A 1,153,433-nucleotide genomic window follows, 5' to 3' on the forward strand; every position below is an offset into this window, starting at 1 on the left:
ATAGGGGAGGGACCTAGCAGGAGATCCACCCCTCAGATTGGAATAAGAGGGGGAGCAGTGCCAATGCAACTCAGATCATCCTGAAGAAACATAAGAAACGAATTCTTGACCCTTCGACTTTCTACACGACGTTAGAAGACTGAAGAATCTCCCTTGTGGTCAAGGAGTGACCACCCTGTGCAAACAGGTACCATCCAGCCCTCGACCCTTGCTTTGTTGCAGTTCCCGCCAAAATTCGAGCAACAAAGATCAACGAGATCAAGCTTGCCTGCCTTCTACCTGCCCGATCCACAGTCCCTGCAGAGCTGAGACCCGTGGAGGCAACCGGAAGCGTGAGGCACGCCATCTTGAAAAGGCCACGAGACGCTGACCGTGCAGCCCACGAGTGACCGTCGAAGCTGTACACCGGGGTTTGAGAAGCCCCAGCCCCGAGCTCCACTTGCACCAAAGCTCACCCCTCCACACTCGACGAGTGCTGCGTGGGGCCCTTCTGCTTGTGTGGGCTCGACGCGTTGGCCCGGTCACTTGCCAGCTGGCTTGTGGCCCCTGTGCCGACGAAACTTGAAATACGACTCGCTTTTCTGGTTGCTCCAGATCTGCACCAGCTCCTGTGAAAAGGAGCCCCCACTCTGACCCTCCTGGTTTGAGTGATAAGCAATCTCCCGGTTCCGCGTGGATTGCTTTTGCCAAGTGCTGTTTGCTGCAATCTTGAAGCCGACGGTGCTGACGGCGAGAGCCTACGTGGTACAGATCGTGACCCGCTCCTGGACGTCGCAGATGCCCCAGAGCTCACGTGACAGCGGCGAGAAGCCTATCGACAACCACCTGACTGCGCCCGACATTGCCTGGTTCCGTCCTGGTTCCACCCTGGTCACTGCTGAGTGACCCAGACTCTGTCCCCTCTGCTTTCAGGTACTTTTCAACTTCGATCCACCCTTGGATCGCACCGGACACTTCTGCTTCACATCGCCTGCAGCTGCAACAGCTTCAAGCACCAAGAACCTGCGTGTCAGAACCCGACGCCACTTCGACCCTGTGCACCCACGGCCTGTGGGTGAGGTAACATTGCAACACCGGTGTTCCCACACTGGTACACACCTCTAGGGTCTGTGTCTAAAGTTTTGTGTTTCTAGGTTCAGCGGAAGTATCTTTTAATTCACTTTAACTAACTTTTACGCACCATTGACATTGCATTGGTGCGCGCCGCACTTTCCGTGCTGCACCCGTCTCCTGTGGGCTACTCCCGACTTCATCATTGCTAGTCCTGACTGCTCCCAGCGAATCTCTAGGCCCTAGGCCTAACCATTGTTCGAGAAGTGTTACTTATACCACTTTTTTAGTATATGGTCCGAGTGGCCACCCGCCCTCATCCATAATTGTGCAACTTTATATGTTTTACTGTGCTTTTGATTTAACGCTTGTGCCCCTTTCCTCATAAAGAGTACTAGGGAGTAATTTAGAAATAAATACATATATTTTTATAATATATACTTGTGTGGTGTCCTTTCATTTGATTACAGGATTGTATGTGGTAAAACAGCGCGCTTAACACGACCTCTTAAGTTAAGCCTTTAAGGCTGCTTAGTCCATGCTACCACTAGGATAGCTTGTCTAACAAGGTTGACTTACAACCAGACATCTTTGGGGTTTGTTTGGACTGATACCAAGTGGTTCCAGAATTGGAAACACTACATATCAGGCCAACTTCTCACAGTGCGGCAATTTTCAAAAAGCTGCGTTACGTGACGAGCTCAGCTCACCATCAGCATAGCAGCGCCGTAGCTGATGATGAGCTGAGCTCGTCATCAGCAGCGAAGCGGTTAAAGAGCACAATATTTATCCCGGGGGATATCACGGCGCTAAGGACTATGGTAGCAGGTGGGAGCTGGGTTGGCCAAATATGATGTATCATTCTTTAGGGAAAAGGTGTGTTTTAAGTTTTTTTCAAAAGGTATTCTAATTCTTAGTTAACCTAAGTTCCACTGGAAGTTCATTCCAATGTCGTGCAGCCAAGTAGGAGAAAGTGCGACCTCACGCTTTGGTCCTTTTTATTTTCTTTGTTTTGGAAAGAGCGAGGTGTTGTGATCTTAGTGGTTTGGCGGGGGAGTTTATTCTGAAGAATAGTGGGTGCTTTGTTATTGAGGGTCTTGTGGGCATGACCTATGAGCTAAAAGCAGGCTCTTTGGCGCATGGGTAGCCAGTGGAGTTGTTTTAGGCATTCTTTGGCGGAGCTGTATTTGCCATTCCTGCATACTAGCTTGGCTGCAGCATTCTGCACTACCTGTAGTCGTTGAAATGGGTAGTCTGGCATACCTACAAAAAGTGCATTCCCATAGTCCAACCTGCTGACCAATAGGGCCTGTGTAACTGACCTCTTGCTTTCTAGAGGGATCCATGGGAAGAGCCTTCTCAGGAGTTTTAGAGTGACAAATCTTTTCTCACAGAAAGTTCAAATGTGGGCCTGCATGGATAGTGTGTCATCAATTGTGATGTCTACGTTTTTGGCCGAATGCTTAGGTGCCGGGGCGTATCCCAGCGTGGCGGGCCACCATGAATTGTCCCAAATGTACTTTGTATAAAAAAATATCAGTTTTATCTGCGTTTAGTTTAAGGCAGTGATCTGCCATCCATGTGGCCATTTCCGTTAGGCAGTTATTAAGTCTCAGTTTACTGTCTTCATGCCCCTTCCCCAGCGTAATTGTGAGTTGTGTGTCGTCCGCGAAGGAGCAAACCCCCAGACCCCATCGTGCTCCAATTGTGTATGAATATTGGCCTCTTCAGTACACCGTAGATCTGTACACATTACTGAGAAAGGCCTGGCTTTCTCTCTACAGGACTGCTCTGCTGCTTAAGTCTTTCCCCAAGGGACTAGAATGCTGCTTGAAGCTTGCCTTATCGCTAGAGGATTACCCTGCTTCTTGAGGCCTGCCTTGTTTTGCAGAGGAATGCCCTGCTGTTTCATTCCAGCCATGCTCTTTGCGTAGGAAGACTGGACCTAATTCCTTCCTCCCAGGATACCTCAAGGATTTCAAGGGACAGTTGGATGACCTGTTTAGACACACATAAACTCAACATGCTCTAGAGGTCTGTCTGAAAGTGACCTGTAGAACTGGACCTGCACCTGGAACTGCCTGAGCCGTGATGGCCTCTGTTAGAGTGAGTCCTTGATACCCAAGAGGTTCCTCCCTCCCTAGGTCCTAGGCCTTTGATTGGTATCAAAGTGCACTCCTCTACAAGAAAAGGAGGAATGCTGAAGTTCAGGACTCTTCACACCAGACTTTGAGAAGTCATCTTCTGGTCTCTGTATCCGGCCTATGCTCCATCGTGGTTGGCCCTGGTCAAGCATGACCAGGTGACGGTGAGTGACACCTTTAATTTTAGGCCCCATACCTACCTACAACTTTAAAATTGCATATCTCTGGAACTACTGATTTGATTTTTACTGTTTTGATCGCAATTTATTTATTAACCCCTTCACTGTGGGGCCAATTTCCCCGCGGTGCGGGGGGGAGGGGGCCGCGCACGGCGCCACTGTGCTCATGACGAGCCCAGGCTCATCATGCAGCACGGTGCTCGTGTGCTCATGACAAGCCTGGGCTCGTCATGAACCCGCCCGCGCAATGGAACGTTCAGCACAGCGGGGGAATTAGCCCCGCGTGTGAGCGTTCCACGGCTCATGACGAGCCCAGGCTCGTCATGAGCACCCGAGCACCGTGCTGCATGACGAGCCTGGGCTCGTCATGAGCACTGAAGGGGTTAAAATGAAAATATGCTCTCTCTTTCTCACACCCTTTGCTACATAAAGCTTTACCGAAAATCGTGTACATGAAATAATCACTGTGGTTACTCTCTGTCCGAAAATGTGGTCCAAGTTCTTGGCAAAAGGATAATTACTGATTTGTTAGGTCCTTCTATGTCTCATTGAGCATAATTGTTTAGCTTTGGAATCAGTTAGGTAGAAATCGGGGTACAGGTGGAAGGAGGTGGAAACCCTTCACAAACAACAATCACAATTCTTGACAGGAGGACTCACAGAAGTAATTATATTAACCTGTGCTCAACCCTTTGTTGTTCTGGCACAAAAGCAGTCAGGCTTAACTAATAGGTAAGGTTTAATATATTTATGCAGCATAAATGTAAAGTGAAAACACTACACAAGAAAAACCCCAAACTAATTTAGAAAAATATAGCATATTTAAATAAGATGACACCCACCAATGTAAAAAAGTCCAGTATGGAACACGAAGTTACACATTTTTTTAATTTAAATAGAAAATAGCCTAAAAGGCATTAGGCACCAACCATGGTCAATTGGTCGCGGTACATCGGGACCTTGGTGCATTTTGAGTCAAATGGAGCACAAGCCGGATTTAGGGACCAGGTTCAACTCAAACTGAGGTTTTTCCTTAGGAATAAGTCTAAAAAATGTTAGTCTAAAATGTTCCTTGGGACAAGGTAGAATACAGTAGCTTTAGAGGACCACATGTGGCTAAATACCATCTTCATGACTTTCAGTTGCAGAGGATTTGATGTAGCTAAAAAGCTCTGAATGGGAGAAATCTGACTCTTCAGCCTAGCAGCAATGTAATTTGGTCGGATCGGCTTGACCGTTCTCCAGAGTTTTTCAGAAACAAAATGTTTCTAAATCTCAGGTTTTTACATGTGGTAGAGAAGTCCACCCACACAAAGCCAAGGATTTCAGTACCTCACGAATAGCCCTTGCCCTGTGAGTTCAGGAGTCACTCCAAAACAAGCTAGCAGCAGGGTCCTGTGCAGGTGAATGTAGAACTAGACAGCTGGACAGTTACAAAAAAAGGCCTTTTGAAGCTTGCTGCATCTGTGTGGCATGAAGAAAAAGTCTGTAGTATAACTCTTGGGTCCACTTCTTTGTGCTGGGTACAATGAGGAGCAGGTCCAGTCCTTCAGGGATCCTCTCAATTCAGAGACAGCAGGTCCAGTCTTCTTCTGTTATTCCTCAGGTACAAAAAGTGTTCTGAGAAGGGTAAGTTGTGTACCAGCTAGTGGAGATGACTCCTAGCTACTCTCTATCCAGTGAGTTAAAGGATCCCAGGGATTACCTTACCCACGTTTGCATCATGTGCTTTGCTACCTACTACTATCAATCCCACAATACCCCCTGCTGCCTACATCTAAGATGGAGACACCTTCTCTCCTTGTGAAGTGTGTGTGTGCCTACCCCGCAGGCATCCTAGGATGTTTGTTAAAAGTCCAGGGAGGACCTGGCCTGGCATTTCATGTTGGACTGTTCCCATTGGGCACAGGGTCAAGACTGATTTGCATATGGCTGGGTCCAAACTTGAATGGCATGGTGAGCAAACCATCGAGAGATTAGGCCCAGATCTCTGTACTGAGGGGAATGTATGACATTTTTCTACATTCTGTCCATCATTCTTTTTGCATTCATCCCAGAGGTGTTGCATGGGAAGTGAGCAAGCCCTCCTCCATGGTCACCGTAAAAAAGTCCTAATGGCAGTTTCCATCCAACTTGGATTGTTACCCCTGACTGGGGGAACAAAAAGAGGGGACTTTGCAGATGTCATCAGTCATCTGCCTGTGACAATGTTTAGGCCCTTTGAAGTAGATGAAGTTCCTGGACACAGCCCACGTGGTCCTCCTGCCAGAAGAACAAAAACACATCCCCACTCCCAGGCCTTTGCCTCTAGGAGCAGTTTTCATAACTCATTCACAACTTGAGGCATTAGACTGCTGCAGCTGCAGCTGCAGGGTAATGCAAATCAGCCTCAAAGGCTTTAGGCAGAGAACAGGTAGGTAACTTTGTAAAAGTACCTTTTCATTAATACTAATTAGAGATCTGGCTTCACAATTGATTGGTCTTCTAATACATATTAGCAGCCAAAAATAGCATTAAAAAATGTAATAGTGCATCCCAGTGTTTCTCACTGGAACAGCTAGCCTTGCCACATGAAAATAGCTTGTAGATGCTAGTCGGATGAACCTACGACTGACATGGTAGCAGACACGGGACCACCCGGCTAGGAGTCAGTGGTCTTGATTCCATTATAACGATACAACCACCTTCACAGAAGTCAGATAGTGTATTTTTCTCTATTGTGGCTCGTGTTGTGGGCTGCAGCACAAGCCGCAATAGAAAAAATACACTTTTAAAACATCCATATACCGTGTGGCGGATTGGTGTCAGTACAACGCGATGTATTACAACGCGTTCCGTTACAACGCGATTTTTACATCGCAAATACCATTACAATGCATGCCATTACAACGCATGTCATTACATAGCAGATACTTTTACAACGCATGGCATTACATCGTAAGTATAGGTAAGTATATCTTTTTTAAAAAAAATGTAATAAAGTTAATTAAATTAATTTAAAATAATAAAAATAATATAACATTTTTAAAACAGTAATTAATTTAATTATAGTAATTTAATTAATATTAAAATTGATATTAATTTAATATATTTAAAATAATATAATTAATGATATATAAAAAATTTATAAATAGAAAATAATATATTGTAATTAATTACAATAAATATAATTATAATTTAATTAAGTTATAAATAATACATAATATAATTATATTTAAAAAAATTAAAAGAATTTAATTAATTAAACATTTTTAAATAATATAATTTAATTATAATCGTTTATTAATACAATTAAATTAATAATTGTAAATATAGTTATTATTTTAAATAAATTAAATAAAATTAATTTAATTAATTTAATTTATATAAAGTCGTAATACCCCTGTACCCCAAAACCCAAACCCTGCCCTAAAACCTAAAAACACCCCTGTACCCCAAAACCCAAACCCTGCCCTAAAACCTAAAAACACCCCTGTACCCCAAAACCCAAACCCTGCCCTAAAACCTAAAAACACCCCTGTACCCCAAAACCCAAACCCTGCCCTAAAACCTAAAAACACCCCTGTACCCCAAAACCCAAACCCTGCCCTAAAACCTAAAAACACCCCTGTACCCCAAAACCCAAACACTGCCCTAAAACCTAAAAACACCCCTGTACCCCAAAACCCAAACACTGCCCTAAAACCTAAAAACACCCCTGTACCCCAAAACCCAAACACTGCCCTAAAACCTAAAAATACCCAAACACCCCAAAACATATACATCAGTACCCCAAAACATATACTCCTATACTCATACTTATTTTAAAAAATACTTAAATTAATATATTTAATTTATAATATTTAAAAACGAAATAAATATTTTTAAATAATTAATAATAATTAAATCAATTATAAAATATTAAATAAAATAATAAAAAAAAATTAAATACTTACCAATACTTACGATGTAATGGTATGCGTTGTAATAGCATCTGCTATGTAATGCCATGCGTTGTAATGGCATGCATTGTAATGGTATTTGCGATGTAATAGCTGCGTTGTAACAGCATTACGTTGTAAAAGATGCGTTGTAGCGGTAACACACCCGTGTGGCAGACCCCATATGGGGCCAGCCACATGATGCATGGATGTTTGGGGGGGCATCACAGGTGCCCCCCAGGCCTCAAAGAAAGGGTGTGGGGGATGGGGCCCAGCTAAGAGCTCCCAAAGTCACATTCGACAGCCTTTCCATGTCGGAAAGACGAACATGGAAAGATTGTCGGAAACGTACATTATAATCATGACGGCGATGCCTAAGTAGGCACCACCCCTATTTCTGGATTATCTATTCAACCGACGTCCGACGGGATCTCTGATCCTGTTGGAGGAGGCAGTCTTTTCCCCAGGCCACAGTGGTCTGACTAACCGCACCGTAATGCGGAGAGCAGGCCGCTGACTCCGATTGTCAGACGGACCGCTATCGACAGCCTGTCAGTGGTGATCCACCAACATCATAATAGGCCCCTCTGTTGCTATATGTTGCCATATGTCCTACCTTTAAATACTATATGCTCTGCCTCCTGGGCTACAATGCCCACTTTGGGGTAACTTATTTAAATTTAAAAGGAATGTTTTGACTTGTCAAAAGTTGTTATTTTGCCAGGACGAATTGACGTATTGAATATTTTACTCTGCTACCATTGTGCCATTTTACACTGCAGCTGTAGGGGATGGCAGAATAAGTCCTGCAGACCTCTAGTGGCATTTAACTCAATGGCCCTTGGTACTCCCGTACCTAATACTCGGAATTTATTGGTAAACTAAATATGCCAATTAGGAGTTTAACAATTCAACTATGTTTAAAGGAGGAGCACATCTACTTTACTCTTGGTCAGCGGAGTAAAGTGCACATTTCTACAACTAGTACAAATAAGGTACAGCACCAAAGTTAACAATTCAAGGAAGACCATACAAGAAAATCTCGAACCAGGGCTGTGGATCCTAAAGTACAGCTTGCTGCTTTAGTTGTGATGCGGAATTTGGAAATCTGCATTTGTTTGCCCCTCTAAATCAGTATAAACAGGTATAGGAACTCAATCAACAAGTTATATTCTCAGAAAAAAGCATTTCCTATCCAATGAGACAATGCCACACAGGCTGAGCTTTTACTTCCATCCATGCTGCAGCATTGCGTTAAACCCCAAATCAGTTTATTCACAAGAATCTTTTTTCCTCTCAATCTATTGGGCTTCCTTCTTACCGCAGCATGACAAGTCTGCTCCTAAAGTGCCTTGGCATTGTAAAGTTACACAACCGGATATGCACATTCAGAATGTGATCCAGGTATCTAACAGCTGCCAGGTTAAACAAGTACATATTTTGAATTTGTATGTAGACCAGCAAAAGGGGAAGAGTGATGAAGCGACCTCTAACTATACAGTACATTCATTACTAAAATGAGCACTGGTTTTTGCACTATTTTCGATTTAGAAAATAACAATTAGGAGTTTCTTGGAAGTAACCAAATGTTGTGGATTTGCCTGATCAACTTATAGTAATGTTGCTATAATCAAACACATGTGAACAAATACTTTTTGGGGATTTGAGCAAAAAATTACTAAAAGAGGGCAAAAGTAGTAAGTCCATAAGACGTGCTCCTTTCAAATTAGATAGAACTATAATTACAGAATATCTCTCTCCATCTTGTTTTTATGAACCAATTCTGCTGTTTATTCAGTGCTGTAAACAACAGGTACTACTACTACCTAATGTAATGGTAACTACTTTACACGCAGCTGAGTTGGCAATGCTCTGGTCCTAACTTACAACCTGCAGGTTAGAGATAACAATTGAGCTCACTGAGCAAAGTTGTTACTCAGTTAAGTATTGAGGATCTATTTCCTTTTTAATCCATTTACTGAATTCCCCGGGTAGATGTGAGGACTGAGTGGTCTGTTTTGTTTTGACTTACAGGGTGCAAGAATGTGTGAAATAGGTATAGAACAATGTGGACTAATCTGAGTCTCTTTCTTGCTCAGTTCTGCAATGTATGTTTCCCTCCTACAGATGACATGAGCAAACCTAGTCCAATACAACAGAGCTGAATGTGAAAGACAGATTATTGTAGCTCCGCAAAACCCCACCCATTATATAAATGAGGTGGTATCAATGCTTTTGAGTTACTAACAAGGAGCATTGGTTATACGATCGTTCATTGATGATTTAAACAATCAGTATTACTACAAATGGAATATGTATTTCAGCATATTTGTAGGAAAGTAGGATCTACTTCTATGGTTACCCCCACTTTTTGCCCCGTGCTAAGTTGTATTTTGACTAGTCTGACTTTGATCCTGCTAATCAGGACCCCAGTATATCTGCTTTCTCCATAAATTGTTGTATTGAGTACTGGGGTACACTCCAGATTGGATACTGGAGTACCCTTATCAGTCCCTAGTATATGGTACAAAGGTACCTAGGGCACAGGTACCCAAGAGGTCTCCCATGGACTGAAGTACGCCACCCATGGAGACCATACAAAATGGAACTACAGGCCTGCCATTGCAGCCTATGTAAGTTGGTGCATGCACCTTTTACTTAAGATATAGGTGTACTATATCTAAGGGTCACTGCACTTAAAACCTATATGTTACCCCAATACCAGGCCTTTGCAATCATGAAGGCTGGGTGTTTGGTTGTAAGTGAGAGGGTGCCCTGCATGAGCAGGACACCCGGCAGCATACAGAGTCCATTCTCCTGGGTTGTCAGTGAAACACGATGACCATCTTAAAAACAGTTGCAACGAATCCTTTCATATTTGGTATCACCTCCACACCGGCACTGGAAGAGCCCTCCGTTAGGCTCTCAGTGGTCACGGTACCAGCCTTATAAACCCAGACAGCACAAAATGGCTGCTGAAGACCAGAGACACATTATTGCCCACCTGCTGCTAAGCCAAGTTAGAGCAGTAGAATGTGAAACAATTGGCGTCCTGTCACCGGGAGGTGTGACCACTTCCCAGACAGTATTTAGTGTATTGGGACCGGGTGAGTGTGTGTGCCAGCCTCTGAAAGACTGCATGAGGGGCACACTTGCTGTCCCCGTGCATAGTCTAGTTCAAACCAGTTCTGAGAGCTTTTGGATCCCGCTCTGGCACAAACTGGACAAAGGACATGGGAGTAACCTCTCTCCAGTGCAGACCATTCCCTGGGTGGGTCCCCTGATTCTTTCCAACATTTTTCCCCAGGGTACATAAGGGCTTACCTGGGTGTAGGTACCTAAAATCATCATGGGATAAGATACAGATCAGACACCACTGCACTTCTGCCGTTTGATCACTCGGAACTACGCTGGACTCTGTTTGAGACTGACTTTGCCTCTCTTCCAGTCTGCTGCATTGTATGTACCTGTGCATCATACAGGAACCTTCCAAGGCATCTGTAGCATCAAATACAACTTTAAAAATATCCCTTGGAGGGAAGGAGTCACTTCCCTGCATTCGCAGGCACCTCAGTCGACTGGTCTGATAATCCTGAGCTCCTCGGAACTCAGTGGGTTCTGCAGCACAGGTGGTGTTTTTCCACAGCTCCCAAGGCCTGCCATGCCCTCTCGTCAAATTTGAGGCCAGTATCCTTCATGGGGGTTGCAAAAACTAAACCTCTGTGCACTGCGTCCAACTGCAGTTGGAAAGGCTTGTTGGCCTCTTTTCAAGAAGATCTCCAGGCTCCAAGTAGCCCTAACATCGAGCACCTCCAGTGACCACAATCGTCAGGCAAACTGCAATGTGTGCTTCGTGGCCTGCATCTTTTGGTGAGCTGCTTGAGGTCTTCTCGTGACTTTAGTAGCTCTGGCCTGCGGGTTCACTTAAGGGTCACACTTTTTTTGGCTCCCCTGGTTGCTCGGGCCTGCCCTACCTCCCCTGCTTTTGGTGAGTTCTCTGGCCCTTGCTGGTCCGTACTTTGCTACTTTTTTTATTCCTGCATGGCTTGCCTTTGCCAAGGCTTGTTGGTGCTCCCATAGGACACCAACCCCTCAGCACTCGACATCCTTCGTGGGATAGCTTGTGCACGGCTCCTGGTGCTCCTCAGCATCGCCTGCTACTCATAGCTGCAGAGTCAAGGTCATTGTCATCCATCCTGCGACAACCGACGTCAGAGGGCATTAGTCTTGCCTGAGTGAAATAGACTCTGTCCCCTCTGCATGCAAGTTTCTCTGATCACAAATTCATCTTTAGATTTCACCTGACACTTTCTCCTTCTTCACCAGCGGCACTTTCCTGAAGTCCTCCATTGGGTTAGATGGCGGCATCTGCCACCACTTTATACGTATGCACATGGCTTCCCTGGTGTAGGTAACGTGGGTACTAGGGTGAGGTGGCTCTCCAACCTTCTGTCTTCCGCAGGGTTTCTTCAGGGTCCACTGGGAAGGCTCCTTCATCTTTACAAATCCAACCACCACTTGCACATAGAGTTGTACGGGGCATGTAGTCATGTTGCCACACTGCTCATGCTCTCTGTGGGGTCCCTATCTACTCACCTTGGGTGGTTCTTTGGGGTCCCAGCACTGCTATGTTCTCTCGACACTGTCTTGACTCGAGTCATAGTTATTATACCACTTTCTTAGTATATGGTTTGGTCCCCCTACAGGGAGCCACTGTGTATTTCCTGCTATTTACTTGGTTTCTTTGATAAAGTATTGTGTGCACTGTGTTTATGTCAGTGTTGGAGATATTGGAGCATACTAGAGTGTATTATATAACAAGCATTTGCAATTCAACAGGTGTTGCATTTGCGAGATTTTGAGCTATTGGTATTGTTAATGACAATGCCTTTTATTTATGTGTTTAAAATACCTGCAATAATAAAAGGTATTGTCATTTACAATACCAATAGGTCAAAGTTTTGAAAATACGAAACCTATTGCATTGTATATGCTTATTTTTCTTGCAGCAGGTGCCGTTTTATACCTGATTAACCCCCTTCCTTCCCCTCCCATCTCTTTTTCATCCCTCTGGCCACACACCCCAACACTGGCCATTCACACCACCTCCAACATGTCACTAGTGTGTGTCTGACCTCTGAACACAAAATGACCAGCCTTCTGTCTCTTTTTATGCATCATCTGTCACATGTGGGCAACATTTCTATCAGCCCAGGGCCCTCCCTATCCAAGCACAGGCCGGCTTCGGTTCCTTGCACCAAGCAGGAAGAGCACACAACTGAGGCTCCTTGAAGCTCTTGCTTCCTAGCAGGCACATACCATGCACCTCCTTGCTGCAGAAAGAGCCCAGGCCACTATGGCTCCTTGAAGATCGTGCACAGGCCAAGCCGCTGTTACAAGCCTATCCTGACCTGAGGGCACACGTTGTACAGCTCCTTGAAGCCAGGCAGAGAGCACAGGCAGCTGCAACTCATTGAATCCATTACTGCATAGAAATCAAATCACCAGCTGCCGCCGGGCAGCATAGGTCGCTGAAGCCCCTTGACACCCTTGCTACCAAGAGAGCACAAACCACTACAGCTCATTGAAGCCCCTGCTGTTCTAAGTGCATTACCGCCTAGAAATCGCCCACTGAAGCCATACAGCGCAGGCCATGCAGCTCTTTCAAGCCCTGCCTAGAGAATGTTTGGTCTGAAACCCCTTCTAGTACGTACTGCAGAAAAAGCACAGGTCTCTGTGGCACTTTAAAGCTGCGCTGTCAAGGAAACAAAGGCTGCTCAGAGAGCACTATATGCTGCAGCTCCTTGAAGCCAGGATGCCTAGATAACATAGTGCTGCAGGAGAACTTGTAGCTAAGAAGGCACAGCCAAATTTGTGGTTTTTGAAGGCCTAGCGGCATAGTGAGCACAGGCTGCAGCAGCTCCTTGTGGCCTGTGACACCCGTTGCTGCCTACTAATTTCAGGTCTCTTAGCTCCTTGAAGCCCCTGCTGCCTAGAGAACTGCAGCCGGCTGCATCCCATTGAGGCCTATGAAGCACAGGGAGCTCGGGCTGCTGCCACGCCCGGAAGGTAGGTTGCTCCAGCTCTTCCACTCGTCCTGCTGCCCTGTGAATAAATGCAGGCCGCAGCAGCTCCTTGAAGCCGGCACTACCTGCCTAAAGACACAAGGCACTCACTGCAGCTCCTTGAAGCCGGCACTGCCTACCTACAAAACACAAGGCGCTCACTCCAGCTCCTTGAAGCCGGCACTGCCTGCCTACAGACACGAGGCGCTCGCTGCATCTCCCTACAGACACCAGGTGCTCGCTGCAGCTCCTTGAAGCCGGCACTGCCTACCTACAAAACACAAGGCGCCCACTCCAGCTCCTTGAAGCCGGCACTGCCTGCCTACAGACACTAGGCGCTCGCTGCATCTCCCTACAGACACAAGGCGCTCACTACAGCTCCTTGAAGCCGGCACTGCCTGCCTACAGACACTAGGCGCTCGCTGCATCTCCCTACAGACACCAGGTGCTCGCTGCAGCTCCTTGAAGCCGGCACTGCCTACCTACAAAACACAAGGCGCTCACTCCAGCTCCTTGAAGCCGGCACTGCCTGCCTACAGACACTAGGCGCTCGCTGCATCTCCCTACAGACACCAGGTGCTCGCTACAGCTCTTTGGAGCCGGCACTGCCTGCCTACAGACACAAGGTGCTCGCTACAGCTCCCTACAGTCACTAGGCGCTCACTGCAGCTCCTTGGAGCCAGTACTACCTACCTATAGACATAAGGCACTCACCGAACCCCCGTGGGTCCGGCACTGCCTGCGTACGGACATAAGGTGCTCGCTGCAGCTCCTTGGAGCTGGCACTGCCTGCCTACAGACACAAGGCGCTCGCTGCTGCTCCTTGAAGCTAGCACTGCCCGCCTACAGACACAAGGCACTTACAGCAGCTCCTTGGAGCTGGCACTGCCTGCCTACAGACACAAGGCACTCGCTGCTGCTCCTTGAAGCTGGCACTGCCCGCCTACAGACAAAAGGCACTCACTGCAGCTCAATGGAGCTGGCACTGCCTGCCTAGAGACAGAATGTGCTTGCAGCAGCTCCTTGAAGCCGACACTACCTGCCTACAGACAGAAGGCGCTCGCTGCAGCTCCTTGAAGCTGACACTGCCTGCCTACAGACACCAGGTGCTCGCTACAGCTCTTTGGAGCCGGCACTGCCTGCCTACAGACACAAGGTGCTCGCTACAGCTCCCTACAGTCACTAGGCACTCACCGAACCCCCGTGGGTCCGGCACTGCCTGCGTACGGACATAAGGTGCTCGCTGCAGCTCCTTCGAGCCTGCGCTGCCTGCCTACAGACACAAGGCACTTGCTGCTGCTCCTTGAAGCTGGCACTGCCCGCCTACAGACAAAAGGCACTCACTGCAGCTCAATGGAGCTGGCACTGCCTGCCTAGAGATAGAATGTGCTTGCAGCAGCTCCTTGAAGCCGACACTACCTGCCTACAGACAGAAGGCGCTCGCTGCAGCTCCTTGAAGCTGACACTGCCTACCTACAGACACAAAGTGCTCGCTGCAGCTCCCTACAGACACAAGGCGCTCGCTGCAGCTACCTACAGACACAAGGCGCTCGCTGCAGCTACCTACAGACACAAGGTGCTTGCTGCATCTCCTTGGAGCCGGCACTGCCTGCCTCCAGACACCAGGTGCTCGCTGCAGCTCCTTGGAGCCGGCACTGCCTCCTACAGACAGAAGGCGCTCGCTGCAGTTCCTTGAAGCTGACACTGCCTACCTACAGACACAAAGTGGTCGCTGCAGCTCCCTACAGACACAAGGCGCTCGCTGCAGCTACCTACAGACACAAGGTGCTCGCTGCATCTCCTTGGAGCCGGCACTGCCTGCCTACACACACCAGGTGCTCACTGCAGCTCTTTGAAGCTGGCACTGGCTGCCTACAAACACAAGGCACTCGCTGCAGCTCCTTGGAGACGTCACTGCCTGCCTATAGACACAAGGTGCACGCTGCAGCTCCTTGGGGCTGGCACTGCCTGCCTACGGATGCAAGGCACTCGCTGCAGCTCCTTGGAGCCGGCACTGCCTGCCTACTGAACACAAGGTTGTCACTGCAGCTTATTGGAACCGGCGCTGCCTGCCTACAGACAGAAGGCGCTCGCTGCAGCTCCTTGAAGCTGACACTGCCTACCTACAGACACAAAGTGGTCGCTGCAGCTCCCTACAGACACAAGGCGCTCGCTGCAGCTACCTACAGACACAAGGTGCTCGCTGCATCTCCTTGGAGCCGGCACTGCCTGCCTACACACACCAGGTGCTCACTGCAGCTCTTTGAAGCTGGCACTGGCTGCCTACAAACACAAGGCACTCGCTGCAGCTCCTTGGAGACGTCACTGCCTGCCTATAGACACAAGGTGCAGGCTGCAGCTCCTTGGGGCTGGCACTGCCTGCCTATGGATGCAAGGCACTCGCTGCAGCTCCTTGGAGCCGGCACTGCCTGCCTACTGAACACAAGGTGGTCACTGCAGCTTATTGGAACCGGCGCTGCCTGCCTACAGACAGAAGGTGCTCACTGCAGCTCCTTGAAACCGACACTGCCTGTCTACAGACACAAGGAGCTTGCTGCAGCTCCTTGAAGCCGGCACTGCCTGCCTACGGATGCAAGGCACTCGCTGCAGCTTATTGGAACCGGCGCTGCCTGCCTACAGACAGAAGGTGCTCACTGCAGCTCCTTGAAGCCGACACTGCCTGTCTACAGACACAAGGAGCTTGCTGCAGCTCCCTGAAGCCAGCACTGCCTGCCTACAGACACAAAGCGCTCGCTGCAGCTCCTTGAAGCCGGCACTGCCTGCGTACAGAACACTAGGTGGTCGCTGCAGCTTATTGGAACCGGCGCTGCCTGCCTACAGACAGAAGGTGCTCACTGCAGCTCCTTGAAGCCGACACAGCCTGTCTACAGACACAAGGAGCTCGCTGCAGCTCCTTGAAGCCGGCACTGCCTGCCTACAGACACAAAGCACTCGCTGCAGCTCCTTGAAGCCGGCACTGCCTGCCTACAGACACAAAGCACTCGCTGCAGCTCCTTGAAGCAGACACTGCCTGTCTACAGACACAAGGCGCTTACTGCAGCTTACGGCTGCCCAAAGAGAACAGGCCCATAGCTCTTCGAGTACCGGATGGCTCTACACCACAGACAGCTCAGACCTGGCGTTCCGGCGGTGACACGGAGCAAATAGCGCTATAGTTCTTTGAAGCCTGTTGCTGTTGGTGCTCCTCCCAGAGTGTATCCGGATTCTTGGGGCAGCCATCCGTTTTTGGCTCGGTACCAGTCCCAACATCGTCACCTGGCTATAATTATGCAGGTATTTACAGCATTTGAGAGGTTTGAATTCTCTCCAGCGAGTCCTGACTCCTCGGGGTGTGGGGGGGGGGGTTTCAGCGCTTAATTTTTAAAAGACTGTACGGCGCATTTTATAAACAGAAACAGCGCTAAGGGGGTGGGGCATACTAGTGACGGAACCGCTCCGTCACGGCTCGCAGGCGAGCTGTGCTTGTGACGGAACGGTTCCGTCACGAACCCGCCCGCCCATCAAAGCATCAGCGCATGCGCGTAATTAGCGCCGCGCAGGCGCGGTGAGCGGGCCGTGACTGAACCGCTCGGTCACAAGCACAGCTCACCCGTGGCTTGTGACGGAGCGGTTCCGTTACAAGCATGGGAGGGGTTAAATACCTGGAGATGTGGAGAAAGGAATCTCCAGATCCAGATGTGGTGGGGAAGGTAGCGCTGAGAGCTAATAGCACCTATTGAAACTAGGGATTGAATCAAAATCCATCTGGGCGCTACCTCTAGAGGGTGTGGGGGTTCCAAGGGTCCTTCCTAAGAAATCTATATTTTAAATGGTTCAAAACTGTTCATTTTATTGGAAAATATTGCAAATGAAACAGTGCAAAAGGCTTATGGGGTTCAGGTGTTTCTGAATCGGAACCATGAACGACTCCAGAGCCTTAGTGACTGGCAAAATATGCAGGGGCTTTATCTCTCCACGCGTGCGCTTAGCCAAGTTAGCACAACACCATGAGGGCCGCTTTGAGGCCTGGAAGGGTTGAGGCCCCCCGACTCTGAAAAGGGCACCACACAACAACCCAACCTAACAAGGTTCCCCAGTTCCTGTGTGACACAGGAGCGGTACAATACAGATGTGACACATGGGAGGAAAACAAATCAGCGTGGGAAGAGGCCAGAATGTTGTGGGGAAAAAGGCGGAAGAGAAGAATATGTGAGGTAAAAACACAAAAACAACCAGAAAATAAAGAAATCTGCTTTGAAAAATTCAGGACGTGTTTGGGTAAAAAATAAAAGAATGTGAGGGAGAGGCTTACAGAATGGGCGGCGAAAGAAGAAAGGAATATGCGCTGGTGGAGAATGGTGTGGAAAATAGAGGTCACACTTTAAGGTGACAATAGGTATATCCTAGGGAGAATAGCATACAAAAACAAGCAATGACAATGCAACCAGTCTTGCCTTTCGGACCTTATATGTATTTTGCTGCAGCACATTAGCTAGCGTGCTAAAGCATCTACTGTTCTTTCACATGGAGGGAAAGTTAGCACCAAACTGTGTGACAAGCCAGGTATGGGAACACACGGAGAGAAATACAGCCTTTCAGCAGGAAATGGTATAGTCTAAAGCTGTTTTAAAATATAAAATTAGGGCCTTCTGTGGTCATATCACTGAAAATACAAGATTTGAAAAAAATATTATTGTCTTTGATGCTTGTGGGAGACAATTTCAATGGACTGGAATCTATAAAATGCTAAAGTGATTGTGGTATTTTACTGACCTCTGCTGGTCATTTTCTATCAAGCCAGTTAAATAGAGGCCGTTGAACAGAAAAAAAGTCCATAAGCGTAAGCAGACAAGAGCCCACAAAGTACATACACATATAGGTATATACTAAAGTATATACAAGAGGTCCCAAAAGCTCTACCTAAAAAAATACATATTTTTTATAAATACTTGGGGGAATATTACCAAGGGGGGGGAGATAGGCAATTATAGTGTGTTTAGCGGCCGTTTTAGACCGCTAAGCGGCGATAATTCTATTGCTTTGTTAGCAAGCTGTCGCTAACTAATATTAGCGACAGCTTTTAGGCAATAGCGAGCGGTTTGGGGTCCGCTTTGCATGTCAGCAATATTTATCGCTAATGACATGCATAGCGGGCGTACGCAACCTGTTAGCGACTGAAAGCAGTCGCTAACATCACTATCGCCTATTTGCAAGGCAGGCGTAGCGATGGACATATTCCCGCTATCGCCAAAAACTAACGCCTGCTCAGACCAGTTCCTAGCCATGTTATCCAATGGATGGGAATTGGATAACATGGCTAAGAGCATTTCGTCGCTAATGCGTGAATATCGCTGTATTCTCAGCGATATTCTTGGATTTTGCCGCTATCGCTGGATATTTTAGCACAATGGAGAAAAACGTTGCTAATAGCATGTTTTCTCCGCTAACATATCCAGCGATAGGCAGCGATAAAAAAATCGCCGCTAAGCCTATTTTGCAATAAATATCGCTACTTGTTGGTAATATGTCCATTGGTGTGGTTCTTTTTCACTTAATCTATACTATCAAATTGCATTCTGGTAAAACAAGCAGCTTTACACTCCTTCTGGACTAAGCCTGAAGGCTTCTTTACACAGCTACCACATAGAGAGCTTTCTAAAGTTCTCTCAGACCTCTTAAATCACCATAAGGGTTGACTAGATTGGTGCAAGGTGCCTGCTCACATTAGTAGACATCATATACCAGGCCATCTTCTCACAATAATTATTTTAAAATAGATATTTTAAAATGCTGGGATGTAGTGTACTTATGTACATCACAGAAGATAATAAAAAGCAGCAAACTTTCCAATAGCAGTACCACACGGAAAACTCATAACATCACAGTTGATAACCCTTAAGATGTCAGTAAGAGGTGGAGCGCATACCTGGACACCAGGGTTTGTTGTCTGTTTGGATTAGCTTGTCAGCTATTTCTAGCCTAAGGCCAAGAGCTAGGAGATTGTGTCTACAAGTGAACACAATTCTGGCAGTAGTTCGTGAACAGAGCATCTGCAAGTTTTGCCGGAGGCTCCGTCAGTTGAGATGGAATCTGGAGCTCTGAACATCTGGATCGGAAATCTGCATTCTGCATCAGCGGCCTGGATTAAGTTTCTTTCCTAACTGAGTGGTCAAGTGACAGTCCTTATATACTGAAGCCTATCAGAGATTGTAGTTTCTGACAAAAATTGAAGAATTTCTGACCTAGATTATGTGCCTCAAGGTGAACCTCGCAGACATTTCTTTATGTAGGTGAGAGGTCGTCATTTCAGACTATGCTATTTTGGCTATATGTCTGTATTTTTTCTTAAGTGGTCTTGAAAAAAGCACCTGTCCCAGAATGATGTCGTACTAGGGGTTTTGTCGATGTCTTTAAATGACTGACTTGACACGTTCACAGTTCTTAGGAAGATAGGCACAGACGACATTTACATCCAAGGGAGGCAAGTTGATGATTCTGCATAGCCTGATGAAAAATGGCAGCCTTCATTGTCAAAGATGGCAGCCTCATGGTATAAGATGGTGGGATGGGGTTGTGGCCAAAGGTAAACAAACCGGACACGCTAACTAAACAGACTATAGCTAAAATTGTACCTGTTCTGAATGTGTTTAAGAACCTAAAAAGAATGTAGCCTAAAAGCAATGGAATAAAATAGAAAAATGATAGAATTATGGAGGGAAACAGTCATAACTATTATGATATTTCTGGATTAGAGTCTAAGCTCAATAGACACTAAATTATCACTGAATTGTTTTTGATTGATCTTGCTTAACAGACATCTTTATTATCCATTTACAGAATAAAACCACTTGCTAGAAGCGTGCATTTGATGAGACAGCTATTTATCACTTGTTATATGTTCAATAATGCATGTTCTCAAACTGAAACGAAAAAGTGCTCTCTGCACTGAAAGACATGATCCCTACAACAACATGGGAGTGAACAATTATATTTTCCATCCCGGGAAATGTGAAAAAGTCCTCCCATGTGTATTTCTTACCCCAGACAAGTATTCAAAACTGAAAAAAAATATATACAGACATACTGGTTGAGATGCTATGGCCTGTCTATGCTATCACATGCTTGCACCTCTGCCATGAGTGGTTCCCAGTGCATCTCCTCTGGTATTCTAATATATTGTTGGCCCATCACGCATTACTATCATGTGTGTGTACTGAGGCCCAGGCATTTTGTTATGGTTCTGGGACCATCAGCCTAGCTCGGTGGACTAGGGAAGCACTTGAGATCTTTAGTACCCATGAGAGTACCGTCCATTTCCTGGGTCATACACATTAAGTGGTGGTGGTAGTGTGGCGTTTTAATGATTTATAGGACTGAGTAGGCCTTTTGCTTGCCAAACATGAACTTTGTATACTTTCCCAGCAAACTACACACCATACAACGTGTCGTCACGCCCCTATTGAAATATGACTACACGAATGATTTGTTTGTAAAATTTATAGAACATACATTTAGCAAATAAAGTGACCTGGAGCTTAGATAGTTAAGTCACAAAATAATACTCAGTCACACAGTGAAGAGAAGGGTCTTTTGGTCTTTTGAGGACTTGAGCTTGCTCAATGAGTGGATGGGCATAGGATGAGAATGGCAGGTCATCCAAGCCTTATAGGAGAAGAAGTGACGACTCTGTAGCGCTGCCCTGGTCCTAGGGGCTCTCTGCACATCCCTAGCTTGGAGACACCATCAGAAGTAGAGATGAGGAAGTGTAGAGACGCCCCTCTTTAAAGAACAATGCATCAATATGCAGTAGCAGTCCATTGATGTTGTCAGCACCTGGCTACCCCTTCTTGGCTGTATGTTTGCCTTTGGCCCTGTACAGCGCTTTACTGCGTTTGGCTATGTCTGTGATGCACAAATATCACATAGATATACATCCAAGCAGCATACGGCAGTTGAAGTACCAAACTCATCATCAAAACATACAAGGTGTGTCTCAGGTAGACATCTCTGTCTTCCCTTTCAATTGCTTGTTGTCTTTTTACCTTCTACCTCTTTGGCATTTCAGGGGTGCTACTGGCACCCTTGAAATCGCTATCTTATTTGCGATTAGCTAATTGCCTTTAGGCCCATAGGAATGAATGGGGAGTTATTCCTTATTTGCGATTAGCAACTAGCTAATCGCAAATCAGGAATGTGTAGGAATCGCAATTTATTTTGCGATTCCTACATGAATCCCGTATTGCGAGTCTGTAATAGCGATTCCTTATGAATCGCTATTACAGACTCGCAAAACGGGTCTTTGATGAATCTACCTGACTGTGGGCTAAATTACAATCCCGGTGCGCCGGTGGAACGTTACTTTTTGTGATGTGCGGGCGGCGCACAGGGCTTAGCCATATCTTCAAGGCCACTTAAAGACACCGGTGCTGCTTTTTAAAGCCTCATACATATGGAATAACGCAACACAGCGCAAGTCACTGCGTTGACCCACACTGCGATGGGGAGGCGTCGCATGGACGTTACTGTGGGTTTTGCCCACACAACACCGAGGCATATGACACATTCCCAGAATTTACAACCATCTATAAACCTGGGATTGAGTCAAAAGCCTACTCCTCCCAAGCGGGGTGTATAAATAACGTTCTCGTTTTTTCCTCTTCCTATGTGTTCAGCATCCCGCAGCACACATAGGAAGAGGAAATGGCCTCCTTTGAGAATGTCTGCATTGGCACAAGGCAGCCACTTGCGCAGAGAACAAGGACAGTAATGCGCTGTATCTGATACAGTGCATTCCTGTCCTTTTCTTGACGTAGGGCAGCACAGCAGGAAGGCTGGCAGGGTTGTCCTACGCCAAAATATTGTAAATGAGGCCCTAAGTGGCTTAAATTTCCCGCACACAGACTCAGCTTTTACTTCCATCCAGGCGGCAGGATTGCAGTAAACCATAAATCATTATATTTACAAGAATCTTTGTTCTTCTGAATCCATTGTCATTCATAAATCTACCCAAAGGGATGGGGTGTGTAATGTATGCAGGCCTTACACACAAGGCTTTTATTAGGTGTATAATGTCCAGAAGTGAGCTAAGAGGCGCAATTGCTCAGGTATATTACTCAGCTAATGGGATGGAGATGATTGTAAAACACTATTAATGATACTTGGAATTCTGTCCCCAGGCACACATTGTCTAATAATGTTGGAGGGAGAAATTTCCATTTCTTTCTTCAAGCCTGAGGAGGAGCGGATGGGGCGAGTTCCTGTGGGAAGGAGAAAGGGCCAGTCTCCTAACAGAGTAAATGTTAAGCTAATGATGTAATTAAGAAAAGGTTGCCGTGTAATACACACAGGCAAGGGCAACTTAAGGCCAGGGTGGGAAATCAAGTCCAATGGAGGTGGCCAACTAGAGATTGATCTGTTGGAGTAGTTAGTAAAATGAGTGATATAAGTGAGAGAAAACTGCAGTAATTATTTTGAAAAAAAAATGAATGAGCATTCAAAACATAAGGACCCCTCACCCCCCAAAAGCTGTTATCGTCTTGAAATAACACCAGTGGTGTGAGTGTAGTTTGTGGGGTTTCACTACGCGGAACTCAGCGTAGTGCCAAAAAACTCTGCGGAGTTCCGCAAGTTGTAGAGTGCAGTACAGAGCTGGGTTCAAACTGGAATGGCATGGTGAGCAAAACAACGATGGATTTAGGCCCAGATCTCTACACTGGGGTGAATGTATGACATTGTTCTGCATTCTGTCCATCAATTGTTCTTTTTGCATGTGTTTCCCCAAGTAGGACGGGTATGCCCAGACATGGGTCCTGTGCCCTCCATGCCACGGGAGTCAAGCTACCCTAGCCGATGAGGGGTGAAACTGGCCCCAGGATGCTTGTTTCCATTTCAGGAAAGACCTGGCTTGGCAGTTCGGGCTGGACTGTTACCATGAGGCGTAGGGTCAAGAATGATTTGCAAATAGCTGGGTCTGAACTGAGTTGGTGAAGTGAGCTATAGAACGATGATGGATTCAACCCAGAACTGTGACTGTGGTGAGTGTCTAAAAAGTTTCAGCGCTCCATCCAAGATATCTTTGTGTTTGCTTTGTTCGCCCTAAATTGGCAGGGTATGCCTAGACGTGGGTCCCTTGCTCACTTTGCCACTAGATTCAAGCTAGCCTGGCTGAATAGAAGTCTCACCCAGAAACCGGTCCCAGGCTGCTTGTTTCTGGTTCAGGGATGACCTGTATCGGCAGTTCGGGCTGGACTGTTCTCATGAGGCACAGGGTCAGACTGATTTGCATATAGCTGGGTCTGAACTGAGGGAGCGAAGTGAACTAAAGAACAATGATGGATTCAACCCAGATCTGTGACAGTGGGTGAGAATCTGAAAAGTTTCAGCGCTCCGTCCATCATCTCCCTGTGTTTGCAAAAAGTTATTTTTAACAATGAATGTAATGTTCTCCTACCTAAATTCTGCTTATCCCTGATAGTCGTAGAAGGGCACAAACTTCTTTGATTTGTCAGAAGTGCCAGATTATTGTATTTTTATCCTTTTTTGATGAAAACGTTAAGTACTTCTCAATAGGCTCATCTGTAAGTGAGAACCATTCCGCATGTTATGCCTAAAAAAAGGTGGAATTTATCAAGAAAAATAATGTGTCTTGTCTTCCAAAATGTGTCCTCTTTAGTTAACAGCACGGCTGGTACCAGACATTGCGTGAAGAAGCAAAAAAGGGTTACCAGGAGATCAGCTGCGATTCTACCCACATGGTGGTAGCTTAGAGTACATGTTTTAATTGGGCAGAATGATATTCTTACACAAAAAACTGCTTGCTCTCCATAGTAGCTGTGTTCCTTTTGCTTATTTATCAAGTAGCGTGACCGAGGATACAGACTGCAGCCACTAAGTGGTTGGGTCAAGAAAATGACATCCTACTAAAAGTGGCATTGTCAGAATTGTGAATAAAAATCAAACTTTAACATTAAAGATGGTTTAAAATCACAATTCTTTAGAGATCCATTTTCCTACCGTCTCACAATAGAAAGTTATCAGTTAATAAATGTAAAACGGTAACCCAACTTTACCATATAGGAGAAGCAGGCTTTGCAGTGGTGAAAAACGACTTTCAGATTGTTTCACTACCAGGATATGTAAAAGTTAAAAGTATGTATCAAATTTTCTAAGACTGCATCCTGCCCTATGGGTTGATTAGGGCTTCCCCTAAGGGTGGCTAAGGAAGGTTTAGGCCTGGCAAAAGGTTTATTTTGCCATGCTGAAGTGGCAGTTTAAAAGTGCTTACCCACCCTGGAATAGCAGAGAGGCATGTTTAAAAGGTTACTTAAGTTAGTGGCAATGAGGCGTAAATCAATTTTACTTGTTTAAAGGAGAGAGCACAAACACTTTTGCATTGATTAACAGTGGTAAAGTGTACAGAGTTCCACAGCCAGCAAAATCGAATTTAGCAAAAACAGGAAGAGAGCAGGCAAATGGTTTGGGAATGACCCTGAAGAGAGGACCGAGTCAAACAGTGGCAATTCGCGAACAAATCTTCCCTGAATTTGTTAAGGGCGCCGTTTCACCATACTAGCACCCATACCAGTGTCTGCACCTCCACCCTGCAGCCACTAGAATGCAGGCAATACACTTCTACTGACTCGGAAGCTGTCCACCCTTTTTATGTTGTGCCAACGTAAGCCAGGGGCATTCGAATGTGTCTCACTCTACTTTGTAATGATTACTGTGAGATAAACCTGAGGATGAACACCAGAACACATCCACTCCAGCATTGTAGAATCTGTTTTCAATGTGCACATTAGTGCCCATGTTTTTTTTTTAAACTGCTATGATCTCGCAGTTACTGCTTGCTTTGAGTGCAGCCTTATGGGCTTGATCTTTCTCGACATATGTGTTCAGCCACTATTTTTCACTTTCAACCCCTGAGCTGATTCACTGACCTGGCTGGTTAGGCAGACTAGCCGAAGTCTAGCAACTGACTAATGGTTTACCTGATGCTAATGCCTCCCAAAAATACCCAATATAGCACATCTCCACAAGTAAATAATGATGTTTATTTCCACATTCTTCCGCGTGATAATGCAAAAAATATGTCCCACATCCCTAAAACATGGCATGAACAACTGACCTTTAATTGAAAACTTCTGATAGTCTCATCTCCTTTTTTTTCTTCTTTTTTTTCCTTCCAAATGTCCCTCTCGTTCCCTTCTATCCTTGGAATTCCTACTGTCTCTATGCACAACCTACTCTGACAATGTTTGCCTTAACCTCTATTATTGTATTTCCACAAATTGACCACAACTCATTTACAAAATCATAATCTAGCTTCCGTCCTCTGAAAGTCATCCCTTTGCAACCTAACAATACCTAATCTCCTCTGACTCATTTATTAATCCCCCCAACCACGTACCAAAGCTCTCATACCCCTTGTAATTTTGTCTGCAATAAGGAAACTAGAATGACTGTATGGAATTCTTTGCTTCAGAGCACAAGACTAATCCAATTAAATAAAAATCAACAATAGCACTGGCCTAACCACTTGCCTGGGTATTCCAAGCTTTGAAGCGTAAAGCGATTCAACACTTAGCCAAGGCCCTTTTTGCAGGGTTATCCTAAAACTTTTTGCTCCTTCTTACTATTTTTGCAGACCCGTTTTTGTTTGCTTTAACAATGGGCACTTTACCACTGCTGATCAGTGCTAAATGCATATGCTCACGGTGTAAATTGTGATTATGATTGGTTATCCATGATTGACATATTTGATTTACTCATAAGTTCCTAGTAAAGTGCACAGAGTGTGCCCGCACCTTTAAATAGGCCTGCAGCACTGATTATGCCATCTACATCAGAAGCCACTCAAAGGTTTCTCAAACCTGCCACTGCAGTGTCCGCACATAGGTTAAACTGCCATGTTGAACTGGCAAATGCACCCACTTACCAGGCCTTAACCTTACTTTTTTTTTACATGTGAGTCACCTCTAAGGTAGGCCCTATTGACATTCCCTGATTAGTGAAATACTGTGTTACTCCTTCTGAGTAATTTTCGCCCTTTACTTTCCTTGTAGGCTTTCATGCTGTTTTGGGAGGTGCCGGGATCTCTGATAGCCGGCACCATCTTAAGAGGGAGTATTACTCCTGGTTTTAGGACTTACGCAAATGGTCAATGAGCCTACACACTTGGCTGGACATATGCTAGGTGGCCTCTTCACCAATAGCACCTTGACCACCTTGGAAACACTTAGACTTGAAAGACAAAATTGTACAAGACAGGAAAGACGCTGGAGAGCACATTATAATGAGAGGGCGCTTTCTCTGTATTAGATCACATTATCTACATATAAAGACCTTATTTATTAACCAAAAACGTACCTACTATTCTTAGTTAATTGAAGGTGCTAAAAATTCAACTAAAGAACTCTTGCAGGTAGTAGCTAAACTTACCACTCATTCAGGCAACGCTGCAAAGGAGCCCTTCCAAGCGTTTTGCAACACTTTAGCTTTGAATTTTCAGAAGAAAGTAGAGCAGATCTACTCCATCTTTGAAATAATCTCACTGCCAGTCACATGGGAGGCCAACGACCAATTTATCTCAAGCTCTCCCATACTCTCAGAATTCACTCCGATCACCAGCAATTAGAAAGCTGCTTTCATTAAGTTGTCAACCTTTGTATCACCTATAGATCCTTCTGCGGCCTTGGTATTCAAGCAGGTCCCTGAATTTGTTGGAAATAGTCTTTCCACTATCTTAACTCTATGTTCTATTAAGGAGTCTTTCCTTCTATGTGAAAAAGGGCCTTCATACTACCTCTCCTGAAGAAATCCTACCAAGGTACAGCAGAACCTAATAACTATAGACCTATCCCACGTCATTCACTTCTGGCCAAGTTGGTGAAAAAGATAATGCACACACAGTTAGCCAACTATTTACATGAGAAGCACCTCTTGGATGACACACAATTTGGCTTTAGGTCATAGCACAGAAACAGCCATGATCAAAGCTACTGGTGAAATTAGGGCTGTTTTTGATAATGGGGGTGCAGCTACACTCGCCTTTCTTGATTTGTCAGCAGTGTTCGACACTGGCGACCACAAGCTGTTAATTAACCACCTGAGCTCTTTAGGAATCAAAGATGAAGCATTATCTACAATCTCTTCCTTCTTATCACGTAAGACTTCAGTCTGCAGCCCTGGCCATATATGAGTCCTCCCTTGTGGAGTTCCATAGGGCAAATCCATCAGCCCAATTCTTTTCAATATATATGTCACAGAATTGGACACTCTGATTGGATCCTTTGGATTGTCAATGACTTCCTATGCCGACGACACCCAACTCTTCTTGTCAGTTCTCAAAACACGGCTCTAAACTTGCCACTCGATTCCATGGTTGCATGGTAGCCGTCAGTTCTTGGATGAGTTTGCATTGCCTCAAACTGAACTCAGGAAAGACCGAGATAATTCTGTTCGGAAATCACTCCCCTAACTGAACGGCTGTTTGGTGGCTGGATAAACGGGGTTCATTACCCTCCCCAGTGACAAAGGCAAAAAACTTAGAAATAATAACTGCTGAAAAATTATACTTTGAGCGTCAATCGAATGATGTTACCTCTTCCAGCTTTCATTTACTCAAAACTTTTTTTAATTCTGCCGTATATTGCAGAGCACAGTAAAAAGACCATAATCACCTCGCTAGTCTTATCCAAGGTAGATTACTGCAATGGCCTTTACCTTAACACACAGGAAAAACAGCTGAGAATGCTACAGACGGTAGAGAATGTAACTGCCAGGTTTCTACTGGGTTCAAACATCCAATTGGTGGCTAAGCACATTCAGAAACTGCATTGGCTTCCAGTAAGAAAAATTCAAGGCCTTAGGCATCACCTACAAGGTGATGCACAACACAACTCCGCAGTCTTTGAGGCAATCTTTGAGGTGGTACTCCCTCAACAGATCCGTCCATTCAGAAGGCGGGACATTTATGCTCCTACTCAGGATCTGAAAAGCCAATTGGGGTGGCAGTAGCTTTATAGTAGGAACCATCAACCTCTAGGATATTATTCCGATCTTCATTAGGGCCTTGCTTACATTAACGCGATACAAAAGGGGATGATGGCCGGAGCAATTGAGCCAATCAAACACTCACCCCCAGTCAACTGATCTGGGTTTAATCCATCACCATTCTTTAGCTCACTCAGCTACCCCAGTTCAGACATGGCCATATACAAATCAGTCTGACCCTGTGCCTCATGGGAATAGTCCAGCCTGAACTGCGAAGCCATGTCTTCCCTGGACCGGAAACAAGCATCCTGGGACCGGTTTCAGATTCATAATCCTCATCAGCCAGGCTATCTTGAATCTAGTGGCCAAGTGAGCAAGAGACTCACGTCTGAGCATACCCTGCCAACTTAGGGCGAATGAAGCGATACAAAAGGGGATGATGGACGGAGCGTGTGGGCCAATGAAACACTCACCCCCAGTCAACTGATCTGGGTTTAATCCATCACCATTCTTTAGCTCACTCAGCCACCACAGTTCTGACATGGCCATATGCAAATCAGTCTGACCCTGAGCCTCTTGGGAACAGACCAGCCCGAAATGCCAAGCAATGTCTTCCCTGGACCGGAAACAAGCATCCTGGGACCGGTTTTGGATTCATAATCCTCATCTGCCAGGCTATTTTGAATCCAGTGGCCAAGTGAGCAAGGGACTCACGTCTGAGCATACCCTGCCAACTTTGGGCGAACAAAGCGATACACAATGGGATGATGGACGGAGCGTTTAAGCCAATCAGACACTCACCCCCAGTCAACTGTTCTGAGTTTAATTTATCACCATCCTTTTGCTCACTCAGCCACCCCAGTTCACACATGGCCATATACAAATCAGTCTGATCCTGTGCCTCATGGGAACAGTCCAGCTCGAACTGCCAAGCCATGTCTTCCCTGGACCGGAAACAAGCATCCTGGGACCGGTTTCGGATTCATAATCCTCATCAGCCAGGCTATCTTGAATCCAGTGGCCAAGTGCGCAAGGGACTCACGTCTGAGCATACCCTGCCAATTTAGGGCGAACAAAGCGATACAAACGGGGATGATGGAAGGAGCGTTTGAGCCAATCAAACACTCACCCCCAGTCAACTGATCTGGGTTTAATCCATCACCATTCTTTAGCTCACTCAGCCACCCCAGTTCAGACATGGCCATATGCAAATCAGTCTCCTATTATCAAGCTTCAAGCTAACTCTGTTAGAGACAAAAAAAGCAGCACTAACCACGGTTAGCGCTGCTTTTTTTACACCTGGTATTTTCCTGACTTAGCCATGATATCTTATGGAAGGTGGATATCATGGCTAAGTTTGTGAGCCCCTATCATCAAGCTAACGCCAAACTTCGAGAGATTATCGTTGGCTTTCCAGCGATATTCTCTCATTTGGCAGTTAGCATGAGGTTTTTTATCACTTCTGAGATAAACGTTGCTAATAGCAAGTTATCTCAGCGATAATTTCCGGCGATGCTTAGCGATAAAAAAATCGTTGCAAAGCCCAGTTAACCATAAATATCGCTACTCGTTGGTAATATGCCCCTTAGTTTTTTCAGTATTGAAAGGCTATCTTTCCTATAGGATAGCATGGGAGATACTTTGTATTGTTTCGCACTGGGACAAGATGGAAAGATGGAGTTTTGGTTCTCCGAACACATCTTTCGGTAAAGATGGTTTTCAAATTGTGTATTTCAAAATTTTACTTTTAGAAAGTAGGCATTTTCATGCTTAGCCAGCCTATGTGCGTCTGCTGAGTTGTGGATTGACTTTCTGGTTTTGGAGTGACAAGGGCTGTGGCTGTGGGGGGGTGGTGTGTCCTCTCTTTCCTCGGTAATGCAGAGCTGGGCTGAATAGACCTGGGTTGCATTTAGAGTAGTGGGAGGAGTTTTCTCTGCAACTGAATAGGCCCTGTCTCATGTACATAATGCTGTCTTCAACTCCTGCCAAGAAGCTTGACCAGAGAGGGCAGAACTGGTGTGGACTGATCTGAGAGATTTTGGCCACACGTAAACAAAGGAACATATTATATAAATATTAGGGCCCAGACTCCAGGACTATAGAATACTTATGGACTCAAGAGGAACCTCTGCCAAGGATAAGAGCATTTTAGGATGCCATGAGTGAAATGTGCAATGTGCAATGTCTACATTTGAGCAATCTGCCTAAGAAAAGACTAGCAAGCACATTGAACAAACCGCCTGATGGCACCAAGCAAGTGTGCCAAGCAAGTGTGGCACCAAGCAAGTGTGCCAAATCCCCCCCAGAAATCTACCTTATCTCTCCCATTCACACATATATTTATTCATCCTTTCACCCTTCCATCCACCCGCGGATATCCACTATTTCAGCTTTCCTTTACTCTGCCATCATTCACCTGTCCATACAGCTATCATTCAGTCATCTTTTCAGCCATCTACCCACTACATTCCTCCATCTTTTCATTATTCCTCTTTTTTACAGTTTCTATTAACCCATCTTTCATACTTTCTTGCCCCCGCTGCTCTTCAATTGACCCTGTATTCCTTCTTAGCACTAATTATGAGCTTTTGTATGCTGAGTTGTAGTCATAAGAGGCTCATAAAGAACACCACCCGTGCCGTAGCTGCCAAAGTGTGTGGGGGTGGGGGGTGGGGGAGGGGGCACGACGCCCCTGCTCAAGTACCACCCTTATGTACTAATATGCACTAAGAATGACAGGAGGCTCATAGGGGCTGGGATCACTGGTTTTGCTGCATGTCCTTCCATAAATCACAAGCATTCCTTGTCATGCTGCAATGGCATACTATCACCTAGGATAGAAGATGAGAGTGCTACTTCGATAACATGCCTGCAGGTATAATACTACTGTTTACTCGCACCACTATTTGCATTCCCATAAGATTCATCACACTTTTGCAAATAATTGTGGTGCCAGCTGTCAATGTAGCATGGCAGTCTTGGACTGATGTACTACCCTGTATGCATCACAGCATGCTTTGGATCTGGATCTAAGGTAATCCAATTTTGATTGCATCCGAGGTAACTGTTTCTTCTTCTGAAGGGCAATGCAGAAACATGATTGGACAAGTCAAGACAATTCAGAATGCCTGGGCCTGTCTGATTGGCCACATGATGGGAAATCAAGCTGGCTGAAATGCCCCACAATTCTTGGAAGGTAAAATCTGTTGAGCACCCTAAATTCACACCTTTTGAGGGCTGAGGGAACACACTAGTGTATTGCACCTCAACAGTAATTCCAGTGCTTAATTTTTTTTAAACATTCATGCCAAAACCCTTGTTAGGAGGCCATTTCAGATTGCACCAGCCATTGCCTCTCCCAGCACTGCTAATGACAATACCAACATAACTTCTCACCAAGACACTTCTACAAGTGTAAAAATTCTGTCTATTCCAGGCCCCAAAGCTGTAAGAATGGTTTGGGTGGCAGGTGTTAGTCATTAGAATTAATATAGAATTTTTTATTTTCGCTCATCACTAAGTTAGGCAAACAGCTCTACCATGTTGCAAACTGTCATAAGTGTTGGTGTTGATAATTAAGTGCAGAGGCCGAGCACTGAAAACCCCCAGCTTAAATTAAGCACTGATTAATTATAGTACCGGACATTGTTAACTATTTGCAAATTTATATCCCTCTACTTCTGGAATCATTATAAAAATGATTTGTTTGGAATACCCAACACGACGGCTCACCAACTGAACACTCCTTTCTACACCAAGCATTGATATACCTTGGTCCCACTCAGGGCTTCATTGAATGCTGAGGCCAGACTGATCACTGTCACAAAAAGAAATGAGCATGTTTCCCCAGCCTTAAGATCTCTAAAGTGGTTACCCTATGAAGCGAGAATTCATTTTAAGAATGCCTGTTTGACTCACAAAACTCTACACTCCAAACCCCCTGGATACCTGGCTCAAAAAACAGGAACTCTCAGGTGGAGTCAGACCTTCCAGAAGTGCAAACTCTTTACTTCTGAAACCTCAGACTTTTTGCAAAAAGAAAACGAGACTCAGAGCCTTCTCTGGAGCCACTGCCAAGATCTGGAACTCTCTCCCACCTGAAATTTGCAGAATCCCCTATACGGCGGCGTTCAAACATGAAGTAAAATCAATCCTAATGAACAAGTACCTTCCTTTATTGGATCATGGCCTGTCTGTTTACAAAAAGGTTTTTTTCTCTCCTTACAATTGTAATGTATATGTTTCTCTGCCTACCATATTATGTAACGTTTTGCTCGCGTCTATGTACAATTTTGTTTAGCTCAGTACGCTAGCCTTCCTTGCCCTCTGTTCAACGTCCCCTTACTTTGTGTCCGCCCCCCTCTTCTGTGAAGTGCTCTGATACCCTCCGGGGTCTTGTTCGTGCTATACAAAAATATATAAATAAATAAATAAATTGATCTGTGGGTCACAAGTTTGGACGCATTGTCGACAAGGATGGCTCAGCCTTAATCTTGGTTGGTAAATAGAGTAACAATGAATTGGATAACAATACCAAATGTTGTGTCTGTGCTTAGAAACGGCAGTCCTGCAGTATAAATCACTATAAAAAATATTATTTTTAATAAATTCAGTGCTCTTCCTACTAGGCATTCAGAGCTAAACAATCCCATTAGTAAAACAATTAAAAGCCTATAGTATCGAACATTTGCAATATTTCCCTTCATGCTCTTATAAGACACTTTCAACACTATTTAGAATAGATTTATTAAATTCTAGTAACTAGTGTAATTCGTTTACACCTTTCAATTTCTAACATTTATAAGATACCTTTTGTGACATATCATGTTGTATTAACTATGACACATTCGTTTTTGGGTCGAGCATTCAAGACCTCTTGTATATACTTTAGTATATACTTATAGGTGTATGTACTTTGTAGGCTCTGGAGATCAGCCCTAGGACTTGTCCGGTTCCACTTAGGAATTTTATTTCTGTTCAACTGCCTCAATTTAACTTTCTTGATAGAAAATGACCAGCAGATATCAGTAAAATACCAGAATTGCTTTCTGCTGAGGGCTTTTCTTTTTGTATTTTTCTGGCAACTGCCTCTATTTAGCTTTCTTGATGGAAAACCACCAGCAGAGGTCAGTAAAATACCAGAAGCACTTTAGCATTCTCTAGATTCCAGTCCATAGAAATTGCCTTCCGCGAGCACCCGTAGACAATAATATTTTTTGCAAATCCTGTATTTTCAGTGATATGACCACCAAAGGCCCTGCTTGCTTTGAACTTTACCATTTCACGCTGAAAGGCAATATTTCTCACCAAGTGTTCCCATACCTGGCGTGTTACGCAGTTTGATGCTTACTTTCCCTCCATGTTAAAGAACCGTAGATAATTCAGCGCCCCGGCTAATGTGCTCCATAAGCTAAATACATATAAGGTCCCAAAGGCGAGACTGAATGTATTGCACATGCTTGTTCTTTTATTGGTCCATTTGATGACTGATTTACAAGGGTCAATAGTGCTCTCAAAAATTTTAATTAGTAATAAAAATAACTAAAATATAAAACAAACTGTTTGGTTATACATATTGGCACACACACGTTCATTGCTCAGGCAAACTTGAATTGCACATGTATTCAAAAACATCAAATCTTGTTGCCAATTTTCACACAAATGCTGGTAGACTGTTGAAGTAAGATAGATCTTTATTTAAAATATGTATTTAAATTTATCAACATGAGTGCTCTCAATAAACCAAGTAAATTCATATCAAAGAGGAATTTCTGTGCATAAAGATGAGACCCAGAAATGCCTCATCTAATAAATGCTCAGACTCATATTATACAATATGTGTAAATACATTCGACCTTATGAAGATGTCTGTAGGGTGCTTCAGGCTGGGTCATTTATGAATAAATATTTTTCGTAATACTAATTTCCCTATTCGTCAAGTGAATGTTTAAGATACTGAAAGATGCATTTGTTAACTTTCGCCATGAATTTTGGCATATACCATATTTTTACACAGAGTCGCATTTTTACGGATATTTGGGTGGAACTGAATTAAACCTGCTGAAATTGACTCAATCTCGTATCCAAAAGCACTTCACAAGGTAAGCCCCATCCTGAAGAGCACGCAGAACTCCTTCTTGGGCCAAAAAATCAATATTCTCTGACATTTGCAGAAATATTCAACTTTAGTCCAGATTAAGCCCTCCAAAGTTCATCTACGAAATATAAATGCTGGAATTGAGCCTTCTAACCTTTGAAATTTTTTGAGCCACAGGGCGAGAGATTGCCTTGAAAAGAGTTATTAAGTCAAGCGAGAGGATTTCTCTCTGGATGCCCTTGGTTCATAAGCACTTCGAGGCAAAAGTTGAAGGTTACAAGCCAATGTTTACACTTTTGCTGAAGTTATATCTTGAAACTTAAGAGAATATACTATTTCCTCTCAATCAATGACATTCCATCATATCTAAATACAATTAAAGATATTAGAATGTGAACCAGGGCAATTCGGGTGCGTCTGTATATATAACACTTTTCTTTTCTTATAGAATTTGACCAAAATAAGTCTAACACTTTAGGGATCATCATAGTGGCGGTCGGACAAGCATCTGACCTTCATCATTTTTGGCATGGGACGGTGTGACAAGGAGTAGTCGGTTCTGACTGCCCAGTTAAGAGACTACCACCATGCAGGCAGTCGTAAACATCCCTTTTTCCACTGAGACTTGTGCTAAGGCCTGGAAAAGGGCAGCACAAGCTGCAATGGAAAAAGGGGTGTTTTTGAACATCCATGACTGTGTGACAGGCACTCTGTGGTGCCTCGCACGTGGTCCATGGATGTTTGAGGGGGACACCAAATGTGCTTCCGGGCCCCATAGCTGAGGTCCATGGGGAATGAAGGCCCTGCTAGTGGCCTCAAAGTCTCATTTCACCTTCCTCTACATGACGGTCGGACTGCCATATCATGTAACGGCTGTGGGAAATGCACATCATAATCCCTATGGCGGTGCCTGCCCAGCCCCTGCCCCCATTGTAGGGAGAACGGTCTAACGACAGCCTCGACGGGCTCCTTGAGGCTACTGGAGGCATAGGTCTTTCTCCCCTACCCAAATCGCTCCAACTGCTGGCATTTTAATCCGAAGGATGGACCGATACTCTGGATGTTGGGTGGACCGCCACCAATGGACTATTAGTGCCAGTCCCCTTAACACCATCATCGGGCCCTTTGTCTTCCAGATTGTAGCGGCAATGGTATGATTCATTGCCATGACTCACAACAAAACTCCATGCTAAACTATTTGTTTTACTAAGACTGTGTATTCATAACAGCTTACTTGGTACTGGATGCTTATTGACTGTGGGTGGCCTCTGAGTGTCCAATGCAAACCATAGGGCCTAGGGAAATAGTTGCTATTGTAAATCTGGCTTTACATTTTGAATGCATTTACTTGCTTTGGATGTAAAGATGCAAGTAGGGTAAGGCTGACCCATTTAGCGACTACTCATACTGCTTGTGTCTGAAGTAAAACTTGCAATGAAAGCTGGGACATCTTTCTATTAGGGTTTAATCAAGGGGTGGCTATTATGAAAGGTTGTATGATAGAGGCTTGCATTTCTAACAACGTGTGTCTCTACCATGCAGCCCGAACCATGAATGCTTAGACTTCCTCCCAGACAAGAAGGCTGCCTATAAAGAGGCGATCAGAACCTATAAAGAAGCAATCAGGTCAGCCCAGGCGTCCCACTACTCCGAGAAAATATTAGAAGCAAAATCCAAGCCAAAAGAAATCTTTCATATTATAAAACAGTGCTCTAATGTCAATATGGCCCCTCCACCTACTAAAACCCAGGCCCAATGCAACGAGCTCGCGGAATTCTTCTACGAAAAGGTTCAAAAAATGTACTCTACTTTCCCCATCGCAGCCACATCCCCGGACTCGAGCAACTCACCTCCCCCTAGACTACTCCTTCGTCCAGACCAGCCCTCCCTTGAGCACTTCCATCCTCTGGACCTGGACACCTTAAGCAAGGTGGCTCAACAAGTCAAGTCGGGCTCCCCCTGTGATCCTGCCCCCCCAGAGATCCTTATGCGAGCCAGCAAAACCACCCTGCCCGCAATTCTAGACCTCCTAAATACCTCCATATCTGCTTGTTCAGTCCCCATGGCTTGGAAACAGGCCATGGTGCGGGCACTGCTAAAAAAAACCAGCCTAGACCCAGACGACCACTCCAGTTACCGCCCCATTTCACTTCTCCCATGGGTGAGCAAGGTACTGGAGAAACACATAAACGCGCAGCTGGTCCAGTTCCTGGAGGACCACTCACTACTACATACTTCCCAGACAGGCTTTAGACCAAAACATGGTACTGAAACCGCCTTGTTAGCAGTCACCGAAGAAACCAGAAGGATACTAGACCAGGGAGGATCGGTGGCAGTGATCCTCCTTGACCTAAGTGCCGCCTTCGATACGGTCAGCTATACCACCTTGCTAGACCGCCTCCACAACATCGGAGTTTCAGGTGACGCTTTAAGGTGGTTCGAGTCCTTTCTGTCTGGGAGGTCGTTTCAGATCTTTGATGGAAAGACGGTGTCCTCCAGGAAACTCTTGAGCTGCGGAGTGCCACAGGGCTCTTCCCTGAGCCCTGTATTGTTCAACGTCTACATGAGGCCGCTGGCGGGTGTTGTCGAACCATATGGCATTAAAATCGTGTCATATGCCGACGACACCCAGCTTGTGGTCTCGCTGGCAACGGAGAACAATACTCACTCCCCAGCAGACCTGTTAAACTGCCTAGTGGACGTGAAGGGCTGGATGACCAACTCCTCCCTTAAGCTGAATGGAGAAAAGACGGAGCTCATGCTCCTAGGCCCAACCTCTCCTACGTCCTTCACCTCCCTATGGCCCAGTGCTCTGGGTCCCCCGCCCACTCACAAAGAAAGTGTCAAAAGCCTGGGAGTATGGCTAGATAATAAACTTTCCTTTTCCACCCAGGCCAAAAAACTGTCCGCCACCTGCTTTGGCTTACTCAGAATTCTGAGGAAGGTGCTCCCGTTACTTCCCCTAGAGGCCAAAAAGGTGGCAGTCCAAGGTCTGATTCAATCTCGCCTGGACTCAAATAATGCTTTATACCTAGGGGCCCCGGAGATGACCCTCAGGAAACTGCAAATTGTTCAGAACTGTGCAGCACGCACTTTGCTAAAAATTCCACGGACCCAGTCGGCCAGATCTGCTCTGAAGAGCCTCCACTGGCTGCCAGTGAAGCAAAGAGTGTCCTTCAAAGCGCTATGCCTGGCACATTGCACCTTTTGGAAGACGGGACCTGCCATAAGCATTGACCTGGTCACCCCCTACCACCCTAAAAGGAACCTTCGGTCTTCAGAGGCTTTCCTGGCCGTTGTGCCTAGGGTGAAGCGAGCTAGATCTGGAGGCAGGATGTTTTCCTTGAACACCGCTAGGCTATGGAATGCTCTTCCCATCACACTCCGCTCCAACCCTGACCTACTTGCATTCCGGAAAAACTTAAAAACACTGTTATTTGCTCGATCCTATGTACCTTAAGCTCCCTCGGTCACTTTCCCTCTATCCAGCGCTTGGACGCTTGCGGGCAGCAATCGCGCTCAATAAAAACTGCTACAATACAATACAATACAATACGCATGCCTTTACCACTCAATTTCATTATAAAGGCATTAATGGTAAGGGGGTATGCATAGTTAAGTGTGCACTACTCCGATCGCCCTACCCCCCACACTAAGTCATTTTATTTGAAACCCCCTATCCGTCCGCTAGCCCAGAGGGCTTAAACCTGTCTTGAAAACTACTCCTTTCCACTCCCAACTACCTAAACCCCTTCCACTGCCATGAGGCCTAAAACCCTGCTCCCAATTTAAAAATTGACTGACTCCCTACAGTGCCCCATTCCTAAAAAAAAACTCCTCTCAAACCCAGCCCTTCAAACTACCACAACCCCCTCCCCTGCCCTGACCTCTAAAAGCCTGCCTCTTCTTAAAAGTAATCTTCCCTCATCCCTGAGCCTTAAAAAACAGCCACCTTCCCAAATGTCCGACACCCTCCCCCCAGACCCTCAGACCCAGACCCCCAGACCTATCCTCAACCTCACCTACCTGTCCATGTCCAGAGCTTCCTATTTCAATGCTTCTTCCCGAGTCCCCACCTATCCTGAACACTAGAGCGGATCTGCCTTAACCACGCATATGCTGAGTTAAGGCAGATGCGTTGTACGGGCAAGGGTGGTTCCAGGATGCGTGGCTCTGCCCACATTGTACCATACATTTCACATTGTGGAAGGTTACAAAAAAGAAAGCAAGGTTTTAGATTTGCTAATGTTTTTTTTTTCTTTAGGCGCATAGTTACAAGCCCATAGCACCATCGGAGCATCAATGTAATGGGTGTTACTTTGGGCGTTCCCACGTAACACCCATGGCTTTTTGACACCGCCTCAGACTTACAAGGATTTGTAAATTTGAGGCTCGCCAAAAACGAAAACTTTTCTTTCCTCTCGTTTTTTATTCTTTCTACTTGTGCTGCATTTTGTAGCACACATGGAAGGAGCAAAACGCCATTAATGATTGTTGGTGTGCAGAAAGATGTCCCTTCCTTCATTCCTCCAATGCAGGCACCCATGCACCATGGTGTAAGGGTGCCTGCGGTCGCGCACGGCTGCTGTTATAGCACCCGCGCAGGGAAGAGCACATTGGTAAATTCTTGTTAATAGCTCATCCCTACGTTTTTTAAATTACAGAGCTTAGCGCAGCAAAATTGATTGCGGCGCAGCGCTGTGACATTCCATTGTAAATATGTCCCTTAGTTGCAAAATGTAATGTACTTATTTTTTTTAAGTTCAAAAGAATTTTATTTGATAATAATAAAAAGAGAAAAACAGGTGTCAAAACAGAATACAATGGAATACAAAGTTAAAGACTCTTAAGCAAAAAAAAAAAAAAAAGAACATAAGTATACAAATGCATTTGCAATAAGAAAGAAATTTGGGTACAAAGTGAAAAATAAGGAAGAGAGATAGGAAAAATACATGAGCGTAAAATATGGCAATCATAAAAACATTGGGAAAATTTAAGAGAGTGATACAGTGAAGGATAAATGGAATGTATCGAGCGATTAAGGGGGTTTGGGAACTCCTTGTTGTGGAGGCAGAGGATGAAACAAACGTTTACTGCAAGAGTCCAGATAAAGTGTAACTGGAGTCCATAAGTCCATGCGCTTGACAGCCAAACATGCCGGGAAAACATGAGTGGTATCGAGTCTGTGGTTATGGCAGACATTAAACCACCATGCTTTGAAAGAGATTTTGGAGAAATCCTTCCAGTTAACTGTTAATTGTTGGAAAGCAGCAGCAAGTAAAAGGTCAACAATCTGGGGTTTTAAGTCAACATCATCCCAGCAAGGGGAAAGGCTACCCATAAAAATATGTGTGTGGGAGGAAGGGATAGAAGTATGGAAAATCACATTAAGTTGAGCCCATACCTGTAACCAAAAACTACGAACATGAGTACATAAAAATAACATGTGGAATAAGTCAGCTTGTGGAGATGAGCAAGACCAGCATGTGTGAGGAGTGTTAGGAAAGCGTTTGTGTAGGTCAGAGGGTGTGAAGAGGAGTCTATTGTAAATAAAAAATAAAGTCTGAGTGAGTGTTGCTGCTCTTGAAGATTTGCGGAGTTTGGTCCAGATTTTGTCCCAGAAGGGAACTGACCAAGAGACAGACAAGTCATGCTCCCAGGACTCCTCGACTTTGGATTTAGGTCTTGGAGTCTCATTAGCGTGGAGGTATTTATAAATAGCAGTAGCTTTTGGTGCAGTGCGTAAGAAGGAGTGGAGTGAGGAAGTGGGTGTGGATGGGGGAGAAGGAGGGTTGGGTTGAGTGAGGAGATCATATTGCAATAAAACTGCGTTTTTAAGCGAGTGATATTTGCGTGCGAAGGAGGTGGGTAAGTCATAAAGGATGCAAAGTTCATGAAAAGATAAAAAAGAGGAGTTGGAAAAAAGTTGGGAAATCCATTGCAGACCCCGAGTGTGCCAAGATTTCCAGAAAAAGGGTCTGTCTCGGATGGGTAAGGAGGTGTTATGCCATATGGGGGAGGATAGGAAATCGGCAATAGTGGTAGGGGGTGAATGAGAGGAGGAGAGGAGTATTTTTGTGGTAAACTTATGAATCGGGGTAGAAACAGATGCAGGTTTGCGAGAGAAGGAGAGGTATTCGGAGAAAGAGAAGGGAGATAGAAGGAGGCGTTCAAGTTTGGCCCATAATGGACATGGGGTGTCAGGATCTTGGAGCCAAAAAGAGGCCTGTCTTAATTGGAACGCCTTGTGATAGGCTGGGAAATCAGGGAAGTTAACCCCACCCTCTGATTTAGGACGAATCAAGCGCGCCAAGGACATTCGTGGTTTCTTTTTGTTCCAGAGAAAGGAGATTAGAATGGAGTTGATCTGTTTAAAAAATTTGGATGGGATAGGGACCGGAATATTAGAGAGCGTGTATAAAACAATGGGAGATAGCATCATTTTTATAGTGTCTAGACGGCCCCACCAGGAGAGGTAAAGAGGATGCCATTTGGACGTGAGATCTGTCAATTTTTGAATACATTTGGACATACACAGGGAAACAGTATCTGGGATGGTGGGGGCAACGTGCATTCCAAGTACTTGATATGGGAAGGTTTCCATGTGAAGTTGGAGGCGGCAAAATCCGGTTTAAATGTAAATTTGGTTAAAGGAAGGATCTCGCATTTGTCATTATTAAGTTTGTAACCAGAGATTTGGGAATAAGCATGGACTTCGGTAAGAAAAGCAGGAATGGAGACAGAGGGGTTGGAGAGAAATAACAGAATGTCATCCGCATAAGCAGCTAGTTTGATGTGGGAATCTGAAAGTTGGTAACCATGGATGGAGGGGTTTTGACGAAGCTTGGAGAGGAAGGGTTCTAAAGCCAAGTTAAAAAGAAAGGGGGATAGGGGACATCCTTGACGAACACCTCTTTTTAAATCAAAAAATGAAGAAATTTGACCATTGGCACAAACCGCTGCGCGTGGGTTAGAATAAAGCAGTGAAATTAAAGACGTAAAAACAGGGCCAAAACCGAACCATTGGAGGGTATGAAACAGATAAGTCCACTCAACCCTATCAAACGCTTTTTCAGCGTCCAACGCAATGGCCGCAAGAGGGTGAGGTAAAGGGCGGGATTTAGAGAGAATGTTAAATGGGAGTCTGGTGTTGTCAGTAATAAATCGGCCTTTGACAAAGCCGGACTGTTCTTCACCCAATAAGTCTGGAAGAAGAAGGTCGAGTCGAGCTGCTAGAGATTTCGCAAATATTTTGTAATCAATATTGACCAGAGAAATCGGCCTGTAATTTTTGCAGTATTGAGGATCCTTCCCCTCCTTGGGTATGAGGCAGATATGAGCGTCTGAAAAGGAGCCGGAGGAGGAACCCAAGGAAAGGAAGGTGTCAATAAGGGAATGGAGTCTGGGTATAAGAAGCTTTGAAAAGTGGAGAAAGAATTCTACCGTGAAGCCGTCGGGCCCAGGAGCTTTGTCTTTTTGGAGGGTTTGAAGTGCTTTGAGTAATTCTTGTTGGGATATATCGTGTTCTAATTGAGAAAGGTCAAGTGGAAAATGTGATGGTTTTTGTATGGTGGAGAAAAATGTGTCTAGTGAGTGGGAAGATGTTTGAGTTTCAGAAGAATATAAGGTCTTGTAGAAAGTAGAGAATGCAGTGAGAATGTCTGCGTCTGTGCGTTTAAGGTTCAAGTCAGTGTCGTAGATAGATTCAATGTTTAGTTTGTTGTGTTTCACCTTTAGATAATTGGCTAAGATCTTGCCAGCCTTATTTTTGCCCCCATAGAACTTGGCACTAGATTTTAATAAATATAATGATGCATCATCAGTAGATTTTTTGTTAAATTTCCTCTTAGCGCTGATAAGGGCGGTTAGAGTTTGCTGTGAGCGGGAGGTAAAATAAGAATGCTCCAATTTCTTAATATCTAGAAGGATGGTTTTAGTAGCTTCTCGAGCAGCTCTACGTTTTTTAGCAACAAAGCCAATGATAAAGTCCCTCGCTGCCGTTTTAAAAGCATCCCAAATAGTATGTTTAGGAACCGGAGAGTTATCGTTTAGGGCAAAGAATTCATGGGAGAAAGAGGTGAAGGCGGTAGTAAATTTGGGGTCTAGGAGAAGAGAATTGTTGAAACGCCAACGTTTAGGGCCTGTTGATTTGGGTAAGAGATCCAATTGAACTAATGTAGGGGCATGGTCAGAAAGTAAAATTGGACCTATTTCTGCATAAGAGAGAGTTTGGGCAATATTGTGGGTAACAAAAATGTAATCGATTCGAGATTGGGAATGATGACATGGGGAGTAGAAAGTAAATTCTTGGAGATTCGGATTACAGAGACGCCAAGCATCGGTGAGTTTATGTTGGGAGATGGTTTGGGAGAAAGATTTGTGAGGTTTGTTAGGAATGAAATGTGCTTTGGAGTTCCTGTCTAAAAAGGGATCCAAGGGCTGATTGCAGTCTCCCGCTAAAATGAAATTATCATCAATGAATCTGGTGACATGTTGGGAAAATGAATGCCAGAAAGTGGGATCACCAGCGGTAGGGGCATATACATTTAGAAGAGAAATTGGAACATTCTTAATAGAGAGTTTAACATAAGTCCAACGGCCCTCAGTATCCGACTCTTGAGCAATCATAGAAGGAGAAAGAGCTTTGTGACATAGAATAGCAACTCCGTTGCGTTTACCATCCCCAGGGGAAAAATAAACATCACCCACCCAGCTTCTTTTCAACTTAACAGATTCTTCAGCAGACAAATGGGTTTCTTGTAAAAAAGCAATGTCCACATTTAAACGCGAAAGATGAGACAAGATTCTTTGTCGTTTGATAGGTGAGTTGACGCCCTTAACATTCCAAGTGATTATTTTAAGAGACATATCATATCAAAGAAGAAGAAAAAAAAGAAAAGCAGAAGAAGATAATAAAAAAGTACTGAAAAAAGAAGATGCGGAAAAAATGAGAAGGTAGTCCAGGGACATATCATATCGAAGAAAAAGAAGAAAACAAAAGAGAGAGAAGAGGGTGCAAAGGAGACCAAAAGAATTGAAAGGCCAAGAAGAGTAAGAGAGTCGATAAAAAGCAGTGCAGTATAATAGAGAGTAAAAGGATGAGGGAAGAAGAAATAGGGTGAGGAAAAGAAAAGTAGAAGCGAGTTGTGTAGAGGAGAGGATAAGGTAGTCCAAGGAGTAGTCAGAATAATAGATATGAGACAACAATAGAAGAGTATTCGAGAACCAAGAAGAAGAGACACCTGTGAAACAGAGAAAATTGGGAGACGTGAAAGCAAAAAAGACACAAGGAGGAAAGTAAACAACTGGAAGGAAAGGGAAACATACTTACGAAGGGTAGAGATGGGGGGGTTGATCACCAGGGGAAGGGTATGCGAGGAGATGAATGAGGGGGGAGCGCCAGGCAAAGGAAGCAAGCGTCTGATGCAAACGAACCGACAGGTCGGGGGAATGACGCCAAACATATGGTAAAACCTGCAAGGAGAAGGGAGGAAAGACAATAATGAATGAGACGAATAAGAGAGGGTGAGAATAAGACAATAATGAGTAGCAAAAAGGTACGCAAACAGGCGGCAGTGAACAATACTAAATAATGAACAGGGAGAGAAGAAATGCGGAGGGGAATGAGGGGGAGAACAGGGGAACATAAGAACAGGAGCCGCCTGAAAACATAACAAGAAAAAGCAAAAAGACATTCAACCATGCACGACAAGCATGCAGATTAACTGAAATTGCAAAGCTTTAACACGCAGAAATCATGGCGGAAAAGCTGACGATGAGCTAGAGAAGTCCATATCAGAAGCTTGAGTTGCATTCAAAAAGCTTCGTAGGCGAACAGGATCTTCATATGTCGTAGTTTTGTTGTTGTAGGTCACTCGGAATAGGCATGGGTGGAAAAGACCGTATCTGGCTCCAATGGCGCGAAGTTCTGGTCGCATGTCCAAGAAGGCCTTGCGTCGAGTAGCTGTAGCTCTTGCATAATCCTGTGCAAAGAAAAGGTTAGAGCCTGACCATTGCAATCGAGGTGAGGCACGGGCCGCTGAAATAACTTTGAGGAGGTCAGTGTATTCTAAGAAGTACATGATGACACCTCTTGGCCGTGAAGAAGGAGAGGAAGTAGAAGGGAGGCGTCCCAACCGGTGTGCACGCTGGATGTTAAGCGCGGTATCTTCAGGCAGGTGAAGGAGCTTGGGCAGAAATGATTTGAAGAAGGCAATAGGATCAGCCCCCTCACAATTCTCCGCCAGGCCGTAGAGACGAAGATTATTGCGCCTATTTCGATTTTCCAATTCTTCAACTTGCTTTTGGAGAGAGGAAATCTGAGACTGCATGTGTGATACCTTGGAGGATGACTCTTGGAGAGAAGTGATAGAGTGTTCCACTGTAGTCACTCTGGCATCCATTTGGGCCCAATTGTCGGTAAGAACCTGCAACTTAGAATTGGTTTCTTCCATGAAGGGCTTGAGAGCACGAATCTCTTCCAATAACAGCTCCATAGAGACAGCCGATGTGGACCCCGTTGGCGATGGAGGATCTTTTTTAAGACGTTTCGTCGTGATTTTCCCTGAAGACTAGATAGGTCGTTCCGCGGATGACTGCGACATTTGAGTGACGAGAGTCTGAGAGGCCTCAAGGTGTGCCAGTGCAGAGAAGACTCTTGAGTTTTTGATGAAGACACGACGCGGTTTTTTGGGGGTCCGAGGGAATGTCTTCTTTTCCATAAAAGTGAAGTAGAAGGGAATCGTTGGTAATGAGAAAATAAAGAGAAAGTCCAATGATAATCACTACTTGTTCAAAGGCAGTGTCAAAATTCCTGACTAAAAAACTGCACAAAATGTAATAGTACCAAAGAGTCAAAAAGATGGGTGGAGCTGCAACCAATTCACTTTGTGAGACAGAGAGGCTCCTTCAGGTGGAGAACATCAAAAAGATATGGATAGCAGATAAGGAGAGCGTGTAAAAGCCATGCTGAAAACTGCCCTGAGATGCAAATAGCGTTAAATATAGGAGCATGAGAGAAAACAGCGCCTCCAGCACAGAATTGACTTAGTCTAATGGCATCAGCAGGGTATTTGAAGAGAGGAAAGTCAATTTGCTTAAAATGGCCGCCCAGGACATGCAGAACGCTGAAAAAACTCGTTGGGCTTCATTAAAGAGCAGCTCATATAAAACTTGTGCAGCGTTGAGACAAAAGTGCAGAAGAAAACCTCACCAGAAGGAGTTGATAATGCCCAGGTCTCGTAAACAAGCTCGCATGGTCGAGTAAAAGGTGCGCCGCAGTCCACGCTGACAGAAAACAAAATGGCGGGCGCGACTATCACTTAGCCGCATCCGCTACGATATTGCCGAAACCAACCATTCCGGCGCTTAACGGAGCCTGCGCCCGGAACCGCTTCGTGGGCTGTGGTCTCCGCTTCAAGAAAATCTGGTTTGCAGGCGGAATTGGTGCGTTGGAAGAGGCGGAATCCCCGAGCGACCGGGAGCGCTCACATCTGCGCTGCCGTCCTCGCCGGGCGCCAAGCCACGCCCCCGCAAAATGTACTGTACTTATAAGCAATCTTTTTATAAATAAAGGTTGAACTGGTGCATGGTGCTTGATAGAAAACAGTATTCTGTTAACTATTTTTATGGAAGCCATGAATAGTGAGTCAAAAAATGTGTAAACATTAATTTTTTTGTAAATTCACAGATTTCTTTCTCGCTTACATCTAAAAACAAATGTTGAATATATACTTTCTACAGCAGTCGCTGCTCAGCTAATTTCATAGTGTTAAATCATCTCAGAGAGGTGTTATGTACACAGGGGTAATCAACATGTGTGCTATGTCATTTATGAGGCTTGTCTCCGTTATTCAGTTAGGGACCTCTTCACAAACCTAATTTTTTATTACATTTACTAGTTCTACAAGAATATTGCTAAAGTACAACAAAATGCTGTTCACAAACCTACGAGCTTAAATCGCCACCTCTCCTGTCTTTAATATGAGGAGATCCTCACACATGGAAGTTTGTGGGAAGGACACGGGAAGAAGCTGTAAAGAAGGGGCATACTTGTTACTAAATGGACAGGGTTTAGTAAAGAGAAAGGAAGAGTTTAGGCATGGTTAGGGAGGGGATCAAAGAGGTACATGGACACATCCACAAAAAATTAAGCCCATTGTTATTTACAAATTTTTCTTCGACTCCTAATGCAGCCAAAAAGAGACCCAAACCTGTACTGAGGATGCCCACATTACAAAACCTATAACAACAAAAAATAAGCACTATTAGAAATAGGATTCCTGATTGGCTGTACTATGCAACCAGGCCAGCCAAGAACCACTTCTCTAGTCATAGTAAGCTAAGTACACACTAAAAGATATCCTGTGCTAACCCTCTGGTAGCAGCACAGAGCAGTCAGGCTTTTCTAAAATTGCAATGTGAAAAGTATAAAACCGTAGAAACAAGTAGCACTAAAAAGGCTACTTTAGGGTGTGCTGGACCGGGGTAAAGTCAAAGTTCGAGCTGATGGAAGGCCAGCTGGCTACAGGACCCACACAAACCCTGGTGAACAAAGTACCTTTTCTGGCCACAGACAAAGAGATGCGTCGACCTACCCCATGCAATCGATTTACAAAAAGGGGGGGTGGTGATGAACAGAGTGTCTGAGTTAAACAGACCACTCTTACCCAGTCCAAAGATCAGGGCTTGATCCATCACCGTTATTTATCTCACTGCCCCATCCCAGCTCAGAACCTGGCTATATGCAAATCAGTCTGTCCCTGGCCCAGTGCATCATGGGAACAGGGCAGACTAAACTACCAAGCCAATTCTTCACCAGAAAGGAGACAAGCTACCGGGGACCGGTTTCTGGCATTTCAGCCTTCTTCGGCCCGGCTTGCTTGAATCCTGATGGAGCAGTGAGAAAGGGACTCATGTTTGAGTATACCCTGCCACACCTATAGTGGCCAAAATCGATTTACAAAAAGGGGGTGGTGATGAACAGAGTGTCTGAGTTAAACAGACCACTCTTACCCAGTCCAAAGATCAGGGCTTGATCCATCACCGTTATTTATCTCACTGCCCCATCCCAGCTCAGAACCTGGCTATATGCAAATCAGTCTGTCCCTGGCCCAGTGCATCATGGGAACAGGGCAGACTAAACTACCAAGCCAATTCTTCACCAGAAAGGAGACAAGCTACCCGGGACCGGTTTCTGGCATTTCAGCCTTCTTCGGCCCGGCTTGCTTGAATCCTGATGGAGCAGTGAGAAAGGGACTCATGTCTGAGTATACCCTGCCACACCTATAGTGGCCAAAATCGATTTACAAAAAGGGGTACATGCAGTCAAGGTCATGCTTTCAAAAGAGGTATGCCGGAATCGAGAGCTGTTGACTGACGCACTGGTTTCTGCCTCACAGTCGAGGGGGGATGCATCGATCTCCCCAAGCTGAATTAGCAGCAATACTCTGTCCAATGCATTGGTCTCTGGAGGCAAAGTGCTGATTCCAATGAAATGTGCCCATTTCACTCCCCAACCAGGTCAATACGCTGGTACTGCTACACACCGAGAGGAAATTTATTTTGCAAGTATCTGGGCCACTTCCTGTGAGCCAAGTACGGGAGCATAGATAGGGGCTTTGTTTTCCCCAAGTCTCAAGCATTAGGAGGCAAACCAGACGGGGGGGGCGTGGCTTACGCCCGATGGTGATGGCCGCGGTTTCGTAACTCTCTACGGGACGAGGTGGGAGAAGGGCCCGGTGTTCCTTTTCCTGCTACAGAAGGCACTTTGAAAGCAAGGACATGCTGTAAGAAAGAGCCCTGCTGCCTTCCATTCCGGATTTGGGACCTCGCTGAGCGCATTTTGATGTGAAAACCGCAAGTGAGTGTCTGTGGCGTCACCAATCTAATGGCCGCCATTTCATAGTTTCTGCTGACGGAGCGAGGCTCCTAGCAGTCTTCCCTACGGACCTGCGCAGCCCTATCTGCTTCATGTTGCAGCGCTTCTGGAGGCTCGCTATGCTTGAATTCATGCCTCTCTTCATTTGACTTCGTGGGATATCACTTTTCTGTGCCTTCATCTTAATATTTGCTCCTCATAACGGACTGCCGTCATTTTGTCCGGTGTGTGCCATGAACTGCCTCCTTAATTCTGAAGAAATTTTTAACTACTTGAGACTGGTATTTTAACATTGCAGGCATGCTTCTCTCCCCAAATTACTTATGGGCTGTTTTGAATCTTTTTTACTCGTGCCTGCTTTCTGACTGACGCTATGCTTTTAGCAGTAACTTTTTACAGTGTTGAAGCTCTATTTCATTGATTCTTGTGCTCATGTTGGGTCTTAATATTATATCTAAGTGGGTTTTAATGCGCTTAGGGTCTTCGGGTAATGCCAATATTACAGGTTTTATGCTACTGTATGCTTATAAGCTCTGAGCTCATATTTCATCTCATTCATATTCTAAGCTGATGTGATGCTAGTATGATCTGCTGCGCTAGTGGGTTTGTTGAATGTATTTACTTGTGCTTCCTGCTTGCCTGTTTCCTGTAGACTTGGATCCACGTATCCTTGCATTTCCACATTTTGCATTTTGTGGTTATATTCTCTTAACCTGATTGGGTTGATTTTCAAGTGTGTTTCTAGAGTTTCACTAACTTACATGTACACTTTGAGCTCCTGCTTCTTATAGTCAGATTTCGTCGAATTGCTCTCGCACATCTCATTGTTTTGGACTTTTCACCTTTTGTATGGGGAGGCTTTCTAAAGACCTACGCAAACCCTCCTCCACCGCTAAGAAATTCTTAACCCACACAGCATCTCGTTATCAGTGTTTAAGGATGGAGGACTTACCTGCTGCCCCATCTTCAAAGGGTTGAACATCCTCAACTTCATTAACGCCTGCTACCATAAAAGGCACAATCAAAAGATTAAAGAAGGATCCTCCTTCGCCTTCTTCACAGACGTCTTCATCCACTACGATTGATTTATTATTAGATGAAATAAGAGCCTTGCGTCCTTTTATCGAAGAGACCCAATCTACACTCCAACAACTCTCGGATAAGTGGCTTTCTGTGGACGAAAGGATCACTGTGCTAGAGCAAAATGTTGCCTCAATGGAGTCCTCTGTATCCAAAGTCGATCCATTATGCGCACAGGTTTCGATTCTACATAGGCAGATCGAAAACTTAGAGAATAGGAGTAGGCGGAACAACCTGCGCCTTTACGGCCATGAGGAAGGTTTGGAGGGGTCTAATCCCATTGCTTACTTCAAATCCTTCTTGCCGAAACTCCTTCATTTGCCAGAAGGAACTAATCTCAACATACAAAGGGCACATCGTCTGGGCTCCATTAGGGGTACGTCTTTTTCTGCAACAATGAAGAAACCGAGAGGAGTTATTATGTACTTCCTTGAATACACTGACTTACTTACAGTCTTATCTGCAGCGAGAGCTATGAATCGTATCACATGGTCTGGGCATCCTTTATTCTTTTCACAGGATTATGCCAAGTCAACAGCAGACCGACGTAAGGAGTTCTTGGCTCTTCGGCCACAACTGCGATCAATGGGAGCACAATATGCGTTGTTTCATCCCTGCCTTTTTAAAGTAACTCTCAATAACAAGACCACTACATATGATGACCCACTGAAGTTAAAAAGTTTTCTTTATTCGCACTCTAACGATACAATGGATACCGCTTCTACTTCAGGTTCTAAGTAACTTTCTATCAGGGCAGCGGTTTTGCTTCATTGTTATGCAGTTCCTATTTATGCTGGTTGCTTTTGTTTCACAGTATCTATAATATGTTATTTACTTGTTTGTTCAGTTTAATCTTACGTTCCTATTTTCTCTTACAGATCCTTTTCCTGCTCAACAGGCTCCTTCCCTATCTTCTTGGGGTTCGTCGGGTCTGATTCCTTCCTGCATCTTCCCCTTTGAGCAGTGGTCGCGCCATTGTCCACGTGGCTTCCACCCTCCCAACCTTTGTGTGTTCCAGATGTTATGTAAGTTTTTTGTCTTTCCTTTTCTCCTAGTGTTTTTGCCATTTGTTTCTCTTTCTGGTTTCATCTATTCTCACACCTTCTTCTTTACCATCTTTCTTACTCTGACACATTCGACTTTTCAATTTCCAAGTTTCACTCTTTTCTGTTATCTATTTCTTTTCCTTTTAACTTTCCTTCCTTTTCTTTCTTTTCTACCTTCTTGGCTTCTTGGCTTCAAATTCTTCTTCCGAATACTTGTTAACTGGCATATTTTGCAGATTTCCTCCTGTTTATCATTGTTATATTCTGCTTGGTTTTTGATGTATTCTTCTTTATTTTGCATATTCATGAACTTTTCATTGTTTTCTTATGTATTTCATGACCGGATTTTAATGATCATTGTCTTTATCGCTACTGTATGCCTTTGACAATTGTTTCATGGAACGTTAGAGGTCTGCATTCACCAATTAAAAGGCAAAGAGTCTTGTCCCACATTGCTAAACTTAACGCTGATATAGCATGCATACAGGAATCCCATCTTTCAGCCGAAGAGTCTATTAAACTAAAAGGAGGTTGGGTGGGTGAGGTTTATTTTTCCCCAGGGGACGGCAAGCGCAATGGTGTCGTGATTTTGTTTCGTAAATCTCTTCCTGTCAAAGTTGTCACAAGCAGAACTGATCAATTAGGTAGATGGGTCCTGGTGAATTTTACTTTGGATAAGGCTCCTTTATCCATATTAAACATTTATGCCCCAGTGACTGGCGATGCCTCCTTTTGGTCTTCACTGGCTCCACACATCACACAACATTATGATGACAATTTCATCCTGGCTGGGGATTTCAATGAGGTTCTCGATCCATTCCTAGATAGACAATCATCCACTGCTTACATTCCCCACAAATCCCACAAATCTTTCACACAACTCATTCATCAATTTAAACTAATCGATGCATGGAGATTATGTAATCCTACTTTACGAGAATATTCATTTTTTTCCCCGCCTCACCACACTCAATCACGACTGGATCATTTTTTTGTTTCACATCATCTTTCTCAATCCCTTATTTCTTCTGATATTGGTTCTATTTTAATTTCTGATCACGCGCCAGTTTCCATATTTTTGGATGTTCTTTGTAAACCTAAGTCTGTTAAGAAGTGGCGCTTCAACAATTCTCTCCTCCTTGATTCTGATTTTGTCTCCTCTTTTACTTCCTTTTTTCACGAATATTTCTTGCTGAATCATTCTGACGAGATTCAATTTCCGGTAGTATGGGACGCTTTTCAAGCTTCAGCTAGAGATTTTATAATTCGTTATGTCTCTCGCAAACGAAGGAAGGCGCAGCAAACTACCAAGGATCTCTTTTCTAAAATTAAACGTTTAGAACACGCTTATTACACTTCAAAATCCAAAGAGTGCTTAAGTGAACTTATTGCCGTCAAACTTCAATTCAATAAGGATACCACAAACAATGCTTCTAATTTTTTGCTCAAGACTAGTGCCAAATTTTACGGCGGTCAGAATAGAGCTGGGAAACTATTAGCTAATTATTTAAAAGCTAAACAAAACAGGGTCAACATAGAAACCATTCACGGTCAGGATGGTTCACTTAAACATAAAGATATTTTGCAGGAGTTTCATCATTTTTACGAGTCACTTTATTCCTCTAAATCCACTGCTTCTGCAGACTCTATATCTCATTTCCTCTCTAAGATTCAATCTCCTTTTGTTTCACCCCCAGATCTTTCGCCATAGGAATTAGATATATCGCAAACAGAGCTCTCTCGTGCATTGCAAACTTTGAAACATGAGAAGGCCCCGGGTCCAGATGGTTTCACAGTTGAATTTATTTCTCACTTTTCCAAACTACTTATTCCCAAACTACATATTCTAATCTCTACTTTCCTCGCTTCCGGTTCCGCTTCTGGCACTTTTTCTGATGCCCTTATTTGTGTCCTTCCCAAGCCAGGTAAGGATCCGCAGCATTGTAAAAATTATCGTCCAATATCTCTGGTAAATGTCGATTATAAAATGTTCTCGAAAGCGCTGGCTCTACGTTTGGAGTCCCATTTACCTGAACTTCTGGGCAAGGAACAGTCTGGTTTTGTTAAAGGCAGATTTCTTGCAGACAATACTAGATTGTTCTTTGATATTCTTTCTAAAACTTCACATTCATCACAATCTCTCGCAGCCATAGCTCTAGATGCTGAGAAAGCTTTTGATAGGGTTGAATGGCTGTATCTTTTCAACAACCTGAAATGGTTTGGCTTCGGGCCAAAAATATCCACATTGATTTCGCTCTTATACTCTCACCCAAGGGCGGCCATATCGGTAAATGGAGGCTTATCCTCTTACTTTTCTCTTCACAGAGGGGTTAGGCAAGGTTGTCCTCTCTCCCCTTTCTTGTTTAACCTTGCTCTGGAGCCTTTCCTAATACGTATTCGCCAGAACAATGACATCCATGGTTTCACCTTCCGACAGTCTAACATTAAGATGGCTGCTTACGCTGATGATGTCCTGCTGTTCTTGTCTCAACCCAGATCTTCCCTTCCTGCATTCTTAATTGAGGTGGACTCCTTTGCTCACGTATCCGGTTACAAATTAAATAGGGACAAATGCGAGATTTTACCCCTTACGAAAGTTACTCTTAAAAATGATTTCTCTGCTTCGGGCTTTACGTGGAACACAAAATCTATTAAATATTTGGGACTTAATTTCACGGCGTCTCTTGCGGGTACAGTTGCTCGTTGTTTAGATGATTGTATTAAAAAATTAATTACCCTTACTTCCAAATGGCACCTCCTTTATCTGTCCTGGTGGGGGAGACTGGATACGATCAAGATGATGCTCTCGCCTATCGTCCTTTTTACTATTTCCAACATTCCATTTTCTATTCCCTCAAAATACTTTAAGAAAATTAATTCTATTCTCTCTTCCTTTCTATGGGGCCACAAAAAGTCTTGCATGTCTTTGACTAAATTGATGCGTCCTAAGTTTTCTTTATATCATAAATCTTTCTTGCTACATCAAGTATCTAGGTGGATTTTGGATTTTACCTCCTCGTCTCCTCTTTGGTTGGACTTGGAGCTTTCTTTCATCTCTCCCTTCTCTTTTAAAGAATATCTTATGTTTTCTCGCAAACCGCAATTTACATCTACCCCTATTACCAAGCATACGTACAAAATCCTTCCAAGTTTGCCTATCCCATCCTTTTTTGAGCAACCTATTTGGCATAATAATTCTATCCTTATTAATAATAGACCCATCTTTTGGAAGGCATGGAGATCTCGCGGTCTTATCTGGGTTCACCAATTATATCATCAAAGTCAATTCCTTTCCTTTGCATCAGCTGTCTCTTCCTTCCATTTTCCTCCTTCTTTTCGTACTAAATATGCCTTGTTACTCACTGCACTTCAAGATGCCCACGCTGCATACCTTGCTTCTCCTTCTCCTGTTTATCCAGAACCCTCTAGTATGCCTTTATCATATTCACTACTCCTCAAAACAGCCAGAGCTTCCAAAATGTATGCTTCTCTTTTAATTTCATCTTCTTCTCGCATTAAATCTAAGACGGAGGAGCAGTGGGAAGAAGACTTACATGTCTCTTGGCCCATTGATATTTGGGATAAAATTTGGTTAAAGCTGCGCAAATCATCTAGAGCTGCTAATGTGACTCAAACACAATTTTTTATTTACAATCGCTTATTACTTTCACCACTCATTCTCAGCAAACAGTTCCCAAATTCCACAGATTTATGTTGGTCCTGTTCCATGCCACATGCAGATCTTTTCCACATGCTTTTTGATTGCCCTCTAATCCAAACTTTCTGGTTGCAGGTGTGGTCCCAGATAAATAGAATTTTCTTTTCCACACATCCCTTTTCTGTTTCACACATTTTTTGGGGAGTGCTTCTCCTATTTGGAGTCATTGCACATTGCGTACAAGGATAATTGATTTATTGTTAGCAGTAGCTTTCCAACAAATCACCAAAAACTGGAAAGACTTCACCAAAATATCGTATCAGGCTTGGTAGTATGCTGTATGCTATAATCATAGATTAGACACGACTTTTGTTTACCCATTGACGCTGGCTGCAAAAAGAAAAGAACTGTGGGATCCTGTTACCTCCTTGTTTAATGACAGTGCCAGACGCTCTTTGGCATTATCTCCCTTGCAGCAGGAAGTCTCCAAACCTCCATAATTGCCTCTTGACTGTTCCATATCCTTCATGTCTCATATTCTACTTTTGTATTTTGCACATTGCATATTTCATATTACTGTTTTCAATTCCCTGAATGATTTACTGGTATACATTTCAAGATTTTTCAGTCATGCTTACTGTTTATGACTTAATTTCAGTTGTTTTCCTTTTATTTCCCCCTTTCTTTTTGACCTCTACCCACTTTTATTGTATTAATGCTTGATCTTACATAACGTCTTTTTTGATTTATTGTGCTTATTTTGTCTGAAATTACTTTAATAAAAATTTTTTCTGAACTAAAAAAAAAAAAAAAAAAAAAGAGGCAAACAAGACAGTTCTTGGAGATCACTTGGAGGAAAGGCAGAGTCTAGCTCTCCTTCAGCACACTCAGAGGGCAGCAGGTCAATAAACAGAAAGGCAGAACTTCCATATCAGCAGTCTGTTTAAGTCCTTCAAGCAGCACAGCAGATCTTACAAGTCCAGTAGAGTCTGATTTGGTGAGCTCAGAGACCTAGAACTAATACCCAAATGTGTCTTCAAGTGGGGGTGACTTAAATCAGTTCTCTGTAGCACACAAGGATGTCTTTCAACCCAGTCCTATCTGCCAGGCTCTCTGTGGGGGTAATTTGAAGTGGCAGTAAACTGCATATACAGGCCGTGCAGTGGCAGCCCGAAACAGGTTTGAAAGGCTACTTCTGCAGGTGGCTCATCCTGTACTGCATGCGGACTAGTAAAAGGACCAAAACAATGTATTAAACCCAGATCTTTTTGACTTGGGATGAATGTTTGCTTTGAACAGCATTCTGTCATTCAATTGTTCCTTTTGCTGTTGTCACCCTAAGTGGAAAGGGTATGCCGAAACACGGGGCCCAGGCTCACTGCTACCCTAGATTCAAGCTAGCCTGGCTGATGAGGGGTGATGTCCTGATACTAGTCCCAGAAGGTCTTTTTTTTGTCCAGGGAGGACTTGGATTTGCAGTTTGAGCTAGACTTTTCCCATGAGGAGCAGGGTCAAGACTTATTTGCATATCACTGAGTCCAAACTGGGGTGGTGTTTTGAGCAAAAGAACAATGGATTAAACCAAGATCTTTGTGACTGGGGATGAATGTTTGCATTGTTCAGCATTTCGTCCATTATTTGTTCTTTATGCAGGCCACTAGTAGCACTTAATTTACAGGCCCTGGGCATATGGTATAACACTTTACAAGGGACTTACAATTACATCAAATATGCCAAACAAGTGTAAACCAATTATACCAAGTTTGGAGGAGAGACCACTTTAGCACTAAAGCCAACAAAAACAAGGTCAGAAAAAGACGAGGAGGAAGTCAAAAATAGTTTTGGGGCTCCTATGGAGAGTGCCGTTTTCCAACAAGCACTGACAAAGCCTAAAGGCTGTTGGCTAATGCCAGACCTATTTGGCTAGAATTTCAGCTGCAGGTATCACATGTGATGAAAGTCACCTTTTTAACACACAAACATCTCCATCTAAGCTAGACATACAATCTATTTTCACAAACAGATCGTGGGGTAAAGTAGATTTCACCGCCACACTCTCTAGATAGCAAAGTTACATTAAATGTGGAATATAAAAATTAAATCTTGGATAAGCTTGGCTACTGCTAGAAAAAGAAGTTATTCGCAACGTCTAAGTGTAAATCCTGTTTATAGTGCCCATCTATTCTGCAAGCAATCTAGACCAATCAACCTGTATATTAGTTGCACACAAAACACTTTGACTGTCTTGAGACCCAGCGCCGCCTAGACGTAGATAATTCTTTGGGCGAGATGTGCAAGCTAGTCCAATTATTTCCTAGACCCTTTTAAGTCCTCTGTGACACACTTCCCTAAAAAGGCTTTTGGAATTCTCTTTCTGAAAGACTTGGCATCAACACCATTTCTACATTATTAGACATTCTTAAGTTGTCCTGTTGGCAAAAGTACGTAGATCACAGTGTCCAGCTTTTACTATCTATTCTACTTTTAATTTATTTTCAATAATGACAAATGCTGGACTACAAGTACCAGAATGCAACTCACTAGTAACAGCTTAAGATTTCTGCATTTCCGGTACTCATTTCAGCACAGAACTTCTCACCCTCTCAACTGGACAAACTCACATCCTCCCATGCACCAACTACCCTTGACCTTGCACAAAGGCACCACAGTGATTTTCAGTCAAATACTAAAGATGGTATTAGAACCCTCAGTACCTGAAATATTTGTAGTTCTAAGGCAATATTTATGTTGACAAAAACGATATAAATATTTCAACGCAAGTGATAATAAAATTTCATGCAGCTTGTATTAATGAAAATCAAATAACTTTTTGATGGGAAAGCAGGGAATAGAAAATATCTTCTTGATCCTTTATTTTGCACACTGTAGATTTCCTTTTATATAACCTTGATCCAATGACTGATGTACACTTTCATTTTAAGTAAATCATTTTGAAGTGCTTGGTTAAATGAAAACTCCTTGACTTCCAGCATGAAAAATGCATATGCATTTTATGCTGGAAAAAAAGAAAGTCTTCGCTGATGCTTTGTGGAAAATACATTTACAACAGGAACTTATGGAAAGTTTTGTGCACATTCTTTTGTAATCCACTTATACAAAATACTCTATTGAGTAAATTATCGAAATTACCAGGTGGCCTTCACTTTGTTATAGTGGGGTTAAACCGACAACTCCTCAACTTTCCATCCTATTTTACATCCCCATTCATTTGTTGTTTGTAGTTTCTTTTAATACTAATACCTGCCACCATTTTGTTTTTCGATTTCATATTCTTCTATCCAAAAGTAGTTAAATATACATACCTTATAGAACACCTGCAACAAGGTGTGTGTATACATTTAATAAAAAATGGGCAGACACACACAATAGTAACAAATAGTAGAGACACACACAAGGACTTCCCATGGAGAATTCATTTAAAACAGCGGTTAGGGGCAGAGAGGTTTTCAAGCAGTTTAGATATAGTAAATGGAAAATTGTCCACCAAAGACAATGCTGCGATACCAGACATACATGTTGCATGTCTGTTTGCAGTACATCATTACTACACACCCTGAGCCCATCATATTACGGAGAAGCCCATGCAAAGAAGGTAATTGGGTCAGTGGAGAACATTTTAGGCTTTTGGCCAAATTACATTTTGCAGCTGCCTCCTAACCTAGGAATTTACTTCTAAGGGTAATCGACCTTCTTTTTAGTAGTTGTGGCACTTGGCAGCTGCCTAGTAATGACTTACTACTGTACACTGAGAGACTACCTATGAGAGGGTTTTGCTCAATTTTCACCACACAATGTGGTAAATGTGTGACTCAAACTTTTAAGTCAGATTTTTGAAGCTCGCAACGCCCCTCTACATGGCTCTGAGTGGCTTCAGAAATCTGGAATAACGCAGCACAGCACAAATTGATGCGTTGCACTATCTGCCCTCGTAAATCATTTAATAGGCATTGCCTGGGCGTTCCCACGCAATTTCCGTGGACATTGATGCATCCTCAGATATACAAGAACTTGTAATTCTGGGGATACGTCAAAGTCTTACACCTTCCAAGGGGAGGCAACAACAAGAAGAAATATTTCAGTTTCTCCTCTTTTCTTCATTCTGTGTCTGCTGCATTCACACATAGAAAGAGGAAAATGCTTCTCAGAATTGTTTTTGTGTAAGAGGTTGTCCCTTCCTGCACAAAAACAAACATACCAATAATGCAGACACCCTTCACCATGGTGCAAGGATGCCTGTGTTGCTGCTCGGCTAAAAAGTTTGCACTGGCACTGGCTGAAGAGGACAAGAATGCTCTGCATCTTGTAAATACGGTGTATTCCTGCCCTTTCGAATTAGCATAGGGCAGCGCAGCAAAAAGACTTGTGTTGCTGTCCCACACCAATTCTTTGTAAATGAGGCCCCTAGTGTTCATGTCTCATTGGTGGAGAGCAGTTTAGATGCAAGAAAATATCTTGCGGCAACAGGTGTACTCAGGAGTCAGTATTAGATGAACATGTTAGACACCTTCTTTCCAGTGGGTGGGGCTTCATTGCTCCCTTCAAAAGCACAAAGCCCCAAAGGTGGTTTACAGTGGATTCTGAATGTTGGCCAAGCCAGCCAAGGGCCTCAATGTAGCATTGATAAAACTGCATTAATGCAACTGCTTGTAGCTGTTCTGACAACAGGAGACTCTGATATCAATTCATGAGAAAAACAATAGATTTTTCATACAGCTGTCTCAATTTAATCTCGGAAGGATGAAATGCGCCTGCCCAGTTACACAGAGTATGGTCACTTGTGACAAAATGAGTTCCATTCATCACACTCTTAACGCGCATTGAAGCGGTCGTGCCCAAAGGCAATTGTGCTGCCCTTATTATTCTGCGGCTCGACCTGTGCTGCATGGTTCAAGTAACTTAAAGATTTATGAAACCTGAACATGGCTGCTGTTGTGACTCTGGCTGTCAAAGCCCATCAGAGCAGAGTAGGGTGACGTACAGAATATCTGCATGAATTTACCTTATGAGGAGCCTATTTGCATTACATAAACAGGGTCTATATTTTACTCTTAATGGCATGGAAAATATATACACATTTGCATTGAATTTGCATAGTAATATGGGAGTGCGTCTTCGCTGGCCCTTCCACCACCTGTTTCTAAAGGTTGATAAATTGAGCTGAGCGCCGCGCGTCTTCATCGCGGTCCATATTCACAATCTCTTCACCTTCTTCTGTGAACATTCAAGAGCCACATTGGAGCAAGAGCTCTCCGGGGATTGGATATGAATGGTTCCTTCAAAATTTTAAGTATGACAAAATAATGCCCCTTAGTTATAAAGTTAATTCTTTTGGGGAAGGGGTGAAGGGGGGGGGGGGGTTATATAGCACAAACTAGACCCGAAGGTATCAGATCATTTTACATGAGCATCGGTTACGTTACAGATGGACACATTCATTTTTGTTAGGCACGGGGAGATTAAGTGATTCGCCCAGAATCACAGGATATTGAGCATCCCGGCAGAGATTCGTACCCGGTTCCCAGCTCCAAGGTCGACCACTCTAGCCGCTGATATTGTACGCAGACTCTATTATTTGTACTCTTTCCATTCCTGTATGATCACTGCAAAGTCTAAAACTCGTCCAGCTTTATTTTGTCCATGCCATACAATTTGAGCCATTTGGTCATGTTCACACATTTAGGTTTTTTAGGAGTGATTCTTGGATAATCAGATCTTTTCTACTGAGGGTAAGGTCTGAGGCTTGAATATGTGTCCATCACAGTTCACCTCTCTTTCATAGTAAACTCATTTAGGTCCTTTCATCTCGTATTGTGATGTTTCTTATGCAAACCCTGCACCCTCCTGGTGCATCGCAGCTGAGCTGGTCGTGATCTGTGGCTGCGATGCTGGAGATAAGCTCAGGGCAGCGAGTACCCATCTCACGTGCTGACCAAGATCCTTGCCCGGTGAAGCAGTGAAGTCACTGAATTAACCCGAGCTCAACCCCCTGGTAGCTATGGCAAAGTGCAAATTATGTATGTAGTACTAAAACAGTGATAACGTCAAAAAACATCACAAGAGAAATTCCAAACCAATTTAGAAAAATACAGTACATTTTAATTGATAAAACTGAAATGTGCATTACTGTGAGTGGGAATTTTCAATACTCGTTCTGTATATAACGTTATTTTCACTAACCTGTAACCTCTTAGGTAGTGGTGCCGACGGCACCACTACCTCAGGAGTGCTGCCGTCGGCCGTTGGACGTTCGAACCTCACCTGCGCAATGGAACGTTCAGCACTGGAGCTGGACGTTCCATAGCTGCTAAGAGGTTAAGATTCTCTTGCATCCCCTGGATGGTGGCGCCTCCCACAGCTCTGTTTAGGGATGCGACTACTCCAACAAGCACAGGTAACTTTGGCCATATACACCACTATGCGGCTTGCAGATGGCATATTAATTTACCTTTGAGATAGGTCACCCAGCTGGCTGCTTCTTTAACCTATACTCAATTATAGCCTTTGCTTATGCCATAGCCCTACTAGCAGAGACCTTTTTACAGATATTGCTATAGGTAAGACTCTAGGAGCCACTTCCTCTGATTGAGTCTCTTCCTATTTTTTGCTCCCGCATTTTGCAACACCACTGTCTGAATGCGCTATTTACTTATTCACCCGCTATTATTTCAGATCGGGCACCTTTAAGTCACTGGCACCGCTATGTATTTTTGGTCTCAGTCATATCCTCTCTTCCTTCTTGCTAATGCCACTATCACACGAGAGGTATCCTTTCACCAGTTTCCATTACTTTAACATTTGTAGGAGTTTACAGATTCATCAATATTATAATGTGATGAATATTGCATACATCGCACACTTTGCTGTCACCATTAGCCTTGAGAAAGCTCCATGCCTGCAAGCCAAGTAAGGGGCAAAACACTTGTTTGTTGTATTTCTGAATGTGGGATACTTAATTTAAGAAACCCATTGAGTTGACAAAGGAATAGAAGAAAAAAATGGGAAAAAGAAGGAAAAAAACGAAAAAGAAGGAAATCATCATAAAGGAATTTGATGCAGTAATTCAGGACTTTTGATTTCTTTAAAAAATTGGAAAGTAACCAACGTATTGTTTATCATCTCAACTCTGTCCTTCTTCCTGTAAAAACATGTTCTAATTCGTTACAGGTTTGGTTATACCCATTATTCAAGGACGAGCAAATCCAGGGACATTCACCTCTGATCTTTCTATATATCTTCATCACAGTCTAATCTTGGACTCAGTCTTGACGAGCATGACGTGGCATTCATTACCTGTCGGAAGATGTGTTGGTGAAACATAAGATGGAACAAAATGAGAAAGAAGCAGTGAAGAAACTCCTTGCTGGCCACAATTTAGCCTCTCACATAGTCACCCATACTGTTTAGTCTTTGATCAATAATGTCCAAGCCCTATCAATGGTACTCAATGATGGTGAGGAATATGAAGAGCTACTGGCTGAGGTAGAAACTCAAGCGAGATTCCCATAAGATGTAATTTCTGATATTCTGAAGGTGGTGGCTGTACCATTTGTTTCTGCATATCATCTTGGGTGCTGTAAATCAAATAGTATCCACCCAAACTGTTCTGCTCAGAATGCTGTTTAAGGCTCCACATACGTTTATTGACTAGTCAGAGTTGCTGTTGTGGAAGGTGTCTAGCCCCTTGTGTGCTTCGGACGGCCCCCGGCCGTCCGACGTCACGGTGGGTGTGTGCTGATGACGGTCGTACGAATCCCGCCTACTCAATAAAACCCCTGCACAGCGTGAAAATTTGCGCAGCGATGAAGGGATTAAGCCTCACAAATATGACAGGCCTTGAATGTCAACACCAGTTCTTCTGAACCAGGTGTTTTCTTTGCCAACGCCATTGCCCCCACCTGACTGTCCAGTGAGTGAAGGACATTTTCTGCCCAGGAATCGAAAGTCAGAGGGCAATATTTGACCCGCCCAGGGCTGCTCCCTTTTTGACAACTTGGGTCATGAAATGACAGGCTTTTTACACCACACTTGCTTAAGAGGCCTCTGTCTAAGATGTAAAGATCTTGTAAACTATACAGGGATGTTGTATAATAGGATTGAAAGTCCAGCATCCTTAAAGACCTCACCCAACCCTAATTGCTCTGCTCGGCCCTCATTACTAAAGCCAATACTCCATAACACCGACAAATTATTTGACCAATGCCCATGTAAACCCATCACTCCTTTAATCTTCTTGTTTATTTCAACACCGTCATTAGCTTCTTGAGTCAACAAATGAACAATATCAGTATCCACAATGACGCCACCAAAGAGCTATCAACTCTCCCTTCCAGCCCCCACCATTTCACCCTGCAAGTAGACAGCCATAAATGTCCTCAAGCACACTGAGCATCCTCAGCTCCCACAGGGCCAACTCCTGAATGGACCACATTTTACCACCGTCCATTGTAGAGTTTCTCGAGAGGGATGGGATGCCTTCACACCCCTTCCCCATTCCTTTAACTCCTCCCTCAGCCAAGAAACCTTTCCAGATGCCCTCCAAAGAGGACATATCTTCCAACTACTGGAAAAGATCACCTTCTACCCAAATATTCTCACCAACTACTGCCTCATCACCTAACTGCTTTTCATCTGAAAGATCATAGCAAAAGCTCTCGCAATGCAAGCACAGAGTCATGTTAATAAGAATAGGTTCCTAAAGACCATTCAATCAGCCATCTAGGCACGCTACAGGAAAGGAAGAATGCAACAAGCTCTCCAGTATGCTTGATCCTTCTGCACATTCCAACAGAGTTAACTTTTGAGCTCGGATATGTACTTTGGAAACACATCTGGGCTTCACTGCCATAGTCCGCAATCTCACCAAGTGCCACTGATTCATTCAGATAGATCCTTTTATCCTATGAAGCATTTCAGTGCAACCCATCATTCACTGTCACCTTCAGTCTTCTATACATGAACTTCTTAGGAACCATCCTCCCTGAAAGCAGCATAAAAGTCCATTGGTCTGCACATACCACAATTCTACCTTGAAATTGCCTCACCTCCCGACATGCAGGTACTCTAACACAACATTGAATGTCAAGCACCTGCCTACACCACAAATGAACAAAGGCAGAATTTATCCTACTCACTAATACAACCAATCACATATTCAGGCAGGACTATCCAACATGAACCTAGACAGCTTCACTCCCAACTGACAGCTAACACCAAATTAGCATGGGTCACCCTCAACACATACCTCTCCTTCAAAGAATATGATGCCAAGAAAACAAAGCTCCATTCTAAAAAAGTGAACACCACCCTACTTAAAACAGACTACATAACAGTAGCATAAAAATATTCCTCTCCTATCAGGATAGAGATAATTTACTACACAATAACATTTCCAACACCACTCTTAAAGGCATCCTGAATGTAACTCTCATTAAAGACCTGAAAAAGTCTGATCGCATTGTCCCCACTGTGAGGAAGCTAGATTGCTCACAGTCTTCTTCCGTATTATCTTCAAGGTGACCTATAGAACCACCAGAATAGGAACCACTCCTTAGATATTTGGCAGAATAACCACTTCTGTTGGGCCGCCACCCACCAGGAGTACGGCCACGGCTAGGTTGTAGATGAGGAATTGCAGGTACGAATAGACAAGAATGAAGGTCCTCACCATCTATGCACCCCGCGTTTCTAACATAATTTCCATCTGCTTCAGAATTGCTCCTATACTCCTATGATTCAGAAATGAACAGAAAATACTTTCAAGAATATTACCTTGCTCCATGATAGGAATCTACACAATATAAGGCTATCTCTTCTATATCTTGACTCATTGCAAACTGTCATGAGCCATGTCCAGGGCTGCTGCCTAATCTCCAACACTCCACAACTAGGAAAGTGTTACATAAATACATTTTTGCTGTATATTTGCATTCCCTTCGGGGTCACCTGCAATAGTTTGCTATCTCTTTATATCCTACTTTTGATAGCTGTGGGGCTATGTGCACTTTTCCTCTGACTCTTTGCTCTTTACCCCCGTTAAGCAGGGGTAAAGTGCTTGTGCTCTCCCGGTCAAATATGGTAAAATTGGTATACACTGTATTGCCACATTTATATACTAATAAGTCCCTAGTATATGGCACCACTTGTACACAGGACCTATACATTAAATGGCATTAGTGGTCTATAGCACTCTTTGTCCCACCCTCAAAAGTGGCAATGTAAACATGTCTCTAGGTCCGCCACTGCAGCCTTCTTGTACAGTTGTAAACTGCCTTTTCAACGTACCAAAGCAAACATTTTGCCAGACCTACATTTTCCTTTTTAATACTCGTAATGCACAGCTAAGCTAGGCCTTAATAGAGCAAATGGAAACCTGCATGGCATTTAAAAAGTAGGACATGTATATTTCATGATTTACTTGTCCTGACAATGGATTGGTGGCATCCTATACAGTATTACCTTTAATAGAAATGGTTCAAGGACTAGTAAGTTAAAATCCAATTTAATAGTCATGTCGGATTTTATATTACTATTTTGAATACCTTTAGAAAGATTTTCATTTTTATGCCTAAAACCAAAACGCTTTCTTGCCAGTGACCAGATGTCACCTGACCCCTGCTGGCTCCCCTGGGTGAGAGGTGCTCTCAGACACTAGACACAAGGCCCTGGTACTGGAGCGGGGGACTCCTTCCTTAACAGGATGGCCTGGGGTTGTGCCCATAAACTTCCTGAGATTCAAAGGAAGACTGCATTGTCACTGACGGGAGACATCCGGTACATCGCGGTCTTCACACCGCCATAAATTTACAATGTGGCCATTACAACGCAAGTCGTTACAACGACTTGCGCTTGATGGCGCTATGCACTAAGGAATAGTATGATTTACTATTCTGACACCTTCCCTACTGTTACGTAGGCTGGAGTTAGAATAGTAAATCATACTATTCCTAAGTGCAGCGCCCTCCAGCGCAAGTCATTGTAACGACTTGCGTTGTAATGACTGGGTTGTAAACATATCGCGGTGTGAAGACCGCAATGTAACATCATACATATCTATGACAGATGGAGCTCACACCTATGCTAACCTGCCTTTTTTCTTTTTAGTTATGATGGCGCTAAACATGGTAGGAGTAGAGAGACTGCCCAGAACTGGTTTATGGGTTGGATAAAGCCTTACTCTACTCTTAGGCTGGCATTGAGCATAAAAGTGGACACATCAGACCTAGCAACAAAACACTGCTTATCATGGAAAGTAACAGAAGAAGAACTACTTGCTGTTTCAAGAACCTACAGAAAGTCGGGCCCTGCTTGCTTTAAACCCACGACACTTGTAGTGACTTCAAAGGTCAGTGGCTGACCTCCTGTATTGCTACACGGAAACAGCAAGCGGCAGAAATCCAGTTCCTGCAACTCCTCAGCTGTCCAGTCCAAATTGGACCTGACCTGGTCCCTGGTGCTGCCCTCTGCTAGAGTGAGTCCTACCTAACTTCCAAGTTTAGCCCCCAGGTTATCCACCCTCAGCTGGTGTTACAGTGTATTCCTCCTGTCCACAAACTGAAAGAAGTAGAACTTAGAAACTTTTCACCAACTATTTGCCTGGAGAACCCCCGGAGACCACGTATGCCATTAAAGCTGCACCCGTTGACGTTGTATCACAGGTCAGCCTCACATTGCTCTTTGGTCAGCTGTAGGAGAATTGACTTCTTGAAAAGTTTCTGAGTCAGAAAATACAGGGCTTATTTGAGACTGAAGCCGAGCAGCATCTCATCGATGTGGAGGGCTGCCTGGACATGGACTTTGGACTTCGCCCTCTCAGTAATTTTCCAATCAACATATTGAGACCGCTCTCCTAGCCAACCCTATGTCACAGAGACCAACTTTGAAACCAGCTTGCTTCGCCAACACTTGCCAATAACCACTTTTTCTCCTTAAAAGTTACTTAGAGCGTAACCTAGTAATTGTATCCAACTCCTGCTACATCACAGTAGACCATAACTTCTTACTTTGACCCGGCAAAGCCATACCAGATTACCTCGTGTTATTTTGTGCTTTATGGCTCTATTTTTAATACAAATTTTAAAAATGCATAATTTTGGTTCTACTTCATGGATTTAGTGCTGCAAAAATATGTTGCATATTGCCTCTAAGATAAGCCTGACTTTTTTGTGCCAAGCTACCTGAGAGTCAAGATCAGGTTTATTAGTGACTTCAGTGGTTCACCCTGACAAGGACAGCGATTATTGTGTGAGGTGGGGTCTCGCCCATTACAACTACTTTTTTCTGTTTTGGATACTCTGCACACAGTTTATATGAGCCGACTCCTAAAACATGTAGCAATTGCTCGGGTTACCATTATGAATTCTCCTATAAGGCCATTGTATGTGGTGTACAAACTACACCCATGTGATAGAAAGTTAAATGTCAAATGTGAACTGCAGCACTGTTTGTGTCATCCACTAGTAGGGCACAGGATAACATGGCTTCAGCCTACCACTGGACCCTTACCACTGCAGCTTAACACTGAAGCCTCACTGTCACAATAACCTTTTTGAGTTTAAAATGCCATGCTCCCTGCCATTTTAAGTCTTCCCTATATGTAGGTCTTGTAGGCCACAAGATAGTGTGCATGGTATTACAAAAATCAAACATGTAGAAATTTAATGTGCAGGAACAAGCCCCTAAAAGTAATTTTTTAATGAGGAATTTGCTGGCTGTCCTATGAAAAAATAGTGTACGTATTAAAATATGTATTCTATTATCTACGCTTTGGTACCAGCAATAAAAAGGATTTAATCACAATTTTTAGTATTTATTAGGAAGCCAAAACAATTGTGGTCAAATTTTAAAAGAAAGATTTAGGAGTACTAAAGTTCAGAAAGTAACTTCTCTCCTGCTTGAAGATCCTGTACGTTCATTTGCATTACACTGCCAGCTGCTGCCTGTCAGGGGTTGACCTTAATAGTTTGTGAACACTGTGTCTAGATCAGAAACAATAGTCTCTGTGTGGGGAGGTGTTTTCCTTCCCCTTGAATGAAGAAGAGTGAGGGTGGCCCCGGAATCCCATTAACTTGTAAAGGCCCTCTCCTTTCAAAAGTAAATTTAAAGTTGAACCTGGGGAGGGAAAGCCTTTGTTCCTCCAGGCAGGTTGGCTCCCAACCCAATGGGTGGTAATTACCCCTAAGAACCACCTATAAGTGACCAGAAATGCTTTGTAAAAGGGGGGAAATGTTTCTCTATCTTGAAAATGTAAGTGTAAGGTTTGAGAGTAGGTAGGAGCCTTTCTGGACCTGTGGAAGAACAGAAGAAGGAATGCCCCTGATGTATGAGACTTGCTAGATTTGAAGGACTGGACCGACTCCCACGTGTACCCAGGATTAAGGTGTGGAATGCAAAGATCAGTTGGATGACTCCCCTCCACCCCCTTGTAGATACAGGGAAACAACAAGCTGTAAGAGTCCTATTCTCAGAAGTGTAAACCTGGCCAGTTGGAACAGTGCAAGACCTGGATTGGACCCTGCTGGTAGCCTCTGTTAGAGTGCATCTTCACTGCGAGGGGCTGTCCATGAGAGACCTTAGCTGTGTCTAACTGGACTTCTCCTACAATCTCTAAAAAGTTGGTACTTAAAAAATGTTTAGGAGTTCAGGATTCAGGTGACTGGAATCAACTACCCATGCAGATCTGAGCATGGTGCAACTACCCTGGGCTAAAGAAACCCCTCCCTCCCACTTGGAGCTTCTCCAAAGCAACAAATCCATTTCAGCAGGCCCTAGATGATGATGATGCAAGCAAGAAGATGTCTGGCCCCGTGGAAATGATCAATGGACACAGCTGGCAGCCTTCCCTCATTGGATGATTCTGAGCTATAAAAAAGAGCCAGAAAGTAGAAATGGTGTGAAGGTGTGATAAGTATCTGGCCAATGAATAGACCCCTCTATAGGCAAAATGTGACCTTTTCCCACAAAAAATACTGCCACATCATCATGAAGACTTCCTCGCATTTAGCCTTGCAGCTTGCTCTGATGAAGGATTGTATCTTTCATTTTATAGACAAAGTTCTCAGGTAGAATCTTTGACCTGCGTGAAGCTTCATGTTGTATACGAACTGCACTCCATCACTGTCGGTCTGAAATTTTGTGTAGGCCACGCTCACCTGCTAACAATGTCACTTTCCTTTTTTTGTACCTTTTCTCCTAAATATTTAAAAATTACTATCTCCTTTTTCCCTAATTGGACTTCAGTCATTTTGGCATTATTTTGCATATAAAATTCCCACTATTTTTTAAACTAGGGTGGAGTTTTTATTGTGTTGTGTTTTGCACTTTTGAACTGTCTTGATACTTCTAAATGCTTTTTACATTTTTTCTAAGTTAAGTGTGTCTACTTTGTGTCATAGCTTCCAAGAATTGATTTCAAGTTAACATTTTTGAAACTTGACTGTACCTTACAGGTTTGTGACTTTATTGCTTGTGGAGAATTTCCATTAAACCCCAACTCATTCTTCACTTTCTTACAAAATGCATATGTGAGTGCAGAAGCCAAAATAAGGATGCTAGGCTCCAGTTGCTGCTATATAAACAGCCGCCAGTGGCGTAGCAAAGGGGGCAAGGGCGGATATTCCGGTTATGTGTTTTGGGGGTGGCGGCTTCCCCAAGCCCCACACCGATCTTCTATGGCCGGGCGGCAATCGCGGGAATATCGTCTGCACCCCCGCTCTTAGTGACGTGGTAGGCAGCAAAATCAGGGTTTTCCACGGGTGGCAAAGTGGCTAGCTACGGCTCTGACAGCCTCGCACATACCATGTTGGTAGAGATAGCTAATATTCTGGACGTGAGATGCATTAAATGTAGCTCACATGTTAAAGCAGGATAAATAAGATAATGGCCTTTATTTTAAAAGAATCTTTGTGATGGGAGACAGCTGTAAGAAGCTTGTGACAGGAAAATTGGCTCAGAGACTATTTCCACTGCTGAAATCCGAATGCATGCCTTGAATTTAGAAGCTGAAGAAGGCACAGTGGCAGAGCCCGCAGTGGGGATTAGTTATTGTACCGGCTGCAAGAGCAGAGCTCTGGCTGAGGGCCAGGCTGCCAGACCTAGCCCCAGGGCCTGGCTAAGGAGAAAGGAAGATCACTGCTGACAGGGAACAAATAAAATCTCACAATTCAACATCTGGAGTTTGTCAAAGGCAGTGCGGAAAACTTTAATTGAGCCAAAAGAGCAGTAACTGCTGTAAATTTGTGTAAAGGCAACCTTGATGAAGGAGTACATCAGACAGCAGTTCTAATTGGCCGCATCTCTAAGATGCACAGGTCTCTGGGTCTCGACAATGTCTAAAAGAAGCAAAGGGAAGGGAATGTTGCCAGTGACTCTTGCAGACCACCTTATGCAGCTATAATGAGGCCACATGTAATATCATCCTATGCTCTAATCTAACTAGAAACTAGAACCCTCGTCAACCTTTCAATTTACATTTTTTGGTAATCATCTGTCAAATATACAAAAGCATTTACGGCTCAGAGGATTTGTAATAATTCTTTCAATTCTTTATTTTGCTATATATCAATCAATTCTTTTATGTATCATCTTTCTTTTATAAAAAGTTGTTATTTTTTAAGTAGACAGTATATCCACATTAGGTCAGAACTGCCACATTTTCAAGACCCCATGCATGTATGTTATGTTTCATCAGGTTCTTGATACAAGTAGGTGTTGTGTAAATTTGGCGATCATGAGGAAGGCGTTTCAAGCCGAAATGTGTGTTGAAAAAACAACATATTAGCCACAGGCCTGAATCAATAGGATGAATGACCTAAAAATAACATATTGAATAATGCAGAAAAAAATATAAACATGTAATTTTGAATTTAAGGATAAACCTGAGAGTGATATTTTAACATACCATTAAGACCTATGTTGTTAAAGAAAATAGTTTTTCAACAAATGGATGTCTGTGTGAGTTGCTTGCAGAGTGGAAGGTTGAGAATAAGAGTATATGCTATGCCATTATAGGAATTTCTATTGTTTTTCCATCATAACCTGTAAAACCTGCATTAAAAATAATGAGTATGTTTGGCCCAGTTAAAAATAACAACTTTTTATAAAAGAAAGATGCTACATAAAGGAATTGATTGATGTATGGCAAAATAAAGAATTGAAAGAATTATTACAAATCTTCTGAGCCTACGTGCTTATTTGTGAGGTGTTTCACCCCAAAAATAAATTGAAAGGTTGAATGGTGTTTTAGTTTATATTGCAAATTTTTCCATACACTAGTAACCACATTGAAGTAAGGGGTCCTGTGTTTATTGAATATATCCTGTTCTCTAATATCAGTACTGACGAAGTGTGGATACTCTACACAAACAACAGGCCAAAAAGCAGGGGCATTGCTACAGGGGGGTGTATGGGGTGTGACACACCCCAAGTAAATACACTCTTGACTTGGGAGTCGTGTATGCTATTACTGTATTAATTTTTTTATTTGTATTTTTTAAAATTATTTTTATAAAGAACACAATCACAACCTCTGTACAGGGTTTGCATAGAATGAGTAGAAGTAATTTATACATTGATTTTTATATAGCTAGCCCCTTCGGTCTTGTTCATTGTTTAAATATTAAATATATTTCGGCCTAAATTTTCGATGATTTTACATCGAGTTTGGGTAACTTTTTTGACTCAGCCCAGTCGCAAATCTTTTTTTGGTATAAACAAAGCCAAATAAATGTTAATTTGCGTGGCTTTACAAATAAAAAATGCTACAGTACATTGTGCTGCTGTGTGTTACTTTGCTTCAGGTAAGTTTTCAATGGGTGATGCGTGGGCGTTCTGTGCATCTACCCATGGATGTTGATGCTGACCCATATTTAGAAAAAGTTGTAGCCATGGTTTTGCACCAAAATGGTTCACCTGCCTGAGGCTGGTGCAAGAGAAATATCTTTATTTATCCCTGTTCTTTCCTCTTTAAATGCGTGCTGCAATCTGCCCACATAATGCAAATTAGTAATCACCTTCCTCCTCATGGCAACAGTCCAGAAAAAACTTTGGTCATCACATACATTTTGCCCACTTCTTTTTTTAGTTGGAAAATTTGAGTTTCACACCACTTGAATTTCACTGACTAAGCCACGCCCCTGCTACAACGTACCATGTTGTCAGACGTCTCAAAGTGCAACCTGGATACTGTGTGTCAGAAGGCAAAGCTAGCTGCAACACAGCACTCTTTGTTGAGTCCATCTGTGCTTTAAATACACTGAGGTAAATGGAGTGCAAAAAAACATCAAAAAAATCAGTAATGGGGAGGAGCTACGACGGCAAACAAGATGGCTGCTTAGGCTCCCGGCTCCGCCGACCTCCGTATCCCGCCACAAGATCCTGTACATTATCCTGATTTTACGCCCAGCCATTGCGTGCATGAACTGTTCCTCACTCCGATGGTGAAATCCGGAAATTTTTATCGGATGGTTTCACGAAGTTACATCGAGTTGAAGATTGTGGCCTACTCCAGCGGTGAAGCCGGGGCCTCTAGTATCTGCAAAGCCAGGCTGCAGTGCAACAACATCGGCTGAGAGACCCAGGCAGGGTCCGGTCAATCGTAGTGGAGGCGTCTTTTGCGCCCGAATTTGGCGGCGATTGTTTTCTTTGCTCAGCATTAATGGAGAGATGATCTTGCTTGCTACTGACAGTGGGTGGGGGTTCCCGTCCTGCGGACCCGGTGTTGGCTCCCGCCGGGGTTAGGCAGGTCGGGGCCCCAGCCTGCGGCGTTAAGCCGGGTGAACGCGGCTGTAGAGAACGACGGGTCACCGTCCACGCTTGCCCTGTCGTGATCCTGTTTGTCCCCCCCGGAGATGCCAGATTCACCCGGGGAGGTGATTGTGATTGGTATCGGGCGTGAGACTATGGATCGAAATGTGCCTGAGCCATCGCTTAGGTCAATATTGGCAGAACTTTGGGTGTTTCACTCACAAGTGGATGTTTTATTGACTAAAATGGATGCAAGCCTTTCTGGGATGCTACTTGTGTACCGGATTCTGCCCCACTGTTGGAACAGCAATCTGCAGCCATTCAAGCCGTGGCAGGACCCCGTGAGGGAGCGAGTATTGGAACCATCGGATGATTCCCTGGAAGCTGATGTCCCAGAGGTCGTGAGTGTACTACCGTACCTTCCATCACTATTGACTTTGGAGGTGTTGACTGGCATTCCCCCCCCCGGAGACTTGTGTTGTAGACTCTTCTCTCATCTTGTGGTCGTCTCCTCCCTTTTTGGAGATTTTACGACCCCGGGGCAAGAAACATCGGGACTGTCCAGTTAGGAGAGGGAGACTTCCTGCGCCTGAAGTTCTCGTGGACTTACTAGCTATAAGTGGTAACGGATTGACTCTCGATGACTTCCCTCTCCTCTATGACTTGTTTGTGTGCTTTTGGGTCTCGCTGGGGAGGGTTCGTGTGCTGGTTCAAAAGGGTCAAGGTTAAGATCAATTAAATCTGGACGGTTTGGAATGGCATTATGGATGTTCGATCTGCAATTGTTTGATTTAAGAGGCTGGGCGATGTATCACGGTGCCCCCTAATTTCTTTTATAAGGGTCGCTCTACATCCGTCTTTTTGCGACAGGGGGTGTATGTTTCTGGCGGGGGACTAAGGGGCTGGGAGCACATACGAATAGGCCCTCCTCCATTCTTCTTCTACTTTTTCCTACTTTTAGGGTTTTAGTTACTTAGGGCGACAGGCACACTGCTAGTGGGGTTAGGCTATAGCCATCGGCAGGGGTGCAGGGTGGAGGGTTGCAGGGGTCTTTTCTTTTGCCTTTTTTATTTTCTATGGCCTTTTACTCCCTTCCCTTTCTTTCCTTTCGGATCAGTAAAGTCTGTGATTTATTCTGATTACACTGTGTTCTGGAATTTAGTGCTCATGCTTCTTACGTTAGTCGGACTTCTGGGTGGGCAGGCCCTGAGAACCGACGCTCACGAAAATGTATATTGTATTGTTGTTTACTCCGATCCATAAGCATTGGCGCCAGAGTTCCACATATGGCTGTTTCTAGATACATATTCTGTTTCTTGGCTGTCCCCCGTATCCTTTTGTTTGATTGTATGGCACTTGATCCGTTTATTTAGATAATATAAAATAAAACCTTTATTATATCCTGTGACCTATTCATGCGTTCCAATACAAGTTCAATCCTGAATCGCTGCCGGACCTCAGGGTTGTCGGCTGATGAGCTGTGTTGTACCGCGATATGATGGGTTCTAATTATGACTAGCGGCTGGCCCCTGCGGTTGTAGGCCCATACCTGTACTTTATGAATGTTGCAATAAAGGTTTTAAAAAAAAAAAAATCAGTAATCAAGGCATAGAAAAAAAACACTGGGAAAAAGAGCAACTGCATTATACATCAGCAGTTGTTACGATTTAGAGGTGCGAGAGCTAGTGCATAATAAGAGGTGGTGGTTGGCTGAGGAGTCCACATACACTCATTTTTGGGGACTCACACTTATTTTACCCCATCAGACAGTTCTCAAGAGCAAAAGAGGGAAAAACACAAAGGAGAAAGAAGAAGTAAGGAAAGTTGGAAAAAACGTCACAAAGGGAGAAAGTTGGAACCTTAAAAGAGTGTGATAGAGGCGAAGGAGGTTTTTGTTAGTGGATTAAAGAGGCATGAGGTAGATTTAAGTTGCACAGCTCTGGTATTTGGCACTTTGATATTTAATTGTGCTGTCTTCAGAGCCTCGTTGCCAGTGTGATAGTTTAAGGAATGTCCAATCCGAGTGGTACCTTCAAGTAGTTTATTTAAGTAGAATGTAAGACGACAAGAACGAAGGAAATAATGACGCCAACAGGAGCAGCCACCTTGCTGCTCAGCTCAACACTCATATGACACTCATCCATGCATCCAATACCCTATAACATCATCACTCATACTAACATTCTACACACATCCACTGGCTGAGCAGCAAGCTGGAAGCAGACACCACACCTTTGGCCACCACCTCTCACAGTTTTACAATGTAAGTACTGGCGAGAGTGACCAGACAAATGCTGCTCTACAGGGATGTGTGGACCCCACACTTAAGCAGCTTAAGCGGGGGCTACCACTGTGCACCATGGACTGATTAAATGTGTCACAGTAAACATTAATTCATTGTTTATGGTCCACCTCTGTCTACAAATCTGGTGAAAAAGTTTTCCTAAGTAATACTGTTAGACAATTAACTATAGAATGCTATGGGAGGTGGGCAGATATCATAATAAAGGAAAGAGTAAGACAAAGGATGACATCACAAAAATGGCAGCAAACCCAGTAGGTCAAATTAAAAAAAGTAAGCATGAGACAAAGGTTAAGAAAGAAAAAGGTAATAATGAAAAACACGGCAAATTGTATAGGTAAATTGAAGTAGGAAAGTAAGCATGGGAGGAGAAATAAATAACAAAAGGAAGGAGGAAAGGAAATAATGTACTAAGGAAGAAAAGCTGATTGGTAGAATGAAATGGCCAGAAGACTGATCGATGGAAGCGTGAGAGGATAAATGAAAAGAGCAGAAGGATCAAGAGGTTATAGGTGAATAAGTGGAAGGACAAGAAATGAAAAAAAGAGGAAAAGTGAAATGATGGGTCAGTGAAATGATGGGTAAGTGATAGGATGGATAGACTTATAGTGTACCTATTGATGAGAAGATCTGTGAAAGGATGGATGTTTATATGGATAAATGGGCGAGTAAAGGATAAAGGTTCCTTTCTTCTCTATATGCTTTCAGACACTGCGGCTTTTGTCTGTCAATGGCTTATTTAAGGTACAATGATAACATTAATATAGTATTATATGCCTTGAACGACTCGTTCTTTCTAGTATCCTCCCCTGGATAAAATATAAGATCACTTCCTGTGATGTCACTCTCTGTTATAGCTAAGCGCGAATATCTCCAAAAGCTAACACCTGCCCCTGAGCAGTTCTTAGCCATGTTATCCAATGGTAGGTGGATAACATGGCTAAGAGCATTAGCTCGGTCATGCATGAATATCGCTGACTTTTCAGCGATATTCAAGCATTTTGGCCGATTTTTATCGCTTAGGAGATATACCTTGATAATAGCAAGATTCCTAAGCGATAAAAATCGCCGCAGCTCGGCGATAAAAATATCGCTGCTAAACCAACATAGCGATAATTATCGCTAGTTGTTGGTAATATGCCCCCTAGTGTACCTCCTAGGATCACTCTCTGTTTCCATCTCTGTGTTAGACACTGTAACTCGTTCTCAGATTTTGGCTAGGTTCCCATTGTACAAATATCATATACATACACATATGAATTTCAAGGTAGTATCAGGACTACTGCACCTGCTCTAAGTCAAGGCCCCTCTGAGATTGCAATGGTACCCTATGTACCTACTCGCATCTTGGGCCTCATTTATGATGCTGTGCGTCACTTTTACGCCGCCGGTGCGTCACTTTTTGTGACGCATCAGTGGCGTAAAAAATACGCCTTGTTGAGCCATATTTACAAAGTGACGCATCTAGGTAGATGCGTCACTTTGTAAACCCCTGCGCCACATTATACCTGCGCCAGGTATAATGTATGCAAGGGGCGGCGTATTAACACAAGGAAGGGTCGTAGAAGTGACACAATGAAATCTATGAGATTTCACTGCGTCACTTTTAGGATGTCGTTGCATCAAAATCTGGCGCCTGCCTCACAGCAGGCGTAAGACTGACGCAGGCCCTTTCATATGGGGCTTGCCCCATGTGAAAGGACGCATTGCTGGAGTTGCGTCACTTTTGTGACACACTCCAGCAATGCGTCACTTTTGCACTTACAGATACGTCAGAAATACTGACGTATCTGTAACTCCTTGCGACATGATGCGTCATACTGTAAATATGACGCATCAGGGATGTCGCAAAAAGTGCGCACTGAGAAGGGATGCATCGCTGCTTTCACACAGGGAAGCGTAATTTCTCATAAATGAGGGCCTTTATGTATTTCCGAAAGAAATGTTAGAAGCAGCCTGGCGTTTAGACAGGTTTTATAAGCCTGATATTGCCCAGAGCCATCAGAGAACTTCACATGCTCAGGGTTAATTTACTTTTTTGGGAAATACTAAACAGAGTGTGATTACTACACCACTCATCGAGCAGTTGAATGTGCACAGAAACATATGAAGGTCAAAGTGAAGAAAGTTATAGAGACAAGATGTATTTAAATCTTATTAGGCAAATATAGTTATGAAATAAACAACAATGTTCCAAAAAATAGATAATTACAGGGGAATATTTGTAGGCATATAAAAATAAGTTCAGAGTGTGGGAAATAGAAGAAGTATAGAGTGGATAATATAACACAATCAGAGAGAGTGATGTAAAAAGAAAAGTTATTTGAGGTCGTTTGAGCAGTGCAGAGCGGCAGGGGAATTCCATTTAATGACAAGCAAACACAAGACTGAATTAGAGCACTGGCAATAAATTCCATAAAAGCAGTACATTGTAGATTAAATAATCCAGCACTAAACGCACTGAGTGTACACAAAAGAGCAGCGGAATGATTAGCTGGGTGCAACAAATCACAGTAATGAGACAGTCAGAGAGAACAGACAGAAGAAGAACCCATGTAAAGAATTGAAAGAGATAGAGCTAAAAGAAAGACTTAGTAGCGCAGACAACAAACAGGGATGGGGACTAGGAATCTGCAAGCACACCCAGAGTGGTGTGCAGTTTAATGAACATCTACAGGACCAGACTGGGAACTCAAAGCTGCCCTAGCATTATGGGGGGTGGTTGGTGGAAAGTGGGTTATTGGTAGGGGCAAAAGTAGGTCTGCCACTGCCAATAAGGCCACTAACACATGGTAAGACTCAGTGTAGGTCTTAGAAAATTATTCTTATGCTCAACCGTTTGTAGCTTAATTGCGAGCAGGCAGGCTAAACTTCAAAGACAGGTTTGTAAAGCATTTAAAAACACCAATTCATTTAATAATTAAGACACAACACATAATAAAAATCCAATACCAATTTATAAAAATAGGAAATATTTCTATGACACCAAAATGAAAAAAATCCAATGTAGGGAACCAGAGATATTAATTTTCAATGATTTAGCAAAATATAGCACTCAGAAGATGGAACTCGACATTCAACACTGCTCCAGGCTATCAATGTACAAACAGTACGCGGCCACAATAGTTTTTAAAAAAATGCAGCCATATATCTTTTTTTTAAATATTTTTTTCTGGATTTTTTGCATATTTATTCCCCCCACCTCCCCTGGACAGGTAGACATTCTTTACATTGTTTATGACATATGTACATATTCATTATGTGGAATTTACAGGAAATAAGAAACAATAACATAAATACATGACAGCATCAATATTAATTAGTTTTGTGCGTCTCTCCATTGTGTAAGAGCGGTCCAATTTTTCATGCCTCTTTTACGTCGCGATCTGCCTTTTCGTTTATATATAGCTATCTCGATGTTATACACAGCTTAAAGCCTGGCTAGCCACTGTTGAAAGGAGGGTATTAGCGGGTCAAGCCAGGCCGAAGACTAGGCATAGCCGCAGAACTGCCATAGCAATGAATATAAAACAGTAACCACTCTCAGGGTTATCTGGATGTTTCAACCCAAGTACTATTGCTTCATGTGACAAAGTAACACTTCTGCAAAGAACTGAGCTTAAGAACCTCTCTATTTCTTGTATTAGTGGTAATAGTGCTGGACAAGAGGCAAAAATATGAACAGAATCTGCTTTAGGTAAATTACATCTAGGGCAGTGAGTCCCTTTGCCAGTTCCCCACTTTGCAATTTTATCCGACGTAAAGTAGAGAAAAAAGCAGGTTTTGTAAAATTGTGCTTGGAGTTTGGTGGAAATAAGAATGGTTTGGGCTAACTGATAGGAATATAAAAATCCCTCCTTTGAGATATTAAGTTAACTTTGCCACTTCATTGCAGTTTTATCTAAATCGTCCGAGAGTGTATCCAGTAGTGACCCATACACCCCGCCTATTGAGTCTTTCTTAGAATGTATGATTATCTCTACTACTGTAGATTTTTCAACAGGTATCCTTGTCCCAAGTTTATGAATTAAGAAATCCCTTATTTAGAGGTACTTGAAAATGTCCCACCAATCGAAGGCAAATTCTTCCTTCAACATATTAAAGGATTTAATTCCCTGAGTAGAGTAGAAATCCCCTAGTTGTGTTATTCCTAGATTATACCATTTGTTTACATAGTTGTCCTTAAAAATTATTGGAGGAAGAATATGATTATTCAAAACTGGAGTATAATATGAGATTGGTCCTATTCCTAATATTTTCTTTACGGCCTTCCATACTTTAAAAATACTATAAAGTGTCTTAAATTTGACTTTTTTGTGGTAGCTTTCGTGAGTGTGCCTCCAAAAATAACCATAGCTAGAATTCCCCACTAATAGCTGAAAGAATGAAATGTTGTGTTCCTCGGGGTTTTCTCCCCCTAGCAGTAGTTCCTTGCTATAGAGCATTACATATGCCCAGTAATATCTCCTTAAATTGGGAAGAGCTAACCCGCTTCTATTCTTGGGAAGAGTAAGATATTTATACGCCCGGCAGGGTTGTGCATATGACCATATGAATCTAGAAAACGTATGCTCTATCGCTGTGAACCACTGGCTAGAGAACTCTAGACACACAGCCCTAAATAGGTATAGTATTTTGGGAAAGTACAGAATTTAAATTGCATTTGCCCACCCAATGATAGACAAGTGAAGATTATCTATACGTCGTAAGTCCTTTTGTATTGTGTTCAACATTGGCTTAAGGTTTATGTCCACCACCTCATTCAGCTTTGAAAAAATTGTAACTCCCAAGTATGTCGCTCCCTTCACCACCCTTAGATCATCCATAGCAATTTTTGAGTTCAGGACGATTTGTGTCTTACTCTCGTTTAGCGCGTAGCCAGAGACCAGCCCAAATTTCCTGGCTTCAGCCTCAATAGTCAAGATTGCTGTTATGGGATCTGCCGTGACTATGGCAATATCATCAGCATATGCTAATGTATTTGTAGCATAACCCTGTGATATAATAGGTGTTATATTGCTGTTTTTCTCGATATAATGAATAAAGGAGTCTATGTATATTGCAAAGAGCAATGGGGAGCATGGGCACCCCTGGTGAGTTCCCCTGGAAATAATCATTTCCTTGGTTAAGCTTCTATTAACGGAAACAACAGCCCTAGGATTGATATACACTTTTTGTATCGCCTGTATAAATTTGGTCCGAAATCCCATTATAACCATTGCTTTCCAGAGAATCTGCCAGGAGACCCTATCAAAAGCCTTCTCTGCATCAAGCAGAATTAGGGCCATAGGGTCTCCTGTAGTTTCTGTTACATCAAAGAGCGTAATCACTTTCTCGATATGATTTATCGTTGACCTTCCAGGAACAAAACCGTGCTGGCTTTTGGCTATTACCTGGTGTATTATAGGTGCCATTCGGTTTGCCAAGACTTTAGAAAATATTTTCGAGTCAGCATTTATTAGGGTTATAGGGTGATAAGACCCTAGATGTTCTGGGGGTTTCCCTTTTTTAGCAAAAATTACGATTTTGGCTCTGGACCAAGAGTTGGGCGGTTCACTCACAGAAAAGATATGGATAATTAGATCGCTTAAAACATGTTTAATTTCATCTATAAATGTAACATAGAACTCTGAGGGGATACTATCCAGACCTGTTACCTTCCCTTTAGGGAGGTTCTTAACTGCGGTTAGAACCACTTCCATGCTAGGAGCTTTTTCTAATGTCTGCTGTGTCTTTGTCTCAAGGCTTACACTCTCATAGTTCTCTAAGTACCTTTCAATTTCGATTGTGTACCCTTTGCAATTCTCCATATATAGTACTTTATAGAACCTCCAAAATGCTTGCCTGATCTCCTTTGAGTCTTTTATCTGCCCTACCACAGGATCTTTAATCTCCCTAATTAAATTTGAATTGACCTGTTGTCGCATTCGCACGGCCAATTGATGGCCCACTTGCTCATTGACCTCATAGATTAATTCTTTTTGTGCCGTGGCTTTCCGTATTGCCTTATCCGTGAATATATTTGTGATGGCTGCCTTTGCAATTGCTATTTTAGCTAAGATGCTAGAGATATCCCCTGTAGTGTCCCTATTACTAGTGGAGTTAGCGAGTCCTACTTCTGCTAACATAAGCTCTTCCTGCAGCCTCCACATTTCTTCTTTCTCTTGCCTGTTAAACCTAAGTGAATATGACAATGTCTCGCCCGAACCCCGGCTTTCAAAGTGTCCCTTACTACCTCTATTGACATACTGCCAATGTTTTCGGCTAGGAACTTGAGGATCCAGTCTTTCATATGGAGACGATACTGAGGGTCGTTCAGTAATGCTTTTTCAAATGTCCATTACTTAGACTCTTATTTGGTTGGTAAATTAGTCAATGTACATAAAAGGGGGTTGTGGTCAGATAATACTCTGGGTAATTTGATAGTATGGCAATTCTTAATTAGTGAGTTTGAAAGTAATATGTAATCAATTCTATCATGCGTACGGTGTGGATTTGAATAAATATTGGGGAAGCCAGGGTCCCCAATATTGGTATTATGAGTTTGCCAGCTATCCACAAGTCCATGTACGAGACACAAATCTTTAAGAGAACGGAATACTTTGGGATTACGACCTTTATACACCCAGTCGTCATTCAGGGACCAATTTGTCGGTATCATTATATTAAAGTCCCCACAAACTATCACCGGAAGAGACCAATGTGACAATTCATTGGAGACCTCATTAAAAACCCCAGGGTCATCTGTATTACTCCCATAAATAGCACAGATTGTCAATTTGTGCCCTGTTTGGTAGCAGCATTCGGTGATAGCCCAGCGGCCAAACTTATCAGTTTTAGATTTATTAAACACCATTCCACTCCCTTTAGCCAGAATGGCGATCCCCCCGAATTTTTGCACCTTGTGTGGTAGCACACACCAATTTATACCCTAATGTATTTAACATATATCTTTTTTAATGTAAATCATGGATTAAGGCGAAATATTATTCATGTACGACTAGGAATACTATCTCTGAAATCACACACCTTTAAGTGGTCATCAAATCAAGGAGGGACTAATCAATGTGACTTATGGAAAGGTGGGGTGCAAGATCTTGAACATGTTCTATTTGCATGCCCAAATGAGATCGTGGTAGCAGCTAGAAACAGATATATCACACCGATCAAAACAAAATGTAATATAAATTCGGTCCAAATGTTGATTTCCCTCTTCAAAAGTCCACCCAATGAATTCATCTGCATTCACATGTATAACTTTTTTAAGTGTTTTTTTAAATTATATTAACGTGATCATTTTATTAACAAAAATTGTACATTTTATTGTTTATACATTTGTTGTTCTTGCAAGAGAACTGAATCAAATAAACTTACTAGCACTTAAAAGATTATAGTACCATATTGGAACACCGGGTCAAATTCAAAGTTTAAGGCCGACCGCGATGGAGCCCTCGGCGGCTACAGCTAGTGGCAAGTCCTGGTCGCAGTCTCTACCTTCACACTAAAAAACGTTTCCGGAGCTTTTCTCCCTGAGGTCCCTCGAAGCTACAAGCCAGTCTGGATTTAGTGAGGGTTCGCCGGATTACCTTTTGACGAACTCCTGGTTAACTTCCTTGGAGCGCACTTAGAAACATTGGGGTATATTACCAAGCAATAGCGATAATTATCGCTATTGCTTGGTTAGAGACAACAATTTACCGCTGCCCTGCGGCGATTTTTACCGCAAATAAACCTTGGTATTACCAAGGTTTATCGCAAATGCGATAAAAATCGCCGCAATGCATGAATATTGCTGAAAAGTCAGCGATATTCATGCATTACCGAGCTAATGTTCTTAGCCATGTTATCCTCCTCCCATTGGATAACATGGCTAAGAACTGCTCAGGGCAGGTGTTAGCTTTTGGAGATATTCGCGCTTAGCGCGAATATCTCCAAAAGTTGGTAATAGGAGATAGCGATGTTAGCGACTGTTTTCAGTCGCTAACATCTTGGCACGCCCACTTTGCATATCATTAGTGATAAATATCACTGACATGCAAAGTGGGGCCCAATATGGCCGCTATCTCCTACTAGCTGTCGCTAACTGGTGTTAGCGACAGCTAGGTAATAGGGAGATAATTTTATCTCTGCTTTCTTGGCTTTTAAAGCCAAAAAAGCGGAGATAACCCCCCTTGATAATATGCCCCACTTTCTTTAGCACCTTAGCGGGGTAACCCAGGAATCCAGACTGAAATGCGATAGAAGGCGGGCGACTTGGCATTCTCGGTTGCTCCCGGGTGCACTTAGAAACTTTTCTGGAGCTTTTTCTCGCAGGGTCTCTCGATGCTCTTCATGTAGCCGGAACCGGTGATGGTACGCAGGCTTCAGATTTCTTCTAGTCCCAAACTCTGGAAGTTGGACCAATGGTGCTGTTAGCGGGACAAACCTGGATGGCTTGGCCAGCTGTAAGTGGAAGGCAGGCGGCCTGGCTGGCCAGGTTGAGTCGCTCCCTCTATGGAGCTTTTTTCCAAAGTTGCTCCAAAGGCCTCCAAACTTCTTGTACTTCTTTCTGAAGTTCCTCAAGGGATCCCAAAGTGTCTCAAAATCACTCCAAGGGTGTGGAAGCTCCAAGATGGTCCTTGAAAGTTATGGACTTCAGTTCCCACAATCCACTGTGCGGAGTTAGGTGGTGATGTATCAGGTGAGCTCTTTTAACCTGTAGCTTTCAGGGTGTCCACTCTTTAGTTATTTTTCAGCAAAATAATCCACAGGGCTGTAGATTCAGATGGTGCAGTTTTCAGAGGTCAGCCTTAGAAATCTTTGCACAGCAATCTTCTCAGCTTGGCAATGCCTTGCTTCATAAAGTTTCAAGTAGCAGATCTGGAGGGCTCTGCCCCACTCCGATACTTATTGCACGTTCTCTAGGTCTCGGCAGGAGGTCACTCCTGACCAATGGGAGCAGGGTAACTCCTCAAGATATGACCACATCCTGTAGAGTGTGATATTATTTTGTCCCAGAGTGCATAAAATCTTGCAAATCTATAATGGCTGAATTTTCAGCAAGGAGGTAAGAGCTGGCTAAATTCACCTCTAGGGTGGCTAATTTACTTAGTCTCTCCCCCCTGCATCTGCTCAAACCTTCCTTAATCCTACCATCTGCCTAAGGAGAAAAGTTCAGAGTTGTAAATTACACTGTTCTCTGCCCTCCTCTTTGAAGGACATAGTTTACTACTCCTCCCCCTGGCCTGGCATTCCTATGGAACAGCACACTGCCCTGCCAGCAGAGCTGGTTTATCCCAGGGGCGCTTTATCACCTCTTCAAGGCAGCTTGGCTAATCCACTTAATTCTGACCAATCCGGGCAGACCACTGGAAGGCTGAATCTGACCTTAAAAACAAGAAAGTCTTATAACTACTTGTATGTACACTTTAGAAGAAAATCAACAATATCATATTGTACAATTTATTAATATCATTCGGGGAAGTCTTTAAATGGCACTACTAGTCCTCTCCCGTCAATATTTATTAATCAATAACGTTCTACCATGTTAGCCTATGTAGCAGGGGATTTGCAATGGGAAAAAATGACTTGGGCCATTTCTCCAGCACCAGGACTTTCAAAAACATATTTTATAAGTAATCTGCTTGCTTATATCTACACCCCCCCCCCCCATGGGACAACTAGGGTAGGCTTTAGGAGTCAGTAGAAATATTGCAGATCCTCCCTCTCAGTGCTCCTAGCATCAAAGTCGAATTTGGGCAGCACTTTATCACAATGTGGGAAGTGAAATGTGAAATGTGAAATGTCACTTACCCAGGGCATATAGAACTCAATTTATAAGGGTCTACCTTATAGATACCTGACCCCCCCCCCCCCCCCCCACCACCACTGTAACACCTAGGGGAGATCCTAGGGGTCCCTAATATGCCATAACATTGTGAGTTATCCATTTTAAGTGCCCCATACACCAAGTCAAGTTTGGGCACAATTTACTTTTTAAGATCAGTACTGTCACCCAGGGCTGCTTTTACAACTGACCTCAGGCTTTTTCAGCCAGGCACACATGCAAGTGCAAAAAGAGCTGTTGGCCTCTAATCCGCCATGCCATAGGGTACTAAGGACTTCTAGGAAGTTTCAATCTCCCTGCCCTATTATATACTAGGGGCTTATAGGGTAGGTCATGGCAATGACAGTGGTACCCCTCCATACCATTTTGTACCCTAGTGTATATAGGTGTTTTAACTTTATTATAATGTGTCTCTTTCAGGAGAGTCCAGGTTCAGTCAGTCAGTAACCACCAGTATCCATCAGCAAAAAGTTGGGGGTTGCCCAGGGCACAGGATGAATTTGCAACCATGGTGGTAGTGGGAGGGGAGGGGGGATGGCAGGGCAGGAAGATTCTTGCGCGAGTGTGAAGCACTGCTACTTTTGTAACTGGGGGCCGATATTGCAGCACCCCTGAAAAAACACCTCCCTACTAACAAAACCGGACCCCATTCCTGTAAAACTGCCCCCACCCTTCCAGTCTCCCTGAGAAATGCACAATATCCAGGAGGGCCAGTCCCGCCCTGGGCATTTCCAACAGAAGTAACTCTGAGGTCCGGAGTGGAAAGGCTTAGACATCCTCATAGAGAGCTGAGAAAGGCCACATTATTCCGATTGTGCTAGAAATAAAAGCCATAAGGCTGGAAGAGCCCAAGGTTTATGAAATCTAAGCAGATTGATTGTTATTACACTGTCCATTTTACCTCTGACCATGGGGTCAATGACACCCCACACGGTGCACAATGATATGCCTTTTGCAACGGCGAGTGAATTGCCTCCTCTAAGTGTCAGTGGAGTGCTTCTAGACTATGTACGGGCGGAGAGTAACCATGTACTGCTCAATGTACGTACGGGAGTCATGTGCCTCTCAGTCACAGCTGCCAAGTTTTCAGATTGTGTGACATTTTGATGATTTCAGTGCACTTATGAATGACATTCAACTGCTAAATCTGTGACTCTTAGAGTGACACTCATGAGTAAAAACAAGCAATGAAGTGCATGGAAAGAGATAAATAGCAGAAATGATCATCTTTTGAGCAGTAAGAATCTCTAAAAAGATCTTGAAACTGCAGCAATACTTTTGTTTATAAAAATACTAATGGGCATATTTTTGAGATTGTGACACAACGCAGCAAACCACCTTGCGTTGTGTGACTGGGAAAGGGCAAGAATGTGCCGTATTTAAAAGAATATGGCCCATTAATGTCCTTGTCCCTGTGCAGGCGATGTTTTGGCTTCCTAGCACCAATTCAGGCACACTTGCATCATGGTGCAAGTGTGCCTGTGATTCTTGGAGGCTTGCTTTTGTGCAGGACCAAAACAATCACCTAAGGCATGTGGAATGTAGCACACAAAGAAAGCGGAAGTAACAAGGAGAAACAAAGATATTTCTGCTCACTAAGCATCCTTTGTGAAGGTAGAGCATTTTAGAGCAGGTCTAACAGTTCTAGTAAATGTGGGAATACATCAAAATCCATTGGTGTTCTGTGGGAACACCCGCGCAACGACCAGGGCAGAGTAACGCAAGGCAGCCATTTGTGTTGCGTGACTTTACTTCAAATTTATGTAGCCACTTAGGCCACACAGAGTGGCCTTGCGTGGTTTAATAACCTGTCTTGATAAAGACCAGTCGCGACCACCAACTGGGGCGCACTAGGGTCGAAACGTTGTCGCTCACCTGTGGTCCAGATACTCCAGGAGCCTATACATGAACTTTATGTTTCCTTGGAGATTAAACAATACTCTGGCCAATCTAATCCTTGTATATAACTTGTATATATGTTATTGTATTGCACTGTATATGAGCACTTTATTCACCATTTGTCACACTATTCATATTAGTGATTGTTGGTCGTACTATCATTTTTTTAAATCAAATGTCGTCACTGAATGAATTAATTCAGTTGTTACTTCAGTCATTTTTGATCTCAATAATATAAAGTATCACTTGAAACTATTCTTTTGTCATACAGAAATTACTCATTGTGTTCTTGTTTCAGAGAGGTTGATTACACATGTTATTGAGCATTTACAGCCTTTGTTCATAGCAATTGTCTTTACCCAACAGAACCACCATTGTATTTTACCACGATTACCCAGGTTCTGAGGGACACAGCATCACCCCTTTTTATTTAACTCTATTTCCCACTGTGCCAACCAGTGATCAATTCCGTTTTTGTTTGGGTATATCTATATATATATGGCTTAGCTTATGAAACCTCAGTTAGTTAATGCTATTACTGCAGTGTGGGTTACAAACACACACCCCTCTCTGCAGTGATTGTATTAACCAACTGCAATGTCATAAGGTAAACATAAAATAAAGAACATTGCATTACCTTTAGGGTATGTTGTTGTTTTACATTGCCAACATAATAGATTATTTTTCCTCCCCTATTTGCACCGCCCCCTCCCACACTCGGCCAGATACAATCAACCCAGTTGTAGTACTCATGACTCATGAGTGGAGAAGTGTGGCTCACTGGTTAGAGGAGGCATACCCTGAAGCAGAGGTCAGACCCGGGACCAGGGTTCAATTCCCGACGCGTCAGGGTCTTGAGCCCAATTGTCCACGGACTTGATCATTCTCGCTTCGGTGCCCACTCTAATCACGGGTTCACACTCTGCAACTCTGGGCATTAGCGTGCTTAATCCCCACAACGGCCCCCGCGGCGGGATGCCTGGCTTTCACCTTGGGGACACCCAGTATGGGTTATCTCACAGGGAAAAGCCAGGACGGGTTCCCAAGGCAAGCACCAAGATGCCCTAGGGTAAGTCGAGCGCTATATAAGAACACACACACACATACATACATACATACATACTGAGTGAATTTAAGTGTTCTGCTGGACTCACCTGTGCCATCAGAAGTGTCTCTTCAGTGTCTGACAGGGTGATCTAGTGGGTGTCTTTGTCAGCAGGGTTTTTGGTGCACAAGAGGCAGTCAGTTGGCTGTAGGCGATCAGTGCTGATTGGTACCAGGTTGTAGACACCAATATCAGAGGCCTGGCAGGCTAGCCTGGATACTGCAGGGCTCTGGCACTGATCATGCTGCTTTGGTACTTGGTAGGGTAGTGTGCATCTCGGCCTCTCCCCTTGTTGATCTGGACGGTCTGCTGAGCTGAGCGCCGCTCTCTGCTTAAACTCCTACTGCACTGGGGGAGGCCACCGCTGATGCTCTATATATATACGCTGTGTGCTCGCAGCCTGCGGGACTGAACACAGGGCCCCCATGCACATCTGTATGGAGGTGAGGGCTTGACTAAGTTCAAAGTTGTTATCAAATGTCAACAGCAGTGCTCCCTGTAATTGTAGCATCAAAGCTGCTGGTACTCTCACTGCTGACATCACTAGGCAGCAACAGCTCTCTCAGCCCTGGGCTCAGTGGATGAACTGCTGTTGCAACACCAGTCACAGAGCATGGTCACCTTTTAAAGACAGTGCACATGGTGCAGCTTGCCTGGGGCCGGTATGACTGAACAAGTGATCCCCCCAAGTGTTAGCCCCAGACCTCTGAACTGATGTGGAGGGCAAGTGCAGTCTTGTTTTCATCTGGCTGAGACCTGCCCCTTGATGGCAATTATCTGCCAGTTCTTGGAGCTAAGGTGGATGATAGGACTTTTAAAATATTCTGTCTTTTCTACATGCCTTACGGTGAGTGAGACCTCCTCCTGAATACACATAGATAGAAGGCACCACTTTGGCCGTAGAAGTAACTTGGGCATCGCACGGATACCAAAGCTCCACTCACGGCCTGAGTGCTCTTGGAGCAATCAGACCCTTTGTGGCCGCAGGGTGACAGCCGCCTTGCCAGAAACCAACAACAGGCAAGGCCCCACCCCCATATCCACGTGGGGCCATATATGGCAGGTGTGGAATAATAATTATTGTTTATTACCACCACCTGCTGATAGAAGAAATGTAGCAGCTGGGCTCACCTTGCGGACAGTTAATGCTTCGCCTGTGCTGTTTCCAGACTTAAGTGGTTATCGTGAGAGTGTATTTGTGAAAGTAGTTTGAGCACACTCTATGCTGCCCACTCACTTTTTTATATGCAATTTTATTTTATTTTTATATAGCCCGGCCATGGCCCGAAGGCATCAGAGCACTTTACAACACACAGGATACAGGGCTACGGCGGCAGGGCCGGACTGAGAACCAAAACCGGCCATGGCAAAGTGCTTTTCTGAATAACTGGCAAGGTGCTCGGCAGGCCCCCCACACCCCGGGGCTAGGGGGGGGTTGGGTGTGCGACCGCGCTCATTGCCAGGGCCGGTTTTCGGGCGAATTTGTTACAGGGCCGTTTTTGCAGCAACGCTGCAAAAACGGCCCTGTAACAAAAAAACGCCCCCCCACGGGCCCAAAACCGGCCCCTACCCTTGCGGTGCACCAGGGGATTGCCCGGTGCCCGCAACGACCAGTCCGGGCCTGTACGGCGGATTAAAGTAATAGTAGTAAACTCAGACATTTACATCAGTATACAGAAGTTACCTCAAGAGAGAGTTACAACAATTGGGCAGAGGACATACACAATTAAACAAAGGCAAAAGAGGGTGCAGTGGAAAGAGTACTTGAGTGTGGTCGAGGGTGATTTAACCAAGATATCTGTCAAATACGAGGAGCTTGAGGTCCTTTTTGAAGGTTGCTAGGCAGGTGGTTAGATGGAGGTCGGGGGCAGAGAGTACCAGATTCTAGTGGAGCTATCAGAGAAAAACTGGTTCATGTATCGTTCTAGATTGTAGGTGTGGGTGTTCCAGTAGCAGGGATTCGGCTTTTCGGGAACCCCCTATTTGCTCTAGAGATTTTCAGTTTCTCATTGCGAATGAAGGGTGAGGAGGAATGCAGCGCTCTGTGGATAATGCATGCAATTTTTAATTGGGCCCGCTCTTCAATGGGGAGTCATTAGAGGGTTAGCAAGGCAGGGGAAATGTGGTCAAATTTCCTGCGACCTAGGATGAAGCATGCTGCAGCATGTAGTTTTGCTCTCAGTGGGCCTAGGTGAACTTTGGGAATTTTATTGGGTTGTGGAATTGTATTCCTCCTAAGCACATTGCCCTCTTTCATTGTCTTGTATTTTGCACGTGCTGTGGCTATGCATGGAACATAGAAATAGAAGGATTCAAGAATGGTGGTGAGTGAGCAAAAGTTGGGCCATCAGCTTGGCTTGAAGCAGAGGCTTACCCATGTCCTCCTGTCATACGAATATACCTTTTTACTTACCTATGCATCTGCATCTTAATATTGGCTACAAGTTGCAGGCTACAGCAGGACATCCCACGTGTGTTCCAAGAGTTATTCCTGACGTGGCTTGGTGATGATCCTGTGTTCTTAACGGACATGCCTCTGTGCAGATCTAGAGTTCTTGACTGACAGCGTCACCAGTAGCGGTCCGTGGAGGGAGTTCCGTGGGGGGGTGAGGCGGGGCAGGGGAGGGGCAGGGTGGTGGGTAGCAAACAACAGAATATGGATGAACGGAAGTAAGTAAACAATCTAAGGTAGGCCTCAGGCACTCTAGATGGCAGGGTACCATGTATGTAAAAAGTAGGTCCTTTTAAGGTTTGCCTGACATTGTAGTCAAAAACTCTTACATTCACTTTTCACTACAGCAAGGCCTACCTCCCTCATAGGATAACATTGGTGCTGAGCTATTACGTTTGATAGGGATATTTCTAAATGGGAATAGATAACCAGTTCATGTGTGGTGTCTCTAGCGTTGTAAATAAAAACTCTGAATTATGGTAAATTTGGATTTTCAGTTACAATTCTGAATCACTTAAGCATCACTTTTAGAAAGAAGCGTTTTTTTGCCTTAGACATTTGGTGACTGCGTTCTCTCCCTGAGTCACATGCCTGGATGTAGTTAGCTTTGGACTCCTAGAAAGCCACAAACATTAGGGAGCAAAGATGTGACTGGATGTGACTGGATGGGCCATCACTGGCAGGATGGGAAGGAGTACCTGGAACCAGTCCCACTTACACTTGAATAGGCTGTGTCCGGTCTCCACATAAAGGGTTGCATATCCCCTGTAGTTAGTCTGGAACCTGGACCACTAAGGCAGGACTCCTATGTACTTCCAAGACTTGTCTCTAGAAGCTTCTGCACACTCCAAAGGCACAACTGGGGAAAAATACTAGGTCTTAGACATCATCTCTTTAGTACATTTCTGGACCTGTGGATACTCTGCCAAGCAGAAGGACTTTGGGCTGCTGAAAGAATGCACTCGGCTGGACTGCAGTTCTAAAGAACTGATGCCTGCCCTGCTGTGTTTACCTGCTGCCATCTTGCCTGGGTGAGAAGGGCTGGACCTGTCATTCTCTTGTACCCATAACACAGAGTGACTACAATTGCAAACTGGTTGGCCTCCTCATCTGTAACCTTAGGGACACAGCAGGCTACCAACAACCTTGCACCAGGACTTTGCCATATGTGTGTCAACCCCACCAAGTGGTGCTATCCCAGCTCTTAACCTTGGTAAGTGGTCCTAGAGTGCTCTGGCAGCCTCTGTGGATCCAGTAAAACCAATGCATCTCCTCTGCTGTGTGTCACCAATCCAAGCAGAACTATTTAATTGCCACTGCTGAGTGGATTAGACCCCTTTTAAAGACCTACATCTCGTAATCTGACCTGCCTCTGGGTGACACATCCTCAGCGCAGACTCATGCATCCTTCATTGACAGCAGCCTCGATAACTACAATGGACTCCGCTTTGCAGGTCTTCAGAACCGACGCATTGCCCCGAATATGTGCTGCATTCTCGCATTGCAGCATCGCTGCATCCCGGAACCCAGCACATTGCTACGGCTGCACGATGCTTCTTCGAAATGGATCCTCACACCGCTCGGCAAACTAGGATTTAAGGTACCTGTTCCGCGGGCCCAACTGAGTCCCTGTAGCCAGCCCATGCTCCATTTTGGTCGGCCTTAACTTGTGACTTTGTCCCAGTCCAGCATAACTACATATCTAAAGTTGGTGCGTTGCGCTTTTTGGTGCTATTTTCACACACAAAAATGTAATTCCAGTTCTACTGATTATAGTTTTGTCATTTTGGTATTGTTTTATTTATTCAAATGAGTTTTACTTTCTAACATGGCGTGGGATTCATTTTATGTGGGGTTTTCACTTTGTTACTGTTTGAAGTGTTGTACAAATACTTTGCACATTGCCTTTAAGTTAAGACTGAGCCAATCTACCAGAGTATTGAGCACAGGTTAATTTAGGGTTGGCTTTCACTCTGACTTGGATTGTGGTTGCTGCTTCACCAGGGCTCACACCCAAGTCCACCAACAATCCAAATTTCTTACAGTAAGTGATCGATTCAGTGAGTGATTATGTGAATGTGTGATTTAATGAGTAAGAGTTAGTCTGTGAATGACTGACTGGTAGTGTGAATGAATACGTATGAGTCAGTCTGTAAGTGAGCTATGGCATGAGTAAATCAGATTTAGAGTGGTTATAAAACACACATAATTCTACACTTAAAACATAAAACTTAATTTGTAAAACAACGTGGGCCTGATTCACAAAGGTAAACGTACACATGTGTGAGTTTATGATTTTTCAGTATTCACAAAACTGCATTTTTATAGTGAGTTTACGAGTACGGATACTTCTCAGTCAGGGCACAAAAGTCTGCACATAAAAAGTAGGTCTGTCCTATCTTTTTATGTGCAGAGTACTCTGCCCGACAGAGGAGTCACCACATTCATAAACTTACTATTTCATTTCATAAACTTTATTTGGTTTTACAATGTAAATACCATAAAAGTGACAATATATACATATCTCAAAAAGAAGTACATTAAACATTTACAATTCATAGCCATAAAAACTAGAAATATATATAGTTAACAAGGGGCAGATAACATGGGCCATAAAAAAAAAGAAATCTCATCTCCTACTAAGACAGAGGAGGTTCAACACGAGCCCATGTTCCCACCAAAGGTTATGTGTAAACTTACTATTATAATGTTGATTTATGAATAATGAAAAAATTTAAACTTACACAAATGCTTATGTTCACCTTTGTGAATTATGCTGTGAGTGTCAGTGCCCAAAGCTAAGCTCAGAAGTGCACTGCTGGGACCAGGCACGGCCCGTGCCGGGCGTTATACTGGGGCAGTGACGTCAGGCAGGGGAGGGTCAGGGTGGTGGGTTGTAAAATGCGGGATATGGACCATTAGAGGTAAGTACCGAAAAAAAACAACGCATTTCGTTGCCCACGCTGCATCACATTTGGCGATGCAGCGTGGGCAACGAAATTTGTTTCATTTTTTTTTCCAGTACTTACCTCTAATGGTCCATATCCCGCATTTTAAAACCCACCACCCTGACCCTCCCCTGCCTGACGTCACCGCCCCAGTGTAACGCCCGGCACGGGTCGTGCATGGCTGGGACTGTTAAATGCCAGCACTCTGAATATCAAGGCCCTGCAGTCTTCAACCCACTGCAATCATCTTTAAGCGAGTACCAGGCACTCCCTGTCCCTTTATCTCACTCTTATAGATTCCTCCTTTTTCTCGATGTGATTTTTTTTCCATCTTTACATTCCTCCTTCTTTCTCATTTGTTTTTTATCTTTTCATGCTATTGTGAGATGTCTGATGAGGAAAATAAGTACCCAGCCCCAAAAATAAATGCTGGTGAGCCCCACCGTCAACCATCAACTCGGTGTCATATGACCGCAGCAGAAACCAGATTTATGACCTTGTCACACAACGCAGAGCAGCACGCAAAGTGCATGACAGGGAGATAGGAAGAAAGTGCCATATCTTCAGAGATATGGCAATCTCCTCCCCCCTCCATAGCGTTGGTGCCCAAATGATGCTGCTGAGCCCCATGCACAAACCTTTGTGCCATAGTGCAAGGGTATCTGCGTGACTACTAACAGGGTTCCCCTCTCGTACGAAATACTATGCCTAGACTCTTTTTAAAAAAACGCACTTTGCGTCTGTGCTGTACAATGCAACACACATGCAAAGTCAGAAAAGAAAGGAGAAAAAGTATTTCTCCTTTTAGTGCTTGGTTCAAAGTGGCATTATTTTTTACACAAAACTCTCTATACATTTGTTAGTAAACGGCATTTTATGTCAAAATACTTGTACCACCCATTTAATGTCCCACTGACACAGAATAGCACAATGCAGCGCTCTGAGATCCATTGCATTACTTTTAGGCAACTTCCCAGCGCAGGAAAATCCAACAAAAATGTTTCTCATGTGTGCGTCACCTTTATGATGCAAACCCATTACAGAAGTTTTGTCAATCTGGGCCTGAAACGTCAAAGCAAAAACAAAAAACCTTTAGGCTAGTAAATTCATAGGAACGGTACAAAGTTTAGACAATCGTGGGTATATGTACAAGCCCCTATCGCCACAAAAACGTCACTTTTTTCGACGTTCCTGTTGTGTAGGGGCTTTGTCTTATTTAGAAGGCAGCGTTAACCCACTTATCTTGGCTTAACTCTGCCTTGTAAATAAGCCCCATTTCACGCTTTGCTTAGCGTGAAACGGGAGGGCAATGGGTGCTGAGGTGGGTGTTGCACCGCAACACCTATTGATACTGACGCTGCCTCCTATGTACAAGGGAGCCGTAAATAGGCATCGCCAGAATTAGGACCAGGAAAAACCTGGTCCTAACCTGGCGTAGCGAGGAGAAAAGTTTAATTTCTCCTCGTTTTTGCTATTTTCGTGTGTGCGGCGTTGAGCCGCACACATGAAAACAGCAAAAGGCGAATGATTGTTTATGTATAGTAAGGTCCCCCTTCCTGCACATAAACAATCGTTTTTTTTAAAAGGCCGTTTTGCAACTTCTGTGTGTGCTGCATTAAGCAGCACACATAGAAGTTACAAAACGGCCTTTCAAGATTGTTTATGTGCAGGGGTGCCTTCCTGTACATAAACAATCTTCCCCTGCGCGTCAACACCTATGCACTTTGGTACAAGGGTGCTTGCGTTGGCACTAAGGTACTAAACTTAGCACCAGTGCAGGGGAAAACGCAGAGTTGCACCATAATCTTCTACATATGGTGTAACCCTGCATTTCAGAAGTAGTGGAGCGTTTCGTAAACCCCTCTGGCGCTGTGCACATTTTCGCCCTCTGCCAGCGATTTAATTATTGGGCGGGATTCGGACGGCCCCCGTCTGTCGTCCGCACACGCCCACTGTGACAGATGACGGCCGGGGGCCATCATGCACACTGAGGGGTTTAAGCCAAGGAGACTAACAACACGCTCCACCACTTCCCTAATACTTATGCCCCTTAGTTTTGACAGACGTGTTTTTCTCGAAAGCAAAACCTATCTCCCAAATAAACCATTGCAACTTCGGAAAACTTCTTGACTTTTACAACATTCATTCACACCGACAAGTACATTCTATTCTTGTTCCCTACTCTGATTAAGATGTCTTTATACCAGAGTACAACAATTTTAAAAAGTTACATTGCCTGTGACAGGGCGAACACCGTCTTTTCCTCTAGAACATTGTTCACCATTCTTGAAAGAAAAACTGTGAAGTGCAAAATGTTGTTTTGGATATTTTAGAGCTTTTTTTTTCTTTTTGTAGTGATAGGTGAAGCAAATGTCAGTGTAAAATGTCATAGCAACAGTTATTATTTTCTATAACTTGTGCAATATTGCCCATCGCTCGTGCAAAGATCTCAACAGGTCAGGCAAGATGGCCGCCGTTTGACGTGCATCTGAGACCATGATATAGGCCTCGCATGTGGGTGGAGCTCACAGATAAATAACAACAGTGGAAATTGAGGAAGGGCTAAAAGAGATGTTGCAGGCTTTTTCATCAAATTAGACACGGGAAAGGCTCTGTCTAATTACTGCTTCATGAATCACAGACAAGAAATCCCTGCGTGGAGTCACTAATGCAATGACTAATATTTAATTACAACTAATTAGAAATAGAATGTCTCCCACTGCATGTCATTATTCTTCTAATGCTGTATAGCAAAGGCATTGACATTTCAAGTCTGGAAATGTGTCACATTTGGGAAAAACAGTGTAGGAGCACGTGTATTCGGCGGCTGTGGGTGATTACTCAGTCAATAGTGTTTAAAAACAACATAGTTTGCTGTGCTTTCATTGGCCGAATTTTGGATTAACTATGTGGGGTGAGGAAGGGTGTAAAGTCAGTCCAAGTTTTTTCTCTTGCTATATTTATACATTTTTTCAAAAATACATATCATAAGACCACGAATCTGCTAAGAAAGGGGTTGTGGCAAAAAAATCGAAAAAAACATTTTTTTGTGGCTAAAAAAAAAATTTTTGTGACAAAGGTCTTAGGAAAATGTGTTTGTACAGTACTGTTGGTTAAAGTTGATAAACTCAATACATTTTTCAGTATGAAGATTTTTTTACCTATTTTTTCCTCTACTCCAGTCCTGAATAAGGAAGCAGTGAACGTGCTACAGACATGCATATATTTTCATATGATGTAGAGGAGGGATTATCTACACAAAGGAAACTATTTTAAAATTAAAGGTACAAAGTGCAAATAACATTTCCACCATAGGTGTTCGAGGAGTGTCCAAATGCTATCATTCCATATGAGCAGATGTCCTGGAATAGCAGCACACCTTGAAATCCCATTTAGCAATTCTCGAAAATTAAATAAATCCATGTAAGTCAGGGGTGGAAAACTTCTATGAATAGAATGTTTGTCATCTTTAGAGACTTCAGCACTGCATGTTTTTCCTTTCTTTGTATCCCTTTCCTTCTGGGAGAAAAAAGTTGTCAGTGTAAGATTCCACCTGAAAAGGCCTTGGCGAAGAGGCTTCTAAGACGCTAAAGACAGTGGTCAATGTCCCACAACAACCTGGTAAACATTTTCTCTATTATCTTTCAATGACATGGGACAATTTTGAAAGCTTACACATAGGATCTATTTAGGTGGATAGAGGACAGCAATAAACTACTAAACAGTTACAAAATGCAATAACTTCATCAATAAAGTAAAGCTAAAGATGAGTTTGTGGCTAATATCTATATAGATGAAAGAAACATCAATAAACAAAAGTGACAAAGAATAGTCTTTGCAGAGGTAATAATCATTTAGCCTATGTGCCTTTGAAATAGTTGAATATAAATGAAAGATGCCCAAAACACAGCAACAATATTAGCCTCTTCGGGCTAAATAATCCCTAATAATAATATATGTAGTATTTGAATTGTTTACTCTTTCATTGGTAGCATTGGAAAATAGGGGGCACATATCCCCACTATATAATGTGTGAGGAAGTGAGAAATATAAAAAACAGTATTAGTGCAATCTGTCAAACTATAGACAAAGAACTGATGCTCTCGGAACTCAGGACACGCTGCTGCGAATGGGTGTTGTAAATGGGTATGGTACTCCATTACACACAGCATATGGACCAAATAGGTTGGAGCACAACAAAGGACATACTCCTATAGTAATAGATAGGAGAATGTCCATAGTTTATAGTTGAGTAGAGCTGAATTTGTTTGTATCCTTCTGATCAAAGCAGTAGTGCGGGGCGTATTCCCCGCCTGTGCTGACTCCGCCTTGCGCGGGCGGAGTCATGACGGAACGGTTCCGTCATCAGCACAGCTCAACCGATGCTGATGACGGAACCGTTCTGTCATCAGCATGGAAGGGGTCAAGCCTACTAACAGCAAACACCTGTTTCACTCTCAATGGACTTTATCAAGGCTCATTTTAAAGACCAATGATATACCTGGAGCCATGGCAAGTACAGGATTAAATATTTTTCGATGTGAGTCAGGAGATGTGTTGAATTAAAGGTCAGAGTCCAGAAGTTCATGTCTTAGCTGATGGTGTGTAGAAAAGGGTGTTCGTAGTAAATTCCCAAAATATGGGTAGTAGGTATGCTGAATAAAAAGATTGAAATGTTGTGAGCTGCATTGAAGACAATGGCGTGCTCAAGGCTTTTATTGGCTGGTAGAAGCCCGGAGCATCAGCATTTCAATGTTTGTTCACAGCTGTTGCTGTGAACAAAGGCCTTACGGAGCCCAAGAGGATTTCTATCCCCTTGGGCTCTGTGAGGCGTTTGTTTAAAACATTTGAACATTCTCTCCTCTATGGGAGGAATGTTCTAATAGCCTTAGAGTCCTCCGTAATAGGCTCTACTAGCCATTAAAGTCCCGCTTCTTTGTTAAATGCCCTTACCTTCGGCTCAGACCTTTAACTCTGGAGTGGGCGTTTAATGGCCGGTAGAGACTGCTATGGCGGGCTTTAAAGCTATAGTATATATGAGTGCTAAACTATGGTAAGCCATCAAGGAAGTTGTTGTAGCTGTTGTCCGATTATATGCTGTATGAGGACACATCTTATTTTACAAAAAAATTCTACATGAAAGGAGCAAAGCAAGTTTTTTTCTTCCTGGGTCTCAGTATATATTTAGGGCCAGATGCATCAAAGGAGTTTGCCCATTCTGTGTCTATGAGGAAATGTGTTGATGCATATGACCCTTAGTAGATTGGAGCATGTATTTCTATGACCTTTTAGTTCCTAGAGTAACAGGGTCCCATAAAAGGAGTTGCAGGTATGTATTTAGAAGCAGTATTAAGCACTACAAATAAAACATTTGCATTGAGTATAGTTATCTAATCACTGGGCCAAGAGTGAATTAAAGATACTCTATAAAACTGGTGTGTTTTGGTTATATGTAATACTGTACATAGCTGCAGATTCATGTTAATATAAAATCAATAAAAAAATAAAAAAGAGGGTTCATAGAAGCTCATGTAAATTTAGTTGCTTATTATCACCATTACACTAGCATGTCCTAGATCTGACCTAAAGTAATGTGTCATTATGTCACTAATCATTCAAAGTGGGCCACTATTGTCAAAATAAAAAGCATTGCTGAAAGTGTGGAGAAGCCTTGCATTACATATTCAATCCCGGGGAAAAACGGCAGCCCCATAAGATCCCAAGAAACCCCGAGAGAGTGCCACAATGGAGTACTTGGTTCCCAGTAAAGAGAGAGTTGCAGACTTATTACTTGTGAAGGACTTACATCGTTCACAATTATTAATCCAGTTCTTACACATGTTATCTTCATAGTAAATTGCATTTACCTTGTAGTATTGTACAATTAAGTGTTTTACTTTTAAAGAGGTCTCTTTCAGGTAGACATTGCCTTTTCTACATTGTTCATGTGTGCAACCTCTCTGTATTTCATGTAAGTTTTTAAAGAATGTAAAGTCAGTTTTCTAAAGAATTCACAGTTCAAAGCTTAGGTTCTAATTGATGAGTTTCTCATAGGGACATTATGTCTTTGCCTCTTCTTTGATGAAGAAATTCAATCACCACCAAATGTGGTGCTTGAAATTTCGCATATATCATTCATTTTCAAAACAAATGAAATTGTTGTTGCTATAGCTGTATCAATTTACAAAAGGGGGTGGTGATGAACAGAGTGTCTGAATTGAGCAGACCACTCTTACCCAGTCCAAAGATCAGGGCTTGATCCATCACCGTTATTTATCTTACTGCCCCATCCCAGCTCAGAACCTGGCTATATGCAAATCAGTCTGTCCCTGGCCCAGTGCATCATGGGAACAGGGCAGACTAAACTACCAAGCCAATTCTTTACCAGAAAGGAGACAAGCTACCGGGGACCGGTTTCTGGCATTTCAGCCTCTTCGGCCCGGCTTGCTTGAATCCTGATGGAGCAGTGAGAAAGGGACTCATGTCTGAGTATACCCTGCCACACCTATAGTGGCCAAAATCGATTTACAAAAGGGGGTGGTAATGAACAGAGTGTCTGAATTGAGCAGACCACTCTTACCCAGTCCAAAGATCAAGGCTTGATCCATCACCGTTATTTATCTCACTGCCCCATCCCAGCTCAGAACCTGGCTATATGCAAATCAGTCTGTCCCTGGCCCAGTGCATCATGGGAACAGGGCAGACTAAACTACCAAGCCAATTCTTTACCAGAAAGGAGACAAGCTACCGGGGACCGGTTTCTGGCATTTCAGCCTCTTCGGCCCGGCTTGCTTGAATCCTGATGGAGCAGTGAGAAAGGGACTCATGTCTGAGTATACCCTGCCACACCTATAGTGGCCAAAATCGATTTACAAAAGGGGGTGGTGATGAACAGAGTGTCTGAATTGAGCAGACCACTCTTACCCAGTCCAAAGATCAAGGCTTGATCCATCACCGTTATTTATCTCACTGCCCCATCCCAGCTCAGAACCTGGCTATATGCAAATCAGTCTGTCCCTGGCCCAGTGCATCATGGGAACAGGGCAGACTAAACTACCAAGCCAATTCTTTACCAGAAAGGAGACAAGCTACCGGGGACCGGTTTCTGGCATTTCAGCCTCTTCGGCCCGGCTTGCTTGAATCCTGATGGAGCAGTGAGAAAGGGACTCATGTCTGAGTATACCCTGCCACACCTATAGTGGCCAAAATCGATTTACAAAAGGGGGTGGTGATGAACAGAGTGTCTGAATTGAGCAGACCACTCTTACCCAGTCCAAAGATCAAGGCTTGATCCATCACCGTTATTTATCTCACTGCCCCATCCCAGCTCAGAACCTGGCTATATGCAAATCAGTCTGTCCCTGGCCCAGTGCATCATGGGAACAGGGCAGACTAAACTACCAAGCCAATTCTTTACCAGAAAGGAGACAAGCTACCGGGGACCGGTTTCTGGCATTTCAGCCTCTTCGGCCCGGCTTGCTTGAATCCTGATGGAGCAGTGAGAAAGGGACTCATGTCTGAGTATACCCTGCCACACCTATAGTGGCCAAAATCGATTTACAAAAGGGGGTGGTGATGAACAGAGTGTCTGAATTGAGCAGACCACTCTTACCCAGTCCAAAGATCAAGGCTTGATCCATCACCGTTATTTATCTCACTGCCCCATCCCAGCTCAGAACCTGGCTATATGCAAATCAGTCTGTCCCTGGCCCAGTGCATCATGGGAACAGGGCAGACTAAACTACCAAGCCAATTCTTTACCAGAAAGGAGACAAGCTACCGGGGACCGGTTTCTGGCATTTCAGCCTCTTCGGCCCGGCTTGCTTGAATCCTGATGGAGCAGTGAGAAAGGGACTCATGTCTGAGTATACCCTGCCACACCTATAGTGGCCAAAATCGATTTACAAAAGGGGGTGGTGATGAACAGAGTGTCTGAATTGAGCAGACCACTCTTACCCAGTCCAAAGATCAAGGCTTGATCCATCACCGTTATTTATCTCACTGCCCCATCCCAGCTCAGAACCTGGCTATATGCAAATCAGTCTGTCCCTGGCCCAGTGCATCATGGGAACAGGGCAGACTAAACTACCAAGCCAATTCTTTACCAGAAAGGAGACAAGCTACCGGGGACCGGTTTCTGGCATTTCAGCCTCTTCGGCCCGGCTTGCTTGAATCCTGATGGAGCAGTGAGAAAGGGACTCATGTCTGAGTATACCCTGCCACACCTATAGTGGCCAAAATCGATTTACAAAAGGGGGTGGTGATGAACAGAGTGTCTGAATTGAGCAGACCACTCTTACCCAGTCCAAAGATCAAGGCTTGATCCATCACCGTTATTTATCTCACTGCCCCATCCCAGCTCAGAACCTGGCTATATGCAAATCAGTCTGTCCCTGGCCCAGTGCATCATGGGAACAGGGCAGACTAAACTACCAAGCCAATTCTTTACCAGAAAGGAGACAAGCTACCGGGGACCGGTTTCTGGCATTTCAGCCTCTTCGGCCCGGCTTGCTTGAATCCTGATGGAGCAGTGAGAAAGGGACTCATGTCTGAGTATACCCTGCCACACCTATAGTGGCCAAAATCGATTTACAAAAGGGGGTGGTGATGAACAGAGTGTCTGAATTGAGCAGACCACTCTTACCCAGTCCAAAGATCAAGGCTTGATCCATCACCGTTATTTATCTCACTGCCCCATCCCAGCTCAGAACCTGGCTATATGCAAATCAGTCTGTCCCTGGCCCAGTGCATCATGGGAACAGGGCAGACTAAACTACCAAGCCAATTCTTTACCAGAAAGGAGACAAGCTACCGGGGACCGGTTTCTGGCATTTCAGCCTCTTCGGCCCGGCTTGCTTGAATCCTGATGGAGCAGTGAGAAAGGGACTCATGTCTGAGTATACCCTGCCACACCTATAGTGGCCAAAATCGATTTACAAAAGGGGGTGGTGATGAACAGAGTGTCTGAATTGAGCAGACCACTCTTACCCAGTCCAAAGATCAAGGCTTGATCCATCACCGTTATTTATCTCACTGCCCCATCCCAGCTCAGAACCTGGCTATATGCAAATCAGTCTGTCCCTGGCCCAGTGCATCATGGGAACAGGGCAGACTAAACTACCAAGCCAATTCTTTACCAGAAAGGAGACAAGCTACCGGGGACCGGTTTCTGGCATTTCAGCCTCTTCGGCCCGGCTTGCTTGAATCCTGATGGAGCAGTGAGAAAGGGACTCATGTCTGAGTATACCCTGCCACACCTATAGTGGCCAAAATCGATTTACAAAAGGGGGTGGTGATGAACAGAGTGTCTGAATTGAGCAGACCACTCTTACCCAGTCCAAAGATCAAGGCTTGATCCATCACCGTTATTTATCTCACTGCCCCATCCCAGCTCAGAACCTGGCTATATGCAAATCAGTCTGTCCCTGGCCCAGTGCATCATGGGAACAGGGCAGACTAAACTACCAAGCCAATTCTTTACCAGAAAGGAGACAAGCTACCGGGGACCGGTTTCTGGCATTTCAGCCTCTTCGGCCCGGCTTGCTTGAATCCTGATGGAGCAGTGAGAAAGGGACTCATGTCTGAGTATACCCTGCCACACCTATAGTGGCCAAAATCGATTTACAAAAGGGGGTGGTGATGAACAGAGTGTCTGAATTGAGCAGACCACTCTTACCCAGTCCAAAGATCAAGGCTTGATCCATCACCGTTATTTATCTCACTGCCCCATCCCAGCTCAGAACCTGGCTATATGCAAATCAGTCTGTCCCTGGCCCAGTGCATCATGGGAACAGGGCAGACTAAACTACCAAGCCAATTCTTTACCAGAAAGGAGACAAGCTACCGGGGACCGGTTTCTGGCATTTCAGCCTCTTCGGCCCGGCTTGCTTGAATCCTGATGGAGCAGTGAGAAAGGGACTCATGTCTGAGTATACCCTGCCACACCTATAGTGGCCAAAATCGATTTACAAAAGGGGGTGGTGATGAACAGAGTGTCTGAATTGAGCAGACCACTCTTACCCAGTCCAAAGATCAAGGCTTGATCCATCACCGTTATTTATCTCACTGCCCCATCCCAGCTCAGAACCTGGCTATATGCAAATCAGTCTGTCCCTGGCCCAGTGCATCATGGGAACAGGGCAGACTAAACTACCAAGCCAATTCTTTACCAGAAAGGAGACAAGCTACCGGGGACCGGTTTCTGGCATTTCAGCCTCTTCGGCCCGGCTTGCTTGAATCCTGATGGAGCAGTGAGAAAGGGACTCATGTCTGAGTATACCCTGCCACACCTATAGTGGCCAAAATCGATTTACAAAAGGGGGTGGTGATGAACAGAGTGTCTGAATTGAGCAGACCACTCTTACCCAGTCCAAAGATCAAGGCTTGATCCATCACCGTTATTTATCTCACTGCCCCATCCCAGCTCAGAACCTGGCTATATGCAAATCAGTCTGTCCCTGGCCCAGTGCATCATGGGAACAGGGCAGACTAAACTACCAAGCCAATTCTTTACCAGAAAGGAGACAAGCTACCGGGGACCGGTTTCTGGCATTTCAGCCTCTTCGGCCCGGCTTGCTTGAATCCTGATGGAGCAGTGAGAAAGGGACTCATGTCTGAGTATACCCTGCCACACCTATAGTGGCCAAAATCGATTTACAAAAGGGGGTGGTGATGAACAGAGTGTCTGAATTGAGCAGACCACTCTTACCCAGTCCAAAGATCAAGGCTTGATCCATCACCGTTATTTATCTCACTGCCCCATCCCAGCTCAGAACCTGGCTATATGCAAATCAGTCTGTCCCTGGCCCAGTGCATCATGGGAACAGGGCAGACTAAACTACCAAGCCAATTCTTTACCAGAAAGGAGACAAGCTACCGGGGACCGGTTTCTGGCATTTCAGCCTCTTCGGCCCGGCTTGCTTGAATCCTGATGGAGCAGTGAGAAAGGGACTCATGTCTGAGTATACCCTGCCACACCTATAGTGGCCAAAATCGATTTACAAAAGGGGGTGGTGATGAACAGAGTGTCTGAATTGAGCAGACCACTCTTACCCAGTCCAAAGATCAAGGCTTGATCCATCACCGTTATTTATCTCACTGCCCCATCCCAGCTCAGAACCTGGCTATATGCAAATCAGTCTGTCCCTGGCCCAGTGCATCATGGGAACAGGGCAGACTAAACTACCAAGCCAATTCTTTACCAGAAAGGAGACAAGCTACCGGGGACCGGTTTCTGGCATTTCAGCCTCTTCGGCCCGGCTTGCTTGAATCCTGATGGAGCAGTGAGAAAGGGACTCATGTCTGAGTATACCCTGCCACACCTATAGTGGCCAAAATCGATTTACAAAAGGGGGTGGTGATGAACAGAGTGTCTGAATTGAGCAGACCACTCTTACCCAGTCCAAAGATCAAGGCTTGATCCATCACCGTTATTTATCTCACTGCCCCATCCCAGCTCAGAACCTGGCTATATGCAAATCAGTCTGTCCCTGGCCCAGTGCATCATGGGAACAGGGCAGACTAAACTACCAAGCCAATTCTTTACCAGAAAGGAGACAAGCTACCGGGGACCGGTTTCTGGCATTTCAGCCTCTTCGGCCCGGCTTGCTTGAATCCTGATGGAGCAGTGAGAAAGGGACTCATGTCTGAGTATACCCTGCCACACCTATAGTGGCCAAAATCGATTTACAAAAGGGGGTGGTGATGAACAGAGTGTCTGAATTGAGCAGACCACTCTTACCCAGTCCAAAGATCAAGGCTTGATCCATCACCGTTATTTATCTCACTGCCCCATCCCAGCTCAGAACCTGGCTATATGCAAATCAGTCTGTCCCTGGCCCAGTGCATCATGGGAACAGGGCAGACTAAACTACCAAGCCAATTCTTTACCAGAAAGGAGACAAGCTACCGGGGACCGGTTTCTGGCATTTCAGCCTCTTCGGCCCGGCTTGCTTGAATCCTGATGGAGCAGTGAGAAAGGGACTCATGTCTGAGTATACCCTGCCACACCTATAGTGGCCAAAATCGATTTACAAAAGGGGGTGGTGATGAACAGAGTGTCTGAATTGAGCAGACCACTCTTACCCAGTCCAAAGATCAAGGCTTGATCCATCACCGTTATTTATCTCACTGCCCCATCCCAGCTCAGAACCTGGCTATATGCAAATCAGTCTGTCCCTGGCCCAGTGCATCATGGGAACAGGGCAGACTAAACTACCAAGCCAATTCTTTACCAGAAAGGAGACAAGCTACCGGGGACCGGTTTCTGGCATTTCAGCCTCTTCGGCCCGGCTTGCTTGAATCCTGATGGAGCAGTGAGAAAGGGACTCATGTCTGAGTATACCCTGCCACACCTATAGTGGCCAAAATCGATTTACAAAAGGGGGTGGTGATGAACAGAGTGTCTGAATTGAGCAGACCACTCTTACCCAGTCCAAAGATCAAGGCTTGATCCATCACCGTTATTTATCTCACTGCCCCATCCCAGCTCAGAACCTGGCTATATGCAAATCAGTCTGTCCCTGGCCCAGTGCATCATGGGAACAGGGCAGACTAAACTACCAAGCCAATTCTTTACCAGAAAGGAGACAAGCTACCGGGGACCGGTTTCTGGCATTTCAGCCTCTTCGGCCCGGCTTGCTTGAATCCTGATGGAGCAGTGAGAAAGGGACTCATGTCTGAGTATACCCTGCCACACCTATAGTGGCCAAAATCGATTTACAAAAGGGGGTGGTGATGAACAGAGTGTCTGAATTGAGCAGACCACTCTTACCCAGTCCAAAGATCAAGGCTTGATCCATCACCGTTATTTATCTCACTGCCCCATCCCAGCTCAGAACCTGGCTATATGCAAATCAGTCTGTCCCTGGCCCAGTGCATCATGGGAACAGGGCAGACTAAACTACCAAGCCAATTCTTTACCAGAAAGGAGACAAGCTACCGGGGACCGGTTTCTGGCATTTCAGCCTCTTCGGCCCGGCTTGCTTGAATCCTGATGGAGCAGTGAGAAAGGGACTCATGTCTGAGTATACCCTGCCACACCTATAGTGGCCAAAATCGATTTACAAAAGGGGGTGGTGATGAACAGAGTGTCTGAATTGAGCAGACCACTCTTACCCAGTCCAAAGATCAAGGCTTGATCCATCACCGTTATTTATCTCACTGCCCCATCCCAGCTCAGAACCTGGCTATATGCAAATCAGTCTGTCCCTGGCCCAGTGCATCATGGGAACAGGGCAGACTAAACTACCAAGCCAATTCTTTACCAGAAAGGAGACAAGCTACCGGGGACCGGTTTCTGGCATTTCAGCCTCTTCGGCCCGGCTTGCTTGAATCCTGATGGAGCAGTGAGAAAGGGACTCATGTCTGAGTATACCCTGCCACACCTATAGTGGCCAAAATCGATTTACAAAAGGGGGTGGTGATGAACAGAGTGTCTGAATTGAGCAGACCACTCTTACCCAGTCCAAAGATCAAGGCTTGATCCATCACCGTTATTTATCTCACTGCCCCATCCCAGCTCAGAACCTGGCTATATGCAAATCAGTCTGTCCCTGGCCCAGTGCATCATGGGAACAGGGCAGACTAAACTACCAAGCCAATTCTTTACCAGAAAGGAGACAAGCTACCGGGGACCGGTTTCTGGCATTTCAGCCTCTTCGGCCCGGCTTGCTTGAATCCTGATGGAGCAGTGAGAAAGGGACTCATGTCTGAGTATACCCTGCCACACCTATAGTGGCCAAAATCGATTTACAAAAGGGGGTGGTGATGAACAGAGTGTCTGAATTGAGCAGACCACTCTTACCCAGTCCAAAGATCAAGGCTTGATCCATCACCGTTATTTATCTCACTGCCCCATCCCAGCTCAGAACCTGGCTATATGCAAATCAGTCTGTCCCTGGCCCAGTGCATCATGGGAACAGGGCAGACTAAACTACCAAGCCAATTCTTTACCAGAAAGGAGACAAGCTACCGGGGACCGGTTTCTGGCATTTCAGCCTCTTCGGCCCGGCTTGCTTGAATCCTGATGGAGCAGTGAGAAAGGGACTCATGTCTGAGTATACCCTGCCAAAATCGATTTACAAAAGGGGGTGGTGATGAACAGAGTGTCTGAATTGAGCAGACCACTCTTACCCAGTCCAAAGATCAAGGCTTGATCCATCCCCGGGAGCTTGTTTCCTTCCCAGTGTAAGAATTGGCTTCTGTAGTTTGGTTTGTCCTGTTCCCATCATGCACTGGGACAGGAACAGACTAATTTGCATACAGCCAGGTTCTGAAACTGGGATGGTGCAGTGAGCTAAAAAACGGTGTTGGATCTAGCCCTGATCTTTTGACTGGGTGAGAGCTTTCTGCTTAATTCAGAGACTCTGTCCCTCACCACCCCTTTTTGTAATTATTTTTGTCCACCCTAAGCGTGGAAGGGTATTCTCAGATGTGAGACCCTTGCTCATTGCACCATCAGGATTCAAGCAAACCGGGCCGAAGACGGCTGTAATGCCAGAAACCGGTCCCCGGGAGCTTGTTTCCTTCCCAGTGTAAGAATTGGCTTCTGTAGTTTGGTTTGTCCTGTTCCCATCATGCACTGGGACAGGAACAGACTAATTTGCATACAGCCAGGTTCTGAAACTGGGATGGTGCAGTGAGCTAAAAAACGGTGTTGGATCTAGCCCTGATCTTTTGACTGGGTGAGAGCTTTCTGCTTAATTCAGAGACTCTGTCCCTCACCACCCCTTTTTGTAGCTATAGCTGTATCAAGCAGTACATTTTGTGATTTAGCAAGTTCTAATTTGATAGCTGTTGTTCTCGTGGATATGATGTACAGAGAGAATTTCTCTTTTAATAGGATTAATTTTGTTATGGATGACTGATGGGTTCCAGACATATCTGCGAAGCAGGAAAGTGTTGGCGTAGAGTCCAAGGCTACTAGAGGAGATTTACAGGCTGTCTGTTTGATCTTATTTTATTTCTCATTAGGGATTTGAATTGAGGGATTGGCCACAGAGATTATTCAGCATATGATAGTATTATGCAGTATGAGGTGGCATTCTTGATTAAATTATGCCATAAGGAAAAGGTAATACATCTAGTATATCATTTCAGTAAAGGCAAGTGTTATGACATATTTTGCTGCATTACTTTGTCGATATCACACCATTGTAATACACATAGGTTTTGACACAAAACTCATAACAGTGTTTTCTAAAATGCATCAGTTTCATTAAAAAGAAACTGATTCGCATTCAGGAGGCTCTGCTCAGTGAAATTCATCATCAATTAATGATATTTTATTGGTGAAAAGCACAGATGCTCGAGTCAATAGTTTGTGAAAAACAAATCCAGTGATTAACAAAAAAGCACTCCAAAATCTATTAAGAATTAGAATACATCACAGATAATAACGACATCCTCACCTTTTTTATAACTTAATGGAGCACTCAACAGATAACAGTTAAAAGTGTGTCTTCTGCTATGTTTTAGAAGCCATGTTTCATTCGTCAAGCCCCTTTTATAGCAGTATTTAATCCTTTCAGTTAGAAGCATTTTTAGGTAGAACCTGTCAATTATGTTGCAGATGACGAGGTGTGTGCTAAATTTGACAAATCCATAAATCAAAATAATTTATAGCCGTTTCTTAATGTTATATTTCCAGTGACCCAACGTAGATGCGTCACCAAGTGTGCTACTTCATTTTCTCTTGAACATTATAATTATGGAACTTATTATAACATTGTCCACAGACCACTGATGAATTAACCTTGTTGCCTCAGTGTTTCTATTAGAATCCCTACTATCCCATTCCCTTTTGGAAGTGGTCTGACTCATCTCTGGAAAGACTAAGGGGCATATTACCAACAGGGTTGGATTGGGATTGAAAATCGGCCCGGGCCCGCGCAAAAATAAATCGGCCCACATTTGCCTAATCACTCCTCAAATCACTGCTTGCCGTAATCTTATAAAAAAACTTTAGAGCGGGGGGCGGGGGGAAGGGGGTAAAATAATGCATGCGTTAGTTTACAGTGGTGAAATAAATTAGGCCACTTCTACTAAGGCCCCGCCCCCCACTCGGTATGTTCACACATTAATGGGCCGGCTACGGAGACAAAGGGAGTGACACCTCTGCCTGTTGCTAAACGGAGGTAATGAGTGCCCATCTGCCTCTAGAAAGGCCACTCAGACACGTACTGGGCCGCTGGCTGTATTCGAAGAATAGAGACAGCGCCCAAGTGGCCCCCCCAGACTGCTAAAAAAAGCAGCCCACAGCAGAACTCGGACACCGGCCGCTCGGGCATTGCCCGAATGCCCGCGTTACCTATCCAACGCTGATTACCAAGGGCCATTATCGCCGCCTTAGCGGGACTTTTTCCTGCTAATGCGGCGATAATTTCTCGCCCTATTACCTAGCTGACGCTAACACCAGTTAGCGACAGCTAGTAGGAGATAGCGAGCATCTGGAGGCCCACTTTGCATGTCAGCGATATATATCGCTAATAACATGCAAAGTGGCTGTGTCAAGATGTTAGCGACTGGAAACAGTCGCTAATATTGCTATCCCCAATTATCAACAAAGCCTTACTTTTGGAAATATTCGCGCTAAGCCCGAATATCTCCAAAATCTAACGCTTGCCCAGAGCAGTTCTTAACCATGTTATCCAATGGAAGGTGGATAACATGGCTAAGAGCATTGTCACAATAATGCATGAATATCGCTGATTTTCCAGCGATCTTCATGCATTTGTCAGGATTTTTACCGCTTTTGAGATAAACCTTGATAATATCAAGGTATCTCAGCGGTAAAAATCGTCGGAGCGCGGCAATATTATTTTAGCCGCTAACCATGCATAGCGATAATTATCGCTATTGCTTGGTAACATTACCCTAAGGGGCATATTATCAAGGGTTTTATCTCTGCTTTTTTGGCTTTAAAAGCCAAGAAGCGGAGATAAAATGATCTCCCTATCAGCAACAGGGTGCTAACCCGCAAATTCGCATGTTAGCACCCTTTTTCTCTACGCTTCCCCTTGCATCTCTAATGAGATGCAAAGGGGGCGTTCCAGAGAAAAATAATAGGAAAAATGTTGTTAAGCGACATTTCTCCTATTATCAAGGAAATCACTAACCCTGTTAGTGATAAAAAGAAGCAGCACTAACCGCGGTTAGCGCTGCTTTTATTACAACTGGTATTATCCTGACTTAGCCAGGATATTCTATGGAAGGTGCATATCATGGCTAAGTTTGTGAGCCCCTTTCATCAAGCTAACGCCAAACTTCGAGAGATTATCGTTGGTTTTCCAGCGATAATCTCTCATTTGGCAGTTAGCGTGAGGATTTTTATTACTTGTGAGATAAGCGTTGCTAATAGCACCGTATGTCAGTGATAAAAATCCACGCTACCCGGAGGAGGAGCTACCTCACCAACCAAGATGGCCGCATAGTCTCCCGGCTCCGCTGACCCCCGTCCTACGCTCGCTTATCCTGTCGAATATCCTGACCTCCTGCCCCGGATTCGTGTGGGTGAACTAGTCGGCACTCCGATGGTGTGATCACGGAATTTTTCTGATGTTCTGGGGTGAAGTAACATCGAAAATGTTTTGAGGCCTAACCCAGACTGGAAGCCGGGGGCTCGATTGCTGGACTACCCGGGTCCAAAGTGAACAACAACGGACTGCTGAGGGTGGTTGGGTCCGGTCCTTGGAACTTTTGAGAATTTCTCTGGACTACTTTGCAACAATCTGCTGCCGGGTGCTGTACCCGAGGTGAGGCGACAGGTGGCGCGCGGTACTGCGTCGCGGGGGGCCCCGGTCCGGAGGCCCGGCACTAGCACCGCTGGTTCCCCGGGGTAGGGGTCCTGCCGCGCGTTGCTGCGTGCTGCTGGCCCGTCCCTTGTTTCTGCTCTGGCTTATCCTGCCCCGGAGAAGGGGCCTCTCCTTGGGGATCGGCATGCCTGCGGCCGTATGGAACTTGGCGGAACCGACTCAATGTGGCCTTGCCTTGCGGATGGTAATGGCGGAACTTGCGGCGCTTCGCGCGTTGGTGAGGGCCCAGGTCAATCATTGACTGTCGGCAACAGATGGGATCATGGCGCCGGGAGCAAGCCCTGACTTGATTTTTGGGACCCGGCAGCCGACTTGCCCCCTGTCGGAAGCCCCACTGGCGCGTTTGGACCCGGTGCTGGAAGCTGTGCCTGCCCCCAAAGCAATGGAACTCATAGTGTGCGCTGAGACTGGTGACTCTCTTACGTTCTCGGAAACATCGGTCCTACAGTTATCGGAGCATTTCACTGCTTCCCCCATCCTGGACATTGTTGGCCCACACTTTGATCTGTATCGGAGCGAGTCGCACCCCCTCCCCAATCGGTCTCCCAACATGGTGGATGGAACGATGCTTGGCTTCGGAGACGGGGAGGGACATCGTTGGTGCAAGCCATGTGCATTGGGACCTGCTATTCCTCTCCCATTTGCTGACTCAAGCTTCGGCTGCTTCTGTGTGAATCTTGACTTTCCGTGGCTGGGACTTTTCCTATCCGAGGGACTCGGCAACTTTGTTAGATGGGGCCAAGGCTGAGATTGCGGGTTGAATTGTTTGCGATGGATCTATCGGTAACGGGACTGCTTCATTAACAGACGGATTCCGGGGCGGGGGGTTTGTGGTTCCCCCCGGGGTATTTTTGTACGGTGGACAACTTTATTTGTGTTGGCTTAGGGGGTCCCTTTGTTAGGGCGGGGGGGAGAGACCGGGAGCGCATGGACTATTGCTCTCCTACGTTTCCCCGTTGGGTCGGGTTTCCTTTCTTTCTCCTTTTTCTCTATTTCTTCTATATTTCGGGTTTGATTCTCGGGCGACAGGCACACTGCTGGGGAGGGCCGTAGTCATCTGCAGGGGTGCAGGGTGGGGGGTTGGGGGAGGGGATTTTTTGCTTTTCTTTTGTTTCTATGGCCTTTTTTCTCTTCTCTTATCTTTCTTTGTCTTTTTCTTTTTCTGGGTCAGTGCAGTGGGTTTCCTTTGGTATCAATCACTGCTTTTTCATCTGTGCCTCAATTTTCGTGGTGTTCTCTGGGTCATAGGGCAGGTGACTGCAGGCGCAAATTGACCGTAATGTCCCTTTACATCCTGAACCTCCTGTTTCAGCACCATTGATTTGACCGATTACTGTTTACTGCTGCCACGTTTACTATTCTGCCTGCCATTTTTCGCTGCTGGGAAATTGTTTGGCACCTGATCCTTCCATCCTATATTATAAAATGAAAACCTTTTATATCCTGTTTTCCTAATTGGGCTGTTCAGTGACCGAGAGTATGCTAGCATGGAGATTCTGCTCCCCGAGGCGCTGCATGTGATTAAAATTGCTCTCTGTTTATCTATCTGCTTAGCGGCCGGCCCCGGGGGTTGTAGGCCCATACTTGTATTTGGTTGAAATGCCAATAAAGGTTTTTTAAAAAAAAATAATAATAAATAATCCACGCTACCCAGTGATAATTATCCTAGCCTAAGTGCGCTTAGCGATAATTATCGCTGGGGCTTGATAATATGGCCCTAAATTTAGGGCCACATTTTATCATAGAGTTGTGTCGCCTTTGCGTCATGCAACAGGGCGAAAGAGCAAAATAATTCTGAAGTTAGATTTATCAAGCTATGCAAGGCCACCTTGTGTGGCCCTGAGTGGCTTGATGAAATTTAGAGTAACGCAACTCAGCACAAATCGTGCGTTGTGTTACTCTGCCCTTGGGAGGAGTTCCACGGGTGGAGTGTGGGTGTTCCCACACATCCACCCATGGGTTCTGACGCATTCCCAGATTTACCAACACAGGTAGACCTGGGAATGAGTGAAAACGCTACGCATCTGCAGGGGAGGCATAATGAGGACAAATATCTTTATTTCTCCTCGTTCTTTCCTCTTTCTATGTGTGCTGCATTCTGCAGTACATATAGAAAGAATAAAATGCCTCGGGATTGCCTACAACGCAGGTATTCTTGCACCATTGTGCAAGGGTGCCTGCATTGGCGCTAGGCTGCATATTGTGCTCCAGCCCAGGGTAAGAAAAGACAGGAATGCACCATATAGTGTTACATACAGTGCACTCTGCCCTTTCGCTATCATGCAGCGCAAACTCGCAAGATGGCTCGCTGCGCTGCATAATTGTTTGATAAATATGCCCCACAGAATTAATTTTCACAGTTTTTAACAGTGGTGCCAGTGACTACATATTTATTTAACTGTTTAGATTTGGACAACCATATATTCCAAATATGGAATTCATCCACACACATAGTGCAGGGGCAGTCGCATAAGGATGAGTGTAGCCTGTGCCCTTCTCTTTCTACATTTTTAGCTGAGAATAGTTAATGTGTTGGAATCATGATCATTTCCACTGCTTCTCTGAAACCTCAACAGGTGCAGTCTGTAGGGGGCCACCTACTGATTTGCCTTTTAAGAAGTTTGTCAGAGCTGTAGATGTATAGTAGATGTGAGCTCTATCAATCCTTTTGGATAACAAGGATGCCCTGTTCAAAAGAGCTACTCACTTTGCTAGATTCTTTAATTTATTAGGGGTTCAAAGGTGATACATAGTTTGTGGGACTTCATCCAGTCCTATAAACATCTGTATATTTAAAAAAGCTATCAGCATTGTCTGCCTCTTGCAGGTAGGCAAAGCTAAACCATGATTAAAAAATGTTAAATATGCTTTTAAGTTTAAACATTCAGTTTACTTGTACGATTGGATGAATCCTTCAATGTAGATTTAGTTGGATTGATGACTTAGATGTAGATGATGTACATGGTTATCAGTTTTATGTTCAATCAATAAAATATTTGTAAAGCATGTCACATCACCTGTGAGGGTCTCGTGGCACTTGAGCTTTTTGCGGCTGTCTGGGGGTTCATCAGGGGTGTTCCTGCGTCCAGGGTCCTGGGCTCACAGATCAGTGACGAAGTCCCTTAGTGGGTGGAAGAGCCAGGGGCCTCATTTATGAGAAATGACGCATCGCTGCGTGAAAGCAGCGATGCGTCACTTTTCAGCGCGCACTCCTTGCGACATTCCTGATGCGTCATATTTAATGTATGAAGCATCATGTCGCAAGTGTTACAGATTCGTCAGTATTTCTGACATATTTGTAAGCGCAAAAGTGACGCATTGCTGGAGTGTGTCACAAAAGTGACGCAACTCCAGCAATGCGTCCTTTCACATGGGGCGAGCCCCATGTGAAAGGGCTTGCGTCAGTCTTACGCCTGCTGTGAGGCAGGCGTAAGATTTTGACGCAACAGCGTCCTAAAAGTGACGCAGTGAAATCTCATAGATTTCACTGCGTCACTTCTACGACCCTTCCTTGCGTCAATACGCCCCCCTTACATACATTATACCTGGCGCAGGTATAATGTGGCGCAGGGGTTTGCAAAGTGACGCATCTACCTAGATGCGTCACTTTGTAAATATGGCACAAGAAGGCGCATTTTTTTTTGCCACTGGTGTGTCACAAAAAGTGACGCACCGGCGGCGTAAAAGTGACGCACAGCCTCATAAATGAGGCCCCAGTGGTCCCGGCCTGGGCACGGTCCAGGCGTGGGCGTTGCAGACAGACTTGCCTTTAACGCACCTTTGGCAAGTCCCCTGCATAACTGCGCCCTACTTTAAGTAGGTCATGAAAGGAGGGAGGTGAATTGGGAGATGGTGGGTAGGACTATAGGGGAGCCGGGAAAACAGGCAGTGAACGGGCGCAGGAATGGGACAAACATGGGAAAACAGTAAAAAAAAAAAGGCAAAAGCAGGATAAAGCACTAAGAAAACAGGGGGAAAGGAGGAGAAAGCAGTAAAAATTAGACAAAAAGCAAAAGAAAGTACTCAGAAAAAACGGGGGAAAGGAAGGAGAAAGCAGTAAAAATGTGACTAAAAGCACAAGAGGGCACTCAGAAAAAACGGGGTGAAAGGAAGGAGAAAGTAGTGAAACAAGGCAAAAGCAGAAGAGAGCGTTGCAGCAGGACAGGGGAGCTGGACTTGTGGCCTCACAAGGGGGGCTGCACCATAAAAATGAGACAAAAAGCAGAAGAAAGCACTCAGAAAAACGTGGGGAAAGAAAGGAGAAAACAGTAAAATGGTGCAGATGTGATAGAGCGCGCTCATAGAAACTAGGGAAAAGAAGTATAGAGGGGTAAAAACAAGGCAGAAGTAGGCGAGAGCGATGTAGCTGCACAAGGTGGCTGACATCCATTCAGATGTCAGGCTGAGAAGAGGGCCAGTGAGTGTAAAAGAGTGGCTGGTTTATAGAACTCTTTTCTGACAGCCCCCCCCACCACACCCACCGACTAGAGTCGGTGCTCTATCAGCCTTTAAGTGATGTTGCCTGCAGCAAAACATGGACCTGCGTGAAGACAGTAAGTCCCCGCCTCCCTGGTGTGGCATTTGAGAGCTCGCTCGGCACGAACACCTCCGCAGCGGGAAGTGTTCATTTTAATTAATGTTCATTTGCTTTATAATGGCTTACTGTAGATCAGCACACCCCACCATGAGGATACTTCATGCAAAGCTTTCAACAACCTTTAGAGAGGCTACGTACGTGCAGGTGTAAGACACTCCTCAAATAACAGCAGACAAATTCCAATGCAAACCATTCTTTGCGTGTTACACATCACCAGCTGCCTAATTGTAGGCACACTCATTATTTGTTGAGGCATAGAGATACAAACAACCTGAAATCAGCACTTCAAAAGGCCAACATTGACTTGGGTATCAATTGTGCTGCCCATATATAAAGAAAGTTAGACCGTGCAGAACGATGCTGTACGGAATCGCATCACATTTCCTGATTTCTTTTTTTTTTTATTTTATAAAGTTTTAATTGAAAAATATAAGTGGCATATACATTGGCAGTTGTATACAGTACATTTGTGTTATCTATATTTCTTGGCTTGTCGAAGGAGAGAAAAAAGAAAAGAAAGAGGGGGGGGTCATTGTGTTGTCTATAAGTGTTCGTCGAGTGGTTCCCACATGAGCTCCTTGGGGGTATGTTCTTTCGAGAAGTTGCCTGTAATGTTGTCTGCTCCTCTTAGGAAGGTGACCCAGTTGATCCATGTTTTGAAGTTTGCTTTCGCCGTATTCTTCCAGTTCGTTAGGATTATCTTTAGGGCCGCTGTGAGCAGCAGGTCTAGTAGGTCTCTCTCTTCTCTGTTGTTTAGGTTCGTTGTTAAATGCCCTGTCGCCAAGCTAGCATAGCTGATTGTTAAGTCTGTTTTGAGCATGTCGTTTATGAATGCGTTTATCTGGGCCCAGAGCTTCTTGACTTTCACGCATCCAAAGATGAGGTGTTCGAGGGTGCCTTCCTCCTTCTGACTCTACTTTTGTCCTCTGTTAATTCTGGCACTGAAGCGAAATCCTAAATGACTCCTGCTCAACATCAAGTCAATACATCTTTCAGCATGGACAATAGGTATAAATATAGGGGCATATTTACAAATGTGTGTGTCACACTTTCGCTACACAAAGGTGGTGCATGGGCGACACAACACTAAGGTAATATTTTTCAAGCCACGCAAGGCCACCTTGCGTGGCCCTACATGGATTTATAAATCTAGAATAATGCAATCCAGCACAAATCGCTGCTTTGCATTGCTCTGCGGCAGGAAAGCGATCCATGGTTGGAGCGCGGGGGTTCCTGCGCAACCACCCATTGATTTTGGTGAAGATCCAGATTTACCAGTAGTTGTGGACATTGGAATGTATCAAACTGCTCTGCCTCCCCAGGTGAGGTGTAATGAGGACAAATTTCTTTATTTCTTCTCGTGTTTTCCACTCACTGTGTGTGTTAAATTCTGCAGCACACATAAAAAAAAGGAAATGCCTCAGAGGGTTGATTTTGTGCAGGAAAGACTCACTTCCTGCACAAAAATAAACCTGTTAACAACCCAGACACCCTTGCACCATGGTGCAAGGTTGCCTGCATTGGCACTAGGCAGCAAAGAGTTCACCGGTGCAGGGAAAGGAAAGGAATACATCATATGATGTTAAATACAGTGCGTTCCCGCCCTTTTATGCACGGTGGCTTGCTATGTTGCGCTGAGTGACAAATTGATAAATGTGCCCCATATTCTAGGATCTTATGAATTAATTGGTTAAAAGACAGTCACATACCAATTGTAAAAGGTAGGTATTTCACTCTCAAAATCCCTTTTCAATGAGAAAAGGCCAGTAAGCTGGGACTCAAACATGGAATGGAAAATTGGAGTAACAAACCAAAGGGATTTAATGTAATGTTCATTGGAATGACCTTAGACACTGATGGAACTACCAGTTCTTGATTGTACTGAGACACTCAGAAGTGTAGACCATCATCACAGATGGTACAGGTAATGCTGTGTGGAATCGGGATACTAGCTGATCGATACCTCCTGGTTAGCCACCAAATCCCATCTAGGGGCTCTATAAAGATGCCAAATAACCAGCGACCAGAGTTTAAAGCCCAAGACATCCATAGTGCAGAGGAAGCACACTGGATTTAGAAGCATCAACCAGAGGACAAGTTGGTCTCCTAAGGAGAAGATGGAACAAAGTGATCATTGGTTTATCTTTGCAATAGACGATCAATTGGAATGAGGAGGACTAACCGATATCTCCATCATGCATCATCTAAAATGGACAAGGAGTCTGTCTCAACATATCATGGAGTATGACACCAGATTGATTAACATTTAGCAACCTGAATTAAATAATGTATGTTTAAGGTTGAATTGCTTCTTAATGTTCATTGTACTTACACAAGTGTTGACGACCACTATTAGTTTTGTGGTTAAACACAGATCAACAGTGCACAGCTTGGCCAGTCATCAAAAGAGTCTGGAAAACACACTCCGAGCTAAAGGGAAGTTCTTCCTTCTTTTTATGTGGAATGGTGTGTCTCACTGGTTAGAGGCGGCAGACCCAGGAGCAGAGGATGGCCCGGGACCAGGGTTCAATACCTGACGCGGCAGGGTCGTGAACCAGGGTCAGAGGACTTGATAATTCTGGCCTCGATGCCTACTCTAACTAGGGATCACACTTGGCAACCCTGGGCAGTAGCTTGCCTCATCTCCACAACGGCCCCCCACATACGCCGGGGATGCCTGGTTTCACCTTGGAGATACCCAGTAAGGGAGCATCTCACAGGGAAAGCCAGGACGGGTTCCCCAGCGGTCTATAGCACCAGGACGCCTCCGGGTAGCAGTGTGCTCTACAAGACACACACATTTACATTTTAAAGATATGTATCTATTTAATTTAGGTTTATTATACCCACAATTAAATAGATACACATAGGTATCCATTTTATTTCCTTGTAAGGCTTGAAAGTCAATCTGAGAGAAAAGACAGAGCCAGACTGCACTACAAATGTGAGCAAGAGCATTGACAACTCTATGTGCAAAAAGTAATATTTGCTAATGGACAGATGCCTGGCCAAACCGTCCCTGGTAGGACTAAAGGAGCTCTTAGAGTGGAGTTGGACTATTTTTGGTTACAGAGAAGAATGTGCCTAATACTTCTGGGCTTTTTGCAGCCAAACATATCTGTTGAAAGCCCTTGATTCAGTCAGGTAAGCAGGTTCTGCTAGATAAATGGGCATTAGCCTCTTGGGACATCAGAAGAAGGATGATTCGTCAGACTAAGGCATATACTTACAGGATGAGTGCTTTATAGAATGCGCTGAAGAATTCGCCTATTTCTTCAAGATACAATTCAGGAAGTTGAGAGTGCCGTTGGCAGTGGTGATGGAACACTTTTTAGAGCAAGGGTGCTGCCATCAATGTTACATCACTGAAGTCACAGAGTTTGGGAAAAATTCAAGCATCACACAAGGAACAAATATAGCAAAAGTATTTAATAAAAGATTGTTAGGAGTATAGTAGGTAGTTGGCGGTGCATTGTGGAACACACTGTCACTAATATGTTCCTAAAGTTATAGCCTGCATTACCTTTCATGAAAATGCCACAAAATCTTTACAGATGTACAGTTTTTCTGATAAAATATTATAGCGCACAAAGGCAAAGGATGATGTGTGGACATCAGTATTCATTAAACAATTCAGTTAATCAGCAAGCAAAATGTCTTCATTTGCTTTGGTCCTATTAAGATATTTATTTCCATTCATCTTCAGAATTATAATAAATGTGTTCCATTTGTGCTTTCTTAACTGCAGATACATTCTGAAATGTTGCTACACAACATTTACAGGGTTTTCAATTTTTTATATGTTAAAAAAAATTGATATTGTACAAACTTTCCTTTCAGATTCCATGTACCCCAGCATGTTTGTCACAGGGTTCTCTTTACAAAATCCTTACACATTGCATTTTAAGAAAGACAAGTAAACACCAATGTCTGTGATAGGAAAATAGGCAGCAATTTGTCAGAAGTCCTAGGCGGACATTTCACCTCTGTCTTTGAAGCTGTTTGATGGTGGTATTAATTTTCTGATACTTTTATGCATTTTTCACATTTGACTCTTTTTGGTGAAATTGGTCTATATATATTTTTACTAAGGATAATACAGCCATGCTTTGGTATACAAGTCCTCTCTTCTAAACTGTGTCTCTTGTTTCTTAAACTTCTCAGCACAGCTGTCAGGTACTTGAGCTCAGCCCAGCTACTTAGGTATGACTCAAGAGAACCTTAGGGGGGCTTTGGTCTGTCCCTCAGCTGATTTATGGTATTATACAAGATCTGGTTCAACACATTGAGGCTTTCAACTTTCACTGACATCTGGCCAGGATCACTGTCACTGAATCACCATGTGCTTCATGTATATGAGATTAAAATGAAGCAAAGTACTCAAGTAAAAAAACTCACCAGATTAGCACACCCATTGCAGTGGTCTGTCCATAATCTGTTATGAAAGAGTCCAAACTCCCCCAGGTTGACTCCAACTGTGAGGCTTCGCTGGTCAATAAAAGGAGTAGTAAATCTGTTGAATAATAGCAGTTGTGTTAAATAACTGTGTAAAGAAATTAGACAATACTGATGGCATATTCCAATATAAATCAGTAAAACTGTATAACTGTTATTGTCCCATAGCTAAATTACATATACCAACAGAGCTTGAGATATAGTACTGGATGTATAATGCAATTTATAATATGAGTTACATTTGTCGACATTTTTTATCTGTTGACAATAGAAGTTGTTGAAATACAAAATGCAGGAAAGACAACATAATAACAAAACATACACAGTGCACATCAATCTTATCACATGAATGAATAGTTCATGTGTACTTAGAAATTTTATAATTAGCCTTAATAAACAGATAAGGCAATCAGGACTCACAGGGTATTTCTTGCGAATACTATACTAGTTCTGGAGGCCCTGATCTCTTACTGATATGGCTTTAAAAAAAGCAAAAATGTCTCCCAAAAAATGTTGAAGGCATCCATCATCATGAATTGAGATGGCATGCATAGACATTGACCTGTGCCTTCTTTGCCAGAAATTATTATGGTAGCAAATTTGCTCCCATATAGGGGTTCTAGCTTTTGTAGTACCTCGTCCCTATAATATCTTCAAAATTATGTGTCTTTGTCCGGTGCTACGCTCAAACAATAAAGTGTGGGGTGGAATACCTGAATTAATCTCAGCCACTGGTAATTACTCGGGCCGCATCCCAATCCTTTATTTTTTGCAACCCATATCAATCAAAACTATGCTCCAGTCAGAACAGTCCAGCCCGAAATGCCAAGCCAGGTCCTCCCTGAATCGGAACACAAGCAACTCAGAACTGGTTTTGCTCTAGTTATGGTCTCATCAGCCGGGAACAGGTTTTTTCTAGTGACACAGTGTGCATACCCATCCCATTTAGGGCAACAAACTAAAGTATACAAAAAGGTTTATGGATGGAATGCTTAAATGAATCTCAGCCACTGGTAATTACTCGGGATGAATCTCAATCCATTGTCATTTTGTACACTATGTCACCTTGGTTTGCACCCAGCTAAATGCAAATCAGTCTTGACCATGCTCCAGTCAGAACAGTCCAGTCCGATTTGCCAAGCCAGGTATTCCCCAAACCAGAACCCACGCATCCCAGGTATACTTTAGTCCTCACATAAACATAGATTTGATGTTATCAGACAAATGAATAGGTAAGGGGTACTTAGAAATATCAAAAGTAGGCCTCAACAAAATATATTGAATATGTTCTCAATATTCTCATCTCAATACCAATAAAAGGCGGCTATATAATTCTGAAGACCTCTTGCAGGGTTGTCAGACTGTTTTGCATTCTATTAAGTCACCAGCTTAAACAATAAAACAGGGAAAATATATTCAGAGACATGCAGATGAACTCCTCAATCGGGAGCCAGAAAAGAGAATTTTTTTTTCATATGTGAGTTTTTATAGCTCTTCGGGTAGTAACCATTGTGAAAGCAGTCTAAGTAAAATCTTTAATATCCTGACCTGTAATTACACTTACATGAAAAACAGCTTACCTTAGGCTTTCATTCACAAAAGTATTTTTAAAGAAAATAGTTCTAGTATTAGCTTTTACAGCCATCATAGATTTTAATAAGCATAATGATGCACTACACACAGCTGTTTGCTCAATAGAGGAAAAAGTTTTGCCATTGGAATTGAACTTCCCACCTCAAGCATCAATCATAACCCTTGTTAGGGTGGAACCTCCATATTACTCTGCTCAATCCCTGGTAGCTATGGTACAGAGCAGACACGCTTATTGTAGAGCAATGCGTAGAGCATTTACGCAGTAACAAAGCAGCAAAATCAAAATGCAAAATAATAAAAATACCAAACTGAGCTAGGAAAATAGAGTAACGTTATGTAAACAAAAGTACACCAAAATGACAAAAATCCAATACGGGAAACTGGAAATATGATTTTTTTGTAGATATAGCACCAAAAGGTACCAGGCAGCAGACAAAGGTTTCACCTTCCACCATGAGAGTACACAGCTAAAGCCCCCATGAAACTCAGGTGGGGCACTTAGAAACTTAAAGGGTGTCAAGCAGAGGACAACAGGGGGGCTCAAGTCCTGGTCCAGTTTCCCCTGTTCAGCAGTCTACTTCCAGAAAAGGGCTACTTGTAACTTGTTATGTCCATTCCGCTTTCCGATATATGGCCCTTGGAGTTCACATTTTTCTGCATACAAGAGAGATCAGGTGTAGTCCTTCAGTGCTCCTCTCAGGTCACAGATCGCAGGTCCAGTTCTCTTCTGATCTTCCACAGGTCTAGAAAGTGTTCTGATGCCTGGATATGCCACATTTATGACTGGTAAGAACTAGTGGGTGGGAATGACTCCAGGACACATCCTAATTAATGAAGTAATGGTTACCAGGGATAACTCTACCCACTTTGGAAATGTTCAAGGTGGCAAAAAGCTTTGGCCACACTAGACTTGGGCACCAATGTTTAGGTTGGTGTATAAGTAGGGAGTGTACTAGAGTAATGCTAGTGTCCTCCTAGATCTATTACTGAAATCGAGTTTAAGGCAGCCACTGTACTTCCAACAAACCCAGAGACAAATGTCTGGTAGGAAAAAAGCAGAGCCCTTCATTAACTAGACAGTAGATTCACAATAACTGGCTTGGCATTCTGTTCTTTCCCCTTTCAAGTGTGTACCAAGTCTTACATGTAAACAAAGAGACAGAAGTCTGATAGGACAAATGCAGAGTTCTTCAACGAGATAGTGAATGCATGAGAATGTTCTTGGCATCTTATTTTCTCTCCTTTCTAGTGTTCTTTAGTATTTATAGGTAAACCCAACAGACTAGTAAAACAGGATTTGACACCAACCAGGATTTGGCATACAAGCTGTAGAGTCTATGTAAATTACCCTCCAGGAATTTCAGGCAGGGGAAACTTAACTTACTAAAAGTTACCTTTCCTCAACAATTAAAATAAGTTTGACTTCACCATTGAATTATATTTCTAATAACAATTAAAATAGTTGATTAATTATTTTTTAAACTCGTGCCATTCTCATAAATACAATATTAGAAATTATATCTATACTCTGGTCTTCCACGTTACACAACGAGGCCTGCAACAATGATAATAGCTTTTGGGCGCTGGCCACTGTAAAGACATATTAACATTAAGTTTCAACATGTTCTACTTTTTAATATAATTGGCTTTTTATGTCCTCAGAGGCAGGTCAATGTTCACTGAGTTGTAAACTTCTCCAGACACATAAGTATATTCCAGCTTTGGAGGTATGATGAGTGACAGAACTAGTTGTAAGTCAGTTCCTAAAATACATTATTGTATAATTACATTTCAGTTTAAATGATCATGAATTTGACCTCATCAGTATGGGACCCCTCAGTCATCTCACTGCATCCTCTTGAAAGGGAAGCTCTCCCCCTCCTTAGACTGGTTATTCTGCCTACAGTGAAAGGTGGCCAATGGCTTCAAGTACTGTTCAGAGTGCAGGTGCGAGTTCATTTTGGACAGTGAATTCCCTATCATAGGGTGCACTCTTCCAGTTTGTCCCTGGCATACAGAGTTAATGGTGTTGTGGCCCAGACAGGGACCATGCTCCCTATACATAATATGACCCAATATTCCATCTAAAAATTATACTCTGAGAGACTGGAACATTAGAAAATTTCTCATGAAAGCAAATGTTAGATTGGTAACCTAAAGCTCTCTAAGTGCAGAATTGAATCATTGCGGTGGGAGATGGTCTTAGTTTGGGCGTTTAAAAAACTTCACCTATACCCACTTTGGAAAGTATTTTTTAAAACTTTGCCACACTTTCGCAAAGTTTTCTCTGAAGAAAAACAGTGAAAAAAAGTCCTGCAAAGTGCACCTTGTGCAGGTTTTCTGCGAAGGGAGTGGCAACCAATTCTACGTTTGATTGAAAATTTTCAAGCAGCATAATTGTTTGTGGGAAAATTCTCATACAAAAAATATTTAGGAAATTTCACCCACAGTCCAAGATGTCCACAAACGAAGCTGTGACTTTGTAGAACAAGTCCTGTGGAAATACAAATGTATACAGCTCGAATATTGCCATACCCTTGTATTAGATGTTAATACATAGGACTGCATAATTTTTTATTTTGCCATCATAATCTCATGTAAACCCCAATCTCTGAGCTAAACGTAGCATGCATAATTTCTGTTTTCTCTATGTTGATGCTGATCTCATAATTTGTAAAAAAAAAAAAGAGTAAGTGCTAGGGCCCTCGTCAGCAGAACACTGCAGGTTGTACCACTTATCGCGGATGCCAGCAATGTCATTACCAACACAACTACTAGCCTAGCCATCACACCCTGCAAGTGTGACTATTCCAGGCACCCAAAGTTTTAAGAATGACTTGGGCAGTCACGCATTAATCATTTTTTAATGTATATAGAATTCATGAACAACTTTCTTTTAGGTAATTCCTCAGTTTGACAAACACTGCCACCATTTGGCAGACTGTTATGTGTGCTGGTGCTGAGAATTCAGTGACGCTGCCAAGCTCCGGAAACCACTGGCTCAAATTAAGCACTTCATAATATTCCCTAATGATTATTTTGTTGGCAGCTGAAAAGGTATTGCAAGAAGAGTAAAACTTGATGTGCCCCAGGAGTCCATAATCTCTGCTACCCATATTCATTGTGTGACTTTGGAAACTAAATGGACAAATCATTGGAATATCATGAGCCTCTTGAATATGGTGGTACCTCATGAACGATTTTCAAGTTTTCACATATAATTCATTTGAATACCATAATTATAGAAATACTGATGCCTGTTAGACAAGAAAATTGTCAAATTTGCCTATAACATTAACAGACTGCTCTTTAACTCGGGGAACTGCCTTTACAATGCAGAGTTGAGCTACACGTGCCATTTCCCCACAAGCGACAACCGCGCTTCTCTTAATCAGGCATACGCCTTAACCACCGATATCTGTGGTTTAGGCAGTGCGCTTTCCAGATGTGAGGTTGGACGAGGGGAGGAACAAGAAAGTCACCGGCACAGGGGCAGCTCTAGGCTCATGGCGGCCCTGGGCAAGAAGCGTTTGTAGGGGGCCCCGAAAGAGGGGGTCCTGGTGGGGTGGAGCATGGAGGCTAGTGAAGAGGGGGGGGGGGTCAGGGTGTTTGGAAGTGGAACAGAGCCGGAGACCGCCAAATTCCTGCCAGGGGCCGCCACGCAAATATGTCTCCATCCTCAGAGGATTATTATATTAAGAAATATATTGGCGTGGTGGCGCCTGGGGTTTGGTGGCCCTGTGCAGGTGCACAGCTTGCACATGCCTAAGGCCGCCCCTGACCGGCACATGGTTTGGTCAGTAGGGCTAGGGCCAAGTGGTGGATGGGTAGTTTTTAGGCCTGGGGCTCGTTTTAGGGCTCATGATGGGGGTTGGACTATTTTTTAGGGATGGGGGCTAGGTCTTAGGGCTAAGAGCGGGTGGGGACATGGTAGTGTTCAGAGGTAGAGGGACAGTTTTTAGTGATCAGGGTAGGGTGGCTGGGGTTGGGGTAGTTTATAGGCTGGGTGACAAAATTTAGTGCTAGGGGTGGGGACCTGGTGGTCGGGGTAGTTTTTAAGACATGGATGCTGAGATTTAGGGCTCAAAGCACAGGATCGAAGGTGCAGTTTTCAAGGCTGGGGTAGTTTTAGGGCTCAGGTTGGGGGGACTGGGGTTGGGGTCGTTTTTAATGTGATGGGGTACGTTTTAGGGTTCTAGGGGAGGGACAGCTTTCAGGGCTGGGGGCATTTTTAAGGCTAATGGGTCTTAACTATGCATTGATCTACTAATCATGCCTTTACAATGAAATTGCATAGTTAAAGCTTGCGTGGTAAAGGAATGATGGTTAAGACGCATTCATTGTTGGTACCACGGTGTTGAGGCACGTGTGATGTAGCCATGTGTGCTTCTGTCACACAACCATAAACTCAACCTTCTACACCCCTGCTAAAGAATTTGTGTATGCACAATGTTCTTTTTATAGCAGGTTTGATCACTTATTTTCAGTATCTTCATCTAAGTTAGCTTTAAACAGCTGCCAAAGTTGGCAGGTGAAGGAGACATTTGACACCTAACCCGCACTGCCAATGCATGTTTGCATGGAGCTTACAACTAACTTAGATTCTAACTCATTACAGAATACTTCTAATATTCCAGGTTCCTGCAATAGAACATTTTATTTCCAAAATGAATAGGTCATATTCACCTCAGTCAACCCTTACTGTCACTCATAAAACACACACCTGTTATTTCAATACGTTGCCGACAGAACAGGTACACTTTGTGCATAATTGACTTTTCTCCACATGAACACATGCTTGAACTGCATTTGTACTTTACCTGCTGTGATTAATTAAAGAAAAAGCACAGGTTACACCGCTGAGCGTACTAGCCACCCAGTGTACAGAGACTTTCTTTGGGATAATGTAAATGTCACTCCAGTGCAGGGAATGACTGCATGAACCTTGGTCAATAGGTGAGAAAAAAATTAATGCCTATTTTTAGGAGAGTACAAAATAATTTTTCTTCTTGAAGCAATTCTTGTGAGAAAATGTTATTTTCTCATACCTCTCTGGGCTCTAAAACATGAAAACAAACTATGCATCAAAGTCTGGAGTCCATAATAAATATATTTTTGTGGTACTGAGTCTGATAGGAATTATAAACGGGATTAAACAAAACTAAGGGGCATATTTACATGTTCTGACGCATCTCTGCAAATCAGCAGGGATGCGCCAAAACAGATGCGTCAGGCAATCCTCTCCTTCCGCCATCACAGATGCGCCGCATTTACAATGTGGCGCACCATAGTGCAAGGAAGGGAAGATGTGTGACGCATCTTGTGGCGTATGGGCGGCGCACAGCTGGAGTACCGTCGTAAGCGCAACGCATCTCCTGCAATGCACAGGGGCCACCCATACTCAACATGGTGCGTCACTCCTTACGTCTGCTTCAGGCAGGCGTGAGGATTTGATGCAGCAGCGTCGTAAAACTGACTCAGTGTAAATCTTGTAGATTTAACTGCGTCAGTTTTACGGGGCTTTCCTGCGAAGGAACACCCACCCTGTGACAGAACGCCCACAAGAAACCTGACGCAGGTTTCATGTGGCGCAGGGATTTACAATGTGACGCATCTGCCTAGATGCGTCATGTTGTAAATAAGTCGCAATGTAGCGCATTGTTTATGCCGCCGCTGCGTCACAAAAGTGACGCAACGGCGGCGTAAAAGTGTCGCAAGGGGCTTGTAAATCTGCCCCTTAATGACAACAACATAGGTTTTAGACCTGGATTCCTTTTGGGTTTCCCCTGTCTTTTTGCCTCTGTGTCGTGTATTTCTGTGGTGTGCTGAATTTCAGTTTCGCTGGTCGAGATGCTCTGGGCACTTTGCCACTGCTGATTGGTGCTAAAGTACCTGTGCTCACTCTGTAATTGTGACTATGGATTGGTGTTTCCATGATTGGCTTGTTTGACTTAATTCTAAGTCCCTAGTACTGTGCACTGTGCGCCCAAGGCCTGTTAGTCAAATGCTGCTAGTGGGCCTGCAGCACTGAATATGCCATCCATACAAACAGCCATTCAACAGGGTCTCAGACTTGCCAATGCAGTGTCTGAGTGCAATCTCTACTGCCATGGCGACCTGGCAAGTGCACCCACTTGCCAGGCCCTAAACTTACCTTCTATTACATGTGTCACGCCTAAGGTAGGCCTAAGATATCCCTGTGGGAAGGGTGCAGTGTATGTGAAAGGTAGGACCAGTGCCTAATTTGTAAAATATTAAGTGCCAGGGCTCAGATCAGGAGGCCACTGCAGCTTGCACCACCCATCACCCCTGTCATCGCTGCCAAAACTACTACTAACCATTTCTCTCACATGTAAATGCGACAGTTCAGATTATTCCAGGTCCACAAAGCTAAAGAAATGGCTGGGGAGGCAGGTATTAGTAATTTTTCAATTTATATTGTTTTCCTAAACAACTGATATACTGTTCATGTCTAAATTACATGAGCAGCGTCAGCTTGTGACACACTGCCCTAAGTGTAGTTTTGACAATTAGGTGCTGGTGCCAAGCACCGGAAACCAATGAAATGCCGGTGCTCAGCACCGGAAAGCTCTGGCTCAAATTAAGCACTGGGTAGGACATGCAATGATATGTGTGACGTGCCCTGATAGTGAAATACAGTGTATTTCATTTTTCACAATTGGAAGGCTATCTGTCCAAAATATAGAATGAGAGTTTATTTATAACATCTTATAAATATAACTTCCCATAGGGACAAGATAGAAAGTTGGAGTTTAGTATGCCTGAACTTAGAATATAAAAATACATCATTTAGTAAAGATGATTTTTATATTGTGTGTTTTAAAATACTACTTTTAGAAAGTGGGTATTTACTTGCTAAGTCATCCGGTGTACCTCTGCTGGTTTGTGGATCGACTGTCCGTGTTTGGAGTGAGAGGGGCTGGGGATTTGCATTCACTTTAGACAGCCACTGGGGGAGGTAGAGGTGTGTCCTGTCTTCCCTGGATTAGTCAGGGCTGGGCTGAATAGAATTGGGCTGCATTTAGTTTAGGAGGGAGAACTGTTTGCACCTGAATGGGCCTGGTCTGCCTCACAGAAAGCTGTTTCTATCTCTTGTCTGGAAGCTGGACCAGAGAGGACAGAACTGGTTTTGAATGAGCATAGAGCCTCTCTGCCACATGAGAACCAAGAGAAATGCTGCATAAATACTGGGACCTAGACCCCAGAATGTTCGATTACTTCTGGACTCAAGAGGAACCTCCGCCAAGGAGAATAGCAGGGATAGCTAAAGGAGAAGTACTGCCCCTTTGCTGTGTGGGTTTGGCCTGCAGTGGTAGTTTCTGCCAAGGAGAGGACAAAGACTTTGCTGTGTGCTGTGTCTCCTGCTTGAAGAAGATCTCAAGGGGCTTCAAGTAGAGCATGCTTCCTGTTCTGAAGTCTCAGACACATCCCCTCTGTCTTCCTGCATCTGGGACTGCTGTTTCAGCTCCCACAGAGGTAAATTGCAACCGTCACCTAGCCAGCGATGCTACGACCTGCAATGAAGCTGTGGGCACCGCTTGTGAAGTGCACAACACACTGCACCGTATCGACTCCGTAGCCATCACCGAGGCCGCTGCCTGTACCAGAGTCAAGGGCCCCACTCGTGAGGCTCTTGACACTCTGCCCGGCTCGCACAGCAGCCCCATGCTGGTGCTTCATCATCGCGGGGTCGATACCAGATGTGATTGACCTCCTGAATACATCGACAACGCACTGTTGTGAGGAACTGACGCCTTGCCACCACTGCGTCATCACCTCCCTGGCAACAGTAAGGACACAACGCCTCACCTGCCCAACAACAGTAAGGACCTGACACCTCACCTCTCCTGTATTTCAGTAAGGAAATAGGGCCTCACCTCCCCTGGGGTCGAAAGGAAGCAACGCATCACCTCCCCTATAGTCGTAAGGAACCGACGCTGCCCGGCGCCAATGAAGCATCACCTCCCCAATGCCGAAGATACCAGTTGGTCAAGAGTCTGCGGTCGACGCCGCCACCTTGCGGTCGGCGCTGTACTTTGGATTTTCATCTGTCATGACGTTGTTATAGCTACAGGTAGAGTTTTTGTTGCTTTATTTGTGTGAATGACATATTTCTGAGGATATAGTGCTATATGTATTGTGGATGTTTGTTGTTTTGGTCCTGATGGTTAAGATAAAGATTGCTTATTTTTCTAAACTGGTGTGGTGTCCATTTGTAGGTATTTCACTATATTACTGTTTGTGTGCACAAATGCTTTACACACTGCCTCTGAGACTGTCTGATCGTGCCAAGCTAACAATGGGGTGAGCAGGGGTTGTCTTAGGGTGTAACTTCCTTGCCCTGACTAGAAGCGAGTGTCCTTACTTGGACATAGGTGCAAACCATTACCAACTAGAGACCCCCAGTTTTTACAATAGTTTATTATTGGTGATAGCCGACAAGGGGTTTAATTATATATGGTTTAAATAAATGTTTTTAAAAAGCTGAAGATCACACATTTGGAGGTACTAAATCACAAGCAACTTCACACTAAATGAGGATAGCATAATCAAGTTTTCAGTTAAAGCAAAACTCATTTTGGAATAAAAAGAAAAAAACATTTACGATTCACTTACTATTGGAAAGTAAGAAGGTAGTGAATATGATTACATCTACACAGAAAGACATGGGTGACAAATAGGTTTATTTCGTTCCAGTATGATTTACAGCCTCCCCTCAAAAGCTTTTGAAAATTTCATAAAATGTACACATTCCTACTTGATAATTCTAAGCAGTAAGGGCCATATGTATCAAGCTATTTAGCATTCGCAAAGGCCGAAATTCTGCGAATTTCGGCCTTTGCGAATGCTAAATACCTAAATGGTATGTATCAAACATTTTTGCATCAAAATAAGGAATCGCAAAATTTGCTATTCCTTATTTTGCGATTGCACTTAAGGAATCGCAAATATTTTGATTCCTTAAATGCAATGTATCAAAGAAAAAAAATGCAAAAAATGCCATTAAGGAATCGCAAATTACCACCAACTTCTAGTTGGTGGTAAGTTGCAAATTCTTTTAATTATGCATTTTTCAAAAAAAACTAAAGGTGCCATATGACGCCCATACATGCCCTTAGGGCATGTATGTGCGCCATATGCCCCAAATGTCTTTTTCAGGGGTGCAGCAGGGTGTTCTTGAGACACCCCTGCACCCTTGAAAAAATTCCTAATTTGCGATTAGCTAATTGCTAATCGCAAATTGCCCCTTCATTCCTATGGGCCTCCTGGCCCATAGAAATGAATGGGTAATTTGCGATTAGCAATTTGCTAATCGCAAATTAGGAATGGTAAGGAATCGCTATAAAAAAGCGATTTTGTACATACATACCGTTTTGCGAATTCCAAATAGCGATTCCTTAAAATTCGCTATTTGGAATTCGCAAAACGGTACTATGATACATATGGCCCTAAAATGCAAAATATTGGAATAAGCATGCACGGTTGTGCCAAGTGGGTGTGGTCAAATATTAATGGCCACTTATGAATATTTATGGAATTCTGTGATTAGATTCTCTTATGTGAGCAGAATTGCCTGCAAAATTCTTGCGATCTAAAATTATGTATTATTAAAGACCTAGGGGCAGATTTATGAGGCCGTTGCGCCTCTTTGCGCCGCAATTGCGTCACTTTATTTGACGCAACTGCGGCGCAAACAATGCACCTTATTTACAACGTGACGCATCTAGGAGATGCGTCATGTTGTAAAGCACTGCGCCATAAGGAGGCGTTCCTGCGCAGGGGGGGCGTTCCTGCGAAGGAACGCCTCCTGAAAGTGGCTGAGTGAAATCTATGAGATTTCACTCAGTCACTTTCAGGGCAATGCTGCGTCAAAACCCTGCGGCTGCTTGCGACGCAACTCCAGCAATGCGCCACCTTTCTGGCACAGATGCGTCACGCATCTGTGCCGTTTTTGCACCATGGTGCGCCGCATTATAAATGCGGCGCACCATGGGTGGCGGAGCTGTGGCGCACTGTGGCGCCCGTTAACTGGCGCATCCCTGGAGATGCACCAGTTAACATAAATCTGCCCAAAAGTATTCTACAACCTAAGCAGACATTTGTGCATATAAGGTCAAAACAATTTGCCATAATATAAAAAAATGAAAAAGAATAAATGTTAGTGTATGTAGGATTGTTTGAGGAAACACAAGTTAGCTCAAAAAAATTGTATAAATCTTGATTAGCATAGATCTGCCGATGGAATCTAAACTAAGTTGATTACCAATTAAACTGCCTTCAAACTCAGCCTTCATCTGAAAACATGGTGACCCTTCACACATAGACATTTTAAGGCACCAGCAAAGTGGGTCCTGGCCCAGGGCACATGCCCAGCCCTTCAGAGGGCCCCCTGATACAGCCAGTTCTGCTCTGGAGAGAGTCTTGCTAGATGACCTTAAATAATTCTCAAATAGATTGTTTTACAGACATCTTGCAGACAAATGTTGTGTTTGTGTTTCATGTAACATCTATAAAAAAGTTTCTTTTAGATCAAAACAGGACCGCACAAATGAAAAAGAGGAGGGTGTTACAGAGATTATTTGCAATAATATTTGTGAGCTGCTGCTGAGTTACAATATTGAAAACACTGTACTATTCCTGAATTATAGATATCAACACATTTAGAATTTGGCCCAGTGTGCCTGGGCACTGCCAGTGACCTGGCCAAAAGGGAATGAAATTGAATCATAAATTCAGATATGAACAGGAGCCTCTAAAATATGTTTGGCCCAGGGCCCCCCAAATTCTAAAGATGTCCCTGCTTTTACATCCACTATAAGAAGCTTTTATCCCATACTGTTTTCATAGCTTCTCTTGTGGGTTTTTAACCTTCCCTACTGATAGACATTGTTGGACTTGGCCCTTTTTGAAGTTTCTTCATCCTCATGTTTCTGAACCCGTTTTTCTTACCTTAAGACTCTGAGTACTTTACTACTGCTAACCAGCTGATGATCCCATAACTTCTGTCTCTGCTGCAGTGCACCAGGAAACTACTAGGAGTAGCTGCACACAATACAGATCTGCTAAATAAATAAACCAGTGCTAAAGTGCCGGTGCTTTCCCCTCTAAACATGGTAGAATGGGCTTACACACAATTAAAATGTGTCATTTACTTATAAGACCTCAGAAAGTGGTGGTGCTCTTGTGTACCCAGGGACTGTATATTATTGGCTACTAGTGGGCCTGCAGCACTGATTGTGCTACCCTCTTAAGCAAGTACAATTGTATTTATGTAGCGCTTACTTCCGCTGACATGATGTTTTATTTTGACTATAATGGTAATAAATAAGGTGTGGAATGAGTCAGAGAGTGGAGGTAGAGGGTATATTGAAAGAGGTAGAGGCTGAGACAGAGTAGGGAATTGAAGAGAGCTGATCATTTTTTTAAATCCACAGTGGGTGTAAAGTATTTAGTATATAAATTCTTTACTACATAACAAAGAGGTGTATGGAAAATAATAAAGATATATAAAATGGTATTATATTTAGTTCCACATGTATTGATAGATAATTAGAAACTCAGGCTTTCAAGTGCTGCTGCAAAGTAGCCATTGCAGCCTATGGGTGCCGTTCTAAACTGCCATTTCGACCTGGCAATATAAACAATTTACCAGGCCCAGACCTTCTTTTTTAATACAGATGTCATCTCTGGGGTTGGCCCTAAACAGCCCACATAGCATGGTGCAAAAGGTAAGACATTATATTCGGAGTTTTGCAAGCCCTGGTACAGAAACAGTCTTCGATACTGCAAGGCCTGCTTCTCCCAAAGGATAAAATCAGAGTCCTTACTTTACAACTTCCAAATGGGAACAGGTAACCAGTTCATGTATGGTGTATTTGGAATTATAATGAAAAATCCTCTGTTATAGTTAGGTAAAAAAAATTGTTACAATTTTAAAAATGACACTTTTCGAAAGTTGGCGTTTTCCTGCCATTTAGCGACAGCATCCTGTCTTTGGATCAAATTACTGAATTTAGTTGGCAGTTGTTTTTTGTGTATTCCTCCTAGACAGCCACACAATAGAAAGCTTAGTTGTGACTGGATGAGCCATCACTGGCAGGATGGGAGGGCAAAGCAGGGCACAGCCCTGTTTGCAATTGAATGGGATGTGTCCTGCATTCACACAAAGGGCTGCATACCCCCTGTAGTTAGTCTAAAGGTTGGGCACGGGAGGCAGGAACATTGCACTTCAAAGGGAAACCTCTAGTATCTTCTCCCACTTCAAATATGGCACCTGATATAAATGTTGGACCTCAGACACCAACTCTTCAGTACACTTCTCAACCTGTGGAGTTTGCCAGGCAGAAGGACTGCTGTGCTTCTGAAAGGACTGCCACTCTGCTGGAATGATACCCTACTGGACTGCTGTCTTTCTGCCCTGCTGCGCTTCTGGCTTAGTCAGACAGATTTGAACCTGCACCTGAATCAGGTAATCCCAAAGTGACTACAAGAGGTAGTCTTCTGGCCTCCCGCTCAGAGTCACAGGGACATAACAGTATCCCAATCACCTGAACTAGCACCCAGATCCAGCTGGTGCAAGCACCTGCCCCCCAGGTGTTGTCCCTCAGGTCCGGGAAATTTGTGGTGGCCTCACAGTGGCTGAATTTAGGTTTGTGTGCTCTTTTGCAGTTGTGAATAAGCCAGTTGCTGATGAAACCTTGTCACTTGCATAGCCCGCCAAAGTGAAGTTACTTCATCCGACTCTTCGCACTACAGCATTGACTGCTCACATGGAGCGCCACCTCGAAACTCTGGCCTGCCCGCTCACGATGAATACAGGATCTTCACAATGCAGAAATGGCCGTCTGCAAAGCCTGGCGTGGAATTCTTTATGTGTTGAGTTATCACTTTATTAATTTTTGCAATGTTGCATAAATACTTTACACATTGCCTATAAGTTAAGCCTGACTTTGCTGTGCCAAGCTGCCAGAGGAATTAGCAGAGGTAGGTTTGATGTTTGCTTGTACCTCTCCCTTACAAGGATTGTGGTTATTGCCTAAGTAGAGTCCACCCTCTCAACCAGTCAACCAGTTTCTTTCTTACTGCCATGTACAGACAGATTGGTTGTATATCTTTCTCGTGCCGTTAGTTACATTTTTATTCTATACTGTAGCTAAATTACAATGCGGGCTTACCTAAGAAGTACAAGTGGATATATATAGAAGGAAGAGGCTGTGGTGGGGAGCCATGTAACTTCACTAACTCTTGATATATAGCTCTTTCAAAGTGACTTCATTGTTTCTCCGTACTGTCACGCACCTCTGGACTTAATGACCTCAGAATAAACAAATGCATATAAATTAAAAGGGAAGCTAGATACGTTAGTTGGCCTTAACTTCTGGCAGAGTCCCTTAATACATTTTCTAATTTGTTATGATAATTTCATATTACCAGACATTCTTTGTTTCATTTCTTTCATCATCACTTTTCATTATCTTCCTACTTTGGTTGATGGGTTACTTGATAGATCACCAAAAACATGCTATCATAATCCCTATGACATAGGAAAATGTGTTATTTTAGAGTTCTTTGTGTGGTCCTGAAGAAGGCTCAGCAAATCACACTTTATGCAGAAGTTATACTTAATCCATCATACAACATATTATCAGGATTATACGTTTTAAGAGTTCGAAATATTTGATTTACTTCACCTTGTTTTATATCATTATATGTGATCTGCTATTTTAATTTATTGTGAATTAGTTAAACAGTGCGGATATAAATTCTGAGAAGCATGTTATCTACTCTACCATTATCTAAGAGTTATTTATGCCAGTAACCTTGAGGAGATTTTTGTAAACCTATCCATATTCAATATAAAAAACATTCTACAATTTGTCTGATTGGCTTGCAATTAAAGATAATATATCAACATTTAAACCGGTAATACTGTTGATGAGTCTTAATTGAGCTCTCATCTGGTTTCTTTCATTAAATGACTTGTCTACACTGATTGATCATTAAGAGATATATTCAGAATACACTTTTATTGTACAGATGATGGCAGTACTTGATGCTAAGAGGATATATATATAATGCTGTGATGATAGCATTTAAGATAATAATAATAAAATAATAATAATTACATTTGTAAAGCGCCTGGTTACACTGAGGCCAGTGTCCCCCCGAGCTACGGAGCAATAAAGCTACAACCATCAGCAATCAACGAAACAAATCAAAATTAGGAGGCACGAAACAGGTGCGTTTTAAGCCCCTTCCGGAAGGTAGATTCAGAACACTCCAGCCAGAGTGCCTGAGGGAGCGAGTTCCACAGCTGGGTTGCCAAATAACAAAACGAGCGGCCGCCCAATCTTGCTCTCTTGATTCTTGGAACATGCACCTTCCCTTTCCCGCTTGACCTTAATAGTCTAGTCGGAAGATAGGGAGTTAAGAAATCATGCAGGTAACTGGGCCCCTTTCTCTGTAGGATCCGGTGACTCACGCACAAGGCCTTGAACTTTACTCTCTCTCTAATGGGAAGCCAACGTAGAGAGGCCAGCGCACCAGTGGCAGAGGCCCTCTTCGGGAGCATAAGAACTAGCCTTGCTGTTGCATTTTGGATGCACTGCAAGCGTTGCAAACATCTGACATTTGCACCCAGATACAGCAGGTTGCCGTAATCTAGGCGTGAGGTTACCAGAGCATGAACAAAGATTTTTCTGGATGACGTGGGTAGGGTGTCCAGGGTTTTCCGTAGTCCCCTCAAAATACCAAAACAGGCGCCTGCCACCCGTCTGGTGTGGTAATTGAAGGACAACTAGTTATACACCCAAACCCCAAGATTCCTAGCTTGCTCGCAAGGAGTAGGAGTGCGGCCCAGTGACTACGGCCACCATGCCGAGGACCATACTGATGGAGCCTTCCCTATTACCAATACCTTGGTCTTGCTGCCATTCAATTTTAGTCAGTTGTTTGCCATCCATAAAGCCAGTTCTTGGAGGCAGGATACAAAGTTGGAGGCAGCTCCCGACCGCGCTTGGGTCAGAGAGACCACCAGCTGGGTGTCATCAGCATAGGACAGGCCATTAATCCCAAATTTATCTGAGATCTTAGCCAAGGGCGCAACGTAAAGATTGAACAATGTAGGGCTTAAAATAGAGCCATGCGGCCCTCCTGAGTCAACTTGATGCTCCTAGAGTAGTGACTACCCTGCATGACTTGGAAACTGCGCCCCGATAGGAAGGATTCCATCCACTTTAATATAAGATACTAAGATAGTTCTCTGTTTAAGCCATTGCTGCTGACATTTATGCGTATCCAGCACATTAAGGGCCATATTTATAACCTTTGTAGTGCAGAGCAGCGCTGCACGTCACCTTGCTGTGCTGCTCAGCGTCACAGGGAAAGGGCAGGAATGCACAATATTTATCCAATACTTCAAATTCTTGTCCTTTTCCCTTGCTCTGGCACATCTTGGCAGCCTACGCTCGCACCATCATGTGTGTGTTTTAGGCATGATTGCTTTTTGTGCAGGCAGTGGCACCTTCCTGCACAAAATAATCCTGAGAGGCATTTTCCTCTTTCAATGTGTCCTTCAGAATGCAGCACACATAGACAGAGGAAACAAAGAGGAGGAATAAAGAAATAAAGCATATCTTTTTTGGCGCTTTCGTAAGTTTGCAAGGCCTTGCAAAATCTGAAAATGTGTCAAAAACCATGGGAGTTGCTGGGAGCACCCATGGAAATCCTACCCAAGGCAAAGTACCAGAACACAGCGATTTGTGTTCTGTTGTATTACTCCATATTTTAGGAGCCATTCATAGTGACACAAAGTGGCTTTCCGTGGCTTCAGATATGACTTAAGGTGTGCATTACTCTTGCAACATGTTGTGTGGGGCAAGAACAATGCCAACCAGGTCATAAATATAGCCCTAAATGTTTATTTTACCTTTCAGCTTTCTGGGGTTAATAAATTCAGAAGCATTAGATTCAAAAATAGCAAGGTACGGTATTATTCTGAATATACTCAATTCAAACCAAAACAATCAAGCAGTATCACCAAATCCATAGCGGAGAGAAGAGCCTAGCAGACACTCGATAGCAATCTAATGAGGAACACATGGGTGTCGAGACAAAGGGGCCCAATATGATGTTGGGCGGATTGCCACCACCAGCCTGGTGGGGGCAATCCGCCCGACATCCACACTCGTTTTCCCCCCCGCCATATTAGTATGGCGGGGGGACCTCGGCAGACGGAAAGACCGTCTGCCGCTTTCCCGCCACGGTCGCCTTGCGGCCGGGGCAGAAAAGGAATAATATGGTGATGGTGTCTATCAGACACCGCCAGCAATATTATGATGGGCTTTTTTCAATGTCTTTCTGTGGAGGCAATGCCGCCACGGAAAGGCATGCGGTTTTCACTTTGGGGGCCCCTTGCGGGCCCCCAAAGTGAAGGAGGGGTGGGGGTGCACACGTGGCTACCTGTGATACCCCCCTGCATTTGCATATGCAATGCGGTAGGCACCATGCGGTGCCTGCTGCATTGTGTATGCAAATGCATACATGCATTTATGGCATTGTGGCGGGCGGTGCAGAGAGCACCGCCTGCCACAATGTTATAAATGCAGGATGCGGCGCCACTGTAGCGGCCGCATCCTAATACCGCCCACGGGACCCCAACCTTATGGCGGGTGGTACCAAGTCCCGATAGGATTGTGGCGGACTAAGTCCGCCCGTCATCCTAATGACCCCCAAAGTTTGTGAACACAGGTTAGGCCAAGAATCTTAACTTGTCACCTGATTAGATCTAAGTGGCTTTGATTTTAGTACAAACATTCCTATAGGAACATTGACTCAACTAGACTTTGGCAGCATGGCTGCCCAGGATTAAAGCATGATGCTGAGAAGTGAGCGAATATAACGGAGCAAGACGTAGTGCTCCAAATCATTAGGACACTATGCTTCCAGGCATTAACTGTCCTTTGTAGAAGCATTGCTTTTTGGTAGCCTCGTGGGGTTAGCTTGGAACCAACAGCAATGGTTCTTAGGTTGGACTGGTATGTCAATTAAAGCCACAGGGCCCGATTCACAGAACTAACTTTAGACAAAATCCTAAACTTACCACCATTTTAATATTCACAGAAGGCACTTACTCATTTCCGTATTTATAGAAGTTAGGAGTCCTAACTTTAGGACTCCTAAATGCCTTCTGTGAATACCGAAAGTCTTAAAGTTAGGATTTTTCTCCGTTTAGGAGTAGTAAAGTTAAGACTCCTAACTTTAGGACTCCTAAACTGAGACAAATCCTAACTTTAAGACTTTCGGAATTCACAGAAGGCATTTAGGAGTCCTATTGTTACGAGTCCTAACTTTACTACTCCTAGACTGAGAAAGATCCTAATTTTAAAACTTTTGGAATTCATAGAAGGCATTTAGGAGTCCTAAAGTTAGGACTCCTAACTTCTATAAATACCGAAATGAGTAAGTGCCTTCTGTGAATACCAAAATGGTAGTAAGTTTAGGATTTTGTCTTAAGTTAGTTCTGTGAATCGTGCCTCTAAATGTTAAACATAGAGCACAACAAAGACATGACCAGCACTTGCATGGTTATAGAATGCAAACAGGTCTATTATGAATCCCAGTATAATGGAAATCAGAAATAACTACTGTACTTTCAAAGATTTAGAGCTTCTCTGACAATTTAGTCACTAGTACACTCAAGCAGGTCCCTATATTTCCAAACTGCATTGAAATCCATTGACATTTAGAATGTACTAAACAATTTTTTTTCAAATATCAATAAGACAGCTACATGGTCTCAAAATATTCCAATAAATTCTCTTTACCAATCAAGAATAGACATCCTTGACCGGCAAGTCAGTTTCAGTTTTAATCTTTATTTCGGTGACTTGCAACATAAAAGATACAGTAAAATATGAGAAGCATAATAAAATTCATCATATATGAAGCGTACAATTCATTATGTTTGAGCACCAATTAAAGGAGTAACATTTAGTCATATTAGGACACATAATTTTACAATTGAATATTTGGCGCAGAAATGAATAAATATGTTAAAAATGTTTAAAAATCACATTAAAAAAACATTAAATTGATTATAACAACCGGGAATTTGGGAAGACACAAATAGCTAGGCATAATTCATGATTTACAAAATTTCAGGGTGGCAGTTTCCCTTGTTTAAAATGGAAGATTTAATTTCCTTCTAGTATAATAAACGGACAATAAAAATCTATTGATTCCGAACACAAGTACTTGGCTGATGTCCGTACTTAGGATCCTACCAGCTTCCCTATGTGAAGTGGAACCAATGTTGCAGCACAAGGGGACTATCCATCTTTTCCTTGCCTTAACATAGCTATGGCAGAAAAATAATATATGATAGATATCTTCCCTTTGGTTGTTAATACATAAACTGCCACAGTCATTATCTGTCTTCCCCCAACTTTTCTCTGTTACTTGGGATCTCAATGTTCCATATCTAAATTTTAAATACAGAGATTTGGCCAAGGGTGGCTCGATTTCATCTAAAAATTGTTCAAAGGATGCCTCATTTTTTACCAAAAGGAATTTTTCTGTCAGAGGACTATGTGTTTTTATGTACACGGAATCGTTACTTACTTATGACCAAAAGGACAGTTTGACTATTTTCTTAGAGGCTGAATTTAGAGATCCTGGCTCGTTCCAAAAGTGCATTAATCTGAGCTTAGCTAGCCAGGTTTTTACATGTTTAAACCAAAAAATGTTCCTGTCACTATCAAGTTCAAGGACCTCTTTCAAACCATTTTTTTAATCTGATAGTTCAATAGTTGTCCATAACCTGACCCACAACAATACTGGTCTTAATATTGCGTGATGGTCTGTTTGTTTGAGATTTAGGTCAAGAAATAAGGGGATCAGTGGGGTATTAGTAGGAACTTTTAAAAGACCCCTAATAAACTTATTTTCGAGTGCTTCAAAAGTTCTCTTACATACTGGCCCCCAAATTTCCGCCCCATACAGTGAGGCTGATTGAACCTTGTATCTAAAAAGCTCTACTGCTGGGGTGACCGCCTTATTAACACTTTTATTGTGTCTCTGCAATATGGGAACACAATTTTGTTTAAACACCAGTTTAGATTTCTCTAGTTGTGGGCCCCATCCCATTAAAGAATCCATCAGGACTCCCAGATAAGTAAAACTGTGTTCATAGTCTAATTTTTGTCCGTTTAACATTAGATTCCTTTTAAAAGTTTTGTGCAGGTTTAGTGCCATGTATTTTGTTTTTTTTATATTGATTTCTAGTCCTTTCGTGATACAATACTGTTGGAACCTGTCCAGGAGGGTTTGGAGGCCGCGTGGCGTTTGTGAAATTAAAATGGTATCATCCGCGAAAAGGAGGGACGCAACACGTTCCCCTCCTAATCTGGGCGAATCATTCTCACAATTTTCCATATAGGCTGCGATGTCGTTTACGTATAGGGAGAAAAGGGTAGGAGCCAGTACGCATCCCTGGCGTACTCCCCGTTTTATGGGGATTGGGTTTGTAAGTTCCCCGTTTGGGCCCCACCTTACTTTAGCATAATTCTCCTGGTTCAAGCCCATAACGAGTTTTAACAATTCGCCTGGCAGCCCTTGCCTATTCAGAGTTTCCCAGAGTAGATCACGGGGAATTAGGTCAAATGCTGCTCGCAGGTCTACAAAGCTCAAATACAAGTGACCCTTGCGAATGATGACATATTTCCAATACAAGCAGCATAGCCTAAAAACCTGGTCTATGGTACTTATTTTATTCCTAAATCCCGCCTGATATTTAGATAAGACTGACTCATCCTCCAACCATGAATTTATTCGGTTTAAAATATGTCTAGCATAGATCTTCTGCGTTATGTCTAAAAGACTAATGGGGCGATAATTGGCTGGGTCGCCACGATCCCCTTTTTTAAAAATGGTAATAATTTCTGCGCCGTTCCATGTGTCCGGAATGTGGTCACTGGCTGCAACTATGTTAAATAAATGGTTCAGATAGGGTGCCCAAACCTCGACATTGCACAGATAGAGATCTCCCGGAATTTTGTCTAGTCCAGGCGCCTTCCCTTTCTTTACCATGGCAATTGCTGTCTCTGTTTCATGTATATTAAACACTACCAGAGGGGTATTAGCTGGTATAGCGACAGTGGGTTCGTTTGTTGTGACCACATCAATTGAAGTTTTAGCTTCATATAGTGATGTGAAATGTTTAACCCAAGTGTCCTCATCCAAGTATACCTCCCTGGAACCTTTCTCACGATTATTTCCCTTGGCTGCTATTTCCCAAAATTGTCTCTGGTCCTTGTTTTTAGTGGCTATTAGCATGCTGAGCCATATTTCCTCATCCCAAGAGGATTTAGCTCTTGCTATGATTTTGTTATAGGCCTTCCCTTTATCTCAAATTTTTAATGGACCATCCCTTTTAACAGCATTAATCAGTGCAGTTTTAGCAAGACGGCATTCCCTGTTATACCAAGGTTTACCCTTGACTTTTGCGTTGGTCGAGCCTGCACCTTTTTTAGGGATTTTTGTGAGAAGTACTAATAATTTGCTGAAGAGGGATTTGTGCAATTCTATGAAATCTTTGGGATCACAGCTATACGGACAGTATGAGCTTAAGGTATCTGCAAAGGCTCTATATATATTGGCCAGTAAATCCTCTCTTTCCAATACATAGGCCCATTTAACCGCCTTGCGATTATTACTGAGGACAATATTGTCTTTACTGGGTGAGTATGCTGGGCTATAGCCTGCCTCCGTGGCTCCCGACCCCTTTAACATACTTTGTTGGAAGCTTGTTTCCAAAGGAAAGTGGTCACTTTCATATCTCTTTTTAACTTTCAGATCTTCTGTGAAAGGCCACAGGTCGAGAGAGACTATGACATAATCTAATTTACTCTCATACTCATGTCTCTTGAAAGTAGGGGCTTTCGGGCTGTCGGATGGCATACACCCATTACATGCTCTCAGACCATGGGAAGTCAACAATCTTGTGATCTGCAAAGCCAATGCAGTGCCAGCCACCATTTTATTTTCATTCAGGACTGGTATTCCATTGGCAGTGTCCTCATCTTCGAACAATTGTGCTATGTCTGTAATTGATTCAAAGTTGCAGTTCAGATCCCCGCATAAAATGACACTTGCACCTATTCTTAATGTATCCATAAGTGAGTCTAACTTCCCTATACACAAAGATTCCTTATGGGTAGGTTGAGGGCTGTTGTATACATTAAAGAGGTAAATCACCCTATTATCTGCTGTAGTTACTTCCAGACCAAGGATGTCTGGAGAATCAGTTTTGAGCATTTTTATGCCTATTTTAATAGATACACTGATCCATATTAGTAGACCTCCAGATGCACGACCTCTAGTAGAAGGCACAGCCTCCATTTGGTAAGTTTTATAACCAACCCTGTGCATCTGTGCTGTAGCCCAGGTCTCCTGTAGCACACAGATATGAAAAGTGTTCATATATTCATTCCAGTCGGGATCACATAGTTTCGCACGCACCCCAGCTATATTCCATGAAACAAGTGTAAGTAGGGGGAATCCCTCGTTTGGATTACAAGGGGCTATAGAAAGAAAGCAGACAAGCTGATAATATCTTCATCCTTACTTAAACCATCAGCACCCAAGCCCACCATAGAACCACTAGTCACCTTTTCTTCGTTATGTTTTAATATACATGGGACATTTTCGTTTCCTCTTACGGCATTTCTACTTTCTAACCTTATAGCAGGTGTAAGCAATGGAGATCCCTCTTTTCTACCAAGAGTCACTATGGGTGGAATAACAGGCAAGCTACTATTGGCATCATCATCAGTTGCAACAATGCATAGCCCTGTCTTTAGACAACTAATACCCTTTTCTTTGTCCAACCTCATAGTACATGATACATTTTCAATCCCCCCAACATCCTCTGTGCTCTTTAAGCATCAATCGCATTCCTCCATACCACTGAATGCCTCAAACCTGTTTGTTAGCTCTAAAGGAGTAAATGGCATCAAATGGGTCATGTTACCATTTTGTTCTATATTGCGGCCTGTCGGTATAGTGTTCCACCCATGCGTCGCAGGAGTTGGAACTGACTGGTGCATATATGCAGGATTCCTTACAGCCTCCATGTTGAAAAAGTGGTTGGTAAGATGAGTGTTGTTACTTAAATGCTGGGGGGGAAATACTGTAGATCTTGGATAGAAATACGTCAAGGGACGCGGTACAATACAGTTATTTTCATTACCAAAAGGCCAATTCAAAATGTACTGAACTGCTTTTCTGTCCCTGAAGTTTATAACAACAATGTCACCCCCTATGTCCTTTGTTCTTCCTCCCAGCCAAGACAAGCGACGAACATGGACTATTTCACCATTTACATGGTTAGCTTTGGGTCTATACAAAGATAGCCAGTGCATTATCTTATTTTTTAGCTGGTAATAGCCTTCCCGTTTGCCACTTGACAGCTCTGGGACCCCAGTAAGGACAACTACATACGGCAAGGATTCTGGCTGGAGTTCCATAGGTGGTCTCCTAGCCTCTCCCCCTCTTACAAAGTTGGTCTCATTCTCTTCTGATCTTGGGAGCCTGTTTGGGGGGATACTTGGTTCCCCTGTCTGGGTATTGGCTGGAGTGACAGTATTACTGGTTGATGCTGCGTTTAGTTTGCCCATAGATGTTGTTGGCTGTTTTGGCTTAGGTTTGCTAGAAAGTTTGCTAACAGATGATGGCACACCTGCAAGCGTATGGTTAGAAACAGCTGGTGTTACCGCTATCTGGTTGTTACCAATAATACAGGATGTTACGTCCGCCACATCTTTTGGGAGGGTGAGCAGTGACATAGTGGTTTGAGGGTGTGACACTTTCAGGGGCCCTAGTGATCTGACAGAATTCCCAAGTGTTGTCAGATCCCCCTCTATTTTTCCCAACCTTAGTTCCATTCCCTTGAGTCTTTCAGATAAGGCAAGCATGTAGCTTCGCACAATCAGTTCTATATTGTCCAAAAGAGTCTTGGGGGAGGCTGGTTGCAACCCTTCTTCCATTGGGATATAGGTGATGTCTGGCTCAATATCAGCTTGGGGAGATGGTATCACGGGTGTTGGGATGGTTGAAGCAGATGCTATTGGATGCTTAGTAGCAAGTTCTCCCGTAGTCGTGGTAGTAACAGGGTTCACTTTCTTTCCAAAATCAGTGTAGCTTAATTTGGGCTTATTTATATTAGTTGTTTTTCGTCTCCTTTTGGTAGGTGGAGGTCCATGTATTTTTTGTGGCTGTGGCCTCAAGTTTTTACCTCTTACAACCTTGCCTGGTCTAATAGTAGGCGAAATCATGGTATTGGGAATTATAGATGTACTAGGGGGATCATTAGTCACGTTTAATAGTTCTGATTGGGTTTGTGTAGGTGACACGACAGGAGCTAAACATTCTTTAAGTAGTAGGGGCACACTAGCAGTTGGTGATATATTGTCTATCAATGTAGAGCTCAAATCGCCATCCAAGGTGACAGACATTATAGGTTCAGACAGGGTCCTATTTTTAATGCGTTCAATTGAACGACGACGATCTGCCCGCCTCTCTGCTAGCAGCAGTTCCTTATTGCCCTCAGGAATAGTTTTAAGAAAATAGCCGTCCAAAGTCCGGTTTGGCGTGCCTCCATTTTTATCTAATCCAGCAATAGCAGGGCTGGTAGCAGCTGTGGCCATCATGTAATAAACAGTGGAGGAATGAGTTGATAAATAAGTCACTACTTACAGATATCAAGAACCAGGACCTCTGGCCCAGCCCAGCCTCTTCTGGCCGATGAGGGCGGTAGAGGGCCCGCCCTTTGCCCGGGCTTAGCCCGGCGTCGCCCGCGCGCGTCCCGCGATGCGAGGACCCCCTCTGCTTAAGAGCGCCTCCGGGCGCGTGCAGGGCGTCGGCGGCTTCCTGCCGCAAGCACTGCTGGGACCTGTAGTCCCCCTCACTCGGCGGCCGTGCCAGATGTCAGGAGGCGAACGGCGGCGGAGAGGGACTGGTCGGAGTGCAGGGAGTCAGGTGCAGGTATGGAGCAGCCCCCGTGACAGTCTGCAGGGCGAGGCAAGGTTTCCGTGTGCAGCATTCCACCACTCGTAAGTTGCAGCGTTGTGGTTTCCACCCGCTCTATCGAGAACCCCCGCTGCTTAAGAGCGCCTCCGGGGGCGTGCAGGGCGTCGGCGGCTTCCTGCCGCAAGCACTGCTGGGACCTGTAGTCCCCCTCAGTCGGCGGCCGTGCCAGATGTCAGGAGGCGAACGGCGGCGGAGAGGGACTGGTCGGAGTGCAGGGAGTCAGGTGCAGGTATGGAGCAGCCCCAATGACAGTCTGCAGGGTGAGGCAAGGTTCCCATGTGCAGCGTTCCACCACTCGTAAGTTGCAGCGTTGTGGTTTCCACCCGCTCTGTCGAGGACCCCCGCTGCTTAAGAGCGCCTCCGGGCGCGTGCAGGGCGTCGGCGGCTTCCTGCCGCAAGCACTGCTGGGACCTGTAGTCCCCCTCACTCGGCGGCCGTGCCAGATGTCAGGAGGCGAACGGCGGCGGAGAGGGACTGGTCGGAGTGCAGGGAGTCAGGTGCAGGTATGGAGCAGCCCCCGTGACAGTCTGCAGGGCGAGGCAAGGTTCCCGTGTGCAGCGTTCCACCACTCGTAAGTTGCAGCGTTGTGGTTTCCACCCGCTCTGTCGAGAACCCCCGCTGCTTAAGAGCGCCTCCGGGCGCGTGCAGGGCGTCGGCGGCTTCCTGCCGCAAGCACTGCTGGGACCTGTAGTCCCCCTCACTCGGCGGCCGTGCCAGATGTCAGGAGGCGAACGGCGGCGGAGAGGGACCGGTCGGAGTGCAGGGAGTCAGGTGCAGGTATGGAGCAGCCCCCGTGACAGTCTGCAGGGCGAGGCAAGGTTCCCGTGTGCAGCGTTCCACCACTCGTAAGTTGCAGCGTTGTGGTTTTCACCCGCTCTGTCGAGGACCCCCGCTGCTTAAGAGCGCCTCCGGGCGCGTGCAGGGCGTCGGCGGCTTCCTGCCGCAAGCACTGCTGGGACCTGTAGTCCCCCTCACTCGGCGGCCGTGCCAGATGTCAGGAGGCGAACGGCGGCGGAGAGGGACTGGTCGGAGTGCAGGGAGTCAGGTGCAGGTATGGAGCAGCCCCCGTGACAGTCTGCAGGGCGAGGCAAGGTTCCCGTGTGCAGCGTTCCACCACTCGTAAGTTGCAGCGTTGTGGTTTCCACCCGCTCTGTCGAGAACCCCCGCTGCTTAAGAGCGCCTCCGGGCGCGTGCAGGGCGTCGGCGGCTTCCTGCCGCAAGCACTGCTGGGACCTGTAGTCCCCCTCACTCGGCGGCCGTGCCAGATGTCAGGAGGCGAACGGCGGCGGAGAGGGACCGGTCGGAGTGCAGGGAGTCAGGTGCAGGTATGGAGCAGCCCCCGTGACAGTCTGCAGGGCGAGGCAAGGTTCCCGTGTGCAGCGTTCCACCACTCGTAAGTTGCAGCGTTGTGGTTTTCACCCGCTCTGTCGAGGACCCCCGCTGCTTAAGAGCGCCTCCGGGCGCGTGCAGGGCGTCGGCGGCTTCCTGCCGCAAGCACTGCTGGGACCTGTAGTCCCCCTCACTCGGCGGCCGTGCCAGATGTCAGGAGGCGAACGGCGGCGGAGAGGGACTGGTCGGAGTGTAGGGAGTCAGGTGCAGGTATGGAGCAGCCCCCGTGACAGTCTGCAGGGCGAGGCAAGGTTCCCGTGTGCAGCGTTCCACCACTCGTAAGTTGCAGCGTTGTGTTTTCCACCCGCTCTGTCGAGGACCCCCGCTGCTTAAGAGCGCCTCCGGGCGCGTGCAGGGCGTCGGCGGCTTCCTTCCGCAAGCACTGCTGGGACCTGTAGTTCCCCTCACTCGGCGGCCATGCCAGATGTCAGGAGGCGAACGGCGGCGGAGAGGGACTGGTCGGAGTGCAGGGAGTCAGGTGCAGGTATGGAGCAGCCCCCGTGACAGTCTGCAGAGCGAGGCAAGGTTCCCGTGTGCAGCGTTCCACCACTCGTAAGTTGCAGCGTTGTGGTTTCCGGACCGGCAAGTCCCCTTCTCCTCATCCACCTTTATCACTAATGAGGTGTATCGAAAACAAGAAGAATGCAAAAAGTATTTTTCCTTTCCCTTAAGGTAGGAGGCTTCATAGGCAATATTTATCCAGCATTGCGCCTGTTCTTTTTGCTATCTCACGTCAGGAGATGAGGAGATGGTGGACGTTGCCGGGCTTCGTACACTGGTGTGGTAGAGTCCTTCTACTCCAGTGTATTGGCAGAAACAGTGAAGTTGAGCCACTCTCTCTTTCACTATTTGACTTGGAAAGTAAGGACCAGAGGTGGTTTTTAAGGAGCACAGTAGGATCAGTCACAGATGGTGGATTATGTCCTTTTCTGAGTTCCTGGATTAGTGTGTTTTTTAGGCACAGGCACTGAATTTTGGATGCCCACACATGCGCAGAGGAGTCTATTCCTCTCTCTAGTGAGAAAGAGAGGTAAGTTGGTGTATTGCACTGCTGAGCTTTGTAGGCTTGGTGAATTTCCTGAAGTGTGATGGGGAATCATTCCAGACAAAGGAAGCATGTTCTGTCTTCTGATTCATCTGACTCCTCCTCTTCTCCTCCCCCTGCTAAAAAATGTTCGGAGAGTTAGTATGACAGGCTGAAAAGACTAATAAAAGGAGAAATCAACAGGGGCTTTACCAATGGTGCTGGATCTGAAATCCCTCAGCAAGTTGTGTGGACACTGCTGTTTAAGATGGAGACCTTACAGAGGGTGAGTCCTTTAGGGATCCAGAAGTCATTTTATGTGCTCTCTGGACATACAGGAAGTGCACTAGCATGTTCTGATTCACCATCCTGATTGTAAGAACCTGAGGAGCACCCTAGATGTTTATAAAGGTAGTGGCTCCCTTAATTGCCTCTTTTCATTTGCAGGAGATAATGATTTATCCTTAGCTGGATGACTGGCACATGCATAGTCCCTCTCAGGATCAGTTGCTGCGGGAGATGGCAGTTGTCTGCAAAGGCATTTGAAATTACAACTTTCAAGTCAATGTGAAGAAGTGCAAGATGATGCCAACTAGGGACTTAACTATCATTGGGACCAGATTTCCTACTGATTTAAACATAGCCCTCCTCCCGAGGTCTCAACCACTAACTTTCATAAAATTGGCTCTAAAGACAATTCTCAGCCAATCCTTGCCAGTGAGGCAATGGTTGAAGCCTCACGGGCACATGGCAGCAATGTTTTTCACGGACCCTTGTGCCAGATTTCATCTGCGGTCCTTATGATATCATCTATATTCTATGTTGCCCGCCAAGCTCAGGGGATTTCGAGGCCTTGGTGCCAGTGACTTAGAGAGTTATAGTGGTGGATAACCCCAAAATCTCTGTCCAAAGGTCTGTTTTCAACAAGACCATCAAAACCTCCTGACAACAGACTCCAGTCCCATTTACTTGGATGGCCACACTGGGTGTAGGGTTGATTCAAGCCAAATGGGCTCTACAGGAAAGCAGACGTTCCTCCAACTGGAGGCAACTCACAGCTGTGCTCAGAGCAGTATTGAATTTCCAGCAGGAGTTGCTGGTATACAATGTATTGGTCAAGGCAACAATATGGTTACTCTGTCATAAGAGAACAACCATGCGGTATCAGTTCACAACTATTGAATCTTGTGCTGTTTAGCCATTTCAGTGGACAGACAGACATCTGCGTTCTCTCCTAGTAGTACATACCAGTGCGGTAGACAACCTAGTGGCTGATTCTCTAAGCATGCTTTCTCCCTCCTCTCACATGATGACACTGGCCAGACCTACATTTCTTGCGATTTGCAAACAGCTTGGATGGCATTCCTAGATCTGTTTGCTTCATGACACAATGGTCAGCTTGCAGGGGTTTGCATCAGGGATCTTAAGGAGGGGTCTTAGGGAGTGAATGCATTGATCATTCCCTGTCCGCTCTCCCTTCTGTTTGCATTCCCTTCAATCCCATTGATTCCCAAGTTGCTAGCACGGTTGTTGGCGGGAAATGAGCAAGATGGTAGTGATGGTGCCGTTTTTGGCCAGATGTTCATGGTTACCCCTTTTAAACTCTTTCAGGGTTCACATTCCATGGATTGTCACAATCTCCAGCCGCGTGCCCCACCTGAAAGTTCTCCATGCTCTATCTACCTACAACCTTTGTGTGCAGGTGTGGATGTTGACAGATGGGGGCTACAGAGAAAAAGCCACCCAATATTTCCAGTCGTTTCAAAACTGCAAGTCTCGAAAGCCTTCTACATAAAAATCTTATGAATTGTATGTATTGTATTGGGGTAGCTGTCAGAAAGATGTACTCCTTTGCAGCTTTCACTATTATATTGCAGTTTAAATAACATTCTACAATTTCTTTGAGAAGTGCTCGAGAAACATCTGTCTGTGTCCACCTTGAGAGTCCAGTGAATGATAACTTGGGTCTCCGGGCTCCATGGGGACATCTTTCAGAGTCTGAGGATCTAGTGGCTAGGTTATTGAAGAGTGTTTCCATTTCTAGACCAATGATATGCCTCTCTATCCTTCATAGAATCTACTTTTGGTTTTGAAAGCTTTGGTTACTATCTGTTGAAGCCACTGGAGTCATCAGATTTCAAATTCATAACTCTCAGTGTTATTCCTTGTGGCTATCACATTGACACCAAGAATTGAGAATTTGGGAACACTGTTGGTTAGTGAACCGTTCTTTGAATTGTTTGGGGATGGAGTGGTGCTCAAGTTAGACGTGTTTTCTGTGCTTCAGGAAGCCTCCCAATTCTCATAAAAAGCAAATTATCTTCACGGCATGTTGGAAGGGGTTGATTCTTCTACAGGTTTTCAGTGCCATTTGTTGGATGTAAAAAGGACCATTTTGATATATGTGGAAAGATCAAAACCCACAGTCTTTGTTTGTGTCCTTTAGGGTTTCTAACTAGGAGCTTCAATGTTGTCTATCAGTCGCTGGATTAAGCAAGTGAATTATTTAGCAAACTTTCACTATGTTCCTCCTCCTCCGGCTGGAGTGCAGAGCCATTCAACCCAAGGGCGGAATTGAATGGAGGGCCAATTACTGAAATTTGTCAAACTTTCACTTGGGCTACTCCATAGACTTTGTGAAATATTATAGGTTACAGAATGTGTTACATCAAAGTGCTAATTTTGGAGTGGGAGGGCTGAATTCGACTTCACTATAGACTGATTGAGTTTCGATAATAAATCACTATTGAGCATAGCAGTCAATGGTGGTTTGCGTGGTTTCTGTCTTTTTTACTATGAAGGCCGTTCTAGGGATGCTTTGGTATTCCACAGTAGTGATGACAGAGCGAGTTAAAGGGAGGGCATGAGTGTAATCTCGTATTACTTACAGGTAATCTTCATTACTCCTGGTCCTGTTATCCTCGTTCCATTAAGCACGCCCCAGCCTCTTTCCCAGTCTACAAAGTGGCAAGGCTTGGTAGTACAGGAGAAATGTTGGGTAAGCATTGCCTGTATACTTATCGTAGGGGGAGGGAGAAATATTTGTCACAAACTTCTTGTTTTCTTTTCTGTTTTGTGAAGTGGACGCATCTCATTAGTGATGAATTGGACGAGGAAAACAGCAGCAGGAGTAATGAAAATTACTGGTAAGTAATTAGAAAATAGTGCCTAGAATCATTTGGAAGAAATCAGTTACATACAGTGGGACCACTAAATTTAACAAAACATCCAAAAAATCTCAAAGACAAAAACAACGTCAACATGTTCATCACATTTGATAAAACACATGTCTTTGTTTTCCTCTCTCTAATACAAACTGCCAATGCCACCATATCTATAGGCCCCATGGTGTCCTAGCAAATTGGAATGCTCCACCAATACATCAAGAAATACATTAAAAAAATGCTTTCTTGGCAAAATTCAGGTGGAGTGTGGGCTAATTGTGTTGTATATGTGCACACTGGATAACGATGTAGGTTTATCCAGTCTAGGCTTGGATGTCCAACCACTGTTTATGATGCAGCGCTCCTAAGGAAATATTTTCTAAAATCATATCACTTTCCCTGAAGTATATTTTCTAACATATTCTCCATCAGTGGGCCCATTTTCAGACCTCCAATATCTACTTACACTCTACTTCATGGATCAGTGAAATTCAAAGAAGAGCGGCTGTATCATAGTGGAGTATCAAAAACTAATTTGCATATTTTTATACTATTTACACCTGCAGTTTAGATGCGTTTACCATGGTTTTCATAAATGCAAGATTTATTTAGACACACCACCATTGAAGTCAATGGATCTGCTAGTAAAAAAATTGGCGTAGAAAAACTCAAGACCAGCTAGATTCTCTATTTATCTAATTTTTATTAATAGCAACTTCAGCATGTCTAAGATTTATTCATCTCAATGTATTTATTTATTTCAGAACATCGACATTTAAACATAAGGATTTAAATTCAGGAAAGCTGACATCAGTTATTTAAGAATAACTCCAAGATAGACATTTCATAAATTTTTATATATCAGGTATTAGCAATAGACAGATAGTTCCCGAACTAATCGTCTATTCACCAAACATCCCTAACTAGACTCTCAGATAAAGTGCATTTCCCTGTCAAAGGAAACAGAGTTAGGCAGGTTCTTACATATCAGGAAAATTAGCATTCCAGCAGCATCTCCGGAAGAAATCGAAGAGAAATTTTTTCTTTAAAAAAAACAGCACTTTTTATACCTTTTTCACTAGCTCTATCTATCTAAAAATATAACTCTTAACCTAAATACGAGTTCTGATTGGACAATTTTGAGGTGGACGAGCATCATTTCGTCATCTCATTATTACTTTTTCTTCCGTCAGCTAAATTTGAAAAGGATCTTTGTTTTGGGCCATGTCCGGCCTAGTCCTGTTCTCAACTAGCAGCTTCATGAGATCTTCTCACGTTCAGAAACATTGTGCTAATCCTTTTTGGCAGCCATCTATACTTCCAGGCCAGTCTGTCCTTGAACCGTAGTCACTCCAGGCAAAAGCAGCTCGCACTCAGACTCTGGCTTTGTCTTCACATGCGCACTTCTTTTGTGACCACAATAATCGAGTGACTCCATTTTCTCACGAGTCAAAATTGGAACTATCACAGAAACAAACACAAATAAATGTTAATTTTAAATCATTTAACCCTTCTGTTTACCTACCCCTTTAATAAGGTTTTCCCTGTTACTAGTTACCTAGAAAATATCCACACTTAAACGCGATATATTTACTTTAACCTCATGTTTTGTCACAAAGACACATAGACAAAAGCCCATGTATGTCGCATTCCATTATTTAAGGCTGCTCATTAGTTTAGAACATGACAAAATCACATGATTAGTTAATTATAGTTGCAACATAAGCAATATTAATTTCCTGCATGTATTTGTGTAGGTGCATTTCTTATTCTATGTTGGTTAGTCATGCTTGGCACTCCATTAGTACGAGTTATAATTATTGAAGTATGATTTGACAAGGGGTACACAAAATTTTGTTTCTCCACCTTGCTCCATCATTTACAGTAGGTTCACAGTAGGGTCACAGGCCAGACGTTTTGCTATCTTATCAACTTCGAAAAACATGTAACGACATAGTAAAACCTTTGAATTCTATTGAGGGTTGAACAACGCATTCATCCTACAAAGTTCCATAAATTTGTTAAGGTTAACACAAAACACATACAATTATTTAATGTAACTGTCAGAGCCCGTTTGGGTGAACCTGGGCAAGCAGGGGTTACTGGGCCTTGAAAGTTGTGTATTAGGGTATTTTACATTTATTGGCCTGATCTACTATGAGCCTGCAAACTGACCACCAATTAACGCCTTCAGCCACCTGACACTCATTGCTATCATGAGAATATGCCACCTTACTACACATTCTTTTTCCCAGCATGCAATTACAACGCGGTCGTTAGAACAACTGCGGTGTAACAACACTTACCATCACCCTTCAAGCCGTAACAGTGGAGCTGGATGTTGGAATAGTATAATTTACAATTCCAACTCCAGTATGTGCAACAGTAGAGAAGGTGTTTGATTTTAAATCCAATACCTTCTGACCCCTCCGCAAGTCGACTTGCGGAGTAATGGTATGCGATGTTACCACGCGGTCATTGGTATTGCCTGTGGGGAAAAGAATTCATGGTGAACGATGTTTACCGTAGCGAGACAATCAGTCCAAGACTTCTGGGGGCAGAAACATAAATTCCTGCCCAGTCCGTCGCTTCTTTAGGTGAAAAAGAGAAGTATTTTAATTCACAATAAAATGCAATACTGCATACAGGTTTAAGAAGCCAATTACATTGTTCTGCACACAGGATTGTTAAACAAAAACTTGTCAGGTTTAATTGAATCACAACTGCAGGCTCACCTTAGAGTGTGCAAGTGGCTTCCCTAGTTCTCTACAAACAGTCGGTCCCAGCACTGCGGGCTAGATTCACAAAGGTAAAGTTAGACTTTTAGTCTAAGTTTCCACAAAAGTGTAACTTCTCTACTTTTCGGTATTCACAAAGGTAAGTTATGAGTATTACATTTATGTCTGCACTCTGGAGGAGTTTCCACACTCGGAGTGGAATCGTCACACTCGCCCCCGAGTGTGGAGATTCTGCCCCAAGTGCAGAAACTCCACTGAGTGCGAGTGTAAAGATACTATTCTTAACTTACCTTTGTGCATATCAAAAGTCGCGAACATAGACTTCAAGTATAAGTTTACCTTTGTGAATCAGGCCCTGAGTCTTTAAATTAATGCTGTTGCGCTAATTCAATTTAGTTCAATGGATATAGCATTGGTGAGTTAAATATTTCCCGGTTTTACCACGGTATTGATACTTGGATACGATAAGTTCCTGGTCGTGGTTCTTGAATTATAAGTGGGGTCTACCTAGCCATCTTCAGTTCTCTCAGTGTGTTAGCATGGAGTGCGGCAACTCACGAGGCACCTAGGATAAGACCGGGGGCTCCTTTGATTTGTTGTTTCACTGACTGGCGATCCAATCACCTCAGTACCTGATTGGGATGTTTTGTGGGGGAATTGGAGTGCAGCTGGTGGTGTTTCAGGTCATAGTTGCTCGTATTTGCAGGAATACAGGCACCTTGATTCACAGACACTCATGCTGAATAATACCATAGAGGATCATCAGATCAGTAGTCCCATCACTTGCAGAATGAATGGATGGCTTGAGGTTAGGTAGGGGAGACCAAGTGACCCACATACTTAGATCAGCACTGGCTGCACTCTCCATTGCAGGCTCTAATTTGGCGAGGCTACCCAACTCCATAGAGCAGAGAAAGATCCATATTTATTACTTTTGATCAATCATTACTGTCTATGGGCCTGATTTAACATATGGCAAGGGGGCTACTCTCTCACAATTGTGACCTATATTCCATCTACCTTATTAAAAGGGCATTATACCCTGTGGCACTTGTAATAAGGTAGGCATGTTTTCACTCATGTTTGTGATGGAGTACCCATCTGCCTAACTGTATCAGCCCCAAATTCCTTGTCTCCAGTGAGGCTCTTCACAGCAGGGAGTGATGAGGGGTGTCCCTATATTGAGCACCCACCACAGCAGAAAAATCAACTGTGATGCTCTAGACAAGGCTTTCTACAGCCCTTTGGGAGTAGCACAAAGATCCATTTTACACCAGAAAAGAACCCGCAGGCTTACTTTCCGCTGCCAACTATCAATCTTTACAGTAATGCTTTGAGAGATATAATCTGCAGCCCCTCCACTTATTGGCCGCCCCTGTATTTCTAAAGCAAGCCTGTCCCCATTCTCCCCCACTTCAGTGTATGGGGCTATTTCATCCCTTACACAATATAGTTCCACATCTTGGGAGTCTATGCAATCCTCCATCTTGTGCTATGTTTTTTCAAGAAGCATCCAAAATGGATAGGACTGAACTGGTCAAGCCGACACTCACATTTAACAAGGACCCTGATAACAGTTCCACACACACACAGTACATACGCACATTCAGTCTGGGGACCACCTCAAAGCAAAATTTTACTTGAGTGAAACCAGTAGGCACTATCCTCTTCCTATACAGGAAGAAGGCCTGTTTGTGACTATCGCTTCCAAGAACCTGGCACCACTGTTAAATGTATATATTCAAAGACACAAACAGTTGCGTCATGTTAGTTTGAGGTACAGTTGGTCGTCCAGTTAAAACATGGAACCAAGCTCTAAAATTTCAGAATTGCCTCGGCCATAGCATGCACACATGATTGTTGTACACACTAGGCCAAATGAAAGTATCATATTACCAGATATCATGCAACTCAGTTACCCAGTGCAGGTGGTGCATATCATCCCAATACCTTCATTCACTCAATCAATGCATCAAACCAATAGTAATTCAGATTATATATACAGAATATATTCGGAGAGTGGCATACGTTAGCTTCACTATGATAATATTAACATTTACCGTGCCTCTGCGGTCTACTCATTCTTTGCAAGTGGAACAGACCAAAAGACAAGGGTGTTATAATCTATCTAATGATGTTGGTAAGAAGTGATGCACTAATGTAAGGTAAAGGAAAAGGCGCCAACTGATTAGGAAAGTGAGTAATACTGCTGATGGAGCGGACTTTCAGATTTATTTCTAAAAAGTTCGTGACAAATGAAACTCTCGTGATTTTTATTTTTACTAATGTGTGTTGCATGATTTATGTGTTTACTGACTCAACCTAGATTAATATGCACCATCATGAACATGTGGGTTTAATCATTTGTGCTCTTGTTATGTTTGTCGTTTTGCTTTCAAAATAATACATTCACTTTGTCTCTTGTTTGTTATTTACTAACTGCAGCCGTTTTGGAAATAATAGCATGTGCATTCTTTAAATGTGCTTTTGTTTACGTATTGTTTGTCCCATGTGTATGTGTTTGTTTATTTGTTTGTATGCAAAACTAGGTAATATAGCTTATGGGTTAAACTTAGTGGAAAGGGTGGGTAACAGAATAATTATTATTTCTTGAATTAATTATTGTCTTGTGTTTCTTTGCATACTAGACACCCTCATTGCATTGCATGCAAAAGGCTTGAGGCCTTCTACTAAAATGGATGACAGAAAAGCTTGAGCAGAGTGAGCCTTGCACAGCTACGCAGGAATGAAAAATTATATCTTTCTACATTAATTCTTGGAGAGAGGCTTGCAAACAAAGGCTGTGTGGAAGTTTAGGACATTTGGTTCAATTTGTTCCTTGGTCAAGGCCGTACTTGTCGTTCGGCAGCGGAAAGACGGAAAAGCATGAGCGGACGAAGGAAGCTTTTGCTCTTGTTAAATGTTACTTTCTTCGGAAGCTGCCGGTGTCATAGTCATGAACAATAGTACTTTTGAAAGTGACTATGGCTATGTGAAAGACGGATGATGACCGCATCGAATGACATCTAACAACCAATGAGATTCAGTTCTGCTCGAATATTTGTATTCTTTTAGTTAGTTTTAGATAGGAAAATACTATAAGAACTGCCCCCTTGCTAAGAGCACTGTTCGATCGATCCTGTGCTCCAGAAACGCTGCCAGTTTTCCCATTCACGTAAGACTTTATTATTTTGCTTACTTACAGGTCTCTACTTTTAGCTAAGTTAGGGAAATAGGCTATGGAGAAATATAAATAAGTAACTGTTTGAGCTTTTCTCATGCTGATGTTGGTTCATTGAATTACCATGACCTTTTGTGCCACTAGTATTTTATGATTGAAAATAAAATTACTAAATAAAAGTTTAAGTTTTCTTTATGAAATAAAATTAATAAAATAGATTTTTGAAATGACAAGCTGGTCTTGATCGTTTCTTTGCGTTACCATTAGTTATCCATTGCCTTTATATATGACTTAATTAATGTATTGTGTTAGATTTAAATAATTAGGTCATATGATTCAGTAGGTCAAAAATACAAATCCTGCAATGAATGGGCCTAGTGATAGATTTATAAATAATGGTGAGTGTAGAGATTATATATGACACTGAATTTCTTTAGACCCGCTGGATCACTGTCCTATCGGCTTTATGAAGTATTAGAACATTGGAATGTTGGGCGCTCCATTGTAGACAATGGAGTGCTCCCTGCTTCTACGGCCGGTAAAGGCCTGCAGAGCAACATTCCAATATTTTACAAAGGCCTCTCGGAGCCCAAGGAATTTCATATTAAGAGAAAACCATGAGTTTGATTAAACTTTATAATAAAATGGTCGACTTGCAGAGGAAAACTTTCCATACTTTCGTACCTCACTGACCGACTACAGGAAGAGGCAAAGATCTGCCTCTTCGACTGAGACATACAACTTGCGCCTGCCTTACGGGTGACAAGAAATACTTTACAAATACAACCTGATTGACTAATTGATTGTACCTATGCTCTGAATAACTCTGTCAAAAGTAAACTTCTTAAGAAAAAATCTTCATATATTTTCTGTCTAGGCTAGTCTTGATTACAACAAATATTTTCTTATAGTGCAGTGGAAGGAATCCTGCAATGTTCTGGAAAAACACACCATAGTTAAAGGATAATAGAAGCCAGCAAATCTTGTACAAAAAAGTTTTGAAAATCAAGCACTTCGCATCACTTCACAGGTATAAAAAACTTTCCCTAGTTATTATTGCTACTAATGAAAAGTAACATTAATACTACCTATATTATTAAACATAATAACAATAACTGCAAGAATAGCTAGGATAATTTTAATATTCTGTGATTGCGTTGTTAATAGTGTTATCAGTATTATCAGTTGTCGTTATTAGTTGTGGTACCCTCTAGGGCCTGTAGAGCGCCACTTGAGGCATTAAACTAAGAATTATATTGGGAAGGAAGATATAGTTACCATGACATGTGGAACACAGGAGGAAATATGGGCATGATACCTCTAAAGAATATGGACAAAATATTGTGTACTAAATAGCTTTTACTAATATGTTTCCCCAGTGCAATTAACAAAAAACTATATTCAATGGGGCAATATTTTTGTAAAATATATTTAGGACACCATATGTTTGTCAGGCACTATTTTTACCAACAATATTCTGACATTCAACCGAAATATGAGGGTTATCAATGGAAGAACATGAAGGACAGATGGTCCTCCTTACAGGTCAGACGGTGGGTTCCAGAATATAGAGCTTAGCCCTGAGAAATTAGCTTCTCTGCACCATTTTGTTGGAGTGTTTGTTGTCAAGGGTGTTAGATTTGGTGAAAGATATATTCTGCTTATGATATCTCTCATGAAAGTGCCATCTTCAAACAGTTTATTCTTTTTTGGAGCTAGAATACAGGAGATCAGAATCTTGATGACTAAGGTCTGTAAATTACTGATAACATTTATTAGAGCATTGGAATGTTGAGCGCTCCATCAGCATTCCAATATTTAACAAAGGGCTAACAGAGCCTGAAGGTATTACAACCTCCTGTGAGGTCTTTGTTTTACAAATGAGAACATACTGCCTTCTAGGGGAAGAATGTTTTAATAGCCTTAAAGAGCTCCGTAGCGGGCTCCACTGGCCATTAATGACCCACTCCCTTGGTAAAGGGCCTTGTCTGCGGCTCGTGCCTTTAAAGTGGAGTGGGCTATTAATGGCCTGTAGAGCCCACTACAGTAAGCTTTAAGGCTATATTATTGTTGTGTTTAAAATGTGCCCTGCAAGTTACAGCAGTGTAGGAAGAAAATTGATAAAATGATTCTGTTTTCGGCTCAGTGTGTACCTGCTTGTACCTGGAAGGGATGTTAGAGTGATCTGGTAGCGCTAGGATCGTATACTGTGATGTGTAGTTTATAAATATTTTACATGCTCATCTACCATATTGACTGGAGTTTTGCAAAAAAGTCCTTTTGCAGGAAAGTTTAAGAAGTTGGAAAATGCAGTTCACCTTTAAGTCAACAGACTGCTTAGGCTGTGGTGTGTACAATATATATGACAAATGTTAATTCTGAGGAAATAAAGAACACATTTACCTGCAACCATCATGTTTATTATTAGTACAATAAGTAGTTCCTCCTAATATAATACAACTTGGATTTATATAAATGTTGGCACCCATTTTGTAAGGCCGCTCCAGTTTTTTCTTAGGTCTAATTGAATAACGTACATCTCTTTCTATGCACTGCTGGTCACTAACAACTCTCCCTCAGTAGAGCCAATGTTTTCAAGGCTGAAGATGCTCAGTGTCATGTACTGTTTCATAAGGTTCTTATGCCGCACTGGACGCCACCGGCTCCCTCAGAGTTGCCGGATGGTTTCACACGCTCCATCTTGAACTAGCCTCCCTTCATGTGCATTTCAACCTTTTTTGTAGAAACTACTGTTGAAATGAGGGCAAAGCCCTGTGGAGACCCACTCAGCCACTCGAGGTTGTTATTCTGGCATGTGTACCTCTCACTACATCACAAACTAAGAACAGACCAGGGTTGAGGATGGCTGCCAACAACAACATTGGGAAAAGAGAGCGGACTTCAAGCTGTACCACATAATCTCAAAAAGGTAACTTCACAATCCCACGCTTGTCCCCACTAATGTCCTTTATAAAACCGACTCAAAAAGAGACTTACAACTGTGCTTTAAAAAATTACACTCTTTAGGAGATTCATAAAACTTCCAAAGAGTACGTTGAGAGATCTGTTCAAGTTGTATATTCACATGCATTCTTTGCACCCCTAAACATATTGCAGCCATTGATATGCGCACTGTTTGCATGATTAAGAACCTGCGCTTAATTTGAGCCAGAAGTTGCTGTTGGGTGCCAGCAGCACTCCTTTTTGGGGACCAGCTCACATTTTCCTCCATCAAAAAAATACCGAGAGCAAGAGAGGGAAAAACACCTAGGGGCATATTACCTAGAAATGCGATATTTATCGCTAAGCAGGGTTAGCGGGAATAATTTTATTGTCGCGTACGCCGATTTTTATCGCTGAGATACCTTGCTATTAACAAGGTTTATCTCAGAAACGATAAAAATCTTTCGAAATGCGTGAATATCGCTGTCAATACAGCGATATTCAGGCATTACCGTGACAATGCTCTTAGCCATGTTATCCACCTCTCATTGGATAACATGGCTAAGAACTGGTCAGGGCAGGTGTTAACTTTTGGAGATATTCGCGCTTAGCGTGAATATTTCCAAAACTTAGGGGCATATTACCAACGACTAGTGATATTTATCGCTCACTAGGCTTTGCAACGATTTTTTTATCGCTAAGCATCGCCGGAAATTATCGCTGAGATAACTTGCTATTAGCAACGTTTATCTCCAAAGTGATAATTTTTCCGGCGATAGTGTGAATATACCTGAGAATACAGCGATATTCACGCATTAGCAACAAAATGCTCTTAGCCATGTTATCCACCTCCCATTGGATACCATGGCTAAGAACTAGTCTGAGCAGGCATTAGTTTTTGGCGATAGCGGGAATATTTCCATCGCTACGCCTGCCTTGCTAATAGGCGATAACGACGTTGGCGACTGCTTTCAGTCGCTAACAGGTTGGGTACGCCCACTTTGCATGTCATTAGCGATAAATATGGTTGACATGCAAAGCGGGCCCCAAACCGCTCACTATCGCCTAAAAGCTGTCGCTAACATTCGTTAGCGACAGCTTGCTAATAGAGTGATAGAACTATCGCGCTTAGCGGCCGAAAACGGCTGCTAAACCGGCGATAATTACCTATCGCCACCCTTGGTAATATGCCCCTAAGCCATTGTTGGTAATAGGAGATAGCGATATTAGCGACTGTTTCCAGTCACTAACATCTTGGCACACCCACTTTGCATGTCATTAGCGATAATTATGGCTGACATGCAAATCGGGCTCCAAGATGATCGCTATCTCCTACAAGCTGTCGCTAACTGCTGTTAGCGACAGCTAGGTAATTGGGCGATAAAATTATTGCCGCTGTAGCTGGAAAAAGTCCAGCTAAAGCGGCGATAATGGACCTTGGTAATATGCCCCACAAAGCGTTAAGACGGAGGAGTGACAGGCGAAAAAATTGTCCCAAAGGGTGGAAACAGGAACCTAAAAGAGTGAGATAAGGAGCTTGGACTGTCTTGAGGTGGATTAAAGAGGCATGAGATGGATTTAAGACTATGCGCCGGAGTTTGAATTTGGCGAATGGGCTATTCTGTTGCATTGGTGACGGATAACCCGTCAGCCGAAATAAAAATCCCATATCCTTAGCCTTTTTGACGTCTGTTGAGATGTAAATCAGGCCCTGTGCAACCTCGGTATTTGGGGCACTGATGGCTTCTGAGAAGAGCTTTGGGCACCTGCACTCATTCTTCTACAATGTAAGCACTGGCATAAAAGTTTGCCTTTTAAACATTTTACTTTTTTCTCCACAAGTTCATTATTTTTTCTTGCAGGGAAAAGACTTCTCCATGCAGCCGCTAGGGGCAGTGCTGGCTCAGGGGTCTAAAGTTCCCCAAGCCAAAGCAGTATAAAAATAACAAGGCAAAATGTATTGATTTGAATAACACGTGCTATTAATCAGTTTACAACAAACAAGAATCGTTGTTAAATGAAACTACAGAAACCACCATTTGAAAGGAACAAGCCTTGATTTAAAGATCTGAAACCCAGTGCAATACAGGAGTTCTGCCCCTCACTTGTAGGTTGTTTCCTTTACTCAAATATAGACTCATCCACCAGGCTCTGGTGACTACATTGTACTCTGAGGAACAGGTAAAAGCAATACATTGACAGGTACAAGCAATACATTGACAACGACGAGACCAGCACCTGTCATAGAAGACAGAGGCAGCAGAGCTGTGAATGCAGGTGCAGGACGTGCAGCCAGCCACAACTGATGTCTTGTGCCCACCAGGTCCATTTCGGCTGCTGTGGTATGCAAACCTTGTTAAAATAATATAGAAGCAGGCCTCAGCGAGCACACTAAGGCCCAGGTAAACAACAGTGTGCCAGCTGATCCCTGTAAAGCAATCTGTGACCATGTGAGGCATGTGCCATGGGAACACAGCTGCATTTATATCTGTAAAAAAAAACGTAAATGTAGTGCTTATATAGCGCACGTATCACCCCCGAAGGGGTCTCAAGGTACTGTGCACATACCGCTGTGGAATGCTTCCTGGCCTTTCCCTGTGAAGTGCCCACTCCTGGGCACCCCCAAGGTGAAGCCAGGCATCCTAGTTGTGCAGATTAAGCAAACTATTGCCCAGAGTTGCAGAGTGGGACCCATGATTAGACTAGGCACCGAGGCGAGAATTATCAAGTCCAGGGAAATTGAGCCCAAGACCCCCCAGGCGGGAATTGAACCCTGGTCCGGGCCAGACCTATGCATCAGAGTCTGCCGCTCTAACCATTGAGCCACACTTCTCCACTTCTGTGTTTTTTTGTTTATCTTTTGCTCCTGGGTACTTACGTATTACAGAAGTGGAAAGAAATGTTTTTGCAGCCTATTCCGCAATACCCATTTCCCGCGTACAGATGTAGCTCCTGGCCAATGTGAAGAGGGCATTATCCCGCCTCCTGACGGGCCTTCTAAAACGCTAGTCTTTCTTTTATTATTACTATATAAACCCCTCCTACCATTGCCAAGCCTGTTAGTAACAAGACCAGACCCAATCACAGTGAGAGAAAGGGAGGGAATAGGACTGGGACAAGGAGGACCTCAATTAGGGTAATGAAGATTACCGGTAAGTAACGACACATTCCTTCATTTGCATGTAGGCGTGACACTATGAAAATAGGGGAACACCTCTGGGGCGCCTGTGACCTACTGCAGATGCAGAATATATGGACAAAAAATGGCTCCTGAATGCACCCCGACTGCTCGGTGCACAGTTAGTGTAACACCAAAGGGCGACTTTTGGGATGGAATGCCCACAGATTTCCAGGAACACCCCTAAGTGATTGTACAGATACAGGAGCCACTCACCACAGAGCACAGACATTGGAAGCAGGGCCGGACTGTCCATTTACATTACTAGGATGTCCCTGCAGGCTGTTTTTTGAATGCCACTCTCCCCAGCCCCCAGGGTTCATTGTAGCAGGATATAAGGGAGAGAAAGAGAAGAAAGACTGAGAGAGACTGGTTTGAAAAGGTCTGCTCTGGTCCATATTTGAATAAAGTACTGAGTGATGCTTTATTGCTGTGCTCTCTCCGGTGCATGTGTTGAATCGGCATGGCTTCTTAAATATGGCCCTAAGAGCCTAAACTTATCAATGATAAAAGTGGCACTCTCATTTAAAAGCCAGTCAAATTGGCTTTGCTAATGCGTATTCTTTTCTTTACTACAGGTGCACCGATGTCTTTACCCTTGAGTGGTTTCTGTCCTTCAAGATGGGCATCCCTCACTATAGATATAGGAAAACGTACTGAATGCGGTTGTCGGTCCTTTGCAGCTACCACAGTACATGTTTCTTTCTGTGCTTTAAGAATTGCCCATTGAAACTATCCCCCATATGCATCCAGAACCCATTTTGCTATTCCTTAATTGCGAAAAATAACGTTTCGCTATTAAGGAATAGCAAAATGCAATGCATGAAGAAATCACTAAAAAAATAGAAAATTCTTAAAATTCCTTTACTGCGACTCGCAAATTGCGAGTCGCAATTAAGGAATACCTCCTCATTCATTCCTATTGGCCTAGAGGCCCATAGGAATGAATGGGAAGACATTCACAATTTGCGAATCGCAATTAGCGAATTACAAATTGAGAATGCGATTTCAAGGGTGCAGGGGTGTCCAAAGGACACCCTGTTGCACCCCGGAAATTGATCTGTGCACATATGTTGCACACACACATGCCCTTAGGGCATGTATGTGTGCAACATGAAACTTTGAAAAATGCACTATAGTGCATTTTTCAAAGTTTTTGCAAATTACCATGTAGTTCAACTTCATGGTAAATTATGAATCCTATTAGCGAAATCGCTATTTTTTAAACATTAATGCATTGCATTTAAGGAATCTCAATTTGGGGTTCCTTAAATGCAAGTAATCGCATTTTTGTATTTTCTTAATTTGTGATTTTTACATTTGGGATGATGCATCCCAAATACAAAAATACTGGTCGCAAAGGGGCAGATTCTGAGAATCTGTCCTTTGCGAGCGGATTTTACCCTGATGCATCTATGCCTATATATCAATCTTTTTCTGTACAGGGTGGGGGAGCGGGGATGGCATCTCAATAGAATTGGTGTTTAGGTATGGGAAGAAGCACACAGCTTCCAGCCCCCTAACTTCCTCCAAGCGAGCTCAACTTCAAAAAGTGCCCTTGAAATAAACCGTGCCACAGGAAAGGAGCCTGCGATTTAAATGGCCCTGGTGGCCGGCCTGGCGCCTGCGCAGAGAGCGCCGCAGAAGGCCCCGCGCGGTCAGCATCCTTGGCTGTCTGTCAGCCTGTCCGGGGCTCCTCGCGAGCAGGCGCGGGGCTTATTAAGAACCCACACATACAGAATCAACATCTGTTCCCGCACCGGTGCACACCATATAAATGTAAATCGATGTCTGGGGAAAGGACGTCAGACTAGAGCGAGTCTCTCTAGAAAAAAGGGCTTAGTCTAAAAATATATAATTATCACTTCACCGTGGCGGCAGCGCCTACGTGCCGGGTAGATTGCTGCAAGTCAAAAAATTCAGAACTGCTCAGCTCTCGGCAAAAACCCTTCAAATTCCCATAGACCATTTTGTCCTTTAGCGCCCTACTTAGACAGTTTGATGAGCTCTCAAATTGGAACAAGCAATGGCAAAGCCAACAAGCCTGCCCTTGAAGGGCTGGTGGGCTGGTCAATTTATTTTGTGTTTTTTTTATTGCAAGAATGCCTGTAAATGGCCACCATACGCTAGCAGTCTTTTTTAAAATGTAAAAAATATTCACTGGTGTGGCTGTTTTAGTAGTGATTTATATAAAAGCCTTTCAGTCGTGCCATGCATTTCATTATCATTTTTAGAAGGATAGGAATAACTCACCAGCTAACCAAGTACTCATGTATGCAGCTACAATTTTACATAGACACTTTGGGGCAGATTTATGTTAACTGGCGCATCCGAGGGATGCGCCAGTTAACGTGCGCCACAGTGCGCCACAGCTACGCCACCCATGGTGCGCCGCATTTATAATGCGGCGCACCATGGTGCAAAAACGGCACAGATGCGTGACGCATCTGTGCCGGAAATGTGGCGCATTGCTGGAGTTGCGTCGCAAGCGCGACGCAGCTCCAGCAAGGCTCGGAGCCTTGCTGCCCCATTCAACTAATGCTGCATCAAGACCTACGCCTGCTTCAAGCAGGCGCAGGGTTTTGACGCAGCATTGGCCAGAAAGTGACTGAGTGAAATCTCATAGATTTCACTCAGCCAATTTCAGGAGGCGTTCCTGCACAGGAACGCCCCCCCCCTGCGCAGGAACGCCTCCTTATGGCGAAGTGCTTTACAACGTGACACATCTCCTAGATGCGTCACGTGTAAATGGGGCACATTGTTTGCGCCGCAGTTGCGTCAAAAAAAGTGACGCAATTGCGGCGCAACGGCCTCATAAATCTGCCCCTTTGTACTTTTAAAAAAGGGACAGAAAGTAATCAACATCCAATCATCATTGGTACAGGGAAAATAAACAAACACTATTTAATGTTAATGTTAAGATAAAAGATATCTAAAATGAAAAAAAACATTATCACACAAGAGAAATGTACTATTATCAGTAGTGTAGCTGGCCCTGGTGCCGCCTGTGGCAGCCAACGCTTTTGCCACCTGCTGCAGCCACATGAAAGACCGCGGGGGCGGACCGCATACCCTGCCACCCACTCGCTACACCACTGACTATTATTAGTTGAGGTGAACTGTAAGAAATGTAATTATATGTTGAGGAGGGTGAGACCTTCTTCAAATACCAATCACAATCCTTGCCAGGTTGAAACACAAATGTCAGAGAATAAAAGTGCATAAACCTTTGTAGCCTGGTACAAGAGCAACTGGGATTAACTTAAAGTCAATGTGTGAAGTAGCTATGCAGCATTCAAACAGTAATAAAGTGAAAACACAACACAAGAAAAACAAAAACAAGAATATTCCAATCAGTAGTACCAGAGTTTTTTTGAAGTCTTCATTAAAAATAGGCTGAAAGGAGCGTAGAGAGAGCTGTAGGTATCTGGTCACGCTGGACCATAAAAAAGTGACAAGTTCAAGCCGACCGTGATGGAGTTGGGCCAGATACAGGACCAGGTTTATCCCACTTGGAGTTTTCCTTTTACTTCGCCGTACTTTGATGTGGGGACTGTGCAGTGTCACTCGGCGGGGCTCTGCGTCGCTCTGCCTCACTCTGTCCTGGACCCAAAGATGCATTCAGTCGGTCGCTGCATGGCTGCACAGGACTCAGCATTGCTTGGTGCTGGATTTGGTCAAGCCTTTGTTGAGGAGCTGCGCAGTTCCACCGTTCTGGGTGTCCCTCAATATTGCAATGTGTTTGCTACAGTGAGTATTAATTCCAGAGATGGATGGCTCAGCGCAGCTCAATGTCGTGCCCGTCTGCTCTGGTGAAGCGTTCGGTGAGAAGCTGAGTAGCCCTGCAGGGCTCGGCATTGCTGAGTGTCAATTTTGGTCAATTTGTTGGTGAAAAGGTGCGTGCCACTTCTCTGTGGCACTCAGTGCTGCTTGGTGATCGTCACAGTCAAATCTGATTAAACCTTCAGTTATCCAGGGAGAAGACTCCAGCCAATGGTCCAGGACCTTGAGAACAACACTTGGGGGTCATGACTTATTTGAACTGAGGCCAGCATGGGGGCCAGGTCACGCCCAGCAGGTTCTGGGCCGCTGGAAAGCAGGGCAATCTTTCTTCAAAGTCTTCACCGATTCTGATTTATGGTTCTGGGGATGCCACTTTTAAGCCCAGTGCCAGCCAACTCTTTTTCTAACTCTAAAGCTGTTTCTAGTCAGTTTCCCCTAGGTTTGTCTCCAGTCTGGCCAATGAATCATCTGCCAGTGACAAGGGAATATTTTTCTGAAGTAAGGAAGGGATGGTACAGCCCGTCCTGAAAACCCACACTCCTCCATACTCAGGGCCTTTGTCACACCACAGGAGAGCTATTACAGTGTGGTAACCCAGGACACTGCAAGAAGGCATACTTGGCTAGACATGAAAATGGCAACTTTGTAAAAGTGGCATTTTCAAAATAATAGGACTTTAAAAACTGGCTTGACCATTAGTAAGGTTTACAGTGATGTCAAACAACAGAAGAGCGTCAAAATTCTAGGGTATGCAAGCACAAAAAACAGAGAAAGAAAGAAATAACCTCAATGATTCACACTGGAAATCATTACAGATTTCTTAGGAAGCCCTCACTCACCACCCTGGGTGGTGACATGCTTCATCATCGAGCCCACCAGGAGCAGCCGAATGCCTCCCTGGTGTGCTACAACGCCAGGATGCTGTGGAGCTAGTTTTTCGTGACAATAGTGTGAAAAAAGATTCGTGATTTAAAAATGTCAAGGAACTCTACCACACAAAAGTTTATTCAATGGTCAGCCCAACATAGTTAAAAACATATGTGAAGGGAAATCTACCAAATTATGGTTTGGATATTTCCACTTAAATTTGGGGTTGACATGTTTCTACCTGTATATGTGTAGTTTTACTGGGCTTTCTTCAGGACCGTTAGTAGTGTACCTCGGCGGTGTAGGCGCGCTAAGGCCCACCCTTACCAGAGGGCTTGAAAGTTAAATCAGGTGTAAAAATTATAACAAGTGCAAAAAACAAACCATCAAGTTGTGAGGAACCTGTATAGTTTGTAATTTAAAAGATCCACACCGTATTTTTGCCTGGACCTCCTGTATTTTTGCTGTTTGTTAGACTTTGTATTTGTTGGTCTAGGTGCTATGGGCACTTTGTCCCTGCAAAGTGCAAGTGATGTGCAAATGATTCCTCTGTAACTTGTGAATATGGATTGGTGTTTCCATGATTGGCTTGATTGACTTACTACTAAGTCCCTAGTACAGTGCACTGTATGTGTCCAGGGCCTGTAAGTCAAATGCTGCTAGTGGGCCTGCAGCACTGATTGAGCTACTTACAAATGCAACCTTTCAAAAGGTTCTCAGACCTACCACTGCAGTGTCTGTGCACAGTTCGGTACTGCCATGTTGACCTGGAAAGTGCACCCACTCTCCAGGCTCTAACCTTCCCTTTTCTTACATGTGAGTCACCCCTAAGGTAGGGCAAGGTACCCCTGTGGGCAGGGTGCATTGTATGTGAAAGGTAGGGTACGTCCTGATGTGTATAACAAGTCCTGATAGTTAACTACAGTGTATGTCGTTTTTCACTACTGAAAGGCTGTCATCATGAGGTCGCTGCCAATTAGAGCTGAACTTTAATTGGCAGCGATCAGAAGATGACAGTTTATGCTGTACCTAAGACTCACTGCCCTTTGCAAAAAATAACGGAAATCAGCAGCTATCCGAAATTATGTAAAAGCAAAACCTTTAACCCTTTTATTTATTTTCTGTTGTTTTAGCAGACCGCTTTCTAAACCAGGAGACTTATGTAATTATACATGCTACTCCACAAACAATTACCTGGTGCTGTGTCCATTTTACCACAACGCCCTGCATTTTAAATACGATTTTTCTATTGAAATTATTTACTTCTTTTGATACATTGATTTTATGGTTGCAATGCTTTTAAGTAATCATGCAATAAAGGCTATTTACTTACTTACTTTACTATTGAAAGGCCATATGTCCCATAGTATAGAATGGGAATTTATTTGTAACATTTTATAAGTATAACTTCCTATTGGGACAACAAGATAGCTGTAGTTTAGCCTGAACTCAGAATATAAAAATGCATCTTTTAGTAAAGACGATTTTTATATTGTCTGTTTGAAAATCCCACTTTTAGAAAGTAGGTATTTTCCTGCTTAGCCATTCTGTTTGCCTCTGCTGGTTTGTGGATTGACTTTCTGGCTTTGGAGTGACAGGGGCTGGGGAGGTTGAGGTGTGTCCTGCCTTTCCTGGTTCAGTCAGGGCTAACAATAGGTTATTACTTAACATTTTGCCTAACTAACGTTTTTTTCAGTGATATATTTGGTTTACTGTAAAAAAGGTCGAAGTGATGTTATTGGTAGATATGGTGATAATATCCTATTTTCTTCACTGATCTTTTAGGGTTAACCCTAATTTAGCAGTAACATAACTCAGGATTCATTTACAGATAGTAAAGAAATAATTTAAAGGATTAATTAAATCATGTTAATAGTTAAACTAGCTCTCAACTACATCAGTTAGGAAAAACAATAAAAAATGATAGGGTTTGACAGATTTGTCCAGTAAAGAAAAAGTGAAGCAGTTATGAATAATCCTTCTTTTAAATCTCCTGGGCTGAATCATGTACCTTACGGTGGTGGGTCTATTATCCAAAAAGCAATTATAAGAACAGTAAAACCTTACCAAGTAAAACGTGTGTATTCTGACTCCATACTAGAATAGTATTGATGATCACTAGCAATTATTCTGTAACTTTATCTGATCACATATTCCCTGCTAGAGGTTACACTGAATTAGTTGTTTAAAATGTTGTTGTTCCAAACTACACTGCAACACCCACTGATTTTGACACTGTCCCATATTTACAACAGGTGGCGTTAATATGGGGCAGCTCCAAAATGACAACCAGTGAAAGCCTGGTCTTACCCTGGCGCAACGAGGAGAAATGTTTAATTTCTCCTTGTTTTTGCTGTTTCCATGTGTGCTGCATTGTGCAGCACACAAAGAAACAGCAAAACCCCATTGATAGTTTATGTGCAGGAAGGTGTTCCTTCCTGCACATACACAATCATTTTTTTAATTACATTTTGCAACTTCTATGTGTGCTGCACTAAGCAGCACACATAGAAGCATGCATGAGAGAAGCACTGGGATTGGACTGAGCGGCTAGTTTTGTGCTCCAACAAGGACTGTGCCTGCTGTTCTCTTCCCCTGGCAATGCAGCCTGGGTTGGAGAAATGCCACTATGCATGTTGGTCTGGCCATCCTAAGACGCCCGGCCAAACTGACATGCGCACTGACAGCAGTGCTAACCACTCCCTCTTTGAGTCATCAAGGGGCCCTGCCCCCAAGACTCAGACCTGAATAATAATAATAAACTTTGTTTATTGTCATAATATTTTTCAATTTTTGCAGCTGCTGGAGGGGAGGGTGGGTGCGACAGCGATGATTCTCCACCATAACGGAGGAGCTGCTGCTGCTGAGGTCAGGTAGCTCTAAGATCCTTTATCAAGAATAAAGGCAAAGTAGTGCTAATTGTATTGATAAACAGGCCTTTAATTTGCTCATAAAGCACACGTTGCTTATCAACTATTCCACTTTTCTCTGCATTTTGGTACTTGTAGTGAAGTGTTTCCAGGTAGGGCTGGAAGTAGCACATTTTCTTTTTTTAATTTCAAAGTATTTTTATTATTCTTTTTACTAAACAAGTACATTCGCATTCTCGTTATGGGTTCCAGATAAACGTAATTGGCATTACAAAAATTACATGAAAACGTAGCTGGCATTAAATCTTCAGATACCTCTAGGTAAATTGTACAAGGCATGTTTTCACTCATCGTCAAGGAAAAGAGGGCAAAATAATAGGGGGCGCACATGGAGTCTGTAAAATGCTGGTAAGAAATAATATAGATTTTTTTTTCTAGATCAGGGCTAAGGGGCGGGCCTGACTGCTCTGACATCTAGAGGATGCTTCTGGGACTGCAACTCAGCACCGGGATCCAGAGGACAACAGCACCTTTTAACCCGTTGAATGCTGATGACGGAACCGCTCCGTCATCAGCTACGGGTGACCTGTGCTGATGACGAAGCGGTTCCGTCATGGCCCGCTCGGCGCGCCTGCGCGGCGCGAATTTCGCGCCTGCGCTGACGTTCTATTGAGCGGGGCGGTCCATGACGGAACCGCTCCGTCACAAGCACAGGTCAACCGACGCTGGTGACGGAGCGGTTCTGTCACCAGCATGCGGCCGCCGCGCGGCCGCCCCGCCCCCTTAGCACTGCGGCGGAATAGCCGCCGCAGTGAAGGGGTTAAACAAGTCATTCATTGGAGCTAGAAACTGGTGTTGTTATTTGGGTGGCTGTCACTTTCAGAGCAGTGTGTGGTGATGGGTAAGCGGAAATGACCGAAGCTGCCGTAAACTCAGCTACCAGAGGTGGGTCTATTAGAAAAAACAATTACTGTCTGGTCTTTCCGATGGTGCATAGGGATCAATTATTCGAGGAAAACAAAGGAGACATCAATTACTGACAAAAGCAGCTTTTTCCATACGTTTTGGCATGTCTGACATAAACTATGTGCATCAAGGTGTGCGTCCCAGATGTTAATGGACGTCAATACAGACTACGCTATGTTGGCTATATGTCTGTGTTTGTTTATCTATCCAACTTTATTCGGCATAAAAGCCATAATAGTGCACATTGATGAAAAGAATAATTTGAATACAGGTACACAAAATATACACCAACATCACATATAAAAACACTTCTCATAAACTATTCGCCCGATAAAAACCGCCAAAATGGATCACAAAATAGTTTATAATGTGCTATATCTATTTCTAATGACCAAGTCACAGCGAATAACATTTACCACAGCAACCCATGTTTCTAAGATTGTTCAGATGTTACACATTCACTATAGTTTCCTTGTGATGTCTGATACAAGTGTCGTGAAAGATTGGTACCTGATAACGCTTATGTGAACAGGAATATGTGGAAAAAAAGCATAAAGAGCATGGTGCTTGCCAGGGAAGCATTATCACAAAGGCACTTTGGCAATAAATAATTCCAATCAAACTGTCTAGGAAATGATTATGGTTAAAGCATAATTTTATAAGAATAAAACCTATGTTTAACATTTGGGACACTTAACAAATAAAACTCTCATTCCAAAGAATGTTTAGTTAATTGTAATTAAAGCTGGAAATCAGCTTGTCAATTTTCTCATGGTAAAGTCTAGCTTGTCTGTTCAGGAACGTTCCCTCCACCTGCATCTTGGTTCGTTCTTTAATAACCTCTAGGCTGTAAAACAAATCCACTAGACCCATGTAAAAAAAAAAAAACTTTAGTGAAACCTGATCCAGGGAATTGCCATAGCATTATCTAAAGCAAGTCAAACCACCAGTCGGTCCTTCGTAAAGTGGGTCTCAGGATTCCCCCAGACTCTTATCCACAAAAGTAAGGGACTTAGCTTTATCCATGTGAAAGGGACTGTGTCAGTCTTACGCCTGCTGTGAGGCAGGCGTAAGAAATTGACGCATTTGTGTCCTAGAAGTGGCGCAGTGAAATCACATAGATTTCACTGCGTCATTTCTATGACCCTTTCTTGCGTCAATACCCCCCATTGCATACATTATACCTGGCACAGGTATAATGTGGCGCAGGGGTTTACAAAGTGACTCATCTACCTAGATGCATCAGTTTGTAAATATGGCGAACAAGGTGCATTTTTTACGCGACTGGTGCGTCAGAAAAAGTGACGCACCAGCGGTGTATAAAGTGACGCACAGCCTCATAAATGAGGCCCCTGCTCCATACATTGCCACTGAAACAGACTTGCTTTCAAAGGTGTTGCCTAACTCTTTACAGGTTTGTGTTTGGGTCAACGTGGAAAGTTAAAGACTTACTCTGTTACTCTTTGGCATTTTTATTCCTGTCTTGTTAAACACAACTGTATTTGTCCTTATTTGATATTGACAATGTGATAACTAGACGCTTGACCCAGAGTGATGCTGCATCAGGTTTTATATTTATGTAATTGTCTGAATAACTTGACCCTTTCACAGTTCTTGAAATGATATCATCAGACAGCATCTGCGTTAATGGGAGACATGACAATGATTCTGCATAAATTATTTCAAAAAATTAGAAACTGGCAACTCCTGATACCTAAGATGGAGTCAGGGCCTACTTAAAATGGAGTCATCCATAGGGGGTTTACTTCACAGTGGAGTGAGAAGGAGAGGGGTGTGCTGGGGCAGGGTGAAGAGAGTACTGGACCCTGGAGCGTGACTTTATCGGATATGTACCATTCAGTAAAGAGAAAGACTTCCTGATGAGCACTAAATTAGAATATTTTGACATTCTGATACATTTGCTGCCACTCTTTGTGGCAAAAGGGGAAAACATGGAAGAATGCCTGCGATGGAATGAAACCAAAGGGTTGTATGGCATTACAACGCGGGCTTTTACCATGCATGCCATTACAACGCTGTTTTTACAACGCAAGTCGCTGTAAGCGCTGCATAGTGGAATAGTAAAATTTTCTATTCCAAATCCAACCCACGTTACAGTAGGGAAGGTGTTGGAATAAAATTTAAACTATTCCCTATCCAACAGCGCCCTCCAGCGCAAGTCGTTGTAACGACTTGCGTTGTGATAGCAGTGTTGTAATGGTACCGCGTGGTAATACCCACGTTGTAAAGGCTGTTCCCGAAACCAAAGTCAAACAGAGGGAAGACTGCAGTGTCAGTGGTCAGAGTACCTCTGTTCTTGCCCAGCTAGATCTTGGAGGAAACTTTGTATCATGTCCATGCGGCAGCAGAAGTGAATAAATGCGTTCACAAGAGAAAATTATACTCTACAGCGGCAAAGTGAAGGTTTGTGGACCTAGAGGGCTCGAATGTGTGTGTACATGAAGCAGGCCTGAGGTACACATGGTACAGGGGTCTTGCAGTGGAAACCACCTCCAAGGAAGCTAGATTGACTTTGTGAAGATTAAAAAGTTTACATTTTAGTAGCTTTACTCCCATGAGAAATCTTCCTCCACCTATTGGAGAAAGAAAGACTTGTGACGCCCACTGATATGACACAACTGTATGTAAATGGAGAGCTCAGGGTAGATCCTGCAAGGGCAACAATGAGGAACCCATGGAGAGGGTCTTGCCTCACATGGACTAGTGCCACAGTATTCTCACCCTGACACACCTGTGGCTGACCCATATCTGCATTTTTGCACACCCAACCCCCCACATGAGCATGATGGATTGACTTGTTGAAAATAGAAGAAAGCCACAACTGCGTGGAAAAGCGAGTTGTGTTCAAATATTTTTATTGACATTTTGAGCAGGCAAAAGAAAGTAAAAATATAAAACAAAAAACAACCATCATTAGTATAAAAATGTACCCAATGCCCCCCTCCCACCAGCTGGTGGTGTATATCTTTGAATATGGAGAGTTGGAGCTAAATAATGTGGGGAGTTGGGCAACGATGGGGGTAGGGTATTGTCACAGCCCTCTGTCATCAATCCGGGGTGGTAAAACAGTGGTATTTGGTTCTAATCATCAGAGGATCAGAAAAAGAAGTGACAACATGTTTGTCCTGGTGAGGGACGAGGGCTCGCCGCATAGCAGGAACAGGGAGGGAGGTCAGGTAAGTTGTCGTCGAATGTGACCAATAGCTAGGGAGGTGGTGACTCGGTGACTTGAGTGTGTATAGTGCTCATCCTAGTTTGCAATTCAATGAAGATGCTATTAAAATGCATGTGTACCTCTATCAGTGCATCCCAAATCACAAGTTCATAAAAGGAGAGACCACTGTGGTCCCATATCACCAGCTGCAGAGGTTCCTTCTTACCACTGATTATAGGCTACTCAATCCTGCCACATTGCCACTTGAAAACTTTTTACAAAGTCTAAAATGTAATTATTCACTTTGTATTTATCTGAGTGTGATCATCAGCGCGGTATAGTTGTTTGCTATGCTGTGCTGGTTATGAAAGACACTGTGATGTTCAAGAATCCAAGTGATAAGATAATGTGCCACTGCATGAAATAGTTAGGATCACCTATAGGAAGACCCCGAATGTTTCAAAGACATTTTCTGCCACTTTTCTCTTTTATAAAAAATGGCAAATAAATTCAGAGCAAAAACATTAGATATACATATGTGCAAAGTGTAATATGCAATTTATTTCCATTATTGTGTAGTGAGAGCTGCCTGAAGTGGGTTATGGTTGCAAATCTGTGTTGTTACGTATGGTCACCCATTTCCCCCTTTTCTGGCCTTTATGTTTTCTGGCTTTTAGTATGTTGTGCTGTTTTCACTGTTAAACAGTGGTAAAATGTCTGTGCTTCCTCTCTTATATGCGTGTTGCACATTAGAACTCGGTATTTGGCCTATTTAATTTCTATTTACACTCATTGCAAATAGAACCTAAGTACACATATGCCAAGGAAAGTCAATTGTCATATATTGATTGCAAAGTTAATTTACACCACCTATGTATGTGACAAAAATATATTACTGCTAGGGGTACCACTGTCCTGTAGCTAGTCTGAAATTTAAATGCACCTCTGTAATGCACGGCGGAGAAAAATGCCTTTAACGTGTAGGAAAACCTATGTTACTTATTCATAAATCCCCCTATGCGTGTCTTATAAGCTTACAGAGCTTACAAAGAGGACGTCCTGCTAATATGGGTGGGGTGGGTGAGAGCAAAATTGTTAGGAACATTGGTCAGCTTTTCTCTAGTTGCTGGCTAGTCCATAGAATAAATCTCACAACTCAACCACCACTTCCTCAGACCATTCCTGGACCTGGGAAGATTCTATTTGCAGAAGACCTATTTTGATGGCCTTGGTGTTTTTTTTCTCATTAACTCTATTTTTCTAAATTGCTTGTAAATTTTACTATGGAGTGTTCTTTACTTTGCAATTACTAGTACTGCCTGAACCTACCGCACGCTTCCCTAAGGCCTGCCTGCTACTTTGCCGTAGTTGCCAGCGGCTGAGCAGAGATTCACTCAGAACTATTTTTTGACAGAACCACTGAGGGTTAATTGAGTTGATGGAGGTAACACCACCCACCAAATTAAAAAAACATGGGGCATATTATCAAGCACTGCGTTAAAATTATCGCCGCTTTAGCGGCAGAAAACTGCAGTTTAAGTGGTGATAACGGGCTTGATAATATGCACTTGAGAATTCCAATAGAAGCCCATGATGACACTAGAACCTGTGCTTCTATTGCAATTCTCAAGGGCCTATTATCTAGCCCATTATCGCCGCTTTAGCTGCAGTTTTCTGCCGCTAAAGCGGCGATAATTTTAACGTTTTTTCTTGATAATATGCCCCCTAATTTCTTGCTGTCGTGATGCTACTGCCCTCCCTCCATAGTGGTAACAAACAGCAAGTTGCACTCTTCACATATGCAAATAGGGTTTTATGCCATGCCATGTTTTCTTTTTTTTTTAAGACAGGCAATCGAAGTCAGAAATTAAGGAGTTTATGTTGTGCCTTTAGGTAGGATGTCATTCAAATGTCTCCTGTCTATCAGGAGAGTAGTGTCCCTGTGTAAGGTCACTGTAGCATGCAATGTATCAGTAAGTACACTGTGTTTTTCTCGTGTCAATTTTGGTGTACTGTGAAAATAATGTAGAATGTAATCTTTGCGCTGTAGCAATGCACGCGGGAATGTCTTAATTAGTATAGTTGTGCTGGAGAACATATTTTGTTGGGCTACATTTCTTTTCACTGTCAAAGAATAAACAAATACCACCTCAAGGGCAACTTCTTTTAAAGCTAATAAATGCACATGCAAGCCCCTGGAGCCATCTGAGGTGAACAGGCAAACATGTCCTGAGATCTTATCATCACAGCCTTGACAGGCCACTCAGCCCCCTCCCACCCCCCTCCCTGCCAACCATTGAGCCTGAAGTCGAGCCATTATAAACACTTCAACCCGAGTCATAAACTAATTGTCAGTCATTTCCTCAACTCGTTACACTTTCAAATGCTTTACTTTTTGCACACATTTCTTTTTGTTCTTAAATGTCATTACATTAGGCTCTTAGAATTAATACCGCTCTTCAGCGGCCTCCTCTCCGAGCCCCTCCGGGGTCTCTTCGTAATGGAGCACTCTGCATCTCGGTGGAGCTGGCACTAATGCGGCTTCTTGTTGCTATAGGCAACAAGTCTCTGTTTTTCACTGGGCCTTCCAGGTTGCTAAGCTACAGGACATACTTCTGTAGTATTTCATAATTGCTTGGGTATATTTTTCTCCTTCTCCCTCTCAGTGTCCCACTCTCTCTCACTCACACTGTCTCTCTAAACCCATCTAGCTGTAACTCTTTTTTCTTGCTGGCTCTCTCTAGATTTTCTTCTGTTGCCTTCTTTACCCTCCAGCCCTTATTTTGATCGCTGTGTCTCTTCTTATCTTTCCCTTGCATCACTACTCCCGTTTTATCCTGTTTTCCTGCTTATCTCACGTGCTAATGTAATTTACTTTCGTTTTATCCAATGTTATAATATTTTACTGGTGTGACTTATGGGTGTTGACAAGCTTAGCACATCTGCAGATACAGCAACAGTTTGAAGTGAGTTTCCTTCTTCGGGGTGTTTTAGTGAACAGACCTCGTGCCTCGAGTGACTAGCTCGCTGTATTTTTTGCTGAATAGCTTTCGTAGTTTAGTTTCAAAAGCTCTGCCATTAGAGACAAACCATTTGCTTCCTTGTTTCTTGCTGTTGTGTCCATGTTGAAGGGTTGTAGTTACTGCTGTCGCATTTATCAGATTTCCAAAGCCTGCTTCTACCCTCCCTGAACTTTACGTTTTCCATTCTATAAGGGTTGATCCAACTTCCTTTCTAAGCCACTACATGTTGTTGTCGTGGGAAGTTGTGTCTGTTCTTTTTGATGCTGAATCCACTCTTGTTCTTATAAGATCAGAGATGGTTTGCGGTCAGAGAGCTGCCCGTGGGCTGGTGTTGAAATTCTTAAGAAGTTTCTAGTGAAAGCATTGTATATAGACAGCGTAGTCTATAGGCACTACTGTGGCTTGCATACATTGTACAAATTATTTCCGTTTGCTGCGCAGTGATCGAGACATCCTGCACTCTGCTACGTTTTAGGTCTCACCTGAGACAGCTCATGCGCAGTGGCTTGTGAGACATTTTCTTAGCTTCCAGAAGGCTTAGAGTCTGCACTCTGCTTGACATTCGTTGGCTTCATCGCCCTGCTCATTTACTTGCTTCTCATTTGTGTTTGCTTGCTCCCTCCCAGTTTCCCACCTGTTGCCTACATTGGCTTGCTAACTCCCACTCTCCCACCTGATGTCTGTGTTGACTTGCAACCTTCCCACCCTCCCATCTGTTGTCGATGTTGGCTTGCTACCTGTATGTGTTGATTTGCTCCCTCCCAGCCTCCCTCCTGATGTCTGTGTTGACTTGCAACACTCCCGCCCTCCCATCTGCTGTCAATGTTGGCTTGCTCCCTACCAGCCACCCTCCCGCTTTCCAGGTTGTCTTGCTTCCTGCCGCCCACCCATCCATTGTCTGTGTTGATGTGCTCCCTTATTTTCTGTGTTACCTTTCTTCCTTTCCACCCAGCCCTACTGACACTCACTCAACCTCAGGGAGTCATGCCCTACTCACCACTAAACCGTGTCTTTGTTGCCTTCTCCTTTCCACCACCACCGCTGCACCCCTTTGTTGCCCTGCTATCTATTGTCCATCTTGGCTTACTCCATCCCACCCTCGCTCTATCTCTCCATGTTGCTGTCATCCCTACCACCCACCCTCCCGTTGTCAATGTCGCCTTGCTCCTTGCCACCCACCTTATTCATAATCCATGTTGCCTTGCTCAATTATTTTCCAAGTTGCACTGCTGCATGCCACCCACCCCTGTTGACTTTTTGGTCTTGCTTTCAATAACCCTCCTGCCCTCTCGTTGTCCATGATAACTATTACCAAACACCCACCCTCCAGTTGTCTGTGTTTCCCTACTCCCTTTCACCAGCCTTTCCATTGTCTGTGTGAACTTGCTCCCACCCAGCCTATCTCCCGTTTCCCATGCCGGCTTGCAAACTGCCACCCTCCACCTAGTCTGTGATGCCATGCAGAGTACCATTCACCCTCCAACAACATTCAAATCATCCTGGATCGAGAAGAAACAGCTGACCTCATCCTGCTCGACCTCTTTGTGGCCTTGGAGTCTTTCTCCCATTACACCTTCATTTGAAGACTCCACGAGATTGGCATACAATCTGCTCTCAAATGGATCTGTTCCTTCTTCATTGGAAGAACCCAAAGGGTCAGGCTGCAAACCTTCACATCAGAGACGATGATACTGATATGCACAGTCCCATAGACGTCATCCCTCATCCTCAATCATTACAACATAAATATTACACCACTTGCCAACATCATCTGATCACAAGACATCACCATCATCTCCCTTGCCTATGATACACAACTCACCCTCTCCTTGACAGTCAAGAAAACCACAACCAGAACCAACCTCACTAACTATGACCATGGTAGTAGAATGGACGTGAACCATCTGTGTGGAGCTGAACTTTGACTAGATGGAAGTTCTGGTCTTAAACAACAAGAACTCCCCACGGGACTCCGCCTGGGGACTGACAGAGCTAGGAACAACATCCACAACCACAGACCAGGCAAGAAATCTAGGGATCATCCTAGACATCAATCACAACATGACATCTCAAGTCAACGTAGTGTGCACCTCCTGCTTCCACATCCTACGCATGCTGCAAAAGAACTTCAAATGTTTGTCTCAGAACACCAGACGGACTGTCACACCACATTACCCTCTCCACAAAAGCAAAACTGGAGGTCGCTCATTCTCCTACATTGCACTCAATACATGGAACGACCACCCTCAGCACATCAGAGCCCCCTCCTCGCTTCTTGAGACTTCCCTCAACACAACAGAGCCTCCTCTTCACTTTTTGAGACCTCCCTTAGCACATCATAGCCTCCTCCTCACTTCTTGAGACCACCCTCAACACATCCAAGCCTCCTCCTCACTTCTTGAGACCTCCCTCAACATAACAGAGCCTCCTCCTCACTTCTTTAGACCTCCGTCAACACATCAAAGACTCCTCCTCACTTCTTTAAACCTCCCTCAACACAACAGAGCCTCCTCCTCACTTCTTGAGACCTCCCTCAACACATCAGAGCCTCCTCCTCACTTCTTGAGACCTCCCTCAGCACATCAGAGCCCCCTCCTCGCTTCTTGAGACCTCCCTCAGCACATCATAGCCTCCTTCTCACTTCTTGAGACATCCCTCAACACAACAGAGCCTCCTCTTCACTTCTTGAGACCTCCCTCAGCACATCATAGCCTCCTCCTCACTTCTTGAGACCTCCCTCAGCACATCAGAGCCCCCTCCTCGCTTCTTGAGACCTCCCTCAACACAACAGAGCCTCCTCCTCACTTCTTGAGACCTCCCTCAGCACACCAGAGCCTCCTCCTCACTTCTTTAGATCTCCCTCAGCACATCATAGCCTCCTCCTCACTTCTTGAGACCTCCCGCAACACAACAGAGCTGCCTCCTCACTTCATGAGACCTCCCTCAACACACCAGAGCCTCCTCCTCACTTCTTCAGACCTCCCTCAACACATCAGAGCCGCCTCCTCCTCACTTCTTGAGACCTCCCGCAACACAACAGAGCTGCCTCCTCACTTCTTGAGACCTCCCGCAACAAACCAGAGCCTCCGCCTCACTTCTTGAGACCTCCCTCAACACATCAGAGCCTCCTCCTCACTTCTGGAGACCTCCCTCAGCACATCATAGCCTCCTCCTCACTTCTTGAGACCTCCCTCAACACAACAGAGCCTCCTCCTCACTTCTTGAGACCTCCCTCAACACATCAGAGCCTCATCCTCACTTCTTGAGACCTCCCTCAGCACATCAGAGCCCCCTCCTCGCTTCTTGAGACCTCCCTCAACACAACAGAGCCTCCTCTTCACTTCTTGAGACCTCCCTCAGCACATCATAGCCTCCTCCTCACTTCTTGAGACCTCCCTCAACACAACAGAGCCACGTCCTCACTTCTTGAGACCTCCCTCAACACAACAGAGCCTCCTCCTCTCTTCTTGAGACCTCCCTCAACACAACAGAGCCTCCTACTCACTTCTTGAGACCTCCCTCAACACAACAGAGCCTCCTCCTCACTTCTTGAGACCTCCCACAGCACAACAGAGCCTCCTCCTCACTTCTTGAGACCTCCCTCAACGCAACAGAGCCTCCTCCTCACTTCTTGAGACCTACCTCAACACAACAGAGCCTCCTCCTCACTTCTTGAGACCTCCCTCAACACATCAGAGCCTCCTCCTCAATTCTTGCGACCTGCCTCATCACATCAGAGCCCCCTCCTCGCTTCTTGAGACCTTCCTCAGCACATCATAGCCTCCTCCTCACTTCTTGAGACATCCCTCAACACAACAGAGCCTCCTCTTCACTTCTTGAGACCTCCCTCAGCACATCATAGCCTCCTCCTCACTTCTTGAGACCTCCCTCAGCAGATCAGAGCCCCCTCCTCGCTTCTTGAGACCTCCCTCAACACAACAGAGCCTCCTCCTCACTTCTTGAGACCTCCCTCAGCACACCAGAGCCTCCTCCTCACTTCTTTAGATCTCCCTCAGCACATCATAGCCTCCTCCTCACTTCTTGAGACCTCCCGCAACACAACAGAGCTGCCTCCTCACTTCTTCAGACCTCCCTCAACACATCAGAGCCGCCTCCTCCTCACTTCTTGAGACCTCCCTCAGCAGATCAGAGCCCCCTCCTCGCTTCTTGAGACCTCCCTCAACACAACAGAGCCTCCTCCTCACTTCTTGAGACCTCCCTCAGCACACCAGAGCCTCCTCCTCACTTCTTTAGATCTCCCTCAGCACATCATAGCCTCCTCCTCACTTCTTGAGACCTCCCGCAACACAACAGAGCTGCCTCCTCACTTCTTCAGACCTCCCTCAACACATCAGAGCCGCCTCCTCCTCACTTCTTGAGACCTCCCTCAGCACATCATAGCCTCCTCCTCACTTCTTGAGACCTCCCTCAACACAACAGAGCCTCCTCCTCACTTCTTGAGACCTCCCTCAACACATCAGAGCCTCCTCCTCACTTCTTGAGACCTCCCTCAGCACATCAGAGCCCCCTCCTCACTTCTTGAGACCTCCCTCAACACAACAGAGCCTCCTCTTCACTTCTTGAGACCTCCCTCAGCACATCATAGCCTCCTCCTCACTTCTTGAGACCTCCCGCAACACAGCAGAGCTGCCTCCTCACTTCTTGAGACCTCCCTCAACACAACAGAGCCTCCTACTCGCTTCCTGAGACCTCCCTCAACACAACAGAGCCTCCTCCTCACTTCTTGAGACCTCCCACAGCACAACAGAGCCTCCTCCTCACTTCTTGAGACCTCCCTCAGCACAACAGAGCCTCCTCCTCACTTCTTGAGACCTCCCTCAACACAACAGAGCCACCTCCTCACTTCTTGAGACCTCCCTCAACACAACAGAGCCTCCTCCTCACTTCTTGAGACCTCCCTCAACACAACAGAGCCTCCTCCTCACTTCTTGAGACCTCCCACAGCACAACAAAGCCTCCTCCTCACTTCTTGAGACCTCCCTCAACACAACAGAGCCTCCTCCTCACTTCTTGAGACCTACCTCAACACAACAGAGCCTCCTCCTCACTTCTTGATACCTCCCTCAACACAACAGAGCCTCCTCCTCACTTCTTGAGACCTCCCTCAGCACACCAGAGCCTCCTCCTCACTTCTTGAGACCTCCCTCAACACAACAGAGCCTCCTCCTCACTTCTTGAGTTGTGCAAGTAGCTGAAGACCTGGCTCTTCGTATGAGTACCTTGGGAGCCTCACACCTACACACCTGCCCAATCACCTTGATACCCTCTACGATGTTTTGTACATTAACAAAATATAACTTATCCCTTTTTGTTTTACTTTCAGCAATGCTGCAGGTCGTCCAGAACGCGGCAGCGAGATTTGTTGTCAATGCCCCCAGACGCTCCTCAGGTACCAGGATAAGGAGCAGTCTCCACTGGCTCCCGGTACATGCCAAAATAAAATTCAAAATCTTGATTATCACCCACAAGGCTCTTCATGGTACTGGTGCTGAGGGCCTTAGGACCTTAGTGTCGACCTATGTCCCCGGCAAAGCCTTACGCTCTTCCGGTCAGAATTTGTTGTCCGTACCTCGAGTCGCTAAAGCGAGATGGGGAGGTAAGGCCTTCTCCTCTCTAGCCCCTAGACTTTGGTATGAGCTCACTTTGGAACTCAGGGGCCAGGAATCTCTTCTGCCCTTCCGAAAGGGCCTTAAAACCCTGCTCTTTACTGAAGCCTACTCCTAGGCCTCCATACCCTGTAACTCTATATCTGTACCTGGCTTTATTCCATCATTTGCGCCTTGACGCCTTTGGGCAAAGTAGCGCTTTTACCCGTATTTTTTCCCCACAGGCACTTAAGTTGATCATGGCCGCCCTGGTGATATCGCGGCTGGACTATGCCAACGCCCTTTACCACGGCATCCCAGCATACAGCCTGCGGAGACTCCAGATGATCCAGAACCAGGCGGCCCGGTTGGTCTATGGTCTCCCATGCTATCACCACTCCACACCCCTTCTCAGGGAGCTTCACTGGCTTCCTGTAAAGGAACGTTCCCTTTTTAAGACCGGCAGCATGGTCTTCCAGGCCCGCCAAGGCACTGCCCCCGCCTTCATTTCTTCATTATGAAAAGAATACTCGTCTCAGGAACTCTTAAATCTACGTCCTCACACTCCTGATGGTTCCTGCAAGCACTCTTTAGCCCCACGCACATTGACTTGCATTCAACGTCTAGGGCTTTCCTCTTCCCTCAATGCTGTGCCTCATGCTCAGCCTTTAAAACAACCCTTTTCTGAGCCCCAAACTGCACCCTCCGTAAAGCACAGTTTACGCTGCTACTACCTCAACACTCGGTCCCTGGTCAAAAACCAGATAGACATTTTCCTTTTCTTGAAGGAGGAAAAACCCGACATCTTCTTACTAGCTGAAACTTGGCTAACCCCTCACTCCCTCCCCGACGTACTTGTGGCACTTCCCGCAGAATATTATATCCTGACTGCCAATCGTACACCCGGGAAGGCGGGAGGAGGAGTAGCAGCTATAATTTTGAAATCCCTTCAGGTCAGGCAACTACCTTCTTTGATCCTTCCGGACACTGAGAACTTGGTGATTAATCTTGACACTGAAAGTGGGTCCCTCATTCTGGTCCTGATCTACCGGCCCCCCCAATATATGGCCAAATATCCATCTATTCTGGCGGAGCAGCTGGCTTCATATGTAGTCAGCTACTCTAAAATCATCCTTATTGGGGACCTAAATTACTGGCTTGACAGCACAGACATAGACACTCAAGCTGCTGAACTGAAAGACTTGCTTACAGACCTTAATTTAAATCAGCACATTCATGTACCTACCCACCAGAAAGGTCACAGCTTGGACCAGATCTGGACGCACAACCTATCTCTATCCAACCCTGTTATCAGCCCATGTATCTGGTCGGATCATTTTACCATCTATTTCACATTAGAAATACGCGGAAATGTCAAGCCCAAGCCATGCAAGAGCAAAGAATTCCGCAAATGGAAATCTATGGACCTTCCGGGATTTATTGATGTATTAAGTAAAACCGTACCACCACCGTACGAAGATCTGGATACTGGCGAGAGAGCGCTGTCTAACTGGCTACTCAACGCAGCTGACCTCTCAGCCCCCTTAGTACTGGTCCCTAATATTAGAGAAAATGAAGCTCACAAATGGTTCTCCCAAGAACTGAAAGATCTCAAACTGGGAGTTTGACAGAAGGAACGGAAATGGAGACAAAGCTACTCCCCTCAAGCTAGGACAGTGTATTGTACCGCAAGAAAGGAGTTCCAAAAAATCTTGCTCCAACATAAATCTAATTACTTCTCCCAAAATTTTTTAAATTCTTCAAATAAAACTAAAGATGTTTTTAACATAGTCAACGAGCTCTGTGACGATGATAGGACAACCCCTTCAATAGCCCCCACCCAGAAGTTGTGTGACTCTCTGAATGAATTCTTCAGAGAGAAAATTGTAACCATAAAACGCAACATTGCTAGCTCTCCTAAATCGTCTCCTTTGGATGATATTTTTAATAACCCTACTACACTAGATACCCTTCCTGCTATAGATCCTAAAACATTTTCAACTCTCCTGGCACGGGTTAAGTCTGGTTCACCCGATGACATCTGCCCACCCCACATTTTTACAGAGATTGGGCACTCCATCCCTCACGGGATCCTCTCTCTACTTAACGACTCACTCAACCAGGGAAAGGTACCGGCAGGGTTTAAACATGCTCTACTGATTCCCCTGATCAGAAAACCCAGTCTTGATCCTCATGATCCATCTAACTATCGCCCGATATCCTTGCTGCCATTCCTATCAAAAATTCTGGAGGCACACGTTGCTAGCTGTCTCTCTAGCTTCGTTGAAACCACTGGATATCTGGAGCCCAATCAAGCTGGGTTTCGACCAGGGCATTCAACCGAGATGGTGACACTGGCGGTCCAGAATGTACTAAGAAGCAATGCAGACAAGGACATTCACCAAGCATTGGTACTTCTTGACCTGTCGGCCGCATTCGACACGGTCGACCATACCATCTTGGTCGACCGTGTCGAACAGGCTGGCCTGAGAGGCTCGGCACTTAGATGGCTGAAGTCATTTATCTCGGAGCGTACCCAGGCAGTGAGATTAGGAACTTTTACAGCCCCTAAAATCAAAAACGAATGTGGAGTCCCTCAAGGCTCGTCCCTGTCCCCACTTTTATTTAATTTGTATTTACGACCCCTGTTATTTTCATTAAAAAAGTTTAGAGCCTTAATTTTTAACTATGCAGATGATCTGCAACTGATCTTCTGTCTGGACTCCCCTGGCGCGGCCACCGAATTTCGGGAGGCCATGTTTCACATTCAGAGATGGATGGGCCTAAATCACCTGAAACTCAACCCAGGCAAAACTGAATTGATTTTGCCTGGGAAGAGTGAACTGTATTGGGGACCACACTTCTGGCCTCCAGAAATGGGAGACCCTCCAGCTAAATCCCAAACAGTTAAGAGCCTAGGAATCACTTTCAACGAAGATCTTTCGCTCAAAAGTCAGGTAGGGACTGTGGTATCTGCAAGTTTCTTTCAACTTCGCAAGATTAAGAAGATTGCTCACCTTTTAACCCACCCTGCTCTGATTCAGGTCATTATTGCTCTTGTGCTGTCCCGTTTGGATTACTCCAATAGTTTATATTTGGGTCTTCCAGCGGGGCAGCTCAAGAGACTTCAACTGGTCCAGAACCAAGCGGCCAGGTTGATTTGCAAAATTCCTAAGTGGCAGTCTATAAGACCTGGACTGGCCAGTCTCCACTGGCTGCCTGTAGCGCAGAGAGCAGCATTCAAAGCGGGATGCATTATCTTCAGGGCTCTACAAGGTAAGGGCCCTGTATTCATTAGCAGCCTGCTTGTCAGTTACACTCCCTCCCGTGCTCTCCGCTCTGGCCAAAAGAACTTGTTAGTGGTGCCCCTGTTCAGGAAACAACGCCAGGGAGGAGGATCCTTCCACTTCCTAGCTTCCTCCCTGTGGAACTCCTTGCCACTGCCGCTAAGGCTCCACGAAGATCTGTTAGCCTTTAAACAGGCTTTTAAAACTTGGCTCTTTAAGCAAGCTTATCCTTAGTTAATTTTTCTTTCTGTCACATGTTATGTTTTGCCAGTCTTCCACAGCGCCATGAAGCCTACGGGCGTACGTGCGCTTAATAAATTTAATTTAACATAACATAACATAACATAACATAACATACGTTCCCACCAGAGAGCTTCGTTCTTCTTCCAAGTCTCTCCTTCAGATCCCACGTTTTAAACGTAAAAAGTGGGGTGGGACCAACTTCTCTACCTTGGCTCCCACTTTTTGGAACTCCCTTCCTGACCATCTCCGTTCTGCCACTCACTATCTTTCTTTCCGCAAGGATCTAAAAACGTTCCTTTTCAATCAGGCCTTCTCTGTGTAACTCTCCCCTTCTCTCTCTTATAGGCTCCATTTTTTTTGTCCTCGGTTGCCGAACCCCCTACCAGCGCCAAGAAACCGTACGGTGCACGCTGCACTTTATAAATGTTTTAAATTAGAAATTAGAAATTTTTACAAATTTATATTCATTCATTCATTCTGCACTGCTGTACAACATGACTAAAAACATTGAGAAAGAAAGCTTAGCGCGAATATTTCCAACGCTACGCCTGGCTTGCTAATAGGCGATAGCGACGTTAGCGACTGCTTTCAGTCGCTAACTGGTTGGGTACGCCCACTTTGCATGTCATTAGCGATAAACCACGCTGACATGCAAAGCGGGCCCCAAACCGCTCGCTATCGCATAAAAGCTGTCGCTAACATCAGTTAGCGACAGATTGCTAATAGGGCGATAGAATTATCGCTGCTTAGCGGCCGAAAACGGTCTCTAAATCGGCAATAATTGCCTATCGCCACCCTTGGTAATATGCCCCCATGTTTCCCTTACTTTTTCTATAGTTCTATCCCCTTTGCATCTCCTCTCCATCTTCTCCCTTTCTCTCTCTTTCCTGTCTTTCGCATTCGCCCACTCTTTCATTATCCTCGTCTAACTCCCTCTCTTTCTTTCTTCATATCACTCTCTCCATAAGCTGCAGTTTGCAGGAAAAAGGTTGAATATATTTAAAGCTCCTATTTCCGTGCTAAATCAGGCTTATTACTAATATGATTACCTTGGTGCCAGTGGCATTGCAGCCATGGCTGCCCAGTATTACCCATGTAAAGGCATTCTACATTTACGCAGCTTTTTTAAATTAGAACCTGATGCCCTGAGGTGAACACTCATAGTAATCCTGCATGAAGGGCCACTAACGTACTTTTATTTATGTGGTCACTATTGCATAACTAATAATGCTAGTAGTTCGTGATGCTTTTCAATGTACATATGTATCTCTTGTCAAAGAAAAGGTGGTGACCCCTGGTTTAGAGTGCCCCTTCCAAATAGCCTATTAATGTTTATTGACAGAAATTCCTTTGCAAAACATTAATATTCCACTGAAGACTGAAAGGTAGCGGCAGCATGGATGAGACCTCATGGGACTCTGTTCGCTTTGGGAATTATAAAAAAAATTGAGGGATAGGACCACTGCCTACCATTAACAAAATAGCTAAAAATAGTTAACTTTCTTTTTAAACGCATCTGGTAATCTCTTAAGAAAATTGCCTGCTTTTAAAAGAAAAAAGATTGCCTTATTTAAAAGTAGGCACACCATCACTGTGATGGCAGCAAATCGTAGTGGGTTGCAATTACTGACATACATCATGAATATTAATGAGGTAGGTTGATTTGTGATCCACTGCAATTCAGCATTTTATGAACTGACCAATTAGCACATAGGTTACTCACAAAATACCATAGTTTTTTCAAAAAGTCAGTGGACAACTTTTTGCGTATCTAGGAGAAAAAAATGACTATTCTGTGATGACTGTTTCTTTGATCTAGAAGATATTGGCATGAATTTATACGTTTCTTTCGCATGCTTTACATCACATGCTATTACAACGCTGTCGTTACAACAACCACGTTGTTACAACGCAAACCATTATACCGCAAGTCATTTTAACGACTTAATGTAGGGGCGAACTGGACTTCAGACTTGTATTAATTACTATTCCTACTCCAGCTTGAGAAACAGCAAGGATGGTGTTGGATTGTAAATCCAACACCTTCTTCCCCCAACAGCAAGTCATTTTAACAACTTGATGTAGGGGCGAACTGGACTTCAGACTTGTATTATTTACTATTCCTACTCCAGCTTATACAACAGCAAGGATGGTTGGATTGTAAATCCAACACCTTCTGCCCCCAACAGCAAGTCATTTTAACAACTTGCGAAGTAATGGCCTACTTTGTTACAACATGGTTGTTGTAACGACCGCGTTGTAATATCATGCGATTGAAAGCATGCGATCTAAAGGCTATTTCCTGTTGACACTTGGGTATCAGACACTTCTGCTGAGTACAGAGAAGAGACAGAGACTGTCACTGGAGCACCGTCAAGTCCCACCGCAATCCACACTCTGGACTTCTAGTAATAGAAGAGGGTGAGTGAGTGACTAGCACTGAGATAATCCACTCCTGATGACTGAGGTGGCTAGCAGGAAAGTGTGGTTAGGATGCAGGATCAGTGGGTAGACGAGAAGGCAGGGATAACAAAGGAACTGTGGGATTAGAGGAGAATTATTACTAAGTGTGGTGCCATACTAACCATAGCCCTCAAACACCAGTGTATGTAAACCTCAGGCTATGGACATAAAGCCAGTCAATATTTGGACAATCAGCAAGACAATATTCAACTTTCAGATACAGGTGCAGCGGCAATGGAAAAAAACAGGGGTGCTTGTACAAGAGACAAGTTCTAACAGACAGAAATTCCCAGAAGGCAGAAGAATTACCTATAGGTCTAAAGTTTGAGGTGAACTGTTGCAAAGGCAAAGAGATTCAGTATTAGATCAGTTAAATAGTTGCCAAGCCCTATGCACCAGTACCTGAATTAGAGTAATTGCTTTTGAAATGCAACTAACAAGATGGATGGGAAATCTTAACAGAGTGGGCATCTTGGTTTGAGACTTTAACATCTCAATTTCAGACTTGTTTTGTTCATCAATTTAGGACGGCTTGTATTATCTGACACACTGAGCGAAGGACCCAAGTATGGGCATTCACTTGGCCAAATTGGGCTCTATATCAAACGAACAAAAGGAGATGGAAGGAATGTTTGTAAATAGTATAAAGAACCGGCATTCTCTCTAGGCAGCATTTGAACTCATGATTCTTTCCTCTATGCCACTCTAGAACAAGACATATCTTGCAAATCAGTACTGACACTGCTCCGTATGGTAACAGTGCATCCTGAACTGCTAGTCAATCAGATGGAAGTGGCAGGGCCACCTCTATAATACCCACAATAGAGCGCAGGTGAAAAAAGGGGGTCCTTAACCTGAGGCACCTAGCTTGGACTCTCCAAAACAGAAAGCAATATGATACAGCATTCTCAGTGTCAGCTGCTAACAACAGGACCTTTTTTAGACCTGTCAGCCTTAGGCTGGACTTCCTCCTCCATCTCGTTTTTGTTGAACGGAGGACTGTGTCCACTTTACCACATTAACCAGTGCTAAAGTGATTGTGCTATGTCCTTTAAACTTGTTAAAATTGGCTTACACCCAATTATTAGATGTAATTTACTTATAGGTGCTAGGAAAGAGGTACTACATGTACCCTAGGCCTGTAAATTAAATGCTACTACTAGGCCTGAAGCACTCACCCACTTAGGTAGATCTTTTTTTAAAACTTTTTTTATCAAACAGATAGAAAACGGCATTTCTTGTTACAGAAGGAAAGACATACATAGACATCGGTGTCCTTTTTAGCACTGGTACTAAGATTCCTCTGAATTTTCCAGACAATTTCTGGCCACCTGAATCCCGGACCACAGTTCGTCCAGTAGATACAATTCGCAACCTTGGGGTTGTGCTGAATCATGAACTCAGTATGGAGTCGCACATTCAAAAGACTACTGCTTGTTGCTTTGCTATCCTCCGCTCCCTAAGGAAGGTATTGCCTCTCCTCCCCATTCATGCACGTGCCCAAGTGGTACGCTGTACCATTCTTAGTCGTCTAGACTATTGTAACGCCCTGCTGGTGGATTCCCATGGGTTCCTGTTAGACAGACTCCAAAGAGTCCAATCAGCAGCTGCAAAACTGGCACTGGGGCTTCCTAGAAGAGCAAGTGGAACCTCCTCACTGAGCAAACTCCACTGGCTACCGGTGAGGCAAAGGGTACAATGTAAAGCCCTTTGTATAGTGTTTAGGGCGCTACATGGAATAGGCCTTGCCTCCATCTAATCTAAATTTGCTTGGTACACCCCAGCTAAGCAGCTTCGTTCTTCTGAAGCAAAGCTGGCAGTGGTTCCAAGATTTAAAAAGATCAGATCCGGAGGCAGATCCTTCGCCGTGGCAGCTGCCAAGCTCTCGAACACGCTTCCAGCAGAAATTAGACACATCTCTGAATGTCTGCCTTTCAGGAAAAGAATTAAAACCTGGCTTTTTCCCACGTCAACCGTCCACTAAACTTTCATACACAATGTTTCTGACCTCCCCGCCCTTTCAGTTTCAGTCAGCGCCAGGATGCCTTCCATGGTGACAGTGCACTTAACAAATGCTTTAAATAAATAAATAAATAATAATTTCAGTAATGAATCAGAATGATAGGTCAGGGAAGTAGGAACTCAAGGTGTGAGTGGCTCTTCCAGGGGAAGGAAAGTAGGTGGGACATAAATATTCCCTCTGTACACATTCCATTTCTTCCAAATTACGGACCACTTTTTGGGTCATCCCGTGCAACATTCACAGTCTTTTCTCTAAGCATGCACCAGTCCATGTCTGCTTTCCAGTAAGTCAATGTAGGCGACACTCCAGAACATCACAATCGGGCATTGTACCCATTATCCACCATCAGGCCCAATGTGACCCGAGTTTTCCCCCTACCATTCAGGTCAGTAGGCTCCCAGACATTTAACAGACATTGTTTGGCTTCCGACCAGAGTCCCACCTTGAGCACCTTATTTATACACTTGTGTATCCCCTTCCATTAGCTCTGGATAGTTGCGCATTCCCATATTAGATGCACAAAATTACCCTCTTGTCCACATTGCCTCCTGCACATCCCATCAGACACTCTTCTTCCCATGTTAACAAGCCTGGCCCGACGGATGTATGACGTTAAAACGCATACTTTTACATCGCATACCATTACAACGCGATTCTTACAACGCAGGATCCTTTACAACGAATGCCTTTACAAAGCATGTCATTACATAGCAGATGCTATTACAACGCATGCCATTACAACGTAAGTATAGGTAAGTATATCTTTTTTTTTAATTGTAATTAATAAATATTTATTTTATTTAATTTATTTAAAGTAGTTTTTTAAAAACTGAACCCTTAAAATATCCCTTTACCCCAAACCTATCCCTAATCCCTAAAGCTACCCCTGTACCCCAAAACCCAAACCTAGCCCTGAACCCTAAAAATACCCCTGTACCCCATAACCCAAACCTAGCCCTGAACCCTAAAAATACCCCTGTACCCCATAACCCAAACCTAGCCCTGAGCCTTAAAAATACCCCTGTACCCCAAAACCCAAACCTAGCCCTAAACCCTAAAAATACCCCTGTACCCCATAACCCAAACCTAGCCCTGAACCCTAAAAATACCCCTGTACCCCATAACCCAAACCTAGCCCTGAACCCTAAAAATACCCCTGTACCCAAAACCCAAACCTAGCCCTGAACCCTAAAAATACCCCTGCATCCCATAACCCAAACCTAGCCCTGAACCGTAAAAATACCCCTGTACCCCATAACCCAAACCTAGCCCTGAACCCTAAAAATACCCCTGTACCCCAAAACCAAAACCTAGCCCTGAACCCTAAAAATACCCCTGTACCCCAAAACCCAAACCTAGCCCTGAACCATAAAAATACCCCTGTACCCCAAAACCCAAAATAAATAAATGTTTTAAAAAAGATAAACTTACCTATACTTACGTTGTAATGGCATGCGTTGTAATAGCATCTGCTATGTAATGTCATGCGTTGTAAAGGCATTCGTTGTAAAGGATCCTGCGTTGTAGTAGTTGCGTTGTAAAAGTAGTCCGTTGTAACAGTTGCGTTGTAACTGTTGTTTCCCGGCCCGACACATGTAGGATCTTCAATTGTACCAGGTGGAGTATGGTAAACTGCAATTTCGACCTGGCAAGATAAAACACTTGCCAGGCTCAAACCTCCTTTTTGATACATATAAGTCTCCTCCAGGGTAAGTTCTTCAGAGCCAGAGCGTAGCGTGCATTGTATTTAAAAAGTTGGATATGTTCTATTAAGTTTTACATGTCCTGGCAGTAAAACCTTTCTACATTTATTTTTCACTACTGTGAGGCCTACCTCTCCCACAGGATAACATTGGGTTACCTTAAAACATTTAATAAGTGGTAACCTTCCATTGGAAGCAGACAGGATACTAGAGTTTGGTATCCTAAAACTGTACTTTATAGGCAATTTTAATGATTAAGTCGGATTTGAGTCACAATTCTGAAAACGCCACTTTTGGAAAATTGTGAACAACAGGGGTAGGTCCTTTACGTGGTGGGGGCTAGACCCTATATAAGTAACAAGCAGCACACAGTGCCCACACCACAATTACTCAATACGTATTTAGAAGGGTAAGAAACCAATTTATTGTCGCTTCCCTAGACCACATTACTTTGTGTTCATTATTTTATACCTTTTTCAAGTTTTCAAAAAAATTCATAGCAGGAAAAGACAATGAATTCAAATATTTACAAGGCTAATTAAACTTTCTACAAACATTCAAAGACAAACATTATTTACACATTAGAAAACATTTTGACATCAAGCATTTACAACAAAATTACAAAAAAATTATAATGATTTCATCACAATCAACAATTATTACAAACGACAAATGAGAGAAACTAGAGTTGGGAGGAAAAATATAAGCAACTCAATGACGTATGAGTTTTCTAAATACTGGACCAGCCGATCCTAGTGTTTTTTACAATGATGGTTTTTAACTCCCAAACCACACTGCCGACGCGTTTCTAGACCAGGCGTAAAGTCACTGGTCTGTCATCAGGGCTGTATGTATCTTGTATCTGCAAGATGCAAAAACATTATTTTACTTAATCTAGCGTGTGGGCTCCTTATTTCCATTCAGTAGCTAAAAAACGATTCTGTGCTACATACCAAAACTGTTCAGTGGAGGACTTCGAGAGGGGTCTTTTGAAGGTCCTTTTGATAAATATCGTGGCCAGACAGAGATGCCGAAAGAAATTTTTTGAGTGTGTGTAAGTTACATTATTGGTCGATTTATTTTGCTAACGACATAAACAAATTGAGAGTGGAAGGGGGAAAAAAGCGTACCTTACTCTTTTGGAACTGCCGAATTACGGCAGGAACAATTTTGGAGGCGTAACCATCGAGGTTGAATCTGTGGTGTTGGGGAGATTTACGTTATTGACTTTGTGGCGTGCAACCAGGGTAACACGGTAGGTAAAAACAATTAAGGTGGCCTACCTTCCTTCGTTTTCTTATTTTCAAGGAAAAAGGAGTATCACTATCACCATCCTAATAGAAAACAAAACACGACCTTAGCGGTATGTTTAAGGTTGTTGGGGCGCTAAACAAACGCTTACAGTGAAGTAGTGTGGCTTACTGGTTAGAGGCGGCAGACCCAAGAGCAGAGGACGGCCCGGGACCAGGGTTCGATTCCCGGCGCGGCAGGTTTCTGGACCAGGGTCAGCGGACTCGATAATACTCTCGCCTCGGTGCCCACTCTGATCAGCGATCACACTCGGCAACTCTGGGCATTAGCTTGCCTCATCTTCACTAATGGCCCCACCAGACCGCCGGGGATGCCTGGTCTCACCCTGGAGATACCCATTAAGGGACCATCTCTCAGGGAAGCCAGGAAGGGTTTCGCAGTGTTCGAAGCGCCTTGGGACCCTCCGGGTAAGTAGTGCGCTATATAAATGCCTATACATACATACATACATACATACATACATACATACTGTTGCAGGGTGGGATAATTACCTGCTGCTTTAGCCACTGCTCGATACTGATACTTTTTTCTCTCAATAAAGATGGCCGCCGCTGTTTCCTGTTTGTTTTATACACAGAAATGAGCTGGTGCATTCTGGGACGTGAAGTCCCAAAGATTGCAGTCAGTTAAAAAACATGTTTTTGTGTAACCAGAATGCACGTGGATTAATATCCTACTTCTGGCACATTGCACTCATACATTTTTTTTCAATAATGGTTGAATGGTGCTTGCCCCCAAGTGTTTTAAACTTATTATGAATATTGAAGGAGCAAGTGACTCTGGCAACCTGTACTTATAAAAACATTCAAGGGGCATCTCAAGGCCTTTTAAGGACCAATTTTATTATCAATGTGAAGAAATCAATCACAAAGACCAACGGACAAACCAGGGACAAGGCGGAACCTGCAAATTTGTTTATACATGCGCTATCTCAGACAGAGTATTCAGGCCAGTCTGTGCGCTATTAAATTTTAGAATCAGATACGCTTCTTTCTGTAGCAGAACGCACTCAACGTCATGGCATTTGGACTTAGAGTTCATGGTATACAGTACAGACCATTTGAACTCTTGTTCATTGTGGCCCTTCTACCAAAAATGCTCAACCATTGGAGCAGACATAACTTGTCTCTTGATACGTGATCGGTGCTGGCTGACTCTTTGATTCACTTGTTAGCTGGTTTTACCAATATAGATTAATAGGCACGGACATAGTATCATATACACAACATTCTTGCTTCTACAATTAGAGAACTCTTTGTGTTTCCACTTGATTGCTTTGTGGACAAACTCCACAGATTCAACCTCGATGGTTACGCCGCCAAAATTGATCCCGCCTTAATTCGGCAGTTCCAAAAGAATAAGGTACGCTTTTTCCCCCCCTTCCACTCTCAATTTGTTTATGTCATTAGCAAAATAAATCGACCAATAATGTAACTTACACACACTCAAAAAATTCCTTTAGGCATCCCTGTCTGGCCACGATATTTATCAAAAGGACCTTCAAAAGACCCCTCTCGAAGTCCTCCACTGAACAGTTTTGGTATGTAGCACAGAATGGTTTTTAGCTACTGAATGGAAATAAGGAGCCCTCACGCTAGATTAAGTAAAATAATGTTTTTGCATCTTGCAGATACAAGATACATACAGCCCTGATGACAGACCAGTGATTTTACGCCTGGTCTAGAAACGCGTCGGCAGTGTTGTTTGGGAGTTAAAAACCATCATTGTAAAAAACACTAGGACCGGCTGGTCCAGTATTTAGAAAACTCATACGTCATTGAGTTGCTTATATTTTTCCTCCCAACTCTAGTTTCTCTCATTTGTCGTTTGTAATATTTGTTGTTTGTGATGAAACCATTATCATTTTTTTGTAATTTTGTTGTAAATGCTTGATGTCAAAATGTTTTCTAATGTGTAAATAATGTTTGTCTTTTAATGTTTGTAGAAAGTTTAATTAGCCTTGTAAATATTTGAATTCATTGTCTTTTCCTGCTATGAATTTTTTTGAAAACTTGAAAAAGGTATAAAATAATGAACACAAAGTAATGTGGTCTAGGGAAGCGACAATAAATTGGTTTTTTACCCTTCTAAATACGTATTGAGTAATTGTGGTGTGGGCACGGTGTGGGCTGCTTGTTATTTTTGGAAAATTGGCATTTTCTTGTCCTTACCGTTTGGTGTCTGCTACCAGTATCCTGGGTCACACGCCTATGTGGTTGGCAGTTAGTCTATCTATATTGCTCCTAGAAAAAAATACAGATGGGATTGTGTGAAAGTAGGATGGGCCATCCCTGACTTGATGAGGAGGAGGAGCTGTCAACTACCACACCTGCGCATCATATAGGCTCCACCAGAGCACTCTCACAAAGGGTCCTACATTGGTCTTTTGTGACCCCCAGACAAGCTGGGACCAGAGCACGGAGGCAGGAATTTCCAAACACCTCTGGGGGTGGAAACCTCCAGAACCATCCCCTACTTTAAGTGGGTACCTGGTATGAATATAGACCCTCAGTCCCAATCCCTTGAGCACACCTCTGGACCTGTGGATTAATCCGAAAAACTACTGTGCTGCTCTACAAGAAGAACTGCTACTATGTTGCCCTGCTTCCCTGCCATCTCATGCCTGCTGCCTGAGTGAATGACTGGACCTGCATCATGAACGCAGGACCACTACAGTGACTCCGAGGGCCAGTTGGCAGGCTCCAATCACAAACAGGCTCCAATCACCTTGAACCCAGCACCTGGAGTCTGCTCTGAGTGCTAGCCCCCAAATGCACCACCCCAGTGCCAGATCCATGTAAGTGAACCTAATCCTATGCCTGCCCTGCTGTGGTCCTGAGGACAGAACCGAAGCAACCCAGTGCATCTCCTCTGCACCACCACATGCGATGCATCCCTGATGGAGGACTTTGCATCGCAACCCCCAGTCTGCTATGAACCGTAGCTGCATTACCAATCCTCGACACAGGCCTTCATTATACAAGCCAAGCTACCAATGAGTTAAATTTGGGGTTTGCTTTGCCTCACCTTGACAAGAATTGTGGTTGCTGCTTGAGTGGGATTTCACCCCCCTCAACCAGTAACCCTATTTCCATCAGGCCCTTACTGGGTAGCGGGTTAATCTTCTTATACATTTATCCCTAAAGTAAAATTCATCAACAGGTTAACAGTGACAATAGAGTTTTAAGAGGTGACTCACAGGAGTGACTTAGTTCAAGGAAACATACTACGATCTCTTCAAATTGTGAGTTACTTTTGCTATCACTGCGTGTCTAAACAATGAACTGTAATGCAGTTCTGTGCTGCCTGGTTTGTTTGATTCACTGATACACTTGAAGTGTGAGACATTCTGTGATAAATGCCCTACTCTAATCTTACCTGTGATCAAAGTTCCCTTACAGAAAATCACTCTACAGGTTTATGTCTCATAGGGTGGTCTGATTTTGCATCCTGTGTAGATGTTCCTGTTTAGCACCATTTAACCCTGCCTGCTTGGTTATTTTGATTGTGTAGTCATCTCAGAATTAAGTCTGGTTTTGTGAATGAGGTATCCATCTTAGATGGGAGGGGATTGAGTTCCTCAATATCTCCTGTAGATATTGCACTTGCTGAGACACTCTCTTAAGAAACCAAATATTACAAATCCTGTGTTGTACTTTTCAATTTTGGCAATGTATATGTCCTTATGTAGAGTCCTCATTAACTGCCTAGCATGCTTACTGGCTTGTGGATACAGGGGTGAACTTCTTGGGGTTCACTACCATTTACTAATGAGAGACCCTGCTTTAGCACCATATCTTTCAGATCCAGTATTACTTCATCTGCTGGGGTGGATTTTATCTGCACTCTAGGATGCAGACATTCACAGTAGGGCACTTCGGTGAGAACTTAAGCGGAACAGTATTTCAGAAGCAAGAAGGCATGGGACAGACACATGATAACATGATGTGACTTGTTTTGATTTTCTGCTTCGCTATAGTCCATCCCCAGTATTATGGCCAGTCTCCTTTCATTTGCTTTCTGTTTTCAGTTCCCCTGCGATTAGAGCTTTACTAACCCTTTAACTATTGGCTTTGTCTACTAGCTTAACACATTGGCTGCTAGGCGTTTTCCCCCCCTGTGATGGAAATTGCTTTATTACTGTATTTATGACGAGCTCAGCTCGTCATCAGCACAGCTCAACTGTGCATCATGACGAGCTGCGCTCGTCATGAGCATCGAAAGGGTTAATGACTGCTATCTTGGCATTCTGAGGCTATAAACCGGATTCATGGTCAGACTAAGACTTGTGGCGGGATCCCATTGCCAAGTGACGAGTAAAGCAAGGTTTAAAGACACTTATGCAGAAATCCATGTCTAAAAACTTAATGGTTGGTAGTTATTGAGACTATATCTAGGGTTAGTGCTGATTACAGGCATAAGTAGACTACATTTCAGTACACAGAAGGCTTCAGTCCAGTATTTTCTTTGACCCTTTACCTACTTAACTCTCTCTGTTGTCGGAAGCCATCCCTCCAGGCTACACTATCCTTAGATATGACCGTCCCAGCAGAAGAAGTGGCGGACTAGCCTTGGTGGCTAGGGACTCTCTTAACTGCACTCTTACTCCTCTTGAGTGTGCCCCTTTGACACTAAGCGTGGGCGGAAAATCCGTTCCGCTCGCGGATTTTGCGGATTTTCGGGAAATCCGCAATCCGCGAGATTTGCGGATTTCCCGCAAAATCCGCAAATTCGCACGCAGCGGATTTTTTTGGCGGCGCGCGGCGTTGGTGATACAATTTTTGCGGCGCGCGGCGTTTATCATCGTTTGCCGAGTTGTTTTTTTCGATAGTTTGCGAGTGCTGCGCCATTTTGGATCTTGCTGTGTGATCCCGCGGGAATTGGCGAGCGCGATTACGTCATCGCGGCTTGCCAGCGAGAGTTTGTCAACGCGAGTACGGCGAGATCACGTCTCGCGGTACTTCGCAAATTGCGAGATTTGAGATGCGGCGCGCGAAAATATAAATTTGCAATTCTGCACAAGAAATCCACCAGCAAGCAGCATAAACCTTCTAGAAATGATGATTTTTATGTGAATAACTCCTTAGTTTGACATTTGCCTGCACTTTTTTAGCTAGGAGTCCATTTTGGGGAGGGGGGCAGGGGGGTGGGAGGAAGGAAGTGCCCCATAGTCTTCAACTTCCTGTTCCTGTTCAGCAGGCTCCTCCCAGTGCTTTGTCCATCTCCTGGTCACTTTTCATTCGGATGTGGACCTGGAAGGATTACCTTTTGTGGATGCTGCTGGATCTTTGGATTTGAGGCCTTTTTGACTTTCTTTGGATCACTGTTGGATTAGAAATTTTACAAGTAAGTTTGTTTGGGGCATTACAGTTGCTGCAACTAAAATTTTGGGATTTTCGATTTTTGGGCTGTTTTGGGGCCTTTTCCCAGGGGTACTCAGTGGTGGGTGGACTGATTCTTTCTGTGGGTTGTCTTGAATTTAAACATCATGGAGGCCATAGATGAATTGGGATTGTGCTGATTTTTCTGTGTTTTTCGATTTTTTTTTTTTGTAAAATTTTGTGTTTTTCGATTTTTGACCTGTTGTTGGGGCCTTGACCAGGGGTAGTGAGTGGTGCATGGGGCCTAGTCTTTCTGTGGGCTGTCTTGAATTTAAACATCATGGATGGAATGGGATTGTGCTGATTTTGCAGTGTTTTTCGATTTTTGGGGGTGTTCATGGGGAGGGACATGCCATGTGGCTGGTGGCCATTTTGAGTGCAGCTACAGGCACTTGCCATGTGCTGGCAGGCAAGTGGCCATTTTGAATGCAGGCTTTGTTGTTAGGCCTCCAACCATTTTCCCTACTTTTCAACCTTTATTTATGCCAGGGGTAGTGAGTCTTGCATGGGCCTAGTATTTCTGTGGGTTGTCTTGAATTTAAACATCATGGAGGCCATAGATGAATTGGGATTGTGCTGATTTTTCTGTGTTTTTCGATTTTTTTTTTTTGTAAAATTTTGTGTTTTTCGATTTTTGACCTGTTGTTGGGGCCTTGACCAGGGGTAGTGAGTGGTGCATGGGGCCTAGTCTTTCTGTGGGCTGTCTTGAATTTAAACATCATGGATGGAATGGGATTGTGCTGATTTTGCAGTGTTTTTCGATTTTTGGGGGTGTTCATGGGGAGGGACATGCCATGTGGCTGGTGGCCATTTTGAGTGCAGCTACAGGCACTTGCCATGTGCTGGCAGGCAAGTGGCCATTTTGAATGCAGGCTTTGTTGTTAGGCCTCCAACCATTTTCCCTACTTTTCAACCTTTATTTATGCCAGGGGTAGTGAGTCTTGCATGGGCCTAGTATTTCTGTGGGTTGTCTTGAATTTAAACATCATGGAGGCCATAGATGAATTGGGATTGTGCTGATTTTTCTGTGTTTTTCAATTTTTTTTTTTTGTAAAATTTTGTGTTTTTCGATTTTTGACCTGTTGTTGGGGCCTTGACCAGGGGTAGTGAGTGGTGCATGGGGCCTAGTCTTTCTGTGGGCTGTCTTGAATTTAAACATCATGGATGGAATGGGATTGTGCTGATTTTGCAGTGTTTTTCGATTTTTGGGGGTGTTCATGGGGAGGGACATGCCATGTGGCTGGTGGCCATTTTGAGTGCAGCTACAGGCACTTGCCATGTGCTGGCAGGCAAGTGGCCATTTTGAATGCAGGCTTTGTTGTTAGGCCTCCAACCATTTTCCCTACTTTTCAACCTTTATTTATGCCAGGGGTAGTGAGTCTTGCATGGGCCTAGTATTTCTGTGGGTTGTCTTGAATTTAAACATCATGGAGGCCATAGATGAATTGGGATTGTGCTGATTTTTCTGTGTTTTTCGATTTTTTTTTTTTGTAAAATTTTGTGTTTTTCGATTTTTGACCTGTTGTTGGGGCCTTGACCAGGGGTAGTGAGTGGTGCATGGGGCCTAGTCTTTCTGTGGGCTGTCTTGAATTTAAACATCATGGATGGAATGGGATTGTGCTGATTTTGCAGTGTTTTTCGATTTTTGGGGGTGTTCATGGGGAGGGACATGCCATGTGGCTGGTGGCCATTTTAAGTGCAGCTACAGGCACTTGCCATGTGCTGGCAGGCAAGTGGCCATTTTGAATGCAGGCTTTGTTGTTAGGCCTCCAACCATTTTCCCTACTTTTCAACCTTTATTTATGCCAGGGGTAGTGAGTCTTGCATGGGCCTAGTATTTCTGTGGGTTGTCTTGAATTTAAACATCATGGAGGCCATAGATGAATTGGGATTGTGCTGATTTTTCTGTGTTTTTCAATTTTTTTTTTTTGTAAAATTTTGTGTTTTTCGATTTTTGACCTGTTGTTGGGGCCTTGACCAGGGGTAGTGAGTGGTGCATGGGGCCTAGTCTTTCTGTGGGCTGTCTTGAATTTAAACATCATGGATGGAATGGGATTGTGCTGATTTTGCAGTGTTTTTCGATTTTTGGGGGTGTTCATGGGGAGGGACATGCCATGTGGCTGGTGGCCATTTTGAGTGCAGCTACAGGCACTGGCCATGTGCTGGCAGGCAAGTGGCCATTTTGAATGCAGGCTTTGTTGTTAGGCCTCCAACCATTTTGCCTACTTTTCAACCTTTATTTATGCCCAGGGGTAGTGAGTCTTGCATGGGCCTAGTCTTTCTGTGGGTTGTCTTGAATTTAAACATTATGGAGGGCATGGATGGATTGGGATTGTGCTGATTTTGCAGTGTTTTTCGATTTTTTTGTGCTCTATAACTGAACTGATGTTCCTCTGTCTTCCATTTTTTTTAGGTGCACAAGACTCAAGAGAACCACCAGTGCCAGGAAGAAGTCCTGCAGCGGTGTGTGTGTGCAGCATAACGTCACGCGACGTCACGTCTGGCCTCAGACAACTCTACAATTCGTGCAACTGCGGCCTGCTGTCTGACCTGCTCTGAAGAAGATGGCCCCAAAGAAACTTCTCCGTAGCTCCTCTAGCAAGAAAGTTGCTAGTAAGGAGCAGAAGAAGCAAGTTACCAAGGAGGCTGGTGTGCCACCCACCACTTTTTTTGGGAGCAAAAAAAAAAGTACGCCTGCAGCAGCAGGATCTGCTGGGGACCAACCTGAGAGCAGCACCCCTGCTCCATTGGGTTCAGTGCCTCCACCACCACGCCAACTTAAGTCAAAGCCCTTGAGTGCTTCAGAGGCAGTCAGTGTACTTCTCCAATCACCATCGACCAGTGATGTTGGCTCATCGCAAGAAAGTAGCAGCAATGTCCCTGAATCAACACAGGTTGTTGTAACTCATCTGACAAGTGTTGAACAACCACAGCCGCAACAACAACACCATGTGCAAGTACACGCCCAAGTACATGTGGAAGGAGAGGCAGCAAAAGGAGATGCGCAAGCAAAGGTGCATGGACGTTCACAAGTGCCCACAATAGTTGTTCCTCCCGAAGTAGGGGCACATTTGGAAATCGACAATGAAGCTGAGGTATCATTGGAAGCCACTCCTCCTGATGATCATTCATTGTCTTCCACATCCCTAGCAAGGAAAAGATCAAGGGGGGTGTCTACATCTTCTTCAAGCCCACCTCGTTCTGGTGCAAGTGATCTGTCTTGGGAACCACGACAACTGCGGTCTGACAGTGAGGCAGAGGCACACCATGATCTGCCACCGGTACCTAAGCGTAAAAGGAAGGTCGTCCAAAAACTCAAACCTATGGAGTGTGATGAGGCTCAACAAGAAGTGACAGATACTGCTGGTGATGAAGCCTCTCACGATGACGACGAGGCAGTCATCACAAAGGTCACTGCAGCCCCACCGGGCATGCAGCAAAGAGACATTTTGACCCTATCCCGAGAAGCTGCTGAGCGTGATGATGATGTCGGCGAGGAGGCAATGGAAATGGAATCATTAGATTTGGAGTTAAGTAGTACACCAAAACCTACCGCTTCCATATTTCTTCCTCGCAAGAAGGTACCCACCTCGTCCTCGACCTCAATTCGTGGTGGTGAAAGTGCAAAACGTACTGAAGTTCGGCAATCCACATCCTCCACTTCATCTGTCATTAGCAGCAGGACCACCACCACCAGTATCGCCGCCTCCTCCGGCCCCCGAAGACATTTCAAGTCTCCAGTTTGGGACTTCTTTAGTGTTTGCCCAAAAAAGGAAAACGTAGCCATTTGTAGCCTTTGTAAGCTTCGATATAGTCGTGGTAAGCTTGGTTCTAACTATGGTACCGGAGGCCAGAGAGGTCATCTTGAGAGAAGGCACCCTGTCGAATGGTTTCCGCACCTAGAGGCGGTCAAGAAAGCCGGAATTGCACGTAATGAAAACGTTGATTTGTCATCTGCTGATGACGAGGAGGTAGAAGAAGACGATTCAAACACTTCACTTACACCCAGTTCCCATGTCAGCAGCACACCCCATGGGAGCCACACTAAGAGTGTGGGAGAGAGTGAGACATCAATGCGGAAAAGTACATCAGCGAGCGTAACTGGGTCGAAGAGATCATCATCATCCCGTAAATCATTGGTCCAGGGCAACATTAAAAAGATGTTGTTTACAGAAGCGCAATATGAACGCAACCACCCAATGACCCGTCTGTATAACACTAAGCTGGCTAAAATGCTAGCTCTGGACCTTCTCCCTTTTTCTTTTGTAGAAGGGGTTGGTTTTCTAGAATTAGTGACAGTGCTCTGCCCTAAATGGAAGGTTCCTAGCCGGTTCTATTTTGCCCGAGTTGCGGTTCCAGCACTACATGAAGATGTTCTGAAGTTGATTGGGGCAGCTTTGGAGAAGAGTGCTGTTCACACTATACATCTGACAACAGACATGTGGACCAGTGGCGCAGGCGCTGATTACATGTGCATCACTGCACACTGGGTCTCTTTTTCAGGGGCTAAAGCAAAGCTAAACTCAGGTGTTGACACTAACATTGTTTTTAAAGGTGCTCGGAAACATGCAACACTAGCCATGTTTGGTTTGGAGAAACGTCACACAGCAGAAAACATTTTGGATGTCTTTAACACAAAGGTCCTTAACTGTCTGTCCCCACTAAAACGCAAGGTTGGTTATGTTTCCACAGACAATGGCTCCAATATAGTTAAGGCCATGAGGGACGGTTACTATTTCAGAGTGCCGTGTTTGGCGCACTGTATAAACCTGGTTGTCCAAAAATTCTTGGGTAATAAACGCAGTGCAGCGTACAGTGTATTGGACAACTGCCGAAAAATTTGCAAGCATTTCAGGCATTCTTTTAAGGCCCGCAAGCAGCTGAGGAGCATGCTATATCAAAGTCAAATGCCAGTGAAAGCACTCATCCAGGAGGTGGTAACACGTTGGAACTCAACCTTCTACATGCTTGAGCGTCTGTATGAGCAGTATACGCAACTCGATCAATTTTTCTTGAAAGAGGGTATAGAGGAGCTGAGGATGGGTGGGCCGCAATGGAACATAGTTGAAAGCCTAACACGCATGCTTCGTCCTTTTGAGGTCTTCACACGTGCAGTCAGCAAGGAGGACTCTAATTTGGGAAAAGCTATCCCATTGTTGTACATGCTGGAGGACCAACTGAAGGAGGTGTGTTCTGTGTTTCGAAAAGATGACAAAAAGAAAGACTCTTTGCTTCTGGCTGAGACATTATTAGAGCTCCTACAAGGTGATGAACGTCTTCAAAAGATCCACTCAGAACAGCATTACATTTGTGCTACTATTCTGGATCCACGCTACAAAAAGGCGCTGGCAGGCAGAGCATTCTTTCCTTTTGCTGATGAAGATGTTACAAAGTACAAACGTTGGCTAGCCTTGTCAGCCAAGAAGTTTGAAACAGAACGGCTGGAAATTGAAGGAAATCGCAGTACATCAGCAGGCCATCCCCAGTCAAAACAATCCACTTCTGCACCTGTGGCTGTGGCACAAGTGACCTCTCAGCCGTTAAAGACACCGGCAACCGCATCATCTGCACGAAAGGCAGCAGAAACATTGGAGGCTGAAGAGGATTGGCTAGCTCTGCGTGGGTTTGGTTCTCAAAAGGCCAGAGGCACAGCAAGAGCTACGCAAAGTGGAGGAACCTTGGAGGAGGACCTTGAGTCGATGGTGAAGGACTATCTGAATGACTCCACAGAGGTCTATGTTAATTCTGACCCATTGGCGTATTGGCATGGGAAAAAAGAATTGTGGCCACAGCTCACCAACCTGGCTTTAAACTACTTGTCTTGCCCACTCGCAAGTGTGTCTTCTGAACGGGTTTTCAGTGCGGCTGGTGGGATTGTAACTCCCAAACGGAGCCGCCTCTCGCCCAAAAATGTGGAGAGGTTAACAATGATCAAGATGAATCAGCACCTCATACCACCAGATATAAGAGTACGAGAGAGCGTGCCGGATGAAGAGGAGGTGGCCAGCACCATAGATGAGGGAATTTCTACTCTGTCAGGTGGCACTGACCTCACCCGGGCTGAATTCGCAGAGTATGATGACGAAGCCTTATTCTTATTCCTGGACCGTGATTCCGACTCCGAGCCCTGAAAATGAGACAACGAATCAATAACTTTCTTTTTCATCCTTATTCACTTTTATTCCTGTGTGTCTGTCTTTCTTTGTTGTGCACAGTTAATATAATTCAAACTTTAATCAGATAATCACAAAGACAAGCCCATCAGCAGAACTGTCTTCACTTGTTTGCTAATTTATTTGAAGGTGCCGCAGTCTGCATTCCTCAGGTTCACAAGTTCAGAAGAACATGCTCCTCTATCCTCCTCCTCCAGACTCCTATTTCCATCAAAGCAGAGGGCTGGTTTACGCCCAATGAAGAAAGACTCAGCACTTGTGGGGGTGTTGTTCTACCTCTTTGCAGGTGAGTTGACGGGTCTGGGGGCCATTGCTGGGAAGCACTAAAAGTGGTTTGTGCCAAATCCGAGGCGGAAATTTTTTTGTGTTTTTGATGACTTGCTTGCCTTTGAGGTGCTCTTAGGGGGGGTTCCGTCTGTTTGTGGGTGAGTTTCATGGTCTGAGAGCACTGCTGGGACACTCTAATCTTGATTGCATTTGCTTTTCAGGAAATCCGTCGTGCCAACCCCGACTTATGGCCCAGCTACGCAGCGCGTTTGGACCGAAGGCCCAGAAATATTGCAAGTATGAGAGTTTGCTTTTGGCCTGTTTGGGGGTGTTATACTTCTTGGCGGGTGGGTTGCCGGGTCTTGGGGCATTCCTGGGAAGGTCTAATACCGGGTAGAAGTGGTTGGGACTAAATCCAGGCCGATTTTTTTTTGGGCTATTTCTGACATTTTGCTCTATGTAGCGTTTTCGGGGGCCTGTTTGGGGGGCTTCCTGGTGTTTGCGGGTGAGTTTCGTGGTCTGGGAGCACTGCTGGGACACTCTAATCTTGATTGCATTTGCTTTTCAGGAAATCCGTCGTGCCAACCCCGACTTATGGCCCAGCTACGCAGCGCGTTTGGACCGAAGGCCCAGAAATATTGCAAGTATGAGAGTTTGCTTTTGGCCTGTTTGGGGGTGTTATACTTCTTGGCGGGTGGGTTGCCGGGTCTTGGGGCATTCCTGGGAAGGTCTAATACCGGGTAGAAGTGGTTGGGACTAAATCCAGGCCGATTTTTTTTGGGCTATTTCTGACATTTTGCTCTATGTAGCGTTTTCGGGGGCCTGTTTGGGGGGCTTCCTGGTGTTTGCGGGTGAGTTTCGTGGTCTGGGAGCACTGCTGGGACACTCTAATCTTGATTGCATTTGCTTTTCAGGAAATCCGTCGTGCCAACCCCGACTTATGGCCCAGCTACGCAGCGCGTTTGGACCGAAGGCCCAGAAATATTGCAAGTATGAGAGTTTGCTTTTGGCCTGTTTGGGGGTGTTATACTTCTTGGCGGGTGGGTTGCCGGGTCTTGGGGCATTCCTGGGAAGGTCTAATACCGGGTAGAAGTGGTTGGGACTAAATCCAGGCCGATTTTTTTTGGGCTATTTCTGACATTTTGCTCTATGTAGCGTTTTCGGGGGCCTGTTTGGGGGGCTTCCTGGTGTTTGCGGGTGAGTTTCGTGGTCTGGGAGCACTGCTGGGACACTCTAATCTTGATTGCATTTGCTTTTCAGGAAATCCGTCGTGCCAACCCCGACTTATGGCCCAGCTACGCAGCGCGTTTGGACCGAAGGCCCAGAAATATTGCAAGTATGAGAGTTTGCTTTTGGCCTGTTTGGGGGTGTTATACTTCTTGGCGGGTGGGTTGCCGGGTCTTGGGGCATTCCTGGGAAGGTCTAATACCGGGTAGAAGTGTTTGGGACTAAATCCAGGCCGATTTTTTTTGGGCTATTTCTGACATTTTGCTCTATGTAGCGTTTTCGGGGGCCTGTTTGGGGGGCTTCCTGGTGTTTGCGGGTGAGTTTCGTGGTCTGGGAGCACTGCTGGGACACTCTAATCTTGATTGCATTTGCTTTTCAGGAAATCCGTCGTGCCAACCCCGACTTATGGCCCAGCTACGCAGCGCGTTTGGACCGAAGGCCCAGAAATATTGCAAGTATGAGATTTTGCTTTTGGCCTGTTTGGGGGTGTTATGCTTCTTGGCGGGTGGGTTGCCGGGTCTTGGGGCATTCCTGGGAAGGTCTAATACCGGGTAGAAGTGGTTGGGACTAAATCCAGGCCGATTTTTTTTTGGGCTATTTCTGACATTTTGCTCTATGTAGCGTTTTCGGGGGCCTGTTTGGGGGGCTTCCTGGTGTTTGCGGGTGAGTTTCGTGGTGTGGGAGCACTGCTGGCTATATATACTTTACTTTGCAAGAGGTTTGAAGCAAATCCATGGTGGCTGAGGGGACTTAGGGCCTAGCTGCAGAGCGCGCGCGGAGTGATTTGGGAAATTTGTGAAAAAGTGACTAAGTCCCCATTTTTGTACTTTTGCTCTTTGGCTGTTTGGGGGTCTTCTACTCGTTTTCTCCTGGGTTGACGGCTCTGGGGCCATTGCTGGGAAGCTCTAATACCGGATAAAAGTGTTTTGGACCAAATCCCAGGCGGAATTTTTTTTGTGTTTTTGATGACTTGCTTGCCTTTGAGGTGCTCTTAGGGGGGGTTCCGTCTGTTTGCGGGTGAGTTTCGTGGTCTGGGAGCACTGCTGGGACACTCTAATCTTGATTGCATTTGCTTTTCAGGAAATCCGTCGTGCCAACCCCGACTTATGGCCTAGCTACGCAGCGCGTTTGGACCGAAGGCCCAGAAATATTGCAAGTATGAGATTTTGCTTTTGGCCTGTTTGGGGGTGTTACGCTTCTTGGCGGGTGGGTTGCCGGGTCTTGGGGCATTCCTGGGAAGGTCTAATACCGGGTAGAAGTGGTTGGGACAAAATCCGCGCGGAAAAGCCTTTAGTTTTGGCACTTTTTGTAACTTAGGGTTCGTTAGGGTTAGCCCTAGCAGCAGGATTGCATGTGTTTCGGGGTGTTCTAGATTTTTCAAACTGAGTTCTGGGGTCTTAGAGCACTCGTGAGAATGTGTAATTTTGGTTGCAAGTCATTTGAAGAAAATCCATGGTGGGAAAGGGGGGATTTGGCATAGTTAAAGAAAGCCTTTGCCACTATTCTTAACTTAGGGTTCGTTAGGGTTAGCAGTATTTCTATTGCATGTGTTTGAGTGGGGGGGATTTCGAGTCTTGGAGCGATGCTGGCTATGGCTACTTTTGCTTGGTTGCTTGCAAGTGGTTACAATGCAATCCACGGTGGGTAATGGGTAATTAGGGTACTTCGGCCTACTTTTACTTTCAAAGTAAGTTTTGTCACCAGTTTTCTGCTAGGCCTCGTTTTTTGAGATTTGATTGGGGGTCTTCTACATTTTTGCGACTGGCTTTAGTAAGGGTCTGGGTGGAAGCACTGCTAGGAAGATCTAATTTTGTTCTAAAACACAGTTTACAGTACACCTAGCTTGAGGGGCAAGATCCGATACATTAATTTGCCCATACATCCTTCAAAAGGTGACTCAGAGTACGCACTTTCAAAAACATTGTACTGTCTACTAGGAAAAACAAATTGTGACTTTTTGCACTCCACAGCCTACATGCCTTATATTTATTTATCAGTGGTGTTGTAATATTATATCACTTCCTGTTTTTCGTTGAATAATTACAGGCCGGGTTTCAGTCTCTGCAATGGGGAAAAAAGGATGGAGTCAGGCTTCACAGTAGCGAGCCACAATTCAGCATCAGGCAGGCAGTGGACAGGGTGTCTTCTGGTGACCAACATCGATGGACGAAGCGTCGGCTGCAATGGAGGAGTGCCGCTAATAGGAGGATTTTTTTTCTGCGGGCAACTTACTTACCACTTCCAACAGGACCACTACAACCACATAGATACAGTATCCCTTGCCTTTTTCTCTGACTGTGACTGCATTTCTTGGCTCTCTCTCTGCTTCTACATTGATCCCTTAACACATCACTTAGTCCACTCCACTATCACATCTGCACCACACATAGTCATTTGTAAGTGCTCCTACGTAATTCGCAAGTCGCAGCACGCCCCAGGCCGTAGAGGACTGGGATGGCCCCAATGATGAAGCATGTCACCAAGGGGCAACCCTGGTGAGTGAGGGGACACCTAGAAAAAAAGCAATTTCTCCTTTTCTATCTACTATACCTTCTGTCAGGTTACGCAGCCCCTAAGCGCCTACCGTACTATGAAACTACATTTCCCATGAGTAGGCGGGAGACTTGCAGACTATTTAGTGAGACTATATGAGAGTACCCTTGTATGTTAGGACAGCACTTCACTGATGCCTGTCTTGTCTTCTGTTACAGGTATCCTTTCCCTGCTGACCCTACCTTTACCCATCCCACATTTTTTATTTTAGTTTGTTATTTTTCTCCCCCGCCTAATGCCTCGAACACCCTGTGTTTACACTTCTGGGTGTTGGTGACATTTGGAAGTGGAACCATATTTGCATCGACTGGATCACGGGGAGTAAACCTGACACCTTCCAGACCAACCCCATTGAGTGTTGTTGTGAATGGATTTATAGTGACCAGCAAGGCTCTCAGGTATCTGGCTACAGAGACCTTATGTTGAATATAGTTATCAATATTTCCACCCACGCCCTGTACTGTCGCATTCTTTCTTCCACAGTTGTCGAAAGTACTAATTACTTTTAACTGACATGCATGCAGTTACAGTAGTGTATGCACTTTCAAAGATTGATGGATAGGTTTGTACCCAAAGATTTGTTTATGTTCACAATTGTTCGTCCATGCTGTGCTACTTTTTCTTGTCTCCCAAAACCTTTCCCAAAAACCCCCGTACCCATCCATTTTTCAAACCCTAACCCTCTTCCCCCGGGCTGTGTGGTTTTGATTGATGTGTGACTAAATTACAGCAATAAATCCACACACTTGCTGGGGAGGATAAGGTGATAGCAACAGGCTGGTGAAGAAATCCGATGATATATTCTTACTCTGCTTGACAAAGACCCATGGCTAATGTCAAAGAACTTCAACCGAATTAGTTATACTTTAACATTTGTTAGGCTACAACGTGGCACTGTTCTAGTGTACTTCTGTCACCTGCTATATTCTGTATTGTACCTTTGTATTGCTCAGGAGCACAAACCAGATTTCATTTTCTTTTTTTCATAGGCAAGCAACTGCCACAACCTTATTTGCTGTTTCCCGTGGAGCCAGCCCTGGGCCTAGCCCTACTTGCAAACAGAAATTACAGGTAAGATAGGCGTTTGGTTGGAGGTAGTATAATGGAGTATTAGGAGAGACGAGAGATTTGATTGACGGTAGTACTACTAAAGTCCTAGGACTATTCAGGAAAACAAACTTACTGTTATGTTAAACCCCCACCCACCAGACTCAAAAGCAGTAAAAAACAGGTATGGTCAGATAAAGTTTCAAAAAGTATATTTTTATAGCCCTAACAAAAGAATCTCCCGCAAGACCCTCCCTAACCCCAACGATTGTCCTTCAAAAGTCCCCAAAAATCACAACTCCCAATTCCCACCCCCCAAAAGTCTCTAAAAAAGGGGCAAGGGACACTATGGCAGGGTGCTGTTGGAATTAGCAGCCAGGGCATCATGCTCCTTGCGGAGGGTGGCAAGTTCGAAGCGGAGGCCCTCCACCACGTTCTTATAATTATGGACCTCCTGCTCCAGGTAGGACAGTCTGAGGGATAAGCGGCGCCGGTGTGCCTTGCAATTCCTGTGAGGGGCAGCTGCTTTCTTTGCTGCTGGGCGGTGGCGTTTGGCTTTGGTAGCCCGGCTCCGTACCGCTGGAGCACTGCGCTGGCTGGCAGCCCGCACGGAGGAGGAGGCAGCTGTCCCAGTGGACGTTGTTGTTGTTCCAGACTGCGTCTCCTCCTCCTCCAGGGCCACCAGCCGCCGATATTCAGCAACAGTGGCATCCAGCCTCCGTTGCCGGGCCATTCGAGCCTGCTCCTTCCTCCTTGATGGTGTCTTGGATTTGGAAGGAGCAACTACATGAAAAAAGAAAGACATAGTCTGTAACCAATGCTCCTTAAGATTAACACAAAATGATTGAGCAGAAAGTTGTCACAGTACAAGTAGCAAATTGAAAGCACAGTGCATAACTATTGAGGACAGTATCTATGTAACCTCCGACTTCTTCATCCTTGCTCTAACATTAGTGGGAGTTTAAGGAACAAATTCTACGAGCACTATGGACTTCTATTACAGTCGACTATGACAGTACACCACTCTTATTCTTCTTCTTCTCTCTTGTTTAGGACAATTGGTACGTTATCTTATGCAAGCCGGCATAATGCCAGCGCAGTGAACTTGCACCCGAGAAAAACAGACGCACACCATGGTGAGTGAGACAGACTTGCGTTACTGTACCGGTCCAGTACATGCAGGTGGTGAAGCTCTTACTTTTCTATTACGGGTGGCACTGAGAATACTCTGTTAAAAGGGCTACTGCTTAATTAATTTAGCTTTCACCCTACAGTGCAAATGAGTATTAGAAAAGGAAAATGAAGAAGCTAAATTATCTGATTATCTATCACTTCACATGGGATGTATTTGATGACATATGGGATGACTTTAGGTGCTTTGCTTATTATTGAGTGAACAGTGATACCCCCACACATGAATGACGTACTACTACTAAACTAAAGTTATTAAGGGAGGTAGGGAGTGCCCACCGTAATAACTGGATATATGCTGTGCTTGCAGTTGCAATACAAACTACTGCTACTATTCATGGTAGTCTTTGGACAACGTTACAACTTCTTTTCCTTGCCTTTCCTACACTGGAACGGACGTGCGGGTGCGGTGTTACATGCTCTTCAAAGTAACACTTAGTTCATCCAGTGACCGTCTACTCTCTCTAGATTCACATATGCTATCTAAGAGTCAGATAGTACCATGAATGATCCAGGCATCCATCCATTCAAAGTATATTGCACACATACAGTTTCTGTCTCACCCACCCAGGCTGTTCTCCTTCCACCCATCCTTGCTTCATCATTCACCCAGCCATGCACCATACCATTTTCTTACCTTCCCAGCCACCTCGGGGACCAAGCAAACACATATCATTCTTCTTTGCCAGTCATCATTACATTTCTCGTGCTTCCACACTTACTTACACCCTTCTTTCGCTTTTCGTTCATCCCATCCATCAAGTTCACCTCAGATCTGATTGGGATTCTTCTCGCCAAAAACTTCACAGCTAAGTCGAAGTACATTTAGAGGAGGCTACTACCTGCTTTTTTTATAATACACCCGTGCAGAAAGCACACTCTGCAGTCTTCAATCTCAATGACTAAGGAATGTATAGCTTACCTCTGCCCGCCACCACCGTGTGAACCCTCACAGGCATGTCCTTTTCCGGCACTTGCACCGCCTCCTCCCCAGAGTTGTCCTCCTCGTCCAATGCCACCACCTCCGCGCTGGCCCCGTCTCCAGATGTTCCACCTACAAAGTACATTTAATAATGTTAGAATACACCACTCACTACTATATAATATTTGGTCTAGGAGGAAGAAAGAAATGTGAAAAAAGTGTACAATTTAATAATTTTTGACTGTCTACTCTAGAGTAAAAAGGTCCCTTTTTCCAGGGAAGGCTGTTGTCTTGCTGCACTTTTTGGCACAACTGATGAATGTTTGCTTTTTACTTTTTAACACGCACCACTTTTTCTCCTAACAGACAGAACCTTGACTTCTAAGAACACGAGCAGGATCAAGTTCAAACCAGGTGAGAGCTCGGCTCGACCACAAGAAATGTGTCCAATTAATCGTCAGCACTAAGCACTTTTCCATTTCCAGTTACACGTTCACTTTTATGACAAACTTGAATTTAATAAATGTGTTTACTTTTAATAAAGCTTTTAAACTTAAATAGAGTCTGTGGTTTTTGGTCATCCAGACTAGAGTGGATGAGCTAAAGGTTTTCGAATTTTTGCAAGCATGAGTCCGTGCCTCTGCCATCGGTGACTTTGGGAGCTAAATGACTCTGCCACACTATCTAGTCAGTAAGGAGATTGGGGCCGGGGTTCAACTACAAAGTCTGTTATCACTGAGGTATGTGGAAAGTCTAACAGTTACAGCACCTATTATAATTGATAAGCTAAGCGATGCATTATTTAGTGTCCATAGTTCTGTTTGTGCAGATTTGTCCCTGCAACAGTAGTAGAATGGATTGTCCTATCCAAACCAAAAGTAAAGTAGTATCTTATTATTTCTTGGTGGTGGTCATTCACCTTTTTATTGTTGGCAATGGTCAAAGCATAAACATTTAGAATACTTGAAAAGACAATATGGACAATCCCAGAGGACTACACTCAGTGCATAGAGCTATTGCTGACTAGAATGGGAGTCCAATGGAAATGCCAAATGTGCAATCTTAGTTAGCTACACAGACAGACTAATAAGAATAATCTAGTAATACCACACGGAGTCATAGGGATAAGAATTTAGATCCTGTCTACAAGAAGATCAAAGACGATTTAGAAAAAATCGAATGAGGAACGCTAGGAAAAAATAAGTACTCTATATTAAAATTAAAACTTACTGGGGCCAGCAAAGGAGCCCTCGACTGCCCGGTCCTGGCCTGCATCGACAACAGCACCCTCCTCCTCCTCCTCCTGTGTCCTCCTCTTGCCCCTGGGGGAAGCTGATGTACAACATGAAAGAAAGAAAAACAGAAAACATGGATGATATTTATTTCTCAACCAAATCAAACATTTAAAAAAGAACTAACAAAGTAACAAAATATTTTTGCGAAATAGCAAATAGGGAACGACTCCACGGGATATATTATTGACCAATCTCATGTGGTCGACTACGTCATTACTTTAGTATTGCTTGATTTGCGGACCGTCGAATTGGAAACTACCCTATGTAACTCACTAAACAAAGTACTAAAAAGGTTTGCCTAGGATTGGCAGGCAGCAGTCCGCAGCACGCAAAGTGACAGCCAAAGTCCATTGTGATTGAAGATCAGCGACAACACTAAAGTTTCCTACTACATTCACCAGTCATTAAAATACTCAAACTATTAATCCACCACCACTATTTCTTCTTATCGCCATGTGTACAAAGGAAGGACTGGACTTGAGTCTGTAGGGGCTGATTTATAAGGCCCTTGCGGCTCTTTTGCTCCATTGTTGCGTGACTTTTGTGACGCAGCGACAGCACATAAGAGGCGCAATGGTGCGGCGTATATTAACAACGTGACGCATCTGGGAGATGCATCACGTTGTAAAGCCCTGCGCCAATAGGGGTGTTCCGGCGCAAGGGAGGGCGTTCCTGCGCAGGAACGCATCCTAAAAGTGGCTGAGGGAAATCTACAAGATTTCAATCAGTCACTTTGAGGACAATGATGCGTGACTCAAACCCTGCGCCTGCTTGAAGCAGACGTACGGCTTGACGCAGCATTGGGGAGATAGGGCACCCCAGAGAATTGATGGAGCTGCACCATCGTTGCGACGCAACTCCAGCAATGCGCCACCTTTACGGCACAGATGCGTAACGCTTTGGTGACGTTTTGGGCCCATGGCGCGCCGCATTGTAATACGGCGCACCATGGGTGATGGTGGTGTGACGCACAATTACTGGCGCATCCCTGCAACTTTGCAGGGATGCGCCGGTAATTAAAAATCTGAACCTTAGTGTGTAGCATTGCGCAGTTCTTTCAACTACACTCATACATAATTTCACAGGCCAATGAAATAAACACAAAATCTAAAACAAATAAGCATAGTAGCAACACTACTGAGAAGGAGAGCAGTGTACCTGAAATGCACAGAAGATTTTGAAATAAAATGTACCTACAATGTAATGAGCAGCATTATTGCTCTTGTAAAAAAAACAAAAATTTGCAATATAATAACACAGCAGGAGAAAACATAGTAGTAAAGACATAGCTACTACTACTCACCAAGCCCGGGGATCTCAAGGCCAAGGAGGTCGAGCAGATCTCGCTCACGGGTCAGGACATCCGTCCAGCGGTGGGTGGCCTGGTTGTAGGTGCGCCAGACCCGAGAGTGGTGGTAAATGGCCTGGCACACCTTCTCCCACCGCTTCCGGCGCTCCCGGGCCCCGTACCCGGCACTGATCTTGCCGCCTCCCATGATGGTCCTGGGGAGGCGGCGCTGAACATAAAAAATGAGCTGGCCCACCTCCTCCGGGGTAAAGATCTCCCGTGGCATCACTAGCTCCCCCCTCAAACGCCCGCACGGGAGCCGGACACGGGGTGCGGGACCCTTCCCCTTCTCGGGATGCTTCCCGGCTCCCTTCACCATGGTCTGGGCGGAAAGGAATAAAGAAAATAGAATAGGGAAGAGAAGAAAAGAAAAGAGTTTACAAAAGTAGTTTAAAATTAACCAAAAGTAGCAGTAAACACAAAAATATAGGGCTAGAAAAATAGAGGGATAGATAATAAGTAAAATAGATAAAAAAAAACTTCAAACAAGCAAAGGATGGCAGAGATTGACAGAGGATACAAAGACCATGCCCAGAACCATAGCAATGAATGAGAAACAAGATGGCCGCGCCCGTTCACGACCGCGCGGGTAAGTTCGCGCGAGATTTTCCTTGCGAACACGCGCGAGACTGTACTGGCAAACCGCGGACTTTGCGAGATTACACTTCGCGCCCGGAAACGGAAATACGTCAGGCAAACAAGATGGCTGCGCCCTTGCACGACCGCGAGGGTAACTTCGCGTCTTGCGCTACGAGCGGCTCGCAAAAACGCACAAAACCTTGCCAACTAACACGCTGCAAAAAAAACAAATTGCATATTCGCACGAATTTGCGGCTTCCGAATCCGATCTTGCGCGTGTTCGCACCCCGCGAACCCCGCGAAATTGCAGAAAAACGAGTTTTTCAAAAGTGAAAGCACTCGGCAGGGGCAAGAGTTCAAACTCATCATTAGTAACAATTCCCGGTAGTGCTTCCTGACTGGGGCCCCTCCAGAATTCAGTTGCTAGTTGCAACAATTGTATGACCCTGCTCTGACCCTCACAGCAGGCTCATACAATAGCTACAAGTAGGCCACAAAGAAGGTCCTGGGGAAAAAAAATGCACTGCAACAGAAAGCAAAATTACAGATAAGGAAGCAGGTGCCAGACTGGAATTTTAAAACAGTGACACATTAATAAACTAACCCCAAATTAATTCATCTGAGTTGAAGCAGGGATGGTGTGCTTGCTTTTCCCCCCCATAATCTACAGTAATGATGAACCAGAGGGTGGCATTGATGTAACAGAGGGTTGCAGTGGTGAAACAGAGGGTGCTGGGAACCTGTGATGATGAACCAGACGTAGAAACAACATAATTCGCGACCGTTGCGCGACGAAATGTAAGTTCGCAATTGCGAACTGGTACGAAACCCTCGCGAACTGGCAGAAATCCTTGCGAACACAAAAAAAAAAAAAAATCCGCAAATTCGCAAGAATTCGCGGATTTTGCGGATTGCGAGTTCAAAAATCCGCAAATTCGCGAACGCGAGATCCGCAAAATTCGCTCCTTTGGAAGCAGACATTTTTGGAATTAAATCTGCAGAAAACCATAATTTCTCTGGCCTCCTGGTTTATCGTCCGCCTGGGTCTAGTACAACTTTTCTAGAGACGTGGGGCCAGATCTTTGAACACTTTGCGACCACTGCACACTACACTATTCTTGGAGATCTTAATTTCCATCTTGAATGTAACCAGGATCCTGACTCTACTCACTTCCTTGACCTTATGACCTTGATTGGCTGTGAACAACTCATTCACTCTCCCACCCACAGGACCGGCCATACTCTGGATGCCATCTTTGCCAACCATAGTAGTCTTAAGATTAAGAAAGTTCAGCTTCTTGGCTGGGCTGACTACTGGCTGGTGGAGTTTTATATTACTTTTCCTTCCCCCATAGGTCATCTCAAGTTTACCCCCTAAAAATATATTATGTAGATGAATGAATAAGGTCATGGCTATGGACAGGAAGACTGTCCTGATTTCAGTCTCGGCCGGCAGCCTTACTGCTTACCCCACCCACGGCAGAGGGCTTCTGTGGTTGGATTAGCAATGCACTGGGACACTGTTGCTCCAATCATAGGCTAAGCCATTAAAAGAGCCAAACTCTCAGCTCCGTGGTTTTCAGATGAACTTATGACTCTTAGACGACTTTGTCGCAGGCAAGAACAGAGGAGGCAGGCGTACCCCTGTCTTGAGGAAAAAGTGAAGCAGAGATCCTTGCTGCGGAACTATAAGCGTGCCATTTTCCAGGTAATATCCCAGTATTTTACTGATAAGATTGAGTCAGCTGGTAATTCATTCCTCCAGTATGCTCTTCAAAATCATCAAAGAGATTGTTGCACCTCAGGGAGAACCGCTCCTGAATACCACCCAAGACTTTTGTGATAGTATAGCCCTCAATTTCCAGGAGAAAGTCTTGAAAATCTTTCACAAGCTCTCCCCCTCTGAGGATGCTGACCCCGCCAATAAAACAGCTCTGGCACCTCTACCTCCTATGCCTGCTTTGGCATCTATTCCTACTATCACAGTCCCACGCATAAAGGAGCGATTATTGGGACTCACATATGGCGCCTCCACGGATCCTTGCAGGGTGTCGACACTAAGATTTACTCCCGAATTCACAGCTGAGTTCCTGTGCAAGGTCTTTAATAATATTCTTTTGTCTGGGCAATATCCGAACATCTGGAAGGTTACAACTGTCTCGCCTCTCCTTAGGAAGCCCAATGCCAACCCCTCAGAGGTGAGTAACTATAGGCCTATCTCCCTCCTCCCCGCCCGCCAAAATGCTGGAAAAATATATCAATGCCCAACTTATGAAATATATTGAAACTCAGGACATCTTGGACAGCACTCAGAACGGATTCCAGGCAGGTAATAGCACTGAATCTACTTTGGTAGCAGCTTTGGACTGTATTCGCAAGCAGGTCGACCAGTGCGGATCAGCGGTATTGATTCTGCTCGACCTCTCGGCGGCATTAAGCACCATCTCCCAGCATGCCTGCTTCAGCGACTGCGGGAACAAGGAATCACCGGGAGGGCCCTGCAGCTTCTACACTCTTTTATTTTGCAGAGCCAATGTTGTCAGTCATGGCGGGTTCAAAGCCAAAGCCTTCAGCCTTTCGTTTGGGGTCCTCAGGGCTCCTCGCTCAGCTGAACTCATTTTAATCTTTATGTGACCCCCCTTGCTTCGTTGGTGAGATCTTTCGTCTTTCAAGTACTCTCCCATGTGGATGACACACAAACCATAATTTCCATCTCCAATAACTTGCAGCTGGTTGCCCAAAAGTTCACTCAATATATGACCAGCATAATACGATAACTGAAGTACAACTCTCTTAAAATTAACATGGATCAAACCGAAGTGTTGGTTATTGGTCCTCAAAGTACGATTTGGTCTGCCTCTTCGTGGCCCTAGATTTGTGATCCCCTTCCTGTTCCTGTGACAATGGGCACAAATCTAGGAGTCATTTTTGATGAAGGTCTGTATTTTGACACACAGGTGAACCGCACAGTTAGCACCTGCTTCTATATTCTTAAAACTCTGAAGAAAATGCTGCCTTACATTCCCTCGGAGCTACATCGGCCCATCATCCTTGCACTAGTGACCTCTCAGTTAAACTATTGCAATGCATTATACCTAATGTTAGCATAGGCTCTGTGAATAAGCTTCAGGTGGTGCAAAACGCTGCGGCGAGGCTTATTCTTAACATCCCTAAATACCAGTCCATTAGGGAAGAAATTTGTGCCCTGCATTGGCTTCCGATCAGGAAGCGTATCACCTTTAAGGCTTTGAACTTAGTGTACAAAGCTATACATGGCACAGGCGAATCTCATCTAAAAAACTTGTTCCATTGGTGCACTTCAGGTAGAACCTAGAGATCTACTTCCCAGAATAAACTTGTTTCTCCTATATTTCGTATGTCCAAATGGGGTGGCCGCTCATTTTCTGTGGTGGCCGCTAACCTCTGAAACTCTTTGTCCCCCTTTTATTTCCGCTGCAAATTCACTTGAGTCCATTAGGAAGTTGTTAAAGACCTGGGTCTTTGCCTCTTAGCTGGTTGGTGCTCGTCTCTCTTTCCTCCCACCCAGTGCCTTGATACAGTCTGGTTTTAGTGTGCTATATAAATACTTATCCTATCCTTTAGTCCCTGTCATATGTGGACACCCCCCACTCATGTAGAGATTTAGGGAGGCCAGGGGTTATAAAAGGTTCCAACTACCAAATCTAAACACTCCACACATGACTTGACAAATGAAGGAATGTATGAGAAGGACTAGTCTAGTTACAGCTACTTGTATTCTGCTATAATATCTGCCTTAAAAAAACATCTATTTATTTCTGCGACTGAGGTGTCTACCTTTTGAGCAATGAGGTGTTCTTCTTTGATTGCTTTGTTTGGCATGCCATTTTTTTGAGGTCTTCCGGTGAAGAATGTCTAAGAATTTGGATGATTCTTTGGGGTGGGAAATCACAACTCTTATCAGGGTAAACCCTCAAAATCACGATGAGGATAACAGATGTGGAATTCCACAACTCGAAGTACCCACTGTAAATAGATGGATAGCTGTAGCCATACAACTAAAGGCTATGTGCCTAGCAAGAGGGCTTAGAGCAGCTAATGGAAGAACCCCCTCTGATCGACAGAGAGCAAACACCTTTGATAATGGAAGGTATAGCTGTCAAATAGATTATTTACTTGTAGACATAAAATCATGGCACTACTTGGTAGATATGGCCGTTAAACCTAGGCTGGAAAGTGACCACAATCCCCTTTGTTCAATATTTCAAGCACATCTGGGGGCTAGAGATGACACCCAAAGGGGAGGGATGGACACATTAGACATAGTTGCCTCAAATATTATGTGCCACATCAAATGAGGTAAATTCATTGTGAACACTGAGAAATTTGAGGCGCTTAAAAACTAGGTTGTGAGTGAATTAGCCCTTCTGAATCCACAAACCTAAAGCCTGGATATCCCCAAAATAATGCTAGGGGCACACAGAAATCTTTTTTCTAGACTCAAATCTTTTTTTAGTAAGACCACAAATTTGGAAAAGGGAGGTAAAAAGTCGCACATTGCCAGGTGGTACAACAACGCATGTAAATTAGCCCACAAATGCTCCTGTCCTGGCGGGGATCTGGGTACCTGTCCTCATGTTCGCGGACGATACGTTGATTATCTTGCGGACTCCGAGTGGGCTGCAGAAGGCTGTCAATGCATTTGGGGAATTTTGCCAACTGCGTGGATTTGAGATTAACACCTCAAAAAACAAGTTCATGTCCCTGAACCAGCGGAAAAGCTTCAAAGGCAAAATCATCCTGAATGATATTCCCTTAGAGGAAGTGGAGGCCTCCACCTATTTAGGTATCTTACTTCAGAGCAATATGGGTTGGAAAGGTCACACAGACATGGCTATTTTAAAATTCCATCAACTTGCAGGTGCCCTATCCTCCAAACATAAATCCTCTCTTACAAAGCCAATTAAACCTGCTTTAGAGATTTATCATTCAAAAGTATTAACCCCTTCAGTGCTCAGCTCGTCATGAGGCACAGTGCTCATGTGCTCATGACGAGCTGAGCTCGTCATGACCACACCCATTTCTATTCGTTCCCAGCACAGGAGAGGAATCTCTCAAGCAGCCAAGGTGTTAAGTGCTACCTTGTACGGATCAGAGCTTTGGGGATTTTCAAACTTGAGCCAACTGGCAACATCGGAGAGAAAATTTTTACGTAGTTTGGTTGGCGTTCCCCAAAGCACCCCTACTGCTCCGTTGTTTCTTGACTTAGGTAGAAAAAATGTGGTGGACATAGCTAGATTACGGCCATTATTGTATTGGATACGAATCTGTACCACTCCAGAATTGGCTCATTACGCCACAGCATTGAGGGATGTGATCAAGGCAGATCGTTTTCATGCAATCCAGTGGCTTAAGGAGCTGAGGATACTCTTAAAAGACCTGGAACTCAACCAGTTATGGGAAGAACCTGACATGTCAACTTTCCCATCAAAAAAGCAACTGAAAGATAAATATTGGGAAATGGTCTGGGTAAAAGTTCATAGAGGTAGAATTAATACCAACCTAACTGGCCGTTTTCTAGAATATAAATCAGGTCCCCTTTGTGAGGCATACTGGGACATCATAGAGAGCCCTCTAGACCGCAAATTGTATCTTCAATTCAGGGTTGGGACACTTTCTGGAAAAGCTTTTACCTCCAAATGGGCACTATTAAGAGACAATAAATGTCATAACTGTTTAAATTTGGTTGAGACCATAGCACATTTATTTTTTGTATACCCCCTTTATGTTGCCCCTCGTCGAAAATGGCTAAAACCCATCTGCTTAAACCTGGACACCCGGAGGCATATAGAAGCCCCAAGAATATTAGAGTCAGACTGCTCACCCTGTATAGCGGTTGCTGTAGCAAAATTCTTAAAGTGGGCTTGGATTATACGCACTCGCACTTTTCAGCCACATGATTTTAACTAGCAAATTACCTGTTGTTCCTAAAAATGGTTTTAATTATGTAGTAATGTTTAATTGGCCATAAATGTTTTTTAGAAAAACTAGTACTACAAAACAACAGATTGAGTGAATGTAATTACTGTTTAATATATGTATTGTTATGTATTATTTATAGTGTTTTGTATTGTGATGTATTGTGTGTTGCTTTTATGACAACCTGTCGAATAAAGCTTTTGAAAATTGCCACCTCACTCTACGACAGTCCACGCCACTCTCCTCTACAACACTAACTTTTAGCCTTGCAGAACAACTGACATGCTTGTGTACAACATGATTAAAACACATTGGCAAAAGCCCATAGCTCTTGCATAGGTGAGTCCCAATAGTTGTTCCTACTTCAATCCCCCTACCAGCGTCCCCTCTATCTTCCTCCTTGGATTGCAACACTCATTCTCAAGGGGATCCTCCTCTCCCCATTCTGGGTGCACCCTCCAGGCTGCTACCAACTACTCCACTGCTACCCTTCTGCTTCACTCCCTTAACGGCTGATGCTGTATACTCCTGGGCTGTGCCATGGTTAAAAGCAGGACTTAAGGATGGAACTTGGAGTGAGTAGTTATTGCTGTTGGAGAATTGGTTGGAAAAAGTCAACACTAGCTCTTTCAGTTGGTCAGTCTACAGCTGATAAGAAACATCTTTGTAGCTTGTACTAAAGAAGTCTTCTATTTCAAACTTCAACTACATCGTATAATAGCTCATCAGTGCTTTTTGCAGCAGTTGTGTAACTCATAGATTACAAGTTACATTATAGCACACAACTTGGCAGAGAACCATCCTGGTTGATCACTCCAGCTCGAGCACAAATGACCTCTCGGTAGTCATCAGCTCCTCTGAATGAGGGTCCATGATTTATACCACCATTCCCAGCTGTGTTGACACCCAGAGACTGAGTGATAACACAATGCTTAGGACACATGTCCTCTATGAATCTTTAGATTTCCACTGTGTGTGTACAATAGCACTAGTGTCATGCTTTCATCAGTCTACCTACGTACACTCTCTACATAGAGAGTGCGTGTCCCCTGCCACCCAGACATAAAACTCTGATGTGAAACTGAATTTTCTGACCGTGATAAAATGAGTACCTCATGTGTAAAAGATGTGTGTAACTCAGCACAGAGACAGCTGCTGAAACCTATCAAAACCAGTTTGAAATTATATATGGCTGTATGAAAAGAGTGCCGCAAGGCTCCTCACAAGTTCAACTCATTTTAATGTTTACGTCAGAGCTCTGGCTGAGGTTATGGAGCTGTATGGTTTTACTCTTATTTTATACGCCGATGACACCCAGCTCGTCATCACTTTGTCCCAAAAGAGTGAGCTCACGGTCTCTTCTCTGTGTGCGTGCCTGTCAGATGCTTGCATGCCTGTCAAATGTGGCAACTTGGATGGACCTTAACTGTTTGAAGCTGACGCCAGAAAGACAAGGTGCTGGTGCTGGGCAAGCATCTCAAAATGTGGCCCAACGCTTGGTGGCCAAAAAGTCTTGGTCCTCTACCATCTCCCAAGCCTAAGTACTCAGCATCTGGCTTGATGACGAGCTTTCCATCAAAGCCCAGATCAATTCCCTTGCAGGAAAAGTGGTTCACGATGTTGAGATCCTAGAAAAAAATTCTTCACCTCCTCTCTGATTCCACCCAGAAAACAGCAGCCGCTCTGGTTAGAGCCACGTTGGACTACTGTTATGTTCTTTACCTGGGTGCTACACAATTGCGATTGAATAGGCGTGCAAAATGTTCGGATGCTACTTGGGCTCCTTACATGAGCCTCTATCAGCGCTGCATTAAAGACATTTCACTGGCTTCCGGCACAACAGAGAAGTTCCTCTAAGGCTCTCTGTTACTGCTACAAGGTTCTTTCATGCCAAGACCCTGCCTCATTGCACTCTACGATTATACTCAAGCTGGACTACGTTCCTAGATTTATAAGAGACAGAATCGGTGGCTGTGCTTTTTAGGTCAACTGACTCCTACAGTATGAAACGTTTTACCCTCAGAACTTCAGCTAGCTCCCTCCAAAATTATTTTCTAAAAAAAAAAATTGAAAACAGGGGTTTTTAGATTCGCTTAAACTTCCCAGTATGTGTCCAACTCTTTTTCCGCCATCAGCAACCTAGCGTTGGGACACATTCTTAGAAGTAGCCATGCGCTCTATAAGTGGCATTATTATTATTATTATTAAATGGGATGCTATTTTTCTTCCACGGTAGGCAGGTGCAAAACTTCAGGCAAGTCCTCCCTTGCTGCTGCTTTGCATCCAACAACAAAAGGTGGGATACAGGGGATACCCTGCAGTTCATGTCTTCCTACCTCCAAATGGGCTGAATGCACAGTCCAGGAGTGCACATGTGGTGTTCAGCTTTGTCAGGGGGCCGCAATATAATTCCCCTATTGGAAGATGTGTACAGTTAATTACATTGCCTAGTGCTGATAATGAATCACTGGTAGTTCTCCAGCAGGGGCCTGGGGTTCTGCCTACCTGCGTGCTGTACCGGGGGAGGAGACTCCAGGCACGTGCCCACAGGCCGGCTTCCCACAGGCAGCCTTGACCTCCAAAGCAACTGAAGTTGGCTTTGGGCTTTGTGTTTTTCACCTTTGGAACAACCATAATTTGGGAGGGAGGGGGCAGTCCAAACAAGGACCCATTTTGATGAGTGAAAAAGGCAGCTTTATTGAAACAGGAGCACATTACAATGAACATCTCTGGCAACTGCCTTACAAAACTAAAAACCTCACTAATACATCTGAATACCTGACCCCGCCCCGTCCCTACAATCCCCTTAACATGCCCCACCCTGACATTACCATATAACAACATTACAATGTATTGCAGTAAAATTATACACTTTTATTAACCAAACAACCTATGCCTGCCTCTCTAGAACAATAACTCACCCAACCTTTGCAACTGAACTTAAAATAACCTGCCTACACTTTCCCTGTCCTGAAACCAGCTTCAACAGTAACCAGAAACTTCTGTCAACCCTGGCAAACTTTAAAACTCCTGGGGCATTATTTATGAGAAATGACGCATCGCTGCGTGAAAGCAACGATGCGTCACTTCTCAGTGTGCACTCCTTCGACATTCCTGATGCGTCATATTTAATGTATGATGCAACATGTCGCAAGGAGTTACAGATACGTCAGTATTTCTGACGTATCTGTAAGCGCAAACGTGACGCATTGCTGGAGTGTGTCAAAAAAGTGACGCAACTCGAGCAATGCGTCCTTTCACATGGGGAAAGCCCCATATGAAAGGGCCTGCGTCAGTCTTACGCCTGCTGTGAGGCAGGCGCAAGATTTTGATGCAACGGCGTCCTAGAAGTGACGCAGTGAAATCTCATAGATTTCACTGCGTCACTTCTACAACCCTTCTTGCGTCAAAACGCCCCCCTTTGCATACATTATACCTGGCGCAGGTATAATGTGGCGCAGGGGTTTACAAAGTGACGCATTTACCTAGATGCGTCACTTTGTAACTATGGTGCAACAAGGTGCATTTTTTACGCCACTGGTGCGTCACAAAAAGTGGCGCACCGGCGGCGTAACAGTGACGCACAGCCTCATAACTAAGGCCCCCTCTCTGTACCTGTTCCAAGCGACAATACAGACAACTACCCTTTGCACCCCTGACCCAACAAAGACAGCCCTAGCTCAAAACCCTACTTCAGAGAAGGAACTAAAAATACTGGAAAATAGGGAACTGGGGTGGGACAAATTTTCTCACTACTGATACTACGCTCCCAGCCACCAGGTCATCAAACTTAAAATGGCGGCTGGGAGCGTATCCCCACTTAACTTATATATGTGGGCTATTATTATTTATTATTTGACACATTTGTAAAGCGCAGCTGTCACCTTACAGGTATCCTGATGCTGAGATATCTCTAGGGGACAGAAGCACGGGGTAGAGCAAGCAGTACGATGGCCATCAAGTTAACCCTTTGGAAACAGCCAAGTTTTGACACGTTTCCTGAAAGGAAGGAGTTCATTCGTTTGACGGATAGCTAGGGGCATACTGTTCCAGAGTTTAGCGGCTGCAACTCTGAAGGATCTGCCTCCGGTCCTAGCTTTTTTAAATCTCGGCACTTTTACAAGACAGGCCGTTGCAGAACGAAGTGCTCTGGTAGGGGTGTACCAGGCAAACATGGCTTGCAAAGAGCTGGGCCCAAGTCCATACAGGGCTTTGAAAACGAGACAGAGGGATTTAAAGGACACTCGCTGTTTTAACAGGAGCAAGTGGAGTTCAGCCATCACCGCTGTGGTAGAGGACCTCCTAGGCCAGCCAAGGGCCAGTTTAGCAGCGGCAGATTGTACTCTTTGAAGTCTGTCTAACAGCAGGCCGGGAGACTCGAGTAGCACCGCGTTGCAATAATCAAGGCGACTTAAAATAGTACACCTGACTATTAATGCCCGGGCCTGTAAGGGAAGCAGTGGCAAGATCTTACGTAGGGACCGAATGAGGGCAGAGCAGGTGGACACTGTTTTCGCAACCTGGGCTTCCATGCTTAGTTTGTTGTCCATCATAACACCCAGATTGCGAACAGTGGTGACCGACTGAGATTTTTCCGAGGATTCTGGGGGCCAAAAATCCACCGGGAAGGGACGAGGAATCCGGCTTCCGGCACAGAACAAAACCTCAGTTTTGGAGGCGTTAAACTGTAATGAGTTGTTGTGTAGCCAGCCAGCCGTGTCTCGCAGACAGTCATGAAAGGATTCCAAAGGTATCGATTCCTCACCCTCCCAAGAGAGGATGAGTTGAGTGTCGTCTGCATAATTGATTGCCTTTAGCCAGTGAGATTTTATCAACGTGATCAATGGTTTTAGACACACGTTAAATAAAATCGGGCTGATGGACGAGCCTTGAGCCACCCCATGAGACACTGGGGAGAAAGCAGATTGAAACGGAGTAAGGGATACAGCCTGCTTCCTATACCGCAGGAAGGAACGAAACCAGCGCAGGGCATTGCCACCTACCCCGGCATCCCTCAGTCTCTCCAGGAGGATCCCATGATTTGCCGTATCGAATGCAGCAGACAGGTCCAGCAGAATCAGAGCCGCTGCCTTACCCCTGTCTGCACGCATTCAAAGGTCCTCCATAGCAGTAAGTAGAGCTGTTTTGGTACCGTGGGCTGGGCGGAAGCCGAATTGTATTTCGTCCAGAAATTGATGCTGCTCCAGATGTTTGGAGAGACATGAGCTCACGCAACGCTCAGCAATTTTTGCAGGGAACGGTAGCAAGTAGATGGGTCTGTAGTTCTGTAGACACTTTGGATTTAAGGAGGGTTTTTTTAGCAGTGGAGAATCAAGAGCCTGTTTCCAAGAAGCAGGAACTGTGCCACTAAGCAGAGATTGATTACAGATCCTGCATTGAGTAGGAAAGAGTTCCTTTCCATGAGCTTTCCAGATCTTGTGGGGGATAGGGTCCAAAGGTGATCCAGATGAGATACCGCGAGCCAGTCTATCGAGGTCCGCCTCGGTAATAGGGGGAAGCTCCAACAGACAGTCTGCAGGCTGCCATCCTGGGTTCCCCGCTCCGATGTCTGTACTTCCTTCCCAAGAGCAAGGGGGACAGAACAGGGAAAGGGGTGGTAGTCAAGTTGTGAATGATGGCTTCTATTTTTTCGTTGAAGAACAGAGCCAGATTTTCACAAAGGGCCTGTGTGGGAAGGGTCGATTTTTTTGAGCAGTCAGGCTGAGTAAGACTGTTCAGAATCTGAAAAATGCTTTTTGCAGCGGTACAAATTGTGGAGCAAAAATAATCAAATTTAGATTTCTGAATCAAGGCTTTATATTCGGAGAGTTTAGTTTTCCAGAGCAGTCTGCTGGCATCGGTATATCCCTGCCTCCATTTCCTTTCCGCCTGTTTACAGGCAAGTTTTAGAGCCTTTAAAGAGTCATTAAACCACGGAGACGACACTCTGCCCTTATGCTTGCGCGTTTTTAGCGGAGCAAGAGAGTCAACCCTCGTGGTTATCCTGAGACATAAAGCCTCGTAATTGTCATCGACTTGACGGTCTGAGGAGAAGCTGTCATCCACCTTGAACACAGCGTCCGTAGTTCTCAGCCTCTCAAGAGCTCTCCAGTCTCTGTACATAAATTCAGAGGTGGTGCCATGTACCTGCGTTTTAACCCCTTTGCTGTTGATGTAGAATTTAAGAAGGGTATGATCAGTCCAGCCCATGGGCAAGATTTCATCCAGGTGTACTAGGACCGAGAAGATGAGGTCAAGCCGATGCCCTGCTCTATGAGTGGATTCCCTAACTAATTGATGGAGACCCACACTTTCACAAGAGAGCAAAAGGTTAATTGGCCCAATCTAGAAATCCAAAATGGATTCCCTCCCAAACCACCCGAGGGAGAGACCTCTCTGCGTTCGTCTGCCCCCCCAAACCTCCTTTGGCTCTATGACGAAAGATACCCGTTTAGAAATGCACCCAAGAATTTCCTGCACCCCTCACATATGAAAGGCTGGCCATAGGTCTGCTGGTGGGCTGAGAGCGGATGCAGTGTGGTGATTAAAGGGTGAATATCTGGAGAGAGAGAGAGAGAGTAAATATTGTGATCAAACGGCATACAAGCAGATAATCTCTCTAACATGTTGTTTAAGCAGCAGTTTTCTTGTTACTAAAGTTTTTCCCCAGCATGAATTTGATGACAATCATTATGTTCCATTTATGTATCTATTTCCCGTGTCTAATTTATCAAACTTCTCTCCACTTGAAATGACATGCTAGCTTAATGCTTTATTCATATCCTTGTGGTAAAAACATACTACAGCGAATAAACTCCAATCACCTGGTTCGACTACGAGTCCGTGAGCAGTTTTACCACTGGTAGAATGATTGCACGCACTTATATTGTCACCGGTAACATTGCATGCTGTTCTCTCGCCTGCAGGAATGCTGATCCCTCAAAACACATTTTTTGTGCGATTTAATAGCGTGTTTGGCATGCTCTATTCTTGCTTTGTGTTGGTAAAGCAGCACATGGAAATGTATTATCGTTGCTTTCCAAACGTTTCCAGCGCTTTTACCACAGGACTCGCACTGAGCTGTATCTGTCTTGTTTTGATCTCAGAAAGAAACAAAAGTGAGTTGTCCTTCCTGTTTTCAGGGGCGTATCTTGGGGGAGGGTGGGAGGGTAAGTGTTTGGAGCATTCCATTCGGGTATGGTGAGATGTCTGTCGGATTTTATCAAGAGTCTTTTACAAAATCGCACACACTCTCTCCCTCTCTTCTTTGAAAGACTTACATTTTTTTGATTCTTTTACAAGATATTCAGCCAGATTCATCAAAGGAAATTCGTTTGAGAATCTGGTCCTTTTCGAGCATTATTTTTGCATTTGGGATTCATCATCCCAAATGCAAAAAATCGCAATTATAGAAATCGCTAAATTGCGATGAATTGCATTTAAGGAATCTCAATTTGAGATTCATTAAATGCAATTTGTGAACCATTTAAAAATTGCGAATTCGCAATCTGGGGCCGCTATTTACCGCGAAGTCTAACTACGTGGTAAATAGCGAAAACTTATACTTTAGTGTATTTTTCTAAGTTGAATGTTACACACACACACATGTCCTTTGGACATGTGTGTGCGCAACACCAGTGTACATTACCATTTCAGGGGTGCTACAGGGTGTCCTTTGGACACCCTGGTACCCTTGAAATCACTTCCTTATTTGTGATTCGATATTTGGTAATCTCAAATAAGGAATGACTCCCCATAGGCCTTAGGCCCATAGGAATGAATGGGGAGTCATTCCTTATTTGCGATTAGCAAATATCGAATCGAAAATAAGGAAGCTGTAGGAATCGCAATAAATATTGCGATTTCTACATGAATCCCGTTTTGAGAGTCTTTAATAGCGATTCCTTAATAATCGCTATTAAGGACTCTCAAAACATGACAATGATGAGTCTATCTGGGGGATTGTGATTTCTCTCACTTAGTACCCCTATCAATCCTCATTTGTCTCCCTTTCCCCCACCCCATGAGCCCCTCTTGTGGGCCCTGCTTGTCATATAATGTATTTTAGCATTATATGCCAGTGTGATTATTGGAAAATCTGATGCTTATTCACCCCCCATCTTGCGGGTCAAGCTACTCCCTGCTGCTCTTCAAACAAATGACCTGAAAGTTCCAATCACATTTCTGAAACTGATGCATCCACCCACTGAGCTATAGCCCCCGACCTGATGCAGTTGTGATATTGATTATTATGTCATAGCACATTGATTTTACAAGAATGCAAAAGTATTAGATTGTGGTCTACAGTGTCAGTCAGACATGCCGTCAACTCCCTCCCGTCCCTACTTCATGCTCTCTCTGGCCCCCAAGGCGCCAGGCCTCTCTGTGTGAGGCAGTGGCGCCACCTGGTGATGGTTCTCTCTCTGTTCATACTCTGAGTACTGAGCTACAACGCTCACGAGACCCGCCTCTCTTTCCCCATGTGCAGTTTGCAACACTTTCATCAAACAGTCTACACTTGAATCAGAAATGCATGAAATTGGCAATTGTAATTTGATTGAATCAAGCCTTTTAGGGTTTCAGGAACACTACCTGACATTTCCAATATCTATATTTTTACTAAGTGGTGTAAATGAGCCAGTCTGAGGTAAAGACTAAGGGCCAGATGCATCAACACATTTTGCAATCGCAAAAGGTCTGTTTGCAAATGCAAAAATGCGTTTTCAAATGTATCAAGAAATCACAATATGGGTAACCGCGATTATTTGCGATTACCTAAATTGCGAATGCATTTAGGGAATTGCGAATTGTGATTCCCTAAATGCTATTCCTGTAGTCATCGCTATTTGCGATATTCCCGTGAGGAATCGCAAAGTACCACCAACAACTAGTTGGTGGTATTTTGCGACTAACTTGAAAATGCACTTTTTGGCATTTTTCAGAGTGCCATGTGAACACATGCACATTTCAGGGGTGCAATAGGGTGTCCTGTAGGAGCCCGTACACGCTTGAAATTACACGCGTAATTTGCGAGTACCTACTAGGTACTCGCAAATTGTGCACTCACTTCCCATTCATTCCTATGCGCCTCTTGGCCGTAGGAGTAAATGGGAAGCCATTCCTAATTTGCGACTTGCAAATTGCGACTCGCAAATAAGGAATGTGTTGAAATCGCAAAAATTATTTCGATTGCTACCTACATAGCATTTTGCGAGTCCTTCATAGCGATTCTCTAAAAATCGCTATTAAGGACTCACAATCTGCTACAATGATACATCTGCCCCCTAATGTGTTCTTCAGTAAGAAACTGAATAGCTTCCTGCATCTGAGTGAGAGAGGGTGATGTAGGTACCAGACCAGTCTTTCAAATACTAGTAACTTTGTATGAAATGCATCCATAAAGTGATTTATTGACAAAAACATAATGCAAAGCAACACATCAAGTTCCTGTGCTGAGCTTGGTTGCATGAATGGGAGAGAGTAAAAAATAGAGCATGCAACGCAGCACAGCAAGTGTAGTTCCTGTGCTGCGTTGCATGAATTTGAGAAAGCAACACATAAAAATGCAGGACAGCAAGTGCAGTTGCTGCGCTGTGTTGCATGAATGCGAGAGAGCAACAAATAGAGCATGCAGCACAGCAAGTGTAGTTCCTGCGCTGCTTTGCATGAATGCCAGAGAGCAACAAATAAAGCATGCAGCACAGCAAGTGAAGTGGCTGCGCTGTGTTGCATGAATACAAGAGAGCAACAAATAAAGCATGCTGCACAGCAAGTGTAGTTCCAGCACTGCGTTGCATGAATGCGAAAGAGCAACAAATAAAGCATGCAGCGCAGCACATCAAGTGATGTTGCTGTTCTCTGTTGCATGAATGCGAGAGAGTAACAAATAAAGCGTGCAGCACAGCAAGTGCAGTTGCTGCGCTGTGTTGAAAGAGCGGGAGAGAGGAACCAATAAAGCATGCAACGCAGCACAGCAAGTGAAGTGCCCGAGCTGTGTTGCTTGAATGGGAGATAGCATCAAAAAAAGCATGCAGCACAGCAGAAGAAGTTGCCGCGCTGCATTGCATTAACGGGAGAGATCAGTACAGCACCATAGCTGTTCTGCCCTCTCCCAGAGCTGGTGTACTGTTAGCTGCAATGCCCCAACACAAACGCCCTTGCACTAGGAGGCAGGGGCCCCTTCCTTCACAAGAACTACGCTAAAAGACTATTTCCTCTTGGTAAAACATGAAAAGAATAAACAGAAAGGAGAAATACAAATATTTCTTATCATTATGCTAGCCTTAGGTAGGTGCACACCTATGTCTACAAATCTTTGTAGATATTGATTTTTCTTAAAATCCACGTGTGGGTGCAGGGGAGGCCTTAGGCATGTGCAAGCTGTGCACCTGCACAGGGCCACCAAACCCCAGGCGCCACCAGGCCAATGTATATCCTTAATATAATAATCCTCTGAGGATGGATAAATATTTGCATGGTGGCCCTGGCAGAGATTTGGCGGCCTCCTGCTCTATTCCACTTCCAAAACACCCTGAACCCCCCCCCCTTCACTGTCCTCAGCGCCTGCGTTCCCCATGGTTCCTGATTTGCTTCTTTTTTTCCCTACCCACTGCTTGCCCGCTGTTATAGGCGTATATAACATTGCAAGCAAAATGAAGAGAATTCCAGTACACGATCGAAACGAAAGAGAAAGGCGGCTCAGCAGGCTTTCGTAGCATCACAGGAAGGAGCAATCCTGAATGTTATCACCCAAGGGAAACCTAAAGATGGAGAATCCTCCGGCCAGAGAACTGCTGGTGCACTAGGTAAAACAGGCGCTGACGACCATAAACAAGAAAAAAGAAATGATGATATCCATGAGCAGAATGAAACTTGTGGCGGCCCCAGCAGGGATGTTTCCGGGCAAAGAGGCCACTGATTCTTTCTCTGTGGGGTGGCTGTGGGTCTGGGCCCCTGTCATGGCCCTGGCACTGCAGCCGTCTCTACCAGTCCCTCATGTTGTGTGTCACAATATAACCTCCTCCTCCTAAATTTTATCGTTCTGAGACGAATTCGGAAGGGTAGGAGCAGCCACAGATACTGGTCATCTAACGCCTTTTCTGGACGTTTTATTAAAACACCTTCCTGAGCTCCGGGGGGGCTCTGTCCCGCCCGACCCCCTCTTCCGAGGCCCCCTACCTACGCTCAGAATCGCACACGCACCACCCACTGGAACGCCTCTTTGATGCAAAGGAACACACAGCAGAACATTGGACTGCGTTACTTCAGGTTACAATCCAACCAAATTGTGATTTGTCTTGAATTGTAAATAAAAATCTAACACTTTGCGTTGTGTCCCGTTTTTTAAAAATGACAGAAACCTAATAGAAAGGGGCAGATTTACAAGCCCCATGCACCTCTTTTACACCGCCATTGCGTCACTTTTGTGATGCAGCGGCGGCGCAAAAGATGCACCATGGTGCAGGGTATTTACAACGTGACGCATCTGCGTCACGTTGTAAAGCCCTGCGCCATAAGGAGGCGTTCCGGTGCAGGGGGGCGGGGGGGGGGGGGGGGCGTTCCTGCGCAGGAACGCCTCCTAAAAGTGGCTGAGTGAAATCTACAAGATTTCACTCAGTCACTTTTAGGCCAATGCTGCGTCAAAACCCTGCGCCTGCCTGAAGCAGGCGTAAGGCTTCACACAGCATTGGACAGATAGGGACCCCCTGAGCATTGCTGGAGCTGCGTCGTGCATGCGACGCAACTCCAGCAATGCGCTGCGTTACGGCACAGATGCGTGACGCATCTGTGCTGTTTTTGCCCCATGGTGCGCCGCATTGTAAATGCGGCGCACCATGGGTGGCGGAGCTGCAGCGCACAATAACTGGCGCAACTCTGGGTATACGCCAGTTATTGTAAATCTGCCCCAAAGTGTTTATAAATCTGACCCTAATGCTTAGAAAAGAGACATTACCTTCCAACAGGATGCCACATATCCACAGCTTCTATTTGTTCATCTCTTATGATTGATATGCAATTTTCATTCATTACATCTTCGCAGAAAACGTTCAATTCTCCAAGAGTTTATGAAAGCAGGATCTTACAAATAGGTTTTTAATCTTCATAATAGAAAAGCAACCCTGTGAGTGATTGTACTGGTGTGTCATTGTGAGATGTGAGCCCAGCCGTCGACTGATGTACCATGATACATGGAATAAAAGCCCACTTTCATGCATGCGTCAAAGAGTGCCCGTGTCGCCGCGGAGGTGGACACGCGGCTAGCCTCTCTGGCCTCGTCCCTGATGGAGGGGAGGCTGGAACGCGCTGTAATTACGCGGGATTGGCTAAGATGAAAGCCTCAGCGCTCTTGACTGCGCGGTTGCCGTACACGCCTCTTCCATTCGCCGAACTGTCACCGCTGGCAGATGCTTTTTATTTTTAAAACTTATGCCTATTCCTCACTGACCTCCCTCTGTGGGCAGAGCAGGGGGGACACATCAAAAACTGGGATGCTCAAAGAGCTGTGTCTGGGGGTGGGGAAATGAGAAGGCAGCATCCTCATGTGAAGGCAGATAAAAGCCTGTTTTGTGCATGACAGGACCAGGCTCTGATGCTGTTCCATGCGGCTGCTAACGATGAACTTCACAGCCAAGCAGAAAGTTAGTCCAAGAAACATGGCCGAGCCCGTCCAGGAAAGAAGCAGTAACAGGCATGGTAACAGTGATAGAAGAGTAAGAGTAGACCTATTTTTGTACTGTACAAAATACCAATAAAAATACTTATTAAAAAAAAAAAGAGTAAGAGTAGCAATAATAAAAATAATAATAATTATAAGAAGAAGAAGAAGTAGAAGATGAAGTAGATGAAGAAGTAGATGAAGAAAAGAAAGATAGAAAAAATATCAACAATAATACTAAAAACCATAACAATGATAATACAAATACAACTATTGTATTTATAATAGTAAAGATGGCAACAATAAAAATTGCATTAATAATTATTATAATTATAATAATGATAACAATAACTACAACAATAAGATGGATAGCAACAATAATAGCACTCATAAAAATAATAATACCAACAAGAAGGATGGCAACACTAAAAATATTAGCGCAAGTATTAATTCTAATAATAACAATAATAAAAACAAGAATGATAGCAATAATAAGAATAATACTAATAACACAGACAATAACAATAATAATAATAATAAAGGTGGCAACTATAAAAATAATTCTGCCAATATAAACAACAACATGCAGAGAAATAGCAACAATAAAACAACAATAATAATACAAATGAAAATGAATAGCAATAAGAATAATAATAACTAAAGGACCCCATTTGTTATGTTATAAATACCACATGTGACTGTGGATATTTATGGCCTTAATACACACTAATCTTTCAAACTTGCCCAGCAATCATTAATAGCGAAAGGTGTGTTGGTTTCTTAGCAGAGTTTAATATAAATCGATGTTGCCACCGCCATATGTCTGAGATGTCACAATAAACAGGAGCAAATACTCACCAAATTCCCGAATAGCCTTCTGTTTGCAAACCTGATATGTATTGGCTGTACTTTAGCAATCATTGTACACATCGTTTTGGCATATGCAATTACGTTACTTCCAGGCGTGCAACCCCCATAGGGCTCAAAGGGCTTCAGCCTCCACTACCCCCTCCTCCACTGTCCCCTTCTCTTGCGGGTCTTTAAAAGGCCATTTACTTGTTAACAAGGCTTTGTTGTTCTTTTACCCCTTCTTAGAGCCCCTGCATCTTCACTCTGCCAATTGCTGGAAGAATTAGGGACCACCTGTCCCCCCCCACCCCCAAATTTGTCTACCATCGCCACAACAGACTGCACACACAGACGCACAATGTATGCATTCTCAGGCAGCAAGAAGTTGCAAAATAGTGGACATTGTACTATACAGCACAGGGTGTCTGTGTGTCCAGGTTGTTTTGGTGATGGCAGCCATCTTAAACTGAAACACTACACTCAACCAGGGCCGGAGTGCCCAACTACTCCATCAGGCATTTCCCCGGTGGGCTGGAGTTGGTGGAGACCAGTGAACGTAAAGGGCTGCTCGGCTCCTGGGACTTGTGCCTCTGTCTCCAGCAACCCCGGATAATTACAACAGAGGGAGGGCTAACGGACAGGGAGAGAGGACAGAGACCAGGAAAGAGTAAGATGAGAGAGAACAGGAACGAGGAAGATGAGAGAGGACTACGAAGGCGGGCTGGTTGGAATATTTTTGCCAGAGCTGCTTTGAGTCCGCCTCTTCACTCAGCTCTCGCCCTCTCCCTGTAACCCTATTACGGAGGTTTGCTCACTTCTCACCTAGGAGCCTCAGCGCTGCTGAATACAATCTAAGATATTGCTCCCACGCAGTGCTTAATTTGAGCCGGTGGTTTCCGCTGCTAGGCTCTCAATTGACAACACCGGGACCTGTGATCAATAAATCAATCAATCATAGCATTTATATAGCGTGCTACTCACCCGGCGGGTCTCAAGGCGCTGGGCGAAATGCCAGGTCTTGAGCTGCTTCCTGAAGGCGAGGTGGTCCTGGGTTTGCCGAAGGTGGGTGGGGAGGGAGTTCCATGACTTGGCTGCCAGGTAGGAGAAGGATCTTCCTCCGGCGGTGGCTCTGCAGATGCGTGGAACAGTGGCGAGGGCGAGGTTGGTTGATCACAGCTGGCGGATTAGGGCGTGCAGAAGGTCAGTCGGTTGTTGAGGTACTTGGGCCCCAGGTTGTGGAGGGCTTTGAGTGATTGGGTGAGGAGTCTGAACGTGATCCTTGTCCTGACGGGGAGCCAGTGTAGGCCTTTCAGGTGGCCGGAGATGCGACTGTGTCGGGGGATGTCCAGGACGAGTTGTGCGGAGGCGTTCTGGATGCGTTGGAGCCTTTTCTGGAGTTTGGCTGTGGTTCCGGCGTAGAGGGTGTTTCCGTAGTCCAGGCGGCGTCTTCCTGGTTTCGGTGGGGATCCATCGGAAGGTCTTGCGGAGCATGCGCAGGGTGTTGAAGCATGATGAGGACATGGCGTTGACTTGTCTGGTCATCGAGAGGGAGGAGTCCAGGATGAAGCCCAAGTTGCATGCGTGATCTGTTGGCTTGGGAGTGGTGCCCAGGGCAGGGAGCCACCAGGAGTCATCCCAGGCGGAGGGCGATGATCCCAGGATGAGGACTTCCATCTTGTCTGAATTCAGTTTCAGGCGGCTGTTCTTCATCCATTCGGCGACATCTTTCATCCCTTCGTATAGGTTGGTTCTGACGGTGGCGGGGTCGTTGGTGAGGGAGAGGATCAGCTGGGTGTCGTCGGCATAGGAGATGATGTTGAGGTTGTGTTGGCGTGAGATGGCTGCGAGTGGGCTCATGTAGATATTGAAGTGGGTGGAGCTGAGTGATGATCCTTGTGGTACGCCGCAGATGACTACGGTAGCCTCTGATCTAAACGGGGGGAGGGGGACTCTATGGGTTCTTCCGGTGAGAACCAAGATGATCCATTCCAGTGCCATCTCTTGGATTCCGATGTTGCGTAGGCGCTGCACTAGGGTGCGGTGGCAGACAGTGTCGAATGCTGCGGAGAGGTCCAGGAGGATAAGGGCCGCTGTTTCCTCATTGTCGAGCAGGGATCTGATGTCGTCTGTGGCTGCAATGAGGGCGGTCTTGGTGCTGTGGTTGGCTCGGAAACCGGACTGTGAGTGGTCGAGGGATTCATTTGTCTCAAGGCGAGCTGTCTGTTGACGGTCTTCTCGATGACCTTGGCCGGGAATGGGAGGAGCGAGATGGGGCAGAAGTTCTTGAGGTTGGTGGTGTCAGCTGTTGGTTTTTTCAGGAGGGCGCTGATTTCGGCGTGAGAGCTACCACATGGTGGCACTGTTTGAGTAATATAGAGATGACAACAACAACAGTTGCCTATTAACCCTTTCGGTGCGTCGGTCGGCCGCCGGCCTTCCGAAGTCACAGTGGGCGTGTGCGGAGGATGGCCAGGGACCGTCCGAACCACGCCCACCCATTATTTCAACCACACTGCGGCGGAATTCGTGCCGGAGTCTATGGGTTAACCAATAGACATTAACAACTCATATATGCCTCTCAAGACATTCTTATGGCTTTGGAGAGGGGCTCAACAGTCTGAATTGTCACATTGTAGCAGTGTGGTGGTTAGTAGTTGTGTTGGTTTTGTCAATGGCAGCAACGGCATTGGCAGTGTGGTGCAAGCTAGGTGGCCTTCCAGACCAGGGCCCTTGGCACTAATGTATTTTTTTACAAATTAAGCACTGCCCCCACGAGCACGCACACAACAGTTACTAAGATGGAGGGGTGAACAGCGAATAGACCTGTACTATAGGGTGACGAGGCGTCCCGCATGTGCCAGGACAGTCTCGGTTCTTCACTTGCTGTCCAGGCAGTTTTCATGAAATTAAGCTCATGTCCCGGTTTCCAGAGAGATTCGGCTGAAAACGGTAGGAAGGTATCTTTTTATGTTTTGCAAAGCAGGGATAGTTAGCATCTGTTATAAGAAAGTAATTTCATTAACAGGCCTGCTACTGGCTTTAAAAATACAATCTTACGGATGTCCTTACTGCCTTTTCTGCAATTTTCTGCTAAGAAGCACTGTCACTCTGTGCGCTTGGCCGCAGTAAAAATGTAGGGGCATATTAACAAGGGGATTTATCTCCGCTTTTTTGGCTTTAAAAGCCAAGAAAACGGAGATAAAATTATCTCCTTATTACCTAGCTGTCACTAACACCAGTTAGCTACAGCTAGTAGGAGATAGCGACCATCTTGGGCCCCGCTTTCCATGTCAGTGATATTTATCACTAATGACATGCAAACTGGGCGTGCTAAGATGTTAGCGACTGGAAACAGTTGCTAACATTGCCATTTTTTGGAGATATTTGCGCTTAGCGCGAATATCTCCAAAAGCTAACACCTGCCCTGAGCAGTTCTTAGCCATGTTATCCAATGGGAGGTGGATAACATGGCTAAGAGTATTAGCTCGCTAATGCATGAATATCGCTGACTTTTCAGCGATATTCATGCATTGCGGCCGATTTTTATTGCATTTGCGATACACCTTGGTAATACCAAGGTTTATCTGCAATAAAAATCGCCTCAGCTCAGCGGTAAATTTTTGTCTCTAACCAAGCAATAGCGATAATTATCGCTATTGCTTGGTAATATGCCCCGTAGTCCTTTCATTTTTGGGAAATTACCCGGTTTTTGGCTTCAAAATTCTGGTCAACCTGCGGTACTAACGTGATTTATTTACATATATTTCTGTTGCTGGTGCTCATAAAAACAGTCTGGAGAAGAGTTTTTTCCATTCTCTGTATTATTTAGCATTTATCTACAGATGCACCTACATATAACATGTGCTCATGGTGTCCCTCCAATACAGAACCAAATGAGATGTATGTGCTTCCTGAAACCAATAGTAAAGCACTGTTGAACTGCCTGTGTAATGTGCACAGGAGCTCAGAAGGGTGCCACTACTCACGCATAGGCACACATACCTAAAGGATGTAAGAAGCATCGGTGGTGCGGGAATGGAAGATGAATCCGTTGCCAGGGGATGCTGACAGGCTTAAGATGTGTGGGGGTGCTACACATGACTCATTCTAATATCTACAGAGAATCTGTATCTGTCAACAGCTATTAGTAACTTGGCAATTCACTTGGCTTAGTTAAAGTAACGAAGTAGAGATGTGTGAAGTGAGCTTTCAAGTGCATCTCAGTCCATCTCACATTAAATCTAATAATTCATTTGTTCACTAACATGTCGTTAATTATTATGATAGTTCTTAATCACATGATTTGAAGATTAACACCTAAAATACAATAAGTTTATTAGAAAGCACGTGTTTGCGTGTGTGTGTGGGTGCGTGTGTGTGTGTGTGTGTGTGTGTTTATTTTAGGGTTTGGGATGGGTTCTGTGTAAGCAGCAGCTGATGATCGATCGATCTCAGACAGGCTTATCTGGCCCATAACACTCTTATCTAATTAGCATAATTCATTGGGAGAGGTGAGAAAACAGGGTCAATTTTTCTTTTCTCCACGAATGTCACAGTTTCCTTTTGCAGCTCAGAAAAGCTACAGAGTTTGGCCACAATTATCTTAGGGAACATGGTAATTGTGTTGTGGTGGTGACACATTTTCTTGTGTTTAGTTTTTGTTGCATGAATGCATTGTATTCCAGTGATGTACTGCGTTGTGTTGTATTCTCTTTTGACTGTTTGCTGTGTCCTGTTATGTGTCTGTTGTGTTGTATGGTATTCAGAGTTGTGTTATTTTATGGTGCTGTACTCTGTACCTATATAAGCGATGTCAATAATACTGCAACATTTTTAGCCAAATGCAGCATATTCCTTTAAATTCCCATTGACCACCTTTTAAAATGGCTGTTGGACCTGGCCATTTTGCCTGGGCCACCCCAGATGTTTACTTTCCTCTGCTTATCCATTTCTGTTGTGTCTTATGTCGCACATATTTCCTGCCAACCAGTCGGAAAGTGCTCGTGCTTTCCCTTAAAAACATGTTAAAATGAGCCTACACCTGATTGGTACATTTCATTTTCCAAAGTCCCTAGTATATGAGACTACATGTACCAAGTGCCTGTACATTCAATGCTACTGTTGGGCCGCAGCATTCATTGTGTCATCCACTAAAAGAACTTGTAAAACATGTCTCAGGCCTGCCACAGCCACCGTGGTGCAGTCCTAAGCTACCAGGTCAAACTGGCAAATAAACCAGGGTTTAAGTTTCAAAGGTCCTTGCAGTAAAAATGATTCGTTTTTCCCTGCGTTAAGCCTGCCCTCCCGTAGGCTAAGACTGAGTTAGCTAACTTTATTTTTAGACCAGATAAAGAAATGCTGTTTCCACTCAAATGAAATATAATTTAAAGTCCTCTTTAATGTTGAAGTTGGATTTATTTATTTTTTTAATTCAAATATTTTTATTGAAAATAAATTTGTTTTACATATACATAGACATACAGTAGTCTTGCTTGGGCTGTTCTTGTAGTGTGCCATTTCGTATGAGCTTTGGCCTGGTGGAGCCAGCGAGAGAGAAAGAGAAAGAGGAGAAAGAGAGACTTTCAAAATACCACGGGCCTCATTTATGAAAAGTGAAGCATCGCTGCGCGACAACAGCAATGCGTCACTTTTCACGGCGCCCTCCTCTTTTGCTCTCCACACCACCCCAATTTAGACATGGCCATATGCAAATCAGCCTTGACCCTGGGCCTGATGGGAACAGTCCAGCCCGTACTGCCAAGCCATGTCTTTCCTGGACCGGAATCAAGCATCCTAGGACCGGTTTCTGGCTATCAGCTGTCTTCAGCCAGGATAGCTTGACTCCAGTGGTGTGGAGAGCATGGGACCCACGTCTGAGCATACCCATCCCACTCGGGGTGACAAATGCAAAAATAACAGTTGATGGACAGAATGCAGAACAATGTCATATATTCACCCCTGTACAGAGATCTGGGCCTAAATCCAACGTTTTTTTGCTCTCCACACCATCTCAGTTTAGACATGGCCATATGCAAATCAGCCTTGACTTTGTGCCTCATGGGAACAGTCCAGCCCGAACTGCCAAGCCATGTCTTCCCTGGACCGGAATCAAGCATCCTAGGACCGGTTTCTGGCTATCAGCCATCTTCAGCCAGGATAGCTTGACTCCAGTGGTGTGGAGAGCACGGGACTCATATCTAAGTGTGCGCGGAAAATCTGTCCCGCTTGCGGATTTTGCGGATTTTCGGTAAATCCGCAATCCGCGAACTTCCGCGAATTTACCGAAAATCCGCGAATCCGCGAGCGACGGATCCGGGGGGAAAAAGTTCAAGCCTTCAGGCTTGAAGTTGTAACTATTTTAGGAAGGCGCCGGCAAGCTGCCAGCGCCATCCTAAAATAGTTACTAAGTTAACTTCAGTTAGCTTCACCAGGAAGCACTAATAGATAAAATAAAGCAGCAGGTGCTCGAGCACCTGCTTTATTTTATGTATTAGTGCTTCCTGATGAAGCTAATTTAGTAACTATTTTAGTATGGCGCTGGCAGCTTGCCGGCGCCTTCCTAAAATAGTTACAGGATGAAGGATGGACAGTTCACTCAAGGGACCCCTGTGCACATCGGTGAGATTGCATAGTAACACACACATGGTCGCTGGAACTAGTTGAAGCTCAAATTCAGTGACTCATTCATCAACCCAAAAACAATCGTGAGCGTCGTCGAGGCTAGGCAGGCGTGCCTTCTTCTCAAATCTACCGTCAAAAATCAGCTGTGATGCTGGATAGAGGCCTTTGCATCCTTGACTTTCACGAGCGCAATCCTCGTGCTGTTCCTGTGACCAAGAGCTTCTTTCACTTGATCTGCTGCTCTGATCGGTCTCTGACCTTGTTTTATACACACAAGAGGCATGTGAACTCGCATTGAAGCCATGCCTGTTTGGCCCCGCCCACACACTCGCGGTGTGCACCGTCTTCCCGCCATTTACCCACTATGATGGACAGCTCACTCAAGGGACCCCTGCGCCCTTCGGGGCGATTGCATAGTAACACACACATGGTCGCTGGAACTAGTTGAAGCTCAAATTCAGTGACTCATTCATCAGCCCAAAAACAATTGTGAGCGTGGTAGTGATGAACCAGAGGGTGCAGCCTTGAACCAGAGGGTGGCAGGGATGAACCAGAGGATGGCAGTGGCAAACCAGAGGGTGGCAGGGATGAACCAGAGGGTGGCAGTGATGAACCAGAGGGTGCAGTGATAAACCAGAGGGTGACAGCCTTGAACCAGAGGGTGGCAGTGGTGAACCAGAGGGTGCTGTGATAAACCAGAGGGGGACAGTGATGATCCAGAGGGTGGCATTGGAGAATCAGAGGGTGGCCGCGATGAACCAGAGGGTGGCTGCGATGAACGACGAACTTGTACAAAACCCTCGCGAACTGGCAAAAACAGTGAATTTTCAAATTCGCACGAATTCGCGAATTTTGAGAATTGCAAGTTTGCAAATCCGGAAATCCGCGTAACGCGAATTCGCAGAATTCACCCATACTTACTCATATCCTATGATGGTATGACTGAGAGTATTTTAATCCTTGTTACACATGGTCACAGCATCATTAACCCCATGAGCTACTGAAATTCTTGATGTCATGTTCCTTCATATGAATGAGATGCTACAGTTGCAATGGAAAGAATAAAATTGCAATCTGTAGTGCGAACTAAATTACACTAAATATCTGTTAGCAGTTTGTTGTAAAAAGAAATTAGAATCTGTTAAATAGAAGTTTGATTAAAAATACTGCAGTCATATGTGTTGAAACATTCGGAGAGATTCTACCATTCCTGAAATGGCCCACAGAGTGCATAAAATAAGCATGTTGTTGTAAATAATTTCTTTCTACTGATCACTGTTTACTTTAAAAAAAGAGATCCGACCAACTCCTTTTTAGGTCTAGCACTAGGCAGCGCATGCGCTGTCTCGTCAGAGAGATGCTTTATACAGTATAGTGGGGGAAGCTCTGCCCACTCTCCCACCCACTTTTTCATTGGCTCGTGGCTTTGTACTTACTACATGCTGCCAAAATGCTTCCTTCTGATTGGTTTGAGCGCTGCTAGTCCTACCTTAGGACGGCCATGTCTCCTTCCACAGCTGTTGACCCCTTTACCGTGTGTTTGCTGAGCACTACTTTGGTCCCGTGCCACCCCTACCGCTGTCTGAGCCTTCTGTCCTGCCCCCTCCCCCACATCTCGGCTTGTGACTGTCTGTGTTATCACCACAGGCTTGTGTTCACTCCATTTAAACTTGCCCCAGATCACCGCCGCAGACCCAAGCTAAATCGTTACTCCAATCGCCCTTGGAATCACCGCCGCCAGCTCAGGAGCCTCGGGAACACTGTGGTTTCACCGCTGATGTCAGGGAATTGCTGCGCTAAGATTGGTGCCGGCAAGCGGGTTGCTCGGCAACAAGGAGCTTGTCCCAGAGAGGAGCTGTGGTGAATACCAGGAAGTGCAAGGCGTCACCAAGCAACCTGACGTCCTCCCCCGTTCAACTGCCAGAAGGTACGGAAGAAACCGCAACGCCCGTTCACCAGGGAGCCGCAGTGTGTGATCGCCTGGGGTGGGGGCAAGAGTGTGGGTGAGTCAGCTCTCTGTCATGGGCAGTGAGAGCTGGCTCGTAGGAGCTTGCTTTGGGGGCATTATCTAAGCTCGGGCCGCGGCGGTGATCTCGGGGCATTGCCAGTGCTTGTTTTTTATTGTCAATGTTCGCATATGTTAGCTAAAAGCACAGCCTTATTATAAGAACAACACAAAATACCCTTAGAACTTGTATCCTAAATACCCCTTCTCACTGCCTGCACCTCACCCCGCCATACACGTAAGAGCTCAAACTGGAACATTTTCCTGCAAGGTAAAAATACATTTTCGCTCTGATCCTATACGTAAATAGACAGCGATCAGATATTGATCGCCCCATCTTTTTTACTTTATTTTACTTTACTAGTTTGCATCTATTAAAATTGTAAAGACACAATCATGTTTTAAAGTGATTACGTAAGCACTGTCTCCCATACATGTCGTTGTTGATGTATGTCTCCAGCTTTCCCGCCCAGATGTGGCTCACTATAAACCACATTTAATGCCAAAAATTTCTCTGGAATGTCCAAAGAATGAGTGGGGGACTCCGACGCTCAAGACACACCCGACAGCGGACAGCCAGCAGCTACATTAGTTAGGAGCACTAACAGACTAGAAAACCGCACTGCAGGGGACAGTCCGAGAGGGCAGCAAGAGTTTACCCATTGTTTGTAAATGTGTTTTTATTTTTTTATCCGGGTGTGATGGCTTAGTGGACTAACGAGTCACTTGTAGGAACCTGTGTACTACCTCATGGTTACAGGTTCAAATCCTGGTCGGTCCACTCGGCCTTTCATCCTTCTGAGGTCGATAAAATGAGTGCCATTGAGTTGGGTAACAATAAACATTTAGTTTTCAGCACCAACACCTGACCCTGGGTGAGCGTGTGCTTTACAAATACTTATGTTAAAAGGAATTGTACTCTAGAATTTTATTGGAAATAAAACATGAACTTTTCCTTAAATGCTACATTGGTTTCGCATCAGTTGGGACTAAAGATGCGCTGTTTTATAGTCGCTACAGTGTTTTTCCAATTGCTTAAGATGTCCAGAAGAGCTGTCAGAGAGCAGAGTTGACCTTCCTTCCTACTTCTTTCTTGCAAACCCCTAATCAAATACCCAGATATATTGTTAGATAGTCAGGTGTGTGAATCCCCTGTACTCTCTAGATGTTACTAGACCCATTTACTCAATTTTTCAATAGTCTGTAACATCCGCTCTTTGTTTTCCTTGCAAGCTGCTAATGTGGAGGCCCATTAGTTAGAAACACTAGCCTACTGTTTCGAGCCCCTCTTCATTGGTATTCGCTGAGTTGGCCTGCACAGCATTCACATTTAATGTACTTTTCCTTAGCGGAGCTGACCGCAGGGTCTGCAAATCTTTGCAAACCCTCAGTGCTGCATATTACGGGGCACACGCTACTGTTTTCTGATTCATCCTGCAATATGTCTTCTTACGTCCATTGAGTACTTCTAACTTTGGGTTACACTGATCATGGCCCGAAACAAAACAGATAGATCCTAAAACAAGGACAAAGATAAAAATGAAAACATTAGGAGGCACACAATGACACTCGACAAGAGAAACCTGGAAGGAAACACAGAAAAGCGGACTAACAGAAGCCATGAGCTTTGGATGCTTTGTGCAGTGCTCTATGATCAGTTACAGTAACATGATCTGAGACACATCTATTAGTGAGGATTAAAAATGTGTCCAATTACTATTACAGTCGCCAGTTGGAGCTGATTGCAGGCAGCGCAAAGCTCTATGGATCATCTCACCCATGCATAGTGGGGCTTGGCATGTGTTCTGCCTTTCACTGCCCCATCTACAAGGGAGCTATGTATTTCCCTCTGTATCTTCTGCTTATGAAATACGTCGGTTGAGACTCCATGGTGGTTGGCTTTCCATTGGTTATATATGTTCTTGCCTAAACGTTCCATTCTAGATTATAAATGCGTCCTATTTCATCTACTTTTTCTGGCCATAGCAGATGGCAGGAGGTGGAGAACTGTGCAGATCCTTTCAGCTGCTGAACTGGGCAGGTGGAGTTGTTTTGCTACTCACTCTGCAAAAGGAGCCCTCTACTCCTCTCTTGTGGTTCATTGGTTGAGACATTAGCGTAGCACTATGGGCCGCTCTACATTACTCATGTTTGAGTCTAGTACAAAACTGTGCTTAATTCTCCCAAATAAGCTTTCAGGGTGTGCAGAGTTTTTCAGCCCTGTCATATGCACATCACCATGGCATGTGTACATGCCGCATTGTGCCTACAACGGAGGCTGTAAATTTCCTGCCATACTACTAATGTACTTAGCTTAAGACATTGGTTTCGTACTATCATCCACTCTACGTTGATCTTTTTCGAGTGGGCCCAAATGTTTTAATCTAGACCATAACATATGTTCCTTCGCATGTACCATCTTAGGTCAGAGGAGATTGCAGGCTCGGCATAGCCTTCCATATGTGCTTTACTATGCATGTGTACTACAGGAGCAGCTCATGTTTCCCCTCCTGGCTTCTACATTTGCAGCCCAGAGGCATTGGCGTTGTACTATGGTCTCGCAACTTACAAATGACAATGCCTTTTATTATTGTTTTTGATTTTGAAACCTAAATAAAAGGCATTGCCACTTGTAATGCCAGTACCTTAAACTCGTTTGGAGTTTATCACTGCTATCCCCTAGCTCTGCAGTCCCTGCTGGGATCACTCTGTTGCTTCTCAAACTACTAACACTAAGGTTATGTTACTGCTCTTACTGCTTTTTTACAAATTATACTGTTGCTACTAATGTTCTAATGCTGCTGCCACAAAGCTACTCGCGCCCCTATTACTGCTCTCCCGCTGCTATTCTGTTCTTCTCCTTTAGTACTGTTCCTGCTATCCTGATAGCTGCTAATACTGCTGTGAGCGCCTGCTGCTGTGCTTGCTATTCCTGGCACTTCCGTTGCTGCTGTCCTACTCACACTTCTGTTACTGTTGTACTCCTCACACTTCTGTTACTGTGTGCTACTCACACTTCTGTTACTGTGTCCTACTCACACTTCTGTTACTGTTGTACTCCTCACACTTCTGTTACTGTGTGCTACTCACACTTCTGTTACTGTGTCCTACTCACACTTCTGTTACTGTTGTACTCCTCACACTACTATCACTGCTGTTTTACTAACACTACTATTAATGCTCTCTTGCTCACTTTTATCACTGCTCTCCTGGTAACTTATCTGCTATCACTACTCTATTGCTCATGCTTACTGCTTTCTTAGTAAAACTGCTGCATTACTATTCTGCTACTACTGAAGTCATTGCTAACCTGCTAACTTATTCATCTGATACTAAACACAGTATATTAATATATTTATAATAGCAAACACACCACTTAGCTCATTAATATGCTGAGACCAATTGGCATCGCCAATGCTTGTTTGTCATTGACATTACAGCTGTAATTATGCTCAGTAATATGTTCTTTAACTTGGCTTCTGGCTCTGGACTTGGGTATTATGGAGTCACAACTGTACTGTAATAATGTATTACAGTTGAGCAAATACATAATGTATTTATTACAGGTGACTAGAGACGTGACAACTGGGCTTTCACACAAGCATTGCAGGCTCTCATGTGATGATAGGTGGTAATCATAGGTGTATCATATGAACATTAGAACAGGAAGATGAAAGCTAATGCACCTCTCAGTGTGGAACATACAAGAAAAGGGTCAGATTACATAAATGATTGGTTAATGCATAGTCACCAATTAAACCTAACTGTTTTTCACAGCTACCCCTAGGATCCAACCCTGGCCTTGTGTCTGTGTACCCCAAACAGCCTCTTTAAGAATCTCTCTTCTTAAAGTGATTCTATCCTGTTGGAAAGATACTTCAAAATTATCATTATTAACTTGGTGGAACTATATTTGTGACAAACACAGAATTGCTACTGTTTCTTCTCTTACTCTTTTTCTGAAAATTAAATCTATTTTGGCAAACTTTTACTTCTTATCTTTCTACACATGCACCTGCATTTTAATTTCTTACTTTCTATTAATTTCTAACTTTTTTTTATTCCTTCTTTCTTTCTTTCTTGCTTCTACTCCTCTATATCTCTTTCTTTCCTCTTATTTTCCTTCTCTCTTTCTTCACCTCTTTTTATCTTTTTCTCTTTTGAATTATTTTCTCATATTTTTCTCATATATTAATTAATTTGATTAATAATGTTTCTCTTTTTCTGAAAATGTAATAAAAACTATTGTTGTGTTCAATTAGTCGAATAAAGCTTTGAAATTTGAACAAAATTTGAATAAAAACTATTAATTTTTTTTTTTTAATCTCTCTCCTCTACGTTAGCACTTTCCACTCAACCACCTCAAGAAGAATGTTTTAGCTGTTGCAGAACCATCTATCTCACCCCAGCCGTGAAAGCATCATTGGTTCTTGGAGCCCCCTTCTACCAGAACGGCCCCTTCAAGATCCACTGACTGGTACAGTATAGATTGGGCGGGGGATGTCATTTCACAGAAAAGGCACAAGATGTGCTAACAAACCTTCTTGAGTTTTCCCCTGGCAATGGTAGTGTGGCTTGTTCTAGGCTCATAAAACATTGAAGGGTTGGCACCAAGCCGGGCGGTGGTGCTTGGAAGTCATTTCTCATTTGGTAGTTTCATTGGTATGCTGTCGCCTAGAAACCTGGGGCCATATTTGCTGCTGTTTCACACAATGCAGGGCAGCAAGCAGACTTCTTCCTGGGACCCCTGCCTGCCCTTAAAAAAAATATTTTCCCCTGCATTTGCAAAGGGGGAGGGGTCCACTGGGGACCCCCTGCCTTTTGCAAGTGCATTACCCACCTCTTGAAGAGGGTGGTAATTTGCGAGTGTTTTGCGACCGCAATTGCAGTTGCAAAAAAATCGTACATGGGCTTGTGTGCACTATTAGGAAGTGAACGCCCCTTCCTTATAGCAATTCACAATTCTTAAACAGCAAGTCGCAATAAATAGTACATAGCCCGTGCGGGGAATGAGATTTTGATATCAATTTATGATCAATTTAATAACTTATCTCATTCATCTATTTTGGACCGCTAGTATCTGTCATTGAGTAAAAGACAACCCCTGTATAGGTTTAGACAAACCCCATTAACGGACGCCACTCAGAAGAACCACTTACAACTGATAAAGTTTAAAAGTTTTATATAAAAGTCAAAGTTAAATGCAAATACAATCCTCTCGGGATCAAAGTATACAAAAGAATACAAAATCAATTCCACATTCAGCAATTTAAAGCTTCGATGTGAAGTGGTTCCTTGGCGTCATCTACAGAAAGAGAAAAAGTATCACGTTAAATCTGTCCCTACTCTATGCTATGTGACATCCCTACTTCGTTAGTTCCTGACCTAAAAAGGTGTCAGCAGTTTGACTTCCAAAGAAGATCAAACTCTCTTAGCCTCTAAAGGTAACTTAAGTTTAAGAAGCAGTACCCTCTCTGCCTACCCATCCGCTCTTCTAAGGGTCCTCGGCCTACTGCTCTCTTGCGCTCTGATCTCTCTCAGCGCATCTGCTTAAGTCATCTACGCTCTTGCTCTCTATGATGACTTCTGCTCTGAGCTGTTCGCCCTCGCCTTCGCTGTTCCTAATCTCCAAATGCTCATTGCTAATTGCTACCTTATCCCCGGGGTGCTGTCCCTAAAATACACAATCACAGTGTGGGTGGAACGCCCCTTGACGCCCACCACGGACTTTCCCCGATGATGTCAGCTTCTAGCTTCGTCCATTGCTTCATCTCTTTCGCCGTCCGTTAAGTTGACCTTTCTTCTTTAGATGTCATCTTCATCTTCTTATTGGTGACTTCAACTGACACTTTCAAATCACGAGTCATATGAACTTGAACAAGACTTTAACTTACAACTGCTATTCTTTGACCTTCTAGGTCCTGTGAATGGACATTCAAAAACAAGTCTCAAATTCTTAGCGCTTCCTATCACGTTCAGGCCATAAACCTTGTCCAGCGTTGTCACCTTAAATCTAACAAGTGCTAGACTTCTTGGCTCTCACGTCCACATCAAGCTATTCACGACTCCTGTGAGTCCACTAAATTACACACATTGGCCTGTGCTCCTGCTAACCCTTAGTCAGTCAGGTTAGAATCACAAATGACCTAAACCTTTCTAACATTCTTACAAAAGCCTTCTACACAGTATAACCTTTAACACACATTTATATATTCGTATTTTAGCGAAAGTCTTGATTATACTTGAATACATTTTACATAGAATATAACTACGTAGAGTATAACTTTATATGCTTATTCGTTACATCGTCGTATGTATACTTTCTGCGCACTTCTCCACGTTACATTTCTCGCCGCTTCTCCGTTTAAAGTTTCACACGTACATGAATTCTACTTTGCACGTTCTACATTTCGTAAGCATTTCTACATCATCTCTATATCAGTCTACTACATACACGGGCCTTCTAAATCTAATACATGTTCTAAAGTGAATAAAGTTACATTTCCTATATTTACGTTGATTACATCGGTTATCTATATGCTATAAGTGTCACTTCACATTACGATATACGTTTCATTCCTACGTTATACGATGTGCTTGTAAATACGGCCTATACATAATTTCTATTCAAATTTGCGCTCTCTCAGTCCCCCCTTTGATGACTTTTAGGAGTCATCACTAAACGCAATTTGAATAACATCTCTAAACCGAACTAGTTACAATATTCCCTCTTTTCATCGTTTCGAGAGCTCTTAAACTTTTATACTGTTGATCTTGTAAAGCAGCTAATCTCCTTTCTTGCTCTCTCATTGTTCGTTGTAACTGGTTCGACCTATACCATTTATATAATTTTACTAAACCTAACAATGTGATTATACAAATTAATACTATCAATACAGGCTTTATTATGTACCATACTATGCTTTTCCCAAGGTTGGCAAACCAACTCCCAACCTTTCCTACTCCATGACCAACTTTTTCCCAAACATTTATTTTTGATAAATCTTCGATCTCTTGATGAATCTGTGTAATGTTCCGTATGACTTTCTCAAGTGGTTTTGAATTATCAGGAATATAAGTACAACATTCCTGAACCTTCAAAGCTTTACAAACTCCGCCTTCTTTTGCTAGCAGTACATCTAAAGCAAGTCGGTTCTGAAGAACCATTGCTCTAATCGACTGCATCTCACCTTCTACCAACATTAATGACCTTGCAGTACTTGCAGATAATCTATCCACAACTGTAGCCAGTCTCCTGATTTTAACATCGTTAAGTATTAAACCTAACATAGGAAACATCGCTCCAAATACATCTCCTACTACTTCTGCATCTCCTACTTCCCTTTTCGCTCTCCTCGAAGCCTTTCCTTCTATTATCGCTACATCCTTCGCGTGATATATTTTGGGGAAGACAATTGCCAAGTAACACGAACCATACCAATTGTCAGGTAGTTTTACATAGGCATTTCTTCCACATACAAAATACACGTTCGGAATAGCTTGCATTCCTTTCATAAAATCTTTCGTGTAGTACTCTAAGTGAAAAGCATGTTCGCAATTCACTTCTCCTACGAATACACTCTCGTAATATGTCTTGCTTCGAGTTAAACATAACTTTCCTTTCTGCGTTCTATCCAATGCTATTGGACCATTGCTACCTTTCTTTTTATGTGCTTTCTCTTCTTCGGTCCAATCCGTTTTCCATTGTCCTGACATTTTTAGAATCTTCTGCCTTCTGTATCTATCATCTACTTGTCCTATGAACTTCTTCTCTACCTCTGATACTTTGCAAGTTAGGTTATTTCTGCGTGCATATGATGTATCTAGTGTATCCCAAGGAAGAAAGAATTTAGCTAGTCTATCCTCCTTTTTGTAATAGTCCCACTTATTCATTTGCTTATAATTCGGAACTTCAGGCAGTACCGAATCATAATTTGAAAAGTAGTACTCAAATCCTTCTCTACCATAAAATATACTGAGCAGTAAACTACATGTTATCCCATAAGTCAATGGGAGATGATGATATCTAATGCCTTCATCTACAGAAGCCGGCAATTGCATACAAACGTAGCAATCTTTGGCCTCCATAGCATCGATATATTCATATAACAGTTTAGCATATGCATTTGACCTAAAGTTTCCCTGTGACTCGTCTACGTGTAATCTACGAGCTTCATCTGCCAATAACGCCTTTTCACGTATTACGTTGCTCTCCTCCTTTTTTCCCACAAGAGCAGGTCTCAAAGTCGTTATAGGCTGTACATTTGCTGTTTCTTTATCTGTTTCATGTCCTATTATGTATGATATTGTCACTACTGTAATTATGAGAAAAATTACTACTGCTATTAGTGTACCTATTATACATCTAGCTTTTCGGTTTGGGTTGCCGTTCTCCATGTTATCAAAACAGCGTAGCTCCTTCTTTTGCGAAAAAGTTTTCCTTTCCAGTCTTTGTTTGCTTTATTTGCTTTCTCAGTCTGTAAAGTGCTTTTTATTAACAAAGTCTCTTTTTCGCAACAATGTCTTTTCTCCTTTAGCACAGACAACCCTAACCCTTCTCCGTCCTCTAAATGTAATCCCTAATTTTATTCTTCTTTCCACTCGGTGCTAGGTTATCTTCTTCTTTATAGCTTATATACAAAAAAGTCTTTTATGCATCAACAATTATTTTCGCACCTGCAGCTTTCACAACAATTTCCAATAATTCAAAACAAATGACTTTTTCTTCTTCTTCTGGCATTTGCTGACCAAATGTTGGAAATTGTAATCTATTTAGCACTAGATCTTGAATTTGACTCAAATATGGGGGTATGGGAAGTGTGAAAGTCAATAATCCCTCAGTCTCGAGTCCAGGCGTCAACATCCATATCTCCACTGCCACAAATGGATCGTGATCGATTACTTTCACTTTCTTCACTCTCCCAGATTTCTGTCCCCAAGACATTCGCTAGATAAGTCCACTCTGGGGTGGCGTACCTTCTGCAGGGCACACGTACCCTTCTCGATCTCCTTGGACTTTCAGTTCCTGAGTCTGTAGTTTCCTCCTCCTGGTCTGATTCTTCTTCGATCGGAACAAGAGTTCTTTCTTGCTTTTCTTCTGAGCTTGGCCTTTTCTTTCTCTCCGGCCAACTGGCTTTGTCACCTCTTGTCCTTCCGCTCCTTGTTCTTGGACCAGTCTCTTGGTCACTCTCAGTTTGTTCGATATCTGTATCGGACTCCCAATTACTTTCTTCTCCTGAGGCGACTTCGGTCCCACTGGTGTCTTGACCTTCGTCGACCTGTTCCGTCTCAATCTCAGCCTCTTCGCTCACCTCCACAGCTTGGCTTTCCCCCTCTATGGCTTCTCCGCTTTCCGCTGGATTCTCATCCGAGAGAGGAGCTGTTTCTTCTAGAGGTGTTGGCACTCTTCGGGTGTGTGAGGCATGTATCCAGTTTGGCAGACCTCCACACTTTACTGCAGTATTCGTCACAAGTATAACTTGAAACGGTCCTCTCCAGCGCACGTCTAAGCAGTTCTTCCTGACATGCTTCTTCACCAGGACCCAGTCCCCCGGACTCAGGTCATGGCACAAATCTTGTGCTGATGGAACCTCTGCAGCCTGGACCTGGAGGGACACAGAATTAACGGCGTCAGATAGTCCCTTACAGTAGTCCAAGATCAAATCGTCTGTGATGTTCACTAGAGCTGCAGTTGGAACCGATGGCAATCTCATAGCTCTCCCCATTAGCACTTCATGAGGAGAGAGACCTGTTTTCCTATCCGGTGTGCTACGTATGCTCATAAGAACCACTGGAAGTGCGTCTGGCCAACTCAGGGATGTTGCTGAACAAACTTTGGCAAGTCTGGACTTGATTGTGCTGTTGATTTGCTCCACAATCCCTGAGGCTTCTGGTCGATAGCTGCAATGTAGTTTCTGATCAATACTCAAAGCTGAACACAGCATCTTCACTATTTCGCTATTGAAATGAGTTCCTCTGTCCGATTCCAAAGAGGATGGCACCCCAAACCTCGGTATTAACTCTCTAAGTAACAATTTTGCTACTGTAAGTGTATCGCACCTACGTGTAGGGTAAGCCTCAACCCATCTAGAAAATATGCAAACAATCACTAAAACGTATCTGAGTCTGTTGCATTTAGGCATTTCAATAAAATCAAGCTGCATCCTATTGAAAGGCCCCCCAGACCTCCCAATGTGACTCAATGTAACTGGTGTTCAATTACCCACATTTAGTTGCTGACAGATCGTACATCGCTGACACACAGCTTCTGCCGCTACTCTAAATTTGGGATTAAACCACGTTTGTCTGAATACTCTCACCATAGCATCTCTTCCTATGTGTGCTGATCCATGCAATTTCCTTGCCATTGGACTAACAAGTTCATTTGGTAAAACTGCTCTCCCATCTGCAGATATCCAGAAATTCATCTCACTTCTAGAACAACCAGCTGTTTCCCAACTCTTTTTCTCATCATCTGGTGCATTTTCCTGAACACTTCTTAATTCATCCCACGTATCTACCGTATCTAACAACATTGTCAATTCAGTTCTTTCCTGGATTCCCCCCACTTTTACATCAGTGTGAGAATATCCCTGTTCTGCGCAGTAACGCGCTACTTCATCCGCATAGCGGTTTCCTAGTGATACAAAGTCAATGTTCTTTGTATGCGCTGCACATTTGACCACTGCTATAGCAGTTGGGCCTTGCAATGCCTCTAACAAAAGTCTCACGAATTCTCCATTCCTAATGGGAGAACCCGAGGAGGTCATGTAACCTCTTTGAGACCATAACTGCCCGTAATCGTGAACTACCCCGAAACCATACTGGCTATCGGTGTATATGGTGACTCGAAGTTTGTCGCCCGCTAAGCAAGCACGAGTCAAAGCAACAATTTCAGCTACCTGAGCGGAGTGTACTCCTTCCAGGCAAGCGGCTTCTATTACTCTCGTAATTGTGCAAACTGCATAAGCTGCTCTCAGCTGACCGACATTGTCTCTTACACATGAACCATCAACAAAGAAAATTTCATCTGGGTCCGTCAATGGTTCATCCACAATATCGGGTCTCGGTTTGGTGCATAGTTCAGTCACATCAAGGCAGTCATGATCTGTACAATTTTCATCATCCACCTCATTCGGAAGTGGCATCAAAGTTGCAGGATTCAAGACGGAGCATCTTTTTAGGGTCACATTCTCGGCAGCCAGTATGACTTGCTCGTAGCGTGTGAGCCTGCTATTTGTCAGATGCTGAGTCTTAGTCCTGGTCATTAACAATTCTACAGAATGTGGTACATACACCTCTAACTGATGACCCATGACTACGCTCTCAGATCGTTCAATGCTGACACCCGTTGCAGCTACGGATTTGAGACATCCGGGCAACGCTGCGGCTACTGGATCTAATGTAGCCGAGAAATACGCCACTGGTCTACGCGCATCTCCGTGGATCTGAGCTAAAACTGCTAAAGCGCATCCCTCTCTTTTGCAGCAGTAAAGCAAAAACGGTTTTGTGTAATCAGGCATTCCTAAAGCCGGGGCACGACATAAGTCCTCCCTCAGCTGCAAAAACGCCATCAAACAATCTTTGTCCCATGGTACCGGATCACTTACTCCTTTGTGCGTCAGTTGTAATAACGGTTTTGCCTTCAGTGAAAAGTTGGCTATCCACTGTCGACAGTAACCGACCATGCCTAGAAACATCCTGACTTCTCTTTGTGTTGTAGGCGCATTCATTTTCATGATCGCCTCTATTCTGTCTGGAGACACCTTCCGCTTTCCCTTTTCAATCCTATGGCCCAAGTATTGCACCTCAGTCTTACAATATTGCAATTTACTTGGAGACACCTTGTGTCCGTTCTCGGCCAAGTGATTTAACAAGGTTATGGTGTCCTCTCTGCAAGCTTCCTCAGTTTCTGACGCAACTAGGAGGTCGTCTATGTACTGGACTAGAACCGAATTCTTGGGCAGTACTAGACTTTCAAGATTTCGTTTTAATAACTGGTTAAAGATCGATGGGCTTTCTGTATACCCCTGAGGGATACGACACCATGTTAAGACGCGATCTTCCAGCTTAAAAGCGAAAAGATACTGGCTCTCTTCATCTAAAGGTATCGAAAAGAAAGCCTGGCACAAATCTATCACGGTAAACCATTCAGCTTGGAACGGTATCTGAAATAATATCACTGATGGATTCGGTACCACTGGACAACATGAGACAACAATGTTATTAATCTTCCGAAGATCCTGCACTATTCGGTATTTTCCACTAGGCTTCTGCAAACCCATAATCGGGGAGTTACATGGACTTCCCACGATCTCCTTCAGTATTCCCTGTTTAATCATGGATTCGATCACAGGCTTTATTCCTGCAATCGTCTCTGGAGTCAACTTGTATTGTGGTGTTCTTGGATACTCCGCATTGGGTCTTACCAAGATTTTTACTGGTTCTACTCCTTTAATCAGTCCTATTTCCTCTCCAGTAAAATCCCACACCTCAGCTGACACTTTCTCTCTCAAATCCTGTGGAAGTTCCTCCACTGTTAAGGTAGGATATAGTTCCACGCACTCTTGCGAGTTTACAATTTTAAAATCGGCATCCTCATCATTGGTCTGCACTTCTACTCCTTCAGGTGTACAATGTATTGTGCAATTCAGTTTGCACAATAGATCTCTTCCTAGCAAACACACAGGGCTAGAATCACAGATCACAAACTGATGTTCGTCACTGTAATTCCCTATCTTTACTGACACTGGTTCGGTCAGAGGATTCGTCATCCTCTTGTTTGCGACTCCTACCACCTGAATCGTTTCTCCCGATATTGGCAAACCTGGGACTACCGCTGATCCCAGCGTAGATCGAGTGGCACCCGTATCTACCAAAAAGGTTGTAGGACATCCAGCTACTTCAGCCTCTACGTATGGTCCTCTCTGATCTACTTCCAGGGCTGCTCCTAGAGTACAGTCTTCCTCCCTATTCACTCGTTGCCCTGTAAGAGGATCAACGTAGTAGCATTCCTCTCCTCCTACAAACAATGGCATTTGTCTATAGGTTTTCCCTCCGTTTGTGATGCGAGGCGGTTGAGGAAACGGGGCTCGAGGAGTCTGAGTCCCCCCTTTGATAAACTTTCCCTTCGGGGCTGCGGCTCCCTTAACCACGTTATTCTGTACCTCTTCCTCCTCTTGTTCTAATTCCCCTGTCTCAACATTGTAAGGACACTCGCGTCTCCAATGTCCCACTTCGTTACACTGATGACACCTCGTTGTCTTTTTCAGTGTCGCGATATCCATTCTCGGTCTCGGTCTTTCTTCCTCATCTCTGCTCTGATTATTCTGTTTCTTTACTTGCGTTCCTATTCCCTGTTGCCGCTGTCCACCCTTTCCAGCTGCTTGCATTTGTACCAGCATTAACTTTTCCTTGAGTTTCTTCGCTTTCGAATCTATTTCATCGCTACAGTACCTTGCATACCTAAGAATTTCATCTAAAGGTTTGTTCTGCCAACAAATCAGATGCTGTTGTATCATCAGGCTTATGTCTGGTCTTAATCCTAGAACAAACTTCGACACAAACTGTCCTATGTCCTTAGGATCCATTACGTCTAACCCACTGTATTGTTTAAATGCTTTCAGTAGCCTCTCATAGAACTCGTGAACTGTCTCTTTGGGCTCTTGAGTTGTTCGATCTATCTTAACCCAATCTATATCTTGTACTGGCACTTTCTCTTTCAGCCATGTTATTACTCTTTCGTATTTTTCCATAACTCTGTCTGATGGACCATTTGTCCGAATATCTCTCGGAGGCTCGCAAGCAGGCCATTCAACACTAAGCTTGCATGCCGTCCACAAATCTCCGGGTACTACAATATCGAACAATGTGTTCAAATCGATCCACAGCACCTTAGAGATCTTTACGAACCTCTCTACCTGCTTGTACCACTCAACGGGATTTTCTCTAAGCTTTGGGAAGGAATTGGTAAATGCCGCCAAATCCCCCCTACTCCAGGGTACATGAACGTAATTTCCGTTCGCGATTTCTCGCAAAGGGAAAGCTTCCATTCGCATTAGGTCCGTATCTTGGGACTTCGCAATTGTACTTCTTCTAACAGATCCCTTCTTAGACCATTTTTCCTCCCATCTATCCAGATCTCTCCATATTCTGATACACATGACTAGTTCCCGTATGTGTACTCTTAGTCCAATTGTTCTACGTTCATCTAAATCTAGGTCTGTGCAATTTAGCTTATGATTGGGCTGTAAAGCCTTGGTCCTTGACAGGTCTATCATATATCTATTTGCCAAATTAGATAAATTTTCATGAGCTGACCTCGCTTTCCGAGTAATATCCTTGGCTAAGAACAATACTTCATCTGGTGCGTACAACTCTAACCTTTCTATTGCCACTGTGCCGTCAATTATTTCATCTAAGTCTGACTTCAAACTCATTACATCGATCCGTCTGGCTTTTATTTCGGCTCTCAGTATGTCCGTCCTAGGTGGTTCGCTCATACCTCTCTTATCTCCACTATGCGCCCTACGCCTGAGCACAGGTGAGTTATGAGGAGTTCTCTTTCCATCCCTTTGTTCCCACCTCTCTAGATCCCAAGCCTTTCCATCTTCCCGTGGGGGGTGGTGGAACATTACTCCATCCCCCATCCCTACACTTCGTCGTTTCGGCTCGGTTTCTCCAGATACGAGATAGGATCCACCGTTCTGTTCTAAACCACTGTAACTCGCTTGCTGTCTGGTGTCGCTCAATAAACGATAAGGTCCTTCATGGCTCCCCATGCTCCCGCGATCTCGATCCTGATCACCAGAAGTATGGCGAGACGTTTCGCGACTCCCTATATTCTCATGACTTTGCTCGCGCTCACCGGATGCATGGCGAGACCCTTCACGACTCTCCATGTTCCCGTGATTCCAATGTTGCACTGTTTCACCCGAGGTATGGTGAGTGCATCTGAAAGTGTTACGGTACTCCTGCGTCCTTCGTTCTCCTTCACTAAAGGTGACACGAGGCACTTCGCCACACCCTGTACTCCTGTCGTCGCACGTTTGCCTATTGCCGTTTATAGTAGGACAATTATTTCCTCTGCTTTCCTGACTCCCTCTCTCCCACTCCGGGCTGCTTTCGCCAGCTCCACAATGAGAGAGGATCCGGTTATCCTGGTCTCTCCACTCTGCTCCTGTTTCTAAACTTTTATTCCGAGCCTCTTCGGCAGTATCCCATTCTTTCAGGTATTCCCTTAATTCCTTATGGGTTTTCGGTTTTGGTCCCCTTAAGTCCATTGGCCCTCTTTGACGCCCTTGTTCTACCCAGGGACCTGTTGCTGCATCTAATGGAGTACTCCGACTCATCGGTGCTAATATCTGCCTCTGATCCCTATTCTCCATCTCTGCCCTGTTCCTGTCCCATCGTGCCTGTTCCTCCTGCTGGACCCCTTCTGGGTTGTAGATTGACACAATAGGGCCTATGGTAACCGGTACTTGTAGAGCATCTGGCATTTGGTAAGACCTTGCATGTTGTGTTTCTGGCATTTTCTGGACCACGAATCTTCCCACTACTCTCTGTTCGGAACTAGATTGAGGCACTTCCTCCTCTTTCTTGGCATCCCACTCTGTTACTGGGATCGATTTATATTCCCCCCATCTAGCTCCGTCCTCTTGTGGTAATATAGGACTTGCGGCCCCTCCGCTGTACGGAGGTGGTCTATCTGTCAATAGCCTCTCTATCAGTTCCTCTTCTGACTCGCTTTCCTCATCTTCCTCTAGAGGTTTCTTTTCTCCCGTGGCTTCTATCATGGTGAACAGTTTGTCTGCTTCTATCTTTTGCACCCTCCATTTCTTAGCTTCCTCATCCCATTTGGCATCCTGTACTGCCTTTACTGATCGTCTCACTCTTTCTTGTCGCCTCTTTACGCTCTTTTCGTGTGCTGTTCTAAACCATACACTAAGTGCTTCGAACTGTGTTGGCCTCGGTAGAGGTCTTGTTGCAAGCATTACCGCTTTCAGTTGGTTCAACACATCTAGTTTAAACGTTCCAAATCTCGGAAACGTCAGTTCCTTACTCCCTTCAGTTAGCTTATTCCATTCGGAAATCCATAATATCGAGTGTAAGCCTACATTCACTGCCATATAATAAGCTGGTGTGCCTTCTGGTGGAGCTTCCTCTCCGGCATATAAGTTTCTTCTATTTCTCCTAAAGAGTGCTCTTAAACTCTTAAAACACTTCATTTTCAATAATCTACAATTTTCCCTTTACTCTTCCTTATTTACGTCCCGATGACAACCAACCAACCAATCCCTACGCGGCTCTTGCTAATCGGCCTATCTCAGTGCGACTCTTCGCTGACGTCTGACAAACTAACCAATCTCAGCGCGGTTCTATGCTGACGTCACTCGTTCCCTCTGCAGCAGTTCTCCTTCTTTCTCAACCCGTCTCACGATTTCACATGCGTTTTCATTCATACACTGAAAAATGACTACTTCCGTCCAAGCGATCACTTTTCTCTGACTGTACGGCCACAGTCTAACTGTAATTGTCACCTTAACTGACGAAACGTCTTCCCTCTTACGGTCAGACGATCGCCTCAACTGATAGGTTACTTACACACAGTAAACGTACGACCAGCGTCCGTTACTCATTCACTCACTCATACGCTCCCCCTATCATCGGTCTGTCGGGAAATCAATGGTACCTCATGACCCCCTTTCAATGGTAGACAAATTACTCTGGGTGTTCGATACACCCGAACCACTTAAGTCCTTCCCTGGAGCTTAAGATTTCATCCGGTTGCGCGCGCTCACAACCTTCCCTCAATCACACTACAGGCATTCAACTCCGCTTGACATTACAACACAGGAACAACATAAAACACCGCAATCTTACAACGCATGACCCTTATACTCACTCTTGACCGATTCTGCTGCTTTTCTCTCGTCGCACCGTCAGCACCGTCTTCGGCTGAAATTCTTCTTCTGGTCGTCGATGACTAGGGACCTTGGGGTAAACTAAACCTGGCCTAGGTCGTCTTCCTCAAGTAGATAACCATCATTTCTCTGCTACCAACTGCGGGGAATGAGATTTTGATATCAATTTATGATCAATTTAATAACTTATCTCATTCATCTATTTTGGACCGCTAGTATCTGTCATTGAGTAAAAGACAACCCCTGTATAGGTTTAGACAAACCCCATTAACGGACGCCACTCAGAAGAACCACTTACAACTGATAAAGTTTAAAAGTTTTATATAAAAGTCAAAGTTAAATGCAAATACAATCCTCTCGGGATCAAAGTATACAAAAGAATACAAAATCAATTCCACATTCAGCAATTTAAAGCTTCGATGTGAAGTGGTTCCTTGGCGTCATCTACAGAAAGAGAAAAAGTATCACGTTAAATCTGTCCCTACTCTATGCTATGTGACATCCCTACTTCGTTAGTTCCTGACCTAAAAAGGTGTCAGCAGTTTGACTTCCAAAGAAGATCAAACTCTCTTAGCCTCTAAAGGTAACTTAAGTTTAAGAAGCAGTACCCTCTCTGCCTACCCATCCGCTCTTCTAAGGGTCCTCGGCCTACTGCTCTCTTGCGCTCTGATCTCTCTCAGCGCATCTGCTTAAGTCATCTACGCTCTTGCTCTCTATGATGACTTCTGCTCTGAGCTGTTCGCCCTCGCCTTCGCTGTTCCTAATCTCCAAATGCTCATTGCTAATTGCTACCTTATCCCCGGGGTGCTGTCCCTAAAATACACAATCACAGTGTGGGTGGAACGCCCCTTGACGCCCACCACGGACTTTCCCCGATGATGTCAGCTTCTAGCTTCGTCCATTGCTTCATCTCTTTCGCCGTCCGTTAAGTTGACCTTTCTTCTTTAGATGTCATCTTCATCTTCTTATTGGTGACTTCAACTGACACTTTCAAATCACGAGTCATATGAACTTAAACAAGACTTTAACTTACAACTGCTATTCTTTGACCTTCTAGGTCCTGTGAATGGACATTCAAAAACAAGTCTCAAATTCTTAGCGCTTCCTATCACGTTCAGGCCATAAACCTTGTCCAGCGTTGTCACCTTAAATCTAACAAGTGCTAGACTTCTTGGCTCTCACGTCCACATCAAGCTATTCACGACTCCTGTGAGTCCACTAAATTACACACATTGGCCTGTGCTCCTGCTAACCATTAGTCAGTCAGGTTAGAATCACAAATGACCTAAACCTTTCTAACATTCTTACAAAAGCCTTCTACACAGTATAACCTTTAACACACATTTATATATTCGTATTTTAGCGAAAGTCTTGATTATACTTGAATACATTTTACATAGAATATAACTACGTAGAGTATAACTTTATATGCTTATTCGTTACATCGTCGTATGTATACTTTCTGCGCACTTCTCCACGTTACATTTCTCGCCGCTTCTCCGTTTAAAGTTTCACACGTACATGAATTCTACTTTGCACGTTCTACATTTCGTAAGCATTTCTACATCATCTCTATATCAGTCTACTACATACACGGGCCTTCTAAATCTAATACATGTTCTAAAGTGAATATAGTTACATTTCCTATATTTACGTTGATTACATCGGTTATCTATATGCTATAAGTGTCACTTCACATTACGATATACGTTTCATTCCTACGTTATACGATGTGCTTGTAAATACGGCCTATACATAATTTCTATTCAAATTTGCGCTCTCTCAGCCCGTTCACAGTGTGCATGCGTAAACGGGTTGCAAACCCGTTTGCCCATACCAATGAGCATCTGGCACTCTGTGTCTTAGCAACAGAAGGGCATCCAGTGATTGTTCGCCATTTAATCTACAAATTACTGACCTGCTTAGAAGCCCAATGCATCACACAATCATATGCTTGTGTGTTTGTGCACCAGGCAGCACATGTTTTCACTGTTCAAAAACAGGGCACAGTCGAATATTGCTATTAGGTGTCATTCTAGTCATCTATACATGGTATATCCTATGTGACGCTGTGATATAGTTTGGTGCATTATGTTGCCTCATGGTATGTTACTATATGGCATGTTATGCTGTATAGTAAGGAATGTTGCATCATTGTATGGTTGTACATTAAATAATGTTATGCTCTTTTACATTAGTTTTTTGGGCTAGCATATTACAGTATATTATTTTACAGTATGTACTGTTATATTATGGTACTGAATTCTACTTCCAGGTGTTGTGTGTTAAAATGACTCATTAAGCGCATAGCTCACCACCAATAGTGTCTTGGCGCTCGCACTATCGCTTCTATGCAATATCTGTGTGTTAATAAGCAAGTTGCACATTTATTTCTGAGACGGAATATATAATCAATAAATCGAAGCAGCAGGGCCAGCCTCTATTAGATGGTCAGTATCGACCCATTCTCCAACGTCCATTAGCAGTTACCTCTGAGTGGAAGAGGAAACTCAAAAACACAGAACATATATTGACCTAAGACGGGAAAAAACAATATTTGCCTTTTAAAAGTGTTTTTTTCTTCTAGAGATGAAAGGCACGTCTCTTTTAGAGAAAGCGTGCGTGAAGTGGGGGCTGCGCAGCTGTCACTGCAATAACAGTGATTTGCAGGAGACGTCCTTATCAAAGTGTGTGCGTCATCAACCGCGGGGATAGCGGAAAAACACAGAAGCAGCGTTGTGTCACGTGCACACGTGGGCTTCTCCGCAAGATTCCGGCGGGCGTTTTCCCTTCTTGGTAAATGGAATTTCTCTCCCCATATCTACTCAACAATGATAATAACTTGTTTATTACAAAGCACTTCATATCTTACAAAGCCGGATATTTTCCGACTGTCTTTGAAGCACTGCAAATGTGAAAAGATAAACACAGAATTTAAAGGCACAATTTTTTTATTGCTCAGACTTTCCTGCTCCACCAAAAATCCTCTCGCGACCTCCCAGTGGGTAGGAATCCACAGTTTGGGAAAGTCTGATCTACTGTATCCACCAGACTAAGCCTATGAGGACTTCTTTTTTAGTCACTCACCTGTAAACTACTTTAGATGTCAGGCGAGAACAATATGTTATCATTCAACATACACAAACATACATGCATAATAAATACATGAACTGAAAGGGAGTTTTGGACAGCCCCATTTTCAGCTAGTAGCTATTGCTATTGAACTGACTTTCGGCATTGGCTTATTGGGTTGCCCATCACCTGGAATTTCATTTGTCACATATCGATTACATAAAAAAGTAGTCCACACATACACACTCCCTTTAATTCCTTCTTTTTATGTGTTTGCTGCATAGTCCATAGTCCATAGTTGGCAGAGGTAGGTATCTTTGACCAAATAGAGACCCTTGCTTCTCGTCAGGGTAGAGGGAAACACACTGTTGATAACCCCTGCTCACGGCGCGTGGCTTTGATGGCAAGGAGGATAGAAGCCTGAGTCCGGAGCCACCACCACGCCGAACAAACGTACGGCAAGAAAAGCGGCGATTTGGCCCCAAAAAGACAAATAAACAGAGGGGAAGGCGTCGGAAACTGCAGAGAGCAGAGTGGGCTAAACAGCCCCGCAAAGAAAGGGGTAACGAGAGAAGGAAAGACGACAAGGCGCCGATGAGGAGCGGAAGGAGGAGAACAAGATGGCGGACCAGAATGCAGGTCGGAGAAGCCCACAGACCCAGCCCCGTGGACAGTAAGAACGGCTGAGCCAGTGCATGCACAAGCGGTGCACAAGTATGCCCGGTCACCTGCCCGAACAAGAGGACAAGCGGAGGTGAGTGGCACTTTGAGCACGGAAGTGAGGCCACGGATTTACGAGGTGAGCGAAACCGAAAGTCCCACTGGGCGCAGCCATTTTGAAGCAGGCACCGAAACAATAAACAACTCGCCGAGCAGCAACGCACCGAGACCAAATTCACCAGAATTGCGTGCTTTTGGGCCCAAACAGGCACAACTACAGCCTAGCACAAGCAGGGGCCCCCAAGAATAACGACCTGAAAAACCGCCACCACCAAAGGGTGAAACAAAACCGGAAGCGTACATAAGGCGCGGCCATTTGGGGGAAAAAAAAGATAACCTCTGCTCACCCCCTTGGTAGCTTGGCACGCGCAGACAGGTTTATCCCTAAGGCAATGTGTAAAGTATTTGCATCAACACCCACAGTAACACAGTGATACACAACTAATGGATACCAGACAGGCTATTTATAAAAATATAAATATCTTTATCTGATTTTAGGCAAAACCAATAACGACAAATATCTCACATACATAGTCAATTTTTCTTAGAAATGTTCTTTGTGAAAATGAACTTGTAGGCTTAGTATAGCTCTTCAAGCAATTAAATTAAATATTGCTAATACTGTTCTCTGTAGCACCTGTACAATCCTGCCTTTATCTGCACAGTTCTTTTGTTGGTAGCAAAAAGTCACCAACAGGCCTGCTGAGTGAACTGGAGCTCCTGGCTGCCCCGCCGGTTCCTTAATCCCCTAAATGCAAACAGAGCAGCAGAATGGCCAGGTGCTTTACATTGGGGCAGGTTTAGGGCGACGGCCCGTACCAGTGGGAAGTGCTGACGGGAGTCCGCCTTTCTTCAGGTCACCTTGCGGGGGTCGGGGGAGGCGAAGCAGTCCTCCGAGACTCAAACGCGGCTCCTGCCGGTGATGATTCTACTCATTGCTAGGCGACACCTCAAAGCTTCCAGAAGTCAACGCTGCTCCTGCTGATGACGAGCCAAAATGTTGTCAGGTGACACCTAGGGCTACTTCTCTCTCAGCGCGGCTCTTCCTCCCGTCTCGAGCCATGCGGTGAAACTGACACTGTGCTCCTTAGGTTCCTGGGATGGTGGTGGTGATTTTCAGGCACACAGCGCTTATCTCCAGTCACGGTCGGCAGTACCCTCAGTGATTTCAGACCCCAGGCCAGCTGCGGTGATTTAGGCACTTGCCAAGTCGACATAGCACTCTCGACTCACACTCTCGAATGCAGAGACGATCTTGGGACGAGTCAAGCTGAATGCAAGGCTGACCTCACACTGGGCATCCGCTGTGTGCCAAGAGTCAAGCTGAATGCAAGGCTGACCTCACACTGGGCATCCGCTGTGTGCCGAACAGCACACTGAGCTAACTAAAACATGGGCAGATGTAACAGAGGCCAAGAGGCGACAGTCTGTGTGCAGAGACACGCACACAGCGATGATGGTATTTTCTTCTGAGAAACTTTTGTATCCCTGAGTTTCTGAAACAGGAGGCCAGCTCTTTTCAGGCCCTTGGAGACTCTTGTCTTAAAGAACAAAGCACACAGCACAGTTCCTCTTCAAGTAGGGGGACACAGCACACAGCAGAAAGTCCCTTAGTCCTCCTGCTCAGCAGAAACAGCAACTGAAGGTCAGACGCACTGCAATGGCAGCACATTTCCTTAGTCTTCTTCAGCTGTTCTCTGTGGCAGGAATTCCTTCTTGATCACAAAAATTTCTAGTCTAAAGTACAGGGGTTTCAGCTCTACTACTTATACCCCAAACATATTTGTTCTTCATGTGTGAGGGGTCCTGGACCCAGTCCAAACCAGTTCTGGGTGCACTCTGCCAATGCACAACTTCTTCCTTTGTGAATGTGGGCCAGGTCCCTCAGACACACCGCAGGGGATGGAGCAAGCATTGTAGAAGGCAGGCACAGACCTATTCAGGCCCAAGTGCTACTCCTCCCACCACTCCAAATGCAGACAGGTCTATTCAGCCTAGTGCTGACTCACCCAGCCTCCTGGAGCCACCCCAGCCCCTGTCATTCACAAACTAGACAGTCAATTCACAAACAATCAGAGGCACACAGAAAGGTTGATCAAGAAAATAGACAATTTCTAAAAGTGCTATTTCCAAACACTGAATTTAAAAACCTTCCTCCCTAAAAAAATGTGTTATTAAAGTCTGAGTTCAGGGATACCAGATTCAACATTTCTATCTTGCTTCTATGGGAAGATATGCAGCTAGATATGTTAGTCAGAATTCCCTATTCTGTCCTATGTGGCAAGATAGCCTTTCAACAGTGAAAAACAACATTGGCAGTATTTCACTATCAGGACATGTTACCCACACTAGTACATGTTCTATCTTTCACATACACTTCACACTGCCCAAGGGGGGGACATTGGGCCTACCATAGGGGCGTCCTATGTGTAAGAAAAAGAGAAAAGTCATGCCAGGCAAGTGTGGACACTGGCCAGGTCAACATGGTAGTTAACAAACTCCGCACAGGCACTGTACTGGCAATCCTGAGACACCATTTTAGGGTTACTCATGTGGGTGGCACAATCAGTGCTGCAGGCCCACTAGTAGTAATTGAATCACCAGCCCTGGAACACTCAGTACACTTTACTAGGGACTTACTGGTAACACAAATATGCCAATCATGGATAACCAATCATCATCATAGTGGCAAAGTGCCCAAGCATCTAAAACAACAAAAACAAAAACGAAATCCAGCACAGTGTCAAAAATACAGGAGGTAGAGGCGAAATGTCAGGGGAAGCCACACAAGGATGCAAGGTCTAACAATCTAATAAACAAAACAAATGCCAATACTGTTCTCCTTATTACCTGTTAATTTTGCACATCACAATGGAATCAAACCAAAGTGGGTTCCAAGACTAATTGTTCAGTCGGATTGAATCATCATTTAGTTTTATTCACTTTAAATGCATATGTCAATTATTTTATACACTTTTTACAAATCTTTACATCCCTGCAATCAGAAACATTATATACAATCAATAATAAATACAATTATTATTACTATTATTATGTTTCTTATATAGCGCCTGAATCGACCCCCAAAGGGGTATCTCCGCGCTTGCCTTGGGAACCCGTCCTGGCTTTTCCCTGTGAGATAGCCCCTACAGGGCATCCCCAAGGTGAAAGCCAGGCATCCCACCGGGGGGGGGGCCGTTGTGGAGATTAAGCAAGCTTAATGCCCAGAGTTGCAGAGTGTGAACCCATGATTAGGTCAGGCACCGAAGCGAGAATTATCGAGTCCGTGGACATTTGAGCTCAACACCGTGCCGCGTCGGGAATTGAACCCTGGTCCCGGGTCTGACCTCTGCTTCAGGGTCTGCCTCCTCTAACCAGTGAGCCACACTTCTCCAATTCAAAAACAATACAAAACATACATTATTTCCCAACCAATCCAAGCATTCCACATTCACCCAGTCACTTTCATACTCGTAAACTAGCGGTTTATACGCCAAATGATCTCAAATATTCGCAACTTTTTGTTTAAATTCACAAACATATAAAAAATATTGTTTATTCCAGGTGCCCAACAATATAAGATTAGCTTGGATGGCAGGTAGTATTTCCATTTAATCTTATATTGAATTAATCACTACTGTTGTTGTGCTCATTTCTAAATTAGACATGATAGCCTGCAATGTGATGGAGCTATCTAAGTGCCAGTGTTGACAGTTAAGTGCCGGTGCCAAGCACCGGAAACAATCGGCTCAAATTAAGCACTGCTCTTTCTACATCTTCCACAAGCAACACACACCTCCCCTCAAGGACAAAACACTGCATCACACACTCACATACAATAGTGTAGCCCATCCACTCTCATGACATCTACGTCCTCTCCTACGCCAATAACATGCAAATAATTCTCTTCCTCACCGACAAGAGGCACAAACCCGCATAGAGTTAAATGCCTGCATGACTGAAATCGCCTACAGGGTGAAGACCACTGTCTAAAACTGAACACTGACAAGACCGAAATTGGGAAGAGGACTTCACCATGGGACTCCACCTCGTGGCCACCAGAGCTAGGATGGACACCCGCCCCCATAACCCATGACAAGAACCTCTGGTTCGTAGGCTTTACTAGAATCACACCTGCTCAGCCAGAGTCACACTAGCTGGCCACACTAAAATGTCCATGCAACAAACACTAGGGCAGTCGAGAACAATGGTGAGTACCCGCCAGTAGATGCATTCTAAAAAATTATTAACACAACTAGTGGTGTATGAAATCTGCATTATTTGTTTATGGTAATTTTGAAAAGATCAGAAAAACTATGTAAAATTATGCTTAGTTCCAAGAAAGGCAAATCCACAATTTTGCTTTCTATTTAAGCACAAAAAAGCTCTTATGAAAAACAGCGGCTTGTACTCCCATGCATTTCTAGATAATATTTATTGTGAATGGTGAAGCTGTAAATTACTATTGAGAATGGCACATAGTTACGCAAAGTGGCATAATGGTGTGATTTTGTGAATTTTGTGTAAGACCGTCATTTGAAATTTCCAAAAATATGTGAATTAAGCCAGTGTAATTTAAATTTCACCTAGGCCATAGCACTACAGACACTAGAGCAACCAACGAATACAACTATTGACACCAGACCACATCAGCAGCTACAGAGCTACTCACTGACAACACACTAGTGCTTTACCAAACACTGGGGCATATTACCAAGCAATAGCGATAACTATCGCTATGCATGGTTAGCGGCTAAAATTATATCGCCGTGCTCCGACGATTTTTACTACTGAGATACCTTGATCTTATCAAGGTTTATCTCAAAAGCGGTAAAAATCATACGAAATGCATGAATCTCGCTAAAAAAATCCGCGATATTCATGCATTATCGTGACATTGCTCTTAGCCATGTTATCCACCTTCCATTGAATAACATGGCTAAGAACTGCTCTGGGCAGGCGTTAGCTTTTGGAGATATTCGCGCTTAGCGCGAATATTTCCAAAAGTAAGGCTTTGTTGATAATTGGAGATAGCGATATTAGCGACTGTTTCCAGTCGCTAACATCTTGGCACGCCCACTTTGTAAGTCATTAGTGATAAATATCGCCGACATGTAAAGTGGGCACCAAGATGATCGCTATCTCCTACTAGCTGTCGCTAACTGGTGTTAGCGACAGCTACGTAATAGGGCGATACAATTATTGCCGTTTTAGCGGGAAAAAGTCCAGCTAAGGCGGCGATAATGGCCCTTGGTAATATGCCCAACTATCTTTCAAACACAACACTGAGATACCTTGTTATATGTATACTTATTTTTTTTTACCTCAAAGCAATCACAAAGGTACTATTCCATTTGTACCACACATTTGTCCAATCTTCCCATCTGTACAAAAGGATGATTGGTCCCAGGGCACACTTAAGTGAAATGTGTCGCTATCACCTACAATACCCCAGGGTACTACACTTCCCAACTTTTTTCCACTAGGAGGTACGTCCCCTTGTTACTTCTTGCAAAATGACACTCCAAGGTTGCACACAACGGAATACTCACTCATGCAACTTCATATGACAGAGTACTACTCTTCCCCAACTGTGCATGCCAAATGGTATGTCTGTTGCCGGTTACTACTCTTTCTCCAGTTCGCAGCAGCAATCACAAAAGTGTTCTACACACCTATCTCTTGTGACTGAATACTATTTTTTCCCACATCTGCAAAAGTTAGACACATACAACCAACACCTTTCTATGCACCGTCAAGAAGACAGGAATTACACTCTATTCCCCAAATTAAAAAACTGGACTACATATGGAGTCAAGAGTAATTTTTCATACAGTAGTGACATGAAATAAAATGTACAAAAGTACGCTGAGAACCTATATCTTACCCAGCTGAGGATATAGAGAACATAAAAATCAGAAAACCATAAATATCAGAGAAACCTGGAAACAGGTTTAACTGGAAAAGAGACGAGTTTTCAGACTTTTCGTTAATTAAAGATGGTTATCTAATACAACCTACAGGTGGATTATATTAACTTCTAATCCTGTCTTGCAGTATGAAGCATTAAGCATGCCAAAATCATTACTATACACTGCAATCCTCTGACAACAGAAGATATGTTGGGTAGATACTTACTAACCCAAACATGCATTAGCAAAAGGATGTATATGGCACACATCAATAGTTACGCATGATTCAGCAACCAAACTTTTCCCACCTAATAAACGTTCCAGTTAGTGTGAAATAAGGCCCATTTCTTGATGGCAGTGGCGGCTGGTATGGAACGATTGTGGTAGTGTGAGGGAGCGGTGAAAGAAAAGAAAAGCGCACTTACCTCCTCTGATTGGTCTCTGTCTATCCGTCTCTCTGTCTCTCCTCTGTCATCTCTCCTCCTGGAAGCACACAGGCTCCCTAAGCCAATCACGATGCTGCCAGCATGACAGCAGCATCGTGATTGGTCTGATTCGGCGCTCAGAGAGGGACTGGGAACCTGTGCATGTTCTCGGCCCAGGCTATACAATACAGCCAGGTGGAAAACATGCTAAGTGCGCATGACTGTTTGGCCAGCCCAAGACAGCCTGCCAAACCGTCATGCACACTAAAGTGCATCAATCACTCCTCCCCTGCTGGCTGTGACAACAGCTAAGCCATACCCGCCCCAAAACTGGCTTTGGCATTGGAAAATGAAATAATAATAACGTGTTATTATCATTTGATTTGTTCATTTATCCACTGCTGAAAAGCAGTGCGGCGACGCTCCTCTGCCTTAGCAGAGGAGCCACCACTGCTCAATGGTAGTACAAGGAATAATACAGACTTTGTGATTGCTAAATACCCCTGTGCATACATAAACTGAATTTCATATGGTACTCTATTCCTCATAAAAGTAGCACTGACTGATGTCAAGATAACTTTTAAGAAATTCTAATATAACATGCAGAAGTCGAGGCTCTGCTTTGTGGTACAGGTATCTTCCAGCCCATCGTGGTGGAAGAGGCTCAGTGTAGCCCAGCTAGGTCCCAGTATAGTGAGACGGGTGGAGAGGCTGACTGCCTGGCTCAGTGGAGCAGGAGTCAGTGGGAGGCTGAGAGTCCCCAGATGCCCGAAGCCCTATCTCAGAACCTGGGTGGTTTCTTGAGGGAACACCAGGTTGGGGACCTAGGCTGTCCTGTTAGTACACTTGAGGAGGATCTCCTAGTGTCTAGGGAACCTGGAGCATCTGTAACTAGAGCTCCAGGGGTTCCAGTGTCCGGCAGTGCTACTCCAGGAGGGAGGGCACAGAAGTCCGAAGTGAGGAGTGATTGGGGGATGAGTCCCCCAGTGGATGCACCAGGGACTACCAAGTTGTGCTAGATCTTCATGGGGGGACCCGGGTGGCGCCACTTCTGTTCTGGGGGATTTTCACACACTGTCAGGTGGACAGGGGATGGGAGAACTGCACCAGACAGACAGTCATGTGTCATGTGTCAGCCTCAGGGGATGGTGTGTGAGTACCCAGTAGTCCTGGAGTGCCAGGCAATTATCTCACCTAGGGTTTTAGACCGAAGGCTGGGAGGCCAGGCTCAGGATCCGCCTTTCCTGAAGGGTGGGTCAATTGTAATCAGTGTCCTGACCAGTTCTTTTTCCGGAGGTACCGCCCTCGTTGGGAGGGAGCAGGACTCTGGAAGGGTAACCCTAGGTTTGGAGAATAGCGTTCTGAGGGTACCCCTCGCAGGAGGAGGAGGAACCCCAGAAGAAGAGATAGGGGAAGGAGGGCCTTCCCTGAGACTCCTGGTCCGTCTGAGGTTGTAGACCCTAGGCTGGAGAACCAGCGGCAGTCTAGTCCTGTCCTGCAGACAGGAAGAGTGGAAAATGGCTACTATGTACCAGGGGTTCCTACCCCCCACTCTGCGAATAGGCAAGGACCGGTGGCACCTGGGTGGCCCAGTGCCCGGTCCTGGCCGAGGACAGCTTGTGAGTACCAGTGGGGTAGCCCAGGTGGTCAAGATAGTGGTTTTAGAAGGAACCCTATGGGTTCACCATGGCGTAGAATAGGAGGGTGTCCATGCAGTTGCGGGCCCGCGTCCGTGTTCTATCGCCCCAAGCAGGGAAGCCATCACGGTGGTGATTGGTTTGCCCTGCGTTTTGGCTGGAAGGGGGTTGTGTTGGACTTGGCCCTTCTGGCAGGTTCACCCCTAAACTTTTTGCTTTTTAAATGTGAATTGGAGGTAGTGATTTTTGGTTTCTGCGCACTTTCACTGTGTCCCAGTGGAAAGTGCATGCGCACTCTGAGTGCGTGGAGTGAGATAGGCCTGCCCTCCCATAGGAATGCATGGTGAATGTCTGTGTCCCTGGTAGTTCCTGATGTGTGAGGTGTGCAGGCTCGAGTTTGGTATGTGCGGACTCGTGGGATTGAATGCTTTGCAATGATGTATGTGGCATGATTGTGTCTTGTGCGGAAGTGCCACTTCTAGAAGTTGACATATTAGTGTAAAATGTGTCTGGCGGATCACTGACATAATATCGGCTACCAAAAATATCGGCGAAAAAATATCGACAGACAGAATATCGATTTTGTATCTACAAACAGGTAAGTACAAAAATATTGAGTGAAAAATATTGTTTACAAAAATATAGTTTGTAAAAATATCGACTTTATTAAAAGCAATGTTAAATTAAATTAATATTAAAAATTATTTACTAAAATAGACTTGAAAATACTTAAATTACCTCATAATATTTAAATAATTAATTAAAGTTATGAAAAAAAAAGAATTACAATCATATTTGTTAAAACATATATATATAGTAACATAATATAATTAAAAAATATCCAATATTATTACCGTAGGATAGCGAAAGTGTAAAATTACTATTCCCACTTCAGAGAGTGCAACATTAGATAAGTAGTTGGATAGCGTAGGGGTAAAAATTACTATTCCAACTCCAGAGAGTGCATCAGTAGGGAAAGCGTTGGATAGCGTAGGGGTAAAAATCACTATTCCCACTCCAGAAAGTGCAACAGTAGGGAAAGTGTTGGATAGCATAGGGATAAAAGTTACTATCACCACTCCAGAGAGTGCAACAGTAGGGAAAGCATTGGATAGCGTAGGGTTAAAAATTACTATTCCCACTCCAGTGAGGGCAAGAGTAGGGAAAGTAGATACTTCATATATTATTAAAAAATATATGTATATATTAATATCTATAACAAAATTAATAAAAATTAATTACCAATTTAATATAATATAATAATTAATTAACTACAAATACTAATTTAATTTAATCATTACAATTATGTATCCATTAATACTAATTAATTACAAATTAACAATTAATTATTTAGTAATTAAAAAGTTACTTAACAATTAAAATCTAATAAATACCCAATAAAAATTAACATATGTAATTAGTTATAATAAAATTACTTCCCACCCTATTCCCCTATAAACCCACAACCCACCACAGAAATTAAATTAGTAAAATTAACATAATTATTAATTAATCAATTTAATAAAATTAATCCACAATTAAAATTTTCTTAATTACCAAATAACAATAATTTAACAATTAATTACAAATAAATAACACTACATAAATTAACATATTTAGTTAATTATGATTAAATTACTTCCCACCCTATTCCCCTATAAACCCACAACCTGCTACAGAAATTAAATTAGTTAACTTAACATAATTATCAATTAATCAATTAAATATAATTAATTGGCAATTAAAATTTAATTAATTACCAAAGAAAAAATATTTAACTATTAATTATAAATAAATAATACTACATAAATTAACATATTTAATTAATTATAATCAAATTGTTTCCCACGCTTCTCCCCTATAAATCCACAACCCGCTACAGAAATTTAATTAGTTAAATTAACATAATTATCAATTAATCAATTAAATAAAATTATTTGGCAATCAAAATGTAATTAATTACAATATAAAATTAATTAACAACTAATTATAAACAAATACTAATAAATACATTTACATATTTAATTAATTATAATTAAATTACTTCCCTCCCTATTCCCCTATAAACCCACAACCCGCTACAGAATTAAATTATGCAAAATTTAAATAACATTAAATTAATTAATTAAATTACATTATAACATAAATAAACATATTTAACACATAAAATACACTATAAAAAAATAGTGATTATTAAATTTTCAATATTTTTATTAACCTATATTATTTACTTCGATATTTTGACTATCTACATTTTAAAATTCTATATTACATTACTTACCTTCAAAACGATATTTTTGATGTCTATATTCTTTCCATTCGATATTCTGTCGAGCCTATATTTTGTACTCGATATTATGTCCATTCGATATTTTTGTAGTCGATATTTTGTCTGTTTACCGTGTCTGGCGTGTGATAGGCTGGAGCTAGCTGGTGAGCCTGGCTCCACGAGTCTGGATGGGTCTGCCCCTGTGGTGAGTGTGAGATTAGCATGCTAATGACTGGGGAGGAGTGCATCTGGTTCCTGAATAGGGCTGGGCTTTCCCCACACAATGCTGGCTCCACCCTCTGTGGTGCGTCTAATGACCCTAGCCCTGCCAGTGAATAGAGTGAGGGGCTGAGCACATCAAGAGTGCTCACCAACCAGCTGTGACTGGTTTTTCCCCTCACCCTGAACTAAGACAAAGGAATGACCTGTATAAAAATGGGGCTGTGTCCCCACAGAAATTGTTCTCTTCCAGAATCCTGAGGGGGCTGCTGCTGTTGCTGGGCAGGATTGCTTCCCTGCCTGGAGGCCCAGTGAGCCCCCCTGCCTTACTGCATTCCTGAAGGACGTGTGCTGACCTGTATGCCCATAGCGCTGGGGAGCGCTTTATTTTTATTCTAGCGCCTGGGAGCGCTGTTTATCCTTCTTAGCACTAGGGAGCGCTTTATTTGGGCCCACAGCACTAAATAGCTCTTTACTCTGCTTATAGTGCCTGGAGCGCTTTATTGATCTTCAAAGCCGGTGCCCCCCCGGCATTGCCAGCGAAATTGAGTATTTCTCTACTAGAGCTTTGGGAGCGCTTTATTGATAATTAAAGCTGGTGCCCACCCGGTATTGCCCGTGTTTTCACCGCCCCAACCCCGAGTGCCGACAGCGTTGCCGGGCCTCTGCCTAGCGCAACCTGGAAGAGCACCAGCCTGCCCCGGAAGTCCCGCCCTCGGCGCCGCAGCGCGAGGAGAGGAGAAGCAGCTGAAGACACCGGCAGGGCTCCGTGGTGAAAGAGGAGCCCCGCCCGCCGCCCGTGTTTGGACCCGGCCCCCAGAAGCGGGACCGGGTGAGAAAGAGCCGCAGCAACACAAAAGACCCGGTGAGTGTTTGACAGGAGGGGGCATCGGGGGACATTGCCGGTGCCCCTCCAGTGCCGGGGCATTGCATGAGCTGAGAGCCTAGAATGTCTCTAGGGGGCATATCTGTTGAGGAGCCCTGAGAGGCTCCGGGGGCATTGCAGTGTTTTTGAGCCCGAGAGGCTCTTGGTTTCCACTGTTGTCCATGAGTCCCCAGGAGGGGGACTCCAACGATGCCCCATTTGTTTGTTTGAGCCCAGAGAGGCTCCCAACCCCTGTTTGGTTCCAGAGCCTCGAGAGGCTCAGAAGCGCCTATTTATCTTGAGAGCCCAGGAGAGGCTCACAGCGCCCCAAGTGTTCCTTGGTCCCCCGTGAGGGACCCCACCGCCCAGTGAGGCTGCATCTTTTCTTTGAGAGCCCAGAGAGGCTCTGGGGGGCATTTCTTTTGGCCAGAGCCTGCAAGGCTCCACTGTGTTGGCCACATCCTCCTTACAGCTGCCCAGCACTAAGTAGGCAGTTGCTACGTTTAGGCCCCTGACATTTGGGACTGCCAACAGGTTGTAGCTTACGTGATTTCTACGTAGTAGCTTGTTCTTACACTGCTGAATGTTTTATGCATCATGTGTTTTCCTTCCTTACACCTCTGAATGTGTTGTGTATGCAACATGTGTTTACCTTCCCTACACCTCTGAATGTGTTGTTTATGCATCATGTGTATTGTGCTTATACCCAAACAGGTATTGTGGTACTTAGGTAGTTGTTTTCTCCTAGTACAGGTGTTGCTAGTGAGGTCCTGGTTCCCTGCGTGACATTCTCCAAAGGTGGTTAGGCTTGCGTAGGTGGTACTTACTTCTAACCAGTGGTTACTGGTTGTGCGCTTTATGTTCTATTTTTGTGCTACAGTAATTTTATATTCTATGATCTAAGTGCTAATTCCACCCAGTGCTAAGTTCTAAAAGTGCCTACTCCTGACAGTGGTCCATGTGGCCTTTTCTTGTACATATCCCCTGTAAATTCTGCCCTTTCTACCCTCCTATCTACTCACTCCTGTGGGGACAGGGACCGGGAAAGGGATGAGGTACTGCCTCTGCTACTGGACCCAGCAAGGGACTCCCTATCTATGGGATCCTCACTATCCGCTGGTGCCCATCCACTGTCATTTTCATCCTCCTCTTCAGACTCTTCAGGGCTTCCCTCAGATCCACCACCCTCATGGCGTCCCGGGCCCTCTATTTCTCACTGTGCTCACGTTCCCAGTCAACCTTCTGCCATAGGATCAGGTTATCCCTAAGCTTGGACTGGGTGTCTGACTCATTCACTGTGATGTCTCTCTCCTCACAAAACTGCACCAACTCATGCATACTGTACCTAAACAGGCCACAGAGGTTAAAAGAAGATTCCATATTGGCAGGATGCTCACAGACACGAGCAACACAGGGGACCTAACAGTCAGAGCTGAAGTAAGAGTACCAAATATACAAAGATTCAGTGAGCTCCCTATCCCAGAGAACTCACACTCACTTGTCTAGTGCCACACACCATTCATTCACACACAACCCCCCTCTTGGACTGGTAAGGCAGTTTCTACCACCCCTGACTTCTCAACCTGACCAAACGTGACACAGGTACCAAACTCTGGGCGCAGGGCGAGGAACAAATATACTGGACACAATTATGCTGCTTCCACTGGATCCCACCCACTGGTGAATCCAGAAAATTTAAACTGCACTTAGGGGATAGAAAACCACCCAGAGCTAGTGACACCTAACTCATTCCCAAGAAAAGACATTAAAAAACAGGCCTGAGGACTCCTCCATAGGAAGGCTTAATGGATCCAATCACCCCAGTCGGCATAGAAGGCTATTAGTTTGTTACATTGAGTGAACATCAGTATTTTGTTCCTGAATGTCTACTTTCCTCCTAGTAGGATTTATAACAAGGTCCATGTTGTGCTTACAAGGAAATGCTCACACCCGGATACCCTTACTGGTGACAAGTACAGCTCTACAAATTTTCTGATTGACTGATGGACTGATGGATGTACTGATGGAAATACTCACTGACAGAAATACTCACTGATGGATTATGACAATCGTAAGATCCAGACTTTTACTTGGTATTCTCTTGCCAAGATGAGAGTGAGAGAGCGCAATTTGAATAAAACGTACGCATACGCCAGATGTACAAGCTCATGGCGTAAAGTTAGCTAATGTAACTTGAGAAACGAGAAAATGTATCCGTACTTACTCAAGAGTGTTTTAGTAGAAATAGAAGGCCCCTATAGTGTATGGGCTATAGCATAAATGTGTGGAAAATGTATTCTTATTAGACGTGATTAATCATGATCCATGTTATGTAGCTGCTAATGGAGGAATGTCATGCTGCAAAGCATAGAAGGGAACAGGCCTCATGGCCAGAGCAGAAGGGTTTAGAAATGTACTCTTATACATAAACATGGATTGCACTAATGTTATAGTGATTCTGTTTATTTGTTAGATTTATATTCCATAGAAGTGTTTCTCATAATCAAAGAGTAAAGTGTTAACATGTTATTTTAATTCACGAAAGGATTTGAAGAGAATAAAACTTCTGCGAGAAGAGTTGTAAGCCTGAAGAGAGGAAAGGGTTTTTCTAATTTGCACGTGCTGATACATGCCGAGTTGTGTTGAGAAATAAGTTGCAAACTTCTGTTAGAAGTCTATGAGAATTGGGATTCAAGATGCGGATGTCTGTCTGCAGGTGCGAGGGGGGTTCCAATCAAAAGTTTGATGAATAGAGCTCTGTTCGAGTAGACTGGTACAGACATGGAGGAGGATTCAGGAATGTTTAGGGGGTATCAGCGGGCCGGAGAAGAGCCTGAGAAGCAAGGTCAACGCTAAACACGAGGCCCAGAGGAAGATCATCATGGAAAAAGCCAGAACCGACACCACGTGAGGGGCGTCTCGTGAGGGGCGTTTCGACTGTTATTGTGTTTTCGTATTAGGGACAGCACCCCTGGGTGGAGTTAGAGCAGATGCCTGAGGACCCTTCAGAGAGCGGATGGGTAGGCAGAGAGGGGTCATGACTGGAGATCATAGGTTTTCACCTAAGACTAAGAGTGGGTGATCTTCTTAGGAGGACATTCACCGCTGACACCTTTGATAGGTTGGGACCTGATTAAGTAGGGATACCATCTAGTACAGGATAGGGACAGCCTAACCTGATTCCTTCCTTCCTTTGTAAATGACGGATAGATCGCAATTCGTGTCTATGCTTGCATCCCTGCTGATTCTGGAACTAGTTCTAGTAGTGTTCTTTTCTCGCCTAAGAAATTTCAGAGAACATATGTTTGTATTAGTGCCTTTTGAGGTGTCTGTACTTGCAGTTATCAATGACTCTGTAATAAACCTATAAAACTTAGAAGTAGTATGTGGTTTTTCAGAGTCGAGCCCATTATTGATTAAACTAACCTGGTATTGGATGCACTTTCTTTCCTCAATGACAGGCAATAAAGATTCAATCGACCAGAACGGGGTTTAGATCTAGAGTGATAAGATAGAGATCAAAAATCCCGCCCTCCCAAGAGCGTTGCTGCCCTTGGACCTCGACCTACCTATACCTAATATTTGGTCCATTCATTCCTTTGTCCTGGTTGCAACGAGGCTACTTCAAATTGTACTGGAAAGACAACTCTTAGCAGTATAGTGTGTAATATGTCTGCTAAGACTACACAATCAAAACACAAAAGTCATATCACTCTTGCCAACACCTTTACTAACAGTGAAGGCTATAATCGGGTTGTTCACTTTGAAATTATGGCCAATGAAGACTGACCACTTACCCCTCATATTATTTGGCTTGGAAAGGTATGGAAATTTCCCCCGGTATTGCATTCTGTCAAAGGTTGGATGCTGAGCAGGGCATGTTGAGGGCCTGTTGCAAAGTTATCCTGTGTGCCCTGTGCTCCCCTATTTATGGCAGACTGTTTCGGGTGGTAGCTGAATCTGACTGTCCCTAGTACTTGCCTAATCAGGCCCCAGGGCCATTGCTATGTTGCAAACACAGTGAAATACATACATACATGAGGGTACACTAAATATTAGGGTACACTTATATTTGGCATGACCTACCCTATATGTCCCTGGTACATAATAGAGCCATGGGATTAAAACTACCTTTAAGTGCCTAGTGTATAAATGGGCATGGGGATTAAAACTACCTTTAAGTCCCTAGCATATAATATAGCATGGCAGTTTAGAGGCCAACATCCTTTGTTGCCCTTGCATGTGCGCCCTGCTGAGAGCACACGGTCATTCGAAAAGGAGCCTGTGGTGCAGCACTGATTTTAAATGTAAATTGTGCCAAAACTCAACTTTGCTGGTATGGGCACTTAAAAAATAAATGATCAACTACAATGTTTGGGGTATTAGGTACCCACAGGGGTTGGGTCATGTACTTAGACCCCTAAAGTCTTCCCTTGGTGACCAGGGGTAGAGGGGGTCATGTAGGTATAAACAGGGTCCTTATAAAATATGTTTTATTTGTCCTCTCAATTGTAGATCCCTAGACACATAGGATAACAAGGCAATAGTTTATTACTGCATAATTATTACTTGGAATTAATTATAGCAGAAAAAAAATAATTCAAGGATTTAGGAGAATGGTATTGATAAATTCAACAATATGCTATTGTTGAATGTATTCTAAAATATACAGAAAATAAGTTCTAGGACTTTCTTGTCTGTAAGCCAAAATTCAGCCTTCCGGTGGTCCCCCCTGATTGGTCATAGTTAACAGGACCATCTTGGGTGAGGAGCAGGCGAGCGGACTAGTGCTCGGCCCCTCACGCCATTGCAGCTATAAAAACAACATTTCTCGCGTAAGCACAGATTGAGAGTGGGCCCGTGATTGTCCTTAGGCGAAAAGCATGTGCGCTATTTGTTTTTGTGTATTTTAAACTTGCACCTTTGTTTTTCATTCGGTCACAGACCTTGATTTTAAACACTCGTGTAACTTGTAAAAATCGATATTAAGCAAAGCGCAAGTGCTGACCTGCCTTTCTTCAACCGGCCACCCGGTTTCCGCTTTTTTAGTCCCACTGCAGCCGAATAGGCGCTGCCTGGGGTCCTGGCCTTCAGCAGCAACCATCTAGGGTGAGGAGCAGGCTGGCGGACTAGTGCTCGACCCCTCCCTTCTTTTTCAGCTATAAAATGGTTCCTCCACCCAGGTAGCGCAGCAGATGGGCGCAACGGGCGCGCCCAAGGCGCGCCAAAGGCAAGCCCATCTGCACCCATCCGCGCTAGGCCGGGACAAGGTGCCAGCGGCACTGGCCGACTCCTCTCCTACCCCGCAAACACCTTCAGAGAGCTAGAAACCGTGCACTCGCCGCTTCCCCCTGGCGCAGCTGAGCGAATCAATTCTGCTGGCCTCTCTCGCTGGGTGCTGAGCCCCTCTGATAGCTGCAGGTGTAAAGTGACCCCCATCTCTCCGTGTGATGTACCTTAATACACGCTCCTTGGTAAAGCCACAATTAGAGATATATTCATTCTCCTCACCACTGAGAAACCCGATGTGCTGCTTATCACGGAGACCTGGCTCACTACAGATTCCCACCCGGACATCCTGGCGGCCCTCCCCAAGATTATTATATCCTCAATGCAAAGCGCTCACCAGGCCGTCCGGGGGGCGGGGTGGCAGCCATTATACAGAAACAATTTAAATGTATCGCCACGCCCTCTCTCGCTCTCCCAGAGGCCGATAATCTGGTCATCAATCTAGAAACTGAGGCTGGCGCCCTCATGCTTATACTTATTTATCGCCGCCCCCCAACCCATGCCCTCGTTCCCGATCTCCCTGAGTGAACAAATGGCAAATCTAATGACGCACAATGCCAGAGTCGCTCTCTTTGGTGACTTTAATTACTGGTTCAACGATGACAAAGCTGGCCCTGACGCTACGGAATTATTCGAAGCCCTAACCAGCCTCAACCTGGTCCAACAAATCACCACCCCCACCAATATCAAGGGCCACACCCTTGACCACATCTGGACCCACAACCTATCACTATCTCGCCCAGTCATCTCCCCCTGCATTTGGTCGGATCACCACCTGATCGATGCTACCATCACAGTTAGTGGCAAGGTCAAGGCCCCTATTCTGGCTGGTGGGCTATCGCGCAAATGGAGTTTTTATAACTCCCAAAGCTTCCTTGCCTTTCTGGCCAACACTCGTCCCACCACCGACTCTGACGTTAGTGTCAAGTCAAGGGAAGGGGTCACCACCAACCGGCTACAGACGGCCAGTGACAAGTTTGCCCCACTCACTAAATTCCCACGCACCAGACACAGTGATTTGCATAGATGGTTCTCTAGCGCCCGTAAAGCACAGAAACTGAAGCTGCGCCAGTTAGAACGGATCTGGAGACGCAACTACTCCGACAACGATAGAACGCTCTTTGTCGCGGCCCGCAAAGACTTCAAAAGCGCAATTTCCCGGGCCAAATCCACACACGTCTCTGACAGAATTCTCTCTGCTCATAACAAATAAAAAGAAATCTTCAAAATTATGAATGATTTCACTACGGATGACAGACCTCTCCCTACTCAGGTTCCCACACAAGAGACAACGCTTTGAATTCCTTCTTCATTGAAAAAATAACCGATATTAAGAACTCCATCCCCCCCTTAACTCCGTAAGGTCTCTGGAGTTCTCTCCCCTCAACCATCTGTCCCTAACTCACTTTTCTGCCCTCAACCTCAATACTCTTGTAGAGCTCACGGCCCGTATCAAGTCAGGCTCCCCCAACCGGATTGCATCCTACCCTTGCTGAAAGCCTCCCTCAGTTACTTGCACGGTCCCCAGCTTTTTTAAGAAGGCCATCTTAGTACCCTTGCTGAAGAAACCAGGAGTAGACTGTGCAAATCTCTCCAACTATCGTCCTATCTCCCTCCTGCCCTATCTGTCCAAGCTCCTTGAGGCCCACGTCACCCGCTGCCTCTCAAATTTCATCGAGAACTCCTGCTTTCTTGAACCTAATCAAGCAGGCTCTAGGCCGGCCCATTCCACCGAGGCTGTTATCCTGGCAGTACTAGACGTCCTGAGGGGGAACGCGGACAAAGGGATACCTCAGGCACTTGTACTACTGGACTTGTCGGCTGCTTTCGACACGGTGGATCATAACATCCTTCTCCACCGTGTCGGACAGGCCGGCATCCAGGGCTCAGCCTTCGAGTGGATTGAGTCCTTCCTCTCGGGCAGAGCACAAGCAGTTCGTCTGGGCCCCTTCACGGCGACCGAGGTACCCACAACTTGCGGAGTCCCTCAGGGCTCCTCTCTCTCACCCCTACTATTCAATCTGTATATCCGGCCATTGATCCACTCGTTAAAGAGATGGGATATTATGGTTTTTAACTATGCCGACGACTTACAGTTTATCTTTCCCCTCGACTCCCCCGATGCTGTCAACAGCTTTCAAGCAGCAATGCTCCACATACAGCAGTGGATGAACCACAACCAACTAAAGCTAAACCCAGGGAAAACGGAGCTTATCCTACCTGGAAACAGCCCTGCACACTGGGGCACCCAGTTCTGGCCAAGAGAGCTGGGCCCTCTCCCCCCCCATCAAGCACGGTGAAGAGCCTCTGGGTTGTCATCGATGAGGAGCTCTCTCTCAAGGCTCATGTGGGGGCCGCAATTTCATCCAGCATGTTTCAGCTGCGCAAAATCTGCAAAATTGCCCATCTACTCTCTCACGTGGCTCTGGTACAGGTCGTGATCTCCCTGGTACTATCCTGCCTACACTTTTCGAACTCCCTCTACTATGGACTACCACAGTTACTGCTCCGCCGTCTTCAAATCGTACAAAATCAGGCTGCCAGACTTATCTATAAAACCCCGAAATGGCAATCTGCCAAAACCCCGCTGCGCAAACTGCACTGGTTGCCAATCGAACAGAGGGCAGCCTTTAGGTTTGGCTGTCTGACCCTCAAAGCTCTCCACTGCACCAGTCCCTACTTCCTCAAAACCTTGATCGTGCAGCACCGTCCGGTGCGTAATCTCCGGTCGGCTCACCTTCACCTGCTGGTCCCTCCCACCATAAAACTCAAAAAGCTAGGCGGTCGCAGGTTTGCCCATCTGGCCCCTAAACTGTGGAAATCCCTCCCCCTGTCAGTCAAGTCTAGCTGCTCCCTACTGAACTTCAGGAAGCTCCTAAAAACCCTTCTTTTAACTCAAACCGGTTAGCCCGCCTCTCTGCAATCTCCGCACCTCTCAGCGCCAGGAAACCTTTGGTATCAGTGCGCTATATAAATCGTGCTTAACATAACATAACATAACATACCATTCAAGGATTTAGGAGAATGGTATTGATGAATACAATAATATGCTATTGCTGAATGTATCCTAAAATATACAGAAAATAAGTTATAGGACGTTCATGTCTGTAAGCCAAAATTCAGCCTTCCTGTGGTCTCCCCTGATTGGTCGGAGTTAACAGGATTGGCATCCTACTTTGATTACCCAGAGAGAAGCTATCTATTAAAGGGTGCTCTGATACACAGGAATGCCAGAGCAGTGGGAGGAGCTTCAAAAGAGTGATGCGACAGACAGGGAATGCCAGGCCCATCTACCCACCAGACCTCTGATCCAGCCAGATGGCAGGCTTAAGGCTGGAATTTGCAGTTTCCAGGGGAAGGAGAGCTATGAGCCATACTGGAAGGTGGTTGAACTTTTTCTTGCTCCTCAGCTGAACTTTGGAGGAATGGTGCTTTCTGGAAGAAGGTTATGTCACACTTTGGAGGAAGTGGTCATGCTCTGGGGTGTTTTGCTCTGCACCTCTTTGGACAGAGGAGCTCTCCTGCTTGACTCAGAGGACACTGAATAAGTATCTGAGAAGGACAGAGCCTCTCAGCTCTGCTGCAAGAAAATGAGAGCAGAAAAAGTAATTGCCAAGATGGTCTGTATGGGGATGTTGTCCCCTTTTTCTACCAGCTCCTGAGAGTGCTGGTAGAAAAGACCAGTTTTCTGTTTATTTTCCTCTTACGTTTCGTCGTCTCCAGCTTGGTAATCTGTCAATTTTCTCTACGTGCACATAATGCCAATTTCTCCTAGTCCTGAATATACCTCTTAAATATAAGCAATCTAATTGCATCATCTTGTTCTCTCAGCTTTCACAGCTAAATGCCAATGTCGGCATCTGCTGCCAAAACTGATTATTTTTGTAGGAAGACGGAATGTTTCCATCATTATGTCTTTAGCAAGTTTCTTAATTTGTTAGCTTTCTCACGCTTTTCTCTGTGGAATTTATGAGTGCTTCTAAAACTGAAAAGATTTCTCCCCACACGTTACTATTTAAAATCACATAACATTTATGATCTCAGTGTCCCTAGGCAGAGGTGTATGTGTTTTGCTGTGCTTTCAACACTCTCCAAAGGGTTTCAGGAAAAAAGCTGAATTAATTGGCAGTTCTATGTCTTCCAAGAAAATTAAGTTTACACACAAAGTTAAATCCTACTGGGGCTAATTGTCGAAAAGGAACCTTGGTGCTTACGCTACACCCACTGTGGATAAGTAATTCCTAAAGAACACTGAAGGGGGTTGATGTGAGTGTAAGAGAGATTATGTGCACAATGTACTTCCGATTGTCTACGCGACAGTGTTTTAGGAGGGTTGGACACGAGATAGGTTCTCCGTAGATTCACTACTTCCAAAACAACTTTCCATTCCACATATATGTATTGATTTATTATTTTTCATAGGTGCGTCACATGCATATATCCTGGATCTCAGAGCCAGGGCCAACTCAACCCTTAGCATCCCTGGCAAATCCTACCAAACCAGCTCCACTCCCTTCGTCTCTTCGTCTATCTCTTCATCTATCCATTCTTCTCTCTTCTTTTGCTTCTCCCCCTCTGGTCGCTTTCTCTCCACCTTCCCGCTCCTTCTCGCTCACTCTTTTCTCCCCTTGCCTGTTGCGGTTAATAACCTCGGCGAGCTGGGGAAAGTGACAAAGCCTCTGGAGTGGGCCATGGCTTTCAAAAGCAGCCTCCAAGTGCTGCATTCTCAATGGAAATGCCTGGTGGAATAAAAGGCCTGTCCGGCTGTGCTCACAGCCATCATTGTCCAACACGGATCATCCTTGGACAACAACCAGGAATGAGCACTTAACTATGACGAAGGTTGTCACTTATCATTTCACAATGAGTTGTGTCAAGTGGGCACATGCATCAACCTATTTAGGAAGTGCAAACGGTGCGAATCGGTAAATTCGGCCGTTTGCACTTCCTAAATACGTTTTTGGGATGCATCAAACTATTTTTCAGAATTCGCATTTTTTTGCATTTCTAAAAAATGCGAATGCATTTAAGGAATCGCATTTGTGCGATTCCTTAAATGCAATGCATCAATTTAAAAAAAAATGCGAATTTTGAAATTGGAATTGCAAATAACACGAGGTTGACCCTCGTGGTAATTTGCGAAAATGTTTAAAAATGTAAAAAAATTCTTTTTTTACACTGTCATGTTACAGACACACATGTCCTTAGGACATGTGTGTGTGAAACATGCACTTTCAAATGCATTTCAGGTGTGCAGGGGGGGGTCCTTTGGACCCCCCCTTGCACCCTTGGAATGCATCAACAAATTGCGAATTTGGAAATGCCTTCCCTTTGACTCCTATGGGCCAAAAGGCCCATAGGAGTCAATGGGAATTGCGAAAATGCACTTAGGAATTCGCTACTTATTTGGAATTCGGTAAAAATTGCGATTTTTACTGAATCCCAAATGAAAAGCCAAAAAAATGATGCATACCATTTTGCAATTCCTAATTTGCGATTCGGTATTTTTCGCAAATTAGGAAATGCAAAATGTATGAATGATGCATGTGCCCCTATGTGATTAAAAGGCTACGCCCTTGGTTAAACCACAGTAATGACTATTATCCATCTCTTTGGGAGTGATGCAGTGGGGCGCAGCGAGTGGCACGTCTGAGCGCACTATAAAAGGCCTATTCGGTCATGCTCACAGCCATCATTGTCCAACACAGATCATCCTTGGACAACAACCAGGATTGATCACTTCCTGTTACAGCTTTCATAATTCATAAAATGGAAGCACAAAATCTCATTTAAAGGTTGATGGTCATTGGTTACTCTCAAAAATTAAAAGATGCCCAGTCTACTGACCACCATTTAGAGGTCATGATCACGCAGTTTTCCTGAAGTAGTGCTGGTGCAGGCTGTGCCATGAGGAGAGGTGTGGAGCAGCGGACAGAGCGGCTGACTCTGGAGGGCGGGGCTCACAGTTCGATCACCAGCGGCCGCTCAGTTCAGCAGCATTTGACTCTGGGCAAAAGCTCACTTAATCTTCCTGACGACCCCCAGAGCCTTGAAACTTTAAGGGGTGATATATTTGAGTCTTACATTTTATTAAAACTTACATCAGACATCCGCAGGTTTACGGTAGCTAATATGGTTTATGAAGAGGACCTGGGTGAAATTCTAATGGCAGCAGTGCTAATAGCGTCATTTGATTAATTTCACATTATGCTTGTTACATAAAATTCCTGAAATTACGCCGTTAAGTCACTTTGCATATTGATACACCATTTACAGTACAAAGTTTACAGAGATTATCGCCACAGTCAATCGAACACAAACAGCTCTCTTTCGCAATTGTTTCGTTTAAATGCGCCTAGCACCAAAAATGGACTCAAGGACTTGTTTTGCGCCAAAGTATTGTACAAAATGATGGATTTGCATTTTTGGTAAATATATGTAATTTCAGAAACGTTTTACGTACTTATGAGCCACAGTGCATAAGCAAATTACATGAATCTCGCACACCCTGGCTTACCCTACTTATGGCAGGCCTTTCAATGCCATGACTGCTGTATATTTTTGTGTCGCGAACCACCACACAGAACAAAACCAACAATGATTCCCACGTGCTAGGATGTCACTTTCTGCATGGAAATGTTATCAGGGGCGGCCTTAGGCATGTGCAAGCTGTGCACCTGCACAGGGCCGCCAAACTCTAGGGGCCGCCACGCCAATATTTATCCATAATATAATAATCCTCTGAAGATGGATACATATTTGCGTGGCGGCCCCTGGCAGGGGTTTGGCAGCCTCCGGCTCAGTTCCGCTTCCAAACACCCTGACCCCCCCCTCTTTACTGGCCTCCGCGCACAGCCCCGCCCAGACCCCCTCTTCCGGGGCCCCCTACCTACTCTCCCTGCCCAGGGCCTCCATGAACCTAGAGCCTCCCCTGATGCTATCTACAAAATCGTGTTTGCTACTTTGTGTTTGGGAAACCAAAGAAAGTCAACCGGAACACCATGAAGCTGTGCATGGTGGTCCACCTGGCGTTGTGTGCTTTAGCCAAAAAATGTCATATCCTAAAAGGGCCGCCGCATCAGCAGCGAACCTTTGATATGACAATCAAATTCTGAATGCGCCCATTATTCCTGCCTTTCCAGGATGTGAGACATTCCATTTGAATGAGACAAAAGGCAAGAAATTTCCATTGTTAAATATAGGGAAATTGTCGAATTCGATTTTTTTCCCTATAAGGAAGGCTTTTCCCATTTTAAAAAGTTTTTTTTTGTAAATACAGAGAGGAATATCACATTTATACTTCCTATGTACCAAAGTCAACAAGTGAGTTAGTCTCATCTAAATAGTATTGGAGAGTTTCTTTTACAGGAAATAAATAAAATAGTCTACACTGGATTCCATATATAAGGACACAGCTCACAACTTGCAATTGTGCCAGTGGCAAATTTTCAGCACTTTGGGACCCGCTATGTTTGCTTGGACATTTTACTACATAAATACATTACACACAGAAATAATTTAAACAAAAGTGTAAAGCGCCCACATGGATAAAATTTACTTACACATGGAGTAAGTTTCCTATATTACCTATATTGTTTGCAAATTGGACCCATAGGGCTAGATTTATCGTTCTATCACGCGTGCAGCACACTCAGAAAGAGTGAACACCTCACCTGGGGAAGCGTAGCATTGTGACTCATTCCTAGGTCTACAACTAATGGTAAACCGGGGAATGTGCCAAAATCCATGGGTGGACACGTGGGAACACATACGCTACACCCATGGAACGCCTTCCTGGACAGAGTAATGCAGGGCAGCAATTTGCACTGCTTTGGGTTTCTCTAGATGTGTAAAGCTATGCAAGGGCACGCAAGGTGGCCTTGTGGGGCTTGATAGATCTCACTTAGGTTTTGTATTACCCTTGCACACCCCTCGCATGGCACAGGGGTGACACAAAACCTTTATAAATCTGGCCCAATTTATGATTTTAAGGCACATGATGAATGAATGATTCTATCAGCCATCATGAATGGGACACACTTCACTAAAAAGTGTGTATATTGTCTATCCAAATGCGATTCTATACCCTTCTTACTGCCAGGAAACATCTAAAACTCATCACTTTTACTAGTACTTAAAGTGTCACACTAACTTTACTCAATGTTTGTCCCACAACTGACTTTAATCTTGTTTGATGCGGTTTCACCCGGCTCCCTATGAACTCTTCTTCTCTCCAACCTGACACTGGGTAGGGCAGTTCTTTATTTATGGGGGTGGGGGCAGTGGGGCTCACCTTTTTGGGAACCAGCACTTATTTTACCTCACCTAATTTTGGTCCTGATAAACAGAAAGAACAACAGGAAAAGAAGGAGGAAGAGAAAGTCGGAAAAACAAGGGGGAAAGCAGAAATGAAAAATACATAAAGAGCGAAGTAATGAGAGATGAGCTGGCTAGCTGGTGGTGGATTAAAGAGGTATGATGTGAATTCAAGAGTAAGCAAGCTTGGTATTTGGCAACACGCCCTACAATAGGGTTATCGTCGAGCTTCTGAAAAAAACTCCAGGGTCCAGCACTTATTTATTAACGCCTTAACCGCTGCGGTGATTCCGCCGCGGTGCGGGCGTTCTAAAAGGTGAGAGGGGCTGCGACGGCCGTTGGCCGTTCGCAGCACCTGGGAGGAAGTGCTCCCGTTGGCCTACGGGAGCACGGAACGGGTTAATAAACTAAGCACGAGGCAGGAGGCTCATGGTCGCTTCTAGACACAAATTGCCATAGGAACTCTCTAGCACTTCTGTGCTAATTTTATAGGGACCACTTTTTGCCTTCAATATAAGCTTCTAAATTGGGCTCCTCTTATATCAGGAAATAAAAAGCTAGATAAGAGATGGTTTGTATACTTTATGCGTCCGTTCAGAGGAAGTCGGGCTACGACGGAATCATGTGCTTTGCCCCATGAGGCCAGTGCTTTGATGACTGACAGAGTGGAGAACACTCAGTCACATATGAAGCATGTCTGCTTCATTACTGGCAAGCTATTTATTTTCCCCATGGTCTAATGTTTTCCCCATGACCAACATGTGACATGCCCAAGCACTTTGTGCTCTAGAAGTGTTGTTTAAGAACATCACAAAAAATAATGAGATACTCCACACAAAAAATAATGAGATACTCCAAAGGGAAACTTTTACAAATAAAGAGCAATGGGGATCCAATTGGAAGACATAAGACATATTCAAAGGTAAGACAGTACTTATTTACAAATGAATATCACGGTTCACCCATGACCGTTATAGCTAAGAGATAAACCGGAAGTAAAATGCCTTCTATTGATTTGACTGACTGTTCAATTAACTTCTCAAAAGGTCACATCCTGCAAATCATGGTCATCCTCAACTCTAGGAGGAACCAGATCCTTCTCCAGATCACTGCCAAAATGTGTAACTCCTTGCCTTCTGGACATACCCTGCCAAAGCATAACACCCTCCATAACATCCCCTTCTTTCCTTAATATCCTAACTACTGTTCAGCAACCCGTAAATACATACAGCCTGATTCATCAAGCTGTTATGCGCTCGCAAAGGGCCAGATTCTGAGAATCTGGCCCTTTGCGAGTGCGATTTTTGCATTTGGGATTCATCATCCCAAATGCAAAAATCGCTATTACCGAAATCGCATATTTGCGAGGAATTGGATTTAAGGAATCTCTAATAGAGATTCCTTAAATGCAATTCATCAACCAATTAGAAATTGCGAAATCGCAATATTTGGTCGCAATTTACCACCAAGTCTGACTTGGTGGTAAATTGCAAAAAAAGAGTTAAAAGCACTTTAGTGCATTTTTTTCTTTTGCATGTTACACACACACATGTCCTTTGGACATGTGTGTGCGCAACACCTGTTCAAATGTGCATTTAAGGGGTGCTACAGGGTGTCCTTTGGACACCCCTGGCACCCTTCAAATCGCTATCTTATTTGCAATTAGCAAATTGCTAATCGCAAATAAGGAATACTCCCCATTCATTCCTATGGGCCTTTTGGCCCATAGGAATGAATGGGGAGTTTTTCCTTATTTGCGATTAGCAATTTGCTAATCGCAAATAAGGAATGTGTAGGAATCGCATTTTATTTTGCGATTCCTACATGAATACCGTTTTGCGAGTCTCTAATAGCGATTCCTTATGAATCTCTATTAGAGACTCGCAAAACGGTTCCTTGATGAATCAGGCTGATAGTGCCTGGATAGCTTTCAAGTCCCTGATCAAACTATTCAAGATACTCTTCACTCATTGATTATTCATTCACGAGAGGGCGCTCATTGGGAAGAAAAAAAGAAAGAATGGATTGATGGGCGATTGGGCTTATAGCCCCATCATTACCGCTGTGCCATTGTTTCCAATTGAGATGAAAGAACCCAGCCTTTGAATTAAATATTATTGCCCACCAACAGACAATACTGGCAGTTAATTACTGAGGCGAGTGTCCATAATGAGAGAAGAGTACGTGCCTTGCACCTAACGTTAATAAGGCTATTAGCACTCTATCCAAAATATAGTGAGCAGTTGAAGCAAGAGACGTCTCAAACCCCAAAGATAAATGTAAATGTAAATGTAAATGTATAGGCATTTATATAGCGCACTACTTACCCGTAGGGTCCCAAGGCGCTTCGACCACTGCGAAACCCTTCCTGGCTTCCCTGAGAGATGGTCCCTTAATGGGTATCTCCAGGGTGAGACCAGGCATCCCCGGCGGTCTGGTGGGGCCGTTAGTGAAGATGAGGCAAGCTAATGCCCAGAGTTGCCGAGTGTGATCGCTGATCAGAGTGGGCACCGAGGCGAGAGAATTATCGAGTCCGCTGACCCTGGTCCAGAAACCTGCCGCGCCGGGAATCGAACCCTGGTCCCGGGCCGTCCTCTGCTCTCGGGTCTGCCGCCTCTAACCAGTGAGCCACACTACTTCACTTCACAAAGATAGAGGATTGCCTCATTTTTCCTGCCGCTCCCCCTCAGCCTTTTCTAGGGCACCTGTCGGTGCAAATGCCGCTGTCCGGACTCCTGCCTTCGATTTTGAAGAGAGGGAAGCCCAATCAGCGTAAGGAAGAATAAAAACTTCTGTTTGTATTTTGTTTTATTATTTTGGCTCATTGGAAATTGTTATGTCGTGGGCCCTAGGCCCACATGCTGGTAATAACTGCGACACATACACCAGAGGTATAGTTGGTTAGTGAGCCCCGAGCACATGCGCTCGGCTCTATTTATTAGCTGTGTCACGTGGTCTCGTGACATCGGTGGTGGGTGGGTGTTAGGTGTTTCATTACAGTAAAACAACTAGACTGTGTCTGCTAGGACACAACATTCCTCCCAAAATTTGATAAAAAATCAGGAAAGACAAAAGATCCGTGCCTTTGGGAGAAAATTTACAAATATACAATAATTACAAAATTTACACTGAGTCTCTTCAGCTGCTTGCTTGATGACGACGGTGAAAATTGCTGCTGAAACTTTATTTCTTCTTGGCTTGACGTCTTGGTTCTTGGTGGGCGTGCGCTTGTGAACTTGCGCCGTGGAAGTGTGTTGGTCAGTCCACTGAGATGTTGTATTTGAGGATGAAGTCAACAGGATTACCAGATGTTAGACCGGGATGATGTTGTCTTCCGCTGGTCCGTCGGTTTCTTCACTGTCAGCAGCTTGGCTTCACATTACAAAGGATGGAGTGTCTGAAGTACATTCTTCTCACTAGGACGCCTCTCTTACGGGTGTTCTCCTGCCATGAGATGTACCGGAGGCCCTTTACATCAGGTTTCCGCTGGGCCGGGTATCATTCCACAGCGTTGCTCCAACTCCACAGTCTGCGTGTGGATGGAGGAGACGATGAGGGTACTACCTCACAAAGTCCGTAGCTCCACCTGGAGGGTAGTTGTTGACTACTGCCTTTGCGCACAAGTTTCTCTTCTTCCTGGGACGTGCAAGTTAGACGGCGATGGTCCATCTCTCGTGTCGGGACCCTCTGCCACCTGTGTCCCTGAGGCCTTTGCCCCTTGGATCTCCACGGGCTGGAGTGGAATGGTCAGCTCTCCTTGTTCAGGCCATCTGAGCTCCCTCCGCTTCCAGACTTCCGCTCAATCCCAAAGGTGGGTGTTGCCAATTGTCCGGCCTGTGCTCTCCTACCGTCCACGGGTCGTCGGGGTCTTGTGAATGGGTGCCTGTTCTGTTCCTGGTGCTCTCAGTGTTCTCCTGGACGTGTGGGTCACTTTACACTGTGTTGTGGTGTGTATCACCTCTTCTTCTTCTTGTAGGTGTGTGGACTTGTTACACCTCTCATCACCTTTTCCAGATGTTCCTGATGGCATCGTGCCACATGACTTCTTACTTCAGTTCTTTTCTTCATGGCATCGTGCCACTCTTCTCCCTTTCCTTTTCGCGACACGGTGCGGTCACCTTTCTTTCTTTGTCTTGCTGACCAGGCTTCTTCAAGCAGCGTGCACTCCGCCTGTTTCCCTCTGGTCTTGTCCTGGCTTTAGGACACTGTCTACTCTCCTTTCTTCGGTGACTGGACCAGTCATTACGATCTTCTCTCTTGCCTCCTATTACTTCTCTTCTTGTAAGTGTTGCGTCCATCTCTCCGGGTCTTCTTTCGGACATTATCCTGATCTCTCAGTTTTACGGACGTCTTACGGCAGGACATCTTCATCCTGACTTCTTGACAGAATACCTTTGCTGAGCCTTTATGGCGGGTCAGTATTCCGGCGACCTGATGGCAGGTCGGTTATCTTCTTTTCCTTCACGGGCGACCATTGGACTGGTTGGCTTTTGCGGTGGCGCACTTTCGTCTGCACTCTTCATCTCCTCTGCAGGTTCCGGATGGTTACGTCAGCTCTCCTTGACACTTCTCCGGAGGGCGTACTTGTCGTACGCGATTCCGGTGAGGCTCTTTAGCTAATGGGGCGTTGACCGGGCGTAGTTTCTTCGCCTCCTTTTGGCTGTAGGGTAACTTTGCGTCACTCTTCCATTGCACGTCTCTGCATTGCGGTGGCAAGTTCTTGCTTCACTTCATACCGTTGTGGTACATCTTCAGTGTCGCTTTGTTCCTTGCACTTCTTTAGATTCATTGGCGTTGTCGCTCTTCCACTTACATGTCACACTTTTCTTCTTCACACTTGGGTACTTGCCTCGCACGTCTTCTGGTGCTTTGGGTGTGGCTTCCTCTCTGTTAATGCGCTGTCCTGTACTGTCCGCGTCCGGGGTACACTTGCTCTCAATCATCGGTTGCCTTTGAATCTTGCTGCTTGCGGTAGACGTCTTGACTCTTCCTCTCCGTCCAGCGTGAGGTTGTCTTCTGCGATTGCGGTGAGCACCTGTGGCCACAGGCGTCACTCCAGCAGTGACGTTAGGTCTCCGTCTTCATCCGCGTTGCTGCAGGCTTGCTTTCCCTCATACGCTTTCCCTTGTGCTGACTTGTGCTTGTTTCACTGATTGGATCTATTCCAGGCTGTGATTGCTGCAGGTCTGTTTTACTCTGGAGACCTTCCTTGGTTTGTCCAATGCTTGTTTTATTCTCAACTGTGCTGCTGTTCAGAAGAACACCCACTAGTTGGCAGTGTTGCTCTCCCCTTGCCGTGTGCAGCCATGCTTACTCGTGACTCCGTGTTTGTCTCCCTGAGTCTCTCCAGGTCTCCACTATGGATCCTGCTGGCTTTGCGCTGCTCCAACGCCCGGGAGGACTCCTCTCCTGACCTCTGCAGCCTGGGCGCACTTGCTGCCTGGTCCCGCAGGATTAACTCCCCCTTGTGCCCCGGTAAGTGCTTTATCTATTTACTCTTGATTGTCTCTGGGCTATGGATGGCAGAGCGTACTTTTCAGCGCCTGGGGAGGTGGGGCTTTGTAGCTCACTTCGAGGCGGCTCCGGCCGCATGTAGTCTTTTCCTTCATCCCTCGCAGCAGGCCCTTCAGTTCACGGGCAGCGGGGGAGGGGGTGCAGGTGCTCCACTCGGCCACCGGCAGATCGCCGTTTCTTCCTTGGTGCTCCCGCCAGCAGTGGCCTCCATACGCTGCGGGTGTTTAGCGCCTCAGTTCAGTCACCTCGCTGCTGCGGTTTTACGCCGCACACTGCTCCTCTGCCTGCGAGGTGGACACTCGCATCGCCGGCCTCTCCTGTTGCGCGGGTGGGCTCCGCAGTAGTTCACAGCGCCCGGCAGAGCTCCACACACTGCTGGTCGCTTCCTTCACCCCGCCGCCGCACTTCTCACACACTGCGCGGCGGGGGACGCTGCAGGCAGGCAGCGGGTAGGCTCCACTGGTCTTGCTTTATTTAACGTTCGTTGGGGGAACACTCACGCGGGGCGAGGCACGCTGGTCGTGCGGGTGGACTCCGTTTAGCGTGCAGACACAAAGGGCTTTCGCTTTTCCTCTCCCCGCCCGTGGCAGCTCCTTTTCACACGCTGCGCGGCAGGGGATGATTCAGGCATGCCGCGGGTGGGCTCTGCTGGCACTGCTTTATATAAAGTTTATGTTCGGCCGCGTCTCTCGCGGCAAGGCACTATGGCCATGCGGGTGGGCTCCGCTTATCGGTACAGTAATGGGTGGGTCGCTCCTGGCATGCGCAACCCCCCCGGGGCCATTCGCAGCACCCGGGCTCACCTCCGGCCTACGGGCCTATTCTTCTCCTGCGTCCGTGGCGAGTGGGCTCTGCCCGGTCAGCACTCCGCTCCGGTGGGGGTCAGTCACAGCCGTTGCAGGTGGGCTCCTCACGGTCCGCTTTCTTTACACGCCTCCCTCAGCACTGCAACAGTCGGCGGGGCCGGAGAGGTGTGGGGTCAGCTCCCGATCACCTCCTCCTCGAAGGCTAGGCCCGGGGCAAGGCTTACACCCCTCGGGCCAGCGCCACCTTGTGAGGGGGTGCCCTTCACACGGGCAGCATTCTCCCCCCTTTCAGCAGTGGCTGCGTTGCGTGGATTTAGAACCACTCCTCGTCGCCAAATGTTATGTCATGGGCCCCAGGCCCACATGCTGGTAATAACTGCGACACAGACACCAGAGGTATAGTTGGTTAGTGAGCCCCGAGCACGTGCGCTCGGCTCTATTTATTAGCTGTGTCACGTGGTCTTGTGACATCAGTGGTGGGTGGGTGTTAGGTGTTTCATTACAGTAAAACAACTTGACTGTGTCTGCTAGGACACAACAGAAATCTCTCTTAGCTGGAGAATATATGGCCAAGCGTGTTTTTCAAGATGTTCAGGGTGCACCAGAGGAGAGTGGAGCCATTTGTTACAACCTGTCATTGTTGGGATTTGCTTTCTTTTCGGTGGGTGGAATGTGAAATGCTACGCTGGAGCTACATTCCATCTATGCATGATGCAATGTATTTTCTTGAACAGGGAGAGTCGTTGCTGTGAGCCTTCTTCCTTGTCAGTCGACTATTAAGATGCTCATGAATAAAGGAAGAAATTAAACCTACTTACGCCTCCTGATTATTTACATTAGCGACAACCTGACTGGCACTGCCCCCATGCAGTTCCTTTGAATTTTCCTAACCATTCATTTTCTGCAGAAGACGTTTTCTCCATTTTCATTCCGGTGTAGTGGATTACCTCCTTGCATTCTCTGCTTCCTTCACAGTGAGACGAAAAGCTCAGGAAAACCAGAGAACCAAGTTACTGTTGGTTTTATTTTTTGGAAGTTGGGTGATCTTCCCTGCGCCCTTGAGCAACTGTGCATGATCTTTCCATGGAGCCCACTCGTCTTGATGTTGCTACAGTGGATTGTAAGAAACAACTAACCCTGGGCAAATAACTCTGCTCCGCTACTGGAATTTGCAGAGATCTGTTAACTAAGCATTCCATTAAGTTGTTACTAGGAGTCCCTAATGAGTCAAATGCAAAGGGCCTTTGGTTGGGATTGTATTTTTACCCATAACTGTGCTTGGGGTGGTCCTAAGTCGATGGGACCACAACCGAATCGTTCAGCAAGATGTGCTCTTTGTTTTCAAGGCATCTGCTTGATTCTCTCCCTAGGTTAGGGAGGATCCCAAAATCATCACCTCTATCACTGCTTGCTAGAGTTTCATTTTCACTTTTGTGAAATGACCATTTACATTTTAGCATGTAAAGACAGAAATATTTGTTATTTTCTCAAAAGTATATGATGTTTCTGTTTTATTAATTTGGAGTTGACAGAGTGAAGTTGTGGAATTGGAATTCACCGAGTTTTTGTCCAACTTCGTGTAATTCTGTGTAGCAGTATTCTGCCAACTACGCCCACCCCTGGAAACATCAACATTAACGTCTGTTGTCATTGGGCTCTTCCAGGCTAACTTTGCCTGACACCTACATATCTTGTTGACCCTCTCTGTAACGCTCATCCTGGGGTTCCTATTGACTTCTACTTTGAACAGTTTGTCCTTAGGGGATTCCGACTGGCTAAATTCTAAACGTATTTGTCATCTGCTTTTCAGCATGTTACGGACTGGTGACAAGCACACATGTGCTTACTTTCTTTTTTTATAAAGAGGTTTTTTACAAGTTCACAGTACTTCGTGTGTTCCTTCTCTATGACACATACACCATTTTGCATGGAATGAATAATTTTGAGCATGTTACGGATCGGTAACATGCACACCTGAGTTTCTCATGTTCTGGTATAAAAACTAAAGTTTTTAATGTCTATCATTAATGGCTTTCACATATTGTTATACAAGTCAATAAATTAGTAATCACAGTAAAGTATATGAGTAAAAAAAAAATCTCAAAGACAATATTTCTATCATTGATAGTGTCCTGTTGTTAACCGTTTAGTGCTCCTCGCCTAAGAAATTATTTGGAAGGTACCATCTTTCAAAGTATTATACCACCACCATCATTCTCTCCTAGCACAACCACTGCTTGTTTGACTGTGTGTAATAGAAAGAAAGTTTTTAAGCTTATATGGCCCCTATAGATCGTGTAGACTTCACTTAAAAAAAGAAATGTGCATTATTACAACACGGTTTAGGCTCTGAAGATAGAAAAATATTAAAACATTTACCACAGCAATGTATATTAGGATAAGGCGATCTAATGGATGAGTATATATTTGCCTTAAAAATGTTGGACATAAGATTTAAACCGCATAAGAATGTGGTTTTAGACCAACAAAAATTTCATAGGTGACATCAACTTCCAGGAAAGCCTATTGAAACCTATGTTGGCATTTTAAGATCGATATATTCCACATATGAATATAAAGACTTTTTAAGAAGAATTGATTAGAGACCAAATAGTGGAGCATACCAACAACACGAAAATTTAAAAAATGTTTTAACCACACCTAATCTCACCAAACATAAGACTGTTGAATTGGCCGCAGAGATAGAGAGTACTGCATCATTCATGTCTCAAATGTCTCTTACGGGCGAACCATCTAAGAATATGTCATCCATTGTGTGTCTTTAGAAAAAAAGAAAGAGAAAAGTAATAAAGCCAAAATATTACTATGCTACAGATGTGTCAATTCCAACTGTTTGGGAAATTCTTTGTCGTGCCCTGCCACTGACAAGATACGTTCAGGTTCTAAAAAGAAAGGGCATTTTCTGCAGGTGTGCAGATCTAAAATAAAGTAAAAAAATATTGAAATCTAAAATAGTTGGTAATGTGTGTGAACAGGGTACTGTATACAATTCATCAGATTCCAGTGATGAAAGTGTGGTGTTTTATGGATTGATACCATTCAACCTCAATCACATTGTAGAACATTGAAACCTTCTCAGGGGTCCCACTGATACTTGGTCCTTTTAAACCAACAAAGAAGAAATTGCCACAGAAGCTGAAATATAAAGGAACATCTTTATTAACCTCAAATGAGAGAGACTACGTCACACAGAAGTCTTAGCAACTAAATGAGGCAGTCTAAGGAGTACAAACAACAGGGGCCTTATATATGCTTAGTGTTACATAGTCAGCATAAGACCAAGGGGCTGTTCTGGTTCATGTAAGCATGCAAAATGACTAATATGGGCATGCAAGATCTGATTGCTCAACAAAGTGGGAGTAGAGTTACTTCTACATACAGCAGCAAAAATAGCCTGACAGCTATACTGGATAAGCAGGTGCTTTCCACTAGCTAGGGCCTTCTGAGCATGTGCGAAGGTGGAAGATGCTAAATATAGTTCGTTTCTAGGCAGATTTCAAGAGCAGTCAACACTGAGGGGGACAGAGCACATGGCGAGCATGTGGCAGCACATGGCAAACAAGATGGCTGCCAGAAATATAAAATGGCTTTCAGCTCATGCTAACAAATCCCTGCAATATTTAACAACATCATAGAATGGAAGTTATGTATATGGATGTTAGCACTCTTAAAAGGCCTTACTGATGCATACTTATTGACAATACAGATGTCAATATGATGGCAGATTTTGGATATCCATTTACATTAATAGTTAAGGAAGACTGGAAAAAGTGTTGCAACGAGGAACTTGCTAAATCTTCCACTAAACCAGTAGATTATGGTGGTAAACCTATTGAGGTACTTGGTAAACATCATACCAAGCTTTTAAAGGTAATTCCACCTCTTGCATTGTGTATGTAGCTAAACATGGCACATCGTTATTAGGATGGCTGGAACAACGTTACTTATGGGCCCCAATAGTCCAGACCAAGTGATGTTAAAAAAGGAATGTTCTGGTCTATGTGAAACACAAATATCTGAATGGATGGAAAAGTTTCCCAAGGTCTTCACTGAAACTCTTGGCAAATTAGAGGGTTTTGAGTTTTAGATACAGCTAAAATCGGGAGCTGATCAAGTAGTACATAAAGTGAGGAAAGTACCTCTAGCTTTCAGGGCAGAATTACAGAAAGAACTGGATAAATTACAAGAGTAGGACATTATTGAGCCTTTTGAAAGCTCAGAGTGGTTGTCACCCATAGTTCTAGTAAGGAAACCAAATGGAAGTTTGAAAATGTGAGTTGTCCTGAGAGAATGCCAAAATTCAGATGCATCGACACCCTTTGCCCATCTCAACAGAAATGATATCATTAGTCAAAGGTGCCAATTGGTTTTCTACTCTCAACATGACTTTGACTTATCATCAAATAGTTTTGCATGAGGACTAACACCACTTAACTTAGTTTATTACGCCAGAAGAGGCTTTTCGTTTCAAAAGAATGCCTTTTGGTCGAGCTTCAGTGTCTGCTGTATTTCAACGGCTCATGGAAGATTTTATTAAAGGTACAGTAGGCATTTTGTGTTTCCTGGATGATGTATTGGTGTTTGGTGACACCAAACATAACAATAACTGGCAGCTGGCCCATGTTTTAGAGGACATAGAACTGTAGGGTGTCACACTCAGAGCTGCTAAATGCAAGTTTGGTGTAGCTGAAGTCACTTATTTGGGTCACAAATTATCAGCGGTGGATGTAGAGTCTAAAGATAGTTTTGTTAAGGATATATTGGTAGAACCTGTTCCTCAAGGAAATTGAGGTAATTCATGGGTTTAATGGAGTTTTATTCCTGATTCATTACCAGTTGTGCACAAAGAACACATGCCATGCATAAATTGTTAAAGTAGAATGAGAGATTTGTGTGGAGTGATTTGTGTGAGCAAGAATTTACATATATGAAAAAGGAAATAGCCAATGCCATTCCTCTCAAGCCCTTTGATACCAGAAATTCCAGCATTATCATCACGGATGCTAGCCAATATGGTTTAGGGGCTGTGTTTCTGCAAAAAAAGGAATTGCAGAGAAAAAGTAGTAGCATCTGCCAGTTGTGGACTGAAAGGGACAGAGGCATCATACTCGGTTATGGGGCTTGAGGCCCTAGCCTGTTGGTGGGAAGTCAACCACTTCAGATAATACTTATGGGGCACTGGATTTATTTTCAGAGTGGGTCATAAACTCTTAATAAATGTGTTCACTACAAAAGGGGCTTGTAAGGCAATGCCTAGGATCACCAAGTGGCAGTATAGAATACGGGAATACTGTTAAAAAAATTAATATATTCCTAACAGCAAGAATGTGATGGCTGAATGCTGGTCATGACTCTACGTGAATGCTGATGAGGAAGAACACAGGCTTTAGGAGTAGGATGACATGATGATTAGGGAGGTGATATGTAACAGCTAGCCATCTCAGTATCTGAATGGTTAGATGCGTTGAGAAAACTATGGTCATGAAATATATTTATGTAGGATCGCTGAATTGTAAGGATCAAGATGAGTTTGAAGATGCGTTCAGAAAGGTTGAATCAGAGTTGTCCGTTGTGGGAGGTTTGTTGAGTAGATCTGATCTCCTAGTATTACTTAGTATTCTCAGGAGTAGAGTGCTGGAACTATCTCATGAGGGTCACATAGACATGAGAGTTATGAAAAGAAGAGTGAGGCATTTATTTTGGTGGCCGAGTCTGGACAAATATTTTGAATAGTATGAGAGAGGTTGCAAAGCTTGTTTTGCCAGCGATAAGATGCAAGTTACGGTCCCTACTCCCATTGTTGTTTCCCCTGTTCCGGAGATTGCGTGGTCTAAACTGGCCATGGACATATTTGGTGTAGTAGGTGTGAGCCATGGTCATGTAAAATATGGCATTTTGATTGTGGATTATTACTCTTGATGGTTGGAAGTGTCTTTTGTTAACAACATTACTTCTGCTGTGGTGGAAGATGTCTTAAAGAAATTGTTTTCCGCGAAGGAATCCCTCATGGAATTGTTGCGAATAATGGTCCTCAGTTCGTTTCTCTGTATTTTGAAACTTTACTTTCCAGTTTTAGAGTTCAGCACATTACTACTTCACTGTACCATCCAAGGAGTAAATCGTTTGATATAGCCCTGCGACAAAATAATTAAAGAGAATATACAGCTGTTTGTTGTGAGTGGCTCGAATTACATGCAAGTAGTAAAGATTTTGATTTGGTCTCTTCGCACTACACCCAATGCAGAAACAAAAGTATCTCCTTTTGTGCACTTCAGGTAATCTCCCCAGATTACCTGAGTTGCAAATGAACAGGTTATGGATGTAGAAGAAGACGGTGCCTGCTGAAATTCTGCAGGGTGTAAAGGAGAAACTAGAGCAGGCTCAGAACAAGTATGCCACATAGGCATATAAAACACTTGGGGGCAGATTTACAATAACTGGCGCATCCCCAGGGATGCACCAGTTATCGCCGCAGCTCCGCCACCCATGCTGCGCCGCATTTACAATGCTGTATATAAAGTGGTCCCAGTTGAAACAACATACTAGATGCACATAACACTTGTAAACAGTGCAAATATTTCAAAAATCAATTTTATAAACAGATTAGTATGAGTGATGTTCTTTAATATACATCCTCACATGCAAATTAATTTGTCTGAACAATCAACAAATGGTAGACATATATATAGTCTCAGTGTCAATAGGAGAAAGGGGACAGGTGAGGGAGGGGACCGTGATTAGGATAGTGTGGAAGTAGAAGACAAATTATAGGAGCAATAACAAGTGGTCTTATATACATTCAAAGTTCAGTACCACATTGACATATATACATCGTCATAAATAAATTGTGCATTGGATAATCCTATCCCACATGTATAGTAACACAGCCACTAAATGTTCTGTTGTTAGGAGGGTAGGACGAGGAAGGTGTGTCGACGTTTCGACCCTAAAAGGTGTAGGCTAGTTCCTGCCCTACTGCGGGGTCTTCTTCAGGACAAGTGGGGGAAGTGGGATGGTGAAGAAGGGCACCTGAGAATTATAATTAAAATTCTGTTAGGAAAGGGATTGGTGCATTGCTACTACTATGTGCAAAAACGGTCACAATACATTTACCTAAAATCCACAGCAAAGTCGTTTGGTACCGTCTGTTGCGGAAGGTGGGCCAAAAGGCTCAAATGAAGAGGGAGAGCGTGCAAACCTAAAAAGAAATTAGGTTTAATTTAGAAAGGTGGGCCAATAAACAGAGCGTCCCACACTAAAGTAGAGTTATATCAATACAGCGTGCTTGGTTTTAAAAGCATCCGAAAATACCCAGCCGGGTTAAAAAACATTTTTGGGTAGAACCAGTCATACACATGAGGAGTGACCAACATGTGGCTCATCCAAGTAAGACCGTCACAAACATGTACACCATTCAGACTTTAAAGGCTATTACCATCGTGCTCAATCTCGCCGCGCATTATCAGAATAAATTAAAGTGAAATACGTGACCTGCTTCGAAAGTCACACAAGGCAAATGTCGGATACATCTGCCCCTGGTCAAGTGTTTAGACAGTGTAGGTAACCTCTCGAGAGAGTTAAATACATATTTACCTAAAGTTCATAAGCTCGACCCGGGCTTCTTGGGTGTTGTTTCGAGGGATGGTGGGTGTCTGGCAAAACTTCAGGAGTATTGGTCGGGCCTATTTAAAAGTAAATTGAGGGGGCTGATCAAAATATTGCAGAAGCGGGACAAAACATGACTCGTAATGTGCGGGTTCAGCCAAACTTACTGCATTTAGTCGGCGCGTATGTGCAATCAATGCATTCTCAGGGGTCCATGAGCATCCGTCTCCGAACCTCAGAACGAGGTCTCTGAATCATCGGGTTTCTTAAACCCGAACGGGGCTGACACGTCGCGTGTGTCGCACGCGTGTGTGCAGCAGCTGGATGGCTGCATCTCATTAGACCAATCACGGATCTTCAGTAGTTTAAAGAGGAAAGACTACCAAATTGTAGTTTGTTAGGTCCGGTTCAAATTAAGCTCACCGAAGTGTGTAGAGTGATTACTTTGTGGGCAAGAAAAACGATTACTTTTCTAAAGGGAGTATTACTCATTGGTGTCAAATAACTGAAGCACCAAATGATCGATTTTATACGCAGCGTTGGTAATCTCCAGATTGTTTGGGGGCATATAGCACAGAGTGGGAACAGTTAAACCAATTGCATTGATGTGTGTAGAAAAAATAGTTAACAGAGTTGCAATATCATAACTGAAATATATCAACAGGTAAAAGAAAAATTTCATTTTACACATACAGTTATATCGATTCAGTTCATAGTTACATGGGCACACAAAATATCATTGTATATCGCTAGGCCAATTAGATTTATGATCAGATAAATCCAATTACAAAAATTGACAAAGCAATTGTTATCAAACCAGCGGACAAGGGGGGAGCGATCGTGATCCAGGACCTGTCAAAATACAAGGAGGAGATTATGCGACAACTAGGAGATGGAATGAGCTATGCAAAACTACGGAGAGATCCCACCAAAGATCTAGCTTTGGAGATCCTTGAGGTGACTTCAGCAGGCAGAGATCAAGGTTTTTTGAGTGATTTGGAGTTCAAGTATCTCAATCAAAGTAACCCGAGGCTTCCGACAATATACACTCTACCGAAAATCCACAAAAGCATGCAAGACCCCCCAGGACGCCCCATAGTCTCGGGATGTGGATCAATCCTCGAGCCTCTCTGCAAGTACATCGATATCTTTTTAAAACGACTAGCGGAAGGAACCACGGAGACGGATGCTCATGGACCCCTGAGAATGCATTGATTGCACATACGCGCCGACTAAATGCGGTAAGTTCGGCTGAACCCGCACATTACGAGTCATGTTTTGTCCCGCTTCTGCAATATTTTGATCAGCCCCCTCACTTTACTTTTAAATAGGCCCGACCAATACTCCTGAAGTTTTGCCAGACAACCACCATCCCTCGAAACAACGCCCAAGAAGCCCGGGTCGAGCTTATGAATTTTAGGTAAATATGTATTTAACTCTCTCGAGAGGTTACCTACACTGTCTAAACACTTGACCAGGGGCAGATGTATCCGACATTTGCCTTGTGTGACTTTCGAAGCAGGTCACGTATTTCACTTTAATTTATTCTGATAATGCGCAGCGAGATTGAGCACGATGGTAATAGCCTTTAAAGTCTGAATGGTGTACATGTTTGTGACGGTCTTACTTGGATGAGCCACATGTTGGTCACTCCTCATGTGTATGACTGGTTCTACCCAAAAATGTTTTTTAACCCGGCTGGGTATTTTCGGATGCTTTTAAAACCAAGCACGCTGTATTGATATAACTCTACTTTAGTGTGGGACGCTCTGTTTATTGGCCCACCTTTCTAAATTAAACCTAATTTCTTTTTAGGTTTGCACGCTCTCCCTCTTCATTTAAGCCTTTTGGCCCACCTTTCGCAACAGACGGTAGCACACGACTTTGCTGTGGATTTTAGGTAAATGTATTGTGACCGTTTTTGCACATAGTAGTAGCAATGCACCAATCCCTTTCCTAACAGAATTTTAATTATAATTCTCAGGTGCCCTTCTTCACCATCCCACTTCCCCCACTTGTCCTGAAGAAGACCCCGCAGTAGGGCAGGAACTAGCCTACACCTTTTGGGGTCGAAACGTCAACACACCTTCCTCGTCCTACCCTCCTAACAACAGAACATTTAGTGGCTGTGTTACTATACATGTGGGATAGGATTATCCAATGCACAATTTATTTATGACGATGTATATATGTCAATGTGGTACTGAACTTTGAATGTATATAAGACCACTTGTTATTGCTCCTATAATTTGTCTTCTACTTCCACACTATCCTAATCACGGTCCCCTCCCTCACCTGTCCCCTTTCTCCTATTGACACTGAGACTATATATATGTCTACCATTTGTTGATTGTTCAGACAAATTAATTTGCATGTGAGGATGTATATTAAAGAACATCACTCATACTAATCTGTTTATAAAATTGATTTTTGAAATATTTGCACTGTTTACAAGTGTTATGTGCATCTAGTATGTTGTTCCAACTGGGACCACTTTATATACAACATTGATTACCCAGATCCCAGTGCTATTGGGTTAACCCTTATTTTGTAGCATTTACAATGCGGCGGACCATGGGGCAAAAACGGCACAGATGCGTGACGCATCTGTGCTGTAAAGGTGGCGCATTGCTGGAGTTGTGTCGCAAGCGCGACGCAGCTCCAGCAAGTCTCGGGGGTGCCCTACCTGTCCAATGCTGCGTCAAGCCTTACGCCTGCTTCCAACAGGCGCAGGGTTTTGACGCAGCATTGGCCTAAAAGTGACTGAGTGAAATCTTGTAGATCTCACTTAGCAACTTTTGCGAGGCGCACCTGCCCCGGAACGCCCACCCTGCGCCGGAACACCCACATGTGGCGCAGGGCTTTACAACGTGATGCATCTGCCTCGATGCGTCATGTTGTAAATGGGTCGCAGGGATATGCCACGTTTACGCCGCCAGTTGCTTGACGCAAACGTGGCGCAAGTCCAACATAAATCTGCCCCTTGATGTTGTTGTAGGAGATTATGTGCGAGTGAAAATTCCCTAGGAGGGAGAGAGTTACCCGATTTTCATCACTTAAGAAGGTTTTTCGGGTTATTGAGTACTATGTAACATTGGAGAATATAAAATGTGGGAATAAATCAAGTTATCTGTGGATCACAGAAAGTGTGATTCTGGACCAGAAAATCTGAGACTTGATGAGTGTAATCAAGGGAAAGTCGAACAAGAGCAAGAGATGACACAGATGTTGTTTTGAGGAGAACTTGTAGGAGCTCTGACATACCTCCAAGGTTGCTGGATTTTAAGCTAGGTACAGTCTCATGAATTAATTTATTTACATTAATGTTATGTATAGTTGGTCATTAAGTTGTTGTTTCCTTTGTGCTATGTCTTAATTTTAATTTTTGCTACAACCTCTGTGTAAGGGGGACGATGTGTTGGGATATGCTTTCAATATGGTGGGTGGAATGTGGAATGCTATGCTGGATTCTCGTCTGTGTGGGGTGGAAAGTATTTTCTTGAATAAGGAGATGCAGTTGCTGTGAGTCTTCTACCTTGTCAATCGACTACTAAGATGCTCATGACTAAAAGAAGACATACACCTACTTGATTCTTCTGCAGTCCTTAATATAAGAGAGAGCTCCTGTTCCTGCGGCACCGTCACAGCCAATCGTAGAGTCGTTGAGAACTAACCACACAGAGGGCCTACATTATAGCTCTAACCTGCAAGGAGAACATTCAGATTGGCTGGTCAGCTTCCACCAGTCCATCAAGGGTGAAATGAAAAAGATATTCCTGTTTTTGTGTCCAAGTTTGAGATCATAATGGAAATTTGACAGCATCTTTAAATATGAAATAGAGAAAGACTTAAAAAAAGCATTGCTATGGAGCAAGTTTGTGCCATAATTATCCTCTTGCTGTTGGTAGAGTCAGGATCTGTGCACCAAGGAAGGGTAGAGCAATAGTTCCTTCCGCTCTCTGCGCTCAGCAAACACGCGACCTTGGGACAGCTTATTGGCGCCCACCGTGGGGATTAGCGGATGCTCCGTTTGCAACACAGGCTTCTATCACTTTGATGAGCAATTAAAATGCTAATTAAAAACAATCCAAAACTCAATAGTCAGAGGGTTATGAAATAATAAGGTTCTGTATACTTACTGCAACTGGATGGCATGAGAAGGTCGCCGTACAGATGGAGGCGCAATATGGTGCCCATCTCCTCTTCCAACTTAATTACGCTGCTCCTGTACGTGGCACTGCAAGGATCACTTGGTCCTCGACTAGCTTTACCTTGCCTTGATATAGACTCCCCAAGCTCCCCATGGACATCTCTTCTCTTCAAGTGAACAATGAGCAGGAGCCTTGGTAGTTAGTTCTTGACATACAGTCCCACTGGAACATCTCAAACACTTATTTGCAAATAAGCATGGCGACCCTTTTTAGCTTTAACAGTGACATCTAATTGGGCTCAACTGTTATCACTAAAAATAAAGCCAATTAAGAAGTGGTTTAAAATATACTGTTGATAGATCATTTCAGAGGTGGGCAGGTCCAATAGAAAAATTACATATTTTTTTTCCCATTCGGCCAGTACCTGACGGGGTAGTCTCAGTCATTTATAAAGCAAGAGTGCTCCATCAGGGTAGGCCTATTAGGTGGAAGGCCACTTTGCCTCAGGCTATATGACCTTGGTGCATTATTACATTGTGTTTACTCGTATAAGATAGCTGTGGTACGATGAAAGCTAAGGCGAAAGCCCTTGCACAATTCAAATGAGTTAGAAAAATATTGTGCTGAAAGCTTTCATTTCTAGTCCCTGCCCTTCCTGTACTGTATGAAAGTGGATTATTATTAGTCGGGGGTGATCTCTCACCTCAAGGAATAATAAAACTAACTTATTGTCGTGAATCTCAAGTCACTAAGTCACGATGAGCTCAACCCACTGAAAGCTATGGCACAGAAACAGGCTTCACATAGGGCAATGTATAAAGTATGTATGCAGTGCCAAAACAGTAACAAAATTGATAAGTAAAACAATAAAAAATCCCCAAACAAATTAGAAAGATAGAATGAAATTTAATAAACAAAACGACAAAAATCCGAATAACGGGAACCAGATATAAGAACTACTAACTGCTTTGACGCGGCTGGAATTCACCCGCGATGCGGAAGAATTCCATGCGCCTGTGGAACGTACGGCCCCCGGCCGACCTCCACACAAGTCCACCATGACATCGGACAGCGGGGGCCATACGACGCATCGAAGAGGTTAAAGATTGAAAGTAAAAATTGTGCCACAAAGTACTATGGGGCAGATTTATGAAGCCCTTGCGTCTCTTTGCGCCGCAATTGCGTCACTTTATTTGACGCAACGGTGGCACAAACAATGTAGCCTATTTACAACGTGACGCATCTAGGAGATGCGTCACGTTGTAAAGCCCTGCGCCATAAGGAGGCGTTCCTGCGCAGGGGGGGCGTTCCTGCGCAGGAACGCCTCCTGAAAGTGGCTGAGTGAAATCTATGAGATTTCACTCAGTCACTTTCAGGCCAATGCTGCGTCAAAACCCTGCGCCTGCTTGAAGCAGGCGTAGGTCTTGACGCAGTATTGTGAAGATGGGGCACCCCCGAGCCTTGCTGGAGCTGCGTCGCGCTTGCGACGCAACACCAGCAATGCGACACCTTTCCGGCAGAGATGCGTCACGCATCTGTGCCGTTTTTGCATCATGGTGCGCCACTTTGTAAATGCGGCGCACCATGGGTGGCGTAGCTGTGGCGCATTGTGGCTCACATTAACTGGCGCATCCCTGGGGATGCGCCAGTTAACATAAATCTGCCCCTAAGCGTCAATACTCAATAGACGCAGTAGACCATGACCAATGCATAATTTTGGGCTGGACACGATACCGCATGGCGCGGAAACACCAAGGAGGTCTTGGAGTTCTAAAAATGTCTGGGCTTTTCAGGATTTCTCTAGCAGCTCCTCTGGGTCATTTTTCAGAAATGTGGTACAGCATGAATGCAGCACACATGAAACAGAGGAAATACCAGGGAGAAATAAATATATTTCTCCCTGTTATGCCAGACTCTGGCAGGCACATCATTATGGTGTAAACCCATGCATACAACTCCTTGAATGTGATTTCCATCAAAATTCATGATGGTTGCACAGGAATGTCCATGCACCATCTTAAGAATGCCTCCCTGATGTAAAGGCAGGGCAGTGTGCTGGCTTGTGTATCCTCGGGCCATATTATCAAGGGGGTTTATCTCCGCTTTTTTGGCTTTAAAAGCCAAGAAAGCAGAGATAAAATGATCTCCCTATTACCTAGCTGTCGCTAACACCAGTTAGCGACTGCTAGTAGGAGATAGCGACCATCTTGGGCCCCACTTTGCATGTCAGTGATATTTATCACTAATGACATGCAAAGTGGGCGTGCCAAGATGTTAGCGACTGGAAACAGTCGCTAACATCGCTATCTCCTATTACCAACTTTTGGAGATATTCGCGCTAAGCGCGAATATCTCCAAAAGCTAACACCTGCCCTGAGCAGTTATTAGCCATGTTATCCAATGGGAGGTGGATAATATGGCTAAGAGCATTAGCTCGGTAATGCATGAATATCGCTGACTTTTCAGCGATATTCATGCATTGCGGCCGATTTGTATCGCATTTGCGATAAACCTTGGTAATACCAAGGTTTATCTGCGATAAAAATCGCCGTAGCTCAGCGGTAAATTTTTGTCTCTAACCAAGCAATAGCGATAATTATCGCTATTGCTTGGTAATATGCCCCCTAGTTTTTAAAAAAGCAATGTGAATCAACATTTGTGTTGCTTTGTATATACAATAATACGTTTTGTGTCAGGGCTGCTGCAAAAAAGTGAAACGAACCTGATGCAAAATCTTTGTATATCTGGGCTTAATTATATTCAGCCATCAACAGCCCAACAACAACAGCTTGAGAGAAACTATTACAACTTTGCCAAGATATTGCTTTCAAATTGATGGTTTCTTTTTTAGGGAAATGGCTCAGAGATCCATGTTTCATGGGAGATACTAAAGTCAAAGACGGATAATGTCAGACACAGCTTGCAGCTTTAGTTATAGTTTCTTTGCAGTCCCCACAAACTCCTGAGAAAGGGCAGAGTGTTATTGTAATATGTGAACCCGCTCTTGTAGAAAGCAGATACAGGAATACTGTAGAGCATAGGTACTCAAAAAACTTATCCCAGGAGCCATAAGGAATGGACTGTGGTGTGTTTGACGGCCGCATTGACACCAATTGGGTAGGTCTGGGACTTTGTGGGGAGGGGGGGGTGGCAGCAGGAGAGCATAAGGTGGGAGTAGGAGAAGCCAAGCATGTACATGGTGCAGGGGTGTCAGTGAGTAATGGGGAAAATGTGTAGGTTTTATCCCTTACTACCCTCTAATTTGAACCCCTAGTCTCTAGAAGAGTCAGATTTTCCAAAACTTTGTTATGCTGTACCTGACATGCTATCCCTCAACCACACCTTGGGGTAAGACTGCTCTGCTTGGAAGAGTCAAATGTAAAAAGGAAGTGACATGGTTATTAAATTGGAATGAAATAGGATTGCACAATGTGAAACCAGGAAACCTGGAATTAATCATGGCTTCCCCACTTGACCAAATTGTGTGATCTTAGGCAACTGTTGTATTTCACTTTGCCTCCTTTTTCTTCATGATTACATATAGGAGCACCTTGAAATATATGAGTTCAGGATATGTGCTGTACAAAATATTTTTTTGTGTTTGATTTAAAAGACTATAATACCCATGTATAATTACAACCCAGGCCAACCAGAGGGTTCCACATGACAACTCACTTCCCTCTTAGTTTACTCTTGGCATTGTTGTTAAGGTGGGAGAAGACATTAATGTACTTATTGTTTTAGAACCTTCACTTTAAACAAAATACTTTTCAACACATTGACATAATCTGATGTACTAACATGAAAAACGTCTGCATGCCAATCAAATACACATTTTTTACTTTTATCATATTTTTACACGTTTGTGTCTTAAAAATGAATGTGTGCATATATTGAAGTGGTGTAGGACACCTTATTTGTTTATTTCTTTTACTTCAGTTATAATGAAAATAGGCACTTGCCTTTGTTTATGTAACATCTTCCTGCATTGTAGTGCTCAGGTAAACAGCAGCATAGGGCTGTCATTCGGCAGAGGACCACATGTGTAGGATAGAAGGGCTGCTGCTGAGCATGCCGCACAGACCGGCCGGTGTATTATGAGTTCATGAATTCAGAAATGGTTTGAGGGTGTTTCCTCTATGAGGGTTTCTGCGCCTCCAAGTCTGCCAAGCTCCCTGTTCTGGATGTTCGTGTCCATAGTGGCTGTCAGACCCTACACTGAAAATAGAGATAAATCAATTGGGCCTTGTCTGGGGGCATATTATCAAGGGATATTTCGCTGCTTTTTCGGCACATAGATGAATTTTTTATCGCGTGATTTACAAGGACACGCTAACAAGCATTAGCGTGTGTTTCCTTGATACTTTGCATGTCAGCGATCAATATCGCCATTGACATGCAAAGTAGGTGTTCCTCAGATAACATTATGGGGAAACCTCGCTACAACAGCTTCGCAGTATTAACAAGGTTTCCCCAGACCCGCGAAGCGATATTAGAAGTCGCGCTAAGGCCCCATTATCGCAGGATTTTTACTCCTGCTAAAAATAACACTTAGCCATCTGTAAAATAGGAGGTGGATTGCATGGCAGAGTCCAAACCTGCCTATTACCAAGGTTTTCTGTATCGCTGGTAAACTATTGCTGCTTTTATGCCACTAAAGACTGTTCTCACCCTCTATTGCTGGATTTCACATCGCCTAGGTGTCCTGGCGCAGAAATCCAGCGATAGACGCGATAATGATAATTGCACTAAGCGCGATTTGCGATAATTATCGCTTTTACTTGATAATATGCTCCCTGGTAAATTAGTACTGCGTAAATATCACTGCGGGTTAAGTGATATCTTCATCCCAGCCTTCCCAATCTTCACCGCAACCTCCCATCTCATTGCGTCAGCCTGACTAAGGCTCAAGCCCCTGCAGCATGCCACCCATGTCCTGAATGACCTTTCAGGACAATCAGGTCACCCGCTCAGTCTTGTGTTGAGGCCACGCCCACCCATCTCAGTCAAGCAGTTCTGAGCCCCACCACTTCGCCACTGCACCCCACTCCGTCCATGAGACCTCTTATCTTGTGGCAGTGGAGATCTGTAGAGAAATCTGAAGGCTGCCAGTATTTCCTGCTCTGGGATGTCCTCTCCACAAGACATCTCAGAGCAGGAAATCATAACTATGGGTGGTCTGGAAGGGTTTTAACTAAATCTTCATGAATCAGGCAAAGTTAGCAAACTTCACCCATTTTTGGTTATACCCTCCCCCTTTTACAGTGCCATAGTACACTGGACACCCACCCATAAAGGATATTTGTGTCCTTTATAGTTGTCTTTTCATGCCTGAAAACAACCAACAATCTTAAATGCTGCACAGTTGCCTTCCTGGCAGTGCTCCCCACCCTTTCTGTGTTTTTTGAAGTTTGACTGGCTGATACTGGCTGATACTGTCCACTTGTTTTTGTGTACATGATAGTGGCCACTGCTCTTTGTGTACCTCACAGTGGGGCATATCTACACGTAAAGGGCGCGGCTGCAAATTTTAAAGCGCCTCGCTATGTCTTTCAAAAAATGCAGGGATGAGCAGTATTTACAACAATACGGCTCACCTGTGTTTTTCCCTTGCGCTGGTACTAAAAATAGTAGCCTAGCACCAACACAGACACCCGTGCGCCATAATGCACCGGAGCCTGCGTTGCAGAGAGTGCTTGGTTATGTGCAGGAAGGTATACATTCCTGCATATATTCACAATCAATAATGGCGCTTTGCTCTTTCTATGGGTACTGCAGAAGCAGCACCCTATAGAAAAGCAAAAACGAGGAGAAACAAAAGTATTTCTCCTCTGTGCCCCCATCTAATGGCTGCTTTTGCATGACGTTGTTTGGAGCTGCATATGATGTACACATCCTTGTAAATCTAGGGCAGCATCATAAAGCAATGGATGTTGCGATGGAACGCCCACTGCAACACCCATGGCCCACCTCTTTCACGTAGAAAACTGTGTGAAAGGGTACCATGTTAACCCCTTCGAAACTAATGACGAGCTGGGCTCGTCATGGCGCTTACCTGCCGTGCGCGGATGACAAGGCCAGCTCGTCATGATTTATGGGATTTTTGTTTTTTTAGCGCAGGACGGGAAAACGCCTAGCAGCCATGTGGTTAACAAAGTGGTTTCAAGCCCAGCAAAGTGGCCTAATGCCACTTTGTAAATATGGTGCAGGGCACCACGCTACTGGAATATCAAAGAAAGGGAAGTTGTGGTGGCGTAATCGCCTTATAAATATGTCCCATATTTATATTTCTCAGTGTCCATTGTTCTTTCCATGCGTCATAGTGATTTTTGTGAACAATACCGGTAGTTTTTTTGATTTTTTTTGTTCCTCATCTCAACCATGGCTGAACCATCAGTGCCGTGGGCTCGAAAGAGTGTGACTTGGAAGACTAAAATGCTGTCTCAGTGCAGGAGTGGTAGGGGTCAGTCGTTTAAGAGGGAGCCCCAAGACCCTACAGCTAGATTAGCTTAACACCAAGTCACAACTCCTTTAGTAATCTTGAGATGGAACTTGCCATTAGCCAAATTACACCACCACCTATACCACAAATTGACCTTAGATATGAAGGACAGACGTGAATAAGCAAACGGAGTACGACATGGCTTCGTAATCATTGGAACTGGGGGAAAAAAAAAAAATCCCCAGTTTCTACTTATTGAGACCAATCGAATTTCAACCAAAAAGCTCTTTTTTCTGGTTTGCCTCCTCTAGATAGATCTAGTTTCGATATAGAAAGCATGGAGGAACTCCAATCTTGTAGTGTCGGGGGGGAGGCCTCTTTCCAACGTTTACAAATCTCACGTCGAGCCACCAAAATTGAGTAGAACAAGAGGTTATTATTTGCACTACGCTTTTTTACGTTTACTCCAAAGATTACAAGGCCTAGATCTATATTCACCATGGTGCCTGTAGAAGATGTTAGTTTGTTGCTTATTGATTGCCAATAAGATGTTAAATGTAGGCAATCGTAAAACATATGTGCGTCTGAAGCTTCAACTTGTCCACACCGAGGGAAAGCCACTGGTGTACCAGGTGAAAATTTGGACAACCTCTGAGGAGAAAAATAAGCCCTATGGAGGGTAAAGAAGTGGTTTCTTCGCAGCCACGCTGGTTTAACAATATCCCATAGCACGGTAAAGGATATTTCGCATAATTCATTCAGATTTGTTATCGGCAATAGATGACCCCAAAGATGATCTGGAAGGTGGAATATTCCGTCTAAAATTAAGTTGTAGAAATGGGAAACCTCTTTGGTTTTTAGGGCATTGTCAAGTAGGGAAGATTCTAGTTGGCTGTTACCACCCAATTAAGGAATTAGTTGGCGAGTGGGGTCAGATTTTTGTGCTGTCGCCCAACTAGAGATCTGGAGAAATTTGAGTCTTGATAGGTTGGAGCCTATCTTACTCACTAGATGTTCCCAGGAGTACATTTCCCCTTCAAAAAAGAGATCTCCCCAAGTTAAAATCCCAGCTTCTTTTAGCGGGCTTATCAATGCATCTTTAGTCCATTCAGGCGGAGACGGAAGATCCCATATAGGAGAACCGTTGGAATAGTAGCCTATTTTGGTAATAGTTCTACGGTTATACCAGGTTCTTGCTAGGCCCTGTAGTATCTTCAACTTAATTTTCTTTAAAAATTTTGGATCTCCAAACTTGAATAAGAATCCCGTTTGATTTAAACCTCCACATTTTAGTAGTGTAGAAAACATAAGGCCTATGCCCTGATCAGTTGGAGTTTTGAATAAGATTCGGGCATGTGCCAGCTGAAATGCCCAGGCATAGATTTGGATATCGGGGCCAGCCAAACCCCCCTTCTCCCTACGACGCCTTAGTTTATTCCAAGAGATTCTTGCTGTCTTATTCCTCCATATAAATGAAGTGATGTCACTTTGCATCTTTGCTATCATTTTCTTCTCAAAGTAAAGTGGTAAACTGTTGAAAATAAAGGTCAATTTAGGCAGAATGGACATCTTGACCAGATTCGATCGGCCTAAAAGCGTCAATGGAAGATGTCTCCAAGAATTCATTAGGTTTCTGCAGTCTTTGGCTGCCTGAGTAAAATTTATGAGGGCGATCTGGTTTTAAGCCCAGCAAAGTGGCCTAATGCCACTTTGTAAATATGGTGCAGGGCACCACGCTACTGGAATATCATAGAAAGGGAAGTTGTGGTGGCGTAATCGCCTTATAAATATGCCCCATATTTATATTTCTCAGTGTCCATTGTTCTTTCAATGCGTCATAGTGATCTTTGTGAACAATACTGGTAGTTGTTGTCTGTGCGTCTCATCATATCCATTGGTTTCAGCATGCCTGACGGTGTTAGTTGGTCTCTGTGTGTCTAATGATGTCAGTTAGTCTTTGGGAAGCTAATAGTGTCAGGTGGTCTCTGTGGTCCGCGTTGTTTTTTGCATCAGTTCATATTTGTTTGTCTAATAGAATCACTTAGTCTTCTTTCTCTGTTTGGTTTGTGTGTTTCCATATATCTATTGGCCTGTGAAGGCCTGATGGTATTGGTGTAGTTCAGTATGTCTACCTGTGTTTATTGGTCTTCGTGAGCCAGATGGTGTCAGTCGACCCTTTTTCTGTTTGATCTGTTTGTTCTGACTGCATCCTTTGGCCTCTGTGTGCCTGGTGGTATTCGCTGGTCTTTGTGTCTGTAATGGTTGTGGTGTCAGGTCTCAGGCCCACATGACGGTAAATAATGGCCACAGACACCCGGGGATGTAGTGTAGTAACTGGCCTCGAGCACGTGCACCCGGGTCCTTTTATTAACATGCTCACGTCACTCCTGATGCCTGTGAGGGATGCGTGTGGGGTTGCAAGTGTGTCCACTCCGATAGGGATGTGGCTACTAACTCCGTGTCTCTCGAGACACTAGAACGTGTCTCGCAGGACACAACAATGGTGTCAGTAAGTCTTTGTGCGTTCTGCTTCTTTTTCTCACCATGCTGTTTTTCATTCAACTTACAATTAACATTCTTTATTGCATACATGTAAGAAGAAATGTGAGTCATTTGATCGCTCCCTCCCGCTTCTTCTGTGCCTTACTTTGACACAGGCTTCCTGGAATCTCTTAGCTTCTAATTCCTAACGTGTTTAATCAGCCACGGTGGCTCGATGAAGACATTGCAACCTTTCGACACAAATCCCTTCGGTTTTCGATATGGTCCCCCTACTTCTACCTCCGTCTTGCTAACACCTGCTTAATCCCCCTAATCCTGCTTTTTTCTCCTTGCCTCATTTGCATTTTGTATGCTAATTTCCCAACAGGTTTCAGTTGTTCTACATGTGGGATCTCTTGGTGGCCGTTCTGCTAATTTCTATTACACTCAGGCCCCTCGGGCGATGCCGTTTCAAGATGGCGGCCAAGGAAACTGACACATTCCTGCAAACGACAAAGCGCGCCAGCTCCTTCCTCAGGGACGAATAAAGGCGACGTATCTCCATAATTGGTGTCATTGTGTCAACTGGTAAAAAAATGCTGACACTGGAGAAATCTGTACTATGCTTAATAGTGATGTGCCCTATTTTTAATTTTTACTTTTTTTTAGAACTCTATTTTTGGACAAATACATTTCCACACAATATTACTTAATGGCACTGAAATGTTTTTAAAGACAGTTTTCACTCTGTCTACCAGTATATGATTGCATGTTAGGGAAATAAGTAATTGCAAACAGAAAAGATGTAGAGCGTCATCAACAAAGAGAAACAACCGAAGAAACGGATAAATCAGACAGGGAGAGGTCTATAAACGTTGCTGACAAGGTGAACCCCTTTAAGGAAAATGGTGGTAAAAAGGATGGGGCAGATCTACAAGGAAGTGCTGCAGCGCTGCAACGGAAGCCCTTCGGCTGCACGACGCTGAGGCACTTCCGAAGCACAGGAATGCCACATATTTACAATATGTAGCATTCCTGTGATCTCCCTTGCGCTGACGCACAAACTGCAGCCATGCGCCGGCGCAGGTACCCTTGCACCTTGCACCATTGCACGTGCTGAAAGAGGAAAAATGAGGAGAAATGAAAACATTTCATCCTCGTTGCGCCCCGCTAAGCCTCCCCTGGAGAGGCGTAGCATTGACATGCATTTCCAGATTTTAGATTCCTTGTAAATCTGGAAATGTGTCTCGTTCCTTGGGTGTTGCGTAAGAACACCCACAGCAATACCCATGGAACGTCCCTTCCATACAAAGTGCTGCGTGTGAAGAGGCTTTTCCTCTCGTTATAAATTCGGAGAAGTGAAATGCGCCTCCAGTGCGTCACAAAAGGTGACGTACTGGTGGTGCAGGGGGCTTTCTAAATATGCCCCGACATGTTTTAGTTAATGAAATAAAATAATATATTTTTTTTACCACATGACGTCCCACTATTGGATCAGGACTGTACCATTTCACTGCCCCCTAATGGGTTAACACTATGAAGTGGCAAGAAAGGTAACACTGAAGTGCCCTCCAAAACAACAGGAATAACAATATTCAACAAAGAAATACTAAAATGGCATTTTACCAATTCAAATATTTACTGCTTCTCATCCAAATAGCCTGTTTAAATAAAAAATGGCATTTTACCAATTTAAATATTTATTGCTTTTCTATCCAGAAAGCCTGTTCTCCAAGGGCTGTTGATATTTGGGCAATGTGGTCATTGTAGCACAGGGAGGAAAAGTGATTGGCTTAAGGTCACATTTGGTAGTCAGCAACAACATTTGACTAGGTTCTGTGTCATAAATGCATTTCCCATGCAAGTTACCAAAAATGCATACCTTGAGCCTCCACGCATCTGGCCCAAATTTGAAATAAAAGCAAAAATGGCAAGACTAAATTATGAAAATTACAGAGGTTGCAGGATAATTGCGTTGGTGTGTTAAATCAGTTGCCAATCTGTGCAGAATTTTGGGGAATATCAGCAACAAGAAGCGATAATCATCACTAAGCGCGCTTAGCGCGTTTTAACTAAACACCGGCTATTAGTGGATTTTATCGCAGAGATAGAGCGCTATCAGCAATGCTTATCTCCAATGCGATAGGAAATCCAGCGATAGCGGTGAAAGTGTGCGATTATCGCGGGAAACTCAGCGATAACAGCACAACGATAGTCAGATCCTTGTTGACAGGGCAGGTCAGACTCATTCCTATAATCCACCTCACATTGGATATAATGGGTATGTCCGATTGAAAGCAGGCATGGGGAGGGGGGGTATGCCCTGCCAGCAACCTGACAGGCCAGTGCACATCACTTGCATCACCCTCTCTCTGCCTGCCATTGCACTCCATGCTTCTGAAATATTGGAAAAGAACGTTTATTTGCATTTCAAATGTCCGATCTTGCAGCAGCACACTTCTAAAGCCCATACATGACACTACCCGAACCCGATTCAAGGCCCCATTCTCGCGATTTAAAAAAAAAAAATCCCACTTTGCTCTTTTGAAATGTGCATGTATGGATATCCCAAAAGCTCAACTATTCACTTCTTGCACTTTTCTCTTTTGCAAGTTAGCTGAACATCAGTGCAAACATAACAGGAGCCTGAATGTCAGACATTGAGGAAGAGAAAATAAGATGTTGTTTAGGTAGGAAACTACATAAGTGGTTCAAAATCTCTGACAAGACGCTGTTGATGAATCTTTGGAAGACTGCGGACTGAAGAATTTGTGAGGCAAAAAGGCACGAATCAATATTCAAAGTGCCCCAGAGGAGTTGATTCGGAGCAGGTGGCACACCGCTCAATGATCGAGCTTGGTGCAGTTTGTAGCACCCTAAACTAATTCCAAGATGTCCTAAATGAGGGGGAGAGGTCAAGATTCTTGATGGCGACCTTATTAAGCCCTCGGAAGTCAATGCATGGCCTTAACTCTTTGAAAAATGTTGGCACAAAAAAAGAGAAGTTCTAGTAGGAGAGGAAGACTGGGCGATCAGACCATTCTGAAGATTTTCTTCCAGTTTATTTCAGAACCTCCTATTGATGGGACAAGGATTAAATGCTTCTCAAGGAAATCACAGCTTCCGGCAAGGAAGGAATGGAGCAATCCAAATCTATGTAGTCTAACTACAGCAGCTTTTTGGAAATATTCAGAAATTACAGAAACTAACTGGGAACAACGCGCGTCTGATTTATGGTGGAGGAAGACTTTACTAGAGCAGATTCCTGTTCAATAGGTGACCAATAGCTACCATCATGTTGTGTTGTCTGTATAAAACTGAGAGGACAGAGAGAGGGTCCAAGTCTCCTAACAGATGGTATGATGTTCCAACCAAGAAATAACAAATATGATGGATAGCTAGGTGAAGCAATTAGATCAATGCAAACTATCTCCTTATGATTGCCATTGGAACAGGATCCATTTGATCTCTGTACAGGCTCAGGGGAGGCCTTTCTTCTGATTAATAACTAACATTTTGAGGCTAACTCTTTATACTTTCCCAAAGGTACTGAATGCAACAGGGGAGGCAAGCAGGCTTTCCAGAAATGATCTACAGAAATACTTAAATGACAAACAGGTGAGATAAGGATCCTTTTAAAAAATTGAAGGTTTTAAAATTCTCTAATATCCCTTTCTCTCCTTTAAAGGTTGGGACTTAGCATTTCCCTGACACCTAGCAGAATGGATGGGCCATTATCTTACCAAGTGACCTGGGTTTGTACACTATAAACGTGGGCCATTCTTGTGCCGCCCTCCCTTTTCAGAGTGAATCTAATTTGCATGGGTTCCTCCTGTGTCAAAGCTTCGAGGTCAGGTTTGGTTGTGGTCATCTAACATTTCCAAGTAAAAATATTGAGGCTCTGGACCACCTCTTACATCTCTCCATCTTTTCTCTTGAATCCTGTTTTTAATTAGTAAGACTTGCTCAATGAGACTGGACAAAGAAGTGCACCATTGATTTCTAGCTCGTTTATTTTTAGTTCTTCATTTAGCCCTCTCCAAAACAGATCTGTTTGAGTGCACGCCCCCCAGGTGGTTTACGCTGCCAGCTCTTGGAATTGGGTGAGTTTCCTTGGGAGATACCACCAAAGTCATCTTAAGCTGAGGCTTCTCTATCCTGTTTCACAAACATCCTCAGGAATTTCCTGAAGAAGCTGGAAAGTTGGAGGAATTATTTAAGGTAACCAGCGGAGTGGCCGAGGCTATAGAGATACGCAACAAGGATAAAATCAGGTAGACAATCTTTGCACTGCCAGAAGAAAACTGTCCATACCAAGATTCAAAGTAAAGCACTAGGATATCCTGAACGTCTTTCAGTTTAGCAGGATTACCTAGGGGTAGAATGACTAATGAAAGAGACGCCTACAATACTAGACAGGTGTGCTCCAGGAAGAACTGCATTCTCCGCTCCTAAATGGTCAAGCTTCAAACTCTGTTACTGAAGAAAAGCCATCAGGTCAGCTCCCGGGTCCATCTCAGAACCCTAAGAAATAGCCATATTGGGAAATGAATGAATAAGAAAAACTAGGACCAGACTAGCAGCAGAGCCCCTTCAAAGGCCACCTGCAAACTTTAAAGCAAGTGATTCCTCTTTTGGAGGAAAGCCCCTGGAAAGAAAGCCAGAAGAACCGAGCAGATCCAAAGGCAGGGCACTGGGACTGTGCCTAGAATTCAGAAAGCGAGGATGGGTGCACAGTCCTTTAGATATCTTGCAGCCAAGACCTGGAGCACATTGCCTGTAGATATAAGAGTAGAATCCTGAGGAACCACCTTTCACAAAAATCTAAAGACATGGCTGTTCCCACTATCAAACCAGAGTAGATCCACTAGAACTTCTGTCACATGTCTCTAGTTTTTCGCTTAGTGCTGCTTCACTAAGAGCCTTCTTCTAGCGCCGGTAAACACCAGTGGTGTAGCCAAGTGCTTTACAAATGGATAAATAAATAGAAGCAAGGGGCTAGGAGGCTCAAGTAAAACTTGGCCCACGTAAGACTTTTCCCTAGCCCGCAGACACCGGCTTCAGAAGGTATCCTGCAGTTCCTGGGTACTTCTGTAGCGTGGCTCTTGGGTACTTCAACACCACAGCCACTAAACACCGGCGAAAAGCTGACAAGTTCACAACAACACCATATTTAAAGTGTATAGTGTCTCACATGCACTCTAACTATAGGTGGATGAGACATCCAGCACTTTTTAGCATATGTTCAGCATCTTCCAAACTCTAACTAGGACCCTTAATCAGGATTGCCCACTCTGGAGGAAGGCCAGCATCTCAGGCCAGATTCCTTTGTAGTTGTCTGAACTGGAAAACACGAAACTTTGGCGGGAAACTCCAAAGAATTCTAACTCAAGCTCTACCAGAAGAGGAAGGGAACAGCAGTTGGCATGAGAAGATCTGAAAGTATCTTTCTGCTCTATAAAAGTAGGGTCTGGAAATGTAATATTTCTATGCAGTGCTTCAAACTGTAAGTTTAGATTGCCTTCAAGCACTAAGAGTTGTGTAGATTGTAATTTTGGACATAGCCTACACCATCAAGCTGATCTACCTACCCTCAGTGATATGAGATTTCTGAAAATATCTTTCTGATCTATGAAAGTAGGGTCTGGAGATGCCCAGTTTCTACACAGCTTAACTCGCTTCTAAACCATATTACTGTGCAGAGCTATGGATTCAAGGATGCAGCCAACGTATTCAAGCTAATCTGACCCCGTTCACTATGAAACTGATAAACTTTATGTTAAATATTTCTTTTCGGTTTTGATGGAGTTGTCCTGAGCGAGTCTACAAGTGCTGCTGATCGCCTATGGATATTCGTGGTTTGGTTAGCCAATCAGAGGCCAAACTCTTTGAGCGAAATAGGAGGATGTTCTAATGTAGTAAATTAATGATGCAACACAAAATGATTGGGCCCTCAAGTAGAATGTGATGAGGGGCCACAAAGTCTCCCATAATTCATAGATACTCATTGGCCTTGGACTGAATTGGGGCACTCTAAAAGGTTGAGGCCCCTAGATGTTGCCCCCCCCCCCCTCCCCCTCTTCTGCAACAGGGGGTATTTGCTACGCCCCTGTAGCCAATGAGGTAATACGGAAAAACATTTCCCTTTGTTCACCTAAGGTGTGAAAGAAGGAGAGACATTTTATGGAACATCATTTTCCATGAAAACGAAAACATGTCATACGAATTAGAAAGGGCCTTCACTCTTCCCTTATGTACCAATGGAGGAAGGGTGAGAAAGTGCACGTGTATAAAGGTGTATAAATGGAGGAAGAGCAAGAAAGTGCACCAATCTTCTCCACTGAGAACGCGGCAGGGAGACTATTGTTAGGGAAAGGCATCTTGCATGAAAAGAAACAAAGATGTAGTTGTTACCGAACTCTAATTTTGCAGCTCTTCTCGTGTTAGAGTAGGTGCAAGAAAGGGAAGAAACTGCACCATTATTCTGAGATTTTACAGACGCTGGGGTTGTGGGGAAGCGTTTTCAATGAAAACTATTTTGCATGAAAATAAAAAAGAACGACATCAATATTTTTAAAATGTCTCTCGCAGTTCCCATCCCTGTGCAGGTATGTGTAAATGCAATCACACGGTAAGAGTGGACGATTACGCTTCATTTTCACAGGAATGGCTGCGCATAAAAACGCTTTTTAACATAAATGAACAGGTAACAAAAACATCTTAAGACTTCTCCATGAAATGTTAAAAAAAGGAGCAAGCCATAACTTTAAGTGTCTGCACGTGCTAAACCCCAAAACCCAGGCAGTTTTGCATAAAAGTCTCTGGTATTCTACTTGTGTTTTACATTTAATATGTATCGTTTGTTTTACGAATGATTAAAATTGTGTGGGAGACAGAAGATTTGACTTTAAAAACATAACATAACATAATGTACATTTGTAAACGCATGTTCATCCAAGGGTATCTTGGCACTGAATAAAAGATGTTTCTTGTGACCCAAATGTAATGGTACTCCTTTTATCGACCTCCGAAGGATGAAAGGTTGAGTGGACCGACCGGGATTCAAACCTGGGGCCATAAGATTGGACAAAGGCCACTACAGTGGACGTATTAGCCCATTAAGCCACCAGACTTGGCAAAAAGGAAGCAATTCTGTACTCTCCAGACACAATTTTTTTAAACTTTTTTTAATTAAAACTTTTTATTGGTATTTACCAATTACAGAATACAATGTGACATATAACAAGTATCAAGTATCACAGAGGAAACATCGAAGTCTCTGCCGCCCTACTATCTAAACTAGGATGGGTAAAGCTAGAAACTGTGGATGTACCTTTTAGGGTTATTACTGTAAAAAGGGTGTAAATTGATACTGTTTTCCACCGTCTTCCTCGTCTAAAGCAAATATGTTTAATGCCCACTTCTCCAACGTGTCTGAAAGTCATTGTAAGCAATTTGTTTTTAGCTTGAGATATACGATCTGAAGGAAAAGAGTTTTACCCAAATGTATGTGAGACTAATGGACATGTGAAAGCTAGTCTGGGTGTAAAAAATGGGTGGGGTGGGAACAAGCATTGGCCAGACCAATAGGGATGAATTTAAAGGACTGTAGTATGATAATTTTAAGCATTACAAGGAAATTGTATGGGTATTGATATGTTTTTCTGTGGAGGTAGAGAACTGTGAAATAATTTGGGTGCAGGTGTAGTTGCACTGTCAAGCCAGACCTAAACATTCATGTGGATGTATGACGGTCCTCCTCTCATCTGTACTGCTACCAGAGAAAAACACTATCAATAATCTAGTTATCTAAGACACTTTATTAGCATTACAATCGTATTTGTGATCCCTTGACAGTTCAACCTCAGCCAGCTGCATAAATAAACAGAATGATCATAGCTATGTGGAGGTGGAGCACTTGTTTTGTGGAAGCACACAACTTCTGCCCAATCAAAACATACACTCCAGGCTCACAACATGTGGGTTGAGCCACAGCCCCTCTCTAGTGATGCTCACATAATTGTCTGGCAACAGCTGCCCTGTCTAGCCAGACCCTATAAATCTAACAACACAGAAGCTGAATCTCGGAAAACAGACATGAGGGTGACCACTGTCTCAGGAGAAACAGGAAAAAACATCACACAGGCAAGAGCTATTGTCTTAACACAAACCAAAGAAAAGAAACACCGATGTCCTGTGTGATTCCATCAAACATTCCCAAAGTTTTCAGCAGCCCCTCTCTGCATTGTGGTAGAGTGGTTTCAATGATTCCATTGGATGATGAGTGAGTCTAAAACATTAAAGTTCTGTCCCACTGGCAGCGTTGGCAATCCAATGCTATTTGGAAATACGGCCCTTTCACATGCTAACGACCTTTGGCTAGGAGCAAAAATACTGTTGCTGTAAAATACTGCACGGACGAGCCAGTACTGTTGCGTTAAAAGTACTGATATGCTGCTGAAAAGTGTGATTGTAACTTGTTAAAAGTATCAAAGTTCTGCTAGGATTTGCTTTTGATTTTCAATTAAATGTTGGGGCTCTGGTGGAAAGGAGCAGACCCCCCTCTAAAGGGTTTGGACCCCCGCCGGAACATCGATATGCTGCCTTTTAAAAGCAGGGGATCTTTCATGGGCAGTGGCTGCACTGCCCCATTCACAGTACTGGAACTCTCTGGGATGTACTTACACTGTCCTATTGAGAGTGCTTGCTTCATCATTGGTTTTGGAGCTCAGCTGAGTAGTGGCGCCAGTCTCTCACTAAAATGAGAGGATATCGGGTCTGCTACGGTTCTGTAAATCTGTTAGGAGGAGGTAGTACTGTCCCATTTAAGGTACCTCTCAGCTGACGAGATCCAGTACTGCCCCATTAAAGCTATTAGAGCCCTCCTGCAACATGCAAAGAGTGGCCCAATAAAGGCATGGAACTCTGCAGGGAGACTTGGTACCATCCTCAGAGAGTAAATGTAAATGTACAGGAATATATATAGCGCAAATCACCGAGCGGTTTCTAAGCGCTTGCTTAGGGAACCCGTCCTGGTATTCCCCTGTGAGATAACCCCAGCAGGGCATCCGCAAGGTGAAAGCCAGGCATCCCACCGCAAGGGGCCGTTGTGGAGATTAAGCAAGCTATTGCCCAGAGTCGCAGAGTGTGAAGCCGTGAATCGAGTAGGCACCGGAGCGAGAATTGTCGAGTCCACAGACGTTTTAGGACTCAAGACCCCGCCGAGCCAGGAATTGAACCCTGGTCCAGGGCCGATCTCAGCTTCCAGGTCTGCTTCCTCTAACCAGTGAGCCACACTTCCCCACAGTCTAGGAACTCACGTGAGAAGTGCCAGTACTGCCACTTTAAAGGTTTTCGGGCTCTATTGAGAAGTGCTATCAAACGTAGAGCTTAGGCAAACGGGTGAAAATAATTAATCTTCTTATTAGAGGCTTGCTGAGAATTGCCAATCGCAAGGCTCCTGGTCATAGAAGATGACGTTGAGGAGGAGAGTGTACATTTCCCCTACCTACTTTCTTCCAAGGAGCAGTATGGGTCTGTGGAGGGTTTCATCCTTGCCCCTATCACGACCCTGGAGCAACAGTCACCAATAGTCGGGGCACTTCACCTCTTTCTTCTCCTAATCTCCTTCCCCTAATCCCAGGGCTCTCCACAAGTTGTATGCATGATATTGTCACTAGAGACAGTATGCCTGTGAATAACAAGGTATACAGGCTGTCTGACTGAGAGAGACAGCTTAACCCCTTCGACGCTCATGACGAGCTCAGCTCGTCATAAAGTACACCTCTCGTACGCTCATGACGAGCTGAGCTCGTCATGAACCGCTGGATTTTCAAATCTTCAGCGCACAGCGGGAAAATGCGCTGCACTGATGGAGTTAAAAAAGAATGTCACAAACATTCTAAAGCTAGGAGTAATTGAGCCCTCAAGCAGCCCTAGGTCCAGTAGGGCTGGTCCCCAAAGCTGCTCCTCCAGGTTCTCCGCTTCTGTGTGGATTACCGGGGGCTGAATGCAGTTACTAAAACTGAGGCTTACCCTATTCCTCAAGCTCATGAGCTCATTGATTAGTTGGGGGCTTCTAAGTTTCTCAGCACTTTTGATTTAATGTCCGGGTGCTGTCAGATCGCATTAACTCACAGGCTCAAAGAGAGGTCAATATTCTCTACCACAGAAGGCCATTTCTAGTTTCTGAGGATGCCCTTTGGGTTGAAGAACTCCCCTGCCACCTTTCATAGGTTGGTAAATCAGGTCATGGCTGCGTTGGAGAACCTAAGTGACACATACCTAGACAACTTTATGGTCTTCAATCCAGCTGGGAGGATTGTCTGTGCCACCTCAGAGAAGCGCTTCAGGCTCTGCTGAGAGCAGGCTTGACTATCAAGGCCAGTAAGTGACTGGTGGATCAGGGTTCAGTGGTTTACTTGGGTCACCAAGTCTAAGGGGGTAAGATCAGCCCCTCCAAGCCAAAATTCTTACCATTGTGGCTTGGGAACCTCTCAAGACCCAGACAGAGACAAGGACCTTCCTAGGTCTAATCGGATACTACTGTAGATTTGTCAAGGGGTGTAGCACACTGTTGCTCTCTTGACAGCAGACTTCTAATAAGCAATCTAGACAGGTGATCTGGACAGAGGTGTGCCTTACTGCTTTTGAAACTCTTGGAAGGCCATGTGCATGGCACCCATGCTCAGTGCCCCTGATTCCTCCCAAGAGTTCATTGTGCAGACAGATGCCTCAGAGATAGGCATAAGGGCCATTCTCTCACATCTAAATGAAGAGGGCTTAGACCAAACAATAGCCTTCATCAGCAGGATACTTCCCAGGTAACAGAAATAGAGAGCAATAAAAAGGGAAACATTTGCAGTGGTATGGGCACTGTAGAAGTTGTGACAAATACCTGTTTGGGACTCACTTCCTGGTACGGACAGACTACAGACCCCTCAGATGGGTAATGGAGAGGACGGGTGAGAATCTAAAACTATTGCGGTGATTCAACTCCCTACAGGAATAGACTTCATGATGGAGCATTGCCCTGGAACTGACCACCTCAATGGTGATTACCTCTCCAGGTTCTCCTGCCTTAGCGATGGAAACCTGCGTGAGGGTTGGTAGATCTCTTTGCTTTCAGCTTGGGGGACACATGATGTCTTCACATTCTTGACATTGTTTTTACCCCAACTTTTTACCTACCCTTCTGTTTTTGCTGACTTTGTTTTTGTTGGCCATATCACTCTGCACACTTTACCACTGCTAATCAGTGCTAATGTGTCTGTGCTCTCTCCTTGAAACACAATAACTTTTGCTTACACCCAATTGGCACATTTAATTTACTTGTAAGGCCCTAGTACCAAGGTACTGCAAGTATCCAAGGTCTGTAAATTAAATGCTACTGGTGGGCCTGCAGTGTTAATTGTGGCATACACTTACGTAGCCTTTTAAACACGTCTCAGGCCTACTATTGCAACCTGAAGTGCAGTTTTAAACATAAATTTGAACCCGGAAAAATAAACCGTTTGCCAGGTTTAAATCTTTCTTTTTAATAAATGTAAGTCACCCCGAGGGTAGGACCTACACAGCCCAAAAGGTAGGGTGCAGTGTACTTAACAAGGACGGACATGTACATTTAACTTTTACTTGTCCTGGTAATGAAACATTTATTTTTCACTACTGCAAGGCTTGGCTCTCTTATAGGAGATAGCAGTTTGGTGTCTAAGAACTGTGACCCCCCTCTCCCTTTAATGGTAAAGTTGGCTTTTAAATCACAATTCTGAAAATTGCAAATTTAGAAAGTCGAAATGTTTCTGTCCCACCCATTTGGCAGCTGCAGCCTGTATCCTGGGTCATATGACTGGGTGTAGCTGCCAGTTGGCCTTTGTGTATTACTACCATAGAGTGCGACAAAGGGGAGATAGATGTTGGCAGGATGGGCCAATGCTGACTTCCGGAGCTGTCATCTAACTTGCACATTAAAAATGCTCTGCCTGAGCTAACTCACAAAAGGTATTACACAAGTCTTTTGTGCCCCCAGACTAGCTGGGTCCAGCGCAGGGAGGCAGGACATTCTAAAAACCTTGTGGGGGTGGAAACCTCAAGAATCTTCAACTACTTCAAAGCTGGTACCTTGTACAAATAGTGGACCCTCAGACCCATCTCTTCAGTACACCTGTGGACCTGTGGATACCACAGAAGAAAGTCTGTTGTGCTGCTCGGCAGTCAGAAGGACTACTACTCCGCTGCTTTGCTCCCCTGCTTGCTGAGCAGGAAGACTACACCTGCATCCTTCAAGCCAGGCTAAAGTGACTCCAAGGCTCAGCTGAGCTACAGGGACCTAACAAGCTCCAGAACACCTCCCTGCAACTGCCCATACCTGCAGCTAGCCCTGCCTTAGCCCTGCTGGTCTCTGCTGGAATGAGTTCCTGATCCCAAGAGATTCCCCCCAGGTCCTGGACCCTTGGTATGGCATCAGTTGATCTACCCCCAACTAACTGACCGCTCTTCTGAGCTACAGGGACAACTGCTCCAAGGGCCTCCTGCATTCATCCTGCTGACCAGCGGCCTAGGCCTGCAACTGGACCTGCCTGAGCCCTGCTGGCCTCTGCTGAAGGGAGTTCCTGAGCCCCAAGAGGCACCCCTCCGGTCCTGGCTGGGTGGATCCGCATATTGCATGTTTTCTATGTGACTGGTAGGTACAGATTGATGTAATCAGATATTATTGTTGGAGATCAACCTTAAATGGGAAAACGTACATAACAATTTCTTTTTTCCTGGCTCTATTTTTTCTTACCTTTCCTATTTTTTTATTTTTATTTTAACAAATAATTTCTAAGGGAAACCATTGAGCAAGATGCAAAAGATACCCCCTTATTGAAAGTGGAGTATAGTTTACTTTTCAAAAATGCATAACTTTCTGAAATCTTTTGTAGGTTTCACATCTTTCTCATGTAAACTGCAAGGAGGTAGAAATACAACCACTACTTCGAAAACTGGAAAAAGTGCATTGAGAGAAATCATTTCGCAACCACCTGCTTGCCTCAGGAAACTGGGAAGTGATGTAACACAAAATGATTCCCCCGCAGGAAAGGATGAGGAGTTCCTACGTCTACTATTTCTCACAGATGTTCATTGGCCTTGAGCTGCCTGGAGGGCAGGGCCCCTTGAAGGGTTGGGGGTAGGGGCCGGTACCACAGTGGCTGTGGGGGCCTTTTTTACACCTCTTGGAAAGTAAATATTTTGGGGCATATTATCAAGGGGGTTTATCTCCGCTTTTTTGGCTTTAAAAGCCAAGAAAGCGGAGATAAAATTATCTCCCTATTACCTAGCTGTCGCTAACACCAGTTAGAGACAGCTAGTAGGAGATAGAGACCATATTGGGCCCCGCTTTGCATGTCAGTGATATTTATCACTAATGACATGCAAAGTGGGCGTGCCAAGATGTTAGCGACTGGAAACAGTCGCTAACATCGCTATCTCCTATTACCAACTTTTGGAGATATTCGCGCTAAGCGCGAATATCTCCAAAAGCTAACACCTTCCCAGACCAGTTCTTAGCCATGTTATCCAATGGGAGGTGGATAACATGGCTAAGAGCATTAGCTCGGTAATGCATGAATATCGCTGGCTTTTCAGCGATATGCATGCATTTCAGCCGATTTTTATCGCATTTGCGATAAACCTTGGTAATACCAAGGTTTATTTGCGGTAAAAATCGCCGCACCTCAGCGGTAAATATTTGTCTCTAACCAAGCACTAGCGATAATTATCGCTATTGCTTGGCAATATGCCCCTTTGTTCGTGCAAATTTTTTAATAAAATAGGCACTTACCTGCACAGCACGTTTTTAACGTTTTTCTCAAAAACCCAATCTTTTGTCATGTTTTTTGTAGGCCTGGGGTAAATCACAAAATTTTGAAAATTTCACATTACCCTTGTTACGTGGAATTCCTGAAATTATGCCTTTGTGTCACTGAGTAATTGTGGCCTTCACTTTAAAAACTAACCATGGAGACACGCGAATAACAGAACCTGAGCAGTGATTGTTCATGTTGCTTTTGTTTAAATGTGACTTTCTGTCAAAAAATTATGTGACAATGCATTTCACTCTAAAATGTAACACAAAATGACGATTTCACATCTTGCCTAATTTCAAGTCATTTAACCAATAATTCATGTAGTTAGACGTAAGCATATTATGTGAATTTTGCACACACCCTGTTTTGAGTATTTCTCTGTTGCTTCGGGTGGGTACCACAAACACTAACATGTGGATTACGTGGACCCCCAGACTCGCAGGGGTGCAGTGGTGCAAAAGGCAAGCCTGTCTGTGTCACGTCCGTGTCCCGATCATGGCCAGTGCCAGCCACGCTGCTCAAATAGGTAGTGGTAATGACCCGTCCTTGTGATTCTCTCCTGGCCTTAAGTGGGAACCAGTGTTTGGGAGACCAGGGCACTAACCTAGAGAGTACTGGTTTCCCTTACCACTGCAAGGCTTGCAATTTCACCTTAGAGGCACCGATAGGGACAACCCAGAGCAAGGGCACGATGTGAGAAAGTGCCCTCTTTCTGCATGATTGCCCCACTTTTTGCTGTATTGCTGATGTACTTTGACTGAGTGTGCCCTGTGCCCCTGCTAATCAGGAACCCAGGGCCTATGTTCTTTCCCTAAATATGCATTGAAGCCTAAACCCGATTGGCATCTCTGGTCACTGGTCAGTCCCTGGTAAATGAAACCACAGGTACCCAAGGCACTGTGACCAGAGAAGGCCTCTAAGGGCTGCAGCACTTATTGTGCCACCCTTAGAGGTCATGTACCACTACACTCAAATGCTACCTGTCTCCGCGGCCTTCGACACTGTCTGCCACCGTACCCTAGTACAACGCCTCAGAAACGTCGGAGTCCAGGAGAAGGCACTGGAGTGGATCACCTCCTTCCTCGCCGGAAGGACACAGAGAGTCCGCCTCCCACCGTTCAGATCTGAAGCCACCGAAGTCATCTGCGGCGTTCCTCAAGGCTCCTCGCTCAGTCCAACCCTCTTCAACGTCTACATGAGCCCCCTCGCAGACATCGCACGCCAGCACAACCTCAACATCATCTCCTACGCCGACAACACCCAGCTGATCCTCTCCCTCACCAACGACCCTGCCGCCGCCAGAGCCAACCTTCACGAAGGGATGAAAGAGGTAGCCGAATTGATGAAGAACTGCCGCCTGAAACTGAACTCGGACAAGACGGAAGTCCTCATCCTGGGATCCTCACCAGCCGCTTGGGATGACTCCTGGTGGCCCCCCGCCCTAGGCAGCGCACCCAAACCAACAGACCACGCACGCAACCTGGGCTTCATCCTGGACTCCTCCCTCTCCATGACCAGACAAGTCAACGCCGTCTCCTCGTCGTGCTTCAATATCCTGCGCATGCTACGTAAGATCTTCCGGTGAATCCCCACCGAGACCAGGAAGACGGTCACCCAGGCCCTCGTCACCAGCCGTCTGGACTACGGCAACTCCCTCTACGCACGGAACCACCGCCAAACTCCAGAAGAGACTCCAGCGTATCCAGAACGCCTCAGCACGACTCATCCTGGACATCCCCCGTTGCAGCCACATCTCCGGACACCTGAGAGACCTGCACTGGCTCCCGGTCAACAAGAGAATCACCTTCTGTCTCCTCACCCACGCACACAAACCCCTACACAAACCAAGGCCCAGGATACCTCAACAGCCGCCTCAACTTCTACGCTCCCAAACGCCAGCTTCGATCGACCGGCCACGCCCTCGCCGCCGTCCCCCGCATCCGAAGAGCCACGACAGGGGGACGGTCCTTCTCCTACCTCGCCGCCAAGACATGGAACTCTCTCCCCACCCACCTCCGCCTGACCCAGGACAGGTGGCCTTCAGGAAGCAACTCAAGACCTGGCTGTTCGAGCAGTAGCGGACCCCCCTCCTCCAGCGCCTTGAGACCCTCAGGGTGAGTAGTGCGCTATATAAATACGATGCTTGATTTATTGACCTGTCAGGCTGCTTTTTTTGGTGTAGAACAAAGTGAGAGTCGACATGTTACACATCTGTGTGCCATGCCCACAACCCACTGCACTAGCATAGGTCAGTCACCCCTCTAGCTGGGTGCACTATAGCAGTGGTGAGGGTACAGGTGCATGAGCCCTGTACCTCAACAGTGTCTAAGTCCATTCTTAGACATTGTAAGTGCAATGCTGCTATTAAGAGTATATGGTGCTGGGAGGTTGTCATTACGAACTCCACAGCTCGGCTACACTGAAATGGCACAGAATGGCTACACTGAAAACTGTGAAGGTTGGTATCAAACTTCTCAGCACATTAAACCCATTCTGATGCCTGTGCGGGAATTAATGAAAAATGCACGCAGAGGGCTTCTTAGAGATGCTGCGTGAAACCTAACCTACCACTAGTGTCCAGGCTGAGTGGCAGCTTCAGCTTCCGCCACCACCAGACATGTTTTTGGACACCTGGGTCTAGAGCCTGCTGCTCTCTGGAGCCTGAACAATGCACCTCCTGGGACAAGGTGCCAAGCCTCCTCCCCCAGGATGTGCAGGGTTCACGCAGGAGAATCTTCAAAGGCTTGCCACCTTTGTGAGCATCCCCAGGATAGTTGCTGCTTTAAGCAACTGGTCCCCACTGGTTCTGACCCCGCTTTGGGCGGGAGAACCGGTGGGAATAACAAGTGAGGAAGAGAAGTGTGCCCACCTCTGCCAACTCCACCCCTCAGGTGGGGGAGGCGAGGTGAAGCACACCTCTCAGCTCTCTCCATCTTGAAGTTGGAGGGACTCAGCCAACCAGGGACAGGCTCATGCCCCCCTCTTACTGGAGGTTGGCATAATAGGGGGTGTACCCACACCAGGGAAGGGACCCATTGGTACCTGCCTTTAACCTACCAGTAACGCCCCTAAATCTAGTATTTAGGGGCACCCCTGAACCTTGCGTCCTCAGACAAGAACCTGCAACAAGAAAAGAAGAAGAACCAAAAAGCTGTGCCGAAGATAACAACTTACTTTACCCAGTCCTACTGGCCTGTCTCCAAGTCCAAGCTGCTCCTGCGAAATCCTAGTGTGCCCTGGAGCCAGCAAGCTCAAAAATCCAAGGGACCTGACCTGACTGCCTTCAAGCACAAAGACTTTGTCTCCCATGAACTCCGTATTTGTTCATCTGCAACCTTTGGCTCCAGCCGGACACCACAAATCCACCCCACTCTGCACCCACCGTCCACGGTCCAAGCTTGAGTGAACAAACACCACGAGGAGGTCGCCCTGGCGATCCCGACCCGAGATCCAGTGACCCCTTACCTGCCTCAAGTCTCCAGCCGATGCCTACAGTCTAAATCCAGAAGGCCCCAATAACTGGAACCTGGAGCTGGTAAGAAGATCAGACCCCAAAAGGTACCCCTGCACTAGACGCTCCACGCTTTGTGTGCCTGGACCAATGGTGCCTGACCAACTTCTAACTTCCCAACTTACCTCTCGAAGTGGTGGTCGCACCCAGAAGACCTTCATCTCTCTGCCTACAGCGCTTTTACAAACCGCTGCTGTAGTGCCGCTGAGCTTGCATCTTTGGTGCTAATCTGTTTCCCCATTTGCCCTGAGCTAAAGTACAGGAGCTATGCTCCCACAGCCGAGTGGCCCTGCTTGCCAGCAGGCAACAACTGGAGGTCCCCTATCCCTTATTGGATAACATTGGGCCTCATTACTCAGCACCCTTCCGCCCTAGTGCCGCTGAGGGTGTAACAAGAGTGCATCCTTGACCCTGGGGGAACCCTTGTTCTAACTCCAGAACCTCAACTCCAAAGACTGATTATTTATCTGGTGACCACTAACTTCATTTCTCTCCATAGGAATCCATTGACTGTTTTTCTCTGAAAAATGTTTGAAGTGTAGAGTCGATTTGTATGGAAACCTAAAAAGTAACAATTGTGCAAACTTGATTTAACTTACCTTTTCTCAAAGAAATGTCCCAGTGTGATATCTAGGCATATCCCACTGAGTTTAAAAGAGTAATCTAAAAAGCAATCTCAAAAGTAATGTAAAAGTAACTTACCTGTAATTTTCATTGCAAAGTCAATAAAACGTATATGTACAGAATTTTACAGTATTGCATTACCAGTAATTCAAACTGTAACCATGTTAAGGTACAACAACAATTGCATTTCAAACTGTATATTTACTGCACGGTATTTATCAACTTACCTGTGCCAGGCTTGCTTGGTTCTAGAAAATAAAATAAGTAAAAGAATATTTTTATACAAAAACAATTGGTCTGTAGTCCGGCCTTTGAGTGTGTGAATTCATTTGCTGACTGAGTGTGTACAACAAATGCTTAAACCTGTCCTCTGATACTTTCTTACTGCTTGACCACACTACCACAAATAGAGAGTATGGTTCTCTCTAACTGTACCACCTCTGTCTACCTTTGGGGTTCCACTGGACTCTGTGCACACTATACCTCACTTTGGTATAGTATATACAGAGCCAGCTTCCTATGACTGCCGGCGCTCAGAGGTTGTTAGCAGGCAGAATTAGAGCCTGCTGATCACTTGCATATCACTCCCCAAAAACACAGACGATATCTGGTTATCAGTGTCAGACAATAACAGGTATGTGATTCTCCTGACAGAAACGTGGCTTAAGGAGGATCCTAAGCCGACCCTGACCCTGGCTTCTGAATCATCTGTGCCAACAGGGACTGTGACAAAAGAGGGAGTGGGGTTTAAATCATTTTGTAGATATCATGTGAGGTCTCTACAACTAAATTGAGAAATATGGGTATTAAGGAGGGCCTACATTTCTGTATAAAGATCTCTCCAACTTTCTCCTTCAGTGGGTTACTGATATACCGACCGACTGACCGCCCACAACAGCTTTACCCAAGAACTATGCAATTTAATTGCTCAGAGATCATTGCAATATGCCAACGTTATGGCCTAAGGAGATTTTAATCATCACATAGATTTATTTATTTATTAATGTTATGTTATGTTAAAACGGGTCTTTTATAGTGCAAGGAGTGTCCTGGCGCTTTGCCAAAAACCCGAGCAAGAAGAGACCGGGGAAGATGCAGGGCTAACAGGAAAGTTAATGGGTAAAAAGCCAAGTCTTCAGCTCCTTCCTAAAGGCCAGTAAGTTGCTGATTTTCATGAGGGAGACGGGCAAAGAATTCCAACACTGAGGCGCAAGGCATCGGAAAGATCGTCCTCCAATTCTAGCCCGCCTAATGGAAGGAACAGAAGCCATAGCCAAAGAGGCCGATCTCAAGGTTCTAGAAGGTATGTAAAAGGTAAAGCGCCTCCTAATATATCTGGCGCCTACATGGTGTAGCGCCTTAAAGGCAAGAGTCAGTGCTTTAATAGTAATCCGTCTTGAGACAGGAAGCCAGTGGAGCTTTTTAAGCAACTCCGATGCACTCACTATCCACTGAAGGCCATAGATGGCCCTTGCGGCGGAGTTCTGCACCACCTGAAGGCGCGCCAGAAGAAATGTTGGCAGTCCCAGGTAGAGCACATTTGCATAGTCCAAACATGAGCCTATCGGGGCCTGCACAGTAATCTTTCTATGCTCAAAAGACAAGATTGGGAGGAATTTCCTTAACATTTTCAAAATGCCAAAGTATTTCCCTGTGAGTTCCCAAATCTGAGGCCCAAAAGAAAGGCCATCATCAATCTGAAACCCAAGGTTCTTTGCTTTGGAAGAGGTGTCTGCCGGAGGGTACATGTCCGGAGGCCACCAGGCCTTCCAGCTAGGATCAGGAGAGCAGCCAAAGAAAAGCAGCTCCGATTTATCGGAATTGCATTTCAGACTGTGCTGTTTAAATCAGTCAAAGACCGCCCCCAAACAACTTCTGATCCGCATACTGTCAAAGTCAGAGCCCTTTGTGCAGGTGAAAAAGGAGCTGGGTGTCATCAGCGTAGGATACGATCTGGGTACCAAGCGACTCCGCCACTGCCGCCAGAGGGGCCAAATAGATGTTGAAAAGGGTGGGGCTTAATATAGAGCCCTGAGGCACCCCCACCTCCAATGGCGGCATATCGGCGAAGAAAGGTGGTGCCCAGACCGTTTGCCGGCGGCCGGCCAGAAATGACTTAAACCACTTTAACACCCTTCCGCGTAATCCGATCTCCCAGAGTCTTAACCCCTTCCATGCTGATGACGAACCCCAGCCATCATGCACTACGGTGCTCGTGTGCTGATGACGGCTGGGGTTTGTCGCGGCCCACCCCTGTTCGTGTTGTTTACCGCACACCAGGGGAATCGCGGACGCATGGAAGGGGTTAAAAGGAGACCGTCATGGGGAACGGTATCGAAGGCCGCCGACAAATGCAGCATAACTAATATGGCCTTTCCTCCAGTGTCTAATACTTCCCTGATGTAATTGGTAACTTCAAGAAGAGCGGTCTACGTACTCATATTGGCACGAACACCCGACTGAGTGTCGTGTAGAATATTGTTACTCTCAATGAAGTTAGATAGGGAGATGTGTACGTGCTTCTCCACCACCTTAGCCAAGGCTGGGAGAAGGGAGATCGGCCTATAGTTAGCATGGACCAAAGGGTCCAAATAGGGCTTCTTGATAAGCGGCAGGATCAAGGCATGTTTCCAGGCCAGGGGAACCGCTCCCGTGCTTAAGGACATATTGAGCACCGGGTTGAGCAAGGAGTTTATGGCAGGGGCTACTCTTCCAAGACATTTTGCGGGACAAGGATCCTGCGGAGAGCCAGACTTAAGCTGGATGAAAAGGTCAAGTGAGCCAGGAAGAGACAGAGGTGGAAACTCAGAGAGAGAGGGGCCTTCTTCAACTAAAGAGGGACACCGAGAAAACGTAATCTCAGGTACAGATACTAAACTCGGGGAGGTGAAGGTGTCTTGAATAGCTTTAATTTTTGTGGCAAAAAAGAGGGCAAGTTGACAAACCCAGACTTCAGTATTTTATTTTTGGATTTGTAATGCGCATGGCTGCCTCAGCAACGAGGCGTCCCAGCTCAAAATTATCCTAGCTGTCCCCTGGCGTCTCAGCTAACTATGTCACTTAATGGTACCAACCGTACACAGCATGTAAATGCTCCCACTCACAGAGCAGGTCATATTTTAGATTTAATTTGTTTGAATATTCCATCCATGGCAGCAGAGCCCCCTCGGTGTTTGGTCTGGACTGACCACTGCCTGGTCCCCTTCTCTTTCAGCCTAGAGAAAAGTCAACCAATTCGAGGTATACGCACTATGTTGAAAAGAAAATGGAAAAAGTTAACAGCTGAGAACCTAGGTTCAGCTCTATCAGTTAGTTTGCCTCAGTTAACTAGCTATTCGTCTGCACTTAATACGTGGATTTCTACTGCCCTGGAAACAGTGGCGAAGTCAAAAAGAAAGGAGCAACCCTATTACTCAAGATAGGGACAGGGTAACAAGAGTGAAACAAAACACGTCCCTGACAAAAATTGTAGATCATATGTTGTATTCTAGTGGTAAACAAACACCGTACAATCACAGAAGATAATATTGTCGTACTGTACACCATGTACATAGACTGCAGCAGTCCATGCCATGCAGGTACTGACTTTGATATTCCTTTTTTTTAAATATATATTTTAATATACTTTTATGTATAACAGCACAAAGTTAAAGAAATATTTTTAACATGAGGGATATTCAATTAGCAAAAATAATTAAATTCACTCATTTTTACCAGAACAATTGGGCTACATACGTAAATAATATTAAAGAACACAAGAGACACAATTTACAAATTAGTCAAACAAAATTATAAAGATAAGAACATCAATCTTAGCCAAAGTAAGCATTAATATCAGATTGAATCTAAATAGGAAGAAAGATCCTCAGGAATAATAAACCTTAGCAGAGTAGTAATTACGCCCCAAAGCTACAATAAATCATGGAGCGTTAGTTACCTGTGCCTCCTTCCATCTTAGAAAAGGAGCCCATATACGCCTGCCAGACAATCTCTCTCTTCTGCCCCTTCTCTCATAGATACCTCTTTCTAGGTTAAACATAGCCAGCAGCCTGGCAAGCCATTGTTGCAATGTTGGGGCTTCTGGGTCTAGCCAGACGGTCAAAGTCTAAAACTAGTCCTGCTAAGTCTGATTTGGAAACCACCTGTAAACTTGAATGGGACTATTCTGCCACCAGTATGTCATTTGAAAGTGACATGCAGGCTGCTGTGCAAGTAAGAGCTGATAGCACTAAATCCTCCGCTCCACCTACGCCTACGCTTACTATTGTTGTACAAGCTTTATTCGAGATTATTTCTCATAAAAGCACAGCATAAAATTGAACATTACAGAATAAAAACATAACATTTACAAATATAAATTCATATAGGCATTCTGTGCAGCTCATACAATATTAGCGTAAACAATTTACATGTAACAAAGTAGTTTTACATTTTTAGACAATAAAGATAAAAGGAAAACCTGATTAACTGATCCCCCCCAGAAATCGTCGCCTGATTGCCCAGGCCCATCCCAAGTATTTAGCTACCCCAATGACTATCGATTCATGAGTTGTTGTACACAAAATTCTTAAAGCCACTGCACTGTCACGTGTCCCCAGGTTTTTGCATACAGGTGTGAGCCATAATCTCCTGGGTGATGAGTAGGCTTTACATACAAATAGAAAGTGGCCTACACTCTCCTCAGCATTTTCACAAACTGGGCATAACCTACTATTAGACCTATGCCAACCTGCCGTTAGTTTTTTTAGGGGAATAGATCCGGATCTTAGCTGGAAGACTAGCTTCCTATCCATTGGTACCGTAATAGTATCCCAATAATTTTCTAAGATAGGAAAAAATGTTGTCTCCAAGAAACGACCAGCCATAGAGTCAGACCTAACGTCTTTCAGCAGATTACCACCCACCCAATCCCAATATTGTGATTTGAGGGCTTCTTTGCTTGGGAACTCCTCTTCCACTGGGTTATTCCAAAGATTGGAAAACCCCAGGTTAATTAGCATTGCCCTTAGATTTTTAAGCCATTTTATCTTGTGGAAGATGTCTTCCCTAAATACGCTTACTATATTCCACTCTTAAACAAATGCAGGGGGAGGCTAGATTGGAAAGCTGGAGGTCACTGCAAGCCACAAAAAACTGCAGGGTTCATGAGCAAGGTTAATAAGCTGTGCTCCGAGATGGTATTAAGCGTCACCCTTAAGGAGGAAAGAATAGCTGTTCTGGAGGAGGAAGTTGCCACGTTACAGGTCTTCAAGGAATCACAGGAAAAGCAATCATTGGATATCTGTTGGAAGCTTGAAGACTTTGAAAATATTCAGCGCAGTTATTAGGCCTTGCCGAAAATGTTGAAGGAGAAAATATATTGGCCTCTGTTGTCTCCCTGCTAAAGGAGCGTCTTTCCAGATCTTGCCCAATGAAATTGGGACATGGAGGTGCAGCAGGCACACCGCTTCCCAATGTTCCAGAAAAAAGCTACTGCCGCTAGGCAAGGGGAACGACCAACAGCAATTTTAATATACATTAGGAATTTTCTCCTCAGACAGACCATAATCTACAGAGCGAGGCCTGACTCTAAACGTACTTATGAGGGGCATGCTTTCTTTGCCCATCCTGATTTTTGTCACACCACAGTCGAGCGGAGAAGGAGATTACGGCAGCTGATAACACCGTTTCAGGGTATGGGCTGTGAATTTAAAACTCTTTACTGTGGTGGGGGTCTGGGCAGTTGGTTAACCGAGAATTTGGTATAAGCTGTTTTAATCACTCATCTTTGTTACATTTGTCTACGTCTATGTCTAAGAAGTTACTTGGTGTGGTATTTGGTGGTGTACTATGAGGGGGGGGGTGAGAGAAACAGTGGCAACTCGAGATTTGAGATCAGCTGTCATACATAGGTCATGTTTGACCTATCTGCCTGTAAGAGTTGTGGGGGGAAGTGGAGATGGGGGGTGGCTCCAAAGCAGGAGGCGGGGTGGGTAAGGGCACAGCACAGTATTACAAAGCACAGTACATGAGGAGATTTGCGGTATTTGGTCTTCTAAGTAGGAGGAAAATGAGCTCTGTTGGATTTAATTTGGATGAACCAAAGAAGTATTTGGATTGCTGGCTAGAAAAAAAACAAGTTGGATAAATGAATCTTCGAATTGCCTCAATAAATATTTACGGGATAAATGATCAGGCTAAAAGGCAACGGGCTGCAATCTTACTTAAATCACTACGTATAGATATCCTATGTATCCAAGAGACCCACATAGAGGGCGCCAGAGGTAATCTATTGGAACAGTAAAGATATTAACTTTTGGTCAATACTAAGCATGGGACTCGAATGAGAGGGGTCGCCATCCATACCCGGAGAATGGTCATTATATTTAAAAGGAAGATGGCTGATCAGTGGGGCCGCTGGGCGATGGTAGAATGATTATTGGAAGGTGAAATATTTACAGTCTGCTCAGTATATGGGTCCACTGGGGATGATCATGAGGTGTGTGAATTTTTGGATACCGAGTTAGCAACATGGCCTACTCCAGTAATAATGTGGGGGGATTTTTTTATGAACGGGCTGGGTGGGCTGTGGGGTAGTGTAGGAGGTGGGTATTCTGGCCGTATAAGGAAGGTCTATAAGGCTCTTACAAATTTAGTAAGGAATAATGGACTAACTGTTATCTGGGCCTATCTGAAGTCCGGAGATACCAGCAGCACGTTTTACGGTAGGCAGACAAAATATCGATTTTTAAATATCGACATACAATAACATCGATGTTTAAATATCAAAGGTACAGAATATAGAAGGTATGTAATATTGATTTTTGTAATATTGAAGGGACAGAATTTCGAAGATAAGTAATATCGATTTTGTTAATATCGATGTAAGTAATATTGTTGTTACTAATATCGTGGTTAGTAATATCGATGTTACTAATATCAATTTTTATATGATTTTTCAGTAAATTATTATGTATTTAATATGTATTTTTTTATGTAATTTACTTCTACGCTATCCAACACTTTCCCTACTATTGCACTCTCTGGAGTGGGAATAGTAATTTTTATCCCTACGCTATCCAACACTTTTCCTACTGTTGCACTTTCTAGCGTTTGAATAGTAATTTTTACCCCTGTGCTATCCAACACTTACCCTGCTGTTGCACTCTCTGGAGTGGGAATAGTAATTGATAGGATGTCGATATTGTTGACATCGATATTTTTGTTGCGATATTTTTGTATGTCGATATTTTGTATATCAACATTTTGTCAGACATTCTATTTTACTTGGACCCCCATAAGGCCCTCTAGATTAGACTACTTTTTTTCTACACAGTGTTTGTTGGCAAGGGTTTACGATAGAGAAATATCCTCGGGCACTCTCAGATCATAGCCCGCTAATTCTTACTGTTAGCTTTACAGAGACGGTGAGCCCCATACAGACCTGGACGTTTGAAAAGGGGTGGTTACAAGAGCAATAATATGTATTACATATAAAAGATTGGAATAAGGAATGCTGGGATTTTAATAGGGACAGTGCGAGCGTCGGGGTAGTTTGGGGCACATTTAAAGGGGGGGTCTGAGGTGAGAACCTGAGTTATAGTTTGCGTCTGCAGAAGAAGGAGGCTCAGTGAGAGGAAGCATTATATAGGAATTTGATTAGGATTGAGGAGGAGCTGGCAACTGCTATAAATTTGTGTAATCCAACTGATGATATACTGCCCCGGCTGGCTTTAGCTAAGGCAGAAAAAGTAGGTCATACAGCCACCAAGGCTGCTGAAAGATTTTTGGCTAAAAAAGAGCATTATTATGAGTTTAGTAAACGGGTGAGGTATACTCTTGCTGTCAGATTGAGACAAAAGAGCACGGCAGGGGAAATACATGAAATAGCAGATGATAGTGGGAAAGTAATTGCTGACCTATCCGATATACAGGAAGTTTTTTGATAATTTTATCAGCATTTATATAGTGATGAATCCCAGGGGGAGCAAAATTCAAGACAAGAATACTTAAGCAGAATTCCGTATCAATGTATGGATTTTGCTGACAGCGAATCCCTTGAGACTGTATTGACCCAGGATGAGATTTATAATGCAATTTGAAACCTCCCCTCTGGGAAAGCTGCCGAACCACACCAGATTTCACTACAGTTTTATAAAACTTTTTAGGATGTGATTGGATATGATCTGGTGAATATAATGCTCCGGGCACAGGAGGGTGAGGTGGCACCCGAGTCTTGGGCTGGAGCAGATAATATAGGTTTTTTTTTATGGAAAGACACCGAGGGAACCTGGATCTTGAAGGCCAATAACACTGATGAACAGTGATGCTAAAGAATATTCCAAAGCCATGGCGACCCGACTAAATTATATTCTCGGGAAAACAATTAACCCCTGTCAGCATGGGTTTATTGTGGGGAGGGGCACAAAGTAACGTATTCAGCGGGTAATAACCATGTTCGATGCAACGGAGGTCTCAGGGGACCCTATGGCGGTGATGCTTTTGGATGCAGAGAAAGCATTTGATAGGGACTCCTGGGACTACCTCTGGGAAGCTCTGAGATGGTTTGCCATTGGGAGGGGATTTATTAAGGCTAATAGGACCCTGTATGGAGCACCAACAGCCCGGCTAAGATTAAATGGGGGATATACTGCACCATTTTTGATCAATCGTGGTACAAGGCACAAGGCCCCTGCTCTCCACTCCTTATCGCTATATATATTGATCCCCTCATACAATTGTTTGAGGCTAATAATGGAATCGAGGGGCATATTACCAAGGGCCTTATCGCCACTTTAGTGGGAATTTTTCCTGCTAAAGCGGCGATAATTTTTATCCCCCTATTACCTAGCTGTCGCTAACACCACCTAGCGACAGCTAGTAGGAGATAGCAATCATCTTGGGGCCCACTTTGCATGTCAGCGATAATTATCGCTAATGACATGCAAAGTGGGCGTGCCAAGATGTTAGCGACTGGAAACAGTCGCTAACATCGCTATCTCCTATTACTTACTTTTGGAAATATTCGCAGTTCTTAGCCATGTTATCCATTGGTAGGTGGATAACATGGCTAAGAGCATTAGCTCGGTAATGCATAAATATCTCTGACTTTTCAGCAATATTCATGCATATCGGACGATTTTTATCACTTTTGAGATTAATCTTGATAATAGCAAGGTTTATCTACGATAAAAATCAGCGGAGCTCAGTGATAATAATATTGCGGCTAAGCCAACATAGCGATGATTATCGCTAGTTGTTGGTAATATACCCCTGAGTCCATTATCAGCCAAGGGTTGGAAACAAAAATGTTGGCATATGCGGATGATGTAGCCATTACTACCTCTAGTCCTTAAACTGCGCTTGCTGCTGTTGAGAAGGTAGGTCATGAATTTGTATAGTTTCTGGGTATGCCCTAAATAGACAAAAAACACAGATAGTTAAGAATGGGAAGGTTGATATGGACGATGCTCGGGTGACAGAAACAGCTGTTTATCTGGGCATTGGTATAACGATGGAGCTAGGGAAGATAGTGGCAATAAACATTGAACCAGTAATTAGGAAGGCTAAATCAGACTTTGATAGATTTAATGATCTACATATGTCTCTGGTGGGCCGATGCAACGTGGTAAAAATGATGTCCTTGCTCAAAATACTTTATCTGTTTCGGGTAATACCCTTAGAATTCGAAAAACACTAGTCTATGGTACTTGACAGTATAGTGAACAGGTTTATTTGGGCACATTGTAAAACTAGGAGGGCGTTTAGGCTTATGTCACTACCTAGGGAAAGAGGAGGCTTTCTAATTCCTGACTTTAAAGCTTACTATTGGGCTGCGGCCCTCCAATATATGAGTAACCTAATGGGCGGCTGCATAATGTTATCCCGGGATGAAGTAGGGTTACCAGATGTGTACAAGCTATTGTTAGGCAATGATGAGGCTAACTGCTTTATGAAAATGAATGAGTTCAGCTACTACAAGAGAACAAGATTCAAGACCCTAATAGCAGCTTTTAAAATTTGGATTGTATTTAAAAAGAAGACGGGCATAGGGAGAACAAACTGCTACACCCAGCTGTATAAAAACCCTGTGCATCCTGGAATTTTCCCAGACACAATTATGGCAAAGTGGGCGAGATGGGGTGTCCGGACAGTAGGGAATCTAATACAGCTAGACGGAATTAGTCAGTTTAGTGATATCCAGGCTGAGTCTGGAATCGAGAAGATACATTTTTTTTATATTTGCAGCTGCAAAGTTTTCTCAGTGGGAAAATGGGCAGGTTGAGTGGTTTTAGTAAGGTTAAAGTGAATGATGTCATTAGAGAAGGGAGGAATTGTACTATAAAGGGATTGTTTGCTGAACTTGTAGCACTTAAACAGGACGATGGTGAAAAACAAGCAAGGAAAAGGGTTGTATGACTGGGCAGAGAACGGGTGGGATTTTTGGATTCATTGGAATTGGGACAGACAGTGGTGTGCTCAGCTGGGCTCCAAGCTCAGGATTATAGGACAATTTTTTCACTTTACTATACCCCGGATAGGATTGCCTAATGGGAGGGGGGGCAGGTGGGAGTTAGATGCCCTCGGTATGACTCACTGGAGGCTGACTTAGCCTATATGTTCGCGTCCTGTCCAGATCTTGAGATTTTGCAAAATTCCATAGAGAAGTTTATGGATCAGACATTAGTAGTGAAAGTTGTGCTAAAACCTGTGTTAAAACTTCTACGGGTTGGCAGTAATGGAGAGTGAGATACAGACTACCGATTTCTATTCTTGGTTACGGCAGTTGACCGGATATGCATAGCCTCTGCCCGACTTTGATATTCCCATTGCAGTGCTATTTAATAGGCACTGTCCTGGCAACGCCAAAGAACCGCTCACCAGACAAGAGAAAACTCGCAATCTGGCGGGCATTTGGCACACGGGTATGATGATGCGGCATCAGGGAGGTCCTGCTGCCACACCACCAAACTTGTAAATAGAACCTAAACATCCCAACATGTGTGATAAAAAGGAGGATAATTTGGCTAGGATATCTTTTGTGAAAATATGGTTTGAAGACTTATGTGTGAACTGCCCAAAATATATATTTAAAAAGAGCAGAGCGGAGGGGAGAGATTCCTATCAGTGAAGTGGTTAAACATCTCCGTTGATGATTACTACACATAAAAATGTTTCTGGTGTAAGCCATATTTGCAGGTCCACGGAGAACCATATGCTCTGTATAACCTCATCTGAAAGGGGGAATTATGCCCCAGTTGTAATTTCATCTTTTCTGATTGGCCTCTTTTTCAATCATAATAATAAATTGCATAATACACAGCTTTGCGTCAATTGCCCTACAGTACTGAGCCATCCCTTTGGCCTACAGCAAACATTACATCTTCTCATGGACATTATTTAGGGGTCACCAGGGTTTGCAGCTATGTCCCTTGACTTGCCCTTTTCAAGTCCTGACACTACCTTTGTGCCCCCTGGCCTCAGAGATAGCTAAATCAGTGCCAGGACCAGAAGGGCAGCTCATCCCTATGGACGTGGATTGGGGCTCCGTTTTCCTTGTTTTCAGTCAATTGTTTATTACACTAATTGTGAAAACTGGTATTTATTCCCTATTAGTGTAATAAATAATTGAGTAAATTAAGCTGTCATTTTTAACCCCCCATGGCAGCTGAGATAACTTAAAAATGCTTTTAAATGTATGTCACATGTCTGCTTGATGGTGAGAGCGTGTCTATCGCTCCAGAACTACATAGAATCATCAACAGATCCTTCGAGACAGTCTCCTTCCCTGATGACTGGAAACACGCAGAGATCAACCTTGTCCTAAATAAACCCTCCGCAGACCCCACTGACCTCAAGAACTTCAGACCAATCTCCCTACTACCCTACCCAGCGAAAGTCATTGAAAAAGCTGTCAACAGCCAACTCGTCTCCTTCATTGATGAGAACAATATCCTGAACTCCTCCCAATCAGGCTTCAGGAAGAACCACAGCACAGAGACCGCCCTCATTGCCACGACAGATGACATTCGATCCCTCCTCGACAGAGGAGAGACTGTGGTCCTCATCCTCCTGGACCTCTCCGTAGCCTTCGACACAGTCTCACACCGCACCCTAGCCAACAGACTCCACAATGCAGAAATCCAGAACAAAGCCCTAAACTGGATCCGCTCATTCCTCTCCGGTAGAACGCAGCGGATCACACTTCCTCACTTCATCTCGGAACCCATGCCAACAACCTGCAGAGTCCCCCAAGGATCCTCCATCAGCCCCACCCTATTCAAAGTCTACATGGCCACTCTCGCTTCTATCGTCAGACCACACAGACTCAACATTGTATCATACGCAGACAACACAACTCATTCTTTCAATATCCAATGAACCCAACATCTCGAAACACAACTTTCAAGAAGGAGTAGAAGTAGTCGTCAGGTGCCTGCCTACAACTGAACACAGACAAAAAACAAAGTACACATCATCGGGGACTCACTCCCACCCACGGACCACTGATTCAACCTCAGATTCATCCTGGACTCCGAACTTAAAATGGACTGCCAGATCAAGGCTGTTACCTCTTCCTGTTTTCACGCCCTCCGTATCCTGCGTAAAACTTTCAACTGGCACCTCCTCGAACACAGGAAAAATGCCACCCACTCCCTCATCAGCAGGAGACTGTACAACGGCAATGCACTCCACGCCAGTATCAACAAGAACGTCACCCGCAAACTCAAGAACATCCAAAACGCCGCCGCCAGACTAAGCCTTAACCTTCTGCGCCATTGCCACATCCCCCAACACACTGCCTCCTCGTCGAGAAGAGAATCACCTTCAAGCTTCTCATCCACGCCCACAAAGCACTCCACAACCCTGACCCGCCCACATGAACCACCGTCTCTTTTTACACGCACCCTAAAGATCCCCCCGCTCAGCTCAGCTCGCCCTCGCCATGGTACCAAATATCAAGAAAACCAGAACAAGAGGCCTCTCCTTCTCCTTCCTTGTGGCCAAAGCATGAAACACCCTCCAGCTCCACCTCCGCCAGAGACCAACTCTCTGCAAGTTCCTGAAAGACCTCAAGAGCTGGCTCTTCAACTAATCACCATGAGCGCCCGGCAACATACGCACCACGATGGGCTATGGTAGCCTTCTGATGATTCTATGCGAAGGTTTAGGAGCCACCCACCCCCTCCCTCCAGCGCCCTGAGACCCTTCCGGGTGGGAACGATGGCTTGGTTATTTATGTGAGAGAGTGTGTGTATGTGTGTAGGTGTGTGTGAGAGATATTAAAGGTCAAATGGTGTGTGACATCACTACGGCTACCCCTTTTTAGTGAATTGACGTACCTGCATCTTCTAGAACTCACTTTCCAGCTCACAGTTAACTCTGCTCAGAAAGAATCCAGCCAGGACCGGCTGCAGGCAGAGTGGGCATGTCTTGCTGATTAACGGATTATATCTTTTTATCGGATTTTTGGACGTTTTTCAATCGCCATGTTCTACATCCAAATTCCCCTTGCTACCAACTCCTCACAGGTGCTTTACAACAGTGTCTCAATGACGTTATAATGCTGTTGATCAATTATACCTTGTCTCGGTGTCATGCTCCCAACTGTAGCATTCATGGCGTATGTTAGTTTTCTTAGCAAGATTGCTGTTTCGTACAACAATATTACAGGCGTATTTAATGTTATGGTTTTATTTACCCGTAATCGATAAACAACATTTTAGGCTCGACCTGCGAACAAACTCTCAGTCTTAGTAACTTAAATATAAAGCATTATTTTCAGGCGTGCGGGACTTTGGGGCATTACCACGTGACCCCTGTCTGAAGACCAGAAGAAGCCATCACATCACATACATGACGTCGTGGTGACACCGCAAGGGTACAGTGGGCAGCAGCCGGAGACTATGGGCGGGCGGGCGGCAGTGCCTTGGCGCATTCCACAGCACGCGCGGCACGAAGTTCACTTTCTAGCTGCCAAGGTAGAACGAAAGAGAGTAGAGAAGGGGTGGGCCCGGGCCGTGGGTGAATTGGGGGAAGAGCGTGTGGGAGTGTGCGGGGAGAGAACAGAAGGCGAGTGGGAGGAAAAGCCCCTTTCGGTTGCAGTCCCTCTCAGAAGGCATGCCAGCTAAGCTGACAAACATGGCTGGCGGGCAGGCAGCAGGCACGCGCAGGCATGTCCATCCATAGCGCCTCGCTTGATATCGGCCGTGCTTGGAGTGGTGCCGTCGGCTGTGTTTCCACGGGGGCGCGGAGTGCGCACACTGAACGTGGCTGGCAGAGGGGAAGCGCGCACGCTGACAGATGTCCGCTTCTGTGCCAAGCTCCAGCGCATCTTCGAGCCTGCTAATTAGCAGGGCCGGTAATTATCCGGGAGCCACGAGGCACACTCAGGGAGGCCTCGCTTCGCACCTCCACGCGGCGGCAAAGTGCCCCCTGTGCACCGCGTCTTCACGCATGAGGAGAGCCCCAGGAAAGGACCACTGCGAGGAGTCGAGCAGAAAAGCGCAAAAGGCGCGACAATCGCCGGGTGGTTGGAGGGCCTTCTGCTGGCAGCTGAGTCTGGAAGCGCAGGCAAGGGACTCTTCTCGCGAGTCCCAGCGGGACTGGGCGCATTTGTTCTCTCTTTGGTGGCGTTCACTGAGTCATTGTGAGCGCCAACTGCCGAGCGGTACAGCTGTTCCGCTGGCGCCAGATGTTGCCCAAGCAGGTGCTGCTGCCGCGTTTTTGCGCATGCACCCAGGCTTATGGGTGGCGTCCGTCCCTGCGCTGCGTGGCCGTGGCCCACGCTCGCCCTGCTCCTCTCGAATGGACCGTTAATGTATATTGTGTGCATGCTGTGAGCACGGCGCAGCGCGGAGGGTCTGCGCAGGGTTGTGCCAGGGAACAGCCATTCTTTGGATACCGAATGATGACAGCCCTCCGTGAGGCGTAGATTCAAAGCAACAGTGAAGTAAACACGTGTGAAACTCTTCGCGGACAGAAAAAAAACTCACCGCAATTTATTGTCAGTGGGGAGGTCACATCACGGTAACGTCTGAACGTAAAGGGGTGCGCTGTGGTACCCGCAACCACACATAGAGCCACGAAGCGCATGCCTGACCAAGGGGATATGTGGTCTTGTGGAAACACCTTCCAGAATGGCCTCGGCCCTGGACACATATTTTTCGAATCTTGTTGTCTGCAGGGCCGGTCCTAGGATTTGTGGGGCCCCGGGCAGAATAGGAACATGCGAGGCCCCTATAATTTGCATAAGATTTAACCTGACAGGAAGTGACCTCATAGGCAGGGGTGGCTGGTGACATTTGAAAGTGGTGAGGCGTAAACTAATTTGCATATTGCACCGCAGCGATCGAGCGCAGTGAGCGAGCCCGAACCACCTTGCATCCATCCATACATCGTTCATGCATGCATCCACCCATCCATCCACCCACCCACCCTGCATACATCATTCATTCATGCATCCACCCATCCATCCATCATGCATCCACCCATCATGCATGCATGCATCCATACATCATTCATGCATCCACCCATCCATCCACCCAACCATCCTGCATCCACACATCATTCATGCACCCACCCATCCATCCACCCACCCACCCATCCATCCATCATTCATTAATCCATCATGCATGCATCCATCCATCTATACATCATTCATGCATCCACCCATCCATCCACCCACCCATCCTGCATTTATACATCATTCATTCATTCATGCACCCACCCATCCATCCATCCACCCATCCATCCATCCATCCATCCATCCATCCATCCATCCATCCATCATGCATCCACCCATCATGCAAGCACCCATCCATACATCATTCATGCATCCATCCATTCACCCACCCATCCATCCATCATTCATGCATCCACCCATCCATCCATCATGCATCCACCCATCATGCATGCATGCATCCATCCATACATCATTCATGCATCCATACATCCATCCACCCAACCATCCTGCATCCATACATCATTCATTCATGCACCCATCCATCCATCCATCCATCATGCATCCACCCATCATGCATGCATCCATCCATACATCATTCATGCATCCACCCATCCATTCATCCACCCACCCATCCTGCATCCATACATCATTCATTCATGCACCCACCCATCCATCCATCCATCCATCATGCATCCACCCATCATGCATGCATCCACCCATCCATCCACCCATCCATCCTGCATCCATACATCATTCATTCATGCATCCACCCATCCACCCACCCATCCATCCTGCATCCATCATTCATGCATCCATCCACCCACCCTGCATCCATCCATCATTCATGTATTTACACATTTCTGCAGCAGATGCTTTAACACACTGAACTATCGCAAGTCATTTGTGCAAGCTAAACACCGAAAAACACACTCTTACCTTGCTGCCGGTCCCGCACACGTCACAGGCTCACAGCGCCCCTGGCCAATCCTGGTGCCAGGGGCACAGGTACCCTCTCGCCCGCAGCACGCCCATTAGGGCTCCTGATGGGCATGCGCAACGCCGCCAAAACACAAGTGCGCATGCGTGGGCACGGGTAAAAATTCACCCTCTGTCCCCACGCATGCATACTTGTGTTGCCGTCTGTGCATTATCATGTCAATGAATCAACATGACGCCCGCCCGGCGGTCTGACGTCATGTTGATTCATTGACATGATTGTCATGAGGGAGCTGCAGGCGGCGTTGGGCAGGGGGGCTACGCCCCCACGCCCCAATGGACAAACCGCGCCTGCTCATAGGGTTAGGAAATAGGCCCAGCACCAAAATAAAAGTGGCCCCCATTAGTGAATTAGTTAGCTAGAAAAGTGTCAAAATTAGGGCAGTTTTTAACTTGTAAAGACATGCTGTTTACGTTTTTTGTAAGGTATGAGAGATTGCATAATTTGATTTTGCTGCAGGCAATGTTTGTTTTAATATCATGAGAATCAACATTAAAAACATGTTCATCTGACCATAAAGCAGGCAAACAAACAGCCCAAAAAACAGGTCAAATACTAACCTGGCAGATTGGACCATTACACACTGCCTGATTGCCCTAATGTCCAACCCGGCCACCGTGTTATACAATTATTGTGCTGATACAGGATCATTGTTTTTGTAGGTAAAGTAAAGGACATGAATATAGGGTCCGGTAGGGGCCTGTTTCAATGTCGATTTTAATTTACCATCAAGTACAAAATAGATGTGGATAAGCCAACAAACTAACAATGAAAGCCAAGCTAGAATTGAAATAAGCTGGTGTATAAGCCAGTGCTTAATTTGAGCCAGGCCTTTCCGGTGCTAGGCACCGGCACTTAATTGGTTTCCGGTGCTCAGCACTGGCACCTAATTGTCAACACTACACTTAAAACAGTTCACCACATGGTGGCACTGCTCATCTACTTTAGAGATGAGCAGAACAACGGATGTTCAGGAATACAATATACATAAAAAATGCTAATTCTTGCCTCCCCAGACAATCCTTTAGCTTTGGGGGCCTGGAGTAATATGAATTGTCATATTTGCATGCGAGAGAGATGGTTAGTAGTTGTTTTGTCAGAGATGACTAGGGCGATGGTGGGGCAAGCTGCAGTGGCCTCCTGGTCGGAGCCCTGGCACTTATTTTACAAATTAAGCACTGGTACTAGCCGAGTCTTGAAAATGTTTGCTGTGTCAAACAGCACATACAATATAACAAAGAATCTTCAAAATTAAAAAAAAATGGTGCAAACATTGACATTAATATGTTACATCATAGCACCACACTCAGAATTACTTAATTAAAAAGATAGTTTTCAAATATGAACTTACAACAATTCCCTCCCACACCCCACCCTGGCGCCAGAGCCATTACTGAACTAATATGCAATACAGTTGTCATGTGAACTTTGCATGTGGCCTAGATTCTTCAGACAAAGCTACATTCTTGTCTAATAAATCAACAGGTTTTTGTACAGCTAGTAATCTGAACATACAGATTACAAAGTGCTCCTGTACCTAAATGTGAAGAAAAAGGAGTTTTGGTGATATAAAGTATTTGCCTAACATCACACAATTTTGGAAGGAAGCTGTGATTAATCCAGGTTTTTTGGTTTCACTCTACAAACCAGCCACACAATGGGTATCTATCAGTCTCTCCATTTTATGTAATGGTTTTGTTTGACCTCTCTGAGTATGTTTCTACGGCTAATATATGGCACAAACTTAACCCAAAGCTATTAGGACACGTAAAATAAAGACCAATTACATTACGCAAGGTGACATTCATTTCTGTGTTAGCATGGGGAGAATAAGTGATTTCTCCAGAACCACAGGATATGGAGCAGACACAGAGACCCGGACCTGGTACCCCAGTTCAACAGTCAGCAGCTTGAGCAGTAATGCCACATCCTAGGTAGAGCGGGGGTGGTAGATAGAAGCCACAGGGAAGCTGAGGTAGGGATGGGCATATGGTACTAACAGGAGTTTGAGCTGAGTCAGAGCTCGAGTCTTGCTCTACTCAGTCTCTAGCTGTCAGTGCCTCATCCATCTCTAGAACAAAAACAGACTCTATCGCTTTTCCTGCTTTGTAAGCGTGTGGTGCAGTGCAGCACATATGCAAAGGAGGAAAAATAGGGAGAAATGAAAACACGCTTTGCTATGCCTGCCTCAAGGAGTCTTAAGATTTTAGTACAGATCCATAACTAGCAATGTTTGTGGAAAGGGATTTGCGCAAAACCCATGGGTGGATGCATATGTTTGCCCATGCACCCACCTATGGAACACCCCCTCTTGATGCAAAGTAATCTAAAGCAGCATATAGTGAAAGTTTATGCTACTTTGGGAAAGTACTCAATACACATCCTGATTTGCTGTGGACAGTAAATCCCTGCATAGCACTTTGAGTGGGATTAGTTTTACAAAAGTAACTACGGGAGAGGATGTGGCCTTACGGCTTGAGCGGTCGACCTCGGACCTGGGGTACTGGGTTTGAGTCTCGGCAACGATGCTCAACATTCTGTGATTCTGGGTAAATCACTTAAACTCCCCGGTCCTCATTTATGAGAAATGACGTATCGCTGCATGAAAACAGCGATGCGTCACTTTTCACTGCGCCCTCCTTGCGACACCAATGATGCGTCATATTTACAGTATGACGCATAATGTTGCAAGGAGTTACAGATACATCAGTATTTCTGATGTACCTGTATGGCGCAAAAATGACGCATTGCTGGAGTGTGACACAAAAGTGACACAACTCCAGCAATGCGTCCTTTCACATGGGGAAAGCCCCATGTGAAAGGGCCTGCATCAGTCTTACGCCTGCTGTGAGGCAGGCGTAAGAAATTAACGCATTTGTGTCCTAAAAGTGATGCAGTGAAATCTTATAGCCCCCCTTGCATTCATTATACTTGGCACAGGTATAATGTGGCGCAGGGGTTTACAAAGTGACGCATCTACCTAGATGCGTCACTTTGTAAATATGGCGCAAAAAGGCACATTTTTTACGCCACTGGTGCATCACAAAAAGTGACGCACCAGTGGCGTAAAAGTGACGCACAGCCTCATAAATAAGGCCCTCCATGCTTAACAAAAAAACAACAAAAAATATGTGTTCTTCTGTAACAAAACTGGTGCTCATGTGGAGCGCTCTGATACACGATATCTCGCGTCTACTTCGCACTATATAAAACTTACCCAGTGCTTAGAATTCTTAAATCTGGGCCACATGTGCCTCAGCAGAAAATGATTTCTCTTCAAAACATGTGCAAAACTGTTCATATTGTGCCATATCATTTAGAATTCTGGTCTTATAGAATCCACTCTAAAGTACCAACGAGGGATGGAAGTCAAAAGTGTAAGGAATGAGTAACGGAAGTAAGGAAGGAAGGTGTAAAGAGGAAAAGGAAGTAACGGAAGAAGGAAGAAATAATAAGCTCAAGGGGAACTGGGGTTAGAAGCGGAGAAGAAGGGAAGGCAGAAAGGAACCAGGAACAGCAGCAGGGGAAGGACGAACAAAGGCGAGAGAAGCCAGGAACAGAAGCAAGGAGAAAAGTAGAAAGGAGGCAGAGGCGAAAGCGGAGGGGAAAAGGAAAGAAGCCAGAAAGGAACTAGGAATAGAAACAGGGGGTAAGGGTAGAAAGGAAGAAACAAGAGAGGAAGGAAGGCAAAAAGAGCTATGAAGGATGAAGGATTTGTGTGGTAACATTTACCTACTGCTTACTATTCCGATGTGGGGCACTGACGCGCTTACCTGCATGGGTAGCCCCCTCAACCACGTAGAGCGTGTTAGTGGATGGCCGTTATCTTTGTTTTGAGCATATCTGAAGACTGCTTTCATGTCATGTGTGATGACCACCAAGATGCAGTTATTCCATGAGTTTCCAGTTGAGGAGAAATAGGTTGTTGCTGAGAACTGATAATGAAATTTCTTTGTTGCATGCTTTTGTTCAGAACGCTAAATTGTGGTAAGACAAATGACACACTGTCCTGAAAACAGTCATTTTATGTCATTTACATAACCCTGATGATTGGTCTTACGTCACTGTATAAGTAACATGTGGGCATGCAATGATGCAATCTTTGTGGCTCCTGATGGACTCCGTAGAACTATGATGTATGAATTAGAGTGTTGTGAATTGAATACAGGTTTAGAATGTTGCATTCAGAGTTGTTATGCGCAGAAGAATAAAGAAGTGTTATGCAATGTGTGGCCTAGTCATTGGCAAGTATCTGGGCTGGGGAGGACGAATGTTAGACCTGGCCCCCTTGCTGTGGTGCTACTCTAACCTTTAAGAACGCGCTGCTATTACTTATTTCCAAACTTCTGTAATCGCTCCCCTTTGTAATATAATTCAAATAGATACAAGTCATAACCAGGGATGTTTCTATTTTCAATGCCACGATTTTTTTGAGCAATTTGTTGAAAATTAAGCTTTAAATACTGAACTGTTTAACCACAGTCAGTTCTCACCTTGCGTATGTGCATACCAGAAAAAGAAGAAAGAGGGCTGATTGACTGAAACATGCCCGGAGCACTTTAGGATTGCTAGTTTGCTCGGTGAACTATGTGCAAGTAACATTCTCTGGAAATCTACAGCTCCCAGGCTGTCACTGAGCATGTTACTCATTCATAAAGCAACCCTTTTCACTTGAGTGCTCTCTGATGCAGGCAGCCTATAGCATGAGGCCCAGTGCACGGTGGGGGAGGGGTGATAGGAGATGCAGGCGAAGCCTAGGAAGTGGGATCATAGAAGGTATTGCACCGATGAAAGGTGTTCAGAGTGGTTTGAATAGACAACATATATACGAGATAAAAGATTCCATGTGTCAAAAGTAGGGAGAGAGAGGGAGAAACAGGACATACACTCCCAGGAAGGGAAGGAAAGAGGGAGTGAAGGTCAGTAGGAAATAAGAAGAAAAGGAAAGGATAAATATTCACTCTTAGGCTAAGATGCAAACTGCAGCTTAATGTCCGAAGCTGGAACCCCATTTTCTTATCTGGGTAAAACATTTTATCTGCGTATATCTCAATTGCATTATCTCAAAACCTTCCGAGCATCTAAAGACAATTTATTTTACTTTATGTAGGATCTAAGAAAAATCATTCAATCCGGTCACCCATTAGTAAATACTCTAGGCTCTACAAGTGAAAAAAAAACATACTGCCATCCCCATGGCACAGATTGGTTTCCTTTGTCGGCATAAAGAGGGACAGCAATACAATCTCAATAACCAGCATGTGTAACCAACTGTTGCTACAGAAAGACCCTCTTTTTCTGAATATACCACGTTACTTCAGATCACACCCAAGACCTTACCAGTAGTCAGGTCTGAGTATCAAAACAGCAAAATATACAGCATCTCAATTAAAAACACTAAGGGGCCGATAACAAAGTCGGGCAGAAAGGCTCCAAATTCTCCTCGACCATGTCAATAAGCTTCCTACTGACTCGGTCGGATTACAATCTGTACGACCGATTACGATGTACACTGTCGGAAGGTAAACCGTGCAGGCATTCCGAATCGGTTTGGACTGGCTCTCGGAGAATTCGTGTTGGTCCGAATCACATTGTGTACCCCTATGGACAGCATTTCTGACCTCGGGATTACGATGTCAATTCCCAAAAGCCTTTCTGTTTCAGCCTTTCCAACACAAAAAGGCTGTCGGAAAGTGAATTTGGGGACCCCTAGCAGGGCCCCCACCATCCTGCGGCCTCCTTTTGGGTGCTGAGGGGGTACCTAAGGGACCCCTACGTAAAACCCTGCGCTGTGTGGCAGCACAATGGGGTGCCCGTGACAGGGTGCCTGTATCACAGCCGGTTGTCGGGCGTAACACAAGCTCCCATAGGAAACAATGGGAATATGACTGAACAGTTTTCTGTCGCATCGTAATAGGGCAGCCGAAACTGCTGACAGCGAGTTGGTTGGTACCAATTCTGAGTCGGTGTCGGGGATATCGTAACAAGCCCCTTAGTAGACAAAGGCAGACATGCAAATTCTCAGTACTTAATGAAACACCCCGAAGAGGCCTAATTATAAGTTACTACTATTTACAGCTTCTACGATTATTACTATTTGCTATTATAATTAATAATATTGACACTAGTAGTAGTAGTGAATTATACACATATTTACACACACATATATATTTACCATTACATCTGGGAGTAGCGCTACACTTATTTGCTGTTCAACCAATTATGAGTCTAGTTTACATGTAAGTGTAGACTCACATGTCTCCATTCCCTCAAATCAGGGGTTGTCTCCTACACCAGGGTTTATGTGAAACCTGACACCCTTGTCGTGGTGTTCTCCACAACCTTTTGGCATCACTTCTCCTGTTTGCTGAATTTGTTTTTGTTGGCTTTACTACTCTCTGCACTTTACCACTGCTAGCTTGTGCTAAAGTGCTTAATGGTGACTGACAAACACTCGCAGTTTTCAGCCATTTCAACTGGGTAGTAAGCCACTCACAAAGGGTACTGGCATTGCAAATAATTTTTTGAGAGCATGCAGTGGTCCTACGGACCACTGCGTACTATTAAAAAATTAAACAGTAACGTTTCTTATGATTTTTTTCCTAATGCAACCCGTTTTTCTCAAAGGAAAATGGGCTGCATTTAAAGAAAAACTGCTTTATTGAAAAAGAAGTCACAGACATGGTGGTCTGCTGCCGCCACCTCTGTCCATCAATTGTGTTTTTTGCAATTTTCCCTCCGAGTGGGAAGGGTATGCTCAGACGTGAGTCCCAGGCTCTCCACATCACTGGAGTCAAGCTTTCCAGGCTGAAGAAGGCTAATAGCCAGAAACCAGTCCTTGGATGCTTTATTCCGGTCTAGGAAAGACATGGCTTGGTAGTTCGGGCTGGACTGTTCCCATGAGGCACAGTTTCAAGGCTGATTTGCATATAGCCATTGTCTGACCTAGGGTGATGTGGAGTGCAAAAAAACGATGGATTTAGGCCCAGATCTTTGTACTGGGGTGAATGTAAGACATTGTTCTGCCGTCTGTCCATCAACTGTGTTTTTTGCAATTTTCTCCCCGAGTGGGCTGGGAATGCTCAGACGTGAATCCCAGGCTCTCCACATCACTGGAGTCAAGCTATCCAGGCTGATAGCCAGAAACCGGTCCTTGGATGCTTGATTCTGGTCTAGGAAAGACATGGCTTGGTAGTCCAGGCTGGACTGTTCCCATGAGGCACAGGGTCAAGGCTGATTTGCATATAGCCATTGTCTGACCTAGGGTGGCGTGGAGTGTAAAAAAACGATGGATTTAGGCCCAGATCTTTGTACTGGGGCGAATGTAAGACATTGTTCTGCATTCTGTTCATCAACTGTGTTTTTTGCAATGTTCACCATCCCTGGGAGTGCCAGCAATTCCCACTGGGGTTGTAAATTGCACCTGCCTCATGAATATTAATGAGGCAGCTAATTTGCGACCATTTACACAGACTACTACACACAGCAATTGGGAATATCTAGCAAAGGCTCCTCCTTCGCAGGATTTGATCCTATGTAAAACCTGAAAGGCTGGGATCCTATCCCAGCCCACAAAGTTATTCATGCAGGTCTTATCTCATGTATAATTTAACATACCAAAGTTTCACAAGATCTCCTCTGATGTACACATTAACTGCCCCCCCTCTGTAACCAATCCCCACACTCTCAGGCATTTGTTATGACAACCACACCGCTTGCTAGTTGAATGTAAGTGCTTAGAAACACAGGGGTTTATTTAGAAGAGGGCTGTGCCATGAAAGCATCACTTTTTTTGAAGATGCGATGACGGAGACCTCTCAATCATGTTGTTGAGGCGATACAAAGCCACCCTGCTTGGCTTTCCATGACCTCATAGATGTGGAGAAAAGCAAGGAAGGGCAAAGTGCTGCGTTGCAGTGGGCGTTCCCCATTGTGCAGCACACATAGATCGAGGAAACAGCCTCTTGGGTGCCCCTTCCTGTGCAAACACAACCCTGCCTGCAACATGGTACAAGGGTGCCTCTGTTGACGCTAGGCTTCAAATTGTGCACCAGCACAAGGTGAAAGGACAGGAATGTGCTGTAATTCATAAATACGGTGCACTTTTGCCCTTTCACATTGGGGAAGGGCAGCTCAGCAAGAAGACTTATAGCGCTGCCCGATGCCAATTCATCATAAATGAGGCACATAGACTTTAGGAACAAAGCAATCTAGAAATTGCTGCACAATGTGATACATATTTAGTTTTGTACTATCTCAGAATGTCTGGTATAGTGATGAAAAGATTATGGGGCAGATTTATGATGCCCTTGCGCCGCAATTGCGTCACTTTATTTGACGCAACTGCGGCGCAAACAATGCGCCCTATTTACAACGTGACGCATCTAGGAGATGCGTCACGTTGTAAAGCCCTGCGCCATAAGGAGGCGTTCCTCCCCGGGGGGGGGGCGTTCCTGCGCAGGAACGCCTCCTGAAAGTGGCTGAGTGAAATCTATGAGATTTCACTCAGTCACTTTTAGGCCAATGCTTCGTCAAAACCCTGCGCCTGCTTGAAGCAGGCATAGGTCTTGATGCAGCATTGTGTAGATGCGGCACCCCCGAGCCTTGCTGGAGCTGCGTCGCGCTTGCGACGCAACTCCAGCAATGCGCCACATTTCCGGCACAGATGCGTCACGCATCTGTGCCGTTTTTGCACCATGGTGCGCCGCAATATAAATGCGGCGCACCATGGGTGGCGGAGCTGTGGCGCACGTTAACTGGCGCATCCCTGGGGATGCCCCAGTTAACATAAATCTGCCCCTATGTTTTTTAAGACTTAGGTTTATATACCGCCACCATGCACTCTCGATTACAGTGATTTGTGTTGTCACAGGCTGTTGTGCTGTCACAGGTGAAGTATTTCAGATCTATACACAGGACATTCCTACCCCTAGATAGCTCCTGCTGCCTTTATAGGAAAAACAGAACATCATCAAAGGAAAGATCGCCATGGAGGCTATCGGTTCCTCCGACCCCGGTTTGACTATTTTAGGACCTCATTATGAGTTGCCTGTAAATGAGCCACAATTTCCTCACTCCAGGAGTTCCCAGTAACTATGGGGGAATTCAAAAATCCAGCCTACTTCAAGTTAAACTCTGAGGGTCCTTTAACTCCTTTGGTGCTCGTGACGAGCCCAGCTCGTCATGAGTCACAGTGGAGCTGAGCTCATGAAGAGCTGGGATCGTCATAACGGCTGCGCGCCGCCCACGCCCGATTGATTCCCCACCTGTGCGGGCGAATTAATTAGTGGGCGGGGTTGTGATAATCCCAGCTCATCATGACCACAGCTCCACTGTGACTCATGACGAGCTGGGCTCGTCACGAGCACCGCAGCGCAGCGGATCTCCCCCCATCCTCCGCACTGTGGGGGTATTACCCCCCGCAGCGAAGGGGTTAAGAAAAAAAGCATGATCAAGGGAACTGGTAAATCCTGGTCTGATTCCAACAGTATTTCCTAATTTTTCTTATACTTTTATAAAAAAAAAATGTTGCCTGTTTTAGTAGTCTCTGGGCCCGATTCACAGAATGAACTTAAGACTCAATCCTAAACTTACTACTATTTTGGTATTCACAGAATGCACTTACTCATTTCGGTATTCACAGAAGTTAGTAGTCCTAATTTTAGGACTCCTAAATGCCTTCTGTGAATACCGAAAGTCTTAAAATTATGATTTTTCTCAATTTAGTTGTAGTAAAGTTAGGACTCCTAACTTTAGAAGTCCTAAACTGACAAAAATCCTAATTTTAAGACTTTCGGTATTCACAGAAGGCATTTAGGAGTCCTAAAGTTTGGACTATAACTTCTTTGAATACCGAAATGAGTAAGTACCTTCTGTGAATACCGAAATGAGTAAGTGCATTCTGTGAATACCAAAATAGTAGTAAGTTTAGGATTGAGTCTTAAGTTCATTCTGTGAATTGGGCCCAAAGTCTCTGGGTGAAAGTAAAGAGGTCTGCTTTGCAACGCAGATCTCATAATTCCAACAGGCACAACTACTACTGTTAGCAGCCCCATAGGAATTAAAAGGTCACTCGTAATGAGCCCTCTCAAGATTTGTTTTCTCAACTTCAGAGCACGTTAATAAGTGGAAAACAGAATGCCTAGAGTCACAACTGAGTCTTGGCAGGGTATGCAGTGGGGCAGGGATGCAGGGGCCTGCATTACAAGTACCCAGGCATTTGATGGATGTAAAGAAAGTGACCTCTGTTAATTTAACCCTCAGCATTCCCTTTAGCCTATTATTTGTGATGAAGCAAGAGTAATATAGGTGAAGGTCATGTAATGTATCATTACCATGCTGCAGAGAATGGAGATGGATGCCCACCGCAGCCCTGGAGAGATGTGTTACAAGTTAAGGTGTTACTTGATAAAGTGAATTATTCGGGTATCTGATGCTTAGAACTTACGCACAGCTTTGTCCCCTTATTTGCTGTTGATGCTACCTGGATGTAGGAGAGGAACCGAGTTCAAGCCAGCAAGAGAGAGGGACTAGAGGGCGCCTTGTCACTATGAATGTGCCTCTTCTGGCAGTGTATGTTCCAGGCAAGGGCTGAACTAACCAAAATGCCTCCAATCTCCGATGGAAAAGAGGCGACCCAGCGGGAAGCCTTACTACAGATTGCACAGGAAATGTTGGTACAATTCATCAACATGTTTATCAGAGTCTAACTAATAAAATACCTCACTCTTAAGTGGACAAAAATAGTGATAGTCATACGACCCATGAACAAAACATGGAATATATTTAGCACTTCTATACTTTGCATTAATATGGGTGCAGTGGATTTAAACCATTACAGCAAGGACCAACATGCACCTGAAAACCTCAAAGTACGACATACTCCAGTTCTTCCAGGTGTTGTCGAGGGAAAAACTTAGGTCCATATTACCAAGGTGAAGTATCGCCGCTTTTTTGGCGAATTGTGCTGAGAATGCGGCGAATCTACTAGCGCCGTATTAACTAGGGCATGCCTCAAGCCCACTTTGCATGTCAGCGAGAAACATCGCTAACGACATGCAAAGTGGGCGTTCCCACATCCAACCACATGTAAAATGTGGTTGGAGGTGGTAACACCCTATTACCAAGGCAGGCGTTGGGAGGAGACCTGCGATAAACTCGTTTATCGCAGGTCTCCCAACGCCTGCTCTGATCAGGTGTTAATCATTGATAAAATGGGGGTGTGGATCATAAAGCAGAATCCACCCCCCATATTGTCAAGCACACATTAGCGTGTGACAACAACGCTTGTTTTCACGCGCTAATGTTCCCTATCGCCGGCTATGGGCGAATTTAATATCGCCTACGTGTTGCGCGCTGATAATGACGCTCTAACACGGCGATAAAATCCGGCGATAACCGGCGATAGGGAAATGTGCGATGTGCGTGATTTAACGCACATCTTGGTAATATGGCCCTTTGAGTCAAAAGTACAAAGCATTTTTGTGGTCGCCATTTCTCCGATTCGGATGTGCTGACACCCAACATGTGTTGGTAACCCTTTTGTAAAAGGGACAGGATACCCTTGGAATGCCTTCAGCTCTGTGAATGTAAAAAGAAAAATGCTGGGCAGGAGGCTGTGGTCTAGACATGGTGACCAGCACTGCACACCTATCGTAGTGAATCACAATTTATGCCCTACCTCATAGATATTGATGAGGTAGGTCCTATTACGACCAACTATGATTCAGAAGTTTGTGAACCAGCCTATTTGTACAAAGGACAGTTCCCAAAATTCAACACTGATTGTAAAAATACTGGTCGCAATTTGCAAACAGTGTTTTGCAAGCAATGTTTCGTACATTTGACCTCTGCCATCATTTGACTCTTATATCCCAACTTCTACTCTTGTAATGAACTAGATTAAGCCCAGGAAAAGGTCATAGAATGGGATATTCCTAAAACAAACAGGAATCCAGCACCTGTACACCTTCAGAGCTCAAATGAAAGAACAGTGTGTAGCTAACAAATAGTCCTCTCGGCACAAGGGATGTGCAAAATTGCAAAGTCCATTGACTCGAGCCTTTGCAAAAAGAAAGAAAGAAAAAATGGTTACAACTTTGCAAAAGTCTCATAGTGCCTACTCAATCATCCATCTACAAAACCATATAGCTCAACCGTTTTTAGAGCTCCTTTAAATTGTCAACTTGACCTTTTAGCCTTGTGTGAGGGGTGTGATTTTGATCCAGTAGTGTGTCTACATTAGTCTGTGATGAGTGTGAGTGTGCTGTCCCTGGTGTAGGACTGATAACCTCTGCGATCTCTCAGTGTTCTATACTGCACAAGAGGCGTGATAATGCTGTTGGGATCAAGTGTCCAAGTGCAGTTGCTATTTAGGATATTTTGCTATTCCACCATACTGATTTTACCCATTTCCCTTGTGTGTTAGAAATGGGGTCTCTAGTTAGTTGACATATGTACCCTGTCCAAGGAGGGACCATTACTGTAGTCAGGGTAAGCTAAGTAAACACTAAAAGAAAACCTGTTCTTACCCACTGGTAGCTTGGCACAAAGAATTCAGATGTATCTAAAGAGGCAATGTGTAAAGTGTTTGTGCAACACACACACAAAGTGACAAAACATTACCACTCCACAAAGGGTAAGAAAAATAGACAATAATTTTATGAGTATATAAATACCAAAACAACAAAAATCCAATATGTAGACCCACAGGTATACATTTGTGAATAATATTTAAAAGTATAGTAATTAAAGCCTAAAAGCATCAATCTGGGGTAATTGTCTCTGCAACACCGCAGTAAACCCAAAGTTCAGGCCGAACGCAATAGGGCGCAGGCTGGCTACAGAACTCACACAGGTCCTGCTGAAATAGAACTTTGGATGGAGGAAGCTTTGACGTTGAAGGCACAATACGAGGAGCAGAGGAGGCGATTATTTGTCTTTGATCACTTGGATGTAGGTGATGTGGCGGTTCCAATTTGCGCTGATAGCGAGATTTCGTTGATGAACCTCTTTGCGATGCATCATCATTGAGCCACGCTGTCCATTGTCGTTGAGTCCCACAGTCCATTGAAGAGATCTTGTAGAACAGCAAGTGCGTCAGTGTTGGAGAGGATGCATTGGTTCCGATTAGCGCAATAGAGACGATGTGTAGATTATGCTGGGTTATCACCGAAAATGTATGTATTTATTTATTTATTTATTTATACCATTTGTAGAGCGCACTAATACCAACCGGTTTCCCGGCGCTTAAGTGGTAGCTCCCTGAGTTTCCAGCCTCTGATCTAGGTCGAAAATAGCCAGGTTTTCAATTTCTTTCGGAATGTCAAAAGGTTGGCACTTTGCTTTAGGGCCAGAGGAAGGGCATAAATCAGATGGATTGCAGTATATATAACTATGCCGATGATACGCAGATTATTATTCAAATCGACAATTGTCCAATGGCATACCAGAGAATGCAGAACATCCTAAAATTCACCGTGAACTGGATGACGACCAACTCATTAAAAATAAATCCCGATAAGACCGAGGTGTTGGCGATCACAACGGCATCCAGCCCCTGGAACGATCTCCTCTGGCCTACCGAATTAGGGCCATCCCCAATACCAGCTGAAGCAGTGAAAAGCTTGGGCCTGATCATTGATGCCAGCCTCACTATGTCTGCCCAGGTCTCAGCCGTAGTGGGCACATGTGTGGGGCTAATGAGACAACTGCGCAAATTATCCCCTATCCTGACGGTAGACACGCTCAGAAGAGCAGTATCAGCACTGATCCACGGCAGCGTCTTGTATGACAATATCCCTCAAAAATTGTTGAGCAGACTTCAGATAGTCATGAACGACGCCGCCAGACTGATTTTCAACACACCTAGAAGGACTCAGGCTACCCCCCTTCTCCATAAACTCCATTGGCTGCCGGTGAAACAGCGGGCCAAATTCAAGGGCCTATGCATTACGCATAAAGCCCTGTACGGACAAGCTCCAAAATATATCAAGAAACGTTTAGTTCCATACGCCCCAAGCAGGAATTTACGATCAGCAGATGCTGCTCTGCTGATTTGTCCGCGTTTTAAACTATCCTCTTTTGGAGGGCGCACTTTTTCCCATACAATTCCCAGTGCATGGAACAAACTGCCAGAGAGCCTGCGCAAAGAAACAAATCTTTTATCTTTCAGAAAAAAGCTAAAAACGGTGCTGTTTCAGGAGGCTTGGGGTAATGTCTAACTTCTCCCCTTGTAACTTGGTGCTCACTCTCTGCCAAGCGCTTAGAGACCCCTGGGTGATAAGGCGCTATACAAATCCAATATACAATACAATTCCAGGCCATCGTAGCCCCTCTAGCGAAGCTACGGCACCCCCCAGCGCACCTTCCTAATGCGGACCGTCTTGATCAGCCCCAAGTTAGCCGACCTTAGTTGCCTTTCCGGCGTGTACAATTGTAAGAGCTGCTGGAGGAACATTGGACCTATTCTGGATCTCCGACCGACCCTTGCCCTCACCACGTCTTCAACAAGGCCGACGCTGTCATCGCACCCCACCTGCGGGACATCATCAACACCTCCTTCAACACCGCTACCATCCTGGAGAGCTGGAAGCACGAAAAAACTCAGCGCCCTACTAAAGAAGCCATCAGCCGACCCTACCGACCTCAAGAACTACCGACCCATCTCGCTGCTCCCGTTTCCCGCAAAAGTCATCGAGAACACCGTCAACAAGCAGCTGGCCGCCTTCCTTGAGACGAACGGATCCCTCGACCTCTCGCAGTCTGGCTTCCAGGCCAAGCACAGCACCGAGACCGCCCTGATCGCAGCAACCGATGACATCGAACCCTGCTCGACAACAGAGAAACAGCGGCCCTCATCCTCCTAGACCTCTCCACAGCCTTCGACACTGTCTGCAACCGTACCCTAGTACAGCGCCTTAGCAACGTCGGAATCCAGGAGAAGGCACTGGAGTGGATTACCTCCTTCCTCGCCGGAAGGACACAGAGAGTCCGCCTTTCCCCGTTCAGATCAGAAGCCACCTAAGTCAACTGCGGCGTTCCTCAAGGCTCCTCGCTCAGCCCAACCCTCTTCAACGTCTACATGAGTCCCCTCGCAACCATCGCACTCTAGCACAACCTCAACATCATCTCCTACGCCGACGACACCCAGCTGATCCTCTCCCTCACCAACGACCCCGCCACCGTCAGAGCCAACCTACACGAAGGGATGAAAGAGGTAGCCAAATGGATGAAGAACAGCTGCCTGAAACTGAACTCGGACAAGACGGAAGTCCGCATCCTGGGATCCTCACCCTCCGCCTGGGACGACTCCTGGTGGCCCCCCGCCCTAGGCAGCGCACCCAAACCAACAGACCACGCACGCAACCTGGGCTTCATCCTGGACTCCTCCCTCTCCATGACCAGACAAGTCAACGCCGTCTCCTTGTTGTGCTTCAACATACTACGCATGCTACGCAAGATCGTCTGGTGGATCTCCACCGAGCCCAGGAAGACGGTCACCCAGGCCCTCGTCACCAGCCGACTGGACTACGGCAACTCCCTCTACGCCGGAACAACCGCCAAACTCCAGAAGAGACTCCAGCGGATCCAGAACGCCTCAGCACGACTCATCCTGGACATCCCCCGTCGCAACCACATCTCCGGACACCTGAGAGACCTGCACTGGCTCCCGGTCAACAAGAGATTCACCTTCCGTCTCCTCACCCATGCACACAAAGCCCTGCACAAACAAGGCCCAGGATACCTCAACAGCCGCCTCAACTTCTACGCTCCCAAACACCAGCTTCGATCGACCGGCCACGCCCTCGCCGCCGTCCCCCGCATCCGAAGAGCCACCACAGGGGGAAGGTCCTTCTCCTACCTCGCCGCCAAGACTTGGAACTCCCTCCCGACCCACCTCCGCCTGACCCAGGACTACCTCGCCTTCAGGAAGCAGCTCAAGACCTGGCTGTTCGAGCAGTAGCGGACCCCCCCTCCCCTAGCGCCTTGAGACCCTCCGGGTGAGTAGTGCGCTATACAAATGCTTTGATTGATTGATTGATTGATTCCATGGAGCGTTTTGTAAACAATGCATAGAGACTTGAACCTGATCCGTTTCTGCACCGGGAGCCAATGCAACTTATCCAACTCCCTGGAAACGGATACAAATTTCGGCAGACCGGCAATGAGACGGGCCGCTGCATTTTTATAATACCTGCAGCTTTTTAAGCAGCCCCTGTTGAGCCTCTAGGAGTAGGCTGTTACAATAATCAAGGCGGGAGAGCACAAGGGCTGACACCACCGTCTTTCTACTCCCTACTGGTAGAAAAGGGAGGATCTTCCTGATAATTTTCAAGGTCCAATGGATGGATGAGGAGAGCGCCTCTACTTGGGGTTTATAGGAGAGTTGGTCATCAATAATCACTCCTAAATTCTTCACCTTCGTAGCAGGTGAGGGGGGGATCCCATGTCCTCCGGCCACCATTCTGGGCTCCAGAGGTTGGTGTTAGACCCAAAAAGTAACACCTCCGTTTTAGAGGAGTTCAACTTTAAACAACTTTTTTCCATCCAGATACTAACTCCCTTCGTGCAATCCTGAAACCTGGCGGTAACACCTGGATTTTTTTCCGGAAGCAATGATACCACAATCTGCGTATCATCGGCGTACGATGTTAACTCAAACCCGTAGGATCGGATCACCGGGGCAAGTGAGGAAACATAAAGGTTAAATAATGTAGGGCTTAGGGAGGATCCCTGAGGGACCCCCCCCCCTGGGAGTTCGAAGGATTTAGACTCGAAGTCTCCCATTGCCACCGCATGAACCCTGTTCCTCAGGAAAGCTTTCAGGATACTCAGCGCCCTCCCCTGAATCCCACAGTCCTCTAAACGGTCCACCAACACGTTGTGGTGGACCGTATCGAAGGCTGCAGATAAATCGAGAAGGACCAGCACCGCTTGGCATCCTGCATCCAGAGGCTTCCTGACCTCCTCCGTGGATTTAAACAGGGGGGTCTCAGTACTGTGGCCTTTCCTGAACCCATGTTGGGCTGAGTCCAGGCCCTGTGATGAACGCAGAAATGCACACAGCTGGAAAATAATGGCCTTCTCAATTAGTTTGGCAGAAAGCGGCAGCCTAGCAATGGGCCGGTAACTATTTGGATCAGTTATATCCAATGAGGGCTTCTTAAGCAGGGGAAAAAATGGAGGCCCGTTTCCAGCATGTGGGTAAATCACCCACCTCAAACATCTGGTTGAACAGCACGGCAAGGGTGTCTGCAATTGGGAGGGCTGCCAGCTTAGCTACAGTTGCTGGACAGGGGTCAAGGGGGGAACCTGATTTAGTTGCATGCAGCAGTCTAAGAATGTCTGCAGTGCATACTGGCTTGACCGCCTGAAATTTCTCTTCCTGAGGGATACTTGCTGGTATCCTATGTGAGCCATCCAGTAAACTTAAGGCTACCTGTGGCTCAAGAGTGGTGAAGATAACTTACACCTTGTTGAGGAAGAACTCAGCTAAAGACTCACAAAGTTCCAGGCTTTGGGGAACGATCACTGGCTTGGGAGAAGCTAGGCCAGCAATGGTATCAAAGAGTTCCCTAGATGAATTCTTTGCCCTCTCAATCCGATCAGTGAAATAGACACTCTTCGCCTGTCTTATGAGATGTGTGTACACCCTTTGGGAAGCTTTCAATCTGACCTTGTCTGTATTGTTGTAGTTGGAGCGCCAAATGCGTTCCAGCTTCTTACAGACAATTTTGGCATCTCTGAGCTCATCCGTAAACCATGGGGCTGACGGGGTTGATCTCATCGGGCGGCACACTTTCGGCGAGGCCAGGATACGACAGGCCTGATCGATCCATTCCATATACCTAGCGGCCGCTCTGTTCACATCAGTTGGCAGCAAAGTCCTAGAAGACACCAGTAGCTCCTCAAGAGCAATGCCATCAAGTTTTTTCCAGGGCCTACAAGTCAATGCGGTATTCCTACCATGCGATATCTTGTGCGCCGGAGGGCTGAAGATGTTAAAGAGCACCGCGGCACGGTCTGACCAGGCCATGGGTTCGGTCTTTACAAATTTAAGATCAGAATTATTCGTAATGATCCCATCTCGCGTGTGTCCGGCCAGGTGCGTCGCTCACTTCTAAGGGCCTAGGACTGGTTTAGCACCACTTGGCAAGTTGGGGCTAACAGATAACAGACTCCAGGTGCTGTTACAGGGTTGCAGGAAGTCTTTGTTGTCCTTGAGGCTTCAAAACAGGGGGAAAGCCAGCATGCCCTTGGTGTCACTCTGGTTTCAAGTTAGATGGGTCCAGTCCTTTTCCTGAACAGGGCAGAGGGTAGAAGCAGCAGGGCAGCATCCCAGAACAGAAAAGCAGTTCTTCCAGAGCAGCAATCCATAGAGTAGCAGTAGTTGTAGCAGTACAGCAGTCCTTCCTCCTGATAGAGTTCTTCACAGGTTCAGTAGTGTCTGGTTTGGCGGGGTCAGAGACTCGTACTTATACCAAGTTGTAGTACAAAAGAGGCTCCCTTAAACTGTGACCTGAGCCCTTTTCTCTGTCATGGCTGTGGCTTTCCATCATTGCTTCCCAGATCGAAAATAAAAATAGGTACTGCAAACTTTGCGAAGTACATTTCTAAGGATCTAGTATTTACTTTCCTCAGCCTCAATTTTAGGTCACTTCGAAAACATAAACAAGACATCTTTGACCTACTGTTGGGCTCACAGTCACACGCTGTCTTTCTTAGGGAGACATGGTTAAACGAGAGCTCTGGCCCTGACATTGCTACTACTCTCCCTCCAAACTACACTCTTATGGGGAGAAATCGCGTTGGTAAAGAAGGTGGAGGGATAGCTATTATATTTAAAAGTATATATACATGTAAATCGGATGATCTTGTTCTCCCTGATTGCGAGGCGGGTCTCTTTAAACAGCTGCTCTCTCCTAATTTTACCATCTCTGGTACCCTCATCTATCGCCCTCCCAGGATTAGTGAGTTCCTGGGCTGCATCATTCTCCGATCACATTGACAAGCTTTTGCTTCAGGCTCCCAACTTTCTGATCGTGGGCGATCTTAATATGCATTTTAATGACACTTCCCTTCGCTCAATATCACTCTTCATAAAACTGGCCTACTCATTAAGCAGGTAATCTGCTCGATCCGATTTTCTCCAATTTGACTATGGTGTCATGCAAATCTGCTGTCCCCATTCTCTGGTCTGATCATTTTTTGGTAGAATTTCAAATTAAACATGGGCAATCCCTGGAAAACTATTCTGTTATTTCTGGCCCCAGAAATAGAAAAAATTGGAAAAATCTGGACGTTGACAAACTGAATCTCTGCCTTGAGAATACAAGACCAGTGTCTTCTATTACCTCGATGGAGAAAGAAACGGTCATTCATCATTGGCTCGGTTCATCCATAGACTCCTTTCTTCCCCTGGCTAAGAAGAAACAGCCTTATCGTCATCCCCCCGCTCTATGGTTCTCTGAAGCTCTTCATCAAGAAAAAACTAAATGCAAGAATCTAGAAAGACAATGGCGTAAATACTATGATCCTAAAATCAAATCATTGTATAAATCTGCCCTTAGTAATTATCATATACTTTGTAATGACGCCCGAGCAAGACACGTTAATTCAACTATTCTTGAAGCTCAGAACTGTCCGAAAGTACTTTTTAAAGTTGTTAGGGAACTCTCTGGAGCCGCTTGTCAGCCAAAACCCCCCAGTCTTGATTCCAAACAATGCAACGACTTGGCTGAGTTTTCATTAATAAAATTGATACTATTTATGCCGAGTTTGATAAACAGGCTGTTATCCCTTCTACACTCTCTGTAACCAATGGCACTTCTAATGAACACCCTCCTCAGATCTCTATACCAACTGACGATACTATTGATCTAGATAAATGGACCCCACTTAATGCCACCACTTTTTGCAGTATTTTGAGTGGCATCAAATCAGGATCTCTTAATGATCCATGTCCTCCGTCACTTTTTCAAACTTTGAATCAGTCCTCACTGAATTTAATTATAGAGCTATTGAATATGTCCCTAGCTGAAGTTACAGTCCCGGCAGCATGGAAACACGCCATGATTGTACCCTTGCTGAAGAAAGTCAATTTGGACTCCGAGGAACCATCTAATTTCCGTCCTATCTCTTCCTCCCTATTTTTTATAAAATTTTGGAGAAGCATATCAACACCCAGCTCACCAGCTTTATGGAAACTCATGATATCCTGCATACCTCTCAATCTGGCTTTAGGGCAGGATTCTCCACGGAATCCACACTGCTGGGTGTTACGGAAAACATCTGTTTACATGTAGATAGAGGAGAAACTGTGGCACTTATTCTTCTTGATTTAAGTGCTGCATTTGATACTGTTTCTCATTCCATCCTTTTAACCACTCTTCAATCTTATGGTATTTCTGGACTTGCACTTAAGTGGCTTTCTAGCTTCTTACTACAAAGAACCTTTCAGGTTTTTTCGTCAACTTCTAGCTCTAAAATCCATGTTTCTCAGTACGGAGTCCCGCAGGGCTCCATACTAAGTCCCATACTTTTCAATATTTATGTAAGTCCACTGGCAAGTATAGCGGAGCAAGCTGTGCTCACGGTATACTCCTATGCCGATGACATCCAGATCATCTTCTCACTATCGGCCAAAACTAAGCACGATACATCGGGGCTCGGTGTAGGGCTAAAAAGAATTGCCGATTGGATGCATACCAACAAACTTAAGCTAAACAGTGGGAAAACCGAACTTCTTCTCTTCGGTAACAACAAGTCCCTCTGGGGCCCTCAACATTTGCCATCCCAGATGGGACTGCTCCCACTTCCAGTGCATTCAGCCCGCAACCTGGGCTTCATTGTCGATGACTAGCTGACAATGTGGCAACAAGCAGTTAAAGTAGCGTCCACCAGTTTTGTCATTCTTAAGTGGCTTAGGAAAATTCTTTGGATGCTTCCTTTGCCCACCCAGAAAAATGTAGTCCATGCTCTTATATCATCTAGACTGGACTATGGGAATGTGTTATATCTGTGTGCAAGAAAAGAAGTATTACAGAGGCTACAGATTGTACAAAATTCTGCTGCCCGACTGCTATGTAAACTTCCCTACAGAACTCCAATTTCTGCCTCATTGCATGATCTACACTGGCTGCGGATAAACAATTGTACTAAATTTAAAGCATTGTGCTATTGCTATATGCACAAGATTAATTTTGGCATAGCACCTCACTACCTTAAGGCCTTGGTTCATCAATACAGCCCTTCCCGCACACATCAATCTTCCAATCAGCACCAATTTAAAGTTCCAAGGATAAAACGAGTCAGAATGGGTGGACACTCTTTTTCTTGCTTAGCTCCCTCACTCTGGAAATCGCTTCCCTTTTACTTACGCACCGAACAACATTACTTCAAATTCCGCAAGGACGTAAAAACTTGGTTGTTTAATCAATAATTTCTTTCTGTCCTGTTCCGTTCTCTAGCTTCTGTTCCTTAGTTCTTGTGTGTTCCCTAGCGCCGATAAACCTATGGGTAGCTGTTGCGCTGTACAAATCTAACTAATAAAATACAAGGTTCTTTGAAGTGCAGAGTGCTTTTCTTCCCAGCCTCGGCTCCAGACTATTAGTGGGGGTTAATCAGACTTTTGTGTGGAGACAGGACACTGTCTTTTCAGCTCCTCCCTACGAAGGGCCATCAGAATGCAGATGAGTGCTCATACATACCATGTTTAGAGGATAGATACATGCACTTTAGCACTGGTTGGCAGTGGTAAAGTGCTCAGAGTCCTAAGGCCAACAAAAATAGTTCAGCGAAAAGAGGAGTAGGATGAAGGTAAAACGTTTGGTTGACCCTGCAGAGAGGTACATTTTTCAACATTGTGTTTTTGCTGAGACCCTGGGTGAAGACAAATTGTTTGCTAATTTAAAGACAGCTAAGTTTTACTCTTGAAACAACACTGTAAAAAGTGTACCTAAATGAAGTCCTCTTCCATCACTTGTGATGCTTGGTGGTCTGTTTTGACTAATGAGGCTACCTGAAGGCTGGAGGGCACCAGTGATCATGCTATTGGTTTATTTACATTTGAGAACTATTCCTTTGTGTCTGCAAGTGGCCAAGGTTATGCCCATACGAGGGACCCTTGCTCATTGCCCCACTGGATTCAAGCTAACCTGGGTGATGAGGAGAGATACTCCAAACCGGTCCCAAGATGCTTGTTTATGGTGCAGGGAGGACCTGGCCTGGCAGTTCGGGCTGGACTGTTCCCATAAGGAACAGGGTCAAGGCTGATTTGCATATGGCTGGGTCTGAACTGGGGAGGCATAGTGAGCAAAATATTGATGGATTAATCGCAGATCTGTGACTGAGGGTGAGTGGTTGAAAAGTTTCAGCACTCCGTCCATCATCTTATTGTGTTTGCTATGCAAGCGTGATGCCCAGAGCCAGCAACACTTGAATCACTGCCACCCACCGAGACTGACAGATGCCGCTCGCCTAAAATGAGTAGGTTTTCAGCAGTATGCCGCATCTCTCACCTCCCCCTGAGAAGGAGGGACATTCCTGGAAGTGCTCATAGCAATGGAAATCACAATAACTATGGGAGGCGAAGAAATGAGACTAGCACTGCATACATTTGTTTATTTCAACATGAACCATAACCCTTTCTACTTTAGATGCTGCCACCAGTGACATAACTAAACTTGTAGGGGCTGCGGGGGCTTACATTATGCCACTGGCTGCCACCACATTAGCTCGGATATAACATCCATTTTAGGAGTAATAAAGAACCGCATCAGATCATGCCATGTTGTAGCACCCATGTCGCTGCTGGCAGATGAAGTATGGTGCTATTGCTGTTTTTGAGTAACAACTAACATTGCAGTGGTTGGATTTTGTTGTTACACTGCTAAAGCGGGCAGAAGACCATACATGTACATGTTTATTACAGTTCATGAGGAAACATAGGCGGGCTTAAAGGCTACTTAGAGTAACCAAGGGTTACTGAGCTCTAGTTGTGCCACTGAAGTTTTTAACCCCTGAAGTCCTATGGTCACCTGCCTCCTGGACACAGACTGATCACTAGGCATGCCTCGTTACCCTTGACCCTCGTGAGAGAGAGGCAGAAAAGTCTAGGGCTTACTTAAGGAGGTGATAAGTATTAGAAAGTATTAACTCCCAAATGTAATAAAACAATTCCATTCAGTGTTGTTATTTTTAAAAAGAAAAATTCCACAGATTCACAGGAAAATAAATATAAAATATTATGTAATATAATTGTTTGCGTCTTGAACTAGTGATATGTGTAAGCATATAAAGCCCCATCCAATGGTGTATGTCGCTGAGTTTACAAAGTAAAACTCCAATATGCTACATTTGTCAGGGTCCAAATGTAAAACCCCTGACTATTGTTTTTGTCAGAGAGTACACAATGTAAAACACATTCCTACTGTCTTTTTCAAGGGGTTACACTAGCAGAGCCCTTCTCACAGTATTGTTACACCTAGGTGCATATGCACAAGAACTGCCGCTAACAAGCGTCAGATGTAGTTAGCAGCAGTTTTCTTAACACGGCCTATTGGTGAAAACTATTGCCCTGTTAATGATGTATTTAAAATATGTCACTACATCACTATAGCTTCAGGAGGCTCGGTGAAAACTGCAGCTAACACTAGTGTGAAGGTGATGCAAGTTCAGACATTAGCAGGCGGAAACTGAAAAAAGGCCTATTAGCGGCAAAAAAACTCACGTTTGCCAGCCCATTGTGCCTTTTTTTGCCTCTAGGGGCACAAATAGACTATTAGTCCACCCCAATGAAAAATAGGAAACAAAACCAATGGAATGCTGAATGGAGTAGCCAGTGCCAAGTGCAGCATAGATCAAAAACTCCAGCCAGGATGACCAGCCAGATTCCCAGGGGAAGAGAAATGTAGGTCTACAATCATAAAATGGGGCGCATTGCTGGGCAAAACCAGCGATGCATCACTTTTCATTGTGAACGCCTAGCAACACCATGGCATCCAAATCCATGGATGCACAGACAGTCCCCAGGGCCAGAAGGCCTGGCGGGGTCTGCGTCTGGGAACTGGAGTAATATGCAAAGGTGCTGTGGAGTTGCTGGACCGTGGCGGTAGACATTGAGGTGTCGGTGATTGCCCTTACCTGATGGTGAAGTATGTTAAGAAGCATGGAGAAACATTGCTGACCTCTGTGAGATGACAGCATGGTGTCCTTTGGAGCTGTGAACAGGAGAGGTGCTCCTGCACACTACCGTAGGGAGGTGTACATCAGCATACCAGCGCCTCCTGCCGCCCAGCTGGACAACAGCACAGCCAACCGGCTTATTGCATCCTGCTAAACATGCAGTCACTCCACAAACACGCAACAGAAATATGGTAACCTCCTCAGCGCTGCCTCTTCAGACATCCTTTTTTTCATGGAAATCTGGACCAACCTCAGCTCTAGACAGGACATGGCCCACCCCGAGAGGCCAGGAGAAGGCATTGCCATTGTCTAAAAATGGCACACTCGGACTGACCACATACTCTAATGAACCGACGCTGACCATGGAGCACCTCCACTTCTAGATCTAAACCAACCCGAACATCACCCTCCGCTGCACCCTCATCTATAGGCCCCCTGGGCCATGAACCCCCATTCACCGATACGATTGTACACCTCATCGTGCCCCAGGCTCTCCCAGCCACTGACTACATCCTACTCAGAGACCTCAAGTTCCACGTGGACAACCCCAGTGACCAGAACACCACTCCGTTCCTGGGGAACCTCACCAACTTCAGACTCAAGCAGCTAATCACTGCACAAACCCACATAGCCTGACACACACTTGAGCCCGTTCTCTGCCAGTGGAAACTTCAATAACAGCCATACCACAGGACTCTTTTGTACCGACCATCATTGTGTACATCACTCCTTCACCATGCCCACTGTATACCATCCCCATCATAGCCCCAGTCGCAGCTGGATCACAGCCACCAAAGAACATCCCGTCAACTCCCTCAGCAACACCAATCCACCAACACTTACAGACGCCAAGCCTGCAGCAGGCTACCTGCACTCATGGATCTCCAACTGCATCGACACCCTGGAATCCCTCAAGAATAGAAAAGGCAAACAAAACTCCAAGAAGGCCAACTCCCTCACTCCACTAGTCCAGCCCCACCTGCAGACGTCTTGAGAAGAGATGGAGCCACAACATCAATTAACTCAGCAACCCAGTCACTCCTCCAACATTGGCGCATGGAATCCAATGTGAGCCAATGTAGGGGAAAAAGACAGGAAGGCTTATTCATGAGCCCCTTCTGACAGTTTCACCCCACTGGTGCATCATTTTCTTGACATACTTTCAGCATGATTCTTCCATCACGTTGATCCGTATTTGCAAAGTTACGCATCTAGGCATATGCGTGACCTTGTGAAGCCCTGTGCCACATTATACCTGCATCAGGTATGATGTATGAAAGGTGGGCAATCCCACGCAACAAAGTCTCATAGGAGTGGTGCTGTGAAATCCATCAGATTTTCATTGCAACAATTTTAGGATGCCACTGCGTCAATACCTTACGCATGAAGTAGGGCAGGCATAAGGGTGACGCAGCGCCGTAGGGATAGGCTGGCTCCATGCATTGCTGGAGTTGCATCATGCTTGTGACACAACTGCAGGAATGCACGACTTTAGCGCTGACAGATACGTCAGGATTCCAGACCTATCTGTCATTAATTGCGACATGGAGCACCGTACAGTGAATACAGTGCATCCATGGTTTTGCAAGAAGGGCTTAGTGAAAAGTGTTGCAACGCCTTTTTTTAATTGCAGCGATGCAACACTTTTTATGAATAAGGCCCAGGAATGCGACATATATTATTGATGGTGCGCATTTCTGCCCTGTAGTTTTGTCGCAAGGCAGCGCAACAACATACCTTGCAGTGCTCTCCAGCACCAAAACCTTCTGAAAAGAGGCACTAGTTTTTGCATGGGAACGCCAACCTTGCATCATTTTTGTGGAGCCCCGCTAATAGAAGTGGCGATCTTAAAAATTCATGTTTACGCCAGAAAACTGCTTCTAATAATACGGCGATAACAATGCTGCTGTTACGTAAAACAATGGATACTATGGCGGCGTTAAGTCCTTGTAATACATGCCCCCAAGTTTGCACCAACTTGTAACTAAACCTATCAGTGGCTAGATCTAAAACTGTGACACAGATGACAGACAGGCAATACGATGCTGAATCCCTCCAGGCACTCTTAGACTCTGGAATAGCTCAGACAGCAGGGAGGGTCACCTTCACCTTGAGTGATGCTGCATGTTCACCAACCGCATGTCACTCTTGACATCTCGCTATCTCTGCACCATGCATGCATCCTGCCAGAGTGTTTGTATAGGTATTTAGCAAACACAAGGTGGTTCCCAAGGATTTAATGCAGAAACATGCTAAAAGTACTGCCATTTGTCCAGGTATAGACCTACAGAGAAGAAGAAATGCAAAGCTTTCTCAAGAAGTTGATAGTAAACTACAATTATAGAAAAGATTTCACACAAAATAAAAATTTGTTAATTAGCAACCATACAGCATTCCTCTTCCATGCCATTAATATAGCAAAACAACATGCTAAAGGAGTGCATATATCAGATAAATTACTTTCAAGTAAATAAAACAAGTGACATAAGCTAGCTTTAGTATCACAAACGTTATCAAAAGCAAAAAATAAAACAAGAGACAAGACCAAAAAACAAATAACAAAACCAAAAATAAAAGATAAATCAAGCTAAGCCGTTTTGAGGTCTACTCAAAGTGTTTGTGTGTTGGTGACCGTCAATTAACCATGCTTTGTAATATTTACTTTTACATTTCAGACAAGATACATCCCTTCACCCTGCAAGATCAACAAATATGCCTTGTATATATGGTGCTTGGTGCCTCAGATATCCAAGCACTGTACTAAAAGAATTTAGGGACATATTTACAAAGAAGTGGCGGAGCGTGTCGTAAGCATCCTTAGCTTACCGAGACTCTTCACTACTCCGAAACGCATGGCTGCACCATATTTACAAGACTATGGTGCAGCTCTGTGTTTCCCCCTGTACTTGTGCTAAGATTAGCACCCTAGAGCCCACGCAGGCACCATTGTCTGCGTCCAGAGGAAGATTGTTTATGTGCCGGAAGGTCCCCCTTCCTTAACATAAACAATCTTTAAATGCCGCTTTGTAACTTCTATGTGTCTTGCTTAACCCCATGTGTGCTTATGACGAGCCCAACTCGTCATGAGGCACAGTGGAACTGTGCTCATGACGAGCAGGGCTCGTCATAACGGCCGCGGCCCGCCCATGCAAAATTGATTCCCCGCCTGTGCGGGAGAATCAATCAGTGGGCGGGGTTGTGACAAGCCCAGCTCAACATGGGCACATCTCCACTGTGCCTCATGACGAGCTGGGCTCCTCACGAGCACCGCAGCGCGGCGTCCCCCCTCCTCCAAAGCCATGAGGTATTACCCCCACAGCGAAGGGATTAATGCAGCACACACAGAAGTTACAAACCAGCATTTTTTTTTAAATAATTGTTTATGTGCAGGAAGGGTGTCCTTCCAGTACATAAACAATCATAACCCTTTTGCTGTTTTCAAGTGTGTTGTACAATGCAGCACACATGAAACAGCAAAAACGAGGAGAAATTAAAAATTTCTCCTTGTTGCGCTAGTTTTCCCTGGTCTTATTCTGGTGCTCCCTTCTATTTACGCCTACTTTGTAAATAGGAGGCAGCATGAGAATCAATGGGTGTTGCAGTGGAACGCCCATTACAACACCCATTGCCCTCCCCTTTCTTACTTTATTTTCAAGTCAACATTAAGCCACGTCAAGTGTACCCAAATGTAGAGCTAAGTCTGTCATCCCTAGAGGATCGTAATTTTATGGCCGACATTAGTGGTGTTAGCACTGATAAATTGATAAAAATTTATAATGCGCATAAACAATAACCCGCAGGTATCAAGGCGCCTAACAATACGATCAAATTGAAACAGATGTCCTTACACATAGGCTTCTCGAAAGAGGTGAGTTTTTAAAACATTGCGGAAATTCTGTAGAGATGGAAGGGATCTCAAATCAAGCGGAAGGTCATTCCACCATTTGGGGGCTAGCGTCGAAAAAGCCCTGCCACCCCATTTGGCTCTTCGTACACGCGGGGCTTTAAGGAGCAATTTCCCGGAGGAACGCAGGCTCCTACCAGGGGTATAGTGGGAAATGATAGAGCCAAGACCTGTGTCGCTATTTTTTGCGATGGCTCTGTAGGTCATACATAGCACTTTGAACCGGATTCGAGATTCCACCGGTAACCAATGCAGCGATTTCCTGGCCGCAGTGGCTGAGGAGCGCCTGGGAATGTCCAGAACAAATCTGGCTATAGCGTTTTGGACCACCTGCAAGCGCTGTAAGTGGCTCCGATTTAGCCCAGCATACAGCGCATTGCAGTAATCCAAACGAGAGCCAATCAATGCAACAGCAATTTGCTTTCTTGCCTGCAGGGAAAGATATTTCCTGATCCTTCGCAGGGTGTGGATCAGGCCCCAGCAGGTAGAGACAGTTCTGCTCACCTGAGCGCCCATGTCAAGGGCTGGATCTAACATCACCCCAAGGTTCTTAGCAGACGTGGTGGGGGAGGGACATATTCCTAGTGAGTCAGGCCACCAAAGGGCTGACCAGATGTATTCTTTTCCCCCAAACACCAATATCTCAGTCTTCTCCCCATTCAGTTTAAGAGAGTTCTGAATCATCCAGTGGCCAACCGCCTCCATACAGGATCTAAACTTGGAGGCGGTAAGCACATCAGAATGGGGGAGAGAGACGAGTATTTGGGTGTCGTCTGCATAAGAGACTACCTCCATCCCGAAAGATCTTATTAATCTGGCTAGTGGGGTCACATAGATGTTAAAAAGGGTCGGACTAAGCGCCGACCCTTGAGGGACCCCACACTGCACTGGTCGGGATGGAGATAGGAACTCTCCCAGCTTGACTCTTTGTTCTCTCCCAGTAAGGAAGGAGGTCAAGAGATCCAAGGCTGCCCCTCTCACCCCCACCTCCTTCAGGCGAGATGTAAGCACTGAGGGGGAGAGGGTGTCGAAGGCCGCTGTTAGATCTAGCAGGACCAGGAGGGAGGTCTGGCCCCCATCTACTGTCGTGCGGATCTTATCAAGCACGATGGTGAGGGCTGACTCGGTGCTGTGTTCCCTCCTGAATCCATGCTGGGAAGAGTCCAAGCATCCCGAGCTTTCCACAAAGATAGCGAGATGCTTGTTAAGATGTGCCTCAAGCATCTTCGCTGGAGCAGGAAGCAACGAGATGGGACGGAAGTTTTTTAGGACCTCCGGATCAAGGGATGCCTTCTTTAGCAGAGGTTTGACTACCGCCTTCTTCCACTCCATAGGGAAGATACCATCTCTGATAGCTAGATTCATTATGTCTAGCAGCGGTGGTAAGAGAGTCTCCCTACACTGCTTGATGATTTCCAGTGGGCAGGTATCCAGAGGGGATCCTGATTTGATCTTATTGATCAGGATCTCCAGATCTTGTAGGGCCAGCGAAGGAAAGGAGTCCAGGGTGCACAATGGGGAGATGTCTGTAGTATTCATATTCATCTCAACCCAAGTGACAGATGCACTAACACAGACTCTTTGTTCCTCGAGGGCCAGATGGATATCCTGTATTTTGGTGTGGAAAAAGGAGGCAATCCTGTCACACAGATCCTGCGAAGGAATGACAGGGTCAGGGGCTTGCAGGTTGACTAGAGAGTCAACAGTTTTAAAGAGCTCCTTCGGCGAGGAGAGCGAGGTGGTCAGGGTTACAAAGTAATCTTGTTTGGCCCGGATAATCTCAGCTTTATATTTCCTAACAAGGAGTTTATGAGCTTCCTTGTTCTTAAAGTCCCAGCTGGCGTGCCAGAGCCTCTCCTTTCGTCTCACTTCTTGCCTAAGAAGTCTGAGGGAATCGGAGAACCAGGGGGCGGATGGTCTCTTTCTGGCTCGGCGACGGAGCTGTACTGGGGCCAGTTTGTTCAAGGCTTCAGTAGTGACCTGCTCAAAATGGCCAACTGCAGTCTCTACGCTGTCCAGGCTAGTGACAGAGAGACTTGCGGCCCAGGGCACAAAAGAATCACTGCTAAGGTTCCTAAAATTTCTAGCAGTTTCCAAAATATGATTCCCTCTTTTACAAGAGTCCAACCTATGGTATTCCAAAATAAAAGGAACCGCTAGATGGTCAGACCAGGATAGGTGCATCGAATCCTTGATAGTAAGCCGAGGGTCATTAGAGAAGAGGCCATCCAAAGTGTGGCCAGCACGATGGGTCGCTCCTCTGACTCGTTGCTTGAGTCCACAGGACTCCAGGGCCTCGATAAGGCATGATGTATCCGGTAAGTCATGTCGTTCTAAGTGATAATTAAAATCACCTAGGATTGAGAAGTTATGTTGGCCAAAATAGGGTTCCAGAGCCTGGAGAAGGTTGTAAGTGAAATGAGTTCTCGAGCCAGGTGGTCGATATACTAAGATACCATTAAAAAAAGGACATTGCCCTTCCTTTATTGTAAAATGAAGTGCTTGAGAACTATCAGGGAAGTCGAGTAGAGGTACAAAGTGGCATTGCAAGTGGTCTTTGTAAAGGATCGCTAAGCCCCCTCCTACTCGACCCTGTCTATCGGATCTGACCAGACAGTACCCATCTGGGACCGCCTCAATTAGATCAGGGTCAGAGGAGTCCTTAGCCCATGTTTCTGTGATAAATACTATGGTAGGTGTTTTCTCTAGTACCAGCTCTTTGAACATTATTTTATTCTTAACAAGAGAGCGAGCATTAAGCAAAATGCACTCTACTCTTGCTATCTTATGGCTGGAGGTGGCGGGACAGTCGGAGGGTGGATTTCTAGGGGCTAAGAGAGGAAGCCTACACATAGAAGAACAACCGCAGAGGAGGGGGAGGAGAAGATCATCCGGCTCATATGAGTGCGAACATCGCAGTCGAAGCGGTTTAAGACCCAGCAATTGCTGGTAAGAATACCTATAGAGGGCGGGAGAGGAATCGTCGGAGTCCAGAGGCCAGTCGTCCAGCGCGTCCTCAGCGCGGACGGGCGCAGACGGGCTGGACTCTGGCGTGACTCCGGCGGGCATCCGGCGCACACGCTGCGCGTATACGCTGCGCGTCATACCCTGCTGTCTATATAGGGCTCTAGTTAGACCACGTGTCTACTTCAGCCAATGGCTGAATAGCGCTAGTGACCCACCCCAGATGGCGTCCCAGACAGTCAAAGCGCGAGGACCGGGCCGCCCGAATGGCGGTGAATGCAGATCAATTAAGTGCAGCAGTGCGATCCGTGTCTAAGGGCACAGGTGGGGACCTGGTGATTCTACACAATATCCTAACAGTATTAAAAACGGGGGGAAAAACGAACGTAAGTCAAAAGTAAATACTAAACGGGGTGTTTTAAAATTACAGCTACAGGCTTCTAGAGCAAGCGCTATATGTAAATACAAAGCGGGGAGTTTAAAAGTTACAGCTACAAGCTTCTAGCGCGAGCGCTATATGCAGGACAAGAATCAAACAAGAATGAGGGGCTCGCCTACCTGATTTAAATACCGTAGCCAATAACAGCCTCTAGTTAGACCACGTGTCTACTTCAGCCAATGGCTGAATAGCGCTAGTGACCCACCCCAGATGGCGTCCCAGACAGTCAAAGCGCGAGGACCGGGCCGCCCGAATGGCGGTGAATGCAGATCAATTAAGTGCAGCAGTGCGATCCGTGTCTAAGGGCACAGGTGGGGACCTGGTGATTCTACACAATATCCTAACAGTATTAAAAACGGGGGGAAAAACGAACGTAAGTCAAAAGTAAATACTAAACGGGGTGTTTTAAAATTACAGCTACAGGCTTCTAGAGCAAGCGCTATATGTAAATACAAAGCGGGGAGTTTAAAAGTTACAGCTACAAGCTTCTAGCGCGAGCGCTATATGCAGGACAAGAATCAAACAAGAATGAGGGGCTCGCCTACCTGATTTAAATACCGTAGCCAATAACAGCCTCTAGTTAGACCACGTGTCTACTTCAGCCAATGGCTGAATAGCGCTAGTGACCCACCCCAGATGGCGTCCCAGACAGTCAAAGCGCGAGGACCGGGCCGCCCGAATGGCGGTGAATGCAGATCAATTAAGTGCAGCAGTGCGATCCGTGTCTAAGGGCACAGGTGGGGACCTGGTGATTCTACACAATATCCTAACAGTATTAAAAACGGGGGGAAAAACGAACGTAAGTCAAAAGTAAATACTAAACGGGGTGTTTTAAAATTACAGCTACAGGCTTCTAGAGCAAGCGCTATATGTAAATACAAAGCGGGGAGTTTAAAAGTTACAGCTACAAGCTTCTAGCGCGAGCGCTATATGCAGGACAAGAATCAAACAAGAATGAGGGGCTCGCCTACCTGATTTAAATACCGTAGCCAATAACAGCCTCTAGTTAGACCACGTGTCTACTTCAGCCAATGGCTGAATAGCGCTAGTGACCCACCCCAGATGGCGTCCCAGACAGTCAAAGCGCGAGGACCGGGCCGCCCGAATGGCGGTGAATGCAGATCAATTAAGTGCAGCAGTGCGATCCGTGTCTAAGGGCACAGGTGGGGACCTGGTGATTCTACACAATATCCTAACAGTATTAAAAACGGGGGGAAAAACGAACGTAAGTCAAAAGTAAATACTAAACGGGGTGTTTTAAAATTACAGCTACAGGCTTCTAGAGCAAGCGCTATATGTAAATACAAAGCGGGGAGTTTAAAAGTTACAGCTACAAGCTTCTAGCGCGAGCGCTATATGCAGGACAAGAATCAAACACTCTTTTCTTGCAGTGTTATAGCCAGGGAAGGCTTTGAGTGTCAGGTGATAAGCTAGACTGGATCATTCCAGCCATCATTTAGCCTTATATGATAAGATATTCTTCAAGCAGTTTCAAGCAATTCAAAGCCTGGTGGTCAGTTTTCTGGTAGGTGCACACAAATTATGTTTTGTTGCACCATCGTTGCTAGCCGCCCTACTGCTGCAAGCTCCATATTAGCCGGCGAATGGAACAAGGATCTGCAGGCAAATTCTGTGTTTCATCCAAAGTTGTGGCCATGAAGGATTTCCTGTGCAGGGTTTATGCTCTGCAGATTCAGATTAACTCTCTGTACTTCACTTCTGGTGCAAGATGATTGGCAGCTACATTTAGACACTTGTATCTCTGCAGGACATTCAGAAAATTGGAAATATTTTTTTACTTAGTTTTACACTTAATATGGGCAACTAATGCCTACTCCTGAGGTTTGAATCAGAAATTCTTCTGTGAGCATGCTTGTATCAGTGTGTTGCGGTACGAAAGGGAGTGGTGATGGACGGAGTATCTGAACCAATCAAACACTCACACCCAGTCAACAGATCTGGATGGGATTTATCCATCACCGTTCTTTATCCCACTCTGCCACTCCAGTTCAGACATGGCCATATGCAAATCAGTCTTACCTTGTGCCTCATGGCAACAGTCCAGCCCGAACTGCCAAGCCATGCCTTCCCTGGACAGGATTCAAGCTTCCTAGGACCGGTTTCTGTCATTACAGCCGTCTTTAGCCAGGCTTGCATGAATCCAGTGGCAAAGTGAGCAAGGGAATTACATTTGAGCATACCCTGCCAACTTATGGCGAGCAAAGTGGTACGAAAGGGAGTGGTGATGGATGGAGCATCTGAACCAATCAATCATTCACACCCAGTCAACAGATCTGGGTTTAATCCATCATCGTTCTTTAGCCCACTCTGCCACCCTAGTTCAGACATGGCCATATGCAAATCAGTCTGACCCTGTGCGTCATTGGGAACTGTCCATCTCAAACTGCCAAGCCATGCCTTCCCCGGACCGAATTCAAGCTTCCTAGGGCTGGTTTCTGGCATTACAGCCATCTTCAGCCAGGCTTGCTTGAATCCACTGGCAAAGTGAGCAAGAGGCTCACGTCTGAGCATACCCTGTCAACTTATGGAGAGCAAAGCGGTATAAAAGGGGGTGGTGATGGAGAGAGCATCTGAACCAATCAAACACTCACACCCAGTCAACAGATCTGGGTTTAATCCATCACCGTGCCTTAGCCCACTCTGCCACCCCAGTGCAGACATGGCCATATGCAAATCAGTCTGACCCTGTGCCTCATGGGAACCGTCCAGCTCGTACTGCCAAGCCATGCCTTCCTTGGACCGGATTCAAGCTTTCCAGGACCAGTTTCTGGCATTACAGCCGTCTTCAGCCAGGCTTGCTTGAATCCAGTGCCAAAGGGAGCATGGGACTCACGTCTGAGCATACCCTGACAACTTATTGCGAGCCAAGCGGTTACAAAAGATGGTGGTGATGGACGGAGCATCTGAACCAATCAAACACTCACACCCAGTCAACAGATCTGGGTTTAATCCATCACCGTTCTTTAGCCCACTCTGCCACCCAAGTTCAGACATGAGCACATGCAAATCAGTCTGACCCTGTGCCTCATGGGAATAGTCCAGCACGAACTGCCAAGCCATGCCTTCCCTGCACCGGATTCAAGCTTCCTAGGTTTGGCAATGTAAGTATCTAGGTCCAGATTATCCATGAAAGTTGTCAACCAGGGCCCATAGCCCATTGGAAGTGCTGGAGAGAAAGACTGCATCACCTGCATGTAATAAGGCCGGCACTGGGTTGCAAGTGTTCTTTCATTGTCCATGACTTTTTTGCATTTTTTTGTACAAATTGTGCTTTAGAATGCACTCGTTGACCCCAGTGTTTAATAATTGTATCAGGGGAGAAACTCCTCAAATCTTCCCTAGGAGGTTTTAGGTTCACTTGAGTTCACTGATGGAATACCGGTAGCAGAAATATTGATAGTAAACATGTTAAAGTAAAAATATCAACTCCCTATACCTAAACAGGTAAGTTAAAAAATATTGAATCAACAATATCGAAGTTAAAAATATAGATGTAAAAATATCGATTGAAAAATATCAATAGAATAAAATAATGCATATTAAAAATATAAAATATTAACCCCTTTGATGCTCATGACGAGCTCAGCTCGTCATGAGGCACGGTTGAGCTGTGCTGATGACGAGCTGAGCTCGTCATGAACAATGGGAAAACATAATAGTCAGCATATAAGGAGAATTGCTGCAGCAGCGATAGTGTTAATATTATCTATAACAAAATTAATTACATTTAATATACATTTCAACTAAATGTAAAAAATAAGCTTGATAAAAAAATATAAACACACAAACATAAGAATGTATACATATACATATATTTACTTTAAAATAATGTATTAATTATTACCTTTATTTAATTGTTGACCTTTTAAATTATATAAAAATAAAATATATATCAATAATTTGTAATAAAAACTAAATAAATAAATAAAAATATTCTATAATTAATTAAAACATTAAACTATTAAAACAATAATAAAAAGTACATTGCGCATCACAATAAGTAGAACAGAAGGGAAAATGTTGGATAGAGGAGGGGTAAAAAGTACTATTCCCACTCCAGTGAGTGCAACAGTAGTGAAAGTATTGGATAGCGGAGGAATAAAAAATACTATTCCCACTCCAATGAGTGCGACAGTAAGGAAATTACTGGATAGCGGAAGGGTCAAAATTACTACTCCCACTCCAGTGAGTGCAACAGTAGGGGAAGTATTGGGTAGCAGGGGGGTAAAAATTACTATTACCACTCCAGTGTGTGCAACAGTAGGGAAAGTGCTGGATGCGGGAGGGTGAAAATTACTATTCCCACTCCAGTGAGTGCAACTATAGGGAAAGTGCTGGATAGCAGAAAGGTAAAAATGACTATTCCCACTCCAGTGAGTGCAACAGTAGGGAAATTATTGGATAGCGGAGGGGTATAAATTACTATTTCCACTCCAGTGAGTGAAACAGTAGGGAAAGTGCTGGATAGCGGAAGGGTAAAAAATACTATTCGCACTTCAGTGAGTGCTACAGTAGGGAAATTATTGGATAGCAGACAAACAAAACATACTAATAACATTTCAAGAATTAAAATAATATATATATTATTAAAAATAAATAAACAATATTTAAAAAATATACCATTAAACATATCAAACATATACAAATAACAAAAAAAAGCCAAGCAAATACGGAGAAGGGAATACAATGATAGGGACAAAGCTTTGTACCTATCCAAACAAAAATTTTACCATAAAGCTATCTGCTCCGCACGTGCCTCCTTCTATGCTGAAGAAATTAACTCTAGCTCGAATCCCGCTAAAGTTATTTTTAAACTGGTACAAGAACTGCAGAGTAGCAGATCCCCTTCCTCCAGTATCACCTCCGCGCAGCATTGTGTGGACCTTGCCACGTTCTTTGTAGAGAATATACAGATCATTTCCAACCCGCCTAACTCCACTAACTCCATTATTAATGGCACCACCATGACGCTCATACCAGAAATCTCGTATGAGGGCCTAACTAAACTCTGCAGGAAAGTCAAGTCTGGCTCTCCAGCAGATCCGATGAGGCCGACCCAATTTATGGAATCACTAGAATTTTTTCTGCCTTCCCTGGCCTCTATACTGAACCTTTCCTTTTCTTCGGCTAGTGTCCCGACTGTTTGGATACAAGCTTGGTTCTCCCCCATTTTTAAGAAGCCCACTTTCGACCCTTCCAAACTGGAAAACTTCAGACCTATCTCGCTGCTCCCATGGCTGTCTAAACTTGCAGAGGCCCATGTAAACAACGTCCTGTCCCAACATATGGATCAAAACAACATCTTGGACCCATCTCAAAATGGTTTCAGGCCGGGCCACAGCACTGAGTCTGCCCTCCTGGCCACGACTGAACATCTCCGGACGATCCTCGATGCCGGTCAGAGTGCTGCGCTGATTCTATTAGACCTCAGCGCAGCCTTTGACATAGGTATCGCATAACATTCTGTTAAATCGTCTGGCGACAGTAGGGGTTTCCGGCCTTGCCCTGGAATGGTTCCGTTCCTTTCTGATGGACAGATCCTTCTGGGTGTCAGCTCCCCCGTTTCTTTCAAAGCCCCATCCCATCGGACAGGGAGTCCCGCAGGGCTCTGCACTAAGCCCATCCCTTTTCAATCTTTCCGTGCAGCCACTTGCGGTAGTGGCTAAGGAGTGGGACCTAACGCTGGTGTCATACGCAGATGACACGCAGCTGGCCATCACTCTCACTGAAGGCCCTTCTACTTCGGCCTCAAGATTTAGGGATGGCCTTGCCGCTGTAGCCCAGTGGATGACGGACAACTGCCTGCAGATCAATGCAGGTATGACGGAGGTGCTGCTCCTCGGAAGGAATACCAGCTACTGGAATGAGCACTGCTGGCCCTCGTCACTGGGTACTATTCCACCACCTAAATCCTTGGTCAAAAACCTAGACGTCTGGATGGACACCTCGCTCAGCTTTCAGACCCACACAAAAAAAGTGGCAGCTACTTGTGTGGGCCTGCTGAGGAGTCTCAGCCCGATACTCGTTTTTTTTCACTCTAAGGTTCGCCAACTCATTGTCCAAGCCACAATTCTCTCCTGCTTGGACTACGCCAATGTTTTACTTCTGGGCGCCAACAAAGGGAGATAGCGCGACTGCAACGCGTGCAGAACTCTGCGGCAAGAGCCTTGGTTGGTCTTCCCCGCAGATGCTCGGTCAGAGCCACTATTCGAAAGTTGCACTGGTTACCCATCGAATCCCGAATCCAGTTCAAAACCCTCATCATGACATTCAAAATCCTCAAATCCGGATGCCCAGAACTTCTGCGTCCACTCCTTACACCGTATGTGCCTCGGCGCAACCTGCGCTCATTAGGCCAGCACTTATTGATTGTACCCTGTACAAAGCTCTGCCGCACTGGCGGTCGCTCCTTTAGGGTTTTGGGAGCCAAGCTCTGGAATGCTCTGCCACTGAACATCCGTTCTTTGGAAAACTTGTCTACCTTCCGGAAGGCCATCAAGACCCACCTGTTCCCCTCTCTTTAGGACTCTTGTCTATCCCACTCCTTTCTTCCTCAGTATAGTGTCTGTGGTTCCTTAGCGCCGGGACGCCTCTTTGCTGGGGCAGCTGTTGCGCTCTACCAAAATGATAACATAACATAACATAACATATCATAATGTTAATTACATATAATAAAAACCTACAAATATGATATTAAAAATAATATATACATTTATAAACAATAATTATTTAAAAGAAACAAATATTCACAAGCAAATTATTTAATACATAAATGTATTTATTTTATTAACTACCTTATAACACCACACCAATACACAAAGACATTGACATTTATATTAAAATGTATTTCCATAATTAACATAATTAATAATACATTTAAAATATATATATATATTTATGTCTATAAACACACATCTAAAATTAATTAGACAATGATCATAATTAATTTCTAAATAACTAATTTAAATTAATTAACAACTAATGAGTAGTTCACCAATAAAATTTTAATTACTTCCCACCCTTCCCACCATTCACACCAATAAACAACACAACACGCACCTAAAATTAACGACACAATTACCATCATTAATTACAAATTATTTTAAATTCATTAACAACTAATTGAAACATAAATACAAATAAGATTACTTCCCACCATGTATACCTATAAACACCACAACACACACCTAAAATGAACTACACAATTACGATAATTAATTACTAATTAATTAATTTAAATGAATTAACAACTAATTAAATTATGCCCCATACAATTAAATTACTTCCCTCCATTTACACCTGTAACCACCACAACACACATCTAAAATAATTACACAATTACCATAATCCATTACTAATTAATTAATTAATTTAAATTAGTTAACAACTCATTATCAAATAATTATTAATAAATTAATGTACACATTTAACATTATAACATCACAATTATACAAATATTAGGAAATAAAAAATATTCAATACATGTTATATAATTAAGTTACTTCTCAACCTATTCCCCTATAAATCCACGACCCACTATGGAACTAAAAACGCAGAATGCTATTTAAACAAATGAAATAATCAATAACATTTATATAATTACATTACTTCCCATTCTATTCCTGTATAAACCCACAACCTGCTACGGAACTAAAATGAGAAATACAATAAAAAAATTACTAACAACAAAAATGTTAACACATATTATAAAAATACAGACATTTCTTGTACAAAAAAACAAACAACACACACATACAAAATAAATACTAAAATACATAACATTAATAAAAAAATCGATATTTTTAACAGCTATATTTTTACAAACAATATTTAACACTTTGGTATTTTTTAAATCCATATTACTTACCTAAAATCGATATTCTTGACTACGATTTTTTTCTGTCCGTATTCCTGACCCATGATATTTTTACATCATTATTTTGTCCCTGCACCGATCACTTGTTCGCCTGCTACAATTCAGGGCAATTATTATGCTTCAGCACTTTTAGACATTTCCAGCCGCCACTGTAAGAACATAAGGCGACCAGTGTCTAAATGAGCACTGTTCACTTACAGCAGTGTCAACTGGAACAGAGACATCTCAAATTCTCTGAAATAAATACATTAAGCAGGTCAATGCACACACTTCTGATTAAATATAAATGAACCAAACCAAACACATTTTTAACAAGTTGTTGTCATGTTTCATTATTGTCAGGAAAAATAGTGTTTGAATAAAACCTTTGCGACTGCACTTAACAGGAGAGATAGTGCTGTGCAAAATATTGTAAATCACAAAGTATTAACAATAAGGAATACTTTAAGCCAATAACATAGTTCATTAAGTATATGTGGCCTGTATCAATGATTCCATGTGGGCATACCTACTATCTTTAATCTCTTTTTTTCTTCTTTCTGTGAATTAACAATTAATTTCTCATTACGGTTTACACTAGGGAAACTATCAAAACATGATAGGTTGTGATGTCAGCAATTTAGGCTCCCAATTCTGTTCTGAGTTTTGTAGCACTATGCTCTGTTCCTATGAACATATAATGTAACATAAAGAGAAAAGAGTAACCATCCCCTGGCCTATTGTGGCAGCACCCTACCACAGGTGATATTTGAAAGCTGGACATTTGTCATTAGTTATGTTGTTACATTAGATCTTCATTGACGTCAATTATTGTGATGTCATCAGGGTTAAAGTTATATGATATAACATCCTGTGAAAAGTCAGTGCTAAGGTCATTTGAAGTCTATTCCTTTGATATCATTAAAATCAAAGGGGTGGGTGATGTCACTGCCCCAGGCATTTTTTCTTTCATGGGGGTGTTGTAGAGCATCGTAGGAGAGTAAATTACTTGATAAAAGGCACTCTTCTACGACTTCCTCCCAGAAAGGCTTATCGTTTTCGCACTTTTCTGGCCAACTTCTGATGTTTGATGAAAAGCTCCATGCTGAAGCAGCCAAGCTCTCTCCCTTGAACCTCTGGTCTTCGTTATGCACATCTGGCTATCCTAGAACAGGGCCTCATTTACAGGAAATTGGCGTAGGGCAGCGCAGCAAGGCATCTTGCTGTGCTGGCCTATTCAGGACTGTGCCATATTTAAGCATACAATGCATTCTTGACCTTTCTGCCTGCACTGGTGCAGTTTTTGCAGCCTAGCACCAAAGTAGGCACCCTTGCACATGTGCCTCCATTGCATGCAGGATTGTTTGTGTGCAGCAGAGGGCACCTTCCTGCACAAAAACAAACCTCAGAGGCGATTTCCTTTGTCTATGTGAGCTGCGGAATGCAGCACACATGGAAAGAGAGAAATAAGCTTTCTCCTCGTTAGCCTCACCTCGGGAGGTGTACGGATTTGACGCTTCCCCAGGTTTCCACCACTTTGTAAATCTGGGGCAAAGTCAAATTCCATGGGTGTGCGTGGAAAAACCCACCCCAAAGCCCATGGAACGCAGCCCAGGCACAGCTGCGTCGCCTTTCTCATGATTCATGAGCCCACCCAAAGCCACGCAGGGTGGCTTCATGTGATTTCATAAATCTTAACCGCAGGGCTCTCGTAAATAAGCCCCTCAGTTTCATCCACTGCACCGAGAGGGAGTCTCTCTAAGGAAGTAGTGTGAAGGTGTAAGAGTGGGGAGGACTTCTCAGGGAACACAAACTGCAAACTATGAGGAATACAGACCTTCAGGCTCAGTAGGAATGTTTCCATTTGCTTGCAGTTAGGTGTAACAAGTACCCCAGCAGCTCCTGGGGTGCAGAAAGTGAGGACAGTGTGGCTGCCTTGCAAATGACATCTGACATTATGACATGCTACCCAACTGGGGCCGTATTATAAAAGTGGCCGGAGGGGCACTTTGGTATTACAGTCACTTGTGTGGCCCCTTCTGTGATATCGATAGCGCTGGCCTAAATAAAGCACCAGCACTATTTTCAGGGGGCGTGCCCTCATTTGCATGGGGGCGTGCCCCATAAAAATGAGGGACTCCCTTTGCCTCTATGCTGTATTACAGATGCAGACACAGAGGCAAAGAAGCTATAAGGAGGTGCACCGACAGTGTGACACCTTAAAGATGGCACACTGTCAGTGAGTTCGCTGAGAGCAGTGCTCTGGAGGGTGAAAGAGGGTCCCATGGACCCCCCCAGACATCCCCTTCAAAAGTGTAGACGGGCTGTGAAAACACAGAGTGGATTTAAAGCAGCCGCTCCGTTTTTCACATGAATGCACTGACCCCAAGGGCAGCACGAGTTCACTGCTGCCCTGAAATATAAAACGATTCAGAAAAGGGGGTGGTGATGGACAGAGAATCTGAATTAAGCAGAACACTCGTAACCCAGTCAAGAGATCATAGCTTGATCCATCACCGTTTTTAGCTCACTGCACCATCCCAGCTCAGAACCTGGCTACATGCAAATTAGTCTGTCCTTGGCCCAGTGCATCATGGGAACAGGGCAGACCAAACTACCAAGCTAATTCTTATACTGGAAAGGAAACAAGCTTCCGGGGACTGGTTTCTGGCATTACAGCCGTCTACGGCCCGGCTTGCTTGAATCCTGATAGTGCAGTGAGCATGGGACTCATGTCTGAGCATACCCTTCCACGCTTATGGTGGACAAAACGATTCAGAAAAGGGGGTGGTGATGGACAGAGTATCTGAATTAAGCAGAACACTCGTACCTAGTCAAGAGATCAGGGCTTGATCCATCACCGTTTTTTTGATGATGCAGTGAGCTAAAAAACGGTGATGGATCAAGCCCTGATCTGTTGACTGGGTAGGAGTGTTCTGCTTAATTCAGATACTCTGTCCATCACCACCCCCTTTTTCTGAACTGAAATATAAAACGGCGCTGATTCCTTTATTGCGCGGGGTGCACCCTTTTAAAGGTGTGCACAGCGCAATGAAGGAAAGTGTGCTGCATGTGTAATGCTGCCCCTGGCTAATTTTAGGATGGACGCTTTACCAGTCCAGGTTTTTCTGTCAAAATCACTTTAGATTCTGCCACTTGCAGTTGTGTAAGGGTCCTCAAATGCTAAAGAGCTGTTTACTAAAAAAGAGGAATGGCTGAAGGTGGTGGATGGTCACCTTCATTTCACCTTGACCCTTTTCAACTTTGAATGTGATTGAAATGAATTCCATTAGAGGCATGAACATGTCTCCTTCCAGAGTGGGACTCAGAAGGAAATACCCATCAACATGGTGGGGGTGAAGAAGAAGGGATTTCTCTATATGGGAGGAAAAAAGGGAAAACAAGCATTGTCAAAGCCAATAGGTCTGATAGGTCTGACTTTTTATTAGGTGAAGTGTTTGGTGATGCTAGGGTCAATCTGTGCGAGTTGCCTCCAGCCATCCCAGAAAGAATCACTATAATAAAGCATGAACCTGGGCTACAACAATATGAAAGTTGGAATTTAGGGTCCATTGCTGAACAGACTTGATATGGAAAGTTCAGCTGTAGCCGCCAAAAAAGTGTCTCAGTTTTCCAGGCATAATGTGAACATTTTTTGTGTGAATTTAGCAGTTCTAGTGCTGCGATGCACCTGTGCTCACTTTTTGAATTAAAACTAATTAGGATTCGGTACCCATGCCAGATTGTGGAGTCCCTGCTGCAGCTTTCCAAACTCTATATGTGAATAAAGCTCTTTATGATGTTAAACATTTCAGAAGTGGCTTCAGAAGCGGATTGAAATGAGGCACCAGTAAGTGAGAGACAGTAGAGACTTTTAACTCCAAACAATTGACATTGATCAAGGTTTTTATTTCATGTCTTTCTATGACTACAAGGGTGACCTGCACTTTTAGAACACTTTGTTTCTGAATATTCTTTGTCAAGAGCAGCTACCTGGCAAGAAACAGTGTCACATCTGGACAATATTGTATGCATCTCTCTTAGCTCATCCTATGCACACTGACAGGCAGTCAGAACTTTGTTCTGTGTGAACACTAAATCCTAGCCAGAAATTTCATCACTCTTTCATCTCTAACACAGCTTTAACACTCAGATGAAACCAACGTCAGCATTGAAAGGCCTTCAGCGTCTACATCTATAAAGGAAAAAATGCACCAGCGGGCCCTTTTTAACAGTGTAATAGATCTTTTAAAGTATCAAAATTTGCAAAGTTTGATTTACCATTCATGAGGCATATTATCAGGAAACGGTATGAAAGTTATCGCCGCTTTAGCGGCAGAAATCTGCCACGAATGCGGCGATAATGGGCTTGATAATATGCCCTTGAAAATTCCAATAGAAGCCCATGTTCTTGTGTCAACATGGGTTTCTATTGGAATTCTCAAGGGCATATTATCAAGCCCATTATCGCTGCTTTGACTGCAGTTTTCTGCCGCTACAGGGACAATAACTTAACGCTGTGCTTGATAATATGCCCCCATAGTGGTTCGAAGATTCCCTATTTTACTTGCACCACTCACCCTCCATGATGTCTACTATCTTCATATAGAGACATATTCATGCCCACAAGCTTATAGAGCCCAACCAAAACCTGGCGTGTGAGTCACATCAGTTGAATATGTGAATCATAAGTCCTTGTTGGAAAATGTAGGGATAACGTTTTTTCCGCAATTGAAAATACGTCACTTTGGGTGGGGGTCGTCTTCACAAAGTTTTCATCGACCTTCGGTCGGCGTTTGATCTTGTCCAAAGGGTAGTCCTGTGTAAAGTATTGACTGACTTGGAGGTCACCAAATATCCAGTTGACATCTTCAGCAAGCTCTTCTGAATATTTATGCCCAAGTCAATTGTGCTACGCATGCAGAGGTGACAGTATTTAGGGGTGCTATGGAGGGGTGGGTCTTAGCAACGTGCATGTTCCGCCTATTTATTAGTGACCTGGTGGTGCACTTAGAGGAATGAATTCATGATGCTCCATCCCTGGCCAAGAGGAAAGTCCCTGCACTGCTCTTTTTGGACGACACGTTGCTTGTTTTGAAATCCCGTATAATACTTGTTGGAACAGTTTGCTGTCTTCGGAAGGCAGCGAGGCTGGAGATCAATCTTGGTAAAATGAAGCATATGGTCATGAATCCTTGCCATTCGACTCGAGCACCCCCGGTTCTCAAGTGTTCCTCTGGAGAGGGTTCAAACATTTGATTATCTAGGGTTCACCCTTAACAAACACTTTTGGTGGTCTACCAATCTCCAGCAGTGCAAGCATAGGCTAGAGCACTATTCATGTGGCATCCTGAGGGTACTCTAGGGCTCCCGGTTTCATCCCATATCCCATGCACTGCAAGTCGGGTCTGGTGGCTCAGTGGACTAATGCGTCCATTGCAGGGGCCTGTGTTTGACCTCATGGCTAAAGGTTCAAATCCCGGCGGGTCCACTCAGCCTTTCATCCAACTATGGTCGATAAAAGGAGTACCATTGAGTTGGGTAACAATGAACATCTGTTTTTCAGCGCCAAGAGACCTCTGGGTGAACGTTTGCCTTACAAATACACATGTTATGTTATACATATTAATTACAAGCACTGGGGGACTTTCTATGGAGGAGAGCACTGAGGGCATGAGAACATTTGCGACCTAGAGCTGGTGGAGAACTGTTTTTTGTGAGTCCTCATCAATTTCCCTCTAGGCACGTCACTAGTTCCTCTCCGTTTAGAGCTTGGTGTAGAAGTGTGGCTCACTGGTTAGAGCGGTACAAAAGGGGTGGTGATGGACGGAGCATCTGAATCAATCAAACACTCACACCCAGTCAAAATATCTGGGTTTAATCCATCACCGTTCTTTAGCCCACTCTACCACCCCAGTTCAGACATGGCTATATGCAAATCAGTCTGACACTGTGCCTCATGGGAACAGTCCAGCCCGAACTGCAAAGCCATGTCTTCCCTGGACCGGATACAAGCTTCCGAGGACCGGTTTCTGGCATTCCAGCCGTCTTCAGCCCGGCTTGCTTGAATCCAGTGGCAAAGTGAGCAAGGGACTCACGTCTGAGCATACCCTGCCACACTTATGGCGGCCAAAAGCGGTACAAAAGGGGTGGTGATGGACGGAGCAGCTGAATCAATCAAACACTCACACCCAGTCAAAATATCTGGGTTTAATCCATCACCGTTCTTTAGCCCACTCTGCCACCCCAGTTCAGACATGGCTATATGCAAATCAGTCTGACACTGTGCCTCATGGGAACAGTCCAGCCCGAACTGCAAAGCCATGTCTACCCTGGACCGGAAACAAGCTTCCGAGGACCGATTTCTCGCATTCCAGTCGTCTTCAGCCCGGCTTGCTTGAATCCAGTGGCAAAGTGAGCAAGGGGCTCACGTCTGAGCATACCTTGCAACACTTATGGCGGCCAAAAGCGGTACAAAAGGGGTGGTGATGGACGAAGCATCTGAATCAATCAAACACTCACACCCAGTCAAAATATCTGGGTTTAATCCATCACCGTTCTTTAGCCCACTCTGCCACCCCAGTTCAGACATGGCTATATGCAAATCAGTCTGACACTGTGCCTCATGGGAACAGTCCAGCCCAAACTGCAAAGCCATGTCTTCCCTGGACCGGAAACAAGCTTCCGAGGACCGGTTTCTGGCATTCCAGCCGTCTTCAGCCCGGCTTGCTTGAATCCAGTGGCAAAGGTGAGCAAGGGACTCACGTCTGAGCATACCCTGCCACACTTATGGCAGCCAAAAGCGGTACAAAAGGGGTGGTGATGGACGGAGCATCTGAATCAATCAAACGCTCACACCCAGTCAAAATATCTGGGTTTAATCCATCACCGTTCTTTAGCCCACTCTGCCACCCCAGTTCATACAAGGCTATATGCAAATTAGTCTGACACTGTGCCTCATGGGAACAGTCCAGCCCGAACTGCAAAGCCATGTCTTCCCTGGACCAGAAACAAGCTTCCGAGGACCGGTTTCTGGCATTCCAGCTGTCTTCAGCCCGGCTTGCTTGAATTCAGTGGCAAAGTGAGCAAGGGACTCACGTCTGAGCATACCCTGCCACACTTATGGCGGCCAAAAGCGGTACAAAAGAGGTGGTGATGGACGGAGCATCTGAATCAATCAAACACTTACACCCAGTCAAAATATCTGGGTTTAATCTATCACCGTTCTTTAGCCCACTCTGCCACCCCAGTTCAGACATGGCTATATGCAAATCAGTCTGACACTGTGCCTCATGTGAACAGTCCAGTTCGAACTGCAAAGCCATGTCTTCCCTGGACCGGAAACAAGCTTCCGAGGACCGATTTCTGGCATTCCAGCCGTCTTCAGCCCGTCTTGCTTGAATCCAGTGGCAAAGTGAGCAAGGGACTCACGTCTGAGCATACCCTGCCACCCTTGCATACAGCCAGTGTCTAACCCAGGGTGGTGTGGAGTGCAAAAAAACGATGGATTTAGGCCCAGATCCTTGTACTGGGGTGAATGTATGACATTGTTCTACATTCTGTCCATCAACTGTGTTTTTTGCAATTTTCACCCCGAGTGTGCTGGGTATACTCAGACGTGAGTCCCAGGCTCTCCACACCACTGGAGTCAAGCTATCCAGGCTGATGAAGGCTGATAGCCAGAAACCGGTCCTTGGATGCTTGATTCCGGTCTGGGAAAGACATGGCTTGGTAGTTCGGACTGGACTGTTCCCATGAGGCACAGGGTCAGAGCTGATTTGCATATAGCCAGTGTCTAACCCATGGTGGTGTGGAGTGCAAAAAAACGATGGATTTAGGCCCAGATCCTTGTACTGGGGTGAATGTATGACATTGTTCTACATTCTGTCCATCAACTGTGTTTTTTGCAATTTTCACCCCGAGTGTGCTGGATATACTCAGACGTGAGTCCCAGGCTCTCCACACCACTGGAGTCAAGCTATCCAGGCTGATGAAGGCTGATAGCCAGAAACCGGTCCTTGGATGCTTGATTCCGGTCTGGGAAAGACATGGCTTGGTAGTTCGGACAGGACTGTTCCCATGAGGCACAGGGTCAGAGCTGATTTGCATATAGCCAGTGTCTAACCCAGGGTGGTGTGGAGTGCAAAAAAAAGATGGATTTAGGCCCAGATCCTTGTACTGGGGTGAATGTATGACATTGTTCTACATTCTGTCCATCAACTGTGTTTTTTGCAATTTTTACCCCGAGTGTGCTGGGTATACTCAGACGTGAGTCCCAGGCTCTCCACACCACTGGAGTCAAGCTATCCAGGCTGATGAAGGCTGATAGCCAGAAACCGGACCTTGGATGCTTGATTCCGGTCTGGGAAAGACATGGCTTGGTAGTTCGGACTGGACTGTTCCCATGAAGCACAGGGTCAGAGCTGATTTGCATATAGCCAGTGTCTAACCCAGGGTGGTGTGGAGTGCTAAAAAACGATGAATTTAGACCCAGATCCTTGTACTTGGGTGAATGTATGACATTGTTCTACATTCTGTCCATCAACTGTGTTTTTTGCAATTTTCACCCCGAGTGTCCTGGGTATACTCAGACGTGAGTCCCAGGCTCTCCACACTACTGGAGTCAAGTTATCCAGGCTGAAGAAGGCTGATAGCCAGAAACTGGTCCTTGGATGCTTAAATCCGGTCTGGGAAAGACATGGCTTGGTAGTTCGGACTGGACTGTTCCCATGAGGCACAGGGTCAGAGCTGATTTGCATATAGCTAGTGTCTAACCCAGGGTGGTGTGGAGTGCAAAAAAACGATCAACTGTGTCTTTTGCAATTTTCACTGGTAAGAGCGGCTGACCCTGATGCAGAGATCTGACCCGGGACCAGGGTTCAATTCCCGTCGCGGCAGGGTCTTGGGCTCAATGTCCGCGGACCCGATAATTCTCGCCATGGTGCCTACTCTAATCATGGGTCCCACTCTGCAACTCTGGGCAATAGCTTGCTTGATCTCCACACTGGCCCTAATCGCTAAGGATGCCTGGCTACACCTTGGGGTACCTAGGAGTGGGCACCTCACAGGAACAGGCCAGGATGGGTTCCTCAGCGGTACAGCGCGGGGACACACTGGCTAGTGTAACCAGGCGCTTTATAAGCTCAGTTACTACTACTACTACTACTACTACTTGGTCACACATCACTCACACACAGAGTTAGACTCAGACCTCTGATGTACTGGAGGAGAATCCTCTGAGGCATTGATGCCCTTTCAGTTGGGCCTTGAGTGGGATTCCATGGTTAGGCTATATCTAACGTGGTGTAACAGAAATTAGAACATTGGAATGTTGAGCGCTCTATTGAAGACTATGGAGTGCTCCGGGTAACTAATGCCTGGTAGAAGCCCAGAGCTACAATAATCCAATGTTTGTTCACAGCTGTTGCTGTGATCAAAGTCCCATTGAGCCTGAGGGGAATTCAACCCCCTTGTGCTCCTTGGGGTCTTTGTTCTACAAATTAGAACATTATGCCCACTAGGGATGGAGTCTTCTAATAGCTGTAGAGCCCTCCATAGTAGGCTCTAAAGCTATATTAGAACATTGGAATATTGAGCGCCATTAAAGGCAATGAGGTGCTCTGCGTTTGTAATGGCTGGCAGAAGCCCGGAGAGCAATACTCAATGTTTTATTTCCCAGCTGATGTTCTGAACAAAGACCTCTTGGAGCCTGAGGGGATTTAAACCCCCTTGGGCTCCGAGCATTCTTGCCTCTCGGGGCGGAATGTCTATTAGCCTTAGAGCCCTCCATAGCTGCCTCTACTGGCCATTAAAGGGCCACTCCCTTGTTAACGGTCAAGCTGAGCAGGACTTTAATGGCATGTAGAACCTGCTACGTTGGGCTCTGAGCCTGTATTGGGTGTGTGAACATTTAGGAGCATCCTAAGTCTGCATGCAGTGTCATCAAGCTCACACTCAAGTCAAGCCAAGTCAAAATGTGTATAGCGCATTACATACCCAGAAGGTCTCAAGGAGCTTGATGAAGGGGGGGGGGGTTTACTTATCGAATATCCAGGTTTTAAAAGCTGTTTTCTGAAGGCTAGGTAGTTTTGAGTGAGGCGGAGATGGATGGGAAGGGAATTCCAGGTTTTGGCCGCTACGTAGGAGAAGGATCTTCCCCCCATGGTGGCTTTGTGGATGCGCGGAACAGCGGCGAGGGCTTGGTTGGATGAACGCAGCTGGCGGGTGGGGGTGTAACAGGAAAGGCGCGTGTTGAGACAATCAGGTCCAAGTTCGTAGAGGGCTTTGTGTGCGTGGGTGAGGAGAAGGAATGTTATCCTTTTGTTGACGGGGAGCCAGTGCAGGTCTTTCAGGTGACCGGAAATGTGGTCTTTGCGAGGGATGTCTAGTATGAGTCTGGCTGAAGCATTTTGGATGCGTTGGAGTTTTTTCTGCAGTTTTGCGGTGGTACCGGCGTAAAGGGTGTTACCGTAGTCCAGACGGCTTGTAACCAGTGCGTGGGTGACCGTTTTTCTTGTTTCGTGGGGATCCAGCGAAATGTTTTTTTGAGCATGCGTAGGATGTTGAAGCATGATGATGAGACGGCGTTGACTTGTCTGGTCATCGAGAGTGAGGAGTCCAGGATGATGCCCAGGTTCCGTGCATGGTCCGTCGGTATGGGGGCTTTTCCTAGGGCCGTTGGCCACCAAGAGTCATCCCAGGCAGAAGGGGATGTACCTAAGATGAGGACTTCCGTTTTGTCCGAGTTCAGTTTCAGACGGCTGTGCTTCATCCACTCGGCTACTGCTTTCATCCCTTCATGTAGGTTGGTTTTGGCAGTGATTGGGTCTTTGGTGAGTGAGAGGATCAGCTGAGTGTCATCAGCGTAGGAGATGATGTTGAGGTTGTGTTGACGTGCGATGGTTGCGAGGGGGCTCATGTAGACGTTGAAGAGGGTGGGGCTGAGTGATGATCCTTGCGGGACGCCGCAGATGACTTTGGTGGCCTCTGATTTAAAAGGGGGGAGGCGGACTCTCTGAGTTCTTCCAGCGAGGAACGAGATGATCCAGTCCAATGCTTTTCCTTGAATTCCGATGTTGCTGAGCCCTTGTATCAGGGTGCTATGACAGACTGTGTCGAAGGCTGCAGAGAGGTCAAGGAGGATGAGGGCGACTGTGTCTCCGTTGTCCGGTAGTGTTCGAATATCGTCTGTTGCTGCGATGAGGGCGGTCTCGGTGCTGTGTTTGGCTCTGAAGCCGGACTGTAAGGAGTCGAGTGATTTGTTGGATTCGAGGAAGGCGGCGAGCTGATTGTTGACGGCTTTCTCAATGAGTTTGGCAGGGAATGGGAGGAGCAAGATGGGGCGGTAGTTTTGGAGTTTGGTGGGGTCAGCTGTGGGTTTCTTCAGAAGAGCGCTGAGTTCGGCGTGTTTCCAGCTTTCTGGGAAGGTGGCGGAGTTGAGGGAGCAGTTGATGATGTCTCGGAGATGGGGTGCGATAATGGAGTCTTCTTTGTTGTAGATGTGATGGGGGCATGGGTCTGTAAGGGATCCTGAGTGGATGGAGTTCATCAGGCGAATGGTGTCTTCTGTGGTGATTGGGTTCCAGTCGAAAAGGTTGTTTGGAGGCGGTACAGGTTCGGAGGTGAGTGGGGTGGACTGGTTTACGGGTTGGTTGTCAAAGCTGTTATGAATGTCGGCGATTTTGTCATGGAAGAATGAGGCGAGGGAGTCGCAGAGGACTTGAGAGGGGGTGATGTCGTTGGAGCTGGCGGTGGGGTTGGTGAATTCTTTGATGATGTTGAAAAGTTCCTTGCTGTTGTGGGCGTTGTTGACTAGTCGGTCTTTGAGTGCTGATTACTTGGCTGTCCGGATTAGTTGGTGGTGTTTGCGGGTGGCGTTTTTGAAGGCGGCTTGGGTGATAGTGTTTGGGTCTTTTTTCCAAGTTTTCTCAAGAGAGCGACAGAGCTTCTTGGATTTCTTAAGGTCATCGTTGAACCAGGGGGCGTTCTTGCTTCCTTGCTTGATTTGATGTTTTTTCAAGGGTGCTAGTTTGTCGGCGGTTTGGGTTAACCATTGTGTGAGGTTGATGGCGGCTTGGTTAGGGTTCGTTGAGTAGGCAGGGGGTTTTTGAAGAAGCGATGTGGAGATCTGGTCGATGGTGATTTTGTTCCAATTTCTTCGCAGAGTTGGTTGAGGGTGGGTGTGGATCGTGGTCTTATTGTAAATGAAGTGGATGCAACTGTGGTCCGTCCAGTGGAGGGCTGTGGTGTGAGTGAAGGAGATATGCTTGCTGGAGGTGAAGATAGGGTCGAGTGTGTGTCCTGCGTAGTGTGTGGGATATACTGGTACTCTGTGGTTGGAGGGCTGCACAGATCTGGGAGGACGGATACCCTGACGTCATTGAGCCCCCTCTCGCCAGGTCTCTGTTCATTAATTTTCAGATTGGGACATTGCTGCTTCACACCTTTACTGCGTAGTGGTGTTGCCCATCTTCCGAAGCACATAGGGATGCCCATTTTCCACTGAGACCAGGGATTGCATTGGACACGTATTTTTCTTCTGTACGCAACATCATGCCTAAAGGAGGGCATGGACCTTGCCTTTGTGTTGTACCTGGGCATTAGGGACTTCAGAATGGCATCAAAGACGTTCTAGTGTGATCCCTCCCAAATGAATGTTTTCACTGTCTCCTGCTTTTTACTTTTGATCTGGAGAAGTGGACTGAAAATTACTGTCTTTGGTACCCCCACGCTCCCAACCTACGGGAATTGTTTTGTCTAAAGTTGCTTTTTATGCACCTTGCCTGGTGTTAAATTTGGATCAATCTTTAGCATAATGAATGATTGTTAACTGTTTTTTACTTTGTATAGTACGTGCATGTTTGTTTTATCATTGCCTTTTTTGGCCTGCTTTATTCCTTTTAGACCAACATCAGTGTGGATTTCAAAATGCTATTGTATACATGCACTGTATGCATGTGCTTTTCTGGCAACCCCGAAATAACATTTTTGCTTGCTTGTTTGCTTTCTTCGGAATACAGGACGCTACATTTTGTTTCCTATGTAAATCTACTTAAAAAATATTTTTCAGACTAAAAGAAGCAGCTATTGGTAATATATTGTTGCAAAAGTTAAAATTCTCACAAACATTTTTCAAACTACAAAAAGACACACTATTCTAAAAGTTTAAATTATCTTTTCAACTATGCACATTGATTTTATTCAGGATTATTTCATGCTATTAGCTGGTAGGGAATGATCGCTGGGAGGCAAGCAAGGAGGAGGGATTAGAAAAAAAAGAAAGGCTGCCCTTGTGGTCACCCGTCACCAGATGCAGCCTCTACTTCATCCACACAGTTCTTCTGGCTCCTGGCAGCACACAGGCTTCCCTAAGCCAATCAGGTCACCATCGTAGCAGTGTTCTGATTGATCTGAGCACCGTGGTTCGGCACTCAGACAGGGACTGGGAGGCTAGTAATGCTCTCTGTTGGAACCTGAGATGTCAGGTCACCTATGGTAGCCTGGCCTAGGGTAAGGCAACAACAACAAAGGCACATATGTAAAGGTTGCAAACCACCCAGCAGTAACTCAATAAAATTCCACTCAAAAAGAAGGACACTACACCGTAAATTATGGAAAAATATGGATTACTTTATAAAAATAGATTGGTTATTTTCTTGTCTGTATTTTACACCATCATTTCTCCTTTTTGTATTGGTACATTTCACAGTCCAATTACATTTGCTTTGTCAATTTCACTAGAGATCACATTAAGCCTTCTATTTTCTACAGCTTTATAACAGTACAACTCAACGTGGTGAGAAGCAGGGCAAATGGACGTTTGATTAATCCTCTATAGTTTCCTCCAATTACAACCCTCCTACACCCACACTTTCTAATGAAGAGGTACAGTCATTGAGCAAAAGACAGGAGTGAGGAGAATCAATAAAAACATTTACTTCAGTGAAACGTTAGCATGGTCATATAAGGTAGGTTTTCCAGGCAAATGACCCAGGAATTCCACCCTGTAGGACTATTATGAACTCTCCTTTGCTACCCCTAATGCCAGATCTTCTCCTGATCTAGTTCCAGGACCGGAGGCCCTTACAACTTTATAGACCTACAAGTCTCCTATGTAGATCTTTGAGGGTTCTTGAGTTAACTTCCTGCGCATTGGATTCTGCGCCGCAAGAAAGGGCTCCCTGCACTCTGGCTTCCCACACCCCCACTCTCCTTACTTCCAATGAGGGCCCTTTGTCTCGCCGTCTAAAATTACTGGAGGAAGGGAAGGTAGGCCACAAGAGGAGCTCCACAAGGGGCGGCTTGCTTCTTAAGCCGATCCCCTCAGACCAGCCGCGCTCCCTCAGAACAACGCTAGATGTGAGGCTCCTTAGGCGGTGAGGGGCGTGGGCGCTTCCTGCCTTGTTCCTTGAAGAGGGTCTCTTCCGCCTCACGTCGGATCCCCCCATCCGACGTGAGGCGGAAGAGACCCTCTTCAAGGGCCTGCGCGTCACCTGGACGCTTCCGTGTTTCTGGGGGCCGCCCGCTCACCGAGGCGGCTCGCCTCAGAGACAGCGCTCCTCACTGACACTGCCCTGCCTCTCTCCGGCCTGCGCGTCTCTCGGGCCGCTACCACACTTCTGGATGCGAGGCAGCGCAGGCGCGGGTGACTAGTGTTCCCGCTCGGCGCCGCCTTACTTGCTGCTCGCCCGCCCGCCCTGACTCTGCTCCCGAGCCTGCGCTCTCTCTCCTCACCCTGCCGCACTGTTGGGACTGCCCAGAGCGGAACGCTCACTTCCTCAGGGCCACCAACGCTCCGCTGTCACTCACCTCTCCCCTGCAGCTTCTTGGAGGTGCAGGGCGCCACACCTCGCTTCAATCCGCTTCCTCCACAACGCTGGTAGGTGAAGCTCTACTAAAGGGATGTAGGGAGAAGATCCCCAGCAGGAGCGAGGACAACGGGGGACAGAGGGGCCAAGGGCTCAAGGGGGGTTTTCTGCCACAGTCAGGCCAATCTCACAGAAGAAGAAGGTGGTTGGGAGGGTTTGGTCAGGGGCCAAAGGGGGAACGTCTTCCTGTAGTGGTTGTCTATCACAAGGACAAACTAACTGCTTCCAGTGTGTCCTCCTCCTCACACCACTGCCTCTCTCCTCCACTCCCTGAACTACACAAAATGGCTCCCTGACCCCTACCCTTTTATAGCCAAACCACACAGCGTCCAGTAGGGTCCAGAAAGTTCTGGAAGGCCAAATGTTAACCTATGGGGCAGTCTAGGATGTGGCAGTTGGGGACAGTTAGTGGCCACCATTTTGTGAAACTTCAGTAAGTCCCTGACAGGAAAGGCACCTAAACTGAGGTGAATGATTATGAGGGTAAAAGAGCCCCTATCCCCTAGACCAACACCTTGAAAAATCTAGTGGACACAAAAATAAATAAAGGCATGAGGGGCAAAAAGGGGACAAAATAAATATTAATTTGGAGGGACTACGCCAAAAAGTCAGACAGGTCTAACACGCGTCCCCCCCAGCTGAAAGTGGGGAGGGCTACCCAACCCCTTGGGAGTCCTCATCACTAAGGCAGAAATACCTGGAGAGACCGTCTGCATTGGCGTGGTCCACTCCAGGCCAATGTTCCACCCGGAAGTCCATTCCCTGTAGGGAGATGGACCACCTCAACAGCTTGGGATTCTCCCCCTTCATCTGCATTAGCCAACGAAGGGGGCGGTGGTCAGTCTGAACCAGGAAGTGCGAGCCAAACAGGTATGGCCGCAGCTTCTTCAGAGCCCACACCACCGCAAAAGCTTCCCTCTCAATTGCACTCCACTTCTGTTCCCGGGGAAGCAGTCTCCTGGATAAGAAGACTACAGGCTGATCCAGGCCCTCTTCATTTAGTTGCGATAACACTGCCCCAATGCCATGTTCTGATGCATCTGTCTGGACAATGAACTCCTTGTAGAAGTCTGGGGCCCTCAGGACCGGTGCCGCACACATTGCCTGCTTCAGTTTCTCAAAAGCTTGCTGACAAGCGTTTGTCCAAACTACCCGTCGAGGTTGTTTCTTGGAGGTGAGCTCTGTGAGGGGCGCTACAATAGTGCCATACCCCTTCACAAAGCGACGGTAGTAGCCTGTGAGGCCCAGGAAAGCTCGGACCTCAGTCTGTGTCTTGGGGGTTCCCAGGCCATGATTGCCTCAATCTTTGCCTGCAGGGGCTGCACTGTCCCCCTACCCACCAAGTGTACCAGATACACAACCGACCCCTGCCCAATCTGGCATTTGCTGGCCTTGATTGTCAATCCAGCTTGTTTCAGGGACTGGAGAACTGCTTGCAAATGTTGCAAATGGTCCTCCCAACTGCTAATGAAGACAGCAATGTCATCCAGGTAAGCAGCAGAGAAACTCTCCATTCCAGAGAGGACCTGATTCACCAGCCGCTGAAATGTGGCGGGGGCATTTTTGAGCCCAAAGGGCATCACGCAAAATTGGAAGTGTCACTCAGGCGTGGAGAAGGCTGACCTTTCCTTTGCTCCATCTGTCAAGGAGATCTGCCAGTACCCTGAAGTGAGGTCAAAGGTACTTAGGTATTGGGCAGCTCCTAGCCGGTCAATTAATTCATCCGCCCTAGGGATCGGATGAGCATCAGTCTTTGTAACTGAATTCAGTCCCCGGTAATCCACACAGAACCTCAGTTCTGGCGTGGTGCCTGGTGGAGCGGCTTTTGGCACTAGCACCACCGGACTGGACCAAGGGCTGTTGGAAGGTTCTATAACTCCCAGCTCTAGCATCTTGGCAACCTCTCCATGGATGCTAGCCTTCACCTTGTCAGACAGCCGGTAGGTCTTCGACTTCACTGGTGGGCTGTCCCCTGTGTCCACATCATGGGTACACAGGTGAGTCCTTCCCGGGACAAGGGAGAACAACGTAGAGTACTGCTCCAGTATCTGGCGGCAGTCCTCCCGCTGTTCAGGAGTTAGAGTGGGAGAGAGAATCACTCCCTCCACTGGCCCATCCTTCTCTTGAGACGAGAACAAGTCTGGGAGAGGTTCGCTTTCCGCTTCCTCTTCCCCATCAGTCACCATCATTAAAATGACCTCAGGCCTCTCATGGTGGGGTTTGAGTCGGTTGGCATGCAGCACATGTAGGGGCTGTCGAGGGGTCTTAAGGTCCACCAGGTATGTGGCCTTACCCTTCTTTTCCAACACTTCAAATGGGCCTGTCCAGCGATCCTGGAGGCCACTAAGCTCTCCAGGTTCCATCACCCACACTTTCTGGCCAGGCTCCAATTCCACCGGGTGAGCATTGTGGTCATACCACTCTTTCATGACTGCCTGGCTGGCCTCCAAGTTGTCAGAAGCTTGCTTCCACAACTTCGCCATTTGGCTCCTGAAGGCCAGCATGTAGCTCACCACATCCTGGGGGGGTCTCCTGGGAGACTTTTCCCAACCATCCTTCACCAGGCTGAGAGGACCGCGTACAGGGTGCCCATACAGAAGTTCAAAGGGGCTGAAGCCCACTCCCTTCTGTGGCACTTCCCTGTAAGAGAATAGCAAACAGGGTAGGAGGACGTCCCATTTCCTCCGCAGGCTTTCGGGCAGAATTCTGATCATGCCCTCAAGGTTTTGTTGAACCTCTCAACCGACTGGGGGTGATAAGCAGTGGTGAACCGGTAGGTCACTCCCCACTCCTTCCACATTGCCCGCATGTAAGCTGACATAAAGTTGGTCCCCCTGTCAGACACAACTTCTTTGGGAAAACCCACTCGGGTAAAGATCCCCATTAGGGCCCTAGCCACCACAGGTGCAGTGACTGTCCTCAGAGGAATTGCCTCTGGGTATCGTGTGGCATGATCCACCAGAACCAGGATGAACCTGTGACCAGCTGTTGTTGGTGAATCTAAAGGCCCTACAATGTCGATGCCCACCCTTTCAAAGGGGGTGCTAACGACTGGAAGTGGTTCCAGGGGAGCCTTCATCTTCACCCCTGTTTCCCCACTGGCCTGGCAGGATATATGTTATGTTATGTTATGTTATGTTATATATGAGTCTTGTATAGCGCAACGGCTACTCCAAGGGAGTGTCCCGGCGCTTTGTGCTCCAGACCCAAAAGAAAACAGAAACAAACATAACAGTAGAGAACACAGAATCTAAAAAAAGGAAGCGCACTAACCAGAAAACAACCAAGTCTTTAGACCCTTCCTAAAGACAAGCAGATTAGATGTGGCCCGCAGGGACAGCGGTAAGGAGTTTATTTATTTATTTATTTTTAGCATTTGTTAAGCGCGAACAATTGCCCGCAGGCGTCTCGGCGCTGTACTAATGTATGCTCTCCTATAAGGTGTCATGGATAAGTGGGAATTTTTAAAGATTGAATAACCAGGTTTTCAGTTTTTTCCTAAATGATATCAAATTTGGGCTCCATAGCTGAGGGGCCAGGAATCTAAAGGACCGACCGCCCAATCGGGCCCTCTTTATACGTGGAACCACAGCAAGTGCCAGTGACTCAGATCTTAAGGATCGTGTTGGCCGGTAAAAGTCCAGCCTCTTCTGGAGGTATTTTGCACCAGTGGCATGCAGGGCTTTATGGGCTAGAGTCATGGCTTTGAACATTATCCTCTTCCGTATGGGAAGCCAATGGAGGGATTGGAGCAGGTTAGAGGCACTGGTACGGCGATGCAGGCCAAAAATCGCTCGTGCTGCAGCGTTCTGGGTCACCTGCATGCGCTGTAAAAGATATTCCGGCAGACCCAGATACAAAGCATTAGCATAGTCCAATCTGGATCCTATGAGTGCCTGTACAGTTATCCTCCGATGTTCCTCAGAAAGTAGCGGAAAGAACTTTCGAAGCATCCTGAGGATACCAAAACACGTTCCTGTAAGAGTGGTCACCTGGGATTTGAGCGTGAGCTCGTTGTCAATCTTAATTCCCAGGTTCTTAGCCCATTTAGATGACTGAGCTGGGGGGAACATGTCGGCAGGCCACCAACCATGCCAATCCGGTTCCGATGGGCATCCGAAGAAAAGTATCTCGGATTTATCCGAGGATACACAGGTCCGACAGTAAGTGTTGGACGCCACTTTCATCTAAGGCCAGTAAAAGTGGTGGACAAGCCGAGCAAAGGTCTTGTCCTGACCTAAGTGTCCTGCCAAGGGTATAGCATGAGCCAATTCCAGCAGAAAGGCTCGGTATTGTTGCGGGACTACCAAGGCCCTTGATGAACCAGGTAAGGGTACCTTGGGTTCACTGTAGAGGAGTCCATCCTCCCAGTAAATATGGTAGTGTCCCGTAACATCACCTGCTGCCTGGGCTTCAGCCTGTCGCCTCAGTCCCTCAAGGGTAGGGCACTCCCTCTGCCCCTTACAGAATTCCTCTCTGGTAGGTCCTCCCTCCACATGCCACTCAGCAGGGATGGGTAAATCCTCCAGAGAGTCTAATTCCCCCTCCACGGACTCCTGGTCCAACATCGCAGGTGGCCGATCTGTCACAAGGGGTGTGGAAGCCGAAGCAGGCTCTTCCTGTCTTCGGGTCTGTCCCTTTTTGGCAGCGGGTTGGGCCATTGTTCCAGGCTCCAACCCAGGCGAACTCCCTCTCCGGGCAGTCGCAGACCGTGTGCTCACACAGGCCCAGTCAGGTGTACCCAGCATCGCAGAGTGCGTCCGGTATTCCACCTCTCTCCAAGCGTTGTGCTCCATATCATTCCCCAGCAGACAATCAACTGGCACGGCAGGGCTTACGGCAACTCGAAGTGAACCTGCAACCCCCTCCCACTCAAAGGGAACCACAGCCACTGGATAGTGGCCCATTCTGCCATCAGCCATCGCGGCGGGGTGGAGTACATGGGGAACCACCTGCTCTGGAGACACCAGTTGACTTCTCACCATAGTCATACTGGCTCCTGTATCTCTCAGAGCCTCCCCTCTCTGGCCATTGATGGTGACCCATTGCCCATACTTAGCAGTATTTGGGGGCACCTGGATCTTAGGAACCATCTCCCGTTCTCCCAGGGACACTAAGGTGACACCCGCCCACTCACCCCCCTTATCTAAGGGCAACTCCTCCCCGAGCGCTACACTAGCTACTCCCAGTGGTTTTCCTCCGGTGGGAGGGGGTGGTCTCTTTGGGCATCTGACATCTCCCTTATAATGTCCAACACCACCACACTCAAAACAGTGGAGAACCCTTGGCTGCTGGCTTTGGCCAGGATTAGGGTTTCTGGGCGGGTTTGCGTTAGGGGTGAAACCTGTTCCCTTTCCTTGGAAATTATTTTGGGGACCTTTAGAGAACTCCCTCTTTTTATCTCCCCCCTCCTTCTTCTGGGGGGCGCCCTGTCCGGCCTTTTGGGAATCCCCTCCAGTCCCCTTTGAGGACACCCGGGTACTTGCCCAGATGTCCGCCTCCTCTGCAAGCTTCCGGGGATTGGTCAGCTTGCTGTCCACCAGGTGTTGGTGCAGCTCCGGAAAACATTTCTCGAGGAGGTGCTCTTTCCAGATCAGATCAAAGTTTTATTTATTTATGATTTGGAATTCCAAGGAATTCCACATAAAATACAGAATATAAATCAGCTTATACACATCCTATTAGTTAAAAATCTTTCTCAGAATTACACTTATTAATACCAAGAAGTTAATATCAAAAACACCATTACAAAAAGAACGAAAACATTTTTTTACCCACAGTTTTCCTTACTTATATAGCAATTATTACTAATCTATAGTGTCACAATAAGGGGCATGATATAGCATTAACCTTGATTTTAACGGAACAAGTACACTTATCACCAGAAAAAACAATTTCAAGAGTCCCAGAATGTCAATATTTGATTTGCTTTATAAGAGACCATTAAAAAGAGAGAACCATGAATAAGTGCAAGCGCATCAAAAGGAAAAGAAGAAGAGTTAAAAATACATCATAAAAAAACATCTAACAAAATTAAAACATCATTATTACAGATACTGTAACAGTAGTGTGGGCATGATTAAAATATTACTCTTACGGGTCTTTTAAAGTGTCTATAGTGCTTCGAAATAAGTCAACTTAAAAATTGATTAGATAAACATGAACATTCCTTAAAGATCCCGAACTTCTCACAACCCATACCAATTTCAATAGACATTTAAAAATTCTTTAAAAAAACAAAATATTTTATAGCACATTAATTCAGATGGAGGGGACATGAGGAAATTACGAGCCTGTACTGCCGTAGAGATATTATACTGAAGAAAACCAAGCCTTAAGTATTTGCGACGGACAAAATGGAGTGCCGGACATATAATTAAAACATGATTAAGATCTTGTACACCACCATTACATAGACTGCAAAATCTTTCAGTTTTGGGAATACCTTCCCAGGCACCTGTCACAATCCTTAGTGGGAGAATGTTCAGTCTCAGTAAAAGGAGCACTCGACGTGCTCCATGATACACATTCCAAAAAACGTATGGCTGAGGTTTTTTAACAATACAACTCTCTGAAATGCAATCAAGTCTTCCATTCATAGTACATGACTGCTGATCTCTTTTGCACAAGATCATGTATATAGATTTTTTAATAACAATCTTTAAGGATGACTTATCTAAACGGAGTACATTTTCCAAATCAAGTTCAAAAATATTTAACGATTTTAAAAAGTTCCTAAAAATTACACTTTTCATTAACAAATTTTCAAAAATTTCCTTGTGCAATGCAGCCCTTAGTAAATTCTCCTGCCCATTCACCAAAGCATTACACCACCGCAAGCAAGCTGCCATCGAGAGCACATATGTTGAAAGAAGACCGAATTCAAGTCTAAGTGCTGCAATGGGCGCAGAAGAATTTAAGTTACATATTTGGCGCCAAATTTTACCTTCGACCTTCTCAAATATACCCCACTCCCTTTCCTCAATAGTTTCTATCGCATAATTTAATGTGGGCGGAATCTTTATTTTATATACCGCAATGGTATGAGAGAAATGTCTTTTTCCACATTGCAGATAGAGTCGATTAATACCAGCTGCTTGCGAAATGGCTTTACTTTTACAGTGGGCCAAATGTCTTTTAGCAGAGCACCTATTTGTGAAGATTTTTCCTAAGTACTGATAAAATTTTACAATTTCCATTCTCTCGTCTCCTAAAAACCATTTCAAATTTGGCCTCACCTTACAACCACTATATCTAAAAATCATCACTTTGCTCTTTGAAATGTTTATTTTTAAAAAGTTTTAAAAAGTTTTCTTTAGTGTACCTAATCAGTTCCGTCAATCGCCTCGTCCAATGGGAGTTAGATCCATTATTAAAGCATCGTCTGCATATAGTAGACTGCTTAACTTTAGGTCACCCAGTTGAGGAGGGTCCCCCTTACATTCCCCTAACCGGCTCGGCAAATCATTTATATAAAGTGAAAAGAGCAACGGGGCTAATAGGCAACCTTGCTTTAAGCCATTATTAGTGGGAATTTTCTTTGATAGTCCCTGGGACCCTCCTAACAAGACTTGAGTCCAAGTGGCAGAGTGCAATGCTATTATTATACGCAACAGGTTCCCCGGTATACCCAGAGCGAGCAATTTCCTCCACAGCGTCCCACGGTCCACCCTATCGAACGCTGTGGAGAAATCGATAAAAGCAGTATACAAAGGGGACCTACGACTCACCGGATATTTATCAATGAGAGTTTGTAAAACAGATATATTATCCAGCGTTCCACTATTCTTTCTAAACCCCGATTGCTCAAGAGGGATTAAGTTATTTTCAAAGGCCCACTCTTGCAGATGGATTAAAATACTTTTTGCAAATAATTTACCTGTTGCGTCTAGCAAAGAGATTTGCCTAAAGCTAGATGGAGAATTTTTTGGGCCCTTTTTATAGAGTGGGACTATTACACTTCCCTTCCATGAGTAGGGGATAGTCCCGAGGCTATAACAATGAGCAAACAATGGAAACAGTAATTTTGCCCAATCGGCACTATCATTCTTTATGATGGCCACGGGAACATCATCTGGGCCCATTGCCCCTGAATACCTTGCCCCCTTAATAAATCCCTCAATTTCCTTTATTGATGGAGCTACAACATCAGCTACCGTTTGAGGGATATTACACAGTCCAACATCTTCTACAGACCCTGTATTTGCAGCATACAATAAGGAGATGTAGGTAGACCATTCTTCCTCCGGAATTAACATGGGTTGAGATTTTTCTATACTATCACAATATTTGGCAATTAACGCCCAATATTTCCTAGTATCCCCTGAGAGCGCCACTTCCCGGAGTTTTATCCATTTTTCATCTTCTGCTGCACTTTGGACTGCTATTAATTTCCTTTTCCGTATCTGTTTTAACCTGTATATCTCCCGTTGTCTCACTACCGCTGGAGTTTTAAATTGAGCTCTTATTAACTCATTTATTTTCTTATTTAATTTTTTACTATCACTTGACAGGTTTTTTGGGGGGCCACCTCCATCACTATGCTGCTTTTTACCTAATGCTTTTATGGCACTCATAATTTTCTCATACCCCACGATCAAGTTCTCCTCAACGAGGCCAGGTAGAATATGTTCAAAGACCCACTGAAAATTCGGGAGATTCTTAAATGACCAAAAAGTGCGACCATTCTATCGAGAGTAAGATATATTATTCTTCCTCTGATTCCAGAGTTCTGGTTTCCCTAAGCTTATTGCTAGGTTTACCATCAGAATGTCATGATCACTCAGCTTTGTTGGCATCACGTTAAATTGTGAACATGCCCCAAACATTTGGAGTGACACGGCCATATAATCAATCAAAGAATGGCCAAATGCCCCATGGAAAGTTAATGCTGCTGGTTGATCTTCTGCGAATCTACCATTTAACAGAACAAGGTCTAACTCCCTAAGACTTTGTAGCAATAGTAACCCCCTTTTATCCTCTTTTAAATTTGGCGGGAGAACGAGATCTGGACTACACCAGACTTCCTCCAGATCTTCATTGGAGAACGTCTTGATAGAACTATCACTTATTTTGGCGTTGAAATCACCAACCATTAATATCCGCACTCTGTCTTCGCTCCTACATAAATCATACACATAAGCGCCAATGGAATCAATCAAAGGGGTAGAGGCCTTTCCCGGAGGAATATACACGTTTACCAAAAACAGGGACCCACCATGATCCTTAGAATTACTATCCAACCTCAACTTAGCACACATACAACAATTCGAAGAGTGTATATCTATCACTGCATCCCATACAAAATCACAACTCAACAAAATTGCTAGTCCACCACTTGTGCGACCTCTCTGTGATTTCTTTGCAGCAACACAATGCACATAATAGTTCTCCAGCTGGAATTCTTCCCTTGCCCATGTTTCCTGGAGGCAGATTATCTTTGGATCTTGGGGGATCAATGATTTAAGCTTCAGATTATCTTTACCTAGTCCAGCAATGTTCCAAGAGGCAATGGTACACGGCAGGCTACCCCTGCGTCTTTAATTTTGTTGTAGCTGGATTTGCCCCATTAAGGGCACTTGCAATCCAACTCCATTTGGACACATCATTTGCTCTGTCTGCACCAATAACCTCTTGGACCACCAAATCCGGGAGCTTAATTGATCTTACTCCTACTGCCCTACCCACTGTTATTTTAATATCATCATATTGAAAGCGCGGGCTTTCTCCCTTATTTTCCCGGTTTTCAATCCCTAGCCAATTGCTAAAAACCATGTTATTTTTAATTGAATCATCATATAAAAGTGAACTAGTAAAGACGTCAATTCCTCTCTTCCTAAATCCGTCCGCATTCGCTAGAATGAATGAGGACACTACCCCTGATGAGAAGGTAACTTTTGTTACGTATGACTGATACCTCCGGTCTATGTGGACTAATTCAATATCTTTACTAGAGATTAACTTTAGATCTTCTATTTCGGAGATAATTTTTAAGAGAACACTTCTGTTTAGAATTAATGACTCTGCATCGAAAAGGGGAATGAAAATAATAACCCTATTCGATTGCCCAACACAAGTCACTAGAGGCTTTGCCTGATTAGCATCATACACACTTCTATGTGCATCATCATCTAAATGACCCCCTTTATCCTTGTTACTAATTAAGCACATTCTCCGATTACCACCCCCATCTTTACTTATGTTCAGAGTCATTGTCAGTGGTGTTTGAGCAACCGGATCATGTACGGCACCATGTATTTCTATTCTTGGGCTGTTTTCAGAGCTGTTTAATTTAATACTATTGTGCAAATTAGAACCACCTCCAATATTTTCTTTCACCCCCCCAACAGTAACCGGAACTGTAGTCAGCCCATCCGATAAGCAATCCAACTGGTGCCCAAGAGGTTGTGAGTTACCAAGGTTCTTATTTAAATTCTGATTATCCACAGTTGTTCTACACCTTTTGTCGTCTAGGCTAGGGATTGATGTGTCATTAATACTTATCAGTTCGAAGCGCAACTTTCTTTGTTTACGCTTTGGGAACCGACGATATTTCATCGATTTTCTCCTCCGCCTATGACCGTTTCTACTGGATCCTTTCCTTGCTAGAGACTCCCCTGCATCAACAGAACTCTCTACAATATCAGATACATCGATAAGTTTTTGAGGTAGAGTATCCTTCTGCTTGCTCAAATTAAAAATTGCATCACCCAGATCTACCTTTTCAACTAGGCTCACTAAGTTAGTCTTTGATTCATCCATTTTTTGTACTATAGGCTTTTTTGACTTACTCTTTACAAAGATCGGAAAAACACGCACAGCATTTTCCTTAAGACAGGCATCTACAGATGTCTCATCCCCCAACAGGAGGACATTTGCAGACTCATTATGATTTACTTTAGTTACACCTGAACTTGTTTTTCCTTCGCATGATATTTTTGTTAGATCTGCCTGCAGAGCATCTGGTTTATCTGGCCCTAAATCTTTGTCAGAATTGAAAGGTACATTAAGCGTTTGGGCTGATTTACAAGCAGTAGAGATGACACGGTTCTCATGTACCGGTCTATGGTTTTTAAGATCCAAAATCCCTCCTAGAATTGGCGTAAGGACTTTCAAGATGTGATCTGAATTTAAAGTACTTTTCTCCAAAAGAGACAAAATTGCAAATAATATTTTTTCTAAATTGGAGAATGTACTTAATAACCCATCTACCCCTACGTTCTCATTTAATGTCGAAGAATGTACGGGAACCTTTACTTCATTAATAGAAGTCAATAAAGGGTCTACACCTGATAGATCCTGTAAGTCCGAAATCATAGACAAGTCTGTAGGAGTACTACTATACAAGATGGGCATGTTAGTTTGCGTTCCTATATTGGTGGACAATAGATGTTTATTTGGGAGCCCTTCTAAACCCCCACCCTGCATACACAATTTCTCTAAATATCTTACTCGATCAGCGTTCCTTTCTAGTGGGATTGCTAAATCCGGGACGGTGTAGTCCTCGACTTTGGCCTGCCCATTTTCCGAACTATATTCTTTCAAATCTTCTAATTTTTCAGAGGCACCATCTAGCCTTAATAGTGAACAATCACTCGGGCTCCTATGTGTAATATTTACATTATCTTTACTATTATCCATGTAGGTAATTAAGTTTGCTAAAGGAGATTATGCTACAGCATCCCTGATTTCAATTTCTTTCCCCTCAGCATATTCTATTACCTCTGATTTTTGATGGTCCATTTCCATTTCCGTCACAGATTTATTTTCCTCGTTTACTACATGCTGTATATCTTTCAAACTAGCTACCAAAGGGGGCGACATTTTACTACGACACCCATTCCCCTTTAAAATGGTAACAACAGGGTAGAGAGTCTCCCGCCCTGTTGTACTACCATCCAGGCTTAACTCTTTTATATCATCTAAGTCCATTGACCCCACCATTAAATTCTCGTCCAGCTCTCCATCGCCATTATTTTGCCCCATACCACACTTATAACTCCTTCCTTTTTTCAACTCCTCATCATCCTTCACCTCACTGCCCTTGACCCTGCCCTCTAAGGCCTTTCTTGCATAATCAAGGAAGTCCACCCAGTTCTGGGTGCTTAACTTGTGGCTTCCCCTGAACTTCTGGCGATATTTCTCAGGGGTAAGCCCAAACTTCCTTACCAATGCTAGCTTCATGGTGGGGTAGTTGGTTTGCTCCTCTGGTTCCAGGGCCAGCAAGGTGTCCCGACCAGCAGGAGGCATGTACTTATACAAACCACCTCCCCAGTGCTTCTCCTGCACCCCATGGGCTCTTAAGGAGACCTCATAGGCAGCCAACCACTTGGCTATGTCATCTCCCTGACTAAAGCTAGCAATGAGATCCTTGGGCAAATAGGGTCTGGACTCCCTGGCTGTCTCTTTAGATTCGCTGCCACCATTCATCACAGGAGAGGACCCCCGTTGCAGTGTCTGGAGTTCCAACTCTTTCAACCTGAACTCATGAGCCATCCTCCGCTCCTCCTTCTCCTGCTCCAGCTTAGCCAACTCCCATTTTAATTGTCTCATCTCCCTCCTGTCAGTGAGCTCTGCTTCGGTTAAGCTTCCCCCGGAGACGCTACTGCCCCTCCTGGAGTAAGACACTGGTCCTGGGTGTAGGTTTTCCCCCTTTGAGTGGAATAATCCATCTATCTCCACAACCGTGTCCCGGTCTGCCCCTTCATCCTCCTCCTTCCCTTCCTTGTGTGCTTCCACCCAAGCCCTTAGACTGGTCTGGAGTTCCCCCTTCCTGGCACCATGCTTAAAAAATACCCCCATTTGTTGGCAGAAATCTTTCAGCTGAACCACAGAATAGGTGTCTAGTTTTTCTAGTGCAAACTCCATTTTGAAATAGGCAATACCAAGTTATACACATAAGGAAATTAGAGTTGCAAGGGCAACCTAAAGCTACCTCCACCCCACCACCAGGAACACATTTGGAAAAACAAAAGTTAAAATTAGGAGGGCCGCTGGGAGAAAACTCCAGGTGTAGGCTGGTGGGTTTTACTAAATTACTACAGAGTAGTTGCAACCACATTCAAGATCCCACCGCTGCCAGCAACTTGTTGGAACCTGGGATGTCAGGTCACCTAGGGTAGCCTGGCCTAGGGTAAGGCAACAACAACAAAGGCACATATGTAAAGGTTGCAAACCATCCATCAGTAACTCAATAAAATTCCACTCAAAAAGAAGGACACTACACCGTAAATTATGGAAAAATATGGATTACTTTATAAAAATAGATTGGTTATTTTCTTGTCTGTATTTTACACCATCATTTCTCCTTTTTGTATTGGTACTTTTAGAATTGATAATCACATTTCACAGTCCAATTACATTTGCTTTGTCAATTTCACTAGAGATCACATTAAGCCTTCTATTTTCTACAGCTTTATAACAGTACAACTCAACGTCGGGAGAAGCAGGGCATATGGACGTTTGATTAATCCTCTATAGTTTCCTCCAATTACAACCCTCCTACACCCACACTTTCTAATGAAGAGGTACAGTCATTGAGCAAAAGACAGGAGTGAGGAGAATCAATAAATACATTTACTTCAGTGAAACGTTAGCATGGTCATATAAGGTAGGTTTTCCAGGCAAATGACCCAGGAATTCCACCCTGTAGGACTATTATGAACAATCTCCTTTGCTACCCCTAATGCCAGATCTTCTCCTGATCTAGTTCCAGGACCGGAGGCCCTTACAACTTTATAGACCTATAAGTCTCCTATGTAGATCTTTGAGGGTTCTTGAGTTAACTTCCTGCGCATTGGATTCTGCGCCACAAGAAAGGGCTCCCTGCACTCTGGCTTCCCACACCCCCACTCTCCTTACTTCCAATGAGGGCCCTTTGTCTCGCCGTCTAAAATTACTGGAGGAAGGGAAGGTAGGCCACAAGAGGAGCTCCACAAGAGGCGGCTTGCTTCTTGAACCGATCCCCTCAGACCAGCCGCGCTCCCTCAGAACAACGCTAGATGTGAGGCTCCTTAGGCGGTGAGGGGCGTGGGCGCTTCCTGCCTTGTTCCTTGAAGAGGGGCTCCTCCGCCTCACGTCGGATCCCGCCAAGGGTGTCCTCCAGCCCTTCACTGGGCCTGCGCGTCACCTGGACGCTTCCGTGTTTCTGGGGGCCGCCCGCTCACCGAGGCGGCTCGCCTCAGAGACAGCGCTCCTCACTGACACAGCCCAGCCTCCCGCCGGCCTGCGCGTCTCTCGGGCCGCTACCACACTTCTGGATGCGAGGCAGCGCAGGCGCGGGTGACTAGTGTTCCCGCTCGGCGCCGCCTTACTTGCTGCTCACCCGCCCTGACTCTGCTCCCGAGCCTGCGCTCTCTCTCCTCACCCTGCCGCACTGTTGGGACTGCCCAGAGGGGAACGCTCACTTCCTCAGGGTCACCAACGCTCCGCTGTCACTCGCCTCTCCCCTGCAGCTTCTTGGAGGTGCAGGGCGCCACACCTCGCTTCAATCCGCTTCCTCCACAACGCTGGTAGGTGAAGCTCTACTAAAGGGATGTAGGGAGAAGATCCCCAGCAGGAGCAAGGACAACGGGGGACAGAGGTGCCAAGGGCTCAAGGGGGGTTTTCCGCCACAGTCAGGCCAATCTCACAGAAGAAGAAGGCGGTTGGGAGGGTTTGGTCAGGGGCCAAAGGGGGAACGTCTTCCTGTAGTGGTTGTCTATCACAAGGACAAACTAACTGCTTCCAGTGCGTCCTCCTCCTCACACCACTGCCTCTCTATTCCACTCCCTGAACTGCACAAAATGCCTCCCTGACCCCTGCCCTTTTATAGCCAAACCACACAGGGTCCAGTAGGGTCCAGAAAGTTCTGGAAGTCCTAATGTTAACCTATGGGGCAGTCTAGGATGTGGCAGTTGGGGACAGTTAGTGGCCACCATTTTGTGAAACTTCAGTAAGTCCCTGACAGGAAAGGCACCTAAACTGAGGTGAATGATTATGAGGGTAAAAGAGCCCCTATCCCCTAGACCAACACCTTGAAAAATCATGAGGCATGAGGGGCAAAAAGGGGACAAAATAAATAATAATTTGGAGGGACTACGCCAAAAAGTCAGACAGGTCTAACACTCTCCATCCAGGCTGTGCAACACAGCCCATGGAGAATATGCTAAGCGTGCATTCCGGTTTGACCGGGGCAAAACTGCTGGCCAAACCGTCATGCGTACTTTGTGCAGCAGCTACCACTCCTCCTTCCTCTCCCTGTGATAAGCCCAGCCCTGCCCTAACCTGGCTCGGGCTCCTTACAGAAGATGAAAATTATAATAACGTAATGTTGTTCAAAATGATTTTATTGAAACATTTTGCAAACAGAAGAATTAGACAAATACAATACAAAAGAATAATTCTTATATGCGTAAATGATGAAATTGCGAATATAAAATGCAATAAATCAAAGAATATGAAAGGGGGAGAATAGGGGAGGGAAGGGACGGGGTAGGGACATATCAGTGAATCGTAAAATACAATAATATAGAGTCACAAATAAATTGGAGTATAAAGGCCGGTAAAAGAGGGGAAATTAATTATCAAAATACAGAATAGAACTTGAGGTCATATCATTACATAACCCATGAATCATTGCATAACATACGAATCAATAGGAGACCAAAAAGATTGAAATGACTGCGAATTGTGAACAACGCCTTTAAGAGACAGCTGAGCTCCTTTTCTAGTAAAGATAATCCACGACCACCAGGCATGAACTGAAAGAGAAGAAGCATCTTTCCAACAAAAAGTAATGGATTTTAAAGCAGCTGTAATTAAAAAATTAAATAACGTTGCTCCTGACTCACTAAGAGGATGGGAAAGGGCAACTGATTTACATATTAACATAGCACAAGAAATATCATCGTGTGCAGGTAAAATGTTTGAAATTATAATCCAAACATCCGACAAAAATTTCGAAACAACTGGGCATTCATATAACATATGACGAAGTGATCCAGAACTAGAAGTGCAATGCCAGCAAACATCAGATGGTAACAATTTCGCATGGAATAATCGAAATGGGGTCCATAGGGCATTAAATAAAATAAAAGCATTAGTTTGATACAGAGACACTGGAAGCCAACCAGAAATACTGTTGAGCCATATTGATGACCATGTGTCATCAGATAGGGAAATGGACAATTCAGCATTCCAAAAAGATGATATTGTACCTACATTGGAGCCCTGGGAGGAAGTAAATTTTTTATAAATTACAGAGACAGCTATGGGGGATGATGTAACAGCTGTAAGGTAAATTAATAGGTCATTAGTGGTGGAAGAAGGAATACCATTAGGAAAAGAGTCCAAAATTTAATTACATAATGATTGGTATTTTAAAAAATCAGAAGCCCGGATATCAAATTTAAACCATAGTTGCTCAAAAGGAATAAAAGCAGTTCCACAAAAAACATCTTTGAGATAAAAAATTCCTTTTGAAATCCATGAGGACCAGAAATTAATGTTTCTATTTAGTTTAAGTAAAGCACTGTGCCATAAAGACAAGTGGACTGTAGAGAGTAAGGGTAATTCAAAATTAGAATCCAAATCATTAATTATTAATCTAGAGGATTTGATGATAGAGGACTTATGAATAACCTTGGAAGTAGAAGATATCGACAGCAAAGAGGGCAATGAAAAGGGACGAACAATTGAAGATTCTATATCAAGCCAAATTGGAGGTCTATCCCCTTCGATGCTCATGACGGAACGGTTCCGTCATGAGGCACAGTGGAGCTGTGCTGATTTATTTATTTATTTTATTTATGAGTTTATATAGCGCTGGAATCGACTCCAACTGGAGTATCTCTGCGCTTTGATACCGAATAAGATTTCAACAGATAGGCAAGGAAGAGGCATGGGACTAGATTTTATTGGTAAACAGCAAAGTTTTCAGTTGTTTCCTGAATTTCAAATGATCTGTGCATAGCTTAAGGGCCAGAGGAAGTTTGTTCCACAGTGTGGGCCCTGCAACAGATAGTGCTTTCCCTCCGTGTCTGGTTTTTTTAACACGAGGTACTGCCAACAAAAGATTTTCGCTAGATCTCAGTGATCTGGAGGGAGTATAGGGGGTGAATTTCTGTTCCAGGTAGGTCGGGCCATGTCCGTTTAAGCATTTGTGGATAATGCAGCATATCTTAAATTTGGCCCTTTGTCGAATGCTCAACCAATGTAGTTTGTCAAGGAGAGGTTTTGATGCTGTTCTGGGAGGGGCATTTAGGACAAGGCGAGCTGCCGTATTCTGAACCACCTGGAGTCTGTCCAGGACTCCTTCATTAGCGGAGAGGAGCAATCCGTTGCAATAGTCAATGCGACTCAGTATGAGGGCTTGCACTAGGGTTTTTCTGAAAGAATCTGGTAACAGGGGAAAGATTCTGCGCATCATGCTGATGGTGTGAAAGCATGAGCCAGCTACCATGTTACTATGCTGTTTGAGTGAAAGGTCGTGGTCAAGACGAATCCCCAGATTTTTAACGACCTGTTTGGGCTCTGGGACAGTACCAAGATCAGACGGCCACCAATCTGGGGTCCACAGTAATTTGGCATCTCCAAACAGCATTACTTCCGTCTTGTTGACATTGCACTGTAGGTAGTTGGTGGACATCCACTGTGCGACGGCTTTCATGCCAGCGGAGAAGGAGTTTCTTATTTCAGTGGTGAGTTTTTGAAAGGGAAAGAGGAGCTGCGTGTCATCCGCATATGACACGGGAATGAAACCAAATTTGCGCATCACTCTTGCCAGGTAGATGTTAAAAAGTGTTGGGCTCAAACAGGAGCCCTGTGGCACCCCTTTTGTAATCTCTACCTCTGTTGATCAATATTCACCCATGGTGACGGTCTGGGTGCGATCGGTAAGAAAACTCCTTAGCCAGGCAAGGGCCTTGTTCTTGATCCCTACGTTCGACAACCGGTTAATAAGGATGTTGTGTGACACGGTGTCGAATGCTGCCGACAGGTCTAATAACACCAGAATTACCGAGTAGCCTTTGTCCTGAAACATATGCAGGTCGTCAGTAAGAGACAGGAGGGTGGACTCTGTACTGTGTTTCGGCCTAAATCCAGATTGAGAGTAGTCTAGGCCGCCCGCTATCTCAATGTAGCTGGATAAGTGACGATTGACATATTTCTCAGTGAGCTTTCCCAAGAATGGTAACAGGGAGATAGGTCTGAGGTTTGATAGATCGGTCCAGAGAATTGCGGTGTTCTTCCTGATAGGCCTAACTAAGGCCTGTTTCCACTGTTTGGGAACGGAGCCTGTACTCAGGGATAAGTTAATTAGTTTTTCAAAAGTGGGGGATAGAGTTTCCAACAAGGTGGGCATGAGTCTTGCTGGGATGATGTCATCAGTACTTCCGCTTTTAATCTGCATAGTGAGTAGAGACACATCTTTAGGAGTAATAGGGGGGAAGATGTCTAAGGTGTGGGGGCCACTATTAAACTCTGAATCATGAAAGATGGACACTGCATTGGTAGTCAACGTATTGTTAGAGTTGACTATTTTTGCATAAATGATATCTATTTTGTTAGAAAAAAATAGAGATATTTTATCACAAAGTAATTGTGAAGAAGTGTCGGGACTCTCACATGCTGCTGGATTGGTAAAGGACTGCAAGACGTGGTATAAAATCCTAGGGGAATTGTCTGCAGCCGTGATAAGGGAGGTGATATGGGCTTTTCGCGCAGTTCTGATTGCTTTATGGTAAATGCTTAATGCATCCCAGTAATGTCTCCTGTCAGTTGCAAGATGGGTGGACCTCCATTTCTTTTCTAATTTTCTGGCTGTTTGCTTCAGATTCCTGAGCTCTTCAGAGAACCAGATCTCTTGTTTTTTGGCTGGTCGAGGTCTAAATTGTTTTAAAGGGGCTATCTCGTCAATGGCCGTTTTGGTAGCTTTAGTAAACATATCAACTGCATTGTCATTATCTTCAGGAACCGTAGAGAAGGGTTGAACAAATTTCCCTGCGAAGGTAGTCTCATTAACTTTGTGCCATTGCCGCCGTACTTTAGGAATGTTGGTAGGTTCGAGGATAGTGGTTACAGGATAGGGAGTATTAAACTCAAGGATAAAATGGTCAGTCCAGCTGACTTGTGTGGGGGGTAGGCATGTAACACTGGAAAAATTAGTGATTATAAGGTCTAGGGTATGTCCTGCCACGTGAGTTGGGCCCACATTGTGTTGTTCGAGACCTAGTAGTGAGAGATCATTTAAAAATGATTGTGCTTCTTTGCAATCTGTGAGTTCACTGTGTAGGTTGAAGTCACCTATTAACAGGAACTCTTTATCTTTGTGAACATATGGTGCTAGGTTTTCAAGTAGTATGTTGACAAAGTTTGAACTTGGTCCCGGAGGACGATATACCAGAGCACCCAATCTGGTTTGTTTAGAGGAATGAATTGTTTTAAAGATCAACAATTCAATCTCAGGGGTGCTAAGTTCTGCCAAAACAGAGCAGTTGATGTTATTTTTATGTACAATTGCAATTCCTCCACCTATTTTCTTAGGTCTATCTAGTCTGATTATTTTATATCCTGTTGGAATGGCCAGCGTTATGGAAGGGGTAGAATGAGGTTTGAGCCAAGTTTCAGTAATGAAACAGAAGTCAGGCTCGTTCGTAGAAATGAGGTCCCATATTTCAGAGGTGTGTTTAGGTAGAGAGCGTACGTTACAGAGGATGTTTTTTTGGCCTGTGATTTTGGAAGTTTTTAAAGAGGGTGTATGGGTTATCACGCATCTCTCAAAACTTTTTCCCTTCAGTTGGGTTGAGAACTGGGACTTGCAATACAGGCATGAGAAAGGCCCTTCCACTATGTAGTTAGTATTTCTCTGACAATCAACTGTCTGGAGATCCCTGATTACCTGTGCTGAATAGGTAATCCTGTGTGTGAGCGGTTCATGCGGGGCATTTTGTGAGACCTCCATGGCCCCTGGTCCCGTCCTGTCGCGGACGGGCGCAGACGGGCAGGTCTTAGGCTGGTCTTTGGCGCTGTCGAAGGCGCCCCTCTGCGAGCAACCGCTGCGCGCTTGGGCTGACGACTGGCTAAATAGTCCTTCCAACTAGGTACTAGAGCGCTAACCGCTCGACTGCCTCGGGGTTGCTGGGCGTGTCTGTCTCTCACCTGCCCCGCCCTCCGCTCAACGGCATTTGATGCCGAGTCGGACCAGGGCGGGCAGGCTTGACCACTGAGCACAGACCGGGAAGAGCACCTGAATCCCCTTACAGTTCTGGGGTAACTTGTATGGGCACAGAGGGTGAGTGTTAAATTATTATTTCAATTTTACACAGAGTGCGTTTTAAAATCAAGCATCAAGTGACATGCGGCGCAAGTGAGGTGTATTTTAAAAATTCGTAATCAATTTAAAATACCACAAGCTATGACAGCAATAATTCCGCTCTGTCGAGTTTTTACCTGGTACCAAGCGGGGTCGGGAGACACTGCCACTGTTCTGCCATTACCGCAATGAGCCCAGGCTTCCTCCCGCCTAAATAGTCCTTCCAACTAGGTACTAGAGCGCTAACCGCTCGACTGCCTCGGGGTTGCTGGGCGTGTCTGTCTCTCACCTGCCCCGCCCTCCGCTCAACGGCATTGGATGCCGAGTCGGACCAGGGCGGGCAGGTTTGACCACTGAGCACAGACCGGGAAGAGCACCTGAATCCCCTTACAGTTCTGGGGTAACTTGTATGGGCACAGAGGGTGAGTGTTTAAATTATTATTTCAATTTTACACAGCGTGCGTTTTAAAATCAAGCATCAAGTGACATGCGGCGCAAGTGAGGTGTATTTTAAAAATTCGTAATCAATTTAAAATACCACAAGCTATGACAGCAATAATTCCGCTCTGTTGAGTTTTTAGCTGGTACCAAGCGGGGTCGGGAGACACTGCCACTGTCCTGCCCTTACCGCAATGAGCCCAGGCTTCCTGCCGCCTAAATAGTCCTTCCAACTAGGTACTAGAGCGCTAACCGCTCGACTGCCTCGGGGTTGCTGGGCGTGTCTGTCTCTACCTGCCCCGCCCTCCGCTCAACGGCATTGGATGCCGAGTCGGACCAGGGCGGGCAGGCTTGACCACTGAGCACAGACCGGGAAGAGCACCTGAATCCCCTTACAGTTCGGGGGTAACTGATGACGGAACCGTTCCGTCATGACCACACCCATTGCTATTATCCCTCAGCACCGGAGGGGAATATGTGCAGCAGCGATGTGGTTAACCATATGAGAGGTTGTGAACCATAAGGAGCTTTGCTTTAAAATAAAAGCTTTATGGTAGAGGTAAAAGTCCGGAATGGCAAAGCCAGCCTGGGACTTAGGGAGTTTTAATTTCCTATAAGCAATACGAGGAACCTTATTAGACCAAAGGAATTTAGACAACAGTTTGTCAATATCTTTATAAAATTTGAGAGGAAATTGAGTGGGAAACATGGCCAATGAGTAGAAAAGTTTTAGTGCAATATTCATTTTTATAGCCTCCATTCTACACCACCAGGTGAGAAAAAGGGGAGACCATTTGGACGTTTTGTTCTTAATATAGTCAAGTATAAAATCACCATTAAGTTTTAATGTAGCAGGCAACGAGGAGGCAAATAAGATACCTAAGTATTTCAACTTACTGTTCTGCCAAAGAATATCTGTGTTCGGTAGCATGTCCGGGGTACAAAAAGCATTCAAGGGGAAAAATTCTGTTTCACTTACATTTAACTGATAACCAGAAACCACCGAATATTTTTCAATAATGTCTAATAGGGAGGGAACAGAAGAAAGTGGATTACTAATAAACAATAAAACATCATCAGCGTAGGCCAAAGTTTTAATCATGACATCATTTATCGCAATCCCCTGAATATTATCACTGCATCGGATATAATTAAGAAAAGGCTCAATTCCTATTAAAAACAATAGTGGAGAAAGGGGACAACCCTGCCTAGTACCTCTAAAGAGGGAAAATTGAGTGGAAATTTAACCATTAATAAACAAACGAGCAGTAGGGGCAAAATATAAAGCAGAAATCATACGAATAAAATGGGCACCAAAATTAAAGGACAATAACGTTTTAAATAAAAACTGCCAATGAATTTTATCAAAAGCTTTTTCTGCATCCAAAGCCATCACTCCTGCAGGGGAAGCAAGATATGGACTCTGCTCAATAACGTGCAAGAGGGATCTAGTATTGTTAGCCGAATACCTATTTTTCATAAAACCAGATTGATCTGGATGAATGATGGAGTGAAGGATGGGAGCTAATCTAGTGGCAAGAATTTTGGCATATAGCTTACAATCCTGGTTTATTAAGGAAATGGGACGATAATTAGCAACCAGGGTAGGGTCCTTATCAGGCTTGGGAGAACAATGATTAGAGCGTCAGTAAAGGAACCTGAAATAGTGCCAGAGGAACCAAAATGGGAAAAAAGTGTACTTAAATGAGGTAAAAGGTAAGACTGAAATTCTTTATAAAATTCAGCAGGGATACCATCTGGGCCTGGGGATTTGTTCTTGGGAAGTGATTTAATAGCAAGTAAAATTTCATCACAAGTAATCGGAGAATCTAAACTTAATCTGTCTGAAGGAGAGACTTGAGGCAAATTTTACTGAGTTAAAAAGGAATCAATTAATGAATCATCACAGGGTACTAGTTTACCATATAGGTGAGAATAAAAATTTCAAAATTCTTGTACAATATCATTATGGGAAATAGCAACTGGACCATTAGGAGCACGTATAGATGTTATTTGAGTTTTGTCCCTCTTAATTCGTAAATAGTTTGCAAGAAGTTTTCCAGATCTATTGGTATTAAAGCGAAATTTAGCATTAGATTTAGTGAGTTGGATTCCTGCTCTAGTACTAAGTATAGCATTAAATTCATAACGAAGCTTCTGCAGTTTAGATTTGTACTGAAGGTCATTAGAGGAAATAAATAAACGTTCATATTTAGCAATTTGTTTTTCCAAATGAGTAACATTAGAGTTAAATTGTTTATTTTCATGTGCCATAATAGAAATAGTGGCACCTCTAATGTAGGCCTTAAAGGCATCCCACCTATTCACAATAGTAGTTGAACCTTCTGGGTTGAATCAAAAATAGTCTTGAATAACTTGTAAAAGTTTAGACTTATGTTTATCATTAAGAACTATATTTGTGTTCATACGACACCGATTTTGCTTAGTAAAAGTAGAGGAAATATTTAACACAAAGGAAATCAATGCATGGTCCGAAACATCAATATTACCTATAACAGGGTTAGTGGCTGATTGAAGTAAAGAAGGTGAAAGTAAAAAATAATCAATCCTTGAATGAGAATTATGGGGATTAGAGAAAAAGGAAAACCATTTCTCCGTAGGAAAGTGTAATCTCCAAATATCAGCCATTTTGGTTGTGTGAAGGAAAGATTTAAAGGCATGAAACACTTTAGGGGGACGGAATTTTGTAGAGGAAAGCCTATCTAGTAACGGATCAATAATTACATTAAAATCCCCCCCAACAATCAAAGGAACCTGTCCCAACTTCAGTACTTCAGAAGTTAAAGCTGACCAAAAAGAAGGGTCGTCAGCCGTAGGACCATAAACATTAATCAAATAGAAGATTGAGTTGTGAATTTTAACTTTAACCACTATAAATCTACCTTCTGAGTCTGTAAACTGAAGAATCTGACAATGTAACCTTTTTGCAAAGAGAATTGCAACCCCATTTTTCTTTCCCTGAGCAGGAGAGGAAACAATATTATCAACCCACTTTTTCCTCATATATTGCAGAATTTTATCATCAACATGCGTTTCTTGAATAAAACAAATGTCAGCTTTACACGCACTCAGATAATCCAAGATCTTAGTGCGTTTTACCGGATGCCTCAAACCCTTAACATTAAGAGAAACAATTTTAACATTATGAATATTAGCCATTACACATTAAGAGGAAGGACAAAGGAATGACACAGAAGAAGAGGAACGGAGAAACAGTCATGGAAAAATAGCAACTCTATGCAGAAAGTAAGAAAAGGAAAGACACAATAGGAAGAAAAAACAAAAGGAAAGGAGACAAACAAGGAACATAAATAAGGACAAGGAAACGCACACCCGTTCCACAAGTATGGCCATAAACCGTTGGAGCCCGTGAGTATAATAATATGCAAAGATGTGACAAGAAAAGTCAGGCTACTCGAAGTCAAGTATTAGGATCCTGGGTATCCATAGATGGAGGAGCTTGCTGATCAAGAAACAAACGAAGATCTTCAGGACGTTGAAAAGATTTGGAGACATTGTCTTTCCATACACGCATTGTTGAAGGATCAAAAAGACCATAATTAAATCCAAGGTGTTGCAGCTGTGGACGATAGGCAGAAAACTCTTTGCGAATAGCAACAGTTTCTTTAGCAAAGTCCTGGTGAATAAAGATTTTGGTCCCATCTACTAATAATGAAGGAATTTTTCTTGCAGCCTTTCGAATGAGAACCAAATGATGATGACGCAGAACCTTGAAAATCATTTGCCTGGGTTTAGTATGTCTAGGATTCCGATGGGGAGGGACTCTGTGGGCTTTATCAATCTCAAATTTTTCAGTGAATTTTATATTCAAAAGGCCCGGTAGAAGAGATTCAAGATATAAACAACAGTTTGTCCCCTCAACTTCTTCAGGCAAATTAAAAATACGCAGGTTGTATTGCCTATTCCGATTTTCCATGTCCAACAGTTGAGTATGCATTGGAACTATTTTGGCCAATAAAGGCGTGAAAGTGTCAATTTTATTTTTGTTATCCTGAATTTTAATGGCATTGTCAGAAATTTTCATTGACATAGAGGCCATATCTTTGCGGATATTTTTGACTTCTGAAGCAATTGTATCAGTATTTAAGCGCAGTGCTTTAATTTCCTCCAAAATTAGAGCAAGAGAAGGGTCTGAAGACTCTACCATCTTAGACTTTGCTGGAGGAGGAGAAACCTGCTGCTTTCGTTTATTAGTATTGGAATTCTTAGAATCCATTCTGAGGTGAAATAAAGCCTTGACAATATGTGCAGACTGATAAAGATAAGAAAACAGCCTCAAAATGTGATAAAAATGAGGTAATTGTCGACCAACAAACTCTCAAAGGTAGCAGGTGCAGCAGCTAAATTAGACTGTAGGCGTGGCTAGGCCCAAGCCAGGCTCTGTCATAAAAATTGCTCTGCCCCCAAGCACTCAGACTCGGTGATACCTGAAGGATAGACCTGTGTCCAGAACCATTGATCCACAAATCGCGCTTCCGCCGTAAGAAATCGCCCCAAAATCACTCCACAGGTCGGAAACCACTTTGGCAGGTAAGCGCCAGCATTTCCGCTGACTTTCTGACACAAAAATCGGCTTTTTCAAAGAGGTTGGGCTGAGGGGATTACGGAGCTCCGGTTGTGGCGGCCATCTTGATTGACGCGCTCGCGCGTCTCCATAATAACGTAATGTTATTGACGTTGCCTTATTATCATTTTCCTTTTTCTTTTTACACTTAGGGGCAAATTACTATGTCATCAGGAAAGCATTCCAATCGGATCAGGTTATGAATGGTTACCGAACGAATCATATTCGGGGAGTCCTACCCACTGATTACGATGTGTCTGGATGGTTACAGACTCGGTGTGGTCGAACTCCCATTGATTACAATGGGAGTCTGTGTTCCGAGCGAGAACACAGGCTTTATTTGGAAAAAATGGTGAGTGGGGAAATCCTTGCACCCTGACGTGGGGACCCCATGGTGCTGGCTCATTGTGAAAGGTTGGGAAGGGGGGTCCCTTGGGTACACCCACGAGCCCCATCCAGAGGCCTACGGGTGAAGAAGGGTCTGCTACAGGCCCCCGAATTCCGATTCTCAGAACCGTTTACTCTCGGCTAAACAGATTCGGAACTGCTGTCCGAATCGGTCATTCTACTTGCTTGTTCGGAAACTGTCTCCATTGGGCTGTACGATTCGGTTCCGAATGACTCAGACTGACTGAATCCCATTTGAAATGGATTCAGACAGCTCGGACGGCTTCCTTACATTGTAAGTTCCTGAATCGGATACGGAGAATCCGAATTCTGATCAGAGCATTTCCTGACGACATCGTAATCAGCCCCTTGGTGGGGTGACACTCCTTCGCCTGAATGGAGGAGCCACCCCTGGCTTTCATTAGCTCCTTATGGTGTACATTTAGAATTATCAGTGTATACCTTTTTTTTTCATTATTGGTCTTCAAGTTGGGCTTGAAGAGCCTCACCATATTTTTTTTGTAAAATCAGTAAAACTTGCTTGTTAAACTAGCTTGTGTGTCTAATTTATAGGAAGTCAATTGTTTCTGGCAAGTCCAATTCAGCACTACAATACCTTAAATGTATTAGAAATTGAGGAAACATAGAGCTAAACCAGATACAAAGAGAAAACATCAATCCAGAGAAATCTGTGAAATCAGGTTTGAAATATTTCACCTGATTGTTTGAGATTGAAAAGTCAGTTTGTCAGTGGTACAAGCCGTAGCATGTTTTTAAACAGTTTTTATCTATCATAAAGAGTTTGACAGAGTATGGACAGACAAGCAGTGTGATAGCCTTTAATGATAAAAAATCATGAGCAACATACATAGATACTGCCATCAGGACCTTCATTGTGTTACAAAGTTGCTGCGTGTTGTGCAAAAGCAAAGGAGCGGGCTGGCAATTTCCATTTGTACAAGAGACGTAAATGCCTAAAAAGCTGTGCTGTAATCAGCGCATGTCCTATGGTCTTTTACAGATGATAAAACTTAAACAAAGAAACAAATTCAAGAATTTCATCACTTATGGATAGAGAAGGTTGCCAGGGTCATACAGACGGAATTACATGATAGGGGGGCCTGTTAGATATGGGGGTCTCTAGTTGGCAGAGGAAGGTACATATGTGCAAATAGGGACCCTTGCTTCTAGTCAGGGTAAGGAGGATACACTCTTTAGATAACCCCTGCTCACCCCCTTGGTAGCTTGGCACGGGCAGTCAGGCTTAGAAAAGGCAATGTGTAAAGTATTTGTACCAACACTGACAGTAACACAGTGAAAACACCACAAATGTACTCCACAACAGTTTTGAAAAATACAAGCATTTAATAAAACTACACAAGACCAAAACAACAAAACTCTAACATACACAGTTCAAGGTATGATTTCAAAAGAGTTCTTAAGGTTTGCGTCAAAATAATCGATAGTTGCATCACGTTTAGCCCAAAATACATGTAGATGCGACAAAGTTACAAAATGAAGCTGCAGCGTTGAAAAATCAGCGATGCGTCACTCCTGAGACCAGGGAGAGAGGCAATGTGTCAGCACCAATGGACGCAGTGGGCGTGTTGCAACGAATCCGGTCTGTATGGGGAGGGAGGCGATGCCTTGTATGGATTCCGGTGCACAGGTTACGTAGGAAGCGTCTCGCACATGTACAATGCGACGATCCATGGGGCGGCGACGATTTCAGGTGCGGCAGCAATGCGCAGCACAGCAATGATCTTCTCCTCTCGCTACCCCTCGATGCGATGGCTCTGCAACAATGTACGCAGAGTCGTGATGCGGTCCGCAAACAAGCGGTGCGACGATCTCACCCAGCGACAACAGGCTCTGCGACGATACTCGCAACAACAGGAAACTTCCTGTACCGGGACCATGCGTTCCACAAGTGAACGATGCGTTGGTTCTCACAGCGGCAACAGGTGTGATCTTGATCTTCGCGGCAGTGGGAATTTCCTCGCACTGTCGGGGATGCGCTCCGCAAGCGAGCGTTGCGTGAAAATTGCAGATTGTCTTTGTTTCTACTTGTCCATCTACCCAAACAGCCAGCAGCAACTTCCAGATGCCCCTCAGTCGGATTCAGCACTCTAGGAAGGCCGGACTCTCTCAGCAGAGTTCAGGGGGAAACTGGGGGTGTAGTCCTTTTGTTCCTGGGACTTCTTAACAGGAGGCCAGCTCTACTCAGGTCCTTGGAGACCTCTTCAAGCAAGGGGACAAAGCAGCTGCAGGTCAGCCCATAAACGAACAGCAGGACAATCCTTCCTCTACAGTCTTCCAGCTTTCTCCTTGGCAGAGGTTCCTTCTTGATTCCAGGATGATCTAATTTTCTGTAGTCTGTGTAGCCTTTCTTATACCAATCTTTCCTTTGTTCTCTAGAGGCAGAGAGGCCTTGACTTGGTCAGTTCTTGAGCACTTTGTCTTCTCCTTTCCTTTCAGAGAGAGGGGCAGGGTCGTCAGCCGCCCAGCAGGAGGTTGAGCCAGCATTTTGGAAGGCAAGCAAAGTACTAATCAGGCCCAGGTGCTATCCCCTCCCACCACTCAAGAGGCAGATGCAGTCATTAAGCCTAAAGCTGACTCATCCAGCATCCTGGGGTTCCCCAGCCCCAGGCACTCACAAACCATACAGACAATTCAAAAACAGGCCAAGGCACACAGAAAGGTCAGACAAGAGAACAGCAACTTTCTAAAAGTGCTGTTCTCAAACACAGGATTTAAAAAACATAATTTCTAAAAGATAGGTTATTAAATTTTGAGTTCAGGGATACCAGACTTTAATTTTCTATCTTGCTCCGATGGGAAGATATGCAGGTAAACATTATACTCAGCATTCCCCATTACAGCCTATGGGCAAGATAGGCCTCTCAAAAGTAAAAAACAAAAATGGCTGAAATTCACTACCAGAGCATGTCACACACACTAGTACATGCTCTACCTTTCACATACAATGCACCCTGCCCAGGGGGTGCTGTGGGCCTTCCCTTTCTGTCCAATGTGCACAGAAAGGGAAGGGTTAGGCCTGGTCAGTGGGGACACTGGCCAGGTTGACATGGCAGTTCACAGACTGCGTTGGCAGGCCTCAGACACCATTTTAGGGCTACTCATGTGGGTGGCACAATCAGTGCTGCATGCCCACTAGTAGGATCTGAGTCACCTACCCTGGCACACTCAGTGCACTTTACTAAGGACTTCCTGGTGTTACAAATATGCCAATCATGGATAACCAATCACAATAGCAATTTAACTAGGGAGTACTTGCACTTTGACACTGATCAGCAGCGGCAAAGTACCCATAGCATCTAAACCAGCAAAAGCGAAATCCAGCACAGTGTCAGAAAATACAGAAGGTAGAGGCCAAAAGTGAGGGGAAACCACGCCAAAGATCTCACGTCTAACAGGGCCCGATTTACAGAACTAACTTAAGACAAAATCCTAAACTTCCTACCATTTTGGTATTCACAGAAGGCACTTACTTATTTCGGACTCCCAAATGCCTTCTGTGAATACAGAACGTCTTAAAGTTAGGATTTTTCTCAGTTTAGCAGTAGTAAAGTTAGGACTCCTAACTTTAGGACTCCTAAACTGACCAAAATCCTAACTTTAAGACTTTTGGTATTCACAGAAGGCATTTAGGAGTCCTAAAGTTAGGACTCCTAACTTCTGTGAATCCCGAAATGAGTAGGTGCCTTCTGTGAATACCAAAATGAGTAAGGTTAGGATTTTGTCTTTAGCTAGTTCTGTGAATCAGGCCCAAGGTATAGAAGTCCACTTTTACGTTCTGGATCTAAAAGAGTCTGAGAAGAGGGGGAAAGATTATGGAACTTGGTTAAGGGGATGAGAGGGTAAAGTTAGTGGTGTTTTGCTGTATTATCCCAGGTTTAGTGATTGTGAGGGGGTGCATAGTGGTAGAGGGTAAGGCGACAACCAGAGAGAGCGTTAGGGATCAGGAAGGGAAGGCACCGTTGTGGCAGTCAGGGCGTCTCGGAATTGATAAGCAATCAATAATATGTAATCACTCAGAGGTTGCCAAATATCCATTGGTCTAGAGGTCGGGGTTGTAGCGAGGCATACAGTTCACTGGGGTTCACAGTGCGACATGGTGAGCCAGTTGGTGGTGTTGGAGGGTTGGCGATCACCCCAGTGTATTGCAACTTTGCATTTGGCCAAAACAAGAGCCATTACAGTAAACCATCTACTACTTTTGAAAAGGTCTCATATGTATTACAAACCTAAACTTTGTTTGGAAATTCAATAACGCTATTTAAAGCAGTATGTAAACACCTTAAAATGAAAGAAACTAGGCCTCAAGTACAAAGTATCCATTCGGGAAAAGTGGTCTCATATTGCTACTGGGTCTTTTAAATAAAGCAATCTTTTTTTTTTTAAATACAGGCCTTTTCCCTATCCTATTCACCACTGCCTTCTCCTAAAATATGTTTTTGTCAACATTCACAAATGAGAAATGGTCCCTAGGGGACCCTTCCCTCTATTTTTGGCAACTAATTCTACTTGATGAGAAAATATTAATGTTTTGCGGCCACATTTAGTTTGCAAACCATTAATACTTTCCATTATAAATAAGTATTTGTCAGGGGCCCCCTAAACATGCCTCTTATAAATACCATAGGCAGATTTACAACTTCTGGCGCATCTCTGCTAATCAGCAGGGATGTGCCAAAATAGTTGCGATGCATCTGCCCACCCGTGTGCCACCACTGATGTGCCGCATGTACATTGCGGCGCACCGTGGCTCACAGATTGGCAGATGCGCGTCGCATCCCCTGGCGGAAACGCGGTGCATTGCTGGAGTCGCGTCGCAAGCGCGACGCAGCTCCAGCAAGGCTCGAGGTGCCCCTATTCCTAGCATGCTGCGTCAATCCTTACACCTGCTTCAAGCAGGTGCAGGGTTTTGACGCAGCATTGCTGTAAAAGTGACTGAGTGAAATCTTGTAGATTTCACTCAGCCACTTTTTGGAGGCGTTTCTGCGCCGGAACGCCCCCCCCCCCCATGACTGAATGCCCACATGTTACGCAGGGCTTTACTACGTGACGCATCTCTCTAGATGTGTCACGTTGTAAAAACCCCGCAGCATGGGGCTTGCTTTGCGCCGCCGCTGCGTCACAAAACGCAACAACGGCGCAAATGTGGTGTACGCGGATTGTAAATCTACCCCTGATTCCTTATTGTTTCCTAAACCCGTCTAATAATTAAAAAACCTCTTCTGAATAGTTAGTTGGGTTTAGTACATTTCAAAAGGGTTTAGTTGACACAGACCCTCAGATTTTCAACTGTTCAAATACTGTGTACAAAGGGCCCACTGTTCTCTGATGAGAGAGAGCAACAGAACTGGTCAAGCAAGCCTTTGACGACTAAAACTATTAAAATGTGAGTAAAAGGAACTTATTGCAGTGCATCTATCGTAGTGCCCCAGGAGGGTTTTTGCACCATGTTCAGTGTGCAAATAGCACCTGTGTGAAAGAATTGCTGATTCGCTGCTTCTACAGAGAGGGTGTACCACTGGTGTCAAGTGGGCTCAGACCAACCCAGACTTTGAAGATTACATCCAGCAATGTAAATGATTTCCCTAGAAATGCTTTTATGTTAATATATTTTGCAGATATCCTGAAAGTCTGGTATTTCTAATGCCTTACTCTTATTACAGTGGCCAGGCTTGCCTTATGGGCAGTCTCAAATAATGCCTGCTTGCTGCTTCTAGCAGAGAATGGAAAGAACAGCAGGTCTCTCCATCAGGGAACAAGCAGCAGTCTCTTAAAAAGAGCCCCAGGAGGGATTTAAAACCAGGTAAATACCACTTGTACAAAGTGTCAACTTTGGGCCATATTATCAAAAACGGTGATAACATCGCCAATTTAGTGGCAGGAAACTGCAGATAAAGCAGCGATAAGGGGCTTGATAATCGGCGATAATGTTATTGCCGTCCTTGATAATATGGCCCTTAGAACTGTCACCAGTTTATAGGAATATATCAAAAGGAAAACTCTCGAATGGCCCAGCTGCCATTACAGCATATGATTTTTGGGCAAGTTTCAAGGATATTCTGTGAATGTTGAAAGATTCAGTAGGCTAATTTTTTGTACAACTCCTAATAATGTGCAGATTGCTGGTACTGTTAAGATTGCTTCGCTGGAGTAAATCAAGAGAGAGAGAATAATAAGCAGAGGGGTGAAGCCTTGGCAGTAAATGAAGACCCCCAGTGTGAGTTCGTACAACAAACTGGTGACATAGAGGATTAAAAACTGACCTTGCAACACTCAGAAGCCTTAGGAGTCATCTCTTCTACCCTGGAGAGTAGACGTGTCCTTACCCCTGATAGAAGACATGTGCATCCAGCACAGGTCAAACGCCACACTATTAACCAGGGCACTATTGCTATAAAGTATGCTGCTTCAATAGCATTGAAAAGTCAAGGTACATCACATACCTTTTTGTGGCTATATATGAACACATTTATTTTGAAGACATAAGATATGTTGTAACAAATTCCATAACAACACCGAGTACCACTATTCTGCTGGATGGTCCAGTGGTATGACCTCCCATTAAGCTATGGGCCCTCCCACAACAAAGCATGGAATTTCAGACAGATAGTATAGTGCATAAATCACTGGCATCTGGAAAAGGCACACAAAAACCCCTGGTGTTCCACAGAGGCTCCTGGTGGCATTCTTGGAAGGCAACTATCACCCATGAAGGCAACTGACTCAGGAAGTTCACAACAGGTACAGCTAGTAGAAGAGTTGCAGCCCTTCCTTAAGTGCGTAGGGACCCAACCCAACCCGAGCTTTTTCCCGAAGTGAACAGTGTCTGTCAGGCTTAGCATAGGTCAGTCTGATAGACACTCATCTTTTTCAGGTCAAGCAGCCAGGCGCTGTATTTGTAATTATGCACAGACTCCAGGCTGTCTGAGCTAAACCTTGCTAGGCTTAAGATGTCACAGTCCTGTGGGTATGACCTCTTCAACCCAGTACAGTGCTTGCTGGTCCTCCCCAACATGACGAGGGGGCGCGTCACTGATGGCCTCGCTCATGGACCACTTTGTTTTAAGCCCCGAAGTGCCCAGTGCTAAGTGTCCATCAGTGAGGCTCATCACAGAGTAGCATGGGGTCAGCAGTCTCACTGACCCTATCCCATTCTGTGTTGAGTGAGGAACTGTGCTTAAATCAATCAATTAAGCCGTATTCATATAGCGCGGCTTGTAACCTGAGGGTTTTGCAGGTGCTGCGCTGAGGGTCTTAGTTGAAGAGCCGGGTCTTGAGTCCCTTCCTGAAGTGGGTCAGCAAGGGTGAACTGCAGAGGTGGAGGGTGTACAAGGCTATGGCAGCGTTGTGGGAGAAGGATCGCTCTCAGGAGTGGCAGTGGCAGATGCGTGGTATCTGAGCGAGTGCAAGTGAACGGAGCGGAGGTGCCTGGGAGGGCAGTTGAAATTAAGGCGGCGCCTCCACTCATTGGTTAACCCATAAGAAGTATAAAAAAAGTGATGAATGGAATGCTTCAATTAATCTCAGCTCCTGGTAATTACTCAAGCCACATCCCAATCTATTGTTATTTTGCACACAATGACACCTCAGTTTAGAACCAGCCATACACCAATCAGTACCGACCCAGTGGGAACAGTCCAGACTGAATAAAAGCAACCTAGGACTGGTTTGGCCCAAGTTAGGGCTCATAATGCAGTTATACCTTGATTCCAGTGACACAGAGTGCAGCGGACTCACTCCTGGGCACACCTGTCCCACTTAGGGTGACACACTGAAGTATATAAATAGTGAACGATGGGTATGTGTATGTGTGTGTGTGCGTGTATTTGCTGGTGAATAGTGGGTGTTAGACCTGGCATGATTGGCGTGGGTTTCCGCCGTATTCTATGTCTATGCCTCCTGTGTGTTGCTGTGTGATGAGCTTCGTTTTTGCTGGTCTGGATGCATTGGGCACTTGCCACTGCTGTTCAGTGCTAAAGTGAAAGTGATCCCCCTGTAAATTGTTGTTATGGTAAGGTGATTCCATGATTGGCATATTTTGTTTACTGTTAAGTCACTTGTACAGTGCACTGTGTGTGCCCAGGGCCTGCAAGCCAAATGCTATTAGTGGGCCTGCAGCACTGGTTGTGCCACCCACTCAAGCAGCCTTTCAAAGGTAACTCAGACCTGCCACCACAGAGTCTGTGTGCAGTCTAGTGCTGCCTTTCGACATGGCAAGTGCACCCACTTGCCAGGCCCTCACTTTCCCTTTTCTTACATATGAGTGACCTGTAAGATAGTCCCAAAATACTGCCGTGGGCAGGGTGCAGTGTATGTGAAAGGTAGGACATGCCCTGATGTGTATGGCATGTCCTACCAGTGAAATACTGAATATTTCATTTTTCACTATTGAATGGCTATCTGTCCCATAGGATCGAATGGGGAGCTTACTTAAGACTTCTAATAAGTATATGTACCCATGGACCCAAGATGGGAGAATAGAGTTTAGCATGCATCTTTTTAGTAAGGATGATTTCTACAGTCTGGGTTTAAAAATACCACTTTTAGAAAGTAGGATATGTCTTGTTTTGCCATCCAGTGTGCCTCTGCTAGGTTTGTGTAATAACTGTCTGGTTTTGGAGTGAAAGGGGCTGGGGATGTGCTTTCTGTTTCGACAGCCACCACTTGGCGGGGTGAGGTGTATCCAGCCTTTCCAGGGTGAGCCAGGGCAGGGCTGAATAGACCTGGGCTGCATTTAGAGAAGAGGGAGGAGATTTCTTTCACACCTAAATCGGTCTTGTCTGCCTTACACAATGCTGTCTCCACCTTCAGCCTGGAAGCTGTCCCTGAGAGGATAGAACTGGTTCTGGCTCGGCAAAGACACTTTCTGCCTCCAGAGAACAAAGGATTTTGCACTATAAATATTGGGGCCCAGACCCCAGAACTCTAGATCACTTTTGGACTTGAAGAGGAACCTCTGCCAAGGAGAACAGCTGGAAGAAACTGGAGGAGGAGTACTGCCCCTTTGCTGTGTGCTGTCTGGGGTTGGCCTGCATTAGCTGTTTCTGCCAAGGAGAGGAACTGTGCGTGTATCCTGCTTTAGAAAGTATCTCAAAGGGCTTGGTAGTAGAGCAAGCCCCCTGTTCAAGATGTCTCAGGAACAGCAAGGACCTCACCATCCTTTTGGGCACCGTCTCTGGAACCGCTGGTTTCAGTTGCTGCAGGAGAAAGGAGCAGCCAACTCTGTCACCGAGACCGACTCAGGTTTCTGTGTCGTGAAGGCACCGCAAAGGCCCCACAGCACTACTCACCGCATCCTTGGTCTCACCGATGCGCCTGGATGACCATCACTGAGCCTTTGCTTACACCATGTTCTGTGGGCACTTATTTCCGCATTGATTCATCCTGCCTGTATGTCACCAACAATTTCGCTGCACGACCTGAACATTGACTGGCTCCATCACCTGCACCGCAACCTGCCAGCACCGCATAGAGCACCGCCTCACCCTGCACCATAAGCCTTGATCTCACCGACACCATCTGGACGATCGTCACCGAGACGCTGCCTGCACCGCATCGTGAGGGCACCGCACCCATTTTGCAACGTAATTGCAAAAGCTTGCCACGACCGACTAGCACCAATGTGTCGGCCGCAACAAGAAAGATACTGTTCACGAGTCTTTCAACACTTTAGCTGGCCCGTACCAACGAGGTCGGCTGGAACTGTTAGAATCTGTTGTTTTCAGCATCAACATAGCTCAAAACAGGGCTACAGACTCAAAAAGAACTGTGTTTTGTGGATATTTCTACAAGGTTAACGTTTTCTTGCAAACTGCATCTTTTTAAATATTGTATGGTGGCTGTTTGTCGTATTTGGTCTTGTTTGGTTAGATAAAGAGTTGATTATTTTTCTAAACTGGTGTGCTGTCCATTGGTACTGTTTTCACTGTGTTACTGCATGCATGCACAAATGCTTTACACACTGCCTCTGATAAAAGCCTGTCTGCGTGTGCCAAGCTACCAAGGGGGTGAGCAGGAGTTATTTTAGAAGTGTACCTCACTTACCCTGACTGGGAAGAAAGGTCCCTACTTGGACAAAGGTGCAAACCATTGCCAACTAGAGACCTCCATTTCTAACAGTGGATGTATGTGTGCACATGTGTGAATGCATAGGTGTGAGTGAATGCGCATGTGTGCGTGTATTTTGTGACTGCCTATGAATTATACCTGACATGGAGCCCCTTGCCAGCTATGTTTTTTTAAAATTACAAAGCTGTCTATTCCATTTCAAAACCTGCTTATTTTACTCAAAAAAACAAATGTAAACTGCACAAATGTTTTGTGAGGATTCACTCTTTCATGTCATGCATTAAAACAAATATTTGCAATGCAACTTATTATGTCTTTTGTGTAGTGAAAAGGGTTATACCGTGCTTCACAACTCAATAAAGGTAGAACATGGAGAGCATCAACGCAGCTTTCCCTAACACGAAGATTAAGTAAAGAACAGATGACAGTAATAGGAGGAACATCACATGTTGCTCTAGCTCAAACACGACGGGTACAACACAGGCAGCTAACACCCAAAGAGAAGATAAAGGACTATTGTACACTGAATAAACATACAGAAAACATACAAGAAACACAACACGCCTGGAAGAAAGAGCCAGATGTTGCATAGAATTCCGATACATTTATGTCCTTATATACGATGATAAACCCACCTACCTGATGTGGGATGTTCCATCACTTAGTTTCACAACTAGCACTGTAAACAACCATGGGTACACAAACGACACATAGCGTACTACTGTTCAATTGTTTTCAAGGGACATACGTATCAAGCCTTTTTCCCGTTTGCAAATGGGCCGATTCTCAGAATCGGCCCGTTTGCAAATTGGAAAAAGCCTTTTGTGATGTATCATCCTAAAAGGCCATCGCAAAATAGAGAATTGCAAAATTTGCGATTTTCTAAGTTGCGAATGCAATTAAGGTATTGCAAATTGAGATTCCTTAAATGCAATTCTGGAAGCACCAGAAATTTGCTATTTGGTCTTAAGGAATTGCAAATTACCAACAACTTCAAGTTAGTGGTAATTTGCCATTTTCTTTAAAAAAGCAATGTTTGGATTTTTTAAAAGTGCCATATGCCGCACAAACATGCCCTTATGCTTGTGTGCACATTTCGCACACATCCTTGCCCTATTTCAGGGGTGCAACAGGGTGTCCTTTTGGCACCTTGCAGAGAAATTGCAGTTTCAATTGGCGATTCTCTAATTGGTAATTGCAAATTGAGAATGTCTGCCCATTCATTTCGATGGGCCTTCTAGCCCATAGCAATGAATGGGCAGGTATTCCTTAATTGCGAAACTCAATTTGCGATTCGCGAATAAGGAATATGCAGGCTCCGCAAATCCTACATACATTGCATTTTGCAATTCTCTAATTGCGATTCACTAAAAATCGCAATTTGACAATCGCTAAACCCTTTTTTTGATACATATGGCCCATAGTCTTCAAGTTAGGGTTTCTATAGGTGTTGTACTGTCAAATTCCACATGTCAATATTTATGCTCTCCCTTTGTTAAACTTTCAGGACTTCATTAAGAGTGTGCATGAGTTAAACATGTTTTGTACTGGTGTCACCCTACCACAAGATTAAAATAAGGTGGTAGCGCAATGGACCTTGCTTCTCTTTTCAACAAATTTGGCACTCGAATATTGCTGCTCTGGGTACAAGAAGGTCCTCGGGACAACAGCCCTCTCAAGTCAAACACTGTGGAAAAATCCCTGGATATAGGGTATGCTATTATTATGTTTTAATTACTCAGCAGTGGAAACAGCTGCATTCTTTAGTAGAAACCCTCCTTCTTCATAGAACAGGTACACCTAGGGCAGATATAGTGCAAGCTCCCCTCCTTCACAGGACATAAATAGGTCAGGCATTGGAAGTTTCCCCATCTCAGGACACAAACATATTAGGCAGCATCAGTGCACGCTTCGGTTTCGCAGAGAACTGGTCCAGGGTGGTAGAAGCGAGGCAAGCATCCCACAAGGTAACAAGTGTAATCTTCAGTTCACAGCAGAATACTCTGCATGGCAGACTAGAGCGAGCGTTTATCCGTCAGAGAACATGCACAGTACAGGCATGCCAGTAGCTAATTTGTGAAAAACTAAGAGCCAGGGTTCTTGTCAGGAGGCAGCTTACACCAGTCCATTGCTCATATTAGCGCAGTCTATCACAGAACTAACTACTAACCATGAAACCCTACAAGTGGGAAGAGGGTGTGGCGTAATTGCCAGAGCTGGTGAACCAGGTACGAGTCTCGGCGTAGGCTCAACATTCTGTGATTCTTGGCAAATCACTTAATCTCCCTGTGCCTACATAAAATGAAAGTGTCCTTAACTGGTGCCTATGGAAAGCGCACGATGGGTAGATTTACGCTAAAAGCGATGGTGTTGATTAAGTGCCATTGACGAGCACTGAGGCATCAGTGACATGCAAGTTAGAGACAGATCTCTGAAGCGGGTCTTAACTCACTGAGGGGATGAATAAATCAATGAGCGAGGATTTGGGGCAGTCCAGACACTGGGGTAGATTTACAAGCCCCTTGCATCATTTTTGCGCCGCCGTTGCATCACTTTTCGTGATGTAGCGGTGGCGTAATAATGCCGCTAATTTACTATGTGATGGATCTATGGAGATGTGTCACGTTGTAAAGCCCTGAGTCACATTATACCTGCGTCAGGTATAATGTATGCAGGGTGGGCGTTCCCACGCAAAAAAAGTAGTGAAAGTGGTGCAGTGAAATCTACAAGATTTAACTGCATCGCTTTTAGGACGCTACTATGTCAAAACCTTATGCCTGCTTGAAGCCGGCGTAAAAAGTGACGCAGCACAATAAGTGTAGGTCTCCCAGAGCATTGCTGGAGTTGAGTCGTGCTTGCGACACCATTCCAGCAATGTGCAACTTTTGCACCAACAAATTGTAAATACGGCGCATCCATGGTGGCGCAGGGTTAGTGATGCATTTCTAAATCTGCCCCACTGTGAGTAACTGGCTTTAAACAGGTGCTGGGGTGGAAACCTTTTTAAAAGACTGAATGTGCGAACACTTGGTGCCAGGGCCGGCGCTAGGCATGGGCAGTGTGGGCAGCTGCCCAGGGCCTCGCGCTCAGGGGGCCTCGCGCCCCTGTGAAAGGTCACACCTCCTCAGCCCACCACAGGGCCCCCTGCCTCACCTGATTACATTACGGGTGGGGGAAGCGACAACCTGAATAGGGGACGGCACAATGGCTGGGCCAGCAATTATGTTGGCCTCACAATGTCAGGGGCAGGGCAGCGCCTCTGTTAAGTACCGGCCATTATCGGCGCTGTTTGTGCATTTTGTATCTAGGCAACAGAAGGCCCCTTTGGTTCCAGCACAAGCCGGACACAGGTAAAAGTAGGTGGGTGAGGGGAGGAGGGAGCAGCCTTCGAATCTTGATAGGACAGTGTCTCTCATCTTCATTGAATACAGCTAAAGTTTGGTAATAATAATGCCTGTGACATACAGTGGTCGATACATTCTTCCTAGCTCGATAAATTAAAAGCAATTAATTCATTTGTGCAGAAACATTATCTGACTCATACTGATCTGACACAGGGGGGCAGTATTACATACAAAACATAAAAATATTTACCGTTCTCGTTGCCATCTAAGCTAGGTACAGCTACCACTTTATTTTCTGTCCACTATTAAAGAACACCCCTTCAACTGAGGTTTTTGTTGTTGTTTTTTTTTGTACTCTGATGAGCTCTCAGCAGTGTCTTGGGAAGTGCCTTGTTACTGTTTGAAGGCCCATGGGAGGGGGCCCCCTCCCAAGGCCTTCAAGCACTGGATGGAGCTGCAAGGTCATAGTGTGGGGGCCCCCTTCCCTGGGCCTTGTAGCCTTTGGTGTCTGTTTCAGAAAGCGCAGCTGGAGTGTAAGTTTTAAGTAGGACTCATTCATATATTGGTGATACATTTGGCAAGTCAGTGAAGGTGGCAATGTATGCCTCTATTGAGCCTGCCCTGGACTACACTATGGTTATCATCTTTGTCATGGCAGTGGGCACCTTAGCCATCTGTTACTATTGGGCAGGAAGCAGGGACGTTAAAAAGTAAGTGAAGCAAAATCAGTTGCCGTGGAAACCACGTTCATAAGTTACTAGTAGAACGCAACAGCACCTTGCCGTTTGAGTATAGTGGACCTTTAAAAAAAGTGCTCTACGCTTTAAATTTTGACCTGGGGCTCGCTTTAACATCCTTGGCTACCGTGCTCATTCTCCGCCCACAACAGTTTTCAGCTGTGCCAGAGGTTAATACCTAACTTTTTAGCATTATTATATGTATCTTTTGGTGACAAACATCCCCGTGATTCAAATAAGTGTTCAGTAATATCCAAATTGATCTTTAGTCCTTCAACATCAACCATATAGTTTTAGAATGTAAATATTTTATTTTTTACTAGATAGTTCGAACACCTTTCGTCCCAGGTCTGATACCTTGGAGATAAGTATGCGTCTGGATGCTCTCCCATGATTGTGTTGTTTTAGAGCTGGAATTTCGTTGACACAGGCCAAATATACAATGAAGTGTCTCAGTTACATTTAGTGATCTTTGAATCCCTGCAACTGACCAGGGTAGTACTGTCTTCTTGACTCCACATGTTGTCATGTAAAAACACACCACTGTGACTGGGTTTGCGTATTATGGGTTATAAAAACAAGCATTGGCATAGCCAATAGGTCTCGCTTTTGGGACCTTCTAAGTATTTAGTTATGCAGCACAATATCTTTGGTGCAACCACATTAACTGTTGCATGGCTAAACACTTATAAGTTCCCAAAGGCGAGACCTATTGGCTATGCCAATGCTTGGTGTGGTTTTGTGTGTGCGGTTGTGTGTGTGTGGTTGTTTGTGTGGTTGCTTGTGTAGTTGTGTGTGTGGTGTGTGTGTGGTTGTGCGTGTGTGATTGTGTGTGTGTGGTTGTGTGTGTGTGTGTGTGTGTGTGTGGTGTGTGTGTGTGGTTATGTGTGTGGTAGTGTGTGTGGGATTGTGGTGTGTGTGTGTGGTTATGTGTGTGTTTGTATGTGGTTGTGTGGTGTTGTGGTTGTGATTGTGTGTGTGGTTGTGTGGTTGTGTGTGGTTGTGTGGTTGTGTGTGGTTGTGTGTGTGTGTGTGTTTGAGTTTAAAATTATTTATAGAGCGCAACGTACACCTGGCGTGACTTCAGTGATGCCAAATAAGATCAATAGTACTGTGATGTTACTTTCTGTGATGTCACTTCTTGTGACGCAATATTCAACTAGGGGGGCCTCACATCTTCCCTTTCGCCCGGGGCCTCAGAAGGCCTAGGAGAGCATTGCTGGAGTTGAGTCGTGCTTGCGACACCATTCCAGCAATGTGAAACTTTTGCACCAACAAATTGTAAATACGGCGCATCCATGGTGGCGCAGGGTTAGTGATGCATTTCTAAATCTGCCCCACTGTGAGTAACTGGCTTTAAACAGGTGCTGGGGTGGAAACCTTTTTAAAAGACTGAATGTGCGAACACTTGGTGCATCTGTATCCAGTGGTGAAAGGAACCGAGGCATCTCTCTTACCCTCCCGCCTCATCACCTTCCCATCAGCCGCTGCACGTCCTGCTCTGTTTCCGTCAAAGTGACCCCCGTGTCACCTCTGAGGATAAACGGCAGCAGAGGACGCTCTGTACCTTGAAGGGATTACAGGGGGGCGACAGCACTCAAGGCGCCAGCCAGCCACTAATCCACGGCAAACACGAGGCCCCTGGAGAGATGGGAAATAAAGAATGCGCCCCCTCCCCCCGCCCCTCGGCTCCTTCACTCAACCCCTGCGCGCCTCCTCGGCACCGCGCCTGCTGATAGGCACAAAAGGCAGAACTCTTCTAGTCAACCTTCTCCGCAGTTAACTAAGATGGCGATATCACCCTAACCATCTCCGGGGCTCGAGGAGCACGTGCCCTTGTCTGGCACAAGACGTCTCTCGCTCACGTGAAGCTATGGAGAGACAGGCAGTGGCGTGAAGCAGAGCATGATGGGAGCCAGTCTGATGATCCCACAGCCTTAAAGGTGTGGCAACGGATGGCTGGAAAAAAAACAGGAAACGCATACCTCAAATGGTGAAATAGGACACAGGCTTGCGGCACAACAGGATGCAACCCAATCCAGGCATCTCAAATGCATACACTTTGTGAGTTACACACAAAAAGCAAAGAACGAGACCTTCAACCTATCAGAAAATGTCTGGAAAGTTAGGTGTCTCCAAAAGAAGAACTCTTGAGCCAATCAGAGTAGGTCTCTGAGGAAGGCAGAAACAAGCATCCATGCGGTCAGATCTCATGTCAGGAGGAACGTTTGGCTGTAGCGTCTCCTGTCCTCTGCGGGCCCTCGAGGTGCCTCCAGGGGGTATGCTGAGTTTGGTTGTCCTGGAGCTTAGAAGATGAGCCAGTCCAGGAGCTTGCAGGCATCTGCGCGTGCCTGTCGTTTGCACCCAGGTGACGGTAACACCTCCGAGGAGGAAAAGATAACCCCGCCCACCGCGCAAACTGCAAAGAAGCCAGGAGCAAAGAAGCAAAGGCGTGAAATACTGGAATATGATGAAACGTGGCGCTGGGATTGCATTTGGTCAGCATCTGGTAGAACCTATTACAAAATGAGGGCTCAGAGTATGGTGGGACTGGACTATAGGGCAGTCGGGCAGTGTTCGATGGGTTGGACTGCCTGGTCCCTGTGTGGGCCAGTTTTTGGCTTCTTGCCCACCATTTTATGGTCTGCGAGACCGGTCTTTACTGTTGATCTCCTTATATTAAAACAAACTTTGCCTGCAGATAGCTCAAATGCATGTGATCTGCTGTACATTGCAAAACACGTATACAGCGTCTCTTTACAAATTCAAAACTGCCCCAATTTGCAATCTAGGCCACTTTTGATCTGTCTCATTAACTATTGGAGCCCACTTTTATTTTGTTTCTCTGGCCTAATTTTTGCTCCAAATTGACCTTAGAGGAGAGAATGTATATCATTTCTTAGTAGTTCTAATTGTGACATCTCTCTGAGCCACTGGGGCCACCAAAATCAGTGTTCTTCTTAGACTGACCACCACTTCTGAGCCAAACCACACCCAAGCAACAATCAATGTCCCTGTACTGATGTGAGGAAAACCAGAACTGAAGGACCCATGGCAGTCTGGGCCAGGCTGTGATGGTGTCGCTCTGGTGCTGGCGCAAAGTACTGGTTTTGCATGCTGCTCCCATCACTGCCATCCACCGCAGGCTGCTGCAAGCTGACCCTTTGACCTCAAGAGATACCCGAGAGCCAGAAGAGCAAGCGGGCTGAAGGCTCAGCGCAAACTACACCTGCCCCTGCAGCTGCTTCTAATAGACAACACCAGCTGATTCAGCGTCTAATGGCAGCAGTGGTGTCCATGTTCATACGGGTCTGGTGCCTGAAGAGGCTAACCGGGTCTGGTGGCTCAGTGGACTAATGTGTCCATTGCAGGGGCCTGTGTTCGACCTCATGGTCACAGGTTCAAATCCTGGCGGGTCTGCGCAGCCTTTCATCTATCTGAGGTCGATAAAATGAGTACCATTGAGTTGGGTAACAATGAACATCTGTTATTCCGAGCCAAGAGACCTCTGGGAGAACGTGCGCTTTACAAATACAAACGTTATGTTATGTTATATGGTTGTTAGTGGGGAAGCTGATGAAACATGGGTTAATTAAGTGGTTGCACATCACCCGTAAACCTCTTGAGACAACTTTTAAAGGAGCCTCCTCCTGAGTTCCTAGCCAGCTAGGGCCACAGTTACTAGTGTGTTGTGAGATCGTCCCACTCAGAACAGCTATGAACTCATGGCCACGCAATCTCTGGCCACTAACAGGTGTCACATGCATGTGTTTGGGTTCAGCAAATGTAATAGTCATACTGTTAGTAGTCCTACGAAGTCAAATTACGTCCCGAGGATGAAATGAAGTGACTCCTAATCAAGTGTAAAGACACCATCAAATATATTGAGACACATAGACTGCACTTATAGATAAAAAACATTAAGATCCCACCTACAAGTCTGAGACACATCACTCAGTACTAAGGTACAGCTGTATTAAACACTGGTCGCAAAATACCAGTAGCATATTTGCGACCAGTATTTTCGCAACCAGTGTGGTATTTTGCAAACCTACCGATGCACTGATAGGTCAATTCACATAATTCCGAATAGCAGTGCATCACATTTCAACTTAACTTGTGAATATTCATAATGTGGGTTACAAATTGTGACCCTTTATGATTCACAGTCATCACAGGGATGGTGGACATCAAGGGTCAGAAGACCAGCATTGCCTCCTCCTAAAAAAAAGTGTTTGGTTCAATCACAAGGAGAAAGTGGAGTCAAATGAGTTACCACTACATCTGTATGGTTAATAAAATATTCATTTTTATGAGCAGATTATGGTCACAAAACATCTAGAACATACAATTCGGAATCAGTGTTTGTAAGGACTGCCCTAAACACGCCCCTTTCTAATACCGATTTGGTACCAAGGGCCATATGTATCATCAACCTGATTTGCGATTCTCAAATAGCGATTTTTAAGAAATCGCTTTTTGAGAATCGCAAATAGGTATGTATGTACAAAATCACATTTTTGTGTGATTTCTTAAAATTCCTTAATTCTGATTAGCAATGTGCGAATCGCAATTAAGGAGGCCCATAGGAATGAATGGGAAGTTATTCTCAATTTGCGATTCGCAATTTGCTAATCGCAAATTGAGAATAATTTCAAGGGGGTAGGGGTGTCCAAAGGACACCTTGTTGCACCCCTGAAATATGCATGGGTGCACATGTGGCGCACATAAATGCCCTTAGGCCAACTAAAAGTTGGTGGTAATTTGCGATTCTATACGGACATTTTGCAAAAAAAATTTGTTTCATACACTGCATTTAAGGAATCGCAAAATGTGCAATTCCCTAATTGCAATTGCAAAATAAGGAATCGCAAATTTTGTGATTCCTTGTTTTGCACCACATTTTGCTTAATGCATACCATTTAGCAAATTCACATTTGCAAAGGCATAAATTCTGCGAATTTTGACCTTTGCGAATGCAAATTTGCTTGATACATATGGCCCTTAGTCGCAACATTGCGATTCGGTAACGTTACTGAATTGCAATTTGAGTTTGTCCCATACCAAAAGGCTTTTTTCAAACAGAAATAGCCTGATTGTGTGAATTGGTCCTTTTGCAAATGCAGAATACCTTCATACATCTCGCCCTACATTTTTAAACAACCACAATTACACCTTCTCACTTGCTTATAATTTTTATGGCACAGAAACCAATTCTTCCAAAATGTGTTTAACTAACAATTTCTGTCTATTTGTACAAAGTAAACAGAAGAACGTATCTGTCTGAATATATCTGTGCTCTCAGATTACAAACAACAGATGTACTTTTTGTTAAAACAGTCAAAACTAATAGTGTCATTAATGCAGATTGTGTAAATAAACAGTAGCATTCTTAAAGAATGTGTTACTTTTTAGTTTGCATATGAAAAATATATTAGGTAAACCCGATTACAACATAACCCCTTATCTAAAACTTGCATGTGCTTCTTGCAACCAAAGAATTTTAACCTTCAGGAAATAACAGGGCGATTAGTCACAACTTTGTGAAAGCAGTGTAACTTGGAATGCACAGCATTCTGAATCTCACAATCAAACAGAGCAAACACAACCTTCTGGAGGGAATGAGAACAACAATACTGAAGTAGGAAGGGAACATTACGTGCTTACCTCTGTCAGGAATAAAACATGGTGTCTTCTTCATCAGCAGCCAGGCTGTACTTGCAACAGTCTGAAAATGAAAAAAAAAATGTGTTACATTATAAAGGAATAGTTCATACTCCAAGGACTTACCTGAGGTGCCTTGCTACCACCTTGGTAGACACCACGTCTGAATATGGCTGCATGTATGGGTTTTCCCATGCAAATGTGAATTTAAAGAAAGCAGAGTATATTTACAAGAAGGTAATGCCGCCAGACCATCATTATTAGTGGCATTATGGTGGAGTTAACTCCTTTGCCTTATTTACAAGGCATTGTTGAGTAAATAATGCTCTTATTCACGCAGCACTTAACCTAAAGGAGCATGCAATGGGTATTACAGTGGATGTTCTGCCACAACACCCATTGCTTTTTGACGCTGACCCATATTTACATAGTATAGGGCTGCACCAAAAATAAAACCAGGAAGTAACTGGTCTTAAACAGGTGATACAAAGAGCAATGTTTTATTTCTGCTTGTATATTGCTATTTCCACGTGTGCTGTATTCTGCAGCACATGGATAGCGCATGGATAGAACAATCAACCCTGTAGCACAGGCACACTAGCAAAAGGGAGCTAGGGTGCCCATGCGGCACTAGGCAACCTCTTTAGCGCCAGTGCTAGGGGTACGCAGGGGTGTGCCATATTTTTGCAAATACCGCTCATCTCCGAATTTTGAAACTGAGAGAGTGTGGCGTTACCAATTTTGGCGTGAGACCACGCTTTGCCAGTTACTTATACATATACCACAACATTTTGTAAAACTTCACAAAATCAAGCACTCTCTTAATTAGAATTCTGTAAATATGAACAGCCTTACATGAGTAAAAAAGTTACAGATTAATTTACTTTGAGCAATCAGCATTACTTGAGTGGCAACTTTATATACCTATGTGTTAAGGAATGGAATAGACACAAGTATGGCTGCTATCTAGGAAGTGAGGGTGTAGCCTGTCTATGATGCCAAAAAGAAGCACTGTTTTAAAGATGAGTATAGATTCATTTCTGGTTTGGTGATAGGGCTACATTTACCACATTTCTTCTAATCCTTATTGCCATCTTTTCGGAAACTGAGGCCAGTCCTCAAAATAAGTACGCTGAGAGTTGTTGTAGATATTTTCGAAAATTCTCTTTTGCATGGTATTACTCATCAAGGGATTTTATCGTAATGCTACATACAACCAAATTGACCCAAATGTTATGTTTTAACACCTTGGCTGCTGTGACTTTTCCCCTCCTGTGCTACAAAGTAAGATTTATCATTGTTCATGACAAGCTCAGCTCGTCATAAGCACAGCTCCACTGTGCCTCATGACAAGCTGAGCTCGTCATGAGCATGGAAGGGGTTAAATTTCCTTATGTAGCAATCCAGTGTATGTTTTTGCATCAAGTGAAGTGTGTTGTAGTATTCCTGTGACACCTCAGGGTCAGAATAATCAATATTTGATGCGGCGCAACACAGCAAGAACACTCTCTGAATAGGTTTAACTAACATGTTAAGCTTTAGGTTTAGACAAACACTTGTTCAACCCTCTTGAGGACTCCCTGCAGTCCTCTGCCTGAGATCAGCAATTTCATAATTTGATTCAGAGCAATTCTTGCCTCAGCTCCATTGATGTAAACATTGCTAACCCATATTACATTTTCACAGAAAAGAACATTATAATTCAGTCTGGCATTGTTAGAATCCTGTGGGACTCAAAGCCTTTTCTGAGGATATGCGCCTTTATGCTGCAAGGAAACTCTTTTTTAATTCTTTCACCAAACTTGAAATCAAATGTATAAAGGGTATTGTGAGAAAATGTGTGGCAATATTGACGTCTTAGATAAAAAATACAGGTAGGAGTAATTATTAAGGGTACATGCTCTTCTCTTTCATCTCTTTCATTTAATACTTAACTGATGACATCATATACAAGCATAGACTTCAGTCACACAATGTTTGAAACTGTCCTCTCTTTCAACATTGTGCATATTTATGGAATGCATATGCAGTACCATTTATTTATTTATTTATAGGGCGTATGATTCACCCCATAAGGGTATCTCCACGCTTTGGACACAACCGCAAAACCCAGGAGACATGTTAGAAGAGCAAGGTTTCAGTAGTTTCCTAAAGGCCCGGTAATCTGTGCACTGCCGTAAGCAAATGGTGAGATCGTCTGGCCACCACGTAGGAGACCATACCAAGGTGGCATCGCCAGAAAGCATTATCTCGGACTTGGTGGCGTTTAGTTGGAGAAAGTTATTTTTCATCCATTCCGCTACAGATTTAATTCCTTCGCAAAAGATGGCTTGGCAGTTAGGGTTGGATTTGTCAAGAGGAAGGAGTAACTGGGTATCATCTGCATAAGATATGGGGACGAAACACGGTTTTCTTAATATTCTTGCCAGGGGAGCAACGTAAATGTTGAACAAGGTAGGGCTCAGGCAGGAGCTCTGAGGTACTCCCTTGGTGACACTAGAGGTCTTGGAGTGGTAGGAGCCTAGGTTCACGGTCTGAGTTCTGTCAGATAGGAAGTTGGTTAAGCCATTTCAGAGCTAGCCCTGTGACGCCTATGCCGCTTATTATTCTGAGTAGGATTTGGTGAGATATAGTGTTGAATGCTGCGGAAAGGTCAAGCAGCACCAAGAGCACTGCCAATTTCCAACAGCATCCTGATGTTGTGGGTAACTGTTACCAGGGATGACTCAGTGCTGTATCTGGGGCGAAATCCGGATTGTGAGGGGTCTAAGATGTTGGTGGATTCGATATAGTTGGAGAGATGTGTATTGATATGTTTTTCTAGGATTTTGGTATGAAGGGCAAGTTGCGAAATTGGACGGTAATTTGTTACGTCTTCAGTAGGAATTTTGAGATTCTTTTTAATCAGAAGAATCTGAGCAGCTTTCCATGCCGGAGGAAGTGCTCCTTCCGTCAGGGAGCTGTTAAGCATATTGCAAATGGGTTTAGCGAGATATTTAGCCAGGGTGGCAGTCAGTTTAGCAGGAATCAGGTCTAGTGGGGACCCTGACTTGGCATTTTTTAAATACACTTCTGTATCATCAATCGTAAGCTGTAGTAAATGTCCTAATGTACTGGTGGCTGATGGGGAGTGTTTGGGCTCAATATCAGATTTGGGTTGGAGATATGTGGTGGAAATGATTTTGTTATAGATTATCTCTATTTTATCTGTGAAGTAACTAGTAATGCTATCACACAGTGTTTGTGATGGAACAGAAATCGCCTCGCAGGCTAAAGGACTGGTAAAGGATTTTTAGATCTGATAGTGGCATTTTTGAGAGCTCCCAGCTTGTAGGAGGGTGGCTGCGATATGGGTTTCCCTTGCAGTTTTTAAGATTACGATGGTACTGGTTTAGAGTCTCCTTGTATTTTTCTTTATCGGCAGGGTTTTGAGATCAGCGCCAAAGGCGTTCTAGAAGTTTACATGAGCCTTTTTCTAGTTGCAGGGGGGGCCGAGTACCATGGTCCCTGGCGTCGTTTTACAGCAATAGGCCCTTGTTTCAGGGGTGCTTAGCTATCTAGAGTAGTCAGTAGGCTGGCGTTGAAAGAGGCAAGGAGTTTCTCAACCTTGTCTGAATCCTCGTGATGAGGTGAGCAGAATGTATCTGAGAAATGTTCTGGTGTAATCATATTCCACCTTCTGTAATTTTTATTTAAGGAACGTATTGGGCCGGTGGGAGTCTTGTGGTTGTGAAATCTGAATTCAACCATTGAATAGTCTGGCAAAGTCAGCGGAGTCATGGCAATGTAAGATATATCAGGCGAGTTAGAGAAAATTATGTCTAACGTATGTCCTGCCTGGTGGGTAGGATCTTTGTTTATGGCCCTAAGATTGAGTGCAGCCAGTTCAGTGAGAAAAGATGAGGCTTCTGGATTGTCTAGAACCTCACTATGTAACTTAAAGTCTCCAAGAAGCAGGACATTTCTGGATGAAATGACGTGTGGAGCACAACAGCAGGACTCAGTCACCAGGTGATGGCATGTTTTATTTTGTAGCGCTTGTTGGGCACTTGATCTGGTGTATTTTTAAATTGCACTTACCAATCCCGAACAGGACTCCAGGTGCTCAGCCGAATAGGCGCGGAGAACCGCACTTTACCCCGAGCTGCTGACACACTCCTCGCCCAGCTGGTAGGTGGGGGCGGTGTACAGTCAGCTGACGCGATCGGCGTCTTTACAAAAGCAAACGGCGATGACTTCGCGCAGCCGCCGCAGGCCGCGGGCGCTCCTAGGGCACGCCGAAGGTGCGCCAAAGGTTAGCCCGTCTGCGCCCGTCCGCGGCAGGCCGGGGCGGGGGGCCGGGACCCTTATGCCACCCTTGGTAGTCCCGAGCCCTGAGAGCGGACGAGTTTACTCTGCAGCGGAACTCCGCGATATTGGGAGAACAACTGCTAGCCCACATGGGGAGATACTTAACTGCCCTAACAAGCTACCGACACGATTGGAAGTCCCGGTAGCTTGTAGAACATGTACTTTTCAGAGTGATAGTTCTGCTAGACATGTCTTATTAAACCGACCCTTGAGGGCCAGCACAGGGGAAGAAGATCTTACCTACCTTCTTTGCAATGTTAGGTCCCTAGCAAAACATCAGTTCAAAATTTGAGATATGTTAAACTCCCACTCTCCTGAAATTTGTTTTATGACCGAAACTTGGCTGATCCCCACCAACTACCCAACGATAAATATTGCTATCCCGGATAATTATAAACTCATTCATCTGGATAGGAAAGGAAAAATGGGCAGCGGGATTGCCATCGCTTGTAAACAGCATATCAAAATCTCCTGGCTGAACTCTATTTCAGAGGAGGACTTGGAAATCGGTATTTTTAAAGTGTTATTTTCAGCTTCTGAGAGCTGGTCAGGAGCTTTAGTTTCCTGGCCGCCTGGCCCAAAAACCGATTTCACAGAGAGACTAGTAGATCTGATAGCTACCCACGCTCTGGCAGCAAATAAGTTCCTAGTTCTAGGGGACTTTAACTTTCATGGGGAGATGGGTTCCTTACCAGAGTTGAACAAACTGCTTACGGATATGGAGCAGCTTGGGCTTCAACAAAGAATACAAGGCCCCACCCATAATAGGGGCCACACACTAGACTTAATTTTTACTAACACTGGAGTATGACCCACCTTGGCCCCTTACATGGACTGATCACTCTTTGATTAAGTTCATATCTACGCGGCCCTGGCAAGGGCTGAACTGCCGGGCTATTGATAGTCGTGCAACGGTCCAGAGACCATGGAATAAACTTACCCACCAAGCCTTTGAGGTAGCTTTTCAGTCAGCTCCTCAGTCAGACGAACAGGGTGTAGGAAAAATGTTGGCAGGATTCAATGAAGGGATAAGGAAGGCTCTGGATGCTATCATTCCATGTAAATCTAAAGCCTGCTCAAATCGAATTCGGCCGTCAGCTAAGTGGTTTACCTCCGAACTAAGCCTGGAAAAGTCTTCCTGTAAGAGACTGGAAAGACGGTGGAGACGTCACAAGACGGCTCAGTCCAGACAACTTTTTAAAGCAGCCTTGATAACCTATCATCATAATTTAAAGGCGGCACGATGCCTATTCATTGCAAGTCAAATCAAGAACTCAAACAACTCTGCCAAAGCACTATTTGATATTGTCAAAGGCTTTGTTGAACCAGAGGTGTGTAAGCAACCCACCATCGAATCCAAAGACCTTTGCGACTCGCTGGCACGATTCTTTCAGGAGAAAATCAAGAACATCTATGCTAATTTTCCTCAAGAGAACCTGGCAGCTCCACTCAGCACTTCAAACCTACCCTTTGCTATGGCAAGGATTAACTGCTCATTGGAAAGTTTCAGACCCATCTCCGTAGAAGAGACCCAAAAGGCCTAGAGTCCGCTAAATCGGGCTCACCGACAGATCTTTGCCCTCCTAAGATCATGGCACTTCTTTCTCAGAGTCTGGCCCCTAGGGTGCAAAAAATGTTTAACTGCTCCATTATGGAAGGGGCTATCCCCTTGCCCTGGAAAGAAGCATTTGTCCGCCCCATCTTGAAAACACCTATGGCAAACCCCTCGGAACTGGGCAACTACCGCCCTATATCCTTGCTTCCTCTTTTAGGAAAAATACTTCAAGGGTGGATCAACAAGCAGCTAAACTGCTACCTGGAGGCAAACTGTATTCTGGACCCCTCGCAGTCCGGGTTTTGGCGGGGGTATGGTACGGAAACTGCCCTTCTGGCAGTGACAGATTCCTTGAGAACAACGGTGAATGCGGGCGGTTCAGCCATTCTGATTTTGCCTGACCTCTCCGCGGCCTTTGATACCATCTCTCCGACAAGGCTTGCGGAGAGGCTAAGCTCCATTGGCATTGGTGGCCTACCCCTTAAATGGTTGAGACACTTTCTGACTGACCGGTCACAAACGGTCATCATGGGCCCTTATCAAGCAGTAAAAACATCATTAGATAAAGGCGTTCCCCAGGGCTCCTGCCTAAGCCCCACTTTGTTTAATATCTATATGGCCCCTTTGGCTAAGGCAGTGGAAGCTCTGGGGTTCGAAGTCATCTCGTACGCGGATGACACCCAGCTGCTATTTAACATCGTCCAGAACCTGGAAGTAGATAGACTCCGTTTTGTCTCAGGAATTACTGCTATATCAAACTGGTTGACCGACAATCGTCTCCAGTTAAATCCGGGCAAAACGGAAGTCATGCTTTTTGGTCGGAAAACTGGTGGCCATCCCATCTAGGCCAGCCACCAAGGCCCAAACAGTGTGTTAACAACCTGGACATCAAATTAAACCACACCCTATCTATGCAAGACCATGTAGCGTCAGTCGCTGGGTCCTGATACTACAGGTTTAGGCTACTACGGAAAATTCTACCTTTTGTTCCTACGGAGCATCGCAAAACCCTGACCCAAGCCTTAGTCCTTAGCCGTATGGATTACGGGAACGCCTTACTGGCAGAGGTCGGAAGCACCTCTTTGAAGAAATTACAGGTAGTCCAGAATATGGCGGCCAGGCTGGTCTTGAATATGCCAGCTGGCTCCTCATCGCGCCCTATCCTGAGAAAACTAAACTGGTTGCCGATAACACAGAGAGCTTTCTTTAAAGTCTGATGCCTGACGTTCTGTGCTCTCCAGGGACAGGGCCCCAATATCTTCAAAGGAAACTAAAAAAGTACACCCCTAGTCGCCCTTTAAGATCAAGCGCTCTCCAGCTGCTTCAGGTGGCCCGTATCAGGCTCCAGAATCAGGGGGTATGGCTTTTTCCTATCTTGCCCCAAAGTACTGGAATAGCCTTCCAGCTCATTTACGAGAATTACCCTCATATCTGAAATTCAGGAAACAGTTAAAGGCATTCTTGTTCTAGGTTTCCTGTTCCCTCCCTGCGCTGTTCACCCTACTGGAGTACTTTGAGTTAAGCGCCGAGATGCCCCCCGGTGATTCGAGCGCTATATAAAAGAGTATAACATAACATAACATAACATAACATAACATGATGTGGGAAGAGACAATAACAGAAAAAAAGAAAAGCTTCACAAAACGCAATTTTGCAGATAATGTTTTGCATGCATTTTCTAGTGCGTATGTGTTCAAAGAAGAGAATGCCGTGAAACTTGCCTATGAATGGCAGAGTATATACAATTGCACATGCCATCATCGTTTGCCCGCCTCTGCGCACACAGGCTGCTGCACCACAGCCCCTCCTGCTGCTCAGCGGTGATTGTCCGCTCTTGCGCACCCAGGCCACACTGCGCACCTTCCTCCACCGGCGTGTCTCCAAGAGGACCCACCACATGCCGGTACACGCTCCAAGCCCGTAGCCCGCGACCTTGGAACCCTCCACATCATGCAGCCCTGCTCCGCGTGCCACCAGGTCACACACTTGATTCTGGGCATTGATTTCGCTATGGCAGAGATCATATCAGTGCACACTGCATCATCCCAGGCTGCACACCCGCTCAGCTCATTTGGTGCCACTAACTCTGTGACCCGCGAGGCATCAGCACGTGGCGGTAGGTCAGCACTGCCCGCTGGATCAGGCCTACACTGCGGTCTAGCAGGCCTCACACAACTCCTTACCAGTCCCGATCACCAGGACGGGCATCATTGCAGGCTTCACACCTGCTCAGCACTTAAGGTGCCCCTACCTCAGTGAACCAAAAATCGCTGTCCTGTGGTGGTGTGTCTGTGCCGGCCTATATGTATCCGGTGCCACCAAGTCTGTGCCCCACAAGTCATGGACCCTTTATGATTAAGTCTCGTGGTGCAGACGCCATCATGTCACCTCCGGCACTGGGGAATGTGAAGTGGCAGGGCCCTAGGCCCTCATGCATGAATAATAACCACACTGATACACCCAGATAGAGAGTGGAAATGGCGTCCAGCATGTGTGCGCCGGCCCTTTTTATTGGCAGGGTCACAAGTCCTGTGACGTGTGTGCTGGATGGGTGTGGTGTGGGTGTAAACCTGCCGTGAGGGAATGGCTGTGGCATGCTGACAACTAGACATGTGATCAGCCGATCACAACAGGGAAGATCTGGGACTTGTAACGTTGTTGTCCCCCCTGTGAGTGTAAGCGGAGTGGGCTGGCCTGGCTTATGCCAGTCCAGCGTAAGGGTGTGAACAATGCCACCGGGGCTTTGGCGTGGTTCCGTCCTGGGCTGGACAAGGAAGTAACTAATGCGTGTATCTCTGTTGTAGTGTCGGCGCCACCCGCACCACAATCGGCAATGTGTCACCCTGTGACCCAAATCCCACAACATGAGCAACAAGGACGTAAGGGGGAATCACTGACCCTACATTCATCCATACTTCCACACTTGAAAGATCATAGACATGACACATCTGTGTGAATATGAATGTTTATTGCACATTCAGCAGAGTGTTGTAGCTGAAGCAGTACAGGGCCAAACAAACCCCTCCTTACATTGTTGGCCCGTGGAGGGTCAGCCAGAGTACTTTAGGGAATGACAAGTAAATTGGAAGAGGAATAGTACAGTCCGCAGTCTGAATTCTGTGCCATTGGTGACTAAACAGAATATGGCAGTCCATGTCGAGGTCCAAGGGGAGTGTCGCAGAGTGTATCGTGGGACAGTGGAAGGTGATGATGCAAAGGGCAGAACTAGCAGAAACTGGCCCTATGGCGGAGATTAATGCTACTGCGTCCTTCTTACCATGAAGGCAGATTCATCCCCATCTTCGTCCTCTGCTGTTTCATGTACCTCTCATGTGGGTGGTGGTGCTCTGTCTCTAGCACTGTGTGGCAGTGACTCATCAGTGGTCGGAGGTAAAATGTCTACAGCACTGTGTGGCACTGACACTACAGGGGCGGAGATGTGGATGAAGTGGTAGCAGCAGCATGCATCAGTGCAAGGCCTTGTGGCAGCAATGCCATGAGGAGTGTCTTTAGAGAGTCAGGCATCCGGCGATATCAGCCATGGTTCATTGGAGAGCATGGAGCGGACAGTGGGTGTCCGTTAGGGACTGTGAGTGGTCCCTGATGGGACTAAGACACCCACGTATGGCATCTAGTTTGGCTGCCAGGTGCACCTGTTCCGCCAGCTTCTCCTGGCACCCCAACACACGGCATTGGAAAGCAATGTGTTCTTCGTGGGGTTCCTGGGAGGCAACCGTAGTGGTGTGTGCTGCCTCCTGTGAGGTCTGTGCAGGGCATGGGGTGTCCTCGATGCAGCTGGGCTGCCCTGCTTCTGGAGGTGGGGTGCGGAGGCTTTCCACAAGCTATTGGAGGGCGGCGGGGTCGATGGTGTGGTGGTCCTCTTTGCTATCAGAGAAGAGAGGTTCCGCCTGCTCTGCAGGAGGTGTTAGATTTCCCTCAGCAATGTGAAGGGGAGATGCAGTTTAACATTGTGTTCACATGTATGTTGATGCATTGTACAAGTTTACATTCAGACTGCATGACAGTGTACATTATGACTGTTTGGGAGGAGCTGCCTATTTGATGCGGGACAGTGGACATTTCAACAACATCACGGATGTGGGTTTGTACTTGTACATTGTCAACTCACATTTCCCTACAATGCCATTTTCTACACACAAGTGGCACCAGTTGTGTCCTCTGTTCTGTTGTGGACATGTTGCGGTTTGTTCCATATTGTTGTCAATGTTGATATGCTATGCATGTTATGTGTTTGTGCTATATTTTGGGGGAGTCACCCCTGCAGCTCTGATTTTGCTGCCCCTTCTCCCTTTCATGCGGTGTGCCTTTGACTTCTGTGCTTATACAGTGCTGAGATGTTATATACTTGGGTACAATAGTCTCTTGGTGGGAGTTGGTGGTCTTGGGCATGGTTTGTCTGCAGATGTGCTCTACTTAAATGTGTATGTGTGACATTGTGCCCATACCCCCATAACCCCAGTCCTTGGTCGTTACTCACCCTGGTGCTGTTGTGTCCGTTCTGTTGAGCAGTGTTCCCCAACTCCTGACACCGTCTCCCCACTGATAACTGTGGACACCATTTCCTCCATCACGTCCAGCACCTCTTGTGGCGCTGGACTCCCACCTCCAGTCTGCATTGCTGCCTTCCGGTTGTTGGCGAGTTTCTGCTTGGTTTTGCACTTCACAACATTCCAGCGCCTCTTCCATTGTCCTCTTCAGCACTCCGACTTCATTCACCTTGTCGACGATGGACTGCCATATTCTATTTTTTGTTGTCAATGACGCAGTGGAGGTGACGAACAGTAGTTGATGTGAAGAAAATATAAACCTTCTCAGGGGTCTCACTGATACCTTGCTCCTTTTAAACCAACAAAGAAGAAATTGGCACAGAAGCTGTACTATAAAAGTAACGTCGTTAATAACCTCAGATGAGGGAGTCTACGTCACACAGAAGCCTTAGCAACTGAATGACAGAGTCTAAGGAGTACAGAAATCTGGGTCCTTATGTATGCTTAGGGTTACATAGTCAGCATAAGACCAATGTGCAGTCCTGGCTCATGTAAGCATGCAAAATGCCTAATATGGGCAAACAAGATCTGATTGCTCAACAAAGTGGGAGGAGAGTTACTTCTCCATACAGCAGCAAAAATAGCCTGACAGTTCCATACTAGGAGCAAGTGCATTCTACTAGCTAGGCCCTTCTGAGCATGTGCAAGGCTCTGAAGAGGGAAACAGCACATGGCGAGCACATGGCTATCTAAAATGGCTGCTGCCAAATACAAAAATGGCTTTCAGCTCATGCTAAAAAATCCTTGCAATTTTTAGCAGATGGTCATTTTAGCATGAGCTACAGACATTCCAATGATCCAGTATGAACATAGAAAATATTTGCACATTCATTTTCATAAATTTATCAATATCCTAATTCATTTCTAGGTGGGCATCTTCCATTCTAACCATTTCATTAAGCGGGTACCCTTAAAGAATAAGCACGAATACAAAGGGAACAAAGCATCGGGTCATAATTAACAAACAGCAGGAGAGAGTAATGACCATTATCACAAACATAATTATCATTTTTCACAACCCTAAGCAAATCCTAAAACCGTCTAGTAAAAACATTTTCAGGGCTGCTTGTCCATTTTCCTTTTATGAGGGCTAGAACATCAATGGCAAGAACCTATGCTGTGAGGTGGATAGATGTTTCCTTGCACTAAAATGGACAAAGGCCACCTAACCACAGACATGTGATCAGAGTTGAAGTATGGACGGCAAGGCTAGCAATGCTCTTTTATTTCTATTTCTTTTTGCCTCCCAAAAAGCAGAATTTCCCTTCATAAGCAGCACTCTGCTGATATTTGAAAATGCACTGCCAAATGCCGTGTACTTAGTTTCATTCCTAGGAACAATCAGCCAAGTAAGATGTGATGGACTGTAACAGAAATAGGTACACCAAGTACCAGGCAACAGAGCAGCTTGCAGCAACTCTACCACTTCAGTACAACACATTGTACATTGCATGCCGCCATTCCACGCTAACTCCAGCAGACCTAAGAGTCACATCCAGACAATAGATAAACCGTAGATGGGCCATCATAAACATAAATACATTTGGTTGGTGTTCCAGCAATGTTGACCAGTGCTTGAGAGGTCTGAGAACACTTCATCGATAGCAGGCTTACTTTAACCTTTTAGTAGCAGCGTCTCACCATGGTTTGATGACCAACCAGAGTAGTCACTGGCTGGTGATTTCTTGACAGATGTTTAGAGGTAAAACTTCTGTGAAAACTCATGGAGCCTTCTCATCAGACAATCCTTTCTGAAAGGCAGGACATCTGGGATGGGTGAATGGCTACCATTGCTTAACTTACTGGAGATCATACTGTGAATGTGAGGATAGAAAGGTGTCTAACACGTACACTGTGGTATACACAACCAAATTATGCATGCTCTCCATCTCCTACATTCTCCAAACAATCTTTGCGTGACCTGCAGGATCCCACTCCCGCTGCAGGGTGTCTCTGGAGATGGGGAGGTGGGCACTGTGATCATCATAAATTGATGCTAAGAACGGCCTCTACAAAAGGCCGAAAGGACGACAAAAGGAAAGAGCAGCAGGCACACGCCTGGGTCAAGAGGAGAGGGAAGAACCTTCTTCTTTCCTTCCCGGTCTACTTCTCTACTAAAGTTGTCCTCTGCCTCTCTTTTCCTTTAAATTGGTTGATTCCTCTGCTCACCCTATCCTTCTTCCACGTTTACACAGTAACTTGATCATATTGACCACCTTGTTTTTAAATCTTAAAGGGACTGACAGCCTCCTCACCTGCTCGGCCCCTGTAACGGGCACCACTCTGCAGGAGGCAAAAGTTACCTAACATCACAGTACCTAACATCTCACTAATCTACCTTCCTTCTCTTGTCCATTCACCTTCCCTGCACGGGTTGACGCCTCTTCTTTCTAACGTCATATCCTGCGCTGCCCGGGGTGACAGGCCTTCTTTACTCACCCCATATCCGTAAGGCGGACCAAAACTCCCTTACCGCTACCTTTTCTCGTCGAATGGGGGCGGCTGAGTCCTACTTAATTCCGCTCACCTTTAAGATTGGTGCAACCTGGTGTGCAGCTCTGCCATTTAAAAGAGGAATGTAGTGAGGTTTACAACTCAAGGGAACTCTGCCTTCCTGTGATAACGTACAACTCTAATATCCTGTGATAGCCTGTACTTCCTGCACAGTCTGATGGAGAGTTCATCAAACAAAACATAAGACATACTGTGCTAGGCTAAAGAATGTGTATAGCCTGAGAGATGTTTCTTCTGTCTAATATCTGAGCCTGTTAGAACTTTGTTTGTGCCAGTAATAAGTCTGCAGCCTGTTGCACTACTTTGATATCTAAAATGTGAGCCTGTTGACCGGTGGTAGTTCTGTCATCTTCTAAAAGCCTCTAACATCTGAGGAGCACGAGGTACAGTTCCACTGTCAAATGGCTGAGCCTCACAGATCTCATCTATGTGAAAGACAGCTATGTGAGTGAGCCAAGGGCAGTCTCAGTTGTTTCTTGGCTGCCAGGGGTCTATGTCTGAACATTCTTTTCATCCCAGTGGAGACCTCAACTTACAAATGTCAAAAAGGTTTGCTACATTCATGGACAATGATACAAAGAAAGGCTTCACAGAGGGAAAGCAGTGCGATACAAATTAGATGGTGGTCCAACTAAAAAGATAGTTGTTAAATAAGTCTAGGCACAATGGAAGCAATTGATTCGTTCGTGGAGCACTACATCTAATACCGCTACTGAAAGATGGTCTTTTTTTGGCCATAGACCCTGTATTCAAAAATGAGAAAAGTGTACTGTGACCAGCTGGGAAAATTGAATTTCAGAATCCTCTATTGAGGATTTAAAGTTGGATAAGATGTGAACTATTTATATTGATTGTCTTAACAATATGTTCCTTTGTGTGTGGACAGTTGGGACTAGAATGCTTTAGTTTATATCTGTTTTAAGGAGCCAGAGAGGATAATGCAATGGTAAAATGGTTGGCCCTTAAGCCCACTGTAGTCAAACAGGAGATACCACAACAGACAGTGCATGAGGTGTCTGGTAGGCAGAACCTAAAAAGGAAACAAGATGCAATCATTTCTGGTTTAAACTAGAACGACCAGTTTTGATTAGTGGCTAGAACTGCCAGTCAAATCCCACCCTTGGTTCCTGTGATTCTGGGCAAATCATGAACTTGCACCAGGACTGTGAAATAAAACTTTTTTTTAAAAATTAGATAGACCTAATTTTTTCATATCTGCAGTACATACATCACTGACTAATTTCTTTGATTAATATTTGGTAACAAATTTGATTTTTTCAGGAAATCGTGTTTGTTTTTAAATATATTCAAGTGTTTTTTAATGGTAACACTTGGATAAATGTAGGTTCATTAGATTGCATAATTGTTTTATTATTAATATTTGTTATTGCACTAGTTTGTGAACTGCTTAATTGAATTAAATGATCACTCTTAAATTGTTGTGAAGCATATTTAGAAATGGGAAAGGAAAGAAAACAGTAGATTAATAAAAATACAATATTAGAGCAATTTGAGGTGCTCTAGATGTCCCGGTCAGGGTAAGTGCATGGGCCCAATGTTTTCTTTTTGGTAAGGTTGATGAATTCCAAGGCTGCCTAGTTTTGGTTCCACATCTTGTCTTTCTTCCACCACCCTGCATTTCCCGTCACTTGATCTCACTCTTCCAGGATGGTTTCTCATGCCAGTTTTCTCCATTTGTCAGTATTTCTCTACTTTTTCTTTCTGTTTCTTAAGGTCAGAAACTGAAGACGAAAAAGAAGTCACATGAGTGCTGGTGCACACCACCAACCATCATGGCACAAATAAAGCATCTAATAAGGGTAATAATAACCTCACTTTCTGTATAGTTCATGTAGTCTAGCTGTTTTTATTGACCCCATTGCCTGGTCAAACAACAGGATTTAACCCCTTAACCGCGACCGTTATTTTGCCGCAGTGCGGCGGTTCCGCGGAGTGGGCGGGGCCACGTCGGCCGTTGGGCGTTCGCAGCACCAGCGAGGTAGTGCTTGCGACGGCCGACGGCAGCAGGGAAGGGGTTAAGAGTGTGGAAACAAGTCATGCTGTGCCAGGGTCAATAAAGATGAAAAGGGAGAAAGAATAGAAGTCAGGTGAGTGAATCAAAGAGAGCTTTACAAACAGGTTGGGTCAGACTTGCCTATTGGGCAATCAGGCGATGCATCATGGGCTGGTCTGACAGGTCAGTGTGTGGACCAACATTTTGCCTCTTTTTGAGCCTGTTCTATGATATGCATGACCGCTTTTTACTGTTGATTTCCCTAATAATAAAAAAGACAAACATTGTCTTCAGCAATCTGAAATCCATGCAGTCTCCCATACCTTGCAAAACAAATACAGTGGGCCTCATTTATGAGGCTGTGCGTCACTTTTACGCCGCTGGTGCGTCACTTTTTGTGATGCACCAGTGGCATAAAAAATGGGCCTTGTTGCGCCATATTTACAAAGTGACGCATCTAGGTAGATGCGTCACTTTGTAAACCCCTGCGCCACCTTATACCTGCACCAGGTATAATGTATGCAAGGGGGGCGTATTGACGCAAGAAAGGGTCCTAGAAGTGACGCAGTGAAATCTATAAGATTTCACTGTGCCACTTCTAGGACTAAAATGCTTCAAAATCTTACACCTGCCTCACAGCAGGTGTAAGACTGATGCAGGCCCTTTCAAATGGGGCTTGCCCCATGTGAAAGGACGTAATGCTGGAGTTGCGTCACTTTTGTGACACACTCCAGCAATGCGTTACTTTTGAGCCTACAGATACGTCAGAAATACTGACGTGTCTGTAACTCCTTGCGACATGATGCGTCATACTGTAAATATAACGCATCATTGGTGTCGCAAGGAGGGCGGAATGAAAAGTGACGCTTCGCTGTTTTCACGCAGCGATGCGTCACTTTTGAGACCCAGTGTCTATACAAGTTCCAAACTGCCCCAATTCGCAAACGTTCATCAACATTTTAACCTTTTAATTCACAAATGGGGGCCTAGGTTATATTGGTTCCCGGGCCTATATTCTGTCCCAGTCTGACACAGAATACAGATCTCCAAAGAAGAAAGTGCTGGATGACACAAATGGACTCTTGGGTTACATGCATGCATTCATTCAGTCACAGGCAAACGCACAGGCAAGATCACACAAAGGACAGTACATTTGTTTACGTTGTATTCTCCTACCTAGTATTTTCAGTGATTAAACCACCACTACTTACTGCTAACTAACATATCATGTCAGTGTTAAGCAATATCATTTTTTTTTAATAAGTTGTTACTGTTTTATTTTCTTCATGTTATTTAGTAATTTTAAATTCCGGTTAATATATTTACTATCAAGTCTTCTCATGGTAAATAAGGGCATGTTGTTATTCGTCATGATATAAACAAAAGTGACATGTTCAATATTTTGTTATTTTTTTTAAATAAAATGTATAATCATGTTATTAGATTATGTGTGTGCCTGGTTCAAAACATATGAAAAAGCAGGAAGATTTAATGCCTGTCTGATGCAATATGTAAATGCTCACCACGAATCCTATGCCAACACGGAGAGCATCAGTTTCAAATTATGTGCCAGGGCATATATTATGCTCTGGCATAATGTACAATAATACAGTAAGCACCATGGTGCTTGTTCGATATTCACTTTGATCTATTGCTCCTGACGTTCTTCTGAATCCTCCCTTATCAGGGGTGATGACGTGTCCTTTATTGTTTTTGACTTTTGATATTATTGCTTCTATTTGTCTTCGATCTATTGTAAAGTTCTCTGATACCCGCAAAGGTCATATTCGTGCTATAAAAAACGTTCTAAATAAAAAAAAAGAAAGAAGGTCAATCCCTGTCCCTGTGCCGGTAAGGAGCAAATCATGCTGTTAATTACACCATGCCAATCATGCCAGACCACAGGACCTGGTGCTGTTTAAGAGAGGGCATTTCAACATACCACCCTGCCAGGAGTGGTCACTGATTGTCCTCAGTGTGACTGGAGGCAGATTGCAGTACACATGAGATGCTCAGTGCGCACAGGGTGTGCAGCAGGCTGCAAGGATTCTAGAGGCCTCACCCATCAGTGGCAGCCACTACGGTGCAGATCTTGCCATGATGCCAGTGGCCACTCTCACAATAGATGAAAAGCAAACATTACCATCCCAGAAAACATATGCTCCAGATGCAAAGTACCACTGCCAAGCCAGGATCCACACTCCCCCCATCGAAAGCGCCACCATCATGCAATCATCCCCATTATTTGGTACATAAGCCCTTTGTCATGCCAGAATCTGCATTATTCCAGACCTCCAGCACTACTACCGTGCCACAAACCACATCTCCTTGTACACCTGGTACACCTGGTCATGGCAGCAGTCAGGCTGCATTAGCAGGTAAGTTGCTAGTGCATTGGAAATGTTCATGTTGTCCTAGTTTTACAGCGACATCCCCACACTAGACTGTACATCAACCAGGCATTCACACCACCGCCATCGAAAAACCCTAATTTTACTTCCATGGCAAGCTTCATTTCAATCTCTTCCCCATTGCAAGGTGCCACAAATATCAATCCTATGCTCTTCTGCGCAGGGCCGGACTGGCTATAGCGGACACCAGGCGTTTCCTTGGTAGGCGGGTAGGGCGGGGGCAGGTTTTGGGCCCCTGGGGGGCCCTTTTTAGGTTTTGGCTGGCGATGCGCTTTGCGCATGCGCCAAAAAACCTTTTGAGTTGTGTGTGTGGGTCGGGTATACGCCCCCTCCTCCCATTGGCTAGCTCCATAAATGGAGGCTAGCCATTGGGAGAGGGCTCCGTCCGTCAATCTCGGACCAGATTCGGGGGCGTTCCCGAGATTTTTTGGCTTTTGGCTACGTCAGCCGAAAGCCTGTCTCGGGAACGCCCCCGAATCTGGTCCGGCACTGAGCCGGCACCCGCCTTCCTGCTTGCGTGAGTGCTTCGTTTTTGCCTTATGTCCGTGTGTGTCTGTCCCCGCTACTCCCCCCCCCTCCGCTGTCATTCGGCCGATGGTAAAGAGCGCTCAAAACTATGATCCTAGAGCCTGTGAGCCCGTGTACGAGGTGGGGCATATCTATAACAGGCACACCGGGAGACTGATCCTTGGGAAAAGACCAAATGATCACATAGCGATTGATGTTCTCGTGCTCGCAGCGTGGTGTCTGTCACGGAAGACAATCTAGAAAGTGCCTGCCTGGGATTGGTAATCGCTTACAAGTTAAGTAGCAACTCACTTAAAGTTGAGGTGCTAAGCGTTTTAGAAATACTATTCAGTTTCTCAATGCCGCCGAGCAGCTGTGCGTTAAGTGTTTACCCCACGATGTCTCCACTGCTTTCAGCAGGTTTGCACTTGGACAGTACGTGTAAGTGACAGTTCAGATTCCTCACGAGAACGGGATGCGAGACCCTCATCCTGGTCATTGTGAAAAGAAATAGGTGCCCCCGTAATTAATAGGGGAAACAGTCCTCTCCTCCCTAAAGTACTCCGCCCCCCCCGCTATCAGTGTGTGGCCGTTCCCGCCCCCCTCCCGCTGAAGACCTTACCGTCCCCGACCGTCAGTGAAATAATTAACCACCCCCAGGGCGAAGTTCAAATGTGCTTACTGTTCAGTGGCCCAGCATGAAAAAGTAAAATACGCAATCATGCATGCGTGTATAAAACATTCCTTCCTTGAACGGATAATTACCTCACCAGCGTGAAAAAACTAAACAATGACTTGTTTTGGCAGCTGAGTGGAGTGGAGTGGCAGGGGTACACTACCAACACTTACACAACGTGTCTTTATAAGTTCAAAACTGCCCGATTTTCACGTGGGACGCTTTTTTTTTGCTATTAGATTCGCTATTGTGGGCACTTTAATTTTGAAATCCTGGCCTTTTTTCTGCTCCCGTCGGTCCCTGGTGAGAGATGTGCGTTATGTCCAGAGCTGCCAACTTTGCAACTAGGGAAAAGGGTTCGAGTTTTGGCGTGGGTTCGAGGTCCTGTGATTCTGGGCAAATCATTTTAATTTTCCCGTGATGCCTACAAAAAAATGTGTTCTTGTGTACTTATGTAACTGATGCTGATGGAAAGCGCTCCAATATCTTCGGGTCGAGTTTGTGCTGAATACAACTGGAAAAAAATGTGTTCCCACAGCTCACTTGCAAAACTGGGGCGATTGGTAAGGCAGGCACTCTGGAATGGGCTTGTGTCTGAGATGAAGCCATAAGCTGCCTTTTGGCCAGGGTGGTGGCCAATTTGGGCTGTCTCAGATGCCGCCAGTGGGGGGTTGAGCGGCCTTTCCCAGGCAGATGGGCATCTATTAGGGGGAGGGTCTTTCCGGCTCTCTCACTGAGCCCGCCATTAACGTATGCAGATTGAGCAGTGGGCCCCACTTCCAATCAGGTATGGTTCGCCATTATAAGCTAATCCGTGCACAAAGAGTACAGATTCAGAGTGCAGATTCAGAGTGCAGAGTGCAGATTCAGAGTGCAGAGTGCAGAGTGCAGATTCAGAGTGCAGAGTGCAGATTCAGAGTGCAGAGTGCAGATTCAGAGTGCAGATTCAGAGTGCAGAGTGCAGAGTGCAGAGTGCAGAGTGCAGAGTGCAGAGTGCAGATTCAGAGTGCAGAGTGCAGATTCAGAGTGCAGAGTGCAGATTCAGAGTGCAGATTCAGAGTGCAGATTCAGAGTGCAGATTCAGAGTGCAGATTCAGAGTGCAGAGTGCAGATTCAGAGTGCAGATTCAGAGTGCAGGTTCAGAGTGCAGAGTGCAGATTCAGAGTGCAGATTCAGAGTGCAGAGTGCAGATTCAGAGTGCAGAGTGCAGATTCAGAGTGCAGATTCAGAGTGCAGATTCAGAGTGCAGAGTGCAGATTCAGAGTGCAGATTCAGAGTGCAGAGTGCAGATTCAGAGTGCAGACTCAGAGTGCAGAGTGCAGATTCAGAGTGCAGAGTGCAGAGTGCAGATTCAGAGTGCAGAGTGCAGATTCAGAGTGCAGATTCAGATTCAGAGTGCAGATTCAGATTCAGAGTGCAGATTCAGAGTGCAGATTCAGAGTGCAGAGTGCAGATTCAGAGTGCAGAGTGCAGATTCAGAGTGCAGATTCAGAGTGCAGAGTGCAGATTCAGAGTGCAGAGTGCAGATTCAGAGTGCAGATTCAGAGTGCAGATTCAGAGTGCAGATTCAGATTCAGAGTGCAGATTCAGAGTGCAGAGTGCAGATTCAGAGTGCAGATTCAGAGTGCAGATTCAGAGTGCAGATTCAGAGTGCAGATTCAGAGTGCAGATTCAGATTCAGAGTGCAGAGTGCAGATTCAGAGTGCAGAGTGCAGAGTGCAGAGTGCAGAATGCAGAGTGCAGAGTGCAGAGTGCAGAGTGCAGAATGCAGAGTGCAGAGTGCAGAATGCAGAGTGCAGAGTGCAGAGTGCAGAATGCAGAGTGCAGATTCAGAGTGCAGATTCAGAGTGCATATTCAGAGTGCAGACTCAGAGTGCAGACTCAGAGTGCAGATTCAGAGTGCAGAGTGCAGATTCAGAGTGCAGATTCAGAGTGCAGAGTGCAGACTCAGAGTGCAGACTCAGAGTGCAGAGTGCAGACTCGGAGTGCAGACTCAGAGTGCAGACTCAGAGTGCAGATTCAGAGTGCAGAGTGCAGGTGCAGAGTGCAGAGTGCAGATTCAGAGTTCAGAGTGCAGATTCAGAGTGCAGAGTGCAGATTCAGAGTGCAGAGTGCAGATTCAGAGTGCAGAGTGCAGATTCAGAGTTCAGAGTGCAGATTCAGAGTTCAGAGTGCAGATTCAGAGTGCAGAGTGCAGATTCAGAGTGCAGAGTGCAGATTCAGAGTGCAGATTCAGAGTTCAGAGTGCAGATTCAGAGTGCAGAGTGCAGATTCAGAGTGCAGATTCAGAGTGCAGAGTGCAGATTGCAGATTCAGAGTGCAGAGTGCAGAGTGCAGAGTGCAGATTCAGAGTGCAGATTCAGAGTGCAGATTCAGAGTGCAGATTCAGAGTGCAGAGTGCAGAGTGCAGATTCAGAGTGCATATTCAGAGTGCAGAGTGCAGATTCAGAGTGCAGATTCAGAGTGCAGAGTGCAGATTCAGAGTTCAGAGTGCAGATTCAGAGTTCAGATTGTGTGGGTGACTCTGTGTGTGTGTGGGTGGCTTTGCGTGTGTGGCTCTGTGTGGGTGTAAAATGCAATAGGTCATGCATTTGCGAGCGATTAAGCTATTGGCATTGTAAATGACAAGGCCATTTATTTAACGATTACGCTATTGGCAATGTAAATGACAATGCCATTTATTTATGATTTTTAAAAAAAAAACACCCCCAAAAAAATGTCATGAGCAATGCCAATAGCTCTACCTTTAATATTGCAGAGACCATTATATTGTAAATGCTTGTTTACACTGTCCCCCTGCCTCGGAGACACACATTTCTCAGTCAGTCCCTTCAACGCTCAGTTGGAAGTTGCCACAACCCATTTTTTAACTTTAGACACGCAAATATTCGGTTGTATATTATTAGATGTGTTCAGTAGCCCATCGAGTCTGTTTGTGTTTTTCCTTTTGCTTTTCATGTTAAAAATGTGAACTTGAGCAGCGGAAAACCCAGAAAAAACGTGAGCAGGCGGACTACTCGCTTGTAAAAAGCTTTCTGAACTTCCTAGTCAACTGCTATTAAATGCGTAAAGTGAATACATGTTGTATGTGGTCGTTTTTAGGGTGTGCAGGCAAAAATGGGGGTAAAATTGGGGTCTGCAGTGCTACACGGTGAGCTCTTCTAGATATCAAGTGTGTATGTTACCATTTTAAACACATTTTTGGTCTGGCAATAATTGTCAGTATGGAACTAATTAAGTTCTATCAAGCCCTGTGTGTGGTGAGGAGGGCCCCTCAGTGTTATACATGCTTTTACGGAGGTTTAGGGACCGTGTTGCTTCACTGCTGATTGGGCTCTGAGACGACCATCCTGCCTAGTTGCCTGTGGTGAATGGGTATAAACAATAAACGTCCGATTATGGTGCCGGTTGGACCTATCCCCCCTGAAGAACACAAATAACCTACTGACATTTTCTACCTGAAATAGACCATCTAATTTGGAAAGACCACCCTGTGTCCTTCCTGATTTTATTTTCACCCAGTCACTAATCTCAAACTTATACTCCTTTCTCTCCATGCTCATATTTGTCCCCTTGCCTCCTACACCATTTCAACCTTTCAGCCATGCAGGGACCAATTTAGTACCAGGTAAGCATCACACATCTATTGAAATGGGGGTCGCAGTGTGTGGGGGGGATCGCAGTGTGTAGGGCTTGCAGTGTGTGGGGGGGGTCGCAGTGTGTGGGGGGCTCTGTGTGGGTGTGTGTGGAGGGCTCTGTGTGGGTGTGTGTGGGGGGCTTTGTGTGGCTGTGTGTGTGGGGGGCTCTGTGTGGGTGTGTGGGGGGGGCTCTGTGTGTGTGGGGGGGCTCTCTCTGTGTGTGGGTGGGGGGGCTCTCTGTGGGTGTTTGTGGGTGTCATTTGCGAGAGATAAAGCTAGTTGCATTGTAAATGACAATGCCATTTATTTATGTTTTGAAAAAAAACATAAATAAAAATAATGTCAAGAGCAATGCCAATAGCTCTAACTTTAACAAAGGCAAAACCATTGCATTGTAAATGCTTGTTGTTACTGGGGTTGGTAATATCGGCCCTCTGTAACAAAATCGTCCGGAATTGGCCCTCGCAAATTGCTCGGCTGCACTCCCCCTAACCCCAGGGGCAGCCGGCGGAGAAGTTTACCAGGGCCGGTTTCTATTCCCAGTCCGGCCCTGCTACTCCGTGTTTATTTCCCAGAACCTCCTACTGAACGCAGGGGGTGGAGTTAGCAGGAACCGTCCATGGATTACTGTATCAAGTGCCAACTACTCGGAACGCCACCTCAGTGCCAGACCGCAGCTGGCATATCCTATTCGTTCTGCAGAACTTCTGTGTTTGATCCGTGAGAGACTCACCATGGGGTCTGTGATGAATTCCAGGCAGCAGCTGAGCAGATAGACAGCATGGGGAGTTAAAAACAGGATGAGGTTTCCTGAAGTGCAGGCATATGTTAACATGTATTTGCAGTATTACGCTGTAGTGTAGTGTTTTCTTATAAGTAGCTGCTTAATTTGCTAAAACGTAACAGGCATCCATCTATGAGTTAAATAAATGTGGAAATATACCATTTCAAGGCTGCATTTTTTCTCAAAACATAAAATTAATATGAATAAATACAAATAAGATGGGCAAAAATTAAAATATGGATAAATCCAGACGGAAATGTAAAAAACAAATACCATAAAACCGGTAGCCCTAGTCATAATCCAAATTACCTCATGAATATTATTGATGTAGATCACAATTTTTTGACTCACATCTACGGAATATAGAATTGATACAGAGCCACAATCCAGTTTTAGGTTCGGTAAAAGTTTTCCTATTTCTAAAATGGGATTTGTTTGTTGAAAAACATACTAAACTGTGAATCGTATTGCTTGCGACTGTAAAAATTATTTGTGCATCTGCCTCGCTATGCTTGTGATCTTACAATAGAAATTGGGGCAAATTTACAATAAACTAACGCAGCACAATGCAGCAAATCATTTTGCGTTGCAGCTCTGCGTTAGTTTCGTAGCACAGGGATGTGACATATTTACAACAGTATGCCATATCTCTGTGCTACTCCCTGTGGTGGCGCATCAACTTCTGCCATGCGCCAATGCAGGCCCCCTTGCCCCATGATGCACGCATGTCTGCGTCGTGGGGAAGGGAACCCTTCTGGAACAAAAACAATCATTAAAGGAGATTTCCTCTTTCTATGTGTGCTGCAGACTGAAGCACGCATAGAAACAGGAAACAAAAACGAGAAGAAACTAATACATTTCTCCTCGTTGCGCCTCCCCACGCCTCCCCTGGGAGGCGTAGCATTCAGACTCATTTCCAAACTTACAATTTCTCGTAAATCTGGAAATATGTCTAGTTCCATGGATGTTATGTGGGGACACCCACAGCAACACCCATGTTACGCCCATTTCACGCAAAGTGCTGCGCGTAAAGGGGCCATATTTACAAGGACCAAAAAAGCCACGCAGGGTGGCTTTTCCTGCCCTTGTAAATATGAGGCAGTGAAATGCGCTGCCAGTACAACACAAAAAGTGACGTACTGGCAGCACAAGGGACTTGTAAATCTGCCCATCGTTTTGATACCCGAAGGATGGACCATTTGGAAGTACATCCCTGTGTAGGAGAGTGCTTTGTCATTGGCATCATAGGGATCACCAGGGGTTGTAGCTGGGAGCTTGGACTCGCCCTTTGCTGCTCCTGGCCCTGCCTTTGTGACCCATGAGGTTGGAGGAAGCAGGAGCAGTGAGCAACAAGCACAAGCAAAAGACAGGCAATTCTCTACAAGCCTGAGGTATCAGTGACAAGCTGGGTGGATGCTAGGTGGAGGTATGACCACAAGGTGCAGTGTGACAGCATCAGCTCTAACCGCATTGGTGACAGACAGAAACAAGCATTGGCATTGCAGGGAGCCATGGAGGATTGAGACGAGGGCAAACCAAGCACAATGAAAGTTTGTTTATCTTCAGTGAGTCCCCAATTGTAAACATTAAGGAGTGACATGGTAAATATATGTATTTCTATTTGCATCAGTGACAGCATTTCCCTCTGCTCTTGCACAGACACTTGGCAGCTGGCTGCAGGCCCAATAAACAGGCGTTTTAGTTTTGCAAAGGCTGAACTTGAAAATACAACCTTCTTCCAAGATTCACAGACGAGGTGCTTGAAAACTGCTGTACAAAGACTCACAAGAGAGCTTGCCTTGGCAGCTTCCTGCTCCCAGTCTGCATACTCCCCTCTATACTCATGGCCCTGCCTGACACTCTCAAGTGCACAGGTGCAGTGGTTGTGACAATGATCAAGCCTTAGCTCCATGTTGGTGGCCAAAAGTCATGGACGCTTATTTATGAGCCCTTGCGTCACTTTTGCACCGACGGTGCGTCACTATTTGTGACGCACCAGTAGTGTAAAAAATGTGCAGTGTTGCGCCGTATTTACAAAGTGACGCATCTAGGTAGATGCATCACTTCGTAAACCCCTGCGCTACATTATACCTGCGCCAGGTATAATGTATACAGGAGGTGTGTTCCCACGCAAGAAAGGGTCATAGAAGTGATGCAGTGAAATCTACCAGATTTCATTGCGCCACTTCTAGGACGCAAATGCGTGGATATCTTAGGCCTGCCTCACAGCAGGCGTGAGACTGATGCAAGCCCTTTCACATGGGACTTGCCACGTGTGAAAGGACACACTGATGGAGTTGCGTCACTATTGTGACACACTCCAGCAATGCATCACTTTTGCGCCATATAGATACGTCAGAAATACTGACGTATCTGTAACTCCTTGCGACATGATGCGCCATACTGTAAATATGACGCATCGATCATGTCGCAAGAAGTGGGCACTCAGAAGTGACGCATCGATGATTTCACGCAGCGATGCGTCATTTTCTCATAAATGAGGCCCATGGATTCGTGCCGAGGAGAGGAGAAGGGGAGACACAGCTTATGAACTTCTAAAGGCACTGAGCAGTGGTAATTCTGTACAGGAACAGACGGAGCCCAATTAATCACCTATTCCCACAAAAGGGTGATGTTAGAAAGGGGGGTCTATAGTTTTTTTTTTTTTTTTTTTTGTATGTTCTTATATAGCGCTCGACTACCCTGAGGCATCTCGGCGCTTGCCTTGGGAACCCGTCCTGGCTTTTCCCTGTGGGATAGCCCCTAAACGGGCATCCCCAAGGTGAAAGCCAGGCATCCCGCCGCGGTGGGCCGTTGTGGAGATTAAGCAAGCTTAATGCCCAGAGTTGCAGAGTGTGAACCCATGATTAGGTCAGGCACCGAAGCGAGAATTATCGAGTCCGTGGACATTTGAGCTCAAGACCCTGCCGCGTCGGGAATTGAACCCTGGTCCCGGGTCTGACCTCTGCTTCAGGGTCTGCCTGCTCTAACCAGTGAGCCACACTTCTCCACTGTTGTTGTAGTTGGCAGTGGTTTTCCAAGTAGGGACCCACACAGCTGAGAGAACCCCTGCTCACCTCCTTGGTAGCTTGGCATGAACAGTCAGGCTTATCTCAGCGACAATGTGTAAAGCATGTGTACATATACACAGTAACACAGTAAAAACACTACTACTTTCTAGATGACGTTTTTCATCAAAATTATCCTAATTGTTGGTACCACAGGATGCTCTGTTATGTACACCATTTGACAAAAAGGGGGTGGATTTTGTCCTTCTGGCAACGAGAATGTAAAGTCCATGATAGGTTCTGCATAAGCGCCTGAGATGCACTGCTTGTAATAACTATAAATTGCAAAAGAAATCTTAGAATGTATTAAAAAAGCACAGACAAAGTCAATGACAGTGTTCACGCCTTGGAGTCACACGAAGTATGAATTTCCTCACTTCCTCAGTCGCGAATGTTTCCGCCTTGTTGCCTCTCACTGACCCGTCCTCGTTCAATAATTCAAGCAAGCGTTTACATATTTATTCGTTTTGAGCAATTACTTATGCATAGGATGGTGTACCTATTTTTGCCACCTTTCTTAGAAAGAAAACACTGTCCATTTGTTTATGTTTTCCTGCTCTGGGTCAGAGCAGCCAAGAGCTGGTGGGGAAAAAAGAATGCGCAACATTGTCAGGGATATTTTGGTAAATATTATCTGCTTGCTCTAAGTATCATTCTGAATCAAATAAGACGGATCTTGCTTACTTTCTCGGGGGCATATTAACAAGTTTGCGCGATAAAATTATTGCCGCTTTTGCAGCCGTTTTCAGCCGAAAAGCAGCGATAATTTTATCGCCTTATCAGCAAAGACACGCTATCGCTTGTTTTGCTGACTTAGTGCCCCTTTCCAGCACGCCTAACTTTGCATCGCTAATGAGATGCGAAGTAGGCGTGGCTGTGAAACCAACCAGGGAGTATATTGCGAAGGCAGCTTCGTGATATTAACAAGGAAGGGTAGCGATTATTTAAATCGCGTTAAGTATGCCTTTACACAGGAATTTTACGTTTGTTAAATTCCTGACTAAGGCATACTTAACATAAGGGGTGGTTTCTTTTGCTACGAACACAGGCCCTATCATCTAGGATATTTCCGATTTCCACCATGAAAAACGTCGATATCCATACAATCTCTGGTATTTTTTTTTTGTAAAATTTTTATTTTGCAAGTTGTATCATAGAAGAGGAAAAGAGAGGAAAAACAGAGGAAGAGTGAGCAAGAGAGAGAGAAGAAGGAACAGGCGACAACCCGCCATGTATCCCCACACAGGGGGTGCTTTTAGAACACGTTCTCAAGAACTGCGAACGACGACTTAAACAGCGCCCAAGACTCAAGTCGCAACCTCCAGCGGTGGCGAGGTACGCTCACTGCTCCGCAGTGAATCCCAAATGTCAAGGGGAGGAGCGACTCAGGCTCGGTCACAGACCAAAGATAGGCCAAATCGTGTGTCCATGTATGCAAATCTGTCGCAACAGAGAGATAAACATTCTCAACGTAACAACCCACCCCCCCCACCCCCCACCCTCAACCCCAGTGGCGGCGACCAACATTCATTCAAATCCTCACAACATAATCAGGTGGCTAAAATTGGAAGAGGTGGAGCGCACGGAGCGCCGAGGGACACACTGCTGATGGCAAACCTCGGGACAGAAACCGGACCAAAGGCCCCCAGGTGAACATGAAGTTTTTAAATTTCCCCCGAAAGATATCAGAGAGCCTCTCCATACTCAAGAGGCGCCACAGACGAGCATGCCATAAGGAGATAGCCGGAGTCGTCGGACTCTTCCAGGCAGCCGCCAGGGTTAGTTTGGCCGCGCCAAGGCACAGCCATAGAATGCGTTTATCCGCCCTCGTCTGGTATTGGAGCAATGGGTCTCTCAGCCCCAGCAGGACAAAGTCCAATGAGTCCGGGACCGGATAGCCCACCACTTCCCTGATGTGCGAGAGAATCTCAGACCAGAACGGTCGGATAGATGGGCAGTCCCACCAAATGTGGCGAAAGTCCCCCAGTTCCCCACAGCCCCGCCAACATCTATCAGAGGAAGCTGGGAAAATCCTGTGCAGTTTAGAGGGATATAAATACCAGTCGAAGATGAGCTTCATGTGTGCCTCCCTAAGATCAGTGGAATGGTTATGTGTTGTCACATCCCTCCATAGAGTCCTCCACTCAGTGTCAGTTATGTCCCGCCCCAGTGTAGTCTCCCAATGCTCCATATACCGAGGTCGGGGGGACACCGTGGTATCCAGGAGCAACTTGTATAAAAAAGAGATCGTCCCCTTCATGGTGGAAGTGTGGAGGATAAAGTCTTCAAACTTCGTCAGCGGCCTCGTGGCTGCATCCACCACCCCAGGCGATGTCGCCCAGTGAAGAAGTTGAAGATGTCGAAAGCGTTCAGTGGGTAAGACACCGTAATCCCTCATACAGTTATGGAACGTAAGAGGTGTCATGCCATGGAATAAGTGGGTGAGGGACCTGCATCCACCCTCTCTCCAAGGCCCAAAGGGACCATCCGTCAGTGCTGGTGGAAAGGCTGGATTGAAGTGGATAGGAGTAAATGGGGACGGGAACGTTGTCCAACGGTCATCGCCACTAAGAGCGTCCCAAACTTTCAGTACCGTGCTAGTGGGAGTGCAAATGTACGCGTTCCTGGGTCGGTCCGCCTTGGGCTTCCAAGCCAGGTCCCAAATGGACCGTCCCACTACACTTCGTTCCATGTGGAGCCAATGCTTTTCGGATAGCTGCTGGGACCACTCTACCAGGACTCTCAATTGGGCTGCCTTATAATATAGGTGCATATCTGGAAACCCCACTCCCCCCTCCGCCCGTGAACGTCGCAGTACCGCATAGGAAAGCCGTGCCCGACCGCCTTGCCAGACGAATTTCAGCATGAGAGTCTTGAGTCGACGGAAGTAATCCACCCCTATCGGGATGGGCAGTGCTTGAAAGAGATATAAGAGTTTGGGAAGAAGGACCATCTTGATGGCATGAACCCTACCCAGCCACGAGATAAATTTGGGCTTCCACCTCTCCAGCTCCGCCCGAATCACAGCCAGCATTGGTGGGAAGTTCGCCTGGAACAGCGCGCCCAAGGTAGAGGTCAGTCGCACCCCCAGATACAACAGGGAGGAGGTCGCCCACGGGAGCGGGGTAAGCAAGCTAACCCGTTGCACCTCCGGAGACGGAAGGGTCAGGTTCAGAATGCACGATTTGTTGAGGTTCACTCTGAAGCCAGCCACAGCCTCGAAGACCGCGAGTTCCTTGTGGACGTGTGGGAGCGATAGCACCGGGTCTCGGATAGAGAGCAACACATCGTCCGCGAAGAGCGAGATCTTGTGCTGTTCCCCCGTAAAGGGAAGTCCCAAGATCCGTTCATTCTCCCGGATCGCCAAGGCTAGCGGCTCTATGCTAAGGGCGAAAAGAAGCGGCGACAGCGGGCATCCCTGGCGCGTGCCGCGGGAGTGCGGGAACGGCCCCGACCTACAGCCATTGACCAGCACCCGCGAGGTAGGGCTATGGTAATTGGCTTCAAGCATTCTAATAAAGGGAGGTGTAAACCCGAAGGCCGCCAATGTACGGTGTAGGAAGCCCCAATCCACGCGGTCAAACGCCTTTTCCGCGTCGAGTCCTATCAGCACAGCAGGAATGCGAAAACGCTCCGCCTTTTCAATCAGGTGAATCACGCGGCGTAGATTGTCATGGGTCTGACGACCCTTGATAAACCCAGACTGGTCCGGGTGGATCAGGGCCGGCATCAAATCCTTCAGTCGCCCGGCAAGGATAGAGGAATATAACTTGGCATCTAGGTTAAGGAGCGCTATCGGGCGATAGGAAGCACATTCGGAAAGGTCCTTCCCCGGTTTGGGGAGAATGGTGATCAGGGCCTCCGCCATAGACTCAGAGGTTCGCCCTTCGGAAGCCATCGCGTTAAAGAGTGAAACCAAGAAATCGCATATTTCCGAGGCAAAAGTTTTATAGAACTGAGCTGTGTAACCGTCGGGCCCGGGCGCCTTGTGATGCTTCAGGCCCTCGATGGCTCCCAATACCTCCTCCCTGGAAATGGGGGAAGAGAGCAAGTCGTTCCATTCCTTGGATACCTGTGGAATAGGAAGGCCCTCCAGGTACGCCTCCTGGGCTGCGGAGTCCAAGGCATCCGCTGAGTAAAGGTTCGCGTAGAAGCGGCCAAAAACGGCCGCCTTGTCCGCGTCTCTATGCCGGACAGCTCCCGTGTTGTCGCGTACGCCCCCAATGTAATCCTTCTCACGCTTATCCCGGAGTTGCCGGGCTAGGTGACGCCCCACTTTGTTCCCCTGGGAGTAAGAAACCCGTCTGAGACGCAAGAGGGTATATTCAGCCCGGTTGTTATAGTGCGCCCTCAGTTTCCCCCGCACCGCCGTGAGGGGTCGAAGGGTCAACCTAGAGGGGTTCGACTTATGCGCCTGCTCCAATGTAGCTAACTCCGCCTCCAGGGCCTCCCTTTCAGTGCGTCTGAGTTTATTAAGATTCGCGTTGAGAGCGAGACACGTACCTCGAATAGAGGCCTTGCACGCATCCCACGTGGTGTATATCGACGTATCGGAGGGTGGGTTAAGAGTAAAGAAGTCTGCAAGCGCCCGCCGCAACGCAGTGCAAGAGACTTCATCCCGCACCAACGCCGCAGGGAAGTACCACTTCCGCCAGCCGTCCCCCCCCACCGCCCAGTGTAGCCCAAGCACCACTAGACTATGGTCAGATAGCGACAGTGGGAAAATACCAGCCAGAGTGATGTCCCCCCTGAGAGCCTGATTGACAAATATGTAATCTATGCGGGAGTATGTATGATGCACATGAGAGAAGAACGAGTAATCCCGTGTGTGTGGGTGCATGAAGCGCCAGCTATCCACTAAGCCCAGGTCGCTCACTTGCTGCTGTGTAGTCCCTGAAAAGACCCCAGTGTCTGCCCTGCGTGCACCCGAGCCATCCAAATCCCTGTCCCACAGCATGTTGAAGTCCCCCAACAGTATCAAATGCCCTTCCACAAAGTCTCCCATTTTGTCCAGCAGCCCTTGCAAAAACCCATTCTGACCAGTATTCGGAGCATACACAGCCACAAACGTACACAGGCGATCATACAACAAGCCCTTCACCATGAGCCACCGGCCCTCCCTATCGCTGCTCACACCCAGTGGCTGGAATTGGAGAGAGGCCCTAAACATAAGGGCCACCCCCCTATGCTTAGAGGATGCCGAGGCCCTGTAGAGAAGAGGAAACTGTCTATGCCGAAGCCTCATTTCATCCTTCCTGGCCAGATGAGTCTCCTGTAGAGCAACTATATCTAGATGGTGGTCCAGCAAGTACTTCCAGAGTTTCTGGCGCTTCTGCGGGGAATTAAGACCCTTCACATTCCAGCTACCTATGCTAACAGGCATAAGGACAGTAGAGGAAGTCGCTCAATACCTGCATGAGGGACAAGCCGGAGCGACACCCCACACCAATCCGCCACCCCCCCAAGCAGAGCTACAGCCAAACAACCCCCCTCATTACCCAGGCCATTCCGTCGGACCCGCCAGACCCATCCTCCAGGCGTCCAAGAGCTCCGTGGACAAGCAGACACAGGAAGAACAGCAATCTCGGGACATAAAGGCAAAGGGCTCGGACTCGGCATCCCGGACCCCTCCCTCCCGCGGGAGATCCCACCCCCCTCCCCCCGAGAGATCAACCAGCATGACCTGACAAGGTAAGCAGAGAACGAACAGGTCCCAGCCCAGCTCCAGACATAGGAAGCGGCAAAGACCATCACAAGCATCAACCACACCCAGTAGTAACCTACCATGGTCGCCACCACACACCCCCCCCCTCCCAACCCCAGCCCCAACCATCCCCCCTCAACCAAAACCCCCATAACTCCCCAGACCCAGAGTCCCCCCCCGCACCCCCCCCCAGCAAAAAAAGACAACAGCAATAGACTTAAGACATAGAACCTGAGTTGAACAGTCATCAGGTCCAGTAGGTCACGATCCGAGGAACTCCTTCCGGATCGATCTGGGGAAGAGGACACCAGCTCGGTAGCCCCCTGGACCACGGCCCGGTGTGTCTTCTCCAAAGTACAATAGTACTCCCGGGCCACAGGGTCAGAGCCCCTCCGACGCCATCAGTGGGAGAAGGGGTCACGCAGCTCCAGAGCTCGTTTGAGAATCAGCCAAGGTGGCGGAGGCCACCGATGCAACCGCAGCATCCCTTTCCTGCACACTAGTCGTGCGATCCGGCCGTCTCCGCTCTGGAGAGGGGCCGACTCTATGCCAGGAAGAAGAGCGACGTCGCCTCCTGGACGGTGAAGAACGGCTCCCCTGGGACGGCGCCACATCCTCTAGGCCCAGCAAATCAACCGCCGCCTGCAAAGTGTTTATCTGCGCCAGCCGGTTCTGCCAGCGGAAGATGATCCGGAAGGGATGTCCCCACGAGTAAGAGATGTTGTTCTCCCTCAGGAAGGAGGTCACGGGACGGAACTCCCTCCGCTTCCGAAGGGTCGTGGCAGCCAGATCTTGGTACAGCTGTGGACGGTGGTCTCGAAACTGCAGAGATGAGATGGTCCTAGCCTGGCGCAGGATACGCTCCTTCAGTTGAAAATCGTGTACACAGACGAGGATATCAGGAGGAGGACCCCCTCCCCGTCTGGGCAGACCCACTCTGTGCACCCTGTCCATCTGTATTGTCTGCACACTCTCGTCGTCCAGGATTTGCAAGAATAGGGCCTGAACATATTCACGGAGGTCCCCGGCTTCTCCTTGCCATGGCACAGCCTTGATGCGAATGTTATTCCGCCTGGAGCGGTTCTCCAAATCCTCCGTGTGGGTTTGCAGATCTAAATTTTGTTCCGTGAGGCGGATAATGTCCTGCTGCAGCTGATGCACATCGTTCGCCAAGCTGAGGTCGTGATCCTCCAGTGTCGCCACCCGTTCGCCGATCCCATCCACATCTCTCCTCACCTCCCGCAGGTCCGACGCCAGCTGTGACCTGAGTTCCGAGATGTCCTCCCTGATGGAGGAAAAGAGCTCTGTCATGAAGGCTTTAGTGGCAGGTGCCTCATCATCAGATTGCCGCGATGAGCCACTAGCTCCCGGCGAGGCCGGCTGCTGAGAGTTCTTGGGGGCTCCCTCCTTCCCCGCCCTTCCCTTGCGCAGTGAGGTGGTCATCCTGAGGGTCCGCCCCAGGCCGCAGCGTGGTGGGCCTCCACGCGCCCGGAAGTCCCTGCAACGGTGATAGGCTGGGACCGCAAGCGGTGAAGATCACCTCCTCAGGCACTCCGTGCTAGGGTACAGCCCGCTTCTGTCGGCACCCAGTGCCACCGCGGGAGTGCAACAGTCATTAAGCGCGGTCCAAAGGGCAGAGTGGTCCTCCGTGCCGGGGACTGACACCGAATGCAGAGGTAGCGTCACCACTCGAGCCCCTCAGCACTATAAACCAGTAGCAGGGCTAGGCAGGTCCCGGTCAGATAGAGGGGCCCCAGATGGAAGATGGCGTAGTGGCTGCCCTCGATGAATTCAGCAAACCAGAGACCCACCGTGGGAGCTCAGGTCTCCGCCCCCAAGGGCCGACGGTCCGGTACTGGGGCCCCACAGGCCAGGCAGCAGGGAGTCCCAAGGGCCGATGCCCACCAAAGAGATGTGCCCAAGCACTCCACGTGTCCCCCCGTAATCCGGAGACCGCTCCGCCTGCACCAAAGGAGGGCTGCCTCAAGCCTGTCACAGGGTGTGTGTGACTTAGCAGGCACCCCGTGCCGGGTCCGCAGCAACGCCAGCCGTGTCTCCAGCCGCCTCGCCCCAGCAGGTCTCCATGAGCCGGGGCCGCCCCCCACGTGTGCACACCGCCCCAGAGCCCTCCGTCGCTGGGCTCCCCCTCCGGACTCGGTGCGCCGGTTCCCAGTCTCCTACCGTGGCTCCAGGCGCGTCTCGGCAGCTCCTCGCCCGCTCGGACCCCGGCCCACGCACAAGGCCGGTCAGTAAGCCTCGGGGGCGGGTCCCGGCAGCAAGCGCCGAACGTCCCTCGGCACGCCGGCTGCGGCGTCAGGTGCGGCCGGCCCCTCGGGCACCAGAGGCCGGTGCTTCGCAGGCCTCAGCACGTCCTCGCTACAATCTCCGCCACTGGTCTCCGGGCAGCACTCCGACGGCACCGGACGGCTCCTCAAGCTTCCAGTGACCTCTGCCGCTCTCGCAACGACGAAAGGAGCGTCCTGGACCCCGCTGTTCGCAGCTTTGCAAAGTCGGCGTCGGAGAGGCTCTCAAGAGCGACCTATTCCGACGCCATCTTCGCACAAGTCAATCTCTGGTATTTTTATCGCCTCTGCGATGCGCGTTGTTGTTAATGCGCTAACCGGGCGATAAATTACAGAGATAGTCGGCGCTAAATATGCAAGCGCTAAGCGCGCTTTACTATATTTACCGCCGGCCCTTGTTAATATGCCCCTAAGTTACTCACTTATCTGTTTGATATTTGTTTTTGTATATGTTTCAGAAGAATAACAAAACAGGATTTCACAGCTATTCTCACTATTTTTGCTGGAAGAAAAATACAGGGAGGCCTGGAAAATAATAACCAGGTGACAATCTCAATTGTGCTCCTTTGTGTCCCTTCATCATATTTTCCTTCTCTATTTCTTACCTCCACTCTTACACCACCACGGTACACAAATTAACAGTTTGACTGTACCTGATGAAGACACCTGTAGGGCCTACTCAGTCATTCAGCCTTCTGGGTTCCTCACGGTGAATACCTCGGTGTGTTGCCAACACTTGGTTGTAGTGTAAACATAAGTAGGGATTAAGGGATAGGGCTGGAGAGTTAGGAGCCAGGGGCTCTGTTAGTGGGGCACTCGCCACTGGCTGGCAGCAAAACACAACACAACTCTACAGCAACATTTTTTTGAGACATGATCATTCTTTTTCATGATCAGTCTTTCTGTAGCTGAAGGCGAGAGGAGGAGAGGGGAAAGTAGGAGGACTAAAGAGGAAGAATGAGAATAAACGTTGAGGAGGTAGAAGTAAAGAGTGAATAGATTGTAGTCACAGTGAGGATGGGGAATGCGTGATCGGAAGTGAGGTGGAACAGCCATGACGTCCTGCAGGAAGTGAAGCCTTAAAATGATAATTCTTTCCCTTATAATTGGACAGTTACAATTGGGACAACATTTCCAGGTGAAATAGCCCATGCCAGGCCACAAATCCATCGGGTGTAGTCTGCTCAATTTAGATTATGCACATTTTTGAAAACCCCACTAAGTAAAATAAAATGATGTTATAGAATGAAACGTTGTTTCCCCCCAAAATTTCCAAATGTTCCTTAGATTGACCCCCCCAAAACCCCCATCAAGAAGCCATCAGGCGGCAGCAGAATTATGGCTGAAGCCAGTGTAAAGATGCTCCGCTAACTGCAGTTGCCCCCCTGCTCGAAGAACCCTACCAGAAATGGCCCTCATGGGCTCCCGTCCGCCAGCAGCAAAGAACTAGAAACACTGGAGGAAAGAGCAGGAGGGCAGGACCTGAACACTTGGCAATCACAGATAAAGATGACAACATGGAGGGGATGCCTAACTTTGAGATGTGAGATGAATGACTACTAAAGCGACAGCAATGTAAATCTACTCCTGTGTGGCACCGTTTATGCACTGTCTATCAACTGACAGTTGTGATTAGCAGTACTATATTTCTAGAACGCGTTCCTTGCCAGAGCACAAAGAGGCTTCCTTCAGCTGTCCTGGTCAAGGCACGTGTCGAGTGTTTTCGGGATTTTTTGGGATGTGTGCCTTTCAAAATATAGTAATGGCTAAACATCCACTTCCTTATTCTCCATGTCAGTAGCCCCATCAGACCAAACGTCACATGACATCACTTCCAGTGATGTGCATCTGGCTAAAGGTCAGATGATATCACTTCCTGTGTTGTCACTTGCACTACCTCTAGTATTTCGGTGAGTTGAAGTCCCCGTGTGTTTCTGTATTTTGGTTTGTAGTAGTTTACACAGCAAGAGAGAGGGGCTCTGCAGCATTGTTTAAAATGTCTCCTCCCACTCCATGCAGCGGCAGAAGAAAGAGTAATAAACCTATCGTTTTTTATAATTCATACGTTGTCACTCTGTAGAAATATTTCTCCACTTCGATCGTTTATTTTTCAAGTAGGCGCTGAAATGAAATAATGTGACATGCTTTCTTCTAGCTCCCCCCGGCTCTCCTGGTTCACTGAGAGAGCACCTGGTGCTTGATATGTAAGCTGGGACCCTGTTGGGGTCTCTACATTATCTTCAAATAACCTAGGGCGAGATGTATGGAGCTTATTTTGAGTTACAAGCTCTGCGATTTAATAAAAAAAAAGAAAAGGCTTTTCCTGTTGCACAAAATCCATTTTACTAGTCGATACGAGTCGGCAACGCTCATCCACCTACTTGTAAAATGTTTTTTTCAAACTTTTCTGATTTGCAAACAGGAAGATTTGTGAAAGAAGTGACCACTTTCACTTCAGAGAGGATTATTCTTACAATGGGTTGCACTGTAGAATACTGATTACAAAAATGGTACCAAAATATTGTGAAGGTAGGCTAATACCTCAATTCCAGTCACAAACCAAGCGCTAACTTGGGGTGGTAGCTGATTCACAATTGGGAAGTCCCCCTGCTATTACTAGTGAGCGAGAGGGGCTGGGGTGGTAGTATCAGTATTGGGTGTACAGTGGGAATATCGACGGGAAAATATCGAGTTACATTAATATCGCCGCAGAAATATCGATATCAAAAATATAGTTTGACCAGAATATCGACAGACAGGTAAGTAATATTAATAACAATAATATAGTTGTAGTAAACAAAAACATAGTTTACAAAAATATCGATTTTTTAATAATTATAAGTAATTTAGTGTTTTTAATGAGTATTGTTTGTCAATATAGTATATTTTGTAGCATTTTATTATTTAATAATGTATTTTATGTTGAATTTAGTGTTAATAGTTCCGTAGCGGGTTGTGGGTTTATAGGGGAATAGGGTGGGTAGTAATTTAAATATATTAAAATAATTGATTAATGAATGTGTTAATTTAATATAAATAGATTAATCATTATTAGTTAATTAATTTCAATTAGTTAATTGATAAATAATTATGTTAATTAATTATGTTAATTATTTAATTAATTTTAGGTGTGTGTACTGGAATTTTTAATTGAAAATGTAGTGAAGTAATTACATTTTTATTGAATAATTAATGAATGAATGATTAATTAATTATAATTAAACATTTTAATTTTTAAATGAGTAAATACATTTTAGTTTGTGTTGAGGTGTTTATAAGTGTATATGGTGTGAAAGCTGTCAATTCATTAATTATGTAAATATTTTGAAAATACAATACTAATCAATAATTAATTAGTAAATATTAAATGTAATTGAGTAATTAATTTTATGTGTGTAGGTTTTTGTTAATAATAATATATTTAAATGTATATATTAAATATGTTTCTAATCTACATTAAATTTTATACTAAATTTGACAGATGGTTTATTATTTTTTTTGAGTTTCTGCGCTTTCCCTACTGTTGTACCCGGTGGAGTGGGAATAGTAATTTTTATGCCTACGCTATCCAGCGCTTTTCCTACTGTTGCACCCTCTGGAGTGAGAATAGTAATTTTTACCCCTACGCTATCCAATGTTTTCCCCACTGTTGCACCCTTTGGAGTGGAAATAGTAATTTTTACCCCTACGCTATCCAACGCTTTCCCTACTGTTGCACCCTCTGGAGTGGGAATAGTAATATTTACCCCTACGCTATCCAGCGCTTTCCCTACTGTTGTACTCACTGGAGTGGGAATAGTAATTTTTACCACTACGCTATCCAACGCTTTCCCTACTGTTGCACCCTCTGGAGTGGGAGTAGTAATTTTTACCCCTACGCTATCCAACGTTTTCCCCACTGTTGCACCCTTTGGAGTGGGAATAGTAATTTTTACCCCTACGCTATCCAATGCTTTCCCTACTGTTGCACCCTTTGGAGTGGGAATAGTAATTTTTTACCCTACGCTATCAAACGCTTTCCCTACTGTTGCACCCTTTGGAGTGGGAATAGTATATTTTACCCCTACGCTATCCAACACTTTCCCTACTGTTGCGCCCTTTGGAGTGGGAATAGTAATTTTTACCCCTTCGCTATCAAATGTTTTAACTAATAATATTTTTTATATTTTTATTAAATGTATGTATGATTGTTGTTATATAATTTTATGTGTTAAATATATGATAATGTGCACATTTATTAAGTTTATAATGAAAACATTTAGTTAATTTGTTATAAATAGTTAAAATATAAAAGTAATGTAACATTTTTTTTAATAATATTTATATTTTGTAATTATTTAATGTCATTTTAATTAATTTAAAAAGTCGATATTTTTAACATCTATATTTATTACATCTATATATTTGTTTTTATTTTTATTGAGAGTTCATACCGGTAAATACATATTCATAAATGCGTACATAAATACATAGATAGAAGCATTACATTATACCATCAAGCGAAAAAGCAGAAAGAATACTAAACAGTACAGAGTCAGTTGACATGTTAAATATCTACACAGCCAGTAAATCATTCATTTGTAGTTTTGCTGTCCTCCAAGTAGCCACTGGGGCCCAAAGTCGCTTGCCCATATCCCTTAGCTTTGCTCCCTTTAAATCATATAATGCTTCCTCAATATTATGTATACCCAACATTCTACACAACCACATTTGAAAAGTTGGGGCTTCTGTATCCTTCCAGGCTGCGCTAATTAAAATCCTAAGGACTGCTACGGAAATAAAAACTAAAGCTTCGGCCTCAGTACTCATATTTAATTTCACATCACAACCAATTATTATCAAAGTTGGGGATAGGTTAATTTTGACGTCGAGTAGCCCCTCTAAAAAACGTGTTATTTCAATTTTAATAGTTTTTAATTTTTCACAGCCATAGAACATGTGTATAAGATCTGCTGTACCATTTCCACATCTGGGGCAATTACTATCTGTCGCTTTCCCCCAAGAGAATAATTTTTCGGGCGTATAGTATAAATTAAATAGAGTTTTGAAATGTTGGGCCCTGAGATTCGAGGAACGCAGAAACCTCTTATCCATAGCTAACGCTTTATCAAGGTCTCCCAATTTTTTGGGCCATGTGGTTTCAATTTTTCCAATATCGTCGATTGATGCGTCGTTAAATATTTTATATATATCTCTAATTCTATGGCCCCCTGACTTCAAATACTCAATTAGTTCGAATTTCCCAAGCTGAGTGATACGTGGCCTAATTGCTTTAATTCTATTTACAATCTGTAGGTATTTGAACTCTTGATAGCCTTGTAGTGAATAGTGGTGTGTGAGTTCTTCAAGCGTTCTGCAATGATCTCTGATCATTTTTTGCCCCAACTCCACAATACCATGACTCTCCCAATGACGCCACGTTCCATCCCTACTAAGATTTGGAAAGAGTGTTGAATTCCAAAGTGGTGTGCGGTAATGGATAGTGGATATATCTAGAACTTTTTTAACAGTTTTCCATATATACCATATACCTTCCAACGTCTTGTATCCAATTTCCTTGTAATAACTCCTCTGGGTCCTCCTTAATAAAAGCCCTACGGCTTCACTTCCCACCAATAGCTGAAAAATTGATGGTATCACCGCCTGCCTGAGGGTTGGGCCCCCCGGATAGAGTAGGATAGCCATGTCTGCAAGGAGACATGCAAAATGATAGCTCTTAATATCTGGCAATCCCAACCCACCTCTATCTTGTGGTAATGACATATATCTATTTGACCGCCTTATTTTACCATATTGCCATAAAAATTTCATGAAAATGGACTCAATCCTCTTAATATTTTCTCGTCAATTTTAAATGGGATTGACCTTAATTTATAAAGCACCTTAGGAAACATTGTCATTTTTATGACGTTAGCCCTCCCAATCAGTGTCAACTTTAATGAGTCCATTCTTTTTAGATCTGTTTCCATAGATTTGATAAGAGGGGTGTAATTATCGTCAATTATTTTACCTGGTTCTGCATTTATTGTTATACCCAGGTAAAATACAGATTCTACATATCTTCCATCCACCTTGGCTATTTTTTTAGAACATAGTACCTGTGTTTTATCCATATTTAGTCGGTAGCCCGACACATCTCCAAACTGACTGGTTATATTAACTACCTCCCTCATAGCTAGCTCTGGATCTTTTGTAATGACTGCTAAATCATCCGCATAAGCGAGAAGTTTAGTGTGAAACCCACTTGATATTACTGGTTGAATAAGCGCACTGTTCATTAATTGTGTAATTAAAGGGTCTATGTAGAGCGCCAACAAGATTGGAGAGCATGGGCAGCCCTGTCTCGTACCCCTTGTTATGTTGATCCTATCTGATCTTTCCCCCATTGATTGAATTCTTGCCGTAGGTGATGAGTACATAGCCTGAATGGCTTGACAAAATCTAGGGCCAAATCCCCTTGCCTCCATAACCTTCCATAGGAAACTCCATCTGACGCGATCAAATTCCTTCTCCGCATCGAGGAGGATCATTGCAACCTCCTCCCAGCAGCACCGATGTCAAATAATGTAATTGCTCTCCTAATATGGTTTGTGGTTCCTCTTCCTGGGATAAACCCATGCTGCCAGGGGGAAACCAAGGACGCAATGATCCCTTCCATGCGAGTGGCCATGATTTTGGCATATAGCTTGTTATCACTGTTAATCAATGATATTGGTCTGTAGGAGCCCGGGTTGGTCTTAAGTTTCCCTTTTTTTTGAAAGATTACTATATTAGTTTCTTGCCAGGACTCAGGTATTATTCCGGTATTCATAACACCATTGAATAGATCTAAGAGCATTGGTGTTGTTTCCTCCCTTAGACTTTTATAAAGCTCTACTGGTATAGCATCTGGGCCCGCCGCCTTTCCGCTTGCAAGATCTTGCAGAGCTTCCAATACCTCTGACATTGTAATATCTTGTTCCAGTAGTTCGATCTGGCCTGGTTTTAACTTACTACCCATGTCTAACCAGCATATATTCGGGGCATCTGCAGCTGCTTCCTCCTGATATAATTCTTGATAAAATTTCCTAAACCCCTCCAAAATTTCACCAGGTTTGTCGTATATTTGGCCCTGATATTCAATTTGTGTCACAATGTTCTTACTTGCCACCTGCCTAATTCGCATGGCAAGAGCTCTACCTGCTTGCTCACCAGTTTCGTAAAGGCGTGATCTCTGTGCCTGATAATTTGCTGCCGCCTTTCTTGCTAGTTGTTTCTGGATCTCAGCTTTTAAGGAGTTTACTCTATGTAGGCTCTCGACAGATTGAGCACCTGTAATTATATCTTGTCTATGTTGTGTCTCTGCCTCACTCAGTTTTCCCATCAATGCTTCCCTTTCCCTATTAACCTTTTTCTATATGTTGGTGGTATAACTTATAGTCTCTCCTCTTATTCCTGCTTTGAAGCTATCCCACACGACTCCCCTTGATGCACTATACCTATTAGCGTCAAAAAAGGACTGGGACCATATTTTCATATGAGTAATGTAGTCGGCATCCGCTAATAATTTTTTATCAAATGACCAGGGTCTAGGAACCTTGTACGGTTTATTGATGACCATATTTAAGACTAGGGGATTATGATCAGACATGATTTTGGGGAGCTTATTTATTTGTACACTCTTAAGTAGGGTAGTCGAGATCATGAAATAATCCAATTTCGAGTATTTATTAAAAGGATGTGAAAAATAAGTAAACCCTGGGTCTCCAGTCAGTAAATTTCCCCAAACATCGTCTAAGCCATGTGACTGCATCATTGACGTGATTGCTCTAAACACCCTTGGCTTCCTACCTATGTATGCGCTACCATCCGTAAAATTTGCAGAGATGTTAAAATCGCCACATAATACTATCGGGGCATGCCAATCAATTAATTCGTTTTCAATATGACTAAAGATTTCTGGCTCGTCTGTGTTGGATCCATATACTGTGCAAATAGTGAAACCTAAGTTCATTTCGCAAATTGCCCATCTTCCTAATGAATCCGCCTTACACCTTTTGGCCCCCCCTAACCCCACTTTACCAATTATGGCCACACCTCTTATCATAGAAGTCTGGGATGTGCATGACAGCAATTCATAGCTTTTAAAATTCAACCAATGTTTTTTGCTCCAGGGTAAGTGGGTCTCTTGTAAACATATTAAATCTAAGTTTATCATATTTAGATATTGTTCAAGCTTCCCCCTCTTTTTCCAATCATTTAATCCTCCTATGTTGAGAGATCCAATCCTTAGTTTAGGCATACCTAATTTTTAAATATTTCCATAACATCAACCTGTCCAGATAACTGATGCATACACAATATACATAATAAGAGCATGTCCTTTGTTTCAATTTTACTCTTTCATTCGAAATCACTTTAACAGTACAAACTCTCTTCAGTTTTTTATTTTCTCCCCCCACATCCGCCACCCAGCCCGCTTTCCCCCCCTCCCTTCCACAGCCTCTTGCCCCCCCCCCTCCTGCCACCCTTTGAGGCAACCTGGGTTTAGACTCACCCAGCTGTTGGTGGCCGTGTGTTCCGCGCTCCTGGACCTACCACCTGGCCTGATACTATTTGATCCTAGTGAGTGTCAACCTTATATCAAATAGCGAAAGTCAATAGTTCGTCGGCACTAGATGCCTTATTCTATTTATTTACCATTATCTTGTTTCATTCTTGCTTCAACCTCCTTGAGATAGGCCTCTGCCTGGATTTCACTTGTGAAGCTCCTAGTTGAGCCTTTGTATATTATTTTTAACCGCGCCGGATTTTGCAGATATATCTATATTTTTGAGTAGATATTTATGTACTTACCTGTTTAGGTATAGGGAGTCGATAGTTTTGTAAACGATATTTATACAACTATATTTTTGTCAACTATATTTTTGTAATCGATATTTAAACACCCTACCTCACTATTGGTGGTGGTGGTATTGGTGGTGGTATTGCTATTGGTGGTATTGTTGGCGATGGTATTGTTGGTGGTATTGGTGGTGGTGGTGGTATTGGCGGTGGTGGTGGTATTGGTGGTATTGATGATAGTGGTATTGGTGGTGGTGGTGGTAATGGTGGTATTGATGATAGTGGTATTGGTGGTGATGGTGGTATTGGTGGTATTGAGGTTAGTGGTATTGGTGGTGGTGGTGGTATTGGTGGTATTGATGATAGTGGTATTTGTGGTGGTGGTGGTATTGGTGGTATTGAGGTTAGTGGTATTGGTGGTGGTGGTGGTATTGGTGATAGTGGTATTGGAGGTGGTGGTGGTATTGGTGGTATTGAGGTTAGTGGTATTGGTGGTGGTGGTGGTATTGGTGATAGTGGTATTGGAGGTGGTGGTGGTATTGGTGGTATTGAGGTTATTGGTATTGGTGGTGGTGGTGGCATTGATGATAGTGGTATTGGTGGTGGTGGTGTTGTTAATGAAACAAGCTTTTGAAAAAAAACCATCAGGTGGCGTTAGTACAGATGACATGTTACACAGATGTGCTGTTGTCAGTTTCAGCCCATTAGCCCAAGATTATTTGCTACCTGGAATTCACATGACTTAATTCGCTAATCATTTCTAAATTCATTTTACTTGGGGATGGGGGGTTGAAACAGACCCAAGATAATGCCAGTTTAAAGTGATTAAAAGCTGGCACTTGTGTTGTTATGGGGCGGCCGCCCTGCTTTAAAAACAAAATCGGTTTCAGCTGAAGCAGCGCTGGTTTGGCCTGCAGGAAGAGAAAGACAATACAGTAAATAGTGCTCACAGACTAAATAACAACCGAAGTCAAAGGGTCAGTCTTCATGGGAGGGTACAAATGAATACAAGGCCTTACTAAGGAGGGACTAACAAAGCCTATTAACGAATCTGAAGGAAGCTCCTAGTTGAGCCTTTGTATATTATTTTTAACCGCGCCGGATTTTGCAGATATATCTATATTTTTGAGTAGATATTTATGTACTTACCTGTTTAGGTATAGGGAGTCGATAGTTTTGTAAACGATATTTATACAACTATATTTTTGTCAACTATATTTTTGTAATCGATATTTAAACACCCTACCTCACTATTGGTGGTGGTGGTATTGGTGGTGGTATTGCTATTGGTGGTATTGTTAGCGATGGTATTGTTGGTGGTATTGGTGGTGGTGGTGGTATTGGCGGTGGTGGTGGTATTGGTGGTATTGATGATAGTGGTATTGGTGGTGGTGGTGGTAATGGTGGTATTGATGATAGTGGTATTGGTGGTGATGGTGGTATTGGTGGTATTGAGGTTAGTGGTATTGGTGGTGGTGGTGGTATTGGTGGTATTGATGATAGTGGTATTGGAGGTGGTGGTGGTATTGGTGGTATTGATGATAGTGGTATTTGTGGTGGTGGTGGTATTGGTGGTATTGAGGTTGGTGGTATTGGTGGTGGTGGTGGTATTGGTGATAGTGGTATTGGAGGTGGTGGTGGTATTGGTGGTATTGAGGTTAGTGGTATTGGTGGTGGTGGTGGTATTGGTGATAGTGGTATTGGAGGTGGTGGTGGTATTGGTGGTATTGAGGTTATTGGTATTGGTGGTGGTGGTGGCATTGATGATAGTGGTATTGGTGGTGTTGTTAATGAAACAAGCTTTTGAAAAAAAACCATCAGGTGGCGTTAGTACAGATGACATGTTACACAGATGTGCTGTTGTCAGTTTCAGCCCATTAGCCCAAGATTATTTGCTACCTGGAATTCACATGACTTAATTCGCTAATCATTTCTAAATTCATTTTACTTGGGGATGGGGGGTTGAAACAGACCCAAGATAATGCCAGTTTAAAGTGATTAAAAGCTGGCACCTGTGTTGTTATGGGGCGGCCGTCCTGCTTTAAAAACAAAATCGGTTTCAGCTGAAGCAGCGCTGGTTTGGCCTGCAGGAAGAGAAAGACAATACAGTAAATAGTGCTCACAGACTAAATAACAACCGAAGTCAAAGGGCCAGTCTCCATGGTAGGGTACAAATGAATACAAGGCCTTACTAAGGAGGGACTAACAAAGCCTATTAACGAATCTGAAGGCAGCATTTACGAAAAACAAAGACCCATCCAATTACAAATATGGGAGGAGAGTGGGTGCAGCTTCTCTCCCATACTCTGATACAGCAGTCTTGCAGAGCGAGCAGCGCTAGGCTTGACCTGAAAATAATGCATAAATAAGTTCACACTGGTGAAACACACCTGAAAACAAGTGAGGCCAATTTTGCTCAGGCCACCTGCCCCGCTCTATATGCATACAATAATGGGCCGGTCCAGCGAGGAAAAGGGAGTAATGGACGCATATCTGCCTCCCTAATGGCGACCCATGCACCTACTGGGCCGCTGGCGGCATCCGAGCAACACAGACACCTCCCCTTGGCTGCCCAAAAAAGCAGCCCACAGCTGCAAGTCGGATACCGACATCTCAGCCATTGCCCGAGTGCACGCCTTACCAATCTGACCCTGACTGCCACTGATCAATGTGCTTTTTAGCAAAAGACCCCACAGGGTGGCAATTATTGTTCGAGGGGAGAAATGTTTGCATCAGTTAATCCTATTTTCTACCCCGTTGCTACTCAACAGCCAAAAACGTTTCTTGCAAGGCTACAGTTGATGTACCAGGATGAATTATTTCCCACTCTTTCAAGGATTGATTTGACATTTTCAACAGAAGCCTGCTGGTAACTCCTGGGGTTTTGTTGTGGTATCTCAATCACACTCCAGTCAATATCTGCTGCTTACATCGAAAGCGGATCGCGCTGGCATATGAGCCGCTCACCCCGGGGTGCGCTCTGGACACAGCAAAGAGTCACAGACTCCTCCCATATCTGTCGATAACACACAAACCTGCACCCAGTTTTTAGCCTTTGAAGGTTTTATCTGCTCTCCAGCAGTGCTATCCGCTATGTGCTTTAGAAGTAGTCGGCCACTCGAGCTCTATATTATTGTCACTCATTGGCTCAGCATTAAAAAATCAATATCTAGCCACTGTGAAAAAGGACAAGCCGATTGCAGTTGATATATAAATGATGTGAATCTACCAGCGCTTACTATGTAAACTAAAATACCCGGCCTTTGTCAGGAGGCCACTGCAGTTTGCACCACCCATTGTCCCTGCCAGCACTGCCAATGACAGGACCATCACAATTACTAGCTGTCACTCTCCTACAAGTGTGACAATTTAGAGTATTCCAGGGCTCCAAAGCTATAAGAAGGGCTGGTGGAGCAGGTATTAGTCATTTTTAATGTATATTGAATTAATAAACAACGGTTGTACTCATTTCTAAATTAGATTGACAGCGTCCCCATGTGGCGGACTGTCATAAGTTCCGGTGTTGACAATTAAGTGCTGACATTGAGCACTGGAAACCACAGGCTCAAATGAAGCACTGGAATGAACTGGTCCTGTCTGGACTACACACATGTGTTGCTGGATTTCTATGTGCTACCCATGCTGCAGGATGCTCGCAGGACACGCCAGGACTAATAGACAAAACAAAGTGTTTAAAACAAACCGCAGTGATTATTTTACAAACTATACGAGGAATCATAAACTACAAACTTCAGGGGTTGGGGCATCATCACTAGGGTAATTTGTTTTGCGATTCTCAAATTGCGATGTTTTGGGAATCACAATTAGAGAATCGCAAAACGAAATGTAGGTAGAATTACCAAACATTTTTGCGAATCCCAATTATTCCTTATTTGTGAATCGCAAATAGAGATTCGCAAATAAGGAATACCTTCTCATTCATTCCTATGGGCTAGAAGGCCCATAGGAATGTATTGGAAGACATTCTCAATTTACGATTCTCAATTAGAGAATCGCAAATTGAGAATGTAATTTCAGGGTTGCTAGGTTGTCAATAGGACACCCTGTTGCACTCCTGAAATTAACATGTGTGCACATGTGGCCCACATACATGCCCTAAGGGCATGTATGTGACCCGCATGGGACTTTGAAAAATGCCAAAAAGTGAATTTTTCAGAGAAATCACAATTTACCACTAACCTGAAGTTGGTGGTATTTTGCGATTCCTTAAGCCGCAATTCGCACAACTTGGGTGCTTCCTACATTGCATTTAAGGAATCGCAATTTGCGATTCCATAAATGCAATTGCAAAATAAGGAATCGCAAATTTTGCAATTCTTTATTTTTCATGTGGATTTTTGTGTGCTACAGAGCACACTACACTAATTGCGATCGCAAATGCTGAAATTCTGTGAATTTCAGCATTTGCGATCGCAACTGGGCTACCTACATATGGCCCTAAGTCAGCAACAAGAGTCCCTGGTGGTCAGTAAGAGACATGCACTGGGAGACTTGCATGGCCAAAACAGATGTGTAGAGCCAGTCCTGAGAAAAGTGCGTGGAGTACAAGCTCTTGTCACCTAGTAATTTAGTTGGTTCTGTGTTATAAATCTCTCACGAGAGAAAAAAGAATTGCACGCCTATAATCGAGGTAGGTCTAGGCGAAAACGAAATTAACCCAACATAATAGTTTCACCTTTGATTGCAACTTCACCTTTAAGAAACGCATTATGAAGAAACCAAAACAACATGGTATTAACTCCAGAAGAAAGTGAAATCCTGCCTCCTGGAAACAGAGTGTAGAAGAACAGTCCAGGCCTCGGTCCTGATACACTTAGATGGAGGCAGCACCCTGCTTAGTGCCCTGACACTCCACCTTTCCCTTTGTACCACCCACAGCACATCCAAGATGATGTGACACATCTCATCAAAGGCCTAAAGAACGTGTGCACATCTGGCCATCACTGATGGAACTACATTGGCTCCACATCCAAGCCTGCATTATCTGCCTTATAAGCTGCATCACATACAAGGCCATCTGAGCTGGTACCTCTGTACCTTGGTACCTGGCAAAAAATGATCTACCTCAGATGGACATAGCTACACCAGAAACCAGACTATAACCAGATAGTCAAATACAAATCTGCAAAAAAGAGACAAGCAGAAGACAAGCCATTTATGCTGCCAGAATCTGGAATAGCATCCCATCGACATCAAATCTGCCCCAGCCCTTCCGCAGATGAGAAACAAGCTGCACACTCACCTCTTCAGAGAATACTAAAGTACGGGAAACAACCTTCACAACGCAACTTTTACAACGCACTACCATTGCAACTAAACTTTTACAACGCAACATCCATTACATCGCATGCCATTACAACGCAACCATTACAACGCATGACACTAAAACGCAGACCACTACAACGCATGTCATTACAACGCAGTCATTATAACGCATACCATTACAACGCATACCATCATAATGCATAGTACCCTTACAGTATCCAACACTTACCCTACTGTTGCACCCCTTGGAGTTAGAATAGTAATTTTTACCCCTACACTATCCAACACTTACCCTACTGTTGCACCTCCTGGAGTTAGAATAGTAATTGTTACCCCTGCACTATCCAACACTTACCATACAGTAGCACCCCCTGGAGTTAGAATAGTAATTTTTACCCATACACTATCCACCCCCCCTGGAGTTAGAATAGTAATTTTTACCCCTACACTATCCAATACGTACCATACATGCAATGTAATGGTATGCGTTGTAATGGTATGCGTTGTAAAGGTAGTATGCGTTGTAATGGAATGCGTTGTAAAGGTAGTTTTTAAAAATTCATTGTAATGGCATGCGTTGTAATGGAATGCGTTGTAATGGATGTTGCGTTGTAAAAAATGCGTTGTAAAGGTATGTGTTGTAAAAGTATGCGTTGCAACGTCATACATCCCTAAAGTGCATCTTCACAAGACAGGATTCTTCACCCAGAAACAGGCATCCTGCTTCTTTGTAAACGATCCTAAATCATCTGCTTGATTTGCAGGAGCACATGCTTCTTTCAGTGGGTCATAGTTGGATGTTTACAGCTTCAGCCATGCAGCTCACAAGAACAAAGAGCAGTAAATTAATTTCAGTGAGCTGGTCAAATGTATTTGTATTTTTATTAAACATAATTTATTTACACAAGTTGTCTGTCCTAGCATTACATTGCTCCCCTTGTACAAGTCAGATGTTAATGTGCATTTTAAACCGCATGCAATTGTTCCCCACAAACATCAGATTGACCTATTTTGACCTCTAAAGCCCTTCACTGAAAAGTTTTGAAACACATACAATCAGCAAACCACAAAACGTGACACGTGCAGAGGCCTGCTATGCTGGGGTAGAATCATCCATATGAAGTATAGAGGATCATGAAGCTGTGGTGCCAGTTCAAACCACCCCTCAGTTTATTTAAAGGCTGCCTGCACTTATCTTCATAGGTCTTCCTATGGCTTGATGTTCTGGAGTACATTTGAGTACCACAAATATAATATAATGGACATTGATAGACCTATCAGATTTTATAGTGGTCTTCACCCAAGCGTTTTGTGCCTTCTCCTCTTCAGTTTGCTGAAATTCATTTTTGTTGGCTGTAGGACTTTTTGTATGCAGTTTACCAGTGCTAAAGTGCATGTGCCCTCTACTCTAAACATGGTAAAATAAGCCGACAAACAATTGCCACATTTAATTTACTGATAAGTCCCACGTAAACTGGTCCTACAAAGACCCAAAGCCAGCTAGTAAATTCAATATGAGTAGTGGGCCTGCAGCACTTTCTGTACCACCAACTTAAATAGCTTTTCAAAGCATATCCCAGGCCTGCCGTTTCAGCCTGAATGCAAAATAACCCTTTTGGACAGCCTAAGCCTTCCTTTTTAATATATCTGTCCTCCCTAAGGTAGGCCCTAAACAACACTTATGGCAGGGTGCAGTGGAAGTAAAAGATTGGACATGTACTTTTACAATTTATATGGCCTGATAGGGAAAAACCTTTCCTTCAAGGTCTAACTCTCCCATAGCCTAACATTGGGTTACTTTATTACATTTAGGATAACGTATGACTGGGGGCAGGTAAGAATATTATGTTTCAACTCATAAGAACTGTACATTAAAACTCTCTTTAATGGTAAAGTTGGATTTTAAGTCTGGAAATGGCACTTTTAGAAGGTTGCCATTTGTTTGTCTTAACCATTGTGGTGCCTGCAGCTTCTGTCCAAGGTCACATGACTGGGTGACTTTGTTTATTCCTCCCAGACAGTGATTGAAAGTAGGCTTTGGCATGATGGCCATCCATCATTTTTTTGCATGTCTTCGTCTTTGTTTGCTTTGGGCATTGGGTGTTTTAATCTCTGGTGGACATTCAGCCTTCTGGATAGGGCAGGTCTCATGTGTTCTGATTAAATATGAATTTTTTTAACCTTTAAATTGGTTATTTCAAATGGTAATTCTAATTCAGCTTTTTTCTTTAGAGTTTTCAGACTTCTTTTGAGTGTACAGATATTGTTAGTGCAAGGGGAGTTTACAGGTATCCTAAACGGTAGAAAAGAGCAGTGTGCAGGTGTAATAGAAAGTAGAAAAGGACAATGTTCAGGTATTAAAAGCGGTAGAAAAGGGCATTTTGGAAAGTAGGTTATTAGTAATGGTAAATATGTATCTACCACTGGCAATAAGACAGCTATTCCCCGCACACCAAAGCACAAGCTACTACATGGGTCTTCCCCAAAAATACAAAAGAAAAGAAAAGAAAGAAGGGAAACCACAGGCAAGAAAAGAAACGTGGTAAGAGAAAAGAAAAGATGAGAAAGATATAACAACTAAGAGTGAAAAAATGCCTGTGAAAACAAAAGGTATTAATAAGCGAAATTACCCTAAAATGGTCAAAATACACAATGACAAAATGATAAGATAAACACCAATTCCAGTAGGGAAAAAAACACAGTAATAAATAATCAGACCCTACTTCAACAGTATATCTAAGCTTGGAACCACCCTTCTTTACATGAACAGGCTTCTTCAAACGATCACCAACAACTGACTCTAACACCTTGACATTGTTTCTAGTGTGATAGTATTTTATTTGCTTTATTTGAGTAAGACTCACCAGTTTCCTAACACATGCATCAGACCACTGTCCACCTTTAACCCATCTTTTCATCCAACTCGGAGAGAAACAAGTGATAGCTTTTCGTCCATGCAACAACTCAAAATGTACACACCAGTCGCAGAATGAGGAGTGGTGCGATAGAACCTAAGCATACTCTTGATATAATTCTAAACCACCACACACTTTTTGGACAAAGCCCCCTGTATACACTCCCCCAACACCCTGTTCAAACGTTCCACTAGATCATTCGCCTGAGAGTGATAGAGTGAACTCTTGAGATGTTTGACACCAAGAAAATCCTCCACTTCACTAGTGACAAACTGAGTCCCATTGTCAGTCAAAAGAAACTCCAGAAAACCTTCCTTCAAAAGGGCATCTTTTAAAAATGTAAAACCTTTGATGTAGCCTCTCTCACAAACTTGACTTTAGGCAACTTAGAATAATAGTCCATCATAACTAAAGCTAATCTTGAAGAGGCATCAAGCGCATGAAAAGGACCAAAAATATCAAGCCCCAATTCCTCCCAAAGTGTAGAAGGCAACTCCATGGGAGAAAGAGGAGGGGTGCACAACTTAGCAGTTTTATCACAGCTAGAACAAACAAAACAAGACTTGACCATTTCATTGACTTCCTTGTCCGTAGAGGGCCACCAAAAGGAGAGCTCCACCCTTTTTTTTGTCACAGCGGCTCCCTAATGTCCCTCATTAGCACGTACAATGATACCAGATTTCAAACATACAGGAGGTACCAACTTATCTTTTCTAAGGAACAAGCCATCCTCCATGGATAATTCATCCGCCACCTGTACATATGTTTTCAATTCAAAACCCAGGTTCCTTTCCTTAGCCCAACCCGTCTCCGCATACTTCATGACAGTCTACAAGGACACATCATCACTAATAGAATGACGCCACTCATTCTCTGTGATCGCACACAACCGTGGGATATCAACAGAAGAAACAATAAACTCTTCCATATCAACCTCACCAATGACGAACTCATTCTCCACAGTGTTAGAAGAATGAGAAAGATAGTCTGCACAACTATTATTATTTCCAGTAATGTACATAGGTGGAAAATCAAACTGGAGCAGTTTAGACGACAACCGAGAAATACGAGGAGTGAAACCTCTGACGTTTTTCCCACTCAAGATAAAAACTAAAGGCTTGTGGTCAGTCTGGAGACAAAACCTTCTTTCCCAAATACAATTTTGAAATTTCATCACCACCCATCAACAAGCCAACAACTCTTCTTGATGACTGAATACTTCTTTTCAGCAGGAAAAAGAACCCTTGAAGCAAAACCAATGGTACTGACCTCATCACTTTTTGTTTGACTAAAACAGCCCCTACACCTACATTACTAACATCTACAGTCACAGCGCAGGGCAGGTCCAGGTAATAATGTTTCAAAACATTTTGCAAAATAAGCTGTTTCTTGACGCACTTAAACACTTTCTGGCAATCGGCATTCCACTCAAACGAAATACCCTTCATAAGCATTTGCGAAAGGGGCCTCACCTTGGTTGCAAAATCTAGATTGAAACGTGAATCTAACTCACAAAGCCCTAAAACAGACTTGAGAATAGCCTTATCTTATCAGATGATGCCTTTGACTTGACAATGGACTCTACCAAACTAGACTTGGGCAGGATGCCCTGTTCCGTGATCAAGTGTCCCCAGTAGTCAACCTCTTCTGTGAGGAAAACACATTTGTCCCTGCGCAACACCACCTGGTTAGACTGAAATCTGGACAACACTTCCTGAAGAATGACATGATGGGCAGTCCTATCAGGTGCAAAAACTAAAACATCATCCTGAAAAACAGACAATCCATCAATCCCCTTGAGCATGTCATACATTAAGAGCTGAAAAACAGACACAGCAGATGCAAGGCCAAAAGGCATGCGGACATACTGGTAAGTACCACTAGGTGAGACAACAGCAGTGAGATGTCTGGAGTCAAGAGCTAACTCAACCTGCTGGTAAGCAGAGACCAAATCTAGTTTAGAAAATACTTTGCATTCTTCAGACATTCTAGAAGTTTCTTAATATTCGGAAGGGGATGGGAATCCACCCAAATCTCCCTGTTCAGACAGCGGAGATCAACACATACCCTCAACTCCCCTTTCTGTTTACGGGTAACCACCATGGGAGATGGCCACAAAGAGGAGTTAACAGGTTCAATGATCCCTTTTGCACACAAAGAATTAAGCTCATTCTCCAGATCATGCCTAATACTAAATGGAACATTCTTAAGCTTCTGTATGATAGGTCTTGCACCATCTTTCACAATGTTTTAATGTTGATAGCCACTAACCTTCCCAAGTTCACCAGAAAAGACATGAGGGAATTTGTTGATAATTTCTTTGAGATCCAATTGTCCCTTACAACAACAACGTGCTCACTGGTCCAGGTCTACGTACCATGCCGAATAGACCCTGGTGAAACCAGCCTAGAATGTTTAATCTTTTGTGTGCAACATACACTTTTCCTGAAATTTTCCTCCCTCTAAACTCCATGATATCCTCAATGTAGCTAGACAAATTGACTTACCTTCCGTCATATTGAACTGCTTTGCGATCAGGAGGTAAGAGAGATCTAGTGGGCCAAGATTTGTCAAAAAGCTTTTGAGTAATAATTGAAATGCAGGCACCCGAGTCCACTAAAAGTTTCAGGACTTTTTCTCCAACTTGGACTTCAACTTAGGGATCAACACAAAGCTCTAGATTTACCACTGTGACTACTTCATCTTGTATGACCACAATCATATCCCTTAGATCCTTAGTAATAGACTCATCAACCTTGCCATACACATTTTCACCTAAGACACATTTGACAGACGAGGATTGTCTACCCCTTCCGACTTGACAAATCTTCACAAAGTGGCCTAGTTTGTTGAAAATCCTGTAAGTGACTAACCTTGCTGAACATTTGCTACCTTTCAGATAAGGCCTGTATCCACACCTAAAACAGATATTTTGTTGATTAAAAAAGGAATTTTATTTGTCACCAGAACTCAAACGTGACTTGTAAAACTGTTTTGTATCCTTGGATTCTTTAACCTCGACAGCAGAAACTGTTTCACTGTTTTTCAGCTCAAGTTCCCTAGGCGACAACTGAGACGTCTTAATGACTTTTGCCATTTTGATTGTTTCTACCAGCGTCGGATTGCCCATTGAGAGAAGTTTCTGTTTGATCACATACAAAAACACACCTCACATCAGCACCTAACAACAATCCCAATAAATTTACTGTCAAAGCTAATAGCCATTTGGCATTGCCTAAATTGAGCTGGTGGTTGCCGGTGGGTGCCACAGGCACTGAGTTTTGGGACCCAGCACTTATTTTTCCACTTCAGTCATTTAAAGAGGCTAGAGCAGTGCTTTAAATGGGCCGATACTCACTGATACTGAGTACCAGCACTTTTACATTTTTTCCCCTTGAGTAGCATAATTCCTCCTTGTACAAGTAGAGCACCAGTACTCATAGGGGCTCGGCATCAGAGAAGTTAACGTTGTGCACTTTAATTCTAGCTGTGCTGTGCCCGCACACTTGATTGGGGTTAGCCGGGTGGGTTGCTTTGTCTGTTAAAAAGGTTATCAGTCTGAGCCAACCTTTGCGGGTCGGTCACTGACTGCACTTGTGCCCAACCCTGCTATAGAAGCACTGAATCAGGCTTGCGTCAGCTGACCTGGCGGACCCCAGCCCATCTGACCCTGACTCCCACAGAGCTGCAGGGCTCTCAGTCTAACCCCAGGAGACCAGAAGAGCAAGAATGTCTTCAGCTTCTGTCAAGCTGCAGGAAACAAATCATGCATTAGCCGCTGGTGCATTGCATCCATTTGCCTACGGACCAGAACTAGTATAGTGACGCGCTTCCTTACAAACAATTACATGCTGTGCCTGTGTTTAGCCTGCACTGTAGGTAAATGTTGTGCTCTCACACGACATGGGCTAAGGCAGTCATATGCGCCTTGGGCGATGTAACCTTGCATTCAATTAAAAGTGTCTATGGATATCCCTCAAACACCAAACTCTAACGTAGGTTAGTTGCAGGGGGGAACTCCTCTTTAACCCCTCCCACACTCATGACGAGCTCAGCTTGCCATGAGCCACAGTTCTTGTGTGCTGCTCATGACTAGTTGAGCTTGTCATGACCATTACAACGCTCGCACACTGGGCAAATTCCCCTGCTGTGCGAGCGTTCTAATGAAACGGGTGTGGTCATGACGAGCTCAGATCGTCATCAGCACACGACCACTGTTGCTAATGATGAGCTGAGCTCGTCATGAGCACCGGGGCACTGTGCGTGCCCCCCTCCCCCCAGCACGGCAGGGGAATACACCCTGCAGCCAAGGGGTTAAAGGTGGAGGAGCACTGCCTAGAGCCAATGGATGATAAATAAAATGATAATGACACAATGTTATTATCATTTTATTAACATTGTCTGAGCCGAGATGGAGATGGAGTCTAAGCAATTTGTATAGGTCAGGCCGGGGCCAGGTATGGCAGGGAGGAAGAGGAGTGGGCAATTATAAGTTTGCATGTCAGTTTGGCCGGCGATTTTAGGCAGCCAGACAGACATGCACACTTATGTTTCTTGAACCCAGCTGTGTTATTCAGCCAGGTTGGAGAAAAGCCACAGGGCCCCAGGCACTGTCTGAGCAGCAAAAAAGCCCGCTCAGACCAATCCTGGCAATACTCTCATAGCATGAGAGCAGCGTCCCGATTGGGTGGGGAGCCTGTGCTTTGACGGCCTATCCACATCCAGCCAGACGAGAGGAACAACGAGGCAGCCGGCAGCGTCAGCGGGAGCGGAGTGGCAGGCACGTTTTTTTATTTTTATTTTATTCCCCAACCCCACCGCTATCGCCCCCCACTGACCACCCTACCACCTTAGATAGGTGTCAGCCGCCACTGGTTAGTTAAGAGATAACAGACGAGGGCTACTGGAGAAGATGTGACCTAACAACCAGAGCTGATGACTTTGAAACCATATTGAAACCCGGCGTGGGCTAAACTTTCTGTGATTCTGAGCAAATCATTTAATCACACTTTGCCCCAAGCTTGTGTAGCTTATATTTTTACTTAACCGTTGTCCAATAGCAAGTTTTGTTATGATAACGAATTCTGTCCAGCCAAGTTTAAATGTTACTTTGCGTCTGGTACAGAACATGCCAAAGGGGTGATCTCTTCTCCAGAAAAAATGAAGAAAGTGACATATCACTTTCTGAATGTTTCAGTTAGAGTTGACAGTCTTACCGAGCCCAGATATTGCTACAAAGGAGCACAGGGAGTCTGCGATATTTATTGCCTAGTAGAAATGACTAAACTGAATCTCTCTTGTCTATTGTGCATATGAATTTCTGAAAAAGATAGCAGATTTCTTGCATACAAATTTTGTAAATGTTAAAAACGTAACCCCATCCCCTACACCCCTCATCCCAGCCCAAACTCCACCCCTATCCACGGCTCCATTTGGTGAGTACCTGCACTTATTTTCCTCATTTAAAGCACTGGGCAGGAGAGGAAAGACAGGAAGATGAGGAATGTCACAAAATAGGTACCTGCAAAGTGAAGATAAAGGGACACGGGTGGCGATTCATGAACTTGCAACGTAATTAGAGGACGCCTTCACTACCACACTCGTGGTCATGGGCCGGTAGACAGTTTTTAGACCCAGCGATACCCCAGTTTGTTCTGGCGGTCTGGGCTTCGACTGATTAGATTCCGCCCACATTCTAGAGTTGATGGAGCTGTACACCGAATGACAGGTGGTGCCTGCCATAGTGGTCTCACACAGGCAGGGTGACCTGTGCTCAACTTGAAGTACAAATTGAATAGATGCTCGAGAAATACCTCGACATCCAGGTACAGGAGCATGGTCAATTATTAAAAGCTAAGTAAGGGCAGTGAGCTAGAGGACACAACACTGTTACGCTGGGGGGGGGGGGGGGGGGGAGGTGGGGGGGCAGTTATACACACCGGCATTTTGGCTCTGCTACACGTAGGTTGGCCCACATTATAAGGAAGCAAGTGGGCACCCGATCTAAAATTGTAAAAACAAGGAGGATAAGTGTTCGATGGACTTTAAAAAAAATGATGTCAATGATACATTATAAGGTGGTGAACATATTGTCACATATTTTTGAGCTGTTGCTTATTTAATATGTTATGTTGGGTGGTGGTGTAGATGTATATGCAGTATTTTGGTAAAACATGATGTTGTACTAAATATCGGGTCCAATACAATTATAATATTGAGACGACAAAAGCTACCTAGTTAAAGTATCCCCATGGAGCATATGTATCTAGAGTAAGATAACCGGGCATGGTGTGTCTGGTAGTGAATTAAAAGACATGAAGTGGATTTAAGACTTATGCCATAATTTAATTATACTGGTCGCACGTTTTACAGATTAAGCACTGTCTTTTGGCTTTGTCAATGCTTGTTTTTTCATGGTTTTTGTAATTGTACTATTGAGAGGGCTGACAGACCCTCCCAATATAAAAATAAAAACATTGATCGAACACAAAAATATCTATTACGTCTTAAACTGCACACTTTGGGATGTTTATCCTGAGACAGAAGAGTACTACATTGAATGAGGACGCGCTCCTCGTGAAAGAGCGGATTCTGCTTCTCCCAGTGAAGGTAGCCAGTTGCTGAAGTGGGCTGACTCACTGGCCTAAACTATAATATAAAGAAGAGAAAACAAGGGAATACCACAGCAAAATACCAATGACGAAGGGGGTCAAGAAAGGGGGGGTAGGGCATTTCCTATGTAAATTCTCACAGGAGCTGCACCTCGAACCGCTGGCCGGAATAACACCAAATTTGACAGAAAGCTAGCTTATGGTACACAGATTGTGATTTGTGTAATTTGGTGTAAATCAGTTCAGTAGTTGTTGAGAATTTTAAGGAAAATCTGCATTTGTGGCTAATGCGCAAATAATAAGAAGCTTGTGCAGGGAAATGCAGAGCTCCCTTATTGGCTGTCAACACTTCAAACAGGAAGTGTTGGCAGCCATCTTCGGACTCAGCTACAGTGAAGAAAATGAAAAATTGGCAGGTTGGAAATACACCGACCCCAAGCCTTGGTCTTGGTGTCCCAGAGGGACCATGGCAGGGCGAAACAGCATTTTGTTTGACATTTTTGCCACAAATTCGTGCCAGAAATGAAAAAATAAATAAGCACAAGCACCCACGCTTGTTTAGAAAGAGCTCTGGGGTGGGACGGGTCCCAGGGGCATTATTTAAAGGAAGGAGTAGGGTTCACAGGGCCCCGTCATGAGGCTCAAGTAGCCCCGGGGACTACCACCTCCCCGGGGCCAAATTCTTCAAAAACCTCCACTGGGATTTATTTATAAAAAAAGGAGGGGACCACCACTTCTCCAGGGCAATTGAAACATTGATGGGGGGATAGGTGGACCCCACCGAACCTCGGTGCCCACCTCCTCCCCGGGGCTACAAAACACCTAATTGGGGGATCCTACAGACACCCAGACCCGGGGACCACCACCTTCCTGGGGCCAAATCTTTAAAAACAATAGGAGAGGGCCCACGCTGTCCCCTGCTGCTCACTTCTTGGCCTCAGGTACCACCACCTCTGGGGGCAGGCCCTTGACAATCAAAGGAAAGGGTTCTTGTGGCCCCCCTCCTGGAGCCAATAATTGGTCTAGGGACCCCTGCCCCCAGGGCTGGCTCCTGTCCTGTCCCTGGGTACCTAACCCCTGGACATTGTTGTTTGCTTTAGCTTGATGGGGAGCTCACAGCTTCCGCCAAGCCTAGGCAGACTCTGCTTCCAGCGAGCAGGAGCCGTCAGAGTGCTCCCACCTGATAGAAGTGAAGATTTCATCTCTTTCCCTGCCTGCACAGATGCAGGCAGGGAGTGGGTTGGCTCTGTACAGAGAGAGCTGCCTTTCCAGCAGCTCCTTCTGTGCAGCAACAATGATAGCTTTCTTAAGATGCAGGGAGGTGGCTGGGACCGCGGGGCCTTGAGGCTGCCCCTGCGGTCCAGGGAAAAAGATTAGAAGGAGTAAAAATAATGGACAGAAACGAGCAGAGAGAAGCAGAATAAAGGTCAGCAACAAGCAGAAAGAGAAAAGTTAAAGGTGAGAAACGAGTAGAAAGATGCAGATTAGATGTCAGAAACGAGCAGAAAAAGGCAGAATAAAGCTTATCAACGGGCCGAAAGAGGCAATAAAGAGGTTACAAATTAGCAATAAGAGGCATAATAAAGGTCACACACAAACAGAAAGAAGCAGAATAGATCTCAGCAACAAGCGGAAAGAGGCAAAATAGTGGTCACAAATGAGCAGCAAGAGGCAGAGTAAATGTCAGAAATAATTAGAAAGAGGCAGAATAAAGGTCAGAAACAAGTAGAAAGAGTCAAAATAGAGGTCAGAAACCAGAGCAAGACTCAGAATAGATGTCAGAAATAAGCACAAATAGGCAGAATAAAGTTCAGCAATAAGCAGAAAGAGGCAAAATAAAGGTGAGGAACGAGCAGAAAGAGGCAAAACAAGTTCAGAAACAAGCAGAAAGAGGCAAAATAAAGTTGAGAAATGAGGAGAAAGAAGCAAAATAAAGGTGAGTAACTAGCAGAAAGAAGCACCATAATGCCAGAAGGGAGCAGAAAGAGTCAGAATAAAGGTCAGAAGTGAGCAGAAAAGGCAGAATAACAGGCAGAAGGAGAAGAAATAGACAAAATAGCAGTGAGAAATGACTAGCAGGAGGCAAAGTAGAGGTCAGAAACAAGCAGCAAATGGCAGAATAAAGGTCAGGTGCTAGTAAAAAGAGGCAGAATAATGAACAGAATGAGCAGAAAGAGGGAACATAGAAGTCAGGAGCGAGCAGAGAAGAGTGAGAAAAACGAGCAGAGGAGACCCAAACCTTAAGGCAGCAGAGAGTAGCGGACTGCAGACAAGCTGCGCAGGAGGACTTTCACAGGGGGAGTTGGCACAAGGACCTGCTCCTGTGTACCCCCTCCTTTTTCTATTGCATACCCACTGACAGACCACTCATACACTCATGCACCCACTCACAGACACACTCAGAGACTCACACAACCACTCACACACTCATGTACCCACCCACAGACCCACTCAGAGTCTGACACAGCCACTCACAGACTCACTGCAGACACTCATGTTCCTATTCACAGACCCACTGAGAGATTCATGCACCCACTCCCAGACCCACTCTGACACTTATGGACCCACTCACAGACCCATTCTGATACTCACATAACCACTCACAGACCCAATCACACACCACCCTCTCAGAATCACACACAGACTCACACACTAGTCCACCCACTCACAGATCTACTCAGAGATACAGACAGACATTCAAATACCCACTCAGACACTCAAGCACCCACTGACAGACCCACTCAGAGACTCATGTTTCCATTCACCGACCCACAGAGACTCACACACTCACTCATCTATTTATAGAGCCACTTACACACCCACTCTCAAAGGTTACAGGTTACAGTAAGGAAGTAGCATTTTGAAAATTGTCGAAGTTCACTGAAAAACCTAAAGGTTACAGAGACATTATAATTAGGAAATAGAATTTAAAATAAACCATAGAAATTCACACAAAAAACTAAAGATTTCAGGGAATTTATAGTAAAGCTCATATTTCACTCATACAAAACCATTTAAATTCAGAAGTTATATTTACCTTATCTAACTATAACTTACGTCCCCACAATGCACTGCTTAGGACCTCCCATGTTACATCACTCATGGCATGGTCAGTGACATCATTCATGGAATCTCAAATAACATCACTGGTGACATCATCCACAGGCCCATTCACTCACCCACTTACCCCCACATACAACCTCTCATACACCCACTCCCATACCCATTCACAGACACATACAACTACTGACACACACACTCACTCACTCACCTAGACAACCACTCACACAGCCACTCACAGATCCGTACAACTATACACACACCTATAAAAACCCTCCCACTACCACTCTCAGAACCATACAGCCGCTCACACTCTCAGTCACACACCCATGCAACCACTCACATTCCCATTCACACAGTCGCTCACACAACCACTCACTCACCTACTCAGTCATACAGCAACTAACACCTACACACTCACCCATACAACCACTCACACATTTATTCACTCATCTACAAATCCTCTTACATACCCATTCATACATCAATATGATCACTCATGCACCCACTTACTCATCTATACAGCCACTCACACAAACACTTACTGTATAAAAAACTACTCACATCCACTCACTTACCCATAAACTCAGTCAAACAGCCACTCACTTACCCATACATTTACCTACACACCCTGTCACTCAGCCATCAAGCCATTCACACAGCCATTCAGTCACCGATACATCCATTAGCATACACAAGTATCCACCCATTGAGCCACTCACACAGCCACCACAGTCACTGATTCAGCCACACCTCCAGTTATTCAACCATACAGCCACTCACACATCCACTCACACACTCAAACCAACACTTAGACACCCACTTCCACACTGATACAGACAGTCACAGTGGCACTCAAATGACATATTAGAAGCTGTATCACTCATTAGTAGTACAAAAAGAATAGTAATTTAACTTATGCATACGCTTCTTATATATCTTTAACTCTCCGAAAACTTTACAAAACACTTACACTCACTGGATGATGTCATCAGGGATGTCATTTGAGATGTCTACAATAATGTCATCAGTGATATCAATGACCGTGTCATGAGGGATGCAATATGTGAGATCATAAGCAGTGCATTGCGGGGGCGTAAGATATAATTAGCTCAGACAACTATAACTGCTGAATTTCAGTGGTTTGTTAAAGAGTAAAATCTGAGGCTAACTATAGTGTCCCTGTAACCTTTTATTTTAGTGAATATCTCAGGTTTTTTTTATTCTTTTTTTTTTTTTTTAGTTCGGAATTTTTTTATTAAAGTAATTTCAGACAAAATAAGCACAATAAATCAAAAAAGACGTTACATAAGATCAAGCATTAATACAATAAAATTGGGTAGAGGTCAAAAAGAAAGGGGGAAATAAAAGGAAAACAACTGAAATTAAGTCATAAACAGTAAGCATGACTGAAAAATCTTGAAATGTATACCAGTAAATCATTCAGGGAATTGAAAACAGTAATATGAAATATGCAATGTGCAAAATACAAAAGTAGAATATGAGACATGAAGGATATGGAACAATATGGAACAGTCAAGAGGCATTTATGGAGGTTTGGGGACTTCCTGCTGCAAGGAGATCATGGCAAAGAGCGTCTGGCACTGTCAATAAACAAGGAGGTAACAGGAGCCCACAGTTCTTTTCTTTTTGCAGCCAGGGTCAATGGGTAAACAAAAGTCGTGTCTAATCTATGATTATAACATACAGCATACCACCAAGCCTGATACGATATTTTGGTGAAGTCTTTCCAGTTTTTGGTGATTTGTTGGAAAGCTACTGCTAACAATAAATCAATTATCTTTATACGCAATGTGCAATGACTCCAAATAGGAGAAGCACTCCCCCAAAAAATGTGCGAAATAGAAAAGGGATGTGTGGAAAAGAAAATTCTATTTATCTGGGACCACACCTGCATCCAGAAAGTATGGATTAGGGGACAATCAAAAAGCATGTGGAAAAGATCTGCATGTGGCATGGAACAGGACCAACATAAATCAGTGGAATTTGGGAACTGTTTGCTGAGAATGAGTGGTGAAAGTAATAAGCGATTGTAAATAAAAAATAGTGTTTGAGTCACATTAGCAGCTCTAGACGATTTGTGCAGCTTTAACCAAATTTTATCCCAAATATCAATGGGCCAAGAGACATGTAAGTCTTCTTCCCACTGCTCCTCCGTCTTAGATTTAATGCGAGAAGAAGATGAAATTAAAAGAAAAGCATACATTTTGGAAGCTCTGGCTGTTTCGAGGAGTAGTGAATATAATAAAGGCATACTAGAGGGTTCTGGATAAACAGGAGAAGGAGAAGCAAGGTATGCAGCGTGGGCATCTATGTTTTTTAAATTCTATTTCCTAATTAAACTGTAACCTATAACCTATATATGGGACGGTATATTCAGGTGAAAATGTCAGTTAAACATACCATAGGAGTGATTTAAATTAAAAAAAAAAAAAACACTGACAATTACCAGGTTTAGTTATCTCAAGTAATTGTACCTCAAGCCCTAAACTAGAGATTCAAAGTTCAAGTTTCAAGTTCAGAAATTTGTATAGCGCACTACTCACCCAGAGGGTCTCAAGGCGCTTGTGGGAGGGGGGGTACATTACTTGTCGAATATCCAAGTTTTAAGTTGCTTTCTGAAGGAGAGGTGGTTCTGTGTAAGGCGGAGGTGGGAGGGGAGAGAATTCCAGGTTTTGGCCGCTAAGTAGGAAAATGATCTTCCCCCCATGGTGGATCTATGGATGCGTGGAATTGCGGCGAGGGCTTGATTGGACAATCGTAGTTGGCGGGTGGGGGTGTAGAAGGACAGGCGCGTGTTGAGGCATTTGGGTACTAGGTCGTAGAGGGCTTTGTGTGCGTGGGTGAGGAGTCGGAACGTTATCCTCTTGTTGACGGGGAGCCAGTGGAGGTTTTTCAGGTGACTGGAAATGTGAGCTTGGCGGGGGATGTCTAGTATGAGTCTTGCTGAGGCGTTTTGGATGTGTTGGAGTTTTTTCTGTAGTTTGGCTGTGGTTCCGGCGTAAAGGGTGTTCCCGTAGTCCAGTCGGCTTGTGACCAGTGCGTGGGTGACCGTTTTTCTTGTTTCGGTGGGGATCCAACGGAATATTTTTTTGAGCATGCGTAGGATGTTGAAGCATGATGAGGAGACGGCGTTGACTTGTCTGTTCATCGAGAGGGAGGAGTCAAGGATGAAACCCAGGTTGCGTGCGTGGTCCGTTGGTATGGGTGTTGTTCCCAGGGCTGGTGGCCACTCTGGGTCGTCCCAAGCAGAGGGGGAAGAGCCTAAGATTAGGACTTCCGTTTTATCCGAGTTCAGTTTTAAACGGCTGTTCTTCATCCACTCGGCTACATCTTTCATTCCTTCGTGTAAGTTGGTTTTGGCGGTATTTGGGTCTTTAGTGAAGGAGAGGATCAGCTGGGTGTCGTCTGCGTAGGAGATGATGTTGAGTATGTGTTGGCGCGCGATGGATGCGAGGGGCCTCATGTATACGTTGAAGAGGGTAGGACTGAGTGAAGATCCTTGTGGTATGCCGCAGATGACTTCAGTGGGCTCTGATCTGAAAGGGGGGAGGCGGACTCTCTGGGTTCTTTCGGCGAGGAATGAAATGATCCAGTCCAATGCCTTTCCTTGTACTCCGATGTTGCTGAGGCGTTGTACGAGGGTGCTATGACAGACTGTGTCGAAGGCAGCGGAGAGGTCAAGTAGGATGAGGGCAACCGTCTTTCCATTGTCCAGCAGTGTTCTAATGTCGTCTGTTGCAGCGATGAGGGCGGTTTCGGTGCTGTGTTTGGCTCGGAAGCCGGACTGTGAGGGGTCAAGGGATTTGTTGGATTCGAGGAAGGCGGCGAGCTGATTTTTGATGGCTTTCTCAATAACTTTGGCAGGGAATGGGAGGAGCGAGATGGGGCGGTAGTTCTTAAGTTCATTGGGGTCTGCTGTGGGTTTCCTCAGAAGGGCGCTGAGTTCGGCATGTTTCCAGTTTTCCGGGAAGGTAGCGGAGTTGAGGGAGCAGTTGATGACGTCTCGGAGATGGGGTGCGATGATGGAGTCTGCTTTGTTGAAAATGTGGTGGGGACAGGGGTCGGTTGGCGATCCTGAGTGGATGGAGTTCATCAGGCGGATCGTGTCATCAGTGGTGATTGGGTTCCAAGCGCAAAGATTGTTAGAGGGGGGTTCTGGTTCAGAGGTGGGTGGAGTGGGCTGGTCTCCGGATTGGTTTTCAAAGCTGTTATGTATGTCGGTTATTTTGTTGTGGAAGAAAGAGGCTAGGACGTCGCAAAGGTCTTGGGATGGAGTGATGTCGTTGGCGCCGGCGGTGGGGTTGGTAAATTCTTTGACGATGTTGAATAGTTCTTTGCTGTTGTGGGCGTTGTTGTCAAGTCGATCCTTGAATGCTGATTTCTTGGTGGATCGGATCAGTTGGTGGTGTTTGCGGATGGCGATCTTGAAGGTGGTCAGGTTGTAGTGTAAAGCATTTCTGTACATACACATAGTAAAAAAGTGGAAACACCTCAAAAGTGCTCCACTCGAGTTTGGAAAAATAGCCAATAATTATCTGAGTAAAACAAGACCAAAAAGATAACAATTTAACATACACAGGTCATGATACGAATTTGCAAGATTAATTCAAAATGCAGTGCTTAGAAATCAATAGCTCCAACTGGGACTATCTGATAGCGCTTGACTGGGTCAAATCCAAAAGTTCAGTCCCACGGTGATAGAGTGCAGGCCATATACAGGAATCACGCAAACACGCTGACAGTACCGAGGATGCTTCGAAGCTCAGGGAGAATGTATTGAGCAAAGGAGAGAATGCGTTGCGGTCAAAGTGATGTATAATTTCTGAAGTCGGGTAACATCATTGATGTGTCGATGTCAGGAAGGTTGTGCATCAGGGTGAGGCTACGATGTCGAACTGATTTGTAGCATCGGGACTCAGGGAAGGCATATCACAGACATCGGCAATGCAGTATCCAGGGCTCAGGCAGCTGCGGTGATGTGGAAGTGCTGCATCTGTAAAGTCGCAGCTGCATCGTAAGTCACTGTTATTGTGTCACAATTGGAGAGCAGTGTCTGTGGTGGGCAGAGTTTGCAGAGTTCTGCTACGTGTAACTCTGCGAAGTGACCTAAAAATGCCACAGTGCTATGCCGAGGTCTATAAGTGGTGGAGTGCGTTACGTCACAGAGTACATGCTGATTTGTAGCGTTAGGTGTTTGTCTCTTGCTGTAGAATCGACACAAACAGCACCACGTGCAGAGCAAGAAGGTGCAGCTTTTTTTTCCTTAGAGTTTTATATAGCGCAAACTAGATCCAATACATCGGGTATCAGAGCGCTTTACGTGGGTACCAGTTTCGTTCAGAAGGACACATTCATTTTTGTTAGGCACGTGGAGATTAAGTGATTTGCCCAGAATCACAGGATATTGAGCTTCCTTGCTGAGACTCGAAACGGTTCCCCAGCTTCGAGGTCGTAAGGCTACATCAGATTCTTTCTGCCTGTTGAATAGATGCCCTATAAGAACAGTAGCTTCCTCAAAGCGAATGGAAGGTTTCTCAATGCGAGTCATAGTGACCATCAGCGACCGCCTGCGTTGTCAAAGAAAGGTTTTGTATAGCACAAGACCCTGCTGTTCTGTGGCTCCAGAATCACTAAAAGGAGGTATGCAACCCTTTGTGTGGAGACAGGCACAGCCCTATTGAGATGGGAGTGTCAGCTCCCCCCTCTCACTCTAGCTCAGGAAGACCAATCACCCTGGTAATGGGCCATCAGGAAGTGAGTGGCACACCTCAGCTCCCTTTGTGTGGGACTGTCTAGAGGGAATACACAAAGCCCAGCTGTCACCCAACCAAGACATGTATTCCAGAGATAGGTGGAAGGCACAGAATGGTTAATGTAAGAAAATACTAACTTTCTAAATGCAAAAAGACACACAATTGTTGGACGGAATGCAGAACAAATCAAAACATTCACCCCCAGTCAAAAGATCATGGTCAAATTCATCTTTCTTTTCCTCACCATGCCACCCCAGTTTAGACCTGGCATATGCACAAACAATAGCTCCGCACCCTTCTGATAAATCAAATTTAAGTGTATTTTCAAATATCAATCCTTGCCAAAATGACGTCAGTCACAAACTCTTGAAGTTTAACACTTGATCTTTATTCAATTTTCTTGTTAATGAAATAGCCAACTTGCTTTGTCCGTTACCGGACTTCTTCAGGGTATAACAAATTTATAATAGAACAAGATATTTGTACCAGTTGTCAATCAATTGAGCCCAGTTGGTTTAACAAAAATTGCCAATAAAATACATTGGCAATATAGAAGAGGCGTATAGGAAACAAATGTGGGATCACACTGCTTAATGACGGATAACAATCCAGAAACACGTGTTTGAAATGGCCAGCACTAATCTGCACCTACCTGGTGAAACACTCAAGAGACTTTGCAAGTACACACAATTGGCGAACTGCATTTATCATGATGCCTAGGGGCGTACCTGCTGGGAGGTGAAGCAGTGTGATCCCACATTTGTTTCCTCTTTAAAAGGCTCTCTCGAGCCAATTGAGCTGACGAGCTCATGGAGAGGCACCTACGCGCCTGGAGAGGTACTTTGACCCGAGAATACTTTGGCAGCCTGCTCAGCAACTCCATACATTCGAATTGCCTAATCTCTACTGATGACGGATAACAATCCAGAAACACGTGTTTAGCGATGGCCAGCACTAATCTGCACCTACCTGGTGAAACACTCGAGAGACTTTGCAAGTACACACACTTGGCGAACTGCATTTACCATGATGCCTAGGGGCAAACCTGCTGGGAGGTGAAGCAGTGTGATCCCACATTTGTTTCCTGTTTAAAAGGCTCCCTCAAGCCATTTGAGCAGACAAGCTTGTGGAGTGGCGCCTGCGCGCCTGGAGAGGTACTGTGACCCGAGAATACTTTGGCAGCCTGCTCAGCAACTCCATACATTCGTATTGCCTAATCTCTACTGATGATGGATAACAAGCCAGAAATACGTGTTTAAGAAATGGCCAGCACTAATCTGCACCTACCTGGTGAAACACTCGAGAGACTTTGTAAGTACACACACTTGGCAAACTGCATTTACCATGATGCCTAGGGGCAAACCTGCTGGGAGGTGAAGCAGTGTGATCCCACATTTGTTTCCTGTTTAAAAGGCTCCCTCAAGCCATTTGAGCAGACGAGCTTGTGGAGTGGCGCCTGCGCGCCTGGAGAGGTACTGTGACCCGAGAATACTTTGGCAGCCTGCTCAGTAACTCCATACATTCGTATTGCCTAATCTCTATTGATGACGGATAACAAGCCAGAAATACGTGTTTAAGAAATGGCCAGCACTAATCTGCACCTACCTGGTGAAACACTCGAGAGACTTTGTAAGTACACACACTTGGCGAACTGCATTTACCATGATGCCTAGGGGCAAACCTGCTGGGAGGTAATTCAGTGTGAACTCACATTTGTTTCCTGTTTAAAAGGCTCCCTCGAGCCATTTGAGCTGATGAGTTCGTGGAGAGGCACCTGCGCGCCTGGAGAGGTACTGTGACCCGAGAATACTTTGGCATACATTTGAATTGCCTAATCTTTACTGATGACAGATAACAATCCATGAACACGTGTTTAGAGATGGCCAGCACTAATCTGCACCTACCTGGGGAAACACTCAAGAGACTTTGCAAGTACACACACTTGGCAAACTGTATTTATCATGATGTCTAGGGGCAAACCTGCTTGGAGGTGAAGCAGTGTGATCCCAAATTTGTTTCCAGTTTAAAAGGCTCCCTGGAGCCGTTTGAGCTGACGGGCTGGTGAGGAGGCACCTGTGCACCTGGAAAGGTACTGTGACCCGAGAATACTTTGACAGCCTGCTCAGCAACACCATACATTCAAATTGCCTAATCTCTACTGATGACGGATAACAATCCAGAAACACGTGTTTAGAGATGGCCAGCACTAATCTGCACCAACCTGGTGAAACACTTGAGAGACTTTGCAAGTACACACACTTGGCGAACTGCATTTACCATGATGCCTAGGGGCGAACCTGCTGGGAAGTGAAGTAATGTGATCCCACTTTCCTATAGAAGAGGCGTATCGTTTTCAAAAAGACACAGGAAATGTGTATCAGCAGCTGTGCACATATTGTCATTCTTGCGGTGATCTGGTTCGGTGGTTTCGGCATATGCAAATCAGTCTTGAACCTGTGCCTCGTGGGAACAGTCCAGCCCAAACTGCCAAGCCAGGTCCTCCCTGGACCGGAAACAAGCATCCTAGGACCGGTTTTGGGGTTTCACCCCTCTTCAGCCAGGATAGCTTGATACCAGTGCCACAGTGAGCCCGGGACGTACATCTGGGCATACCCGGCGCACTTAGGGGGAGAAAGCAAAATACACACATTGATGGAAGGAATGCCAAACAAATCAAAACATTCATTCCAGTCAAGAGATCTGGGTTAAATCCATCAATCTTTTGCTCACCATGCCACCCCAGTTTAGACCTGGCCATATGCAAATCAGTATTGACCCTGTGCCTCATGGGAAAAGTCCAGCTCGAACTGCCAAGTCAGGTCCTCTTGAAGAAGGGTGACATATCCTGAAACAGGTCCTAGGATGCTTGTTTCCAGTCCAGGGTGGACCTTGCCTGGCAGTTCGGTCTGGATTGTTCCAATGGGGCACAGGGACAAGACTGATTTGAACATGGCCATATCTGAACTGGGGTGGCTTGGTGAGCAAAAGAACTCTGTATTTAACGCAGATCTTTTGACTGGGGGAGAATGTTTGCATTGTCAGTATTCCATCCATCATTTGTTTGCTGTAACAACTTTCTAGAAGTGGCATCTTCGACCTGCAATTTAAAAACCGATTTCCCTTAAAGTTGTGTTCTTAAATTGCGAGTCCAGAGATATCAAAATGACTTTTCCTATCTTTTCCCAATTGGAAGCTAGACTTGTAAAATGTTACAATGCTGCTCCTGTGTTAAACTATAGGAGCGATAGAACTTGCAGCACTAAAATACGAATTTAGGAGTATTTCATTTTGAGGATATGTAAAACTGAAAAGTAAATGTCCTACCTTTTAAGTGCACTGCAACCTGCCCACAGGCTGTCTAGGAGTGACCTGTTTATAATAAAAAGGAAGATTTAGGCCTGACAAGTATGTTAACTTCTCAGATCCAGATGGCAGATGAAACTTCACACACTGGCTCCACAGTAGCAGGCCTGAGACATGTTTGAAGGGCTACTCATTTGGGTGGCACAGTGCAATGCATTTGACTTGCAGGCCCTGGGCACATGTAGTGCACTGTACTAGGAACTTAACAGTAAATTAAATAAGCCAATCATGGAAAAACCAAATGCCATTACATGTTATGTTATGTTATGTTATGTTATGGTATGTTATGTTACAGCACATGCACTTTAGCAAAAACTTGTTTGGCACACCATCAAACCAACAGGCCAGAACCCTAAAATTCAGGGGAAACCACACCAAAAGATGCAAGACCTAACACTTGTCCCCAGAGAGGAAAGAGGGGAGAACTACTTAACCCCTTGGGAGTTCTCTTCACTAAGACGGAAGAACCTGAAAAGCCCGCTAGCGCTGTTGTCTTCTGTTCCAGGACAGTGTTCCACCATAAAGTTCTTTCCCTGCATGGAGATGGGCCACCTCAACAGTACCTGTACAGTGACCTGTTCTCAGGACACCCCCGCGCCGCGCGGCCACCAGCTGTAGCGTGTGCGTTCCTCCCTGCTGCTGCCCTCAGCCTCGCTGAGCCCGCCCCGACGACCCCGCCCCCCGCTGTAGTAGCGTGATTTGTTTGATTTTTGACTGCATTTTTATTTCGTTATTTGGCCTTTCTGTACTGTTCCCATATTGTTGTTGGCTGTTTTCATATTGTTTTGCCTCATTGTTGTTCTGTGCCGTTTCCCTTTCTGCCCCCTGTGCCCCCTGCCCCGCTCCCCGCTTCCCGCCGCCGTGCATGCGGCCATGCCCCCTTTTCCTTCTGTACCCTCCCCGCTCCCGCCTCCCGGCTGCTCCTCCCTCCCTCCCACTTTGCCATAAATGGCGACCGCGCGTACGCGCAGCGTTGACGCGCAGCGGGCGTGCCGATTGTGCGCCAAAGACGCGCCAAAGGTAAGGCCCTCCGGGCCTGGACAGCGCCCTGCGCCAGGACCCCTGGCCCCCGCAGATACCAGCCCACCCGCCGGACCTACGACGCCACCGAACTCAACGTACTCAACACCGGCTGGATCCCTGGATGCTACTGAGCCACACCGAGGCGCACCCACGGACCCTTCAGCTGCCACTCCTGCAAGTTCTCCTGCACCCGCACCTGCACCGCACCCGCACCCACCAAGCCGAGAACTAGCAGCAACCACCTGAAGTGCATCCTGCTCAACACCCGCTCCGTCCACAGACACGCCGTCGAGCTCTGGAACCTCCTCGACACAACATCACAAGACGTCGCCTTCCTCACAGAAAATTGGATGAACGCCTCCTCAGCGCCCGACATCGCCATCGCCATGCCAGATGGTTACAAGATCATCCGGAGGGACCGCGGCAACCAGACCGGAGGAGGCATCGCCATCATCCACAGGAACACCATCCGCATCACGAGCAACTCCGACGACACCCTCACAACCGCCGAACACCTGCACTTCCAGATTCACACCGACCCCAGGACCACACTCAGAGGAACCCTCCTCTACAGACCCCCGGGACCACGCACACAATTCAGTGAAGACATCGCCGACTTCATCAGCCCGCACGCCCTCCCCTCCGCTGACTACATCCTCCTTGGGGACCTCAACTTCCACTTGGAGAACAACAACGACCGCAACACCGCCACCCTGCTGGACAACCTTGCCACCCTCGGTCTCAAGCAGCTGGTGACCACGCCCACCCACTACGCCGGACACAGACTCGACCCCGTCTTCTCCTACAGCAAGGACATCACTTTCAGCCACGCCACCGGACTCCACTGAACGAACCACAGCTGCGTCCACTTCAGCTACAGAAAGAACACGTTCCACCACCACCAGCAACAGGTTGCACGCAGAAGATGGAAGAAGATCACAGCCAACCAGCTCGCCGCTTATTTGAGCCAGGACCCCCCCGCCAGCTCAGTGAACCCCAGCCAGGCCCCCAACAACCTCACAAAGTGGATCAGCAACTGCGCAGATGACCTCGCCCCGCTGAGGACCCCGCCCAGCAGACCCGGCAGCAAGAAAGCTCCATGGTTCATCGACGAACTCAAGAGCTCCAAGAGGAACTGCCGAACCCTCGAAAGAGCCTGGCGCAGAGACCCAACACCAGACAACATGACCACCCTCAAGCTCGCCACTCGAAAACACCACCAACTGATCCACACCACCAAGAAAACCGCATTCAAGGAATGACTGGACAACAACGCCCACAACAGCAAGGAACTCTTCAACATCGTCAAAGAGCTCTCCAACCCCAGCGCCGGAAACAACGACATCACCCCATCACAAGACCTCTGCAACTCCCTCGCCTCCTACTTCCACAACAAGATCGCGGACATACACAACAGCTTCAGCACACAGCCAGTGCACCCTACGACAGCACCTGCACCCCCCACCACCACCCTCCGCGCCTGGACCCCGATCAACACCGAGGAAACCCTACGCACAATGAACTCCATCCACTCCGGATCTCCAACCGACCCCTGCCCTCACCAAGTCTTCAACAAGGCCGACTCCGTCATCGCGCCACACCTGCGGGACATCATCAACACCTCCTTCGACACCGCAACCTTTCCGGAGAGCTGGAAGCATGCCGAACTCAGCGCTCTACTGAAGAAACCATCAGCGGACCCCACCGAACTTAAAAACTACCACCCCATCTCGCTCCTCCCGTTTCTGGCCGAAGTCATCGAGAAGACAGTCAACAAGCAGCTGGCCGCCTTCCTCGAGACGAATGGATCCCTCAACTACTCGCAGTCAGGCTTTCGGGCCAACCACAGCACCGAGACCGCCCTCATCGCAGCCACTGACGACATCCGAGACCTGCTCGACAACGGGGAAACAGCGGCCCTCATCCTCCTGGACATCTCCGTGGCTTTCAACACTGTCTGCCACCGCACCCTAGAGCAGCGCCTCAGCAACGTCGGAATCCAAGAGAAGGCACTAGAATGGATCATCTCCTTCCTCACCAGAAGGAAACAGAGAGTCCGCCTCCCCCCGTTCAGATCAGAAGCCACCGAAGTCATCTGCGGTATTCCTCAAGGCTCCTCGCTCAGCCCCACCCTTCAATGTCTACATGAGCCCCCTTGCGGCCATCGCACGCCAACACAACCTCAACATCATCTCTTACGCCGACGACACCCAGCTGATCCTCTCCCTCACCAACGACCCCGCCACCGCCAGAGCCAACCTACACGAGGGGATGAAAGACGTAGCCGAATGGATGAAGAACAGCCGCCTGAAACTGACCTCAGACAAGACGGAAGTCCTCATCCTAGGATCGTCGCCCTCCGCCTGGGACGACTCCTGGTGGCCCCCTGCCCTGGGCAACGCACCCAAACCAACAGACCACGCACGCAACCTGGGCTTCATCCATGACCAGACAAGTCAACGCTGTTGGACAGGCCACATGAAGGGCCGCTCTCCCCCGGCCCAACCAGGCCTGAGCCCAGTCCCGCAAGTACCACACACCACCATTGCACGTCCTCCGCCCCCTCAGGGACCCCTGCCCTCGAGCCTGCCGACCTCGAGGGTCCGATCCACTGCCGGCCCACGCGCCCAGCCTGGGGCGCCATCTTGGACACTCCACCACGAGGCCGCCTGGCCCCCGATCGACCTCAACCCTGGGCCTGGCCCGGCCTCAGACATTCCGGCACCACCCTCCACCCAGGAGGTGAGCGGGCTACTTGGCAAGTCCATGGGAGAAAGAGGTGCCAATGGCTCTCCCCCACCAAGTGCCGCTCGCCCATCGCCTCCCCGGGCGCTGGCTCCACCCCCCTGCTGGGTGTCTGGACTCCCCCATCCCGGACCTCCCGACCTCCAAGTGCGAGGGTCCGGACATCAAAGCACGCCAGCCCTATAACTGGGGCAGCTCCAGAGCAGGAAGGCAGTTGTATCTTGGAGTCGAGAGACGTAAAGAGGAACTCATCCTGGACGGACTACTGGCGCTGCCATAGCTCTGTCCTGTGCACCATCGTCCTGCCTGTTGGCGCTGCCACAGCCGTCGTAACCTTCATCCTTCATCGTCGTCGGGATCTGCTGGCGTGGCCGCGGACCGTTGTAACCGTCATCTTCCACCGGGACCTGCAGGCTCCGCCGCGGACCGTCGTCCTTCCTTCATCCATCTCGGGACCTGCTTGGCTCCTCCACGGCCCGATCATCTAGAACGCCGAGCTCGAGGATTGAGAGCTATTTTGTACTCATTGGTAACTAAGACTGTCCCGCTACCCCTTTCCTAAACCAGAGACTAGAACCGAGGGGACCCCTGAGTCCAGACCTCCTTGTATCCATCCTCGTAACCTAAGAATTGCATATAAAGTCTCGTTAACCTTCAACCTTGTGTGGTGTCCGTCTGTGGGGGGGAAGTTACTTATCTGTACAGTCGTTGGAGACGGCTCTCCCTGGAGACCTCTCCCCGTAACCTCGGCCGACCCTCCCGGTCCGTCTAACATTGGTGGCCAGCGGCGCGATCCGAATCACCGCATAAACGTACAGAGAGTAGCTCACCCCACGACGAAGTCACAATGACCACGAAAGAGAGCGGATCAACCGAGAAATTCCAAATGGAGAAATTGGAGGAGTACAACCATCGTGAACTTAAACAATTCTGCATCGAACTGGGTATCGCTACCACCGGACTGAGTACCAAGGACGATTTTAAGCATGCCCTAGAATCTTGGGCAGAAACCGGGGCTGCCGGAACCCCTGATCAAAGCACCGTAGAAAAAACGACCACGGCCCCGGAAGGGCAAAGAACGGGTCTCTCGCAAGGCGAGATCCAGGAAAGAGAAAGGACCCGACTACACGAACTAGAAATGACCCGACTTAAAATGGACGTTGAACTTAAGTTGGCCGAACAAAAAATCAACTTAGAGCACCTGCGTCTCCGAGAAGAAAGAGAGGAGAAACAGAGACAAAGGGAGCTCGAGGAAAAAAAACTAGCGTACGAACACGAACGAAACCTAGCCGAGATCAACCTACGCAAGCAGAATAAAGAAGCAGGGGTACCCGAGCGACCCCCCACCTCAGGGGCCACAGACAAAAAGGTACACATCCCCAAGGATGTTGTCCGAGAATACTTCAGAGAGGACGACATCCAGCAATGGTTTAAAGCCTATGAAATCGCTATGACTGCACACCGGATCGATAGAAGCGACTGGGGAGCCGGTCTCTGGGGAAGATTCCTCAATGAGGGCCGCGACACCCTACTACAGCTCCCGGACCACCAGATGACCTCCTACGACCATATGAAAGCGGCCCTCCTCACCCGCTATGGTCTCACACCCGAGATGTACCGTCAGAGGTTCCGAGACTGCACCCGCATCCCGGGTACAACTTGGGTGGACTATGTAACATACTTTAGCCGAGCCTTCGAGGGCTGGATCCGAGGAAGCAGCGTCACGACCTACGAGCAACTATTTAACCTGATGGTATGGGAGCATCTGTCGAACAATTGCTTCATTGAACTCCGCCAACACCTCCTCGACAGCAAGTTAACGGATCCCCGGCAGCTCGCAGCCGAAGCTGACCGGTGGGAGATCACCAGAGTGGGCCGGAATGGGTCCTACGAACAGAACCGGAACAACAATGGTCAGCACCGACCCAGAGGAGGAGGAGGGGGCCAAGGGCGAGGAAGAGACAACGCCCCGGTCGCCCCCGCTACCAACACCACCCCCCCGGCCAACCGGGGCAGCACCCCAGCGCGACCGGGGTACAGAGCCAATGTCACGTGTCACCGATGTCAACGAGTCGGCCACTATGCGAACGACCCAAACTGCCCGCAGTACCAGAGCCCAAGACCCCGCCAAGTGGCCGCTGCAGCCCTAGGGGAAGAACAGATCTCCGAGGAACAGGAAGAGTACGAACAAGAGCATCAAGAGTGGGAGCCAGCCGCCATGACTCTAGCCTGCTTAGGGGGGAAAGACATGGTCCCGCGGGTCCCCCTACCCGCTAACACCCAGAAGTACAGCCAATGGGTGAGCATCAATGGACACCAGGCCGAAGCCCTTCGTGACACCGGGGCCAGTGTAACAGCCGTCCGCTGTCACCTGGTGGCCCCAGAACAGTATCTACCGAACATTCTCTGCCCTGTACGATCAGCCGATAACTCGGAGAGCCTGTGTCGGATGGCCTGCGTCCCCTTCGAATGGGGGGGGGTCTCCGGCATGTTGAAAGTAACGGTCCGAGACGATGCCCCCGTAGACTGCCTCCTGGGCAATGACCTGGAAAGCTCTCCGTGGGCCGCCGTGGAGCGAAAGGAACACCTGGGGATGTTGGGCGTCCCAGACTGGGCGTGCGTCACCACCCGTTCCATGGCCGCCCGTGCCAACCACCAGCCAGAAGAACCCGAATGGCCGGCGCCACCGCCTTCGGTCGCCCCGGCCGAAAACACCGACCGTAACATTCCCGCCGAACCAGCTCAACCTACCGACCTCGCTAACCTCGACCAGTGGCCTCAAGAAGGGGGGCCCACGCAAGAACAATTTCGCAAAGAACAGAAGACCTGTCCCTCCCTCGAGGGACTCCGCCAGCAAGCGCTCGCCCAAAGCGCAGGGGATACCCCCGGAACTTATTGGGTCTACTGGGACAATGATCTGCTGTACAGCGAGCAAAGAATCGCCGAGCTGGGGAGCAACCGAGTACTAGTGGTACCCCTCCGTTTCAGAGACTTCCTGTTAAACCTGGCCCACGATGTCCCCCTGGCAGGACATCTGGGACAAGATAAAACCTACAGTCGCCTAGTGACCCACTTCTTCTGGCCCAAAATGAGAAACGATGTGCACCAGCATTGCCGATCTTGCCCCACGTGCCAAGCCAGTGGGAAGAGCGGCCGCAAACTAAAGGCTCCCCTGCAACCTTTTCCCGTGGTCACTACCCCGTTTGAGAGAGTCGGAATAGACATTGTGGGGCCCTTGGACCCACGCACAAAACAAGGCCATCGATTCATCCTGGTGCTAGTGGACCACGCCACCCGCTACCCTGAGGCTGTTCCTCTGCGAACTGTGACAGCCCCGGTGGTCGGCCGGGCCCTGATGGGGATCTTCTCCCGTGTGGGCTTCCCCCGAGAAGTCGTCAGCGACAGAGGCACGAACTTTATTTCCAAATACATGAAGTCCCTCTGGCAACAGTGCGGGGTCACCTACAGATTCACAACCCCCTATCACCCTCAAGGGAACGGACTCGTTGAGCGGTTCAACCGCACGCTAAAGGGAATGATCGGGGGGTTGGAAGAGCCCCTCCGTCGCCAGTGGGATGTGCTGCTGCCGTGCCTCCTCTTCGCATATCAAGAAGTCCCCCAGAAATCCCTGGGCTTCAGCCCATTTGAACTGCTATATGGACACCCAGTGCGAGGGCCGCTCAGTCTCGTCAAAGAAGGCTGGGAGATGCCTCCGCTAAAGAACCCTCCAGATGTCTTCCGGTACCTCCTCACCCTCCGCAACCAGACCCGGCGGTTCAGAGAACTAGCGAAGGCCAACCTAGAGGCCAGTCAAGAGGACATGAAAAAATGGTATGACCAGAATGCCTCATCCATTGAATTCGAACCTGGCCAACAGGTATGGGTGATGTCCCCCACTGAGCCATGCGCCCTGCAAGACAAATGGACGGGGCCCTTCAAAGTAATAGAGCGCAAGGGTCCTGCCACTTATCTCATCGACATGGAATCCTCCCGGAACCCTCTCCGGGTCCTCCACGCTAACAGACTAAAGCCCCACTTTGTGCGAACAGAGCTCAGCCTCCTGATGGCCACAGACACTGGGGTTGAAGAAGACTCCGAGCCTCTCCCTGACCTCCTACGGACTCAAGAGCAAGACGGCTCCGTGGATGGGGTCCGGCTCTCAGAGGCCCTCACCAGAGAACAACGCCAGGAGTGTCAAGCCCTCCTATCACAGTTCGCCAGCCTGTTCTCCCTCACCCCGGGTGTCACTTCCTGGTGTGTGCACGATGTGGATACCGGGGACAGCCCCCCTATCCGCCACCGGGCCTACCGCGTGCCAGACCGGGTACGGGCCTGCATCCAGGAAGAAATAGCCAAGATGCTCACGATCGGGGTCATCGAGCCCTCAGACAGTCCCTGGGCCAGCCCTGTCGTACTGGTCCCCAAAGCAGCTGCCCCCGGCACCACACCCGAACTCCGGTTCTGCGTCGACTACCGGGGCTTGAATGCGGTCACCAGAACAGACGCGCACCCCATCCCCCGGGCAGATGAACTAGTCGACCGAATGGGAGCTGCCCGCTACCTCAGCATCTTCGACTTGACAGCAGGCTATTGGCAGATCGGCCTCACACCCCGGGCGCAAGAACGTTCTGCCTTCTCCACCCCCGATGGCCATTACCATTTCACGGTCATGCCCTTCGGCATGAAGAAGGCCCCAGCAACATTCCAACGGCTCGTCAATCAGGTCCTGGCGGGGCTCGAAGGATTCAGCGCCGCCTACCTAGACGACATCGCTGTATACAGCCACCATTGGACCGAGCACCTCCACCACCTCCGAGCAGTGCTGCAAACCCTTCAGCGAGCTGGCCTCACGATCAAGGCCAGCAAGTGTCAAATTGGGCAAGGGTCTGTAACCTACCTCGGACACCAGGTGGGAAGCGGCCTAGTGGCCCCGCTACAGCTGAAAATTGCCGCCATCCAGGCCTGGCAGCCCCCCATCACCCAAACCGAGGTACGAGCCTTCCTGGGCCTCACGGGCTACTACCGAAGGTTCGTAAAAGACTATGGTACCATAGTGGGGCCCCTCACAGAACTCACGTCAAAGAACCAGCCCAAGAAAGTCACCTGGACCCCAGAGTGTCAAACTGCATTTGAACAATTAAAGGCCGCCATGTGTTCCGCCCCTGTGCTCCAGGCCCCAGACTACAGCCGGGAGTTCGTCGTCCAGACGGACGCCTCCGACCAGGGCATTGGGGCAGTCCTGTCTCAAGTGAACACCGAAGGCCTTGATCAACCGGTGGCCTTCATCAGCCGGAGACTCCTACCACGGGAGCAACGCTGGAGCACCATAGAGAGGGAAGCCTTCGCTGTGGTATGGGCCCTCAAGAAGCTCCGGCCCTACCTTTTCGGCACCCACTTTCGGGTGCAGACCGACCACCGACCCCTGCAATGGCTGATGCATATGCGGGGGGAGAACCCAAAGTTGCTACGCTGGTCCATCTCCTTGCAAGGTATGGACTTCACAGTCGAACACCGGCCTGGGCCAGATCACGCCAACGCGGATGGCCTGTCCCGGTTTTTCCGCCTCGACGAGGAGAGTCCCCAAGAGGATGGGTAACTCTCCCCGCCTTCAGCTGGGGGGGACGCATGTTGGACAGGCCACATGAAGGGCCGCTCTCCCCCGGCCCAACCAGGCCTGAGCCCAGTCCCGCAAGTACCACACACCACCATTGCACGTCCTCCGCCCCCTCAGGGACCCCTGCCCTCGAGCCTGCCGACCTCGAGGGTCCGATCCACTGCCGGCCCACGCGCCCAGCCTGGGGCGCCATCTTGGACACTCCACCACGAGGCCGCCTGGCCCCCGATCGACCTCAACCCTGGGCCTGGCCCGGCCTCAGACATTCCGGCACCACCCTCCACCCAGGAGGTGAGCGGGCTACTTGGCAAGTCCATGGGAGAAAGAGGTGCCAATGGCTCTCCCCCACCAAGTGCCGCTCGCCCATCGCCTCCCCGGGCGCTGGCTCCACCCCCCTGCTGGGTGTCTGGACTCCCCCATCCCGGACCTCCCGACCTCCAAGTGCGAGGGTCCGGACATCAAAGCACGCCAGCCCTATAACTGGGGCAGCTCCAGAGCAGGAAGGCAGTTGTATCTTGGAGTCGAGAGACGTAAAGAGGAACTCATCCTGGACGGACTACTGGCGCTGCCATAGCTCTGTCCTGTGCACCATCGTCCTGCCTGTTGGCGCTGCCACAGCCGTCGTAACCTTCATCCTTCATCGTCGTCGGGATCTGCTGGCGTGGCCGCGGACCGTTGTAACCGTCATCTTCCACCGGGACCTGCAGGCTCCGCCGCGGACCGTCGTCCTTCCTTCATCCATCTCGGGACCTGCTTGGCTCCTCCACGGCCCGATCATCTAGAACGCCGAGCTCGAGGATTGAGAGCTATTTTGTACTCATTGGTAACTAAGACTGTCCCGCTACCCCTTTCCTAAACCAGAGACTAGAACCGAGGGGACCCCTGAGTCCAGACCTCCTTGTATCCATCCTCGTAACCTAAGAATTGCATATAAAGTCTCGTTAACCTTCAACCTTGTGTGGTGTCCGTCTGTGGGGGGGAAGTTACTTATCTGTACAGTCGTTGGAGACGGCTCTCCCTGGAGACCTCTCCCCGTAACCTCGGCCGACCCTCCCGGTCCGTCTAACAAACGCCGTCTCCTCATCATGCTTCAACATACTGCGCATGCTACGTAAGATCTTCCGGTGGATCCCCACCGAGACCAGGAAGACGGTCACCCAGGCCCTCGTCACCAGCCGACTGGACTACGGCGACTCCCTCTATGCCGGAACCACTGTCAAACTCCAGAAGAGACTCCAGCGAATCCAGAACGCCTCAGCAAGACTCATCCTGGATATCCCCCGACACGGCCACATCTCCAGACACCTGAGAGACCTGCACTGGCTCCCGGTCAACAAGAGAATCACGTTCCAATTTCTCACCCACGCACACAAAGCCCTACACAACCAAGGCCCAAGATACCTCAACAACCGCCTCAACTTCTACACTCCCACACGCCAGCTTCGATCAACCAACCACGACCTCGCCGCCGTCCCCCACATCTGAAGAGCCAACACAGGAGGAAGGTCCTTCTCCTACCTCGCAGCCAAGACGTGGAACTCCCTCCCGACCCACCTCCGCCTGACCCAAGACCACCTTGCCTTCAGGAAGCAGCTCAAGACCTGGCTGTTCGAGCAGTAGCGGACCCCCCCACCCCAAGCGCCTTGAGACCCTCCGGGCGAGTAGCGCGCTAAATAAATGCTGTGATTGATTGATTGATTGATATTTGATTCTTACCCCACATCTGTATTGACCATCTGAGGGGCCAGTTGTCTCTATGTACCCAGAAATGAGTCCCTAACAAGTAGGGTTTAACTTTTTCAGCGCCCAGAACACAGCAAAAGCTTCCTTTCTATTGCGCTACACCTTGGTTCCCTGGGAAGTAACCACCTACTAATGAAGGCTTCAGGTTAATCTAGGTCCTCTTTATTTAGCTGTGAAAGCACAGCCCCCACACCATGCTCTGAGGCATCAGTTCGCATCATAAATTCTTGAGAGAAGTCAGGTGCCTTCAGCACTGACACTGTGCACATGGCCTCCTACACGGTGCCAAAAGCAGTCTGGCATGCTACCAGAAGACCCAACATGGCTGCTACTTGGATGTCAGCACTCTCAAGTGGGCAACTATGGTGCTGTATCACTTGACAAATCTCCTGTAATAGCCTGTCCAGCCTAGTAAGGCTCTCACTTCTAACTGGGTTGGGGTGGTGTACAAGCCAGAATGGTGTCCATTTTTAGTTGTTGGGGCTGCACATTTCCGCCTCCTACTTGGTGTCTCAAGTAAATCACAGAACCCTGCCCTATCTGGAATTTATTAGCCTTGATTGTACAACCTACCTGCTCTGCAGTACCTTCAGAACTTGATGATGGTCGTACAAATGGTCCTTTGAACTGGATCTGAAGACTGCAATGTCATCAAGGTATGCAGCACTGAAGTTCTGCAACCCAGCCAGGGCCTGGTTGACTAACTTCTGGAAGGTGGCAGGGGCGGTCTTCAATCCAAAAGGCATGACACAGAGCTAGTAGTGTCCTTCTGACATTGAGAAAGCTGATATCTCTTGTGTCCCCTTGGTCGAAGCAATCTGCCAGTACCTAGACATTAAATCAAATGTGCTGAAAAACTTGGCAGCTCCAAGCTGATCAATGAGTTCATCAGGTCTGGGGACGGGGTGTGCACCTGTCTCAGTGACCCCATTGAGCCCACGATAGTCCACATAGCACCACAGTTCAGGTGTGACACTGAGGAGCAGCCTTGGTAACCAAAATCACTGGGCTGGACCAAGGACTGTGGGGGACTCAATAACCGCTAGCACCAGAATCTTGGAGACATCCTCTCTTATGCCGCCTCTTGCTCTGTCAAAGAACCTGTAAGTTTTATGCTTCAGTGGCAGGCAAACTCTAATATCCACATCATGAATATGAAGTGGTGTGGCTCACTGGTTAGAGACGGCAGACCCGGGAGCAGAAGTCGGCCGGGACCAGGGTTCAATTCCCGGCGCGGCAGGGTCGTGGACTTTGGTCAGCGGAGTCGATAATTCTCGCTTCGATGCCTACTCTAATTCAGGGGTCCCACTTGGCAACTCTGGGCATCAGCTTGCCTAATCTCCACAACGGCCCCTCCAACGCCGGGGATTCTTGGCTCCACCTTGGGGACTCCCAGCAGGGACCATCCCACAGCGAAAGTCAGGACGGGTTCCCCAGCGTTACACAGCGCCAGGAAACCTCTGGGTAACAGGGTGCTTTACAAGCTCAAACATAATAATAATAATAATAATAATAATAATAATAATACTAATAATAATAATAATAATAATAATAATAATAATGAGTGCACCACTGGGTGACTCCTGGGATGAGTGAGAACAGAGATGCAAACTATCCCAGTAACCAGCGACAGTCTCTCTGTTATGTATGGTTAAAGTAGGGAAGAAGTTCACACCCTCTTCTGACCCATCCTGCTCTTTGGACAATAGGAGTTCAGGGAGAGGTTCACTCTCCTCTTCCCCCCCATCATCAGTGACTAAGAGCTTTGTCTACTCACACCACTCACAGTGTGGCTTGACACAGTCACGTTGGGGACCTGCAAAGGGTTCTTAGGAGTCTGCAAATCCACCAGGTACGTGATATCCCACTTGTGCTCCTTTTACCCAATTAGGCCAGACAACCAGTCTTGCAGAGCACGGAGTACCACAGGCCTCATTACCCACACCTTTTTACCAAGATGAAACTCAACCAGAGTTTAATTTTAGTCATACCAGAGTTTCATGTCCTCCTGGCTAGCTTCCATATTCTGCTGGGCGAGTTTCCAGAAATTTGTCTGTCTGGTTGCTGAGGGTCAGTATGTAGCTGAACATATACAGGCCTGCTCTCAGCCCTCTTTTCCCAAACTGAGAGGTCTTCTCACAGTGTGCCCGTACAGTAGTACAAAAGGGCAGAAGCCACCACACTTCTGCCGTAATTCCCTGTAGGCAAATAATAGACATGGCTGGAAGACATGCTGCTTACACCTCATAGGCTCAAGTAAGCCCATTATTATGCCTCAGAGGGTTTGGTTGAATCTATCAACCGACCTATTGGTTTGGGCATGGTAAGGTGTGGAGAACTTGTAGTTTACCCCACCATCCTTCCACGTGGCCTTCATGTACAGAGATATGATGTTGGTACCACTGTCCGATACCACCTCTGTGGGGAAACCCACTCGGGTATAGATCCCCAGCGGTGCCGTGGCCATGGCGGGTGACATCACTGTCCTCAGAGAAATAGCTTCTGGGTACCGGGTGGCATGGTCTACCACGACCAGGACTAACCTGTTGTACATGGCTGTCCTGGGACCTGGAGGCCCTACAATGGCAATGTCCACCTGCTGAAAAGAGAAGCACACAAAAGCGAAAGGTTGTAGCAGCCTTTGCATTACAACCCTGTCTTACCACTCACCAGGCAGGTAGGACAGTACCTGCAGAATGCATCTGAGACCTTCCTCATCTGAGGCCAATGACAGTGGGTGACAAGCCTGTTACAGGTCTTGTCTTGCCCCAAATTACCTGCCAATGACACACCATTAGCCAGACCCAGTGGGAAGTGTGAGAAGCTGGGTCAGTATATGGTACTCATTTATGTAAGTGTAGCATCCTGCACTAACCTAGGCGACCCTTATAGTGAATTTTGGTTTGAGATAAGGATAGAAAGCTCCTTAAGTGTGGAGTCCGTCTAGTTCTTTAGAGAACCAGGGATTCTCTAATCATGTAATCATGCAGCAGGACCTTACCATCCTACAGGAAGGTTCTGAAAAACTGGGATACTACCAGTACATGAGTCTGGTACTCGAGTCCTCCCTGGGGAGGACTCGAGTAGGTTCCAGCCTTGGATGACGGCGATAGGGGAGGAATTAGTCCAAGCCGGTCGTCCAGCGGGACAAAAACAAAGCAAAAGGAAACCTCATAAAGATCCCTGGTTCTCTAAAGATCTAGACGGACTCCACCTGCAATCCAAGAAGTTGGAACGCAGATGGAGAAGGGAATATGAGGAACTCAACCGTCTGATCTTCAAAAAGTTTAGGAAAACTTACCTTGTAGCCATCAAGTTAGCAAAAAAGTCTCATTTTTACCACAAAATTGCCAGGGGGAAACACAATCAAAAAGACATTTTTGCTAATGTAAAATAGTTTATTGACCCTAATGGATTGCATGTCAAAAGTTATGCGAAGATATTGCAATCCACTTCGATCAAAAAATTAAAATGATTCAAAAGAACTTTGTGAACCACGACCACTTGGAGCCTTTAGAGGCGCAGGGGACCCCTAATAGCGATGGAAGAGCAGGCTTCCAAGCTTTTCAACCGGCCACTCTTGCCCAGACCAAGGAAGCTATTCTGGCCTGTAAATCAGGTTCTCCAATGGTTGCTTGCCCACCGCTGCTGCTACATCACATAATAGATATCATTAGCCCGGTGATAAATGAGATTGTGAACTCCTCTCTAGCCACAGGGACAGTCCTAGACGAATGGAAATTCGCCATAGTAAAACCCTTAAAGAATAAACAAATGTTGACTCCTTAGATCTTACTAACTATAGCCAAATATCTCTGTTACCGGTATTGGGGAAAATTACAGAGAAAATTGTACACAAGGAGCTTGCAGATTATCTACAAATGACAAAAGCTCTCCATCCCTGGAAATCTGGCTTCCGACCGAAATACTCTACTGAGTCGGCGTTACTTGAGATAACAGACACCATCAAATTTATCTTGGATGAGGGAAAGAAGGCAGTCCTGATTCTTTTAGAACTGTCAGCAGCGTTTGATTCGATCTCACATAAAATCTTGCTCACCAGATTAAGAACATGTGGCATATCAGATAAAACTTTGTCATGGATAACATATTTCTTGACTAACAGGACACAATCAATCGCGCTGGGATCATTCAGGTCATCAGTACAAGTCATCCTTACAGGGGTGCTGCAGGGGACTTCTTTGAGTCCTCTGTTGTTTAATGTATATATGGCCCCTCTCATCTCACTGATATCCAACTATGGGATCGAGATAACATCGTACGCTGATGACACCCAATTGATCCTCTCTCGATAATTCTCGCTTCGATGCCTACTTTAATTCAGGGGTCCCACTTGGCAACTCTGGGCATCAGCTTGCCTAATCTCCACAACGGCCCCTCCAACGCCGGGGATGCTTGGCTCCACCTTGGGGACTCCCAGCAGGGACCATCCCACAGGGAAAGCCAGGACGAGTTCCCCAGCGTTACACAGCGCCAGGAAACCTCCGGGTAACAGTGCGCTTTACAAGCTCAAACATAATAATAATAATAATATTAATAATAATAATGATAATAATGAGTGCACCACTGGGTGACTCCTGGGACAAGTGAGAACAGAGATGCAAACTATCCCAGTGACCAGCGACAGTCTCTCTGTTATGTATGGTTAAAGTAGGGAAGAAGTTCACACCCTCTTCTGACCCATCCTGCTCTTTGGACAATAGGAGTTCAGGGAGAGGTTCACTCTCCTCTTCCCCCCCATCATCAGTGACTAAGAGCTTTGTCTACTCACACCTCTCACAGTGTGGCTTGACACAGTCACGTTGGGGACCTCTAAAGGGTTCTTAGGAGTCTGCAAATCCACCAGGTACGTGATATCCCACTTGTGCTCCTTTTACTCAATTGGGCCAGACAACCAGTCTTGCGGAGCACGGAGTACCACAGGCCTCATTACCCACACCTTTTTACCAAGATGAAACTCAACCAGAGTTTAATTCTAGTCATACCAGAGTTTCATGTCCTCCTGGCTAGCTTCCATATTCTGCTGGGAGAGTTTCCAGAAATTTGTCTGTCTGGTTGCTGAGGGTCAGCATGTAGCTGAACATATACAGGCTTGCTCTCAGCCCTCTTTTCCCAAACTGAGAGGTCTTCTCACAGTGTGCCCGTACAGTAGTACAAAAGGGCAGAAGCCACCACACTTCTGCCGTAATTCCCTGTAGGCAAACAATAGAAATGGCTGGAAGACATGCTGCTTACACCTCATGGGCTCAAGTAAGCCCATTATTATGCCTCAGAGGGTTTGGTTGAATCTATCAACCGACCTATTGGTTTGGGCATGGTAAGGTGTGGAGAACTTGTAGTTTACCCCACCATCCTTCCACGTGGCCTTCATGTACAGAGATATGATGTTGGTACCACTGTCCGATACCACCTCTGTGGGGAAACCCACTCGGGTAAAGATCCCCAGCGGTGCCCTGGCCATGGCGGGTGACGTCACTGTCCTCAGAGAAATAGCTTCTGGGTACCGGGTGGCATGGTCTACCATGACCAGGACTAACCTGTTGTACATGGCTGTCCTGGGACCTGGAGGCCCTACAATGGCAATGTCCACCTGCTGAAAAGAGAAGCACACAAAAGCGGAAGGTTGTAGCAGCCTTTGCATTACAACCCTGTCTTACCACTCACCAGGCAGGTAGGACAGTACCTGCAGAATGCATCTGAGACCTTCCTTATCTGAGGCCAATGACAGTGGGTGACAAGCCTGTCACAGGTCTTGTCTTGCCCCAAATTTCCTGCCAATGGCACATCATTAGCCAGACCCAGTGGGAAGTGTGAGAAGCTGGGTCAGGATATGGTACTCATTTATGTAAGTGTAGCATCCTGCACTAACCTAGGTGACCCTTATGGTGAATTTTGGTTTGAGATAAGCATAGAAAGCTCCTTAAGTGGTAGCTGTGGAGAGCAGCCTTTAGGCTTAATCTAAGAGGATAGCAAAGCAGCTCGGTTTACCAGTATCTAATCCTTTAGTATAGGCTAACTGAAAAAAAACATACAGTATACTTATAAAAATAGATATTTATCACAATCACACTCTCATATGATACCATATCTCCTACCCGGAGTTATTCACAATGCACACAATACTTTGGACACAGAATAGCTGGTAGCACCAATACAGAGTGGTCCCCAGGGGTGAGGCCAGACCATATATCAAAAGAGTGGGAAGCAAACCACAAACTAAGTCGAGACTCTACCCTAGAGGCATAGAAGTGTTGGGGACCCAAGGAACCACTATGTTACAGTTGCAGTCTAACCACAGAAGGACGAAAGAGTCTGTTGGAACCCAGAAGGGAGTGCGAGTATAAGAGCACCTGAAAGCAGAGGGGACAGAGTCTAAGCCACCCTAAGACGTCCAGTAGGCACGGAAGACGAAGGCCACTTGAGTTCAATAAAACAGGTTCGGTGAAGAGGCTTCAAGTCTGGGTATACCGAATTGGTAGCTCTGCCCGAACCACAGGAATGCTGAAGACAACAGAATTGGTCCTACAAATCAACCGCGTCTGCACAGGTCAGGTATAATGGGGACAGACTCGTTGACAGAACCTCTCTATGTGTCAGACTCTGTTGGCATGAGTCATCGTGGTAACGTTGCCTTCTGTGGGTGATTGAAGCAATGTAGAGTTACAGTGTACAGGGGTTTGCTTGCCAGGTATTCTACAAAGGATGCTGGCCTCAACTCACTGAGGTGAAAGCTCAGACCTTGAGGGAATGCCCATCCACCACCTGTGTTGCAGAGCCTTGGGAAGCCAATCGATTGTGTTACGGTGCCTATGGATGTAGGGGAGGGACTCCTTCACTCCAAGGGAGATTCCTTTGGCTGTCTTTAGATATCCACAGGCCCAGGACAGAACCTGTATGGAGCACGGACACTGATGGTGCTGCAGGATTGCAGGATGACAAGGTCAGGAGTCGACAGAGTCTTCTCAGTTGCATTCTCGTTCCAAAGCAAGGCCTGTAGTGGTAGTTCAGAGGGTCCCTCATGGGTGGCATAATCCATGCTGCAGCCCATAGGGGACCTACGGGGTACCCATGCCCTAGCTACCTTAGTACCATTTACTAGGGATTTACCCGGGTACCTGAGTAGCCAAATAGAAATGTGCCATTAACCAATTTAGGGAGTAAGCACAGTATTGGACTCCTATTTAGCAGGAGTCCCAGGATCACAGTCAGACAAGGCAGAAACCACACCAATACCAGGCAAAAAGTGGGGGTAATCATGCAGCAGGACCTTACCATCCTACAGGAAGGTTCTGAAAAACTGGGATACTACCAGTACATGAGTCAGGTACTCGAGTCCTCCCTGGGGAGGACTCGAGTAGGTTCCAGCCTTGGATGACGGCGATAGGGGAGGAATTAGTCCAAGCCGGTCGTCCAGAGGGACAAAAACAAAGCAAAAGGAAACCTCATAAAGATCCCTGGTTCTCTAAAGAACTAGACGGACTCCACCTGCAATCCAAGAAGTTGGAACGCAGATGGAGAAGGGAATATGAGGAACTCAACCGTCTGATCTTCAAAAAGTTCAGGAAAACTTACCTTGTAGCCATCAAGTTAGCAAAAAAGTCTCATTTTTACCACAAAATTGCCAGGGCGAAACACAATCAAAAAGACATTTTTGCTAATGTAAAATAGTTTATTGACCCTAATGGATTGCATGTCAAAAGTTATGCGAAGATATTGCAATCCACTTCGATCAAAAAATTAAAATGATTCAAAAGAACTTTGTGAACCACGACCAATTGGAGCCTTTAGAGGCGCAGGGGACCCCTAATAGCGATGGAAGAGCAGGCTTCCAAGCTTTTCAACCGGCCACTCTTGCCCAGACCAAGGAAGCTATTCTGGCCTGTAAATCAGGTTCTCCAATGGTTGCTTGCCCACCGCTGCTGCTACATCACATTATAGATATCATTAGCCCGGTGATAAATGATATTGTGAACTCCTCTCTAGCCACAGGGACAGTCCTAGACGAATGGAAATTCGCCATAGTAAAACCCTTAAAGAATAAACAAATGTTGACTCCTTAGATCTTACCAACTATAGACCAATATCTCTGTTACCGGTATTGGGGAAAATTACAGAGAAAATTGTACACAAGGAGCTTGCAGATTATCTACAAATGACAAAAGCTCTCCATCCCTGGAAATCTGGCTTTCGACCGAAATACTCTACTGAGTCGGCGTTACTTGAGATAACAGACACCATCAAATTTATCTTGGATGAGGGAAAGAAGGCAGTCCTGATTCTTTTAGAACTGTCAGCAGCGTTTGATTCGATCTCACATAAAATCTTGCTCACCAGATTAAGAACATGTGGCATATCAGATAAAACTTTGTCATGGATAACATATTTCTTGACTAACAGGACACAATCAATCACGCTGGGATCATTCAGGTCATCAGTACAAGTCATCTTTACAGGGGTGCCGCAGGGGGCTTCATTGAGTCCTCTGTTGTTTAATGTATATATGGCCCCTCTAATCTCACTGATATCCAACTATGGGATCGAGATAACATCGTACGCCGATGACACCCAATTGATCCTCTCCCTGGATAAGACCACCACCAAGGCAGAGGGAAAATTTTAAAACTGTCTGACGACAGTGTTGCAATGGATGAGGGAAAACCATCTCTGTTGCAATACCAGCAAGACAGAAAATATTACAAATTAGGAAAGACAATCTTTTTCATCCAAAGGATTGGTGGCCAGGTGACACCACAGCACCGCCTTCAACTGTGGAAGTGGCCAGAAACCTAGGCGTCTCGTTTGACTCCGGCCTTTCCTTTAAGCCCCATGTCCAGAAATTGACCGGGACCTGTTTTAGGTTTATAAAAACCTCGAGAAAGTTTTCAACCTGATTCCCCTGGTAGCCAAAAAGATAGTGGCAGTAGCCCTAATATCATTGAGACTGTACTAATGTAATAGTCTCCTTGTGGGAACTAATAAAATAATCCTAAAGAGACTACAGGTAGTCCAGAACGCAGCAGCCAGATTGGTGTTGGGTCTTCCACGCAGGGCCTCGGCCACAGCTGCATTGAAGACCCTCCATTGGCTACCGGTCTGCAAGAGAATTGTGTTCAAACTGCTTCTAATAACATTCAGAGACTTTCATCAGCTAGTTCCCGGATATCTTTCAGCAAGATTCAAGCCATACACCACAACAGGAATATTAAGGTTAACTACGGCTAACCTGCTTAACGTCGCAGCGTTTAGGCTAGTCACCAGAGGCGGAAGTTCAGCGACCGTCCTGAGAGCCAAAGCTTGGAACAGCTGCCCAATGAACTGAGGGCCACCAAACAAGAGGGGCAGTTCAGAAAACAGTTAAAAACATGGATCTTTGGGCTATCAGTGGATTGCTGCCAAAAGCTTATTTAGGCTTATGTCACCCTTCTGATCGGTTGTTGACAGCGCCAGGAGACTCCGTTAGGAGTGACAGTTTGCGCTTTATACATTTTCTTTTCATTTCATTTTTCATTTCATTTTATTTCATTTCATTACATGGGCTGCATCAGGCTCAGGAACCTTAGGCTCACCATACAGGAGAGCATTCTCAGTAGATCAGGTGTTTGCCAGAGGCATCACCAGTCTCTACCTGCTGCCAAAGACCGACAAGAGGAGGGCACTCCTGCATGAACTGCTTCCTGGAAGGACCTGCCAATAGGTCAGCTTAGACAGGTACCCCAGATTGGCCACTTCTTCCCATGTAGGTTCCGGGTTGTCCCCCTCAGAATCAGTCTCGTCCTGAACCATGGGAATTTCAGGAGCGGATTTCCCATGGCAATTGCCCTTCCTCTTTAAGGCAGACACTAGGCCACTCTTTCAAGCACCAGGTCCTTATGATCAACCTCACATGCTGCTATGATGGTTAGGCATCATTGGGGCAATAAGGGCAGCCCATGTCCCCTGCAGTCCATTGTTGCTGTGGGAGCCAACAACGTAACTTTGCTGCCACCAAATTGGCTTCAGAATTTTTTAACTACCCCGACCGTTTGGGAGCCAATTGCAGTGCCTAGTCTGAAACAGTGCGGGCAGGATATGTCCACACTCTCCCGACTGTGGGCTCCTGGGACCACGGTGCGGTATTGTGCCTTAGATGATGATGTCTCCTGGGCCAGTACTGGCAAAGGGAGGGGAGGTGTAGCTCCTTCTCTTTTTATAGGGGGTCCCAAGTTCCCAATAGTGGCTCAGGGGGCAACTAGTCCTCTCACCTTTATTTACATATCCGCCATGGGGAATAGGGTCCCCAGGACCTCAAGTAGCCTCAAAGAAGGGGCTACCCCCCATGCCCCCTCTCACCTAGTATGTTGCTGCTCCCACAGGCCTTGGCCCTCTCCAGGGTTTTGTTCCAAGTGCTTGTACCAGCAATATATATATATTTTCACTGCAGATTCATGGATCCACCACACGTTTGCAGTCACATTAAAAAAATATATATATTTTTAGCCCCAAGGAAGAGGCCCCTTTGGGACCTCTCCCACCAGGCCTAGGGGATAGGGTATCCCTACCCTTCCCCTGTGTATCTTTTTAAGGCATTTTTGTTAGCGCTCAGGACTGGGTCCCGAGTCCTAAGGTGGTAGCCATCACAGCATTGTTGATGTGGTTGTAGCCAATCAGTTCTCATCTTGAGATCTGTCGGCTATGCAGATCATCTATGGCGTGAACTATGCAAATATTTTGCATCCTAAATTTTCAAAAAGCACTGTACAGATTTCCCCAAATAACGAAATGGATGCTTTCTGGACCAAAATCTACATTTCTCCCTAATTAGGTATAATTCCGTTCAGCAGTTTTTGTGGTATCGCTCTTCAATTTTCCTAAAAAAAAGCGATTGAGGAAAATGTGTTTTGAGGGCCCCCTTTTTCTCAGCTCCCCCTTGGCGGATCCCTTAAAAACTTTCAAGGAAGTTGCCAAGGTGGATAAGATTTTTTTGGGAAAGCTTTGTGAACGTTTGTGAAACTGTGCCACATGTATAAGTAAACCAAAAAATGCTTTACCTATGGAATCACGATCCTAAGTATCTTAATATATATTATATCTGTTACCAGACCTAACAATCGGACCTAAGCCAAACCCATGGCAAATACATCAAACAATCCTTCCTGAATTGGGAAGAGTCACTAGGATAAAGTAGTCTTAAATTGGGATCGGTGCCAAGTAGAAAGGTCAAAAAGGAGCATTATTTGTGTGTTATTTGCAGACAAAACAGCACAGGTTAAAAACAATTGATGTGATTTTCATGTTGTCAATTTACAAAAATGTACATTTGTTTAACCACATAAAACACAATTGTTAGTATACCGCTAAATGTTTAAAGAGCTGTCATTTTACATCCTTAGCACTGTTTTTAATATTACAATTGTGATAGTCAGAACACCTTGTAAATAAATATGACAGAAATTATTTATTACAATGGGTATAATTATTATGCTATTCTGGGCTTGATTATTGTGCAGGCATAATTAAAATGTGCATGTCAATAAGGGCCATATGCATGTACACATTTTACCATAAACACATAATGGGTAAAACCCTTTCACACATCTGGCCCTTAAATAGTTAATACAAAGAAAAATACTAGTAAGCATTTTTTGGCTTCTCTGTGAAATTGTGCAGGCATATTTAGAATCTGTAAGTCGAAAAACGGCGAATACTGACTGAACAATTATTTGAGCAATCAATGCAACTGGATGTCCTACAATACAAACACATCTTTTGGGCCTATCTGCAAAATCATTCTTTTCATATGAGTCAGCGGTGCAAAAGTTGCTTAATGAAGACACACATCAAACTGTAAAATGGTAAGCTTGAATTGCTGAAGCTGTAACAGCTTAACAAACAAATATTCACTTTAATATATGTTGGTGCCAAGCAGGAATCCAGTGCAAGCTAAAAACAAAAATATGTTTTAAAGCCCTACTAACACATAGTACTACATTATCTGTTCCATAATCATAGCTCCCTGGGAAGGAGGAAAAAAGATAAACCGAATGGTGTGGAATTATCACAGCATGCAGTTATAATACCCACAGAGCACTCAAAAGGGAAGAAGGCTAATGTCCTGGGCACTAGCAGTCAGGAGAACTAGGGGTGTGGTGCCCTTCGGCTCTGCATGGTGGAGGGATGACCTCATGCCAAATATAGGGCCAGATGTAGGTGGCCAAATACCGGTCGGTAATGGCCGATTTCGGCCGTTACCGACCGGTATTTGGTTTTTGAGATGTAGAGGGCCCTAATTTTAACGATTCTGTAAATTTACTGATTCTGTAAATTTACCGATTCGGTAAAATACCGAATCGTTAAATTTACCGAATCGGTAAATCTGGATGTAGGATCTGCAAAATCATTCTTTTCATATGAGTCAGCGGTGCAAAAGTTGCTTAATGAAGACACACATCAAACTGTAAAATGGTAAGCTTGAATTGCTGAAGCTGTAACAGCTTAACAAACAAATATTCACTTTAATATATGTTGGTGCCAAGCAGGAATCCAGTGCAAGCTAAAAACAAAAATATGTTTTAAAGCCCTACTAACACATAGTACTACATTATCTGTTCCATAATCATAGCTCCCTGGGAAGGAGGAAAAAAGATAAACCGAATGGTGTGGAATTATCACAGCATGCAGTTATAATACCCACAGAGCACTCAAAAGGGAAGAAGGCTAATGTCCTGGGCACTAGCAGTCAGGAGAACTAGGGGTGTGGTGCCCTTCGGCTCTGCATGGTGGAGGGATGACCTCATGCCAAATATAGGGCCAGATGTAGGTGGCCAAATACCGGTCGGTAATGGCCGATTTCGGCCGTTACCGACCGGTATTTGGTTTTTGAGATGTAGAGGGCCCTAATTTTAACGATTCTGTAAATTTACTGATTCTGTAAATTTACCGATTCAGTAAAATACCGAATCGTTAAATTTACCGAATCGGTAAATCTGGATGTAGGTGGCACTGAAAACAGTGCCACAGGCCCTTTAGAACTCATTATTTACCATCAAATACTATTAGATGGTAAATAACGAATTCCTGTGTACATGTAATGTAATGTAAAATAGCATTTGTACCGCGCTGCATTCACTCCAGGGAGCATCAAGGCGCACATCTGTGCATGTACACCTGTGCCATGTGGCACACATACATGCCCTAAGGGCATGTATGTGTGTCACATGCCACACAAGCCTGAATCAGGGATGCAACAGGGTGTCAAAGTGAAACCCTGTCCCCCTTGTCAATTCAGTAATTTTACTGAATCAGTATTTACCGATTCGGTAATTACCGAATAATAACCATTCGGTAATTACCGAATATTACTGATTCGTTAAATTATTTGGTAAAAATACCTACATAGCATTTACCGATTTGTAAATACCGAATCGGTAACATTCGGTATTTACGAATCGGTAAATGCCAATTACCTACATCTGGCCCATAGGTATCAATGTCGACTCGACATTGATTGTCTCAGATAAAGTACCGCCACCAATGCATCAGGAGCACTTTCATCAAAACAGAAAAATATGTATTTTTTGTATTTCAGAAGCAAACTCCTGAAGTGGAGATGGCCTGCTTGTGATGGAGGCTTTTGATCATATTTTGCTCTTCCATATCAATCAATCAAGTAGTATTTGAATAGTGCGACTAATTACCCTTGGAGGGTTGTCCAGGCGCTGTGCTGTGGGTATCAGTCGAAGTGTTAGGTTTTGAGCCCCTTCCTAAATCGGGTCAGAGAGGGAGCAGTACGGCGGTGGAGGGGAACTTTTTTTCCAGGTTTTTAGCAGATGCAGTAGTTGTGAGGTTTCTGAGCGAGGATGAGGTATGCGGAGTGGAGGTTTCTGGTAGGTTGGTGGATGATCAGGCAGTAGTACATGTAGGTTGGTCCTTGGTTGTGAAGGGCTTTGTAGTCATGGGCCAGGAGCTTGAAATGGCATATCTTCTGGATGGGGATACAGTGGTGGTCCTTTAGTTGCTGGGCATTGTGTGTCCTCTGACTAAGGTGGAGGATTGGCTGCTTTCTTGTTTGTCTTTAGTCTTTGCATGAATTTGTTGGTGGCGCCGGCATAGAGTCCATTGACGTAGTCAAAATTACTGGTGACATGGGCCTGCGTCACAGTCTTCCTTGTACTGATTGGGAGCCATCTGCAGATTTTGAGTAGCATGCGGATCGTTTGGAAGCAGGCTGAGGAGACAGCATTCACATGACATTTCCCGGAGAGTTTGCTGTCCAGGATGATGCTGAGGTTGCAGGCCAGGACTTTCAGCCTGAGGGTACGTCCGTGCTCTGCTGGCCAGCTGGAGTCGTTCGAAAGGGCATGTGTCTGCTGCAGATCAGAACTTCAGTTTTGTCACGGTGAGTTTCAGGTAGTTGTCTTTCATCCATGTTTCCATGTTCTACATAGAGTTGTGTAAGCTCGTTTTTGTTCAGGTAAGGTCTGATGAGAGAGATAGAGGATGAGCTGTGTGTCTTCAGTGTAAGAGATGATATTGATGTTGTGCGATCTGACTATGTCTGTGAGTGGTATCATGTAGTTGTTGAAGAGGGTTGGGCTGAGAGATGAGCCATGGGGTATGCCGCAGATGGTGTGCTTGTGTTACAAGGTGAAGGCAGAAAGGAGTGCTCCCTGAGTGTGTCCTATGAGGAAGGTTGCTACCTATCTGAGCATGTCATCTGTGATCCCAAACTGGTATAGTTGATCGATGAGTGTGTTGTGGTAAACAATGTCAAAAGCTGCGAGAGAGGTCCAGGATGATGAGGGTTGCCGATTCTATTTCAACATAAAGGGCTTGGATGTTGTCTGATGTGGCAATAAGGGCTGTCTCAGTGCTGGGGTTGGCTCTGAAACCTGATGAGGATGGGTCCAACAGTGTGTCTCTTTCCAGACGGCCAGACGGCCAGTAAGTTGGAGGATGATGGCCTTCTTGAGGACTTTTGCAGAGAACGGTAGAAGGGAGTTTGGGACAGTTATTCTTGAGCTCGCTGGGGTCAACAGAAAGTTTCTTCAGGAGGGGTCTCACTTCTTCATGTTTCCCTGTGTCGGGAAAGGTGGCTGTACTAATAGAGGCATTGAGGCAGGTGTTGAGCTGGTGGCTGATCTAATTGCCTCCGAGTTTGAAGAGTTAATGGGGGCATGGGTTGGTGACTGCTCCCAAGTAGATGGAGTTCCTCAGGGTGGTTGTGGTTGGTGTGCTGAGTTGTTTCCATGTGCTGAGCGGATCGTTGGTGATTATGGTTGATGGTTGCTGAAGAGGTCAGCAGGTTTAAATTTTCTGTAGATGATTGCTATCTTGTTGTGGAAGCAGTCAGCTAGTTTTCTGTGGCTAACGGGCGGGTGAAGTCTGAAAATTGCAAATAGTTAGTACTGTTGAAAGAAATTGAGGAAGCGAGGGCAGACTGTCTAATATTGGAGAACAATAACATACTGCTTGTGTTAATTGAACTTTGTATTGTGCTTTTATGATCAGCATGTTGATGGCTTCTAGTTTTTTATCTATACTGGCAGTATACACAGCAAGTGCGTTTAGTAGGTCAACCTGTAGTTGAACGCTGATATCGTAGATTGGAAAGTTTGCAGAGGTGGTGACCAAAGTACATACGATTCGAATGGGTGACGACCTTCCGGGAAATCCGGGGTCTTGTTAAAGTCAGACTTAAAATAGGATACATCTAGAGAAGTGCAGAGTACAGAGTCCCTGTGATTATAATGATCGACTGAGTTTGCAGAAGTTGTTGGAGTCTGCAATTTGATTTTGCCAGGGCGCGACCTAGTCCATTGTGCAGCTTGGGGGCAGTGTGCTATTTTACTCCCTACTGAGTCGTCTGTATTAGTTTGTAGTGTAAGTGAAGAGTACATGGGTGGGTTTTGGGTTAGATTTAGGCTGGGAGTCGTCACTTGGTGTGGTAATTGAGGCGGAGGCATGCACTGTATGTGAGTGTGAGGTTAGGAGGCCATAAGGAAATTCCTCAGATCACTGCGGTGATAAACTTGCTTAGGCGACTTTTAATAAGGAATGTTCTTCCTTTTCTGGTGTGCCATCCAGAGTTTGGCTGTGACCTTGTCAACTGGGTCCATCGTGGGCCTTGGCCTGCACCCGTATTTGAGCCAAATCTGATATCGGGCATGTCTGGGTGGTATCTGATATTTCTTTGTGGCTGTTTAATCTCGATCTTCGTGTGGAGGTTTTCAGAAACAGTCCCTCAGGGTTGCTCTTTTGTTGGTGGTTACTTTGAGTACCATTACTCCATGTTTTAGTTCATGGGGTTTAAAACTGACCGGTGATGATGACACCCCCGTAATTATTTATAAAGCAGGTGTACCTTGGGGGTCATGGACTGGTTGAGGGGGTGCTGCCGACATCTCAGTGATGTGCTACGTTAAATTGAGGGTGCCGCCGTATCTGTGGTTTCAGTGGTGAACTCCATCCGAAGTTTTTTGTGATTTTTAACTGGTACCTTCTTGACTCCCCCTGACCTCATCATGAGTTTGAGTGATTGTACAAATAGCCATTGTCAGCTATATGCTAAATGCACCTATGATGGTGTGAGCCACTGGTGGTGAGGGTCACTATCCTGTGGGCTCTCGCTGGGCTCCTACTACACCACCATGGTTTACGCTCCTTCACCAGTTGCAGGATTGAGAGGTGAAACTCTCTGGGGGGGGGGGGGGGGGCAGCAATAGTCCCAAACTTCCCCTCTCTGCTCCTCAATGCCCCCACGGCACTATGAACCCACCCACCCGCCCAGCAGCTCAGCGCTACAGTACCTTTGTGGGAACTTGATAGTGTGCCAGTCAGCTGGCTGCTGCTGAGTGGCTATACTGATGGCTTTGCAGGTCCAGTGATCTTGTATTCACAAGCCCTGTGGTCCACCCCCTGGGGTCCCTGGACTATTTGGGACCACACCTGACGCAAGTGGGGGAACACCAGGAGACCACAAGCCTCTCCCTCTCTCCCTCCTTCTCCCTCTCTCCTCTTCCTCGCACAATTCGCATTTATTTATCACACTCACCCCCCAGAGTCTCTCCTCCCTGGTCACTGTTTAAGCACTTCTCTCTCTTACTCTCGCTCTCTTCCCTTACCAGTGGCTCGTCCCTTGTTTTCTACTCCTCCGTTTTTGCATCCTCGCGCTGTCCCACACTCTAACCTCCTGTTTTTAGGTTTCGGCTGCAAAAAAGCTGCGCAAGCAGCTTTTGCGCAGGAGAAGTCTATTGAGTTACAGTATGTGGCTCTGGAATCCGCCCTCTGTTTCATTGGCTAGCTCCATAAATGGAGGCTAGCCATTGGAACAGAGAGGCGTCCGTCATGGCCGGACCAGATTCGGGGGCGTTCCCGAGAATTTTTGGCTTTTGGCTATGTCATGACATCACAATGAATGAGGTGGTATGCACTCCCAGTTTTTCGATTTTATTCTAACATTATTTCTCGAACTTTGATCATTTGCGTGCTGGATGGGCTGTGCTATGCCCTGAATGCACCGAGTAAATACAAACATATGGGGAGAGCCTCAACGGCTCTCCACACCCAAACGCACTGCGTCATACGGATACCAGATCCAATCATTATTTCACCATTTTTCCATTCTTCAAGTTAATCCAATTTTAATCCAAGCTTTTCCAAATCGTAACAAGTTTTTCTTCTCCACATTGAATCCTAGAACGTTTTAGAAAACTTCTCATATTTTTGTATGACCATCCGGACCTTTTCAAAAAATACGATTTCCAAAACAGGCAAGTGTTCGAAGCAGCATTACTTTATTTTAAAACAACCCAATGCATTTCGGGCTTATTACGAGCCCTTCGTCAGGGGTAGCTGTAAGGCAACAATTTTAGAAAAATACATTATTCCATCATTTGTAAAGTGCACAATTAGACAATTTTAACATTATGCGCGTATAAAATTTCTCATAAAATATGTATTGGAGATGACATTTCATGGCAATTATATTAAAACGGAACGTTGAATGCATGTGACCCATGGGTAACTATTCGTTTCTCCCTTAAACATAACCAATACCAAATAGTGTCGAATTTCTGTCAATCTTTTTTCGTGCCCGTCCACCCGTTTACTCAACCCTATTTGTAACTAGTCTAGGCAACAACTGCACATTTTATATAATTTTACGATAAAGCAATTCAACATTTTCAATTGCATGCTTGCATCTGATTTAATATGTATTTCACACAGTGTTATAGGGAAACCCCCGCTGCACGCATACCTGCTCATTGCTTAATTTCCTAACAGTCTCGCAAGCCGCTTTCCTCTCCAAATAACCGGAACTTACTCTGTGAACGCTTGTTTAAACTACGGGAGCTCCACCCCCTAATTATTGCAAAGTAATTCGTCACTTAAACCCCTGTGGGAAATGCTGAAACAACCACAGTACCCACATTCCTCTGCGTCACGTTTAAAAACAATTTATGCTAGCCATAAACATCACTATAAATATAATACATATGCGCGAAATGTTAACGGAGTCCTTTGTGTGATCTAGTCAAAGTCACTCTGTGAATGTCTTCTGTTCATTGCCATCGTACTTAAATGTTGCTGAGAACCAAAATATGTGGAGTCCTCAAACGCATAAATGTTAAGCTTTAATCTTCCTCTGTTTAATGGGTGCAACACCAACGGGGGGCATGAAAGTTACACAATGAATGAGGTGGTATGCACTCCCAGTTTTTCGATTTTATTCTAACATTATTTCTCGAACTTTGATCATTTGCGTGCTGGATGGGCTGTGCTATGCCCTGAATGCACCGAGTAAATACAAACATATGGGGAGAGCCTCAACGGCTCTCCACACCCAAACGCACTGCGTCATACGGATACCAGATCCAATCATTATTTCACCATTTTTCCATTCTTCAAGTTAATCCAATTTTAATCCAAGCTTTTCCAAATCGTAACAAGTTTTTCTTCTCCACATTGAATCCTAGAACGTTTTAGAAAACTTCTCATATTTTTGTATGACCATCCGGACCTTTTCAAAAAATACGATTTCCAAAACAGGCAAGTGTTCGAAGCAGCATTACTTTATTTTAAAACAACCCAATGCATTTCGGGCTTATTACGAGCCCTTCGTCAGGGGTAGCTGTAAGGCAACAATTTTAGAAAAATACATTATTCCATCATTTGTAAAGTGCACAATTAGACAATTTTAACATTATGCGCGTATAAAATTTCTCATAAAATATGTATTGGAGATGACATTTCATGGCAATTATATTAAAACGGAACGTTGAATGCATGTGACCCATGGGTAACTATTCGTTTCTCCCTTAAACATAACCAATACCAAATAGTGTCGAATTTCTGTCAATCTTTTTTCGTGCCCGTCCACCCGTTTACTCAACCCTATTTGTAACTAGTCTAGGCAACAACTGCACATTTTATATAATTTTACGATAAAGCAATTCAACATTTTCAATTGCATGCTTGCATCTGATTTAATATGTATTTCACACAGTGTTATAGGGAAACCCCCGCTGCACGCATACCTGCTCATTGCTTAATTTCCTAACAGTCTCGCAAGCCGCTTTCCTCTCCAAATAACCGGAACTTACTCTGTGAACGCTTGTTTAAACTACGGGAGCTCCACCCCCTAATTATTGCAAAGTAATTCGTCACTTAAACCCCTGTGGGAAATGCTGAAACAACCACAGTACCCACATTCCTCTGCGTCACGTTTAAAAACAATTTATGCTAGCCATAAACATCACTATAAATATAATACATATGCGCGAAATGTTAACGGAGTCCTTTGTGTGATCTAGTCAAAGTCACTCTGTGAATGTCTTCTGTTCATTGCCATCGTACTTAAATGTTGCTGAGAACCAAAATATGTGGAGTCCTCAAACGCATAAATGTTAAGCTTTAATCTTCCTCTGTTTAATGGGTGCAACACCAACGGGGGGCATGAAAGTTACACAATGAATGAGGTGGTATGCACTCCCAGTTTTTCGATTTTATTCTAACATTATTTCTCGAACTTTGATCATTTGCGTGCTGGATGGGCTGTGCTATGCCCTGAATGCACCGAGTAAATACAAACATATGGGGAGAGCCTCAACGGCTCTCCACACCCAAACGCACTGCGTCATACGGATACCAGATCCAATCATTATTTCACCATTTTTCCATTCTTCAAGTTAATCCAATTTTAATCCAAGCTTTTCCAAATCGTAACAAGTTTTTCTTCTCCACATTGAATCCTAGAACGTTTTAGAAAACTTCTCATATTTTTGTATGACCATCCGGACCTTTTCAAAAAATACGATTTCCAAAACAGGCAAGTGTTCGAAGCAGCATTACTTTATTTTAAAACAACCCAATGCATTTCGGGCTTATTACGAGCCCTTCGTCAGGGGTAGCTGTAAGGCAACAATTTTAGAAAAATACATTATTCCATCATTTGTAAAGTGCACAATTAGACAATTTTAACATTATGCGCGTATAAAATTTCTCATAAAATATGTATTGGAGATGACATTTCATGGCAATTATATTAAAACGGAACGTTGAATGCATGTGACCCATGGGTAACTATTCGTTTCTCCCTTAAACATAACCAATACCAAATAGTGTCGAATTTCTGTCAATCTTTTTTCGTGCCCGTCCACCCGTTTACTCAACCCTATTTGTAACTAGTCTAGGCAACAACTGCACATTTTATATAATTTTACGATAAAGCAATTCAACATTTTCAATTGCATGCTTGCATCTGATTTAATATGTATTTCACACAGTGTTATAGGGAAACCCCCGCTGCACGCATACCTGCTCATTGCTTAATTTCCTAACAGTCTCGCAAGCCGCTTTCCTCTCCAAATAACCGGAACTTACTCTGTGAACGCTTGTTTAAACTACGGGAGCTCCACCCCCTAATTATTGCAAAGTAATTCGTCACTTAAACCCCTGTGGGAAATGCTGAAACAACCACAGTACCCACATTCCTCTGCGTCACGTTTAAAAACAATTTATGCTAGCCATAAACATCACTATAAATATAATACATATGCGCGAAATGTTAACGGAGTCCTTTGTGTGATCTAGTCAAAGTCACTCTGTGAATGTCTTCTGTTCATTGCCATCGTACTTAAATGTTGCTGAGAACCAAAATATGTGGAGTCCTCAAACGCATAAATGTTAAGCTTTAATCTTCCTCTGTTTAATGGGTGCAACACCAACGGGGGGCATGAAAGTTACACAATGAATGAGGTGGTATGCACTCCCAGTTTTTCGATTTTATTCTAACATTATTTCTCGAACTTTGATCATTTGCGTGCTGGATGGGCTGTGCTATGCCCTGAATGCACCGAGTAAATACAAACATATGGGGAGAGCCTCAACGGCTCTCCACACCCAAACGCACTGCGTCATACGGATACCAGATCCAATCATTATTTCACCATTTTTCCATTCTTCAAGTTAATCCAATTTTAATCCAAGCTTTTCCAAATCGTAACAAGTTTTTCTTCTCCACATTGAATCCTAGAACGTTTTAGAAAACTTCTCATATTTTTGTATGACCATCCGGACCTTTTCAAAAAATACGATTTCCAAAACAGGCAAGTGTTCGAAGCAGCATTACTTTATTTTAAAACAACCCAATGCTATTTTAAAATAAAGTAATGCTGCTTCGAACACTTGCCTGTTTTGGAAATCGTATTTTTTTAAAAGGTCCGGATGGTCATACAAAAATATGAGAAGTTTTCTAAAACGTTCTAGGATTCAATGTGGAGAAGAAAAACTTGTTACGATTTGGAAAAGCTTGGATTAAAATTGGATTAACTTGAAGAATGGAAAAATGGTGAAATAATGATTGGATCTGGTATCCGTATGACGCAGTGCGTTTGGGTGTGGAGAGCCGTTGAGGCTCTCCCCATATGTTTGTATTTACTCGGTGCATTCAGGGCATAGCACAGCCCATCCAGCACGCAAATGATCAAAGTTCGAGAAATAATGTTAGAATAAAATCGAAAAACTGGGAGTGCATACCACCTCATTCATTGTGTAACTTTCATGCCCCCCGTTGGTGTTGCACCCATTAAACAGAGGAAGATTAAAGCTTAACATTTATGCGTTTGAGGACTCCACATATTTTGGTTCTCAGCAACATTTAAGTACGATGGCAATGAACAGAAGACATTCACAGAGTGACTTTGACTAGATCACACAAAGGACTCCGTTAACATTTCGCGCATATGTATTATATTTATAGTGATGTTTATGGCTAGCATAAATTGTTTTTAAACGTGACGCAGAGGAATGTGGGTACTGTGGTTGTTTCAGCATTTCCCACAGGGGTTTAAGTGACGAATTACTTTGCAATAATTAGGGGGTGGAGCTCCCGTAGTTTAAACAAGCGTTCACAGAGTAAGTTCCGGTTATTTGGAGAGGAAAGCGGCTTGCGAGACTGTTAGGAAATTAAGCAATGAGCAGGTATGCGTGCAGCGGGGGTTTCCCTATAACACTGTGTGAAATACATATTAAATCAGATGCAAGCATGCAATTGAAAATGTTGAATTGCTTTATCGTAAAATTATATAAAATGTGCAGTTGTTGCCTAGACTAGTTACAAATAGGGTTGAGTAAACGGGTGGACGGGCACGAAAAAAGATTGACAGAAATTCGACACTATTTGGTATTGGTTATGTTTAAGGGAGAAACGAATAGTTACCCATGGGTCACATGCATTCAACGTTCCGTTTTAATATAATTGCCATGAAATGTCATCTCCAATACATATTTTATGAGAAATTTTATACGCGCATAATGTTAAAATTGTCTAATTGTGCACTTTACAAATGATGGAATAATGTATTTTTCTAAAATTGTTGCCTTACAGCTACCCCTGACGAAGGGCTCGTAATAAGCCCGAAATGCATTGGGTTGTTTTAAAATAAAGTAATGCTGCTTCGAACACTTGCCTGTTTTGGAAATCGTATTTTTTGAAAAGGTCCGGATGGTCATACAAAAATATGAGAAGTTTTCTAAAACGTTCTAGGATTCAATGTGGAGAAGAAAAACTTGTTACGATTTGGAAAAGCTTGGATTAAAATTGGATTAACTTGAAGAATGGAAAAATGGTGAAATAATGATTGGATCTGGTATCCGTATGACGCAGTGCGTTTGGGTGTGGAGAGCCGTTGAGGCTCTCCCCATATGTTTGTATTTACTCGGTGCATTCAGGGCATAGCACAGCCCATCCAGCACGCAAATGATCAAAGTTCGAGAAATAATGTTAGAATAAAATCGAAAAACTGGGAGTGCATACCACCTCATTCATTGTGTAACTTTCATGCCCCCCGTTGGTGTTGCACCCATTAAACAGAGGAAGATTAAAGCTTAACATTTATGCGTTTGAGGACTCCACATATTTTGGTTCTCAGCAACATTTAAGTACGATGGCAATGAACAGAAGACATTCACAGAGTGACTTTGACTAGATCACACAAAGGACTCCGTTAACATTTCGCGCATATGTATTATATTTATAGTGATGTTTATGGCTAGCATAAATTGTTTTTAAACGTGACGCAGAGGAATGTGGGTACTGTGGTTGTTTCAGCATTTCCCACAGGGGTTTAAGTGACGAATTACTTTGCAATAATTAGGGGGTGGAGCTCCCGTAGTTTAAACAAGCGTTCACAGAGTAAGTTCCGGTTATTTGGAGAGGAAAGCGGCTTGCGAGACTGTTAGGAAATTAAGCAATGAGCAGGTATGCGTGCAGCGGGGGTTTCCCTATAACACTGTGTGAAATACATATTAAATCAGATGCAAGCATGCAATTGAAAATGTTGAATTGCTTTATCGTAAAATTATATAAAATGTGCAGTTGTTGCCTAGACTAGTTACAAATAGGGTTGAGTAAACGGGTGGACGGGCACGAAAAAAGATTGACAGAAATTCGACACTATTTGGTATTGGTTATGTTTAAGGGAGAAACGAATAGTTACCCATGGGTCACATGCATTCAACGTTCCGTTTTAATATAATTGCCATGAAATGTCATCTCCAATACATATTTTATGAGAAATTTTATACGCGCATAATGTTAAAATTGTCTAATTGTGCACTTTACAAATGATGGAATAATGTATTTTTCTAAAATTGTTGCCTTACAGCTACCCCTGACGAAGGGCTCGTAATAAGCCCGAAATGCATTGGGTTGTTTTAAAATAAAGTAATGCTGCTTCGAACACTTGCCTGTTTTGGAAATCGTATTTTTTGAAAAGGTCCGGATGGTCATACAAAAATATGAGAAGTTTTCTAAAACGTTCTAGGATTCAATGTGGAGAAGAAAAACTTGTTACGATTTGGAAAAGCTTGGATTAAAATTGGATTAACTTGAAGAATGGAAAAATGGTGAAATAATGATTGGATCTGGTATCCGTATGACGCAGTGCGTTTGGGTGTGGAGAGCCGTTGAGGCTCTCCCCATATGTTTGTATTTACTCGGTGCATTCAGGGCATAGCACAGCCCATCCAGCACGCAAATGATCAAAGTTCGAGAAATAATGTTAGAATAAAATCGAAAAACTGGGAGTGCATACCACCTCATTCATTGTGTAACTTTCATGCCCCCCGTTGGTGTTGCACCCATTAAACAGAGGAAGATTAAAGCTTAACATTTATGCGTTTGAGGACTCCACATATTTTGGTTCTCAGCAACATTTAAGTACGATGGCAATGAACAGAAGACATTCACAGAGTGACTTTGACTAGATCACACAAAGGACTCCGTTAACATTTCGCGCATATGTATTATATTTATAGTGATGTTTATGGCTAGCATAAATTGTTTTTAAACGTGACGCAGAGGAATGTGGGTACTGTGGTTGTTTCAGCATTTCCCACAGGGGTTTAAGTGACGAATTACTTTGCAATAATTAGGGGGTGGAGCTCCCGTAGTTTAAACAAGCGTTCACAGAGTAAGTTCCGGTTATTTGGAGAGGAAAGCGGCTTGCGAGACTGTTAGGAAATTAAGCAATGAGCAGGTATGCGTGCAGCGGGGGTTTCCCTATAACACTGTGTGAAATACATATTAAATCAGATGCAAGCATGCAATTGAAAATGTTGAATTGCTTTATCGTAAAATTATATAAAATGTGCAGTTGTTGCCTAGACTAGTTACAAATAGGGTTGAGTAAACGGGTGGACGGGCACGAAAAAAGATTGACAGAAATTCGACACTATTTGGTATTGGTTATGTTTAAGGGAGAAACGAATAGTTACCCATGGGTCACATGCATTCAACGTTCCGTTTTAATATAATTGCCATGAAATGTCATCTCCAATACATATTTTATGAGAAATTTTATACGCGCATAATGTTAAAATTGTCTAATTGTGCACTTTACAAATGATGGAATAATGTATTTTTCTAAAATTGTTGCCTTACAGCTACCCCTGACGAAGGGCTCGTAATAAGCCCGAAATGCATTGGGTTGTTTTAAAATAAAGTAATGCTGCTTCGAACACTTGCCTGTTTTGGAAATCGTATTTTTTGAAAAGGTCCGGATGGTCATACAAAAATATGAGAAGTTTTCTAAAACGTTCTAGGATTCAATGTGGAGAAGAAAAACTTGTTACGATTTGGAAAAGCTTGGATTAAAATTGGATTAACTTGAAGAATGGAAAAATGGTGAAATAATGATTGGATCTGGTATCCGTATGACGCAGTGCGTTTGGGTGTGGAGAGCCGTTGAGGCTCTCCCCATATGTTTGTATTTACTCGGTGCATTCAGGGCATAGCACAGCCCATCCAGCACGCAAATGATCAAAGTTCGAGAAATAATGTTAGAATAAAATCGAAAAACTGGGAGTGCATACCACCTCATTCATTGTGTAACTTTCATGCCCCCCGTTGGTGTTGCACCCATTAAACAGAGGAAGATTAAAGCTTAACATTTATGCGTTTGAGGACTCCACATATTTTGGTTCTCAGCAACATTTAAGTACGATGGCAATGAACAGAAGACATTCACAGAGTGACTTTGACTAGATCACACAAAGGACTCCGTTAACATTTCGCGCATATGTATTATATTTATAGTGATGTTTATGGCTAGCATAAATTGTTTTTAAACGTGACGCAGAGGAATGTGGGTACTGTGGTTGTTTCAGCATTTCCCACAGGGGTTTAAGTGACGAATTACTTTGCAATAATTAGGGGGTGGAGCTCCCGTAGTTTAAACAAGCGTTCACAGAGTAAGTTCCGGTTATTTGGAGAGGAAAGCGGCTTGCGAGACTGTTAGGAAATTAAGCAATGAGCAGGTATGCGTGCAGCGGGGGTTTCCCTATAACACTGTGTGAAATACATATTAAATCAGATGCAAGCATGCAATTGAAAATGTTGAATTGCTTTATCGTAAAATTATATAAAATGTGCAGTTGTTGCCTAGACTAGTTACAAATAGGGTTGAGTAAACGGGTGGACGGGCACGAAAAAAGATTGACAGAAATTCGACACTATTTGGTATTGGTTATGTTTAAGGGAGAAACGAATAGTTACCCATGGGTCACATGCATTCAACGTTCCGTTTTAATATAATTGCCATGAAATGTCATCTCCAATACATATTTTATGAGAAATTTTATACGCGCATAATGTTAAAATTGTCTAATTGTGCACTTTACAAATGATGGAATAATGTATTTTTCTAAAATTGTTGCCTTACAGCTACCCCTGACGAAGGGCTCGTAATAAGCCCGAAATGCATTGGGTTGTTTTAAAATAAAGTAATGCTGCTTCGAACACTTGCCTGTTTTGGAAATCGTATTTTTTGAAAAGGTCCGGATGGTCATACAAAAATATGAGAAGTTTTCTAAAACGTTCTAGGATTCAATGTGGAGAAGAAAAACTTGTTACGATTTGGAAAAGCTTGGATTAAAATTGGATTAACTTGAAGAATGGAAAAATGGTGAAATAATGATTGGATCTGGTATCCGTATGACGCAGTGCGTTTGGGTGTGGAGAGCCGTTGAGGCTCTCCCCATATGTTTGTATGTCATGACATCAGCCAAAAGCCGGGAACGCCCCCGAATCTGGTCCGGCCGGGCCGTGCTTGCTGCTGTCCTGCCTTCCTCCATGTCCCTCCTCCCGCCGTCCCCCCTCCCGCTCTCCCCCCTCCCGCTCTCCGTGTGGTCCTGCCTTCCTCCGTGTCCCCCCTCCCGCCGTCCCCCCTCCCCCCCTCCGTGTGCCCGTCCCCCCTCCCGCTTCGATTATTGGGACTCTCTGCTCTGCATGAATCTCTCTGCGGTCCCTTCAGCCTGCACCCTCTGCTCTGCATGAACCTCCCTGCACCCTCTGCTCCGCATGAACCTCCTCCAGTGGGCGAGGCTCCGGCACCTGGAGCTGGTTACTTTCCCAGACGTCACAGCCTCCTCCTCCGGCAACCGGTCTGAGGGCACCCGGCAGCGCTCACCGCGGCAGAGCAGGCTCAGGTGAGCTGCGCGGGGTCTGCAGCGCGCACGGCTGCCGGAGGCAGCGGGCTTCGAGGTGCTGTGGGGTCAGCGCGACTCTCGACGCGGAGTGTGGAGGGGCCGTGCCCGCACAGGTGAGTCTGTTGGCGGGAGCAAGGGTCTGTGACCGGGGAGAGGGTGTGGGGGCGGGGAGAGGGCCCCGCCCTGACCTGGGAGCATGCAGGGGGCAGCGGGGGGCTGGCTTCGAGCCGCCTGGTCCTAGACTGGAGGATGTGGCAGGATCCCTCCCGATCCTGTGTCACCGAGGGCTCCCAGCCTCCGCCATGTCACCTGCTGCGCCCCGCCTCACTTTCACCCGCCTTCCCCCCCCCCCCCTTCGCTCACTCTCGCCATGCCTGGCACAAGTAACTAACTGCCTCCGTGCTATCCCCCCACCAAACCCCACTTCACGGATTTCACATGTCAGTTTGCACTCAAAGCTCTCGAAACTGCCTTTCAGATATGAATCCCTGCCCCCCCCCCCCCAAAAACAAGTCCGTCGCCTTTCACATGTGACCGTGACTCCCTGCCTTCCACTTCTCTCCAAAACTCTCGACACTGCCCCTCATGTGCACACCCCCCCCCCCTTCCTCTCCACATACAAACCCCTGAAACTCCTGTCAGTGCCTGGCACGTGTGCCCCCTTTCCCTCCACCCTATCCTCCGTTCATTGCCTTCCGTTGTGATTCCCTCCACTCACCTATAAAGCGCGTGACTCCCTTCCCTGCCCCCCCCTCGCCTCAAACCTATCACCACACCTGGCATATGTGACTCCTTTCCCTCTACTTCCCTCAAACCTCTCTCCATACCTGGCATATGTGACTCCCGCCCTCGTCTCGCCTCAAACCTATCATATGTGTCTCCCTTCACTCACCCAAAATCTCCAAAATTGTCTGTTGTGTATTTTATCATGGACGTTCTGTATGCGAACAAAGACCCGGAATGAGTGAGAGTTCCTGATTATGAGTGTGTGTATATATATATATTCATGTCAATAGTGATATTTTACTTTAAGTAGTATAGAATGTAAATCTTGACACGGTATGAGTCCACTTTATAGTATCCGTGTTTAAAAGATGTTAAAGTTCACACTTTACTACAATTGTGGAAACTCTTAACAAAGGTGAGTAAATAAGTCCTTACATTAGACACCACATTTAAAAAAGAAATCCTGTTCAGGACCCTCGTTCACGGAGTTCTTATGGCCGACAATATCCCTCCGCAAACGATAACTGACCAACAGGTGCCGGCGGCAAGAACTTCCAAGTTCATTAAAGTTGAATGTAACTGCCACATTGAGTGCGAATAGTTGTTTTTACTATGAGTAGAGTGTGAATTCAGGTTTCTTTTGAGGTCTCGGTTTTCGAATCTATTGCTATCAGTACACATAGAGAGGAATTGGGTCTGCTCTTTTAAAATATTCGCTTTCTTCAACCAGCCTCCTTCAGCCATTGGTTTGAGATTTTGTCAATCACGTCTTGGCTCAGCCAGTGAACAGTGGTGTAACTTAAATGAATGTGAAGCTGGGGGAGCCCCCTCCCAGAGTTTTCCATATTCCATAGATATTCATTGTCCTTGTGCACAATAGGGACCTTCTGGCGGGTTTGGGGGCCACTGAAAAGTTGAGGGGGAGGTGGAGGTGGGAGACCCCCTGCACCGCAAGGGGGCTTCTTTAGGTCCCTGCCAGTAAAGTATTTGTTTCCCCACCTTATGCTATTGGCTGTTCGAGTATATGTCTCCACTCGTGTTCTTGCATAGATCTGCATGAAGGACTACTTTACAGCGATAACCCTTTCGGCCGTTCCTGCTGGCTCTACCCTGTCTGTCTCCCTTTAATGTGCTAAGTTTGCTTGCATTAACACATTAAACCCAGACCTGTTGGTTTTCCAGTGTTTGTTTGATTTTTGTTGTGATGCTCTCCCCTCCCTCCCCCCAGCTTATCTAAATTACAGATGTAAGCAACTGTGGCACACTGGCATCTACATAGTCGCAAATGGTTAAAAAATGCCTTGTGACGGCCAAGCTTACGATAAGACACCTTGCCACCGGCGCCATCTTTAGCGTATTCACTTTCCCTCCAGGAATGTCGCCGCTCTCCCGGTGTGGATTCAGTCTCGCATAGGTGCGTCTTGTCAGTTGAACCATGTCCTGCATTTGCCTGAGTCTTGCAGTTTGCTCAAGTGTGTGAACTGATAGGTTTTAGGGCTTGTTGGGGCTGAGGTTTTTTAGCCTTGCGTTCGATGCAGGTCTGTCTCACCTGTAAGGTCTTTGTGAGGTTGGCAGGATCAAGGAGGCGTCTTGGGAGCATATCTAGTGACCGCGTTTCAAAGGTACATCGTTCTCTTCAGGTATTCAGCGGTGAGGCAGAGGATATTAATTTGATTTTAGCCATCATGGGGGAATGAGTGTCGCTGTTGAGGGTATGTTTGAAGCAAATTAAGAAGTTTTGTACGGCGGTCGTGTCAGCTCCTACCTCACTCCTAAAGCCTTGAATGTGCTTTTATGGATATGGCGCTATCCGAATAAAGTTTTTAAGTAGGTAAAGGCTGGAATGACCTGTCCATGTGCATCAGAGCTGTCTCCTCAGCTCTTGAATTCCACAAGAAACTGAAGCCCTGGCTTTTCACTTAGCCCCGCACCAGGACGCACTCCCACGTGTTGTGCGCTATACAAATACACATAACATATCATATAAACTGTTTCTGTTCTGGCCCGCCGCCCTCTTCACTCTCTCTAATAAACCCATTTCCACCTGCTGGAGTCGTTTGGCGTGGGGCGTCATTGAGTATTCTCCTGCTGAAATCTGCCATTTTTTGTGAAAAGAAGTAACAAAGAATTATAATGAATTGTCGTCTTGTCCCGTTGTTTTGTTGGTTTCACTTTTTCCTGTGAATGTTTCCGTCTTGGCCCTGGGGCATCTACAGCTCATTTCCTTGGCTAGCTGTCAGCGTAGTTATGTAATTTGGGCTCTTTGGAGCCAGCTTGGCTATTATTTAGATTTTCTAAAGTGAAAGGTTTTCATTTAATCCATAGACTGGCGTAGAGAGTAGTTACATAACACATTGGCTGCAGTAGAAGGCATTCGTGCATTCGTTGGCGTGAGTAGAGGGTATTCACATCATTAATATGCCGTGGTCTTTATGTAACGCACTGGCTGACGTAGAAGGTATTCATGTAATACAATGACGGGAGTATAGGGCAAACACGCTGGCTGGAGTGAAAGGTATTTATGTAATACATTCATTGGCATTCACTAATTGTGTACAGGATAGTCACGTAACCCATTGGCTGGAGTAGAGGGTGTATTATGTAATCCATAGGATAACATAAAGGGTATTCATGTAATCCATAGGTTGCAATAGAAGGTATTCATGTGATATAGTTAGAGTGTAGGGTAGTCACGTAATCCATCTGGACATTAATCAGTCTGCCCTTGACTGTGATATCGTGTTCCGGGCAGTCATGGATGGCTGTCCTGAGCAGTGGATGTGAGAGCTGTGTGGGCTGTGAGAGCTGTGAGAGCTGTGTGGGCTGTGAGAGCTGTGTGGGCTGTGAGAGCAGTGTGGGCTGTGAGAGCTGTGTGGGCTGTGAGAGCTGTGTGGGCTGTGAGAGCTGTGTGGGCTTTGAGAGCTGTGTGGGCTGTGAGAGCTGTGTGGGCTGTGTGGGCTGTGAGAGTTGTGTGGGCTGTGACAGCTGTGTGAGCTGTGAGAGCTGTGTGGGCTGTGAGAGCTGTGTGGGCTGTGAGGGCTGTGTGGGCTGTGTGAGCTGTGTGGGCTGTGTGAGCTGTGTGAGCTGTGTGAGCTGTGTGGGCTGTGTGGGCTGTGTGGGCTGTGAGAGCTGTGTGGACTGTGAGAGCTGTGTGGGCTGTGAGAGCTGTTGGCAATGTAAATAACAATGCCATTTATTTATAAGTAAAAAAAAAAAAAAGAAATGTCATGAGCAATGCCAATAGCTCTAACTTTTCCAAAGGCGAAACCATTGCATTGTAAATGCTTGTTTCTTTCTCTTGTCTTGACCACTCCTTTCAATGGTTCCATTCTTCCCTTCCTGTTTCTCTCTTTCTCGTACTCCCTGTCTCTCACACACACATTATTCTATTTGTCTTCCTGTCAACTTTATATGTACAGCACACTCCTTTCCCTTCTGTTCTCTTATAACTTGTCAGTTGATTGGACTACAACAATTCTCCCTCACAATTAAATAGAAGACTATTTAATAATTCACTCTCTTGCGTGGCATGGGAGGGTTTTTAACATAATGTATAGTACTTAGAGTTTGCCAAATTTAACCTTGGTGCACAAGCGTTATTTGCCAAAAAGTGAGGTGCGCGTCGCCCTGAGTGGCAGGCACTCCGATGCGCAGTGAGAGGCGGGCAGGCAGACAGACAGAAAGAAGTAGATAAACAGACAGGAGGAGCTATAGCAAGACAGATAACAACACTCCCTCTAAACAGTAGATAAAAACACATCTCCGTCTGCTGCAGTTCTTGTCTTCCCCACCCCCACCCCAACCACTGTGTTCATTCCTTTTTTATTTGTTTTATTTTTAATAAATGCTTCCCCCAGTTGAGCTACTGCTGTGCCCCGTCCCGCCCCCGATTCGCACCTTCCTGCTCTGCCATTCACATTTTCATCTCGTTCTCGTGAATTCTAGTAGTTTCCTTCTGTGCCCCCACCCATCCCCCACCCTTGTCCACTCCACCTGGCTCTACGCCCGTTCTCTAATCAAAGCCTTATTTCAAATTAATCATCTACTGGCTGTCCGTGTCGGAGCTCTCTCTATTTCGTCCCCCTCCAACCACCCTTTCACTACCCCCTTATTATTGCCTTTCTTTGTAATGCAATCCGAACACATTATGCTTCGTTTCATTTGCAACATGCACTGGCGAGCCATTTGCATGCTGCAGCTCCCGATTTATGTAACTGCTGCTTTCAAGCTTGTGAATAGCAGCTGCTCGGTTGCAAGTTAAATGATAATTCAACCCCCCACACACAAACCCACACACAACCGCCCCCAGAAACACACAACCCCACTCACACAACTCCACACACAACCTCACACACACACAACCCCACCCCACATGGTGGAGAAGTGTGGCTCAATGGTTAGAGCGGCAGACCCTGATGCAGAAGTCTACCTCGGGACCAGGGTACAATTCCCCGCCTCAGCGGGTGTTGGGCTCAAAATTCCACTGACCTGATAATTCTCGCCTCGGTGCCTATTTCAATCATGGAGTCCCACTCTGCAACTCTGGGCAATAGCTTGCTTAATCTCAACAACGGTCCCCACAACGCTAAGAATGCCTGGCCTCTACTTTGGGGGTGCCCAGGAGTGGACGCCTCACAGGGAAAGCCAGGATGGGTTCCACAGCGGTATTCCTACAAGCGCCTTGAGACCCTTGTGGGTGAGTAGTGCGCTACACAAGTATCAATTTACAATTTTTTTACAACCCCCCACACACACCCAAAACACCCCCCACACACCCACACACACACCCACACACACCCACACAACCCCATACACACACAACCCCCACACACACAACCCCCCACACACAACCTCCCACACACAACCCCCCCACACACACAGCCCCCCCACACACAATCCCACATGTGCAACCCCCCACACACAACCCCACACACACACACAACCCCACACACACACATACACTACACACACCCCATACACACACACCCACACACACACACACACAGACACAACCCCACACACACACAACCCCACACACACACAACCCCACACACACAACCCACACAACTACACACACAACCACACACACACAACCACAGGCACACAACCACAAGCACACACACAACCACACATAACCACACCCAACCACATACTACCACACTCTACCACACTCAACCACACTCAACTACATACACAACCCCACTACACACAACCACACACACAACCCCAAACACAACACACACAACCCAACACCCACAGCCCCACAAACACAACTACACAGACACAACCACAACAACACAACCACAACCACACACATAAACACACACACAATCACACACACAACCACACACACAACCACATACATACACAACACACACAACCACACACACAAGCACACACAACCACAACCACACACAACAACACACAAAACCACAAACACAACCATCTATCAATCTGTCTATCTATCTATCTATCTATCTATCTATCTATCTATCTATCTATCTATCTATCTATCTATCTATCTATCTATCTATCTATGTATCTGTTACACTCACTCTGTCTGTCTATCTATCGCACTCACTCTATATATCGCCATCACTCTATCTATCTATCTATCTATCTATCTATCTATCTATCTATCTATCTATCTATCTATCTATCTATCTATCTATCTATCTATCTATCTATCTATCTATCTATCTATCTATCTATCTATCTATCTATCTATCTTTCTATCTATCTATCTATCGCACTCACTGTTTCTATCGCCCTCACTATATCTATCTATCGATCACCCTCATTCTATCTATCTATCTATCTATCTATCTATCTATCTATCTATCTATCTATCTATCTATCTATCTATCTATCTATCTATCTATCTATCTATCTATCTATCTATCTATCTATCTATCTATCTATCTATCTATTGCCCTCACTCTATCTATCTATCACCCTCACTCTATCCATCTATCTATCTATCTATCTATCTATCTATCTATCTATCTATCTATCTATCTATCTGTCTATCTATCTATCAATCTATCAATCTATCTATCTATCGCCCTCACTCTATCTATCTATCTATCTATCTATCTATCTATCTATCTATCTATCTATCTATCTATCTATCTATCTATCACCCCCACTCTATCTATCTATCGCCTCACTCTATCTATCTATTGACCTCACTCTATCTATCGCTCTTACTCTATCTATCTATTGCCCTCAATCTATCTATCTATCTATCTATCTATCTATCTATCTATCTATCTATCTATCTATCTATCTATCTATCTATCTATCTATCTATCTATCTATCTATCTATCTATCTATCTATCTATCTATCTATCTGTCTATCTATCTATCTATCTATCTATCGATCGTCCTCACTCTATCTGTCTATCTATCGCCTTCACTCTATCTATCGCCCTCACTCTATCTATCTATCGCACTCACTCTATCGCCATCACTCTATCTATCTATCTATCTATCTATCTATCTATCTATCTATCTATCTATCTATCTATCTATCTATCTATCTATCTATCTATCTATCTATCTATCTATCTATCTATCTATCTATCTATCTATCTATCTATCTATCTATCTATGTATCTATCTATCTATCTATCTATCTATCTATCTATCTATCTATCTATCTATCTATCTATCTATCTATCTATCGATCGCCCTCACTCTATCTATCACCCTCACTCTCTGTCTATCTATCTATCGCCCTCACTCTATCTATCTATCTATCTATCTATCTATCTATCTATCTATCTATCTATCTATCTATCTATCTATCTATCTATCTATCTATCTATCTATCGATCGCCCTCACTCTATCTATCACCCTCACTCTCTGTCTATCTATCTATCGCCCTCACTCTATCTATCTATCTATCTATCTATCTATCTATCTATCTATCTATCTATCTATCTATCTATCTATCTATCTATCTATCTATCTATCTATCTATCTATCTATCTATCTATCTATCGATCTATCTATCTATCTATCTGTCTATCTATCGCCATCACTCTATCTATCGCCCTCCTTCACTCTATCGCCCTCCCTCACTCTATCTATTGCCCTCTATCTATCGCCCTCCCTCTATCTATCGCCCTCCCTCTATATATCGCCCTCCCTCTATCTATATATCGCCCTCACTCTATTTCTCGCATCACCGCTGCATCACTCAGCACCACCACAACAGCACTATGCGCTAACACAGCATCACTCAACGCCACCGCATCACTCGTCGCCACCACAACATCACTCAGCGCCACCACAGCATCAATCTGTGCAACCATTCGACAACAACTGGTTCAAATATATTCTCTCAATGTTTCAAGCTTAATTATAAATGTCACAAAAAGATGTTAATATATCACTTCTGTTCTTGGATTTTCGTCACAATAAAATACACTGAACATAATCCTCACAAAAGTCATTTACAAAAGTTTAAGCTATTGCCATTATAAATTACAACAACTTTCATTTAAGTTTTAATTATTTAAAAAAATTAAAAGCTATTGTTATTTGTAATATCAATACATCTAAGTCACGTAAATACAACACATATTGCAGTACAAATGCTATATGTGTCACATTTGTGAAAGTCAAAACTATTGGCATTGTCAAAGACAAAGCTATTAATTTTGCTATTTTCAAAACCAGCACATAAATTAAAAAAATGTCATTTACAATACCAATAGCTCAAACTTTCCTAATACGAGACCTATTGCATTGCAAATGCTTGTTGTGCAGGCAAGAGGAAAAGCACTAAAGGGGCAAAGAAGGAGGAAGAGAAAGCTAAACAATAGTCACAAACAGAGCAGAAAGCAGGGATGGAATAGAACCTGAAAGAGTGAGATAAAGGAACAGGTAGTGTCTGTGATGACTGAAAGATGCTTGAGGTGGATTCAAGACTGTCAACGTTGGTAATCTGAGCAAAACTTGGGCCCCGGCACAAATTATTTTTCAAATTAAGCACTGACTGTCAGTAGTTAAAATTACAAGGTGACAAGCGCTTCCCCCACGTTAGATTTTTATATAAACATTTTTGCTTGATGAGCTTCTTTGAACATTGTGTATGTGGCTCAGGACACTGCAGCAAGGCTGGTAACAAAGATTTCTATCTCAACAACCTGGTAACAAATACAGACGCTTCATTCCAATGACAAAACCACTGTCAAAACCTCAGCATCGTCTCCAAATACATCCATTGGAAGTCATCATGCTACCCTATGCACATCCCTAGACCCCTCTTGAGTCTATCCATAACAAGACATCTCCAGAGTGGGAACACTGGGCAGCTTCAAAGCAGAAAGAACCTTTGAGGTGTGAGGGCCATGTCTGCGGCAGCCACAATCAAACAGTCAGCTCACCATCACTGGTTCTTTCTGAACCATCTATGTACCCACTCCTCCTTCACAGGAATAACCGTGATGAGTATTTCTTTTCATCGCTGTGCTACTAAAAGTATTCATCCTTACTTCATTCTTTCCTAATGTTGTTCCTTTCTTCCCCCTCCTTCTGTCCTTCCTACATTGCTCTATTTTATTTCTCATATAAATATATTCCAACTTTTATTTCTTATATAAATATATCTGTCCTCTCTCCTGCCTACTTTCTTCGGGGCATATCATCAAGGGACGGCGATAAATAACGCAAAGCGTGTTTTTTTATTTATCGCCATCTATCTCTGGAATTTATCGCCCTGATAGCGCGTTATTAACTAGGCGTTTCTCCACGGCAATACAAATTCCAGTGATAGGAGGGAAATCACCGTTTTTCAGGAAACATCGCTGGTCTTCCAGCGATGTTCCCAGCAAAACGGCGATTACCTTGCTGATACGACCCTGTGGTCGTATCAGGATAATCCACCCCCAATCTTAGGGATAGGTAAGTCGGCATTTTAGCAGACGTTAGTGTGTGGCGAAAACAGCGGTTTTCTCCAAAAACTAACGTCCGCTCAAATGCTGGGGCAGCCTTGTAAATATTGCGATGTGCACATCAGCGATATTTGCAAGGTTGTACTGCCCAGTCACCCCCACTTTGCATCTCATGAGAGATGCAAAGGGAGATGTCGGGTAAAAGGGTGCTAACATTCGCTAATGCATGTTAGCACCCACTTGTAAATAGGGCGAAAAGATTATCTCTGCTTTTTTGGTGTTCAAAGCCAAAAAAGCGGAGATAATGCCCTTGCCCCATAGTTAGTAGGGCTGTACAAAATCCCCATAATTTGTTTTTGTGACATTTTTGCATATGTAAGCGAAATTACGTGTAAATATGCAAAATCCCAGTCTGTCACTTTGTGATACATATTAGCTTGATATGCGTCTTTGTGTTAGTTTTTGCTACATGGACACATTTAAGCAAAAGCACCACGAACAACAGTTGCTCACTATACGTTGTATCTGTGTGTTTGCTGTAAACTTTTTACCGCAAATGGCAACACTCATGTTGAACTTTTAAAACAAATGGGGGTTAGCTGTCACCAGACTCGTACCGGCGCTTTGGGCGGCTCGTGGCCGGAGCTGCTGCTAATTTTTAATCTCACCTTGTTCTGTATTTTATTTAGCTTTTTGTTTATTTTTCCTTGTTCTTAATCTGCCTGGCCCCCACTTGCACCTTAAAATTGTTGAATGTCACCGCTGTTGGGCGGGTCCGCTTCCCGGTGTAATTGTCTCGCACTCGCGCCATCTTGCGAGTAGACTGTGCTGCTTTTCGGCGCCATTAGGTAGTTTACACGCTCTAGTCGTCAGAAGGACGCTAGACGTGCATAAAGAGAGGTAAACCACTCGTCCCTCCTTGTTAGCTGTCACCAGACTCGTAACGGCGCTTTGGGCGGTTTGTGGCCAGAGCTGCTGCTAATTTTTAATCTCACCTTGTTCTGTATTTTATTTAGCTTTTTGTTTATTTTTCCTTGTTCTCAATCTGCCTGGCCCCCACTTGCACCTTAAAATTGTTGAATGCCACCGCTGTTGGGCGGGTCCGCTTCCCGGCGTAATTGTCTCGCACTCCCGCCATCTTGCGAGTAGACTGTGCCGCTTTTCGGCGCCATTAGGTAGTTTACACGCACTAGTCGTCAGAAGGACGCTAGACGTGCATAAAGAGAGGTAAACCACTCGTCCCTCCTTGTTAGCTGTCACCAGACCCGTACCGGCGCTTTGGACGGTTCGTGGCCGGAGCTGCTGCTAATTTTTAATCTCACCTTGTTCTGTATTTTATTTAGCTTTTTGTTTATTTGTCCTTGTTCTTAATCTGCCTGGCCCCCACTTGCACCTTAAAATTGTTGAATGCCACCGCTGTTGGGCGGGTCCGCTTCCCTGCGTAATTGTCTCGCACTCGCGCCATTTGCAAGTAGACTGTGCCGCTTTTCGGCGCCATTAGGTAGTTTACACGCTCTAGTCGTCAGAAGGATGCTAGACGTGCATAAGAGAGAGTCATGCAGACGCGCAGCGGTTACGCGCAGCGGGACGCCTGATTGACGCCGGAGTTACGCCAGAGTTCAGCCCGTCTGCGCCCGTCCGCGCTGAGGACGCGCTGCAGGATGGGCTGGACCCTGGGGCTCTTGATAGGTCCCATTCCTTGCACCGGGGTATCCGTTATCTGAATTACAGTCTCTTAGACCCCCAGTGCTCCCGTGTTACCATCGGTTTTCCCCTGAGGTCCTACGGCAGGCTCAGGTGTGCCCTATGTGTAGAACCCCTTTGAAATCCACTACTCAGGCATTTAGGAAACCTGTTCCTCCCCCCCAGTGTCAGATGACCTCTCAACTCAGAAAGGGCTTCCTGATCAATGCGCGATCCCTTATTAAGCATAATGTAGCTTTTCATGATTTTGTGACTATGAGGCATCCAGGCTGGGTCTTTGTGACCGAGACATGGGCCTCTGAGTCCTCTGGTCATGATCTTCTCTTGGCTATACCTGAAGGATATGCCCTTCATAGGCAGGATAGAGTGCGACACAGAGGAGGTGGACTGGCAATCCTCGTTAAGGCCACACTCTCCTGTACTGTGAAGGCCCTATCGGTCCCCTCGGATCCCTTTGAGGCTTTATATTTTTGTTTTGTGTGTTCCCCTTCGATTTCCTTCACTGGAATACTAGTATATAGACCTCCAGGGCCGAGAACCAACTTCTGCCCTGAACTCTTTAGAATCTTGGAGCCTTATTTTGGGAGATCTCACTTCACCATTCTTGGCGACTTAAATTTTCATCTAGATGATCTGAAAGCTAAAGACACATCTACTCTGGTTAATGCATTGGTAGCCTGTGACTTCGTCCAAACGGTACACTGCCCGACTCACAGGGCGGGCCATACCTTGGACGGGGTGTTTTCCAATGACTTGAGAATAACAGTTGGCGCACCTTTGCCGCTGGTATTGTCAGATCATCTAGCAGTACCCCTGGACTTAAACACTCCCCGCATCGAGGGTAACTCGGTGGCCACCACAAATGTCTTAAAAGAAGCTTTAGAAATATCACCAACAAGGCCCTGGACCCCTTTATCCAAACCACCAGTATTTCATCTCAGTGGTCGGTGGATGAGGCGGCACAGGAACTTGTCGACTCTATCACTAAAGCAGCTGATGAGTTAGCCCCAACCTCACTCAGATATGTGGCACGACAGAAACCCACAGCCCCTTGGTTTACAGAAACACTGAGGCTCCTCAGACAAAATTGTAGAAGGAAGGAGAGAGGCTGGCGCATATCCTGGGATCCACCAGAACGGGAGGTATACAAGCGCCTGTTGCGAGAATATAAAAGCAGAGTTATCAAGGAGAAACCGGAATATTTCACCAACCTGACCAGTTCTCTTACTTCATCCAAAGAGCTTTTTAAGATCGTGAATTCCCTCTGCTCTCTTCAGACACCCGACCCTGTGGTAGGCTCACAGGAGCTATGCAATAACGCCTCGGACTTCTTCTATAAAAAAATAGATGATATCTACCTTGCTTTACAATCCCAGAGGAATATCCTGAATGACAATGATTCCTCCCAAATTAAACATCTTGAATCTTGGACTAGTGATCCTACCCAAGTCCTTACTCACTTCCCAGCGCTTTCCTTGGATGGTCTTAATTTACTTCTAGATAGAACAAAGTCAGCCTCTCCTCTGGACCCTGTTCCTTTGAAAGTACTAAAGGAATGTAGGGACATCATTCTTCCTCCCTTTGTTGGAGATAATGAATGGAGCTATGGAACAGGGCACCTTTCCTATGGCATGGAAGAAGGCCATAGTGAAACCTCTTCTTAAAAAGCCCACCCTGGATCCCGGTCTCCTGAAGAACTTCAGACCAATATCTCTTCTGCCGGCCCCTGCCAAGATGTTGGAAGCTCATCTGAATTGTCACCTATCCAACTTCTTAGACTCTTCTGAGTTCCTGGATGGGTCCCAACATGGTTTTAGGAAGCTCCACAGCACGGAGTCTGCTTTGACTAAGGTTGTAGACAACATTCGCCGAAAAGTAGATCTGGGCCAAACCACCGTGCTAGTACTGTTGGACCTCACAGTGGCTTTTGATACCCTGTCTCCCTCTACTTTAACATCTTGGTTAAGGGAGACAGGGGTAACTGGGCCGGCCTTGAGTCTTCTGAACTCTTTCTTACAGCAGAGAGAACAGCGTGTGATGCTTGGAGATTTCCTCTCCCCTGCTAAATCTTTGCAATGTGGGGTGCCACAGGGGTCGGCATTGAGTCTGACCCTGTTCAACATGTACGTGGCCCCCCTTGCGAGATTAGTAAGATCTCAGGGGATGGAGGTGGTGTCGTACGCCGACGACACGCAGATTATGGTGTCCCTGACCCACTCTGTGAGTATTTCCGTGTCCAACTTTAGGTCCTACATGCAACTCGTTGTAGAGTGGATGATTCTCAACTCCCTAAAGTTGAACGGCGAGAAAATAGAGGTCCTGGTCTTTGGTAAGGACCAGGACATGTGGTCGGGTGAGTGGTGGCCCTCATCTTTAGGCACCTGCCCCACTCCCACTCAATCTGCTAGGAACCTCGGCGTCATCTTCGACACCTCGCTCTCTATGGAGCTTCAGGTCAACAGGACTGTGGCCACCTGTTGGGGTGTCATTAGGACCCTTAAAAGAATCCTCCATTACCTTTCCCCTCAGGCATGCAAGCAGATCGTGATTGCTCTTGTTGGCTCAAGGCTCGATTATTGCAACTCACTTTATGCCGGAGCCAACAAGGGGCTTCTGCAGCGTCTACAGGTCGTGCAGAATGCCGCGGCGCGATTTGTGTTGGCCCTGCCATGGCTGTCATCCGCTACCATGGCAAGGAAGAGCCTCCACTGGCTCCCTATTGCCTCCAGAGTGTCTTTTAAACTCCTCTGCCTTACTTACAATGCCCTTATGGCTGGTCCTGCCGATGCTCTTGGGTCTTTGCTCACCCGGTATGTTCCGAGCAGATGCCTACGTTCTCTAGATCTGAACCAACTGGTAGTCCCTCGCTCTAGGAAGGTTAGATGGGGGAGTAGGGCTTTTTCCATCTTGGCACCCCAATTATGGAACGCACTCTATGAAGAGCGGCTCCCCTAGTGACCCTGCTCCTCTCCGTATCCTTAAAGAGGTAGCCCCCACTATCATCCCTTCCCTTACCCACTTGATTAATACCTCTCTCCAACAAGGAGCTGTACCCTCAAGCTGGAAGAAGGCGGTGGTAAAAGCCCTGCTGAAGAAACCTACGCTGGACCCCGAGAATCTGGCTAACTACCGACCCATCTCCCTACTGCCTTGAGTAAGCAAGGTCGCAGAAAAATTGGTCAATATGAGACTTTCTCAGTTCCTAGAGGCCAATAATAAATTAAAAAGCTCCCAGACAGGTTTTCGACCTGGACAGGGCACGGATATCGCCCTTCTGGCTGCTGTAGAGGAGGCAAGAGCACTATTGGATGGGGGAGGATCAGTGGCAGTGATCCTCCTCGACCTTAGTGCAGCGTTCGATACAGTTGACCACCAACTACTTATCGAAAGACTGGCTAGGGTGGGAGTGAAAGGTACAGCCTTATCCTGGCTCTCATCTTTCCTGGCCCAACGCTCCTACCAGATCTGGGAAAAGAACGCCCGCTCCTCCGAAATGCCCCTCCAATGTGGTGTTCCTCAGGGCTCCTCCCTGAGCCCCACTTTATTTAATATCTATATGTCCACATTGGAGGAGGTTATCATCCCTTTCGGAGTGAGCGTCGTCAGCTACGCCGACGACACTCAACTAGTGGTGTCTCTGTCCCATCCCAAGTAACAGAAAGCTGATCTGTTCAACTGCCTTACGCAGGTCCATCACTGGATGAACAGATCAGCCCTAAAACTCAACGGGACAAAAATCGAGGTCCTTATACTAGGCCCGAAAGGAGCCTCACTTCCCCTGGACAGCTGGCCAGCCTGTCTGGGTCCGCCCCCTGACCCTAAGAAAGAGGTGAAAAGTCTGGGGGTGTGGATCGATTCCGATCTCTCCTTCACCTCACAAGCAAAGAAGGTGGCAGGGACCTGCTTCGGCCTCTTAAAATCTCTGAGGAAAGTCCTGCCCCTTCTCCCCCCTAAATCCCAAAAACTTTTAGTCCAAGGTCTCATAATATCGAGACTGGACTATAGTAATGTGATTTATCTGGGTGCCCCCGAAGCGACCCTTACTAAACTACAGACAATTCAGAACACGGCCGCCCGGATCATCACTAACACCCCGGCCAGATCATCTGCCAAGCCCGCTCTTAAACTCCTCCATTGGCTCCCCATAAGGGAGAGAGTCAAATTTAAAGCCCTATGTCTCGTTCACAAAACGCTGCAGAACCAAGGCCCTCCTGTTCTCAGTAAATTGGTCACTCCCTATAGGAACTCTAGGTCCCTCCGCTCCAATGCAGAAAACTTTACTAACATCCCTAGATTCAGAAAAACCCGAGCAGGAGGAAGACGTTTCTCGGTTCAAGCCTCCCGCCTTTGGAACGCACTTCCCCGTAACCTACGTCTTGAACCTCAATACCTGCGCTTCAGGAAACTGTTAAAAACCCATCTTTTTCCCTAATCCTGTACACCCCCTCCCCTCTTTTCTGCTTCAGTTCCCCCTTTCTTCCCTTGTCCTTCTCAGTCTCTTGCTCCGTTGACCTGGTGAATTCAGGGTTCTTCAGCGCTGGGATACCTCCGGGTGACTATCGCGCTTTAAAAAAAAAAAAAAAAAAAAAAAAAAAAAAAAAAAACTTCCTCTGGAAATCAAATCGCAGCCCTCACTGGATCTCTTTAGGAAAGCCCTCAAAACCTGGTGTTTCATTAAGGCCTATCAGTAAGCTCCTGTCACCTGGTAGTTTCAGCTAGATATTGAGTTAGGCGCCTTGACGCCCACTGGGCTAAGTTGCGCCGTTACAAATCACACTACATTCATTCATTCATATTACCAAGGGCATTATCGCCGCTTTAGCGGGAATTTTTCCCGCTAAAGCGGCGATCGCCCTATTACCTAGCTGTCGCTAACACCAGTTAGCAACAGCTAGAAGGAGATAGCGGGCATTTAGGTGCCTACTTTGCTTGTCAGTGATATTTATCACTAATGACATGCAAAGTGGGCGTGCCAAGATGTTAGCGACTGGAAACAGTCGCTAACATCTCTATTTTCTATTACCAACTTTTTGAAATATTTGCGCTAAGCGCGAATATCTCCAAAAGCTAACACCTGCCCTGAGCAGTTCTTAGCCATGTTATCCAATGGGAGGTGGATAACATGGCTAAGAGCATTTGCTCGGTAATGCATGAATATCGCTGACTTTTCAGCGATATTCATGCATTGCGGCCGATTTTTATCGCTTAGGATATAAACCGTGATAATAGCAAGGCTCCTAAGCGATAAAAATCGGCGGAGCTCGGCGATAATATTATTGCGGCTGAACCAACATAGCGATAACCATTGCTAGTTGTTGGTAATATGCCCCATGGTGCTTAATTATACAAAGTAGAGTATTGGCATGATTCGCATCACAAGCATGACTTGAGATTCCCAAAATAACATAAATAATGCTGGTATAATTTAAATTTTGCCCAGGCCTAATATGGAGAAGCAAGCATGGACATGGGAAAAGATACTCATGTGTTGGCCTTACCCATTGATAAGACCCCACTGATGCCACACATGGTCTGCATGGCATGAGAGGCAACCGTCCTGCCTCTTGATTCCTGTGTCTCCTCAATTGTCTTTTAAATTATGTGATATCCAGTCAGCACACTTGGGCAGATAATATTTAGAATCATGCCCACAGGTGCTTCTATTGATACTGTGGATTGGGGCATGAATGGAGTTCAATAGGAAGATGGCACATCTTAACTAAAAAACTAAAGGGCATATTAGCAAAGCTGTGTGACAACTATCGCAAAGCGAGCTCAACGTTCATTTTGTTAACGCCAGCTATTGCAGATTTTTATCCCTGAGTTATTATCAACGCGTATCTCCAAGGCGATAGAAATTCCTGCGATATAGGGAAATCGCCGTTTTGCAGGGAACATCGCTAGGTTTCCAGCGTTGTTCCCCGCAAAACGGCAATAACCTTGCTGATATGACCCTGTGGTCGTATCAGCATAATCCACCCCCTCTGTTAGGGATAGCTAGGTCAGGATTTTAGCAGACGTTAGGTTTTGAAGAAAACCACAGTTTTCACCAAAATCTAAAGTGTGCTAAAATCCTGTGGGCTGCCTTGTAAATATTGCAATGTGAACATCAGCAATATTTTACAAGGTAGTCCATTGGGGTACGCCCAGTGACGACCGCTATGCATCTCATTAGAGATGCAAACGTAGGAGTCAGGAAACAGGGTGCTAACATGCGATTATGCATGTTAGCACCCTCTTGTAAATAGGGCAATGGTTTTATCTCTGCTTTTTTGGCTTTTTAAGCCAAAAAAGCGGAGATAAAACCCTTGTTAATATGCCCCTAAAATGTTGTTAAGTAGACTCCCACCGACCGCAGTATTCTCAAGTTGTTCATTTATTGAAGTCAAGCACCTCTGAGCTCGATTTCTAGAAACACAAGTAAATCTAGACTGTAAGATGTATTAACAAGCATGGGAGCAGATGTTCTCATTTTTAGAATTCACAGAGGCTTGTCGGGTGGCACCTAGAATCCTCACAATCACAGGTTTCCAGGCAGACTCCTAGAATATTTGAGACATTTGTATATCTACTCATGCAAAAATATAACAAATGCCTGGGAAAGCTTAGGGGCTGAATAGGTTTCTGTCACTTGGGTCCCTCTTTGTTATTTTCATTTGAAAGATAGGATGTAATGAAATCTTTTTTTCTTACTATCTGCTCTGGGGGCCACCAGATGATTCTTTCTTACTTAGTGGCCAGATACAGTATTTTTCCTGCCTTTAGAAGTGGTTGCATTGTCCTTCAGCTGGCCAGCAGCTCAAGCCTAATTAGCATGCTCAACACAGTCACTGGAGGAAAAGCAGCCACGAGTACTGGGTTTGGGCCAATTTGCTTTCTTACAGCTCAATGTATATTTTTTCAGACTTACATTTCCACTACACTTATCAAATGTTTGCATTTACCTTTGACACCGTATTTTACAAAAAGTTAAAAAGGGGAAAATGGAAGTCTTTATCATTTTTCCATGCCAAACTGTTAATAGTAGAGTTTGTTTTTAAATGAGGCCTGCACAAGGAAAAATATAAATTGGCTTTTACATTGAGAAACAGATTCTGGCAACTTTTGAGTGCAAGGCCATACTTCTCTTTACATTGTATATGTCTCATTTTTGAACATTACACCTATCTCTGTGATCTCACAAGGAATAATAAGGGGTGTGATTTGCTGAATGGGCACCACAACTGAGTTTCTTGCACCAATTTATCAAGGCTTTCTTGGAAAATTAATTAGGATGGTGGAGTGTAGCCAATTTTATACAGGGTCGGTGACACAAATAAAAGATGGTGAGACAGGTGGACGGGGTAGATGGGGAGCGCAAGAAGGGGTGTGTGGGGGTGGTTTAATAAGAAAATAAAGATTTACCTGAAGCTGTCGGCACCTACAATTATTGCAATACAAAAACATTGAAGTACATTTTTCAATTAAACAATACATACAAACAAAACATCATCATTATCAAATTTCACGGTTGTACCCTACCAACTGATTCAACCAGGCCTACGTATTAAAGTTTTACTCAAAGTTCGACCTGGTCACGCAAAGGCATTACACTTGGTATATTCAATTGATTTCATGGAAATATTTTTAGGGCCTTTTGCGGGAAAAGCATTTGTGATTAAGACAAATGTGTGGGAAGCCGACGCGTTTCCAAGCCTGTATCTTATTTATCAGGCTTTTCTTCAGGGCTTTAGGATGGGTACCTGTATGAAGATAAGCGGGGGACATACTTTAGTGTGGGACCTTCACATGTATTGTCACTGTTAGGAGTTTATGGACAGTTATTGTTACCTTCCTACGGTGTATATGCGAGTCTAATCCGTTTTGTTCAGACTCTTGATTGGAGTTTTGATTTTATTCTGCAATACAAAACAATAACATTGTTTCTTTTTTCTGTCATGGCGGACTGTGCATCGCAAGGTCAGAGAGATGCCTGCAATGTGACTTACATTGTTATTGGGTTTCCTTTAAGTCGGTACATGTCTTCTGGTCTGCAACTATTGCGGCGTGTGCCGGGGAGTCACCAATTTCTGCAACATTAAACTGAGGCAGTTTTTTAGCTAAGGGAATCTGTTTGTTGGTAAGAATCGGCAATAGTTTTCAAGGTTAGCTTTCACTTACTTCGTATTCACGACAAGGGCGCGGAGCGCCAGGTTTTCATTTACTGGGGCGCCACCTTTTTCAGTATTTTTCTAAGTTGCCGCTTGTGCTAAAAAGGTGAAAAGAACTCAAGTCAGGGGGCATATTTCCCACGTTTGGCGCTCAGTATTTGCAAGTAGGGCGACATTTACCTGCAGTGTTCAAGTTGAGCTGCTTACGTCTGCCAGATTCTCGCTCGAATGAGTGAGTGTTGCAGTCACGTGACGATTTAAAAATCAGACATGTGACCCGGCGGTTGTGGGACATGTAGTCCGATGGATCAGTCATTATGAGAATTTGCTATTCAATATAGTGCTAGTGATTTTGGGGCATATTATATCAGTGGTCATGTTACATTTGACCTGTTTACCAATTCTAGCATTCTCCATATTCGTTCAAACCTGCACTCACGCAGTCGTATTTCATAATCAAATAGGCTTCTCTCCTTAGTAGTAGTGATTCTACATTGCCTCCACGAGCGGAGCCTTTATACCTGAAAGTACAGACCATTTTAAATCTCTTTCTGTGTGTCCGAGGTCAATGAAATGTTGGACCATTGGTGCGTTCAATACTTTTTGTTTAATTCTTGAACGGTGTTGGCCAATCTTTGTGCAATAAGTTGGGTTGTTTTCCCAATGTAAAGTTTGTCACACGGACAAACTATTACGTAAACGATATTTTTACTTTTGCATGGATTGAGAGGCAACCGTCCTGCCACTTGATTCCTGTGTCTCCTCAATTGTCTTTTAACTGATGTGATATCCAGTCAGCACACTTGGGCAGATAATATTTAGAATCATGCCCACAGGTGCTTCTATTGATACTGTGGATTGGGGCATGAATGGAGTTCAATAGGAATATGGCACATATAAACTAAAAAACTAAAGGTCATATTAGCAACGCTTGTGACAACTATCGCAAAGCGCGCTCAGCGTTCATTTTGTTAACGCCTGCTATCGCAGGTTTTTATCGCTGAGATATCGCGTTATTAGCAACGCGTATCTCCAAGGTGATAAAAATTCCTGCAATATCGGGGAAATCGCCGTTTTGCAGGAAACATTGCTAGGTTTACAGCGATGTTGCCTGCAAAACAGTGATAACCTTGCTGATACGACCCTGTGGTAGTATCAGCATAATCCACCCCCTATGTTAGGGATAGCTAGGTCAGGATTTTAGCAGACGTTAGATTTTGGGGAAAACCACAGTTTTCACCAAAATCGAAAGTGTGCTAAAATCCTGTGGGCTGTCTTGTAAATATCGCGATGTGAACATCAGCGATATTTTACAAGGTAGTACATTGGGGTACGCCCACTGGCGCCCCCTTTGAATCTCATTAGAGATGCAAAGGGATGCGTCAGGAACAAGGGTGCTAACATGTGATTATGCATGTTAGCACCCTCTTGTACATAGGGCAATAGTTTTATCTCCGCTTTTTTGGCTTTTTAAGCCAAAAAAGCGGAGATAAAGCCCTTGTTAATATGCCCCTAAAGTAGACTCCCACCGACCGCAGTATTCTCAAGTTGTTCATTTATTGAAGTCAAGCACCTCTGAGCTCGATTTCTAGAAACACAAGTAAATCTAGACTGTAAGATGTATTAACAAGCATGGGAGCAGATGTTCTCATTTTTAGAATTCACAGAGGCTTGTCGGGTGGCACCTAGAATCCTCACAATCACAGGTTTCCAGGCAGACTCCTAGAATATTTGAGACATTTGTATATCTACTCATGCAAAAATATAACAAATGCCTGGGAAAGCTTAGGGGCTGAATAGGTTTCTGTCACTTGGGTCCCTCTTTGTTATTTTCATTTGAAAGATAGGATGTAATGAAATCTTTTTTTCTTACTATCTGCTCTGGGGGCCACCAGATGATTCTTTCTTACTTAGTGGCCAGATACAGTATTTTTCCTGCCTTTAGAAGTGGTTGCATTGTCCTTCAGCTGGCCAGCAGCTCAAGCCTAATTAGCATGCTCAACACAGTCACTGGAGGAAAAGCAGCCACGAGTACTGGGTTTGGGCCAATTTGCTTTCTTACAGCTCAATGTATATTTTTTCAGACTTACATTTCCACTACACTTATCAAATGTTTGCATTTACCTTTGACACCGTATTTTACAAAAAGTTAAAAAGGGGAAAATGGAAGTCTTTATCATTTTTCCATGCCAAACTGTTAATAGTAGAGTTTGTTTTTAAATGAGGCCTGCACAAGGAAAAATATAAATTGGCTTTTACATTGAGAAACAGATTCTGGCAACTTTTGAGTGCAAGGCCATACTTCTCTTTACATTGTATATGTCTCATTTTTGAACATTACACCTATCTCTGTGATCTCACAAGGAATAATAAGGGGTGTGATTTGCTGAATGGGCACCACAACTGAGTTTCTTGCACCAATTTATCAAGGCTTTCTTGGAAAATTAATTAGGATGGTGGAGTGTAGCCAATTTTATACAGGGTCGGTGACACAAATAAAAGATGGTGAGACAGGTGGACGGGGTAGATGGGGAGCGCAAGAAGGGGTGTGTGGGGGTGGTTTAATAAGAAAATAAAGATTTACCTGAAGCTGTCGGCACCTACAATTATTGCAATACAAAAACATTGAAGTACATTTTTCAATTAAACAATACATACAAACAAAACATCATCATTATCAAATTTCACGGTTGTACCCTACCAACTGATTCAACCAGGCCTACGTATTAAAGTTTTACTCAAAGTTCGACCTGGTCACGCAAAGGCATTACACTTGGTATATTCAATTGATTTCATGGAAATATTTTTAGGGCCTTTTGCGGGAAAAGCATTTGTGATTAAGACAAATGTGTGGGAAGCCGACGCGTTTCCAAGCCTGTATCTTATTTATCAGGCTTTTCTTCAGGGCTTTAGGATGGGTACCTGTATGAAGATAAGCGGGGGACATACTTTAGTGTGGGACCTTCACATGTATTGTCACTGTTAGGAGTTTATGGACAGTTATTGTTACCTTCCTACGGTGTATATGCGAGTCTAATCCGTTTTGTTCAGACTCTTGATTGGAGTTTTGATTTTATTCTGCAATACAAAACAATAACATTGTTTCTTTTTTCTGTCATGGCGGACTGTGCATCGCAAGGTCAGAGAGATGCCTGCAATGTGACTTACATTGTTATTGGGTTTCCTTTAAGTCGGTACATGTCTTCTGGTCTGCAACTATTGCGGCGTGTGCCGGGGAGTCACCAATTTCTGCAACATTAAACTGAGGCAGTTTTTTAGCTAAGGGAATCTGTTTGTTGGTAAGAATCGGCAATAGTTTTCAAGGTTAGCTTTCACTTACTTCGTATTCACGACAAGGGCGCGGAGCGCCAGGTTTTCATTTACTGGGGCGCCACCTTTTTCAGTATTTTTCTAAGTTGCCGCTTGTGCTAAAAAGGTGAAAAGAACTCAAGTCAGGGGGCATATTTCCCACGTTTGGCGCTCAGTATTTGCAAGTAGGGCGACATTTACCTGCAGTGTTCAAGTTGAGCTGCTTACGTCTGCCAGATTCTCGCTCGAATGAGTGAGTGTTGCAGTCACGTGACGATTTAAAAATCAGACATGTGACCCGGCGGTTGTGGGACATGTAGTCCGATGGATCAGTCATTATGAGAATTTGCTATTCAATATAGTGCTAGTGATTTTGGGGCATATTATATCAGTGGTCATGTTACATTTGACCTGTTTACCAATTCTAGCATTCTCCATATTCGTTCAAACCTGCACTCACGCAGTCGTATTTCATAATCAAATAGGCTTCTCTCCTTAGTAGTAGTGATTCTACATTGCCTCCACGAGCGGAGCCTTTATACCTGAAAGTACAGACCATTTTAAATCTCTTTCTGTGTGTCCGAGGTCAATGAAATGTTGGACCATTGGTGCGTTCAATACTTTTTGTTTAATTCTTGAACGGTGTTGGCCAATCTTTGTGCAATAAGTTGGGTTGTTTTCCCAATGTAAAGTTTGTCACACGGACAAACTATTACGTAAACGATATTTTTACTTTTGCATGGATTGAGAGGCAACCGTCCTGCCACTTGATTCCTGTGTCTCCTCAATTGTCTTTTAACTGATGTGATATCCAGTCAGCACACTTGGGCAGATAATATTTAGAATCATGCCCACAGGTGCTTCTATTGATACTGTGGATTGGGGCATGAATGGAGTTCAATAGGAATATGGCACATATAAACTAAAAAACTAAAGGTCATATTAGCAACGCTTGTGACAACTATCGCAAAGCGCGCTCAGCGTTCATTTTGTTAACGCCTGCTATCGCAGGTTTTTATCGCTGAGATATCGCGTTATTAGCAACGCGTATCTCCAAGGTGATAAAAATTCCTGCAATATCGGGGAAATCGCCGTTTTGCAGGAAACATTGCTAGGTTTACAGCGATGTTGCCTGCAAAACAGTGATAACCTTGCTGATACGACCCTGTGGTAGTATCAGCATAATCCACCCCCTATGTTAGGGATAGCTAGGTCAGGATTTTAGCAGACGTTAGATTTTGGGGAAAACCACAGTTTTCACCAAAATCGAAAGTGTGCTAAAATCCTGTGGGCTGTCTTGTAAATATCGCGATGTGAACATCAGCGATATTTTACAAGGTAGTACATTGGGGTACGCCCACTGGCGCCCCCTTTGAATCTCATTAGAGATGCAAAGGGATGCGTCAGGAACAAGGGTGCTAACATGTGATTATGCATGTTAGCAGCCTCTTTTAAATAGGGCAATAGTTTTATCTCCGCTTTTTTGGCTTTTTAAGCCAAAAAAGCGGAGATAAAGCCCTTGTTAATATGCCCCTAAAGTAGACTCCCACCGACCGCAGTATTCTCAAGTTGTTCATTTATTGAAGTCAAGCACCTCTGAGCTCGATTTCTAGAAACACAAGTAAATCTAGACTGTAAGATGTATTAACAAGCATGGGAGCAGATGTTCTCATTTTTAGAATTCACAGAGGCTTGTCGGGTGGCACCTAGAATCCTCACAATCACAGGTTTCCAGGCAGACTCCTAGAATATTTGAGACATTTGTATATCTACTCATGCAAAAATATAACAAATGCCTGGGAAAGCTTAGGGGCTGAATAGGTTTCTGTCACTTGGGTCCCTCTTTGTTATTTTCATTTGAAAGATAGGATGTAATGAAATCTTTTTTTCTTACTATCTGCTCTGGGGGCCACCAGATGATTCTTTCTTACTTAGTGGCCAGATACAGTATTTTTCCTGCCTTTAGAAGTGGTTGCATTGTCCTTCAGCTGGCCAGCAGCTCAAGCCTAATTAGCATGCTCAACACAGTCACTGGAGGAAAAGCAGCCACGAGTACTGGGTTTGGGCCAATTTGCTTTCTTACAGCTCAATGTATATTTTTTCAGACTTACATTTCCACTACACTTATCAAATGTTTGCATTTACCTTTGACACCGTATTTTACAAAAAGTTAAAAAGGGGAAAATGGAAGTCTTTATCATTTTTCCATGCCAAACTGTTAATAGTAGAGTTTGTTTTTAAATGAGGCCTGCACAAGGAAAAATATAAATTGGCTTTTACATTGAGAAACAGATTCTGGCAACTTTTGAGTGCAAGGCCATACTTCTCTTTACATTGTATATGTCTCATTTTTGAACATTACACCTATCTCTGTGATCTCACAAGGAATAATAAGGGGTGTGATTTGCTGAATGGGCACCACAACTGAGTTTCTTGCACCAATTTATCAAGGCTTTCTTAGAAAATTAATTAGGATGGTGGAGTGTAGCCAATTTTATACAGGGTCGGGTGACACAAATAAAAGATGGTGAGACAGGTGGACGGGGTAGATGGGGAGCGCAAGAAGGGGAGTTTGGGGGTGGTTTAATAAGAAAATAAAGACTTACCTGAAGCTGTCGGCACCTTGTGCCTAGGTGTTTCTTTGCTACTTGGTCCCAGCAGACACTGGGACAGCATCAGAGACTCCCTGTGCAATCCGTGCGCTGCTCTTTTGCTATTACAAAGCATGAGAGGGGCGCGGGGATTAACCTGAGTGGGCTAGTTTAATGCTTGCTCAGGCACAGTGAGTCTGGTCCTGTTTCTCCAACCTGGCTTTGCTATACAACCTGGGTTGGAGAAACCTAACTGAGCATGTCTGTTTGGCCGGCCTAAGACAGACGGACAAACAGACTTGCACAGAGCATATATCACTCCATTTCTCCTCCCTCGCATGGCCCTGCCCTGCCCCTCCCTACACACACTGGCTCAGACAGCAGCTGAAACCTACAAATGATAATAAAATATTATTTTATTTTTCAGCTGCTGGCTCTGTGCCAAAGGGGCGACGCTCCTCCACCAATGCGGATCAGCCGACATGACTTTATATCACATCTGTGGGGGCTGATTACATGCACTGTGGCCCTGCAACAGGGCAAAGAGTTATAATCTCATCACAAACCCATCTCTAAGAACTCAAACGTATGATGTAGCCATGCAGAAATGGTGGTTGGCTGCATATATTCAATCATTATGCACACTCAATTTTGCACATTGCCCGACCTCATGTTTTGCTCATGAGCGTTAAAAAATAATGTTAAGTAAAAATAGCTGACAATTCGCATAATAAATATACACGCACTTTGATTCTATGCTTTAATAGAGCGGGTAAAGGTTTGAGAGCACATTGGTACTCACCTGGCAGGCACATTGTTAGAAATGGGGTTACCAAATCTCCAAGGGGGTAGCATGGAACCAAGCGGGCAGGCCAAACTTCGGAGAACATGTGAAGCACTCACGCAGTACCCCCATACGACACACCAGGCACACCACAAAAGAGGCAGGACACCAGCTTGAGTTGGAAAAATAATAAGTTTAGTATATCTCCAACCTGCAAGGCAAAAATGCATAAACAGTGGTATCACAACACGGCGCCAACTGGCACCAGAGCCAAGTGTATCAGGGGGGGATTATTTACATGGGAAGTAAGGGCTGAGTCCATAAGTCCATGGCTGAAACAAAGAAGATGATTAAATTGTCATTAAACCTGGGGTCACTATGGCGGGGCCAACTCAGGCTCTCATCCTTAGCAGTAGACTGTAACTACAAAGTACAACTTTAGCATCAGGACACCCCATGCTGTATAACTCCAACCTGACCCCTGTGAAGGAAAAGCTTCCTGGCATCACAGCAAATCACAGCAAATCCCAATAGACAGGAGCACCTGTAATAAAGAAGCAAGCTTGCTCATAAACATGAGATGTAACCAGGGGCCTGGAATGACACGTCAGGCCAGCACAGGGGGCAGGACACCTGTAGTAGAAGGGCACATCAAGGTTTTACTCCACCCTCAACCTGTGGGAATAAAACACTAGGCAGAACTTGTAATGCCTGCATATGTGGGCATCCAACTTTACCCACAAACTCAGTGAACATAGGGCCTCAACCGCATATCTGGAATCAACCGGTACTGGATAACTACTCAGCCCGGGACCTACATGAAAGCATAAGGGCATCAACATTAGATATCGCTCTCATCACCTTAGGCCAGGGGGATGACCATCTCATCAGGTAAGTAGGCACCTTGTATGCAATAGAACCTTAGGCATACACATTACGCTATGACATTAGGCATTTAACCATAAGCATATAAACACTGGCGCATTATTCCTGAGCAATACCCTGGGCATCCAACACATTGCGCACCTCACCAGTGCATACATTCGGCTCACTTAATCATGTAAATAACATCCGCAGGGGCCCACAACCTTATTTGTATAACCGCCTGGAATCAGTGTAGGATCACCTAGCAGGCGTGAAACATCAATATACATTGGCATCAGTAACGGTAATAACCGGTCACAACCAATCAAACATTTCCTATAACCTGGTCACTGGGCAGGAATAACATTTCATTAGGGCAGCTTTTCGGGCGACTAACACTTCCCTAGAGGGGCAGTCGGCCTCAGCAGCATGGGGATGCCCACCATTTACAGGGGCATTAACACTAGGCCATAAGCACACTGGGCGCGAAACCATCGGCCTGAACATCAACCCAACATTAACCTAAGTCCTGGCCCTAGCTCTTGGGGCTTTTAATGATTCCTGGGGGGACCCGGGGGCACAGCATTGACAACGAGCCTACACCAGTTCGCACTTCAGGCTGTTGTCCAGTTCAGGGTATGTTTACCATCCAAGGTCTCTAATATTCCAAGTCATGGGGGGGGGGGACACCGACCCTGTGCCCCGTTGCCCTCTTCACCCCATCACACAGTCTGAATAGGGCCCCACTCACCGGGCTACTCCGGGGCTCCTCCCTTTGCGGTAGGCCAGGCACCGACAATGTGCCTCGAGGCCCCTCTCTCCTTGTCTTCCAGGCTGGCCCGGGCTCTGCCGTTCCCCACAGTGCTCCCACGTCTATTCGGGGACCCCGCTACACCACTTCTTGACTCCGGCTCATTGGGGTCCTCTGGGACTCTCTTTAGATGCAGGGGAGGGACCGGCACGCCCCTGTGCCTCGACGCTCCCTCTCCCTCATCAGCGGCTCCTCCTCGTGGGGCGCGGGCAGGGTAGGCACCAACGCTGTGCCGAGACACTCCCTGTCAGTCGCCCTCCACATGCGGGGCTCTCCTCAGAACTGGCAGCCCCGCCAGAGTGCAGACTTCCTCCAGCCGGCTCCCTGCTTCGGTCGGTCACAATCGCGGCTCTCCCTTGACCACGGGGGCCCCACACCGGTACCTCCACAACTTCACCCGGGCCCCTCCCCTTCCACCCGGGGCTTCCGTCGGCCTCCTTCGGCGGGGGCACTCAATGGCGGGGTGGGCATCCACTCCGGTTCACGGCCACAATCGGGGCTCCCCCTCGACCATGGGGACCCCGCATCGGCGCTTCACCCGGGTCCCCCTCCCTCACCGGGAACCAGGGCTTCGGGTCGGCTCCTTTTCTCTGGCTGCTGACCGGCAGCCAATCCCTGCGTGGCCTTCCAGGGGCACGGCCACGCAGGCCAATCCGTATGCGGTGAGCTGGGGGCGTGGCAGGTGACGTTACCGGCGCCCCAGCCACGTGATGCGGGCCAGGCCGGCCTCAGGCCTATCGCGGCCCTCACTCCACTCCGGCGGCCTTCTCCTGGCACCGGGGACAGCCGCGACGATAACCACCACAGTGGGGGGGGGGGGCCCTCAAACGCCGGGCCGCGGCGGTGAGATCGGCGGCAACAAGGCGCAATCTTCAAGCAGCGCCACAGTCTCCTCGGCGACAGTAAGGGGTAGGCTCCCCTTTAATTAATTATTTATATGGCGCTATTCTCCTCAGCAAGCAGCGCTATTCACAGCGCACCGCTCCTCCTCCTAGGCCCATACACCTCTCAGCTCCTTTCTCAGCCCACGCAGCGCGGGTAGTAATTCAGCACTTCTCCAGCGCTTCCAAATAATAGCACTTCACAGGCTGCAACAGTCTTTGGACTCACAGTGCTTCGCAGTAGGCTCCTCACAGCTCAGCGCTCCCAAAGGACCACACAATCCTCCAAGGCCTTGGGGCACAAACCTCCCTCTGCAGCGCTTGATAGGCAGTACCTCACTGGGGCAACAGTTTCCCAGGCAGCCCAGGGGCACACTCCTCACCTCCTGGGGCTTCTGTCGCGCTGTGCTGGTGCAGTTCCAGGTCCAAACAGCGTCAGTGATTTGGGTAGGGGCCCTCCTTCGTCAGTGACCCAGGGGACAGTAGAGGGAGGTGGGTTTAGGGGTGCAGGGCCTAGCTCACAGGCCGATGTGGCGGTAGCACCTTGCAGCAGGTCCCCTCACGTTCCTGTCCCAGCTCTCTGTGTCCCTCTCTGGTGACACATCCCCCTTACTTATACCCTCCTCCCAGGCAGTGCCAGAACCTTCTAGAATGTTGGCAAAGCTGGCCTAAACTGGCTCAAGGGGAGGGGTTGAGCACCCTGTGTGCCAGGCTTTCCCTCCAAAAGCTAGGGGTGGCTGGGTAATAATATCTAGACCGCTGACCTATGGCAGTCCGGTGGCAAAACCCATGGCCATGGCATCCATTTTAAATACAGAACATTTCAGTCAGGTGCATTTCTAAAATGGGGGAACATTTCCTGCACACCATTTCGTGACATTACGATTTTCAAACAGGGCAACTCTTACCACACATGGCCTATACAGGTTTACTACCATGGGGGAGACATCCTAGTCAAGGGGGTCAAAAGCGAAAAATTTCGGGGGAGAAGGCCAAGTCCAACACACATGTTAAGCAGACACTAAGAGGTACTTATGTCACGGCCAGAGTGAGCGCGCCAATGGTGTGACTGCAAACAATGAAATAGGATTTATAAAGGACACAATCACCCCAAAATTTGAATCCCGCCATGTTAATATTTCAGCTTTTTCCATGCCTCATGTGGGCAGCTCAGCCCCTCCCCTTTTCCTCTCCATTCTCAAGTTTGTTCTGTTTTTGCCTGTGAAGGAAGCCCAGCTCCAAGCCTCAGAGGGAATAAACAAACTGCTAGAAGCTGTCATCCTTCACCAGATGTTGTAAAATGTGCTACATTCTTAAAGTAAATTAATTTGTTGAATAAAATCTACCCAGCGGTTAGTGAACTGAAACATTCCAGTCCTCTCTCAAGAGTGTTACCAGGTAGAGTTCCAGCAGTACATTTGAGCTCCTCAAATGAAGGAAAGCTGGGGGTTCCTCGCTCTCAGTGAAGAAACCTCCCCTTCAGCAAGAAGGTGGATCGGATCTGAGATGTGTCCCTGATGCTCTTGTAAACATAGGTAAACAGTCCAAGGGTCACCCCGAGAGGGGAGTGTGGATCACACCCGACACTCGCACTGTGTCCCACCCATAGAGGCAGCAATCAGTCACGGGTGCTCAGGAAGGCATTGTGTGCACTCAACACATCTGATAATAGCACACACATTTATAAAAAATTCACAGTATAAACAGGTTCAAATCAGTGACAGTAGCAAAAAAACAATGCTCAAGAGAATACCAAATGTCACACAATGTGACACAATGAGCCAGTGGTTCCTATTTGAGAGTAGCAGTCTCAGCTGGGGGTCACTGGAAACAATCAAGAAGAAGTAAACACAATGCACTTATGGAACTGGAGACTGGGAGTAGGTTGACCAGAGAAGAAAAAGTACTCATCCAATGCAATTGGATACTTTCTTTAAACTACAGATAATGATGTCCCTCCAGGAGCATCCTAACCTTGCCATCAGAATGAAAACATTTACTTCTCATAGTCACAAACGTAAACATTTGGGTACATCTAACAGAACAATCAGAAGCAAAAACATCAGTGTTGACAGAATCTGGTTGCTTGCAAAGTAACAGTACGGGTATCTTAAAGGTACATTGATTTTGTGGTGCTCACACCTCAAATGGGGGCAACATCTAAGGGGGCACACAGGGTTCGACTGAGCCACAGCGGTCCCTAGATGTGGATATTTCGCTAGTCAACTGGGTGCTGGACACCGCACATGGCAAGTAAAAAAAAAAACGTTGAAATTAAGATTATTAAAAGTTGGTACAAAGTGCTGAGCTCCCCAGATTGAGACAACCATAGTCTCAAACATGTAGGGAGGGTAAAAATGATATGGTCATCTATCTCCACCACTAGTGTGGGTACAAGAAACCTAGTAGATGTTTGGGAACATCTAATTCTGAAGAGGAAGACTCTTTATCTGCACAGCACTGTCTCATGGGTGCGATAAAGCGGGCTATAGGTATTTTCGAAGAATAGGGTTCCATTGGCTTGCTGGAGGTTTCCACTCTTTGCAAGTCCAGCACCAGTAGCTCATGAATCAAACAGAGCTGCCACAGAGCCCCGCGTTTCTCCTTGCCAGGTGAAAATCTGCAGCATACCAGCTTCACCCTCTGAATGCCCCAGAGCAAAAAGTGCCCATGAGGGTCTAAACTCTAGAAGCTGGTCACACAGCATAATCCCAACGCCCAAGATTTGTCCAGTGAGTTTCACAATTTCAAAGGTTCAGCCAAATCTGGATGTAGTCACATACCCCTGTTCCCTCTGAGAGAAGAGTGTGGAATAGCCAGAGCCTGTTCCTTGCTGCAAGAGGGTTTAAGTGAACCCTACGTGAGCTTCTCTCATAGGGACCAGGGTGAAATAACAGAAGAGCAGGGAGAAGGAGAGTTGGAAGAGGATGTCATCAGTGGACAAAACTCACACTTCATCCTTCAAATTCTATTCTTATATTATGATTATGCTTTCCTGTTTTCAGTTTCTGTTTTTGTTTTCCAGTGATTTCAACGCCTTGAAAAACAGTGGTTATCAGTAGTTACAAATGTTCACACCGTTAAAAACAACAGAAACAGTGTTTTTCCTGTGTTTAACCCCTTCGGTGGGCATGACGGCCCCGGCCACCATGCGTCACGGTGGGCGTGTGTAGAGGACGGCCGGGGGCCATCCAAATTCCACCCACTATTTAAATCGCCCGCACAGGGCAAAAAATCTGCACAGCGCTGAAGGGGTTATGAAACGTTTCGCTTTCACTATTGCTTGCTTTCTGCACTCACAAGGCATGGTATATAAACGCAGTATGTACAGTGTATACGAGGTCCAAATAATTTTTGTTAAATCAAACTTATTGTAGTACACCATACGATATTGCTTCAGTGAGTCTTTGGCCAAATTCTGTAAACGGTCGCCACGTGAATAATATAGAAATACTATCTAAACAATACAGTTGGGATGACTCTTTCTTTGTTGCCACACAAAGCACTAAAATGAGAAATAGTCACATTTTAGTTCACGCACATAATGAAACAGCACTCCAGAATAGACAACAAAGTGAATATCATTCTTCATTAACTCTGAAGATTATAAAGATGCTTTCAGCCTACTGTCTAGCAAGTGTCAAGAATCTCTTACAGGGAAGCACTTCAGCTAAGGTATCGATTTTGACAAGTCATCAAACATTTTTTCATAAACAAAGATTAATCACTTCAAATACAAATAATATCATTCTAATACTTGTTGAACTTGGTAAGAACATTTTACAGCAGCATTCCAAGTGACACTGCATTCACTGTTTTACAAAAGTCTGGTATCATGTTTTAACCACAATACCAGCACTTTTTGGGAAAGATTCCTATGAAACCAGCCATTTTACCTATCAGTAAAAGAAGTAAACGTAGACATAATATCAAATATGATTTTGATATTTCCTGATTCTCTACAGTTTATAAAATAAATAAATAAGACCTAAAACAGGCTTCTAAACCCTGCATCTTTAGACCAAAGACCACAAAACGAAAAAAAGCTAAGAAGAAGAAACAATATTTTAGTGACATCCTAAGGAAAAAAAAATTGACTCTTTCACTCTCCTTTTCCTTTCTTTGAATATCTTTTAGTTTGTGGGAGTGCAGGTGTTTGTCAGTGTTTATATGTTCACACTAGTGAGGGCTATTTTCCTTTCGGTGGGGTTTTATCAGTTATTATAGGTTTAAACAATACTAGATAGCCTAATAACTTGTAGTTAGTACTTCAACACACCAGTAATGGAGGCAATGCCCATTTTCATTTCACAGAGTTCACAAAGGGCTAAAACAACAATGACTCTGTGGGATGCTGGGAATGTTACATTTATTATACAAAATATGCAAACAAAGAGCGCCCAACAACCTGAAATTCTTGACCGCTCTTTACACAGGCAGGCTGTCAGCCTCTTTCCCTGGTGAGCCTAGGTATCCTAATCAGCTGCCACTACTCAGTGCTCAGTCCAAGTGGGCCATTGGGAACTACCTCCATGGGACTCTGGGTGGCTTCAAATGAAAGAAATCTGGGGGTACCTGTGGACCCCTCTCAGAGCGCACTCAAGGCGTGACCATGAGGTGTCAGTGTCCAGTCTATGGGGCATGTGGGAAGTAAAGGTCCCTCAAACTGTTACCAACATTATCTAAGACTAGAGGGAACTACAAATGACAAAACAACAAACTGGCAGAGATGCCTGCAGGTTTTTGGCGTATTTAGTCTTTACGGATGTTCATAAGGAAAGTAATTCATAAATATGTTACCAAGACCCTGAATGTGTTTATTTGTAACATTTAAAGCACTTTTACAAGAAGGAACTGAAAACCATTCAAAACGTTTTCTGGAAGCAACTCATTATATTCGACTAGAAACCCATGTCAAAAGCAGGTAATATATGATTGTTATTTATAAGGTGACTTTTCAGGATTTGCCTTTAAAGATCAGCTGGCCCATAAAGCACTGCATCTTTGTTTATGGATGCAAATCATAGACTGGAATAGCTAATAACCTGGCTTGCAATTTCAGTGTTAAGCCTGGTATGTTTGCTTTGCCAAAGCTGCCATGCTCACTAAATGTTTACTTCAGCAGTGGCTTGGCAGTAGGAGAAGGGAAGAAGCCAGCCATGCTGACTCTTATCACCAGCCCAGCAGCTGAATGTGGTTGCTAGGCAGGCTAAAGGGACACTCCTATAATGGAAACCATTGAATGAACAGCAAATCCTACTAATTACTTGGTTTTTTAGTTAGAACTAATGTGTCTTGTAGATAAAAAGTAACAAGAAAAGGACTAATGGTATGAACATATGAAATAAAAACTGTATATAAAGTGTCATAATAGACTGTATTTTTGTTATGTAAAATAGTCCCTTTGGCATTCCAAAAGAAGTGGCAGAAGCATAAACTCAAACGACCAATGATATGATGGTGAGAATAAAACACTACTTTGGGCTGAATCAATATGTGATCGACAACGTTTTTTAAAATTTTATTTTATTTAGAAAGTTTTATATAGCGCGAACGTGACCCTTGGGTATCAGAGCGCTTCAAAGATACAAATGCATGAGGTAGGTTAGAGATACATCTTGCATAGCATACCCATTCAGTGAATGAGGTAGGTAGGTACAGTGCTATATAGTAAACATTTCACACTGATATGAGGTAGGTTAGATATACGTCTATAAGGTAATATAGCATAAACTATGTACAATGGCGTAGTATATTTAGGCTAGTACTTGACATTGGCATTTAAATATTTCTATATAATTTCAATTTATGTCTATCTTCAAGGTTACCATAAAAGTTATTCTACTTGTCTGTTGTACTCTAAATTGTCCTGCAATAACAATAGTTCTGAATTGTCTTTATCTAATTGTTTTAATCCTGTAACTCAACCTAACCCAACATTTCGAAGAGGTGTGGCCTAAAGCCCACACACTGCATTGAACACAAGAGGTTCTTCCAGTAGACCTAATGAGAAAAGTGCAATATCAACAAGGGCAGTTTTGGAATATTTCTCTACAGAATAAATGTAGTTTGCCAGCATCACACGTGATATATTCGCCACAAGCCCACTGTACATAAAAAAGTAATCTGAGATACCAGAAAGAGACTTGTTTGAGCAGAAAGTATTCCTGCTAGAAACCACTCTTCAGCAAGCAAAAAGTGATGCAAAACTGTGTAATGCAAACTTTTCACATTTAACAACTGGGATTAACATTTTCACTTGTCTTTCAGAGGTCCAGAAGGGCTTGGGACAGATTCTCCCACAACATTGATCTCATGGTAGCAGTATAGCAGGGTCTCTGACTGACTCTATTCCAGCACAGCTATCCTTTGAGAGTCATAAGCCTGGCAGGAATGTTCAAAATTTGAACCTAAACCATTTGGGCTGCAGACAATGCGCGTGCACTGGGGACACTGTGCAATATGCAAAGTTCTAGCCAGGCACCTCATATAGACACATAGCTGGCAAGTTTTCCAATTGCCTTTGTGTGACATTTCCGTGATTTCAATCCACTAATGAGTGACCTTCAGCTGCCATGGAGTGACATTTGCGAGTAAAAGAGAGTAATGAACTAGCAGGCTGGGATCTTGTACCACTATGAACTCAGAAGTCAATTTCCCACTGCACCAACCAGGGTATAATTCTGCGTTTGTTTGGGTACATATATTTAACGTTTACCTTATGAAGCCTCAATTGGTTAACAAACACACATACACCAGCCTCCAGTAACATATCTTTTATTATGAGGACCGGTCATTGACCGGAACAAAGTGTGTAATTACTATTCTAACTGCGCTTTGGGGGGCAGATTTACAACATCTGGCACATTCCTGCAAATCAGTAGGGATTCGCCAAGAAAGATGCGTCACGCTAAAACTACCTGTGCGACACCATGGATGTGCCACATTTACAATGCGGTGCGCCGTGGCTCACGGATAGGCAGATGCATGACGCATCTGCCGGCGTAAGGTTGCTGCAGTGCGAGAGTCATATCGCCGGCGCGATGCAACTTCAGCACTGTTCCAATCCGGCCTATCTCCAACATGCCGCGTCATGCCTTACGCCTGCTTCAAGTAGGTGCATGGTGTGGACGTAGCGGCGTCAGAAAAGTGACTGAGTGAAATATTATAGATTACACTGCGTCAATTTTCGGAGGCTTTCCTCCAACGGAACGCCCACACTGTGACGAAACACCCACATAAAACCTGACGAAGGTTTCATGTGGCGCAGTGCTGTACAACGTGACGCATCTGCCTAGATGCATCACATTGTAACTAAGTTGCAACGTGGCGTATGGTTTATCCCGCCGCTGCGTCACAAAAGTGACGCAATGGCTGTGTAAAAGTGTTGTAAGGGTCGTGTAAATCTGCCCCTTAGTTTTTTGATATACTCACTTGAAAGTAGCTAAACACACTACTGTGAACGATCCTCACAATGCACCTGTCCTCACAAAGATAGGGTTCTGAAAAGGTTAACCCACACTGAGAGAACCAAGTCGGTCCCCACAGCGTTGGTTACACACACAAACACACACGTACACACACATGCACGCACGCACACATACACACACACTCGCTTAAAATACGATAAAATGACTGAGTGGTCTTTGGGACTCACCTGTGCCATCAGAAGTGTCTCTTCAGTGACTGGCAGGGTGAGCTAGTAGGTATCTTTGTGGGAGGGCTCTGAGTGCACAGGGGCAGTCAGTTGGCTGTGGGCAATCATTAGTCATTGGTACCATTTTGTAGACGCCAATCTCAGAGGCTGGGCAGGCTAGCCTGGATACTGCAGGGCTCTGGCACTGATCATGCTGCTTTGGTACTTGGTAGGGTAGTGTGCATCTCGGCCTCTCTCCTCGTTGATCCGGACGGTCCGCTGAGCTGAGCGCCGCTCTCTGCTTGAACTCCTACTGCACTGGGGGAGGCCACCGCTGATGCTTTATATATGCGCTGTGTGCTCGCAGCCTGCGGGACTGAACACAGCGCCCCCATGCACATCTGTCTGGAGGTGAGGGCTTGACTAAGTTCAAAGTAGTTAACAAATGTCAACAACAGTGCTCCCTGTAATTGTGCATCAAAGCTGCTGGTACTCTCTCACTGCTGACAACACACTAGGCAGCCGCAGAAGCTGTCTCAGCTCTGGGCTCAGTGGAGTGGGTTGCAACACCAGTCTCCAACAGAACTGAGTCCAGTCACAGCGCGTGGCCACCTTTTAAGTCCAGTCACAGCACGTGGCCAACTTTTAAGTCCTGTTTCAGCGCGTGGCCACCTTTTAAGTCCAGTCACAGCGCCTGGCCACCTTTTAAGTCCATTCACAGCGCGTGGCCACCTTTTAAGTCCAGTCACAGCGGGTGACCACATTTTAAGTCCAGTCACAGTGCGTGGCCACATTTTAAGTCCAGTCACAGCGTGTGGCCACCTTTTAAGTCCAGTCACAGCGCATGGCCACCTTTTAAGTCCAGTGACATCTCGTGGCCATCTTTTAAATCCAGTCACAGTGCGTGCCCACCTTTTAAGTCCAGTCACAGCGCGTGGCCACATTTTAAGTCCAGTCACAGCATGTGGCCACCTTTTATGTCCAGTCACAGCGTGTGGCTACCTTTTAAGTCCAGTGACAGCGCGTGGCCATCTTTTAAATCCAGTGACAGTCCGTGGCCACCTTTTAAGTCCAGTCACAGGGTGTGGCCACCTTTTAAGTCCAGTCACAGCGTGTGGCCACCTTTCAAGTCTAGTCACAGTGCGTACCCACCTTTTAAGTCCAGTCACAGTGCGTGGCCACCTTTTAAGTCCAATCACTGCGAGTAGCCACCTTTTAAGTCCAGTCACAGCGCGTGGCCACCTTTTATATCCAGTCACAGAGCGTAACCACCTTTTAAGTCCAGTCACAGCGCATGGCCACCTTTTAAGTCCAGTCACAGCGCGTGCCCACCTTTTAAGTCCAGTCACAGCGTGTGGCCACCTTTTAAGTTCAGCCACAGGGAATGGCCACCTCTGAAAGGCAGTGCACGCATTGCATCTCACCTGGGCCGGTGCATCTGACCTGGGGCGTTGCATCTCACAGAAGTTAGGACTCCTAACTTTAGGACTCCTAAATGCCTTCTGTGAATACCGAAATGAGTAAGTTCATTCTGTGAATACCAAAAGTAGTAAGTGCATTCTGTGAATGCCAAAAGTAGTAAGTTCATTCAGTGAATACCAAAAGTAGTAAGTGCAATCTGTGAATTCCAAAACAGTAGTAAGTTTAGGATTGAGTCTTAAGTTCATTCTGTGAATCGGGCCCCCTGTATCTGATACCTCTAGAGATGGTTTTACCTATGGAGGTAGGTGTTAGTGAGAGTTTACTTCACTGTGAATTATGCCCCTAATGTGATTTATTCTTAGGAGGCAGAGTCTAATGTGTTTAGACTAGTGAGAGATTGCCTACTGTAGTTATACTGTTTAGGCCTAAATATGATTTAGGCGTAATGTGCACTGCCATTATGCCTGTGATATCTCTAGATGTGCTTTCATGCTTAGGAGGTTGTTTTGCCTAGTAATGTAGGGTGTTCAGCCATGGTCCCTGATTTCATTTCTACATATCCTGATTAAACTCTTCTATATGAGGTCACAGTCTTCCATTTGAGTACACTGTTCACTGTTCACTTTCACGTATTCTCACAGTAAAACTGATCTACACATCGGAAAAGGGAGCCCAGCATGAGGCCTCAGTCTTCCATGAAAGAACACTAGTCACTTTTTATAAATTGGCCTGGCTGATTTTTTTTTTTTAATTGAGCACAGACTGTGCATAGGAAATCTCTCAGGGTACCATCCTGTGGTTGCCAACATGTCCATCAATTCACCTTCGGCTCCCAGCCCTGTATACAGCTCTTTGTCTTTGGGACTAGGTCTAGGCAAATACTCGTCACTTACGACATCTTTGCGCTACGTAACTATCAAGAGTCAGTTATTCCTCTGCATACCTTATCGTCACTACAGATACCGCTATCCCTTTAATTGGCTGTCAGAAGCCCCAAGTACACACCATAGACATACCTTTGGGCATGAGTTTACTGCTAACAGAGCTGTGTCCATTATCCCCTAGTCATAGTTGTCGTCTGTTGCTTCAGGTGTCCGGGTGGGTCCATTCTTTTGCCCCAGAGATGGACATTCAACTCTGCACACATCCTACCCAGCACTAGCTCCACCACCACTGACAACAGGGAGCTCGATTTGCCGTCCTACCCAGCACTAGCTCCACCACCACTGACGACAATCAGCTGGACCTGCCATCCTACCCAGCACTAGCTCCAGCACCACTGACACCAGGGAGCTGGACCTGCTGTCCTACCCAGCACTAGCTCCACTACCACTGATGACAATCTGCTGGACCTGCCGTCCTACCCAGCACTATCTCCACCACCACTGACGACAGCTGGACCTGCCATCCTACCCTGCACTAGCTCCACCACCACTGACGCCAGGGAGCTGGACCTGCCGTCCTACCCAGCACTAGCTCCACCACCACTGACGACAATCAGGTGGACATGCCGTCCTACCCAGCACTAGCTCCACCACCGCTGATGACAAACAGTTGGACCTGCCGTCCTACCCAGCACTAGCTCCACCACGACTGATGACAATCAACTGTTCCTACCGTCCTACCCAGCACTAGCTCTACCACCACTGACGACAATCCGTTGGACCTGCCGTCCTACTCAGCACTAGCTCCACCATCACTGACGACAATCAGTTGGACCTGCCGTCCTACTAAGCACTAGCTCTACCACCACTGACGACATTCAGTTGGACCTGTCGTCCCACCCAGCACTAGCTTTAGCACCACTGATGCCAGGGAGCTAGAATTCTGTCCCACCCAGCACTATATCTACCACCACTGACCACTGGAAGCTGGACTTTCTGAACCACCCAGCATTAACTACACCACCATTGACGACAATCAGCTGGACCTGCTGTCCCACCCAGCACTAGCTCCACCACCACTGACAGAAAAGAGCTGGACCTGTGAACCTTCCAGCATTAGTTCCACCACCACCGACACCAATCTGCTGGACTTGCCGTCCTTCCCAGCACTAGCACCACCACCACTGACGACAATCAGCTGTACCTGCCGTCCTACCCAGCACTAGCTCTACCACCACTGACGACAATGAGCTGGACCTGCCATCCTACCCAGCACTAGCTCCACTACCACTGAGGACAATCAGCTGGACTTGCTGTCCTACCCAGCATTAGCTCTACCACCACTGATGACAATCAGCTGTACTTGCCGCCTAGCCAGCACTAGCTACACCACCACTGACGATAATCAGCTCTACCTTCCGTCCTACTCCGCACTAGCTACACCACCACTGACGACAATCAGCTGGACCTGCTGTCCCACCCAGCACTAGCTCTACCACCACTGATGCAAGGGAGCTAGACCTCCTGAACCACCCAGCACTAGCTCCACCACCACTGACACCAATCTTCTGGACCTGCTGTCCTATTCCGCATTAGCTCCACCACCACGGATCAGAGGAAACGGGACCTACTGTCCCCACCAGCATTAGCTCCACCATTACTGATGACTAGGACCTGGACCTGTTGTCCTACTCAACACTAGGTTCACCATTACTGACGGAAAAGAACTGGACTTGCTGAACCTCCCAGCTTTAGCTGCACCACCACTGATGACAGGGAGCTGGACCTCCTACCCCACCTAACACTAGTCCTGGCATGACTGAGAACAGAGAGAGGGGGCTACTGTCCTCTCAACATAAGCCACACCACAAGTGAGGCCCACCCAGACCTAACCCCGCTACACCACAAAAGTAGAAAACATATTCTACCTGGAATGTTCAAACATATCCCCACAGCAAGACTGATCTGCCCATCTGAGAAGTGAACATAACACGTCCTCAGTCCACAGAGGGCATGCCTTCTCCGCCAGCAGGACTTCCTGTACAGGTGAAGCAGAATCAACATGAAGGCCTGCAAGTTGCACAGGGTGACAAGACAAGGAAGGCAGGGCTCACAGGGCACAAGACAAGGAAGGTGGGGGTCACAGGGCAGAAGCACTCCATGTGAATTAATGGCTTTATTAGGCAGACTCTTCATGCTTCCATGATGGCGCTGCCCGCGCTTGCGCCAGCTTGTACCTCAGCAGGAGTTGGCACAGATGGAAGACCACCTCACCGGGACTCTGAAGGGCACTGCATCAGAAGCCAGGCAGACAGTGCTCACATGCTGCAATGACATCCCATCTCACTGACACATGGAGGTTGTGCAAAGGGTGCATTTCAAAGGGAAATCACTCAAGGGCTCAGAGAGCAGCATGGGGGAGGGGAGTGGGGAGACAGGACTGTTTTAACATCATTACAAATGCTGTACATACACCTCTGAGAGAATATCAATCCTAGAAAGACATTGGTGTCATGTAAAGAGGGTATTGTAAGTGAGAGTCAACAATCACAGACACCTTTTACCATGTCTGAGAATAGTATGCTGCGATGCAGCATTATAGCCCTAATTTTCTCTTACAAATCATTGTTTTCATGAATGCTACTCAAAATGTATTAATGGGAGTGAGCCTGGACTATAACTCCCATAATGCATTAATTTGATAAATGAAAACCCAACAGTAGATAATCAAGTCTAGAACGTATGACGTTACAACGCATACATTTACAATGCATGCCTTTATAACGCAGTTTTTACATCGTAACATCCTTTACAACGCACTCCATTACACCACATGACACTACATCGCATTTTTAGAAACTACCTTTACAACGCATTCCATTACATTGCATTATACCTTTACAATGCACACCATTGCAACACATACTATTACATTCCGTTTCAGGTAAATATTGCATAGTATAGTGCTAAAAATTACTATTCTAACTCCAGGGGGTGCAACAGTAGGGTAAGTGTTGGATAGTGTAAGGGTAAAAATTGCTATTCTAACTCCAGGGGGTGCAACAGTAGGGTAAGTGTTGGATAGTGTGGGGGTAAATATTACTATTCTAACTCCAGGGGGTCCAACAGTAGGGTAGGTTTTGGATAGTGTACGGATACTATGCGTTGTAATGATATGTATTGTAATGGTATGCGTTGTAATGCCTGCGTTGTAGTGACATGCGTTGTAGTGTCATGCGATGTAGTATCATGCGTTGTAACGCCTGCATTGTAGTGACATGCGTTGTAAAGGATGTTGCGATGTAATGACTGCATTGTAAGTGTAGTGCGATGTAATGGTTGCGTTGTAAAGGATCTTTCCCTCAAGTCTATGGTGATCTGGAGTCGTCTAGATCTGAGTGTGAGGTACCTGTAGAGGTGAGTATAAATGTATGGACCATGTGACATGGTTTAGGACCTCCGCTAAGAAGAAATAACGAGATATTCTAGATTTACTCCTCACTTCACCAAGGGATATATATATAGGAGTGTGTACAAGTACAGGTGGAGTTTGGTGAGGCAGAGGAGGGTGAATTGGAAATGTGTGTTTGTAGAGAGTGTTGTGTGTTTGTTGTCAGTTTGTGCATGGCTGTGTTTGAGGCTCTTTTTTAAAGAATAGTTTTATGTTTATGTTTTTGTTTACAGATTTGTAAAGCGCATGGCTTTCCGTGAGCGTCCCAGCGCTCATGATAGAGCAGAAGAGGTTAAAGAGGGAGATAATTAGGGGAACAGCCACGTCTTCAGAAGTTTGCGAAATAAAAGAAGATTGGGCTGAGCCCGGATGTCTAGTGGCAGTGCGTTCCACAATTTAGAGGCGTTATACAAAAAAAGCCGGCCTCCAGATCGGGCCCTCTTAATCTTAGGAATTGACGTCAGGTGTAGTTGTGTGGAACGGAGAGTTCTGTTAGTTTTGTAGGGAACAACAAGATCCTTTAGAATGGGAGGGGCCTTCCCGTGCAAGATTTTATGGGTGGTGCAAAGGGCCTTGACATGCACCCTTTCTTGAATAGGCAGCCAGTGAAGTGACTTAAGGGCTGGTTTGGCTGAGCAACGGCTGTTCGTGCCCGTGAGAAGCCGGGCGGCGGTGTTTTGCACAACCTGAAGCTTTGCCATCACTTTGTTGGGGGCCCCAAGGTATAGGGCATTGCCATAATCCAAACGGGACAGTACAAGGCCTTGAATCAGAAGCTTTCGAGATTGAGTAGGAAGTAAGGGTAACATTTTTCGGGAGGTGCGTAAGAGGCCGTAGCAGGTTCCAACGGTTTTTCTGGCTTGGGTGGTAAATGTAAGGCCTTCATCCAGCCAAATTCCCAGACTTTTAATTTCACACTTTGGAATTGGGGGTGGACCCATACAGGGAGGCCACAAGGTCTCCGGGCGAAAGTGTGATTGGTTGCCCAGGACCAGGATCTCCATCTTGTCGCTGTTTAGCTTAAGATGTGACCTGTCCATCCACTTGGTTATATCCCCAAGACAGGAATGAAGGTTGGTAGAGGGGTGGTCATGCTGACTTAGGGATACAACCAACTAGGTATCATCCGCATAAGTTAGTACCTTGATACCAAATGGGGTGACAATCTTTTCAAGGGGGGACATATACACATTAAAAAGGGTTGAGCTCAGGGAGGAGCCCTGAGGAACACCACAGTGTATAGGTGTTGTTTTAGAGATGAAATTACCATCCGCCACCTGAAAAGAACGGCTATGTAGAAAGGATTTAAGCCAGGACAGGGCAGAGATACCCAAATCCTCAAGCCTGTGGACCAGTGTAGAATGGGTAACGGTGTCGAATGCCGCACTCAGATCAAGGAGGATCACTGCCACTGATCCTCCTGAGTCTATGATCTTTCTGGCCTTTTCCACTACCGCAACCATTGCGGTCTCCGTGCTCTGGCCAGGCCTAAAGCCCGTCTGTGAGGGTTTAAGTAGACCATTTGTTTCGAGGTAGTCAGATAACTGTCGGTTAATGAATTTTTCTGCTACTTTGCTGATGATTGGTAGTAAAGAGATTGGCCGAAAGTTGTTCAATTCCAGGGGGTCCAAGTTGGGTTTTTTAAATAGTGCTTTAATGACTGCCTTTTTCCAACTCTGAGGAACGATGCTGTGAGATAGCGAGATGTTAATCAAATACGTCATGTGTGGAAGGATGGTAGGGGTCACTAATTTTAAAATATTCAGTGGGACAGGATCTAACGGTGATCCACTTTTAATTGATTGAAGGATAGAGGAGAGCGTGTCAATTGGTATTGGGGCAAACCAGTCCAGATTGGACTCTGGTGACTGAAGTACTAATCTAGACGAAACTTGTAGGTCGATGGTGTCAATAGTATGCGGGGGGAGATGGTTAAGGATTTTTTTGATCTTTGAATTGAAAAACTCGGCTAATTCATTACAACGACTGACCGAGAGATCCATGGGGGAGGGCGGGCGGGAATTTTTAAGAGGTTTTTTGCAATTTGAAAGGTTTCCCTCGACGAGTTAGCAGAAGATCTAATTTTTTTCTTCAAAAAAAGTGGACTGTGCCATTTTAAGGGCCTTTTTATATTTGAGGATCATGCACTTATATTCCAGCTTCTTAAGGGGATCGAAGTTCTTCCTCCATGCCCTTTCTGATTTTTTACAAAGTTTTTTTAGGAGTCGAACTTCCGTAGTAAACCAAGGTGAGGTGGTTTTGCCTCGAGGTTTGCAGGTGGATTTTTTCGGCAGGACTATGTCCAGTGCCTTTTCAATCCACGTTGAGAACTCAATATCTGCTGCTACGGGGTCCGACTCACAAGATGGAGGGGAGAGCTCCATAATGTTCTTCCATTCTTCCGGGTCAAGTTTAGCCCATGGACGTGTGAGCCTGCTGGATACTGGTCTAGGGCGATTAGGTGGTAGGAAATCGCCAACTAAACGGTATACAAAAAGTGGTCCGGCCACGGTACCGGAATGGGAGTGGGTACTCTGAGGTCGGGAATGTTGGAAAATATGGGGTCCAAGAGGTGTGCCAGCGTATGGGTGGGATGAAGGCTCTCCAGCTGAAGCTGGTATGTCGCTATGTCTAGTGCCAGTTCGGAGGCCAGCTTGTCTCCGCCCTTATCAAAATGGATATTTAGGTCCCCTAGAATCATGAAGTTGGAAAGAGTGGTGGCCAGCGTAAATGAATTTTCTAGGAGTGAGCTACAGAATTGTCCCATAGCGCCTGGAGGGCGGTAGATAAGAATGCCCGAAAGGGATTTGCATGGAGAGGCTTGAATAGTGAAGTGAACTTTTCACAATCAGAAAGGGGACTGCCATGAAATCGGCAGGAAAGATAGTCCTTATAGATTGTGAAACGAGCAGCATCTCTGGCCATAGGCCAAACAGGCAGCCAAAACAAGTAATTACTCTTGTCCTCTCCACCCTTAGACTCGACACCTGGACTGGGACGCTCTGAACCCTAAGGTTAAATAGCCCTAGTGATAAGGTCACCTTGAGTCACTGGAAACCCTAGCCTTAACCCTAACTATAATGGTTATAGAGTTTGGATACTACTCATTAGGGAAGTGGTCAATGGTTTCTATTATAGATTCAAGACAGCAAATTTCAGGGAAGGAAGCAGCCAAAAAAGTAAAAATAGTCTCCAGTTTGACATTGCTTAAGGGGTTCTTCTAAGATGAAGTTAGGAGGCCGCCTTTGTTTGGACTCTAAATTCTGGAGCACTGCTATCTAGTCCCTAGTGCATATACTATGACCTACCTCAGGAGAGGGCACTTACAGACTCACAGTGTCTGGCAGAGCTCCTCCCAATTGCAACTGGTTAGGTCAGTACTACCAAAAGGCATCTTGCAGCTTGTTATGTCCATGTAGCCACACAGGTGGTCATCCAACTGACTCTTGGAGATCACTTCTTTATCTTTGGCTCTAGTGGGAGCAGGTCCAGTCCTTTAAGGCTCCTCTTCACCCACAGACAGTAGGTCCAGTCATTTTCTGAGTCCCTACAGGTGTAGAAAGTATTTTGAGGAAGGCTGTAAGAGGGTTCATATTTGTAGAATTCACCAGTCTGTGGGTAGCCGACACCCTAGAATATTCCTAGTCCCTCCCCAACTAATGGAGAAAATGTTCTCAGGCCCTGGCCTACCCTCTTATCCAGTAGTTCCGGTTTGCCTTACTGCAAACAATTCAACGCTGCACCATATTCTCAATATCTAGGATAGGAAAACCATTTGCCAATTGCCCACCCACAATTGCAGCCAGAGTAATGACTTTTTCCCTTCTCTGTGGTCACTCAAATTCGATTCTGGGAGCAGCTTTCCTCCCACTGGGATTCATTCCAGCCTAACTAGGGTACCAAAGCTGAGGACTTTCCAGTTGTCATCTACCAAGTACTTCTGACAGGGAAGGCTCTTTGAAGTAAATTAAGTTCCAGTGCCCACCCCAACAGGTCTTCTTTCCAGGTGTAGAAAATACTTCACCTCTCCCAAGCCATTCTTCCTGCTCTGTGAACAGTTTTCACACTTTTTTCACACCTAATTCAGGCTGGTCAGATGATGAGGAACTAATGCAAATTAACATATAGCTGCTTCAGGCAGGATAAAGGTAACTTTCAAAAAGTTATGTTTCCCATGTATTTAATAGAAATCTGTCTTAACCATTAGATTGGGTTTTTATCAAATATAAAAATAAATCTTTGATTGGAGTCTGTACTGGAACACATCAAAAGTAATTGATTAAATGGTATACATTTTAATTTGATTTCTTATATGCCGGCTGCAGCCCGACCAGTGACAATGTTTATTGAAGCCTAGTCACGGACAGCGGATGACATTTCTAACTGGACACATGTTCCACTCTTAAACATTACGTACCCTGTCTTATGGGCAGTGAGGTGTGCTTGGGGGTGACTTATTTCATATTTAACACCAGGCATTCTTACCAGTCAGAGTGAAGTAGTGTGGCTCACTGATTAGAGGCGGCAGACCCGAGAGCAGAGGACAGCCCGGGACCAGGGTTCGATTCCCGGCGCGGCAGATTTCTGGACCAGGGTCAGCGGACTCGATAATTCTCTCGCCTCGGTGCCCACTCTGATCAGCGATCACACTCGGCAACTCTGGGCATTAGCTTGCCTCATCTTCACTAACGGCCCCACCAGACCGCCGGGGATGCCTGGTCTCACCCTGGAGATACCCATTAAGGGACCATCTCTCAGGGAAGCCAGGAAGGGTTTTGCAGCGGTCGAATCGCCTTGGGACCCTACGGGTAAGTAGTGCGCTATATAAATGCCTATACATTTACACAGTCAGTCGGTTGCAGTAGAATTCAAATCGCTTCTGTCAGGCTACACTGAGTGAAAAGGAAGTTTTCACTGTCACTGTGGAGGATGAAACAACAGGTGCCGCAGTCCACATGTGACATTTAACTTAACATCCCATGAGAATTCTGCACCTCTTACTATGGCTATTCAGGAAAATTAAATATCCCACTCCGATTTAAGCCAATTTAGACATGTTTTCAGGGTCAGAGCACATATGCTGGGCACTGGGTAATAGTGTCCCAGTGTTAGAGTTTAAGATTAACAGCAAGTAAGTCCCCCCAAAAATGAAAAGTGGGGGTGATCGTCCAAAAAGGGGATGCTTGCAATACTCGCTATTTACCCTTACATCAGGAAACATGAGAAAGGTATGAGTTTGCTTTCACAACACCACAACACCACCAGTAATGAAAGAGTTAAAACTAAGCCACTATTAAATAAAAATTATTTCGGTACAATATGTTTACATAACATAAGTATTTGTAGAGCGCACTTATCACCCATGGGTCTCAAGGCGCTGAATAACAGGTGTTTATTGTTACCGAACTCAATGGTACGCATTTTATCAACCTCAGATGGACGAAAGGCTGAGTGGATGCGCCGAGATTTGAACCTGTGACCATGAGGTTGAACTCAGGCCCCTTCAGTGGATGAATTAGTCCACTAAGCCACCAGACCCAGCACTTAGCTTACTAGGTGACAAAAGTAGTTAAATTGTATTATTATTATTAAGGAACTGTAGACATAGCTCCAGAGGGCAGCGGAGCACAGTACATGTTCTGCATATGAAAACAGAATGCAGAACAAGCATTTACAATGCAATGGTCTCGGCATCATTAAAGGTAGAGCTATTGGCATTGCTCATGACATTTCTTTTTCTTTTCTTTAAATCATAAATAAATGGCATTGTCATTTACATTGCCAATACACAGCACTCTGCACTCAACAGCACACAGCACTCTGCACTCAACAGCACACAGCACTCTGCACTCAACAGCACACAGCACTCTGCACTCAACAGCACTCTGCACTCAACAGCACACAGCACTCTGCACTCAACAGCACACAGCACTCTGCACTCAACAGCACACAGCACTCTGCACTCAACAGCACTCTGCACTCAACAGCACACAGCACTCTGCACTCAACAGCACACAGCACTCTACACTCAACAGCACACAGCACTCTGCACTCAACAGCACTCTGCACTCAACAGCACACAGCACTCTGCACTCAACAGCACTCTGCACTCAACAGCACACAGCACTCTGCACTCAACAGCACACAGCACTCTGCACTCACTACTCTGCACTCACTACTTTGAACTCACTACTCTGCACTCACTACTCTGCACTCACTACTCTGCACTCACTACTCTGCACTCACCACTCTGCACTCACTACTCACCACTCTGCACTCACCACTCTGCACTCACTACTCACCACTCTGCACTCACCACTCTGCACTCACTACTCACCACTCTGCACTCACTACTCTGCACTCACTACTCTGCACTCACCACTCTGCACTCACTACTCACCACTCTGCACTCACTACTCTGCACTCTGCACTCATTACTCTGCACTCTGCACTCACTACTCTGCACTCACTACTCTGCACTCTTCACTCACTACTCTGCACTCACTATTCTGCACTCACTACTCTGCACTCACCACTCTGCACTCACTACTCTGCACTCTGCACTCACTACTCTACACTCTGCACTCACTACTCTGCACTCACTACTCTGCACTCTGCACTCTGCACTCTGCACTCACTGTGATAGAATTGTTGGATGAGTAAAAGGGTGGCTGGATGGACTGCATGAAAGGGTGGGAGGAAGAACGTAAGAATGGATGTGTTGAAGGATGAGTGAAGCGGCAGATGGACAGATAGATGGATTGATGGATAGAATGAATGGGTGGATGGATGGACTGAGTGAAAGGGTGGATGATTGAAAGTATCGATGGATGGATGATTAAAAGGATTAGTGTAAAGATAGATGAGTGAAAGAATGGCTATAAGAATGGATGAGTGAGAGAGTCGATGGTTGAATGAAAGGAAGGATGTATGGATGAAAGGCGGGATTTATTGACAAGTGAAAGAATGGATGGGTGAATGAAAGGATGGGTGAATGAGTGAAAGGGTGTTCGGAGGAATGGCAGAGTGAAAGGATGGAAGGCTGGGTGAAGGGTGGATGGATGAATGAGTAAAAGGGGTGATGTTTGGATTCAAAGTTTGGATGGGTGGACGGATGGGTGGATGTGTGAAAGGGTGGATAGAGGTATGAAAGTGAAAGGAGGGATGGAAGAAAGGATGGATGGGCTTATGGATAGGTTTGGAGATAGATGGATAGGTTTGGAGATGAATGGGCGTACAGACAGAATGGTGAGAGACTGACTGATAGATGAAAGAATGAATGGATGGCAGAATGTAAAGGTGAAATGATGGATATCAGTGGGTGAATGATGAAAGGATGAAAGGATAGATGCTTGGGTGGAAGAGACAATAGAGCTCTTATGGGGAGGATCACAGTGACTTGCTTCGTGCCTTAAGAGCTTTGGTTCAAAGTGAGGGATGTTTCAATTCTCTGGCTTCTCCCTTGCTCGCAAATCAATACACTTGTTAATGCAAGTTCAATTTAATTGTGAAACTATCTTCGTGAACCGTGCAGGCCCCACTGTGTTATTCCTTGCAAATCACGTGCACGCAGAGTGTCAGGCAATTATCATGTGCAGGTTTAATTATCATGCAGAAATCGCCTTTGTGTATGTGCACAGCATAGTTTTATCATTCAAAAAACTTTACTAGGCTTTACCCTTTTAAAAATGTTTTCTCACACACGTATTTTTGCGTGAATAAATCTTCCATAAGGCGTTCGTTGAGTGTCCCGTGGCTAGCATGTCCTGCTACGCTCCTGTTTTGGGGTTTTCATAAGTGTTTTCTCAGCTCATTCTCCTTTTGGAGATTGTTACAGATTTACTCCTGGCGACAGCAGGAGTAAATCCATTTCCATAGTTTAAATGGTCAAGGAATACCTCCAAAATTGGTGAGGGTGTAGGTGATGTTAAAAAAAATCTACGATTGACTCATTCAAGACATTTTTGCATGCGTAGCTGTACAATGTTTATAGATTTTCTTCCAAAACTCCCTTCGAGATTGAGGAAGTTTGAATTCACAAGGCTTTTTTCAGGAGAACTCCTGGAATCATTTATGAGTTTCAAATATAAGCCCAAACCTAGGAGTAAACCTACTACAGATGTACATTTATATATTTTTTAGAATCCATCCCATTGTTATCTATTGCAACCGTTTAAGAACAGTATTAGGTAATATATATATGTATGTGTGTTCTTATATAGTGCTCGACTTACCCTTGGGCATCTTGGCGCTTGCATTGGGAACCCGTCCTGGCTTTTTCCCCTGTGGGATAACCCGTACTGGGCATCCCCCAGGTGAAAGCCAGGCATCCCACCGCGGGGGCCATAGTGGAGATTAAGCAAGCTATTGCCCAGAGTTGCAGAGTGTGAACCCGTGATTCGAGTAGGCACCGAAGTGAGAATTATCGAGACCGAGTCAGACCCTGCCGCGTCGGGAATTGAACCCTGGTCCCGGGTCTGACCTCTGCTTCAGGTTATGCCTCCTCTAACCAGTGAGCCACACTTCTCCCTAACCAGTGAGCCACACACATATATGAAGCTCCGCGTGACAATGGACTGTTTCCATGACATTACGGCTTAATAATATCCGACTCATGGGGTGGCTTTGATTTTTTTGGTACCCTGTTGGCTTCTGTCCCCAATTAATAGCACACAGAGTCCTGTCTTCTCTGAAACCAGAGAGGCATTCACAACCCAAACCAGCAGGATTGGCCCAAGAGCCCGACAGATCATATTCCCGCCCATAATTACACAACTTCGTCTGCAGGGCCTGGGATCGCACCAAAAATAGCCCCTAATTAGAAGTTAGCAATTTTCTCCCGAAGAGAGGGCGCTATTAAACTCTTGCTAATGGGTATTTTAATATATTCGATAGATGCGGTACTACTCACATCATCTGTAATTTACAGCGCTTAGAAACTGTAGAAGTTGAAGCTGAAGCGCTATGCAGTAAAGTCACAGTCACACAGCAGCTCTGCTACCGGCACATGAACTCACTGAGCTATCTTGATAAACATGATGGGAACATTGTGAATGATGCTGGAACACCGAGACAAAAACATTCAACAAAAACACTCAGGTTTTATGGGAACTTTGGTGGGAGTTCAGCGTATCGGGTTTCAAGGACCCAGGAACAGATCAAAGGCCGCGGCTCCTCTGTTTTGTGTTTGACGAGTCTTTAAAGCGAGTGTGTCACAGGAGCCGGTGGGACAGGGGAGGGGGTTGGGGCAGATGGGGGCGGGGTGCCACCTAGGCTCTAGGCTGGTACAATCATGGTCTGAAGACATCAGAGGGAGATGCTCAGAAAAAAGCCCCCCCCACCTCAGGCAGGGTCATGAAAACAGGAGCCACCATCGCTTCTGGAGGTAGAGGCCAGCCTTAAATTACAACCGAGGGGGACTGCCGCGGGCTGCAGTGTCCATGCAGCAAGATGATGGTAGGATAGCTCAGGGGGTAACGTGCTTCCTACATAGCTCTATGTGTCATCTATAGGGAAGATTTCAAGCCCAGTAGGGACAACTTAGCTATTTGTTGTTGGAGAATCGACAATGTGACTACCATTGACTCGATAAATAAATATATGGGGCCTCATTAAACCTTTAAAGTAAATGATGTAAGATGAAATATAAGGACAATATATTCATGTAGTGGCTGAGCTGAACAACGTGAAACAAGACAAGTCCACCACGAGTCAGTCTGTTTCACCCCTTTTAGCAGGCAGGCGGAGGGAGGGGGGGGGAGCGGGACAGAGGAGAGCTGCGGGTGGACGGAGGGGGGGAGCGGGATGGAGGAGAGCTGCGGGCGGAGGGAGGGGGGGGGCGGACAGAGGAGAGCTGCGGGCGGAGGGGGGGGAGCGGGACAGAGGAGAGCTGCGGAGGGAGGGGGGACGAGCAGAGCAGCTCTGGAAACCACCACCGTCTTTCTCAGAGGCAAAGCAGAAATGCCTCGGAGAAAGCATGGTAATTTTCGCATTCGGGGGCGTGTGTTTTGTTGTTCTGAGTGACGGGTGACGTCACTGGCGAAAGAACAGCAAAATGCATGCCCCCAAATCCGAAAAAGACGGAGCCTATTCGGAGGGACGGCTCTCTCCTTTAATGGCTGGCCTTCGTTTAGGAAGCCAGCCAATGGAGGGAGAGCCAAAAAGAGGGAGGGATAAAGCAGCCCTCTTACTGACAATAAATCTCGGACTTCCTGGACCTAAAAAACTCTTAAAGGGAAAAAGAACAAAAATTAATCCTTTTGGATCATTTCTATTTGTCATTTACATCTTTGTATGTGGATAAAACATTTGGGATTCACAAAAAGTCCCCAGAAAAAAGCTAAAATATCCATATGACAATGATATGTGTGCTAATATTTACTGTGGTGGTTTCGTGTATGGCCCATTGACTCACATACCCACGTAGAGGCTGACTGTTCTAACTCACACAGTAAAAGGATGATCACAGTCCTCAAGGAACATACATTTGTTGAATGCTTCACTAACAATTCCGATCACTTTATATGTCACACTTGATAAAAAGAATGCTTATTCCTCTGGACTCCTTAATTCCTATTTATAGCAGGTAACCATGCACAAGTGTTCCTTCTTTCTAATTCTACAAATGCATACATGTGTATCAATGCATGTGTCACAGGTGCCTATGGGTATGCAACTGAACGCCCGTGATGGGAAGCAATGTGGGAGGGGCATTTCTTTGATAGGTCACAGACAGTGTCTGTCATCTGTGGAGCCCCTTCGTCAGGGGTGGTACACGCGAATGCATTAAAGGGATACAATGGTGCTCAAAAAATATTTGATAAGGCAGATAACATACCGTTGTATGATGAGACATAAATCGAATGCCCAGGCACAGCCGTAAATGCCTTATTGAGATTGTAAATGCCCAGGCATAGACTGCGTATGCAGAGTTGTAGGGTGTAAATGCCAGTTTATAATGCCACATGCACAGATACATTTCAAACACCTGGGCACAGGTCCAAATACCCACATTTACCCCAGAAAACCAAACACAAGGACCACATACAGGTATACAATGTTAGTTGGATAAAATTCAAATGCTAAGACTGTGATCTAACGAAGGGGCTGGACCCCAAACATCACACGATTCTTAGGGCCTTATTTACAAGCCCCTTGCGCCATGCGTATGTCACTTTTCTAATGTTAAAAATTACGCAAAAGTGGTGCAAGGGGTTGTAAATACGCCCCTTAGTACTTTAGGCGCGAGAAGCTCCTGCAACAACAAAAATGTTATCTGGAAGGTGGTCTGCTGCTTCTTCAAATAAGATCTGGCAATAAATGATCTACCTACAGAAAATGCTGAGGCAGCTCACCGTCAGCCTTAATACTGTGCCGCTTCCGAGTATATTTACAAACACTTACACTTGTCCTTTTCTGGCCATCTTGCCGATACCATCCAGAGAGATGAATACCCTGGAGGTGTTTTGCAGCCTGCTGAAGGGCAGCCACGTGCAGGATGTGACTTGCTGCATCTGTGTAAACTCTCCCAACTCACACGTGTGTATGTCACAAGACAGACAATAGAGCAGCTGGGCAGGGACTAGACTTCTCATAGGGACCCAGAGGATTCCAAGGGGAGTTTCTGTACAATTATAAACAATTAAACAGAAGAGACATTGTTAAGGGTGGTTTCTCAGTGAAGATGTTTGATGCTTATGTAGGGGATTACTCAACTGTAACTTCTGAACAAGAGAAGGAGTCGTTTTATATTTTCGTTTTTAATTTAGTCTACAAGGTTTACAAAGGGTACAAGGTTACAGCATCATCATTGGCCCTTTTGGCATATACAGGGCCTTATTTATGAAGGCCTTGCGTCAGTTTTGCGCCGCCGGTGCGTCACTTTTTGTGACGCACCAGTGGTGTAAAACATGCGCCTCGTTGCGCACTATTTAAAAAGTGACGCATTTAGGTAGATGCGTCACTTTTTAAACCCAGGCGCCACATTATACCTGCGTCAGGTATAATGTATGCAGGGGGGGCGTTCCCCCGCAAAAAGCCTCGTAATAGTGATGCAGTGAAATCTATGAGATTTCACTGCGTCACTTTTAGGACGCTATTGCGTCAAAATCTTGCCCCTGCCTCACAGCAGGCGTAAGACTGACGCAAGCCCTTTCACATGGGGCTTTCCCCATGTGAAAGGACGCATTGCTGGAGTTGCATCACTTTTGTGACACACTCCAGCAATGCGTCACTTTTGCGCTTACAGATACGTCAGAAATACTGACGTATCTGTAACTCCTTGCGACATGATGCGTCATACATTAAATATAACGCATCAGGAATGTCGTAAGGAGTGCGCAGTGAAAAGTGACGCATCGCTGTTTTCACGCAGCGATGCGTCACTTTTCATAAATGAGGCCCACAGTGCTTAAATTCAAGTTTATCTGCCATGTCTCATAACACCCAATCAGAACTCCCCAAACTCCCCATCCCCTCCCCGAGTCGTTCTCAAATGGAATTCTAATCCTTGGGTGTGCAAATGTGCTTTGTGCAGTGACGTGCACATTACTAATAACTCATGAGTCGAGTTGGACGTTGTAAATGTAAATGTAAATGTATTTGAGCTTACATAGCGCACAGCTACCCGCCGTGGGTTTCCCGGCGCTTGCTTAGGGAACCTGTCCTGGCATTCCCCTGTGAGATATCCCGGCAGGGTATCCACAAGGTGAAAGCCAGGCATCCCGCCGCGAGGGGCCGTTGCACCTCATTGTGGACAGAAATACATTTTGGGATGGAGGCCTGAGTGCAGTGCAGACCTGCCTAGGTATGCACCTGCACTGCACTCCCTGTGCTGTGGTCTCAGCAGCACAGGCAGCGGCACACTGTGAGCAGAATCGGTGGGTGCAGGCAGCAGCTCAGAGCACCGCTTCCTTCTCCTCCCTGTTCCAGCAGCTGGCATGAACTTGCCATAAGCAGTCAGGGATGGAGGCTTACCAGCTTCCATGGTTATTGGTTCCATTTGGGACTCACAAAGGGCTGAAACGCGTGTACTGTCATTTACAATCACAATTGTGAACTGCAATGCACATGTGTGCGTTGCCAACGGGTACTTTGCATTTCTGAAGCCAGTGCATCAGAACCACAGTTTTGAAAATCACTCTTTGGAGCTGGGAGATTTGCACTCAGCCACGGTTTATGAAACAGATTACTTGAACCACAGCCATTTCCTGCAGCAAATGAGAATTCGCCATGGTCGATTCCCCTCCTTGGATCAAATACCAGTGGGACAGAGCCCCGGGCCACTGGTAGTCAATAAACAACCAGCGAGTCAATTGAAACGCGCAGCATTAAACAATGCAAAGTCAAGTTGCAAATACAAAGGCGCCTTTTCCTCCCCTGCCCGCGCCGATGAGCTAATCACGTCTTCCGGAAACGTGCCGTACGCTGCCATTGCAATGCATGAGCTCCCGCGTGGCAGGGGAGATGACGCTACCACTTCACCTCTCCACATGCAGCGCCATTCCAGAAGTCTCTTGCAAATCAGCGTGGCTGAGGCTTCATCTGCGAATCCTCTTCGCTGCGCGCTGTGCAAGAGGACGTGTGTGTCTGTTAAGCATCGGGGGCCTCATTTATGAAAAATGATGCATCGCTGCACACTCCTTGCGACATACCTGATGAGTCATATTTAATGTATGACGCATCCTGTCGCAAGGATTTTACAGATACTTCAGTATTTCTGACGTATCTGTAAGCGCAAAAATGACGCATTACTGGAGTGTGTCACAAAAGTGACGCAACTCCAGCAATGCGTCCTTTCACATGGGGCAAGCCCCATGTGAAAGGGCCTGCGTCAGTCGTACATCTGCCGTGAGGCAGGGGCAAGATTTTGACGCAACGGCGTCCTAGAAGTGACGCACTGAAATCTCACAGATTTCACTGTGCCACTTCTACGAGGCTTTTTGGGGGGGAATGCCCCCCGCATACATTATAGCTGGCGCAGGCATAATGTGGCACAGGGGTTTACAAGGTGATGCATCTGTAAATAGTGCACAACCGGAGGCATGTTGTACGCCGCCGATGCGTCACAAAAAGTGACGCATCTGAAGCGCAAAACTGATGAGGCCCTGGGTACCTGGCGCACAAAAGAGGCCGTCGGCTTCAGTGGGCCATGGCTGCTGTGGTCGCAGAGGTCAATACCTGGGACCTGTCTACAAGTTTAGGTATTATTTATCGATAATGATATTGATTATGAAACAATGAGGTACATTATTTCTCGTATGCAATAAATATCTCTTATTATGAGTTTGTGGGGAATTACATGCAGATTTTGGTATTCAACACACCAAAATTTCATGGTACAGTAAACATCGTACAATTTACCCTGTTAAATTTCGGCAGGGTTAAGCTGCCGAACTGGAACGAATATTGAGATAATTAATGCATCCGATAATTATTGAATATGTTAAATAAAGCAAAAGTTGTAATTCCCACATGTGCTTAAAGAGGGGTTTACTCACTGGTTGGAGTTAACCGAGTATCCCATAAGCAGGCCCCTGGTGTCAAAGTGTCAAGGGGAAACCAGGACTAGGCATCCAGGTGTCCGTGCCCAGCTGTGCTCCTTTTGACTTTCAGAACATACTCCCTGACAGGAGACAGCACGGAATTCAGGGGGTTCTCCACAATGGTGCAGGATACACCGGGCTTGGAACCTAGTGTCACTAGGTTTGAATCGTGGCACTGGGTTTGGAGCCTTTTGTCACTGGGTGTGGAGTAGGATTCACTGGGTTTGGAGCCTTGTGTCACTGGGTTTGGATCGTGACACTGGGTTGGAGTCAGGTGTCACTGGGTTTGTATCGTGGTGTCACTGGGTTTGGAGCGTGGTGTCACTGGGTTTGGAGTTAGGTGTCACTGTGTGTGGATTGTGGTGTCACTGGGTTTGGATCCTGGTGTCACTGGGCTTGGAGCGGGGTGTCACTGGGTTTGGAGCTGGATGTACTGGCTTTGGAGCCTGGTGTCACTGGGTTTGGATTGTGGTATCAGTGGGTTTGGAGTCTGGTGTCACCTGGTTTGGAGCCTGGTGTCACTGGGTGTGGAGTAGGATTAACTGGGTATGGAGCCTTTTGTTACTGGGTTTAGAGCCTGGGGTCACTGGTTTTGGAGCCTAGTGTCACTGGGTTTGGATTATGGTGTCCCTGGGGTTGGAGCAGGATGCACTGGGTGTGAAGCCTGGTGTAATCTGGTTTGGATCCTGGTGCCACTGGGTTTGGCACCTGCTGTCACTGAATTTAGAGCCTGGTGTCACTGACTTTTTAGCGTGGTGTCACTGGGGTTGGAGCACTGGCTTTGAAACCTAGTTCACTGAGTTTGGAGCAGGATGCACTGGCTTTGGAGCCTGGTGTCACTGGGTTTGGAGCCTGGGGTCACTGGGTTTGCAGCCTAGTGTCACTGGGTTTGGAGCAGGATGCACTGGTTTTGGACACTGATGTCACTGGGTTTGGAGCCTGGAGTCACTGGGTTTGGAGCCTGGTGTCTCCTAGTTTGGAGCCTTGTGTCACTGAGTTTGGGGCCTGGTGTCACCTAGTTTGGAGCCTTGTGTCACTGGGTTTGGCACCTGGTGTCACCAAGTTTGGAGCCTTGTGTTACTGGAATTGGTGCCTGGTGTCACTGGGTTTGGAGTCTGGTGTCACTGGGTTTAGATCATGGTGTCACTGGGTTTGGAGCGTGGTGTCACTGGCTTTTGATCCTGGTGCCACTGTGTGTGGATTGTGGTGTCACTGGGTTTGGATCCAGATGTCACTGGGCTTGCAGCATGCTGTCACTGGGTTTAGAGCAGGATGCACTGGCTTTGGAGCCTAGTCTCACTGGGTTTGGAGCCTGATCTCACTGGGTTTGAAGCCTAGTGTCACTGGGTGTGGAGTAGGATTCACTGGGTATGGAGCCTGGTGTCACTGGGTGTGGAGTAGGATTCACTGGGTATGGAGCCTGGTGTCACTGAGTTTGGATTGCGGTATCACTGGGTTTGGAGTCAGGTGTCACCTAGTTTAGAGCCTGGTGTCACTGGGTGTGGAGTAGGATTCACTGGGTGTGGAGCCTTGTGTTACCGGGTTTGGAGCCTGGGGTCACTGGGTTTGGAGCCTGGTGTCACTTGTTTTGGATTATGGTGTCACTGGGATTGGAGCAGGATGCAGTGGGTTTGAAGCCTGGTGTAATCTGGTTTGGATCTTGGTGTCACTAGGTTTGGCACCTACTGTCACTGAATTTAGAGCCTGGTGTCACTGAGTTTGAAGCCTGGTGTCACTGGGGTTGGAGCAGGATGCACTGGCTTTGGAGCCTGGGGTCACTGGGTTTGGAGCCTGGGGTCACTGGGTTTGAAGCCTGGTGTCACTGGGTTTGGAGCCTGGAATCACTGGGTTTGGAGCCTGGTGTCTCCTAGTTTGGAGCCTTGTGTCACTGAGTTTGGCGCCTGGTGTCACCTAGTTTGGAGCCTTGTGTCACTGGGTTTGGCGCCTGGTGTCACCGAGTTTGGAGGCTTGTGTCACTGGGTTTGGCGCCTGGTTTTATTGGGTTTGGAGCAGGATGCACTGGGTTTGGAGCCTGGTGTCACTGGGTTTGGAGCCTGGAATCACTGGGTTTGGAGCCTGGTGTCACCTAGTTTGGAGGCTTGTGTCACTGGGTTTGGCGCCTGGAGTCACTGGGTTTGGAGCAGGATGCACAGGGTTTGGACCCTGGTGTCACTGGGTTTCGAGCCTGGTGTTACTTGGTTTGGAACGTGGTGTCACTGGGTTTGGAGCCTGATGTTACTTGGTTTGGTGCCTGGTGTCAGTGGGTTTGGACCTTGGTGTTACTGGGTTTGGAGCACGATGCACTGGGTTTGGAACCTGGTGTAACTGGGTTTGGAGCCTGGAGTCACTGGATTTGGTGCAGGATGCACTCGGTTCGGAGCCTGTTGTGACTGGGTTTGAACCCTAGTGTCAATGGGGTTGAAGCCTGGTGTCACGGAGTTTGTAGGAGGATGCACTTGGTTTGGAGCACAATGCACCGGGTTTTGAACCTGGTGTCACTGCGTTTAGAACTTGGTGTCACTGGGTTTGGAGTCTAGTGTCACTGGGTTTGAAGCCTAGTAGCACTGGGATTGACGCCTGCTGTTGCTGTTTTGTAGCAGGATGCACTGGCTTTGGAGACTATTTTCACTGCGTTTGGAGCCTGGTGTCACTGAGTTTGGACTATGGTGTCACTGGGTTTGGACCATGGTGTCACTGGGTTTGGAATCTGGTATCACTGGATATGAACTATGGTGTCACTGGGTTTGGAGCCTGGTGTCACCGGGTTTGGAGCCTGTTGTCACTGGGTTTGGACTTTGGTGTCACTGGGTTTGAACCCTGGTGTCACTGGGTTTGGAGCCTGGTGTCACTGGGTTAGGAGCCTGGAGTCACTGGATTTGGAGCAGAATGCACCGGGTTTTGAACCTGCTGTCACTGTGTTTAGAGCCTGGTGTCACTGGGTTTGGAGTCTAGTGTCACTGGGTTTGAAGCCTAGTGTCACTGGGTTTGACACCTGCTGTTGCTGTTTTGTAGCAGGATGCACTGGCTTTGGAGCCTATTTTCACTGAGTTTGGAGCCTAGTGTCACTGGGTTTGGACTATGTGTCACTGGGTTTGGAGCCTAGTGATACTGGGTTTGGAGTAGGATGCACTAGGTTTGGAGCCTGGAGTCACTGGATTTAGACTCTGGTGTCACTGCATTTGGAGCCTTGTGTCACTGGGTTTGGACTATGGTTCGGACCCTGGCGTCACTGGGTTTGGACTCTGGTATCACTGGGTTTGAACTACGGTGTCACTGGGTTTGGAGCTTGGTGTCACTGGGTTTGGAGCTTGTTGTCACTGGGTTTGGACTTTGGTGTCACTGTATTTGTACCCTGGTGTCACTGGGTTTGGAGCCTGGTGTCACTGGGTTTGGAGCCTGCTGTCACTGGGTTTGGACTTTGGTGTCACTGGATTTGGACCCCGTGTCACTGGATTTGGTGCCTGGTGTCACTGGGTTTGGAGCAGGATGTTCTGGGTTTGGAGCCTAGGGTTACTTCGTTTGGAGCCTGGTGTCACTGGGTATGGCGCCTGGTGTCACTGGGTTTGGAGCAGTATGCACTGGGTTTGGAGTATTGTGTCACCTAGTTTGGAGCCTGGGATCACAGGGTTTGGACTATGGTGTCATTGTGTTTGGACCCTGGTGTCACTGGGTTTTACTCTGGTATCACTGGGTTTGGACCCTGGTGTCACTGGGTTTGACTCTGGTGTCACTGGGTTTGGACCCTGGTGTCACTGGGTTTGGACCCTGGTGTCACTGGGTTTGACTCTGGTGTCACTGGGTTTGGACCCTGGTGTCACTGGGTTTGACTCTGGTATCACTGAGTTTAAACTATGGTGTCACTGGGTTTGGAGCCTGGTTTCACTGGGTTTGGAGCCTGTTGTAACTGGGTTTGGACTTTGGTGTCACTGGGTTTGAACCCTGGTGTCCCTGGTGTCACTGGGGTTGGACCTCGGTGTAACTGGATTTGGAGCCTGGTGTCACTGGGTTTGGAGCAGGATGCCCTGGGTTTGGAGCCTAGGGTTACTTCGTTTGGAGCCTGGTGTCACTGGGTCTGGCGCCTGGTGTCACTGGGTTTGGAGCAGTATGCACTGGGTTTGGAGTATTGTGTCACCTAGTTTAGAGCCTGGTGTCACTGGGTTTGGAGCCTGGTGTCAGTGGATTCGGAGCCTGGTGTCAGTGGGTTTGGACCTTTGTGTCATTGGGTTTGGAGCAGGATGCACTGGGTTTGGTGCCTGGTGCAGCTAGTTTGGAGCCTGGAGTCACTGCGTTTGGAGCAATATACACAAGGTTTGGAGCCTGGTATCACTGGGTTTGGCGCCCTGAAGTCACTGGGTTTGGATTGTGGTGTCAGCTTGTTTGGAGCCTGGTGTTACTGGGTTTTAAGCCTGGTGTTACTTTGCTTGGAGCTGGGTTTGGAGCCTGAAGTCACTGGGGTTAGACTCTGGTGTCACTGCGTTTGGAGCCTGGTGTCACTGGGTTTGGACTATGGTGTCACTGGGTTTGAACTATGGTGTCACTGGGTTTGGAGCCTGGTGTCACTGGGTTTGGAGCCTGTTGTCACTGGATTTTGACTCTGGTGTCACTGCGTTTGGAGCCTGGTGTCACTGGGTTTGGACTTTGGTGTCACTGGATGTGGACTCCGGTGACACTGGATTTGGTGCCTGGTGTGACTGGGTTTGGAGCAGGATGCGCTGGGTTTGGAGCCTAGGGTTACTTTGTTTGGAGCCTGGTGTGACTGTATTCTTTCCCAAAACTGTATTTTTGTGCCTCTAATTGGCACCTCTCTGGCCACATGCAAGTTCCTTTTTAAAAGGTACCATGGGTACCCAGGGCACTGTGACCAGGATGGCCTCTAAGGGCTGCAGCATATATTGTGTCACCCGTAGAGGGCCTTTACCTTACCAGTGACATACTGCCATTACAGTCTGCGTGTTTTGGTGCAGAAAAAAGTGAAGAGTTGACATAGCATACATTCCTGTGTGCCATGCCTGCAACCCACTGTATATAGTATAGGTAAGACACCCCTCTAGCTGGGTGCACAATACCACGGGTGATGGTACAGTGGCATGAGGACTGTACTCCTGCAGTGTCTAAGTCCATTTTTAGACATTGTAAGTGCAGTAAAGCAATAAATAGTATATTGCTTGGGAGTTTGGTATTACAAACTCCACCGCAACATAATGGCATTACTCAATTCTGTGAAGTTTGGTACCAAACATAATAAACTCACACTGATGCCAGGTTGGGATTTATTATCCAATGCACTCAGAGGGCATCTTAGAGATGCCTCCTGAAAAACGACTGGTCGTTACTCCGACTGGTACACACCATCCTGCCACCATGAAACATGTTTCTGGTCCCCATGGGTGAGAGCCTTTTCTTCCTCAACCCAGAAATAAAGCCGTTCCTGGGCGGAGGTGGTCAGACCTCCCCAGGCCATGAAGAGCAATCTGTGGCAGGGGAGTTTCAAAGGCCTTGCAGACTTTGTAACATTACCCCCAGCCTCTCCTGCTTTCAGGAGCAGGCCCACTTCCTGTCTCCTTTCCTTTTCTGCCAGAAGACAGGCAGGAAAAATTAACACAGCCCTAAAAGGTGTGTTCACCTCTGCCAATCCCAGCCATCAGGTGGGAGAGGTGAGTTTGAGCCCACTCTTCAGTGCTCGCCATCTTGCAGACGGCAGGCCCTCTCCAATCTGAGTTAGAGTTTATGCCAAGGGTGTTGCTACCCTAAGGTCAGTAGCCAATTGGCTACTGACCTCAAAACCCCTAAACCATCACCTAAATTCAGTATTTAGGGGGAAGCCTTGAACCAAAAAGACAGATTCCAGCAACCTAAGCAGAAGGACGTAAGAAGAACGCCTAGCAGAGGAGACTGCAGAGAAGAACTGACTTAACCCTAGCCCTACCGCCCGTCTGCAGTTGCCAGAGATCCTGCACCAAAAGTTGCCTTGTCCTGCATCCTGTGACCTCTAAACCCCTTTTGAGGACTGACTGCCTTTAACAAAGACCGGTGAACAGGAGCTCTGTTCAAAAGAAACTCCCAAGACTGACTCGGAGCCTGCTGAGGATAAAGAAACCCTATGCCTGTAACCCCCATTGAATCCAACGCCTACGTGTTCTGAAAGTGCATCCTTGATACTGGGGGAACCGGGGTACTAACCCCAGAATACCAACTCCCACAAGCCAGTACGTACCTGCAACCTGATTTGCATTTCCTCCCATAGGATTGCATTGACTACTTTTCCTTGAAAATTCTTCTAAGTGTGGAGTTGGTTTGTATGAAACAACGCCCCCACCACATCTTCAACAAAGCAGACTCCATCATCGCACCCCATCTCCATGATGTCACCAACTGCTCGTTCAACTCCGCTACCTTTCCAGAAAGCTGGAAACACGCCAAACTCAGCGCCCTTCTGAAGAAACCCACAACAGACCCCTCTGAACTTAAAAACTACCGACCCATATCCCTCCTCCCATTCCCGTCCAAAGTCATCGAGAAAGCCGTCAACAAACAACTCACCGCCTTCCTTGAATCCAACAAATCCCTCGATCCATCTCAATCCGGGTTTCGAGCCAAACACAGCACCGAAACTGCCCTCATTGCAGCGACTGACGACATCCGAACACTACTGGACAATGGTGAAACAGTGGCCCTCATTCTACTCGACCTCTCCGCTGCTTTCGACACAGTCTGCCACAGCACCCTTATACAACGCCTCAGCAACATCGGAATACAAGGAAAAGCCTTGGACTGGATCACCTCATTCCTCGCTGGGCGAACTCAAAGAGTCCGACTCCCCCCGTTCAACTCTGCAGCCACTGAAGTCATCTGTGGCGTATCACAAGGATCTTCACTCAGTCCCACCCTCTTCAACGTTTACATGATCCCACTCACCTCCATCGCGCGTCAACACAACCTCAACATCATCTCATACGCCGAGGACACCCAGCTAATCCTTTCCCTCACCAAAGACCCTAACACCGCCAAAACCAATCTTCACGAAGGCATGAAAGAAGTAGCCGAATGGATGAAACATAGCTGCCTAAAACTCAAATCAGACAAAACGGAGGTGCTCATCCTAGGATCTTCCCCCTCTGCTTGGGACGACTCTTGGTGGCCCTCCGCTCTGGGCACAGCACCCACACCCACAGACCACGCACGTAACCTTGGCTTCATCCTAGACTCCTCTCTCTCAATGTCCAGACAAGTCAACGCAGTCTCATCCTCCTGCTTCAATGTACTTCGCATTCTCAAAAAGATCTTCCATTGGATCCCCCTCGAGACAAGAAAGACTGTCACCCACGCACTGGTCACGTGCCGACTGGATTATGGTAACACACTATACGCCGGAATCTCAGCAAAATTACAGAAAAAACTCCAACGCATCCAAAACGCATCAGCGAGACTCATACTAGACATCCCTCGCCAAGATCACATCACCGGACACCTAAAAGACCTCCACTGGCTTCCCGTCAACAAAAGAATCATATTCCGCCTTCTCACCCACGCACACAAGGCCCTCTACAATCTAGGACCGGAATGCCTCAACACTCGACTGTCCTTCTACAAGCCCACCCGCCAACTAAGATCGTCCAATCAAGCCCTCGCCGCTGTCCCGCGCATCCTAAAATCCACCATGGGTGGCAGATCCTTCTCCTTCCTTGCAGCCAAGACCTGGAACTCACTCCCCACTCATCTCCGCCTTACTTAAAACCACATCTCCTTCAGAAAAGAACTTAAAACCTGGCTATTCGACAAATATTGAACCCCTTATCCAAGCGACTTGAGACCCTCTGGGTAAGCAGTGCGCTATACAAATACCCAAACTTGAACTTGAACTTGAACCTTTTGTCTATGGCATGTCTCAGTGTGATATCTAGACATATCACACTGATTAGCAAAAGTAACTTCATGAGTAACATGCACAGTAATCTGTAAAGTAACTGAAAGTAATTTCGAACTATTGACTTACCTGTAAATCAACCAATTGCATTTGAAACTGCACTCAACTGTAAATCACTGTATAAGATTCTGGAAAGTATTATTTCACTTACCTGCGCCAGGTTTGGCTTGGTTTTAGAAATAAAACAACTAAATAATATTTGTATACAAACAAATTGGTCTGAGTTCAGTCTTTGAGTGGGTGACATCATTTCTTGCATGAGTGTGTACAATAAATGCTTGACACTACCCTCTGATAAAACGTATTGCTTACCCACACTACCACAAATAGAGAGTAAGGTGCTATCTACTATTATCTCTGCCTACCTTTGGGGTTCCACGGGACTCTGTGCCCACTATACCTAATTTTGTTATAGTATATACTTTATACAGAGCCAGCTTCCTAAAGGGGTCTCTCAAAGGGGCAATATAATTGAGGGGGTGGCTTAAAACATTTATGCTAAAAGTCTGTGCATGCATACATACAACTATGGCTTCATTGTATATAATTTTGCAAATGTTTTAGTTCTTATGCAAGAGGTTGTGGCAAAATGGCTAGAGCTGTCCACTGTAGAGCTGAGGATACAGGTTTGAGTCTCAGCGTCGGCTAAACAGCCTGTGTTTCCGGGCAAATCACTTAAACGTCCGTGGCTACCAAAAAATTAATGAAGATGTTCTGGTTGGTGCTCATGTAAAGCACTTCAAGTTTAGCAATACAGAACTGCAAAACAACTTAAAGTTACATCAAAACAGTGAACTGATGAGGAGTTAAGATTCTTTTTTCAAGACTGAGTATGAGGGTGAATATAGAGAGCTCAATAGGGACCTGTCTCAGGTCTGCTTTTACGAACTGCTGGTGCCGCCAGGACCCCTCCCACTTAAAGACCTGCTATTATGGCATTAATCAGGGATCGAGGGTTTGGAAGTAAATAATGTGCTGATCTGGCAACAAACTTCCAGTCTTATGATTAGGGTTTCCACCTTATTCATTTGATGTCCCAGACGGTACCAAACTAAGCAGTCACCTAAAGACATATTTTCAGCACTTATATGTGCAAACTTCGAATAGGAAATATAAATAGAAAGCACTTTTAATTGTGTTCTAGGGCTGTATGAATGATCTATGACTAATAATTAAAGGGTGAAAAGACAGAGAAGGCACATTACAAATGAATACATACTTTTTTATTTTTAACCCTGTTTAGTGCCAAGCCAAGTTTTTTGCCGGCTCTTTAAACAACACATGGCAGCCATTTTTCTTTTGGCAACCCTTTTTTATATTCCTTTTCATGAAAAGCATTCTCATACTACGGCAGTAAATGTAAAATACAATGTAAGGAATAGGAAGAGAGAGGGCCCAGTGGGTACTGGAACCAGAAAAAAAACTAAGCCTCAGTTGCAAGTTTACAAAGGGGTGTAAATATGCAAAAGGTCTTTAAAGACCTGTGAAAAACTAAGGTGTGCCAGAGATTATACTCCAGACACTGCCCAGCCAAGCCCACATTAACAGCCAGGGCTGAGACACACGAAGGGGGGGTCTGAAGCACATTCAGCCCAATGGGCGTTATGCACCTGGCTCTGGTGGTTTATAAAACACTGATGAGGAAAAATTCAACGGATGTTTAGCCAGTTTAGTTATCTTTCCAGCAATTAAATGTGTAAGTGTTACTATATTAAAAATTTTAAGTACTGAAGTGTCAAAGGAAGGAACTGTGACATAGAAAAACCTTTGGAAGTGGTCATTGGTGGCGGCGACTCCTGTGAAAAACTAAGGAGTGCCAGAGATAAGACTCCAGACACTGCCCAGCCGAGCCCACATTAACAGCCTGGGCTGAGACACACGACGGGGGCGTGGGGGAGGGGGAGGGAGGCAGAAGCCCATTCAGCCCAATGGGCGCTATGCAACTGCCTCTGGAGGTTTATAAAACACTGACGAGGAGAACTCCAACAGATGTTTAGCCAGTATAGTAATCTTTCTAGCAATTAAGTGAGTGTTACTATATTTAAAATTCTAAAGTACCTAAGTCTGAAAGGAAGGAACTGTGACATAGAAAACATTTGCAAGTGGTGCCGGGTGTCGCCGATCCCAGAAGAAATGTATCAACCCATTCTAGGTCATGCCTTAAAAAGGAGGTTTGGGTGAGAGGAAGGAACTATGATATAAAACACACTTTTGCAAGTGGTGCTGGGTGTCGGCGACTCCAGAAGTAATGGATCAACCCCTTCTAGGTCAAGCCTTAAAAAGGAGGTGTGGATGAGATGTATCCATTCAGGACGCAGAAGTAGGATTTTTCAGACCTATGATTAAGGACCATGAAGAGTGGGCAAAATATCAGCAACGGTGCAGAAGCAGCCTTGTGATGAGGGGACGGGTGCAGGCAGCGTAACCTCAGTATCTGCGCACAACCGCCACCCAGTGGAAGGAGGGTGGACTCCTACCACATGGAGGGCGGCCTCCTACCACATCTGGTTGGACTTCCAATTTCCAAGCACCCATTAGCAGAAGTGGTCTAAATCTGTTGGGATCAATCAGTCAATCAATCAATCAGCATTTGTAGAATGCAACACTGTCACCCCTAGGGGTATCTGGGCGCTGGGGTGAAAGGTCTCTGTCTTGCCGTACAATTTTCCAATGTTTATTTTACAAAAACAGGACCCATACTTTTGTTAATAAACAACTGTTGCTGAACACATACTTATGACCTTAAGTCGCATCTCTCTGAAGGTGGGAGGAGATATACTGTCTGATGCAGTCAGGCAATAGGCAGTCAATTAAAGAGCAACAAACCTTCTCTCCAGGCTGCCTGCTCTCTGAAAGACATGTATGGAAATGTGTGCAATTGCTTAATCCCTAAATGTGAAGGCTACCTGGGAGAAGCTACACTACTTTTTTGGTTGGACTCACTTGACATTTTAAGATGAAAAAGATGTATTCTTTTTCAGAGATAATGCATGAGTTTTACCAGCTGAGTTCTGGCATGCACCCTTATGGCTGCAAACCTATAAAAAAGGTTTCCACAAGGTGTGATCTAACTGAGTGCTACTGACAAACATACGTATTTGAAGCACTTACTTTAAGAATAATTCTTTGAATATTTACAGTGCTTTGAGTCGCAGGCTGGAACGTTCAAGAACTATAAATAAGCATCTCACTATTCCCCACTGCAGCGAGCAGGATTCAATTCTGTGACTGGGTAAACACACAGGGGCTCTTTTACAAACCCTGTGCACCGACAGAACGGTGCACAATGCAGAGTCATATCAATGAAGCACGTAAAGCCACCCTGTGTGTCATTTAATGTAAATGTAAATGTATTGCGATGTATATAGCGCACGTATCACCCGAAGGTATCAAGGCGCTTGCCTTGGGAACCCGTCCTGGTATTCCCCTGTGAGATAACCCCAGCAGGGTATCCACAAGGTGAAAGCCAAGCATCCCGCCACGAGGGGCCGTAGTGGAGATTAAGCAAGCTATTGCCCAGAGTCGCAGAGTGTGAACCTGTGAGTCAAGTAGTCACCGGAACGAGAATTATCGAGTCCGTGGAATTTTTGAGCCCAAGACCCGCCGAGGCGGGGAATTGAACTCTGGTCCAGGACCGATCTCAGCTTCCGGGTCTGCCGCCTCTAACCACTGAGCCACACTTCTCCAATGGCTTCAAAGATATGTGAGGCAAAGCGGCGCAAATCGCTGCGTTGCCTCAGACTGAATGGGCGTTACGGTGGGTATCCCCACGTAACACCCAGGGCATTTGACACATTTCCAGATTTAGATCATGCTGAAAACCGGGGAATGCGTCAAAAGCTTACGCCTTCCCAGAGGTGGAATAAAAATATTTTGTGCACGAAGGTGTCCCTTCCTGCATGAAAACAACCTGATTTGAGCGCACCATGCTGTAAGACTGCCTGCGTTGGCGAAAGGCAGCTATTTGTGCACTAGAACATGGAAAGAGGACAGGAATGCGCCATATCTCATAGATACGATGCATTCCTGCCCATTTCTTTTGGTGTAGGGCAGTTTAGCAGGAAGGCTTACAGCGCTGCCCTGCGCCAAACATTAGTAAATGAGTCTCACAACATCTGAGTCCCTGCACCCCATCCATACTGGTTTCCAGAAAGTGCCCTTATGGAGGACGGGGCTGGGTGGTACTCTTGCCAATTCTGAGGTGGTGGCAATCAACACTTCCCAACCAGGGTTTACTTACACATACTAAAACAATCATTCAAGCAAATAAAAAGCATTTCTATAACACCGCCTTCTCACCCCTAAAGGTATCTGGGCACTGACGGTGCAATGTTTCTGTCGAAAAGCCAGGTCTTCGGTTTCTTTCTGAAGTCCGCCAGGGACAATGCTGTTTCGAGGTGGAGGGACAGGTCATTTCAGGTCTTGGGGGCATATTATCAAGGGGGTTTATCTCCGCTTTTTTGGCTTTAAAAGCCAAGAAAGCGGAGATAAAATTATCTCCCTATTACCAAGCTGTCGCTAACACCAGTTAGTGACAGCTAATAGGAGATAGCGACCATCTTGGGCCTTGCTTTGCATGTCAGTGATATTTATCACTAATGACATGCAAAGTGGGCGTGCCAAGATGTTAGCGACTGGAAACAGTCCCTAACATCGCTATCTCCTATTACCAACTTTTGGAGATATTCGCGCTAAGCGCGAATATCTCCAAAAGCTAACACCTGCCCTGAGCAGTTCTTAGCCATGTTATCCAATGGGAGGTGGATAACATGGCTAAGAGCATTTGCTCGATAATGCATGAATATCGCTGACTTTTCAGCGATATTCATGCATTTCGGCCGTTTTTTATCGCATTTGCGATAAACCTTGTTAATAGCAAGGTTTATCTGCGATAAAAATCGCCGATGTGCGGCGATAATTTTTGTCTCTAAACAAGTTAGAGACAAAAATTATCGCTAGTTGTTGGTAATATGCCCCTTGGCAGTGATGAAGGAGAAGGGGCTGGCCCCGCTGTGGCTGTGTGTGAGGGTGAGAGAGGCGAAGCACCGGTGTCTTGCGGACAGGTGGAGAGCTTTGTATGCGTGCATGAGGACCTTGAACTGGCATCTTCTTTGGATAGGGAGCCAGAGGTGGTTTTTGAGGTGAGGGGTGATGCAAGTCTGTTTGGGGAGGTCCAGGATGAGTCAGGCTGCAGTGTTCTGTATGGTCTGTAGACTTTTGAGAAACTGGGTAGAGATTCAGGCATAGAGTGCGTTGCTACAATCGAGGCAGCTTTGTGACGAGGGCTTGCGTATTGGTCTTTCTGGTGTTGATGGGGATCCATCTGAGGAGTCTGCGGAGCATGCAGAGAGTGTGGTAGCAGGTAGAGGGGACTGGGATGACTTGTCATTTCATTATGAGTTGTTTGTCCAGGATGACGCAGAGGCATCGTGCATGGTTTGTTGGTGTGGGTGTTGGTCCGAGCACTGCCGGCAACCAGCTGTAGTTCCACAGGAAGGTGTTTCTTCGGAATATGTGTACTTCTGTTTAGTCAGAGTTGAGTTTGAGGCATCTGTCTGTGAGCGAGAGGATTAGATGAGTGTTGTCTGCTTAGGAGATTCTGTTGAGTCCAGGGGTCTTTTAGATGTTGAACAGAGTGGGGCTGAGCCATGGGGTATGCCGCAAAATTGTTCTTGAGTGCGTAGGTGAAGGGGTTGGTCAGATCAACATCAATTAATCAGGATTTGTATAGTACGGCTCCTTCAGTCTTGAGGATCTTGAGGTGCTGAGTGTGTCCTGAAAGGTAAGAAGTGCATTCTGCTGTATGCCAATGTTGTAGAGTCTATCGATGAGGGTGTGGTGTGAGATGGTGTCAAACTTAGTAAAGAGGTCAAGGAGGATCAGGGGAGCCACAGTTTCTCCGTGAACCAGGAGAGTTTTGATGTCATCTAAGGCGGCAATCAATGCAGTCTTAATGTGTGGTTGGCACGGAATCCTGCTTGTGAGGTATCAAGTAGGTGGTATTGATCCAGGTATTCATTGAGCTGTTGGTTGATACCTTTCTGGAGTCCTTTGGCAGGGTAGGGGAGCATGGAGATCAGTCATTAGTTTTGTAGGTCACTGGATCGCCAGAGGGCCACTAAAGGAAAGGTCTGATCACTGCGTGTTTCCAAAGGTCTGGGAAAGTTACTGTGGAGATGAAGATGTTGAGGATGGCGGTGAGGTCTGTGCTGATTCGGTTGGCTCTGAGGTTGAAGAGATGGTGGGGAATAGGTTGTTGGCCTCCCCAGAGTCGATAGGGGACATGATGGCTGTAGTGATCTGGGTAGCGAGCAGAGACCATATGGTTACGGTGTGTCTTGTCTATGCAGGCTGGTCGAGGTTATCCACGAGGTTGAGAGTGGGAGATTGGGTGTCGTAGTTGTTGTAGACAGTGGCAATCTTTCTATAAAAGTAATCTAAGAGAGAGTAGAAGAGTTCTTGGGAAAGATGCATGGTGTTCTCTGTGGCTGTTGTGTTGGAATATCCTTTGATGATTTTTAATAGTTCCTTCATGTGGTAGGCTGCGGTGTTGATGTGGGAGATGATGGCTGCTCTCTTGGCTTCCATTATGTGCAGATGGTAGTTGCTGAGGGCTGCCTTGTGGGCGACTCTGACTGAGAAGTCCTTGGTGGCAAGCCAGTGCCTCTCGAATCGGTATCTGTTGCACTTGGTGGTTCTGAGTTGGCCTGGGCGGAGCTCACGGAGTTTCACTCCGCAGAGTTACAAAAAAACTCATCTGAATTCTGCAAAATTTTGCATGCTGGAGGAGTATTGCTTGGCCATCCTAAATATGAATCATAAGTACCATTGTATGGAGGTGAAACGGTCCTACTTTTACTGTTGTGCAGAAGGAGGTTTCAGTCTCTCAGCTTGCCCCTGAACTTTGCCCCCTCAATTACAACCATATTTTTCAGTACCTTCAAACAAATAGGAATTTCAGAAAATAAATGAGGAGGGCACCCTTGATGTGCTGCTTTCCAATCTCCACCCTAGAGCCTCTCACGAACATTACGCGTTGGAGGCATGGGTCAGTACCTCAGCATGTGATGGCCAGCAGGGGGCTTACACAACCTCCTGTGCAAAACTTTACTAGATCTAAGAGCCACATTTGACCTCAATTTCGTTGTGCTGAGTGAGCTGCGTCACAAGCTCCCGCTCTGAGACAGCTATCTGGTTACTAAGGCCCCACTAGGCCTGTAGCTAGAAGGCACTGTCCTCCCACTGCTTCCAGTCAGCTTGAAAGTTGTGGCCTGGTTCTAGGTATGGGCGGAAAATCCGTTCCGCTCGCGGATTTTGCGGATTTTCGGGAAATCCGCAATCCGCGAGATTCGCGAATCTCCCGCAAAATCCGCAAATCCGCGAGCAGCGGATTTTGCTCGCACTGCTCGCACTGTTCGCGTGAGTTCGCGGCTTCCCAGTACAACTTCGCGCCCCGCGAATAAGTGCTAAATTGCAGAAATACGATCTTAGCAAAACTGAAACTACTTGCCAGGTTCAAAAGTTCAGGCTCATCATTAGTAGCCATTTCCTGTAGTGCTTCCTGAGGGGCCCCTCCAGAGTTCAGTTGCCAGTTGCAACTATTATGTGACCCTGCTCTGAACCTCAGAATAGTTACACATATGCCACAAAGGTCCTGAATTACAGCTAAGGGAGACAAGCAGGAGCCAGGCTGGAAGTTAAAATCCATTAATCAGCCCCTAATTCATTATTGTCAGTTGGGGCAGGGCAGGTGTTGTAACTAATTTTGCAACAATGAAAGCACTTAGCAAGTGCAAAAGATCACTAATCAGGGCGCACTAAGGAAGCAGGTGCCAGCTAAAAAAATATTCTGTGACACATTAATCAGCCCCAAATTAATTCAGGTCACTTGAGGCAGGGAAGGTGTGCTTTGCTTTGCCGAAAATAATGTACACTGGACAACCAGAGGGTGTGGTGATGAAACAGAGGGTGGCATGGGTGGGCCAGAGGGTGGCATGAGTAGTCAGAGAGTGGCAGTGGTGACAGAGAGTGGCAGTGATGAAGAAGAGTGTCCCAAACAGGCTGGACACGTAAAAACAACAAGTTCGCAAAACTTGCGACCCGACAGGTAAGTTCGCAAATTGCGAAATTGTAAAAACCCTCGCGAACTGGCAGAAACACGGGCGAACACAAAAAAAAAAAATCCGCAAATTCGCGGGAATTCGCGGATTTTGCGGATTGCGAGTTCGCAAATCCGCAAAATTCGCGAACGCGAGATCCGCAAAATTCGCCCATGCTTACCTGGTTCTCGCTGTCGATTAGTGATTTCCAGTTTCACTTTAGTTTCAACACACACATGATGTCATCAGGAGCATCACCAGTGTGTTCACGAAAAAGCACACTCGCTTGTAAAAACCCCAGTAGACAGGGCAATCCCAGAAAGAAGATTGAGGCAGCCAGCAGAGTGATTTAGGGTGACGGGCGAGCGCACAGGCACGGTAAACTTCGCTCCACCGACGGTAGAGGAAGTCATTTTGAACTCCGCAACTACAAATGTACACATATTTCTTATGGTTCTTGTTAGAAACGGGACCCTGGCCGGCCAAGACTCGCGTCGAGGTCAGTCAGGGATCACCACTTCTAAAGTCAGGGCAAGGGAGTCACACACCAAGGCAACCCCCACTCGCCCTCTAGGTAGCGTGGTGCGAGCAGTCTAGGCTAAACTTGGAGGCGGTATGAGTTAAGTATTTGCGCACGCACCCCAGCACCAACACCCAAGGCCCACCACAAAGAAAGACTCCACACAAGGATATATATCAAAAATAGCCTTTGTATTATAATAAACAAAACACATTAGATAACACACGCAAACTGTACAATGTGCCAGAGGCACGGGCAGAATTTACAAGGGGAATTATTTACAGGATAGGGCCACATGGACCTCTGTCAGGGGTAGGCACTTGTTAGAAAATAATACTGGTAGATATACACTTATGTCGTATACATAGAATGAGTAGCAACAAAATTATAAATGCAACACACATCCAGTAATCACTGGAAAAGTAAGGACCTCCTACGCAACCCTAAAACTCTGTAGGAAATCACGTAGGTAACTAGGACCTAAGGGAGGAATACCAACACCTAAGCAGTTCACTCTTAGCAAAGGGAAGGAAACCAAAACATAAAATGAACTATCAACAATCTACTATGCAGGTCACATTTAGCATAATGGATAAACATAAACAATCCTCTCTGCAGGTCACGTTTAGCAAAAGGGGATAACCATAAGAATACCTAGTCAGGTTACTTTTAGAAAAGGTACCGGTTATAACACATGCGCAAGAATTACATAACCAGAAATTACAATGCGCGGGGTGCACAAAGCACAACACTCATAAATGTCCCTCAGGCCAACTGGCCTCGAAAGGGGCGGAATGCCCTGAGTCTCAGTGTCAGGGAAGCTGTGCAGGCAGCACAGCACACCAACCTAAACGTGGCAACTGTCCACTAAGTGCTGGACAGTTGTAAAACAAGATGCACAACGTGGGAGCCAGGAGGGCTCAAGAACAAAGTGGGCAAGGAGCCTCTCAGGGGCTCACAAAGCAAAATGTGCAAAGAGAGCTCAGCGCTCTAAATCAATGAAAATGCCCCCAGAGCCTCTCTCAGGGCTCTCACTCGATGTGTGGGCTGGAGCCTCGCTGGGCTCGTCAAACAAAAGTGGCACCGTAGAGCTTCTGTGCTCTACAACGATGAAAATGCCCCTGTGAGCCTCGTGGGCTCAAAGAACTACCAATGCTCTCAAGATCGTTGGAGTCCCTCACGGGGGACTCTGGAATCAGATACTGCCCCACGGAGCCTCGCGCTCCCACAAAGGAATGCCACACACGCAACTTGCCCCTGGAGCCTCGGGGCTCCCAATCTTTACGAGCGCGAGGTCGCGCTACGGGGGAGGGGCGGACACCGGCAATGTGTCCCGACGCCCCTCTCCCTCTCCAGGCACTCACCGGGTCTCTTGGGCTGGAGGCGTCTCCTCGGCGGCCGGCGCGATGCTCTCCTTCACTCGGGGAGCCTCGAGGACAGAGCCGGCTGCTCCTCTCGCCTCCCGCCTGGCCTTGTCTCCTTTCCCTCCGCCTGACTTCCGCCGGGGCCGCCAATGGCAGCGCGGCCCTGGGGGTCAGGAGGCGGGACTTCCGGGTCGCGGAAGGCAGCGGCCCGGCAACAGCTTTCGGTGCTCCTGGGCTGCGGCGGTGATTCCTTGGAAATGCCGGGTGGGCACCGGCTCGTAATTAAATAAATACCACGGGGCAATGCCGGGTGGCACCGGCCTTCTAATTAAAAATAAAGCGAGGTGGCACTCGCTACCCCAAAAATCGGCAATATCGGTCCCAATGCCGGGTGGGCACCGGCAATGCAAAATAAAGCGCTCCCAAGCGCTCAGGGTGCACAGGAGAAGCGCGCTCGGCGCTAGAAATACAAGCAAAGCGCTATTGAGCGCTGGGGCATCAGGAAAGCGCTCCTAGCGCTACAAATCCATCAAAAGCGCTTCCAGGCACAGCATCAGCTCCAGCAGGGTCTGGAGGCAGGCAGAGGGGCAAGGCAGGGCCAGAGCCAGCACACTGGGTCTCCAGGCAGGGAGACAGCCAAGTGGCGGTCCTCTTGGCCCCAGCAGCAGCAGCAGCCCCCTCTGGCAAGATCCTAGGCAGAACCAAAAACAGGACAAATTGTATGGGGACACAGCCCCTTCTTATACAGCAAAACCCCCTTGTCTCAAGGGTGCAGGGTGGGGGAAAAACCAGTTGCAGCTGGTTCTGAAGTACTCTGTTTACCCCAACCACCCTCTCTATTCACTGGCAGGGCTAGGGCCATCAGTCGCACTACAGGGGGTGGAGCCAGCATTGTCCGGGGAAAGTCCAGGCCCAGCAGGGACCAAGTGCACTCCTCCCAAGCCATCAAGCATGCTGATCTCACACTCACCACCGGGCAGACCCATCCAGCCTTCCTGGAGCCAGGCTCACCAGCCAGCTCCAGCCAATCACACTGCAGGCATATTTTCCATTAATATGCCAAGTACTAGAAATGACATTTCTACACATGCCACACTCACGCAACATACATCATTGCGAAGCATTCATTCCCACGAACACGCACATACCAAACTCGAGCATGCACTCCCCACACATCAGGAATTACTAGGGACACAGACATTCCCCATGCATCCCTATGGGAGAGCAGGCCAGCCTAACCACATGCACGCACTTTACTCTGGGACACAGAGAAAAAGTGCGCACAGACCAGAAAATCATCCACACATATCACAGATTAAAATAAAAAAGATTAGGGGTGAACCTGCTTTAAGGGCCAAGTCCAACACAACCCCCTACCAGCCAAAACGCAGGGCAGACCAATCACCACCGTGATGGACTTACCTGCTTGGGGCGATAAAACACGGACGCGGGCCCGCAACTGCAGGGACACCCTCCTGTTTTACGCCACTGTGAACCCCTAGGGTTCCTTCTAAAGCTACTGTAGGGACTCACTGGATTACCCCACTGGTACTCTCCAGCTGCCCTCGGCGAGGACCAGGCCCTAGGCCAACCAGTTGCAACTGGATCCTGACAACTCACCAAGTGGGTGGTTGTAACCCCTGGCACATAACAGCCATGCTCCACTCTTCCTGTCTGCAAGACAGGGCTAGACTTCCACTGGTTCTCCAGCCTAGGGTCTACAACCTTAGGTGGACCAGGAGTCTCAGGGAAGGCTCTCCTCCCCTTACCTCTTTTCCTAGGGTTCCTCCGCCTCCTGCGAGGGGTACCCTCTAAACACCACTCTCCCAACCTAGGGTTTAACCCCTCAGGTGGTACCGGGGTCAGAGGTGGGCTTTCCCACCCTCTGCACCCCCTTCCAGAGTCCTGCTCCCTCCCAACCGGGGCGGTACCTCTGGAGAAAGAACTGGTTAGGACACTGCTTACAGTATTCCCACCCTTCAGGTCAGGCAAACCCTGAACCTGTACCTCCAACCTCCGGTCTAGAACCTTTGGTGGAATCACTGCCTGGCACTCCAGGACTTCCGAGGACTCACAGGTCACTCCCAAATCACTCTTTTCACTGGACTTCTGTACTCTCCCTCCTGGAGCAGTACTGCCAGACTCCAAAACTACAGAAGCTTCGCTCACAGATGCTCCAGGTCCTCCACACACTAGGAGATCTCCCTCAAGTGGACTAACAGGTAAGCATAGGTCCCCACCCTGGTGTTCCCTAAAGAAACCATCCAGGCTCTGAGGCAGGGCTTCGGGCATCTGGGGACTCTCGGTCTCACACTCACTTCCGCTCCACTGAGACAGACAGCAAGCCCCTACACCCTCCTCACTATACTGAGACCTATCTGGGCTACTCTCACCCTCCTCCACCACGCTGGGTTGGAGAAAACCTGACCCACTATTATTGGAATTACTCGCTAGCGGCGCTAAGGAACCTCTTGCACTCTCCCATCGGTCGGCTTCCGCTGCAAGCTCACATGCACTAAACGATCCAAACTTCAACAGATGCTGGCGCAACTCTGGCACACAATAACTGAGCAGGTGCTCTGTGACAACCATGTTAAACAATTCGCCAGACTTGTCGTTCACGTGAGCCTTTTCCCAACCAAACAGTGCTCCACAACACTCATCCTCAAAGTCTTCCCAAGACTGATGAGGCAGTTTCCTAAGTCTCCTGAACTTCAACCCAAACTCTTCTGCGGGGGAAACAGGCAACATACTCGGGGAACTGGGAGTGGGACTGTCAACACCAACATTTAAAAAGCTGCCACCACTGGACTCCACCCTCCCTGGGGAATCCAGACAATTACACATGCACTCAGGGGGTAACCTACTCTCTTGGGCTACCTTCTCCCTGAACAAGGCCCTCTCAGCCTCTAGCTTGGCATGCTCCAACCTGAGCTGTTCCAACGCTAGCTGATACTCCCTCTCTTCCTTCCTATCCAACCACTCCTCTGGGGACAGGGAAAGGGATGGGGCACTGGTACTGACACTGGACTCAGCAAGGGACTCCCTATCTATGGGGTCCTCACTCTCCGCTGACACCCATCCACTGTCATCACCATCCAACTCACATTCATCATCAGAATCTTCAGGGCTCCCCACAGACTCACCACCCTCATGGCGTGTGGCCCGGGCCCTATCTCTCTCTCTGTGCTCGAGATCCCACTGATCCTTTTTCCCATTGGATCAGGCTGTCCCTAAGCTGGGACTGAGTAACCAACTCACTCACCTCTATGCCTCCCTTTTCGCAGAATCTGACCAGCTCTAACCTACTGTACCTAAACAGACTACAGAGATCAAAAACTAGCTCCATTTTGGCGGACGTTCTCGGGGAAAGTTTGACACAGGGAACCTGGGGGTCTGAGCTAAACAGGAGAACACAATCAACAAAATTCAGCAAGATTCCTAACTCAGAACTTGCACTCCACTGTCCAGTGTACCACACACTCATTCACACACAACCCTCCCCTCGGACTGGTAAGGCAGTTTCTACCACCCCTGATTCTCTCAACCTGACCACTAGCGACACAGGTACCAAACTCTGGGAGCAGGGCGGGGAACAAGGTACTGGACAAAATACAAATGACACCTTTCAGGAGAAGCAAAACTGAACTTCACCTAAAAAACAATAATCCCCAAAATGCGGTTATCTAAAAAATGCAGAGCTTTGAAGTGTGGCCTGTCGCCACTGTGGTACAGCGCAAACACAAATCCTTATCCTCACCGCTTGCCGCCAATGTTAGAAACGGGACCCTGGCCGGCCAAGACTCGCGTCGAGGTCAGTCAGGGATCACCATTCCTAAAGTCAGGGCAAGGGAGTCACACACCAAGGCAACCCCCACTCGCCCTCTAGGTAGCGTGGCACGAGCAGTCTAGGCTAAACTTGGAGGCGGTATGAGTTAAGTATTTGCGCACGCACCCCAGCAACAACACCCAAGGCCCACCACAAAGAAAGACTCCACACAAGGATATATATCAAAAATAGCCTTTGTATTATAATAAACAAAACACATTAGATAACACACGCAAACTTTACAATGTGCCAGGGGCACGGGCAGAATTTACAAGGGGAATTATTTACAGGACAGGGCCACATGGACCTCTGTCAGGGGTAGGCACTTGTTAGAAAATAATACTGGTAGATATACACTTATGTCGTATACATAGAATGAGTAGCAACAAAATTATAAATGCAACACACATCCAGTAATCACTGGAAAAGTAAGGACCTCCTACGCAACCCTAAAACTCTGTAGGAAATCACGTAGGTAACTAGGACCTAAGGGAGGAATACCAACACCTAAGCAGTTCACTCTTAGCAAAGGGAAGGAAACCAAAACATAAAATGAACTATCAACAATCTACTATGCAGGTCACATTTAGCATAATGGATAAACATAAACAATCCTCTCTGCAGGTCACGTTTAGCAAAAGGGGATAACCATAAGAATACCTAGTCAGGTTACTTTTAGAAAAGGTACCGGTTAGAACACATGCGCAAGAATTACATAACCAGAAATTACAATGCGCGGGGTGCACAAAGCACAACACTCATAAATGTCCCTCAGGCCAACTGGCCTCGAAAGGGGCGGAATGCCCTGAGTCTCAGTGTCAGGGAAGCTGTGCAGGCAGCACAGCACACCAACCTAAACGTGGCAACTGTCCACTAAGTGCTGGACAGTTGTAAAACAAGATGCACAACGTGGGAGCCAGGAGGGCTCAAGAACAAAGTGGGCAAGGAGCCTCTCAGGGGCTCACAAAGCAAAATGTGCAAAGAGAGCTCAGCGCTCTAAATCAATGAAAATGCCCCCAGAGCCTCTCTCAGGGCTCTCACTCGATGTGTGGGCTGGAGCCTCGCTGGGCTCGTCAAACAAAAGTGGCACCGTAGAGCTTCTGTGCTCTACAACGATGAAAATGCCCCTGTGAGCCTCGTGGGCTCAAAGAACTACCAATGCCCTCAAGATCGTTGGAGTCCCTCACGGGGGACTCTGGAATCAGATACTGCCCCACGGAGCCTCGCGCTCCCACAAAGGAATGCCACACACGCAACTTGCCCCTGGAGCCTCGGGGCTCCCAATCTTTACGAGCGCGAGGTCGCGCTACGGGGGAGGGGCGGACACCGGCAATGTGTCCCGACGCCCCTCTCCCTCTCCAGGCACTCACCGGGTCTCTTGGGCTGGAGGCGTCTCCTCGGCGGCCGGCGCAATGCTCTCCTTCACTCGGGGAGCCTCGAGGACAGAGCCGGCTGCTCCTCTCGCCTCCCGCCTGGCCTTGTCTCCTTTCCCTCCGCCTGACTTCCGCCGGGGCCGCCAATGGCAGCGCAGCCCTGGGGGTCAGGAGGCGGGACTTCCGGGTCGCGGAAGGCAGCGGCCCGGCAACAGCTTTCGGTGCTCCTGGGCTGCGGCGGTGATTCCCTGGAAATGCCGGGTGGGCACCGGCTCGTAATTAAATAAATACCACGGGGCAATGCCGGGTGGCACCGGCCTTCTAATTAAAAATAAAGCGAGGTGGCACTCGCTACCCCAAAAATCGGCAATATCGGTCCCAATGCCGGGTGGGCACCGGCAATGCAAAATAAAGCGCTCCCAAGCGCTCAGGGTGCACAGGAGAAGCGCGCTCGGCGCTAGAAATACAAGCAAAGCGCTATTGAGCGCTGGGGCATCAGGAAAGCGCTCCTAGCGCTACAAATCCATCAAAAGCGCTTCCAGGCACAGCATCAGCTCCAGCAGGGTCTGGAGGCAGGCAGAGGGGCAAGGCAGGGCCAGAGCCAGCACACTGGGTCTCCAGGCAGGGAGACAGCCAAGTGGCGGTCCTCTTGGCCCCAGCAGCAGCAGCAGCCCCCTCTGGCAAGATCCTAGGCAGAACCAAGAACAGGACAAATTGTATAGGGACACAGCCCCTTCTTATACAGCAAAACCCCCTTGTCTCAAGGGTGCAGGGTGGGGGAAAAACCAGTTGCAGCTGGTTCTGAAGTACTCTGTTTACCCCAACCACCCTCTCTATTCACTGGCAGGGCTAGGGCCATCAGTCGCACTACAGGGGGTGGAGCCAGCATTGTCCGGGGAAAGTCCAGGCCCAGCAGGGACCAAGTGCACTCCTCCCAAGCCATCAAGCATGCTGATCTCACACTCACCACCGGGCAGACCCATCCAGCCTTCCTGGAGCCAGGCTCACCAGCCAGCTCCAGCCAATCACACTGCAGGCATATTTTCCATTAATATGCCAAGTACTAGAAATGACATTTCTACACATGCCACACTCACGCAACATACATCATTGCGAAGCATTCATTCCCACGAACACGCACATACCAAACTCGAGCATGCACTCCCCACACATCAGGAATTACTAGGGACACAGACATTCCCCATGCATCCCTATGGGAGAGCAGGCCAGCCTAACCACATGCACGCACTTTACTCTGGGACACAGAGAAAAAGTGCGCACAGACCAGAAAATCATCCACACATATCACAGATTAAAATAAAAAAGATTAGGGGTGAACCTGCTTTAAGGGCCAAGTCCAACAGTTCTATTATTCTATTTTTTACATGTATACAGGTCGTTTCACTGAATATCTATGTTAAAAATATTGGTGTTAAAAATATCAAAAAATATATATAAACAACAAAAATAGCGACTCCCATACCTACACAAGTACACGAATCAAAAATATTTTATGTAAAAATATACAAGTAAAAAATATCAATGTAAATATATATAAAATAAAATAATATATATTAAATATATTAAATATGAATATTAATTTTAACAAAATTAGTTACATTTACTATACGTGTTTACAAGATATTACAAAAACGTATTTAAAAAAGAAACATACAAACATATTAAATATACATATATATTTACTTTAAAATAATTAATAAACTATTATCTTTCATTCATTTTAAAACTTTAAAATACATATATGGTGTAAAAAAAGCAATGATTGACAGCAAAGGGAAATGTGTTTGCACTCTGGGAACTATATGCGATATATTACATATTTTATTGTACTATCAGAAGGTGTTGGATATACGGAAAGTGCTTTTTGTGCAATTTTTTAAAAGTATGGTATCAAAAATAGAGTACAAGCAGTAGATCCTCTAACTGAAATGATTAATTTAGATATAGTTTGCACTATGGGGAAGTTCATCTAAAAGGTCAAAAAAATGCTTAAATGTGAGTAGAACTGAAATATTTGTTTTAAAAATATTCACAGTTATACAGTACGTTATACAGAATGACGGACCGACTAATGAATTTTAAACGTATGAATTTGATGATAGATTTTATCTTTTTAAGAGTCTGTATTTATGGATTTTAAATGTTTAAATTAGTCATAATAAATTCTGTTTTGACTGACTGACTAACTGACCATACATATCTAAATAATTTAAAATATAAAAAAAGCATTCTAGAATAAATTAAACATTAAACCATGAACAAATATTTAGACTTAAATTGCCCAATTTAAGCTCAGGAAATATGTCATTATCAATCTCGTCGGAATAGATGTGCTTCATGAATTTTTGGATTAATTTGATTTTACCTCTTTTCATGATTTGTTGCTGATTTATTTTCATTTTGTACTCCTTTTTGATGAATAACTGATATATCAACAAACTTATATTTCTAAATAAAGAAGATATTCCCATGGTATTGTGCTCTTGAATTGAATTCATTGTTGTTGTCGTAGGACACTTTTGTGTATGTTCTTATGAGACTAGCCTTTAGAAAAGATTTGAGAACAGTCACTCATTGAATTTTCCTGAAATAAAACCCCATGTACTTATTGTTGTTTATCAGCCCAAGCGTCCAAGAGTATATTGGGTTTCCTACTCTCTATATTTTCAATAATTAAAGCACGCAATTGGCCAAAGACGGGTGCATGTCCCGCCTTCTTTGTAAACGTTCACTCCCATGGCTTTTGGGTCTCGGGAGCGAGCAGCGGCGTGCAGGGTGCCAGCTTCATTCCTGGATCATGTTACTAATTAACACAGCGTGGTTGGTTTCACTTTTGCGGCCACACTTTTTTCCAGCTCTCCTGATCTATCCTTTTGGGTCCTACAATCTTCTCTGCTCCTCGTCTAACAGAACAAACAAAAGCCTCCTCTGCGAATGTTTTAGTCAGTGTGTGTCTGAATACTTAATTTTGAATGTATTTGTTTGTGTTTCAGGGTGTATTTGTGTGGACTGTGCGTGTATCTGTGTGCTTTAAGTTTGTCAGTATGTGTGTGCGTGTCTTTCTGCGTGTGCTCTTGTATGTAATGAAGGAAACTAAGTATACATCAGTTTTTTGGGGATGGAATTCCATAAGGTTGCCTCGTTGTAATATTAATCAGCGAACACAACAAACAAACATTTCCATGTGCATCTTAAACCGTTGACTCTATAAACCCCGAAGTTCAGGTCTTCCTGCAGGTTTCTTTCACGCACTTGTGTATTGATGTCAGTGTGAAAGTTTCAGCATGGTTAAATTGGTCCTTCGATGTGCAAGTGAGGCGCAAATTTATAACGCACACAGAAGAACGCGCGCTCTTTACCATTCACTAACTAGTCCAAGCAGGGCAGCATTTGGTAAATCTTGTGGCGTTTAGTTTTAGATCCCTTTATTTTCTGTATTGCATTGGTTAATAGTACCACCTGTTAATTACAGAGTTTCGAAATGGCAGAAGTGGCTTTTAAGCGCTATGTAAAAATGTTATTAACATGCGTCCAAAGATCCACTGAGGGTGGGTTTCAAGTCAGACAGATGCATCAGGCACAAGGATGTGGGTTGGAGGCGGGAGGAGCAATCAGCAAAAGCTTTTATTTTCACAACACAACCTAATTCCTGGTAGAGCGGAATGGCTGGAGAAAATGTACACGAAAATAGTTGTCATTTCGGAGCCGTCCCATGTAGCAATAGTAACTACGTGTTTGTGTAGCACCTCGCGTGACGCTTTATCCAAAGAGTTCGTGCAGAGAGAACTAAGAGCAACAACTCTGCATCAGCCCGCTTTACCAGCTTAGAGGGCACTGCGTGTATTAAAATACCCAGCGCCTCATTTATGAGCCCATGAGTCACTTTCACGCAGCCGGTGCGTCACTTTTTGTGACGCACCAGTGGCGTAAAAAATGCGCCTTGTTACGCCACATCTAGGTAGATGTGTCACTTTGTAAACCCCTGTGCCACATTATACTTGCGCCAGGTATAATGTTTGCAAGGGGGGCGTATTGACGCAAGAAAGGGTCGTAGAAATGACACAGTGAAATCTATGAGATTTCACTGCGTCACTTTTAGGATGCCGTTATGTCAAAATCTTGCGCCTGCCTCACGGCAGGCGTAAGACTGACGCAGGCCCTTTCACTAAGCCCCATGTGAAAGGACGCATTGCTGGAGATGCATCACTTTTGTGACACACTCCAGTAATGCGTTACTTTTGCGCTTACAGATACGTCAGAAATACTGACGCATCTGTAACTCCTTGCGCAATAATTCGTCATAATGTAAATATGACGCATCATTGGTGTCACAAGGAGGGCGCAATGAAAAGTGACGCATCGCTGTTTTTATGCAGCGATGCGTCACTTTTCATAAATGACGCCCCCAGAGAGGAAGCTGTCAATAGTATAGAGCGCACAAAAAAGGGGATACACGGCTCTGTGTATCACCGCTGACCCATGGGTGCTAGCTCGCTTTACAAAAGCACCAAATTACAATAATACTCTTTTTGGCAGAATGTGGGGTCATTCATGTGCCAGCACAGCCTTGGACATTCCCAGGTGCTGCACCCACTCCAAACTCACCGTAGTGTTTAGGCCTCCTATTAGTCACTACCATAAAAAGCTGCCATCTATACCAATGCAGTTCTGTCTCACAAAACAATGAGGGTCTTTCTAAAGTGTAGAATCTATCCTTATCTGTCTCACAATGCATTCCTCATTTGGCTCGCCCCTTCTACTCCCACTCAATTCTAACACCTCCTCACAGTCCCCGCTTCGTCTTTCCTTTGCCATTTACTGTCTCCTCCCATTCTCCACCATTCCATGCATCTCCTTTTCACTTCACTGTCTGACGCACCCATTGTCGCCCCGTCCTGCACCTTCACTTATTCCCTACCTTCCAATCCCTACTTTATTATGTCTCGCCCCACCCCATCCCGGCATTCGCTCTCGTCCATTCACCATCTGTCCCTGTTCTTTCCCCACCTCTTTTCACTCAGTCATTCCATTCTTACCCCTCCTTCATTCACACCTGCCTCTCACTCTTCTGTTATTTTCTTTCCTACTCTCACCTCTATCAGTTTTCTTCTTGTCCAGACCTTTCCCTCTTTGCTATGTCACTCCTAGCTACTCTCCCGCCCTCTCCGCCATTCTCTTCATCCGTTCTTCCTCCGATGTCACCTCTCAGTGCCAGGAGGTGGTATTTGCAGCTGTGTCGTGTATGTCCCGTGCCTGGCTGCTACTTCCCCCATCTCAGATAATATAGTGTTTTTTATTCTATGGGGCAGATTTACAAGCCCCTTGCGCCTCTTTTACGCCGCAGTTGTGACGCAGCGGCGGCGCAAAAGAGGTATATACAACGTGATGCATCTGGGAGATGCGTCACGTTGTAAAGCCCTGCGCCGTAAGGATTCGTTCCAGCGCAGGGGGGCGTTCCTGCGCATAAACACCTCCTAAAAATTGCTGAATGAAATCTACAAGATTTCACTTAGTCAATTTTAGGCCAATGCTGCGTCAAAACCCTGCGCCTGCTTGAAGCAGGCGTAAGGCTTGACGCAGCATTGCACATATAGGGCCCCCCAGAGCATTGCTGGAGCTGTGTCGCACTTGTGACGCAACTCCAGAAATGTGACGCCTTTACGGCACAGATGCGTCACGCATCTCTGCCGTTTTTGCCCCATGGTGCACCGCATTGTAAATGCAGTGCACCCATGGGTGGTGGAGCTGCGGCGACAATAACTGGCGCATCCCTGGGGATGCGCCAGTTTTTGTAAATCTGCCCCATAGTCTTTATTTCCAGAGCGTCCGTTACTGCACGCGACCCCACGTCAGTGTCCTGCATATGTACGTGGGTGCTGTGTGAGCAAGATGTGCACTTCACAGCATCTTACAAAATTATTTTTGTTTTCCTCCTCACATTCAGGTAGGGTTTCAGTACCATTCGTCCGAAGATTAAATGTATCAAACAATTTAAGAACAGTAGATGTTGTAGCACCCAGGATAGCGTGCTTCATGGCTACATACTTATAAGGTCCCAAAGGCGAGATCTATTGGCTATGCCAATGCTTGTTACAGATGCTTTTCACTCTTTAAGCTCGCCGCCAGATGTCATGGCTGACTACCCGTTTCTGTGCAACTAGGAAGGAAAGTTACAGAAAGGGATAAGGTTTTCTTAAGATTAGTTAGATGTAAATATGTGACCTCACTGTGATGCTACTGTTTAAAGACAAGTGCATGGCTGTACTGAATACTACAGGCATGCAAGTGTGAGCGTGGGCCTGCACTCTTTCACGGATACTAAAATAAGTGTGGAACAAGGAAATGCAGAAAAGATGTGCCAACTACAAACAATAACGTTCAAAAACGAAATGCTAATAAAAAAAAGTAAGCCTTACAAGTAATAAGTGAGTCTTGGTGTACACTAACAGTACTGCGGATGGCCCCTTGTGCTTTCTTGGCCCTCTCTGTGCATCCGACGCTGACGATGGCTCCGCCATCCGCCTTGCAGCGCCCTCCCTGTCCCAAAAGGACATGAATGCAAATGAAGCCTTCCTAATCCATCCTGAAATGACAGTACAGTTGTACGTTTTGTCTACGACGTGACATCTACAAACATGCGAGACAAAATCTCTCCTTTTCATCCGCCGACGCACCTGATAGGCTGCAAGCGAGCAGAGTGCCGTCTGCGCCAGGACGCACGCACCCCCTGGGGTCTAACACAATCTTCAATCAGAGACGTCAGCAGCTACAACAAACAGCCTGTCCCGCGCCCCCCTCCCTCCGCAGCCTCGTTGCCAGAAGGAATATTTGTGGTTATGCTAAAAGATGCCGTTTGCTTTTCAAGCGAGAGGCGCAGCGGAGCACCTTTTAGTCACAAAAACCGATTCTGAGCACGGGGTGAAAAAACTACAAAATAGGCAGATACAAAAACGCCTGCTGCAGGGATGTAGCTGAATAGATTCCATTGCTGAGAGCAAAGACGTGCTGTCTGCTGTCCTTGAAAACTCTCATGCTGCTCAAAGCGCTTCATAGTCTGGGCGCAGGGGAGTCGTGTTCATCAGACTCCAGTCACGCCATTAAACTGTGGAGTACCAGAGTTTCATCCGTAACACGAAGGCAAACATCTCTCAGTCGAAGGCCCATCAAATACCAACATTTGTGACACATGGGACTGCGATCTCGCCTGCCTGACCCTTCCACTGACCAATGGTTTGATGAAGGCCGCCTGCAGCGTTCAAGGTAAAACTTTGGCGACGTAAATTGAAAAAAACTTGGGCGTTCAACATGGATTTTCAGGGTTTGTGATTAGAGTAACAAATGAGGCCAGTGAGCCACGCAAATGCCAGTTATTACATTTGGAGTTTGGTTGTGACACCTGCTGTTTTAATTAGTGGCTGCTTAATCAAGCCTTGACAAAGTCAATAGTTCTCGCTTTTGGAACTCATTGGCTTTTCCAGTGGTTTTTAGCCATGCTGCAAAGCATCCCCAATGGATTTGACAGGGAGGAGCTGAGCCAGGTGTTCAGTTAACAGAGCACCAGCCATGTGCCGGATGCCACCGTCCCTTCAGTGTACCAACAAAAGAGCATGTAACCAAAAATACGCGCTGATCAGGGCTAAGAGGGGCCATTTCGAAAAGACCAAAGCAAAAAAACTACCGTGGACTACACCAAGTAAGGTTTACATAATGTATTTCAAAAGCAGTGAAAAGAAGGCCAGTTATTTTGTGTATGTCTACGAGACATTTAGAGTAGTAGTCGGGGTGAAAACGAGTTGCAGTAGTAGTGACTGCAGCTGTACAGTTCAGAAGGTCTCTTTAACTTTCCCTTTAACCTGAGTCAGATGCCGGAACTAACAAGTTGCTAGCAATTAAATACCCTCTTTCTAAAATTCAAATACACGCTAAAAGGAGATCAGAAAGCAAGCCCAGCACATTGTCATTACACCCTCAACATGCAATTTACACCCTCATTATGCAAAAGTTAGATCCTCTTACTTAGCAGTGTCTTCTTTGCAGGCCACTCCATGTGCAGCAGCCATCATTTTTCCATCCCTGCATTTTGGTTTTGCAAATGCTTGTTATCGTTTGTTAGTTCAAAGACCAAAACTCTCAGCATGGAGCGATCCTTAAACGAATGCCCAGATTATCAGCATGAAGTTTGATATCTGTGGGAGATTTGCCAGCTTTTGCACACTGAAGCCTGCATTCATTTTGTCAAACTGAATTGGCTACAGTGGCGGATACATTCATTTGAAGTTTAAAAAGTAAGGAATTTCACATTATTGCATATGTTTAAAATAAAAAATGTTTCATATGAGCATTAACTTGCAACATTCATTACAAATGTTTTATTGCTTTGAGAGCCTGGGTCTGGTGGCTTAGTGAACCAATGCGTCCACTGTAGGGGCCTGTGTTCGACATCATGGTCAAAGGTTCAAATCTCCGCGGGCCCACTCAGCTGTTCATCTTCCTGAGGTCGATTAAATGAGTATCATTGAGTTGGGTAACAATAAACATCTGATATTCAGTACCAACATAATCATGAGTTAAAATGTGCTTTACAAACAAGCGTTATGTTATTTTCTTTCAGTCTGCTTACCTTCAACACTTCATTGTAATGTGCATAGTGTATTGGTCATTGAAGGGGCCTCTGTAATGAATCGTTGCTAAGGACTTTTAAGAAAGAACTGCTAACTCATGCTCACTAATGATGGACGTGATGACTTCTGAGATTAGTAGAGCACTAGTACAGATTTTTGCTTTCCACCATGCCTCCTAGAGGAGAGCGTTTTTGAATCTTCAGCACTAGTGAAAACAACAATTCCCAAATTAGCTTGAGGCACAAAATAAACTCATACCTGGATTGTTATTCACTGATACAATTCCCAATCAAATTCCCTTAAAGACAGCAAACCTTAGTTATGAGGATAAAAGTAAAAATAAGATACATTTGCCCCAAAGTATATTAATTAAACAAACAAATAAGTCAATGTAACAAAGTCTAATTTAAAGGAACATAAATGTAGGAAGATTAGGGGAAACAAATAAGATATCATAGGGTATTCTGCTGTCTTCACGCCCTAAAAGATTGACAGCGCTCTTTTGCGTGCTAGTGAATTTTGACAATGATACGTCAAACTATTGCGATTCAAAGGAGAGATCTGAATTATATTTTGCACTCATACAGATGTGTTCTCTTTTACATACAAGACAGAGGTGGAAAAGAAAACAATAAGTGCTACCACATTTAGGATAATTTACCTGTCCCTTTGTATGCCATAAAGTCTTCACATGGTCACTGAGAGCCCCCTGCCTAGGCCGACACCCAAGTCATGTGGTGGAATTTGGTTCTCAGCTTTTCGATGAGATTTCCATCACCCCTCTTGAAGAACTCATAGTGTGTGAGTAGGGAAATGCACAAACAGAAAACAACTCATCTCTTCACACGTGCTAGAATTTTAAGTAGACCGCCTACCGAGGATGTGCGAATGATAGTCATTTTTCAGCTTCAGGGCAGCCTACACGGAAGTGTTTAAACTAGAGGAAGATTCATTAAATTTCCTTGTTGGTTCATTCCTGAAGTCACCCGTAAGGTCACGCAGAACTATGGGTGCTCAATGAAGGTCGTCAGAATTGCATATCATTGTAATGCTGTTAAACGTACCCTATCGATTTTGAATATATGATACATCCCGTAAATTGTTGTTCATTTCAGTCATTGTTATAAAGGATCTGTACCTCTTTGCCGTAATATGTTTTTATGTATGGATTGTCTTTCTTCTTTTTATTGTGCTTTTATGGATATTCTACATTCGAATAAAGATATTTTGGATTTTTTGTTTTGATAGTCCTTATGTATTAAGCAATCTCCGGAGCTGTGGATCAGGCACAGACCGGCTTTATATGGAAGAGAAGACATCTTTTATACATGAATGCGCTGCTCCAAAGGAATCTCTGCCTCTGCAAGAGAGGCCTGGTATATTCCAATAACAGATGTTGTGTGATGGCCACAGAAGGGAGGAGCATAGAAGAAAGGCCCCGGGGTTTCCGTATGATCGACTCATCTCCCGGGCTCTGCAGGAAGGTCATCTTAATTAATCAGAAGGAACAGCCAACTCATCACATCCCACCTCTGCTGAGCTTGTCAACTTTCTTTGCAAACACAAGCGGTGAGGATCAGCGCCCCGGGCCGCAGCACGGTGGGCGGTGTCTGTCAGGCTCGCTCAGCCTCACCATCGGCTCTCCTGCACATGCCGCCACCACTGGGAGTGGTGCCCCGGGAACCCTCAGCCCGGGGACTGAGTAGGGCCACTGGGAACTTTTTTTAATTAATCATTGAATGTATTTACATAAATAATAGCAAGATATTATTAAAGAGATTACGGTTACTTAAGTAGTGATGTGCTTCTAATTTAAGAGTTATCAAAAAAATGCTCGTTTTTAGTAACTTTCTGCAAAACTGCTAAGTCTGCAACCATTGTGAATGTTATGAACTAACCCAGTGGTTCCCAAACTTTTTTGACCCGTGGCTCCCTTGACCTAATTGGCAGTTGGCCGTGGCTCCCCACCATTTTTTTTACCGGTGGGCGGGGGGGGGGGGGGGGGGTCACCGGGGTGCAGCACACACTTTGGTAACCACTGGTCTATATCATCCCATATATACATAGGCAACTGCTCTAATGATGGACTGAAGGCAACGTCCCGGCAATCAACTGGCATCCCACTATGTTTATCTGTTTTGAGGTAAGAGCAAACAGATGTTCTAATTGAAGCTTTTTTAATGGGCAGGTCCTGTCTGATACCGGTTACCTGCAATGTTTTTGCTTTAGTAGGGAGATTTCTGGCACTTCTCAGCACCTTTGCAACAAGGGAATTTCATGATTTCCATGCACTGGTACATATGAGAAAAGTCAGGAAATCATTTCTGCACAGGGAAAGGGAAAGCAGCTTTCAAATGTGCACACGGAAGAATGTAATATCGAAACATTTTCAACAAAGTTGGTTTATTAGGGAAATGTGCATCCTAGAGGTGGAGTACAGCATGTCTGAGATGCAGATTATTTTATGGCAGTAATTTTCAACCGGCCTCATTTTTTTCCCAGCTCGGCATTTCTCTACCTCCCTAATCAAAGGTTGAACATTACTCTATTTTCTTGGATCGGCTGGGGATTTTGTAGTAGCAACATCTTTTGCTTTTATTATAAAAATTGTAGTACCCGCAAAAAAATGCTTGCAAAGTGTTTACATCTTGTCTGCTATTGCCATCTCAAAAACAGTTTGTCACTTGATTCTCTTCAGAGAATGGTGATGGTGGGGCAGGGGAGTCGCACCTTCAGGAGGAAAAATACAACACCTATTCATTAGCAGGCCATCGAGAGCACTTCTCCTGTCAGCAGGAGATTCCTTTATTTTGTGAACTCCTTAAGGCCCCCTGTGCGGTGATAATTACACTGTGGCTGCCGCCCAGGCGCGCAGATTTGGAGGAACATAGCTAACCCAAACAGGTCATCTGCTTTGCTTTGTCAGGCCGTTTTGCATTTCTTTCATCTTGAACTATAGCCTAATCAAGACGCTCGGGGTGCACCATACGCCACACTTCACAGGGAAGGTATGGAACATTTCTCAGGCGGCAGTTTTCACTACCCACATCCAGCGCCGCGGCGCCCCTGGCTTCTCATCACGGCGCACAGGGGCGCCGCGGCGCACACTTTGGGAACCACTGAACTAACCCCTCACCCAGCCTCTCCAAGGCCCGGCCCACCCTACCGGAGCTGCCACTGTAGGCTCTTTGACACACGATCATTCATTTTGCCATAAGCTGGTACGTCCTGCTCATATCTTTGTACTTTGCTGTAAATTCCACATGTTTGCCCTGGTCGAAACTGTAAACCTGTTGCGACTTTGTAAAAAATATAAATAAAAGATATTTAAAAAATAGTGTGTGAAAGGTATTTGCAAAAATAGGTTTTTGTAGAAAATTACCTAGGCAAACACTCACATTTAGAGTATCCCTAAAAACAGTATTTTGTGAGAGGAAGCTTCTGTAGACGAAGTTTTGCAAACTTTACAAATCTCTGCAATCTTTGTGCAAAGTTCAAAAAGCTTCAACGTCTTCAATAACCCAGCAATGCTAAAATTGTATTCTTTTGAATAAAAGAAGCCCTAGGTCTGTCCAACAAAAAATCATTGAGCAGGATCAAAATGGCCTTTATGTAGGTCTCTTTCAATGGACTGACCTCTGTATTTCTATGTATAATCGATTCTGCCATGCATCTATAGATTCTGTTATCTGTTTTTACGGTCAAGCATGCATCCATGCATCCATCCAAGCATCCATGAATCCAAGCACCTATCCAGGCATCCACTCAAGCATCCATGCATCAATCCAAGCATCCATGCCTCCATCCAAGCATCCATGCATACATGCATCCATTCATCCATCCAAGCATCCATGCATCCATCCAAGCATCCATCCATCCAAGCATCCACTGAAGGACCGGGTTTTTAGAACCCAGCGGCGTCAGGGAAACCGCCCGATGCCTTCGAGTTCCCCTGTCTTGGCAAACAGAGACACAGGCACTTCTTGATGACGTCAAAGACCCAAAGTTTATTGGCTGCAACCAGGAACAGAGGTCTACGAAGCACACACGGGTGGTTCGCTAGAGACTGCACAAATTCAATGAGTGGAGCATGGTCTTTTATGCCAAAAATCAAGCCTCAGGCAACATTTCAAATTAGAATTGGGTTCATACAAACTGATGCTCAGAAGGAGCATTATTACGGAATGACAACAACGTCGCAACTGCTCTCTCAATGTCGAGAAGACGCACAATCGTCCCTTTCGCAAACTCGGAACGTACTCGATACAATTCTTCAGGAGCTTTACCCACTTCGTCAACCGATTGTTCATGGAGGAACACACACATCATTTCAAAGACGTACCGCTGTGTCGGTGGTTCCTATTGATGAAAAGCATCCATAACACTTCCAATATCGTACTGAGAAGTGTACGTAACCCATCTACGTGCCATATGATCTAAAACTGTACGCTCGTCTATACCAGGCAATCGACTACGTGATTGTCTACGCTCATTCACAGGAGACATACCCAATTGGCCCAACAAAGGAGAAAAGAAATCAGAAACTGCAGCAGTCATTCGCTGTCTAGTAGAAGAAGTAGATGAAAGAATAAGGGTAGACAAAGCCAAAGTCGGAACAGAAGGAGTATTAAGGACAGGCGTAGGAGTAGCAGACAAAGGGGGAGGCAAAGTTGGCAGCCCCTGAGGAGGCTGCGCCAAAGGAACAATAGCCAACGGAAGAGGAGCTGGCTGTGGAGGAATTACAGGAGGCACAACAACTGGAGGTTGCACAGCCACAGCTGGTGGCGGTGGTGCGTAGCATTCTGTGCATAAGGGGGTGGCGAACTCAGGAGATGCGACAATAAAGGATCTTTCGCAAGATCTGTCTTTTCTTTCTGCTCTTTAGGCGGCAAAACTGGGGAGCATCTATCTAACTTCTTCACTCTAAGCATCTGTTCGCTCTCTTGCTCTTCCTCATTATCCCTATACGCAATAGCAGCTTGTACCATTGACATACCTCGTTCTTGTTTATTCTTCTTTGCTAATTTAATTTCTTTCTGTTTGGCTTCTTTGCGCCATATGCGGAAAGAGTCAAACATTGCCGGCCGGGCTTTCTTCTTGAACAGCTTCACTTCGAGATTGTCTAAAATTTCAGCTTCAAAACTACCGTAACGGGGCCACTGTAGGACACCGTCTCTTCTAGTATACTTTACCCAAATCTCATTATAACTAATAGGGCCCACACCATGTTTCACGTATAATTCATAGAGGAACCGGACACGAATCCTCTAACCAGGAATCCTTAGAACAACCACAACCAAATATCTTTCCAAGTCTGCTAAAACCAGGCATCTTGCTCACTAGTCTAGCTTCAAACTACAAGGGAAATCTCAAAACGATAGTCTCGCGAATACACAAGTCCCTTGGCTTTGGGGCCTGCAGGTACCAAATCAAAGCGATCCACTAAAGGCTACCAAAGCAAACTAAGGACTAGGAGACGCTCCACTCATATTTAACTGAAATGTCGATGGCGTCACCAGAAGACCCGTCAATCGTCTCGCTCTACAAACGTCTAAGGCTCCAAGACAGGGCGACAGTCAGGGCAGCAGTCCTTCGTAGCCGTCGGAAGGTGGGGAACCTCGCAGCAAAGACTTTCGGACCACGACAACATGCAGGGGTCGATGAAGTGGTTGGCCTTCCTCCAGAATTTTCACACGAAGCTCTCCACAATCTTTGGGCTTGGACCGGTATCGCTGAAGTCGCTCCACGTTGGGCGCCAACTGAAGGACCGGGTTTTTAGAACCCAGCAGCGTCAGGGAAACCACCCGATGCCTTCGAGTTCCCCTGTCTTGGCAAACAGAGACACGGGACACTTCTTGATGACGTCAAAGACCAAAGTTTATTGGCTGTAAACAGGAACAGAGGTCTACGAAGCACACAGGGGTGGTTCGCTAGAGACTGCACAAATTCAATGAGCGGAGCATGGTCTTTTATGCCAAAAATCAAGCCTCAGGCAACATTTCAAATTAGCATTGGGTTCATACAAACTGACAAATAGCAATGTGACATTTTGAAAGTAGCGTATGACGACAATCTCACTTTCCGTTGTCCAGCCCACCAGCAATGACCAAGCACATTCCAATATTCTTGTTCGCTCAGGCCAGACAAACCCATCATAAAAACCTCAACCCAAATCAGTGATTATGTCGTAAAGGAAGGAGCAGAAACAAATTGGAAGCAAGATAGAAAGGTGGGTGCAGTGTACTGTAAACTTCGGCATGTCCTACTCTTTGATCTTTATCAGACCAGCTGCTTAACAAGGAACTGGCTCAGCGAGGTCAGCCTCGGGCAAGGAGTCAGTTCGGCCAGGTCATTCAGAAATCAGCTAAGGTGTACGTGTCCCAAAGACTCGTTCGGCCGCAGTCATCGGCCTATGTGTGGGCAACCACACAAAATGGCTGCCGTACACAAAATGGAACCCGAATACGTTGTGTTCTCATTGATCGATTAATGCGAAAACACTCGTACACACTACACTCGTGATTTGCGGTCTGCTGACACCAAAATCGTCTATTTCTGACGATCTTTATTGAACGTGTTCGGGACCATCCAACCTCACTCACGAACCACGGAACTACACCATCCATCCAAGCATCCATCCATGCATCTATCCAAGCCCCATCCATGCAACCATTCAAGCATCCATACATCCATCCAAGCATCCAGCCATCCATACAAGCATCTGTGCATCCATACAAGCATCCATATATCTAAGTATCAATCCACACATCGAAGAATCCATCCATGCATCCCTCTGAGCATCTATACATCCACCCATTCACTCATGCATCTAAGCAGCCATCCATGCATCCATACATGCATCCATCCAAGCATCCATACAAGCATCTATCCATGCATCCATCCAAGCATCCATCCATGCATCCATCCAAACATCCATGCATCCATCCTAGCATCCATCCAAGCATCCATCTATGCATCCATCCAAACATCCAAGCAGCCATCCAAGCATCCATCCATGCATCCATCCCAACATCCATGCAACCATCCAAGCATCCATCCATGCATCCATTCAAGCATCCATGCATCCCTCCGGGCATCTATGCATCCATCCAAACACGCATCCATCCATGCATCCATCCATGCATCCATCCAAGCATCCATGCATCCATTCAAGCATTCATCCATGCATCCATCCAAACATCCATGCATCCATCCTAGCATCCATCCAAGCATCCATTCATGCATCCATTTAAGCATCCATGCATCCTTCCATCCAAGCATGCCTGCATCCATGCATCGATCCATGCACCGATCCAAGCATCCATGCATCCAAACATGCATCTGCCATTCATCCTTCCTAACAAACCTGATATCTTTATTTCAGAGAAAGGAGGTAAGAAAACCACAGTAAGACGTTTCAATAATCATCACAGAAATATAATACCATGCTCATGATTGGAATGCTGATGCAAGAAAATAGTTATGTATATGTAACGAGGAGGGCGAAGGGTTGCCGCCGCTCCCTGAACCCCGGGACGAGCCTTTAACCTGTAACTCCCCCCTCTTGTTTCCACAGCCACTGATGCCCCCTGTCTGGAACATGCTTGAGGAACAGTACAGTTGTGATGAAGAAGTTGGAATAGGGCCCGTAATTGGACTGGCGGGAGCATGGAGGAGGAGGGGTCAGGTCACACCTTAAAGGACATCAGAGAGAGAGCACAGGTGTGTCTTTACACCGGAGGAGTGGACAGCGAGTGGAGAGGTGCAGCGGCGTGGTACAGCGGCAATGGAGCAGTAGAGAAGACGAGAGCGGAGTCGAGAGAACGGAGAAGGAGGAGAAGCGAGGAACAACGGAGGAGAAAGTGACTCGAGGAACATCGTAGGCGGAGGAGCCGCGAAGAACAGCGGAAGCGGAGGACGGACGGGACCCGGTAGAGAAGCAGGAGCCAGGAGGCCAACGGCACTACGCTCCGCCCAGCCGCACACTAGGAGGGGTGTGGCTAACCGAGGTGCGTAACCGTATCGTGGGCTGGGTTGGACGGAAGGGTTGAGGCATCCCGTGAGCATTCCCACGACCCCCGGTGTCCACCGCCCTCACTTCCCGAATACCCCGAGCACTGTGGTTTCCTTCACTCCCCTCCCTCTGATTGCCCTTTGGAGTAGAGCGAATATACTGATACCTCCCTCTCTTGTGTTTCCCCCACCTGCGGAGCCTGGGTCACGACGGAGCCAGAGGAAGGAAGAAGGAGGAGGAGCCCGACTCGCCGAAGGGAAGAAGGAATCCTGAGGAAATCCCGAAGGGAGAGGAGTAGATCCCCGAGGAGGGCCGTTCCTCGAAAGGCTTGCACTGATTTATTGTTCCACCAAATAAAGCCTACTCGCCCAAAGACACGTCTCCTGCCTTTCCCAACCCCGCAGTGTACAGTATATTATAAAAATTAGAAATAAAGAAGAAAGTTATGTGTGCATTGCGAAAGAGTAGTGTCCAATCTCAGAAGCAGTACCAAGAGACAGATGGAACACACTACAAGCCTGAGTAGAGAGACAGAAGTTTGGTGATGATCTCCAAAAAGATAAGTGGGTGCTAGCAAATGGTTACACTTAAACATCAAATAAAGAAAACTATTAAATATAGTGAAAAGGCATTGGTAACAAAATAGAATGTGAGTGACAGGAAAGCTAACTTGTTAGCAAGCAGGACCTTTAAGTAACATGATGTCAAACAATTACATATCTACGTAGACAGAGGCACAACCAGTACCAATGTCGTAGTCAAGGAAGAACTAAAGCTTACAGAAATAGTTCCAAGAAAGAGAACAATCCAAGATCTGATCCCAAAGATGGAAAAAGCATGAAATTGGCAGCTCTTGGTTCTGAGATCTCTTCAGAGCGATCAGGGTAAAACTGAGGACAGAGCCTAGAAGGCCAGGAGAATAAGGAAAGGGACTGAAGGAGGGGCTGGGGTGTCAGCTGCAGCAGGGGAAGAAGACACTCTCTGTTGGGGGGTTAAATATAAGAAAGTGCTATCCTGTGCACGCCTTTATAGCAGCAGACCAAGATGGCGCTTGTGTATGAAGAGCAGCAGAAAGGCTTGGAAGTAATCGACCTAAAGGAAGCCTCAACCTCCAGGGAGAAACAGTGATACATGGTTTACAATAGGTGTATCCGGGATGCAGTGATACATGGTTAACAATGGGTGTATCCGGGATGCAGTGATACATGGTTAACAATGGGTGTATCCGGGATGCAGTGATACATGGTTCACAACGGGTGTATCCAGGATGCAGTGATACATGGTTCACAATAGGTGTATCCAGGATGCAGTGATACATGGTTAACAATGGGTGTATCCAGGATGCAGTGATACATGGTTCACAATAGGTGTATCCAGGATGCAGTGATACATGGTTAACAATAGGTGTATCCAGGATGCAGTGATACATGGTTCACAATAGGTGTATCCAGGATGCAGTGATACATGGTGTTTATAGAATCCAGTAATAAATGGTTCACAACGGGTGTATCCGGGATGCAGTCATACATGGTTCACAATAAGTGTATCCGGGATGGAGTGATACATGGTTCACAATGGTGTGTATATGATGCAGAAATACATGGTTCACAACGGGTGTAACCGGGATGCAGTTATACAAGGTTCACAATAGATGTAACTAGGATGTAGTGATATATACTTCACAATGGGCAAATCCAGGACACAGAAATACATGATTCACAATTTGTGTATCAGGGATGCAGTGATATGTGTTTCAAAATGTGTGTATCCTTGATGCAGTGATATATAGTTCACAATGGGTGTATCCGGGATGCAGTGGTACAAGGTTCACAATAGGTGTATCCGGAATGCAGTAAAAAATGGTTCACAATGGGCGTAACCAGGATGCAGTGATATGTGCTTCAAAATCAGTGTATCCGGGATGCAGTGATACATGGTTCACAACGGGTGTATCTGGGATGCAGTGATATAAAGTTCACAATGGGTGCATCTGGGATGCAGAGTTACAAGGTTCAAAATGTGTGTATATGGGATGCAGTGATATATGCTTCACAATGAGTGTATCTGGGATGCAGTGATACATGGTTCACAACGGGTGTATTTGTGATGCTGTGATACATGGTTCACAATAGGCGTATCCGGGATGCAATGATACATTGTTTCTAATGGGCGTAACCAGGATGCAGTGATACATGGTTCACAATGGGTATATCCGGGATGCAGTGATACATTGTTTCTTATAGGCGTATCCAGGTTGCAGTGATATATAGTTCACAATGGGCGTAACCAGGATGCAGTGATACATGGTTCACAATAGGCATATCCGGGATGCAGTGATATATAGTTCACAATGGGCGTAACCAGGATGCAGTGATACATGGTTCACAATAGGCGTATACGGTATGCAGTGATATATAGTTCACAATGGGCGTAACCAGGATGCAGTGATACATGGTTCACAATAGCCGTATCCGGGATGCGGTGATACATTGCTCCCAATGGGCGTATCCGGGATGCAGTGATACATGGTTCACAATTGGTGTGTCCGGGATGCAGTGATATATAGTTCACTATGGGTGCATCCAGGATGCAGTGATACATGGTTCACAATGGGTGTGACTGGGATGCAGTGATACATGGTACACAATGGGCGTATCCGGGTTGCAGTGATACATGGTTCACAATGGGTGTATCCAGGATGCAGTGATACATGGATCACAATGGGTGTATCCGGGAAGCAGTGATACATGGTTCACAATGGGTGTATCCGGGATGCAGTGATACATTGTTCCTAATAGGCGTATCTGGAATGCAGTGATATATAGTTCACAATGGGTGCATACAGGAAGCAATGATACATGGTTCACAATGGGTGTGTCCGGGATACAGTGATATATAGTTCACAATGGGCGTAACCAGGATGCAGTGATACATGGTTCACAATGGGTGTATCCGGGATGCAGTGATACATTGTTCCTAATGGGCGTATTCAGGTTGCAGTGATATATAGTTCACAATGGGTGCATCCTGGATGCAGTGATACATGGTTCACAATGGGTGTATCCGGGATGCAGTGATATATAGTTCACAATGGGCGTAACCAGGATGCAGTGAGACATGGTTCACAATAGGCGTATCCGGGATGCTGTGATATATAGTTCACAATGGGTGAGCCAGGATGGAGTGATACATGGTTCACAATAGCCGTATCCGGGATGCGGTGATACATTGCTCTAAATAGGCGTATCCGGGATGCAGTGATACATGGTTCACAATGGGTGTGTCCGGTATGCAGTGAAACATGGTTCACAATAGGCGTATCCGGGATGCAGTGATACATGGTTCACAATGGGTGCATCCAGGATGCAGTGATACATGGCTCACAATAGGCGTATCCGGGATGCAGTGATACATGGTTCACAATGGGTGCATCCAGGATGCAGTGATACATGGTTCACAATGGGTGTATCCGGAATGCAGTGATGCATGGTTCACAATGGGTGTATCCGGGATGCAGTGATACATTGTTCCTAATGGGCGTATCCGGGATGCAGTGATACATAGTTCACAATGGGTGTATCCGGGATGCAGTGAATCATGGTTCACAATGGGTGTGTCCGGGATACAGTGATAAATAGTTCAGAATGGGCGTAACCAGATTGCAGTGATACATTGTTCCTAATGGGTGTATCCGGGATGCAGTGATACATTGTTCCTAATGGGCGTATCCGGGATGCAGTGATACATGGTTCACAATGGGTGCAGCCAGGATGCAGTGATACATGGTTCACAATGGGTGTATCCGGGATGCAGTGATACATGGTTCACAATGGGTGTATCCGGGATGCAGTGATACATTGTTCCTAATAGAAGTATCTGGGATGCAGTGATACATGGTTCACAATGGGTTTGTCCGGGATACAGTGATATATAGTTCAGAATGGGCGTAACCAGGATGCAGTGATATATTTTTCCTAATGGGCGTATCCGGGATGCAGTGATACATGGTTCACAATGGGTGTGTCCGGGATACAGTGATAAATAGTTCAGAATGGGCGTAACCAGGATGCAGTGATATATTGTTCCTAATGGGTGTATCCGGGATGCAGTGATATATTGTTCCTAATGGGTGTATCCGGGATGCAGTGATACATTGTTCCTAATGGGCGTATCCGGGATGCAGTGATATATAGTTCACAATGGGCGTTACCAGGATGCAGTGATATAATGTTCAGAATGGGCGTTACCAGGATGCAGTGATATAATGTTCAGAATGGGCGTAACCAGGATGCAGTCATACATTGTTCCTAATGGGCGTATTCGGGATGCAGTGATATATTTTTCACTATAGGACTTTGCTGGATGCTCTTGCACATGGTTTACATTGGGCCTAACTAAGAAACACTGAGAATGTTTACAGTGGGCTTCTTCAGTATACACTGATAGTTTACAATGGACCTGTCCAGTATGCCCTGCCCGATGGAGCACAAACCATCCCCTTCGTTAGAATCCGACATATGGTCCACAAAAGGCCTGTGAAGGAAGCTCTGAAAAAGGGTTCACAATGGACTTTAGCAGATTCTCTGACATGGTTGGCTGTGAGTCTGTCCAGGATACTCTGATATACAGATTACAAGGGACCTGTTTCCAGTGCCCTGATGGAAGCTGAACAATGATCCTGTCCAGAATGTTGCGGCTCATATTTCACATTTGGATGGATGTATGACATTACACCGCATGCTTTTACATCGCATGCTTTTACATCGCAGGTTGTACAACGCATGCTGTTACAACGCATAGTGTTGAGGGGTGCTGGATAGTGAATAGTTTAATTTACTATTCCAACTCCAGTCCCCGTGGATAGTAGGGAAGGTGTTGGATAGTAAATTAAATCTATTCCCTATCCTAGAGTGCCCCGCAGCGCAATGTGTTGTAGTGGCATGCGATGTAAGGCTTGCGATGTAAAGGCATGCGTTGTAAAAGTTGCATTGAAAATGATGTTCCCCCATTTGGACATGTCAAGACCACTGACAGAATTTCGGAAAAAGAAATATTGTGCAGCCATAATAGCGTGCCAAAAATATTGATGGCTAAAACATCAAAAAGGTAAGTGCAAACAGGTACGTATAGATTTATTGTTCTTAACTCCACATCCACATACCTTGAAGATATATTGTCAAGGTGCATATAAGTGAAGTTATAAATAGTAAATCTTTGCTTACCTATAGAAACTTACTATCACAATATTTTTGTCCTCGATATTCTTGACACGATATTTCTGTTTCCGATATTCTGTCTAAATCCCCTTTCCAAGATGCTCTCACATGGCTCACAGTGGGTGTCACCTTTCATTAGCAGTGCATACATGCAGTATTGAGAGGAAACATTTTTCCAATATATATGCTAACCCCGCTGCTCCTGTAGAAAACCAAAATCTTGACAAGCTGAGCTCACTTGACATAACCCTGGGGGAGGTCCTTTTGGCCATTAATCAAAGCCTGGGGAACAAGGCACCTGGGCCGGACGGCTTCCCAATTGATTTAATCAAACACAGACCAGAATTTTGGGGGCCTATTCTGGTTAATGTTTTCAATAGCGTACCGCTGGGTACCATCCCTGCTACCTGGTCCACAAGCACAATAGTGCCTATATACAAAAAAGGTGAAAGATCTGACCCTGCAAATTACAGGCCCATCTCACTCTTAGACAATACCCTGAAAATCTTGGGTCGGGTGTTGTACAACAGAGTGAATGATTGGGCCGAAGAAACAGGGGTGCTAGACAGGTGTCAGATGGGCTTTAGAAGTAGGGTCGGGACAATAGAACAATGCCTGAATCTCAATCTTATAATAGGCAAATACACCATAGCCAAGGCTGCTCCTATCTACCTAGCCTTTATGGACTTGTCGTCCGCATTCGACCTTGTGAATAGGTCGAAATTGTGGGCGACACTACTCTCCTATGGCCTTGATAAACCCTTGGTACACTTTTTAGCCTATCTACATGCGGACACTAAAGCTCGGGTACGAATTGGAATGGATGGCGAAACATCGGGGGCAATTGAGGTAGAAAGAGGCGTCCGACAGGGGTGCGTTTTAGCACCCCTGTTATTCATTATTTACATAAACGGTCTGAGTGACTCCCTGAAAGAGACGACAACGGATGTCCCGAAAATCCAAGGGAACCCGCTACCCGCACTCCTCTACGCAGATGATGCGGTGATCATGGGCTTAACACCGAATGCTCTTCGTGCCCTTGTCAAGAGCTTCTCCCTTTTTATGGGGAAACTGGACCTGAAGGTGAACTTTAAAAAATCATTTGTCATGACATGCGGGCCAGGGGCTAAACAACTGAATTCCATCTCAATTGGATCAGAGAAGCTATACTCCACCAAATCATTTCCATATTTAGGCATGGTCTTTGCTGCGAACGGCCTGTGGAGTGGGCATCTCGCCCACGCCACAGGCAAGTTCTCAAAGGCCATAAATTCCATCCTTGCCTTGCCACGACCAAAAAGGTCAGAAACAACCGGGGCAATTATGAAAATCTACAAATTGCAATGTGTTCCGGTTGCAACCTATGGAGCAGAAATTTGGGGGATAGTGAGCCCATCTAGCCTGCAGACAGAAGAAAATCGGTTGTGTAGAAAAGTTTTAGGAGCTCCGATTTCCTCTTCTGGTTACATCTGTCACGCCGAGCTCAATCTGCCCTACATAACCGACTTTATTGCCACGCGACCCGCAACATTTTGGCTGTCGATTTGGGCTAATGAACGTGCCACCTTAACACAGGACATTGTATCTGAATGCCTAAACTGTGACAAGGGTATGAGCATTCCGTGGCTACGGGCAACAAAGGAAAGCCTGGACAGTATTGGGAAAATCAATCTTTTTAACGACCCTGCCCAGATTAAGAACTCAGATAAGAAGGTCATACAAACCGAACTTTATGCCCTCTTTAGGGAAAAGAGGTTGGAGATAGAATTACAAAAACAAACTGTTAAATCTTATGTGATTAATATAAACAATGATCTATCCCCACAACGAATACCTTTATACCTCAGACTCCCCCTGACCAACTGGGAGAGGTCGCTGCTATTTCGCCTAAGAGCTGGATCCACAAAACACTCACTCTGCTTTCCTATGGGCCACAGTACTTCGAACTTTGGGCACGAGCTAAGTCCCTGCCCTTGTGATGGTCGCAGCAGACAAAATGAACTGCATTTCTTTTTTCATTGTAAATTTTTTATGAAATATATCAAATGGTTCTTAGCTCCATATTTTAAAAAACAAAGGCCAGTTTCCCTAATTCAATCTTATCTCATGTTTTTAATCTTAGATAATGTAGATCTGATTTTTCGTGCAACCTCATTTCTAAAAGTTATTTTTTATGCACGGAAATCTATGGAACCCCCCTGAAATGCCCATGCATCCAAGAAGAATGTCTCCTATGCAACAGCACTTTGGTTACCTGTAATGTACATTGGAATGCACTTTAATAACTTGATCTTGACTGTTTACATCATCATTGCTGCTCTCTTTTCTTTTAACTATCTTTATGGCAACTGTGTAAAATTATTTTTAAAAATGTGTTTTTATGTCTATGTGACTTTTATGGATTTTTTGCAATCCGAATAAAGTTTTCTTTGAAAAAAAAAAAGAGAGGTGTGTCATGCGCTCAGTGACTTACTTTCCAGGAATAGGCATGTGGCTCAGCTTTAAAAAAAAATTAAAGGTATATAACTTTCTTCATATATGATACCAAATGTTTATTCATTAAACGACATTTCATCTAAATCTGCTCTTGATTGTTTCCATGCAAGGAGAGTTTTTGTGCTTCATCCCTCACCCAAAGCCAACTTCAGCAAATCAATTTAGAGGGCACACATTGTCATGCTGCCTTGGAGGCCTTGGCACTAATCTTGGCTCCAGGGCCGCTTAATCCCTGCCACGCTGGTGACAGAACTGTTCCGTCACGCCCCTCGGGTGGGCTGATCTGGTGACGGAACTGTTCCGTCACGCCCCTCGGGTGGGCTGTGCTGGTGACGGAACGGATCCGTCACGGCCCGCTCGCCATGCCTGCGCTGCACTGATTTCGCGCCTGCGTGGCGTGTGCTATTAAGCGCGTGGGGCCGTGTCGAAACCGTTCCGTCTCAAGCACAGCTCACCCGAGGGGCGTGATGGAGCGGTTCCATCACCAGCGTCGGAGCACTGTGCGGCCCCCCCGCCCCTTAGCACTTGAGGTTCCGTGACGGTTCCGTGACGACTTGAACCCGTGTTTTCAAGTTTGTCGGAAATACATAAAATTAGTATCAGCGAACCGCAAATGATCCATTTAGTATATCCTAGTGTTTTCGCTACGCTACGAGCAAGAGCACTCCTTCCACTGACACATTTCTGATATACACACGGCATCCATCTTAGATCGTGGCCGCCATTTTGTGTTTCCTTGCCCTCACATATGCAATAGCCTCTGATCATTTCATTCACTTCACTTTGATTAAGGACACGTAGCCTTAGCCGGAGATTCACCTCTTACATGACACGTGCACCTTAAACCAGATCACGCTGAAGCTGCATGACTCGACAAAGGCTGCCTCCTCTGCCCGAGGCCAGCCCACCTGAACTGGTTTTCCTGTCCATTGTACCTGATCATGATTAGGCGGCCGAAGCCGGTAGCCTTGCCCATTTACAACCCACAAACATCTCTTATCCCGCTTTTCTATCTTCTGCACCTGGCTCTGCTCCTTTCCTTCTGGGCCTTTATTAGGGGGAGGTAACGAACTTTACGATGAGGCGGTCCGGGTCTTGAATGCAATATTGACAAGGGATTGTGATGGACTGGTGGGAACCCCTCTTCGTGATGTTTGGTATCAGATATTATCGACAGTTCCTGTGTAACGCCAAATATTTATTGTTTAGAGACACAAAGGTTTGGGAATGTACCGACATGTGAAATATTTGCCTAGAGCACAATTTTTAGTATATAAGGAGCAACCCACTTTGTACAAATCGAACAGTCTCCTAGATTCTGCCCGTGTGTAGATTCTGTGACTTCTGTGTCCCTGCAGTAATAAACCTTTGGTCTTTGACGCCACCATCGAGAAGCCCGTGTTTCTGTTCATTTGTGCACCAAGGCAGGTGGGACTCCGGGGTCTTTGGGTGTTGTACCCTGACACCTCTGGACGGAACCAAAAAAAGTCCAGAACTCCAATTGGCGCCCAACGTGGGGCGACGTCATTCGGTACCGGTCCAAAAGCCTGAAGAGTTCGAGAAGCTTCGTGTGAAGATTCCTGAGGGAGGCGCCCCACTTCATCGATCCCGGCATATCGCAAAAGTGGCCCTGAAGTTCTCTTCCACGAGGGTTCCCGTTCAGGACGGCTGCAGTGGGCCGTTGCCTTGACCGTCGCCCTGTCTTGGACCCGAAGTGGTGCAGTCCTTAGTACGGCGAAACGTGACGGGTTTCTCCTTGGTGACGTCTTCAGTGCCTCAGTTAAGTATTTAGTGATAGCTAGCTGGTTACTTTTGTGAGGATTGTTAAAAATCCTTGATCGGTTCTTGGTTTGGTTTGGTTTTGTAAGATTATCACTAGTTGTTCTGGTTACGATAATCTATTTGGTTCAGTTTTGGGTATCGATACATCAGTTCGTTTTGGTAGGCCTAAGTTCTTGGTTCAAGTGCACAATTTGTTTCGTGTTTTGTTTGTTTTGTGTTCCGGACTGAGAATGGTAAGTCGGAAAATGATGTCTTGTTTTAGTTGCAACAGTGACTCACAATTAGAGGATTCCTGTCTGGTTCCTCCGATTGGGACTCCCCTATATGACCTATATTGTAAGTATGGTGTGGGTCCTATAACTTATAATGAGATATGGGTCCGTTATTGTAAGAAGGATGGTGTCCTTAGTTGGCCACTGCATGGTAGTTTTGAACAAGAGATTCTCGACAATTTAGAAGCGAAATTGTTTAGGAAGAAAGCCCGGCCGGCAATGTTTGACTCTTTTCGTTATTGGCGGAAAGAATCCAAACAGAGAGAAATGAAAAGGTTGAAAAAAGAGCAAAAAGAACTAGAAGAGTTAACTCTAGAGCAAGCGACTAAGCAGTTGCAGGCTAACGAGTGTGAGAAAGCCATAGATGTAGCCATTAGAGAGCGTAACTTAGCGATTGACAAGTGCTATCCTGCCTTGCCATCGAAAATGGCTAAGATACTGGAGGATTCCGAAAACGATCCTCTGCTATCTTATCTGTTACGGTCGCCTCCACCGTATGCACAAGGTGCTGCGGCTCCACTTATACCGGATGTTCAATTGCCGGTTGCTGGACAACCTGGTGTTCTTGTTCCTCAGAATCAAGTTCCTATACCTCCTGTGGTGAATGTAAATGTTCCTACAGCTCCTCCTCTTCCTGCACTGCCCGCTCCTATACCTACCACTGTACCTATTGGTCCTCAAACTATTTTCCTCGATACTCCTACTGTTTCGTCATCTATTCCTACCTCTACTGCGTTCTCTATGTCTGCGAGTGTACTAACTCCACTTTCTGTTCGTCGAAGAATTACTGATTCTGTTACTAATATGCTGTCTCCTATATATAAAACCTTGATTAAGACTCCTACTCCTGACTCTGTTCAGAGACGGAGTCAGCTTCCAAGTACTGAGGAACGGGGAGTTTTAGACTCCACAGCTCTCAGATGGATTACAAAAGTTAGAAGATATAGTACGAAAGATGTGTTAGAGACATTTATGCAATGGGGAGAGCCAACACAGCGATACGTCTTCGACGAGATGTGCTCGTTGTTGCGTGAGGAAATAGAAGAAGACGATGTCGAATCAGATTTGGAAGATTTAATTAAGATTCAAAAAGAGTTTGCTGCTGGAATGATAGTGGGCGATAATATAAAGGAAGCGATGGAACTCATTTTGAGTTTTAGGAATGATCCATCTCTTCGTTCGCCGAGAGATTTAGAGAAAGGTAGAATGAAGCTAAGTCGCCAATATCCTATGAGGGAAGTTCCTCCAATTTGGCGCGAAGCAGTACAACGTGATGATAATGCGGGTATTGCAGCTGCTCCAGCACAGTTCCAAAGAGTATGGATACATATTCCGTGGAAGCGAGCAGAAGTGTTAGCAGTGAAACAGGCCTTGCCAGATCCACGTAAGAATCCAGCCGGATATTACAAGGAATTGACACAGACAGTTGAGGCTTGTATAATGAACTTAGCCGACATTGATATGTTGTTGGTAATGTAGTTCCACAACCAGTGTGGGCTAAAATTCGTAGAGAGGATCATCAGGCTGCTTTAGGTGGTGATTGGGCAGCTATCACTGCAGCAGATGCTCAACAAATAGGTGGTGCGAAACCCGAACCCCTAATTGCTAATCTTCCTGGCAGAATAATAGATTTAATGAAGACTCTGATGCCAGCATTGCGTGTTAATTGGGATAAATTATCCGCATGCAAGCAGAAGAAAGACGAAAGTGTCTCCGACTTCTTCACGAGGTTCGAAGAGACTTTTGTAGACCATAGTGGTCAGGATATGAGCACTGAAGGAGGACAGAGATTGTTTGTCGATAAATTTGTGCATAATTTGTTACCCGAATTATGCAATAAATTGAAAGACTCAGAAAGTGCGTGGGCTGTATCTACGACAGCGCAAATACTTGCGACTGCACAGTACTATGAAAATAGGGATAAAGAGGAAAAGGAGAAATCAGAGAAGAAAACGAAAGATTTAAAGACTAAAGTTCTTTTACAGCAGGCGTATCCGCCTCGCACGAATCAGACTAATATGCAACAGAATTCGTATCAAAAGACAGATTATAATTCGACCAGGCCTCAATACCAGTGGAATCAGTGTGCGTACTGTAAGAAAGAGGGTCACTATAAAAATGATTGTCAGATTTTAGCGCAAAATAATGCGGCAGCAGCTCAGAGAGGTCGTGGTGGTTTTGCACAGAATTCTAGAGGTCGGGGACGAGGTGCTATGCCTCCACAAACTAATGATCGTCCTTCTAATCACTTTGATCAGCGAAATGTACAGTCAGCTCAACAGAATAGATCTCAGCAATATCTTGTTGAGGATTATTGTGAAGTTGAAGAGGGATTTCAACAAAATGGGTACTAGGACAGCCATAGACAGAGAGAGGGAGTAGTATCAGTTCCAGTGGATCAGAGTGGGCCTTATGTCGCAGTAGCAACATCAGGTGTAGTCGAACCGTTTCTGTTGGATACTGGTGCCGCAAAAAGTTCTATCATGCATGCGAAACTCCCTGGCGCACCTTTGTCTGGCTCAACAAATGTTTCCGTGGGTTTTTCAGGCGCCCCTGTGTACAACCCGATATCTGGTCCTTTGTCTATTTCTGTTGGACCGTGTCAATTGAAAGCACCCTTAATTTTGACGACAGGTTGTAATGAAAATCTGCTTGGTTTAGATTTGTTAAAACGACTATATGCGACATTGTACTGTTCTCCGGAAGGAGTACAGCTTACTTTGGGTAAAAGACTCACCTCTCCGATGTACTTGTCAATGGACGCACTCCCGCCGGAGCTACGTTCACTCCCTGATTCTCTTTGGGCGACTGGTCCCAATGATGTAGGTCTACTAGAGATTCCACCGTATGTAGTAACTTTGAAAGCGAATGTGAAATTTCCAAGAATTCCTCAATATAAAATATCGAATGAAGGTGAGCGTGCACTCTTATTGATTGTGCAAGATTTGATTAAAAAAGGTGTGGTTGAAGAAACGCGAGGAAATGTTTGTAATAGTCCTGTATTGCCGATTTTGAAACGAACAGATCCTACAAAGCCTCCAGTCTATAGGTTTGTCATAGACCTTAGAGAAGTTAATAAGATTGTAATTCCGCAGTTTCCTGTAGTGCCAGACATTACTGCTTTGTTAACATTGATTCCTGCTACAGCTACATGGTTCTCAGTCATCGACTTGAAGAATGCCTTTTTCAGCATTCCGATAGCCGAGGAAAGCAGAGATATTTTTGGCTTCTGTTTAGGAGGTCGCAGTTTCAGATTTAAACGCGCTCCACAAGGCTACTGTGAAAGTCCATCTATTTACAGTCAAGCTTTAAAAAGCCAGTTAGATTCTTTTGTCCTTCCTCCAGGTTCTGCCCTAGTACAATACGTAGATGATCTTTTGGTGGCTGCCGATGACAAGGAAACTTGCAAAGCAGCTACAATTTCACTATTGCATCATTTGTCTAATTTGAATCATAAGGTGTCACCTTCCAAAATGCAATATTGCTGCCAAGAAGTAACCTACTTAGGTCATCTCTTGTCAAAGGAGGGAAGGAAGTTGACCCCAGAAAGAATAAAAGCAATTATGCAAATGAGTGTTCCACGCACACAGAGGGAAGTACGTGCCTTTCTAGGTATTACCTCTTACTGTAGGCAATGGATCCCAAATTTTTCACTTTTAGCAAAACCGTTGGTAGCTTTGACTGGGAAAAATGTTCCGAGTCCGGTGCCATGGTCTGATGAATGTCAAGAGAGTTTTGCTGAATTACGAAAAGCTTTGTGTTCAGCTCCTGTATTGGGCACACCTGATTACAGTAAGCCATTCACGCTCTACGTTCACGAAAGAGAAGGTTGCGCGTTGAGTGTCTTGACACAGAAGTTTGGTGATAAACAACGCCCTTGTGCGTATTTCTCATCAACATTAGATCCGGTAGCTAGAGCATTGCCTAGTTGTTTGAGGGCTACAGCGGCAGCTGCAGCTTCCATTCGACAATCTGCTGGTTTGGTGATGAACAATATGCTAGTGGTCATGGTTCCTCATGCAGTGGACACACTCATGAATCGAACGAAGACACAACACCTTACTAGTGCGAGATTATCTGGTTACGAGCTGACGTTATTAGCGAGTCATATTCAGATCAAAAGATGCAATGTATTGAACCCAGCAACATTGTTGCCGACTGATCAAGAGTCGAGTGATTCTGAGCCACATGACTGTTATTTCAAAACGGAGGAAGAGACAAAAGGTCGTATCGACTTGAGAGATACTCCTCTATCCGACCCAGATGGTACGCTGTATGTGGACGGGTCATGTTTTAAATTGGAGAATGGTGATGTGACTGCTGCCTACGCGGTAACGACTTTGAAGACGATTGTGGAGACTGCAAGAGTGAGTCAGAATTCTGCCCAAGCTGCAGAGTTAATAGCTCTTACGAGAGCGTGTGTTTTAGCTGAGGGAAAGAGAGTGAATGTGTTTACAGATAGTCAGTACGCATTTGGCGTGGCCCATAGTTTTGGCCGGTTGTGGAGAGAAAGGGGTTTCATTACGTCCCATGGGACTAAGATTCAACATGGTCAGCTAGTTAACGACTTGTTAGAATCTCTAACCTTACCGACTGAAGTTGCGATTGTGAAGTGCAGTGCTCATAAAGCAATCACGGATGATGTTGGTCGGGGAAATGCCTTTGCTGATGAAACCGCTAAACAGACAGCTAGAGACATGATGAGTAGAATGTATGTTGCTACGTCTGCAAGATGGATTGCTGAGTCTGGAATGTGTGAGGACACAATGGAAAGTGTGAAAGAGATTCAGAAAGAAGCGACTGAGGAAGAGAAACGCGTATGGAGAGAAAGTACGGGCAAATTGGACTCGAATGGATGTTGGATCGATTTGACAGAACAGCAGCGTTGGATGTTGCCTGATGCGTATGTGCTTGCAGTAGTGACGATGGCGCATGGAGTGGCGCACATAAGTTCTAAAGGGATATGTAAGATGTTAGCTCCGGTTTGGAAGAATGAGGGAATCAGTAAGTGTGCAGAGAGAGTGGTGAAAAATTGTATGGTGTGCTTGATGCATAATCCTGGCAAGGGAACTCCAACTCCAGCTGGTCATTTTGCTCCTCCTTCCTGTCCCTTTGAAGTAATACAGTTAGACTTCATTCACATGGAACGCTGCAACAATTTAAAATACGTCCTGGTGGTGGTTTGTGCTTTTTCCAGGTGGATAGAAGCATACCCACTAAAGGACAACACTGCTTTATCAACTGCCAAAATTCTTCTCAAAGAATTTTTCCCTAGGTTTGGAATGCCACGGATTGTATGGTCAGATAACGGAAGTGAGTTTATAGGGAAAGTTATGCAGAGTGTGTGTGCTGGTCTAGGATTGAAACAAAAATTTCATAGTGCGAACCATCCCCAGTCTGCTGGTTTAGTCGAGGGTTACAATGGCACCCTCAAGCTTAAAATAGCCAAAATTCAAGCATCCACAGGTTTGGCTTGGCCAGACGCACTTCCTTTGGCCTTGTTATCAACGAGAGCAACAGTGCATTCTAGAATAGGGCTTTCTCCATATGAGATTGTATTTGGCCGCCCGGCAAATGTCTGGGGTGTGCCAAGGCCTAAACAATTCTGCTCCATTGAATATCCTATGTTGATAGACTATCTTTACGACTTGACTGCTAAATTAAGTCTTATTCATCAACAGGTCTTTGATGCTTTGCCAAAACCTCCGGAGAGTCCAGGGCATCAGCTGAAACCCGGCGACCACGTGGTGGTCAGAAATTTTGCGAGGACAAAGAATCTTCAGCCTCGCTACATCGGCCCCTTCCAAATCCTGCTGGCGACGAGGACAGCTGTACGTGTTGCTGGTCGCAAGCACTGGATCCACGCTTCTCACGTAAAGCGTGTTCCACTGCCGCTGCCCTACGACGACTGGGTGAAGAAGGGAATTGGTGCCTCCGAAGCTGAAACAACTCCGAAATTTGTCCCTTTCAGCGATGCCGATTTGATTTCTGACACTTTGAAACGTGACTCTCCTCTTGAAAAGACTGCTTTGACCATTGAAAATTTGTCTCCAGCATCAGAAGAAACTTTGCCATCTGCGAACGTAAACTCTGCAACAGCTGCTAGTGATACACTATTTTCCGATCAGACAGTACCAGCGAAGCAGAAATACAACCTTAGAAGCCATAAAAAGGACTAATAAAGCAGGCAACTGCATACTGTGATTTTGATATATATATATATTTTTTGAACTTTTGCCTTCAGCCAGGAAGTTTGTTATTGTTTATTGTTTTTAAAATTGCCTTGCCGTCTGGGTAGCCGTAGGGTCGTGGCTGTGTGCCTAGTTTGAATTTGCAGGGGTCTGACACAAGGTCGATCTTTCTGTTGGTTCTGGGAACTCCCAGGGCTGACAGAGGCATTTTCATCTACGTACACATCATCAGTGGTCGCGAGCGGATTGTAGAAGATGGAACTTCCTGCGCTGCAACGAGAAAATGTGATTTACGTTCGCAGAAACAGACTAAATAGAATTCTTCATAGCAAATGTTTCTTGATGCAATGTGCCATTACATTTTTGATTGTTTTAGCAACACTGGTGGGTGGAATTGTCTTTAGCATAAATTTGATTTTTGTGCCAGTATCTACAGTACCTCCCCTTGATCCTGCTATTTCTACTGTTTCTTCTATACACTCTTTTCACTCGTTTCCGGAACATGAGCAAGCTCGACGCTCAGAATTCATTAATAATACTTTTGTACAGCTCTTGCACCAACACCAACTGGTAGTTAACACGACAGACTGTTGGGTGTGTGGCTTGATACCCCACACTATGGATAAAGGTATTCCCTATCTGGTTTTGCCTTTCAGCTACAATGGATCATTTCAGGCCCTTCAAACCATCTTTGCTTATGCTCTTGAGACCTATCCTCCACGTCCACCACGTTCCACTAAATATAACTCTGCCAACAAAGCTTTAGTCCAGGGAATTATTGACATGGTCAAAGACGTCAATAATACTCCATCATACCCTAGAGACGAATTGCGAGTATATTTAAGTTGGAATACTTCAGAGTATCGCCTTAGTTTAGGAGAAAGCAAGCGTAAAAGCTCAACTCCAATCTGGGTCGTACCTCACCGAGGTCAGGTCTGTTTGCAAGGTAATGGGAGAAATCCGAGAGCTCAGCTAGGGAGGAGTGAGTGCGTAGAGACTTATGTGTTTCCGGCTAACTCTTCCCCTGCCTTTCTTACTGCTAGGGGTACCTATTTCATTTGTCGAGACAGAGCTTATACATGGTTGCCTGCCGACTTCTCAGGATCATGTTATATTGCTCGATTATTGCCTCCGACATACACTGCTTCACCTGATTACCACAGAACAAGAGTAGCGAGAGGTGTCTTCAGCAAGGAAGATACAGCTGGTCAGGAAGCTGGAGACTTCTTCAAAGGCTTCCTTCCGTTCTGGGGGCCTATGGCCAATAGTAGAAACATACGTCAGCTAACACGGGTAGTTGAATCTACTATTACCGAAACTGCTGGTGCCCTTAGCAATCTGACAGCTGAGCTTCAGGCGGATAGGCTCATGACATTGCAGAACCGTATGGTTCTAGATGTTATACTTGCAGATCGAGGTGGGGTATGCAGAATGATCCAATCGAGCTGCTGTGTCTTTATTCCTAATAATGCTCCAACAGTTTACGAGGCGATCTCTAAGTTGCACAAGATTTCGGACTCCATACATGTAGATGAGGGAAACTGGTCCTTTATGGAGTGGGTTTGGACTCTGATCTCAGCGTGGGGATGGAAGGTTCTAATGGTCATTGGTGTCATCTTAATATTACTATTCTCATGTTGTCTGATTATCCAGTGTGGTCCTGCTCTGTGTAGTCTTTGTGCTACAACCTGTTTTAGGAAACCACCTGCGTTTGGAGAAAAGACACGAGAAAGGATGATGATACAACAACATGTCACTGACCTGATGAGTATAGAACTAGATTCAGACATAGATTGAGTAATTGCCTATGTAAGGGCAAAAGGAGGGTCTGAGGTTCCGTGACGGTTCCGTGACGACTTGAACCCGTGTTTTCAAGTTTGTCGGAAATACATAAAATTAGTATCAGCGAACCGCAAATGATCCATTTAGTATATCCTAGTGTTTTCGCTACGCTACGAGCAAGAGCACTCCTTCCACTGACACATTTCTGATATACACACGGCATCCATCTTAGATCGTGGCCGCCATTTTGTGTTTCCTTGCCCTCACATATGCAATAGCCTCTGATCATTTCATTCACTTCACTTTGATTAAGGACACGTAGCCTTAGCCGGAGATTCACCTCTTACATGACACGTGCACCTTAAACCAGATCACGCTGAAGCTGCATGACTCGACAAAGGCTGCCTCCTCTGCCCGAGGCCAGCCCACCTGAACTGGTTTTCCTGTCCATTGTACCTGATCATGATTAGGCGGCCGAAGCCGGTAGCCTTGCCCATTTACAACCCACAAACATCTCTTATCCCGCTTTTCTATCTTCTGCACCTGGCTCTGCTCCTTTCCTTCTGGGCCTTTATTAGGGGGAGGTAACGAACTTTACGATGAGGCGGTCCGGGTCTTGAATGCAATATTGACAAGGGATTGTGATGGACTGGTGGGAACCCCTCTTCGTGATGTTTGGTATCAGATATTATCGACAGTTCCTGTGTAACGCCAAATATTTATTGTTTAGAGACACAAAGGTTTGGGAATGTACCGACATGTGAAATATTTGCCTAGAGCACAATTTTTAGTATATAAGGAGCAACCCACTTTGTACAAATCGAACAGTCTCCTAGATTCTGCCCGTGTGTAGATTCTGTGACTTCTGTGTCCCTGCAGTAATAAACCTTTGGTCTTTGACGCCACCATCGAGAAGCCCGTGTTTCTGTTCATTTGTGCACCAAGGCAGGTGGGACTCCGGGGTCTTTGGGTGTTGTACCCTGACACCTCTGGACGGAACCAAAAAAAGTCCAGAACTCCACACTGCGGCGTAATAGCCACCGCAGCGAAAGGGTTAAGTGCTTGTGGTGCCCGGTGCGACAATCTTTTTGTGCGCCCCCCCAATGGCATCCTTCTCCACAGAATCCCTCACTACCACCCTCCAACAGTGCCCCTCGCCCTTTCATAGCTCCTCTCCCACACACATTTCATTTGTTTTGTAGTACTACTCATAACAGTGTAGGATGTCAGAGCACTGTACATCACACACACATTATGCAGAGACAATGAATCATACGTGGTAAATCAGTGCATGGGAAATGTTACATAAGATAATAAGGGTTAGAAGTTGTAAGAATCTTCTGTCATCCCTACTAGTAGGCAGTGTATTTTAAAAGTGTTTGTTCTACACAAGCACAAACTGATGATTTAAATCGTAGAACACTGGTTCGAGTTGGCTATATTAATAAGAATGAATTTATACCCAAACAAACCCCTTTTAGCAACCTTAGGAGAATGAAAGAAGGGGGAAAAACAAGGCAGCAGAGGCAGCAGAGGTGTTAAATTCCTCTGTCGACTGCCTTTATAATGCACCTAGCCCCCTCCTGAGCAATTAGCCTAGAGCCCGCCTCATACGTTTGTGTGAATCCTGTGGACATTGTCTCCTGTTTCATATTGGAATCTGCTCTTTTTGGCATCAGACACCCTCCGTTTCCGGGCTCTGCGCTACTGGAGACTCTGCAACGTTACAGACTGTGACATAGCCCAGTCTTCAGCAGTGACAGAGCATAGGCCTTCAGACTTTTTGTGGCAGGCAAAGTTTTTGCCCACTGAAAAAATGCAGAGTAGTTTGAGGTTCTGGGCCAAAAATGGAGCTATTTTTGGCCGAAATTTGCCAACCCAAGCCACAAAATCCGGGGGGTCAACAAAGTGACCCACAGAGATGCATCTCTCATTCTCTAAATTCATATCCTTACTCAGGGAATATATTGCCCGATGGAGGTCATGCAGGAAAGACTCTTGTAGTCACATTAGGGGAATAGTGCCAAAGGTCAATCCGCGGCAGCTATAATAAATATCTCACTTTGCAAAATAGCTGGAACTAAAAGTGTAATCCCTGCTTGCACAGCTTATCATGTGCGCATCCTCCGAATCTTGTCAGTGAACAGACGAAGCGGCGTATTTGAAGGTGAGCACTCATCTATCAGAGGACCCTTCCCAGCATGGGGCTTGATTCACAAAGTTAAACTTACTGTTTCCAATCTTTTTTGCTATTTGCAAACTACGAGTTAATAGTAAGTTTACGACTGCAGAGACTCGGCACATAAAAGCATAGTCCTTTTCTCTGTCCCGACTGTGGAGCTATACGAACAGCAAAAAAATAGTAAACTTACACAAAAGAGCAAGTTTACCTTTGTGAACCAGAACCGTAGCATCATAATCGGCACCTGTCACCACATGTAGGAATCATGGGAAATTAAGCGTGGGGGCTACCGCATGAGACATAGCAGATAGAATATTTCCCCGCAAAGACAAAAAATCAACAACGTGGCTGCCGGTTATGGTGTGGGACTGTAACCCTGTCTATCAAAACAAGTTATGTTACAATTTAAGATACAAGATCTGTTTTGATTATGACCAAAAGTAAGGGTTACTTCTGAGAAAATAGTTTTAAGTGGTGATAATGTGTTGTCCGATAGAAAATAAAATAAGATCCATTTTTTATAAATGCATATACCATTATAAGATATTTGCAGTATTTTGATGCTGTAGACACGGCGTGACCTCACAAGTAAGCTTCAAAACTTTGCCTAAGTGATCTGACGGCATGAACTCTTTTTAAGATCCTAAATATGAGGGTACAATTATTTTTAAAGCTTAAGTAAATATAAAGGGGTATTTACAATAAGTGGTGCATCCCTGCATATTAGCAGGGATGCGCCACTTATTATGCGTCATGCCTCCGCCACCATTGATGCGCCGCATTTACAATTTGGCGCACCAATGGGCAAAAGCGGCACAGAAGCTTGACGCATCTGTGCCGTAAAGGCGGCGTTTTGCTGGAGTTGCATCGCAAGCGTGACGCAACTCCAGCAAGGCTCTCGGGGGCCCTATCTTGTTAATGCCTCGTCAAGTCTTACGCCTGCTTCAAGCAGGCGCAGGGTTTTGACGCAGCATGGGCCCCAAAGTGACTGAGTGAAATCTTGTAGATTTCACTCAGCCACTTTTAGGAGGCGGTCCTGCGCCAGAACGCCCCCCCTTGTGCAGGAATGCCTTCTTCTGGTGCAGGGCTTTACAACGTGATGCATCTTCCAGATGCGTCACATTGTAAGTACCCCGCACCATGGCGCATCTTTTGCGCTGCAGCTGTGCCACAAAAGTGATGCAACGGCGGCGTAAAAGGGGCCCAAGGGGCTTGTAAATCTGCCCCAGAGTATTGGCTGCTGGCGCACTACCCATACACTTACAAAATGGCCTTTTCTGGACTTTTGCAGTATGTATATACCATCAAAAGGTGGCACCCTAGATCTACTGCCTTGCATTATGGCAGTGGCGGCCCAGACAACCCATCAGGGACTCGAAGGACAAGCGCAGTTGAACTACCGTTCACATTCACATGATGTGATAACCTCTCCGCGGTGAGGTGCTTACATTCCGAGAATGGGTCCCAGAATGCACCTCTCCGCTGAAGACGATGTCGCAGAGGATGATTAATATACATCACAAACTCATTTATCCTACTTGGTGCCTCTCAGGAAAATCAACTGTCTGACACGAACAGGGTCTGCTCAATCAAGATGTCTGCCATGGACCAGCGAAAGACTATGCGCGTCTTACAAAGCCGCTATCCGCCTTGTACACAAACTGCAGCAGCCTTCGTCGCTAATCTGTCAGTGTCATCACTTGGAGACACGCTTGGTGATATAGGGATGGATCAACCTTGACGTGTGCTTAAAAGCATTGTGTTAATTGCTTGGGTTGGATTGAGGCATAGAATGCGACGGACTCTCACTCTGAGCGGTCTCTCCTGCTGAGTAGGCTCTGTCTTCCACGATGAACCATGCACATGGAACAACACCCATTTGGAGAAGACATGTACTTTAAAAAAAATGGTTCTTCTCAAATAATATCCTAGCCTCTGCCACATTTAGCAGTGAGACTCTCCTTCCAGATTCGCCAGTTACTTTAGGTCTGGTGCTTGAGACAGCTTGAGCTGTCTCGCCAGACTATTGTTTTCCCAAAAACAAATCATAGATAAATTTACATACTCTGTGTTATTCTTTAACATAGTGGAGTCGGGCATTATTTTCTTTTTGCTCTTCTGTTGTATTATTTTCTATTGATTCACAGTAGCAGTCGGTGGTGGGAGTGCTGCCGGGCGGTCATGTGGGGTGGGGGAGGGACAGGGTCGGAGGTAGTAAACTATGGAATACAGCCAAATGCAGGTAAGTAAACATATAAATAAATAAAACACATTTTGTTGCGCTCGCTGCATCGAATTTGGCAATGCAGTGCGCGCAACAAAAATTGGGGCATATTAGCAACAAATAGCGATATTTATCGCATTTTTTTTCATCGCTGCCTATCGCTGAATATTATCGCAGAGATAACATGCTATTAGCAACGTTTATCTCTAATGCAATAAATTATCGGGCGATAGCGGCTCAATGCGTGAATATCGCTGGAAATCCAGCGATTTTCAGGCCTTAACGCTAATGGGGACTTAACCTGAATATCCACCTCCCATTGGATATACAGGTTAAGTCGTGGTCTGAGCAGGCGTTAGGTTCTGGCGATAATCGTGCTTAGCGCGATTTTCTTTATCGCTTTGCCTGCGTTGCTAATAGGCGATAGCTGTGTTAGCGACTGCTTTCAGTCGCTAACAGGTTGGGTACGCCCACTTTGAATGTCATTAGCGATAAATATCGCTGACATGCAAAGCGAGACCCAAACCTGTAGCTATCGCCCAAAAGCTGTTGCTAACTGCTGTTAGAGACAGCTTGCTGATAGGGCGATAAAAATATCGCTGCTTTAGCGGGAAAAAGTCCAGCTAAAGCAGCGATATCGCCTTGTTAATATGCCCCTTAGTTTTATTCATTTACATGTTTACTTACCTACATTTGGCCGTATTCCCTAGTTTACTACCCCCACCCTCCCCCGCCCCACGTCAAAGCCCGGCAGCACTTCCACCTCCGACCATTACTGATGCATTGTGTGTTTCAGCCAGCGTCAAGATGCTCTTGTTTGAGTGATCGTTTGCTCAATAAACATCATATAGATTCATTCATACATAAAAAGGGGGTTTCATCGATCAGTCTGTTAAATTGCCGTTCACATTCTTTCTTCTGTCACAGCATACAGTCGGGCATTAAGCCCGCCCACTTTGCCCATTAGCTCCCTTCACTTTGAGTGCCTGCATAAAGCTTGTGCACAATGCTCACAACTGCTAAAAATAGACAAAAGCTTTGTCAAAAGTGTGCTTTTTACTTTTCAATTTTGTATATGGTCTTTAAAATCAGCTGTTGTTTTGCCAGCATGTTGGGTGCTGAAGTAAATTGTTTTATATTTACTGTGTGCTTTTTAAAGTTAATATTGTTGAGTATATAAGTGAGCTTTAGCTGCCCCCACTTGAGTCCTGGGCTGGGCGTTGTTTTCTTCTTGTCACCGCCCCAAAAAGAACATCAGTAGTAAAACATAATACAGCCACCTCAGTGAATTTGTTTTAAATTTTAATGTTTTATTGCAAGTCAAATGCGGCAACATTTAGGTAGCAGCATGTTTTGACGTGCTTGCTTCGAACAACAAATATAAAAAAATAAACATTTCACCAGCATGCCAATGCCAGGCCAATTGGCTTTGCCAATGTTTGATTTGATGATTGGAGACCGGCAGTTTTCCTACTTACAGTGTTTTTCATTTTGTGTATTACAATCAGCATTTGTAACAGGAAGTTATACCAGGGGAGGCAAGGAAGCAGCTTGCTGAAATATGACTGTGACAAAACGTGCAGCATAAATGGTTGTGATTTCTCTCACTTTTCACCTACAGAAATATAGGGGCTTATTTACAGAGAAGTGCCTCATCCCGGCCCTGCAAGCCCTTTGCCTGAGCCACGCAGCAGCACTTTCAAAACACAGGGATGCGTCATATTTACAAAAATGTGACACATCCCTGTGTGTTCATCTGCTCTGGCTGACAATCAGCTGCCATGCGCCATGCAAGCTGCCTCGCGCCATGGTGCAACGGTGCCTGCATTGCCGGGAGATTGGTTTTGTGCAGGAAAGGGTAAATCTGGAAATGCTGCAGAATACATGGTTATTGCCAGGGAACACCCACAGCAACACCCATGTCATTCCTATTTCACGCAGATTGTTGCATGAAAAGGGGCCATATCTACAAGGACAGGAAATGCCAGGCAGGGTGGCTTTACAGGTCCTTGTAAACTTTGGGCAGGAGGTTGCACCAGAATTGGCTCACAAAAAGTGACGCACCGGTGGTGCGAGGGGCTTGTAAAAAAGCCCTACAATATTTACTTATGTTGTGCTGTAGTGGATGTGCAGACTGCACTTCCTGTTTCAGAGTTAAAACCAGCCCACCCAATTGAAAATTCCCTATGTATGGAAATGTTTACAAAATAGATAGAAGTAAGATAGCTGGAGTGAAAAACGAAATCTGGCAATCTGGCAGAAGTAACATGTGAATGTTAACCCCTTGGGTGCTTCGGACGGCCCCCGGCCATCCCACTCAATAAAACCCCCACACAGCGTGAAAATTTGTGCAGCACGGAAGGGGTTAAAAATCAAATTTCTTTAAAAGATGCCTCATTTTATCGTTAGACGATATTTTTCCTTTTACATCTTTGGTGCATGTTAATACCATTTACACAATATAAAAAGAGCATATATTTCAATCAGTACAGAATATTATACTCCAGGAGCAGCCCCTGCAGGTAAAGAGCGGTAGGGTGGGGGCGGGAGACTCGACAGACGATGATGAAGGAAAATTAAGTAAATAATTAAGGGGCATATTACCAACGTTAAGCGATATTTATCGCTACCGATGCTTAGCAACACATTTTTTAACGCTAAGCATCGCCGGAAATTATCGCAGAGATAACTTGCTATTAGCAAGGTTTATCTCAGAAGTGATAAAAATCCTCGCGCTAACTGCCAAATGAGAGATTATCGCTGGAAAACCAACCATAATCTCTCAAAGTTTGGTGTTAGCTTGATGATAGGGGCTCACAAACTTAGCCATGAAATCCACCTTCTATAGGATATCATGGCTAAGTCAGGAAAATATCAGGTGTAAAAAAAGCAGCGCTAGCCGCGGTTAGCGCTGCTGTTTTTATCACTAACAGGGTTAGTGAAATGCTTGATAATAGGAGAAATGTCGCTTAACAACATTTCTCCTATTATTTTTCTCTGGAATGCCCCCTTTGCATCTCATTAGAGATGCAAGGGGAAGCGTAGAGAAAAAGGGTGCTAACATGCAAATTTGCGTGTTAGCACCCTGTTGCTGATAGGGAGTTAATTTTATCTCCGCTTTCTTGTCTTTTAAAGCTAAAAAAGCGGAGGTAAATCCCTTGATAATATGCCCCTAAGTTTCCCTCGTTGTCGTCTGTCGAGTCCCCCCCCCACCTCCCCTCCGCTCTTTACCTGGACTGGCCGCCCCTGCTCTGCTCTTCTCATTAGTCTAATTAGCCCAACAAGAAAGTGGTATGTCACTATTTTGTACAGGCAATTAGACTAGTTTTAATATTATTCCAACTGTCTTTTAAAGCATGTTATTAAAATGTTTACATAACAAAACATGAAACCGTACGTACATACGCAAGCGATCAACGTGTAATTTTGTTTGTAATGTGTGTGTTTTGGTTTTCAGATTTCAGATTTTCCAGAGAAGGAAGCATGTAGAGATGCAGTAGCTCAGTGCATCAATGCCTCAATAATACCCTGCATTGAAACTAAAGAGACACTGTCCATTTCTAAATTTCTAAATTGCCTCAGCTTCAAACCTTGCAAACATGCACTCCGTGACTCTCAAAAAGCAGCATCTGATTATTTCGAAACATTTCCATATCTGCCCCTTAAAAATGGTCTAGAAAATAAATGAATACTTTATGTGGCACCTGGGACTAAAAATTGACTTTGTACAGTGGGCTGAGCATGTAAAATCACAGAGGCAGACTCTATCTCCAGTGGGTGTCTGATATTACCAGTTCAGTGCTCAGACAAACAAATTTCTTACTTTACCCAAATAACCACTAGAGCCAAGAGGAATTCTATGTTTCCCTTCAAGCAGACCTGTAGGCCCAGTGGAAGGTTTATCATAGGTTTCTGTTTGCTAGACCCGTCAGCCTTAGGATGGTCTTCCCCCAAACGTTTTGCCTTCACACCTCCTATTTTCGCTGACCTCGTTTTTGTAGGCTTTACCACTCAGTGCACTTTACCACTGCTAACCAGGGCTAAAGTGGGCGTTTTTAAAGTGAAGGATTACCAAGGGCTGTACTACCAGATTGCTAGAGAGCACAGGTGACATAATGAAACTTGAGGGGGGCCTCCTTCAGAGGACATAGAGGGGGCCCCAAATGTACAAAAACCTAGTCAGGAGCTCTCAGGCTAGGTGCCCGCCACCCATGCACAGTGCCGGAAGGGGTCCCACTGCAACTGGAGGACTCTTACCATGCGGGGTCTGGAGGGGCTAATGTTACGGTCAGGGTTCCCACCTGAAGAAGTTGGGAGACAAAAGCAAGACGTTCTCCCCAGACCCACAAAATAGTGCACCATTCCCAATCTAGCCACCAGAAAAAAGGCTACACAGACATACTGGTAAATGTGTATATGGTACAAGTGCTACCAGTATGAACACATCAAGGGATATGCCAAGTGCTCTAAGAGGTACAGCTCCACAGTGTTGGGCAGTCTCAGAGAGTGGCCAGTGTAGCTCCTGGGGATGAGATAGTCTCAGTCAGTATGCAGAGAGGCAGCTGAGGTACTTCACTGTCCCTGGGTGATGGAGAGATGGTAGTTATGGCCTACATGCCTACCAATACTTCCAAGTATAGCTAGTCACTATTAATGGGCAGTGGGTGGAGGCTCTGAGAGACACGGGAGCCAGTTTGAGTACTGCCTGGTGTCATCAAATGTCCTAAGAGCAGCTAATCCCCAGTACATTTCCCCAAGTTAGGGTTGCAGATGACTACGAGAGCTACTTAGGTTTCCTACAGGTAGCTGTGTGTCCTGCCATGCCTGTGGATTGCTTGCTAGAGAATGACTTGGAGCACAATGTACGGAATGAAGTAGAGCTCAAGTCGCACCTGGGAAAATGTTGAGGTTGCGTCAGTAGTCCTGCATGATCACTTACACAGGAGAAGAGTCAAGAGAGCCAGGAGCCTTGAAGAATGGCACAGGCTGCTGCAAATAAGGGGAAGGACAATGGGCATGGGAAAGCAGTCCCTGAAGCTTCTGTGGTACAGGTGGATGACGTGCCAGAGGCGACAACTACAGAGGCTACCGGGGGGATATTGTCTTGTAGTAGACCTGTCTGAGCTTGCTGGATGACAAGTTGAGGCAAGTTGGAGCCTCTAGGTTGGAGCTCAGAAAGGCAGATAGAGAATACCCAACCATAGACGGGCTGAAGCAGCAGGCCAAAGCTCAGGCAGCTGGTGACACCTCTGAAGATCAGCTGTTTTACTGGAAGAACCACCTCCTTTACACTGAGATTAAGGCAGGCTCTTTATTGTCACTGTAAAGGAGCTTGTTGGTCCCACAATAGTTTTACAGGGACTTTCCACTGGGTTTTGCTCACAAGATACCCCTGGCAGTACATCTGGGGCAGGACAAGACATTTGACAGGCTTGTCACTCACTTCTATTGGCCCTGGATGAAGGTAGCTACAGATGCTTTCTGTGGGGCTTTTCTTACCTTCCAAGCCAGTGAGAAGTCATGGACCAAGCTTTAGGCTCCCCTGATGTCCATGCCTGTCATTGCCACCTCCTTTGACAGGGTGGGAATTGACATTGTTGGGCTCATGGACCCTAAACCCACCCTGAGCAACATGTGTATCTAGGTTTTGATGGACCATGCCACAAGGTACCCAGAGGCCATCCTTCTGATAATCATAACTGCACCTGCAGTGGCTAGGACCCTGATGGGGATTTTTTTATCGAAGTGGGTTTCCCCAAGGAAGTGGTGTCGGACAGGGGCACCAACTTCAGGTCTGCATGCATAAAATCCATGTGAAAGTAATGCGGTATTACCTACAAGTTCTCTACACCCTACCATCCCCAGACGTCTGGGCTTGTTGAGAGGTTCACCAACACCCTCAAAGGTATAATTATGGGCCTGCCTGAGCCCATGAGGCAGAAGTGAGATGTTCTCTTGCCCAGTCTGCTCTTTGCATACAGGGAGATATCACAGAAATGGGTAGGGTTTAGTCCTTTTAAGCTCTTCCAGGGGGGACCTCTCTGTTTGGTGAAGGAGTGGTGGGAGCAAGTTCTCAAGAAGCTACATGCTAGCCATCCCCAAACAAATGTAAACTTTCTGGAAAAAGTTACCCAGGAGGCAATGAAACAGTGGTTTAACCAGAAAGACACTCTTGTCTAGTTTTAGCCTGGCCTTAGCGTGTGGGTGATAGATTCCAGATAAGCCAGGGCCTACCACTATCATTGGCTAGGGCCCATGGCCCGGGAGCCCCCAAAACGCAGACAGAACTGAGGGCCTTCCTGGATATTACCAGGGTTTGTCAAGGGATGCAGCACCATTGCTGACTTTGAAGAAACAGACAAAGAAGATGATCTGGGCAGAGGCCTGTCAGAAAGCCTTTGCCTCCCTCAAGCACGCAATGTGTGCAGCCCCTAAACTGAGGGCCTCTGATGTTTCCCATGAATTTATTGTGCAAATGGATGCCTCAGAGCATGGCATAGAAGCAATATTGTCACAATTAAAAGAAGAGGATCTTGACACACCTGTAGCCTTCTTTAGTAGGAGGTTATTTCCCCGGGAATAAAGGTGGAGTGCTACAAAGAGAAAAGCCTTTCATGGTATGGGCATTGAAGAAGCTGAGACCATACCGGTTTGTGACTCACTTCTAGGTTCAGACAGGCCATATGTCCTCCAGATGGTTGATGCAGAATAAGAGTGAGTATTCCAATTTGCTGTCATCTCCCCGCAGGGAATTGATTTTAGGGAGGAACACAATCCTGTGTAGACCATGCCAATATGCATGTTTCTCCAGTATTTTCTGCCTTAGTCATGAGAACTCCCAGGAGGTTGGAAAGCTATCCCCACTTTCAGCTAGGTGACATGTGTTAGACCTGCTTAGGGAGGTCTTCCCTCAAATATTTTACCTGCACAACCCCTATTTTTGCTGAATTCATTTTTGTTGGCCTTAGGACTCTGTGCATTTTACCACTAGTAACCAGTGCTAAATTGCTTGTGCTCTCTCTTTTAAATGTGGTAGAATTGGCTCACACCCAATTGTAATATTTAATTAATTTCTAAATTTACTTTTAATTCCCTAGTCAAGTGGTGCTACATGTACCCACGGCTTGTAAATTCAATTCTACCAGTAGTACTGCAGCAATTATTGTACCATTCACTTAACTAGCTCTTTAAGCATGTCTCTAGGTTGCCATTGTAGTCTGTGTGTGCAGTTTTAAACTGCCTTTTTGACCTGGAAAAATAAACCTTTTGCCAGGGCAAAACCTATCTCTTTAATACATATGTCACTCCTAGTGTAGGCCCTGAATAGCCTGGAGACAGGGTGCAGTGTATTTAATAGGTTGAACATGTATGTTTTTAAGGAAGTGGCCCTTAAAGGCCACCCAGGTAACTTACAACCACCTGCTATGCCTTTCCAAGTAATGAGAGTCGGTCAGACAGTAGAGAATACAAACATACATTTATTAGCAATTCTCTGCAGATAAGTCCGATATGACCTTCCACATTTCTTTGACCACAAAGCTTTTCACTGTTCCGCAGTCTCTGAAGCCTCTGATCCCGTAGTCCACCTGGAGTTGGAGAAGTCCCCTACAATCATGGAACAAAGAAGTTAGTGCAATGTGGCCTTCATATCCCTGCAATTCCTGTTGGAAAGAAAATCAAGTTGCATGGACTTGGTGGGTTTTAACTGCTTTAGGACAGATGACGACACATTGACATCAACCACACTACTTTCACAGTGCGGTCAACTTCAATGGGTCATCCACAGTACTGGAAAAGAAAATGTTTCTGGTAAAAACACCAGAAACAGTTTCTTTTCCAAAATCAAAGTTAGCATGCAAGGTAAATCCTTCCCTGGAGCATCAAGTTAGATTTTTTATTTTTCTGAAATGTGCAGCATGTAGTGCAAACTGATATTAAATTTGACATTCTCATTGAATCTGCTGTAATCCACGAATGTCATACTACCCAGCATTCCTACACTTCTCCTGATAACAGTGGTACACCATTTATGTGACTTACCAATCGCCCATGAATGGAAAAGCTCCCTAAGACAAAAGGAAAGCTCAAGATTAAGCGTTGCAAATTTACCAATTCTGGTGATGTTCGTAGCCTTGGTATTTAGGCTAGAATTCAGGTGGCACCTAGGGAAACCTGCCAGGCCCAGACTTTTCTGAAAATAAGTTACCTAGTGTAGTCTGGGGAGTGATAGACTGCGTGGATCCCAATACTTTTCCTTAACTAAAGTATGCTTCAAACACCAGACATTGTCTAAATCACAGATTATCCTCATCATTCTTTGAAGAAAAATTCCAGAACCTGTGATGATCCATAAAATATCAACCATCCAGTGTTAATGCATTTCACCCAATAAAAACACTACCCAAAATATTCACCAGATAATATGTATTTAGTACATTTATTACATAGGAAATCATAAAGAACAATTTATTTATTATGATCATAAATTAGATAAAGATAAAGCAGAATTTCAAAGGAGTCATTACATTTCAAAAAGCAGATTCATCGTACTGAGGTTTTAAATTACAATATCGAAGATTTTAAAATGTTTTAGCTAAGCATATGCGGAGACATCTAGAGAGGTCAATTATAATATAAGTGCTTTCAGCCTCAGATACCCTGGTTATTCTCTCCACATTATGGTTTCATGGGGATGGATCCTCAGTGTATTGGCCCTGGCAAGGTTATCTAGATATTTCACCAATTTTTAAAGATAGTCTATTACAGCATCCCTTTGTGACATGGAAGGCTATATTGCGTCATTTCAGCTTCACACTACTGCTAGTTAGAGTATTTGCACCCTTCTGCAGCAGGCACATTAACATAACAAACTATCTGACTCCTGCAAACAAAATAACTGCCTGTAGAGCAGATATATTATCTCATCAGACTGTATTTCACAATAGGCTGGAGCAATGTCAGTAAAATGTAAATAGTACTTGCCTTGTAATAACTCTGCCCCAGCACAACAGGCTAATCAAATCACCTTCTCATAATGAAATCTGGAGTTTCCTGATTGAAGATTGCTTCTGAATGACTTTTAGGTTTGGGTAGTGGCAACCAATTATGTATCAGGAATAGTAAATGTCATACAAATTACTGGCTTAAGAACAACATGACTCAATATTGTACAGTTGTGTAATCACTTCACAGCAAATTTTTGTTTGACATACCATATGTGAAAGGTGAAAAATTCTTGGCCTCACAGCTATGAAAGCAAACTAGTGTTGATATCACCTTTCATATCAGCTCCTCATGTACAACACTGTGGCGTCCCATAGGGGTCCCCCACAAGGGTCCATCATTTCACCTCTACTGTTCAACATCTACCTATCTTCCTTACCAAACCTGATGAAATCCTTCAAGCTCATATGTTATAACTATGTAGATGACACCCAAATCAGTTTTTGAAGTGGATGGTCCGGAAGATCTCTACAATTTAAAACTTGATGACTGACTTTGGACCATAAACACGTGGATGGTGAATAACCTTCTAAAGCTGAATACCGATAAGACAGAGCTTATGACCTATGGCTAATGTAAAAAATACCAGCCTACTGCCAGATGGCCTAAGGAACATGATATCCCTCCACCAATATCAAGGGAAATCAGAAACCTACGAGTAACCATTGATGTAGACCTATATTTGATACCATGTAAAACAGAAGGCCTTCTAAACAATGAAAACTCTATATTACTACCTCTCATACCTCGGATGCCAACAGAAACTGCATGCCATTGTCTCACTTGTAAACTCCAAGCTTGACTTTGCCATCAGCCTATGCCTTGGCACACTCTCCTTCATATTGTGCAAAATAAAACTCGTCCAAAATATTGTTGCAAGATTTCTTATTTACCTTCACACAAGGGAACACATACACATGACTTCTGTCTTAAAGTAACGCGACTAACTACCTGTAGCAAAAAGGACAATGTTCAAGGCACTTTGCATTGTTTACAGAGCCTCCAAGGAAAATAACAGCTACAACGACAAGCTGAATTCAAGCAATACAAACAAATTAGGACTCTGCGTTACAGCCTTGCACCACTTATCATGCCACTTTACCATATGAAATCCGTAGGACACACTGCTTTCTCAGTACTAGCCACCTAGCTCTGGAACACGCACACTACCAACACGCATTAGAAGCATCCAGGCGCCTATACAGCACATGCCCCATCAGGTTATTAGCAGTGCTTTATAAATCCTGATTGATTGATTTGACAATGTCAGACATTGAAATACTTCCCACATTGGTTCACAAAACAAAGACAACACCCTTCTAACCACACACGACCCTATATGGTGTAGTTTGCTGCACATGTAGGTAAGTGCTTCAGTGCCACACATGGGGGTAGTAAGTGCTATACCAATGGGAAATACAATGCAATTCAATATTTATAACTTGCATCACCAAGATTTGCTTTGATCCTACTAAAACCTTTGTTTCCATCACACTTCAGAATTGTAAAACAAAATGTACTACATTTGTGCTTTCTTTACTGCTGGGGTTTATTGAAACATATGTACAGTTCATTTACAGGCATTGCATTTTTGGGGGAGTTGGAAACAAATTGCATTCTACAATATTTCTTTTCACACTACCTGTACACAAGGCCGTTTGAATTATGAGATTATGTGGCTATGGAACTATGCAGCTCCACAGGCAGATTGTCACATAGTTCATGTTACAAAATCCCCTCACTTTACAAAGGAAGAACATGAAAAGAAATCTTCATGTTAAAAGAATAGGAGCCAATTCATCAGAAGACATAGCCTGATATTTAAAATGTCTTCGAACACAAAGCAAATGCAACACTTAGGGGTCGATTCCGACCTCAGTTGGAAAGCACTCCGTCCGAGTTGGAACTGGGGTGTTTTCCGACTAATCCGGACTCCTGCAGTCCGACCGAGCAAGTACGATGCGGCCATATGCTGTCGGACTCGGTTCGGACGGACTCCCAAAGTAGTCAATGGGAGCCGATCAAACGACACATACATAGGCTCCCATTGACTGAATAGGTACGTTGCGGACAAGTGCGCCCCCTACAGTGGGTACGAGTTGGTGCCATCCGCACCGTACATGCCTATGTTGGGGAGACCCATGGGTCTCCCCCTGTGTCCGAGTCGTAAGGCTGCGGGTAACAGGGGGCTGGATGCGGACCCCCAAAGCCCAACTCCAGGAGCTTTTGCGAGCCGGAAGCTCCGACTCGATCCGGCTGTCCGAATTGAGCATCGTACTGGCTCGGTTGGAATTTCCCTCCATTGCCCGCCACGGCTAGCTTACGGCCGTGACGTACGGAGCGGTTCGGACCCGGAAACGGTTCGGATGGAGATTTTGCTCTTGTTCGCATCGTACTTCGAATTCCGTACCCGTGTACGAACCGGATGGAAATTCAGCCTCCGAATCCGATCCGCTAATGCCAAAACCCGATTCGGTGCCCTTCCGACCGGGATCGGAATCGGCCCCTTAAAGGAATTTTTCTTGTTCATTCATCTTCTGAACTCCAGCAACTCTATTAGTGTGCTAGCATCCTAATTATGTACACAGCAAGGGTTAGAATCTAACTTTGGTTAAGGCACATTAAAGATGTTTAAAAAGCACTGAAATTGACTAAAAACAAAGGTTAAAATTAACTTATGGTAAGACTTACTGAAAACACCATAATGTCCATCTTAAAAAAACCTCAAAACATTCAAAGGTAAAATACACAGTTAAAGTGGAGTTATGGTTAGAAAACGAAACCTAAAAACCACTGAAATTCAATTGTTAGGGTTCAGTAAAAAGACCATAACGTGTACCCTCAACATCCTTTGCTTATGACGTCACATGTTACATCAGAAACTGTCTAATGACATAGTTGTTGTCACTATTGATGAAATCTAAAATTACAGAAGGAAAAGGGCCAAAGGTAGCCCCTAGATGATACATGTTTTGAAAGGCCTCATCTTGCTTTGGGGAGCGTAGCACCTGGGTTGGGTTTGGTGTCCCAGGCCCCACCCCAGGGTCCTCAAACCCTGTACCTGAGACCACAAACCCACAGCTTTACTAGACCTTCTCTGGGGTCTGCAGATGTGGAAACAGGTCCACAGGCCCCACACAATGTCCAACATCTATTCACGAACCAACAAGAGTCTGCACATCCCATTGCACAATCATGAACACAAAAAAAAATGTCGCGCTGCAGGCCAGATCCTGTGGTCAACCCCCTCTGTATGCAGCTCACAGGCAGCCAGGCTGGCTTGGGTACTGCAAACTGTGGGTTGTGGTATATGATTTAAAAAAACAGAAATATTCACAGTAAAAACAAAGGCTGAAGTGAAATTATGGTTAGCTTTAGTTAGAGCACCTACACATAGGTTTAAAAATCTTTAGATATCTACTGAAAAACACAAAGTAGAGCTATGGTTAAGAATTAAGGGACAGATTTACAATAACTGGTGCATCCCTGCATGTTAGCAGGGAAGCCCCGTAAAAGTGACACAGTGAAATCTACAAGATTTCACTAAGTCACGTTTACATCCCCGCTGCGTCAAATCCTTCCGCCTTCTTGAAGCAGGCGTAAGGAGTGACGCAGCATGTTAGGTATAGGGTACCCCAGAGCAGTGCTGGAGTTGTGTTGCGTTTGCGACACAACTCCAGCACTGTGTCACCCTTACGCCGACCGATGCATCATGCATCTCTCTATCTTTGCGCCATGGTGCGTCGAATTGCAAATGCAGCGCATCCATGGCGGCACAAGGGGTTTTTGAGTCACCCAAATAACTGGTGCATCCTTTCATGTTAGCAGGAATGCATGTTAGCAGGGATGTACCAGTTATTTGGGTGACTCAAAAAACTCCTTGGGCCACCATGGATGCGCTGCATTTACAATGCAAAAACTACAGTTGGTGGACAGAATGCAGAACAATGTCATACATTCACCCCAGTATAGAGATCTGGGCCCAAATCCATCCTTGTTTTGCACTCCACACCACCCCAGTTCAGACATGGCCATAAGCAAATCAGTCTGACCCTTTGCCTCATGTGAAAAGTCCAGCACGAACTGCCAAGCCATGCCTTCCCTGGACCGGAAACAAGCTACAGAGGACCGGTTTCTGGCATTCCAGCAGTCTTCAGCCCGGCTTGCTTGAATCCAGTGGTGTGGAGTGCATGGGCCTCACGTCTGAGCATACCCATCCCACTCGGGGTGACAAATGCAAAAACCACAGTTGATGGACAGAATGCAGAACAATGTCATACATTCACCCCAGTACAGAGATCTGGTCCTCTGAAGCTTGTTTCCGGTCCAGGGAAGGCATGGCTTGGCAGTTAGGGTTGGACTGCTCCCATGAGGCACAGGGTCAGACTGATTTGCATACGGCCATGTCTGAACTGGGGTGGTGTGGAGTGCAAGAAAACGATGGATTCAGGCCCAGATCTCTGTACTGGGGTGAATGTAGGACATTGTTCTGCTTTCTGTCCATCAACTGTGGTTTTTGCATTTACAATGCGGCTCACCATGGCGAAAGGATAGACAGATGCATGACGCATCTGTCGGCATAAGGGTGACACAGTGCTGGTGTTGTGTCACAAGCGCAACACAACTCCAGCACTGCTCTGGGGTGCCCTTTACCGAATATGTTGCGTCACTCCTTACACCTGCTTCAAGAAGGCGGAAGGATTTGATGCAGTGGAGATGTAAACGTGACTTACTGAAATCTTGTAGATTTCACTGCGTCACTTTTACGAGGCTTCCTTGCGCCGGAACGCCCACCCTGTATACATTATACCTGTTGCAGGTATAATGTAGCGCAGGGCTTACGCTGTGATGCATCTAACTAGATGCATCACGATGTGAATATGTTGCATAGTGGCGTATTGTTTGCGCCGCCGCTGCATTACAAAAGTGACGCAACGGCGGCGTAAAAGTGTTGCAAGGGGCTTGTAAATCTTCCCCATAAACCGCAAAAAACACTGAAGTTCCCAATTGATGGATAAGGCCCCAATTCATAATTTGAACATCCCGACAAAAAATGGCATCATAATAAAATAGAATTTGACATTTGCACTGCTTAATTTATAAATGAATGTGTGTTTAATAGCACAGGAACTCTAAAAAAAATATGCTACTGGGCTGAAATGTATTTTCGTTGTCACAATAATAAGAAAGAAAATACTGATGTGCATATTGGGACTTGGAGATATCAGGACGCAAACTAGCATGGAGGTGACATTGACATACACACTGGGACAGGGAAACACACAGGCACCGAGGTAGAGACTGACATGGGCTTTGGTACACAAAGGCACTAACATTGACACTATGACTGGAACACATGCATAATGGATCATAAATACAGGGACACAGAGCCTGGGATAGCCGGCACTCTGGGCCTCATCTAAAGCATTTTGGCCCCGGGAAGCGTTGCAAGGTACCTTGCTGCACTACCTTACCCCAAAGTGAAAGGGCACAAAGGAACTGTATTTAGGCAATAAAGTGTCTTCCTATCATTTCTGCCTGAGCTGGTGCCATTTTGGTAGCCTAGAGATAATGTACAATGGTACAAGGGTGTCTCCGATGCAGGCAGGATTGTTTTTGTTCTAAGAAGGGGTACTTTCCTGCACATAAACAATCCTAGGAGGCTTTCTTCCTCTTACCTTGTGTGCTGCACAGAAAGAGGGAAAAAACCTAGCAGAAATTAACACATTTTTTCTTTGTTACGCCTCACCTCAGGAGGCGTACAGGTTGACACTTCCACAGGTTTACGACATTTTGTAAATATGGGGCAGTGTCAAATTCCATGGGTGTTGCGTGGGAAACCATGAAAACCCTCCCGGGCGAAGAGTCAGTCGACACAGCGATTTCTGCTGCATTCCCTTACTCGCGAATTATGAGGCCAGTCAAAGCCATGCCAGGTGACCTTGTGTGGCTTCATAAAACTGTATGAGACGTTACATTGTGCAAAAGTGACGCAGGGCTCTCATAAATACGACTCTGTTTATCTAAGTGCAGAACTGTTTTCTATACAGTTGCCATGCAACGGTACCATAGGCCATAATATAAGACACAACGGTTTGCCTCCCTACACCCGGTTATGTAGTGAAAGTCATGATTGCACTACAGCAAATCCCTCTCAGAACTGGGTCCAGGTGCTACTACAATTGCTGTACTACTGATCAGCACACCTCTGCGACCATCTGACCTAAGTAGAGCACTTTAATTCCAACAACACTTGTGCAGCCCAACTCTATTGTGCATCTCAGAACCAGCCTGTGGGTTTGTATCACACGGCTGATTGCCAACCGTGCACACAGTCACAGCTATGGCAGCACTGCACTATGGAAAACATAGTAGAGAGGTGTGGCTCACTGGTTAGAGGCGGCAGACCCGAGTGCAGAGAACGGCCCGGGACCAGGGTTCGATTCCCGACGCGGCAGGGTCTTGGACCAGGATCAGCGGACTGAATTTCTCGCATCGGTGCCCACTCCGACCGGGGAGCACACTCGGCAACTCTGGGCATTAGCTTGCCTCATCTCTACAACGGCCCCCACAGACGCCAGGGATGCCTGGTTTCACCCTGGAGATACCCAAAAGGGACCATCTCACAGGGAAAACCAGGACGGGTTCCCCAGCAGTCTACAGCGCCGGGACACTCGGGTAGAGTAACTGTGCGCTATACAAGTATCCCACATTTACATTTACATAGGAGATAAAACCCCACATCACATCTGGCTGCATGATTTCAACTTACTGCCAAGCGACAGGACTGACTTTGACACTGGTGGCGTCCTGTGCGACAATGTTTGTTGGTGCCCCCCAATGAACACATCTGCCATTGATTCCCTCACTACCACCATTTGACAGAGCCTCTCAAGTTTCCATAACCACTGTTTATTAGATTTGTTTAGTTTTATAGGCCACTCATACCAGTTTAACCCCTTCAATGCTGATGACGGCTGGGAGCCGTCATGGCACACAGTGCTCGTGTGCTGTTGACGGCTTCCAGCCGTCATGACCACGCCCACGATGGGAATGTGCCGCACAGGAGCGGAATTCCAGCCGCGGGCAAGGGGTTAAGGTGTCAGGATACTTTACATCACACAGAGACAAACGTGTGTAAAAGGGTGTATTAGAAATGTTACATAAGGGGGGGCGTGGCTTGGATGCCGCGCAAGATGGCCGGCTAGGTACGGAGCTCCGCCGCATCGATCACCTCACAGCGTGTTTTCCCAATGTAAACGGGACCGCTACTGAGCACCGTCGCCGGATTTGGCTTGCGGAACATTAGCGGAATCAGCGGAGCAGCTTTTCAGCGCTTGTGGAGCCGTTTTCGCCCCTCTCCGCGATGATTTCCCTGCCCCTCACGGAGCCGCCATTTTGAAGCTCTTCCGAGCCTCGGAGCCTCTGCTGCCAGGCGCTGCCACTACACGACGTGTCATTGGACACCAACGACCCTTAAGACGCCGACTTCACTTCAGGGGTAAGAATTACATATATTGTGCAAGACTCTTTTACTGCATTTTTTCTCTCCTCTTCCACATTAGAGGACACGACCAAATACGCAGTTTTTACGGCGCTTCAACCCCTGACAGCTGTGTTTTTCACACCCTAACATGCTCAACGCTCTGAAATACTTTTTCTTCTAAATTTTTTCCTCATGGCGCTATGACAACAACTTTCTCTGAGACTTTCTGCTCATTTCTCCTGCGCCTCAGCTACTTCAGGATGCCCCTCCATATGTTCCCATTCTAGTCATCCTCCTTTTTGTACTCACTACCTATTTCACTCTAATTCCCTGACGCTCTCTCAAATTAGTTACGTCTTGGTGCTCCACCCTATCTTTGGAGATTTTTCTGGAACATTTCACACGCACCTTTAGTTGTCTCTCAGGGAATTGAGACTACATTGTGGCACGATCATTCCTTTCTATGGTCAGATTACGCAAACCTCAATTTGTCTTCACACCATCGGGGAGTGCTTCAGGGGCTTCTTCATCTGGTACAAATAGAGCCACTTCATCTACGAAAATGACGTCTCAAAAATCATCATTGGCTCATACCAACACTAGTAAGTCTTCCCCACCTGCTCCAGCGGGCAAACGCCTTAAGCAAAATTCTCCTACGCCAGAAGACAATCCTTCAAATTCTTCTACTGACCAAATTCTAGAGGAACTGCGCGCACTGCGCCCATTTATTGAAATAACGAGTACAGATATGCAGCTTTTAAAGGATAAATGGGAAAATATGGATGCCCGTCTTTCTACCATTGAACAGCACCTTCCTGAAGTTCAGTTCAATACACAACGTATAGACACTTTAGAAAAAACGGTCCTCTCACTGCAAAAGCATACAGAAGATTTGGAAAATCGCAATAGGAGGAATAACCTCCGTATTTACAATTTGCCCGAAAATCTTGAGGGGGATAATCCAGTGTCTTTCTTCACCACTTTCTTGCCGAAACTTCTGGACCTACCACCCTCCACCTCCATTAGTATACAAAGAGCCCATAGACTAGGTGCCAGAACGGGCTCCTCCTCAAAACCTCGTGGAGTCATCATCTTATTTCTGAAATACACAGATCTTCTATTGATTCTCTCAGCTGCGAGGAGTAAAAAACAAATGTCTTGGCAAGGTCAACGAGTATATCTATCTCAGGATGTCTCTAATGTCACTGCCTCCAGACGTAAAGAATTTCTGGCTATGCGTCCTTCTCTGCGCTCCCTGGGAGCAAGATATGGCTTGTTTCACCCTTGTACTCTCAGAGTCACCTATCGAGACAAGACTTGGTCATTTCAGGAACCTGGAGAATTAAGGAACTTTCTTCTTCTACACAGTGAAGAAGGGATGGACGCCTCCTCTTCTGCTTCGAACAGTGGCTGAAATTGGACTTTTATTGTCTACATGTTTGTTCTTCTAATGGCTTATCTTTGACTTCATGTATTCTCCTTGCTTCTCATCTCAGTTCTCACACTCTCTTTTCGTGTATCTTTTCTCTTTTGTCTTTTTCTGGCCTCTCCTATGTATATCTCTACTTTCTTTTTCTACTTTCTGGGCCTGTGCTTTTACGTCACATGTTCTGTATGTTAACAATTTTTTCCTTTTTCTTCCCCAGACGGATATGTATCGGATACTCCTTTCAACATCTTGTCCCATTCCATGTTCCTTTTGTGCGGTCTCGATGTGGTTTTCCTCCTGATCCTGGTCCGTACGTCTTGTAAAGCATCACCACCTCCCCACCTTCCCTATGTGTATATTTCCCCTTTCAGGTATGTTTAATACAGTCATCCTTTTGGATTTGTACTGTCTTCTATGCATTCTCTCTTTCCTTCCTTCTTTCTTCCCCACTGATCTTCTTTCCCTGTTCCCACCCCTCTCCCCCTCCCTTTTCCTTTTTCTTCTTCCTTTTCTACCTGTTCTTCCTTCTTCCTTTTTGAAGAGTTTTATGGTTAATATTTTTCTACAGTTTGAATTACTACATGTACAGTATGTTCTTGCAATTCTCGGTTTAGATCAGTTTAATAAGCTTTCACCTTCAAAGTTGTTTCATGGAATGTGAAAGGATTTAACCACCCTATCAAAAGGCAAAGAGTACTCTCCCACCTTTCCTCTTACAATCCAGATATTGTCCTTATTCAAGAAACCCACCTATCTGATATTGAATCTTTAAAGCTAAAGCGATTGTGGGTTGGAACTGTTTTATTTTCTCCTGCTTCTCAAAAAAAGAATGGGGTGGCTATTTTGATTCATAAACGACTCCAGTGTAAAGTAGTTCTAGAAGAAAAGGATGACGAGGGGCGCTGGGTTTTAGCTAAACTAATAATTAACAATATCCCACTTACGATATTCAATGTTTATGGTCCTACATGTTTTGACTCCTCTTTTTGGCCCTCCATTACAGCAAAATGTATTCAATATAAAGATGATGCTTTTCTATTAGGTGGAGATTGTAACCAGATCATTGACCCATTTTTAGACCGTAGATCCTCTGTTCGTTTTTCTCCTCACAAACCACATAAGCAATTCCTTGACACTATCACCCAAACTCATCTTGTAGACTCATGGAGACTCACTCACCCAGATGTTATGGATTTCTCCTTTTTCTCTCCTCCTCATGCTTCTTTCTCCCGCTTAGACTATATTTTTCTATCTTCATCTCTTTCTCAACACCTTATATCTTCCTCTATTGAACCGATTGTTATCTCTGACCATGCTCCTAATATTACTGTTTTTGACCTTCTTCCTCCTACTCCTAAATCTTCTCGCTGGCGCTTCAACCCCTCTCTTCTTACTGATCCTCTTTTTTCCTCCTCTTTTCGTTCTTTTGCTTCTGAATTTTTTCATCTTAACTCTACACCTGATACCCCCCCTCATATTCTTTGGGATTCCTTCAAGGCCACAGCCCGAGGTTTTATTATTGATTTTGTCTCTAAAAAGAAGAAAAAATTCCTTCAAAAACGTAAAGTCACCCTTGCACATATTAAATCGCTGGAACATCAATTCTATACTTCCTCTGCTAAGATTATGTCTCCTGAATTACTTAAGGCTAAGATTGCCTTTAACAAGCTTACCACAGACTCTGCTTCCTCTTTTCTCCACCGGAGCAGCGCGCGATATTATGGAGGTCGCAATAAATCAGGTAAATTATTAGCTAACTATTTAAAATCCCGTAAAGAACGAACTAATATTGATTCTATTTATTCCCCCTCTAATGTTCTTCTTCATACCGATGCAGAAATTTTGGAACAATTCCACTCTTTTTATGAGACTTTATATACTCCGGAAAACCCTCCCACCCCAGAGCTTATTCAATCTTACTTTGACAACATACCTCAACCAGATACTTCCCACCTTAATTTTTCGACCGTTGATTCTGATCTCACTATTTCGGAACTATCCTCGGCTTTATCCTCCCTCACTAAAGGCAAGACTCCAGGACCTGATGGCTTTCCAGTTGAATTCTACCTACACTTTTCAGACCTCCTCTTACCCAAACTTCTATCTCTCTTTCAGTCTTTTTGTTCTACTGGATCAGCCCAAGGCTCCTTTCAAGACGCTACCATATGCCTTATCCCTAAAGATGGTAGAGATCCTAAGTTCTGTAAAAATTACCGACCTATATCTCTAGTTAATGTTGACTATAAAATTTTCGCGAAATTACTAGCTCTTCGCCTTGACCCGCTCCTACCACATCTTATAGGGAAAGAACAATGTGGCTTTGTTAAAGGCCGTTTAACATCGGACAATTCTAGACTCTTCCTTAATGTTTTAAGTAAAGCCCCTTCCCTATCAATTCCCCTTGCAGCCATTTCAGTAGACGCTGAGAAAGCCTTTGACCGGGTTGACTGGTCCTTTCTCATGGCCTCCTTAAAATGGCACGGCTTCAATCCCAAATTTATTTCTTATATTTCTTTGATATATTCTATGCCCAAAGCCTCTGTTCTCGTTAATGGTCAACTCACTTCCCCATTCACACTCCAACGTGGAGTTCGTCAGGGCTGTCCCTTATCACCTCTTTTATTTATTTTGTCGCTTGAACCCTTCCTTACTTCCATACGAAATAATCCATCCATCTCTGGCTTCCCGTATGGTAAACACCATCTTAAATTGTCTGCATATGCTGACGATATCCTTTTATTTATTTCAGACCCGACTACCTCAGTCCCCGCTTTATTAAACGAATTTCAGAAATTCTCCTTGGTCTCAGGTTACAAAATAAATTCTGACAAAACAGAGATCCTTCCTTTAACCAAATTTTGTCTCCCCCACTTTTTCACAGCCACTGGCTTTGCTTGGAATTCTACAAAAATTAAATATCTCGGTGTTTTTTTTTCTAGCTCTATTTCTTCTTCTATTCAACTCAACATGAATGCAGTCATCTCTAGAATAGACTCATTACTCACCTCTTGGAATCCACTATTTCTTTCCTGGTGGGGCCGTCTTGACTCCATCAGAATGATGATTGCCCCTATTCTGATTTACTTATTATCCATGCTCCCACTTCGTATTCCAACCTCATATTTCCGTCGCATTGATTCTGTGTTGTCCAAATTTCTTTGGAAGCAGAAAAAAGCCCGCATATCGCTTTTACACTTACGTAAATCTAAACTTAATGGTGGTACCAACTTTCCAGACTTTCGTCTCTATCATAAGTCCTTTTCCCTTCGACAAGCTTCCCGCTGGTTATCTCAGGAACCCTCCCCTTTTTCTCCCCTCTGGCTTTCTGTTGAACAGGAACTACTGCTTCCATACTCCTTCCAAGAGGTAATTCGCTTTACCTCTAAAGCCCCGTGCCTTAATCCCCTTTTATTCAAGCATACTTCTTCTCTTCTACGCCCTTTAGTTTCACCTACCTCAGTGTCGCAGGAATCCTTCCTACTATTGCCTATATGGTACAATTCACTTCTATTAATTAACAACAGACCTATTGCATGGCCCTCATGGAGAGCGAAAGGTATCATTTGGGTACATCATCTTTTTGATGGGTCATCCCCTTGCTCATTTCCTAAATTTCGTTCTCAATTCCACTGCCCCCCTTCTTTTGCAAAGAAATTCCCTATCCTTATGGAAACCATTCTAGATCGTTATTACTCTCTCCCTTCTGAAGACCTATTAGCCTCGTCTTCCTCTCTACTCACTGTCCTTTCTACAACTCCTAAAGCTTCCATCATTTACCGGTACTTCTCAGCCCCCAATCCGGACCGTCTCAAATCAAAATTGGAATTGTCTTGGGAAACGGATTTACATTCTTCATGGCCGACTTCTCTTTGGGACAAAATATGGGCCAGATCCTTGAGGATTTCCCGTACTGCCTCTCTCACTCAATCCCTATTTTTCTTTTACCACAGACTATACCTTTCTCCTCTTTCTATCTCTCGCTTTCAACCCGATTCTGTATCTACTTGTTGGACCTGTAATGCTCCCTCTGCAGATCTTTTGCACCTCTTCTTTTTCTGTCCTTGAACTCGTATTTTCTGGTCTCAGATATTCTCTCGCCTTTCTCGTATTTTTAACATCTCTATTCAATTCTCCATTTCTTTTGTATTTCTTGGTAGCCTTTCAGAGGATTTAGATCTCCCCCCACATTCTCACGGTCTTTTTGATCTTATGCTGGCTCTTGCATTACAACATATCGTCTCTAATTGGAAATCTTTGAACAAATTGTCTCTAAATTGTTGGTGGAATCTTGTATGTCAATCACACAGACTTGATGTTGCCTTTGCTTCCTCCTGCAAACCTTCCCGAAATGTTGAACTTTACTGGCTACCTCTTACTCTATACCTCGATCAATCTGCCAAAAAAAGTTACTCCCCACTTTCTTCGGATAATTTCAAGCCCCCCTGAACACATGTACTCTTGCCTGCAGTTTTTATGATATTTTTCAGTCTTAATATTGTAATTATTTAGCTTTATATTGATTTCCTTTACTACATATTCTTCATTCAAGCAATTACTGAATATGATGGTTTTTACTGTACTTTTTGATTGACATTTAATGTACTTTCTATTTTTACTTATCCATCTTCTATGATAAATACCATGTTTTTCTTTCCCTCTCTCCCCCCTTCCCCACTCCTCCCTTCCCAATAATTCAAAATGCTTTGTTTTTCATTGTGATATTGGCTGCTTCTATTTACTTTATCCCATCGTATACCTTTTTTCTCATATTTTGCTGATGTCACCTTATTGTAATACCTTTTCTTCTCTAATAAAGCTTTCAAACTTAAAAAAAAAAGAAATGTTACATAAGACAGAGGCTACAAGGTGTAAGTGATACATGTCATCCATACTTATTGGCAGTATAGTTTGAGTCCTATGTGTGGAAAAGCACAAATTCAGAATTTAAAATGTAACACCATTGTTAGGGGTTTTCTTCAATAATAAGATTTGATTTCTACTCAAATTAACCCTTTTTGCAGTATTAGGATCAGAAAAGACTGGGCAGAGAAACATAGAGATCCAATATAGTCTTTGCAGTTAGCATGCAGCTCTTTGATGACAGTTAATTAATAGCTCATTGATCGATATTAAGATTTCAATTCATAAACTGCAAGTAACAAAAGGATCTCTCTGACAAAAGCGGTAACCCACTGACCTATTTATATTATATGCACATTGTGAGTTGAATGGCGCACATTCTCTGCAGCAGGCATATTAACCCTCTGGCTACCTAACAGTGAGTCAAAACGTCCACTACACAGAACTCAGGTCTCTCTTCAGGAATACATTAACCACTGGAGTTTTCTTGACACTTTTATTGAGGCCTGAAAATTGCTGGAGACAAGGGGCCGTGCGTCACTATTACGCCGCTGGTGCGCCACTTTTTGTGACGCACCAGCAGCGTAAAAAATGTGCCTTGTGCACCATATTTACAAAGTGATGCATCTAGGTAGATGCGTAACTTTGTAAACCCCTGCGCTACATTATACCTACGCCAGGTATAATGTATGCGGGGTGGGCATTCTGACGCAAGAGAGGGTCGTAGAAGTGACGCTGTGAAATCTATAAGATTTCACTGCACCACTTCTAGGACGCAAATGCATCAATTTCTTACGCCAGCCTCACAGCAGGCGTAAGACTGACGCAGGACCTTTCACATGGGGCTTTCTCCATGTGAAAGGACACATTGCTGGAGTTGCGTCTCTTTTTTGACACACTCCAGCAATGGGTCACTTTTGTGCCATACAGAGACGTCAGAAATACTGACGTACCTGTAACTCCTTACGACATGATGTGTCATACTGTAAATATGACGCAACATTGGTATTGCAAGGAGGGCGCAGTGAAAAGTGACGCATTGCTGTTTTCACGCAGCGATGCATCACTTTTCATAAATGAGCCCATAGGAACGCGGCATCAGGTGCTTTTAAAACCATAAACATGGCGCCCCCTTTCCAAGTCGGCACCTGGTGCAGTGGCATCTATCGCACTGCCCTAGAGCCGGCCCTGCAAGGTGACTCCACAAAGGTGTAGGCCACATTTTCTAAAGAGGAGGGCATCTCGTTTTTATGTTACTGATTTCAGGCATTGTTTCACTTCCTGCTTCTAAATGCACACTTTACCTATCTAAGCTCTGGTTCATTATAACAACGTGACTTTTCACTGATGCTTCTAAACATTTCTATATCATGAACATGCTGTGTGAAGTTACCTGATCCTCATTACACATGATGCATTAGCAGGTGCATTTCAGTTTTTGTAATGACTGGATTGTTAACGGTGATAGCATTGTATGAGAGAAAGGTTTTATTCGAAGGGAATTCTTACTTAACTCTAAATGGAGACATTGAGAGTGAATAAAAAAGCCTCAATTTGTGATAGCTCTAGTGCTTGACATACCCCTCTGGCTTGCATGCTGACTCATTAACTCATTCAATTTCTGATTTATAAATACATTTTTAACCTTTTATACCAATAGAATTTTTCAGAACGTTTTTTCTTTTTATGCTTTTGGATCAGAGCAGATGGATTTTACCAGTGCATGATCCGATAACTTTCGGAGTCAACGGTGATGTTTTGGTTGTATCCAGGAATAGTCTGGACCACAAATGACCTGGGCCAGATGTATCAAAGGGTTTTACCCATTCTGTGTCTATGGGAAAATGTGTTTGTACATATGGCTCCTGGGACCTTCAATATCCCGGTGTGAATTCAGATTGATGGATACGGCGTGTAATATACTATTGCACTTAAAACAAGGCCTTTCTACTTTCTAACGTGTTCAATTCTGTTTTCCCCAAAAAACAAAGGTTTCCTTTAAATATACTAATACTTAATGTCAAGCTTTAATCATAATTACAAACTTTTATACATTGTAGTATTACAGTTATTAGATTATCAAATATTCTAATTTCGTATTGACTCACTTCACTTTGTAAATCATACTTCTTTTGCCTTTGCAGGTAATCAAATACAGTGGCAATTTCCCCAGGACTGCGCTCTTTGCTGACCAAAACCACAGTGTTTTGTTTTAAATCCCTAATGTAGGTACCTCGATTAATCAAGGCAACACTAGTCCTAGGTTGCTTGGATTCTGGTTGAGGGAGGACCTGGTTTGGGAAGTCAGGCTGGACTGTTCCCATTGGTGCAGGGGCAAGACTGATTTGCATGTGGCTGGGTCAACAATGAAGTGGCATGGTGGGGGGAAAACCGTACCTGAACTATTGCTCATAGCGGCGAATAATCCAAGCGTTCCATCCATCACCTTGTTGTTGTTGAAGGCACCTCACCAGCTGACATCATGATCTGAGGTTTCAACCATCCCCAAAACAATGTCCAACTGGTCTCTAATTTAACCAGCTAACATCAGAATTAAGGTGACTTTGGTTGTGGGGAAGGTGCAGGTTTATGGTCCAACGAAGTTCATGTAACATTGTTTATTAGGTGACATTAAGAAGCTAGGCCTGCATGAATTTTAAATCACACTGGTGGCATAACGTATTATTTCAGGATTTTTGTGTTACGTTTGCTATGTGAAATTCCCCAAATGATGTCATTATGCTACGTTTCATAATTACACCTCAATTTGCGACAAATTTTAGCGCAGGATCATGGGAACAACCAAAATGTTAGCAGCATTTGTGTTGTTTGAGCTATTTTTTTCCGTGAAATGTGCCTTATGTCATAAATTAACAAGGAAACACATTTATGTTACAATATAGCACTAAATTATGGCTTATGTTGCATAATTATGTATATTTTCACATAATTTTGCAGAAATTTCATGTAATTATGTGACGCCAAAATCACATGAATTTTGCACACCTGCATGAAGAACATGTTATAAAAGGACTGTATGACTTGGTCATATTTGATAGACATATTGGTGTGCCTAAAAAGAAGAGAGAGAAATACAGTATATTGCTTTGTGCCATAAATCATCTGCCCTCAGCAAGAAATATAAGTTAATTTGCACACCCAAATATCCTCATGCACACATACAAAGCCTTACACAACATTGGCCCCACGTACTCCAACAATTGCATAAGCTTTCACAAACCTGCCAGACTCCTCCTCTGAGCCTTAGTCTACTTGCTGCCCCCCTAGTCAGAGCCAGACCCCGCAGTCATGAAATGGCCTGCCCCTGCACACCACAGCCATCTCTACAGTTCCTGAATTCCATAAGAAACCAAAAACCTGTCTCTTCACCTACCCTTGACCCTGGCGAGGCTGACAACCCATACAGTTTCTGCTTCAGTGCCAGGATACCCTCCCAGTTGGATTTTGCCCCATTCAAGTACACTTAACACAATATTTCATGTAGTACAGTGGAATTATGTGGTAGAAGTGCAAGCTGGTGCCATTCTATCACTAAAACACAAAAAGTCAGGGTTTTTAGCAAATAGTTTGTTTAAAACGAGAATAACGAAATACCCTACATTAAACACCACAGACAAGACAACGTTTATCAATATTTTGAAAATTGTTTTACACATTTAGATGCATATTTTTTATAGGGTTTGCATTGCCCTGCACCATGCAAGGTGACACAGGGTGGTGCAACACCTACAATGAGATTTATCCAGCCACACAAGGGGACTCTACATGGCTTGGTAAATCTATTTTAACACAAGCATCCTAAGTCGCTGCCTTGCATCACATTATGTGGTGAGAGTGTTCCATAGGTGGAGTGTGGGTGATCCCATGCAGCCTTGTATTCTGACGAATTCACAGATTTACCAAGAGTGGTAGACCTGGGAATGCATCCGAATTGTGTGTCTTGCCACCAGAGGCTCAGCGGGGAGATATATCTTTATTTCTCAATGTTTTTTCCTCTTTCTAAGTGTGCTGCAGAATGCACCACAAATTGAAAGAAGCAAGTGAAATAGAGGATTTTGTTTAACCACATGCGCGCTAGCGCAATTCCCCTCCTACGCGATGATTTACTAAATCCCATGTTACGTGACGAGCTGGGCTCGGCATCAGCGTGCGAGGAGGCTACGCCATGACGAGCCCAGCTCGTCATCAGCCTCGAAGGGGTTAATGCAGGAAGGAGTCCCTTCCTGCAAAAAACAATCTTGCCTGTACATGGTGCAAGGGTGCCTGCTTTGACGTTAAGCAGCACATTGTCCTATAGCACTGGGAAATGAAAGGAATGCACCGAATACTGTTAAGTACAGTGCATTCCTGCCCTTTCCATATCATGCCATTACGTGTAATGGGGTAACCCTGTAACCCTCACAACCTGGGCGGGTAACAAAATAATTAATGATGGTTCTGTCGGACCAAAATACTCAACTGATTTGGTATTTACAATACAGTTTCTTTCAACCTCTGTCCCTAATCAGGATACAAATACAGTGATTCTAATATCAGCACACTAAAACACACTGACCACAAAGTAAAAGATGAAAGTACATTTTTACTCATAGACTCTCATATTTTGAAACATACATTACTTCATTAGCTGTCCCTAAAACATACTTAAAACAAATGTGACACATCAATTTTTGTGCAAACAATAACAAACGGTTAAAACAACAAGTAAAATTCCTCCTCGCGGAGTCCTGGTCTTGTTTCTGAATTATTCTGCTATACTGTGAGAACCGAAACATTAGACGAGAGACCGCGCGCACGATAAATTAAAGAAAACAACGCTTCACTTTACCTCGTGCATGAATAATTATTACAGAGGTATAAGGAAGACCTATACTGCCTGAGTCGGCGTACAATTCAGAAACAAGACCAGGACTCCGCGAGGAGCAAGGTCCATAAGAGGTTGTCCTATATATACACAGTCCTGATGAAGACCTGCCCCTGATGCATTAAACCACGCATCGTTCCCCAGGGTCGAAAAGTCGACGCAATCACATCCTATTAGAACCAACTATTCAAGATCTGTTTAGGAACCAAGATTAAATTGATGTACCTTTCAGATGATTGTATATATAGTTGTCTTTTTCAATAAGTACATAAATTAACAATTTTACTTGTTGTTTTAACCGTTTGTTATTGTTTGCACAAAAATTGATGTGTCACATTTGTTTTAAGTATGTTTTAGGGACAGCTAATGAAGTAATGTATGTTACAAAATATGAGAGTCTTTGAGTAAAAATGAACTTTCATCTTTTACTTTGTGGTCAGTGTCTTTTAGTGTGCTGATATTAGTATCACTGTCTTTGTATCCTGATTAGGAACAAAGCTTGAAAAACTGTATTGTAATTACCAAATCAGTTGGGTATGTTGGTCCAACAGAACCATCATTATTTTTTTTCTTTCTCTATCATGCAGCATAGAGCAGCAAGATGAGTGGACGTGCTGCATGACTGCTTAATAAATATGCCCATGGGCTCAGGTGTACTAAGACTTTGTGCCGCGATTGCACCACTTTTATGGTGCAGCCAATCCGAAATCAGTGTTGGGAATTGCAAAGCTTCGCAGATCAAGAGTAGACTGTAATCATGTACATCCTTCTTTCATCCAGCAATATTAGGGTTATGATGAGTCGAACAGTGTCCGCCACTTCAGCTTCGCATATGACATTATCAATTCTCTATCTGTATGTTTAGGCAGCCAAGCTACTATCAGGTGGGGAGGTGCACCAGGAGGAGGCAACTACTCCAATGTCCAATGTACCCGCTCCATCACCAATTGCAACTATAGGGATTCAGGCTCTATAAATACAACAATCTGCCTCACTTGTGCCTCAAGAAAAGCTCACCTTCCTCCTGAAGTTAGACTCTAACAAGGATAGAGGTGAAGGGACGAGCAGAGCCTGGCAAAGTTGTGGGGCAGCACCACAAGCACTGCCGGTGATTATGGAAGAGACAGAAGAGTATATCAAGTTAAGAGAAGAAGCAGTACTACAGGAGTAGACCATACAGGAATGGTCAAGGCAATTTGGAAGGGGAGACTCCTTTCCACAATGATAGTTGAGGATAAGGAGGAAAGAGAAACATGCCAAGTGGGTAGCAATAAGGAGGCGTCAAAGGGAAAATGTTGTTTGCAAGGGTCATAGTAGAGCTTATGGGGCATATCGGCAAGAGCAGCGTTGAAATTATTGCCGCGTTAGCCGCAGGAAAGTGCCACTTAGGCAGCGATAATAAACTTGATAATATGCCCTTGTGAATTTCCATATAAGCCAAAGTTCACACCCGAACATGGGCTTCTATGGGAATTCAGAAGTGCATATTATCAAGTCCATTTTTGCCGCTTTAGCATCAGTTTCCTGCCGCTAAAGCGGTGATACTTTTGACGCTGTTCTTGATAATATGCCCCAACGGAACGGGCAGGGGATTTTGGACACAGAAACATAGCAAGAGGGGAGATTGAAAGCAGGGCCTCTATGAGCCCTTGGAGGATGGAGAACGATACCAATGAGAGGAGGGAAGCAGAACACCTATGAGAGGCTGAGAATATTGATAAAGCAGGGATAGAGGTAGGAGGAAAGAGGACAGGAGGGGATTGAGTGAAGGAGGGACATACAATTGGGGAATGTCAAGGTCACATCAAGTACCTGAAAGTAACATAACAAGTTGAGAGCCAAAAGGTGGACCATAATTTTATTTAGAGAAAAGGTGGGAGGATAGTCATTAGAATGATGACTGGAAATAGGCTTGATTCGCAATAGTTGAAGGAGTGTAGGAAGAAGTAAGACCATAGCAGGGAACAAGGAGGAAAGGGTGAAAAGATGGAATATTGTCATAGAAAGGATTAGGGTGGGAAGCCTTGCAGTAAAGTACAGGGAAGCAGTGGCTTGGAGAGAGAAGAAAATGGAATTTGAGGGGCATATTTATCGCTAAATCATGCTGGAGAGCTCAGCAAGTCAACTTGCCACGCTGCATGACAGGGAAAGAGCAGGATTGCAGCGTATTTAACATTATATGGAACGTACCTGTTTTGTCCCTGTGCTGGCGCACAATGTGCTGACTAGGGTCAATGCAGGCCCCCTTACCCCATGGTGCAAGGGTGTCTGCGTTATAAGCAGGAATGTTCTTTTAAGGAAATGACACCTTCCAACACAAAATCAATCCCCTGAGACATTTCCCTCTTTTTGAGTGTGCTGCAGAATGTAGCATACATATATAAATTGGAAAAACCCAGACATGAAGACGTTTCTCCTCGTTCCACCTCCCCTGGGGATGTATAGCATTTTGGTGCATTCTCGGTTCTACCAGTAATTGTAAATCTGAGAATGAGCTAAAATCCAGGGGTGTTGGGTGGGAACAACCATGCACCACCTATGGAACGCCTCCTTGGGGCAAGGTAACACAAGGCGGGGATTTATGCTTAGTTGCGTTACTCTAGTTTTATTAAGCTACACAGGGTCACGCAAGGTGACCTTATGTGGGTTGATAAATCAAACGTTAGGGTTGAACCTCTTTTGCATCTCATTGCATGATGCAAAGAGACACAACCTTGTGATAAATATGTCCCAGAATGGGTGAAGGAGATGACCACAACAAGGGATTATGAATCGGGGGTGCTCATTAAAGGGCCTTCCCTTAATAAGGACACATCAAGGTGTTCAGAGGAGGTGAGCGGGAATGAAGAAGTTGGACCTTAATGAGGGTCTAAGAATAGAGAGGACGACAGAGGACTATAAGACCGCGAGAAGGATGTGTTTGAGCACTGGGGGAGACATGGCAGAACAAGAGAGGCGAACAGGGCATCAAGGAGGGTTTGAAACTGAAGAGGAAAGAAACATAAAGCATGGAGATGGAAAGCAGACCAAATGAGAGAAGTGAGGGAAAGAGGTGTAGCAAAGGGCAAGTATGCACATTTTTCACCTAAGAAGAAGGAACAGGCAAATGGGGCCATGAGAGAGCGACCATTTGAAGGATTTTGAAGTGAGAAGGAAAAAGACATAAGGCAAGAGGAAGAATAAGACTGGTACTCTGCAAGGGTATAGAGGCTATGGGAAAAAGTGACATTGCAAGAGGGCGGTGGAAAATCAGGATTACAACTGAGGTCAGGCTTCAATAGAAAGAAGGGCTCTACAATGGGAACAGGGCCATGGCAATGATCTGAGGAACTGCGAAGAAGTACATTGTAACGCAGGGGACTTACACCTGGTGAAATGTGGGTAGCATGAAATGAGTCACAGCCTAAACAGTTGTTTCCACCAAGTGAAGGTAGTTTGAGTCTCGCAGAAAATATTTGAGTCTTACTAGAGTAACTCTGACCCACCCAGTGCTTAATTTGAATCAGTGGTTTCTACTGCTCGGCACTGGCACTCAATTGTCAACACCGGCACTTGTGACAGCCGCCACATGATGGCGCTGTGTGTGCAATTAAAACATGAGCAGTACAACCATTTTTTATTAATTTAATATACATTAAAAACAACTAATGGCAGCTACGCAAGTCATTTTTATAGCTTTGGGGTGTCAAACAGTTTGAAATAGCACACCTGCATGGTGTGATGGTTAGTAGTTGTGTGGGAACTGTCCTTGGCAGAGCTGGCAGGGGCAATAGGTGGAGCAAGCTGCGGTGGCCTCCTTACGAGATCCCTGGCACTTTTATTTTTAAAAATGAAACACTGGAACCATCTTATTGTGAAAGGACTCTACTGCCCGGGCTCTCTACTCTGCCCTTGACTAGTCCCATGCAATGCAGAAAAGTCCCCAGCCCGACAGTATACTCCCGCCAGGCTACGGCACCAGGCACTTTGCGACTGCGACAGTAGTTTGTGTTGGTACTGGTTAATGTTGCAATCCTATACCCACGATTGGATCCCAAGCATTCGTAACTGGTATAATTGGATCTGCATGGCATGATGCACAGCTGGCATAGAATGCAGTGGCTCTTGGGGTCACTAATAGCCCCTCTCCCTGCCTGAGCTGGAATAATACGCTGATAGGTCTGTTGTCCTTGCTTGGTTACACCTCAGACATTCTTCATTGGTTACTTAAGTCTGAAACGAAAGCAATAAATCCAAATGTAACGCATTCTCTCTCCCAAGGACTCTCGCTTTAGCGTGTCACGAGAGCGGCGCAATGGCGGGTCCAGGTAGATCAGAAACCCACTCCGTGAAATGCCTGAAATAAATTTGCTACTTAGGTTCCTGGGGAGTGAATACTTTAAAGAGAAGAAATGTCATTTGGTACAGCCCAAGTCAATTTCTATGGGAATTTGCTCTCACTGCTAGGCATGAAGAAAGCTCACCTGGTCTAAGAGGTCTTGAATTGCCGAGGAATATTTCAGTGCCTTGGGAAATATAGCAATTTAGGCCACGTTTTCTGATTGAGATTGTGACATTCACTAGACCTGAGCTCCTGCTATGGAGCACCTGACCTGAATTCATCCAAGAAGAGGGGGTTGTTGCAGGAATTACACAGCTTTGAAATGATATGTGAAGATCAGTAGGCAACTGTGAAATGGCATTGTAAATCAATAAGATTGTATCTGCTCAACATAACCAGATCCAACTAAGTGTAGTGTAATAGTAGCTATAAAAAAAATCTAATATGATGAGATTTTCTCTATAGTACCCTACGGTACAAAAAGAGATTAATATATAATCTAGGCATCAAAATGTTTGTGGTCGACAAGTGGCCATATCACATAAAGTGAGCAGTAGGGGCAGGATGTAGGTGGCCAAATACCGAGCGCTAACGATGAAGATCGCAGAATTTCAGTGTTTGCGACCAGTATTTGGCTGAAAGCAATGTAGGTGAGTTTCAACCTACTAGCAAAATAAGGAATCGCAAAATTGCGATTCCTTATTTTGCTCTTGCATTTAAGGAATCAGTAATTGCGATTACCTAAATGCAATGTAAGCAGCACAAAAGTAAGTGCACTTTAGCCTTAAGAAATGGATAATTAGCGATTTCCTTTAAAGAGCATTTGCCATATGGCACACATTTATGCCCTTAGGGCATGTATGTGCACCACATGTGCACACATGCACATTTCAGGGGTGGAACAGGGTGTCCTTTTGACACCCTGGCACCCTTAAAACAGCGCCCGCTATTTGTGATTAGTGAATATCTGCCCATTCATTCCTATGGACCTCCTAGCCCATAGGGATGGATGGGTAGGTATTCCTTATTCGTGAATCTCAATTTGTGATTCGTTGTTAATGAATATTAAGGAATCGCTAATATCTTAACGATTCATACCTACATTCAATTTAGCAAGTCCTTAATAGCGTTTCGTTAAAAATTGCTATTAAGATTTTGCTAAATTAAATTTACCTACATCTGGTCCTAAGAGGGCTAACTTAAGACACAGGCCCATATTACATCATGTAGGAACTGAGAGTCACCTGTGATGCACTAATCCAAACACCTTTTAATCTTGTATTCTGAAAACAGGATTCTGGATGCGGTATTGTGTGACAAGAATCTGAGTGCACATTTCTCATATGACATTTTGTTGTTATGGTTCCCAGGGCCATATCTACAACAGAATTTTTGCATTTGGAAACAGCCTAATTCACAAAAATGGATTAGAAAATACAAATTGTGAGTTGGTAGCCGAATAGGAAATTGTGTTTTGTGATTCTGTATTTGAAAGGGGTGTGTTTAGGGCATTCCTTCCAAATACCGAATTTCAGTGCTATAAATGTTTTGCAACTGAATTACGGTCACAAAACATTTAGGAGCAGATTTACAAGCCCCTTGCGCCTCTTTTACGCCGCCGTTGCGTCACTTTTGTGACGCAGCAGCAGCGCAAAAGATGCACCATGGTGTGGGATATTTACAACGTGATGCATCTGTTGTAAAGCCCTGCATCAGAAGGAGGCGTTCTGGCGCAGGGGGGGGTGGGGCGCTCCGGCACAGGAATGCCTCCTAAAAGGGGCTGAGTGAAATCTACAAGATTTCACTCAGTCACTTTGGGGCCCATGCTGCGTCAAAACCCTGCGCCTGCTTGTAGCAGGCTGTTGGAAACGGGACCCTGGCTGGCCAAGACTCGCGTCGAGGTCAGTCAGGGATCACCATTCCCAAGGTCAGGGCAAGGGAGTTACACGCCAAGATAACCCCTACTCGCCCTCTAGGTAACGTGGCGCGAGCAGTCAAGGCTAAACTTGGAGGCGATGTAAGTTAAGTATTTGCGCACGCACCCCAGCAACAACAACCAAAGGCCCACCACAAAGGAAAACTGCACACAAGGTTATATAAAAATAGCCTTTGTATTAAAATATACATCAGATAAAACACACATCTTGTTACACTGTGCCAACAGGCACGGGGGAATTTACAAGGGATATTTGTACAGGACAGGGCCACTTGGACCACTGTCAAGGGTATCAGCACTTTTAGAAGCAATACTTTCAGAAATAGCACTCTAAAATGTAAAATCACTGTAGTACACAACCAGTAATCACTGGTAACCAGGACCTCACTAGCACAACCTGTACTAGGGAGAAAACAACCACCTACATATCACAATACCTGTAGGGGTGTAAAGACAAAACATATGATGCATTAACATTCAGAGGTGTAGCAATAACATTGCGCAAAACTTAAATCAGTCACCACCTGTGACAGTCCCTGTGTCCCAATGTCAGGGCCTAAACGTAGCAGTTGCCCACAAAGTGCTGGGCAACTGGTGCAGGGAAAGTTAGGGCAACGTTGGAGCCTCTCTGGGCTCAAGAACCACCACTGTGGCACTGCGGAGCCTCTCGGGGCTCCTGGACAAGGAATGGTGCCCTGAGCCTCTCTCCGGCTCTCCACAAGAATGGGCACTCGAGCCTCTCAGGGCTCGCAGAGCAAAAGGCAGGCTGGAGCCTCTCTGGACTCCAAAACAAGGGAATGGCACCCTCAGAGCCTCTCGGGGCTCTTAAACAAATAAGGGCACTGCTGCGCCTCTCAGGGCTCCAGCAACAAAGGTGCAGCCTCGCTGGGCTGTGGGGTCCTTCTCTGGGGACCCAGGAACACTTAGGGCGCTCTGAGCCTCTCTGGCTCGCCAAACCACTGCGGCGCTTTGGAGCCTCTCGTTGCTCCAACACTAAGGTGCCCCCTGAGCCCTAAGGCTCAAAACACATGGGCCCGAGGTCGCACTGCTGGGGGGGGGGGGCGGACACCGACAACGTGTCCCGGCGCGCCTCCCTTCGGATCGGTAACACTCACCGGCTCTGGGCGGATCAGCTGGGCCACGGGCGGGGCTCCTCTCCTCTCGTCCCGGGGCTCTCCTCTCCACTCGGGGAGCCTCGGGAACCCGGCCGGCAGCTTCTCCCTTCCCGGCTCGGCTTCGGAGGCGGGACTTCTGGTCGGCCTCCCTGGGGCCGCGCTGGGATTGGTCGGACCCCCAACCACTTCCGGGTCGCCACGGGCAGCGCGGCGGCTCGCTTCTTAGGCAGGCAGGCGGGCTTCTATGATCCGAGGAGTGGGCTCCCTCGTGAATCAAACCACGGACCTGGGCACAATGAAAGCGGCAATGAGCGGGGTGGCACCCGCGCCGCCAAATCGCCACACGGGGCAGTCAGATGCCGGGTGGGCACCGGCTGTGCACCCCCAGCACTAGCAGCGCTAGTAACGAAGGGCAGGTGCTCCCAAGCGCCTCCAGGACAGAATACAGCGCTCACAGCGCTATGGCCAAAATCCAGCGCTTTCAAGCGCTAGGCAGGCGATTTCAGCGCTCCCAGCACTGAAGGGCAGAGAGCAGCGCTCTCAAGCTGTAGGCAAGGAATCCTCAGTGCTCCCCAGCACTGGAGGACAGGACAAGGCTCCAGCAGGGGCTGGAGGCAGGCAGGGGGGCAAGGCTGGGCCAGAGCCAGCACACTGGGTCTCCAGGCAGCGAGACACCCCAAGTGGCGGTCCTCCTGGCCCCAGCAGCAGCAATAGCCCCCTCTGGCAGGATCCAAAAGCAGAACATTTTCTAAGGGGACACAGCCCCTTCTTATACTAACAAATCCTTTGTTTCAGGGTGCAGGGTGGGGGGAAACCAGTCGCAGCTGGTTCTGGAGCACTCTTGATTGCCCAACCACCCATTTCTTTCACTGGGGAGGCTAGGGTCGTTAGACACACCACAGGGGGGCGGAGCCAGCATTGTGTGGGGAAAACCCAGCCCATTCAGGACACAGGTACACTCCTCCCACACATCACTCATGCTAATCTCCCACTCACCACCGGGCAGACCCATCCAGACTTCCTGGAGCCTGGCATGCCAGCCAGCTCCAGCCAATCACGCTCCAGCACCCTCACTGCACACATATCTCAATGTCCAGAAGTAGCACTTCCCTTCTAGACACATACATGCCGCAGACACCATCTCGCAGCATTCACTCTCCCGAGTTTACACATACTAAACTCGAGCCTGCACTCCCCACGCATCAGGAACTACCAGGGACACACACATTCCCCATGCATTCCTATGGAAGGGCAGGCCAGCCATACTACACGCACGCACTATCACTCTGGGACTCAGGGGAAAGTGCGCAGAGACCCAAAAATCACTGACACAGGGTCACACATAAGGCAAAAAGTCTAGGGGTGAACCTGCCCTAAGGGCCAAGTCCAACACAGGCGTAAGGATTGACGCAGCATTGTAAGAATAAGCCCCCAAACAGCATTGCTGGAGCTGCGTCGCGCTTGCGATGCAACTCCAGCAATGCATCACTTTTACAGCACAGATGCGTGACGCATCTGTGCCGTTTTTGCCCCATGGTACGCCGCATTGTAAATGCGGCACATCCATGGTGACGGAGGCAAAGCGCACAATAAGTGGCGCAACCCTACTGATATGCCGGGATGCGCCACTTATTGTAAATCTGCCCCTTCCTTTCTATGGTAAACATTTGCAAATGGAAAGGTGTCCCCACGAGACCTCTGTCGCCTTTGTAAATGTTGAAACAAACATTTTTTAAGAGCAGGTCGAAGGGGCCACTGCCTGCTCCTAAAAAATGAAACTTAAATTGCATCCTGTAAGGAAAATGAGCTACATCTAAAAAAGAAATATTGCTTTACTAAAAAGCAATCACAAACGTGTCTGACCCCAGCAGGCCACCATCCCTGTGATGGCTGCAATTCTTAATGTGTCACAAACTGCCACCTCCCTTATTTTTATTTATGACGTTGGTCAATTTGCGACTCAGTAGGAATCACTAATTGAAAATCATTGAGTCTCATACGTTAGGAATAGCGATTCCTAATTGCGATTTGCAAAAAATCACCATTAGGTAAGCGCTAATCTTTAAAGTTGTACATTTAGCCCCAAATTATTTTGCTTTTTGTGCTGCTCTATTTTTGTGCAGAATAATTAGAATGTGACTTTAGTTGTGCTGTGATTGTTGTATTACATTCTGTTTTGTCCGCTTTGTTGTGAAGTGCCCTGTTTTGTTTCTAAGTGTGTGGTTATACTGCTATATATTTGTAATTTTATCATGGTCTGTTCTTTACTGTAGATATGACAAGAAATGATGCAGCATTTCCAGACAAATGCACCACATGCCTTGAAATGCCTTGAGATGTCCCTCAGATGATAAAATAGAGCTGCAAAAGCTCTTCAACTGCTAACGATACCAGTCAGCCCACAACAGTGGCAGAGACCGTGTGTAGAAATGCTAACTTTTCACATACTGCAGCACAACACCCAAAACTGCTGTGTTGCGCTGAGTAAAAGGGACATAATAGAACATTGTTATGCCATATCTTAGTAGGCATATCTTTTTAGACATGGTGCTATTTTTCTATCCCTGTCTGCTGATGTACTTTAGACTGACATATGCCAATGCACAAACCCTTGCACTTTAGTACACAGATGTGTGTGTGTGATGTCAACTATTGGTTTTGTCCTGGAAGGGAACCCTTCCACTACAAAAACTGTGCTTTATTACATCTCACACTTTGTCTCTGTGCTGTACAGTGTAGTACTCCAATAGCGATGCAAAAACCTGGAGAGTTTTATAACTTGTTTCTCAAAGAAGCTTGTTAGAAATGTCGTCCTGAGGATGGTCTTCTCCCAAAGTCTTTGTCTGCTTACCTCCTCTTTTGCTGTATTTTTTGTTGGCCTTAGGACTTTTAGCTCTTTACCGCTGTTAACCAACAATAAAGTGCATGCACTTCTCCCTTAAACATGGTGACATTGGTGCACACCCAATTGTCATATTTAGTTTACTTATCATTCCCATGTAAAGTGGTATAGAATGCATACCCAGGGTCTGTAACATAAATGCTACTGGTGGGCTTTCAGTACTGATTATGACACCCACATAAGTAGCTTTTGAAACCTGTCTTAGTAATGCCATTGCAGGGTCTTTCTGTGCACTGTACTACTTCTTTTAATTGGCATATAAAACCCCATACCAAGACTTACACTGCCTGTTTATTACACATAAGTTACCCCTAAGGTAGGTTTTAGGTAGCTCTAAGGGCAGGGTGCAGTGTAACAAAAAAGGTAGGGCAAGTACTATTACGTTTTATATGTACTATTTATTTAACAGAGATATTTGTTTTTCATTTCTGTGAGTCCAATTCTTTTCATAGGCTCGCATTGGAAATTTCTTAAAACACTTAAAAGCTCTATTTCCTGATGTTAAAAATGGGGGTCTCTATTTGGCAGAGGTAGGTACCTCTATCCACATACGGACACTTGCTTCTAGTCAGTGTAAGGGGTATACACACTTTTGATAACCCCTGCTCACCCCTGGGTAGCTTGGCAAGAGCAGACAGACTCATCACAAAGGCAATTGGTAAAGTATTTATGCTCAAAACAGTAATACAGTGACAGCACCACAAATGGACACCACACCACTTTAGAAAAAAATAAGTAACTTTATCTAAACTCTAAAAGACCAAAACGACTACGGTTTTGAAAAAAAAAAAGACCAAAACGACAACAATCTAACATACATGTAAGATGAATATGACATTAAAATGGTTTAAAACAACAAGTTTCGTAGAAAACTATGGATGTGTGATTCCCACCAAGTACCTGTCGATGCTTCAAAGTTCACAAGGCTAAACAGCCACAGAGAGGGGAAGCGTTGAGAAACATAGAGATGTGTCAGTTGTAGAGGCTTTGGGGAGGCAATGCAACAATTCTGCTGCAAGCAGCAGAAGTTATCCATCAAATCTGGTCTGTAGGGGGAAGTGATTTGTAGACTCCAGGCGATTCTGGTCTGTGGGTTATGCGACAGGAAAACTTGCCGCACAGGTGCAATGGGTGGAAATCTGGGATGCGCCGGTGATTGATGCAGCATCAACAAGTGGGGCTGCGTTGGTTTCTTTAGTCTCGACCCCCACAATGCGTCAGTTCTTGCGGCTACAACAGGCGCTGCATCGGTTCCGCAGCAGATGGCGATGCATCAAGATTCTTCTAGCATGGCAGTTCTGCATTGGAAAAACTGCCACAAGAAGAGCGATTCATCAATTTCTTCTGTTCTTCTTGTCATCCAGCTTCCAGCAGCAGGGACAACCTCCAGAGGCCCACAACTGGAATAGGCACCTGGCAGGTCAGAACTCTCAGCAACAGAGTTTAGGGGAGATGGGGGTGAAGACTTTGTGTACCTGAGACTTCACAACAGGAGGCCAGCACACAGACGTTCTTGAGGATCGTCTTCATGTAGGTTCACAGCAAAGTTCCAGTCTTTGTCCTTTCCCTAATTGGCAGAAATAGCAACTGCAGGCCAACCCCACACAGCAAAGACAGAACTCCTCCTCACAGCTCTTCTCCTTGTCAAAGGTTACTCTTGAGTCCAGAAGTAATCTAAGGTTCTGGGGTTTTAGGGCTACTACTTATACCCTATTTTATCTTTGTTCTCTTTGTGCCAGGGTCTCTGTGCCCACTCCAAACCATACTGTCCTTGCTGGTGCAGTATGACCACAGGGGGTAGAGACAACATTATGCAAGGGAGATACCCCCACATGCATCAAGCACTTTTTCATTCGCAAACGGTGCGATTCCTTAAAATCGGCCGTTTGCGAATGCAAAAGTGCTTTTTGGGATGCATGAAGCAATTTTAGAATTCGCAACATTGTTGCGAGTTCTAAAATTGCGGGTGCTTTTAAGAAGTCGCAGATGTGCGACTTCTTAAAAGCAATGCATCATCACTTTTGACAAGTGAAAATTCGCACTTAGGGTTCCAAATTTACCGAGTGGTTGAACCACTCGGTAAATTTGGAAAAAGTGTTTAAAATGCTTTAAATGTTTTTTTTTCAACATTCATGTTACGGACACACATGTCCTTAGGACATGTGTGTGTGCAACATGATGCGAAAAATACATTTCAGGGGTGCAGGGGGGGGTCCTTTGGACCCCCCCCTGCACCCATGAAATTTTCTAAGTGCCACTCGCAATTTGCATTGACTCCTATGGGCCTTTTGGCCCATAGGAATCAATGGAAATTGCGAAAATTAACTTAAGAATTCGGTATTTCTTTGGGATTCGGTAAAAAATGCGATTTTTACCGAATCACAAAGAAATACCGAAAAAAATGATGCATAGCATTTTGCATTTCCTAAATAGCGATTCCTTAATTTTCGCTATTTCAGAAATGCAAAATCCTACATTGATGCATGTGGGGGTAAGACCCCATTACGGTGAAAGGAACATTTCTCCCACTATTCTAAGTTCAGCCAAGGTCTATTCAACTCCGCTCTGAGTTATCCAGGAAGGGCCAGACACACCTTAACTTCCCCAGTATCTGTCTACAGTGAATGCACACTCCCAGCCCCTGTCACTCCAAAACCAGATAGTTTTGCTACAAACAGGCAGTGGCACGCAGGATGGTTAAATAGCTAATTTCTAAAAGTACCCAAAACATAGCACTCTTCTCGTGCTCATTCCTGTCGCACTGCGGAAAACGTGAAATTTCTAAAAGTGGCATTTTGAAACAAACAATTTAAAAACCATCTTAAACAAAATATGTTTTATTAAATTCTGAGTTCAGAGAGCCTAAACTTTATTTCACCAGCTAGTCACAGTGGGAAGTTATACTTGCAAGCTGTAACAAGGTATCTCCTATTCTATCCTATGGGACAGGTAGCCCTTCAGAGAGAAAAATAAAATTGGCAGTATTTCAGGCGTGAGTGTACTTAGTAGATGGGCGAGCAAAGGGAACATGTTGATTTTGCGGGTGTAGGAAGGCGAAAGAGAGTTAGAATCTGTGTGTGTCCAGAGTTGAGGATGGCTCCTGTTTCTTTTCAGATGGTAAGTATGAGTGGTTTTTTAGATGGTGTGAAAGCTAGAATGGGGAGAATTAGATTTGTTAGATGGGTGAAAGAGGTTGTCACAGGGAGTATATAATAGGGAATAGTTCAGACAATAGAGGGGAACGTGGAATCGTATATTTAATGTTTATCACAGTACAGTCCGGGGGAGGGATAGATAATAGACTGATGTTTGAGGGAGTAGGTCATTTTTAAATAAATTTTGAATAATTTTTGAATAATAAGCACAAGGTAATATACCTTCGTACAATAAATTATGGATTAATGTGATTATTATTGGCAACGTTACACAGAGGATATGAAGGGCTGGAAACAAGCCTGAAATGCATTGGGTTCTTAAGAAAGAAATGCTGCTCTGAATGATTCTTTGCATTTTGATCGTATTTTCGAAGAGGTCTGGATAGACACACTTGAATATGGAAAGCATTCAAAATGCATGATGCCATATATGTGGATAAGAAAAAGCAGAACCAGAAATCCTTGACAAATATTGTGGATTAAACTGGATTAATTTTGAGCAAGGTTAAATGTTGAGTCTTTAGCAGGATCTAGCATCCATTCACGCAGTGAAGCGTAAATAATGCGCACCCCACAGTTAAGTACTCTTATAAAGTGAGTATTTCTCTGCTCTTACTGCTATGCGTTCATGCAGCCTGTCTCCAATACACGTCTGGGGTGGGTGACAGCTACACTTTGTGCATTTCTTCTAGAGAGCCACAAACAAAGGAAGGGTGGGTGTGACAGAGACGTCATCTGCATTCATCTGCATTCTGATAGCTGTTCCTAGGAAGGAAGAGAAAGGGGGAGCTGAAACATACACCTAAAAAGGAAGTGTCCTGTTTCCCACACAAAGGGCTGATTACCCCCTACTGATAGTCTGGAGCCAGGGCTCAGAAGATAGGACCTGTGTGCACTTCAAAACCCTTCTTTGAAGTCACTCCCATTCCAAAGGCACTAATGGGTATCAGTAGGAAGCTTGTGACCCTAACAAGACAGTACACTACTTGACTCGTGAAGAACTATGCCAAGAGTAAAAACTGCTGTGTTACAAGGATTGCCACTCTGCTTGAATGCTGCTCTGCAAATACTGTTTTTATGCTTTGCTGAGCTGCCCTGCTGCCTGCTGATATCTGCCATGCTGTGGAGAAGGACTGACCCTTCTCACGTGAACCCAGAGTGACCTCGAGGGCTTGCTGGCTTGCCCTATGTTCTGAAGACTCAGGGTTTTAAAGTCTTCCTCCAACCCTGCAACAGCTACTGGACACAGCCATCTTTGAGTCCTGTCCTGCCAAGTGGTGCCAATCCAGTCCTGGATCCTTGATAGGTGACTACTGCTGTACAGAACCATCAACATCGACTCAGTGAGTATTCAGCGAAGATCGGAACCCACACATTGCCCTACGATGCCGATGCACAAGGCTGATCGATGACATTGCTTCAATGGACTGTGTAGCTCAACAATGAGGGACAGCGCGACTTGGTGATGACGCAGTGCCTGCATCATAAAGGGGGTTTGCCGATGAAGCCTTCATTCCCTTCATGGTTTGGAACTGACACTTTGAGTCTTGCTCCATCCAGAGTACTTTTTAAGCGGGACCCGCATGAGTTCTGTAGCCAGCCTGCCCTCCATCATGGTCGACCTGAACTAGGGATTTCGATTTATTCTCGTTCAGTGTGACTTTAAGTAATCCCTAATCGCTATTTGCTTTTAAGAACTATATTTTGATGTATTCTTTAAAAATTCATTACAACTGTTCTACTTATTGGATGCTTATTATTTGGTCTTGCTTTACTCACAAAAATATCCCTGTGTGATTTATTTTGGGTGGCATTTTCATTGTGCTACTGTGTGTGTGTGTCTTACACAAGTACAATACTTTTGTAAATTGACACTTATAGATAAATCTTACTGCTTTGTGTCAAGCTACCAGAGCCTGAGCACAGGTTATCTTTTAGAGAATATCTAGCTTACCCTGACTAGACTGGTGGTTCCTCCTTGCATAGGGTGCACACTGTGACAGCCAAACACCCTATTTCTATCAATGGGTATTTCTTTGTTGCTAGAAATGTTAGTAGATAGGGATTTGCATCAAAACACAGTAGTGGTTGCATGGGAACGCTCATGCACCACTCATGTACTTCCATTTAATGCAAAGTAGCACATAGTGATATTACGCGCTACTTTAGGCTACTTGCCAATGCAACAAATGATTTGAATTGGAAAGTGAATCCTTCCACAACACTTTGTGCTGTTTTGCATCACTTTTGTTATGTTTACAGGAACAAAGTGTTACTACATCTGGGCCTCTATCTTCACCCAACCCTCCAAGCGCTCATGCTATTAAATACATACATCCTGAGGTGTTTATGAGAAGGTTTGTAAACCCAAGATGATAATAAGAAATTAAGGCATTCCTACACCTAAAATCAAGTAGAAAGAATGCACAGAATCAAGACTGAGAACAGGGAGAAAGATCTAAGCAGGACAACAAGGGTGGTTGTAGGATCAAATATGGGAAAAAGAGTGGACAGATTTGAATGTTCTGCTTATTTATGGAAACAGATACAGTCATCCCCCAAACCCCAATTTCGAAATATCACAAATAAAAAACAAAACATCATTTTCAGTAAAACCAATACCATGTTATTTGCTGTCTTTCAATAATCACTGATCGTTTAGAGTACCTCCTTCTGAAAGAAGCTTTATGAAATGACAGAACAGCAAGACTGGAAAGGAGGAAGCACAGACTCAACGCGCATAGGAAAGGAATTTCGGGAGAAGAATTAGAGTGGGTATAGCAGAGATCTGTGGAAGGAAGTGGGCATCACCCTACGACTTGTGTCAAATGAAGTGTTAAAAAACTCAAAACAGCAACAACTGAGTTCGGCAAAGAGGATGAGGTACTAAGGGGTTTTCTCCACTTCTACAAATTAGGAGAAAAACCCAATACTGAGAATATTATAGATTTTGACACTCTGAACACTCTATAACCCTCCGTTTTTTAAAATTTTGCATGTTGTCCTTCACATTTTGTAGACCTTTTTAATCCAACACGGTTACACAAATCCAAAAATGGAAAAAGCAGATGCATCATCTCTTTGTCTCAACCATGAGCTGAGATGTGTTCTGGCAGATGAAGGGGCCTACTCAGAGTTTCAAGATGGCAGAGAAAAAGGTCAATACAGAGTTTCAAGATGGCGGCTGCTGCCGCAGACGACTCCAACCACGACCCCCAGTTTGAACTGGTCCTTTCTTTGCCCACATCTGACCATCCAATGATATTTACCCGAAGTCCGGGTTACCCCAGCAAGGTAGGACCTCCAGTAGGAAGAAAGTAGACAGAATGTGGATGCACCTTCAGAGCATTATGGAAAGCTGTACATACCGTCCAATCTATACGGGCAGGGGAGGTTGTTGAGTGGCTATTACCGCATTGCCACTGCTGTCTCTTTCAGCTAAGGGTAGACCTGAGAGGTATCAGAGACAACTCAGCAGCCAATTTTCTTCAGTAACATTACACACATCTTGCATAGAGTATCCAAATGCAAGTGTCAGGGGGTCCCATGCTCAGCCCCGGCAGGGCTAACTGATTGTTCGTCTCCTCAACAGGCGGATTACTACGGGCCCTTTAAGGATAGCCTTTGTGTTCGTGATGAAGGCTTCGCATCTGGACCACCTGACTTTGCGGGCCTATCAGGAGTGTCCTCTCACCATATGAGGGGAGATCCGGAAGACGCCGGTTATCCGTCGTGGGAGGAAGAAGTGAGACGCCAGGAGGACCACGCGACCAGGAGGACAGAAAGTACCGGGAAGGCGGAATCCTTGGACGTGGACGACATCAGGAGCAGAGAAGGTGCCGGACCGATAACCGAGGAGGAGCGGACGGAGGCAGCTGTAAAGCCAGGAGGCCAACGACACCGTGTTTCGCCCAGCCACGCGAAGGAGGACGCGTGGCTCTCCCAGGTGTGTGCTCGTTTGGGTTCTTTGTTAAACTTTAAGAAGGGAGGGTCGGGATACGAAGCCGTGTAACCACCGGGGCACCTCGTTTAGCAAAGCCGTGCACAACTCACTGAATGTGGTGGTGGTTATTGCTTTATCCCTCACCCCCTCCCTATTTCCGAGAGTTCTAGTAGTCGGAACAAAACACTAAAAGCCACGTTTTTTTCTTTTCTTCCATGTGCTGGAGTTTCCCGGACCCTGTCCCAGGAAGTGCCCCGAGGACTACGACTCTACTACTGACCCCGTGTCTGACTGAAAGACTTTGTTTTGTTATTCCGCAAACTGTAAACCGCAATAAATTAGATAAACAGTCGCCCTCTAGTCTTGGCTCCTTCCCTTCTTGTGACCGAAAGGTGACAGCAAGGTAACAGAACAGAAAAAGAAATACTTTACCTTGAGCAAAGGCAAAATAAAATTGGCCTCATTTGCCAAGGGCAAAGTTTTCCAAATTCATGGGGGAAGTTTAAAATTCATATGAATACGAAATATTGTAGTAATATTAGTAGTATAGATTTTTTCTTCTCTACCTGCAAAACAACTTGCAAAAATCAACGCTCATTCTCTTTAATTATAATACTGCTTCCCTCACCCTATTCCCAATTTTCTGTTTTTTATGCCTTTTACCAATTTTCTAAACATACTGATCCTTTGTTAGGCTAACGGATCTCTTCCCTGATTGGTCCTTTTTCTCTCCCTCTGTAAGCCTACCTGCCTCGTGCCATATCAATCAATCAATCAGGGGGTTTATAAAGCGCACTACTCACCCGTGAGGGTCTCAAGGTGCTGAGGGAGGGGAGGATTTGGCTCCGGATCAGTCGAAGAACCAGGTCTTGAGGTCATTCCTGATAGAGTGTGGATGCGGGGGACCTCTGCAAGGGCAAGGCCGGTGGAGCGGAGGTTCTTCTTTAGTGTGTGGAAGGATACTCTTTCACTGAGGTGTTTGGGTCCTATGTTGTTGAGGGATTGGGTGAGGAGTTTGAAGGTGACCCTTTTCTCGATGGGGAGCCAGTGGAGGTCTCGTAGGTTTTGGGTTATGTGTTCGTGGTGCGGTGTCCCAAAACCGAGTCTGGCTGCAGCGTTCTGGATGGTTTGGAGTTAGTGTAGAAGAGTTCTGTTGATTACGGCGTATAGGGCATTGCCGTAGTCCAGTCTGCTGGTTATGAATGCGTGAGTGACTGTCCTCCTGCAATCAGGTGGGATCTATTTAAAGGTCTTACGGTGGATGCGCAGGCTGTTCAAGCTAGTGGAAGCAACAGCGTTGATCTGGTGGTTCACAGAGAGGGAAGAGTCGAGAATGATGCAGAGGTTTCATGCGTGGTCTGTAGGGGTGGTTGGATTCCCGAGGGCGGGGGGGCCAACAGGTGTTGGCCAGGTGGAAGTGCAGGGTCTGAGGATGAAGTCCTCGTTCTTCTCTGAGTTCAGCTGTCCTTCATCCAGGCTGCCACGGTCTTCATTCCTTCCTGGAAGCAGAGTCTGGTGTCTACAGGTTTCTTCGTGAGTGAGAGGATGAGCTGGGTGTCGTCGGCATAGGATACAGTGCTGAGCCCATGCTGCCTGACGATGGCGGCTAGGGGGACCATGTAGATGTTGAAGAGCTTGGGGCTGAGCGATAATCCTTGGGGTACTCCACATTTGATATCGGTTGGTACGGAGAGGAAGCGAGGAAGTCTGATCCTCTGGGTTCTGCCGGAGAGAAAGGATTGGATCCAGTCGAGGGAGGCTCCTTGATTCCCTGTGTCGTGAAGTCTTGCCGCATGCGTGCAATGTGAAATGGTGTTGAAGGCTACGGAGAGGTCTAGGAGGATGAGGGCCGCAGTTTGTCCCTGGTTGAGTAGCATGTGGATGTCGCTTTTGGCGGCGCGGTCTCGGTGCTGTGGTTGCTATGGAATCCAGACTGGGAGGCGTCTAGGATGGAGGTCTCTTCAATGAAGATGGTCAGCTGGGTGATTACGAGTCATCTGTGACTTTGGCTGTGAAGGGGATGAGAGAGATGGGCTGGTAGTTTTTCAGGTGCAGAGGGTCGGCTGTTGGTTTCTTGAGGAGGGGCTTGACCACCGCCGGCTTCCAGTCATCTGGAAAGGAGGTGTTGATTGTCCGTCCTAGTTCAGGTGCGACGGTGGCGGCGTCCCTGTGGAGAATGTGAGGTGGGCAGGGGTCCGTTGGGGCTCCTGAGTGGGTTATTTTCATGGTTGTGGTGACTTGTTGGATAGTGGCGGGAGCCCAGGTCATGATGTATGGCTTATCGGCAGCGGTGGGGAAGGGGGTGGTGGTGCCCGGCGTCTGTTCGCTGAAGTTGTCGTAGAGGAACTTGATCCTCAAATGGAAATAGGAGCTGTGCTTGTCACAGAGTTCCTGGGAAGGAGTGACGTCCGTGGCTTCGCTGGGGGGTTTTATGTACTGCTGTATGATGTTGAACAGTTCCTTGGCGTTGTTTGCGTTGGTCTGGAATACGTCTCTTATGAAGGTCTGTTTGGTTTCTCTTATGTGCTGGTTCCTTCAGGGTGCTCCTGTGGTTGTTTTGAGTTTCCGTGGTTTTCTAGTTTTCTCAAGGCATCTGCAGGAGCGTCTGAATTCTTGTAGTTCTGTGGTGAACCAGACGGCCTTCGGCGGGCGTTGTTTGGCGGGGTTGCAGAGGGGTGCGAGCTTGTCAGCGCAGCAGGAGATCCAGCGGTGAAATTCTATGGATGCATAGTTGGTGTCGGTCGTGGCTCCTGGGTGGGTTTGGAGGAGGGTGGTGTTGAAGTGTTCCTCTGTGACCTTCCTCCAATTTCGTTGTGGGGGGCGTGGGGCGGGCTTGGGTGCAGCGGTGGTGTTGAAGGTGAAATGGACGCAGTGGTGATCCATCCGGGGTGGTGGGGGGTGTGGCTGAAGCGGATGTTTGTACCTCAACAAGGGTGTGTCCAGCTCTGTGGGTAGGTGTGTTGACCAGCTGCTTCAGTCTGAGGTTGTCGAGGTTGTTGAGGAGATTGGTGGTGTCAGGGTTGTTGCAGTTGTCGAGGTGGAAGTTCTGGTCCCCGAGTAGAATTTAGTCTGTGGAGGTGATGGCATGGGGTGCGGAGAGCCCGGCGATAGTTGTAGCGGGCGGGGTGAGAGGTCCTGGTGGTCTCTAGATGAGGGTGCAGCGTAGTGTGGTCCTGGGGCTGGTCAGGATCTGGAAGTGGAGGTGCTCGTTGTTGGAGTGGGGGTCACTCGTGCAGGATGTAGAGAGTCAGGGGTATGTGTATGATGGCAAGTCCTTCTCCTGGGCGGTGGGGGCGGTCCTTTCTCTGGATCTTGTGGATGGTGGAGGAGATGTGGGGCCGGAAGAAGCATTGGTCCTGGTTTCCATCAAGAAGGCGACATTGGGGGACAGTGTGTCGATCAGATCCCAGATTTCTACAGCATTTCATTGCAGGAGCACGTTGAGGAGCATACATGTCAGGGTTTTGGAGGTGGGTGCATGAGGCGGGCCTTCGACGGTAGTGGGAGCTGTATCTGTGGTGAAGGATCTGAGGCAGGATCTGCATGTGAACTGTCCATAGGTGGTGTTCGGCGAGGATTTTGCACAGTCGGTGTGTCTTCCGGGGTTGAGTGCATGGAGAGTGGTTGAGTTGTAGCGATGGGGCCTCGGATATCCAGGGTTCCTGGCATCAGTCACCAATAAGTTGGGGAGGGGGGCGAGACCAGGTTGGAAGGCGGGAGCGGAGACTGTGTCGGGGTGGAAGGGGCCACGGGGCAGGAGCGGGGGCAAAACAAGCTTGGTTGGCGAGTGGAGAAGAGAATAAACTAAGGGGGTCCAGTGGAGATACAAGTGATAATAATCCCAAGTAAACACAATTCCATAGTAGACACTAGAAAATACAATGAGCATCAAAGAAACACAGTTAAAGAAAAATCCCCCGGATGCTGGTTGGGCTCCTGGCACCAACCCTTACTGCAGGGGACTCGAGGCTGCGGCAGTGAGGCAAAGCTGCAGGGGAGAGTGCTAGCCTGGAACCACGGTCTAGGTTTCACACGCGCTCCCCGCAGCGGTTGCCATTAAGTAGGGGAGGGGGGCGAGACCAGGTAGGGAGGCGCAAGCGGAGACTGTGTTGGGGTGGGAGGAGCCACAGGGGCAGGAGAGGCTGCAAAACAGGCTTGGCAGGTGAGTGGAGAAGAGAATAAACTAAGGGGGTCCTGCGGAGATACAAGCAATAATAATCCCAAGTAAACACAATCCCAAAGTAGACATAAGAAAATACAATGAGCAAAGAAACACAGTTGAAGAAAAATCACCCAGAGGTTGGTCGGGCTGCTGGAACGAACCCTGGCTGCAGGGGACTCGAGGCTGTGGTGGTGAGGCCAAGCACCAAAGGAGGGGGTACCAGGTAGGGAAGCGGGAGCTGGGACTGTGTTGGGGTGGGAGGGGCCGCAGGGCTCAGGAGCAGGAGCGACAGCAAAACGGGATTGGCAGGCGAGTGGATAAGAGAATAAACTAAGGTGGTCCGGGTGAGATACAAGCAATAATAATCCCAAGTAAACACAATCCCAAAGTAGACCCAGGAAAATACAATGAGCATAAAAGAAACATAGTAGAAGAAAAATCATCCGGAGGCTGGTCGGGCTGCTGGCGTGAACCCTGACTGTGGGCGACTCGAGGACTTGAAGCTGCAGGGCAGAGTGCTAGCCTGGACCCACGGTCCACACATGTGTCTTATTTCCAGATTTAAACTTATCCGACCGCTTAACGCTTTTAGCAATTTAAATTCATCAGAAAATACAACTGTAACTTTCCATTCTCTTAATAATATCCACAATATAGTGTATGATAGCTAGAAACTATTTCCCTACATATCTGATGCACTAGTCAGCCTTAGGGTGGGCATATTCCAAACTTTTTGCCTTCCTCTTACATTGTCTGCCCTCGTTTGTCCTGGCCTTGGGACTAGTACTAAAGTGCGTGTGTTCTCTCTTTTAAACATGAAAATATTTGCCTCTACCCAATTAACACATATAATTTACTTATATGTCCCTAGTCAGATGGTGCTGCCTGTACCCAGGGCCTGTAATTTAAAAGCTACTGGTGGGCTTGTAGCTAAATAGCCCTTTAAACATGTATCAGGCCTGCCATTGCAGAGCCTCTGTGTGCGGATTAAAGTGCCATCTCAACATAGCAAAGTAAAACTTTTGTCAGGCCCATACCTTCCTTTTTAATACATATAGGTCCCCCCAAGGAAAGCCTTGGATGACCAGGGGGTAGGGTGCAATGTATTTTAATAATAGGATGTATTTACATGTGCTGACATTGAAAAATTCCTAAATTTGTTTTTTTACTGCTGAAAGGCCTATCTTTCCCATAGGATCACATTGGAATTGCATTATTACAATTTATAAGTGTAATTTCAAAATGGGATGAGATAGGAAGTTAGGGGCATAGGTATAAAGCCCATTTCCTGTTTGCAAACGGGCCAATTCTCAGAATCGGCCTGTTTGTGTACGTGAAAAATCCTTTTGGGATTGATCATCTCAAAAGGCCTACACAAAATAACCTCAAAATTTGCGATCCCCTATTTCGCAAATGCATTTAAGGAATCGCAAATTGCGATTTCTTAAATACAATGTAGAAAGTACTCAAGTTGTGCGTTTCCTCCTTAACAAATTGCAAATTACCACCTACTTCAAGTTGGTGGTAATTAGCCATTTCTTCGAAAAATTCACTATTTGCCATTTTTCTAATTAAATGAATATATTCCTTGTGCAAGACAAAATCGTAAGTGACATGATGTACTGAAATTGTATAAAAACGAAAGCAAAATAAATATTCCTAAGCTCGAGCGAAGCACCAACGTGTGCAGCAATGCGGCCGCTTGAACAGATTTCCTTGTGACCAGCAGTGTTGTGCACAAACGGAGCGAGTCCTTCATAGACCATTGCAAATCACACAGGTGTAACATATCCATTTAAACACACCATTAATTCAAACAGAAACCTGTGACTGTGAATAACCAATCCTCTAAGGTACAAAAAAAAAAACAACTGCAGCCTCAACTAAAATCCCTTCATGTGTAACATATTAATACAGGAAACTCAAATCTCCTCATAATACGTTAAAATGCACCATGAAAATGAACTCTTCAATATAACTGTGAAGTAAAATAGCTTACTCATGAGTGAATCGTTAAAAGAAAAATCAAAGTTTGTGTCTTCTTTTAAAAAACTGTTATCGACCTAAAGGAACCATGGGGCATATTACCAAGCAATAGTGATAATTATCGCTATTGCTTGGTTAGAGACAAAAATTTACAGCTGAGCTTGGGGCGATTTTTATTGCAGATAAACCTTGGTATTACCAAGGTTTATCGCAAATGCGATAAAAATCGGCCGCAATGCATGAATATCGCTGAAAAGTCAGCGATATTCAGGCATTACCGAGCTAATGCTTTTAGCCATGTTATCCACTTACAATTGGATAACATGGCTAAGAATTGCTCAGGGGAGGTGTTAGCTTTTGGAGATATTCGCGCTTAGAGCGAATATCTCCAAAAGTTGGTAATAGGAGATAGCGATGTTAGTGACTGTTTCCAGTCGCTAACATCTTGGCACGCCCACTTTGCATGTCATTAGTGATAAATATCACTGACATGCAAAGTGGGGCCCAAGATGGTCGCTATCTCCTACTAGCTGTCGCTAACTGGTGTTAGCGACAGCTAGGTAATAGGGAGATAATTTTATCCCCGCTTTCTTGGCTTTTAAAGCCAAAAAAGCGGAGATAAACCCCCTTGATAATATGCCCCCATGTTCTGTAAATAATTAATTGTTCTAAAATTGTTCAAAAAGTTCAGCTGAAGAAACTCCGCATGTCTCATGGTTCCCAAGTAGCCCTCATGATGGTGTTGTACTTCTTCAGTCTCTGATACGGGAACAGCCGATCAACAGTGTCCAAGTACATATTATGTCAAAGAAATAGTCGAATATACTCCCAATGTATTGTATTTATCATTAGGACAACAATGCTCAATGGCAGTGTTTTGTCGTGCAAGCTTGATACCCCAGTAGCACATGTATAATATTGAAAAAGACTGTTGCGCTGTCGGGCCCCATATTCAAGCTGCACTACCGGTTAGGATCGAAGCTGGTAACATTTTTAGAAAGTTGACATTTTCATGCCTTTGACATTTAGTGCCTGTAGATTGTCTCTGTTCACATGACTGGGTGTAGCTGACATTTTGGCATTGAGTATTCCTCTTAGACAGCCACATTAAATGGGAACTTAGGTGTGACTGGATGTGCCATCACTCACAGGGTGGGAAGGACAAGCTGGGCCACGTCTCACTTACACCTGGATTGACAGTGTCCTGTCTCCACACAATGTGCTGCACACTCCCTATAGTTAGCTTGGAGCCAGGGCAGGGAAGGCGGGGCATCTGTGCACTTCAAAGACACAACTGAGTATAAATACTGCACCTCAGACACCAGTTCAGTACACTTTTGGAACTGTGGATACTCTGTCAGGAGGAAGGACTGCTTTACTGCTGAAGGACTGACACTACACTCTGCTGGAGTTCTGCTACTCTGTGCTGACCTGATGTCTGCTGCCCCCTTACCTGGGTGAGTGGGACAGGATTAGCATCTCTTGAACCCATAACCCAGAGTGACTCCAAAAGATAGTTGGATGGCCTCCTAATCTGAAGCCTCAGGTACAGACCATGCTTCCAACAACCTTGGCTTTGCACCTGGACTCTGCCATCTGTGAGTCTACCCTGCCAAATTGTGCCATCCCAGACAGTAGTGGGCATAAGGTGCTCTGCCAACCTATCGATCCAGCGGAACCACCGTATCTCCTCTGATGTGTGCCACAAACCCAAGCAGAACCAAAGCATTGCTGCTACTGCATTGATTGTACACGTCACAGAGGCATGCATCACCGCCTCTTCTTTAACTGCCGCTACACAACGTATCCTTGAAGCAGGATCAAACATCTCTCGTCAACGGAAGCCTCAGCGACAACACGGGCTCTGCTTCACAGCCATGCAGCTCCTCAGAAACAACGCTTTACCACAACTGTGTGACACATCCCGACTCCAGCCATTGCATCGCAAGCCTACATCAACAGGATCCTCAACGTCGACGCAACCGTACCACACACCACAGCTACACTGCGTCTCGGAACCGATGCATTGCTTTGACTGTGAAAAGCATCTTTAAAATGCATCCAGCAATGATCTGCAAACCAGAATTTAAGGTACTCTGCTCAGTTGGCCTAACTGTGTCCCTGTATGTTCTCATTGCCATGGTTAGTGCGTATGGTACCATTCCCATAGTTCCGTACTTATAAAGCCATGGCCATAGTTTATCACATATAATATCATAACTATGGTTCAAAACTTATGATGTCATTGCCAAGGTTCCGTACTTATGATGTCATTGCCAACGTTCCGTACTTATGATGTCATTGCCATGGTTCCGTACTTATGATGTCATTGCCATGGTCAGTACGTATGGTACCAATGCCATAGTTCAGAACTTATGATGCCTTGGCCGTAGTTCACCGCATATGATGTCATTGCCATGGTTTCGTACTTATGATGTCATTGCCATGGTCAGCATGTATGGTACCAATGCCATAGTTCAGAACTTATGATGTCATTGCCATGGTTCCGTACTTATGATGTCATTGCCATAGTCAGCATGTATGGTACCAATGCCATAGTTCAGAACTTATGATGTCATTGCCATGGTTCCGTACTTATGATGTCATTGCCATGGTCAGCATGTATGGTACCAATGCCATAGTTCAGAACTTATGATGTCATTGCCATGGTTCCGTACTTATGATGTCATTGCCATGGTCAGTACGTATGGTACCAATGCCATAGTTCAGAACTTATGATGCCTTGGCCGTAGTTCACCGCATATGATGTCATTGCCATGGTTCCGTACTTATGATGTCATTGCCATGGTCAGCATGTATGGTACCAATGCCATAGTTCAGAACTTATGATGTCATTGCCATGGTTCCGTACTTATGATGTCATTGCCATGGTCAGTACGTATGGTACCAATGCCATAGTTCAGAACTTATGATGCCTTGGCCGTAGTTCACCGCATATGATGTCATTGCCATGGTTCCGTACTTATGATGTCATTGCCATGGTCAGTACGTATGGTACCAATGCCATAGTTCAGAACTTATGATGTCATTGCCATGGTTCCGTACTTATGATGTCATTGCCATGGTCAGTACGTATGGTACCAATGCCATAGTTCAGAACTTATGATGCCTTGGCCGTAGTTCACCGCATATGATGTCATTGCCATGGTTCCGTACTTATGATGTCATTGCCATGGTCAGTATGTATGGTACCAATGCCATAGTTCAGAACTTATGATGCCATGGCCGTAGTTCACCGCATATGATGTCATTGCCATGGTTCCGTACTTATGATGTCATTGCCATGGTCAGTACGTATGGTACCAATGCCATAGTTCAGAACTTATGATGCCATGGCCGTAGTTCACCGCATATGATGTCATTGCCATGTTTCAGCACCGATAATAACACACACAAAAGGTGATTGGAGGCATGCTTGTTACCACTGGCAACCGCTTGGTGTGGCACTCCAGCCCAGCGCTGTGACACTCTAGACAAAGCCTCGCCTTATACGCATCAGAAGTGACGCTGCTCCCCATGGGCAGAGTCCAACTTGATCTATCAGTGCAGGGATGTTATTCATGGTGCTTATGGCAGCCATGCCAGGCTCACAACATATGACACTGCTTGCCTGGGTCCACATGTACAGGGTCCTTGCCATGACCCAGCCATCTGTGGAGCAGTTGCTTCCATTGGCCCCCACAAAACTACTGCGCAAACCTATTGACTAGAGTGTAACTCCTGAACATATGGAAAGGGTACTCGGGGGGCGGAGGAGGGGCATGTATGTCTCCTCCAGAGGCAGCAGACCCTGACTCTGTTCTGAAGCCCCCATCTCTTTAGCAGTTCTCCTCCTGTAAGCATCTCGCCTTCTTCCCCCAGCTGTCAGGAAAGCACTCTGCTACCGTGTCAAGTATTTGTCAAAAACACATTGACAGGAGAAGCTTTTAGCTGTAACAGTGACCTCTCATACATCACCCCTCTTCGGAGTCTGCCTGTCCCTGTAATTTCCCTTAATGAATTCTTAGTTCTAGGCTAGAAAGATGCTCTCGAAGCGGGCCTTTTAGGCGCCCGAGGAATTCAAAATAGAGCCATTTTTAGGTGACAGTGGGAAATCACATTTGTCATAACACAGAGAAGCATTTGCAGGCATTCATCTGTTGCGAGCTCCCCAAGCTTGACAATCTTCTTGAAAAATGTATGCAATCACAGCCCTGTGGTTGCGCTGGTTGAGTGGCTGCACGCCATGAAGGGGCAGAGAGATAAGCAGACAATCGGAACACAACCGGAAGCAGAATGCAAACCACAGGGTCTGCCTGCGGAGTGCATGTTTGCGTTGATGCCTCCGTGCGGAAGTGCCATACGCATCCACTTCACAACAGGAGCGTCGTTTGGTCAGCAAGATTGGGGGGGACAGATTTCCCAATAACCACACTGGCACATAATGGTAGGGGTATCATTTGAGAGAAAACAATATGGGGAATATTTACAACAGAATGGTGGAGCGCAGTGTTACGGCAGAATTGGTGCAAGGATGCGCCATATTTACAATAATACTGCATACTCCTGTGTTTCCCATAGCACTGGCGATAAATTTAGCTGTCTAGTACCAACTCAGGCACCCTTGCACTATGTTGTGCAAGGGTGACTGCGTTACAGGGAGTGATTGCTAATGTGCAGGAATGTGTCTCTTCCTGCACATAAAAAACCACTAATAGCGATTTGTAACTTCTATATGTGTAGAATACATGGAAATAGCAAAAACGATAAGAAATATAATAATTTCTCCTCTTTGTGCTAAGTTTAAGATCAGGTTTTCGCTGGTCTTATTTTTGGAGCTTCACCATATGTATGCCAGCCTTGTATATAAGGGGCAGCATTAAAAAGGAATAGGTGTTGCGGCGGATGGGCCACGGCAACACCCATTACCCGCCTCTTTCACGCTAAGTGCTACTGAGTTAAGCTTAACGCCACCTTGCAAATAACGTAACGAGTTTATGGCCGCCAGAACGTCAAAAAAGTGACATACTGGTGGTGATAACCTTTTGTAAATATGCCCCTGTATTTTGTAAAACAGCCAACAGTTTTTAAGGCTTTCAGAGCAGAGACTGACAGCACATGTATCCAACTATATATAAGAAAATACATTTATTAGTGCGGTGTTACTCTACAAACGCCCCCCCTGAAGCTACGACCTTGCACCACACACAGGTACCTGCACAATCCTGTGCACACATGCCGCACATACCTGCCCACATAGCTGTGCACTTGAGATCCAACTTTCTTACCTGATACAGATATCCTTGAATGTGCTATGTTGGCTATGCCTATGGGAGCAGTAATCAGCACTTTGATCATGTGGTGCAACATCAATGAGCTGCCACAAACCAACAAGAATTATACTACACCTAAAAACTCAAGGACAACCTGCGCTTCCCACTCTCTGCTGTTCTTGATCAAAATGCCAGCTAAAAAGTAATGGTCGAAATGCTCATTCGGAGCCGGTGAAATTGCTCTTCAGCCCATCTGTACCATGATGGACCAGGACTAACCGCATGGCAATCCGTCTTGTCCTCATCCTAAAAGAGACAGTCAGGTCAAATCTGGTAGGCCAGATGTACGACCATTCACTTCTGCGAGTCGCAAATTGCATCAAATTGCAAAAAAGAATATACAACAGTGTCTCAGACACTGTTTGAGATTCCACAAATTGCGAGCCTCATTAATATTCATGAGGCAAGAGCAATATGCAACCTCATTGGGAATTGCTAGATTTCCCAGGGATGGTGGCCAGCTGGGGCGAATGTATGATGTTACAAGGCATACATTTACAACGCAAGCCTTTACAATGCAGTTTTTACATCGCAACATCCTTTGCAACGCATACATTGCATACCACTACAACAAATTTTTTAGAACTACACTTACAACGCATTACATTATATCGCATTATACCTTTACAACGCATATCATTACAATGCATACCATTACATTGCATTTTAGGAAAGTGTTGGATAGTGTTGGGGTAAAAATTACTATTCTAACTTCAGGGGGTGTAACAGTAGGGCAAGTATTGGATAGTGTAGGGGTAACAATTACTATTCTAACTCCAGGGGGTGTAACAGTAGGGCACGTGTTGGATAGTGTTGGGGTAAAAATTACTGTTCTAACTCCAGAGGGTGTAACAGTAAGGCAAGTGTTGGATAGTGTTGGGGTAAAAATTACTATTCTAACTCCAGGGGGTGTAACAGTAAGGCAAGTGTTGGATAGTGTTGGGGTAAAAATTACTATTCTAACTCCAGGGGGTGTAACAGTAGGGCAAGTGTTGGATAGTGTTGGGGTAAAAATTACTATTCTAACTCCAGGGGGTGCAACAGTAGGGCAAGTGTTGGATAGTGTTGGGGTAAAAATTACTATTCTAACTCCAGGGGGTGTAACAGTAGGGCATGTTGGATAGTGTTGGGGTAAAAATTACTATTCTAAAATGAAACTTTTGAGTTTAATTTTTTAAGGGCAGGCAGTAGTCCTTGGGACCACTGCCTGCTCTTAAAAAATATTTTCTCACGCAGTCTCAAAGGGGAAGGGGTCCCCTGCAGACCTCTTCCCGTTTGCGAGTGGTTTACCACCTACTTGAAGTAGGTGGTAAACTGCAAGTGTTTTGAGGCCACAAATGCAGTTGTACAACAATACTACATGTCGGTGAGTCTCCTAATTAGGAAGGGACGCCCCTTCCTAATAGCCAGAGTAGCAAATGCTATTTTGCGAGTCATTGACTTGCAAAATAGCATTTGTACATGCCATGACCTTTTTTTGCGGTCTCAAACGGTACTCTCATTTACTAGCGCAATAAAGCGTCGTACATCTGCCCAAAATGTATCTCTGCACCGTGCAACTCTCATTTCGGCTACTCCCAAAGTGGACACTAAGGTTGTTAAACCTAAACAGCATGAAAGTATCTATGTGACAATAACTTAACTACAATAGTGTAGCAAAGGGTTGCTCGTCACTTACAGGAGATCTATGTGGTGGACCCCAGGAGGGGTGAGTTGGAGCCTTGAGTCAAGCATTTCAGTATGTCTGTGGCCTTTTGAACATAAACTTCCACTCCTTGAGTTCTTTTTCAGTGAACGTGGATATATCTTTAACAACATTTGTTTATTTTGGAGTAGAGAGTTAGTATCTTGTCATGTAGAATTTTAGGACGGACAGAAAGTTGCTGCTAAAAATTTGTGAAAAAACACAGCTGCGATATCACACACCTAACATAATTTAAAAATGAATGCAAACCCCAGCAAGTGAAGCTGAATGCTGTTAGCATTCTATATACAACAAAGCGGAACATCTGGGTCATGGGATAAGAGTGTGTCTAAAGGCAGAGCGAATGGCAACCTGAGAACTCAGTAAAAGAGCTAACCTTTGAGAATATTCGGTGGGTGAGAGATTCTCATCAGACCACCCAAGATGGCGGAGTGTCCTCATATGAGATGTGATATGGATCCAGGCAACATCCTGACCATCACACGATGGTATAGTTGCGGATACCAATGATGGAAGGTGCGCCAAAGGTAAGCCCGTCTACGCCCGTCCGCGCCTGGACCGCGCCCAGCGCCAGACCCCCTGGTCCACGCAATGCCCAGCCCTCCCGCATTACATACGACAACGCCACCCTCCTAGCCCTTAACCCCGGCCGACTCTCCAACTGCGCCCAAGCCGCTCCTGGACACACCCATGGACCCTTTTCCTGCTACTCCTGCAAGTTCGACAGCACCAAGAACAACTCCTCATCCACTAACACCAACCAGATATCTGACACCAACCACCTACAATGCATCCTGCTCAACACCCGCTCGGTCCACAGACACGCCATTGACCTCTGGAATCTACTAGACACCATCTCACCGGACGTCGCCTTCCTAACAGAAACATGGATGAATGCCTCTTCAGCCCCAGACATCACCATTGCCATCCCGGAAGGATACAAGATCATCCGCAAGGACCGAATCAAGCAAACAGGAGGAGGCATCGCTATCGTCCATAAGAACTCCATCCGCATCTCAACCAGCTCAGACGTCAACCTTGCCAGCGCCGAACACCTCCACTTCCAGATCCACACCGACCCCAAGACCACACTCAGAGGCACCCTCCTCTACCGACCTCCAGGACCCCGTGCACAATTCAGTGACGACATCACTGACTTTATTACCCCACACGCCCTCCCCTCCAAGGACTACATTCTATTGGGAGACCTCAATTTTCACCTGGAAAAGAGCAATGACAGCAGCGCCACCACCCTTCTGGACAATCTCGCCGACCTCGGACTCAAACAACTTGTCTCTACGCCCACCCACATCGCAGGTCACACACTCGACCCTATCTTCACCTCCAGCAAACATGTCTCCTTCAGTCACACCACAACTCTCCATTGGACGGACCACAGCTGCGTACACTTTATCTACAATAAGACCACAACTCACAACCATCCTCAACCTACTCTGCGAAGAAACTGGAAAAAAATCACCATCGACCAGATCTCCTCATCGCTTCTTCAAAACTCCCCCGCACACTCCTCAAACCCCGACCAAGCAGCCATTAACCTCACCCAATGGCTATCCAACAGCGCCGACATCCTAGCACCGTTGAAAAAACGCCAAAGCAAACTAGGCAGCAAAAACGCCTCCTGGTTCAACGATGACCTTAAGAAATCGAAGAAACACTGTCGCTCCCTCGAGAAGGCCTGGAAAAAAGACCCAAACACCAGCACCAGGGACGCCTTCAAAAACGCCACCCGCATACACCACCAACTAATCCGGTCTGCCAAAAAAGCCGCACTCAAAGACCGTCTAGATAACAACGCCCACAACAGCAAGGAATTATTCAACATCGTCAAAGAATTTACCAACCCATCAGCCAACTCCAACGACATCACCCCCTCACAAGACCTCTGCGACTCCCTATCTTCCTTCTTCCACAACAAAATCGCAGACATCCACAACAGCTTCGACAACCGACCCGAAGACCAACCCACCCAACCTTCCGCAGGACCTTCACCCCCCTTGAACATCCTTAACGACTGGAACCCAATCTCCACTGAGGACACCATCCGCCTGATGAACTCCATCCACTCAGGATCCCCAACTGACCCATGCCCTCACCACATCTTCAACAAAGCAGACTCCATCATAGCACCACACCTCCGAGATGTCATCTACTGCTCCCTCAACTCCGCCACCTTCCCGGAAAGCTGGAAACACGCAGAACTCAGCGCCCTTCTGAAAAAACCCACCGCTGACCCCACCGAACTCAAAAACTACCGCCCCATCTCGCTTCTTCCATTCCCGGCCAAAGTCATTGAGAAAGCTGTCAACAACCAGCTCGCCGCCTTCCTCAAAGCCAACAAATCCCTCGACTCCTCACAGTCCGGCTTCCGAGCCAAACACAGCACTGAAACCGCCCTCATCGCAGCAACAGACGACATTCGAACTCTACTGGACAATGGAGACACAGTCGCCCTCATCCTCCTCGACCTCTCCGCTGCCTTCGACACAGTCTGTCATAGCACCCTTCTACAGCGCCTCAGAGACGTAGGAATCCAAGGAAAAGAACTGGAATGGATCACCTCGTTCCTCACCGGAAGAACACAGAGAGTCCGCCTCCCACCATTCAAGTCAGAGGCCTCTGCAGTCATCTGCGGCGTGCCACAAGGATCGTCAATCAGCCCCACCCTCTTCAACATATACATGAGCCCCCTTGCGGCCATCGCTCGCCAACACAATCTCAACATCATCTCCTACGCGGATGACACTCAACTGATCCTATCACTCACCAAAGGCCCTAACACCGCCAAAACCAACTTACACGAAGGAATGAAAGAAGTAGCCGAGTGGATGAAGCACAGCCGTCTGAAACTGAACTCAGACAAAACAGAAGTCCTCATCTTAGGCACCTCCCCCTCTGCCTGGGATGACTCTTGGTGGCCAGAAGCCCTTGGAAAAGCACCCATCCCGACGGACCACGCACGGAACCTGGGCGTCATCCTGGACTCCTCACTCTCGATGACCAGACAAGTCAACGCCGTTTCATCATCTTGCTTCAACATTCTTCGCATGCTCAAAAAAACATTTCGCTGGATCCCCACCGAAACTAGAAAAACGGTCACCCACGCACTGGTCACGAGCCGCCTGGACTACGGAAACACACTATACGCCGGTACCACCGCAAAACTCCAGAAAAAACTCCAACGCATCCAGAACGCTTCAGCCAGGCTCATACTAGACATCCTGCGTAAAGAACACATCTCTGGTCACCTGAAAAACCTCCACTGGCTCCCCGTAAATAAGAGGATTACTTTCCGCCTCCTAACCCACGCACACAAAGCACTTTACGAACTTGGACCCGAATGCCTCAACACACGATTGTCCTTCTACACCCCCTCCCGTCAGCTGCGATCCTCCAACCTAGCCCTTGCCACTGTACCTCGCATCAACAAAACCACCATGGGAGGTAGATCCTTCTCCTACCTGGCAGCTAAAACCTGGAACTCACTTCCCACTCACCTTCGCCTTACTCAGAACCACCTAGCATTCAGAAAGCAACTTAAAACTTGGATATTCGACAAGTAATTCCCCACCCTTCCTCTAGCACCTTGAGACCCTATGGGTATGTAGCGCGCTATATAAATCTCTTGACTTGACTTGACTATGCACCAGTTCAGTTGTATGTACAGAACCCTCATGGAAACCAAACTACTCCCTGACAAATATGTTCTTACAGCCCTACAATGTTGACAGTTGCTACCTAGGTGGACTTGTGGTTATGGGTGGGTCATGGCAGCCTATCTTGCATTCAAAACAGCACCGAATCCTGCTACCTGCTGGGAAAAGGCCATAGTCATAGAATGGCCAGTCCGCCTCCATCCTCAAAGAATTCCAATGTACTTACTTACACATGCCTAACAAAGGAGAATGCTACACTCTACTCTTCTCTATTTTACGCAACATAAGGTATGAGTGCCTGAAAACCCTGCTACAATTATGTAATTAAACTGGGATTAATTAACTGGTACATAATTATATGTCACACTGTTTTATTTGTTAAGAAAGTTGAGCTGTTTCCTATGTTTTTATTATAAATTGGATTTATTCAGAGTCTCTCTTCTTGTCTTTCTAGATTTGCCCAAACCTGGACCTCCCCCCACCTCTTGCAGTGACCTCATCAACAGTGGCTCTGAGTAATCCCTGTTTTTTCCATGCAATAACAGCAGGGGTCCTGGTCAATCCACGGGCCGGAACTAAGGCAGGAAAGTTGTTCTTGATTCATGAACGTTTAATCCTGTCTTAAGACTCTCTTAAAATTGTCCCTCTGAATTGATATCTAGTTTCTGACTGCCTTAAACTGTGGAAATCCCACTGAAAATCCGATTTGGTTTCCTCGTTTAAGACGGGCTCGGAATAGATTTAGGACCGGGAAAACCTTCAGATGTGCAGATTGGAGAGAAAGGGACATGATGTAGAAATATACAATTTTCAGTTATACTCTTACGGTCCACTGACTGAGTTGTGCATATTTGTTATGTAACAGACCTTGTTTATAGATCTTTTTAGATAGAACCAAGTTGATAACTCTGTGTCAGAGCACCTTGGTTTTCCATGTCCAAACATTAATAGATATTCCAATTCATTTTTTCTGCGTTTTTGCATTTATAGAACCATATACATAAGTAAATCCTCTAAGCTCATGGGGAGTTGCTTATTAAAGACTATCAGTTAGGTAGACATATTTTTGTCTGGAAGATTGATTTTGAGATTGGCTGACATCCTCCTCATGAAAGAAACTTTTTTCTGCTACAAGCCATAAAAGACATATTAAATACATAAAAATATAAATACATTAATAAATCCCACCATAATTATACAAAAACACAACATTAAAACAGTATTCCAATAAAAGATAGTCTAAGAAAATATTAAAACGTGTTGTGAGCATAGGACAAAGATGAATATTACCACTTGTTAATAGTGGTTCCAGCAATGAAGAATATGCAGGATGTGCTGATAATAAGCTGATAGTTTATTTGTAAGTCACAACGATGGAAGAGCTCAGCCACCCAACTGACGCTTGTCAGTTTCTCTAGTAGACTCCCTTAACATTCTACAAATGACTAAGACTATCTTAACAATTCTAGAACCCATGCAAGCATATACTACAACATTGATAACATAGGAAGAAAGCAGATTAAAACACATATCCCTCTGTAATGAACAACATTCAGAAACAAAACTACACAAAATAATCATCACAATATGATGGAGCACGAGTCTCTTTGAAACCATTGAGTCAGAGTATCAACATAATTTTGAGTATTGGTATACAAATGATCAATACCCTTCTCCCCACATACAGCAACCCTGCCAATTGGGGTTCGAACAAAATCTTGAATCAGTTCTTTTCCATTAACTTTTATTTCCAATTTCCCCAAAAACGAAGAACAGCAGCAGCTGACGCACGTTTTGCCCCTTGGGCTTTCTCAAGGCTCTAATTTGAATATTTATTGTTTCTGTGTCCGATTGGTGCTGACTCTGCTTTGTTAAAAGAGGCCTCCATATTGATTGTTACAGAGACACTAACGAATGAAGTTTCACCCAAAGTGGAAAAGTGAAAGGATATTTTCAGACTGTAGAATTCTTTTGAGCGCTCCCTCATATTACAGAGAACCGCTTCATTCTGTCGCAGCTTGTAAGCGTATTCGGACCTTGATACCTCCGTTCTGTAACTTTGTGCCCGTGTCCTAAGTCGTGACTGTCAGCTAAAAGACCTGATTCAAGATTTTGTTCGTAACTCAATTGAAAGGGCACTTGACAAGGACAATTAGAACACATTTTGTGGATGAATTTCCACTTTTTTCTTGTCTATCTTTCTTGTTGGATTACAGATATAACGATCGGGTGTGCTCTGATGTATTGTGGTTTATCATTGTTCTAGACTTCGTAGTCCTAGAGATAAAAATACCCTGGTGGGTGGATAATGGAACATCATATGAGCACCCCAAAGTAGTACTGTTGACACCTATCATTTAGACTTAGTTTGTCAATAGATGTGCAAAGCAAACCCACGAAACTCTGGAAGTAATTTATCAGAAAGAAACTTATTAACCCATGGGTTTTCCAGAAAAGTAACAGGCTGTCTTTTATGAAAAAGAAGAAAAGGAGTTTTACCAGTTGTGTAATGAGGTGCAAACCGATAAACTCCAACTCTTCTAGACACTTCCTCCTTCCAATCAAGACAGTTTTTCTTTGCTAAGGAAATAGTTTATTTTATGACCCTATTAAATCTTTCAACAGTCCCATTCGATTCTGGGTGATAAACAGCACATTTTTTGTGAACAATGCCACAGTTTAGAAGGAATTCTTCTATTTTTTTTAAAACAAGTTGGATACCAATAAAGTTTGTGGTATTCCTTCTCTCGTGATCAAGTTTTTGAGAAAGTCAATAATAGTTTTCGTAATCACATTTTTAACAAAAGAGATTTCAGGCCACCTGGAGTACAGATCTATCACAACAACATATGTTTCATGTCCATTACCATGTACTGGTCCCAAGACGTCTAGTGGAATGTCCTCCCAAGGTCCAGACTACTGAGACCTAATTTCCATAGGTTGAGTTCTGATCTTAAGACTTTTTTTACTCAGTGAACATTGGAGACATTTCCTAACCAGACGCTCAACTTGGATATCCATGCCAGACCACCAGTATGTAGAACACACTCTCTCTTTTGTTTTTAAAATTCCCAAATGTGCATCATGTTAGCACAACTGGAGGAACCAACCTATGACCTCTCTATAGCATACTCTCACTAGAGGACAGTTGATCCTTTACATACCAATAGTCTTTCAAAAACAAATTCCCTTGTCTTTATGATGCCAACCATCATGAATGAGTTTAATCAAACTCTGAATAACTTCATCTTCTTCACAACTTTTCAGCCATTGTTCCTGAGAAATTATTTTATAATAAATTTCACAAAAAAATCATGTGAATGATTAAATGAATCAAGATTACTATCAGATTGAGAAATAGGGACTAATCTAAAAAGAGTATCAGCCACTATATTTTTGGTATCAGGAACATATCTGACAGAAAAATCATAACCCTGTAAACCGACAATCCATTTTGAAATTCTCTGTAAAATTGCGTCAATCCTTTTATTGGAAAACACCTTGCACAGTGGTTTATGGTCAGTTCTGACTACAAATGAGATACCCCAGGGAATTTTTTTCAGTTTTTTAATGGTCAAATAAACCGCAAGAGCTTCACTTTCAATGACTGAGTACTTTGACTTAGCCCCTTTAAGACTCCTAGAAATAAACATGATGGTATATCAGGGCTTATGCCACCTTGGTACAATACAGCACCAAGCCACTTAAGACTTGCATCTGTTGAAATAATAGAAGATTTGGAAGGATCATAATTGCACAGTTTAGGAGCATTAGACAATTTACTCTTAATATCAGAAAACCCCTCTTCACATTCTCTATACCACTCAAACGTTACCCCTTTTTTTAAACTACACTTCACATGTTGAATGTGACTTTAGCAGAATTCTGAACTAATTCGTTATAATACTCCGACATACCAAGGAAGCGCATGAGTTCTTCCTTGGATGAGAGAGAAGTTAGATCCTTGATGGTGTTAACTAACTCAGCCTTGGGAATTACACCATCAGCTGTATTGGAGCGACCCAGATAATCAGCCTTGTCAAGACCATACTTGCACTTTTCAAGTTTTAAGGTAAGATTGTGCTCACAAAGTCTCCCTTTAACTTACCGGACTCTGCATCCATGTTCAGATTCATCACTACCATAAACCAAAATGTCATCCTGGTATACGCATATCCTGGGACATTAATTAACACTCTCTCCATGGCAGGTTGAAAGACCGTAGCAGCAGAGGCCAAAAGGTAGTCTGACATACGTAAAAGTACCAAAAGGTGTAACAAAAGCAGTTAAATCTCTTGAGGACTGATCTAACAAGATCTGTTGATATGCCGAACTTAAATTTGTGGAACTGAAAACCTTTGCAACCCTCACAAAATTTAGAAGATCTGAGATGTTAGGAAGGGGATATTGATCCACCAATACACCTTTATTGAGCTGTCTGAGATCAACACATAATCTCAAAGAGCCATCAGCCTTCTTTGCTGCTACAACTGGGGCTAACCAGGACATACCTTCAACTTCCTTAATAATGCCCTGTGATTTGAGCTTTTCCACTCACTCAGCATTTCTTCTTTCACTCTAAAAGGAACATTTCGTACTTTTCTTCAAACAGGAATGGAGCCTGGAGCCAATTTTATTTTTAAGCAACCAAGTTTATGACCAAAAACTTGAGGGTATTCATCCATGATATTATTTTGTAAGAGAGAGTTGTGATTTACCAGCTTAACAGGCTCTCTGTCTTTTGGAATTATAGGAGGAGTGTTGTTGGGATCTAACATAACAATCAGATCTTTCTGATGCCACCAACTTAGGATACTGTCCCCTTACTTGGATACATACATTTTCCCAGAGGTGAAGCAATTTTCATATTCTTTTAAACCAGTGAAATAACCAGGCAATTCAATGGGTCTACTCCATCTGCAAAAGGACCAATATCAGCTTTATGAAGATCAACTTTACCTCTCAATTTATCATCAAAGACCTTACTTGAAACAATGGTAATCTTTGCTCCTGAATCACATAAGACTTTCGTCTTTTGACCTTGAACAAGAATGTAATCCAAAGGCCCATCTCCCCCAACTTGTACAATAATTTGTCCACACTCAAAATCAGATATATCATGCCCTATTTCATTGACGTTTTGTCTAGAAGATTTGATCCTACTAGCAGGACGCTCCTTGGCTGGAGTATCTGTGCGCATAATAAATCAACATAACATAACATAACATAACATAACAATGGCAAAGTGTCCTTTTTTTACACTAAGTACAAATGGCATTGAAAGCAGGACAAGACTTATCATTTGCCCAGTGCCCAGTGTTATTACATCTGTAAAACATTTTGGAGCAGATTTATAAAGGACTTGCGCCGCCGGTGCGTTACTTTTTCCCATGTTAAAAATGACGCACCGGCAGCGCAAGGCCTTCTTAAATCTGCCCCTTTAAGTTTAGTGAACTGCCCTTGGAATTCATACACCTGTTTGTCTTTAACTTGAGCTTTAGCTTGGAGATTCTTGGACTTAGGATCAGGACTGGAGGTTGATTCAACAACTGATACCTCCTTATCGATGTCTTTTTTAATCTCTTTCACACACTCCAATGAAAGCTCAATACGTTTGGCTACTAGTAAAACCTCATCTAGAGAAGGTTCATCCTTGAGCCATAACTCATCACGCACTTTTTCAGATATGCACCTCAGCATAAATTAATCTCTAATTCTTTCTTCTATCAGTAAACCAAACTTACAAGAAGAAGCTTGATGCGGGGATGCGGAACAGGACGCCCCCAGGTTTCAGTCCGGCCTGAAGGCGGTGGCCAGCTGGCTGACAGGTAACTGTCTCCAGCTTAATGCCACAAAAACTGAGGTGATGGTTGTCGGGAAGGGAGTGGAGCTTTGGGGCGTTCAGTGGTGGCCCTCGGAGCTTGGCCCCACTCCGATCCCAGTGCCGGAGGTGAAGAATCTCGGGGTCTGGCTAGACGCTGGTCTCACTTTCATAGGGCACACCAAAAAAATCGCAGCCTGTTGCTTTGGTCTCCTAAGAGGGCTTAGGCCGGTGCTTAAGTTTTTCGACGCCCCGACCAGACAGCTTGTGGTCCAGGCAACTATCATCTCACGTCTGGACTACGCCAGCTCTTTGCTGGCTGGGGCTAATCAGGCTGAGCTTACTCGCCTGCAGCGGGTGCAGAACGCCGCGGCGAGAGCTATTGTTGGTCTCCCTAAGTTCTCCCCGGTGTCTCATGTTATCCGCTCCCTGCACTGGCTCCCGGTCAGGAAGCGTATACTTTTTAAGGTACTGTGTTTGACCTTTAAAATTCTTAGAGGCATAGGCCCTGAGATCTTGGCCAACTCTATCTCCTTCTATGTCCCTACCCGCAACCTTCGATCGCAAGGTCAGGCCCTTGCTGTTGTCCCCAGATTTAGGCTCAGCAGGATGGGCGGCCGTTCTTTCAGGGTGAGAGCTGCGTCAATCTGGAACACCCTCCCTGTTGAAATTCGGCAGTTAGAAGACTTGCTGTCGTTTCGTAGAGCTATAAAAACTTTTCTATTTTAGTCCCTTTGGTTCAGCACTTTTCTGTTGCTTTTCGCCTTGCTGTGTTATGTTTGCTCCTTGTCTCTGCGCCAGGATGCTCCTTCGCTGGAGTCGCTGTGCGCATAATAAATTGTTATAACATTAACATTAACATTAACATGCCTTGGACCTGTTACATAATTCTCAATTGTCTCACCTTCCTTTTGCAATCTGAGCCCAAAATGATAACGTTCTAATATCGTACTAACTTTTGGTAAATAATGAGCATCAACCTTATATATACACATTTCATTCTCATTAATGTCTTTTGTAACACCGTATGGAACCGCAGGGGAGGTGATCAAAGACGTCTTAAGCTACAGATCCCAGATAATGTAAGAGCAATGCTGTTCTCCTTTCAGCACTTAGAGAAGTACCACAAACGTGAGCATAACGCTCAAAAACTTTTTTCCATTTAGACCATTTGATGGGTGGATCACCAGGTGATTGTAAAAAGAAAGGAGGTGCTGTGACGTTCTGCATGGCCAATGTTGCAGATAACTAATAGACAATGAGAAAGTGCATGTTTACAATAACTAAAACGTCTTTCTTTTTTTTAAAATAAACACCCTCCTTAAGAGGATGCTCTCAGCGGTGTGTAACAGTGTAATAATGAATTCATTTATAGCTACAAACACACTTCTTCAAACAAAACAAAAAATATATAACTCTCTTTTCTTTTATAAATGAACTGTGTGTGCTAGTTTGTGTGATGAAAACATCAAAATAATCCAGCTGTGCATGTCAGCGTTGTTGAACAAACAAATTTAACTGACACACTCCTTTAAAATACAAGCTTTGTGTGTCAGCGCACTGTGAATGTTATCATGAAGAGAAAATTAACAGTAATCCAGCTGTGTACGTCAGCGTTGTTGAACAAACAAATGTAACTGACAAACTTTTTAAGCAAAGAGCTGTGTATGCCAGAGTAGTAGAAAACATTTTTCTTAAAGGTGTAATTAACTTTTCCAATATTCCTTCTTTTAAGCAGATTTAAAATAGAATTTAAAGCTGTGCGCATCAGCGGTTTATTTATTTATTTGACACACTTCCAACATTTAAAGCTGTGCGTGTCAGCGATTGTGCCATCAAATTTTTCAATATTTTCCTTTAAGTAGAAATGAAATGAAATTTAAAGCTGTGCGCATCAGCGATTGCTTCCACTTAACAGGCTCTTACTGTTGAGTAATATAAATGCAATCAGTAACAGTAACCAAATAATGTGGCTGCAATTTAAATGAAATTTAAAATCCTAAGCTGTGGGTGTCAGTGTCATGACACATTTGCGAACTGATGAGTTGCGCTTGTTGACAGGGAAGCAAGAGTTGTCAAGGAGACTTTCCAATAATACGGCATACGCTGCGTTCCACGTCGCGTTCCATGCAGAGTCATTCAAGTATGAGTAGTGCACTCAGACGCTGCGCTTCAACTATGTAGTAAACTAAACGTCACTCTGAGCCAAACAATGAAGCAAGGATTCTGACTTGACACATGAGTCCGTGTCACAAGAGCGCCTCTGGGATAGCGCAAGGTAAGATTTGATTTCAAAATCAATGCGGATAAAAGTTTTTCTTAAATGCGCTGATAAATAATTTTACCGCCCAATCCTCTCTGCGCAAATTGTTTTTAAACACAAACTTGCACGTCGCTGCACCCAAAAGTAAGCAGGTTTTTTTAATTTAAAAGTCTTACTTGACAAGCTTAACTTGCTGTAACCAAACCTCTCACAGAATACTTCTCTCCGTCGAATAAGGTGGACTTTTTAAAGATGAGAGTCAGGTCAGGTGAAGCTAGAAGAACATTGTAGGCATCTTTAAAAATGTCTTTTTCCTTGAATTGGTTCAGATTCATAGAAGAGAGCAGTAACATGGAGTTGAGCTGTTCCTTCTTGATCTTCTTGTAGTTGCCCAGTTGTCGCCACTGTTTAACAGTGGCTCCATCAATGAAGAAGATGCAGGATGTGCTGATAATAAGCTGATAGTTTATTTGTAAGTCAGAAAGGTAGAACAGCTCCGCCACCCAACTGACCCTTGCCAGTTTCTCCAGTAGACTCCCTTAAAATTCTACAAATGACTCAGAGTGTCTTAACAATTCTAGAACCCATGCAAGCATAAACTACAACATTGATAAACTTGGAAGAAAGTACATTACAACACCACGTCTCACGGTTCTTGTATAAAATCCACTAAAATCGTCAGAAAGTGTCATGTGTATAAACAGTAGGAAATATCAACATAGCACAATCAAGAAAGCTCAAGAAGAGAGCAAGTCCTAATAGATACATGTTCATAATAACAGATCATAAAAAATAGCAGCATTTCATGGTAATAGATAATCGTTACTTAACAAGCTAGAATTCCTATACTTGAGAATACGCGGAATGTAATTTACAATGGCCAAACAGACACTTAAATATGGAACAGACTGCAGATAATGCATAGCTGTTTTCTAATCTCTAATATTAGCATCCTTCAACAGTTGAAACAAAAGTTTTTTCTTAAAAGAACAGTAACAATTACAAAACAACATTAAGTGTAAAGTAGACTGTACAAAAAATTATCAAAAATATCAGGGCCTGAATCTTGGGACATCTGACAGGATCAGGAAAAGTCATCAAATCGTGCAAGGTACTAAATCTCAACCTGGTTAATAAGACCCTTGATTAGTTCAAGTCAAGTCAATTTAGTCTTTATATCGATAGTAATAGTTATTAAAGACACAATAAAAAGAGTTAATCAGGGAATTCATAATGTTTAAAAGTACATCATATTAAAAACATAGGGCCTGACTCACAGTACTAACTTAAGACAAAAATCTAAACTTACTACCATTTTAGTATTCACAGAAGGCACTTACGTATTTTGGTATTCACAGAAGGCACTTACTCATTTTGGTATTCACAGAAGGCACTGACTCATTAATGAGTAAGTGCCTTCTAGGAATACCAAAATGAGTAAATGGTAGTAAGTTTAGGATTTTGTCTAAAGTTAGTTCTGTGTATCGGGCCCATAGTTAAAAGTTGATAAAAAGGTGTAAGTAAAAAGCATAGGCAATAGTACACAACATACAATTATTTACACAGCTATTGGCAGATGCTAATTACCCCCTCTTTGATGCAAAAAACAAAACATACACTTAGTTTGGGTATAAAAGACAACCACCTATGCTGGGAGTGAACTAACAATACCAATCCACCGAGGTTAGAGTCATAAGTTGGGACTGAAAAGAATTAGAGTACGCTCATCGTAGTGGCTCGGATGCCCCACATCCAACTAAAAAATGTAGCAACAGCATTTACTATAGGCTCGTGTGTGTTAGTCTTCAAGATCCGTAGTGCCTCGATGCGGACCTTATGCCCATATACAAGCATATTGGTTTCAACAATTTATTTCTTGGTAACTTGTAAGCTGGACAAACAGATAAAATATGTGCTAACATTTCAATATGAGCTGGACATGTATTACATTTATCATCCACCAAGGAATGCCATCTACTTGTAAATTATTTTATTTGGAGGAAACACGCCCTAAATTGGTGGAACAATTTCCTGTTGCTTGATTTGGTGATAAAATCCCATTAAAATTCAAACTCAGTATCTTGTTTAAACTCCAAGAATGCCCCAGACAAATTATGCCCCAAAGTGGATGAAAACTGATTGGTCTTAACCATGTTCCAATACACTGCCTTGAAATCCTTTTTCGAAGGGAATGTGTCACTTGCTGGATCTTCCCACAAGTTACTCAAACCCATAATAGTCAATGAACTTTTTATCTTACATAACCAGACGACCTCACATGAACGATCTGCCCCTCCCCGAACATCAGATAACGCCTCGGCATACACAGACAACTCAGGGGTTGACCAAAGCCTTCTACAGAATGCTAACGGTCTATAGCGTGCTGTATCCTCTATAGTAGGGCAGCCCAGATCTAAGTAAAGGGGCTTGAGCTGTGTTGACTGCGGGAGTCCTGGTATAGCTCTCACAAATTTGTTTTGAGCTGTAGTCAATGGTGATAAATCATCAAAGCCCTAAAATTGAGCACCATAGAGGATAGAGGTACTAATTTTGGAATTATAGATCTTTAGGGCGGGGCTTATTAGATTAGTCTGTGAAAACCTTAGTTCTTGTATGAGTACACCGGCTAGCTGGGCATGTTTTAGAGCCACTATATCAATCTGTGGCTTCTACTGTAATTTGCTACCCAGAGTTATACCAGAATATGTAAAAATATCAATCTGTTCTAAGAGTATGTTATTCATGAAGACTCTCCCTTTAATAGCTTTGTGTTTGTGGAGGACCATAAACTTGGTCTTCTCCACGTTGACCACAAGCTCATGATCACAGCAGAACTCCTCAAATCTAGTCAGGGCAGACTGCAACCCTTTTTGTGTCTTTGAAATTATCAAGGTATGGTCTGCGAACATGAGCAGGGGTATCTTCATGCCGGCTAATGTGGGTGCGTCTGTTGGGTGGGCAGAGAAGTATTGAACAAGATATGGTAGCGCATGTTCACTCTTGCTGCTGAGCTGAAGGGGAACATTGGAGCGATCGCGTTAGGCCACTCGATGCTGGGAACGTTTGCAGCAAAAGAACTAGCTCGTAGACTAAGTTTTAAAATTGCTTTTATTAAAGATTTCTGGCCACTCTGTTTCCGCATACCCACACGTTAAAAGAATTTGCTCACCTGCTGTTTGAGCGGAATCCGCTGCTGTTGCTTCACTATCTTTTAGCGCCATCTAGGGTGAGGTTTTGCCACTGTGGGGCGCCATTTTAGTGAGCGCACTAGTGGCAAGGGGGGACAAGCTTGCTTGCCTATATAATCTTGAGCAATGCAAGCGCGCAGCGCGTGCGCACAGCGGGCGTGCCGATGGCACGCAGGAGGCGTGCCAGAGGCAAGCCCGTCTGCACCCGTCCGCGCCTCGGACGTGCCTAGTGCTAGCTATGCTGCCCGTTTGGGTAGAAAAGGACAACGCTTCATCTACACAAGGAAACAGCTACTAGAACTAGGTAAGCGGGCACACTCTGACACCATCTATCAGGGACCTTCTGAGAAGGAAGCAAGTACTGCTAGGAACAACACTTTGAGATGTGGGCTGATTAATAGCCGGTCGCTAGTTAACCACCACGTCGAAATCTCTTTGCTGATTGAAGATATGAATTTGGATGTACTGTTTCTAACCGAAACCTGGATTAGAGTCCATGGTAGAAATAGGACTTGCCTGCCCTGCGGGGTTTGAAATTCAGCATAATCCAAGAACAGGGGAGGAAGGGGGTGGAGTGATATACAGAGAGGAGCTGAATTTTGCCCCCCTAAAAGTTGATGAAGTAGATGGGATGGAATTTATGGGATTTTCGTTGCAGGAATCCAGAGGTAGCCAATTTACAGGTCTGATCTGTTACAGACCCCCAAGGAGCGTCACTCAGTATCAATCCTTTCTAGGTACCATCACTAATCTCTCCCTAGCGCACTCTAGAATGATTATCCTGGGTGATTTCAATCTGTGGGAGAATGCTACCCTGGGTAATCACCTGAGAGACCTGATTCATACCTGTGCTAATTTTAGCCTTCAACTACTTGTCAAATCCCCGACCCATCAGGGAGGACACGTTCTCGACCTGCTATTTGCTAATGGTATGGACACGGAGGTATTGAATGTCATACCCCAAAATTGGACAGACCATTACCTAGTTCACTTTCAAATTACAATATCTGGCCGGAGGGACCAATCCAAAATGCCTGTGTTCTATCGTGTAGGTAGGGAATGGGGGAATTTAGGCAGGTTGGGTGCCCTATTAACACCACCAACTGATAATCTCTTCTGCGCCTCCACTATGGTAGAGGTGAATTACAAAACTTATCAGGAATGTATTGTGGATGCTTTGGACCAACTAATTCCGATAAAAAAAATCAGAATTAGAAATAAAATCTCAGCACCATGGTATAATGATGAGCTGAAACATCTTCGCCTGTTATACAAAAAGGCTGAAAGGAAATGGAGGAAGAGATACTTAGAGGGAGATAAACTGGAGTTGAGGCCGGCACAGATTAAATACAGATTACGGATCCTAGAATGTAAAGCACATTTTTACGCCAATTCCATCCTGCATGCCTCTAACGGGACCAAGGAACTTTTTAAGATAGGATAGGATATCTCGGCTCGAACCTGTTTGAGTAATAAAGTAGTGGCCTCCCAGGAATTATGCGATAAGATTGCATCGCACCTTCTGGATAAATGGAGGAAGATCGTCAGCTCATTTGCAGAGAACAATACTGCTGCCCAGATCGATGATTTACAGGAGGCGCAAGGGGCAGTTATGTACCCTGGATAGCTTCCAGGTACTCACTGTCCCTGTTTTTAACATCGTGGTGTAAAGCATATCTTCAGGATCCCTACTTGACCCTATGGTCAATCGACATTTCCCTGGCTCCAACAGATCTGAAATCAGTCCTTGGAAGAAATCACCGTCCCGGCGGGATGGAAGCAAGTGGTAGTAACACCCCTGATTCAGAATCCCACCTTGGACCCGACAAATCCGGCTGTTTTTCAACCAATTTCTTGCTTTCCTTTCCAATTAAAACCTTGGAAAAGGTTGTAAGCAGATTCGTGTCCGGCTTTTTGGAGGAACATCATCTGCTGGTAAAGGATCAGATCGGATTTCGGCCTTGGCATGGGACGGAGTCAGCTCTGACCACTATGATGGACAATTTACGAATGCAGGCCGACAACGGGAATGGCACGGTCTTAGTGCTTCTCGATATGTCGACCGCATTCAACACAGTGAGCCATTCAATCCTTCTGGAGAGACTGGAGAGAATAGGAGTGAAGGGACGGGTCTTGGATTGGTTACGGTCTTATTTGTCAGGGAGACAACAGACAGTAACCTTGGCACCATTTACATCCAGTAAATCACCTATTGCCTATAGGGTCCCATGGGCTCAGCCATCAGCCCTATTCTTTTTAATATTTATCTGCAGCCGCTCTTCCCATCATCAAATCGTTCGGAGTTGACTTGGTCAACTAGGCGGACGACACGCAGCTGGCATTCTCCTTGGAAGGAAAACAGGCAGTTTCTATGGACCGCAGACTAGCTGCGGAGGAACTCCTTGCAGTTCAACGGAGGGAAGACTGAAGTGTTATACTGCTCACTGGTGAGGCCATCCTCGCTTACTCTGATGGAGTTCAGGCTTACCCCTGAGGAGGATCGCTGACTCTGGCCAGTACGGTACGGAATCTGGGGGTCCTAATAGAAAAGAACCTCCTGATGGAGTCACACCCAACTAAAACAGCTAGCGTGTGCTACGGTCTGTTACGCTTGCTACGCCGGATACTTTCGATTCTACCAAAGGATTTGCGCGCCTTGGTAGTAAGCCGCACAGTGTTGAGCAGACTGGACTATTGTAACTCCTTGCATTTAGGGGCCCCTCAGTTCATCTTTCAGGGGCTGCAAAGAGTCCAGTCTGCCGCGGCAAAACTGGTGCTGAATCTGCGGCGTAACTCGTCCTCGACCTATGCCCTTAGAGACCTCCATTGGCTACCAATCAAGGAAAAAGTTCTCTTTAAATCTCTCTGTCAGGTGTATAGAGCTTCACATGGGTTGGGCCCAATCCCAATACAGGAAAGGTTTTCCTGGTATCTTCCTCGGAGACAGCTCCATTCTTCTGGTGCCAGTTTACTGGTAACCAAGAGATTCAAACGCTCCAGGATGGGTGGGAGGGTCTTCAGTGTGGTTGGGGCTCAGTTGTGGAATGAGCTACCACAAAGGATGAGACAGATTGACTCTTAACTGCATTCAGAAAGAGCCTAAAAACTTGGCTCTTTCCGAAAGTCTGATCCGTATGTTCCATCTCTATGCTCGTCACCATGCTGATTTTGTGTTCTCATATCTGAGTGCCAGGATACCCGTAGGGTGGCAGTAGTTGTTTACAAGCACAGATACAATACAATACAATACAACCCTATTAATAAATAGAGAAAATAGGGTAGGTGCCAAAACGCAACCTTGACGTCCACCCTTAGAAACAGGGAACCTGTCCATGGCTATGCCCTGCGAGTCCCAGCGAACCTGTGCATAATTAGAATCATGGAGTTTAAATAAGATTGCCAGTAGTTCCAATGACATCCCCATATCCACAAAAGCACTCCACATTTTGTTGCGAGGGACCAAATCAAAAGTGGATATAAGATCAATAAAAGCCGCGGAGATTGTAACCCCTCCAATGAAGACAACCCACCAATAAATTAACATAAACCTAAAAACCTGGTCTAAGGTGCCAGTGTGTGTGTGGAACCCTGCCTGGAATGTTGAGAAGATGTCATTCTCTACTATCCATGACAGGACTCTGCACAACACTAGCCTGGCAAGAATCTTTTGAATAGAGTCTATAAGGCTTATCGACCTACAGATGCCTGGTAGGGAACAGTCCCCCTTTTAGAAATTGGGAGGATTTCCGCACCTCTCCATGTATCAGGGATGGGGGCGCCACTGGCTATTGCATTGGCAAGTATCTGAATATAAGTTACCCAGTTTCCTTTGTCATGCAACAACAGGTCAGCCGGTATACAGTCGAAACCTGGGGCCCTACCTCTCGGGATCGATTTCAGTATAGATTGAACCTCTGAACTATCAAAATACTGTGTGGTTTCTGGGATTGGGAGCCGGAATATTTCTTTACTATTAAAAGTGGCAGCAAACTGGGCCTCATAATATGAGGCACACAGCTCAGGGGCTACATAATTGACTGGTGTTTGGATGGAATCATCACATCCCCATTTAAAAAGCTGCCAACATTTTTCCATGAATCTTGGTATATCTGACAAGATCCGGAAGGGTCATCAAATAGTGCAAGGTACTAAATCTCAACCTGGTTAACAAGGCCCTCTAGTAGTTGTTACTAATCCATATGATGGTCCGGTTCAATGGTGGGTTCGGAATTCAAAGGGCTGTACAGACAGACCGTACTGTTGTCTGATTCCGTGCAAACTCTAGTATACTTAGTCCACTTCCAAAAATAATCTTTACTGAGCTGGCCAGTAGCTGTAGAAAGAGCCTCAGGACAATTATAAAAATCAGGGAAATCCAGAGTATTACTCATGTCATTAAAGGCTATCAATTATGTAGATATATTTTTGCCGGGAAAATTGATGTTGAGGTTGTCCGACAAAAATTTCAGCACAAGATCATGTGAACTGACCTATGGGTTAAATCCCATGGTGATCTCTGGTGAACTCACACCAGTGCTTTTGTTTCCCAAACCATGCTATCCCCTTAAGATATTCCAGACCTGGAGGGCCCGTAATAATAGAAAATGGACCCGTATAGGTGGAAGACCGCCTTGCCAGCACCCGTTGCCCGCGGACACAGGACCCTGAATTGAATCTCGTTGGCATGTGTAGTATTTTGTTTTGCAGTGACAATACATTTCCTCCTTTTTCCGCACACAAATAGTAGGTTGGAGAGTGAATTATTGTTTCTGTTCGTCAAGTGCAGGAGTGCCCTTGACTTGGTTTGACGAACTAATGTAGGATGGACCTGGGAAACCAGAGATCCATGATCTTAACTACCACTGTTGTGTCCCATTGTCCCCTATCCTCCCTGTGGCCCTCTGAACGGGGTTTGAAACAGTGCATTGGGATTTTTTTTTCTAATACGACAAAACCTTTCTCTAGAAACACTGTTAATCTTGAGGTGACTTTTGCAATCAAGCCCCCCTGGACCAGGGATCGCGAAGGACCTGCCAGACTCTGGAGCTAGCAAACCAAACATCAACGAATGCCATTATTTCATAGTCAGTCTTTCCTGTTGTACATGACCCTGAATTGTAGTCCAACCCCCATCAACAAGAGGTGGGAGTCCTCTTCAGAGCCGCAATGCCACGGTAGGGCCATACTAATGCTGGCTAAGAGGTACAGTGCTCCGTCTTTCTATTGATGGGTCTGAACTTTGACAGTGCACACAGATATAAATGTACAAAGGTTTTGACTCAGGTTCCCAGCCTATAAACTGAGCGCGACCTTAACCTGCCACCCCAAAGTGGCCACAATGGAAACAAGCAGATATATGATAGTGCTTGTCCAGCAGTCAATAATGTCATCACTGCAGTGAAGCTACTTACCAACCACAAATAGAAGAACAAAGCTGTTGATAATTGTTTATTACACACCGCTTGTTACACAAGCAATGAAAAGGATGAGTTACCACTGCATATTTTTATGGTACAAAATATCTACAAAAGATGAAGGTCTGTGTGAGTACTGAAGGAGCCTCGCACACAGATACTAAATCAAACGTTTAAACCAGGGCCCACCTAACCAGCTTTCACTGGAATATGTTTCGATCATAACTGTTAGTTGCCACCTGAATACCAGATTTAATTCTGCAGCTTTTAGATATCTACAACCCGGCATTGCATTTTATATTTGGGTTTTTAAATTGTGTACTGTATTTTTTATCATCTGTGGCAGATGTGTTCAGAATATTTCGAATTAAAACACACATAGTTTACCCCCTCTATATATAGAGTGGTGCAGTTTGCTAATTGGAATCATCTATTCAGCTCATAAACGGCTGCAGGTGTGAGGCATGAATAACACATCTCCCTCTTTCCTTGCCTCGGTCACGCTTTTGCAATCCAGCGAGAGACCCTTACAAGGCAAAACTAAATGTATCTTTCTCCGGCAACCTTCCAAGTTTCAATCAGGAAGACAAAATGGTTTTGCAAAATTGTTTTGGGTAATTGTTTCCCCTACTCGTTCCTTCTTTCTAAGTTTTAAAACTTTTTCGTAAGAGCGCTTCTCACTTAGGCTGTTGTTTTGGGAGCTGGTTTCATCCCCTGACATAGGAAGTGACATCACAAGCCTGCAGATCCACTGCAATAGGAATGATGATGAAAAAAGTCAAGAACACAACACAATGGGCCCGAGTCACAGAACTAACTAAAGACAAAATCCTAAACGTACTACCATTTTGGTATTCACAGAAGGCACTTACTCATTTTGGTATTTACAGAAGTAAGGACTCCTAACTTTAGGACTAATAAACTGAGAAAATCCTAACTTTAAGACGTTCGGTATTTACAGAAGGCATTTAGGAGTCCTAAAGTTTGGACTCCTTACTTCTGTAAATACCAAAATGAGTAAGTGCCTTCTGTGAATACCAAAATGACTAAGTGCCTTCTGTAAATACCAGAATGAGTAAGTGCCTTCTGTGAATACCAAAATGGTAGTAAGTTTAGGATTTTGTCTTAAGTTAGTTCTTTGAATCGGGCCCAATACAAATACCATTAAAATTAATAAAAATAGACAAAAATGTTGAATCCAAATTCCACCCAAAAAACAAAAATCCAAAAAGGAGAACTGGATTCATGAATTTTTAAAGATTGAACTGAAAAATAGCAAAGAAAAAGTAAAGCATCAATGGAATTGCATAGTCGTGATAGACTGGGACCTAGAGGTGATTTTAGATGAACAGCAATGGCTGCAATTCGGATACCCCAACCAGGTACGTCACGGTTGGAGGTTTTCCCTTGGGTCTTAGTCCTTAAAATGGAAGTAGAAATCCTTCAGGGATGCATGGTTCCAGGTTGTGTCCGTGAAGAATTCCGTGAGGCGTGTTAGCTATTAGATGAGGTGCTGCTGAAGGCAGAGATTTGGGTGGAAAAAACTTTAAGCAACAATATTAAAATTTCTCATCCAATGAAGTCCTCTCTTTGGTCAAAAAGAATTGTGCACATTCACTCAAAAGTTAGTCTTTTTTCAGAGCTCACAATCTTCCAGTGGAATAAGTTTGCAGACTGTATTCTGACAAGGAATTCTACAAGACTGGGTATCTTCTCGTTGAGGGCCAGCTGAAATAGATTTGCTGGTGTGGAGTACCTCGAAGTGGGAGAACCTGTTTCTTTAGCCTTGTAAAATCTAGCCTAAAGTGGGTTGGCTTGTACGGTTTGTTCTGTACTCTGGAAGTCTGGAAGTCTAAAACATTTCTGTATCTCAGCTTTTGTGAGGTTTTAGCAGAAGCACAGTTAGACACAGCCATTGTTCTTAGAGCCGCAGGAACTGCACTTGGGGGGCAAGACTTACTCCAGCATAAGCCACCAGCAGGGTCTTGTTAGTCCAGTGGCCAAGTGATAGTTTATGCAGGGAGAAGGTAACTTTCCAAAAGTAGATTAAACATTTATTAAACATCCAACTTCACCAGCGAATTGGCCTTGTAACAATATTTCAAAAAGTCCAAGCATGACATTTCTAGCTGTTTCCTATCCACAGAGAACATATTTACACTTGATATTGTATTAACTGGAACCGCCTTCCTTGATTCAGTGAAAATAGCCTTTTACTCCTTTCACACACTAAAGATTTGTTTGAGATTAATGATTAGGCAAAAAGAGGCATTTTCATACAGTAGGGTATAGCAAACAAAAAGTTCACAGATTTTGTGGTACCGTGTTTGGCAACTGAGCAGCGCATGGAGCAGAGGCAAAATCAGCCAAAGACAGTGCCAGAGAACCCACAAGAGAAATCTAATCTTCAGGAAGTCTGAAGAAAGGCTCAGGGGACAGCTAGAAATTGATATTATTTTTCTCATTTTGAATCAATGACAATCATCATGAAATAACTTGTAAAAATTGAATATCCTAATACAAAATCATTCTCTTATGCTTGGTAAGCAGGGTTTAGCAAAATTACAAGAGGAACAGGAAGATCTCCAATAATGTTTTGAGAAATTAATTCTTCTGTTACTGACAGATTGTTTTACAAACTCAATTAAAAAAGCGTTTAACTGAACTGTAGAAATGTTCTATTTGCTAAAACATTTTCATAAGCACAGAGTGTGTAATCAAATCTTTTAATAAAAAGGCTTCTAGAATTATCACATCTTTGTCCACACATCTATCTTGTAGGAACTGAGATTTGGCATCCTTGGGTTCTTGCAAGAAATCTGCAATCCTATGGAGTGTACTCATCCTAGCTGTACAGAGTCGCAATCCTTCCTGAGACTGCAGAGAGTGACGGGGTAGTCTTGAAAAAGAACAAACAACATGAAGGACTGGGTTTTTCTAAGACCCAGCGGTGCCAGGGGACAACACCTAAAACCTTCGTGGGTAACCTGTTCTGGCGTACAAATGACAGAGACACGGGACACTTCCTTCTGCGTCAAAGATTCGAGGTTTATTACTGCAGGGAACACAAAAGTCACGAGAAGTACATAACGTAGGTTCACTGAGCCTGATTCGAATTGCTACTGTGGGTCGCTCCTTTTATACACATTTCTCTCATAGGTTAACATGATACACAAAGGTTTACAACTTGGTTCCCATCATAAACACCAGAAGAGGTTGCTTTCATGTATTCAGGGCCCGGAACATAAGTACGGAAACATTTGGTGGTTCCCAACTGTAAAAACCCATCTTCCCACCATTAGTACATTCCAATCAGCAGTAAACAAATCGAAGAAGGAACAGAAACAGGTGCAGAGGAAGGCAGAAACAGGGGGGGATCGGAAAGGGTGTAAAAGGGGTGGTATCGGGAAACACGAGCTACAGGCATCAAAGAGACGCGCCTAATGAGATGCACGGCTAAGACAATAGACCGGCACGGCAAGATGAGCCTCGAGCGAGGCCATCTGCCTTACAGTATCATCCCCCTCATCATAAAGACACTTTCAAAGGAAACGTGTCTTCCGCAAGAGTCTTGGGAATCCCAGGGTCGCGAAACGGACAGCGTCCGTTCGCTGGCTACTTGAGGGCAAGAGACAAAATGGATGCCGCATCTAAGATGGAACCCGTGGGCTCGGATGTAGAAACCCACGAAACAAACAAACGGTTTAGGTTAGCACAGCGAAACTGCGTACACCCACTAAACTCGTCATTTGCGGTTCATAGATACCGGACTCGACCATATTCGTGCGAGTCGAAAACACCACTTACGATCGTCACGGAACCTCAGACGCTCCTTTTGCCCTCATGTAGGCAAGCACTAGTCAGAATCGTATTCGATATTCATCAGACCATCTAGATGTTGCTGCAACATAATTCTATCCATCTGAGCTCCTTTGGTAACAGGCGGCTGTCTTATACACGTCGCAGCACAGAGGCCACATAAGGCAGGACCACACTGCACACAAAGGCAACACGTGAACAGAAATGCTACAACGATTCCGATGATCATCAGAATCTTCCAACCTCAAGTCGACATTAGGCCCCAAAACCACCCCAGTAGCGTCCAATCCCCTACGTCCACGTGTATGGACTCAGAGATCTTATGCAACTTTGAGATGGCTTGATAAACAGTCGGAGCGTTATCTGGAATGAAAATACAGCAGCTCGAATGGATCACCTTACATACTCCACCTCGATCTGCTAAAACAACGTCTAAAACCATACGGTTTTGTAACGTCATGAGCCTATCCGCCTGAAGTTCTGCGGTGATATTACCAAGGGCACTGGCAGTGATATTAGCTGTCGATTCCACTACTCGGGTCAACTGTCTCAGGTTCCTACTATTGACCATAGGCCCCCAAAACGGAAAGAAACCCTTGAAAAAGTCTCCTGCCTCTTGACCGGCAGTGTCCTCTTCGCTAATCACGCCCCTCACAACTCTAGTCTTGTGGTAATCTGCATCTACGGTGAACGTCGGAGGCAACAAATTTGCAATATAACATGTGCCCGCAAAGTCGGAGGGCAACCACGTATAAGCACGATCATGGCAGACAAAGTACGTACCCTTGGCAGTCAGAAACACAGGGGATGAGAGCATCGGCAAGACATATGTCTCGGAGCAAGCACTCTCTCCAAGATGAGCTCTCGGTCTTCGGCCACGACCTTTTAGACAGAAATTACCAAGGTGGGGTACGATCCATATCGGAGACGAGCTTCTAAGCTGTCTTTCACCCACGAGCGCACTATACTCAGCCTCACTCAGGTCCCTATAGGCTTGCACCTCTTCCTCTGGGATGAGCGACGGCTCATAGATATCCCTATCTAAATCAGCGATCGCTATAGCCAAAGGCTTGTGATACGGACCAGGACCAAAGTGGGAAGGACGTGGCTCTCGATTGGGGTAGGAATCTAGTGCACTTCGAAACATTGTTTGGAATGCTCGAGCTGAACCCTGGGAACTATAAGGAAGGACCAGGTATGGAATTCCCTTATCCGTGGTATGTGGCATTAACCCACACACCCAACAATTAGTAGTATTAACCACTAACTGATGCTGATGTAGGAGCTGAATGAAGGAATTATTTCTGAATTCTGCACGTCTAGCCTGCTCGTGTTGGGGTAGAATATGGAAGGAATGAGGGGACACAGTGGTGGTAGATTTAGATTCAGAAGTAGGAGTAGGTATGGCAGAAGGTAGGAAGTACTGTATCATATAATACACCCCACCCGCCAATAACGAGGAAACAATTAGAAACAGAAGGAGAACCTGAAACATAAAGCATTTGGTACGAGTAATTTGTTGGAGTGTGAATCTTTGCGCCTGAGCTTTTTCCAAATCCACAAGCTTTGAAAACGCCATCCTCTAAAACCGTCCGCAACGTTTCTTGACGCACTTCGTTCTGTGTAGCAGTAGTCAATCCCTAGGAGTTCCCAGGAACCGACGGTCTTTGACCTAGTGTCAAGACCTACTAACCAGAAGGAAGTACACGCGCGGCCCTACGGTACACCTGGATGCAAGGTATCTTAATTCACAAATATGTACAAAGTCTCTCAGCTGTGGAAGCAAAAACACAGATGTGGAAAAAACTCAATATTTACAAAATCACAGTTGTACGAGTGTTTAGATTGATCGTGGCAATGGGGTAACGTAGATGTCGAGGAACAAAAGCAAATTTTATTTGTCCTTGGTATTAGATCGCAAAAAGTATCAGCTCTTTCCAGGACGTGTCTGTTCGTCAAACAATGGATCCGATGAGGGAACAGAGTTCTGTTGATCAGTCAATTGTTCAGATCTTGAGCTTTGTGGTGACAAATGTTCAACAATGTCGTTCTGCTGCACTGAGGATTCTCCAACAGGTTGGGCGTCGCTAAAAGGTACGAAGGTCTGCAATCTTTCAGTTTCAGATGAAGCAATGCCTTTCCTCACCCACGAGTCCGCTGCTAAAGGTATAGGTACCTTTTTGGTGTGGGTGGCATGCACCCAGTTCTTCCGGCCTTCCAGACGGACAGCAGTTCTCGTGGCAAGGAGGACTTGGTAGGGTCCAGTAAAGCGAGGTTCGAGATTTTGTTTTCTTCCAAAGTTCCTCGTCACCACCCAGTCTCCGGGCTGGAGCTGGTGGCCTGGACCCTCCGTCTGCGTCGGCAGTGCTTCAAAGACCTGTTGGTGAATTAACCTCAGTTTAGCAGTCAGATCATGAAGATAATCAATCAACATTGGGTACTCAAGATCAGAAAACACACTCGGTCTAGGGACCCCCCAAACATTCGCAGGACGGCCGAACACTATTTCATAGGGACTGAGCCCTACTCGGGAGTGTACAGTCGCCCTTGTTCACAACAAAGCTAAAGGCAAAGCGTCAGGCCACGAAAGACCAGTCGTAGCCTGAATCTTTGCTAATTTTAGTTTGAGGGTGCCATTGTACCCTTCAACCAAACCTGCTGACTGGGGATGATTGGCGCTGTGGAATTTCTGTGTAATTCCAAGGCCCTTACACACACTCTTCATCACACTCCCCACAAACTCACTTCCGTTATCAGACCATACAATCCGTGGCATTCCATACCGAGGAAAGTATACCTTCAGTAGGATTTTCGCAGTGGACAGAGCGGTGTTATCTTTGAGAGGGTAGGCTTCAATCCATCGGGAGAATGCGCAAACCACAACTAAAACGTATTTCAGGTTATTGCATCGCTCCATATGGATGAAGTCTAGTTGAATCACCTCAAAGGGACATGAAGGGGGAGCAAAATGGCCAGGAGGTGTAGGGGTTCCCTTACCAGGATTGTACATCATACATATCATGCAATTCTTCACCAATCTCTCAGCACACTTCGTGATACCATCATTCTTCCACACAGGAGACAACAACTTGCAGATACCTTTCGCACTAATATGTGCTAACCCGTGTGCCATCGTCACAACAGCTAGTACATACGCATCTCGCAACATCCATCTCTTATGCTCCGACAAATCAATCCAACAACCATTCGCATCCAACTTTCCCGTACTCTCTTTCCACTTCGTCTTTTCAGTCTCGGTGGCCTCGTTCTGTATCATTTTCACACTCTCGATGGTATCCTCGCACATACTAGTCTCTGTAGGCCACCTAACCGAACTCGTCACATACATTCTGGTGCTAAGGTTCTGGGCAGTCTCCTCAGCAGTCTCATCCGCAAACGCATTACCACGACCAACATCATCCGTCACCTTACGATGCGCACTACATTTAACAATCGCCACCTGCTTAGGCAATGTAAGTGCATCCAAAAGATCATTCACAAGTTGTCCATGCTGAATCTTAGTACCATGCGATGTCATAAAACCTCTCTCTCTCCACAATCGTCCAAAGCTATGGGCGACGCCAAAAGCATATTGGCTGTCGGTAAACACATTCACCCGTTTCCCTTTCGACAACACACACGCTCTAGTCAAAGTGATCAGCTCTGCAGCTTGGGCAGAATTCTGATTCAATCTCGCAGCTTCCACAACAGTATTCAAAGTTACCACAGCATACGCAGTCGTCACATCACCATTCGGCAATTTAAAACATGAACCATCCACATACAAGGTCCCATCGGGATCTTCCAAAGGAGTGTTTTTAAGGTCCACACGACCTTTTGTTTCCTCCTCAGTCCGTAAGTAACAGTCGTGAGGTGTTACTTCATCTGACTCCATGCTAATGGGCAACAAAGTCGCCGGGTTCAGGACATTACAGCGTTTTATCTGAATGTGACTTGGCAAAAGCGTCAACTCTCACCCAGACAACCTTGCACTCGTCAAGTGCTGAGTTTTTGTACGATTCAACAGAGTATCAACTGGGTGCGGAACAATCACCGTAAGCATATTATCCATGACCAATGCTGCAGATTGTCGGATGGACACTGCAGCTGCCGCTGTTGCTCTCAAACAACCGGGCAATGCTCTAGCTACCGGGTCCAAGGTCAAGGAAAAATATGCACATGGACGCTGCTTACCACCAAAAGATTGCGTCAAAACACTCAACACACAGCCTTCCCTCTCGTGAACGTATAATGTAAACGGCTTGCTGTAATCAGGGGTACCTAACACAGGAGCCGAACACAACGCGTCACGTAGTTCAGAAAAACTTTTCTGACATTCTTCCGTCCATGGTAAAGGAGTTGGAACGTCCTTGCACGTAAGAGCCACCAATGGTTTCGCTAGCAATGAAAAATTTGCAATCCATTGCCTGCAGTATGACGTGATACCTAAAAAGGCACGCACATCTCTCTGAGTTGTTGGCACAGTCATTCGGGCAATCGCTGCAATTCTCTCTGGGGTCAACCTTCTTCCCTCCTTTGACAATAAGTGACCTAGATAGGTCACTTCTTGACAACAATATTGAAGTTTGGAAGGAGACACCTTGTGATGTAAGTCACAGAGATGCTGCAACAACGATACCGTAGCAATTTTGAAAATGTCCTGAGTATCTGCAGCCACCAATAAGTCGTCAACATATTGGATCAAGGCTGCACCAGCCGGCAACACAAACGCATCTAGTTGGCCCTTCAAGGCTTGACTGTATATCGATGGACTCTCACAGTAGCCCTGAGGAGCACGTTTAAACCGGAAGCTGCGGCCACCAAGAGAGAAACCGAAAAGGTCTCTACTCTCTTCAGCAATCGGAATGCTGAAGAACGCATTCTTCAGATCGATCACTGAAAACCAAGATGCAGAGGCTGGAATCAGAGTCAGTAGCGCCGTGATGTCAGGCACAACAGGGAACTGAGGAATCACAATTTTATTTACCTCCCGTAAATCGATAACAAAACGATAAACAGGTGGTTTCGAAGGGTCAGCACGTTTCAGAATGGGCAGTACAGGGCTGTTGCACACGTTTCCCCGAGTCTCCTCAATAACATCCTTCTCGATTAGGTCATAGATGATCGCTAACAATGCTCGTTCACCATCAAGGGAGATACGATACTGGGGAATACGTGGCAATCGCACATTAGATTTCAAGTGAACAACATAAGGGGAGATGTCAAGCAGGCCCACGTCATTGGGACCTGTTGCCCACAAAGATGCAGGAAGAGAACTCAATTCCGGTGGAAGCTTATCGAGAGACAAGTACATTGGAGAGATCACTCTCTCACCCAAAGTAAGCTTTACTCCCACAGGAGAACAATACAAAGTCGCATATAGACGTTTTAGCAAATCCAGACCCAAGAGATTTTCACCACAACCAGTGGTCAAAATCAACGGAGCTTTCAGCTCACGAGGCCCAATTGTAAGTGGCAAAGGGCACAAAACCGGATTGCTAACAGGGGCGCCAGAGAATCCAACGGAAACATTTGTTAAGCCAGACAAAGGTGCGCCAGGGAGTTTCGAATGCATAATGGAACTTTTCGCTGCACCAGTGGCCAACAGAAAAGGCTCAACGACGCCCGAGGTGGCAACTGCGACGTAAGGCCCTCTCTGATCAACCGGAACTGATACTACTCCCTCTCCTTGTCTATGGCTGTCCTAGTAATTACCGTCGTCAGCATCCTGATCGACGTAATAATCATCCACGTTGTACTGAGCAGATCGCCCTTGCGACGATCCACGCTGATCAAAACAATTATTGGAGTCAGAAGTGTTAGTGGAACGATCGTTTTGAGCACCGCGAACTCTACCACGTGACGTCTGTTGAGAACTGCCACGACCTCCTCTAGACGAATGACCACTATTACGCTCATTTAGAACTGGGCAATCGAATTTTAAATGTCCCTCGTTCCTACAATAGGCACACTGATTGTACCCTAACGAAGATCTCTGCGAAGAGGAATCATTTCGTGACTGCGACCTATTTGACTGATTCGAACGCGGAGGATACGCCTGTTGCAACAACACTTTAGTTTTGAGTTCTTTTGTTTTCTTGTCAGCACGATCGTTCTCCTCTTTCTCCCTATACTCATAATATTGGGCCGTAGCCAATATTTGAGCAGAAGTAGAAACAGCCCACGCACTTTCTGAATTACGCAATTTGTTGCTTAAGTCAGACAGTAAATTGGAAACAAACTTATCCACAAACAATCGCTGACCTCCTTCAGTACCCATGTCTTGACCACTATGGTCAATGAAAGCCTCCTCAAATCTCGTAAAGAAATCAGAGACGCTCTCATCCTTCTTTTGTTTGCAAGCGGACAACTTGTCCCAATTTACCTTCATAGCTGGCATAAGCGTTTTCATCAGGGTAATTATTCTCTGAGGGAGATCGGCAATTAACTGTTCAGATTTAGCCCCACCAACTTGCAAGGCGTCTGCCGCTACAAGAGCAGCCCAATCACCACCTAATTCTACCGCATGGTTTTCTTGACAGATCTTCGCCCAAACCGGTTGCGGAACTACGTTACCGAACAACATATCGATGTCGGCAAGATTCATTATCGTAGCATCCACTAACTGAGATAATTCTTTATAATACCCTGCAGGATTTTTGCGAGGGTCAGGCAAAGATTGCTTCACTTGCAGAACTTCCGATCGTTTCCACGGGAGATGAATCCGCACCCTCCGAAAGTGCGGCAAGACTGCAGGATTTTGAGTAGCATCACCTGGCATCCACACCGGTGGAACTTCACGCATGGGATACTGACCAGGCGCTGCAAGCGGTCCCTCAATGTCCTCCACAAACAATGCTCGAGGCATCGTAGAAGGACGAAAAGACAATAATTGCTCAACAGCGCGTCGAACATTAGAGTCTACTATCATTCCGCTCGAAAACTGGAGCTGCAGATTAGTCAAAGCAGTCAATACCTCGTCCGATGCATCGGCCGATATTTGATCACGTAAAACCTTACACATTTCCTCGAAAACGTATCTTTGTGTCGGTATATTGAATTGACAAAACGTATCAAGCACCGCACGTGGAGGATTTCTAAGGGGGTATTTCATCCAAGTCATCGCCATATTATACAGTGCAGCACGTTCCCGATTACCGGGAAGCTGACTACGTCTTTGAGGGCCGTCCGAACCAGCGGACTCAAGAATAGGTCCTAGAGAATTGAAAAAGTTAGCAGCTACAGAGGGGGTACAACGTCGAACAGACGGAGACAAAGAGTAACCCAACGGGGTAACAAGAGAAGTACCAAAAGCAGAAGAGACAGGAGAAGTAACCAGAACAGCAGGAGCAGCGGGAACAGCGGGAGCGGGAGTATGGGGAACTACAAGTGGAGGAGCAGTAGGAACTGAAGTTGGCAAGGGAGCAGGAACAGTCGGAAGAACGGGTACAGGTTGGGGAACAGGTTGGGGAACAGGTACGGGAGCAGGTACAGTGGGAACCACAGGAACTGCGGTACCCTGTGCGTACGGAGGTGGCGATTTCAAGAGATAGGACAGTACTGGGTCCTCAACTAATTCCTCTTTCTTATCCGACTTCGTTGTCAAAGCGGGGTAACATTTATCTATAGACATACGCTGAAGCATATCGAAAACTTCCTTTTCCTTTTCTTCCTTATCTCGCTGAAACTGTTATGCTTTCTTCACTATGGCAGCAACTCCATCTCTCTGATGGCGTTTTGTCTGTCTGATTTCTTTCTGTTTGGCTTCTTTGCGCCATAACCGAAAGGCATCAAACATGGCCGGCCTTGATTTTTTCTTAAACAATTTAGCCTCGAGGTTATCTAAAATCCGGGTCTCGAAACTACCATGAGGTGGCCAACTAAGGACACCGTCCTTTCTAGTATAGCGAATCCAATATTCATTAAAGGTAATCGGACCTAACCCATGCTTGCTATATAATTCATAAGTTGGAGTTCCAACCGGAGGTATCGGACACGAGTCCTCCAGTCGGGAATCCGCACCACAACGACCAAAACAACTGAACAAAGTACTACGGCCAGGCATCTTGCACACTAGCCGAGTTTCACAAACTTCAAGGGTTACGGGATTTACCAAGTCCCCGCAAAGAGCAAAAAAAAACCCTTGGTTTTTGGCGACTGCAGACGTCAAATATCACAACAAAGACCAAGTACTAAGAACCACAAATGCAATGGAACCATGCAACAACTAAGCACCCACAACTAAGGACTCTGGGAGCGACCCACAAATACTTTACTCAAAGATCGATGGCGTCACCAGGAAGGCCCGTCAATCGTCTCGCTGTACCAAGGTCTACGCCAGGCGCCAAAACAGATCTACAGTCAGGGCAGCAGTCCGTCGCAGCCGTCAGGAGGCGGGAATCTTCGCGGGAAAAGTCGTCGGGCCACTTGTTTCGACAACAGGATCGATGAAGCGGGTGCATCTTCCCTCGGAGATTTCACACGAAGTTCCTCACGATCGTCGGGCTTGGACCGGTACCACTGATGCAGCCCCACGTTGGGCGCCAACTGAAGGACTGGGTTTTTCTAAGACCCAGCGGTGCCAGGGGACAACACCTGAAACCTTCGTGGGTAACCTGTTCCGGCGTACAAATGACAGAGACACGGGACACTTCCTTCGGCGTCAAAGATTCGAGGTTTATTACTGCAGGGAACACAGAAGTCACGAGAAGTACATAACGTAGGTTCACGGAGCCTGATTCGAATTGCTACTGTGGGTCGCTCCTTTTATACACATTTCTCTCATAGGTTAACATGATACACAAAGGTTTAGAACTTGGTTCCCATCATAAACACCAGAAGAGGTTGCTTTCATGTATTCAGGGCCCGGAACATAAGTACGGAAACATTTGGTGGTTCCCAACTGTAAAAACCCATCTTCCCACCATTAGTACATTCCAATCAGCAGTAAACAAATCGAAGGAGGAACAGAAACAGGTGCAGAGGAAGGCAGAAACAGTGGGGAGATCGGAAAGGGTGTAAAAGGGGTGGTATCGGGAAACACGAGCTGCAGGCATCAAAGGGACGCTCCTAATGAGATGCACGGCTAAGACAATAGACCGGCACGGCAAGATGAGCCTCGAGCGAGGCCATCTGCCTTACAGTATTATCCCCCTCATCATAAAGACACTTTCAAAGGAAACGTGTCTTCCGCAAGAGTCTTGGGAATCCCAGGGTCGCGAAACGGACAGCGTCCGTTCGCTGGCTACTTGAGGGCAAGAGACAAAATGGATGCCGCATCTAAGATGGAACCCGTGGGCTCGGATGTAGAAACCCACGAAACAAACGAACGGTTTAGGTTAGCACAGCGAAACTGCGTACACCCACTAAACTCGTCATTTGCGGTTCATAGATACCGGACTCGACCATATTTGTGCGAGTCGAAAACACCACTTACGATCGTCACGGAACCTCAAACATGCATTGGCATGGCCAATAGGTCTCGCTTTTGGGACCTTATGTGTTTATTTTGAAGTTTTGGCTATGGTGTTGAGTATTGTGGCTGATGTGTTTTATGTAGAAAAGTTCTAATAATAAGTGTTATATGTGGTACTTAGTGGTATCATGTGGAGTGTGTTGAGGCTTTATTACTCCCAGCAGTGAACATGGAGGCATATTAGCAAGAACCTCGTTAAAATTATCGCTGTTTTAGCGGCAGGCTCCTGCCGCTAAAACGGCAATAATGGGCTTGCTAATATGCGTTATAGAATTCCAATAGAAGCCCAGGTTAGATGTCCTGCACATCTAACCTGGGCTTCTATTGGAATTCTATAACGCATATTAGCAAGCCCTTTATCGCCGTTTTAGCGTCAGTTTCTTGCCGCTAAAAGGGAGATAATTTTAACGAGATTCATGCTAATATGCCCCCATGTTCACTGCTGAGAGTAATAAAGCTTCTTCACTGTGTGTCACAAATAGGCTACATACGTGTAATGTGCTGGTATGCATGTCTAAAGTGCACAGGTGAATATCATCACATTCTTGAATTGTGACATTTTCACCACCTACTGTTAGGAGAAAATGCTCATCTTGTGAATGGTTGTAACACAGCAAGTTGCAGCAGAAAGGTACCTCCTGTACAGTCAATTCAACATTCAATTAATCCAAACTATACTGCAGAGCAAATTTACTCTGGCAACTTAAGTTACACTAATAGTTGTTTTAAAATACATCAAGTTCACCCACAGTACAGAGCATCACATATTTACAGCAGAACTTAACATTTACAAATTTCATTTTATATAAAACTAAAATACAGACATCTAGTTCAATATCCTGTCTTGGGGAGCACAGTTTAAAAATTGCCGACCGCCGCTGAGAGTCAGCTTTTGAATTTACCTGCTGGGGCACCTCTGGGGAAAGCAGCCGCCACCACCGAGAGTCACGGGGGGCCATATTATCACGGTCGGACATAGGATGGGAGGAGGACTACACCTTCCAGCGTCCCTAGCGCTGCGCACACCCAATCGGAACACCCGGAGGCGGATAAAAGGAACCTTCACCACCCGCGGCACGGGACGTGCGCGGGCAGCACCAGGAGAAGGGCCGTCTTAGGCAGGGCCGTCTTAGGCCATCCTAGGCCGCAAAAGACTGAGCCAGGCCACCCCTCTAAGAAGCTGGACTTGGTACTTTTTTATTAGTCATGTGGTACTGTTTACATATACTGTTTATTCCCTGTATACTATTGCCTAAAGTATGAATAAGAACAATACCCCTAAAAGCAGGTCCATGGTAGGGACCCTAGATGCCTTTTTGTTAAGGGCAGAAACCGTTCTTAACCACGAAATTGCGTGCACTGAGCGAAGACTGTCTCTTGAACCCCCTCTCCCGTCCAGTAGACTCTCTCTGACACCTACGGTGCTGGCATCGAATGTAATAGTCAATGATGAGTCCCCCTCTTTAATTGCTAGTTGTCCAGGTCAGGTGGGACTAGATTCCCCTTCAAGTGCTATCTTAGTATCGTCACCAGGGCATAATAATGCAAGCTTACATGTAATAACTAGAGGGCAAAAGGCGAAATGTAAACACAACCATATAAATAATGGAGGAACCCTCATAAATAATCCTAAAGGGAAGGTTAATCCAAATCAATGTAAAGCTGTTGCTAACCCTCCGGGAAGGAAAGGGAAAAGGGGTACAAATGCAGGCAGACCCTAGGGCCATACAGTTAGCAATCTTGATGGAAATAGGCCAGGTAAACCTGAGGAGGATGAGAATTTATAGGGAAGAATGGAGACATTGATGTCAACTCTTTTAGAGCCCATGCACTTAAAAATCACTACTTTTGAAGCTCGTGTAGCTAAAATAGAGGAGATGATGAATAACACCTGTCAATCTGCCCAGAGGGTTCTTTCCAAAATACCAGTTCATCCACCCCTCGATAAAATGACAGATAATCTGAATGGTATGACTTCGGTTATGGCTAACCCCGGACAATCAAAAAGCAGGGAGGCTAATACCATACTAGAAGACAATAACCCAGTGCGTAATAATGGAACCAGTGACGCAAATCCAGAAGGGCCAAACGGGGAAGCGGGGGGTAACAATAATGGTAACATTAATAGTGATATAGGCGGAGACCAACTTGGCCAGAGGGAAAACCAAGACAACAATTTAATAACTTTAAATCTACCATCAGAGGCCACGCCATACACAGTTGTTTTAGCTAATGTTCCAGTTTTACCCACCAATGTTTTTGAACACTGGTAAATGGTGAGGAACAAATCCCTTCATTTCCTAACTACTAGGACAGGATTTAAAAACTCTCTGTTTTCGGAATTTAAAATGGTTAGAAGGGTTAGCTGGGTAGGTACATCCCTCCAAATCCTTAAATGGAGACTGTGTTGTCTTAACTTTCAGGGCCCCGCATTTTGTACGTAACATCATTGAGAGGGGTTTTAATGGGGCGGTGAAGACCGATGATATTAACATCCTACCTTTTGGTTTCTTTTATCGCCCCATGGGCTCTGTAATGTACCCAGGCTCTGAGCGTCTAGCCGAAAACTACTTAGGTGCTAGACAAGTAAGATACCGCATACCGACATCAAACCACTTTGAGGATTTGAGTGGCCTGGAAACTAACGACTGACTGCAGAAAGAGAACTTTGTAAAGCTACCTAGTGAAGTTGTCCAGCATAAAAATATGCTCAATCAGGGGGACTTTGCAAATGAGAGGGTGGAGGAGTCTAGGATTGCTGGGACTGAGGGTACCAATAATGGGCAGGCGGTTCTTGAAGCCACCTCTGAAATAGTGCAAATTAATGGGTCTTTACTAGAAAGTGCTAGTCCTCCTGTATCTGCTCCAACCCCTGTTGAATCCTCACTATGCCATATTGTCTCCTGGAACATTGCTGGAATTGAATCAAAAATTAATAATCCACTCTGATGGGATTTTATTCAGTCCCAAGAATAGCTCTGTTTTCTGGAAACTTGGTCTAAGGAACCGTTCCATCTAAATGGTTAAAGGACATTTCACACCCTAGCTGTTGAGGGCGTGAGTGGGAGAGCTAAGGGGGGTTGAGTGTTTATCTCTACAGTAATTTGAATTTACAACTGGTTACAGAGCCTGTCAAAGATGTTTACTTTCAACTTCCAGTACTTGATTTGGACTGTGTTACCTCTATTGTCTTGGTTAATTTTTATAATAATATCCCCTTGAGTGAAGTATGGATTGTAATTAACGATATGTCTAAAGAATTGTCCTGGCTGGTTAAAAGTAGAAGGAAAGATGTGATGTTACTTTTGACAGGTGATTTTAACTGTACTCTATGCAGAAAGGCTGAAGATAATTGATGCAGAGCGTTATGGGAAGAGGGCATGTGTTCATCTCTTTTCAGTCATACTGCTCTGGGTAAACAACTAAATGAAGTACTTAATAACTTTGATCTTGGTTTTGCAAATGAACTATGTGTATTGCCATCTCCTTTCCCTCCAACATTTAATGGTAGGGGTTGTTGTTCTACCATTGATTATGTTCTTGCCACTAATAATCATGCTCATAGAATCCATTTTCAAAGTCTCTGACAATTCACTTAGTGACCATTTCCCTCTATGCCTGGCCATCCGACTGCCAACAAAGAATACTATAAGGATTAATAAAAGAGATCGAGTTTGAGAGAACTTATCTATTGATACTATCAATGGTTATTCCTTATGATGGGCCATGGATGACAAATCGGAAATACTTAAAACAGTAATTGGTAAATGTATGTCAGAGTTTACAATCTGCTTGGGTGATGATACCGCCCCTGAAACTCTTCTTGCCTCTTTTTTCACAATTACTAACAAATAAGGAATTCTATTATCAGGCAGAATACAAATAACAGAGCCCAGGGAGGATGGTTTGATTCTAAATGCACCCAAGCCTATGCACTCTTAAAGAAATAACTACATAAAAATCCAAGAAGTACTTCTGAGGTGAGGAGACTGAGGAATTTATATAAATTAGCACTCAGAGACAGGAAGAACACGATGAAACAAATGGCCTGGGATGCTTTGCATGTAGCTTCTGCAAATAACAACAGTGCAAGCTTCTGGGAGATTATTAGAACTCCCTTTTTTGGAGAAGAGATTGGCCCTAAATTTGAAATAGCTATCCCAAAAGTGGACTGGAATAGGCACTTTGCTCAGGTCTACGAGGGAGAGGAACTATCACTAACACCTGCCTCTTCTCTCACTACTCTTTATCCTAAATTAAGGAACCTGGGGGCGTATTATCAAGGGGTTTTATCTCTGCTTTTTTGGCTTTAAAAGCCAAGAAAGCGGAGATAAAATTATCTCCCTATTACCTAGCTGTCGCTAACACCAGTTAGCGACAGCTAGTAGGAGATAGCGACCATCTTGTGCCCCACTTTGCATGTCAGTGATATTTATCACTAATGACATGCAAAGTGGGTGTGCCACGATGTTAGCGACTGAAAACAGTCGCTAACATCGCTATCTCCTATTACCAACTTTTGGAGATATTCACGCTAAGCGCGAATATCTCCAAAAGTTAACACCTGCCCTGAGCAGTTCTTAGCCATGTTATCCAATGGGAGGTGGATAACAAGGCTAAGAGCATTAGCTCGGGAATGCATGAATATCGCTGACTTTTCAGCGATATTCATGCATTGCGGCGATTTTTATCGCATTTGCGATAAACCTTGGTAATACCAAGGTTTATTTGCGGTAAAAATCGCCGCAGCTCAGTGGTAAATTTTTGTCTCTAACCAAGCATTAGCGATAATTATCGCTATTGCTTTGTAATATGCCCCCTGGTGTTTACCTTGGAGGAAGTTGAAAGGCTCCTCCATGCCAGCAGGCTGGTAAGGCTCCTGGCCCAGATGGTGTCCCCATAGGCATATTAAAGGCAAGTATCCCTCTGTGGGGGCCTCTTCTGGTCCAGGTGCTTAATGCAAGTTGTAATACTGGATTTTTATCTACCTGGGTGGAGTCCATAATCGTGGCTATCTTCAAAAAGGGGGATAGAAACGATCCAGGATGCTATAGACCTATCTCTTTGTTGGATTCCTTAACAAGGATTGCTGGGCGGATAATCTTGGAGCGTCTCCTGGATTAGTCTGACGATAACTCCCTTTTATCTGATTTACAATATGGATTCTGGGCCGGCCTAGGAACAGTAGAGCAAGGTTTTACTCTTTCAATGCTGGTGGGAAAGTACACAAGGGCTAAGAAAGGAAATCTGTTTTTAGCTTTCGTAGACCTCTCGGCCACTTTTCACTGCGTGGTTCACTCTAAATTATGGAGTCTACTAGGACACTTAGGGGTTGATGAATATTATTTATTTTCTTAAACTTTTTTACAGTGAAGCGTCAGCTCGGGTCCATATATGGCCTGAAGGGTGAACGCACGGCCGCTATCCCGATTAGGAGTGGAGTCAGGCAGGAATGTGTCCTGGCCCCATTCCTTTTTAATTTGTATATAAATGGTCTGGAGGCGGCCCTGTGTAGAGATAGTTTAGACTCCTCATATATATCAGGCCGTCCAATTCCGGCTCTTTTGTACGCAGGCGATGCTGTGCTGATGTATCGTACCCAAGTGGGTCTACAGCGCGTGGTGGATAGTTTTACCCTTTTCATGAAAGACCTTGGATTAAGAGTGAACTCTTCCAAAACATTCATTATGCCCTGTGGCAAGGGTTTTAAGGTTAATACGGCTGTTTTTATTGCAGGACAGAAGCTTGAGGCAACCAAACAATTTTCTTATTTAGGCATATTGTTTGCACGGAATGAGTCCTGGGCCCAAGCGGTAGCAGCAAAGAAGTTGGCAATGTTACGTTCTACTTCTGCCCGCACCACTTTTGCTAAAAAATTGAGTAAAAGACCACCTGCTGGGTTAATTAAAATCTATAAGGAAAAATGTGTATCTGCAGCTATCTATGGGAGTGGGACATGGGGGTTTGCTGACTCTACACCCACCCAGGTAGTTGAAAACTCTTCTCTAAAATATGTTTTAGCTGTTCCATGCAGAATGAGGCCTCCGCTCATATCTGACTTAATTAAGCTTAAGCCAGTGCTATTATGGCACAGGCTGTGGACAAAAGAGGAAACAAAGCTGAATAGGGATATTCTGTCAGATATTTTGAAATTGGAAGGAGCAATGAGGATTCCCTGGTTGAGATATGTGTATAAGTTTTGTATGGACCTTGGTAAACCAGAGTATTTTTCTAATCCTCATAGTATCTCGGCAGTAACCAGAAAAGACCTGAGGAAAGAGGTCTTGACTATGCTGGACACCTTAATAATGACAACAGAGATCTTTAAACCATCTGTCCTGCAACATCAATTGTTATTAACCACTTTTAATATTCAACCCTATTTGAATTTTGTTCCGGGCAATTATGACAGATTTTTATTAACTCAATTTAGGCTGAAAATCTTCCACAGATTAGTTAGATTCCCAGCTATTTAATGACTGGTTATGAGACCTCCAGCCTTTCCCCTGTGATGATGTGTCCCCACAAACCCCCATTCATGTTGTTCTATTTTGTAAATTTTATGCTACTGTTAGGCGAGGGATATTGGTGCTTTTTTGAAACAGATGGGATTGCACCAATGTCGCCCAGCCTTGTTACGTTTACAATATTTAGACAATGGAAGAGGCATTTTAAAAATGATAATCTTCCTGAAAAAAGTGGTATATTGGAGAAAAAGCATGGTTATGTAGTTGCACTTTATGTATAGTGATGGAGGGATGGCATAACGAGTTGCTGGTTTAGCAATTGCTGCAGAAAATGGTCCGAAAAAGTAGGTTAATTGCGGTGGATGATCCAGTCAGGTCGGTTTCCCGAAGCAGATTCCAGGGGATGGACTTCCAGGCTGCGGTATGATGGGCTCTCGTCCGGTTGGAAGGCAAAATCCGACGTGACCTCACCAGCGGCTCGTTATGCCATCCCTTCTGGCGCGGCAGTAACTTAGCTTATTCAAAAGTGTCTATTACCTGTGCACGGAGCTGATGAATGTGAACACAGCCTGGGAACATCGGTAAATTTGATGAAGGAAAGACTTTACGAGTTACTCTTCGCCATATAACAGAGCTCTCTGAAGGATAACCGTGGACCATCTGAATCCTTAATTCTGGTGGAAATCTTTTTCATCTCAGAATTGTGGAGACGATAAATTCTTCTGGAAATTCCTGATGCTTTATACAATTCCACCCCTAACTGACTGATCCCCTCTTGTGTGTTCCCATCCCTGATTGTACCCGCCCGCGCTGACGAAGGTGCTCAACACCGAAACACGCATTGGCGTTATTCATAAGAATGGCAGGACCCTAGTCCTTGTGGACAACGGTTTTTCCATCTAATCTGCCTCCATAATTTGCACTTACGTACATGCAACCTTAATTCTATCTTTCAGTTGCAGGCCTCGTTGTACATATATGAAAGAAATGCATGAATGAATGTAAATTTGATTGATCCCCTGAGTATATGTGTGTATGTGATTTCCCCATGTCTGCCCAGGAGTGTGTGGAACACTGATTCTTGCTGAGCCTCTTCCCTAGAAATATCACGTTAAATACCCTTCCGTTTCTAGTTTTATCAACAGAATCTTATATATTTATATATTGAATGTACTGTATTTGAGAAATGCCAGATCTAATAAAAATAAAAATAAATATATATAAAAAAATTATGGACTGATTAAAATATTCTTGATGTTATTGGCTCTGATACATAGCCTATGTCACCCCATTTATAATTATTGTGGATCCTCTAGGGGACCCTTTTGACGCACCTTGGCAAGGTCTTTGCTTCTTCTATTCTTATTGTACTAATCCCCTTTTTTCCTGCCAATATCAGTAATTGCCTTGGGGTACCCCCTTCTATTTTGTTTTATATACTAATTAAAACCAGGGCAAAATCTTTCAGAATCTGGCCATAGTACTTTAGACTACTTCAAAACCACGAGACGTTTTAACAGACTCTTATGACAAACGGTATCTCTGATGTTGACTGCCACTTCCTAGTCACACTATGTATGCCATATGATAAGTTAATACCGTGGTGCGCCTGTAAGGGGGATTGCATACAAGACCCACTGAAGCACATCAGCATCATAAACCTGGCCCCAAAAAGGAGGTGCCTAACCACTAGATGTCCCTACAACCTAATAATCCACCATTGACGAAAGCGAATTGAAGTCATTCCCACTAACTAAAACATTTAATACAAGTGTGTTGTTTCCTCTTTACGCTATGAACTATAAATGGAAGTGAGCACGGTTTTCGTTCAATCGGGCCTGACTCGTTTGACAAGAGCCTTGTTCACATATCACTATTTTGAGTTCCACCCCCCATGATAAATTATAACAAGCTGGCGCAGCAGCAGCGGAGAGGTGGGGGGCCTGTACTTGTAGGAGTTATAATTGCTGCCATTTGGCAGCGCGCACTCCCGCAAGTAGATCGCCTCACGTGCACGCGTTGCCATTGATGGCAATGCAACTCGTGCACGTTTTTGACCCAAAAAGCAAGTCGATTACATGAGGTCTCCTCCTATGCAACGCATGCGTGTTGCGTAGGCGAGACCTAAAAAGGCTCTAAGCACATTTTATATGACTTCGTGGTGCAAAAATCATCCAGACATACATCCTGCCAAACATCACACTTTACTACAAAAAGACGACCTCAGCATCCAAAAGGAGACCTCAGTGTCTAAAAACAGCTACGCCCAACTCGTGGATACTGTGCAATCTCAGGGGTAGAGCGCGAGCTTTCAGAAGACTGCTCCTACAGGACAAACCCACCTGTAACCTTCGGCGACAGGCCAGTACTAGTTTTGCTAAAGCACAACAGGTAGAAAAAAGAGCTCTTCCGCAATGTACTAGAAAATACCCCTGTCCTAAATACTACCTCTGATGATCCTGGAGCCACTCACTTCATTTTTCCACATCACTGATTCTACCAAAGCTTTGGTATACATTCATGTACCAGTAAGACACCAAACACACTCCCCTCACATTCATTTGTAACTAGCAAACACTACGTCCTTCTCCTCCCCTATTCTAGACTCGCAGGTGTATCTGCCTGCACACGAAACTAGCTCTAAAGCATAAGCGTGACGTCATTTCTCTGTAATTATCCTACATAAGAATTGATGTTGTAGAGCATATCACAGAAGGCACCTCTCATTTATGTAAACCATAGCCTCACTCTCACGCCCCTGGTCTCAAATCTCCTCACCCTTCTCGTGTGCCCCAACCTAGCCAACATCACTGGGCTCGTAATACACTCAGCTGCCACCACACCCACCCACCAACTACCCAGGGGCCCCCAGTTTGTGACACCATCCTCCATAACCGCCCCCTAGAGCCCTAAACACTCACAGTCATTCACAGAGCCAGAAACTCTTGAGACTTAAAAGATAAATTCTGAGCCACTGGCCAAACCCCCTTGGTTCGACAGACAGACTCCTAGTAATAAAATATTCAATACATCGAAAAATGGAATAGATCAATATGAGGCAGCGCTGCTTCAATAGATACAACCAAAATAACCAATCGGAACCATTGCAGAAAGCATGGCAGTTCGCTATTCATCTAGACACTGCAATCACAAACAGGCGGGACAATGCCAGGAACCCATCCTACACCGGCTGGTTGTGTTTAAAGCGAAAAGCTCTGTAGCTGTAAGAATTTCCAAAAGTAAGGCAAGGTATGTGATCCACTTCCGGTTCACTTACGCTCCTCGAGAGGTGAGGACGTATAATCGACCCGTGAAGCACTGGGTCTCCAAAGCGCTTGCAGCACTAACACCTTGTGCTCTGCGTCATCTTTAACTTGCTGATAAGATGCTGTTATATTTCTAGCAATCCACCAAAAGGCACTGTTGTGTGTTGGCAGACTTTAGGCAAGCTGCACTGAATGCATGGAATGACAGAAGGTGACACCCTCTGAAATCTGAACAAGAAGGTCTGTGTATCCCCCGAGGAAGTAGAGTTTTAGCCATAACTTTGCATGAAGTATACGATTTGTATAAGATTATACGGTTGGTTGAGGTAATATATATTATAGAGCAAGCCGTGTACACTACTGCTTGCAGACAACAGAGGTAGAGTAATAAACCCTCCACACACACCTTTTCCTTCACATTTACAGAACACAGGTCACACACACACACATACCTGCTCCTTCACATTTACAGGTACACACAGATGTGCTTTTTCACATTTACAGGACACAGGTCACAATACCCGGTTTATAACAGGGTACACAGAAAGCATGTGTGTCATTCGTAAGCTCTGATGACATCTGAGGCTCTCCCGGGATCTATAACCCAAGGGTCAGACGGTGCCTAGAATTCTGAGTTCTACACACACAGCGCTTGGCAGCCAGATGTGCTGTGTGTTTACCTCTCAGTCACACACCATGATGCCAAATGACAAAGTCTGTACATCTTTTGAGTGTTTTTCTTGCACTAAATATGTCTGTCACTTTTAGCTGTAGGACACGGTTGGTGCAAGTTGTGTGCATGTCAACAGGTCATGCTATGCATCTTATGCTGAGGTCCAACAGGCATGGGACATAGGCGAGTCGTGCAGGTACACATGCATTCTAATGTGTTACTGTGAATCTGCCTTATATATTTGGTTTCTCTGCACAGAGATTCAGGCTGAAGCCTGGTGAGCAAGTGAGTTCAAAGAGACCCCCTATGATAGATTTACAGGTATAAATGCGGTAACACCACTTTCTGCATGTTATTCCCCATTGCATAAGGCAGCTGTCGAGGCTACTTATAAACTCCCAGTCCAGTATGTACTTTATTCGGCATAAATACAATACCATAACAGTCAATTTATAAAAATACCACAATACGACTGACCCAACCCAAAAATACATATACAAAACGTATGCAATTAGAGCCCCATCTCTACTATCTTTCATATAAATGTCATTAATAAATATACTGGATTACAAAAGAAGTGACATGATCAGATAAAATAATAACAAGTGCAACATACAGCCTCCCAAGCGGGAACATAGAAGGAAGTCATTTATTCCGAGGGTGCCCACACCCACCCAATTACCGAAACTGGGATCAATATAATCACTCCTCTACTCTAGTATTTCTAAGTCGCATTGCTGACCTTAAAAAATGTACGGTACAACAAAGAGTTAAAACCTCTGTGGACAACTTCAAAAAAAGTAGGGCCACCTTGGCCTGCTTCAATCCACCGTTTTTTAAAATACTTTTTAAAAATAGCTTCCTGGGGTGCATATAGTAGGGACATAATAAAACAAAGTGAAGGGTATCCGGCAGAGACCGTTAATCGCAGCCGCACGGGTCCTTCAACTCTATAGTTTTAGTGTAACCTGCTGGCACCACTAGGCTATGGTGCAATAAATTTAGCCTGAAGCGTGTCATTAAAAATTTGTCTTGGGCATTGTGGATAAAAGACAAATACGGCTCAATGTCCAGGCAGGATTTAGTTAAAAGGTGCGCTCTCACAGAAGGTTTGATCGCCTCGCTGTCTTCCCTACGGGAGGCCGCATACTTCAGGAATTCCACCTTAACATGGGCCTTGTCCTTAGGTAAAAATTTTGTGTTGTGGTTGTAGAAGTGTGCTCAGCCCAGGACTGACAGGGTTTCCCTCACATACTTCAGCCATGAGTAATTCCTCATAAATAATATAGGACGAAGTGCTCTGTGGGACTTTTAACAGCCGCCGCAGGTATTTGTTCTCTTCACTTTGGAGAATTTGTCTGTCAATGAAGCCCCAGACCTCACTACCATAAGGTGTTTTGGCACAGCACATCAAATTGTAAAGTTACAAGATTCGTTCCGGTGACCACCGGCCCAACCTACGCACAAAGTTCATGATAGCGCCGGAACAGCTGGCTAAGGTGCGACATTTCTCATCTACCAGGGCTTTAAAACTGAGATGGGTTTCTAATAAAATGCCAGATATGAGAAAGTCTGGACTTTTTCCAGGCAGTGCGCGCCAATCATATATTTATTTTCCTTGTCTGGGTTTTCCCCACCTCCATGGTATATAATTTAGAGAGGTTAGCAGACAGGTCTAGAGTCTCCATGAAACGGACAAAACCATCTATCAAGCATTGTAGGCCTCGAGCGGTCTCCACGAGAAGCACTGCATCGGCTGCGTAAAGCAGAACAGGGACCCCTCTTGTTCCTGTCCTTGGTGAGTCCTCCCCCAGGGCAACTAACTTCCGCTCCAGGCCTTGTATATACAGGGTGAATAAGAAAGGTGCCAAGATGCAACCTTGTCTTACCCCCCTTGAGCATGGAAATTGATCAGTCATACTTCCCTCCTCATTGTATCTGACCTGAGCGAAAGTGTTCTGATGTAAAACTCTTAAGATATTTACTAATCCCAGGTCCACTCCAAGAGTTCCCATAAGCTCCCATAATTTCTTGCGGTTCACCCGGTCGAAAGGTGCCGTCAAGTCTATTGAAGCCAAGCGCACGGTATCTTCACTAGTAATAGTGTACTTGGTTGTCAATAGATATGAATTGAGGCATTGATCGGCTGGTGAACGTCCTAACCTAAACTCATACTGGGTATCAGTAATTATATGGTGTTACTCCGCCCAATCCAATAGTCGATTAAGAATAGCCCAGCCTAAAACGTTTACTGTCACGTCAATGAGCGAGATGGGACAGTAACACAATGGGCTGTCCCCGTTTCCCTTTTTAAAAATGGGTACAATTGTGGCTGTGGACCAGGATGCAGGCACACCTGACTCTACTGCAGCATTAATAACCCTGGTCAATATAGGCGCCCACAATTCCACCTGGCTCAAAAAAAGATCAGGGGGAACCCCATTCGGTACAGGGACCTTATTCCTTAGTAAACCCTCAATGGCCGCTTTTATCTCTCCCAAAGAAAAAGTTATGAGCCACACAGTCTCATCCCTTTCCTCAGCTACTATGGGGTCCTCCGTCATGCTGTGATTGTATAGGCCATTAAAGTGCCCATACCAAGATTCTGGCAGTATGTGGTTTGCTATCCTAGGTTTATTAGCGTCTTGGAAGCAGGGGTTATTAATAACCTTCCAAAAGGTGGTCATGTTCTTGGACTCGACTGCTTCCCTCAGATTCTCCCAAGCCTGCTGTTGCAAGGAGGTTTGGCGACACTTTACTGCTAGTTTATAGAGTACCCGACATGCGGAGACCCTTTTCTTGTCCTTTGGTACTACTTTTAGAGCTAGCTACAGCTTTTTCGAGGCAGAGGAGCAATCAAGGTTAAACCACCTATGGTCCTCCTTTCCCTTTTTGATGGATGTAGTCCTAAGTAGGCTATCAATATGCTTGGCGACACCTACAAATGCTTTAACCAGTTCTACCCCATCCACCGTTGGCTATAGGCACTTCCACTCATACTGTTGTTTGTCCGCCAATAATGCTCTATAAAATGCTTCACAATCTGCCTGAGACCATCTGAGCCTCCTCCCTTGCTCAGTGGCTGTTATTTCTCCACTCTCCCCCATACGGGCAGAGTGCTTGATCAAATTTGGGTCCCTGAGTGACATGACCAAAGGGTTATGGTGACTAAAGATACATGACTGTATCTCTAACCCTAATGTCCCCACTGTGTTGGAAACAAAAATAAAATCAATAAAGAAGTCACAGCCTCTACCTTTAAAAGTTGGGTGGACCAGGCCATTCTCCCCTACTTTGATCAGGTCCATGGTGTGTGTGAGGGCATAAGTTCCTAGCACCTTATTTAACTCCTTTCCCTCTCTTGTATGCTCTACATGCGGACCCTCTTCCAATGGACAGGTAGACCAGTACCCCCTTCTGGGTTTCATATTTGGGCACAAGTGACAGTTAAAGTCGCCGAGTAACACCAACTGGAATGCTTGTTCCCCCTGGTCTTGTATCCCCGCTAACCTGCTCTCCAATTCATTCAATCTTATTATGGGTTGACCTGTTAAAACAGCATTATAAAAATTAATACAAATTAACTTATAACCCTTGATACACAATCTAATCTCCTGCATAATATCTGAGTCCCAGCCGAAATTGTCCCACTTCCCCTGGAGCCCTAAATTCACGTAAGTAATCAGGCCTCCTTTTGCTCTTCCCACAACACCCTTGCGTGCCAGTACAAAATACATTTTGTAACCCGTCTCCCATGTTTCCTGGAGGCAAATAACCTGAAATTTCTTTATGTAAGATAGCCATTCGATGTTAGATATTTTAGATGAGAGCCCAGCTATGTTCCGTGAGATGATCTGAGTAATACCCTGACTAGAGATGTCTGGACTATTTAGTGTCGGGCAACTGGTGGGACCAGGGGATCAATAGTTACTTGGGTATTCCCTTCAGTGGCAGGCCTAATAAAGTCTCCCCCAGAAAACAGGAAAAAAAGGCTCCTTGGCCTGTAACATTGGTGACCCTCCCATGCCTGCATTAAAAGAAAAGCCCTCTAATCTATGGCCATCCCCAGATGGGATGCTCCTATTGCGTCAATCAATGTCGTCTAGGGTCGAGACATTTACGAGAGGGGCATACCGATTGAATAACTGGACCGGGGGACCCCCTCGGGTAGGTCCTACATGGTCTCTCCTCTGATTGTCATGAAGGTTCACTTCCATTGTGTCCCAATATAAAAAACTAGCGGTAACAATTTGATAGACAATCCGCCCTCTTCCTGGAAGGACCCCTTGCGCTGAGTGAGGAGATCATGTACCAACCTTGGAAACCTAAGATTTAAAATCACAGTGTCTTCTGTGAAGCACTTCCTGCTACAACCAATCCAGGACACCCTTCTCGCCATTAGTATGTGCCTGTGGTTAGCAAGGTTAAAATGTGCATATTTGTTCTGCCAGTGGGCCGCCTTATTGATCAGCATTCGCCGTGTTTCTTCTCTATTTCCACTAATGGCCGGAACCCCTGTCAGAACTATTGTGTATGGCAAGGCTGCCGACAAAAGATCTAAAACCGGCAAACCCGCAGTACACCTAATAGGATCATCTTGGGCTGGTGCACTATCCTGTGGTGCAAGTGCTCTACCTGCTATGCCCCATGTGTTTTCTGGGCCTGCATTTGGACTCAGATTCTTGGCTACTGGACCTGGCCTCATATGCCTTGTGTCTCCCACAGTACCTCTTAATCTCGGGGCATTTCCGTCCCTAGACCCCACCAGTTGCTCTTTACCTTCACCCTCTTTTATACTCTTCTGATGTTCACCAACATGTATCATGCCCTCATTTCTCTTTAGGGGCATAGCAACCCTTTATGGACTGGGAACATCTAATGTCCCCAAGCTATTGGCTATGTGCGTCGTGACTCCATTTGTTTGGTTGCTATTCCGGGCAAACAACAGGGGCACTTTCTCTTCAATTAATTTGATTATCTCGTATATGGGCCCTAGGTGAGTGGTTAATGTTGTTTCCAACCTAGACCATAATTCCATGTCCGCCCCCGACCCTTTATCTGCCTCTCCGCAATTTGTGCACTGAAGTTTCCCTGCGGGACCTTCTGTGTCTTTAGACCTGGCCAGTTTTGGTACGCCTTTCTGTTTGGATTTACTGTTGAAAGTATGATGACCCACCCCCCAGGTTCGCTTTGCTATTGCTGTAGGGCCTGCTGGGGGGGGGGGGTGACGGCCCTACTTGTCTTGCTTCTGTCTAGTAATACCCTTTAGGACTGGGTGACCACCTCCGCGCCTTCCCTCTGTGAAATTTCGCACCTCTTCGGTGTCATGGACAGTACAGAGCCTCCCTTAGCCTGGCCAGACCCACATGCTAAATCCTAGTACGGAGCGCAGCCCTCCTCACTCTCTACTACAACAGTCTCTGTCATACACAAAACATCCTGTGCTAGCTCGGTTGTTTGAGTTGATGATCCCGCCACCAATGTTGATAAATCGGCAATATTCGGGCTAATAACCGTGTGATCGCCAGTTGAATATTCTTGGGCTACTGGGTTACCGACATTAGGTGACCTGGCTGTAGCTAAGCCCCCCATTGACGACCTCTTCTGTGACATAGTTGAGTCCAGTGAAAGTCTATTTTCAGCAAACTGGATCTCATTTACTGCGGCAATTACTGTGGCTTCTGCAATGGGGGCTTAGGACTTCTAGTGTGGCTGTGGGGCAGAGGAATCCCCTCTGCCACCACCCTTTTCTTAGCCGCCAGTTGCAAGGGTTGACGCTAAGGTTGAGAATTCCAACCCACTCCCGCACCAGCCCGCACCCACCTGGCATGTCAGCATGGAGGGGAGTCAGCGCTCATGAGCTGGCCAGGCAAAATATGGTAAGAGTGAGACCCGCCAGCGGTTAGCTGGTGACAGCGACACCTCTTGGCATCCCTAGGATAAGGAAAGTCCCAGAGATCTACTGCAGGCTGGGGGTAACGCCTGAAACCTCCCTACACCCCATAACATCACTTTCCCTGTAAATCTGCCTCTTGCAAAAGGGAAATCCCGGGAGTTCCTGTGGCAGAGAGGGAATCTCCAGGCTTCCTCTACTGCTGCTGCTGCTGGAGCACCTTATAATGCCCATCTTGGGACAGTAGCCCCCCTAAACAAAGGGCCTAACTTATGAATACCATTTTCAAAGTAAACTGTGGCGACACACAGGTCTTGACTGGCCGTAGTGAGCACCTGGCGTTTCCCCTGTGGGCCTTGGGGGTGGGGATCGGTTTTCAGGCCTTGGGGGGCATTTTGCCAACAGAAGCCGGCTTTCCAGCAGTGCTGCAATATCGGCCGCTAGTTACCATACCGGGAGCGGTGCTTTTTACCTGCATACCCCAAACTCTCCTCTCCCGCTCTAAGGGCTCGTGGAGCAGCACCCAGACCAGCCTTCAGACACACTAATCATACTTAAATATTCTCGAGCCTGCACTCACACAGAAAGAAACAAGCAGTCATGCACACACAAAGCATTCCTTTAATATACTTCCCAAGCGAGTCCGGACTCTCTCTCTCTTTCTCTTGCTTTTCTCACTCACAAAAACACACACACACAAGCAGGAAAACACACAGACAAAAGCAGACACTCACACAAAAGACCCAGGTGGGAGTAACGCCATTTTAAACTCCTAAGTTACCCCCCATGGCTTTCTTAATTGCCGCTGTCAGCAGACTGCCTCACTTCCTGTGTTTGTACAAAATGCACACAATAGTGTCAAAGTGACTGACAGCACAGGGCCTGAATGGACCCTGCTCTGTCAAGCACAAGCGTGATGGTGAACACCTGGACATTATGCAAATGAGCCCACGTTGAATAGTAGTTCCACTCTGACAGCCTAGTGCTCTCCAGCGCTAGCAGCCAATGAGCCTACCTTTCATGAGCACCAGTACTCTCCTCTGCAGCAAAGCAGTGCTGGCTCTCAGAATGATAAACATAGCAAGTGCTGGTACTCAGTACCTGCCCATTTAAAGCACTGGCTATGAGCTAGAAATATGTTCATTTGACTTTTCTTGTAATTGTAATTAGTAGATTTACATAGCGCTGCTTATCACCCATGAGGGTATCCAGGCGCTGTCCATGGGCACTGGGAGATTGATAGCCCAGAATCACAGGATGTTGATCCGACATCGAGACTCGAACCCTGCTCCAGAGTCAGCCACTCTGGTCGCTCTGCCATACTCTCTCCCCTTCCTTGTACCACCATGCCCAGCATGAGGATTCTTGAACTGTCCTACGGATGCCCACCACCTCTCTGCCATTCTCCTGCAATGGAGCGTATTACACAAAATCTTCATGTCCCAGCTCTTCTGTCCTCTCGCTTTGAGGACTTCGAGGGAGTTGTTGTCCCGCCCCATCAGACCTGCGCCTCTCCAGCCCAATCAGAGGTATGGGTAGCAGCAGGTTTGCACAGGTGGATCTTGGACTAGCCCAGCTGGTGCAAACCTCTAATATATTTGCCAGAGCCATAGGGCAGTGCCAGGTCCAAGCCATTGTGGGGCCAATGTAAGCTAGGTCCGCCTTCCCTGCCCAGCCCTACTTGAATCATGATGGACCAGGAAGGAAGTCAGTTCATGGCCCTGACTTGGAGGGAGAGAAATCAACACCTGCTAGGGCCACTATGTTTATCTCTAACTGCAACAAACTTCCACCACAGGGGTTTTAGATAAACTTTGCAGACTGGGTGCAAGAAACAAAGGGTCATATCAACAATGGCCTTATCTCTGCTTTTTTTTGGCTTTAAAAGCCAAAAACGCAGAGATAAAACTATCGCCCTATTTACAAGTGGGTGCTAACATGCATTAGGGCATGTTAGCACCCGTTTTCCCGATGCCTCACTTTGCATCTCTAATGAAATGCAAAGCGGGCGTCACTGGGCAGTAATCCTTCTAAATTATCGCTGATATTCACATCGCGATATTTACAAGGAGGCCCACATATTATAGCAGACGTTAGTTTTTTGGAGAAAACCGCGGTTTTCGTCAAAAACTAACGTCTGCTAAAATGCTGACTTATGTATACTTAACATTGGGGTTGGATTATGCTGATACGACCACACGATCTTATCAGCAAGGTTATCGACGTTTTCCATGGAACATCGCTAGAATAATTATCGCCATTGCGCTATGCTTTGTTAATACAGCACTCGCATGGCGATAATTTCGAGCAATAGCCGTCGAAAAAAACTTCACGCTAAGCGCGGCCAGCAATAATTATTGCTGCAGCTTGATAATATGCCCCATGGAGCTTTCTTGGCACAGTCCATAGCCTTTGCTGCATCCACTGCAGCAACCAATGGGATGGCGGGATCTATGGAAGGCCTTAGGGCAGCTGAAGCGATAACCTCTCCCGCCCTGTAGGCTGGCAGGCTACCACCAAATGCCAGGCCTACTTTAAACTGCTTCTCTCGTTCTGAATTATTTATTAATGAGTTGTTTATTTTTTATTATATATTGCATATTTTTCCTGTTTTTTATCCTTATTTTTTTACATTTATGTAATTTTGTGTATTAATTTTATTTTTGTTCAGGCCCTCATCTTTGGAGCACGCAGTTGTTGTCTTGAAATAAAACTACAACCTCAGGTCCTCGTCTTAACAATAGACACATCCTCGGCATCAAACCTGGATCCAGCTGAGTCCTTGGTCCAGTCAGACGCAATCACAGTTCTCCAGCTCTGCTTGGATGGAATTGTCACGTACCCTGAGCAATTTGTGGCACTGTGGCAAATTATTTTACCTACACGACCTTTAGCTGTTGAAATTAAGGGTGCATAGAAAAAGGTGACAATATAGCTGGTATCACTGTATGAAAAGTGGGAAAAAAGCTATTGACCAGATGAGAGCATCATGTTTGGGGAAAGCAGACAACGGATACGCGGATGTAGCCTGCGTTCCAAAGGAAATAAATCGACTGCGCCTAAACCGGATCGATATATCTCAGTGATTTACGAAAAAAACATCCCAGCAGGTACCTTGACCTGCAGAGGTCGGCCTCTGGACGCCTCAGATCACTTCCAGCCCCTGTAATATATGAAGCAGGATTTCCTCAGACTGAAGCTCGGCTATAACATTTGGGAGCAGCCTTGACAAGATAAGGATGCTTACAAAATCGTTAGCCTGTAATAAAGCACAAAGTCTTACCTTTCTGTGGCGCCTTCATTCCTCTCCCTGACAAGCAATTACAGGAGCTGTTCTGTAATGCAGGGATCTCTGCTCTCAAGGTAGGCGCCCAGGCCCAGGCAGAGATAAGGGAGTCACAGCCTCCCGGGCAGATGACAGCCTCTCACCCCCCTGGAAAGAAAGAACAACAAAAAACAGACGTCAGGCACTTTTTTTCTCTACAGTTGACCCAGTCCCTGGGAGGACTGATATCTAGTTTCAAGGCGCTATCTGATTGCAATGCCTTTATGGCATATCTTGGTCGCTTCTTTGCCCTGGTTACATTGGGAATTTACCTGCAGGAAATCATATAGGCCAGGACCGCACAAACTGCACCCAACCTGGGCTATGAAAGGGGCACGCGCAGCATTTGTACCTGGTATTGAAACCAGTGCAGCTCTCAAAATGAGGCTGCAACTGTGCATGTCATTAACATATATAGGAAACTCATACCCATTGCTGGAAGCCATAGTCCCAGTCCCGCAGCACTGTCACCAAATGCGAGACCTAGGCCTCCTCCCTTAACGTTAGGCCAAGTAAGGACAACGTTTGAGATAGCCCTGCTCACCCCCTGGGTAGCTTGGCACAAGCAGCCAGGCCTAGATCCAAGAAGATTAATCATACTGGGAGCCCAAAAGCAGGGGAACAAATCATCGCATTGACAACAAAACATTGTTTATACTCACGTGATGTTCCATTTGTTTTGTTGTCAATGCGTTGTTATATTTTTAATCCACTATCACTTTGTCACATCACACCAACGTTCACTTTTTGAGAGCACCTGAAAATTAATTAGAGTATTAAGTTTAACTTGTGTAAAATAAACTGTCTATTTTACACTACATATGTTCTACTACCTTTGTGCTCCCTGTATGATTAATCCTCTAGTTTAATTTAGGATCTTAGGGGCATATTATCAATGGATTTATCTCTGCTTTTTTGACTGTAAAAGCCAAGAAGCTGAGATAAAATTATCTCCCTATCAGCAACAGGGTGCTAACACGCAAATGTGCATGTTAGCACCCTTTTTCTCTACGCTTCCCCTTGCATCTCTAATGAGATGCAAAAGGGGCGTTCCAGAGTAAAATAATAGGAGAAAGGTTGTTAAGCGACATTTCTCCTATTATCAAGTATATTGCTAACCCTGTTAGTGATTAAAAAAAAGCAACGCTAACTGCGGTTAGCACTGCTTTTTTTACACCTGGTATTTTCCTAACTGAGCCATGATATCCTATGGAAGGTGGATATCATGGCAAAGTTTGTGAGCCCCTATCATCAAGCTAACGCCAAACTTCGAGAGATTATCGTTGGTTTTCCAGCGATAATCTTTCAATTGGCAGTTAGCGCGAGGATTTTTATCACTTCTGAGATAAACCTTGCTAATAGCAAGTTATCTCTGCGATAATTTCCGGCGATGCTTAGCGATAAAAAAATCGCTGCAAAGCCTAGTTAGCGATAAATATCGCTACTCGTTGGTAATACGCCCCACAATGCTCCCTTTAGGGTTCACATTTTTTTTGCTCTGGACCCACTGTGGCCAACATTGTACCACAGTTTTTCCTAAACATATGCTCACCCCAGGTTCACATATAGGGGTACCCTTGTTCTCTCATACTACCCTAGGCCTATATCCAAGGCACAGGTGTACAGTATGTACAACCACACTCACAGCAACCCACTGGTGACACCACAAATAGACTCCACATGAGTCTGATAAAACGAGTATAAACTTTATGTAAAAAGATATAATATCAGACCACACAATACAAAAGCCAACATATAATAAAGGGTAATATTTGTTCCAGCTAGATAGTAGGTACAAATCCCAACCACTCTTTCAAAATGCTATATAGGTCGTAATGTTAGAATCACACACGTTGCAATGGACAAACAATAGTGTGCTACGTAACGATACAATCCTGTGCTGGACAAAGGAGGAATAATGCAATGCGTCACACCCCAATCATGTACTTTGCAATGAAAAAATAAAGCAATGTGCACCGCTACAATCATGTACTTTGCAATAAAGAAATAATGCAATGCGGGCCACTGCAATCCTGTGCTTTGCAATGGAGAAATAAGGCAATGCGTAGCTCTACAATCGTGTACTTCTTTATGCAGAAATAATGTTAGGCGTCATAAGACAGTCCGGCATTTCGTTAGCAGCAATATTGGCAGTGTGTATTATGACAGTCAGCCTCTTCAATAACAGTTGCCTTCACACGTATCAACGATGGCATAAAGTACAGCTTCTCACTCTGGCCCCAGTACTGCTGCTCTTTTCGTCAGTATGGGCCCCAATCTGAGCCAAAGCAAAGGCACACATCGTCAGAAGTACTGAGAGTCAGAGAGAGTGTCCCTACGAACCCGCACCCCGCCCAGGCAGTGATTCACGTTACCTAGGGGTGCGGCCCCACTCTCCTCTCCTTCAGTGAACTGGGCCTTCTGTGCAGAACTTCCTAAATGGGCCTCAGTGGCTCGGCCTGGCAACTCAGCTCCTCCTGGGCTGCCGGTCTGGGCCGCAACTCTTAGGAAAGTCTCAGGTGGCCGCAGGGCACACATACCCCACTCCCCTTAGATTACGTTACTGCGGGTGCATGTCCACCACAGCACTCTCCGGGTCTCCTCTGACACAAAGCCACACATACAACGCTGATGGGTCTTCATGTCGACTCCGAATGCACGTTCACCAGGCACACCTTCTGCGGTTTCAGTTGGCACCAACACACGCACAAAACGCTGCAAAGACTCACTTTCTTCCGGTGCACACAATGATCTGCCAATCACCTCCACAGTTCCAGGTTGCACCAAAGCACGCACAATGCTTCACTGAGACTTACTCCAATTCCGGGGCCCCAATCTCCAGGCGGTCTTCACCAGGGCCTTTGGCCGCACCCTGACACGCTCACCGTATCCAAGCCTCACTTCTCTGGTGCACTCGATGACCTGGCGCTCTTCACTAATATCTCCGGTGCACCGCCACAGGCACTGTGCACATCCAAGACTCACTCCACTTCTGATGCTCACATTGACCAGGTGCTCCTCACCAACTCCTCCTGTGCACCACGACACGCACCATGCGTGTCCAAGACTCACTTCACCTCCGATGCACACACCGATCAGGCGCTCTTCAACGATGCCTCCTGTGCATCACGACATGCACCCAGCGCATCCAAGACTCACTTCAACTTCGATGGACATGTTGACCAGGCTTGCTTCACCAACGCCCCCTGAGCACCACGACACGCACTCAGAGCGTCCAAGTCTCACTACTCCTCCATGTGTCCAAGAACACAGGGCACACCTCCCGAGGGTCTCAAGCTGCCACAACACACGCCCAACGCATCGCTTGAAACTTCTCCGGAAAGTTTTATGTTCCTGTGTTTCCAAACAGGGAGCCTGCTCACCTCATGCCCTTGGGGTAACAAGACACCGCACGAAGCACAGTCTTCTTCAAGCAGGGGAACCCAGCGCACAAAGCACAGTCCCAACGGCCTCTACCTTGGTTAAAATAGCAAACTGCAGACAGCCCCACATCACGAAGCAAGGGTTGGGCCTACCCAAAAGTCTCTTCAGTTATTCCTTCCTTAGCAGAGGTGCCTCTTGACCACGAAATGGGTCTTAACCATTTCAGTCTCAATCATTTCTATTCCAACATTCAGGGGTCCCAGCTCTCATAGTTATTCCCCTAAATGTCTTTGAAGTTTGTTGTGCTCAGGGATCCCTGACCCCTACCTAAATGAGTTCTGGGTGTCTCCCGTCCAGTGTCACCTTTCTCCCTTTGATACTGGGGTCTGGAACCTTAATCACTCAGCAGGAGATGGGTCAATTGTTTTATAGCCGCAACCCAGGCCTCTTCACCTGCCGGGTTTCTCCTACACCTACTCTCCAGATGCTGGTTAGCCTGGTGCCATCTCAACCCCTCCCTTGGGTCATGACCTCACCCAGCTCCTCTCACCTCGCAGATCCAGATAGTCAATCCACATTCAGCAGAGACACAGAAATGCTTAAAGCACAAAACTCAGCCATAAAAGAGTGGCTTCTGAATACACAGTGACAAAACCAATTTCATAGAAAGGTGTGTTATGACACTGTGAGTTCCTACATATTAAACTTCACCTCTCCATTTTAAATGTATGGGAAACTAGGCTAAAAAACACCATACCCAGCCTCCCCATTCAGTCTTATGGGCAGAATGGCCTGTCACCAGTGAAAAATTAAATGGAGTGTGTTTTACTGTTAGGACATAGCACACCGCTCAGTATATGCCCTGCTTTTTACTTACACTGCACCCTGCCCAGGGGTTACCAAGGACCTACCATAGGGGTGCCCAGAGTGTATGCAATAGGAAAAGTAAGGCCTGACAAGTGGCTGCACTTGTCAGGACAACATGCTGACTTAGCAAACTGCACACAGGCCCTGCACTGCAGGCCTGAGTTCCCTACTTCGCGTGCCTTTGCATTACTAGCCCTGGAACACACAGTGCACATCACTAGAGACTTTACTAGTAAGTCAAACATACCAATCATGGCCAACCAAGTACCATTACACTTTGCACAGAGAACACTTGTACCTTGACACTGATTAGCAGTGTCAAAGTACCCAAAGCATCTAAAATATCAACTCTATGTCAGGAAAACGATCTGGGGGAAAGCAAAATGTTTAGGGAACTTTAGCCTAAAATGCCAAGTCCTACACCAGTATTAACACATTAAAAGACTGTACACAAACTCACAATACACACCGAGGGGCATATTATCAAGCCTGGGGGATAAAATTATCGCCACTTTATCGGCAGGAAACTGCCGCTAAAGTGGCGATAATGGGCTTGATAATATGCTCTATGGAATTCAATCGAAGCTCATGTTAAGTGTCCTTCACATCTAACATGAGCTTCGATTGAATTCCATAGAGCATATTATCAAGCCCATTATCCCCACTTTAGCAGCAGTTTCCTGCCGATAAAGTGGCGATAATTTTATCGCCCAGGCTTGATAATATGCCCCTCAGTATCTATCTGCCAGTGCTTAATTTCAGCCAGCACCATTCCTAGTTTCTCACTTCCTGCTCTGACAGTCCACCACATGGAGGAGCTGTTGGCCTAATTTTGAGATGAACAAATCAACATTGTTTAATGATTCAATATACAGTAAAAAGGAATAATACCTGCAGTTAAACTCCATTCTTAAAACTGTTGGTGGCCTTGAATAGTCCAATTATCACACTTGAGGGAGTGCAGTAGTTACTAGCTGTGTTAGTACTGTCAATGACAGCGCTGGTAAGGGGAAATAGGTGAAGGGTGCCCATTGCACTGACTGCCCATTATGTGGGCCTCTTGTGCATTGTCAGTAAGGAGTTCTTTCACGAATGCCTTTTATCCATCATTTTGGGGATGGCAGCAAGCTGTGCTGTTTACCTGCCACAATCCCAGGCAGCTAGCCCTTCTCTTTGAACTGTAGAGGCTGCAGCAGCCCCTCCCCGACCTCGCTCAGTCTGTGGACAGGCCCATTGTCAATCTGAATGCCGATGATTATTTATCACATAAAGAATGACAATGGGCCAAAGGCGTAGTGAAGCATCCGCTATATCTGCTTATGTGGCGGTGTTAGAGGGTCAGATAAAAGTGTTTCTTGCGCCTTTCTGACTTTGATATGTGGCTCTTAGCTCAGCATAAGCCAGAATAACAAATAAACACAGCAGAATAATCACCGTGAAGCAGCTGAAGGAAAGGGGCAAAAGGGTGCCAAGGTAGCTAAAAGCAGTGACAAAAAGTGAATTGCACGATTGTTTCTACTTAATATAAACTTATTTTGATATGCACTTATTTTAGTTGTCTACTTACTACTTATGCACTATTGTGGGACCTCCTCTGATATTTCTGTAAAACGTGCTTTTTGTCCCGAACTTTTGTCCTGAATTTTGACCTTCTGTCCTGAATTTTTGTACTCAATTTTGACTCTTTGTCCTGAACTTTTACGCTCACTGTCCTGAATTTGCACCAATGCCAGTTAGTCACCCTAAGTGGGTGGTGTAGGCGGTGCTGGCCTCCCGAGAAGGACCATGGCACCTACTTTTTTTTTTGCAAATTAAGCTCTGACGTCTCAAACCTACAGCTCATATTCCAACAACGAATTGTTATTTAAAACAGAGAGCATCCTCATAAATATTGAATAGAGGAGTCAAATGCTGGTCCACAAGGGACGGGCACATGAAGGAGTTTCAGGACGACTCCAGTGTGAGATAAATCCACATACAATTTAAGGTTTAAATCTCTTTATTGATTTCAAACATAGAAATGGAGACAGGACCTCCTGCTCATGAAAGACAGTGCGGTGCAGACATAACTAGTCCGCTAAGGAAACATTACTGAGTAAATGCTAGGAGCGGATCTACAGCGGGACACTCCCAAACAAGGGAGGACAATCCAAAAACAAAACTCCCCCCCCTCCACCCGCCTCCCTCCTACTCCCTGTCCACAAGCCATTAAAAGTAACAAGGAAAAGGAAAGGGAAAGTAGTGCCAGCCTTGTGCCATACATTGTGGTCGCCGTGTGTTGCGCTACTTGGGGATCTGCTTGTCTGCCAATCGGTGAAGCCTAAGATTTCGGGGACAGGACAATTCCCTGAATTCCGCAGTGAGCAAGGTCAAGAATGGGCACCATAGCTCTGGAAATTCGTCTGCCCTACCCGCTACTGCAAGGGATAATTTCTCCACGCTCAGTACCATCCAGAGCCTCTGAAGTCATCCCGAGTGTGGAGGGGCCTGCGGGGAGCGCCAGTGTGCGAGTATGTTTTGGGTGGCTGCTCCCAGGGCAATGGCGATGTGGCGGCCTCTCCTGGATTTCAGAGGGTACATCAGTGGGTTGGGCAGCCCCAGGAGTATGTAAGCTGGGAAGCGCGAGAGTAGTGTTTCAAGATGAGAATCTATGTCGTCTAGTATTGTGGCCCAATATGGTTGGATGCGATCGCAGCTCCACAGTAGGTGCTCTAGGGTGCCCAACTCCCTACACCCTCTCCAACCCCGGTCGCTAATGTGCGAGTCGAAGTGGTGGAGGCGTTCCGGTGTGTAATACCAATAGGTGGCAACCTTGGTCAGTGTCTCCGTGAGCCCCGTGTGGTACGCTGAGTGCCGGGCCCTGTAATATATGCTGCTCCATTCTTTAAGGGAGAGGGTTCTACCTTGCTCTCGTTCCCATCACCCCCTCCCAGCATTATATGTGTGGGTGGAAGCCACTAAAAGGTGCTTATAGATCAGTTTTTTATCCGAGGAACGGGTAATTAGCCACTTCTCATAGGGGGTTAAGAGCCGCTGTGCTCCAGGTCTACTTTGTGACTGGAGTGCCCAATGTCTGAGCTGTAAGTATTGCATTCTGTCCTTCTCTGGGATACCATAATCTTCTCTAAGTTGTGGGAACGTTATGATGCCGTTCAGGTCGAATAGGTGTACCAGGGACCGGCAAAGGGAGGAGCGCCAATCCGTAAAGGCTCTCAGGTCCAGTCCTGGCGTGAAGTCAGGATGATTAAATAGCGGGGTCAGGGGGAGGGAAATGTTGTCAGCTCATGTGTGGTAGCGGTTCGGTCCCAAGCCACTAAAATCAAGCCCGTAATATAGTATGCATAGAGGTTGGGTGGCCTGTGCTTCTTCCGAAGGAAGGGGATACCCTGCAGGGGTATGCCTGCGACTGCCTGGTCCTGGAACAACCAGTGTTTTTCGGACTCCAGGCACTGACATTTCGCTAGATAGCGGAGCTGCACTGCGTAAAAGTAAAGCTGCAAATCTGGGACACCAACTCCTCCCTGCTCCAGGGGGAGGACTGCTACCGCCGGCTTGAACCGTGGCTTGCGCCCCTGCCAAATGAAATGCGACAGCTCCAACTGAGTCAGCTGGAGGCGGAGGGGAAGAGTCCGGAAGAGGTAGAGGACTTGGGGAAGGACTGTCATTTTGACCGCTGCTATCCTACCCAACCACGCAAAGGTGTAATGTTTCCATCTGCCCAATTCCCTGCGGATTAAAGTGCAAAGCCTGTTGTAATTGCCTGGTATGGTGGCTGGTATGGTGGGTACTAAGAGAACTCCTAAGTAAGGAACTGTGGTAGAGGACACGGTGCTCTTCCTGTAAATGGGCCAGCGTCTGAGCAGACAGGGAGATGTTGAGGGCAATAGATTTGTCTGTTTTAATCCTGAACCCCGAGGCCTTTGCAAAGGTATGTAGCTCCACAAAGAGAGCCCACATAGACTGGGCAGGATCAGTGATGGAGAGCAAGATGACTACAAGCTAATCTTATGTACATCTCCCCTCGAATTTGATCCCTGTGATGAGGGGGGTAACCCTCCGTGCCAGGGGCTCCATGTATAGCACGAAAGGAATAGTAGAGAGAGGGCACCCCTGCCGGGTGCCCCATCCGATATGAAAACGGGAGGAAGTCTGGCCGTTAACCCGCACCGTGGCTTGAGGTGAGCGGTAACAGTTAAGGATGCGGGTGCACAGGACGTTCCCCAAGCCAAACCCATGCAGAACTTGCTCTAAGTAGGGCCAGTGGACCCTGTTGAAGGCCTGTTCAGCATCTATGGCCAATAGCATACACTCCTCCCGCACGCGAGATGCCGTTTCTATGAGATGTAAGACTCGCTTTGTATTGTCGCTTGCTTGACGCTGGGAGATAAAGCCCGCTTGGTATGGCTCCATCAATTGGAGCATATAGGGAGCTAGTCTTGTCACGAGAATACTCGTATATAACTAGAAGTCAATGTTTAAGAAGGAAATCGGTCTGTATGCACTGCAACTGGTAGTGTCCTTCCTGCGTTTCGTGATGACTACAATCGAAGCCTCTAACATTTCCTCCGGAATCACGCCGGGTTGGGCAAATGTGTTAAACAAGCCGCGTAACAGGGGGCTACTTGGTTACAAAAGGTTTTATAGAAGGCCGCGGAGTAGCCATCTGGGCCAGGTGACTTCCCAAGCCACAATGATCTCCTCCAGCCCAATAGCCCGATCCAGGCTGGCGGCCTGTTCAGGGTTCAGAAACAGAAGCTGTGCTGCTTCCAGATAGTCGAGACTATGCTGTATGTTGAGGGAGTCGCCCAAGTATAGGGTGGCATAAAAGTCGCGAAAGGATTCTGCTATGGCTACATCGTCGGAGGTGAGGTAGCCGCCACACGACCGGAGAGCCTGTACTCCTAGCTGCTGTCTCACTTCCCGCAGTCTATGAGCCAAGAGACAGCCACACCTGTCCCCCCTGTATAGTAGGAGTGTCGGAGGCGTAGCGTGGTCTTGTCTTGGTCCAGCACTGCGAGTTGCTTTCGCTCCGTGCAGAGTTGGCGGCAAGCCCTAGCAGCGCGGGTGCACTGGTGCATCTGTTCCAACTACGCAAATCGTTGGGTCACTTTGGCCCATTTCTGGCCACATTCTTTGTTGATAGCAGAGAGATGGCTATAAATTCTCCCCTTAAGACAGCTTTGAGAGCAGTCCACTTCGTCGCTAAGGAGGTGTCTGGATTAGCATTAAGGGTTAGATAGTTTGAGATGACCGCTTTGATTCGATCAGTGATGGAGGTCTGGTGCAGAAGGGAGTCATGGAGTCGCCAGTGTCTCTGTGGCACCTGTGTGCAGGGAAGTTGGAAATAGGCCATGACGGGGGAGTGGTCAAATAAAGATGCAGTGAGAATGTCAGCATCAGTAGCTAACGTCAGCAGTTGGGTAGAGCACAGGAAGTAATCAAGTCTGGCGTAAGGCTTGTGGGCTCTCGAGTAATAGGTGAATATCCGGCTCTGTGGGTGGAAGTGTCGCCATAAGTCAACTAGGCCCAGGTCTCGGATCTGAGCCATGCCCGACCGTGAGAGGGCCCCACCTTACTACTGCGCTGGTAAGATCAGTCGGTGAGGTTGTTGAAGACAAGATTCAAGTCACCCCCAGTAGAAGGCGCTGTTCAGAGTTCGTCGTGGCTTCAGTGAGAGCGGTGTGTAAGAAACTGTCCTGGCCCTTATTGGGAGCATATACGGAGTCAATTATGAGAGACACCCCCGCTACCTGGAATCAGTATGTGAGTAGGCGGCCCCTGATCTCAGCCATTTCTGGCACACCTTGCACTGGAATAAACAGGAAACAAGTATGACATCGGGAATCCACCCAATAAAATGAAAATATGGGAAAAAGAAAAAGGAAACCCAAGAGTCCATAACTAGAGAATCCCCCAATACTGTCCCCAACAGGGAACAGGACAACAAGCCCAAAGAGCAAAAATAGTCCTTTGCCCCAGGGCAACTGGTCAGGTAACGTGGGGTTGGTTGTCATCAAGCCAAAAGGGGTGTCCGCACACCCCGCCATCCCCCGCGGAGAGCAATGGGGTCATTAGCGTGACTAGCAGGTCAGTGGCCTTCATTTGGTGGTAGAGTCCTCTCCAGCTGGGGGCATAGTGGCCGCGGACAGGGCATCTTGCTGGCTTCTGTCAATCTCCGATCTGGGCGGCCGCCTCGGGTGTCGCCACCTGCCCTGGCGCTGCCATCCCGGCGGGGAGATCTCAGACTTCGAGGTAGAGCTGCGGTCGTCGTCTTCTACAGGAGGCTCCGTGAATCCCAGTAGGCGGCAGGCTTCTGTGAATGAGCGGATCTGGTAGAGCTTCCCATCATGTGTGTAAAGTAACGCACCCAGGCAAACAGTCTAACTACTGGCACAGATTAAATGGCAAAAAAACCACAATTAATAATGGTATACAACTGATTTAGCATATAAAGTACATTTTAATTTCATACATAAAACGCCATGAATAAAATCATTGACTCAGTAATAGGATTTGATAAAACATTTTTGCCTTTATCACATATGCATTAATTGGCAAAAGCTGTGATGTAAGTAAAGGATGGTTTCCTGTCTACGCGTTTCAACACATTGACCGTGTCTTCCTCTGGACTTTACCATCATGATGCTGTCTAAAAAAGCTTTAATGACTACTAGAGTACATAATTCTTATAGGTTTTCCTATATTTTCTCCTATATGGAACCATATAGGAGAAAATATAGGAGAACCTATAAGAATTATATGCTAAATCAGTTGTATATTGTTTACCCTGACCCAGGAGCTTGATCCATATCAGGTGGTCCTTGGGGCATATTACCAAGCAATATCGATAATTATCGCAATTGCTTGGTTAGAGACAAACATTTACCGCTGAGCTGCGGCGATTTTTACCGCAAATAAACTTTGGTATTACCAAGGTTTATCGCAAATGCGATAAAAATCGCTGCAATGCATGAATATTGCTGAAAAGTCCGCGATATTCATGCATTACCGAGCTAATGCTCTTAGCCATGTTATCCACCTCCCATTGGATAACATGGCTAAGAACTGCTTAGGGCAGCGCGAATATCTCCAAAAGTTGGTAATAGGAGATAGCGATGTTAGCGACTGTTTTTAGTCGCTAACATCTTGGCACGCCCACTTTGCATGTCATTAGTGATAAATATCACTGACATGCAAAGTGGGGCCCAAGATGGTCGCTATCTCCTACTATCTGTCGCTAACTGGTGTTAGCGACAGCTAGGTAATAGGGAGATAATTTTATATCCGCTTTCTTGGCTTTTAAAGCCAAAAAAGGGGAGATAAACCCCCTTGATAATATGCCCCCTTGTTTCTTACACAGAGCTTCCCATCATGTCATAAGATAAGGCGAAAGGGGTGGCCCCAGGAGCATGAGACCCCCTATTATCGAAGACGATCTGTGACTGGTCGGAATTGGAGGCGTCTTTGCAGAGTTATCAGGGCTACATCTTGGTACAGCACCGGGGAGTGACCCTGAAATGAGGTGGGGTGGAGAGAACGTGCCTTAGTGAGTATGGCCTCTTTGGTCCTAAAGTCCTGCACACATACCAGAATGTCCGCTGGTAGGGCATTAGGAGCTTGGGGCGGCCCCACTCTATGTGCTCTGTCCAGGACAATGGCGGAGGTCAGCGCCTCTCCCAGGATGAGGCGGAAGAGACCCTGGGTGAACGAAAAGATGTCACAGGTGTCCTCGGAGAGTTTGACTCCTCGTATCTGGATGTTGTGTGGCCGAGAGCAGTTCTCCAGGTCTTCCATCTGAGTCTGAAGGTTGACGTTTTGATCCTGGAGCCTGATTATCTCTTGTTGCAGCATGGTTTGATCTGAGACCATAGCATCGTGCCTCTCCTCCAGGGAGGCCACCCGCTCCCCAACTCCTTCGACATCTCATCGTAGTTCCTTAACCTCTGCGGCAAATTATGTTCTGACTGACTGAATATCCTCTCTGAGGGTGAGGAACAAAGATTTGTGGAAGGCTTTCGTGATGGCCTTGTCTCCTGTGGCTGTGGGGCCTCGTCGCGCCTCAGCATCTGGGCCACATCCACCAAGTTGGTGTTGGAGAGTTAGCGGCCAAAAATATCTATGAGGCCCTTCGTACTATTATTCCTAGTCTTGGACATGCTACCAGGCCTCCAGGGGCAGCAATGGCGTAGGGCCAGGAGGCTAGGTGTGCACTCCTGAGAAGTGGGCCACTCCACTGGGCAAGTTACACATCCCAAAGGGCCTCAGAGGCCACAGGGACCTCTCTACTCAGCTCAGCGCAGTCTCCCACTATGGCAAGCCCCACTCTAGGTACAACCCCGCAGCGTGGTACTGACTGCAGCAATCTGTTTCCAGCTGTATTCCCCTCGGCCGTGGCCACTCCTGTTGTCTCCTACCGCCCATGTTGGCGAGGCCCGGACGAGTCAAGACCTAAGAACGCCCCTAAGTGTCTGAGCTGATGGCCAGGGCCCCCCTTTATAGCCATATTGAAGGGCGAAGCCACTCACCCATCGGGGGTCAGCATCCCTCACCTCCCTCCGCCGGTGACTCCGATCCTCGCTAGACCCCGACCTGGGCCTTAAGGCCTTAAGGCTGGCACACCGTCCAGGTGTGCTGCAGCCCTGTGGGCCGGTCCACACCGTGTGGGGCCTCTGTTGGATGGTGCTTGGGGGTATCTTCCCCCACTTCATGGCCCACCGAACGCAACACTCAGCCACCGCAGCCCCCTCCGTCAGCGGGCCCGCGGTCCACCACACCGCAAGTCGAGGTCCACAATGGACTGCGCTGCCGCTTAAAAATGGGCGGCCGCCCAGGCCCCGTGCAAGTCTTGGATGCAGAGCCCGAGCTGGCTGGGCTCCGGACCGCAGGGCCAAAGCGTTATTGCAGGGCAAATATGGGGGAGGGCCTCACCTCACTCCTGGCCGGAGGGACAGGCCCAGCAGAGCTTCACGTTACTCCTCCGGTGTCTCGAATGTAGGGGGGTCTCCTCGCCACTGGCCGCTATGGTCTCGGGTGCCCCGTCGGGAGCGCTGTCTCCCTTGAGCTGCCGTGGATGCAACGGGCGGAGACCGCGGTACTGAGAGTGGGCCTCGGCGGGCTCTGAAATGGACCGCCCCTGTTGTCAGGCCTCCGCCGCGCCAGTGGTGTCGCCGCTTGGCTCGGGTTTACTGGCAGGCTCAGTGTCCCAGGACCACCGCCGGAGCTCCCGTCAGCAGAGCGGGCCAGCGCAGGATTCCACCAGCGACTTCAGTGCTCTTGGTTCCTCCAGGGTGCCATTAGAAGCTATTTGCAGAGGACGGCGGGCAGGAGCTCGGGAGAAGACGTCCTACCCCGCCGCCATCTTGGCCATGCCCCTCTGCAAATACAATTTAACTTAAATGGGTGTCCATGGCTTTCTCCTCATTGGGCAACAGTGCGCAGGGCTGTTAGAAGGACAGGTCAGAGTGAGGAGATTCAGAAACAGGCGTCGCTGGCTTCAGAAACATTAATGAACAGTTCTTTTATCCCAAGGAAGCTTCCTGTTTTACAAAATAATAAGATAGCTTACCAACCCAGACCGCTAAATGGTGCCAGACGCCTGGTTCCAGGAGTAGATTAGTTTTTATTACTTAGAAACAAGTGCTTATCGCACCTGTCAAAAAAATTGAAAAATCATCCGGAAGGCTCAGCAATACATTTCACTCCAGGCCTCACAAGGACTTCTGACAGTGGGTATGTATGGTGCGGTATTTCTTACTAAGGCATCAGACTCTCTATGTAAGAACTGAGATTCCATTTGTAGTACACAAGCTCTGCCCCATATCTAGAGCCAAAGCACAAGCATTACAACCACAAGCACACCCCGTTTGTTCAACATGCTAACTGGTAAACCCATATATACCAAGTGCAGAAGTCACTTCCCATATAGGGAACTAGGGGCATATTAGCAAGGGCGATATCGCCGCTTTAGCAGGACTATTTCCAGCGAAGGCGGCGCTATTTTGATCGCCCTATTAGCTTGTAGGTAATAGCTACAGGTTTGGGGCCAGCTTTGCATGTCAGCGATATTTATCTCTAATGACATGCAAAGTGGGCGTACCCAACCTGTTGACCACTGAAAACAGTCGCTAACACAGCTATCCCCTATTAGCAAGGCAGGCAAACCGATAAAAAAACTTGCGCTAGGCGCGATTATCAACAAAACCAAACGCCTGCCCAGACCACTTCTTAACCTGTACATCCAATGAGAGGTGGATATTCAGGTTAAGTCCCCATTAGCGATGATGCCTAAATATCGCTGTATTTCCAGCGATATTCACACATTCAGCCGCTATCGCCGGATATTTTTATCGCTTTGGAGATAAACGTTGCTAATAGCACGCTATGTCTGCGATAATATCTGGCGGTAGCCGGCGATAAAAAAACACGTAGCTAATATGCCCCTAGTATTTAAGTGTAAGATTGACATTACAGATGTTGAACTCCCGTTCTGTGCAGCGAACTTCTTTCAACCCCGGCTCTTGCTTTGCACAGAAAGAGGTCCTTAATGTAAACCTCTCACATCCCTTTCAAATGCATATCAGAGTCACAATGGAGCTCAGACCCTAAGCCAGTCAGCAAATTCATGGTACGGTTGTGTTTAAGAAATTACGAGAGCGTGCACAGAACAGAGGATACTCTATCAAAATACTAGTAATGCACACATTCACAGAGCAGTTAAACAATAAAATATCAAAATAATAGAGTATACATTTTCATTATGAAGTGTGCACATGATATTTCTAGAGCGCAAACCGAGCCTCACCGCAGCGTAAACGCTTATTACAAAGACATATTCTGGCTGCATTATTGTTCATTTTAGCTACACCTAGGCTACACCTTTGTAGTGAGTATCCCTGTAATTAATGAATTTCCAACTCTTTTTCATTTCCCATTAGTAGCTGCTCTCAAGTATTAATTAATTCCTTTAACAGCACTTATTAGGTCTTCAACGGATACCACTCATGCATACCACTCATGCAGCCTGCCCCCACACACATACGCTCCTCACAAACTGTACTATACGCTGCCGACTGTGCTGTCATTTCCTTTCAACTCCCTTCTTTGCCATCCCCTTTTCTCCTCCCCTAATACCCCAGTAGGTGAAAGCATCCACCCCATAACCCTGTCCCAGTTCCGTCCTCCCTCCCTTCTCCCTAACCCCCCTCGCCCTCCCTCTCCTGCCCCCGCTCCCTCCTCCACTCTAACGTGGCAATATGGGGACGTCCCCCTACAGGCCACAGGTGTTGGCCCCCCACTTACATTCACGCCCAGGTGTTTATGGTGGATTCTAAGGGTCCAAGAGGATAGCGTTGCACCTTCAATACCCCCCAGGGCACAAGTCCTATAAAAAGAAGTGGGGGGACTGACCAAGTTAGACACTATGCAAGTGACAACATGATGTATGCCATCACAGCACATGACGTCATGACATAGCGCTGTAAAAGAAATAAAATAGTGCTAATGAAATTATTTGTGCAAATACTGGGACAGATCACCCCATCTGAGTCTTACAGCGTCTTCACTTAAATACAGGAACAGAAAAAAGGCAAAAGTATGACTCTCTTAAGTACCTGTGAGCAGAAGTCAAGCTGTGTGTCTTTGTTTCCCTCTAAGTCAAAACTGATTTGCATATGGCTGGGTCCAACCTGGAATGGCATGGTGAGCAAAAAAACGATGGATTTAGGCCCAGATCTCTGTACTGGGGTGAATGTATGACATTGTTCTGCATTCTGTACATCAATTGTTCTTTTTGCATTTGTCACCCTAAGTTGGACGGATATGCTCAGTCGTGAGTCCCGTGCTCCCTATGCCACTGGAGTCAAGCTATCCTGGGTGATAGGGAGGACCGTTCCTGACAGTTTGGGCTGGACTGTTCCCATTGGGTGCAGGGTCAAGACTAATTTGCATATGGTTGGGTCCAAACTGAAATGGCATGGTGAGCAAAAATAACCATGGATTTAGGCCCAGATCTCTGTACTGGGGTAAATGTATGACATTGTTCTGCATTCTGTCCATCAATTGTACTTTTTGCATTTGTTTCCCTCTATGGCATTTATATTTACGTTAGGTTCCAGTTGGCATCCAGTCAGGATATTCAAACAAAAGGAGGCCTGATCGCCCCTTAATTTAGGCCTGGCTGGAGGTAAAAAAAAAACAGCTTTTGCTGCCTGCACGTTGCTGCTGGAAATGGAAAACTGTAGGCGCTACTGAACGTTTCTGTGGGGCCCAACTTCTTGGCAGGGGGTGGCGGTGTCCACTTTGTGAAAATAGTGGATGGACGCCGTGTACCTGTGTGTAGCCCCGACTCGTGCCCTGATGCCCCCTCCACACACCCTTGCTCCCTCTACCCTCATGCCCTGTATCCACTCCGGCAGATGTACGTGCCCACGATGGGGAGAGGGGGCAAAGCGAAATGAGACACTCCCCCTTTCTCTGCCACTGGCGGTTCCCCCTCCCCATGGAGTCAAATTATCACATAACCAGTGCAACTGGTCTCCTGCACGTCAGAAGGAACGTAGATATGTTCTCACTAGCATCGCTACCATACCTACGACACCACACACATCCATGTACACATCTACCCATCTTGGAATATACACCCCTCCCCCCCAAGAACCACAGAGGGACCAGTCGCTCCCAGGGATATCCCTGCAACTATTACACTTGATAGGGCGCTCTTGTCTCTGAGGGGCCATCTTGTCCAAGAAACGTATTCTCCCATTTACAGGGGCAAACCTCATCCATACAGGAGTGACACATTACTTAGGAGATCCGACAAGGGTGCCCTACCCACCCATAACATACCGGCGCCACCCATAACATACCGGCGCTCCCCACACCAAAGACCGAGATCCTCTCCCGTGGCCCCTTATCCTTCCCCCAGGCCCCCTTCCACCCCACTCATATTCGGTTTATATCATTTTCTGTTTACAAGATGCAAATACCAGTCATCCATGTCTCCTTCTAACTGTTGATTCTTGAATATGTTGTTTGGTAACAGATGTTACTTTTCCAAATGTACACTGTAAGACCTAGGAAACCTAGACTACATAGGGTAGCCTGGCACAGAGCAGGAAAGCTAAACTCCAAGACTTTTGTGTAGTGCTTATCAAACCCACTCGCAGTAACCCAGCGCTCCGCCACCAAAAATAAGGACACCACACCAATCTAGAAAAATACGGTTCACTTTATATAAATCTTTTTGGTGAGTTTCTTCTTTTAGCAGTGTTAAAATCCAGTACAGAAAATATCTTTTCATTCAATTATTGGCATCCATCAGGCTTTACATGGCATTAATTGACATATCTCTCCCCACAAGATGAAGATCCCTCAACAATAATTCTAGCACCTTTACAGGTCAGCAATGGTAACACAGATTAATTGAGATACCCATCAAGAGCAATGGTTCCTTATAAGAAAGCCAGTTTATACATTACCCTTGGAGTCTCATTGACAACAATAGGTGGTTGATACAGATGCTCAGCACACAGACACCCCAGTGGTCTACTCGTAAATTTGCCTCAAGCAACTGTACATCTAAAAGGAAACAAGCAGGTTATTCCTTCATCTCATTCTGCCATATAGCTTGCTCTATGCCCAAATGGAATGGCCTGATTATCACCAGCACCTTTCTAAGCTCTGCACATCAATATTCCTTTATTACCGTCTACCCTTATTCCTGAGATAGCCTTATTGCCCCGTACTTCAGTAGCTGCTGGCTCTATCTATTTCCCGATTCCTCCCTCACCAACTGCTCCTGCTCAGGTAAGGAAGTCAATGGCTGATACTAGTCCGATACTTATGGAACACTGTTTGTGGTATTAGTCTGATTTGTGACGTCTCAGGCTCATGTAATGCTGCCTATACTTCGACCTTTGCCACCAATTCAGGACTGGACACAAACGTCTCCACCTCGGGGTAGTTTACCCGCTTACTTTTGTACGAAGACTCTGTCCCTCAATTTCAGTCAGCTCCCGTACGATGTCCTCCGACCGAGGAAGATTCTGCTGCTGGCTGGCTCGACTTGCCTGACTGAACGAGGCTGAGGAAATACGTTCTGCACTCCGGCGGCGTTGAGGGGCGTCCGTCAGGACTTCCAGAATTCTCCTCTCGCTGGCTCCACCCGCGAAGTCTCCGCCTTCTCCCCGCCTCCTCGGATGTCACCGCAGCTTGCCTTGGGAAATCGCTCCACTTCCGTGCCTGCTGACTTCCGCGCTGCCCTCACAGCAGGAGGGATCCTCGTCAGGGGTGCTCCTGCACAACAGGAGATCACAGCTGACACAGTGAGTCTTCCAATCAGGGAGTGCTGCTTCCGCTTACCGGGCCAGCTTCTCACTTCCTCCCCACAGGGAGCCTGCAGTCATTAGGCCTTACAGCACTGCCGTTCACGATGTTACAAGCGGTATTGGGGTAGAGTCAGGAATTACCGCTGTATTTGATGTCCTTAAGGAATTAGTTGACCTTACTTCTGGACTCTTGGGCAATTTTCCCTCAGCTCTCCAGTAATAGCGTCAGGTTGTTTCAGCAGGAACGTTGATGGACACAAGGGGTTTATGGAGCTATAGGAACTACCACCACGGCCAGGTTCGGTCAACAGGTGAAGGGTTGCGTCATACAGAAGAGCAGCTGGCCCTCGGGTTGATCTGGCCCTCAACTGTGCACCTTCCTCCCCACATTATCGCCTTACTCCGCACCAGGCCCAACCCCTAAGCTCTCTGGTCACTTCAATCACTCCAAAATGGCCGCCTGGTTACTGGCCTTTTATAGCCTAGGCTCTGGCTCCTGGAAGGTGCTGGTAGGTTCCAGAACTTTCCTAATGCAGTCCAATGGGCCAGCCTCACTGAGGTAACCGTTTTGACAGTTGCTGGCCACCATTTTAGGTCTCTATGTTCTCCTCAGCTCTCATGAGGGTGACTAGGCCATAAAAGAAAGAAAAGGTGACGACGTCAAAGAACACCTAGCACCATGACAACTCTAAAAATCCTGGTGGACACAAAGGAAAATAAAACATATGGAGGCCAAAGGAGACAAAAAATAAATGATTCTGGGATAGGGACACCAAGAGGCAGACAGGTCTAACATACACTTTTTCAAAATGTATAATTTGTGAATCTTTAATAAAGAATTACAACACAAAAAAGAGCAAATGTAGGATCATATTTGTTCATCTGCCCAATTGGATTAAAGAACATTTACTTAAACCCCATTACTGGCTTACGTCTTGCCAGCCAAGCAATTGGATTAGAAGTTCCTCCAATGTCCATGTTTGTAAGAAGAGAAGGTTAGCAAGTGGGTCATGTTTTAGTTCCCTTGGTACTAAATTAGCAATTAAATCTTCAGGCAAGACAGCAACAGTCTCAGCGACCCTGCAAACATTTTTAGATATTTTTCACCAATAGCCTACTAAACTGGGGCCAAAGAACATGAGCTAACTGCACTGTGACAACAGGACCATCGATTTGATTAGGTGATGGACGTGTGTGCCTGAGCCTACCCTGAGTCCATTCCAGGTGATAAACTGACCAATGCTCTTCCCACCAGAACCTACACTTGATCGAGTGATGCTGCACTCCTTCCTGCATTCTGCTTCTATAACATTCAAATTCTGTATCTTTAGACCATTAAAGACAGAGTTATCCTTGATGAATCTTATTAAAGCAATATAGAGCTTTATTTATTTGTGTGGGGGCTGCATGGAGCAATGGTGTATGCTGGCGAGGACTCCCTCCTACCAATAGCATGAAAAAACCTCACTTGAAGAGATTTAAAAAAAAGATGCCCCTGCACTGAATTTTGTGTTTTTTTCAAGGCAGTAAACAGGGAAGAACCCCCAGAGCCCAGAGGTTTACCACTTTCTTTTTCACCTATAGCCTCCCCCTCAACACCCTTTACTGAGCCCCATTGGCTGTGCTGCAGTCTTCTACCGGCTCACAGCTTCCTAGTACACCAATCATACCCCTGACAAAGGGCCATCCGCCTGATTCATCAACGGGCCGTTTTGCTAGCCCCTAATAGCGAATCATAGCGATTCGCTATTAAGGACTCGCAAAACAGCATTCATGTAGGAATCGCATAATAAAATGCGATTCCTACTGATTCCTAATTTGCGATTAGCAAATTGCTAATCGCAAATAAGGAATAACTCGCCATTCATTCCTATGGGCCAAAAGGCCCATAGGGATGAATGGGGAGTATTCCTTATTTGCGATTAGCAATTAGCTAATCGCAAATAAGATTGCGATTTAAAGGGTGCCAGGGGTGTCCACAGGACACCCTGTAGCACCCCTCAAATGAAATGTGACACAGGTGTTGCACACACACATGTCCAAAGGACATGTGTGTGTGTAACATGCAACTCAGAAAAATGCATTTAAATGCATTTTTCTGAGTTTTCGCAATTTACCGCGAGGTTTGACCTCGCGGTAAATTGCGTCCAAAAATAGCGAATTCGCAATTTTATATTGGGTCATGAATATCATTTAAGGAATCTCAAATTGAGATTCCTTAAATGTGATCGCAATTTGAAAAATCGCAATTTTTTGCGATTTCTCCATTTGCGAGTACATGACCCAATGATGAATTTCTAATGCAATTTTTGCGGACGCAAACGGCCGAATTCTGCGATTCGCACCGTTTGCGCCCGCAAAAATGCTTCATGAATCTGGCTGCATATGTTTGAAGCTAATTAGCATTCGCAAAGGCCGAAATTCTGCGATTTTCGGCCTTTGCGAATGCTAATTACCTAAATGGTATGTATCAAACATTTTTGCATCAAAATAGGGAATCGCAAAATTTGCTATTCCTTATTTTGCGATTGCACTTAAGGAATCGCAAATTTTGCGATTCCTTAAATGCAATGTATCAAAGAAAAAATATGGAAAAAATGCCATTGAGGAATCGCAAATTACCACCAACTTCTAATCGCAAATTAGGAATGGTAAGGAATCGCGATTTTGTTCATACATACCATTTTGCATTTCCTAAATAGCGATTCCTTAAAATTCGCTATTTAGGAAATGCAAATTGGTTTGATGATACATATAGCCCAAAGTCCCTATTATGTTGCAATGCATTTTTAATAACTGCCATCTTAAATTTGGGCACACACCAGAATATCCAGTTTTGTTTACTCATTTCTTCAAGTGCAGCGGATGCCGAATAACCACACTTTACATTTTCAGTGGCAGGGCTGCTAGTTCTCACTTTTCTGACCCAATATCGTAAAAGATGCTTCCATGATTGAGACCCCTCTTTTTTTTCTTTAAATATTTAGTTACACACATACATATTCTAAACATGCATTTGTTTGCTTTTACGAGCTTTGTCAAATTCACATAAACATAGCAACATAGACCCTGGCAAAATGTAAATTATGACGCGTATTGCACTTTTGCGTATTTCTTGTTATGCTTGTTATGCAAAATTCCCCCAATTATGCTGTTAGGCCGCTACACTTTATTGCATGCCATTCATAGTAAAATATTAGATCTAAATGATAGATTTGTATTTTGCATAGTTATGCATGATTTTGTTAAAATATTGCATAATTACAGGAAAGCAACTTTTGCAGACACCTTAGCAAGTCTCATCGACAATATGAACTCAATAAAAAAAATCAAGGTGAATATTAAAATATTGAATACAAAATACAGAACATAATGTTATAGATCAGCAGTTTGCATAATGGATGCAAATATCTATCCATGAAATAGCAATACTAGGGGCCTCAATTATGAGAAATGACGCATCGCTGCGTGAAAGCATCGATGCGTCACTTCTCAGTGCGCACTCCTTGCGACATTCCTGATGCGTCATATTAAATGTATGACGCATCATGTCGCAAGGAGTGCGCACCGAGAAGTGACGCATCGTCAGTATTTCTCGCGTATCTGCAAGCGCAAAAGTGATGCATTGCTGCAGTGTGTCACAAAAGTGAAGCAACTCCAGCAATGCGCTTTTTCACATGGGTAGGCCCCCTGTGAAAGGTCCTGTGTCAGTCTTACGCATGCTGTGAGGCAGGCGCAAGATTTTGACGCAACGGCGTCCTAAAAGTGACGCAGTGAAATCTCATAGATTTCACTGCATCACTTCTACGACCCTTCCTTGCGTCAATACGTCCCACTTGGATACATTATACCTGGCGCGGGTATAATGTGGTGCAGGGGTTTACAAAGTGACGCATCTACCTAGATGCATCACTTTCTAAATACGGCACAACAAGGCGCATTTTTTACGGCACTGGTGCGTCACAAACAGTGATGCACCGGCGGCGTAAAAGTGACACACAGCCTCATAAATGAGGCCCTAGGTGCGAGGAGACCAGTAGATCCCTCTCTCTTGTGCTTGCCCAGGTCTCTTCTGATCTACGAAGAATGCATAGGTTGATCGATGGATGGTTGGAGTGAAATGTGATCCTGATATACTAGTGGTGTTCTTGAGTTTTGTGGTGACCATGGGCGCCTCGTACACTATCATCAACCAGGCCATGTATTAAATGTAAATACAAAAAGAGGGTTCCTGGATAGCTAGATGTGTATGGAGAAGAATCCAGGGAAGAATACTTACTAATAAAACTGAACATAAACGTCTCCAAAATGTCAATATAAGAACGGTACGTTTATAATATTAGGGTACCATAAGCCAGACTAGTTCAATTAATAATGTACTTATATTGAAAATAAATACTTATTTTTCACATAAAAATATTAGTTTTATATAAAAATATACATATATAGGATTTGTGAGCTCCACATATATTGAAAGACGTATAAGACACATAGGAACAAAAGACCAAAACAAGAAACATAAGTACATGACAAATTGAGAACAATCACAGGCAGTCACACACTTGAGGACGTGCATGTCAAGAACAATAAGTTCAAATGAAACAAGTTATCATGGAAATTATTTCCGGTTCTGATTAGAGTTATAATAAAATTTAGAAATGTCTGTTCTGTTTGGAAAGTAAAAATATAAGTAGACAAAGATTTGCCAACGCACTTTTTGGTAGATACAGGGCAGATGAAGACAATGGTGCAACCTACATCAGGGCGCTGTCTGTATTCTGAGATTAGTAGCTGCTGCCATCCAGACTGAATTTATTCAAGCATATATTCAAATATAAGGGGGTCACAACAAGAATCAAGGACTCGTCTATTTCTGAATGGTATGGATGAGAGGGTAACAACCTATACAACACAGTCAATACATCGCACTACATTTACAAAGCAGTCATTACATCGCAACATCCTTTACAACGCTTGTCACTACAACGCAGCCATTACATTGCATGTCACTACAATGCATGTCATTACAACACATGTCACTACAACCGCAGGCATTACATCGCATGTCATTACAACGCATACCATTACAACGCATAGTACCCCTACACTATCCAACACATACTCTACTGCTGCACCCACTGGAGTTAGGATAGTAATTATTACCCCTACACTATCCAACACTTACCCTAAATGCAATGTAATGGTATGCGCTGTAATGGTATGATGTGATGTAATGGAATGTGTTCTAAGAATTGAAGGACTGGGTTCTTTAAGACCCAGCGGTGCCAGGGCACAACACCTGAAACCTTCGTGGGTAACCTGCTCCGGCGTACGAATCACAGAGACACGGGACACTTCCTTCGACGTCAAAGATTCAAGGTTTATTTGCTGCAGGGAACACAGAGATCACGACAAGTACACAGCGTGCAACTTGGGGAGACTGCTTCAAATTGGTTCTGTGAATCGCTCCTTTTATACAGTTTTTACCCATAGGATTACATTGAACACAAAAGTTTACAACCCGGTTCCCACCACTATCCCCCAGAGGGGTCACTTTGGTCACTTTGAAACACATGAGGTCCGGAACATAAGTGCGGAAACATTTGGCGGTTCCCAACTGTAAAAACCATCTTCCCACCATTAGCAAATTCCAATCAGCAGTAAACAGATCGAAATAGGAACAAGGACAGGTGTAGAGGAAGACGGAGACAGTGGGAAGATCGGAAAGGGTGTAAACGGGGAGGTATCAGGAAACACGAGGTACAGGCATCAAAGGGACGTGCCTAATGAGATGCACGGCTGAGACAATAAGTCCGTGCGGCAAGATGAGCCTCGAGCGGCGCCATCTGTCTTACAGTAGCAACCCCCTCGTCATAAAGACACTCACAAAGAACATGTGTCTTCCGCAAATATCTTGGGAGTCCCAGGGTCGCGAAGCGGACAACGTCCGTTCGCTGGCTACTTGAGGGCAAGAGACAAAATGGATGCCGTATCTAAGATGGAACCCGTGGGTATAGATGAAAAACCCACATAACAAACGAACGGCTTAAGTTAGCACAGCGAAACTGCGCACACTTACTAAACTCGTCATTTGCGGTTCATAGATACCAGACTCGACCATATTCGTATGAGTCGAAAACACCACTTACAATTGTCACGGAACCTCAGACGCTCCTTTTGCCCTCATGTAGGCAAGCACTAGTCGGAATCATATTCGATATTCATCAGACCATCGAGATGTTGCTGTAGCATAGCTCTGTCCAACCGAGCCCCCTTGGTAACAGATGGTTGTCTCATACACGTTGTAGCACAAAGGCCACATAAGGCAGGACCACACTGCACACAAAGGCAACACGTGAACAGGAACACTACAACGACTCCGATGATCATCAGAATCTTCCAACCCCAAGTCGACATCAGGCCCCAAAACCATCCAAGTAGCGTCCAATCCCCTACATCCACGTGTATGGATTCGGAGATCTTATGCAACCTCGAGATGGCTTGATAGACAGTAGGAGCATTATCTGGGATGAAAATGCAGCAGCTCGAATGGATCACCTTACATACCCCACCTCGATCTGCTAAGATGACATCTAAAACCATACGGTTTTGTAACGTCATAAGTCTCTCCGCCTGAAGTTCTGTGGTGATATTACCAAGGGCACTGGCAGTAATATTAGCTGTCGATTCTACCACTCGAGTCAACTGTCTCAGGTTCCTACTATTGACCATAGGTCCCCAAAACGGGAGGAAACCCTTGAAAAAGTCTCCTGCCTCTTGACCGGCAGTATCCTCTTCGCTAATTACGCCTCGTACAACTCTAGTCTTATGATAATCGGCATCTACCGTAAACGTCGGAGGCAACAGATTTGCAATGAAACATGAGCCCATGAAGTCAGCGGGCAACCATGTGTATGCACGATCATAACAGATAAAGTATGTACCCTTGGCAGCCAGAAACACAGGGGACGAGGACATCGGCAGAATGTAATTTTCAGTGCAAGCACTTGCTCCAAGTCGGGCTTGCGACCTTCGGCCACGACCCATAAGACAAAAATTACCAGTGTGGGGTACGACCCATATCGGAGGCGAGCTTTTAAGCTGCTTTTCGCTAGTGAACACACTATATTCACCTCTACTTAGGACCCTATAGGCCTGTACCTCTTCTTCGGGAATAAGCGAGGGATCATAGATATCACTATCTAAATCCTCTATTGCTATCGACAAAGGTTTTTGATACGAGGTGGGACCAGAGTAGGGGGAACGTGGTTCTCGAATGGGGTGGAAACCCAGTGCGCTTCGAAACATTGTTTGAAATGCTCGAGCTGACCCTTGGGAACTATACGGTAACACCAGATATGGAATTCCCTTATCCGTAGTATGTGGCATCAACCCACACACCCAACAATTAGTAGTATTAACCACTAACTGATGCTGATGGAGGAGCTGAATAAAGGAATTGTTGCGGAATTCTACACGTCTAGCCTGCTCGTGTTCCGGTAACATATGAAAGGAATGAGGAGAAGCAGTAGAGGTAAGATTAGGGTAAACAGTAGGGGTAGGTGTAGCAGGTAAGAAGTAAGACATCGTGTAATACACTCCACCCGCCAATAATGCAGAAGCAGTCAAGAACAATACAAACAGTTGGAATATGAAACATTTGGTACGACTGAGTTGCTGCAGCTTAAATCTGTGGACTTGAGCTCCCTCCAAATCATTCAGCTTCGAGAATGCCATTCCCTACGACCGTCCGCAACGTTTCTTGACGCACTTCGTTCTGTGCAGCAATAGTCAATCCCTAGGAGTTCCTAGAAACTGACGGCCTTTAACCTAGCGTCAAGACCTACTGTTCAGAAGGAAGTACGCGCGCGGCCCTACGGTCTTCAATGCACAATATGTATATATGCAAAACAAAGTCTCTCAGCTGTAAAGGCAAAAAGATACAAGAAGTGAAACTCAAAATATATGTACAAAAATAATTACAGTGATACGAAAGTTCAAAACTGATCACGGGAAAACGGGATAATGCAGTTGTCGATACAGCAAAGCAAAAAAATTTTTTTATTTGTCCTTAGTGCGTGATCGCAGAAAGTATCGAGTCTTCCCAGGACGTGTCTGCTCGTCGAACAAAGGATCCGTTGAAGAGACAGCGTCCTGCTGATCAGTTGAATGTTCTGGTCTTGAGTCTTTTGATGCTAATTGTTCAACAGTGTCTTTCTGCTGTGCTGAGGGTTCTTCAACAAGCTGTGCGTCGCTAAAAGCCACAAACGCCGGCAATGTTTCTGTTTCAGATGACGCAATGCCTCTCCTTACCCACGGGTCTGCTGGCAAAGGGATGGGGACTCGCTTGGTGTGCGTAGCATGCACCCAATTTTTACGTCCCTCGAGACGAACGGCAGTCCTCGTGGCCAGGAGCACTTGATAGGGTCCGGTGAACCTCGGGTCCAGGTTATTTTTGCGTGAAAAGTTCCTTGTCACCACCCAGTCTCCGGGCTGGAGCTGGTGGCCTGGACCCTCTGTCTGCGTCAGCAATGCGTCGTAAACCTGTTGGTGAATTAACCTCAGTTTAGCAGTCAAGTCATGTAGATAATCGATCAACATTGGGTACTCAAGATCAGAAAACATTCCTGGCCTAGGAACCCCCCACACATTCGCAGGACGGCCGAACACTATTTCATAAGGGCTAAGCCCTACTCGGGAGTGTACAGTCGCCCTAGTTGACAGTAATGCTAAAGGTAAAGCGTCAGGCCACGAAAGACCAGTCGTAGCCTGAATCTTTGCTAACTTTAGTTTAAGGGTGCCATTGTACCCTTCAACCAATCCAGCTGACTGGGGATGATTGGCGCTATGGAATTTCTGATTAATTCCAAGGCCCTTACACACACTCTTCATCACACTTCCGACAAACTCACTTCCATTATCTGACCACACAACTCTAGGCATTCCATACCGAGGAAAGTATTCCTTCAGTAGGATTTTCGCAGTAGACAAAGCAGTATTATCTTTGAGGGGATAGGCCTCGATTCAACGGGAGAATGCGCAAACAACAACTAAAACGTACTTCAGGTTATTGCATCGCTCCATATGGATGAAGTCCAATTGAGTCACCTCAAAGGGATACGAAGGAGGAGCAAAACTGCCAGGAGGAGTTGGGGTTCCTTTGCCAGGATTGTACATTATGCACACCATACAATTCTTCACCAAACGTTCAGCACATTTCGTAATGCCATCATTCTTCCATACAGCAGCCAGCAACTTGCAAATACCTTTCGCGCTAATATGTGCTAACCCATGTGCCATTGTCACAACGGCCAGCACATACGCATCAGGCAACAACCATCTTTTCTGATCCGACAAATCAATCCAACAACCATTCGCATCCAACTTTCCCGTACTTTCTTTCCACTTCGTCTTTTCAGTCTCGGTGGCCTCATTCTGAATTGCTTTCACACTCTCGATAGTGTCCTCACACATACTCGATTCTGTAGGCCACCTAACCGAACTCGTCACATACATCCGAGTGCTAAGGTTTCGGGCAGTCTCCTTAGCAGTCTCATCCGCAAACGCATTACCACGACCAATATCATCCGTCACCTTACGATGTGCACTACATTTAACAATCGCAACTTGCGCAGGCAAAGTCAATGCATCCAAAAGATCATTCACGAGCTGGCCATGCTGAATCTTCGTACCGTGCGACGTCAAGAAACCTCTCTCTCTCCACAATCGTCCAAAGCTGTGAGCAACACCAAACGCGTATTGACTATCAGTAAACACATTCACACGTTTCCCTTTCGCTAACACACATGCTCTGGTAAGAGCAATCAATTCTGCAGCTTGGGCAGAATTTTGATTCAACCTTGCAGTCTCAACAACCGTATTCAATGTTACAACAGCATAAGCAGTAGTCACATCGCCATTCGGCAACTTAAAACATGACCCATCCACATACAAAGTGCCATCCGGATCCTCCAATGGGGTGTTTTTAAGGTCCACTCGACCTTTTGTTTCCTCTTCAGTCCTCAAGTAGCAGTCATGTTCTGCTACTTCATCTGACTCTGTGCTAATTGGTAACAAAGTTGCCGGGTTCAGAACGTTACAACGTTTTATCTGAATGTGGCTTGCCAAGAGCGTCAACTCGTACCCAGACAACCTCGCACTCGTCAAGTGCTGGGTTTTCGTTCGATTCAAAAGAGTATCGACTGCATGCGGAACCATCACCGTAAGCATATTATCCATGACCAATCCTGCTGATTGTCGGATGGAGACCGCAGCTGCCGCTGTTGCTCGTAAACAACTCGGCAATGCTCTAGCTACTGGGTCCAAGGTCGAGGAAAAATATGCACATGGACGTTGCTTACCACCAAAAGGTTGCGTTAGAACACTCAAAGCACAACCCTCTCTCTCGTGAACATATAACGTAAACGGCTTACTGTAGTCAGGAGTGCCCAACACAGGAGCCGAACACAATGAATCACGCAGTTCAGAAAAACTTTTCTGACATTCTTCCGTCCATGGTAAAGGAGTTGAAACATCCTTGCACGTAAGAGCCACCAATGGTTTCGCTAGCAATGAAAAATTAGGAATCCATTGCCTGCAGTACGACGTAATACCTAGAAAGGCACGCACATCTCTTTGGGTTTTTGGCACAGCCATTCGCGCAATCGCTGCAATTCTCTCTGGGGTCAATCTCCTTCCCTCCTTTGACAATAAGTGACCTAGATAGGTTACTTCTTGACAACAATATTGGAGTTTAGAGGGTGACACCTTGTGATTTAACTCACAGAGATGTTGCAGCAACGACACCGTAGCAATTTTGCAAATGTCCTGAGTATCGGCAGCCACCAATAAGTCGTCGACGTATTGGATCAAGGCCGCACCGACCGGCAACCTAAACGCATCCAGTTGACCCTTCAAGGCTTGGCTGTAAATAGATGGACTTTCACAGTAGCCCTGAGGAGCGCGTTTGAACCGGAAGCTACGTCCACTGAGAGAGAAACCGAAAAGGTCCCTGCTCTCTTCGGCAATCGGGATGCTGAAAAACGCATTTTTCAAGTCAATCACCGAAAACCATGATGCAGAAGCTGGAATCAGAGTCAGTAGCGCCGTGATGTCAGGCACAACAGGAAATTGAGGAACCACAATTTTATTTACCTCCCGTAAATCGATAACAAAACGATAAACAGGCGGTTTCGAAGGATCAGTACGTTTAAGAATGGGCAGCACAGGGCTGTTGCACACGTTTCCCCGAGTCTCTTCAATAACATCCTTCTCGATCAAATCATAGATGATCGCCAACAATGCTCGTTCACCATCAAGGGAGATACGATATTGGGGAATACGTGGCAGCCGCACATTAGATTTCAACTGAACAACATAAGGGGAGATGTCAAGCAGGCCCACATCATTTGGACCTGTTGCCCACAAAGACGCAGGAAGAGAACTCAATTCCGGTGGGAGCTTATCGAGGGACAAGTACATGGGAGAGACAACCCTCTCTCCTAACGTAAGCTTTACACCCGCAGGAGAACAATACAAAGTTGCGTACAAACGTTTAAGCAAATCCAGGCCCAAGAGATTTTCGCCACAACCCGTTGTTACAATCAACGGCGCTTCTAGCTCACGAGGCCCAATTTTAAGGGGCAAAGGGCGCGAAACTGGATTGCTAACGGGGGCGCCAGAGAATCCAACGGAAACATTTGTTAAGCCAGACAAAGGTGCGCCAGGGAGTTTCGAATGCATGATAGAACTTTTCGCTGCACCAGTGTCCAACAGAAAAGGCTCAACGACGCCCGATGTAGCAACTGCGACGTAAGGCCCTCTCTGATCAACCGGAACTGATACCACTCCCTCTCCTTGTCTTTGGCTGTCCTAGTAATTACTGTCGTCAGTTCCCTGATCGACGTAATAATCGTCTACATTGTACTGCGCAGATCGTCCTTGCGATGATCCACGTTGATCGAAACAATTATTAGAATTGGATGAATTATCTGAGCGATCGTTCTGAGCACCACGGCCTCTACCTCGTGATGTTTGCTGCGAACCACCACGACCTCCTCTAGATGAGTTACCACTATTACGTTCGTTTAAAACAGGGCAATTGAATTTAATGTGTCCTTCCTGTCTACAATAAGCACATTGATTGTACCCTAACGAGGATCTTTGGGAGGAGGAGTCGTTACGGGTTTGGGATCTGTTCAATTGTGGCTGTGACCTATTCTGTTGCGAATTAGTCTGATTTGACCGCGGAGGATACGCTTGTTGCAACAACACTTTAGTTTTGAGCTCCTTCGTCTTTTTGTCAGCACGGTCAATCTCTTCTTTCTCTCTATTCTCATAGTATTGTGCCGTAGCCAATATCTGAGCCGAAGTAGAAACGGCCCATGCACTTTCCGAATTTCTCAATTTATTGCTCAAATCGGGCAACAAATTTGAAACAAATTTATCCACAAATAACCTTTGACCACCCTCCGTGCCCATATCCTGACCACTATGGTCGATGAATGCTTCCTCGAACCTCGTAAAGAAGTCGGAAACACTCTCATCCTTCTTCTGTTTACAGGCTGACAACTTGTCCCAATTCACCTTCATGGCTGGCATAAGAGTTTTCATTAATGTTATTATTCTTTGAGGGAGAGCAGCAATCAACTGTTCAGGCTTAGCGCCACCAACTTGCAACCCATCTGCCGCCACAATGGCCGCCCAATCACCACCTAGTTCATTTGCGTGATCTTCCTGACGAATCTTAGCCCATACCGGTTGCGGTACGACATTGCCAAACAACATGTCGATATCGGCAAGATTCATTATCGTAGCATCTACGAGCTGCGATAATTCTTTGTAATACCCTGCAGGATTTTTGCGAGGGTCAGGCAAAGATTGCTTCACCTGCAACACTTCCGATCTTTTCCATGGGAGATGTATCCAAACTCTCTGGAAATGCGGCGGAACAATAGGAATAGCAGTAGCATCGCCTGGCATCCACACTGGTGGAACTTCCCGCATAGGGTATTGGCCAGACTCGTCTGGTTGTTTTTCAATATCCTCAACAAACAATGCATGAGGGATGGGAGCAGGACGAAGAGATAGCAATCGTTCAACAGCACGTCGAACGTTGGTCTCCACTATCAGCCCATTTGCGAACTGAAGCTGGAGATCAGACAGAGCGGCGAGCACCTCGTCAGGCGCATCGGCCACTATTTGATCATAAAGGAACTTACACATTTCATTAAACACATATCTCTGGGTTGGCACATTGAATTGACAGAATGTTTCGAGGACAACACGGGGTGGACATCTAACAGGATTTACCATCCAACCCATCGCCATATTATATAGCGCAACACGTTCTCTGTTACCAGGAAGCTGACTACGTCTCTGAGGACCATCGGAACCAGCGGACCCATGAATAGGTCCGAGCGAATGAAAGAAGCTAGTCGCAAGAGGAGAATTGCGACTTCGAGTAGAGGGAGAAGAATAAGACACAGGGCTAACAAGAGAAGGAGTAGAAACAGTAGCAACAGCAGGAGTTAACAAAACTGGTACAGTAGCAGGAGCAGTAGCGGGAACAGGAGTATGTGGAAGCGGAGGAGAAGTAGGAATAGAAACAGACAAAGGAGCAGGAACAGTCGGAAGAACGGGTGCAGGTTGAGGAACAGGCGGAGGAGGAATAGGTGGAAGAACAGGTACGGCAGGGACCACAGGAGCTGCGGTACCCTGTACGTACGGAGGTGGCGACTTCATAAGATAAGACATTAAGGGATCCTCAACTGGCTCTTCCTTCTTTTCCGACTCCGTTGGTAAAGCGGGGTAACATTTATCTACAGTCATATGCTGTAATCGGTCAAACACTTCCTTATCCTTAACCTCCTTATCTCGCTGAAATTGCTCTGCCTTCTTCACTATGGTGGCAACATTATCTCGCTGATTTCGTTTAGTCTGTCTGATTTCTTTCTGTCGGGCTTCTTTGCGCCACAACCGAAAAGCATCAAACATGGCCGGCCTTGACTTTCTTTCGAACAATTTAATCTCTAAATTATCTAAGATCGGAGCCTCGAAGCTACCATGAGGTGGCCAACGAAGGTCGCCGTCCTTCTTTGTGTATTTAATCCAATAATCGTTAAAGGTAACTGGGCCTAGCCCATGCTTACTATAGAGCTCATACGTGGGAGTTCCAACCGGAGGTATCGGACACGAGTCCTCCAATCGGGAATCCATACCACAAGGCTTGAAACAACTAAACAAAGTACTGCGACCAGGCATCTTGCACACTAGCCGAGTTTCACAAACTTCAAGGGTTACGGGATTTACCAAGTCCCAGCAAAGAACAAAAACCCTCGGTTTTTGGCGGCTGCAGTCGTCAAACAACACAACAAAGTACGCTAGCAAAGTGTCACCGACAAAAACACTCACACAGCGCTAACAACAAAAACACTCGCTAAAGTGTCAACAACCAAGAACTATGGGAGCGACCCACAAATACTTAACTCAAAAATCAGTGGCGTCTCCAGGAAGGCCCGTCAATCGTCTCGCTATACCAAGGTCTACGCCAGGCGCCAAAACAGGTCTACAGTCAGGGCAGCAGTCCGCCGCAGCCGTCCGGAGGCGGGAATCTTCGCGGGAAAAGTCTTCGGGCCACTTATTTCGACAACAGGATCGATGAAGCGGAGTGCACCTTCCCTCGGAGATTTCACACGAAGTTCCTCACGATCGTCGGGCTTGGACCGGTACCACTGATGCAGCCCCACGTGAGGTTCCGTGACAATTGTAAGTGGTGTTTTCGACTCACACGAATATGGTCGAATCTAGTATCTATGAACCGCAAATGACGAGTTTAGCAAGTGTGCGCAGTTTCGCTGTGCTAACTTAAACCGTTCGTTTGTTATGTGGGTTTGTCATCTGTACCCACGGGTTCCATCTTAGATACGGCATCCATTTTGTCTCTTGCCCTCAAGTAGCCAGCGAACGGACGCTGTCCGCTTCGCGACCCTGGGACTCCCAAGATATTTGCGGAAGACACATGTTCTTTGAAAGTGTCTTTATGACGAGGGGGACGCTACTGTAAGGCAGATGGCGCCGCTCGAGGCTCATCTTGCCGCACGGGCTTATTGTCTCAGTTGTGCATCTCATTAGGCACGTCCCTTTGATGCCTGTATCTCGTGCTTCTCGACACTCCCCTTTTATACCCTTTCCGATCTCCCCACTGTTTCCGTCTTCCTCTGCACCTGTCTTCGTTCCTGTTTCGATCTACTTTACTGCTGATTGGAATTTGCTAATGGTGGGAAGATGGGTTTTTACAGTTGGGAACCGCCAAATGTTTCCGCACTTATGTTCCGGATCTTGTGTGTTTCAAAGTGATCTAAGCGACCCCTCTGAGAGCGACTTGTGGGAACCAGGTTGTAAACTATTGTGTATCATGTTATCCTATGGGTAGAAACTGTATAAAAGGAGCGATCCACAAATACAATTTGAAGCAGTCTCCCCGAACTACACTCGATGTACTTCCTGTGACTTCTGTGTTCCCTGCAGTAAATAAACCTTGACTCTTTGACGCCGAAGGAAGTGTCCCGTGTCTCTGTGATTTGTACGCCGGAGCAGGTTACCCACGAAGGTTTCAGGTGTTGTGCCCTGGCACCGCTGGGTCCAAAGAACCCAGTCCTTCAGTTGGCGCCCAACGTGGGGCTGCATCAGTGGTACCGGTCCAAGCCTGACGATCGTGAGGAACTTCGTGTGAAATCTCCGAGGGAAGGTGCACCCCGCTTCATCGATCCTGTTGTCGAAATAAGTGGCCCGAAGACTTTTCCCGCGAAGATTCCCGCCTCCTAACGGCTGCGACGGACTGCTACCCTGACTGTAGACCTGTTTTGGCGCCTGGCGTAGACCTTGGTATAGCGAGACGATAGACGGGCCTTCCTGAGGACGCCATTGATCTTTGAGTTAAGTATTTGTGGGTCGCTCCCAGAGTTCTTTGTTGTAGACACTTTAGCGAGTGTCTTTGTTGTAAACACTTTAGCGAGTGTTTTTGTTGTAGACACTTTAGCGGGTGTCTTTGTTGTACACGCTGTGTGAGTGTTTTTGTCGGTGACACTTTGCTAGCGTACTTTGTTGTTGTTGTATTTGTTTGACGACTGCAGCCGCCAAAGACCGAGGGTTTTGTTCTTGCTGGGACTTGGTAAATCCCGAAATCCCGTAACCCTTGAAGTTTGTGAAACTCGGCTAGTGTGCAAGATGCCTGGTCGCAGTACTTTGTTCAGTTGCTTTAGACCTTGTGGTGCGGATTCCCTGCTGGAGGACTCATGTCCGATACCTCCGGTTGGAACTCCTACATATGACTTATATAGCAAACATGGGCTAGGCCCGATTGCTTTTAACGATTATTGGATACAAAGAAAGACGGCGATCTTCGTTGGCCACCTCACGGTAGCTTCGAAGCGTCGATCTTAGATAATTTGGAAATAAAGTTGTTCGAACGTAAATCAAGGCCGGCCATGTTTGATGCCTTTCGGTTCTGGCGCAAAGAAGCCCGACAGAAAGAGATCAGACAAAATAAACGTAGTCAGCGAGATACTGTTGCTACTATAGTGAAGAAAGCTGAGCAGTTTCAGCGTGATAAGGAGGATAAGGATAAGGAAGTGTTTGAGAGATTACAGCGTATGTCCATAGACAAATGCTATCCTGCTTTGCCTACGGAGTCGGATAAGAAGGAAGAGGCAGTTGAGGATTCTTTAATGTCCTATCTTATGAAGTCGCCACCTCCGTACGTACAGGGTACCGCAGCTCCTGTGGTCCCTGCCGTACCTGCTCTCCCACTTGTTATTCCTCCGCCTATTCCTCAACCTGCACCCGCTTTTCCGACTGTTCCTGCTCCTGTGCCTGTGTCTATTCCTACTGCTCCTCCGCTTCCACATACTCCTACTCACGCTACTGCTCCTGTGTTGTTAACCCCTGTTGTTGCTAATGTCTCTACTCCTTCTCTTGTTAGTCCTGTGTCTTACTCTTCTCCCTCTACTCGTAATCGTGATTCTCCCCTTGCGACAAACTTCTTTCAGTCGCTCGGACCTGTTTTTGGGTCTGCTGGTTCTGATGGTCCACAGAGACGTAGCCAGCTTCCTGGTAATAGAGAACGTGTTGCGCTATACAATATGGCGATGGGTTGGATGATAAACCCTGTTAGAAATCCACCTCGTGTTGTCCTCGAAACGTTTGATCAATTCAACATACCTACTCAGAGATATGTGTTTGATGAAATGTGCAAGTTCTTACATGATCAGATAGCGGCTGTTGCGCCTGACGAGGTGCTGACCGCCCTGTCTAATCTTCGGCTTCAGTTCGCAACTGGACTGATAGTCGACACTAATGTCCGACGTGCTATTGAACGGTTGCTATCTCTTCGTCCTGCTCCTATTCCTCATGCATTGTTCGTTGAGGACATTGAACAACGAGATGGGTCTGGCCAATATCCTATGCGAGAAGTTCCGCCAGTTTGGGTACCTGCTGATAATACTAATGCTAATGCTCCAATACCAGCACATTTCCAGAGAGTGTGGATACACCTCCCTTGGAAACGATCGGAAGTGCTTCAGGTGAAACAAACTTTGCCTGATCCTCGCAAAAATCCTGCGGGGTATTACAAAGAATTATCGCAGCTCGTAGACGCTACGATAATGAATCTGGCCGATATCGACATGTTGTTTGGCAATGTCGTACCGCAACCGGTATGGGCCAAGATTCGTCACCAAGATCATGCGAATGAATTAGGTGGTGATTGGGCTGCCATTACAGCGGCAGACGCTGGACAAGTGGCTGCTACTAAACCCGATCAGTTGATTGAACTTCTTCCCCAGCGAATCATTACGTTAATGAAAACGCTTATGCCAGCTATGAGGGTAAATTGGGACAAGTTGTCAGCCTGTAAGCAGAAGAAAGATGAGAGTGTTTCAGACTTCTTTACGAGGTTCGAGGAAACATTCGTCGATCATAGTGGGCAGGATATGGGTACTGAGGGTGGACAGAGGTTGTTTGTGGATAAATTTGTATCGAACTTATTGCCCGACTTGTGCAATAAATTGAAGAATTCAGAAAGTGCGTGGGCCGTTTCTACCTCAGCTCAGATATTGGCTACGGCACAATATTACGAAAATAGAGAAAAAGAGGAGAATGACCGTGCCGATAAAAAGACGAAAGAGCTGAAAACTAAAGTGTTGTTACAACAAGCATATCCGCCGCGTTCTAATCAGAATGCGCCTCAGCAGAATAGATCGCAGTCGCAATCAAATCGATCGCAGCCGCGTAATGATTCATCTTTTCAGAGATCTTCGTTGGGGTACAACCAATGTGCTTATTGTAGACAGGAGGGACACATTAAATTCAATTGTCCTGCTTTAAAATGACCGTAGTGGTGGTAATTCGTCTAGAGGAGGTCGTGGTGGTTCACAGAACGCATCACGTGGTAGAGGTCGTGGTGCTCAGAACGACCGTTCTGATAACTCGTCAAATTCTAATAATTGTTTCGACCAACGTGGATCATCGCAAGGACGATCTGCGCAGTACAATGTAGACGATTATTACGTCGATCAGGGAACTGACGATAGTACTTACTAGGACAGCCAAAGACAAGGAGAGGGAGTGGTATCAGTTCCGGTTGATCAGAGAGGGCCTTACGTCGCAGTTGCTACATCGGGCGTCGTTGAGCCTTTTCTGTTGGACACTGGTGCAGCGAAAAGTTCTATCATGCATTCGAAACTCCCTGGCGCACCTTTGTCTGGCTTAACAAATGTATCTGTTGGATTCTCTGGCGCCCCCGTTAGCAATCCAGTTTCGCGCCCTTTGCCCCTTAAAATTGGGCCTCGTGAGCTCGAAGCTCCGTTGATTTTAACCACTGGTTGTGGTGAAAATCTTTTGGGTCTGGATTTGCTTAAACGCTTGTATGCGACTTTGTATTGTTCTCCTGCGGGTATAAAGCTTACGTTAGGAGAGAGGGTAGTCTCTCCCATGTACTTGTCCCTCGATAAGCTTCCACCGGAATTGGATTCTCTTCCTGCATCTTTGTGGGCGACGGGTCCAAACGACGTGGGCCTACTTGATATCTCCCCTTATGTTGTTCAGTTGAAATCGAATGTGCGATTGCCACGTATTCCCCAATATCGTATCTCCCTGGATGGTGAACGAGCTTTGTTAGCGATCATCTATGATTTGATCGAGAAAGATGTCATTGAAGAAACTCGGGGAAACGTGTGCAATAGTCCTGTACTGCCCATTCTTAAACGTACTGATCCTACCAAACCGCCTGTTTATCGTTTTGTTATTGATTTACGGGAGGTGAATAAAATTGTGGTTCCTCAATTCCCTGTTGTGCCTGACATTACGGCGCTACTGACTCTGATTCCAGCTACGGCTTCATGGTTTTCGGTGATTGATTTGAAAAATGCGTTTTTCAGCATCCCGATTGCCGAAGAGAGCAGGGACCTTTTCGGTTTCTCTCTTGGTGGACGTAGCTTCCGGTTCAAACGCGCTCCTCAGGGCTACTGTGAAAGTCCATCGATTTACAGTCAAGCTTTGAAGGGTCAACTAGATGCGTTTAGGTTGCCGGTTGGTGCGGCTTTAATCCAATACGTCGACGACTTATTGGTGGCTGCTGATACTCAGGACATTTGCAAAATTGCTACAGTGTCGTTGCTGCAACATCTCTGTGAGTTAAATCACAAGGTGTCACCTTCTAAACTCCAATATTGTTGTCAAGAAGTAACCTATCTAGGTCACTTATTGTCAAAGGAGGGAAGGAGATTGACCCCAGAGAGAATTGCAGCGATTGCGCGCATGGCTGTGCCACAAACCCAAAGAGATGTGCGTGCCTTTCTAGGTATCACATCGTACTGCAGGCAGTGGATTCCTAATTTTTCATTGCTAGCGAAACCATTGGTGGCTCTTACGTGCAAGGATGTTTCGACTCCTTTACCATGGACGGAAGAATGTCAGAAAAGTTTTTCTGAATTACGTGATTCATTGTGTTCGGCCCCTGTGTTAGGTACCCCTGATTACAGCAAGCCGTTCACGTTATATGTTCACGAGAGGGAAGGTTGTGCTTTAAGCGTCTTAACGCAACCTTTTGGTGGTAAGCAACGTCCATGTGCATATTTTTCCTCGACCTTAGACCCAGTAGCTAGAGCATTGCCGAGTTGTTTGAGAGCAACTGCGGCAGCTGCGGTCTCCATCCGACAATCAGCAGGATTGGTCATGGATAATATGCTTACGGTGATGGTTCCGCATGCAGTCGATACTCTTTTGAACCGTACGAAAACTCAGCACTTGACGAGTGCGAGGTTATCTGGGTACGAATTGACGCTCTTGGCAAGCCACATTCAGATAAAACGTTGTAATGTCCTAAATCCGGCAACTTTGTTACCAATTAGTGCAGAGTCAGATGCAGTAACAGAACATGACTGTTACTTGCGTACAGAGGAGGAAACAAAAGGTCGTGTGGACCTTAAAAACACCCCATTGGAAGACCCGGATGGCATCCTGTATGTGGATGGGTCATGTTTTAAATTGCCGAATGGTGATGTGACTACTGCTTATGCTGTGGTGACATTGAATACTGTTGTTGAGACTGCGAGATTGAGTCAGAATTCTGCCCAAGCTGCAGAGCTGATCGCTCTTACTAGAGCATGTGTATTAGCAAAAGGTAAACGTGTGAATGTGTACACCGATAGTCAGTATGCTTTCGGTGTAGCGCATAGTTTCGGACGATTGTGGCGAGAACGTGGTTTCTTGACGTCACATGGCACGAAAATACAGCATGGCCAGCTTGTGAACGATCTTTTGGATGCATTGACTTTGCCTGCTCAAGTTGCAATTGTTAAATGTAGTGCGCATCGTAAGGTGACGGATGATGTTGGTCGTGGTAATGCGTTTGCAGATGAGATTGCTAAGGAGACTGCCCGGAACCTTAGCACTCGAATGTATGTGACGAATTCGGTTAGGTGGCCTACAGAATCAAGTATGTGTGAGAATACTATAGAGAGTGTGAAAGCAATTCAGAATGAGGCCACCGACACTGAAAAGATGAAGTGGAAAGAAAGTACGGGAAGGTTGGATGTGAATGGTTGCTGGATTGATTTGTCAGATCAGAAAAGATGGATGTTGCCTGATGCGTATGTACTGGCCGTTGTGCAAATGGCACATGGGTTAGCACATATTAGCGCGAAAGGTATTTGCAAGTTGTTGGCTGATGTGTGGAAGAATGATGGAATTACTAAGTGTGCTGAACGTTTGGTGAAGAATTGTATGGTGTGTATAATGTACAATCCTGGCAAAGGAACCCCAACTCCCCCTGGCAGTTTTGCTCCTCCTTCGTATCCCTTTGAGGTGATCCAATTGGACTTCGTCCATATGGAGCGATGCAATAACCTGAAATACGTTTTGGTTGTGGTTTGCGCATTCTCCCGATGGATCGAGGCCTATCCCCTCAAAGATAATACTGCTTTGTCTACTGCGAAAATCCTACTGAAGGAATACTTTCCTCGGTATGGAATGCCTAGAGTCGTGTGGTCAGATAACGGAAGTGAGTTTGTTGGAAGTGTGATGAGGAGTGTGTGTAAGGGCCTTGGAATTAATCAGAAATTCCACAGCGCCAATCATCCCCAGTCAGCTGGATTGGTTGAAGGGTACAATGGCACCCTTAAACTAAAATTAGCGAAGATCCAGGCTACGACTGGACTTTCGTGGCCTGATGCTTTGCCTCTAGCATTACTGTCAACTAGGGCGACTGTACACTCCCGAATAGGGCTTAGTCCCTATGAAATAGTGTTCGGCCGTCCTGCGAATGTGTGGGGGGTTCCTAGGCCAGGAATATTCGTTGATCTTGAGTACCCGATGTTGATTGACTACTTACATGACTTGACTGCTAAACTGAGGTTAATTCATCAACAGGTTTACGACGCCTTGCCGACGCAGACGGAGGGTCCAGGCCACCAGCTCCAGCCTGGTGATTGGGTTGTCACCCGAAATTTTTCGCGCAAGAAGAATCTGGACCCCCGCTTTGTTGGACCTCACCAGGTGCTTTTGGCCACGAGGACTGCCGTTCGTCTTGAGGGACGGAAGAACTGGGTACATGCTACCCATTGTAAGCGAGTCCCTATTCCTTTGCCGGCAGACCCGTGGGTGAGGAAAGGCATTGCGTCAACAGAAGCAGCGACATTGCCGGCGTTTGTACCTTTCAGTGACGCACAACTTGTTGGTGAACACTCAGCGCAGCAGAAAGCCATTGTTGGAACATTGTCAGCAAGAGACTCAAGACCAAATCAGCAAACTGATCAGCAGGACGCTGTCTCTTCGACAGATCCTTTGTTCGACGAGCAGACACGTCCCGGGAAACATCGATATTCTTTGCGTTCTCATACTAAGGACAAATAAATTTTTTCCTTGCTTTGCTGAAACTGATAACTGCAATATCTTCGTTTCCCCTGATCAACTGTGAAACAATTCGTATCACTGAAAATTGTTTTGTACATATATCAAGATTTTTTCTTGTATCTTTTTCCTTCCACAGCTGAATTATTTGTGCTAAATAAAATACATATTGTGTATTGAGGGCCGTAGGGCCGCGCGCGTACTTCCTTCTGGACAGTAGGTCTTGACGCTAGGTTAAAGGCCGTCGGTTCCTAGGAACTCCTGGGAATTGACTATTGCTGCACAGAACGAAGTGCGTCAAGAAACGTTGCGGACGGTCATAGGGAAATGGCATTTTTGAAGCTGAACGATTTGGAAGGAACGCAGGCGTATAGAGTCAAACTGCAGAAACTTAGTCGTACTAAATGTTTTGTATTCCAATTGTTTGTACTGTTTTTAACTGCTTCTGCATTTTTGGCGGGTGGGGTGTATTACACTATGTCTTACTTCTTACTTCCTACCCCTACTCCTACTCCTTACCCTAACATTACTTCTACTGGTTCTCCTCATTCCTTTCATATGTTACCAGAACACGAACAGGCTAGACGTGTAGAATTCCGCAACAATTCCTTTATCCAGCTCCTCCATCAGCATCAGTTAGTGGTTAACACTACTAATTGTTGGGTGTGTGGGTTGATGCCACATACTACGGGTAAGGGAATTCCATATCTGGTGTTACCGTATAGTTCCCAAGGGTCAGCTCGAGCATACCAAACAATGCTTCGAAGCGCACTAGGTTTCCACCCCTCTCCAGAACGTTCCCCCAAACCGGGTCCTACCTCATGGCAGTGGGTGGTATCGATGATAATACAGGATTTGGAAGATGAGATCCATGATGCTTATCTCATCCCTAAGGCAGAGGTACAAGCCTATAGGGCACCGAATAGAGGGGAATATAGTACGTTCACTAATGAAAAGCAGCTTAAAAGCTCGTCTCCAATATGGGTCGTACCCCACACTGGTAATTTTTGTCTTGTGGGTCGTGGCTCGCAAGCCTCACTTGGAGTAAGTGCTTGCACTGAAAGTTACGTTCTGTCAATGTCCCCGATCCCTGTGCTTCTGGCTGCCAAGGGTACGTACTTCATCTGTCATGATCGTGCATACACATGGTTGCCCGCAGACTTCATGGGCTCATGTTTTGTTGCAAATCTGTTGCCTCCGACGTTTACTGTAGATGCCGATTATCACAAGACTAGAGTTGTACGAGGCGTAATTAGTGAAGAGGATACTGCCGGTCAAGAGGCAGGAGACTTTTTCAAGGGTTTCCTCCCGTTTTGGGGACCTATGGTTAATAGTAGGAACCTGAGACATTTGACTCGAGTGGTAGAATCGACAGCTAACATTACTGCCAGTGCCCTTGGTAATATCACCACAGAACTTCAGGCGGAGAGACTTATGACATTACAAAACCGTATGGTTTTAGATGTTGTCTTAGCAGATCGCGGTGGGGTATGTAAAGTGATCCATTCGAGCTGTTGCATTTTCATTCCAGATAATGCTCCTACTGTCTACCAAGCCATCTCGAAGTTGCACAAGATCTCCGAATCCATACACGTGGATGTAGGGGATTGGACGCTACTTGGTTGGTTTTGGGGCCTGGTGTCGACTTGGGGTTGGAAGATTCTGACGATCATCGGGGTTGTGGTAGTGTTCCTGTTTACGTGTTGCCTTTGTGTGCAGTGTGGTCCTGCCTTATGTGGCCTCTGTGCTACAACGTGTATGAGACAACCATCTGTTACCAAGGGGACTCGGTTGGACAGAGCTATGCTACAACGACATCTTGATGGTCTGATGAATATCGAGTATGATTCCGACTAGTGCTTGCCTACATGAGGGCAAAAGGAGCGTCTGAGGTTCCGTGACAATTGTAAGTGGTGTTTTCGACTCACACGAATATGGTCGAATCTAGTATCTATGAACCGCAAATGACGAGTTTAGCAAGTGTGCGCAGTTTCGCTGTGCTAACTTAAACCGTTCGTTTGTTATGTGGGTTTGTCATCTGTACCCACGGGTTCCATCTTAGATACGGCATCCATTTTGTCTCTTGCCCTCAAGTAGCCAGCGAACGGACGCTGTCCGCTTCGCGACCCTGGGACTCCCAAGATATTTGCGGAAGACACATGTTCTTTGAAAGTGTCTTTATGACGAGGGGGACGCTACTGTAAGGCAGATGGCGCCGCTCGAGGCTCATCTTGCCGCACGGGCTTATTGTCTCAGTTGTGCATCTCATTAGGCACGTCCCTTTGATGCCTGTATCTCGTGCTTCTCGACACTCCCCTTTTATACCCTTTCCGATCTCCCCACTGTTTCCGTCTTCCTCTGCACCTGTCTTCGTTCCTGTTTCGATCTACTTTACTGCTGATTGGAATTTGCTAATGGTGGGAAGATGGGTTTTTACAGTTGGGAACCGCCAAATGTTTCCGCACTTATGTTCCGGATCTTGTGTGTTTCAAAGTGATCTAAGCGACCCCTCTGAGAGCGACTTGTGGGAACCAGGTTGTAAACTATTGTGTATCATGTTATCCTATGGGTAGAAACTGTATAAAAGGAGCGATCCACAAATACAATTTGAAGCAGTCTCCCCGAACTACACTCGATGTACTTCCTGTGACTTCTGTGTTCCCTGCAGTAAATAAACCTTGACTCTTTGACGCCGAAGGAAGTGTCCCGTGTCTCTGTGATTTGTACGCCGGAGCAGGTTACCCACGAAGGTTTCAGGTGTTGTGCCCTGGCACCGCTGGGTCCAAAGAACCCAGTCCTTCACACGTTGGGCGCCAACTGAAGGACTGGGTTCTTTAAGACCCAGCGGTGCCAGGGCACAACACCTGAAACCTTCGTGGGTAACCTGCTCCGGCGTACGAATCACAGAGACACGGGACACTTCCTTCGACGTCAAAGATTCAAGGTTTATTTGCTGCAGGGAACACAGAGATCACGACAAGTACACAGCGTGCAACTTGGGGAGACTGCTTCAAAATGGTTCTGTGAATCGCTCCTTTTATACAGTTTTTACCCATAGGATTACATTGAACACAAAAGTTTACAACCCGGTTCCCACCACTATCCCCCAGAGGGGTCACTTTGGTCACTTTGAAACACATGAGGTCCGGAACATAAGTGCGGAAACATTTGGCGGTTCCCAACTGTAAAAACCATCTACCCACCATTAGCAAATTCCAATCAGCAGTAAACAGATCGAAATAGGAACAAGGACAGGTGTAGAGGAAGACGGAGACAGTGGGAAGATCGGAAAGGGTGTAAACGGGGAGGTATCAGGAAACACGAGGTACAGGCATCAAAGGGACGTGCCTAATGAGATGCACGGCTGAGACAATAAGTCCGTGCGGCAAGATGAGCCTCGAGCGGCGCCATCTGTCTTACAGTAGCAACCCCCTCGTCATAAAGACACTCACAAAGAACATGTGTCTTCCGCAAATATCTTGGGAGTCCCAGGGTCGCGAAGCGGACAACGTCCGTTCGCTGGCTACTTGAGGGCAAGAGACAAAATGGATGCCGTATCTAAGATGGAACCCGTGGGTATAGATGAAAAACCCACATAACAAACGAACGGCTTAAGTTAGCACAGCGAAACTGCGCACACTTACTAAACTCGTCATTTGCGGTTCATAGATACCAGACTCGACCATATTCGTATGAGTCGAAAACACCACTTACAATTGTCACGGAACCTCAGAATAGTTTAAAAAAATGCGTTGTAATGGCATATGATGTACAATTATGCGTTGTAAAGTATTTTGAGATTTAAAAACTGAGTTGTAAAGGCATGCGTGGTAAAAGTATGCGTTGTAACGTCATACATTCGGATGAGAGAATTTTGTGGTTAGAATCACAATTCCATGGATGATAACTTCTGGTAAATGCCAAGTTCAGAGAAGAGTCCGAACTACAATGTTGCCAACAGGGAACCTGGGGTAATGAACCCTTCTCAGAAAGCGATCTGAAGGGCGCCATGGGGCCCTGTGGAGGGTCTCAGACCAAAGGAGATCCTCACAGTGGAATAGGAATGCCCTGCTCCTCGTGGGTTAGGGCATAGTCCTAAGAATTAGATAGGCACTGAAGAACCGGGTTTTAGAACCCAGCGGAGCCAGGGGCACGCCCAAAGTCTTCGAGTTCACCTGTCTTAGAATACAGAGACACAGGATACTTCTTGGTGACGTCAAAGATCAAATTTATTGGCTGCAACCAGGAACAAAAGTCTAAGAAGTACGACACAAGTAGGTTCGTCAGAGACTGCTCAATTTTCGTATTGCGAGACATCGTCTTTTATGCTAAAAATCACATTCCGGACAAACACCCACTAGTTACAGTTTGTCCAATCAAAGGTAGCATTACAAAAGGTATTGTATAACGACAAACCCACTTTTCAGTTGTCCAGCCCCTCATCAATTATACGGGAAAGCCCAACATTCTTTCTCGAACAGGCCGGACAAACCCATAATAAAAGACCACGGGGCATATTACCAAGCAATAGCGATAATTATCGCTATTGCTTGGTTAGAGACAAAAATTTACCGCTGAGCAACGGCGATTTTTACCGCAAATAAACCTTGGTATTACCAAGTTTATCGCAAATGCGATAGAAATCGCCGCAATGCATGAATATCGCTGAAAAGTCAGCGATATTCATGCATTACCGAGCTAATGCTCTTAGCCATGTTATCCACCTCCCATTGGATAACATGGCTAAGAACTGCTCAGGGCAGGTGTTAGCTTTTGGAGATATTCGCGCTTAGCGCGAATATCTCCAAAAGTTGGTAATAGGAGATAACGATGTTAGTGACTGTTTTCACAACACGCCCACTATGCATGTCATTAGTGATAAATATCACTGACATGCAAAGTGGGGCCCAAGATGGTCGCTATCTCCTACTAGCTGTCACTAACTGGTGTTAGCGACAGCTAGGTAATAGGGAGATAATTTTATCTCCGCTTTCCTGGCTTTTAAAGCCAGAAAAGCGGAGATAAACCCCCTTGATAATATGCCCCTAAAATCCATATCATAAAGAAGACATAAAAGAAGGAACAGAAACAGATGAGAAGTAGGATAAGGGGTGTGTATGTGCATACCAAACTTTACAATCTCCTGCTCTTTGATCCTTAATCTCGATCAGGTACCGGACAAGGAACTGGCTTAACAAGGTCAGCTTCAGGCAACGGGGTCAGTTCACTCAGGTCATTCAGAAGTCAGCTAACGTGTACGTGTACTAAAGACTCGTTCGGCCGCAGTCATCGGCCTATGTGAGGGCAACCACTAAATGGCTGCCATACACAAAATGGAACCCAAGGGTTCAGAACGAAATCCCTAAATACGTAGTGAGTCCATCGGTCTAACATGGCGAAATCACTCGTACTTGCCGCACTCACTAGTTACGGTACGCTACTATCAAATTCGTAACAAAACCATGACCTTTATGAAACGGGTTCAGAATTCACGGAACCTCAGCACCAAAGACTAGCAAAATGCAAAGTCGCTTTCCATTGGTGAAGGGGATTCAGCTAGTATGTCTTCAATGGAATAGGACGCTTCTCCAAGTTACAGAGCCACTGATGATGCTTTATCTGCAGTTCTAGAATGATGATGCCACAGCAAACGGTTTAGCAAGAAGAAGATGCTGGATGTAATCATAAGCCAATCTAGGTGCAGTAAATTCCATCATGAGAGGAGGGAAAATCTGAGGTATATGATGCAAGAATTAAAAAAATATAGCTATCAATTTCTAATTTAATCTCAAGATATAAGAGGGACCACTCTTCTCATATTTTGAAACTCTGAGACTGCTGTAGAGTGTGTCTGATGTGAAATTGCTGGAAAAAAATATAGCGGTATTCTTTGTGCCTTATTTAGAGTTTAGATATTTCTCCTTGTCACACGTGCTCTGGGTAGGCGTAAGGGTTTGGCACAGCCCCACGTTTACCTGAATAATTAAATCTGGGGCAGCGTCAAAATACATTAGTATTGTGTGGGAAAACACAGTACAACGCCTGTGGAACACCCCCTGGCGCAGACTAAAGCAACACAGAGACTTGCACTGCTTTGTATTACTCCATATTCATGAGCCTTTGCAAAGCCACAGAAACTGGCTTTGTGAGGCATCATAGATGTGATTCAGAGGCATGAGCCGCTCTGATGTCAAAACAGGCATTTGTAACCCGCTAGTTCTCGCGTTTGCGAGAGTTTTGGCTATTGGCATTGTAAATGACAATACCTTTTATTTATCTGTTTTGGTAATTAACACATACATAAAAGGCATTGTCAATTTACAATGGCAATTGCTCAAAGTCTTGTAACTGCGAGACACATTTAATTTCAAAGAAGTGGCCACTATTGTCCCAGGATGCTCTGAAAGTGTAAACACACATGGGCGCTGAATGTTGCAGGAAAGCATGTTGTGCATGCAGTCGGAGAAACTCAATTAAAGAAAATAGTGCTTACAGACTAAATAAGACATACCATGTAACAACCGAAGTAAAAGGGACAGTCCTCATGGGAGGTTACAAATGAAGACAAGGCGGTACTAAGGAGGGACTAACAAGCCTTTTAACGAATCAGAAGCCAGTATTTATGCAGGGCAATTACGCAAGCCAATAACAAATATTGGCGGGGAGTAGGTGGGGCTTCTATTCCATACCCTTGTACAGCATGCCACAGAACAATGCATGCGCTGCCCCTGCTCAACCTAAAAAAGGATTCTCTGGAGACGCAAACCTCTCATAAAAATCCCCCTAAATACGGTGATGGACATTGTTGGACTTGGCCCTTTTCTCCCAACATTTTTCTCTTTTCACCCCCCTATTTTATTATGTCTCCCCATGGTAGGGAAATGTATAGGCCATGTGTGGTGTGAGATGTCATATTAAATGTAATCCAATGTTGTGCGGACCTATAATTCCCCCATCAAAAGAATGTACACTGGTAACATGCTGCGTTTAAAATGGATGCGATGGCTGTGTGTTGTGCCACCTGACTGTGGTAGGTCAGCAGTCTAGATGTTCGGTTCCAAGCCATCCCAACTTTTGGAAGGAAAGCCTGGCACCCAGGGTGCTCTACTCCTTCCCCTGAGCCAGTTATAACCAGTTCCCCAGCTTCTGGCACTGCCTGGTAGATGGGGTGAGGGGCGCATAAATAGGGGGGCTGTGCCACCATGTTCTCAGACAGAGCAGGGACATGAACGTGAGGGGACCCGCTGCCAGGGGGTACTGCAACTTGGCCTGTGTGCTGGACCGTGCACCCAACTGAAACCCCTCTGCTGTCCACCGGGCTAGTGAAAGCCCCACTGCAGGAGTCAAGGCTGCTGTACAGGAGGAGTCCCACTTTACAGTGGAGGATGTTTCTTTTTTTTTTTTTTAATTTTTGAAAACCTTTATTGTGCATAGCAAGCGTACAAATACGGGCCTACAACCATACAGGCCGGCCTCGAGAGCAATCAATAGCACATAAAGTACGGATAGTTCAACTCAGCAGTCCCAGTGAATGTACAAAGGATAATTGTCTAAGACGTGACTAGATCGAAGCGGGACCACCGGGCACAGGAGGAATGAGGTTAATTTTAAAAGTTTTGTAGAGAAGAAGGATCAGGTGCATTCAATCCACCGAAAGCAATGGCAGGCAACGAACCAGCGAGTCATGAGCAAAACGAGGAATAAAATTAAAAGCAACAGAGGATAGTGACCATCAGGATAATAGCACAATAAAACAGTACACGCTGGCCATCGCCCGCCCCACGGACTCAGAACACCCAAATCCACAAAAATGACAACATCGACAGCGGAGAGAATAGGTAATACTACCCCGAAGCACCTGACAACCCAAAGGGAGGAAAGAAAAAGAGAAAGGAAAAAGACAAGAGAAATAAGGCCCATAGAAACTGAAACTAAAACAAAATCCCTACCCCCCATCCCCCACCCTGCACGTATGCGGAGGCTACGGCCTACCCCCCCCCCCAAGCTGCGTGCCTGTCGCCCACAAACCAAACCCGAAATTTAGAACAGAAAGAGAAAAAGAGAAGAGAAAGAAAAAACGTAATTCACAGAAGATCGGAGGAGGGCCAGCAAATATCCCCAAAGCACCATAACGTTTCATTCCGGCCGCCCGAACCCAGACCCCGCGACCAATACAATACCCATAGTCGATATCCCCGGCAGTCAATCAGTGTCCCAGCAGTACAAGTGAAGCAGTCCCGACATAATGGGGGGGCACACTCAACCCTGCCCCCTGCGATATGTGGCAGTGACAGAGTCCGGCCTCACGGTAGACATCTTGAAGGAGGCAAGCGATCCAAATATCCAGATCCGAGTGGGGGGACGATCCATAAGGTCCATCCGATACACAGCCATGCAGGAGTCCGTGGCATAATAAAGGATAATGCACAACAGAGTTCCTCCGGGATTGGCGAGCCCAGTCAATAGGAGTCGCATCAGGATGAGGAGTCGAGATACGCCAGGGACCTCAGGAGGAGAAACTAGACTTGGCGTTCAGCTACGCTGCTCTAGCCACACCACATATCCCGAAACTGTAGCCTGCCCCAAGGATAGTACAGCCGGCATCTTGACTGCAATTGGGTCCCGCACCTGCAGTGTGCCAGTGATAGCCGGAGAGGAGGAACAACAGAGGGCAGTATCAAAATGAGACACAGTGTCCTGCTCCCGGGCGCGTCCATGTTCAAGCAATGGTGCCACAGGGGAAATCAGAGCCAGCCGGTCCCCCAATACACGAACAGCAGAATGTAGAGCGGCTCGCAGAGCAGCTAGGGCGCACATCACATCACTGAGCAGCACTGGTGCACCGGGATGAGAGGATTCAGCAGTCCTCCGTATACAGGGCGAACAAGGGCAGCACTGCCCGTCAAGCCATCCACCATTACCATCCATGGCCAGCCGAGCACCGCGTAAATCGGAATAATGGCACAACCAGTCTCGAGAAATAGGGGAGGCACACTGCATGGGCGCAGAGTATTAGCGTGGCGTGGGCGGACAGCTGTATCTTCGGTAGCAGCCCAGGGTCCGCTGTTTCAGGAAGGGAGACTAGCCTGTAAGATGGCGCCCAGCCCAGCTCGTAGGGAGACAAAGTATCCAGTAGAGTTGTATCCGGGTGAAAAACACGATACAATGTGTTCCCCGTAGCGGCGATGTGCGAGACCCTGTAATAAGAAAGCACGCCACAGAGAGCAGGACGAGGCTTGAGCCGCCGTGGGTGGTCCACCGGCTACGGCGGCTGTTGTAGTGAGCGAGGCCGGCCCCAGTCCGAGAACAAAGACCCGGCCGTAGCCGCGCAGCGCGAGGCGGGGGTGAAGATGTTTCGATAGGCGCACCGCCGGGACCCAGCAAGAAAGCACACCAATAGATCCGGGGTCTCTTCCCGTTTCCGTCGATTCCACGCAATAGCAGGATAGATACCAGGATGAGGTGGAAAGCGGGAGAAAAGCGAGAGGGTCGGCGGAGCCGAGAGATCAGGTGGCCATCATGGTTGCTGGTTAGGCTCCTCCCCCGAGGATGGTTTTTAAAGCCTACCGCCCTGTCCTGATGAGTGCACACTGACTACTGACCTGGCCCAGTAGTGCTTACTGCTCTTATGCCTAGCGCCCCGTGAGCGCTACCCTTGGGACCTGACTGCTGGCAAGTGCCTGGAAGAGAAGAGTGTGTTATCTGCCTGCTGACTAGCACTTGGAGGGTGCAACGCTAAACTCCCAGCACCAGAGGTGAGGAGCGCTTCCACCCCAACCTGCGACACTGTGCCAGGTAGCGCTGGATGAGTGCTGCATTTGATGTGCCAGGGGAAGAGGAGCTGAGGCCTACAGCGCTGGATTGGGAGAACTGAGCCCCTCTGCGCTGTGCTACCCAAGCGCTGTAATCCTCTAAGCACTGTGGGGCCAAGGAGAACTATTCTACTGTGAAGCGTCACAGGAACCTTCCCCGCATTATTGCTGCGCCATTTTTTCCGACTTGAAAACCAGCGGTATTGGTGCCTGTGGCCTTACTTGTACATAGAGCGGGTGCCTACCCCGCGTCTTGCCGCACTTTTGCATAATTAAAACCGGCGGGTTCCTACCCTGCGTTGCAATGCCCCCTTTCGCGGATGCCTAACAAGTGTCTGCTGTGACGTGGTGCCTATTTCACTCCGCGGTGCCCACCCCGCACTAGCGCTGAGGGAAGATCACTGCCACGGCCCAGGGAGTAGCTGGGGCCGCTGCTCTTCCTGCGGCGACCCGGAAGACATGCGAGCCACCTGGAGGTGGGTGGGGCCCGCACAACGGAAGCAGCTGCTGGGAAGCAGGAAGAAGCCAGGAGCCAGTGATGCTGTTGCAGGGCTCCCGTAGTGACGAGGGAGCCACAGGAGTGCCGAGAGATTGGAGCGGGAGCCCACCCCGCCGGTCAGTGCCCTCATGAGCCTAGCAGCCCAGGTGGGGAGAGGAAAGAGGCCCCAGAAGCCGTCGGAGCCTTGCGCCCGCCGACTGAAGCCCTGGGTCCCAGGCGGGGGCCCGGGTAAAGACTGAGGATGCCCCGTGTGGAGAGAGGCGGGCAGGGTCTGCCGAGGCACATTGTCGGTGCCTTCCCTGCCTGTGGAGGCACCAAGAGCGAACCCGCCATTCTGCACCCTCACGAAGAGGAGCAGCAACTACAGGGATCCTTGTGAGTGCGGCCCTGTAGTGGAGGTTAGGGGGGTGTCGGGGCACAGCCGGTGCCCGCCTCCGGCATCTGTGTTCCGTGGAGGGCTGCCCCACTGTGTGGCCCAGACTAGGGTGTTCCCACAGCAGCCCGCTGGGCAGTGGCCGCTGCAACTTTGGGCTTGCATGTAGTGAGTCCCAGGGTGGGGTTCTGGTTTTCCATCATTAAATAAACTTCAAACCCATTTTTTTTATGCAGGGCGTGACTAAGGCCCATGAGGGATATGCTCATGTGGCTATACCTTCATTTCTGGGGGTTTATGCCGATGCTTCCTCTGCTCTTGTCATGCCTCATGATCCATGCCTAGTACAGGATATGCTGTTTGCCCCTACTGCTTACGTTGCAGGCGAATGTGACTTATGCAAAGGGTGTTATGCAGTGGGCATGTGGTTCATAATGAATACCTTTCAGGCTTATGTATATTTTGTTCATGGGCTGGTCTGACATCTTATGTGAGGCTCATGGTTAATGCCTTATACCCCAAGTAGTTATATGCCTAGGGGAGGCCGAATACCATACCAGGATATCTGCCTTGTACGCCTATTGTTCTTTTTGCAGGGGATGCTGAGGCAATGCATAGTGTGGTTTTACGCCTAATGTTAATGCTTTACGTTTTTATTGCAGCATTGAAACTGACAGACTTACCTTTTCCAGTTATCCTTTATCCCTTAGCGGTGGTTCTGGCAGCGGCGACATTTGGCCCTTCCATGTAAATATGCCCCTTGTATATATTGCCCTGGCACCAGTTGGTGCAGTCTAGAGACTACTGTGGTTACATACGTGGTTACTCTTGTATGTTTTATACAATACAAAAGTTATTCTTTTCACCTAATCTGGTGTGGTCTCTTTTAGTGGTGTGCCTTGCGTGTCGCCTGTGTGTACTGCGTGGATGCTTTGCACATGTCATCTGTAGTTTGGCTCGCCCGCTCTGCACCACGCTACCCCACTTCTAACATTGGTGGCGAGCAGTGGGATAGGACTTGTGTTTGCGCAGTACCGCAGCGGCAACGGGTTACAATGCAAACTAAGCAGTTAAAATTAATCACAGGTTTTTTGGGGATTATTGTTTTTCTGATTATTGTTTCCTCCTAAAAGTATTTTTGAATTGTGTCCCCCTGTTGCACTGTGTGTGGTGTGTCCCGGGTGTACCTTGCCAGGATTGGGTTAATCTACAATGAGGATTACCTTATGGAGTAGACTGAGCAGGAAGTGATAGATTTCTGCAGATAGAGAGGGATACCCCCAGTAGGCAACACTCGCAGGAAGCTGTTTCTCTATGAGACCCTCAAGAGGGGGGAACCCTTAGAGCCCTGTGGGGACCTTTCTTATTACCCCTCCCCGTATTTAAAGGGTGGATTTGGAGGAGACCAAGAGGAGGACTCTGAGGGTGAGGGTTCCCGGGCCATAACCCTGGAGGGTGGTGATAATGATGAGTAGGAAGAAGTTGATAGGGCGGAGATGCCAGTAACTAACGAGGACACCATAGTCAGGGTGTCCCGTGCTGGGTCCAGTCCCGGGGGCACTGCCCCATCCCTTTCCATGTCCCCAGAAGAGTGGGTGATAGGAGGGAAGAAAGGGAACATCAGCTGGTGTTGGAGAAGCTTAGGTTGGAGCATGCCAAGGAGTTAGCGCAGCTGAGGGCGGAGAAGAAGAGGCTAGAGACTGAGAAGGTCCAAGCGCAGGAGAGGATGGCGGAGGCGGAGAGGACCTTTGTTAGGGAGAGACTAGCTCAGGAGGGTAGGTCATCAGCTGTGCACGCTGCTGTCATAATGAGACTTGTGACATCAGATTGTGTGATGGTGGGAGAGCAGAGGGTTGTTATAGGACCTCAGGCAGAGGGACCACAGGGGCCAGACAGCTCTGCAGCCCGATGTAATAATGAGACTTGTGACATCAGATTGTGTAATTGTGGGAGAGCAGAGGGATGCTACGGGACCTCAGGCCGTGGGACCACAGGGGCAAGGGAGCTATGCAGGCCGCTATAAAAATGAGACTTGTGACATCAGAATGTGTAATAGTGGGAGTGCAGAAGGTTACTACGGGACCTTAGGCAGTGGAACCACATGGGCCACACAGCAGTGCAGGCCGTTGTAATAATGAGACTTCTGACATCAGATTGTGTAATAGTGGGAGAGCAGAGGGTTGCTACGGGACCTCAGGCCGTGGGACCAAAGGGGCCAGGGAGCTATGCAGGCCGCTATAAAAATGAGTCTTGTGACATCAGAATGCGTAATGGTGGGAGAGCAGAAGGTTGCTACAGGACCTTAGCCAGTGGAACCACAGGTGCCACACAGCAGTGCAGGCCGCTGTAATAATGAGACTGCTGCAGTCAGATTGTGTAATAGTGGGAGAGTAGAGGGCTGCTACAGGACCTCAGGCCGTGGGACCACAAGGGCTAGAGAGCTGTGCAGGCGGCTGTAATAATGAGACTTGTGACATCAGATTGTGTAATAGTGGGAGAGCAGAGGTTTGCTACGTCACCTCAGGCCCTGGGACCACAGGGGCCACACAGCTGTGCAGGCCGCTGTAATAATGAGACTTGTGACATCAGATTGTGTAATAGTGGGAAAGCAGAGGGTTGCTACGGGACCTCAGGCCGTGGGACCACAGCGGCCAGGGAGCTGTGCAGGTCACTGTAATAATGAGACTTGTGACATCAGATTCTGTAATAGTGGGAGAGCAGAGGGATGCTACAGGACCTCAGGAAGTGGGACCACAGGGGCCACACAGCTGTGCACGTCGCTGTAATAATGAGACTCGTGACATCAAATTGTGTAATAGTAGGAGCGCAGAGGGTTGCTACGGGACCTCAGGCAGTGGGTCCACATGGGTGAGAGAGCTGTGCAGGCCGCTGTTATAATGAGACTTGTTTCATCATAATCTGTTATAGTGGGAGAGCAGAAAGTTGCTTACGGGACCTTAGGCACTGGAACTACAGGGGCCACACAGCTGTGCAGGCCGCTTTAATAATGAGACTTGTGACATCAGATTGTGTAATAGTGGGAGAGCAGAGGGATGCTACAGGACCTCAGGCCGTGGGACCACAGGGCCAGACATCTGTGCAGGCCGTCGGAACACAGGACCAGAGAGCTGTGCTGGCCGCTGTAATAATGAGACTTGTGGCACCAAATTGTGTAATAGTGGGAGAGCAGAGGGATGCTACAGGACCTCAGGCCGTGGGACCACAGGGGCCAGAGAGATGAGCAGGCCCCTGTAATAATGACAATTGTGACATCAGATTGTGTAATAGTGGGAGAGCAGAGGGTTGCTACGTGACCTTAGGTCCTGGGACTACAGGGGCCAGAGAGCTGTGCAGGTCACTGTAATAATGAGACTTTTGACATCATATTGTGTAATAGTGGGAAAGCAGAGGGTTGCTACGGGACCTCAGGCCGTGGGACCACAGCGGCCAGAGAGCTGTGCAAGTCGCTGTAATAATGAGACTTATGACATCAGATTCTGTAATAGTGGGAGAGCAGAGGGATGCTACAGGACCTCAGGCCGTGGGACCACAGGGGCCTGACATCTGTGCAGGCCGTCGGAACACAGGGGCCAGTATGATGTGCAGGTCACTGTAATAATGAGACTTGTGACATCAGATTGTGTAATAGTGGGAGAACAGAGGTTTGCTACGGGACCTTAGGCTGTGGGACCACAGGGGCCAGACAGCTCTGCAGCCCGCTGTAATAATGAGACTTGTGACATCAGATTGTCTAATAGTAGGAGAGCAGAGGGTTGCTACGAGAATCCAGGCCTTCGGACCACAGGGGCCAGAGAGCTGTGCAGGCCGCTGTTATAATGAGACTTGTGACACCAGATTGTGTAGCAGGAGGAGAGCAGAGGGTTGTTACAGGGACTGCAGTTAGGCATTGTTTTATTTTTGTGCTTCAGACAGACTGCATTTAAATTGCCACACACATTTTGGTGCAAGTTAAAAACATGGCACATGAAAAACATGAAAAACATGAAAGGGAGGCCTATTTAGTCTGAAATGCTTTTGCTGAATTAACAAGTGTTTTTGCAATGTAGAGAAAAGTGGCCTTTTTAGCTTTGAAGATTAATAGAATATGTTTCTCTCTTCCCAGCTCATCCCTAAATCCACTATTTCTGTCTTAATAGACTTTGACTTGTTGCATATTTTGATAAATATTTTCAGTTAATAACATCTCTTTTTCTTTGTTGCACATTGCCATGTTGTCATAAATCACACTTCGGATAATGGGTAGTGAGGTTTTAGCAGCGCATAGCCTATGTAGCAATACGTTTACAGCAACACGCCGTCCTAACGATACAGTCCACACTTAGGAGCTCGAGACATACCTGATGGTCCCAAGATATACAGGCTAATTCCGCCTAGCGTTTCTTTACAAAGAGACTGATAGACCCCTAAAGACAGTAGTGAGGAATAAAATTACGTTTCCATCCTAAGGTGGATTGCTCTCTAGAATTTCCTGATACCCAACCGCTTTTACATCTGCAAGTGATATCATTTTTTGCCCTGAGGAAGTCATTGGGTGATGCCCCTTGACGAAACACGTGTTGGCGTTTGGCTGTTGTATAAGATATCAGGACTGTACTGCTGTATCGACAAGTCTCCGTGAACATCTGGAAGAGAAATAAAATAAGGACCTTTTTTTGCAAACTTGGATACATGGATATGGACTTTCATTGTTTGAATTGATATCATCTGTAAATTTAACAGATATACTCTTATACTTTTGTGCTCAGGGAACTCTGTAAAACTTGATGTTGTCATAAATAATAGAAAAGCTGCTTTACACTAGTAGCTTGGCTAGGTAAACATTTATATATGACATTAATATTACCTTTTTGTTTGTTTTATTTTGGGGCCTACCATTAAATGGCTGCCTGTGAAACCAGGCTATGGCTTGCTTTGAAAGAGAAGAGAGCATGTGCAGACTGTGGCAGCTTGACTCAAACCATGAAGAAGTCAAGGACAGCTTGAACTGTACATTCTTGTGACTGTGCCAATGTACCAGTTAGTTAAAAGTATCCATCTGACTGTTCTGTGGCAGGAAGGAAGGAAACTATAGAAACATTTTTCCTAGTAAATGTTGCAAATGTTTATAAATGTATTATTCATGTATGCTTCTTTTGTTAAAACTAGTAAAGTCAGGTTTTTTAGAATGTGTCAGGGTTGTGAGAACTCATGCCATCATGACAGACCAATCACGTACAGGTTTTCCTGAAAGTTGAAACATTTTGTGTAGTCTGCCAAAATTTTGTGTATAAAAACTGACCTCTCCGGAGGAGGGGCTGGCTTTCTTAGTTCATCTGGCTTCTTGCTCATTTTGGCTTAGGCTTTGCTTCATTCTATGGGTTAGGTATGAGAAACGTCCCGGGAGATTGCTGAAGGTAGGAGTGGCGTCTGAGGAGTGTCAGGGGGAGGTTTCTTGCTTCCACGTCATATCTTGGCACTGCAGGTCTGGTGAAGGGCGGGCTATCTCGCTCCTTTTTGCTTTTTAGACACAGAGATGCACAGGGCACCAAACAGATAGAAAGGTTTTTTAGATTTAGATGCTAAACTATAGGTTTATGCTTTAACTAATTAATTAGGTTTGAAAAGATTTTTTTTGACTTATGCATTTATTTCTCTTAATGGGAGATTTTTGCAAACTATTTGATTTTTGATTAGCCTTGCAAGACTATTTTTTCGTAGAAACTCGTTGAGAATTTTGAATGACATTTTGCGCCACAATTTATTTCCTATATGCAATGCTTATATGCAGACTGTAATATGTTCTGTATTAATGCTATTTTTTTTGTTTTCCAAATTCTGTAACCTGATTGATATTTTACTAATGAATAAACTGTCAGAGAAAACTTAACTTTTGACTAGAAAATAAAACCCTTTGAATACTCAACAACTCTCCTTATTGGCTTAAAATAATAATTGCATTTTTGACTGTTCATCTTTACTTAAAGTCTCATCTTTACTTAAAGTCATCTTTACTTAAAGTCTACATGGTGTGAAGGGCCCAACACCTTTTGAGCGGTAAATTAGAGGTAACATGACGGTTTTGCATTGAGAAATTACCAGAAGAAATTACCGCTCCATCAGCTACGGGACCCAGGAAGTGGAACCACAGGGGCCAGACAGCTGTGCAGGCAGCTGTCATAATGAGACTTGTGACATCAGATTGTGTAATAGTGGGAGAGCAGAGGGTTGCTACGGGAACTCAGGCCTTCAGACCACAGGGGCCAGAGAGCCACTGTATTAATGAGCATTGTGACATCAGATTGTGTAATATTGGGAGAGGAGAGGGTTGCTACGGGACCTCATGCAGAGGAACCACAGGGGCCCGACAGCTGTGCAGGCCGCTGTAATAATTAGACTTGTGACATCAGATTGTGTAATAGTGGGCGAGCAGAGGGTTGCTACAGGTCCTCAGGAAGTGGGACCACACAGGCCAAACAGCTGTGTAGGCCGCTGTCATAATGAGACTTGTGACATAAGATTGTGTAATAGTGGGAGAGCAGAGGGTTGCTACGGGACCTCAGGCTGTGGGACCACAGGGGCCAGAGAGCTAAGCAGGACCCTGTAATAATGACACTTGTGACATCAGATTGTGTAATAGTGGGAGAGCAGGGGGTTGCTACGGGACCTCAGGAAGTTGGACCACAGGGGCCATACAGCTGTGCAGGCCGCTGTAATAATGAGAGTTGTGACATCAGATTGTGTAATAGTAAGTGAGCAGAGGGTTGCTATGGGGACTCAGGCCTTCATACCACAGGGGCCAGTGAGCTTTGCAGGCCGCTGTAATAATGAGACTTGTGACATCAGATTGTGTAATAGTGGGAGAGCAGAGGGTTGCTACGGGAACTCAGGCCTTCAGACCACAGGGGCCAGAGAGCCACTGTATTAATGAGCATTGTGACATCAGATTGTGTAATATTGGGAGAGGAGAGGGTTGCTACGGGACCTCATGCAGAGGAACCACAGGGGCCCGACAGCTGTGCAGGCCGCTGTAATAATTAGACTTGTGACATCAGATTGTGTAATAGTGGGGGAGCAGAGGGTTGCTACAGGTCCTCAGGAAGTGGGACCACACAGGCCAAACAGCTGTGTAGGCCGCTGTCATAATGAGACTTGTGACATAAGATTGTGTAATAGTGGGAGAGCAGAGGGTTGCTACGGGACCTCAGGCTGTGGGACCACAGGGGCCAGAGAGCTAAGCAGGACCCTGTAATAATGACACTTGTGACATCAGATTGTGTAATAGTGGGAGAGCAGGGGGTTGCTACGGGACCTCAGGAAGTTGGACCACAGGGGCCAGAGAGCTGTGCAGGCCGCTGTAATAATGAGAGTTGTGACATCAGATTGTGTAATAGTAAGTGAGCAGAGGGTTGCTATGGGGACTCAGGCCTTCATACCACAGGGGCCAGTGAGCTTTGCAGGCCGCTGTAATAATGAGACTTGTGACATCAGATTGTGTAATAGTAGGAGAGCAGAGGGTTGCTACGGGAACTCAGGAAGTGAGACCACATGGGCCACAGAGCTGTGCAGGCTGTTGTCATAATGACATCAGATAGTGTAATAGTGAGAGAGCAGGGGGTTGGTGCAGGACCTCAGGCCCTGGAACCACATGGGCCACACAGCTATGCAGGCCGCTGTAATAATGAGACTTGTGTCATCAGATTGTGTAATGCGAGAGCAGAGAGATGCTACGGGACATCAGGACATGGGACCAGAGGGGCCAGGCAGCTGTGCAGGCCGCTGTAATAATGAAACTTGTGACATCAGATTGTGTAATAGTGGGGGAGCAGGGGGTTGCTACGGGACCTCAGGAAGTTGGACCACAGGGGCCACACAGCTGTGCAGGCCGCTGTAATAATGAGACTTGTGACATCAGAATCTGTTATCGTGGGAGAGCAGAGGGTTGCTACGGGAATTCAGGCCGTGCGACCACAGGGGCCAGAGAGCTGTGCAGGCCGCTGTAATAATGAGGCTTGTGACATCAGATTGTGTAATAGTGGGAAAGCAGAGGGTTGCTACAGGACCTCAGGCCGTGGGACCACACTGGACCAGACAGCTGTGTAGGCCGCTGTCATAATGAGACTTGTGACATCAGATTGTGTAATAGTGGAAGAGCAGGGGGTTGCTAGGGTACCTCAGGAAGGGGACCACAGGGGCCACACAGCTGTGCAGGCCGCTGTAATAACGAGACTTGTGACATCAGATTGTGTAATAGTGGGAGAGCAAAGGGTTGCTAAGGGAACTCAGACCTTTGGACCACAGGGGCCAGAGAGCTGTGCAGGCTGCTGTAATAATGAGAGTTGTGTCTAAAGATTGTGTAATAGTGGCAGAGCAGGAGGTTGGTACAGGACCTTAGGCAGTGGGACCACAGGGGCCAGACAGCTGTGCAGGGCACTGTAATAATGACATCAGATTGTGTAATAGTGGAAGAGCAGGGGGTTGCTAGGGTACCTCAGGAAGGGGACCACAGGGGCCACACAGCTGTGCAGGCCGCTGTAATAACGAGACTTGTGACATCAGATTGTGTAATAGTGGGAGAGCAGAGGGTTGTTACGGAACCTCAGGCAGAGGGACCACATGGGCCAGACAGCTGTGCAGGGCACTGTAATAATGACATCAGATTGTGTAATAGTGGAAGAGCAGGGGGTTGCTAGGGTACCTCAGGAAGGGGACCACAGGGGCCACACAGCTGTGCAGGCCGCTGTAATAACGAGACTTGTGACATCAGATTGTGTAATAGTGGGAGAGCAGAGGGTTGCTACGGGGCCTCAGGCTGTGGTAACAGAGGGGCCAGACAGCTGTGCCGGTCACTGTAATAATTAGACTTGTGACACCAGATTGTGTAATGGGAGAGCAGAGAGATGCTTCGGGACCTCAGGCCATGGGACCACAGGGGCCATACAAGCTGTGCAGGCCGCTGTAATAATGAGACTTGTGACATCACATTGTATAATAGTGGGAGAGCAGAGGGTAGCTACGGGACCTCAGGCCTTGGGACTAGAGGTCCCAGAGAGCTGTGCACGCCGCTGTTATAATGAGACTCGTGACATCAGATTGTGTAATATTGGGAGAGCATAGGGATGCTATGGGACCTCAGCCGTGGGACAAGAGGGGCCAGAGAGCTGAGCAGGCTGCTGTAATAATGAGATTTGTGACATCAGATTGTGTAATAGTGGGAGAGCAGAGGGTTGCTACGGAAACTCAAACCTTCGGACCACAGGGGCCAGAGAGCTGTGCAGGCCGCTGTCATAACAATACTTGTGACATCAGATTGTGTAATAGTGGGGGAACAGAAGCATGCTACGAGACCTTAGACAGTGGGACCACCAGGGCTAGAGAGCTGTGTAGTCCGCTGTAATAATGAGACTTGTGACATCAGATTGTGTAATAGTGGGAGAGCAGAGGGATGCTATGGGACCTCAGGCCGTGGGACCACAGGGGCCACACAGCTGTGCAGGCCGGTGTAATAATGACATTTGTGACATCAGATTGTGTAATAGTGGGAGAGCAGAGGGTTACTACGGGACCTCAGGCCGTGGGACCACAGGGGTCACACAGCTGTGCAGGCCGCTGTAATAATGAGACTTCTGACATCAGATTGTAAAATAGTGGGAGATCCGATGGTTGCTACGGGACCTCAGACCGTGGGACCACAGGGGCCACACAGCTGTGCAGGCCGGTGTAATAATGAAATTTGTGACATTAGATTGTGTGATAGTGGGAGAGCAGAGGACCTCAGACCATGGGACCACAGGGGCCATACAGCTGAGCAGGCCACTGTAATAAATCTGGATTGACCAGTTAGGGTGGGATCCAGTGGTGGCAGCGAGAGTGGTTCCAGTGCAGGGAGTCCCACTCCGAGAGCCCGGGAGACGGTGCCTGATTCCCAGGAAGAGGGGGACGGGTTGGAGTTCAGGGGCAGGGGAAAACTACCCCACCAGTCCTTGGGGGAGTTTACGAAGGTGTGTTGGACTGCATTGGAGGATTGGGTAGTGAGTGGCGCAGTGGAGGATTGGGAAGGGCTTTGCCATGTAGTTATCAGGGTGGACATGCTAAGGAATTGTTTTCCAAGCTTGCATCACTTCCTGTTACAGTGTGGGTTCTCTGACCCAGGGAACTTGCACAGGAGGCAGACCTTTGGGTGAGTGCCAGAGAGTCTGAGAGGGCAATGGGGAGTGATCCTGAAGGGAGTGGTGCAGGGATCTTCCGACCCAGCAAGGCGGGAGATGTGCAGAACTACAGGAAAGAGTGAGACAGGAAGGTGTCCCGAGGTGCCCCAACCACAGTCTCAGGGACCGGAGAGCTCCATAAGGGGATCCCAGGTTGGGAGCCTAGGCTGTCCTGATGTGCCGACCACTGAAGGGGATCCCCTAGTGTAAGGAGAACCCAAAGCGTCAGTAATCAGAGCTACAGATGTTCTGGGGTCTGCTCAGTCACAGGGTTTAGATCCGCCGGGAAGCAGGTAGAAGCCTACCTGCCAGTGGTGACGTTGCGAGGCTTCCATAGTGACGAGGGAGCCCCGGGAGTGCTGAGAGACCGGAGCGGGAGCCCACCCCACCGGTCAGTGCCCTCGTAAGCCAAGCAGCCCAGGTGGGGAGAGGAGGGAGGCCCCAGTAGCCGTCTGGTGCCTTGCGCCCGCCGACGGAATTCCGGGGTCCCAGGAGGGGGCCCGGTTGAAGAGTGAGGAGGCCCTGTGTGTGTAGAGAGGTGAGCAGGGTCTGCCGAGGCACATTATCGGTGCCTTCCCTGCCCGCGGAGACACCAAGAGCCAACCCGCCAATCCGCACCCCCACGAGGAGGAGCAGCAACCGCAGGGATCCTGGTGACTGGTGCCCTGTCGTTGAGGTTGGGGGCGTGTCAGGGCACAGCCGGTGCCCGCCCCTGGCATCTGTGTTCCGTGGAGGGCTGCCACACCGTGTGGCACATGCTAGGATGTTCCCCCAGCGGCCCGCTGGGCAGTGGCTGCTGCAACTTTCAGCCTGCACGTGGTGAGTCCCAGGGTGGGGTTCCGGTATTCCATCATTCCTGCAGTTTTGGGGCATACTTGAAGTGAGCCCAGGAGGGGGCTCAGTCATCCCGTGGTTGGGGGGGGGTGTCGGGCACAGGGACAGTGCCCCCACCAGGACCAGTGTTCTGTTGGAGGGGGCCCATTGGGACGCCTTGCTGGGGCCCTTGCTAACTGGACCTTTGCTAGTCTGGCCACCGGATAGTGGAACTACACTGAGTGGGGCCTAGACAATTTGAGAGCCCCAGAAGAGGGACTCCCCTGTTTTCATGCTGGCCTGAGTTCCTCTTCCCAGCTGCCTCACGGGACAGTGGGCAGCTACAACGACCTAGGGCATGTTTATGTGGTATGCCAGGATGTTTTGGGAGTTGGGCCCTACGCTGAGGTGATTCTACCCATATTAGGCTCTTAGGCTCTCATATCCAGTGATAATTTCTGCTCAGGATTAAGGCCCCTGCGGATGGTGTTACATTGAGACCCTAATGACCCTGCAATTATGTTAATGAGGCTTATTCACATTTTTTTATGCAGGGCATGACTAAGGCCCATGAGGGATATGCTCATGTGGCTATACCTTCATGTCTGGGGGTTTATGCCGATGCTTCCTCTGCTCATGTCATGCATAATGATCCATGCCTAGTACAGGATATGCTGTTTGCCCCTACTGCTTACATTGCAGGTGAATGTGATTTATGCAAAGGGTGTTATGCAGTGGGCATGTGGTTCATAATGAATACCTCTCAGGCTTATGTATATTTTGTTCATGGGCTGGTCTGACATCTTATGTGAGGCTCATGGTTAATGCCTTATACCCCAAGAAGTTATATGCCTAGGGGAGGCCGAATACCATACCAGGATATCGGCCTTGTACGCCTATTATTCTTTTTGCAGGGGATGCTGATGCAATGCATAATGTGGTTTTACGCCTAATGTTAATGCTTTACGTTTTTATTGCAGCATTGAAACTGACAGACTTACCTTTTTCATTTATCCTTTATCCCTTAGCGATGGTTCTGGGAGCGGCCTGATTGGCCCTGTCATTTAAATTATCCCCTTGTACATATTGCCCTGGGGCCAGTTGGCGCAGTCTAGAGACTACTGTGGTTACATACGTGGTTACTCTTGTTTGTTTTATAAAATGCAAGAGTTATTCTTTTCACCTAATCTGGTGTGGCCTCTTTTTGTGGTGTGCCTAGTGTGTCGCCTGTGTGTACTGCGTGGATGCTCTGCACATGTCCTCTGGAGTTTGGTGCGCCCGCTCTGCACCACGCTACCCCACTTCTAACAGACATGCATTGCTTTCAGCAGATACCCCACCACCAGCAAATGCTAAGTCAGGCCATCTGGTCGGGATGAATAACCCTGTAGAACATACAGGCCAACTTAACAGCTAGGGTTTACAAAAAAAAAAAATATATGATCTAAATTTAATAGTTTTAATGACCGTTTCCAAATTTCTGTCTCCTTCTCAGACTTTAAAAGTCCACTAAATTCCACCGACTAAATAAGTGTGGAACTGGTACTTTCTACATTAAAACATAAAAGAGCTTGGCTATGATTGAGCTAATTCGAGCAAAAATTCACCCTCTACAGGAGGTTTGACTGCCAGAAGCAGCCTTACAATGGCGATGACTTTGTCTCCCATTCTCAGGTGATCTCGAGATGCTAGATTGAGGAAGGAGTTTGCTATTTTCAATTCCTGTCTCCTAAATAGATGCTGCATTCTGGAACCGTTAATTTGTATGGAATTAGTTGAATGTGATTCAATTAATGGATTTTGCAAGTAATATTTTTATTAAATAGTGTGATAGCCTCTTCCATGCAATAAAACATCATTCAGACTGTAGCGTTCTAGTGGTCCGAGGGTTTCGGCTGAGCCACGGAAGCACTTGCATACAATGTAGCACCTTCAGGCCAGGCGTGGCCTGAAGGCGATAAATAAACGGGAGGAAGTGGCCCTTTATTTACCCCTCAGCAAATTCAGGCCCCCACATTTTTGGCGGACGAGGGTGGGATCCTACATATCCCTACCTGAAGGCGACGTCTGTGGCGAGTCCAAACCGAAGCGACACGTGGCCCACGAAGTTTTCCCCAAGGGCGTTGAAGCTGTCCCCGCCTGAGGCTGTGTGGCGCTCCTCAGCCCACGATGGAAGAAGGCACATGAGTAGCACATCCCGGTAAGCAGCGTGAGCGGGAGCTGCGTCAGGCACCGGGTGGAGGAAGAAGGTGAGATCAAGGCCCAGAAACGCCTCAGGAGCCGCGCAGAGCCTGCGCATGCGCAGAAGCGGGTCCGACGCCCGACTAGGCCTCACACGCAGAAACTGACAGAAACACGAGCGCAGAACAGCGCTCTCACCAGCAAGCGGGGAAAAGCATCGGCGAAGCCAATTTCAAGCGCGAAGAAGGCACAGCTTCCCCAGGCACATAACAGGAAAGAAAAAAAAAAAAAAAACAATAAAGCATTGGCAAAAGCAATAGGGAGAAACAGAACAGACAGTTAGATTTGGCAGCCACATCTTGACAGGAAAACACGACAGAGAGACATCACGGGGACACATTAATGCCAACAAGCACTGGCAAAACCAACAAACAACCCAACAAGCATTGGCAAAGCATCACCAATCACGTGAAAGACCTCACACTAAAGCCAAAAAGGGACCATCAGCGCCCACAATGTCTGACCAACCAGGGGAAAACGCGGGAGGAGGCCCTCCAAGTAATGCAGATAATGCTGCGCTTCCACCAAATGCAGCAGTGCAGCCTCCACCCCAACAACACGTGCCAGCGCCAATACCAACCCAACAATCATCACACGCGCAGGTGCAAGCACTACCACCATTCAGTGGACTGGCAGACCCGTCGACGGCGGCACCTAGGTGGGCTATTTGGCTAGGGAGACTAAATAACTATTTTATAGCCACCAGGGAAAAAGACAATGAAGTGAAGCGTTCACTACTACTTCACTTTGGTGGCGAGGAAATCTATAAAGTATTTGCACACCTCCCGAACACAGGAGAATCAAACAACTACGATGCCGCAGTGCAAGCACTTAATGCACACTTTGATCCTCAACTTAACCCACACTATGAGAGATTCAAATTTAGGCAGTCCAGGCAAAGGGAAGGTGAAAGCATGGATGCGTTCCACGCCCGCCTACGCGAACTCGTCAGCACGTGCACAGAGGATGACTTGAATAAAGAAGTCACAGCCCAGCTCATACAAGGGTGCAGAAACAAACCCATAAGAAGGCTGATCCTCCGCCAACCAAAGATCACCTTAGAAGAAATCCTCCTACTGGCAAGATCGCATGAGTTGTCGGATGTACGCTCCTCAGCAATGGAAGCAGCTTTGAACGCCAACGCGAACACCGGAGCGACAATTAAGGCAGAGAGGGTTGATGCAATCAGCAAGTCCAGCCGAGGTGGAAGAGGCAGATGGCCAACCAGAACACAGAGACAACCACAATGGGGCTACTGTGGGCGTGAAGCACATGAGGCAGGGAGTTGCCCAGCACGCGGGAAGATCTGCTCGAACTGCGGGATCCCGAATCATTTTTCCAGCATATGCCGAGGAAGAGGCCGAGGAAGGGGATCGTTCAGGAAGAAATCACTATCTGGAGCGATCCGCCAGCTAGAAATTGAAGAAGAACAATCACCACGAAGCGTGAAGTCAACATATCAAAAATTTGACAGGCTCGACGACTCCTCGTAAGATGAAGATGGTGAGTGCTACTTTGTCTCGTTCACAAATGAGCTGAAGCAAAGACGACGGCCGCAACCCAAATGTAACATACTCATAGATGGGTCCCCGGCAACCGGGGTGATTGACACAGGCGCCACAGTGAATGTCATGGGCATCCAGCACTATAAGGCTTTAGATCCTAAACCGAAACTAATTCCATCCAAGGTCCGAATATATTCAAATACGGCGGGAAACAGCCACTCCCGTTGCGAGGCAAGATGGTAGTACAGGTAAAAGCGGAAGAACACGAAGTCACTGCAACATTTCACGTGGTGGACAAAGAAGCCGACCTCCTTGTTGGAAGCCACACGGCCGAAGACCTACACCTAATTGCATTCGCCAATGCCGTCAAAAGCATCCAAGTTGACGAGTTACTACAGCAATTTCCATCGTTGTTCAAAGGATTGGGCATGATCAAAAGACCGCCAATAAAGTTACATATCGACAAAACAATACAACCCATCGCTCTCAGGCACAGAAGAATACCCTTCCATCTCCGAACAGCAGTAGAAAAGGAGCTAGAAAACCTGGAAAAGCAAGACGTAATAGAAAAAGTCACTGGCCCAACCCCATGGGTTTCACCAATGGTGATCGCCGAAAAACCCCGTCAGCCTAGGAAGATACGCATCTGCATAGACATGCGCATGCCGAACAAGGCAATCAAACGAGAGAGGCATATTACACCGACGGTCGATGACATTTTAGCTGACCTCAACGGAGCACAATGGTTCTCTAAGCTCGATCTCAATGCCGGATATCATCAACTCCGGCTAGCGGAGGAAAGCCGCTATATCACAACATTTTCCACGCACCTGGGCCTGCGACGCTACAAACGCCTGAATTTTGGCATCTCGTCAGCTGCCGAGATCTTCCAAAACACTGTCAAAGAGATCTTATCAGGATAGCAAGGCGTACTGAACGTTAGAGATGATATTCTCATCCACTCAAAAACAAGTGAGGAACACCACCAGCGACTACGTGCAACACTCAAACGGCTATCGGAGCATGGAGTCACACTCCATCAGGAAAAGTGCAAGTTCTTCCAAAAATCAGTGGAGTTCTTTGGATACATATTCAACAACAGTATTGTGCGCGGTTCATCCCCGGACTAGCCACCATAGCAGAGCCGCTTCGCAACTTGACGAAGAAGGATGCACCGTGGAAATGGAGTACAGAAGAAGAAAAAGCATTCACAAAAATCAAGGCAGCTCTGCTAGACACCACAACGCTTGCATATTTTGACACCTCCAGAAGAACGGAGATCCTAGTCGACGCTAGCCCGGTGGGGATAGGAGCATTACTGACGCAGGAAGCAGAGCCAGGTGTATGGACCCCGTTGGCGTTTGCCAGCAAAGCACTAACAGCCACAGAGTCCCGGTACTCACAAATTGAAAGAGAAGCACTGGCAGTAAAATGGGCCTGCAACCATTTTCATTTATACGTGGCGGGATACCGGTTTCGATAAGTCACTGACCACCAGCCACTGATACCACTATTCAGAGGAACCGCTCCACATCCACCCCCTAAGATAGAGAGGTGGGCAATTCAAATACAAAGTATCAAATGGACCTAATTTACAGACCTGGTGAAAAGAACCCAGCCGACTTTCTGTCCCGTCATCCGGCCGCAGATGGAATGGTACCCGAAGAACAAGAAACCCTGTTTGAAGAAGAAATCAATCTCCTGGCTCAGAGCGCATGCCCTCAGGCCATGTCCATTCCAGTGATAATCGAACATAACTTCAAGACAAAGTGTTACAAAAGGTGGCAAACACCATCCGAACAGAAACATGGAATGGATTCTTAAAGGACAACAACGACTGGTCAGAGAATGAGCGCTCCAGGATAGGCCAAATATGGAAAATTCACAACGAATTGAGCATGGCAAAAAAATGGACTGATCCTCAGGGGACGCCGCATAGTACTACCTCTCAGCTTGTAAGAACAAGCCACCATGTTGGCGCATGCAGGACACCAAGGAACACAGCGGATGAAGAGCCGAATGAGAGAGAAGGTGTGGTTCCCAGAGATGGAGAACAGCATTGACACCCTAGTAAAGAATTGCAGACTGTGCCAACTCACCAGCACTCCTGAAAACCCAGCGCCTGTCATCACAGAGGAACATGCCCCTACACCCTGGTCATGGGTAAGCATGGACTTTGGGAGTTTCCCAGATGGGAGAACAACGGTTGTACTAATAGACTCATTTTCCAAATATCCCATCGTGGAGTTAGCTGAATCCACCAGCTTCAGAAATGTTCAGCCCATATTGAGCAAAATATTCGCCATGTTTGGTCGCCCCAGATCCTCAAGACGGACAATGGCCTCCTTTCCAGGGGAGTGAGTTCCGCGACTTTATGAGTACACTAGGGATCAAACATCACCGCATAACACCACAGTGGCCGCAAGCCAACGGTGAGGCCGAAAGATTCATGCGAACCATCAACAAGGCATTACGGATAGCAAGTATTGAGGAAAACGACCCAGAATCAGCACTACAACAGTTCCTGGGAGAATATCGAAGCACGCCGCACAGCACAACACAGAGAACACTGTGGTCGTTGATGTTCGCAGGGAATCACAGTCTCCCGATGACAGAAGGCTGGGCACCAGAACCTTATAAGTCCAGTGAGACCCAGCGGAGGAGAAGACTGAACAATGAACGGATCAACAAAAGGAGGAGAGCACAGAGTAGAGACCTAGCGCCGGGAGATACGGTGTTACTGCGGACACGAAGACCAGGGGGAAAGTTCAGGACGCCATATGAGCCCGAACCATGGGTCATCAAGGACACCAAGGGCACTGCTGTCACGGCACACAGAGATGGAGAGGAGGTGACCCGCAATGTATCCTGGTTTAAACGCATCCCAGCGGAATCAGCAGAAGCTGAAGAAGGCTTTGAAAACCACAATGAAGACCAGCCAGCTGGTCGATGTGAAGAACAACCCAGGACAACACCACATGAAGGAAAACAGACTCCACCGGCACCAGTATCACCAGTGCAATCGACTGTGCGAACAACAATGCCAGCGAGAGGAAGACAGATGTACCATCTCCGGCCTAACCCTAAGCCCAGTCAGAGACTAGCAGAATATATGTGCTACTCGTGAAAAAAATGTGTGAACACAGCAAACAAGAACTAACTTGGGAAGGGATGTAGCGTTCTAGTGGTCCGAGGGTCTCGGCTGAGCCCCGGAACCACTTGCATACAATGTAACACCATCAGGCCAGGCGTGGCCTGAAGGCGATAAATAAACGGGAGGAAGTGGCTCGGGACTTCCTGTCCAACCGATCCATGATCTGTGTCTGTGTCCCTTTATTTACCCCTCAGCAAATTCAGGCCCCCACACAGACCACAAAGACTAAAAAGGTTAGGATCAGACAGAGCTTCAAAGAGGCTATGGGTCACCAGCAAAGGAGCCGTGGCAGCCTGAAAAGATGTCAACTGAACAACCTGCAGAGAATCATGGGCCCCATTAATATGGTGAAAAGACAAAGTATTGAACACTGTCATTCCACAGATATGATACAGGTCTTTCCTGCTTCCCAGTACCTCGCACAGTGTGATATGTGATACTATGCATTATAATTCTTCATGACTTATATAGGGGTTTGGCAATGAACTCTTCTCTGCTGGAAGAGTACGCAGAGTTTTGCTCACACTGTGCTCTGCGTGGAGTGTGGAGTTCCCAAAAACTCAACAAAGTGCTCGCCAATGTTAGGTTGGCAAGTGCGAGCGAGGAAAATCCTACGCCAGACCACCTCCTGGCGAGATTATTCACCGCGGGCAGTCGCAGCAGGTTGCTACACTCGTGTTGAGAAACATGCCGCTCGTGTTGTGGAAGCTGCCGCTTTAGTAGAACATCTACTTTAGCGGCAGAAAGCAGCTGCACCCTCCAGTGCTGTGCATGCAGTCATTCATGCTGATTTTACAGCACTGGACAAACTTCTGGTGCTACAACCCAGCATGAGCAGCCATGGACTCCGCAAGGGCGGGGTAAGGCCGATATCCCCTCTAACCTCCCAAGTTAATGGATTTATACTAGTCCTTTAAAAAAAATCACCAATGAGCTGTTGGCATACTTCCGCCAGCACAATCTTGGGGCCTCATTTATGAGGCCGTGCGTCACTTTTACGCCGCCGGTGCGTCACTTTTTGTGATGCACCAGTGGCATAAAAAATGCGCCTCGTTGTGCCAGATTTACAAAGTGACGCATCTAGGTAGATGCGTCACTTTGTAAACCCGTGCACCACATTATACCTGCGCCAGGTATACTGTATGCAAGGGGGGCGTATTGACACAAGGAAGGGTCGTAGAAGTGACGCAGTGAAATCTATGAGATTTCACAGCGTCAATTTTAGGACGCTGTTGTGTCAAAATCTTGCGCATGCCTCACAGCAGGTGTAAGACTGATGCAGGCCCTTTCACATGGGGCTTGCCCCAAGTGAAAGGACGCATTGCTGGAGTTGCGTCACTTTTGTGACACACTCCAGCAATGCGTCACTTTTGCGCTTATAGATACGTCAGAAATACGGACGTATCGGTAACTCCTTGCGACATGATGCGTCATATTATAAATATGACGTATCAACCATGTCGCAAAGTAGTGCGCACCGAGAAGTGACGCATCACTGCTTTCACTCAGCGATGTGTTATTTCTCATAAATGAGGCCCTTGATTTTTTGTTTCTCACTATGCCCCCCTCTGAAAACATTTCTGTGGACGCCCAAGCGAGCAGCTCGACTTACTGCACTCTGCCACTTGCAGAACTCCGCAGAGGCTGGTGGCGGTTTTTGGCACTTTGCCGGCCTACACTTATAGACATGTGATGGGTCTACCTTTGATCCAACCTTGACCACTCTAGGATAGACCTCAGAGCGTTCATACTACAAAGATTTAAGTAACCCTACTCCGTCTCCCCTACTACAAAGTGCAAGAAACAGCAGGACCAGTTAAGAAAACAGCACACACACTGGAGCAGACAGTTAAATGTGTGTGTAGATGGCTGAAACGGAGAGGACAAGGGAGCGCTGAAGAACAAAAGGAAGGTGGTTAAAGAACGTAGAAGGTGATAGAGTGTAAGAAAGAAAGCAGGCTTTTTTATAAGGTATGAAGAAACACATTTTTTATGAAAATAGGATCACACGAACCCATTGGTGTCAGGTTTACCATTTCCTCAACACACTGCCTGTGTTGGCTCCAGGAGTTCGAACATGGGCATTTGCTAAGATTCACAAGCACTTGCACGACTGCTCACCATATTTGCGTCAGCTCTTGTTCCAATACCCATCTAAGTTCTGCCCTTTATCAAACGGCTGGAATGCCAGAAACCTGTCCTCTGAAGCTTGTTTCGGTCCAGGGAAGACATGGCTTGGCGATTCGGGCTGGACTGTTCCCATGAGGCACAGGGTCAGACTGATTTGCATATAGCCATGTCTGAACTGGGGTGGCAGAGTGGGCTCAAGAACGGTGATGGATTAAACCCAGATCTTTTGACTGGGTGTGAGTGTTTGATTGATGCAGATGCTCCGTCCATCACCACCCCCTTTCGTACTGCTTTTGGCCGCCATAAGTGTGGCAGGGTATGCTCAGACATGAGTCCCTTGCTCACTTTGCCCCTGGATTCAAGCTGTCAGGCTGAAGGCGGCTGGAATGCCAGAAACCGGTCCTCGGAAGCTTGTTTCCTGTCCAGGGAAGACATGGCTTGGCAGTTCGGGCTGGACTGTTCCCATGAGGCACAGGGTCAGACTGATTTGCATATAGCCATGTCTGAACTGGGGTGGCAGAGTGGGCTAAAGAACGGTGATGGATTAAACCCAGATCTTTTGACTGGGTGTGAGTGTTTGATTGATTCAGATGCTCCGTCCATCACCACCCCCTTTTGTACCGCTTTTTGTCACCATAAGTGTGGCAGGGTATGCTCAGACGTGAATCCCTTGCTCACTTTGCCACTGGATTCAAGCAAGCCCGGCTGAAGACGGCTGGAATGTCGAAACCGGTCCTCGGAAGCTTGTTTCCGGTCCAGGGAAGACATGGCTTGGCAGTTCGGGCTGGACTGTTCCCATGAGGCACAGGGTCAGACTGATTTGCATATATCCATGTCTGAACTGGGGTGGCAGAGTGGGCTAAAGAACGGTGATGAATTAAACCCAGATCTTTTGACTGGGTTTGAGTGTTTGATTGATTCAGATGCTCCGTCCATCACCACCCCCTTTTGTACAGCTTTTGGCCGCCATAAGTGTGGCAGGGTATGTTCAGACGTGAGTCCCTTGCTCACTTTGCCACTGGATTCAAGCAAGCCGGGCTGAAGACGGCTGGAATGCCAGAAACCGGTCATCTGAAATTTGTTTCCGGTCCAGGGAAGACATGGCTTGGCAGTTCGGGCTGGACTGTTCCCATGAGGCACAGGGTCAGACTGATTTGCAGATAGCCATTTCTGAATTGGGGTGGCAGAGTGGACTAAAGAACGGTGATGGATTAAACCCAGATCTTTTGACTGGGTGTGAGTGTTTGATTGATTCAGATGCTCCATCCATCACCACCCCCTTTTGTACCGCTTTTGGCAGTCATAAGTGTGGCAGGGTATGCTCAGACGTGAGTTCCTTGCTCCCTTTGCCACTGGATTCAAGCAAGCCGGGCTGAAGACGGCTGGAATGCCAGAAACCGGTCCTCGGAAGCTTGTTTCTGGTCCAGAGAAGACATGGCTTGGCAGTTCGGGCTGGACTGTTTCCATGAGGCACAGGGTCAGACTGATTTGCATATAGCCATGTCTGAACTGGGGTGGCAAAGTGGGCTAAAGAACTGTGATGGATTAAATAAAGATCTTTTGACGGGGTGGGAGTGTTTGATTGATTCAAATGCTCCGTCCATAACCACCCCCCTTTTGTACCGCTTTTGGCCGCCATACGTGTGGCAGGGTTTGCTCAGACGTGAGTCCCTTGCTCACTTTGCCACTGGATTCAAGCAAGCCTCACAGAATCTTGAAATTAATATATTGTTTTTTCATTTGAGAGTCAAGGGCGGCTTTAGCGCTGGTGCTGGCCAGTGCCACACCTGATGGTACCCCCTCCCACACCCCTGCTCTCCTCCTCTACAGATTCCTTCACAATCACCCTTCTACAGGGCCCCTCATCTCTCCATAGACCCTCTCTCACATGTAATTCATTTGTTTTATAGCACTACTCATACCAGTGTAGGGTGTCAGAGCACTTAACATCACACACTCATTTTAAGAGGCAAAGAAGCATAGTTGTGTAAATCACTCTATAGGAAATGTTACACAAGACAATAAGGATTACAAGGTGTAGGACTCACATATAATCTTACTAGTAGGCAGTATATTTTGAAAGAGTGATTGGTCTTTAACACAAACTCGGGATTTAAAATGTACCACAGTGCTTGGTGTGGGTTTTACTAATAAGAATGCATTTGTACCCAAATTAACCCTTTTTACAACTTTAGGAATATGAAAGACTGGGGAAAAGTAACTGCTAACCTAAACTGTGCAGTTTGCATGCAAATCTTTGATGATGGTCAAACGCCCTAAATCTGGCCCTAAATTAAGTTTACAGAGGTATGTTAATTTTTTTTCTTCAAAATTCAACTCTTGCAGATATATTTTGTTTATGCTGAAGATATGGGATAACACAGGCAAACTCTTTTGTCATACTCAGCCACATATTCACCCACAACGTTTTGTCAGAGGGCCAAAAATGTAGCACTTGTCCCCGGGCTCAACTTATGAAAAACCGCTTTTATTAAAGCCAAGGGCCCATGTGAGCGGCAAGATGACCCAGTCTATAAACATCACGAGCATCACCAATGGGGTTGGTCTGTAAAAAGTACCACATGTGGTGGTTGTGATTGGGATCAGCAGCACTGCTTCCTTGGAAGACTAGTGGACCTCAATCAGTGGTCAAGTGAGGGTCCAGCAAGAACTCTTTGCTGATTTTCTAATGTTACAGTTTATACTGAAGAGTAGCTGTGTCTTATTGCTGAATGTTAAAAAGATACCTTCAAATAACTAAAGAGTGCTAGTGGGCTCAGGCAGTAGTCAAATAAAGCCTGGAGAGTGTTGAGCACTCTAGATTCCATACTCAATTGATTTGGCTCCATTTTTAAAGAGTCGAGAGGGCAATAACCAAGAGAATTGTCCAGAGTTTGGTGAATTCAGACAACCTCCTAAAAATGAATGATGCCCCATCCGCATTATTTGAGTATATACCTAGATACACAATCTATATATGGCAGACGAGACATAATTCGATTTTAGGTGGATGTTCCACAAACTGCAAAATAATTCCCTGAATCCAGGCTATACCAAGGGCTCAAGGCTCAGAAGGTCTGTTGAAGGCAGAATAGATGGTCAACCATGCCTTGGACACTACCAGGCCAAAAAAGATCAGAGCGCTAACAAGGACGCCATGCCCATCCATTCTGAAATTGAGACGTTCTGAAAGGATGACACACTCATTGTTCAGTCCACGATGGAAGGCCATTTGGGTAGTTAACCAACATTGTTCTGCTTGAGATAATGCTGGATTTGTACTGTTAAAAGTTCAATAAATGTAATCAAGGAATTTGTATTGCAGATTCTATGCAAGGGATCTTGGTGGATCATCTAGTCACCGTAAAGAGGTATGCCTTGAGGGTTTTCTTGGAGCTGACTTAATTGGACAGATGTTTGATTTACTTGGGGAAGGAATTCCCCTAGAAGAGGACATTTACTTACAAGTCTATATCACCTCTACTTTTAGGCTAGACATAGGACATGAGACGAAATCTCAGATCTGTTCTCCTTACATATCTATTTGTTCAGTAAAAAAGGATTTTCTTAAAATAGCTAGAGATCAAGTAATAATGCACTTGAACATCATGTATATTTGGCATTGATATAGCTTGCACCTATTATAACCACAGAGATTCTATCAAAGAAAAGTGAATGAGTGATGTTTTTATATATATTTTTATCATTTACAACAGGGTGCTAGGCTCTCTCTTACACATGGAAAGATGGGAGCACAATGTGCTTTTTAAAATACCCCTCACACTCTAAAAAACCAAGTAGAGTCATGCTTCATCATAGGGGTCTTCCCGCCCCTATAGCGGGACGGGGTGTGCTACGACCAGACAAAATACGCGGGAGCACTAAGATGTGACAGAGGCTATGTGTGGGTGTATAGGAATCAGTGAAAGTGTAGGGACCTAACACTAGTGAGTGTGCAAAAAGTGAAAAAAATGAAAAAGATTTAAAAATTCCCTGGCTTGGTAGAAAAAAACAATTTTATTAGCTTCTCCAGCTGGGAACATTAAGAAGGGGCTTACTTTGGAGGGTGATTCTATCAGTACCTCTACGCTTCTCCTTTTTGGTTTGGATCTACTGGCAGCGCACAGCTGCAGGAGCTTCTAAAGAATTAAACATTTTTTCTGGTTCACCGCTACTTCAAAAGTGATTCTGCACTACACAACTAACTCCTGACAGACAAAGGGGACCCCTCATTGACATCACCGCGCACTACAATGGCCGACCTAGGCCTAGCCTTCACTGAAGATGAAATCTCGAATCTGATGGCATCCCTGGGAACCTTCGACGGCCTGAACACTACGGGCCCTTCAAATAAAAACAATGATTGGGATGAGTTGGAGGAGCTAAGGAAGACACAAATCAAGACAGCCCTCCATGGATTACGAATGTCTGAATATTTAAAGGTAAATACCGCACCATCTGGCCTTGTTGTCCGCAACGAACCATTTATCTTTTTACATGACAAAACCTTTAAAATAGATTGGTCTAAAATTTCATGGCGATGTACTAGGGACTGGATAGTCCTTATTATAAAAACAGCGAGTAGATTGGCTAGTGAGCTAAAAGTGGAGATACAGACCATAGAAGTACGTATCAAAAGCTATGAATCTCCAGCTGATATCAAGAAATATTTAGACGAAATGAACAAAACCTTAAATGAGTTTGAAACTAATCTAAAAGACAGTAAATATGATAAACTAAAAAAAGACAACAGCCGATGGACAAAGGAGAGAATCTATCCCTATATCAGGGACGATTATAAAACAACCAATGACAACGTAACAGATGATGAAACATCTGACTCAGGTTCAAACAGCTCAAGCTCGAGTAGAAATAGAAGCCCGAGGTCACGTGGAAATAGGAGGAATTTCCGCAGACCCAATTTCAGGGGTTCAAGAGGATGGAATACCTTCAACCCTCCCATGATGTACCATCAGCAACAACCATATGGACCACCACCCTTCCAGCATCCACAAGGACCATACCCCACCTGGGGCTATCAGCAACAGGACTATGGATACTTTGATCCATCGGCTCCTTTTTTAGGAGCGCGCCAAAGACGAACGAAAGGAAGGAACCGGAGAGGGTCCACAGTCCACTGGAACACCGAGGAAGAAGAAACTCCTCGAGTCTCAACAAGGAGCATGACAGGTGCCACAACGAGCAAGAAGTGAGCTTGATTGTCAACCTTTCAGACACTGAACTCACCCCTCCACAAAGAAGGGTTTTGGAAAAAGGCCTGGGATATGTGCCTACAGCCAACATGGATAAATTCCATCTTTGCCAAGAAGTCCAAGAATTCATGCGACGTTTAAAACTGCAAGTGTTCTTTAAAGACAAAGAGGACACCTCAGACCATGGGGATACAAATTTGAGACCGAAATCCAATTTTACACCCCTGGACAGCACTCTTCCAGTCGAACTCCTTGCCTTTGAAAAGGCAGTAATGAAGGATTTGGAGAACATAAACCCAAATGAAAAATGCGTTTTTCAGAACATTACCAGTGAAGAGAGACAAGCTCTACGCGACCTGAGCAACAACAGAAGGCTAATCATAAAACCTGCTGATAAGGGTGGTGCAACGGTGATACAGAACGTGGAAGACTATGACAAGGAGTGTAGGAGGCTACTACAGGATGAAAGAAACTACAGAGTCATTAATAATGATCCTACTAACAGCATACAAACAAAGATAGGCTCCATGGTCGAGGAGGCACTATCACATGATTGGATCACCAAAAAGGAGGGTGATTTCCTAATTCAAAAAAATCCGAGAACCCCCTACCTTTATACCCTACCAAAGATCCACAAAAACCTCTAGAAGCCTCCCGGGAGACCGATCGTCTCGGGTATTGGGTCGGTTTTGGAACCAGTTTCTAGGTTCGCAGACGCATTTCTAAGACCAATGGTCCAAAAAACATCTACGTATCTGAAGGATACAAAAGAAGTGCTAAACCTTCTGGAAGAGATACGGTTTGGCCCTGAATCCCAGCTGCTAATCAGCTGTGATGTTGAAAGTCTGTATACTAGCCTGCCCCACCAAGCCACCCTAGACATCATTGAGGATGTCCTGTTTGAGGACTTTTGGGAATACCAAACACCGCGTAATGTGGTAATGAACTGTTGTGCATTGGCTTTGAAGGAGAACTTTTTTGAGTACGAAGGCACCCTGTATATACAAAAGCACGGGACCAGTATGGGAAGTACATTTGCCCCTAGTATAGCTGGTCTGTACGTACACCATCTAGAGGTAACAAAAATATTGAACCCCAATAACCCATTCAGACCAAAGATAAAACTATGGAAACGTTACATCGATGATATCCTTATCATCTGGGATGGAGATGAAAAGGGTTCGGAACAGTTTTTAACCTGGCTAAATCTGCAGGACGAATTCCTAAGGTTCTCCAGCACGGTATCCAGGAGCAACTTGGTTTTTCTGGATCTAAATATCTTTCCCAAAGATGGGAAACTGATGACCACGGCTCATTTTAAAAGCACTTCCAAGAACTGCCTCCTCATGTACAATAGCTTCCACCCTAAACATCTGCGTAACAATTTACCATATGGGCAGTTCCTGCGCCTACGCAGGAACTGCACTGAGATTGAGACTTTTAAAACCCAGTCAAGCGACCTTAAAAAGAAACTAAAAGCACGGATGTACCCTGACCATGTTATAAATCAGGCCTACACACGAGCAAGGAACGACTGCCGGGAAAGCCTGTTGGAAGAAAAAACAGCAAAAGAGGAAGAAAAACGTCCGATATGCGTGACTACTTATAACACCAGTTCCAATCTAGTTACTAAGATCATCAACAAGAATTGGAAAATCCTGAATAGTGGTGGGTTAGACATATCGAAACCCATGTTCGCACACAAGAAAGCAAAGAGCTTGAGGGATGTCCTGGTTCACACAAGACCAAAATCGAACATCAACATACAAAGAGACCCCAACTTTGTCCAGGGTCACTAACCATGTGGCGGATGCAAGGTATGCGGATTAACCAAAAAAAGCAAAGAAATAACTTTCAGGAATGGCACCGTCTGGGAGCAGAGGGCATTCAGTAACTGCAACAGTGCGAATGTTGTATATCTAATCACCTGCCCATGCCAACTGGAATATGTAGGCATGACAAGCAGGGAAATCAAAGTAAGGATTGGTGAACATAAGAGCACAATCAAATGCAGAAAAACAAGTACAAAATTGACCAACCATTTCCTCGAAATGAACCACAATCCCGAGGAAATCAAATGGACAGTAATAGAACTAGTAAGTAATGAGAGATTTCTGCTGGAAAAAGAACAACAATGGGTTTTTCGCATCCAGTCACACAAACATGGATTAAACGATGACATACCCTGGAGCCAATTGTAGGTTAGTTTTACTGTACCTCCCTTCAGTAGTCAATTCTACTAACCATGAGATCTAACCATGTGACAAGTCTCTATGTCTACTGCATAAGCATACTGCACAATCACCATATATACAGATCCACTGCCGTAACAAGTATCAAGCCCTGAAGAAAGCCTTCGATTACATATTGCTATAACCAGCATTTCAGCCTCAGCCCCCTATCTCTTGGAAATATCAATTACCACAATGTTGCTGTATCAATAACAAAACCTTTTTTAAAACAATTTGAAATACACCAAAAAACACTGTACCAATTGTAATCCACATGGAATCTGTGTACAACAAGGGTATATAAATGATCGCTTCACTTGTATGCTGTTGAAACGATATCGAGAAAAGAGAAAAAAGACTTCCGCTTCCTCTGCCCTTCCGAACGTGCCAAAAACACGCCGCCATATTAGATGGTTGACGCTCTAGCACAAGGAAAGGGGCGGCACCCAGCGCGTAACGAAGGCGGAAGCACAGAGGCTTTCAAAAACACCGTGTCACTTGAGCCCGGCAATCCTCGGAGGTGCACGGGGGTAGGAACAATGCTTTCTTTTTGCAGCAGAGACGTAAGTAATAGACTCCGACCTTGAGTCTCTAAAAAACGGGTCGCAGGGGCAGATAAAACGCACTGATATCTCGCTGCGCTTTTGAAACAAACACCTAAAATGAAACCTTGTTTTCCATAGTAAACTGCGCAGATTACCCTTCGCCTGCAAAACCTCATGGGGCATAGATAACTGCTGAGATAAGTATGTCACCATTACCATTTCAGAAACATTAGCAAGGAGGTCCCCCTCCCCTCTCTTCTGTTAGTCTGTTGTAAATGCATTGAGTCACGATTGTTGTTGTGTGTGTGTGATACTATGATAAAGGTCCCGACAAAACGGTACCATTGGTGTCTCCCACAAAGGGCAGTGATACCGAGAGACACATAATTACATGTTAATTTTCATGTATGAAAAAAGGAACCGCTTTGAATAATTGAAATTGTGGTCCTCTACACAAAAAAACCTGTTCGTTTGTTTGTTTTCTTTTCCATTCAGAAAACAATGTCCATGCATAAATTTATGTTGGTTTTTCTCTTCCTTTTTTCTTACAGAGACCATAATAGGTCGATTTTTTCTGCCTCACTTGGGCCAACTCATGCCCTGAGGCCTAAACAGCCAACTTATTTTTGTTGGTTGTTTATAGGACAGTAGGCATCACTTGTTAGAAACTGAGTAAATAACAGTAGGGACTGTTCTTTTGGTCCTGATGAGTAAGCAGTAGGGGACTGCTTACGAAACATGTCGACAAGGTAGTGGCTAATGCTCTACCACACAACCCCTTCTTAATGTTCCCAGCTGGAGAAGCTAATAAAATTGTTTTTTTCTACCAAGCCAGGGAATTTTTAAATCTTTTTCATTTTTTTCACTTTTTGCACACTCACTAGTGTTAGGTCCCTACACTTTCACTGATTCCTATACACCCACACATAGCCTCTGTCACATCTTAGTGCTCCCGCGTATTTCGTCTGGTCGTAGCACGCCCCGTCCCGTTATAGGGGCGGGAAGACCCCTATGATGAAGCATGACTCTACTTGTTTTTTTAGAGTGTGAGGGGTATTTTAAAAAGCACATTGTGCTCCCATCTTTCCATGTGTAAGAGAGAGCCTAGCACCCTGTTGTAAATGATAAAAATATATATAAAAACATCACTCATTCACTTTTCTTTGATAGAATCTCTGTGGTTATAAAAGCTTACTTTGGAGGGTGATTCTATCAGTACCTCTACGCTTCTCCTTTTTGGTTTGGATAGCTTGCACCTAGCCAGAAGACAGTGGAGCATTGCACAAAGTCCATGCCAAAGCTAGAGTCAACATGTGATTGGAACGGTAGCTGGTTTGTAAGAGCAAAAGTGGGCAGTTACTGCTTCATGACGATATAGTGTCAATTAAAGTAGTTCATTTTGAGCATTTCCTGAATTCAAGCTGGGTTGAAAAGGCATGTTCCCTTTTTTTTCTTATCTTTTGCCTGCAGTTGACCCAGCTGTGGTTGTGCTGCGAGTCACCAGAGATAGTGAGGGAACAAACTTTGTATCTTAAACTGGCATTCAACGAAGGACCCATGGTGCATCAAAAACCTAGCCTCTCTTCTTAAAACCAGCCTTCTTACTGACAGCTGAATTCTGGACTTCCAGATGCTGTAATAGCTAGCTTCAGGACCCCGGTATACACTTTGTAAAAAAAGTGTAGCTAAAAATACCAGCTGCTCTTGTAACCCTAGCAATAGATCCGACAGAAAGTAAGGAGAGAATGGAAAAAGCCAACTCCTTACTACATGACTGACTCCGGCTGTTCATCTACAGTAGAGATGGGATCAGCAGGATTTGCAATAAGACATATATTTAAGGTAGAACATGGTAGAACCAGGCCACCCGCATTAACCTGCTGGGGAAGCCACTCTCCCAGTCCCTATAGCTTTTGTTTTTTCTGTGAATTTCTAAGGTATTTAAAATTTCTATTTCCTAACTATAACATCCCGGTAACCTTTTTTTTTTTTTATTTCTGCATATTATTTGTTTCTATTTCCTATTATGTCCCTGTAAACTTTTTTCTTTTCGGAGAATTTCTATGGTTTTTTAATGTTATTTCCTAAGTATGACCTCTCTGTAGCCTTGATATGTTTACCGAATTTCTACATTTTCTTACAGTTATTTCCTAACTACAACATCCCTGTAACTTTAGATTTTTGATGTGCATTTCTAAGGATTTTTCATTTAATTTTCTAACTGTAACCTGTAACCTTTGAGAGTGGGTGTGTGAGTAGCTGTTTAGGTCTTTGACTGGCTGTGTGAGTGGTGCTGTAGGTGTGTGAGTGGGTTTGTGAGTGACTGTTTGGGTCTGTAAGTGGGTGTTTAAGTGGCTGTATGCAGCTGTGAGTGGGTGTGCGAGTGGCTGTATGGGTCTGTGAGTAGCGGTGTGTTTAGCTGCATGGGTCAGTGACTGGGGTTTGAGTGAATGTTTGGGCCTCTAATTTGGTGCATGAGAATCTGTGTGCATGAGTGGCCGGTTTTCTTAGCGGCTGTGTCGGTTTGTGACTGGATTTGTGAGTTGCTGTATGGATCTGTAAGTGGGTGTGAACTGCTGTACGGATCTGTAAATGAGTGTGTGGGTGGCTGTATGGGTGTGTGAATGATTGTGTGAGTAGTTTTCTGCGTGTATGAGTGGGCGTGTGAGTGGCTGCATGGGGATGTGAGTGGTTATGTGGGTATGTGAGTGTGTGTGGGTCTATTGGTGTATATGAGAGTTGCTGAAAGAGTGGGTGAGTGGGCATCTGACTGTCTGTGTGGGAAACATCAATTACAACGCAGTCATTACAATGCACTACCTTTACAACACAGCTGTTACAACGCAACTGCCTTTACATCGCATGCCATGACAATGCAGCAATTGCAACCCATGTCACTACAACGCATGCCATTACAATGCATTCTGTAGGAGAGTAGGGTCTGCTATCCTATGGTCACCCCAAATTTTTGCTTTTTGCTTCACTGGTTTCTGACTTAATGTGGCTGTGGGCCTGCCAATCAGACCCACAGCCTGCTGTTCTCTCTCTAAATTACTGCCAATGCACTTTAGGTGCATTACGAATTGGAACGGGTTCCCCTTATGAGCCCCTGTAGTAGTGTACCCTAGGTACCCAGGGCATAGGTGTATCCAAGGCCTACCAGGGGCTGCAGCATGTATTATGCCACCCCTGGCCTGGCCTCCATATTTGACACAACTGGCTGATCACTCAGCTGGGGTAAGTTGGTGTAATCACCTCTTACTTAGGTACAGTATGTCTGTGCCTAACCCTAAACTGGACACATATGTTCCTATCAGCCACTCCTATGGAAGGCCTCATCAATCCTGGAGGCAGAGTGCTTGGAAATATGTGAGATGGTGCTCTAGCATGAGCTGAGCCTGTCTGCAGATGTCGGGAACCACTCCCTAAGCTGTTCCAGGATATTGCCATACCATATACTCTTAAGTGCATTATAATCCTCGCGGTTATTTGCTATCTTTGGTTTGGCTTTATCAAAACATGTCGAGTAAGGTGTCATACGAATTGGAATACTATCCCCTCGCCAATTCTGGCGACGGGGATAGCATTCCACCCTTCTAGAGGGACACGACATGTGTGTAGCCTTAACCCCGGTTAAAGTGAAACAGAGCCTCAGCATCACAAAATGGATGCTGCCACCACAGACACGAGTCTGGCCTCCTGCTGCTGACCGAAACTCGGCAGATGGTGGCCTGGACAAAGGGTTTCCTGCCTTGGGAGGTGCGAGCACCTCCCCAGACAGGGTTTTGTGTATTGGGTAGGACAGGGCTGAATAGAATCAGACATGCCCGGGGCACACAAGGTGTCCCCGTGCATAGGCCAGTCCAAACCGGTCCTGGGACTTTCCAGACCCAGGCTTGGCGCGGAACTGGACAAAGGAAAGGGGGTGTAACCGCCCCCCTTCCTGGTTCCTCCCAGAGGAGGGACCTAGTAGGTGATCCACCCCTCAGATTGGGAATAAGAGTGGGAGCAGTGCCATTGCACAGCAGATCATCCTGAATCAACTTTACACGAAGAAGAAGACTGGACTTCGACATTTTGCTGCACAGAAGACTGAAGAGAATCTCCCTTGTGGCCTAGGAGTGGCCACCCTGTGAACACAGGTACCAACCAGCAACTCGACGTCTGCTTTGCCGCCGCCTCCCATTGGAGCCCGAGCCCAGAGCCCGACAAGAACCAGACTCCCAGACCTCTCAGAGCCCGATCCACAGTCCCTGCAAAGAAGGGACCCGTGGAGGCACCGAGTGACGTGGGACCGGACCTCTTGGAAGACACTCGAAAAGCTGACTGCGCAGCTTCTGAGGCATCCTCGACGTTGTGCTTTGGGGACTGAAAACCCCCACCACCGAGCAGCCCTTGCACCGAAGATCAGCCCGCCAGCATCTCCACGCTCTGCGTGGGGCCCTTTTGCATTGTGCCACTCGACGCGCCATCCCGGCCACTAGCCACGTGGTCAGCGGCCATCTTGGCGACGAAACCGACGATTTACACAGCAGGTCTGGTTGCCCCAGACTTACCCAAGCACCTGTAAAAAGGAGCACCCGCTCTGACCTTGCTGGTCCGAGTGATAAGCATCTTTCAACTTCTGCGTGGCTTGCATTTGCCAAGGCCTGTTTGCTCTTATCAGGTCGCCGACACCGCCAACAGCGAAAAGCCTACGTGGGACAGCTCGTGACCGACTCCTGGACGTCCTCAACCCCGGGTATCCACGTGGCTGCAGAAAGAAGCTACCCAACAACGCCTGTTTGCACCCGACATCGCCTGGTTCCAATCTGGTTCCACGGTAGTCACTGGCTAGTGACTTTGAACACTGTCCCCTCTGCTTTCAGGTCTTCACATCTTCAGATCCACCCTTGGATCCACCGGAACTCTTCACATCGAGCCGCCTGCAGCATCTTCAGCTCCAAGCACCATCGACCAGCGTGACGAAACCCGACACTACTTCGACCCTGTGCACCCGCTTCCTGTGGGTGAGGTAAATCAGCTCCGCCGGTGCTCCTGCACTGGTACACATCTCAAGGGCCTGTGTCTTAAGTTTTAACTCCGTAGGTCACTCGGAAGGTTCCTAACTTTCTAACTTTGTACTTTTTACGCACCATAGACTTTGCATTGGAAAGTGCGTGCACTTTGAACACTGCACCCGAGTCCCGTGGGCCTCTCCCGACTTAGTCACTGCTAGTCTCGAATCGCTCCAGCGATTCCCAAGGCCCTAGGCCTCTTCACTTTCCTATTGGTATCTCTTATACCACTTTCTTAGTATATGTTTAGGTGGCCCCTAGGGCTCATCCATATTGTGCAACTTTTGTGTATTTTAAACTGTCTTGTGATTTAACGCTTGTGCTTCTGTGCTCATAAAGAGTCCAGGGGATTTTATAGTTAATAAATCAATATATATTTTCAATATATATCTGTGTGGTGTCCCTTTCATTTGGTATTCAAGGGGGTTGTGTATGGTATAACAGCTGGCTTCACATGCCTTTCAGAGTTTAGCCTAAGACTGCTTTGTCCACGTTACCACTAGGATAACTGGTCTACAAGGTTGAATTACAACCATCATCATAAGGGTTGCTTGGCATGGTACAAAGTGATCACTAAGAATTAGTGAGCATTATATACCAGGCCAACTTCTCACACATTCCATTACAACACATGCCATTACAATGCATTATAAGGTAAGTAATGGATATTTTTTTAGTTATAGGGTGGCTATGGGTTTTGGGGTACATGGGAATAGTACATTTTACCCCTACACTATCCAACACTTTTCCTACTGTTGCACTCACTGAAGTGGTTAATGTAATTTTTACCCCTTCACTATCCAACACTTACCCTACTGTTGCACTCACTGGAGTGGGAATACTAGTTTTTACCCTTACTCTATCCAACACTTACCCTACCGTTGCCTCAAAAGTATTATACATTGTAATGGAATGAGTTATAAATCTAGTTTAAAAGAATGCATTGTAATGGCATGCGTTGTAAAACCATGCATTGTACTGGTAGCTATGATGTAAAAACTGTGTTGTAAAAACATGCGTTGTAAATGTTTGCGTTGTAATGTCAAATATTAGTCTGTGTGGGTTTGTCAGTAGCTTTATGAGTGACTAATTGATTAATGTATGTTTGGACCCTACACCTGCCCCTTTACTCAACAAGAGTCCACAGTTTTGCAGAAAATTACCCTACTGTAGTACTTTCTACTAGTTGACCAGTAAGTACTGGCTCATTTGGTAATATGTAATGTTAGAAGATTTATAAAGTGCATGGCTGTCTCAGCAATGGGGTGTTCCAATGCTAGTTTCATCCAAGTACCATAACTGTGAAAGATAGACCCGGGGAAAAAGGAGGAAGAAGCCAGCAGAAGGATTAGATGGTAAACAACCAAGTCTTCAGTGATTTCCTGAAGGTCAATGCTACTGGGTGCACCTTAATGGAAGAGGGAGAGCATTTCAATGGGCATGGGCTTTGGATCAAAAGGGCCTACCACCTACAATAGTTCTTCCAACATGTGGCACACAGGCTAAATTATGATCAGCAGAGCATAAGGATTGTGTGGGAAGATACAGAATCAACAATTAGATAAGATGGAGGCATACTGAGAAAAAAAAATCTTGTGGGCCATGCAAAGAGCCTTAAATTTTTCCCGCTGGAGCCAATGTAATTTACGAATGGCATCTGCAACTGAACAGTATTTCGGAATGGAAAACAGCAACCTTGCAGCTTCGTTCTGAGCCAACTGTAGCCTCCAGAGTGTGACTGTAGTGACTGTAGTGACTTCATGTAAATGTTGAAATCTTGGGTGAGATGAAAGAGCCTTGAGGCTCCCCTGCTTTTGTGAATTACAGTTTGGACAAGAAGGGGGGAGTATGGATGACAGTAGTTCTGTTTAGAAGGCACGATGTAATCCAGTCGAGATCAGTTCCCTCTGTGCAAGCTTCGTAGAGTCTTTGTATTAAAGCATCATGGTCAACTGTGTCAAAGGCAACCAATAGTTCCAAGAGAAGTAGCGCAGCAACCCCGTTGCGGTCAACTGTGTTCTTAAGGTCATCCCAGATGGTGACGAGGGCAGAGTATGTGCTTCTTCCTAGACAGAATGCTGTCTGGAAGTCTCAAAGTATGGATTATCATCAATGAACTGTGACATATTGGCATATGTAGCTCTTTCTATCAGTTTGCCCAAGAAAGGTCCATTTGTAATTGGTCTGTAGTTGTCAGGGTTAAGTGGGTCCATGTCTATTTTCTTCATTATTGGGCATATGTATGTATTTTTGAGATCTTCTGGAAATATTACCGTAGTTAAGGAATTGTACACAATTCTTCTTACTGGTGTTGCAGCAGAGGTAGTTAGCAGAATTCTCTTGAAGGTTTGTAGTGAACAAGGGTTAGAAGGGCTGCCGGCAGGCCTGCTTGCTTTGACCAGGTCCATAAATTCATTGTGTGATATTTGTTGGAAGGAATGGAAAGGCTGGGTTTGTGTACTCCTGGGGTGTTTTTTTGGAAAAGGGTCTGTGCTGGTGGTTTTTCTTTGTTTCTAATAGGAGTCCAACGTGTCTTCTTTGGTCATGCATTGTGAGTTTGTCTGTGAATTCTTGAGAAATAGGATGAACTCCTTCCAGGCTATTTGGTTAATGAAATTCAGTGAGAATGTTATTAAAAGTCCTAATATGCACATTTAGCATTTTGAATTCTGTCTAATTAGTATTTTTTTCTTAGCTTTTTTGATAGTTTTTTTTGACAGTGCCTCACATTTACAGCATAGCATACATTTGTAAATGTGGGTCAGTGCCAAAACTAACGCCCTCCAAAGCAGGAGCTACGAGCAAAAATGTTTACATTTCTCCTCTTTTTTCCTCCTACTGCATGTGCTGCATTTTGCGGTACATATGGAATGGGGAATATGGCTCTTTTGATTGTTTGTATGCAGGAAGTGCACAAAAACAGTCATGCCAACAACACAGACACCATGGTGTAAGAGTGTCTGCATCATGGTGCAAGGGTGTCTGCATCAGTGCTCAGCTGCAGTTTGTGTGCCAGAGCTGGCAGAAAGGCCAGTAAAGTGCTGTATCTTGTAGATACAGTTCATTCCTTCCATTTTCTTTTAACGTAGGGCAGCTCAGCTAGAAGGCTTGTGGCGCTGCCCGACGCCAAAAGGTTGTAAATATGCCTCTCTGTTAGCTATACTTGCGCTGCTCCGCTTATCCAGCCAAGGTTACCAACTTAATTTATCCACACTGGTTTCAAATTCCTTCACATTGAACAGAACTAAAAAAAATACTTTCTGTTTTACATACAGTTGCAGCCCCCCTGAGTAGGCATGGCAGACTCCCAGAGGTGGCCCACAAGTTAAAAACCAGTGACCTACAACCATCTGAAACAAATTCATTCCTTCATTTTAAGTCGTTGCACCTTCAAACTTGGCTGTACGATATTCAAAGCTCTGTCTGAACAAGCTCCTGTCTTCATCTCTTCCAGTTTGAAGCGATACGTACCTACGAGAGATCTCCGCTCCACTTCACACAACCTTTTAATCACCCCGAAAATCAAACGTAAAAAACACGGGGGGTCTTTGTTTTTCTTTTTTGGCCCTTAAAATCTGGAACTCCCTTCCGCCTTCTTTCCGACACTGCCTACCTATGACTGCTTCCGTAGGACGCTGAAAACGTTCCTTTTCCAGTCAGCATTCGAGTAACTCCTGTCCCTGCCCTCCGCATTTGTTATGAGCGCCATGACACCGTCCGGTGACCGAGCGCGGTATAAATAATTTTAACATAACATAACATAACATAAGTCAATAGGATCTGAACGGCAGTATAGTTTTTGATGAGTAGTGATTTATTCTTGCAGGTTTATGGATTTTCACTAAGAGAACCTGCTTGACTGATGAACTAGGCTAAGCAAGGAACTGCCGTCAAAGAACCCAGTGGCAGTGAGTCAAGCTTTTGAACAACCCTCCCCCTCCACTACATGAATTATCAGCGTTGCTCTCTGCATGCCTGTAATGCCATAAAATACCGTATTTGTAATCAGCTACTGTAAATACAGGGCTCTCTTTGAAAATTACTGAATCAGTAATGATTCGCATATGTTGTTTTCGTTGAAAACACACTCCCCGGGAAGAGGATCCATGCTTAGGCATTCTGTTTTATGTTTATTGGCAAAAAAAACTGCAAAATGTTTTCTATCCCAAATGAAAAGCACGCGCAGATTAGAGCAGATTTCTTAAATAGTTTTCTCAGGGCTGAAAGCAGCCTTCAGTTTTATTTTTGTTGTTTATGACTAACTGCAGCAGCTGTCTGCTGCTTAATGCTCCCTGCCACAGGTAACAATCGGTGGTTTAGTTCCTTTTTAATATGGCGGCAACTTTAGCCAGCCTCCATTTGGGTAATTTCCGGTGTGCCTCTTCCTAGATGGAATTCTGTCTGGAAGTCTGGAAATATGGATTATCATCAATGAACTGTGACATATTGGCATATGTAGCTCTTTCTATCAGTCTGCCCAGGGAAGGTCCATTCGTAGTTGGTCTGTAGTTATCAGGGTTAAGCGGGTTCATGTTTGTTTTCTTCATTAATAGGTGTATGTATTACTCTTTGAGATCTTCTGTAAATATTACTTTAGTTCAGGAACTGTTCAAGATTCTTCTTGCTGGTGTGGCAGCATAGGTAGTTAGAAGAATTGTCCTAAAGGTTTGCGGTGTACAGGGGTCAGAAGGGCTGCCGGCAGGCCTGCTTGCTATCACCAGGTTCATAAATTTATAGTGTGATATTTGTTGCAAGGAATGTAGATGCTGGGTTTGTATACCTCTGGGGTGTTTTTTTGGAAAAGGGTCGGTGCTGGGAGTTTTTCTTAGTTTCAAATAAGAGTCCAACGTGGCTTCTTTGGTCATGTATTGTCAGTTTGTCTGTGAAATCTTAAGAAATGGGATGAGCTCCTTCCAGGCAAATTGGTCTATGAAATTCAGTGAGAATTTTATTAGAATTCTTAATTTGAACATTTAGCATTTTGAATTCTGTCTAATTAGTATTTTTTCTCAGCTTTTTTGATCCATGGTTTGACAGTGCCCCACATTTACAACATAGCATACATTTGTTGTAAATGTGGGTCAGTGCCAAAACTAAGGCCTTCCAAAGCAGGATCTACGAGCAAAAATGTTTACATTCCTCCTTTTTTTTCCTCCTACCACATGTGCTGCATTCTGCGGCACATATGGAATGGGGAATATGGCTCTTTTAATAGTTTTTCTGCAGGAAGGCGCCCATTTTTGCACAAAAACTGTCATGCCAACAACACAGACACCATGGTGTAAGAGTGTCTGCATCATGGTGCAAGGGTGTCTGCATCAGTGCTCAGCTGCAGTTTGTGTGCCAGAGCTGGCAGAAAGGCCAGTAAAGCGCTGTATCTTGTAGATACAATGTATTCCTTCCCTTTTCTTTTGACGTAGGGCAGCACAGCTAGAAGGCTTGTGGCGCTGCCCTACGCCAAAAGGTTGTAAATATGCCTCTCTGTTAGCTATACTTGCGCTGCTCCGCTTATCCAGCCAAGGTTACCAACTTAATTTATCCACACTGGTTTCAAATGTGTTCACATTGAACAGAACTAAAAGAAAAAAAACTTTCTATTTTACATTTTATTTTATATACTTTGTTAACTTTCTAATGTTATTACATTTTCTGAACAGTTGCAGCCCCCCTGAGTAGGCATGGCAGACTCCCAGAGGTGGCCCACAAGTAAAAAAAAAACAGTGACCTACAACCATCTGAAACAAATTCATTCCTTGATTTTAAGTCAATTTCATAATATTGGATCTGAACGGCAGTATATTTCTGATGAGTAGTGATTTATTTGTGCAGGTTTATGGATTTTCACTAAGAGAACCTGCTTGACTGATGAACTGGGCTAAGCAAGGAACTGCAGTCGAAGAACCCAGTTGCAGTGAGTGAGTCAAGTCTTTGTACAAACTGGCCCCTCCACTACATGAATTACCAGCGTTGCTCACCGCATGCCTGTACTGCCATAAAACACCGTGGGCCTCATTTATGAGAAATGATGCATCACTGCGTGAATGCAGTGATGCGTCACTTCTCAGTGCGCACTCCTTGCGACATTCCTGATGCGTCATATTTATTGTATGACGCATCATTTTGCAAGGAGTTACAGATACGTCAGTATTTCTGACGTATCTGTAAGCGCAAAAGTGACGCATTGCTGGCGTGTGTCACAAAAGTGACGCAACTCCAACAATGCATTCTTTCACATGGGGCAAGCCCCATCTGAAAGGGCCTGCGTCAGTCTTACGCCTGCTGGGAGGCAGGCGCAAGATTTTGACGCAACAGCGTCCTAAAAGTGACGCCGTGAAAACTCATAGATTTTACTGCGTCACTTCGACGACCCTTCCTTGTGTCAATATGCCCCCCTTGCATACATTATACCTGGCGCAGGTATAATGTGGTGCAGGGGTTTACAAAGTGACGCATCTACCTAGATGCGTCACTTTGTAAATATGGTGCAATGAGGCGAATTTTTTAAGCCACTGGTGCGTCACAAAAAGTCACGCACCGGCGGCGTAAAATTGACGCTCAGCCTCATAAATGAGGCCCCGTATTTGTAATCAGCTACTGTAAATACAGGGCTCTCTTTGAAAAATACTGCATCAGTAATGATTCGCATATGTTGTTTTCCTTGAAAACACACTCCCCGGGAAGAGGATCCATGCATAGGCATTCTGTTTTATGTTTATTGGCAAAAAAAACAGCAAAATGTTTTCTATCCAAACTGAAAAGCACGTGCAGATTAGAGCAGATTTCTTAAATAGTTTTCTCAGGGCTGAAAGCAGCCTTCAGTTTTCATTTTTGTTGTTTATGACTAACTGCAGCAGCTGTCTGCTGCTTAATGCTCCCTCAGGTAACAGTCGGTGGTTTAGTTCCTTTTCAATATGGCGGCAACTTTAGCCAGCGTCCATTTGGGTAATTTCCGGTGTTTGTCCAGCAGTTCGTGACGCTTTACGTTTTCACGTCGCCTGTGCCCAGTGTAGTTTTCTTTGCACTTTAACTTGTGCGTGCAATAAACAAAACACCAAGGGGCAGATTTTTGAGTTCTGGCGCATCTCTGCAAATCCGCAGGGATGCGCCAGAACTCATGCGTCACGCAATTCCCTCCTTGCGGCACCGTGGTGCAAGGAAGGGCAGATGCGTGACGCATCTTGTGGTGTACGTGTGGCGCATTGCTGGAGTAGCGTCGCAAGTGTGACGCAACTCCTGCAATGTATAGAGGCCACCCATACATAACGTGGTGCGTCACTCCTTACGCCTACTTCAAGCAGGCGTAAGGATTTGACGCAGCAGCAATCGTAAAACTGACTCACTGAAATCTTGTAGATTTCACTGCGTCAGTTTTATGGGCCTTTCCTACGAGGGAACGCCCACCCTGCGACAGAACGCCCACATGAAAACTGATGCAGGTTCCATGTGGCGCAGGGCTTTACAACGTGACGCATCTGCCTAGATGCGTCACGTTGTAAATAGGTCACAGGGATGCGCCACGTTTCTGCACTGTTGTGTCACGCAGCGGCGGCATAAACGTGGCGCAAGTCTGACATAAATCTGCCCCCAAATATCAACATAACCTCCTATTTGTCTCTCTCTCTCTCTTTCTCTCTCTCTCTCTCTCTTTCTCTCTGTTTCTTCTTCTATTTAGAGCTGGGAGCTCAAAGATCAGAGTTTTATGCAGTAGTTGTCCTTGCGGATGACACAACACTTGCAAGGGAGTTACATGCATGCAAACCATTCCGATACAGGCTGGGGACTACCGATTTCTTGGCTAGTCTCCCGCACGGAGAAACCTGATTTGGATTGACGAATCATGATCCGCTGGAAACAATGCAGCTTGAAATCAGAAATATCTATTCTGAGCCAGAACGCTTTGCCTTTAATTCTTGGAGGAGGAGATTAGAGGGTGTGACAGGCCTCAACATTTAATTAGATTTTTGGCAGTTTTACATAACTTGTACAAAAAACTATGGGGCAGATTCACAGAACTAATCTGAGACAAAATTCTAGACTTACTACTTTTGGTATTCACAGAAGGCATTTAGTAGTAGTAAAGTTGGGATTTGTCTTAAGTTAGGATTGTGTTATAACTCTGTGTTTGTATGTGCTATGTTATTAGACTTCCATAAATGAAATGCTGATTGTCATCATACATGCCAATAGACCCGATTCAGAAGGATTGCCTCTTCTTCAATCTAAGTCACCGGGGAAAATACATTCTCCCGGCAATTTAAACAAATCTTCAATATACCTGCTCTAAAATTTCGGTATGTATGGAGTGATGCCAAATAAGAATTGTACACAATTGTTAAAAAAGCAATATTAAAGCACCACAATAGTCCTAATTTTCATTCGAATGCTCAATCATGAAGTACTCTGAGACCCTTGCACAATTCAAGAGGAAAGGCTATGCCTCTGTGCACACCTCTACCTACGTACAACACATGGAAGGGCACCAGTAATAGCAGACAGTGGTAAAAGACAACATGGACAACACGGCCGAAGGGGTGATCAACAACGGGCATCCCTCAAGAAGGAAACCCATTAATAAAGGAAGTCAGAGCACAAAGGATGGGTCTGAGTATACTACAAAAAGAAACAGGAGTAAGTACACAAGCGCATCGTGCAGGCAAGCTGCTTTCAGTGCAGAGAGTAGAGTTACGCTAGAGGGCATCCTCACACTGGAGCGAGCAAGTCAAGATCATGAGAAGGAAATCTCACTTCGGGAAACTCCTGAAGGCTCTGCTACAAAATGCTATCCTCTTGGGGTTCACTTATAGACCAGACTTAGGTAGTGCTAATTGCTTGTACAGATATAGGACAAGTAATGTCCTGACCACCTCATGTCTGGGGTGGAGCGGCAAGACTGAGGAAGAGGTACGAACCAATGACTTCACCATAAATGAAGCGTTTCCCCACAAAAGGTAAAGCACAAACCACAGAAAAGTTATGAACGAGCATCACAGAGCCCCTGAATTCGATCAATGAGTAGAGCCAAGCACAAAGAGACGGCAGCAGTCAAGAACTTCATGTACACTTTCTTCGAAGAAATGCTGATGGCAACACAGTTTGTAGAAGTCCACATGGATCTCATAGATTTGGGTGAAAGAACAGTATCCTAGAGGAAACCACATAATACAGCCAAAGACATGTATCACCAGCTGTGAACACAGTTTATCAGCAGCACCAGAAAGGTTTCAAAAATAGATCCCTGAGGAACTCAACAAAAGAGTCAAAATGAGAGACATGAAGATGTAAGAACAGCAAATGTTCACCTGAAGGAAGAACAAGTGAAGTCACCAAATCACACAGAGTGGCCCGATAGGGCTGCAACGGACACCCTTCATATATAGTGTCCAAACAACATTATTATAAAGTGAAAGAGAAACTAACAAAGCTGAAATGCACAAATGGTGAGTTCAACATCAATGGTTAACACCTCGCCCTATATCAGGAATTCTTTACAGTCAGACATCCAGGTCGAGGTCTGACAGATCTGAGAGGTGACCAAGGAATGGCAACAAAGGAAGAAACACCAGAAGAGTTAAAAGTACCAAGAAAAAGGTCCAGGTAACCTGATGATGATGAAATCAATGTTTAGCGATAGCGGATTCATCAACATAATACGCTATCCATCAAGGTAAATAGCGAAGGACAGGCGTTGTCCTCAGATGAACACTGATAAAAGCATTACAGCAACACAAGTTGTCAGGCAGCCTAGTGAACAAGAAGGTGTAGGCGATACTCCTCCAATAGCTACTAAGGGTGGACACTGAGTAAGTCGGTTCAGTACGTTTCTTGATTGGCAGAGGATAGAGTGACTCCCTGTGTAGCCCCCCCCTTGCAAAAAATAATATAGGAGAAAGGTGTCAAGTGTCTCCTAAAGAAGTCTCCAGCTGGGAAGAAAACTCTGCAAACCTATTTTGGCAACATTTTAGTTAATGGTAAAACATAACACGGAAAATATTAGCAAGATAGGCACCAAACTCCTCTGGAGTCAGACTGTAGGGGTAGGTTTTGAAGAAAAACTGTTCAACTTGTTAGTAAATAATATAAGGGCTAAAATAGTAGCAAGGATCAGAGGCAAAGATCACAAAGAAAAATCAGGGCAGAATGGGGCATATATACAAGGGCATATTGCCATCAGACCGTCACTTTTAGCAACGTCCTGTTGGCGATATGCCCTTCTTTAAGCCACTTTTTGTGTCCGCCTTGTAAATATGGCCCCTTTTCATGCACCCCATAGCATGAAAGCGGAGTGCAATGGGTGTTGCAGTGGGCGTTCCACCACAACCCCCATTACTTTTTTCACTGCCCCAGATTTACGAAGTTGGGGTAGCACCAAAAATTAAGGCCAGGCTGCTCTTAGAATAACATAACATGTGTATTTGTAAAGCACACGTTCAAGAAGAGGTACCTTGGCACTGAATAACAGATGTTTCTTGTTACCCAAACCCAATGGTCCTCATTTTATTGAACTCAGATGGATGAAAGGCTGAGTGAGTCCACCAGGATTTGAACCTGTGACCAGAAGGTTGAACACAGGCCCCTGCAGTGGAGGCATTAGTCCACTGAGCCACCAGAACCGGCACTTCTCTAAAGAGAAAATTGTCATTATTGATTGTTAATTTGCAGGAAGGTATCCCTTTGGCTACCACTTCAGATGAAAAAAAACCATAGAATTTCAACAAAAGAGAGATCACATGGTCAACAAAAGGGAGATCAAATTCTTGCAGCAGTTGAAGTATAGGTAAACTTTCCTTTATCTGAGAGATTTTGATACTATGAAATACTACTTTGTGTGATGTGGTGATGTTAAATCATTTTCTTAGTGTAACTGTACGTGCTGAAGACAACTTTTCTTACTCAAGTTTTCTATGACTAAAGGAAGTGTTAGTCGTAGATGCTTAGAGCCTTCCTCTTGCCTCTAGTCTCTCCAGACAACAAAGTTTTGATTAGTTTGCAGAGTTGAACATTTACATTCATGTTACTAGTAAAGGGCGTCCTCTTCTGCTTTCATGATTTCAGTGTGCACAAACTCAACCCCCACATGCAATCCTACTAAGTATAGGACGAATCCTGAAGACCAGTAATCTAATGGGAGGATAGGTATATTAGTAAAAAGATACAGCAGTTTTGGGAGTAGCAGCATGTTTAGCAGGACTAGTGTGCCAGCCATGGAGAGGTGGAAAGCTAACCATTCCTTCACTAGTGGTGATAGTTTAAGTATAGGATTGTACTTGTGTCTTAGGAGTGATTCTCTATTTCTATTTACATGGATCCCCAGAATCCTCTCTCCATGGCAGAAGAAGCTCCAGTGAAACTTTGTGGGCATCATCAGTGAGGGAGAACATTTCAGATTTCCCCAATTAATTCCTATGTCAGCAGAGTTCCAAAGCAGATTATCAAATTATTAATGGGCCTGAGGTTTGTTCCTTGGTCTTTAAGGAATAAAAGAATGTCATCAACCCTATGGAAAGTATGAGTCTCTGCATGGGTAATGGAATACCCCTCTGGCCCTGCCGCTCACGTGGGAGGGATGCCACAGGTTTGATAGCAGGGGTGAACGGTAGACAGTCAAAATATCGAGTTGGAAATATCGACTTACCATAATATCGAGTCTGTAATATCGAAGGAGCATAATATCGAAGGCAAGAATATCGTAGGACAGAATATCGACCCAAGGTAAGTAATATTGAAATACTTAATATCGATGTAAGTAATATCGAAGTTAGTAATATCGATAGCATATATATCGATGTTAATAATTTCGATGACACTAATATCGATATTTGTATTATTTTATAGTTTTTTATTATGTATGTGTTATATGTTTAATTTAAGTATTTAAAATAATTACTATTATATGTGTATACATTTTCTATAATAATATAGAAATTTATAAGGAAATTTGATGTTTTAGTACCGGAGCGGGTTGTGGGTTTATAGGGGAATAGGGTGGGAAGTAATTTAATTATGGTAAGTTGATTATTAATTAGTAGGATTAATTAATTAATTATAATTATTTGCTAATTAATATTGATTAATTGGGAAATAATTAATTGATTAATTGATATATATTTTCTGTAGCGGGATGTGGGTTTATAGGGGAATAGGGTGGGGAGTAATTTAATAATAATTAATTAATATATGTTTTTAAATATTTATAACTAATTAATTGGCAAATAATTAATATTAATTAGTTAATCAATTAATATAATTTGGTACATATTTTAAATTAGTAATTAATTGGTAATTAAATAATATTAGTTAGTTAATTACATTATTAGAGTAATTTATTTATATATATAATTTTTAGTTACTGTTAATTAATTAATTGGGGAAAATGATATTAATTATTAAATTATATTAATTACAGCTTATGTGCTAATATATTTATTTTATTGTTATTGTTAATTAATTATTAATTGCTAATTAAATAATATTATTTACCTTTGGGTTAAGGAGTATTTTTAGGGTTCAGGGTCATTTTGGGGTTTTTGGGTAAAGGGGTATTTTTAGGGTTCAGGGTCAGTTTTCTGTTTTTGGGTAAAGGGGTATTTTTAGTGTTCAGGGTCAGTTTTCAGTTCATGGGGAAAGGGGTATTTTTAGGGTTCAGGGTCAGTTTTCAGTTCATGGGGAAAGGGGTATTTTTAGGGTTCAGGGTCAGTTTTCAGTTCATGGGTAAAGGGGTATTTTTAGGGTTCAGGGTCAGTTTTCAGTTCATGGGTAAAGGGGTATTTTTAGGGTTCAGGGTCAGTTTTCAGTTTTTGGGTAAAGGGGTATTTTTAGGGTTCAGGGTCAGTTTTCAGTTCATGGGGAAAGGGGTATTTTTAGGGTTCAGGGTCAGTTTTCAGTTCATGGGGAAAGGGGTATTTTTAGGGTTCAGGGTCAGTTTTCAGTTCATGGGTAAAGGGGTATTTTTAGGGTTCAGGGTCAGTTTTCAGTTCATGGGTAAAGGGGTATTTTTAGGGTTCAGGGTCAGTTTTCAGTTCATGGGGAAAGGGGTATTTTTAGGGTTCAGGGTCAGTTTTCAGTTCATGGGTAAAGGGGTATTTTTAGGGTTCAGGGTCAGTTTTCAGTTCATGGGTAAAGGGGTATTTTTAGGGTTCAGGGTCAGTTTTCAGTTCATGGGTAAAGGGGTATTTTTAGGGTTCAGGGTCAGTTTTCAGTTCATGGGGAAAGGGGTATTTTTAGGGTTCAGGGTCAGTTTTCAGTTCATGGGTAAAGGGGTATTTTTAGGGTTCAGGGTCAGTTTTCAGTTCATGGGTAAAGGGGTATTTTTAGGGTTCAGGGTCAGAAGTGAATCAAAGGCCTTCTCGGCACAGAGGAACACTGAGGCTGATTGAACCTCTGGCTTAATATGGTGGAGAATAGCCAAGAGTGTTTTGGCGGTAGCCCATTCAGAAATGAAATCAGACTGATCTCTTAGGTAGGACCAGTCTGGCTATTAATCTTGTTAGTCTAATTGCAAGCACGTCTGGATTCATTAGTTACAGTGGCCTGGATGAGCCTGCATCTTTAGGGCAGGGCTTTACATTATGGAAATAAGAGCCTTGCTTGTGGTTGGAAGAAGGACTTGAGTGTCCAGAGCTTCCCAAACAAAGCAGGGTAGCCGAGGAATAATAAGCTTTTTGAATTCTATAAGGAACAGCACTGTCGGCCATTCGAACCAGGGCCTTTGCCATTGCAAAGCTAGTTATTGCCAGATGTGTGTCACTTAAAGTCATTGGATCTAGTAGAGATTCACACAGTTCCCCATTAACCCATGCAACAGTGACATCTAGGTAGGCTTCAATTTGGTGTGAGATGTAATTTGAGCAAGTAGAAATTCACATGATAATTATAAAATAATTGAAGGATTGACTCATTTTCAGTAATAGACTCCCCTGTGTGTGAGCGTAGCGATTATACTTGCATCTTAGGTTGCGCACCCCTCAACATCCAAGAGAGTTTTGCTAGGTCTCTTGCCCTCTCCGAAGAAACAAGCCTGCATATGTTTGCATAAGTATGAGACCTCACAGCATACTGACTCCCTGAACTGAGCCAGTAGATTGCTCAGATCAGCAAGGGGTCTTGGGTCACCTCATCACTTTACAGTGCAGTTGCCACCTCCCCTCCAATGCACCAAGTTGGGCTCATCATGTTACAAAATTGATAAACCTCTAATCTATACTTAAAAGTTTCCCAAACTGTTTTGAAAGAGGAGACAAGCCAATGTTTCTGTCGTAGAGTTCTCCAATGGCTCTTGCGTTATCTGGTTTGAAAACAAGGTGTATCAAATCGTCAGCAGGGAATTACCAGGGCCTCTAACTATGTCAGGGGTCTGGCAGCATGATTGTCAGGGTTAGTATTCAAGAGTTTGCACCCATGGAACGGTTTCTGCTGATTGCAACCAAAAGTCTATGTTGGAATGCATTCTGTGCACAGAAGTGTAAAATGAAAAAGAAGTGTTCTCGTTCTGAGAAATTGGATTATTGGTTGACTGGGGTGCGAGGCCTGGTTAAGTAGCAACCACAATCCTTGTGATGGAGCAAGGTTTCACATATACTGAAACTTGCTTGGCTTAGTCATCTAAACATGTTTTGCCTAATATTATTTGTATTACATAACATATTTAGTAAGCTGACGAAGCCTGCATATGTGCTTTTACTAACAGTAACCCGAGTGTCTTAAAATGGCCGCTGCAAACGCGGGCACTCTTCTGCGCATGCGTCTGCCACATCTACATGGTGTGACGAATATGTGCTTTTGGTGGGAACTTCTTGCTTCTGCGCACTAGTGCCAATATGGCCGCTTCATGCTTACTCATACTAATGCACATGCTGTTGCTTGTACTAAACTTTGTTCGTTCTGCTGAACTATTAATGCTATAGTATAAATAATGTAATGGGGTTAAAATAGAGGTAAGTGGTATACAGTGCATTCATTTATTTTTGTATTCTAATGTGTTTTTCTTTGACTTTGTTATTAGCTCGTATTTGGGCCCGAGGGTGGCATGAACCCCCATATTGAAATCCGCTCTGCGCATGTGTACAGAACTCTGAGAGACCTCCAGAAGTGGCTTTGAACTGTTGCCAGTGACTGTCTTTCCGATAATGCGCCTGGGGAAACCTCAACCCTCATTAAAATGAAATAACATTGATGGGCGGAATAAAGTCATGGGAAATTAAATTGTGGGTGGAAACTTCGTTCAACTGATATTGAACTGAAATTATCTCATCTTGGTATGGTGTGATGAACTCCCCTCGTCTTTCTGACCAACACTGAAGGGGAACACACAGATTTGCAACATTTAGGGGTGGTACATTGCCCTGGAAATGGTATAACTAAGGTAGGCTTAGTTAGAGAAATTGTACGACTTGTCCGAGTAGCTGACCTGTCACTGACCCAACACATGCTATAGGAGATCGAGAGCAGAGGTTTTGGCGGAGCACTCTGTTAGAAATATCGAGATTTGCTGAAAGGAGAATTATCGATTACCCAGTCGGGGTATCAAAGTGGCATAGAGAGAGGGGTGTAACGCTGGTGTTGCACTTAGCTGAGGCCACCTGTCCTGATCTGCACCTGTCATGTCCGGTGGGCTCTCGACTAATCCTGTCCATTAGTCGAGAGCCCTATCTTGCCTCAGCCCGTGGCCAGGGTTGGCTCTCATACCATTCTAGGTAAATATAATCCATGTAGCGTGTCCTTGTGCTATTTACCTTTCTCACGCTTCCCAGGTACCAATGTTTAATGGTGTTACTGTGGTTTCTTGCAAACTTTATGTCCTAATAATCATATTCTTTTGGTCAATGACTCACCGAAACTTGCATAGATAACGAGTTTACACTTCTCCCGAGTCTGTGGTTATTACAGGAAAGGTAAATTGATAAATAACTACTCCTTATTCTAACACCTTTTTCGATCCCTAGGACTTATAGCATAGGTGACAAGGATTGGTAAGTCATGGTTTTACAGGTATGAGTGAAAAAGGACCCAAAGTATTGATAGGCTGTAAGTAGTAGGAAGTAGGACTGCTAGTTCATTGTAAGAATGTTTATGGGCCCAGGTGAGTATGAAAAATTGAGCTAGTGGTCCCACACACCATCACTTGTCAGGAAAAGTACAAGCAACTCCCAAATGTACCTGTGCTCAAACCCATGGTAGCTTGGCACAGAGCAGTCAGGTTTAACTTAGAGGCAATGTTTAAAGTATTTGTGCAACACTTCAAACAGTAATTAAATTAAAACTTCATACAAAAAGGATCTCACACTAAGTTAAAAAATATGGTTATTTGTAATAAATAAAACCAGATCAAAGCAACAAAAATCCAATTAGTAGAATCTGAGCTATGCACTTTTATAGATTTTAGTGGAAATAGCACATAAAAGCACAAAGCACTTTCTTCTGTGGTTATCTGGTTGCTCCGGACTGGGACAGAGTCACAAGTTCAGGCCGACCGCGCTGGAGCACAGGCCGGCTACAGGGATCCACTTAGGTCCGCTGAATACAGTACTCTAAATCCTGGTGCGCAGTGTGCAAGGCATTGCTGTGCTAGACTACGCTTCGTCCAGTATTGGTACCAAGGAGGCTGTGTGGTGAGGGTTTACGGGGCTTGGTGTCACTTCGGACCAGTCCTGGGGAACTGTGCGGAAAAGATTGGCTGGCCTGGAATTGCTTTGCATAGGTTCCAATGAGCTGGCAGCTGTGTGGCATGGCTTTGCTGGGCATCACGCTGCTTGGTGTTGATTCCGATGAGACTAGCAGTTACGCAGCAAAGGTTTGTGAGGCTTCACGTTGGTTCTGTTCAAGAACAAAGCTGGGCTTCACAGAAGCACCTGCAGACCCACTTCCAATTATCCAGGACTGTGGTGGCACCACTTGGGATGGCAGGAGTCCCAGATGGCAAAGTTCAGGTGCAAGGTTCAAGGTTGTTGGAAGCCTGTTATGTCCCTGAGGCTTTTGATTAGGTAGTCAGCCAACTCGCCCTTGGAGTCACCCTGGGTTTAAGAAATGCAGATCCATCCGTCACACCCTGGTAAGAAGGCAGCAGCTCAGTGCAGCAGGTAGGCACAGATGGTGGGCACAGCAGGGCAGCAGTCCTTCAGAGCCGCAAGCTTACAGAGCGGCAGTACAGCAGAGTGGCAGTCCTTTCAGCAGCACAGCAGTCCTTCTTCCTGGTAGAGTTTTTGCAGGTCCAGAAGTGCATTTAGTGGTGGTGTCTGGGGTCCAGTATATATACCCAGATAGGTCCAGCTCCTCCCTCCCATCCTGCCAGTGATAGTGCCTTATTTTGGTGCAAGGTAGTCTCAAGCGGGCAAGACAAGAAGTTGTGGGCAGATTTACAACCTGTGCCTAGGCATTCAGAGAGGGGTCTATGTCAGAAGACGTCAATAATATTTAATACATGCTGCAGCCTGTTTCTGTGTCAGCAGCGTACTGAGGGAGCATGTAGGTTCCTCTATCTTTCAGGCACCAACTTCAAGAGCAACTTGCCTATCCATTTACAGGCCAAGTTTCCAGAGTCAGAGCCTGGAGGGGCCCATCACAAATGCCTCTGAGGGCACCTCCACACCACATGTCACACCCAACAGTTTCCTGAAAGGTCTCTGGCTACCACAGGCTCCTTTTCTGTCCCACCAGTAGCTCCACCAGCCACAGAGCGTCGGGGGGGGGGGGGCAGCATCTTCACAGCAGACCCACGTTCAGGCCTACCCACTGATATGAGCTTGGGAAGGCCAAAGATACAAAAACTGCCCTGCGGTCTCACTGGAGTACACTGGGGGGGGGGGGGGGGGGGGGGGGGGGAATAAGGCCCACAATAATTAAAACACCTAAATATATTACTGTAGGCTGTAGAAATAAACAATGGGTCCCAAGATGTTGCTCGGCGCTTGGCAGCTCTCACGCAAGTGTTTTACTTTCAATAACTCTTATCGAAGTTGACAATTTGTTATTCCCAGGTGTACTATATTTGCAGAAACAGCTGAAAACGTGCGACTTCCCAGCTGGTCTCTTGTGGCTTTTAATTCGTGAAATATCAGACGGAGAAGGCGGTGGAAGGAATGTTGCTGTTTATGGGTCCTGCGGGCATTGGAGGTAAGCTGATGAGAGCCTTCGGAGATAGATAGATAAACAGGTCACCTGAACAGCTTATTAACTTTACACTGTGGCCATGCGAGCCTGCGAGACTTCCTCACAATCAGGGGCTAAGCCACGTTTCACTGTGGGTTCATCGCGGCAGATAATATTGCAGACTATTGAGGAGCAAAGTTAGATTTTTAAACTTCACAAAGTTTCTAAAAACGTTGTAACGTTCTACATGTTGAGGTGGTGCCAACTTGAAGTATAAATCGTGGGTCTCATTTATGAGGTCGTGGGTCAATTTTACGCCACCGGTGGGTCACTTTTGGTGACGCACCAGCAGCGTAAAAAATGTGCTGTGTTGCACCATATTTACAAAGTGACGCATCTAGGTAGATGCATCACTTTGTAAACCCCTGCGCCACATTATACCTGCGCCAGATATATTGTATGCAGGGGGGCGTTCTGACATAAGAAAGGGTCATAGGAGTGACGCAGTGAAATCTGTAAGATTTCAACTGCGCCACTTCTAGGATGTAAATGCGTCAATTTCTTACGCCTGCCTCACAGCCGGCATAGGATTGACGCAGGCCCTTTCACATGGGGCTTGCCCCATGTGAAAGGACACATTGCTGGAGTTGCGTCACTTTTGTGACACACTCCAGCAATGCGCCACTTTTGTGACATACAGATATGTCAGAAATACTGACGTATCTGTAACTCCTTGCGCAATGATACGTCATACTGTAAATATGACTCATCATTGGTGTTGCAAGGAGGGCGCAATGGAAAGTAGCGCATCGCTGTTTTCACGCAGCGATGCGTCACTTTTCATAAATGAAATCCCCGTGAATTTAGGGAAAATCAATGTTCAGTGCATTCTGATATAAACATAACAATTGCTTAGGGATAGCTTAACACACATTAGTTGGCCTTTGCTACCCCTTTGCGGCGGTCATGGATGGCGCAGCAAGAACAGAAAGTGAAGGCATCTGGAAGAGTCCTGTTCACTACCGGTGACTGCGTCACCTTGGCGCCTCCCTGCCTCTTACTAGCAAAGATAAGGTTGTGGGGTATGAGTGGGTCCGGGTGTTAACCATGTGATGTCATCAAGAATTAATGTGTGCATGATGTCACTTCCCCTATTTCTAATAATTAATGACCAGAATTCAAAGCTAAGAAATCTTTGTGCATAAAATATACTACGCAGAAACAGCTATTGCTGCGTCACAGTGTCTCGAAAAGGTCACAATGGGAATGTATGTTTACAGAAGAAAGAGTTCTTCCTACAATCTAGAGCGTGGCAGGGTTTGGTTAGAGTGCAAATAGCCACGCTAAGCAGAGAAAACTGTGCAGATAAACAAACGAGAAAAAACTTTGCAAAATCAGCTCTATGCACACAATGAGACAAGTAAAATGGCACAAGGGAAGACAAAACACGCAGAAAGAAGAAAAAGAAATGCAGAAAGAAGCAACAGAAGTCCTCAAAGACGAACAAAAGTGCAGGAAGAAGGAATACGTGCAGAAAGAACAAACAGAGGACCAGAAAGAGGCCTTGCTGCAGAATCATCCTGTACCCTCAACTTTTTCAGATGGTGTTAGATCTGGGGGTCTCTAGTTGGCAATGGGTTTTACCTTTGTCCAAATAGGGACCCTTACTTCTAAGTCAGGATAAGGGGATTACACTTCTTAATAACCCCTGCTCACCCCCTAGGTAGCTTGGCATGAGCAGACAGGTTTATCCCTGAGGCAGTGTGTTAAGCATTTGTGTATATGGTTCTTCTCCTTGGCAGAAAGGTTTCTTGTTCCAGATCCAATTTTGGGATCAGTATCCCAATATTTATACCCCAAAATCATTTGTTTCTGACGACAGAGAGGACTCTGCCCAGTCCAACCCAGTTCCTGAGCACTCTGTTTACACAACTCTCTTCTTCCTTTCACTTTGCAGGACAGAGACATCAGCTGCCCCACCGGAGGTGGAACCAGCACAGGGGAGGGATGATACAGCTCTGGAGCACTCTGTTGACATGATTACTCCTCTCCTTTCACAGTGCAGGGGAGAGACATCAGACAAGCCACAGGGGGTGAAGCCAGCATTGTAGAGGGAAGGTCCAGCCCTATTCAGGTCCCATGTGCAACTCCTTCCTCCCATCTAGATGCAGATCTCTCTATTCACCACTGGGCTACCCCAGCCTGTCTCCTGGAATCCCAGAGCCCTGGTACACACAAATCCAGACAATGAATACACAACCCTGCAGAGGCAGGCCTGGATAGTTAGGCAAGAAAATACCTACTTTCTAAAAAGTGGTATTTTCAAACACAGGATATTAAAACCAACTTTACTAAAAGATGTATTTTATTATTCTGAGTTCAGGCATACTAAATTCGAATTTCTACTATGTTCCCGGAGTCAGTTAGGATTATAAGAATGTAATATCTAACTGCCAATTTTGGCCAATGGAGAACAGGTAGCCTTCAATAGTGAAAAACGAAAATGGCTGTAATTCACTATTAGAACATGCCACACCCATCAGAGCATGTCCTTCCTTATACTTACAATGCACTCTGCCCTTGGGCCTATCATAGGGTTGTTTAACATGAAGCAAAGGGAAGGTTTAGGGGCTGGCAAGCGGGTGAACTTGGCCAAGTCGACATGGTAGTGCTAGACTGCACATAGGCCTTGCAATGGCAGGCCTGAGACACACTTTACAAGCTGCTTCTGTGGGTGGCACAACCAATGTTGCAAGCCCACTAGCAGCATTTGATTTACAAGCCCTGGGCACACATGATGCACTGCACTAGGGGCTGAAAGGAAAATCAAATAACCTAATCATGATTCCAATTAGTATATCAATTTAACATAGGGAGCACTTGTACTGTGGCACTGATTAGCAGTGGCACAGTGCCCAAAGCATATAACCAGCAAAAACATATCAAAACAGAGGAGGTAATCCGTCAAAATGGAAGGGAGACCCACACCAGTGATGCCAGGTCTAACAGATGGGTACTGGCGGTAACTGACTAACCAGTCCTAGAGCCAGTGCTATGCTAAAAGACACTTAGAGTACAGCTAAAACACCTAAATACACTAGGGAACACTATGCGTTGGGGTACCCCTGTTATTAGCATGACCTCCTCTGTAAGCCCCTAGTATATAATAGGGCAGGGGGATTAAAACACAGGGCGCGTTTGCACACTGGTGAAAGGAGGGAAGACTGTGCTGACATGTGCAAACACGCCCTGTTGTCGTTTTAGTTTGTGAGTGTCCCTTGGGTACTACTAGCCCATCAGGTATCTCTAGTTAGCACCACAGAGCTGCGTTGCAGAGAAAATGGGCACAGACTGGACCACCTCTCTGCCAGACGTGCCATAGCGTGTGTTTACACATGTCACATCAGTCCCTGTCCTCTCCCTTCCCCACTGTGTAAACACGCCCTGTGGCCGTTTTAAGTAGAGAGATTAACCCTTGAATCCCTTGAATCCTGAGGGTCCCTAGGTGCAAATTAGCCAACTAGGTACGTCCAGTAAGCAGCATTTCAGAGAGGTGTAAAAAGGGGCACGGCCTGCACCACCTCTCTGCAATGCAGCGCAGTGGTGCCTACTGGAAGCACCTGGTATGCTAATTGGCCCCCAGGATCCCTCAGGATTGAAGGGGAATTATTTCCCCAACTTAAAACGCTCCACAGAGCGTGTTTGCACACGTCACCTCAGGCACTGTCCTCTTCCTTCGCCACTGTGTTAACGCACCCTATGGCCGTTCTAAGTTGAGAGATAAAGTCCCCTTGAATCCTAAGGATCCCTAGGGTCAAACTAGCCCACCAGGTACCTCCAGTTAATGCCACAGAGCTGCGATTCATAGAGGTATACAAAGTGGCGTAGCCTCTGAACACCTGTCTGCATCGCAGATCCCTAGCGTATACTGGAGATACCTGTTGTGCTAGTTGGCCCTCAGGGACCCTCAGTAATGAAATAGAGTTAATCTACCAACTTAAAACACGCCATGGGTGCGTTTGCACAGTGGTGAAGAAAGGGCGCATGGTCTGAAGTTACTTGTCTGCAAACACGCCCTGTGGTGCATTTTAAGTTAAAGAATGAATTCCTCCTCAATCCCGAGGGTCCGTGGGGGCCAACTAGGCTACCAGGAACCTCCAGTATGCGCCAGAGATCTGCATTGCAGAGAGGTGTTCAGAGGCCACGCCCCTTTTTAGAACACTCTACAAATCAAATCCATGGTGCTTACTGGAGTTACCTGGTGGGCTAGTTGGCCCCCAGGAATCCTCAGGATTGAAGATGAATTAATTCCCCAACTAAAACCGTACCACAGGGTGTGTTTGCACACATGTCAACTCAGACCCCGCCCCCTCCCTTCACCACTGTGCAAATACACCTGTGGTGCGTTTTAAGTTGGGGGATGAACTCCCTTTGAATACTGAGGGTCCCTGGGGTGCATCTAGCCCACCAGCTACCTCCATTAAGTGCCACAGAGCTGTGTTGCAGAGAGGTGTAAAAAGGGGCGTGTCCTCAGAACACCTCTCTGCAATGCAGACCCCTGGCGCATACTGGAGGTTCCTGGTGAGCTAGTTAGCCCCCAGGTACCCCCAGCATTCAAGGCAAATTATTTCCTCATCTGCAAACGCGCCAGGCGAGTGTTTGCAGAGTGCTCAAAGGAGAGGGTGTGGCCTCCAGCGCAATGCAGGTCCTTTTTTTTTTTTAAGAAGGGGGGCTGTGTGGCCACCCTTCTTTTCCTAATAATATTGGCCCTGGGGACCCCATCCCCCAAGGCCTGCCGCCATTTTGTTTCTCAAAAATTTGGGAAGGGGGCTGCGTGGTCCCCCTCCCCCCCCCAACCCTGGGGCCAAAATCTGCCCCGGGGACCCCATCCCTCCTTGGCATGGTTATATTCTTTTTTATTTTTATTTTTTGGCGGGGGCTGCCCTGCTCCCCTACTTAGGCCATCTATGGCCCCGAGGAGCCCATCCCCCGGGGCCGGCCTTAGTTCTTTTTTAAATAAAATGTTATTTTAAATTTTGGGAAGGGGGGCCGAGTGGCCCTCTTCATGGGCCACTTGTAGCCCCAGGGACCCCATCCCCCAGGGCAAGCCCTCTCTGTTGGGGACCGTGGGGGGGTCCCCAATCACCCAATGGTCCCGCCGGCCCCCCGCGTCCTTCGGGAGCCGGCAATGCTTTTCCACATGGGGAGTTGCTAAGATGAAGTTATTGGAAATAGACCTGTATCACGAGAAACAGGGTCAGACACCCCGTTTATTGGACATTTTCCCTATGGGTCAGAGCTTTTCGATGAGGTTGTGAAAGCCCCAGGGCCCATCCCCGTGGCTCTGTCGCTTTCTCCAGCTCCATGAAGTTAATTGTACCAGTCATGGCAGGTGTTAAGAGAGAAAGGGAGGCAGAGAGGTAGAGAATCTGAGAGAGAGAGAGAGAGAGAGGAGAGAAGAGGAGAGAGAGAATTGATGGGTGGAAAGAGAGAGATTGTGTGAAGGGACCGAGGCATCGGGATTGGTTTGAGCATTTTGACAGCACTGCTTTGGACACCGCAGTCTGTCCCTGTCGAGGAACATCATTAGTTTAGCAGCAAGTCGAATAAAAAATTAAATATTCTCTTTTATCTGTTCAGTGAAAATCTACAAGAGTGCTGCGCCTTTGCCGCGTATGTTATTGCTGGTTTTAATTAACACAACACTCTCTTTTGCGAGATATATGTTATTGCTCTTTTCATGAGGCTCCAGTGTGAGCCTTTTCAAGGGAAGCCTGAAGCTGCCTTGCCAGGAATAACTGCTGCTCGATTATTGATAACGTGATAGGTATGTGTAGAATTTGCATCACTGGTTGAGACGGGGCAAAACTCTACTCAAGCATTAACTTCAACTCTTGTCAGGGGAAACCCAAGCAAACTCCAAATTAATCTTTGCCTCACCCTTTGCTAGCTTGGCACAAAAGCAGTCAGTCTACACTTAGAGGCAATGTGTAAAGTATTTATGCAGCACTTCAAACAGTAATAAAGTGAAAACAAAACACATGAAAAATCCCACATTCATTTATAAAAATAGATTAAAATTAAATAAATTATTTGAGTCTAAAACGACAAAAATCCAATCAGTAGATTTGAAAATATGCAATTTTAAAGATTTAAGTGAAAACAGTGCTGAGAAGCACAAAGCACCACCTTTGGTTGTCTGTTCTCTTCGGACTGAGACAAAGTCACTAGTTCAGTCAAACTGAGATAAAGCACAAGTTGGATACAGGGACCAAGTTAGGCCGTCTGAACAAAGTATCTTAAATCCCGGTTATAGAAAGTAGCGTAGTCCTCTGCATAGGATTTGTCGCACATCTGTGGATCCAATAGGCTGCGGAGTTGCAATGTGAGATTATGCATTATACAGCTACAGTGCGGATGAGCTGTATGGCTGCGATGTGAGGTTCTGCATTGAGAGGATTACTTGTAAATGTAAATTGATACTTGTATAGCGCACTACTCACCCGCAAGGGTCTCAAGGTGCTTGTACGAATACCGCTGTGGAACCCATCCTGGCTTTCCCTGTGAGTCGTCCACTCCTGGGCACCCCCAAGGTGGAGGCCAGGCATCCTTAGCGTTGTGGGGGCCGTTGTGGAGATTAAGCAAGCTATTGCCCAGAGTTGCAAAGTGGGACTCCATGATTGGGATAGGCACCGAGGCGAGAATTATCAGGTCTGTGGAATTTATGAGCCCAAGACCCGCCGAGGCGGGGAATTGAACCCTGGTCCCGGGCTAGACCTCTGCATCAGGTCTGACGCTCTAACCATTGAGCCACACTTCTCCACGATGTTCAGAGGACCTGTGTGTCTACGATGCGAAGTCCTGCTTTGAGATGCATTGCATACTGACAGTTAAGAGGAGCTGTGGGGCTGCAATGTGTGGTTCTGCATCGAGATGCGTTGTGTAGGGGAGGTACCGAGGAGCTGTGTGGTGATGCCTTGTGCTGCAGGCACCACAGCTGAGCTGGCAGAACACCATCAGGCTACTTCAAAGAGTCCAGGACTGGGTGACACCACTCTGGGGGCAGGATCACAGCAGGTAGAGTCCAGGTGCTGGGTTCAAGGTGGTTGGTGCCTTTTCTGATCTGGAGGCTCTAATCAAGGGGCCAGCCATCTAGCCCTAGGAGTCACCCTCAATATGCAAGTCCAGTCCTTTTCACTCAGGCAGCAGGGCAAAAGGGTAGCCTTTCTTCTTGCAGAGCAGCACAGCCATCACACTGAGTCTTCCACAGGTCTAGAGGTGTTCTGAAGAGTAGTGTCTGAGGATTCACTATTAGTACCTGGGGTCAAGGTTCTGGAGGTTTCCACCCCAAGAAGTGGTTGGAATTCCCTGCCTCCCTTCCCTGGTTCCAGCTTTCATGGGGGCACAATAGACTAGTGCCAAACCACTGGCGAGTGTGCTCAGGCAGAAGCTTTGTGATGTGCAAGTGTGCTAGGTGACAGCTCACCCTCCCCTCATCAATTCAGATATGGCCCATCCTGCCAACACCATAACCTTTTACTCTCACTGTCAGGGTTCAGTACACAAAGACCAGCTGCCAGCAACACCTAAACATGTGACCCAGGATACAGACTGTAGACACCAAATGGTTAGGTTAAGATCATGCCAGCTTTCTAATAACTGCATTTTTATAATTGTGACTTTACCAATAAATAATTCTTACCAGTGATACACAGGACCACATGTTGAATTTCTATTTTATGAATAATGTTGTGGGTAAACAGACATCATAATAAAACACACTTTATGAAGGAGAGTGTGCCATTACAGCTTTTTTTGCCTCTTCCAGTAGCACAGCTAGGACACATGTACTGGAGACAATTGAATGAATAGGAGAGGGGAGAGTATTCTAGAGGGCTCTATTTAAAAAAAGTTCAGAGCTGATCTCGCATGCTCTTGCACAATGGCATTGTTGCAGTTGATGCCCTTATCTCTAAGTCACTAGGTAAGGAAGTGGGAATATGCATTTATTCAACCGACTTGGTAGTCACAGCCCGTATTCCTCCCACTAAGCTCTCGCGCATGGTTCAAAATGTATGGGCTAGCACTTTGATATCTTGTCAGGACTCTTACAAGTTCCATTGCAATGATAATCAATGCATATCTTAAGTCTGGTTGTGGCCTTCGTATAAGTTATAATGCCCAAGCTACATCAACAGATTTGTGCCCATGATGTAATGTCATGCCTTCTGGTTCAGAAATAAAAACGTTAGTGAAAATACCCTTCTGGTGAAACAGAAAGAGCCTGGATAGAATTCCAAAATGGTGCTGATGCAAGGTAAAGAGGGTATCATTGGCAATAAATGAATTGGAAGTTTACCAAAACATAAGGAAAACAGTAATGTTATGTTGTGTTGCGTTAGGTTATTGGCATCACCAGCTCGCTCTTGACACCAATAGCGGGAGGAGCAGAAAGAGGGGCATTAAAAATACATTCAAAAAAACAATTATCTGGATAAGGCCATCTACTGCCTTTCCCCCGTCCTCTCGTTCTCTTCCTGGCTTCTGTGGAAGCAGTACGCACCCAGACTTCCATGAGCCAATCACAACCCTGCAATGTAATGTGCGTTGTGATTGGTCTGGGCACCGTGGTTCGGCACTCAGACAGGAAATGGGACCCTGGGCATGTTCCCCCAAGTCTGTAATGCAGTCTGGGTGTAGCACATGCTAAGTACGCAAGAAAGGGCTGGCTAAACATTCATGTGCACTCAGGAGGTGCCACCACTCCACCTCAGCCTCTAAACAGCTCAGTCCCACCCCCCAGACAACCGAGCCAGTACATCTAAATAAAATTATAATAACATTTAGTTATAATTTTATTTTTCAGGTTTTAATTGCTCACTTCGTGAGCAGTGTGGCGATGCTCCTCCTCCTTAGCGGATGAGCCGCCACTGCTCGACAATGCCTTACAAGATGCAAGATACCTAAGTGCTTCTGATAAAAAAGCAGAGACATGAGGCGCCCCAGTCCGTAATGGCCACCTGGCAGCACTTTATAAAACCAAAGGGGAATTCGGGGTTAAGATACTTATGCCCCTTTTTAAGTCTTGCTTTTCAATGCAAGCTATTTCAGACCACAAGAATCTATAAACAGCCCATCTTCAAAAAAGGAGAGCCAGAGAAATTACCTGTTAATTTCCCTGTTTGAGATTGAGGATAAATATTATGCAATAAGCATCTTGCATAATCTGAAGGGCAGTTGCTGAAAAACGGAATCTTATTCCTTACACGCATATTGGTTTCCGCCATAGCTCAGGCACAGAGCTTAGCATCTAAGCACTATCCATACTTGTGGGAAAGACCATCGAATGTTAGTCAACATTATACTCCATATTTATAGATTTCAAAGCAGCCTTTGACAAGGTCCAGCATAACATACTTTGGCAAATGTTACAATAATAGTATATTCCACTCCATTTATTGAAAGCCAATCAGACTCTAGACCCCAATACAAGGGTAAAGATGAAAATAAGTAGCAATTGAAGAGTTTCCAGGAAAATGATGATCCACAATGGACTCAAAGAAGGCTGTACATGCACTTGCCCCTATTGTATTCATTCTTTAGTTTGCATGTTTACATGAAGCATCTAATTATCTTCAAGCAGACTCGTTGAGACTTAGGCCTAGATGTTTCAAGCAGTTTGCGATTCGTTAAGGCCGAAATTCGCAGAATTTCGGCCTTAACGAATCGTAAACTGAAATTTTGCATCTTTTGAGATGTATGTGTGATTAGCAAAATAAGGAATCGCAATAAATTGCGATTCCTTATTTTGCATCAGCATTTAAGGAATCGCAAATGTGCGATTCCTTAAATGCCATGTATGAAGCTTTTTTTTTTAGCGAATTGAGGTTAAGGACTCGCAAATTAACACGAACTTGAGGTTCGTGTTAATTTGCGAAATCCTTTAAAACAACAAAATATCACTATTTTGAAGGTGGCATGTGGCACACATACATGCCCATAGGGCATGTATGTGTGCCATATGCACACACATGTAAGTTTCAGGGGTGCAGCAGGGTGTCCATAAGACACCCCTGCACCCTTGAAATAATTCTCAAATTGCGAATAGCAAATTGCGAATTCGCAATTTGAGAATTACTGCACATTCATTCCTATGGGCCTCCTGGCCCATAGGAATGAATGGGAAAATTATTCCTTAATTGCGATTAGTAATTTGCTAATCGTAATTAAGGAATGTTAAGGAATCGCTAAAATATAGCGAATTCCTACATACATACCATTTTGCACTTCTCTAATAGCGATTCCTTACCAATCGCTATTAGAGAAGTGCAAAACGATTTCTTGATACATCTACCCCCCACTCTCTATGAATGCCCAATCCAGCATTAGCGGAAGATACAGTCCTACTTAAGTAAACCCCTATTGGTGTACAATCAGATCTTTTAAGTTCCTAATCACTTAACTATTGAGGATCTTTCATGCCAGTTCAGAATACTTTTTTTGGCTATTTAGGGAATGGGCCTCTTGCCCTTTTTTGCACATGTGGATTCCACGCCAAATTTGTGATCTTTTTTTCTCTACATCATGAGGATTTTAAAGATACCCAGGGTTAGTGGATTCCCCTGGAGGGGGCAAAGCAAATAGGCAAAATATGGCTACATTTGTGTTTTCTTTTAGAATTAGGAAAAAAGGTGTCTGGTGTTTTTCCTAGAGATGACATGAGGAAAAGGTTTGATGTGCTAAAGTCACCATCTTTCCAGCTTTCAAGAACATGAAAGGTGAATCAAAAACGTATGTTTTTTTAACCAGAGTTCAGGCCGTTTTCAAAGGGGTAGCCTATTTTTTCCAATTTTTTTGCTTTGAACTGTCATTCAGTTTGTGGTGGAAACAGGTGTGAAAACAATGGGTTAGCCGGAAAGCTATAGATTTCTGAAAAGTAGACAACATTCTATAGTACAACAAGGTTTTTCAAAAAACCTAACTGTTGAAATAAATAAATATTGCAAATAAGTAGGAAAAAATGGCCATTTGTGACAATTTTGTAGCTTCTTATCACTATGACCAGTATACGAAAGAAATCTAGCATTATGTTTGCTCGACTCTTCAGGCTGCAGGGATATTTAGGGTTTGTAATCTGTCCAAAAACCCGAGGGACTCACAGCCAACAACTGAGCCACATCTAACAATGGTTTGTCATTGTGTACAAATAATATGGCAGTAGAAAATGGTTATTAAGAAAACATGTCAGTCAATCAATCAATCAAAAATGTGGAAAGCATACACTGCCACCCCTGGGGGAATGTGGGTGCTGTACTTGTGTCGCTGTCGCTGCTGGTATGACTCACGGGTTGCACGGGCGGTGGGGCAATTTTCAATTACAAGAAAGCTTACCTTCGGCAGTCGGGTCCCACGTCGTGTCGTCCTGGCAGAAAGTAGCCACGGGCAGCCTTCCTCCCCTTTCCTAAGCCAATCACAATGCTGCAAAGGCAGTGTTGTGATTGGCTGGGACACAGACCGCACAGGCGTCTATGGGGAGGCTGTTTTCTCCATGCAGGCTGCATACAGCCAACATGGAGAAAATGTGATAGTTGACCTGGGGTCAACGAAACAGTCAGCGCTCACAACATTGGGCTAGTCACTCCTCCCGACCCGACTCACCCACCCGCCCGCCCCCTACCAAACCCTTCTACTGCTTTCTCGCACTGCGATAAGCAGCAACATAAACTAGTATTTATACCATTTTCAGAATTAGTGTCATAATCAGTGGTGATGCACAAATGTTGTGACTCTCAGAGGACGCACATGCCTCCCAATAATAAAAGCACCCACCTGTGTGGGTGGGCCTAGAAACGGCGATGCCAAAGGCCCTAAAACGCTATATGGTGAAATCAGAATAGGGGTAGCTGTATGCCGTGTCCTGTGTCCTGCGTCCTGCGTCCTCAGAAAGGGGTGCATACCCTCTGTAGATAGTCTGGGGCCAGTACAGGAAAGGAAGTGGGCCTCAAGGTTCTCCTGCCAAGTCCAGATGTGGTCCCCACCAGAAACAATGTTTATCAGCGTATAGCAACGTGAAGCCTCCAAACCCTCTACACACAGCCATCAGCTTCATTGGAATTGACAGCGAGTGACACAAGACACTAAGAAACCTCGCTGCATAACTGCCAGCCCACCAGAACCGATGCAAAGCCTTGCCAGGCTACCCCATACAGCTGCATAGAACTGATAAAAAGTCCCACAAAGCCTTGCTGCACAGCTTCATTGGAACTGGTTACGGATGCCACGAAGTCTCACAAATCAACCCCACGCAGACCGCGCACCAGGATTTAGGGTACTGTGTGACCCTAACTGGTTCTCTGTAGCCGACCCACGCTCCCTCGCATCATCCTGAACATGTGACTTTGACCTGGGTCGGCTTCACCAGATAGCCCTAATTGGCACTTTATGTTTTTTGGTGCTATTTTCACTAAATTCTTTAAAATTGCACATCTCCGGTTGTATTGATTGGATTTTTGTTGATTTGATCTTGTCTTATTTATTAAAATTCACTCGATTTTTCTAAATGTGTTGCGGGATTCTATTGTGGTGTGTTTTCACTGACACTGTTGGAAATGTTACACAAACACTTAACACATTGCCTCTGAGTTAAACTTGAGTGCTCTGTGACAAGCTATCCAATGATTGAGCACAGAATAATTTAGAGTTTGCTTGTGATTTGACTCTGGGAAGAATGGTGGTTGCTGCTTGAGAAGGGCTTCAACCCAATGAGCAAGTACTCCAATTTCTTACACTGGTGTTCAGTGGTGAGTATTTTGACTTGTGTGTGTGCTGTGTCATACAGTAGTTTTGTGTTACTCTACCACCCCACATAAATAATTTAAAAACAAGTCAAGTTTTTTCTTTTAAATTCTCCTTGATGGATTGCCTTTTGCTTTTTCAGTTCTACCCTCATTCCTACTACTGTACTGTCTGAAACCATACCACAGTAATGCGGGTTGAGCCAGCCAACTTGTAAAGTTACACTGTGGCTGAGATTACACACCTCTGCAAGGAAAGGGGACTACAAATAAAGGAGGGAAACAAAAGATAGGAGCTGTAGTAAGCTCTGAGGGCCTGAATAGAGGTCCGCTAGTTGACGACAACCACAGTAAACAGGATGATGAGGATGAGATGAATGAGCAGGGTAAAAAAGCAGGGTGAGCAGGGTGAAAGGCAGCCTTTGGGGTGGAGGGGGGCACCCTTCTCTTGAGTAGGAACTCCATGCAAGAGCAAGAAGTATGAACTCCTCGCATGGTCTGTCCCTAGAGGACCTGGCAGACCGGAGGGCAGAGAGGGGGTTCAGGCTACAAATGGCTAAACTTAAGATGGAGGACAACCTGGCCTAGGAGGAGAAAAGGTTTGCTCATGAAAAGAGTCTCAAAGAGATGTCCCTAAAAGCTAGACAGGCAGGATTGAGCAGCACTGTTGCCAGCATACACACAGTGTCTGAAGGAGATAAGAAGGTCCCTAACCCCCAAAGACTTGAAACCCAGTTGTGTGGTGGGAGATTATATTTACGAATGGTTTGCAGCGTATAAGGTCTAAGGTGAAGACCTTCCAGGCTCTCACACACCTGCTGACAAACCCTGTCATAATCTAGCAGTGCCAGAAATGCTGGTCTGGCAGGTCAGTGTGTGAGATGTTTATTAGGCAGTTTGTAATCTTGTTTTATGGTCTTCTGGGGCAGTTTGCATTACTGAGTTCCCTGATTTTATCACAAACATTGCCTGCAGCAAGCACAAATGGGTGCAGTCTCCTATACCTTGCAGAGCACCTATACAACTTGTCTTTAGAAGTTTAAAACGACCCCGATTTGCAAATGGAGCCAGTCTTTTAGGTATCTGATCTGCTAATGGGGCCCACTTTTAATTTGGTGCCTGGACTTCTTTTCTGTTCCAGTCCAAACCCTTGTCCCAGATTAAAACTGCACGAGTTATCACCAGGTCAACAATGTTGAAAAGAAGCTCTGAGTGCAAAGAGGATAGTGTGTGTGTGTAAGGAAAGTTTGATCAACTCTGGGAAGGACAGTCAGGAGCAATCACATTTATCTATGATATTAGTAAGAAGATATCAAAATGATGAAAACACAAAATACAAATCAAAACAATAAAGAGTGAAGGTGGGAAAGCCAAAGAACACAGACTGACTTGGAAGCATTCCACACATTTTGATACTTAATTTCTCAAGGATGGTAGGGGCATATTATCAAGGAACAGCATTATAATTATCGCTGCTTTAGCGGCAGAAAACTGCCGCTAAAGCGGCGATAATGGGCTTGATAATATGCCGTTGTGAATTCCATTGAAGCCCAGGTTTGGTGTCGTTCACGCCAGAACCTGGGCTTCTATGGGAATTATCTACCGCATATTATCAAGCCCATTATCGCCGCTTTAGCTGCAGTTTTCTGCTGCTAAAGCGGCGATAACTATAGCGCCATGCTTGATAATATGTCCCGTAGTTGTCATGAGCGACAAATGGACATTACTTGCTTCTGAAGAAACTTTCAGTCAGGTAGTCTTTCAAAACGTTCTAAAGCAAGGGTGTCCAAGGTAAGTACTGAAGGGTCTCATCCAGGATAGTTTCATAGGATATATTTACATATAATTGACCTACATGCATCTTATTTACGTGGTAGGTGGTTATCTAATAAATTTGGTATGGATTGGGCCCGCCTAGCGCTACCTTGGAAATCCCTGACCTGGAAGGGAAGTACATGTACCTGCACTGTAACCAATACAGTGACCGTAGATTAAGCCAGAGCAGCTATGTTTGGGCTCTATTGATGGTCTGTCTTCAAGTGCTTTCTTTGTGCCGGTGCTTTCCGGTGCTGAGCACTGGCACTTATTTCTAAACACTAGTTGGTGGCATGGCCACTCTTTTTTTTAAAGCACAGCAGTGTGTTTGTAACTTCACTGAAGCTGCTGTGTCTATGCCATCCATACAGCTTCTTGACCCCCGAAATAGTCCAAAACGTCACACTTCTATGACTATGACGGTTGGTAGTGAGCATTAGAACTGGCAGCTGGGTTAGCTGCTGGGGCGGTGGCTGGTGTTTTACAAATTAAGCACTGCTGTCTTCTCTGCGTTGATGATGTCACAGTGCAGGCTGTGTGATTTAACAGAGACCGGAGCTAAGCCTGGGATTCTAGAACTTTCTGGGAGGGGCGTGCGCTTCCGGTAAGAAACGCTGTAAATAAACACAGAACAATCATTTCTAAATAAGCCCAGTTACTTATGATGCTTGTGTGTGCCTGAGAAGGTCGGGGCATTTGCAAGAAGCTTTGCCTCTCTTCTGTTCTCAGCGCGAGATAAATGAATGAAGCTCACTTTAAAACAGGACACAGGAAGGAAAAACAATGCAATTACTTTTAGAGACTTACAGACCTCCACCTTTGAATTCTGTATACAGCAGAAGGCCAAGATGAGACAATTGGTTTTAAGACACTTACAGAAGAACCCTCAAGATGGTTAACAATCTGCCAGGGACTAGGGAATGAGCCCTATTGGCTTTGCCAATGTTTCTTTAAAGAACAACTGCTGAGAGACGTCAAAGGCAGCTGACACAAAAAGGAAGATATGAAGCAAGGAATTAGATAAAACTGAGACAATGAATATAAAATAGCCAGACAATTATAAAAACGAGTACCTAGGTTGGAGATGTTATCTTTCAAAATCGCACAATCAATTTTGGAAATTGCACGCATAGAACGGCTCTCTTTGATAGTACGATCTTTACCTTTTTTTTATTTATAAAGTCCACAGTCCAAAGATTATTTTTTATCATTGATTAACAACCTGTGCTGCATCAGAAAAAAATGAAAAGAGAATGTTTTCTCGTTTCAGTGAATGCTTGGGATAAAGAAATGAAGGTGCAACAGTGTAATAATTATTTTTACGTGTATGCTATCAAATAGCCCCTCCTGCATTGCAGCGGAAGCACTCCATATAGGGCGGAATGGTGAACAAACAGCCAACAGCATTTGGTGATCCTCCTCTGCAGCCCACTCTTTATATATTTTTAAAAGAGCAGTAATAAAAACACTGGTGGAATGAAGCCCCATCTTACCAGACCTAAATGGGAGAATATTTCTCATGTCACAAGTCTATGTGAAGTCCTCGACAAAGAAGAGGATGCGGGAGAAAAAAGGTAGTGTGTATTATAAAAAAAAAGTCAAAAATGTAAAAATGGCCTCGTCATCCGTGCAGAGGTCTGAGACTGACAGTAAAAAGAGAGCTGGAAACTTCCAGTCCTTTTTAGGGGTGGGCAAAGTTAAGAGTCCCTGTATGAACTGCGAACTTCAGGGATGTTCTTATAATTGAAGAGTGTTTGCAATCCTTTTGCGGGTTGTCACTTAAAGAAACAAAATCGATAGGAGAAAGTATGTTTTGCTGAAAATAGTCTCAGCAAAGGCCGACTTCAGAGGTAATATTCTCTGACAGGATAAATGTCCGCGGGGAAACTGGTTTTCAAAACCTTTTTTGCCAGAATTTCAATTTGTAGGAAAAGTTTTGTGAAGTTTACAAAAGTTTGCAACCTTTACGAAACATGACGTTCGTAAAATTTAGAACAATTCACAGCCAAAATATAAATCACACCTCCACCTGCCGTTTTTATTGGAAATTTGTGAATTCTTGGACAAGATTGTAAAAACATGAACATTCGGGTCTTGAAATGTTTACATTTGAAGGAAGGCCTGAACACCTAACAGTTCTGTAACATCTGTAATGTTTACTTCTTGTACGTCACGCAAGTGTATCCAATCTAAAGTGCTGACTTTTAAAAACACCCTATTTCAAATAAATGGGCACATCTATTACAAATAGACCAATCATATGCACGGTCTCCATGGTGATAGCTTGCACTTTGAGTGGCCTAAGCTCAGCATGTAGTGTATGCAAGAGAAAAAACGTGCATAACTGTATCACCTGAACAGTAGCTTGTGACACATTTGGGGTATATATTTAGAAATGGAACCAGCTAAATTGGCATACATCTCTGTGACATCGTTACAAGAGGGAATGGAATGGTGCTATAGCTAATAGGGAAAGGGCGCCTGAAAGGGTATTTCCAATAAATATTTATATGTGTGGGCACCACTGTTACGGTGCTGTAAGGTAGAGGGAACCACCTGCCTTTCCAGACCTGTGGCCTGGGCTATACTTGACTGAATTAGTAATCCCCAGCACACGTGATAAATAAACGACAGTAGTAGCATCAGTTAGTCACAAAAATGTCAAAACATCAATCCAAGTTATTTCTTTGATCTTTATTCCTTTTTCATGTTTTTCTTCCTCAATAGATTCCAAGCCAACACGTGTTTCATCTCAGTATAATTGTACATGCAACTTTTTCAAGGCTTCAGTATTCACTGTTTGAATGTTTGAAGTGTGGTGATAATTCCATCACACACTGTCTTGAGGAGTAGGGTTAATAGTAGAACTGATTATTACAACAAATGGTCTTGTTCTCTAAAATGTGTACCTGTGTGACATCATAGGGAAATCTGTGTTGCAGAACATATGTGGGGCAGTTAAGAGGCAACATGTTTCAAGAGTATAGGTTATACATAGAACATTACCTCTTTAGGTCTACCAAGGGTCTCAATGTAATAAACAAAGCTGATTTTGGAGTTGGGGGTGCAAATAGATGGCAACTTTAAACCTCAACTTTCTGAGCAATCAAAATACAAAATCATATTTTTATGTTTGTCAGTTTGTCAGTCATGGTGCTCTATTATAATGCAGTGCTTGGGTTATTGATACGCAGCTAGGTTAGGCCATCAGCTGGTCCGAGGGACAACCAAAGCGCTGTTGCTAGGTGCTTGCTCTGTGTGGCTCTACGGAATTCAAGAGTGTGGAAGGAGCAATGACCTGCTGAAGACACTAGCTGCCCAAAAGGACACTGCATGGATCACTGCGCCAAACACAAATAGCGCCATTGCTGAGCTACAAGAACTAGCGTATATTGGCACCACTCCACTAACAATACAACTGCAGCACTACAAGAAGACCACCACAAAATACCACTACATCTATAAGAATGTGATGGTAGCACTGCTGGAAGACCACCACAAAACACCACTACATCTATTACAGTGCGATAGTAGCACTGCTGGAAGACCACCATAAAAACACCACTACATCGATTACAGTGCGATAGTAGCACTGCTGGAAGACCACCATAAAAACACCACAACATCTATAACATTGTGATAGTAGCACTGCTAGAAGACCACCACAAAAACACCACTACATCTATAACAGTGCAATAGTAGCACTGCTAGAAGACACCACAAAACACCACTACATCTATAACAGTGCAATAGTAGCACTGCTAGAAGACCACCACAAAAACACCACTACATCTATTACAGTGCGATAGTAGCACTGCTGGAAGACCACCACAAAAACACCACTACATCTATAACAGTGCAATAGTAGCACTGCTAGAAGACCACCACAAAACACCACTACAACTATAACAGTGCGATAGTAGCACTGCTGGAAGACCACCACAAAACACCACTACATCCATAACAGTGCAATAGTAGCACTGCTAGAAGACCACAACAAAAACACCACTACATCTATAACAATGCGATAGTAGCACTGCTGGAAGACCACCACAAAAACACCACTACATCTATAACAGTGCAATAGTAGCACTGCTAGAAGACCACCACAAAAACACCACTTCATCTATAACAGTGCGATAGTAGCACTGCTGGAAGACAACCTCAAAGACACCACTACATCTATAACAGTGTGATAGTAGCACTACTGGAAGACCACCACAAAACACCACTACATCCATAACAGTGCAATAGTAGCACTGCTAGAAGACCACCACAAAAACACCACTACATCTATAACAGTGTGTTAGACCTGTCAGCCCTAGGGTGGTCTTTCCCTGTGATTTTTTGCCCTTGCCTCATTTTTCCCACCTATTTTTTGTTGGCTTTAGGACTCTGGGCACCCTCCCATTGCTAATCAATGCCAGGGTGCAGGTGCTCTCTTCCCCCAACATGGCTGCCACTGACCCCTGCTACTGCAGCGTGGTCTGTATAGGCGCGCTCTAGTAGCCAGGAGCTGGCTGGAACCCTTAAACAATGTTGCCATACCAACCTGCCAGCCTGCCCATAGCTAGAATGAGGGAAGCTCCTGGATCTTTCCAGAACAGGGGAGGTGACACCAACTGCCACTGCCAACTGCCAACTGATGCTATATAAGGAAAGGGAGGGAAACTCTCTAGTCAGTTGGGGCATCACTGACCTGGGGAACCCACAGGAGTTTTAGGCGGGAGGGCCTAGTGAGGAACCTATACTACTGGGAGTGACAGGATTTAGGTGCTGCCTCTTAAGCTGGGTGAGGTGTCCAAAGCTAGCCCCCTGATCTGGCCCAGTGGTAGGGAACCCCAGGTTCCATCTGCAGTGACTGAGGAGAAATTCTTCAAGCCTTCAACTCATCACCCCCCCTCTTCCACTTCAAGAAACAACCATCTAAGGGCGCAGAACCAGCCAAGCGCCAAGAAAACTGCTTTCCTGTGACCAGAGACTGCTGGGGGATTGACCAGGTACTGGACTGTGCTGCACTGCGCACCCCCCTGCCTGCAGTGGGCCCTCCTTGCCTCACTGGTCTCCCCCCCATGACTGAACTGTTTGCCTACCCTCCTGCCAGCACTGTCTGCTGTTTATTTGGCCACGCGCTGTATACTGTGGCCCTGCACAGCGCTGAGAAGCATCTCCCCCAAAGCGCTGGGCTGCCCTGCACCAAGCGCTCTCCTGAGCCGTCTGATTTGCCCCCCGAGCGAGCGCTGCGGTGCCTGGGCCCTGCCTTCACGAGGCGCTAGCATCCCCCCACTCGCCGCCACGGCCCGGATCCGTCTGCGCCCCCCTGAGGTATCAAGGAATCTCTTCAGAGGACGCGGGAACTCCCCCCTCAGCGGCCCCCATATGCCAGGAGAGGGCCGCCGGAAGCCCTGAGAGGCCGCGCTGGGCCAGAAATTATCCTCGTTCGACTGTCCCGGCTCTCTGATGAAGGGACGCGCCATTGATCCCCCCTCGGCGGCCCCAAGTGTCAGGAGAGGGCCGCCGCATCGTAATTAGGCATGAGCGGATTTTGCGGATTGGCAATCCGCGAATTTGCGGATTTGCGAACTCGCAATCCGCAAAATCCGCGAATTCCCGCGAATTTGCGGATTTTTTTTTTTTTTTGTGTTCGCCCGTGTTTCTGCCAGTTCGCGAGGGTTTTTACAATTTCGCAATTTGCGAACTTACCTGTCGGGTCGCAAGTTTTGCGAACTTGTTGTTTCTACGTGTCCAACCTGTTTGGGACACTCTTCTTCATCACTGCCACTCTCTGTCACCACTGCCACTCTCTGACTACTCATGCCACCCTCTGGCCCACCCATGCCACCCTCTGTTTCATCACCACACCCTCTGGTTGTCCAGTGTACATTATTTTCGGCAAAGCAAAGCACACCTTCCCTGCCTCAAGTGACCTGAATTAATTTGGGGCTGATTAATGTGTCACAGAATATTTTTTTAGCTGGCACCTGCTTCCTTAGTGCGCCCTGATTAGTGATCTTTTGCACTTGCTAAGTGCTTTCATTGTTGCAAAATTAGTTACAACACCTGCCCTGCCCCAACTGACAATAATGAATTAGGGGCTGATTAATGGATTTTAACTTCCAGCCTGGCTCCTGCTTGTCTCCCTTAGCTGTAATTCATGACCTTTGTGGCATATGTGTAACTATTCTGAGGTTCAGAGCAGGGTCACATAATAGTTTCAACTGGCAACTGAACTCTGGAGGGGCCCCTCAGGAAGCACTACAGGAAATGGCTACTAATGATGTGCCTGAACTTTTGAACCTGGTAAGTAGTTACTTTCAGTTTTGCTTAGATCGTATTTCTGCAATTTCGCACTTATTCGCGGGGCGCGAACTCACGCGAACAGTGCGAGCAGTGCGAGCAAAATCCGCTGCTCGCGGATTTGCGGATTTTGCAGGAAATTCGCAAATCTCGCGGATTGCGGATTTCCCGAAAATCCGCAAAATCCGCGAGCGGAACGGATTTTCCGCCCACCCCTAATCGTAATCACCAGGCCGCACTTGGCCTGAAGCCTCCCCCTGCTTGCAGCACGTGACGGGGGACTCCGGCCTCGTCATTGGCCACGCCCCCGCCAAGCCGCGCAGCCATTGGCTGCCCAGAACGAGCCTTCTGCCTTGAGGCCCGGCACCCGGGTAAGCGACGACTCTTCCCGGAGGGGGTCGTGGAGCCCTGGAGCCCCCCTCCGACCGGCCGCCCCCGAGCGCCGCTGCCCCACAGCTGTCCGCTTTCCCAGCGCCGGGCCGAGTGAGGCTACGGGAGGGACGAAGCCCCTCTCCTGCATCAGCATCTTCACAAGGGCCCCGGAGGGCCGAAGAAGAGAGGTAACCCCCCTGGGGAGGAGGGTGGTAGGCCGAGTTGGCCCGAGGTCGCCCCTCCCCCAGGGTTAACTAAGACTGGGCCCTGTTGGCCCCCTTCTGAATGTGCCTCGAATAATTGGAGACTGGAGGGTCAGACACGTTCCTCAATATATCAAAGTGTACCATATTTACCAGCCTGATATGTATCAAAGTATGCCATATTTACAAGCCTGAATTATACATCGTGTACCAGATTACCAGCTTGTTAATGCGAGGGAGAGTCACTTCACTGTACTGAATTTTCTTGCAGAGGTAGGCTTCCCTAGTATTCTGATGATCTGATCTAGGTCGCAAGCCGACCTGTATTCACAAGAAGAAAGGCTTGTCACTGATGACTAAAGGCTATGTTCTTTGGAGTTCCTTGTTAGACTGATAAGTACTTGCCGATATGTTTTTTTACCCTCTAGGAAAAGCGTCCATGAGAGGTTTGATGTGTTACTTAAACGCATACTATAGTCGCTTCTTGTAGGATCCTCCAGGTTTATACAATCACCCCTTTGCCTGTCAAAGAGTCTGATGTGACAGGTGGGGTTAGTTAGTGTTTCATTGCTGGATGAGCTGGTTATTATTTTAATGAAATGTTCACCCATTCATAGGAAATGCAACCTGAACGTGATTAATGAAATGTCTTAATGAAATGCTTACCTGAAATACTGATGAATTAATAATGCATCACCCTATTTGAAAGCCTATATAAAAGTAAGCATGGGCGGAAAATCCGTTTCGCTCGCGGATTTTGCGGATTTTCGGTAAATTCGCAATCCGCGAGATTCGCGAATCTCCCGCAAAATCCGCAAATCCGCGAGCAGCGGATTTTATGGCTTGCTCGCACTGTTCGCGTGAGTTCGCTGCTTCCCAGTACAACTTCGCGCCCCGCGAATAAGCTCAAAATTGCAGAAATACGATCTTAGCAAAACTGAAACTACTTACCAGGTTCAAAAGTTGAGGCTCATCATTAGTAGCCATTTCCTGTAGTGCTTCCTGAGGGGCCCCTCCAGAGTTCAGTTGCCAGTTGCAACTATTATGTGACCCTGCTCTGAACCTCAGAATAGTTACACATATGCCACAAAGGTCCTGAATTACAGCTAAGGGAGACAAGCAGGAGCCAGGCTGGAAGTTCAAATCCATTAATCAGCCCCTAATTCATTATTGTCAGTTGGGGCAGGGCAGGTGTTGTAACTAATTTTGCAACAATGAAAGCACTTAGCAAGTGCAAAAGATCACTAATCAGGAAACACTAAGGAAGCAGGTGCCAGCTAAAAAAATATTCTGTGACACATTAATCAGCCCCAAATTAATTCAGGTCACTTGAGGCAGGGAAGGTGTGCTTGCTTTGCCACAATAATGTACACTGACTGGACAACCAGAGGGTGCTGTGATGAAACAGAGGGTGGCATGGGTGGGCCAGAGGGTGGCATGAGTAGTCAGAGAGTGGCAGTGGTGACAGAGAGTGGCAGTGATGAAGAAGAGTGTCCCAAACAGGCTGGACACGTAGAAACAACAAGTTCGCGAAACTTGCGACCCGACAGGTAAGTTCGCGTTTGCGAAATTGTACAAAACCCTCACGAACTAGCAGAAACCCGCGCGAACACACAAAAAAAAATCCGCAAATTCACGAGAATTCGCGGATTTTGCGGATTGCGAGTTCGCAAATCCGCAAAATTCGCGAACGCGAGATTCGCAAAATTCGCCCATGCTTATATAAAAGATCTTGATTTCTTTCAAATACAACTACTGGTGTGGTCTCCATTATTGCGCCACTGTGTGTTTCATTGGATGAGTGTGTTAAGTAGCTGCTGTACACGCAAGCCCCTGGCTGCCTTCCTGCTCGGGCCATGCTACCCCCTTGAGAGCTGGTGGTCCCAGTTCTTACATTGGTGGCGAGAGGTGGGATCCAGGACCTGTAGCTACTTAACACCCTCCAGTGGGACAGGGTGGGATGCAATTAATTGGACACCTATTGTGCTTCAAGCAAACCTAATTGCTCACCACTGTCTAGCCTGCAACAAAGTGTGTTGAACCAGTATTGTTGCCCTCGTCCTAGAATTTTTCTTCCAGGATATCTAGGTCCTCACCTGACACAATGGAGTCCAGCTGGCTGACCTTGATAGGTACACGGCAGTGCAGTTAAGGGAGTTTTGTCAGGGGATGGGGGTGCCTGTGGAGACGAATGCTGTAAAAGAAGAGCTCCATCCCACCTTGAGGGCATGGGTAAGGGCCCACCCAGAAGAGGAGGAAGAAGATGGGGAGCAGGTCACACACGGGGAGGTGGACACTCAGGAAGACCCAGGCCTACTCAACAATGACATGTCAAACAATGTATTGCCAGTAAGACGTTCCGGGGCGGGGAGTAGTGTATCTAGGAAGAGTGTGTCACCGCAGGAGTATGAGGACAGGAACGAGGAGAGACGATTAAGGTGGGAGCTTGCCAAGCTAGAGCACGAAAGGGAGAGAGAGAGAGAAGATAAGCAGTTTGCTATGGAGGAAAAGAAGCTGGCGCATGAGCTTCAGCTCAAAGAAATGGAGCTGGGAGCATTACAGTTGGGTGCGCCAGGGAGTCCTAATGGTGGCAGCGTACCAGAGGCTCAGCAGGAGCCCAGATTCTGGTTACCTAAAGAGGTGATAGCGAGCTACACCAAGGGGGATGACATTGCCAGGTGGTTGGAGGCGTATGAAGTGGCCTTGACTGCCCATGGGGTGCCTGAGAAACACTGGGGAGGTGGTTTGTACCGGTATATACCTCCGGATGTCAGGGACACCCTCCTGTATTTGGAAAAGGCAGACCAGTTTAGGTATTCCCCCATGAAGGAGGCGCTTATCAAACATTTTGGCCTCAACCCTGAAAAGTATCGCCAGAGGTTTTGTGGCAGCCATAAGCTGTCCACGCAGAATTGGGTGGATTTTTTTGAGTATGCCCGAAAGGCTCTGGATGGGTGGGTGTGTGGCAGCGATGTGCGTGATTTTGAGGGTCTTTATAACCTTTTTTTGAGAGAGCACCACTTGGATAAGTGTTTTCCGGAGTTGCGCCAACATTTGGTGGACCGCAAGCTTACTGATCCCCGTGAGCTTGCGAAGGAGGCGGATATTTGGGTTAGCACCCGGGTGTCACACAAGGGCCCCGGGGGAGATGGGTCGAAAGCGGACAGGGCGCCCCTTAGAAGAAAGAGGGTGGCGATAAAAGACCGGAGTTCTCACGAGGCCCACAAACTAGACAGTTTGGGAACGGAGTAGGTACCCCACCTCAGAGGAATTCCCCAAAACCCACTTACCCTGACAAGAGTCAGCAGCCAAAAGTGGTCCGGTGCTATGAATGCGGAGAGGTCGGACACTACAAGGGAGATACCCAGTGTCGCAAATGACCCCCAGCCCCCACTGGTGGCAAGAGTCCCAGGGTGGCTAGCGTAGCGCTTGGGTTGGAGCTGCACTTAGATAGGGAAGGGGAGTGGACAGGCCTGACCCTGGTTTCACTCGGGGATAGAGAAATGGTCCAAGTGACGCCCTTACCATCGAATACTGCTAAGTACCAGCAGAGGGTGAAGGTCAATGGGGAGGAGGTGGACGCTCTGAGAGACACAGGAGCCAGCATGACCACTGTAGTGAGGCGGCTGGTGTCCCCTGAGCAGGTTGTTCCTGATGTGTACCATCAGGCCGTGTTGTCTGACAGCAGTCTGAGCTACTATCCTGTGGCTCAAGTTCCCTTTGAATGGGGAGGAGTGTCAGGCCCGCTGAGAGTTGCGATCAGCCCTGCCTTGCCTGTGGACTGTCTGCTCGGTAATGACCTCGAACATACTGCCTGGAAGGAAGTGGAGTTTAAGGCCCACACTGAGATGCTGGTATTACCATGGTAGACTTGCGTAGTCACGCGGTCCATGGCTGCCCGGCAAGAAGCTCAACCCGGGTTGGAGCCTTAAACAACGGCCCAACCCACTGTCAGTCCAGAGGAGAGTGTTGTGGAGGACACACCCCGTGTGATGGATGGGGAACCCGCGAAGGTAACCCCGGAGTCCGTGGAGGTGGATGTCGTTCCCATGGGGGATTTGTCGACCCTTGCCGAATGGCATGTGGAAGGAGGTCCTACCCGGTAGGATTTCTGTCGGGCGCAGAAAGAGTGCCCCACGCTTGAAGGCATGCAGTGACAGGCCGAAGCCCAAGTGATGAACAAGGAGACCGGCAACTATCACGTGTATTGGGAGGATGGCCTCCTGTACAGTGAGCCAAGGGTACCGGTGCATGGATCTTCAAGGGCCTTAGTGGTCCCCCAGTGCTACCGGGCCTTTTTGATGGAACTTGCACATGAGATACCCTTAGCTGGACACCTGGGCCAGGACAAGACCTTTGGAAGGCTAGTCCCACATTTTTATTGGCCTAGGATGAGAGTTGCCTCTGACACCTATTGCAAGACCTGCAAGACTTGCCAGGCCAGTGGCAAGAAGGGGACCAAATTGAAGGCCCCATTGGAACCACTCCCAGTGGTCGAGACCCTTTTTGAGCGGGTCAGTATTGACATCGTTGGGACATTGGACCCTACGACCTCTGCGGGACATCGGTTCATTCTGGTGTTGGTGGACCACGCCACTCGGTGCCCGGAGGCCATCCCTCTGAGGACCGTTACTGCACCTGTGGTGGCGCGGGCCCTGATGCGGATATTTACCCGAGTGGGATTCCCCAAGGTCGTGGTGTCGGACAGGGGCACACATTTCATGTCGGCCTATTTGCAGGCCATGTGGAAGGAGTGCGGAGTGACCTATCGGTTCTCCACTCCTTACCACCCCCAGACTAACGGGCTCGTAGAGCTCTTCAACAAGACCTTGAAGGGGATGATCTGGAGTCTGCCAGAAGACCTGAGACGGAAATGGGACATCCTCCTCCCTTGCTTGCTGTTCTCGTACCGCGAGGTACCCCAGAAGGGAGTCGAGTTCAGCCCCTTCGAATTGCTCTATGGCCATCCCGTTAGGGGACCCCTCAGTCTGGTCAAAGAGGGTTGGGAGAAGACTTCAAAGAAGCTTCCCCATGATGTTGTCAGCTACATGCTGGCATTCCGCAGCCAGATGGCCAAGCTCTGCAAGGAAGCCTCAGACAACTTAGAGGCTAGCCAAGCCGTCATGAAGGAGTGGTATGACCGCAATGCTCGGACGGAAGAGTTGGACGTTGGACAGAAGGTGTGGGTCATGGAGCCTGGGGAGCTTAGTGCCCTCCAGGATCGGTGGACTGGTCCGTACGAGATTGTGGAGCGTCGAGGCCAGACCACCTACCTAGTTGACTTGATGACCCCCCGTCAGCCCCATCGGGTGCTCCACGTCAACCGCCTGAAGCCTCACCATGAGCGATCGGAGCTTGCTCTCCTCATGGTGACGGATGGGAGAGAGGAGGAGGAAAGTGAGCCTCTTCCTAACCTTCTAGCGGCTCAGGAGAACGATGGTTCAGTGGAGGGAGTTGTCCTCTCCCCATCCTTGACCCCAGAACAACAGAGGGACTGTCGCCAGGTCTTGGCGCAGCACGCCTCGTTGTCCTCCCTCACACCCGGAATCACCCATCTGTGTACCCATGATGTGGACACAGGGGACAGCCCACCAGTGAAAAACAAGTCTTACCGGCTGTCCGATAAAGTAAAGAACAGCATTCAGAGTGAGGTGTCCAAGATGCTGGAGATGGGAGTGATCGAACCCTCCAGAAGCCTGTGGGCTAGACGGGTTGTGGTGGAGCTGAAAGCGGCTCTACCGGGCACCACCCCAGAAGTTCGGTTCTGTGTGGACTATCAGGGGTTGAACTCTGTCACCAAGACAGATGCTCACCCGATACCACGGGCAGACGAGCTGATTGACCGGCTGGGAGCAGCCAAGTACCTCAGCACCATCGACTTGACATCAGGGTACTGGCAAATTGCCATGGCCGATGGAGCAAAGGAGAAGACAGCATTCTCCACCCCCGAGGGCCACTTCCAATTTCGTGTGATGCGCTTCGGGCTCAAGAATGCTCCGGCCACCTTCCAGTGGTTGGTGAACCAGGTGTTATCTGGCCTGGAGTCCTTCTCGGCGGCGTACCTGGATGACATAGCTGTCTTCAGTAGCACCTGGGAGGACCATCTGCAGCATCTCCAGGAGGTGCTGCGGGTGTTACAACGTGCTGGCTTGACCATCAAGGCTAGCAAGTGCCAGATTGGACAGGGTTCTGTTGTGTACCTGGGACACGTAGTGGGCGGAGGTAAGGTGCAACCCCTCCAGGCCAAAATTGAGACCATCATGGCCTGGGAGCCCCCAAAACTCAGACTGAGGTCTGAGCTTTCCTCGGCCTCACTGGCTACTACCGCAGGTTCGTCAAGGGTTATGGCACCATCGTGGCCCCCTTGACCGAGTTGACGTCCAAAAAGCAGCCACGCTGCTGGACGGCTGCTTGCCAGGAGGCATTTGAAACACTGAAGCGCGCGATGTGCACCGCTCCGGCGTTGGCCACTCCGGACTTACAAAAAGAATTCATCGTGCAGACAGATGCCTCAGAGCATGGCGTAGGTGCCGTGCTGTCGCAACTCAACGATAATGGCCAAGACCAACCTGTGGCCTTCATCTCCAGAATACTCCTCCCTCGGGAACAGCGATGGAGTACCAACGAGCGAGAAGCCTTCGCTGTGGTCTGGGCTTTGAAGAAGTTGAGGCCATACCTTTTTGGCTCTCACTTCCTGGTTCAAACCGACCACCGACCCCTTCACTGGCTCATGCAGTTGAGAGGCGAAAACCCCAAGTTGCTAAAGTGGTCCATTTCCCTACAGGGGATGGACTTTAGGGTGGAACATCGGCCCAGAGCTGACCACGCCAATGCTGACGGTCTCTCCCGGTTTTTCCGCCTTAGTGACGAGAACTCCCTAGAGGTTGGGAAGCTCTCCCCACTTTCAGCTGGGGGGGACGCATGTTAGACCTGTCAGCCCTAGGGTGGTCTTTCCCTGTGATTTTTTGCCCTTGCCTCATTTTTCCCACCTACTTTTTGTTGGCTTTAGGACTCTTGGCACCCTCCCCTTGCTAATCAATGCCAGGGTGCAGGTGCTCTCTTCCCCCAACATGGCTGCCACTAACCCCTGCTACTGCAGCGTGGTCTGTATAGGCGCACTCTAGTAGCCAGGAGCTGGATGGACCCTTAAACAATGTTGCCATACCATCCTGCCAGCCTGCCCATAGCTAGAATGAGGGAAGCTCCTGGAACCTTACAGAACAGGGGAGGTGACACCAACTGCCAACTGATGCTATATAAGGAAAGGGAGGGAAACTCTCTAGTCAGTTGGGGCATCACTGACCTGGGGAACCCAGGCAGGAGTTTTAGGCGGGAGGGCCTAGTGAGGAACCTATACTACTGGGAGTGACAGGATTTAGGTGCTGCCTCTTAAGCTGGGTGAGGTGTCCAAAGCTAGCCCCCTGATCTGGCCCAGTGGTAGGGAACCCCAGGGTCCATCTGCAGTGACTGAGGAGAAATTCTTCAAGCCTTCAACTCATCACCCCCCCCCCTCTTCCACTTCAAGAAACAACCATCTAAGGGCACAAAACCATCCAAGCGCCAAGAAAACTGCTTTTCTGTGACCCGAGACTGCTGGGGGATCCACCAGGTACTGGACTGTGCTGCCCTGCGCACCCCCCTGCCTGCAGTGGGCCCTCCTTGCCTCACTGATCTCCCCCCATGACTGAACTGTTTGCCTACCCTCCTGCCAGCACTGTCTGCTGTTTATTTGGCCACGCGCTGTATACTGTGTCCCTGCACAGCGCTGAGAAGCATCTCCCCCAAAGCGCTCTCCTGAACCATCTGATTTTCCCCCCTAGCGAGCGCTGCGATGCCTGGGCCCTGCCTTCACGAGGCGCTAGCATCCCCCCACTCACCGCCACGGCCCAGAGCCGTCTGCGCCCCCTGAGACATCAAGGAATCTCCTCAGAGGACGGGGGAACTCCCCCCTCAGCGGCCCCCATATGCCAGAAGAGGGCCGCCGGAAACCCTGAGAGGCCGCGCTGGGCCGGAAATTATCCTCGTTCGACTGTCCCGGCGGTCTGGTGAAGGGACGTGCCATTGATTCCCCCTCGGCGGCCCCCGGTGTCAGGAGAGGGCCGCCGCATCATAATCACCAGGCCGCACTAGGCCTGAAGCCTCCCCTGCTTGCAGCACGTGACGGGGGACTCCGGCCTCGTCATTGGCCACGCCCCCGCCAAGCCGCGCAGCCATTGGCTGCCCAGAACGAGCCTTCTGCCACGAGGCCCGGCACCCGGGGAAGCGCCGACTTATCCCGGAGGGGGTCGTGGAGCCCTGGAGCCCCCCTCCGACCGGCCGCCCTCGAGCACCGCTGCCCCACAGCTGTCCGCTTTCCGAGCGCCAGACCGAGTGAGGCTACGGGAGGGACGAAGCCCCTCTCGCCTGTAGCAGCATCTTCGCAATGGCCCCGGAGTGCTGAAGAAGAGAGGTAACCCCCATGGGGAGGAGGGCGGTAGGCCGAGTTGGTCCGAGGTCACCCCTCCCCCGGGGTTAACTAAGACTGGGCCCTGTTGGCCCCCCTTCTGAATGTGCCTCGAATAATTGGAGACAGGAGGGTCAGACACGTTCCTCAATATATCAAAGTGTACCATATTTACCAGCCTAATATGTATCAATGTGTGCCATATTTACAATCCTGAATTATACATCGTGTACCAGATTACCAGCTTGTTAATGCGAGGGAGAGTCACTTCACTGTACTGAATTTTCTTGCAGAGGTAGGCTTCCCTAGTATTCTGATGATCTGATCTAGGTCGCAAGCCGACCTGTATTCACAAGAAGAAAGGCTTGTCACTGATGACTAAAGGCTGTGTTATTTGGAGTTCCTTGTTAGACTGATAAGTACTTGCCGATATATTTTATTACCCTCTAGGAAAAGCGTCCATGAGAGGTTTGATGTGTTACTTAAACGCATACTATAGTCGCTTCTTGTAGGATCCTCCAGGTTTATACAATCAACCTTTGCCTGTCAAAGAGTCTGATGCGACAGGTGGGGTTAGTTAGTGTTTCATTGCTAGATGAGCTGGTTATTATTTTAATGAAATGTTCACCCATTCATAGGAAATACAACCTGTACGTGATTCATGAAATGTCTTAATGAAATGCTTACCTGAAATGCTAATGAATTAATAATGCATCGCCCTATTTGAAAGCCTATATAAAAGATCTTGATTTCTTTCAAATACAACTACTGGTGTGGTCTCCATTATTGCGCTACTGTGTGTTTGATTGGATGAGTGTGTTAAGTAGCTGCTTTACACGCAAGCCCCTGGCTGCCTTCCTGCTTGAGCCATGCTACCCCCTTGAGAGCTGGTGGTCCCAGTTCTTACACAGTGCAATAGTAGCACTGCTAGAAGACCACCACAAAAATACCACTACATCTATAACAATGCGATAGTAGCACTGCTGAAAGACAACAACAAAAACACCACTACATCTATAATAATGCGATAGTAGCACTGCTAGAAGACCACCACAAAAATACCACTACATCTATAACAATGTGTTAGTAGCACTACTGGAAGACCACCACAAAACACCACTACATCTATAACAGTACGATGGTAGCACTGCTGGAGAACCACCACAAAAACACCACTACATCTATAACAGTGCGATAGTAGCACTGCTGGAAGACAACCTCAAAAACACCACCCCATCTATAACAGTGCGATGGTAGCACTGCTGGAGAACCACCACAAAAAACACCACCAGATCTATAACAATGCAATATTAGCACTGCTGGAAGACCACCAGAAAAAACACCACCACATCTATAACAATGCAATAGTAGAACTGCTGGAAGACCACCACAAAAATACCACTACATCTATAACAATGCGATAGTAGCACTGCTGGAAGACAACCTCAAAGACACCACTACATCTATAACAGTGCGATAGTAGCACTACTGGAAGACCACCACAAAACACCACTACATCTATAACAGTGCGATGGTAGCACTGCTGGAGAACCACCACAAAAAACACCACCACATCTATAACAATGCAATATTAGCACTGCTGGCAGACCACCACAAAAAACACCACCACATCTATAACAATGCAATAGTAGAACTGCTGGAAGACCACCACAAAACACCACTACATCTATAACAATGCAATGGTAGCACTGCTAGAAGACCACCTTTGAATGTTACACACACAGTGTATGTCTGAGAGAACCACAGTGAAGAAGGCCTTTTTGTTCAATTGTGTCAGGTCCTGGCATGCTCATGTGCCCAAGATGGAAGGGAGGTTACTTTTCCATACAGTAGAAGTATATTTCTGCCATTGCAGACACTGAAGAGAGGGGACATAGGCAATGAAGTAAGTAAAGAGAAGATAAAATCCTTAGAAAACCCCCCTGTTTCAGAGAGCTATGGATGAATCTTCCTGAATACCACCATTTGGTGGACCGTAGGGGTGAATGGTTGAAGCTGACTTTCCGGGGGGGGGGGGCAGATTTACTACTTCTGGCACATGTCTGCTAATCAGCAGGGATGTGCCAGAAGAGTTACGATGCACCTGCCCACCCATGCGCCACCACTTATGTGCTGTATTTACAATGCGGCGCACCGTGGAGCATGGATGGGCAGATGTGTGTCGCAATCCCCCGTCGGAAAGGCGGCGCATTTCTGGAGATGCATCGCAAGCGTGATGCAGCTCCAGCAAGGCTCGGGGGTACCCTATCCCTAAAATGCTGCATCAATCCTTACGTCTGCTTCAAGCAGGCGCAGGGTTTTGACGCAGCATGACCTTACTAGGGACTGAGTGAAATCTTGTAGATTTCACTGAGCCACTTTTAGGAGGCGTTCCTGCGCTGTAACACACCCCCACCCCCCTGCGCCGGAACACCAACATGTGGCGCAGGGCTTTACAACGTGACGCATCTCCCAGATGCGTCACTTTGTAAATACACTGCACAATGGCGCTGGCTTTGCGCCAACGCTGTGTCACAAACGTAATGCAACGGTGGCGTAAAAGAGGCGCAAGGGGCTTGTAAATCGGCCCCCTGTTGACAGAATGTGAGCGTCTTTTAGAAAGGGGTCAACCTTTTGTCTCTAATCCAGGTCACTATCGGGTGTGGCTATGATAGCTGTAAGCAGAGTCCGCCCACCGCTTTGTGACACTATTGTGGATGTTCCAGACTAGTGCTGACCCAGCTGATGGGGAGCATCATTCTAGACACAGTCCGAGTCTGGGAAACAGCTTGAGAAGGACACAAGAAAAAAAACCAGACCCAAACCGGCTCTGGAAGTGCAAACAGAGACCACACATACATTTTCTGCTTTACCTGTATACATTGGGTGGCTATTGCCTCACTTGTTCTAGTACCAAGTTATCTCTGAATAAGGAGGGGGGGGGGTCCACAGAGTACCTAGAGCTGTTGTCTGCCTGACAGACAGCTCCACAGAGGATTGTGGATATAACCTGGAGACTGACCTGTAGTTTTCCTATGCTGTTATTTGTCCTGGAATTCCTGGAGGATCCTTCCAGGAAGAGTTGGAATGAGCAGCCATCCCTCAAGGAGGAAAGGACTACTGGAATGTGCAAGAGTAGTATAACTAGTGCTAGGGTTCTGTCTGACAAACAAATATGGAAACATGACAGTCATGCTCCACGCTTAGAGGTGGACACTATGACAGTATTAGAGGTTGCGAGGCACTGCTAAAGCGTGCGCAAAGAGATAGCCCGACATATCTTGCTGTTGCAGCCATGGCACTTGCAGCAAATTGTGCAGGGCAGTCTGAGCTGCTTAGGAAAAGACTATTGTCAAATAGTGGCACCCATGAAATGTGCTGAATTAATCCTGACCTGTGGATGCCAGAATAAAGTTGATTAGACACCAGTGGGTCAGTTTTAATCACGTACACCTTTATCTCACTCCCGTTCCACCACACCCAGTAAATCTAGAGGTTTAGTATACCTCAATATCTCCACCAAAACATCCCTGAGCTCCTCCCTCCCAGTGAGGGGGATGTAGCCCGCACTACGACTAGGTTTGTAGTGCGAAGACATCCCCGATGTTGAAACACGCCACCTTTAGGTGGGTGAGGGGAATCGTTCCAAGAAAGGGGCACTCCAACACCTCAACAACATATCTTTAGACCCAGTGGCCCATCTTGTCTTTTTCACTATGCAGGTAAACAACAGCTGTTGGCCAGTAGCCCCTGCTTGCCTCGTGGCCCTCTGAATAGGATCTGATAACAACACATCAGTACATCTACAACATAATGACTACAGCCCTACAACTACAATAGCACACATACAAAAGTATGTGTACAAGATGAAAACGACAAGGACAAAACCTCACCGGAGCACAGGACTACAATGGCTGGACTACAACAACCCCTGCGCTCTGATTCTCACTGTGGAGTACAATATTTGTGTGCAGATGTTCTCTCGAGCCGCGCACATGACACTAAAGGGCAACAATGTAACGAAGCCTCCTGGACTGCATTCGTCAAAGCTCCCTTCGATTCTGCATCTCATTTTCTCATCAGAGCTGCCTCCGTGTTATGACTCACCGGCTAGTAAACGGTGTTTGTGGCAGGCTTCACTCAGCCTTGCTTTGCATGGCTGCTTAAATGATGCCTAATGTATTCTCTGAAATCCACAGAAGTGGACATAGGCAAACAACCTGCCCATTAGAGGATATCAAATCATTTGGTGACGAAAATACACACACACTTGCTTGTTAGATCCTGCAAAGGTTGATTGAGGTCTCTCGACAGCCATTTTGCATCTTCTGGGCCACATTGTTTACAGTGAAGAGTTTATTAGTGAAGCTGTGAATGTCAGATGACTCGCTTGACTTCCTCTGGCAATGCGCAGACGCTGGTGCAGCCTAGCGCGCGGAGTCGCGGACAGACTTCTCCGCTGCACTCCATCACTCCGCGCGATACGCTGAGCCCGGCACTCCATTTACATGGCTCAATGACATCAGGGAATGACTTTCTGGGAAATGAATTCCAAGCACTCATTTGATTACTTTTGAGGGTCAAAGGCATTGTGCAGTGCACTTTCAGATAGGCTTGTTGAGCTGCCAGCCAGAAATTCAAATGATTAAATATCATTAACTCAAAAACAAGGAATTTGCGAGTCATCAGATAGGATTTTTTCTTATCCAAATCAAATTGGCTGCTATGAAATAAATATTATGATTAAAATAAATACATTTATGAATAAAATGGGGAATATACAGTACAGACTTTACAATTGTAACTGATGAGTTAGTTAAGTTCAAATACTGAATATGTGCTACACTGTAAGATCTATATTGTTCTCCGACATTGTGCCATTGCAAACATGCAATCATAAACATAAATGATAAAATGAACAGCCTCACAGGGATTTCCTACTGTATTGTGGCCTCCTGTGCTTGGTAAATAGTTTACACCCATTTCCTTGTTTTTTTATTTGCATCACAACTAGCATGCGGCAAAACATTGCAGCTGACAGTAGTACCAACTTGTAGGGGGTATCTTTGCGCAGCCCTATGTGGTTCATGCACAGATTCTGTATGTAAAAGATAATATATATATATATATATATATATATATATATATATATATATATATATATATATATGAATGATATATATTTTTTATTTATATTGCACAGTTACTTAAAACCATTTACAATACATCTTAAAAAGAAAAGCAAACCTAAAAAATGCATTTGTATACGAAACTTTCAAAATCAGTATATAAAAATCAATATATATATTAATATTTGTATCTGTGAATAAAAACAGCAAGCACATACCAGTGTGTCCACATTAGTGACTTGCTTGCTTAAGTTAAGATATTAAAGTTATTAAAATGATGTCTTATCCGTCTGATTTGTGGGGCAAGTTGGCTTATTGGTCTAAGGTGACTTTCATCATGCCTGACCCTTCACTTTCCGAAAGCCTATTTCGAAGCTTGGCCATGTATTTCCCAAACTTGGCCAGGCCTGATGGAAGAGTGCAGGAGAAAAGTACCAATACGGCTTCTTTTACTGTTCGAACCCCGTGTCGTAGCCAGATTTGTTTTAAAAAGATCCGTCTGGGCAGCAGTATCTCGGGGCATGTGTAACAGAGATTCGTTTTTATAGTTGCAGAGTCTGCATCTTATTTTGTGTTCCAGGGACCTCCACCCAGGTTTAGCTCTTTAATTTGGAGGGGCACTAGTCTGGCCCATATGATGTTTTTGAGTGCCTTCCTTCCAAGTGCTTGGCTGAGGTAGGGCTGTGTTTTATGCCCTGTATATGATGTTGCCAACCCGGGTGGGCCCCTTTCTGTTACAAATTCTGCTAGATCATTTGTAATTGACGAATAAAGACACTGTTTGTTTATTGCATTTTTAATCGCCAGGTAGCTTGTTGGTGCATTTTCCCAGTTTTCAATTGCAAGCCCCAACGTTTCAACTGCTTTTTCCTTGTAGCTATGCCACGGGTTAGCGGTATCTCCGTAAATTGGCTTCAGCATACTTTTGAAACTTCCAGCTGGGGCAGTTAAAACTTGGTAAAAGTATTTAGCATGTGTACCCAAGCATTCCTTACTTTGTTGCTTTAGGCCAAACTCCAAACGAATTAGACTGTGATAAGTGTATTTGGGAAGTTTAAAAATACGTTTGTCGGCCTGGCGTTGTACTTTATCCAACATTGCCTCCATTTTGCCTGGGAACGCCTGTTGTGCATATCCTGCGGTTGCCCTGATCTTGGCTTGTAGAACCTTTCTAATCGGAGCTGACGTTGGGCTCTGCATAAGCTCATTTAGTTTGCATATCGAAAAAATTGTTGCTTGTGCTCTGGCCTTCATTTTGTGCATATGTGATGTAGCTTTGCCAGTTCACTTAGCCAGCACCCAAGATAGTTATATGAGCGCGTGGTTGTGATGATTTCCTTCCCCATGTGCCATTTCAGTGAGGCTTTTTTGAGGAACTGGCCGAAAATAACAACTTTTGTTTTTTGCGCGTTGATTATGAGCTCGTAGATTTCATTGTACTTATTTAAGGCTTCTAGCCCTCTTTGCAGCCCTATTTTTGTGTGATCCATTACCACTAAATCGTCCGCATATTGCAAAATTTGCAGTTTGTTTCTCCCGATTTTTGGTGTTGCAAGGCTGGCGTTCAGAAGCTTCTTCCCCAGATCTGCATTATAAAGATTAAACAGCGTGGAGGCAAGTACGCAGCCCTGTTTTAATCCACGATTTGTCTGACACTTCTTTGTTATAGTATTATCTGCTAGTTTTACTTGGATCCAGGTATTGCTGTATAATGAAATGATAGCGTTAAGGAGTCCTGCTGGGATGTGCCAATTGCTCAGTTATTTTCACAGCTTATGCCGGGAAACCCCGTCAAAAGCGGCTGAATAGTCTACAAAGCATGTAAAAATTGGTTTGCTGTTTTTATAGTTTGCTTGCTGGCTCAAGTATGACACGGCCAAGATGTTGTCAATTGTGGAGCATCCCTTACGAAACCAGTCTGGTAGTGGGGGAGGATTTCGTTCTCTTTAATCCATTCGTTGAGTTCCTTCAGTAGAGTACTGGCATAGGCTTTCACTTGAATGTCCAGGAGAGCAATGAGTCGATAATTTTTTGGATCTGTGTTGTCCCCCTTCTTGAAGATAGGATGCAGGAAGGACCCTCTCCACGAGTCTGGTACTTATGCTTTTAGTCTACATTCGGTAAACAGTGTGGAGAGAATTCTACTCCAGTAAACTGGATCTACTCTGAAGATTGCCCTGGGGAGTGAAGGACTGGGTTCTTTAAGACCCAGCGGTGCCAGGGCACAACACCTGAAACCTTCGTGGGTAACCTGCTCCGGCGTACAAGTCACAGAGACACGGGACACTTCCTTCGACGTCAAAGATTCAAGGTTTATTTGCTGCAGGGAACACAGAAATCACAGGAAGTACATCGAGTGTAGTTCGGGGAGACTGCTTCAAATTGGTTCTGTGGATCGCTCCTTTTATACAGTTCTTACCCATAGGATAACATTGAACACAAAAGTTTACAACCCGGTTCCCACAATTATCCCCCAGAGGGGTCGCTTTGGTCACTTTGAAACACACGAGGTCCGGAACATAAGTGCGGAAACATTTGGCGGTTCCCAACTGTAAAAACCCATCTTCCCACCATTAGCAAATTCCAATCAGCAGTAAAATAGATCGAAATAGGAACGAAGACAGGTGCAGAGGAAGACGGAGACAGTGGGGAGATCGGAAAGGGTGTAAAAGGGGAGGTATCGGGAAACACGAGATACAGGCATCAAAGGGACGTGCCTAATGAGATGCACGGCTGAGACAATAAGTCCGTGCGGCAAGATGAGCCTCGAGCGGCGCCATCTGCCTTACAGTAGCAACCCCCTCGTCATAAAGACACTTTCAAAGAACATGTGTCTTCCGCAAATATCTTGGGAGTCCCAGGGTCGCGAAGCGGACTACGTCCGTTCGCTGGCTACTTGAGGGCAAGAGACAAAATGGATGCCGTATCTAAGATGGAACCCGTGGGTACAGATGAAAAAACCCACATAACAAACGAACGGTTTAAGTTAGCACAGCGAAACTGCGCACACTTACTAAACTCGTCATTTGCGGTTCATAGATACCAGACTCGACCATATTCGTGCGAGTTAAAAACGCCACTTACAATTGTCACGGAACCTCAGGAGGCCGTTAGGCCCAGGAGCCCCATCTCTTCTTATCCTGCTTATCACTTGTTTAACTGAGGTGCCATCTTGTTCTTTTCCAAGTGATTCCGCGAGGGCTTCCATAACAGTTTCTTCTCCAGTTGCAAGTAGGACCTCTTGACCTCTGCGATAGATGCTTTCTCAGTGTAGCTTGAGGCAGTGTACCTTATCCAAACATCGGCGTGTACTGAGTTGCGCCTATCCACTCTGCCATTCTCCAAGTTTGCAATGTATTGCCAAAGTTGTCGTTGTTTGTTGGGGTTTGAAAACTCATGTATTGTTACCCAGTCGTGCTCTAGTTTTTCCTGTTTGAGTGACCATATTAAGTGTCTCTTCTTCTTTGATAGGTCTGTGCATTTCTCCCTTGTTTCTTTTGTTCCTCTAATTTTGTGTAATCGTTTTGCTTTTTTTTAGTTTGCGCGACAACATAGTCAAATTTGTATTATGTCTAAACCTTGAGGTAAGCATTATATTTCCCGGGCCGCTGACATTAGGATTGTTGACCAATTTAGCTTTTATCCACTTTGTCCAGTTTTTCTTGGTGAATTCCCTGGTCTCATATCTTTTTTTTTCCAAAGGTTAAACCGCTTGACTTGGGACGTGTTCCACTTTATCCTTTTGACTAGGGAGTGTTCTTCGGTCCCTATTGATTGCGATATAGCCTCGGCTTGTTCCCTCTGTAGTAGGCACAGATTTAGGTTCACCTGCAGTAGTTTGTGATCACTGGTCTCATATGCTATTATTTCAGTGTTGACAATTTTCTGGGATAAGAGGTTACACAAAAATATGTAATCTATGGTGGAACAATCCCGAAATGTGGCCACACGCACGAGCTTAGAGTCTGGTGATTTCCAAGTGTCCCTTACAGATTTTCGGTCGTAGTTTTTTAGGAAGGAATTGAAAACCCTTTCGGAGCTGCTTACCCCGAGTGTATCACTCTGGTATTGTAGGAAGGTGGCTACCTGACTATGGTTACCACAGATTTTTTGCCTTGTGTTTAGCTGGTTTTCGACTTAGTTGGCCTGGTTCCCTGCTAATCAGGGCCCCAGGCTATCTGCTCTCTCTGTAAAATGGATTCCATGTACCCTAGGTGCATAACTAGATTGGCTTGGGTCACCTTATCAGCCCCTGCACAGAGCACTATAGGTGCCCAGGGCATAGGTGCATCCAAGGCCTACCAGGGGCTGCAGCATATCTTTTGCCACCCCTGGCTGGCTATCTAAAATTGACACAACTGGCTGATCACTCAGCTGGGGCAAGTGGGTGTAATCACCCCTTGCTTAGATATAGTATACCTATATCTAAACCTATATCTGGACACATATATAGCCTGTAAGCCACTCCTATGGAAGGCCTCATCAATCCTGGAGGCAGAGTGCGTGGTTTTATGTGAGATGGAGCTCTGGCATGAGCTGAGCCTGTCTGCAGCTGTCGGGAACAACTCCCTAAGCTGATCCGGGATAATGCCAAACCATATACTCTTAAGCGCCTTATAATCCTCGCGGTTATATAGCAACTTTGGTTTGGCTTTATCAAAACATGTCGTGTAAGGTGTCATACGAATTGGAATACTACCCCCTCGCCAGTTCTGGCGACGGGGGTAGCATTCCACCCTTCTAGAGGGAGAAGACATGTTACTTTACTGAAACGCGGTTGATTTAAAATGAGCCTCAGATCCACAAAATGGATGCCCCTGCCACAGACACGGGTCTGGCCTCCTGCTGCTGACCGAAACTCGGCAGAGGAGGCCTGGACAAAGAGTTTCCTGTCACAGGGCGGTGTCAAACCACCCCAGACAGGAGATAGTGGATTGGAGTAGGGAGGTTTCAAAGAAACCAGACACTGCCTGGGGAGCACAAGGCTGCCCCCTGCATAATCCGGCCAAACCGGTTCTGGGGCCTCCCAGCCCCTGTCCCAGCGCGGCCAGGATCAAAGGAGAGGGGTGTAACCACCCCCTTCCTGGGTCCCACCCATAGGAGGGGACCTAGCAGGATGTCCAGCCCCCCAGATTCGAATAAGAGGGGGAGCAGTGCCAATGCAACTCAGATCATCCTGAAGAAACATAAGAAACGAATTCTGGACCCTTCGACTTTCTACACGACGTTAGAAGACTGAAGAATCTCCCTTGTGGTCAAGGAGTGACCACCCTGTGCAAACAGGCACCATCCAGCCCTCAACCCTTGCTTTGTTGCAGTTCCCGCCGGAACTCGAGCGACAGAGATCGACGAGATCAAGCTTGCCTGCCTTCTACCTGCCCGATCCACAGTCCCTGCAGAGCTGAGACCAGTGGAGGCGACCGGAAGCGTGGGGCACGCCATCTTGAAAAGGCCACGAGACGCTGACCGTGCAGCCCACGAGTGATCCTCGAAGCTGTGCACCGGGGTTTGAGAAGCCCCAGCCCCGAGCTCCACTTGCACCAAAGCTCACCCCTCCACACTCGACGAGTGCTGCGTGGGGCCCTTCTGCTTGTGTTGGCTCGACGCGTTGGCCCGGTCACTTGCCAGCTGGCTTGTGGCCCCTGTGCCGACGAAACTTGAAATACGACTTGCTTTTCTGGTTGCTCCAGATCTGCACCAGCTCCTGTGAAAAGGAGCCCCCACTATGACCCTCCTGGTTTGAGTGATAAGCAATCTCCCGGTTCCGCGTGGATTGCTTTTGCCAAGTGCTGTTTGCTGCAATCTTGAAGCCGACGGTGCTGACGGCGAGAGCCTACGTGGGACAGATCGTGACCCGCTCCTGGACGTCGCAGATGCCCCAGAGCCCACGTGACAGCGGAGAGAAGCCTATTGACAACCACCTGATTGCGCCCGACATTGCCTGGTTCCGTCCTGGTTCCACCCTGGTAACTGCTGAGTGACCCAGACTCTGTCCCCTCTGCTTTCAGGTACTTTTCTACTTCGATCCACCCTTGGATCGCACCGGACACTTCTGCTTCACCTCGCCTGCAGCTGCAACAGCTCCAAGCACCAAGAACCTGCGTGTCCAGACCCGACGCCACTTCGACCCTGTGCACCCACGGCCTGTGGGTGAGGTAACATTGCAACGCCGGTGTACATACACTGGTACACACCTCTAGGGTCTGTGTCTAAAGTTTTGTTCCTCTAGGTTCAGCGGAAGTATCTTTTAATTCACTTTATCTAACTTTTACGCACCATTGACACTGCATTGGTGCGAGCCGCACTTTCCGTGCTGCACCCGTCTCCTGTGGGCTACTCCCGACTTCAGCATTGCTAGTCCTGACTGCTCCCAGCGAATCTCTAGGCCCTAGGCCTAACCACTGTTCGATAAGTGTTCCTTATACCATTTTTTTAGTATATGGTCTGAGTGGCCACCCGCCCTCATCCATAATTGTGCAACTTTATATGTTTTACTGTGCTTTTGATTTAACGCTTGTGCCCCTTTCCTCATAAAGAGTACTGGGGAGTAATTTAGAAATAAATACATATATTTTTATAATATATACTTGTGTGGTGTCCTTTCATTTGATTACAGGATTGTATGTGGTAAAACAGCTCGCTTAACACAACCTCTTAAGTTAAGCCTTTAAGGCTGCTTAGTCCATGCTACCACTAGGATAGCTTGTCTAACAAGGTTGACTTACAACCAGACATCTTTGGGGTTTGTTTGGACTGATACCAAGTGGTTCCAGAATTGGAAACACTACATATCAGGCCAACTTCTCACATTGGTGTGCAGCGGTGCGGATTTGAGCTTGCTGTTTGTTTTACCATTGCAATCTTTATCAAATTGAAAGATCACATCAAGTACCTCTAGGTACATATAAATCAAAAGCTTAGCATATTAAGTTCTACTGAACTTAGTAGTTGTAGATTAAAGGGATTAGCACACCCTGACTACAACTCACTAGCAAGGTACAGTAGGAAAACACTTAGTGTAGGTAAGTGCATCACTTACACCTCACTAGCAGTCATGTCTGATACAGGTAGAGCCTCAGGCTCTGCTCCTGTAATAGTTGATCCTATAGGGACAACATCCAGATATGACAACCTTAGCCACAAAGACCTGAGTGCCTTGTGCACAGCCAGGGGGCTAAAAAAGGGCAGAGGCCCTACCATTCCTTCCCTAATAGCTATCCTGGAAAAGGATGACTTAGATAAGGTGAGTCAGGCTCCCTTAGAATCAGGTGAAGGGATACACTCCCCTGAGAATGAGAATGAGAATCTTCCAGAAGATGAGGAGGAGGAAGAGGAAGAGGAAGGCTCTGATTTAGAAGAGCCTGAAGATCAGGATCAGAGGGGAAACCAGGTACAGGTTGCCAGGCTTAACCAGGCCAACCTGGACCTACATGAGAATGGAGAGGGCCAGCACCACTCCAGATCTCATAACCAAATTCTCCCAGGTAACAGGAGGGTGAGATCTCAATCAAGGGACTCTCATCTTTCTAGTGCCTCAAGAGAATCTCAAAGAGGGATGACTCCCTCCCAGAGGAAAGAGCATAGGGCCAGAATGAGGGCTGTCCAACTCCAGATAGAGAGGGAGGAGGTAGCTCTGGCTCAAGCTAAACTTACCTTGGCTCAAGCTAAACTTACCTTGGCAAGGGAACAGAAATTAAGTGGCTTAGATGCCACTGGTGGCAGCAAAATTCCTAAAGAGAAACCCAGGTCCTATGATAGTAGAAACCTGACAAAGATTGTGCCCCCCTATCAGGAAGGGGATGACATCCACAAATGGATGACTGCTCTGGAGAGAGCCTGCATGGTACAGCAGGTTCCTGAGGAACAGTGGGCAGCAATCTTATGGTACTCCTTTTCAGAGAAAGGGAGAGATAGGCTCCTCACTGTCAGACATGAGGATGCCAGCAATTACAAAGTCCTGAAGAGTGTTCTAATAGATGGGTTTGGCTTAACCACTGAACAGTACAGGTTAAAGTTCAGAGACACCCAGAAGACACAGACTCAGGACTGGACTGATTTTGTTGATTGTGCAACTAAGGCTCTGGAGGGTTGGCTGAATGGCAGCAAAGTACATGACTTCACAGGATTGTATAATTTGATTATGAGGGAGCAGATCCTAAGTAATTGTCAGAACCAGCTCTTACACCAGCACTTGGTGGACTCAGATTTGACCTCTCCCCAAGAATTGGGAAAGAGGGCAGATAAATGGGTCAGAACCAGGATTAGGCCTAAGAATCAGGACAATAACCAGAAGAAGGAGTCTACCAAGCCTCAAGATAAGGGTGGGGATAAAAGTAAAGAAAAAACTTCCCCAGGGCCCCAAAACTCCACGAATGGGGGTGGGTCCCAAGACACTTCATCCACAGAGAAAAAGCCTTATTGTCATGCCTGTAAACAGGTTGGGCATTACAAAACAGACAGCTGTTGTCCCAAGAATGGCAATAAAGAAAACAAACCTCCAAAGCCAGCTCCAACACCTCCTGTTACTGTCAGCAGTAATCCCCCAGGAAGTGGGAGCACACCCAGGAATCTGGGTGGGTTTACTTTTGGAGCCCAAGGGGACCCTGGCCTATCCAGGTCCCCATCCCCAAATAATCTTGTTTATGAGACTGGCATGGGGTTTGCCAACTTCTCTGTTTGCCCAAATACCTTGAGTAAATATGGACAAGAACCCATCATCAATGGTTTGAAAGTTGAAGCTTTTAGAGACACAGGGGCTAGCATCACCATGGTGGCTGACTGCATAGTCCCCTCTAAGCAACTTTTACCAGGTGCCACATACCAGGTAACAAACATTGATGGTATCCAAACAAATCATCCCATGGCAGTAGTAAGTCTCAGCTGGGGAGGTGTCACTGGCCCAAAGAGAGTGGCAGTGTCACCAAACTTGCCTGTAGACTGCCTACTGGGTAATGATTTGGAAATCTCAGCTTGGGCTGAGGTTGAACAGGAAATCCATTCTAGAATGGTAAACTCCAATGGAAAGGTTAGTGGGGCTGTACTGGCTATAGCCCCAATTCAAGATGTCCTTCCTGAAAGGGTTGGTAGGGCTGAGCAACTCTCTGCCCCATCTTTACAAGAAGCTCTTCCAAAACAGAATAGCAAAGCTGTTATGATAACAGCAGAAACCCAAACTGAGTCTCCTCCTGAAAAGGCTGGTGGGGCTGTGATGGCCACAGCCCAAACTCAAACAGATATGTGTGTTGTGAAGCCTGAAATGATGGATCACTCCACCCAAACTGAGAGCATGGAGGAGGAAGAGAAATCTCCCCCTCACCAGACAGTAGGACAGGATCAGCCTCCTCCGGGAACTGATCTTACCCCTGATGAAGGAACTGCCCCAGAGGTTGTTAGGCCTGGCCTGACAGAGCCTCTGATGGCAGTGGACCCTTCTCAGGTGGGATCCAGTCTGGAGCAGGTAACTGCCCCTCTCTACCTTGCCTCAGTCCGCCCTGGGCTGCAGAGGACAAGAAGGACAGTGAGACCCAGAGGGCCCCCTGTCAAATAAAGCACCCCCATCAACAGATTAGGGGCACCAAAACTAGTAGGCCTAGTAAGGTGAAAACTTTAAAAACTCCTGAGGGAGCCCCCTTAAAAACAGTTAGGGACCTCCCACAGATGGATTCTGTTGGGCACAGCCAAACCTGGGACCCAAAGGGCCCAAACCTGAACTGTCCCTCCAGCAAGCCAAACAGAGGGACCCAGCCTCCAGCTTTAGGTAGCCAGAGGTTGACCCTGAGAGCTCAGTGAAACTCAGTTGAAGAAAGAAAGGCACACATGGTGGAAGATAATTGGAGGAAGTTGAGCCCAAAAATAGTGGAGCCTCACTTCAATACTCCATATCCAAACCAGCCTTTAACTTTGCATAAACACACCCAAGGTAGCGATTCCCTATGGTGGAGACCCTCTAATACCCCTAGGGTGAGGGACTGCTTAGTGGACCATGAGACAGGGGGTACCCATGCTAGTGCAGGTACTTCCTTATATGGCCACTCAGGCAATAAAGGCTTACCTGGCCAAGGATAGCCTTATCTCCTTTCGTTTGGGGGGGGGGGGTTATGTAGGAAGGTGGCTACCTGACTATGGTTACCCCAGATTTTTTGCCTTGTGTTTAGCTGGTTTTCGACTTAGTTGGCCTGGTTCCCTGCTAATCAGGGCCCCAGGCTATCTGCTCTCTCTGTAAAATGGATTCCATGTACCCTAGGTGCATAACTAGATTGGCTTGGGTCACCTTATCAGCCCCTGTACAGAGCACTATAGGTGCCCAGGGCATAGGTGCATCCAAGGCCTACCAGGGGCTGCAGCATATCTTTTGCCACCCCTGGCTGGCTATCTAAAATTGACACAACTGGCTGATCACTCAGCTGGGGCAAGTGGGTGTAATCACCCCTTGCTTAGATATAGTATACCTATATCTAAACCTATATCTGGACACATATATAGCCTGTAAGCCACTCCTATGGAAGGCCTCATCAATCCTGGAGGCAGAGTGCGTGGTTTTATGTGAGATGGAGCTCTGGCATGAGCTGAGCCTGTCTGCAGCTGTCGGGAACAACTCCCTAAGCTGATCCGGGATAATGCCAAACCATATACTCTTAAGCGCCTTATAATCCTCGCGGTTATATAGCAACTTTGGTTTGGCTTTATCAAAACATGTCGTGTAAGGTGTCATACGAATTGGAATACTACCCCCTCGCCAGTTCTGGCGACGGGGGTAGCATTCCACCCTTCTAGAGGGAGAAGACATGTTACTTTACTGAAACGCGGTTGATTTAAAATGAGCCTCAGATCCACAAAATGGATGCCCCTGCCACAGACACGGGTCTGGCCTCCTGCTGCTGACCGAAACTCGGCAGAGGAGGCCTGGACAAAGAGTTTTCTGTCACAGGGCGGTGTCAAACCACCCCAGACAGGAGATAGTGGATTGGAGTAGGGAGGCTTCAAAGAAACCAGACACTGCCTGGGGAGCACAAGGCTGCCCCTTGCATAATCCGGCCAAACCGGTTCTGGGGCATCCCAGCCCCTGTCCCAGCGCGGCCAGGATCAAAGGAGAGGGGTGTAACCACCCCCTTCCTGGGTCCCACCCATAGGAGGGGACCTAGCAGGATGTCCAGCCCCCCAGATTCGAATAAGAGGGGGAGCAGTGCCAATGCAACTCAGATCATCCTGAAGAAACATAAGAAACGAATTCTGGACCCTTCGACTTTCTACACGACGTTAGAAGACTGAAGAATCTCCCTTGTGGTCAAGGAGTGACCACCCTGTGCAAACAGGCACCATCCAGCCCTCAACCCTTGCTTTGTTGCAGTTCCCGCCGGAACTCGAGCGACAGAGATCAACGAGATCAAGCTTGCCTGCCTTCTACCTGCCCGATCCACAGTCCCTGCAGAGCTGAGACCAGTGGAGGCGACCGGAAGCGTGGGGCACGCCATCTTGAAAAGGCCACGAGACGCTGACCGTGCAGCCCACGAGTGATCCTCGAAGCTGTGCACCGGGGTTTGAGAAGCCCCAGCCCCGAGCTCCACTTGCACCAAAGCTCACCCCTCCACACTCGACGAGTGCTGCGTGGGGCCCTTCTGCTTGTGTTGGCTCGACGCGTTGGCCCGGTCACTTGCCAGCTGGCTTGTGGCCCCTGTGCCGACGAAACTTGAAATACGACTTGCTTTTCTGGTTGCTCCAGATCTGCACCAGCTCCTGTGAAAAGGAGCCCCCACTCTGACCCTCCTGGTTTGAGTGATAAGCAATCTCCCGGTTCCGCGTGGATTGCTTTTGCCAAGTGCTGTTTGCTGCAATCTTGAAGCCGACGGTGCTGACGGCGAGAGCCTACGTGGGACAGATCGTGACCTGCTCCTGGACGTCGCAGATGCCCCAGAGCCCACGTGACAGCGGAGAGAAGCCTATTGACAACCACCTGATTGCGCCCGACATTGCCTGGTTCCGTCCTGGTTCCACCCTGGTAACTGCTGAGTGACCCAGACTCTGTCCCCTCTGCTTTCAGGTACTTTTCTACTTCGATCCACCCTTGGATCGCACCGGACACTTCTGCTTCACCTCGCCTGCAGCTGCAACAGCTCCAAGCACCAAGAACCTGCGTGTCCAGACCCGACGCCACTTCGACCCTGTGCACCCACGGCCTGTGGGTGAGGTAACATTGCAACGCCGGTGTACATACACTGGTACACACCTCTAGGGTCTGTGTCTAAAGTTTTGTTCCTCTAGTTTCAGCGGAAGTATCTTTTAATTCACTTTATCTAACTTTTACGCACCATTGACACTGCATTGGTGCGAGCCGCACTTTCCGTGCTGCCCCCGTCTCCTGTGGGCTACTCCCGACTTCAGCATTGCTAGTCCTGACTGCTCCCAGCGAATCTCTAGGCCCTAGGCCTAACCACTGTTCGATAAGTATTCCTTATACCATTTTTTTAGTATATGGTCTGAGTGGCCACCCGCCCTCATCCATAATTGTGCAACTTTATATGTTTTACTGTGCTTTTGATTTAACGCTTGTGCCCCTTTCCTCATAAAGAGTACTGGGGAGTAATTTAGAAATAAATACATATATTTTTATAATATATACTTGTGTGGTGTCCTTTCATTTGATTACAGGATTGTATGTGGTAAAACAGCTCGCTTAACACGACCTCTTAAGTTAAGCCTTTAAGGCTGCTTAGTCCATGCTACCACTAGGATAGCTTGTCTAACAAGGTTGACTTACAACCAGACATCTTTGGGGTTTGTTTGGACTGATACCAAGTGGTTCCAGAATTGGAAACACTACATATCAGGCCAACTTCTCACAGGTATGTACCCAGGTGATGCAGGTTAAAGTCTCCTGTGATAACTTTGGCCAGGAGCGCGTTGGAATGTAGTATTTCCTTTATCAGTGTTATAATTTGTTTGGTGGTGTCCAGTTTGTACTTTCCCTGTGCATTGAGGTATAAATTTATCAGTAAAATGGGTGCACTTTCTTTTCGGGTCCTCTCACCCTCTATTATGAGCGCCTGTAGTGAGTCAGAATCTATTTTTACCATTTTTACCATCATCATCTTTCGATGTTTTACGTAGATCGAAATGCCCCCCGATGGTCTACCGAAGTGATTGTTTTTGGTTGCTGGTTTATGAAAACCCGCATAGCCTTCAAGGTGTATGTTATCTGTGGTCCAAGTTTCCTGTAGACATACTATGTCTCCTTCCTGCAAAGTTTGTAGGACGGTTTCATGTTTAAGTGCTTTGTGCACCCCTGCCACATTCCACGAAATATTTTTGAGGTTGGAGAACGTTTTATAATTTGTGTGGGATGCCCTAAGCGGTTCTGGTGCTGCCGGTTTCCTAATTAAAGTCCGCCCTTTCCATTCTAGTGTGCCCCCTTGGGCGTCAGGTGTATCGAATTGATCTTTGTGACTCTTGGCTTATTCTGTTTGCAGGAGCATTTGTATACGTTCTGGTTGAGTCATCATCTGTTACGGTCCTACTTATGGTTGCGTCCTCCTGTCTCCTGACTGATATTATCATTTTGTTATAATTTTTGTCTTCGTTTATTGTTGGTGCGCTTCTAAGTTTTCCTTGGGTGGGCTCTTTCATGCTTTTAGCTCTTAAGTTTGCTGGCTCCTGAAGAATTGATGGGTACTTTTCTTGTTCTAATTGACTCACCCCAATTCCCCAGTTTTTGAAAATATACTTTTCTCTCAGTACTACTGCCGCCGTGTGTTCGTTTAACCAGGTGACTATGGTATCTTCTTTATTAGTGTCTTCTTTCGTTGATTCAAATTGGATAGAGACTATGTCTTTACTTTTTATGTGCGATAGTGTCAGTATGTGTTGTAGGAGCCGTAACAGGTTCCCCCTGTTTAAGATGTCATGCCTCCCCTTTGATTTATACTGCGGTTGTAGGATTGTTATATGGCTGTTGCTGACGTTTGGTGGGGTTGGTGTGGTTCTAAACAAGGGTTCCATCCATGGCTCTATCGTCTCTGTCACATCTTTTTTATGGAGCCGAGGGTGGGTCAATCCAGGAGGCATGATGGCTTATAATGAAGGGGGGCTCATGGGTCCCCCTCCTAGCCTCTTGAAAAGCCCTTGGAAACACCAGCTCCCTGGGGCACTGAACAATACAAATGCGGGGGCCTGCTTGGTGCCCCCACAGCCCTGGGGACTACTACCTCCCTGGGGCACACAGATTTTTTTAAAGGAATGTGGGTAAAGCCCTGCAGCCTCCCTAGCAACCCCAGGGACCACCACCTCCCTGGGACAATAATAATATGCAAGGGAGCTACACGGATCCTCTGCCACTCGGAGGACTGCCACCTCCCTATAGCACATAAATTATTTTAAATAGAATTCGGGGGAGGTCGAAATATGTAATACGTGAGGTCATAAGCAGTACATTGCGGGGGGGGGCGTAATAGTTACCTCACTAACTATAACAGCTGAACCTCACTGGATTTGTACACATGAAACAGTCTAACTATAACGCCCCTGTAACCTTTGTTTTTTTCAGTGAATTTCTAAGGTACTTTAAATTAAATTTCCTAATTATAACATCTCTGTAACCTTTTCAGTGAAATATACATATATATATATATATATATATATATATATATATATATATATATATGTATATATATAGATATATATATATATTTATATATGTAGATATATATATATATATATATATATATATATATATATATATATATATATAGTCACACATATATGTATATATATATGTATTCGCTGAAAAAACCATAGGTTTCACACCAGTTACAGTTAGGTGGAAATTTTACTCGCATAAAACCATTGAAATACCCACGTTATAGTTAGTTGGCCTCACTATAACTTGTGCGTGCAATGCACTGCTGATGACGTCACATATTACATCACTGGTCAGAAAATTCAGCAGCTAGTTCCAGGAGAATGCTAGAACTCCTTGTAAAATATGCCTGGATAGACAGGGAGGCTTTACTGAAGCAAATACAAGAGCTAATGGAAGAAATAAAAAAAATGTCAGTTGCCGACACCATAGAGAAGTCTATCAAAGAAATGAAAGAACGTATCAAAAAAACACGAGGAAGACATCAAAGCTCGTAAAGAACGAAAATTAGATAGGGATTACAACGACTATGAGTGCGGCTGAATTCTGACCTTCAGTCGAAAATGTGACCATCTTTATTCTGAAACAAAGCCACCGAACCCTGACTCTAAAAACAGCATGGGAAGCCATCAGCCAAGTCTATCCAGTGCAAGTGAAACAGAGTCTGAGATATCAATAGAGGAAAATATCCCAACAGGAAATGCACCAAAACAGGTGAATTTTATTGGAATATCGCCATCTGCGCCGGAGCAGACGGACCACGAAGGAAACTCCGGCACCAATGATGTAAGGCGCAAAGGGGACGTGGTGTGGGCCTTGGAAGAGGAAACGCGGCAACAGAGGCAAAAGACTCCGACAAGGATGGGAAAGGAGACAAGGCAAAGGGTACCAGAGGTGCAAGCAGGGCACGCACCAGAAGAGGTCGATAAAGAATCATACATTGACAAGAGAGACTATCATCAATCTGTCGAGTAAGACCATAAGTGACTCTGAGATTTCAGTACTATGTTTGGGTTTGTCTTTCTGTCCATCTATGCCTTCAACTACACAGAATCTAGAATTGATCTTTCAAATTTACGCAAAAGCTTAAATTAAAGAAATGGCACAAACTGAAACGGCCGGGAGGACAGTTGGGTAACACATCTACTCAAGGTAACAAGGATAATAATTTTCTCATAGAAGATGTAGATAACATTGTAGATATTTTTCAATTAGAACAAGAAGGCACTGACAACACAGCCAATACATCTTCTCAGGATGAGGTGCCAACTAGCGACACCCAAATTTTAGAGCTAACAAGCTTTGTTACTGATGACTGTGCTCTATCTAATTTTAGACTCAAGTCTACTTTTGTTCCTCCTCTAGGCCATGATTCACTTGATACATTTCATGAAAGTGTCAGTAAGGATTTATGCAAATACCATCACCAAAAGAACAGATACAAAAATCACAACTTAACGTGCAAAGAGAGGGAGGCCTTAAAAACTCTCATGGATGATGAGAACATCATTATCCGCCCAGCTGGCAAGGGCGGAAATGCGGCCATCCTTGACAGAAGTACATACATACTAGAAGCCCAACGACAACTAGGTGATGGCACATCGTACCAAGAGGTTTCTCAAGAAACCTATAATAACAGCATCACTGAAATATAGGACAAGCTAACTGAATGGAAAGACAGTGGTCTCTTCGAATGGGAGGAGTATAGAGACCTAAAGAATGATCATCCCATGCTTCCGGTACTATATCTCCTCCCTAAGGTACATAAAAATCCCACAAACCTACCAGGGAGACCCATAGTGTCGTCTAGGGGTAGTGTGTCAGAACATATTTCCAAATATATTGACCACTATTTGAGAGAATGGGTGTTCAAACTGCCAAGTTATATACGTGACACCAAAGACTTCCTCAATAAAATCAAAACTGTGGAATGGGGGGATGACTTCTACCTAATCACCCTGGACGTGCAAGCACTCTATACCATCATTGATCACACACAAGAACTAAACGCATGTCAACAATTTCTGAAACAACGTGACCTTAGATTTAGGGAACACAGTAATATGCTGATCGGTATGATGGAACACTGCTTGGTTAACAACATCTTCATGTTCGATGGGGTGCTGTACAGGCAGGTGATTGGTACCGCAATGGGTTCGTGCTTTGCTCCCAGCTTTGCGAACCTGTTCATGGGAAGCTGGGAGCGTGAGGTTATTACCAACCTTACCTGTGCAGCACACCTCGAGCATGTAGTGGAGTGGTGGCGATACATTGATGATTTGTTTGTTATTTGGAGGGGAAGTGAAGAATAAGCCAAACTCTTTGTCAACACTCTCAATGATAATGACAGAAACATTGTAGTAACATATAACATCAATAGAACTACAGTTGACTATTTGGATGTCAGAGTCACTATCATAGACAACAAAATCACAACGTCCTTGTACAGGAAAGCCACAGCAGGTAACAGTGTCCTACATGCCCTCTGCGGTCACCCTGAACCACTCACTTGGAGTATTCTCTTTAGTGAACTGCAACACAGAGGTGGCATACCAACAGGAATGCCAAACCATGTTGACGAGATTCCGTGAACGCAGTTATCCAGAATGGGTACTTCGTAAAGCATTAGAAAAAGCACAAGGAATTGATAGAACTGACACACTGGCAGACAAAGCTGCCAAGAGTGAGGTAGATGGTCCGACACAATTGATTATGACCTTCAATTCCGAATCTAAACAAGTACAGAAAGTGGCGAGCAAAAATTGGGAAATTCGCAAAAATGACAATATCATTGGAGACAGTATCCCCAGTAGACCTAGCATCACCTATAGGAAGAATAGGACCATAAGGGACATGACAACAGTAATTTTTGCCCCCCCTTTCTCTTACAACCCCCCCCTTTTCAAGCATTACCTTTCTCAACACTGCCATTATATACATATGGGTCTTTCGTTTTGTAAATTTATGAATGCTGCTACAACAATTCCATGTGTTGTTTTTAATATTTTAAAATTTATATTCACTTTTTGCTTATTTCTGCTATTTTACAGAGGATCTGGCAGAGGCCCATCACTGTACTCACTTACACGGACATATCCACCGTCTCTGCCCACGGAGACATTGAACACTTCTTCACTTTATCCATTATCCTATCACATTGGGACTACAGAGACTATAAATACATGGCGCTGCTAGTCAATCAGCTAACTTGTGTGGAGTAACGTATTCTACCTAGTAACTGATCACACATCAAGGCATTTTTCAATAGCACAATGATTGATTTAGAGAGTATTAACTGATCTGTGTGAAGTAACGTATTTTACGTAGTAACTGTACACACATAAATATTTCAGATAGCATACGAAATGAGTCTTCCAGTACTATGTATTTTACATAGTGACTGACCCAAGCATTTTGTTCGTTTGTACTATTGCAGACATACTTTGAATTCTGTCTCGACATTCTGTGGGTTACAGTTTACAAACGCAATAACTTTGTGAATTTATTACTGCATCACGTATTATGATTAATTTACATTATTTTTCATTTGGTCTAGAACAATGCACCTGTTGCTTCATTAATTTAATGAACTGCAGACGGAATTTACCATTACAAGATGTCCGCCATTACAATGCAATCAGTCCTCTGTTGATGTCGATTTATATTTATTTGAACAACACTTTATTAAGACACTGTATGTTGCACTTTCTTTCACGTGATGAAGGCTTGAGAGACGAAACATGTTGTGAGAGAAATAAACCCTGTATTCCTTCATCTTATCTAGTGTGGTTTATTTGTATGTCGAGAGTGTACGTTACTTGGACTTTGGTGCACATATATATATATATATATATATATATATATATATATATATATATATATATATATATATATATATATATATATATATATACATACATACTTACATTCATATATTGAAGATGATGGTCCTGACACTCCTTGCCTCTTCATCTCACTCTCGCAAGTATTTTCCATCTCTGATTTCTCCCTTTGCCACTGTTTTTCTGTCCTTCTCTTCCTCCTTCCTCCTCACTTTTGTGTTTTTATATTTTTTTCTTGCTCTGAAAACCGACATACAAACACCGACCTTACCGTTCTATGTATAGCACTTTGTATTTGAAATGAGCCGAAGGAGGTTTCTATTCTCTTGGAAAAAGCATTTGTACCTCTTTGTAGATAGATTCTCACTCTAAACATTAGTTTTATCCAACACTCACAACTGGATCAAGTTCTCTCTTACTCTCCAACTGCATGTCTGCCTTTGAATCGCCCGTACGGGTCGTACCTTGTCCCCAAAACGAAGAGATATCAGGTGGACTAACTGCACTGGTGTACACATCAGACTCAGTTGATTGGCCTGACCCCAGCATGTCTGCCATGTCACTTGGAGCAGCGTCTATGATGCTCACATTAGTCTCTCGTAGCTGTATCCCAAGTCTGACCTGACCCCAATATGTCTGCAGATGAATTGAAGAGGAATCAATTAACCAGCTGCTTCTGTGCTCACATCAATATTTTTTTACTTGTGTCTCAAATCTAGCCTGACTCCAAGATGTCTGCAGGATCAAATGAAAGCGTCACTGGGACTGGTTGCTTTGATGTCTTGACTGGCTGTGCCCCAGGTCTGCCCTGACCCTCAGCACGCTTCCAGCATACAATGAAGCAGTAGCATCTGACCTGGTTGTTTAGATCGGTACATGCATCTTTGCTAGCTGTATACGAAGTCTGGCATGCCATAAAACAGAAATATTGCTCTAGTCCGGGCTATTAGTTTTGAAACCATCTCTCTGAGAGTGTCGCCAATGAAAATCAATTTGCATTTTTAGTGGAACAGTGAAGACTGTGTAGCTCTACACGGGGTAGAGATGTGGTGCAGCGGCCAGAGCAGCTGACTCGAAAGCGCGGGACTTGTTAATCCAGTCCCCTGTGCCAGCTCAGTCATCTTGTAACTCTGGACAATAGCTCACTTAATCTCCCCCACGGGCCCCAGCACTTGGCAAACCTTAAGGGTGATAAGTCCAGGTACACAAATCTGGAATTATTATTAGCTCTAACTGCGTTTCCTGGCTGTGCCTCGGGAACATGAATAAGTGGCTGGTTTGTTCAAGGAGCTTCAAGGCAGGCCCGATCAATTGCCCAACAACTCCCCGGATTCTGCCTGATAGCCCCTTGAGCTGTTCAGTGCTGAGTAGGTCACCAAGCCCATTGTTCCTTTGCATTCTGGGACTTGTAGTCCTGCATTACTGATGAAAATTAAAGAAATAACAGCAAGCAACATAAATTAAAGGATAAACCCAGGGCAGAATATCTACTGATATCTCACTTGGAGAAGCCAGAGAACCCTTTGCACTGTGAAATGAGTAACACAGTGAGTAATTCACTGCCCCTGAAGTTCACTCTATTCAGAACAACACCAGAACTGTGCTTGATCCTTGGAGACACACCTTATAGCCAACATCAAGCAAATGTTGAAAGTGAAGATAGAAGTCGAAAGACAGCAGCTATTGACAACTTTGGATACAGTAGTCTTGAGCCAGATTAAATACAATTTTGACAAAAACAAAACAACGGAAATCCAGTGCACCATTGTGTTGCTAATGTAGCAGGGGTGAGGTAAACAGGACTCAGATCAGGGTGAACATGGCACCAAGCGTGGGATTTAATCTGAGTCTGAATATTAAAAAGTGAACTCGGTACATGTCATGTCAAAGATTGGGCTGTTTTTTTTTAAAGAATAATCAGTCTGTTTCAAAAGTAGCACAAACATGTTCCTAAAGAGGTTAATTATGGATGAAGATTTGTTTGTAAAACTCGCAATTACTAATGTAAAACCAATTCAATGCAGCCCTTGTGATCCATAACGTTTTATAATTCGTTTCCTCTGCTTTTCCTTATCTTATCTTATGAAAAAATGATTTCCTTAATATGGACCGGAGAAATACTATTTGTCCCAGACAATAACTAACCAGCACAATTACGCAAAGCACCGTTTCTATAATATAACCTTGGAGTTCGAATCCCGGCTTCTCCGCTTCATCAAATGGTGTGATCTTCATAAAAATCAGGTTACATCTCCGTGTCAGGTATCTTATCTACCAAAATTGGGAGAGCTTTGGAGCAGACGAATCGCTAGCAGAACTTGACTGAAACAGGAGTCCTGCAGCTGAGAGCTAAGGAATGCAGGCTGCTTCTCTGCACCCCACCCCCTCCCTTTCAGCATCCCTCCCTGATCTGTCACGTCTCTCGCTATAAACTGTCCCACCGTGACATCTAGTGGCTGCCAAGCTCCTGAGCCCCTCCAGCGTCAGAGAGGCAATGTGAGCAGTGCAGTGATTCAAAACAACCTCACTCGTTTCTGGCATCGACATCACCTCGAATTCAAGCTGTTATGCAGACTCAGCATTTTATCATAAATGTTACTCTGAATTTGGCACGTATGAAACCAGGCAGGCAGACAACAAGGACACCATTCTTTATATTGTCAGATGCTGAAACACTGGACCGAGTCGTAATGAAGGCCTCCCACTTTTCAACCGAAGGAATTTGTCTTCATTCCAGAAAAACCATATCGAGCAGAAATTATGTGCAATCGGAACAAAGTATAGAAATACAGATTGATAGCTACCAAATAATTATGAGAAGTTTAATTATAGACAGGGTCACTGGCATTATGCGATTTCACGGCTGCAGCATGTACGTATAAATATGGATTTGCCGCATTTGCCACAACATCTGCCGCATAATCAGCCATTTAAAGTTACAGGTGCTGCTGTGCGGTGAAAGACCCCACGCAGGGGTTGGCCGGCCGCTTTTCAGTTGCTTATTTATTTAAATGTTCACGTGTCTAATGAAGTGAATCCTTTGCCCAGATTATGCTGACATTTGTAAAAAAAAAAAAAAAAAGAATTAAGTACTACTAACACTATATGTGCCACGTTAGACCGCATAATTTGGCTTTTCTTGCCGCATACTTTAGTAAACCTGCTGCATAATTTGGTCCTCTCCTGCAGCTTAATTCCAGTGGCCCCGCCTAACAGTGACATTATAGAGTAGAGTGCAAGGGATGAAGTTTAAAAGGTCCCCCCTTTATTTGCAACAAGTCGGAGCCCCTAGAGCAGACGGCTCATCCCATGACCTCCTCATGCGTCCTCCAAGTCACGACATGTACCTTGGAATACATACATTAGGACGACACAAGCACAACGACCGGATGCACGAGCGTGCAAACCAGAGGCGAAACATAGATATCAGGGGACACCAGAGTACAACATCGGAACAAAGCGACAACACACAACAAACCACAAGTTGCTGACCAGAGTTCATGCAGAAAAGCAGCAAAGAAAAATCCATCAAATGACAAGAGCTATATGTGCAGGACGCCCTATAAAATCTCTTCATTTCAGTGCTTTAGTTCTCTTGCATCCTGCTGCAATTAATCAACTCATTCCTCTCACTTCAGCATCTGGGGCCAAAACCACCCTTCAGATGCATTTAGTCCCTGTGACACAGCCTCAGCTTGTGATACTTGTTTAGCAATACTTTTTAGAGCATAAAGGATGACAGCATCTATCAGTCAATCAGTATTTGTATAGCGCTTCACTGCCACCCCAAGAGGCATCTTGGCGCTGAGGATGCAAAATCAGAATAAAGATCAGCAACAAGTAGAAAGAGGCAAAATAGAGGTCAGAAAGGAGCAGAAAGAGGTCGAATAAAGGTCAGAAAATTAACAGAAGAGACAAAATACCAGCAAGAATGAGCAGAAATCCCGTTTTTTCGATTTTTGTTAATATTGATTTTTTGGCCCCTGCTTTTATGCTGTACATTGCCTGACCACATACTTGCATTTAAATTGTGCCCCCACTGTGTGCAGAGCGGACTTATTCGGCTCTTTATTGCCCACTCGTGGCGCTTGGCCGCCATCTTGGGGCTGCTGTTCCTTCACCCTGATACTTGCCTGAGCGCTCTAGTGCTCAGAGAGGAGACCAGCTGAGCATCTACTTAATGCTCACTTCTCCCGCGCAGCGGTGACGCGCAGCAGTAGCGCCTGACTCGCGCCGGAGTCGTGCCAGAGTCCTGTCCGTCTGCGCCCGTCCGCGCTAAGGACGCGCGGGACGTGGCGGGCTCTAGCCTGCTTTCGTCTACCCAGCACTGTGCCATGCTTACATACTCCAGGGAGCGCTTATACTCCATCGGCAAGGTGAGCGGTCATTGCACTCTTCAGCCCGTTCATCCTTTATGCGGCCCCTACCGCTGTCCCTGTAATGGTTTGGTGCTTGACCCTCCGCAACTTCTTTCCCGGCTTCGTCCCTCTGCCGTTCGGCACAACAGGGGGCTACCGCCCTCATTGCGGATTTTGAATCTAAATGTCAGGTCGATCCTTAAACATCAACAAAATGTGTACGACCTGATTGAAAATGAAGCCCCGGATATTTTAGCCTTAACCGAAACATGGCTACAGGAAGCCGACACTGCCATTCCCAATCTTGTTTGCCCTCCCGGCTACACTATGTATATTGCGAATAGGCTATCTAGAGGTGGGGGTATAGCCCTGATAGTGAGATCTAGTTTTTCCTGTGTGTGGACCATTCTTAAGATCGCTGGCTGTGAAAGCGCCTCGTTTAAAGTCTCTGTCAGCCCAGAATTTACACTCTCTGGGATGGTGGTATATCGTCCGCCGGGCAGTGATGTGGCGTTCAGGAATGCTTTCCCGGACACTGTCGCCACCTTGGTCACTGACTGTGCTAATTTTTCCATTCTGGGCGATTTAAATTTGCACTTCGATGCTCCATCCTGTCTGACAGCACGTAGTATTCTTATGGACTTAGAGGCCTTTCAACTCTTTCAGCTGGTCTCCCAGCCTACTCATTCCGGGGGACATATTCTTGACCCTTTTTTTACCAACTTGACCGAGGCTAAAGTCACGTCGGTGGCTCCTGTAGAGTGGTCTGACCATTCTTTGGTATCCATCTATTGCCCTATGACTACCAACATTTCCACTTCTTCAGCCAAGCGGGTACCCAGGAGACCCTGGAGTAAACTCAGGCTGGATGACTTTTACCATCTTTTGTCAGTGGAACCTCTGGGCCCATTTAACAACGTAGAGGAGGGCTATGATCTCTTCTGCTCTTGGCTCACTAGGGCTCTGGATGTTTTGATACCCGTTGTAACAACAAAGATCAACCCTCGAGTGTCAAGCCCCTGGTATGACGACGCTTTGCGCGCTTTGAAGGGAGCCTGTAGACGGGCGGAGAGGGCCTGGCGGAAGACATATGGGGCTGAGTTAAAAGCTACATATGTCGCGTCCGTCAAGCTCTATCACCGGGCCATCTGTCGTGCCCGAGCGGCATTTTATGCCGAGGAATTCCGGAACAGCACTAACCCGTCGAAGGCCATCTTCAAGGCGGTGAAAGATCTTATGTCTAAGCGGTCTATCTCTACGGCTGAGAGCTCTGTCACACACTGTGAATCCCTCGCTTCCTATTTCTTGGGAAAAGTCCAGTCCATATATCGGACTTTCCCAAACACTGGTATAGCGTTGGGTAGCCCTAAGGAGACATCTCACCAACCCGCTCTGCTCTAATTTCCCCCCTTACCTTGGAAGGGTTTGACAAACTTGCTGCGCAAGTTAAATCTGGGTCCCCATCCGATCCAGTGAGGCCTGCCCTCTTTAGAGACCAGACCTTTGTGGGGCGCGTGGCTATACGCTCTCTTGTCAATCTCTCCCTAGAGACTGGGGTTGTCCCCATCAGCTGAAAGCAGGCGGTGGTGTCTCCGATCATTAAAAAACCATCTCTTGACCCGTCTAAGCCGGAGAGCTACCGTCCCATCTCGCTGCTGCCCTGGCCAGCTAAGATGACAGAGGCCCATGTCAATCTGGCCCTGTCTGAACACTTAGCCCGGTCCAATGCCCTCGATCCCACACAGAATGGCTTCCGTGCTGGCCACAGCACGGAGACTGCCCTTCTGGTGATGGTGGAACATCTCCGTGCAAGGTTGGATTCTGGTCAGACGGCGGCGCTGATCTTGTTAGATCTCAGCGCCGCATTCGATACTGTATCGCACAGCATCCTCCTTAGGCGGCTCGAGGAGATTGGTATCGGCGGCCAGGCGTTGCAATGGTTCCGCTCCTTCCTAGACAACCGCTCCTTCTGTGTTGCCATCCCTCCCTTCAAGTCCGGGTTCCAGCCTCTGGCCATGGGGGTTCCGCAGGGATCCTCGCTGAGTCCCACGCTGTTCAACCTCTACGTGAGACCGCTGGCTGATGTCGCAAGGCAGTGGGGCCTAACCATGGTCTCATATGCCGACGACACACAGCTGGCGGTTACTCTCAGCGGGGATGCGGAACAGGATGCCCCCAGGTTTCAGTCCGGACTGAAGGCGGTGGCCAGCTGGTTGACAGGTAATTGTCTCCAGCTCAATGCCACAAAAACAGAGGTTATGGTTGTCGGGAAGGGAGTGGAGCTCTGGGGCGATCAGTGGTGGCCTTCGGAGTTGGGCCCCACTCCGACCCCTGTGTCGGAGGTGAAGAACCTCGGGGTCTGGTTAGACGCTGGTCTTACATTTATAGGGCACACCAAAAAAATCGCAGCCTGTTGCTTCGGTCTCCTAAGAGGGTTAAGGCCGGTGCTCAAGTTCTTCGACGCCCCTACCAGACAGCTTGTGGTCCAGGCAACCATCATCTCTCGTCTGGACTACGCCAGCTCTTTGCTGGCGGGGGCTAACCAGGCTGAGCTAACCCGTCTGCAGCGGGTGCAGAACGCCGCGGCGAGAGCCATCGTTGGACTTCCTAAGTTCTGCCCGGTGTCTCATGTCATCCGCTCCCTGCACTGGCTCCCGGTTAGGAAGCGTATTCTCTTTAAGGTCTTGTGTCTGACCTTCAAAATCCTTAGAGGCATAGGCCCTGAGATCCTGGCCAACTCCATCTCTTTCTATGTCCCTACCCGTAATCTTCGATCTCAAGGTCAGGCCCTTGCTGTTGTCCCCAGATTTAGGCTCAGCAGGATGGGGGGCCGTTCTTTCAGGGCGAGAGCCGCGTCAATCTGGAACACCCTCCCAGTTGAAATTCGGCTGATAGAGGACTTGCTGTCGTTTCGTAGAGCCATAAAAACCTTCCTATTTTAGCTTCCCTGTTTTAGTACTTTTCTGTAGTATTATCTCCATGTTGTGTTATGTCTGCTTCGTGTCTCTGCGCCGGGATGCTCCTTCGCTGGAGTCGCTGTGCGCACTATAAATTGTTATAACATTAACATTAACATAACATTAACATTAACATTAACATTAACATTAACATTAACAAAGAGGCAAAATAAAGGTCAGAATTGAGCAGAAAGAGGCAAAATACTGGTCAGAAATGACAAAAAGAGGCAAAATAGAGGTCAGAAATGAGCAGAAAGAGGCAGAATAAATGTCAGAAATGAACAGAAAGAGGCAAAATAGGAGGCAGAACGAATGGAAAGAGCAAAATAGAGGGGAGGAGCCAGAAGAGAAGAGGCAGGAAAATGATCAGAGGATGCACAGAACCAAAGGCAGCAGAGGGCAGCAGACTACAAGCAAACTGGACACAAGGGGCATAGCAGGGGGAGCCCGACAGTGCCTCAAAAACACCATTGCATTCCTTCTGCCTCAACACCTTATGGCAGATACGCGTTTCCTGTTGTCATGAAGCCCATAAGGGCTAGATGATGGTTTGTTGGAGTTTTCAGGCAGTAGCCAAGAGTAGATAATGCTATGTCTACACTTGTGTTTTCTAGCCAGTCATCGGATAAAATAAACCCCTTTATTAGTCCGATCTGGTCCCAGCCGAGCACATCATGCTGCAGCCAGCCTCTTCGTCCTAAACTTGTAATCTCATATTATGAAATTCTCATTGTATTTCCTGATTTCATACATTACAACCTCTTCTCTTTAAACCCCGATCCCATTAATCTGACATTACCTAATCTCCACCAGCCTATCTATCTCACCAACCATTCACCTGAAACCACTAAGCCCCATTAATGATTGCTTCTAACTTGCATTAATATTATCTATTTATTAAGGGGCAGATTTACAATAACTGGCGCATCCCCAGGGATGCGCCAGTTATAGTGCGCCACAGCTCCGCCCCCCATGGTGCGCTGCATTTACAATGCGGCGCACCATGGGGCAAAAAAAGGGGGCGCATTGCTGGAGTTGCGTCGCAAGCGCCACGCAGCTCCAGTAATGCTCTGGGGAGCCCTATCTGTCCAATGCTGCGTCAAGCCATATGCCTGCTTCAAGCAGGCGCAGGATTTTGACGCAGCATTGGCCTGAAAGTGCCTGCGTGAAATCTTGTAGATTTCACGCAGGCACTTTTGCGATGCGCACCTGCCCCAGAACGCCCACCCTGCACCGGAACGCCCACCTTTGGCGCAGGGCTTTACAGTGTGACGCATCTGCCAAGATGCATCACGTTGTAAATGGGTCGCAGGGATGCGCCACGTTTATGCCACCGTTGCGTGACGCAACGGCGGCTTAAACGTGGCGCAAGTCCGACATAAATCTGCCCCTAAGTAACTGGAGTAAATGCATGCCCTTTTTTCTTGAGAGCACATGACTAATCACAATAACCACTAGATTAGATTGGGTACCAGAGTAGCGTGCTACTCCCCAGAAAGCACTTCAATGCTTCGTCAGTGGTAGCAAGAGCTACATAAATCCAATTACAATGACCATATAAAAGGTAAAACCATATAAACGCAAGACGGTCTTACAAGAGCCCAGCGAGTTGTTAATGGGGGTCACCTGTTTAATACAGTTGACGGTCTAGTAGCTGGGGTTGGCGGAGCTAGGTGGGCTGAGGGGAAGAGGAGGAGACAGGACAGGATGAGGGCAGTTAGAGTAGGGACAGGATCGATGCTGGATGTGGACAATAAAGCTCCAGTGATAAGCATAAAGAGTGTCTATGATTATTTGTAGCGCGATGCTACAACCTGGAGGCCCTATATAGAAAACTCCCCATAATTGACATCTAGGCTACAGTTGTAATCTGGGAAGACCCCTCCCTATGAGCACATCCCCTATAAGCAGCAGAGGGTCTTCTGTGTATGCTTAGGAAGCCCTGGTGTTGGGGGCTCACTTTACTCATGTCTTCATAGACACTTCAAGGGCTTTATTCTGTAAATCCCTGTCTTCAAGTGTGATAGTATAATTAGCTTAATGGAAGGAAAGCAAGACTACAAGACCCAGAAACCATTATGTTAATACAGGAAAGCAAAGCAACCAAGGTTAGGACATGGAGCCAAGAGCTCGTCCTACAATACTCAAAATGCCTTTGTGTTAGCCTGCCAGATCTCGACTTCACCAGCCACAGTAAGTATCAAAACACAATAAAAGACCCTCCCACCGTATGGTGCTCGGTTCCCATTTCTGTATATATGTAGAATAAACCTGGCATCCTGACATCCCCCCAACCTCCATAACCAACCTGTCCCCTTCAAATTGATGATGAATAATGGTATCTGGCATCCTTTAGCCCAAAGGGCTGAGGTAATATAAATTTCGCCTGTAACTATTTAAACAAAAAACACAATAATACACAAGAACAATCACATTCATACCACGACATTAATCACATGAAACATTTAAAGACATAGCTAACTTCCCCCTACTCTGAATGTACCGCTCAACGATACAGATACACTGCTGTAACAGTGCAGAAATTCGGAATACTTTATATACTGCTAAACAGTACAGATACACTGCCTAAAAACAGTGCAGACCGGACTTGCGTACCCAAACCCGTCTAGATACGACCCAGCAATGGTACTCACCGGGAAGCACGGAAAACAGAAGGCCTCGGAAAACTCGACTGGACTCGACTCGGAACTTCGGAAAACTTCGGAAAACTTCGGAAAACTTCGGAAAACTTCGGAAAACTGGTGGGCCTCTTCACACCTCGGACCTTGCTTCCTTCGGCTGGGCTCTGGTCGGGATCCTCCGCACTCCTCACCGCCTCGTCTGGGCACTGATCGCAGTCTTCGTCACCTCCGTGTGTCAGAGGGGGATGCAGGAAATCCTGCCAGTACACGTGTTGTCCGTCTAACTGATGGCAGGGGACACGGATTGCAACGCACCTTCCGGCGCGTGAGGTGGGGGAGGGGTCCCTGTTCGGGCGCCAAAATGATGTAAATAATTAATTTACTCTCTTAATTTCTATGCAGGTAAGTACTTAATCAATAATAACTCAATCGGAAAGAAGGAAAACAGAGTCCGTGGTGTAAGAGTTTCTAAGGGTTTTATTCCTCATAAAGGAATCAGGATATCATGTTCTGACCACCACACAGGATGTCAGAAGGGATAGATGAGCGCGCCGTCGTTTATTGACAATACATAGCTTATATACTTGATTTACATCATAATGTTCAATGTAAGAGGCGTAACAGCTGAGAGAAGACAAGATAACAGTATACACGTGGTGCTAGTACATCATCAAGAGGCGTAAACTAGGCGTGAACTAGGGTGTGTGCTAGAAAACGTCACTGATAGGTGACGCAAGTGGGTGGCACCAAGAGGTGGTGCTAACAGAATGTTGCAATGTCAGCGGAAATCGGAAGCTTGGATGCGCGCGCAGCTGCATGACGTGTGATAGACGGGGTGCAGGGGACTTGACATTTACACTGGCGGAAAGAGACAGAAGTCTGGCATGTCAGATCAACTTGTGCTTCTATCATATCCGATATCTGATGTTTAGGAACTAAGCTATCTGGGCAGAAAGGTCTCTAGAGCAGAAGCTATTCTATACTTGCTGTGAATGCGTGTATAAGCGCCTGAGTGTCTGTATGAGAAGCGTGGGGGCATGGGGCCTTCCATGGAAGCATGGCAACAGAGGCTATGAATTACTTGCATAAAGACAGGTCGGCCCTTTAGCCCTGTAGCTGAGGAAGGATGTTTACTGAAGCTAGCAGGCTGGAATGTATCTTCGGGGAGGAAAACAGATAACTCGAAGGTTATAGTCAATCTTGGCAGGCAGCAGGCTGAGCTGAGCACGGAGGGCCGCGCTAGAAGTAAGTCAGAGTTCACGGGTACGGGGGCTGCTTGGGCAGAGGCCCTCGCAGTCAGAAGCCAGAAAGAGGCTCGATGGCAGAGATTCAGGGCCTACTTTCAGCCAGGCTGAAAAACGTAGGAGTACACTTCAAAAAGACGTTGGCATAGCATACTTAGGAACGGACCATCAAACCCATTCATGGTGGGTCTGAAAGAGGACAAGTTAACGTTGGACGCAAATGTATTTGCGTCTTCATAGCTGGTACAGGAGGGAAGTTACATGCACTTTTAACTCGTACATGGAGTCGGTGGGGTACTCGCTAGGGAACACAACATGACCATAAAATTTATATTACCTCATTCCCTCCTTGTTCCCTACGGACCCTTCATGATATATCGATCCTCATAAATCGATCAGTTTGTTCTTGTAACATTATATGTTCGTCTTTCTTTCTTTGACTGTTTGAGAGGCAACTGGAATGCTCAATGCAGGATGTGGCACACAGTCCACATATCGCTGGCCCACACTGCAGGCACAGGCAACAACTGAATACTATAACAAGGCCAATGCCTAGGAACGATAAGATCTTCCATCCCCAAGCCGTTAACGTAGTCCAGAACCAACCGGACCAAGTCCAGGTGCCTGGATTCTGATGTATCTGGTTTGCAATTTTATGTAAACGGGTGATAGCTTGATAGACAGATGGTGCGTTTTGTGGAATGAAAACACAGCAACTTGACCCGATGACCTTACAAGCTCCACCTCTATCTGCCAAGATGACGTCAATCACAAGACGATTTTGAAGGACAACAGTCCGTATAGCAGACTGTTCCTCTGTTAAGTTACCTAGAGCGGAGGCAGTTTCGTTCACTACTGCTTCGAGTGTTCTCGTTAATCTGCGTATTAATTTACTGTTTTGGACAGGTCCTAGGAAGAAAAAGAATCCTTTATTGAAATTGAGTATTAAGGGTCAAGCATTTCAGTATCAAGTAGGCACAATGCCGTTTTTTAACAAATTAAAGCAGATAGGAACTAGGAAAGGGATGTTAGAGGAAGAGATTCCAATCCCCCCTAGGGACACTCCAGGTAATTTCATGTATAATAAGCATGGCATAGACGCCATCTTGTATCTAGAGTTATGGACAGATTATACCAAGCACCTAGAGGAAAGATACCGATGGCCAGTTAACGGAACATGGGATGCCGAGTGCATCATAAAGGTAGAAGAAATATTACGGAAAGAGAAAGCTAGACAATCTCAGAAAGACGCCATAGAATTTTGGCGTAAGGAATCACGTAAGCGTGCTGATAGAGCACTCCGTAGAGAAGACAGGCTTAAAGAATCAGAAAAGGCCCAAGAAAACGAATTAGTTACTGAGGGAATTCGAGTAAAAGTAGAACAAATAGATCGTATCCTAAATGGCAAAGTGAACAACATGTATCTTTTGGCCGATGGTACCCCTGACGCCATTTCAGAAATACCGAAAAATTTGCCGTCACCATTAGTTCCAACTAAAGTAATGCATAAGACTACTAAAGACATATTCCTAAATTCATATCTCGAAGATGTAGCGCCAGCTTACACCAATCTGCCTGTTCGTGCCCTGCCTACTGACAGGGCCGGGGGTGGTACTGCCCCCCAAGATCACTCTCAGCCGACACCGAAAAAGACTAGTCCCGTTCCGCCAGCTCCGCCACTTCCCTCACCTAAAACTGATCTGCCGAAACCACTTCAATCAGATCCTACTAAAAGACAAATTCAGATACTGACTACACACAGAGATAATGCCCAAGTTTCCGCTTCAGGAGGTGCGACCGCGGGTCTCCAGACCCCGCCACCGACTCACAGATTAAATCTCAGAGGTATGCAGAGTCCTTTTACGCACAGATCCCCCCGTTCTTCTAATTCATCCCGTCTTGATGCACTAAAAGAAAATATGTCAGTTTGTAGATATGATCCAGAACCTGGACAGGACGACTTAATGATATTAGCGTCTTTACGGTTAAGATCTGCTACTGATAGTTTGTTATGTTATGCAGGAATGAAGGAGCACCTAGATAGAATATATGAGTTCGTTCAAACGGGAAAGGACCCCGACAGTATTAAGGATGCCCTGGAGAAACAGAAAGTTACCATGCAAGCACTGATACTACGATTTTTCATAAATTGTCTAATAAGAGAACGAGACAGGCCCGGAACAGAGCAGAGTGAATTGGATGCATTGAACAAGTGGGGTCAAAATATAGCCGATGGAAAACATGACAGACAAAATTGCATAGAGGCCATGTATAAAAAGATTAAGAAAGTAGTGATAGCAGTACACGAGAAAGAGAAGGAAAAGGCTCCCTCCGAGGAGGAAGAAGAATCTGAAGAACTAGAACCGACTACAAGCACTATAGCATATGTAGGTAAGGGAACTTATCTTAGGAAGGGTATCCGTCCAGAAAGCAAGAGAGTTTTCTTCTCTGCCTTAACGAATCCGAATTCTGCTGAACATCAGTTCCAGGAAACTGATAAACGGCTTCGAGATCGAGTTGGGTACCATGTACTCAATTCTATGGATGAACAAGAATTAGCCCGATCAGCGGTATCATGGGCCGAAGATGCAGACATATATAATGATGACACCGTAGCACAGACATTTCTGAACCTCTCCCCCGACGAACAGAAATTAGCAGGTATATATATGATTCAGCACCTTCTCATTAAGTACAGAAAACATTATTCCGATCCAGGTCCCTTACATGAGACACTAGAAGCACTACTGATGGATAGATGGAGAGGCCTAAGCACTAAATTAGTTCAAATAATTCTAGAACAACGACGCAGATATGACACCTTTGTAAGTCCTGAATATGTTCCCGCCCCACCTCCAGAAAGGAAAATGTACCATATGCAGTGCGGGGGTGGTATTGAAAGTCAGAACCCCTTGCGAGAAGTGCACCCTGTTATGGGTGAGGATAAAATTTTGAAACGCGTGTATGTACACACGCCTCTGACTAAGTTAGAACTGTTAGAAATGAAGAAATTAGTACCGTGCCATGATAAAGACCCTGCAGGTTTTCATAGAGAGCTCAAAGACATGTTACTGATGGGGGACTACACATATGATGATATCATGAAAATGTTGAAAGTATTATTGCCTACGGGTATATTCGAGAAATTAAAGGGAAAGGACTGGGAGGTGGGAGACGCAAAGATTGCCTGGGCAGAAATAGAGGATGAAGAAAAGAAACGGGTTCCAGGGTTAGGCCTTGGGGACAAAACTAAAGCATTACCAGGTTTAATAGTACAGGTCCTGCCCAGATTATTGACAACTAGGAAGGAGGATTGGGATGCAATCTCGTCCTGTGAACAGAAACATGATGAAGATACTAGCGACTTTTATTCAAGATTCGAGAAATGTTTTATTATCAATAGTGGCCTCCAGCCAAGTAGCGAGTCGTACCCACATCTTTTCGTATCAAAGTTAGTCGAGAATTCCCTACCGTTAGTTAAAAATAGAGTGTATAAAGTCGAGAGTACATGGCAAGCAAATACGCCATCCCAGATGTTACAAATGTTACAATATCACCAGAATAGAATTAGGGAAGAACAAGATCAGGAACAGAAGCGCATGAAAGACACGAAAATGAAAATGTTAGTAGCCCAGACGGTTCCATCCGACAGTCACAGAAAAGGTACGACCCAGACAAGTCACGCTGCAGCTCCTGTTAAAGGGACATGCAATTATTGCAAGCAGCCAGGTCACTACGTACACGAATGTGCAGTTCTGAAACATAACATAGCGACAGGTAAAACTGAAGAGAGACCGCATCCGCCTAGACAAGTCCATAACCGGCATCAGTCTACACAGAATACACAGCCCATGCATGCATCCGCACAGACAGCACAGACCGTAGCAGTACCACAGCCACAGCCCATTGCTGCAACTCAGCAAGTCTCACAACAGATGTACCAGTATGCCCAGTCTGCTTACCCCGAATATTCCCGATATACATGAAACAGCCTAGAGAGGGAAGGCGGCTTGCCTCTTATCGAGATTCCTGTAGATCAAGAAGGTCCTTATGTACACAGTCAAGTATTGGGGAAAGATAGAAAGTTTTTAATTGACACAGGGGCAAGTCGCACTACAATAAGTCATGACGAAGTTCCAGGGGCACCCCTCTCAGGCTCACAAAATGTTTCCCTTGGTTTTTCAGGACAACCTATTGTAAATGAAGTCTCAGAACCAGTTCCCCTGGCTGTGGGTCCATTATCACGCGTTACAGACCTGTTACTAACAAAATCATGTCCGGAAAATCTGTTAGGAATTAAAACACTGAAGGCTCTAGGGGCTATAATATGCTGCTCCCCGGAGGGAGTTAGACTCTTTCTGCGGGATTTCAAGGGTCATTACGTCCTTCGTGAGTTTGACGTCAGATTGAAAAATGTACCTGATTACTTGTGGGCAAAAGGCCCAACTGATGTAGGATGTATGCACATTACACCATACCGCGTTACCCTCAAGGCAGGTGTTGTATTACCCAGAATCAGACAATACAAGTTACCACCCGATGCTGTAGCGGCTTTACTGAAAATCATTGAAGAGCTCATTGCCCAAGGAGTGGTCGTCGAGACCGACTCCAATATCTGTAACTCACCCATCATTCCGATTCTTAAACGTACTGATCCCAATGCACCGCCAGTATATCGGCTGGTGATTGATCTTCGAGAATTGAATAAATGCATTATCCCACAGTATCCTGTGGTCCCCGACATATCATCTCTCTTGACTGCTATTGATTCAGAAGCAACGTTCTTTACTGTAATTGATCTCAAGAACGCCTTCTTCAGCGTGCCTATTGATCCAGAGAGCCGATATCTCTTCGGATTCTGTTTAAATGGACGCAGTTTCAAATTTTCGCGCGCACCTCAAGGATTCACAGAAAGCCCCAGCATCTATAGTCAAGCACTGAAAAGACAACTAGATTGTATTCAAATGCCAGTTAACACCGCTTTACTACAATACGTCGATGATCTGCTGATCACCGCACGAAGTGAGCCCGAATGTGAAAAAGCATCACTGACAGTTTTACATTTCCTGGCCGACAAGGGACACAAGGTGTCTCCTTCGAAGCTACAATTCTGTGTTCAGCAAGTTGTGTACTTGGGTCACTTGCTGTCCAAAGTGGGGAGACAGCTCACTCCCGATCGCATTCAGTTAATTGTGAACATGCCGCAACCCAAGACACAAAAGGAAGTGCGGGCCTTCATAGGCCTCACCTCGTACTGCAGACAATGGATTCCCCAGTATGCATTTCTAGCTAAACCACTCATCCAGTTAACGACACAGGAGGCAGCGACTTCGACTGTCCTCCCTTGGACTCAGGAACACACACAAACTTTTGAAGAATTAAAGAAAGTTTTATGCCAAGCACCAGTTTTAGCGACACCATGTTACAGCAAACCGTTTACACTTTTTGTTACAGAACGTGATGGCACAGCGTTGTCTGTCCTCACTCAAGACCAAGCAGGTTCACATAAGCCTTGTGCTTATTTTTCTAGTACATTGGATTCAGTAGCTCAAGCACTCCCTGCGTGCTTAAAGTCAGTAGCAGCAACAGCGTTAGCAATAAGACAAAGTGATTCAATTGTTTTAGGTCATCAGTTAACAGTTCAAGTACCACATTCTGTAGAGGTTTTGTTAAACAGAACCCAGACTCAACACTTAACTATAGCACGACTGACAGGTTATGAATTAACACTATTCCAGCCACACATAGAAATCAGACGTTGCAGCATCCTGAACCCAGCAACACTGTTACCTACAGTTATGACAGATCCAGCTCCGCATGATTGTATAGAAATAATTAATGCAGTAACTAAGCCTAGACGAGACTTAACAGATGTCCCATTGACAAATCCAGACCTGACACTTTATGTGGACGGTTCATGCATGAGAACAAGTACAGGAGAATTAGTGGCCGCGTACGCCGTGACCACTGAAACTGAAATTAAAGAAACACATCGTATTGACACCCTGTCTGCTCAAGCAGCAGAGCTCATCGCTCTGACTCGAGCCTGTATTCTAGCCAAGAACAGAAATGTTAACATATACACAGATTCCCGCTATGCCTTCGGAGTTGTACACGACTTCGGAGTCCTCTGGCAAGAACGAGGTTTTCTGACTTCCCATGGGGCCAAGATACAACATGGCCCCCTCATTCAAGCACTGTTAGAAGCAATACATTTGCCCTCGGGCATATCAGTCATGAAGTGTAAGGCACATACTAAAGTCACAGATTCTGTTTCCCAGGGTAACGACCTGGCAGACCAGACAGCAAAACATACAGCATTGACTTACACCCAGACTACTGATGTGACAAAGACAATAGTCCAGACCCAGTGTATGGCAGTTAGAGATCCCGCCCTAGATGTAATTGATATCCAGACACATGCTACTCCAGAGGAGATAAAGAAATGGACTGAACTAGGAGGGATTCAGACAGATCAAGGTTGGGTGACGAAGGGAAAATCTATATGGTTTCTCCCCGACTCAATGGTTCAAGTCATGATAAATACAGCACATAGTCCTGCCCATCTTGGAGAGAAAGCCATGTTAGACAGTTTACAGAATCTCTGGTACAACAAACACTTACGAGCAGCAGCAAAACAGAAAGTGCGTACTTGCATGATCTGTTGTCAGTTCAATCCAGGTAAAAGCGTCCCTGTTGAGCAAGGTGGATTTCATCCTCCCGATCACCCTTTTGAAGTCCTCCAGATGGATTATATCCAGATGAATAGCTGTAGAGGATTTAAGTATGTCCTTGTAATTGTTTGTGCTCTGTCCCGCTGGACCGAAGCATACCCAGTCCCAGACTACACTGCTCCGACCACTGCCAGACAGTTGGTTCGTGAATTCTTCCCACGGTACGGTTTGCCCCGTGTCGTGTACTCAGATAACGGACAGCCGTTCTCGTCCGAGCTGATGAGACAAGTTTCCCTCTTGCTAGGATATCAGTGGAGGTTCCACTGTGTCCGACATCCCGAAGCAGCTGGCCTTGTAGAAAGGCATAATCAGACACTAAAAATCCGTCTTGCCAAGATCTGTCAGGAAAAAGGGGTCGACTGGATAGTCGCCCTGCCCGTGGCACTATTCTACATGAGGATGGTTGCCCACTCGAGATCAGGGCTATCTCCGTACGAAGTGGTCTTTGGCAGACCGCCGAATATGTGGGGGACGCCCGTTCCGAAAAAGATCACTGATATTGATTGTAACATGTTGACAGATTACCTTGCCTCCTTGATGTCTGCACTCCAATCATGTCGTTCACAGGTTGCCGCAGCCTTCCCTGACAACACCGATGTAAAGGCGCATGAGGTCCGCCCAGGTGACCTGGTAGTCGTCCGGAATTTCGACCGGAAAAGTCCGCTGGAGCCCCGCTGGAAGTCTCCAAAGACCGTTCTGCTTACCACCAGGACCGCCGTGAAAATCGAGGGGAGAAAGGGGTGGGTCCACACGAGTCACATCAAACTATGCAATGAACTAAAAAACGGACTGAAACAGGACTCTGACTCGTCCACCCCCACCAAAGACTGTGTTGAAGCACAAGACGTTACTGTGCCTAAAAGAGAAAAGACTCCTCAAGAACTTTACCGAATGAAGCTTCGATCTAGCAAGTCAGACAGTTTAATTGTTTAAGTCCTCCCTTAGGTGAATCGGTTAAATAGTTTCTGACATGTATCCCCTAGATCGAGTTAGAGAGAGAGAGGAAAAGAGAAGAACATATTGCAAATCACTTCGTAGTCACTGCATAGTGACACTAATAATCATGTTTATTCTGAGTATTCTAATTATTATTGCCAGCATTCTGCTTCCTATGTACTGGCCTATTTTCAGGCGTGAACAATCTGCTTACAATGTCTCTGCTGAACACACTTTCAGTGAACTTCCTGCACATGAACTCTCTTACAGACTTGCGCTGCGCAACAATACATTCATTAGTATGTTACACCATTCCCATCAGACAAATAATGCTACAGACTGTTGGATATGTGGCCGACTCCCTCCCTACCAGAATTACAAGGGAGCTCTGCCCCTCTTTCCGTACCCATTCACTCACAATGGCTCCTGTGGAGCATGGTTTAAAATAATTAATTCTTTAGATCCTGATATTGCTGTTTTCGATGGGGGCTGGGTTTGGGGAAACTTGAACTTAGTCCTGCTCAACGTCTGTTATCCGGATAAAGAGGGACTTCCCACTCGAATAGGAACTGATCTAGAAAATGAAGTATATGGATTAGGTAATTACACAATTAGCCTTATGATCCTCACTGTTGAATCTGAAACTGCTCCAGTTCTGCCCCATATGTTAGTGTTACCAGTCACAGGTGAATTATGTGTTAGCAAGAAAGGTTCAGTACACGTAGGTCATAGTAAATGCACTACTGTGGTCGAGTTCAGTGACCATGGTAAATCGTCCTTTAAAGCTATCAGTCATTCCTACTTTGTTTGTGGTCATACCGCATACATACGTTTGCCTCCAGATTGGGATGGTACCTGTTACATTGCATTCCTTCTGCCACCTGTTTTCCTAGCTCCTCCTGATTACCATAGAAATACGAATCTAGCACCGAATAGACCCAAAAGAGATATTCCCCTTGTCGACTACACAGAAACGGCATGGGAACAGTACACTGATTTCAATAAAGGATTCTTTTTCTTCCTAGGACCTGTCCAAAACAGTAAATTAATACGCAGATTAACGAGAACACTCGAAGCAGTAGTGAACGAAACTGCCTCCGCTCTAGGTAACTTAACAGAGGAACAGTCTGCTATACGGACTGTTGTCCTTCAAAATCGTCTTGTGATTGACGTCATCTTGGCAGATAGAGGTGGAGCTTGTAAGGTCATCGGGTCAAGTTGCTGTGTTTTCATTCCACAAAACGCACCATCTGTCTATCAAGCTATCACCCGTTTACATAAAATTGCAAACCAGATACATCAGAATCCAGGCACCTGGACTTGGTCCGGTTGGTTCTGGACTACGTTAACGGCTTGGGGATGGAAGATCTTATCGTTCCTAGGCATTGGCCTTGTTATAGTATTCAGTTGTTGCCTGTGCCTGCAGTGTGGGCCAGCGATATGTGGACTGTGTGCCACATCCTGCATTGAGCATTCCAGTTGCCTCTCAAACAGTCAAAGAAAGAAAGACGAACATATAATGTTACAAGAACAAACTGATCGATTTATGAGGATCGATATATCATGAAGGGTCCGTAGGGAACAAGGAGGGAATGAGGTAATATAAATTTTATGGTCATGTTGTGTTCCCTAGCGAGTACCCCACCGACTCCATGTACGAGTTAAAAGTGCATGTAACTTCCCTCCTGTACCAGCTATGAAGACGCAAATACATTTGCGTCCAACGTTAACTTGTCCTCTTTCAGACCCACCATGAATGGGTTTGATGGTCCGTTCCTAAGTATGCTATGCCAACGTCTTTTTGAAGTGTACTCCTACGTTTTTCAGCCTGGCTGAAAGTAGGCCCTGAATCTCTGCCATCGAGCCTCTTTCTGGCTTCTGACTGCGAGGGCCTCTGCCCAAGCAGCCCCCGTACCCGTGAACTCTGACTTACTTCTAGCGCGGCCCTCCGTGCTCAGCTCAGCCTGCTGCCTGCCAAGATTGACTATAACCTTCGAGTTATCTGTTTTCCTCCCCGAAGATACATTCCAGCCTGCTAGCTTCAGTAAACATCCTTCCTCAGCTACAGGGCTAAAGGGCCGACCTGTCTTTATGCAAGTAATTCATAGCCTCTGTTGCCATGCTTCCATGGAAGGCCCCATGCCCCCACGCTTCTCATACAGACACTCAGGCGCTTATACACGCATTCACAGCAAGTATAGAATAGCTTCTGCTCTAGAGACCTTTCTGCCCAGATAGCTTAGTTCCTAAACATCAGATATCGGATATGATAGAAGCACAAGTTGATCTGACATGCCAGACTTCTGTCTCTTTCCGCCAGTGTAAATGTCAAGTCCCCTGCACCCCGTCTATCACACGTCATGCAGCTGCGCGCGCATCCAAGCTTCCGATTTCCGCTGACATTGCAACATTCTGTTAGCACCACCTCTTGGTGCCACCCACTTGCGTCACCTATCAGTGACGTTTTCTAGCACACACCCTAGTTCACGCCTAGTTTACGCCTCTTGATGATGTACTAGCACCACGTGTATACTGTTATCTTGTCTTCTCTCAGCTGTTACGCCTCTTACATTGAACATTATGATGTAAATCAAGTATATAAGCTATGTATTGTCAATAAACGACGGCGCGCTCATCTATCCCTTCTGACATCCTGTGTGGTGGTCAGAACATGATATCCTGATTCCTTTATGAGGAATAAAACCCTTAGAAACTCTTACACCACGGACTCTGTTTTCCTTCTTTCCGATTGAGTTATTATTGATTAAGTACTTACCTGCATAGAAATTAAGAGAGTAAATTAATTATTTACATCAGGGCGGGGGACTTCTTTTAAAATCAGCAGTGAACGGATGCCAAACAATGGACTTCTGCCATTTTTGATGGTTTCCCATCCATCATCCCTCGATTAAGAAATATAATAATCCTATATTTTTAAAGCGCACAGCTACCCATAGGTTTCCCGGTGCTGAGGGCCGTCGGGAAGATTAAGGAAGCTATTGCCGAGAGTCACATGAATGAATGAAATAAAATTTATAATGCGCAACTAAAACCCGGAGGCATCTAGGCGCCTAACAAAAACAGATCAAAACACAGAAGGCAGAACACAACTACGAGTATGACTTCGCAAAAAGCCGAGTTTTCAGAGCCTTTCTGAATGACTGCATGGTGGGAAGAGACTTAAGATCCACCGGAAGGATATTCCACCACTTAGGTACCAGAGTAGAGAAGGCTTTGCCACCCCATTTAGCTCTACGGGTGCGGGGGACTGATAACAAAGATTTGTGGGTAGAGCGTAAATTCCTCAAGGGGCTATAGGGAGACAAGATGGATCCGATCCCAGTAGCACTGCCTCTGGCCAGGGCCCCGTAGGTCATGCACATTGTTTAAAGAGGATCCGATCTTCGATGGGGAGCCAGTGTAGCGATTTTCTGGCGGAGGAGGCCGAGGCACGTCTAGGCAGGTCTAATACAAATTTGGCCCCCGCGTTCTGGACCATTTGCAAACGTTGCAGCAGACCCTTGTTTAGTCCCGCCTACAGCGCATTACAATAGTCCAGATGGGAGCCAATGAGTGGAACCACTACCTGTTTTCTAGCCTGCTGAGAGAGATAGTGTCTAATCTTCCTCAGTACATGGTGCTGGGCAGACCCCTGCTGCCGGTGATCGAACTGTGATCTCCAGCGTCTGGCATCAGTTGCCCTGGCCGCTGCGCCACAACTCTTCCAATGCGACGGGGCTTTTTGCAGAATACAACGCCTTGTCTTGCGCAGCGAGGGATGCACAGATTAAATAGTGCTTGTGCTGTCTAGCACTGTCGGGAGCTGGACCCTGTAACTACCTCTCCCTGCAGGTGTGCTGGCGTGTGGTGTCGCCTGCTTGAGTGCCAGGAGGACCCTGCAGGCAGGGTGAGCCCATAGGCATCTCAGCACGGGCTGTTACCTCTGAGAGCATTGTCATGGGTCAGCACTGAGGTAAATACATCTGGCCTTCATAGCACTTCTAAATGCAAGTGCGCTTTTCGCTTTGACTTCAATAGCCCTAATGCGGACCCGCATGTGGAAAAAAGGGTCCCATTTGTAGAGTTTCATCATTCACCCAAACCCACCTTATTCCTCACTTATCTTTCCACTTACATCCCTGAGTGTGCAGATCATATGCTTTCATAGGTGCAGGAGTAGTGCCAGCACAGTAGTGTAGCAGCAGGAGAGAGCAACTGCAGAAAGTGGAAAGAAATCTCCAGATCTGTGTGCCACGCAGTGGGTACCAGAGAAAGTGGCGGGTGGCCGTAGAGCCTCGACCACCTTCTCTCCAATATCCCTCAGTCTGTGGAGACCTGATGATGGGGAATGGAGTGGAGAAGATGGTCCAACTCCTGCCATTTCACCTCCTTATACAAGGATGTAGTGCCTAGAACAAGATGGCTGACACAATCTCGCCACTCAGGGCTGGTTTTAGCAGTGGTGGAGCCTAGTGTGACAATCTTTTTCTTCCCTCACCTTCACTTGACCTCCACCTCGGATTCCCTCACTACCATCCAGCAAAAGTGCCCATCATCTCTCCATAGCGCCTCTCTCTTGTACATTTTACTTGTTTTAAAGCACTGGTAAAGGCTGGCTTTACTAATCCACTCAGCTATCCACATACAATACAGATCTGTTCTTTGCTGTAGGCACCTTAACCCCTTCTCCCCCCCCACTACTTTATATGAGTCAAAACTGCCACTTGACAAAACAACCAACTCTTCTAGAAGATTCATTAATCAAAAGCGTTATCTTGACATTTTTATTGCTGCTAGAAACCTGCACCACAAGTAACTCTGCAGCAGGTGGCTTTAAATTGTAAGTTACTGCTAAACACAGCGCCCCGCTCAAGGTCTGTGCCGCCCTGCTCCCCCACACTCCAGGTCTGCGCTCAGTGAGGACGCACTGTCGCAAGCCCCTAAAGCTGGCTCTGACGTCATTCCACAGTATACCTCTGACTCTAGTGTTCTGAGTAAAACGTGGAAGTCAAGGGAGCTGGCAACTTTCTCTAATACATTATCGCCGCTTTTATCGACAGGAAACTGCCGCTAAAGCGGCGATAATGGGCTTGATAATATGTCCTTGTGAATTGCCATAGCAGCCCAGGTTCTGGTGTTAACCTGGGCTTCTATGGGAATTCCACAGAGCATATTATCAAGCCCATTATCGCTGCTTTAGCGGCAGTTTCCTGCCGATAAAAGCGGCGATAATGTATCTCCTAGTTTTGTTTTTCACTTCTGTGACATAACTGTAGTGAATACCTAGGTTTTGTGCTATTCATGTTAGAGGCATGAGTGACCCACCGCACGTTAGCAGATATGGGGCTCGATAGAGAAGGGATAGGGGGATAAATTGCTAAGCAGCGACGCAAGGGCTGCGTAGACACAGACTCAATTATGACGTGTCTGACCATTCTTTTAGACTGCCCGTCCTAATAGGGCTCCCAGGCCAAGAGCCCTGTGAGAGCCGGAGCGAGGCATTTATTTCCAGTTAAACCACAAATCAGAGTATTGTAATACTTAGTAGGTCCCGTTAGAGTACTCGTAAACCAAACAGCTTTGTAGATATTAAAAATGCTGGGGAAATTTACAAGTCCCTTACGTGTAATTTGCTCCGCCATTGCATCACTTTTGTGATGCAGCGGCGACGCAAAGCCAGCGCCATGCTGCGGGCTATTTACAACATGACGCATCCTTGCTGGAGCTGCATCGCGCTTGTGACACAACTCCAGCAATGCGCTGCCTTTCCTTGGGGGCGATGCGACACGCATCTGCCCATTCATGCGCCACGGTGCATCGCATAGTAAATGCGGTGCATCAGTGGTGGCGCACGGGTGGGCAGATGTGTCGCAACTCTTCTGGCGTCTCCCTGCCGATTAGGAGAGATGCGCCAGAAGTAGAAAATCTGCCCCTATATCTCTAAAATGCACACTTTGCCCCCCTTTAAAGCATCACTGGCGTTTGGAGGCCCTTTACACTCACCCCCGAGATCAGAAGATTAGAGGAGCCGTTTCATTTTTGGATTTTCGGAAAGCCATTGAGGCCAGCCTGACCATCTTTGCAAGCTGTGAAGTCCAAATAGTCCATTTTTCGTTCACATTTTGTGAGGATTAACCCTTGCCCCCTCTGAAAAGGGCGTAGACTGGGTTCACACTGTCTATCGAATGCGTTTGGGAAATTAAAAAAGGGGAAAGGTCCTTAGTCTGCTCCGAGATTAGCACAGTAACCACGTAGGCCAACATTTCGCATTTCAATCATATCTAAATGAACTTGAAACGTTTAATTTATTGTAGAGATGAAGGTGCTGCCTCACAGCCTTCTCCTCCTCGTCCTCCTCCTCCTCCTCCTCCTCCTCCTCCTCCTTCACCTCCTCCTCCTCCTCCTCCTCCTCTCTTATCTTTCCTCTTATCTCTATCCTATCCTCTTCGTTTCCCTTCTCCCATCTTCCATATTTACATTTCTTCTTCAACCCAAACCCACCTCCAAACCAATAACATTGCGTGTTGCTCTTGTCACACTCAACTATGGTACTTTTTGTGCTGGCGAAATGAAATTAAAAAATGTAATAATGCTGATATTTTATGTTTTCGGATGTCGGTCTTTTATTTTCCTTCTTCGAAAGGATGCGAATGCATGAGTCAGCAGAAGAGAAGGGAACTGTCAGAGCCATCATATAAATGGCTGTGCACGTTGAGTGATGAACTGGACCAAGTCCAAGAAACCTGCAATCCATGGGGACTGTTCAGTCTTTTAACCACAGAAAGAGCAATAGTCCTAAGTGCCTGACAAAGCCTGGGTGTATTGACCAGCACTGCCCAAGTGGACAGGCCTAGGGATGATTTGAACCCATTGGTGTAACTGGTGGGCTGCACTCCAGCCCTCGCGGTGGGCAATGAGCCTATCCATAGGATGGTGTTTGGCCCTCCAGTCAACTATGCTTGTGGGATGCTCCCTCTCGGTGTGACTTACCTGACTGGTGCAAGAATTGACCCGACCATTATGGTCTTTATAAGGAATGATGCCAGACCCTGCGAGAAACCTTAAGAGGCATCTGCCTGGCACATATTGAGTCTTATCCCAGAGCCAGCATTTATCCCAAATGATTTTCAACAACAGGAAGATAACATGGACCCATTTTTTGGCTGTGATAGAACACAACATCCTAAGGGAAGAGTTTGGACGTGGTGCCCTCCATTGTCACAAACTCCCCCTACTCCAGACCGCATCTCCTCTGACCCATTCTTTAATCGGTCTATGGCACAGCACACAGAAGACCCAAGGGCAAGACCTCTTTGCGCCAATATGGCACAAAGGAGGGATATAAATTGTCAACAGCCCGATAGAACAGAAGAAATAGGCTGGTAAAGGCCTCTCTACAATGGATCAGTTGAATAGAGCTGAGCTGATGCACCCCACACATTCGAGGAGGAGAGGTAAGAATTTGCCCCATAGGCCACTCAAACATGGTGTTTCCTCCAAGTAATTCACTGCCTGGGGAATAGACTGGGAACATCTGCAGTATCACCCCTTGTCTCACCCATGGTGCAGGGACACAATATCGAGTACAAAATATAAAGTTGCACAAATATCGAGGTATTATTATCGTGGGTTAGAAATTTCGACTGTTGCACTCTCTGGAGTGGGAAAAATAATTTTTACCCCTCCGCTATCCAACACTTTCCCTACTGTTGCATTCACTGGAGTGGGAATAAATAGTTTTTCGCCTCCGCTATCCAACACCTATCCTACTGTTGCATTCAGTGGAGTGGGAATACTAATTTTTACCCCACCACTATCCAACATTTTCACCAATGTAGCACTCTTTGGAGTGGGAATAGTAATTTTTAACCTTCCGCTATCCAAAACTTTCCATACTGTTGCTCTTACTGGAGTAGGAATAGTGGAGTTTACCCCTCAACTATCCAACACTTTCCCTACTGTTGCACTCACTGGAGTGGGAATAGTCATTTGTACGCCTCCGCTATCCAACACTTTCTCTACTGTTGCACTCACTGAAATTTAAATAGAAAATGTAATTATTTCGGTAACCACCACTTTTCCTACTGATCCACTGATAGTATTGGGCAATTGAAGTTTACATATTTTTTCATAGTCTAATGTTTTAATTTATTCTAGATCTTTTTTTTATATTTTATATTATTTATATATATTTTATTTTTGTATAATTTACAATTTAAAAAAAGTAATGATAATAGTTTATTAATTATTTTAAAGTAAATATATAGATGTATAAATTATTATGTTTGCGTGTTTATTTTTGTAATTAAGTTTATTTGCAATATTTTGTAAACATGTATATTACATTGAATTAATTTTGTTAAAAATTAATATTAATATTTAATATTTTTTTAAATTTTATATATCTATTTTGTTTAATCGAGATTTTTTACATCGAGATTTTTGATTTAATATTTTTGTACTAACCTGTTTAGGTATGGGAGTCGATATTTTTGTAGTCTATATTTTTTTTCAATATTTTTAACATCGTAATTTTTACATCAATATTCTATCAGTGAACCTCAACCATCCTATCCTACATCAACACTTGTGGCTCGCACAGTGCGAGCTGTCAATATAATACCTAAACTATTCTGTAATCCTACAGCAACTGGGGCTCAAACTGTGTGGCAATCTGGTCCCTCTTGAGAATACACTGGCTCTGACTGGTCCTCCATACTAGACACATATGGCCGTGGCTTACATAAACCATGACTTACATTCACCTACGTCAAGATAGTGCATCTCAGGTATTGGACTCCTACTCTCATATCTAAATGGACAGTGAGCTATGATTCTCTTTGCTGGAAATATGCCTAGGAACTGGGCGATCGCTTTCATATGCCACTGTCCTTTTAATGCCTGTGATACGTATTGGTCTTAGCAATGGGACACACAGCATTCCTGCAGCCCAACTGTGGTTAGCATTCTTCCATGACACTGTTACCGTCCCAGAGGGTCCCTCTCACTGGGAGCACTGGATGGCGACCCCCTTGGTGGTGACGAAGCTTTTCATCTGACTCTACTGGAAATAAAAGTTTAGGTCCGCATACAGAGAACGGTTAATGGAACTGGACCTTTCGGTCCAAAAACAGCTCAAACCAACCTGTCCCTCTCACACAGATGGTTATTTAGCGGACAAAGTGTCCCTCCCTTATTTAGGGCAGCATCATGTTGATCAAATTGTCATTGTCCCGTTATATTTTTTTATTTTTTTTAACGTATAACAAGCCAAGGTTCTTCCCATTCACGCAGTCTATACGATCTAGACTAGGATTCTTCAAAGTTGGTCCTGGAGGGCTGGATCCATGCCAGATTTTTGGCATATCCCCATTTATATAAATGCAGTTGTCTTAAAAATCTGGCATGGATCCTGTCCTCAGGACCGATTTTGGAGTACCTCTTCCTGGACCAATCCCCACTGCTTTACATTTACATCCCCACCCGCCCCTTCCTCCTGTCACCATAACCTGATTTGGAGAGGGGGAACTTGGTAAGTTCTGAATAGAACTTATTTTAGGGAAATGCATGATGTCTAAAATTAGCTGCTTGGGTGGTGGGTTTTCTTACATTTATCATTATCACTTTGGGAGCTAAACGCGTCTACTGATATTTTTGAACAACCGGCAGCTCGCAAGTTGGAATCCAGCAGGTTTCTTGAAGCCTTTTTAATACCATTCTGATGGATTTTTAGAAGACTTGGTATTTGCAGCTCAAGAAAAGTATAACAGATGTGATATGTGTGATTGTGTCAGTTTACTGTTTCATTTTTATAGTTGTGTAGCTTTCTGACACTGCTTTGTCCATGTGCCTTCTGTGAGTGTGATTGTGTTTCTTTGCAGCTATCTGCCATCATATGATTCTAATAATGTATCATTAGTCAGGTGTGATGTTGTATCATGCTGTGACGTGCTATAGTGTAAGTTCAGGTGTGTTCTCGGTTGTTTTTGTTCAGCTCCTGTATACCCTTAATGAGGGTTATAAATTACAATTCTGAAGCACCAATGATATGCAGTGTCTGTCCCCCTGTGCCATATGTATAGCTCTGATTCAGTCATTCATACACTCACTCAGTTCTCCTGCATTCACGCATACAATGCATTTACCAGAGTGTTAGGTGTATGAGCTTGAATGACAAAATATGGAAGACAAAAATATTAAATGGTCAAAATATCATGGCAAAAACAAACCAAATGAAAATATTGAGAAGATAAGTGCATACAGGTAAGTATAGATTATAGCCTTAAGGCCTGCTGTAGCAAGTTCAACCAGCCACTAATGGCCCACTACAGCGTTAATGGCCCAAGCCGAAGGCGCGGGCCTTTAAAAGGGAGTGGGCCTTTAATGGTCAGTAGAGACCGCTACGGAGGAGTCTAAGGCTATTAGAACATTCCTCTCCTAGAGGACAGAATGTTCTAATTTCTAAAACAAAGGCCTCACAGAGCCCGAGGTGGTTGAAATCCCCTCATACTCCGTGAGGCATTTGTTCACAGTAACAGCTGTGAACAAACATAGGAATGTTGTCGTTTTGGGCTTCTAGTGGCCATTAGTAGTCCTGAGCCCTCCTTTGTCTTCAATGGAGAGCTGAAGATAACAATGTTTTGATTAATATTTTTAACACAACATCTCCACAGGGGCGTAGATATTATAATGCAACCAGTGCAGGGAGCTCAATCTGCTTTTGACCGGCACAAGTTATTTGGATAAGGTGTCTGCTCGTAATTGTTTTTGTAGGGTCTGCCTGGTGCCTGGCTCATTCTCTATCCTTTAAAAATGTGAGATAGGGTTAGGGAGAGGATGAATGAAGAGTGATGGAAAAAGAAAAGTAGAGGACAAAGGGATGGGATAAAAGAGTACATAGTGATTGTGTGAGAAAGATTCCATAAAATGTTTAGGTGTGAAAGGAAATGAACTGAGTAAAAGTGTAAGATAGAAGGAGAACAGAGTGATTGGTAAGAGAGGAGGAGCGAAATAAGAGAATGGGTGAGAAAGGGTGAGAAAGAGGAAATCTGGACAGTAATTCAATTGGATATATGATGTTAGCACGCATACTTTTAGCACGCAAACCATTACCACGCATTTTTTACAACGCAGGACCTTTTACAACGAATACCTTTACAACGCATTACAAGACAACGCAGATACTATTAAAACGCATACCATTACAACGTAAGTTTAGGTAAGTATATAATATTTTTAAATAATGTAATTAATAATTATTTAAATATTTTAATTAATTATTAAATATTTTATTATTAAATATTGTAATTAATTATATTAATTTTTATTTAATAATTTGTAAATATATATGTTAAAAATACCCCTGTACCCCAAAACCCAAACCCACCCTGAACCCTAAAAAATACCCCTGTACCCCAAAACCCAAACCCAGCCCTTAACCCTAAAAATACCCCTGTACCCCAAAACCCAAACCCAACCCTGAACCCTAAAAAATACCCCTGTACCCCACAACCCAAACCCAGCCCTTCACCCTAAAAATACCCCTGTACTCCAAAACCCAAACCCAGCCCTGAACCCTAAAAATACCCCTGTACCCCAAAACCCAAACCCAGCCCTGAACCCTAAAATACCCCTGTACCCCAAAACCCAAACCCAACTCTGAAACCTAAAAATACCCCTGTACCCCAAAACCCAAACCCAGCCCTGAAACCTAAAAATACCCCTGTACCCCAAAACCCAAACCCAACCCTGAAACCTAAAAATACCCCTGTACCCCAAAACCCAAACATGAAACCTAAAAATACCCCTGTACCCCAAAACCCAAACCAAACCCTGAAACCTAAAAATACCCCTGTACCCCAAAACCCAAACCCAGTCCTGAAACCTAAAAATACCACTGTACCCCAAAACCTAAACCCAACCCTGAAACCTAAAAATACCCCTGTACCCAAAAACCCAAACCTAACCCTGAAACATAGAAATACCCCTGTACCCCAAAACCCAAACCCAACCCTGAAACCTAAAAATACCCATGTACCACAAAACCCAAACCCAACCCTGAAACCTAAAAATACCCCTGTACCCCAAAACCCAAACCCAACCCTGAAACCTAAAAATACCCCTGTACCCCAAAACCAAAACCCAGCCCTGAAACCTAAAAATACCCCTGTACCCCAAAACCCAAACCCAACCCTGAAACCTAAAAATACCCCTGTACCCCAAAACCCAAACCCAACCCTGAAACCTAAAATACCCATGTACCCCAAAATCCAAACCCAACCCTGAAACCTAAAAATACCCCTGTACCCCAAAACCCAAACCCAACCCTGAAACCTAAAAGTGCCCCTGTACCCCAAAACCCAAACCCAACCCTGAAACCTAAAAATACCCCTGTACCCCAAAACCCAAACCCAATACCCCTAATAAATGTTTAAAAAAAAGATAAACTTACCTATACTTATGTTGTAATGGTATGCGTTGTAATAGTATCTGCGTTGTAGTGTAATGCGTTGTAAAGGTATTCGTTGTAAAGGGTCCTGCGTGGTAATAGTTTCGTTGTAACAGTATTTCGTGCTAAAAGATGCGTGGTAACCGTTACATACCAATTCAATCAATCAATCAAGACATTTGTATTGCCCGCTACTCACCCGGAAAGGTCTCAAGGCGCTGGGGGAGAGGGGTCCGTTACTGCTCGAAAAGCCAGGTCTTGAGTTGCTTCCTGAAGGAGAGATGGTCCTGGGTTAGCCGAAGGTGGATGGGGAGGGAGTTCCATGTCTTGGCTGCCAGGTAGGAGAAGGATCTTCCTCCGGCGGTGGCTCTGCGGATGTGTGGGACGGCGGCGAGGGTGAGGCTGATCGATCGTAGCTGGCGGGTGGGTGTGTAGAAGGTCAGGCGGTTGTTGAGGTACTTGGGGCCCAAGTTGTGGAGAGCCTTGTGTGCGTGGGTCAGGAGTCTGAATGTGATCCTCTTGCTGACGGGGAGCCAGTGCAGGTCTCTCAGGTGGCTGGAGATGTGGCTGTGTCAGGGGATGTCCAGGACGAGTCGTGCGGAGGCGTTCTGGATGCGTTGGAGTCTTTTCTGAAGTTTGGCTGTGGTTCCGGCGTAGAGGGTGTTTCCGTAGTCCAGTCGGCTGGTGACGAGTGCTGGGTGACCGTCTTCCTGGTTTCGGTGGGGATCCATCGGAAGATCTTTCGGAGCATGCGCAGGGTGTTGAAACACGATGACGAGACAGCGTTGACTTGTCTGGTCATCGAGAGGGAGTAGTCCAGGATGAAGCCCAGGTTATGTGCATGGTCCATTGGCTTGGGAGTGGTGCCCAGGGCAGGGGGCCACCAGGAGTCGTCCCAGGCAGAGGGCGATGATCCCAGGATGAGGACTTCCTTCTTGTCTGAGTTCAGTTTCAGGCGGCTGTTCTTCATCCACTCGGTGACGCCTTTCATCCCTTCGGGTAGGCTGGTTCTGGTGGTGGCTAAGGGTGGGCGTAAAATCCGTTTCGCGGGCGACTTTGCGGATTTTCCGCGATTTCGCGATCCGCGAATCTCGCGAAATCGCGGTAAAATCCGCGAATCAGCGGGGACGAATTTTCAGCCAAGCAAGGGTTACAGCAGCAGGTGCAAAAGTTGAACCTAATTTCTTTGTAAACTTTTACAAAAGGGTTACAAACAAATTAACTTCAACTTGGACACCTGCTGCTAATTGCTTCCTGGCGCCTCCTTGCCTACTTGCAACTATTCTCTGACCCTGCTCTGACCCTTGAAGCAGGGTCAGAGAATAGTTACAAGTAGGCAACGAGGCACCTGTCCAAGGAATTAAACCTCATCATGAAGCACTTACAGATATCAAAAACAGGAAGAAGGGAGAGGATGGCAAATACACCCATTTTGAGTTGTCAGGAGGGATTAAACTAAAAGAGACCTTTACAGCACAATTTTCATATGCATTTTGCTAAAAATAAAAAGCTGTATATTCTGTAGGGGCAACTCAGGAATCTGGCCCTTCAGAGATCCGGCCTCTCTTTCTTTCTATCGTTCTCTCTCTCCCTCTCTCTTTCCCTCTCTTTCTCTCTCTATCTATCTATCTATCTATCTATCTATCTATCTATCTATCTATCTATCTATCTATCTATCTATCTATCTATCTATCTATCTATCTATCTATCTATCTATCTATCTATCTATCTATCTATCTATCTATCTATCTATCTATCTATCTATCTATCTATCTATCTATCTATCCATCTATCTATCTATCTATCTATCTATCTATCTATCTATCTATCTATCTATCTATCTATCTCTCTCTCCCTCTCCCATAAAAGACTGCATGGGTAACTTCGCTATGCAAGCGGCTCGCGAAGATGCAAAAAGCCCCGCGAACACGCAAAAAACCCTGCGAACACGCAAAAAACCCTGCGAACACGCAAAAAAACAAAAATCCGCAAATTCGCACAAATTCGTGAATTTTGCGGATCGCAAATTCGCAAATTTGCGGATCGCGAATTCGCAAAATTCACCCATGCATAGTGGTGGCTGGGTCGTTGGTGAGGGAGAGGATGAGCTGGGTGTCGTCGGCGTAGGAGATGATGTTGAGGTTGTGTTGGCGTGCGATGGCTGCGAGAGGGCTCATGTAGACGTTGAAGAGTGTGGGGCTGAGCGATGATGCCTTTGGTACTCCGCAGATGACTTCGGTGGCCTCAGATCTGAACGGGGGAGGCGGACTCTCTGGGTTCTTCCGGCGAGGAACAAAATGATCCACTCCAGTGCCTTCTCTTGGATTCCAATGTTGCTGAGGCGCTGCACTAGGTTGCAGTGGCAGACAGTGTCGAACGCTGCGGAGAGGTCCAGGAGGATAAGGGCCGCTGTTTGCCCGTTGTCGAGCAGGGATCTGATGTCGTCAGTGGCTGCGATAAAGGCGGTCTCGGTGCTGTCGTTGGCTCAGAAGCCGGACTGCGAGTGGTCGAGGGATCCATTCGTCGCGAGGAAGGTGGCAAGCTGTCTGTAGGCGGTCTTCTCGATGAATTTGGCAGGAAAAGGGAGGAGGGAGATGGGGCGGAAGTTCTTGAGGTCGGTGGGGTCCGCTGTTGGTTTCTTCAGGAGGGCGCTGATCTCGGCGTGCTTCCAGCTTTCCGGGAAGGTGGCGGTGTTGAAGGAGGCGTTAATGATGTCCCTGAGTTGGGGTGCGATGATGGAGTCGGCCTTGTTGAAAACGTGGTGGGGGCAGAGGTCAGTTGGGGAGCCGGAGTGGATGGTGTTCATCATGCGGGTGCTGTCTTCGGTGCTGACCGGGGTCCAGGCGCTGAGGGTGGTGGTGGGGGGCATTGGTTCGGTGGTTGGGTGCAAGGTTGGTGCGCCGAAGCTGTTGTGTATTTCGGCGATCTTGTGGTGGAAGAACGAGGCGAGTGAGTCGCAGAGGTCTTGCGAGGGAGTGATGTCGTTGTTTCCGGCGCTGGAGTTGGAGAGCACTTTGACGATGCTGAAGAGTTCCTTGCTGTTGTGGACGTTGTTGTCCAGTCGTTCTTTACATGCTGTCTTCTTGGTGGTGCGGATCAGCTGGTGGTGTTTGCGGGTGGCGTGCTTGAGGGCAGTCATGTTGAGAAAGGATGTAGCTTTACGGCTAGAGCGGTCGATGTTGAAGCTGGGGAACCGGTTTCGAGCCTCTACAACGATGCTCAACATCCTGTGATTCTGGGCAAATCACTTAATCTCCCAGGGCTAGATGTGGGTAAATCAGATTTACAGATTCATAAATACCGAATTTTACCGATTTGGTATTCATGAATCGGTAAATCTGATGTAGGTAATTATTCGGTAACAAATACCGAATCGGTAGGATTCGGTATTTACCGATTCGGTAATTACCGAATCGGTATTTGCCATTGATTCCTATGGGCCTTGAAGCCCATAGGAATCAATGGCAAATACTTTATTCAGTAATTACCGAATCGGTAAAAATACCGAATTGCCAAGGGGGACAGGGTGTCACTTTGACACCCTGTTACACCCCTGTTTCTGGCTTGTGTGCCATGTGACACACATATATACCCTTAGGGCATGTCTGGGTGCCACATGGCACAGGTGTACATGCACAGATGTGCATGTACACAGGAATTAGTTATTTACCATGCAATAGTATTACATGGTAAATAACGAATTCTTAGGGGCCTGTGGCACTGTTTGCAGTGCCACCTACATATAGATTTACCAAATTGGTAAATGTACTAATTCGGTATTTTACAGAATCGGTAAATTTACCGGATCGGTAAATTTACCGATTCTGTAAAATTCAGGCATCCTACATCTCAATCACAAAATACCGGTCGGTAATGCCTGAAATCTGCCGTTACCGACCAGTATTTGGTGACCTACATCTGGCTCCCAGTGCCCTCATGAGACGAAACTGGTGCTATGTAAGGCGCTCTGATACCCATGAAGTCCCAGGTCAGCTCAGTGGTCTCTTTTTTTTAAAATTATTTTATTTGACAAGCAAGTCAAGGAGATTAACATATCCAAGTACAAAATAAAAAAAAATAAGATAAATTGAGTACAATTTGGTGCGAGTTCATATTATAAGAAATGGAAAAAAGAAAGCGGAGACAAAAGTAAAAGAAGTAATTCCTAGTCAGGACATATCACTAATAATTAATAGCATCGTAAACCGAAAAAACATACAAGGTTTTAATCGTTACTGGCATTGCAAAAAACTACCCCATATTTTGGTAAACGTATTTTTAGCTTTAATTCCTCTATTCCTAGCAATAGCATCTTCCATAGTGTAAATTTCATAAACCAATGTCCACCATTCGGTTGTATGAGGAGGGTTCTGAGCAATGCAGGCCCTAGCTACCACCACTCTACCACCAGTCTAGCACAAGCCAATATAATATTTAGCAGATCTTTATAGATAGAGCTAGCCGGGTATATAGACATTAGTACCGCGGTGAAGGACCGGGTTTTAGAACCCAGCGGCGTCAGGGAGAACGCACGATGCCTTCGAGTTCCCCTGTCTTGGCAAACAGAGACACGGGATACTTCTTGATGACGTCACAGACCAAAGTTTATTGGCTGCAAACAGGAACAGAGATCTACGAAGCACCACACGGGTGGTTCGCTAGAGACTGCACAAATTCAATGAGCGGAGCATGGTCTTTTATGCCAAAAATCAAGCCTCAGGCAACATTCAGAATTAGCATTGGGTTCATACAAATGGACCAATGACAGTGTGACAATTTAAAAGTAGCGTATGATGACAATCCCACTTTCCGTTGTCCAGCCCACCAGAAATGACCAAGCACATTCCATGTTTCTTGTCGGATCAGGCCGGACAAACCCATCATAAAACCCTCAACCCAAATCAGTGATTATGTCATAAAGGAAAGGCAGAAACAGATTGGAAGTGAGATAGAAAGGTGGGAGCAGTGTACCATAAACTCGGGCATGCCCTACTCTTTGATCTTTATCTGACAAGGAACTGGCTCAGCGAGGTCAGCCTCGGGCAAGGAGTCAGTTCGGCCAGGTCACTCAGAAGTCAGCTAAGGCATACGTGTCTCAAGGACTCGTTCGGTCGCAGTCAGGGCCTATGTGAGGGCAACCACTCAAAATGGCTGCCGTACACAAAATGGAACCCGAAGGTTCAAACGAAATCCTCAAATACATAGTGTTCTCATTGATCGATTCATGCGAAAACACTCAGACACACTACACTCGCCATTTGCGGTCTGCTGACACTAAAATCGTCCATTTCCGACGACCTTAATTGTACGGGTTCGGAACCATTGAACCTCACCCACGAACCACGGAACTACAGTGGCGGCATTTAATGAAAAATTAATCCGCTGATTTTTAATTTAAAAAAATTCTATGTCCAACCAATATTTCGCTAATGATGGGCACGAATAAATCATATGTATGAGGTCTCCTGCCACCAGACCACATTTAGGACGATTAGTGTGATCATTATAGAAATGATTTTGTCCCCATTTTGACATTTTTAATGGAGTGTAGTACAATTGACTAATCGTCCTATAGGATTGGAGTTTCAAGCTAGAGGTCTGGACGGCTTTACTAATATTGACTAAGGTAGAAGAAATCTTCTGGGTTATCACATTAAATCCTAAGCTAGCAGTCCATTTTAGTGCCAATCTAGGGGCTTCATCAAAACTATTTTGACTGAGACACTTGTATCCCGGACTAATTAATGATTTTCTATGCACCAAATAAAAACAAGTCCATATATCTGAGCTGGTAATTTCTACCAGATTCATTTTACGTATTAAATAATCCTTAACTTGAATATATTTAAATCTCATTTTTTGGGCATTTTATAAAATAGATGCAATGTTGAAAATTGTACAAAACTGTCCGAACCGTAAAGATCCCCTAGTGTCTCAATACCATAGTTAGCCCATTCTCGGGCAGTTTTATCTCTAAAAATATCTGGAAGCCCAGGATTGTCCCATATTGGCAACTCTTTATGGAAACTGTTTCCATATTAATACAGCATCTCTCGCAGTCTTAAATTCAGTGGTCTTATCATGTTTTTTTCATCTTTGAAGAATTTGAAAAATCAGCAGATTCCTCTCCTCCATAGCCCTGGCTCAAGTGGTTCTCATCCTGGTTATTTCGCGTATTGACAACACTAATTCCTTGTACGTTGCCATACCTGCGTACCAATTACATTGCCTGCAACAGGTTCTGAACCAGCAGGCAAACTCATTGTTGAATACCTTCATTGGCTTCCCATACCCTAACGCTGTCTGTTTTAGCTGGTCTGTACCATCCACAAAGCCCTGTCAGGACATGGTCCTGCTTTTATTGCTTTTAACATTCTGCAGTATTTCCCCCCAGGCCCCCCGTGATCTACGCTCCTCTAACAATAACTTGCTTGTCTCTCATTCCTTTAATTGGAAGAAACATAGTGGCCTTAGATACACGACCCTGGCCCCCAATTTTGGAAAGCCCTCCCTCTCTATTTACGCACCTCCTATACTCAATTTAGGAGATTACTTAAAATCTGTCTTTTTTCTTCACGCTTACTACTGATTCTTACTCACTGTGATTTTGTTACCGTTCTGCTCACAACGCCAAGAAACCATTTGGTGAACGTGCGCTTTATAAGTTAATTTCAACATAACATAACATCTTTAGGTCTGTATGTGTGCTGTGTGATGTTCAAATGTGGTAGGTGATAGCTCCACTTCGAAGTGAGAGATTACCCATTCCGCCAACATCTATTCCCCCTTTGTCTCATTGTCTGGAAGTAATACACAAATGCCAGCTACACGTAGTCATTTGACCCAGGATACAATTTGTAGGCACCAAATGGTTAGGTCAAGAAAATGACAACTTTCTAAAAGTGAGATTTTCAGCATTGTGACCTAAAATCTGACTTTACCAGTCAAGAGGATTTTAAATTACAATTCTTTCGTTACCAAACTTGATATTCCCACTTGCAAGGTATCACTTATTAAATGTAATAAGGCAACTCAATGTTATCCTATGAGAGAGGTAGACCATGCAGCAGTGAAAATCGTAATTAACAGTTTTTCACTACCAGGACCTATAAACCTTAAAAGTATGTTTCCAACTTTTAAATACACTGCACCAGGGTCAAGACTGATTTGCATATAGCTGTGTCTGAACTGGAGTGGAGAAGTGAGCTAAAGAATGATGATTGGTTCAACCCAGATCTGTGACCGTGCTATATAAAACTCTAAAAAAAAGGAATTCATGTGAAAATATATAGAGCAGAGAAAAGGAGTAAGATTGACAATGTGCAGACTCAGGAGGGGAGAGATATGATTAAAATGGTATAATGACAGAAGAAAATAAGTGAGTGAAATTGTAAAAAAAGGATAGTACAGAATAATGGGCAACAGAAAAGGAGAGCAATGACATATAGTGTAAAGTAGAACAAACCTACTATGAGAGAAAAGTAGAGGGTGGAAGGATGGGCGAAGAAAGTGTGGAATGTCTTGTGCAAGGGGACAAAGAAAGTACTGGTATGTACCAAGAGAGAAAAAGAACTGAGGGAAAGTAAAAGGGAAGGAGATCACAGATGCATAGGTGAGAGATAAGGTTGGAACTAACAGTATTGAGATAATAACTCAACTGAGTGATAGCAAAAGGCAGAAAGAGGGGGCAGTGTGATAAGTTGATAGAGGAAAGGGAGCAGAAAAATGGAATAAGAAAAGGGAAAGTGATGAAAAGAATATGAAGGAGAAAGTCAAGTGATAGAAAAAGAGAAGATATAACAGAAAAGAGCGAGAGACAAGTGTAATATTAGCAGCAATTGAAATGTATACAGAAGTAGATGAGGCAGTGATGGGTGGGTGAAAAGAGAACTTATAGTTTGCAGACAGTTAAAAGGTGCAAAGAGTAGATGTGGAAAGACACTGTAGGCTAAAGCCAGATAGCTGGCTGTGGCTTGGTCCAAGGTCCCTTGGGAGTCTCGAGTCATCATTTCTGCTTTCCTGTTGTGCACTATCACAAAAGTCTCCATATAGTAACATCTAATAAATTATTCACAACAAAAAATCAATCAGTAGAACCGGAGATATGCAATTTTAAAGATTTAAGTGAAAACAATGCCTAAAACCACAAATCGACAAGTGTGGTTATCTGGCTGTGCCGAACCTAGACAAAGCCACAAGTTCAGGCCGTTCGCAATGGAGCATGGGTCAGATAGAGAGACCAAGATGGACCCACTGATCAAAGTACCTTAAATCCTGGTAATGGAATGTAGCAACATCAACCGTTGAAGATCCGTCATGCAGTTCAGAGAGGCTGTTGGCTGTGATGTGAGGTCCTGCATCAGAGATGCATCCAGTTCTGATGAAGCCATCGACAAGGCTTGCGATGCGAAGTCCTGTGTGTTGTTAAAGATGCTGTTAACAAAGGGTTGTGATGCGAAGTGCTGCATCGTGGATGCGCTGTGTAGCAATGGTTCCGATACGAAGCTGCAAGGAGATGAGACGCTCTGTGTTGGTTCTGCTCAATGGACCTTAGCTGGGTTGGCAGAGCACCTTCAAGCCCACTGCAGAACTGGGGTGTCACAGCAGTCCTTCTGCATCTTCCACAGGTCCAGAGGTGTATTGAAAAGTTGGTTCTGAGGGTCCACTATTTATACTTAGTACCAGCTTCGATGTAGGAGTAGGTTCTGGAGGTTTAATACCCGGGATGTTTGGAATTTCATGCCTCCCTCGCCTGGCCCCAGCTTGTTGGGTGGCACAAAACATTAGTGTGAAATCATCTGGATGTGTGCTGTGTGATGTTCAAATGTGGTAGGTGATAGCTCCACTTCGAAGTGAGAGATTACCCATTCCGCCAACATCTATTCCCCCTTTGTCTCATTGTCTGGAAGTAATACACAAATGCCAGCTACACGTAGTCATTTGACCCAGGATACAATTTGTAGGCACCAAATGGTTAGGTCAAGAAAATGACAACTTTCTAAAAGTGAGATTTTCAGCATTGTGACAGTTTCAAAAACTGAAAACACAGGCTGCAAGGGCAGGCCTGAGAAACATTTTAAAAGGCTACTTAAGTGGATGGCACAATCAGTCCTGCAGGACCATTAATAGCCTTGGGCACAGGTGGTACCACTTTATTAGGGAATTACAAGTAAGGTAAATGTGATCATTGGCTTTAAGCCTATTATACCATGTTTAAAGCACTTTACCACTGATGTATGTGAATTCATGGAAAAACGAAAATTGAGAAATCACTTTGGAGGTAACCAAAACATGGAAAACAAATTTCAAGTAAAGGCAATTGTAATGTAATACAAAAAAAAATAAAGTAAAAATCAAAATATTTTAAAGAGAAAATCTAAACTAAATTGGAATATATGGGTCATTTTTAGATTCACTGATATGTGATGTATAGGAGTGATGAGGTCTTTTTTGAAGTTAGGGACTTGTAGAGTTCAGGTGCAAAAAGTTTTTTTTTAAGATTCAGGAATCATAGAACTTTAGGAGTGGGAGTGTTTTTTAGTGATCAGGAGTGGGTCGAATTTAGGGGTGGTGAGAGGTGTTAAGGAGTCACAGATGAGTGGAGTTTATAGGTGGGGTGGAAAATGAATGGGTTTACACCTCAAACAATATTCATGCAGAAGTCAAATTCGACAAAAAGACATTCTATACATTGGTTTCTACCATATGGTAAATGCCATTCATCCTGCAAAATTCAATTAAATAGTTTAGGTGAAATAGTTTCAGAGTCCGAAATGCCAACAAAAATGGGTTCAGAAAAAAGGAGGGTAAAGACAAAATGTTTAGGGATGACCCTCCAGAGTCCAAGTCAAACATTATTTATTTGATAAATTGTCAGCTCTTCTTTTGTGGTTGCTCTTAGAACGGTCAAAACATAACAGTCTCCTGGACTTACTTGAACACAGAATGGGTTATCAGTGGCTGTCCTAAAGTGGTTCGCCTCCTTCTTAGATAACCAAACTCAAAGAATCAAGAGCGACCACTGTGCCCTCGGCCTGGTTGCCCCCACGCTCCCCGCCTGCTGCCTGCCTCTTACCTGCTGCCTGCCTGCCTGCTGCCGATCCAACCCGGCGCCCCAGCCGCCGCAGGGCCGCCCGCCTCGATCACCGATCCAGCCCGGCGCCCCAGCCGCCGCAGGGCCGGCCGCCTGGATTTTCGCGCTGGTTTTTGCCGCGACCCCGCCCCCCCGCCTGCCGATAGGACCATGCGCTCCCCGCCTCCCGCCTGACCCGCCCTCCCGGCTCCCTTCTTAAGGGGACCCCGACCCCGGATTAGCAGCGACCACTGTGCCCTCAGCCTGGTTGCCCCCACGCTCCCCGCCTGCTGCCTGCCTCTTACCTGCTGCCTGCCTGCCTGCTGCCGATCCAACCCGGCGCCCCAGCCGCCGCAGGGCCGCCCGACTCGATCGCCGATCCAGCCCGGCGCCCCAGCCGCTGCAGGGCCGGCCGCCTGGATTTTCGCGCCAGTTTTTGCCGCGACCCCGCCCCCCCGCCTGCCGATAGGACCACGCGCTCCCCGCCTCCCGCCTGACCCGCCCTCCCGGCTCCCTTCTTATGACGCCCCCTCAGCGACCGTGCAGCGGACGCGCGCAGCGGGAGCGCCGACTGAGCGCCGAAGGTGCGCCAAAGGTAAGCCCGTCTGCGCCCGTCCGTGCCTGGACCGCGCCCAGTGCCAGGACCCCTGGCCCCCGCAGATCCCAGCCCACCCGCCGGACGTACGACGCCGCCACCCTCATCGCACTCAACGACGGACGAGTCCCGGGATGCTACCGTGCCACCCCGAGACGCTCCCACGGACCCTTCTGCTGCACCGCCTGCAAGTTCACCTGCATCCGGACCTGCCTAGCACCAGCACCCGCCAAGACGAACACCAGCAGCAACCACCTCAAGTGCATCCTGCGCAACACCCGCTCAGTCCACAGACACGCCATCGAACTCTGGAACCTCATCGACACCACAGCTCCTGACGTTGCCTTCCTCACGGAGACCTGGATGAACGCCTCTTCAGCGCCCGACATCGCCATCGCCATCCCAGAGGGCTACAAGATCACCCGGAGGGACCGCACCGCCAACCAGATGGGAGGAGGCATCGCCATCATCCACAGGGACACCATCCGCATCACGACTTACACCGACGACATCCTGACTACCGCCGAACACCTACACTTCCAGATCCACACCGACCCGAAGACCACCCTCAGAGGCACCCTGATCTACCGACCCCCGGGACCACGCACACAATTCAGCGAGGACATCGCCGACTTCGTCAACCGGCATGCCCTCCCCTCCGCTGACTACATCCTCCTGGGGGACCTCAACTTCCACCTGGAGAACAACAACGACCGCAACACCACCACCCTGCTCGACAACCTCGCCAACCTCGGACTCAAGCAGCTGGTGACCACCCCCACCCACCTCGCCGGACACACACTCGACGCCGTCTTCTCATCCAGCAAAGACATCACCTTCAGCCACGCCACAGGACTCCACTGGACGGACCACAGCTGCGTCCACTTCACCTTCAGAAGAACGACGATCCACCACCACCAGCAACAGGTCGCCAAAAGAAACTGGAGCAAGATCACAGTCGACCAGCTCGCCGCTTCCCTGAGCCAGCACCCTCCCGCCAGCTCAGCGAACCCCAGCCAGGCCGCCGACAACCTCACGAAGTGGATCAGCAACTGCGCGGACGAATTGGCCCCACTGAAGACCCCGCCCAGCAGACCCGGCAGCAAGAAGGCCCCATGGTTCACCGACGAACTCAAGAGCTCCAAGAAGAACTGCCGAGCCCTCGAGAAAGCCTGGAGAAGGGAGCCAACACCGGACAACATGACCACCCTCAAGCTTGCCACCCGGAAGCACCACCAGCTGATCCGCGACACCAAGAAAACTGCATTCAAGGACCGACTGGACAACAACGCACACAACTGCAAGGAACTCTTCAACATCGTGAAAGAGCTCTCCAACCCCAACGCTGGAAACAATGACATCACACCATCGCAAGAACTCTGCAACTCCCTCGCCTCCTACTTCCACAACAAGATCGCGGACATACACAACAGCTTCAACACCCAACCGACAAACGCCACGTTCGACACGACCGAACCACCGCCCCCCACCACCACCCTCCGCGCCTGGACTCCTATCAGCACCGAAGACACCGTCCGCATGATGAACTCCATCCACTCCGGATCTCCGACCGACCCCTGCCCTCACCATGTCTTCAACAAGGCCGACGCTATCATCGCACCCCACCTGCGGGACATCATCAACACCTCATTCGACACCGCCACCTTCCCTGAGAGCTAGAAGCACGCCGAACTCAGCGCTCTACTCAAGAAACCAACAGCGGACCCCACCGAACTCAAGAATTACCGCCCCATCTCGCTCCTCCCGTTTCCAGCCAAAGTCATCAAGAAGACCGTTAACAAGCAACTGGCCGCCTTCCTCGAGACGAACGGATCCCTCGACGCCTCACAGTCTGGCTTCCGAGCCAACCACAGCACCGAGACCGCCCTCATCGCTGCCACCGATGACATCCGAACCCTGATGGACAACGGAGAAACAGCGGCCCTCATCCTCCTAGACCTCTCCGCGGCCTTCGACACCGTCTGCCACCGCACCCTAGTGCAGCGCCTCTACAACGTCGGAATCCAGGAGAAGGCACTGGAATGGATCATCTCCTTCCTCGACGGAAGAACCCAGAGAGTCCGCCTACCACCGTACAAATCAAAGGCCACCGAAGTCATCTGCGGCGTACCCCAAGGACCCTCGCTGAGCCCAACCCTCTTCAACGTCTACATGAGCCCCCTCACGGCCATCGCACGCCAACACAACCTGAACATCATCTCCTACGCCGACGATACCCAGCTGATCCTCTCCCTTACCAACGACCCCGCCGCCGTCAGAGCCAACCTTCACGAAGGAATGAATGAGGTAGCCGAGTGGATGTCGACCAGCCGCCTGAAGCTGAACTCGGACAAGACGGAAGTTCTCATCCTGGGATCCTCGCCCTCCACCTGGGACGACTCCTGGTGGCCCCCCGCCCTGGGAACCGCACCCAAACCGACAGACCACGCACGCAACCTGGGCTTCATCCTGGACTCCTCCCTCTCCATGACCAAGCAAGCCAACGCCGTCTCCTCGTCGTGCTTCAACATCCTGCGCATGCTACGGAAAATCTTCCGGTGGATCCCCACCAAGACCAGGAAGACTGTCACCCAGGCCCTCGTCACCAGCCGACTGGACTACGGCAACGCCCTCTACGCCGGAACCACCACCAAGCTCCAGAAGAGACTCCAACGGATCCAGAACGCCTCAGCCAGACTCATCCTCGACATCCCACGACACAGCCACATCTCCGGACACCTAAGAGACTTGCACTGGCTCCCGGTCAACAAGAGAATCACCTTCCGTCTCCTTACCCACGCACACAAAGCTCTCCACGATCAAGGCCCGACCAACCTCAACAACCGCATCAACTTCTACGCTCCCAAACGACACCTCCGATCAGCCAGTCACGCCCTCGCCGCCGTCCCCCGCATCCGAAGAATGACAACAGGAGGAAGGCCCTTCTCCTACCTGGCCGCCAAGACCTGGAACTCCCTCCCGACCGACCTGCGCCTGACCCAAGACCACCTCGCCTTCAGGAAGAAGCTCAAGACCTGGCTGTTCGGGCAGTAGCAGCACCCCCCCTCCCCCCCCCCCCCAGCGCCTTGAGACCCTCCGGGTAAGTAGAGCGCTCTATAAATGTCTATGATTAATATTAACCAACAGCTGTCCAGAACCACGTCGGTCACCCTGGTAGTTCACCAGGATTCCTCCTTATCACCTACCCTCTTCAATCTATTCATAAAGTCCTTAACCGAAATTCTGAAACACTCCAATGTTCATTACCACTGGTATGTGGATGATACCCAGCAATACCTAAAAAGATCATCCCCGGATGATATCCGTTACTTACTTACCACTACCCTGCAAAACACCCACAACTGGCTGACCAGAAACCACCTCAAACTTGACTTGACACGCTCACAAGCGAATTCCTCCTAATTACCCCACAACTAGGACACAGCGTCATTGAAGACTGGATGAAACACTTAACAGCCTTGTACTGCACACCACACATCATGGATTCCACAAGATCACTGGGAAATACACTCAACAAGAATCTCACCATGCAGTAACACATCAGCACCGCCACAAGACTTCCAAACTTTCATATGAACATTTGTAGAAAACTAAAACCCTTCCTCCCTGCCAATGACCTCAAACCATTGTAAAAGCTCTAGTGATCCCCAGAATAGACTACGGTAATAAATGCTGAGATCCAGACTGGCTCCACTAAGAGCTTCCCTCAACGTGACTACAAGACTTGTCACCGCCTCCAAAAATAATAACCAGGTCACCCCTGATCTAAATGCACTGAACTGGCTCCCTTGTGAGGAGAGAAAACATCTAAACATTGCTTGCATGGCACACAAAGCCATGCACTACAATGCATCAAGGCATGCATCTAGCTGATAAATTGGAATTATCAGACGGTTGCAGAATGTCGAGAAGCAGCAGCACAGTGCTATTGAGACGGCAAAAAATCCAGAAAAAGCAAAATATACAGCAGTACTTTCTCCATGCTAGCATCTAGCATCAGGAACGCTCTGCCACCAGGATTCAGAATTAACCCTTCAAGTACTTCATTCAAAAAAGAAGTCAAACTGCTAATAATTAACAAAACTCTACCCTGATCCCAACACTCGATTTAGCTATGTACTAACCAGATGCAGTTCACCAACTAGGATCTACACTTGATTCTAAGTGTGAATGGCTAACTCACTCTTGAGTACCTACCAGATCTACAACAAGTATTGACAACATTTATGCTTGCTGTTATCTAACATCTCCTAACATTTGTAAAGCACACTTAGAGTCTTTCAGGGTCTAGTTTGCGCTATATAAACGTATATAAATGAAAAAAATAATAGATAAATAAGACCAAGCCAAACCCTTGCTCGTTAATTCCCAATACATGTTCTTGCTTGCTTGCCTGTAGTGAAGAGTGAAATTAGGGGTGAAAACATATTTGGTGGGAAAACTTAAAATGGTGGAAGAGTATGGAAAAAAGCTGAAAGAGGGAAGTTATAGGTAAAGAATAGTATGATGAGAGTTTAAAGAGGAAATAGGTGAAGATGCATTTTTTATTTATTTGAGGGGTTTCCAGCGCTAGGAGCCCGATACAGAGCAGAAGTCAGAGAAGGATTAGTGATACTGATGGAACAGCCAGGTTTTAATACATTTTCGGAAGGTTGCCTCTGATTCCAGAAGTCTAAGTCCGCATGGGAGAGAATTCCACAGCTTGGGTGACAGATACGCAAAGGATCTACCTCACCAACCAGCTCTCCTAATTCTGTTAGGTTTTATTAGCCGTTCCGAGCAGGATCTGAGGCTTCTGTTTGGGACATAGAGAATAATCAGGTCTCTGATATTACGGGGACCCTCATTGTGTATGGCTCTGTGTGTCAGACAGAGTGCCTTAAACTTGATTTAGCCTTAATCAGAAGCCATTGTAGCGCTTTTAGCTGCTTTCCATCTGATTCCTGTATTGGAAACTTACACAGCAGTCTTACTGCTGCATTCTGGATGAACTGGAGTCTTTTGATGACATATTTTGAGGGCCCCAGGAAGAGGGAATTTTCGTAAACCAGACATGATGTGACCAGGGAATGGATTACTGTCTTTCTGAGCTGCTCATGAATGTGCTCTAGTATTTTGTGGAACATTCTAAGTAAACTGAACCAGGTGCCTGCCAGTTTCTTGGCTTGGGTCTCCATTGATAATTCCCTATCGTACCAAAAGACAATGGGGCAGATTTATAATAACTGGCGCATCCCCAGGGATGCGCCAGTTATTGTGCGCCGCAGCTCCGCCACCCATGGTGCGCCATATTTACAATACAGCGCACCATGGGGCAAAAATTGCACAGATGCGTGACGCATCTGTGCCGTAAAGGTGGCGTATTGCTGCAGTTGCTTAGCAAGCGCGACGCAGCTCCAGCAAGGCTCGGGGGTGCCCTATTTGCGTCACGTTGTAATTGGGTCGCAGGGATGTAAAATCAATATTACACATATGGATGTATGTTTTCTGCTTCTCTATTGTGGCTGTCTTTTACAAGCTTAACCCAGGGGTAGTTGGGTCCTGCCAGCACTTGGGCCATTGGCACCCTTGCTACACCACTGCATTGAACTACTATAGAATATATTTATTTGTATAATCAAGTTACACATATGTGAAGTTAAGCATCGTAAACATATGTTTATCAATATAAAATCACCTTCACAATAAGTTCTCAATATTTTTGCCACAAGATTTTGGCCCAACGATATATTGATGTCGATATTTAGGTGGACTACCTGCATACGTTCCTGCTCACATCCTGGCTGGCTTCTAAGTTTCATACAGGTGCAACCTCTAGACTGAAGTGCTATCCTTTATAGAAGAGAAGAATGCCTGCAGCCTGCTCCCGCCATGCATCTGACTGCTGAAATGAGCACTGAGGGACTTGCCTGGATTAACTCCAGGCCTTGTCATTCTGCAAAAATATCTTCCTTGCCAGCAGACTGGACATTTATCAAAAGGCATGTACTGCTTGGCAGGCTGTCTGAAGACAGAAATGCTGGCAGAAGCGCCACGCCGCTGCGTGTTTGTTATGTTTGTCTTTGGGTGATAGTTAAATGGGATTTGTCTGTTTTCTATTTTTGCCATGTGATGTTTAGAACCAGTAGGGTTTGTTTTGTATTTGTTTTTTTCCATTTTCTTGGTTTGAGCCCAGTTGCTGTGTCAGTGATCTGGTGAAGAAGAACAGCTCATATCCATGAAAGTTAATCTAAGGTTTACTATAATACTCAACTGTTCTTCATTTATGTATTGTCACTTGAGTTAGCAATGACGGAAACCCTGTGGTTCCTGATGGACTGTGTAGCACTGTGACGTAAGCGTAAGAGCATAGCAAAGTGAATGCAGGTTTAGAAGGTTGAGTTCACAGTTACATGCAAGCGAATAAAGACGTGTTTTACTATGCTCTATGTGTGGCGTAGTCATTGACGAGTACTCTGGCTGGGGAGGTCGCTACCATATATACAGGAGTCTTTTAATACTATGGCCTGCTACATGGCACACGCCCCTTCTCACTTACTGCTGTGTTCACTCTAGACTCAAAAGGGGCATATCAGCCTGTCATCCTGTGGTGGATGGTGAGATGTTGAACATGGCCATCGGCAGCAATGACATTAGCTGCTTAACTAACCAAGGCTAATTCTGTTCATGGCTGTTAGTCCTGGCTTTTTCAGCGGGTTTAATCCCAGACTTTTTGCTTTTTGGCCTCCTGTTTTTTAACCCTGTTTTAACCCTGTTTTGCTGACCAGTGCTAAAGTGCATTTGCTCTCTTTGTAAATTTTTAATATGGATTGGTGTTTCCATGATTGGCTTATTTGACTTACAACTAAGTGCAGTGCAGTGTGTGTGCCCAGGGCCTTTGGGGCAAATGCTGCTAGTGGGCTTGCAGAACAGATTGTGACACCCAGACAAGCAGCCTTGCAAAAGGTTCTCAGGCCTGCCATAGCAGTGCCTGTGCGCAGTCTAGTACTGCCATGTCGACCTGGCAAGTGCACCCACTTGCCAGGCCCTAATCTTCCCTTTTCTTACATGTGTGTCACCCCTATGGTAGGCCCAAGGTACCCCTGTGGGCAGGGTGCAGTGTATGTGAAAGGTAGGACATGTCCTGATGTATGTGACATGTCCCGATAGTAAAATACTGCCAATTTAGGGGCATATTTACAAGCCCTTTGCGCCCCTTTTACGCCACTGTTGCGTCTCTTTAGTGATGTAGCGGCAGCGCAAACGAAGCGCCATGGTGCAGGGTATTGACAACATGACGCATCTGGGAGATGCGTCACGTTGTAATGCCCTGTGCCAGAAGGAGGCACTCCTGCGCAGTGGGGGGGGGGGCATTCCGGCACAGGAACGCCTCCTAAAAGTGGCTGAGTAAAATCCACAAGAATTCACTCAGTCACTTTGGGGGCACATGCTGCGTCAAAACCCTGCGCCTGCTTAAAGCAGGCGTAAGGATTGACTCAGCATTAGCAAAATAGGGCGCCCCCAGAGCCTTGCTGGAGCTGCGACGCAACTCCAGCAATGCGCCATTTTACGGTACAGATGGGTCACGCATCTGTGCCGTTTTTGCCCATCGGTGCGCCGCATTGTATATACGAAGCATCAATGGTGGTGGGGGCATGGTGCACAATAAGTGGCGCCATCCTGCTGATATGCAGGGATGCGCCACTTATTGTAAATCTGCCCCTTAGTTTTTTACTATAGAAAGGCTATCTGTGCCATAGGATAAAATAGGAGTTTATTCATAACATTTTAAAAATATACCTTCACATTGGCACAAGATAGGAGGGTAAAGTTTAGTAGGCTTGTACTTAGACTATAACGATGCACTGATTAGTAAGGATGATTTTCACATGCTGTGTTTGAAAATACCACTCTTAGAAAGTAGGTATTTCCTTGTTTAGCCATCCTGTGTGCCTCTGCTAGGTTTGTGTAATGACTGTCTGGCTTTGAAGTGACATGGGCTGGGGATGTGTATTCTCTTGGACAGCCACTGGAGGGGTGTTGGTATGTGTTCCTGACTTCCCAGGTTGAGTCAGGATTGGGCCGAATAGACCTGTGCTGCATTTAGAGTAGGGGGAGGAAATTTCTTCCACAAGTGAATGGGTCTGGTCTGGCTTGGACAATACTGTCTCCACCTCCTGCCAAGAAGCTTCACTAGAAATGATAGAACTGGTTTTTGCTGGGCAAAGAGCTTATCTGCCACCAAAGAACAAATTAATTTGTGCTATAAAAAGTGGGGCCCAGATCCTAGACTTTTAGATTACATCTGGAATTCAAGAGGAACCTCTGCCAATGGGAAGAGCTGGAAACCTGAAGTAGAAGTACTGCCCCTTTGCTGTGTGCTATTTGGGGTTGGTCTGCAGTGACCGTTTCTGCCAAGGAGAGGATAAAGACTTTGCTGTGTGCTTTGGCTCCTGCTTGAGGAAGATCTCCAAAGGCTAGAAGTAAAGATTGTCTCCTGTTTCGAAGTCTCAGGGACACAAAAACTTCACTACCTTGCCATGAATTTCATTGCTGGGAGTTCTGACCAGCCAGGAGATACCTCTTGCTGAGATGGGCGTCTGTAGGTTGTTCTTGCTGTTGGGACCTGGAAAAGAAAAGCAAAATAATCCGCACCTGTTTCTGATGCATTGCCGAAGAAAACAACGCATCACCTGCCCTCGACTCGAGAAATCACTACACGGTGCATGCCATATCGAGTGCAGCGATATACAAAGTCCGAGATCATCGCACCGATTCTGAGGCAGACCCTGCTGTGCGGCTGCACAAACTGCCGCATTGTGGGACCGTGGCTGGATACGCCAACACAGCGCCGTTGCTGCCACCGCATTGAGAACCGACGCATCCTCGAACCCCACGCATTGCACTGGGGCACCAATCTACAAGGACACCAGGGCGGCAGTATGTAACCGGTGCATGACCTTCCCGCACAGTAAGATTCCGACGCAACACCTCCCTTTCAGTAAGGAACTGAGGCATCTCCTCCCCATGTGTCAGTAAGGAAACGACGCATCAACTCCCCTGGAATAAGGAACCAACCCAGCACCTTCCCTGTAAGTAAGGACCCACTGCGTCACTTTTCCTGTGGGTGTTTTTCTGTTTGTGACTGTAACACATCAAGGTACTTTGTGTTAAAAGTGTTGCATCTATTGTTTGCTGCGGACAGAACTGTTTCTACCTTTAGAAAGTCATATTTTGACTACAGTATTGTGGATTTTTGTCATTTTGATCTTGTTTGGTTTAGGTAAACATTACCTATTTTTATAAACTCGTATGGAATACATTTGTAGTGGTTTCACTGCATTACTGTATGTGTGCACAAATGCTTTACACACTGCCTCTGAGATAAGTCTGTCTGCTCATACCAAGCTACCAAGGGGGTGAGAAGGGGTTATTTTAGACGTGTATATCCCTTACCCTGACTAGGAAGAAGGGTCCCTACTTGGACAAAGGTGCAAACCATTGCCAACTAGAGACCCCTATTTCTAGCAATGGCCTACCCAAAAATTGGCCATCACAATTATAGAAGGTTTCATCTTCTAAAAGAACATTTTCATTTCAATGTACAAAAGTTCATTATGATTCGGCCTCATCAGGTGGGTGCTACATAAGTCCCATGGCGCAGTGAACTCGGGGCCTCACCTGGATATACACATCGCACTAAGGAAGACTTAGCACAGAAAGTGATCAGTGAAACTCATGATTTAATCTCAGTCCCTGTAAACCTGAACCAGGGGCATGCAATAATGGAATCCTAACAAGGGTTCAAGTTGCCACAATACATGCATCCAATTTTTAAAGGCCTAAATCTGAACATTCTAATGTAAGAAATATGAAAAGAAGTAAGAGTAAAAGAAAGTAGTTTAAATAACAGAAGAGAAAGAAGAAATGAGAAAGAGAGAAAAATCCATGTGTGAATGTATACAATTCACAGAAAAAGTTTTCATTAACAATAATAAATCGTTGAATCTGTAAACATATACGACAAAAAGGCGATCAACATAATACATAAAACAAAACCTATAAACAGTGCAAGGTGTAGACAAACAAGTGGCTGATGAAAAAGGTTTACAATAATCCGAAGTTCAGGACAAAACTGAAATTACACAAAGCAACAATGCGTCCTCTCCAATTTTCTGCCACATCTGTGCGTCGACGGCATTTCGACCATAGTAAAACTAAATGGTCATCATCAGGACAAACTGTAATTCTATGAGCGTCCGTATCGATTTTTAAACATCTAAGGACAAAAATATATACATGTGTATCAAAACCTTCAAGGGTTATATTATCGCAGAAAATAAAAGACAGAATCCCTTTCTCTTAAGAAAAAAAGGACAAGGGAGACAAAAAATAATATGTAAAAAAATAAATGCCACCACCAAGAAGAAAGGAGGAGAGGGGAGGTGAAAGGGCCCTTGAACCAACTTTAGAACCAATAAGTATCGAAATAAATAATGTGCAGAAAAAGAAAAGGGGATCCATAACTACAAAACTAGAAGGAGTAATAGTAAATGTACCTATTGTTAAGGTGGACCCATCCGAAAGTAAAACGTTCGTATGGAGACCTCCCAGAGAATAATTTCGGTAAAATAAAGTTAGGAAACCAAAAAAGGGAAAGAACAACTATTAGTTGCCCTAACCATCTATGCCAGGGTACAGACGACGGAAGAGTGTCACATGCCATACGATCTTCGCGAACACTCGAACTGTAATTCACAGAATGTGGTGTATGCCATCTGGTGCCCCTGTGATCTCATTTATGTGGGACAGAGTACCCAGCAAATCAAGGACAGGTTTTCCCAACACAAGAGTCAGATTCGATGCAAAATAGAACATCCCCCCCCTAGCACTCCATTTATTGGCAAATAACCAGGCACCTTCTGACCTGCGTTGGCACGTTATTGAAGTGATGAAGAGACCACCATGGGGTGGCAGCGCGGCTGGTATATTGAACAAAACTGAATGCCGCTGGATCCTCCGCTGTGATAGTATCAACAATGGTTTGAATACCCTGGAGAAGTGCAATTCAATATTATCTGTTTGAAAGTATAGAGTACTGCATGAAACAGTTTTGCTAGGTATGGTCGGAGGACTATACTTATTTAATCTATTTTCTATTTCTGCAGGTTCTGATTTTGGTGTAACACCTGAAATGATTGTTTTTCACTCTGTTTGTGAGGGCTATATTCCATTGATTACCATTCTTGCAGGTTCTGATCTTGGTGTAAAACATTGAATGTTTGTAGCTCACCTTGACTGGAAACATAAACGCTTTGCAATCTCTGTTCACTGTAATTGCTTTGCGTCGAACACTACCCAATTATGTATGACTTTTTGGGGTACAATGGAGAAGATGACTGTAGCCCCCTTATAATGAAAATGTCTTTATTTGTTCTATAGTACACATTATCCACTTCAGTATAACTTTTTCATGATTAATTGCATAAAATAATAGTAGCCCCTTACAATTAAAATGCTCTATATGTAAATGTACATGTTATATATTTGACATAACAAAATATTGCGATGTCATGTGTATAATTCACATTGATTTACATGTTCAACTGTATATGGTGTAACCTTGAAATCATTCTTGAGTGGATATACACAGCTATGAGCTTGCCAAAAAAATGTTTCATTCCTTTTGTTTATTTCTCTGTATTATTCTTTCTTCTCCTTGTTCTTTTCTTTCCTAAAGTTCTGAAGGCTCCTGAATCCCACGAGCACTGGCTACCTCTTTGGTGATTTATATTATGCCAGAATAGGATTACATATTCATGTTGTATTCAATATGGAACTCAATCTCGGGTAATTCCAACCGGAGTGCACTAACAGTGAGCTGATCATGCCTCTGTATAGCATTGCCTATTCTAAGATGGCCGCCATTGTTCAAGGCGGGTGTAAGTTCCCCCTTACCCTGAATCATTGATAAAAGGTATGCTCTTAGGCGGGTTCCTTGATGCGACAACTGAAAGTGAATTATGTGGGAACTCCATGATATAAGTAGTTCTATTCTTGCGTTTGTATAGTTTATGAGTATTACAGACCTGTTTAAAGATACCTGCTAAGGCCTTTGGGCTGTGTAAGTCATTTGTTACTTTTGCACAAGCTTCACTAGAAGTGACTTGGCGCATGGGCGTGGTATTTAACCACGCTATTTCTGGCTCGACAATCCCTACATGTTAAAGTATATATAGAGAATTGCCATTTTTTTGTTTCTTTCTTCACATAGAGCCTGCTACAAATTGGTACAAGTGCATCATTTTCTTCAATGTGCAGCATTCTGACAGATTTTGTATATGTCTGTAAGTCTTGTCTCCCCCCTCCTTCTTTTACAGGTACTAATAGACCTTACCATAGTCAGGATAAATTACCTTGGCACACAGAAATCTGAATATCAAGGTCATTATCACACTTTTTCACTAACTATAGTCCTGATGAAAGCCTAATTGACCCCTTCTGGGCACCCAAAGGCTGAAACATGTCGACCTTTTTAATGGACTAATATCAGTGCGGAAGACCCCTAACTTCTCTTCCAATGCACACCTAAGTTTTAACATAGCCTGAACCCAGACCCAATAAATGTCTCTTTTTCTGGATACTCATGGCTTTTTAACATTTTCTCACTCATTTTGATCACTGATCACTACTGGTTCTACCAATGGTTTACCTCCGGGTGGAGGAAGCATAACCACTGACCCAATGATGATGCAGCCACGTACCTATAAAGGCGGAGAACCAAGATATACCGCCACCCGAGCCTTGGCACGTGATTGGTTTTCTTTTCCGGTACTGTGAAACGAAAGAACAAAAACCCTGGTGACCCAGGACAAGTGATCCATTCCCACTCTGATTTATTGTGTGTCGAAAATCCCTATGTCAACCATTCATGTGGTGAGTCCGCTAAGGGTAACATGCTTGGCGTTTCCCTTTCAATTCTTTAAATTACAGCCTTTGGCTTGTCATTGATAATTTGTTATAGGCGTAGCCTGCTTTGGTTGTGATGCTCACACTGTAGGATATGATGCACATTGGTTTTTAAGCATAGTGTGGCATCAATGCAGTGCGCATCTTTAAACTGTACTGGCACATACATGGTGTATACCGCATGCACTACTGTTGTTTTTTATGCCCAATTTTTATTAATAATGCAAGATTGATAACTTTATTTCCCTTTTGTTGATAACAACATTAGTTTGACATCAAATTGAGGCCCTAACTCCAAATTAGTTGGTGCTGTCATGACCTTGCCTGACTTGGTCAGTAACTAATGTGCTTATCTTATATTAATTTGTTATCGCTTCGGTTATAGCAACATTGTTAGCATACTGTTGGGGGCTTTATACTTACTAAGTTCTTTCACTTTTTTTATTTTGAGAGGGTTAGAGAATACAGTGCTTGTCCTCATTTTGATTAAAGTTGTATTGTTTGTATATTATTGGGAATTTGTATCTATTAAGATTTTTTATTCTCTGGAATGTGACTTTTGACTTTTTGTAACGTAGTCAAAAGCTTGAATATCTAATTTGGTTCCTTTTCAGAACCCGCTAGGTTAGACTAAGCCTATGAGCCTTGTCCCCGATATGTTGGTGCCAATCTATTAAAGGCGACTGACGGATACACATCCTGAGACATCAGTTAACTTGTTGATCCTTTTCATTTATTCAACATATAATTAATAATTCTATCTTTACTTCCTCTCCTTTTCTCTGTTCATGTATATGTGTCTGTACATTTGCGATCTATTAGTGCAGATGTCTAAAACCCTTTTTCCAAATAACTTGGCTGTAAGTATAGGTTGCGTAGCATTAGAAAGCATTCTCAGATGGTATCATCTACGCCTATATGGTGTTATACTCATTTACCTAGTTCTTTAATCCTATTCAGTCTTAAAACTATTTGAAGGAATAGGGTAGTCCACCAATTTCCCTATTCTTGGAGCCTTTGAATTTATGAATAAGGTCCTATGACTATAATCTAGTATCTCCTCTAGATGTGATATGGCATGTGACCATCTTCCGTCGTCTGTACCCTGGAATAGATGGATAGGGTCACTAATAGTTGTTCTTCCCCTTTTTAGTTCCATAGCTTCATTTTACTGAAGTTATTCTCTCATTTTACTTATAGTTTGGTCCACCTTAACAATAGGTAAATTTACTATTACTCCTTCTAGTTTTGGAGTTATGGGTTCTCTTTTCTTTTCTTCCATGTTAATTCTTTCTACACCTATTGGTTCTGAAGATGGTTCAAGGGTCCTTTCACCTGTCCCGCCTCCCCCTTTCTTCTTGGTAGTGGCATTCATTTTTTGACTTATTATTTTTTGTCTCCCTTTTCCTTTTTCTTAAGAGAAAGGGAATCTGTCTTTTATTTTCTACTGAAATACAACCATTGAAGGTTTTGTCCTTATATGTTTTACTGAAATCAGTACGGACGCTCATAGAATTACTGTTTGTCCTGATGACGACCATTTAGTTTAAATATGGTTAAAATGCCGTCAAGGCACAGATGTGGCCGAAAATTGGAGAGGACACATTGTTTCCTTTGTGTTATTTCAGTTTTGTCCTGAACTTCGGATTTTTGTAAACCTCTTTCCTCAGCCACTTGTTTGTCTACACCTTCCACTGTTGATAGGTCTTGTTTTGTGTATTATGTTGAGCGCCTTTTTCTCGTACATGTTTACAGATTGAACTATTTATTATTGTTGATAAAAACTTTTTCTGTGAATTGTATACATTCACAAATGGGTTTTTCTCTTTTTCTCTTTTCTTCTTTCTCTTCTGTTTCTTCAATCACATTTTTCTTCTCTTACATCTTTTCATATTTCTCACATTAGAATGTTTTTGTAGGCCTTTAAAAATTGGATGAGTGTATTGTGTTAACTTGAAACCTGGTTAGGATTCCAGCATGTGCGGGTACGAAGCAACCCCAGAGATTGGCCTTGTGCAACTTCAATGGTCATTGCACAGGGGGCTTAGGACACAAGGCTAGACATTCCCCTCCGACTTAGGAAGACTCCTCTCGGCAACACGAAAAATGCTGGGTGAGATGCTTGAATTAATCTCAACTACTGGTATTGTCCTGGACATCATCTCAGTCCATCATCTCAAAGCCTATTACAAGGAGGGTTCAACCATATGCAAATAAGTCTTTGCCCTTATCCAAAAAGGGTGTTCCATCCAGGTATCGCATAGTGTAGGGTGAGTCCAGTGGCACCTCCGCTAAGGCGGAGGAGTGTCGTTCCACTGCCTGGAGCAGCAAAAAAAGGAAAAAATAAACCGATAGTAACGGAATGTTATAATCATTTTATTTTTTCCTCCTGCTGCAGAAGTGTGTGATGGTGCGGTTGGTTCTCCAGGAGAGAACTAGTAGAACACTCCTGTGCACAATGACTATTTGGTCGGCTCTCTCGGGCTGCCCAAAAGAGTCATGCGCACTTCTCTATTATCAATGCACGCTGCATTACAGCCTGCATGGAGAACATGCCCACCCCTCCAGCCCCTGGCTTAGCACTGAGTCACGGCACTCAGACCAATCACAAAGCCGCACTGAAGTGTTGTGATTGGCTTAGGGGTGGAAGCCTGAGTGCCTGCTTCTTGTTTTGACATGGAGTCGGAGACAGGCTAGCAAGAGAGAAGATGCGAAAGCAAGGTACGTTTTATTTTATTTTATTTTTTACAATAACAGCCAACTCTCCCACCACCCCCCTGTGGTCGCTATCCCCCCACCCCCTTACGAGCCGTGCGGGCCACCACTGGGTGAGTCAAATGGCTCAATCTTATGTCCTATTTAAAGTGAGTTTGGGATTGAAAATAACCCTTTCTACTTAGGAAGAATCGCATAGACAGCAATACAATGATGGGTGGCGTGACTGAATTAATATACGCCTTCGGTAATCACTTTGGCTTATAGTCTAGTCCCCAGATTTTTTTTTTGCTCGACTGTGCAATCACACCTAGGTACCAGCTATCAAGAATGGTGCTAATCATTTGCAAAGGAAGATTGTCTTCCAAATTAATAAAGACAATTTGGTTTGGTCACCACAGAGGTCAAGAAGAATGTTGTTTAACCCATAAAAGAAGTGGCATAGGCAGTAGGCAGTTCTGTCGAGAAATCCATGTTCAATGTGTACCAAAGAGCATCGGTGAACAGCATAGCATAATAAAAATCACAAACAAATTTAGAGACATCAAGAAAATGTTAATACCGAAAAAATAGTTAAAAGAATATTAGCATGGGCACCACCACCCCTTACTTCGAATGTAAGAAATGTAGTAATGTTGTTTGTTGTGCGTATTGTATTCTCAGCCAGTGATGCAGTCAAGGGCATAAATATTTAATTATCTTCAAGAGAAAGAATGCAAGTCACTTATAAGAACACACACTTTGACTTAGTCTGGCTTCGTCTCGTGAATTTGATCCCTGAAGAGAGTGAGCAAACAACACTACTATCTGTTCTCCTTACTGAGCTACCGAACCTACTGTACAACATACTCCTTTTAGAGTTGGGTGCCACTCTGCAGCTCTATGGTGCTTGTCAATACAAAGAGTCACCTGCAACCTGTAGTGGGAACTGTTCATATAAAACATAGGGGCATATTACCAACAACTAGCGATAATTATCGATATGTTGGCTTAGCGTCAATATTTTTATCGCCGTGCTGCAGCGATTTTTATCGCTTAGGAGCCTTGCTATTATCAAGGTTTATCTCCTAAGCGATAAAAATCGGCCGAAATGCATGAATATCGCTGAAAAGTCAGTGATATTCATGCCTTACCGAGCTAATGCTCTTAGCCATGTTATCCATTTCCCATTGGATAACATGGCTAAGAACTGCTCAGGGCAGGTGTTAGCTTTTGGAGATATTCGCGCTTAGCGCAAATATCTCCAAAAGTTGGTAATAGGAGATAGCGATGGTAGCGACTGTTTCCAGTCACTAACATCTTGGCACGCCCACTTTGCATGTCATTAGTGATAAATATCACTGACATGCAAAACGGGGCCCAAGATGGTCGCTATCTCCTACTAGCTGTCGCTAACTGGTGTTAGCGACAGCTAGGTAATAATGAGATAATTTTATCTCCACTTTCTTGGCTTTTAAAGCCAAAAAAGCGGAGATAAACCCCCTTGATAATATGCCCCATAAATCCTTTCTTTCTAATGATATAGGCATGCAAAATCTAGGGGCATATTATCAAGGGGGTTTATCTCCGCTTTTTTGGCTTTAAAAACTGTAAAATGCTATTTATTTTTCAGGTACTCGTTTTATTATTGCTTTTTCTCTGTGGCATATTTTTAGATTTATGATAGATTTCCTGTGTCATTTATTCCACCGAAGTATTTATTCAGTTTTCTAATCTAATGCTATTTGTTTTATATGCATTGCTGTATATTGTACCTATGTTCCTACTTACTTTAATAAAGCTGTTTAAACTCAAAAGAATCTAACTTACGTTCAATGAAGTCAATCACAAACAGTACCACCTTTTGAAAAGATTTCTAGGGCCACACATATGCTGATGGTGTTACTCCAAAAAGAGGATTGCAAAAGATAGTTGTAGCAAAATTATTCCTCAAACTGAGCTAGTCTCAAGCAGACAACAATTCGGCCATTGAGAAGGGAGGTCCTTCCAGGTAAGAGCTTTGGTAGACGAGAGTTCAAAGATGGCTGCCACAATCTAGAGCACGCTTCTTCTTGTTTCACATGATCTTGTTGCTATGTGAAGGCCTTCTGGGTTTGAGAAAGGTACACCACCCTTTTGGGGTGAAGTGAAGTGAAGTGAAGTGAGGATTTGTAAAGCGCGTTGGCTACCCAGGGGCGTCCCAGCGGGTTATCCTAAAATATGAGACATTACTAAAATCTGCATTTTATATAGATTACATGACATCAATACTGAAGATATAGAGTTCTGAACACCTGCCACCCCTATGACAAATCCTCTTTTTCTCTGGTTACTAGTGATGAAAACACTGTTGATGTTCCTGATAAATAGCAGCTGAAGACCACATGGACCGCCTGTGAAATCCGTCTGACTGGAGGATTGAAACTTCCAAACTTGCACCTTCCAAATACATTCCCATTCATAACCAACTCAGAATCTGCCTGGGGAAGAACTAATGTGCAAACATTTAAGGAAGTGGTTGCATGAATGTTTGGATACATAGAATATTTGAACTGAATAAAAAAATAATTGTTTCGCAATCAATTTTCTTGAAGGTTTTTGTGGGCAGAGATACCAAAATCTTAGTGGAAGGATAAGCTTGCATGAGACAAAGAATTGAAATATGATGTCAACGCCCCTTCAGAAATGTCATTAAGACCTATAGGGCCTCATTTATGAAAAGTGACACATCGCTGGGTGAAAACAGCGATGCGTCACTTTTCATTACGCCCTCCTTGCGACACCAATGATGCGTCATATTTACATTATGACGCATCATTGTGAAAGGAGTTACAGGTAGGTCAGTATTTCTGACGTACCTGTAAGTGCAAAAGTGACGCATTGCTGGAGTGTGTCACAAAAGTGACGCAACTCCAGCAATGCGTCCTTTCACATGGGGCTTGCCCCATTTGAAAGGGCCTGCGTCAGTCTTACGCCTGCTGTGAGGCAGGCACAAGATTTTGACGCAACGGCGTCTTAGAAGTGATGCAGTGAAATTTCATAGATTTCACTGGGTCACTTCTACGACCCTTTCTTGCGTCAATATGCCCCCCTTGCATACATTTAACCTGGCGCAGGTATAATGTGGTGCAGGGGTTTACAAAGTGAGGCATCTACCTAGATGCATCACTTTGTAAATATGGCGCAAAAAGGCAAGTTTTTTACGCCACGGGTGCGTCAAAAATGTGACGCACCAGCGGCGTAAAAGTGACGCAAGGGCTCATAAATGAGGCCCATAGTTTCTGGAGTAAACTTATCTGAAAATTGAACTATACACTGCTCTACATACTTTTTCTTCCACGATTTCACGATTCCACGTTCCACCCTTCTGAAGCAGGGAACAACTACAGACACCCTTCGAGAACTTGGGCTTCCCTACTTTACAGTTGTCCTAATGCCTAGAAAAACAAACTTTGGATTTTATTCCAATTCCCGAAAATAAATTAAATCACTGCACACCCTCTGTTTTACCCCTAACTCCTAGGGTCGACCTTCAGCCCTGAGTTTCCACTGAGTTATATTAAGGCAGCTTTGTATGAATATTCTCAATTTTCTTTTTAAACATTCCTCTATAGATTTGGTTCTGGTTTGCCCTGTGTCTGGCAATTTTGCCCACCTTACTGTGTCATCAGGAACCAGAGAAAAAGGAAAACAAAAACGCCTTTCCTGGCGTGAAATGTGATTGGAGGGATGGGGCAGCATCCCTTGACCATTCCGTTTCTTTGACAGGCTCGCAGCGTGTGACGCTGTGACTCTAAGCATCTCTGGCTGAGATACAACCTAAAGCCTCATGTACCGGAAGCGACGGAGTCCGTCGGTGCGGTTTAAGGAGCCAGTGAGACAATAGCAGCGGCGGGCACGCGCACCGGTCACAGAGGGCACTAAAGGAAGAGTCAGAATGCACGCGCACCCTCGCTGCTTCTTTCTCAAGGTTGCGCACAATAAAGCGCGCAGCAGCATTAGGGCTGGGGGGAACCTGTGCAGGCATTCGGCGCAGGAGCGTCCCCGTCTCATCCTTGGCTAAAAATAGACGGCGGCTGCAGAGAGCCGCAGTGGTGCGCTCTGATCCATGGAGGATGACAGTCAACCCGAGGCAGCAGCAGCAGCAGCCTGCAAGCTTCCTTTGTATGTTCATTCAACCCGAGGCAGCAGCAGCCTGCAAGCTTCCTTTGTATGTTCATTCAACCCGAGGCAGCAGCAGCGTGCAAGCTTCCTTTGTATGTTCATTCAACCCGAGGCAGCAGCAGCCTGCAAGCTTCCTTTGTATGTTCATTCAACCCGAGGCAGCAGCAGCCTGCAAGCTTCCTTTGTATGTTCATTCAACCCGAGGCAGCAGCAGCCTGCAAGCTTCCTTTGTATGTTCATTCAACCCGAGGCAGCAGCAGCGTGCAAGCTTCCTTTGTATGTTCATTTAACCCGAGGCAGCAGGGTGTGCAAGCTTCCTTTGTATGTTCATTCAACCCGAGGCAGCAGGGCGTGCAAGCTTCCTTTGTATGTTCATTCAACCCGAGGCAGCAGCAGCCTGCAAGCTTCCTTTGTATGTTCATTCAACCCGAGGCAGCAGCAGCGTGCAAGCTTCAATCAATCAATCAATCAGTGACACTTATAAAGCGCGCTACATACCCGTAGGGTCTCAAGGCGCTGGGGAGGGGGGGTGCCGCTACTGCTCGAACAGCCAGGTCTTCAGCTTCTTCCTGAAGGAGAGGTGGTCTTGGGTCAGGCGCAGGTCGGACGGGAGGGAGTTCCAGGTCTTGGCGGCCAGGTAGGAGAAGGACCTTCCTCCTGTAGTCGCTCTTCGGATGCGGGGGACGGCGGCGAGGGCGTGGTTGGCTGATCGGAGGTGGCGTTTGGGAGCGTAGAAGTTGACTCGGCTGTTGAGGTAGCTCGGGCCTTGGTCGTGTAGGGCTTTGTGTGCGTGGGTGAGGAGGCGGAAGGTGATTCTCTTGTTGATGGGAAGCCAGTGAAGGTCTCTCAGATGTCCGGAGATGTGGCTGGATCGTGGGATGTCGAGGATGAGTCTGGCTGAGGCGTTTTGGATCCGCTGGAGTCTCTTCTGGAGCTTGGCGGTGGTCCCGGCGTAGAGGGCGTTGCCGTAGTCCAGTCGGCTGGTGACGAGGGCCTGGGTGACGGTCTTCCTGGTCTCTGAGGGGATCCACCAGAAGATCTTCCGTAGCATGCGTAGGATGTTGAAGCACGCCGAGGAGACGCTGTTGACTTGCCTGGTCATGGAGAGGGAGGAGTCCAGGATGAAGCCCAGGTTTCGTGCATGGTCTGTCGGTTTGGGTGCGGTGCCCAGGGCGGGAGGCCACCAGGAGTCGTCCCAGGCGGAGGGTGAAGAGCCCAGGATGAGGACCTCCGTCTTGTCCGAGTTCAGTTTCAGGCGGCTGGTCGTCATCCACTCGGCTACCTCTTTCATCCCTTCGTGCAGGTTGGCTCTGGCGGCGGCGGGGTTGTTGGTCAGGGAGAGGATCAGCTGGGTGTCGTCGGCGTATGAGATGATGCTGAGGTGGTGTTTGCGTACGATGGCCGCGAGGGGGCTCATGTAGACGTTGAAGAGGGTGGGGCTCAGTGATGATCCTTGGGGGACGCCGCAGATGACTTCGGAGGCCTCTGACTTGTACGGTGGTAGGCGGACTCGCTGTGTTCTTCCGTCGAGGAAGGAGATGATCCATTCCAGCGCCTTGTCCTGGATTCCGATGTTGCTGAGGCGCCGTATTAGGGTGCGGTGGCAGACCGTGTCGAATGCTGCGGAGAGGTCTAGGAGGATGAGGGCCGCTGTTTCTCCTTTGTCCATCAGGGCTCGGATGTCATCGGTGGCGGCGATGAGGGCGGTCTCGGTGCTGTGGTTGGCTCGGAAGCCGGACTGTGAGGGGTCGAGGGATCCGTTCGTCTCGAGGAAGGCGGCCATCTGCTTGTTGACGGTCTTCTCGATGACTTTGGCTGGAAACGGGAGAAGCGAGATGGGGCGGTAGTTCTTGAGGTCGGTGGGGTCCGCTGTTGGTTTCTTGAGTAGCGCGCTGAGTTCGGCGTGTTTCCAGCTTTCGGGGAAGATGGCGGTGTCGAAGGATGTGTTGATGATGTCTCGCAGGTGGGGTGCGATGACAGCGTCGGCCTTGTTGAAGACGTGGTGAGGGCAGGGGTCGGTTGGTGATCCGGAGTGGATGGAGTTCATCGTGCGGATGGTGTCTTCTGTGCTGATCGGGGTCCAGACGTGGAGGGTGGTGGTGGGGGGGGGTGGCAGGTCGGTCGTGGTGTGCGTTGGTTGGTTGTTGAAGCTGCTGTGTATGTCCGTGATCTTGTTGTGGAAGTATGAGGCGAGGGAGTTGCAGAGGTCTTGCGATGGGGTGATGTCGTTATTTCCTGCGCTGGGGTTGGAAAGCTCTTTCACGATGCTGAAGAGTTCCTTGCTGTTGTGTGCGTTGTTGTCCAACCGGTCCTTGAATGCTGTTCTCTTGGCGGCGCGGATCAGCTGGTGGTGTTTCCGGGTGGCCAGTTTGTAGGAGGTCCTGTTGTCCGGTGTTGGGTCCCTTTTCCAGACTTTCTCGAGGGCTCGGCAGTTCTTCTTGGAGCTCTTGAGTTCGTCGGTGAACCATGGGGCCTTCTTGCTGCCGGGTCTGCTGGGCTTCCTTTGTATGTTCATTCAACCCGAGGCAGCAGCAGCGTGCAAGCTTCCTTTGTATGTTCATTCAACCCGAGGCAGCAGGGCGTGCAAGCTTCCTTTGTATGTTCATTCAACCCGAGGCAGCAGGGCGTGCAAGCTTCCTCTGTATGTTCATTCAGCCCGAGGCAGCAGCAGCCTGCAAGCTTCCTTTGTATGTTCATTCAACCCGAGGCAGCAGGGCGTGCAAGCTTCCTTTGTATGTTCATTCAACCCGAGGCAGCAGGGCGTGCAAGCTTCCTTTGTATGTTCATTCAACCCGAGGCAGCAGCAGCGTGCAAGCTTCCTTTGCATGTTCATTCAACCCGAGGCAGCAGCAGCGTGCAAGCTTCCTTTGTATGTTCATTCAACCCGAGGCAGCAGGGCGTGCAAGCTTCCTTTGTATGTTCATTCAACCCGAGGCAGCAGGGCGTGCAAGCTTCCTCTGTATGTTCATTCAGCCCGAGGCAGCAGCAGCCTGCAAGCTTCCTTTGTATGTTCATTCAACCCGAGGCAGCAGGGCGTGCAAGCTTCCTTTGTATGTTCATTCAACCCGAGGCAGCAGGGCGTGCAAGCTTCCTTTGTATGTTCATTCAACCCGAGGCAGCAGCAGCGTGCAAGCTTCCTTTGTATGTACAGAGGTTGCGCACAGCCGAGCGCACAGCAGTACCGCCGAAGGAAGTCGGCGCAGTACTACTGCTGTTCATCTCTGGCTAAAAATAGACGGTGGCTGCAGAGAGTAGTAACCGCCCGGCTATGCGAAGGCGTTAGTGAACCTGCGGCAACAGCTGCGTGCAAGCTTCCTTTGTATGTTCAGAGGTTGCGCACAATAGAGCGCGCAGCAGGGCTGCTGGAAGCAGTCGGCGCAGGAGAGTCCCTGTTCATCCCTGGCTAAAAATAAACAGTGGCTGCATAGAGAGGCAGTAGAGACCGCCAGGGTATAGGGTGATGTTAGTCAACCTGCGGCATAGCAGCGTCCAAGCTTCCTTTGTATGTTTAGAGGTTGCGCATCGCCGAGCGCGCAGCAGCATTACAGCTGGAAGAACTGCCGAAGACGTTAGGGTCAGAAGCAAGTCGGTTTATCGCTGGCTAATAATAGACGGCAGCTGGTAGGCGCTGGGGTAAGGGTGGCGATACATGGGAGGTCCTGGGGTAAGGGTGGCGAAAACTGGTAGGCGCCGGGGTAAGGTTGGCATAAATGGTAGGCACCGAGGTAAGGGTGGCGATACATGGTAGCTGCTGGGGTAAGGGTGGTCATACATGGTAGGTGCCGGGGTAATGGTGGCGATACATGGTAGCCGCTGGGGTAAGGGTGGCCATACATGGTAGGCAACGGGGTAAGGGTGGCCATACATGGTAGGTGCCGGGGTAAGGGTGGAGATACATGGTAGGCACTGGGGTAAGGGTGGCCATACATGGTAGGCACCGGGGTAAGGGTGGCCATACATGGTAGCCGCCGGGGTAAGGGTGGCGATACATGGTAGCAGTTGGGGTAAGGGTGGCGATACATGGTAGCCGCTGGGGTAAGGGTGGCCATACATGGTAGCCGCTGGGGTAAGGGTGGCGATACATGATAGGCACCAAGGTAAGGGTGGTGATACATGGTAGCCGCTGGGGTAAGGGTGGCCATCTGCGGTAGGCACCGCGGTAAGGGTGGCCATACATGGTAGCCGCCGGGGTAAGGGTGGCGATACATGGTTGGCGCTGGGGTAAGGGTGGCCATACATGGTTGGCGCCAGGATAAGGGTGACAATACATGGTAGCCGCCGGGGTAAGAGTGGCCATACATGGTTGGCGCCGGGGTAAGGGTGGCGATACATGGTAGCTGCCGGGGTAAGGGTGGCCATACATGCTTGGCGCCGGGTTAAGGGTGGCGATACATGGTAGCCGCCGGGGTAAGGGTGGCGATACATGGTAGCAGTTGGGGTAAGGGTGGCGATACATGGTAGCCGCTGGGGTAAGGGTGGCCATACATGGTAGCCGCTGGGGTAAGGGTGGCGATACATGATAGGCACCAAGGTAAGGGTGGTGATACATGGTAGCCGCTGGGGTAAGGGTGGCCATACATGGTAGCTGCTGGGGTAAGCGTGGAGCTACATGGTTAGCACCGGGGTAAATGTGGGGATACATGGTAGCCGCTGGGGAAAGGGTGGCCATACATGGTAGCCGCTGGGGTAAGGGTGGCGATACATGGTAGGCACCAAGGTAAGGGTGGTGATACATGGTAGCCACTGGGGTAAGGGTGGCCATACATGGTAGGCGCTGGGGTAAGGGTGGTGATACATGGTAGGCGCTCGGGTAAGGGTGGCGATACATGGTAGCCGCTGGGGTAAGGGTGGCGATACATGGTAGCCGCTGGTGTAAGGGTGGCGATACAGTGGCACGCATGGGCCCCCTGGACTGTTCTCTAGACACTAGAATATTGGAGCTATAATATCATCGCAGTGCGTCTTTATGCGCTATGAAAACGGAACCAGAGCTGAAACAGGTAAGAATCAGATGATCATCAGCTTGTGGGAAGAGTAGATAATGTGGCAAAGACTTGCTTTCAGCAACAACTACATAGATAGAGGGAGGGTTTTAAGAGGGATGACAAAAGTGTGTGTGTGTGGGGGTAAGTAAAGGGGGTGCGGCCTATATAACTAAGGTAGTGTTCTTAACACACAAACTACATTTCTTTGATTCTCATACTGTGCCACCTAGCCTATATTTTGTTTGCACTCTGAGCTTTCTATTACTGCATCCAGATATATAACACAGCAGCTGCGATACGCCTAAAACCAACCATGACTGCTGGCTTTGCCAATGGTTGTTACCTGCTTAAGGTTAATGAGAAACGGCCATGACTATGATGGGAATCACGACTAAAAAGTTTACATTCTGAGCTCGTGAGAGTGTGAAATAGACATTTCCGATGCGTGTGGGCGTTTTGTCTTCAGAGTGTCTCCATCACGCCTGTTCTGTTCGCTGCTTGTTAGACATGTGCGCCCTTTTACTCTGCACAACTCGCCCATCTGCATATCTTAGTCCTCACCTGTTCCCTCTTCAGCGCCCTCTTTTCACTCTCTCCTGAATGCACCCCTTCGCATCTCTTTCACTTCGCCATTCCCCAACACACGACGCATCTACTCACCGATAAGCACTGCAATTTTCTTTTTTCTTTCGTCTTGTCAATATTTTGACAACGGTGCACCTTCTACACACACATTTGTACAGAATAACAATTGTAACTCGAATATGTGACTATTGCTCCGTGCGCTCTGCCGAGAGGCCAAGGTTTGGATGAGCATGTATTTTGAACAGCTTTATTTCCCATTGACAGGCACTGTGAGAAATCTGCACCGCATTCAGCCTAAACGTCAGTGCTGTCATTCATGGCCGGCCGGTCATGAACACCAGTGGCTGCATTACAGCAAGTGCCCGGTGTTGTGCCCACTTTGTGCCCTGCAGCACTTTTGTATTCTAGAAGAGGGTGCATATGCTTGTGCGTCCCCTTCTATAATACCGATAGCGCTGGCGCACACAATGCACCAGAATTGCCTTTAGAGGGTGTTCCCTCATTTGCATTGGGGCATGCCCTATGCAAATGAGAGAATTCATTTGACTTTGCGCCCGCGCCATATTATAGACAAGGGCGCAGAGTCAAAGAAGCCTGCAGGAGGCAGTAAGACAAGGACAGTGCGCCATTTAAAAGGAGGTGCACTAACAGTGCGCCACCTGAGAGCAGCCCTCTGCAGGGGGATAAAGGGGTACCTTTGGACCCCCCAGACATTCCCTTGCAGGCGGGTGCATTCACTGACTGCACTCGCCTGCAAGGGGATCTCTATTCCTGTTTGAAAGTGCAGGAGGGTGCTGCCTGTACAGTGAAAACACGGAGCAGCTGCTCCATGTTTTCAAATGAATGCGTTGCCGCCAAGGCAAAGCGCGAGTTTGCAGCTACCCTGAGGGCAGTGCATTCACCATATTAGGGCACTTTATCATTGTTTTCGGCCGGCACACCTTTTGAAAGGTGCACAGAGCACATACAATGCTAATGTGTAATACGGCCCCTGGAGGCGACTCAGCTCAAGGTACACACTACACAGTGGCGTAAGATTGGCCTCTGTAGTCACTGTAATGTGGGGGTCCCCCAAGCTCCAGTAGACATCATTTGGCACCCCACTCTTGGGTGTAGGGTGGGACCAGACTATTACAGGAAGGAGGAGTGGTGATGGGGAGCCCCCATACGTGTGCATGTCAATTTGGTCAGCCGTCCTAGCCGACCAAACAGACACTTGGTAATACCGCAGTGTGCCCCCATCCCACAGCTACAGATCCCTGTATTACCAGTAATTGTGGCCGCAGGAACACAGCATTACCTCGTACGATTGAAAGATTATGGGCCTCATTTATAGGGCCCTACCAGCACTTTTGCACCGCCAAAACAAAACTTTTTTGTTTTACGTTGGTTGGCGCAATACGCCACTGGCATATTTATAAGGCCACATGAAGCCATGTTACATGGCTTTTCATCTCATTAAAAGTTTGTGCGCCTTTTACTCAGAAAACTGCATGAAAGGGGAGTACTAAATTAGATGGGCATTCATTCTGGGTGATACAGACCGGTAGGTCTACCGGAGACAAGCGCAGAGGGGAAAGATGACGCATAACCTGGTGGCAAGAGGCGAGGCTGCCACCACCAGGCAGGGCTGTCCAGGGACAGTCATGGGCTCATATATAACCTCATCCACTGGCAGCTACGGGTCCCTGCTGGTGTCAGACCCGCCCACCTCCAGAGTTCAGTGCCCGCACTAGATTGACCAGCACTCCCCCGGCCGCCTTCTCCCACTCCTGGGCTATTGGCTGGTCTTTGTTGCCATTGCTGTCTCACTCCCAACACCAGCCAGCTCACATCTCTGCGAAGGGTTTCCAAGTGTGTGGATGAGTGTTTAGGAATGAAGTTGCTCTAAATAAAGTGTTACTGAATCACGTCTCATTTTACTTCTATTGTATCAATATAATCATATATATAGATATATAGCCCTATGTCTGTATGTGTTGAACATGATTTTATTTAAACTTTAATAAAGTAGTATTCACAAAGAAAAGAAGGAAAGTGGGGAGTAGGGGGCAGAAGGCTGCGAAGCAGGAATGAACAGAAAACGTCCTGGTTGCTTCAGGCTACATGCAGCACTTCACAGAACTCCTCTGAGACCAATGCTTGTTGAACTATCTCAGAAATGTTCAATCCATCTCTCTGATCGTAGCAGGGACACTCCTAAAGCTGCAACCTTTCTGCCTCCTTTTCCTTCGAACATACAAGTAGTTTTTCATAAGAAGACCTTAAGTAAAGCAAAGACTTGAAGAAGCAGATCAAAGACTCCATCTGTTGCTACAAGCATGAATGAGCAGGGAGCCCCACAGTCTGCAGGAACACAGCTGTTTAAATCCCAAGCTTGGGAAGGAGACAGATGCCAGAAGAAGATGGAAATCCTCATTGGCCCTCAAGACCTGGCTGTTTGAATGAGCCTGCCAGCACCTGGACACCTCTTGGTGATTCGCAGCGCTTTATAAACCCTGATTGATCGACTCATAACTCAGGACAGTACAGGGGGTCACTGTGTCATACTACAAAAGAACTGGTAGAGAAAGTACCTTGTGGCGCAGGTTAAAAAGAAGGGATTATCAAGGAATATTCGTTGATGGGTAGATTCATTTGCTGTTATCATTTATAGAGTGCCGATCCCCTCCTGGAACATCTTGGTGCTGGAGAGAGCCACAGCAAACATACATATGAGTCAACCCCCTGCGAGGAGGAGGAATAAAACCGATTTTAGATGAATAATCTACATGATTCTGACAGTCCTGAAGATGTGAGGGTGGTTGTCCCCAAGCTTGAGGATCTAATGGCTTTTGGACTGACGCAATGATTGCCAACTCCGAAACGGTGAAGCGCACAACACGAGGAGACAGCTGTGGTGAGGAATCCCTCAGCACTTCATCTGGAGCTTCAATCCCTGGAATAGGAGAGGCCAGATCCATAGGACTCTTCAGCACAGGCCGTAAGGACTCGAAACTGACCCTTTGCGTCATCAGAATCCAATGCAGCTGTTTCCAGCCACTCGAGACCCTGCGATGTCTCCGCAAGGCCATCACCTTCCTGACTGCGAAGACCTGAATGCACTGAAGCTATCTCACTGTGGACAGGGTTGGACTGGCCCGTGGGTCAAACAGGCAGTGCTCAATGGATTGGTCAGAAAGGTCGGTGCGTGGGCCCTTTTTTGAGCCATTTGTGGGCCTGTGGTATGGTCTTGTTGGCCAGTTTTTACTGTTCTTTTCCCTGATATTACTACAAACAGTGCCTGTAGCAAACACAAATCAATGCAGTCTTTCATAACTTGCAAAATACTTCTGCAACATGTCTTTACAAGTTCAAAATTGCCCCAATTTGCAAACATGGGTCCCTTTTCCAGCTATCTAATACATTAATGGGGGCCAATTTTATTTCTGTGGCCAGGCCTGTTTTCTGTCCCAGTCCGACCCTGGTTCAGTGAGAACAGAGTAGTGGCTAGCGCCAAAGCCACATAAGAACTGGACAAAGTAAAATCGAGAGGATCTTTAACAACAGGTAAAATGCATGAAGGCTGGAGAAAGACTTAAAAATAATCTGATCTTTTTAACAAAGCTCATCATCTTTACAACTAGAAAAACTCACGAAAGCTGGAGGAAGACACAGACATGCGTTTAGTTGGCTGGGAGAGTTCCCCATCATGAAAAACAGTAAAAACTCCTGAACGCTGGAGGAAGACAGACATATTCCAAACTTTGAAGGAGAGCTCGTCATGGAACAAAACACAGCGGAATTTAGCGTTGGTTGCAGGAATATATGGTTCTCCCACCCAGAGGACAGGATGGTTCGGTGCCAAAGATGTTTGTTTCTGTCAACAAGAAATGATTGAAGTTCCCCACCACGCAGCCTGAAGACGGTAATGCTCCTCCGCTGTTTAATGCCTGAGAGACACTTGCCTACCTAGACACTTACCTAAGTTGTCCTGATCGAGACACGTGATAAACTGTGTATCCTGTGCATAGTGTCAGATCATCTGAGCCTGGAGTCTGATATTATTATTATTATTAATATTTATTTATTTATTTATTTTTGACATTTATAAAGCGCACAAATGCCCTGGGGCGTCTCGGCGCTAAGAGAGCTAGGGACAGCGAGAAGCAGGAGACACCACGGTACAGCCAAGCTAAGTGACAGAGTTGTAATATCAAATGGTGGGAAGAAATCTGGCAAATTTAGAGGAAAACCAAGAAGCCAGTGTTCCTGATCTCTTCCCTTCTCAGCTTGGACTCAGGATTGGAATCATCCAGAGTATCGATCCAATGCGGCCTACAAATGTACAAGCTCACGTCTTCCTTTTTTCAGTTTTATATAGCGCAAACTAGACCCAAAGATATTGGGTCTCAGAGCACTTTACATGGCACCTGTTTCGTTACACAAGGACACATTAATTTTTGTTAGGCGCAGGTAGATCAAGTGATTGGCCCAGAATCACAAGATGGTGTGCGGAGTTGCCGAGACTCAAACCTGGTTCCCCAGCTTTGACATCGACAGCTCTAGCCATGAGGCTAAATCTTCTTCCCACAATGGTCCTGAGCTCATCTACTTCCAATTTGAAGATAGCTTCACTGCTTTTCCCTGGGTGAACACTCAGATGACGGATGTGGATAAGTAGCTGCAATACTTTCCTGTCTTCTCTTACCGGGTGGAAGGACATACCACCCTCATCACCCACCCTGCACCAGTCGAATACTGGTCAGCAGAGAAATTAGATTTCCTGACAGGTCAGAGAGGGCTGAGGGGGAGCCAGTCACATGGCCAGGTAGTGCAATTTACATGGCTTTGGTTGGGGATGTGTCAGTCACATGTCAGAGGCCGATCACGTAATGAGAAGTGGTCAGCAACCAGCCGCATATAATGTGCTGAGGAAGAGGCAGTGGCTTCACAAGAGCTGAGGAAGGTTGATCTTTCTCCTCCCTCGATGCCAAGACCGGGAACACCCTGCCCCTCCCCCACAGGCAATACCTGTCGCTGACCCAATGCAGGAAGGACCTCAAGTACTGGCTCTTTGAATGAATCTCCAGACCGAGACGGATCAGCAGCGCCCACCCCAGCGCCTTGAAACCCTTATGGGTGAGTACCCACAGTATACAAACTCCTGATTGATTCTTTGATTAATTTAGGAATGATCAGTCGCCTGCCCACGGCGGGGGAAGAACCTCTCACAAAAGCACTTCTTTGATCAGTGGAAGGATACGAGTCATGCAGCTAAAAGGACAGTAAAGTAGTAATGATCCAGAAAGGAAAGCCTTCCAATAAGAAGCAAGCAAATGTGATTGACAAGGAAGCCGACCAATGACAAGTCAACACACAATACGTTTCAGTACTGTACCCAAGAGGTCGTTTAACAAGAGGCAACTGAAGCTGCCTGTAAAATAGCATAAACCCATTTTTCAATGCATGCCTCTTTCTTTTTGTATGTGTTCATAAAAGAAAGGGCTGCATGCGATTTTTGAGCCATTCTTCTCTCCACTGAAACAAATCTGGCTCTTTTGAGAAATGAGTTAAAAAAAGAAATGACATTTCAGCAAATGATTCATTGCAGCACCTTTCTATTTAAAAAAGATGGAATTTTCATAGCACTGATTTTCTGAAGTTTGAGAGCGCTGCTAGCAGATGCTGTTGCTATCCAGATTATGGAACTCATTTTATAAATCTGGAAGAGTCATCAGACCAGGTTTGGCTTCTTCTACCCACTTCAGCTGGTGCATTACCCTGCCAAGCTACCTCATCAGCATCTATTCAATTCCCCTGATGCCAGGCGCACCTGCGCTCCATCCCACCACCCCGGGGTTGACAAGCACAGACAGCTGTGAAGGGCTTCTGGCAGAATTCCTTCCTAACAAACCATTTTCCGGGCCACCCTTCACGCGCACAGTGCGGTGCCGTGACATGCTCCCGGGTAACTCAGCATGAGCCTCCCGACATGCCTCCGAGAAGCGTGACGCGCTCACCAGCAGGGCAGCCTGGCCAAGCAGAGATGCTGCTGGGGAAACCTGAGTTAGGCAGCAAGGTGGCTCAGCGTGTTGGATGCCCTTGGCTGACAGCTGGGCCCCATCTGGACATTATGAGTTGGTAGCCATGTGCAGCCAAATTTAATCAATTAGCTGAGGGCCTATCAGAAATTGGAACAAGTGACAATAGCTTTTTTATTTAAAGTGCTTAATTAGAACATGAAAGAATAAGCGCTATATAATCTAACATCAATTGCAGCAAAGTTAGCAGCATGAAGAGGACGTGATGTCACAAAGCAAGGGAAGATGTGCAGAAGGAAGAAAGGGGGGTATAAAGAAAGCAAAGGTCCACTGTCAGTCTGTCAACAACCAGCTTTTGGTAGTGCAAGCAGTGCAGGGCACGATTCGGGGGTCCACGAGGGTGGACGGTGTCCACCCACTTTTTTCACAGGGTGGACGCCGTCCACCCTGCCAAGAACTTGAGACCGACTGATAAAGATGCTGAATTTGTCCCGGTGTAATTTCGAACACCGTGACACTTTCAGCAGCGCCTGCAAGCTGCTGTCAGCTTTCGATCGGCAACAAAGTGCGGGCGGGGATGGGACTCTCTTATTTCTGACCCCTGCTGGCTCTTAACAAAGGCCGAGTCTGAGGGGTCATCAGGCCTCCTTTTGTTAGAGTGTCCTGGCTGGGAGCAGTCAGGAGCCTCACATCTGATGCAAATGCAGCAGAGGGGAAACAAGGCTCACACCTTGTTAGCACTTCACACATACTCAAGAGAGGCACTTTTTCACTTTGTTCAGGCTCTGTTCAGGAGATATGCATGCAGTTCAAGAATATCTGATGTTTTGGTCTTTCCCAGTTTTTGTACAAAATAAATAGCATTTATATAGTGTTTACTACGCCCTCCCCCAGGAGGTGTTGTAATAATTTAAATATCCCTATTTTTTCTTTTAAAGTAATATGGGTAGAGGACGCTCTCCCAACATCAGGCACCATTGCTTTATGTATAGCCTACAAAAGTGTGCCTAATCAGGGGAGTTTGCAAGTATACTCGAAATGTGCTCATATGTACTCTTAATACACCTGCTAAACATGTATGTGAGAACTTAATATCTAATGTCACATCCTGTGATGTCACACGCATCACGCGCCACAACGTCACATGGTGTGACGTCACATGGCGTGATGTCACGCAGCGTGATGTCACGCAGCCTGATGACACCTGCTTACTGATTAACTAGGTTAGTCCCACCACTTCTTTATTTGGGACGTGTGCCTGGTGCAGCTGCACTTGGTTCTGAGCTGGGAGTCAGGGGGGGGGGAGTGTTTGCTGTGTTTAGAAATAACTTACAAGTTTAAATGCACCTGCTACAGAGTTACTTGGGCGTCCAGCAGTTTTCATGCAACAATAAAAATAAATCAAGATAACCCTGGGGATTAATGTCCCTGCTGGAGGGAGCTGGGATTTCTGTCTAGGTACACAATTGATTCATCATAATGCAGCACTGAGGGTTAATATGCCCGCTGTAAATACAATCTGTACTATACAGATCACAGAACTATATTTTATGTTGCTCGCTCAGTGGATTACTGCTTTTGTCATAGAGATCTATTGTTATTTGCTGTTCATAAATTATAATCCTAATATAGCTCAATGACCCTTGAATTTTCATCAAAGAGTTGCATGAAAAGAATATTATGTTGTGTTCCCTAATCTTTCATTATCCTAATGTTACCAAAAAGGGTTTGTTTGAGTAGAAACACATTCTTATTCATAAAACTAACCCCCATGAACTGTGGTACAGTTTTAATATTGAGTCTGTGCTTCTCCAGATCAAACACTCTTAAAATATACTGCCTACTAGTATAGGTGGCATGTGACTCCTACACCATGTAATACTCATTGTCTTATTACATTTCCTATAGACTGATTTACACACGTATGATTCATTGTCTCTGTGTAATGTGTGTGTGATGTAAAGTGCTCTTCCACCCTACACTGGTATGACTATCGCTATAAAACGAAACAAATGCAAATGAGAGAGGGGCTATAGAGAGATGAGGGGCTCTGTGGGAAGGCGATAGTGAAGGAATCTGTGGAGAAGGAGGTTTGGGGGGGGCACAAAAAAAAGATTGTCTCACTGGGTACCACCATCGCTAGTGCAGACGCTGCCACTGTAAATTTAATTGGAAATGTACATGCTTCAGTTTAATTTTGCATTTAGTTGTGCGATTGTCCTGTTTCTAGCCCTCTTTATGAAGGCACGCGTATTTTTCATTAGTGGGTTTCAGTTTTGTACAGACCTAGGAGCGTGAAAAACATTTCTACCAATACATGTTTGCGAAGTTATTCGTTTTGACCCCTTATGCCTTTACGGAGGTTGCAAAGCATCAGATTTTTGCTTTGCCAATGAGAACATTCTCTGCGCATCGCGAGATTCATATCACTGCATTGGGAGATAATTGTCTTTATATTGAAACCCACACAAGATGACAAATGTATACATTCTTTTTAGCTGTAAGTTCACTTTTTGCAGTTATTATATACATACTAGCAAATGTATGCAGACCTTTCCTCTATTTATTTACCTTTTGCAAAATAAATTTGCACATGATATTCTTCAAAATACATCAAATTAAATACTTTGCAACCTTTGCAAAGGTGTGACAATTTCCCTCGGCCGTTCATTGAAAAAAAAGTTCCTTGTAACTTTTCACAGATTTACCAATAACTGGATGCACCTGTACGACCTCGTGTTGTTTACTCTTGAAAAAAAGTGCAAATGAGGTAGAGAGTGGACTTTGGGTCAGATCATTTCCACAATTGCTTCGCATGTGTTGTTCTCAGTTTGCCATTGGTTGGGTGGGCTGTCCATCAAGGCCATGGCATGTGCAGATGGTTGCAATGTCCTATTTCATTTGGCATTGGGTTTTGTGGCTGGGGCGCAAGTGACTCTACTGTTAAACTGGAGGCAGCGAGAGCTCTTTGATGAATGTACTTTGCTGACACAATACCGTTGTAATTGCTCATTTATAGATATTTTGTTTCGAAAGTGGTAGCTGTCTGACTCCCTTAGCTCATTATAAAGGCACAGTGCTAACCACTTATTGCCCTTGAGCATTCCTTGTTTGGCTTTGCTCTCATATATCAGACAGATGTGTATGCAAGCTTTCTTACAGATGGAATGAAAATACTGTCCCTTTGTCAAAAGTATCTGCTGTGTTGCTTCTTAAGGTCACCATTTACAACCGTGCGTGATCTACTGGCTCTTATCAGAATACCATTCGTTGAGGATGTAGAACTGTTAGACCTGGCATCCTTGGCGTGGTTCCACTAACTTTTTGAAGGTAGACCTCCTCCATTTTTGTCTGTGTACTGGATTTAATTTTTGCTAGTTTAGATACTTTGGGCACTCTACCACTGCTGATCGGTGCTAAAGCGCATATGCTCTCTGTGTAAATTGTGAACATGATTGGTTATCTATGATTGGCATATTTGATCTTCTGATATGTCGCTAGTAAAGTGCCCAGGGCCTGTAAATCAAATGCTGCTGGTGGGCCTGCAGCATTGGTTGTGCCGCCCACAGAAGCAGCCTGTAAAATGTGTCTCAGACCTGCCACAGCAGAGTCAGCGCATGCAGTTTTCAAATGCCACGTTGACCTTTCAAGTGTACAGGCGCGGCTCCTCCGTAATAGCGGAGGAACATCATCTCACAGCCCACGCTAGCGGAGGGTAAATAAAATGACAATAACAAAGTTGTTGTCATTTTATGTATGCTGTCTTTCTGACCCAATGACCACAGGGAGGTGTGAATCCAGGCATGTCAGGAAGGAGTAGAGGGCACTCGTAAGTGCGCATGTGTGCTAGGCTAGCCAAGCATACATGTTATGTTATGTAAAACAATTTATACCGCGCACGTACACCGAGACGGTTTCTTGGCGCTCAAAACAGACATAACAAACTGAGGCAGGGAGCATTACTCAAAGGCCAGCTTAAAAAGGTGAGTTTTCAGGGTTTTACGGAACAAATCATAAGTGGGGCAGTGACGAAAGAGCACAGGAAGGGAATTCCAGAAGGTGGGGCCAAGACAGGAGAACCGGAGGCCACCGTGTTTTTTTCGGCGAATCGGTGGAATGCAAAGAAGATTGTCAGCAGATGATCGAAGGTTACGGGATGGAAGGTATCGCCTGAGTTTGGAGGAAATGAACTCGGGGGCGTGATTGTGAAGGGACTTGAATACGGTGCAGCCAAGTTTAAAGGAGCACCGTTTGGCCACAGGGAGCCAGTGAAGATTCTTCAGGAGAGGGGAAACATGCTGGTGTTTAGGTTGACGATACACCAGGCGGGCCGCCTGGTTCTAGATTAGCTGAAGTTTTTGAAGCTGGTAGGCGGGGATACCCGCATACAAGATGTTAGAAAAGTCTAACCGGGAAATAACCAGGGCCAAGATGGTGAGAATGAGTGCCTCTCTGGTTAAGAATCTGCAGATCTTGCGAATCCTGCGCAGCTGGAAGAAGCAGGATGATGTGACTGCAGAGATCTGAGATTTCATGGATAAATCCTCCGAGATTATCACTCCGAGACTTTTCACGGTGCTGACTGGACGGGGGGGGGCGCCAAGGGAAGATGGCCAAAAGTTGTCATTCCAGGGGTTAGTGGAGCCGCCCACCAGAACGAGTTCCGTTTTGGACGGATTCAACTTAAGTTGGCTGTGAGCCATCCAATCAGAAATATGTAACATTGTAGTTTGGATGTTAAGACCGGAGGTAGGGGAAGTGTCCAGGGGAAAGATCAATTGCAGATCATCTGCATAATTGTAAATTAAAACATGCTCACTTATGTTTCTCCACTCACTTATGTTTCTTATGTGTTAGGCAGCAGGATTGGAGAAAAGGCACAGGCTCAATTGCTCCGTCTGAGTGGCAAACGAGTCTGCTCAGACCAATCCTGGCCATGCTCTAATGTGAGAGCAGTGTCTGGATTGGTTGTGGAGCCTATGCCCTGAGGAGCAGTGAAGCAGCCGTCAGCGGAGCAGAGTGATAGGTAAGTCATTTTTTAATTGATCTTTATTATGTTAACTCCCCCACCTCCCTAAATCCCTGCCCCCTCACATGTATGCCCTACCACTCAAGATAGGCTACAGCCGCCACTGCAAGTGCACCTACTTACCAGGCACTAACCTTCCCTTTTCTTACATGTTTGTGAAAAGCTGGACATGTACTGGTGTGTTTTGCATGTCCTGATAGTGAAATACTGTGTATTTAGTTAAACACAGTTGAAAAGGTGCCTGTCCTAAATTCTATAATTGATACCGCACTTTAACATTTTACATGTGTAACTCTTAATTGGGAACAGCTGGAGATTTCGAGTTTAGGCTCTCTGAACTCAGAATTTAATAGTAAGCATAGTTTTTAAATTGTGTGTTTGAATATGCCAGTTTTAGAAAGTGGGCCTTTTCTTGTTTAACCCCTTCCTTGCTCATGGCGGAACCATGCCGTCATGAGCCACATGAGGCGTGTGCTCATGACGGCGTGGTTCCGTCATGCTATGGCCGCTCCGTCCATGCCGCACGTCCATGCTGTGCGGGAAAACTAGTGAGTGGGCGGAGTCCTGACAGAACCACGCCTTCATAAGCACTGCCCGCCCGTGGCTCATGACAGCGTGGTTCCATCACCAGAATGGCGGCACCGCACGACCCCCATTTCCCCCAGCGCCGCAGTGGAATTACCGCCGCAGCCAAGGGGTGAACCATCCTGTGTACCTCTGTCAGTTTGTGTTTTCACTGTCTGGTTTTGAGTGACAAGAGCTGGGGATGTGCATTCACTCTAGACAGTCAAAAGGGGGGTGAGGTGTATCCTGCCTTGCCTGGGTGACTCATCGCTAGGCTGAATAGACCTGGGCCTCATTTAGAGGGATAGGAGGAGTTTTCACTAACACCCGAATAGGCTGTGTCTGCTCTTTACATTACTGTCTCCACCTCTTGTAGTGAAGCTGGACCAGGGAGGACAGTCTGTGTTTTACTGAGCTCATAGAGTCTTGCAACAAAGACTACTAAGACAAACTGTGGCATAAATATTAGACCTTATACCCAGAACTTTAGATCACGTGTGGAAAAAAGAGAAACCTCTACCAGGAGACGAGCTGGACATCTTTAAGGAGGAGTAATACCCCTTTGCTGTATGTTGCTTTCCACGGTTGGCCTGCAATTGCTGCTTTTGCAGAGGAGCGGACAAAGACTAGATTTTAGCCATGTACCTGCTTGTTAAGAATCTCGAAGGGCTTGTGTGAGCTTCTATCTGTTTTGGGACACAAAGCCTACACCACCAGCTTCCTTGCACTCCACTGCAGGGAGTTCTGACCTGCCAGGAGGTGACTATTTCAGTCCTAGGCCTCTGGAGCTTGTTCCTGTTGCTGGGAGCTGAAAAAGCTTGAAGAAATCAAGACAATTGATGCATCCCTTTTCGAGCGCCTGTTTTTCTGATGCTGCACAGCCAAGTGGGAAATATTCCATGCTTCGCCACCATGCAGCCAAATAATTGAGCCTCTGCCACCGGCTGAAAAATCGCTGCACGCCGAATTCTGTGCACCAATTTCCGTCGTCCGAGATCAACGCACTGACTTCAACACAGGCCCCACTGTACTGGATTTTATGCCAACAGCACTTTGCATTATAGGGATTGTAACTTCATTATACATTATATGCCACAGCACCCACAATGCAGATAGCTAAAATGCAGAGGCAAGCGGAAGGTGGCGCACGCAGCTTAGCGGTATTTGTCAGCTGTGTTCCCCCTTCTGTCCCTAGGATGATGTACAAAAATATATATATATATTTTGTTTGACAATCTCCACGAGACACTCTTAGTTGTGAGTTCTGCACTGCACTGAGAATGTGTGATGTCAGAAAAAGGACACAGCGCCCTGAAATAGATGGACTTTCTCTTTCCTTGCAAGCAGAGCCGCTCAAGGGACGCGGCTGTGTTTACAAATCAAGTAAAAATGGCCTTTTCACAAGACTTGGGAAGGATGGTAGCACTCCCCGAGCACTTCTTCACTTGAGAAATTGCCTTCTTTCGAGGAGAAAAATGCCTCAGCCATATTTATCGGTCCGCCAGAGGTGCCTCTGGTGAGAAAAAAGGCCCAATAATAATCTCAATGTGTCTAGGAAGCATGGAGAATGGCTGTCAGAGAGGCACATTCCTAGTCCACTGCTGATAAAGGCAGCTGGCATGGACCAGGCTCACCCATTCTGCCACTTCTAGGGGTGTGCGAATTTGCAGAGTCAAATGGCTGGTGTCAATGTAAAGTTGGAACACACCAATGGGAGACTCGGAGGTGTATGGAGTGCATCAAAGCATAACAACCTTTGTGTGCGCCTTCAATTGAAATCCACTGTCTCTAATTGGAGGCCTCGTGATGTATGTCTTTGACACTGCATAGTAAGTAATGTGTTTATTGTACAGTTAATTAAAACCTTTCCAAAAGTTAGCCATCTCCTATAAACAGTAAAACATCAATTTAAAAGGCTGATAGCCACGATTAAGAACACACATTAAAATTACAGAAAAGATCCACTCCCCCAGCCTTGGTGACCCATACTCCAGTTTCCTCATTTTTGTTTGCGGAAATTTAGCAGCAGTTCATAAGGTAGAATTACCTCCCTGGTCAGAGTCTTGGCTGCAGATTAAGGTGCAAGTTTAAAGTACATAGTGCAGCCTCAGCATCAATTGCTTAGTACAAAATCTCTGATGTTAGCCGATTGGTGTTTTTACTTGAGGCTTGGATGTGCAAAAATGCTTAGTGCTTATTGTGCAAAGCGCTGTTATGGCTATTACGCAATAGGTTGACAGGCCGGCTCCATCCTGGTACCTGTGCAACTTCTCCGATGATCTGGCTGTGTCCATTTTAGTTGGAGATAAGCAGCAGTTAAAAACTTTACCAGGTAGCAGCTTAGTTGTATATCTTCACCAGAGAAGCTTGTGAGCACCAATTGTCTGCACAACCATATTTGTTTCTTGTTAAAGATAGGTCTAAGTAGTGACCGCAGCTCCTGCATCAGTGCCCGGGATATGGTTATGGTGCAGACTATGTCCTCCTCTCCTTCCCCGCAGGGACGGTAAATTGCTGGCCTATTCTAGTTGTGGGATTGCAAGGAAGTGTAGTCATCTGACACCATACATAATTGTCCGTTCAGCAACAGACACCTCCACAAGTAGGACACAAGGAAGCAAATCACTATACTTCCTTGCTCCTAGGTTGTCATACTCTTTCCTGTCCTGATGAAGACCTGCCATAGATGCTTAAAAATCTGCACTACATCTTAGGGTCGAAACGGCCACGTTGTTAGTACAATTTGTCCTCGCCATCCCACTACTAGAAGAAGGACTACTATATCTTGCTGTGGTTTATGTATCTAATGTTGGACATCTGTGTCAAATTCCGTCCATCTGTGTGAATATATGTTAGATATGTTATTTTTATACTGCACCATGTCACTAAACCCGATTAGTCACTAATTGCTTCACAGTCCACATGCTTTTTTGTGTTCGACAGCCGTATATTTTATTACTGATTTATTAAAAAAGTAGAAAAGGAACTTATTCTCTAAACTCAGTTTACCGTTATGTGTTTGTGTGTTTCCTTAATTTGATGATTAATATAATATTCATGACACGTATTAAGTACATTCGAAACCTAGAATACGTGACTACTGACAGAACCACTGTTTTGGGAGAATATAGGAGCATATTAACAAGGATCTTATCTCCACTTGTTTGGCTATAAAAGCCAAAAAAGCAGAGATAATATTATTTCCCTATCTACAAGGGGATGCTAACATGCATTAGCGCATGTTAGCAGCTTTTTCCCCGACGCCTCGCTCTGCATCTCTAATAAGATGTAAAGTGGGCGTCACTGGGCGTACCTCACACAGGGGGACTTGGAAAATATCGGTAAGTTCACATTGCGATATTTACAAGACGGCCCACAGCACTTTAGCAGATGTTAGTTTTTTTCGCCAAAAACTAATGTCTGCTAAAATCCTGACTAATGTATGTGTAACATGGGAGGTAGATTATTGTGTCATGACCACAGGATCCTATCATCAAGCATATCGCTGTTTTCAAGGGAACATCGCTGAAAAACCAGCGATGTTCCCTGCAAAACGGTGATTTCCCTGCTATCTCTGGAATTCATATCACTATTGCGCTATGCGTTGGCAATACTGCACAAGCATGGCGATAAATTCCAGCAATAGCCGACGTTAACAAAAACCACGCTAAGCATGGTCAGTGGTTATTACCGCGGACTCTTGTTGATATGCCCTTTACAGAGTCAGCATAGAGCTAAACGTCTGCAGAAGTTAGGAGAAAAGTGATCAGCATGAAGTTTACACTCAAGGAGCAACCATCATAGAGGCCTGCTCTTACTCAGAGTCAATGGGAAGTCTGCTGCTAATACCGCTGGAAACACCAATCAAATACAGACAGTAGCTGCAAGAACATCCATATCTCTGAGCCACCACTGAAGACCAATCGGGTGACTTTGTTCAAAGCAAGTCAATACGCACCCTAGGTTTACCATCTCCAGATAATTATATCTGCAGCTTTTGTCTTTGAAGTTGCCTTTTCCTGGTACACCATGATTAGCAGACCTTCTCTCATCATCAGCTCCTCATAATTGTTGCCAACTTTCTCCTCCCAAACCTATCAACCACCTAATACATTCAACAAGCCTTTTACTAGCTAACGGAAAAATGATAACACACCAGCAAGGAAGACAAACAACAGCATACTGGTAGTGTGAAGGCAAAGTATAAATAAGGCCTAATGTTATACTATGTTAACTCGTAACCTCAAAATGGATGCACGTTACAGCATTATAAATCAATACAAGCCTACACCCAATAATAACATAAATATGAAATGAACATGATTACAAAGCTCTGTTGATCATCTTAATACACTTATGTACAACTTGTTAAAGATTACAATGGTTATATTAATTAATTGATAATAAATCATTAATATCAATGGTAGTATTAATTATTTTGAATGTGTCACACACGTAAATGACTTTAAACCACACGTTAGTAATACATTTGTATTTGAGTATAGAACTGTATATACATGATGTAAATAGGGTGTAGCCTAAATGATGCTGCTCTGAATGTTCCTACTTTATAATAGAGTAGGCTTTCTTGTTAGCTGTAAACAGCTGCCTCTGGAGCATGCTGGATGTACCTCTGGCTCCATAGGATCTGCTTTGCTACTTTAGATTGGAGTTTGTGTACCCTAAGCATGCCAGGCAGTGCCACCAGGAGGCAGGACTGGTGGATCCATTGCAAACTACACCTGTAGCACTGCTCTACGGGGACAGAAGGCAATCCTCTTCCTGGGTGGAGATGTCAATGTAGTTATGGGTGAGTCTGGACAGGGTTTCATCTTCTACTTCTTTCACGACTAGGGGGCTACATTTAGGAGGTTTATGGAGGGGACAGGGTTAAAGGCCATTTGGAGGAAAAAACGCAAACGTAAAAGACGATTCTCCTATTAGCACACTACTCACTAGAGCCATGCCCAGGACAGACTGCCACACTAGAGCTATGCCCAGGACAGATTACCATACTGGAGCAATGCGCAGGACAGACTGACACACTAGAGCTATGCCCAGGACAGACTGCCACACTAGAGCTCTGCCCAGGACAGACAGCCATACTAGAGTCATGCCCAGGACAGACTGACACACTAGGGCAATGCCCAGGACAGACTGCCACACTAGAGCTATGCCCAGGACAGACTGCCATACTGGAGCAATGCTCAGGACAGACTGACACACTAGAGCAATGCCCAGGACAGACTGCCGCACTAGAGCTATGCCCAGGACAGACTGCCACACTAGAGCTATGCCCAGGACAGACTGCCATATTGGAGCAATGCTCAGGACAGACTGACACACTAGAGCCATGCCCAGGACAGACTGCCACAATAGAGCTATGCCCAGGACAGACTGCCATACTGGAGCAATGCTCAGGACAGACTGACACACTATAGCCATGCCCAGGACAGACTGCCAAACTAGAGCTATGCCCAGGACAGATTGACACACTAGAGCCATGCCCAGGACAGATTGACACACTAGAGCCATGCCCAGGACAGACTGCCACACTAGAGCTACGCCCAGGAAAGACTGCCACACTAGAGCTATGCCCAGGACAGACAGCCATACTGGAGTAATGTCCAGGACAGATTGACACACTAGAGCCATGCCCAGGACAGACTGCCACACTAGAGCTATGCCCAAGACAGACTGCCATACTGGAGCAATGCTCAGGACAGACTGACACACTAGAGCCATGCCCAGGACAGACTGCCACACTAGAGCTATGCCCAGGACAGATTGCCACACTAGAGCCATGCCCAGGACAGATTGCCACACTAGAGCTTTGCCCAGGAAAGACTGCCACACTAGAGCTATGCCAGGACAGACAGCCTTACTGGAGTAATGTCCAGGACAGATTGACACACTAGAGCTATGCCCAGGACAGACAGCCTTACTGGAGTAATGTCCAGGACAGATTGACACACTAGAGTTATGCCCAGGAAAGACTGCCACACTAGAGCTATGCCCAGGACAGACAGACTTACTGGAGTAATGTCCAGGACAGATTGGCACACTAGAGTCATGCCCAGGACAGACTGTCATACTAGAGCCATGCCCAGGACAGACTGCCACACTAGAGCCATGCCCAGGTCATGCTGTCATACCTTTCCTAGCAAGATAACACAAGATAACATGAAGACACATTTCCCCTGAGTGAAGCCTGAACCATCGATAGACAACACAATTTTTGCTATGTCAAAACACTTGATAGAATTCACTTTTCGATGCCCCAACCATCCCTATCTTCATATGTGAGTTAGCATCATATGACTAACTGATGGAGTACGTATATATACACGTTTTGCATTTATCCTGCTTATTACCTGATTATTCAAATATATGTGTGACGATATAAGTTTCTTAGCTTAGCCTGTGTGCCTCCATTTTGTGTATCTCTCTGTGTCTGCGAGTCGCACTCGCTCATCTGCCCCTCCCGTAGGAATAGAGAATTTCACTAAGACAGCAGTTTTCGTTTCTCAGCTTACTGTGGCCGAAACTAACAAGTCTCGTTATCAGTAATATTCTCATGCCCCAGAGACGCTGAAGCCTAGCTCCACGGCCTTGAGTAAAGATAGCGATGTATCCCTTGCAGGTGCAGATGCCTACTGTATGAGGACATTGTTCCCCTGTCTGGGTTTCAGTAATTTTCCAGAAGGGGCGTACCCTAATGAACTGTGTTGCATTATAATGTACTGCTGTGATGAAGAGAGTCAGTCCTCTCGACGCACTCTTTGGGGTGATGGTCGGACAGGGCCCTCTCATATGGGAGTTTGTGGCCTAATAAAATATATTGTTTATTCTTCTCCACTGTCCGGCTGACTTCTTACAGAATTGCTATAGGTGAGTGCGGTAAGTCACTCGGGTGGATTTGAGCCACGCTTATCAGATGGCGCCCGAATAGGGACCCCGCGATAAAGATCTTTCTCACCCGTAGGTGGGTAGCAGAAGACCGGGGACCCGCTGGTCGGCACGGTGGGCCCGGGTACCCATCTGATGCCGAGCTTGGTTCTCGCAGCGTTGCCCCACCCTGCTGATCGGGAGAGGTCCCGGTTCGGATCTTACGCCGGGGTCCAGAAGGCGGAACCTGGAGCTGACCGTGTTGGTCCTGGAAGCCGGAGGTGGAGAACGGTAGAGGTCGGTACCGCTTACGGAAGGTGAGTGGTCCACCTGTGATTGTTTAAGGAACTGGAGTGTTCCGGGAGACTAGGGTGTCTCCGGTGGTTTGAGGAGCCGGTGTGCTCCTGGGGCTAGTGTGCTCCGGGGAACTTAGAGTGCGAGCAGGTGCTCTGACAGACTTAACGAGGGTGGGAGAATATCTGGATATATTGTTTGTAGTAATCTGACCGGGTGGTACTGTGGTGAAGGCGTGGCTCATTGCGGGTGGACTCCGGAACTTACCTTGAACTCCTAGAGTGGTGGTTCAGTGGAGGTGAGTCCTGGGTCTCCCGTGGTAAAGTGCGCAGTGATCCGCAGTGCCGCACGGGGAGCGGATGTGTTCTCCATCCTCAGAACAGTTAGTGTACTGTTCGGTCTGCGGTAGGGTCCAGGTTCCCCAGGACTTGGTCGACGGGCCTTGTCCCATTTGGTAACACGTGTTTGGAGGAATTTTATATGTGTGTGTGTGTGTGACTTCCTAACGTATAATTATATGTGTGTATGAATGAGCTCGAGCTAGTGATTCAAGGTGACGAATTTTGAGGAGAAGCGCTTTATTTTACACCAAAGTAGAGATGCCGTGTTTTAGTAAGTTATGATGTTTTGGATGCTGTTGTCGCCCCTCAGATTCCAGGTTGGCTGAGAGCCAACCTGCACCCCCTGAGGGCACTCCAAGCTTTGATATGTATATCAAGCATGGATTGCCCCCGATTTTGTTTGGCACTCTATGGCATCGATACACCGCTGACAATGTGGATTTGCAGTGGCCCTTGACGGGTTCTTTTGAAGAAGCTAAATTGGACTATTTGCAGGACAAATTGTTTGCTAGGCGTAGCCGTCAAAGCATGTTTGATTCTTTAAGAGTATGGCAAAAGGAAGCCAGGAAACGTAAGTTGAGAGAAGAGAAAGAGGCTTTTAAAAAGTCCGCGCAGACAATGGCGCAGAAAGCGAGAGAACATACCAAGAATGAGAATGAGCAGCGGTTGGAGCGCGCAGATAGGCTTTGCAGGTTGAAAGAAAATAAAAGTTATGTACTACGAGAGGATGAACAGGATGAGATGGAAGACATTTTGAGTACTCGACCCCCTCCTCCTTATGCTCCGCAGTCATTGTATCCCTCTCTGCCAGCTCCCGCCTCTACTAGTGGGGTTCCGGATCCATTGGCAAGTGCCCCGCACCAACATGGCGCAGCGATTTCTGCTTCCCCGCCCTCAACACCCCTCGTTTCTTTGCTCCAGACCACTTCACCCGCTCCCTCCCAATTCTCTTTAGCACTCCCTACTGTTTCAGCTAGCACCACCCCTAGTCAGGAGATGTCAACGCCGAGTCGAGGCGCAGGTAGCGCACTGCTCTCACAGGTACGGAAGTTGCTTACGCGTTCTACGGTTGGTTTGGACGAGAAAAGTATAGTGGCCAACCAGGCATGCCAGTGGGCTAGGAATAACATGTATTCGTTTGAAGACATTTGGTCAACAATGAAAGATTTTGAGCCTTTGATGCAACAGCACGCTTTGTGGCACATGTCAAATGTATTAATAACGCTGTGGGAGCAGGGGTATGGAGGTGTGGCTCCGGCGACTTTACGAGATATACAGAACGGAGCCTACAGAACGAATACTGGGGTGAAGGAGGTGATGCGCAGTTTACGAGCCTTATTGCAATATAGAAATGAATTGCCCTCTGCAGGTGCGCCCCATTTTCCAGGTATACATCCAATGCGTGAAGTGCACCCCATCTTTCATCCCGAGGTACCCGAGATGGTAGACCCAGTCACGAAGGCTGTCACCAGGAATAGGGTAGATGCACATTTCCAGGAGCAGTGGGTGTATACACCATGGAAGAGAAGTGAGGTATTAGCTTTAAAGGCCCAGTTGCCGGACTCTAGAAAGAACCCGACTGCATACTATAAAGAATTGACGGAAGCTGCGTCTTCCACTGTGATGACTTTAGCTGATGTTGAACTGTTTTTTGGGCTTCTGGTCCCGGTCGATGTCTGGCGCCAGGTAAAGGGCACAGATCATTCGGAAGAACTAGGTGGTACGTGGCAGGAGTTGCAGGATTGGGATAAGGAACGTAAGCCAGGAGAAAAGCCGAAAGCTGAGATTTTGGCATTGCCGGGGCGCATAATAAAATACATGCACGCTCTCATTCCCCCGAAGAAGGTAGACTGGGACAAGTTGACGGCTTGTAAGCAGAAAAAGGATGAGGCAGTCTCGGACTTCTTTACGAGGTTTGAAGAGACGTTCATGGATTTTAGTGGGCAAGATGTGTCACAGGATGGAGGGTTGCGACTCTTTGTTAATAGGTTTGTCATGAACTTGTTACCTGAGATTTCAGCAAGATTGCAAGCGTCGGAGAGCACGTGGACGACGTCCTCTCCCTCTGGTATTCTTAGCATGGCTCAGTATTATGATCATAGAGAAAATGAGAGTAAGGACAAGCAGGAAAAGAAGGCCAAGTATTTGAAGACTAGGGTTTTGTTACAGCAAGTGTCGAGGGGTCGAGGAAGAAGTGCGGCACCAGGACGTGGTAGTGGCGGCTATGGCAGAGGTGAAAGCAGGGAAAGATTGGGACCGAATCAGTGTGCGAAGTGTAAGCAAGAGGGGCATTGGTGGAGGGATTGCCCTCTGTTTCAGTCGAATGCCGGTTTAGGACGAGGTCGAGGAAGAGGTAGTGGTGACTCTGGGAGACAGAATGCGCGATCGGATGGAGGCGGGAGGCCGGGAGGTAATTACTTCGACAATAGTGCAGACAGGCAACAGCTGCAAAGGGGCGGTGGTCAGTACTATAATGATGATTACTCCGTTGACGATCTGACTGGGTTCTCCCATAACTAGGACAGCGTAGGACAGAGCGAGGGACCAGTGCCTGTGGAAGTTGATCAAAGGGGACCCTATGTCGAGGCAAACTTATTGGGGTCTCAGCAGAAATTTCTAGTGGATACGGGTGCAACGAAAAGTTCAGTGGCTCATTCTCGGGTCCCCGGGGCGGCTCTGTCTGGCAAGAACAATATCTCTGTGGGTTTTTCAGGTACCCCGGTGATTAGCCCCATTTCCAAACCCCTTACATTAACGATTGGTCCTTTCACTGTTGATTCACCGTTTTTATTGACATCGAATTGTGGAGAAAATTTACTGGGCTTAGACTTATTGAAGAGGTTGCACGCCACCATTTATTGTTCTCCGGACGGCGTGTACCTCACGTTAGGCCCGACTGTTGCTCGCCCACTACAATGTTTTTCTAAAGATGACCCACTACCACCTGAATTTGAAGGGATACCCAACAGTTTGTGGGCTGTCAATGATACAGATGTGGGTAAAATGGATATCGCCCCGGTAACAATAAGGGTAAAGGTGGGAGCGAAACTACCCAGGGTACCACAGTACAAAATTCCTAGGGAGGGAGAGAAAGCCCTGTTGCAAATAATACAAGATTTGATTCGGTCAGGTGTAGTGGAAGAGACGGATTCGAACATATGTAACAGCCCCATGCTGCCGATCCTTAACAGACGGTCGCCTGAAGCTACAGATAATACTCCTGATGTATATAGGTTTGTGATTGATTTGTGCCATGTGAATAGAGTAGTGGAGCCACAATACCCGGTGGTCTCGGACATCACTACGATATTGACGATGATTCCCCCATCTGCAAAATATTTTTCTGTTCTGGACCTGAAGAATGCTTTCTTCAGTATCCCAGTGCATGAAAATAGCCGTTATCTCTTCGGATTCTCATTAGCTGGCCGAAGCTTCAGGTTTAAGAGAATTCCCCAAGGTTACACAGAAAGTCTGAGCATATATAGTCAAGCATTGAAGGCACAATTGGACCAATTGGACCTTCCACCTGGCAACGTTATGTTGCAGTACGTGGATGATATCCTGATTGCATCGGATGACGAGAAGGGTTGTCGGGATGCTACAATAAAATTACTGCATCATTTGGCAAAAAGGGGGCATAAGGTGTCCCTTCCAAAATTTCAATATTGTCGAACGGAGGTTACTTACCTAGGTCACCTCCTTTCGAAAGCGGGGAGGAGATTGACGCCAGAGCGCATAAAGGCGATAACTAATATGAAAGTACCTAACACGCAGCAAGAGGTGCGCGCATTCTTGGGCATAACATCGTATTGTCGCCAGTGGATACCTAATTATGCGTTATTAACAAAACCCCTATTGTATCTGACTACCAAAGAAGTGCGCGAACCCCTACCCTGGACCCCTGCATGTCAAGAAGCGTTTGAGTCACTAAAAACTGCTTTATGTTCTGCACCCGTTCTGGGAACACCTGATTACCAGAAGCCTTTTGTTCTTTATGTACACGAGGCGGAAGGTTGCGCGTGTCTGTCTTAACACAATGTTTCGGAGGGAAACAGAGACCCTGCGCTTACTTTTCTGCGATGCTCGACAATGTGGTAAGAGCGCTGCCGAGTTGTCTGAGAGCCACGGCGGCTGCTGCGGTCTCTATAAGACAATCGGCAGGGCTTGTATTGGGTTCAGACCTCACAGTAATGGTACCGCATGCTGTGGACATTTTACTAAACAGAACACAGACGCAGCATTTAACGAGTGCTCGTCTTACCGGTTATGAGATGACCCTCTTTGCACCCCATGTGACAATAAAAGGTGTGCTACACTGAATCCTGCCACATTGTTACCTATCCCCACGGATACAAAGGACGATGACATACATGACTGTTTGTTTCGGGCAGAAGAAGAGACAAAGGGGAGGGTGTATCTGACGGACAAGCCCTTAGACCAACCGGATTGGGAGTTGTATGTGGATGGGTCTTGTTTCAAATTTGCAGATGGTACATCGACAGCAGCATATGCAATAACGACATTACAGACGGTAGTGGAGACCTCTAGGATACCTTACAATTCGGCCCAAGCTGCAGAAATTATAGCCTTACTGAGAGCATGTGAATTGAGTGAGGGACTGGACGTGAACATTTACACTGACAGCCAATACGTCTTTGGCGTGGCTCATAATTATGGGCGACTGTGGGCAGAACGGGGATTTCTGACTTCACATGGACAACGCATACAGCATGGTCCGCTGATATTACGACTGTTAGCAGCATTGACGTTACCCAAGCGACTGGCTGTGATAAAGTGTAGCGCACACAAGACAATAGTGGATGATGTGGGACGAGGCAATGCCTTTGCAGACGAAACGGCAAAAGAGACTGCTCGGACAAAATTACCACGGATGTTTGTGGCAGGCCCAGCTAGATGGGTGCCAGATGTTAACATGTTTGCAGATACTGTACAGAGTGTGAAAAATATACAAGGGAAAGCGACTGAAGATGAATTGAGGACATGGAAGGATGGTGGGGGGCGATTGGATGCTGATGAATGTTGGACAGATGTGACCGATAAGAGACGATGGTTACTTCCGAACGCATATGTTCTTCCAGTGGTGACGATGGCTCATGGGCCTGCACATATTAGCGCTAAGGGAATATGCAAGCTGTTGGACCCAGTGTGGAGCAATAAAAATATCTCTAAAGTGGCGACTCACTTGGTCCGACAGTGTATGGTATGTTTGAGGCACAATCCAGGGAAGGGTACCCCTGTCCCAGTGGGAAATTTTGCACCCCCCTCTTTCCCTTTTGAAGTGATTCAGATGGATTATATTGAAATGGAAAGGGTCAACAATCTCAAGTACGTCTTGGTGGTTGTATGCGCTTTCAGCAGGTGGGTGGAGGCATTTCCAACAAAAGATTGTACAGCCATTTCTACTGCAAAAATGCTGATTAAGGAATACTTTTCTCGCTTCGGATTGCCTAGGGTGATCTAGAGTGATAATGGCACGTCCTTTAATACTGAATTGATGAAGCAGATATGTAAAGGTTTACAGATTTCCCAAAAGTTCCACGCGGCCCAACATCCTCAGGCTGCAGGACTTGTGGAACGGTTTAACGGAACGCTAAAATTAAAAATGGCCAAAATACAGGAGAGTACAGGACTCCGTTGGCCAGATGCCCTTCCTTTAGCCTTGCTTTCTACCAGAGTAACTGTTAACTCCAAAGCGGGTGTCTCCCCTCACGAAGTAATATTTGGCCGTCCGGCCAACGTTTGGGGAGTACCCAGGCCCAAATGTTTCTCTGAAATACAGTACCCTCTGTTGAAAGACTACTTGTATGCTTTGACTAAAGATCTTCGTTATATTCATCAGCAAGTAGCAGACACCCTGAAGCCGTTGTCGGAGGGGCCTGGACACTCCATCCACCCAGGGGACTGGGTCGTCGTAAGAAAATACTCACGGAAATCCTGTCTGGAGCCCAGGTGGTCGGAGCCTCGACAGGTGCTCCTTACTGCACGTACCGCACTTCGAGTGGAAGGCAGGAAGGCGTGGACGCATGCCTCGCATGTGAAAAAAGTTCCGCTACTGTTACCCTACGACCAATGGGTAAGAGAAGGCATTGCTGATGAGGAACACGAGCAATTACCCAGATACGTTCCCTTCTCGGATGCTTCACTGAGGGGAGAGGAGCAAGGTGAAAAGACGAACACAAGGTCTCCGGCAGAACAAAGTGTTTCGGCCAGCTCTGTTACTCCCGTTGCTACTAGTGAAAAGGCGTCAGAGAGTTCAGTACCTGCCATAGATACACCTGTTTTGTTTACTGACCCCGAAGTGCGAGGGTGCACTCGCTATAATCTGCGGCCCCGGAAAAAGTGACAGTGTACTGGACTAAACACTGGAAGAAGGGCTTAGTGGACATTCTGATATAAAAGAAGATTTAGTGGTAGGGATGGACTTGTAAGAGCCCTGGTGTTTAGCCGAAGATTGTGTTCTATGAGACTATAGAGTGGTGAGGGTCCCAGATTAAGTGCTCCTCTGTTTCAATTGCTGTGCGTCAAGCGACGTCGGATTAAGGTATGAACGGTAAAAGCCTGCCTGTGAGGCTTTGAAGGACACAGGGAGAAGATCCCTTTTTAGGGTTGAAGAACCTCTCTGGCCGGTTTCGGCGGATAGTCTGGGACTATTTTTTTTTTAGAAGTGTTTTTTCCACTTTTTGATATATTTTTGCAATTTTAAAAAATGTACCCTTTTGGTCGCCCCATCCCCGATGAGGAGCAGCCCTTTGCGGCTCCTCGAAGACCCTTTCCTGCTTCCCCCTGGTTGGCCCTTTCCCGGAAGGGGAAAATAGTACTCCTTATTATAGTGCTCATCGCTTTCTTAGTGGCTCTTGGTGTATTGTTTTTCTTGGATAAAGCCTATCCCGTTCATGTGTTTGCACCCACACCTACTGCTGTTCCTGAACATAACGTTATTACTGTAGATTATGGTGAACGAATGCTTAGACGAGGTTACAAAGAAAATGTGAGTGCGGTAAGTCACTCGGGTGGATTTGAGCCACGCTTATCACACTGTAAGGTAAACAATTGGAGACACACTTCATTCTTCAGATTTCTAATTATAGACTGAGTTTTGGTACCCCAGAAGACAATCAGAAAGTCAGACTCCTTGTTCAACTTTAGAAATAACCCAAAGGTGGCAGGAAGCATGGCTCTTGTCTCAGATTAATGCTGAATAACCTAAACTGTGTTCCATTATTAAATTAAATTTCTAAAACACGTGCTCTGTGAGCCTGTCCCTACCAGACTCAGACATCTGGGCATGTTCCTGGAGTGCATAGTGTCATCCGTTGCAAGACGAGCAGTGCATTTTTCACCAGTCGTCAAAAACCAGCAGAGAGTCCCAGCATCTCATCAAACATGCAGCTAACTTCTCATCAAGAAGGCAAGAGATGGTGCTACTAACTGAATGAGATTACCAGAGGAGATGGGTGCTCCAGTCTGGAACCTGCAGGGCAAGGAGCTCATGTGTAGCTAAGCGGAGATCTAGAGTCTCGCATTGACCTGAAGGCAGATTCAGGGTCAAACACTGCTTCGTTCTAGGACAAGCAAGAGTCAGGGACAACAGTAAATGATGTCTGAAGGACAAGTCTTTCTCCATCATCCGTGCCACATAGGCTGCAGCAAAATAGGACACTAACATCTAGGTGGTATCTGAGAAGGGCTCGTGATGTGCTTCCAAAGTCCTCTTCGGTGATGCATTTGTGTGATGTTACTTACTATGGGGACGATTCACAGAACTGACTTAAGACAAAATGCTAAACTTACTACCTTTAACTCATTTTGGTATTCACAGAAGGCACTTAATCATTTTGGTATTCACAGAAGGCACTTAATCATTTTGGTATTCACAGAACGTACTTACTTATTGATGAGTAAATGTCTTCTGTGAATACCAAAATGAGTAAGTGCCTTCTGTGAATACCAAAATAGTAGTAAGTTTAGGATTTTGTCTTAAGTTAGTTCTGTGAATCGGACCCAAGATAATTTGCACCAGCGGTCTGTGTTTTCTGGACTGTTGTGAAGAAGAGGTTAGTGAAGCCAGGAGATTATGTATTATTGTGGGTCAAGGTGTCTTATTTTGGATATGCAGTTCTGTGTCCTGGAAGGTGGGGCACATCCATGTCTGGATGATCAAGAGGCAGTAAACTCGCCACCTCACTCCAAGCCATTATTGACATTGTCTCATGTCTTGAACTTTTCATCTGCAAGTCATTGGTTTCATGCACACTAGTCTACCTCAGGGTTCTCCAAAGTCGGTTCCAGCGAGCCGGATCCAAGCCAAATTTTAAGTATATCCCCATTTCGATAAATGTAGTTATCTTCAAAATCTGGCATGGATCAATTCCTCCAGGACCGACTTGGGAGAACCCTGGTCCAGCAAATTCAATCGAAGTGAGAAATACTAAAGCTCTCGTTTTACTCCTTGTATGATCTCTGACACAGATCACACACCCTGGTTTTAGGTCTCCAGTACAGTATTTACCATTGCATCGTTATATGACACAGTCGCGGTGCAGCTGAACATACATCGCTCATCCACATTAGAACCCGCAGGTGGCAGTACCCAGAAATGAGTGTCAATCCCTAACAGAATGATTAATTGGATGTTCAGTCACATATTTTTGTTTTGAAAACATAGATTTTTGCTGGATAAAACACATATTCTGATACTTTGAAGCTGTAATTTGTTTTTACGCTGCTACTGACATAAAAAAGGTGGGAAAAGTAAGGAACTGTCTGAAACATAGAGATCTGACTGTAGGAGTAAAAGGGGACAAACAGAAAGTGTGACAGAACACTTGTGCAACTTTATCTATGACAACATGTGCTAACTTAGCCCTAAGTAGGTATGTCTCTCAATCTAGCTCTCTCTACACCTGTCTCTTTCGTCTTGTCCTCTCTCTCTTTCGTTCCCTCTCTCTTTTAATCTCTCTCTTACTTTTCCTCTGTCTCTCGCTCTCTCTCTCTCTCTCTTCCTCTCTCGCTCTCGTTTCCTCTTCCTCTCTCACTTCCTATCTCTCTCTCTTCCTCTCTCACCTTCCCTCACACAAGCTCTCTTTCTCTATCTCTCTCTCTCTCTCCTCTCCCTTTTTTCGCTCTCTCTCTCTACACCTCTCTCTCTTTCCCCTCTGTCTATTTCTCTCTCTCTTTCCCCTCTCTCTATTTCTCTCTCTCTTCCTCTCTCGCTCTCTCCTTATCTTCCTCTCTCTCTCTCTCTCCCCCTCTCTTTCTTTCTCTCTCTCTCTCTCTCTCTCTCTCTTGCTTTCTCTCTCTCTCCCCCTCCCTCTGTCTGGAGCAGAAAACTATATTGATCATTATTTCTTTGCGCATGATTCCTCTCCTCTCCCTTTTTTCGCTCTCTCTCTCTACACCTCTCTCTCTTTCCCCTCTGTCTATTTCTCTCTCTCTTTCCCCTCTCTCTATTTCTCTCTCTCTTCCTCTCTCGCTCTCTCCTTATCTTCCTCTCTCTCTCTCTCTCCCCCTCTCTTTCTTTCTCTCTCTCTCTCTCTCTTGCTTTCTCTCTCTCTCCCCCTCCCTCTGTCTGGAGCAGAAAACCATAATGATCATTATTTCTTTGCGCATGATTCCTTTGCAACTCTTCAGCGAGAGCTTTAACTTAGAGTCTCAGCACAAAGCAGAAAGGCAAGGATAAGCAGGAGTTTACCTCAAGCAACCACAGATGCTGTTCGCCTTTTCACTCTTTTTGATCTTCAGTCTGTCTCTGTCAGCAGCAAGGTGATGGATGGAATGCTTGAAATAATCTCAGCTACTGGTAGTTGCTTGGGGCAGCCTTCTAGTCTATTGCTTTATACCCACCATGCCACACTAGACAAAGGCTCACCTTATGCAAATCAGTACTGACTATGCTTCTCTGGGGACTTTCTGTGCCAAGCTGCCAGGCGAGCCCCCCTTCAGAAGGACAACAAGCAATCCTAGGCCAGCTACAACCTTCTTGGGGCTTGTCACCATGGTGTAGAGAACCTTATAGCAGAGTGAACACAGAGCCATGTCTGGTCATTCTTATCCCTCTTAGGGCCTCATCTGCAACAACAACTGACTCCACCTGCCTGTTTCTCAGTCATATTGATTGTTTTCAGTCTTTCGAATCTTGCTTTTCTTTTTATCTTGGTCTCTCACCCTGCCTTGTGCCATCTCTGTGTATTGGGAGCTCTCGCTGCCTCTGTTTGTACCCCTTTGTTTTAGTCTCCTCTGCTATCTCTCCTTGCCTATCTGCCTCTCTCCAACTCAGCCTGCTTAGATCTCCTACACTCTTTGACTAGGGTCACCTAGTGACAGCATCTTACAACTGCTCAATCACCACCAAACAACCAGAAATCTCAAAAACACATATTCACTGATTTCATTATGGATAGGCACAAGAAAAGACCTGATCACGTGCCAGTGGTGTTTGGGGGTGCCCAGCTCTTGAACTATGAGGAGCAATCAGCGGATGTCCCATTGCTCTGTTTAGAGTGGATTCATTTCTATAAGTAGGATGAGTCTACATAAAGCCCTCAGATCCAGTGAGTTTCACTCAGTTTCTTTCACTCAATATCTGTGTGCCACTCCAGGTCTATCCTATTCTCACTCTGTCGCCATGTTTCTCTCACACTCACCTTCCCTGTCTCTTTCTGTCTTCCTTTCTTCACTCTTGTCATAACTTTAAAAAAAATCCCCTTGCCCTATAAACGTACTTTATGCTCTGTCCACAACCTCTCCTGCCCCTACAACCTACACACTTAACTTAGAATGTCTACTACAGCCCTCCCTTCAGCATCACACTGCCACTTTCTCACTGAGGGCAACAAGTATCATGCATTTCACTTGTTGAAAACAGTCCGATTTACAGAATCGGGCCATTTGCGACCGGTAAAAAGCATTTAGCTATGTATGAATTCCAATTTGCGATTCAATAACGTTCCTCTGCCTGCTACTTAAAAATAAAAAGACAACTTTTAATTTTTCTTTTTTAAAAGCAACCAGTTTTCCTTTAAGGAAAATGGACTGTATTAAAAAGAAAAAATAGTTGCTTTATTTAAAAGCAATCACAGACATTGTGGTCTGCTGACCCCTGCCGGCCACCGCACCAGTCATTTTAGAGCTTCCTAAAATGGGTCGCAAATTGCGAACAGCCTCATTAATATTAATGAGATAGGTCAATTTCCTAACCATTAGGAAAAGCTAAATGAAACTCATGGAGTTCTATACATTCAAATAGCGATTACCTAATTGTAATTTGCAGAGAATCACAATTATATATCTCATAAATAGAAGACACTACCAAAAATACAACGCTGCTTTATTTTCAACCGTCTTGTGCCCCCCTGAAAACAAGGTGGTACTCAGAGTACCCACAAAGAGAAAGCGTAGGTTGGAGCGAGCAGCTGCTCTTCCCACACACAGGCCCACATCCCAGCAGAAACGATATACAGTAATTAGCGGCAATGAGAGCGCACGTGGTGCCGCTCATTGTGCCAGGATCAAAGTGCTAAGGTGCAGTAATGAACGAAGCACAATTCACACCAAATGGCCCATTATCCGCAGTCGCAGATCATGTCTTCCCATTAAAAGCCCTGCGACTGAACTTCATAACAAACCAATCCAATAATGTCCCTAATTGGAGAGCGCGTTGCCCCTTCTCATGCAGACGCCGGCGTGTAGCTGCCGGAAGCAGGTCTCCGCGGAACGTCAGGCTGCAAGGACCATCCAACCAGGATGATGCGACCCTTTACCTGCCTTTGGAAAGGGCATTACTGCAGATATGCTTTCAACCTCTTAGGAGAGAAGGAGATTGATTTAATATTGATAGCATAGAGGGAAACAACTGGGTTATCCTTACTGACATTTTAGCAGAATTTGTACACTATTACTCATGTACCTACATTTTTGGTGGGAACGGCAAGAATACCTTGATGAAATAGAGTAGGTGTAACTGGAGGACCATCATTGGCAATTTTTTTAGTCTAACGATTTCTTCAGCAGGGTGGTTGTTGTTATTGATTCATTAGCAGGAGGTAAGGCCCCAGGATTGGATGGGTTGACTACTCATTTTTATAAGGCATACAATCATATTCTCTCTCCCAACCTTATAAATATGTCCGCTAAGGCACCAGCAATGTGAGAGATGACTGTATCCCTACTCCCGAAACCTGAGAAAGACCCCTGTAAATGTGACTCTTACCGGCTCATGTCTCTGATAAATATCGATAGCAAAATACTTGTTAAAGGTATTGCAGAACATAGGGGCATATTACCAACAACTAGCGATGATTATCGCTATGTTGGTTTAGCGGCAATATTAATATCGCCGAGCTCCACCAATTTTTATCTCTTAGGAGCCTTGCTATTATCAAAGTTTATCTCCTAAGCGATAAAAATCGGCCGAAATGCATGAATATCGCTGTAAAGTCAGCAATATTCATGCATTACCGAGCAAATGCTCTTAGCCATGTTATCCACCTACAATGGGATAACAAGGCTAAGAACAGCTCTAGGCAGGCGTTAGCTTTTGAAGAAAAATTGCAGCTAAAGCGGCGATAATGCCCTTGGTAATATGCCCCATAATCTCTCCTGTACAGTCGGGATTTGTCCCGCACAGATCTACGTTGCTCTACCTGCACACAGTGTTTGCGGTAATCAACCAAATAAATCCTGAGGCCAAATTGGCAGTAGCACGCAGGGGCATATTACCAAGCAATAGCGATAATTATCGCTATTGCTTGGTTAGAGACAAAAATGTACAGCTGAGCTGCGGCGATTTTTATCGCAGATAAACCTTGGTATTACCAAGGTTTATCGCAAATGCGATACAAATCGGCCGCAATGCATGAATATCGCTTTAAAGTCAGCGATATTCATGCATTACCGAGCTAATGCTCTTAGCCATGTTATCCACCTCCCATTGGATGACATGGCTAAGAACTGCTCAGGGCAGGTGTTAGCTTTTGGAGATAGCGATGTTAGCAACTGTTTTCAGTCGCTAACAACTTGGCACGCCCACTTTGCATGTCATTAGTGATAAATATCACAGACATGCAAAGTGGGCCCCCAGATGGTCGCTATCTCCTACTAGCTGTCGCTAACTGGTGTTAGCGACAGCTAGGTAACAGGGAGATAATTTTATCTCTGCTTTCTAGGCTTTTAAAGCCAAAAAAGCAGAGATAAACCCCCATGATAATATGCCCAGCAGTTCTTTAGAATGGCCCTTTTTGCTCCAGACCCTTAAGTGGCAGGCATGCCAAACAATATTCTAGCTCTCATTCGGCTGTTATATGCATGACCTGTGGCTATATTCGCTATGGAATCCCTGCTCAGAGAGCTTCAGGAAAAACATCTTCCAAGGAAGAGGTGTGGCGCCGCGGCTGGGGCGACTGACTCTGGAATCTGGGGATCACGGTTCGATCCCTGGCACCAGCAGCAGATTAGCCCAGCACCATGTGCCTCTCGGCAATAGCTTGCTTAGTCTTCCATACGGAGCCTAGAGACCCTTAAGGGTGATTGTGCGCTTTATAAAATGTGGATTATTAAAGGGGCTTCGGCTGCCACCATGGCCCCTGTTATTGTCAACTCATGTGGATGACATTTTATTGCTTGTTAGAGACTCAGAGATCAATGTGGCACCTTTCATTAGTCAAATTATTTGATTTGGGACAGAATCAAGCATCTCTATAAACTGGTGCAAGACAGAACTCTTTCTATTAACGAATAGCACAACACAAGTTGCCCTGGAAATGAGTTACGGAGTCTGTTAAATATGTGGGTTTATTTTACATAGGAAGCCTAGAGCTGGTCATCCCACGTAATTATGGTCCAGTAATCAACAAACTAAGCCAAGTTACCCCTTGTCGTGTCAAACTACCATTGTAACTAGCAGGCAGTTTCGTCTTAATTAAAATGATTGTCCACCCAAAACCTTTATACCTCTTCACAAGCATCCCCTTACCCCTCAGTAAGCATTTTATTTCCTACGCTGTGCGAAATAGGGGTGTAGGTTGAGGGGGTGGTAATCCTTCTCTAGCAATAACCACAATCCTTGGCATGGTGAACCTAAAAAGTCACTAAATATACTTGTGCTTAACCTGCTAGTAGCTTGGTACAAAAGTAGTCAGGCTTTACCTACAGGCAAATGTAATGTGCTTATGCAGCCCTCAAACACTAATAAAGTGAAAACACAATGCACGAAAATTCCCAAATAAATTTAGAACAATAGAGCACAATTTAATAAATTATTTTACACTAAAATTACAAAAATCAAATCAATAAAACCGGAGATATGCAGTTTCAAAGAATTTAGGTAGGTATAGCTCTTAAAAGAATAGAGCGCCACCCACAGATAAAGTTGAGGCCGAACTTGATGGAGCACAGGACGAATGCAGGGTACCAGGTTAGTCCTGCTTGAAAAGTTACCTTTTTCAGTCCAACGCGAAGAGTTCCGTTCACGGTGGATGAGACCACAAAGAGCAGGGAGGGCATTGTGGATGGCTATGGCTGTAGCCCGAAGAGCAGGGCCCACGTTGTGGATAGTCATCACTGTAGTGCAAAGATCAAGTCAAGCATCTCAGATGGTTATTGCTGGGGAATCACATTGGTGGTTACTGCTGGCTGTCGATGCTGAAGCGCGAAGTGTAGATCTCACATTGTTTTAGACAGTCACTGTAGAGCAAAGAGTTTGATTCACTGGAGTTTCATCAGGCGGTCAGTGCGGGCAACCAGATCTTGGTGAGAACTGGCCCATTTGAGATCTCAACAGAGCCCAAAACTTCAGAGATTTCTCCTATTCTTCAAGGAGGAGCTCACATGATGCCACATCAATGATTCAGGGCCTGGTATTCATTCCAACAGAGGCCAGCAGGACTCAGACAGTTCCAGTTGCAGGTCCAGTGCAACAGGTTCAGCGGGGCAGTTGCAGGAGGGCTCTGAAGCTTATTGCGTCCAGTAGACCTGAACAGGAGGTCAGTCAGCTGACCCTTGCAGTCATGTCTACTTGGGATGAAGGATGCAGGTCCAGTCTTCCATCTACGCAAACAGGGCTGCGACAGAGGTGTCTTGTAGTTCTTGCCTCTGTGCCCTGGTCATAGTCTGTTTGATAGCACAATAGGCTAGTGTGCAGTCTTATGTATGTGTGCTGGGCTTGTGCCTCATATGTACAAGTATGGTAGGTGACTGATCCATAACCTATTAAGCCAGGATGGCCCACACTGACAACAGCACATTGTTAGGGAAAGAAAATGTCAACTTTCTGAAAGTGGTATTTACAGAATTGTGACTTAAAATCTAACGTTACTAATAAAGAGGGGTTTAAATTGCAATTCCTCAGGCACCAAACATGATATTCCTACCTGCTCCCAACCAAATGCTCTCACTTATAAAATGTAATAATGTAACCCCACGTTATCTTAAAGGAGAGGTAGGCTTTGTAATAGTAAACACGCATTTGCAATGCAATAGGACTCGCATTTATGCGAGTTTAAGCTATTGGTATTGTAAATGACAATGCCTTATATTATGTTTCTAAAACGAAAAAAAAACTAAAAGGCATTGTCATTTGCAATGTCAATAGCTCAAACTCGCGCAAATGCGAGACGTATTGCATTTCAAATGCTGGTCTGTGTAAACACTTCATGCAGGGTAATAGTGCAGGTGCAACAGAAAACACTTGTCTTTATTGTGAAGATAATTAATTTGGGAATAATTCAAGGTTTGTTTCTAATTGAAAAATATTTATATACATTGAGCGTGGCCTACCATTAAGGAAAATGAGCACAAAGTGTGATTAGATTAGAACAAAGCTTATATTTTTACGAACCATGTGGCTCACAAAACAGCTGCTGAGATTTCATAGAAGTATTATTTTAAAGGCCCCATCAAGGCTCTCAGGGTGAACACTTCGTCCTGATATTGGTTACTGGAGAGTCACGCCAGGCTGCCCTCCTACAGCACGTCTCGTGCCCCCAAATCGCACATCTGCGCACTCAGGGACCGACAGCCCTCTATAAGTTCTTGCTAAGTTTAGTGGAGATGCTAAGGTGCCTGGGGCCCTAATGCAAGTACAAAAAATAGACCATCAAACCCCCGATTCAGTTTGGAATTAAGACACAGCTAGAATTTGGGACGCTGCGGGCTCTTTACACTGCCCTGGTGCCAATCACTGCAGCTACTGCACTATTTATTGCAATGCAACCCGTCTTCTCTTGGACCATGGACTTGTTTCCTCCTGCTAAATAGTTTCAAGCATTACACAATTGCCATAAGAGCGGCATTAATATTACAGAGAGGCCCTTCAAACAGATTCTGTGCACAGTGGCTGCCTTTTGTTTTACAGATGGCATGCATTAAAGCACATTTCTAAAATAAATATGAAACAACTTCAATGGCAGTTTATCACATGCCTGGAGCCCACTCGGCTCTTACACTGCAAAGTGGAAGTACATAGGTTGGGCTAAAACGGAGCGGCGCTACCAACTCCTAGCAAAAAGGATGAGCATAACCCAGATGCAGGGCTTTGAGTGGGATGAAAAAACTGGGGGGGGGGGGGGTTCAAAGGGGGGTCTTCCAAAGGGGCGTGGCAAATGTAATTAAGGGCGTGGCTTAAAACACATAGGCCAAAAATCTGTGCTTAGCATAGTGTGCCGCCCGACTTGTATTTTGCTGTTTCTGTCATTCCATCCATATATATAATACAACAAGTAACATCATACCTATAACAAGGCAGGACTATTGGCTCTGTCAATGGTTGTTAGTTGCATAAGATAAATAAGCAGCAACTATGGCTTGTTGTATATAATATTGAAAAAGCTTCCACTTGAAGCCCTGCTGACACCACAATAATGTTTCTGCTCCTAAGTTTCAAAAAGAGAAGGGACATCCAGAGAGAAAATGACTCTCGTTAAAGGATTTCCCTTCTCCCACAACGCTCACCTGGCATGACGTCATGCTGTAACTTCTCCACTAGTGAGAAGTGAGCAGTGTGAGCATGCGCACCACAATGTGCCCAATGTCACTGCAGTCCAGGAAAAAACGAACCGCCCGTGTCAGGGCACAAAACAGAGCCAGATAGAGACCCGTTTTGAGGCCCCCTTAAAAAAACTGCCAGCGCTCAGACCCGGTGAGACCCGGCCTACTTAAAACCTTGCCTAGATGTAGGAACAACCGCACAAGCACCTACATTGTGTTGGGGGAAAGAGTGGGCTGTTTATCCTATCGTGGAGAAGCTCACAGCACTCATAAGTGACTGAGTTGCTAAGTTTGACACAACATGGCGAACATACTGACTTTCATACCCACAGATCCGAAACACATTCACAAATGCTTCGCACACGTACAGATACACAGAAACACACATACACACACACTCACTCGCCAGCCGGATAAACACAACCCCACACAGCGCATCATAAATCCGCCCTCAGCGCTCACCGTCCCTGGCCTTCTGTCCGTGGCTGCAGTTGCTGCAAATGTGCTTGATCTCCTTTCGGATGTGACAATGGATGACAAAGGGCACGTTGTTGTTGTTGGTGCTTGGCTTCTTCCTACGGCTTTATTGCAACCAGACAGAAGGCTTTCTTCCATGCCTTCCCCTGGTCGCATGTCTGGGGCACAGCTCTCTCTGCAGCCCAGCGGTGAGGGGGGCGGCAGAGGTGGCAGCGAAGAAGGAAAACATCCCTGGCTGCCTGACGTGCGTGAAATCCTTCATCTGTCTGCAGCCTCTGTGACACACCCGCAGGTGTGCGCACACACACGCATCCATGGACCCACGCATACACGGGGATTAGGAGAACAAGCATTTGTGATGCAATAGGACTCGCGTTACACCAGACTATTTGCATTGCATGACGGACAACAGGAGAGGGTAGCATGGACAACAAGAGTGCAGGGGTGTTGGGGAGAAAGGGGGAGAAGGGGCGAGAAGGCACAGACAAAGTAGTGCTCACAGTATAAATAACACGTACATACTGTGTAACACTCAAAGTAAAGGGGGCAATAGCCATGGGAGGGTACAGATGATGACATGGCCATAAAAAGGCGGGACTAAAAAGGCTCATAATCAATCAGATTGTAGCATTTACAAAATACAATGACACCAGCCAATTAAAAACATGGGCGGAGAGTGGGCAGAGCTTCCACTCCATGCTAGAAAACTGCATGCCTCGCAAGGCGAGCAAGGCATGCGCGCTGCCGCTATAGGCTCGACCTAAAAATGAATTTGAGAGTCTTTCACTACCAAAACATGAAAAACTTAAATGTACATGTCCAACTTTTTAAATACAGTGCACCCTGCCCCTAAGAGCTGTTTAGGGCCTTCCTTAGGGGTGACATATTGGCATTAAAAAGGCAGGTTTAAGCCTAGCAAACAGTTTATTTTGTCAGGTCGAAATGGCAGCTTACAACTGAACAAACAGGCTGCAATGGCAGGATTCAGTGCTTCAGGCACACGAGTAGCCATTAATGTACCAGCCCTGGCTACCTGTAGCACCTGTTTACTAGTAAATGAGATGTGTAAATTTGGTCTAACTCAACTCTACCATGTTTTAAGGAGAGAGCATAAGCACTTTAGCACTGGTTAGCAGTGGTAAAGTGTGCAAAGTCCTCAGGCCAACAAAAATGAATTCAACAATGCTGGAGATCTCCTAGCGAAAAGTTAGGAAATGACACTGCAGATAGGGCAAAGTCCACCATACACTCTGACTCTTGTTGATTAAATTAGTTTAGACACATTGACCTGTGCGGATTGCTTATAACACATTAGTACTCCCCTATGCGAGAGTAGGGTCGGAAATACTGTACCGGGAAGTCGACTATTTACTGGCTCAATGTAATTTTACTAAATTTTGGTAGAAACCCTGATGCACGCATTCCATACATTATTCCCACATGAGATCTAATTAAAGGGAAATCCCTCTGGCCTGTACAACCATATTCTACCACTAATATCCGAGTACACTGTACACAATGTTATGTTAAAGATGGATATGACTTATAATAGCCATCTGTCTCTCGATGGAACATTTATTTTTCTAGTATAACTTTGCTTCAGAGGGGTGCCACCATGGTGGATATTTCCATTTACACCAGGATATGTTATATCGTCAAGGATAAACTTCCAGGTTTTTCAGACAAACCAGATAACTTTTTATCATATAATCTATAACCTCATCTGACATCACTTGATGGGTCTCTAGACTCTGTGCTCACAAATCACAATGCAGAATGGGTCACAATGACTTGGCTAGAACAGCCTGGGAGGAAGAATTCCAAAGAATCCCTGACCAATGCTTGATGGACATTGTCCTGCACATAAGCTTGTATCATTTCGGTGAATCACAGGCACAAAGTACTGCATTTTAAATAGGGACCCTGGTTTTATGGTATTTATTTTTTTGCCATTTCCGTCTGTATTTATCCATATTTATTTTTGTACTTTTTATCTGTATTTATCCATATTTATTTTGGGTTTTGTGGAAACATTAAGCAGAAATTAGTATTATTCCACATTTATTTAACTGATAAATATGCACTCATGCTTGAATGCCTGCCAGGTTTCAGTGCTATGAACACCTGCAGAAGATTAATCAGGGCACTTATATGAAAATATGAAATTTCAGTATCAACATTGTGCATATCTACAGCTGGTAAATCCTCTTTACTAAAATTCCTTTGTTTTTTACAGCCCTTATCTGTCAATCCACACATCTATTGGCCTGGCAGTCATAGCAGACAGTATTTATAATTACTCAAAAAGCAACCCAATTTCCGTTTTTATCCACAAAATCTATGTTTACTGTCTGTATTAATCTGTAAAAATCAGTAAAACCGGAAAACAGGGAGCCTAAATTATAAAGATCTTCACTAAGTATTTAGTACCAAGGTGCAACAGTACGGAATAGACCTATCCTGTGCCCACAAGTGGCCTCAATGCGGACATGACTATGCTGAATTTACCAACCTGGCATGGGAGTTTATAAATATTGCAGGATATTCTTCAGGTGGTGGGAGATATTACACTGAATCCTATGGAGGCTGACCCATGTGTTACTTGGGATATGTGTAGGACGTCCCACAGGATGTGCGACATGTAACGGCGATGTCTCTTGTTGGCCAAGCTCAGAGTGGCTACAAATTGGGGGGGGGTGGGATGGGACTATGGTACCCGTGTGCCTCAATTGGCTCGAGAAATGTGAGTTGTAATGATTGCATAGAACCCTTTATGCTGATGCAGCCGCCCAGTTCCAGACCTAGGGATATTTGGGTTCCGAGTGTACTTACCTATTCCCTACTGACACGGATATACTAGAAAGCTCTGCCGAAGAAGCAAATGCATCGCTTCACCATCCATACATGGTTACATGCAGTCCTTAATTTGTTATAATTACCTTGCACTATACTAGAGGTCTCCAAACTGGAGGGCCGGATCCATGCCAGATTTTTAAAATAACTACATGTATCTCAATGGGGATATCCCAAAAATCCGGCATGGATCCAGCCCTCCAGGACCGGTTTGGAGACCCCTACCCTCTCATACTCCTGACAGACTTTGATGCATTCCAATGCCACGACGCTCGCGATATACACCCTGATCTTGAACTGACACGCAAATGCAAAATTGGATGATGTACGGTGGAATATATCTGTGTAATCTTACTACGGCTCGATCGCTGGTACGGTTTATATATGATTGGCCTTGCTGTGTTGAGTCTTAAACTAATTACTTTTTTTTTTACTATCTGTGACAGTCTCCTCCTCTGTGGACTTTCTCTCAATGCAGCTCTCTCAGTTCATTTCTCCCGATATCTCTCTCTCTTTACTTGTCTCTGTAACTATCTCTCAGCCTATACTCTGTGCCTTAGGTGGCCAAGTATGGTGTACCTTCATTTCTTTAATTTCATTCATTTTCTTTGGAAGGGAGCGTATCCGCCCCTCTCAGCACTGGCGCAATACATTTAACTGGAGAGTACTGCTACTTCTCAGGAGCAAACAACTACTCTAAATAGTGAGTCCCTGTACTTCCCAGAGGCAAGCAGGCTCTCTTGATAAGAGTACCTGCACGTTTTGATTTCCACTTAAAGCACTGCATATACTCATCCCTCTCACAATTTGTTCAGAGCTATCAATACTATTTTAGTTTTTCTATATCAGTTCTCAAATTGTCTAAGTCCCTCTTTTTCTGTGTCTAGTCTTTGCCTGTTTTCATTTCCAGTCCAACTCTGCCTGATAAACTCGGTCTCTCTCACTTTATTTCCCTGACCCTACATACTCGTTCTCGCCCTCTCTCTCTATCCCTGCCTGTCTTTGAGTTCCTGATTCTCTCTACTTCTTCCTCACGGGTGACAAGCAGCGTTCTATAAATCGAATGATTGATTGATTGGAGACTCTTTTCAATAAATCAATCTATGTCCATTCTGTAGTACATTGTGTTGTTCAAGTTAGCATGAGCGCATGAGCGTGCATGGGTACGTGAACAAAAACAACACGAGCGTGTGTGTTTATGCGCATGAGTGAGCCGATGAATGCGGTGAGCGTGATTGTGTGTTTATGTTCAAATGGTCGCGTGTGTGCGTGGATGCATGTTGTGAATGTGTGTATATGTTTGAATGTGTCGCGAGTGAGAATATGTCTTGGTTTGGTGCCGCGTGTTCTTGTATTGGTTTGAAAACACAGAGTGGATACATAACGAAGGGATTTACCGTTACGGGGCATTCTTGTTATGCAACTGGATCTCGATGGACTAAATAAAGTACGGCTTCGTTTATCTGCTGTTTACTGGATCTTCTTTATAATCTTTTTGCATACTATGCACTTTACAGTACATTCCTTCATTCCTAAATCATGATCAACCTTTCACCTAAATTGTAATTCTACATACTCTCAATTCAGACCTCAATCCTATACCATCATCAGAAGCAGGGCCGTCTTTAGCGCTGTTGGCGCCCGGTGCGACAATCATTTTTTGTGCCCCCACACCGTTGGATTACCTCATCACCACTTGGCATAAGTGCCCCTCTTCTCTCCAATCATAAGTTATTGCTAAGCACAGCGGCCCCCTGAGGTCAGTGGCCCCCTAACAGGTCAGCACCCAGTGTGGTCACAATGGTTGCACTGCTCTAAAGCCGGCCCTAACCAGAAGCATCACCCACTAACACATCCTGTCTTGTATTTTAGCTTCTCTAGGTACCTTCTTTCCAAATAGATCCTGGTACAAATCCTGCTCTCAGATGTCCCTTTCTCAGTCCATTCATCTCTCCCGCTAGTCTTCTCCCTGCATGCTTACACTGTAGATCGGTCAGCCAACAAATTAAGAGAGAGTTTGTCCACAAGCAGATCCTTGAAAATATTCCATACTAGCTTACCCGTTGCGCGTTGCTGTGATCTCAGAAGAAAGGAAATTTAAGGAAAGTTGTTATGATAACATTCAATTTACATTGTGTCATTTTATTGAAACGTATTCATTTTATTATGGAAAACATTTTAAAGTGTTGTTTTAATTCTGTTTATTTATTCAAGTGCTGGTGAATACACGGTATTTTCTGTTTTTCCGTCTGGTGCGTACACAAAGAAATCAGAAGGTTTTCCGACGCGTGAGCTGGCCACATACAGTTGTCCATGTGAGAAGCATGGATTCTCCAAATCTAGTCCACACACTTGCAGCGATTGTCCTTGTGCTTTGTTGATGGTCATTCCAAAAGCGAGTTGTACTGTAAACTGTAAACGTTCAGTATTGGAAAGATTATGAGGGCCCTGGGGGGATGATATTTAACAATGTTTTTTTTTAGCCAGAAACCTTCGCTGGAGTGTACTCAAAACTTTTAACCAATTTCTTTTCTTTTTTGACAGAAACCTTCGCGGGAGTGTACTCAACAACTTCCCAAAGTTTCATGGCGATCGGATGAATGGTGTAGTAATGCATAAAGGACAAACAGACACACTTTCGTTTTTATATATATATATAGATAGATATATATGTAAATCATGCAACAAAAACCATGTTGAAATATAATAAACTCTCCTAGAAATTCATTGATGTATTTCTTTACCACGTGGAAGTACTTCACCTTAGTACATGAGATATCTCTGCTTTGAGAAGTATTTATTAAGTGTGAGAGTGAGAGTTTTTAAACTACGACTGAGGAATATTCATGCCCCGCCCTGATAACAAAGCGATTACTGAACTAAGAGCAAGTCAAGGATCAACTGTACCGCATATTTGAACTAGATTCTTTTTCTTGCAAAGCAGCATTTCAGGATATTGAATAAAAAAAGGAGAAATGTTTTTGTATAGCACACTCCCTGAATGCAGGTATTTGAACTTGCTCTTATATGTGGTAATGAACACAAAGGAGGCGCTATGAAATATAGAATTTACCTAGGATCACACAATTTGATCAAACAGGGAAGCTGAGATTAATCCCAGATTTTCCAGTTTCATACTGTGCAATTAGAAGCTAGGTGGGTATCTCTTACTGACATTATGGCTGTAATTCTTTGAGGATGGGAGTAGAGTTTGTGTGACAAGAAAAATCTACATTTTATTTTAGGCAAGTTTGCATAACCCAAATCTTGTCCAGGGATATAGCTCTTTACAAGAAGCACAAACTGCTAAACATTCTTTTTCCAGGCACAGTGATTGATATTTGCCTGAATTCACAGGATGCTTAGCAGAAGCTGGGATTTGAACATGGTTCCAATATATACATGGTTGGCAAATGCAGCCATGAGGCCACATCACCTCCTGTGAAAGCCTGGCTTGTTTTGAGTGGAGCCTGAGACAGGCATCTGGCTCTAGCCTGGCTCGTGCTTTCATGGACTCTTCCAACTCTAGCTTGCATACTCAGTATCACCTTGCTCCTCATGTATAGCTTTCTAACCTTGACACTACACCTCCCCAGGGAGTCGAGGACTGACGCGTCTCCCCGGATACGCCCACCTGTCGGTATCGTACACACTGAACCATCACCATAGCAGTCGAAAGAGCTTCAAGAACACCTGCATTTCCAACCATTTCCCCGCTAATCTGCCTAATCCAATTGATACCAGCGTGATAATGCCCCCGGCTGAGAGCCGCAACAAATATAGCAGCAGTATATCAGCTTCAAATGTACGAGCACAGCATTAATCATGGCCAGGTGGTAAGGCTGAGGGCCATCTCCTTGTCAATCAATGGGGAAGTCCTATCTCCAGTCAAGCGAGATCACCCTGGAAATAATGAAAAGGTTGATTACACGCTGACCTGGTCATTAGGCACGCGGGCCTGACAGACAGCTCTGTGGCAGGATACGCCATCCCCAACCCGCTGATTAGCGCTCAGTACGCCAGACGCACCGCGCACCAGACAGAATGCCCTGACTGCAGTGCTTAATTTGAGCAGGTGGTTGCAGGTAGGATCCACCGGTGCTCATTTCTGGGACCCGCACTTACTTTTCCTCAACAGAATTTGATCCAAAGCAGGAGAGAGAAACCACAAAAGGGCAGAGAGGAGGAGGAAGAGAAAAATGGAAAAACAGTACAAAAGGAGAAAACAGCAATGGAAAGAACTTGGAAGAGTGAGATAAATAGACAAAGAGCATCTGGTGGTAGATGAAAGAGACATTTGGTAGAATCCAGACATCCTGGTCTTGGTATTCGACACTCTGATGTTTGGTAGCACTGGTCACAGATTTTAAGCAAAACTTTGGGTCCCGGCACTTATTCTTTTAAAATTGAAGCACTGGCTAACGTTGCCACCTAACACCCACACTTTGTGGTGTATTCTTAGAATCTACTTATTTTTATGTCAATGTGAATAGCGGCATCAACAAGACACATTTGTTTTTCAGCAGCCAATAAGAGTGATGCTAAAACATAGGCTTACTCTTATTGGTTGAAAGATTTTTTGTACTAGGGAAGTTTTCATTAATTGCTACCAATCATCATCCTCCAGGACCGCCCACTCCTCTATGAAGCATGTTTGCAGCCCAATGAGGGGCTTGCAGCCTCCTCACAGGATTATTCCTGTATTCAGGCAAGAACGGTCACCTGCACACTCCTCAATCATGCACACGCACACTTTTGTTGGTACTCTCTTCCGATTGCTAATGTTCTGTTGGTATGCTTATTCTATACGTAATAGAGTCCCGCGTGAATTCCAATTGATACTGGAGGACATACCCTAACTGCCAATAAGAAACGGAGCCTGGGCTGATTTAAGATGTGATTGACATTGTTTCTAGCCAGTAGGTAAGATGCAGGTCCAACGCTCCATATTTAATTAAAGAGTAGAATACAACGTTGGCATGAAGGGCAAAAAATGTCATAATTGCCAAATATTTGTTTTAAAAAGCACTACCATTTGTAGGACTTTCATAATTACTCACGGATTACATTCACAGCTGCAAGAATACTTTTGTGCACATACTCTCTACTGCCAGTCCCTGCATTACAGCTCTGTCACAAGTAATTGTAATTGCATTTATATAGCTGCTTACTACTCCTGATGAGGCATCGAAGCGCTGTTTCGGCGAGTAGTGCGCTACTCCGGAACCTAAAATGGATTAATGGTGAGTTGGTATAAGGAAATATGACATTAATATGAGTGGTGGACATGTTAGTCTGTTATTTGGATTGAAAAGGATAGTGGTGGGATAGAAAAGTGGAGGGTTTGTATTTATATAGCGCTTGCTACCCCTGACGAGGTGTTGAAGTTCTTTTTGGTGCTTAGCATGTGACTTGAAAACCCAAACAGGATTAGTTGGAAGATTAGTACAGGGGAATATAAAATTAATTTGAGCAGTGGACATGCAAGTTTATTAATTGTATTGAAAAAGGATAGTGAACTGATAGAAGAGAGAAGTAATGACAATCTACTTTGGTCTCCTAAGGCAAACTCTGCTTTTCTTTACACGTCTGGATTCAGTGTGAGAAATGCCATTGGAAGGGAAAGTATTCCCAGTCTCATTGTTATGTTTATTGGGTGCTCCAATATAGACCTTAGTAGTCTCCTGACCCTTTACCTACATTTAACATACCATTACACTACATAACAGGTTTTGGTACTGACATTTTACCTAGTTAAGCGCTGCATAAAATGTCATGTGGTTTTCCCCAAAAACTAGCCTCATTAATTATGCATGAAGATTCTTAGAAACACAGCAGGATTACCTGCTTCTGCATAATAACTATGTATAAGGGTCAATCTTTCCGTCATGCCACAGCAATGTGGAATTCCCTGATGGTACCTTTTAAGTATGAAACACACTAGCAGACAGAAGGGTTGAGGCAAAGAGCCTGCACCTGTTATGGCCTGTGACTTATAAGTGGGTGATGGTGCTTGGGAAACCAAGGAACACAACCCTATCTGTTCCTTTAAGGACAAAGTCCAAATACAAAGCATAGACAGTGGAATCAGCACCCATCAACAAATATTTTCAATAGTAGTTAGTGTCCTTCAATCAATGGTTAAAGTTCATTTCAAATGAACAGGTCCGAACTTGATAGTCGTGTATTTTCAATTCTTTATTATGTTTTTCAACAGTAGAAAAAATGGTCCATGCATGCTTGAATTAAAGAAACTTTCCTGCTCACACTATACTCCACAAAGACAGGTGTTTGAGCCCTGAAGAAGTCTCATTTTATGAGACGAAACCCGTTGGCTAAGAAAAGAAAATCTGCTGTGAATTGGACCATTTTTTCTACTGTTGAAAAACATAATAAAGAATTGAAAAATACACGACTATCAAGTTCGGACCTGTTCATTTGAAATGAACTTTAACCATTGATTGAAGGACACTAACTACTATTGAAAATATTAGTTGATGGATGTTGATTCCACTGTCTATACCTTTTAAGTATATATACATCATATCTTTGCTGGGGCAGGCAGAGGAGAAAGACTTCCATGGTGATACACTAACCCGAGACGCTTAGGTTGCTGCCTGCCCTTATGGGGGAGTCCATCTCGAGACCAAGATGGGTCACACAGTCTCTAACTTCAGGTAATGGGGTTGGCTTCAGCCTAGGGGGATTCAATGTCTACGTCAGTTCTTCTATGGTTGGCCATGAGGGCGAGGGTGTAAAAGGCACATTTTTATTTACAAATCCTGCATGGAAGAAGCATTCCTAGCTCGAAGCCAGCGACAAGTTGTGAAATTGAAATCAACTGCCACTGAAAGCAGCTCCAAACGAGACCCCTGGCTCGACTCTGGCTCCGCTCCCCCTGCAAATGTATTGGCTCGCTCACCGCTAATAGAGCAAATCTTCATCCAAGTGCTGTGATCACAGAGCACAGCAATGAATGGAGAAAGAGAGATAGAAGAAAACTAAGAGAGAGAGTTAGGATAATAGATTTGTCAGAGTTAGCTGTCTGTAGCTCTTTTTAGAACTGCAGAAAGCATTGGTCATGATGGAGGTCTCAATTTCTTTCACTAATTTGTTGAAACATTTTATAAAGTGCCATGTCTTGTCCAGAAAGTATGAAATCACATGGTGGTCAATCAATACCTACTTTAATAGTGGGTGCATAGAGGTGGGATTCTGATCTGGATCTCAGGCTGGTCAGTGTCCGTCTGTGGGGTTTGGGACTGAGCTAAGCCTGATTCAGTAGACTAAATTAAGAATGCAGTCAACTACAAATGTGTTGGTGAAAGGCCTTAAGTGGAAACTAGTAGTGTTTGTGTGTTGGTGAATTCACAGCATACATGTTCTTAATGTAATACTGAAACTGTTTTGGAAACTGAAGGTACAGAGGCTGACGGGAGATGAGGGATATTCTTTGAGGGAAATTTGGAGAAGACAATTTGATCAATTTTAAATGCATTGATTGGTGTTTTGAAACAATCATTTGGCAATGTTGAACTTTCATATCGAGTACATGTCCAGACTCCAAAGTCCATGTGACTCTTGAATCCAGGTAATCTGCCTCTTGCTTTTTACAAAATTGTCAGACTGGTTTTGTATAAACATACTGTCCCTCTGTGCAGAGCATAACAACATTGATGAGGCTCACAATTCATTCCACAAGACAAAGACTGACATTCATTAATGCATGGAGAGTATAGCCCCTTCTTTGCTCCATGCACTAATGAATTTGAACAGGATTTGAGGAATTCACTGCACCCCAAGGTCTTTGAGAGATTCGAAGACAACCAGGGTACTACCCAGAATTGACTACTTAACAAATTGCATCTCAGGCATTTAGGTTAGACACAGACATGGTAGACCAAAATCATCAATGCGAAAAGGGACATGGTCAAGTAAAAAAGACACGTAATCCTTATCTACTAACTGTTCTAGAAAAGGATTTGCATAACAAAATAGAATATTCCTATCGCTGCCCTTCACCTGATTTTATCACTGAGATACCTTGCTATTAGCAAGGTTTATCTCAGAAGCGATAACAAACAGGCGAAATGCATGAATATCGCTGTCAATACAGCGATATTCAGGCATTACCGTGACAATGCTCTTAGCCATGTTATCCACCTCTCATTGGATAACATGGCTAAGAACTGGTCAGGGCAGGTGTTAGCTTTTGGAGATATTCGCGCTTAGCGCAAATATTTCCAAAAGCTTACTCTGGGATCTATGCATCAGAACCTTTTGACAGTGCCCAGAATCAGACGTAAACGTATTGGTGGGACCCGATTTTCTTTTCTGGGCCCAAAGCTCCGGAATTCCCTTCCTATCTGCCTCAGGCTTGAGGTTGATTACCTTTGGGTTAGGAAATAACTTAACACCTGGTTGTTTACCCTGGTGTACAACTAGATCCCAGTCTGCTTCTCTGTTCCCCCATTTAGACTCCCCAGCACCAAGAGACCTGTTGGTGTACGTGCGCTATACAAATACCCATTTAACATAACATAACAAGACCAAAGCCTCTATTTATGACACTGAGCGTGCCCAAGTGCCGAATATATAGAATAGTGAAGGAAAAGCATAAGTGCCAACAGAGAACTCCCAAAAAAGTTCTAACCTCCACAACAGGCCGATAGCGTTACATAAATCGGGGACACAATAAACGGCACAGGGAACACAAGACTGCTATGTAGGGAGCAAATCTGAAAAAACATAGAAGGCACTCATTAGGATACTTATTAAGTGTCAACTATAGAGCAGTCACATCAAGACTCGAGACTCAGGGGCCTGAAAAATACAACCTACCGCAGGTGGCCAGTAGGCGGGGGTCCAAAGAGCAAGTTCGCTACTGGGAACAATTATCTCAGTCTTTTCAGAGTTTAGCTTTAATTGGTTGTTGTTCATCCAGGATTTAACATGCATCATAGAGCTCCTGACGAAGTCTTTGGATTCCATGAAGTTCTCCAGGGCAAAGATTAGCTGCATGTCATCAGCATAGTTGAAGATCCTTACCACCATCTGCCGTAGACTAGAGATCAAAGGCCATACATATATATTGAAAAGGATCGGTGAGAGGGAAGAGCCCCGAGGGACACCACAACTCAGAGCTACCGTTTTGGATTTAAACGGCGAAAGCCACACAGACTGTTTGCGGTCCCCTGAGAAGGATCTGAACTATTCAAGAGCGGAACCCCCCAAACCCGCTGCAGCAATGCGATCCAACAAAATGTTGTGGTTTACAGTGTCAAATACCGCAGACAGGTCGAGGAGTATCAGTGTCTGTGTACCTTTAGGTATTGTTTTTAGAGCTTTTCTGTTTTATTCAGTTTCCATCTCTTTAAACTGAGATTGGATTCGCACTCTAGACCCTCTTCCCTTCCACATTACTCTGAATTTTATGGGTGAGGTCGACACGGTTGATACACGGAATGTATCTATTCTTGGACAAGTATTTTCTAAAGCTCATTGTTGCTCACAGAGAAAAAAGAATTCCTTTGAAATAAGCCCCTGGTAGACCTTTCCTGTGGTGTGGTAAATCTCCTAGTAGTAAAATCTTAAATAGATTTGTATATATGTGTATATGTAAATACAAGGATTGTACTTTATTTGTTTTAGGTGACCTTTGTGTCCCAAGTCCTGTTGAGGCCCAGACGAAACGGACTGAAACACATCGACCAGACAGACTAGAGAAACCTTTATATATTTGATTCATATTAAAAGGAACTATATATAGAAAGGGGTTGAGGCATATTATTCCCTTGATTGGTGCTGGTGCAAGGGCAATACTTCTGATATGGGTTTCGAACCATAGTTAGTGAAAAATTTGTTTTTTCGCAGCCCCTTAAGAAATTAGGATAAGAGGGATTCTGTTAGTTTGGTAGAAGATATTGTATGATGGTTTATGTACGTTTAATTTATATGTATATAATTTTTGTATTATTTATATGTAGATATTTTATGTGTTATTACATGTGTGTAATTAGACAAATATACATATAGAGACAAACATCTGTATTAAGGACCATTGTGAGTGTTTTTTCATTAAGACAAATGTTTTGAGGATATTATTTTCTGCTTAAGGGATTAATTAAAGTTTCCTTCAGATTTAGAAATGATTTGTTGATCGATTCCGCCGCATCAATTTTTGTTTTTGCTGTTCAAGCCTAAGTGGAACATCCAAGCCTTGAGTCCTCTTCTGAATTTTAGTACAGAGAGTGAGGTCCGTAGGTGAAGAGGGAAGTCGTTTCAGGACCTCGCTGGGTGGCAGGAGTAGAAGCATCCTCCGCTGTTGCTGCGTCGGATGGGGTGAGTGTGGGCAAGGCAGAAGGAGTTGGAGCGCAGGTGTCTGGAGGGATGGTGGATTTTCAGCCAGTGGTTGATGCACACTAGTCCCTGGCTGTGGAGGGCTTTAAAGGTGTAGGGAAGCATCTTGAACTGCCATGTCTTTTTATTGGGCAGTCCGTGGAGCTTCCTGAGGTGGGGGTTAAGTAGGACCATATAGGGAGGTCTAGGATGAGTCTGGCGGCTGCTATCAGCATTACAGAGGAGTCATCTGATAAGGAGATGAGGAGCAGGGTATCGTCGGTGTAGGATATGATGTTGAGTTCATGCGATCTTATGAAGTTGGCTACAAGAGTCATGCAGCTGTTGAACAAGGTCGGGCTGAGGGACAAACCTTGAGGGACACCACAGATATTGTTCTTAGGTTCCAAGGTGAAGGACTGGAGGCGTATTCTATGTGTTCTGCCTGTGAGGAAGGAGGCGATCCACCTCAGGGAGTTTCCTTGCATTGTGATGTTGTGAAGCCTTCTGATCAGGGGAGGTGAGATACTGTGTCAAATACTGCTGAGAGGTCGAGGAGGATCAGGGCCACCATTTTCCCTTGGTCAAGTATGGATCTGATGTCATCTGTGGCTGCAATAAGGGCAGTTTTGGTGCAATGGTTGGTGCAGACTCTGGATTGGGAGGTATCCCTGTTCTCCAGATGTTCTGGAAGTTGGTGGATGATGGCTTTCTCGAGGACTTCGGCTGAGAAGGGGATCAAAGAGATGGGGCAGTACTTCTTGAGATCGTTGGGGTTGGCAGATGGTTTCTTTAGTAGGGGCTTGACCTCTGCGTGCTTCCATTCATCGAGGAAAGTAGCAGTGATGATCGATGCGTTGAGGGTGGAGATGACCTCACTACTGAATGCCTTGCCCCCTAGGTTGAAGATGTGGTGGTACATGGGTACATGGGTACTCCTGAATGGATGGAGTACATGTTGTTTGTGGTGTCTTGTGTGGCAAGCTGTTCCCAGATGATGTGCAGGTGGTCGCGTTTTTGAGATTTGGGAGGTCGTGATGGCAGAGGAGGTTGGTGTCTTGGGGTTCAAAGTTTCTATAGATGGTGGAGATCTTGTTGTGGAAGAAGCCGCCAGGGAGTCAAAAAGTTCTTGTGAAGGGGTGATGGTATTTCTGGGGGCTGAGATGATGTTGAAGACTTCTTGCTGTGGTTGGAGTTTGCATTGGTGCGTTCAACCAGGGTGCTACTCTTTGTCTTTTTTAGGAGTTGGTGGTATTGGTTGAGAGCGGATTTCAAGGTTGTTTGGTCTGTGGGCTCTATGCTAGTGTGCCATCTCCTTTTGAGTCGTTTGCAGGTGGGCTTCATGGTACTTTGTTCCATTGTGTTCCAACTTGCTTTCTTGGAGGACCTTTGGGTTTTGTTGTTTTGCAGGGGGCAACTGTCAGCACAGTCTGTATTCCAGGCGGTGTTGGTCTTGAATCAATCAATCAATCAGGAGTTTGTTAAAGCGCGACTACTCACCCGTAAGGGTCTCAAGGCGCTATGGGTGGGGGGTTGGGGGGGTGCAGGTTCCATTCCATCAAGGAGGGCATCTGTCGAAGAGCCAGGTTTTGAGGTTTCTTGCGAAGATGGGGAGCGATGTTGTCTGTCTGAGGTGGAGCGGAAGGGCGTTCCATGCTTTGACCGCGAGGAAGGAGAAGGAGTGGCCTCCCGATCTGGTCTTTCTTGTGCAGGGGACCACGGCGTAGGAAAGCTGGGCTGATCGTAGGGTCCTTTGGGGTGCGTGGAATTTGAGTCGGCTGTTCAGGTATGCTGGTCCGGTGCCGTGTAGGGCCTTGTGTGCGTGGGTGAGCATCTTAAAGGTGATTCTCGCATCGACGGGGAGCCAGTGGAGTGTGCGCAGGTGCTGGGAGATGTGGCAGTGTTTTGGCAGGTTGAGGACCAGTCTTGCGACGGCGTACTGGATGTTCTGTAGCTTGCGGATGAGGTTTTTGTTTATTCCGGCGTAGAGTGCGTTGCCGTAGTCGAGTCTGCTGGTGACCTGGGCGTGAGTGACTGTCTTTCGGTGTTCGAGGGGGATCCATTTGAAGGTCTTACGAAGGAGGCGGAGGGTGTGGAAGCAGGAAGATGAGACAGAGTTGATCTGGCGGTCCATTTTGAGCTCGGAGTCCAGGATGATTCCCAGGTTGCGTGCGTGGTCTGTGGGGTTGGCGGGTTTCCGAGGGCGGTGGGCCACCAGGTGTCGCTCCAGGCGTCGGGGTTTGGGCCCATGATGAGTACTTCTGTTTTGTTGGTGTTTAGTTGTAGGCAGCTGTTTTTCATCCATTTGGAGACGGCTTCCATGCCTTCTCAAAAGTTGCGTCTGGCGGTGTTGGGCTCGTTGGATAGGGAGAGGATGAGCTGGGTGTCGTCTGCATATGACACGATGTTGAGTCCGTAGGTTCTGACGATGGGGGCAAGTGGAGCCATGTAGACGTTGAAGAGAGTCGGGCTGAGGGAGGAGCCCTGGGGGACTCCGCAGGTGATCGGTGTGGGGTCCGAGAGGAAAGGGGGGAGTCTGACCCACTGCGTCCTGCCAGAGAGGAAGGAGCAGATCCAGTCGAGGGCCTTGTCCTGGATTCCTGCATCGTAGAGTCTGCGTATTAGGGTGCGGTGGGAGACTGAGTCGAACGCCGCTGATAGGTCGAGGAGGATGTGGGCTACTGTTTCTCCTTTGTCCAGTAAGGTGCGGATGTCGTCTGTTGCGGCGAGGAGGGCGGTTTCCGTACTGTGGTTTTTTCTGAGGCCGGATTGGGAGGAGTCGAGGATGTTGTGTTCTTCAATGAATGTGGCGAGTTGGCTGTTGATGGCTTTCTCGATGACTTTCGATGGGAACGGGAGCAGGGAGATGGGTCTGTAGTTTTTGAGGTCGGTGGGGTCCGCTGAGGGTTTCTTTAGGAGGGGGTTGACCTCGGCGTGTTTCCAGTCGTCGGGGAACGAGGCGGTCGCCAGGGAGCGGTTGATGGTTTGGCGGAGCATGGGTGCGATGGTGTTGGCGGCTCTGTTGAAGATGTGGTGGGGGCAGGGGTCCGTGGGGCCCCTGAGTGGATTGATTTCATTGTCTTCAGTGTGTCTTCGGTGGTGAGGGCTGTCCAGTCATCAATCGCTGGTTTCCGGGTGTCGGGGGTGGTTGGTGAGGGTTCAGTGTGTTGGTTGTCTTTGTCGAAGTTGTCGTAGATGCTCTTGATTTTGTGGTGGAAAAAGATGCTGAGTTTGTCGCAGAGGTCTTGTGAGGGAGGGATGTCGGTAGACTCGCTGGTGGGTTGGGCGAACTCCTTGATGATGCTGAAGAGTTCCTTGCTGTTGTGTGCGTGGGTGGAGATTCTGTCTTCAATCGCTTTTTTTCTCGTTTCTCTGATGAGTTGATGGTGGGCGTTGGTGGCGGCTCTGAAGTTGTTGTGGGCTTCTGTGGATTTGGTGTTTCTCCAGGCCTTTTCAAGGTGCGTGTGCGCCTGGACTCTCGAAGTTCGGTGGTAAACCATCTGGCTTTCTTGGCACGGGTATTGTTTTTCTTGAGGGGGGCTATGGTGTTGGTGCTGTCCGAGATCCATCTATGCAGGGTTCGGGCTGCGGTGTTGGGGTCGTCGTTTTCCGCGATGGTTGGGGTGGAGTTGTTGAGTGAGGAGGTGAGCTGGTCATCGGTGATTTTGGTCCAGTTTCTTTGTGGAAGCAGGTGCTGGTGTCTGTGGATGGTGGGTGTTCTGAAGGTGAAGTGGACGCAACGATGGTCGGTCCATGGGAGTTTGGTGGTGTGGCTGAAGGTGATGGAGTTTCCTGTAGTGAAGAGGGGGTCGAGGGTGTGTCCTGCTGAGTGCATGGGCTCAGTCACGATCTGGCGGAGTCCAATGTTGTGGAGGTTGTCCAGGAGGGATGTGGTGTTGGGGTCCAGTTGATTGTCGAGGTGGAAGTTGAGGTCTCCCAGCAGGGTGTAGTTAGTGGATGCGATGGCCTGCGAGGAGATAATGTCTGTGATGGAGTTGGCGAAGGGTCCGCAGTGTCCAGGGGGTCGGTAGATGAGGGTTCCTCGGAGGGCGGCATTGGGGCTGGCCAGTATCTTGAAGTGAAGGTGTTCCATCAGTTCTGTGGACTCGTCAGGGAGTGCGCTCAGGCGGAGGCTGGATTTGTGGACGATGGCGATTCCTCCTCCTGGGTGGATGGGGCGGTCCTTCCTGGAGATCTTGTATCCTTGGGGGATGGCGATGGCGATGTCTGGTCCCGAGGTGGTGTTGGTCCAGGTTTCGGTGAAGAATGCTACATCTGGGGTGGTGCTGTCGAGGAGGTCCCAGATTTCTGTTGCGTGTTTGTGGAGGGATCGGACGTTGAGGAGGATGCATTGCAGGGTCTTCGGTTCGGTTGTGTTCTTGTGGGCGGGTTGTGCTGGATCCGTGTTCTTGGCGGTGCTGCAGGTGTGCCGGCAGCGGTGACAGCTGAAGGGTCCATGGGTGTCGGCTGGTGATGCTAGCTTGCTGTTGTTGTTGCAGCCTGGGTTGAGTGCGTGGAGTGCTGCTGGGTCGTAGCGTTGGCGGGGCGGAGGTCCAGGGTTCCTGGTGCTGGTTGCGGATGGGTCGCAGACGGGCGCAGACGTACTTGCCTTTGACGTGCCTTCGGTGCACCAGCGGCGCGCCCGTGGCCGCGCATGGCCGCCATTAAGTAGGGGTTGGGGAGGGCTGGACAGCTGGGAGGCGGGGAGGGGAGCTGGATTGGGCCGGTCGTGCTGGGGGGGAGGGGCCGCGGGGGCAGCAGCGGTGGGGAAAGGTAAAGGGAGGAAAGAAGGGATAAAGAAAAAAGGGAAAATAAGCAGAAATAAGGCACAAAAGAGCAGAGATGCAGAAAAGAGCAGAAAGGTGAAAGATAGAAAGGGTAAAAAAACGAGTGAAAACGAGTGAAGGAGCAGAGGGAGAGAAAGGGAAAATGGTCAGAAATAAGGCACAAAAGAGCAGAGATGCAGAAAAGAGCAGAAAGGTGAAAGATAAAAAAGGGTAAAAAAACGAGTGAAAACGAGTGAAGGAGCAGAGGGAGAGAAAGGGAGAATGGGCAGAAATAAGGCGCAAAAGAGCAGAGGTGCAGAAAGGTGAAAGATAGAAAGGGGAGAAAAACGAGTGAAGGAGCAGAAAGAAAGAAAGGAGACAGAGGTCCACTGGACCACCAGGGATGAGGCGCAGGGAAACCTGCGGGTGGAGGAGGGCCTCGATCACCAACACTGAAGAGTGCAGGGACAGGGGCACCTCACTTAATGGTGGAGCTGCGAGGGTGGGAGAGCAATTTCACTGACAATGAGTCAGTGGTCTTGCTGCCTATTCGAGGTTGGTTGCAGTGGGAGGGTGAGAGGTGTTGAGGGTGTTGGTCCATTGGCTGTGAGTGATCTTGTTCCAATTGCCTTGTGTTGTGCTGGGTAGCTTGGCGCGGTGTCGGGAAGTCCTGAGATGAATGGAATGATGGCGTGGTCGGTCCAGGTAAACTCAGTGACATAGCTGTACTTGATTGTGTTGCTGGCGGTGATTACCGGGTTGAGTGTATGTCCTGCAATGTGGGTGGGGTTGGTGACCAGTTGTTTGATGTGTTGTTGCACATCCTTTCGAGGAAGTTGGTGGTGATGGTGTTGTTAAGGTCATCGAGGTGGAAATTAAGGTTACAGAGAAAGATGTGGTTTGATGAATAGATGGTGAGCCTCAGATGATATCAGGAATGGGGTAGCAGAAGCCGGGTCAGGGTCCAGTGGATCTGCACACAAGGGTGCCCCTGATGGTGGGTTTGCTGTCAGTTCGGATCTGGAAACTGAGGTGTTCCGTGATTTGGTGACGTCGTCTGCAGTGGTGGTGCAGTGGATGGTCTTCTTGTGACTGATGATGATTCCACCTCCGTGCTTATTGATGCGTTCTTGATGTGCCATCTTGTAGCTTGGTTTTGTCAGGTCTCAGTGAGGAAAGCAATGTCGTGGGTGCGGGGGAGGCAGTGCCAGCAGGAAAAAGGTTCAGTTGTGGATCGGGAGAGTTGCGGCATCAGTTGTTACAGAATCCTGTGTTCAGGGATTGGAGCTTGGCAGTGGTGTATCTTCGTATGGAGCTCAAGCCAGGGGGTCTGGCGGTGGGAATAGTTGAGGCACGTACGGGAGCAGAAGGGCTTGCCTATGGCAGGCACGCCTTTGGTGAGCCTGCTGGGTATATCCATGCTGTGGCCTCCATAAGTATTCCTAGGAGGTGGGAGCGGCTAGCAGGAGGCCCAAGCAGTAGGCACTACCTGCTCGTTTGGACCGTGCCCAGCACCAGAACCCCTGGATCCCACGAACACCACAACACCAGACTCCGCTATGACGCCAGCACCTCATACGCACTCAACGCCGAACGAAACCACACATGCTTCCAAGCTACCCTGAAACGGACCTTTCTCCTGCCACACATGCAGCTTCACCTGCGACAGAACCACCAAACCTCCAAGGACTGGACCCATCCACCTCCACTGCATACTCCTCAACACCCGCTCTGCAAGCAAACACGCCGTCGAGCTCTGGGATCTGCTCGACACCTCCGCCCCAGATGTGGCCTTCCTGACTGAGACCTGGTGAAACGGCTCCTCGGCACCCGACAACACCATAGCCATCCGGGATGGCTACAAGATCGCCCACAGGGATCGCGCCAACTGAATCGGAGGAGGAATAGCCATTGTCCACAAGTCCACCCTCAAGGTTGCCACCCAAGCAGACGACACCCTCAACACTGCCGAACATCTGCACTTCCAGATCCACACCGACCCCAACACCACCCTCAGAGGAACACTCATCTACAGACCACCCGGACCCCGAGCTCAGTTCAGCGACTTCATCGCCAACCTCGCCAGCACCCACGCACTAGCCTCACGGACTACAACATCCTCAGGGACTTGAATTCCACCTTGAGAATAACAACGATGCCAACTCCGCCACCCTGATGGACAACCTCGCCAACCTCTGCCTCAGACAACTAGTCACCGCACCCACCCATGCTGCCGGCCACACACTGGACCCCATCTTATCCAAAGGCACCCACGTCGCCTTCAACCACACCACTGAACTCCACTGGACCGACCACCGCTGCATCCATTTCACCTTCAACAAACCAACCACGCACCACCACACCCAACAGCTACCTCGCCGCTGCTGGAGCAAAGTCACCAAAGACCAGCTGATCGCCACCCTCGCCCAGAACACACCCACCACCCAACCAACCCAGACACCGCAACCCGCAACCTCAGACAGTGGATCGAAGACTGTGCCAACACCCTCGCCCGGCTCAAGAAACCCTCGAACAACCACACCGGCAAGAGAGCCACCTGGTTCACCGATGAGCTACAGACCTCCAAACGTGCCTACCGGAAACTGGAGAAGATATGGCTCCACGAAAGCACTCCGGACAACCGCGCGCCCACAAGGACGCCGCTCGCAAACATTACCACCTCATCAGAATAGCGAAGAGATCCTCCTTCAAAGACCACCTGGATAACAACGCACAAGACAGCAAAGAGCTCTTCAGCATTGTAAATGAACTCTCCAACCCCAGCGCCAACGCTAACGACATACCGCCCTCACAAGAACTGTGCAACTCACTAGCCATGTTCTTCCACCGCAAGATCGCTGACATCCATGACAGCTTTAACACCATGATCGGCCAGACAACGCCAGAACCCGCCTCCCCTGTGAACACCACCAGCGCCAACCGCCTGACCTCCTGGTCCAACATCAACGACGACGAGACACACAAGTTATGAACTCCATCCACTCAGGATCTCCGTCAGACCCATGCCAACACCACATATTCAACAAAGCAGATGTTGCCATCGCACCCCAACTACGGAAGGTCATCAGCATCTACTTCGAAACAGTGACATTCCTGGAAAGCTGGTAGCACGCCAAAATCAACACCCTCCTCAAGAAGCCCAAGGCGGACCCCAAGGACCTCAAGAACTTACGTCCTATCTCCCTGCTCCCGTTCCCGCCGTAGGCCATCGAGAAAATCGTCAACATGCAACTGGCCCGCCACCTGGAAGACAACAACATCTTGGACCCGTCCCAGTCCGGGTTCAAACAAAACCACAGCACTGACACAGCCCTCATCGCTGCCACAGATGACATCAGGCGCCTACTAGACAATGGCGAAACATCAGGCCTCATCCTCCTGGACCTGTCAGCCACCTTCTAAACGGTCTGCCATCGCACTCTAATGAAACACCTACTAGAAGCCGGAATCCAAGAGAAGGCCCTTGACTGAACCACGTCCTTCCTCTCCGACAGTACCCAAAGTGTCCGCCTTCCGCCCATCCGATCCGAGGCCACCGACATCATCTGCGGCATCCCCCAGGGCTCATCCCTCAGCCCGACGCTGTTCAACGTCTACATGGCCCCCCTCGCACAAGTGGCCCGCCAACACGACCTCAACATCATCTCCTACGCCGACGACACCCGGCTCATCCTCTCCCTCACCAAGGACCCAAACACTGCCAAATCCAACCTCCACGAGGGAATGAAGGCCGTCGCTGACTGGATGAAGAGCAGCTGTCTGTAGCTCAACTCGGACAAGACGGAGGTACTCATCCTCGAACCCACCCCCTCAGCCTGGGTTGACTCCTGGTGGCTCGGAACAGCACCGACACCCACGGACCATGCACGCAACCTAGGATTCCTCCTCGACTCCTCCCTCTCCATGTCTAAACAGGTCAACGTGTTCTCCTCCTCCTGCTACAATACCCTCCGCATGCTACTAAGAATCTACAAGTGGATCCCAACCGAAACAAGAAGAACGGTGACACAGGCCCTCGTCAACAGCAGACTGGACTACAGCAACGCACTCTACGCAGGAATCCCAGCCGAACACCTAAGACGACTACAATGCATCCAAAACGCCTCCGCCTGACTAATCGTCAATGTCCCTCGCCGCAGCCACATCACCCCCCACCTGAGAGACCTACACTGGCTCCCCGTCAACAAAAGGAACACCTTCAAGCTCCTCACCCATGCTCACAAAGCACTCCACAACGCCGGACCAGCCTACCTGAACAGCAGACTCAGCTTCCACACCTCCACCCGCCAGCTCCGCTCCACCAGCCTTGCCCTCGCCGCTGTCCCCCGCATCTAATGAACAACCTCCAGCGGCAGATCCTTCTCCTACCACGCCGCCAAGACCTGGAACACCCTCCCTACCCACATACGGCAGATCCCAGACCTACTCGCCTACAGAAGACTCCTCAAGACTTGGCTCTTTGAGCAGTAGCAGACCCCCTCCCCTCAGCGCTTTGAGACCCTCACGGGTAAGTAGTGCGCTTTACAAGTACTCTGATTGATTGACTGAATGATTGATTGAAAGAAAAATGGCAGGAGCCGGACAATGGCAGGAGCGGTGTACAGGGGGCAAAAAGAACCATGCAACCAAATAATGCAATAAAAGGTCACATATGATACACACATTGAACAGCAGTACAGAGCCACGGTACCAGTACAGTGCCACCATATTTAATCCCTGACTTTAAACTTCTTCATTAACAGATCCTCAAGCCTTTATTACGAGTGCCCTTTAATGGGAATGGAAATTATAACCCATGGAGTCGTTTCCAGCCAGAACAGTAATTCCAGGGGTCAGAAACATCTGCCTTTATAAATTGGGCCCTGAGGGTTTACTAACAAATGGGGAATTACTCGAGGAATCAGGATTTGCTTCACCCCATTGCCCGCATAAATCCTTTTTGCCACTTTTTGACCCAGTGATTTTGGCTACACTGGGCAACTGGAGTCTCCTGGTGAAAGTGCCCGGGGCCCGGGTATCTTCGTGTTACTCGTGTCCCTCAGGGGCCCGGTAGCTCCTATAACCCAGGCTATGGGAGATTACAAGCGGAGTCCTGCGGAGACCTTTTTCTTGGTCTGAAAGCATTACAGCCGTTTTCTCCTCCTTCTCGGTGCCCTTTGTTTATTTTTGATATTTCTTCGTATATTTATTTACAGACAGTATTTTACATTCCGAACGTTCACGCATGCTTTAATGGGCCCTGAGCACTTGATTAAAGCGTTGAATTAGAGGCAGCAGACGCAGAGCTGTACTCCCCTGAACATGTTGACATTTGAGAAGATTGCACTATTTATACCACTCTGTCCTGTGACTCCGCTGTAAATCACAGCCACTTGGCAGCCACGCCTGGGGGCTCGAGAGACATAACATCAGGTGTATTCACCCGTGGGCATCTTGGCGCTGAACAAGAGACAGTTATTGCTACCCAGCTCGTTGGTACTCGTTTTATCGACCTCAGAAGGATGAAAGTATAGGCCAGGATTTGGCCTTGTGGTCATGAGTTCAAACACAGGCCACAGCAGAGCATTAGTCCTCTGAGCCACCAGGCCACAGGAACGCGCGAAGACATCTCCTGTGGAGTGGCGTGGGAGGCATAGCAATGCCTGAATGCTCACTGTCTGGAGAGCTAATAGTGTCTTCACAACACTTGTAAAGGGCTGGTCTCCCCAAGCCTCGTGTACTTACCTCGAACATAGAACAAGCATTTACAATGCAATGGTTTCGCCTTTGTTAAAGTTAGAGCGATTGGCATTGCTCTTGACATTATTTTTATTTATGTTTTTTTTTAACATAAATAAATGGCATTGTCATTTACAATGCCACTAGCTTTATCTCTTGCAAATGACACACACCAACACCCACAGAGAGCCCCCCCAACACACACAAACCCCCCCCCACACACACACACCCACACAGAGCCCCCCCACACACAGCCACACAAAGCCCCCCACACACACCCACACAGAGCCCCCCCACACACACACCCACACAGAGCCCCCCACACACTGCGAGCCCCACCCCACACACTGTGGGCTCGCTGCGAGCCCCCCCGCAGGCAACAGAGGCACGAAAACAGGGTCACAAGCAAGCAACAGGGTCACAAGCAAGCAACAGGGTCCCAAGCAAGCAACAGGGTCACAAGCAGGCAACAGAGGCACGAAAACAATCTTGAAGTTGCCTATACAAGTTGTATTTCCATGGATACCCAAGTCAGCTAAAAGTAGCACTAGGCAAGAAGTGAGACTCATCAAGTCAATGGGTAGGAACAAAGCTGGTTTAATCTTTTCAGACCTGTGATGTGACCCTTCAGTCTTTTCAACGAGTCAAACAGCCAGTAATAGTTTTCTTGGGAACATGGCCCTTATTAGTGGGCGTAAGATGCGATAAAGAGTATTAGAGGGTTTCCACTGATGCTGCTGCATCGCTGTCTGCTTCTAGTATTACACCAGTGTAAAAATATGTAATCTTTTTTTTGTTTAATTAATTTGTCACCCGATAAGGAAAGGGCTCTATTTTAACTTTTAGCTGGTAGACGGAGACCTGGAAGAGGCTAACCTGGCATTATACACCATCAAAAGCGAGGGGCCAGGTGGAAGGTGGTGTGAAAAAAAACAAGGGGGGTATTGGAGCGCTTTACCTGGGCACCGTAATGACCTTACGCCTTCAGGCGCGGGGAGATTAAGTGCTTAGCCCAGAATCACCTAATGACTTTCATTCTGAAAGCATCTAGGTTCTTGCCTGTCGCCTCATGGGCTTTTATAACATGTTTCATTTTCACTGTCTTATTGCCGTAAAATGCATGCCCAGGCATACTGGGGACACTCTCCCGCTCTGGACCTGCTTAGGGCAAGCCCCCACCCCGCGTCTCCCAGTGTAATGGCCGTCTGGGCGGCAGGCACAAGTGCTCCTCTGCTCAAGTTCCCGAAAAACTTTCACTTCCAGCCCTGCATTTTATCGCACACAAAGAGGTCGGGGGAAGGCCAGCAGACAAATATATCCTGAGCTGGAAAACTATCCGCCACTAATCTGGTTGTCCTACAGCAAACTAAGACTCTATACAGCTGACCCTCGACCACCGAATCAGATTGCCCTGCTGCCGGTATGCTGTCGCTAATCTTGTAATTGCGCAGTTCTCAGCTTGCATTCTGAAGGTTTTGGCTTCTTCTCTGAGCCAAACTGGATTCTTGTGCGCAGCTGGGCCAGCACGCAAGGGCTCGGTATCTGTGTCTATTCAGCCGATGCAGCATGGGGGTGTGGTGCGAGGAGTGTTTCTCAAAACACAAGCACGTTTGAGGCGATGGTAGCGCCAGTTTCTAATCCTCATTTCCTGCATGGAAGCGCCCGGGGCATGTATCGTGTAGCATAGTCCTCCGTCTATTGTTAACTACTTTATTTACGCTATTTCCCTGGTGTCTCTTTGCTGAGATCCCATGTTGGCACGAGTGTCTGATGTAAAAGCAGCGCGGAACTGCTCTAAGGCTCTACCCTGACCTCCCCGCCAGGGTCGGCAGCCGCAGCGTGAGATAACCCGACCGGCCTGTGCCAACGGCTACTCTTGCCATTTTTTTTTTTTTTTTTTTTTTTACTCGCGCCCTTAGGTGGCCCGCCGCCATACTGCGATGTGAGAAACCCTGCCTGAGGTAACATTGCAAACATGTCCTTCTGCGGGTGCGCCGCCATAAGTGCTGCAACATCGATCTCTAGCCTATCGAGGCTGCTAGGTATCGGGCGCATTTTACCTCCCTATTTCCCTGTACCTTGCCTTGCCTTGTCTCTTACCTCCTTTGATGGCTGTGGGGGCACTGTCGCCCGCCCCGGCCTATGTCCTCTCGGGGGCACCACCGCCCGCGCCGACCGCCGCCTGGTACCGACCTGGCTGCTGTGCCTTAGTTGTCCCAGCTGCTTGTGCCACAATCTGCCAGCTGCCCTGGATCGCTTCTTTGTGAGCACCGCCGTTCTGGCCTAAGGTGCATTCGGGTCGCCGTTCTGGCACCCTGCTCCGCCTCGGTCGCCTTCCGACAGCTGGTGGTTGATCACGAACTCCTGCACCCCGGTTTCCGCGAGGTGCCGCCTAGCTCTGTTGTCGTCCTGCTGCTTGCTCTGTCCTGCGAGTCGGAGGGGGTACCTTCGCTTCTGGCTCTTGCTCGGTCGGTTCCTGCGAGTCCCTTCCTCCTTGGAGGCTGCCTGGCGAGGCTGCTGGGCCGTGGGGGACTCGAAATCCGTCGGGTCGTTGCTCCTGGATGAACCCACCCCCGGGGTGCATGGTGCTGCAGAGGAGGCTCCCGCTCGCAGCTGGGCAGCCCAGACAGAGCGGCAGGTTGGAGAGGCACTTCTCCGCTCTCCCCGCGGGCGCCGCCATAGTGCTTTCCGTCTTGCTCTCCTTCTTCCCCGGGCTGCGGGGGGCGGGCACTTCCGGCCGGCCGCGCTAGGATTGGCCGGCCGGCCAGTCACGGGGCGGGAAACGGGAAGAAGAGACGCAGTAGTGCCGGCAATGCCGGACCAGACACGGGGGCGTTCCCGGCGTCCCGTGACGTCGGCAAAAGCCAAAGAATGTCGGGAACGCCCCCGTGTCTGGTCCGGCATTGACGGACAGGCCCCTCGTCCAATGGCAAGGCTCCGTTTACGGAGCCAGCCAATCAAGGACGAGGGCCGAACAAAAGCCACACTACTCTTCTCAACAGGATTTCGCCTGCGCGGAAAAGCTGCGCAGAGCGCAGCTTCCGCTAGGCGAAACCTAAAAACGGGGCATTTTATCGGTCAGGGAGCGGTGGCTTCCATCGAGGGAGGCAGAGCGCCAAGACATGACAAGGCAGCTTCGTCTCGGACGCTAAAGAGCAATCCCTTTCGTGGAGCTGAGGAGACGGTGATTGGTCGCGGCTGTCTATTTCCAATGTGAGTTCAGGAAAATAAACACTTTAGCAGAATGTAGCCAGAAAACATTGTTTTCATTTTAATGTTATCACCACTAACTGGATTTACGTGTAAGAGACTGTGGAATGTCATCATGCTTTGATTCCTCTTTTACAACCCTGCCTCCCCACCCCCCACCCTCTATTTTAATAAAGATTTTATGGTTATATAATCTCACCGAATAAAGTTGTTTTTGACTTTGACTGTAATAAGGATGCAAAAATGTAAGACCAGCCATAGTGGGGATAGCAGAACATGTTTATGTTTCACATCACCAGAGATCTTCTGTTTCCTAGTTCCATGAGTGGGCACCGCATCCAGTTCTGATTTTTCCGTTGCAGTCTGGGATTTGTAGTCCTGTTGTTACCAATTCAAAATTAGAACTACAAGTCAAAAAATTCAGAGAGAATCTCGGACCGGCTGAGGTACTCACGCATGGAAAGGGTAAACTTGAAAACTCTGTATGGCAATTTCATGTCAAGCCCGAAGGACATTGGAAATGCCAGTAGTATTGGGGAAGAGGCAGTCACATGTTAGGCACACCCCTAAAATACTAGTAGTGCTGTAGCAGAGTCATTCTCATGTTCTGCAAATATATAAACACAAGCCGGGGGCCATCTTACACACAGTGCCCCCGGGCACAGGTTCTGCACCCCCGTGACACTATTGGACGGAAGATGGGGCCACAGAGGTTTGCATAGGGTGGCCAGGCCTGCTAGATTTGTCAGGAGCAGTTCTGGATTTTCACTATTTGTCTCTACAGATTTCAGTGAATTTAGTTCGATTTCCGGTTTTCAGAGAGAGAGGACGGCACGGAGTGAGACAGGAGATAGAAATGTGCTTTAGTTCAGGATTTGATTAGTAGCGGCTGCTAGAAATAAAAATTGGTGAGGCAGGGATGGTGGTGATAGTGATAAAAAATAAAAAAAAAGAAGTTAACTGACGCAGCCGGCCAACTCTGTACTCCTCTGCTTTCGTCAATCCAGGGGCCGCACAGGATTCCAGAGTCTCCACCCAATCCAGATGCTGCCCTCATGCGAGTTCCAAGCACGAGAAAAGCGTCTGGATTGGCCTAAAGAGGCTGGTTTGACGCTCGCTCAGGGACAAGTCTACTGTGCCTTTTCTCCACTCAGCTGTGCAACACTGCTGGGTTGGAGAAGTATGAGTGCGCATGTCTGGTTGGCCGGCCAAACTGTTATGTGCACTTAGAAGTACTCACCACTCCCTCCCCCCGCTGCTGTCCAAGAGGATGTTCCAGCCCCACCGCCCTAGAGCCACGTCGGCTGTCAGAGAAAAAGAAAATGATAATGCAATTGTTTTATGATCATTTTATTTTTCGTCTGCTGGCTTTGAGCAAGGTGGCAACTTGCCTTCGCCATTACGGAGGAGCCCTCCCTGGATTTGATAGCATCGCTTATCAATAAGCAGATTAGTGAAAACAGACAATATTGTGTTTAACATTTTCATTTAATTACAGCCACACCCCTATTTAGAAGGCTATTGTGCAGAAGTGTGGCTCAGGGGTTAGAGGCGGCAGACCCAGAAGCTGAGATCGGCCCTGGACCAGGGTTCAATTCCCCGCCTTGGCGGGTCTTGGGCTAGGAAATTCCACGGACTCGATAATTCTCGCTCCGGTGCCTTCTCGACTCACGGGTTCACACTCTGCGACTCTGGGCAATAGCTTGCTTAATCTCCACAACGGCCCCCATCGGAGGGATGCCAGGCTTGCACCTTGTGGATACCCTGCCGGGGTTATCTCACAGGGGAATACCAGGACGGGTTCCCTAAGCAAGCGCTTAGATACCGACCTCAGTCAGTGATTTGCGCTATATAAATACATGTACAAGGCCAGATGGCAAGCCAGTGCCTCTACCGTGGCTGTTGAGGGCTTCTACTCCTGATGTCCCAGGGCCCGAACTTACTATGCATCCCGAGCCAAGGACCCCTTCTGCACTTGACTCTCATAGTATGCGTCATCCGAGCTATCCAAAACTCCCCTCGCGAGGGGGATGGGGTCGGGTGTGGATACAGATTAGTGAACACAGGCTCACAAATCAAAATGCACACCACAGCAATATATCAATGTCTAGCCATATACTCACTTTTATGAAAAAAGTATTTTATTTCTACTACTATCCACACAAAGGACGAATACAATATTCACAAAAATTACACAGTTCTCTACTGAGGTCATGGCTCTAGTGTCTCTGGCGGTTCCTGGTCCTACTCACTCCTCGTGTTAGCGATCGTGGTTATTCCACATTCACTGTTCATAGCATCCACAAGCGTCCACTGCGATAGTAGTGTTCCAGCGCACTCTCAGGAGGTAAGTGTACAAAGTCCTGACGTGCACACCATCCACAGGTGCTCGCAGCCGGTCCACTCCAAGTCAGGTGAGTCATTAGCACGCAGACTCAGCGGCTTCACTCGGCAGGAGAAGACTCTCTCTCTCACAGAGCATTTAGGCAGCGATTGGAGGCTTCCTGCAGCTACACCTACAAGGTGGCAGTGACTGGAGGTTTCTTGCAGCTGCTACTATAAAGTAAGTGTTTGTTTGCTCTTAGATTGGAATCACTACAACGACCCTGTTCTGGGTCCCATGCTTGGGTGATGATAATTCTACAGCATCAGGGCCAAACTGACCGTAGCGGGCACCAGGCGTTTCCCCAGTGGCCGGCAGGGTGGGAGCTAGTTTGGACCCCTAGGGACCCATTATTGTTACCGGGGCCGGTGTTGCAGCATAGCTACAATATTGGCCCCCTGTAACTAAAACTGCAGTGGTGAGACTGAAGTGATGCTTGAATGCTTCCAACTAGCACACCCCTCCTCTGGAGGCCTGCTGAGTTATTTGCCAGGGGTGGTTTCGGTTCCTAGTCCGGCTGTGTACAGTATCTTCACTTCTTCAATGGGGTAGGACATGTTGAAGTCCTTGGTGTTCCCAGTGGCCTCTTCTGAAACATGGGAACACCATCACTCCATGTCCACCGGCTCCTGCCTGTTCAATAAGATGAACCTGTCCGCGGCCGTACATCCTTGCATCCAGGATTGCTGCACCGCTACTTCACAAGGCTTTGACCCTTATAACATGACAGTTTTTACCATGACGGCCCCTCCTGGCGAACAAGGTTGCTGCACCGCTATTGCACAATGCTTCGGCTCTTACTGCATGGCAGTCTTTACCACCGCCGCCCCTCCTGGCATACGGGGTCACTGCACTGGTACTGCACAATGCTTCAGTACTTACCACATAGCAGTCTTTATCACAGTAGCCCCTCTTCCACAACACAAGGCTTTTGCCCTTACCACACGGCAGTCTTTCACATGGCAGCCCTCTCCTGGCATACGGAGCCACTGACTCAGTAATGTACACGGGCCACAACCCGAACAGTGCAGCAACCTTATCTCACACCTCACACATGGAGACCACACCACAGGGCTCCCAACTGGACCTGGCTTCCTCCAATGCTGTCCTCTTCCTCACAGGGCACACTGATCTTGGCAAGCAGGCAGGCGCCGGTGATCCAGGTTTCAGGTTCTTGGATTCCCCTCACCCAGCAAGGAGACTAGAGGGCCTTGGCTTCCAGTCCTGTTCACCGACAGAAACCTTGCAGAATGTTTCCTCATCACACGGCCCTTCTGGCTGCTTGGCAGATGACACATTTTGAGGTCTCAAACTCATCTTCTTATAGACCATTTCCAGGCACCAAATGTGATTTAGGTTTCTGCATCTTTGAGGTGTTATGTTGGGGTTATACTGCTTTTGAAGTTCACACACTCTGCTATCTCTTCCTCTTGAGAAGGAGTGTTACAGTAAGGAAGATTCCGAAGCTGATAGTCCCTCAACTCTGGCCATGGGAGTGACCAGAGTTCACACCTGATGGCAGCTACAGTGATACGAACAGGGCCCCCAGCCCACTCTTTATGATTCTCCCATCAGCACCATCTCCTTCCTGATATGAGTCCACGCCCCTCCCTTGTGACTTCTCAATGAAACAAAGTGCACCATTTGAATTGTACTGGGGGGCTTGGCTCACCCACTCAGCTTACAGGAATGCGGCAATCTATAAAACTGTCGGGGCGAGGCGCGGGGGATCTCTCTACCTGCGCTCTGTGCTTCACCATCCTGGAAGACGAGGGTGTCTGGGCTTCCGAGGAAGAGTCAACAATGTATGGCTAGGTTTTCTGTCAGAGGAGTTCATTTGATGTCTGTATGTGGGTGTGTGTGTGCAGGGTTGTGGTGACTGTGGGCACTATGCTTGGGACACAGGTGGGCTTCAGGTAATTACGTTTTTTCTGTAACATGTATGTGTGGACCCATGGACAGTCCACATTCTGCTTTGGAATGTCTGGGTTAAAATAGAAGTTAGTTGGTGCCTCGCTGTAAATGTATTAATCCAGTAACACTTTCATATGTGTTGTTAACACTCAGGGGAAGATTTACAGGCCCCTTGCGCCTCCTTTGCACCGCTGTTGCGTCAAGTTTAGTATTTACCAGCCAGCAATGAGGAAACAGGGCATATCCTGAATTGTGCAAATAGCAATTAGAAAGCAACAGAGACAACGTAAAGCACTGTCATCATAGATACTTCCTCAACAGAAAAAATGTTTAAAGCCAAAGAGAAATCTCGACCTAAAGAGTATTTCCCCCCTATACCACCGAACATTTCCTTACACATGAAACCTCTTAGGGAATAAAGTTCACTGTTTTTTAACTGGTTTCTTCAGCGTAAGTCTCTGGAAATTCCTTGAATATAGGTGCTTATTAGTCGAAATTCCAATCTAAGAGCAGCTGAAGGAACGGGCGTATTAAAATTACATAGTTTACGTAATATCTGGCCTTCTATCTTCTCTAAAAAACTCCACTCCTTTACAGGGAATGATTCAATAGCATATAATAAGGTTGATGGAATTTTTGCTTTCAGCACCGTCCGTCGATGTGAAAAATGCCTTCTTCCAATTGTGCTATAAAACCTGCGCAGACCATTAGAGTGAGACATAGCTTTACTGGTGCTGTGTTGGATATGGGATTTATTCTTCGTATTACTTGAAATTATTTTCCCTAAATGAATCAACCACCTCTAACTTTTCAAGACCAATGTGCCAATTAAATTTACAAATTTTCCGCTATTGTCACTTTACAAGATTAGAATTTTACTTTTGGAGACATTGATCTTTAACCCCTTGCGTGCGGGGCGTATTTTCCGCCTGTGCTGACTTCGCCTTGCGCGGGCAGAGTCATGACGGAATGGTTCCGTCATCAGCACAGCTCAACCGATGCTGACGACGGAACCGTTCTGTCATCAGCACGCAAGGGGTTAAAAAATGAGCCACCGTATAATTCTGCAAAGATGACAACTTTTTGTTTAGCCCTATAGGAGTAAGATCCATCATGACTATATTGTCTGCATAAAGGAGACATGCGAAAGGCTGGCTACCAATCTTTGAAGCATCGCCCTCTCACTGAGAGAGACAGTCGGGCCGATCTGCTAAATATAAAGAAAATAATAGGGGGGATAATAAACAACCTGTTTCAAGCCGTTTTCTGTTGGAATTACAGATGTTAATCCTTGGTTTCCTCCGATTAAAACACAACACCAGGTTTGAGTATGTAATGCAATGATTAAGGACAACAGGGGAGCAGGCAATCCCATATTTTGTAGTTTCCTCCAAAGAAGCCGCCGATCCACCTTATCAAAGACCGTAGAAAAATCTATGAAGGCCATATAAACATTTGATCTGCAAGATAGCTTATATTTCTCCTCTATTAATTTAAACATGGTGATATTATCCAATGTTGAATGATTTTTTCTAAAACCTGCTTGTTCTATTGGTAGGACCTTATTCTCCATGACCCATTCCGTGAGATGATCAAGAATACTTTGTGCAAATATTTTTCCCACTGCATCTAGTAAAGTTATTTTTCTATAGTTGCCTGGATAAGTTCTAAGGCCCTTTTTATGTAACAATATTAAAATACTACCAGACCACGACGGCAATGTCTGCCCCTGAGAATAGCAAAAGTTAAACAGAGGGACTAGAAACGTGGCCCAGAGAAGTGGTTCCTTTTTTATTACGGCCATCTGTATTTCATCTGGACCCATTACTCCTGAGGGTCTCATTTTTTTAATACATCCAACTATGTCACTCACTGAGTGTACATAGTTGAGTAAGTGTGTTTCTATAGGGCACAATAACAGCAGGGAAAAAACTAGGGGAGTTAATATTTGCTGCGTATAGTCCTGCCAAGTAGATTTTCCAATCCACTTCTTTGACAGGATTGGGAAGAGATTTTACTCTTGTACCGCAGCAGTCTGCAATTACTTCCCAGAATTTTTTGGAGTTGTTTTTGAGAGCTGCCTCTTTTAACTGCACCCATGCAGCATCTTTCTTTAATTGCTTCAGAGAGCGTTTTTTCCTCTGCATTTTCCTCTTCCATAAATTGATTAAATTACTACGTTCATTAGAAAAGTTCAGGAACTGGGCCCTCAACAATTTATTAATTTCCCTATTTAAGATAAGCATTGGATTAAAATAAGATTTCTGTTTAGTTGGGGATAGCGATGATTTACATAATGCTGCCACAGAACCAATATAAAGGGAAAAAACTTCCAAAAGATCAGTTTGAAGTGAATCATATTCGTGCGAAACTAGACGGTATTGATCTTTTATAAGAGCTGTTAATTTTGCTTTTACTATGACTGTCGCTTGAGTGTTCCAGTGAATTCTTCCATTATTTACATTAAGCCCTACATTACTGCCTTTAAAATTCCACGGATCTACCGTAGCACAAGTGTAATTAAATTTAAAGCATATCAACATATGATTGCTAAAATCAGATCTCAAAAATTTCCATACTTAAGAGATTACAAAAAACTTGGAGGAAACAATTAGATAATCTATAATAGAATTCCCTGTTGGGGCCTTGTGAGTATAGTTTGCGGGAGTATCATTTTCTAACCTTCCATTAGCTATTAAAGATCTAAGCTTCTAAGGCCTTCAAGTAATAAGGTACCTCTTTTGTCGGTCCTGCTTTTTTTCGGGAATAGGGAAATGGGGATTTTTAGGGTTTACTTCCTTTCGTAGTTAGAAAATACCCTTATGCTGTGTGAGGAGACTTTAGCATTCATATCACCGACTAGCATTAGAGACTTACAATCATCCATTTCCATAATGGAGGAGATAAAAACAAATAGATCTTTTAATAGGTGAGCATGGGAAGCATCTGTGGGAAGATATGCGTTTACAATTAACAGAGTGTTTAGGTGATCCTGAGAATCCTCAGATGTAGCTTAATAGCCTGAATCAAGTTGGACTCATGAAAAAATTCTTTATAAGACCAACTATAATTTGTGCTAAGCAAAATAGCGATTCCTCCTTTAGCATGTCCTCGATTCACGTGGAGCGCAGGCCGGCTCAGCACTATATAATATTCCATGGACCAATCCATTGTGGTACAGGACTCTTGTAGGTAAATTATATCCACGCTCTGATCCTTCAACAATAAGAATTTATTTTTATTGGAGCTTAGGTCGGCTGCATTCCAAGATATTACAGAGATATCCCTGCTAGGAGGAATTCCTACATTTTAAATCTAGGGATTTGCTTTTATTCAGCGCGCCTACCACCCAACTCCATTTCATATCTTCCTCACTTATAGGAGGATCGCACTGCGTCTTTTCCTCTGCGAGTAGCGAGACCCTCCTGCCTTTTATTCCTAAGGTAAACCGCAAAATACTTTCTCTCTTTATAGGCGAGAGGCCCCTGTTAGTGACTTCAGAATATGAATTAGACTGCTGCTTTTGACACACTTTTTTTGAAGCTAACTCTACTTCAGGGATAAGAACCTCAATGCCACAACAACGTAATTTATCGCTATGCAACATTATCAAATGGGAAATAGCTTTGGATGTAAATGTTACTCTAGCTCCCCTAGGATTATTGTACTTTTTAACCTGAACCAAAGCCAGGTCATTGCTTCGGATCATTTGAAGGCCGGGGATTTCGGAAAAACAACCTAACAAAAAAGATCTATTCATAAATGGTTCATGATAAAAAATAAATGAAAAATCCAGGGAGTAAGGTGCAGTAGGGGAATGGTGGATCTGACAATGTACCTTAGAGTTAATATCAGTAGCATTGTAAATGACGTTGGTACCTACCGAGGAAGTAAATAAAAAGGCATTAGGATTCAGGATACTCTGAGCAGTAGATGTGATGCCATCTTCTAGGCTGAAAAATAATAATTCCATTCCATTAGTTTATGTCCGGAGAGGTGGGAGGCAGAACGGTGGTATGGCCCATTCAAAAAGCCTAATAATTAGGCCTATGCGCGTTATCCCAAATCTGATCCACAAACTTTCTCAGATTTAGTAAAGGAAAATTGGTTGACCTCAAAATATTTGTTGTTCGCATAATAACAGGAGGAATGGACGGTCCAGCATAATTATTTCTTTTGACAAAATCAAGCAGGCAATGTACATTCCTCTTTTTATCTTCACATTCGATAGGTTTCAGGATCTGTGATACGCAATGTTCACTATCTTTCAATCTTTTCCCACAGTGGCCAGTTTACTATAGGAAACCAAGTTAGCCAAGCTATTCAGATTTGTATTTTTATTTTTTAACTGCTTACAAAATTATTTTCTGAGGTCGAGCCATTCAAGGTGGAAAAATAGTGGCAAGTAGAGACGCATCTCACCAACAACTTTTAGGTTTCATCTACGATCAGCTTTAGCTTTTCTGTTGTCAAAGACCTGTTGTGAACAACACACTACATATAATGACACTGGAGCCGCACCTTACTAATTATTGCATTTTTATTTCATGTTTAGGTGCTGCACCCAACCCGCTGTGGGTGGTGTGTGCTATTTGCACATGGTAACTGGACATGTGCTGTGTAGATTGTCTGCAGTTCCTGGCATGAGGCTACGCCCTATGACCAATCAACTGGAGAAAGAGAACTCTCCCAGTGCATAGACTTCAGGACAAGCAGCCATCAATAATATTTTTATGGGTACTGTCAGTTGAATATTTTGTGTAGGTTTTTAAACCCAACATTTTGTGTGGTTTTTCGTAGGATTTATAAGTGAACCCTTTTTCTATTGTTTTTAAACCAGAAAACAGAGTTTTTTGGTAATTTTTCTGTTTTTGGACTCTTTGTCGTGCTTGAAGAGGGCTTCATGGTGCTTCTTAAGATTCAAGGCCATTGAGATGACCTGGTGGTGTTTTTCACCATTAGAAATAATTTTCATGTGGGGAATGCAGGACGTTGCAAACATCTGCAGTCCCAGATCATATTATGACCAGTAGAGGTCAGTAAAATACCAGAATTGCGTTCTGCTTGTTCAACTGCCTCTATTTAACTGTCTTGATAGAAAACAACCAGTAGAGGTCAGTAAAATACAAGAATTGCTTTCTGCTGAGGGACTTTCTATTTTCAATTTTCTGGCAACTGTCTATTTTTAACTTTCTTGATAGAAAATGACCAGCAGAGGTCAGTAAAATACCAGAATCACTTTAGCATTCTCTAGATTCCAGTCCATAGAAATTGTCTGCCATGAGCACGTATAGGCAATAGTATTTTTTGTCAAATCTTGTATTTTCCATGATATGACCACTGAAGGCCCTGATTTTATATTAAAAACAATGCTCTGGACTATACTATTCCCAGCTGAAAGGAAATATTTCTCTCCGTGTGTTCCCATACCTGGCGTGTCACACAGTTTAGTTCTTACTTTCCCTCGATGTTAAAGAGCAGAAGATGTTTCAGCATCCAGGCTAATGTGCTGCTTAGCTAAATACATATAAGGTCCCAAACACTAGACCGATTGTATTGCAAATGCTTGTTTCTACAAGTTGTGATCTTGTCTTTTTTAAGGTATGGGTCAGTATTTCACCAAACAGAGGTTTCCTTACTGTGCTTTTTGTTCCATAGGACTTGTGGTTACTTTCAATATCAAAAGGTGTTTTGGTAGGAAAGCTAATTTTTCTATGTGGGTTAAAGTAGCCATGATCAAAAATACATTACGAAGCTACATTTGTATGGTTACATTTGAATTTTTCTACATTTTCTGGCATGTGAGATCTGCGGTTCTGAGTGCCATGAACCACCCATATCAATTGTCTAGGATCGGCAGGAGATATGCCAGCCATTTAGGACAACTACAAATGCCTTATATTGGTTCCTAAAAATGTATTTATCCCCATTCAAATAGTTCTTGAGTTTTAGTAAAATTGTAGTTGCTTTCTTGACATAGCACATCCTTACGGCACAGGTGCCAGTTAATTTTGAGGGGAACAAAAATTATTTCCATTTTTGAATGGTTTCTAAACAGCATAGACAGGCGACAAGAAATCTAGAATAAGAGAAACATAAAGAGGAAGAACAACTTGCTGTTGTAGGCATTCAAGTTCCATGGCTCTGCCACAATTCATAGTTTTACATTTCTTCTGCAGTCAATCGGGTGTAAAGAAACTTAGATATAAGTTTGTTACCTATACTCTGTGACAAAAACTCAGCAGAAGCAGCAGAGATAAGGAAAGTTCTTCATTTATAAGCATCTTAGGTCCAGATGTACCCATTCTGTGTCTATGGGAAAATGTGTTCATACATATGGCCCTTATTGTCCTATTTAAAAGAAAATGAAGCAGTGCGGCACCGCAAGCCATTTGGCTACTCCGCGCTGGGTCACTTTCAAAGCACAGGGAGGCATCATATTTACAATATTATGGCGCATCCCTGAGCTTTTCCCTGTGCTGGTGCACGATTGGCTGCCATGTGCCAATACAGACTCCTTGCACCATGGTGCTAGGGTGGGTGTCCACTTATCAGGGGAGATTATTTTTGTGCAGGAAGGGAGACCTTCCTGCATAAAAACATCCACTTGAGGTGTTTTCCTCTTTATATGTGTGCTGCAGAAAGCAGAACTCATAGAAAGAGGAAACAAATTAGGAGAAATATAAGTATTTCTTCTCATTGTGCCTCTTTACACCTCCCCTGTGGAGGCGTAGGATTCTGACGCATTCTCAAGTTTACAAAATGTTACTGATCTGGGAATGTGGCAGAAACCATGCGTGTTGCTTGGGAACACCCACAGCAACACCCACGGCATGCGCCTTTTATGCAAAGTGCTGCGTGAAAATGGGCCATATTTACAAGGCTGCAAAAAGCCACGCAGGGAGGTTTTTCGTGGCTTTGTAAATAATTGGCAGGCATGCTGCGCTGCTGGTGCGTCCAAAAAGTGATGCACCTGCTGCGCAAGAGGCTTGTAAATATGCTCCTTAATACTTAGCATTACAAAGAGCTCACCTCTGAGAAATGAAGAGAAAGATAGATTGAAGGCAGGTATAACCTCCTTATCTTAGTATTTCATTATAGCTTGAGAGATGCTGTCAGATTAGATTTTTCTGGACTAACAGGAAGCCATGTATCCCTGTTTCCAATTGGAGCTTTTTTTCTGTGTGCAGTAAAGTGATAGGTTTTGGAGAGCTGAACAGGGTGCTAGCCTCAATTAAGGACTACTTCAACAGCAAGCTTATAAGAAGTAGCTTTTAATTTCAGTCCCCCAAGTTCGCCCTCATCTCTTTGTTTTAAAAAAGCTATAGTTTCAAAACGTGTCGTACTCGGGCTTTGTTTTTCAAAAACATAAAGAATATAGTTTTAATAGTTTAAACAAGCACAAGACACTAAAATCGAATTTGCCCTTTGGGAAAAATCAAGATGAAGAGGGTTTTTGTGCATTTGTGAATCAGGCAGAGTAACATGGCTTAATTTTTCTTTTTTCCATTTTTTTATGTAACCTCCAGCGTCCAGCGAATATAAATTGCAAAACAGGGGCAATTTTGAATTGAGTATGTGATCCACTTGGCATTAAGAGCTCATGTGTTCAGTTTCATGCGGGCCAGTACAAATAATATATACAATGAAATGCAGCACAGTAAAGTGGGGGATTGAGCTTGGATTGTGTAATAATTGTAATCAATCAACCAGTACTCGTGGATGGTGGATTATCACCCCTGAGGGTATTCAGGCGCTGGGATGATGAGCTAGTTGCAGAGCCAGGTCTTGAGTCTCTTCCTCTAGTCCGTCAGCGAGGGTGATGTTCGAAGGTGGAGAGGGAGGGCATTCCAGGGCTAAGAGGCGCGGGGGGAGAAGGAGTGTCCTCCACTGTGGCTATGGTGGATGTGCTGTCTTTGTGCAAGTGCGAGGGAGGCATAGCGAAGGTTTATGGAGTGCTTTGTAAAAGTGCATGCGATGGTTCATGTATGCTGGTCTTTGGTGGTGGAGGGCTTTGTAGGTGTGCCTGTAGTTGGCATCTCTTCTGGGCAGGGAGACAGTGGAGGTTCCTCAGGAGAAAGGTGATGTGGGTCCGTTTGGGCAGGTTGATGATCTGTCTGGCTGCTGAATTCTGTTTCATCTAGAGCCTTCAGATGCGTTCAGTGGTGGTTGCGGCATACAGTGCATTGCCGTAGTCCAGAGGGCTGGTGGTAAGTGCTTGCATGACTGTCTTTATCTTGTTCATGGGCATCCATTCGAAGATTCTTCGGAGCAAGCAGAGAGTGTGGAAACAGGCAGAGGAGACAGTGTTGATCTGTTGTTTCATGGTGAGTTTGTTGTCAAGGATGGCGCTGAGGTTGTGGGCGTGGTCTCTTGGTTTTAGGCTGGATCTGAGTTCAGCGGGCCGCCAGGTGTCATCCCAGAGGGAGGTGTTGTAACACACCTTCATTACAGAACACAAATAGCTGAATTGATTTTGCACAGGTTCAAAGTTGAACTCACTCAGTTGGTCATATACATTTTTTGTGGCACCTTATTACAGTGCCTTTCCATCTGCATAATGCAAGTCATTGAGTTTGCATAGTTGAATCAGAAGAGCTACATTTCCCGGAATACTACATGTCCCAGAATACTATGCAAAAAAAGCAATGATACACGTGGTTTGGCCCAATGTCCCACAATTTCCAATATTTCTGCCATAGTAATACATGAAATACTCCATAAAAAAACAATGAGAACTTGTGATGCATTGAATAAGTGAAAAAGACATTTTATTGCTGCACAACGAAGAATTAAAAAATGTATCCGGATCTTTCCTCTGAGTGATGCCTATCACTGAACGCTGATATGGGCTCAGAAGTAGCTCCCGAAGTGTCTGCGCACCAATGACAGAGGCAACACGTTGTAATATCATTGAACACTTGTCAATAAACACACATTATTAAACACACTCCATGACAGTGAAAACAAGTATTGTCAAATGACTCGTTATTTAGAGGAATTGTACTGACGAACTCACATTCACATATTTATTTCTGCAGTGCATAGATAAAATGTGAGTTTACTATGGTTGAAAAGCATGCTTGGCATGCGAAAATCACGATTTACTGCCTCACAGTTTGCATATTGCGTTTACTTTGCACAAGTTTACATCTCTCCTAAAATTCATAAAGCCTCTGCAATGGGATTTTCCTTGCCGAGCAAATTTAACATTTTGCTTCCTGATTTTGGATAAACATATTTTTTTAACAAATAACATTAAAAAATCCACATATGCTGATGTGCAGAGTAATATGTCGTTTATCACCATTGTTCAGAGTAGGAGGCACACAATGACCTATCGGAGGCTTTGCCTCCTGCTAGTTATGGCCACGCCTCCTCTCAAAAATGGTAATAAGTAGCATATTATACTGTGTAAAGCTGCATACACACACACACTTATTGTTGCAGGCAGTTCTCTCAAACTAGCACTTCATATCTCTCATCTTGAAGTCTGCTCTGGTAGCCCCTTTAAGCAGATCTTTAAGTGGGATGAAAAACTGGGGAGGGGTCTCTCAAAGGGGCATCGCCAATGTAATGAAGGGTGTGGCTTAAAAACATGTAAGCTAAAAATCTGTGGTTAGCATAGTGGGATACCCGACTAGTATTTTGCTGTTTCTGTCATTGCATCCAGATATATGATACAAGTAACATCATACCTTCAAGAAGTCAGGTCTATTGGCTTTGTCAATGGTTGTTAATTGCATAAGATAAATAAGCAGCAATAATGGCTTGTATATAATATTGAAAAATCTTCCACTGAAAGCCCTGGGGACACCTTGACGATGTTGCTGCACTTGAGTTTCAAAAAGAGAAGTGAAATCCAGAGAGGAAATGACTCTCTTTGAAGGATATCCCTTCCCCTACAACACTCACCTGGCATGACGTCATGCCGTGACTTCGACACTAGTGAGAAGTGTGAGCACGTGCACATGATGTACCTGCTATGTCGAAATGGGTCTCTATCGTGCTCTGTTTTGTCAAAAACAGAATATAATGATGGACCCTTCCTAGAGTCAGCACCTGACTAGCTTTCTCCCCGTGAAGTACGTTGACCCTTAAATTAATCAAGGGGATTGTGTGCACACTGAATGGCACCCATCATCACTGTGCCTATTCCATAGGGAATTTTAATGCAAATAAAACAACCGCAAAGGTGCACCACAAAAAGTGAAACAATAAGTGCAAATGGTGTTTAAGCACAATGAAGAAATGTTTCTCAGAGATGTTGAAGGTCTTCTTTTAATCTTTATTTTCAAAAAGAAGTAAAACATATACAGCCGACGCGTTTCGTCCCAAGCTGGGACTTCTTCAGGGCTTTATATTTATGAAACGTCGCTTTTTGGGAAAGTGTGAGAGGAACCGGGGTCCAAGGGTCGCCTTCCCGGATACTGTAATCCTGTTGTGTATTAGTTCATACAAAAGTTGAATTTGCGAGAATGGACTGTAAGCATGCTAATGGGCGATGAAGGTAGTGCTTATCAGGGTTCCTTGGTGGTGTAGACGGTCTTGCCACCTTGATATTGTGTCTGTCTAAAGCCGTCTTAGTAAATTGTAGAACTAGTAGTGGACTGGAGGTCCTAATAGTCCAAGGGAGGAGGGTGTAGGCACTGTGTTCCAGTAGGCCGTTCCAGGTAAAACGGCCGGCGTCCATCCACAACCCTCGTCCCAACGAAACACCCGCAGCTCTGTTTTGTGCCCAAGCACAGGTGGTCCGTATTTTTTCCCGGACTGTAGTGACAACAGTCTGCTGTCACTGCAGTCTGGAAAAGAGTGCCAGGGCACAAAACAGTGCCCGATAGAGACCCGTTTCGAGGCCCCTTTAAAAATATGCCGGTGCTCAGCACCAGTGAGACCCAGCCCACTTAAAGCCCTGCTTTTAAGGATAGTATTCATCGTTGCCCACCCCCCTACTATGGAAATGGAGCCCCACCACCACTGCAAAGAGCAATCTCAGGTTTGTCTTAGATAAAATAAAACACACTACAAAAAATAGAAACCGTGTGATAGAGATGTAGTAAGGGAGAAATGGAACAGTGCTGCCTTGTGTTTTGAATTCTGAGATCAGAACAACAAGAAGAGGAAGAAAAGTCCCAATCTAAGAAGAAGGAACGGGGACCAGGAATTCAGAAGACACCAAGTTGAAAACTACTGAATGTTAAGTTGTCAACCAGACCCCGAAGCGCAGAGTTCACTAGTAATACAGACTGTAATCAATAGTCATTAGACTTCTTAGATAATATTTATGTAGGTTTGGGCTTGTTTTGTGACAGGCCCTGATCTCTCAAAAGTGCAGCAGCCGCCTCAGAATCAATCCAGCGTGTTTACTCTTCAAAAGGAATCTGAATTTCTAGTGATTTAGAAAGCAGCAACTCATTTCCGCGGATGAGTCTTGCTGGCTTTCAAAAAGAGCTAATAGCTATGCATGTCGCATAAACTGGAAATGTTTATAGACTTACAGCCACGCGCGTGCCGTTTTGCACTCTTAGCCAACCTGGGCCAAATGTATCAAAGGGTTTTACCCGTTCTGTGTCTATGGGAAAATGTGTTCGTACATAAGGCCCCCTGTGTCTTATTTATATGAATGAACCCTGTGATTGGCTTTAGACTGCGCATAGGTTCCTGAGCACTCAGTGGTACCTCTCCTGAGGGCTAAGATCATGGGCGCTGCTGCAGCCACCTCTGCTTGTTCACGGCGCTGCACAGCTTGGAAGCCCCGCGGAGGCGGCGTTTGGCCTGCCTAAATCATTCAAAGATTTGCTATTATCTCGCCTAGATTTCCTCTTTGCCCTCGGGGAGGAGACGGCGCTGAAGATCGATTCTCCGCTCCCCCGCGCCATGTTGAGATCAGGGAAGCTATTATTAATATGATTCGATTGTTCGCGGCCCGGCCGTGCAGGGGGTGGGGGGTGAGGGTTGTCCAGGGCCCCTGGGCGGTGCTCCAGACAGGCTGCTCCCTGGTCTCGAACAGGGCTTTACAACTCTCTTCACCATCACGGGCCTTTTTCCTCTTCATGAAAGGAATGTAGGGGCATATTATCAAGGGGGTTTATCTCCGCTTCTTTGGCTTTAAAAGCTAAGAAAGCGGAGATAAAATTATCTCCCTATTACCTAGCTGTCGCTAACATTAGTTAGCGACAGCTAGTAGGAGATAGCCACCATCTTGGGCCCCGCTTTGTATGTCAGTGATAATTATCACTAATGACATGCAAAGTGGGCGTGCCAAGATGTTAGCGACTGAAAACAGTCGCTAACACCGCTATCTCCTATTACCAACTGTTGGAGATATTTGCGCTAAGCGCGAATATCTCCAAAAGCTAACACCTGCCCTGAGCAGTTCTTAGCCATGTTATCCAATGGGAGGTGGATAACATGGCTAAGAGCATTAGCTCGGTAATGCATGAATATCACTGACTTTTCAGCGATATTCATGCATTGCGGCCGATTTTTAATGCATTTGCGATAAACCTTGGTAATACCAAGGTTTATTTGCGATAAAAATCGCCGCAGCTCAGCGGTAAATTTTTGTCTCTAACCAAGCAATAGCGATAATTATCACTATTGCTTGGTAATATGCCCCGTATTTCTTTTAAATGTCTGTAGTCTGACTTTATTTAGTTCCCTTTAACCTGGGATTCTCTATACCTGAGAACGCCCCACAGCTGCAGAAACTCGGGGGCATATTAGCAAGAACCTCGTTACAATTATCGGCGTTTTAGCTGCAGAAAGCTGCTGCTAAAACGGCGATAATGGGCTTGCTAATATGCATTATAGAATTCTAATAGAAGCCCAGGTTAGATGTCCTGCACATCTAACCTGGGCTTCTATTGGAATTCTATCAAGCACATTATCAAGCCCATTATCGTCGTTTTAGCGGCAGCTTCCTGCCGCTAAAACACAGATAATTTTAACGAGGTTCTTGCTAATATGCCCCTCATTTCCCTGTAAAACACAACTAAAACCCAATCCCACGTCGGCGTAGTAGAATCCCGCCCCACCCAATCACAGCTCGCCAAGTGCTCCTGCACATGTCTAACAGGTGTGGTAACACCTGGCCCAATTTTACCAACAGCTCATAAACGTGCAACAGCAGCCAAGCCAATGCTTCCATCCAGCCTTTGTCTGTAGCAAGGGGTGCCTTCTCCCCTTTACCAGGGCACTGTTTCTCATTCCCTCTCCTTGCCTCCTCATTCACCACCCCACGGCCACCCCTGCCTCACCTGCCTCCCGGCTCATATGCACACCTGCTCAGACAGGTGGCCTGAGGGAGCATCACGGTCACTCACAGAAGAGGGACTGAGGTCATGCTATGGGCTGGTATTAGGTGCAGGGAACAGGTTGCACTTAGGTTAGGCTTCGAAGAACTGGTATTAGGCATGAGATATTGGAAGGGCTGGGTTTAGTGTTAAGGATTATGGTTAAGTACAGTCTTAGGGGTAGAGTAAGCTAGAGACTCCATGGTTACTAGTAGTCCTATGGTCAGAATATGCAGAGGTGTTAAGCATAGGGATAAGTGTTTGTTTAGGTTAAGGGTAAGAAATAGTAGGCATAGTGTTAAGGTTCAGGTAAGTTTGGGGCGGAACAAGATTCAATATAGGGTTAAGTAGGAAAGTCAGAGTAGGGATTATGTCTGGTTTAGGGGTGCAGCAGATGGGGTGTATCTGTACTGGTGGGTGGGAGACCTCAGAGCAATAAACTGCACCTTATCCCATTGGCACGACCTCACCCAGAAATCTATTCAAGACATAGTTGACATTTACTTTCCTTACCTGGGGGCATATCAGCAACAAATTGCGATAATGATCGCAAAGCGCGCGTATCGCTGTTTTTCCTATCACTGGATTTCTTCACTGAGTTAGCGCGGCATTACCAATGCGTTTCCCAAAGACGATAAGAAATCCAGCGATAGCGGCGAAAAGCACCAATATCGCATGAAAAACAGTGATAACTTGTGAGCGCTAATGATGAGCTTGTAAATATGGGCGTGTGGATTTAACCTGCCAATCCACCTCCCATAACCTACATGCTTAAGTCATGTTTTGTGGAGACGTAAGAATCCGGCGATCCCTGCGGTTAGCGGGAGTTTAAATATCGCCTCGCAAATCTTGTTAATACAGCGCTGTTGTGTTACGGCTCTCTTACATGTTGTAACTCTGACGGCACGCCTACTTTGCATCTCAATAGCTATGTACATCGCTGGAATGAGATGTGTTACAAAAACAGCTGCTAATATGCGTTATTGCATGTTAGCGCTGCATTGTAAATAGGGAGATGAAATTTTCGCCACTTTTTTGGCTTTTAAATCCAAAAAAGTGGCACATTGACCCTTGATAATATGCCCCCTGGAGAGTGCCTTTGCCTAGGCTTTAAGAGTCAGGAGAAGTGGGACATGCGTCGGATGAGTAATTGCTTTTGTAATGGTGGATTCATTTGATGAATTCTACTGCCAGAATGTGAAATGAATGCCCTGTATCCGATATACTAGGATTTACTGTTTCCTATGTAGAGTTTATTGTCTGGTTTACCTCTCTGCTGAATAAACTCATGTTGGTTCAAAGGCCTCTCAATCCAACATGCACTGGCAACAACATTTTATGGCACTTGCTATGAAGATGGAAGCTTTCGTAAATCAGTTCTAACCCCACAGCACCCCCCCCCCCCACCCCACTCAAAGCCTGCACCCACCTCTCCCCTGGCCGTGTCCTTTGTTCCTTGACACCTTTATTCGTACTTCATGTCGCCTTCTAAAGTTTAATGTGAACTTCCATTCTCCTTATAAATGTCTTTTTAACTGCCATTTTATCTCTTTTTATATAGTCATATAGAGTAATTTGAACAAAAATGACTTTTAAAAGTCCCAGGAACCGATTGATTAAAATTATCCTTAAGAGTAAATTGACCCTTTTTGTAGCAATTAACCGAAAAGTCTCTTGCTGCTAAAAAAATAGGTGTTGTATTCACCAGATTGCTAGCGCCATTGCAGGCAATATATTGCACTTGGCCAGTAGCTGATATGGCTGTCAGTAGCTTGTGCTAATGCAGTATTGTTAAATGAAACACACATCCCCACTGTACATAATACCCCCATATATATATTTCAAGTAACTTCACAACTGTGCGAATAAGCTGAGGTAGTTGTGATGTCACACGCCCTTTTTACAGGACAAGCAGTACTACACGACAATGTCATTCCTTCGAACCAATAAGCTTTCACTTTGTAAACAAATAAATTACCCATTAAATTGTTTTTTTAATAGAGTTTTATATAGCGTGTACGTGACCTGAAGGTATTAGAGCGATTTTCATGAGCACTTGTTGCGTTACAGAAAAACACATTCATTTTTGTAGAGACGGGTAGATTAAGTGATTTGCCTAGAATCACAGGATGATGAACGTCCCTGCCGTGACTCAAACCCGGTTCCCCAGCTTTGAAGTGGACGCTCTAGCCGTTAGCTCACACCCATCATGCCCCTATACTTAATTCAGACCCTAGTGCGAGTTACCCTGCTCACCTGAATTCCTCACCACATGGCATGATTTTTTATGAACTTCTCTTCCCCACCAGCAGACACAGGGCTGCTCTGTCTTCTCTATGAGCTGTAAACAACAAAAATAAAATAGAAAATGAAATGCAAACCATTTTGTACTCTGGATACAAATAGCTAGTGCAATTGTACTCACGTAGCATCACTTTCAGAACACAAAGACTGCTTAAGAACTAAAAACTCCAAGCCCACTGGCTGGTTTAAAATGTGGTTTTGTTACTGTGCTTTATAGAGCACACAACCATCCCCAGAGTGATGTCTCTGTGCAGTCAAAGCGGGACAGAGAAACAGAAAACAGACGCAGCCAGCTAACAGAAGGCTAGAGGCCCTCGTGGCGCTAATCATGAATGTAGAATCACCAGGTTTAAAGAAGATTCTAAATTGCAAAAGCTTCAAAGTTAGCTGCAAGTTCATAAGAAGAGTGTTCTTATGGACAGCACGATGAGTGTCAGGGCCGGACTGGGAACCACAACTGGCCCCGGCAAAGTGCTCGGCCGGCCCCCTCTCCCCACTCAGGGGGGGGAGGGGTTGGAAGTTCCGCCGAACTCTTTGCCGGGGCCGGTTTTTGGCCGATTTTGGTACAGGGCCTATTTTGCAGGGGGGATTGCCTGGCGCCCGCTATGGCCAGTCCGGCCCTGATGACTGTATGAGCAACAGACCCATCCTAGCACCAGAAATGAAATGAAAATGAAATACCAGTATTTGTAAAGCGCACAGCTACCTCCGCAGTGGTGCCCCAGCGCTGGGGGGCCTCTGGAAGATTAAGCTAGCTATTGCCCAGAATCACATGGTGCTGGGCTAACCTGCTGCCAGCACCGGGGATTGAACCGTGAACCCTGTAGTCTGGAGTCAGGTACCCTGGCCGCTGCGCCACACCTCTTACACCAGAGGCTGGCAGAAAGTGTTGGTCTATTGCACAAAGGGAATGAGGACGTGGCAGAGCATCTTGAAGATAGCTCGCTTACGGACAGTTAGCCAGTGTAGGAAGTTTAGAACAGGGGTCGAGGGTGTGATCCGGTGATATGACATGACCCATACCCTGTACTGCTCCTTTGAACTCAGTTGGATCCATCTGTCCACACTCTCCTGATCCACTGAACTGACTGATGAAGAACCCATCTCCTCACTTGTCGACCCCATCTGTGAAGCACCTAACCTTAACTTGCTCACGGATGCCTCACAGTCGACAGACAGCACCACAATGACGATGTGGCACATTCCACCCCTAGGATCTGACTTCTGTCTCAAGACCAAGGAAAACTCTGCCCATAAGGACAGCAAATACCCGAGGCGACTGACTGCCCATCCACGGTGAGTTGGGGGTTTCCAGCAGGAACCTTGGGCGGGCCTCAGTTCCGGCCTTGAGTCTGGCAAGGAGTTCTTTAAGTGCTCTGGAGGGTGCTCTGAGGTTTCTCAGAGTGGCAAACAACATTCTCAGGTGTTAGTCACACTTCTTCCACTTTCCTTACCACCACTACAGGGGTGGTAGCCTGAGGCTAGCCACTTAGTCCTGAAGTCTCTATTCCAGTTGAATAGGGCGAGGGGGAGCCTATCCTACACCTGCCCCTGTACCCTCTGTTTGGGAGTGATGCCCCAGAAGCCTGAGCTTTCTGGTCATCCTGGGTGGCCACCCTTATTATCTCTTCCACTAACAATGATAATTCATTCCGCAAGATGCAGTCAATGAGCTTTTGGGGACTACGACTCTCTTATGGGTTACCTCTCCACCCTACTCCAGGGATACCAGAGCCATGGGGCAGAAAAAGTCCTGCCCCTGGGACTGAGTTACCCTACACACATGCCTGAGTACTGATCTGGGAAGCTAGCCTTTCCACAGCCATGCTCTGGCTGGCCCCAATATAAGCATGGTTATCCCTCGGAGCGGTGATAAGGATCCCATTCACTGCATCCTGGTGGAAGTAATAACTCTCTCCCTTAGGGATCACAAGCACACCCTATGTGTTTATCTCCTAACTAATGGAAACTGGGGCGTGTTCAACCTCCTGCTCCTGGGTACTATTTACCCCTAAGTCCAAATTGGCCACCCCTGTGGAGTTTCCACCCATAGGTGGTTTCTTATAACAGATACTGTTCCCCAATCAGAACAGAAGATTTGAAATGGGGCTCCCCAGGCCATAACCCACCAGAACCACCTCCATATTTCTGAGAAGGAGCAAGGGAACATCTTCCCCCACCTTATTTTTGGACTTGTATGTGTCTCCCTGCACCTCTGCCTCACTCTAGGGGGAGAATCTGAACCTCCCATCTTGGAGTCACCCGTCTTATACATTCTGGTACTAAACCAGAGGTCTGCCTCCTTTGCAAGCTTCCTGGGGTCAGTGATCTTACTTTCAACTAGGTGGTGGCGCAGCTCTATGAAACAGGTATTGAGCAAACTCAGATTGTACTGTACAATAAAAGTATGAACTTGGCTGCACCTCACCCACCCTCTCAGTGCCTTGCTGGAGTAGTCCAAGAAATCTACCAAGGACTGGTTTGGATTTTATGTTCGGTCCATAAGGCATCACCTATCAGGGCTCAGCCTAAACTTAGCAAGTAGAATTGGTTTCATAATGACATACTTCGGTTGACCTCCCACTTCTAGTGTCAGAAGGGTGCCCTCCACACTCTTGACATGTGTTTCCACAAGCTAGTTCATCAATCCCCTGCTGGGACCCTATGAATACTAAGGGCTAATTCATAGGCAGAAAACTATTTATCTACGTACAGCGAGCGTACACCAAACGGTTTCATGGCGCTCATGAGCAGGAGAGGAGCTGCGACAGTGATGCATTTGGCTTACAGATATGCCTGGGTGAAGAGAACGTTTTTAAGCAGTTTCCTGAACTGTGCATAAGAGGCTGTCAGCCTCACTTCCACAGGGACCGAGTTCCAGAACTGCGGAGCTAAGATCGCGAATCGGAGCCCTCTGTGTTTTTTGCGTTTAAATACGGGAGTGATCAGCAAGTTTAAGTTGGAGGAGTGCAGTTCTTGAGCGGGAGGGATGTAGAGTCTTAATTCTCCAGTGGTCATTGAATGCATACTTCTAGCATTGCGGTTGGACTCTGCTTTCTTGGCTCGGATGTCCAGCTCCCTCAGGGTTCTCTAGTGAGCGAGTCTCTATCCCTCCAGAGCCAGCTTCCACTCCATTTTAAGCTTGGACAACTAGAACCTGAACTCCCTTTCAATCTCTCTGCCTCCCAACTCTTCAGGGCAGGCTGTGGGAGGACAGACTGCTCCTTGCTCTGGCAGAGTCTCCTCTCTTGTACGCACGTTGTCCTCTTGTTTATTAGGACACTACACCTCAAAGTCTAAGGCCAGATTCCTCTCCTTCTCCTCCTCCTGTACCACCTCCTCAGGTTGTCATCGTCACGCTCATCTGGGGTAGAATGTATCCTCCTGGCCTCATAGGCTTGGAGGGCTATCTAGCAGTACATCTTTGGGGCCTTTTTGCCCATATTCAGCCCCCTCTTCTTGCACAGCTTCTAAGGCTCAGCCTTGCATACACAATCAATCTTAAGCAGCTCCTTCTCCATGGCTGCCAAAGGGAGGTGAGGTGAGGTGAACATAAATATGGAAAAAGGGAGCAAATAGATACATCTGAGAAGATGAAAAGAGGTAAAATCTTGTGTAAAATGATGTATCTGGGGAATTTAGTGACACACTAATCTCCATATGACATTGCGAAAACACGAGTAGTGCATCACACAGCTGCCACCATTGTGAAAAATTGGGTTTTTGATTGGGTGAGGTGTAAGCCCTTCTCAAGCACAGCCATAATCTTTGTCAGGTTGACCCACACAAAACTCACTGAATTAACCTGTTTATATCCTTGAGGTAGCTTAGCACAAAAGCAGTCAGGCTAAACTTAGGGGCAATGGAATATGTACAGTATTTATGCAGAGCGTACCAAAGGGGATGATAGATGGAGCGTTAGAGCAAATCAAACACTCATCCCCAGTCAAGTGATCTGGGTTTAATCCATCATCATTCTTTAGCTCATTCCACTACCCCAAATCAGACATGGCCATATGCAAATCAGTCTGACCCTGTGCCTCATGGGAACAGTCCAGCCCGAACTGCCAAGCCATGTCTTCCCTGGACTGGAAACAAGCATCCTGGGACCGGTTTCGGATTCATAATCCTCATCAGCCAGGCTATCTTAAATCCAGTGGCAAAGTGAGCAAGGGACCCACGTCTGGGCATACCCTGCCAACTTGGGGCGAACAAAGTGAAACCAAAGGGAAATGGATGGAGCGTTAGAGCAAATCAAACACTCACCCGCAGTCAACTGACCTGGGTTTAATCCATCATCATTTTTTAGCTCACTCCAACACCCCAGTTCAGACATGGCCATATGCAAATCAGTCTGACCCTGTGCCTCATGGGAACAGTCCAGCCCGAACTGCAAGCCATGTCTTCCATGGACCGGAACCAAGCATCATAGGACCAATTTGGGGTTCATAACCCTCATCAGCCAGGCTATCTTGAATCCGGTGGAAAGTGAGCAAGGGACCCACGTCTGGGCATACCCTGCCAACTGAGGGCGAACAAAGCGACACCAAAGGGGATTATGGACTGAGGGTTAGAGCAAATCAAACACTAAAGCGGCGATCATTTCAACGCCGTTCTTGATAATATGCCCCTACATTTTCTTCCACTCAGGCCTCCTACCTTGCCAGTAATACTCTGCCCAGAGTTGCTTAGAATAAATATATGAAATCTAGTATTTGTAAAGCGCACAATTACCAGAGGGTGTCAAGGCGCTGGGGGCCGACAGGAAGATTAAGCGAGCTATTGCCCATAGGACCATGGTGCTGGACTAACCTGTCGCCAGCACCGGGGATTGAACCGTGAACCCTGCGGAGTCTGGCACCCTGGACGCTGCGCCACGCCTCTTCCTTATAAGGCGATAGAAACTGGACAGGTTTTTATCACTCTTTTCAAAAACAGGCACTGGCTATTGATAGCTGTTCTTATTACATGGGGATTTATTGTGGATGAAATATGAGCCCACAGTGATATATTATGGTTTAAATAGAAAATTAATACATAGATACTCTGACAGTGTCAGCTGATGCCATGTTAATAATATATGACAAATAAATAAATGGCATTTCGAGAATGAAGTAACCTAAATGTTCACTTTGTAAAAGTGATTGTAGGTCCTTCTCAGTAAAAACGTATAAAAAACAACAGACAGTGGTTCGGATCTGCACCGGATCGTATTTTTGAGTGTATTCCAGTGAAGTGTATGTTTTCAGAGTACTTTTGGGAAGGTAATGTGACTTTTCCTAAAGGCATCTTGCCCCCAGCACGGCTCTCTCCCTGAAGAGAACCTCACGTTGGAAGCCTGGAGCCCCTATGTAAACACAGGGGCATATTACCAGGCAATAGCGATAATTATCGCTATTGCTTGGTTAGCGATAAAAATGTATCGCTGAGCTTTGACGATTTTTATCGCAGATAAACCTTGCTATTAGCAAGGTTTATCTCAGAAACAATGAAAATCGCCCAAAATGCATGAGTATCGCTGTAAAGTCAGCGATATTCATGCATTACCGAGTGAATGCTCTTAGCCATGTTATCCACCTCCCATTGGATATCATGGCTAAGAACTGCTCCGGGCAGGTGTTAGCTTTTGGAGATATTCGCGCATAGCGCGAATATCTCCATAAGTTGGTAATAGGAGATAGCGATGTTAGTGACTGTTTCCAGTCGCTAACATTTTGACACGCCCACTTTGCATGTCATTAGTGATAAATATCACTGACATGTTATGTTATGTTATGTTAAATTAACTTATTGAGCGCGCTAACACCATTAGGTTTCTTGGCGCTATACAGAGGGAGCAGGGAGGAGAGACAGAAGATAACATAACACAGAATGACGGCTAGTAATAAGCTACAGTGAAAAGGTGAGTTTTGAGGGAGGATCTGAATGTGGTGTAGGGGGAGGGCAACCTAAGAGAAAGAGGTAAGGTGTTCCAAAAAGACGGGGCTAAGAAAGAAAACCTGAGGCCACCGTGTTTCTTCCGCTTGAATCTGGGGACAGAAAGTAAGGCCAATTGAGATGACCGAAGAGTGCGGGAGGGAACATAAGGATGAAGCAAAGAAGAAATGAAGGAGGGACCATGACCAGTGAGGGATTTAAAAATGATGCAACCAAGCTTAAAGTTGCAGCGGGCAGAAACCGGAAGCCAGTGGAGACTTTTTAGAAGAGGTTGGACGTGCTGATCTCTAGGTTGATGATAGATCAAGCGGGCAGCTTGATTTTGGATCAGCTGGAGTCTCCTAAGTTGGTATGCAGGAATGCCTACGTAAAGTGCATTTGCGTAGTCAAGCCTAGACATGACTAACGCAAGCAGGGCCAAAGTGAGGGCATCGGTGGTAAGTAGGCGGGAGATTCTGCGTATTTTCCTGAGCTGGAAATGGCTGGAGGAGACTACAGCGCTGATCTGGGGTGTCATAGAAAGGTCGTTGCTTATGACAACTCCCAGACTTTTTGCTGAGTTGACAGGGCAAGGGGGGCTGCCCAGACTGGCAGGCCAAAAGGAAGAGTGCCAGGGATTAGAGGGCCCCCCGACAAGCACCAGCTCAGTCTTGTCGGGGTTAAGTTTCAGATGGTTTGTGCCCATCCAATCGCTGATGAAGCAGAGGGTGTTTTGGAAAGTGGAGATGGATTGGTCACTGGAGTCGATAGTGAAGACCAGTTGAATGTCATCGGCGTAGTTGAACGCGGAGACATTGAATTGGCGGAGGGAACGGATAAGCGGGGCTAGGTATAAATTAAAAAGGAGAGGGGATAAGGAGGATCCCTGCGGGACACCACAGGTCAGCTCGACTTGTTGTGGATCATCTAAAACATTTTGTTGGGCGGGGCCCAAGATGGTCGCTATCTCCTACTAGCTCCCGCTAACTGGTGTTAGCGACAGCTAGGTAATAGGGAGATAAACTTATCTCCGCTTTCTTGGCTTTTAAAACCAAAAAAGTGGAGAAAAATCCCTTGATAATATGCCCCGCAGTGTTTTGTTTCCTACAGGTAGAAACATTTTTGCTTCCATTATAACCCCAACAAGTGAGGGTTTGATGTGTTCTTTCCATCCCTCGCTGGAGTGAATCTTCAGTCATTTCCAGAGTGCAGTTAGGGTCAGAGAAGATCATGGAAATGCTCACAAACCTTTGTGTGTTGCTGTTTACAAAATTCGTAGGCAAAGACATGCTTTGGAACTGCAACTTCCCATAGTATGAGTGCTATCGACTACTGCTGATTTCTTCACACAAAACAAATTAAAAATAAGACTTGCAGGAAGTTTTAAAACAAAAGAAACAGAAAAAATATTTGAACAGAAATGAATTAGGGTGAGGGCATAGGGGCGGTTAGGGTTAGGAATAGTGTAAAGGAACACCCTTAAGCTCAGATTAATGCAAGGGCTAGAAAGTAGGCTACCGATGTGGAGAGGGTGTATAGGTATGGTTAGGGTAGAGTTGGATTTACGTTTAGGGTTATGAAAATGCTTACGGATAGTCTGAATGAAAGGGTATGTGGAAGGGTTAAGTTAGGGACAGGATTACCTACTTACACAGGGTTTGTGACAAGGAAAGGGAAAGCCCTAAAACTAGTATTAGTGCAAGGGAGAGTTCATAGGATAGGCCTAATGCCAGAGGTTGAATTATAGCCATGAATTAAGTTAATGTTAGAAGGAACCTAATGCAAATTCCTTAAAGTAGGGTTAGAGCAGGGTAGAAAGTAGAATAGGCATGGGGTTTATAAGTAGGGTTCGGTGAGAGTTTGAGTATATTTGTGTTTGGAGTTATGGATTTTCTCAGGGAGGGTGTGAATGGATTGGCATCGGAGAGGGTTGAGGTTAGGGATAGGATTACATATTGACATAAGGTTAGTGACAAGATATGGAAAAGTCCTTAAACCAGGCTTAATCTAAGGGATAGTACACGTTTAATAGGGGCAAGATTATTGTTAGGGATTGAGTTAGGGGGTTAAATAGCATAAATTTAAGCTAGTGTTAGAGCAAGGGATAGAAAGTAGTCTAGTGACTGGGCCAAGGTTTATAGTTAGGGCTAGAGTAAGGTGCAGGTTTAGGCTTAGTTATGGATAAACTCAAGGATAGTATGAAGGAAAAGGCAAGGCCAAGGGTGGAGAGAAAGGTTAGGGACAAAGTTAAATATTGACACACAACTTGGACAAGGTATTAGAAAGCCTTTAAACTAGGGTTAGCGTAGGAGAGAGGCAACAAGTGTTTGGCTCAGGAGTAGTATTATGATTAGGGGGTTGTATGACATTACAACGTGGGCTTTTACCCCACGTGCCATTACAAAGCTGTTTTTACAACGCAAGACCTTACAACGACTAGCGCTGTAAGCGCTGGATAGTGGAATAGTTTAATTTTCTATTCCAACTCCAGCCCACGTTACAGTAGGGAAGGTGTTGAAATAGAAAATTAAACTATTCCTTTTCCAACAGCGCCCTCCAGCGCAAGTCGTTGAAACGACTTGCATTGTAAAAGCAGCGTCATAATGGCAGCGCATGGTAATGTCCGCGTTGTGATGGCTGCTCACCGATTAGGGAGTCTTGGATAAGGGTAGAATTCAACAGTTAGAAAAATATAACATAGTTGCAAGGTTGTGTAATCCTCGCTTTTTGTTTCTCACTTTCTTGTATTTTATTTTAAAAGTATATTGTCTCACTTTGAATTTCGGACTAAACTTGCTCTGAATTTTTTTACTTTTCATGCTCAACCTGTGTTGACCAGCTGTGATGTTTCTGGTTAATCCCTAGTATAGTTACAATATAATCAAAACCACAAACTGTAACCCCCAGTTATACAAATATTTAAACAAGAGAAATTGTTTCACTACATCCCTCGACATTCCTCCCATCACTGTGTCCGAGGTCGGCTCTCATAGGGTCGCACAGTCAAACAAGCCCTGCTGCCATTTTGTAAATGTCACGACAGACCCTCTATGATAGTACATATGAGACAGATGTATCATACTAACAATTATACTTTCACGTAAAACTTACTACTAATATTTAGTAGTCTTGTGAAAAGTAAGGTGCTACTATTACACAATTTGATAGATCTCGATCTATCGACCTTGAAAAGATGAAGGGCTGAGGTGGCCCTGCTGTGATTCAAAATTATAACTCACAATTCACAGCTGGATTAAAAAAAGGACTGGTAATTACTGATCCTTCTAACAGGTTGGCCTCATGAACCCAGCCTCTGGGTGACAATCCTTCTGCCTCATGTACCTTCCACTCCCACCTACACACCTGCGGAGAGACTAAAACACAATTACCAGGAACAAGATGTTCATCCACAAGCAAATGCTGTGACGGTTGTTTGCCAGTCTTGAGCAAGGAAGAACTCCATCAAAAACAGCCCTGAGCAGGGCAGGCTCCTTGGTTCTTTGTTTTTTGTCTTATACTGGCTAGGGGCGTGCACGTGATGACATTAGTGCACAGGTCACCCAGAAGCTAGTTTGTTGTTTGCGCCAAATTGTCGTAACTCCATCTAAAAGAATCCATTGAGGGTTATTGCATTTGTCCGTTGCCACCGGCCGCTTGCTTTACGTAGAATGTAACATATTCTCTGAGCAGGTAGATGACTTTGGGTTAGTGCTTGTGACACGTCATTAATAGGCCCTCGCGGAGCCGCGCTGCTGCAGGCTGCAGCTTTCCACACATGTGGTGCAGGCGAAATGTAGTCATTTGTTATACAGTGCTGCACTGTGGACTGAGTCCAGTCTCAGCCCTGTTCAATACAAAATACTTCGTTTTTTCTGGAATATAACTCACAACAGGTTCAGCAAGACCTGTATTCCTATACTAATTTCTGTAATATTGAAACTACACTTGAAAAAGACCAAAATTCAAAATAAAATGGAAAAGATTTGGACAGACGGGCCTCAGACACTCTTTTGTGGCATCCTTCATTGGCCTGCTTTCCCAAATGTTTAAGAGCATTCTAACATGGACGTCTCAACCTTATTGACCAGGGATATCAGAATTATTGTCTTCTGGTCATATGCGGCGTCCAGATACTTATCTAAAATGACCTCAGTGAAGGAGACTTGGGTATTTCCTTTCTTCTTGGGTACACTGGGCGTAATTAGATAATGAACTTGAGGATGCTACCAAAAACTTAGTCTCGAGCATTATCTCAGCGTAATTTTTTTCTGTAATACCGGCTCCTTTCTGCAGGGTCACCCCAGATTTCTCTGCCTTTCTCTGCCTTCCTTTGCTGAACCCGTTTTTTCTGGCTTTACGAATTATGTGCACATTTTTCCATGCTAAATAGTGGTAAACTGCTTGTGTCTTCCCACCAAAGAATGGTAATATCGGTCTACACCTGATTGGTACTTTGAATGTACCTGTAAGTTCGTAGTATATGATACTACATGTACCCAGGGCCTGTAAATTAAATAGTGCTAGTGGGCTGCAGCCCTCATTGTCCCACCCATTAAAGTATCCTTTCAACACATCTCAGGCCTGCCAGAGCGGCCTGTAGTGCAGTTTCAAATTGTCATTTAGACGTGACAAAATAAAACTTTTGGCCGTCCATAACCTTGCATTTTGAATGCTTCAAAGCCACCTCTAAAAAAGTCCCTAACCACTGCTACGGCAGGTTGTATCATATTTAAAAAGCAGCATATGTTTGTTTAATTTTTACATGTCGTGGCAGCAGTTGCAGCTCCTCTAGGGAGTGCTCCAGGGTGGTGGGGCGGGGTGGGGGAGGATAGTAAACTCCAACATACGGCTGAACCGATTCAAGTACATAAATAAATAAATAAAACGAATTACATTGTGCACGCTGCGCCGCAGATTGGGTTGCAGTGTGCGGAATGTCATTCGTTTTATTTATTTATTTATGTATTTAACTCGGTGTGGCCGTATGCCAGAGTTTACTACTCTCCGCCCCGCCCCACCGCCCCGCAGCACTCCCAGGAGGAGCCAACACTGAGTGGCAGTGAATTCCTAAAGTCATTTTTCACTGTTAAGGCCTTAGATGAGCCTCCCCTAGTATTAGATCCTTGACTGGCATCAGAGTGAACTCCTTCTAACGAAAATATGAAACTCCTGGCGAGTGGCTCCTCACGACCGTGAAGTCGCCTCTATGTGCGGAGAATCGACCACCCGCGATGACAGCCAACATAGATCTCCAGTGAGACCTGCTCTTCGCGCCAACAGCAACCAATGCTGATGATTAACGCAAAGCTTCAGCAACAACCGTCTTTTCATGCTACAGAAACAACGGTCCGCGACTCTGGCCCTGTACCTTGTGCCGACAGCCTCCTTCTCATAGCTCTTACCAATACGAATGCACAATGGCACCCTTTGTGCCGGATTTGAGAAGGTAACTCTGTAGAGGGACTAAATTAGCCCCTGAAGTCAACCCGTGCTCTACCACATTGTGACAGAGCTTGTGAGTTTCCTCCGATCCAGCACAGCAAGAAAACTGCGAGTGGTTCTTTGTGCTTCTTGGTGCTTTGTCATTCTCAGCTCTCTTTGCACTTCAAACTTTAAAAATGATTATCTCTAGTATGAATGATTGGATTTGTGTCATTCTGGTATCATTATTTTTATGTAATTTAACTCTATTTTTCTAAATTGGTTTGTGATTTTTCTTGTATTGTATTTTTACTTTATTACTGTTTGAGTGCTCTGTAAATACCTTACACATTGCCTCTAAGTTAAGCCTGGCTGCTTTTGTGCCCGACAACCAGAGGGCTAAACACAGGTTTGTGTAGTGACTTTTATTGTTCACTTAGACCAAAAGTGTGCTTAATATTTGAATGTAGCTTTCACCCTTCTCATCTAAAACACAGAGTCTTACACCAGTGTACTGAAGATGTGCAGTTTCATAAAGCTGAACAAAAACATACCTCAAAGTTCATAGTTGATGGTACTCCTTTTATCGACTCAGAAGATGAAAGGCTCAGGAGACCCACTGGGATTTGAAACTTTCAGACCAGCTTAACACAGATCCATAAAGTGGATGAAATTGTCCAGTGAGCATGAAACCCGGCTTTGTATCATAAAAATAATGTATTTTATTTTATAGTGCCTGTATACTGCTGATTTGCAGTTTCATAGCGCTGAACATAAAATGCGTTACTGTTACCCAACTCAATGGTATTTCATTTGTTTCTCTCCCGAATGACGGTTAAATGAGAAAAGAGGAGTCACTATCATTCCAGAAGAGGGGTCCTTTAGAGATCCTTGCCCACGTGACTGGTTTCCGCATGGGGTCAGTTCTACCTGGCCTCTTGTCACGCACCAGGGGTGGATGGGTGGGGGGAGAGAGGGTGTGTGTGTGTGTGTGTGTCAGGGGTATGTCAGTCAGTGAATTAAAAGGATGAGTATCTCACACAACTTAGACTAGCCCTTGCTGTGAAGTCATCAGTGCAAAGGTCACCTCCATTAGAGCTCACAATATCAAAGATCAGGTGGTGGCACTGTATGTCGTCAATGCAGAGAGGGGCCATTTTTGTATTACTCGGTGCACACACAATACTAGATAAGCGTTTAGATATTTAGCGGCAGATTTACAAGCCCCTTGCACCTCTTCTACGCCACCGTTGCGTCACTTTTGTGACGCAGCGACGGCGCAAAAGATGCGCCATGGTGCAGGGTATTTACAACGTGACGCATCTGGGAGATGTCTCACGTTGTAAAGCCCTGCGCCATAAGGAGGCGATCCGGCGCAGGGGTAGCGTACCTGCGCAGGAATGCCTCCTAAAAGTGGCTGAGTGAAATCTACAAGATTTCACTCAGTCACTTTTAGGCCAATGCTGCGTCAAAACACTGCGTCGGCTTGAAGCAGGCATAAGGCTTGACGCAGCATTGCCCCATGGTGCGCCGCATTGTAAAAACGGCGCACCATGGGTGGCGAAGCTGCGGCGCACAATCACTGGCGCATCCCTGGGGTATCCCTGGGGATGCGCCAGTTACTGTAAATATGCCCCTCAAAGTTTCAAACAACCGAAACAGCAGGTAATAAGACAAGCATTTACAATACAATGGTTCCGCCTTTGGAAAAGTTAGAGCTATTGGCATTGTAAATGACAAACTTTGTATTTATGTGTTGGTTTTGTCATTTACATTGCCATTAGCTTAATCTCTCGCAATGTGAGACCAATTGTACCCTACGGACGAGCACAGCAGACAGCAATTACTATCTCACACACACACATCCCGAGCATCACACACCCCCCGAGCCACACACACACACCCAGAGACACACACACACACACCCATAGCCCCCCCACACATACCCACCCAGTCAAGATAAGCAAATTTTCTGCAGGAGTTCAACACAGATTCAACATTAGCTGATAAAACTAAAGCCTGTTGGGTAACTTACACAGCTTGTCAGAATTACTACTACTGCTGAGAGACAGGTCTCGCAGAAGAAAGTACTTTTATCGCCCACAACCTCGGTACATGAAAGGATTTCTGAGAAACGGCTCACTACATGGACCCACGGTGAGCACAAAGGTGAAACAAGCATTTACAATGCAATCGGTTTGCCTTTGTTAAAGTTAGAGCTATTGGCATTGCTCTTGACATTATTTTTATTTATGTTTTTTTTTTAAACATAAATAAATGACATTGTCATTTACAATAGCAGGGCAGGGCACAGGGAAGGGAGGGCGAGGAGAGACGAAGGAGAGCTGCGGGCTCAGGGAAGGGGGGGCGAGGAGAGACGAAGGAGAGCTGCGGGCTCTTGTTGTAATGCTTGCATGGATGAGTTGGTGGATGCATGGATGGGTGCATGCATGGAGCCAATCCCTCAACAATTTATGCAATCCACCAACCCATCCAACCACCAACCCATCCAACCAACAACCCATCCATGCATCCACCCATACATCCATGCATCATGCATACATCTAACCATCATACATCCATCCACCCATTGCGTCCCACTCCGACCTTTCTAAATATAACTCATTTTTTCTGTATATAGAGATGACTGTATTCACTAGTATATGCAGTAGACCTTTCTACTCTAACATTCCTATGTGACTCTTGCAGTACATCTATTCATATCCCTTCCATATGTATATAGAAATATAACGAGAATCAACAGTCTCTTCTTTGTGTGACTACATCTAGTACATTTCAATTGTTTTCCTGTATCTTTTACTTAACGCATGTAAATCAAAGTCCTTAGGTTTGGCAACTTGTTCTTATGTAAAGCGCTCTGACACCTTCGGGTAAAGTACGCGCTACATAAAATCACATTATATAAAACTTTACCCCACAAATCCAACCATCCATTTGTGCCTAGGCTTACATTTTACGGCCTCGAAGCACACAGAAGAGGGACAGTTTACTAAGTTGAGGCTTTGTAGGGTGCATGGCAGGGGACAGTTTTAGGCACCAAGGGAGGGTAGGGAGCAGAGTCAGAGTACTTCACGGAGGTAGGGGGCAGTTTTTTATGGTTCAGGGCAGGGGGCTGCGGTACTTTTTGGAGCATGGCCTTATTTTAAAGGGCTCAGTTCAGGTGGAGGAACGGCACAAAACACCAGGCAGACAGAGGGCAGAAGGACACAAAAACATGGGGAAACAATGGGATAGTGAGCATGGGGGGAGGGAGCTAGGCAAAGCGGTGTGGGTGGAGGGAAGGGGAACAGCTGTACAACACAACTTGCCCCTCTTATCACCTGCTACTTATCCACAAACAGCAACCCGCAAACAGTCTACCCCCGTAGCCCCCCAGCTATCTTACACCAACTGCACTTACCCTTACACCGGAGTAATCCTTCCTCTCCTTTGGTCGCTCGTACCCCTCCTAACGTCTTCGTGCACTACTACAAATGCTGCTCTAATGTTAATGCAGCTCTAATGCAGCTCACCACGACTCGCTGCTCTCCTTAAACTCTTCACTCTCCGTTTGGCTTTTTTTTTTTTTGCGCTCATCTCTGTTCCATTTCTCTAATAGCGGTGGTGGCTCAAGTGGCGGTGGCAGCTCCAGCAACTCCAGCATAGAAGGGCGGTGGCTCACACTGTGGTGGCGGCGGCTGCTTTACTCGCTCACCAAACACATCGACACGTCCGGGGCTCAAGCAGTCCACCGCGTCTTGGAGGCTCAAACAGCGTTAACCAGTAACCATAAACCCTGCTCAGGTCCGGTCCACTTTGACCCCTACGCTCACCTGCACTTGCACGCCTGCCACGCCACACGCTGCTACTGCTCCTCTCCCGAAACTCTCCCGCAGCTCGCAACTCGCTCATTCCCATCCGGTTGCAGCTTTAGGGACCGGCTGTCACTGCGATGCCCAGAAGTACGCACTCCTGCACACTCGTTGACCGGCAACCTCGACAGACAATTCCTGGTGCCGGAGCGGGCGATCCTCTGAGGCTCACAACGGTTCACAGCGGAGCAAAGCACGGAGTACAGCACAAGCTCCTGCTCCTCAGATCAGCTCAGGTGAGTTCAGTCGTTGCCAAAAACATATGGACATACAGCTAAGCGCTGCTGCTGGCTTCCACTGAAGCAGGAGTCCTCAACAGGAAAGTGTCTGTAACGACCCGCCCAACACAAGAGAGTGTCTCTGTCTTTAAAGGCCCGGCTAGAATCAGGTCCGTCCCTTGTGGTAGCGGACTAAAAAGGTATCCTGATCGAACTCCATAGTTCGAAGCCTGTATCCCTCGATCTCGCGCGAAACTACGAACTACAGAGTGACGTCATTACGTCCTCTCGTGTAGTTCTAATTACCGTACATCCAAAATAATGCCCAAAAATAGTGACACTGTGGCGGAAAGATAATATATTTTATAGTCTATGTCCACGCTTAGTAGAGCGACCAGGAATCAATGTTAGAATTTCCAAAATAGAGGCGCTTTACCCATGGAAATGCCTGCTCTCGTGAGATGACTCAGGACTACAGAGTGACGTCACAGCGTCTGCTCCTGTAGTTCTAATGTGTCGTTGTTCACAGGAATTTGCCATCGATGCCGGACCAGATTCACTAATAATAACAATAAAACTAATAGAAGCACAATATAGGATAGCATCACTTTTAGTGAAATTACAGCGGGAGGGGGGTCGGGAAGGCTTCCTCCGTTGGCGGTGGGGGGGGCGGGAACGGACAGGGGAGTGGGGAATAAAAACAAAAGTAAACAGAAAAAAGTACATTAAGAGCGAAAACATCAAAATACGTAAACTTACAAAGTGAAAACACATTAATAAACAAAATGCTCCTTACCTGATCGTTTAGTGGGAACTCGAATCTTGCAGCCAACTCCAACAACAAACACTTGTAAAAAGACGAAAACAGGCCGACTAAAAAAAAAAAAATAACACCCACCCACCCTTGCGATGACGACATCGCAGAGGCGGAGAGCGAAAAAAGCGCGGGAACGCCCCCGATTCTGGTCCGGCCTTGACGGACAAATCCGGCTCCCAATGGCTAGCCTCCATTTATGGAGCTAGCCCATGGGAGCCGGGGGACGTTCCTGAATTCCTGATTGTAATCAATGGATTTCGCCTGCGCCGAAAAGCTGCGCAGAGCGCAGCCTTCGGCAGCCGAAACCCAAAAAACAGGAAGTCTAGAGCTGGAAAGATAAAAACTGTTATCAGCCTGAATGTTAGGCACAATTTTACGGAGGTCAGATTGCACTCGAAGAGGCGTAGGTCAGATTGCACTCGAAGAGGCGGAGGCAATTCACTCCCTCCCATCGCAGTAGTATTTCACCATTTTCAGACCTTTGCTTTTTGCATGTGGTGAAATAACAAAATCAGGTTTATTTCTTCCGAGTTCGGCACTGCAGCCCCCATCGTTAATCAAGGAGACCATTATATCTTGAAACACACCAAAAAAATTACATATTAAGTTTCCTGCTAGTTTTTGATCACACGGCGCTGGCAATCTTAAAACATCATTAAGAGATCAGCTTGCGAGAAAGACAAAGATATATTAAATTATTGAAAAGGGTAAAGTACTCCCCCAAGAGGTATTGTGCGCCTCCTGATTGAGCCACATACGAGTCATTACAATATTTTTCAGTGATTACTCCGATTGTCTCCCTCCTTCCTGCTTGATTTTCCTCTCAGCCCGGCTCGCAGCGCTGCCAATCAGGGGCTGCCCCCATGTGTGAGAGTTCAGGAGGATTTAGAATTTTTCTCTCATTGGAAATTGCTTATTTCCAGGTGTGACACTCCTGGAGTAATTACAGGGGCTGTGAGTGGGAGAGGTGGCAGTGATCGACACTTGGCAGGTGGGCGCGTGAGTGGCAAGCCTCCAAATCAGAAACTGCAAAACTTCTAGAAGTGTCTACAGGTCTCTAGGGATGCCCAGGGCTGGGGAGCCCATGATGCGTGTACGTCATTCGTGACTGCTCTGACAATTTCCTTTAGACCCACACCAGTCCCTGTCTGTGCAAAACCTGCACAGATTGGTACATACTCTTGTACTAATGCTGCATTCTTGTACTTACATACAGTTTATTAATGGTGATATCGCATATTTTTCCCCCCCATGAAATGCCTTAAAAATCATAAAATTACCATTTCAATAGGAAAGGCGGTCATCCAGTACTTCATGTATATTTTTTCACACAAGTATGGCCTTCTGGTAAGAATAAGACTTGTGAAATCCAGGCGACATATGAGTAGGTCAGGCAAAAAAACATGTCTTTTCACAAAAAAACAATTCTACATGAACGACTCTCTCACATACAAACATTATGCAAACTTGTGTAATGCAATCTTTCAAGGAATTGCATGTAATCCAAAATTTGGGTGTTATACCTAGCCCTTTTTGCATGTTCATACCCAAACCTTTTACCCCCTATTTTACTGAGACTGTTTTTGTTAGCATTAGGAGCATGGGCACTTTGCCTCTGCTGATCTGTGCTAAAGTGCATATGTTCTCTGTGTAAATTGTGATTATTCAAATTGTGATTATGATTAGCTATATAGGATTAGGATATTTGATTTACTTGTACGTCCCTAGTAAAGTGCACTGTATGTGCCCTGGGCGTGTAAATCAAATGCTACTAGTGAGCCCGCAGCACTGATTGTACCACCCACACCAGTAGCCATTAAAAGGTGTCTAAGACCTGCCATGGCAGTGTCTGCATGAGCAGATGTCAACTGCCATGTTGACCTGGTAAGTGCAACTACTTGTTAGGCCCCGAACTTCTCTCTACTTACATTTAAAACACCTCTCAGGTAAGTCCAAGGTACCCCCATGGACAGGGTGCAGTGTATGTGAAAAGTAGACATGTGCCGGTGTGTTGTACATGTCCTGATAGTGAAAAACTGGGCATATCATTTTTCACTGAAAGACTGTCTGTCCTTTACACTAACCCAGGAGCTTCCTTGTAAAATCTTACAAGTATTACTTTCCACTGGGATAAGATATAGAAATAGGGTTTTAGGCCTCTGAACTCAGATTTAATTACACACATGTTAATAAAGGTGTTTTTTAAATTGTGTTTTTGAAAATGCCGCTTTTAGAAAGTGGGATATATAACTTATATAGTGTTAGAGGGTGAACTCCTTTAGTTCTTTTTACTATTCCTTATTTAGTATGAGGTGCTGCAACTACCAAGAGATGACAACCCTTGCTGAATGTAATACCCAGCTAGTGACAAGTTCTGAGACTTGATTTAGCTGCGCGCAACTCACTTGGTGATTACCCCACAATGTAAACCTTCAGTATTTATAACTCATTACTTATTTATTCTTATTTCATAAATATTTTTAACTCAAAAAATCATATCAAATGTACATCACATTTTATTCAATGGCATTTGTACATCGAATCACTTTGTATACTCAATACACATTTGCTTATAATACAATAACACTTTAACAAAATCATGTTCTGTTCAATGTTTATGCCCAATGCCTTTCGGAACATAAACAGTTCCTTCCTCAGGGAAAGAGCTGTAAATGAAACATATTATAATTACATACAATCAATGTGTATGCTCGGCTCAAAAATCACAAAAAAACTCAAACTGTTGTATATGAAACACATTATGACCTATGTTTCTTCTCTCTCCTATTTATACCATGTGTGAAGTGTTTAAATCTAACACCCAATTTGGCTGTGTGTATTATATGTAGTTCCCTACATTCCACTGCATCATGTTTGCTTCATGAACCTGCTATCCTGTTTCAAAGTCTGAAAAAAAAATATATCAATGCCATAGTGTCTTGAACCAAACTGCGCATATGCAATGCTTCGTGACCAAGCATCTCAAAAAGTCTTACCTCTCTGTAAACATTCATTGCTGGAATCTGCAATAAAAACCAGCATGATCAAACTGAAGTACCTGCAAAGTATACATTGGACCATCTGCCCGAGCTTTCAAATAACCACTACCGTTACTCGACAGTTGTAAGTGTCATTGTTTTCCAAGCAAATGTGTATTGAGTATACAAAGTGATTCGATGTACGAATGTCATTGGAGAAAATGTGATGTATAGTTCATATGATTTTTTTGAGTTAAAGATATTTATGAAATAAGAATAAAAAAGTAATTAATCGAAAATACTGAAGTTTTTCATTGTGGTGTAATCACCGAGCAAATTTTGCACAGCTAAATCAAGTCTCAGTACTTGTCACTAACTAGACTTTTAGAAAGTCAGCATTTTTATGCTTTACCGTTCTCTGTGCCTCTGCCTGTTTGTGTATTCACTGTGTGATTTTGGATTGACAGGTACTGGGGGATGTGCATTCACTCTAGACAGTCACAAAGCGGGGTTAAGGTGTGTCCTGACTTTCCTGGGCGACTCATAGCCAGGATGAATAGACCTGATCTGCATCTAGAGTGGTGGGAAGAGTTTTAACTAGCACCTCAATAGGCTGTGTCTCCTTTACACAATGCTGCTTCCACCCCTTGTGATCAAACTGGACAATGGAGGACAGAACTGGTTTGTACTGAGCTCTGGGGCTCTGAAACAAATAATACAATGAGAAAATGGGGTACAGGTATTGGACCCTGCCAAAAAGAAAAGCTGAAGAGATGTATGAGGAGTGTTGCCCTTTTTTGTTTGAGGGTGGTTTTGCCTGCAGATGCTGCTTCTATTTGTGGGCAGAGGAAAAGCAAGGACAGACTCTTTTTACCCTGCTGTGGTTTTCTGCTTGAGAAGAGATCTTCAAGGGCTTGATGCAGAGCTTTCTTCCTGTTGGAAGTCTCAGGGAAATCAAAGTCTTAACAAGATAGTTTCTTGACCCAAAGGAATCTGCTTGGAGGAAGCGGAAGATCGCTCCCCCACCCAACTGGTCAGCATGACTCTAGAGCCCAGACAGGGTTGCACTGAACAGACCAGAAACGGCCCCAGTGAGTTGGTGGGCCTTTGTGGAAACCAGTCCTGCTGGTCCCATTCGCCTGAACGGAGTGGACAGGCCGGGCAGCATTCATTTGAGAAGCTGCGTAACATGTCTGTGGGCAGTTGCCTCTCACTATGGGAACGCAGGGGACCGTGTGAGGTTTCCTTGCTTGATTTTTAGTGTGTGTGTGCCCATATCCCATTTCTGGGGCACATCCCGTTTCTGGGGCTTGGAGCATTGACAAACATGACAGGGAGGAACCCTCAACAGAGGTCCCGATCTTGCTCGCCCCTGAGTGGAAAATTACTGACTTCCCTATTATCGTGAGAAGGTGGTTCAGCAGCCTATGTGCAGAAAATAGGACCAACTTATACTACAGTAAGAGCGCAGGCCCTGCTCCTGATGTATTAGGGCATGACTTCATGATTTCTTTGCTATGGGTGATGAGGGCAACCTGTTGATGTTTCACGTGTTTCTTCTATCTAATCTAGCTGCACATATTCATGTCCTGATGTCGTGGTTTATGCCATTTTAAACCATACCATGATTGGATTTTGAGTATCTGTTAGACTTGGCATATTTTGGCGTGTTTCCCCTGAGTTGTTTGCTTTCTGACCTCCAGGATTTGACTCTGTTTTTACAGGCATAGTGTTTCTGCGCACGTTTCTCACTGCTGACCAGTGGTAAAGTGCAAGTGCTCCTATGGTAAATTGTGTTATGGAGTGGTGTCTTCATGATTGGCCTATTTGATTGATGTGTCAGTCCCTAGTAAAGTACACTGCGTGTGCTAGGGCCCCTAATTCAAATGCTGTTGGTGGGCTGCAGCACTGGATTGTGCCACCCACGCAAACAGCCCGTAAAGTGTAACTCTGGCCTGCCATTGCAGAGCCTGTGTGCAGTCTGGGACTGCCATGTTGACTTTGCAAGTGCACCCACTTGCCAGTCCCTAAACATTCCTTTTTCTACATGTTAGTCACCCCTTAGGTAGGCCCAAGGTACCCCTTTAGGCAGGGTGCATTATATGTGAAATGTAGTACATGCCCTGGTGTGTGTGGCATGTACTGATAGTGAATTACAGCTAATTTCGTATTTCACTATTGCAAGGCTACCTGTTCCCATAGGCTAGAATGGGCAGTTTGATTATAACATCCTATAATTCTAACTGACCCAGGGAACAAGGTAGAAAAACAAGTTTAGTATGCCTGAACTCAGAATGCTAAAAGACATCTTATAGTGAGGGTAATTTTTTATATTCTGTGTTTGAAAATACCACTTTTAGAAAGTAGGTATTTTCTTGTCTTACCATCCAGTACGCCTATGCTATGGTTGTGTATTCCATTTCTGGTTTGTGAGTGACAGGGGAGAGGGCCTTGGCTTCAGCAGTCTAATGGGTCAGGGCTGGGCTGAATAGGGCCTGCATAGAATAGGGAGTAGGGGGAGGAGATTACCTTTCAGCTCCCTCGGCCAGGTCTGCTCTCAAACAATGCTGTCTCTACCTCATCCAGAAACCTGCACCCAGGAAGACAGAACTGGTTAAGATTAGGTACAAACACTCTCTGCCTTCAGAGAACGAAGCATTTTGTGGTATGAATATTGGGGCCCAAACTCTGGAACTTTAGAATTGTTTTGGACTAAGAAGACTGCCAAGAAGAAGAGCTGGAGATGCTGTGAGGAGGAGCTACCACTTTGCTGAGTGCTTTGCTGTTGTGGCCTGCAGTGGCTGCTACTGTCATGGGCAGTAAAAGGATTGGACTGAACTTTCTGCAATCTATTTTTGTGATTTTCTCCAAGGGTATGAAATAGAGTTTGCCCCCTGTTCAAGAAGTCTCAGGAACAGCAAACACTACAAGCTCCTATGGCTACTGTGTGTTTTGTGCTACAACAGAAGAAAAAACAACCCGACGACGTAGACGACGCTGCTGCCGACTCTGTGTCCTGACGGCACCGCATTGGGCACCGCCGCAATGCCGTACCGCGATCCTGGTCTTACCAACAATACCTGCTGACACCGCTACCGTGCCGCTTCTCGCACCACGACATGTAGGTATCGCACGCTGCACCGCCTAGCTTCAAGACAATGCCTTGGTATCCCCGATGACTCCGCTCCATGCCGGAATCGACAACGGGGCTTGCACCATAGTTCGAGGGCACCGCTCGTGAAGTTACACCACACACCGCCCTCATCCTGCTCTGCAGCCTTGGCCTACCGATGCCGGTGTAATCTACTCCAGTTCGTCAGCCGACTACAGCGCTTCAGCAATGACAATGCCGCTGCTTGCACCGTGACCTGCCAGCTCGCATTCATTTTGCACCGAGACCCTGGTTTCACCAACAACGCAATCTGATACCGCCACGGAGCCGCTGCTTGCACCGCGACCTGACGGTACCACACGCCGCACCGTTGCACTTTGCACCGCAGCACCCGACGCCTGCCGACACCAGCGCTCCTGACTTCAATAAAGAAGAGTATGACCTGCATCGCGTGTGACTTGGAGGGCCCCGACGACTCCTGCACCGACCTCCGGAACCGACGCCTGAGGACGCTGTGCTTTCGGAAGCTCAATGAGAGGTCGTCAATGCCCTGTATTTCTTAAAGGTACTAGCTGCGGGTCTACCCGACACCGTAGTTGGCCCGCGATACCGCTGTTAGCCAGACTGTTTGGATTTGTTTGCTCACGACGCCGTGATCGCCCCGGGCGGAGCAATCGACATCAAGGAACTGTTTTCCAAGGTTATTTTGATATCTGAAGATTTTTAAGTACAGAATTTTTGATTTTTTATAGTTTTTGGTCTGGTCTTAAGTACATCAAAAAATTGGATATTTTTCTGAATTGGTGTGGTGTCCTTTTGTAGTGCTGTATTACTGTTGTTTATGGGCAAATTCTTTACACACTGCCTCTGAGATAAGCCTGACCTCCTGCTCACCTACCAAGGGGGTGAGCAGGGGTTATTTTAGGAGTGTAACTCCCTTATCCTGACTAGGAAGGAGGGTCCCTATTTGAAGAAAGGTGCAAACCCTTGCCAACTAGAGACCCCCATTTCTAACAGTATCCTTTCCGGATCTGCAGATAATGTACAGTGAAGATGCTTTCATGTAAGCAATCTTTAAGTATTTACCTAATTGTACCAACTTTGATATTTTGACACATGACAAGTGATGCATAATTTATGTGTTAAACCGGACCACTCGTGCCAAGCTACCCAGGGGAATGAGCACAGGTTTTTTTTTATTTTTATCCTCATTTTGCGGGTTAAGTAAAAAGAAAAGAAAGGCGTTTGGGAGACCATACACATCTGAACAAGGTGTTTCACAAATCTGCCCCTGATCGTCTATCGGGAGGTACAAAGGGTAAGCCTCGTTCTTGATCTGGTCAGTTCTCCGCTGCACACCTCCATCTTACTCAATAATTCCACCGTTTCGGGAGTTCTGTGACCCTTTGGATATTTGACAGACTTCAAGTCATGCCAGGAATTATTGTCCGCTTAATCATTGGAATTAGAAAAAAAAAAAAAAAGAAAAAGAAAAAAGGGAAACCGGCAAAGGGACCTCAGGCAAGGAGAGATTATCGGTTATTGTCTAGATTCAATATAATTTTCCAGGATCTCCCAATATTTCATTTTTTTGGTTTGTTTCCCTTTTCTATCTAGACTACTAATTCTTATTACCGTGTTTAACCAGCTTTCATGTGTTGGGGGGACCGGTTTTGTCCAATTAATACATATCTCTCTACGAGCTAACACGATCATAACAAATAATACGTTTTCTTGGTGATTGTCTAACTTTATCTGATTCAGTTGAGTAGTGCAATATATCCCAAAAATAATTAAAATAATACTCACAGTTATTGGAGTTGCCAGTATTGCGGTTAGAGTCTTACCAATCTCTTGCCAGTATTGTGTGAGCGAGGGGCACCCACCGAACATATGTATATCATCCGCTTTTTCCTCTCCGCATTTGCTGCATGATTTTACTGAAGCTCCTTTGAATTTTGATAACTTTTTGGGGGTCCAGTACGCTCTATGTATAGAGAAAAGGTGGTTCCTCTTTAGTGGAGCGGCCTTTACACATAACCAACATTTTTCTACTGATTTTTTCCAGAGTTGACAAAGGTCTGAAACTTCATTTTGTAAGTCTTTCTTCCATATTTTTTCAGCAGTTGTTAGTTCTTCTTTTTCTGTTTCAATTAATGCCCAATACCATTTTGATACTTCCTTCTTTAATACTGTTTCACTCATTATTTCTGGTTCTAAGTTCTCCGGATCTGAGGCTCCCTTTAGAATGGTGCTTACCCAGCTGCTCAGTTGATAATATTTAAATTTTGAGATTTTACGATCTGTAATTATTTGCAAATGATCCCATGATATCAGGGAGTTTCCAGATAGTAGTTGTCCCCATTTTTCAATGCCATGTTGCCTAAGTGGTTTTGATAGAGAATCTTTTAAACAGTCAGGGGTGCCTGGGGAGTCCCATATTGGAGCCATATTACTATAATATGGAATCTGTGTGACGGATCTTATTTGATTCCAGATCTTAACGGCATTCTTCAGAACTTTTAATTTGACTTTTTTGAAAAATTTCGAGTGGCCAAACTTGAAGAGGAAGTAATCTTCGCCAATTGTCATGTGTTGCTAGTATATTGGATATGCTTGATGTGCTTTCAGTAAAACTCTGATGTTTTTGAATTGGAAGGATCTGTAATATTCATATAAATCCGGACTTGCTATGCCCCCTTGTTCCTTCTTTCTCCTGAGTTTATTCCATGAGATTCTTGTACTCTTTGATGACCAAATAAAGCTGGATATTTCTCCTTGTATTTTTTTTAGAGCTTCCTTCTTGAATTCTAATGGAATGTTATTGAAAAGATAAGTGAATTTTGGAATAATTGACATTTTAATTATATTAGATTTACCTAAGAAGCTTAATGGTAGACCTGACCAGATTTTGAGGAGCCTTCTCGTTTCATTCATAATTAGGTTAAGGTTTATTTCCGCTAGTTTTCCAAGATCTTGTGTTATGGTAATTCCTAAATATTTTATTTTATCCTTCAAGAGCGGTGAAGTTAATTGTAAGTTCCAGCTCATTATCCCCGTTTTATCATTATTTATCAGATATCCTGAAACTTTACCGAATTTGTTCATTTCTTCATCAATTGCCATTTTAGAAAAATTGTAATTGTCCGTGAACACCATTAGATCATCTGCGTAGAGCGCTACTTTCCTTGTCCATTGTAAGTATCTGAAAGGTGTGATATTGGTGTTATTTCTGATAGAGCATGCCAGGGGTTCAATATATAAATTAAAAAGTAATGGAGATAAAGGACATCCCTGTCGTGTGCCTCTTTGGATCTCAATGTTATCCGTAAGATTGCCGTTAACAGCTACCTTTGCTCTTGGGTTCGAATAAATTTCTCTAACCATGTGAATAAAGTTAAACCCGAACTTGCTTTTCTCTATGCTTTTGATTAGAAAAGCCCAGTTAACACGATCGAAGGCTTTAGCGGCATCATATGTGATGAGTGTAAGAGGAAGATTTTCCAGTACCGCTATGTTGATTGTTGCTATTAGTTCATGCGTGATTTCTTGTATCTGTCTGCCCTTTATAAAACCCTTTTGGTCCTTATCGATTAATTTGGGCATAACCTTAGATACTCTTTTCGCTATTATGTTCATGAAGATCTTATAATCGCAATTTAGGAGCGATATTGGTCAATATGATGTGCAGTTCTTTGGATTTTTTCCTGGTTTAAGCAGTATGCTTATCGTAGCATCGTTCCATGAGTCTGGGATCATTTCATGTTCCAAATATGTCTTATTCATCGTTTCAGTTAAAGGTTCGATTAGAGTTTCTTTCAATGCGATATAAAATTCATTGGGCAATGCGTCTGGACCTGCCGCTTTTCCTTTCTTTAATTGACTTATGGCGCTCCTTACTTCTTCTACTGTTATTTCGGAATTCATAAACTCCGCTTCTTCCTCCGTCAAACGCGGGAGTTGGATCTTTTCAAGGTAATTTTCAATTTCTTCTTCTGTTGGGTTTGTGTCCTCCTTATATATTGAAGTAAAGAAATTGAAGAATTCCTTTCTTATTGCAACATCATCTGAAAAGACGGTTGATTGATCTTGATTATATATGTTTAAAATATTGTTTCTGGATTGATCTGTTTTCATTTTCCAAGCTAGGAATTTTCCACATCCTTCACCATATTCATGGTTTGCTAATTTACTGCTCTCCCATTTCTCTTTGATTATGTTCTCTAGATAAATTGTCAGATTTTCTTTTGAGTTACGAAGTTTTTCTTCCAGTTTTCCCTTTTGTTCTTGCGGGACATCACATTCTAAGTGTAATTCAGCTTCTTTGATTTCTGTTTCCATTTTCATGATGTCCTGTTTTTTTGTTTTGTGTTTATAGGCACCCAGGTTAAGCAGTTTTCCTCTTATTACAGCTTTATAAGCGTCCCATGTCATTCTTTTTGTTGTACCTGTTGCATTATCTTCAAAATATTGTCGGGTAGTTGCTATAAGTTCCTTCACGCATCGCTCATCCCTAAGGACTGTACGATCAACAGTCCACCTGCTAGGCGTTTGTGGTTGCGGAAGTGTTATGTTTAACTGGACAGCAGAATGGTCCGATTGGTGTGCGGGTAAGTGTTCGATACTTTTAACTTTATCACGCAAATGTTTATTTATTAGAAAGAAATCTATTCTTGATTTATGTCCTAATTTTTTATTATGTAAGGTATATGGGTAGTTTTTTACTCCTTTTAGTTTCCACATGTCTTCTAGCAATAAATCTTTTTTATAGATCCCTAACCACTCCCTCATCTTTGGTAGGTTCCATTGTTTTGTTGGTGGGGATCTATCTTTTTTAGGATCTCCAATGAGATTGAAATCCCCTCCCATTATGATTGGAGCTGGGTATGTGAGGAGTTCAGAATAAAGCTTTTTAAGTGGCTCAGCGTCGTCCCTATTGGGGCCATAGTATCCCACAATAGTGAGAATACATTCTTCAATTCTGACTTTGGCGATTATCCATCTACCTTTGCTATCTGCTTTATCAATTTCTATTTTGGCGTTGAGGGATTTCTTTATGATAATTACTACCCCCTTTGTGTTACACTCTTGCGTTGTGTGTATACTTGCTCCATTCCAGTTTAGGTTTTTTGCTAATTGAGACCATTCTGCATTTGTTAAATGAGTTTCTTGTAGGATAATAATTTCACTTTCTATTTCTTTGAGATATTCCATAATGCTTCTTCTTCGTGACGGAGTTCTAAGCCCATTAACATTCCATGTTATGATTTTTATTGATTTCTCTTTTGCCATTTTAAGATGTTTTTACCTTTGAGGCAGCATTTCACTCCCTTGCCAATCATTTTATATTCCAATTTTGAGGATTTTTTTTTTGTTTTTTCCCTACTTTGCTCCCCACCCGTGTGTATTTACTGTACTGCATTTTTGTGGATTCCTTTGGTTTCCCTCCCAGGGGAAGCCTCCTTTTTTCTTTTTCCAGGTGTTATTCCACCCGGTTTCGTGCTCCGTTTTCTCCAGGTAGTTTCTTCTTTTGAATTTGAGATAGGTTTGCGTTTCCCCAAATGTGTTCTATTGTCTGTTTTCTATGCCTCTGAGAAATTTTTTAATTCATTCTTGTTTATACTATATCAAGTGTGTCAAGTTTTTTTCCTATAATTCTTGTTTTTGAGTTTATTCCTTCTTCAGTTTGTCAATTTCGATTTGGTCTTTTATTAACTGAATGAGATTTTCTACCTCCTTCGGGTCCCTTAGGTTATGCATTTTATTTCGCCACATTATTCTGAGGGAGGCGGGGAATTTTAGTTGTACGTTTGCTCCAAGTGATTTTAGCTCCTGCATATATTGCCCCAATTCCCATTGCCGGTCCTGCGTAATCTTACAAATATCTGATCTGATGCGGAATGACCAGTTCATTTTGTTGAAACTCCCAGTTTTTAGACCCTCACTCAATATTTTTTCTTTTAGGGTATATGTTCTGAAATTTACCAGGATTTTCCTTGGAGTTTTCTTCTCTTTGCTCTTCCTAAAAGGGTCTCTATGGACTCTTTGGATGTCTTTCGCTAAATCACAGTCTTTTGTCCATGGAAGGAAGTCTTCTAGTAGAGATATTACAGAAGCCTTGATATCCGTTCCTTCTGAGCTTTCAGGGACGTTCAAAATGCGAATATTATTTCTTCTTCCTTGGTTTTCCAAAGATTCAAGTTTCTCTTTGACTATTTTATCGTTGTCCTTTAAAAGTCTTATCTCTCTTTGAGCGTTGTCCACTCTTTTACTTAGGGAGCCCAACTCGCTCTCTACTGCTGTAACTCTGACCCCTAAGTCATTTATTTTTTGGTCTAGACTTTCTACCGCCTCTTGTATTTTGTTCTGATTTGTCTCGGAGATTGCAAATTTTTCTCTCATTTCCCCCATTATTTTTTCCATCATTTTATCCAAACACAGCCCTAAAAAATTTCCTGTCTCGCCTTTGTCTACGGTTTCTTGCTCCTCTTCGTAGGTCTCTTGAGACTCTTGGGGCTCTTTATCATTTACGATTTCAGTTTGTAGTAAAGCGCTCGTACTTGGTTGACCTAACGAAACTGGATGTGAAGACTGAGTTGGTAACAGTGGGTCTTCCGTTGAAGGGGTCATCTTTGTAAATGGGTCTGGAGGAGCTGCTGACTGCATATTTCCTTCTGCAGGTTCTTCTATTTCTTTTAGAAAAGTGTGGTTGGTACTCTGAGTACCTGCTGTTGTGCTTGAAAACTGTACAGGAGATATACCAGATGTATTTTTTGTACTCGTTGTATTCATTGAGTTGGTCGTACTACTGTCCCGAGCGTGGTTTCAACCTCTCACTTGCACCACTTGTTGTATTTTAAAATATGACCTCAATGAAGGAGTAATCTTTATTATCTTATCTTTGGATTTCTTTGATCCTCTACTTTTTATGGCCTCCGTTAGTTCCTCTAATCGTGAGGGGATTTTCACCGATTTTTTAGTGCTCATGGGGGTCATGCACTTTCTCTTTGTTGTCTGTTGTAGGCTCTGTTTGCTTAAGTTTTGATTCCTAAGACAGTATGCTGATTTTCTTACTCCCTCTTCTAATCCTTCTTGCACAGGAGGAATGGTTCCTGAGAGCTTTCCTGTTCCCTTTCTTGCTCTGGATCTTGTAAAGTAGTTGGTGTTAGAAGGAGTTTCCTTCTTTTTGCTTTTTTTACTTTCACTTTCTCCTCGTGTTAAGACAGTGTGGTATTTATGGGTATTTCCAGCGGTTTTAATTAGTAAGGCCGTGTTTTCTTGACTATCTGGTTTTAATTCTGCATGTTCAGCTGCACCAGCGCAACTGTAACCTCCTTTTTTTACCGCTGCAAGGGGACAGAGACTTTCGTTTACTTCTTTACTCATCCAGCAAATGTTTACTGACTTTTTTGCCTTAGTTTTATTCTCTCTGCCATAGTGACCTTTATTGCAGAATATGCCGCCAATGGACCTTTGAGTGAGGTTTTCCAAGTTAATATTTGCACAAATCGCCCTTTCCTCCACGCAGAAAAAAACTTGTTTATTCACTCGTATTTCACCCTCTCTAGACTTTGCACCAGCACTGTTTTGCCCGTGTAGGTTGTCACTATTATAGCTGGAACAACGCGGTTCTGTTCTCTACAATTGCTGCTGCCACTCTTCCCCCGAAAGACAAAACCAGTTTTCAGGAGTTTCCTCCTGCTTTCCCTGGCAGCCTCTCGAGCTCTCTTCCACAGCCCGCCTAACGATTCAGCTGCAGGGGGCGTCTGAGCCTGAAACGCGGCCGGGGCCAGGCTTCGCACTGGAGCTGTATACCAGCCTGTCATGTGGTCCCTTTCTTCCCCTTTCTTCCACTCTGCATGCGCGACTTTAATGGCTTAGGAGCCCGCAGAACAACAGCTGCAGTGTGTCTCTTCACCTCCGCCGTACACCCTGGCTCACCGCGGCTCACCACGGCTCACCGCGGCTCTCACTCTCTCTCGGTGCAAGTAACGGGGGATCGTCAGAGGTAACAGGGTCTCGCTGATTTTTTCCGAGATTACTCAGAAGTAGGTGTCAGTGCGATGGTTAGCAGATGGCGGGTGGCGGGTGGCGAGTAAAGCGTTTGGCGAGAGTTCTTAGAAGGATACCGAAGCGAGTTTCATGAAGCTTTGTTAGTCTTTTAATTTATTGCTCGGACGCGCATTCTTATCACAATGATTTTTCGCAAGTACTCTACTCATTTGGGATAGCATATGCGGCAGTTACCTTGAGATTTTCGCGGAGCTCCCGACCAGCGTCTTCAGCCGGCCGCCATCTTCCCCCTTCTGCCTTGGAGGGCCCCGACGACTCCTGCACCGACCTCCGGAACCGACGCCTGAGGACGCTGTGCTTTCGGAAGCTCAATGAGAGGTCGTCAATGCCCTGTATTTCTTAACCACATGGCTGCTGCGGGGATTTTTCCCCTGTGCTGCAAATTGCTCCTTTGCTGCAGTTATGACGAGCTCAGCTCGTCATCACCACACGACACCCGTGGGTGATGACGAGCTGAGCTCGTCATCAGCATCGAAAGGGTTAAAGGTACTTGCTGCGGGTCTACCCGACACCGTAGTTGGCCCGCGATACCGCTGTTAGCCAGACTGTTTGGATTTGTTTGCTCACGATGCCGTGATCGCCCCGGGCGGAGCAATCGACATCAAGGAACTGTTTTCCAAGGTTATTTTGATAACTGAAGATTTTTAAGTACAGAATTTTTGATTTTTATAGTTTTTGGTCTGGTCTTAAGTACATAAAAAAATTGGATATTTTTCTGAATTGGTGTGGTGTCCTTTTGTAGTGCTGTATTACTGTTGTTTATGGGCAAATTCTTTACACACTGCCTCTGAGATAAGCCTGACCTCCTGCTCACCTACCAAGGGGGTGAGCAGGGGTTATTTTAGGAGTGTAACTCCCTTATCCTGACTAGGAAGGAGGGTCCCTATTTGAAGAAAGGTGCAAACCCTTGCCAACTAGAGACCCCCATTTCTAACAGTATCCTTTCCGGATCTGCAGATAATGTACAGTGAAGATGCTTTCATGTAAGCAATCTTTAAGTATTTACCTAATTGTACCAACTTTGATATTTTGACACATGACAAGTGATGCATAATTTATGTGTTAAGCCGGACCACTCGTGCCTAGCTACCCAGGGGGTGAGCACAGGTTATCTCGACTGTGTAACTCCCTTACCCTGGCTAGAGTGGGGCATAGGTCTAAACCCTAGCTAACCAGAAACCCAATTTCTAACATTGGGAAATATGCTATTTTTGCCAGTGTATTAAAACTGTCCCACAGGCCTTCAATGTACGTGATTGTAAATGAGTAAGAGACATTCTGTCAACTTTCAAAGTTGCTAGTTCTGGGCAGGCACCCATGATGTACTTAATAGATCTCGGGGAGCGGCTAAATCACACATTCTTCAAGATCTTACATCTATTTTTGTAAATCATATTACGTAACTTTGCGTAATTTACGCTGAAGGTGATAACTTTGCTGCATGTGTGTAATGTAGCTCTGTTAATCGTGCATTAGACAAGCACATTGTCTGCTATAAATCACACTGGCGTACTGAAAAGGTTGCTGACTTCCGACCATGGCTTTCAAAGATGTGAGCTGCACATTACATGTGTGAAGGGGCTGTCCACAAACATGACAATGTGGGAAAGATGAAATCAAGAAAGGTGAGCGATGTGAATCAGTCAAAGTCACTTTGGAGAAGAACAGATGGTCACAGTAGGGGCGTTTGACGTTGTATTTCTTTTCGTACGCTGGTTGAACCCTAATGAAAACCCTTGCATATTTGCAAACATTTTTGTTTTCCCAAATTTGAGATAAAATTGTGACATTGGCATAATACAGCCAGACGTGGTTCTCTCAAGTACGGCATACGTCTCTTCAGTGATGGGTACTAACTATCCCTTCCCCAATAGGTGAAATTTACGACTGTCCAGAGGAACATGAAATTCACTAAAAAAATATATATGCAATTATGTGTTGTGAGTTTTGTTAGCCCAATCTTTTTGTACCTATTCACATAGATTAACACCTAAAACCTTGATCTGTCCTAAGTTACAAACAATTTTTAGGATTCCCATCCTGTATATTGTGCTTGCCAGTCACTGCTACATTGGATCTGTTTAGTTCTCTATAAGTAAGCACAAATCTAAGCTTCCTTCTACGTATTATCACAATCCTCTGTAAGAAATCTGATTACAGTTTTATGGTGCTATATATACACTTATATACACTTAAATCAATAAAATCACTTAGAAATAGTTTCTGTGGAAAGCAATGGCGACAATGGGATTTAGTATCAAGTTTATTCAGGCAATACAAAAAATGTATATCAATCCTAGAGCTGTCGTATCTGTGAACGGAAGTCTAACTAAGGAAATTTTCATTTCCAGGGGAACTCGCCAGGGATGTCCATGTTCGCCATTGCTCTTCGCAATATATATAGACTCCTTTGTTTGCTATTTGGATAAAAATAATACCATAACACCCATTATATAACAGGGGTTCGCTACCAAAACATTAGCATATGCTGATGATATTGCCATAGTCACTGCAGACCCCATAGCTGCAATGTCGACGATCGGGGCAGAGGCCAGGAAATTTGGGCGGGTTTCTGGCTACGTGTTAAACCAAGGGAAGACACAAAATCATTCTGAACCCAAAAATTGTGATGGGTGATCCAAGGGTGGTGAAGGAAGCGACATACCTGGGTGTCACAATTTCCTCAAAGCTGGAGGAAGTTGTGGATATAAACCTTAAGCCAATGTTGAATACATTACAAAGGGATCTACGACGTTTAGATAATCTCCAATTATCCATCATTGGGAGGGCAAATGCAATTAAAATGGTTTATTTTCCCAAAATACTATATCTATTTAGGGCAATCTGTTTCGAATTTTCGAGCCAGTGGTTTACATCAATAGAACATATCTTTTCTAGATTTATGTGGTCATATGCACAACCCCGCCGGGCATATAAATACCTTACCCTACCCAAGAATAGAGGTGGCCTAGCTCTTCCCAATTTAAGGAGATACTATTGGTCATGTCTATTACTATACAGCAAGGAACTACTGCAAGGAGGGGAAAATGCTGAGGAACAGACCGTTTCAACCTTTCAGCTATTGGTGGGGAACTCCAGCTATGGCTATTTTTGGAGGCATACATACGATAGCTACCATAAAAAGGTCAAATTTAAGACTCTATATAGCTGTTTTAAGGTATGGAAGGCTGTCAAGAAAACATTAGGAATAGGACCAATTTCATTCTATACTCCAATATTGAATAACCCGATTCTTCCGCAAATAATATTTAAAGATAACTTCGTAAACAAATGGTATAATTTAGGAATAACACAATTAGGGGATTTTTAAGCCACGCAGGGGATGAAATCATTTAACGCTCTGAAAGAAGAATTTGTTTTAGATGGCGGGACTTTTTTAAGTACTTCCAAATAAGGGATTTCTTAACACATAAACTTGGGGCAAGGATACTTGGGGAAGCATGTACGATAGTAGATACAATAATACAGTATAAGAAACATTCAATAGGTGGAATTTATGGCTCACTGCTGGACATGTTTCCGGATGATTTAGATAAAGTGGCAATGAAGTGGCAAAGTAAACGCGAAATCTCAAAGGAAGGATTTCTATATTCCTATCAGTTAGCCCATACCATACTTATTTCCAGGCACAATTTTACAAAACCTGCTTTTTTCTCTACTATACACCTGATAGGATCGCAAAATGGGGAACCTGCAAGGGGACTTGCTGCCCGAGATGCAATCTATTTAAAGCAGATTCTGTTCATATCTTTGCTTCTTGTCCAGCGCTAATACTTTTGACACAAGATATAGAGAGGTTTTTAACCTCAGTTCTTCGAAGAAATGTCACCCTGACACATAAAGCAATGGTACTTGGGGTGGAAGGCCCAGATAACCTCCAGAGCGGCCATGATTTCATATTTGTAGCTATGGCAGTCTTGCGGCTATGCCTAGCCTCGGCTTGGCTTGACCCGCTACCACCCTCCTTTCAACAGTGGCTAGCTAGACTTTTAGCTGTGCATAACATCGAGATATCCATATATAAGCGAAAAGGCAGACTGCCACGTTCAAGGGGTAAAAAAATCTGGAGCCCTCTTACAGAATGGCGAAACACACAAAACTAACCATCAGTATTATTTTAAATGCTGTTACGTATAATACCTAGATAGCTATATATAAACTGCAAGGCAGATCGAGATGAAACGGGGTATGAAAAACCTGGATCCCTCTTACACAGTCACGAGACGAGACGTACAAAACAAAACTAATCACTATTAATTGTTATAACTTTTGTTGTTTTCCGTGATACTGGGAATATTGTTGTACTTGAAAGAAGACCATGGGTCAAGTATAATTATCATGTAGGTTTAATTAGGTTTCGTTACAAGTTCAGATTAAGTTGTTAAATTAAGAAGAATATAAATATAACCCCACCAGGAGTGGCCTCCCTGCCACTCAGCCTGCCTGCCATCAACTGCCACCCCACCTAAGCCAGGCACACAGGATTCTACAATGACATCAGACATTCCAAGAGCCACACCAGCTGAGTAGCAGGGAAAACACAAAGCTAAGTATAACATATCCCCCTTCCTTAGGGAAAAGACCATTCACAAGTGATGAAAGAAATGTGAACAGATACAATGCAATCTGAAAAGAAAACATTAGCGTTCCAAATACAATGCATGGTAAGATAAGAACAATGTAAATCACATGATGTTAATGTGTAGAATGATTACCTGTCCGGGGGGGGGGGGGGGGGGGGAATATATATATGTTAAAAAATAATATTAAAAATATTTAAATATATATATATATATATATATATATATATATATATATATATATATATATATATATATATATATAAACATAGGTTTTAGGCCATATATAGTTAGGGATTAGCATTTACAAAACCTTAATTTACTCGCACAAAACCATAGAAATTCGCATATATAGTTAGATGCAATAACTATATATCGCGCACCCGCAATCCACTGCTGATGATGTCACATATTATATCATTCATGACATGGTCAGTGACATCACTGATGACATCACTGATGACAACTCAAATGACATCACTGATGACAACTCAAATGACATCACCGACAACATCACTGATGACATCAATCATGTGATAATACGATCAACCTCTTCAGACTCTAATATAACCTTAGATACACTCAGAGTAAACAAACACTCACAGACTGTCACTCATGCATGGAGTTACTCACACACCTAGTCAGTCATGCACTGAATCAATCACACCTCCATTTCATCAACTATACAGTTATACACACCTTACTTATTCAAACATATACTAACACATATTTACTCTCTTATACAATTCCTGATACAAGTTTTCAATGATCCATTCAGCCACTCACACATTCACTGGCTCTTATACACAGTAATTTATATATGTGAACTCTCACATGTACTGTGTTTTACATATTTACTTACTTTGACATGTAGCACTGAGATATCCATTCACTCACCAATACACTCGTACACAGTCAACCACCCATACAGCTGTTTCAACATGCAGTTTTGAACCCATAGATCTAGTGAATCAACTGTTCACACATGTATACACAGAGTCACACACCTCCCAGCCACCCCCACACACACACTCACTCTCCCATAGAAATACTTAGGCAACCAATCAATAACCCATATAGTTACTCATATAGCTACTGATTAACACATGCAGCACTTCATAGAACAACAGATATAATGATGCACAAATTAAGACAGTTTAGTCACTAACCCATGCACTTAGTGAGACACATTTAATCACTCTCTCATACAGTCAGTCATGCACCTACTAAATCCTTCATCCAGACACTTATACATCCACTCATTCTTCAATATGTAAGACATATTTTAACTTTACAGAAACATACAGTCACTGGATGTTGTCATCAGTGATGTCATCAGTGATGTCACTGACCATGTCATGAATGATGTAATATGTGACATCATCAGCAGTGGATTGCGGGTGCGCGATATATAGTTATTGCATCTAACTATATATGCGAATTTCTATGGTTTTGTGCGAGTAAATTAAGGTTTTGTAAATGCTAATCCCTAACTATATATGGCCTAAAACCTATGGTTTTTTCAGTGAATTTCAATGGTTTTTTAATAGCAAATATCAAAAGCTGTCAAATGTGAAGTACGTGATAGGTAAAAACATTTTCGTATTTATGCACGCTGATGTACTTTGAACGCTGCCCCCCCCCCCTCACTTTTCTCTTAGCAGTACTCTCTCTTTGCAGATAGTGAGGGTAGTTAACGCAGGCCTTTGCCCCCATTCTAATCCGTCGTGTCTGCTTCTCTCTCCATTTGATTGATTGTTATCCAAGCATTTACTGTTTTAGAATTGGTTCTCTTTGGTTCATTCTCCATTTACAAACAAGCACAGAGTCGCAATACTCTGTTTAGTCTTTGCAGATAGTGAAAAATCGTTTTAAAAAACAAAAGGAATCAAGCAAAATCAGTAGGCCAGTAATGGGATCTCTTTTTGACCTAGCTAAAATAGAAACATTAAGAACAACCCCTCATGAGAAATACGAAACTAGTGAGATGAACTGAGCTCCACACGATGATGGCTGCAAGACAGCTCGGCTCTGCCACCCACCCCACCCAAAATAACGACAAACCCTATGCAAATATTATAAATATATACAACACACCAGCAAAGTAACAGGGTAAAACATTTTATTAAATAACTATTTACATAACTATTTTATACTTTTAGTTGCCCGATCCGGCTAGCTCAATCGATCGAGCATGAGACTCATGCACTCTGATCTCCTTGGCCTCAGTCAAGCATCAATAGTAAGATTTTCATACATGAGTGTTCGTTCATGGTTTTGGTCCCTGAGTTGCTTCGATGTCACTGCCTTGCACAAATGGCATAAGTCCTGGATGTTGGGTGCCATACTTCAGCGTTCTGAGCAGCGCTTGTAACACTGTCTAAACCTTATTTGCACCTGCTGCAGCTTCACTATTCTCAAAGTAAGTGGGGGCTGTTTGTGGACCTGACTGCATTTGAAAACAATGTGATACGGTACCTCCCTAAACCGCTTGACGGAGGCCCCCGAGGGGCGGTGTGATGGCACGGACTCGGAGAAGACGCTTGGCTCCGACCCCCTCCCCAAGTCTTATAGCCCTGATGTAGCTTGAGATCGCACCCGACATAGGCGGCCGGCTCCCGGGGTCAAGCTGTATTTGACGTTTTGTAGCCTTTCGAATTCTATCCTTAGACGGCATTGTCTAATTCCCAAATAATCTGCAGTTGAATCTGTGGTGAAATATAATAAAAAATGTTATTAACCACTATTACCAAACAGTAAATCAATAACAGTAAGAACTAGATTCGACAATCCTATAAAAAAAAAAAAAAGTATGCACAAGGGTGCAGGGGGTATCACTTTGACACCCTCTGACACCCTCAAAACAGGCACAGGTGCCATGTGGCAAGCAAACCAGCCCTAAGGGCAGGTCTGCCTTTCACATGACATAGGTGTGCGAGCACACGTGCATGCACACCGGAATCAGTATTTTACCATGAAGTTTGATTTCATGCTAAAATACCGATTCGTTAAGGCCTTTGGGACTCAGAAGACTCCCCCCTACATAACAAATTAACAGAATCGGTAAAATTACCGATTCGGTATTTTACCGAACAAATAATTTTTCCGATTCTGTAAATGTAGATTTACCTACACGTGGCCTTGGATTTAAGCCCCTACATACCGATTTGCCATTTAACGATCGGAAACGGCCGAAAACGGCCGTAACCGGTCGGTAAATGGCCTGAAACGACCACCTACATCTGGCCCTAAGTGTGCATGCATTTGATTTCAAACAAAGTTTTAAAACATTTTATGTAAAACAATAATACACCTAGGGCCAGATGTAGGTAAATCATACTTACCGATTTTGAAATACCGAATATTACCGAATTTTACCGATTCGGTATTTCAAAATCGGTAAATGGGATGTAGGTACCAACATCTAATTTATTACCGATTCCTTAAAAATTCGGTATTTACCGATTCGGTAAATACCGAATCGGTATTTGCTATTGAATCCTATGGGCCTTGAAGCCCATAGGTTTCAATTCAAATACCGATTCAGTATTTACCGAATCGGTAAATACCGAATTTGTCAAGGGTGCAGGGGGTATCACTTTGACACCATCTAGCACCCCCAAAACGGGCATGTGTGCAATGTGGCACACAGACATGCCCTAAGGACACGTCTGTCTGTCACATGGCATATGTGTACATGCACAGATGTGCATGTACACAGGAATCAGTATTTTACCATGGATTTGTATTCCATGGTAAAATACCGATTCTGAAAGCCATGTGCCAATGGAAAATTGGCTACCCACATTTCAATCTTGCATTTTCGGTAAAATTACCGATTCGGTAAAATTACCGAAAACGCAACATTTAAGGGCAAATTAATTAATTTTACACATGGGGGCGTATTTACAAGGGCCTTACACTACAAGGAAAATGACTTCAAATGACCAGACACACATGGGGACGTATTTAAAAGGCCCTTGAACCCGGGGGAAGTGACTTGAAATTGCTAAGCACACATAGGAGAGTATCTACAATGCCCGTGCAACACTTATGCATCATTTTTTACATGTACACCGTAACATTAACAACACAATTACATCATATATCTGTTCCGCAAAAGCGACGCATTGCAGGAGTCACATCATTTTACCATCAAAAACAATTTCTCCGATTCTGTAAATGTAAATTTACCTACATGTGACCCTGGATTTAGGCGCCTACATACCTTTTCGCCATTTACTTTTTGCCTTTTGGTGACTCTTCCATTCTGAACATTGTCCCACAATCCGTTTGACCTGAAACGATTACACAAATAAAACATTTGTGAGTTTTAAATTTCCGGAGAAGTATAATTCACCAATACCTTAAGAAACATGGAAGTGGTGAAAAAAGCCAAGCTTGACGTTACGGCAGCCACGAGGTAGCTAGGCTCCGCCACCCCCCCACTGCTCCAAGCATGTCTGTCCCACCGCCCGCCACGCCCATTAACGGTAACATGAAATAGATACAAATCAGCAGATACCTACCCCCATTCCGGAAACTCCCGAAGTGCAACAGGACCACGGTTACGCCCATCCGGAAGATGAGGCCTCGACATGTGCAGGGCGGGGCCCGGCTAACCGCCATCAGCCATGGGGTGGATGGCCCAAATTGTATTGGTCTCCCGATTCCCTTCTTCTGCCGCCTTGCAGGCCACGGGAGGGGGGATGTCTTGCCTCTGCCTCCGACCCCCCCCCCCTCTTATCGCCTGGTCCGGACATCACGGATATCAACGCCAGGTGTCGGCACGTTTGCTGAATACTGTAAAGGTTTTCCTACACTTGGCGACGTGCTCGCTGCCTTGAATTCCTGGCGTGAGTCCATGAAGTTTCAGTCAACAAGGCCGGAGGGTGTTCTTCTAGACTGGCTCGCTGACCCGCTTCCCACGTGGGCTTGATATGAGCTCCCCGTTTGGGCCTGAAGCGACGCCCTGCAGGCCACGGGGAGGGGGATGTCTTGCCTCTGCCTCCGACCCCCCCCCTCTTATCGCCTGGTCCGGACATCAAGGATATCAACGCCAGGTGTCGGCGTGGGGTGCGCTGGGAGGGAGAGGCGGCACGAACGAGCCTCTCCCACCCCCACAGGTGGGGGCCCCTCAGCTGCACCCCCAACGCTCCACTCACCCAACAAAAGGGTTTCTCCACTCTTGCGATGCAGCGGCGCTGCACTCACCCGACAAAAGGTCTCATCCACTATTGCGAGGCAATGATGCTCCGCTCACCCAGCGGGGGTCTCGTCCACTGTTGCGGTGCAACGACGCTTCAAGTTTCCTGCGTCCAGAAACGTTCTTCTCAACTTTGAAGATTCTATAAGAGCCACGGGGGCCCCCGACCCCCGATGGGGAATGACTGCCATGACCACCCACAGAACGACACGACATAGCCACCGGACGTCGGCGCGCTCATGCCGGTGCCGGCCTCAGTCTTGAAATCACCAAAATCCTGCAAGACTACCAACTTGATCAGTTCCGGTGGGACACCAGTATGACCCGGTAGGAGAGATTGTTTCCTCCAACCCCACTTTCACTGATGGTTCATTTCACCAGTCCCCTCTGCTACCCTTCAACGAAAACTTTTGGACTGCCGAAAGAGGTCCCGGTCCAACCACGAGTTGGTGGAGACATTTTGACTATACTTGGACCTTCCAGACCTCACCCAAAATGGCGCCGGTACAAATGAAACTCTCAACTCCTTGTTGTGCCCCGATTGCTCAGCCTTGATATCATGAGATATGTATGCAGTTTTTAGCACATGAATTGAGATGGGATAAGACTGATTATATGTTCGGACAATGAATTGATCCAGGATGGGTATTGATTATACGTTCGAACAATGAATTGACATGGGACGGGTACTGATTACACGTTCGAACAATGAATTGATATTACCTTCTAATGCATCATTGATTACTGTATTTATTATTGAAGGTTCGAATTGTCGACACTTTTGGTACTTGCTCACAATGAATTTTCGATATGATTTTGTTGCACTTGTCACACTTTTTACTATGAAATCAACGACCACTGACTCTCTGTTATGTTTTCCACAAATAAATACCCCCCCCCCCCCCCCCCCCATTTTCAGTTCCAGCCTGCTCCGTGGCCGGCCCAAGGGATTGTAAGACGTATTTGGGCACCAACATTTTTATTAAAGGTTTTTGAAAAAGCAAACGTAGTTGTAACGCGTAGATTGGTAAGTTTCGAAGAAATGGCCACTGTTTCCGATTTCTTTTTTTTAATTTTTTTTAAAGCAGGTGAAATGAAGCAGCTCAATTAGTTAAGGGTTAAAAAGTATAGTACGCAGAAACATTGAAAATATGAATGGTCCAGGTTTGTTGTGTGTTTTTCATTTTTCTACATCATAAAGCAATCGATAAAGATCCTGGTATTTAGCCTCTACTTTATATGCTACCTGTATCAGGGAAGTTGTTTTAAATGCCCCTAAGCCACCCCGAACGAATGTCACCTGGCCCCCCTAGTACGAACGAAAACGACCCCGTACCACTGTAGGTTATCTCTCTTCCTCAAAAATGACAAAAATTACTTTCTAGGACGTTTTGGACATTGATGATTTTCATATGATCTATTTATTAAAGTAATACTCATCTCTCCGCATGAAATTGATTTTCCACATGCTACTCAAGTCAATCTCATCTGCCTGAAGTTCTTTTACAGATTTGGGACTGTTTCCCTTGCCTCTGACTCACTTATTGCTAAGTCATTGGTGGATGTTTTTGCCGGTCTGGGATTATCCACCAAATCTCGAAGTTGTGCTTTAGAATAATTAAGAGAGTGCCACCTCTCCATGTGCCGATGCATGGTATGATTACCATAGCTATATTTTTTTTCGGTCCCTCTGGAGAGTTTTTTTTTTGCAGATGAGGCAGGTAACGAACCTGGCATTAACTTTCTTTTCATGAGAAGGAAAAGAAAAAAATTGCCAGATGAAATTCACTTTCACATGGGACGTTCTTGGCATTTCTTTCAGAAACTTTTACATCACTGTCTCATTTCTTTGTCTATCCTGGTTAAAGCAATGTCATGTAAATAGTTGTTTAAAAAGTTTTTTTAACGTGTTTACTTTGTTGAAGCGTTGTATATATTTATAAGTTATTAAAGTGTTATAATCCTACAACTTTGTTGGAGTGCTATATATTTTTAATGTGACACATAATTGTGAAGACTTTGATGTACAAAAAGGCATCCCTGGAATCTTCCGCTTCAGGCTCGGACCCACACACCCTCACAGTGAGAATCCCCTCCCCAAGCACAATACAGGATGGTTATCAGATAGTAGGAACGCGTGTGGTGTGACGGATCTCAACGGGTGGGGGCCTTGATCTACTGTAACTCCTTTGAAGAGGGGTGATTCTCTACAGCTGGGGCCATAAACTACATCTGCAGGGCTAGGTGATAGCCTGGGACTGGCCTGGACAATCGGACACAGAGGAAGAGGAGTGTCAGAGGGTGCGGTAGTGAATAGGGTGAAAGGGAGGTGTCGGGCGGGCACAGGGTGTAATTCTCAGGGAAGAGCAGCGCAAATGGGGGGAGGTTTATGGCCCATGCATGAGAGAGAGAGCGGGGGTGACCAGTGCGTGGGGGAGATGCTTGCGAGGGTGGGGAGCCATGATGAGGATCGGCGGCGTGCAGAGAGTGGGTCTGGTCAAGGCATCTAAAATGGCTGCAGTGCACGACATAAGTGTGGCATTGCAAAAAAGGCAAGATGGCGCAGACAATGTTTATCAATACGGATTAATTTATAACAATTATTTTTAACAATATATTTACTCGCAGTGTCAAAATGGCGATCAACACTTCCTAATTTCCTTCGAATCGAACGTTAACAGAAGTCAAGCGGCAAAAAAAAAAAAAAATGCTCACGCGCAACCGCTGGAAGACAAGAATCAACATATATGAGCCTCCTCAACCACCCTCAGAAAACATAGGGGGTCAGGATAAGTCTCCCATACCTCCTTATAAATGTATAGGCATTTATATAGCGCACTACTTACCCGGAGGGTCCCAAGGCGATTCGACCGCTGTGAAACCCTTCCTGGCTTCCCTGAGAGATGGTCCCTTAATGGGTATCTCCATGGTGAGACCAGGCATCCCCGGCGGTCTGGTGGGGCTGTTAGTGAAGATGAGGCAAGCTAATGCCCAGAATTGCAGAGTGTGATCGCTGATCAAAGTGGGCACCGAGGCAAGAGAATTATCGAGCCCGCTGACCCTGGTCCAGAAACCTGCCGCGCCGGGAATCGAACCCTTGTCCCGGGCCGTCCTCTGCTCTCGGGTCTGCCGCCTCTAACCAGTGAGCCACACTACTTCACCCATCTAGTAATTTAATTAAATCGAAACACAAAATGGCGAATTCCCGTTTCGCTACCAGTTTGCGACCCGGTTCGCGAACCGAGAAGCGCTTCTACCGCGAAAAATCAAATTTTTTTTATTTGCCCCACGGGACCCTTTAATAACCCTAACATCATTCCTAGGGGGTCAAGAGGAGTCTACCTTGCCCCCTTTCATTAAATTCGCCCTTCGTTTTTTCTCCTCCTCTTGTCTCTCGATCCTACCGAGAGACAAGATGGTGGCCGCACCGGACTGTTTAGAATGTTGACAGACACCGGAGAGCCAATCAGCTTCGCTACGCAAAGCTCCGTTACGCGAAAAGTACGTGTTCTGGAGCGCTATCTGGGACGCTGTCAGATATATCTGTTTTTTTAAACGTTAATTTCTCAAAATCCACTGGAGCACATATATTGAGACCCAGCAAAGGCACATCGGGCTAACAGTCCCTACAATTTTGCCAAGTTTCGTGTAAATCCATTCAGCCGTTCGAGCTAAAAGTGAGGCCAAAGGCCCTATGGAAAAATGAATGGGAAAAACACGTTTTGGGACCCCCCTTTTTTCTCGGCCCCCCCTTGACGGAACCCCCCCCGAAATTTTCAGGGGCTGCTCAGAAACAAAATGTGCCATTTTCCTGAAAATTTCAGCCGATTCCGTCCACAAACGCCAAAGTTATTAGACATAGAATGTTCAAAAGTTCCATAGAGAAAAAATCCCAACTATATATATACCTACTGGCTATCGCCAGTAGGTAATATATATATATATATATATATATATATATATATATATATATATATATATATATATATATATATATATATATATATATATATATATATATATATTTCCTCCGCCCCCTGCTGCTTCTTCCCAGACTTTCTACAGGAAGTACATGTGACCCTTGCCCTTTGAACTTCAAATGGAGATAAGTATGGGAAGGCATCTTGCAATGTCTGAGAATGCCAATGACCTTCCTGTATATCTTTACTTGGTTCGCTTAGTCTGGCTGTGAAAACTTAATAAACTTTGCTGGGAGGCTCGGAAATGAAAATTCACAAAACATTGCTACAAAGAACATACATTCCGGTGGCTCGGACCCTAACCAAGACATTTTCCAGAAGCCCCACATCTGGGAGATAAGAGTTGCATCAGCCTGTGAAAGGGCATGAAGAAGGTCTCAGAACCCAATGGAGGGAGGAATAGTGAGGTGTGAGCTCCTGCGGGGGTAAACATGCTGACAGTCCCTGCAGGGGAAAACATGTGGCAGTCCCTGCAGGGGAAAACATGCTGCCAGCCCCTGCAGGGGTAAACATGCTGTCAGTCCCTCCAGGGAAAGACATCTGCCAGTCCCTGCAGGGGGAAGCATACTGCCAGTTCCTGCAGGGGAATATATGCTGACAGTCCCTGCAGAGGGAAACATGCTGCCATGTTGCACACCAGTGTGGCTGCTGTTTAGTATAGCTAAGAGTAAGTGGTGTAGAGGAGAGTGGTATGGAGTAGAGTGTCAAAGAGTGGAGTAGAGTGGCGAAGAGTGGAGTAGAGTGCTAAAGAGGAAAGTAGAGTATCATAAGTGGTGTGGATTGTCTTGGAGTTGAGTAGAGTGTTGTGGATTTGACCTGTCTTTGATCCCACAACAACTGTGACAAACAACATTTAAAGGCCTGTTTACACAAAGCGAGGACTTGTGCTAAAATACAAGGAGCATTGGTAATTAGATCTTGCTCCCTGGAAGGGACAAAACATACTGCACAGCCTAAAACAAACGAGACCAGCAAATAGGAAGCCAAACATTTTTAGTTACAAACCACATATCCAATGGTTATTGGACCGCACAACAAGGTTCCCGCACAGCATTGACTCAATAGTCCATGCCGTGCAGGACCTGGGGGCATGCACAAAGTGGGTCACTTAATGTGCCCCCCTGCATGCATACCCATGTGGACAAGGCACAGGGAGTTCTTTAGGGCCCCTTTCGATTCCTCTCCACATTGGTGTTCAAGGAGTAGGAACCTCCGCGACGGTCCCACCAAGCATATTGCTGCCTCTATCCCGCTCTCCCACTACCCCATGTGGGTATCGTCACATAAATGCAGTAGACGGGAGCACTGAAACTACGTTGTTATGTTGAATGCACTGTGCTGTGGATCTAATTAAATTTATGTTTATGATGAAATGTTTTGCTCTGTTTTTAAATTATGTACTTTTTATGATTATACAAGTGGTAATCGAATAAAAGTTATTGAAAGTGAAAGGATCTAATTATTACTGAAATACACGAGGTGCTCCTGGCAAGACATGGTCTGTGATTAAGCTGGGACCCACAAATAAGTCAATCTGCTTGCTTCCTCAAAACCACGCACGCTGGGCTGCGCCCAAAAGATTTTTTTAGACATATCTTCAATTTGAAAAAAGTGACTCATGTAAATCCTCCCTACCCTCGGCCTGGCTTTAAAATGATGGCCACGCTCAAGACACAGGATAATGTTGCCTTAGCCTGAACATGAACTTGGATCATTAAAAAAGGAACTTTTCCCAATATTCCATCAGATTTTTACCGATCCCCTTTTAACACCATCAATATTCAGGATACGTGTCAACACTTAACGAAAACATGAAGCGTTACGTGCACAAATGCCCAAACACTCAAACCAAGACATCCACTTCGTCCCCCCTCTTCTGACCCTTCTCCATAGCCAGGTTGCGCCAGCGCGGTGCTGTGAGGCCGGCCCCAGGAGCTGTGGGTTCCCTGTCCTTGATCTGTCTGGTCCTTTTTTGAATTTGTGACTCTACGGTGTTTAGTCATTTTTGTTCACATGTTACTGTGTTTTTGGTATTCTGGTTACTTATGCAGATCAGTACTATTGCCTAATTATTGTGACTTTACATTGTTCCCCTTATGTCCTTTCTTCCTGGCCAGTCTGCCTGACCCGATCATCATGCTAAGCTCTTTTATTCCCCCACCTCCCTTTGTGATTCATAGGACTGTTTCTATGTTTAGCTTCACCTTTGCGTTCTCCACATTCAGCCTAATGTAATGTAATGTAAAAAATTCTTATAAAGCGCACTTACACCCAGCGTTTACATGGCGCTATTGACAATAGGGAGACCGAGAGGACCAGGCCGGAACAGAGGAAGAGGAAACTAGTTATGTGCCCGGTGGAACAGATGTGTTTTCAGAAGAGACCTGAAGCGAGGGTAGGAAGTGGTGAGCCTAAGCTCAAGAGGGAGTGCATTCCAAAAGGAAGGGGCAAGAAACGAAAATTTGAGCCCTCCATGTTTCTTGCGTTTTAAAGTAGGAGTTTTGAGTTTGGCAAGATGGGAGGACCAGAGGTTCCGGGGGGGGGGGGATATAATGATGAAGAAGAGAGGAGATAAAAACTGGACCAAGACAAGCCAGTGCTTTGAAGGTGGTGCAGCCCAGTTTAAAGTTACAACGTCAATCACGGGGAGCCAGTGAAGGGCTTTTAACAGTGGACGGACATGTTGGTATCTGGGCTATTTGAAGATCAGTCGTGCTGCCTGGTTCTGAACCCGCTGTAAATGATTTAGCTGGTAGGCGGGGATGCCGACATAATGGGAGTTGGCGTAGTCTAGCGGGAGATTACTAGGGCCAGAAGAGCCAGGGTGAGGGCCTCTGTTGTAAGAAATCGAGCTATCTTACGGCTTTTACGTAAGTGAAAAAAGCTAGATGAGACCACCGTGTTAATTTGGGGTTTCATCGACAGATCTTTACAGATGATAACCCCAAGGCTTTTGGCAGAATCAGCGGGGCAGGGAGGGAGACCTAAGCGAGTTGGCCAAAAATAGGAGCTCCATGGATTGGAGGAACTCCAATAAGAACCAATTCGGTCTTATCGGGGTTAAGTTTCAAATAATTTGCCCCCATCCAATCACTGATGTGGCACAAAGTGGACTGGAAGTTGGAGATGGATTGGTCCGAGGAATCAGTATCGAGGATTAGTTGAATGTCATCTGCATAGCTAAATGCAGTGAGATTACTGCCTCGTAGGGAGCGGATGAGGGGGGCAAGGTACAAATTAAAAGGAGAGGGGAAAGAGAAGAGCCCTGCGGGACACCACAAGTTAACCCAACTATATCGGCAGAGAACTGAGAGAGGCGGACAGCCTGATGACGGTCACTCACAAACGAGCGGACCCAGTCAAGGGCTGATCACCGAATGCCGGCCTCCTCGACATGGCCAACCAGAATATCTTGGTCGACCGTGTCGAAGGCAGCCGACAAATCGAGGAGCACCAAAGCCTGGCTGATGTTACAGTCCACTCACCTCCGCAGCTCTTCCATCACTGAGAGAATGACCAACTCAGTTGAATGGGCAGGCCGAAACCCGGCCTGTTGGGAGTCAAGAAACTGCGAGTGTTCAATAAATGAACTCAGGCAGTGAGTGACATGAGCCTCAAGAACTTTGCTGAGGTAGGGAAGTAGGGAAATAGGGCGAAAGTTGTTCATAAGGGAGGGATCTGCATTGGGTTTCTTGAGAATAGGCACCACCACAGCGGTTTTGAAGGAGCTAGGGACTGAGCCTATTTTGAGTGAATTGTCGAGGAGCGTCAACGGAGGAATGGGGCAGGCAGAGAAGGCCTCACGCAGGACATGGAGGGGGCAACAGTCAATAGGGGAGCCAGAGCTCACCTTATTTAATAGAGTAAAAAAACTCATCCTCCGAAATAGGGGGGATCTGTGTGATTTGCTGCGAGTTGTAAGCAACAGGAGTGGGGACAAGGGTGGATGGATCAGAGGGGGCCAGGCAAGAAATACTATTTTTGATTTTAACAACTTTTTTAATGAAGAAAGAGTTGAGGGAGTCACAAAGTGCCTGGGAGGGAGGAGACTTGATGGTAACCCTATCTGGGTGCGAAAGTTCTTCCACAGTGGAAAAAATATCTTTTGCCTTAGAGGCTGAGTCTATGATTTTCTTAGAAAAATAGGAAGTTTTGGCTTGCAAGATAGCTAGATTGTAATCTTTAAGCAGAGTCGTGAATGCCACCTTCTTGTCAGGAGCATAGACTCGTCGCCAGCAGCGCTCAGCCTGTCTGAGTTTAAGTTTCTTTGTTTTAAGTTCCTCTGAGAACCATCTTTGTGCATCGTGAGGGCGTTTTAACCTGACCTGCTTGAATGGGGCTACGGCATCGCTAGCAAGCTCGAGCCCGCGCTGCAGGCCTAGCGCTTGAGTGTCCAACGTGTCACCCTCCAATGGGGGAGAGGCTCTGAGTAAGGTGACAAAGGTCCCAAGTCAGCCTTATTCCAATTCCTAACAGCGGGATTGCTCTCAGGAGTAGGACTAGCACGGGTAGTAGTGGTGATGGAAAAAGAAATAATAAAGTGGTCCGACCAGGTGCAGGGAAGGACAAGGGGAGGAGAGATATCCAGATTGGAAGTCCACACCTGGTCGAGAATGTGACCCTTGATGTGAGTTGCTAGGTGAATATGTGGAGAGCAGTTCATACTCAATAACAGATCGGAAAAGGAGGATGAACACGCACTCTCTCTATCATCAGAGGGCCAGTAGTTAAAGTCTCCTAGAACCAGGATTTTTTTGAATTATTGATAACCAACTGGGAAAGCATATCACTAAACATTGATGGGAAATTGGGCATAGACTGGGGGGGGGGGCGATAGACTAAAACACAGATAAGGGGGGCCACTGGGGAATCTAATCTGAGAATAATGTAGCCGACCAAAGGGATCGCACTTATAGCTAAAGAAGAAAATCTAATGGGATGTTTGATAATGGCTGCCTACGCCTACGCTCTCTTCACCCTCTAACTCGCTGTTAACTGCTAGCCCTCCTTTTTTAGAGCATGAGGGTATCTGATTTCGATTAAGTTATGTTCTTTTGGGCAGACTACTCATATTATTTTCTTGGCTTTTTCCTACTCTCTTCTCCCCATTCTACTGTATAGGTCCTCCCCTACTGCTCAACTGTCCCTAAACGGCCTCCATGAATGTGCCCCTTGCCAAAGCGCCCTCTCCCCTTGTTGGGGAGGGATCGAGCATTGTTGCCCCGGAGTCTCAGATCCCCCTCTGAGAGAGTCCACTGTGTTAAGGGATTCACACGTAGCGGACGTTTGGTTTTATTCCCTTTATCGCAGGTAACTAAGCACCGCACCCTGTGATAGGAGCTAATCTTTTTGAGGACCTCCCGAGGCTGATACTTTAACCCCCTGATATACCTTGGCGATTGAGCAACCTTGGGCCGATGGCCGGTGGAGTTGCCATACTCAACTATTCAGGAGTTTGGCTCTTGTTCCCCCCTTGGCCGGCACCTACCCTCCTGATTGTCAGACACTGTTTCTTTTCTCATCGCCCTGTTGTGTTCCCTTCCCCCTCCATCACTCTTTATTCTTCCTCTTCTATTCCTTCCCTCCCTCCCCCAAATCTCTCTCCCCCTGCCTGATCCATACCTTTGTTACTCATGTATCCCCAGTAACTACGTACCTGAAACTGTTGTTATTATGTAACTATGTTTTGAAGCAATTTCTACCTACTCATGTAAAGCGCTCTGATACCTCTGGGTGTAGCCAGCGCTATATAAAACTTTTCACGTAAATAAATAAATAAATATGGATGGGAGGAGCTTACAACAAGAAAAAAACAATTTCATACGGCAATTGAAGTAAGATGAGCTTTTGTAAAGCTCTTAAGTCATAAGCCTTAACCATTAGGAATTGCAGGTGAACATCTCATTCTTTAATGATTGGAACACATTTATGTGCGCCAATCAAAACACTATGACACCATGGATGTAAAGATATGTTGTCACTTTGTAGAGCGCTCTAATTACCCGTGAACATATCCAAACACTGAGCAGGTGTATGTGTGTGAGGCCCTCGCAAAGGTATTTGAAGAACCAGGTCTACAGCCTCTTCCTTAAGAGAAGCCGAAGGAGTGACCTCCTATTCTGCGGTAGTGGATACTGGTGGTGTGTTTTAGCGCAACGGAGGCTGAGCGTAGGTGTCTGGGGATGGTTTGTGGAAGTGTATGCAGCCGTTGAAGTATGAGGGCCCAATGGCATGGAGGACATGGTAGGTGTGTGTGAGGAGTTTGAACTGTCGGTGTTTGTGGATGAGGAGCCAGGGAAGCTCCCTAAGGTGAGATGCGGGATCATATTCCACAGCACCATGGTATACTGAAGAATTTGCTGCAGCCAAGCTCTACTGTAAATTACAGAAAAGGCTTTGGTGAGTCAAGTGCAATGTGGGTTGGCTATTAGCTTACACTGTTAAAAAAAAATGCATATGAAAACAGTGCAGGAAGACTAAAAGTACTTACTTTAGCTCCACAGTTCAAGCAGAAGATTATTCCACCGGAGATGTTTTTAAAATTGGGAAAAAAGTGTTTTACCCACCACTACTGCCTCTGTTCCCCATCTCATGTTTTATGTAACTCTATTTCCTCCTATTTCGAAGGCAAATGTCTCTAAGTATATCCCTCACTAGGTGGAGAAGGCACTGGGAGTACTGCTCCAGAGACGTTTTTATTACCACTGAGTTACCTGCTCCCACCCTCTCACATTCCCAGCCACTACACATGAGCAATTTTAAAATATCCATTAGAAAAGTAAAGTCAGGCTTCCCTACATATCCATGCCCAGCAAACAGTTTCCAGATAGTTTATGACTGTATTTCCCAGGGCTTCTTTTTTTTGAGTGCGCCAACAGAGCAACTTATAGTCCTTAATTTGTGGAAGGCTGTCATGGTGCCCATCTGCTGTTGAAATCCAGTGCTGACCTGAGAATAGTAAGTATTATCTCATTATCATCTCATTTCTCTCCTTCTCTTGTTTGCTAAAATTATTAAGAATTAGAAAATGCTGTTTTTCATAATAGACATCAATATGTTTGATCAATCCATCAGGGTTTTTGTAAAGTGCAACTAATCACCCTTTAGGGTCTTAGCACTGGGATGGGAGGGGATCTGCAGCTCAGTCATGGAGCCAGGGCTTGAGGTACTTCCTGAATTGAGTCAGTGAGGGTGAATGCCTGAGGTAGAGTCAGGGAGTTTCAGGTCTTCGTGGGGAGATAAGAACAGGATCTTCCTCCAGCCGAGGACGACGGGTCTGTGGGCAGTGACCAGTGCCAGGTAGGGGTAGCGGAGATGTTGGAGGCAAATCAAGTAGGGTTTCTTCCTCTGCACAGCAGTGCGGCTGCACCACTGGCAGTCACAGATCATATTCATACCTTGCTGGATCAAGGAGGCAGTGTGGCTCTGATCTTGTTAGATCTAAGTGCAGCTTTTGACATTGTCTTCCACGATCAGCAAACTATTGGGATTCGAGGACAATCACTCATATGTCTCATGTACTTTTTATCCAAACGCTCCCACGCCCTCACTATGAAACCATTCTACCTCAGTGCTTTTCTTTGAGACCTACCTTGTTTAAAATCACCATGACCCACAGGCATACCTTAATCACAGTTTTAGTTTCCTAGTTATATCTTATGCAAATGACAAACAGCCTCTTCTGCAATAGTCTTTATTGTTTTGTTACCCCTTTTTTAAATTGTGCAGTAGCTCTCTTTCCCTTCTTTTTTCTTCCTCAGTTACATTTTCCTTACTCTCTTTTTCTCTTTCTCTTTATATTTGATTTCGCTGTTCCTTTCCCTTTCTTTTGATTTGCCTTCTTTCTGTCTCCTCCCCATATCCCTCCATCAGTGCCTCACTCTGTCTCTCTCTAAATCATCTTCTCCTCTCCCTCTCTGTCTCCCACTTTCTGCTCACATCTTCTTGTCTACACTCCCTCTTTGTATTTTGCTCTTTCTCATTCTTTCTCCCTTACTCGCATTTTTTCTTTTCCTCCATCCCTCACTGATCCCCTCTCTCGAAATCTACCTCTCTATATTTGTTTCTCTAACACTCCTATTTCATACTTAGCAGCTGCCACAGGATTTGGTTTTCCCTTTGGTCCATCTCCGCCCTTTAATTGTAGATGTCCTGTCACTTCCTGCTTTCTGTCGTTTCTAATCTACCTCCTCTCACCTCTTTCCTGTTTCTAACAGGTACCCTCTATCATTTCTGCTGCAAATTGTACCTTTTCTGAACTTTACTAATCTGGGAGGGAAGCTGCCAGAGCTCGTTTCTCTCATCCTTTTATTCCTCAGATACTTCAGTGAAATGTAGCCTGCTGATGCATAATACATCACGCATTTAAGTTTTTTATGAACATGATATGCATGTAAAAAGTGTTATAAAACCCAGGGATCTGAGAGCAAAAAAGTACATTTCCTATGTGCCTTCCCCTCGTTGTACATCCTGGTGTACAGAAACACATCAAGGACTGCAGTGAATCCTTTGAACATTTATGTACCTTCTCCCCTCCTCCTAGTTTACTGCCCAAAAACAAATAGTCTACACTGAGGGAACCTGAATGATGTCAGGAGTGACAGAGGAGTTTCCTGGCACTGGTGACACAAAGTTATCATTTATTTGCACTTAATAATAAGTTAAACTGCAACATGCCCAACCATTACTTATATGTATGCACATATTATAAACATTTAGTGATACAAGTGATTTGTATGTTTTTGATTTAGCTATAATTGATGTTAAGAATGGGGTTTCTAGTTGGCAATAGTATGCACCCTGTCTAAGTAGGGACCCATACTCTGGTTAGGTTAAATGTAGTAAACACTAAAAGCGTACATGTGCTCACCCTCTGGCAGCTTGGTACAGAGCAGTCAGGCTAAACTAGAGAGGGAATGTATATAAAGTTTTTGTGCTCACACATACTCAGTGACACATTGAAAACTCCAAAAAAGTGCTCCACAGCAGTTTAGAAAATTAGCCAATATTTTTCTGAGTAAAACAAGGCCAAAACAACAAAAATCCAACATATACAAGTCAAGGTGTGAATTTTTAAAGAGTAAATCAAAGTGTAGTGCCTAGAAGTCAATAGACCCAACTGGGTCTATCTGGTAACGCTTGACCGAGACAAATTCAAAACTTCAGTCCGACCGTGATGGAGCAGGCCGGATACAAGAATCACTCAAACCTACTTACAGTACCTTGGATGCATCGGGAATGAAAGACGATGCGTGATGTAGAGGAGGTGAGCATTACGGATGCAGGTGATGTGTCAGTTCCTTATGGTGGTGCAGGGATGATGCACTTCGCAGAGCAGGTGATGCGTTGGTTGTGGGTGCTAGGCGTTAGTTCCTAAAGGCGACATGGCATAGATGATGTGTTGATGTCAACAATGCAATGCGTTGAATCTATGTCAATAAAGTCGAACCGCTTGGCTGAAGGCGATGCACTGGTCAAAAGCCACGCAGGAATGGGGCTATATCAAACTCAGATCAGTGCGTCACAGACTTCCCTGAAGAGGTGCTCGAGACTTGTGTAGTGGTGGTTCATTGGAGGTGCTGTGTCAAAGTCGGGGCTGCATTGAAAGTCAAGGTTTTTGCGTCGTGCATTTGGCGAGCGGTATCCACAGCTTTGGTGCAGGCAGTGGTGATTCATCAATTTTGCAGTTGATTTCTAGGTTGCAGCACCAAATTCAACTCCAAGGTCCTAGGACTAGATTTGGCACCACATGGCAGGGAGGACTCATAGCAGAATTAGCAAGACACAGGTGTAGTCTCTGATGTACCTGAGACATTAGTAACAGGTGGGAAGCGCACTCAAGTCCTTGGAGAACCTCAGAAAGCTGGATGCAGAAAGTAAAGTTCAGTCGTCTCACTCCAAGGAAAAACGAAGCAGGCCAGCACAGCAAAGCAAGCAGCAGGGTGGCAGTCTCTCCTGGCAGCACAATACCTCTTCTTCCTGGAAGTATGTTCACAGTCCAGAAGTGTTCTGAGTATATGGTGTCAAAGGTCCAGTACTTACATCCATTTTGGCCTTTGAAGTGGGGAGAGTTCAAAGTAAGATCTGAGTAGAACACATGACCCTGCCCTTCCTGGCCCTAACTCCAGCCACACTACAGGGGGTATACAGCTCTTTGTGTGGGGACAGTCACCACCCTATTCAGGTTCAAGTGTCAACTACTCCCACCACTCTAGCTTTGGAAGGCTCTACAACCTGGTGATAGGCCATCAGGATATGCAAGACACACCTCGGCTACCTTTGTCTGTGAGTGTGTAGAGTGAATTCACAAAGTTTTACTGTCATCCAGCTGAGATCTGTATTCTAAGGACAGGCAGAGGCAAGGAATGGTTAAGTAAGAAAATTAAATTTTTCTAAAAGTGGCCTTTTCATACCTGCAATTTAAAAACCAACTTCACTTAAATATATGTTTTTAAATTGTGAGTCTAGAGACACCAAACTCCAATTTTTAATCTGCTGCTCCCAATTGAAAGATACACTTGTAAAATGTTACAAGGCAGTTCCAATGCTACCCTATGGGAGAGCTAGGTCTTGCAGTAGTGAAGAATTAATGTAGCAATTTTTCACTACCAGGACTTGTAAACTCAACAAGTACATTTCTTGCCATTTTAGTACACTGCACCCTGCCCATGGAGCTACATCTGGCTATCTTAGCCTCACATGTAATAAGAAAGGTATGTGTGAACCTACCAAGTGCGTGCACTTGCCAGGTCGACATGGCAGTGGAAAACGGCACACACAGGCTCTGCAATGATAGTCTTGAGACATGTTTAAAGGGTTACTCATGTGGGTGGCACAATTAGTGCTGAAGGCCCACTAGTAGCAGTTAATTTACAGGCCCTGGGCAAACGTAGTGCTCTGTACTAGGGATCTTCCAGTAAATCAAATATGCCAGTCATGGAGAAACCAAATGCCATTGTATCAAAACACATGCACTGGGCAGCTGTGGTAAAGAACCCAGAGCCCTAAAACCGGAAAAACAGATGTACAGCACGTATTAAAAAAAAAAGAGGTCAGAAGCAAAAAGACAGGGGAGATCACGCCAAAAGATGCCAGGTCTAACAATTTGGTTATGTGCATCCTAACAATGACATTAGTGCGCCTAGGTAACAGACTATATTTTGAAGTAAACGTTTTATTTTTGCTTGTTGTGCTTAACTTTCTTTTAGTTTCAGGCACCAGAATAATCATGTTCTCATTAAAAACTATTTTCTGTTGCCTTGCTGTGTGAAAGCCATGATGTTACAATTCATCAGCCGGACGATGATTCTCAGCACCCGCACAGGATAGGAGGCAGAGCAGCTGGCTGCTCCTTAGCAAGAGACCATGAAGGCCACAATAATGGAAGGATCTGGCATTGTTTTGTCTATTATTTTATTTATTATTTTTTGTTATTATGGTCTGAACTGTGGGAGAAGTATCTTATCTTGAATTTGTTGATTTAATCGTACACTTTGCCTTTAGTTAGTGAGACTTGCCTCTGTCCACTCTTTGAAGGCGGATGCCCTCTGTCTCAAAACACAATAATTCTCAAGTTCCTGCTCATCGACTTACTTTCTAGATCAGGCACATTTCTCCTTGTTTTTGTTTGCAACCTTCATTTGTTTCTGCTGTCGATGCTTTATATGCTGACACCTGCTGCTTCAAAGTTTTCCAACTTACCCTCAACCTTAGGGTAGCATTAGTAAGTTTCCTTTTTTTGGGAACAGAGTGTAATCTCACTTTGCATATGTTGTTTTTAAACATTGTGTACTTGCATTTGCTGAATTTAATCAGCTGGATTATATTCATACATGCTGTATTCTACTGATTTATGATTTACTGATTCGATTTGAGGTTGTAACTTTACTAATTTGTTATTAAACCTTGATGGTTTGAAAACGTACACATCTTGGTCTTTCCGGGCGGACATATTCTGCTTCACTGGCATTGATATATCGCTGAATTTGAGATGTTAGCCTCAGTTTGAGATAAAGGTTCATCCCAGTGAACGGAACTGCGATTCGAATTTGTCCCAAGTTTGCGCAACGCAAACACCTTCCTACTCCTTCATGCTATCAACACTAAGGTAGTCTCAGTTTATTATGAGCCAGTTTCCATAAGGACTGTAGGCTGACCTCCAAGTGCCCAAAACATGGAAGATGTGAGTATGTGGCTGGGAAGACCACACTAAATGGAATGTGTGAATTCATCTCAGACATGGGTAATAACTCTGGGCTGCATTCCAGACCATCCTTTTCATTCTGCACTGTGGGGTATATTAACAAGGAATTGCGATATTTATCGCATAACGCGCTTAGCACGTTTATTTTTATCGCTGCCTATCGCTGGATATGGTAGCAGAGAAAGCATGCTGTTAGCAACGTTTATCTCCATTGTGCTAATATATCCGGCGATAGCAGTGAAATGCCTGAATATCGCAGGATATCATCATCGCAGCGATATTCACCCATTAACGCCAATGGGGACTTAACCTGACATTCCACCTCCCATTGAAGAAACAGGCAAGTCATGTTTTAGCAGGTGTTAGATTCTAGCGATAATCA

The 1,153,433-nt window shown here is 45.4% G+C and overlaps 1 long non-coding RNA gene across 1 annotated transcript; it reads right to left on the reverse strand.

The window, feature by feature from the left end:
* Nucleotides 1–119,209: 119,209 nt before the first annotated feature.
* Nucleotides 119,210–789,591, reverse strand: LOC147729301 (uncharacterized). The gene is made up of 3 exons (XR_015309209.1): nt 789,447–789,591; nt 450,884–450,944; nt 119,210–119,327 (listed from the first exon to the last, which is right to left on the reverse strand). It is a non-coding gene; the product is annotated as an uncharacterized LOC147729301 (long non-coding RNA).
* Between the last annotated feature and the right edge of the window lie 363,842 nt (nt 789,592–1,153,433).

This window comes from Lissotriton vulgaris, chromosome 2_2 (assembly GCF_964263255.1).
Source record: "Lissotriton vulgaris chromosome 2_2, aLisVul1.2, whole genome shotgun sequence".
Classification (NCBI taxonomy): domain Eukaryota; kingdom Metazoa; phylum Chordata; class Amphibia; order Caudata; family Salamandridae; genus Lissotriton; species Lissotriton vulgaris.